This window comes from Chiloscyllium punctatum, chromosome 9 (genome assembly GCF_047496795.1).
Source record: "Chiloscyllium punctatum isolate Juve2018m chromosome 9, sChiPun1.3, whole genome shotgun sequence".
Taxonomy (NCBI): domain Eukaryota; kingdom Metazoa; phylum Chordata; class Chondrichthyes; order Orectolobiformes; family Hemiscylliidae; genus Chiloscyllium; species Chiloscyllium punctatum.
Window position 1 is genome coordinate 110,452,374 of NC_092747.1, and position 1,153,433 is coordinate 111,605,806.

At 41.3% G+C, this 1,153,433-nt stretch overlaps 7 protein-coding genes, 1 long non-coding RNA gene and 2 other non-coding genes across 26 annotated transcripts in view; 5 read left to right on the forward strand and 5 right to left on the reverse strand.

Moving 5' to 3' along the window:
• Nucleotides 1–17,861: 17,861 nt before the first annotated feature.
• On the reverse strand, nucleotides 17,862–23,713 carry zic5 (zic family member 5 (odd-paired homolog, Drosophila)). The gene is made up of 2 exons (XM_072578043.1): nucleotides 22,599–23,713; nucleotides 17,862–18,622 (listed from the first exon to the last, which is right to left on the reverse strand). Exons 1-2 carry the CDS (start codon nucleotides 23,629–23,631, stop codon nucleotides 18,189–18,191), a joined length of 1,467 nt encoding a protein of 488 aa, XP_072434144.1. The 5' UTR covers nucleotides 23,632–23,713; the 3' UTR covers nucleotides 17,862–18,188.
• Nucleotides 23,714–33,239: 9,526 nt separating this feature from the next.
• zic2a (zic family member 2 (odd-paired homolog, Drosophila), a) lies at nucleotides 33,240–38,282 on the forward strand. Its single transcript, XM_072578044.1, has 3 exons — nucleotides 33,240–34,896; nucleotides 36,840–37,003; nucleotides 37,127–38,282. The coding sequence occupies exons 1-3, from the start codon at nucleotides 33,894–33,896 to the stop codon at nucleotides 37,310–37,312; spliced, it is 1,353 nt and encodes a 450-aa protein (XP_072434145.1). The 5' UTR covers nucleotides 33,240–33,893; the 3' UTR covers nucleotides 37,313–38,282.
• A 1,163-nt stretch (nucleotides 38,283–39,445) lies between these two features.
• Nucleotides 39,446–45,058, forward strand: LOC140481031 (uncharacterized). The gene is made up of 3 exons (XR_011961464.1): nucleotides 39,446–39,791; nucleotides 41,575–41,961; nucleotides 44,889–45,058. It is a non-coding gene; the product is annotated as an uncharacterized lncRNA (long non-coding RNA).
• Nucleotides 45,059–68,707: 23,649 nt separating this feature from the next.
• pcca (propionyl-CoA carboxylase subunit alpha) lies at nucleotides 68,708–440,877 on the forward strand. The gene is made up of 24 exons (XM_072578057.1): nucleotides 68,708–68,788; nucleotides 78,829–78,906; nucleotides 80,774–80,821; nucleotides 89,370–89,438; nucleotides 170,398–170,511; nucleotides 171,032–171,085; nucleotides 199,554–199,685; nucleotides 203,634–203,670; nucleotides 204,931–205,009; nucleotides 224,430–224,532; nucleotides 226,884–226,978; nucleotides 229,427–229,577; nucleotides 240,462–240,605; nucleotides 241,120–241,194; nucleotides 253,471–253,539; nucleotides 256,857–256,932; nucleotides 277,486–277,596; nucleotides 281,114–281,219; nucleotides 305,344–305,446; nucleotides 315,077–315,175; nucleotides 326,674–326,727; nucleotides 405,349–405,489; nucleotides 435,940–436,017; nucleotides 440,411–440,877. Exons 1-24 carry the CDS (start codon nucleotides 68,735–68,737, stop codon nucleotides 440,477–440,479), a joined length of 2,139 nt encoding a protein of 712 aa, XP_072434158.1. The 5' UTR covers nucleotides 68,708–68,734; the 3' UTR covers nucleotides 440,480–440,877.
• Nucleotides 440,878–442,753: 1,876 nt separating this feature from the next.
• Nucleotides 442,754–533,659, reverse strand: tmtc4 (transmembrane O-mannosyltransferase targeting cadherins 4). 11 transcript variants are annotated; one of them, XM_072578045.1, is made up of 18 exons: nucleotides 533,558–533,659; nucleotides 527,926–528,139; nucleotides 526,484–526,599; nucleotides 522,118–522,334; nucleotides 520,944–521,031; nucleotides 519,760–519,857; nucleotides 519,530–519,622; nucleotides 517,694–517,855; nucleotides 516,413–516,615; nucleotides 512,494–512,668; nucleotides 512,249–512,380; nucleotides 510,549–510,628; nucleotides 510,327–510,434; nucleotides 509,275–509,416; nucleotides 504,194–504,308; nucleotides 500,990–501,102; nucleotides 495,990–496,059; nucleotides 442,754–443,420 (listed from the first exon to the last, which is right to left on the reverse strand). In XM_072578045.1, the coding sequence occupies exons 2-18, from the start codon at nucleotides 528,088–528,090 to the stop codon at nucleotides 442,942–442,944; spliced, it is 2,556 nt and encodes an 851-aa protein (XP_072434146.1). In that variant the 5' UTR covers nucleotides 528,091–528,139; nucleotides 533,558–533,659; the 3' UTR covers nucleotides 442,754–442,941. The 11 variants fall into 11 exon arrangements, with proteins under 11 accessions (XP_072434146.1, XP_072434147.1, XP_072434149.1 ...); XM_072578047.1 differs by lacking the exon at nucleotides 442,754–443,420 and adding an exon at nucleotides 484,287–487,635; XM_072578046.1 differs by lacking the exons at nucleotides 495,990–496,059; nucleotides 500,990–501,102.
• Nucleotides 533,660–538,053: 4,394 nt separating this feature from the next.
• Nucleotides 538,054–538,125, forward strand: trnad-guc (transfer RNA aspartic acid (anticodon GUC)). The gene has a single exon. It is a non-coding gene; the product is annotated as a tRNA-Asp (tRNA).
• Nucleotides 538,126–539,420: 1,295 nt separating this feature from the next.
• trnad-guc (transfer RNA aspartic acid (anticodon GUC)) lies at nucleotides 539,421–539,492 on the reverse strand. The gene has a single exon. It is a non-coding gene; the product is annotated as a tRNA-Asp (tRNA).
• A 42,197-nt stretch (nucleotides 539,493–581,689) lies between these two features.
• Nucleotides 581,690–939,713, reverse strand: nalcn (sodium leak channel, non-selective). Of its 6 annotated transcripts, none has more exons than XM_072578059.1 (46): nucleotides 939,564–939,713; nucleotides 870,286–870,425; nucleotides 856,836–857,018; nucleotides 846,054–846,137; nucleotides 845,812–845,951; nucleotides 843,192–843,320; nucleotides 839,405–839,556; nucleotides 832,894–833,037; nucleotides 819,539–819,681; nucleotides 817,714–817,818; nucleotides 805,082–805,168; nucleotides 784,145–784,276; nucleotides 767,995–768,162; nucleotides 765,755–765,946; nucleotides 762,097–762,234; nucleotides 738,474–738,548; nucleotides 686,300–686,436; nucleotides 683,155–683,293; nucleotides 676,886–676,959; nucleotides 674,573–674,674; nucleotides 672,101–672,170; nucleotides 669,187–669,278; nucleotides 668,958–669,080; nucleotides 667,390–667,446; nucleotides 666,033–666,153; nucleotides 662,440–662,571; nucleotides 661,414–661,581; nucleotides 655,338–655,442; nucleotides 643,471–643,577; nucleotides 635,115–635,235; nucleotides 632,923–633,021; nucleotides 632,410–632,503; nucleotides 624,748–624,854; nucleotides 622,698–622,772; nucleotides 616,041–616,160; nucleotides 605,963–606,031; nucleotides 605,165–605,313; nucleotides 601,151–601,244; nucleotides 599,319–599,451; nucleotides 598,385–598,500; nucleotides 595,500–595,657; nucleotides 593,316–593,466; nucleotides 591,923–592,072; nucleotides 589,334–589,451; nucleotides 586,348–586,568; nucleotides 581,690–583,468 (listed from the first exon to the last, which is right to left on the reverse strand). In XM_072578059.1, exons 2-45 carry the CDS (start codon nucleotides 870,391–870,393, stop codon nucleotides 586,375–586,377), a joined length of 5,355 nt encoding a protein of 1,784 aa, XP_072434160.1. In that variant the 5' UTR covers nucleotides 870,394–870,425; nucleotides 939,564–939,713; the 3' UTR covers nucleotides 581,690–583,468; nucleotides 586,348–586,374. The 6 variants fall into 6 exon arrangements, with proteins under 6 accessions (XP_072434160.1, XP_072434161.1, XP_072434159.1 ...); XM_072578060.1 differs by lacking the exon at nucleotides 939,564–939,713 and adding an exon at nucleotides 875,139–875,380 and having other exon boundaries at nucleotides 589,355–589,451; XM_072578058.1 differs by lacking the exon at nucleotides 939,564–939,713 and adding an exon at nucleotides 875,139–875,380.
• Nucleotides 883,323–1,103,890, forward strand: itgbl1 (integrin, beta-like 1). The gene is made up of 11 exons (XM_072578065.1): nucleotides 883,323–883,549; nucleotides 889,398–889,597; nucleotides 996,444–996,590; nucleotides 1,008,261–1,008,383; nucleotides 1,010,469–1,010,609; nucleotides 1,015,309–1,015,449; nucleotides 1,021,933–1,022,079; nucleotides 1,069,216–1,069,332; nucleotides 1,074,568–1,074,714; nucleotides 1,075,928–1,076,044; nucleotides 1,103,651–1,103,890. Exons 1-11 carry the CDS (start codon nucleotides 883,470–883,472, stop codon nucleotides 1,103,740–1,103,742), a joined length of 1,452 nt encoding a protein of 483 aa, XP_072434166.1. The 5' UTR covers nucleotides 883,323–883,469; the 3' UTR covers nucleotides 1,103,743–1,103,890.
• An 8,090-nt stretch (nucleotides 1,103,891–1,111,980) lies between these two features.
• Nucleotides 1,111,981–1,153,433, reverse strand: part of fgf14 (fibroblast growth factor 14) — a 513,640-nt gene continuing 472,187 nt past the window's right edge. For both annotated transcript variants that reach the window (XM_072578066.1, XM_072578067.1), the window contains exons 4-5: nucleotides 1,126,625–1,126,823; nucleotides 1,111,981–1,115,585 (exon numbers count right to left, since the gene is read on the reverse strand). In XM_072578066.1, the coding sequence (XP_072434167.1) occupies nucleotides 1,115,449–1,115,585; nucleotides 1,126,625–1,126,823 (336 nt within the window). In that variant the 3' untranslated portion in view covers nucleotides 1,111,981–1,115,448. The remainder of the gene's footprint in view (nucleotides 1,115,586–1,126,624; nucleotides 1,126,824–1,153,433) is intronic.

A 1,153,433-nucleotide genomic window follows, 5' to 3' on the forward strand; every position in this document is an offset into this window, starting at 1 on the left:
TAGAAATTTCTTTATCTGGAAAGTGATGAGAATTTGGAGTTAGTTCCCATGTGGAATGATATAGTATATAATGTTAAATAATGTAGATGAATTTAGAAGAATATTAGATAATCAAAGAGAGAAAGGAAGAGAAAAAAATGTTCACTTGATAAGGTGATGAAGAGCTTTGTAGGCCCATCTGGAGCATAAATATCATCACTGGCAACTTGGGCTGAATTAAATGTTCATGTGCACATAAAGCCATGTAATTCTATCTAATTGATGCCATTGAAACAAATAATCTGGAAATATAAATTTGTTGGATCTAAATTTTCTATGCTGGGTGACTGTTTGGACAGTGTCTTCACAGAGAGAGAGAGAGAGAGAGAGAGAGTTCACAAGAAAATTAAAGGCAGGCCACACAGTTTTACCAAGGAAACTGGCAGGCTGTTCACAGGAGAGTTACTTTGCGTGTTTAGTCACAATTAATTATTTATAATTTCCATTTTAACCCTGTTATCTACTCTACACATTCCTCATTATTTGTAGTGAGCACATTTGTGCGAATGCAGTTTGCCACTAATTTACAATAACCAGTATTACTGTATGATGTTATTAAAATTTGAATAATATTTAAAAGTTTTGTGTCTAGTCATGTGGATTATACTGAATTCTGAGAATGTCCATGCCTGAAAAGTATCAAGGGAACTTCAGACAGCAATACTTCAAAGGGAGAGAAGCCATTCAAAAAATGACCTGTGATCACCCTTTGCATCCCAGACTGCAAAGAATATGAGTTGGAAGAAATACAGTTTTGGCAAATACATAAGAGTACAGGGTTGCAGCATTACATTAAACAGAGTTAAAAACTAATTGCAACCCCTGGTCTCATTGTTCCAGTGTGCTAGAGAACTGACATGCTAATGTGTTAGCTTGTTGTTTTTGTTACACGGCACTAAATGTACTATGAAGTGACACAAGTGAATATTTCCAGTAGACACTCCCCTCATGTGCAGGTAAAAAGACATAAACTCATTCTCTGATTACTAAAAACAAGTCAAATCAGAAAAGCCACTGTTGAAATTGGACCAACCCTTTCAGCTAATTGTGGAACCAACAACTACTCAACTGCTGAAATCAGTGCTACCACAATCATTTAGCTTCATCCCTGCAATGTTTCACCGTCTATTTATTAAGAGCAAAACAAAGACTGATTTGTATACTCTTCTCCATTAATTTTATTTTTGGACTCACCTCTCATTTCTAATCTGTGTGTCATGTTTTATTAACTTTTCTCACATTTTATTACCAAATAAACTCACTCTTTCTTCAACTCAAGAAATCCTGGTTAAATTGCTTCCTTTTAAAACATGAATATATTTGAACTGGCAAAAGATATTCACAAGGGAAGGGATATTGTCTACATAAACATTGTTGAAAACAATTGAGGAAGGAGGTTGAATTAAAAAAAGAAAGCCAGTTCATCTTTCCTCACCTGGAAGTAAAAATATTTGGTGCAACCCTTCTGTGGTTGTAAAGAAGTGGTGACCTTTTCCTGGGTAGAACACAAACACCTTTTCAATTCAGAATTTTTACATGAGTTAAATTCTGCCACCACTTTTTTAAGGCATTTCTTAATGCTAATTCCCAACCCCCCCTGAATGAATATTAAGATGTTCATAGGCATTCTCTAGGAAGCAACACTAACATTTCTAATGTTGCTGCTTCCACTCCACTTCATTTGAACCTAGTTATTTTGTTGCTTACGTGCAGCCTATATTTCTATGGCACATTGTCACATGATTGGAATGTTTCAATTTGCAAAATACAGTAGATTTGCTTAAGTAAAAACAAAGACTTCCATTTATATAGCACTTTTACCACCAGAAATCTCAAAAAACTTTACAGTCAGGTGACACAGTGACACAGTGGTTAGCACTGCTGCCTCGCAGCGCCGGAGACCCGGGTTCAATTCCCGCCTCAGGCGACTGACTGTGTGGAGTTTGCACGTTCTCCCCGTGTCTGCGTGGGTTTCCTCCGGGTGCTCCGGTTTCCTCCCACACTCCAAAGATGTGCAGGTCAGGTGAATTGGCCATGCTAAATTGCCCATAGTGTTAGGTATGGGGTAAATGTAGATGTAGGGGTATGGGTGGGTTACGCTTCGGCGGGGCGGTGTGGACTTGTTGGGCCGAAGGGCCTGTTTCCACACTGTAAGTAATCTAATCTAATCTAATCTAATCTAAAAAAATACTTTCTGAAATGTAGTCACTGTTCCAATATAAGAAACAAGGCAACCAATTTAGACTGATCAAAATCCAACAAACAGATGAATGGCAAATTATCACCTGCAAGCTCCCCTCCAAGCCACACACCATCTGATTTGGAACTATATCACCATTCTTTCAGTGTCGCTGGTACAAAATCCAAGAAATGCCTTCCAAACAGCCTGGTAGGTGCTCCAAAATCACAGGCACCCAATAAGGTGGCTCACCACTCTTTCAAAGGCAAATGGAGATGATTGAGTGCATGAGTTTACTGGGAAAGAAAGTGACTAAACTTCAATTTGTACAAGTCCACAGCATAAAGTTTTGTGCTGGTGAACGTTTATTTTCAAGAGGTGCATTTATTTTCAAGAGCAGCCTATTTAAGAGCTGGCTGAAACAGGATTCTCATTAACTGACTCAGATAGGACCTTTCCGTTGGGTGCATATATAAGTAGCCAACATAGTGCGACTCATACTAGAAAGTTGGGGTTGAATGTCTTCACCGGTTCTATGCAGGGAACAAAGAGATGTAGCTCAATTGGTTGGATAGCTGATTTGTAATGCAGAATAATGCCCACAGGGGTTCAATACCTATACTAACTGAAGTTATCATGAAGAATTCTCCTTCTCAACCTTTGGGTAACATGGTGGGTCAGTGGTTAGCACTGCTGCCTCACAGCACCAGGGACCCAGGTTCGATTCCAGTCTTGGGTGACTGCCTGTGTGGAGTTTGCACATTCTCTCTGTGGGTTTCCTCTGGGTGCTGTGAATTCCTCCCACAGTCCAAAGATGTGCAGGTCAGATTAATTTGCTATTCTAAATTGACCATAGTGTTGCGTGCATTAGAGAGAAATAGGTCTGGGTGGGTTACTCTTTGGAGGGTCAATGTGGACTTGTTGGGCTGAAGGGCCTCTTTCCACACTGTAGGGAATCTAATCTCTCCCCTTTCCTGAGGTACGGTGATCCTCAGGTTAAGCTGCCATCAGTTATCTCTCTCTAATGGGCAAAGCAGCCCTACAGTCTAAGGTGAGTTTACCGATTTAACCAAAGAAAAGCTGCTGATTGGTGACTAATTCTAAATTTGCATGTAAAACTAATATCTTTAGTTTGTGTTTCAGTCTCCAGTCTTGTTTTCTCTCTTCTTAAAAATAGCTTTTTATACATAAGATACTACTGTATAAAAAAAAGGAAAAATCCAACAAAGTGTTCAGAGTTGAGGTTCTTTGTGTGTAAAGAGCAGGGATACTACAGTGATTTAATTAAAAACGTAAATAATATACAATATAGCTGGCAGAATGGGAGATGTGTTGCAACTGCTGGACATCAAGGTGATCCACAGTGAACATTTTTGCAACTTTGGATTCAAGTTGAGGAGCTGCAGTCTGAGCTGCAGACATTGAACCACATTTGTTTTATGTAGTATTCACACTCCTTAGATTAGGTAATTCAAACTTGGTCTGTGACTGAGGATAGGAGAATGGGATTATCAGTGAGGCAGATATGGGGACTCGAGAACAGCTCTCAAACACCATCAGTCCCTCCAGTTGTGCAACAATAATGAGGTTCTTGCAAGCTGCATTATGAGAGCAGGGACTGCAGGGAGGATGAGAGAACTGACCACACCACTGTGAGGTACAGGAAGTCTTTCAGGAATGTAGTGATTAGGGGCTGTATAGTTAGGGGAATAGATAATGTTCATTGCAATGGTGTTACCTGCCTGCTTATAGACATGTCAAAAATTCATACTTAGGTACCTTTCACCTAAGATGGCACCATAAGTGGTGACTTGTAAACGTTTCACTGTGCTCACGTGGTTAAAAGGTAAAACAGCACAATTAATTACTAAAGTAAAACCAAAAGAACTATAAATCAGAAACAAAAATAGAAGTTGCAGGAAAAGCCAAACAGGTCTGGCAGCATCTGTGAAGAGAAATTACTGTTTTGGGTCCGGTGACCCATCCTCAAAATTAACAACTCTTTACTTAAATGCATGTGACATTTGGAATGATATAAATTCTGGCAAAAGAAAAAAATAACTGCCAACATCTTACTGCAGTTATGCGGAAATAGTTACTAGGTGCTCAAAATTGGGAACTAAATATTCGGGGTATGTGCGTTTTGGGAAGGGCAGGAATGGAAGGATGGTGAGGTAGCTTTGATAGTACAAGAAGGAATATGTCAGCCAACAAGAAATAACCTGGGATCAATTGATGTAGAATCCACATTACAGAATTTTTTTTATTTTCGAATCATAGATTAACATAAACAACAACAAGGGGAAGAATTCACTAGTAGTAGTAGTAGTAGTCTATAGGCCTCATAACAGTAGCTGGCACAGAATATATCTGGTGATAATGAGGGTATGTCAAAAAGTCAATACATCAATCACGGTTGACTTTAATCTTCATGAAGATTGTGAAGATCAAATTAGCCAAGGTAGCCAAGAGTTCATAGAGTGCATTCAGGGTAGTTTCCTGGAACAATATGTTGTGAATCCAATTAGAGTTTGCATCCAGTAATGTGTGATTGAGGTAGGTTTAATAAATGATCTTAGAGTAAAAGGTCCTTTAAGGAACAGTGAACATAACATTGTAGAGTTGGCATTCAATTTGAGAGTGAGAAACTTGGGTCAGAATAAATTTCGCTAAACTTAAATAAGGGCAATTACATAGGGATGAGGATAATGCTGTCTGCAATGGATTGGGAAAGAAGTTTAGCAGAAAAGATGCTTGAGGAACAATGGCAAATGTTTAGGAATATAATTCTTGACTCACAGCAAAGATATATCCCAGTGAGGAAGAAGGATTCTGGGAAGAGGATAAACTGACCATGGTTAACCAAGGAAATCAAGGATAGTGTCAAACTGAAAAAAAAACATACAATGTAGCAGTGATTAATGATAAATCTAAGGACTGCAAAAGTTTTAAAAGCCAACAAAATATGAACAAGATTAAAATAGACAAAGAAAATAAACCATGAGTACAAACTGGCAAGTAGTGTAAAAATGGACAGTAAAAACTTATTTAAGTATATTATATATTTTCAGGACAACAACCTATAACTAGTGGAGTGACACAGGCTTACCGCAGGGGGCACATTATTTATAATATATATTAACGTCTTGGATGAGGAAAGTGAACGTACTATTTCATAGTTAGAGGATGCTACAAAAATGGGTGGAAAGGCAAGTAGTGAGGATGACACAAAGTGGCTGTGAAGGGTTAAGTGAATGAGCAAAAACTTGGTAGATTGAAAATAATATGGGGAAATGTGAGGTTATGCACTTTGGCAGGGAGTATAGAAGAGCTGAATATTAGTTAAATGGAGTAAGACTGCAGAAAGCTGTATTACAGAGAGATTTGGGTGTCCTCATGCATAAATCACAAAAGTGTAGCACCCAAGTTCTGCGGGTGACAGGGAAAGCAATTGCCTTTATTTCAAAGAGAATGGAACATTAACATTGTGAAGTCTGGCTAAAACTATTCAAGGCATTTGTCAAAACCTCAGCTGCAATACTGTGAGCAGCTTTATACCTTTATCTAAGGAAAGATATACATGCAATCTGCATGCAATCCAGAAAAGGTTTGAAAGACTAACTTCAGGAATGAAGGAATTTTCTTATGAAGAAAAGTTAAACAATTTGGGTTTGTACTCATTAGAGTTTAATTTTTTAAGGAGATATGACAGGATAAATGTGGAGTGTTGTTTTCCCTTGTGAAAGAGTTTAGGACCATAGGGCTTAATCTCAGCATAAGGGGCTGTCCATTTAAGATTGAGACAAGGAGAAACTTTCTTCTTTCAGAGGGCAGTCAATGTGGCATTCTTTACCTCAGACGGCTAATGAAGTTGGGTTTTTAAGTCTGAGATAGACAAATTTTAATCAATAAGGGAATCAAAAGTTATGGGGAAAAGGCAGGTAAGTGGAGTTGAGAATTATCAGAACAGACTCAATTGACTATGACCCTCATCTGCTCCTATATCTTATGGCCTTATTAATGTTGGTCCAGCTAGCAATGCACACTCTGTACAAAAATGTTAAAAATGTGTAAATTGAAAGTGTTGTGAATGGTGAAGAAGGTTACCTTAGAGTACAATGAGATCTTGATCAGATGGGACAATGGGCCGAAGAGTGGCAGATGGAGTTTAATTTAGATAAATGTGAGGTGCTGCATTTTGAAAAGGCAAATCAGGGCATGACTTATTCACTTAATAGTAGGGTCCTAGGGACTGTTATTGAACAAAGAGAACTTGGGGTACAGGTTCATAGTTCCTTGAAAGTGGAGTCTCAGGTAGATAGGATAGTGAAGAAGGTGGTATGCTTTCCTTTATTAATCAGAGTATTAAGTATAGGAGTTGGGAGGTCAAGTTGTGGCTGTACAGGACATTGGTTAGGCCACTTTTGGAATATTGTGTGTAATTCTCTTCTCTCTCCTATAAGAAGGACGTTGTGAAACTTGAAAGAGTTCAGAGAAAATTTACAAGGATGTTGCTATGGTTGGAGAGCTTGAGCTATAGGGAGAGGCAGAATAGGCTAGGGCTGTTTTCCCTCACACTTCGGAGACTAGAGATGACCGTATAGAGGTTTATAAAATCATGAGGACCATGGATAGGATAAATAGACAAGGTATTTTCCCTGAGTAGGGCAAGTCCAGGACTTGAGGGATAGGTTTAGGGTGAGAGAGGAAATATTTAAAAGGGACTTGACGGGTAACCTTTTCACACAAAGGGTTGTTGCTTGTATGGAATGTGCTGTCAGAGGAAGTGGTGGAGGCTGGTACAATTACAACATTTAAAAGGCATCTGGATGGGTACATGAATAGGAAGGGTTTAGAGGAATATAGGCCAAACGCTGGCAAATAGGACAAGATTAATTTAGGATATGTAGTCGGCAAGGATGAATTGGACCGACAGGTCTGTTTCTGTGTTTTATATCTCTATGACTAAATAATCTGTCCTTTTTTGTGATGGTAATTGAAGAACTCATATTGTCCAGGGCACCAGGAATAACTTCCTGCTCATATTCACAGCAGAGACATGGGATCTTTCACATCCATTCAAGCAGGGAAATGGGACCTCATTTAAAACAAGCTGACAGTGCAGTCTCCTTCAGTACTGTGTTGATATTGATTTTTGTGCTTGAAGTTATTCCTGGCACTTGAAGCCAAAAATCTTTATGATTCAGAGGCAAGTGTACTATCAATCGAGAACATAGCTAAATTATTTCTGAAGAAACGGATATCTAATAGAAATTATGTTTGCCTCAAGAAGGTACTTTTATTTCATTCATTGCACATTCATGAAGTACAAACTAGTGCACAAACACATCAGCTTCTGTCCAAAATAAACAGACAACTTAAATTGAAATTGTAGTCCTCAATGATCAAATGACATGTTTTGCTCTACAGTGCACAGGACATATTCAATTGAATCCTCCCCAAAGTCTGGGTCTCTCCTCTGTTCAACATGTTCTTAAAAGCCCAGCAATTTTATACCTGAATATCAAGACATTTTTAAACTATGGAAAGCTTCAAAAGAAACATTTGATAAAATTCTGAATGGCTTGACAGGACAGACACTGAAAGGTTATTTCTCCTCAGGCTGGAGAAGGTAGAACTGGTCTCAGGATAAGATTGGTTATTTAAGGGGGTAATTTCTTCATTTAGGAGATTATGAATCTTCAGAGTTACCTGCCCCTGAGAATAGTGGTTGCTCAGTAATTTAGTGTGTTCAAAGTTGCAATTGGTAGATATTAGATTCCATAGGAATAAAGGAAATGGGATGGATGAGACTATGAAGTTGAAGTAAAGGTTCAACCATTGAATGTTGCAACAGGTTTGAGGGACCATGTAGCTTACTCCAAGTCCTTTTTCTTTATGTTTTAATTCTATTAAATCTTTCCAACATCCAGACATGAATATTTTACAGTTATAGAAACATCTGAAGATTTTTTTCTCTTTCATCACCTTAAAATCTCTAAGGCTGGCTTTCTCTCTGTTTCAATTCATTAGATTTCTAATTGGAATTTGGCAGTTTCCTGGCTCATATGAGTTTTGTGCCAAATTACCTCATTCATTCACCTACTGGAGAATCTTTGCTTCTTTCTCTGATGCTTTCTTGCTGTTTCTTGTCTATGTAATTATTCCTTGGTCTCTTTTTTTTTGGATTACCCAATCTGCTATTCCCACCTAATGTACTTGCCAATTTTCTGCAGAGCGTTTCTGCTGTGAGGATATGACCTTTCATAAAATACCCTTTGTAAGGAGCACTGCAGGGAGCACTGTCGTAACCAAAGAGTCCATATTCAATATCAGGTCCTCAACAGGCTGCATCACAGTCGAAGGTGAACTGCCCTCATCCAGATGCGCTTGAATTTCCAATGACTGTAAAGTTAGAGGGACTGGGACGGCGGGGTGTTTTCTCTCCCTGTTACAGAGTCTGAAAGTTAATTCTAGCAGTGGTACATTGCCCTCAGCTGACAGCAATTACTCTGCCTCCATTGGGCTGATCTTGGACTTTATCATTTAACCATTTTATGATAAACTCCGGGGAGGTCTTGTGGAGCAGTGGGTCATCTTCCTGCCTCTGAGACTAAAGCTCCGGGTTGTAGTCCCACTCTGGAGCTTGATGGCCAATGAAGGTCCGTTCATAACGTGATTAAACAGGTTGATTACCAATATGTAGAGACTGTCAAAAATGGGAAGCGCTAAGCATAGTTCTGAGTCTTGGTCAGTCACGTGATGGAAAGAAAATTGGAGTCTGTATCATTTCTATCCAGCTGGTTCAGTTGGCCGAATGGCTGGGGGTTAAAACACAGATTTGTGCCAACAGTGGAAGGTTCGAGTTCTATCACCCACATTGCCACTTTGTGTCAAACCTGGCTTCCGGCACAGAAGGGAAAAAGAAAGATAACCTCACGGAATGAAAGAGAATCTATTGAGTTTCTGCATTCAGGTACAATGGTGACATCACCGACATCACTCACTGTTAAACACAAAGCGTAGAATTCCGTGTGTTCATGCACCTGATCTCATGGATTTCTACGTAAGTGTGTTTGTTTAAACTGTCCCTGTCTTATTTCGATCCATTTTGCGAAATGGACTTTCGGGTTGTTGCAACTTCACATCTCTCCCACACAGAAGAGTTTTTTTTTACATAATCTTTCTCCCCTTTCCCCTCACATTCCCGCCCTCCATCTCTCTTCACGCCCAAAATACACACACAATCCCCCTCCTGCACTTGCCTAGACTCCACTATTCAGACTTTGAACCTTTTGATCTGTAACAACCTCCTGTATCATTACTTCCTGTCCCTGTCACCCTCACACGTCCTTCTTTCCTTCATCCGCCAGTGTCTGGCAAAGCAGTAACAGACCCAGTGAAGTAGATATACTTACTGTATTGTGCAAGAAAAGCCACACACGAACATGCTTTGAATGAGTCACAGGTAACAAAGAACTTCTAAATGAAGACAAATGTTGTCGCGTTCAGTTTGTTTGTTTTGTTCTGACTCGGTGCTACATTAAGACATAAGATTACACTTTTATTGTTTCGCTCAAATAATACCACGAGTCAATAGAAAACAAAACTGCTTGTGGTACCCAACAAATCCCGCTGGGCTGTCTTCCGACGTCTGCTGCAAAAAAAAATGCAAGCTCCTCACTGCTAATTACAAATAAATTATGATGTGCTCACTAAGTAATTGATTTAATGAAGTTCCTATGAAACTATTAAAAACGGGTAAAGGTCAGCAAAGAGACGCCCCAGAGCGCACATTGTCGAATGTTTAACTCCAACAATCTCTTCGAAAAGACATCAGGGCTAATAGGTGAAGTCACAGCTGCCCGAATCTGACTTCTGGGAGGAAAATCAATCGCTCCCCAAACTTACCGCAATTCAACCGGTCCTAATCCAACAGGACACCGGCCTCTTTTCCCCTCGCAATGAAAATATCTCGAAGAAGAGCACATAATGTACCAGACACTGCACTTTCAACAATTCCACCATCTGTGACAAAGCCCCTGATCCGGCACTTAGCATACACCACCAACCTCTGATCTGCTTAGAATACAAAAAGAGCTGGAGATTCTTGTACTTACGCTGTGCCAGATCCCTCGAATTCTGCAACTTCTGTCGGAGAAATCTTCATCATTCAAATTAAAACTTGAATCCTAAGTACAGCTGGATCGGTTTCTCTGAATAACACGATGCCAGCTTCTCTCTCTCTCTCTTCCTCTCTCCCTCTCCCTCTCACTCCCTCCACCTATTCAAGAAATGTAAGCACTGCGGCCAGGTAGGGTGCTTGGAAGATTTTGGCACCATGCCCAGACTATGAATGTGTGTCCATTAGCAAGAAGTATTTCCAACCCTGTAAAGCTCACACTTGAATCAGCAAGGAGAATAGAGCCGAGGACCATGTTTGAGTATCCAACAACAACAAAAAAGCCTCCCAAATCACGCTGTACAGCTAACGTGGCTCCTAGACTAATCCGAAGTTAGACTGAAAGTTTGGCAAAAGTTTCCTTAACTAATGATAATGTGGATCGTTTCCAAGTGACTAAAGACGCTGCGGTTTTCTCAAACGGAATCTCTTATTTAAAATGATCAGAGCTCCATACTGCAAAGTCTAATTCCGAAAACGGATTTCTTGAGTTGTACCGTGTCTTATTTACGTCTTTATTGATGGCTAACTTGTCTGACGCTTTCCATTCGTGCAATACTATTGTTGTACTATTTTTGTACCAACATCAAGGGACTGGGCTGCAGATCTCAGTCAGCCCCTGTGTGTAACGAAGATCGTTTGAATGGGGAGGGGGAAAAAATCTTTTCTGCGCGTTAATATTACTCATTTCAGCGCGTCTTAACTTTAGTCTCTTCTCAATTCCCAGTCTGCACAATGTTTTGTTTTAAACCATTCACAACGTTTGACGGGCCGTCTCTGAACCAGGATTTTGCACACATGCCCCCATGTAACTAAATGTGTTTAGGTAGAAGTGAAGGGAATTATACAGGATGCTGACAGTTCCGTCCGCCATCTTTCCAAGGAACTGCATAATTATTCCGTCTCAATCACCTTTCCGTATGAACAAGCGAGAGGCTGTGTTGCGCTGGTACCTTTGTTAGTTGGGACGAAATACAGAATGATTTAGTATCCTTGTTAAACCCAGCCCAGTTACAACACCACGTGGACCTTTCACCTTGACTAAGCAGCCTTTATAATCTAGGACAATGCATTGCCCACTTTACACCGACCTTTGCCTTTACTGCTCTCGCAGGTAATATTTTAGAACTCGTGCAACAAAACAGTATCGAACTTTTCCACACATGCACACACACACATGCAAACGGTCATTTTCCCAGTAAAAAAAATATTAATTTCAACGAACCCCCCCCACCCCCCCGCTTTCAAGCCCTGATTGGGGAAATATTTGCGAATGGCTGTGTAAATTAGTCCAAATGGTTTAGGCTGCAAACTCTTGGGGATTAAACTGAAACATTTGGGCTAATTTCCTGAGTTGAGGGTGAGCTGTTGGCTTCCCCTTCCATCGCTGAGGCCTGGGCGTTTCGAAGTGCGGGCTCGGTTTCTGACTGCTGCTTATTTCCTTTACAAGACTTTTAAAGACGGGGTCATATTTTAGCAATAAATCATCTGCATTACAGGCAGTTGCTTAAGCACTCTGGCCTCAATATTGAAGCGAGTAACTAGAGATTTTGTTACAAGTTGTCTGTATTTTTTTTTTGCCGACGATATGTTTTGATCTCTCTCTCTCTCTCTTTCTCTGTGAGTAAGACTATTGTTGCAAGGATTCGAGCAATTAGCAGGAAGTTTCCAGAGGTGATCAGGCCACAGCTGACCCTAAACTAGTACAACCAGGACTGCGTTCAGTTTCCCCCCCCCCCCCTTTGTTTTGCATAACATTTATTCTTCGTAACTTTCATTCGTAATTTGCAGTGTTACAAACGTGCAATGTCTTTGAAAGTCCACAGTGCATAAAATACTCAATTCGCCTGAATTTATACAGAGACCCTGGACAAGAATGAACGAACCAGATCTCCAGCTTTCTGGTAAATATGGAGCTTTGGCTGGGAGCTTAAAGAATGTTTCAATCACCATGGATTCTCAGAAATGAACTAAAACGCTGCTGTCACTGGGCATACTGGTCACCATATATCTGCAGTAAATGCACAAATTAAAGATTCAGTTCTACACGCCAAGGACCACATTTGAATTAAATGCAGCTGTATCGGTCTTTCACCATGTGAATCAATATTTTAGGGTGTTTTCCTGAATCAGTTGCAGGGCACGGTTGCAAGCTTGGTTGTCTTTCTATCTCCAGAACTGTAGGAAGTGTACTTTGGCTAAACTAAATGTGTGTGTGTGTGTGTGTGCAGAGAAGGCTGGTTGGACTAACGATGTCGTTTGACAAGTGTGGTAAGGAAATAGACAAAGCTGAGATCGAGCTGAATCGTAAGCAGCCTTAATTAACACCAGCTTAAATAGTCGGACAGGGCAGTGCAGAAAAAAGTCAAAGAAAGACTTTCAGGCTGAGTGCCCCTTGACAAGCTCTTTTTTTCCTAGTGTCATTCAATATTTAATGCACTCTGCTTGTAACGCTGCTACTGATGCTCGGTTCTCAGCAAGTGCATTAGTTTTCACGATGTCCAGACGAAAAGACAGCTCCTCCTCCGAGGGAATTCAAAATATGCTAAAATGAAATATTATGTAATATATATGTGTAAACTATAGCCCATCTTCAGAATCTATTAAATGCTATCAGATTCGACCCAACTTCAACTTAAAGAAGACATCTGTACTAAATGTGTTGAGGGGATCCCCGTTATGAACAAGAAAAAGATCAGTTGTGGACAGCTAGTCACTGTAAATCAAAAATAGATTTAGATTAAAATGAAACAAGTAGGAAAATGTGGGACCATAATCACAACGGACTAAAGTCTGCTTTTGGAATGCATTTACTCTTGTTATCGGGTGAACTGACCCGCTTCCGATTATTTTATTGCAACTATGAAATCTCGGACGGAACACAATTATTTCAAAGTAAATAATTGCTTGCAACGAGGAGAAGCTTAAAAGAAGTGTTTACAACTTTCCAAGTCCACTCTTTTCACTACTTGACTCTGAAATCGCCCCATTTATCTCCTGCATCTGTTATGAATAAATTTGGGTAAACCAGGATGTGGTTTGTAGGCAAGGGGAGAAAACACGTCAGCCAGCGATGGAGCTCTCTCTCTCTCTCTCTTATAATCTCGTGGCGAGGCTGTGTGCGAGCCGGGGGAAAAAAAACATGTGGGGCTGTATATCTGTCATAATGGTGTCTAAACCAAAGCGGTGGTTTTAGGGACGGACATGAAGTAGAGTTAAAATGAAGGCTGCAGCACATTTATAAAACCCTTTCGAGCCGTTCACTGTCGGCTCCACAACCACCGCTCCCCCCCCCCCCCCCCAACAATTCAACCAACACCCACCACCTCCCCTCAGATTCAACAGAGTGGCGTCTGAAAGTCTGACTTGCAAAGTTACTGATTTCCAGTCTGTATGTTAAGGCAGTTCATGTAAGTAATTCCAGTGGGCTTTCTAGTAAAGGAGAACAAATCGCTGACAAAAGGGAACGCTTTTCGATTCAGCTGTGTCGTTAGGACGACGGCAAAGTATTCCTCAGATAATAAGTTCCACTTCAAAGGATTTTCCATTCAACGGTGACTGCTTCGCTCTTTTATTAAGTCCCCGGGTTTTTCACTCAGAGGAATCATCTGTTTGGTTATTTTTCATCGTGTTTATTTTTCACCATTCACAGAGTACTTGCATTAGATAAACAAAGGGCGATAACATATTGCACACAATAGTTGGTAAGCCCCCCCCCCAAAAAAAGAGGGAAAAAAAATCCGAGTAAACACTTCAAGACCTATCCAAAAAAAAAGTAAAGTCGCTTATATTTGGAAAGGACGGGGGGGGGGGAAGGGATGGAGGGGGAGGTAAGGTAAAGAAGGAAGAATCGCTCAGAGGGGGGAAAACAAAATATGAACGTTTCTGATGCAGTGAAAATTGACTGAACTAACATAGCATGAAACTAAAGGTCAGTGCAACTGTATCTTAATAGACTGTCGCGAATCGAGGTAGACTGCTTTGAATGCTGCCTGCTTTGGGCTTACTCATTGCCATAGCAATCTTAACGCGCCATGTTGATATACCGTAAAAGCAGTAGTTTGAATTTCAAAGCGGTTTGCCTTTGAACTTTCCCCTGCTTGATTAGACTCTTGCGCTTTTTTTTTGCCTTTTTTTTCTGTTGTTGTGTTGGGTTGAGCTTCTTAGACTTTCGTTTAGTACCAAATTCCAGCTCTGGTTTGTGGAAGGGAGGTAGCGCATGACTTGTCCCCTAAAACCTAATATTTTGTTTGTGATTATTTAAAGTGTTCTGCAGCTGACTCCTTCCACGTGTAAACTGCAAAGGGATAACACGATCCGCATTAAACTAAGCACAAACACACACTATACATTGAGGAGAGTGTAATCCCTCTTGTTTATGGTGTTCTCAAACCCTATTTCTGATCCAATCTCCCAGCACACTGATCAAAAACAATCTCACTCGCCTGTTGAAAAGATGGAGCGAAATTATTCGCTGTGTCATCCGTCGATTATTTATTAGAAAACCTTGTAACTTTGACAAAAGGGCGTTGATCAATGTTTTAACATGTTTACGTCAATATGCTGGTTAATAGTGTGTGTTTGTGTGGAATGGGCACGGGTCCGCTTTTGACTCGTGTTTCTGTTTACTTGTGGCTGAGTTAGAGACGCGCTACTTGAACAAATGACAAGTTTCACTGATGTATACCCGACATTAAAAAGTCTGTTTTTTTTCCCCCCGGAGCACAAGGTGTCTGGTGTTACCGTGCAGGGAGAGAATGGACTTCATCTCCGCTTAAATCATACGCTGCTTAGACCTAATAAGTGAGCTTTATTGTAAATATATTCAAATGTGGAGATCGGGTTTGCCAATTGCCATAGAAATCCTAACACAGCATGAAGAGTGTCCAAGCGCCAAGTCTTCCGCTCTGGAGTAAATTGCTTTGAAGTGGCGCAGGACAGGCACTGGTCACATTTTAACTCTATAGGAAGCGATAGTGAATAAGGGGAGAGCGAGGTTGTGGGGTTTAGTGCAGCAAGTATGGAGGGGAAGCGTGTTTTTTTTTGCATTCTTTACAACGATCTGCTTATTGTTGAATATCTTTTATCTTTGATATCTGCCATGAATGATTCATGTCTGGATGCCTTTGTACAGCCCTTCCTTTCACCAGAAACTTCATTAGAGAGCTATAAGTTTCCCCATTGATTGGCGCCTTCATTTACATGAGTCTTCTTCTGCTTCATATGCTTTTAATTGTGAATCTCACTGAAACAACCTATTTCATTTAGGAGACATATCATTCATTCTTCGAATTGCTTTCTTGCATCCCGGGTCTGTTCTCTTACCCATATTTCCATCTGTTCTTTGACACTTTGACCAAAAGGAATGGAGTTCCTGTTGCTTCATTTTATCAGCAATGTACCCCCAAGTTGTATGCTTTGTGTTGGTCGAGTCATCCATAGATCTCAACCCTCAGGTGCACGGTTTAGGTTTCCTGTTGTTAAAAAGGCCAAACTCACTGAACTCCCACGTTAAAGCCATCTTAACGGATGGATCAAGTTGTTTTACGATTCCATGTCGAAGGAGAAAACAGAACCAACATCACATGTAAAGTCAATCACCGAGGATCGCCATATTATCCTTATGGATTCTCCATCCTCATTTGGTTGTTATGGGACAGGTATGGAATTTTGGAGACATCGATGAGTAAACATGGGGTTTCAGGGACTGTACGGATAGCAGTTGACTTTCCCAATTTGTCTTTCCCCTGTATTGTTTCGAGATTGTTTTATGTTGGATCAGCCATCAATTTTAATACTACTACGTTGCTGCCGATAAAGTAGCTACGATGAAATATCTGGGTGTGCAAGGGATTGGATTTATATTAAAAGAATGAACAGAGTGATATACTTTTCAACTCTCTGCTTACCTGGATTTCTGGAGTTGGTAGAACATGATCCCACAGGATAAACTTCCTTCCTTATCCCTTGACGTCATGCTGAAATGCTAATTAGAGGCAATGTTGGGAACTGTTTCATCTCCCGTCTGCCAATTGGAGCCAGTTAGGTAGCATCCTTCAATGTTTGCTGAAGTCCTTCTGTGCATCCTATTTGCGATAGACTCGTAAATATTTACATGGAGACAACTGTTGTCACGCAACAGCAGACAAGAAAAGTTACACCAGATGCCCTCCGTCATTTATCTTCAGATCTTTTAGCTAAAATGACCCGAGTCTCTACCACTGCAGTCAAGGTTTCCATAGGCACAGCACAAGACTTTGCTGTTAGGATTTGCACATTTAATACACAAGTTATTAACGCTGAGAAAAAACAATATTCGTTTATTCACAATTTGAAAATACATTGTCACACGGCTAAACCTCCGTAACTGAAACACGCTTCTAATTGAAATACACGTGGACCATTCATTACTTCAAAGGAAATGTGATCTCTCCGTTGCATTTTGACTGTAGGTTTGTAGATTCCAATCAAAGATTCTAGGCGGTGTTTGTTAATGGAAATAGAATGTTAAATAACTGCACATGCATGGTAATGATAACGTACCAATACTGTAGTTACAACGATTAACTGCAGCACCCGGAAGGAATGAACAATCACATATCTTCATCTTCACAGTTCACAGTTCATTCAAGTAAGCAGAAAATAAATGTTCTGACAGACCACAGATTTATCAACACCACGAAACTGCACCAAACGTAATAATATAATTCTTTGGTGTATCTGTACTATTGCAGAAAGATATTACACATCAGCAAATAAATTATAGTTTACAAATAAAAGAACATTTACGGACGAGAATCTTAAGGTAGCTAACGATGATAACAACGACTCGCAGCTCACAATTATGTACAAATCCTATAGGGACAGGCCTGTCATTTTTGTATCTTCTGGCCTCTAAGGACATATTAGTGCTCTTTAGTTTGTTTGCACGAAGGCCTGAATAATTATGAGTAAAATATGAATATTTTTGTCTGTACCATGATAGAAGATCGCACGAGAGGCTGCTGCTCCGGAAACCCAATAAAGGTTGGGATAAATTATTGATTTCACAGGGTCAAATAGAGTTTCAGCATTTACTGATATGTGACTCGTTTAGGAAGGTCCTAATTCAACTTTTCTTTTTGCAACAGTATGTATGTACCTTTCCTTTTAGTGTTTTATTATTGCACCACTAGCACTGGGTCATTTCAGCTGAATACGGAAATATGGCGATCTCCCCCCCCCCCTCCCCCATCCCCGCCGAACTTGCATCGTATTGTCCATCATTGTGTCAGAAGTGTGGCGTAGCCCTTCGCTCGAACCGTCGGCTTGTAACCCTGTAACCAGGCTCTCAAAGAATCATTCCCAGCCCCCGAGGGGAATTGGGGCGTTAAGAAAGGCTGTGCATGTTGTGTGACTGTTAAAAAAAAAGAGCGGAGATGTTTTCTGGTCGGTACAAAAAACGCTATTGCTCGATTGCAATAGGTCGAATGATAGGTTTTATTTCTTTAAGTCACTTTTGATCATCACTATTTACAACTCTTAAAATAAATCAAGTTGTGACTTTCATTAGTTTCGATGGTCCCACTATAATCTCTGTTGACACAGAAAATGAACGTATAGGCCACAAAGCTGCACGAGATCAGGTCCATAGCCCCTAAGTTGTTTTCCTAGGCCTTTTGAACCGACTTGGTCTAAAGTGGCCACAGGACACCCTCAGTTGGTATTATTGGTTGGCTGCCATTGCCACAAACCCTCGATCGACGCTTTTCAAGGTGCCCACATGCACGTTTCTGCAGCACTCATCTGTCAGAGCATAGTCCTGGGATCTGGGTCCCTGTAAACCTCCTCATCCTCAGTGTCGGATGAGGCGCCATTGCTTGAAGGTGTGTGGAGGCTATTGGCTGCCCCGCTCCCCTGGCAGACGTACCATTCATTGAGGTTGGTGACTTGCGAAGAGACGCTGGCAGTGCGGCCCCTGACGGGCTCTGAGGCTGGAGGCACTATCCCCAAGGATGTGTTGGAGAGCTCGTAACCAGAAGTGAGGGGAGGTGGGGGAGATTTGCAATGCACTTTCATGTGTTTGCGAAGGGAACTAGGATGAGTGTAAGACTTGTCGCAGCCTCTCACTTTGCAGTTGTACGGCTTGTCACTGGTATGGACATGAGAGTGCTTCTTCCTGTCACTGCTGTTGGCAAATTTCCTGTCACAACCATCGAACTCGCATTTAAAAGGCTTCTCTCCTGAAAATAATAAAGAAAACACAGTAAGGGAATAAAACCGAGTGGTTGTTTGCAGTAAGTTTTTTTCAAGCTTTTTAAAATTGATTATTTAAATATTCAGAGTTCAGCACGACCATTTTAGCTCTAGTTGCAAAAGTCAGTTCCAGTATTTCAATCGTGATTCCACCTCAAAAAAAGTACTTCCTTGACTGTAGTGCACTTTGGGATAAGATCCTGGGGTCGTAAAAGGCGCTAGACAAATTGATATGTTATTCTTTAAGTGTACATGCACATAAAATGTAAGCTTTACCATCATGGCCTGCTGGCGGAGATTTTGGCCTCTCCAACGTATCCCAGCTTTGCTTTGTATTCTAGAGGGCATTTGGAACACTTCGTGTTGCACATAAACAATTTAATTCACACTTCAGTCGGACATGAACGCGTCTCGGGGAAAAATACTCCTTTTTCATCCGATTTTCCTGAAAACGCTGCGAATCTGCATAAAGTATATATCAGCCAAATTCCACATTCTTCATCTGAAGCACTAATAAACTTTAAACTGCAACTATCGCGTTTTTATCCCTCAACATTTCACTTGGAAAGTAATTTAGCGCTGCCATTATTGACAAATCTCCTTGGCAAGAAGTTCTGAGCCTTTTTTTAAAAAAAGAACTTATTTCACTGGCCAATTGCAATATTCACATTTTTCTTTCATGCTATTTCGATCTTTCAGACCCTTGGAAACTGTGAAGAGAATATTGGGGTTTGGTATTTGTGTTGACAGAATTCGTTCAGTTTAAAGTCTGCAACCAGAGAATTAAACCGGTTAAGCGGCTCGGGACATTACTTGCTTTCTTACTCAACCCCTCAATGTAATTCTTTCACTGCTTATTTTGTAGTCTGGTACCCAACAATTTGATAAGTTAGGCAAACTGAAATCGACCTTCCATATGAAGGGTTAGTCATGTTGCATTAAATTCTGCAAAGCTAAGAGTAGCACTACAAATACAGGCCAACTTCTGGTAAACTAAACAGCCAAACTGGCAATCTCGCTTTCTTATCCATCTTCAGATTGGGAAAATGGGTTTCATCCCACGGTCAATTCAAACCTGTGCTCGAAGTTAAATTGGGTGAGCACAATAACACCAGGAATGGTAGCCATCTTTTTGTAAGAGCATGCATTTTACACCATCAAAAAAAAACAACATGGTGACTGCTCTTCTTAGTCAGTTTGATTATCATTTGCACTGACTACCTAACTTGGCGGAATCTTTAAAACAAGATGATGTTCCTATTTTGGATCCTGTTTCGAGTTAATATTTTCGCGCAGGGGTTGGAGCAGGGGCTGGACCCAGGCGTCTTCCAGATTTGTATACGGTAAATATTTATATTTAGCTCTGCTGCAGCTCGATGTAGTGCCTGGATCCCAGAGGCTGGTCATAAACTAGCACTTCGAACGTGCCTGGTGTTTGGGGCCTGGCGGTTTGTTCGGAGTTTCCGGCCCCAAGCAGCATGTCAGGAGAAAGACACTGGCAGCCTTTGATTGTGGCGTTGCATTTTGCCTGAGCTAGGGATCTAAGCAAAATCACTTGACTGGTATAAACGGTTTGGCTCTCAAACACATGACTTTACCTGGAAAACAAGACCAATAGGCCTATACAGTTTGGTACTCATCTTTGCTCCTGGCCCCAGATATTGCATTGTTTAAGCCAATTTTTTTTTTGCATGGATCACTGCAGAGCAAGGGGCTGGGTGGATTTTCCTCTTCTCTGGACCTGCCTTCCATAAACTCAATGCCCTAGTTGGAGCAACACTCTCCCCCACACATACAGGTTTCAAACACAGCATAAACCTTTCAGCAAACCCCAGATTCAGACAACGCGACAGAACACCAAAGTGTTCCCGACCTTATCAAATCGGCCGACTGGCACCACAAGTCTCGCAGGCTACACATAAACTTTCGAGCTGACGGAATGCAATGTTTTAAAACAGAGACTTATGGTAATTGACTTTGCAAACACACTTGGCTCACATCGCCATATTGTGTGTGTGTGTTGGTGCCTGAGGTTAGATTTAAATGCATGGGCACTTTATGTTTCTATTTTCTTTCATACAGCGGCGAAACTGGCTCCTCCGGCGCCGTTGCGTTTCCTCAATGGGCTCTAGTTTGCAGAATTTTAGCAACATCAGTTCCATTTGTGGGCAAGAAGTGATAGACAGTTTTACCTTGCAGCTTCACTGAAGTGGAGAAAGTAATTCTGCTTCGCCGTGTGACGCTAATTACCATTTTTGTGTTATTTTTAATCTATGACCCACTTAAAACTATTATGATGCGAGAATTTAACGTTCTCTCCCCAAACCCCTGTCTATTCCTTTAGGTCGAAGTGGACACTATTCGAAAGGTCAGCAAATTGTCACTTTATAGCTCGAATTTGGAACCATGAAAAGAAGGCCCGAAAAGACACAGTGACTACTCCAGAGAGAGTTGTTCTGTTCTCAGTTACAATTTCTGCTTCGGGATACGGTGCTGGGAGGGTACCAGGCAAACGGTATGGACTTGTAGCCCTATAGAGAGTCTTATAGAGAGAAATGAAGTTTTAAAAATCTTATTTTCTTTCAACGCTCCTCTCAGAAAGAGATTGAGGATTTGGGCAAGCGAATCTAGCCCTCCAATTTTGTAACCCGGTACCCAACAATCTGATAAGTCAGGCAAACTGAAATCGACCTGTAATATGAAGGGTTAGTCATGTTGCATTAGGTTCTCCCAATCTACGAGTAGCTCCATAAATACATGCCAATCGAGTCCTGAGCAAAGCTACAGTACAATTCCCATCTCGCCTCCAACCCCCTCCCATACCCCGATGTTTCCTTTTAAAACCAGTCCAACATATTCTTTAGATAAAATCTATAATCAGAGCAGTCATGGACCATTTGCTTTTAACATTTAAACAACAAATTAGGCAGGCATTAAACGAATAGGTGTAACACTATCTGTTTATACCCTGTGACAGCGCACTATAAATCAGTGGAAACAATTAAGCAAAACATACGTCAATAAACATTCTCCAAGGGATAATATCTGTCTGCAACAATAAATTCTGACCAGGTTGCCTTATTTCGCAAGCAACTAAAAACGATATACGAGAGATCTGCAGTGAACTTAGTTCAAGTTAGACAGGGTACACCCTCGGGGGATTTGCGATGGTTCCTGCAGCGTATTTACTGCCGATGGGTCACGACAAAAAAAATCTTCATTATTCCAATGACTGAGCCAAACTATAGCATGCTGCCTGTGAGGGTACTGATATCCTTTCTCTCAGGGACTCTCTCTTAAATTTCAACAACCAAAAACCGGCCAAGTCCAGTCTGATCACAAACTTCGATTTTCTCCCCTAAGCTCTGTTACATTGAAATCTTCCTGCCCTAATTTATGATCCTTTTCCTTTCACTTTGTCGTGATGTTTTTTAAATAAAGAGATTTGGATTTAACTATCGGATTTTAAGAGGAATCTTCTCTTTCTAAAACCCGAGAACACCTCCAATCCATTGCGGCTGGTCGCTTCATTTTAAAGTTGGTGACCCATCTTCCACTCGTAATTCCCGGGACAGGAAACAAAGGGAGGCCCCATTTTTTTTTGTTCCCCCCCCCACCCACCCCAAGCCCGTTTGATAATGTTCCTGGCCTGTTTCCCACCCACGGAAATCTCCGGCACCTTTCAAAATGAAACCGCGAGACTTTAATCCCACATTCTAGGGGTTTTGTGAAGCCGGATTTCAGTACCAGTTAAACTCAGACGGGGCTTGTTTCCTGAGATGGTGAAAAATTAGGCTGGTCGGACTCCGCCAAAGTAATCACTTCTCGGTTCTGTTTCTAACTTAAAAGCTTTGCCCGAGAGACCAGCGAGACGCACTTGCTGAAGGAGGGGGGGGGGGGGGGTGGGGGTTGGGGAGGGGGGGTGCTGGTGGACAAAGTGAAATCCCGCTCCGAAACACCAACCTGTGTGAGTCCTCTTATGTATCTTCAGGTTTTCCGAGCGAGCAAAGACCTTACCACAAGCAGGGAACGGGCACGGGAAGGGTTTCTCGCCCGTGTGGACTCTGATGTGGTTTACCAGTTTGTATTTTGCCTTGAATGGCTTCCCTTCTCTCGGGCAATCCTCCCAGTAACAAACGTGAACACTCTGCTCGGGTCCTCCGACATGTTCCACCGTGACGTGGTTCACCAACTCATGCATGGTGCTGAAAGTTTTCGAACAGGATTTCTTTGCCGTGTCCTCCTGGTCGATCCACTTGCAGATGAGCTCCTGTTTGATGGGCTGCCTCATGTACCTCAAGAAAGCCCCGGCTCCGTGATGAGCTGCCGCCAGGTTAACGTTTAAGTTCATGGAGTTGTAGCTGTGCAGGGAGGTGGCCGGGTAGTGCTCGGCTCGATGGTTAAAATGTTCCGGTCTGTACAAGTCCCCCGGCAAGCCCAGGCGCATCTGTCCGTTTAAAGTGTGGTGGGATCCCGGCGTTGACTGGTCGTGGAGCCCAGGGAAGACCTCAGGGTGTCCGTAGCTCGCTGTGGTGGACAGGAACATTCCGTGGTGGTGGTGGTGGTGGTGGTGATGGTGGGGATGATGGTGAGAGGAGGTCGCTGGGTGCTGTTCAGTCAGTCCATGCATGGCGGACGCTGAGAGATCTCTCCTCAGCATGTAATCCCTGGCGCTGCCGTAGCCCGTGTGGGGGTGACCCGCTGAGTAACTGACCGAGTTCTGCGCGGAGCTGAATATCGACGCTGCCTGAGTCTCGGGGTGTCCGGCCATATGCTGAGATGGACTGAGTTTGAGAGCACCGCTGGACTGAGCCACGTGCTCAGGCCCGAAAGAGGTGAGTGCCACACTTGGATCGCTGCTCATCTCCCCAGGGTGGATGTGTGTGTGACTCGCCAGCCCCGGGAAACCTGACATATTCTGATGGGGATGGTATTTGTTAGCTGCCAAATCCGCTAATCTCAACGCTGGATTCCGCTTGCTTAGCGCCGCTTCCATAACTACACAAGCCTGACCATCCACACAGTAGTTGGTGGTACCGTTTTTTTTTCTCTCTCTCTCCCTCTCTCTTCACCTCCCCCACCAGCAACCTCCCCACCCCACCCACCCCACCCCCCACCCCACCCGCCCCCCTCCCAACTTAAAAAAAAACCAAAGCTGGAAAATATATTATTGAGCTCAGTTCCAGCACTTTCTCTTTTTTTTTGTTGTTGGAGCACTTTTAACTCTCCTATCTCACTCTGTCCTCAAGCGATTGGCAGAACCTGGAGTGGTTAGACGACAGAGTAGGGAAATATAGTTCAGAGATGGCAAGACCGCGATTGGCGACTGTGGACTGATTGGCAGATGCGCCGTTCAGGCAATTCGCCGGTTTTCAGCGGAGCAGCGCAGCGGGGTCCTCCCACCTCCTGCCGGCACTTCCCATCTCGTTGATCCTGCTCAAGTTTTCACTGGAAACTTCAGAAATACGGTCACTTGTCTTTTTATTTAAAGAAAGGATTGATATATGTCCTGATCTGGACTTGAACGAATTACGATAGACTTCCTTTACACCTCACCTCCACATCACCCCCCCCCCCACCACCACCACCACCCCCCCCCCTCCCCCACATCCCATTCGGTGAATTCGGACATTTGATGTAGAATTTTTTTTTGTGAATATGTACTATCTTCAAATTCGCTTCGCAGTGAGGAATCATTGATATATCATTTGTATCAATTGTGTTTTGCTTTCCCGTAAATAATTAGTCCCCCAAATAATTTATAAACACCCTCTACAATTCTCCTGTAAAATAATACAAGTCATATTACAGTATGCTTTCAAGTTCAAACATCGTCTTTCAATAATCAAAATTTTACTATGCTTGTAGGGGACTCCATGTCAATAAGTGCGAATAATCGATGTGTAGGTTAGTTGCATTCGTCTTTTTTGTATCTGTGTACTAATTGAAATTTCATGCGCTTGTAAAACGCGAAAATGTATACGCCTTTCCAAATAAAATGAAGGATTTCGGAACAACGGTGTTTCAGCGTGTCGTTATAAGTAAACCATCCAAATTGTCGGAAGATGGCATGCACAACTTCTCACATTCGAATTTGTATTTTAAAATCTGCATTCTTAACCTACATCCGTGTATCAAATAAACTCAAGGAAAGTATGTAAACTGACATTAAGAAAGAAAATGCACTTAAGTATCACGATGTGTTGTAAACCTACTGGTTAAAGTAGGCTTGGTTGGTCGTATGTCAATAGGAAAGAACAGGGTCTTCATCTTGGTTAGGCACATGAAGGAAAAGATCATCAAAAACCCCGACCACCAGGCATCACATGGACTATGTTATATAATTTTGTTATTGTTGGGTTTATGCAGATATGGCAATGTTTCAACCTGGCTAAGCCTAATTCAGTTGGCACTCTCTCATATCACAAAATGGTCTTATTATGTTTCTGCCGTCGTTATTTCCTTTCATTGTAATTCTTTACCAAGTGTTCAATACATTTCACGTCTCCTCCTCTCATTTGCTTCTTTAATTGATTTTTAATCGTCTATAAAACTTGGGCGAGTGTTATTTATAAGTATATATTGTTTAAAACGTCAGTGAAATATAACACAATTAGATGACTTTGACTGAAGTAAAATTTATCATTCATTCCAAGCGAAATAATTCAACACACATTGCCAAAAGGAGAAAGGTGAATCGTTGTGAAAGGTGACAACACAGAATTAATTGCAGAAAATAAGTTTATTTGACAAACGCTGAGTTTGTTGGAATAGTGATTTGTTGAGCCATACCAACTCAGCGAAGAGAGAATAACAGGTATATTCAGAACACAAGCAGATATTCCTGGTTTCAAAGACAAGTCTTTAATGTGAGTTTTGAGACGTCAATACTGTGGGATTGATAAATAAGCTGAAATATTAATTATAGCACAAACACAAGTGAATATATACAGATACACTATTTACCTTGTTTACCTTTCTACTTGGAACTACTACTTACGAAGTTAGGTGAGAAATTCTTGCCAAGTTACATAACCAAAGAAAAATTGGAAATAGACTAACACAAACAAATCAAAATAACGGAAAATTATTAGGTTAAACTGTGACATTCCGTATAAAATGGACATTTGGATGAACATATTTATTTCTTCTGTGCTCAGCATGCAGATATTCAGATGAAGATATTTCATACGGCCCCGTTCATTTTTTTCTTCATGTTTCCACAACATTCCGAATTTTAAAATAATAGAAAAAAACACGCTGTTCGAATGGTTTGGACATTACTGTATACGGTTTATTGTCAGTCAATCCTTTTATACTTTGAATAAACAAGTGAACCTCCATGTAGTCTTCTTGACCCGAAAAATAGATAGAGCTCTCTGCCTGGTCGCGTTATGAATTGAGACGATGCACTGTTTGAAATGTTTTTACAATATCATGTTTCCATTATAGACAGCCAGCTAGTAAATATTATCACAGACCATATTTATCAAATTTATTATTGTGGAGCTTTATTACCTGTGAGCTGTATATGTTTAAGACATAATTTCTACATGCGTACGTTTCACGTATCTGGATGTCTATTGACGAGACAACGTTTTATGCCACTTTTTAAAGTCTTCCAATGTTTTATTAATTTTCTGTAGGGTTTTTTCTCCATAAATTTCCATTTATTGTCCCATTGCACTATGCCTGGCTAGGTGCATGTCCTCCAAACGCCCTTTGCAAGCATCAGGTACTTGTATCGCACTAAAGCTCCACCAGGGCTTGTGCCAGCAAAAGAAAATGCAAAATTGCATTAACGTTAATAATAATTAATTTCATAATCGTAAAATTTTGTGCTGAATAATGTAGGAAACAATAGAACAAGTGACGAGCGAACTACGAGCAGGTGCCTTTGACGTTTTGTTCCGAAGCAATTTGGTTTCTTCCTATAAAACCAGCCAAGTAGAACAAAAATGCCACACCTTTAGCACACACAAAATGACTGCAGTCTCTGACACACTAGTCATTTTATGGCAATTCCGTATAAAATTACTGTAGCGCATTGCCCAAACTTTATTCAGTTGTCTACATTAAGAATGCTCTTTCAAACACTTTCAAAGATGTTAAAATGAATAGTATTTGCAAACTGGATATTCCATTTTATTCATGAAGCCTAACAACAAATCACGTTACGTTATTCTACGAGAGCCATGCAGTAACATTTTAACATAACATTATAAGTTATAAGGGGCGCAAGAATTTTGTGCACCAGGAGGTTTTTTTCACTCACTTGTAATATGAAATTCAAAACAAACAAAATTATGCAATTCAATTATTTGCCTTTCAAGTAGCCACGTTTTAAAGGAACACAAAAGCGTCTGCGAAGTTTCGCTGCTACAAGTGCTTGCTACTTGCAATGAAATAAATTCCGTTCTCCAGTCCTGCTTGCCAGAAAAGAAATTTTGCACCACATTACCGACTACAAAAGGATAAAGATTTATGGTTTCAGCAGCCGAGGTAAGTTGATTGTACTGTAAAAGGGTATAGCTGTTACATGCGTTTCCTTGTTGCTGTCCTTGATCAGCACAGCATGATATGTATCTGTCATCGATTACTATGTCTTAATATATACTTCTGTGATCGATTTATTTATTTCCACTTGTTTTGTTTTGCTTAAAATTGTTACAAAAATGTAACAGAGAAATAAAACTCGTCTATTTGCAAAATCCGAATGCTCCAATTGATGGTATTGGTTTTAATAGATTTTACAGAGAGTATAACTGAGCATTTTAATGGATCCAAGTAACACGCTGAAGAAAGTTCCCTTCCTTTGGCCGAACCCTCCAGATACTTGTAAATTAGGATTCTATTCACAATTCGATCAATATGGAACGCAATTTAAAAATAATAAATATCTGGCACTAATTTGGTTCTGAGGTACTACAGTCCAGTATTGAGTCTGTCCGCTCAGTGTAAAGCATAAAGCTAAATTCTCATTAAACACTGTGTTTGTGTTATAACTGTAATGAATTGGTTTCCTGTTTCTGTTTTTTCCAGGCTTGGTTATTTTTAAGGAAATTGCTTCCGATTTCCCGGGGTTTTACTATCTCTTATTACACTTTCTTAGCATAATCGTATTTCCAGTTGAAAATTCTTTTTTTTTAGCTTTTCGTCCTATTTTCTGAATTATCAACAATTGCTCAAAATTATATCAAACAGTTGAGTGCATTTGTCAAAAGTAACATAATACGAATTTTAAGAGCGCAATTAATATAGTCAACGGATAAACTGGGACTATATAGTTATTAACGTGGCTTGGATAGAATAAATTATGCGAAATGTGGGGTTCAGATTTAGGAAACTAGAAGTCTGTGTTAAATCTGAAAGTCGATAACGGCAAGAAGCCAGGTAATCAGGTACCGGGCAGAGAGGGGATAAAGGGAAAAGGTTAATACGTAGGAAACATTTTGGAAATGCAACGATGGACGGTACTGAACAATGCCAAATATTGCAATTTATCATATAAATGTGGAAAAAGGTCATGTCCACGGGAAGCATGAATATACTAACTACTGAACAAGATAGGTATGGCATTTCGCTGGTAACAATAACAGGAGGGAAGCATAAATGTTGCTCTTCACCGTTTCTAAAGGAAATAATTGCAGAAAGGTGAAGCGCAATCGGGTGCAGGCTTCTGAAATTTTAGTGACATGTGTTTAGTATTTTTCTCTCTTCCCGTTCCTGTACTTACTGGTGGTAAACCACAACGACTTGCCTACAAAGCCAATGCTGTCTGTCAATGGCCACATCATACAAGCCATGTCCTCATAGCAATCCGCCGCTCCATTACCTCATGCCTTGTAAGTCTGGATTCACATAAAATCCCTATACGCTTGATTGCACGCCCTTAATTATTGAACAGATACATGTTTCTTTTCAATAGATGGGGTAATTAATAGACTATCAGTAAACTGAATTCAACACTTCCTGGTGGTTTACCACTGTTTGTTTATAATGTGTTTCTAGTTGTTCAAGTCAATATGAAAGAGTGCGAATAGAGGTATTGTGTTCATGTCTTTTTTGATAGTCACACAACTAAACAGATGAGGTTATGCTGATACATAAGAGCAAACTCGTGAGTTTCCCGTTTTCTGTTGACGTTTGCAATGTATCTCATTTAAAGCGACGCTGTTTGGAAAATTTTGCAATTGTCGTGAGACAAACCTCCCAGATAAAGAAAAACAATCGCGCCCCGAATGCACCATCCATCAGCTGCAGGTGTTTTGCTCACGCGTTGGGTTATTTGTTTAGGTTTATACGTGTATAGGTATATTATAGGGAGACCTGTGTCATTGGCGAAAATATTGGCAAAATGGCATTAGAATTCATGCTGCATATTAAAGCCTCAATATTCTCTAAGTGTTATAAAGATTAATTGCAAATACTTGCCAAGTAATATGTACAAATCATAGGAGGTGCGTTCAGATCGTTAACCCTTCATACAAGTTAATTATTCTATGTAATCTCATGTTTAAAAATTCTCATCAAAAGCACTGCCGAAAGATTTCCATGCCATATATAAAGTAATTGCAAAGGTTTATAAATTGAAGCTTTATGTCTTTCTCATTGGTATTGATAAATATTGCATTGCAATTGTTTCCATTTTAGTACATCGTTTATTTTTAAAATGGAGTTTGATTTGCCCTTGGTGTCACAAGATATACTAAGGTCAATGTTACAGATGATTAAATGTCTTTCACAAACTCGTTACTTAATTGGATAATTTCTGACGCTGGTCATCCCATTACATTTTTCTGTCTCTTCCTTATTTGTCAAGTTCCTTCCTCGACTTTCTCCTTCATTCGAAAATAACGATCTACTGATAACCATCTAAACAGTTGCAGTTGTAAGTGGGAGAAGGAAAATATAAGCCACGCTTGCCGCGTGCCACCCTTACCTTAACACAGTGATCATACCATGTGAACTGATTCGTAAGACTGATAAACAAGAAGGCGCAAAACACCCACAGACTTAAAACCGAAATAAATTACACTAGTAATGTGTTTTAAAAACGCGACAGACTTTACAGGGGTTAACTGCAGATATAATTTATGGAATAACAATCATAGGTCGCCAACTCGTAAACTGATAACACATGTCACTTTCATTTGTCCCTTTTCCACCATGCCATCGTAAAAATGTTTTTTGGAAGCTCTTTGCCAAAAGGACAACAAGCGTTCATGCCCACTCATTGTAAATACAACGCTGTAATGTACATGTGTATATCAATGGATGGGTGCGGTTTGACAGTAGGCAACAGGCCATAACTCGACACTCTGTACGTATCAAATACAATCTCGAAGAGCATAACATAAGGATGGGTTTGTTCTGTCCATTTCTTAATATTCACACGGGCCCTTCTTTTCCCTCTGTTGATTTTAGCTGAACATAAGAATAGTTTGTATTCAATTTCTCTCGCTTCCACAATTTGTAGCTATTAATATTAACATGTGGGGCAGTATTTCACTAACAAGTGAGCGAATTCATTCAGTTGAGGTCTTCGAACCGGCACCCTCCTCACCGCTACACCCCCCACCCCCACAGACTAACAGAATCGTGCTCACAAAAATTCTATCCTCTTTGAAGTACGGGATAAATTCACAACATTGCATTTGTTAAAGTTGTCTGTGTTGTTCCATCTCAGTGTGCAGAAGATACGCCATCTTTTTGTGCTTGAAGGACACAATAATCATATTTTGCACGTAAGATTTGAGACTTTCGTGCGTCGTGAAAATTATATTGCAAGCCCAGAATGCACATTGGCATTAAAAATTGCTCAATCAAAATACTTATGTAACAGTGATCAGAAGAGGTAACATCAATCCTCGGCAATAATATCACGTAGTTAGAGGTAGCATGTTCCAAACATTCTGATTGCTCCGAACAGAGATTTCTTTTATTGATTTGGTTAAAAGACTAGAGCTCATATGTGCTTTATCACGAATCTTAGGTCTAATCAAAGTAAGCAAGTTCAGAGGTAATTTGTACTGTCATAGTTATTTGATTAACTCAATAGGGTTCTATATTTGATCGGCCGGCTAACAAGATATGGGAACTTTTCCTGACCAAAACGTGAGTTTATGAGTTTTAGCAGCAGTCCTTAAACCCACTGTAATCTAAATAAAATACAAGTATTAGAAACTGATTAAAGAATCTCAACTTACATGACGTTGTGTTCTTTCTATACTGTTGTAGTCACTATAGTAAATACAGTCCTGAAATTACAATTATATTGAACGATAGTTCATGGGCAATCCTATACCTTGGTTGAATTCATGTTATTTGTGAAGACTAAGGAATTATCATTTTAAAGAAGCCGTTAAAAATAAAAAAAAAACTGAAAACATGACCAGCCATCCGGAATCTTAACTGATTTTTTTACACGTTATTTATTCAAAGAAACGTATTCAAAACAATGGTATTTAATCCTTTCTCCCACCCAATTAACTTTTGCCTTGTTTTCTGTTTAAATTCAGGCAAAAAAATTCAAGGGGGACATTTTTGTTGCTTTCATACGATTTTCAAAACTAACGAGACAGCTAGCAAACAACAGAATAGAAAATTTTAAACTACCCCCGGTAAACACAGAGATTGTGTCTAGTGTTCGGACACTGTAAAGTTCTATCAAAATATTCCCCCCCCCCATAAAAATTTTACATAAACTTATCAGATATAGGACATTGATTTCTCCATCATGCTTTGACTAACTTTATTTAAAAATAGATTGAAATATTTGACAAGACTGATTCAGGCGAAATAAGATATTGTAGGGGTGCCATTGTTGGCAGTTATTATAACAAGCCTGCAGGGCTAACAAAAGAAACGCTGTCGCTGTATAAAGAGTGCGGCTTCTGGATTTGGAAAACCGGATAAAGACATTCTTCTCAGTCTTAGAGCACCGTCTCTCATATAGTAAGTGTATTGCTTACCTCGCCAAACCTGTTGAAGCACCCATTAAATGAATAGATTATCAGCCGCTGGCCTTGCTCACTGCCCACCACCAGCTCCTGTCTGCATTTCTGCTACAATGGTACTGAAATGCAATTGAATTTTTGTATTTGTCCCTCTCCCTCCCTCTCTCTCGCTCTCTCTCTCTCTCTCTCTCCCAACCCGGTGACCAAGGACAGAGGGTTTTTTTGGAGGGGGGGAGCGGCTTTGCAGAGAAATAATACTGCTCTGTGGAGAAGTCGGCAAACGTGACTTTGAACTTGGATCAGCTCCTGTATTTCCTGCAGAGTAGCCCTGGATAAGGGAAAGAATAGCAGCAAGCACTATGCTGTGGCCCTTTGGAATTCAAGAATTAAAGCACCAAACAGATGATGACTGAGGAAGCAGTGAGAGGCATGAATGTATGTTACAACAGCCGCAGTATCCAAATCAAACTTTATATACTATGATACATAAAATTAAATCATTGTTTTGTTTACGCTCTCCGAGAAACCTTCCGGTCTGATTGAAGTTCTGTACATTCTGTTCATCACAGATGAGGCGGTGACTTTGTCTGAAAAATGCAGGGTCAGTACACAGTAGCATAAGGACAGATTTTGTAATTAACTATGGGTGATTTAGTAGCACACGGGATTGTTTCCGTGACGTTTGGTTGTCCCCCCCCCCCCTCTTGTTCCAAACCTGCCCTTTAATACAGACTGTTCCCTGAGCAAAACACCAGAGATCCCACACCAGTGTTTTTTGTTTGGAAAAAGGAAAATGGTAGCAAGTTGAAATATTGGCACTTTTTCGTTCATGACGGTATAGAAATAGTGGTATTATTTGTACTTAAAACGTCCTTACATTAATACATGGATTCATTTCATATCCTCCGAGTGAAGTTTACCTTTCAATCGTTTTCAACGAAAATCGCATTTAAGCAGAAGAAAATACAGACAGCTTTTATTACAAAAAATTGTGTGCAATTTAGTAGGTGGCAAATCGGATTAACTCGCCCCCCTCCTTTATTTCTGGCACAAACCCTTCTAAGCAATGCCTGTGTGAGAGAGAAGGAAAGGGTGGTCGAGGATTTTCTCACAGTTGAAATCTGATCAGAATTAGGCATGTCTGTTTAACTGGTGTCAAATAATTTCAACCCAAAGCTTTCTGATGTTACAAGTTCCTTATCAAAAAAAGTTATCTGATTATCATAATTTTACATACTTGGGATGTTTTTTTTAATAAAAGCAAACCCAGTTCAGAAAGGATAGTGGGGGGAGAGGAGAACATGAATGGCATTGTGAGCATTATATTCAGCACCTGCCCCTCAAATAGATTGCAAGTCGTTATAACGGATTTCGATGGACTTCTATCCCAAAGAAGCAAAAATATAACGTTGCTACCTACATGGTGTGGAAAGGAGTGGCTCTGAAATGGCCGAACTGAAGGGGTAAAAAAAACAAATCAAAGTAGGCGTAATTAATGAAAAATGGCGATCTGTTTGGAGCAGGCTACCTGGGATGGATGAGGCGGAGTTGTCCAATGAAAAGCCATTAGAAAGTGCTCGCTGTCCTGTTTAAAAGGGGTGTTGGGAGAGGTGCCGTCATTGCAGTCAGTACTCGCACTCTGCATCATATGACAGGAGCGGGACCAGCTTAAGGTACCCCCCCCCCCCTTCATAAGACACACTCTATCCCTTCCTCCCCCACCCCCCACAACCCCTTCCCATTCCCTCCTCCCTCCCCACACATTCCTCGTAAGGATGCCCTTATCTCAACTCCTCATTTAACTGCCTTCTGATCACCGCCATCGCCGACAACAGTGCATCTGCTCAGAAGAGAAAGAGAGACAAACAGGGAGGAAGAGGCTTCAAAGAAGACCGTTCCTGCTCCGTGGGAATTGCTGCTGCAACAACTTCTACGTGATCGCAATAAAAACTGTTCTCGAGGACACAGAGAGAGGAAGACAGAGAGCGAGAAAGTTGTACCTGATCATTTGGCTCGATCTGTTTTATCATCGCTTATTTATTTCTCAAGAAAGGCAGAAACTGTTAAAAGAAAAGAAAAGAAAGAGGCCAAGATTTGGATTCGAGCTGTTGAGTTCATGGACGGGTGCGTTTTGGCTTCTTCAGAAATCGCTCATAAACAATAACAAGAGGGGGAAAAGGCGTCTCTGAGTTGCTGCTTGGTTCCTGTGTGTGTGTGTGTGTGTGTGTTGTGGTGTCCGTGGGTGGGGAGATCTCTCTGCCGCTCTCCCCTGCCTTTTTTTTTTGTGTGTGTGGAAAGCATGTTGCTCGATGCGGGACCCCAGTTCCCGAGCCTCGGGGTGGGCACCTTCGCCAGGCATCACCATCACCACCATCACCACCACCACGCTGGCGCCGATATGTCCGAACGGGACCTCGGCTTGTCTCAGAACAGCTTCGTCGACTCGCCTCACATGGGAGCTTTCAAACTGAACGGCGGAGTCCACCACGACCTGTCGTCCCCGGGTCAGAGCTCGGCTTTCAGCTCGCAAGCGACCGCCGGGCCGGGCTACGCGGCCGCTTTGGCTCCCCACGCCGCTCATGTGAGCTCATACTCGGGCGCCGCTTTCAACTCCACCCGGGAGTTTCTGTTCCGGAGCCGAGGCTTCAGCGAGTCGAGCCCCGGCTCCAGCCAACACGGGATCTTCGGGCCGAACCCGGCCAGCCTTCACTCCGAGCCTCCGGGGCATCTGCTGTTCCCCGGGATTCATGAGCAAGGAGGATCCCACTCGTCCCCAAACGCTCATGTCCTCAACGGTCAGATGCGCCTGGGTCTACCCGGGGAAGTGTTCGGCCGCTCGGACCAGTGCCCCAGGACTGACCCTTACTCGGCGGCTCAGCTCCACCACCCCAACTATAGCCACATGAACATGAGCATGAATATGGCAGCGGCTCACCACCACCACGGACCCGGGGCTTTCTTCAGGTACATGAGGCAGCCCATCAAGCAGGAGCTCATCTGCAAGTGGGTCGACCCCGAGCAGATGAGCAACCCCAAGAAATCGTGCAATAAAACTTTCAGCACCATGCATGAGCTGGTCACCCATGTCACAGTGGAGCACGTCGGCGGACCCGAGCAGACCAACCACGTCTGTTTCTGGGAGGAATGCGCCCGGGACGGCAAACCTTTCAAAGCCAAATACAAACTGGTGAACCATATCAGGGTGCACACGGGAGAGAAACCGTTCCCCTGCCCTTTCCCCGGCTGCGGAAAAGTTTTCGCCAGGTCCGAGAACTTAAAGATCCACAAACGCACCCATACAGGTAACAAAACAAAACGCAACGGACGGCAACAATGCTTCTTACCCCCCCCCCCCCCGCCCCCCGATGTCTCACCATCCCCCCCTCCCCTCCCTCCATCCCCACCGTGTCCCGGTTAGCAGGGAGCGCCGGTCCCTCTTTCGATTCGCAAGTCATTTAACACATCATTCGGTTTTGTTTTCACGTACAACTCAATCATTTATTTATTGCTAAAAGCGCTGAAATTAATCTTGCTGTGGCCGCGTTCTGCAAACTTTTCCATGCCACTCCAGAACTTCCCATCGCCGTCACTCTGTCTAGTAACAATGCAAGAATAATTTAACTTTTTGGTCTTGTCTTTGAGATTGGGTAGTAGTTTGAAAATGATCGCTTCACGTTTTAGCAGCAAATCTGTGCGGACCACTTTCTGATCCTTAATAATTTGAATCACATTGCACGTCTAGATTGAAATTGATTTTTTATTTTAAAAAAATCCGCTGCAGTGGAGATTCCAGAAACAATATACATTTCACAAATTCTGGCCACTTTAGAGGAGTGAATTAAAAATGCTTGGCTTGTAAAAGACGTGAAAAAAAATGTGGAAATTGCCTCGTGTTATGTGGGAATGCAGCCTCTAGCCACAAGTTGAACGTGCCTCTAGATAAACACACTCTCTGTTAGACAGCAGGAAAGGTTTGCTGAACGAATACTCTGTGAGTTATAATTTCTGCTGCATTGCATAATATTTCTCTGGAGTGGGCAGAATTATGTCATCAGCGGCCGCCAGTATTTGGAGCAGAAACGTTGAATATGGGTCAGGATGTAATCTAAGGACAGAGGGTCCTGTGCTAAACGTGGCAGCCAGCTGAGAAATTAAACTGAGCTTCAGCCATGCGGCATTCATTATTTATCCACATGTTTATATTTCCTAAATCACCGGCTCTTCAAAGGAGATGGAAACAAAAGCGATAATTAATTAAGAAGGTTTTTTATTTTTTATTTAAAAATCGCAATAACTATTTGCTTTTCTCGGAGGAGAGTGGTAACAGAATGCAAAACTCATTGTTCGCTCGATTGTATGATTAGTCATAGGTGCCAGACAAGTCTTTAGCAAGGTTTTCAATTGGGAAATTTATTTGCCTGGTGTGGCTATACTTCAGATTTCGAGGCGGTTTACATATCTTTTCGGAAACAATTTAAATGCTAATAGAGAAAGGGGTAATGTTACATTGTTTACTCCGTATTCCTGTGTGATTCCCACCTCCTAGTTCCGTCTGTCTGTAAAATGCAAAATTCCGACGGGAAATGCTCAGCGTTTTTGACACAAATGGCATTTTCAAACACAAAGTGTATTCCCATGAATAAGTATATCCGGGGACTGGTTAAAGAAAAAAAAGACCCCGACATGTGGAAACGACGGCGGTAAACTGCGGCTGGTGCTGCTGAATCTTTGTTCGGTTATTTCATTTCCAGAATTCGTTTGGATCATTTAATTGAATTCACAGCATCCATTCTGCGAGTTGGAGCAGACTCTTTAATTACATTCTGCCATTGTGTAAACGCGATGAACTATTTCCTTTCCCTGTGTTGCCATCAGCTGAGGAAGGCAGCTGCGAATCTTTTAATGTGACTATTTCCATTCAGAGAAAGGGACTCAAGCAACACAGGACTTAGAAATCGAGTACTTAACACACATTCACATTCATCACTCGAATCTAAACGCGAGTCGATGTTGTCAAATGCATTTCCGTCCGCTGCTTAAGTCTTCAGTTTAGGTTGGCCCATTTTAAATTTTTTTTTGGGGGGTGGTGATTAAGGATGTCAGAGCGACTGTTAAATGTTGAAAGCGTTCAGAGCTGGATGCTTTGGGCGGCGTTGGATCTGAGAGAGATGCAAGTGTTGGTAAATGGAAGGATATGTGGTTTTACTTGACTGATCTGTTTCTCCATGCTATTTTTCTTGCCTAGGTGAAAAGCCATTTAAGTGTGAGTTTGAAAGCTGCGACAGGCGCTTCGCCAACAGCAGCGACAGAAAGAAGCACATGCATGTGCACACTTCAGACAAACCCTATCTGTGCAAAATGTGTGACAAGTCCTACACACATCCTAGCTCTCTAAGGAAACATATGAAGGTTACTACTTTTCAATATTTATATAAAGAAAATTACTTGTATTAAATATGATCGGGTTCTGCTGTTTACAAAGGACTAATTGGATATTCCCACCTCTTTTTTTAAAACTTGCTTTTTTTTAAGGTGCACGAATCGTCACAAGGTTCGGAGTCCTCACCGGCAGCGAGCTCTGGTTATGAGTCGTCTACTCCCCCGGTCCTGGTTTCTCCGTCTACCGACCCCCAAAACAGCAATAATTTATCTCCTGCCTCGTCTGCAGTGCACACTAGCGCCGGCATTTCCTCCAACTTCAATGAATGGTACGTTTAAAGAGCAAAGAAAAGCAAAAACACATACACACATAGACACACACAACACACACACACACGCAAAGACTACAGGCCTCCAACTTGGGAGATCGGCGTCAGTGCTAACTTAACGTTAAAAACAAAATGTAAAAACAAACTTTTTCCAAGTTAATGGGAAACGGAGAACACTGTAACCCTTCCGTACAAGCAATATCCAGTTCCAGAGATTTTGCAGAGGCGAAGATCAGCATTATTTATATCTTACTGAATGAACCTTTTGACTACTTTTCCAACTTGGAACACAGAGTTGCAGCCTGTTAGTATGAACTGTACCTGGAATCCTTGATGAAATACTATTATTCTGCGGTGACTATGGATATCTTTCCTAAGGAGACATGACATTTCCAGATTGCGCACAAAATGGAAGCTTGAAGGACACAGAAATGATTTCCTTGTCGCTGTGTTTTAATGTTGAGATTTATGTCACCTTTTTTCAGGGCGACCGATTGTAGAATCTTCATGCAATTCTATAGAGTGAAACCTGTGCCAAAGTCAAATTGCAGTTCACAAACACACACAAAAATGCAAATAATTGCTTGTGAATGTATTTTTTTTTCTCTCTCTGTTAGCTGGGTTTTTAAATCTTGTGATGTTTTGTGCTTTGCCAGTTTGAATTGTGAAATGCTCTTGGAGATTGTGAAAAAAAAAGGTTGTGCCGTTAATTTTGTAACAACAAATACTCATTCTGTAAATAACCGCGTTGCCATATTTATCCCATTTGTAATTAAATTATGGTATTAACTTGCTACACATGAAACAATATTTATAAAGAATGTTTCTTAACTATAAATATGTACAATCGTGAGTTAAACATGAGAGTGTTCGGATGGCTTTGTTTTAATTTCTAGATAAAGCAACGTTTTCCCTTCATGTGCGATGTCCTGAGATCATTAACAGCATACAAATAAATAATAAAACATGTTGCCAGTGGATTTGCTGAAATCGTTATTATTGAATCCTAAATACATTCTCATTGATGTTTATCTGTGTCCCATTTGCTAAAATTCAGCCCAGCTGAATTGTTCAAGGGTTCTTGACAATAATGTTGTGCCCTTTTTGGTTGGGAGAATGCCGAAGAAGACAGCAGGATGAAGTAGTTCACTTAAATACCCCAGGAAGACAAGTCAGTAAGGGCACTTTAACTGTAGCGCGTTGAGGCAGACTTGGTTTCGATTGTGTACATGCTCAGAGTAAACATTCAGGCGCGTTATTAACAGCAGTGATTGGAAGATAGATGATTCGCCTGCGATATTCAAAAACGATGTATCGTTTTCTTTACTTTTGTTCGGGTTTCTTGTGTGCTGAAGGTGGGAGCAGCAAAGTTAAAGAAAGCAGCAAGTTGGACAGTCTTGTGAAACTTTCATTTTGGGACTCGTTTGGACCGGGGTGGTGGGAGGGGGCGGGATCGGAGGCGAGTAGTCGATGTTAATTAGTTGCTGCGTATGAGGTTGGTAAAAACTCAAAAAAAAAGTGCACACAATTCAATGGAAACCGAGGTGGAATTCATTAACACGCAGTCACAAACCTGACACGTGTGAGAGGTGTTTTCCTTTGCATTTTGAATGACCGTAAGAAGCAGGCATATATTTGAGAGCCAGGGTAGGGGGAAGCTACTCTCCACACACACACACACAATCTGATTCAAAACTGCATCTGCTACTTGTTATACGGTCTGAACTGAGATTTATTTTCGAACTAACTCGAACAGAAAAATAAACATTCAATTTATTGAGCCGTTGCGATGATAGCGGGGCAGACATAAGCAAAAAAAATTGCCGAAATATTCTGGCAGTTTTGTTTTTGTCTCTATTTACACTAGCGGCTCCTTTGCGCTGTTAGAGGAGTGAACAAGTTCAGTACTATCAGTTAGAGCGAAGTAATTTTTAAAATCAAATCACTTGAAAACACGAGCACAAAAGATACACAAAACAAGGAAACGTCACTAAAGCCACGCGGATTTGCCGTGCAACAAGGAGCGGGTGACGAAATCCAATTTTCTTTTTATTTAAACAACATTTTGGTGCAACCAAATGTGGACCTGTTTGATGTGGGTATAAAGTAAGTGGCCAGTGTGAATTTTAAATGATCCGAACCACAAACCCAGGCAGAGAGGCGCCTTTTTTCTAACGAAGCAAGAACTTGAACTTGACTTTGCGTCACACTCGGACCCAGTTCTGGTTCATTGTTTACAGCTCTTGCTCCGTGTTACAACATGAACCACCGCTATCACAAGTCGTTTCTATTTTTTTCTCCCCTGTCCTGGCGATCTTGTGCCTTAGTGGCATTCCCGTTACCGATTTGAACACGGCTCGAATGGAGTTGACTTCAGAAGTGAATTCTCTCAGAATGACCATGTAAAAATAATCTCACGTCTCGCCTCTCACAGTTACCAAATAAATATTTTGAGAATGTGCCAAGAGGAACTTGAACTGCTGTGAAATGTAAGTACCATTTTGTACCGTTATCTTCGATTTCTGATTTCATTCAACCATTCACCAAATTGATAGCATTTTACTGGCGAAATATGCTTTGAAACTTTGACAGGGACACGTTCAAACTAAAAAAAATTTTAGAAGAGATTACTGACGTGTCGTTTCCAGCTCCATATCTCAAAACAAAATTAGCAGGAACATGGTTACAAATTCCATGCTATCTATTACAACTCTTTCTTTATCTAAGGAGTTACTATTATCAATGAAAGCAAATATATGTATAGGCAATGAGGTTTTACATATAAAGAGGCCTTGAAGTTTGAATGAGTCCAAGAGAAAACCATGTTCAGGTTGCAATATGTGGTCATAATACCCCAAACTCAGCAGAGTGATTATAATTTTGAAACAACGTTATGATATAATCTTATAAAGAGACTGTTAAATGGTCTATAAATTACGGATAGGGACCCACCTGAGGGCATAGTGACGGCTGTATTGATAATTACAGGGGGATATGGCGAGTCCCTGTCACTCGAAATGGCAGCTCATAAATTATAAAGCTGCTCCAATAAACATTCAATTGTAGCCTTCAAAACGGCAGATTTTATGGTACCATTCAAAGTTATAAGACAATTTTAAGAGATAATTCAATTGACCCTGCTATTAATGATTAATAATACCACGATGACGTTACAGTAAGGACCACAATTGATGCTATGAGCTGGAATAGGTGTGTTTATATCCTGCGGTTGAATATATTGCATTCGACCATTAATTTCAAACAAGAAACAGATTTACAAAATGTAAAGGCAAAATAAATTCTGCATGTGCACTTTCTGAGAAAATGCTCCTCAAGTTGTAATCTTAAGGAACACCAATCAAAGCGGAATTGAGCTAAAATTTACAAATCATGGATTAAGTTTTGACGTTCAGTGCGTCCTCTCTCTTCGTTAAAGGGAATAAAGGTTAAGCATAGGAAAGCGTGTATTCGCTGTGAAAACATAAGTTCTTAATATAACGTAGTGCATGTGCTTCCTCAGCCGTCAGCACAGGAAACAAAACTGTCAGGAAATTGGAATCTCCGGGCATCAGTGCTGTAAATTGCAGCACCTGGACAAAGCAGAGACAGCAAATCGTCAATATTAAATGTACATATCCATACCTATCGTACATCTATTAATTTCCCTAAAACTATCTGATTATAAGTCCAATATCTATCTTCGCAAATTTAAAAGAAGCACGTCTTAATGTGTGGAATTGGTCACAAGCGAATCGATAGTAATTTGAAAGTTGGGCACATACTAATCAATAATACAATTTATTGGCAAGATAGACATTGAAGTTACGACATTGAAGGCAATCTCTGAAATCCGATGTACCCTCCAGTCTTCGTGTAATGTTTAAGGATCATGTCAGTTATTTTTATCAGTATTTCCAGTTCTACGCGTTACTTACTTCATTAGTTAAATTAACAGTAAACTAATCAGCACATTTATTGGGGATTAGCACTGGTTAATTCCGTTTTACATTAATGGTTTAACATGTATTTACGTCGATCAAAGTGGGTGAGTGGGAGTAATTTGGTTACTTAAATTTCACCAATTAAAATGGTCACAGGCTTGTGTTCGTTAGCGTGCAAATTATTTTCATTGGAAGATAAATTAATCTCTTTGACTGCTCTATTACACAATCGCCACTCGTTAATTAAAATGTGACAGAAGTTCGTCTGGGAAAAAAATACTCCTTGTTAATAACTTGACTTAAAAATAAGACTAGTCTTTTCTTTCAAAAGGGGGAAAACTGTCTACTATCTCCTCTATCAGTCCAGCTGCAGAGAAAATTAAGAGACGCAAAAATAATTATGAAGATGAACATGCTGATAATGCTGATGGCGAATTTCGGGATGATGATTTGACAACTACAGTAAGGGTCAGAGGACAGCACCATACCGTGTCCAGATATCTGCTCATTTCTGACACACGCTGTTATGATATTGATCCGAGATAGAAAGTGGACACAAAAGCTGTACTGTTGGCGGTGAATACAGATTCTGACAATTTTAAATGCGAGTGGGCCGTTACTTTATCCAAAAGTATTATTGATTAAACAATCTCTTGCAGCGATTGTTTCAGGTTTCTATTTTCTTTCTCGAATTGGTATTACCCTCCTAACACTAATTGTAAGTACATTTTAAACTTCCCATTTGTAACCAGATGCTTCAATATTTGACACAAGATTCAAAAAGTGTGAGGTACACGGTACACTAAGCATTACTGTACACACTTGGCGCAGTTCTGGGAATTCCTACACCATCCAGACATAGGACTTTGTATTGTGCTGTTCTGCGCGCTCTGGTATCGGTGAAAATGTGAAAATGAAAATAACAAATTATGCAACAAGTATCTTTGCAGTTTTTGAACTTCAGTTCTGGAAACAATTCTAAAATTCGAATGTAGAATTTCCTGGTGTTTCGATTCAATATGGTGCTTTGAAAGTGTGTAACTTTGTTAATCTCCTTGAAGAGTTTAAAAAATATCTTTTCCTCAGTATGCAGTGTCCAGCTTAACTCTTTAATTGCTCCATGCACCTTCTCAACATCTTTATTTGCAATGGACGCATTATGCTGAATATATTTCTAAGAATGTATTTCAAATGATCATGAAAATTTAAACGCCCAGAATGGTACAGAATACTTTGTCATTGACAAAACAAAATCTTGTGACTAACTTATAGTTTAATTACACATCAGGACAATTATCACATACTTAGGACAGATTACTACTTACTCGTTAGGTGGCTTTACTGTATTTGCAAAGCTTGAAAACTGAGCGTATACTTTGCTTTTTCCACATCCCTCTCACTTGCGATTGAATTTGACCTTGAAATGATGGACCTATCCATCCTGGTGTTCTAGTTTTTAAAAATAACGCACTGAGTTGAACGATCGGGATCGCTACCTGGTTCCATGCTGCAGATCTTCACACTTTAAACTGGGATACCACAATCACAGAGAATCACCACGGCATACGGGAAAACATAAACGGCAAACATTGTTAGTTTAGATAACGTGTGTGTATCATTTCGCGTCTCTGCAATTATTGGAAACACTGCCATGCACAAAACAACCAGGATTCTTACCTATGTTCATAATGGTCGTTTACAACCCTCCCTTCATTTGGAGGCTTTAACATATTAACCTAATATTGAATTCTGAACGGTCGCTATTTATATAGTTTACACAGTTTCTGTAAATAATGGGAAACTGACGTGCGCCACATCTTTTGGAAGGATTATTATTGTGGTCCTTACCCAGTTTCGCTGGGATGTAGTTATTCTAAGTGTTTTGCTTATTTTTATTTTAAAGAAACGAATTTTCTGAAAAAAGAGTATTCTTATTGCCAACTGGTAGTCAAGTGAAGGTGTTATGCTTTTTTGAAAAATGCTTGTACATTAAATCATTTACTAATAGATTCTTACGTGAATGGCTATCTAGTAGCTGCCATTTTCGTGTGGAATTTTGAAGAGCGGGTTCATTTCTATTCGATTAGAATTCAAATGTACGGGAACTAACGGGACCGGCGAATCTGATCCAGTGGCGTCCCAAGTACGGCAGAATCCAGCCACACTCCCGTCACTGGTTTAAAATGGTATTTCTGCTCCAGCCACACACTTTCTCAATTTTTAGAGTTAAGAATGTATTTTTTTCTTCTTCTTTGGCCGCGGTTTTGATGATTAGTCTTTTACTCAAAGCAAAAACAAAGCGTGACATTTCAACAGATTCAATCACAACTATTTGTAGGAATCTTTCTGCCTTTATCGCTGTTTCAAAACCATTCATCACTGTGGCAATCGGACTAAAACCTCCGATTACGAACTGATATACAGTATCGTAGTTGCTTTCTGAAGTTAAAAAAAAAACGAAATTGCTGTTTATCTATTGGAACTAACATCCCTCCCCTTGTTCGGTTATGAGTTCCACTTTGGAGTTCGGTGTAAAGTACAGTATAGCAGTACACCATCATATTTTAGATTTCTAAGTATACAACTTCGTAAATGATATTAAGAATAATTCTTGGAAAGCTTGGGTGGTCCACAGAATCAGGCGGAATAACTTGTGAAGTGGGCAGGGTGGGAGGGGAGGGGGGGCGATTCTAATCGTTTGCATAACAAGTTATACTTTAGATGGCAAAGTGATCGCAAAGGATAGAACGGCTGACACCACCCAACCCCCTCCCCCAGCGATTCCATATGATAGAAACCTGCCGCATTCTTCACATTTGTTCAGTGGCCCTAATCTGAGGCTTGTTATGTCCAACAATGCTTTTGACGGTCACGGGCAGAGCACATTGTTGTTGGGCGGCGGGCGGGGTGTAAAAACAAAACTGCGGTCCCAAAGATAGACTGGGTGCGGGGGAACGCTTTTCTGCTTTCTACAATCGAAAGATGTTCCTGCCGTCTGAGCTTGCTTTTCTCTTTGCTTGTCCATTATCAAGGCACACGACACATGGTAAATGTAGATATAAGGAAGCGACTTAGAAACATGCCTTAGGTTCAAATAAACGTTAGATCGGAATTCTCATAGGAAACATGACGAAATAATCAATGATATTTATGTTCCAGTGTTTTGTTTCTCTCCCATATCAATTACAAACTTTTAAAAAATGCAATGCACGTTTTTATTGCAGAATGTTGTGTGAATTGCTGTTGAGTTGCCAACTCCTCCCGTTCTCTTTCCCGAATGGCTATTAACTTACTTCAAGCAGATCAATAAGATTGATTCCACAATCACACAGAATATTGCGGTTGTTTCAGCATTATCAGAAAATATATGTTGCAATTCTAACACTCCCATTACTTCATTTGCACAACAGTTTTATATTTTTTAACTTCAGAACATAAATGTATATGTTGACGGCAACAGCACTGTGGTTGACGCTGTAAGAATACTTTATAGTGTAGAAATATTAATAGGACAGTTACAATCCAGAATTGCTTTACGATGTTAATTAGTGTGATATCCAATATTTCGTTGCCTAACTGAATCTGTTATAAATCTGCATTTTATAATTTCAACCTTTCTTTCTCATTTCTTGTCCGGTACAATAGTTTCTCAGATTGCTCGACACTGTATATTGACGCTCAATCCTGAAGCAAAGCTATTTGCCCGAGACAGCGGCTGGTACTCAAAGAACAATGAGTCAACGTTGGGAGAGAAACGGAACAGAATTAAGTAAAAAAATAAAAGCAAATTTATTTTGCTGGCTTGATGGCGCATTTTCCAGAAGTTAAAATTATTTCTTTCTCCCACGGCCATTGTCCAGTGGAGCTTTGGAAGAATGTTACATGTGGAATGCTCTACGTTACAAAACTATAGCATTTTCTATTTGTTTACTTTGTAAATGTAACCTTTTGGCGTACTATGGCTCAAAAGCCAAGAACAAATGGCCGTATAACTGACTAATAAATGAATAGATGACTGCAAGAATAAATTCCTAGTTTCTTGATTCTTGCCATTTGTTCAGTGAGTTTTGTTACTTGTTCCGTAACATCAACATTTGTGGTAACTGGGGTTGTTCAGTTCAGAATGAACATGAAACTCACTATAACCAGGAACAGTTGAGGGGAATGGCACAGATGCAAGAGGAGGAACCTGGATAAATACATAAGTGGGGAAAGAACAGAAAAAGACATTCATACGGGCAAGAATGGAAATTGAGGTGGGATGAGACTCATTTCACCATAAGCATAAGCATACGCCAGTGGATTTGAATTTATACTTTTCTACGTTGTATATCTCCGCAATTCTATGAGACTGTTTGTTTCCTTTTTTGTGACATTAAGTATAGTATTTGATGGATGAAAAACATCTCCAATTGAGTCTGATATGTGACATATACTTCCTTATATAGACACTCAAAAAGCAAAACGTTCAGTTGGATAACTGGACATAGAATTTAAGGAAGCACAAACAAAATAGTTTACTCGGATTTTGAAAGCCATTATAAATCCAAATGTGAAACTAAATGATTTATGGTTTTTACATTGAGTTTACATCATAGGACGGTACAAATTGTCAGGGTAAGATAAAAACTTAATCCAAATGATAATCCTAGTAATTTTTGAATTCTCATTGGATAAAGAAGTATTGCTCCAAGGACTGGAAGACTACTAATACTTTATTATTATTCTACAATAGGAAAAGGGATAAATCAGAAAATTGCAGGCCCCATTCAGCTTAACATCAGTAAAGAGGAATTTATTGGAAAGCACCACTGGGGATGAAATGACCTTTCAGTCTGACTACCTTTCTAGATTTCTTTGATGAGACAGCAGAGAAGGTTGACAAGGTATAGTAACTCAGTTGGTGTTTTTTTATATATATAAACAGCACTTCCTTGTATTAAGGATTATTCTTCCTTGTGAGTACTTGGTGGAAGTGAGATCTCATTGCTGGCAATGGGTTCACTGATAGCTTATGAGCCCGATCTTAGTCTTACGTGCTCTCCCACTGTGAGGACATCAATAGTCAGCCAATAGAGTTGGTGGCAAATTGTTGGATGGAATGGCTGCCTGTTGTATCTGCAGTTTAACTGACTTGCACATCACCATATAATATGGTTATTGCCACCACCTTTTTAAGTGTAGGGATCCACAAAGCCTGCCTCTTCTGGAGAGGTAGAGCAAAGCTAGTAATTAGATCAATTAAAAGTGTTTATTCTATTTAAAAGCAGTGGTTTCTTGTAAATTAGTAACAAGTCACAGGTTGCATTAATATGATAGACGTTGTTACAGAAACTATGAAGAGAATCTGAATGTTAGGTCTCACTCCTTAGAGATCCTTGTTCTTCTTTATATAATATCATCAACATGGGTTGTGGATAAAGCACTCCTCAGCATTGACTTTTGCAGACCCTGCGAGATTATAAAATGTTTCTCCACAGTTTTTTCCATCGTTAATATTATAGAGCCATAGTGTCATAGAGATGTACAGCATGGAAACAGACCCTTCAGTCCAACTTGTCCATGCCGACCAGATATCCCAACCTAATCTAGTCCCATATATCTGCACTTGACCCATATCCCCTACACCCTTCGTATTCATTACCCATCCAGATGTCTTTTAGATGCTGTAATTGTACCAGCTTCCACAACCTCCTTTGGCAACTCATTTCATACATGCACCACCTTCTGTATGAAAATGTTTTCCCTTAGGTCCCTTTTATATCTTTCCTCTCTCACCCTAAATCTATGCCCTCTAGTTCTGGACTCCCCCACCCTAGGGAAAAGATTTTATCTATTTACCCTATCCATGCTGCTCATGATTTCATAAACCTCTATGACGTCACTCTTCAGCCTCTGATGCTCCAGGAATATTATACAACTGTGTATATAAAATTACATTTACCACCATTCCATCTCTCCCCAAGTCTCTGAATTCAGCATTTCAGGCATACTGGAGTTTTACTATTCTCCAACTATGTGTTCTCTTAGGACTTAGAGGATGAGTAGATCTCTGGGTTAAGATTGAAGAATTTGATTTGTTTCCTGATAGTGTGAGATCTCTAGGTTCCTTGCACTATCAAGTTATTCACTGGATTTGCCCTGGCCAAGCTGTGGTGGATGATTGACCTCCACAAGATGAGATTTCTGCAATTCCTTCCTATGACTCCTTCAACTGTAAATGATCATTGTCGTTTGCAGCTCCTTGGATGACTCTGTCTTTCCTGTTAAAATCCTGTATCCATTCTTGTTTTCCCAGTCGAATTGTGTCAGCAGTCTTGCATGATGATAAGCCCTTGTCTCCCAGCAACAATCTTTGTAAAGCATCTAGATGTTGAAATAAAGCAGAAACAATTGTATAAACATCATAGCAATTCCCAGGGTATTGGGTGCAGGCTAATAAGATATTGATGGTATCAATGATCGCAGATGATGTGTACATTGGTGAATGAAACCCTTTTCTTTTGATGACATCTACTGCATTATGATATGATGCTCTGAATGTGATGTATGTACAGTCTGTAGTGCTCTGCATTTTGGACAAGTGAACTATGCTGGCAAAACCAACTGCCTGGGCTGCAGCACTGATCTCATCACAGGGATATGGGATGAAACAATGTGATTTGGCACACATTTTACCAGTAACAGCCTTGATACATTTGTGGGTCGAAGATTGATAGATCCCACACAGATCCCAGAGATCCTTGGAAGCAGCCAGTCATATAAAAGCTTAGTGTGGCTGTCAACTTGATGGCAATTGGGATGGATTGCCACCTACCCCTTCAGGTCCCAGGTCTTGCTCAAGCATTTGACACAGTTTTGTGACAGTGTCCCAGGATACTGGATCTCCCGAACCTCATCCAAATCCTATTGGGATCTTCACCTAAGACTTCTTTATGCGATGGCTGTTCAGCAGCTGCAAGAAGTTGTTGTTGGTCCTGGACTTGTTGATACATTTGTTACCCCTCAATTGTGCTTGCCCTTTTAATTTGCAGTGAGCACAGCAACAGCAACATCTGGATACATTGGTCTCGGTTCCAATGGAGCTCTGTGGAGAATATCTGAAACAGAACAGGTGTTTAGGAAGGTGAACATGCAGCATTCACATCACACGCAATCCACAATGGTTTAGCATAAAGTGGGATTTGGAGGGCTTTGACAAGGAGAGCCATGGAATGCCTCTACATAGACCACAGAATGCATGCAGCTCAAGTCATATCACACAAATACAATAGGAGCTTCTTAGGAATTCTGAAATATTAGATTAGATTACATTACATTACAGTGTGGAACCAGGCCCTTCGGCCCAACAAGTCCACACCGACCCGCCACCCACCCATACCCCTACATTTACCCCTTACCTAACACTATGGGCAATTTTTTAGTATGGCCAATTCACCTGACCTGCATGTTCCCCTCAACCCAAGGAAGGCATCATTGCATACAAAAGTATGTTGGCTTGAGAGTGAGAGGAAATCAGCTCCATGCCCTTGTGCAACCTTTGACGTTTGGATTGTTTCTGTGACTGTGGTCCTCAGGAAAGGCTTCTCAGATTGCCTGTAATTATTTTTGCATTTAGGAGATGGTTATCATTAATCTGCAATGACAACGCCATGGTCAAGATTACATATGACCAGGAGTTATATCCCACACAGTTGGACACTATATACATTTCACATGCAGGACTCTATAATTACAAATGTCTTTAACCTGTCCTGTGTAAGTGCCTGATTAATGCAATTGATTCTTGAACATTACACACAAATGAACATTCTTGTGAACAATACTCACAAATAGAGGTTGTGTGCTCATTAAAAAAAAACACTCCATCCAATCCAGGTGTGGTAACAGCTACATTTCTCTTGCATTTTTACAATTTGGATTAGGATGGAAGGAAATGCAGGTTATGCTTGGTAGAGTGAGTTGTAGTCTCAGTCTGATAACCAAGGCCAGCTCCTTGGGCCTACATGTGGCAGTTGTCATTGGACTCCCTGTCAGGCCCATCAGTACTGAACTTCCACTCATTCTCACCCAATGCTTTCATTTAAGTCTTCATCACCCAAAATAACATTCTGAGCCTGAGCCCTACAGTGGAGCCATGCCAATCATCATGCTTCAACATCTCCCAGTTGAAGACAGGCTGTTTGTGACTATCAATAACTCCCCATCCCACAGTACCCTATGTCCACCAATGCACAAGCATCTCTCCTCCTCACATATAATGAAAGAATCCATACAGTGTGGGAACAGGTCATTTGGCCCAGCATGTCTACACTGACTGTCTGAACATCAGATTCTGGATTAGTGGTACTGGAAGAGCACAGCAGTTCAGGCAGCATCCGAGGAGCAGTAAAATCGACGTTTTGGGCAAAAGCCCTTCATCAAGAATAAAGGCAGAGAGCCTGAAGGGTGGAGAGATAAGCTAGAGGAGGGTGGGGGTGGGGAGAAAGTAGCAGAGAGTACAATAGGTGAGTGGAGGAGGGGATGAAGGTGATAGGTTAGGGAGGAGGGTGGAGTGGATAGGTGGAAAAGAAGATAGGCAGGTAGGACAAGTCATGGGGACAGTGTTGAGCTGGAAGTTTGGAACTAGGGTGAAGTGGGGGAAGGGCAAATGAGGAAACTGTTGAAGTCTACCTTGATGCCCTAGGGTTGAAGTGTTCCGAAGTGGAAGATGAGGTGTTCTTCCTCCAGGCATCTGGTGGTGAGGGAGCAGCGGTGAAGGAGGCCCAGGACCTCCATGCCCTCGGCAGAGTGGGAGGGGGGGTTGAAATGTTGGGCCACAGGGCAGTGTGGACCATCCCACCCAGACCCATTTCCCTACTCTATCCCTATAACCCTACATTTCCCATGGCTAACGCAGCTAACTTACACAGCCCTGAATACTATGTTGAGAAATCCCCCTTCACAAAAATTGCCACCCTTATATCCCAGCTCACAGCCTTCAATCCCCACATTGACATACCCAGCTTCACTAACACAGTACTGGCTCCTGATAACTAACTGTCCCCGTTGAGCTGCTCTGAGGTTTTGTGTAATGTTATGGGCATCAGCACACCAATCATGGCATTGACTTCTGAATCTGGAAGTTGCTGCTGCAAATGAGCCTGTACCCACACAGCCTGTAAAGAATTACAGAGAATGTTGCTGATAATTGTCCTTTACAGTCATTAAGCAGATCCTCAGGACTGATAATGGCCCAAACCCTGACTAACTTGGACAGCCCTGATTGATGAGTGCCTGAGCCCGAGACTGATCTCTATGCAGCTCCCTGACTGACTTATCTTTAATCACTGGACTGGTTGAAGCTGCAGAACTGACTGTGGCCCAAACCCCGGGTCGCAATGACACAGAATCCCTGACCCCAACCACTCCAAGTGGTCGATTGACCATGTCTAAGCCCCTGGATTGTGAACAGATGTTTCCCTTGACCAAGGGATGGATGAGAATTTCAAAATGACTTGACCAAGGACTATAATTCTGTAACTTTGAGGCAAGCAGTGTGGTTGCAGCATAAGCTCCTGGCATCTGCTATATGTGCAACATTAATATAGCATGATATCATACAGAAACATATCCCCTTCCGTCACTGATCACTGCTGATAACCATGACAAGCTGCCTGTCTTTGCATCTGCACTAAAAGGCAATCCAAGACAGAACGATTGTGAGTCTTGCAAGTTCTGAGTGAGTGACAAAGCTCAAAAGACAAATCAAGGCAAGACAGAAATTCTGTAATCATCCAAGTCAGCACAAACTGAGTGAGCTCTAAGAGACCAAGCAACCCTACCATGCACCTGATCCGTTTCATGAGGTGGGTGCCCCTTTGCATGAAATGACCAAAGAGCTGTGATACAATGAAAGGCGCAATCAAAAATGCAGTATCACAGTGTAGACCTGTATTCTAAGTGAGTTGGACATCTGCCATGATTATGTGGGGAGGTTGGTGCATGTCCACTGCCAACCTCCCTGACATGGAGACACAGACAGTCACTGCCCATGGGGTGTACCCTGAGATGTTGGAGCTGCTGTCCAAGATGGAGGCCCAAGGAGCACTTAGTCAGCTTGAGTCACCAGTGCCCTGCTTTGAATTTCGTGTCAGGAATTGTCACCATCCAGTTTTCCTCCGGTGCATGGATGGATAAGAAACTGCATATAAATGAGGTGAGATTAGATACAGATAATGTAAATGCAAATAGGCATCTCACTGCTCATGAGGAATGCTCTCCTCTCACTCTTCAAAACTTTGGTGCAAATTTGGACAATTATTCTTGACATTAAGTATCTTATTTTTTCAATCTTGCCACAATTTTGAAACAGACTTGTCATTGCCCATGTCATTTAGGTTTGGAAAAGCTCAACTCACACACAAGTTTAGTCCATTGACTTTTAGCAAGGAGTGGTGATGATTGTTCTTTCATAATTTAGGGGAGGTGATGGGCTAGTGGAATTGTTGCTGGACTGTTAATCCAGAGACTTAGGTAATGTTCTGGGGACCTAGGTTCAAATCCCACCAGTGGCAGATGGTGGAAATTGAATCTAATAAAAATCTGGAATTAAGAGTCTAGTGATGACTATGAATCCACCCTCGATTGTTGGAAAAATCCATCTGGTTCACTAATGTCCTTTGCCGTCCTTACCTGGTCTGGCCTACATGTGACTCCAGACCTACAGCAATGTGATGACTCTTAATTACCCTCTGAGCATTTAGGGATGGATATAAATGCTAGTCGAGCCAATGACACCCTCACGCCATGAATGAACTGGTCAAAATTTCGATTTAGGGAGCAGCATTACACAAAACTTAGAAAAGAAGGAGCCATCAGTGAGGATAATTAGAGGATTCAGGATGATTTAGATAAATTGGTGAAATGGCAGAAGCATGGCTCCCTTCAATGTAGAGAAGTGTAAGTGATGTATGTGGGACAACTGATATGGAAAGATCATACACTGTAAATGACATGATTTTGAAAAGTACGAATGATTAGAAAGAACTTGTCTTGTATAAAACATATGAGTTTATAAGCTGAAAAGTAGAATTTTATAAAATCATTCTAGAACTTTAAAAATCACTTGTTAGGCTCAGCTGGAGCGTAGTTGACAATTCTAGGCATCGCACCTGAGGAAAGATTTAAAGACTTTGGGGAATGGTAGTGGATGGTTATTGGGATGTTGCCAGGGATAAGGGACTTAATTAATGAGGAGATGTTAGAAAAATTTGGAATGAATTTCTTGGAACAAAGTGGTTTAAAAGTTACTTTATTCAATGTTTTCACGATTATGAGAAACTTTGATAGAGTATTTTGACAGTATTGGTTGAGATCGGCAACATTTTTAAAAAAAGCCCTCTGAAATCCCAGTTATTTACTAAAAGAATGAAGCTACAAGGTGACATGGTTTAAGAAATTTTACTGTATAAAAATCAAAGTAAACGCAAAATACATCTAAGAGAATCATCTATGCTCTAAAAGCCAGAAACAGCATAAATTAAACAAGAATTGACAGGCAAAATACAGTTAATTTTAGACTATTAGTTACATAATAATCATAAATACAACTAAAACAGATTTAGTTAGAACAAATTAATTTAGTAGTGCATTCAACATGTCTGTCATCAATCTCGTTTAAAAAGTCTTTCAAAACTGTACTCATCTCATGAAAAAATTCAGCTTTTCTTCTTCTCCTAGGATTTAGCCTGATTCCCAGCTGACAGCAGAAGAAAACCAAGCTGAGTTCCATGGGTAGGGCTTTCACCTAAAGTGGAACATGTCTGCAGGACCTTTTCAATTTTGCTTATGATCACCTGAATGATCAGAAACACTTGCAGAAATTTTATATTTACCTAATCTCAGCTTCTGCACCCAGCCTACATCCTCTTCAGACTGCCTGTACTACATCACTCTCAGCATCAAGTGGGGTCCAAAAGCTTTCTGTCCTTTTACATGATTTCAGCCAGTTTCATTATCGCCAGAGTCTGCGCTTTCCAATCTCAGTTTCAGCCTCAGTTCTCTTAAAGCCTGGAAGTGTCAACTTCCTGTCTCAATTTCCCTTTTCAATTAACGTCTGTCTCAAAAATACAAACATTGGAAGCACTGATTCCATCACAATAGAGAAAAATAATTTTACCCTCTGGTGACTGGATTTATAACTGAAGGTCACAGATTCAAAATCATTGGCAAAATAAATCTAGAGATGTTAAGGGTTCACTTAGGGAATTGTTGGGATCTAGAACATTATACTTGAAAAAGCAGCAGAATCTCATTCCATAAATAATTTTAAAAAGCAGTTGGATAGATAGTTGAGGAATTTACATGGTAATGGGTGAAAGGTGAAAAGTGTGACTAAATATAACTGCTGTTTTGTGAAAGCTGCATAGGTGGTCTGAATGACATGCTTCTGTGCAGTTAGTTTCTATAACTCTATGATTCTATTCCTAATGACAGATCTTATGAAAGGTGTCAAGCAACTTTTTGGAGTGTATAGGATGTCTGTGGTCTTAGCTGTTCTCAGCCGGGCTGGAAACTAGTTGCGCTATATTTAGCACCATTGTCTCTGAATGGGTGTAGTATCACTTAGAACCAAAATACTATGGATGCTGGGAATCTGAAATAAAAAATAGAAATTGCTGGAGAAACTCAGCAGGTCTGGCAACATCAATGGAGAGAGAAATAGAGTTAGCATTCTCCTGCTGGTGCTATTAGCGGGTGCTATTCACTCATCCAGGAAATCCAATCTTATAAACATGCACAGAAGGGGATGGTGAATTGTTCAGGAAAACCTCTTGAGAGCAACTATGGGACTCTTTCCTTGCCAATTCCCAGTACAATTCCAAGTGTTTCTTTGTAAAACTCACCCATATCTCTTGTAAACACTAACATAGATTTTACTTCCAATATTGTTTCAAATAATGTGTTCCACTTTGAGGTGATAGCAGAGAAGGAAATACTTATGATAAAAACTAAGTAAATAAATGGGAGAAAGCCTGACTTTGTGAGGCTGAGAATAGAATTTAGGAAAATAAACTGGGCAACAATGTTGGCAAACAATGATGAAGTACTATGAGAAATATTCAAACCAGTGCTCAGCAGAGTGCTGGAAAATCATATTCTGTTCAAAAGAAAGAATAACTGAACATTAGCAAGACTCCATGGATGAATAAATATATAAGGTATCAATTGAAGTTAGCGGGTATTTAACATAATTCCTATATTTAGGAAAGCAAACAGAATGTGCGCAGGCAATTGTCGGCCTTCTGTTTAACATCTGTTTTGGGAAAGATAATAGAGTCCCTGCTAAGGAAGAGAACAGAAGAGCATCTAAATGAAAATCATGAATAATCAGCATGGATTTGGAAAGGCAAAATTTACCTGACCAAAATTATAGCATTTGTTGAAGCAGTAACACATAGACCAATCAATGGTAAAATGGAAGATGCAATTGATCTGGTTTTGCAAAGTCTGAATAAGATGTCCCATATTTCATTAATTAATAATATCAGAGAATGCAACATCAAGGGACAAGTAACAGAAAAAAATATGAGTTCTCTTCAAAGCAGACAGAAGGAATGGAAGTGAAATGTTGTTATGCAGAGAAACAGAAAGGATGGTATGTTTTTCCACAAGGATCTTACGATTGTCACAAAGTCAGCCAGTTGGACCTTATAGAATATCAGTTTGCTGCTTGGGCTGTTATCTAGTCCAATCAGGGAGCCCTGGCTGACAGAGAAGAATAGAAGTGTCAGACATCCTGTTCACTTGTAAATAAAGGGTGACTTGGTGACAGGATACCAGCCTCTGTGGAGTTATTTCAGTGGTGATGAGAGAAGAACAACATGCTCCTGAAGAAATTTGCTTGCAACAATCATGTTTGAGTTGGGGCAAACATTTCTGGCATCATGTCATTATTTGTGAAGCTTGACTTGTTTGTTCCTGCCGTCGAAGTCTGGGCCCAGTATGTGGAAAGAATGCATTTTTTCTGGGCAAATGGTATGGGGGCAGAAAAAAGAAACAAGTAATTCTTCTGAACAGCTTGTGGACCTGTAGCTTTCTCAGTCCCCTGAGGCACCAGATACTAAAACCTTTTAAGAGTTGATGGATTTAGTTAAGGAATATTATGACCCTCAGGCCTCCTCTAATTCTGAGATGCTATTGGTTTTACTCAGCAATTTGAGAACCCAGGGGAATCCATATCAAGATTTTAGACTAGGTTAAGATGAGTGGTAGAAGCATGTTACTTTGGTGTAACCTTTAATGAGATGCTGAGACACAGTTTGGTATGTGAATTAATGATGTAACTATGCAAAAGTGCTTATTAGCTGAAGCCCAATTGGAATTCAAACAGGCTCTACAACTATTTATCATTGGAAAATGTGGCATGTGGAGCATATGAGTTACAGGTTATTCTGATGGAAGTGGACATTCTTGGCTATCCAACTGAGCTTGTGGGACACCATTTGAGTCAAAGCAATTGCATAGCCTCACTCAAGGCAGATCCTGAACAGAGGGATTCTAGGTCAGCCCACAGCAAAACCGCGAAACAAAGCCAAGTCTTGGCCAAATGATTAAAACTTTCTTCAGGATCTGAGCCAGCAAGCCATTATAGTTGTTGCTGGTATGTGGAGTCAAGACAACAAGAGTCCTACTTGACTAAAACTGAGTCAGAGAACTCATAGGCCGGTATCCAGGAGAGAGCACACTCTGGAAAGTCCACCTATCTCTGGTTTGGGACAGTTAAATTGATTAGCAATATCCAAATCAGAACCGATCAAAATAAACATCTGGTTAAATGGTTACCCAGTTCTAATGAAGGTTGATACCAACTTAGCCATTTCAGTGATCACAGAACCAGTCTTTAACAAAATTCATTCTGGATCCAACCCTTAGGTTTATGCAAGACCTCGGCTAGACAGAGAACCTATACCAGGGAACATTTACAGATTCAAGGTACAACTTCAGCTCTGGTCTCTCATGAGGAGCAGCTGGTTCAGTTTCAAGTGATGGTAGCAAAAAGCTCGGCCTCAAGCTTGATGGGACAAAATTAGTTGAGAAAGATTCATTTAGGTTGGCTGAACATGTTTTAATTAGAAAATGGCTACGCAAGTGAAGTCCTAATTAAATACCCAGAATGTTTTCAGGAGGGTCTAGGGAGTATCAAGGGAGTCAAGGCCACCTTGCATGTTGAACAGAATGCAATTCTACGCATCTGCAATGCCCACCCACTGCAATCAGAAGGCTAGAAAGTGAAGGAATCATCAAAGCAGTCCAGTTTGTGAAAGGGCTTGAAAAATACCCAATGCCTTGTATAGAGGACTTATATGCAAAGCTGGCAGGGGTGGGAGGGTGGTTGGAGGCTGGGGGAGTAGGATGTCCTTCACAAAGCTGGACACGAGCTATGCATACTTGCAATTGCAGTTATATGAGGATTCCCAGAAGTATACTACAATTAATACCCATAAGGGTTTGTACCAATATACAAGACTGCCATTTGGGGTATCGTCAGCCTGTGTAATTTTTGATAAAGGGTCAGTTAGACTCGAACTGTCAGCTCTTTTCTCTCCTTACAGATGCTGCCAGACCTGCTGAGATTTTCCAGCATTTTCTCTTTTGGTTGTGTAATCTTTCAGCTGATGATGGAAAACATTTTACAAGATCTACCATAGGTCACCATTTTTCTGGATGACGTGCTAATAACAAGGCAAACCAATAAGGAGCACTTGGAGAATTTGGACATGGTCCTTAGATGTTTCTCCCAGGTGGATATATACCTTAGAAGGGAAAAATGTGTGTACCAGGTACCCCAAGTGACCTACTTGAGCTACAGAGTTGAAAAGATCAGGTTGCACCTGCTGGAAGGTAAAGTGAAGGTGGTCAAAGATGTCCTGGCTCTCATGTCTGTACAGGAGCTCAGGTCTTTCCTTGGACTAGTGAATTATTACAAAAAGTTCATACATAACCTGGCCTCCATCTGGCACCTTCACGCCAGTTCTTAGACAAGAATCAGCCTTGGGATAGTTGCATAGCCAAGCCATAGCTTTCAGGCTAATGTAGAAACAGGTTTCATCATCTAAGGTGTTGGCACACCACAATCCCAAATGAGATCTGTTATTGACATGTGATGCCTCTCTGCATGGTATTTGGGTAGTATTCGCTCACAGGTGGCCCAATGGAGAGGAATGCCCAATAGCATATGCATACAGAACTTTGGCTAATGCTGAGTGTAATTATGCCCAGATAGCAAAGGAACATTTGGAGGTCATATTTGGAGTCAAGACGTTCTAACAACACCTTTACGGATGTAAATTTGTAATAACAGCAGACCATGACTCCTTGGTAGGTCTACTTAAAGAATATTAAGGCACTGCTGCCCATAGTATCAGTCTGAATTCAGCAGTGGATTCTACTATTACGTCCATATAATTAAAAATTGGAATACTGTCCAGGAGGCCAAGTAGTGAATATGGATGCATTGAGCTGCCTCCTGCTGGCAGATACGCCACTGATAGTGCCGTCACTGGAGGAGTCCATAGTGGTTTTAAAATGTCTGGACACACTTTCAGTCACAGCTGACAACATCAGACTTTGGACGCAGAAAGATCTGATCCTGGCAAATCTGAAACAGCTTGTGGTGAAGGGGGAAACGAAAGCACCGTCACAATCAGAATTGAGACCTTTTGGACCTGGAGACAGCAGTTCACAGTAGAGGATGGCATATTATTATGGGGAGCAAGAGTGATTGTCCCAAGCAAAGGTCCGGCAGTGACTCTTGCTCTCCATAATAATATGGCATTCTCTGTGAAATCCACCAGGTTCCACATAGGGTTTCCAAAATGAAGATGTTGATGAAAAGTTATGTCTGGTAGCCAGGATTGGATGCAGACATGGCCATATTAGTGGGACAGTTCCCAGAGTGCATTTGGATACAGAACTGTCTCAAGGGTAGAAGACAGAGGGTGGTGGTGGTGGGTTGTTTTTCAGACTGGAGGCCTGTGACCAGTGGAGTGCCACAAGGATTGGTGCTGGGTCCTCTACTTTATGTCATTTATATAAATGATTTGGATGCGAACATATGAGGTATAGTTAGTAATTTTGCAGATGACACCAAAATTGAAGGTGTAGTGGACAGCGAAGATGGGCCAATGGGCTGGGAAATGGCATATGGAGTTTAATTCAGATATATGCGAGGTGCTGCATTTTGGGAAAGCAAAAATTAGCAGGACTTATATACTTCATGGTAAGGTCGTCAGGAGTGTTGCTGAACAAAGAGACCTTGGAGTGCAGGTTCATAACTCCTTGAAAGTGGAATTGCAGGTAGATAGGATAGTGAAGAATGAGTTTGGTATGCTTTTTTTTATTGGTCAGAGTATTGAGTAGAGGAGTTGGGAGGTCATGTTGCGGCTGTACAGGACATTGGTTAGGCCACTGTTGGAATATTATGTGCAATTCTGGTCTCCTTCCTATCGGAAAGATGTTATGAAACTTGAAAGAGTTCAGAAAAGATTTACAGGGATGTTGCCAGGGTTGGAGAGGCTGAACAGGCTGGGGCTGTTTTCCCTGAAGCATCAGAGGCTGAGGGGTGATCTTACAGAGGTTTACAAAATTATGAAGAACATGGATAGGATAAATAGACAAAGTCTTTTTCCTGGGATAGGGGAGTGCAGAACTAGAGGGTAGAGGTTTATGGTGAGAGAGGAAAGATATAAAAGAGATCTAAGGGTCTCATAGAGGGTGGTATGTGTATGGAATGAGCTGCCAGAGGAAGTGGTGGAGGCTGCAACATTTAAAAGGCATTTAGATGGGTATATGAATAGGAAGGGTTTGGAGGGATATGGGCCAGGTGCTGGCAGGTGGGACTAGATTGGGTTGGGATATCTGGTCGGCATGGATGGTTTGGACTGAAGGGTCTGTTTCCGTTCTGTACATCTCTACGACTCTATGACTCATATTGGTGGGAATGGCTAGATAAACCCTTGACTCGGTGATATGTTGGCTATGTAGGTCCTCTCATGAACTCAACATTCTTTGTCATTGTGGATGCTCATTCAAAGTGGCCAAATGTGCATAGAGTTCACTTGTCAAACATGGGGATGACGACAGGGAAACTGTGTGCATCTTTTGCAATATATGGACTCCTGAAAGTGTTTGTCACAGGTAATGGGCCACCATTTACCAGCAGGGAATTTGAGTATTTCCTAAAGTAGAATGGTTTTTGACATATACGGTCAGCTCCATACCATCCATTATCCAATGGTCTAGCAGAAACAGCAATTCAACCTTTGAAGGCCTGCTTAAAGAAACAGCCCACAGCTTCACCAGGTACCAAACTGCCTCAAGTCCTATTTGATTATAGGACCACCCTCCCACATAACTGCAGGGATAGCACCATCAGAGTTGCTAACTGGAAGAAGACTCCTCACCAGGATAAATCTGATCTTCTCAGATCGGTGGCGGGAGGGGGGGGGCGTGTGGAGATGGTAAGCAGCATCAGGAACGCCAACACCGGACGCAAGACTCCACTGAGCAAGAGAGAGAGTTTACTTTAGGGGACAAGATTTGGTGTAGAAAGCATGAGAATGACCCTGCATGGGTAAGAGGCAGGGTCAAGGCGAGGTCAGGTCCAGTGACACATAAAGTTTGGATAGGTGGGACTGTCCTGAAAAGTATGTGGATTATTTGAAAGTTGCAAAGTCACAAATAGTGTGGGAGCAAAATGTGCCAGGCTCTTTGACAGCTTTTCTGACTGTTCTGGAATCCTTGGCTCTCCCTCTCCATCAAGTGTTGAAGATCCCTCAGAATCTGAGATGGAAATGGTGGATGTCGCTGCCTCAATGCCTGAAAGACAGAATTAATTTCTTTTGAGAAGCTCTGAGTGCAAGAGACAAGATACTGCATGTAACACACCGCCTGAATCAGAGGCAGGGTCGGAGGAACCTGTCACAGGGCTAAAATGCTCTAGGAGGAGCTACAAAAAAACCCATCCTATGTGCGCAGACTCAGAGGGGGAGGGATGCAATGATTGTAATGAGGTCAGCCAGATGGACCTCATTGAATATGAGTTCCCCAATTGGGGCTGTTGATCTGGTCCAAGCATGGAGCCCCAGCTGACAGATAAGAACAGGAGTGTCAAACATCCTGTTCACTTTGAAAGCTGGCTCTGAGGGAAGCTGGATCAGTGACAAAGACCTTCCACGTGGAAATGAAGGGTAACTTGGTGGCAGGATATTGGCCTCTGTGGAGTTATTTCAGGATTAGTGCTGGAACCATTGCTGATCACAATTTACAATTATGATTTGGACGTAGGAATCAAAAACACACTTTCTAAATTTTGAGTTGACACCAATTGGAGGGGCAGAATCTTAATAGGAGAGCTACAACAAATTACATCAGGACAGTAATAAACTCACAGATTGGACAAAAAATTGACAAACAAAATTCAACTCAGGTGAATGTGAGATATTACGTTTTGCAGAAAGAATAGAGAGGTCAGCGATTACTGGGGAAACTTTAATCTAGGATGGATAAGAATGGAGATCTCAGAGTAAGAACACAATAATCATTTAAAGTTGTGTCAAAGGTTAGCAAGCCCATAAAAATGGAAATTAAGCACTAGGCTGTACTCTTATAGGAGAAGAATTAAAAAGTAGGGAAGTTATGACACACCTGCAGCAAACATTGGGTAAATTGCATTCAGATTATTCTATGCAGTTATGGACTCCAGATTATGAAAATGGTGTAGAAGAACTGAAGAGAATGCAGAGAAAATTTGCAAGGTTGGTACTGGAAATATGTTAGACTTGTCAACTAGTGGAAATACTTAATCACTTGGTTTATGTTATTACATTTTTCAGAATTTTGAATATCTCTATTCTCCTCTTGGAAAAGGAAGAAAAGATTTGGATTTACATGATGGCTTTCACAACCATCAAATGTCCCAAAACACTTTGCAGTGAGTTAAATTCTGTGGAAATGTTGTCACTGTTGGAACATAGAAAATGCAGTATCCAATTTGTATACAATATGAATCCATGAACTACAATGTGACCAGATAATTTGGCTTTGAAATAATTTATACAAGTTGAACTCCTTGCTTTTGTACTTTCCATCCTTATTTATGAAAAATAGAATCTATATGCTTTTTCATAACTCATCAATTTATCCTCCACCTTATAAACATATGTATCTGAAACTTTCTGCATATCTACACTTTTAAAAATTTGCTACCAACCCTGCTTTTAGTCTTTCTCTCAAAACAAATAACCTGAAATTTCTCTGCAGTCCATTTCACTGGACATCTACTAACCAGTTAAGCTCTCCTTAAATCATTTACAGTACTCTACACAGAAAATCATACCTCCTGTTTGCATGCCATCTACAAATACTGCTTTATTGTCACTTACACTCATCTTTAATTCACTCACATAAATTGTGAACAGCACTGCCCCAAGCACCATTACTTAGAATATATCAATGTTTACATTCTTCCTTTTACAAAAATTAAGGTTCTGATAACAAGCCTTCTTTGTTCACTGATCTTTTGCTATCCATGTTGCCACATCCCTTTCAATGGGGTGGCATGGTGGCTCAGTGGTTTGCACTGCTGCCTCACAGCGCCAGAGACCTGGGTTCAATTCCTGCCTCGGACAACTGTCTGTGTGGAGTTTGCACATTCTCCCCATGTCTGCGTGCGTTTCCTAAGGGTGCTCCAGTTTCCTCCCACAGTCCAAAGATGTGCAGGTTAGGTGAATTAGCCATGCTAAATTTCCTGTAGTGTTAGGTGGATTAGTCAGGGGTAAGTATAGGGGGGTTTCTCTTCGAAGGGTTGGTGTGGACTTGTTGGGCTGAAGGGCCTGTTTCCACACTGCAGGTAATCTAATCTATCTAAAAAAAATATTGTATACCTTATATTTGTCAACAAGCATCCAATATGCATCTTACAAGGCTTGTTTTCAAAATGTATACAAATGCCTACTCTAACAGTAGAATTCATTTTTTTTCAATTATACGACTTTTTCCCAAAAATGACTTACTTTTGCAAACTCACACTGATTGTTCTAATTCTTCTTTCTAGGCAAAAATCAAGATGAAACAAGATCAGTGAATCACCTTCATATTCAGACATTCTGTCCGCATTATTCATTTACAAATTGATCCCATATTTTCTTTCTTTTTTGCACTTTTATCAACTTGCCCTTTCATTCTTAAAATCTTGTGTTTATGAGGATCTTTTCTGAGAGGCACATTTCATAGAATCATAGAATTTTTTAATTTCAAAAATATACTTTATTCATAAAATTATTTGGATCTCTATACAATTGGTCATGCCAATCTTTTGCACACATTACATTGCTTTACATATAGACATCGAAATTTATTTTTCCTATATACAAGTCTGTACATTTACTATCCAGCTCTTCTGCTGAAGTGTCAGCAGAGCCCAAATGACTGCGTCGGCCCCCTGTGATTAGGCAGGCAGACGTTACACGGTGGTCTTTCCCCACCGCGCCTTGGCGGCAGCTGCCCCAAGCTTCAGTGCGTCCCTCAACACGTAGTCCTGGACCTTGGAATGTGCCAGTCTGCAACACTCAGTCGGGGTCAGCTCCTTCAGCTTGAAGATTAACAGGTTTCGGATCGCCCAAAGAGTGTCCTTCGCCTAGCTGATGATTCTCCAGGCACAGTTGATGTTCGTCTCAGTGTGTGTCCCGGGGAATAGACCGTAGATAGAGCATGGAGTCCCGCGTCACAGCGCTGCTCGGGACGAACCTCGACAAACAGCACTGCACTCCTCTCCAGACTTCTTCTGCATAGGCACATTCCAGAAGGAGGTGTGTGACAGTCTCGTCCCCCCTGCAGCTGCTTCGAGGGCAGCGTGCGGTGCGACAGAGAGTCTGGGCGTGCATAAAGGATCTCACAGGCAGAGCCCTTCTCACCACCAGCCAAGCCATGTCCTGGTGCTTGTTGGAAATTTCTGGTGATGAGGCATTCTGCTAAATGACTTTGACAGTCTGCTCAGGGAACCGCTTGATAGGATCCGCCCTCTCCTTTTCCCGAAGGGTCTCAAGGATACTATGAGCTGACCATTTCCTGATGGACTTGTGGTCAAAGGTGTTTTTCTTCATTAACTTCTCCACGAAGGACCGGTGATACGGAACGGTCCAACTACTCGGAGCGTTCTGCAGCAGCGAGGCCAGGCCCATCCCTCGCAACACCAGGGACAGGTAGAACCTCAGTACGTAGTGACACTTGGTGTTTGCGTACCGGGGATCCATGCACAGTTTGGTGCAGCCACACAAAAAGGTGGCCACCAGGGTGAGGGTGGCATTGGGTGTGTTTTTTTCTCCCCGTTGCCCAGATCTTTATACATCGAGTCCCTTCGGGCCCGGTCCATCTTTGATCTCCATATAAACTGGAAGATGCCCCGGGTGACTGCAGCGGCACAGGTTCTGGGAATAGGCCAGACCTGTGCCACGTATAACAGCAATGACAGTGCCTCACACCTGATGACCAGCTTTTTACCCGGGATGGAGAGCGACTGTAGCTTCCATCTACACAGTTTCTGCCTCACTTTGCTGATGCGCTCCTCCCAAGATTTGGCGCACACCCAGCTCCCCCGAACTAAATACCCAGCACCTTCAGGTGGTCGGTCCTGATGGTGAAGTGGATCGAGGATTGGTTGGCCCAGTTCCCGAAGAGCATGGCCTTGCTCTTGCCTTGGGTTACCTTGGCCCCCGAGGCCCATTTGAATTGGTCTCTGAGCAGATGACATAGAATCCCTACAGTGCAGTAAGAGGCCATTTGGCCCATGTGCACCAACTTTCCAGAGAGCATCCCATCCAAACCCATACCTATTCCGATAACACCATACTTGCCATGACTAATCGACCTAGTCTGCACATTCTTGGACACTGCATGGAAATTTTAGCATGGCCAATCCACCTAAACTGCACATCTTTGAACTGTGGGATGGAACCTGAGGACTCAGTGGACATCCATGCAAGACACAGGGAGAACATGCAAACTCTACACATTCACCCAATCAAACCTGGGTCCTTAGAGCTTGTTGGAAAGTTTGTTTGGCAGAATGCCTTGGAGCTGTGAGGTAGTCACTGTTAACCACAATGACACCATGCCACCCCATTACCTTTCCCTGATACCTTTCTGAAATAACCAGTATCTATGCTGAGCCTTACAATAAACATGGCAGTCTAGTTGACTGCAACAGACAAACCAATCTTGACATAATCTAATGTTTTTATTGTGCTAAAAGAAAGTGCACTCGAGAGCAATCAAGAGCAGGAAACGGAATGTTATGAAAGGAATATCACTGCCACATTATCTGTCATTGTGTTGACTCTATCTCAGAAACGCCATCCATATGTTTGACTTGAAGAAAAAGGGCAGAAAACACATCTGCTGTTATCCATCATGTTTCATTTTATTATCAATGTCATTTCTTGTGGCAACTAATTTTGAGAAACTGATCCATGCATTTCTGAGAAAAAAAATGCAGTGCTGGTTTTAAAATAATTCTCCATTTATCACGCTAATAATAGAACTATGGTGAATACTTCCTAATAGTGTTATTAGAATCAGTCTGAAGGTCCTCTCAGAATGTTTAATGGAAGATGCAAAGAGCATATGACCTGATCATTCCTGTCAGTTCTCATGTAGATCAAAAATTTAACTTGTAGTTGTTCTGAGAAATGACGAAGAGCAGTTTGGATTTCTTCAATGATAGTGAATTCCCATATATGGATAGCTATGGCAAGAAAGATGAGATCAGTTTATCATCAAAGTACCAGAGTAAGAGATAAAGCCATCTGTTGCTTCATTGATAGAACTCTTACCTATGGTAATTATAGAGAATTATGAGAATTCCTATGAGAATTATAGGTTCAAATCCCAATCCAGATATTTGAGCATTTAAACTGAGGTTGACTCTACAGTGGAGAGCTGAGTGAATGCTGAAAAGTGCTATCTTTCAAATGAGCTGTTAAGCTGAGGCCCTGACTACCCTCTTAGATGAGGTAATAGATCCCATTTCACTATTTCAAAGAGCAAGGCAACTTAAAAAGAGCAATTTACACCTGGTGTCTTGGTCAATATTTATCCCTCAGTTAATGTCTCAATGATACAATATCTGGCCATTGTAATAATGCTGTTTGCGGGATCTTACTGTCTTAGAGTCAGAAACAGCACTGACAAAGGACCTTCGACCCATCGAGTCTGCACCAGTCAAAAACAACCACCTAACTGTTCAATAGCCTTGCATGTCTTGGCATTGCAAGTGCACATCTAAATACACCTTAAACGTTCAGAAGGTTTTTACCTCTATCATCCTGACAGGCAGATTTCCATCATCCTCTGAATGAAAAGAACAATTCTTCACATCTCTTCTCAATCTCTTATCCCTTACCTTAAATATATGCCCCTTGGTCATTGATCCCTCTTCCTGCCTCCCCTATCTATGTCCTTCATAATTTTATACATCTCAATCATTCCCATTTCAGCCTCCTCTCCTCCAAGGAAAACAACTCCAATCTATTTAATCTCTTTTTATAAAACTAAAACTCTCTTTTCTGGCCACAGAAATGCCTATCTGTTCCCTTTACAATTGAATCCTTTACAACAACAGTCCTGCCATTCTTCTTTCTCCCTTCTCCTGCAGCAGACCCACCCTTGGTACAGTGAAGTTGGCTCCCATTGCTTTCCCTGCACAGTAGGTCAACAGAATTCAAAATGTTATATCTGTTAAAAAGTGGGAAGGTCACAGGGAACTCCTACACAATCTGCCTTCCTCTGCTCTGCCTGGTGGTCACAGATGTCCTTGCTGCCTGTTCAGTCTTCACCTGCAGTGGGCACACCTCACTGAATGTGCTATCCATGACATGTTCAGCATTGTGGATGTCCCACAGTGAACTCCCCTTCAGTTCCAGCTCCAAAACACAGTTTGCCAGTACCTGCAGCTGGACATACTTCTTGCTATGTGGCCACCAGGGACAACTGAAGCTTCTACCATTAATCCAATAGCACGCAAGGAGGAGCTATGCAAATTTGCTGCTTTGCTTCCTCCATTACAACAGTGACTTCACTTTGGAAGTATTTCATTGGCTTGGAATATCTTATAACAAGATATGGAATATCTTGTCCTTGTGTATAATAAAAGCATATGTTTATTTTTAATTGAGGGAGAAAAGAAATGAAAAGAGGAAGGCAGAAAAGAGGGAAGGTAAGAAGACAATGGGTAAGAAAAGAAGAAAAGGAAAAGAACTTTTGGATTATAGAGATTGTTGATGTATAAACAGGTTGCACTTATAGAAGCCTTTCCAGATGATTCAAAGCATTTCAAGACTAGTAATCTTTTTGGAAGGTAGTCACTCTAATGCTGAGAAAACTACAGCCAACCTACACCCAGCAAGCTCTCAAAAACAGCGATGTGAAAATGTCCAGAACTTCTATGTTTTATGCTGTTGACAGCTAAATATTGGCCAGGACTTTGAGGACAATGCCCTTAATTCTTCTTCAAAATATTGCCACCATATCTTTTACTCACAACTGACCAGGAAGAAGGGCGGGGGGGGGGGGGGGGTTCTCAGTTCAATGCCTCATTGAAAAGATTGCATCTCTGATGGTGCTGTGTTCCTTCAGTTCTCTGCATCTCAGCACTGGGTGTGAGCTTAGATTGTTCTCCTGGACAGGGATTTAGGAGAGGTCTGTTGGAGCATCATGGAAGTATTCCACCCTCAAAGCCAAAACTTCAGGGTTCAAGTCTCATTCTAGGACTCAATGGCCAAGGAAGGTGGATTCAAACTTAGCCAAACAAGTTGAGCATATATTCACAAATCTTTTCAACACTTGGCAATGGTAGGCAGTAACAGCAAATAGAATTCTTGCTCAGCCTGCTAAAAACATCCTCTCTACATTGAGTCATAATGGGATACAGCATGGAAACAGTCCTGTCAGCCCAACTTGCCTATGCTGACCAGGTTTTAGAAACTGAAGTAATCCCATTTGCCTGCATTTAGCGAATATCCCTCTAAACCTTTCCTATCCATTTACCTGTCCGATTTTTAAAAAAATGTTATAATTGTCCCACCACTATCACTTTTGCTGGCAGATTGTTCTATATATGCACCATTCTCTGTGTGAAAAAGTTGCTTCTCTGGTCCCTTTTAAATCTTTCCTTTCTAACTTTAAACTGATACCCTACCCTGGGAAAAAAACCTTGGCTACTCACCTTATCTATGCCCCTCATGATTTTATAAACCTCCACAAGGTCAGTCCTCAGCCTCCTAACCTCCAAGGATAAATGTCCTAGCCTGTCCAGACTTTCTTTATAACTCAAACCTCAGCAATTTCCTTTTAAATCTTTTTTGCTCCTTTTAATAACATCCTTCATATGGCAAGGTGACCAGAATTACTCCAAATGTAGCCTTACCAATATCTTGTACAGCTGTAATGTGATGTCCCATGTACTCTGAGCTCTGACTGAGGAAGGCAAGCATGCCAAATGCTTTCTTCCCCAAGCTGTCTGCCTGTGATGACATTTTTAAGTACAATGCATCTGCATCCTTAGGTCTCTCTGTTCAACAACACTTCCCCAGGGCTCTATCACTAAAAGTGGAAATCCTGCTCTGCTTTGTCTTACTTAAATGCAACATCTCACAAGTATCTGCATTCTGGCATTCCTCGGTCCACTGGCCTAACTGATCAAAATTCAGTTGTATGTTTAGATAGATTTACATTCACATCTACTTTGTCAATCCTCTTTAGCATCTTAAGTACTTTAATTATATCTCATCTCATTCTTCTAAACTCCAGAGAATATACACCCAAACTGCTCATTTTCTCTTTATAAGACAAAACCATCATCTCTGGAAACAATCTAGTGAACCTTCTTTGAACTACCTCCAATACAACTATACAAGGGGACCAAAACTGAAAGAAATTTATGGTTTTGTCATTTGTATCAGTGTCTCCAAACTGCAACGTCCATGTAAAGGTGCATGTTTCCATTTGGATCAGCTTGGTGTCTAACAACACAAGTTTCGATCCCTGTTCTGGCTGTGGTGCATTTGGAACCCGTCTCCTTGATTTTCACATGATATACGTGTCAATTGCGAATCAGACCCTCACGAGGAAGAGAACTGAAAAAAAGAGCATGCAACTTAGAGCCAAAGGTGTGAGGGCCGCAAACTGTACCACAGCTGCTTTGGGGCAAAAAAAGTTGGAGCAGATTGAAACCCACTAATCATCAGAGTGAAACTGAATAGAGCCATCCCAGACTGTTAAAAAGAAACATTCAGCTTTATTACTGAGTTGACTTGATCAATTCTGATTCCCACAAATTGCCTTTCCCAGGGAGTAGGGCTGGAGCTATTGCGTCACTAGGCTTGAGTTTCATGAGTGCTGATTGGCTGCTGGCCGGGTCCCGCCTCTCCATTGTGGTGAAAGGTCGCAGGAAGATGGCGGCTCCCAGAGTCAGTGCTGCTGTGCGGCTGGCAATACTCACATTGAAGGTGAGCGGTTTCGAAACCCGGAGATTATAAACAGCGGGGGGTGGGAACTGAACTGTGGATTCACCCACTGATCGGCTTTATTCCCCGGTGGGTTACCGGCGATCGGGCGCCGACTTCAATGGGACGAAGCGGGCCCGCATCAGGGCAATGACCTTTGATTATTTGCACCAGTGACAGTCAGAAAAGATGTGCTTCCCTTCACCAATTCCGTTTATTTTATAACCTGCCGCTCTGTGAGGTGACACACTCGTGAAGCTGTATTGACCGAAAGAACTGCTGATACTAGAAATCGGAAACCAAGACAGAAATTGCTGCCAAAACTCAGCAGGTCTGGCGGCATCTGTGAACAGAAAGCAGAAGCTAACGTTTGGGGTCCAGCTCGGAACCCCCGAGGAAGGGTCACTGGATCCGAAACGGTAACCCTGCCTTCTCTTAGCAGAGGCTGCCAGACCTGCTGAGCTTTAACAGCAATTTCTGTTTTTGTTTCCGAAGGCTGTGGGTTCCAAGTCTCACTTCAGACACTATAGAGGCCAGAATCCAAGTTAACACTCCCAGTAATTTCTGCTTCAGCAGTCCTGCCGGATTGAGAATCCACTTGTATTTGCTGTGATCTGAGAAGTATCTGCAGTCTCTGTGAGACGCCAGCCAAATGGTGCTGGAAGGCTCTGATAGGTAGGTTGTTCAGAGATTAGTGTAACTGCCTCCAACTCCTCAACTTCAACCCTGCAAGTTAGTGGACAAAGTCTCTTGATGAGTTCAGTGCCGTCCTGGTTGAACCTTCACTGTTTTGGTCTGTCACAAATAGTGTCTCATGTGAGTTGGCAGACTTGTTTGACCTCGCACAACACCAGGTTATAGTCCAACATGTTTATTTGAAAGTACAAGCTTTCAGAACATTGCTCCTTCATTAGGTACATTTATTTGGTGGAGTTAGTTTTGAGTGATGATCACCTCGATATTGGTTTGGGAGAAAGCACTGTTGTTCTACCGTGTTTCTTCCTACCAGGAATGAGGGATTTGTGCATGATCTGGCAAAGGCACTGTTCATGTGACTTTCCTAATACTTCAAGGTGCCTGCTGTAGGTTGTCCAAATCTCTGAAGCAATTAGGAGCACAAGGATCACTGCTGCCCAATAAACCATGATCATGGTCTTGAGTTTAAATTGCTGCTCCTTGAATACTTTTTCCTCAGTTATTTGAAGATGGAGCTGGGACATCAGAGGTGATGACCTTCGTTGTCTATGTCTGTTTTCATCGAGAGAACGCTTCCAAGTTTTTTGGAAAGTAGTACTTGTTTTGCTAAATCTCTTCATTGATGTTAAACTGGTGGATGTAGGTATGGTTCTGTGGCCACTGGTTATAGAACGACCCTAGTTTTGAAATTGTTAAATGACAGGCCATCTGGGAGTGTTGCACAGTCAGAACTGCCATATTGGAAACAAAATATTAAACCAAGACCCTGTATGCTCCCTCTGGTGGACTTAAAAGCTTCCATTATTTCAATGATGCTCTGTTTTATTTGTCCTCGATGATAGCATCACAAAAAGTCAGATTATACAGTCATTATTACAAAACTATTTGTGGTAGCTTGCTGTGTGGAAATAAGCTGCTCCATTTCCTACGTTACAGCAGTGACTGTACCTCAACCAAGCTTTCAATTGGCTATATAATGTTTTGGGACATAGAGGTCATGAAAGACATTCTACAATTGCAAGTTTGTCTGCCTATGTCTCAATTGGTTACTCTCTCACTCCTCAGTCTGAAGATTACGGCTTTGTTTTTTTGCTATGGAGACCTGAGTAGGGCATTCCCTGGGCTGTACTGAGGGAGTGTTGTACTGTTGTAGTTGCCACATATCAAATGAGAAGTTCCACCATTGTCCCTTTTCTTCTCTCTCAGGTGGATGTAAATAATGTCAAGGACACTATTTCAAAGAAACATCTAATGTTCAGGGTGACTAGGTGCTGGACTTCATCTAACTCCACTAAAAAGAAAAAAAAATTATCACTTTGCTTTTTGTAGGTATTTGTTTGATGCATTTCTTGCATTCCAATAGTGACTACAGTTCAAATGTTTTATTTGGCTGAGAAGCACTTTGAGATATATTGAGGTTGTGAAAGCAGTATATATGTACATTTTTCTTCAGAAAGGTTTCACGTATTCATGTGGGTTTAAGGCACCTTGATTGTTGTTGGACATGGATATGTTTTGTCTGATGTGGCATATCTGGAAGATATCTTTTGTCTCTGCAGCTTTTCCAATTTTGTACTGAACCTTCAGTGTCCTCAATCTTCTGTTGCACCATATCTTTAAGGTGTTTATTTTTAACAGAACAAAAATAATTCCTGATAATATAAATCGTGTACAGGACATTGGTTAGGCCACTTTTGGAATACTGTGTGCAATTCTGGTTTCCCTTCTGTAAGAAGGATGTGGTGAAACTTGAAAGGGTTCAGATAAGATTTACAAGATTGTTGCCAGGTTTGAGGCTTTGAGTTATGGAGGCCAAATAGAAGTTTATAAAATCATGAGGGGCATGGATAGGGTGGATAGTCAGGGTATTTTCCCCAGGGTGGGGTGTTCAAAATTAAAGGCATAGATTTAAGGTGAGAAGGGAAAGATTTAAAACTGATGTAAGGGACAACCTTTTCAAGCAGCGGGTGGTGTGTATATGGACCAAGCTGCCAGAGGAAGTGGTGGAGGCTGGTACAATTACAACATTTATAAGGCCTGTGGATGGGTATGTGAATAAGACATGTTTTAGAGGGATATGGGCCAAATGCTGACAAATGGGACTAGATTAATTCAGGGTATCGGATTGGCATGGATGATTTGGAGCAAAGGGTCTGTTTCCATGTTGTACAGCTCTATGACCATGAGTGATTTATTATATGCCTGATTCCAAATTTGTTTGTGAAGTGGAAAATTAATGTTGCTGTTCATGATCAAGATATTCATTTGACAGTTAAACAGACATTTGTTTCCTAATATCTAACAAATGCAAGTTGATTAAGAGTGGTATTCTTGCTTATGGTACTTTTCCTACATGGAAAGTACAATAGCATTGTTGATATTATTTTATGATTGTTTATTGAACCAGGAGAAAGGAACAATATCATGATCACATTGATACAAAAGTAAATATCCTGAAATTCACCTTTATTTTTGCGATAAGTGAGTGTTGATAATGGAGCTGCTTTATATGGTGCTGTAGGTTAGAAATATGGTTTTGTTTCCATGTTTTATTTTCAAAACAATAAAAATAACAACTGGTGGCATGCAGTTCAAATAGTAGGTTATCATAGATTGGGATGGAACAAAGCATTTACTATAATCTGAAACTTTCATCTTGATGATCTTAGCAAGGCAATTTCAGGGACCCACGTCTCACATGTTTATTAACAGGTTCCCCTTCTCTGCACATCAATAAAGTTTTAGGTCTGCATATTGTCTTCTGTTGTCCATAGGATGTGCACCTTTTGTACCTTACCTCTTCAGACTGGTGCGATCTTTGATTGCCAGCATGGTTTGTTTGTAATTGAAATGACTGAATTTTTGAGTATCTCTTTGATTCATGGGCTTAACTGAGTCATAGAGACCAGCATTGTTCTCTGTGCCAATATAATTCAGGCAGTAGAGATGGTTCAGTGAATATCAATGTCCCCAGGAATGGTTCTGGCTCTTAATCATTGTTGTCCAAGTGGGCTTCTATCACTGGTAACTACGACATACCAATGAAAAATCAGGACAGAATTGGGATTGACTGTGATGCTTTTGATCTCCTGCCCAAATAGCTGATTGATACTCCCTGTTGAGACACGTAATTTAAAATGTTGCACTGTTTGGACCCTGGGTAGTCTATGTCTTTAGGAGGGGAAAGAATTGAGATAAAATGGGGAAAGCCCTGCTACTGATTTGAGTACAGAAAGGGCTTAGTTGCGAAGCAAACTGTTGCATGTTACCTTGAGTCGAAAAGTGTGGCGCTTGAGCCTGCTAATGACAAAATGAGTAAACTTGCTGTAGTTATAAATACAGTGGAGCTAAAACAAGAAGCTCTTTGACTAGAAAGGGTGGTTTGTTCTGGGAGGTCTTATAATTAAGTTTTTGAGAATGCATCCATCCAGAGTTGGCAAATCTCATAGTGTGGGATCGATTACACTTGGCTGGCTGATTGTGGCTGGTAATTTGAGGTTGCTGTACCATTTGTGGGAATTGTTTTATGTTTTGGGTTTTGTATTAGCCTGTAAATATCTAATGATATTCCAAATTGTTTGTCACTGTGACTTTGTTCACATTATCTAAGATTTCAGTGGTTTGCTTTAATTAATATGTGATGTTTTTTTAAAACTCAGAATGATGTGGTATATTTCATTTTTCTGACTTGACATTGTGTAGACATGGGAATTGCTTATACGATGGTCAAAATTGAATCAGCAAAGATATATACTTTGTGCATTAACTCTTATTTTGAATCTGGTTTATATGCCTGGAGCTGTTGAACATATTTTTGGTATGAGATCACTGAGGGTAGGATGGTAGGCTAGCCTAGAATTTAAGCTTTGTTGCATTTGATCCCAAAAGAGGATTTCTTTTTGGGAACTGTTGTCCAGAACAAGATTCTGAAGATCTCAATGACATTTAAAGCTTGAGTTAGGAGGGAAGAAGTGCAGAAGTCACATAGAATGTGTTCATTTTTGCTTGTCTTATTAACAGATTAATTTAACTGAATGAGATCAGTAGGCATTTCTCCCCGTGGCTAATTATGGATATCTCCAATGTGTTTTTTGAATGTATTGTAATTTTATTGCTGCTTCTAGTGCTTCCTATCACCATTTGAAAGTAAATATAAAAGTAGCTTTTGTCTTTAAGCTTCTGCTGTGTGTTTGCGGGTGGTAATGTGTGCAATTTCAAAGAGAATTAGAAAGTGCAGAATAAAACTATTAACTCCAGTAAGCCAAATAAAGCAAATGGGATAACTATTAGATTCCTGGCTACGTGCATTCCTGATGGAGCATAACTTGCAGTTTGCAGGAAGCAAAGATAACAAGTGAACATAGAACTGCATGCCCCAGAACTGCAACTGCTCCTGGCAGTGTAGTGGGCTTTATTACTCATAGATATGGTTGACAGTTGTACTGGACGAGTTGCCGCTGTTTTGGAGGTGCTGAGTTGCATGATCTCAAAGCAGCCTAAAGCACTTCATAGCTTATTGGCTGCTTTTAAAGTTACTGTTGTATATGTGAAATGTGGCAGCCAAGTTGTGCCAACATGCTGTAACCATGAAATAAATTACCAGATCAATCTGTTTTTCCATGTTAGTTGAGAGATAAATTTTGGCTGTGGTATCAGGGATATCTCCTTGCTCTTCTTTGAATTGTGTTGTGGGAACTTTTTTTATGTGTTTGCCTGAGGGGCAGACAGGGTCTTAATTTCAGAACGTAAGCTGTGGGAGTGGGAGGCCATAAATCCCCTTGAGTTTACTTGGTTATTCAGCAAGACTCTGGATGAACCGGTAGACCAACTCCTCTTTCATGCGCTATTCAGCTGCTCAAAATTTTATTGATCTCTATCTTGAATACACACAAGAATTGAGCATCCAAGTCTCTGTGAAGTAGACAATACCGAAGATTCACAACCATTTGAGTTTTGAAATTGCTCATCTGCTCATTCCTGAGCAGTCAATCCTGTATCCTGAGACTAGGTCTCTTAATTTTACCTAACAAGAATATAAAAGATACAGTATAGAAACACATCATTCAGTACGAGAATCAGTGTGCATTTATGCTCTACTTGAGTTTCGTACATTCATCTGGTTTCTCCATAAGTGCATTTAATACTATTTTCCTTTAGTGCACCCTGTGAGAGCAAGGCCCACATTTTAATTGCTTACTGGGTCAAATATTTTTCTCTGATTTTCTTCACTGACCTTTTGATGACTATCTTCTATTAATAGTCGCAATTTGCTTTTTTCCACAAGTGCAAACACACACTGTCTTCATCCATTATATCAAAACTTTTCAAAAACTTAGACATCTCTATTAGGTCACTTGTAACCTCCTTTCTTCTTGAAAAGTGACCCAGATTGTTAATCCTTTCCTATTACCTATAACCTTACAGTTCAGGTGTCATCTTTGTAACATCTTTTGAGTGATTCTATATCCTTGTAATATGGTGACCAGCACTGTACTGTTCCCCAGGTGTAGTCTTAATAAGGTTCAATAGAAGTTTAGCAAAGCAGCCCCAGCTACCAACTTTTTCCCTTCAGAAATAACCTGAGAGCTTGGTTTATTTTACTAATTTTTCTTATTAAACAGCTTTGCAACTTTGTGCCATTCCTGTGTCCGTCTCTTTGTGAAATCACCTATACACATGATTCTCACTGTATACCTTTTTGCCCCTTGTGACTCCAGTGTTCACTTATCTGCAGTTATCGTGAAGTAAACATGCACTAGGTATGCACCTTATACTGTGCACACACAGTTGGTCCTTTCTGCCATTTACAAAAATAGGTTACAGTGACGTTCTCCAAGAATACACACTTCCAGTGAACAACAAGACTTAATGTATTTGTTCCTTAGATCCCCATGCTGCTCCACTCCATTTCAAAGTTGTATATGGCCATTTTTAATAGCAAAATATCAAACTTAGCTATGACAAAATTAATTTGACAGCTAGGGAACATCTGTTTATTCTGTCAAATCTTCTAAGAAATTTATATGTTTTATTGCAATCGCCTCTTATATTTGTAGACATTAGAGAATCTATTCCCATTCTATTTGTGGGATAATCCTGTCATCCCAGCCCAGGAATTAGTTTTGTGAACTTTTATTGCACCCCTTCGAACTCAAGGATATCCTTTATCACAGAAGGAGATTAAATCTCTGTGCAGTACTTCAGATGTGTTCTCACCAAAGATTTTGTGTAATTATCCAGTTTTTGAACCGTGTGTTGTAGTTTTGATGCCCGGAGTCACATTTGCATTCACATTTGCAAAAGATTCAGAGCATAGTGAGAGAAACAAAACAGGATGAATGTAAGATTTACTCCAGCACTGAACATGTGGTAATACGTTACCGTTAGCTCAGAGTCCAAGTTGCTATGGCAGCATGAACATATTGTGGTCCGGAGCTATGGATAGGGATGGTAAAGGCTTCGATATTCATTTCACCACGTGACCTACCAGGAATTTCTCCCATTCCTGCCTCCTATCATTTCCATGCATTGTAAGGATTTGCAGATTGATACTGAATCTATTAGGCTTTGTAATCCTTGGCCGTCAAGTTCTGGGTTTGGACTTGAATCTAGAGCTTCTGACTCAGTTGCACAGACGCTGCTTAGAGTGTTACAAGATCTCATACAATTAATTTGTAATTGGTTAAAATTCACCAACTATTTAGAACCACATGAAATTAAATAGGACAGGAGAGGGGACGTGGGCAAAGGAGCTAAGGGTAACACGGAGGGCAGAGGATTGAGGTGACTGCGTGTCAGCCATTTCAGATATCAGAAGGATACAACTTCTAGGGTGACCCAGGTGCAGATGTTTTGATATTTAATGAGTTAGATGGAGAAAAATGGTTTCCTATGGTTAACGAGTTCAGAACAAAGGGACATGGCCATAAAAGTAGAGAGATGGCATTCAGGAGTGAAGCCTGGAAACATTTTTCACACAAAGAGTCATGGACATCTGCAACTCTCCATCACTGCTACCCATTACCCCCTGTCAATAAAAAAAGCTGTTGATGCTGAAAGTGGGATGATGGGTAAGGGTGTCAATTGAAAATTTCAAACCAAAGTAGGATGACCCTGGAAGTGAATAGTAAGAAAATGGTAGATGAAATGAACAGGTCTTCACCAGGTCTTCAAGTAACATTGCAGTACTGGCAGTACATCAGAAAATGGAATTGAGGGAAGAACTCAGGAAAATCACAATCACCAATGAGGTAACAAATGCCCAGGTCCTGATGGACTTCATCCTGGGTCTTAAAAGAATTAGTTGATGCTAAAACCTCCTTGGTTTGAAGTCGGTCCTATTAGATTGGACAATAGTGAATGAAACTTCTTTATTCAAAAGGGGAGAGAAAGCAGGAATTGGCAGTTAGCTTATCATCTGTCATAGAGAAATATTAAAAGCTATCATTAAAGATGTTAAAGCAAGGCACTTGGATAAAGTCAAGATCATCAGGCAAAGTCAGGTTTGCTTTGTGAAGTGGAAACACATTTGACCAATCTGTTGGACTTCTTTGAGGAGGTAATGTGGTGTGGATAAAGGGAACACCAATGGATGCACTGTACATAGGTTTCCAAAAGAGTTGTTGCAGAAAATAAAAGCTCATGATGCAGAGTGTAGCATTTTTGCATGATTAGGAAATTAGCTTGCACTGCTTCTTCATAATACCAGGGATCTGGGTTCATTTCAGCCTTGGATAACTGTCATTTTGGCATTTCCACGTTCTCCCTATGTCTCTGTGGGTTTCTGTTGGGTGCTCCAGTTTCCTCCCCCAATCCAAAGATGTGCAGGTGAGGTGGATTGGCCATGTTAATTTTGCCATCGTGTCCAGAGGTGTGGAGACTAAATGGATTAGCCGTGGTAAACATGGGGTTACAGGGATAGGATGGGAGGCTGACTTTAGGTGGGATACTTTTCAGACAGTCAGTGTCGACTCGATGGGCCGATTGGCCTCTTTCTGCTCTGTAAGAATTCTATGATTCCTTGATTAGGAAGCAGAGAGTGGGCCGAAATGGGTCTTTTTAAGGTTGGCAAGATATAGAGAGTGTATTCCTGGGATCAGTGTTAGATCCTCAACCGTTTACAATTTACATGTGACTGTATGAGTGGATGGAAGTATGGTTGCCAAATTTGCTGATAAGACAAATGTAAGTAGAGAAGGAAGTTGTGAAGAGGATGTAAGGAAGCTGTAGGTTAAGCAAGTCGGCAAAGATGTGACAAATGGAATATAATGTGGAAAATGTGAAATTGTTTATTTTATCAAAGAATAAAAAAGAAGCACTTAATCAAAATGGTAAGATGTTGCAGAGCTCCGAGGTGCAGAGGGTTTCAGGTGTATGAATCACACAAGACTAGTATGCAGGTACAGCAAGTAATTAAGAAAACTAACTAACAAAATGGTGTCACTCATGGCAAAGGAAATTGAATAATAAACTGAGGATGTTTTGTTTCATTTTAGGACTTTGACAAGAGCTCATCTGAAGTACTAGTCACAGTATTGGTCACCTTATCAAAGGAAGCATTTAGATGATTTGGAGGTTAACTGGACTTAGAATGGGGAAATGTTGCCTTATGGTTAAAGGTTAGAAGATGAGGCTTGTATCTGCTGGAGTTTAGAACAGCAAGAGACAATTTCATTGAAACGTATAAGATCCTGAGGGGCCTTGATAGGATATGTGTAGAGAGGATGTCTCCTTATATGGCATTATCTAGGGGTCATTGTTTAAAAAGGGATAAGCTAAATTTTTTTCTCTGAGGCTTGCAAATCTTTGGAACTCTCTTCCTGAAAAGGTATTGGAAGGAGAATCCTTGAATATTTTTAAGGCAGATATAGATGAAATCCTGATGAGCAAAAGGGTGGAAGGTTATTAGGAGTAGGTGGTAATGTGGGTTTGAGGCTACAAACAGATTAGCTGTGATCTCAATAAATGGCTGAGCAGGCTTGAGGTGTTGAAAATGTTCGCTAGATTTTTAGATAACGGTATTGATGGAGTTAAATACAAATTAGTCAAGATTTATTGTGAAGGGCCAAGGTGCTGAATAGCCTTCTCCTGTTCCTATGTCCCATAATTTATTCTGACTCCCGAAACCATACTATCATGTTGTTTTCTCCTTTAACACACTCCATAAAATGTCTCCCTTCATTGTCATGTGCTGTTTCATCTCCCCTGTGAAGCATTTTGGGATACTTTGCTACATTAAAGACTGTATGTAAATGCAAGTTGTTGCTGTTGAACATGACAGTGAATGTTACCCAGATTTCAATGCTTCAGTGTTCTAATCAAGTGTTTTTTTTTGTTTGTTCATCTAGCATGCATCATCCCACTCCAGGTGCAGCTTTGCTGTCTCTCGTGTGTTGTACTCCACTGTTTCGGATCTAAATGAACCAGTAAGTTCTGCTTGGTAGGGATCTTAAAGGTTTGATGGGTTCAATGTAGAAAAAAATGTTACCACTTCGGAGAGATCAGCACTGGGCAAGAATGTACATGTATTTGGAAAGGCAAGGACTGATTAGGGATAGTCAACATGACTTTGTGCGTGGGAAATCGTGTCTGACAAACTTGATTGAGTTTTTATTTTGAAGAAGTAACAAAGAGGATTAATGAGGGCAGAGCGGTAGACATGATCTATATGGACTTCAGTAAGGCATTCAATAAGGTTCTCCATGGGAGACTGGTTAGCAAGGTAAAATCTCGGAGGCTGAGCGGTGACCTTATAGAGGTTTATAAAATCATGAATGGCATGGATAGGATAAATAGGCAGTGTCTTTTCCGTGGTGTGGGGGAGTCCAGAACTAGAAGGCATAGGTTTAGGGTGAGAGGGGAATGATATAAAAGAGACCTAAGGGGCAACCTTTTCATGCAGAGGATGGGTATATGTATGGAATGAGCTGTCAGAGGAAGTGGTAGAGACTGGTACAATTGCAACATTTAAAAGGTAGCTGGATGGGTATATGATTGGGAAGGGTTTGGAGGGATATGGACCAAGTGCTGGCAGGTGGGACTAGATTGGCTTGGGATATATGGTCAGCATGGACAAGTTGGACTGAAGGGTCTGTTTCCATGCTGTACATCTCTATGACTCTTAAGTATGTAGGGATTATTTCATGAGGATGTGTTGTGTAGATTGGGCCTGTACTCATTAGAATATTGAAGAATGAGAGGTGACCATATTTAAACCTGTCAGATTCTTGGAGGCTTTGCCAGTGCAGATATGGAAAGGTTGTTTCACCTTGCGGATGAATCTCGGACCAGAGGGCATAATCTCAGAATAAAGGATTGCACATTTAAGACAGCGATGTAAAGGAATTTCTTCTCTGAGGGTTATGAATCTGTGGGATTCTTTACCACAAAGGGCTGTTATTGCTGGGTCATTCAGTACATTCAAGGCTGAGATAGATAGATTTTTTACTCAGTAAAGGGAGTCAAAGGTATGGGGAAAAGGCAGGAAAGTGGATTATCAGATCAGCCATGATAAAATTGAATGGCACAACAGACTGTATAGGTTTGATGGTCTATTTCTGCTCCTATGTCTTATTAACACTAAGGACCATGAATATAACGTAGTCATTAATAAATCCAAATATTGGGATTTTTGTTGTCACATGTTTCCGGAAATGATTTGGCTCTCATTACAAAAGGAATGATATTTGAATTTACAGCTACCAGATTAAGGAGGGGAGGGTGCATGGCAAATTGAGCAAGAATAGAGAGAGTTGGTAGAGAACATAGGTTCGCAGTGTAAAAAGGTACAGTTGCAGTTTAGCTGCGAGAAGTGATCGATTTTGGTAAGGGTTGGTGTTGGAGGTGTAGAGAACCAGATAAGTGTGCAGATGGATCCACAAAGGTAGGGAATTCAGATATAAGAGGTAATTTAAAGGAAAACTTGAATTATGAAAATTAGCATAGGGCCAGATTTGTTCAGTGTTAGCTTGTTCAAAGGGAGATTATACTTTGCCTAAGCACCTTAAGATCTCCACCCCTGCCCGAAAAAGGGGGAATCAGATGGATTCATGCCATTTAATCTATCTACTGGTTAGGAAAAGGTTTAATAAAACCCTGAGCAGTGTCTCCTCTGATCGGTTACTCAAGGGAAGTCAGAGCCCATGGGTTATGGTCAAGAAGGGATGGGAGAATATTAGACAAAGTGGTGAATTTTCCTATATTAAATATTAAGGTTAATTTTATAGCAGTGAATGAACCCGATTTGTTCATCATTAAACTACTTTCTTTTTGATGTTTGTCTTTCCCCCTCAGACATTTGACAAAATCCTTGTTGCAAACAGAGGAGAAATTGCCTGCCGGGTAAGCTGTTTTCTGTGTACTTTAGTTCAACTAAGTCTGAGGAATGCATGTGTTTAAAGAGGGTCTCTTTTAGAGTGATAGAACTCCACAGGATGGAAGGACTCCATTTGGCTCAATTTGCCTCTGAAATAATTGTTCAGTAGTCCCATTCCATTGCGCTTTCCCCATAATCTGTAACTATCCACTTTTCAAATGCATATTCTCGTTTTGAAAATTGTCTGAAACTGCTTCCACCACCCTTTCAGGCACGTTACGTCAGATTATAATTCACTGTGTGAAAGCCAATTTCACTCATCTCCCTCTCAGAGGAACCTGTTTGCTCCCTAAAAAAAAGAAAGAATATAAATGTTTATTTTATGAAAATAATGATGTTTTGTTGGTAACAGAATGTAAAGTATCTCTCCTTATTAAGTTGTTGTGTCAATATTAGGGAATGTTCTTGAGTAGCACTTTGGTCAACATTGGGAAATATGACTTCCAATTTGCTCAAGGACAAGTTTGAAGTGACATGGCCATGGGGGTAAGTATAGTCACTACTTTGAGAATGCATGTTTCATCCAGGAGGTAGACGATTTCCCAGGGGCAGGCTGGAGGGCTGGTTTAATGTTGTTTGGAAATGACAGGGACCTGGCGATGAAGACCAGCAATATTTGACTCCGTATAACACAGATGCAGCTTGAGACAACTCATATTGGCAATTAAATTAACATTTTTGAAAAAAAGTCAATGGAATTTAAATTACCGATAAAACTTCCACCAAAAAGGGAGTTATTTCAGCAGAACATATTTAATTGCATTTACATGTTAAGATCTCTTTTTTTTTTAAGGTTGAGTAAATTATTCTTTTTTTCCTTAGTTTAACTCTTAAGAAGTACACGTTTGCCTTATTCAGAACGTGGTCTGCTGAGAACATTAGGAAGCACTTGGAAATTGTACAGCCAGAAAATTTTCACCTATTAGTTTTACAGGACAGAAAGTCACGGCATAATACCATTCTAGTTTCTAATATGTGCTCCTGGTTGTTATGGAAAAAAAATGAAGATGTGATTAAAGGATTAGCTTTGCACTTCAGCCACATTATATTAATTCTTAGTTAATTCTCGTTGCAACTTGGAAATGTCTACTGCATGTTCATGCGGATTTTTCAGAATTTTGGCAGAGTAGTGGTTAAAATAAAAACAATTAAAATACTCAGGGTTCTGAATGTTCTTCTGTTTTATTGTCTAGTTATATACCACTGTGAATTTGAGTTAAACTGAATTGGATGACATCCTGAACAGAACAGATAATAAGAAAAAGAATATCAAAGATCAGTAGTGATAAAACTGAAAGAGAAGAGGCAATAAAGAATTATTTGAGGGAACTGCATGAAAATTGTTCTAACATGTGACTCGTGGTTAACCTTAACACTTTGTGCACCATGGCGACTTGTTGTATCGCTTGCTGGTTTGGGAAACAAATACTTGTTAATCTTTATGGCTGGGTATCCAATTTTGTTTTATCAAACTATTTAGCTGCCTTGAAACAATCTTTATTTGACCTCATGATTGCTACAACTGCATGCTTCTTTTAATTCTAAGGCCAGCAACCTTTTGATTTTAAAATTCTCAACCTTGTTTTCAAATCCTTCCACGGTCTTAGCCTATCCATTTCCATAACCACCTCTAACTCTACAACCCGACGAGATTTCTGTGCTCCTGCTATTCTGTCATCTTGTAGATTCACAGTTATCATTGCTTTGCCATAGAAATCTGTGTGTTCTGTAGCCTGGATCCTGAACTCTGAAGTTTACTCCCTAAAACCCATTGCTGCTTTCTATCTTTTTGCTTCTTTCTTGTTTGAAAGGACGTGGAGGGTCATTAGCAAATTGATGTTTGAAGGCCATCCCAACTTAAACTTGAAATTATGGGTTAGAGAGTCATAGGGTCATAGAGCTTTTACAATATGGCAAAAGGCCATTTGGCTCATTAGATCTGTGCTGGTTACCAAGCATTTATCTATGCCAATCCCATATTCCAGCACTTGGCCTGGAGCTTTGTGATCTACGGTCTTTCAAGCGCTCATCTAATGCTTCTTAAATTTCTTGAGCGTTCCTGCCTCTAAAATCCTTTTAGGCAGTGAATTCCAGGTACCCACCACACACGAGGTGAAAAACCTTTTTCCCCCAAATCCTCCCTCAACCTTCTGCTGCTTACCTTAAAATTGTGCCCCCTAGTCTTGACCCCTTGACTAAAGGGACACATTTCTTTCTATCTATGTTAGCCCTCTCCCTCATAACTTTGAGCACGTCTACCTTTTCTTTGCCTTCTCTGCTGCAAGGAAAACAACCCCAGCTAATGTAGTATCTCTTCGTAGCTGAATCACTCCAGCCCAGGCAATAGCCTGGTGAATCTTCTCTGTGCAATCACATCCTTCCTATGGTGACCGGAACTGCTTGTAATATTCCAGCTGTGGGGCCTATCTAACATTATATACAGCTCCATCATAGTTTCCTTGCTGGCGTGTTCAGTGCACTGACTAATACAGGTACATATCCCATATGCTGCCTTAACATCCTTAACCATCTTTCCTGCTGCCTTCAAGCATTTATGGACATATACACTGAGTTCTCTCTGATGCTCTATACTTCTTAGTATCTTACCATTCAACATGTACACCCTTTGTCTATTAGTCCTCCAAAAATGTATCACCTCATATTTTTCAGAATTAGAATCCATTTACTTCTGTTCAGCCCATCAAACCAGCCTGTCTTTATTGTCCTGTCATGTAAGGCTTCTCTGTCACAGTACTTACTGCTATTAATGTATGTGTAGTCTGTGAACTCACTGATCGTGCCTTTTACATTTATGTCCAGATCATTAATGCACATGACAAACAGCAAGGCACCCAGCATCAAACACTGTGGTATACCATTAGATACAAGCTTCCAGTCACACATACGCCCTTCTATCATCACCCTCTGCTTCCTACCACTAAGCCAGTTTTGGATCCCATTTGCCAAATTGCCTTGGATTCCATGGGCTGTTAGGTTTTTAACCAGTCTACCAATTGAAACCTTGTTAATAGTCTTACTGAAGTCCATATAGACCACATCAACTGTGCTGCCACATTGTTGTCATTTGTAAGCAGACAAACTAAAGAAATCAATGAAGTAGCTGGGTTTTACAGCAATTGATAACTGTCATGTTTATGATTACTAGTTTTATATTTCAAATTGAATCAATTGGATTTAAATTCCTGTAGTGAGATTCGAGACCATGCCCCAGTGCATTAACTTTGGCCCCTGGATTCCTAGTTCATTAGATTAGATTCCCTACAGTGTGGAAACAGGCCCCATTTGGCCAAGCAGGTCCACACCGACCCTCTGAAGAGTGACCCTCCGAAGAGTAACCCACCCAGACCCATATCCGTGTGACTAATTCACCTAACACTATGAGCAATTTAGCATGGCCAATTCAACTGACCTGCACATCTTTGTGACTGTGGGAGAAAACTGGAGCACCCAGAGGAAACCCATGCAGACACTGGGAGAATGTGCAAACTCCACAAAGTCACCCGAGATGGGAATTGAACCCGGCTCCCTGGTGCTGTAAGGCAGCAGTGCTAGCCACTGTGTCGCCCCATACACCTGTTGCTTCTTTTAGTGCTCTCATTTCTGGGTTATGACTTTTTTAGATTAGATTAGATTCCCTTCAGTGTGAAAACAGGCCCTTTGGCCCAACAAGTCCAAGTAAGTTTTAAAAATTTCCTTCCTCCATATTTTTATTGCAGCTCAGTTAGAAAGTTGCATCTCCTGACCCTTACCACAGTTTGTTCAGGTCATCAGGGGTTGTGTGGAGTGGCCTGTGTTGATGTAACCTCATATTTTATACCTTTGACTGTGTCTGCTTGGCAGTTCTCTTTCCTCATTTTCAATGTCTCCTTTAAACCTCCCCCTTTGAAAGTATCCTAACATTTTCTTGTGCTGCATGGTGTCAACTTTTGTTTTCTCATGCTTCCGTGAAGAAACTTGCAATATTTTTACTATTTTCATAGTGCATTATGAATGCATATTCATTATTTCAATGTTGTTAAAAAAAAATTCACGTATGTTTTCCTCACACATCTCATTCAATATCCATTAAAGAAAAATCAACAGTATTGGCCTTAACTGCAAACAATCTTTTTCTTGCACAGGCAACACTGTTTTTGGGAGGCTTGGGCTGGTTTTCCAATGCTTCAGGTTTGTGTTCTTTAGATGATGCTGGAGTTACACTGTTTCCTGTGCCCTGGAGCATGCGTAACATGAGCTCAGTACTTTGCAAATGTCTCATCTTTGCTGCAAAGTTGGCTGATGTATCAGTTTTGGCTGTTTTATTTGCTTTTTGTTCTTCTCTTTGTCCTGGATGTCAAGCAGTAACCTGCCTTGATTGCTTGTTACCTAACCCTTCAACATGTTGCACTTCACCCCATTACTGGTGTCCAGCTTGAGGATGGTGTGGCTCCTCTAGATGATGGGGGTTGTGTTGTTGGCCACCTCCAGGACTTCAGTGGTCAAGATGCTAGAGTGCAGGAGTCAGATCAACCAGAACTTCAGTAGTCACACTGTTGGCATAATTTCTCCTTCAAAGGAACAAGACTGCTGAGGAATGATGGTCCTTCCTGGCATCTCAGTGACATGACCTTGGCTTCAGCATTATCTCCGTTCTTTCTTCTGACAACCTTTCTTCAAAATCACTTGCATGTGTGAGCAATAATCTCGCCAAAAGATGAGTTGGAATGGACAGAAAAAGAGAGAGATCTTTGTCCTTGAGCAATACCTTGATAGATGGCTAATGTTGCTGAAATTTTAATGTTTGAATTTAAACTGCATATTACATTTTGAAAATTAATTTCTTGAATTACTCATTTAAGTCTATAAATTACAATAAAATCCACAGCTAAAACCCCCTATGTTTATCATTGAATTTTAATTTATATAGGATTGTATCATCATACAGTATGGGAACAGACCCTTTGGTCCAACCAGTCCATGCTGATCATAATCCCAAGCTAAACTAGCCCCATGTGCTTGCGCCTAGTCCATATCCCTCCAAACATTTCTTATTCATGTATTTATCTAAATGTCTTCTAAATGTTGTAACTGTACCCCAATTCACCACTTCCATTGAAGTTCATTCCACACACAAATCACACTCTGTGTAAAACAAATTGTCCCTCATGTATTTTGTAAATCTTTCTCCTGTCACCTTGAAAATATGCTTTCTAGACTTGAAATTCCCCACCCTAGAGAAAAGACACCTGCCATTCACCTTTTCTATGCCCCTCATGATTTTATAAACCTCTCTAAGGTCATCTGTCAATTTCCTGTGCTCCAGTGAAAAAGGTCCCAGCTTATCTCGCCTCTCCTTGCAACTCAAACACTCTATTCCAAGCAATATCCTGGTTAATCTTTTCTGAACTCTCTCCAGTTTAATAACAACTTTCATATAACAGAGCGACCAGAACTGGATACAGTACTCCACAAGAGGCTTCACCTACATCCTCTACAACCTCAACATAACATCCTAACCCCTATATTCAATGGTCTGAGCGATGAAAGCAAGCATGTTAAATGCCGCCTTAACCACCATATCTATGAGTGATGCAAACTTCAAAGACTTGTGTAACTGAATCCTAGATCCCTCTGTTCTTCAACACTGTCTAAGGCCATACTTTTAATTGTTGAAGTCTTGTCTTTGCTTGTTTTATCAAAATGCAATACCAATATGAAGGAATTTCATTTCGATTCATTGTTAAACAAAGTTATTTTTCACTGAGGTTTTGCAATTCTGGAATATACTGGCCAAAAGGGAGATTCACTAGTACCTTTCCAAAGGAAACTTGTTAAGTACTTAAAATGGACTTTAGAAATTTGCAGACCTGGCACAGCCATCATCGTTTGAATGGCTTACTTCTATCCTGTGAGAGTTTTGGAAAGCTTAAATGAGATTTTGTCTTTTAAATGCTTTCTTTTCCCCCTCTGTCCCAACATAATTGACTCATATCAATACAGAGAGTGTAGAAATTAGGAGCAATCAATGTGGAGATTAATTCTGTCTCCTTGCTTCTCTGACAGTGGGCATCAGTGGCCTGGTAATGATGTGAGAAATGTGGCATTGTTTCTGTTCTCTGATTATAGAATGCTATCCAAATAATGATTATTGTCATCCTGTTGTTTCGGAGGTGAGAGAGAGACTATCAAGTGTAGAGTCATAGAGATGTACAGCATGGAAACAGACCCTTTGGTCCAACGCACCCATACTGACCAGATATCCCAACCCAATCCAGTCCCACCTGCCAGCACCCGGCCCATATCCCTCCAAACCCTTCCTATTCATATACCCATCCAAATGCCTTTTAAATATTGCAATTGTACCAGCTTCTACCACTTCCTCTGAAAGCTCAATCCATACATGCACCACCCTCTGCCTGAAAAGGTTGCCCTTTAGGTCTCTTTTATATCTTTCCCCACTCACCCTAAATCTATGCCTTCTACTTCTGGACTCCCACAAACCATGGAAAAGACTTTGCCTATATATCCTATCTGTGCCCCTCATGATTTTATAAACCTCTATAAGGTCACCCATCAATCTCCGAAATTCCAGAGAAAACAGCCCCAGCCTGTTCAGCCTCTCCCTATAGCTAAAATCCTCCAATCCTGGTAACACACTTGTAAATCTTATCTGAACCCTTTCAAGTTTCACAACATCTTTCTGATAGGAAGCAGACCAGAATTGCATGCAGTATTCCAGCAGTGGCCTAACCAATGTCCTGTATAGCCGCAACATGACCTCCTGTACTCAATACTCTGACCGATAAAGGAAAGCATACCAAACACCACCTTCGCTATCCTATCTACCTGCGACTTCACTTTCAAGGAGCTATGAACCTGCACTCCAAGGTCTCTTCGTTCAGCAACACTCCCAAGAGCCTTACCACTAAGTGTATGAGTCCTGCTAAGATTAGCTTTCCCAAAATGCAGCACCTCGCATTTATCTGAATTAAACTCCATCTGCCACTTCTCAGCCCATTGGCCCATCTGGTCCAGATCCTGTTGTAATCTGAGGTAACCCTCTTTGCTGTCCACTACACCTCCAAGTTTGGTGTCATCTGCAAACTTACTAACTGTACCTCTTATATTCACATCCAAATCATTTATGTAAATGACAAAAAGTAGAGGACCCAGTATTGATCCTTGTGGCATTCCACTGGTCACAGGCCTCCAGTCTGAAAAACAACCACCGCCCTCTATCTTCTGCCTTTGAGTCAGTTCTGTATCCAAATGGCTAGTTCTTCCTGTATTCTGTGAGATCTAACCTTGCTAATCAGTCTCCCATGGAGAACCTTGTCGAACGCCTTACTGAAGACCATAAAGATCACATCTACCGGTCTGCCCTCATCAATTCTCTTTGTTACTTCTTCAAAAAACTCAATCAAGTTTGTGAGACAAGATTTCCCACGCACAAAGCCATGTTGACTATCCCTAATTAGTCTTTGCCTTTCCAAATACATGTAGATCCTGTCCCTCAGGATTCCCTCCAACAACTTGCCCACCACCGACGTCAGGCTCACTGGCTTGTCCTTACCACCCTTCTTAAACAGTGGCACCACGTTCCGGCACCTCACCTGTGACTATCGATGATACAAATATCTCAGCAAGAGGCCCAGCAATCACTTTTCTAGCTTCCCACAGAGTTCTAGGATACACCTGATCAGGTCCTGGGGGTTTATCCACCTCTATGCGTTTCAAGACATCCAGCACTTCCTCTTCTGTAATATGGACACTTTGCAAGGTGTCACCATCTATTTCCTGACATTCTTTATCTTTCATATCCTTTTCCACAGTAAATACTGATGCAAAATACTCGTTTAGTATCTCCCCCGTTTTCTGTGGCTCCACATGAAGGCCACCTTGCTGATCTTTGAGGGGCTCCTGATTTCCCTCTTTAGTATACTCCTACTGCCTTTATACTCTTCTAAGGATTCTCTTGATCTATCCTGTCTATAGCTGAAAATGTGTTGCTGTAAAAGTGCAGCAGGTCAGGCAGCATCCAGGGAACAGGAGAATCGACGTTTCGGGCATAAGCCCTTCTTCGGGCTTATGCCCAAAACGTTGATTCTCCTGTTCCTTGGATGCTGCCTGACCTGTGCTTTTCCAGCAACACATTTTCAGCTCGGATCTCCAGCATCTGCAATCCTCACTTTCTCCTATCCTGTTTATACCTGACATATACTTCCTTCTTTTTCTTAACCAAACCCTCAATTTCTTTAGTCATCCAGCATTCCCTATACCTCCCAGCCTTTCCTTTTACCCTGACAGGAATACACTTTCTCTGGATTGTTGTTATCTCATTCCTGAAGGCTTCCCATTTTCCAGCCATCCCTTTACCTGCAAACATCTGCCCCTAATCAAGCAGAAGCAAAGGAGGAAGTTTTCAACAGAATCAAAAAGTTGTCTGAAGTTATGTTTTTTAAAAAAAAGTATAATTAAATAATTTATTTCATGGATTTTGTGTTTCTTTTGTAGATCATTAAAACTTGCAAGAAGATGGGCATAAAAACTGTTGCAATTCATAGCGATGTGGACTCCAATGCTGTAAGTCACTAGTTATCAATCTGTAATTTAACCCCTATTTTTATTTTGCATTTTGAATGTATAACTAGATTGTGATTTTTCTGAATGCACTTTATGATTAATTTGTGGAGATTAACTTAAATGCAGAAGAAATAATTCCAAAATGGTATTGTTTGGCTGGAAAAGCTGCTTAGCAAAGTTAGAAACTGTCACTTGTCACTTAGCTACATACGAGAAAGCTCTCTTATGTGAGTCAGTATAACTTAGACAGTTTCCCTCATGTGTTTTGTGACCTGAAAGATGTTAGAATGCTTTGCTATATGAATGACAAAAACTGAGCATGGAAATGGAACGAGATAGGGTGAAATACTGCTGACTTACAGTTATATGGTACCATTCACAATTTCATGACATCCCAATACATTTTGAAACCAATTAAGTAATTTTTGAAGTGTAGTCACTTTTTTGTCATGTAAGGAGTTTAGCAACCTACACTTAAGTTCCCCTCATTTTCTGCTAATGTGGTGGTGGCTTTTCGTGGTGGTGGGTGAGGAATATTTTCTATACAGGGCACCTGGGATAGCTCCCCCCTTCTGTTCGAAATAGTACGATTGGATCTTCACCTTCCAGTTGAGAGGTCTCATGTTTGTCTTTTATCTCGCCTAATCTTGAATCTGCGTCTGCGTTTGTGTGTATTTACGGTTTTTCAATAGGTACAACTTATGTCATGTAATAGCAGATTTGAAATCCTTTATTTTCTCTTTTTTTTGTTGTGCAGGTTCATAACACTTGAAAAGTGGAGTCGCAGGTAGATAGGACAGTGAAGATGATGTTTGGTTTGCTTGCCTTTATTAGTCAGTGTATTGAGTATTGGAGTTGGGAGGTCGTGTTGTGGCTGTACAGGACATTTGTTCGGCTACTTTTGGAATACTGTGTTCAGTTCTGATTTCTCTGCTATAGGAAGGATGTTGTGAAACTTGAAAGTGTTCAGAAAAGGTGTACAAGAATGTTACCAAGATTGGAGGGTCTGTGGTATAGTAAAAGGCTGAATAGGCTGGGGCTATTTTTCCTGGAGTTTCGGAGGCTCAGGGGTGATCTTATAGAGGATTATAAAGTCATGAGGGGCATGAATAGGGTGAATAGTCAATGTTATGAAGATGTGGGTGTACTGTACCTTTCAGACAGTTAAAAGCTAGCAAAACCCACCTGACAGCACCAAGTGTTCTGAAAAAAAAGATACAATGTATCATGTGGTCCAGCTACTGGGGTAGCTGGTTGCCTGGAAATGACAAAACAGATTCAAATTAGGCCAATCAGTTTAAATTATACCCTGGAAAATACCAAACTCCAATCCAGTTCGAATTTAGCATATTGACAACCTTAAAAGCCAATGACACAATCCGATACTTTGGGGAATAAGACCGAGGGCGGGTGGGGGGAAATTGAACAGTTGAGAGGAGAACTGCCAAGCTACCAACATGTAAAGACTGTCTGAAAAATAGCTCTCTTACAAGGTACCTTAATCGATCACTAACTTGTGAATAGAACCCCAAAAAAGAAGAAAAAAAAGGAATACAGAGAAAACTGAAAGCTGTCTGGTTTTGAAAAACATACTTGGGAGTTTTATTGGACTAGTATTGAAGAAGGGGACGGTCAAAGATCGGTTAGAGGAAGGACTTGTAAATAGTTGTTAGTTAATTATTCTCTGTTATACTTTAAGAAATAATGTTGTTAATGTTTACTTTAAATAGTGCTTGGCCACTCGAATTTTCACCGATTTCTACATGGGATAAATCTTTTTTTGTGTCGCTGATTTACAGTAAGCAGGAGAGTTTATTTCATGTCGTAACATCAAGGTCTTTTTCTCAGGGTAGGGGAGTCCAAAATTAGAGGGCATAGGTTCAAGATGAGAGGGCAAGGTTTAAAAGGGAGCTGAGCACCATCAATTTCACGCAGAGGGTAGTATCTTCATAGAATGAGTTGCCAGTGGAAGTGGTGGAAGCTGGTATAATTACAACATTTAAAAAGATGGGTAAATGAATAGGAAGGATTTAAAGGGATAGGGGCTAAATACAGTCAATGGGACAAGATTAATTTAGGATATCTGGTCGGCATGAGTGAGATAGACCAAAGGATCTGTTTTGTGTTGTATGTCTCTGTGACCCGATGTTAAAGCTAAGAGTGTTCCAATAAATAGTTATTTTTGTGCTATTGATGACACCTGGTATGAATTGCTTTTGTCCTGAGCTGCAGTCATGCAAATTGGTCATCTTGCTGATCTAATGAAATTTTGGAAAAGCTTATAGAAAAGTTAGCAGCACACACTTACTAGTTAAGTTGTAACACAGCATACAATCATTGTAATGAGAAAAAAATGACACTAGTTACGCATCAAAGTTCAAAGCTATATCATCAGAAACAATATAAAAACTGAAAATTGCCTGCATGAAAGCTTACAGAATGGAGATTGAATAGAAACAGTAGATCTTGAGTAGATTGAAGGTAAAGATCCAGTGGTCATGATCCATGTAGGTACCAAAGATATAGATAAATCTAGGACAGAAGTGAACAGCTAAATTTAAAAAAAAAAACTAAAAAGGTAATAATGTCTATAGTGGAAATTGGAAAACCTGAATTAAAGGAGGAGGTAAGAATGCAGAGCTTTGGAGACATTATTAAAATCTACAGCACAGACACAAGTAGGACAGTGTGTGTGGAAAAGGTTAACAATCAAACTTCAAGCACACTGGATGAACGAATGACAATGAGAAGAGGGGCAGTTAATACAGGCCCGAAGGTGTTAAATCTGAATGCACGCAATGTAATTTATAAGGAAAGTGGGCTTTGGCGCAGATTGAAATTAGCAGGTATGACATGGTGGGCATCACGGAGACTTGGCTGCAAGGGGATTGGGATTGGGAGTGGGAGCTGAATATTCAAGGATTTACATCCTATTGAAAAGAGGGAGTGGGGTTGCCTTATTAGTAAGAAATGAAAGTAAATCAATAGTAAGAAATGAATTAGGGTCAGATGGTGTAGAAGCTGTGGTGAGTAGAATTGAGGAACCGCAAAGGTAAAAAAAAACATAGTTGGAGTTGTGTACAGGCCTCAATAGTAGTCAGGAGCTGGGGTGCAAGAAGGTAGAGAGAATATGTTGGAAAGGCAAAGTTAAGTGATCATGGGGGATTTCAGTATGCAGGTGGACTGGTAAATCAGGTTGGTAGTGGATTGCAAGAAAAGGAATTTGTGGAATGTCTATGAGACAGCTTTTCGAAGCAGCTTGTGGTGCAGACCACTAGCAAACAGATAATGTTGGGTTTAGTGTTGTGCAATGAGGTGGACTTGATAAGGGAGCTTAAGGTGAAGGAACCCTTAGGAAGCAGTGATTGTCATATGATTGAATTTACTCTGCAATTTGAAAGGGAGAAGATAGAATCAAAGGTAACAGTATTACAGCTTAATAAAGGCAATTAAGGAGGCAGGAGGCAGGAGCTGGGTAGAATTGACTGAGAGAGGGGCCTAGCAGGAAAGACATTGGAACAGCAATGGCAGGAGTTTGTGGGAGTAATTCAGGAGACATGGCAGAAATTCATCCCAAGGAAAAAGAAGCATGGTACAGGGCGGATTAGGCTACCATAACTGACTAGGGAAGTAAGGGATAGCATAAAAGCAAAAACGAAAGCATATAAAGTGGTGAAGGGCAGTGGTAAGCGTACAAAGACCAACAGAGGGCAACAAAAAAAAAATAAGGAGGGAGAAGATTAAATATGAGGGTAAGCTAGCCAGTAATATTAAGGAAGACAATTAGAGTTTCTTTCGATATATAAAGGGCAAAAGAGAGGCAAAAGTGGACATTGGACCGTTGGAAAATGGTGCTGGAGCATTTGTAGAGGGGAACAACGAAATGGCTGAAGACCTGAATAATTTGCGTCCGTCTTTACGGTGGAAGACATGAGTAATATCCCAAAGATTCAAGAGAGTGAGGGGTCAGAGCTGAGTAATGTGGCCATCACCAAGGAGAAGGTACTAGAAAAACTGAATGGCCTGAGGTGGATAAATCAGCTGGACTAGATGGTCTACACCCCAGAGTTTTAAGGGAGATAGCTGAAGAGATAGTGGAGGCATTTTTGGTGATCTTCCAGGAATTGCTGGGATCAGAAAGGGTCCCAAAGGATGGGATAATCACTAACATGACACCCCTGTTTAAAAAGGGAGTAAGGCAAAAGAGGAAAAATTACAGACCCATTAGCCTAACCTCTGTCGTGGGTAAGGTCCTGGAATCCACTGTGAAAGATGAGATTTCTGAATACTTTAAAGTGTATGGTAAAATAGGGCAAAGTCAGCATGATTTCATCAAGGGGAGGTCATACCTGACAAATCTGCTAGAATTCTTTGAGGAAGTAACAAGCATGTTAGACCAAGGAGAGCCAATAGATGTTATCTGCCTGGACTTCAAGAAGCGTTTGACAAGGAGCTTACTGAGTAAGATAAGGGCCCATGGTGTTAGAAGCAAGATACTCACCTAGTTAGAAGCTTGGCTGTCTGGCAGAAAGCAGAGAGAAGGGATAAAAGAGTCCTTGTCAAGATGGCAGCCAGTGACAAGTGGTGTACTGCAAGGCTCAATGTTAGGACCGCAACTTTTCACTTTATACTATAATCATCTAGATGCAGGAACTGAAGGTATTCTGGCTAAGCTTTGCAATCAATCCAAAGATATGTAGAAGGACAGGTAGTATTGAGGAGGTGGGGAGGCTGTAGAAGGATTTGGACAAGTTAGAAGATTGGGCAAAGAGGTGACAGATCGAGTATGACTTGAGAAATGTGAGGTCATGCACTTTGGTAGGGGGAATAGAGGCATAGGGAGAAAATGTTCGAAGTGGGGAGAAAATTCAGAAGTCTGAGGTGCAAAGAGACTTGGGAGTTCTAGTCCAGGATTGTCTCAAGGTAAACTTGCAGGTTGAGTCAGTAGTTAGGAGGGCAAATGCAATGATGACATTTATTTTGAGAGGACTTGAATATAAAAGCAGGGATATGTTTCTGAATCTCTAAATGGCTCTGGTCAGACCACATTTAGAGTTTTGTGCGCAGTTTTGGGCCCCATATGTCAGGAAGGATGTACTGGCCCTGGAGCGTGTTCAGAGGAGGTTCACAAGAATGGTCCCAGGAGTGAAAAGCTTAACATGTGAGGAATTTTTAAGGATTCTGGGTTTATATTCGATGGAGGTTAAAAGGATGAGGGGATATCAAATTGAAACATACAGAATACTGAATGGCCTGGACAGAGTGGACGTTGGAAAGATGTACCCATTGGTAAGAGAGACTAGGACCTGAGAGTATAGCCTTAGAGTAAAGGAAGACCTTTTAGAATGAAGATAAGGAGAAACTTCTTCAGTCAGAGAGTGGTGCATCAATGGAATTCAATGCCACAGAAAGCTGTGGATGCCAGGACATTGAGCATATTTAAGACTGAGATAGATAGATTCTTGAGAATCAAGGGTTACCGGGAGAAAGCGGGAGAGCGGGATTGTGAAACCTATCAGTCATGATTGAATGCCAGAGTGGACTTGATGGTCTAATTTCTGCTCCTATGTCTTTTGGTCTAACACTACATTCTTTAATAGTAATTTTCATTGCTTGTAATTCATTTATCAATGGTGACCAAGGATTGATGAGAGTAAATTGAATCTTGTTTTCAAATTTTCTGCATTGATGCTAATTATTCTCCCCCAATTAGGTGGTGAGTGCCACACTGCATGAGTGGTAGAGGATGTCTGGGCAATTCATTCCTCAGTAGCCAATTCACCTTGGACAGTAGAACTTTTCAGCACATCATTCTTCAACTTGTGGTGAGGGTGGCTGGGTTCCTGACTGCTGATTTATTCTTCAACTAGTGACTGCACATGAACATAAAGATACAAAATGAGAATTGTAGATTTTCTTTCACACTTGTACACATTTTTACATTCTCCTTCTGTGTTCCAATGATGCTTCAACCAATATCACTTCCACAACAGTTGAGATCAGCAAACCCCAAGGATTAATATTAAAATACAGAAACATCTATGCATTCTTTGGAAACCAGATTTTTGTGTGACTCAGTTGGAAATTTAGCCAAATTTTATATGTCGATTGAAAAGGCCTTGTGTTCCTACATTACAGCAATGGCTGAACTTCAAAAGCACTTAATTGCCTGTGAAAAGCTTTGGGACATCTAGAAGGCTCTGTAGAAATAAAAGACTTCCTTATTTTTCCCTGGAAGGAGACAAATCCCGTAACAGTAGGATTTTGGATTGGAGGTACAAATTAGCCATGATCTAACTGAATGGCAGAGCAGGTTTAAGAGTAATGGCCTATACCTTTTCAAAACTGTCTTTAAATTGTTTACATTTTGAGCTAAATGACATGGAATCAAAAATGCTTATTACATTTTGTACAAAATTTGAAGAAGTATTGGAGTAATATTTCAGCCTTTTACTTTATTTTCGCTTAATTCATGGGATCTGGGTATTACTGAGAAGGTCAGCATTTCTTACTCATTCCTAGTTTATCTTGTAAAGGCTTTAGGGAGCTGCTTACTTGAAATGCTGCAGTTCATGAAGTGCTGATATACCCTAGTGTTGTTGAGGGAGTTTAAGAATTTTTGAGCCAGCCACATTAAATCAAATGTGATGTTGTTCCATATATACTCTATTTTGATATGTTTCACTGGACTGATTGGAGCCAACACTCTGGGAACCTGTAATTTAAAGTCTACTTTCCTGAGCGAGAGCATTTTAAAATATTTCTTAGGTATTTTTAATGAGAAAGTGTGTGTTTTGTACAATTCATTGTAACCATATTTGGGGTCTAAATTATATCATCTTATACTATTCCTTCAGTTTATAATCTTCCAAAAAAATAGTAACACATTCTAAAGGTATGCATTTATATTTTCTCCTTTCAAAGGTAAAAATAGAATTAAACACAACAAAGGGCTGTGTACTTGCATTTTGTAGATTAATAGGCATTGTGGAGTATTAGGAAACCTAGAGATAGTATATCCTTCCTGCAAGCAGTTCAGCCACTCCTCCAATTGAAGTTGGTAAGGCGATGTATCCTGTGTGTTAATGAAGCAAAACTGTGCTTGTCTGCTCTTTTTCTGTTGAGATATCCAATTGGAACATTTTCTAACTTTAAAAAGCCCTAAAAATTGAACTTTAAAATTCAATTTGTGGCCATTTACTTAAAACCAAGATGTATAAGCATCTCAATATGCTTACATCTTGGTAAAATCTCAATCATGACTTGAATGTTGAAATGAACTGGTCTCTGATATTTATCACACATTGAGTATCCATTCGCAAGTGCAGCGATTAAGCCAATAAATAAGGGTCATTTGTGTCAATGTCCACTCATGAATGATTAGCCTTAAACCTTGCAGGAAATAGCTTTTGTCTTAGAGCGCAAAGTCTGGCAGAATGAGACAGCCCCCTCACAGTTACCTCGGTAAATCAACTGGACTGTGGAAATTATGCCACACTGTGCCTGCATAATCTGTCTGTGACATTATTTTTATTTGTTCTTGGAATATGTGCAGCCTTGGCAAGGCAAGCATTTATTACCCATCCCTTACTACCCTTGAAAAGGTTGTGGTGAGCTGCCTTCTCGAATCACTGCAGTTTATTGACAATGCTATTCAGAAGGGAATTCCAGGATTTTCCTTCACTGGCAGTGAAGGAAAGGTGATCTAGTTCTAAGTTTGACGGAGATCTTAAGGGTGGTGATGATCCCTTGAGTCTGCTGCCTTGTTCTTCATTGTGCTCCAGACTGGCAGTTTGCAAGGTTTTGTTGAACTAGTTATGTTCTCTGCACTGAATCTACCATGTTAGTTAAGAAAATGACAGTGTTGCTGTCATACAGTGCCTTGTTTGTTCAGGCGATCCAAAGGTATAGGTAAGCAAGTACCTCTTTGAATTGCAGTCATGATTGTAATGTAGGAAATGTCTCAGTCAAATTTATTCACTGTATGTTCTGATCAGCAGCAATGTGATAATGATCAGATATCTGTTTTACTGATAATTGTCAAGAGACCAAATATCAGCGAAGTTTTTGTGGACAGCTCCGTGACTTCTTTTTTGAAATGGCGCCATTGGATATTTTTTGTTGATGTCTAAGGACAGATGGGCTCAGTTTTATTAAATGCAAGGTTTGTTTTTATGGCCAGCATTTATTACCCACCCCTAAATTGTTCTTAATTTGAGCTACATTCTTGAACTGCTGCACCCTTTTGGGGTGTAGGCATCCACTCAGTGCAGTTAGGAAGGGAGCTCCAAGATTTGACCCAGGAAAAGTGAAGGAACAGCAATACAGTTCAATACCAGAATGGTGAGTTGTTTGGAGGGGAACTTGCAGGTCGTGGTGATCCCATGTATCAGCTGCCCTTGTCCTTCTAGGTGATCATTGGTTTGGAAGATACTGTCAAAGTAGCCTTGGTGAACTGCTACAGTCCATCTTGTATTTGGTACAAACTGCTCCCACTCTGCTTTTGTGGTGGAGAGAGTGAATGTTAATTATGTTGGATGCAGTACCAATCAAGTGGGCTTCTTTATCTGGATTAGTGACAAGCATCTTGAATGTTATTGGAATTGCACTTATCCAGGCAAGTGGAGCGTATTCCACCAATCCTTCTTCTGCACTGAATGGATCCAATCTGTTCTTTGTGCTCATTCCTAAGAGAATAACAGCATTGTGCTTGCTAGTGATTGCCCAGCACATCCATCCTTGTAATGCATGACCTTGCTTTAGATTTAGTTTACTTTAGATTACTTACAGTGTGGAAACAGGCCCTTCGGTCCAACAAGTCCACACCGACCCGCCGAAGCGCAACCCACCCAGACCCATTCCCCTACATTTACCCCTGCACCTAACACTATGGGCAATTTAGCATGGCGAATTCACCTAGCATGGCCAATTGCTATACCAATTGGAAAGCAAACAAACTCTTGATAATCCAGTTTAAATACTATTATGTGTAAGTCAAAATAAAAACCACTGCTACCTCCAATATCTTTATAACTAATAAAATTAAATTTTCTTTTAACAACTGATCATCAATAGCATTTAACAGCTTGTCTCCATGACAGACGAACCCTGGCGATTAAACATACATTCATTTCTTTCCTTAATCGTTTGAGAATGTTTTGACTTCTTTATTCCAGAGATCATGCAATATATTGATGACTGAAATCAGTGGTCTTTTGCATAGTGAGCTACAGAAGGTTAGTGGAGCTCAGATAGGGGATCATGTCTGATCTTCTTGGATGTCGGAGTGTAATTCAATTCTTAAAAGGCTTAGTAAGTTCAGAAAGGAACCTGATGAAAATATAGGTCAGAAAGAATTAATATCGGTAAATTTTGTGACAGTCACAGTTATAGTCATGTCTTCAAGGTTGCTTTTCCAATGTCTAAAATATTATTTCCAGTCTACTGAGAGGGCTACTTGATGGAACAGATGAATATATAAGTATCCGCCAGGACTAAATGGGTTCCATAACTCACCTCTGGGTCAGAAGGTTGGACTCAAGACCCACTCCAGTGACTGGAATTGCAAAATCTAGACACTAATAATCTTAGTGCATTGCTTTGATGGAGGGAAGGGAGGGAGATTGGGGCATGTTGCATTGTTGGAGTTGAGATGTTAAATGCTGAAGCTCCGCATGTCTTTCTAGGTATAAGATTTCATAGCACTACTTTGAAGGAGAGCAAAGGGTTCTTCCTGATACCCTTGCTAATATTTATCCCTAAACCAATATCCTTTAGTGATCATCTAGCCATTATCACGTTGCTGTTTATGTAACTGAGTCATGCACAAATTAGTTCTGTCTGGTCTGCAAGATTGTACAGTTTGAAGTGTAATTTTTGTTGCAATCTGAGCTTGTAAAAGATACTATGTAAATGTATATCTTTTATTTTAAAAATATAAGTTATCTTTTAAATTATCATATTTTATGGGCTTGGGAGTGTACTTCTGGGTTTGAGATTTTCAGCAAGATCAAGCCTATGACTTAGAATGTTATCAGTGGATATGAGGCATTGTACGTGCTGATTTTGTAATGCAATTGTGTAAACATTTGAACTATTTCTGTTTGAGATTTGACTTTCACTTGACTGGAGGTTAAACCTTTCTTGTCTTACTGCCTCTGTGTTGTAGCTGTTCAATATGTAAGGCAGTACTATTGATGTTTTTTGTAAAAAAAATTGTTTGATCCTCTGGATAGAACAACATAATGGCTCAATTTTATGGTAAAAATAAAAGAGAGGCTATTGGCACTTATTGTTATTAAAGTGTAAATTGGATGGCAACTTCCTTTGATCATGCAAATATGGTTACAGTGCCAAAATCTGGAAGTTGTTTTGTCAAAAGCTGTGCTGCATTGATACTTCACTTAGAGACAATGCATTAAACCAATAGAGTGGCATTAGTTGCTATACCCTCTTCATTTATACACACTTACTTACCAGAGAAAATTAGCCACTCCAGTGTATATGCTCTTATAATGGAGTAGTTAGTCTTTATTACTGTCCCAACTATCTATCTCACATAGAAAAGTAACTTCAACAAAATATGAAGTGTCAGTCCTTTTGATTTTGCATGTTGTTGGAGATTTAACAAGGAAAGAACATTCACTTAAGTTAAATAAGTGCATTCTAAGAGCAAGCTTCAATTAACAGATTGGAAGTTTTTAATAGCGAAATTTGAATTTAAAGAATCATGATTTAAATAAACAATACCACAATGAATTAATATTTATATCTTTTAAGTTCATTTAGGTTTTTATTTAAAGTATTTTCATTTGTGTCTTTTTTTAATCATTCACTGTTAATCTCTGTTCCCTCTTTGTGCTGATTTGACATTTAATTATTTTCTGGTTTAGAATCTGCTCATGAATAACTCTTCAGTCAGATTAAGAAGATACGCAGTTGCTTGCCCTGGTCACATATGTCTCTGATATGCCTTGTGTGCCTTAAATGTGGACTTTTACCTCTTTCTGTTACAAGTTAAAGGGAAAGTTTCTGACCTGGCTGGGTGCGGGTGAAGGACCATAACATTGATACTATCCATAGAGGAGTGTGCTTCATGACCACTACCACCACCACACTCCTTCCCCCTGCCTCACCCCATCTTACCCAATCCCAACCATTCACCGCTCCAAAGATTCTGACCTAGTAAAGCTGTGGTCCAACATCAACGCTTCATTTATTTTTAACATGTGAAGATGTTCAAAGCTTGTCAACCAGGCTGTTCAACTAGGTTTCATATCTTGAATCAATCCTGTACTTCACTGCTACCTATACATTTGCATACTACATGATAGTATCTGTGTGCTATAATAGTGGAAATCATAAACTATATATTTTTTCTCATCATAGAAGCCGATAACTGTTCAAAAGGAAGGGAATCTCTTTGAACACATTGGAAGGAATACTGCTGGGCAAGATTACAAGTTTTAAAGTTTTTTTTACTGTAGCAAACAATTAAAATCAATAGAATTAAAAAATTAACAGGTGGAAGATATTTGAAATAAAAAAAAGGTACATTTCACTTTAATTAATCAATACAATAAAGAAAAGCCTCACATAGCTACAAGAACCCTCATTTTACTTTGTGCACAAATGTGGGATCATGTGCAATCTCAGTTTTTCCAACTTGCTGTCCACTACATGGGATCTCTGTCTTATTCAAGTGTTTAGAACATTGGATCTCATTTAACCAGCAGCAATATTGTATCCAGCATTCTTGACATGGTTACTGCTGATGATGTGCCCATCTGTGAACCCTTACTTCGGTCATGGTGGTCTTGGTGGCACAGAATTCCCAATACTCCTCTGACCTCTTTAAATGATCTGCTCGGTTTTGAAACTGGATCTTGCTAATTCATAATTTGTGCCCTTTCTTTCTTTCTTCAGTTATCTATTCTTTCCAGCAATATAACACATAATAACATAGTCTTTACCCTATTATCAGAGACCTACTTCAACACCTGGAACTGTTCAAAGATTGGAGAATAGAAAATTGTTCCATTTGGAGAGAACTTTGCTTGTTTTGTCTTTATAAACTCTGTGTGTTTTGAACTGCTAAACAGAAAATATTCTCTGACCTAACCCCACTGCCATTGACTTTATATTCGCCCATTGATTCTTAGCTGTTCATCCCTAATTGACACCTTGGGTCACATGAGCACATTCCTTGGAACATAACTTTGTCCTAATCAGGAAACTTATTAGCCCTCTTTTTAGAATACTCTGCAGCCCCATCTGGTTTTCAAAGGACGTTTGCACAGAAAGTAGGTACATAGTTTACCCAGGACATTGGTCATTACGTCTAGAAATGCTATGACTATTTCAAGTTTCTTACTGCTGTCTGTGCTTAAAGCAGTAATTCTGTACTGACGAGGGATTAATCCATAGTTCCTTCTTGATGTGTGTGGGTGGCTTAGCACAATACCTCATGTACATTTACCATAGAGCCATAACAGAATAAAGGTTCTATTTCTGATGAAAGCTTTTACTGTTGTTTAAATAAGCAGTATTTAAACTATTTAAATAAGTCAGTACTGTAAGAAAACTCATTTAACTTGAAGCCTACTGTGAAGAAAGAGATAATAGTGAATCAGTATGAAATGTGTGGGTTGATATGTCAGTATGCTAACTGCAGCTAATTTTCAACAATTAATTCTCGTATAATACTGTGATCTCCATAGACACTGATAACTTGAGCAATTCAACCTTTCAGTTACCAGTCAACAAGACTTATGTTTTCTAACTTGCACCATAACAAGTAACTAAGAAGCATTATTAACGAAATAGTTTTTTGTCAGCTTTAATTTAAACTATAGAAAGCGACATGGTCCACTTATACTTCCCCAACACATTTTCCATTGGATTATACTCCTTTTAGCAACATTCCATATTGTTCCCTAGTTCCAGTGGATTCCTGTCTATTTCAGTTTTTCCTAGTGATAACTTTGACCATCTCCAGATGTTTTCGTTAAGATTCAGAATGTCTTGAATCCACCAATAACTGTAAAGCCTGTTCTGATTATTCTTATTCCTTGGCTATTCCAGGAAAAACTCCTGGAATCTTCGCAAGGCTGCATGATGCAACTCTTCAATTAGAGATCAATCATACCCAGCTTTGGCAGCTCACTGTTAAAATAACCTTTTTAAACCTGTTATCTGTCATTCATATTCATTGATTTGTAGGAAAGCCTGTAACCTGATCTTAAAAATACTTTCCTCTTCCTCTTCCCCATGGCGACATGAAATATATTAATTTGTATTCTAGGTGGAAGTACTAATTAGCTACCCTTGATTCCAACTATCTTTCATCTTTGAAGTGAACAGACAATTCACAGTAAAAACTGTTTACAACCCTATACCTAAAACACTTGTTGGGAAATTCCATAGGTGGTGCCAATATTGTCAAAGAAAAATACCTTATACTTTGTTTCAAAAAAATAATTTAGGCCAGACTTTGATTGCCAACAATCAAATCATCCATGCATCCTATTGGCAGACTTCAGAACCGATCACACAATGCCTTCATTTATCCTAAATTTAAAGATGCAGTTCTAAATATCTAAGAAAGCTTGCAACTGAAACAATGGATGCCTCTCCATTTTGACACCACCACCTTCAAATTCCCTTTAAAGCCATTCACCATCCTGACTTGGAAATTCCTTCACTGTTGCTGGGTCAAAATCCTGGAATTCCCATCCTCATGGATTTGTGGATTAATCCACAGCAAGTGAACTGCAGCAGTTCAAGAAGGCAACTGACCGCTACCTTGTCCAGGGCAATGAGGGACGGTCAATAAATGCTGGCCAGCCAGCAATGCTCACGTCCCACAAATGAGTAAAAAAAGTTTTAAAATCTAGTATGATGATGTGACAGATGTGTGTGTAAGTGTGCCCTCTATAATTCTGCATTGTTTAAAACTGTATTCCTGATGGAATCATTACCAAGAAGCACTAATTGGGCTCAATAGTATAATCAAATTAGTCCTTTGTGTAGGACTTCCACAAGTGGGATTGTCATTTGAAATTTTAAATTTGAATGCCTAGCAGGAACAGTGGCTGTTGTGTAGGTTCAGTCCTATCCCCTCTCTCTCTTGCAGCTCTTCTGGCCCCTGCTCTTATAGAGTCACAGACACATCTCCTTCCCACACCCATGTCCGTCCCACCAACCTCTTTCTCATAGTTTCTCACAGTGGTGTCTTTTTGTACTAACTGAATGTTTACTTGGCTGAGAAATGTGCACAAACAATTATTTTGTTGTGGAGGATGTATAGAGGGAAATAAAAGTAATTCTCGAGGTTTTGCACTTGCTGAACTTTAAAACAGTGTAATTCTGTCCATAATCTCAATGAATAAAATTATATCAGAAACTTCTTTTGTGATTGTATACATCTGTAATGGTGAATAATTTATAGTTCAGGAAGATCAAGATGATTTCAAATATTATCAAAAATGATGCTCCATTGCAGAGATGGAACATGCAGAGTCTTCTGAAATTGGAAAAGATTGTTGAATTTCTGCCACTGAAAGAAAAGGCAATCATGCACATCTATCCGTTAGAAACATGTAAAGGAAACTGTAAAATTAAAATACCTGGGAGTTACAAATGTCTGAACTATCTACTGTCCATTCATGAGTGATCATTAGATTTCTAAGAGTTTCTGTTTTTTAAAATGAGTGATGGAAGCTTTTGTGATTTAAAACTTCAATAAATCCTCTGAATGTCTCTGGTCAAAATTGCAGGCTGGTTGCTTAGAAGCTATTTATTCTATAAGGGTAAATGCAGAATGGAGCAACAGCAACGCATGGCACTTCTAATAATTTTGTGAGAGTGCCCATGTTAACTGCCATTATCTGAGTAGCCATATTATTTTAGCAGCATCCAAGGAGCAGTCCGATGCTGCCTGATCTGCTGTGCTTTTCCAGCACCACACTCTTGACTCTAATCTCCAGCATCTGCAGTACTCAGTTTTGCCTTTATTATTTTAGCAGTTTATATAGATGAAGGGCTAAATATAGTATTCAGAGCATTCTGCTGTGTAGACTTGGATTTCAGGGCCTCCACCTTATCTCCAAATTAAGCTTCTGGAAGTACTGTTTTTGGGAGAAGAAAACTTTTTGAAGACATCAGGCACCCTGGTGAGTTTTAGTAATGTAATAACAAAGCTCAAAAATTGCTGCAGTTATGGGCTGTTAAATTACAGCGTCCTAGCTCTGATCTGCTCTATGCCTCAGCTTCAACAATATTTCGTTTTTCTTTCACAACAGAACATGAGGTTTTGCCCTTGGCTTCCAGTGACCCATAAAAGGGAGCCCTTAGCACAGATCCAAGGTCCATATGGTCCTTTCCCAAATGCTCACAAGCTCATGTGCTTTGCCCCCATGCAGAACTGGAAAAAGCTCATCAGTTTCAAAAAGAACGCTTCACTACTCAAATGGTTCATATTGATTTAGTTTCCAATTTCAGTGAAAGGGATTGTGAAACGAGAACAATTTTGAATGTTGATTGTGAATTTGAAAAGATGTTTAACACTCATGAACTGATTTAGGGTCCCAAATTTTCAAATGGGTGGATAATTTATCTCTGGCTCTTGAATAAGAGAGTGCTCTCTCCTGTACATGAGTTAGTCTTCCCAAAATGGAAACTTTGTGATTTTCTTTGCAACAATTTGAGAATTTTCAAGCACGTGGTTTATTGTACCACCCGAGTTCAGGAAATGTGGTTTCTGCAGACTATCTGCAAAACTTTGGATTCTACTTTGATTGCTTTGTCATCCCACAAGTTCTGATGTATGACCTAATATTGTATAAACATAGAAACAGTCCCTTGAGTGTTTTCCACCATTTAATAAGTTTATGGTTGATCTGTAATTTAACCCTAACCACCTTCCTTGGCTTTGTTTCCTTTAATATTCTTTCCAACAAAAATGTCCCAACCTGAGTTTTAAAATTACTCCCTGTCCGCAATAACATTTTTGGGGTGGTAGAGAGTGGAAGAGAGTTTCCTACTTTTCTGCTACCGTGTGTTTGAAGCAGTATTTCCTAGTAATTCTTTTAATTTAAGGTAATGCCCTTTATTTGTGACTCTGTTATATCCACAATAGGAGGAGTGAATTCTCTCTCTTTTGGCCCAGTACTCCAACGGTCACAAGGTAAAATTAAGTGTTTTGGCCAGTTACCAATATGGCCAATTTTATAATTTATTCAAGTCCATTACCAGATTTATTTTATAACAAGGTTATTTATTTATTGTGAAAATGGCTTAGCAAATATGTAAAGCTGATTAGCACTGTTAGAAATATGTAAGTGTGAAAATCTATCTTACTAAATAGCCCAACGTGCAAGTACACGGAGACATCAGATAAAGGAAACAAGAGAACTGATTTCTTTGCAGATGTTCACTTTGGGGGGGAAAAGTACTTCTGACGAATAATTTATTGTTCTTGAAGGCAAGAAAGGCTCAGGAGTGGAATGTTTAAATGACTGCTGGTGTGCCCTTTGATATCTGTGGACAGGTTGTCAGGCACGTATATTTATCTTGGGGATCTTTGCAGATGTACTTGTTCACGAATATTGAAATAAAACTCTGTCAAAGACTTCTCAGGAGAGTAGCATTCTGGGTACCTCACTGGAATGAACAACAAGAGTTTTTTAAAATCAGAAACAGGAATGCTGAGCTGGGAAACTTCTTTCTTTCTGGCTGAACGTGAACTCCAACTGCCTCCAAAACACTGTTCAAAAATAAACTGGCTCTCTGGCAGTCGTACCACCTGGGTGATAAACAAGTCCAACAATTGGATAAAACCATGTGATTTCCAAAAGAATGTCTTGTTGAAAAGAAAATGTTCAAATGCCCAAAGTGGTCTTTCAATGACCATATAAAACAAATCCAAACATCCACAGAATTTGAAAATAAAACCATTTTTCCACAATCAAAACACAAGACCTTACAGTAACATTTTGGAAGACTTAACCATTCCCTTTCCAGAGAATTTTGTGCCTTATCCTAGGCTTTCTTGACTTTTGTTTTACTCTATGCTCTGATTGCATTGTAACACAACCTCTTTCCCTTTTTCCTTTTTTCTCCTTCTAATTTTGTTCCTTCTAATTGGTGAATAATAAAAATAGACTAACAGCTCAGAGTTAGGAGGTTGTGGATTCAAGACTCACTTCAGGACTTGAGTGCAACAATCTGGGTTTGATGTTTCAGTGCAGCACTGAGTGAATGTTACTCTATCAGTTGGGCCATCTTTCCACTGAGATGTGAAACCAAAGCTCAATTTTTCCCATCAGGTGAATAGAAAGATTGCATGACATTATTTTGAAGAACTATTTTGGGGGGAATTTAGCACCTGATGGTATTATTGCTAGACTGTTAATCCAAAGACCCAGGTAATGTTCTGGGGACCCAGGTTTAAATCCCACCATGGCAGATGGTGGAATTTGAATTGAATAAAAATCTGGAATTAGTAGTCCCATGGTGGTCAGGAATCCATTGTGGATTGTCAGGAAAACCCCATCTAATTCACTAATGCCCTTTAGAGAAGGAAATTGCCGTCCTTACCTGGTCTGGCCTAGATTGCTGATGAAGGGCTTTTGCCCGAAACATTGATTTTTTTTTTCCCTGCTCCTCTGATGCCTGATGTGCTGTGCTTTTTCAGCACCACTCTAATCTTGGTTTGGCCTACACGTAACTCCAGACCTACAGTAATGTGGTTGACTCTTAATGTCCTCTGGGCAGTTAGGGAATGGCAATAAATGCTGGCCTAACCAGCAGTGTCCTCCTCATGTGAATGAATAAACAAAAGAGCTATCCCTAATGTACTGGCTAATATTGAACCTTTAATAAGCAAAGAATAAAATTATCTTGTCATTACCATATTACTGTTTGGGAGAGCTTGGTCTGCACAAATTACCTGCTACATTTCTTACATTACGACAGTGACTATGTTTCAAAAGTAGTTCCAACTGACTGGAAAGCATCTTGGGATTCCTGGTAGTTGTGAAAGACACTGTATTCATGCAAGTTATTTTTTTCTCTTTTCATTATATCAAACAAGTCACAAGCTTTAAGCAGTTAGAATTTAGGATTTGAAAAGAGAAATCTCCAAAATCCAGTTCACAGCAATTGTATCAAATTGTTACAAAGTTCAAACAAGGGAATACAGGCATTTGAACCACTTGGTATCGATCTAAGCAACGCAAATTTTAATGCAAAACTCAGCCCTGTCAACCCTAACATCGTAAGATTTCTCAATATTGGGCGAACTCTCCCAAAGACTAGTCACACAGAAGCCTTACTTAGAAATCATACCTTACAGACAATATCCCAGACACTGCCATCACCACCTTATCAGCTGGGCAAACCCATCAGAAGTGGCATAGTAGAATAGAGTTGGGAGAGAATTTTCTTGGGAGATTTTAACATTGTTTCTGATGGCCATGAAATCTCGTGACATGAGGTGAGTCATTGCCAAGGAAATGTCTGGCTGATTACCATCTACTCATCTTGCCTGATGAACCAGTATTCTTCATGTTGAACACCAGTTGGAGGAAGCACTAAGGGTGACAAAGCCACAGTACATTCTGGGTGGGAGACTTCAAAGTCCGTTAACAAGAGTGACTTGATATTAGCTGACTGAGTCGGCTGTCGTAAAGGAATTAGCTGTGAACTGGATTTTGGAGATTTCTCTTTTCAAATCCTAAATTCTAACTGCTTAAAGCTTGTGACTTGTTTGATATAGACTAGGTCTGTGGCCATTGGTCTGGGAGCCAAGTAGATGCATCCATTCATGACAGCATTGGTAGGAGTGGCCACTGCATTCTTCTTGTGGAGATGAAGTGCTGCTTTTGCGTGGAGGACACCCTCTATTATATTGTTTGGAATCACTGTCATGCTAAATGGACATTGAGCAGATCCAGCGACTCAACTGAGCATTTGTCAGGCCAATGGGCCATCTGCAGAGGTAGCATTGTGTTCAACTTACAACTTGTAACTTCATGGCCTGACATATCCCCCACTTTAACATTGGCATCAAGACAGTGGATCAACTTTGGTTCAATGAGAGGGAAGGAGGGCACAACTGTAGCTGCAGTGGGCATTTATGAAAATGATGTGGTGACGCTACAGCACAGGACTATTTTTATGCACACCACTGGAAGCAGTAAGCAATAGGCTAAGGCAAGTGATTTTCCCCAACCAACAGATCACTTCTAAGCTCTGGAGTCCTGTCACCCCTAGTGTGAATGGTGGTAGACAGTTAAGCAGCTAATGGGCGAAAGCAGCTTCATCTTGGCCTCCACTTCAGCATCACAGATACCAGTTGGAGATAGTGGGACCATGGTAATATCACTGCAAGAGTAATTCTGAGATCTAGTCTAATTCTCTGGGATATGGCTTCCAATCCCACAATTAAATTCAGTTAATAAACCTGGAATTGAAAGCTAGTGTCCTCAGTGTTGACCATGAAACCATCATTGATTGTCGTTTAGGGAAGGAAATCTGCCATCCTTCCAGGGTTTGGCATCCATGTGACTCCCGATCCACAGCAAAAATTTTAACTGCCCTCCGAGATGGCCTAGCAAGCCATTCAGTTCAAATAATGGGAATTAGGGATAGACAACAAATGTTGCCCTTGCCAGTGATGCCCTCATCCCAGGAAAGCATAAAATAAAAACCAGGTTTCAGCCAATTCAGTTCACTCCATGTGATATCAAGAAATATATCTGGCAATGAGGAAAATTGTCCAAGAAAGTCCTGTCCACAAAAAGCAGGGCAAATCCAATCTGATCAATTATTGCCATTTCAGTCTATTCTCAATCATCAGTGATGCAAGGGATTGTTGACAGTGGTTTCAAATGGCAATTGCTTTGCAATAACTTGCTTGCTGATTCTTAGTTCTGCTGGGGCCACTTTGCTCCTCACCACCTTACAGCCTTGGTCCAAGCATGGACAATAGAAGTGAACTTCAGGGGTGAGTTGAGAATGACTGAACTTGTCACCAGTAAGATCTTGCAAAACTGGGTTCAACCAGAATCAGTGGGAAAACCCTCCACTGATTGAGGTTACATCTAGCACAAGGGAAAATGGTTGTAGTTGTTGGAGGTCAGTTGTTTCAGTCCTAGGACATCACTGAAGATTACCTCTGCATAAGGAGGTTAGTTATGAAGTTCAGACCAGAAGTGTTTGGTTATAGAGTCATAAAAATATATAGCATGGAAGCAGACTCTTCACTCCCAGTTGTCTGCGCTGACCAGTCATCCCAATCTGACCTAGTCCCATTTGCCAGCGTTTGGCCCATATCCCTCTAAACCCTTCCTCTACATATACCTATACAGATGCCTTTTAATATTATAATTGTACCTGCCTACATTACTGCCTCTGGCAGTTTGTTCCATACATGCACCACCCTCAGCATGAAAGTTATCTGTCACTCCTTTTTAAATCTTTCCTCTCTCATTTTAAACCTATTCCCTTTTGTTTTGGACTACTGCATCCTAGAAAAAACACCTTGGTTATTCACACTATTCATGCTTTTCATGATTTTATAAACCTTTATAAGGTCACCTCTCAGCCTCTGATGCTCCAGAGAAAAAGGCCCCAGCCTATTCACTCTAATCTTGACTCTGATCTCCAGCATCTGCAGTACTCACTTTCGCCCAGCCTATTCAGCCTGTCCCTATAATTCAAACCTTCTAGTCCTGGCAACATTTTTGTAAACCTTTTCTGCACCCTCTTCAGTTTAACAACATTTTTCCTATAGAAGTGTGACCCGAATTGTACGAAGTGTTCTAAATGTGTTCTTCTAAAATTCAATAAATCATGTCCTGGCCTACCCAATAGAGTCATGGAGATGTACAGCATGGAAACAGATCCTTCAGTCCAACTCGTCCATGCTGACTAGATATCCCAACCCACTGCCAGGAGCCACCCCATATCCCTCCAAATCCTTCCTATTCATACACCCATCCAGATGCCTTTTAAACGTTGCAATCATACGAGCATCCACCACTTCCTCTGGCAACTCATTCCATCCACGTACTACTCTCTGCGTGAAAAGGTTGTCCCTTAGGTCTCTTTTATATCTTTCCCCCTCACCCTAAACCGATGCCCTCTAGTTCTGGACTCCCCTATTTCAGGGAAGAAACATTATCTATTTATCCTATTCACGCTCCTCATGATTTTATAAACCTCTATAAGGTCACCTCCTAGCCTCTGATGCTCCAGGGAAAACAGCCCCAGTCCATCAACCTCTCCCTATAGCTCAAATCCTCCAACCCTGGCAATATCCTTGTAAATCTTTTCTGAACCCTTTCAAGTTTCACAACATCCTTCTGACAGGAAGCAGACCAGAATTGCACGCAATATTCCAAAAGTGTCCTGTACAGCTGCAACATGACCTCTCAACTCCTGTACTCAATATTCTGACCAATAAAGGAAAACATACCAAACGCTTTCTTCACTTCCTATCTACCTGCAACTCCACTTTCAAGGAGCTATGAACCTGCACTCCAAGGTCTCTTTGTTCAGCAACACTCCCTAGGACCTTACCATCAAGTGTATAAGTCCTACTAAGATTTGCATTCCCAAAATGCAGCACCTTCCATTTATCTAAATTAAATTACATCTGGTTGAATTAAAACAGATGATGACCACATTTCAATGTCTTGAATTCGTAAAGATGGTCAAGTATTAGCACCTGGATATCTCATACATTCCAAAACCACTGAAAGTTGCTCTGTACTTGGCATTAACCTACTGAGCCATCATTGGACTGTCTCCAATGCCATGATATCTTTCGTTAGATATTGGGACCAAAGTAGTTCACAGTATTCTACTTATGGTCTACTTATGGTCTTGTATAGCTTTATACTCCAGACCTTTAAAATAAATGCTAACATTCCATTTGCCTTTCCTTTTACCTGCTGAACTTTGTGTATAAACATGGGGATTGGGGTTGGGTGGTGAAAGTATGTAAGGCAGAGGTAGGTACATTCTTAGAAAGCAAGGATTAGATTAGATTAGATTACTTACAGTGTGGAAACAGGCCCTTCGGCCCAACAAGTCCACACCGCCCTGCCGAAGCGTACCCACCCATACCCCTACATCTACATCGACCCCTTACCTAACACTACGGGCAATTTAGGATGGCCAATTCACCTGACCTGCACATCTTTGGACTGTGGGAGGAAACCGGAGCACCCGGAGGAAACCCACGCAGACACGGGGAGAACGTGCAAACTCCACACAGTCAGTCGCCTGAGGCGGGAATTGAACCCGGGTCTCCGGCGCTGTGAGGCAGCAGTGCTAACCACTGTGCCACCGTGCCGCCCACAAGGAGGTGCAAGGTTTTTTGGGACAGATGAATGGCTTTGTGATTTCAATCAAATTAACCACAATATTACTGAATGACAAATAGGGCTCTTGGGGCAAAATATTATCCTTCTGTTCCCGTTTGTGCATATGAGATGCCTAAAGTTGTAGATGATGGCAAATGATGGTTTGGGTAAGGATTGTTCTTGATGGGACATATTGAGAGGTTATGGTTTAATGGTCTCCAAAGGCTCAGAGCAGGATGGGTACAACTTTCTATATATTTGATGATATGGCATTCAGCATAGTCAGATCCACTCGGCATCACCTTTCCCAGTACAATGCATTTAGAACATGTGACCACAATGCAGACATCCTTACATTAAGTTATAGTTTCTGTTGATACTTTTAATGGCATATTTTCTTTATTAGGAAACCTTCCACTGATCCTGAGCAATATCATGGGAGAGCTGCTAGTAATATAAACTCCTTTGAGGTGGGACTGCTGTCACATCCCCTAACACATTGCAATTAGCAGGTAATTCCCCAATTTATTACAGCAGACACAGCTGAAAGATGCATTGTTTCCCATGAATAAGCATGCAATCATACAACACAGTTTGAGGCCATTTAGCCCATTGTACCTGAGCTGGCACTTATAGAAAAGCTTTCAAATTAGTCCCAATCCTTTTCTTATTCCCTTTGGACCTGTAATTTTTTTCTTTTTCAAATATACCTCTTATTCTCTTTTGGGAGTTGCAGTTTCATCTTCTTCCACAGTGCTCTGAAGCAGTGAATTCCTGATCACATGTCAGCACTTAAAAATATTTCACCACATCTTTCTTCTGATACTTTTTCCAATGACCTTAAATTTGTGTCCTCTGCCTACTGACCTGCCAGTAAAAACAGTTTCTACTTATTTGTTCTATTCAAAATCTTGAGTGAGACCATGACAAATTTGTATTTTTCCAAAAATATGCATTATCCATGAAATTTGTTGTAAAATAAAATGTACAAAAACATGTCAAGTTAAATCTTGCAGAGTATTATTCAATTTATTCAAGTACAGCATGTTCCACTCAATATGATTCTAATAGACTTAATATTTACAGCATGTAAATTTCATGTCAGGTATAGAGCCTGAGGGTAAAACAATTCAAATTGGAAAATAAAGGAAGTACAAAAGATGTAATTTTTTCCCTATGCAGCATGCGTCATTCTGATGTGCCTCAAAACATTGTTATTGCTGTTGTTTAACAGTGCACTATCTTTCTTCCCAGTGTTGTGTATTAAAAAACGGCTTTCCTTTTAAATTGGGCAAAAGTGTTAGCTTGAGCCTCATCCTGTGATAAAACTGTCCCTTTATCCAGTGCTTTATGGCCTATGATTACTACCTCCTTGGTGAGAATAAATTGCTGTTTTTGGTGTAAAATTAGAGTATTTCAATTCTGAGCATTATCAAACTTTATCCTTGAAATGAGTTAAAGTCAAAAGTAATTGGAATTTAGGTTTTCTAAATTCATGGTTCCTTCTCTGAAATAAAACTGAAATACCACAATACTCTTTAACTTAATGAAACATCACAAGTTGCCTTTTAAACAAACAAGGACACCAAACCACAAAAAAAATTGATCAAATTCTTGGACATTTGACCTAAAGAGGCATGTTTTTAGGACTGTATTAAAAGAAAAATGTGTTTGAGAAAGGCGCAGAACTACAGGGAGGCATTTCAAGATGTTGTGACCCAGGCAACTGAAGACACTACCACTAAAACTGGAGCTGTTAAGATCTGTGATGATCAAGAGAATACAATTGGAGGAGCAGAGATTTCTAAGAGGGTTATGGGTTTGGCGAACATTATAGAGATAGAGAGAGGCAAGGACCTAGAAGGTTTTGAAAATAAGGATAAGAATTTTAAAATCAAGACTTTTCTTGATTGGTGTCTCATGTAGCTAATCAAACATTGGCTAATAGGGGACTATAATTTCCTGCAAGTTAAGGGCATTTTTGATTATCTCAAATTTATGGTGAGTACAACCTGTAAAACCAACCAGGATTATATTGAAAATCTCAAATCTAGAGGTGACAAAGACATGGGTGAGAGTTTCAGCTTGGATGACATGAGGCAGGGATGAAGTTGGATGATGTTGTAAATAGACATCCTCAGAGATGGCATTTCTGGTTCAAATTTGACACCACGTTTGTGAACAGACTGGCTTAATCTCAGACTGTTGCCAGGGAGAGGCATGAAATCGGTACTAGGGAACAGCTTTTGGAGTGGACTAAAATAAAAGGCTTCAATCTTCCTAATATTTACTTTTTAATGAAAGCTCAAATTTGGTCAACATGGCATGATGAAAGCTTAAAATTTGATGACATAACATGAAATGTCATTTTTTTTCTTGTAGAGTAGCATGTTGGGAGTTTCCATAATTGCAGTTTTAAATTATATTCTGAGGGATTTCCCATTAAAATCCCTGTAAATCATGCATAATACATTTTTACCTAAGTCCTAAATACTTGTTAAAATCAAATATGTAAAAATGTCTGTATTCTACTGGCTCATGGAAGTTTACAAAGCTAGTGTTTTCCAACTGTGATGTATTATTTCATGTTCAGTTTTTTAATCATTTTAAAATTTTTAAAGATGATCTTGTGACCTATGGAAAAGATATTAAATTCAACATTATTTTACAGATGAGACATGATTAATTGCAGCCAGTATGATGATAACCAAAATTATAACTTTGCAGACTGTGGAGCTTAGATCCTTAATTTTCAAATTTTTCAATACACAATGGCTTCACATCCATACTTGTTTCATGTAATTTTAGTTTATAATGTTTTTGCTAAACTTGAGAAAACCACCATTTTCCCTACTGTCTACAAAACATTCACTACTCCCACCTTCTCCACTATTCTTTTCCTTTTGTATCAATTAAATCCACAACATTGACACTTTTTTCAGAAGCTTAGCTCGGGACAAACTGTTTGCACTGGTGAAAGTGTCAAGAGCCAGAGACCACTGATTTCACGTGAGAAACAAAAGAGCATGTGAAAAATGCTTTTTTTGCACCGAGTACTGAGGATCTGGAGTGCGCTACCCGAGAGGGTGGTAGGGCAGATTTAATAAAGATTTGAAAAGATTGTCTGAGGAGGAAAAAAAACTCGGTGGCTATGGGGAAAAGGCTGGAAAGTGTCAGTAGTTGACTTGCTGTTGCACAGAGAAGTCTGAACATGATGGGTTGAATGACCACCTTCTCTGTTGTAACCTTTGTATGATTCTGTGAAATTTATGATAAAATAGATGCCATAAATATTTTTGCCATTGGTTCAATACAAACTAGGCTTGTTAATTACATTCCACACTTTATGATTAGTTTTGAAGATAATATATAAAAAGGAAATTGTGCTTTTCTTTTAAGTTTTATGAACAATTTGTTGAAACTGTATCCTGGCTGTGGTCCAGAAAGGTTAATTTTACATCCATTAGGTCTATTGAATTGAGGAAATGAATTGTGTGTTGTAAGGGGAACAAACAAATACTCCCTTTCACTAATCTGTTTCTCATCCAATATTTTAGCTTTAAAATTATATTTTGTACCTGTAACAAGCATAAGAAAGCAGTGCTTTATATGAATGTAGGACATTCCAAAACACTTTATAGTCAATTAATTGCCTTTTGAAGTGCAATCACTGTTGTGGTTAAATGTGGTAACTGATTTGTTTATGCCAAGATTTCGTAAACAATAATGTGAGAAGTGATCAGGTAACCAGTTTTAATGATGTTGGTTAAGGGCACTGGAGACTAACTTCCTTGCTTGTATATGGATTTGTACTGGGATCTTTTTGCAAAAATCTTACAGGACAGGGATTTTAATGTTTCACCCGAAAGGAAGCATGCCACTTCAAGTACAGAATTCCTTCAGCACCACCCACAGCTGCCAACTTAGCTTGTGTGGTCACTTCCCTGGAGTTGAGGTTCAAACATTGTGGAATTACACAGCAGAGAAGGATCCATTTGGCCCAATGAGGCAGGTTTGGCACTTACAGTAAGCAAACCAATTACTCCCACTTCCCTGTTGTTTTTCTTTTTTTTGTCTCTTGCATGTACATCCAATTCTGTTGCATCTGTACCCACCGCTGTATCTGACTGTGTCGATACTATGCTCTAATTGCATACAAATATATCTCCACTTATCAACACTGGTTTTCTTGCCAATTGCCTTAAATCTGTACCCTCTGATTATCAACCTTTCAGGTATTGAAAAGTTTACCTTTATTTTCCCAGATAATCCCTCATAATTTCGAACTGTTTTGAATATGGGTTTGAGCTGACATCCTTCTGAGTCAGAAGGGTGAGTACCACCTGCTGAGGCAAGATCATGGTTGACATGCTTCATTGGCATCCTGATGCTTGCTGGCTAGGTTTCCACATAAAAGATACCATTTTGAATGAAGTGTCAAGTGACTGTCAGAGTATATGGAATCCTTTTCCGGAAAGCATTCAAGAGAAAAGAAGAAAAGATCAGTGTGTGTTAATATTGTAGATTAAAAAGACTGCAGGAAGCGATGTCATGCAATTCTCTTTGGAATTTTAATTGATATTTCCATACTATATCTGTTCTTATAGATTGCAGCAGCTGCACTGTTTTATTTGATCACCAACGCTAGCAACACAAATTGTTAGTTTTGTTATCTTTGCACCAATCTTGTTGAGAAAAATGGTTGCCTAGGTGACAAAGTGACATTTTTGGACTAGTTGTAGGTTGCAGACATTTTGTCCATATGTCAGGAGTGATGAAATTACTTTAGATTATAAGGTTTGATACATTTTTCTTTCATTGTTCTTGGCTTAAAAGAAAATGCTATACCGATTTTTCCTTTCGAAAAAACAGGTGGACTTTTCAAAAGCTTAATTTGAAGGTGTACATATGGAAAGCAGAAGGTGGTTTATGTGGAAAATACAGCTGTTTCTCTTTGAAATAAAATACCCTTTTTAAAGTCTGTGTTCATGTTACTAAAAGAGTGCTTACATAAAGTATTAGTGTAATAATTAGCAAGCTATTCTCATATAGATACTGTCTGGGGAAATGCAGCATTACTTGAGATCTAATTATGAAAATCAAATTGAGACTGAGTTGAGTGATTCTGTTGGCTTGGTAAATTAGTTGTAGTTTGGACTGAATATCATTTATACATTTGGAAAACATGGGATCAGAAGGACTGTAGTAAAGGTGATTAAGCTTTACTGTCAGATGCATAAAAACAAAATTCTTGTGTACATTCAAATTAAATTGTTGTGGCAAGTAATTATATTTTGAAAAGAATACCTGGAAAATTGACAATATTTATTGTGTACGCTATATTTTCCTAAAAATGTGACAAAGTTGTATACCCCTTGCGCCAACTCCTCTGTTCCTCCCACAAACATTTGAACTCATGGATACATCTGGAAACCATTTACTTAGTTAACAGCTTTCAAGGGCTGCAGTTTTGTAAATTTCCAGTTGGGAATTTCTGTGGAATTATATGCGTTCCACGCCTTTATTGTGTGCTTTCTGTGAAAGATGTTATGACCCACTGCATGTGTAAACTTTATTAAACATGGAAACTTCCTTACCCAGAAAATGGTGCAATTACAAACTTGATGCCACAATGAGTAGCTGAAGTAAATAACAGATGCATTTCAGGTGAAGCCCGATAAACACAAGACCGCAAAGAATAAAGAGATGTGTAGGTATGGTCGAATGAAGTAAAGTGGGATGAGAGCATATTTGGAGCATAAAGTTTAGCATAGTTGTTTCAAATGGCCTGTCTGTGTGCTGTAGACAATATGTAAAAATATAATAAACTAGTGAAGTTTCAATTGTGTTGCTTTTGGGTAGCCTAGCCTTAGAGATTGGGCCTTCCCATGCTCATCAGTTTGCAAGGCTGGCACCATCAAGCCTGGCCCTAAAGGATGAACCATCCACTGTCTGTCCTATGTTGTTTCTCCATCAAAAAACATGTGTTGATGTTTACAACACTTGCTCCTGTGACATTTCTGACTACTTACGTTCTGTAGATATTTGAAGGTTGAATAGATCTAGACAGTTACCAGCTTTGCTATTCTGATTGGTTCCAGTGAGAATTTTTGTGTGGGGTAAAAGTTGGCCTGCTTGTTATGAGTTTAGAAATTCCTTTCATCACAGCTGGTGCCCCCAAGCACAAAAGGGTGGCAACGTGCAATTTCTGCAGCAGATACTTAAGACAAGTGGGAAAGGTTGGCCTGCTGAGTAAAAGTCATAAGAATACCTCCCTCGCAGGTAGATCATCATCCATTTTTCTTAATTCAAATTAAACAAGTCCGAATTGTCGGTTCTCAGACATCAAGTTTCATGTTATGCTGTTTGCAATTTCATGTTGTGCTGTTTGTGTTTCTTAATTCAAATGTGGGGCGGTGCAGTGGTTAGCACTGCGTCGTCACAGTGTCAGGGACCCAGGTTCGATTCCAATCTTGGGCGACTGTCTGTGTGGAGTTTGCATATTCTCCCTGTGGCTGCGTGGGTTTCCTCTGGGTGTTCCGGTTTCTTCCCACAATCCAAAGATGTGCGGGTTCGGTGAATTGGCCATGCTAAATTGCCCATAGTGTTTAGGGATGTGTAGGTTAGGTGCATTAATCAGGGATAAATACAGGCTAGGGGAATGGGTCTGGGTGGGTTAGTCTTCAGAGCGTCGGCATAGACTTGTTGGGCCAAGGGGCCTGTTTCCACACTTTAGGGATTCTAACTTCTAAGTTCAAATCACTGGATCATTACATTTTTTTGTAGTCTGATAGTTTTTGTCAGATAGCTTATGTCAGTTACCATACTCAGAACTATCAATAATGCTGAACACAATTGGTCAAGGGTTTGTAGAAAGTGATCTTAAATTTGAACGACTATATATTTCCCATTTGCTTATGAACTTACATAAAAGGTCAGATAATTAAAGTTTAGATTTCGAATTAAAGAACCAAGGAAATTCAGAGCATGAAAAAAAATGCCCTTTGGCCCATTGAATCTTTATTAGCTCTTTGCTAGAGAAAATAGAAACAACTTGCTAACTCTTCACTCCATACTGTGCTCTTCTGAACTGAGTTATTATAATGTGCAGTTATGTGGTTTGGTTAGGATTTCTGCAGCTACAGCCAGGCAGGATTTTGAGATGCAACTTGCACATCAGGTGACCATATTGACTGTAAGCAGTTTATATTCTGTTGTGGATTTTCCACGTGCTTCAGGGGAAATTGAAACCAGTTTGTTGAGATGTTGGGTCAGAGGAAATGGATGTGATTTTCAGGGCCCGTCTGGAGCTTTTAGATAAGTGGGAGGTGAAGTTTAATGGTGCCTTTTGCTTCCCACCCAATCAGCCGTGTGGAATTACTCAGGCCCAGTATATCACAAATTGGTGATGAACATTTGTGCTGCTGACCTTTCCGATGTGTAAGGAGTAACAAAAGGCAGGTAGGTTCATAGTTCTTGTGGATTCTGTGTCAAATGGAACATCCTCAAAATAAAAGAAATATAAATATCTTGCATGTAACCATGTCAGGAAAAGGGAAAACCAATCATGGGTTGTGGAGGTTACATCGTTCATTCCAGAGATGGTGGTTGTAGGGCCAGCTTTTACGCAAAACAGGAGCAAACTGACAAGGGCCTAAACTTCCATTGACTGTGACCAGGTGCCAACTGCAAAGTGTTATTTCATGCCTGCTCACTCTTCAAAAATCAGAATTCCATGCCGGCTGCTGGAAACCCTGAGTCTAGCGACTGTCTGAGCATTGTACTCCCCACTTCTATATAGGTCACGACAAAAAATAAACATACTTTTACCAGTTAGAGTCATAGAGATGTACAGATGGAAACAGACCCTTCAGTCCAACCTGTCCATGCCGACCAGATATCCCAACCCAATCTAGTCCCACCTGCCAGCACCCGGCCCATATCCCTCCAAACCCTTCCTATTCATATACCCATCCAAATGCCTCTTAAATGTTGCAATTGTACCAGCCTCCACCACATCCTCTGGCAGCTCATTCCATACACGTAGCACCCTCTGCGTGAAAAAGTTGCCCCTTAGGTCTCTTTTATCTCTCTCCCCTCTCACCCTAAACCTATGCCCTCTAGTTCTGGACTCCCCGATCCTAGGGAAAAGACTTTGTCTATTTACCCTATCTATGCCCCTCATAATTTTGTAAACCTACATAAGGTCACCCCTCAGCCTCTGACGCTCCAGGGAAGACAGCCCCAGCCTGTTCAGCCTCACCCTATAGGTCAAATCCTTCAACCCTGGCAACATCCTTGTAAATCTTTTCTGAACCCTTTCAAGTTTCACAATATCTTTCCAATAGGAAGGAGACCACAATTGCACGCAATATTCCAACAGTGGCTTAACCTGTACAGCCGCAACATGACCCCCCAACTCCTGTACTCAATACTCTGACCAATAAAGGAAAGCATAGCAAACGCCTTCTTCACTATCCTATCCACCTGCGATTCCACTTTCAAGGAGCTATGAACCTGCACTTTAAGGCCTCTTTGTTCAGCAGCACTCCCGAGGACCTTATCATTAAGTGTATAGGTCCTCCTAAGATTTGTTTTCCCAAATTGCAGCACCTCGTATTTATCTGAATTAAACTCCATCTGCCACTTCTCTACCCATTGACCCATTTGGTTCAGATCCTGTTGTAATCTGTGGTAACCCTCTTCGCTGTCCACTTCACCTCCAATTTTGGTGTCATCTGCAAACTTACTAACTGTACCTCTTATGCTCGCATCCAAATCATTTATTTGAATGACAAAAAGTAGAGGCCCCAGCATCGATCCTTGTGGCACTCTACTGGTCACAGGCCTCCAATCTGAAAAACAGCCATCCACCACCACCCTCTGTCTTCTACCTTTGAGCCAGTTCTGTATCCAAATGGCTATTTCTCCCTGTATTCCATGAGATCTAACCTTGCAAATCAGTCTCCCATGGGGAACCTTGCCGAACGCCTTACTGAAGTCCATATAGATCACATCTACTGCTCTGGCCTCATCAATCTTCTCTGTTACTTCTTTAAGAAAACTCAACCAAGTTTGTGAAACATGATTTCCCATGCACAAAGCCATGTTGACTATCCCTAATCAGTCCTTGCCTTTCCAAATACATGTACATCCTGCCTCTCAGGATTCTCTCCAACAACTTGCCCACCACCGAGTTCAGGCTCACTGGTCTGTAGTTCCCTGGCTTGTCTTTACCACCCTCCTTAATCAGTGGCACCACGTTAGCCAACCTCCAGTCTTCCGGCACCTCATCTGTGACTATCGACGATACATATATCTCAGCAAGAGGCCCAGCAATTACTTCTCTAGCTTCCATCAAGTTCTCGGGTACACCTGATCAGGTCCTGGGGATTTATCCACCTTTAACCGTTTCAAGGCATCCAAGACTTCCTCCTCTGTAATTTGGACATTTTGCAAGATGTCACCATCTATTTCCCTACAGTCTATATCATCCATATCCTTTTCCACAGTAAATACTGATGGAAAATATTAATTTAGTATCTCCCCCATTTTCTGTGGCTCCACACAAAGGCCACCTTGATGATCTTTGAGGGGCCCTATTCTCTCCCTAGTTACACTTTTGTCCTTAACATATTTGTAAAAACCCTTTGGATTCCCCTTAATTCTATTTGCCAATGCTATCTCATGTCCCCTTTTTGCCCTCCTGATGTCCGTCTTAAGTATACTCCTACTTCCTTTATACTCTTCTAAGAATTCACTTGATCTATCCTGTCTATACCTGACATATGCTTCTTTCTTTTTCTTAACCAAGCCCTCAATTTCTTTAGTCTTCCAGCATTCCCTATATCTCCCAGCCTTTCCTTTCAGCCTGACAGGAATATACTTTCTCTGGATTCTTGTTATCTCATTTCTAAAGGCTTCCCATTTTCCAGCCTCCCCTTTTCTCTGCGAACATCTGCTTCCAATCAGTTTTTGAAAGTTCTTGCCTCATACCGTCAAAATTGGCCTTTCTCCAATTGAGAACTTCAACTTTTAGATCTGGTCTATCCTTTCCATCACGATTTTAAAACAAATAGAATTATGGTCGCTGGCACCAAAGTGCTCCCCCACTGACACCTCAGCCACCTGCCCTGCCTTATTTCCCAAGAGTAGGTCAAGTTTTGCACCTTCTCTAGTAGGTACATCCACATACTGAACCAGAAAATTGTCTTTTTCGCACTTAAGAAATTCCTCTCCATCTAAACCTTTAACACTATGGCAGTCCCAGTCTACGATTGGAAAGTTAAAATCTCCGACCGTAACTACCCTATTATTCTTACAGATAGCTGGGATCTCCTTACAAGTTTGTTTCTCAATTTCCCTCTGACTATTGGGGGGGTCTATAATACAATCCCAATAAGGTGATCATCCCTTTCTTATTTCTTAGTTCCAACCAAATAACTTCCCTGGATGTATTTACGGGAATATCCTCCTTCAGCACAGCTGTAATGCTATCCCTTATCAAAAATGCCACTCCCCCTCCTCTCTTGCCTCCCTTTCTATCCTTCCTGTAGCATTTGTATCCTGGAACATTAAGCTGCCAGTCCTGCCCAACCCTGAGCCATGTTTCTGTAGTTGCTATGATATCCCAGTCCCATGTTCCTAACCATGCCCTGAGTTCATCTGCCTTCCCTGTTAGGCCCCTTGCATTGAAATAAATGCAGTTTAATTTATTAGTCCTACCTTGTCCCTGCCTGCCCTGACTGTTTGATTCACTTCTGTTCTCAACTGTACCAGTCTCAGATTGACCTCTTTCCTCACTATCTCCCTGGGTTCCAGCCCCCCACCTTACTAGTTTAAATCCTCCCAAGCAGTTCTTGCAAATTTCCCTGCCAGTATATTAGTCCCCTTCCAATTTAGGTGCAATCCGTCCTTCTTATACAGGTCACATCTACCCCAAAAGAGATTCCAATGATCCAAAAATGTGAATCCTTCTCCCATACACCAGCTCCTCAGCCATGCATCCATCTGCTCTATCCTCCTATTCCTCCCCTCACTAGCTCGTAGCATTGGGAGTAATCCAGATATTACTACCTTTTGAGGACCTCCTTTTTAAATTTCTGCCTAACTCTCTGTAATCTCCCTTCAGAATCTCAACCTTTTCCCTTCCTAATCGTTGGTTCCAATGTGGACAAATGACCTCTTGCTGGCCCCTCTCCCCTGTGAGAACATTCTGTATCCTCTCTGAGACATCCTTGATCCTGGCACCAGGGAAACAACACACCCATTCTGATTTTTCTCTGCTGGCCACAGAAACGTCTGTCTGTACCTCTGACTCCAGAATCCCCTAACACAATTGATCTCTTGGAAGCCGACATACCCCTCGTTGCAATAGAGCCAGTCTCAAAACCAGAAACTTTGCTGTTCGTGCTACGTTCCCCTGAGAATCCATCACACCCTACAGTTTTCCAAAACAGCATACCTGTTTGAAATGGGTATATCCACAAAAGACTCCTGCCCTCGGTGCCGACCTCTCTTACCCTTCCTGGAGTTAACCCATCTATGTGACTATATCTGAGACTTTCCCCCCTTCCTATAACTGCTGTTGCTGTTGCAAATTTCTCATATCTACTATCTGTCTCTGCAACCAATCCACTCGGTCTGATAAGATTCGCATCCAACAGCATTTATGGCAGATATAATCCGCAGTAACCCTTAAACTCTCTTTAAACTCCTACATCTGACAAGAAGTACATATCACTGCAAAGGCCATTTTTGCTCCTTCACAATCTACAGACCCAGAAAATAACACCGTCTTATTCCTCTACAAAACACTGTACCAGGTTAAGTTAAGAGCTATGGCTTATATTTTAAGTTTAATCAAGAGACTTATCTCCAAAAACATATAATCAAGAAAGAACCCACTGTACTCACTAATACCGCTTTTCTATTGGACAGACTTAAAACAATGATTAACTTATCTGATTCTGTGCTGTGAACTTCGCCCAAACAGGTTCCTCCAAGATTAGTTGTGAAATTCACTGTTTGTTAATTTTCCCAGATGCACTCCAATGTCCAGCGGCACACGAATTCAAAAACAGCAAAGGCAGTAACTGTGCAGGTTCTGTCTGTCTGTCTGTCTCTCTCTCCTGTACTCACCAGTTATTTGAGATGAAAAGTTATCTGCATCAAATTTCTTAATAAACGTAATCGTTTGTTACCAAAACAAAATGTATTCAATAAAGAAGTAATTATTGCATTCAACCAGTGCATCCAAATGACTTCAGTATTCTTTAATCTTTCTTTTCTTTACAACATGGTATCACCTCAGCAACTGCTGGTAAGTCTGCCGACTGCTTTGCTTTGTCTTGCCTCAGACAACTTTAGTCCCTGTGGTGTTCGGGGCCTATTGGGTGTGACCTGCTCTGAGACTCCAGGTTCAGACGCAATCTTCTTACCCTCAGTCAGTGGAGGGGCTTATGTTACTGATGAAGGGGAAATGATGAGGCAGGGTATCTCTGCATGTCTTGAGAGGACAATTTCTGGTGCCTGTCCTTTTTAGTTTTCCTCCAAGTCAATATAGACGGTACCTCCCTCTGTAATGTTAAAAGATTAAATTGGAATATCTCTTTGGGCATCAATGTAATATTAAAGAGTTAGATTGCAAAGCTGACCGTTCTGGAAGTGCATGGGGGCGACATTCTGTCTCTCAGATAGTATGCAGGAATGTGGATGAATATCCATTGTAGTTCACACTTCATTTAGGCAGTCATTTGCTCCTCCTATTATCAAATTAAACTATCATTCAATCTCTTCCAATCAGAAATGCTTTCCAGCCATCCCCTGATCCTAAGTATGTCACACCCACATTATCTTGGGGAATCACTGAGTCAGGAAATCATCTGCATAACGATTCTCCAGGATTCGGGTATTTATATTTGCATTATCTCCTACCATTGTACCTGAGGTAGCCTGTGACTGTGAGTGACTAGGGGTTGTCTTGAGCGCCATGTAGCTGTGGCCAGAGTATCTGTAAGCATTGCCAACTGACCTGTTCAAAGGGGATGTGTTTTCTTTGTTCAGGGCCTCACTTTGACTCGACTTCGCAAGCCTGTGAAGAGGGTCAAAAGGGGTCACCTATATTGTATAGGCTTTAACAATCTTTAACTGTTTGCAGAAGTTGGTGTGTGCGAATTGCACCTTGTGTGTGAAACCTCGGAAAAGAATCTAACATATGGTGACAGCAGTGGGATTCCAACATACACTGAGCTTCCAGGTGGACTGAATAAATGATTGTCTAAGTGTTGGTTGCGTGAGACGGATGGGCCCACAAAGTAAGCTTCACCTTGATCTATCTCTGTAAACCTACCACTCAGACAACCGACCCGTCTCCTGGGACTCTGTGGTGATGGAATCTTTGAGGTAACTTGCACATTTGCACACCAACGAGTCGCTTTGCGCAAAAAGAGTTAAATCAGGGTTAGAGTCCCTAGGGTTAAGTTAGGGTTAGAGTGCCCATGGTTAGGTCAGGATTAAACTCCCCATAGTTAGGTCAGGGTTAGACTCCCCACAGTTAGGCCGGGCTGAGAGTCTCCCGGGTTAGGCCGGGCTGAGAGTCCTCCAGATAAAATAGATTAAAGTCCTCTACAGATATGAGGTTTGAGGCTTTGAAAAAAGAAGTTAGAAATTGATTCTTAAAGTTATCATCTTTGTGCCCCACACCTCCGCCTTAGAAGTACTTTCAGGACAACATGGCATCTCTGTGAAAACGGGTAGAAAGTGGAGCAGGTCTGCTCAGATCCCGACAGTAAAGTGCATTCACTGCTGGCCAGCTTTGTCCAGGTTTTTGTGCTGTGGACCTGACTCTGTGAGTCCTTTTTCTGGGGAAGAGGGAGTGGCTTAGACTGCAGCGCCCTGTGGTCTACTGCAAGGCTTTTCTCTCTTTATGGGTGTGATTTCATCGGGAGGGATGGCTAGTCTTTCCTTCGCGGCCTCATCCGATGGTGGGGTGGTGTTCCTCGGTCCGGTTTCCACCGAGGTAAGGACGTTTTAGTGATCTTTTTGTGTGCATTCAGGGTGCTGTCGGGTTCATGAGCTTTGGGAATCTTGGGCTAATGCTTGCTGCTTCTTTTTTTCTGTGCCGTGGTGGTTGATTGGGAGCCTGTGGACATGATTTAGGTTTGTCTGACTCTGGTTTGGATCTTTTGGTGCCACCTCCTCCATCTTTTTGACTCCTCACTGGATGAACTGAGGGGGACCTCAGATGTGTGCATTTTTCCCGCGTATTGAAATGAGAAGAATTCTGACCGGAGGTTCTTCAAAAAAAAAAGAGAAATGCTGAAATTAAGGTTGTGCTAATACTTGGGCCAAAAAGGAAGTTTCAGTGTAAATTGTACCATGCTGAGCGTGTATAATATTTAAATATTTTGGTTTGTTAAAATACTGGTTCAGAAATCCTTTTAAGTAACTGTTTTGTCTTGTTTGAATTAGGATCTCAATTCAATGTGTTTTGTGGGCTATGTAGTAGATTTTGTTTTTACATTTAAATTGTACAACATTATGTCCTTTTTAAAATGATCAAACTTGTAACCTTAAAACAAATTGATTGAGTGCCTTGAGCCTGTGATTTATTTGAAATTATACAATGCCTGTTCAAAAAAAACAATTGAGTCAGTGGTCATGCTTTACCCAGATGAGAGTATTGTATTATAATATCTTTGTTGCTGTGTTTTTAATGCAGAGGTTCGTAAAATGAAGAGTGCATTTTAATTTTGATGTTTTGTTCGGATTTTAGAGACTATTAGAACTTGAGGCTGAGCTGTTTCAGTCCTGTCAATAATTGTTAAGACTTCATTGCCCTGTTCATATTGCAAATTCAATGAATATTGATCTCTACCAAAGTTGCCACTGTAATTCTGACGGCTTTATTTGTGAAGTTTTATTTGGAGAACATATTTTAATATATTCTGCATTTGTTTCCAATGAATAATTGAGATTTAAATCTGAACTGAAACTGCACCTTCAATGGCTAGAGCACGGTAACATTTTCTTGTTTTCTTGCTGTTCCAGATTTTGGAACAGCTTTCACATTAACCAAGTATTAATTTGTCAAAGGAAAATAATTGAGATTAACCTGAATGAGGTACCCAAGGGTTTGATTTTAGGACCATTGATTGTTCTTTATAAATGAATGAATTGTTTAAGCAGTACAAATTAAAATTTAGTACAATTTACAATTTAGTTAGGCAGTACAATTGCTGATGAAAGGCTTTTGCCTGAAACGTCAATTCTCCTGATTCTCGGATGCTGCCTGACCTGCTGTGCTTTTCCAGCACCACACATTCGACCCCGAATACAACTTAAAGTTTATGGATTCTATAAAACTTGATGATGTCATAAATAGTGAACAGAGTAACAGACTTACAAGATTTCAAAGAATGATGAAATAGGCAAACACAATTTAGTGTAGTTAAATGTGTGTGACTGACTTCATACTGATAACCACCTTGGCAAGTGAAGGAATGAGAGAGGGAGTGCAAAGATAGTCTCAGCAGCTAATATTGTCTCTCGAATCTCTCCATTCACAAGTAAAGCATGCTTTCTGACCACCACCCACCTCTCCACAACTTGATCCAACGGATTCACCAGCTCCCCAGACATAAGCACGAAATGTGAAGAAACTAACGATAGTGAAGAGGACTTTTTGTCAGTAAACCACGTGAGCTTTACCCTGTCTTTTGATCATTTAAGGGATATGAAGGTTCACTGATCAAGCTAACGTCAAAATAGCCAGCTGGCTTTGTTACATTTGACAGCAGAGCAGGAGCAGACACAGCAAAGAAAGCTGCCTTCACCCAGCCAGCTGCTGCAGCTGCTGAACTGCATGCTCAGATGCGCTGGTATCCTCATCTGAAGCATCGTTTTGTTAAGTATTTAACTGCCTTATCCAAGAAGTCAGATTTTTCCATGGAGTGATGCACAAGGACAGACTGAATTTTATTTTCAGGTTGGAATTTACTGAAGGAGAGTTTGGAGAACTGGCTTATTTCCACTTGACTTGGAGGGGATGGAGTGATCACTATGGACTGTGGACTTAAGAACTTTACTGGTGAACTTTTTTCCACGTGGGAGGATCCTATCTAGTGCATGTGCTAGCAATTTTTGTTGTTATAATAATTCCATGCTGTGTGTCAATAACTTGTTTAAATACTGGCTGTGGGATCATTATGAATAAGCTGCTTAAGACCCTTCTCAGCCTCCCATTTAGGGGAGTTATCATGGAATGATAAAAGGGAGGAATGTAATGTTAAAAGATGAAGTGGGAATATCTGTTTGGACATCAATGTAATATTAAAGAGTTAGATTGCAAAGCTGAACATTCTGGAAGTGAGTGGGGGCGACATTCTGTCTCTCAGATAGCATGCAGGAATGTGGACGAATATCCATTGTAATTCACACTTCATTTAGACAGTCATTTGCCCCTACTGTTATCAAATTAAACTATAATTCAATCTCTTCCATTCAGAAATGCTTTCCAGCCATCCCCTGAAGCTACGTATGTCACACCCACATTATCTTGGGGAATCACTGAGTCAGGAAATCATCTGCATAACTATTCTCCAAAATTAGGGTATTTAAATTTATATTATCTCCAAGGATGATCTCCTCCTACCATTGTACCTGGGGTAACATGTAACTGTGAGTGACTAGGGGTTGTCTTGAGTGGCATGTGGCTGTGAGGAGTGGCCAGAGTATCTGTAAGCATTGCCAACTGACCTGTATAAATGGGATGTGTTTTCTTTGTTCAAGGCCTCACATTGACTTGACTTCGCACACCTAGGTTGTACAGGCTTTAATAAACTTTAACTGTTTGCAGAAGTTGGTGTGTTCGAATTGCATCTTGTGTGTGAAACCTCGGAAAAGAACCTAACACCTTACCCCTTGAGAGGATGCAGCACTTGGAGGGGAAGTCAAGCTATCTCAGTCCCCTGTTGCTGCACCAGGGGATGAATGCATACGTGGATCGAATGATAGGGTGGAAGCCTGAGCACATATCTGACAGATACTGAGTATGCAGCTGACCTGCCTCTCCAAGACAGCTACCACCCACGCCATGGAGACAGCCATGTATACATGCTGGCACCATGACATCAGAAATCACATGGGCAAACTGCTCTTTTCTTTTAATTCATTTGTAGGATGTGAGCGTCGCTGGCTATGCCAGCATTTCTTGCCCATTGCTAGTTGTCCTTGAGAAGCTGGTGGTGAGCTGCCTTTTTGAACTGCTGCGGTCCATATTGTGGTAGGTTGACCCTCAATGCCATTAGGAATGGAATTCTAGGTTTTTCACCCAGTGACAGTGAAGAAATGGTGATGTATTCCATACCAGGCTGGTGAGTGGCTTGGAAGGGAACTTGCAGGTGGTGTGTTCCCATGTGCCTGCTAACTTTGTCGTTCTCGATAAAAGAAGTTTGAAAAATGATGTTTAAGGATTTTTGGCGGATATCTGCTGTGCATCTTGCAAATAGCACACAGTGCTGTTGCTGAGTGCCAGTGGTGGAGGGAGTGGCTATTTGTGGATATGATGAAAATCAAGCGGGCCACTTAGCCTGGATGGTGTCAAGAATTGTGGGTGTAGTTGGAGCTGTATCCAACCAGGCAAGTGGGAAGTATTCCATCACACTCCGGACTTGTGCATTGTAGATGATAGGCAAGCTTTAGGGAGTCAGGAGGTATGTTACTTTTCACTGTATTCCTTGTTTCTGACCGGCTGTTGTAGCCACCATGTTTACATGATGAGTCCAGTTCAGTTTCTTGTCAGTAATAACCCCAAGGATGTAAATAGTGTGGTGATTTAGTGATGGTAACACTATTGAATGTCAGGGGGCTGTTTTTGGAGGTAGTCATTGTCTGGCATTTGTATGGCATAAATGTTACTTGGCACTTGTCAGCCCAAGTCTGAATATTGTTCAGATTTGTTGCATTTGAACATGGACTGTTTCAGTACCTGACAAGTTGTGAATGGAGCTGAACATTGTGCAATAATCAATGAACATCCCCACTTCTGACCTTATAACGGAGGAAAAGTCATTGATGAAGCAGCTGAAGATGCTCCTTGTTTTATTCTGCACATAATCTCTGGTACCTCTTCCACTACTTTTCTCTGCATCTCCGTCAGTTCATTCACAGCTGAGTTTAGAACATCATTATCTGTACTGGCCTCAGCAGTGGCCTGCTATCCAGCAATCGCCAGAGTGTCAGATACCTTGGGCACTTCTTCCTCCTGTAGTTGTGGACCCATGGTAGTACTGTGTTCATAAGTAGGTGACTCCGAATCTAGTTTAGATATGTTACTCACTCAAGCGGATGTCTCTCTGCTGGTGGAGGGTGGAGAAGAATGCCTTAATAATTCATCCTGTATGGATTCAACCTGCTCCTTCACTGAGGTATCTTCTTAGGACTGGGAGGGAGGGGCTTGGAGATTAGGGCTCCTTGTCTTCCTGCTAATATCTCTTATCTCTGCAGCCTCCAGAACACAATTTGCCTTACTCAAAGGTAAGTCTCACCGAACCCCCTTACAGTCACAATGAAACTTCCTTACTTGGTGATGTAAAACACTTTAGTTGCATGCAATTTGTTCTATGCAAGCCAGCAATCTTTGAAAATGGTGATGTTCAATGAATGAAGAGTGCCAATGCATTGCTAAATTTGATTGTTTTGAAATATTAGTTACACTCAGTACTGCTATAGAACAAGAGATTGGACTTGTTATGATTTTTTTCAGTCGGTGACTTAGAACAGTTCAAAGGTTACTGAGTGAATAGTTTCATCAAAACAGAAATTGCAGGATGAACTCAGTAGGTCTGGCAGCACCTGTGGCGAGAAAGCAGAGTTAATGTTTCAAGTTTTCACTCATCTCCAGTTTAGTCTGTTGGATGGAGGCAGTAGGTGGAGAAGGTTGCTAGTTAGTCAGCAGCAGGGAGAAGAGGCTCCATCACAAAAATATGCTTTTGAAGCAGGCTTTGGACCTTTGGGACTCAGGAGACATCAGGGAGCCAGGAACTGCAGCTGAGGTATTGTCATTTGGGCTCAGAAAAGCATTGGAAGCTTTGTGGGCTTGGCTGAAATAGTGCCATGTGTGCCATCAATAGTTCAGTCCAGCTGAAAACAAGGGTGAAGGAAGTTCACAAGCAGTATTTGCTACGTGCAGTTGAGCAACATTACAACTTGAGACATGGCAGTATCAGGTTGGTGAAGCTAGCTGTCTGTGGACAAGCTGAAGTTGTGCCTATGCCAGCTCATGGAGTGTCGTTCATAGAATCCAGGGACGCTGTTCTGAGTGGGAGAGTGAACTATCAGAATTTGAGCCGGTACCGAGGCAGTCTGTGGCGGAGAGGCTTTTAGGGAGTTCAGAAGTTAGGTCTTCAGCAGTGAACAATCACTTAATGGTAAGGTCTGAGGAGTGCTGCTGAACAAAGAACCTTGGAGTGCAGATTCATAGTTCCTTGAAAGTAGAGTCACAGGTAGATGGGTAATAAAGAAGGTGTTTGGTATGCTTTCCTTTATTGGTCAGAGTATTGAGTGTGGGAGTTGGGAGGTCATGTTGCAGCCGTACCGACATTGTTTAGGCTACTTCTGGAATATTGAATGCAATTCTGGTCTCCTTCCTATCAGAAGGATGTTGTGAAACTTGAAAGGGTTCAGAAAAGACTTACAAGGGTGTTGCCAGGGTTGGAGGATCTGGGAGAAGTTGAATAGGCTAAGGCTGTTTTCCCTGGAGCATCGGGTGTGACCTGAAAGAGGTTTATAAAATCATGAGGGGCATGGATAGGATAAATAGACAAAGTATTTTCCTTGGGGTTGGGGGGGGTGGGTCCAGAACTAGAACATTGGGTTTACAGTGAGAGGGGAAAGATATAAAAGGGATCTAAGGGGCAACTTTTTTATGCAGAGGTTTGTGCATGTATGGAATGAGCTATCAGAGGAAGTGGTGGAGGCTCGTACAATTGCAGCATTCAAAAACATTTGGATGGGTATATGTATAGGAAGGGTTTGGAGGGATATGGGCCAAGTGCTGGCAAATGGGACTAGATTGGGTTGGGATATCTTGTCAGCATGGACGAGTTGGACCGAAAGGTCTGTGTCCGTGTTGTACATCTCCTATGACTCCTAAGCAGAACCACTTGTAGAGTTTTAATGAGATTTGGTGACTGACTGATCTCTAACATCTGGAGTGTTGCTGAGAAATTCATGGAATCTGGCTTGATCGTATTTGGTAGTTGATGTACTCTATAGGGTGTTTGAGCACATTGTGTCTGTTTCCCATGTTTATGTTGGGTTAAATTGGATGTTGGAATATAAGTTGTGTATATACATTGCACTACTGTTTTAACTTTGCATTGTAAAGTTTATTGCTGTTTGTTTGAAACCAAGGAATCCTGTGGCTTTGCTCTGTTAGTATGTTCCCTAGATATCACACTTTATCTAAAAAGTTACTGTTCGCGAGCCAGATTGTAATGCAAATTTGATCATCTGGTCCATTCTGCTCTCCCTGCTCTAATTGTATCTCAAATCTCTCCTTCATGGCTATTTAAAAAAAAATTCTGGTGTCATCGTAACGAATCTACTCTCACTGTCTGTTGCTTTGTTCTTTTTTTTATAGTGGTATTACTGACTTCTGTATTGTGTATGGCCTAGCAAATGGCATATAGAAATCCTTTTTTTAGTGGCTTTGTATGCTTAATGATGGACGGTGTCTTCAATTGAGCAGCACTTGCTTGGCAACAATCTGCTCAGTGACACCCAGTTTGCATACTGCCAGGGCCATTCAGCTCCTGACTTCGTTACAGTTTTGGTCCAAGCATGGGAAAAAGAGCTGAATTCCAGAGGTGAGGGAAGAGTGATAGCCCTTGACATCAAGGCTGCATCCGGTGGGGTGCGGCATAAAGAAGCCTTGGCAAAGCGGGAATCAGTGGGTATCAGAGAGCACAATGTCTGCTGGTTGGACTCATACTTGGCCCATAGGAAGATGATCGTGGTTGTTGGAGGTCAGTAATTTCAGCTCCAGGGCATTTCTGCAAGACTTCCTCAGGGACGAGACGAAACCATCTTCAGCTGCTTCATCAATGACCTGACAGTTACCATTGACCAGAAACTCAACTGGACTTGCCTTGTAAACACTGGCAACAAGAGCAGATCAGGAATTCTGCAGCAAGTAACTCATTTCCCAACTTCCCAAAGCTTGTCCATGATGGAATACTCCCCACTTGCCTGGATGGCTACAGATCCAACAATAGTCAAGAATCTTGACACTATCCAGGACAAATCATTGATTGGCACCTATCCACTGCCTCCGCCACCGATGCTCAGTAGCAGCAGTCTTTACTATCTGCAAGATGCACTGCAGAAATACACCAAAGATCCTCAGAAAGCATCTTCCAAACCCGCAACTACTTCCACCTAGAAGGGCAAGGGCAGCAGAAACATGGGAATACCTCGACTTCAAGTTGTCCTCCAAGCCACTCACCATGCTGACTTGGAAATATGTTGCTGTTCCTTCACTGTTGCTGCGTTAGGATCCTGAAATTCCCTTCCTAATGGCATTGTAGGTCAACCCACAGCAGGTGGACTGCAGCAGTTCAAGAAGTTAAAAATCACACAACTCCAGCCTGGTGTTGTGTGATTTTTAACTTTGTCCACCCCAGTCCAACACTGGCATTTCTACATCATGGCAGTTCAAGAAGGCAGCTTACCATCACCTTCTCAAGGGCAACTAGGGACGCACAATAAATACTGGCCAACCAGCGTTGCCCGCATCTCAAACTTAATTTTTAAAAAAATTTAATGCCCATTTCACGCAGTAAGTATTTTGGCCCTTACCTTGACATTCACAAGGAGCAACATATCATCTTTGCATTAAATGCATTCTAATACATTGGGGTGTAATGTAACCAGAGCTAGTATCCCTACCTCTGGAGCAGGTGGCCTCGGTTCACCAAGTCCCACCTGCTCTAAACAGGTTGATTTGAAAATATCTCCTCCACATTTGTGTAATTACAATTGTTTGAATTTAATTAGTTGTCATTGTTTCACTTCTCTTTCAAATTGTTTCGAAATTATAATTTGTGTTCTTGGTTACTTTTAATGCATTATTTAGGGAAGATGAATTTCAGTCACCCTGACCTGAAAGAGTGGTAATTAGGTCTCAATGTCATGCAATTGAACAATGATGTTTTTTTGAGGTTAGATGTTTGGTGGCTATGATTCCAAAATAAATAATTCCCTCCGGGAATGAAGTTTGGCAGCATCACTGGATTTCGAGACTGCTGGAGTGGAAAGATTTGTAATAATTTTTCCACTTTTAACTGTTGATTTTGTGCCTTTCTTTTGACTGACAATAGAGCCAACGTTGATATTGTGGAAAAATATGTACGTTCACGGTCAGGCAGACTGATCATTTCTTGGGTCTCTCAGTTGCAGTCTTGGTTCTAATCATAGGAATGTGCAAAAAATCATCACCGGGCAATTGCTGATTCCTCACCATCCTCCTGGGATATCCCTTCATTACCTTCACACAGTCACTTTTATGAGATCTAAGAGAAGGAAGTTCTGCTATGGCAAAGTGAATTGCCATCATGGCATTTGCCTACTCTGTCCATAATTTGTCACAGTCTGTAAGGAAGTCTGTTTTAGAGATAGATGAATGGCTACAGCTTTAGTGCCACTACTTAACACAAAGTATGGCTGACCAGCATAATTTCTTCTGCTCCTACTTCCTGCTGTGGTGTATTGGAAATAGGAGCAAGTTAATTATCAACCTGCTTGACTGTGCCATGAATATTTTTTCCTTGGCTGACAAGTTCCTGGAGTATGACTTGGAAAAATTCCAGCTGATCATCAACTTCGACAGTCCTTTGGGATTAAGGATGACGTAATCTCCCTTTCCAAGAGGACTGAACCCAAGGAGACATATAAAATATAGTGCCCTCTTCAACCAACAGTCATGCGTGAATCCTTACAGTCAAGTTTGTCACCAACATTTTCACTGCAGAGACATCACCTGGAACATATGTGGGAAGGAAGATTATTGGGGATTATTGAAGGGAACACCAGGTATCATTGAGGGAATGTTTCCTTTGGAATGCTGAGAAAGGAGTAAGGTGGAAGATGCGTTTGGTTGTGGCATCACACTGTTGGTGGTGGAAATAGTGAAGTGTGATCTGTTAAATGTGGATGTTGGTTGGTGTAAGTTGAATAAGAATAATGCCGTTGTGGTACTGGGATGGAGGGAAAGGGTTGAAAGGTGGAAGTAGGCTTATTTGGAAACCTGACAGAAAATGAAGAAATATCAGAAATATTGGGATGGTGGTGAGTATTGTGAGAACAGATGTTCTAAAGATAGAAACCCTGGGACTTCGGGCAAAAAGGTCTTGTAGGAAACGGGTCCTGAGGAAATATCAATGTAGCATTGAGAAGTATTACTCAAGTATTAGACTTCCCACCAAAAAGGCAGAAAACTGTTAAAACTGGTGCGAAAATTGGTAGATGTAAGTATGAAGAGAGTACAATTGGGAGAGTGTGATGTAAGATGTTTGGCAGTCTAGATTTTGAACCAATGACAAATAGGTTTGGTCTGTGTGTCTGAAGGGTTAAATTATGAACTTGTCAGTATTTCTGAAGCCTTATTTTTTGAAATAATATGAGAGAGAGAGACTTCCTGGAGTGATATTAGGAATTTGTTCACATTCAAAGAGTTTCATGAGTTGACAGTAAATTGCATGAGCTTGCTTTTAGTTAGTAGGACCAGGAATTTTATTTTGTTTAGGAGAAAAACCCATAACTTGGAAAACTTTTGGTTTCAGTTCACACATGTTCTGTTTGGAGTTAGATGTATGAAACGTTTTCTCCTAAAGAAAGGAGTTCGTTAACAAAACTTAAGAAATAGGTTACCTCAATGTAAGGAATTCAGTTTTGAAATTCCCAACCAAAGTATTTTGTTAGAATTCTGAAGGGCTTGAGAAATTCTAAGTTCTATTCTGTGGATATGTGAGGAAAAGGCTGTCAAACTGGTAATTCAAAGCATCAGTTAAGTCAAATCTATAAATTAGGCGGAGAAGGAATTCTGTCTGATATTTGAGTGAAGTAAAGGGATGCAGTTGGGATAGATACAATATTGCACTTTTAATGCTATTCAAAATTTTTCAAATTTTGTATGTGAATAGTTTGGCTTATTCTAGTTTATCTTTCATTTTGTACTATAATCTTTTGTGTTATTGTTAAAACTAGATCTGCAGCATTGTGGGTTTCTGTTTCAGTGAAAATCCACCCCATTAAATAAAATAAAGGGAAAGTATGACTTATCAAGTCAGATTTTCCGTCTGGGATCTGACTTGTCCATGAATAACCTTAGTTGGGATCATAACAGTAGGAATATGTATGCGTCATTATTCAGCAACTTTCACAATGTTAAGATGTCAGAAGTGCTTTGTAACCAGTGAAGAACATTTTGCAGTGTCGTCAGTGATGTAAGCTAGTGTAATGTAATAGCCAGTCTGTGAATGGCAAGGTTGTGGGAACAGCAAATGTGACCAGATTTTCTGATTTTAGTGATATTGAGTGTTGATTAAACATTATTCAACTCAGCAGGGAAAACTTGTCTTCTCATCTTTGGGTTTTATATGTCCAAATTGTAGAATTAGATCCCGCCACAGTTCAAAATAAGACATATGAGCAGGTGAAGGCCATTCAGCCCCTCCTGAGCCCTCAACTCTTCAATATTTAAGAAATCCATCTTCTCTTCTCTTCAAATACTTTGAGTTGTGGAAGCTAGATCACACTGGAAAAGGGAGTTCCAGATATCCACTATCCTCTCAGAGAAGGAATTCCTTTGCATTTTAATGTTAAATTAAAACCCCTTTATTCTATGACTGTCTTCCTATTTCGAGGATCCCCTACCCGAGCAAGCATATTTTCAATATCTACCCTGTCAAAACCTCTTAGAATTTTGTATTTTTTAAATTAAGATGACCCCTTGTTCTTCTGAACTGTAAAGAATAAAGCCTGGAGTCGCGAGTGTGGTGCTGGAAAAGCAGGTCAGGCAGCATCTGAGAAGCAGGAGAATAGAGTATCAGGCATCATCATCAGGAAGGGCTGAATAAAATCTAATTTGTTTAACCATTTATTATTTGTAAAAGCCTTCATCCCAGGAATCAGCCTATCAAATCTCGTTTGAACTGCTTCCAACATAAGTATATATCCTTCCTTAAATATAGGAAACATAACTCTACACAGTAGTGTAGGTGTAGCTTCACCATTGCTGAGTATAGTTGTAACAAGACTTCCCTATTTTTAAACATCCACCCATACCAATAAAAGCCAAGATTCCAATTGCCTTCTCAATGATTTACTGCACTTGCATGCACATCGTGTGTTTCATGCACAGGAAGACACAGATCCCTCTATGGCAAGAAGTATTGATATTAAAAAAAAATTCTACAGGTTTACAAAAAAAAGCTAAAACAAGTATTGGACCCTTGGAGGACACAAATGGAGAACTGATCGTGGAAAGCAGGAAACTGGAGGATATTGAGCACTACTATTTTGCATCAGCCTATAGTTTCCTGCTTTCTAGTAATGGGAAAATGTTAGAGTCTAATATAAATAATGTAATAGCAGAGGATTTAGAAATACATAACATACCATCAGATATGGAGGGACTGCCTTATGAAGAGAGGTTGCTTAGGTCGAGCTGTATTCATTGGTGTTTAGAAGAAAGAGAGGTGATCTTATTGAAATTTACAAGATTCTGAGGGGATTTGACAGGATGGATGTTTCCCCCTATGAGTGTCTAGGACCAGAGCGCATCATCTCAGAATAAGGGATCGCCCATTTAAAACTGAGATGAGGAGGAATATCTTTTCTGAGGGCAGTGAATTTGAGGAATTTTTTACCACAGAGAGCTATTATGGTTGGTTCATTCAGTATATTCTGTGCTGCAGCGAACAGATTTTAAATTGGTAAGATAACCACAGGTTATAGGGAAAAGGCAGGAAAGTGGAGTTGAGGATTATCTGATTAGTCATGATGTAATTGTAATGTAGAGCGGACTCAATGGGGTGAATGGCCTACCTCTGCTTGTATATCTCACGGTCTTATTAATCTGTCTTCTCTGTGTTAACTAGTCCTCAGTCTATGTTGATATATTACCCCAAAACCATTTGCTAAAACTATCTGTTTTATGTGGCACCATTTTTGAGTGTCTTCTGGAAAATACGCTACATCAACTGGTTCTCCTTTTATCAGCTCTGCTTGTTATATCCTCAAAGAACTCTAGCAAACTTGTCAATTGTGACTTTCCTTTCACAGAACCATGTTGATTTTTTGATTGCATTGAACATTTCTATATATTGTACTGTTTTCTCTTTAATGATGGATACTAGCATGTAAGTTAGCTCGCTGAGCTTGAAGGTTTGTTTTCAGACGTTTTGTCACCATACTAGGTAACATCATCAGAGAGTATCTGGTGAAACGCTGGTGATAAGTCCCGCCTTTCTATTTATAGGTCTTGATTTCTTAAGGTGGGTGATGTCACTTCCGGTTCTTTTTTTTTCCCAAGGGAAGATAGATAGGGTCTAAATTGATCTGTTTATTGATGGAGTTCTTGTTAGAATGCCATGCCTCTACGAATTCTTGTGCATGTCTTTGTTTTGCCTGTCCTAGGATGTGTGTGTTGTCCCAGTCACAGTGGTGTCCTCCTTTGTCTGTATGTATAGAAACTAATGATAGTGGGTTGTGACTTTTGGTGGCCCGGAGCTTCATGAGATCAGGTTTGCCATCTATTGGAACCCTTCTGGATTCCAGTGAGTTCTGGAATATTTTGACAACGCCTCCATTATAACTGCAGCTAATTCCCTTAAAATCCTTGTAAAGAAGACAGCAGATCCTGGGGACCTGTTTGCCTTTAATCCCATTTATTTGTAAAATACTTTGTCTCTTGTGATAGAGATTGTTACCACCCCTTTCCTCCTATCAGCACCTTACTTGTCTTATATCTTTTGTATGTTTACAGTGTCCTCCACCATAAAGAATTTTAAAGGAAGTGGCTGCAGTGACAGTGTAGGCATTGGTTGAAATATTCCTGAACACGCTGGATTTGCAGGGGTTTGGAAAACTGCTAGCACTCCTATTCAAAAAGGGAGGGAGACAGAAAGCAGGAAACTATAGGCTGATGCAAAATATTGGCATTCATTATCTGCCAGTTTCCTGCTTTCCACTGCCACTTTTCCATTTGCAGCCTTCAAGGGTCCCCTACTCATTTTAGCTTTTTTTTTGTAGAACTGTAGACTTTTTTGAATATTGATACTTCTTGCAAATTCAGTTTCATAATCAGTTTTCTTCCTTTTCATTAGCTTTTTAGTTATCTGGTGTTGGTTTCTAAAAAAGAACTAAAAGACCAATCCTCTGGCCTACCACAAGTTTATGCCACTTTGTTTGGCGTGGTTTTTGACTTTGCTGCCTTTGTTCACAATGGTTGATTCATCCTTCTCATCGAGAACTTCTTTTTAATTAGAACACAAATTTTTGTGAACTATCTGCTTAAGTAGTTAAGAAATATCTGCTTAAATGTCTGCCAATGCTCATCCACTGAAATTCCCCTTAATCTATTTTCCAATTTCTCCCTTGCTAATCTTTGAACCATGCATTTACCTCTCTAATCTTACTTACCCTCTGGGAGTTTGCAATGTAGCTCAGGTACTAATCCTGAAATTATTACCTTTATGATTCTGCTTTTTAAATTTTAGTCCTGAGCTGCTTATAATTCTTTCCTAGCAAACCTCTTTCCTTGTCCAATCTATGGCTTTGGTACCGTGTGGACCATGACAAGTAGATAATTTTTTCTCCCCCTTCAAGTTGCTCTCCAGTCCAAAGAGATCTCTACCTGGTGCTGAAGTTCAGGACAACACATTGAAAGGTGGAGCAGATGTGATTGGGTGAATGGCTACTAGGTAGGCAACACAGACCTTAGGTCTCACTGTCTTTGTTGCTGCAAACAGTATCCATACTATGCTGCCCCTGTTACTACATTCCGTTTTTCTGCCCGCACTTGAATGTCATGTTGTGTTTAGATCACTCATCGTCCTTGCAATCTGTGCCCCCCCCCCACTGTTACACTTGAAGCAACAATGAGATAGAGCACTGGCTGAAGCTTCTCTAAAACTAAATTCTGGATACCAATACCTGACTCATTTGTTGTCACACCATTGTCCTTGATCAGCGACCAAATTTGGTGTGATTAATTTAAGGGGTGTGACTGTCTTCTGAAACATAAACTTTTAATTCTGTGACCAGGCTGTCCTAGGGATACTTCATAGCAGTAAATCTTCACCAATGTAGTTTTTTAAAAGATTCTAGCAGGGTTTCATACGTGTCCTAATGTTGTAGTATGTCTGTAGATTGTTGACAAGAGTAAAGAAACAATCTTCTATAATCCTGAAAGAGTTGAAGCAATCTCTAATCGACTTTGTGCTAAATGCTTCAAGCCTCGAACAGCTATCTGAGCAAGTCCAGGCTATCACCAGTCAGAATGTTACAGATTAGTCCACAATATACGATTGTCATGATTAATTCCATTAAGTTGTTGCCATGTCTGCCATGTCCAATCTATGCTACATTGTTTTGTTTTCTCATCAATATTCATCCCCTTCCCTCATTTCCTGAAAGTCTTGGCTTCTTGGCAGGCTTTGGATCCAAGAGTTGGTCAATTTGTGGTACCTTACGCATTTAGGATTTTGCAATTTGACTAGAATTATTTGGGAGATGAAGTGCAACATCCCAGCCAAACCCCACAACAGCCATTCTGGGACATGCTGCAGAATAGTCTCAAGATTAGAGAAACTAAGCTTATTTTATTCCTCACTTCTCCCTCCCAACTCGAAGCACTTTTCTCAGTTGTATTCTTATTGCTGCTGTAACTCGGGTCAGCTCAGCCTGGGAACGGAACCACATTTATATTGCTTAGCTATCCTCTATAAAAACTTACAGAACTATTGTGGGAGCTAAACACATCATTTTAAAGCCTTTGTAATATAGAAAGCTTATTTTGACAGCTGCTTGGACTATTGTTTCTTGTTCTGGAGACCTGCCCAATTTGAAGATTTTTTTTCTCAAATTTCTCTTTGCAAGCCCACCCTCAAATGTTTCTACACATGTATTTTGTGGATATTTTTAAATCAATTCATTCAAATATGTTATGACACACCTCTGAAGTAGGCAGGATATAAACAGAGGCCTCCTGGCTTTGAGATATGGATACTACTATTCTGTCACAAGAGCCCTCCACATGTTCTTTGTCCATAATATATCATCTCGATGTCAAGTGGTATTCATTAAACAACATGATGTTACATTATACGAAACTCCTTGCCCATAAAATGTGAAAAGAGGGCATGCAAATTCTGAAAATCTGAAGTAATTACAGAGAATGCAGAAATACTCAACAGACCACTCAGCTATAAAGTAACGAGAAGTCATCTGAGATTTACTAGATGTATTCTTGATGCTGTTCACATCTGAGGTAACCAAACTTGATTACTGTCCAAATGCCAGCTTCTCTAATATGTATTTCTGGTGTTTTCTATATATTTTCAATCTAAGACTTTCAGGTTGTCGTACTAGATTTGTTTTTTAACAAACTAACACATCAGATTTTTCAGTAACCAAGGACCAGTAGTGGTGTCTGCCATTAATTCGACTTGGACCTTGCTCCTTTCAACTTGAGATGTTTTTTACATAATGTTGCTGAAAACAATGAGCTGATGGCAATGCTACAGGGACAACAAGCCATCTGGGACTCCAGTGGACAATGCAATAACAACTTGCATTTATCTAGTATCTTTAATGTAATAAAATATTGCAAAGCACTTTGCAGTAAGGTTATCAGACAATTTGACAGTAAGCCAAATGAGATATTATGCAGATGACCAATAATTTGGCCAAGGGTTTAGATTTTAAGGATGTTTTAATGGAAAAGAAGAGAGGTGGAGAATCAAAGTGATTAACAGAGGGAATTCCAAAGCTTAAGGCCTAGGCAGCTGAATGCACAGCTGCTAATGAAGCAATTGAAATTATATTTGCTACATTTACAGATTGGGATGGTTGGATAGGAAAAGCTTTGGAAGGATTTGAAAACAACATTGAGAATTTTAAAATTGAGGCATTGATTAATTATAGGTGGTTGATACATGGGGGCAGGACGGTGACTCAGTGGCTAGCACTGCTGCCTCACAGCACCAGGGACCCAGATTTGATTCCAGCCTATGGCGACTGTCTGTGTGGAGTTTGCACATTTCTCCCTGTGTCTGCGTGGGTTTCCTCTGGGTGCTCCGATTTCCTCCCACAGTCCAAAGATGTGCAGGTTAGGTGAATTGGCCATGCTAAATTGTGTTCAGTGATGCGTAGGTTAGGTACATAAGCCAGGATAAATGTAGAGTAATAAGGTAGGGGAATGGGTCTGAGTGAATCACTTTTCGAAGGGGCAGTGTGGACTTGTTGGGCTGAAGAGCCTGTTGGGATATAAACTGAAGGAGGATTGAGAAGGCAGGAAAAGGAGATGAATTCAATGTCCATTCACAGATTAGAGGAGAATTAAAAGGAGCAACCTTCAGTTCACTCAAAACCCATTTACTCATGGAGTTAAAATCCAACCTTAAGAGTGGACCAACAAATATTGTTAAGGAAGAGTAATAGCAAGACAGTAATGAAGTCAGTCACCATCAACAATAATTGATGACTGTCTTGAATGTTATTTTTTAAACTATATAATTAACAACATTTTGGTGCTTTGGGTTAAGAAGATAAAAGAAAGATTTGCATTTGTATCATACCATTCACAATCTTAGGAATTGCTTTACAGACAATTAAGTACTTTTTGATGTGTAGTCACTGTTGTAATGTCAGAATTGAGGCAGCCAAATACTGAATGTAAGATCTCATGCACAACAATATGGTAATGAACAGACAATCTATTTTAGTGATACTGATTGAGAGATAAATATCAGTTAAAACACCAAAGAATCCTCCCCTACTCCTCTTTGAAATATTACCATGGTTCTCTCTGAACAATTTGACCCTGAATGTTTTAACTTTTGGGTTTAGTTGTTTTTCATTACTGGTGGTGCTCTTCAAAAGCTTATGAATAGGTACATTTTAGCAATTATTCCGTTATTTATTATGATGTTTTAAAATTTAGATAAAGGATTCAGAGTTGCAGTGGCATCAACTGAGTTCCAAAGTTACAATAATCTTGCTATTATCCATTTTAATCTTTTTAAAGTTATGAGAAGAATGCTGGAATAATATTTTCTCTTTGAAGGGTCCAGAAGTTTGTTTTAAATTCCAGCTAAAGCGGGTAAAACAGGAGATAGATGATCAAGTTTCGGAAACATATTCTATACTGAGCCTTGTTATTATACAGTTATACAATTTTTATTTCCCAGTGTACATGCATACAAGGTTTCAAAGTTACTGTTTGACATTTTTATGCACTTCCAGTTGAGGCAAATGCCAAAGAACTTTACAAAATATTTGCTGCAAGCAGAATTCTACTCAGGAGCCCGCTGTTCTTAATATCTAACTCCTTGGGTGTTTTGTCCTCTGAGTGCTAGGTTTCACTAATACAATTTATTTGTATCTTCTGCAAGTGTATTCAAATGATTGACAGTGAGGTGATGCAAGCCATCATTTATCAAGATATTACCATCCTTACCCTTGATAATGTCTTCCCTGCTGTCAAGGGAGGTAGGGGACAGATATAACTTGGTGATGTCAAAGTAATTAGTGTTTGTTGGTTTCCAGCTGAACAAACTTGAAGCTAATGATCAGGTAAATGAAGATAGAATGCATTAAGTGATGCTGAGCTGGAAGGACCTCAGGGAAGTGCTTATCAAAATTTGATATTGATGATATGGATCATGTACCCAGTCAATTATTGCTTTTTATATTCTTTTTAAAAATTGATTGCATTTACTGTGCAGATTAAGCTGTTTATTTAGAGTTAATGTACATTTTAAAGTTACAAGCTTTTGGTTTAAAAAAATTAATGATTTAAAAATTATTATTGATGGCTAAAACTATTAAGACTTGTTTACGGGTTCTATTTTGACAGTGTTCCATATTTAGATCTTAGGTAATAGTTTTAAACCTTATCATATTTACACAATCCTATTGTACATGCCCATTCTATTATCTGGTTTGTTATTTTGACTTTCCTTTGAGAAGGAGACTTTCTTTTGCCTTTCCAGCAACTGTTTTAATCAGGTTGATGTATATTTGTTTGTTTGCAAGATTGTGATTTAGATGTAGTCTTTGATTGCAACTATTGAGATGTTGACCCACTAAACCAGATATAACCTGGCTAAAAGCAAAATACTGTGGTTGCTAGAAATCTGAAACAAACTCACAGAATTCTGGAGAAACCCAAAGCAGGTCTGGCAGCATCTGTGGAGTCTGGATGACTCTTCTTCTGCACTGAATGGTGCTTGGAAATGGTGCCTGTTATCCATTTCTGAAGAAGTCATACCAGATTCAAACTTTTGCCTGTTTCTGTCTCCACAGATGCTGACAGAACTGCTGAGTTGAGGAAGGGTTATCGGACCCGAAACATTAACTGTAACTCTGATTTCTCTTAGCTGCTGCCAGACCTGCTGAGCTTTTCCAGCAATTTCCGTTTTTGTTTGCTGCTGATCTTGTTTGTCTTAATTGCACATGCAGAGCAGACAATGGTCAGGTATCTGGGAGAAAAATTGGGGATGGTTTTGAAGATAGTGGAGATACTTTTGAAGGTGGAAAGAGATTCAGACAGGCCTTAGGGATTTAGAAAGAGAATTCCAGAGTTTAAGGATACCATTGCTAAAGGATGTTGCATCAATCATGGCAAGAAAGTAGGAAAAATACCCAGAAGAGTGAAAGATGATTGCAGAAAGTGTAACAAGACATGCTTTGATTAATAAAAGATTGCACTGGTGTGCCAGTGGAGGTTGCTAAAGATGAGATCAACAATGTGAGCTCTCCACCCCCCCCCCCCCCCCCCCCCCAACTTGTCTCCTATCATGTTCGTGCCATCTGTCAGAATATCATACTCATGAGACACAACTCGGCCTCCTCTACTCCATTTTCACAGAAGTGAAGCAGGGAGGTGAACCTAGTGTGGGACAAATACATGCAGCAGAGTTATTGAAAATCAAAGATTGGAGATGAGCAAGAATTTTAGCTAGTACGGAGAGGAAAAGCTTTGCAGGACTTTGCCATTGAGATGAACAATGGAAGCCTCAAGTTTGAGCATGTTATTGTGGATTTTAATAATTTGATCGCAGCTCCTTGTGCAGCCCCTTCAAGTGTATTACAAGAGTATTTGTGATGATGGTTAAAAATGATTAAAATGAAAAACAGGTAAAGTGAAGAAAAATGCAGACATATGAAGACTTCGAATCTATTTACTTTGTGGGGGCATGAGTTCTCTTGGTGTTCTTTTACCTTCATCGCTTCCTTTAACACATTCTGGTCCTTGTCCTTAGATCTGTATACTTTTAAAATGGTATGTGTTAGTTGGTTTAGCTTTTGACCTCTTATAGACCATTCTTCAACTGTGCAACGTTCACATTTAAGAAAAAGCACATTGAGTTGCTGCAGAAGGTGCAAAAAAGATTTACAAAGATTGCCATCTGAACAGGGTGGTTGGACTTATTATGAAAGGCTAAATAGATTTTGTTGAGGTGGATGGCATAATGCGAAAGTCACTTGACTAGTGTTCCAGATACTCAGTCTAATGCTCCAGGGATATGGCAGCTGGTGGAATTTATTACATTTAATTAATCTGAATTTGAAAGCTGAATAAGCTTAATTAGGGTGACAGTGACAGCTATCATTATGTCTGTAAAACTCAATCTGGTTCACTCATGTTCTTATGGAAGGAAATCTGCAGTCCTTAACCAGTCTGGTCTACACGTGACTCCAGGCCTCAGTAAAATGATCGACTCTTAATTGCCTTCTGAATTGGCTCAGCAAGACCATCAATGGCTATGGGCAGTTAATGCTTGGAAACTGAAATAACTGCACAGAAACCTGTATCCTGTCACTTAGTCACCCTTTATTTATTTACCGGTGCACAGTATACTGGCTATGGCTAGCCAGCTCAGAGTCAGTTTCTGAAGTGAAGAGATTCTGAATCCCCTGTTTTTTTTTTTGTTTTTTTTTTGCACAATATTGTGTTTTAATGTGAATCCCCTGTTTATATTTTTTTTTCCTTTTTTTTTCTTTTGGAAGGAAACACTCGAGTGGCCAGTCACAACTCCAGGGTGTCGGTGGACACCGCGTGCTCCTTCTCCAAGGACACCCGGGCTGTCCCCTGTTTATATCTGTCAGCCAGGACTCCCTGATTGGCCCAGGTTAACAGCCCCAGTCAAGGATCTCACAGTCAATAAACTTCACCTGGTTCCATTCACTGCAGAACCAACTGCTGGCCTTGACAGAGATATCCATATCCAGAGGGGAAAAAAAAAGAATTAAAAATCGATTAGCACTGTTTTCTCTAGAAAAGAGAAAGTTGAGAGGTGGTCTGATTGACAGCTTTATCATTCTAGAGAAGTTGATAGGGTAGACATGGAGAATATGTTTCCAGTTTTGAGGAGTCCAAAAATAAGGGCACTCCAGACTGTGGAGTTTGCACGTTCTCCCCGTGTCGGCGTGGGTTTCCTCCGGGTGCTCCGGTTTCCTCCCACAGTCCAAAAATGTGCAGGTTAGGTAAATTGGCCACGCTAAATTGCCCGTAGTGTTAGGTGTAGGGGAATAGGTCTGGGTGGGTGCGCTTCGGCGGGTCAGTGTGGACTTGTTGGGCCGAAGGGCCTGTTTCCACACTGTAAGTAATCTAATCTAACCTAATCTAAAATATCAATCCAAAAAGGAACTTGGGAGAATGTCTTCACCCTGAGAATGCACAGTTTGCCACCATGATGAGTAGTTGAAGTGAATAGCATAGATCAGGGGACCCCAGTGGGGTTTTGCAGGCTGAAATGTTGGTGGTCCTGAGTTTTGAAGCAGCAGTGGGCACCCTGGATCTCTGACTGAGTTATAATGGCTGTGCTCCTGCTCTATCAGGGCCCCAGCTTCACAGCCTCTATGCTGTACTCTCAATTCCCACTGAGTGGTCGGGAGATTATTCAAGCCTTAACATGAGGTCACAGTTGGAAAATGTTTGGGAAGCTTTGGCATAGTAACAATTGAAGGGAAGCTGGGTAAACATCTGGGAGAAAGGAATAGAAAGACATGTCTATGAATAGAGTGGTTTAGAGGGCTATGGGCCAAGTGCTGGCAAATGGTACTAGATTAGGTTAGGATAACTGGTTGGCATGGATGAGTTGGACCAAGGGGTCTGTTTTCGTGCTGTACATCTCTGAGTCTATGTCAATTGGGTGAGATGGAAGTAAGGTTGGTGAAAATCATGTGAAGCATAATTGCTGTCTGATTTGCCTATTTCTGGCCAATGTGTTAAACAATTGGTTAATGCTCTGATTGTTTTAATGTCCAATGTCATGTAATCCATTGTCCTAATTAAAGTTTAGATCTCATTGGGAGCATAATAGGCTCACAGTTCAAAATGTTCAGAGTTTTTGATCCCTTTCTTTGGCTGAGTTTAAATGATCAGTAAAGGATCTCAGAACCCAAAGCCAAGTAGTAAGGGCTTGTTTACTACCTAACTGTGTATGCTTCATGTTGATGTGAATGTTGGGTTAGGAAAGTGGCAAGGCTCTGAACAGCGTGGAGTGTCACTCTCCAAAAGTATAAATTAAGCACTGTTAGAGAAGAGAGCTTGTTAAGTGCCCTTGACTTACCTTTCTTTTGTCTTCAATGCTCAAGGGGTGTAGCAGTGGCTGATCCAATATTATCTGGTATGCACTGTCATCAAAGTTGGATGTTGTGCCCTTTATCATGAAGAGCTGTGAGTTCAGTCTGGGGATACAGGCAGATGACAACTATTTTTTGTTGAGAGTTAGTAGGATAGCTGAAGAAGAGACGAGTGATTTGGGAGCCTGTCACATTCGGTGATAAAATAGTTAACTGAATTGCAATTAGAAAAAACGTGAATGGAAATGCAGAATGGGTTGATCAGATTGTCACAACAGAACAATTTGTTTGTCTGAAGTACTTTGTGTTTTCAGCATAAGGAATAGAAACAGAAGTAGACCAAATGGCTCCTTGAGTCTTCTCTGCCATTTAATGTGATCAGTGCTGATCTTTTGTTTCAACTCTACTTTCTGCCCATTCCCCACATGTCTTCATTTTTCCAAGGACCCAAAAGTCTGTTCACATCAGCTTTATACACGCAATCCTCTGGGCTGGTTATTTCCAAAGAATCATAATCCACTGAGTGAAGAAATTTGACAACATCTCAGTCCTAAACGATCAACCCCTCATCCTGAGACTGCGCATCTGTCTTCTCTGGGAAACAGTTTCTGAATGTCATTCTGTTGAACCCCTCAGAATCTTTGATTTCAATGAGATAATTTCTTATTTCCTGAATATATAAGGATGACATTGAAAAGAAAATCGAGTAAAATCAAGACGTCGGGGTCATTGTATAAAACTCAGGGGTTACCCATTTAAAGCAGAGGCATTTTCTATTCTCTTGAGTCTTTTGAATGCTTGTTGAAAAGATTGCGGAAGCAGAGCTGTTGAATATTTTAATGTAGGGTTTGTATAGATTCTTGTTGAGTGTTGAGTGAAAGGTTATCAGGGGTAAATAGGAATGTGGAATTTCAAATTACAATCAAATAAAGGAGGTGATAATCGCCAGGTAATGTTCCGGGGACACAGGTTTGAATCCCGCTGCAGCAGATGGTGGCATTTGAATTCAGTACTTTAAAAATTCAGTAAACCTATTGATTATCGGAAAAATCTATCTAGTTTACTATTTTCCTGTACGGAAAGAAACTGCCATCCTTACCTGGTCTGGTCTACCTGTGACTCCAAATATACAGCAATGTTATTGACCCCTCACTGCCCTCTGGGCAATTAGCCAGTGCTGCCCTCATCCTGTGAATGATTTTGAAAAAACAGCCAGCATCTTATTCAATAATTGAGCATATCCAAGGGGCAGAATCTGTATATTTGAAAAAAGAAATATCTATTCCATGATGTTAAATTATATTAAGAATTTGCTTAAGATTAAAATGTCAAAATTAATATAAATAGTCAAACAACACTATCAAGCCAGCAAAGAGATATTGGGCATTCTTTATTGTGTTCTGTCTGTTCTTGGCTGACACACAATACAAGAGGAACGAGGGACAGGCTGAAGAATAAGCAAGTGTTAAGATGCTGTTCCTTCACATGGATGGAACCATCCATCTTGATTCAACTGTGCTTTTGGATGCTGTACCATTTTATTCTGATGAAATAATTGAGATTATCTCCAAGTGATGGATTTGCACCCGCCATATTCTGTGATTGTTATATGACTTATTTGGATTTCATTTATCTATTTTTGAAGCCTGATTTGATTTTTGCTCGATGGCATTGGTTTGTAAATTAATTGTCAAGATCAAGAAAGGAGTTGAGACGATTATTTTATGCAGCAAGCTTTGATGGTCTGCATCGCATTACCTGAAAGAGCAGTTTCAACAGTAACAATAAGTACAAGAAGGCAAAAGATTTGCAGAGCTAATGGGAAAATGCAGTGAGTGGGAGTGATTGAATAGCTGTTACAAAGAGCTGGTTCAGGAATGATGGGCCGAATGACCACCTCCTCCTGTGTTCGACAATTTCTTAGCAACAATCATAGCTTTTATCACCCAAACATGGTGGTATGGCACCACATGATGTAGATGCACATTGCAAATGCAGCATACTTCCAGTTGAGAGTGTCTGTTGTAAATGGCAGTTGTTTTATACTTACGCAGGTTTACTACTGGGAAACAGCTCTGTACCATCATTGATATGTGGCTCAAGATCTCAAAATGATTTACAGTGTTTATTTAACACAAAGCTTTTCAAACATTACACTGAAGGTTGGGGTTGGGTGATGTGGAATCAGTAATTTGGATGGGCCATTTTTGTAGTTGCCATTCATGTAGATTTAATTATAGAATATTACATTAAATAATTTTGCTGATTTAAAAATCTTTCTTCATTATAGTTATTTTTGATCTCGGTATGACAATCTGTTTGGTTGTCAGGGCTGTCTTTTGTGTGCAATTGTTGACCTGAGATTTTGGCAGGAGCTTGTCAGCATTGCTGTGACTCATCAAAGTCTCTGTATTCTATCGCACAATCTGTGGTATAATAGGAGGTTGGTAAGAATTATTCAGCATTAGTGTTGCTCATCTGGGATTTCAGTACTAATATAAAAACCTGTGGTGTTAAGTGAGTGAGTTATTGGGATGATGAGAATTATTACGATTATGACATGTTACTACATGGCTCTGATAATTGGACAGGGAATGAATTAATTTAGACATCTCTGAAACTGCTTATGTGACATGTATTTTTAACCTTCCAGGTATATGTATTCTTTTACTTTTTGCAAACTTAATGAATGCTTGTCTTTTGTGATCGCATCAAATACAAATCTTTATAATTTGTAAACGTTTTGAATGATTAGATGCATCAGAATTTCAAATTAAAGCAACAAATCTTATGGTTTTGGTTTCAGTAAGAAAAACACGAACTTTTTACCTCTCTCTTCATTACTGCAACCCTTCATTCCTGCTAATGAATTCACGACTTTCCAATACTCTCCAAGCTGGCCTCCCACCACATTCAACCCTTTGGAAGCTGAAGCTGATATAAAACTCTGCTTGCTGCCTGTACCCTAACTCACCCCTAGCCCTGTTCACCCATCACCGCTGTGCTTGCTGACCTACTATTACCGCCTGATCTGGCAGAAACAGATTTAACAATTCCTACTCTTGATTTCAAATCCCTCCTTAGCTTCACCCCTTCTCCACATTGGTTATCTCCTCCAGTTGTACAACCGTTTGAAATCGTTGGCCTTCTCGGTATTCCAAAGTTTAATCGTTGCATCATTGGTGACTGTGTCTTTAGCTGCCTTGGCTTTAATTCTGGAAATACTTCCCTTAACTTCTTCCTCATTCCCTATTTCACTGTGTCTGTAGGTACTCCTAAAACCCATTGCTTTAACAGTGGCATGGTGGCTCATTTGGGCCAGCATGGTGGTTCGGTGGTTAGCACTGCTGCCTCACAGGGCCAGGACCCGGGTTTGACTTCATTCTTGGGTGACCATCTGTGTGGAGTTTGCCCATTCTTCCCAAATCTGTGTGGGTTTCTTCTGAGTGCTCCGGTTTCATCCCACAGTCGAAAGGTGTACAGATTAGGTGGATTGGCCATGCTAAATGCCCATAGTGTCTGGGGATGTGCAGGCGAGGTGGATTAGCCATGGGAAATGTAGGATTGCAGGGGTGGGGAAGGGGGGATGGTTTGAGTAGGATGCTCTTCAGAGGGTCGGTGTGGACTTGATGGGCTGAATGATCTGTTTTCACACTGTAGGGTTTCTATGATGTTAAAAGATTTTGGTGTTAAATTGTCGTTGGTAACCGTCCTGTGAACTATTTTACTATGATGAAGGTGCCATATTTGTGTGCTTTTTCTGTTGTTCTTTTATCCTTTCTGTCCAGTCATGCTCGTAGTTTACACAATATTTCAAATCCAGATTTAAGATCCTGTGCAGATTCTTTGCCTTGCTATGTGCACCTTGGTTTCGGCATTTCCTCCTCCAAAACAGCTTCTGTTTATAAATTCTGATGATTATAAAGTATTCGGCACTTGCTGAGGCTGTGAAAGACAAGTTCTTGATTTTGTTTCTTTTAAAGAAATTGTAGAAATTATACTGAAGCACAAAGGGCAATTCTTCTATTTTCTACAACCGAACACCTGCTTCAGCAACTCTGATTCAGAAAAAGATTGTAATTCTGGGCTAAAAAGAACATACCCAGAACATGCTGTCTGGGAAAGAGTTTCCGAGGCACTGGAAGTGATATGTTGGGTGACATTTCTGGTTAATGCAATATGTTGTAATGTAGTTGCCATAACTTTTGTACTTCTGTTGTGAACGTAGAGGTCCACTTGCAGAAATTTTTCACTGCAATAGTAACAACACCATATCAGTCTGGTATTGCCCAAGATACAATCTTACGTGGCTTTTATTTTTTATTCTCTGTTGCTTGGGTTGATACTGAGTCCCAAGTGCACAAAATAATCCTCATGTCAATCTCCAAAACTGGGTTTTTGTCAGTCTTTTAAATTCTTTAAGCTTATAGGTCCAACAATTTATCAATATTATCTTTATAATTGCTCTGTTAGTCCAGAGGGACCATCAGAATGCAAATTGCACTTCACCTGAACTAATGACGAGTTGAAATGGTCTAACAGTATTCAGCGATACCATGTAGAAGAGCTGGTCACTAAGGTAGAAATTTTTAAAAGCAATTTGGCAACAAATCTCTTTAGTTCAAGTGGAACACTTAGTGACAATGAGTCATATAATTCCTGGCACTATTCTCTGGTCACTAGGGCTGACAGCTGATTTGCTCCCATTCCTGCCATAGATTTGTTCTTGCATCATTGTTGAGATTCAGTGAACAAACTCCGGTGTAAGTCACCCTCAAACTTTACTTCTTGTCCGTTGAGTGGGTGCCATACCTTCATTCAGTACCTTTCTAGATTGGTAGAGTGGAGTTATTGCTTGATGATTTAGTTAATATGAACCTAAATCCTATTGCCCAGGATACTACATTTCCAGTTTGCGTGGTTAACCTCATATTTTCTTCTTCTGGGATAGACTCATATTTGTGTACTCCCTGTCCCTCTTCGTGGTCCCAAATGTAGTGGATTAAAATGTTTGTGATGGGGACAGGCTGGGATCACCGGAACCCATCTGGTTGTTGAGCATTTTGATTTCTCTGTGCGGGATATGATTATACACGAGTAGGATTTGTGGCTCCAGCAAATGTGGGCTGCGTGGGAATTTGGTGAGATAGTAGGGTTAGCATGGTGTGGACCACACAGCAACATTGCTTTTTGACCTAAGTAGTGGGATCCAGGTCACCACATCAATGTAGTAATAGTTTTTGGAGGGTGCATCATGTACAGATTATATCAACTAGGTTTTATTGAGCTGGAGGGTGTCCCATACAATTTATTTTCTTGATCCTACAGACTGAGATCTGTAGACTCGTATTATAGTATGTTAATGGACAAATACTTTATGGTGGCTGCTAGATTTTCATTTGTATTGATTTAGGAAACTGATAGTTGAATTGTTTGTCAGTCATAAAACATGTTGATTTCAAACTAGAGATATGTTAGTTCTAGAGAATATTCTTTCTGTAGATTATAATCATGAGCAGCTTTGTTCTTCACTGTTATTGACTGAAGTGCATTAGTGCTTAGAAAGTAAGAAATTTTTTCCATTCCTTTCCCCTCCCCTCCATTACCCCTCTATTTGTCTGTCTGTCTGTCTGTCTCTCTCTCTTTCTCTCACTCTCTCTCTCTCTCTCTCTCTCTCTCTCTCTCTCTCCTCATATTAGCAGTGACTTTTGTGAATTGTATGCCATGGATGGCAGCAACATTTCAGTCCCTTGCTCAACTGTCCATACTTCCATCCAGTTTACTTAGTCTCCTCCAGGTTCCATGGTCATTACCAGTCTCTGGGTGCGTCATGCTATGCATGTGTGGTATGGCAGTAGTATCCGATTGTTTTGTGCATTTGTGTATAAGTTGGAAAGTTTACATGACACAAGAAATTGATGTCCTTTTTTTCTGTTCACTTATGGAACGTGGGCATTCCTGGCTGGAGGCCATGTGCTGTAGGTAGACCCACAATGACAAGTTTTTTCCTTAAGGGCATTGTTACTTGGTGCCAGTCAGAACTAAGAATGTATGAACTTGTTGCTTGCTGCATCCCAACAGACATATTTTATTGTGAAGCTGTGTACAGTTAAAGATCAAAAACAAATTTGAATAAGCTCGCAAAGTGGCTGATGACTCACTGTTTGATTCACCAGTGGCCACCGCTTAAAGGGACATTGTCCCAACACAACATACACCAACTATAATACGTAAGACCCCTCCTCCTTTACTTTCAAACTTTTCCTTAAACAAACAAACCCCAGTATTTACATAATTCCAAACACAATATATATGTCCAAGTAACAGAACTATTTACCTGTGCATGATATGGGCAACATACAATGTACATTACATACAACAAACAGGAGCCAACATTTAGTAAGAGAATCTATTCAGCAGGTGCCTGTCTCACACCAGTTGTCTTCTTTCTTCTGTAGCAAGATTCACCTTAGGGACTCTGGGAACCTTGGGGAAATCAGGCTTGTCCCTAGCGAATGTATGGACATTCCCACAGGGGAGGCATCCTCACTGGCTACAGTGGGTTACTTTGGAGATCTGCCTAGAGGAATGAACTGGGGGCTTATTGAGGCCCTGTGGTGATGATAGGGGTGCTGCGAGCAGCTGGTAAGCATACCTTTGTCACATGATTTCATCCTGGGCCTAGACCATGTAGAATATGTGACCTGCTGGCTGGGACCATGGCACATACCCATTGATGTTGTGGTAGTCGTGATGTAGCTTTGGACAAGTATTTCGTCCTGATGATAAGGGAGCCTCTTGGAATCTGTCTTCCTTCTGAACATCTGGGCTAATTGATTCTTCTCGAGAATTGTGTGTTTCTTCAGGTAACAACAGGCCGAATGTGGTTAGTAACTTCCTTTCAAAGATAACAAATGCCAGTGAGCACCAACCTGATAGAAGCTGGCTTTTTTTAAAATCTGAGCACCCAAACGTGGCCACGAAAGTCAAGCACTTTCATTCTTTCCACCCCTGGATAGCCCTGGTGCAACTGTACTACTGTCACTTTCTCATTGGGAGAACTAGAGAATCTTCAGCCCACTGCTACATTACCCTTCACTTAAGGGCATTGCAGCCTGGACAATGTAACTGAATTTGCATGTTGCTGCGACTGCCTGGGTTTTATATCGTATGAGTGTGCCAAGAGGGCTCTCTTATAAAGGGGGAAAAGTAAATTCCTTTTTTAAACTTCTCACTTTCTCCAATTATTCTATGCTGGGTAGTTACTAGGCTCCAGTCAAACGAAGAACATATGAATTTATTGTTTGCTACGTCCTCAGGGAGGTTTTTATTCTGAAACTGTGCCCCTGTAAAAACTCAAAAACAAACATGGACAAGTCTGCAACCTAGGTAAAAACAATGACTGCAGATGCTGAAAACCAAATACTGGATTAGTGGTGCTGGAAGAGCACAGCAGTTCAGGCAGCTTCCAACGAGCAGCGAAATCAACGTTTCGGGCAAAAGCCCTTCATCAGGAATAAAGGCAGTGAGCCTGAAGCGTGGAGAGATAAGCTGGAGGAGGGTGGGGGTGGGAGAGAGTAGCATAGAGTACAATGGGTGAGTGGGGGAGGAGATGAAGGTGATAGGTCAAGGAGGAGAGGGTGGAGTGGATAGGTGGAAAAGAAGATAGGCAGGTCGGACAAGTCCGTGCAAGTCACAGTGACAGTTACTGAGCTGAAAGTTTAGAACTAGGGTGAGGTGGGGGAAGGGGAAATGAGGAAACTGTTGAAGTCCACATTGATGCCCTGGGGTTGAAGTGTTCCGAGGCGGAAGATGAGGCGTTCTTCCTCCAGGCATCTGGTGGTGAGGGAGCGGCGGTGAAGGAGGCCCAGGACCTCCATGTCCTCGGCAGAGTGGGAGGGGGAGTTGAAATGTTGGGCCACGGGGCGGTTTGGTTGATTGGTGCGGGTGTCTCGGAGATGTTCCCTAAAGCGCTCTGCTAGGAGGCGCCCAGTCTCCCCAATGTAGAGGAGACTGCATCGGGAGCAACGGATACAATAAATGATATTGGTGGATGTGCAACCTAGCTGAAGACTCACCAGTACTCACATGACTCACCTCTTAAAGGGACACTGTCCCAACATAACCTTTGTGGCACAGTGGTATTGGCCCTACCTTTCGGCCAAAGTTCTGCCTTCAAGTTCTGCCTGCTCCAGTAGTGTGTAAGATATTTTTTGTAAAAGATCTACCAAGAGGCCCTGGTTGAAGCCCCGTCTGCTCGAGAGGTATGTAAAAATATCTCTGAACAAGGTAGTTCGAAATATCTACACCAACTATTATACGAAACAGCTTAGGCTCTTACTGAATAAAAAAAGTTGGAAGAATTATATTTTGCATTTGCTGTTGTGTCTATTTTTAATATTTAGTTGGAAACTTAATTTCCTTTATAAATCAATTGATGTGTAATTTGTTATTGCCTAAATTGTCATCAGATTCCTTCTCTTGGTGAATTTTAGAACACTAACTATTTTCATGTCATACGTGAAGTCTATATAATTTCTTAAACGTGAGTTTGATGTTTTTTTTATCTGTTGGCCAAATCATATCCCAAATTTTAGATTGATTTTCCACCAGTTTAAGTGTAATTAATTGTTTTGTGTAGAATTTTGTCAAATAATTTTGGCATCAAACTGAAGAAGGTTGATCATGTAGGATTTTCCCTTCTGAATCCATGCAGGTTATTGTTTGAAGGTATTATGCCCATAATCCAATTTCACTCATGACAAATTCCAATTTTTATTCAACCAATTTTTATTAATCTAACACAATTAGAACCGTGGTTACAATAAAACAAAGAGCTGTGGATGCTGGAAATTTGAAATAAAAACCAAAATTGCTGGAGAAACGAGAAAAAGGTTGTACATATGCTAATGACAGGTTGTGGGAATGGAGCCCAGAGAGACAGAACGACAGTTAGGTAGACGAAGGAATGGATGATAAAATGCCAGGGGTAATTAAAAGCTGATAATGGTGACCATACGTGGGTGAAATGGCTTAGCTGTGCTAAAAGCAGATCCTGTCTTGAACCTGAAGGTGTTCAGGCGCTAAAATGATTGAACTCAATATTGAGTCCTGAAGGCTGTAGGGTCCCCAAGTGGAAAATGAAATACTGTTCTTCCAGCTTATGCTGTAATTGCCTGTTTACCATGCTTTTTGGAGGATAGGCACAGAGTTACTAATCAATTGGAGTTTCTCCAGTATTCAGCTCTTTGGTAATGACTGTCATTGTGATACTCATTATATCCCTTGTCCCTTGTTACTCTGGACTAAATAAATTCTATCCCAGGAGATTCATTTGTTTTGAGCTTTTGAAGCTTGTCAATGTCAGGCATTTATAAGCAAGTTATTCACTCTATTTTGGATTATGATTACTCATAACTTGTGAATTCTTTCATAAAGGAACTATTTAATATCTTTTCCTGCCTTCCATCCTGAATGCGTGAAAGAAATAACTAAAGTTCTATAATGATGATCTGATGTTTATCCACCGTTTCAACCGTTAACATCTTTTAACACAGTCACTGCCTCTCTGGTTATCTTCTCGATGTGACATTACAACAAGGACCTTTTGCTGTAGTGTTTTGTGCCTATAGAATTGCTCTTTCCTGGATCTTTGCTTTTTAAGGTGTTAGATTAGATTAGATTAGGTTACACTTCGGCCCAACAAGTCCACACCGGCCCTCTGAAGAGTAACCAACCCAGCCCCATTTCCCTCTGACTAATGCACCTATCGCTATGGGCAATTTAGTATGGCCTAATCACCTGACCCAGCACATCTTTGGACTGTGGGAGGAAACCGGAGCACCCAGAGGAAACCCAGGCAGACACGGGGAGAATGCGCAAACTCCACATAGACAGTCATCCTAGGATTAGGTGTTGTCAATTTTAGGGGTTCATGATTAAGGTTACCTAATATAGGCAGTAATCAATTTGATGGCAATTTTTTTGAGTTTGTTCAGAAGCAGCAGCTTAGATATGATGAATTTATTAATCAGAGAAAGAAAATATACAACTATGACAATTGCCAATGTTACACTGATAACAGAGGGCAACTAGGTTGTTAGTATGGAATGTGTTGGCCTCGTTAATGTGATGGGGGCAGCATCCTGCTCTTTAGCTGAGGTGTTTGGGAACTCTTCCTTCGGTCATCCTCCTCTTCTTCTGGTCTGTCTTCCATCTGCCTGCTGAAGACTGCTCGATGAAGAATGCTATCTGAAGACCAGCGTTGAGAACTGCTGCTTACAAGGTCTGCTTGATGTGAACTGCTCAAAAAGAACCCTCCCATGCCCTGGCGTGGTTCCTCAGTGTAGACTTGGCTTCCCTAATTCTCATGGCCCCATTGCATGGAATTGGCTCAGCCCCTATGAGCTTCCCTTGCCGCCTTCTGCCCTTTCAGATTCTTTTGGTACTTGACCAGATCATTCTCAGGCTTAGTGCACTAACTGTGGATGGCAAATGACTCAACCCTCTTGCAGAGCCGTTATTGTTATATTTCTGGGGCAGTAGCTTAGTCTTGTCAGTTTTGGCCAGTAACCATGAGAAAGCCAGTTATGGTGCTGGGTAATCGTTGTCCTCTTGCCCACGTTCATCTGAGGGTTAGTTTACCATTCCTGATAAGAACAAAATCATCTTACTTTCTGAAACAATACATTGATAGTAGGTGGTTTTTGATGCTAGTTCAATGATCATCGTAACCTTTTTTTTGTAATTCTTTCCATTGTTTTCATTTGCTAGAATTTTTAAAAGTTAATTATCACTTTAATAGATGTTGAATGAAATCTTTTACTACACAGTGAATACTAGGAAAGTTCTGTTTTTAAGAGACCCCAATGTTTAACGGGTGTCTATTATGTGAGAACTTTCAGTATGTCTTGTAGTCAGGCAGTTAGGAAAGGTATGTGTTCTCCCTCACTACATGACATGACTGTCATGTTTGCTTATTGGATGATCCACAGCAGGAGAAAGTTGTAGATGACCAGATCTGGGAAGGCCAGACAATGAGGATATTTTGTACTTCGTATAGGTTGGAATAGCAGATGCAAATTAAGTATTGACCATATTGTATCTTATGGTTACCAACTCTGATAGCTTGTAGTTAGGGTAGTTGGGTGCCACTAATCCTTTGTCTGGAGAGTCCTAAGGACCTTTATTATCAGTGGTAGAAGAAAGACCACTATAGAATTATAACAGACGGGGCACTTATCTTACATAACAAGGTATGTTTATTACATAATAGCAATCAGTACAATTAAGATTAACTAGGAAAAATTATAACTGTCAGAAGCCAGGAGTGGTAAATCTGTCTCTATTGGCACCTTGTGCAAGACAAACTTATTCTCCATTCAAAGGCTGTGTGATATTATCGAGTTTGTTGGTGTTAATTTCACTTCAGCATTAACTCGTCTATAACCATTACCTTGTACAAGTGTCCACTTGTCATGTGGCACCATGTTAATGATCAGAATTTGAGTTAGTTTTATTACCTGGTAAGTGCGAAATGTTATTCTTTCAACTTTACCCACTTTGTCCTGCTCCTTACTTGAATCACTGATTATTCATTACATGAGGAATTGAGCATAAAAGTAAGGATATTATATTTTTGTTACACATATCCACCTCTCAAATACTGTGTGCAGCTTTGGCCTTCTTATTTAAAGATGTAACAAAGTTGGAGCAGTACAGAGGAAGTGTATTAGATTGATAGCTCTGATCAGTAGACTGTTTTCTGAGGAAATATTGGACAGGTTGACTTGCTAGCTTCCACTGCAGCACGAGGGGATTCGTTTGAAGTTTATTAGGTCCTGAATATTTTGGATAATGTGCTTGCCATTTTAGAACAAAGATGAGGCGATTTTTTTTTCCCTCAGGGACTTGTGCAACTTTGGAACTCTGCCACAGAAGTGGTCGGCCATTGAATATTTCTTATATATACTTACTGAAAAATTTTTACTCTTTTCCAAAAAAAAGTTATAAAAGCACAAAAATACTGAAAAATAGGAATAAAATCACATTATTATATTTCAGTAATGTTAACAATAAGCTGCCTACTACTCTTCAAGTTGCAATCGTCTCATATTTATTTAACTTAATCAAAATTGAAATAACTCAACTTAAATGAAATAGTTTTAAATTAAATTACACTCCAATAAAATTAAATTACATTACATACACTACATTACATTACTCCACTCGCCGCACTTCCACTGCAGCACAGGAGCAGCAGTTATTATACCTGTATTTACTAGGCCTCCTCCTCCTGGGGTCCCGGACCACCATATACGGGCCTTGGGGCTATGTAAAGGCCCTAATCAGTACCACCGAAAGGTCGAAGTCTATGTGATTTAGAAAGGGCCGCTATTTCTTATAAAATTGCTCTGTTCCATGGCGCACCATATTTGTCAGATAATCTCGGGGGACATGCTCCATCACAGGTCTGCGCCACCCTGCAAGACCTGGAGGTTTATCTAATATCCAGTACATTAGAATGTTCTTCCTCGCACAGTGTGTAAGAATGTTAAATAACCTCTTCCCGTGCTCACACAGAGAGGGCAGATTCAGTAGTCCCAAATGAAGGGATACCGGATCCTCCTTAACTTCAATTCCCAGGATCTTCTCCAGGTCATTCACTATGGCACCCTAGTATGCGCGAATCTTGTAGCAGGACCAAAAGCAATGTGTAATGGTGTCTATGCTAATTTTACATGTGGGACATTTCGGAGAAGATCCTTTCTTAAACCTTGCTAACCTCTCTGGCGCCATTTGGGCCCTGTGAAGGATCTTCATTTGCATAGCTTGCCATTTGGGCCCTGTGAAGGATCTTCATTTGCATACCTTGTGCTTTATTGCATATTGAAATTTTCTTTACATTCCCCCATATATCCTCCCATGTTTCTGATGAGATTTCTTCCCCTAACTCCTGATTCCAGATCCCATGGAGCCTCTCCATAGTCCCCCAAGGTTTTCCCTCTCTGCAGATGATATGTGGTATTAACCGAAGGAGTGCCCCCACATTGGAGCATGCTTCTTTCTATATCCAACTTGTAAGGTTGAGCCAAGAGTGTGGTCGTCTTCTGTATATAATCCTTAACCTGGAAATATCGGAAAAGGTCCCTATTAAGAATCCTGCATTTCTGACTTAATTGGTTGGTTGCAAAACATCGAAAACCTCTCCCTCAAATAAGTCTACCAAACAGGAGATTCCTTACCATGCTCTAAAGCCGGAGTCCATTGGTCTAAATCCTGGGGCTCCCACTAATGGGGTGAATGGCGAAGTCTTAAGCAAATTTCCCTCACCCTGCCACATTATCCTCCATGCTTTCACCATATTTATGATAATTGGGCTCTCACAGATCTCATCTTGTCCATAAACATTAAGTTGGTGAGGGGACATCTCGCCTGCGAGGCCTCAACATTAAGCCATATTTACCTCAAGTTCTTACGTACCCATTCACCCACATATGATAGCAGGGCACCTATTTTGTATCTCTTCAGATCTGAGAGGTCCACCTGCACACCCCCCGCCGCCCATCCCATTGAATATTTTTAAGGTGGAAGTAGATAGATTCTTGGTGTGCAGGAGAATCATAGATTATTGATAGTAAATGGAAATGTGGAGTTCAGAACGTAAGTGCTTAAGACATGATTTTATTGAATGGTGGAGCTGGCTTGAAGGGCTGAATCATCGACATTTGCTCACATTTAGTATATTGGTATGATTTGCCAGGTTGAAAACAAATGGGCGAACATGGTGTCTTTCAGTCAAATCCCCTGTCCTTTACTTTAAATATGCGTTCTCTGGTTATTGATCCCTTTACTACGGGAAAAGAAAATCCTGTTGACTGCACCCGTGCCCCTTACAATTTTGTGCATGCTAATCAAGATCTCTCTAAATCTTCTGTGGTCTAAAGAAAACAACCCCAGGCTATCTACTATCTCCTCACAGCTGAAGTGCTCCAGCCCAGGCCACTCTTCTGGTGAATTTCCTCTGCATCTTCTCCAGTGCAATACATCCTTACTGTAGTGTGGCGACCAGACTCCACTTGTACTCCCACTGTGACATCATAACTAATGTTAAAGACAACTCCATTATAATCTTCTAGCTTTTGTATACAGAGCCTGTACTAATGATAGCAATGATTTGGAGATGCTGGTGTTGGACTGGGGTGTACAAAGTTAAAAATCACACAACACCAGGTTATAGTCCAACAGGTTTAATTGGAAGCAAGTGTCGCTCCGAAAGCTAGTGTGCTTCCAATTAAACCTGTTGGACTCTAACCTGGTGTTGTGTGATTTTTAACTAATGAAAGCAAGTATGCCTTCTTAACCACCTTTTCTACCTGTCTTCAAGGATGTATGGAAATGCATACCAGAGTCCCTTTAATCCTCTGTACTTCTTGGGGTCCTGCTATTCATTGTGTGTTCCCATGTTTTGTTTTTCCTTCTAAAATGCATCTTCTCACAATTTTCAGGATTCAATTCCTTTGCCACTGTTCTTCCCATTTGACCAGCTCATCTATATCATCCTGTAGTCTAAGGCTTTCCTCCTCACTATTTACCAAATCACTGATTTTCATGTTGTCTGTGAACCTATTGATTGTACCTCCTACTTTTGTGCTTGGATCATTACAAACAGCAAGGTACCCAACACTGAATCACAGGAGATTTCTTTGAAACTGGGAAAGAGCTTTTGGTTATTGAGTTATTTTGCACAGTGAAAACTTTTACCTCAAAGTTTGGACTTGCCTTTCTTTTAAACTGAGTCAATAATGACACCATTTTGTCAGCTAGTGAGATGGCGATGGGCATGTCGCACATCAAAATGCTGACTTTTCACTGGTGAGAATCTGGTTCCATGTGAACAGCCCAGATTATGGCAGCTGGAATCTAGTTCATGACAGACAATGCCTATTCAAAGTGTCTCTATGCAGTAGAACAAACCAAAATTACAGCAGAGATTTCAGATTAAAGCAGGATTGCTTCATCAAAGACTGCAATGAGTGGAGAAATTGTTGTACAATGCAAAGCATGTGCTGAAAATCTAATTGCAGTAATTTAAATAAGTCACTCCACCATTGATCAACGGAGAAATTAACAAATAATCGCCATTTCAACAATGAAGATCTCACATGACCCATATGCAACTTTATTTTTTTAAAAGAAGCAAGGCAAAAATAAATTCTTTGCAATAAAGAGTTTTATCAGAAATATTGCTGAAGCAGTTGGCATTCTGTCTGTGTGCCCCATTGCAAATTCATAAAGTGTTTACTGTACTGAGCACTTTATTGAGTTACGCCAAATTAGAATGAAGGGTGGAGCACATGTTGCTTGGAGTCTGTATTTTGAATTGTTACGTTTCATTTCATTACAGCCAATGTCGTGTTTCTGAAGTGTAGCTACATTTGTAATATTGGAAATGTGACTGCCAATTTGCACAGAGCAGGATCTCACAAATGGCAATAAGAAAAAAACAAAAGCTAACTTGAGTTGAATCCAAACTGAACTCGAAACTATCACAGTCAGATGGTTCCACATAGTAGGCAGATGTGAAAGGCCTGTTTTATGTATATTAGTTTAAAAGTCCTGAGATTGTGAACAGCACTATATAAATGCAAATCTTTTTTCCAGGATTCCTGAGTGACGCAACCTAGAAATACTTTTGCTTGTGATTAAGTTTTTGTCCTGTGGGTGATCTGCTTCCAGACCTTCATCTCCTACCTGGTTACTAGGAATACACAGAAGCAGGGTGGGTGTAGTTGTTAATTAATTTCAGTCTGACCTTTGCTTGAGGCTTTTTCACTTCAATGCATCCAGTACTGGGAATCCAGTACCACGGTGAGAGGTTCAGTCTCCCACTGCTGTTTCGTTACACCTTGATACTATCAGTGTGCTGCTCCACCATGCTGACTCCACGTGGCTTAGCTGCTAACTAATTTTTTGCTGTTGCTCAAACTTAGTGCCAAATTGAATTGAGAGTAATTTGAAGTTACATAATTATGTGGTTTTCACTTCACATTTTTGGTATCAGCTGTGGTTCTGTGGAGGAGAAAGTGAGGACTGCAGATGCTGGAGATCAGAGCTGAAAATGTGTAGCTGGAAAAGTGCAGCAGGTCAGGCAGCATCCAAGGAACAGGAGAATCGACGTTTTGGGCATCAGTCCTTCTTCAGGAATGAGGAAAGTGTGGGTTCTGTGGGTAGCATTCCAACCTCTGTGTTGGAAGATTGCATGTTCCACGCTCGCACATGGAGATTTGAGCACAACCTTTTGGCTGAGGGAGTGTTTGAATGAGACTTTACTTGAGGCCAAGTCTGCTGTCTCAGGTGGATTTAGTAGATTCATTATACTATTTGAAGAAGAACAGAGGTGTTCTCTGATATGACTTGTGGCCCAGTACTTATCATTCAATGAACATCACTAACACAGATTACCTGACTGCTGATGTTGCTATAGGTAAATTTTAAGGGTTAGCACTGCTGCCTCACAGCTCCAGGGTCCCAGGTTCGATTCCACCCTTGGGTGACTGTTTGTGTGGAGTTTACACATTCTCACCGTTTCAGCGTGGGTTTCCTCTGGGTGCTCCGGTTTCCTCCCACAATCCAGAGATGTGTAGGTCAGATGAATTGGCCATGCTAAATTGTCCATAGTGTTAGGTGGATTAGTCCGAGGGACATGGGTCGGTGTGGACTTGTTGTTTCACACTCTAGGGAATCTAATCTAAATTGGTGTTTCTGTACTCTAAATATTAGCTATGCTTTGATGTACTTCATGAGATTTGATTCACCTTTGGACTGCTTGAGGATTTGAAAGGTGCTGCAGAGATGTATAGCATGGAAACAGATGCTTCAGTCCAACTTGTTCATGCTGTCCAGCTATCCTAAATTCATCTAGTCTCATTTGCTGGAATTTGTCCCATGTCCATCGAAATCCTTCCTTTTCACATACCCATCCAGATGCCTTTCAAATGTTGTAATTGTACCATGCTCCACTACATCTTTCTTTCTGAAGCCCATGACACTGTTTGAGTCTTGGTGGAAAGTTTCAGCAGGGTAATAGAACTTCAGTGGTGTTCTGTGAGACTGGAGTAGCCTGCTGGAAATGGAGCTCAGCTATTCTCAGATTCATCAAAAAACTTAAAGGTTGACAGAAAGTATGGACCAAATTTTGTACTTAAAAAGAATTATTATTTGTACAAGAATTGGTGCTGGGTCCACTACTTTTCATAATTTATTTAAATGATTTGGATGTGAGCATAAGAGGTATAATTAGTAAGTTTGCAGATGACGCCAAAATTGGAGGTGTAGTGGACAGCGAAGAGGGTTACCTCAGATTACAATGGGATCTTGATCAAATGGGCCAATGGACTGAGAAGTGGCAGATGGAGTTTAATTTAGATAAATGTGAAGTGCTGCATTTTGGGAAAGTGAATCTTAGCAGGTCTTATACGCTTAATGGTAAGGTCCTAGGGAGTGTTACTAAACAAAGAGACCTTGGAGTGCAGGTTCATAGCTCCTTGGAAGTAGAGTCGCAGGTAGATAGGATAGTGAAGAAGGCTTTTGGTATGCTTTCCATTATTGGTCAGAGTATTAAGTACAGGAGTTGGGAGGTCATGTTGCGGCTGTACAGGACATTGGTTAGGCCACTGTTGGAATATTGCATGCATTTATGGTCTGTTTCCTATTGGAAAGATGTTGTGAAACTTGAAAGAGTTCAAAAAGGATTTACAAGGATGTTGCCAGGGTTGAAGGAATTGAGCTATAGGGAGAGGTTGAATAGGTTGGGGTTGTTTTCCCTGGAGCGTTGGAGGTTGAGGGGTGACCTTATAGAGGTTTATAAAATCATGAGGGGCATGGATAGGTTAAATAGACAAAGTCTTTTCCCTGGGATCAGGGAGTCCAGAAATAGAGGGCATAGGTTTAGGGTGAGAGGGGAAAGATATAAAAGAGACCTAAGGGGCAACTTTTTCACACAGAGGGTGGTACGTGTATGGAATGAGTTGCCAGAGCAAGTGGTGGAGGCTGGTACAATTGCAACATTTAAAAGGCATCTGGATGGGTATATGAATAGGAAGGGTTTGGAGGGAGATGTGCCAGGTGCTGGCAGGTAGGACCAGATAGATTTGGGATATCTGGTCGGCATGGACAGGTTGGACCGAAGGGTCTGTTTCCGTGCTGTACATCTCTATGACTCTTAATAGATTCTGGTTATAGGTAAACAATGATGAACCGTCAACTAGTTTAACTCTATTAGTTAAAACTCTAACCTACTTACAAACTCCCCCTTTACACATGCTTGCTGACAAACACAAAAACAGAAAGAGAATGAATGTTACAGGTGGAGTGAAAAACTGGGAAAGCAGTTCAATGGTCCCAGTCCACAGGATTTGCTGAGATGATCCTTATTGCTTGTCAAGCTTTGCTGCTTGTCAGGTACATTGACTTACTTGCAGAAGGCTTTCAGAGCGACTTATTCACAACTGATAAAATCTCTGACTTATTGATTAAAAACCCCTGCTTACAGCAGCATGGGAGCTGATCACAAGGTTGTTGGCTGGCAGAAGGCTTTCGCCATTTACGGGTGGTTACCATTCCACATATCAGTCAGTTACCTGTTGCCAGCTGTATCTTCCTTTGTACACACCCCTTGACTCAAGCCTGTCTGCAGTTCTATCACCAATGCTTAGCCAAGCAACTTTATAAACAGCATTACAAGTAGTGTGAGCTAACATGCTTTAAAAATATGCAGTCATCTCTTTGACAGTCCATACCTTTAAAAAGCACACTTTCCCCAATTTCAGTCCACAATCAAAAATACAGAAGCATAAAAAGGCCTGGTCTGTACAGTGGCCAACTCTGGTCCTTGTCTCAGCTATTGCCCATGTACGCCAGATTGGGAAGGGGTGGGGGGATGGCAGCGGCAGTGGCAGTGGCTGTGGCAGCAGAGGTGACCACTATATTATGGCCCAGAACTTACGGTCCCATATTGACTGCTTTTGGTGGCTGCAACTGCATTGCATTTTTCAGCAATATCCTTCATGATGAAATGCGTTGTGGAGGAATGGCCCACGCTAAAGTTTGCTCTGAGACCTGTCATTAGGGAACCTGGGCTCACTGTCTGGAAGGCACATGACCTCATTACTGTTTTTTTCGGAGCGGTTCCTGGCAGCTGCAGAATCTTTTCTGAGTGCGCTCATTGAAACCAACAATAGAGTGAAAACACTCCTGCTGCTCTGGCTTCACTTTCTTTGCACTAACACTACTACATCCACAGTACCACTCCCTCACTGTAGTCCTTTCCTTACCCTACATCTAGGGCTTTGTTCTTACCCCAGCTCCTAGTCCCACTCATACTGGATATAGTACTTTATGGGAGGAGAAGGGATTATTGGTTATGATGGTGGTTGGTGGAATAATTGTAAGGAAAACTGAATGTGGTTATATTGCTGCTCGCAATTAAAGTAACTGTAAATAATCAAGAAGCATCAAGCTGACATTGAGCTGAACACAGATGTCAAGGAGCACAAGTAAAGGGAACAAGGCTTTGCTAGCAATATTCTGTGCCAACCAGCCTCTACACTGGCTTCACCCTTGGACATGTGCTGCTGCCCAGGACCAGGCTAATATCACTCTTTTGCATGCAGTCAACAGTGGATTCCTTTGCTCAGTGCTAACAGTAAGATCCAAGCCAGTGTTATAAACTGAGGTCCATTTATGTGTGTGAAAAAAACAGTACATTTTTCTTTGTCACTATTAGCAGTTTGGGGATGGACATGTGAAATGATGTTTCAATGACAGTAAAGAGCCATTTATTGAGATGAGGATTGGTTTTGGGAAGGCAGGACTTGGGTGATCCATGGTGAGAATGGGCAGTTGGAGGCAAAATGTCATGTGATGAAACCTACAGGGATACCTTCACTTCGAGTTGGCAAACCCCCAGCGCTACACCAGGCAATGCTTTTTACCCCCACTAGAAAATGAAGTAAACTGCACCTAACTTTGTTAGGAATTCTCTTCTGTAACAGCAACCTACATCTCTGACAGCAGTTTTAATGTGATAAAAGTTCCTGAGACATTTTACAGAAACATTATGAAGAAATATTTGTCATTGAGCTGCTGAAAGAGATGATCAGGCATATAGCCCAAACTTGATCAATAAGGTGGGTTTTAAGGAGTGTCTTAAAGGAGGGAGGTGAAATGGAGAATCAGGGAGGTTTACAAAGGGAATTTCAGAACTTGGGCCTGGGTGGCTGAAGGCATATGCACGAATAGTTTAGTGATTAAAGCGACTGATGGATATCAAGAAGTTAGAATTGAAAGAATGCAGGATTTTTGGATGTTTGTACGGCCAGAGGATGCTAACAAGATAGAAAGAGGTAATTAAGGGGGAATGTAAACACAAGGTTGGGGATTTTAAAATTAAGTTTTGTTGGTCTAGGAGCAATGGGTTAAAAAATCCAGTAGAATCAATACCTCACTGCTTGGTGAGTGCAAGAGAACCACAGCATGATTTTAAATCAGATTTGCCAGAATCCTTTTCTATGATATTTATTTTCTTGAGAGGGAGCCTTTCACATTAGGTTTCTCACATGAGCATTCCCCATTTATCTCTCACATTTAACTGAGCTTAAGAATCTAAATGATGCTTTTCAGAATTCCCAAATGAGACCTGTCTAATAGATGCAGCAGGCCAGTGAAATAATACCAGGAAATTGCCAGTGTGCTATGTGTAACTCATCACGCAATGAAACTGTTCTGAAATCGCCTCCCAATTGGAAAAGCTCCCATTCCTAAATGCCATTTCCCTCCTCTGATTGTAGCTAACTCCACATTTCATAATAAGTCAAGACTGGATATTGAACTGTGCACACTTTCCACTTCTTTATCATTCAAAAGAAAATATCATGTGGCCATCACCTTGTTGGGGAACCATGCAATGCACAGAATAGCTACTATGTTTCGTTTTACTTTTCAGCAGTGACTACATTTCAAAACTGTTTTAAGAAGCATTTGGATTGTCCTGAGACTGTGAAAGGCATTATAGAAATGCAAGTTTTATCTAATTAAAGATATGACTTAGCTGTTACTTTTGTGAATGTTTGTTTCTAGTCAATGTGAAAGATGTTTATGCTATGGGATGGTAAAACCTTCCACTTGTGGCACCCTTTTTCTTTTAGGAGCTGATCTAAAACAAATAATACCCCATTTAAGAGGCATCTGGATGAATACATGAATAAGAAGGATTTAGAGGGATATGGGTGTGAGGAGGTGCTGCTGGCGGGGTAGAATGGGGTGACAAAATAAAAATGGAGTTGGCGGGGGAGATATGGCACTCTATCCCCAGCGGTGCCCATCTCTGTCTAAAGGCATCAAGAGCATTGATAGACACCGTTACACCTCCAAAGACACTTGGGCTCAAAAGTAACCACGGACGAGGAGCAGGCAGTTGACAGAGATGATGCGCTCCACGGTTTGCTGTCTGGACCTGTTTATAACCAGTCTGGCTAGGCCACAAATCACTGCTTTAAAAAAAATTAATCTATTCTTTTAATCAGCCTTTTATTGCACACCTCTGAAGTGGGTGGAACTTAAATCTGGGCCTCCGTGTCCAGGGATAGGGACACTACCACTGTGCCACGTGCTTAAGCCTCGATGTTAAACATTTTCAGTTGAGACAATTCTGAAGGACAGTACTAGCAAATTGAGGAAGTTATCGAAAATATATAGTAAAATAATCATTATTTTTGATATGCTTAGAATAGCAAACAGCAAAAATCTGGGACTCCATCACTCCCCTCCTTCCTCACCATCTATAGAATGATTGTCCAAAACTACTGCAAGTAACATTGCACTACATTTGTCACAATTTAAAATTGTTTCAGAATATTGCTTCTAAAATTAATTATGCCACCCATTTGAGTATAGCCAAATTGTACATGCAGCAGTGATTCTGACTCAGAGCACTAGAATGCAATGGACTAACTATTATATTCAATAATGTTCTAAACTTTATTTGAATCTTAAACATCAGATAGTTCCGTGTTCTTTTAATTTTATAAATAGAATATGGATGTGGGTAAAACTTTTGAGTCCGCGTCTGCCTGGATAAATAATTCCCTAGATTTTCCGGTTCATGTGCAGCGATATTGAACTCTTTAGACATTGGCCTTAATTTGTGCATGTTGCTGACCTGATGCTGTGCAGGGACATTTGGAGCATCCCTGCATTGAATTCACGCTAATTATCTCTAACATCCTGGGGAGCCTGCTTAGAAATGGCCATGAGTGTTTGTTATTCAGTACAATTTTATTAACTGCCTGGGCTGCATATAATCGTCATTAGTATTTCCAAACATTCATGGCTACAGATGCATTAAATGCCCACTCTCATTCATTCATATTTAATTGCAATTAATTTTAACAATTGATGCACTGATCGCCCAGAATCAGTCTCTTGTGTAACAGTACATTTTAAAAAGTCACTTGCTGTTTTTTGAAATCATGTTATTGGTTTTGCAGTGTATTCATTGTTAAACAAACCAAACCACAATGTGGATAAAGAATAAGCTTCAAACCTTGTGGCAGTCACCTCTTCCAAAGCTGCATGTGAATATAAAATGTCAGTTAATTATGTTCACTTGAAAATATCCTGTTAGCAAAATTGTCTCTTTGTCCCTGCAGGTTCATGTTAAAATGGCAGATGAGGCTTCCTGTGTTGGACCAGCCCCCACCAACAAAAGCTACCTCAACCTGGATGCCATCATGGAAACCATTCAAAAGACCGGTGCCCAAGCTGTGAGTCTGAATGTGCTTAAAGCCCATTGCTGATGCTTGTATATTCCTCAGGAAATGGCAGAACTTGTAAAAGATTGACTATCCTCTTCCTGTTTAGTCCATGTGACGTGAGTTAAATTGAAGCTTGATTGGTACTGGAAATCAAAGGCTCTGTAGCATCTGGCAGTGCCTGTTAGTGATCCTGCAGGTGGCTGCAGAATTCAGCTTTTCACACCAGGGAGTAACTTGAGTTCATTTCATAATTTACTTTTATTTATTATTATTAAAAATTCTAATTAATCTTGAACATTGAATTAGCATTTCCCTCTTAATATTTGTCATAGTAATTCTTCCTAAAGCGATTCACTCTGTGGGAAATCAATGAATGTTCACATAGCCAATACACATAGTCAGGCAAACAATGTGTTCAAATTTTCTTTCCTTGTTTCAAGCACTGAATAAGATAAATGGTGATAGACTTAAGATTAATTAGGAGCTTAAAAGATTATATTATATATGCCTTCTGCTTTTTCTGTCATAGGTCCACCCAGGATATGGGTTTCTTTCAGAAAACAAAGAATTTGCCAGACGTCTGGTAAGTTTTGTAGTTGGTGTACCCCCCCTTGCTGTTGATTAATCTTGCGGAAAGGATAGACATGGCAGTTCGCCTGTGAGTAACGAACATGTGAGTTGAGAGAGAGGGGCCTGATTTAAAGCAAGGCTGAAACCTTCACAGTGGTGCTGTTGATGACTCAGCTGGCCTCATCAGTGTGTATTATGATAACTTGAGAATTCTGGCTTGATGAGATTCAACCGAAAGCATGGGGGAGAAATTACACGAGCCTCGCTGACTCAAGCAGCCCTGAAAAATGTTTAAATGGCACAATGATTCTCAAAATCAGCAATTCGAAAGAATAGAGGCCATTTCTGAAATTGCACTGCAATCTGATTCTGTAAAATTAACTCTTCAGATTTGTTAAAAGTTCGTGCATCATGACTTTAACATTCAATGCTCTATTCAATGTATAAAATCCCAGAATGACAGAATATTTAAAATCCCTTTTCATTTTACCCATTTGCCTTTCAGTTATCACAGGAAATTATGGGAACTGTACAGTTTATGACTGAATTAAATTTTTAAAAATCTGTTTGAGCCATTGAATATTTAAGATGTAGGTTAAAATATATTTTAACCAGGAATTAAACTTTGCTTAGCTTAAGATTTGGTTCAGTTGTAAAGAAATAAACTGCTTTAGCAGCTTATATGCAACTTTAGAGAAAAAAATTATTTATAATGCAATAACATGTCAGAAGGTTACAATTTTCCAAATTTTCTGATTGTACCCAGCGACATTAATGGCATCTTACTCAGTTTATATCTTGAAAGCTCAAGTTGATGAAGAATTTAAAAAAATAAATGATATATATTTATGATAAAGAGCACAGCTGTTCTTCTATCATAATATGGATATGCCACACTGGCAGATAGTGACCCTCTAGGTCAGGAGGTGTCATTACAGCACTTCCACTGACGAACAGGCAGAGGCACTCAGTCACTAATTAATGCAGTGGAACCTTGTTGTTGTCGCTTTCAATTTGCCAGCCTAGAATGTGACAATACGCAGGAAGTGATGCTAACTGAGATTCATTGTAGTTGCGGTACTAATCCATCATGGCTGTGGCTTCATTGAGGAAATGGCCTGAATATGATGTTATTTTCACTTTATATGATGCCTGGCACATAGGTTCTGCATTCATAGGATCATAGGTTAGTACAGTAGTGATGGAGGCCATTTGGCCCACAGCAACTACACCACCTCTTTCAAAGCTTAATCCAGTTAATTCTGCTCTTGCCACTCATATCCTTGTAATGGTTTCTCCTGCATTTAATTATCCAACTCCCCATAAAGAGCAATGTTTCCACCACACTACTGGGCAGCACATTCAAAATCCTAATCGTGCATAGTATAAAAATTATTACCTTAGTTTTTTTTTATATTACCTTAATTTTTTTTTAACCTGCCACCTAGAATCTGTATTCTCTCTGGTTATGACCACTTCAGCATTTTTTTTCTTATTTACCTAAATGCTTCATACTTTTCAGCATTTTTCAAGTCCCTCCATTCTCTCATCTCTCTTTCCCTGTCCTTGAAGCAGCTTCTTGTCCTACAGTCCTCTGAGATTTCTACAATCTTCTGTTGCTCCACAATTGGTGGCTGTACTTTCCATTGCTCAGGCCCAAGAGTTTGGAATCAACAAAAATGAACTTCCATTTAGGTGACTTTTTTTTCTGCTCGTCAACTTGAAGTCATTTCATGCGGAGGTTCTTGCAAACAAAAAGAGACACATTGTTAACTTAATGATGGACAGAAGAAGTGAGAACAGAGGCTTCTTCTAGCACAGTGGTCGTGTCCCTACCTCTGGGCCAGGCAACCTGGGCTTGAATCCCAATTGTGAGATATGTGTAATAACATCTCTGAACAGGTTGGATTCGAATATAGAAATAAAAAAAAATGAGAACAAGGTTGACCATATGGTCTGTTAGATCTGCTCCACCATTTAGTTTATTTATGGCTGATTTGGGCATCAGTTCTATTTTCCTACCTGATCCTCTTATCCCTTGATTCCCTGAGACATCACAATTCTGTTAATCTCAGTCTTAAATAATGGTGGAGCATCAATAACATTCTAGGAAAGAGAATTCCAAAAATTCATAACCCTTTATAGCATTCACATTAGTAAACGCTTCTGTACACTTGATCTGCAGAACTCTACATCTATAGTATATCGAGTCATAGTCCTGCAGCACAGGAACAGACCCTTCGGTCCAGCCATCCATAATCCCAAACTAAACCAGTCCCATCTGCCTGCACTTGGCCCATTTCCCTCTTTCTCCTCTCACCTTTAGAAATATGTTCAGAGGGTGACATTCATTGTATCTTTATGAATAGGTATCATATGAAAGCTATATTTAGATGGGGATAACTACAGTCACTATTTTGCATCTATTTTGCAAATTAATATATTGCCAACTCCATGATCACTAACTTTGTGAAACAAACTTGTGACATCCTATTGAATTTTATTTTGACATTCAATTACACTACATTCACTGGTTCCCCTTTATCTAACCTACTAGTTACAGCCACAAAAAGCACAAACAGACTTGTCAAATATAATTCCCCTTTCATAATATATTTGGGCAGAGCTAACATGGATTTATGAACTTCTAAGTGCCCTGTGGTTACATTCCTCATAACAGGTTTCAGAATTATCCCCCTGACTGATGCCAGGATAACCAGTCCATAAGTTTCTAGTTTTTCTCTCCTTTCTCTAGGCAACTTATAATATTTGCCAACTTCAAATCAAGAGCAACCGTTCTTGGATCTGGGGAATCCTGAAAGATCAAAACCAAGGTACCCACTACCTCAGAAGCCACAATTTTGAAAACACTAGAAGATGACCATTAGTTCCAAGGAATTGTCAGTTTTTTAGTTTCACGAATTTCTACCACACTTTTTAAAAAAATGATGACTAACTCTTTACTTGCTCATTCTGACTGGACACTTGATTGGTTGTTATTTCCAGAATATTTTCTGTTCCTTCTACTGTGATGTAAGATACAATGTATTTGTTTACTGTCCCTGCCATTTCCTTACTTCCCATTATAATTTCTCCTGTCATGGTCTCCAAGATAATCATGTTTACTTTAGCTATTCTCTCTCCTTTTATATAATCTCTCTCCTTTTATATACATAATAGTAGCTTTTACAATCTGTTTTTGTGACTTTTGTTTATTTACTCTCTTTTTTTTCTCTTTATCAACATATTTGTTCTCTCTTCAACCCTAAATACTTCCAAACTTCAGGCTAATTTTTAGTAACTTAAAAAATGTGTTTCTTTAGTATTAACTTTAACTTCTCTAATCCTCTCCGTGGCATGACTATTAATTTGTGTTTTGCAAGTCACAGAGTCATAGTCATAGAGATGTACAACATGGAAACAGACCCTTCGGTCCAACCCGTCCATGCCAACCAGATATCCCAACCCAATTTAGTCCCACCTGCCTGCACCCAGCCCATATCCCTCCAAACCCTTCCTATTCATATACCCATCCAAATGTCCTTAAAGTATCTATATCCTTTTGCTAAATTACAACAGGAACTACACTTCAAAAGTGCTTCATTGACCACAAAGCTCTTTTCCAAAGGTTGTGAAGGTGCTATATAAATGCAAGTCCTTTCTTTACTTCTTTTTTATTATAATCATTGGTTCATGAATTGCATGCATGTGTAAGCACAGGAAGCGGACATAAAATACAGGTTTCTAAGAACAGTTGCTGTGGTCAATATCCCTTATTTTATCATCCTAAAACTTGTACTTCAGCATCTCTGAAGTGTAATCAGGAGTTAGAAGTTGCAAACTTTTAAGATATCTGCATTCCGCCAATTCCTGCACCCTAATTTCCATTTTAGATACCTTTGGCAGTTTAGTCTTATGGTGCCTGGGCCCTAAACTCTGACATTCCATCCTCAAGCTTTTCTGACGCTCCTTTCTCTTTTAAGGCTTTTGGGTAATATCTGTCTTAATGCATTTTTCTATGGCTCATTGACAAATTGTATTTGACAACCCTTCCATGAAGCACCTTGACACATTTCACTGTGTTAAAATGCAAAAATTTGATTGACAATGACCATGCAAAAAAGCAGAAAGTTTATTTAGAGGGGAGAGAACAGTGGCTCTTCTCTGTGGAAAATCAAAGGTTGAGGGTTGACCTAACAGACGACATTAAAATTATGAAGTGCACTGATATAGTAGACTTAGAGAAGTTGTTTCCACTTTGGGTGAGACCAAAACTAGGGGCATAAGCCATAAGGTAGTCACCAATAAATCCAATAATTTTTTTAAAAATTCAGTCAGTTGATAGATTGTGGAGTCTACTATCACAAAGAACAATAGCGTGGATTGTCAGAAGGAAACTGAGATAGACACACAAGTGGGTAATGATTGGAAGAAAAAGGACTGGGGGAGGCTTGTGTGGAGCAAAATGTTGGCATACATTCTGTGAATGACCTGTTTCTGTGCTGTCAATTCTTACACCCATTGTATGTTTCAAACCTATAATGCAGCTGTGAAGGTAAGATAGAAGTATTCTAAAACAATCTCTGCTGTGTTGAAATTATTCAGTGCACTATTAGCAGTTTCTGCATCAATTTTAGTTGGTAAGGCTTGTATTACCTCCTTCAGCCATTCCCTCCACCCTGCACTCAACAGGCATTCATTTGCTGTGTTACTCGGTGATCGCAGCTGAAAGTTTTGGGAACACTCCCTGTCATTCCCAAAACACAGTGGATGTTTTGCCTAATATCAAGGAAATAGCATTTATTCACAAAATATTAAAATATCTGTCAAGTCAAATCAAGAAGTTGGATATTTGAAAAAAATTGATTGACAATGACCATAAGAAATAAGAGCACTGAGTCTGTTCCACTATTTAGTAAGATCATGGCTGATATGAATTTGTCCTTAACTGTACTTTTCTAACAGCCCTTCATAACTCTTTACTCTCTTGTTCATCAGTCCCTTGAAGGTGAAATCGCAGGCATTTTGTCACACTTTCCTTTATTGGTCAGAGTATTGAGTACAGGAGTTGGGAGGTCATGCTGTGGCTGTACAGGACATTGGTTAGGCCGCTTTTGGAATACTATGTTCAGTTCTGGTCTCCCTGCTGTAGGAAGGATCTTGTTAAACTTGAAAGGGTGCACAAAAGATTTACAAACATGTTGCTGGGTTTGGAGAGAAGCTGAATAGGCTGGGGCTATTTTCCTTGGAGCATCGGAGGATGAGGGATGGCCTTACAGATGTTTATAAAATCAGGAAGGACATGGATGGGGTGTAGGGGTAGGTGAGTAGGGGAGTCTGACAGTAGAGGACACAGATTTAAGATGAGAGGGGGAGGATTTAAAAGGGACCTAAGGGGAAACATTTTCATGCAGACGGCGGTGGTATATATGGAATGAGCTGCCAGAGGAAGTGATGGTAACTGGTACAATTACAATATTTAAAAGGCATCTTGATGGGTATATGAATAGGAAGAGTTTAGAGGGATATAGGCCAAATGCTGGCAAATGGGATTAGATTAGTTTAGGATATCTGGTTAGCATGGACAAGTTGAACCAGAGGGTCTGTTTCCGTGCTGTATATTTCTATGACTCTAAGTCTGTGCCTAACTTAGTCTTGAGTGTTATTCATGACCCAGCTAATGCTGCTGTCTGTGGGGAAAAGAATCCAAAGACTAATGACCCTCTGGGAGATGACATTTCTTCTCATATCCGTCTGAACTGGTGACCCTTTGTTTTGAAATTGGGTCCCCTGATTCTAGATTCCCCATTGACAGGAAACATCCTCTTAGCATTCATCCTGTCAAGTCCCCTCAGAATTATTTTGTGTTTCAATAAAATCATATCTCATTCTTCTAAGTCCCAATGAGTATGAATCCAACATGTTTAATCTTTTCTCCATAAGACAGTCCTTTCATCACAGGAATTAGCCTAGCAAACTCTCTCTGAGCTGTTTCCAATGCCAGGAGATTGGAATTCAGTACTGTTGATTGGTCTCACCAGCTACCTCTACAATCATAGCAGGAACAGTAAGTGATTGGAATTAGTACTCTGTAGTTTTGCTAACTTTTGTCATTCAGAAGCATCATTTCATTTTCAGTCTGCTTCCAAAAAGAAAGCAACGCAGTTTACTAATTCAAATTCCAGATACTTGTTAGTGCTGATTCATTCATTTCTTTCATGTGTCTCTAAATTTTGCAACTCACTTCAGAATTTAAGTTTATTTTTCTCAATGCTATGTATTCCCCTCAATTTGTTTGGTTGCCAGTTTTGACCCCAAACCAGTCGAAGCTGAATTTTCCAACTTCCCACCAATCATATGCTGAATGAAATTCTGACTGATTTGAAATTTGTACATAACATTTAAGTATGCACTCCAAAAATGCAGAACATGTGTTTCTTTAAAGTAAGAAAAATCATGGATAATACTGGAAAAGTGCAATTTGTAATGAAAGATTTACTATTTTTTAAGATTTCTAACTTATTAACCTGTTGAAAATCAAACCAAGTTTAGACTGTTGATCGAACACGAGAGCCATTGTAGTAAACTAATGGTAACAAAGCTAATGCTGTTAAAATACTTTGTAAGTTAGTTCAATTTAGTGATCTTTTTCTAACAGCGATAACATATTAATACTGGGGACCATGCAGAATGATGCAGAACTGCAGTTAGAACACAACTTTCATTAATGCATTGTTGAAGCCATTGCCGGGATGTGAAGACATTAGAACATGTCGGATTAAATGGAAACACTTAAATCATCCAGCCAGTATTTTCCTCTCAGTGCACTCATTAAGCAATGGCAAGTCTATGTTTTAAGCACAAGTCTGTGATTTACATTTCATTGTGAAAAGGCTTCTCTTTGTTCAAGAGTTGTTTCTAAGCTTGATGAATATACTTGTATTGGGAATAAACAGAGTAGAAGAATTGAAAGGCAAATACCCTGCCGAGCTTTTCAGAATGATCTGTAGTTCCCAGTTGATCACTGATTAGCAATGCGTGGAACAGTTTGGAATGCAAAATTAAGGAACACAAAAGTTACCACAGGTAGGCTATCTTACTAACTCCCTCCTTTTTTGTTGCTACCTTTTTAAAATCCTGTCCTGGGCATTGTCCAAGATTACCATTGGTTCCCTGTTCATGTGAAAAAATGCAATGTTTTAAATACAGGGAGATGGACAATACTAGATTGTTTAGCCCCTTCCAACTGTTAAGCAAAGTCTCTTTGTGATGCATGGGGTCTTCGAAGAAACAAAAGACTTTATGGGTTTTACAGCACCACAGGATCAGATTATTGTTATTGGGATCCCTGTGAATATTTGCTCTTACATTCATTTCTTTCCCCTTTGCCTGATTAATTCCACCTTCTTCAGGGTTTAAGCCAGATAGTATTGAGAATAAAATTTGTAGAGCAAGGCAGTGTCTGAGCCATGGGACACTGTATGGTTGGTCAGTACTTGGATCAGGTGTGGATACTGTTTAAGAAATGGGTCATTGCATGGATTTTATAGGTTTATGTTTTGTCATTTTGCAAATACCCCTGATGTTTTTACAATAATGTAACTATAGGTATGTATTATTCCACAATCATATAAATATGTATGATTCTATAATCATAAAGTGCAGACTTCAGAACTTCAAGAAAGTGGCTTACCCCACCACCATCCCAAGGACAATTAAGGACGAACAACAAAAACTGGCCTAGCCATGAATGAATAAATTATATTTTTAAAAGAAGTTACACTTGCCTCAACCTCTGTATAGCCCTGTAACTTTTTTTTAATTTCTCAATTTATTCTGTTTTCTTTTGAAATTCTGTCAAACTTAGTTGTACTGTCCTTTTGGGTAATGCTATTATGTTGCTATTATTTGGAAACTTGTGTTCTAAAGTAGAGGTATGTATGGATTTTTGGTTTTTCATTCTGTGAAGGTGACTTTTTAAAGGTCAGAAATTATTTTTTTTAAACAGTGGGTCAAAACAGGCATTTCTGACAAATCATGTGATTAAAGCTAAATGACTAAACAAGCTAGCTGAGGTGATAATTGCTGAGTTGTTTATAAAGTTGCGTTTTTACAAGCTAGACAAAGAGAGACCAGATGCCAGTTGCAGGATCAATCCAGAAGAAAAGATCATACCAATGGATGTGCTGTTTAGCTGTCTTAAAGTAATTAAAGTAACTGCGAATGGCCCTGAGGTTTTTATGGAATACAACTAGGAAAAGTCTTTGGAGAAGAGACAGAATTAAAAATATCCCATCTGGTGAATATACAGAAATTTTCCAAAGGGATACTGCATATAACCTAGTTAGTTGAGTAAGGAATACTGAGGTTGAGAGTCTGTAAAATATATAGTTGAGAAAAGGCACTGATTCTTTCCTTTTGCTATTTATGATCATGTGTTAACTTATTGTCTTATAAAACGTAACTTTTTATTTTGTTTTCAAAATAAATTTACATTATTTTGTTGTAAGAATATTGACAGCTCTGTCCACAGTGTGACCACTGCAACAAACAAATTGCAAAAATACGATTTATGGTCCAGGCAAAAGTGAGGACTGCAGATGCTGGAAACCAGAGATTAGATCAGAGTGGTGCTGGAAAAGCACAGCAGGTCAGGCAGCATCTGAGGAGTCAAGCTGTGTTTCACCCTGGGATCTGATTTGTTTACTAAGTTAAGATTCACTGGGATCGTACACTGGAACTGAGACCCAGTGTTCCCAGAATCATCATAAATTTTATTAAGCCACCAGATTGCCCAATTTTATTGAACTACATAATTCAGTTGAATAGAAAATGTATGCCAGTTATTTTCATTGCTAAGAAAAAAATTACTTATTGTAATTAAACTGGTTTTAAACAATGATAAGCAAGAAACATGCTTATAACGTCTAACTCTATACTGAAACTTTACTTTTTTTAACAAATCTTAAACGCACACAAAGAGACAAGGCAAAGTACAGGTATTATGGGTAGGAAGGGAAAGCATCAAGAGGTAAAGCTCTGCCACCAGTCCCAAACACAGACGTTTATGAGTAGTTTTCTTTCATTCTTTGCTAATGATGAGAGATTGTGAATACCCCAATTCCCAGTCTTTCATTTACTGGTCGAGGTTTTGCCCTTTTAGTGTCTTCTTTCAACAAGGAAATGGCCTGTTTCCACACTGTAGGGATTCTTTGAAATTCAATGAAAATGAAAAGGGTATTTGCAGATCTAGCTGTTTTCAGGAAAATAATGAGTGAGAACTGCCTTAGTAAGGTTGCAGATGACACCAAAATTGGCGGTGTAGTGCATAGTGAAGAAGGTTACCTCAGAGTACAATGGGATCTTGTTCAAATGGGCTGAGGAGTGGCAGATGTAGTTTAATTTAGATAAATATGCGGTGCTGCATTTTGGAAAAGCATATCTTAGCAGGACTTATACACTTAATGCTAAGGTCCAAGGGAGTGATGCTGATCAAAGTGACCTTGGAGTGCAGGTTCATAGCACCTTGAAAGTAGAATCGCAAGTAGATAGGATAGTGAAAAAAGCGGTTGGCATGCTTTCCTTTATTAGTCAGAGTATTGAGTACAGGAGTTGGGAGGTCATTGTGTGGCTGTTCAGAATGTTGGTTAGGCCACTTTTAGAATATTGTGTGCAATTCTGGTCTCCTTCCTATCGGAAAGATGTTGTGAAACTTGAAAGGGTTCAGAATAAATTTACAAGGATATTTGTATCATCAATAGTCACAGGTGAGGTGCCGGAAGACTGGATGTTGGCAAACGTGGTGCCACTGTTTAAGAAGGGCGGTAAAGATAAGCCAGGGAACTATAGACCAGTGAGCCTGACCTCGGTGGTGGGCAAGTTGTTGTAGGGAATCCTGAAGGACAGGATGTACATGTATTTGGAAAGGCAAGGACTGATTAGGGATAGTCAACATGGCTTTGTGCATGGGAAATCATGTCTCACAAACTTGACTGAGTTTTTTGAAGAAGTGACAAAGAAGATTGATGAGGGCAGAGCAGTAGATGTGATCTATATGGACTTCAGTCAGGCGTTCGACAAGGTTCCCCATGGGAGACTGATTAGCAAGGTTAGATCTCATGGAATATAGGGAGAACTAGCCATTTGGATACAGAACTGGCTCAAAGGTAGAAGACAGAGGGTAGTGGTGGAGAGTTGTTTTTTCAGACTGGAGGCCTGTGACCAGTGGAGTGCCACAAGGATCGGTGCTGGGTCCTCTACTTTTTGTCATTCACATAAATGATTTGGATGTGAGCATAAGAGGTACAGTTAGTAAGTTTGCAGATGACACCAAAATTGGAGGTGTAGTGGACAGTGAAGTAAGTTACCTCAGATTACAACAGGATCTTGACCAGATGGGCCAATGGGCTGAGAACTGGCAGATGGAGTTTAATTCAGATAAATGTGAGGTGCTGCATTTTGGGAAAGCAAATCTTAGCAGGGCTTATACACCTTAATGGTAAGGTCCTAGGGAGTGTTGCTGAACAAAGAGACCTTGGAGTGCAGGTTCATAGCTTCTTGAAAGTGGAGTTGCAGGTAGATAGGATAGTAAAGAAGGCGTTTGGTAAGCTTTCCTTTATTGGTCAGAGTATTGAGTACAGGAGTTGGGAGGTCATGTTGTGGTTGTACAGGACATTGGTTCAGCCACTGTTGGAATATTGCGTGCAATTCTGGTCTCCTTACTATCAGAAAGATGTTATGAAACTTGAAAGGGTTCAGAAAACATTTACAAGGATGTTGCCAAAGTTGGAGGAGTTGAGCTAAAGGGAGAGGCTGAACAGGCTGGGACTGTTTTCACTGGAGTGTCGGAGGCTGAGGGGTGACCTTATAGAGGTTTACAAAATTATGAGGAGCATGGATAGGATAAATAGACAAAGTCTTTTCCCTGGGATCGGGGAGTCCAGAACTAGAGGGCATAGTTTAGGGTGAGAGGGGAAAGGTATAAAAGAGACCTAAGGGGCAACTTTTTCACGCAGAGGGTGGTACATGTATGGAATGAGCTGCCAGAGGATGTGGTGGCGGCTGATACAACTGCAACATTTTAAGAGGCATTTGGATGGGTATATGAATAGGAAGGGTTTGGAGAGATATGGGCGGGGTGCTGGCAGGTGGGACTAGATTGGGTTGGGATATCTGGTTGGCGTGGACAGGTTGGACCAAAGGGTCTGTTTCCATGCTGTACATCTCTATGGCTCTAAGATTGTACTTGACAAATTGGATTGAAATTTTTGAAACGGGGTGTTCATTAGGGCATTGAATTTGATGTGGTGCACATGGCCTTCATTAAGGTTTTTGATAAAGTCCCTAATGGCAGAGTGGTCAAGAAACTATGGCCCAATGATATCTCATGCAAAGTATTACACTGGATCCAAAATAGTCAAGAGACAGGAAGCAGATGTTGATGATTGCAGGAAAGTATGACTGGAAGTTCTTTGTGCTGAGACCCTTGTTGTTTGTGGCATACATGAATGATTTTGAGTTTAATGTAAATGGTATGATCAAGAGGTTCATGGATGTCATGAAAATTGAAGACTGATCAACAGTGAGGAGGATAGCCATAAATTGCAGGAGGACAACAATAGACTAAACAGTGGGGCAGAGCAGTGGCAAATGAAATTCAATCCTGAAAAATGTGACATAATGCACATGAGGAAGGCAAAGGAGCCTGGAAATATGAAAGATCAAAGGGACCTTGGTGAACGTATCCACAATTTACTGAAGGTAGTAAGCAGGTAGATAAGATTATTAAGAATATATATGGGATACTTACCTTTATTAGTCAAGGCACAGAAGACGAGAACAAGGAGATTATCTTAGAAGTTATAAAATACAGGTTAGGCCACAAATTGAAAACTGCATGTAGCTCTGGTCTCCACATTATAGGAAGGACTTGTTGCACTAGAGACGGTGCGATGGAGATTTACCAGGGTGGTGCAGGATGAGCTATGAACAAAGATTGAAAAATCTAGGGTTGTTTGCCTGGCAAAGTGAAAGTTGCAGGAAGAACCTAATAGAGTTATGCAAGATTATGACGTGCATATATAGGGTGGATGGGAAGGTAGTTTTTCCTTTAGCGGAGAATTAATGATCTGAGGGCACAAATTTACAGTAAAAGGTAGAAGCCTAAGAGGGGAGTTGAGGAGAAATCTTCTCACTGACAGGGTGGTAGGAGTGTGTAACTCACTGCCTGAAACGGTGGTTGAGTCAGAAACTGTGATAATATTGAAACAGTACTTAGATATTCATTTGAGATGCCACAGCATCCTGGGCTATGGGCAAAAGTTGGAAAATGTGATTAATGTAGTCAGATCTTTATTGATTGGGACAGACATGATGGGTTAAATGGCCTCCTCAGAGCTGTTTATGGCTTTGAGTCTAAGTTTGTGAGACTTACAACAACCACAACCATCTTCTTTGATGGAAGGTGTATGACTCCCAGTTTGTATTCCTTTAATTGTAGAGGATTAGGAGGTAATCGGATTGAAGTGTTATAGGAATTGATAGGTCGAGAGAGAAGCTTATTTCCTCTGGTAGTATGTTCAGAATAAGGTGACATAACCTTAAAATCAGAACAACTCCAATTGAGGGAGATGTCAGAAATCCCTCTTCAGACAAGGATAATGGAAATTTGAAACTCTCTTCTAGCCTCCCCTAGCCACGCCACCATGACACCAAGAAAAAATTCTCTTCAGATCAAAAGGAAAGTTGAAAATGTCAAAACTGACATTGCTAACTTTTTTAATTTACGAGGGAAGTGAGGGATGTGGATCTAAAGTGAATAGATGGTGTTAAGAGATCAATCAGCTGTAGTCCAATGGAAAGGTGGGAGCAGGCTGTAGGACTGAATGGTACATATCCTATGTACCTCCCATAGACATTCAGCAAATGCAAAGAAGCATGTCAACTGACTGTGTTTTGTTGATGGAAGCTACTGGGCTCTAAATATCTTCAGCAATTTCTCTGTGTATTTCAGCTCAAGAATAATTTCTATTATAAGTCTGCATTTTGGAATGTAAGTGGTTCTATAGACTGATATTCAGCATCTTTCTTTAAATTGTAAGGACAGAAGAACCTGAATGTGAAAACTTGAAGGGGAGCTATGCATATTGGAAGCACAAAATTTGCTTGTGTCATGAGGTTTTCAAATATATCTCGTTACGCACCGCAAATTTCCACTAGCTTCAAATTTGCCATGAGCCTGAACTTTGCACTGTTTCAAGAATGAACAACAACAATTGTTTAATTTTCTCAAACATTTTTTTACCATTTGGGAACAAATAAGCTTTCTTCTTTCTTCCAGTTGCAGCAAATAATGTCTTGCTGGGAGGAAAAAAAATTGAATATTTTATTAATTATTTATTTGCTTAATGACAGCTAGAAGTTAAGAGACTTGTTTTTGTTCATGGGGTCATTTTAGCCTGAGCTATAAGCAACAAACTTAGCATTGTGTTTGCCCCTTCCAAATAGAACTGTTTCCACCTTGCTGCACGGATGGCGCAACTTGTCTATTTTCAGGGGAGCTAGCAGTTAACTCCCCCAAAAAGAAAATGATACATTCTGGAAAGGAAAGGCAGTCTCAAAATTCTTCAATACCAGTGAGGGACTTTTTGCAGCCATTGATTGGCCCAACACTGCAACATGACAATGGCCAGACAACAATCAGAGGATTGAAAAATAAATATCAACCAAGTCTGGATAATGCTAAACATTGTGGAAAAAAATGAAGAGAATCAATGTAGAAATATGGACAGTTGTAAACATCCTCTGTTTCAGTGTTGCATATTTAAGGTCAACATTGCTTCCCTCATCGTTCATTTTAAATTATTTTTAAATAGAAAGAAAATCACAAATAGGTTGTCAGTAGACCAATTACCATCTCTCCCAAATATATCACAATGTTTTCTTTCATGTGCAACTTCCCTTTAGTCCAGTTTATAGAGAATTTGCATCACCAACCTTCACCCACCATTTCCCCATCCCACCTTCCAATTTGTGACTTTTGTACAATTAAAGTTCCTATTCCATAAACACTCAGTTCATTGAGAGACTTCTCCCCATTCTCCTTCATTATGTCCAGCACTTTTTCAATTCAAAGACGTCAATGGAAAGTGGAATCATCTCCAGTAAATCACAAAACATCAGCGCACAGGCATGTAATTTAGAAGGCCTTTAGAATCTTAAAACACATGATGGTGGATAAATCCCGGGACCTGATGAGGTGGACCCTAGAATTCTGTGGAAAGCTCGGGAAGTAATTGCTAGGCCTTTGCTGAGATATTTGTATCATTGATGGCCATGGGTGAGGTGCCGGAAGACTGGAGGTTGACTAATGTGCTGCCACTATTTAAGAAAGGTGGTAAGGAAAAGCCAGGGAACATTAGACTGGTGAGCCTGTCATTGGCGGTGGAAGTTGTTGGAGGGAATCCTGAGGGACAAGATTTACATGTATTAGGAAAGGCAAGCATTGATTAGGGTGGTTGATGTGGTTTTGTGTTTGGGAAATCATGTCTCATTAACTTAATTGAGTTTCTTGCAGGAATAACAAAGAGGATCAATGAGGACAGAGCAGTGGATGTGATCTATGTGGACTTCAGTAGGGCATTTGACAAGATTCTTCACAGTGACTAGTTAGCAAGGTTAGAACATGTGGAACACAGGGAGAACTAGCTATTTGAACACAGAACTGGCTCGAAGGAAGAAGTTAAAAATCACACAATAGCAGGTCATAGTCTCCAACAGATTTATTTGGAAGTAAAAGCTTTCAGACCACTGCCCCTTCGTCAGATAGCTGCCTATTGAAGGAGCAGTGCTCCAAAAGTTGATACTTCCAAATAACTCTGTTGAACTATAACCTGATATTGTGTGATTTTTAACTTTGTCCACTCCGGTCCAACACCAGCACCTCCACATCGAAGGAAAAGAGGGAGACTGGTGATGCAGAGTTGCTTTCCATAGTGGAGGCCTGTGACCAGCACTGTGCTTAAAGGAATGGTGCTGGGTCCACTGCTTTTCGTCACTTGTATAAATTATTTGGATGTGAACGTAGGAGGTATGGTTAGGAAGTTTGCATGTGACACCAAAATTGGAGATGCAGTGGACAGCGAAGAAGGTTATCTCAGAGTACAATGGGTCATTGACTAGATGGACCAATGGGCCAAGGAGTGGCAGATGGAGTTTAATTTACATAAATTCAAGGTGCTGCGTTTTGGAAAGGCAAATCAGGGCAAGACTTATACACTTAATGGTAAGCTCCTGGCAAGTGTTGCTGAAAAAAGAGACTTTGAAATGCAAGTTGATTGTTTCTTCATAATGGAGTTGCAGGTAGACAGCATAGTGAAGAAGGTGTTTAGTATGCTTGACTTTATTGGACAATGTGTTGGTATAGGACATGGGAGATCATGTTGCGCTGTACAGGACATTGGTTAGGCCACTTCTCGAATACTGTGTGCAGTTGTGGTCTCCTTGCTGTAGGACAGATGTTGTGAAATTTGAAAGGGTTCAGAAAAGATTTGAAAGAATGTAAGGGTTGGAAGGTTTGAGCTGCAGGGAGCCACTGAGTAGGCTGGGGCTATTTTCCCTGGAGCATCAGAGGCTGTGGGATGGCATTATGGAGGTTTATAAAATCATGAGGGGCATGACTAAAGTAAATAGACAAAGTCTTTTCCCTGGGGTGGGGGAGTCCAAAATATAGGTTTAAGGTGAGAAGGGAAAGATACAAAAGGGACCTAAGGGGTAATTTTGTCATGCAGAGGGTGGTGCGAGTATGGAATGAGCTGCCAGAGGAAGTGGTGGAGGCTGGTACAATTGCAACAGTTAAAAGGCATCTGGTTGGGTATATGAATAGGAAGAGTTTAGATGGATTATGGGTTAATTACTGGCAAGTGGGCCTAGACTTATTTCGGAAATCTGGTTGGCATGGGCAACCGAAGGGTCTGTTTCTGTGCTTTACGTCTCTATGACTTTATGAATGTTGACTTTTATTGCAAAGGAAATGGAATATAAACTAGGGAAGTTTTGTTACAACTCCACAGGCCACTGGTAAGATGACATCTAGAGTACTGTATGCAGTTTTTCTCCTTAAAATGAGTACACTGGAAGCAGTTCTGAGAAGGTTCACTTGGCTAATTCCTTGGGAAAAGGTATCATTTTGCATGGAAATTATCATGAATGTGACCAAAGAATGCACGGATAATCAAGCCTCCCAATATTCTATGGATAGCATGGTTTCAATCATCAATAGGTTTAAGTTCAATCACCAAAATGGCCAATTGTTTTCCTTTGGTACTGCTATCCAGAATAAAAGAGATTTCTACCGAGCTTTTTCAATAAGTTCAAAATAGTCCATTGACTGCAATACAAAACTAATCCTTAAAACATGTGGCTGCTTTAATCCAGAATTAAAACCATATCCCCTTTTAATAAAACATAGTAAATACAGATGTCTATCTTTCACACACACACACAGGACGACTAGGACTATGCAGAAATAACTCTTTTTTTTAAAAAAAATCATTGACCAATGGTCTGTAAAATAAAGGATGGAGGTTAATAAATTTACACAATCCAGCAAGCTTCTCATTGACAAAATCAAATGTTGTCCATCAATGGAAGATCTTTTAAACAGTGTTTTCAATTTGATTGGAAATCAAGCTGGATCCCTGTCTTTAGATTAATGGTCACTGCTTAGCATCTTAGGCTTTGCAAAGTCATCAAAATATTGAGGTGTTGACTTTAACAGGTACCTAAATTTCAGTCAAGAGAATGGGAGAGAGATCATGCATTTTTCTGATCCTTCCAGCTACTTATCTCCACTCTGACTCCCCATGCATTTGAGGTATAAGTCAAAGTCCATCATGGTTACTGGGCAACCAACAGTTCAGAACCAGATCTTCAGCAATTAAGGGCAATTGACCCAGATTATTCCAGAAACTGTCAAAATGGTGCAATATGTTCTGCTTCTCCATATTGTACAGTAGTATTTTTGTGTGTCAGACAATGGTTGAACAGGTTGGCCAATATTTATTGTCATTTAGAATAAGAAGTGATCTTATTGAAAAATGCAAGGTTTTGAGAGAATTTGACGGATATTTCCTCTCATGAGGGAATCTAGAATTAGGGAACATAGTTTTAAGGTAAGGAGTTGTCCCATTTAAGACTAATGAGAAGAAATTTCTTCTGTGAGGGGTGTACATTTTTGAAATTTTTTCCATAGCCAGTGGTGGAGGCTGGGTCATTGATTATGTTCAAAATTAAGTTGGGCAGATCTTTGATCTACAAGGAGTCGAAGGTTACTGGAATGGGCAGCAAGTTGACTCAGGCCATAATCGTCACGATTAGAGTGGTGCTGGAAAAGCACAGCAGGTCAGGCAGCATCTGAGGAGCAGAAAAATTGACGTTTCGGGCAAAAGCCCTTCCTGATGAAAAGCTTTTGCCCGAACCGTTGATTTTCCTGCTCCTTGGATGCTGCCTGACTTGCTGTGCTTTTCCAGCACCGCTCTAATCTTGACTCTAATCTCCAGCATCTGCAGTACCCACTTTCACCTCAGGCCATAATCGGATCAGCCATGATCTTATTGAATGGTAGAGCAATCTTGATAAACAGAATGGCTTATTTCTGCTCTTGTTTCTTATGTTCTAATGAATGACTCCTTTTCGAACCACACATAATAATCTTTTCCTCTGAAATCAGTCATAGAATTTAGGACCAGAGAGGGAGATAAATTGGCCCTTTATTACTTTGCTTTCCCTCTGAAAGAGCAATCCCATTATTACTGCTTTCCCTTGTTCTTTCTCCAATGTCCTGAAAATTTTCTTCCTTTTCTCGCATTAATCAAATTCCCGTTAGAAATCTACTATTGAATCTACTCCCAGGCCATTCCACATAATACCCTCACTGTGAAATGGAATGTCTTTTTATCTCTCTGTTCTGTGTGGAACAGAATAAAAGAGTAAATTAATTTAACTTGCTGAGAATGTTTCAAAAGACACTAGGCAAAATAGGAAAACACATCTTTTTAAAATATGCAGGAAAGAAAATCTGATAAGGAGATCTGCAAAGATAGACTAAGGAATGCCAAGAAACTGATAAGAGTTACAGAGAGGATTCATGCATGTGGAATTAGTGGCTGTGATATTATTAGAAGTGACACAATTGTCTCTGGACTGAAGAATGCAGAATTCAAGCAGATTTCCCACCTTGATTACTATTCACAATCTTTTTTTTACCAAGGGGCATCTATTGGATAAGCCTGAAATTGGTTGTGATGCCCCAGTGTTGGAATAGTTTGCCACTGTTCATTGCTTATTGTTGGAAAAGAAAACCAGCTACTTGGGAAAGCAATTTACATTTCTTGTACTCAATGTAGTACCTACTTCACATGAGTGTTATCAAACAAAATTTGAGATGGAACCATGGGAAGACACGTTTGGTCATGTGATCAAAAATGTGGTCAAAGAGAGAGGTTTCAAAAACTCCTTATAGGAGAAGAGAGGCTTTGGTAATTCCAGACCCTTGACTACTGAAGACAGGGTCATCAATGGATGGAAAATTAAAAATTGGTTATCCGCTGGAGATCAAATTGAAGGCGTGCAGAAATCTTGGATGATTGAGGAGCTGGAAGAGGTAATGAAGGGTGAAAAAAAAGATTGGAAAACAAGATGGAACCTTAAACTCAAAGCAGTACTGAATTGGGTGGCAGTGGTGAGTGCAAAATGGAAAGAAACTGGAAAGCCACCATTCTAATCTGTGGTTTGTCAGCTTTTGGAGAAACTAAATGCTTCTCAGCAGCATATTACTTTAATTCTGCTTCTTGCTTTAAAATTTCTTAAGTCATAATTTATAGCATGAATTTGACGCATTTTTAATTGTGTATAGGAGCAAAAGGAGCACGTGACTTTTTGTCTCATCTGCCACTATAAACGTTAAGAATGCCAAAAGACTAACTTGAGCTGAACACCCTTCTGATGGATTTTCACAAGGCAGAGACTCCAGATGTGACTTCTGACTTAATGTTCCCAGGAATATAAAATGTAGCAGTGTGAAACACAAAGTCAGCACTGTCCAAAACAGCAGAGCTGCTGGCAAGCTCGTTTGCCCACAGCCTCTCCACTCTACCCCTACTGTTGCTAAGCAGTTTTGTAAACAATATCTTACTGGCTCCATGAGACTCTTGTGATATCTCTCTACCTATTTTGAATGGGAAGATTACAAAAAAAGTTACAATATTCAGAGGCCATTTGCTGACTTTTTAAAACTAGTATTTCTGAGCTCACTGCATTCCCCCAAAGAAAAACTCATTCTCTTAGGATGTTGGGTCCCATTCTGGACTTTAGGGTGGTGCAGTAGACTGTGGACAGATTCTGTGCCTGTCAGACTGATGACTAATTTCCTCAAACATCTTTCATCTTGAAATTTATAGTTTCCAAGTCTTTTTGGGACTTGTACGTTTCCAACGTACTCCTTAATGAGTACAGATCAAAGGAAAAAACCATAAGCATCATATTATTTTAGCACCTCTACTCCAAAAATCATGCCAAGCATGATACACAAGATATTGCTAATTAGTATGAATATAATTATATAGTTAAAGGTAAAGGCAATATGACAGGAAGGATTTATTTTGGTAAGTTTTGCAAGGTATTAAATGTTACTGGTTCTTTTATGTGAAGGGTTTTGATCAGAATAAATAAGGAGAAACTGCTTTCATTGGCAGGAGAGTTGGTAACCAGAGGACACAAATTTAAGGTAATTGGCCAAAGAACCAGAGGGCAGATGAAAATTGCAGTGAGTTGTTATGATCTGGAATGTGCTGCCTGAAAGGGTGGAGGAAGCAGATTGGATAATAATTTATGAAAGGAAATTGGATACATACTTGAAAAGAAAATTAATAGGCCTATGGGGAGAGATCGGGGGTGGAACTAATTGGATAGCTTTTTTAAAGAGCCGGCACTGTCATGATGGACCGAATGGCCTCCTGCTGTGACATACCATTTGTGGTATAATCATGCACACTGTTGACTATTATTTTGCATAGATCATTCATCTCAATAGGATGCTGAGTTTCTTAGATTCCCTCCAGTGTGGAAACAGGCCCTTCAGCCCAACAAGTCCACACCGACCCTCCGAAGAGTAACCCACCCAGACCCATTTCCCTCTGATTAATGCACCGAACACTATGGGCAATTTAGCATGGCCAATTCACCTGACCTGCACATCTTCGGACTGTGGGAGGAAATCCACGCAGACACGGGGAAAATGTGCAAACCCCACACAGACAGTTGCACATGGCTGGAATTGAACCCTGGTCCCTGGCACTGTGCTAACCACTGAGCCACCGTGCTGCCCTGCTCTGTTGCAGCTGTATTGAGGATTTTCTTACTTCCTGTGGGATCCTCTGTTATTAGTTTATTGGATCATGAATTTCAAGTGGAGTCACAGGTAGATAGGATAGTGGAGAAGACGTTTGGTTTGCTTTCCTTTATTGGACAGAGTATTGAGCACAGGAGTAGGGAGGTCATGTTGCGGCTGTACAGGACATTGGTTAAGCCACTGTTGGAATATTGCATGCAACTCTGGTTTCCTTCCTATCGGAAGGATGTTGTGAAACTTGAAAGAGTTCAGAAAAGATTTGCAAGGATGTTGCCAGGGTTGGAGGATCTGAGCTACAGGGAGAGGCTGAACAGGCTGGGGCTGTTTTCCCTGGAGCGTCGGAGGCTGAGGGGTGACCTTATAGAGGTTTACAAAATTATGAGGAGCATGGATAGGATAAATAGACAAAGTATTTTCCCTGGGGTCGGGGTGTCCAGAACTAGTGGGTATAGGTTTAGGGTGAGAGGGGAAAGATATAAAAGAGACCTAAGGGGCAGCTTTTTCACGCAGAGGGTGGTACGTGTATGGAATGAGCTGCCATAGGATGTGGTGGAGGCTGGTGCAATTGCAATGTTTAAGAGGCATTTGGATGGGTATATGAATAGGAAGGGTTTGGAGGGATATGGGCGGGGTGCTGGCAGGTGGGACAAGATTGGATTGGGATATCTGGTCGGCATGGACGGGTTGGACCGAAGGGTCTGTTTCCATGCTGTACATCTCTATGACTCTATGACTCTTTCTATCTGATTGTTGTCCTTACACCTCCTGAACTGATTACCACTTGCATATTGTCTCAATATCTTTGCCCAATCTCTCCTGAGGGCCTGAATTGTTCACTAGTACTAATCACACAACTTGGAAATAATATAGGCCTTCTGGCAGAATCGTGAGGTAAATTTAAGAAAGCTAATGATGATAATTTTTTTAAGTAACGTGAATATAGATAAAGAAAATATTTTAGAATTCCTGTTCTGAGCTTCTCTAACCTTTGATATTGCTTTTTGGTTTGAGAAAACATGCATTACACGGGAGTTCACTCTAAATCTTTACTGTGACAGAAAACTGTGCAGGGGATCATCGTACTTCCCTAGCCATAGGGCCAATTACCATACTTCCATGCATCTGCTAAGTGGGGGCAGAAAACTACCCAGATTTTGATTGAAGCTGGGATTTTATCATCAAGATAATCGTAATGGTATAAGTATGAGGAAACCATACAGCTTGTAGCAATGTAGATTCAGTTAAATTTTAGGCCACCATGCTCTCGGATCTGCTAGTGAAACGACTTATGCCAAATAGTAGAGGTTGTGATAATACAAATGTGGAAAGAAATCAGTCTAAGTAAGAAACCATACCTAATATTCTCATAGTAACTTAAAAGCTTATTTTGAATTTCATGCCTTTGTGCAATTGCATCACAGTTATAGCAAGTAAGAAGAGTGTGGGGAGGTTCTCCAGGTGTACTGGACCAATATTAATGCCTCAAATACCATCACAAACACAGATTGGTCAGTATCACATTGAAGTTTGTGGGAATTTGCCTTGTGCAAGTTAGCTGTCATGTTTCCTACATCACAGCAGTGTTTACACTTCATATGTATTGTACTGACTGCAAAACACATGTAAATGTCTTTTTAAAACTGTTTACATGGAATCTGGGCATTGCTGGCACCTACAGGGCAGTTAAGAGTTCTGGATGTGCAGTCAAGTGCTGTCAATCCTCAGTCAAACGTAGGCCAGACCAGGTAAGGATGGCAGATTTCTTTCCCTAAAGGACCTCAGTGAACCAGATGGATTTTTAGTGGCTTCTTGACCATCATTATTTTAGCGTTTTATTCCAGATTTTTATTGAATTCAAATTTCACCATCTGCAATTGCGGGATTCAAGCCCATGGACCCAGGACATTAGCCTGGTGTTCTGAATTACTAGTCCACTGACATTACCACCACATCACTGGGGCTCTGTAAAATGATCTCTGATTTTAATTTGAAGTCCAAGCTATTAAGCAGGACATTCTAAAGTGGGCTAGTAGCTGAATGAGAATTACATCGAGAATTCGTGCACAGACTGAAAGAGAAGAATTTGAGTAGTTTTGCAAAACTGAATGAATTTGATTTTGATTTCTTTGTGGGCTGCAATTCAAATCTAACAGATGGAGATGCTGTGCTACTACTGCAGAGAATGAACCAGTTTCTGTATCCTTCATACCCTGGGGACTTCAGCCAACAAGCAGAGATATGACTTGTTACTTGTCTGTTTAAGACTTGTTTCGTTAGTGCAATTCTTAATATCATAAAGGACTACTTAAAACTGTGTTGATGCAGTTCACTGCTTGTTCCAACGTGGTGCGAAGTTGGCAAAAAGTTTAGGGTTGAGTCAGAGTTTCAGTATGTCTGTGTTTGGGTAATAAATGACATCTGCTTTTAATTAGCAGTTTATATCTATTCTAAATGAGTTGCATTTCAACAAGGCTGAGGATATTAAGACAAACAAGCTAAACAGAGACAGTTAATGAAGTGACGGTAACTGTTGTCCAGCACAGCTAGGCATATGGCAAGGTGTTAAAAGCTTGATTAATTATTTGGAGTCTACTGTCTCTGATGCCCTCTCCGTTGTTAGTCTTAAAATGCATTTCAGTCTTGACTTCAGAATTACATGCAAAGACCTATTGTAATTAAATTTTGACTGTTTAAACTCTTAGTTGCATCCTTTGGCCATTTGTTTAATGTGAAACACAAGCATTTGTTGGTTGATCTTTGTGTAGACTGGAACAGAATCTCTGCTTGTGTGTGATTTGCAAATAGAGCTAATTAAAATCAGAGAATGACACAGCACAGAAGGAGGCTATTTGGTCCATCATTTGTCTGCGACTCTGGTTAGTTTTGCAAATTTTTACTTGAGCACAATTTTAAAAGGTTTTCCAGCAAAATTTATAGAATATGTTGATCTTCAGAGTTGCTTGATTTGCATAAATCAGCTTTGCTTTTGATTTACAATAAGAGCATTGACATTGTATAAATTAAAGACCAAAATATATGAATCCGAAGTGAAAAATTTTTGCTATTAAGTTTTAAGGAAAATAGTTTTAAAAGCATATAGCATATTGTATTTAACTAACACTGATAGCTAATCATAATGTGTGCTCATCAAGTAATATATTAAAATTACAAGGCTGTAAAAGAACAGGATGAACATATTTTGTATTTAAAATGTATTTTCATGTGGTTATGTTGAAGGAAGGGAGTCAGCTCATGCTGGTACTTATCAGCCGTCTAAAATTCAAATCGAATGGTGAACAAGAATACTATTTGAATACTTCAAAAACATGGTGTTCTTCTGTTAGTGCTGCTTATGTTTGGCCAATGAGTTTGTAAAGTTTGCTGTTGAGCATAATAGTTAAATATGAACAGTTTGCCACCATTTACATTGAAATTACAGCACAGAAATAAGCCATTCAATGCAACATCCAGGCTGATGTTTATGCCCCACGCAAGCTTCCCCAATCGCTCTTCGTTTAACCTAACCAGCAATACCTTCTATTCCTTTCCCACCCATGTTAATATTTAGATTCCTCTTTGCCTTATTCACTCTCTATGATGGTCAGTTTCACATTCTCACTAAAGAAGTTCCTCCTGAATTCTCGATTAAACTTAGTAGTGACGACATACCTCTGGTTTCTAACACAAATGGCAATGTCTTCTCTATCTCTATCAAACCTCTGCTTAATTTTAAAGGCTTTTATCAGGTCACCCAATAGTCTTCATTTTCCTAAGGAAGAGTCCCAGCCTGTTTAATCCTTTTGACAGTTACAACATTGTAAATTTTTTTTGCACCTTCTCCACTGCCTTTATATCCTCCCTTTAATATGGAGGTCAGGACTATGCAAGAAAATGTTCTAAGGGTCAGGGTGATGTCGTGATTGGGATAATCCTTCATCTCTTGTCTTAAGACAACTCACATTGATGACGCAAAAGGTCTGTCTCCTTGTTGACTGTAACTATGTCTTCATGAAATAAAAGTGGCCCATTGCCCATAGCTCCTGAGCATAAAGAGGCTTTCTTACTTGGAGATCAGAAGCATTGCTGGTGTTAAAGGTGACACTGTCATATTGGTGTAGGAGCACAAGCTGTATTGAAGTATTTCTGAGTAAAAGTGAGAGGACACTCTGTCTTATATCATTCCCTGCCCCTTAAATTCATGTTACTGACCTTTACAATCGCAGAGATTGTAATCAAACCTGTTCCTTCTCGAGTAGGGTGTCCAACAGTGATCATCTAGTATGCAGGGTGGGAAGCCTGGCTGATGGTTAAGTTGTTGAATCCATTTGTGTTGCCAACCAAACACAGTTGAAAAAAAATGTAAATGAATGAGCAAATGTTTCAACACAGCAATATCACTGCAAACGTTTGCCTTTCTTAAAGAAAGAATCTTTCATTTTATAATGCGTTCATGACCTCAATGTCACTAGGTGCTTGTAGCCAAGGAAGTACTTTTGAAATATGGTCATTGCTGAAATGTTAGAACCACTTCAGAGATATAAATATGATAATTACCATATAGTCTGATTTTTTTTTTGTGACAATGATTGAAGGATACATGTTGTCTAAGACACTGGGGTTGATTGCTCCTTTGTTAAAATAATGGCTACAGAATCCTTCACATACCCTGAGAGATCAAATGGGGCCTCTCTTTAACATTGCATCCAGAAATTGGCACCTTCAACAGTGCAACACACCCTCTGCGCTCTGAACTGTCAGCCTATATTTTTGTGCTCAAGTCCCTGGAGTAGGACTTGAATGCACTATGTTCTGACCAAATGTGAGAATGTAACCCACTGAGCTACAATGACTGAGTGATTGTTATTATTTCTGGCAATGTTGAGGCATTTTTGATCAAGGGCATCAGGTGATGGACCCATTCCAAAGGTTGGATCATTGAATTAGTTGTACTGGGGCTGGTCCAACATTTGGATCTGTGGAGAAATAATGTATATCAAAAGCAGAAAGTCAGCTCTATGATTATGGGCAATCCTAGGCCATAAATAGAGAGACATTCATACACCTCAAGTGGACACACAACTCTGAGGCACCTTGCACAAACAGAAAAGTTCATGCACAAATAGAAGATAGCTGTCTCAGACAGATATATAAGGATGCAAGTTAGCTAACTCCTTTTAGTCAAAGGCAACACTTGTAATGTTTTCAGAACTAGTGATCTACTGTACCTACTGATTTGGTGCTGATAATACTCTATGCCAATGGTGACAGCTTTGCAATAAAAAAGGTACCATAAAACACTTTAATACTTGTGACACATAATGGGGACAGACGGGCATTTGGAGGATTAAGTATTTGATGTCATTTCTTTTACATATACTTGATGTTAAACTTTATCTTCTTGTAATCAGCACCTACATCCATTTCCCTTGTCCAATTGAATATAATGAGACAGAGGTTTGGATTTGACAGCTGCATTCCTCTTCCTTTGTACAGTTGATGGTCTAGCACACTTGAATTAACATTTGCTTGAGTCATGTTATTTGGCTGTTGAAACAGCTATTCTGTTTGAGAAATGCTGGCAATAAAATTTGCAGTTGAAAAGACTAATTTCTGGTTTATCATTGTTTACCAAGCAAACCACTATTTTGCTTCAAGCATGGCCCCAAGCTACAGCACCACCAGTGGTGCAAAAGTAAGGTCTTGCATTTGCTCTTCTGACACTTTGGATTTTCTTCTCTCTCGAGTTGTCTTCTTCCCACCCCTCCCAGGAAAGGCCTGTGGATAGCAAGAAGCAATAAGAATGCTGAACTCTTTACTCATTACCCCCACCCCACTTCACTTATTCAGGAATGCTAATGTGTGTTCTAGCACCATCCTGGAAATCGCACGATGCAATTATAACAGAGCTGTTGACGATAGTGTAAAACAGATCCAGGCATAAGGCAAGGTGACCCTGTAAGGGGGAAATGTTTTGGGAACATCAGCCCAAAATGTTCTACTAGAAGCATAGGAATAGGAGAGAGCCATTCATCCCCTTGAGTCGAGTCTACAATTCAATAACATCATGATTGATCTGTGATCAAGCATCATATATCCCTCTTTGCCCCATATCCTAAATAACTTTGATTCATTATTTTCCAATCTCTCAGCTTAAAATTAATTGCCATTAGCAAGAGGGAACTCCGAAGATCAGCTCCCCTCGAACGCAGTAATGTTTCCGAATTTTGTATGTTGCCATGTTTTTGTACTTTTTAAGACCTTGTCCCCTTGTCCTAGCCTCTCCCAACTATCAAAAATACCCTGACATTCAGTAAGATTGTGGCTGATCTGTTTGTGCTTCAGGTTTCTTGTCTACTTCTGATGGACATTGATTCTGCTACCTTTAAAAAGCTATCTACGTCTGTCTTAAAATATTCATTGACTTCAATGATTTAACATTTTCTTGGGTCCTAATTAGCTGAGAATTCCTTTGCCTTTAAATGTCTCTCTTCTATGTAGCCTCCCTTTATACCTAACCCTTGCAACAAAACCAACTCCAACCCCCCCCCCCCCCCCCCACTTCCATCTTTCATACTTTGTCACCTATTCGGAACTTTTTAAAACCACCAACTTCTACCATTCTTTGAAGCTTCCTTCTCTGTCCAAACACCCTGCTATTCCCTGAATACAACGCCCCCCACTCCCCTCTTCCCCCCCCCCCCCCCCGCCAAAAAAAAACCCCAAAAGAAACAGACCTGCCAGATATGGCCTTCTCATCATCAGCAAATGGCTGCCTGAGCAAATGATTCTTCCCAGGCAAAGGTGTGCAGCATTTGGTTCTCCGCCTTTGGTCTTGGGCTGCCAGGTTTTTGCAAAAGGCTGCCTAGTAACTACCTCTATGCCAGCTGACTTTCCAAAGTGCTGTCTGCTCCTGCAGTTATAGGCTTTCTCTCTTATCCTCCCTACGTTTATGCTCCCCAGGAAGTATAGGAGACAACTAGCCTGTAAATGGAGCTGCAGCATCTTACCCCTTGCTTTTGTTCCATTTATGGGCTTCATTTTTCTTTGATTGCCCCATGAGTGTATTTTCTCAGGCGATTTGGGGATCTTCAAAAGTAGACCCCCCTGTTATTTGAGTACATTTTGAATGTTGTCTGACGCTTTTGACCTTAAACTCTGAGTTTCTTTCGTTAAAGCAGAGGTGTATCAGAAAGGTTTAAGAGGACTAACTCCCCCTGAACACCCAGATCATTGACAAGTAACATAAAATTCTCTTTGTGTGGCTTGGTGTCAATCTTTTGTCTGATAGGGATCCTCTAAAGCACTTTAGAATGCTTTTCTGTGTACGTGTAATAGGTGCTATACAAGTGCAAGTTACAAGGGTCTTCTCAAGTGTGGTCTAACCAAGGAACAACACAATGTTATGACAAATCAACAGGAAAGGCATAGTAACAGTAAGATACCGCTTTGTTTCCTAAGGATCTTGACTTTTGTTGGTTTGTTCTGTGTTGTGTATCATATTTTATATTAGGACTGACAGTGATTGCTCAGAGATCACTGCTATTGCTTCCCGCGTCAGTTAAATGTTCTGTGCAAGTCTCAGTCCTGTAACTGTTTTGAAATGCACTGAGTTCTAGTTCTCACTGTGAATTTAATGCTGCCAAAGTGCTACTTGCATGTATGAAACCTATCACATCCAAGTAATTTCTCCAAGGATTTTGGGTGCATGTCTACATCAAGGCTGGTTTATTGGGATTTGCTTTTTTTTTACACACCAGAAATTTCAATACCATCCTTTATTGCATTCTGACCGTGGGTAGCTTTACAAAATTTGAATTGCTTTTCTTTTGGTAACAACCAGGCATTTCTTTCAGCACTTAAAGAAAAACACCAAATACCAAAAATATAGAACTAAAATCAGAACGTGCTTGCAAGTACAAATTGCTTTATCAGTTTGATAATAAACCGAAACTTTTGGAGTTGAAGCATAATGCATTTTAAAAGTGATAATTTTCTAAATAATGGAGTATTATAAATATAATTGTCATGAAGCCAGTGCCTATTATAAATCTAAGAAATGTAATTATCCCTGCAGGCTGATGAAGGTGTCACCTTCATTGGACCCGACACACATGCTATTCAGGCCATGGGAGACAAGATCGAAAGCAAACTAATAGCTAAGAAGGCAAAAGTCAACACAATTCCTGGCTATGATGGAGTGGTCAAGGTGAGACTTCTAGAGTTCCGTCAGATTAGTCTGGCATTCATCAAGACCGATGAAACTGAATGATCATTTTGAATCATGCTTTGTAATACAGATAGAGACCATTCAGCCCATCATGCTTATGCCAGCTTTCAAAAAGAACTCTGTAATTTTACTGTGATGTGACATATTTTTTAAGTGTATGTACATTTTAGCATAAGGGTCTTGTGGCACAGTGGTAGTGTCCCTACCTCTGAACCAGAAGGTCCAGTTTCAAGCTCCACCTGCCCTGAAGGTATGCCAAAACATATGCATGCAGATTGATTAGTATAATTAGAAATTGGTTGAAAGGTTGTGGGGACTGAGCAGGAAAGTTTAGTTGAGACCACGATGAGATCAGCCATGATTGTCTCAAATAGCGGCGTAGGCTGAATTGCTCTTTTGTTCTTATGATTAAAATGATTGTATGCATCTTGGCTTTGAAGGTTACTGTTCAATCTGCTTATACCACCTTTTCAAACAATGTAATCCAGATTCTAACAAGTCACTGTGGCAAAAGGTTTATCCTCATCTCCTTTCAAGTTTTATTGCCCTATAATTTTGAATGTTTCTACTCAATCTACTGTTCGTTTTCTTTGCCTTAAGGTAAACAAATCCAGCTACTCTAGTTATGGAATCACAGATTGTTCTGAATGGGCAATAGACTCAGTACATTTTTTCACCTTCTCCCCTTAACCCTGCACGTACTTACTTTTAAATAGTAGTCTAACCCCCTTTTGAATGCCTTGACCCACCTCCACCACATACTCAGGCAGTGTATTTCAGACCTTAACCGCTTGTTGTGTGAAAAGACGCTTTTCTCATGTCGCTTTTGCTTCTGTCTCTAGTTCACAATCCTTTCACAAGTGGGAAAAGTTTTTCTCTATCTATTCTTCCCAGACCCCTCATGATTTTGTATACCTCTAACAAATCTCCCCACAGCCTTCTCTTATTCAAAGAAAACAATCCTAGCTTCTCCAATTTATCTTCATAACGCAAATAGGAAATTCTTGGACCCATTCTTCTGACTCCACACATTACTCAGTACAAATTACTTAGTGGAGAACTGATGCAGACAATGTGTAGTGGGTAATTAACATTCAAAGTTATATGTTCGCAATTATTTTTGGACAAAATTTCAACATTGTAAAAGTTGATTATTTTGACAGAAATTTTCTATATTGGGTAAAACTGCATGTTTGTTGACGATCACTCTGTTTAGAGGAAAGAAGCTTAAAGTGTTATTTGTTAGAGGTGCTCAGAATTGTAAGTTTTGATGGACAAAATGGAACAAAACGCTTTCAAATGGTGGATTGTGATAGGGGTGGAGGAGATCATTAACTAGAGGGAACAGATTTGTGGCAGTTGACAAAGAACGGCATAGGGGATAAGAAACAAAAACAGAAAATGCTGGAGAAACTCAGCAGGTCCAGCTGGATCTGTGGAGAGAGAAACAGAGTTAGTGTTTTGGCTCAAGTGACACAAGGGTCACTGGATTGAAAAGGTTAAATCTGTTTTTCTGTCCACAGATTCTGCCAGATCTGATGCGTTTCTCCAGCATTTTCTGTTTTTGTTTCAGATCTCCAGCATCTTGCAGTTCTTTGTTTTATTTTACGTGGAGGATGTAAACTTATTTTGCTCAGCAACTTGTTTTAGTCTGGGATATGCCTGAAAGCTCAATGGAAGCAGATTTTGTTATAACTTTGAAATGGATATTTGGACGTATACTTGAAGAGGAAGATTTGCAACTCCGTGGGGAGAGAACAGGAGACAGAATATTGATGGATCTTTCAAATAATTGACAGAGGGGCAATGGGCCAAATGACTTGTGTGCTCTGTAACTCTGTAATGCTGCAGCAAAGTCTAACATGCCAGCTATCGTGCTAAGATAGTGGCACACCTTGCCCAAAGAGGGTTTTTTTTCTCTCTATATGTGTTTAATTCTAAAATTTACTCCAATCTTGGAGGGTTCTCTAAATCTCTAAGCAGTTTTTTTTTGTCTTTTAGGAGTTCAGATACCGTGGCAAAACAACTGAAACATTACTTTGTTAAGGCAGAATGCAAATGAAAAAGTGCAATTTGCAACTGCAAAGACAATTCAAAGTGTTTCCACTTAACTATAAATGGAGGAACGCCATCAGCCTTCACTTCATGCATTGAGTTCAAGAGGCTCTAATTGTCTGCATTTGACTGGTTTAACACTTCCTGAGAGAGTGGCTATTAAGGCGAAGTATTCTCGCATAACTGTCATCGAGTCGAACAAAGGCACTTGAAACTCAATGTGTGGAAACCACTAACATGCCTAAATTACTCTCCTTTGATTTTTTTTTGGGGGTCTCTTCAGCTAATGTGGTGGAAGGTGTTTTCCCTGTGTGGAAGCAAGGTAGCTGGAGAGTTTTGTAAAGTCATTAGCTTTTAAAACAAAATTTGTTCTCCAGGAAAATTATTATTCTTCGGAAAACTCACCATTTAACACACTCAATTATTCTAGGAAAAGAGCCTTAAACAGATACTGCTTTCAGGTTTGCTTTGAACTTAACAAGCACTGATTTGTGGAGCAGACAAGCTAATGAAAGGAAATTAAAATTTCTGCCAACTTCCCCGCCCCCATTCTAACTTGCTTTCCGTTGCTTCTTATATGTTTTTATATGTAATACATATTTTTAAAGGAGTTCTGCTTTTTTTAGACATAGCTAGGAGCACACTTTTCCCTTGCTATACAGATAATTTTGTCAAAGCCTCATTTAACATCAATTGGTATCTAGTTGTCAGATCATATTGTGCACACAGCTTTAAAAACTATTGAGTTTCATTTTAATGTTCATAAGTCAACCCCTGTAGCTTTAACCACTGGTGGTTTCCAGACATCTCTTCTAACTTCTTGCTGCTCAGCTGTTTTTTCTCCCCAATAAAAAGCAAATCCCAGAAAATATAATTTCCTTCTGAAATATATAAAACCCAGTTAATTAACGCTTAGAATTGTCGTGTTGTAAATTTTTTTAGAACTGGATCCAACAGGCAAAAACTAAATCTCGACTTTCTCGACTTTCATGTCCCCCTTTCAGAGAATAAGCAGCTTTTTTTTTAGAAAGAGCAACATGTTTTGCTTTTGCAGACTTTTAAATGAACTTTGTTCGAGCACTTTCTGAACAATTTGCTAAATGTGTTTAGCTGATTTTTTTGTAGCTTTCCATGTTCTATCAGAATGGATAAATAGAAACAGGAAACATCTTGCTTACGGTGAAAGGAATAAAAAACAAATTTGTTAAGTCGTGAAAGTGACTGTTAATGTCTCCAAGAATAATTTATTTGCGAAATGACTGAGAATCTTAGAAGCGCATGATTGCTCAGAGTAGTGCAGCCAGAACTATAGACAGTCCACTCCCCCTGCTGTCAATTAGGTGAAAGCACAGTTGCTTGCAGATAAGAAATATACGCTCGTGGGCAGATACCCCAATGGGTGATTTACATTTCACAACTGACTGAAAACTATTTTTTGCAGTCTTGGAATCCACTGAATGACATTGCTAAATTGCTTGTCAAGTGATTTGAATGTTTTGCATCGTTTGTTGTGTTAATTTTTTTTTAGAAGTTTTGAGAAAATTGGTGCTAAATGACAATTTGTGGGGAAAACTAACTTGTGAAATGAATGTACTAAAGAATGGTGAGTTATCTCACAAAATTGGGACACATTAAGGTTTCAACTAGAGTATTCCAAAGGGTTAGGGATTTAGAAGATCAGTGGCAAAAGCTTTTTTTCATCTTCAGTTGTGAAATTAATTTTGTGTTTGTCTGAATAAGGAAGCATGGTTGGATTGGAAATGCAACATAAAAACTGTCCATGTTGACAGTGGTACAATGTATAATAATTGCCTCATGGGGAAAGGACTGAGGTTGACAGGAGTTATGTTTTGTCTTATTTCCTGCTCACAGGATGCTGATGAAGCTGTCAAAATTGCCAGGGAAATTGGTAACGTATTAAGCTTAACTATCATGTCATCGATTTAATTATAGATGTAAGCATGCATAACAGTAGTTTATGTATGTATGTATGTAACTTGCCTTTGAAAACTGATGGCTGTTGCTGATTTAATCTTGGAAAATGAGGACAAATAGAAAGTGCAAACTCTTTAGTGAAGTATTTATTTAGTTTCTTTATTTTTGGCATTAGTTTTTTAAATTATTGAATGTAATTTTTAATATTTTGTGGTTTGTTTATATTCCCTTCAAGATTTTTTGTGACCATTTAATTTGTTTAGGTTCCTTCCATCTCCTCCACCTGTCTCTGACTGAGATGCATACATTTGAATTTGACAAAAAGCAAGTAATCTCAGTTGCTGGTGGTCCCACTTTGCAACTGATCATGAGACGATCTGATAAAAAATGCCCAAGGGCCATATGTCTGTTTTCTTGCTTCATTACCCCATCCCACCAACACCACCATCCATTGCAGAGTGCCTTGTTTGTTGACTCAGCTGTGATATGGTACTCAACATTGGGATTGGCTCAAGTGTGTACCTTCACCAACTAATTTGTGGGTTTTTTAAACTATGCTTGTGGAATCAATATGTTTTTAATTTGATATTCAATTTCTACAGTTCTTGTTCACCTGCCATAGGACTAACAACGCTGAAGTATCATCAACTGGATTAATCTTTCCTGCAATAACACGTACTGTGTAGAAACAGGCTTTTTGGCTCTGCTGCGCAAGTCCCTGTACTCCAAGTTGATTTCATCTTCACCTATATTTTTCTGTTTCTTTCTCCCTCATGCATTCTGTTCTCCCTCTCGTACCTTTTTGGTTTCCTGATACGTACACATATTTACAAAGTACAAAGAATTATTCCTAGTTGATCATAAACATAAAGAGCAAAATACTGATTAATCAATGCTGTTTTTTAAAATTATTATCTTCTTTGGATTGGGGGAAGAGTGGTGGGTGGAAAGAAGAAATGAGTTACTGGTGTCCAAGCTAAAGATCTTATTGATTAGCATACCCTGTGACTCCATAATGAGATGGGAAATTTCACTTCAGATGCTATAACTAGAGCCAGTGCACCAAGATTTAGGTAAAAGTAGGAATAATACTCTTGGTGCAGGAAATACTTGAATGTAGATTCCAGTAAACCAGTTGTTGGCTCCAGCGTTATTGGACATATGGTCAGCTGTCATGCTCACGTGACCAAATGATCAAAGTCAGTACTTCTGTCTAATTGTCCCCTGCTGCTAGGCTACCCCGTCATGATCAAGGCCTCAGCAGGAGGCGGTGGGAAAGGCATGAGAATAGCCTGGGATGATGATGAGACCAGGTGAGGCCATGTTTGGAAAATAATGTGCAAAAAACTCAGTTGGTTTGTGAGAAAAGTTTACTGTGTAATTGTGATTTTGATATTGGAAATGTATTAGGAATGAAATGGGATGAAATCAAGTACCTCTTTGCACAATGTTTGGCTGGGATTTGAGGAAAGTGTTGGCTGAGGCAGGCATTTAACATAAACAGAGCCCCACAGGCAGGGTGATTTTGTTTATTTTGTTTGAGAGGCTGCTGTTAAAGCAAACAGCTTCGTGTGTTAGCAAAACTCACTGGAATGTCATTCACTCTTCTCTGCCCCTGTTTGCTGAAACCTACTTTGAGCCAAATGCTCCATTTGCTATACTTACCTCTCGCTCATCACCAGAAACTGTGGAAAGTAGGAGGAGACAACACCCAAGGTGCAGCAAATAGGAACTTGAACACGAAACAAAACAACTCATTTGTGCCTGTCCTCTAACATGATGTGACTATCGAATTGAAATTAGACATAATCAAATTCATCATATACTAGTTTTAAACCATGTTAAAGAATACTTTAGCTTTTAAAATAATAGTATTGAATTAGCTTTATTGTCGCAGAGGTAATTTAAATTATTAATTAGGAAGCATCATACACGGTACACTCACGTTGCATTTAAAGAAAACTTTGGGCTCGCTGTGTGTTGTTTGCCAGATGTGTCATGAGTACCGTCGTAGAAAAATATCAGAAGCTGCACAAGGAACCACTTTTGAGAGGCAGTGACAGTGACTAAGCCTTGATTTGTCCCCAGTCCTCCCTTCCAGTTGTTACTAGGTACATAGCACTCTTGCATGAGTTAGAAGGTTTGAGAGCTCAAAGTCCACTTGGTGACTTGAGCACAAAATCTACAATGACACTCCAAGCATATTACTGAGGCAGTTATGAACCGTCCAAAGAACTCTCTTTCAGGCATGACGTTAAATTGAAGCTTCATCTGCTCTTTCAGGTAGATGCAAAAGATCCCAAGACACTATTTTGAAGAAGAGCCAAGGGAGTTCTGCCCAGTGTTCTGGCCAAAATCACTAAACATGCAACATATTAGAGATTGTGGGATCTTGCTGTATGCAAATTGACTGCTGCTTTTTCTGCATTACAACATCGACTACACTTTGAAAGTACTTCATTGGCTAAGTGGTATGAGATATCATGAGTCTCTTATAGGTGCAACAAGATACAATCTTTTCTTTCTTTAAATTGAAGTTGCTGGATGAAATTTTGCTTATGCATTTTTGACAACTATGTGTATTTAATTTTGTTCATGGCTATCAGATACTGATAATAATTAATCAAAGTCCTTTTGATGCTTATCTTAAATCTGTGTCCTCTGATTATTACCCTCCAGCTAAAGAAATTATTTTTGCCTTATTTAGTTGGTTAAAACCCTGAATTAAATCGCCCTTTAAACATATCTGCACTAAGGAGAACAATTGCAGCTCATTCAATCTCTCCACCTAACTGGATCCTCTCCGTGATGATATCATTTTAGTTACTCGCTGAACTCTGTCCAAAGCCTTGACATTCTTCCCAAGTGTAATGCGCAATATTGGACAGAATCTTCCCTCAGAAGCCTGGGCAGTATTTTACAAAGGTTTAGTATAACTTACTTTTCTATTTGATGACTCTATTAATGAATCTCAGGACAGTAACATTTCTTTTTAACAGCTTTATCATGTGATTCTGTCATCTTAAAGATATAGTATGTAAATTGATTGTGTTCACAATTGACATCTTGTGCTCTTCAATAAATTTGTGCTAGTTTTTTTTAATATTCACTCTGCGTTGCTGAAGATCTTGAATGTTGGGTATCAACAGTTAACCTCACAGATAGTTATCATAGATAGTACACTTAGAAATATGTGTACTATTTCCCTTAACTGATGTGTGGGCAAATATGAAGAGAAAGGTTAAAAAAAATCAAAGCTTTGTTGTCCAGAAGATCTTTTGCGATTTTCCTCTCAAACCTCTATATCCTGCTGTATCCTCTGGCAATCTTCCTTGCTATCTACAGCTCTTCTGATCTCAGTTTTAATGTATTACCTGCAAATTTACGAATCAGACCACCTACATTCTCTTTCAAATTGTTGTTGTATATATTACATACAACAGAGGTCCCAACACTAATCCCTGTGGAACACCACTGGTCACAGATCTCCAATCTAGAAAACACCCTTCCACTGCTATTCTATCTTCTATGACTAAGCCAGTTCTGTATCCATTTTAGCAGCTCATTGCATATCTCATGTGACTTCACCTTTCGTAATAGCGTGCCACAAGGGATCTTGTTAAAGGCCTTGCTAAAGACCACGTAGATCACATCTATTGCCCTGCCCTTACCCATCATCTTTGTTAAAGAACACAGTCACGTTTATGAACTATGACCTTACCCGCACAAAGCCATGCTGTGTATCACTATTAAGACCATATTTTTCCAAATGTGAGTAAGTTGTATCCCTAAGAATTTTCTCCAATAATATCCAGATCACTGACATAAGACTCACTGGCCTGCAATTTCCCGTATTATCATGTGGTCCTTTCATCTTAAAGATATTGTATGTAAATTGATTATATTAACAATTGATATGTTATGTTCTTCAATAAACTCGTGGTAAATAACAACACTGGCTAGTCTCCAGTTCTCTAGGACCTCTCCTAGGATACAAAGATTTCATTCAAAGCCCCAGCAATGTCCTCACCTGTCTTCCTCAGCATTCTCGAATAGATCCCATCAGATCCTGGGGACTTTCCTACCTTAATTCCTTTCAAACACCCAATGCCACTTTTTTTTTGTATTGATATGACCTAGATTATCAACATACCCCACAAGATACTCACCATCCTCCATTGTCCTTTTGCTTTGTGAATACCAATGCAAAGTATTTGTTAAGAACCTCACTCACTTCCTTTAGTTCCACACATATATTGTCCCTTTTGTCCTTGAGTGGTCTGATCTTTTCCCTATTCTGGATTAGTGGTGCTGGAAGAGCACAGCAGTTCAGGCAACGAGCAGCGAAATGGACGTTTCGGGCAAGAGCCCTTCAGCTACTCTAATGCTCCTTATATGCATATAAAAAGCCTTGGAATTTTTCTTAATCCTGTTTGGCAACTGAGAAATTATGATCTGTGTTCCCTGCAATTACGACAGTCTCTTCCCTTCAGTATCACTCTGCCTCTTGTCTGGTCCCAGTCCTTGTCACCCTTAAGTAACGACAGTTTATCCAACACTACTTCCTTATAGGTTTTGAGCCCTTTTAGTGACAGTATTTCCTCCTCTTGGCACCAAGGCCCAAAAGCATCTGCCTCCTTTGGTAAAGACAGATGCAAAGTATTCATTTAATAGCTCAGTCATGCTCTCTGCCTCCATGTGTAAATTCCCTTTTTGGTCCCTAATTTGTCGTAATCCTCCTTGTCCCACCCTTTTAATATATGAATGTATATATGTATAATTCCCCTTTATCTTAGCTGCCAGTCTTTTCACTTAATCCCTCTGATATACTACTTCACATCCCCTCTGAATATTCCATATTCCTCTTGGTTCTTAATTGTATTTTCTACCTGACACAGTTCAGGAGCACACTTTTTCTTCTTTATCTTAATTTCTATCTCTTCTGTGATTCAGGATGGTCTGGATTGAATGTCTTGCCTTTCCCTTCTGCACCATCCATTCTGAGTTCTGGGTTTTCCTGCCAACCTTTTGTTCTAGGCCATACAGCCCAACTCTGGTCTTGGCCCCTTGAAGGTGACACTCTGCCAATGATTTTTCTTACTCTGATTGACTAATGTCATTCTCCATAACCATTATCCTGAACCTTCCAATATAATGACCACTATCCCCTAAACGTGCTCCCATTGACACTTGATCTACTTAGCCCACCTCATTTCCCAGAACTAGGTTTGACAATGCATTATTTCTTGTTTAGACGTGATGCATATTGCTGTGGGTAATAGGTGGGATTATTTCACATGGAGGGTCATGAGTCTTTGTACCCTCTTCCTGAAAAGGTGGTGGAAATAGAGAATTTGAATATTTTCAAACAGAGGTACATAACTTGTTGGTAAGTAAGAGGATGAAAGGTTATCCAGTATCGGCAGGAATATAGATTTGTGGTTACAATCAGACCAACCGTGATCTTATTAAATGGCAGAGCAGGCTTGAGTGGCTGAATGACTGCTTTTGTCTCATGTTTATGTGTTCCAGTGTAGCTTAATGATAGCTAGTAAAAGCAGGAGATATCCCAGGTCAGACATGCGATGTAACACTATCCATGGCTCCCAAACACAATATGCAGAGAGTCATAGAGATGTACAACACGGAAACAGACCCTTCGGTCCAACTCGTCAATGCCGGTCAGATATGCTAATCTAATTTAGTCCCATTTCCCAGCACTTGGCCCATATCCCTTTAAACACTTCCTATTCATATGCCCATCCAGAAGCCTTTTAAATGTTGCATTTGTACCAGCCTCCACCAGTTCCTCTGGCAGCTTATTCCATACATGCACCATCTTCTGTGCAAAAACGTTGCCCCTTAGGTCCCTTTTATATTTTTCCCCTCTCACCCTAAATCCTCTAGTTCTGGACACCACCACCCCAGGGAAAAGACTTTGTCTATTTATCCTATCCATGCCCCTCTTGATTTTATACACCTCTATGAGGTCACCCCTCAGCCTTCGATGCTCTAGGGAAACAGTCCCAGTCTATTCAGCCTCTTCCTATAACTCAAGTCCTCTAACCCTGGCAACATCCTTGTAATCTTTTCTGAACCCTTTCAAGTTTCGCAACATCCTTCCAATAGGAAGGAGACCAAACTTGCATGCAATATTTCAAAAGTGGCCTAACCATCGTCCTGTACAGCTGCAACATGACCTCCCACCTCCTATACTCAATGCTCTGACCAATAAAGGAAAGCATACCAAATGCCTTCACTACCCTATGTTCACTATCCTATCCAGCTACAACTCTACTTTCAAGGAACTATAAACCTGCATTCCAAGGTCTACTTGTTCAGCAACACTCCCTAGGACCTTACCATTAAGTGTAAAAGTCCTGCTAAGATTTGCTTTCCCAAAATGCAGCACCTCGCATTTATCTAAATGAAATTCAATCTGTCACTCCTCAGCATATTGGCCCATCTGATAAAGATCCCATTGTGATCTGAGGTAACCTTCTTCACTGTCCACTTTGCTTCCAATTTTGGTGACATCTGTAAACTTACTAATATACCTCTTATGCTCACATCCAAATCATTTATGTTATTGACAAAAAGTAGTGAATCCAGCACCGATCCTTGTGGAACTCGACTGGACACAGGCCCATTCTGAAAAGCAAGCCTCCACCACCCTCTGTCTTCTACCTTTGTGCCAGTTTTGTATCCAAATTGCTAGTTCTCCCTGTATTCCGTGAGATCTAACCTTGCTAACCAGACTCTCACAGGGAAACTTGTTGAACGCCTTACTGAAGTCCATATAGATCACATCTACTGCTCTACCCTCATCAATCCTCTTTGTTAATTTTTCAGAAAAACCCAATCAAGTTTGTGAGACATGATTTCCCACGCACAAAGCCATGTTAACTATCCATAATCATTCCTTGCCTTTCCAAATACGTGTAAATCCTGTTCCTCAGGATTCCCTCCAACCACATGCCCATCACCGATGTCAGGCTCACTGGTCTATAGTTCCCTGGCTTTTTAGTACCACCTTTCCTGAATCGTGGTACAACATTAGCCAACCTCCAGTCGTCTGGCACCTCACCTGTACTATTGATGATACAAATATCTCAGCAAGGGGCACAGCAATTATTTCCCTAGCTTCCCACAGAGTTCAAGGGTACACCTGATCAGGTTCTGGGGATTTATCCACTTTTATGTTTTCAAGACATCCAGTACTTCCTCCTCTGTAATAGGGACAATTTTTAAGATGTCCTCATCCATTTTCCTACATTCTATACCTTCCATGTCCTTCTCCACAGTAAACACTGATGCAAAATACTCGTTTAGTATTTCCCCCACCTCCTGCAGCTCCACACAAATGCTGCCTTGCTGAGCTTTGAGGTGCCCTATTCTCTCCCTAGTTACCCTTTTGTCCTTAATGTATTTGCAAAAGCCCTTTGGATTCTCCTTAACTCTATTTGCCAAAGCTATCTCATGTCCCCTTTTTGCCATCCTGATTTGCCTCTTAAGTATACTCCTACTGCCTTTATACTCTTCTAAGAATTCACTTGATCTCTCCTGTCTATACCTGACATATGCTTCGTTCTTCTCCTGAACTAAACCATCAATTTTTCTAGTCATCCAGCATTCCCTACACCTACCAGTCTCGCCTTTCACCCTAACAGGAAAAACCTGTCTCTGCACTCTTCTTATCTCATTTTTGAAGTTACCCTTAGCTATTTCCTTGTCCTTGGTGGATGTTGTGGCACTGTGTTGGACCTTTCCAGGTACACACAACTCAAGAAGAAGCTCCCTCGTATGTTTTGAAACCTTTCTGATCATGCTTGATGCATCCTTCAATAACATATTGTACATAAGGCTACTTAATAAGACAACATTCCTTGTGTTGGGTGTAGTATATTATGGATAAAGAATTGGTTAAAAGAGGTGGAGAAAGATGGAGGATGGGAGAAGTTTCTGGCTGTAAGAGCTGCTCCTTTTTTTTGAGATATTTTAGGTGTTGGAGGTGATTTCCTCAAAGTCCAGGAGCAGCAATTACTGTTTTATATGATGTTGAATTGTTTTAGGACTTTGGGGGAAAAAAGTTTTCAAAAGAACAGCAGTTTTAAAAGGGAGAAGAACAGACAAAGGAAGCACATGGTGAGGTTAGTGCAGGAGAGAGAGAGAGAGAGAAAGAAATTGACACCAGAATGAACCTGCACAGTACTGCCTTTGCTGTTTGAATTCATGTATCGCTGGACATTGGAGTGCATCTGGGAAAATTAACAAACAGTGAAATTCACAACTGATCTTGGAGGATCTGTTTAGATAAAGTTCACAGCACAGAATCAGATAAGTTAATTGTTTTAAGTGGCCTACAGAAAGTCTGCAGTAGTAAGTAGAGTGGGTTCTTTCTTGATTAAATGTTTTTTGAGATTTGTCTCTTGATTAAACTTAAAATATAAGCTGTCATTATTAATTGTCGAGGTATAAGATGGTGTTATTTTCTGGGTCTGTAGATTGTGAAGGAGCAAAAATGGCCTTTAGTGGAGTGATTTGTGCTGCTTGTCAGATGTGGGAGTTTAAAAAGTGTTGAAGTGTTACTGCGGATTATATCTGCAATAATTGCTGCTGGTTACGAATCTTATCAGATCGAATGGATTGTTTGGAGACACAGTTAGAAGTAATGAGCAATTTGCAACAGCAACAGTATGTGATGGATGGCAGTTATAGGAAGGGGGGAAAGTCTCAGATACAGTCACATAGATGGGTTAACTCCAGGAAAGGTAAGAGAGGTAGGCACATAGTGCAGGTGTGTTCTGTGGTTATACCCATTTCAAACAGGTATGCTGTTTTGGAAAATGTAAGGGGTGATGGATTCTCAGGGGAATGTAGCACAAACAGCTAAGTTTCAGGTATTGAGACTCGCTCTAATGCAACGAGGGGTACGTTGGGTTCCAAGAGATCAATTGTGTTAGGGGATTCTCTAATCCGAGACAGACGTTTCTGTGGCCAGCAGCGAAAAATCAGAATGGTGTGTTGCTTCCCTGGTGCCAGGATTAAGGATGTCTCAGAGAGAGTGCAGAATGTTCTCAAGGGGGAAAGGGGCCAGCAAGAGGTCATTGTCCACATCGGAACCAATGACATAGGAAGGGAAAAGGTTGAGATTCTGAACAGTGATTACAGAGAGTTAGGCAGGAATTTATAAAGGAGGTCCTCGAGAGTAGTAATATCTGGAATACTCCCGGTGCTACGAGCCAGTGGGGACAGGAATAGGAGGAGAGAGCAGATGGATGCATGGCTGAGGAGCTGGTGTATGGGAGAAGTATTCGCATTTTTGGATCATTGGAATCTCTTTTGGGGTAGAAGTGACGTGTACAAGAAGGAAGGATTGCACCTAAATTAGAAGAGGACGAATGTACTGGCAGGGAGATTTGCTAGAACTGCACGGGAGGATGTAAACTAGTAAGGTGGGGGGGGGGGGGGCGGTGGGACCCAGGGAGATAGTGAGGAAAGAGATCAATCTGAGACTGGTACAGTTGAGAACAAAAGTGAATCAAACAGTCAGGGCAGGCAGGGAACGAGGTAGGACTAATAGATTAAACTGCATTTATTTCAATGCAAAGGGCCTAACGGGGAAGGCAGATGAACTCAGGGCATGGTTACGAACATGGGACAGGGATATCATAGCAATTACAGAAACATGGCTCAGGGATGGGCAGGACTGGCAGCTTAATGTTCCAGGATACAAATGCTACAGGAAGGATAGAAAGGGAGGCAAGAGAGGAGAGGGAGTGGCGTTTTTGATAAGGATAGCATTACAGCTGTGCTAAGGGAGGATATTACTGGGAATACATCAAGGGAAGTTATTTGGGTGGAACTGAGAAATAAAAAAGGGATTGTATTATAGACCCCCTTCTAGTCAGAGGGAAATTGAGAAACAGATTTGTAAGGAGCTCTCAACCATCTGTAAGAATAATAGGGTGGTTATGGTAGAGAATTTTAACTTTCCAAACATAGACTGGGACTGCCATAGTGTTAAGAGTTTAGATGGAGAGGAATTTGTTAAGTATGTACAAGAAAAGTTTCTGATTCAGTATGTGGATGTACCTACTAGAGAAGGTGCAAAACTTGACTTACTCTTGGGGAATAAGGCAGGGCAGGTGACTGAGGTGTCAGTGGGCTAGCATTTTGGGGCCAGCGACCATAATTCCATTAGATTTAAAATAGTGATGGAAAAGGATAGACCAGATCTAAAAATTTAAGTTCTAAGTTGAAGAAAGGCTAATTTTGATGGTATTAGGCAAGAACTTTCAAAAGCTGATAGGGGCAGATGTTCGCAGGTAAAGGGACGGCTGGAAAATGGGAAGCCTTCAGGACCGAGATAACGAGAATCCAGAGAAAGTATATTCCTGTTAGGGTGAAAGGGAAGGTTGGTAGGTATCGGGAATGGTAGATGACTAAAGAAATTGAGGGTTTGGTTAAGAAAAAGAAGGAAGCATATGTCAGGTATAGACAGGGTAGGTCGAGTGAATCCTTAGAAGAGTATAAAGGAAGTAGGAGTATACTTAAGAGGGAAATCAGGAGGGCAAAAAGGGGACATGAGATAGCTTTAGCAAATAGAATTAAGAAGAATCCAAGGGTTTTTACAAATACATGAAGGACAAAAGGGTAACTAGGGAGAGAATAGGACCCCTCAAAGATCAGCAAGGTACCCTTTGTGTGAAGCTGCAGAAAATAGGAGAGATACTAAACGAGTATTTTGCATCAATATTTACTGTGGAAAAGGATATGGAAGATTTAGACTGTAGGGAAATAGATGGTGATACCTTGCAAAATGTCCATATTACACAGGAGGAAGTGCTGGTTGTCTTGAAAAGCATAAAGGTGGATACATCCCCAGGACCTGATCAGGTGTACCCTCGAACTCTGTGGGAAGCTAGAGCAGTGGTTGCTGGGCCTCTTGCTGAGATATTTGTATCATCGATAGTCACAGGTGAGGTGCCAGAAGACTGGAGGTTGGCTAATGTGGTGCCACTGTTTAAGAAGGGTGGTAAGGACAAGCCAGGGAACTGTAGACCAGTGAGCCTGACCTTGGTGGTGAGCAAGTTGTTGGAGGGAATCCTGAAGGACAGGACGTACATGTGTTTGGAAAGGCAAGGACTGATTAGGGATAGTCAACATGGCTTTGTGCGTGGGAAATCTTGTCTCACAAACTTGATTGAGTTTTTTGAAGAAGTAATAAAGAAGATTGATGAGGGCAGATCAGTAGATGTGATCTTTGTGGACTTCAGTAAGGCGCTTGATAAGGTTCTCCATGGGAGATTGGTTAGCAAGGTTAGATCTCACAGAATACAGAGAGGGCTAGCCATTTGGATACAGAACTGGCTCAAAGGTAGAAAACACAGGGTAGTGGAGGAGGGTTGTTTTTCAGACTGGAGGCCTGTGACCAGTGGAGTGCCACAAGGATCGGTGCTGTGTCCACTGCTTTTGTCATTACATAAATGATTTGGATGCGAGCATAAGAGGTACAGTTAGTAAGTTTGCAGCTGTCACCAAAATTAGAAGTGTAATGGACAGCGAAGAGGGTTACCTCAGATTACAACAGGATCTTGACCAGATGGGCCAATGGGCTGAGAAGTGGCACATGGAGTTTAATTCAGATAAATGCGAGGTGCTGCATCTTGGGAAAGCAAATCTTAGCAGGATTTATACACTTAATGGTAAGGTCCTAGGGAGTGTTGCTGAAAAACCAGACCTTAGAGTGCAGGTTCATAGCTCCTTGAAAGTGGAGTCGCAGGTAGATAGGCTAGTGACGAAGGTGTTTGGTATGCTTTCTTTTATTGGTCAGAGTATTGAGTATAGGAGTTGGGTGGTCATGTTGCGGCTGTACAGGACATTGGTTAGGCCATTGTTGGAATATTGCATGCAATTCTGGTCTCCTTCCTGTTGGAAAGATGTTGTGAAACTTGAAAGGGTTCAGAAAAGATTTACAAAGATGTTGCCAGGGTTGGAGGAGTTGAGCTATAGGGAGAGGCTGAACAGGCTGGGGCTGTTTTCCCTGGAGCTTCAGAGGCTGAGGGGTGACCTTTTGAGGTTTACAAAATCATGAGGGGCACGATAGGATAAATAGAGAAAGTCTTTTCCCTGGGATCAGGGAGTCCAGAACTAGAGGGCATAGTTTAGGGTGAGAGGGGAAAGATATAAAAGAGACCTTAGGGGCCACTTTTTCATGCAGAGGGTGGTACGTGTATGGAATGACCTACCAGAGGAAGTGGTGGAGGCTGATCAATTACAACATTTAAGAGGCATTTGGATGGGTATATGAATAGGAAGGGTTTGGAGGGATATGGGCCAGGTGCTTGCATGTGGGACTAGATTAAGTTGGGATAACTGGTCAGCATGGACAAGTTGGACCGAAGGGTCTGTTTCTGTGTTGTACATCTCTATGACTTTATGTCTGTAACTAGGATAAAGGATGCATTTCAGGATTGTCACTCCTACATAGCGGACTGCAGGGGTCATAATGGGGATGACAACTATTTGCAATATTTATTAATGACTTAGTGCTCTTGTGGTGCAGCGATAGTGTCCCTAACTTTAAGCTAAAAGGCCTGGGTTCATATACATCTGGGCCAGATATGTGTCATAATGTATCTGAGCAGGTTGATTAAAAGTATCTATGTTAATGAATTGGACACGCAAAGTGAATGTACCATTGCCATGTTTGTGGATGATGAGTGGCGAGGATAGCACATGGAGTCTGCAGAGGCATACAGGTAGATTACAGAGAGTAGGCGAAAGCATGGCTGATGGAATATTATATGTGCAGTTTGAATTTTGACAGGAAAAATAGAGGAGTTGAATGCTATTTAAATGGAGAAAGACTGCAGAAACCACCCCCACAGAGGGATTTGAGGATCCTCATGCATAAATAACAAAAAGCTAGCATGCAAGTTCAGCAGCCAATGGGAAATGTAAATAAAATGTTGGCTTTTATTTTGAAGCGAATTGAATAAAAATAGAGAAGTCTTGCTAAAACTATACAAGGCACTAGTTGGACCCTTCTTATAATACTAAGGGTAGTCATCTAAGGAAAGATTCTGGCATTGGGGGAAGTCCAGAGACAGTTCACTATGTTGATCCTGGGATTAGAGTGATTTCCTTTTGAGGAGAAGCTGTGTAGATTGGGACTGTATGCTTGGGGATTTAGAAGAATGAGAGGTGACCCCATTTTAACATATAAGATCTTTAGAGGACTTGACAATTCCTTCTTATTGTTGGAGAGTCTAGGGTTAATCTTAGAGTAAAGGGTTGCTCGTTTAAGTAAGAGATGAGACAGAATTTCTTCTCTCAGAGAGTAGTGAATTGATTATTTTTATTCCTGCAGAAGGCTTTTCAGGCTTGGCTATTAAAAATAGTTGAGGCTGAAATGTATTTTTAATCAGTAAGAATATCAAGGGTTATGGGGTAAAGATAGGAAAGTGAGACTGAATGGGCCAAATGGCCACCTTCTGTTCCTAGTTCTTCACTTTCCTCCTTCTCTTTTCTTTTGATTTAAACTCTGCTCATTTTAATCTGTTTTGATTTGACAGGAACAAATGTTGATTGTAGCCTTAGCAACCACCCTTCTGTGTTTCACAAAATTGATTTTACAATCATTTTGTGCTCACATTCCATTTGCTATGAGTTTACTTCAAGCCTATGATTCTTAGAGCGGAATATTCTTGTTCCTGCCCTTTTATTTGCCGAATCGATTCCTCAAGCAAAAACTCCAGTATTTCAATCTTACATGCTCATTGATAAACATGAGATTCAGTTTTGCTGCCTTCCTTCCTGTTTATTGACTAGTGGTGCATAAATGCAGCACATTTGTGAAAACATACCTTGTTCTTTGAGAAGGAAGAATGGTAATAGTTTATAAAGAACATTTCGTATTCTTGGAATATCCTAATGTACTTCACAGTCAATAAATTATTTGCTGAAGCATAGTAACTTGTGCCTCGTAGGCAAATAGAGAAGACACTTTGCAAATCAGATCTTTAGTCGAGTCCTGGATAGGTAGATGAAGAGTTTTATTTCAGAGTCTTCTCGTCTGAAGGACAGCATCTCTGGTCAAAACCAACCTGTTACACTCCACGAGTTTTTAACGTGGTAAATTTCTGCACTGAGACCTGACTACAACCTGTTTCCTTATTTCTTTCTCTATAACATGGACTTACTGTGCTCTTGTCTCATCTCAGCTGCTGCTGAAATCCATGTTACCTGTAGACTTGACAGTTCTAAACCATTTCTGATGGGCTTTGCACATTGTCTCTTCCTAAACTTGAGATGATGCAAAACTGTGCTGTTCTTCTTGGCATTAATTCCCATTCACCATGCTCCCATGTTCAATGACCAGTTTTACAGTGCACAATCTGGCATTGCTTAGATTTCAAAATTCTCCTGTTTTTAAATTTCTGCCATACCATCTCCACACTCTGTCACTTTCTCCAGCTGTAGAGGTATCTGTGTTGCTTTCAAGCAATCTTGTGGTGTACTTGGATCTCCAAAAAATATTTGACAAAGCGCTACAACAAAGGTTACAACACAAAATAATAGCTTTATTTTGGAGGTAAAATTTAACATGGATAAAGAATTAGTTAGCTAATAGGAAGTAGAAGGTAAGGATAAATTTATTTATTTCAGCTTGGCAATCTGTAACTCACGGAGTACCACAGGGATCAAGTATTTCCAATCTCTAACAATGACTTGGATAAAGAATCTGAATTTATTTTCTGATGACACAAAGGTAAGTTGTCAAGTGGAGGTGAAGAGTCTACAAGGGATTTAGAAATGAGTGGGCAAAAAAATTAGAAATGGAATATAATGTGGGTAAAAGTGTACTTTTTCACTTTGACAGGGAAAACAGAAAAGCAGAACGCAGAATTGTTACTGAGCCATTGTGTCTGCACTTGTATTCTGAACATTTTAACTAGGTGCAGTTTTCCAGGCATTTCCCCGCAAATCTTGGTGTTATTTCTTCTTTTGCAAAATGCTTTAAAAATCTGACCTCTGGTTCTTTCTTGTTTTACGAGTAGGGTCATTTTCTCCTGGTGCACTTTGTCTAGACCCCTCATGATTTTGAAAACTATTATCAAATCTCCTCTTGGCATTTTCCTGTCCAAGGAAAACAGTCCCAACTTTCCTTATACCTGAAAGCATTTTTGTAAACCTCTTCTGCACTTTCTTCAATGCATCATATTCTTTATATAATGTGGTGTCCAGAACTGTATCCAATACTCCAGCTGAGGTCCAACCAGTGTTTTTGTATAAGTACATGTTAACTTTATGGCTTTTGTACTCCATGCCCTTCTTAATAAAGTCTGGAATACTGTGTGCTTTATTAACAGCTGTCTACCTTTAATGGCTTATGAACATATACACTCAGGTGTCTCTGTTCCTGTATAACGTTTAAAATGTCCTTTGTTTAAATTGTCTCTTCCAGTTCTTTGTATCAAGTTATCCATACTGAACTTCATCTGCCATCTATCCATCCACTCTATTGTCTATGTCGCTTTAACTTCTATACTGTACTCTTCACTGTTTATAATCCACCTTTGTTTTGTGTCATATGCAAAGTTTGAAAATTTTTTTTGTTATGGACTAGACCAAACTTTCTTCAACTATAGTAAAGAGATAGGCTGGACCTTAAATTTTATCTTATTTAAAGTTTAAAGGCAAGTATAAGATGCTGTGTTCCAGATGTAATTGAATTGGTCATGCCACTTAGCTTTAAGCATAATACACTTTCTTACATCCAGTTAAAATGCTAACAAACAATGAAGAATAAGTGTAACTTAAGCTTTATTGGAAAACTTAACAGAATAATAGATTATTTAACTCCTAAACAGCAACTGTTCCAATATAGTAATATCCTAAAAACACACCCTTGGCAAAGGCACATTCAATAGAATAGATTGTCTCAGATGCGATGTTTCTCCAGTCCAAGAGAAAGTTCTGGCAGGGAGGGAGAACTCTAGCTTTTTGTTTGGTGTAGCTGAGAGAGATGTACAGCATCTTCCACAACCAACTTCAAAACCCCAACAACAGAAAGCTAACCTGAAACCCAGGTTCTGTCGAAGCCTGACTCCACCCATTTGTGCTGCTTCTATTGTTCTAACTATGAAACAAAACGCACCCAGGTTCTCACAAACTGTTTACTTTATTGCCTTGGAAGAGACAACTCAGCATTTCTGGCTGAAAAACTTCCTTTAAAAAAAAGGACGAAATACACCTCTTAAAGCCATGGTATTGTCATACTTTGCAGATCACATCTAGATGCTTTATATATTTCAACAAAAGCATAAGTTCCAATATTGATCCTTGGAGAACTCCAGTACAAACCTTCTTTCTGCCTGAAAAGTACCAGTGAACCGTAACTCTATTTCTTATTCCTCAGCCCATTTTTTATCCATATTACTGCTGTCTTTTTTATTCCATGACCTGTTCCTATCTTCACAAGTCTGTTGTGTGGCATTGCATTAATTTTTGAAAGTTCACGTACACCGCATCATTAGTGTTGGATTGAGCAATCCTTTCTGTTATCGCTTCAGAAAATTCCAGCAAGTAATCCATTTAAATGAGGAGAGATTCCCTCAGTGGTGGTACAGAGCGATCTATATGTACTGGTACATGAATCAGAAAATGTTAGTATGCAGAAAGAACAAATGTTTAAAAAGGCAGTGGAATGTTGGAGTTTATTGTAAGTGGAATGGAGTACAAAAGTAGGGAAGGTTTGCTGCAGCTGTACAGGACCTTGGTGAGACTGACATGGAATACCATATACAGCTTTGAACTCTTTATCTGTAAAAGGATGCAATTATGTTCAAAGCAGATCTGAGAAGTTTCATTGGGTTTATTCCTGGGATGAAGTGCTGAACCTATGAAGAAAGGTTGAACAGAGTTGTAGGGAGAAGATGGGGAATGAATTCCCCATTTGGAGTGCCATTTCTGATGCATTGGTCACATGGCTACCCTCTGCACTATAAGAGTCCCAGGATTCTGAGGTTGTATCTTTTCACTACAGAGTTTCGAAGACTGCAAGGTTAGCTTGTTGAAACATATAAAATGTTGAGAGGGTATGACAGGCTGTATAGCAGATAGATGTTCCTTTTTGTGTGGTAGGCCTGAACTAGACTGCACAGTTTTAAAAATAATAGATTTCCTCTTTCAGGTAGAGATGAAGAGAATTTTTTTTCTCTGAGGAGTTATTATTCTCTTCCTCTGAGAAAGTCTGGAGGCTGGTCATTATATTTATCCAATGCTGTGTAGGTAGGTTTTTGATTGGCAAGTTATTCAAGGGTTATGGGATGCAGACAGGAAATTGGAGTTGAGACAGCAACTATATCAAGCATGATCTTACTGCTTTTGAGCAGGTTTGAAAGGCCAAGGGACCTACTTCTACTCCACAGTACTATGTTCTTGTAATCTTTGAGGATCCCTGATTTTAGTTGCTTCACCATTAGTGTTTTCAGCTCCTAATAAGCAAATAAGGAAAGGATTTTTGGTTGAGATGAGAGAATGTGCTTAGTAACTGTGTCACTGTACCTCAACGTTTTCAGGCAACTTTAAGAGAGGAGAGAAGAAAATTTCAAAGAGAAAGAACTTGCACCGGGCAACGCACCTTTAACCATTGTGTTAGTACATTTACCAATCTGTTGATAAAACTGTTCATGATTTTGTCATTATTGGTCATTAACTTCACTACAGCAATAACAGTTTGTATTTACATAGCACTTTCAATATAGTAAAATGCCCCAGGGTGTTTCACAGAAGCGACAGATTGAGACAGGTACATAAGTCACATAACAAGATAAGGAGGCATTATGACAGGTGACCTTACACTTGATTTTAAAGAGCATCTTAAAGGAGGAGAGAGTGGTAAAGGTTAAGGGAGGGAATTTCAGAGTTCAGCATCCAGGCAGCTGAAGGTATGGCTACTAGTGATTTTTACCTTTTTACTTTTTACCTGATTAAAATCATAGAAGTCTAGGAGGCTGGGATTGAAGGATTGCAAAGCTCTGAGAGGGTTGAAGGACTGGAGGAAATTACAGAATGGAGAGGGCATAGCCATGGAAGGATTTGAAAACAAGGATTAAAATTTTAAAATCACGTCTTTACCAGATTGGAGCCTATGTAGATCAGTGGGCAGAGGTGATGGGTAAACACAGTGTGCCAATATACAGTCACAGAGCCATACAGCATGGAAACAGACCTTTTGGCCCAACTTATCCATGCCAACCAGATTTCCTAAACTGAACTAGTCCCATTGACCTGTGTTTCACCCAAATGCAACTGGAGCTGACTCTTGCCAGAGATCAGCAAGTTTCACAGACACTTCTCTTCATGTGCTCTGGTGAGTTTATTCATGCTATCTTCCCAAACGTGCCTCGTTACCTGTGCACCATGCCATATGGTATCCTGCTCACCTTATTCTCCCATTTGTCATGGTAGAAGAGCAGAACACTGCTAGCATATCCTGGGATTGCTGGCATCAGCAATATCTTTAAAATACATCTATAAACTCAGCTAAGTGCTGGAGGTCCACACCTGTCCTGAACAGTTCCTGTCAATTGTCCCTAGAAATGTCTGATGGATGGAAATTGGCACGCTGCTTTGACAGGAAGGGCATTCAGTTACTGCCCATGGAACGTGGTCTGAGATGTTGGTGACTGATGGAGGACTGGAGGACAAGTGGCTAGCTGCAGTCAGCAGATTACTTCTCTTTCGCTACTGCTCGTTCACTGTGTAGCTTTTACCTGATGTGTAGGAGAATTGGAAGTTGCATGTTGATGGGGTGACATGATGTAATAATGAGGACATTAATGCTTGCAAATAGTCTTCTCGCTACTCATTATTGGGATACTGTTTCGCTGTTTGGCATTTGATTGAAAATAGGACTTTTTGCACTCAATGTCAAGATTCACGTCATTACAAATATCTAGTGATTTGTCCAACTTCCTTGCCAATGACCATGCCATTCATGCTTAGGAAGATTCTGTCATAGGTTTTTTATCATTATCAAATTGTTAGACCCATGACTGACAACATGGTGCCTTATGGGATATGGGCCTTCAGTTCCTTTGCAGGTGCCACTGCTATAAAGCGGTGCATGCTCCATATTATACAGGGTTAGAATTCAGATCTGAAAAATTGCTTAGTAATATTCTGAATTAACTTAAAAATTAAACAATCTTAAATGATCAGATGAAGATTATGCTAAAGTGGAGCCATATTGTCTTCTGGTAGCTCGCCTCACAATTGAAGCATTTCTGGATTTAGTTCAAGTAGGAAATTCCCACTATTTAAAAATGAATAGCTTCTATATGGGGCACTCATATGTAAATTTGGTTCAAGTTGAATTGTGGTTACGATTCGGTATTCATTAGCCACTGAATCAAAATATTTGGGGACAATTTTTATGCTAGTGTTGAAGAAATGTGCAAAGATCTACGTTCAAATTTCTCCTCGTGCCTCATTCATTATTGTTAGCGAAGTCACTGACATCTGTGCTTGTACAATTGAAAGAAAGAAAATATTCTTCAAAAGCCCCCATCAAGTATGAAATTGTTACTGAAATAGGAAATCAGCAATTCTAATACAGAAAGTTTAAATATATGCTATAATACAAATCTGCTACTAGAATTCCAGTTTCAGATGGAAAGACCGAGCAAAAGTGATTAAATCAGCACCAACATTCATTCATTTATGAGTGAATAAACAAAGAGCTTTGTTTTACATCAGAACTTCCCAAATGCTTTATAGCCTATAAAGTATTGTTTTAAGTGCACTCACTATTGTGATGTGAGAAACACAGAAGTCAATTTGCACAAGGAACCACCAAAACAGCAACAAGATACTTACTATATATCTGTTTAGTTTGCAGAAATAATATTGAACGGGACAATGGCTGATGTCCATCCTACTTATTTAAATAGTGACCGTGGGATCTTTAACATCCATCTGAGAGGGCAGAGGAAGACTTATTTAATATTTCATATGAAAGTCAGTAACCTAACAGCACAGCACTCCCTCAGTTTTGTATGGGAAGTAGCTGTATGCTCAAGTTTGAACCTATGACATTCTACCTCAGAAGCAAAACCATACTGAGGGTGAGATCAGTGAACTAAGTGAAACTGGGATCCCCCTCCAGAGCTATCTGACCTGTATGACTACAATTACATGCTGTCAAGATTAGAGTGCTGCTGGAAAAGCACGGCAGGTCAGGCAGCATCCGAGGAGCAGGACACACTGCCTTTCCAAACTGAATCATTGGGGAAGATTGCAATGAAATTTAATTAGGCTGTGGATACATGGGAAGCAAATGGAGATGAATCTAGAACTTCCAGAAAACAGAATTTGATCTGCTCTGTTTGAAGCAACTGAGTTAAGTACTGTATTTAAATGTTATACTTTACTAATATTGCTTGGATTCTAATTTAATTTGTGTTTGACATATACAGATTTTTGTAATTTAGTTTAATTTTTTAATTAAGTAAATGTTGAAATAATTAATCTTGTTTTCGTCCTGTTACTTAAGAGGACAATAAAAATTTGATTATTTCAATTAATACAGTGAGAGAACTTTCAATTTTATATGTGTAATATCTCAACTGGTTACAGTGATGTGTAAAACTAGTACTAAAATATAATACTCAAATTAAAACGATTGTGCTCTGATAACTGTTTTTCTCCCCAATTCTTTAGGGAAGGGTTTAGATTTTCTTCACAGGAAGCAGCTTCAAGTTTTGGTGATGATCGGCTTTTGATCGAGAAATTCATTGATAATCCTCGTCACATCGAAATTCAGGTTAGTTAATTCAGGATTCTTTAATTGAAGATTCTTGGTCAAAAAATGTTGCAGTTTTAACAAGTTTATGCAAAGAAGTGGATGGACCAATCATTGGCTTTTCACAAATGGAATTTGCCTTCAAATGTAGCCAATAATAGGTGGGGGTACAGATCTTTGACTGGAATAGTCCTGAGTGAAGTGTTTTGCATGTTCAGTCTTGCTTCTAATGGGTATATTTACTGCAATGGAAAACTGTTCCCTAATTTGCCACCAAATTAACAGTATCATTCAGATGAAGGAATAAAATTGGTTAACATTTGAGCAGGCAGTGGGGCCTGGTGGAACTTAGAACTGATGCATCTGCTCTTAGCTTGTTGCTCAAATATGTTTAGACAAAATATGGAGAGCTCTGCTCTGTGACTAATGAAGCTGGGCTTCTTGCCTGAGGGTATTTGGTATTGAGATTGGGTGTTTGCAAATGAACTTCTTTCATTTCAAGTATTACAGTGGGTTTGAAACCTCCCTCAAAATCATGAAATTGTGACTTCTTTAGGGTCACTACCACAAACAATGTACTAAATATAAAAAATGAGTTCACTATATGATCAGTCATGAATCTCAGCAAGTGTTGTTTTAGTATTCAAACAGGTGATGAAAGGAGAATTTGGACTTTAATTTTTAAATGTGTAAATTTCGTAGACTCCATTGCACTGAAACAGGCCATTTGACACAGCTGGTTTATGCTAGTAATTACGTTGTGCACAAATCTCCTTCTGTCCATCTTCACCATGCTGTGTCAAAGTATCCTACTATTTCTTTCACCCCTTAATGTACTTACCTCAACCAATCCCTGCAGTTGGAAGTTCCACATTTTCACCACTCTGGATAATGATTATGCTCCTGAATGCCCTATTCTAGTAATTAGTGATTATCTTATAATTGATAACCCCTGCTTTTGGTTGGTCTTCAAAACAATTGGAAACATTCCAAATGTACCCTGCATAATCTTCAAGACCTTAGTCAGGTTATCTCTCAGCTTTCGCTGAAAAGTGTTTGATTTCCTAATGCTAATAAATCTGTAACGCAGATGCGCATGTCGACCCTAAATTGTGAATTATTTTTAAAAGAGCCATATAGAAGCCTGACATCATCCAGGGAAAGCAACCTACTTGATTGACACTCCATCCACCATCTTAAACATTCACTCCCTCACCACTAATGTTTAGTGGCAGTTGTATGGGCCACATGTAAGCTCCACTGCAGCAACTCACCAAGGTTACTTTCGACCGCACCTTCCAAACCTGTAACCTCCACCATCTAGACGTACAAGGGCAACAGGGCACGTGGAACACCACCACCTACAGGTTCCCATCCAAACCATCCACCTTCTTGGCTTGGAACAAGATTGTCATTCATTCGCTGTCATTGGGTCAGAATCTTGGGATTCTCTTCCTAACATCACTGTGGATGTATCTATACCATATAGACTGTAGAGTTTCAAAAAGCCAACTTGCTACTATCTTATGAAGGGAAACGATGGATGGAAAGCAAATCTGGGCTAGTCAATGAAGTCCATTCTGTGAAATTATTTAAAAGAAAATAAATAGGGAAGATCCCTGTTTTATTCCTGCAGTGGCCTGAATCAACTGATCTTAGCTGAGATGCCAACAGGGTACTGCAATTAGCCTCAATACATTTGGATAGGAATGGGCAAAATTGAGGTATGTTGCATTGCTGTTCTTCATCTCATCATCTCCACTGGTGTACTGGTGATGTCTTGTGATCTGCTGGGGAGACTAAGTTCATAAGACATACCCATGAAGTCAATCAATCTGCATCCACTCACTGTCAAGCTCCAACATGATGAAGAAGCACTTCAGGACACCTAAAACTTTTTGTTCTGTTACGCATGGTATCTAGTTTTATGAGATTTGAAACTTTAAAGAAAGGAGAAAGTTGGGGCTGCAGATGCTGGAGGTCAGAGTCAAAGTGTGTAGCGTTGGAAAAGCGCAACTAGTCAGGCAGCATCCGAGGAGCAGGAGAATTGACTGATCAGAGAATCCTGATGAAGGGCTTATGCTTGAAACATAGATTCTCCTGATCCTCAGATGCTGCCTGACCAGCTGTAATTTTCCAGTGCCACGCTCTTCAACTTCGAAGACAAATTTGGGGACTTAATGCAAAATAAAATCTGTTTTCAAATAGTAAATATAATTTTAAATTTGCCTAAAAAATGTGGAACTTGACTACATATTTGGTGGATGATATTGTTCTGGGTCCATGTGTTAGTGTGCTTTTTCCTCCATTATTATATGAAAAATCATTTCATACCCATAAATGCCTTTCAATGCAATAATGTTTGCCTGTAGATTTTAGGAGACAAACATGGTAATGCCCTCTGGCTGAACGAGAGAGAATGCTCCATTCAGAGAAGGAACCAGAAGGTAGTTGAAGAAGCACCCAGGTACGCCATTTAACAAAATGTTTAATTACCTTCTTACTAATTAGTGTCATTAAAGTTATGATTACAAAAAAAATCATTTTCAACTTTAAATACTGGAAGACAAAGAAAGTTATGGATGTTCTAAAGACCAGAATTGGAAGGGAGCAGGGTTTGTGGAAGGTTGTGTGTTTGGAGGGTATTGCAGAGATGTGGAGTGGTGAAGCGATGAGGGTTGAGGGCTTTGAAAACCAGATAGAAAATTTTAAACAGGTAATGCCAGATTATAGCCAATGTTGATCAGTAAGTACAGGGCCAATGGGTGGTTGCAACATTTATGACAGTTAAGGAAAGGGCAACATTAACAACCAGGAAAACATTGGAATAGGCAAGACCGCAGGTAATAATGTTCTGGTTGAGTAGCAGATGCGCTGAAGCAGTTCCAGAGATGGTGAGTGTTGCGGAGATTTCAGCTTATGATGCACATGATATATGCTCAGTGTTAAATAGGTTTAAATGGTGTGTCCAGTGTTAGACAGTAACCAGGAGGGGGATGGAGACTGTGGCTAGGGAACAAAATCTTTACTGGGGAGCAAAATCAATAGCTTCGTTCACAGCAAATTTTAGTTGGAAGATATTTCTGCTCATCCAATACACGCTGTCAGGCAAGTAGTCTTCCTTTAAAACTTTAAAACAGAATTTGTCTTCCTTTAAAAGTTTTTTCATAATCTTTTTGAAAATACATCTATGATTCACTTCTGCCATTAAGGAAAATCTACAAATTTCTTCTGTTTATTGTTAGTGGTTGATGTTGTAAAGTTAGAAACAACTTGCATTTCTATAGAGCCTTTCACAACCTCAGAATAATCCCAAAACCAATGGAGTTTTTTTTTCAACTGTTACATGCAGGGGACACAAGAGTTATTGTGAGCTCCCACAAACAGCAAAGTGACAAATATGGCTAATCCATTTTATTAATGTGGGTGGGGGAATAAATACTGGCCAGAACTCTCTTGTTCTTTGAGATAGTGCTCTACAGTCTTTTATGTCCGTCTGAGAGGGCTGAAAAGGCCTTAGTTTATTGTTTCATCTGAAATGCAGCACTGGAAGTGGGAGTGTCATCCTAGATTATGCCCCTTATACATTCATGACCGTGTGGCCAAATTTCACCCCAACTCCATTTATAACACCAGTGTTGGTCAGATTTCAAACAATGATGAGATAGAATAAAGGAAAGAGATTGAGTGCTTAGCAGCACAATGTAAAGACAGCAATCTCAGCATCAATGTCAGCAAATTGAAGGTATTGGTCATTGACTTCAGGAAGTGGAGTGGAGGGCACTCCCCTGTCTGCATCAATGGTGCTGAGCTGGAGATGGTTGAGAACGTCAAGTTCCTGGGAGTGAAGATCACCAAAATTCTGTCCTGACCCATCCACATCGATGTGATAGCCTAGAAAGGAATCAGTGTCTCTACTTCCTCAGGAGGCTAAGGAAATTTGGCATGTCCACAAAGACTCTTACCAATTTTTAGAGATGTACCATTGATACATCCAGATAGGATATTTTTTGTGCACGATATGGAAACTGCTGATCCCAAGACTACAAGAAACTATAGAGAGTAATGAACACCGTCCAGTCCATCACTCAAAACAGACTTCCATCCATTGACTCCACCTACACTTCCAGCTGCCTTTGGAAAGCAACTAACATAACCAAAGGTCCCTCCCATCCTCGTTGTACTCTCTTCCACCCTCTTCCGTTAGGCAGAAGATCTCAAAATTTGAATACATACGAACAGATTCAAGATCAGCTTATTCCCTGCTGTTATCAGACTTTTGAACGGAGCTTGCAAATTCTGATCTCCCTGTCTGCACCTTCTCTGCAGCTGTAACGCCATATTCCTCACTCTGTTCTGCTACCCTGATGCACTTTGTATGGTACAATCTGCCTGTAGAGCATGCAAGACAACACTTTTCACTGTATCTTGGTACATGTTTCAAAGTAGGAATTTATAAAATGTCACATGGATTGACTGCCTATAGATTGTGTACTTTTTGAGCAAAATAAACTTTATCTGGAAATACAATTCTGCAAATGCACATTCACCCCATTGACTTATATGTGTGTGTGCATGTGAGGGAGAGAGACAGTGTGTGACAGAATGAGTATGTGCCTGTTAGTGTTTGTGCATGCTTGGTAGAGTGTGTGTGTGAATGTGACGGAGTATAAGCCAGTGAAGGATGTGCGCATGGGTGTGAGTGTAAGGGGTGTATATGTGTGTGTCAGTGTGTGTGTATGAGAGAGTGTATAGTGTAGTGGAGTCACCTGTGCAAGTGACAGCAATAAATCTAACTCAAACTCAAACTCAGTCTCTTGGAATAGAACTTGAATCCACACCTTTCAGAGGTGAATTTACATGGTTGATGGCTTAGTTGGCACTGCTAATTTTTTTTGGCTTTCTTTTAATGCAGCACTTTTCTGGACCCAGAAACTCGAAGGGCTATGGGAGAACAAGCAGTGGCATTAGCCAAAGCTGTCAATTATTCCTCCGCTGGTACAGTGGAATTCCTTGTGGATTCTAAGAAGAACTTCTATTTCTTAGAAATGAATACTCGCCTTCAGGTACAGAAAGGCCTTGTCTTATTTCCTTTTTAAACTGATTGGGAAAATGAGACCTAGATAGAGTTTGTGGCAAGGTTATGCTAGGTTTGAGCAAGGTAGAAAAGGAAAAAACCTTTTCCAATTAGATAATTTTACAAGGTCTAAGAGGATATAAATTTAAAGTTTTGGCTGAGAGGTGCTGGGAGGGTGGCAGCGGGGATATGAGGCAGAGTCTTTTTGTGTAGTGAGTGGTGATGCCTTAGGCCTTGCAGCTTATGAGAATGGTGGAATCAGAGACAATCAATGATATCAAAAAGAAATTTGATAGGTACTTGAAGGTATTAAACTTGCAGGGTCTTTGAGGAGAAATGGGATGTCTGGATTATCACAAAGACAACTGGCATGGATCCAGATATGGCATAGAGGACTCTGCAAGTATTTTGAACTCAGTGGGGAATTTAAGTGTATGTTCTTTACCCAGAGAATGTGGAACTCATTCCTGTGGGGAACATTTGAGATGAACAACCTACCTGCATGCAAGGAGGAGAGAGATGAGCACAAAAGAGAAAAACATATTTATTAACGGAGTGAGATGAAGGAGGTTGAGAGCAGGCTCATGTCCAACATAAACGCTAGCATAGATCTGTTAGCCTGAGTGGCCTGTTTCTCCACTGTAATGTCTATGTAATTGCTGCTGTAGTTGCTTTGTACACATTGCCCCTTGCTTCAAAGTGACCTTGAGGAGGGGGCAATTAAGTACCACAGAGGGTCCCAGTACGTAGCTAGCCGCAGTGCTTTGATATTTTTCCCACATGGCAGCCAAAATTTCCTTTCAGTTTTTTTGTAACTGGATGCATGCTGTGTTACACTAAAAATTTATGTTAATGTCAGCAATAAAAAGAAAGCCTTTTGAAAATAATTTTCAAAGCAACAGTCTTTTTACCTCAACTAATGACGTGTTTTATTGAAATAACAAAAATGTGGGTTATGCTTTTAAAAATAAAAGAACAATATTTATATAGAAACATGCATTTTGACAATCATTAGTCTTTACTCTTTTGTGATCTTTTAGTTACAAGAAAAGGCACTTGTCTGGTTGCCTTTTGCAGTTTGATATTAAAATGTCTTTCTCAGTCTTTTGTTTATCTCTATTTAAGATTCTCTGCATTGTTTCACAGGAAAGAAAATACTGCATAGAGAGCAAATTTACCAGAATGTTATGAAGGGTAAAATACTTCAGTCATGTGGTGAGACTGGACAAGCTGGCTTTGTTTTTCTTAGAGCTGTGCTGCATATGGGAGGTTTAATGGAGGTGTTCAAAATTCTGAAGGGTACTGATAATTAAATAAGAAGAAACTGTTTCCACTGCCAACAGGGTCATTAAGCAGAGGTTACAGATTTAAGATGATTGACAAGATAACCAGATGAGAATATCTTTTGCGTAGCAATTTGTAATGTTCTGGAATGCACTGCCTGAAAGGTCAATAGGAGCAGATTCAAAAACTTTCAAGAGAGACCTGCAAATACATATTTCTAATTAACCTGTTCAAATGTGTTGTGGCATACCTCTGGAACAGGTGGTACTTGACCGCAGAGGTAGGGATACTACAAGTATACCACAAGAGAACTTGAATATATGCTGGGAAAAGGAGAATCCTTGCTTTCAGAAACAATTGGATAGTTGTTTTCTTTCTTTCTAGTTGAGATGCATTTAATAGTAATGTGTGATTGTCATCTTGAAGAGAGTACTTGATTCCGATTTTTCCAGTAATCTCTTTCCCTTTTCATCTACTTTAAATATTTCTGTTGAGGTTGAATATTAAACGTGGGAAGCTGTTGCTTTGTGTGTATGTGATGTGGAGAATCTTTGTCAACCACCCAGATTAGATATTTACTGGTGACCCGAAAGAGAGTTGCCCACACACTTCTATGGACTGCACTTATCACAATTTTAACTTTAGAATGCTGATTGAATCAGGATGTTTTTTAATTTTTATCTAAACCTTGCCACTCCTTTGGCAGCAGAATAGGAGGAAATGACTCAATTTATTTTTTTTCCATAACATTCTTTAATATTATTCCCAATTCGCTAAACCAACTAGTAATGTTGAGACATGGTACTGTGCCAGACTGCAAACCTCACTTGAATTGATATTGAGAAATATTTCTTCATACTGTACAGACTAGGGTCGTATTCTCTGGAAGGTAGAAGATTAAAGGATGGTATAAACGATGTGCTTAAAATGACTCAAGAATTTGATAGAGTGAGATTATTTCCTATGGTGGGTGGGTCCAGAATAAGGGGATAGAATCTTACAATTTGGGCCACCGTTTTCTGTGGTGTTGTCAGGAAGCACTACTTCACAGAAATATTAGTGGAAATCCAGAATTCTGAACTTCACCAGTACTCTCCCAAAATATCTTTGAACGCTAAGTCAATGAATAGGTAGGGACAGGAAAGGATTATGGAACCTAGGTGGACAAATGGAGCTGAGATACACATCAATCATAATCTAATTGATTAGCCAAACATGGTTGACTGCTCACTTATGTTCTAATGCTACGACTTCATTCTGTTCCTATCTATGTCATTGTGGAAGCTACATTATCTCCTTTCATGGATGTTGGTATGGTCCCCTAGGTGATCAATCATATGCTCCCATTCAGAGCCAGCTCACCTAACCATTTTCACGTTTCCCATTAGAAACTTGGTCCAGAAATATGGAGTCAATGCTTGGACGTATTCTCTGCTCTTCGACCATCAGTACTGGATCTATTAGAAAGGCAGATTAATTGTGAGCTGCTGCATACTCATGTCTGTGTGTGCTGATCTTCTTGTGTTCCCATACAAAAACATTGGTCCCTTTAATCACTTTTTTTCCAAGGATTGAGTTAAAAATTGGTGTGATAGCATCCCAGTAAAAAGTGATTGGCAAAAGAACTGAAGGTAATATGAGAAAAATCATGTTTACACAGTGAGTGGTCAAGATCTGGAATTCATTAATGTGATGGAGGCAGATTCAATTATGCCTTTTAAAAGAGGACTGAGTATTCATCAGAAGAGAAAGGAATTACTGGCCTAAGGCAAATGTGAGTAACTGCTTGGTCTTGCTAAAAGCCAGCCACAGACATGATAAGTTGAAAAGTCTCCTGTGCTGGAACCATTTTATGAATTCCACGGCTCTATGAGTTTATGTGGTGGCTGCTATCATTACCATAGCAGGTAAATTAGCCTTTTTGCTACCAATTACATTGACAAATCCTCCTTTATATTCACTATGAAATTTTAATATCTGGGAGTAATTGAATCAAATCATTTTAAGATCAGTTGGTACTCCAATTTTCTTTTGTTACCGCGTTCATTCATGGCTTTCATGAAAGGGAAGATATTAGAAGACATTGCAGTATATCAAGAAAATGACTTAATTCAGAGCTAACATCCATTCTTTGGCAGCTAGTCTGATCCAACCATTCTGTGTGGAAAGTTAAAAATCACACAACACCAGATTATAGTCCAAAGGTTCAATTGGAAGCACTAGCTTTCGGAGCACTGCTCTTTAATCAGGTGGTTGAAGGATGAAGGAGCAGCACTCCGAAAGCTAGTGCTCCCACTGTATGCAGTGGGAGATCAAACATGGAGAGTCTTGGCTTTGTACACTGCTAGGTATTAATTATCCATGAAAACTCTTGAACCCAACTTCTAGGCTGGCACTCCAGTGCACTATTGGGGGAGTGCAGCACTGCTGGAGGAGTCTTTCTATTGAGATGTTAAAGCAAGGCCCCATCTGCCCCCTCAAGAGGAATAAGAACCCACTATATTATTTGAACGAGCTAGTGAGTTCTGTCTGATGTCTTGACTGCTATTGACCCCTCCAAGAAAATAGATAAACTGATCATTCTCTTACTGCTAGTTGTGGGACTTGCTGTGTGCACATTGGCTGTTGTGATTCCTTCATTAAACAGTGGCTGTACTTCAAATATTTGTAAAGCACTTCAGAAAATACTGATGTTGATGAAGGTGTATGGAATTGTAAGCCTTTCTATTCCTTTAATGCTTTTAACTAAATTATTGACTGGTGGAAAGTGAGAGCTTGTGTCCCAGTAATCACCTTGTCAAACATGTTGTGAATTATTTCACCATCTCTCACCTTGTCAAGTATCTGGAAAGCTTGAGTTGCAAAACATCATTCTGTAGATGTCTTACTTGAAGATTTATAAAAGATTTGGATAAGAACACTTTAGAGGAATATGGACCATAGGCTGGCAAATGGGACTACATTAGTTTAGGATATCTGGTCAGCATGGAGGGGTAGACTGAAGGGCCTGTTTCTGTGCTGTACATCTCTGTGACTCTGTTTTAAAGCTGTAGGAGATCCAAAGCCAATCAATGACAGAGAAGGTGGTTCTTTACTGAACCCCCCTCCACCCCATGAATTTCAAGAAGCTATATTTATGGGGAAATATGAACTGCTAATTTTCTGAATTACTTGAGAATCCCTTTGTAAACATCTCAGGTGACCTTTCGTCTTTTTTTTTGTTACCTTCTGGTCAGTGAGCTACTGCAGGTAAATCTACCATGCTGGGCACTGCAGATGAGCTTGATATTCTTCTCCTTCAAATGTTAAATACACACACTTTCAGCAGGGGCACTGGATCACGATCAAGAGCTGAAACCTGGGCCAGATTCTGTCCTTTGATACGCATGGCTCCAAAATCACAGCAGGCAACTGTACCAGTGAGCTGAGTCACTGTGAATTATTCTGAAGTCTCTGTGTAGCAATCTCATAACCAGTGAGTTTTCTTTTGGAAAGATTCCTCTTATAGTCCCATTCCTGGTCCTGATTGCTTTTTCTTCTAAAACATTCTTTATTTGACCAGCTCAGACCAACTGGGGAAAGGTGGTCAGTTCAACTTGTCATCACCTACAGTAAATAGAGAGACTAGTGAGAGTCTTGTGCAGTGTTTTTGCAACAGAATGAAAATATACATTGGGACAGTTCAGCTGCTCATTGCTAAAGGATAGAAAAATGGTTTTCTGCAATTAATATATACAAAATTCAGAAGAAAGAGAAGACAGTTTTGTCATAGTTCAAGTTTGGGCTGAAAGTGAGTACCATTGACTAATAGCTAAACTCCAGTTTAAAGAGTAACATCCTTCTTCTGCAGTCCCATTGGCCAGATTTGCACTATACAAACTGTTTGCTCTTTTAAGTAATGACTTTTATTAGAAAAATGTCAAAGTGTCAGTTAATTATGAAGAAAATTTCCTTGGATTAGAAGCTTCACTGAGTTAATTGCACCATCTGCTCTGTAGATAGTGAACTGGTCTCTGCTGAAATTACCCAGTAAACAAGTGTCTGGTAATATTTTGCAAGACATTGGGGTTTAATCTGGATGTCAACACATTTATTTATATCCAGAAAACCTTCAACTAATTTTATTTGTAAAGTGTTTTTGAATGCAGCCGTCCAATTACATAGTTTCAAATGATAAGACAAAATATTTGTTGTCCTCCCTTCTCACCTATCCTCATCTTCCAATCCTGACTGAGGTCAGAAACTTAGACTAGCCAGTGGATGCATTCAGACTGGGTATTCCCTTAACAGCATCATGCAAAGCTGTTAGCAGCAATTTGCTGATAATACAGTGACTCCATTTGTTGAGCCCAGCTATTGTGCATGCTAAGCACTACACAGCATCATCTGGAGGGAGAAAGCCTGAAGGATCCATCTGCTCATTTCTGTTGCACAGAGTTGATGTAAGATTATATTAATCTGGTTGCTCTTTGGAACAGGTTAGGGAAAGTAGGCAAATGGATGATACTTGGAATAAACTGTTAGGAAACCACAAACCACTTCAGAAAATATAGTGTTAAAGAACGGACTTCTTATCAGATGAGAACAGTTTCTTGATGCTAGTTGTGATAACATAGCTATGCTTTTTGTATGTGTGTGTCTAAATTTTAGGATTTTTGTGGAGTGACAACGTTTGTCTCTTGGTAGTGTGTATGTTTCTGTATGTCTGTATAACTGTGTGTGTATATCTGTCAGAATGTGACTGTGTAAATGCCTATCTGTGTAGTGGTGTTCATGCCAGGTTCTGTATGTGCATATATCTGTGCATATTGTCCATGTTTGATACATATGTTTGACAGCATGTGTCTGTACATGAAGATGTGTGAAGATGTGTATGTCTATGTGCTGTATGTTGGTGTGCCATCTGTGTGTGGGTACGTTGTATGTCTGTATGTATTTGTGTTAGCTTCTGTGTCTGCATTGCATGAGTGTGATTCTGTGTGTGCAGTTATTTGTGTGTCTGGATTGCATGTTTGTGTGCTTATATGTCTGGATTGTGTTTGTATGTCTAGATCATTCGTATGTCTGGATTGCTTGTGTGTTTGATTATCTAAATCATGCTTGTGTGGTTTTTGTGTCTGGGCTATATGTGTATCTGTGCTTGTGTGTCTGGGATTCAGCATGTGTGTATTTATGGGACTATAGCTGCATATTACAGTAACTGCTAAGGAATAATGAACTGATTTTCTGCAGACTTTGTGTTTTTTACTTTAGAGAAAAGGACAATTCCTTCCTTTGCAGAGGAGCAATGGCTGTTTGCTATCTCTTCCACACCCACAAGATGTTCAGTGACCTCGGAGCCAATGTAATGACTCACTGGGAAAATGCATTAGAAATTGAGCCTCACTATTCCTGGAGTCATCACAAAAGCTAAAGAATTTATAAAGCATGCAAAGTTCCTCAATTTACCTGGCTTTTAGATACAGGTTGTTAGGAAACATGGACCACTTTTTGTACTGAACAATCTCTGCTATTTATTACAAATAATCAGACTCTAGCCACAGGTAATCAATTATAAACCATCAACATATAATATTACTAATTAAAACTCTAATCCCCTTATAAATTCTCCCTTACACTCATATAGGCAGACAGAATAGGTTATGGACAAAGGGGAAAGAATGGAAGACAGTTCAATAGCCTTTGCTGCCAGGTTCTGTTGTTGTTGTTGTCATTGAGGTGGTCTTTATGACTCTTCTGCTGTACTTTGCTTCATCCAGTTCCAAGATGATTAAAACAAGTGTCTGACTTTCAGCTAAAAGTCACAGGTTACAACAGCTATTACAACAACAAGGAAAACAAATGATTTTATTCATATTTACAATAAGATTTGACTGAAAAGAACAGAGAAACCATTCACCAGCTGGGGAAACAGTGGAGGTGGTTCTGGATGTCTTGAAATACATAAAAGTGTTTAAACCCAGAACCTGATCAGGTGTACCCTAGAACTCTGTAGAAAGCTAGGGAAGTGATAGCTGGCCCCCTTGCTGAGATATTTGTATCACTGATGGTCACAGGAGAGGTGCCTGGAGGTTGGCTAACGTGGTACCACTATTTAGGAAAGGTGGTAAGGACAAGCCAGGGAACTATAGACCAGTGAGCCTGATGTTGGTGGTGGAGGGAATCCTGAGAGATAGGATTTACATGTATTTGGAAAGGCAAGGGCTAATTAGGGATAGTCAACATGGCTTTATGTGAGGGAAAACATGTCTCACAAACTTGATTGAATTTTTTAAAGAAGTAACAAAGAGGATTGATGAGGGCAGAGTGGTGGACGTGATCTATATGGACTTCAGTAAGGTGTTCGACAAGGTTCCCCATGGGAGACTGATTAGCAAGGTTAGATCTCATGAAATACAGGGAGAACTAGCCATTTGGATACAGAACTGGCAAAAAGGTAGAAGGCAGAGGGTAGTGGTGGAGGGTTGATTTTCAGACTGGAGGCCTGTGACCAGTGGAGTGCCACAAGGATCAGTGCTGAGTCCGCTACTTTTTGTCATTTATATAAATGATTTGGATGGGAACATAGGAGGTATATTTAGTAAGTTTGCAGATGACACCAAAATTGGTGGTGTAGTGGACAGCGAAGAAGGTTATCTTTAATTACAACAGGATCTTGATCAGAATGGCCAATGGGCTGACGAGTGGCAGATGGAGTTTAATTTAGATAAATGCGAGGTGCTGCATTTTGGGAAAGCAAATCTAAGCAGGACTTATACACTCAATGGTAACTTCCTCGGGAGTGTTGCTGAACAAAGACACCTTGGAGTGAAGGTTCTTAGTTCCTTGAAAGTAGAGTTGCAGGTAGATAGGATAGTGAAGAAGGTGTTTGGTATGCTTTCTTTTATTGGTTAGAGCATTGAGTACAGGAGTTGGGAGGTCATATTGCGGCTGTACAGGACATTGGTTAGGCCACTTTTGGAATATTGTGTAAAATTTTGGTCTCCTTCCTATTGGGAGGATGTTGTGAAACTTGAAATGGTTAAGAAAAGATTTACAAGGATGTTGCCAAGGTTGGAGGATTTGAGCTATAGGGAGAGGCTGCATAGACTGGGGCTGTTTTCCCTGGAGCATGGAGGCTGAGGGGTGACTTTATAGGGGTTTATAAAATCACAAGGGGCATGGATAGGATAAATATGTGGGGGAGTCCAGAACTAGAGGGTGTAGGTTGAGGGTGAGAGGGGAAAGATATAAAAGAGACCTAAGGGGCAACTTTTTCACGCAGAGGGTGGTACGTGTATGGAATGAGCTGCCAGAGGAAGTGGTAGAGGCTAGTACAATTGCACCATTTAAAAGGGCACCTGAATAGGAAGGTTTAGAGGGATATGGGCTTGGTGCTGGCAGATGGGACTAGATTGGGTTGGGATATCTGGTCGGCATGGACAAGTTGGATCGAAGGATCTGTTTCTGTGCTGTACATCTCTACGACTCTATGTGCAAACTTGTGTGTTTGGATACCCTCTCTATGAGTTTGTGTGTTTGGACTTTGTGTGTACCTGACGCATGTGCTTGTGTGTCTGGATTGTCTGTGCACGTGCCTGGATTGTGTGCCTGAGATTATCTGTGTGCTTATGTGTGTTGAGATTTTGTGTGTATTTGTGTGTCTGGAGTGCCTCTCTATGGATGGATGATGTGTGCACGCACATGTTTGGCTTGTCATGCTGCACTGTGATAAAGCACTAAAAATTGAACCCTGCTAATCCTGGAGTCATTCTGGAGTCATTTTAACAAGATCCTAGACTTGCACAATTTGCCTCATTTTCAGATCCAGGTTGACAGAAAGAATGGACCAGGTTTCTGTAGCTAACAAGAGTTATTATTTATTACAAGTAATTAGACTTCAGCTACAAGTAAACATGTATGAATTATTGGCATATAACTCTACTAGTTAAAATTTTAAGCCCTTTATAAACTTGCCATCTGCACATACAGACAGAAAACAAATTGTTGGCATTAGAGGCAGTGGGAGAAATTGGGAAAACAGTTCGGTAGTCCCTGTCCATAGGATTTGCTGAGATAATTCTTCCGCTGATCAGAATGCTGCTTCTTTGATCTTCCTTCTCAGGATTCTTTTACATGTTTGCAGAAGGCACAAGGTGACTGGTTCACCTTAACTAAAGGTCTCTGATTTATTAATTAAAAGTCACAGCTTGCAACAACTGCTGAAGGAAAAATAAACTATTAGTTTCTTTAGACTTATATTTTTTCTCTCCGCAGAAAGCCTTGAGAGTTTCTGAGCTGATGAAATCTGTGCTTCTCATTGTTTCTGGCCTAAGCTATTCACCCACCTGGGAACCAATTGCATAGTTGCTGATAGGCAGAAGGACGTTGTCATCAATGACTGGTCACTAATCCACAGACCAATCGGTACTCATTGCCAGCTGAATCTGCCATTTGGACACAGCCCTTGGATCCAGCCTGTCTGTTGCTACTACTATTCCTGCTTCAATAGCAAATTATCAGTAGTAGTTACAATGAATGTCAGGTTACTTACTTTCAAAAACTGCAGTAATCCTTGGCTTTTATAAGTTTTCTCCCCCCGTTCAGTCTACAAGCAAAAATACTGAAAAATAACAAGATACGTTCTTTGTAGCCTGGATTGCAAGTGTGGAATATAGTTGTGTGAATGAATTCTTATGTGTAAATATGCATTTTTGTTTGCGTGTTATGTGCACTTGTAAGTGTGCATTATGTTTGTATGTGCTGGTATGTCTGCAATTTGTGTGTATTCCTGCAAGTGTGTGTGTGTAAATCTGCGATAGTGTATGCGTACATACACATGTGTGTCTGGGATTGTATATTTGTACTTGTGCACTTGTGTGTCTTGGGTTGTGTTTGTGTGTGGGTGCTTGTGTTCTGTGATTGCATGTGCAAGCCTGTGTGTCTGGAATTGTGTATGCGCAAACACTTATGTGTCTCGGATTGTGTGTGTGAGAGTGTGTGCATGTTTGTGTCTGGGATTGTGTATATAATGCTTTTGTGTCTGGAATATATGCATGTGTCTGCATATGTCTGATTGAGTGTCTGTGTTTACTTGTGTGTATTTGTGCTTTATGTGCAAGTATCTGCTTCTTGGATTTTACATGTGTGCCCAGATTGTGTGTGTAAGTGTATTTTTGTGTCTGGACTCTTTGTTTTCATGTGTCTAGTTTGCATGGGTGTGCTAATGTTGTTTGTGTATATGCTTCTGAGTCCAGATTGTGTCAGTTTGTGATAGTGTCTCTGGATTGTGTTTGCGTGTGTCTGTTCTCTTGTGTCTTTGAGGTTTCCGTATTACATGTGTGTTTGCCTTTATCTGGATTGTGCATGAATGGAGAGTGAGAGAGACATGGTGAGAATAATGTCTGTTTTTGAGCAGGTGTGGGTGTTTGTCCATATTTTTAATTTTCTGTTTTTGGGTAAAGCCTCTCTTTGTTGTTAGTGAACTGAAAAGCACCAGTTGAAGCGACAGTCTTGCCCTTGTCTAGTGAGCTCGTGCATGTTCCCACTTTGTGTCGTTGTTTATCTTTCATTGTTTTTCCTTGACGACTTTTTCTTTGTGACCTTGCAGGTTGAGCATCCTGTCACCGAATGTATTACTGGCCTGGACCTAGTCCAAGAAATGATTCGCGTTGCCAAGGGTTACCAACTTTGTCACAAGCAAGCTGATATTCCCATCAATGGCTGGGCCATTGAATGCAGGGTTTATGCAGAGGTAAGGTTTAGTTGGCGTTACAGTTCATAAGAAATACCATCTGATGGATTTAGAGATAGGATAGCTTTGATTGACAATTAAATTGAAATTCATAATTAGTAAACATACTTTTGATAGGACTAACGTATAGGATAATGTATATTGCACAATAACTCCCCTTCCCCCAGTTTCCCCAAACTTTAGTTCTTTTCCTTCCATAAAATGATTCTCCTTTAATTACCTATAACATCCTGAAGGCTTTGTTCTGTTACTTTCTCTGTTGTCTTTAAAGCACACTAACAATTTTGTAATTTGTTATGCAAATCAGGAAACCTTTCTGAATGGGAGAGGTGTTTATTGGTCATTTGCTCTGTGGTTAAAAAAAAGTGGAGAGAAAAGACTCCAAGTGTAATTTCATGTCTTCAGTCATCCAAACTGGCCTGGTCAATGGGGTTGATTGTATGAACAGTTAACACTACTTCCTGTGTTTTATCCTACAGTTAATGCTTCCTCTTGTTTGAACCTCTTTCTCTAGGATCCTTACAGATCTTTTGGGTTGCCTTCGATTGGCCGTCTCTCTCAGTATGAAGAGCCTCTACACATGCCCAATGTAAGTTTGCTGAGTACTGTGTTGTTTAGGGTGTAGGTTTGCTCGCCGAGCTGTAGGTTTGATATCCAGACGTTTTGTTACCTGGCTAGGTAATATCATCAGTGGCGACCTCCAAGTGAAGCGAAGCTGTTGTCTCCTGCTTTCTATTTATATCTTTCTCCTGGATGGGGTTCCTGGGGTTTGTGGTGATGCCATTTCCTGTTCGTTTTCTGAGGGGTTGATAGATGGTATCTAGATCTATGTGTTTGTTTATGGCGTTGTGGTTGGAGTGCCAGGCCTCTAGGAATTCTCTGGCATGCCTTTGCTTAGTCTGTCAGGATAGATGTGTTGTCCCAGTCGAAATGGTGGCTTTTTTCATCTGTGTGTAGGGCTACGAGGGAGAGAGGGTCGTGTCTTTTTGTGGCTAGTTGGTGTTCGTGTATCCTGGTGACGAACTTTCTTCCTGTTTGTCCTACGTAGGGTTTGTGGCAGTCCTTGCATGGAATTTTGTAGATGATGTTGGTTTTGTCCATGGGATGTACTGGGTCTTTTAAGTTTAAGTTTTTGTTTGAGAGTGTTGGCGGGTTTGTGTGCTACTAGGATTCCGAGGGGTCTTAGTAGTCTGGCTGTCATTTCTGAAACTTCTTTGATGTATGGTAAGGTGGTTAGGGTTTCTGGCTGTTTGGTCTGCTTGTCGTGGTTTGTTCTTGAGGAATCTGCGCACTGTATTTTTTGAATATCCGTTCTTCTTGAATACAAACCCGCCAACACTCTCAAACAAAAACTAACAAACTTTGGACAAATCCATGGACAAAACCAACGTCATCTACAAAATTCCATGTATCTTTCAACCCCTCAGAAAACGAACAGGAAATGACATCACCTCAAACCCCAGGAACCCCATCCAGGAGAAATATATAAATAGAAAGCAGGAGACAACAGCTTCGCTTCACTTGGAGGTTGCCACTGATGATGATACCTAGCCAGGTAATGAAATGTCTGGATATCAAACATACAGCTCAGCGAGCAAACCTACACCCTAAATCTCAACCTGAGCTACAAACCTTTGCAAACCTTGCAAAAAATTGTGTTGTTTGCTGAATGGCTTTTGATGAAAGCCCAAATTATCAACGTTTATTCAAATACAATCAGTACTGACTTAACAGGGCAATGTGAAAGCATTACAAAACCCTTGGTTTATTTGTATGAAATGAAAACCACAGAGGCTGGAAATAATCAACAAGTCTGGCAGCATCTGTGGAGACAAAGTTACCTTTTTGTATTGAATATGACTCTTCTTTATCAGTTGAATACATTCATATATTTGAATATCGTCATATATTTAATTGAACATATAGAACATAGAACATTACAGCGCAGTACAGGCCCTTCGGCCCTCGATGTTGCGTTGACCTGTGAAACTAATCTGAAGTCCAGCTAACATACAGTATTCCATTCTCAACTATATGTCTATCAAATAACATTTGAATGCCCTTAAAGTTGGTGAGTCTACTACTGTTGCAGACAGTGCATTCCATGCTCTTGCTACTCTGTGAATAAAGAAACTACCTCTGACCTCTGACCTATGTCTATCACCCCTCAATCTAAAGCTACATCTTTTCATGCTAGCCATCACCATCTGAGGAAAAAGGCTGTCACTGTCCACCCTATCTAACCCTCTGATTATCTTATATATCTCAACTAAGTCACTTCTCAACCTTCTCTCTAATGGAAACAGCCTCAAGTCCCTCAGCCTTTCCTCATAAGACCTTCCCTCCATACCAGACAACATGCTAGTAAATCTCCTCTGAGTTCTTTCCAAAGCTTCCAGATCCTGAGGTTGCTGAGGGAGGCGAGAGCGGAAATAGAACTATTTCTATAAAATTTATTAAAGGGAATTTATCACATATATAAATAGAATTTGGAATTCCAAAATGGTCATCCTACTTTATGATTCCCGTTGTGGTCACTGTAACATTGGCATTAGAACTTAACAATTCTGATCGATCACAACACTGATCTTAATAAATTTCTCCTAATTAGTACAGTATGTTTGTGGAAGCTTGGTTGCAATTTCACATCTGCCAAGTGGACACAGTCTAGCCTCAGTTTAATAATTGCACCCCAAGTGGAAATTGCAGACAGTCACCTTCAAACTTTATAGAGTACCTTTCTGATTAAAAAAAATGCTTTAATGAAAAATGTACAGCAACTGCTTTTCTCAGAAGGATGGCAATGCAGGAAAACTTGCTGTTTGCCACGAGATAAAATCATGTCAAACCTTTTGCCCTTGCAAGTTTTACAATTTGCAGTTTTTTAAAGCATGCAACCTGTTGAAAGTACAAGTGATAATGGACATATTCCACCCCCTACTGTTCTTGTCCCACCAAAGCCTCCTTCATTTAATGTTGCAGCAGGAGCTTTATGTAATAACACTTATGCTTGTAAGACATCAGCATAAAGGAAAAAAAAACAATTAAAATGCCTTGAATGTTATGCTCACTGCTGTTATTTGCTGTTGTGAATGTTGCATGTCAGCTAAATGGAGCAAGGAACAGATAACGTGATTGGGTGCAGGGGAGTGCACACTAAGCTTTGTCTATCATTATTACAGAGAGCAATCAGATTGATGCCAGCGGGATCATAGATGCTGTTGACAGCTGTAATTATGCATCGCCATGGTGATCACTTTTGGCCTGTCATGGAGGCCTATAAGCCCCCTCCCCCTGCAAAGATTTAATCAGATTGTTCTGTCACTTGTCAGGTAGACAAGGCAGACTGGGAGTAGTGCTTAGGGGAGAGGTGAATAGAAAATGAAGGGTGGGGAGATGCCTGAAAGCTTCACGTTGCTTGTCAAGGTACCAAAAAGCAGAATTTTTAATTACACTGGAGGCTCTGGAACATTGCTGAACAGATTATGTCGAGTGGAATTTGACATTTGTTCTGCTCATGTGTTATCTTCATTCTGTTCTATATCAATAAAGTGACAGTTATTTTTCACGTGAGGTAATTTTGACAAGTAGCTGAATGTACAATATGTTTAAGTTTTTCATAACGTGTCGATCATGTTCAGTTTTTTTCACATGTTAAACTGTAGAATTATGGTGACCGGTTGGACTAGATGCAGATTTTTACTTGTGACGAATGTTGAAGCAATTGCTCCAACAAACAAGCCAATGAAACTTATTAGTCCTTTTAAATCCTTTTTTTATGAGAATGAAAAAATGTTTTTATCCCTTTGATAGTTGTGGGATTCATTGCAAAATTCTCCAGCATCCCTTTCTATTTTTGATTTGTGCCTTACCACTCATTCTGAGAAGGAAAGAATGGGAAAGTTAGAAGTGTTGGCGTGTCTGTGACAATTGGCCTTGTTTGTTTTGCTCCAAAGTCTGTCATTTGGGATCTCTGCTTGATTTTTCTTAAACTTGTAGTTATTCCCAGAGCGAGTATCTCTTGCACGTTCCAATACTATATGGTTATTACGCCAGTCAGGCCAAAACTGTCGGTGAAAATAGCTTGGCAAGGCACTAAATTTAAACATTGAAAAAAAAACAAAGAACTGTGGATGCTGGCAGTGTGAAACAAAAACAAAAATTGCTGGAGAACCTGAAAGTTCTGATAAAGGGTCGCTGGGCTTGAATTGTTAATTCTGCTTTCACTTCACAGATGCTGCTGGACCTCCTGAGTTTCTCCAGCAATTCTGCTTCTGCCACAAAATTTAAATATTAGTAAGGGTATTTTTTAAATTTTAGAATTTAGCAGGAGGTATTAACGTAAGCCAAGGAGTCACTTGTAACATTTTCATTTTTAAATCAGGTTTTTCATATCTGCTGTGTGATAGCAACTATTGCAGAACACAGTGACAAATAAAATTAAAAATATCAGTAAGTGAGGTGTAAGAAAGGAGCCACGAATCCATGTTGTTTGTCCACAATGCAAAGGCTTTACAATAAAGTTTCAATCATGGAGTCTGGGAAAACTATATTGAATATCAATGTTTAAAGCACAGTGATTTCAACAGGTGGAAACGTGTGAGGTTGAATCCATTTGGGTGGAAATTAGAAATTCTAAGAGGAAAAAGTCACTGATAGGCGTAGTCTAAAGGCCACCAAATAATAACATTATATTGGGGCGGGCAATAAACAAAGAAATAACTAATGCCTGTAAAAACGGTACAGCAATTATCATGGGGGATATTTATCTTCATGTATATTGGTCGAACCAGCTTGGTCAGGGTAGCCTTGAGGAGGATTTTGTTGTGTATATCCGTGATAGTTTTCTTGAACAGTATGTAATGGAAGTGACGAGGGAGCAAGCTACCCTAGACGTGGTCCTGTGTAATGAGACAGGAATAATTAATGACCTCATAGTTAGGGACCCTCTTGGAAAGATTGATCATAGAATGGTTGAATTTAGAATACAGCTGGAGAGTGTGAAGATAAAACTCAATACCCAGAGTCTTGTGCTTGAACAAGGGGGCCCACAATAGAATGATGCAGGGCTTGGTGAAAGTAAACTGGAAACAAATATTTTATGGTGGGACAGTTGATGAGCTGTGGAAGACTTTCAAAGCAACTTTTCAAAGTGCTAAGCAAATGTAAATTCCAGTGAAAAGAAAGGATTACCCCATATCTATCATGGGTGTCTAAGGAAATAAGGGAGGCTATCAAATTGAAAGAGAAGCCATACAAAGTGGCCAAATAGAGCATTAAGCTGGGAGATTGGGAAAACTTTAAAGGTCAACAGAAAGCCACAAAAAGAGTTACAAAGAAAAGTAAGATAGAACATGAGAAAAAAAAACTAGGACAGAATATAAAGACAGATAGCAAAAGTTTCTATAAATATATAAAACGAAAGAGTGGCTAAAGTAAATGTTGGCTCTTTAGAAGATAAGAAGAGGAATTTTGTTATGCGATATGATGAAATCGTCGAGGTATTGAACAGGTATTTTGTGTTAGTCTTCACAGTGGAGGACACCAATAACATGCCAGTAATTGACAAAGGTAGATGTGGACCTGGAAACAATCATTATTACGGAAGATTTAGTGTTGGGCAAGCTTATGGAGCTAATTATTGATAGGTCTCCTGGCCCTGATGGAATGCATCCCAGAGTACTAAAAGAGATGGCGAGAGAAATAGCAAGTGCACTGGTGGTAATTTTCCAAAATTCACTGGACTCTGTGGCAGTCCCAGCAGACTGGAAAACAGTAAATGTGATGCCGCTGTTTAAAAAGGGAGGTAGACAAATGATGGGGAATTATAGACCAGTTAGCTTAACCTCTGTAGTGCAGAAGATGCTTGAGTCTATTATCAAGGAAGAAATAGCAAGGCATCTCGAAAGAAATTGTCCCTTTGTGCTGATGCAGCATGGATTCATGAAGGGCAGGTGATGCTTGACAAATCTTTTGGAATTTATGAAGACATTATAAGCAAGGTGGACAATGGGGACCCAGTTGATGTGGTGTACTTAGATTTCCAAAAGGCCTTCGACAAGGTGTCGCATAACAGGCTGCTGCATAAGATAAGGATGCATGGCATTAGGAGTAAAGTATTAACATGGATAGAGGAGTGGTTGACTAACAGGAAGCAAAGAGTGGGAATAAATTAGTGCTATTCTGACTGGCAATGAGTGACTAGCGGTGTGCTCAGGGATCGATGTTGGGACCACAATTATTTACAATTTATATAGATGATTTGGAGTTGGGGACCATGCGTATGGTGTCAAAGTTTGCAAGTGACACTAAGATGAGTGGCAGAGCAAAGTGTGCAGAGGACTGTGAAACTTTGCAGAGGAAAAAAGATACATTCAGTGAGTGGGCAAAGGTCTGGCAGATGGAATACAATGTTAATAAATATGAAGTCATCTGTTTTGGTTAGAGTAACACGAAAAAGGATTATTACTTGAATGGTAAAAAGATGCAGCATGCTGCTATGCAGAGGGACTTGGGTGTCCTTGTGCATGAATCACAGAAGGTTGGTCTGCAGGTACAGCAAGTAATTAGGAAGGCAAATGGAATTTTGTCCTTCAATGCTAAAGGGATTGAGTTTAAAAGCAGATAGGTTATGCTGCAGATGTACAGGATGCTGGTGAGGCCATACCTGGAGTACTGTGTGCAGTTTTGGTCTCCTTACTTGAGAAAGGATGTACTGGCACTGGAGAGGGTGCAGAGGAGGTTCACTAGGTTGATTCCGGAGTTGAGGGGTTTGGCTTATGAGGAGAGATTGAATAGATTAGGGTTATATTCATTGGAATTCAGAAGAATGAGTGGGGATCTTATAGAAATGTATAAAATTATGAAGGGAATAGATAAGATAGAAGTAGAGAGGATGTTTCCGCTGGTAGGTGGAACTAGGACAAGAGGGCATAGCCTCAAAATTAGGGGAAGCAGATTTCGGACTGAATTGAGAAGGAACTTCTTCATCCAGAGGGTTGAAAATCTATGGAATTCCTGGCTCAGTGAAGTAGTTGACGCTACTTCAGAAAACATTTTTAATGCTAAGATAGATTGTTTTTTGAACAAATAAAGGAATTAAGGGATACGGCAAGTGTGTGCATACGTGGATCTGAGTCCACGAAAAGATTCACCATGATCTTATTGAGTGGCGGAGCAGGCTTGAAGGGCCAGATGGCCTACCCCTGCTCCTAGTTCTTATGTTCTTACTTTCTTTCAGTTGGGGATATGACAAATTGATTTTTTGAAGCTTTTCCTTGAAGAACGATTACAGCTAAGGTTTAATTTAATGTCAACATTTGGTCAGGGCATGAGCAATTTGGATATAAAACATTTTACGTTGACTACTTTTCATCCACCAACGCAGGGAGCTTTAGGAAGATACTAACAGACTCTCAAAACAATGATTAAGGGGTATCTTAATGAGGCTTGGGACAAAGGATTAGATTTGTTCTTGTTTGCTACCAGAGATTTTTCCAAATAAATCTACTGTGTTTAGTCTATTTGAATTGATCTACATTCTCGAGATAAGTGATTCATTAAAATTGAGAAAGATGATGTTTTGAAGGCAGACAGATGAATCTTCAATGTTGGATATGAGTCCTTTTTCCAGGGAGCGAGAGAGACAGAGACACAGCAGAGTTTAAAAACCCTCACAGGCATAGATTAAATAATGCTTAAAAATGTGTTGCTGGAAAAGTGCAGCAGGTCAGGCAGCATCAAAGGAACAGGAGAATCGATGCTTCGGGCATAAGCCCTTCTTCAGGGCTTCATGAAGAAGGGCTTATGCCCGAACGTTGATTCTCCTGTTCCTTTGATGCTGCCTGACCTACTGCACTTTTCCAGCAACACATTTCTAAGCTCTGATCTCCAGCATCTGCAGTCCTCGCTTTCTCCTAATAGATTAAATAATGGGCAGACTGACATGCTACAACAAGAATGCTTCAAACAGAAGACAAACTGTTTGTGGTCAATCCGGCATGTTGGACCTTTGGAAGTGAGATTCAGTGTTCCATACAATGTAGATAACAAAGTTAGTAAACTCACTTATCCACTAGGTGCTTCTAGATGCAGACAGAAAAAATGATTTTGTCATGTGTTGAAGCAAAATTAGAGGTGAGGATGGAGATAAGAAGGAGCTATTATAGCACATTGTAAGCATATTGAGGATGACAGACTAGGAATGAACTAACTGGAAAGAGAGATAGACAGTTCACAAAGCAAACTTCCTACAATTTGACTAGCCAATACTGAAGTACTGGGATAGTTAAACACTATATTTTTGTATTTGGAGAAATGAGAATGGGAAGATCTTTTCAGATTACTTAGGAAGTTCAATGCACAGATATACCAGGATTTATCATGTTAGCCAGAAATGTTATGAATGTGGGAAAATCAATGCTGATAAAACATCATGCTCATTGGTTGAACCCAGAAAAAAAATACAAGCTCAAGACTTACAAGGATGTTGCCAAGGTTGGAGGATATGAGCTATAGGGAGAGGTTAAATAGGCTGGGGTTGTTTTTCCTGCAGCGTCTGAGGCTGAGGAGGGACCTCATAGAGGCTCATTAAACCATGAGGGGCATGGACAGGATAATAAGACAAGATCTTTTCCCTGGGGTGGGGGAGTCCAGAACTAGAGAGCATAGGTTTAGGGTGAGAGGGGAAAGATATAAAAGAGACTTAAGGGGCAACTTTTTCAAGCAGAGGGTGGTATGTGTATGGAATGAGCTGCCAGAGGAAGTGGTGGAAGCTGGTACAATTGCAACATTTAAAATGCATCTGGATGGGTATATGAATAGGAAACATTTGGAGGGATATAGGCCGGGTGCTGACGGGTGAGACTAGATTGGGTTGGGATATCTGGTCGGCATGTACAAGTTGGACCAAAGGGTCTGTTTCCGTGCTGTACATCTCTATGACTCTAAGTGGTAATCAAGATTCAGTACATTTCATTTAATCTAGTGAAAGCAATTGGAGTTCACCAGTGGTACTGGTCCCTAAACTGGATGGGTTGACTAGATTATCTATACATTACAGAAAGTAATTACAGTAACATAAACAAATTTGTATCCAATTCCTTGTTTAAGAAAATGATATTGATAGGGTTGACAGTGCTTTGTTTCTTTCTAAGATTGAATTTATTAAGAACAGCCCATACAAAGTAAATAAACTTACCCAAAATGTGACTGTATAAATTCTAATGTATACTATAACAGTTCAAACTGAGAATTTAGGAGAAATTTGTTTTTTTTCTTCCCAGAGAATTGTTGAGATTATTAGCATAAAAACATTTAAGTGTAAGGGAGATAAGAATCAAACACAGAAAATGTTGAAGGAATTTAGCAGGTTTGGCAGCATCTGTGGAGAAACAAGAGTGAACATTTTGTTCCAGTATAACTCCCCTTCAGATTTGTTTTATTTCTAGTATTTTGGTTTTATTTAAGGATAAAACGAATATGCTTTTATTCTATTAGTTAGATTAGGAGGCTTGAGTGGAGTAATAATTATCAACTGGTTGGTCTGAATGCTTAAGTAAATATACAGGAAGGAGTCAGCAAACCAGACATGAATATTGGTTAAATAGGTCATGTTAATTGACTTTGCAGAAATGTTTAACAGATTAAATAGAAGAGAATCCATCAATATTAACTGATAGATTCTCTTAAATTTAATCTGTTAAACATTTCCAACAATTTCAGTTTTTGCTTTTTGCAAATTTGAATTGATGTGGAAGTTAAAATTCTGAGCCAGAGAGAGCTGCGATCATATTTGGAAAATTTATTCAAACTGACAATCCAAGCAAAAATTGGTTCAAACTCTGCTTACGTTTAAACACTGCCCAGGAAATTGGTAGACTGCATTTGAATTACATTCCATTTAGGTTCAAGCCTTAATGTGAAGCACTTCTGGAGTTTCAATTTTTTTAGCTGCAGATATGATTATCACTGTTGCATCACAGTGCTAGGGATGCAGGTTTGATTCTAACCTCAGGCGACTTATCTTTGGAATTTTCACATTTTTCTCATGTCTGTGTCGGTTTTCACCAGTACTCTGGTTTCATCCCACAGTCCAAACATGCAGGTCAGGTGGATTAGCTATGGTAAAGGTGGGGTTACGAGGATAGTCTGGGAATGGGGTTCTGGCTGGAATGCTCTTTAGAGGGTCTCTGCAGACCCAATGGGCCAAATGGCCTTTATCTGCACTGTGCAGATTCTGTTCTTTGTGAGCGATTGAAGAAGTACTGGTAAATACTATTAAAGCTAAGAATCCTTTGTCATACCACGAGTCACATCAATGTCGATTAATGTCAGAACTCTTTGGGTTTAAAAATTCCCCAGCATGAATCCAACAACTTATTAATCAAGTTGTAATTAAAGTGCTTAACTTTATATCACATCTTTTAAATAAACTATGAATAACACCTGGGAAGAACATGTTCAAAGAGGTGATTAAGCATTGCAGTTACCTGGCTTAATAATAAGTCTCACCAAGAGTGAATTTGCAGCATTGTAGAGGGCCGGGGCAAGTGTTGTCACAGATGGGCAGCATCCACATCAGGACATTAACTCAGTGGTTAGCACTGCTGTCTCACAACACAAGGGACTCGGGTTTGATTCCAGCCTAGGGCAACTGTCTATGTGGAGTTTGCACATTCTCCCCGAGACTGCGTGGGTTTCCTCCGGGTGCTCCGGTTTCTTCCCACAATCCAAAGATGTGCAGGTCAGGTAAATTGGCTGTGCTAAATTGCCCATAGTGTTCAGGGATGTGTAGGTTAGGTGCATTAGTCAGGGGTAACATTCAGAGCAGTAGGCTGTGGGAATGGGTCTGGGTGGGTTATTGTTTGGAGGGTTCGTGTGGACTTGTTGGGCTGAAGGGTCTGATTTTGCACTGTAGGGATCCTTAAAAAAAAAACTCCATCTCACACTTTGCAAATAGGACTGATGAGGGACTAGCGTGCATTCTAATTGGCATCTGAAACTTCTCTGTTTGAACCCATCCATTCCCTACCCCACCACCCACCACCACCACCAACATGAATCTTTTGGAACTGATGTAGCAATGATGCTGTTATTTTGAATGTGGCTCGATCACTTCACTGAATTTTACTTAATTAGTATTTAGATTGAGAAGAATTGTGGAAAACTTGCTCTTTGCCTTTGATAGATACTGAATTTTCATTACATATATCATTTTCCTCATTTCATGAGTCAAACATAATTTCAGGGGAGCCTGCTGTTTGCTCACACCCACAGAAATTTGGAAAATGAAACAATTTTGTGAGGTGTTACCACAGTCAAACTCTCAGCAAATTATTTTAATGGAACATGCTCTCTCCAGTGATGTTTGATCACATGAACAGTGCAGAAATAGCTATATTCTAGATTGTACCTGCCCTGGGAGCTTTGATGGGACATTGAAGAAGAATTTTAACTCTGTATCAAACCCCATGCTATACCACCTTGGGAATCCTTGATGGGAGAATATAGTTGGAGTTTTACTTTGTGTCTAACCCCTGTGATATTTACGGTGGGAGTATTTGATGGGACAGTATAAAGGGATACTTATTCTGTATTTCACCCATCCAATACTTGCACTGAAAGTGTTTGTTGGGACAGGATAGAGAAAGCTTTACTCTGATTGAAAAACGTGGATAGCTTAATCAAGTGGGGAAAACTGAATGGACTAAAGGGCTTTTCATGTTCACCATGCTTTGTGTATTCCTAATCAACACACTGAACATCAGAAACTGAAACTGAGGGGCCACAATACTGGATAAGTAAGTTAAAATGACCTGAAACTGGTGTATGTGTATTCTAAACTAACACGAGTCACTTGTACAGCTTGCTGCGTTGAAAATAAAGACATCTTTGTAGCAGGCTCTGACTGCAGCAGACCTGAAAAATCTACATTTAAATCTCCCTGGACAATCCCCTAAATTAAAATATTAAAAATGTGAGCAGGCATTGCAGTGACCATCTTGTGTGTGCCTCATTGCAGACAGATGTGCTGCTGCTATTTATTATGGAGGTTTCTTTCCCAGGTGAAGATCTGTGCAAGTTTCTTTCGGGTTTATTTTGTCACAGTGTTGTTTCTTGGAACCCTGCTGTTCCAACAGCTTAGACTTACTTTTTGTTCTTGAGATTCCTGGGATGATTTTTATCTGTCTTGAATATTTTGATTCATTTTAAAATACTTTGAACATTGTATCATAACGTGAGCAATTTAATAAATACTTACGCCCAGGAACAGCTCATTTTAAAAAAGATTTTGTAGAGATAATCCCAGTATAATTTTAATGAACTCAAACTGATAAGAAACCAGAATTTACAGTGTATTATCTTTCTTTTTGATAAACCAAACTCCTGTGACTGGAGCTAGGTTAGAACACACATACATCAGTTTCACGTCATTTTAACTTATTTATCCAGTATTGTGGCCCCTTAGTTTCTGGTGTTCAGTACGTTGCTTAGAAGTACACAAAGCATGTCATATAATATGACAAGACTGTTTCATAGAACTGAGGGTAGATGGCTAGTAGGTGATGGAGGAAAGCTGTGTAAACAGTCGTTTCTCTGGGGGAATTACATGAATAACTGTTGTACTGTTAGAGTGAAAATAATATGGGAATATTGAAGATATGTAATGTATGCTGAGTGAATGAAAATACTTCAACGTTCACCAGACTGAAAGCTTCCATTAATGGAATGCTGGTAATACTTTGCATTGCGTTTATTAATATTGCAACATACATTTTTCTAATTGGTGTGAAGATGTTATGAGACCGTGGTAAATGTTTGAGCAAGTGCTTCAATCAATTTGAAGTTGTTTTGTCTTTACCAGGTCCGAATTGACAGCGGCATTCAAGAAGGAAGTGACATCACTATTTATTATGATCCAATGATATCAAAAGTTAGTACATTTTTACTTGTTTCTAATATATGACTTTCATTAAGGAATTATTGTATGTCTTGTACAAGGCATTTGTGATTGTTTGGTGCTGGAACTACAGCCCTGGTGCTGCTCACCACCAACTCCCAGCACGAATAGAGCAGCCCAGTCATCTCCAGTCTTAGCCCAGTGAGGCCCTTCCTGACCCAAGCACAGTGGCCCTCGCCGACCCATCCTGAGCACAGTGGCCCTCGCCGACCCATCCTGAGCCCAGTGAACCATATCCTGATCCAATCACAGTTGCCCCACTATAAAACTAAAATCACAAAACTAAAAACTAAAATATGAATAAGTATGGAAGAATTAGAATATGAGAGAAGGCCAGCTAGAAATATAAAAACCGATAATAAGAGTTTCTATAAATATTTTGAAAAGTTAACACAGTGAGCATTGGTCCAATAGAATGAGAGTCTGGGGAATTAATAATGCAAAATGAGGAGATGCCAGATGAATTGATTGCAAATTTTTCACAAGTAACAAATAGCATCCCTTAAGTCAGGAAATGGAAGGGAAAGAGGATCAGGAAACTGCTATCACGTGGGAATTGGCACTGAGCAGATTGTTGGAACTGCAGGCTGACCAGTCCCCCGGTCTTGGTGGACTTCATTCAAGAGCCTTAAAAGAAGTAAATAGTGAGATAGTTAATATGTTGGTTCTAATTTTTTAGATGTTCCTTGATTTGGTGAAAGTTCCTTTATATTGGAAGAAGGTGACAGTAACTGAAAAGTGAGGGCGATAGATAACAGAAAACTGTGGGCCTTTTAGCTTAACAGCACCCATAGAGAAAATGTTAGGAACTACTTTTGAAGCAGTCCGCACGAGATTGAGCAATGACAAGTCTGTGATGCCCTTAGATGTTCGGGACTGCACCCATGCTGCACTGAATGGATCAGCATGTGTCTATCCTACACCACCAGCTGTGGGTAAATTGTTGAACCCCATTTGTGAGTAGGGATTGGGAATTGCAAATATTTCCCATGAATGAAGAATTCCCAGTAAGTGTGGGTCATAAGCTTGCTTTGATTAAGTCCCTGCCCTTTCTACTTATGGTCCTAGCAGGGCAGTTAGAAAAAAGCAAGTTCGTCAGGTGGGGTTAATGTAGATTTTGAAATGGCAGACATGTTTAGTCAAGTTAGTGGAGTTCAATCAGGAAGTAATATGCTATGGATGAAGGAAATTTGAACAAGTGCCATACCAAAGATTATTGTGGAAACTGAAGGTTCATAGTATAGGGCATAATATATTGGCATGGATAGAAGATTGGTTAGTCAACAGGAAGCCTCAGGGACCAGTGTTGGGACCTCAATTTTTGCAATATTTTTCATGACTAGAATAAAGACATTTAAAGCATGGTTGTTAAATTTGCTGATGACATGAAGTTGGGTAGAAAAGGAATTTCTAAAGAAGACTGGTATGGAAGGTGCTAGCTATGAAGAGAGGTTGAGCTGGTTAGGTTTATTTTCAGTAGAAAAAAGGAGATTGAGGAGGGACCTGATTGAGGTTTACAACATCATGAAGGGTATAGACAGGGTGGATAGAGACAAGCTTTTTCCCAGGGTGAAGGATTCAATAATGAGGTCATGCTTTCAAGGTGAGAGGTGGAAAGTTTAAGGGGGATACACGTGGTAAGTACTTCACACAGAGGGTGGTGGGCATTTGGAACGTGTTGCCAGCAGAGGTGATAGAGGCGGGCATGGTAGATTCATTTAAGATGCGTCTGGACAGCTGCATGAGTAGGTGGGGAGCAGAGGGATACAGATGCTTAGGAATTGACCGACAGTTTTAGACAGTACATTTTGATCGGCTCAGGCTTGAAGGGCCTGTTCCTGGGCTGTAAATTTTCTTTGTTCTTTAAGACCTGAGAGTATAGTGGAATATTAATAGATTAAATCGGTGCACAAAGTTCCGACAGATGGAGTATAAATGGGAGAAACATCAAATTATTCATTTAGGCAGGAAGAATAAGAACAAAAAGACATTTTCTAAATGGTGAGAACTCTGAGATATAGGGAAATGAGGATGTCCTTCCAAATGAATAGCAAAAGGGTATTGTGCAGATACAGCAAGCAATTCGACAAGTTAATAGAATGTTATCATTTGTTGAGAGGTAATTTGAAGATCAAAGTAGGGAAGTACTGCTTCGCTTGTACAAGCCAACATTTGGATAACTGTAATGTTCTCCCTGTTTAAGGAAGGATGTAAATGCTTACGAAGCAGTTCAGATCAGGTTTATGAGAATAATCCCTTGAATGGTGGGGGTGCCTTTTGAGGAAAGCGTGATCAGGTTAGACTTGTATCCTCTCGAGTTTAGAAGAATAAGAAGTGGCAAGATTGAAACATAAAAGATCCTGAGATATCTTGACAGGATGGATGTGGAGAAGATGGTTTCTCTTTTGGGAATTTCAGGATCACTGGTTTAAGAAAGGGAGTTCCCATTTAAGAGAGAGATGAGGAAAATTTTTTTTTCCCTCCAAGGATCTTGTGTTTGGGAACTGTTTTCCTCAAAAGACAATGAAGCAGAGCCTTTGAATATTTTAAAGAGGGGATGGATTATTGATCATCAAGGGAATGAAAGGTTATTGGGGGTAGATGGGATTATGGGAGTTGATATTATAACCATGTCTGTCACAATCTTCTTAAAGAGAGGAGCATGTTTGAGGGGTCACATGGATAACTCTATTTATTCATATGCTGCTCTCCACCACCTCCCAACACCAAGATCCCCCTTCTTTCCTGCCCTTTCCTTCCACTCTTTCTGGCCTCCCCTTACCAACTTGACCCTTGGGGAGACTCTGACTTGTCCGAAGGGTCAGATCCAGGCTGCATGTTCCCGCTTGGTCTTGCTGCAGTACTGAGAGTACTCCTAGTATTGGCTGGAGAGCTGCTGGCCTCTGATAGGCTAGCAGCAATTGACATGGTACTTCCTGTTTTTCAGGGTCAGAGGTCTACATCTTTCTTAACTGGCAACTAATCATCAAAGGGCAATGAGAGACTTGTCATTGCTCTGAACTAGGTCTATATGGATGCAATGTAAAGCCATTATAAAAATAAAGATAAAAATTGTAAAACACTGCACTCATTGTCAATACATTCCTTTGTTTCAAAGTTCTTAAATAGAATAAGAAGCAAATAAATAGGAAGTTTGCAAATATGCAGAATATAAATTGAATAACTAATATTTTGATATCTTCTGGTCCCAAAACTTCCACTTTTGTTCCTTATCAAAAATATCAAAGCGCACATACTTACTGCTTACTTTGATTGCTCTTCTTTTTCAGTTAGTTACGTATGGAGGTAACCGTGCAGAAGCATTACAGAGAATGCAAGAGGCACTAGACAATTACGTAATTCGAGGTAACTAGTGGAAACCTGGCATGTACTGAAAGAGAGAGAAACAGCATGAAAACATAGTAATTAAGCCAAATGAAGTAAATATTTCTTACCAACTCTCTTTTTAAAACAATGTGCTATGAAATCTCAAACCAATTAAGTCAAGATTGTTTGTGTGTTGAACTCCAATTAGCCTAGGGCCTGTTCTTTCTTATGTGACTTGTTTTAGCATTGGCCTTCTGAATTAGCTTTGAGGCTTTTAGGTGGAGATGTTTATTTGGCTCACTAGATATCCCAATGTAATTTAGACATTTGGCACTCTTGTTATTCTTTACAAACATCATACTCGCCTAAATTGTGTTGGTATTCCAGAAATTTTAAACTGCAGTTTCTCTTTATAAAACATTCTAATTTTATGGAGAACTAAATTTAAGGAAAGAAAGTTTGCAGCAAACGTTTTAAGGGGTAGGGTGAGAGTGTTTTTAACAGAGAGTAGATAGATTATGAAGGTTTTCAGTGGACAGGTGTGACTGAGATTTGATGAAGCGATTATCCTGGAATTTAATTAATGTCTTAGACAAATAATTTATAGTTTGATCTTTACGCAAATGATCTGTGGTCATGAATTAGTATGGAATTCGAATTACTCTTGTTGCTTGTTTGAGTATCAAAATACATTTATGGGCACTGAGCCAAGGATTGATATTCCAAACAAATGAACAAAGCTGCAGATTCTGGAAATCTCAATTAAAAACAGTAAATACTGCAAGTACTCAGCAACATCTCTGGGGAAAAAAGGTCACCCACTTGAAACATGGCTTGTTTTTTTCTCTCATTAGATGCTGCTTGATTTCCTGAGCATTTTAAACATTTTCTTTTATTATTGGAGCTTCACGTTGAGTTTGACATGATAATTAAGTGTCTGCATACGTTCTGAAATTTCTTACAATTGTTTTTTCTGTTGTTATTCTCAAGCCTTAATCACCATCAATTTCAAAAAACTAAAATGGAATGTTTTGAATGTTTGTACAGTTTGGGAAGAGAGACAAATTTTTTGAAACCCCAGGGCTAAAGGTTAATAAAATATTTCAAATTTTATATTTCAAATGGTTGGGAAGCAGATCTCAAGATTATTACAGTGTTTACCACTTGCTCTAATCCTAGTTTAACCCAATAGCTATTTGCCTTTACCAAAGCACCAGTTGTAAAAGGAAGGTTTAAAATATACTTTATGCACCGTTTCATTCATTTGGTTCAGTATATCACTGACTTTTTAAAGGACCTTTTATGTTATGGCTGGATCCAACCACACCTTCCCACAAATAGAAGCATTTTAGATGAGTTTGTCCTGACGTTATTGTAAAGGTATCAGCTCCTTAAAGCTGCTCAAAGTCTCCACTGCCTTATGTAGATATTAATATTGCCAATAGCAACTAAAGGAGGCTTGCAGTTATGGTGTTCACACTCCTAAACAGTAAATAAGGCAGTTCAGAAAATGTATTTTTATAGCACCTTTAACATTGCAAATGTCACAGGTTCAGCCCTGGAGAGTAATCAAACAACATTTAATGCCAAACCACAGAAATACATATTTAGACAAGTGACCAAAACTTTGGTTTAGGGCCTAAGTTTTGAAGAATACCCTAAGGGAGGACAAAGTGACAACAAGTCTGAAAGTGGCATTTACAGAGTTTGGGGTCCAGGAAGCTGAAGTATAACCCTGACACAACATGGTACATGTTAAGACTCTTGGATATTTCAATGAGTGCTCATTTGCTGAGGACCAAAATGAGAGCCTTGGAACAGTCAAGTCCTGAGCTGTGGATGAAGATTGCAGCAGGAGATGTGCTGAGCTGAGGATCTCTCCCATGCAGGACACCTGTAGCTTTGGCCTTTGTAATTAGTAATACCAATAGCTGTTTCCATTAAGTATATCTCCCAGCAAAATCCTCTGTGTTTGGTGAGCAACTGTACTTCCAAGAAAAAATTCTCATTGTGCAGACGGCATATTGATGCAAAAGAAGTTTTGAACAGGTCAACAAAACCAGCTTGTAGAAGTTTGTGTAAAATTTCATCAAGCTTTCCAAGACCTGGCTCAGTTTAGTCTAAAAACAGTGAGTGAGAAATGAAGTGAATCATATGTATGTCACTAACTTTGAAATGTTCAGAATGCCATCCTCTGTAAAATGTGCACAACATTGCAGTTAGTAACAGATAACAGTTTACATAGTAACATAAGATCAATATCAATGTGTCAGTCGATGTGATTTTATTGATTATCTTATTACTAGCTTCTCTATACTGAGCACTGAGTATTTCCACTTTCAGAAAGAAACAATAACATATTTTCTTGCCAAACTTTTACCAGTGCAGTTGTTACTAAGTAAAGAATTAGGGTTCTTTTTAAACTGTGCTGTTTTATTTTTACTCCACAAATGGGCATTGATTTAATAGGAAGAATTCACCTTACTTTCTATAGCATAGTACCATGGGATCTTTAATGTTAACAAAGACCTTCATCTGAAATCTGGCATTTCTAACAGTGCGGTCCTCTCTCTGTACTGCACTGGAGGGTCAAGTCTAGATTTTGTGATCAAGTCTCTTGAGTGGTATTTAACCAACAACCATCCAAGACGGAGATGAGGCTACTATCACTGAGGTACATGACACTTGGCAAGCCACTGAGGAGAAAGTGAGGACTGCAGATGCTGGAGATCAGAGCTGAAAAATGTGTTGCTGGAAAAGCACAGCAGGTCAGGCAGCATCCAAGGAACAGGCGAATCGACGTTTAGGGCATAAGCCCTTCTTCAGGAATGAGGAAAGTGTGTCTTGGCAAACCACTATCTACTGTTGCACTGCCAAACACTTTGCATATCTGGAAAGGCACCCATTTCATGAATTGGAACATGGTATATATTGGGATTCTTTGCTTGATGTTTTCGCACTCACTTTGCAACTACTTGAATGCTCACTGTCATCTCTTTTTGAGTATTGTCACCTAATTCATAGTGCTTCTTTCTTATCTTGCCTGTTAGTGCAGGCACAAGGCCAGGTGGCCTGTCATGTTTAGCAGCAATGAACAGTCAAGGAAATAAACATGTTGCTGTATGGAACACTGTTAAACCAACACCGCATCTATATCAAGTGTTAGCAGCTTACTTGGCAAACACATTGAATGTGCTTCAACCAAATGGCCATGTCTCAGCATTTAAGGGAAGAATTCTTAGTCAAGTCCATAAGACCGTAAGACGTACAAGTGGAAGCAAGGCCATTTGGCCCATCGAGTCCACTTTGCCATTTAATCATGGTTGATGGGCGTTTCAATTCCACTTATCTGCACTCTCCCTGTAGCCCTTAATTCCTTTCAAGATCAACTTCAGTACAATTTCCACTAGATGAGTGAAGTGCAGGGATGCCATCTGAGACTGGTACAGTTGGGAAAAGGAGCGAGTCAAACAGTCAGAGCAGGCAGGGACAGAGCAGAGTACAAGGTAGGACTGATAAATTAAACTGCATTTACTTCAATGCAACAGGCCGAATAGGGAAGGCAGGTGAACTCCGAGCTTGGTTAGGAACATGGGACTGGGCTATCATAGCAATTACAGAAACATGGCTCAGTAATGAACTGGCAGCTTCATGTTCTAGGATAAAAATGCTACAGGATGGATAGAAGGTGGGGCAAGAGAGGAGGGGGCGTGGTGTTTTTCATAAGGGATAGCATTACTGCTGTACTGAGGGAGAATATTCCAGGGAATACATCCAGGGAAGTTATTTGGTGGAACTGAGAAATAAGAAAGGAATGATCACCTTACTGGGATTGCATTATAGACCCTCCCCAATAGTCAGAGGGAAATTGAGAAACAAATTTGTCAGGAGATTAAGAATAATAGGGTGGTTATGGTAGGGGATTTTAACTTTCCATACATAGACTGGGACTGCCATAGTGTTAAGATGGAGAGGAATTTATTAAGTGTGTACAAGACAATTTTCTGATTCCGTATGTGGATGTATCTACTAGAGAAGGTGCAAAACTTGACCTACTCTTGGGAAATAAGGCAGGGCAGGTGACTGAGGTGATGGTGGGGCAGCACTTTGAGGCCAGCGACCATAACTCTATTAGTTTTAAAATAGTGATGGAAAAGGACAGACAGTTCTAAAAGTTGAAGTTCTAAATTGGAGAAAGGCCAACTTTGACGGTATTAGGCAAGAACTTTTAAAAGCTGATTGGGGGCAGATGTTCACAGGTAAAGAGAGGGCTGGAAAATGGGAAGCCTTCAGAAACGAGATAACGAGAGTCCAGACAGTATATTCCTTTTAGGGTGAAAGGAAAGGCTGGTAGATACAGGGAAAGCTGGGTGCTGAGAGAAAGTGAGGGTTTAGTTAAGAAAAAGAAGGAAGCATATGTCAGGTATGGACAGGAGAGATCGAGTTAATCCTGAGAGTATGAAGGCAGTATGCGTATATTTAAGAGAGAAATCAGGAAGGCAAAAAGGGGGCATGAGATAGCTTTGGAAAATAGGGTTGAAGAGAATCCAAAGGGTTTTTACAAATACATTAAGGACAAAAGGGTAACTAGAAAGAGAATAGGCTCAAAGCTCAGTAAGGCAGCTTCTGTGTGGAGTCGCGGGAGATGGGGGAGATGCTAAATGAGTATTTTGCTTCAGTGTTTACTGTGAGAAGAACATGGGAGATATAGAGTGTGGGGAAATAGATGGTGACATCTTGAAAAATGTTCTTTTTACAGAGGAGGAAATGCTGGATGTCTTGAAATGCATAAAAGTGGATAACTCCCCAGGACCTGATCAGGTGTACCCTAGAACTCTGTGGGAAACTAGGGCAGTGATTGCTGGGCCCCTTGTTGAGATACTTGTATCATCGACAGTCAAAGGTGAGGTGCCGGAAGACTGGAGGTTGGCTAATGTGGTGCCACTGTTTAAGAAAGGTGGTAAGGAAATGCCAGGGAAATACAGGGTGACCCCCGTATCTGCAGGTCTGGTTACCGCGGTTTCACTTACCCGTGGTTTCCCATGACCGGAACATATAAAAGGGAACGTTCCAGCACCAGGGGCCAGGAGGTTTCCGGAAAGGTACCTTTCCAATTGAAATCGTGGGTTTGCTCCTATCCTCAGTTTTGAGCTTCCTCGGTAAGTTCTGGAATGTACCCCCTACGGGTTCAGGGGGACTACTGTATAGATCGGTGAGCCTGACAAGGTGGGCAAGTTGTTGGAGGGACAGGATTTACATGTATTTGGAAAGGCAAGGATTGATTAGGGATAGTCAACATGGCTTTGTGCGTGGGAAATCATGTCTTGTGAACTTGACTGAATTTTTTGAAGAAGTAACAAAGAGGATTGATGAGGGCAGAGCGGTAACCGTGATGTATATGGACTTCAGTAAGGCGTTCGACAAGGTTCCCCATGGGAGACTGGTTAGCAAGGGTAGATCTCATGGAATACAGGGAGAACTACCCATTTGGATACAGAATTGGCTCAAAGGTAGAAGACAGAGGGTGCTGCTGGAAGTTTGCTTTTCAGACTGGAGGCCTGTGACCAGTGACCAGTGACCAGTGGTGTGCCACAAGGATTGGTGCTGGGTCCACTGCTTTTTGTCATTTATATAAATAATTTGGATGTGAACAGAGGAGGTATATTTAGTAAGTTTGCAGATGACACCAAATTGGAGGTTTAGTGGCCAGCAAAGAAAGTTACTTCAGAGTACAACAGAATCTTGATTAAATGGACCAATGGCTGAAAAGTGGCAGATGGAGTTTAATTTAGATAAATGTGAGGTGCTGCGTTTTGGAAAAGCAAATCAGAACAGGATCTATACACTTAATGGTAAGGTCCTGGAGAATGTTGCTGAATAAAGAGACCTTGGAGTGCAGGTTCATAGTTTCTTGAAAGTAGAGTCGCAGGTAGATAGGATAGTGAAGAAGGTGTTTGGTATGCTTTCTTTTATTGGTCAGAACATTGAGTACAGGAGTTGGGAGGTCATGTTGTGGGTGTACAGGCCATTGGTTTGGCCACTTTTGGAATATTGCATGCAGTTCTGATCTCCTTCTTATCAGAAGGATGTTGTGAAATTTGAAAGGGTTCAGAAAAGATTTACAAGGATGTTGCCAGGGTTGGAGGTTTTGAGCTATAGGGAGTGGTGTATGTGTGGAATGAGTTGCCAGAGGAAGTGGTGGAGGCTGGTACAATTACAACATGTAAAAGCATTTGAATGTGTATATGAATATGAAAGGTTTAGAGGGACATGGGCCAAGTGCTGGCAAATGGAACTAGATTAGGTTAGGGTATCTGGTCGGTATGGATGAGTTGGACTGAAGGGTCTGTTTCTGTGCTGTACATTTCTATGACCCCGTGGCAACGCAGTCTTATTGCTTTGTCTGTTATGGTTACAGATGTCCTAAATGTTTGTGTCGCTGGCTGCTTCCATAGATATTGTCAGAGTCTTCACCCAGACAGGAGTGAAGATGTAAAATTCACTATTTCTGAGAATAGTTCTGGTGAATGGAATAAATGCATTTAAAGGAAGGTTAGATCAACAATTGAGAAGATAATAGAAGGATATGCTCATAGTGGTGAGATAAAATAGATTTGGAAATACGTTTGTGTGGAGTACAAGACCTGACATACCCAAATAAGCCAACTGGCTTCTTTGTTTCTGTGCTGTTGATTCTCTGTAGCTCTTTCAAACCTTAACTTTGAAAGTTAATAATTCTCAATGGTTTCCATTGAGAATTCTTTAAAAAAATGGAGCTTGTTTTTGGGATGTAAATGTTACTGATAAGGTCAGCATTTACTTTTCTTCTCCAGTTGCCCTCAGTAAGTTGGTAAGTGAGCTGCTTTTTAAAATAGTCCTTGTGATGTAGGATTGCCCACTGTTAGCAAGGAAGTTCAAATATTTCCATCCAGTGAGGCACAGTGATATTGTTCCAAGTCAGGAATGGATGGTGTTTATTCTAATGTGGGTTGAGACTGCTAAGTTGATGGGGGCTTACTGTATGTTTAGGTAAGACATGGGGAAATCTTCCCCATTGTATTTGGGGAAATCTTCTGAGGACTTTAATCTTGTGGTTTTCAATTATGCCTCATCGTGCTTCACATTCTTCTCAGAAAAACACTGCCTGCCTTTAGACTAGTGTTTCCACTGTTGCTACCTTGTTCTAGAGTCATGGAGATGTACAGCAAAGAAACAGACCCTTTGGTTCAACTCATCCATGCTGACCAGATATCCTAAATTAATCTGGTCCCATTTGCCAGCATTTCGTCCATATCACTCTAAATCCTTCCCATTCATATATCTGTCCAGATCCTTTTAAATGTTGTAATTGTTCAAGCCTTCACCACTTCATTCCAGTTCATTCCAAATACGCACCACTCTATGCATGAAAACGTTGCCCCTTGGGTCTCTTTTATATTTTTCCCCTCTCACTCTAAACCTCTGCCCTCTCGTTCTGGAGTCCCCCACCCCAGGGAAAAGACCTTGTCTATTTATCCTGTCCATGTGCTTCATGATTTTATAAATCTCTATGAGGTCACCCCTCAGCCTCCGATGCCCCAGCAAAATAGCCCCAGCCTATTCAGCCTCTCCCTATAGGTCAAATCTCTCCCTATTGCTTAAACTAATGTGGGCTTTTTGGTTTGGTCTTTACATTAGCTGACATGAAACTTCTAGATTGCTGTTAAATAATGTTTATTGACATACTGTACCTGATAGTAATGTTATAGAGTGACATGTTGTATGTTGCAAAGGTTCCTGCCTTCTAGCAGAGAGGAGTTCATGTTCACCTTATCTGTCCTGGCCCTATATCTACAGTTTGCAGTTCATAGCGGATCTTGCAAATGATGGTGTTCCCATGTGAATTCTGCCCTTGTCCTTCTGAGTGGCGGAGGTGATTGATTTGGAAGGTGCTTCTGAAAGTGTCTTGCTATGGTGCTGCAGTGTGTCTTGAGTAAGTTACTGACTGCTGTCACAGTGCATTAGTGGAGAAGGGAGTGAATTTTAAGATGGTGGATGGAGTGCTAATCCAGCTGGCTGTACACCTACTTGAACTTGATCCAGTGAAGTAGGTAGTATTCCACCACACTCTTGACTTGTGCCTTGTAGATGGTGGACAGACTTTGAGGAATCACAGCACGAGTTACTTGCCACAGAATTTGCAGCTATTGCTCTTGTAGCTATGGTATTTATACTGCTGCCCAGTTCAGATTCTGGTCAGTGGCAACCCCTAGGATATTGTTAGACTGATGAAGACTTTTAAAATAAAAACTAACAGATTGTTTCAGATTGCTTTGCAATAGATTCTGTTTATTTGAAGATCAAAATGAGTCAGATTATCAGAGAAGTGGCAATCTTACACAGATTGCCATTTGAGCCTTATTTTTAATGAAAGGAGAAGCTTCTGAATTTTAAAAAAATCATAGGATGTGGGCTTGACTGGCTGGGCCAGCATTCAACGCTCATCCCTAATTATCGAGAGAGTAGTTAAGAGTCAACCACATTGTTGTGAGTCTGGAGTCACATGTAGGCCACACCAGGTAAGGGTGACAGTCTTACCTAGAACAACACTGTTTCATGGTCATCATTAGACTCTTAATCCCAGATTTTCATTGAATTCAAATTCTGCAGTATCTGAGAGCAAATTCTGTTCAGGCCTCTCTCAGAGATGTGGAGCTGTACTTACATTCTGACAATTCTCTTGAAGTGCTGAACCGTTAGAGGAAGGCAAAACAATGCCCCCTTTGCAGGGCAGTCCACTGCCATTTTCTGAAATTTTCTAGCATCCACTTTGACAGCTGTTTCCAGTCTATAAGTGCATAGTAGAAGTGTGATGTTAGGGTCATGGGAGGGTAGGATTGCCAGTAGGGTAAATGGGAATAAGATGCCAGGTAAATATGTTGCCAGGTGAGTGGAGTGTCAGCTGGGAATAGCTTGGGTGGCATCTAGAGAGGGGTTAGAGTGCCACTGTGCCTGATATGTAGGGTGTCAGCTGGGTAGGATGCCAGATAAGAAGGCAGGAGGCTGCCACATAAGTAGGATGCAGATGAATAAGGGAGAGGATCCCAGTTGAGTAGGGTGTCAGATGGGCAGGGGTTAGGTGTCAGGTGGGTAAGATACCAAATGGAAATAGGTAGAGTTTGCCAGCTGGCAAGATAAGTAATACAGTGGTTAGGGGAGGTTGGAGTGGGTGGGAAAAATCCATGAATACAAGTGTGTGTGCACATGTGTGTCTTTATGTTTGTGATGGGGCTGTGGAGGGTTCAGATCCAGTGAGTGTGTAGGGCATGAGAGTCAGGCTGGTCTGGTCTGGCAAAGAGTGGGAGGACCGTGGGTGTAAATCCCAGGAATGTAGAAGAAGGATGTGACATATCAAAGTCTTTTGAGGATGGGTTTTTTAAGGTGTCTGGGACTGTGTAGTTGGGGGTGTGTGAGGTATCTGTGGAGTTTGTTAAATTGTTGCTCTGGAGTTAGACTTTGTGTTTGCAAGTCTAATTTTTTCTGAGTGACTATTTTACTTAATTCCATCAGCACCCTCCAAAGCCTATGATCTTATTGAAGACTTTCAGTGTGTTCCACACTTAGAGGAACTGCCCAGCAGGCAATTATGTTGGAACTCATTCCAGTGGGGGATTCATGTACAACTCTTATACTTGTATACCGACCAGCAGAAAATCTTGGCCAATACTTTTCTCATGAATCACTTTTAATAAAAAGGCAGCCCTTGATTAATTTCTGGTGGGAATGAAACCCCGGCCTTCTGGTTCAGAGATAGGGACACTGCCACTGTAACACAAGATCCTTGATTCCCCAGTATATGTTTAGTTCAAATGCAGCACTTTCTTACTTGCTAATTTCTCCTTTGATAATTTACAGTTATTAGCATTTGTGTGACTCTGCCGTGTCTGTCATGGATCAGCTTTAACACCTGGAACTACGCAGGCTGCAGTTGGCAATGCAGATAAAAGCAAATTTTGGAAATGAGGTTGGAAAAATCACAGATTAAATAGGTCTTCAGTGGATAATGAAAAGACTTATTTGATCAAGTAAATAATGTAATCAGGAATCTGAATGCAGCGTTGGCATGCATAACCAAGGAGATTTAATTAGTCTGTAAGCTTCTGTTGCCACTTGGTTCTTGTATCAAAGGAAAATCAACAACTTCAATCCCTGATTTAAAGACAATTATAAATCTTCCCGCATCTCTTTTACTTTGTAATGGAAGCAAATGGAGAAATGTTGCTGTAAATTGAGAGCAATCCGAGCCCTAAAGTATTTCACAGAACTTGCATGATAGAATCAGTCCAGTTGGTCTATCTGGTCTGCGTTAATGTTTTTGCTCTGCATGGGCCTTTCCGATATCTCACCCTATCAGCAAATCCTTCTATTCCTTTTCATTCTATACGTTTGTCCTGGTTGCCTTGAAATGCAACAATGCATTCTCAATTACTCCATGTGGAAATAAGTTCTGTATTCTAACCACTCTTTAGGTAAAAATGTTTCATCTAAATTCTTTATTGGATTAGCAGTGGCTATCTTACATTTGCAACTACATTAGGTTGTGTCCCCACAAGTGGACACACCTTTCATACATCTACTCCATCAAACCCCGTCATCAACTTAGTAACCTCTATTGGCTTGCCCTTTGGGCTTCACTTTTCTTGAGAAAAGACTGCACTTGAAAAATCTTTCTTGATAAATCTCTCATCTCAGTACTGGTGTTATCTTGATTGTTTGGTATGAAAATCTGAATTGCATTTTCATTGATTAATATTTTGAAATTAGGATCTCATGAAACACATTAAAGATGAAAAACTATTAACGTTGAGAAAAGATCTGTTTGCTTTTAAAATTCTAATCAAGCATTCTAAAGAATTTTCAGATTTTCACATTTATGAATGAAAGAAGCAAGCAGCAGACAGAAACAAAGTTGTGGTAAACAGATGTTTTTTGGACTGGATGGAGTTGGAAACAGTAGCTGCCCAGGTTTCAGTATTAAGACCATTGCCATTTTTGAAGTAATGATCTCTGCTTGTGGGCAGTGGTACAGAGCGGAATTTCAAAATCTGCAGAGTACATGAAACTTGGAAATGTTGTGGATGGTAAGGAAGGCAATAATAGATACAAGTATCATGAAACAAAAGACAGACCTGGTGGAATGAATCGATACAATGCAAATGATGTTCAGTCTGAAAAATGTGAAATCATATATTTTGGTAGGAAGAATGGGGAGAAATATTACATGCTTACGACTCTATGCTTAATGATAGAATTTTAAAAGAGATGCAAAAAGAGGGACATCGGGTGTTGCATATGCGCAAATCTGTGAAGGTGGAAAGAGAGGTTCACAAAAGTGTTTGTAAAGGATGTGGAATCCTGGGTTTTATAAATAGAGACAGAGAATAGTACAAAGTCAGGAAGTTGTTCTAGTCAGGCCCTTATTGCAGCATTGTGTATAGTCCTGCGCACTACCTATGGAGATTTTCAAAGGGTACAGAAGAGATTTATGGAAATAGCACCATGGATGTGTTCCCAGCTAGTTTTATATCCATTCTGGTATTTACATTTTGGGAAGGATGTTCAGCCTTTAGAGAGGGTTCTGAGGAGGTCGATAGAATGGCATTCCTCAGGAATTCTACATGTCGTCATTGTGCAGACCAAATCACTTCACTAAGCAAATTGAGGGACTGTAGATTGTGATTGAAAGATTTGAATATTCAGGAAAATTGATTGCAATCATGAGGAGAGAACTGCAGCTATCCTGAGTGGGAGATCTGAAGCAGAATCTTTTATATTTGAATTGATGTCAAGCAAGGCTGCCCACAGCACTGATCTATCTGACAGTGGCTACTCACCACATGAAAATCAACTGCCCTCTGGCGTTTGCATTCAGTACTGTCTAGATGGAAAGCTGTTTGCCTCAAGTTGTCTCCATGCCAAAACAAAACTGACTACCGTAGACGAACATGACCTTGAATATGGGATGGCTGCTGCCTGTATGGACCAGATTTGAAACCACTCTTAATCTCTTCAATTCTGCATACAAGGAACTCAGCCTGTCCTTGAAGGTTGCCAAAACAAAACTCATATACCAACCTATATCTAATCAGCCAAAAATGTTGAAGAGGAGACTTTGGAATGTTGAGCACTTCGTATATATCAGCAGCCAGTTATATATAAAGACCATCGTTGACAAGTAAATCCAACAAAGGTTCAACTGTGCTAGCTCAGCTTTCTACAAACTTTGGTATTTAGTCTTTGACAGCAAAAACTTCTGTAAGTATGCAGATATCATAGTTGACATCACCACAGTCCTTTACTGCAGTGAGAAATAGACTTTGTTTCAGTGATGCACAGAGTGCGAAAGAAATGCTTGCAGCAATACCCCTCCTTCCAAATTCAGTAGGAGGACCATCAAGGAACATAGGAAGGGGAGTAGGCCCATGGAGCCTGTGCTATCATTTACTGAGATCATGGCTGATCCATGTCCTAAATCCATATACCTGCCTCAGGTTCTGACATTCACTTAATCTATCAATATTCTTTTGTATTTTTATGCTATAATTGACATTGACTACAGTGTGGCCTAATAACTATTGTGAATGATTGAGGCCCTGACACAGATCCTTGTGGGACACCAGTAGTCATTTCCTGCCAATTTGAGTACCTAACTAATATCCTTACTTTCTGCAAATGATCACGCAACTAATTTCTCAATCATATCAGTAATTGGCCATCAATCTCGTGGGATTTTACCTGACTTAATATTCTCTTATGTGGGACTTTATCAAATGCTTTCTGGAAGTCCATGAAGACAACATTCATAGACATATCAGTTCCACAAGCAGTCAGGCATAACTTCTGAAAACTTTGGTGGACTGGAGTTTGTGTTGCAATAGCTGGACACTGTCTCTGCTAACCATCTCCTGTTTTCTCAACTCTCAAATGGCCGATGAATGCTTTGACAATGGCATTGACATTTCCAACAAGGAGTTGTTCAGCATGGCAACAGTTTGTCCATCAAGTTCCAATATCTTAATGATGAGGCAGAATGGTGACAGCGAAGGAAAGCAAGGGATGAAAACCCTACATTCACATCCCACTATCTTGTGAGACATTCTGCCCCATATGCCTAAGGATCTGCATGTCAACAATAAACCTGGTCAATCACTTGAAGGCCCATAGCAGAACCTTGAGAACCTGAGTAGGTGTCATCATCAGATTGAAGGACAGCCGAAAATTGTGAGAGAGATGAGAGAGTTCAGTTTTATGGAGAGACTGGAGAAGATGGCATTGATATCCTTGGAGCAGAAAGATTTAGGAGAATTGTATGTTATTATGCAGGGTTTTGATGAAATAAATAAAGAGAAATGGTTTCTACCATAGGAACATAGGAGCAAAAGTAAGCCATTCAAATACTCAAGCCTGCATCTGTCATTCCAGATGATAGCTGATCACCAACATCAGTGCCAGTTTCCTGTACTATCCCAGTATCATCGGATCATAGATAGAGGCCATGTCACCCATCAGTTCTGTGCAGAACCTCTAAGAGCATCCCAGCCTATCCTTGTAACCCCAATTTACCATGGCTAATCCACCTAGTCTGTACATCTCTGGACATTATAGGACAATGCAACATAGCCAAACCACCTAACCTGCACATCTCTGGACTGTGGGAGGAACCTGAAGCACCCAGAGGAAAGCCAAAGAATCACAAGGAGAATGTACAAACTCCACACAGACAGTCACCTAAGGTTGGAGTTGAACCTGGGTTCCTGTCACTGTGAGGCAGCAGTGCTAATCACTTGATCTTATTATTGTTGAGAAACCCATCAATCTCAATCTTGAACATACTCAATGACTGAGCTTCCCTGTATCTTTGGTGTAGAAATTTCCAATGGTTTACTATCCTCTGAATGAAGAAATTCCACCTCTGTTCAGTCCTAAATGTTTTGTCCCTTATTCGCAGACTCTGTCCCCTGATTCTCAATGTCCGTCCAGCTAGAGGGAGCATTATTTCTGTATTTATCCTATCAAACAGTTTCAGAATTTTGGAAGTTTCATTAAATTTCCTTTCATTCTACTGAACTGTAGAGAATACAGGCCCAGTCTCCTCAAAGGGCAGTTTGCCACTCCACCCATATTATATTCCATATGCCATGGTTCTTGCCCACTTACTCAGGCTGTCTATTTACTCCTCTTTGCATTAGCCTCATGATATACATCTCTATATGGTTTTGTCTCATTTGTAAATTTGGAAATATTACATTTGATCTCTATATCCAAATCATTGGTATAGACTGTGAGCAGTACTGATACTTGGGTACCTCACTAGTCACAGCCTGCCAACTTGAGAATGATCTATTTATTCCTACTCTGTTTACTCCCTGTTAATCTATCGTCAAACCATATCATTATATTATCCCTATCTCATGAGCTCTAATTTTGTTTGTTAGTCTCCTGTGTGGAACTTTATTAAAAGTCTTATAAAAATATAAACAATACTTCCACTGACTCGCCCTTAGCTACTTTACCAGTAACATTCTGAAATAAAACAAACAGGTTTGTCAGACATGATTTTCCCTTCAAATGCACGTTTAGTTTGCCAAATCAGATTATTATTTTTAAAGTGTTCAGTTTTCGCATCCATTATAACAGATGCTATTTTGTCTTCCTAACTGCTGATGTAAGGCTACTACAGCTATAGTTTCCCATTTTCTTTCTTGTTACCTTTGCAACCTTCCAATCTTTAGGGTCGCCAGAGAAGAAGGTTACCTCAGATTACAACAGGATCTTGATCAGATGGGCCACTGAGCAGAGAAGTGGCAGATGGAGTTTAATTTAGACAAATGCGAGGTTCTGCATTTTGGGAAAGCAACTCATAGTAAGACTTAATGGTAAGGTCCTAGGGAGAGTTGCTGAACAAAGAGACCTTGGAGTGCAGGTTCATAGCTCCTTGAAAGTGGAGTCACAGGTAGCTAGGCTAGTGAAGAAGGCGTTTGGTATGCTTTCCTCTATTGCTCAGAGTAGTGAGTACAGGAGTTGGGAGGTCATGTTGTGGCTGTACAGGACATTGGTTAGGTCACTGTTGGAATATTGCGTGCAATTCTGGTCTCAGGGTTCAGAAAAGATTGACAAGGATGTTGCCAGGGTTGGAGGATTTGAGCTGTAGGGAGAGGTTGAATAGGCTGGGGCTGTTTTCCCTGGAGTGTCAGAGGCTGAGGGGTGACCTTATAGAGGTTTACAAAATCATAGATAGGATAAATAGACAAATAGTCTCCCCTCCCCTGGGGTGGGGGACTCCAGAACTAGAGGGCATAGGTTTAGGATGAGAGGGGTAAGATATAAAGAGACCTAAGGGGCAACTTTTACACACAGAGGGTGGTACGTGTATGGAATGAGCTGCCAAAGGAAGTGGTGAAGGCTGGTACAATTGCAACATTTAAAAGGCATCTGGATGGGTTTGTGAATAGGAAGGGTTTAGATGAATATGGGCAAAGTGCTGGCAAATGGGACTAGATGAGATTAGGATATCTGGTTGGCATGGATGAGTTGGACCAAAGGATCTGCTTCTGTGCTTTACATGTCTCTGACTGTCCCAGAATTGGCAAATTTAGCAAGATGACCACCAATGCATCCTCTATCTCTACAGCTACCTTTCAGCACTCTGGGGCGTAGATCAACAGAATTCTTGGATTTACCAACCTAGAGTCTCATTATTTTCTCTAATAGTACTTTTTTGCTTGTCATAATTTCTTTTGTTTCCTTTTTCTCACTAGTTTGTTGGATCTTTAAAACGTCTGGGAAATTTCTTGTATCGTTCTCCACAAGTACAGACTAAAGTAATTATTTAACCAGTCTGCCATTTCCCTATTTTCTATTATTTATTCTCCTGTCTCTGCCGAAAATGGACTCACTTCGTCTTTGCTAATTTTTTTTTCTTTTTACGTATCTGTAGAATATTTTTCAGTCCTTTTCTTGTTTTTCTTTTATATTTTGTTCTCCATTTCTTATCAGTTTTCTGGTCTTCCTTGGCTGAATTCTGAAATGTTCCCATTCCTCTAGTTTACTACTTTCATTTCAGCAACTTTATAAATCTCCCCTTCTGAATGAATACTGTATCTAACTTCCTCTGTTGGGTACAGTTCACTCAGTTTGGATTTATGTGCCTTACGGAATGTATGTTTATTATAATTCTTTAAATACTTAGGCATAGCCTGTCTACCATCATACCAGCAGGAGGTTCAGTAACTAGAGGACACAGGTTTGCGGTATGGCAACTGAACCAGAAAGCTGAGTTGTACATGCAATTTTTAAAATTTGCTGATGGGATGTAGTCATCACTGGCTAGGATACATTTATTGCCTGAGAGGATGTGGAGGTGGTGGTTCACTATAATTTGACCACACTATGGGGAAAGAGCAGGGATTATTAAGACTAATGGAAAAGCTCTTTCGAAGATGTGTCACAGGCACAATGGGGTGAATGGCCATATATTGTGTTGCACCGTGCTTTGAGTTTAGGTTTAGCCAAAGTCAAATAGTTTTTGCCATCTTATCAACATTGTTAGCCTTGGCACTGCTTTGGTGTAACATTCCTTAATTTGTGTTACAGATGAAAAGTGAAAATTCTAGCTAATGTTACTTTATTTGCCAACCAAATGGTTTGAAAAACTCCATACTAGATTTAATGAAGGGAACGGAGATATTGGCCACTGGCTAGAGAGTCATCAGGTCCCTGTGCCACTCAGGCACTTAAGTGGAATGCAATGACCCTTCCCTAGAGGTCAATGTCCCACCAGCCTAGAGTCATGCCAGTCAGTGTCAGGGGGTAGGTGATGGCTTCTGTGGCAATGATCGCTGAATGCAGATGAGTAATGGTAGGAGGGATATTAATGAAGTGGGAGTTATGGGAATGGGGGAATTCCACTTCCCAATGCAGACTACCTTGATCGGGCACCACATGTTTTTGAACAAGGAGTCTCTGCTAGCATGAAGGCTTTCCCACCACAGATCTCTGACTTGGACAAAGAAGTGGAAAGGTGGGTTAGTAAGTTTGCTGTTGACACGAAGGTTGGTAGAATGCTGGATAGTCTGGAGGGCTGTTGTAGATTGCAATGGGACATTGATAGGATGCAAAACTGGGCTGATAAGTGGCTAATGGAGTTCAATCTGGAAAAGTGTAAAGTGATTCATTTTGGAAGGTCGAATTTGAACGTAGAATACAGGGTTAAAAGCAGGATTCTTGGCAGCGTGGAGAAACAGAGGGATCTTCGGGTCTATGTCCCTAGATCCCTCAAAGGTGCCATCCAAGTTGATAAAGTTATTAAGAAGGCATATGGTGTGTTGGGTTTCGTTAGCAGGGGGATTGAGTTTAAGAACTTCAAGGTCATGCTGCAGCTAGATAGAGCCCTGGTTCAGCCACACTTGGAATATTGTGTTCAGTTCTGGTCGCCTCATTATAGGGAAGATGTTGAAGCTTTAGAGAGGATGCAGATGAGATTTGCCAGGATGTTGCATCGACTGGAGGACATGTCTTTTGAAGAAAGGTTGAGGGAGCTTTTCTCATTGGAGCGAAGAAGGGTGAGAGGCGACTTGATAGAGGTGTACAAGATGATGAGAGGCATAGATAGAGTGAATAGATAGAGACTTTTTCCCATGGCAGAAATGGCATGTGATTACAAGGGGGCATAATTTTGAGATAATTGGAGGGAGGTTTACACAGAGACTGCTGGGTGCGTGGAATGCACTACCAGCAGTGGTAGTAGAGTCAGATACATTAGGGACAATTAAGCGACTCTTGGATAGGCGCATGGATGATAGTAAAATGAAGAGTATGTAGGTTAGTTTGATCTTAGAGGAGGATAAAAGGTCGGCACAACATCGAGGGCTGAAGGCCCTGTACTGTGCTGTACTGTTCTATGTGATCCTTGTGCTCTCTACATGGTGACCCTTTGACTGCCATTGGGTAAATACCTACAGTGGAGGAGGTACTTTGTTGAACATCAGTTGCCAGCTACGCAACTTGAGGGCTTTCCCCTCATAGATCTATTGGGTTGGAAATGGGAAGTGGCAGAGTGCCCACCTTCTGCCAACCTGCCTGATTAAGAACCTCCCGCACCATCAAATGCCCCATGGACGGGATATTTAATTCTTCTGACTTTATTGAAGGAAGCAGTCCTTGAGGAGGTTGTCTTTAGATTGTGTGAACATTTTTCATCAAGGATTGTAATACTTGATTCTCGCATAATGTAGTTACAATACTCTGATAAACTCTGTGCTTTTTTATTATTAATGTTTAAAATCAATTTTGAGCATTCAGAATGATTTAATTAGCCTGGTGCTATGAGCCCAGGATGGAGTTCAGATCTGAATTTCAGCACAACAGCATTAAAGCAACCAAAGAAAGCCTTCATCAAATATTTGCTGCAATTCAATATTTATCTTAAAATAATTAGGGTAAATACAAATTGACATGGGCAATCTGATTTGATTAATGATTCAGAAGTAAACCAGGTACTGTCAGAATAAAAGAAAATAGAGAATGGGCTCCTTGCCAGCTGTATTTTTGATTAAAACAGGAGCATTTGAAAGTGAAAGTATAACGCAAGTGCAAAGGTGATGGGATTTGGTGTGAAATAGAATTCTTGCCATCCCACTAAGCATACAGTTGCCATCGCCCCTCTCCCGTCATGACATGAATGCCTTTACCAAATCTTCCCTTAACCTTCTCTTCCGTAAGGTGAACAGCCCCAACTTGTTCAATCTATCAACGTAACTGGAGCAATGTCTAGCTACATAACTCATCCCCAGTACTATCGACTTGACTTTAACCCATTTTTATACTATGGCTTCTGTTACTTTGTGAAAAGCATGAATGTTTTATCATTATGTTGTTCTTGTATAACATAATTGAACATTTAAAAAAATTGAGATGTGGATATCTTGTCATGATAGTATTTTGCTGATGTGCCAGATAATTTACTTTGTTAGCATATGCTGTAATAGTGGCATTGGTTTCACTAACTCTGCTTTGTCCAGATCAGTTACCTTTAGCATGTTATAGCTGTAAACACAAGGATGCGAATGCACCCACTCAGTGATTGTGGTCTGCATGGCCTAGATGAACAGAAAGGTCCGTTTCCATGCTATATCACTCTTTGACATATCGGGATCAACGTAAATTCCAGTATTTGTTGTGCATCGACCCTCCAATCATGCTACTTTGCATCCTTGACCTAGAGGTCTATTGTTGTGAGTTTGGAGATACTTAAGTGGTCCCATCTGAAGGTAGATATTGCTGGAGTCTTGCTTGGAATTGATGTCAAAAAATGTCACATTGAAAGAAATTTTCTGGAATTTTAGCACCAAGTTTGGTTAAATGCAAAGAAAGTCTGTTCTTTTGCTTTTAACTACTGCACTATAGGATTGAAAATAAGCATAGCTTTGGCCTCTGTTTGATCCTGTTAGTGTGTGGCTAATGTCCTGGCAGTGTTTTGGTAGCAGCAGGTAGTCAGGAGAAGGCAGCTTGTGGGTCATCATTCTTCAGCCTGGCAGTTTTTCACACACAGATGTAGACCTCGTGAACTTTGAAGGAGGTCAAATATGAACCTCACATTCAACACTTGTGACATGCACTCAGTTGAAGCAAAAGCAAATTGGCTTGCCTGCACTTTTTTTCCCCTCAAACGCAGCCGAGCTGTAACATAAAACCATTTTTCTTTCCTTTTATGAAGCTTCCTTCAGGTTGGATTTAAAATTTAGAAATACCTTAACTGCAACTGTTTGATTTACATGTTTTGCTCTCCTGTGCATTATTTCATGATAGGCATTCAACTATGGGACTGAGCCCTTTGATGAGATCATTGAATTCTTTTCAACTAAAGCTATAAAATTACAGGCTTAAATGTATTTATTGATTAATGTGGTGAAAGTGATTTATTCATTTAGGTTCAAAGACTCACCCCTGTTTAATTTTAATATTGTGCATATAGCAGAGATTCTTGTTATTATAAACATCGACGCTGATTTAGAGACCAGCCGTGATCCTGTTGAATGGTGGAGCAGAATCACGGGGCAGATTCTTACCTCTGAGTTGCTTATGCTCCAAGACACTTTACATCCAATGCAAAGTACTTTTATGATGTTCTGTCACTGTTGTGATCTAGGAAGATGACAGCTAATTTGTTCACAGCAATGTTCCAAACAATGATATGATGATAACCATTATCTTCTATAATGTTGGTTGATGGGTTAACACTGGCCAAGTTACCAGGGATAGTTCCCCTGCCGTCCTTCAAAATAGGCCATTTTACATCCATCTAAAAGGACAGATGGTTTCTCTGTTTAATAACTCACTGCATTTCTGGGAAATTTATTTTAAGCATGTTCATGCCGTCAAGATTTTGAAAATGGTTGTAAATAATATTAGCCTTGTGTTTGAAAGAGACATGTGTTTCTAGTGACCCATGTATTGGATAAATACTTGGATTAGAAGGAAAAGCATAATGATTCTAGTGATACATAATTGTACAATCACCATTTTTTTTTTAACATGTTGCATTCCAATTTCCAGGAGTGACTCATAACATTCCACTACTTCGCGAAGTTATCATCCATCCACAATTTGTGAAAGGAGACATCACCACTAATTTCCTCCCAGAGGTCTATCCAGATGGTTTCAAAGGTCTGTATCTGTGGATTTAATAAAGAAAAGACAGTTGTCAGAATCATAGAACATTGAACAGTTCAGCACCGTAGAGGCCCTTCACCCCTTGATGTTGTGTCAGCCTGTTGAGCTACTCTAAGATCAGACTAAGTTACTTACCCTTCATTGTACTATCTTCCATGTGCCTACCAAAGAGTCGCATAAAAGTCCCTAATGAATCTGACTCTACTACCACTGCTGGCAGTGCACTCCATACACCCAACACTCTCTGTGTAAAGAACCTACCCCTGAATCTCCCCTAAACTTTCCTCCAATTATTTTAAAATTATGCCATCTTGTGATAGACATGGGAAAAAGTCTCTGGATATCCACTCTATCTATGCCGCTCAACATCTTGTATACCTCTATCAAGTCACCTCCGATGTTTTTTCACTCCATTGAGAAAAGCCCTATTTCCCTCAACCTTTCTTCATAAGACATGCCCTCGGTCCAGGCAGTATCCTAGTAAGTCTAGTCTGCACCCTCTCTAAAGCTTCCACATTTTTCCTATAATGAGGTAATTAGAACTGAACACAATATTCCAAATGTGGTCTAACCAGGCCTCTATAGAGCTGCAGCATAATCTCATGGCTCTTAAACTCAATCCTCCTGCTAATGAAAGCCAACACACCATACACCTTTTTAACGACCGTATCAACTTGAGTGGCAACTTTGAGGGATCTATGGACATGGACCCCAAGATCCCTCCCCACTGCCAAGAATCCTGCCTGCACCATTTGCTGCTTGTGATGTCTTGTTTCTATCTGCACATTGTTAGTAACATTACCTTTGGTTGACATCCTTAAATGGTCACAGGAGGCATGATAAGCGTAATGTGGATGGTCCATCAGGTCTATTAAAACAGAAATGTCCTGTTCATTCTGCTTGCCCAAAGTAATTTTTACATAGATAATTTTCATCTTCTAATTGTTTTATGTGATTTTTGGGGAGAAGCTGTAAATACAGGACTGGAATATCTGTGATGCTGTCAATGGCCTTTACAGAGTCATTCAGTGTTGGAAGCCACTGCAGCTTGGGCAAGGTACAAATGGCTGTTGAGACTGGTTTAGAAGTTGGTATTATCTTTAGAAGGAAAGAAGAAGGTTGGAAGGGCAGAACCATATCCTGGTAATGTAATCCTTCAGGAACATTAAAAAGAGAAAGAGATAGCAAGGATATGCTGACGAGTGAGAAGAAAAATGGGATATGTTGATCGACCAGTTGTGTTGACTGGCTTGTTTCTGTGCTGTATAAAGAAAATAGGACTTCAGAACGGGGGGAGGCCAATCACCTTTCGAGTCCGTTCTGCCACTTCGTAGAATCATAGTTGATCTAGTGGTCTCTTCAAGCTAACTGGTCTGACCCCAGCTATTGCATTTGAAGATCACTTCATATATTGCAAGTAGAAAGTGGCTGCATATAATTGAATGCAGACATAAATTCATGAATAATAATGTTTTTCTGATAGCAATTGGAAACTCTCGCTGACGTCTTAAATTTATTTTGGAAGCTGGGAGCTCTGCTCACAGAGGACTGACTTATTTCGTAATGTGGCTGTTACTGAAAATGATGGACACAATGGAAACTCATTCCTGTCACCGTTTGCTTGGTGTTAGTCATTTTGAATTAAGATTTCCAATTTCATGTCAGATTTAGTTACTTTTAAAGAGTTATTTGGAAGTTTCAGTTCAATCAGTGAAAGTCACCTGTATTCTGAACAATTCTTCGAACAAAATGTAACCGCTTTCTCTCTTTCTTCTTGTTGTTCCATCTTGTATTACTTGTTAGGGAAGCAACCGTAAGTGAATTCAAAGCTGTACATCAAACTCCAGAAACTTGAGATAAAAGTAAAATACTGGGGAAAGCAAAATACTTACTGGAAATCTGAAATGCACACAGCAAATGCTGGAGAAACTCAGCAGGTCTGGCAGCATTTGTGGAGAGGGAAACAGAGCCAACATTTCAAGTTTGGTGTGATTCCTCCAGAGTGCATGATATTGGACACAAAATGTCAACTCGGTTTCTCACTCCACAGATGATGCCAGAGCAGCTGAGTTTCGCCAGCATTCTCTGTGCTTCTTCCAGGAAGCTAAGACAGCAACACTGTTTGATTAAATAGTATTGTATAACTCCTTGAATTAAACAGAATTTTGTAATTTATGCAGTTTTTTTTTGTTGTTGCTTCTTGTAGGAAGAAAGAAACAGCAGGAAGCTGTTCAGCACCTCAAACCCGTTCTGCACTTAAACTAGATCATATTTGATGTTGTATCTTAATTCCTTTTCCCTCCTTGCATCTGTAACTCTTAATTTCATTGACCAACAAAAAAAAGCTATCAATTGCATTTTAAAAATTTTAAATTGACTCACAGCTTGAACAATTTTTGGGAGAGACAGATCCTAGACTTCCTTTGTTCCCAGCATGACTTTCCAGTTGCTCCACTCTAACTTGAAGGTTATGTCCCACTGTTCTAAATTTACTCCTTCCCCTTCCCATCCTCCATCTCCCCTGGAAATAGTTTTTCTCTATCAACCTACCAAAGCCTTTAATCATCTTAACACTTGAATTATATCATTTTTAATCTTCAACACTTGAAGGAATACAAACCTACCAACCTCCAGTTTTCTCTGCTTTGATAGTCTGCATAAGATCCAGCTTTTATCTTAAAGAAAATATTTTACTGAAACCAAAGCCGTAACACAATATAATGAATTGTTTCACAAACAGAAACTGCTGGGGAAACTCAGCAGGTCTGGCAGCATTTGTGGATAGAAAGCAGAGTTAACGTTTCAAGTCTGGTGGCTTTTCATCGGGACTCTTTCTCCAGCAATTTCTGTTTTTGTTTCAGATCTTCAGCATCTCCAACTCTTTGTTTTAGTAGCGTGTATTATTTTCTATTGTAAAAGCTGAAAGAATTGTGGATGCTGTAAATCAGATACACAAACAGAAATTGCTGAAAAAGCTCAGCAGGTAACTAACTTTTCTCCTCCTGAAAATGTTTGTTACCTTGGTGAGGCTGAATGCCTGCAGAAATTGAAATGAGTTTGAGATTACAAACTTAAACCCAGCCCTCAAATATTTAAATAGCTAGGTCAGCTAGCTAAGTCAATGTTAATGTTTTAGGTTGAGTGACCCTTCCTTCTGAGGAAAGGTCACTCAATCTGAAACATTAACTCTGGTTTGCCTCCACAGATGCTGCCTGCTCTGCTGAGCTTTTCCAGAAATTTCTATTTTTGTTTTCTATTGTGTTGTGTTGTGTTGTGATACAAATTACCAATGAGATGATATTTTAAGAGAGAAATTGTGAACCTTCTTACCACATGAAGGAGAATAACATTAATGCATCTAAGGGGACGCTGGATAAACACTTGAGGGAGAAAACTTTTGCGTATAGGGTTAGAAGACAGGGTGGGAGGACTCAAGGATAATATGAGCCATATAGTCTGTTTCTGGCTGCATGTTCGATGTAATTTTATGTAAAACCTTTTAACCCAACAGGACATATGTTGTCACATTCTGAGCACAAGGAACTGCTAGCCACTGCTGGATCCATTTATGTCGCTGCTTTGCTGAGGGCTCAGAGATTTCTTGAAAATTCTACAAGGTGAGGAATCTTTGCCTGTAGGCTGTACACTATGATTCACACACCCAGACTGAAATTTAAGAGAAATCCATCTTTCTTGCATATTGGAGAGGTCATTGTTTTAGCAAATGGGTATAATTTATCACTTAGGAGTGGAATAATCACCCAGAATAAACTAGTTTTCATTTATTAACTCTGATGTCTGCATCATAAGGGAGAAAGGAATGGGCTGGGAAGAAGAGATGGAATATGTTGCAAGAAGGCCTTTGCTGAGAATAAGTATCACCATGATTCAGTGAAGGACAGTTTCTGTACTGTGAAATTTGAAATGATTCCATATAAATTGGAGGTGAATGAGGAAAAATTAATCCCCTTTCCCCTATTCTACAATACACTTAGAATATTATACTGATGGCTGAATATTTTGGAATCTGTTTATGATCAGTAATTAATTGATTTGAGTGTCTGCTGCTTGTATGGTAGCTCCCTTATATGGAATAAATGCACTGATGAACAGCTGTTGATGTAATATTCAGTATACCATTGAATTATTACAGTATGACTGTTTTCCCCATTATGTCAAGTTACAGTAGTGAAGGGCAAGGTGGTGAAAAATTTCTTGATTTTAAAGTAAATATAGTTCAAGTGAAGCCCTAAATGAGTTTTTTGCTTCTGTCTTTACGAAAGAAACGAACTTTGTAGTGAATGAAACCTTTGAAGAGCAAGTGTGCATGCTGGAATGGATAGAGAAAGGAGAAGCTGATGTGCTGAAAATTTTGTCAAACATTAAGATTGACAAGTCGCTGGGCCCGGACCAGATTTGTCCTCGGCTGCTTTGGGAAACGAGAAATGCAATTGCTTCGCCACTTGCGAAGATCTTTGCATCCTCGCTCTCCACTGGAGTCGTACCTGAGGACTGGAGAGAGGCAAATGTAATTCCTCTCTTCAAGAAAGGAAATAGGGAAATCCCCGGCAATTACAGACTAGTAAGTCTCATGTCTGTCGTCTGCAAGGTGTTAGAAAGGATTCTGAGGGATAGGATTTATGACCATCTGGAAGAGCATGGCTTGATTAAATGCAGTCAACACGGCTTTGTGATGGGCAGGTCATGCCTCACAAACCTTATGGAGTTCTTTGAGGATGTGACTAGAAAAGTTGTTGATGAGGGTCAAGCTGTGGATGTGGTGTATATGGACTTCAGCAAGGCATTTGATAAGGGTTCCCATGGTAGGCTCATTCAGAAGGTCAGGAGGAATGGGATACAGGGGAACTTAGCTGTCTGGATACAGAATTGGCTGGCCAACAGAAGACAGTGAGTGGTAGTAGAAGGAAAATATTCTGCCTGGAAGTCTGTGGTGAGTGGTGTTCCACAGGGCTCTGTCCTTGGGCCTCTACTGTTTGTAATTTTTATTAATGACTTGGATAAGGGGATTAAAGGATGGGTCAGCAAGTTTGCAGATGACACAAAGGTTGGAGGTGTCGTTGACAGTATAGAGTGCTGTTATAGGCTGCAGCGGGACATTGACAGGATGCAGAGATGGGCTGAGAGGTGGCAGATGGTGTTCAACCTGGATAAAATGCGAGGTGATGCATTTTGGAAGGTCGAATTGGAAAGCTGAGTACAGGATTAAGGATAGGATTCTTGGCAGTGTGGAGGAACAGAGGGATCTTGGGGTGCAGGTACATAGATCCCTTAAAATGGCCACCCAAGTGGACAGGGTTGTTAAGAAAGCATATGGTGTTTTGGCTTTCATTAACAGGTGGATTGAGTTTAAGAGTCGTGAGATCTTGTTGCAGCTTTATAAAACTTTGGTTAGACCGCACTTGGAACACTGCGTCCAGTTCTGGTCGCCCTATTATAGGAAAGGTGTGGATGCTTTGGAGAGGGTTCAGAGGAGGTTTACCAGGATGCTGCCTTGACTGGAGGGCTTATCTTATGAAGAGAGGTTGACTGAGCTCGGACTTTTTTCATTGGAGAAAAGGAGGAGGAAGGAGACCTAATTGAGATATACAAGATAATGAGAGGCATAGATAGAGTCGATAGCCAGAGACTATTTCCCAGGGCAGAAGTGACTAACACGAGGGGTCATAGTTTTAAGCTGGTTGGAGGAAAGTATAGAGGGGATGTCAGAGGCGGGTTCTTTACACAGAGAGTTGTGAGAGCACGGAATGTGTTACCAGCAGCAGTTGTGGAAGCAAGGCCACTGGGGACATTTAAGAGACTACTGGACACGCATATGGTCACAGAAATTTGAGGTGCATACATGAGGATCAGTGGTCGGCCCAACATCGTGGGCTGAAGGGCCTGTTCTGTGCTGTACTATTCTATGTTCTAAATTAATGCATGCTGTGGAGTGGTTTTATAGTAAAATGTATTAGTCATTAGGTTGTAATCATGGTTACACAGAAGTTTACAATATGGAAACAGGCTATTTGGCTCAACTAGTCTATGCTACACTTTATTCTTCATACCGACTTCCTTCCACCCCACTTCATCTCACGTGTTTATCCAGTTTCCCCTTAAATGCATCTGTGCCAATTGCCTCATGATTTAGAGAGTTCTATTTGAGTAAAGGGTTTTCTCCTGCATTTCCAGTTGAATTTATTCACGGAGCTTTGATGGTGATCTTACCTCCCGGCTGGAGAACTGGCGGGAGGACAGTCTTACCTGTGTTGTGAAGGGCTCACTGAATAGTGTCTGTCAACCAGTTGATGGCCATAGACATGCCTTCCTCAGGATTAAGGATCTCAGGTGCCTTAGTAAAGCTGAATTGAATTTCATTCTTATGAAGCATTAGTGTAATTTATACACTCGGTGTATACTGCTCAAGCAGCATTACTTTACAAAAACTGCAAGCAAATGAATGTTGTTGGATATTAAAAATCGTAAACTTTATTTTGACCAGTTAAGACAAAACAATGTGCTTGACTAACCAGAAGTGAAGCTTTGGATAACTTTTTTTAGGGTAACATTGGATGTTATGTCAGAGTCACTTTAACAAAAAAAAATCTGCACAAAATGTGAGCGACTATTAGGATTCCTCCCTGACAGGAAGAAAAGTCCTTGCTTTAATATGTTCTGTGAAGAATCATGCATGGTCTGCATTTAGTATGCACTTAAATCCCAGGCAGGACTCAACCCATGAGCCTTCTGGTTTTTGCAAGACAAAAATTTTCTTCAGATTGAAATTGTAAAGCAGTGACCAACATACAGAAGCAATCGACACACATGTCTCTCAGGAAATTGTTCTGGATGATTGACAATTGCCTCATTGTCAGACTCAATTCCACTTTCTTTGTTTGATTTTTCATCCTACCACAAACTGAGTTTCATTGTCAAAGGCCTGCTTCACAGAGAAGAAAAAAACCCACTGAATTCCTTCAGAAAAAGGAAAGACTTGAATGTTCAGGTCGGGGAAGGAATCTTGTATGTTGTTCTAACCGAACCTTAAAGAATGGCACTCATGAGAACAGAAACAGTCTCATTCTTTGCAGAATGCTAAAAATTTGATGCTATAATTCTGAAATTGAATAGAGGGAATTAAGTGAAGGTTGCAGAACTCTGCTGGTATACAACATTGAAGAATGTTTGCACTTTACCAGGTTAGCTACTAAACTAACATAAATGTTTTGCTTCATATCGTGCAGTTTCTCAGGCTTCTTTTTTCTTCAAGCCAAGAGTATTCAGAATATTTGTTGCATCATTCGGGATTCTGAGTAATTATCTAATAAATATTGCTTTTCTAATTGTGTGCGTGGAGCTCCAGCAATGGCTCAGAGTTTTTCAGGGAATAGCTTAAATATATAGAACAGAAGGACCCACGATTGACCTGTGGCCTGTTCTGAACTAGCTGATCTCAGCAGGCAACTGGATGGGCCATGCAGGTGACCTCAGTAGCATATAATCTAACTTGCATCAAGTTCCATTCACCCAATCCCCCTCTCCGCCTACTGACCTGCATTGACTTCTACTTTGGCAACACCTTGAATTTGTGTTCACCCTTCCATGGCTTTTATCCCTCCCAGTTCATGTAATTTCCTCCAACCCTATAAGCCTCTGACATCTCTGTGCTTTTTGTGATTCCATCCTCTTTCATATCCCCAGTCTTTATCATAATTATCATTGGTGGTCACATGCTGAGACCCTGAAATCTGGCATTCTCTTCCTAAGGAGAAAGTGAGGACAGCAGATGCTGGAGATCACAGTCAAGAGTGTGTTGCTGGAAAAGCACAGTAGGTCAGGCAGCATCTGAGGAGCCGGAGAATTGATGTTTCAGGCATAACCCCTTCATCGGGAATCAGGAATCTGTGCCTTCCTACATCTCACTCCTTCTTTAAGAAGCTCCTTAAAATTTTCCTGTTGCTTAAATGTTTGAAATTTGTCCTGATAAAGGTTGAATGTCCAAATCCAATTCTGTGAAAACCATATAATTTTTGAGATTATTTAGTATTCAATTAAATAAATTTCAGATCCATTATCCAAATATTGGGTCAATTCAGCAAGGCACTAGTTCTTGGTGGTGTGCCAGATGAGTCATCAACTTAGCCACTTTGTTTATAGTAGTATGCCAGTCTAGTTCTTTTACTCTGAGCAGATTCAAATAACCCTCAAACCAATCCAATCTGCACCTTCAAATTCTGCTGCGATCTAAATCTGAGGATGTCTAATTTTGGATGTCCAGCAAGTACTGTCTCATGTTCCTCAGTACCAAATTTAATCAGATTGCCCACCTTTGAGGTACCTTTGTACTGTGCTAAAAGATTTTGTATGAGTGTAAATATCTGTTGTTTTGGAAAGGAGAAAATTGGCTAAGGTTTATATACATGAATGTTGACTGTCAAAATTTGAGGGAAGTGCGTGTGAGTGCTCTGTGTGGTTGGCTAGCTTGCTGGCACTCAGTCAAGATGCACACGTGAAAACAGGCCCCTTGTATGTAATTGTGTATTGCAGGCAGGAGGGTGGAAATGTATGTGAAATTGAGCTTTTCTTGCCAATGTGTAGCTGTGAATTACAAAATCAGCACAATACATTTTGGAAGTCTTGCTTTTCTTGAAACTCAACTATAATTTTATTGAGGTCGTCATGAGACCTTTTGACAATACCCTGGAGATTGTCTGATTTTAAGCAATCAGTATTCACTTTTAATAACTTGGCCATGTGAGTGGAAGGCCGATGATTTGTTTGCTATGCTGCTTGCGTTGGTGAATTGGAAAGGGAAAGCAGAGTAATTCTCCAGGTGTGGCTATATTAGAAATATCTCATGGGTCTACTAATGTCATGTTTATGTTTCTAAAACCAATTGCCTGCAGCACTTCCTATGCATTACTTGTTTTGGCTGAAATGCGTATTTTTCTAGGTTTTGTGTGGGTTGTACCCTTTTCCAGTTTCCACTTGCATTATCGCTTACATGATGCACAGGAATTGGATTTATTGAATACTTGCCTCATGCAATGGAGGTAGAGGCATTGTCACATAATTTGCATTTTTTTGCAAACTTGGCTGGCACATAAAGCTTTAGTCACTTGTGTAAGTTAATGGAGAGCTCCGTGCATTCGTTCAAACAATCTCCAGCATGAGTTTTTACCTTCATGACAGGCAGGGAGCAATATTGAAGAGAGAGAGAAGGGGGTAAGCAATGCCATTATTGCATTGTCCTGGATTTTGTGATGATAATCATATTGACCTAGTTATTGTTTACCATCATTACTCTTCTGAAACGCTCAGCAACTCCAGTTGAGTGCGGAAACATAGGGTGTGTTGCCAGCACCACAGGGTGTCAACATTAAAATAACAGCGATGGCATGAAGCTGCTGATAATTTTGGCTAAATCCAGCTATCTGCTCTACGTTTTGCTGGCTTCTGTCCTCACACTTTGCTGCTGACTGCTGCCACTCCTTCCCCATCACACACCCCCATTTTTTCATGTTGGTTGCTGTCTGTTTTCGCTGCTGGACTCTGCCCAGCAGCCCCCCCCCCCCCACCCCCCCCACCCCAAACACACACACACACACACACACCCCTAACTGTTGGCCATATCCCTCGCTGCCTGACCTATGGTAGGGCGAAGCAGCCAGGGGGCAACACACACACACCCTTGACTTTTGGCCATATCCCTCGCTGCCTGACCCGTAGTAGGGCGAAGCAGCCAGGGGGGCACCACGAGTACTTGCTGAGCTCACCTATGGGCCAGTGGTTTTCTAATTCAATATAGGAGCACCTCTTGCAAGGATGGTTTCACAGTGCAGTTCCTTTCATGTAATATAACTACACATTGACAAATTAGTTCTGTCATTCTATACTGCCCATGAAGTAACATTCAGGTGTTTGACTGCAGAGCTATCTTTCCATGCATGTGTGGTCGCTATGGCACTTTGTAAGAGCATTGAGAACAAACAACCATGTGCAAAAACAGAAGTCATTGTCTATCATTTTATGCTCTACTATGGGGTGCATTATTGAACTTCCATTTACAATCAAATAGAAGTTACTGACTGAAGAAGAAATTGGTCTTTTTACACTCCTAGCCTTGTTGTAAAAGCCCTGGAAAAAAATATTGTGTCAGTTGATACATAATTGGGTTTTTAACAGCATATTAAGTTTATAATTACTGCTGAACAGCATCATTGGCCCAGAAAGCTTTTTTGCAGACTGTCATATTTCTCCATTTTGTTTCAGAAAAAATCAAATACTTAGTTTTATTTAAGTAAATTTGTTTCTGATATTATCAGCTTCTGCCTTAATCCCATGTGTATGCCCTTACTTATTTCACTCCCTGTAAAACTTAGCTAAAAATGAAGGGTAATCAGTATATTTAACTCTCTAACTTAAGTCTCTGTGAATACTTCATTGGCTGCATGATGCATGCCTGAAGACCACCTCCACTTGGTGACATTCAGGAAAAGTGAAACCCACACCATGGACTTCACTTGATCTTTGCCGCTAGTCTTCTTCGAAGTCAGTAGTGAGCGCTATTGCATTGTCACTGATGGCAGAACTCAGGCCAATGTTTACAGTTGTAAGTTTATTGTTCCTGGGAAAGAAATTCCTGCTGGAGCTGTGCTTGTGTGTCACTTTAATTCCTTCTGTTCATCTCTTATTTTGCTTCCACCGTGCTCCACTTTGTATGCCTCATGGTTGTATTTAGCTGTTTGCCTTTTTGCAGCTCTTCAGTCTCATCTTTCTGCAAGTTGCTTTTTCCATCCATCTCCTTTCTGTCTCTGCTTCTCCTACAATACGTTACTGCCTTACCAATTGTGCAATTGGATGCGTCCTTCTCTTTAAAGAAATTCAAAATAACAACAAAAATAAAGAAGTGGGTTGACATTTTTTGATTAGGCTCTTCTAGACTCAATACTGAGTTAAACAGTTCTTCTGACCCTTTCCTTTTGGTAATGATTTTGCTTTTCCTATTTGCACCTGCTCTGAGCCAGTAATTTGTTTCTTTACTTGAGACATTACCATCTTGTTTTGACTTGCATTATAATCTTTTTTCCTTTTGAATATCTGATTCCTTCATGCAAACCTTCCCTTTCCTCCTGCAGTACTTGCTTAACATACAATGTTTCACTAATTTTTCACATTCTGTCGGAAGATCATATTACTGTTAGTTCTTGTCATCTCATATCAGATGGTGCCTGACCTGCCGAATATCTCCAGAATTTTCTGTTTCATTTCAAATTTCCAGTATCGACAATATTTTGCTTCTGTAGAGAGCTGATTGGTTAGAAATTGGTGATGAGCATGGAGAACGTGTTGATAACCTCTTTGATGTATAAAGGAATCTTGAGGGCCAGGACGTAGGCTGGGCGATGCTGGGGGTTATTGAAGTTCAAAAGATTAGAGTAGAATGTCTCGGATCTGTGATGTTCATCTGTCGCAGACTAAATGGTGTTCCTGTTGCCACAATAGATCATTAAGCCTGACTTCCTGCTTTGTTTGGGTGAGAGAGAAAAAAATATGATTGAGCATCTCCTTTGTAGCAAGCAGTATTCTGAAATCAGGGATATGAAAATAGGAGACAGTGAGATGTCTGTTGGAGACACAATTGAAAGGGGGATGAGTTCTGGCGTTTGAATAGGATCAGCAATGACTGGACCTGTGAAGAGATGAAGATTACCCAAAGGAGCACTGCTAAATGGAGGCGCTGAAGGATCCCAGTCAGAGGTGGCATGTAAGTAGGATTTTTATGAGAAAGAAAGGCTATTCTATGTGGAAGTGGCACATCATGATCTTGAGAAAATGGAAGAGTGTTGTTTCAATAGTGCCTTTCTTGACCTCATGATATACAGGTTCTAAAGAAAGTTCATTGTAGTGTAGGAAACATGGAAGCCAATTTCACGCAGCCAGCTCCCGGAAAGGTAATGACCACGTAATCAATTTTAATAATTTTGTTTGAGGAATAAATATTCACCAGAGAGAATGTTTCTTTAAAATAGTTGCATGGGATCTTTTTTAATACACTGAGAGCATCAGTTTGTAGAGGGTCAATTATATTGTAGATTTCTTAATGAGGTAACAGCTACTCTGGCTTATATGACCAGGATAGAGTTAATGTCCAAGATAATCATGATTTCATTCAAAGCAGATCAGGCTTGAGGGGCCAAATGGTCAATTCCTGTATTTATTTGTTAGGTTTTTATGTTTTCTTTATTGGGGATTTGAAAAGAAGATCAATTGAATTGGAACTCTGTTTTTAATACTTAATTTGAGTGTACTCTGTGGAATATTTTCTGTAACCATGAAATTTGTTTAAAGTGTTGGTGATATGCAATGTGTGTTTACAAAACATTCGTGTTTGTTACTTCTCTCCAAATCTCTCTTTTTTTAAGATATTTATTAAAACTTAGCTGTTTCACCAAACTTTTTGCCAAGTTTGAAGTTACATTTTGTTTGATCATGCATCAGTGAAGTGCTTGGGACATTTTACTGTTAAAAATGTAATTTGAATGCAAGCTGTAGTATGATTTACATTAAGAAGATGCCTATTAGACTGTGAGAGTTACTGCTTCACTTTGACTAGTAAATTTAAAATTCAAAAAAGAGAATGCTGGAGAGTTTTGCTCATCTGATAGCATCTGAGGAGAGAGAGAAAGAGTTAATGTTTTGAGTACAGTATGATTCTTCTTAACTATGTTTCTCTCTCCACAGATGCTGCCAGATCTGCTGAGTTTCTCCAGTATTCTCTGTGTTTCCTTCAGATTTTCAGCATCCATAGTATTTTGCTTTCACTACATTTAAAATTAATTTGATATGAGTTATTGTCAGGTGAAGGACTTTTTCAGATATAATTTCACATATTTCATTGAACTTTGCAAAGATGCAATGTAGTTAGACTGTAAAGAATAGATTATTATTGCATTAAAGGCACTACTTAAATACAAGTTGTTTGCAGTGTTATTACTGCTTGGAAACTTAAAATAATGACCAAACAGTTCTTGAGGTGAGATTTATTTCGATGAATAAGATCAGAATTGTGAGCTTCCCCAGGAAGTGATGTAGTGACCCTTTGGTTTCTCAGCATTTATATTTTTTGTAAGAAACTCCACAGCACACATTTACTGATAAAAGCAAACATTGCATTGTACTCATTTCCTTTAGTTCATAACCAAACCTTAAATGAGAATATTTGTGAAAACCTAATATAAGCAATCAAAGGAAAAAGCTAATTAGGGAAGTATACAATAACAGCAAAGGAAACTGCCTACATTACGCTCTTGACTCCTACACGTATCACAGACCTTCCCTTTTGTTCTCCCCCTACTTCCCCTACTTCTGTATCTGCTTAAAATCTGTAAACCTGTTACATCTCTGACTTTTTATTGGAACTGGAATTAGTTATTGATCTGAAGCATCAACTCTGTTTCTCTCAACCCAGATGCTTGCCTGGTCTGCCGTATCCAGCATTTTCTGTTCTCCCCCTCCATCCCCATCTCTAGATGTTGTGTTACATGATATTTTTGCAGCCCAGTATCTCTTCTACCTCTGACATTAGTTAATCTCTCTTCAGTAATCTGGGCTGGTTCTACTATCCTTCTGTAAAATGGGAGTTGTATTCACTGTTTCCCAGTCTCTGGCACTGAGCCTTTTTCTGTTGAAAATTGATGGATGGATATCAATGCCTCTGCTGTCTTCTCCCTAGTTTCTTTCAGTATCCGCCCAATGTTGCCAGAAAACCCTTACCATGGGCCCCTGCTACAGTCCACTACATCCCTGTTCCTTCCCACTCTGCCAACAGTCAGTGAGCAGAAAGCAGTTTCTTTCAATCTGTGTCTTTTGGATAGTTCTTAAAAACATGGAAATTGTATGGGACAGAAGGAGGACCTTCAGCCCATTGTGTCTGTATGTCATGTCGCCTTCTTGTCCTTGTTTACCACAGGAAGAGTTAACAGAGGTGTTTGGAATTGTGAAGAGTTTTGTTTGAGTAAACAAGGAGAAACACTTTCTACTGATGGGAGGGTTGGCAATGCGAGGACACTGATTTGTGTTGCTTGGAATTCTGGTGGAAGAATATTCACCCGTAAGTTTCATAAGGGAATGCGGAAGTGGGACGTACTGAATCGCTCATTCAGAGAGCTGGCAGAGGCGTGAAGCATTGAATGGTTTCTCCCCTGAGCTGTCAGATTCTGTGCCCGGTTCTGTTACAAACACCAACTGCATCGTATTTTGGAATCTTTTGAGATTACTCTTCACGTTGTCCCTGGAATGATTTGAAAGCTCTTCCACACTGCATCAATGTTATTGTAATTTTTTTTGGACCCGAGGACATTTGGCAATTGTTGCACCCCCACTGGTAAAGCCTATTCAGACTTTATTTCCATTCACCACTTGCAACGCCGAATTGATTTCTCCCTTATGTCCTTCTAACCCTTTCCTATTCATTTTGGATTGTTCGATATGAAACATTTTAATTTCATATCATGCAGCCATTCAGTCCATAATCACTTTATATCGCCAGTCACCAGGGAAACAGCAGAATAGGGTTTTCTTTCCGTAATCAAGACTTCATTTCCTGCATTTAGTGACATGTCAGGCTTCTCATTTCATTTAATTCCAAAACTGCCTAATCTCTCTTATGTTGCTGGTGACCTTTATGACCTAACTTTGGGTACTGCTTTCTGCTTGAGACAATGTTGAAACTTTAAGCCTCCCCTTCTCTTCATTGCTAGTGTCATCCACCTCTGATCTTTGGCTATTTAAATAAATTGTTTTCTTTCTATGGTTATGAAAATCAAAACCAGTTTTAATCTTAAGGCACATCGAATAGGTTCTCAGTACTGCAGAGCAAAGGTGAAATTTGCACAGCAGTGCCACTGATTGATAACATTTTAGGAAGTAGAAATGTCTGGCAAAGTTAGATCTGTTCAATTTCAAATTGAAAACATTTTGAAACAGACAAAAATAAAAATGTTTATTCCACCCAGCTATCTCTTTAAAATTACAGCAACAGGAACAATTTGAATTGCTACACTGCATTTAATAGTCAGTGACCCAATGGTGCTGGATGAAAGAGTTATCAAATAAAAATTATTAACACCAAACAATATAACAAAATATGAAGAATGGTGCTTAAAAGCTTGGTCAAATACATATTTTTTAAGGGCTACTTAAATGTGGAGAAAGAAATTATGCATTTTAAAAATTCATTCATGGGATGTTGGCATTGCTGGCTATATTGGGGTGAACTGCCCCTTGAACTGCTGCAGTCTTTGGGATGTAGCTACAAGCACAGTGCTGTTAGTAAGGGAGTTTAGAATTCTGACCCAGCAACGCTGAAGGAACAACGATATGGTTCCAAGTCAAGACAGTGTGTGACTTGGAGGTGGGCATGTTGCCATGCACCTAATTGAGGACAGGAGTTCTAGAACTTAGGATCATGGCAGTTGCCAGTGGTGGAAACTGTGGAATGGGAGTTGAATATAGAGTTGGGGAGGGAGGGGGGCAATGGAGGAATTAAACACCGGGATTGACGTTTTGCACACAAGGTGTCACCAGATTGGAAACAAATGTAGGTCAGCGAACATGGGGGTAAAGTGAGTGAGACTTGATACGAGTTCGGATCATCTTGTGATGCAAAGACAACCTGGTATTTTTTCACCATTGCAGATAATTTTTTTAAACCACCCTCTTGTGCTCACTGCAGTCTTAGATCTAACTTCATGTGTGAGGAGCTGATGGGCTTCTTTATCACAAAGATCAAGATCATTTATTTCACTGCCTGTGCTATTTCTACCTCTTTTCTGGTAATCTCTGCTGTTCACTCCTCCCCTGATGTCCTCTGCTGTCCTTGCATCTCTCTTTACAGTCTCATCCATCTCTCATCATGCTTTTGAGAGTCATCTCCTACTCCCTGGACCTTATTCTTACCAAGCCGTTCAGTCCCCAGCATCTCCTCTTGTGTTTCATGTTCACTGATATACTTTAGATTAGATTAGATTCCCTACAGTGTGGAAATAAGCCCTTCGGCCCAACAGATCCTCACCGACCCTCCGAAGAGTAACCCACCCAGACCCATTTCCCTCCGACTAATGCACCTAACAGTATGGGCAATTTAGCATGGCCAATTCACCTGACCTGCACATCTTTGGACTGAGGGAGGAAACTGGAGCACCCAAAGGAAACCCACGCAGACATTGGGAGAATTAATGGTTCTCTTGTTAGACTCTTTAGAATCTGTGTCGAGTGTGTTGCTGGGAAAGCACAGCAGGTCAGGCAGCATCCGAGGAGCAGGAGAATCGACGCTTCAGGCATAAGCCCTTCATTAGGAATGAGGCTTGTGGGCCAGGGGCTGAGAGATGAATGAGAAAGGGGTGGGGTTGAGGGCCAGGTAGCTAAGAAAGCGATAGGTAGATGAAGGTGAGGGAGAAGGTGATAGGTCAGAGGGGGGAGTGATGGACAGGTCAGGAGGGTGATGTCAAGTTGGAGGCTGGGACTGGGATAATGTCAGGGAGGGGAAATGAGGAAACTGTTTAAATCCACATTTATCCCACGTGGTTGCAGAGTTCCAAGGTGGAATATGAGACGTTTGTCTTCCAGGCATCGGGTGGTAACGGTTTGGCAGTGGAGGAGGCCCAGGACCTGCATGTCCTTGTTGGAGTAGGAGGGGGATTTGAAGTATTCAGTCACGGGGCGGTAGAGTTGGTGGGTGGCAGGTGTCCCAGAGTTGTTCCTTGAAATGATCCGCAGGAAGGCGTCATGTCTCCCTGATGTAGAGGAGACCACATTAGGTACAACAGATGCAGTAGATGACATTGGTAGAGGTACAGGTAAATTCTTGACAGATGTGGAAGGATCCCATGGAGCCTTGGACAGAGGTGAGCGGAGTGGTGGAGTGGTGTGGGCTCAGTTTTTGCACTTCCTGCGGTGGCAGGGGAAGGTGCCAGGAGTGGGGTGTGGGCTGGTGGGGGGAGTGGGGTTGGGGGGGAGCGGGGGGGGCCGTGGACCGTGGACCTGACAAGATTCTGCAGTCATCAACCCCTCCTTAAAGGATGCATGTTTGACCACTCTGCCCTTCCAAATTACTGCTGTAGCTGTAACCTTTCTGTCCTCTCCAAAGTTCTTGTGATTTACCTTCCACCTCTATGTTCATGTTCACTGCAATTCAATGTTTGAATCCCTCCAATTAAGTTTCTGCTCCTACAACAATACAGTTACAATCCTTCTCAAAGTCAAAAATGACACCCATATGACTGTTAAATTATCTCAGCTTTTCATCCTCAGTCTGGCTGCAGCCTTTAACACAGTTGACTACATCATTCTCTCCCATTATTTTCCAGCTGGCTGGGACTACACTCACCTGAGTCAGAGAATCAAAAAATCCATATAGTGTGGAAGCAGGACATTTGGTTCATTGCAGCCACACCAACCCTTCAAAGAGCATCCTACCCAAACACACCCACCTACCTTATCCCTGCATTTCTCATGGCTAATTCACCTAACCTGCTCATTGCTGGACACTACGGGCAATTTAGCATGGCCAATTCACCTGACTTGCATATCTTTGGACTGTGGGAGGAAACTGGAATGCCTGGTGGAAACCCATGAAGACACAGAGAGAATGTGCAAACTCCACACAGACAGTCACCTGAGGCTGGAATCAAACGCGGATCCTTGGCACTGTGAGGCAGCAGTGCTAACCACTGAGCTACTGTATTTCTGAATCCGTATTTGTATCTATCTAATTGTAGCCAGAGAATCCCCTGCAATAGTTTCTAGGCACTGTTACTTCTGAAATCCCCAAAGGATTTATGTTTGGCCCTCTTCCAAGTCTTATTTACATGCTGACACTCAAAAATACCTTCAGAATCAGCAAAATCCTTTAGCTCTATGTCTCCACCAGTTTCCTTGACTTCTCCACATCTGTGATTTGCAATATTGCTTGTCCAACCTCCAGTACTAGATAAACATGAAACATTTCTCCCATGAAATATGGCAAAGACTGAAGCTGCTGCATTTGGTTCCTGTCGCAAATTCTGTTTTCTAAGCTTTGTTTCCATCCCAGGCACCCGTCTGAGGCTGAACCAGACCATTCACAACCATGGTTTTGTGACTGATGCCAAGATGAGATTCTGATCACATATCCACTCAATTACCAATACTCCCTATTTTCAGCTCTGACATCAACACACTCTGTCTCTGCCTCAGCTCATTTGCTACTGAAATCCTCATCCATGTCTCCGTGTCCTGTCAGCCCAGTTCTTTCAATGCTTTACAAACTCCTCCTACATTCCACATGAACCTGTGTTCATCAGAATTCTGCTGCACATATCTTAAAGGGCATCAAGTCTAATTAACCTGGTATCCTTTGTTGCTGACCAGCATTGGCTCCCTAGGTTCAATAAGCTTCAAATTTAATACCAACATCCTTGTTTTCAAATCTTTTATGGTCTCACCCCACCCTATCTCTGTTGCCACTTGGAGGTCTACCAAGCTTTAAGATCTCTGGTTCTCTAACCTTTTGTAAATACTAAACTCTGGAATTTCCTTCCTAAACTTCTTTGCCTCTCTCAGAATCATTGACTTGTCCATGTGCAGAGGCTGTCCAGCCTATCATGTCTATACTAGCTCTCCAGCAATCATTGACTTAATCCAGTTCGTCTACCTTTTAGCCTAGCACCTATTCAAATAATTATCTAATGCCCTCATGAATGCCTCAATTTGACACTGTCTTCACCACACTTCCAGGTAATGCATTTCAGCCCTAAACCACTCATTGTGTGAATTTTCTTCTTACACACCACTTTTGCTGTTTTGCGAATTGTTTTAAATCTATGCCTTCTTGTTATCGATCCTTATACAAAGGAAAACAGTTTCTCTCTTAACACTCTATCCAAACCTGTCATGATTTTGAAAACTTCTGTCAGATCTCTGCTTAGCTGCCTTCTCTCCAAGGAGAGAACAGTCCCAACCTCTCCATGTTATCTTATCTATTCTCCAACATCTTCAGTACAAATGCTATTTCCTGATTTTATTATCAAACCTAAATGTTGAGGGCATTTGGCACATTTTATCTTAATTAATTCCAAAGTTTACTTGTAATATACCGATGAAATTACTGTAAAAAAAGAAAATGCTGATGCAAATTAACAGGTCAGGCAGCAGCTGTGGAAACACAAGAAAGCAAGAGTTCTCCATGGTATGAATGACACGGTGGCTCAGTGGTTAGCACTGCTGCTTCACAGTGCCAGGGACCTGGGTTCGATTCCAGCCTCAGGTGACTATCTGTGTGGAGTTTGCACATTCTCCCCGTGTCTGTGTGGGTTTACTCTGGGTGCTCCGGTTTCCTCCCACAATCCAAAGATGTGCAGATTAGGTGGATTGGCCATGCTGAATTGCCCATAGTGTCCAGTGATGTGCAGGCTAGGCGGATTAATTATGGGAAATACAGGGTTACAGGGATAGGATAGGTGTCTGGGTGAGATGCCCTTCAAAGGGTCAGTACAGACTTGAGGGCTGAATGGTCTCTTTCCACACTTGGCTTAGGAGAGGACACTACTTTTGGACTGCTTTTCTTTTCACTGTTTTTGGAGGATTTTACAAAGACACCTTGCTTGCTGTAGATTATCTAAGTCATTGATGTGAATGGCAGCATGAAGGTCACTGCTGACTGATAAACCTTGGGAGAACTGGTTGGAAGAGGCCGTTAGTTTCCTAGATGTTTAATAAAAGATCTTCACAGAATCCCTACAGCATGGAAGTAGGCCACTCGACCCATCTCTTCCACATGACCTTCCGAAGATCATCCCACCCAGACCATCCCTTACATTATCGCTGCATTTCCATGGCTAATCCATCTAGCCTCCACACAATGGGCAATTTAGAATGGCCAATCCACCTAACCTGGACATCTTTGGATTGTGGGAGGAAACCGGAGCACCTAGAGGAAATCTGACTTTGAAAACTTACGTCAGATTGGGGAGAATGGGCAGATTGGGCAAAGTCCACACAGACAGTCACCCGAGGGTAGAGTTGAACCCAGGTTCCTGGTGCTGTGAGGCCGTAGTGCTAACCACTGAGCCACCGTGTTTTCACATATGTTGTGTAGACAGAGGGAATAATGACCTGGAGCTCAGTTTCTTAGCGAGTGTACACAGGCATTATCTGTATTGTGAACCTCTATGATTTAGATGAGAATAGTTTTGATTTTGGATTGAAGGCATCATAGTTTGGGCCAGTTTCCCCTCTGTTGTGAAGATTATCTCCACACCAGTGAGTAGTTTGCTGCAGGTGAACCGGAGTATTGCGTCAAGGGAAATGGAAAAGAGAATGAAGAACAACTCAAGAGGGTGATGAAAACGTGGAACTCCCAACCACATGGATTGGTTGAGGCAAATGGCAAAGGTACATTAAGAGGAAGCTGGATAAGCAACAAGGGAGACAAGAATGGAAAGACATGCTTACAGGGTTAGATGACCAAGGTTGGGCTAGTTGTGCTGAATAATGTTTATGCCCTTCAAAATGCTGTATAATTCTATACATGATTAGATGTCAGAGGTTTCCATTTTGTATTGTGGTTCTGTTACTTGTGATTCCAGAACTGAAATACTTTTACAAGTAATGTTAACGTGAAACCCAAGGTGCTGCTATTTTCATTTCCTAAACTTGACTAAAATTACAGAGATCTGTTATTCCTAACTATACCCATACCAATTAAAAACAAAAGTTAATCCACAACAACTTTATTGCAAATGATAATATCTGCAAGTTTAGAAACTTTGCCACTTCTTTTTATGTGATGGTCCACTGATTTCTTTTTTGGATTTCTCAGTGTACCATTTGTGGTTTTTATTTATTCTTTATAGATTTCTAATATTTTCTACCTCCCTATTTAAAAGTTTGAAAAAAAATTCCCAATGTTCTATCACAGAAATTACATGTTATCGTTTCACTTAATGTCCTTCCTCTTTCATTACGTTCTCTGATGCTGCCGAGTTAAAGTTAAGAATGGGATCTTCATTTCCATTAAGTTTCTGCAAGCCTTTTAAAAAGGTTATAAAACAAACTAAGACTGAAAGTCCAAGGAACTTTATGTATTATGGAGTATTGGAGCAATGTGTTCATGGTGAAGATTATCACTTGCACTCAAATAAGCTTGAAAAATTAAAGCCTTGTTTTTTTTGATATGGTGTGGAAATGTTAAGTTAGTGTGAACAACTGTAATGCCTGGGATTCCATTTTATTGGTTGATCCATATGGGAATTTATGACTGAGACTATATCAACACATAAGATCACCAGCCTGAGAGAACAAGTGGTGTAGTGCAACTGTGGTCATAAACTCCCAAATGGCTAATTACATAGCAAACCTAAAACAATTTAAAGCAATTTTTATTTTCAAACCAATGAAACATTTAATATCATACTTTTTTAAAGATGAAAACTATTTTAAATCATTAAAATGGCATTTTATTTCAGATTTTTATTGCAAATCTCAGTTTAAGTGGGTGTTTAAGTGGCAATTTAATAATTATTTTTGTAAAAAAGGCAGGCTACGTTGAGTAGGTATCAGATAAATAAGCTACCTGGTTGTAAAGTTATATGTCATTCTAATAGGTGTGGACGAAAGCATTAGACCAGAATGCGAGTATTAAAGGAATTTGTCTCACTAGGAGAGTGACCCCTGTCTCTGCATGACATAGTTTTCTTGATGATTTATGTGTGAGAACAGGAATTTGAGATGATACTTGCCCTGCTTTTAAGTAATGTTCAGCTGTACTGTGAAGCAAGGACATTGGAATTTGAAATAAGGGAAAATCACAACTTTAATTTATTCTGAGCGAACAAGTGAACTTTGGACGTTATTTTGAAGGATCTAATCTAAATAACCATCATATATGTCAAACAAATTTTTGAAGCAGTTAAGTCATAATTTTGGTTGAGTTGTTTTGAATGTGGAAATCTTGGATCCAGTATGTAGATATTTGATAGTGTGAAAGAGCGAGTTCTGAAAGGGAATGTTTGTTTTGAATATTCAGGATGAGGGAGCATGTTGAGAAATAATAGTTCTGGATTTTGGGAATGTCGCACAGCCAAATAAAACCTTTTCGCTGAAATATTAAACATGCAAAATACAACTGGTGGTGCAAGAGGGAGGAAATGCTGCAGTGTAAGCCGAGAGTTTGTTACCCATGGAGGGACGAACATTCAAAGTGCAGAATGATCATGATATAAATCTTCATTGTTTTGGTTGGAACAGATTCATGCTATTTTAAATTCCTTTAATCCTGACCTTCCTTTGCTTCTCATTATACCTGAGGTTTTCATATAGTTTTTATGTTTAAATACTTCTCTTAGTTTCCAACAATAACATTCATAAATAGTTTTTTTTTGATAGCAGGAATTACTTGTAACACTTCAAGAATTTATTCGTTTACCTGTCTGGGGAGTACAGAGCATAAAGATCAATTATTATCAAAATCTTAAATTTCATTCAAATTGCTGCCACTTTATCCCATGTGTTTTAAGTGGGCCATCTGTCCAAACATCTCTCCATTTTTTTCCGATCATTTCCTCGACTTATTCATGAACCGTGGGAGGGCTGCTTTGTAGTCTCTATGTAGCCGGTCTTGTCCACCTCCACTGAATACTTTTATATGCTTGCATAACATATCTTTCACGCTCTTGCAAATTCTCTGAAATCATTTCAGATGAATGGTTAACTTCTCCAGTCTGTGTTCATATGCAAAAGCTGACCTCAGCTCCCATAAAACTAGCCACATTATTCTTGATCATTTTTGTGACTCCCTGCAGTGGAAGTTATGACTAAGGTTTTCTTAATGATCCTTTCACTGCACAGCTAAGCTACTTAAGATCAGAATTTACTTTCAGTGTAAGTCTTTTTTTAAATTCAAAGCCTATATTTGATCAACAACATTGTAAGATTGGCAGGTGTTGGAAAGTTGTGCATCAATTAATGTGTTCATTTTTTCTAGACTTAAAACAACTGTTTAAATTCCTTTTTTCTTAAAAGGGGATAAAACCTTGAGGGATAAGAGGCATTTAAATAAAGGATCAGTAAAGTAAACATTAATTGATTTTTAGTAAGATCTTGTAGGGCTCCCTAAAGCACTGCTTTATCTATAGGCATATAACTGTAATTGATGGTTGGTTTCATTATGTATCAGAAAATAAATTATTTGTCATATTTTGTAAGTTCCCTTTGGCCTGAACTGAGATGTTGAGCTGTGGAAATCATATTTGCTGTTAAATTGAGTTGCAAGTCATATTATTAAAATAGCTGCAGCTATAATAGCAATGATATTATTGTTACAATGATTTTTACAGCACAGAATAGACCATTTGGCCCAGCAGTTCAATGCCAGTGTTTGTACTCCACATGAATTCCTTCCTACTATACTACTTCTCAATATATCAATGTATCCTTCTATTGCCATATTTTCTATGTTGTGTTTTGGATGATATGTTACAATGAGTCCATATCAACCTCGTTAGGCGGACATAAAGGTTCCCATGGTACTTTGAGGAAATGACAGGGAGTTATGGCTGGTGTCTTCACCAAAATTTACCCATCAGCTGACGACAACATCTGGTTGTTGTCACATCATTGTTTCTGGTACCTTACTGTGCAAAATTGGCAACTACATTTCTTACGTTGCAAAAGACTACGCTTAAAAAGTAAGACAGTTGTTTGGCTAGGAAAGGATTTGAGACACCTAGCAGTCTTGAAATGTAATATATAAATGCATTTACCTTTAGTTTCCTCTCTTTTTCCATCATTCTTTTATATTGTCTTTATTGCTCTCATTTTCTTTTAAAAGCTTCTCATTCGCGTTTTTCACTTGTAGAAATCAATTGTAGAAAACTGATAGCCCTGTGGAATAGGTCTGTGCTTTACATGAGCTCAGAAAAATTGTTGCAGATAATGGGAGATACAAAGGATAAGCTGTCTGGGCCAAAATAGTGAGATGTTTAGCTTTAGGCCTCATTGCCCTTGAGCCAATAACAGCAAAGATTGGAAAGGCTATAAACAGCAAAGATGTACAAAGATGGGAGAAAATGCAAGAAGAAAATGTCTGTTCAGTACAACGCTAGCAGCTGTCCTTAGATAAGAGAAAAAAAATGTATTTGGATAGCACCTTTATCAATCTTAGGACATCCCAATTTGTATTCCAACCAATAAAATAGTCATGGTGTGGTGTAGGAAATGTGACAACCAACAAACTCCAGCAAACAGTAATGTGCTAATGACTTGATGATTTGTTTAATGTTGGTGGGACTCAGTTTGGGAGTCTTTCCTTGGCATCGTGCTCCTGCTGTTTCTACAAATGGATAAGTTCATGGATGACATGCGTTCCGTAGAAACAGTTTCTGCATTGTGACTTCTTACTGTTTTTTTTAACCCTTGGGCTGTGATGGAGCTGGATTTTTCAGCTAATAATGGAGCAGGGATCTGAGCTGAGTGCTTTGCCTCTTATTTTTGTTTGCAAATGGGCAAACACCTACATCATTCATAGGTAAAGAATATCCCTTGTTGACCCTTGCCCAATATGGCAGTCAGTTGAATTGCAGTCAAGACAATTGCAGTTGTGCCCACTGGTTTGGTCTGTGCAGTGGCTGAAAATGAGTCAATTTCTTGCTACTGGTGTATTATCTCTATTCTTACCTCAGCTCAAGTGCTGCTGAGGTCTTATCCATATCCTTATTACCTCTAGACTCCATCATTCCTGTGCCCTCCAGTCTGACCTCTTATCCATTCATACTGACCTCAAGTTCTTGCAAAGGTCAGCTGCTAATTCCCTAACTTGCACCAAATCACATTCACCCAACACCCCTCTGTGCTTACTGACTTATATGTACCAACTTGTGATCTGGAATGCCTCAGCTTAAAGTTCTGATCTCCTGGTGAAATCCTGGTCTGGTCTCATTGCTCCCTAGTTCTGTAATCACCTTTGGCCTGGCAACTTTCTGAGATCGCTACGATGCTTCAGTTCTGGTCTTCAGTATATTTCTGACTACTTGTAGTCCATTATTGAGAGGGCATATCTATGCCTGCCAAGGCCTTCAGTGCAAAGATTTTGCCCCAAAACCTACCTACTGACCTCTTCTTAAAATGCTCACTACAACCTCTTTTTGATCAAGCTTTTTGGTCAGTTGTCCTTGTGTCTTTGGCTCCATATCAATTTTTGTCTCTGACAACATTCCTCTGAAGTGCCTTGGGTGACTTTTATTACGTTAAAGGTGGTATATAAATACAAGATGCTATTGTCCACAGTACCTCAAAACAGTTAACAGTTGATACAAAGTAAAAAGGGTGAATCTACTTTAATGTGTGTTTTGGTGACATTGATAAAATCTGAACAAATAATTTCCTTGTTTGAAGACATTATTTCATTAAAATAACGTCTTTGAACTTGACATTGGATGAGTGTTCCACATATTACAAATGAAATGTTTGGGGCCCAGAGTTTCTCTTGTTTAAAATTTCAACAAAAAGTGATCACTGCACCATGGGGTGGTACTTTAACAAGCAGAGTTTACATTTGAGAAGTTCATGCATGGGTAGGCCATGTTAGTGTCTGAAAAGAAACATGATGTTGCTACACCAATTTGGTTTGTTTTAATTAGGTGTAACTGTAATCTTGTGATTTATGATTACAATGTTAAATATTTTCTGTTATAATTCTAACTCTTTATTTAATGCACACTTCCTGAGCAGTGTAATACTACAACTATTGCTACTTGTGAAAATATCCAAGCCTTTCCAAATATGCTTTTAAATAAAAAGGAGCTACTGATCATATGTATGAATTAATATGGCACTTTCTTAAATTGACAGTTTGTGATTTGAGTCTTTGTGAAATCTAAAACTATGATTTTATGTAATGCTGTATATGAATAAATTTTAATTGTACAGGGTACCATGTATTGCTGTTAAATTGACTTCCCAGTGGGACCTTCTCCTCTGTTCATTTGAAGCTAAGGCAGTAGATTGATGCAAAAAATAATTAAGCTATTAAAATAAAAACTGGTGGTTGTTAGCCAAATCAAACTCTTTAAAGACTACTTGAGCTCTTATTAGCTTAATTTGTACATTAACATGGTGCAAGACGCACAGAACCAAGGCTTAAAAATCATTCTAGCCTATAATTGAAAATTATATTTTTGTGAACAACCTTTGTTTTGCAAGGATGTTAAGTGACAGAGCACTAAGAGTGAAGTTGAAATACAAATCAATGATAGTCGAATTCATTGGCAGAGCAGGCCTGAGAAATTGAATGGCCTCCCCTAGTTCCCATTTTCAGAACTAACTGTGTAGAACGCTGAAGAAAAATAGTAGATGTCGTGTGCGCTTGCTGGTGATCCTCAAATAATCCAAAATCGAGAGTGATTAATGATTCTACAGTGCACAAGGAGAACATTAGTTTCTGCCTGACAGGCTTCTAATATGTTATTCACTTACAGTAAAGTTTTTTTTAACCATCAGAAATTGCTTAATATTCTATTTGTTATACGGATCATTATTGCCTTGCGAGTGACAGCAATCACATTACTATTCCAATGCCTGGTGTACGTGGTTTTGCGTTTCCTAACATAATTTTGGTAAGGATTCTAACCAGAGTGGCTGAGGCCTTGGAACTCCCTATCACATGGAATGGTTGGGGCAAATAGATGCATTTTTGATGAAAGCTATTTGAGTACATATAGTAGAAGGGGTCCATTTCTCACACAGAGGGTGGTGCGTGTGTGGAATGAGCTGCCAGACCAAGTGGTAGAGGCAGGTACAGTTACAACAGTTAAAAGACATTTGGGCAGGTACATGAAGAGGAAAGATATGGGCCATAAGCAGGCAAATAGGACTAGTTCAGTTTGGGATGCCTGGTGGGTATGGACAAATTGGACCTAAGGGTCTATTTTGTGCCATATAACTCTGTAAATGGAATACGAGTGAGGTATGAGAAGGCTTGTGTGGAGTATAAACACCAGCATGGACCAGTTGCTGCTGTAGGCTGTTTGTGTAAATTCAGTGTAAGACTTTGTTTACTTTTCATGGATTTCCGATAGCAGAAAAACTGCTTCCTATAAAATACAGCTGTTTAATACTAGAGTGTAACTATGAAATGAGTGGTCAAAATAATTCTTCAATCACTCTGTTCTCTGAATTAATTGAGAATTGCAATTTTGTTTTTTTTCGTGTGATGCCAAGATGCTTTTGGTCTTCAGAGAGTTGAGTGAAAATGAAATTAATCATTGAGATTTGTCTCTTCGGCTCATATGTTGAATTTGATTTGAATGTGGAAGACTTCACCAAAATTATAATGGAGATAATTGCAAGGTTCAAACATGGAAACATAATGATAAGAATTTTACAAGCATGGTTTCTGGCAAGATCACTTTATTAACTTATGATTTATTTTTTAAACAGAAGTCTTGTTCTCGTGTGGAGAGCATGATTTCTTTGTGAGCAAGCTCCTTTCAAGTTTGCAGGTCTGATGATGAAAGTGTGATTTCTTTCAATTTGTGCAGACAATGTTTCAAAACATTCAGTAGATGATTGTTAATAAAATAAGACTCAAATTCAAGTGACACTTTAATAATTTAGTACCTTTAATATATCCCTGTGATCCGAGTTTATTGACCACATCTATTTCATCTTTGAGAAATAAAATGTTCTTCATACTTTGGTCTGCAGGATTCCTGCTGCTACACAAGAACAGAAGAGCTGGGAACTGTCAGTACAGCTGGATGATGGGGTGCATTCCGTTACTGTCTCACGATCGGGGTCATCCTACAATGTAAGCATGAAACAATATCTCTTGCCTTTTAAACCTTTTGTTTGCTGTCAACTTTCTTTAAGTCTTCGGTAAATTAGGAACACAGATTATTGACCAAATTAAGCCATATGCATTATTTTTAGAGTCTGTTGACAAGCTGACCAATTCCCAATTTATATAGAGAAAGCCAGTTCTGGGGATTTGCATACTGTCAGCATAAGCTAAATCCAAGACTCTGTTGCTGTGATGTGGGCAAAAAAGCCACTTCAGGCTCTACATATTATGAACATAACTTCCCACCTTCAAAGCTTATTTGGCAGCATTAGTTTAGTGGAATATGTAATGCTTATTGTTTAAATATTGTTAAAATGCAGAAGTGGTTATTTTAGTGGCAGGATTTACGTCACTGTGGTCTCATGTTTAAGATTGTCATTGCTTGGTTGATTGACTAGACATAAGTTGAGAAAGCTAATGTTTGGGACCTCTTTTAAGATGAGACTGGCTCACATGGATTTAATTAGTGGGTCATGTTGCCAACACGTCCATGTGCTGCTACAGATTTCTCATTTCAATCACCCATAACTAGAAATACCTCACTTCAAATAGGTCTCTTCAAAGGAGGTTTTAGGGTTCAGGATTTTACTGGTGGTTTGATGTCAGATTCCTTTTACTGAGAAAAGTCGTGTGTTTGTTCAACTGCTTTTATGGAGAAAACATCTTCTGTGTTTGGTTGTTGAATGTCCTCCTATAATAACATGAGCTATCGGTCCCTTTTCTTCTTCTGTGGAACAGATCCCAAAACATTAGAATGTAGGAGATGTACTGTAGCCTTGCATTAATCTGGTCACTCTGAATAACTTTTTTATAAAAGTCTTTTTTTAAAATAATCCTATATTTGCATTTCCAGAAAAACAATTCCATTGCACTTCAGTTGTTGCTTTGTTTTATGAAACTCAGATTGCACTACTTGTATGTTTAAATTGTTAGATTGAATTATATCTTCAAAATCCTTACTTGTGCCTGTAACCTCTTGCAATATAAGTTATTATCTTTTGTCTATGAATGAAAATGTGTTGTCCAAATGGAAAAGGAAGCCACAGAACATTGCTCCTGTGTAGCTGCGACATCCCAGTGGCCATATATCCAGGGATTCAGCTGTGACTCAGTGGATAGCATTAAACTCCATTAGGTCCCTTACCAGAGACTTGCTCATGAGAATATTGGTTGGCATTTGCAGTGCAGTACTGAGGGAGCACGATCCTTGGATGAGATGTTGATCCAAGGCACCCTCAGGTAGATGTAAAATATCCCATGGCACAAAAACAATACCATCTTACATTTACATATCATCTTTAACATGTTAAGATATTTTACATGAATTCCGCAGGGTGCTCCCATTGCCTCCCATAGTCCAATGATGTGCAGGTTAGGGGAATTGGCCATGGTAAATTGTCTATAGTGCCCAGAGATGTGTAAGTTAGGTAGATTAACCATAGTAAATTCAGAGTTACGGGATGGGATAGGGGCTAGGTCTGGGTGGGATGCACTTCAGAGGGTCAGTGCAGACTCAATGGGCCAAATAGTCTCTTTCCCCATTTATTCTGTGGTTTATTAAACAAGATTTGATACACAATCATAAAAGGTGATATTAGAGTCGGTGACCAAATGCTGGTCATTGAGATTTTGTAAAAGAGGAGAATGAGAGGTGGAGCAGTATAGGAAGGAAGTTCTAGAGTTCTTTAAGAAGCCAGTTCTGGCCAGTGCTTGTCCTTGAGGTAAAAACAATGACTGCAGATGCTGGAAACCAGATTCTGGATTAGTGGTGCTGGAAGAGCACAGCAGTTCAGGCAGCATCCAAGAAGCTTCCTTGAGCCAACATCACCAAAAATGTTAATTATAATGCTGTTAATGCAAGTTGCTGCATTTCCTAAAATGCAGCCATGACAACACCTCAAAGGACATAATGATCTGTAAAGTAACATAGTCTATGTAAATGAAACCCTTTCTTTTATAACGTACAGTGGTTAATTACTCTTTCTTCTCCCATGTCCCCCGGTAATCTTTCGGCTGAGCCAGTTAATACATGGAGTTTATTTTTCCAATGAAATTCTCTTCTACATCAGGAAAAGTTTGTTCAGGACCATTTATTCAGTTCTTTCTTGATAGTTACTTGATTGCATCCTGGGCTTGCCAGTGTCTTCAAGTGGTGGTTTCATCTTTGTGTTCACATCGGTCCATAACTTGTCCGTCTCTGTCTAATCTCTCTTCATCTTTGAGATCTCTGCTCTACTCTAGTGTGCCTCTAACACATCTCTGACTTTAACAATCCTACCATTAACAGCATGCTGAATCGTCTACTGAAGCCCGAATGTTTTTGGAATTCCTTCTCTAAATGTGTCCTAAATGGCTTAGTGTCAGATTTTGTTTGGTAATGCTTCATTATCCCACTTTGGTACATTTCACTGCATTTAAAGGGCTATACAGGTACGAGTTGTAGTTTGTTGTTGTTGTAGTAAGCTAATGAATGTCCGTAACCCTTTCCATGTAAGTAAGTCTTGGACTTGAGTTGTGTTGAAATTCGCAAATGCTCAGGATCAAGCATAAGATGCATTTTCAGAAAGCATTTTTTATCAAATTGTATTGGCGAAGTTGGGACTGTGTTAATTGGACAGAAGGCTAATGGGTGATAAAAGTTTTGAAAATCATGGGGGGGGCTAACAGTGTAGATAGGGGGAAACTAATCTCTCTTATAAACAGATTGAAAATGAAAGGAAAGAGATATGAAGCAACTTGTTAAAGAAGCATATGTGATGTGAAAACAAGATTTTTAATACAGCGTGTTAGGGTATAGCATGCACTGCCAGGGAGTGTGGTAGAGGCAGGTTCAGTTGAGGGACATCAGATGGTCATTTAAGTAGAAATAATGTACAAGGATATGGGGGTATAGGCAGGAGCATGATAAGTCATGATGCTCCTTCAGAGATCTGGCACAGATATGAAGGGCTAACGGCTTCATATTGCACGGACAACTCTGTGATTCTGGAAACGTTTGTTAATCTGGCTCTTCACTATCAGTACAGCAGCTGCCATCAGAAAAACACTGCTGCCACCCAGTGGTCCTCTAGAAGAACATAGAACATAGAACATAGAAAAATACAGCGCAGTACAGGCCCTTCGGCCCTCGATGTTGCGCTGACCGAAGCCTACCTAACCTACACTAGCCCAATAACCTCCATATGCTTGTCCAATGCCCGCTTAAATGACCATAAAGAGGGAGAGTCCACCACTGCTACTGGCAGGACATTCCATGAACTCAACCCACTGAGTAAAAAATCTACCCCTAACATCTGTCCTATACCTACCACCCCTTAATTTAAAGCTGTGTCCCCTAGTAACAGCTGACTTCATTAGCGGAAAAAGGTTCTCACTGTCAACCCTATCTAAACCCCTAATCATCTTGTACACCTCTATCAAATCTCCCCTAAACCTTCTTTTCTCCAATGAGAAAAGCCCCAAGTGCCTCAGCCTTTCCTCATATGATCTTCCTACCATGCCAGGCAACATCCTGGTAAACCTCCTCTGCACTCATTCCAATGCCTCCACATCCTTCCTTATAGTATGGCGACCAAAACTGCACACAATACTCCAGATGAGGCCACACCAGAGTCTTATACAACTGCAACATGACCTCAGGACTCCGGAACTCCATTCCTCTACCAATAAAGCCCAGTACACCATATGCCTTCTTCACAGCACTATTTACCTGGGAGGCAACTTTCAAAGATCTGTGTACATGGACACCAAGATCCCTCTGCGCATCCACACTGCCAAGTAGCCTACCATTAGCCCAGTAATCCATCTTCTTGTTACTCCTACCAAAGTGAATGACTTCACACTTAGCTACATTGAATTCCATTTGCCACCTTTCTGCCCAGCTCTGCAACTTATCTATATCCCGCTGTAACCTGCCACATCCTTCTTCGCTGTCCACAACTCCACCGACTTTCGTGTCATCTGCAAACTTGCTCACCCAGCCTTCAAGCCCCTCCTCCAGGTCATTTATAAAAATGACAAACAGCAATGGTCCCAAAACAGATTCTTGTAGAACACCGCTAGTAACTGCACTCCAAGATGAACCTATACTATCAACTACTACCCTCTGTCCCCTTCCAGCCAGCCAATTCCTAATCCAAACCTCTAATGCACCCTCAATGCCATACCTCCGTAGCTTTTGCATTAGCCTGCCATGGGGTACCTTATCGAACGCTTTGCTAAAATCCATATACACCACATCTACTGCTTTACCCTCGTCCACTTCCTTGGTCACCTTCAACCCCACTCAAGAAAGCAACAGCAACAGCATTAACAAAAGCACTGGCTTGGTCCATCAGACAACTGGAAGTATGGGCGGCACGGTGGCACAGTGGTTAGCACTGCTGCCTCACAGCGCCTGAGACCTGGGTTCAATTCCCGCCTCAGGCGACTGACTGTGTGGAGTTTGCACGTTCTCCCCGTGTCTGCGTGGGTTTCCTCCGGGTGCTCCGGTTTCCTCCCACAGTCCTAAGATGTGCAGGTCAGGTGAATTGGCCATGCTAAATTGCCCATAGTGTTAGGTAAGGGGTAGATGTAGATGTAGATGTAGGGGTATGGGTGGGTTACGCTTCGGCGGGGCGGTGTGGACTTGTTGGGCCGAAGGGCCTGTTTCCACACTGTAAGTAATCTAATCTAATCTAGAGTGGGCCAGCCATTGAGGAGAATGGGTCAGTGTTCCTCTGGAGTTGAGCAGAGGTGATTTTATTGAAATGGGTAAAATTATGAGGGCCTTGATGAGGCAGATGCTGAGAGGCTATTTTCAGAGAATCTCGAGCAAGGGATCCCAACATCCAATAAGAGGTTGGCCATTTAGAACTTGGCAGAGCGATTTTTAACTATCAGAACATAATGAATTTTCAACCACATAGGCTGTGGATGCTCAGTCCGTGTGTATATTTTGACTGAAATCATCAGATATTTGGACACCAAGAGAATCAAGGGATGTGGGAATTGGGTAAAGTGGAACTCAGTTTGAAGATAAACCAATTTTATTGAATGGTAGAACAGACCAAAATGGCTAAATAGCCTACTCCTGCTCTTACATCCTGTCAAAGTTGGGCTGCTCTTAGGCTTGTGTTGCTCCACCTCATTACACTGTTGCTAGTATGTTAACTTCTGTTTCCAATTACTGACAGAATTGTGTAGGCTTTTGAATGAGACCTCAATTCCATGACCAAATGCAGCAAGACCTGGGCAAAATCTAGGCTTAAGCCAAAAAAGTGGCAAGTCATATTCACATCGCACAAATGCCAGGCAATGACTGTTTCCACTAAGAGACAATCTAACCATCGTCCCTTGAGATTCAGTTGCGTGATAATTACTGAATCCCTAACTGTCAATTATCAACATTAACTAGAAACTGAACTGAATTATGGCTGTTCGTGGGTAGGAATCCTGCAGTGAGTAATTTATTCCCTAACTCCACAAAGTCTGTCCGCTACACCACTAGTCTACAAGATACAAATCAAGAGTGTGGTGGGATACTCTCCACTTGCCTGGTTGAATTCAGGTCCACCAATACTCAAGAAGTTTTATGCCATCCAGGACAAAGCAACCAGCTTGATTGGCACCACACCCACAAACCTCACTCCTTCCCCTGCTGATGCTCAGAAGCAGCAATGTGACCATCTGTTATGATGGACTGCAGAAATTCATGAATGCTACTTCCAAACTATGATCACTTCCATCTAGAAAGACAAGGGCAGAAAATAATGGGAACACCATGACCTGCAAGTTCCCCTCCAAGCCACTTGACTTGGAAATATCTTGCCATTCCTTCAGTGTTGCTGGTTCAAAATCCTGGACATCCTTACCTAACATCATTTTAGGTCTACCTATAGCACAAGGAATACAGTGGTTCAGGAAGGCAATATACCACCATCTTCAAGGGCAAGTTAGGATGGGCATTAAATGGTGGCCAAGCCAGTGATGCCCATATCTATGAGTGAACTACAGAAAAACCCTCAAAACTTGAAGACTTATGGATGTAGGTTTGCTCGCTGAGCTGGAAAGTGTTTTTGCCACCTTCTGTTGGCTTTTAAAACTTTTCCAAACCTCTGGTTTGCCACTAACCTTTATCGCATTGTATTATTTTCTTTCAAGTTGATACCTTCTTTGGTTAACCATGGGTTATTTATCTCTTCTTAGAATCCTCCTTCCTCACTGGATATATCTTTTCTGTGATTCAAGGACTATATTTTCAAATGTCTTCCATTGTTCCTCAATCATCATTTCTGCTAAACACCTTTCCCAGTCCACTCCAACTAATTCAGAGCTCATCCCTATGAAATTACCACATTTGAGTATCATACATTTGTTTCTTACCCAAGCTTCTCACACACATACTGGATGCGAAATCCTACCATGTTGTGGTCACTGTTTCAAAGGAGATCTCTTACACTGGGATCATTTATTAAACCTATCTCATTACACATTACCAGATAGGAAATACTCTGATTGCTGGTTGGATCCATAACATATTTAACCTTGCAACCAACCCAAAAACACTCTTTGCCAATTTGATTTTCCCAATCTGTGTGAAAATTAATGTCACCCACAATTAGTATCTTTTTTTTTAACGTTCCCTCATTATCTCATAATTTATTCTCACTCCTACTGTACAGTTACTGTGAGGGTGCCTAAAAATTACCACGTGAAAGTGAGGACTGCAGATGCTGTAGATCAGAGTCAAAGTTAGAGTGGTGCTGGAAAAGCATTTCCTGATGAAGGGCTTTTGCCCGAAATGTCGATTTTCGTGCTCCTCGGATACTGCCTGACCTGCTGTGCTTTTCCAGAACCACTCTAATCTTGCCTAAAGATTGCTCCCACCAGTGTCATCTTCCCCTTTGTTTTACCTCTACTGATATAGATTTAATATCATTTGATCCTAGATCATGTTGTCATACTTATTCTGTCTCAGATAAACTATATTACTCCACCTCTCTTACTTTCCTGCTGTTCCCGTGTGACTTTTCACATGCCCCTCAATACCTAGTTCCCATTTTTGATTTCCTTATAACTATGTCTCCCCAATAATTATAAGATCATATCTGTTCATCTCTATTAGTCCACTACTTAGTTATTTTGAACCAAAACTATGCTCACTTCAGTTAAGCGACATTAATTTTGTCCTTTTTTAACCATTTTGTTCCCCTTTGTTTACTTGCTACTGTTGTTTTATGCTTGTACATACTGCCCCTCCTGTCACGCTGTGTTAGTTATGTGACTAGAACAAATCCTTTCTACTCTCGTCCTGCTGCCAACTGAAACCCATTTCTCCCACACCAATTTTTTAAGCTAGGTGTTTAACTCTTTAACTTTATTTACTCTGTGTCAGTTCGTCCATTGCTTAAGTAAGTAGGCCAGAGATTGTTACCTTGGATGTTCAGCCTTTTAGTTTAGCTTCTAAATGTACAACATTTTGCAGCAGAATCTTCTTTCCTGTCCTATCAATGTTTTTAGCACCAGTATGGTCGATGAACCCGGAATCCCCCTCTCTTCCCCTTCTCCTCCAAGATTCTCTTGGGAGTTATCCTTAAACCTAGTACTAGCCAAGCAACATAACCTTCATGACTCATGCTCATGACTGCAGAGAACACCATCTATTCCATAATTATAGCCTCCCTACCATTGCTACATTCCTATTTCCTCTCTCCTCTTGAATGGCTCCATGTACCATGGTGCTCGGTCAGTTCATAACTGTGGAATAGTTGCCATAATAAGGTTCCTCATGAGTTGCCTCTTGGGTCCCTGTACCTGCCTCACCTACAATCACACTCCTGTACTTGATCACAGACCAAGTTTGAATAACTTAATTTAAGGGGTGTGATTGTCTCCTGGAGAAATAAGTCCTAGTAACCCTTCCCCTCCCTAGTGCAATACAATGTCTGCAGCTCAGACTCTAGCTACTGAAAACAGATGTGAAGTTGCGCAAACTGTAAACATTTGGGCATTCAGTATCTCCCATATGTTGCAGCTGTAATGCATCACCCAACCTACCATCTCTATCATATTTTGTTTAAATTAAGTATTAAATTAATCTAGTATCCCAGCTCTTTACACTCGAAAACTCCGTATTCTTGATTTTTTTCCTTTTTTTATTCACTTGTATCGATCTAACACCAAGCAAGCTACCTTTAAGGAAAAGAGCGAGAAAAGGCTGTATTACAAAACTTTGATGTGAACTATCATATTAACGTCAGTCAATTTTACACTCCTTATAACAATCAGATTCAAGTTTAAATTTTATTAAGTTAAAGGTAAGATAAAGTCATGTTAGCATAGTTTCCTTTGTTTGTCTAATGAAAGTTCTCCCTGGGACAGCAAAGCCATTGTCAAGGCATAAAGAATCTTTAAAATGCAGCAGCAATTTGAGCCACACTTGCTTCCTGGTGCAGGTTCTGCCCCTACAGAAGCAACTCTTTATTTCTGCCTTTCTGTTTTATATCAAAATACTCCAGATCTTGCCACCCCATGAAGTGCCTTGGGGTGATTTAACATGATAAATGCATCAAATAATGCAAGTTGTCACTAATGGTAGAGTATACAAAAATCTCCCTCATTCTTACAAGTGAGGTGGTTTTCCAAGTTTCCTTTGCTTCATAGAGAAGATTCAGGAGGGCTTGTTAATTGAGGACCTGATAGGATTTGACTGTGAGATATCCCTGCAGCGCTCGTTGAAAGCTCATGCATGTTAGTGGTCACTTTGAGGTGTCCAAAAGTAGCCAGCCCCTGTGGAATCTTACTCCATTGGTGGGGCTGAGAGTCAACATTCTCGAGACAGTCGAGAAGAAATTTAAACCCAGGCTTGTCCTGCTGTGCAAGTACCATCTTGTATTAAATCTCAGTAAATTTCATAATAGAATCTATTCAACTGCCAGCTTCCTAATGTGCAGCAGCTGCAAGATTGCCCACATTAAAAGCTTCAGTGTTTTTTGTGAAAAGAGATATTCTTGCATTGCAGCGTTTACTATTCATTTTCAAAATTTGTTACACATTACTACTGAAGTCTTCAAATTAGATGCTGAAAATTCTGATACTGTTGAAACATTTTGCAATCATTCCCAGTTATGTGCAAAGAACAGAACAATTTTTTGCGAGGAGTATTCTGTATGATTAAAATGAAAGTATTAATTATGCTGTAATTATTGATGCAGTGAAGAAATGCTTCTGTAATCCTTGGAGAGTTGAATTATTATACACAAGCCCCAATGCACAGGTTGAAATGTGTCACAAGAATTTACATTCAGCACTTGTTAAATAGCAGTAAATGTAGCATATCAAGGTAGGTGTAAAAGTCGGATGACTATTTGTTACTTATTTTAAATTGCTTGAAACCTTCGTAACCAGAAACAGCTGTTCTGAGGTCCATTGCTGGTCCCCTGGGATAATCTCAAGACTATGTTGTTGGGCCCTGTCTTTTATGGCAGTAGTAATAAACATGACAGGCTGTTGGGTTACCATCTGTTTAAAATGGCTACTGCTTTGTTCACAGTCATGGATTCGGGATCTGTTTTCTGTCTGTCTTCCCTGTAACAGTCTTACTTGATGTCACAACAGGTGGAGGTTGATGGAAAGACGCTAAATGTGACCAGTGAATGGAACCTTGCTTCACCCTTGTTACCTGTCACCATTGACGATACCCAAAGGATCGTTCAGGTATATTTAACTATAGTCCACTTGTTTGATTTTTTTAAAAAAGAGATTATTCTGCATGAACTTCTTTTGTAATGGGCCACTCAGAATAAGGCAGCTGAAGAGTAAACACTTCATGCTACACTAAAGTTTCCTGATGTGCAGTAGGAGAGGACAAAAGGGAGATGAATCCTATTCAGAAACTAATAATTGTTTGTGTTAATATATCAACTAGAGTGTGTTTTAATAGTTTCAAAAATATAATTAGTACAGTGATAAATTTTACCTTTCCAGGCCAGTAATCTTCCCTCAGCTAGCATCAAAAATACATAACCTGGCCATTATCACTTGGCTTTTTGTGAGAGTTTTCTGTGTGCAAATTGGCTGCCGTATTTCCTACACGACATTACCGACTAGATTTTTTTCACCGTTCGATGCCTGGGAATGCCCTCATGCCAAAAAAGGTTGTAAAAATATCTTTCTTTGTGAACAAAAAGGTGCATTCACTGCATTTTGGAAAATGCAAATTTTGAAAACTGTGTCATATTTCCCTCTGCAAGAAGTTCCTTCTGAAATGTTAAGCTGGTTGAGAAAATACAGAGTGAGAAGTTTTCTGAAACTTTCTGTGCATAGCAGAAATATGATACATATGTTCAAAAATTGAATCGGGTATCCACAGCTCCATTAATACAAAAGAGAGATGGTCTTTTAACAAAAAGTTTGCTAATTCTTGCTTCCCTAACACAGTTTTAAAAGCAGTTTAACCTTATTCTACTGTTACGGTTATAAAAGCAAGTATTTCTATTAATGACCTCTTTGACTTCACTAAAATGCTGAAGTTGGATGTGCATTATTTTCAGTCACGCATGAGAATTTAAAAACACTATTTAATTTTTTTAAAAATGGAAAATAACTTCAAAATACTTTAGTAAAATAGTTAATTACATCAAGATTTTTAGAAAAATAATGCTGTAAACTGCTAGAATTAGTTTGTTTATGGTCTTAGTAACTTTATGGAACATTTGGAAGGGAATTTGAGTCTAATTATATTCAGGCATGATGTAGTAGTCTAGGAAGGTAAGTTGTATTTGTGGCCATGATTATTTTAACTCTGAATTGCTCCTCTTGGGAGAGAAATGATCTTGGAAATAACGTGGCAACTGCTGATTCCCTTGGAAATTGACTTTCTGAAATTGGTAAGCAGTATTCTGTGAGAACCATGTGGATCCTTGATGTTCTGGAGACTTTATTTGATTTCTATCCACAAGAGGTGGGGGTGTTAGTGAATTTGAAAACTACAGCTTTGAGTTGTCATTAAGCAGCCAATCACACCCTCTTGGAGACAGTGCAATCAGTAAGGGACAAGCTGTCTTCCTGTCCTTTGAGGAGTATGTTATGTATTAGTATGGTCTTAAATTTGGGCGAACCACAGTATGACTGTTTTCATTGATTTGTATAAGGCTGAGTGCTTCAGACAACCTTCAAAATCTTATAAGATCAAGTAAAAGAAGCAAAAGAATCAATTTCATGTAAGAAAACTGATAGAGTCATACAGTCATATAGCATGAAACAGACCCTTCAGTCTAACCAGTTCAGATCAATCCTAACCTAGTCCCGCTTGCCTGCTCTTGGTCCGTATTCCTCCAAACCTTTCCTATTCATGTATTTAACTTAGTGTCTTTTCAATGTTTTAACTGTACTTCCATCCACTATTTCCTCAGGAAGTTCATTCCATTCATGAGCCACCCTCTTTAAAAAGAATTTGCACCTCATATCTTTTTATCTCTTCTCACCTTAAAAATAAACCCCCTAGTCTTGAAATCCCCCATTCTAAGGAGAAGACACCTACTGTTAATCCTATCTATACCCTTCATGTACAAGGTCCCCTCTCAACCTCCTATGCTCCAGTGAAGAATGTCACAGCCTATCCAGCCTTTCTTTATAACTCAAACCTTCCATACCCGGCAACATCCAATTGTTCTAAACCCTCTCTAGTTTAATAATATCCTTACTATAACTGGGCAACCAGAACTGGACACAGACAAAGTCATCCATTATGTTCAATGTTTCTGCCAAGAATGTTGTAAGGTAGATGATCTCAGGATTTCAGCATGTTTTTTGTTCCTACATATCAATTGATTTCGCTGTTTCCTAAGCCAAGCACTTCTTAATCACTTTCATACATCCCCAAATATGCAGCAAGGAGACAATTTCCATCGCCATAAGATAACAAAAATAGGCAAAACATCTTTTAACATTGGTGTGCAAGGACACCATCTGCTGACAAGACAAATTTTGAATCAAAAAGACCTAATTTACCCAAAACTTTGTAGTATGGAAAATGTTCCACTGTGGATGTCTTGTGCATTAACATTGAATTGACTGGTTGGAAATGCAGATTTGCAGAGGATCTCATGAAAGATAGGTGCAAGAGGAAGTGATTGGTATTTGTTTAACTTTTGACTTTGTTATTCCCTGTTTTTACAACATTTCCCTTCATATAGTTTTCTCCTAAGTAAATATCTATTTCTCTTTGAAAGGCCTCAATTGATTTTGGATCAAAGGCTTTTTTGGAGAAACATGTAAATGTGGTGAGAGCAGCAGAAGAAAAAAAAAAGAGTGCTGGCATGAAATTGCAGGGGCTGCAGAACACCCTTCTGAATTGTTGGAGAAACTGGAGAGAGAAAAGTCAAAGCATCAATTGGATTTAGCTGAAGCCCTGTGTTTTCTATATGCAACCATATGATAAATGTGAGGTGAAAACAGTGCTTTTTACGTACAGTCTGCTGATTCCCTTAGGAAAAACACTATGGAGATGAAAACATTCCCTGTGATTTAAAATTCTAATTTCTTTCAAAAAGTGAAAGATTTCAGTCTAACCTTCCTGCATTTCTATTGCTGTTCTCTCCATTACTGGCCTCTTCTACCTCACTCTCTCTGCCTCCTCTACCTGTTAATTCTCTCTTTTGCTCCCTCTCTTACAGTACATTTGGGCTATCATGCCTCTGCTCGCGCTCTGAACGAGCAATCAAATTAGTCCCACTTGTCCATCCCTTTTTGAAAGTTACGACTGAATCAGTTTCCACTGCAGTTCATTCCAGATCTCAAAAGCTCATTGTAAAATTATTTCTCTGCATCACCTCATTTTTTTACCAATTGCCTTAAATCAATGTCCTTTATTTACTGACCCACTTGTTACTGAAAAGAGTTTATTCTTATTTTCTCAATTAAAACTCTTCACAATTCCAAGCACCTCTGTTAAGTCTTCCTGTGGTAAACAAGGACTGGAAGAAGACATGGTGTACAGACACAATGGTCTGAAGGTCCTCCTCTGCCCCATATGTTTTTAAAAACCACCTGAAAGACACTGAGATAGGATGAAACCATTTCCTGCTTGCCAGGTGTTGGCAGAGTGGGAAGAAGCACAGATATAGTCAGCTGCAGCAAGGGCTCATGGGAATAGCTTTCTGGTAACTTAGGGTGGGTACTAAAAGAAACTAGGGAGGAGACAGCAGAGGCACTGATATCTATCCGTCAACTTTCAACAGAAAAGGCTCAGTGCCAGATGACTGGGAAATAGCAAATACAACTCCTATTTTGTAGAAAGGAAATAGAACCAGCCCAGATAATTGTAAATATATTAGCTGAATGTCAACGGTAGGAAAAAGTACTGAGGCTCTTCATTAAAGCATTGAATGTTGTGATGGGTGAGGACAATGCTTCAATGTAGATGAGTAAACTCAGTGCACGCTGGGGATGTAAACTGGACCTTTACAAGTCTATGTGACTATTTAAGCATGCCAACCTTTTAGCGATGGATAAAATATAATTAAGTTTGTTATGGTGTATTCTGTTATTTGATTGAAGCCGTGTGATTCCAATTCTATTTTAAAATGAGTCCTTATTTTAATAACAAATAAAATCCGAATTGGAAAAGAGTTAGATATCATGTTTTCGATAATGTTCTTGCTCTGTATGAGTCTTCTCAAAAAGTGTACAATTTAATTTTGTCTACAACAATTGTAACTCGCCTAATTCAGAATAGCAAATGAACATGTACAAAGCCTTGAAACATTATGAAACACTGCTGTGTGAATGGTACCTTTGTTTTCTTTGACGCCTTGTTACCTTTGCTCATCCTTCACTGCGATAATGGTACAGTGGAGGCGGTAGGGTTCATGCTGATTGGACCCTTGCTGAATTTTGCATTGAAAAGGTCATTGACACCCAACTAAGTGGAACTAATTGCAGACGGCAAAGAGACAAAAAAATGGGTGCAGCGTCACATGAAACCCTCTTCATTCAAAGAGAACCACAGGATAACCTGGTCTGAGAAAAAAGTAGAATTAAGGTTTTTGAACGCATTCAGGCCTCAAGAGTACGGACTTTATGCTGCCAATCTATATCTCTATGTTTTCCTGTCTAGACGGTCTATTTTACCTCACTTATGCAAATTAACTCAATTGTGAGTTACTATAGCCAAACCATGAGTAACTTGCATCCTGGATTACTTTTGGGTGGTGCAATTTTCTGTTCTTGTTTTCCTGTTCTGTCCAGCTCATCTTGTGCCACCTCTAGTAGTGCCACTTTCAACCAGCTATTCACAGCTGCAGATGTGGATCTAGGGATGACTTCCCTTTACATACCTTTCCTTTCCCTTTTCCCACACTACTTTAGCAAGAATCAACCAGCTTGATTCTAGCAATGGTTGACCAAAACCAATATTCTGTCACTTCACCTGCCATTGCACCCCAGATCTTATTTACCTGGACATGTTGGGTTATATCTGTCTCCAACCTCAATAAGATTAAACAAAATAAAACAACAAGGAGATAGTCTATCCACACTGTACACAGTTGGTACTTTGTGAATTCTTCCTCCCTTATAATGTTCCTCCTCCTCTTGCCCTTTTACACTGTCTCTTTTCTTCTCTTTCACTATCTTTCTCCCTCTCGCTCTTTTTTTGGCTCCCTTTTCTCCCCTCTTTCACAAGCATTGCCTGTAAATGTCCTGAGAAATAACAATTTTGATCTTTAAAGTGCCTACAGCATATGGATCTCCTTCGAGACGGAGGTGTTGCTCAGCTCCTGCCTCCTATGCGTAAATAAGCTCCAGACACGTTGGGGATCTGGTGTGCTGTGAGTGAAATTCCACAGACTTTTAGAAATGTCCATAATTATCTGAACTGGCTTCTTGCTGTTGATGGACAGTTGTCATTATGCTGTAAAGCTGCTTCTGGTAGAATTACAAGAAGTTGGGAGCCAATCCAAAATATTTTTGCCATCTTTCAGGCTCTCCCATTTGCTTCCAAATGTGTTTTCAAGGTGCTAAGAAAATCCCTCCCATGCAAAAAAAAAACAAATATTGTTGAGAAATTTGATATCTTTCTAACATAAGCTTGCCTGTTTATCCCAATCCACATGAAAGTTGAAAATCCTATGTTTAAACCACTCTACATTTAAACACATGTCTGTCCAATCTCTGCATTAATAATTTGACCACTTCACAGCTGCTACCTTGGAGCATATACATAACTCCCACAATAATGTGAAATTGGAACAGAAGAGCTTCTTTCTGATTATCCTTTGGTGAAGAGCCTTGGCAGGTTCTTCCATGCAGAAAGCACAATATAATTGGAAGTTGTTCTCACTGTGACACAGGAACATGGGACTAGACGAATCAGTTCATCTGCCATTCAGTTAAATCAGAGCTGATGTGTACCTTAGCTCCATGTCCTATTGTGTCTTGTCTAATACACATCTACCATGCTTTGTGTGAGGAGGTGTCTCCCATCTTCTCTCCTGAATGGCCTGACTCTGATTTTAAAACTATTTTCATTTGTGTAAGATGACCCTATCAGTATGAGAGGATTTTCTCCATATAAAATTTCTTCAACCTAAAGTTTCCTTCCAAAATCCTATAAGTATTTCACTCAAATCCTCCTTTAACCTCCTTTGGATTGGAAGCAATGCAGAGAAGATTCTTAATGTGAATTCCTAAGGTGAAGAGCTTTTGCAATGAGGAAAGATTGAATAGGTTGGCACTTTACTCTTTGGACTTCATAAAAATGAAGAAAGTCATCTTATTAAAATATAAGATTCTGAGGGGGCTTGATGAAGGCTGAGAATGTTTCCCCTTGTGGGGGAGTTTAGAATTAAGAAGTATTGTTTAACCATGCACAAGGATTTATACTGTTTAAGGCAGATGAGGAGGAGTTTTATTTTTCCATGAGAGGGTTGTCTTTTGAATTCTCTTCTCCAGAGAACAGTGGAGGCTGTGTCGTTGAATATATTCAAGATATATTCATTGAATTGGATTTTTGGTTGTCAAGGGTGTCAAGAGTTTTGAGGGGCAGGCAGGAAAGTTGAGTTAAGGCTATAATCAAGTCAATCATGATCTTGTTGAATGGCTGAACAGGCTCCATGGGCTGATTGGCTCATGCTCACTATTGCAGAGCATTCAAGCCTAGTTTGAGGCACACAGAAGGCTAAGTCAGATTTTAACAGATTTTTCAAAAGTGCTCTGCAAAATATTTTGAAAAGCTAGAGACTTTTTTTTTAAGGGTTAGCTGGGAGATCCAATTGTTTTGATGAAATGTTAGGTCAACAAAATAACATTTTTCCTCTTTGTAAATATTAAGGTCAGATTGCTGTGTTTTGATTAATATTCTTGTCTTGTAATAAACTTTCAGGACGTTATGGTTAATGTTTAAAGGATATTTCTGCGAGAAAATCTGGATAACAACTTGACTGCATCATGCTAATTAAGAGCATATTTATGAAAGAAATGCTTTGAATTGAATCGCATTCTTCAGGGAGTCTTTTTAAATGGTCTATAAAATTGACTGTAAAATAAAATGAGGATGAAAATATTTTGACCATATAGTCTGTTGTTTACTCCTTAAGTGACCAAACTTTGTTAATTTATGTTGGCACAGTGTACAATGCATCTTGAACAAACTGCCACTTTGTTCTATTCTGCATTTTTCCATAATCCAATGTTTATGTTGAGTTGTGGGAAATGATAGCTATTCCTGCTTCCTCCGCTGAAGTAGTCTGTAAGTAGTGAATTGAAATAAATCTCCCATGGTTCATTTATTTGTTTTGCTGGGGAAAGTTTTCACAGGGATGTAAAAGATTGTAAAGCATCATTTTCATTATACTTGCTGTTATGCACTTGTTTCAGAGGAGAGTAGTTTCAGAGGGGCCTTAGTTACTGCAAGGTTTTCGCTAGTACACAGTGATATTTGGGGAGCTACAACACAACAGCATATGATTCTCAGCCAGTCAGCAAGAGCTCCCTGACCGTATTGACCCTTTCTTCCACCCAGTGCTTCCACAGTACCTAGTAACTGCTGTTGCTTTCCTGGTTAAAGCCATAGAGTCATTATAGTATCAAGAAACACAATTCAGCCATCAAATATGGCAACTGTCTGTAGGACCAGTCTGTCCTATTACCCCATACTATCCCTGTATCCATACAAGTTTGCTTCCCTCAAATGCCCATTTCCTTTTGAAAACATTGCAATTTCTGCTTCCATTACCCTTGCAGGCATCAAGTGTCACCATTATTTACTTTGTAAAATAATTTTCTGGACACCCGCTTTATGTCTCTAGCCCAAATCCTAAACTCTACATCGCTAGTTCTTTTACTATTAGTAAAGAGGGCAACTTCCCTTCTTCTGTCTTATCCAAGTTTGTCACAAATTTGTACACATCTGTTAGATTCTTCTTCAATCTCTCTTGTTGTAATTAGCACAATCCAGCTTCTCCAATCTATCTTTCCAGCTAAATTCTCTCATCCCTGAAACCATTCTGTTAAATCACTTTTGCACCTTCTCAAGAATTTTTGCATCCTTCTCAAAGTGTGGCAGCCAGAGGTTGTTACGAACTACCTTTGGCCATAATATTTCAACAGGGACTGTTGCTTGGTCCATTGCAACACTTTGGTCATGGACTGATTCTGGAAGCTATAACAACAGATCAAACAGGAGGAGACCATTCACCTCATCAATCGTGTCCTGCCATTGAATTTGTTCATGGTTGAGCTATGCCTTAATGCCACCTACCCACCTTATTTTGTAGCCCTTCATAAACCTTGCTAAATCAAAACATAGAAGCTAGAAACAGGAGTCGGCCATTTGGCCCTTTGGACATGTTCCTCAAACTCAGTGCAGTATTCCCACTTTCCCCCCCATACCCCATGAAACCTTTAAAGTAAAAGAAAAAACCTCTTCCTTAATATATTCAGTGGTCTGGGCCTCCACTGCCTTTGTGGTGGAGAATTCATGACCCTTAATCCTAAACGGTCAATCCACTGCGACTGTGTCCCTTTGTCCCATAAACTTAAACCAAGGAAAAAAAATTCTTCCTGCATGTAATGTAAGCTGTGAACATTTTATATGTGTCAATCTAATCCCCTGTTATCCTTCTAAGCTCTAGTGAATACAGGCCCAGTCAAACCAATCTCTTCCTATAGGACAGTCCTGCCATTCCATCTAGATATCTTGAAGTCTCCTTGCATCTTCTTCACAACTCTCGATCCTGCCAAGCCTTGTGTCACCAGCAAACTTAGAATTGTTGCATTTGGTTTCTTCATTCAAGCCATTTATGTATAAGTCATATGGTAGTCAAACAATGATCCTTGCAATACCCAACTAGTCACTGTCTGCCATCTGGTAAAAATATCCATTTATTCCCATTTTCCTTTTCCTGTTTGTTCATCAAATCTCAATCCATGCCCATATATTACTCCATCCCATGTGCTGTAATTACCCACTAACAATTCTGGTTGCCCTGCTGTAGGAAGGATATTATTAAACTGCAAAGGGTAGAAAAAGATTTACAAGGTTATTACCAGGACTAAAAGGTTTGAGTTATAAGGAAAGAGGCTGGATAGGCTGGGACTTTTTTCCCTGAAGCGTAGGAGGTCAAGGGGTGATCTTATAGAGGTTTATAAAATCATGAGGGACATGGATACGGTGGGGGAATCCATAATTAAAGGGTATTGGTTGAAGGTGAGAGGGTAAAGATTTAAAAGGGATCTGAGGGGCAGTTTCTTTTACCTGATGGTGCGTATATAAGAACGAGCTGCCAGACGAAGAGTAGAGGCAAGTTCAATTATAACATTTAACAGACATTTGGGCAGCCACATGTATAGGAAAGGTTTAAAGAGGTATGAGCAAACACAAGCCAACGGGACTAATTCAGTTTAGGAAACCTGGTCAGCATGGATGAGCTGGGCTGAAGGGCCTATTTCTATGCTATATAACCTTTTCCATGGAACCTTGTTAAAAGCCATGTGATATTCCAAATATACCACATCTCCTGGTTCTCCCTTCTGTAGTCTACTAGTTACGTCCTCACAAAAACTCTAGTAGATTTGTTCAACATGATTTGCTTTTCATAAACCCCGTGCTGGCTTTGTCCAATTCTGTTAGAGCTTTCCAAGTGTGGTTATGGCATCTTTTATTATAGACTCTTGCATTTTTTCCACTACTGATGTTGGACTAACTGGCCTGTAATTCTCTCCCTTCCCTTTTAAATTGTGGGTAACATTTGTCACCCTCCAATCTGCAGGAACTACTTGAGAGTCTTGAGATGACCATCAATGTATTTAATATTTCCAGGGCCATTTTCTTTAGTACTCTCAAATGTAGGTTATTAGTGGTGTTTCATCAGCCTTCCACTATTTATTTACTTAAAACCATTTTCTTCTTAATACTGATTTCCTTCAATTCCTTAAAACTGTATCAATTCCAGGTTTAACCTTTTGAAAACAGTATCCCAGTCTCAAAAACCTTTAGGGAGAGAGTACCAGATTTTCACCACCAATTTTTGCATCAAGAAGCCCTTTTTGGCATCATCCTTAAACAGCCAAATTCTATTTATAGGGTTCTGGACTCCCTCCAGAAGACTAAATAATTGCTTCATAAAGACTTTATCAACTTGTTTAAATCATCATAAAATGAGAACATTATGGTAGGCATGTTTTACTTCAATCTTGCCCCACTTTTTTGAGATGAGAAAATGGTACTGAGTGGAAATGAGAGGATTCTCCACAGGAATGGATGGAAAAAAATTGCCAGAGGAGAGCTTGCTGACAGTTAAGCATCCTTTGTTCACGGTAACTTGTCTGTACATTATCTGTTGCTATGGGAGGTGAGAGAATAAAGCTGTGTGTCACGTGAGAAATTGAAAATCACATTTCACCTCAAATGAATTTTGCCTTGATGTGAAAGATACTTGCATCAGTTTGTTACTCTAGGGAGCTGAGCACATAATCCAGACTGCCACTTCAGTACCCTCCTGAGGAACTGCTGTATTTTCACAGATCCTGGCTTTCAAATAAGTCTTAAACCAAGACTTTATCTGCTCTCTCAAGTGGATGTAAAAGATCCTATTGTAACTTTGCAAGACAAGCAGCTGTATTCTTTCTTGTGTTCATTCCAATATTTGTCCCCTAACCAATGTCAACAGGATATAGCTTGTTTTATCGTGGATCTCATTGTTCTTTGTGGGCCCTTGCTGTGCACAAATGAGTAGTTGCATCTCTCTACACCATTGAGTACACTTCGCAAACATTTCAGTGGCTGAGGTGCACTTCGCAACAATTTGAAGGCATAAAGAGCACTGTATCAATGCAGACTGTTTATTTCCTGTAATTCATTGAAGTCTTGATTTTGCCAAATAATAATCTGCCAGAAATTGGATGACTTCCAATGAAGCTCAGATTGCTCTCCTTAGAGTAGAGAAGGTGAAAAAGAAATTTAATGAAGGTGTTCAAAACTGAAGAGTTTGATCCATTTAAAAGGAAAAAGATGTTTTGGGTGAAAGGAAGGTCTGGCATCAAAGGATATGGATTTAAGATAATTGGCAGAAGTGGGGTGGGGGGTGATAAGATTTTTTTTATATAACCAGGTCCATTGCTGTGATATGGTGTGGCCTGCCTGAAAAGGTGATAGAAGCAAATTCAATAATAATTTTTACAATGGAATTGAACATACATTTAAAGTGTAAAGAAACAGTACTGTGTACTGTGGGTCAAGAGCACTGGTGACTAACTGAGTAAGTTTTATCAAAGAGCCAGCATAGGCACAGCTAGCCGAATGGTCTTCTGAGCTGTACGTTTTAATTAATTCAAAATGTTGCATTGTATGTTTATTGATTAGAGATCTAGATTTGACTCAAAGTACATCTGTGTAAACAAATTATAATTTATTCTTGGGAATGATTTATTTTAAAATTGTTACTTATTCAGTAAAATAAAGTTCAATTTAACAATTTTTGTGCATCTGACTTTGCACAATTTTGAATAGTTAATATTGTTTTCTTGTTTATATATTCAACAAAATAATCTTGTTACAACTGTTACAACATGTTGTGACAAGAAAAGAGTTTGGTTTCCTGTATGAAGGTTATTTCTGTCCAGATCAAAATATTATTGGATAATTGGCTTGCTGAACAGAAATTGATTTTAACCCTCTGGGATTTCCTATTGTAACAAATTATTTCCTTTTTCAGTGCCTTTCCCGAGATGCAGCTGGCAATATGAAAATTCAGTATCTTGGCACCGTGGTAAGCTGTTACTTACTCTTAAATGCTCTGTACTGTATAGTGTAATGTAGTAAATGCAGAGTTGTTGGTAAATGATACTGTTCATGTTACCTTGATTTAGAATCTTGTAAGATGAGTGTTCGATGTTTTGATAAATGCATTATATGAATTGTTACAAAACCAGGCAGGCCTGAAGGTCCCAGTTTTGTTTCATGGGCTTCGTTGTGTTACAGTGAATCAGGGAGTGTCAATGAATGTTGGCCACATGGACTTCCAGAAGGCACTTGCCACGGTTCTGTAAAATAGATTATTAACAAAAAATAGATTGTGTAGAATTGAAGATAATCTTGTAATTTGGGTTGATTAGAAGTTTGTAAACAAAGAATAAACCAGGTTATTTCTCTGAATGTCTATGTGAGGCAAGTGTGTTCCCCAAAGATGAACTGGGACTCCCATTTTTCAGAATTTCTAGTAATAATTTGGATGAAGGGATAGAGAGTTGTGTGTTGAAGTTTGCAGATGTCACTAAATTGGAAGGTACAGCAAATATGTGATTACCAATGGATAAATAATGAAGTTGGAGGTGATTGTGGGGAAGTGTGGGATCTGAGAAAGACACATTGGTAGTGGCTCGTAATAATGAGACACTAGAAGCTGTGGAAGATTAAAGGGATTTGGGTGTTTTGTACACAAATTACTAAAAAAGAAATGCTGCACTGAAAGGAAAAGTAATTAAAAAAAGAGAATGGACTTTTGTCCTTCATGTCAAGGAGATGGAATTGAAAAGTGCGGAAGTTATGTGATTAACATGGGGAATGCTGGAAAAACCCAGCTGGTCTGGCAGCATCTTTGGAGAGAGAAACAGTTTCGAATCCAATATGATTCGTTTTTGAATTCAGGAAATTATGCTTCTGTTGTATAGATCCTTAGTCAGATCTAGTCTGACTTAAAGTTTAGTTTTCGGCACCTTTACTGGGGATAGGCTCATTGATATAATTGTTGGACTGTTCACCCAGAGACCCAGGTAATGTTCTGGGCACTGAGTTCAAATCCTGCCATGGCAGATGATGGAATTTGAATTCAATAAAATCTGGAACTAAGAGTCTCATGATGATGATGAATCCATTGTCAATTGTCAGAAAAACCCCTCTGGTTCACTAATGTCCTTTAGGGGAGGAAACTTTAGGGGCGGCATGGTGACTCAGTGGTTAGCTCACAGCGCCAGGGATCCGGCTTTAATTCCAGCCTTGGGCGACTGCCTGTGTGGAGTTTGCACATTCTCCCTGTGTCTGTGTGGGTTTCCTCCCACAATCCAAAGATGTGCAGGTTAGCTGGCCATGCTAAATTGCCCTTAGTGTTCAGGGATGTGTAGGTTAGATGCATTAGTCAGGGTAAATGTAAGGGAATGGCTCTGGGTGGGTTACTCTTCAGAGAGTCGGTATGGACATTTTGGGCTGAAGGGCCTGCTTCCGCATTGTAGGGATTCTTTAAAAAAAAGAAACTGCCATCCTTACCTGGACTTCAGACCCACAACAATATGATTGACACTCAGCTTGATTGCCTCTGGGCAGTTAGGGATGAGAAATAAATGTTGGCCTAGCCAATGGCCCTTCATCCTGTGAATGTATAATAAAACTTTACCTCATGGAAGGTATATGGATCTTAGGGGGAGCAAGGGCCTGTACTATTCTATGTTCTATATCACAAATTCACACAAAAGGTTCCAGGAGTTAAGTGGTTTGATTATGAAGGCAAGTTGCATAAGTATTTTTTGTCAAAAGCTGATCAAACCAATATAATTAGAATCATAAAGTAATGAGAAGTAGAGAAACATTAACGAGAGAAACTGTTTCTTCTGGTGGCTGAATGGAAAACAAGGTTTGTCCTGTGTAGCTCTATGATGTATGACTGTGTTATATGAGCTGTTCCCAGGGAAGAATGTTGAAATAAACATTAACTACAGCTGCAGGACTTTTAACTCAGTGATGGATGCTCTTTGATCTTCCCAAAACTTGCGGGTCTTCCGGTGCAAGGAGATGTCCTTTACTGAGTGTTGCAGACTTGCACATTCCAAGATCCCACTTGATATTCTGAGGGATACATGAAAACTTAGAGCAGCCACTGGATAGGCACATTGGGAAAAGGTGCTTGAGCCATAATAACCAAGAGACTGGAAATTCTGTAAAACCCCTCGAGCTAGATGGTTAATCTATAAAGAATGAGGTAAAATAATAACTATATAGAAATTTAGTGAGTAACATATGCATTGAAGTACACTGATTTGATTTGCAATTTTGAATATACTATATTTTTACAAATTTTATGAATAAAGTACACTTTGTAAGAAGGTGCTATTAAAATTAGGGCGAGGTGATTTAGGACTGAGACCAAGAAGCTTGTGGAAATCTGGAAGTCTCTCTCAAAAAGACTGTGGATGTTAGGGCTCAATTTGGAGTTTTCAAGAATGGGATTGTTATGTTTTACAGAGTGAGGGTTAATGGTAAGGGAACCATAACCATGGTTGATAAGTGAAATTGTGTTACAGATTAGCCAAGAGTTAAATGAGCAGCAAAATATTCCATGAGATTAAAGGATCGCTGGATCAGGTGGCTGATTCCTTATGATCTTTCATCCATATCTGTTTCATCAGGAGCAGCGCTCTGAAAGCTAGTGCTTCCAAATAAACCTGTTGGACTATAACCTAGTGTTGTGCGATTTTTAACTTTGTACACCCCTGTCCAATACCAGCACCTCCAAATCAGAAAAGTAGATATCCCAGGTAATTCACGGCCAGAGTGATCTCCTGGACTCATTTTGATCATCTCCATGGGCGAGCAAGAAGTTTCCCAGATGGTTCATCTCCAATTTTGCCTGCACTTTTAATCAGGTTTCTCAATTTCCTTCGGAGATCGTCTAGTTTTGGGTGGACACAAGGTATCGTAATTGTGCGGGATGGGAATGACTGGATCAGATTGGACTAGTTTGTCATTGTTCACATTGGACTTGAGAAATGGCATCCTCCTGTTCCAATGCCCTGAATCTGTCCTTTGTTTGTATCAGGTTTCACAGATGGGTTTCTCTTAATGGGGCTAGTAAGTTTTCTCACCTGAATATCCCCAACTCATTAATAACCGAACTACCATTTTGGCACCATTTTCTCTGATGGTAGCCCAATTCTACCACTTGCCATAGCTAGAAGAACTCTTCTTTAACGGGACATCTAGAAAGGACCATCATGTCTGCTGGCAGAGCCATATTGGAAGCCCATGTGTCCATTTGGTGAAGTGTTGTTAGCTCTGAACTGCCCTTAACCGCAACATGGTGACAATGCAGCCATACCCAGTGTCTCTCTCAGCATAGAGGCTGACATCACCTTACACATGGGCTCTGTTAGACCTGTCTCTTTGTGGGTTATGTGGAACATTCCTTGTTCCAATCCGAGTCATGTCCCTACCCATAACTTTTTCTCCGGTACTTCGATGATGTCATCAGTGCTGGTTTTCCCTGTCTTTTCGGATTGGAATAATTTATCAATTTTACTTACAATTTCCATCTTCAAATGGTCCATCTCTGATTCCACCCTTCCCTTCTGCGACAAGAGATAGGTTGGCCACTGATATCTGCTACAAACCCACCGACTCCAACAGTTACCTGGACTGTACATCCAAATACCCTGCTTCCTGTAAAGACCCTGTTCCATTCTCCCTGTTTCTCCATCTCTGTTGTGTCTGTTCAGATGATGCCACCTTCTGCAGGTGGGCCTCAGATATGGTCACTTTTGTTCTCAACCAACTATTCCCCGTCACCATGGTTAACAGGGGCCTTGGCCGTGCCTGGCCTGTTTCTCTGACTTCGGCCTTCACTCATAGAGTCATAGAGATGCACAGCATAGAAACAGACCCTTCGGTCCAATCCGTCCATGCCGACCAGCTATCCTAACCCAATCTAGTCCCACCTGCCAGCACCCGGCCCATATCCCTCCAAACCCTTCCTATTCATATACCCATCTAAATGCCTTTTAAATGTTGCAATTATACCGCCCTCCACCACTTTCTCTGGCAGTTCATTCCATACACGTACCACCCTCTGTGTGAAACAGTTGCCCCTTAGGTCCCTTTTATATCTTTCCCCTCTCACCCTAAATCTATGCCCTCTAGTTCTGGACTCCCCCACCCCAGGGAAAAGATTTTGTCTATTTATCCTATCTATGCCCCTCAATTTTGTAAACCTCTATAAAGTCACCCCTCAGCCTCCGATGCTCCAGGGAAAACAGCCCCAACCTGTTCAGCCTCTCCCTGTAGCTCAAATCCTCCAAACCTGGCAACATCCTTGTAAATCTTTTCTGAACCCTTTCATGTTTCACAACATCTTTCCGATAGGAAGGAGACCAGAATTGCACGCAATATTCCAACAGTGGCCTAACTAATGTCCCGTACAGCTGCAACATGACCTCCCAACTCCTCTACTCAGTACTCTGACCAATAAAAGAAAGCATACCAAATGCCTTCTTCACTATCCTATCTACCTGTGACTCAACTTTCAAGGAGCTATGAACTTGCACTCCAAGGTCTCTTTGTTCAGCAACACTCTCTCTAGGACCTTACCATTAAATGTATAAGTCCTGCTAAGGTTTGCTTTCTCACAATGCAGAACTTCACATTTATCTGAATTAAACTCCATCTGCCACATCTCAGCCCATTGGCTCATCTGATCAAGATCCTGTTGTAATCCGAGGTAACCTTCTTCGCTGTCCACTGCATCTCCAATTTTGGTGTCATCTGCAAACTTACTAACTATGCTCGCATCCAAATCATTTATATAAATGACAAAAAGTAGAGGGCCCAGCACCAATCCTTGTGGCACTCCACTGGTCCCAGGCCTCCAGTCTGAAAAACAACCCTCCACCACCACCCTCTGTCTTCCACCTTTCAGCCAGTTCTGTATCCAAATGGCTAGTTCTCCCTGTATTCCATGAGATCGAATCTTGCTAACCAGTCTCCCATGGGGAATCTTGTCGAACGCTTTACTGAAGTCCATATAGTTCACATCTACTACTCCGCCCTCATCAATCTTCTTTGTTACTTCTTCAAAAAACTCAATCAAGTTTGTGAGACATGATTTCCCACGCACAAAGCCATGTTGACCATCCCGAATCAGTCCTTGCCTTTTCAAATACATGTACATCCTGTTCCTCAGGATTCCCTCCAACAACTTGCCCATCACTGAGGTCAGGCTCCAATCCTTCTCTTCCTTTCCACAACAGTGATTGTATCCCCTGGTCCTCACTTCACACCACACCAGCCTTTGCATCCAAAGGATCATAAGCTGCATTTCTGTCACCTGCAGTGGGATACCACCAATAATTACATATTTCCCTCCCCTTCCTTGTCACCATTCCACAGGGACCGTTCCTTTCAGGACACCTTCGTCCACTCCTCCTTCACTCCGAACATGTCACCGCACCCCCTTGGCACCTTCCCCTGCAATCTCAGAAGGTGTAACATCTTTCCATTTTCCACCTCCCTCCTCACTGTCCAAGGCCTCAGAGACCGCTCCTCCCACCCCACCCCCAGCCCTCTCATATGGGCTGCTTTCAGCACAGCCAACCCATTTTCACCTATTTATGATCCTCATTATCAGCTTTTCTTCCTACCCAACTTACTTTCAAGTACTTTGATTTCCTAATTCGCTTTCTCTCTCGGCTCCATCTCCAGTTGTCTGCGCACTTTCCCTTCCCTCTCCTTCATCAGCATACATACCACCTTTTCTTAGCTGCTATCAGTTCTCTGCTTTTTCTCTGCAGCTGCTGCTAGACCTCTTGAGTTTCTCCTGCAATTTCTGTTTTTGTTCCGTTCTTCAGAATCTGCAGCTGATGCTACCTTTTTGATTTTGAGATATGGTCATTAGGTTAACACACATAAAGTGTGTTTGTTGCACAGGCTGTTGGGACATATTGCAGGTGTGAGATTGACTTAGTGTCATGTCATACAACATGACCATACCCTTGAATGAGCACTGCTGCCAGGCATGCCAAGCTGCCTGGTTTTGTGTCTGTGCTATTGAATCAGTGTGTGTCTTTAAATTATGGCTGAGTGGGTAATGTGCTGAAAGGCAAGTCAGGAATGGTGGTAACATCCAGGTAGGCTCAAGTGAGCAAGTTAGCAGCCCTTTGGCAGCCCCAGGGATGTGCCATGATTATGTGCACAGGCTGGCAGGTATCCAATGCCAAAGTCAATGGACACTTCACAACCCTGCAGTGTGCCCAAGAGGCTGGTACCAGAGTTGGCAGTCTGGAGGAGCAAGCAGTGAATTGGAGTCACCAGGTACCCGCCCTGACTTTCATGACAGAATATTTGGCATCTACTTTCTATCTGGCGCATGGTGAAATTGGAACCTGCATATTAATGAGGTGAAATCCTGTATTATTAAGGATGATGATGAACAATATCCCCTGATATTAGGCGTCTCGCTGTTCCCAAGCAAGAATCTTGCTTTGATGTTTGGCACTGTTGAAAAATGTGACTTGCTGCTCCCATATTTGAGAAGGCCCTTTTGTGGATGTCTTGCCAGATTTCTCATGGAAACCACATTATTCAGGCTCTTGTAAGATCCTGCCTTCTTCTCTCAGTCACTCAGTCCCAGCAAATGATACAGATGGTGAGAAGAAGGAACTTTCTAGCAAGTCATGTTAGAGGATTAACGGTATGCTAGTGCCCAGGAAAGAGAAGGAACTTAGCCGAGTCCGATAACTTATCAACTGTCGGCGACAATTCTGGCACCACCCTCCTGACCTGTCTGACCTATCCATCTTCCTTCCCACCTATCCACTCCACCCTACCTCCCGACCTATTACAATTGCCTTTCACCTGCATCTACCTATTGCCTTCCCACCTATCTTCCTCCAGCCCTAACCCACCCCCATCCCCCTATTTATCTCAACCCCCTTCCCCCTCCACATTCCTGATGAAGGACTTATGCCCAAAACGTTGACTCTCCTGCTCCTTGGATGCTGCCTGACCAGCTGAGCTTTTCCAGCACCACATTTTTCGACTCTGACTTTCCAGCATCTGCAGCTCTCACTTTCTCCCACAATTCTGGTAGTCATGGTGGTGCTCTTGCCTTTTTCTTCCCATAGTTTTGCTGAGACATTTTTTTTCTGATGCTTATCTCAAAAGAACATAGACGATCTCTCCACTTCTGTAATTTATTCAGGAGTACCTGAAGATTGGTGAAGTTTGGTCGTCACCTTTGTTCTTCAGTTCAAATTACCTATTTCCTTTTTTGAGCTGGTCGATATTCATTCTGCTAAACTTTAAAGCACTAAACTTGATTGAGTTTTTTGAGTATGTAACAAAGAGGATTGATGAGGGCAGAGCAGAAGATGTGATCTAAGTGGACTTCAGTAAGGCGTTCAGCAAGGTTCCTCATGGGAGACTGATTAGCAAGGTTAGATCTCACGGAATATAGGGAGAACTAGCCATTTGGATACAGAACTGGCTCAAAGGTGGAAGACAGAGGGTGATGATGGAGGGTTGTTTTTCAGACTGGAGGCCTGTGACCAGTGGAGTGCGACAAGGATTGGTGCTGGGTCCTCGACGTTTTTCCATTTACATAAATGATTTGGACGCGAGCATAAGAGGTACAGTTACTTTGCTTGCAGGTGACAACAAAATTGGAGGGGTAGTGGACAGTGAAGAAGGTTACCTCAGATTACAATAGGATCTGGACCAGATGGGCCAATGGGCCGAGAAGTGGCAGATGGAGTTTCATTCAGATAAATGCGAGGTGCTGCATTTTGGGAAAGCAAATCTTAGCAGGGTGTATACACTTAATGGTAAGGTCCTAGGGACTGTGCTGAGCAAAGAGACCTTGGAGTGCAGGTTCATAGCTCCTTGAAAGTGGAGTCGCAGGTAGATAGGATAGTGAAGAAGGCGTTTGGTATGCTTTCTTTTATAGGTGAGAGTATTGAGTAGAGGAGTTGGGAGGTAATGTTATGGCTGTACAGGACATTGGTTAGGCCGCTATTGGAATATTGCGTGCAATTCTGGTCTCCTTCCTATCGGAAAGATGTTGTGAAACTTGAAAGGGTTCAGAAACGATTTACAAGAATGTTGCCAGGGTTGGAGGATCTGAGCTATGGGGAGAGGCTAAACAGGCTGGGGCTGTTTTCCCTGGAGTGTTGGAGGCTGAGGGGTGACCTTATAGAGGTTTACAAAATTATGAGGGGCATGGATTGGGTAAATAGACAAAGTCTTTTCCCTGGGGTGGGGAAGTCCAGACCTAGAGGGCATAGTTTATGGTGAGAGGGGAATGATAGAAAAGAGACAAAAGGGACAACTTTTTCACATAGAGGGTGGTACGTGTATGGAATGAGCTGCCAGAGGAAGTGGTGGAGGCTGGTACAATTACGACATTTGAAAGCCATCTGGATGGGTATATGAATAGGAAGGGTTTGGAGGGATATGGGCTGGGTGCTGGCAGATAGGACTAGATTGGGCTGGGATATCTGGTCGGCATGGACGGGTTGGACCGAAGGGTCTGTTTCCATGCTGTACATCTCTGACTCTATGACTCTAGTATAATTCAGATGAGGTCTCTGAAACTTCAAAACTGCGTGGATTCAGTTTTGTAGAAAGTGCCGGTACTTCAGCTGTCTTGCAGCTCATGTACAAAGTGATGACAATTTTTAAGACTGTGCCTGCTGTTTCTCCCCTTATTTGACAATTTTCCAGTGTCACAAGTCATATTACAGTGATGTCGAGATGAGGAGAAATTCCTTCACCTAGAGGGTGGTACATCTTTGGAATTCTCTTCTGTGTGGAAGCTCATTCATTGAGCGTGTTCAAGACAGAAATCAGTCGACCTCTGGAGATTACTGACATTGATATGGAGATAGCTCATCAATGTGACATTGTGATAACTAATCAGCCATAATCTAATTGGTGAAGCAGGCTTGAGGACTGAATGGCCTACCCTTTTACTATGTTTCTATGCTGCCAGTGAGTAAGCAGATTAGCAGAACTGATAGAGTATTGTTGAGTGAGTGTAGGACTTGATTTGAAGGTTCCTAAACCTTTCCTAAAGACCAGTCATTAAAACCTATCTCTTTGACTAGGTGTTTGGTCACCTGTCCTAATATTTCTTTAGGTGGCTCAAAGTCAAATTCTGCGGGTTAATTGCTCCTGCACAGCACCAGGGGATGTTTAATTACCTTAAATTTGCTATATAAAATTGTCTGAATAGCAGTTTCTTTCTAAGCAACTGGCTACATTGAATTCCAGAGTTTCTATTATGTTTTCCTAAGCCAGTGTGTCAACCTACGTTTGCAGTAGATTACTTTCATGTGAAGGTCTTAACTTTAGTTTCTGCAGAGCCGGGCTCTAAATGCAGTGAGCAAACCTGGACAGCCACCAAAATGCTCAGTAAAATTCGATCATTAGAGTGAATCAAATAGAGGCATATCACTTCGTAATTAGAGTGGGCAGGAATGGCGAAGAGCTGCTCAGCAGCAAATCTGAGCTGAGAACAGGGGGCACAAGAAGTGATGCTGGCAAGGTCGGGGCCTCAGAAGCCAGTTTGATGAGGCCGGACTGGTGAGGCCGGGGCCTGAAGTGGCTGGGCTGGGGAGGCTGGGCTGGGGAGGCTGGGCTGGTGAGGCTGTGAGCCGGGATACCTGGCTGGAGCACCAGGGACTGGGGCAGAGTAAAGCTGTAAAGAGGGAGGAGGATTTACAAAGTGGAGTGAAATTCAGCAAGTAGTGTTGAGGAAGGCAAACAAGGCTGCACTGTGGAGAGAGAGAGGTTCTGTAAAGGGGAGAAACAATTTTTAACATTTTATAAATGGTTTTCCCCTCGAATTGGCATTTCTTATGAATTCTCTTAATGAATGCAAGACGAAATACTTCGACAAAATGTGTCTTGGGCAACAATACTCAAATATAGAAAGTAACATTGCTATGTGAATGCATCACCTTATAAATGAATGACTAAGACAGAAAAAAGAGGTTCCAGAAACCAAATAGTGTCTCACAAAAACCAAAATGTGGTCCTTCAGAAAATCCCAAGAGGAGCCTTTGTTGGTGGTGGACGGATGATGTTACAACTTCTGTTTGCTTTTAAATCTAGAGCTGTGAAGTCTTTTACAATGTTTCCAATTCTGGGCATTTGCGCTTTCCCAACTTGCTCGCCCTAAATTCTGGAATTCTTTTTCTAAATCTTTTGTATTGTACCTTTCTTTTCCCAACTCTCTCCTTTTAAAATAATCCTTTAGATATATCTGTTCTAATAACTCTTCTTCTGGCTTGGTCTCACCAATTCTCTGTATGATGTTTGATTATAACAAACGCGCCGTATAAATACAAGTTGTGTTGTTCACCCACCTGCATAGCATAACATGCAGATATTTTTACTCCTCCGATTCCAGCCTCTTGACCATCCTCCAAAGCTTTCAACTGCTTCAGTGTATTCTCCAAAATTCCATCCCTGGACCTTTGTGCTTTTTTTTCTCTCTCTTCTTTTAAGATGCTTCTTAAAACCTATCTCTTTGCTCAACTCTTTGGTCAACTGCCTTAATATTTCCTTAAGTATCAAATGTTGATTGCTAAAGCCTCCTTGAAATGCCCTGATGTTGCATTCTGCATTAAAAATGCTAAATAAGTTAGTTTTTGTTGTCAACATTGAAGTAGCATCTAACTTTAACAAGCATGGTTTCTAGGAATACAGTTCTGTGAGTACAGTAAATGCTAACAAGGGAGAAAAGCAGCCACCAAGCACACTTGGTTAAAGGAGGATTTAGACCCACAGAATCCACAAGTACACACTTTATTAATTGTGTAAAGATTTATTTGCTTTGCCACAGTTAGCAAAGAGCTCAATTTTATGTTTTGCATGTTTCTCTTCATTCAGTAATATGCTGTTTACGTAATGGCCTGTTTCTGTGTAATTCTGTGTCGGAGCATCTAATGAAAACAGTTGCAATGTTGTTACTTGAAGAGGTATGGGAAGACAAGTGGGAGCTGATGGGGCTAATTGGATTGCTCTTTTAATGAACTGGCACAGACACAACAGGCCAAATGGCCTCTGGTTGTGCTGTATGCTTCTGTGATTCTAGTGAGTTCACTTTAAAGTATTTAAAAATTTTGAAAGTTATTCTTCAGTTTGCTTCTACAGCCCATTCAGCTAGTGCATTCTAGATTACCATTGCGTAAGGATAGCAAAAGAAAAACCCATTTTCCTTTTTTTGTTCATTTGACAATTATATTAAATATTGATTCAGCCATTAAAACAGAAAAGTCAAACTATTGAATTCTACTTTAACTACTTTTACTTCAGACAGTTTAATTTTCTCCTACAGGTTCAGGTTAGTTCAGGTTTTCTTGTATTTTTGGATATGTGTATTGCACTTCCAGGTCACAGTAACCACTTTAATGCATAAATTTTGACTGTTTTCGTACTACCTGGCTTGTTTGGTGTTTTCTCATGCAAATTTGCCGAGTTCAGTCTGCCGTGTTGTGCATCAGTATTTTTTCCAGCTGTCAGTACCACTTCAACTTCCTTTGCCAGCATGATGCTACTTAGCACATACTCCACTGACCTTTGCATCGTAAGGGGATTGATTGTAAATCCAGTCATGTTGCCAGTTAGAAGGGCATCAGCTGGGATATAATGATTCATTTGATATACTGACATTAATGGCAAGAACAATTCGACTGTTAGGTTTTTTTAGTGAAGGCTTTGGACTGTACTAATTGTGCATTTTGTTATACTTTGATTTTGCAGCACTATGTCTACAGCTATTTGCTCACTGCATTTTAAGTTGTCTGATGTTTGCTCCTTACAATTTTAAGTTCATTCAAAACTCAGCTGCCATGTCCTTATTTGTACCAGGTTCTGTTGCCCTGTCTTCTGTGCAGCTTGCTGGTTTATGTAGTCGCTTCATTAAGCAGCAGCTCAATTTTCAAATTTTCATTCCGAGTTCTCAAATTCTTCCAAGGTCTTACCCCCTCCCTATTTTTGAAATCTCAAGCCTCTCAACTCTCTAATATCTTTGTGCCTCTTGGGTTTGCCCGATTTTAATTGTTCCGTTGTTGATCATCCTTCCTAAATTTCTCTCCCTAAATCTCCTCGCTTGTTTATCTCTTTCTTCTTTTACAATGGTCCTTAAATCTAGGTCTGCCATGATGCTTTGGTCGCCTGAAGAGGCTCAATGTCCAATTTCCCTGGTGGAGTACCTTGGATATTTTATTGCATTCAATAAACATGTTGTTGTAGGGGTGGGATGAGGTTCTGTGTGGCATAAACAATGGCATAGACGAGGTTGCAGAAAGTGAGGACTGCAGATCCTGGAGATCAGAGTCAAGAGTGTAGCGCTGTTCAAGCGCAGCAGGTCAGGCAGCATCTGAGGAGCACGAGAATCGACGTTTTGAGCAAAAGCCCTTCATCAGAAATAAATGAATTTTAAAAACTCTGATGAAGGGCTTATGCCTGAACCGTTGATTTCCCTGCTCCTCGGATGCTGCCTGACCTGCTGCACTGTTCCAGCACCACACTCTTGACATTGACAAGATTGACTGAAATGCCTGTGTTTCTGTTACCGTTTCTATGTAATGAATGTCTGGGGCAATTTCATTCCTGGCAGGGAAAATAATGCAATTTTAACATACAGAATTGCATGTTTATTAACCTAAGCAGTGGTTGTAACTAATTCTGGATTCATACATAATCTCTTAAAACAGTAAATGCCTGCTGCTGGTTTTCTAGAAGCTAATAAAATTGTAACTGCCAGATTATATTGTTTATCTTGATTTTTTTTTTGTTTTAACCTTAGTGTTTTCTTGCTTCTATCTTGGCACTTGTGTTGAGGTATAATTGTACTGGAGAATGAAACATCTTCCCTCTCTGTAGTGACAGCATCAAGTCGTCTTAGGTCAGGTAAAGTGCAAGTTAGATGCAGGTTAGAGCTTCTCCTGTGCTGGTCCTATAATGTTTCTTGACCCATTCCGTAAAGGGTACCCCCTCCTGCAGTTACGCACCATTTTCATTTACATGATTAACTCTCGCAGCCTATTTACATTGACAGCTTAATAATGAAACTGCCTTGGCAGTTCTCTCAACTGAGTACAATTCATGCAGCCCTCTCTTCCCAAATTCTGCTTTCCAAATTAATATTGGAATTTTAAAGAGGCATTACTCTGAGCACTGACTTTCATGTGATGCAGATGTAGTTCTAATATTTTGCAAACTACCTTACCTGCCATTATTACAATACAGTGTCAAACAAATGATTGTGACTTGGCTAGAAATAGTCAGTGTAACAAGGGCACAATTTTCAGGATCCCAAATACCTTTTGATTGTCATGGTTAAATGTTATTTGATGTTACAGCACAAATCCACCTAAGCTAACTGTGAACCCATAACTATTTTTTTGGATTCCTTGTTGTGGAAGAAACTGAACTGATTTAAAATGCTCAACAGAATAACAACCAATAGGATTGATATAATATCATAAATATATTAAAAACATACTAGGTGACGAACATAACAGGACAAAATTTGATACTGAGCCACATAAAGAGATACTTTAACTGATGACCAAAAGCTTAGTCAGAGAGATGGAATTTAAGGGGTTTTTTATTCGTTGATGGGACGAGGGTGTCACTGGTCAGGCCAGCATTTATTGTCAATCCCTAATTTGCCCAGAGGGCAGTTAAGAGTCAACAACATTGTTGTGGGTCTGGAGTCATATGTAGGCTCGACCAGATAGCGATGACAGTTTCTGTCCCTGAAGGACATTAGTGAATGAGATGTGTTCTTTCAACAATCACCAATGGATTTGTGGTCTTCACTAGAGTCTTAATTCCAGCTTTTTATTTGAATTCAAATTCCACTATCTGCAATGGTGGGATTCGCACCTGAGCCTCCAGAATATTACTTGGGTGTCTGGATTAACAGTTCAGTGAAGGCCACCACCTCCCCCCTAAAAGGAGAAGATAGAGACAGAGTGGTTTTGTGAGGAGATTCTGAAGCTTTGGACCTAGCGCACTAAACACGAGGCTGCCAATGGAGGGTTGATATATATTTGAGGTATAGAATTGGAATAATGCTGAGTTTATTTAGGACTGGTTATGGAGGTGAGAACAGGTGAGGCCATGAATATATTTGGAAATGAGAACTGAAAATGAAGTTTAGCCGGACTGGGAGCTGGTGTTTGGGGAAGGATTAGGTGAAAGGGACTTGGTGCGAGTTAGGACATGGATAGCAGAATTTTGGATGAGCTGGAATTTATAGAGAGTTGAAGGTGGGAGAGCATTAGAAACTTGAGTCTGGAAGCAACAAAAACACAGCAGCAAACAAATTCATTTGTGTAATACCAGGAATCAGAAGGTTTTAACCACTCAGCAGTAGAGGATATAGCAGAAGCATTTAAAATTAGGAAATGGTTTGGGAGGGTAAATAGGGAAAGATATTTCCATTGGTTAAGCAATAGCACCTGGAAGGTATAAATTTAGGATTTTTTTTGGAAGGCATAAAGCAGAAGTTATTTCAACAGAAAGTATTGCAGTGCCACATAATTACTGAGGCAAATTTGAGGAAATTAATATGAAAAAATATCAGAGATTTTGGAAATATCAGGTAAAGTCACTATAATAACAGTTAGTTCCGATACAGCATCAACCATGGCACAAGCAGAATGGGCCACAGTTGTTTCCATCTCCGAAGAATGGAACTGTCAAATTTGGAATGAAAAATAGAGAGTAGCAGGTTGGCTACCAGTTAAACAGTTTACTGTATTCCTGATGAAGGGCTTTTGCCCGAAACGTCGATTTTACTGCTCCTCGGATGCTGCCTGAACTGCTGTGCTTTTCCAGCACCATTCTAATCTAGACTACCAGTTAAACACCATGACTGTTTTATTTGATTCTTTCAATAGTAGATATTTGCTCCTCAACTGAAGTTGAAGTTGGTATGCATCATATAGCAGTGTTGCTTTGTAAGAACCAACATTGCCCTGTGCTATCACACCCATCGTGCAAGTGCATTGCTTATGTTGCTTGGAACTCAAAAGTGATGCTTTGATGTTGCTGTGTGTAAACTGAAGTGCGAGGGAGCGCGTGCCTGGCAATCAAAGTGAATCTAACAACAGCACTTTGAAAGTGGATTGATCATTATCTTCAGTGTAAACAAGCTTATTGAGATTACTCAGTTTGTGCCAAAATGATGGCCAGCTCTGCACTGGACTTGAGCCCACTGGGAGTTGTAGTGAAGCAGCCTAAAAGGATTTCTGTTGAAACCTTAATTGTTATTTGTGATGAGACTTTCATCCATTGGTGTGAATGGGGCTCAGATCCAAGTCCCTGAGGCAAAATGATAGTCTTCTATGATCCTCTGCCACCACTCATCTATTATTCAAGACGCCTCTTAAATAGAATTTTCAAATGGATCGAGTTTAATCCTCCTTAAGGGTATTTACATATCATGAATGAGACCGCTTTGAAAGAGCTTGTTGATGTAACAGGTAGACATAATCAGGAGATGAAGTCACTTTTGGTATATTTGACAATGAAAGCTGTAGATTGACCCTATGTACTTGAAGTTCACTGTATTTTGGACCATATTTTATCAGATCTGTCCTGTTATCACAGAACTGTGTGCATAAATAAAAATGAATTGTGGTTTACCATTTTTTAACGAGAAATTGCTGTATAGCAACACTTTGGTCACAGATAGGGTAAATTTTTGTATTCTTCTGCAGTATTCAGCAGCAGGGAGCTCTGAGATGGAAGCTGAAAATTGTTTTGTATCGTTAACTGTCTCACATCACATCACATTGATGCTAATTTCTCATCTTAAAGAATGATCGTAAAAGAAAATACTGCTTTGGATACATATGTCAGGTACTGCACTCCCCAGCTCTCTGAAATGCATTTAACTGAGGTGTTTAAACTTTGGCAAGGTTTCGGTGAAGTAGATAGAGGAAATACTGTTTACTAGCAGAACAGATGGTAACCAAAGGATGTAGGCTTAAGGTGATTGGCAAAAGAAGCAGAGGTGGAAGATGAGCAGAATTTCATTTCATGTCAACACAATGAAATGTTGACATCTCAAATGTACTCCCCTCAATCCCTCAGTACTATATTGCCTGAAATGGATGGTGTGGTGACTTAGTGGTTAGCACTGCTGCCTCATAGTTACATGGAACCGGGTTTGATTCCACCCTTGGGCAACTGTCTGTGTGGAGTTTGCACTTTCTCTCCATGTCTGTGTTGGTTTCCTCTGGGTGCTCCGGTTTCCTCCCACAATCAAACATGTGCAGGTTAAGTGGATTGGCCATGCTAAATTGCCTATAGTGACCAGGGTTGTATGGGTTAGGTGGATTAGCCATGGGAAATACAGGGTTACAGGGATGGGGTGGGTCTGGTTGAGATTTACTTCTGAGGGTCAGTGTGGACTCAATAGGCCTAATGGCCTGGTTCCACACTGAAGGGATTCTATGAGAGGGTGGTGAAAATAGTCTCAATAATAACTTTCAAAAGGGAATTGGATAAATGTTTAAGAAGAAGCAGTCTGTAAAATGTGAGGAAAGAGTAGGGGTGTAGGACTACTTGAATTGTTCTTTCAAAGAGCTGGTATAGGCATGCTTTCAGTGTCGTGAGTTGAAGTCTGTGGTTTTGCACATCACCAAGTTATTGGTATTGGCTGTACTGTTATATCCTATACAATTCCAGTCAATCAAATAAACCAATGAATGTTTTATTCTTTGCATAAAGTATTACCTATTGATGGTAAGCATCTGCTTGTTTGGTTTATTTTTTGTGCAGTGGGTGAAAGGTTTAACGAAAGAAGAGATATTTGCGTTTATATTTTCCACTTTCATGTCATCCTAAATGCTTTACAGCTAATGGAAGTATCTTTGAAATGTAAAATGCAGGAAACGTGGCAGACATTTCGCATACAGCAAACACCCACAAACAACAAATGTGTTAATAACTAAATAATCTGTCATAGTGATTGATTGAGGGTAAATATTGATCAGGACACCAGAGGGAACCCCCATGCCCTTCCAAATAAGACCATGCATCCATCTGAGAGGAAAGATGGGCTTTCTTTAATGTCATCTGACAGTGAGGACCCCTCAATCCCTCAGTACTATATTGCACTGTCAGCCTTCATTTCTACTCAAGTTTTTGGGGTGCTCTTGAACCCTCAGCTTATTTCAATGAAAGAGCATTGTCACCTGACCTGGCACAATACACAATGTTGCACAAACATTTTGTGTACTTATAAAATGGCCACGGTGATTCACTTCCACTTTATATGTACTCTTTAGAGAAAGTATTTCTGTACTGAATGTACAGTGCATCAGATTTGTAATGTGGGAGATGGGGGTTGTTTTTCCATAGATCCTACTGGATGTGTAACCTTTATCACCACTCCTCTTTTAGCTGAGAGAAAGAACTGTGGGTGCAGAGTCTATTCTCGCATGTCTGTGATTAACAGTAGTTTGATTTTAAGGGCATAAAATTTGGGGAATCATTATTTTTCTTTATGTTTCTGTTCCCCTTCTGTTTCTCAATCAGGTCATGCCCCATCTAGCTGTGCGTCTGAAGAATTGATCAAACCCTGCAACCAAGCAAGCTAGTTGGAGTGATGGGCAGCTTTGGGAGTTGATTTGCAAAATTCTACTTGGGAGTCAGAGGCACAGCCTGTTTGAACTAACAGTTTACCCCAAGAGTATACTTCTGTTAATTGTATCATTTTGTGTGGCAAGGACACTCTATACATTAGAGTATTGTACAATAGTTGAGGCCCATTAATTGGGATGTCGTTGTGGAGATGTCTTTATCAGGACCATTCCCAGTCAGCAATGCTCATCAGAACTGATTAAATACAATAGAACTCAATGTGATGCCTGAGAACATCACTTCTTAAGTAATCTCCTCATTAACCAGAACCTCATCAACTGCTTATTGAAGGAATGGAATCATTGATGGTGAGTTATTTATAGGTGTTCAACTCTAAAAATGAAATTCTGTGCTCTGTATAAATAAACTGTGTACTCTTCCCAAAATCTAATGAAGTGTAACATGCTGTTTGGGACATCATATTACAAAAAAAATGTAGATTGTTCCACTGTGACCTAGGCTGTAGCTGTACAATTAGATCTCTTTATCTGCATTTAAGCTTTAGCATAAACTAATGACAAACCTCAAAAACAATTTGAAACTCCAATCAGTTTAACTCAGGAGGGTAAATTTAATATGATAATTTGTCTCGTTGAATGATATTAGCTTAGCAGGATAGCATGCAAATGTATGACCCTTACTTAGTGTCTTCAGTGGTTGCTGTGCTGATGGATATTTCAGTTCTGATAAGGAACTTTAGGGAACTTTGCAATTCTGCTGAATGTTCTCTTGCAGGTCTGAGATCTGAACCAGATCTCATACTGGGTTGATCTTCGTCTCCCCCTTTCCATAATTTGCCTCCATTCGTGATGTGACAGCAAGACACAAATAACTGTTTCTAATAATATCAGATGGAGTTGTGGAGGACAGCATTTTAATGTAGTAAACGACCTCCCTATGGGGTTGTTATTGCCACTACAGAACATCAGTTACACAGTTGCAACAATAGTCTCTTAATTGATTCGTTTAATTAGCAGGAGATGAAGTTTGTGCTGCATCTTGTCATCCAGTATCACGGGAGGGGGCTCAACAGCCTGTGCTGTCTGCCACCAAAGAATGTTTTCACTTGTCATGTTCATATAAAGCTGTAATTATATGTAAATGAAAACTGCCAAAACCATTCGAAGTTTTATTTGACAATGCAAAGTGCTGTAGAGCTGATTGCAGGATGAGACTTTTAAATGTTGCTTCATCATTTGGTTGCAGTCTGTCACATGTTGGATCAAATTTCAGAGGTAGCAGATATGCCAATGGGAATAATTAATTTTAGGTCCTCTTTTATTGATCAAGAAGTTATTCTGTTTATAATATGTGATGAGTGTTTTAAATTAACTTTTATATTGGTTTCTCCAATAAGGAAGCCAAACATACATTATCTCTAGGATTGGAAGATGGGGAAAGATATGCACATAAGAGGATCTTGGCTACATTTCAGTTTCCTGTAATCCTATACCAATGATAATGGAATTCTATTGCTCCCTACAGACTGATCTTTCCTTGTGTCATATTTATGTTGAATGTTGGTCAGGAACTTGAGTTTTCTGTAACTGACGTCCTAAAGCTGACATCAGCTTTTTACTCTCTGTGACTTTAAAGTGGATGGAATAGCTGGTTGAAACCAGCATCTTCTATTTTTGCCTTAAAATATGATAGTTTTTACGATTTCCCCATAGGCTCTTGATTTACGTATCTCAAACATGAAGTAATTGTGCACAAACTAGTTGGTATATTTTTAGACATGTAAACTCACCTGTTTATAGCACAAAGAGAGGCCATTTGGTTCATCGTCTCCACACTGGTCAATAAAGATCTGACTGCACTAATTTCATTTTCCAGCATTAACCCATAGCCCTGGAGCTATGGTGACACGTGGATATCTAAGTACTGCTTAAATACAAGAGTTTCTAAATCAACCACCCTTTCAGACAGTGAGTTCCAGACTCCCAACATTGTTGAAGTGAAAATAGTTCTTAACACTTCTCTTTGCTTTTTAACTCTTTCTTTGAATCTGTGCTGTATGGTTATTGATCCCTCAAATAATGAAAAACATGCCTTTCTATCCACTCTATCTATACCCCTTTGAATATTGTAGACCTCTGTAAGGTCTTCTGTCAACATTCATTGCTTCAACAAAAATAAAAACAACAATACTGCATGATATAGACTGAAATGTTTATAACATTTGTACTTTTTTGATTTATCAGTCTATGCTTGTATTACACACACAAGCCTTGTGTAGTTTAGTTTAAATCCAATAAATTTTCATTTCCTCTGTCTCTGACAAATGTTTTCTACAACTAATGCTTATTTCCTTTCTTCTTCCACTTCCCGATCCTGCATTTCTGTGAAACCATACATTATGTTTGAAAAAAATTTGAATCCTGTCCAAATTTTATTCCTAGACAAGACTCCTATGTTTACCGAATGCATGCAGTTTCAACCACTGTCCATAGAAGAACTGTAAGGAAAACTGTATCTATAGGCTGATCAGAATCTGATTGCATTTCAGGTTCTCTTTGGGCTGAGGAGTTGATATGATTGAATGGTGGTTCATCACTTAATTTCAATGATCATCAAAAGCATCTTAAAGGCAAAGGAAAAATAATGTTAGTGGGCGGCACGGTGGCACAGTGGTTAGCACTGCTGCCTCACAGCACCAGAGACCCGGGTTCAATTCCTGCCTCAGGCGACTGACTGTGTGGAGTTTGCACGTTCTCCCCGTGTCCGTGTGGGTTTCCTCCGGGTGCTCCGGTTTCCTCCCACAGTCCAAAGATGTGCAGGTCAGGTGAATTGGCCATGCTAAATTGCCTGTAGTGTTAGGTAAGGGGTAAATGTAGGGGTATGGGTGGGTTGTGCTTCGGCGGGCGGTGTGGACTTGTTGGGCCGAAGGGCCTGTTTCCATACTGTAAGTAATCTAATCTAATCTAATGTTCTCCTCAGAGCAATGAAGGCTAAGAGGGGATTTGATGAAGGTGTTTAATTAATAGAGGGTTTTAGAGTAAACAGCGACATTCTTTCTAATGCCTAAATGATAGACAACAAGGGAGCAAAGATTTCAGTTGACCTCTGAAATGAAAACGAGGCAGTAGGATCGGGATAAAACATGTTGTACATTCTTCAGGGAAAGAGCTGGGTGGAGAGTTGGACAAACAAGTTTGTTCTTTGAAGAAGCCAAAATGGCTTCCTTTTTTTGCAAAGCTTTTTAGATTAGATTACCTACAGTGTGGAAACAGGCCCTTTGGCCCAACCAGTCCACACTGACCCTCCGAAGAGTAACCCACCCAGACCCACTTCCCTCTGACTAATGCACCCATCGCTATGGGCAATTTAGCATGACCAATTCACCTGACCTGTGCATCTTTGGACTGTGGGAGGAAACCCACGCAGACACTGGGAGAATGTGCAAACTCCACACAGACAGTTGCCCGAGGCTGGAACTGAACCCGGGACCCTGGTGCTGTGAGGCAGCTGTGCTAACCACTGAGCCACCATACCGCCCTGCTTTTGTTTTCAGTACAGATTCCAGCATTTTCAGTAATTTGCTCCTACATTCCTTTTATTCCAAACTGTTTTAGGCTCATTTGGATATTTTCAAGAATAGGTTTTTTTTCTTTTGGCTCAGTTATGATTGCAAATATATTTTATTCTGCATAACATTACTAAATCATAAAGAATCATATAACAGGTCGGCAATGAACTTCACAGAAACCAAAGATAGGTTTTACAGTCTCCTCGGAACTCAAAAAATTAAATCCCTTTTCGGACCTGTTGGGCCAAAGGGCCTGTTTCCACACAGTAAGTAATCTAATCTAAATAAAAAAGATTTACAAGGATGTTGCCAGGATTGGAGGATTTGAGCTATAGGGAGAGGTTGAATATGCTGGGGCTGTTTTCTCTGGAGCATCGGAGGCTGAGGGATGATTTTACAGAGGCATGACAAAGTTTTTGGACCAAAGGGTCTGTTTCTGTGCTGTACATCTCTATGACTCTATGACTGTATTTTCCCTGGGATGGGGAAGTTCAGAACTAGAGGGCATAGGTTTAGGGTGAGAGGGGAAAACTAGTTCCTTGTTAATCGACTTGCTAGACATTTGCTGTCCACATCTATTGATCAACACATGTCCATAATTTAGCATACTTGAACTTTGTTTTATTAACTAACCCAAATTACACCCACACCTACACAAACCAACCCTATTCATAGATTTCAAGGTATGCATGTAAATAAATTAAATAGTTCTAATTTAAATCACCAAAGAAGAATCCAGAACCTAAAATTATGATCTGATATTGTTAATACTAACTTAATACTAACTTAATACAATGTTAACTTAAGAGGACTGCAAGTTCTAATAAACAGTAATGTGCAAATAGCTGAACAATTTGTTTTTAGTGATGATGGTTGAAGGGTAAATATTAGCCAGAATACTAAGGACAACCCCTCTATTCCTCTTCAGAGTAATAGCTGTAGGAGCAGATGCACTACTTTGAACGTTTAGATGGGGCCAACCCATCTGAAGTATAGCACATTCAGCTTTCCCTCGGTGCTCATCGAGGAGTGGCAGATGGAGTTTAATTCAGATAAATGTGAGGTGCTGCATTTTGGGAAAGCAAATCTTCGCAGGACTTATACACTTAATGGTAAGGTCCTAGGGAGTGTTGCTGAATGAAGAGACCTTGGAGTGCAGGTTCATAGCTCCTTGAAAGTGGAGTTGCAGGTAGATAAGATAGGGAAGAAGGTGTGTGGTATGCTTTCCTTTATTGGTCAGAGCATTGCGTACAGGATTTGGGAAATCATGTTACGGCTGTACAGGACATTGGTTAGGCCACTTTTGGAATATTGCATGCAATTCTGGTCTCCCTCCTATCTGAAGGATGTTGTGTGGAGTTTGCACATTCTCCCCATGTCTGCATGGGTTTCCTCCGGGTGCTCTGGTTTCCTCCCAAAGTCCAAAGATGTGCAGGTTGGGTGAATTGGCCATGCTAAATTGCCCGTAGTGTTAGGTGAAGGGGTAAATGTAGGGGACTGGGTCTGGGTGGGTTGTTCTTCGGAGGGTCGGTGTGGACCTGTTGGGCCGAAGGGCCTGTTTCCACACAATAAGTAATCTAATCTAAATAAAAAAGATTTACAAGGATGTTGCCAGGATTGGAGGATTTGAGCTATAGGAAGAGGGTGAATATGCTGGGGCTGTTTTCTCTGGAGCATCGGAGGCTGAGGGATGATTTTACAGAGGCATAACAAAGTTTTTGGATCAAAGGGTCTGTTTCTGTGCTGTACATCTCTATGACTCTATGACTCTATTTTCCCTGGGATGGGGAAGTTCAGAACTAGAGGGCATAGGTTTAGGGTGAGAGGGGAAAGATATAAAAGAGACCGAAGAGGCAACTTTTTCACGCAGAGGGTGGTACGTGTATGGAATGAGCTGCCAGAGAATGTGGTGGAGGCTAGTACAATTGCAACATTTGGAAGGCATCTGGATGGGTATATGAATAGGAAGGGTTTGGAGGGATATGGGCCAGGTGCTGGCAGTTGGGACTAGATTGGGTTGGGATATCTGGTCGGCATGGACGAGTTGGACCGAAGGGTCTGTTTCCATGTTGTACATCTCTATGACTCTACTGCATTGAAGCAGCATCCTAGATTTCATCTGAGAGTTGTGCTGAAAATATTGAAATGGAAGGTATGCGAGTAGGAACAGTAGGACACAATTTACCCACTCGATCCTGTTTTGCTCTTCAAATATCAAATGTCTTGAGCGATATCGTAACTCCATCTACTTGCCTTGGTTCTGTAATCCTTAATACTGTTAACAGCACAAATCTATCATTCTCAGTTTTGAAATGTTTATTTGATTCCCACCTTGAATGGCTTATCTTTCCTTTTATGGGAGTGAGGGTGAGAGAGTTTCAGATTTCCATTCCCCTTTGTGTGAAGAAGAACTTCCTGACATCATGCCTGAGCGGACAAACTCTAGCACTATGACCGTACCTTCTTATTTTGGACTTGCCCTTTCAGAAGAAATTGTTTCGCTCAGTCTACCATAATTTTTTGTTTTTTATTCAAGCATGGGATATGGGCATCGTCCGCTGGCCAGCATTTCTTGCCCAAAACTAGTTGACCTTGAGAAGGTGGTGGTGACCTGACTTCTTGAATGGCTGCAGTCCACATACTGTGGGTTGCCCCACAACGTCATTAGGGAGGGAATTCCAGGATTTTGACTCCATGACAGTGAAAGAACAGTGACATATTTCCATGTCAGGACGGTGAGTAGCTTAGAGGGAAAATTGCAGGTGGTGGTGTTCCCATGTATCTACTGTCTTTGTCCTTCTACATGGAAGTGATTGTGGGTTTGGAAGGTGCTGTCTAAGGATCTTTGGTGAATTTCTGCATTGCATCCTGTAGATGGTACATACTCCTGCTAGTGAGTGTATCAAACACCTCAAATATATCAATTGTTATAGAGTATAAAGCATAGAAATAAGCTAATGATTCTATTAATCCAAACCAGCATTTTTGTTCTACTTGACTATATATTCAAGAGAACATCTGACTCCCTTTTGTTTCTTTTACCCCTGCACATTGCATATTCTGGAAAAAGTGTCAGTGAGAGTCAGTTTGAGGTGGTTTTGCCAAGCATTTATTGTTGATCCTAGATACCCATGAGAATGTGGTGGTGAGCTACAACTTGAACATGATGGGTTGGCTTGTTGGGCTATCTCAGGCGGTAGTTCAACTACATTGGTGCCACTTAAAGGTTATGCAGATAAGAACAGATTTCTTTCCCCCAAAGACATTTTGTGAACCAAATGAATTTTATAATAATTTCGTAGTGACCATTAGGGATACCTGCTTCTTCCTCCATTTTTTCGTTTGATTTACTGGATGTAAATACCCGAGCTAGCACAGTCATGTCTCTCGCTACCTTCTGTGTATATTCTGTGCTTCAACAAAGTACTTGGTTCAGAAGTAGGTCATTTGACCTGTTGAACTTGCTGTATTATTCAGCAAGTTCTAGGCTGATCTATTTGTGTAACTAGGTGAAAGTGAGGACTGCAGATGCTGGAGATCAGAGTTGAAAAGTGTGGTGCTGGAAAAGCGCAGCTGGTCAGACAGCATCCGAGGAGCAGGGAAGTCGATGTTTCAAGCATAGGCTCTTCATCAGGAATAAGGAAGTAGCCCAAGGAGAGCGGTGCAGCTGGGAGCAAGGAACTGGGAATGCAATAGGTAGATGGAGGTTGGGGTTGATGGTGATAAGTCAGAAAGAAGGGTGAAGCAGATAGGTGGGAAGGAAGATGCACAGGTAGGGCGGTGCCAAGTTGGAAGTTTGGGTCTGGGATAAGTAGGGGAAAGGAAAATGAAGGAACTGGTGAAATCTACATTGATCCTGTGTGGTTGAAGGATCCCAGGGCGGAAGATGAGGTGTTCTTCCTCCAGGTGTCAGGTGGCTAATGTTTGACAGTGGAGGAGACCCAGGACTTCCTTTCAGGGAAGGGGAGTTAAAATGTTCGACCACAGGGAGTGGGGTTGTTTAGCGTGCATGTCTTAGAGATGTTCTTTGAAATGTTCCACAAGTTGGCGTCCTGTCTCCCCAATGTAGATGAGACCACATCAAGAGCAATGGACACAGTAGATGACATGTGTGGAAGTACAGGTAAATCTCTGTCAGATGCTGCCTGACCAGCTGTGCTTTTCCAGCACCACACTTTTTGTGTGATCTATTTATGTTCCAACTTCCACATTCTGTTTAATCTCAGTAATCTTTGATGCTCTTGCCTAACAAGAATCTACCTGCATTTGTCTTTAAAATAGGTCCGGTTTCCATTGCCTTCTGACACAGCAGGTTCAGAAGTCGTACAACCCTCAGAGGAAAGTTTCCCTTTGTCTTTGTTCTAAATTGGGCAACTCATAATTTTAAAACAATGTCCCTTTATTTCTGGACTGACCCTTGAGTAAACATCCTTTACATGCCCACCTTGTCAAGACCATTCAATATCTACTAAACGTAATTGCTGCTCAAAACTCCAGTGAAAACAAACTCAGCTTGTCCAATCTTTCCTCCTAAGAGAATCTACTCATTTCAAGTATGAATCTATTAAAGCTCCTCTGAACTGCCTGCAATGTGTTTACATCCTTGCTTCAATAAGGAGACCAAAAAGACACACAGTACTCAAGATATGGTTTCAACAATATCCTGATTAACTGAAGCATAACATAGAGTGATACAGCATGAAAACAGACCCTTCAATCCGACTCCTTCATACCGACCAGATATCCTAAATTAATCTAGTCCCATTTGCCAGCATTTGGCCCATATCCCTCTAAACCCTTCCTATTCATGTACCCATCCTGATGCCTTATAAATGTTTTAATTGTACCCGCCTCCACCACTACTTCTGGCATCTTTACTTTGAAGTTAGTTTTCTCTTGATACGAGAGAGAATTGCATTAGCCTTCTTAATCACTTGCTGAGACTGCATACGAACCTTTTGTGACTCATACCCCAGAATATTTAGATACCTCTTCACCGTGGAATTGTTTAGATGTTTACTATTTACATAATACTACTTTTTTATTTTACCTCCCAAAGTGAACAATTTGATATTTTTCCTCATTATACTTGACATCTACCAGACTTTTGCTCATTCACTTAATCTATCTGTATCGGTTTACATTCAGTTATGTCATCTTTGCAGCATTCATCCTTTTCTATCTTTGTGTTGTCTGCATATCTTTGCTCCTGTCATCTAAGTAGTTCATGTAAAATTGTAAAAGGTTGGGGGCCCAGCAAGACCCCTGTGAGACCCCACTCATCCTATCCTGCTAATCATAGAAGTATACATTTATGCATACTGTATTTTGCCAACCAGCCTATTTGCCATAAATGTTAGTGTGTTACTGATCATATTTTGCACGATAGCCTTTTATGTGGAACCTTGTCAATGTTAGGGAACCTTGTGATGATCAACATCATGACAGCATATAATGCTGTAAGGCATCATAAAGAAGGTGAGCTGCCATTCATTCAACTGAAGAATTCTTGAGAAATTAGATAATGTAATCAGATCAGTGGTTAAGGGAGCTTGGATGGTCTGGGAAGAATCGGAGTTAATTCTCATACAGCGTAAAAACTACTATTCTGATCTGGAATGTGATGCTTGAAAGTGTAGCAGAAGGAATTTCAGTGGCAGTTTTCAAAAGGGAATTAGATAAATGTTTGAAGAGATCTTAACTCATATTACACTCAGACAGCACATAAAACGTTTACAGAGCTAATGAGAAAGAGCAAGAGTAGTTCTAATTAGAAAGTACTTTCAAGCACTTTGACACAGCCACAGTGGGCTGAATTATTTGTTTTTATGCTGTGCAATTCTATAAAAATATGACTATTACTTTAAATAATATGTACTTAATAACATTGCTTATTAACAGTTTTTAATAATTCTTTTACTCCACCCAAGCTCTAAGTATGCACATTAGCTATCCCACCTCCTTCCCCTAGTTTGGCCATGTAAATATCATGTGGAAACGATACAGACCCAGTACTGTCTTGCAATAAATTCCATTCTAACCACTGATTAAACAGAAATAGTGAGCAGAGGTTGAATACTGCCCATAGGGAGAGGAAAGTCTTGAAGGACAAGTCGTCCTTTTTCATTGATATGCACTTCTCGTGCAAACAGCATTAGCAGAGTAAATTCTTTACCCAAAGGTATGATTTGTTAATCTAGGAGTAACTGTTGTACTAAAGTACGTCTTAGTTTTAGGCGCTTGTTTATATGTATGTGCATTTGGAGAAATGGGCATGAGACTGAAGTGGTTCAAAAAAGGGCATTATATGCATTTCTGCGAGTTAATGTCACTCTTTGTTTCTTCCTTTCATTGTGATTAGCATTTCTGGAGCATACAGTGGTTGTGAAATGATCATTTTCTGACATGATAAATTTCAGAGTTGAAAAGAGAAACTTTTATTAAGCCACTCGACATTTGATAAGTGATATGGGTCACATTTGGAAATCACGGTTTCTGTTTTCAGTGCCCCTGTTTATACCAGAAACCTTACATACTCGCTCACCCACACCCTGAACAGTTGGGGTTTTCAATGCTTCTGCTTTCTCTCTAGTTTATTGACAGCATTGTCTGTTCCCACTATTCAATTACCAGTAGATCCTAGCTTGAGAAATGATAAATGAAGCAAATCAAATATTGATTTTGATATATACTGTTTGACTCTTTGATGTCGCATATATAGAATTGTGTGGAATTTACAGCTCAGAAATAGAATATTTGGCCCAACTGCTCTATACTGGTGTTTATGCTCTTCATGAATAACTTCATCTCACCCAGTCATATTCCTATATTCCTTTCTCTCTCATATAATTAAGTAGGTTCTCCTTAAATGTTGTTATATTGTTAACCTCAACTCCTTCCACATTCTGACTATTCTCTGGATAAAGAATTGTTTCTTGATTTCCCTATTTGATTTATTAGCTAATTTATGTATTGCTTCATTGCTTTTTTTTAAATCTGTGCGCTCCCAAGAGCTCAGTTTCTTCAACAATCATATTCATTATAAATTAGGTGAGAATGTTTGTTGGTTGTTGTTATAATGTTCACTTTCTAATATAGTCATAGAGTCATATTGCATAGAAACAGACCCTTTGGTCCAACTCATCCATGCTGACCAACATCCCAATCTGACCTCGTCCCATTTGCCAGCATTTAGCCCATATCCCTCTTAAACCCTTCCTATTTATATACCCATCCAGATGCTTTTTAAATGCTGTAATTGTACCCACCTCCACCACTTCTTCTGGCAGCTTGCTCCATACATGCACTACCGTCTGCGTGACAAAGTTACCCCTCGGGTCCTTTTTTAAATCTTTTCCCATCTCACCTTAAATGTATGTCCTCTAGTTTTGCACTTTTGCACTCTAGGGAAAAGACCTAGGTTATTTACCCAATCAATACCTCTCATAATTTTTTAAGGTCAGCTCCCAGCTTCTGAAGCTGCAGGGAAAAAGCCCTAGCCTATTCAGCCTCTCCCTATAACTCAAAACCTCCAGTCCTGGCACCATCTTTGTAAATCTTTTCTGCACACCCTCAAGTTTCATAACATCTTTCCGATAGAAAAGTGACCACAATTCTACACAGTATTCAAAACCAATATTCTGGTTACAGTCACAACATGACGTCCCAACTCCTTTACTCAATGTTCCAACCAATGAAGGCAAATGTCCTCTTCACCACCCTGTCTATCTGCGACTCCATTTTCAAGGGATTCTGCACCTGTAATATCATTTCCTAAACAAGAAAACAACCTTGCCTCATAAAGACCTTTAAGCTCACTATCTGTTTTTTTGCTTTATCACTTCTTTCACCAAGGCCACCCATGGAATTACAAAAATTTGAAAAGAATCACTAGATAGACAAAATGTTTCCCAATTTATTTGGAGGTTTGGTCAGATGTTCTTGTGTAGTAATGCTGAAAAGCTCTTAACCGTTACCGAAAGGAGAGTTGAAGCTTATCTTGCACTCATCAGAACTAGGAAGCAAGAAACAGATTTGAAAAGAGAGGTATCATTTTATCCAGCATGCAAAAAGGGTGCGAATTGGTTGGGTTGTCATTGGCATGGAGATGCAGCAAGAACAATTAACTGTCGATCTTAATTCTCAGACCAAGTAAGTACATTCTGATTGGTCAGGGCATTGTCATGGATATGCAGCAGAAAAATACCAAGTATGTCCAAATTCCTTTTTCCTGCATGAAAAAGGATTCTGAATATTTATGTAGTCAGTCATTAAAATGGAACTAAATTTGATGATTAAGTGTTCTTGCTGTAAAACTTTCGTGCAACTTGGTGTGTTTGATAAAGAATTTTAAAAATTAAGAACCCCATTTAAATTTCATATGGAAAATGATGTTTTTACTTGTTGCAAAAATCAAGCAAAGTACTATATGTATTTAACATCAATTACTGATATTTTTATAGCACCCAAAAATCTCCTAAGGTGCAGGAGTCATGTTAAACAAATTGTTTTTGAGGGAAAGGCAAATACCTTGTAAAGAAACTCTGAAAGTTCTGCATGGGGGAGTTTCTGAAAAGAAACGTAAAAACTGCATAGTGTTTCTGTTATTGTCAACCCAAATCTCAGGAACAGTCCTATTATAGTGTTTCTTTTTGTACATTCACATCACATACAGTAATTCTGTAGTAGTGATTGCCAAGCAACTTTGGTAACATGTTTAAGAACACTCCACCCATTGGAATACATTAAGAAGCTGGAAGAATGACAAGCTAATAAAAAATATATCTTCGTAATGAAGTATTATAACTGACTCCAGCATAAAACCTCATTTTTAACAGGTTGCAAATCGGCATGCTCTTCATTTCTTCCAAGTAGGATAATTAGATTCATTTATTCAGTGCAACAAAATTTACATAAGTTTTACATAAATGTCCTGTGCATCATTTTGTCAGTGGTGGTGCAACTGCTTGACGTTGGTATAAATTGGTATTGCTTTTCAAATCTCCACTGTGAATTCTCCTGATTAAATTATGCACAATTTATATAAAACCCCTGGACTCTGATATAGTATTGTTACCTCCTTTGTGAACATTTAAATGGATCAGCAGAACTATAAACAGCAGTTTTGCATAATGCCTGTGTGTCTGTGGGATGCATAGAAAGAAACGCCCAATTTGTGCATTTCTGATCACTTTGCACTGCCAAAAATTAGCTTCCAGTCAGTACCTAGTGTACAGCTTCACCATGTTTAAGTATGTACCAGATTACCAACCAAGAGCATCAACAACCTTTTCTTAGGTTTCTTGAACATAATAGATGTCCTCTCGAAAGGAGAACACTGAGGCAACCGTTTTTGAATTCATTCATGGGGTTTGCACATGGTTTGCTGGGTCAGTATTTATTGCCCATCCCTAGTTGCCCTTGAGAGTAGTCCTCTGTAGTCCATTTGCTATAGGTAGACCCAGAATGCCATTAGGGGACCAGTTCCAGGATTATGTCCCAGCAACTGAGGAATGACAATATATTTCCAAGTCAGAATGGCTTGGAGGGCAACAGGTGGTGTGGCACCCATGTATTCTTCTAGGTGGAAGTGGTCATAGGTTTGGAAGGTGCTGTCTTAAGGATCTTTGGTGAATTTCTGCAGTTCACTTTGTACGTGGCACGACTGCTGCGACTGTTCTGTCGTGGTTGGTGTCAAGCTCCTTGAGTGTGGTACCCATCCAGGCAAGTGGGGAGTATTCCATCACATTCCTTACTTGTGCCTTCCAAAATATGGACAGGTTACAGGGAGTCAGGAAGTGTGATACTCACTGTATGATTCCTAGCTTATGATCTGCTCTTGTAAGCACTGTGCATTTATTGCTGTCGCTTGTTGCTAATGGATGCTAATTGGCATGCAAGTAGTCCTGTTTTGTAGCTTTATCAGGTTGATCTCATTTTTAGGTGTTCCTGATGCATGCTGTCCTGTACTCTTAGTTAAACCAGGGTTTATCACCTGTCTTGGAGTGGGGATTATGTTGACCCGTAAGATGTCAGATTGCTGCTGATGGTGCACAGTGCGTCATGTTTCACGGCTGTATATTGCTAGATCTGCTTGAAATCTGTCCTTTTAACATGATGATAGTGCCTCACAACACCACGTAAGGTGTTCTCAAAGTGATGACATGCCTTCATCTCCACAAAGTGCAGTGGTCACTATTACCAATAGACAGCTACATTTGCAGCAAGCAGATTAATGAGGACAAGGTCAAATATGTTGTCCTTTTTTTTGGTTTCCAACCACCTTCGAGAGACCCTGCTTAGCAGTTATATCCCTTAGGACCTTTCAAAGGATTTGTAAAATTCTGAAGGAGTTGAATGGGTGGACATAAAGAAAATGTTTTCACTCATGCAAGAATCAAAAAGTAGGGGCCATAAGTATGAAGTAATAAATCCAGTGGAGAATTCATGACAAACATTTTTATCTAGAGAGTGGTGAGAATGTTAAACTTACTACCATGGGAGGTGGTAGTGATCGAGTTATAAATAGTCTAAATATATTTAAGGAGAAGCTAGAGAAACACATATGGGATTATTGAGGGAGAAGGATATGCTGTGAGGGTGCAATCGCAGAAGCTCAGGTGGAGCATGGACACCAGCTCAGACTAATGAGGACTGTTTGCTAAGGAAATGATGGCCTCCGATTTTTATGATTGCAAGTTTCATTTTGTGTTTGTGCAGGATAGCACCATGACTGTCCTTGGCTTTATCTTGTGAGGATGATTGGCACAATTTAAAAGGAATTTTACTGTAGATTAGTTTACTTTAAAAATAATGTAGCCAGGAAATTATGGCAAGATTTGAAGTAGAGTTCAAGTTTACATTCTTGCAACTGTTAAGTATTTAACTTGGCATTTGTGTTTTCTGCAGATGACTGTTTTGATACTAAGTAGTTCCTCCAACATTTATATGGCGCTGTCTTGTTTTATGGGAGGTCATAGTGTGCCGGAATGTCATTGTGCAGAAAGTCCATGGTCAGCATAAAAGAGAAAGTTATTGTTGCACACATTTATTTTCTGCCGTGGGTTCAGGTTTTAGTGGTATTTTGGAAGATGCTTTGTCCAGTAGGTCACTATATCAGCCTTGTTTTTGTTGGATAAGCCTTGTTCAACGTGTCCTTCTTTCTTTGGTTTTTCAAATACTCAACTGTCTGCTTTCTTTTGACAAAGAATTAATAAAATGTCATGTGAAAAATCATAAAACTTTTTCAAAGTGTGTGATTAACTTGACTATTTCGAGCTCTTTGTGAAAATTGGACTCTGATGTCACCATCTGTTTATTTGTTCACATTTTCTGTTTCCACTCATATGAGTCAATGCATGTTTTGAAATTTGGCATTCCAAAATTAAAGCCGGGAGGTTGGTAGCACATCTGGCTCAGTGGTTAACACTGCGCCTCAAAGCACCAGGGACTCTGGTTTGATTTAATCCTCAGATGGCTGTCTGTGTGGAGTTTGCACATTCTCCCCGTGTCTGTGTGGGTTTCCTCTGGGTGCTCTGGTTTCTTCCCACAATCAAAGATGCACAGGTTAGATGGATGGGCGATGCTAAATTGCCCATTGTGTCCAGCAATGTGTAGGCTAGGTGAATTAGCCATGGGAAATGCAGTGTTGCAGGGATAGGTAGGGGTTGTGTCTGGGTGAGATGCTGTTTGGAGTGTCGGTGTGGACTCAGTGGGCTATGTGAACTGCTTCAACACATGTAGGGATTCTATGATTTTTACGATTTGTGCCAATCGGCATTGTAGTGTGATGTAACAGGAAGAGCAGTAACCAACAGGTAAAGAGTGCCACAGCCCAGAAACAGGGCATTTGGCCCCATGGTCCATTTTTTTTCACCACCATCACACATTTAAGCCTTCAGCCAATTTGATTCGCTCCATATGATATCAAGGAACAGCTGACGGTGTTGGACACTGCAAACGGTATGGACCTTGGCAACATACTAGCACTAAAAGCAGTAAAGATCTTTTACCCCAGAAGCAGCCACAGCACTAGCCAACTATTCCAGCCCAGTCCTGGGAATGGGGACAAAACTCTTCATTGGTTGAAGCCACCATTTTGACATCCCCCCTCCTGTGTGTGGTTTTCATAGTTTTAAAAGCTGCTTTCTAATCAACCTGTTCAAAGATATTATTCCGCACCTCTGAAACAGGTGAGACTTGAACTCAGGCCAGCATTAACCTAAGTTCTGCCTACTATTCACACCTCTGGATCGCTGTTATCACTCCTTTTGCCTTGTTTTCTCTTGTACTTGATTTCTTGTCTCTCTCATTATTGTTAATTTTCCTGACCTTCCCTTCTGTTTTACTTCCTTGCTCCTCTTCACCTTTTTCAATAGTATAAAACCTATCATTTTTCCACCGCTCTTCAGTTCCAAAAAAATCTCCGATTGGTCTTAAAATACCAACTTTGATTCTCTCTCCACAGATGTTGCCAGACTTGGTGAGTGACTCCAGCAGTTCTTTGTTTTTTACCTACCCAATTATCCCAGTATTTTCCTTTTGCCTTATTATTTATTCTTGGCCAAGAGCCCAACTTTCTCCTGAAACACCCAAGCCCCAGTCTGATTGATAGTTCTGGCAGTCTGATCTTTGTTGTCAGTTTCACAGTGTCCATTTACACAAGGTTGAGTGATTTCAAGGACTTTCGCAGTTTCAATTATTGAAAATAAAAAATCTAGATGATTGACACTTATGACCTCTAATAAGGAGTTCTTTTTTTAAAAATGTCCTGGAAACTTATCAATGAGTTACGTTTTTTAAAAACAATATTTATTTATACATTCAACTTTCACTATAGGATTCATTGCTTCTTTGTTGTGTGTAATGAATAACTGGGCGTCATGTCATACTTTGGTTTGAAGGGGCCATGTTGGAGAGTGGGAGGTGGGTTATGCATTTGGCATGGGGGATCATGAGCAGGACCTTATAAAACAGCCTTTCAAAAGATCCTGCCCTGCAGACTGCGGTTCACACACCTCTCATGTACCATGAACCATGAGAGCTTTTTGAAGTTACACGAAAGTTACAAAGGAGTTGATCGGACCTCCCACCACACTTCTGCAGAGACTGGAGTGTATGGGTTCACAATACAATGCAGTGTGTACCCTTGAAGGCTACTGCTGATATTTGGGAACCTCAGGGGTCAGGGATTCTGAAGTCAGCTACCATCTGCCACTTTTAAAGGGTTCCTGAGTCATCCTGACTTAGTGAAAAATCCAGGTTTTTTTGGGATGGGGGCAGGGAGAAGGGATCTTGTAGGTCACTTTGAATCAGGAGATTTTAATCTGGGCTGGTAATCAGCTGGAACCCTATCCTCAATGCACCCATAAGATGTCATGGGAGGAAAGCAGGAGGTAACAGACTTAGCTTTATGATCAGAAGATTTGGAATTAGAGAATTCTTCAATAACTTCTATTCACTTGTTTCCTCACACTTGCTGCTATGAAGGCTACATTCTTCAACAGCTTTATTCTCCGTTGGTTAGACAAAGAAGAGAGGAAACGAAAGAGTGTGAAGAATTGAAATAAGGAGAGCACTGACCAAGGGAGAAAGAACAGTACAGGGATGTAGAAACTCTAGATTCTCGATCTTTTGAGAATGAGCAATGTCATGTGAGATCCACTAAAGTACAGCAAAAAAAAGTCGTCATTCAGAAATGTTCCTAATACAAAATAAACGAAGAACTGTGGATGCTGAAAGGATCACTGGACCTGAAGTGTTGTCTCTGCTCTCTCTCCACAGATGCTACCAGAGTTTTTTCCAAAAATTTCTGCTTATGTTGTTGCTGTTTCTTTAAGACACAAAGAACACTTAACACAGTTACTTAACACAGATCAAATTATCTGAGAGTTTAATTTTTAGTTTTCTTTCTCACTTGTATTGATAAAATTACACAGTACAGAAGGAGACTATTTGGCCTATTGTGCCTTTTCAGAGTCTTTTTAAAGAGTTGGCCAATTGTTCCCACTATCCGAGCCTTTCTCCATAACTCTGTACACTTGTCCCCTTCAAGAATATCTCAAATTTCTGTTTGAAAGTTACGATTGAATCTACTTTTACTGCCCTTCCTGAGAGGTCTTTCCAGAACGCAAAAGCTTGCTGTGTTTAAAAAAGAAATCTCCTCCTCTCACCTCTGCTGCTTTGGCATTTTCTCTCACTTTTCTCAAGTGGCATGATTCAGTTTGATTGAACAATAAAGCGGTATCGTAATCTGAAGAGGAAATAGAATTAGTTATGTATTATCACTTTGTCAGGTTTGCATACAGTTCTGTGGAAATAGCAGAAACAATAATCATAATTTTCCAAACATATTTGGAAACAGGATTTGTACCATTTGACTGTTGGGTGGTGAATGTTACACCCCTGTCCTAAACAAACGGGAAAAGTTAGCTATCTATAGACCAACTAGACTTGGCATCAGCTTTAGGAACCTATAAGAGATCATAAAGGGTAAAATTATTGCACATTTTCAAAACTAGCTGCTCGTCAAGAATAGCCAATGAAGATTTGTAAAGGATAGATCAGATGTAACTAATTTAGTTAATTTTTTTGCAAAAATTACTGAGAAGGAGGAGAAATAAAACATAATGGTGTATTATGTTTGGACTTCCAAAATGTATTTGATAAAATATTTGTCGCAAAGATTAAGGCCTACAAGTCATATAGATAAAATATTACAATGGATAAAGAAATGGTGACAAGGTTAACAAATGAGGAGGGGTTAAATAGGTGTTTTTCATGTGATGTAGTTGTTTGGCCTGCTTTGTTTTATGGGTGCATAGTGGTTTGGAGGCAGAAATAATGAGAATAATGGTAATTTGCTGTTAATGCTAAATTAATGGGTGTGAAAAAACGATGAAAAGCGGAAGTCCATATGTTAGCTGGAGGAAGTTGGTTAATCATAGAATCTCTACAGTGGAAGCAGGCCATTCGGCCCATTAAGTCCATACCGATCCCCCAAAGAGCATCCAGCCTAGACCCCCTATCTTATCCCTGTAACCCTGCATTTCCCTTTGGCTAATCAACATAGCTTACACATCCCTGCACACAATGGGCAACTTAGTATGGCCAGTCCACCTAACCTGCACTTCTTTGGACTGTGGGAGGAAACCTGAGCATCCGGAAGAAACCTATGCAGGAATGGGGGAGAAATGCAAACTCTACACTGTTGACTGAGGCTGGAATCGAACCCGGATTCCTGGCACTATGAGTTTAAAATGAATAGAAGGAAACACTGGTAGCATGAACAAACTCAAGTATGAGGAGTCTCATGTGGGATGTAAGTATCAGTATGGACTAGTGGGGGTGAACATTTCCGTGTCCCTTCAGTACCTGTATACTCTAAATGGTAACATTCTGAATGGGGTGATTCAAAATCATTAGTTTGAGTCTGTTGTTTTGTCTTTCTGTCAGATTGGAATGTCTGTTTAGCTGGAAGTGGCTGTTTCTGTGCTGTATGATTCTTGATTATGCTTCTGTGCAAAATATTAGATAGTAGTTCTACTCCTGGGAACAGCTTTGAAGTAATGGAAGCATATGAAGATCATACAACTTTGATAAGTATAGGACTGAGTGGATATTGTTACAAACAGGCACTAAGGCTATATTGACTGAAGTAGAGACAGTTCACAGGAGATTTTATACTAATGTGCAACATTATTAGAATTTGATAGGGATTAAATAATAAAAGATTGTTGGTGAATTATTAATACAGTTAACATTATTAACCAGAACCGTAAAGCCATGCGAAAATGTTTCTAACTCAAAAAGCTGTAGAATGCATTCTTACATTTAAACCTGATTCAAATACAATTACAGAGTTATGCAACATGGAAACAGACCCTTCGGTCCAACTTGTCCATGCCAACCAGATATGCTAAACAGATCCAATCCTATTTGCCAGCATTTGGCCCCTATCCCTCTAAACCTTAGCTATTTATGTACCCAGCTAGAGGCCGTTTAAATGTTGCAGAGGTACTGGTGTTGGACTGGGGTGGATAAAGTTAAAAATCACACAACATCAGGTTATATTCCAACAAGTTTATTTGGAAATATTAGCTTTCAGAGCACTGCTCCTTCATCTGTTGTTGTGTGATTTTTAAATTTTTAAATGTTGTAATTGTGCCAGCCTCCATCACTACTTCTGTTAGCTCATTCCATACATGCACCACCCTCTGTGTGAAAAATGTTGCCCCTCAGGTCCCTTTTAAATCTTTCTTCTCTCACTTTAAACCTATGCCCTCTAGTTTTGGACTCCCCTACCCTAGGAAAAAGACATTGGCTATTCACCCTATTCATGCCCTCATGATTTTATAAACCTCTTTCAGGTCACCCCTCAGCCTGTGATGCTTCAGGGGAAAAAGCCCCAGCCTATTCAGCCTCTCCCTACAGCTCATGCCCTCCAATCCCAGCAACACCCTTGTAAATATTTTCTGAATTCTTTCAAATTTATAATCATCTTTCCTGTAGCAGGAAATCCAGACTTGAACACAATATGCTAAAAGTGGCCTAACCAATGACCTGTACAGCCGCACCATGACATCCCAACTCCGATACTCAGTGCCCTGCCCAATGAAGGCATGCATGCCAATCGCCTTTTTCACCAGCCTGTCTACCTGCAACTCCACCTTCAAGGAACTATGCACCTGCACCTCTTTGATCCCTTTGTTCAGTAACATTTCCCAGGGCCCTACCATTGACTGAATAAGTCTTGCCCTGATTTCTTGCCTCACTAAAATGCAACACCTCACATTTATCTAAATTAAACACCATTTCACACTCCTCGGCCCATTGGCCTATCTGATTGCTTTCAGGGAGTTCAACAAGCACTTAGAAAAATGTTAGAGAGCATTTGGAAAGTTAGAACTGAAACCACGGCAATACAGAGGTACAAACTAACGCCCTTATATAATAACATTTCTATCGCGTTTTCTTTGCATGTAAACAAAGTAAAGATTACTAACTCTGATAAAGACTTATGTTGGATGTAAACAACTTCCTTCATACAAATAAAAACAAAAAGAGCTGCAGGACTTCAGCAGGTCTTGCAAGTCTGTGGAGAACGAAACAGCATTAATGTTTTGGGTCCTCTCAGTGAGTTCCAAAGGAGAGTCTTGGGACTCGAAACATCAACTCTGCTTCTCTCACCACAAATGTTGCATATGATGATTTGCTGAATTTCTCCAGCACTTTTTTTTTGTTTCAGATCTCCAGCATCCACAGTATTTTCCTTTACTCGTTCATATAAAGATACATTGGCATGTTATACATGGTAATGTTGATGGTATCAATATGACTGATTCGACACAGTACAATTTAGGGTGGTCCTGAAGTTGTGCTAAAACATTACATAAACATAAACTCTGACAGTAGAGTTTTGAAACACAGTTTGTTCTATGAAAACTTGAGATTACTATATCTGTTGACTTATTTATAGTAAAAATTGGACCTGTACTCATCTGCTGATAAAGCAAACTAAAATGAGTAATTTTGCATAAGCGATGGGGATTGGAGTAAACCATTCAAAACGGTTGCTTGTTTTATTTTTCAGTGATCTCATTTAGCTCAACACCCCTTCATAACTTTGACTCTAAAATATTGTCACCATCATCCAGTTCAAAATATTGACCTCTATTTTGGATTGACCTGGAGGAATTTCAGATGATCAATTTTCTTCTTGAATTCTTCCTTGGTTCAACTGCTGGCAGCCAATAGCTGTTCTCTTTTCATCCTTGTTTTTTGGCTTAGTCCCAAAATATTGATACAATTTAAAAACATAAAAACATTTAAACATATTACTTTGTAGTTATATGGTGGCACTTGAGACAGCACACTCGTTGCATCTTTTGGAAACTATGATGACACTGGATAGTCAATTATATACCAACATGCGAAATAGGAGCCGCAGTAGATTATTTAATAAGATCATGGCTAAGTGCTCAATTGCTTGGCTCTTTTCTTTCCACCTCTATAAATTTATAATGCCATAGTGGCTCTTAACTTAGTGATTTTTGTTTAATAGTATCCTTTAGTTGGCACTTAACAGAAACAGTCTTTTTAGTTTAGCAGTTTTAGATCAAACAGTATGCTGTTGAAATGTAAAAAAGGAGAAGTTGAGTTTTGGAAATCAGTGACTTGAAAATAAGCAATGTAACTTTTATAATGCAACAAGTCCATCATTATAAATTATGTCTCTCTATTTCACTTGCCTGATCCCATTCGAAAATCCCATTCAAATTTGTACCATCTCCCATTCACCACTTCCTGTGCTCACTGATTTGCAATGGCTTTCATTAATTTTGAAATTCTCATTTTTGTTGTCAAATCCGTCTCTGCATTTACACCGTCCAATCTCTGTAACCTCCTCCAGCCTTATAATCCTCTGCAATTTTTGTGCTCTTCCAATTCTGGCCCCTTGTGCTTCTCCAATTTTAATCAGTCCTCTGTTGGCAGTTGTGCCTTCAATTGCCTTGCTGTTGATTTTAAAATTTGCTCTTTAAACCTCTGCACATTTCTATCTTTCTCTTCTCCTGGTTAAAACATATCTGTTTGAGCAAACTGCCCCAACAGGTCCAATAAGGCTTGATGTCTGACTTCATTTGGTATTGCTCCTGTGAAGTGCTTTGTGACAAGCATCAATACATAAAAGATGCTGTTGAAAAACAGATTGTTGTCTTTGGATTTCTTTGCCATCACTAATGCAACATAATATGATAGCCTGTCTCTCAATGCTACAATTTAGTTCTGGATGTAAGTAGCACCTTGTTCCATGAATCTATATAGTAAAATCGTCACTGCTTTTTGGCTGCGTAACTGCAGAAGTCAATCAGTCTGCAAAATCTGTGCGATTGAATGTAATAAGCACTGTCTGGATGTATGGAGTTGACATGAATTTCGGTAACATTTGCAGCTTATTTAGGACTCAGGTGCCACTTGAATTATCAAAAATAGAATTGATCAGAGTTCCAATGCGTAGACTTTACAGTCATAATTTGGGAAAGGTATTTTGCCCAAGTGAACCAGCACTCAAAAACTGATGACTGCATGATTTCTACTGCCAAGATGAAAATGTCGCTTTTACAGCAAAGTGTTCCTTTCAATAGCAATAATTTCTGTTTGACCCCAACCTAAAGCACTGGGATTTCCTGTAAGGCACTGACAAACGTGCAACTTTGCACTAAGGCTTACCCTTGTAGACTTGTTTCTCAAATGCTGAGCTAGGGACTGGCTCTGTGCTAATAATACCACCAACAAATGCCAAAGTTTAATTACTAGGGTGACATTTGACTCTGCCCTGTTTACATTGGTGTGAGATATTGACTTTACATCAACGAGCAAGTAACGCCCTGATTACAGCTGCTTTTGGTACCATAACTGGACAATGTCTTTCTTTCAGAAAATTAATTTGTTGTCTAATCGTAGATTTACTTGTGTTATTGTATTTAACTGGAAAGGCAAAATCTAATGTTATAATGACACCTTAAATTTTAAAAACGTAAGTTAAGGGTCTATTTATTAAACAGCATTTGTTTTGTGTAAAATATTAAGTGAGGAAATTTGCTTCCAGTAAATCTCATTGAATTGTGAAATGAGATTCTTTACCTCCTGTACAATCTGCACCTATTAATAAAACTCAAATCCTTTTGGCTTCATCTATTATATTTGCATTTTCAGAGATTTATATATTTGAACACCTACACCTCTCCTTTCTTCTTCAAAACCTTTCATATATTTCCATTTTTCTTTGTTATTCCTCCCAAATTCATTACTTTCCAGTTAACTGCATTGAGTAGTATCTGTCTTACCATTCCTAATCAATTTGTCCATGTCCTCTAGAAGTCGTTTGCAGGATTTAGGTGACTTTTAGAATACTGCGTGTGATTCTAGTCAACCTTCTATGGGAAGGATGTTGTGAAATTTGAAAGGGCTTTGAAAAGATTTACAAGGATGTTGCCAGGGTTGGAGGGTTTGATCTATAGGGAGAGGCTGAGTAGGCTGGGACTATTTTCCCTGAAGCGTCGGAGGTTGGGGGGTGACCTTATAGAGGTTTATAAAACCATGAGAAGCATGGATAGGATAAATAGACAAGGTCTTTTCCCTGGGGCAGTCCAAAACTAGAGGGCATATGTTTAAGGTGAAGGGAGAAAGATTTAAAAGGGTCCTGAGGGGAAATGTTTCCACCCAGAGGGTGGTGCATGTATACCACAGGAAGTGGTGGAGGTGGGTCGAATTGCAACATTTAAAAGGCATCTGGATGGGTATATGAATAGGAAGGGTTCAGAGGGTTATGGGGCCAATTACTGGAAATTGAGACTAGATTAATTTGGGATACCTGGTCAGCACGGCCAAGTTGGACTAAAGGTTCTGTTTCCGTGCTGTACATCTCTATAACTCAATTTGTTTCTCTCAGTTTGTCAAATTTACTAATGTAGGTAATCAACCACTTTCAAGATGTGATTTCAAAATATATCTTTCTTATACCTAATTGAAAATATCATCTATGTAACATCTGCTCAGGACTGACCCCTGCTCTACGCCCCTTCCATCCCTGTCCAATCTAAATATCATCAGTGTACCCTTTATTTCTTGGGTGTCAATAAACCTTTCATTCATTCTACTTCCCTTCTTTATATTCCACATGTTTGAGCCTTTCTAATCAAGCTCTTATAAGATGCTTTTTGGTACAGAAAATTAATATATATAGTATCTGTGGCGGCACGGTGGTACAGTGGTTAGCACTGTTGCCTCACAGCGCCAGAGACCCGGGTTCAATTCCCGCCTCAGGTGACTGACTGTATGGAGCTTGCATATTCTCCCCGTGTCTGCGTGGGTTTCTTCTGGGTGCTCCGGTTTCCTCCCACAGTCCAAAAATGTGCAGGTTAGGTGAATGGGCCATGCTAAATTGCCCATAGTGTTAGGTGCAGGGGTAAATGTAGGGGAATGGGTGTGGGTGGGTTGCACTTCGGCGGGTCGGTGTGGACTTGTTGGGCCGAAGGGCCTGTTTCCACACTGTGAGTAATCTAATCTAATCTGCTTCCCCATGTCCCTTCTTGGCATGTCTGAAGAAGTAATCCCTACTTCTTGTTTCTCTTGTGCTGATAGCTCACACCTCCATACTTATATAGAGACATGATAGGGTCCTCTGTACTGATAAGTTTATCAATCTGGCCCACATTCCAATCTGAGACAGTTCAATAAAAACAAAACAAAAATGCAAATGCTCTAAATCAGAAACGAAAACAGGAATTTCTGGAAAAGTTCAGCAGGTCTGGTAGGATCTGTGGAGAGAAATCAGAGTTAACATTTTGAGTGACCCTTCCTCAGAATTATTCAGTATTTGATAGTGAAAACAGAATTCCTGAGCATTTACGCCATCCTTAAAGAGAGCAATTTAAGTATATTGAACTGTAAGGTGCAGAAATATTTAAACACATGATAGATACTTTGTAAATCTTGTTTTCATCATTTTCTCCAGAATTAAACAAAATATTCATCTACACAGTGGATCACTCAAATCTCCTCTTGCAATTTCCCATCTCTTCCCTTTCACTTTCCTCTCACTCTTCACAATTCTTCCTCAACCCCACTCTATCCTTCTCCTTATCGTCTACTACTACCTCCTCTTTCGTCATCTCTTTCTCTCCATCCCCTTACCTTCCACCATCACCTGTTCTCCCCATCCTCCTCTCTCCTTAACACTTACCTTAATTGTAGTTTGGATGGAATGATGGTACTGGTGTGACTAGTTTCAACAATCAGTCCCATCCTATGGTATCCATGGTTTTCAGTCAACAACATCCTCTACTTTGCTCTCCAACCTCTTAATAAGCTGTGTACTATATCTGACTATACAGCACATCTGACTCTAATTTGCCTCTCCCCACTCTCTGTTTTTATCAATAACCTATGTCTTCTACCATGCTACCAATCTCCTTCTCACCGTGGGGTTTTGCTCTTCCTCCCTGCTTGTTCTCCCAACCATTCTCACCTGTGATGTTGCATTTTCACCTCTGCCCTCATTTAATTACCCCACAATCCATCTTCTGAGTCCACTTTATCTGAAGATTACATATGACTTTAACTTCCTGATTGACCATATCATATACAAAGGGCAAATTTGACTTGCATTGAGAAGCTAAATTATACCTGTAAACCTTGCTCCAATTCTCCTCCAAACTATAATCCTGCATCACTTTGACTTTCATGGTTGTCCAAGATCAGCCAGTTGATGAATAGTTATTGATTGGAACCCACTGTTAGTTACATTAATAATAGAAACAAGGGTTTTGAGTGCCATTCTTTTGTACGTCATCTTAGTGCAGATTTTTATGATAAGTTGATTAATGCCTGTGCATAAAATAGCAGAATCATGCTGTTATAGCATTCTCCTGTTAATAATATCAACAACAGCAATATTCAGATATACATTGAACCGCCAGGATCTTTTTCTCTCACCGGTTTCACAAAGATCTTGAATGTTAAGAGTTTGATGGGGTAGATATTTTTTTTAAAAAAGCCCCTTTTGCGTGGGAGATCGAGACTTGGGTCCATAAAAATAAGGTAGTCCCAAATAAACCCAACAGGCAATTCGGGGGAAACTTCTTTATCCAAAGAAGTTTGTGAAAGTGGAACTCACAACTGCAGGATGTGTTGGGACAAATAGCAATTTTAAGAGAAAGCCAGACAAGTATACGAAGAAGAAAGAAATGCAGCCATATGCTGAAAGAGTTAAATTGAAGTTTGGGATGGTGGTGCTTATGTTACGTATGTCGATTATGTTAAGTACATAGAACAGTTGGATTAACTGTCCTGTTTCAATGCTGTAACAACATGTATGATGCCTTGTTGTACCTTTAATATAATTAACTGTTTTAAAATTCATTATGGTTTAAATCACTGATGGTACAGCGCCACTCCTCCATTGTATTTGTATTCGTTTATGCATTCTTGGGGATCTGACTTTATTGCCCCCAGTATGACTTTTACTAACCCGTTTTACCTAACACCAATTATACTAATGAGCATTGGGACTAGCTTGTATCATAAATCGAAGCACAGACAATTTGTTCTGCTCTATGAATCTGCTGCTGATGGCTGGTTGTAATATTGTTGCTTTAATGTTTAGTATTTTATTTGAGGGACTAATTATATGAAGAATTTCTGTCTGCAATATTTTTGAGTTTTTCTAATGATGCGGTAAATTCAATATTGTTTAAAATACAACTTTGTTATAGCAATGCATAATTAATGTTTAATACATTATATTTGTTTAGATACTTAACTATTGTCTGCATTGTAGGTCTCTTTGTCTTTTTCCTGTCCAATGCATGCACAGTGTTAGTATCAGTTATCTTTTCAGGAAGGTGGATGACTTGCTTCCACTCTAGTTCAATGGGTTCTGAGATTGCTTCTAAATCTAATGTGTGATCACATGTAGAGAAGGTGGTGCTTAGACGGTTGGCTAGATGAGTTATTTGTAGACTTGTGCACTCTCACCATCACCTTCATTTTGCTTCTGCTTGCTTCTCAATGTGTTTGGTGTTTTCCTGAATGAACCTTCCCCATTTTGGTTAGTCACACGCGAGGTGCTTCCATGAATTAGAGTCATAGAGATATACAGCATGGAAACAGACTCTTCGATCCAACTCATCCATGCCAAAAATACATCTGGATAAGTACATGAATAGGAAAAGTATCAAGGGATATGGGCCAAACACTGGCAAATCGGACTAGATTAATTTAGGATATCTGGTCAGCATGGAAGAATTGGACTGATGGGTCTGTTTCCATGCTGTACATCTCCATGACTCTAACAAGAATTATTTGACCTTTACAGGAATCTGAGAGGACATCTGTGAAACATGTCCTGCTGAAACCAAATTCCAAATAGAGTAATTTCTTCAGGACTCTGTCACACATACAATTGGCCAGTTGTGTCATTTCTGAGTGGTTAGTGCCTCGATGCCAAATAAATTGACTTGGGTTTAACAGTGCTGAAGGATTGCCTTTCTTACCTCTGAATTTGAAGGGTTTTGCGAAGACACCAGTGGTGGTACTTCTCCCATTCTTTGAAGTGACTGCTCCAAGTGTCTGAAGCATATAGGAGTGTGGGGATCGCTACTACCCAGGAAACCATAACCTTCGTCTTGAATTTGACATTGATTCTCAAATACTCTTTTCCTTTACTAGCCAAAGGCTGAGCTGGTGCATTAGAGATTGTTATGAGATTCTAATCACCACAGATTTGGAATAAGTACACAACATGACAGCCCAACCTAGATGTTAAAAGCTATCGCTATTTGTATTCTGATTTTCGAATCTTTCAAACTGTAGGAACAAGAAATCATTTGTCTTTCTATCATGTATGTCAAAACAGTTGTCATCTCAAACCTCTTGGTTTAGGAAGAGCTAGGGGAAATGTTTGGAAATATGAATAAAGTCTTCTATTTTAAAGGAAGCTAAGCATACTAGGTCAAAAGGTTTTCAGAATCATTTTCTATTATAGGGCAAGATGATTGGAGGCCTCTATGACTGTAGATGGATCAAATTTATGAAGGAATGCTAGGTAGTAAAATATTATCAGAAAGAGAACATTTTGTGATGTACAGAGCTTGTAAGGTTGTGGAGGTATAAGGAGCGAAGTTGTGGAGAAAATTATAGAGGAATCAAGTTGAGGACAAAGAATTTGAAATCTTCCAAAATGGTTACATGCCAATGGAGCTTTGTAAGCCTCACCACTTCCCTGCCTTTTTCTCCTGCTTTTTAAGACACTTTGTGAATCCTACCCCTTTTGATCACCTGTTCTAAATCTCCTTATGTGACTTGATGTAAAATTTCACTTCAACAATGAGCCTATTGGATTTTGTTTTAAGTGCTATATAAATGTAGATTGTTGTGGAGGCAATTTAACTGATAACATTGTTGTGGTAGGTTTCTACTGATGCTCTTCTTAGTTGTTGCATTTGCACAAGGATATCTAAGCTCTGGCAACAGATTACTTAAAAATGGTCTCTTCTCACAATTGTTTAATTTTCTAAATTTATTTATTGTCACGTGAATTTGTTCCTTAGTTAACATTATGTAGGTTCAGTAGGAGAGATGGCAAAGAAAATCTCCTAGACCAGAATTATAATGCAGTTATACCCTTTATAACACACAAAAAAATGCTTGGCCACGTTTTGTAGCTACCCCATTGCAGACTGAGCACACTTTGCAGAAATAGCTTTTTAATGCTAATACTTGTCCCAGTACAAGTACAGATCACCTATCAGAGAAGTCTCTTCAAGTAACAGTGCATTTTCCATCCAGGATGTTGATCTATATCACAATTATACTGTTGATTTTACATCAGAGCAGGAATTGTTTCAAGTTGGTGTAATAGTGTTAGTGTATACAGCATGAACTCAAACTATAGCTCAAGGTGTTTAAAGAAAGACCTAGGTTTATTTGTTATCTTTCATGCCCTCAGAATTTTTCAATGGCAACTGCCAGTAAAATACTTCCTGAAATGTAGTCACTGATATAGTGTCAGAAATGTCACAGCCAATTTGCACGCAGCAAGTTCCCACTAACATAAATGGATTTACAAACTTGATTGAGAGTTTTGAAGAAGTAACAAAAAGGATTGAAGAGGGTACAGTGATGGACATGATCAATATGGACTTCATTAAGGCATTCGACAAGGTTCGCTCTGGGAGACTGGTTAAATCACATGGTAAACAGGGACAACTAGTCATTTGGATACAGACTGGCTCAAAGTTAGAAGACAGACGTTGGTGGTGAGGGTTGTCTGGCCTGTGACCAGTGGAGTCCTCTGGTGCTGGGTCTATTGTTTTTTGTCATTTATATAAATGAATTGGATGTGAACATTGGAGGTATAGTTAGTAAGTTTGCAGATGACATCAAAATTGGAGGTGTAGTGGACAGCGAAGAAAGTTACCTCAGAGTATAACGGGATCATGATCAGATGGGCCAATGGGCTGAGGAGCGGCAGATGGAGTTTAATTTAGATAAATGGGAGGCGCTGCATTTTGGAAAGGCAAATCTTAGCAGGACTTATACACTTAATGATAAGATCCTGGGGAGTGTTGTTGAACAAAGAGACCTTGGAGTGCAAGTTCATAGTCCCTTGAAAGTGGAGTCGCAGGTGGATAGGATAGTGAAGAAAGCGTTTGGTATACTTTCCTTTATTGGTCAGAGTATTGAGTACAGGAGTTGGGAGGTCACGTTGCTGCTGTACAGGACATTGGTTAGGCCACTGTTGAAATGTTGTGTTCAATCCTCCTCACCCTCCTATTGGAAAGATGTTGTGAAACTTGAAAGGGTTCAGAAAAGTTTTACAATGATGTTGCCAGGGTTCAAGGATTTGAGCTATAGGGAGAGGCTGAATAGACTGGGGCTGTTTTCCCTGGAGCATTGGAGGCTGAGGGGTAACCTTGTAGAGGTTTATAAAATCATGAGGGGCATGGATAGGATAAATAGACAAAGTCTTTTCCCTGGGGTGGGGTAGTCCAGAACTAGAGGGCATAGATTTAGGGTGAGAGGGGAGAAATTTAAAAGGGACCGAACGTGCAAATTATTCATGCAGAGGTTGGTGCGTGTATGGAATGAGCTGCCAAAGGAAGTGGTGGAGGCTGGTTCAGTTAGAACACTTAAAAGGCATCTGAGTGGGTATATGAGTAGGAAAGGTTTAGAGGGGATATAGGGCAAATGCCGGCAAATGGGACTCGAATAGATTAGGATATCTGATCGGCATGGACGAGTTGGACTGAAGGGTTTGTTTCCGTGCTGTACATCTCTATGACTCTGTGTTAATTAATTGGTTGAAGGGTAAGAATTGTCCAGGATACCCTGCTCTTCACAATAATGCAAGGGAATCTTTTACTTCCATCTTAGAGGGCATCTAGGGAATTAGTTTAATATTGCTTCTGAAAGTCAGTGCTGTTGAGTACTCACAACCCAAACAGCAATTGATGCAGTAGGAAAGAGAACTAAAGGGAAAAGATGGGACGTTGGAAACAGAAAAATAACAAATAAATAGTGGAGAGAAAGATAGAATAATAAAGTGATAAGCAACAAACGAACTGTGGAATACTAAATTGTGTGTTAAAACTCTTTACAATCCCTGAGTTACAAATGAATTCTAGTGATCTTCAGTTAATTAGAATACATTCAATGTTGCACAGTTTTCCCCAATGAGTGATTTGTTTATAGAATGCATGTTTGTATAATAGAGCGTTTAAATTTAACATAGTTTATATTCTAGATCAGGATTTTCAAGTTAGTGGCTTGAAAGGTGGAAACAAAGAAGGAACTTGTGCTTATACAGCATTTTGCACAACCCAAAATACTTCGCGGTCAATGGAATGCTGTTAGGTATTGTTACAGCCAAATTGTGTAGATCAAGACCCCAAAATTCAGGATTACAATAATGACGCTCTGGTTTAGTGGTATTGGTTGAGGGATACGTTTCGGCCAGGATTCTGGGAAGAATTAACCCCCTTCTTCAAGAAATAATGCAGTGAGATCTTTTGTATCCACTTGCCTCATCAGAAACACAGCACATGTAATAGTGTAGCACCTCCTTCAGGACTGCAATGGCACAATCAATTTAAGTTTGTGCTCAATTCTCTGGAGACACAGGCACACAACCTTCTGATTCAGAGCTGGAATGCTCACTGATCCACATTAAGTTTAAGAAAAGGCATTATGTGGGCGTAAAATCAAGTACGTGTTTTATTTCTGAATATCTTTCCTCATAACTGACTGGACAAAAGCCATAAAAAAAATAATAATAGGAGCAGGTGCTAGACAATATTTTCACCACATTTAAAATAATCTTGAAAAAAGTGCTCAAATTGGCTTGATGGCAGAGGACTAAATGGACTATGAATAAGAAACAGTTTTGATGACGTGCAATCAATGCAAAAAGAGATACAGCAACAGAATATGGCTGCTTATAATTAAGTCGAATAATTGCTGCCATGAATATTTAATTTGCATCCTACTGGCTGTCATTTGGCAGAATATGTAGTTTAATGCAGGCTACATGAGTATGACGATTTGTGGATTTTATGCACACACAGTTCTTTTAGTTCACTAATTAATTTTGGTGCTTTGCTACTCAACTGTTTCAGTTCCCCAAGCCTGCAGTTAGCAATGAAAACAATTAAAGAGTCAGTGTCACAAATGTGAAAAATGTAGGAAAAGGAAATAATTCATTCACCACAACAGGACATGATGCAGCAGAGGATAACCTGCCTTCAAAGATTTCACTTGAATGGTTATAATAGCTGCTAAGTAGCTGACTTCAAAGGACGGCATTGCTTCAAATTCAGCAGCTTTCCTGCTATTCTTGTTAGCTGGCTCACGGTTGCTATAAGTAACCCATATCCTGGCCCCTGTGGTCTCAGGTGGTTGGGCTTTTGTTATTGCAGCTCAAACTGCACCAGAAACAGTTGTCGGTTTTTCCAGTCAAAATGTCCAGCTTGCTTGAGTTATCAGTGGTGCCACAATATACGGTTGAATAATTGCGACTGTTTCGATATTGGTAGGAAAATAGCAGTGGTTTGTTGATATAGTTCATTTGGACTGGTTTTGTCATGTGGTTGATACCACCTCATCTACAATTTTATTTTTTTAAATGTCGAGTTGAAAATCCATTTACATTCAGAATAACACACCTGCTAACAAGCAACCATATACTAGGAGAATCTTATAACCAGTAACATTTGAGTGAATACAAAGGCGAGTAAGATTTCTTTGAGGATCATTCTGGCAGAGTTGCTATAATTTGGTTTAGTTTTATCAGTAATATTGTGGACCCACTTGAGAAATCAAAACCACTCCAAATTAGCAATATTTCCTCAAGAGAAACAGTACATTCATAACAAATTTCACTATGGGGGCTTTTTAACACAGTAAGACATCTTGTAGAGATGAAGAAACTAAGATCAGGCACTTCAGAAAAGCATATCAAATGAAACTTTACACTAAGACGTTTGTAGCAAATCTATAGTTAAGACAGGAGACCAAAGGATTGGTCAAAGAGATTATGAGTCAAAGACAAGGCCGAAACATTTGCATCCATCTTCAGTGATAAGTGCCAAGTTGGTAATGACTCTCAGCCTCCTCCAGGAGTCCCAGGATCACAGATACTAGTCTTCAGTCAATTCACATGTCATCAAGACATGACTGAATGCACAAAACACTGCAAAGGCTTTGGGCCCTGACAATATTCTGGCGATAGTACTGAAAACCAGCCATGCTCCGAGCCAAACTATTCCAGTGCAGTTGCAACATTGTCGTCTACCTGACAATGAGGAATCTTGCCCAGGTGTGTTCTGTGCACAAAATGCAGAACAAATCCAAACTGGTCAGTTATCACTGTTGGTTTATTTCAATTATCAACAAAGCGATGGAAGGGATAATCGGTAGTGCTTTCAAACGGACATGCTAAGCAATAAGCTGCTCACTGACACTCACTTCGGATCCTAACCAACCGCCGATCCTAACCTCATTACAGTCTTGATCCAAACATTGACAAAGGAACTGAGCTCCAGAGGAGAGGCAAAAGTGCATGCCCTTGACATCTAGGTACCATTGTACTGAATATCAAGGACCTCTAGCAAAACTAGAGTAAATTGGAATTTGCGGGTGAGGGGGGTGGGAGGGCAAACTTTCCATTGGTTGGAGTCGTACTTAGCGCAAAGGAAGACGGTTGTGATAATTGGGGTTCCGCAGGGTATGATGGAGGGAGGTCATTGGTGAAGCAGCTGAAGATGGTTAGGCCCAACCATCTTCAGCTGCTTCACCAATGACCTCCCTCCATCATAAGATCAAAAACGCGATGTTTTCAGATGATTGCACAATGTTTGGCACCATTTGCCATTTCTCAGTTGCTGAATCAAGCTATGTTCACATGCAGAAAGACCTGAAGAATATCCAGGTCAGAACTTGTATTTGACAAGCAACATTTATTTCACACAAGTGCCAGGAAATGATCATCTTCAACAAGAGAGTGTTTAATCATTTTGATTTTCAATTGCAATACCATTGCTGAATCCTACACTGTTAATGCCCTCGGGGTTGCCATTGACCAGAAACTGAAAAGGATCAATCATAAAAATACCTCAGTGACAAAAGCAGGTCAGAGGCTAGGAAATTTGTTATGAGTAACTTGTATCTTGACTCTTCAATGCCTGCCTGACATCTACAGAATAAAAATCAGGAGTGTGATGGACTTCTTCCCTTTTTCTTGGATCTTGACACCATCCAAGACAAATTGAACCCTCATCCACCACCTTCAACATTCACTCCCTTCACCATCGATGGAGTGGGAGCAGAGTGTACTATCTACAAGATGTACTGCTGCAATGTATCCATGCATTCTCAATAAATCCTTCCAAACTTGCGGCTTCCTAGATAGGGCAGGATAGCAAATACATAGTAACACCTTTCTCTCCAAGTTACCCTCCAAGTCACATCATCCTTACTTGAAGCCATATCATTGCTCCCTCACTGCTGCAGGGTCATAATCCTGCATGCCCTGCCTAACAGCATTGTCAGTGTTCTTGTGTCACCTCAAGCACTGCAGGAGTTCAAGAACGCAACTCACCCCCCACTTTATCAAAAATAATCAGGGTTGGCCAATAAATGCTGGTTCAGACGTTGGCACCCATACACCTGAATGAAAATAAAAAATATGTCTTAAAAGAGGAGAGAGAGGCAGAAATGTTGAGTGAACATAAGAAACAAACCTCCCCCCCCCCCCCCCCCCCCCCACCACCACCACCAAAAGCACTGCTATCAATAGTGGAATAATTTAAATAGGAATGCATAAGAGGTCAGAATTAGGTAAGGTTTGGGAGGGTTGGGTGGTGGCATCAGTGGGAACTTCCAGAAATCGGGAGGGATATGGAGATTCATTAATAGATACCTTCTTCCTCTCATTGCCCCCCTCCAGAGATGCAAAAAACTCTAAGCTAATAAGGGAAAAACAATTCTCTGCAAAACTCCTTTTAAACTCCTCTAGGCACTTGAAATCAGTCCAAGGGATTGCACAGACTAAGTGCTATTTCTAAAAGTGCTACCTTCTATATGTCTCTGTCTCAGTCAGGAATTGGACTAGCTTCTAATTGAAGGCAATGTAGAGACTTGGCACCATCCAAACCAGACAGTTATTTTTTCAAGGAGTTCACTGCTGTCTGAGAACATTAAAGTCAACACAAAAGCTTATGATTAAAGCTAAGAATCTTTCTAGCTTGTGGAATTCTGCCAATCCCCGTGTTAAACAGTCATGTGTCAATGGAAGAGTTAAATCTAGCACAGGGGTGTCAGGCTGAAAAGCCTCACAATGCTGGATCATTCTGTGGAATTTCTTTGTGAATTGCACTGCTCCTTTGTTGCGTACAGTGGAATCGAATGACAAGCATTTGTAATTCAAATCTTGTGCATTCATAATTTTTTCAGCTGTTGCAGGAGTCTTCAGCACCTGATTGAGATCACACTTGAAGATTTCTGTAATTTGTGGGTGAGTTGAGGCCAGATTTCCAGTGTTCTAAGGTGCCTTAGTCCATATTGCGCACACATGCCATTTACTTCTAAAGGATGTTTTTGATTTCATCTGACGAGACTCTATGATTCTGTTTTTCATTTGCCTCACTTGATTTTTGTCTGCAGTTAATATTTTTCCATGGAAATTCCATGACCTCAGTGACTTGTGCTTTCTCTTCCTGGATTAGGGACACAATGGCTAATTGCTGCTAAGGAAATAAATGCTGAAAGCTATCTGAGAGAAATTGTTTACAGATACCTATTATGCTTAATAGGATTCACACAGCAAGTGCATATGAGATTCAAAGGTCATCTATAGAAACAATTACACGTACAGTGAAGTTTCTGTTGACTGCGAATATTATTATTTGTTATGTTGTGAAGGTAGCATTTATATCAGCAAATTGCTTTTGTTATGTAATTACCTGTCTTGACTACCAGTCAGCTGCTCACATTTTAACCACACCTTAAGCACCTGCAAGAATTACTGCCTACAAAAGAGGATGTGAATAAATTGTTTCAGTTGTCCCTTTTAGGAAGAAAACTTTGAGGATTTCAAATGTATAGTTGACTACTAATATAAGTAAAAAAAGGATTGCTCTTAAACACTGAGGTGCATAGTTCTTTGAAAGTGGAGTCGCAGGTAGACAGGATGGTGAAGAAGGCATTTGGCATGTTTACCTTCTTTGGTCAGAAGGTTAAGTGTTGGAGTTAGGAAGTCATGTTGCGGCTGTCCAGGGCATTGGTGAGGCCACTTTCAGAGTTCTTGTTAATTCTAATCTCACTGCAGTTGGAAAGCTGTTGTTAAACTTGAATGGATTCAGAAAAGATTTACAAGGGTGGTGAAGGGATTGGAGGATTTGAGCTCTAGGGAGGGGATGAATAGACTGGAGCATCGGAGGTTGAGGGGTGAACTTATAGAGGTTTATAAAGTCATGGATATAGGGTGGATAGGCAAACTCTTTTACCCAGAATATGGGAGTAAATTCTAGAGGACAGAGGTTTAAGGTGAGAGGGGAAGCTTTAAAAGGGACTTGAAGGGCAACCTTTTTGATGCATGTACAGAATGGGCTGTCAGAAGAAATGGTGGAGGTGGGTACAAATCACAGCATTTAAAAGGCATCTGAATGAGTTAATAAACAGGAAGGGATTAGAGGGCTATGGGTCAAATGCTGGCAAATGGGACTAGATCAGCTTAGGATATCTGGTCAGTTTGGACTAAATGGTCTGTTTCTCTGCTGTGTAACTCCATGAAAAGTGTTTGAGCTTATTCGTAAATATTGCATTTATGTTTTTCTATTCAATCTCTCGTACATAATTTTAAATATGTTGTTTTACTTTTGGTGGCCTTACATTGTTCTAGCAATTTGCTGGTTGTGTGTTAGGTTACCAGACAACCTAACCAGGATCTAGGATGTGAGTAATGGGCCAAATGGGTTATGCTATGTCTATCAATGATCTGGTGTTATCATGAACCCTCATTGTGGTAATGATTCAATTGTTCACTGATATCCTTCAGGGAAGAAACTGCCACGTATCATTCCTATGGATGACACATAATTCTCATGCTTTTGCTGACTTGATAGCAAAGTCAGTGGCTATGTTGCTGGGCAATCCATGGGCCTTAACTAAAGATCCAGAGCCATGAATTCAAATATTGTTAAAACAAATGGTGAACTTACATTCAATAAATAAACTTTAGTACAAAAAAGTTATCAGTAATAGCGACCAGACAATTTATCTGTTTCTCAAGTGTCTTCAAAATCTGCCAATCTTGCCTGAACGGGCCTGTATGCTGACAAATTATCAATTGAAATGAAGATGTTGGAGGTATCTGATCTGGTGAAAATTGGTCAACAGGATATAGTGGAGATGCTGGATTAGCAGAACAGTTGATATATCACTGGACATGCATCCCAGTTTGCTAAGGAAGGGCTTACCATAACCTTCAATTTTCCTGAGCTGCTGGGGTAATTCCAGACGATTAAAAAGTGACAAATCTAATACCTTTACTCTAGCAAGGATGGAAGAACATGCTTTTAACTTCACACTTTAACATGATTAATATTCCTTAGGGATGAAAAACCATTTCCAATCTGGCCTGGTAAACATGCAACTCTAAGCCCACAGCAATATGGAGGACTCTTAACTGACCTTTGAAATTGCCTAGCAAGCCAATCAGTTGTATCAACTACTAAAAAAAAGTCTCAAAAAGGAATGAAATTGAATAGACCACCTGGCACTGAGAACAACAATGGCAAATTCAACCCTATTGACCTTGCAAAGTCCTCCTGATCAAAATTTGTCTCACAGACTAGCTAAGAAATAGCCTAACATAGTCATCATGACGTAGCACCTTCCAAACCTATGGCCAGTATCATCTAGAGAGACAAGGGCAGCAGATGCATGGGGACACCATGCAAATTCCCTTTCAAGCCACTCAGTATCCTGACTCGGAAATTATATTATCGTACCTTTAGAGTTATTGGTCAGAATCCTAGAACTCCCTCCCTAATGGCATTATGGGTCTACTTGTTCCAAATGGAGTGCATCTTAGAAGAATAAGAGATGATCTTATTGAAGCACACAAGATCTTGAGGGAATTTGACAGATTAGATGCTGACCCGTTCATTCAACTGGATGTTTGGAATGCAAGTATGAAAAGTGGACATGTGAAAAAATGGAATTGCCAAAGTACTTGAATGGGCTTCACCACATTCATTACTTCTGGCGGTCAAGAATCAATCCATACACCTGGGTGATTTGATTGTGGGAATTTAAAATGAGTTCATCTTGCTGCCGTTTGTTTCCATTTGAGTGGTTTTTAGCTTTGGAAAAAGACATTTCTACCGTTGATTTGACTTATTAAGGGGATTAATCTATTACCTTTCACAGCTAGCACTAGGAGATAGCATTGATGTGGAATCTTCTGCCATTTGACAAGTGTCCACTAAAGTTAGAATTTATTTATTTTAGTAAATATCAGTTGAAATATTGAAAGATTTCACATTTGAACCTCAAACTTTTTAAACTCATTACATTCTCTGCCGTCTACTTTTTTTTAATTACATGTCTAAATTTATTCTCTGAATTTGAACTGAAATATAATATTGCTTGTACCATGAAAACTTTTTATTCTTTTGAATCCTTTTAAAGTCCTGGTAATATTTGTTTGTTGCAAAGATTCAATTCGTTCTGTGTTTGATTTTGTGAGTTCTGTTAACTATTGATGTTTTCTGTTCTGGGTTGAGTAAGCTGCATATTAGCTCAGAAAAAAAGTAAGCTAATTTGAAAGAGTTTTAAACATGGAGTAGACATTTTAAAGCACTGTATAAGGCTCTTGTAAATGAAATTCCTTCACACACACAGTTATCACTGTATAGCTCTGAGACATAGAATATGTAAACGTCTTATCATTAACCATTTCAAGGAGCAAGTTGGACATACTGTTAAATTGAAAGTAAGCACTCAATTGTGGCCTTTTAGAAACTTTTAAATCATTACAGGATTTGATTAACTAAACATAAAGATGATGTTTCCATTCTGGACTGTCACATCCCGTGAAGGAGTAAAAAAGTGTCTGAAAATATTAATCCTTCATATGTTTGTATTTTGTGATATATTTTATTTAACCATGAGACATTGGAGTTGGCTATTCAACCCATCAAGGGTGTAGATTAGAGTGGTGCTGGTTAAGCACAGCAGGTCAGGCAACATCCGAGGAGCAGGAAAATCAACATTTCGGGCAAAAGCCCTTCATCAGGAATGAGAAGTCTGTTCTTCATTCAATGAGATCATGGCTGATCTGATCATCCTCAGATCTACTTTCCTGCCCTTTTCCCAAAATCCTTAATTTCCTTATTGATTGAAATATCTCACCCTCGAATGTATTTACTGACTCAGCCTTGACAGCCTTCTAGGGTAAAGAATCCCACAAATTCACTACCCTCTGAAAGAAGAAATTCCACTTCATTTCTGTCTTAAAAGGGAAATGCCTTTTTCCCAGATTATGCTATCTGGTCCTCGACTCTTCCAAACACACACAAACAATTTCCCAATATCTACTCTATTAGTTTCCCTAAGAATCTTGTCTGTTTCAATAAGGTCACCTCATTCTTTTAAATTCCACCGAGTACACGGGGTCAAACCTACTACACCTCTCCTTAAAAGACAGTTCCCAGGATCAGCCATCAGAATGTTCTCCAGGCTGTCTCCAATGCCAATATACCTTTCCTTAGTTAAGGGGCCCAAAACTGTTCACAATATTTCAGCTGCAGTCTGAATAGTGACTTGTTTTGTTTTAGCAAGACTTTCTTATTTGTATATTCCATTCCCTTTGAAATTATGGTTAGCATTAAATTTACCTTCCCTGTTCCCTGCTGAATTTACATGCTAGCTTTTTGTGATTTTTGCACAAGGACTGCCAAATTCGTCTGTGCTCGACTGTCTGGTTTATTTAATATTCACCTCCTGTATTCCTTGTGCCATCGTGCATAATTTCCATTTTCCAATAGTATATTCCATTTGCCAATTTTTTTTGCCACTCATTAAATCTGCTGAAATTCCTCTGTCGACTGTTTGTCCTTGTCACCACTTGCCTTCACACCTATTTTTGAGTCAACTACAAACATGGCTATAGTAGATTTACTTTTCTCATCCAAGTCATTCCTATATATTGTAAATAATTGTCACCCTGCGCTAGACATTGTGGCACTCCACTGGTTCTTGGTTTCTATTCTGAAAATGCCCCCTTATCCCAACTCTCTGTCTTCAGTTAGTTAGACAATCCTCTACCTGTGCTAATGTTACTACCTCCAATACAATGACCTCATCTTATTAAGTTAAAAATCAAACAACACCAGGTTATAGTCCAACAGGTTTAATTGGAAGCACTAGCTTTCGGAGTGCTGCTCCTTCATCAGGTGGTTCATGAAGGAGCGGCACTCCGAAAGCTAAATTATGGGCGGCACGGTGGCACAGTGGTTAGCACTGCTGCCTCACAGCGCCAGAGACCCGGGTTCAATTCCCGCCTCAGGCGACTGACTGTGTGGAGTTTGCACGTTCTCCCCGTGTCTGCGTGGGTTTCCTCCGGGTGCTCCGGTTTCCTCCTACAGTCCAAAGATGTGCAAGTCAGGTGAATTGGCCATGCTAAATTTCCTGTAATGTTAGGTAAGGGGTAAATGTAGGGATATGGGTGGGTTACGCTTTGGCGGGTCGGTGTGGACTTGTTGGGCCGAAGGGCCTGTTTCCACACTGTAATGTAATCTAATCTAATGTAATCTAATGTAAACCTGTTGGACTATAACCTGGTGTTGTGTGATTTTTAACTTTATACACCCCAGTCCAACACCGGCATCTCCAAATCATCCAACTCATCTTATTAAGTAGTCTACTGTATGCTGCCTTATCAAATGCCTTCTGAGAAGCAAAATGTATGACATCCTCTGCTTGCCCTTTCTCAATCCTGCTGGTAACTTCCTCAAAGAATTCTAATAAACTCAGGGGGCCCATCTGTGATGTCACAGTCGTGTCCCTACTCTAGGACTGGGAGGCCTGGGTTCAAGTCCCACCTGCTCCAGAGTTGTTTAATAACATACCTGGAAAGGATGATTACAAAAATAGACGAATAAAAAATTGAAAAGAAGTTTTAATTTGTCAGGCTTGATTTTCTCATTGTGAAGTCATGCTGACAAAATATCACATGTTAACGTATATATTATGTATTTTTAAATGCTGTGCTGTTGCACCCTTTATAATAGATTTTCCAATAACAGACATGGCACTATAACTGGCCTATAGTTACTTTTTTAAAAATTGCCTTCCCTTATTGAATATCATTGTCAGTTTTTCGATCTTCTGGGACTTTTACAGAATCTAAGGATTCTTCGAAGATTACTACAAGCGCATCCACTATTTGTGTAGGTATTTCCTTTAACATCTGAGGATGCATCAGGTCTAGGAAACTCATTGGTCTTTAGCTCCAATAGTTTCCCGAGCAATGTTTCTCAGGTGATGGTTACTGAATTTATTTCCTCTCCTCTTGCCCCTTGATTATGTAGTAATTTGGAATGCTCTTAATGTCTTCTATTCTGAATACTGATATGAAGTTTTTTTTTCAACTCCTGTCACTTTTCTGGTTTTCCATTATTATTGCCCCAGCCTCATTCTTTTAGAAGCCTATGTTAACTTTGGCCTTTCTCTTCTTTTTAATATATTTCAAGAAGCTCTTTCTGTCCACCTTGATATTACTTGCAAGTTTTACCTCAAATTTTATTTTATTTCTTTTGATCTTGTAGTTTTGTATTATCTATCTTATTGTTTTGGTAATATATTTGGTATTCAATTGAGGCATTCAAATACAGATTATACAATTACTTAACATGAACAATACAGAAGGTTATTGGACGAGGGTAGTTCAGGCAGGAAAATGGCTCTAAGTGAGTTTTTCAGTTGGACCGTCAACATAAATGCAATGGGCTAAGTGTCCTCCTTCTGTATTGTAATGTTTTTTCAGTGCGTATCTACAAGTCAGGAATCTTTAGTCAGTGTGTTGCTTTTGTTTCTTCTTCAACACTGGTCCAGAAGTTTGAAGAATGTGTTGAAGAATGTAAAGGAAGCTAAATTAATTTTCTGCATGCAGTTAGTATGTCAGTCAGTGAAGTATCACTTATGGTAAAAAGGAAGTTTTTCAAAGGAGAGTCTCTCTGTATATGGTTTTGCTTGATAATTCTTTCTCCGCCATCTTTGCTTCTCATTCATATGCTTTCTTGCCTGTGGCTATATCTCTTTCTTTACATCAATTAGCACTGTGATTAATATAACAAAGCAAGCAGTTTAGAGATAATGGTGCACAATTAGCAATGTACTCTGCAGTAAAGGCTATGCTAAATACCCCAGCCACTGTTTTCACTTCTTTGGAATTAAAATAAGTGTTTGCCCTGATTCATCTGCTGGTTAATGTGAAGTGGATCTATCTTTCTATGCTGCACAATTCATCAAACTGAGATAGCTGCAACTGAGGTGCTGTGTGCTCATATTGACTGAATGAAATGCAGACTTTTGAATTTTGCATAATGCAGTAAAAGAAGATCACAGTATGCAGAAACACAGAAGAGGAAAGAAACACGACATCTGAATATATTCAAACCTGTAGCTTTGTTCTAATTACAACAGCAGTGCTAAACAACTGGGCATGTCTATAAATAGAGCTGTAGATGTGCTGTCATGTGGTTTATCCAGAACTCCTTAGAGTGTTGTTGGATTAAATGATGCATTGTGATTGACAGCTACCTTGAGATTTCACTGATGGAGTTGTCAAAGCATTATGCTAACAGGCTGCTCCAGTGATTGCAGCTGTACACATCCTCACAGCCTTCCAGTTGTACCCAGTTCACCACTTATTTCATGCACATGCATCGGCTTTGTAATTTCTTATAGAGGAGAAAGAGAGATTTATACATTTATAACAATTGCTTCAGTTCAATGGGCCAATTTAAAATTAGATTGTGGAGAGAGTGTGCCTTGATGTTCAACTAGGATTAATTGTCACTTTACCTGCAGTTTTCTTTGCTTTGTTCAGGTAAGATTTCCTCCCTTTGCTATCAGTAATATTGTATGTATTCAAAATACCACATTCTATTTGAATAAAATGTTATCGGCCTAAGTTTCATTGAATTGAATTCAATTTATTGTCAATGTGTACCAAGGCACAGTGAAAAGCTTAGTTTTGGGAGCAACACAGGCAGATCACATGGTTAACTAGCATAGGTAAGTAAATAATAGGTAAACAGTGGCAAAATCCAAAACACAGGTACAGGTGCATGCTAAGTTTGTGAGTCCATTCAGTATTCTAACAACAGTCGAGTAGAAACTGTTTTGAAACCGGCGGGTGCGTGTGTTCAGGCTCCTGTACCTTCTCCCCGATGGTGGAGGTTGTAGAAAAACATTGCCAGGGTGGGATGGATCTTTGAGAATGCTGGTGGCCTTTCCTTGACAGCTGGCCTGGTAGATGGATTCTGTAGATGGGAGGTTGGCCTTTGTGATTGTCCGGGCTGAGTTCACCATACTCTCCATATTACACTCCATATTATTATAATGACAGCAAAGCCATCAGTGTTTGCTGTGTTTGCACCTCCTGAGGTTTTCAGCAATGTCTGGATTCTGCACGTTCGCAGTTAAATGTGGAAATCCAAAAGTTTACATTTCCTCATATGGTGTTTTCTTGATGGACTGCAGACTATAATCAATTAAAAAACACTGAACTGACAAGTATCTGACCTTTTTATGCTATTATGTTCAGTGTATGAATCTTTCAAAAAATAAGCTTTATTCAGTTACTTGTAATTGGGTTAATTGTCTCTTATCAGTAACCTCTCTAGCCCTGAAAACTAATTCATATTTATGAAATGTCAATTTTCCTCATTATAATTTAAAAGGGTTCACAAGTTTTTAAGGATTTCTTGGAAGTTCATTTGTAATATTCCATTTGATACTTTAATCCCATGTGCTTGTCTGAATTATTCATTTTGCTTTATCTAAAATACAGCGAAAGGTTATGATTCATCCATGCATTTCACTTCCTGTGATTCTTGATTGCATACTCTGCATAATGATATTACTGTTGTTGGATATGTAGAGATCTTATTGATTTGACACCAGATTCAAAGTTCAGCACCAAGTTCGGGGGATACTTCTTTTATCTAGAGAGGCGAGAGAAAGTAGAACTCACCGTGACAAGTGTTTGAGGTGAATAGCATTGATACATTTGAGTGGAGGTAAGTAAATGAGGTTGAGAGGAGTAGGTGGATGTACGGATAAGGAGAGATGAATTGAGGTTGGAGGAAACCTGTCTAGAAAGCAAACAGTACTGTAGGTCAGTTGAGTCGAGTGGCCAGATTTTTTTTTGTGGATTTGATTTTAAAAACTGAGGATGTTAGAAATGTGGGAAATGTAAGAGTGCAGATTTACTGGCTGTTGCTTCAGTCCAGTTCACCTTTTGAGGTGATGATGCCACACACTTTTTCTTAAATAAAATGAGCTTCAGTAACATCAATCTTGGTTCCAAGCAGTCGCGCAGCACAAAACCACCCATAATTGACAAAGATTGGACAATCTCACTTAAGAAGACGTACTAGCATAGCCAGTATGAAAAAAATCAGAAATGTCACATAATTACATTAGATAGTTTTGTCTGGCAATCTAAAGGGAGCTGCATATTGCGTGTAACTTACGGTCGAGCTGGTTGCCTCAAGGTTTACTTTATATAGACACTGAATGTGAAAAGAAGGGGAAAATTAATATTGCTGAGAGTGCTTCAGAAATGCTTGTGATAGTATGCATTGGAAATCAACAAAAATACCTATCTGTTGCAATAATGACATATTTACAATTAAATACTTTTTTTTCCCAAAACTTGAAAATGAAACTGTCTCAGTTCTGATGAGCAGACAGCAATCATTCATTGTAAAAATCCATCTGACAGTCTTTAAGGAGGAAAATATGCCATCCTAAATCATGTTCTCAATACAGTAGAGACTAGTAAACCAAGGGCCCGGACTAATCATCCTGTGTTCAAATTTTAACAAAATTCATTATTGGGATGTCGGTTTTGCTGGCAATGTGACATCCCTAAATACCCTTGAAACTGAAACTTTTAAAAGGAAATCTGAAAATAGACAGTCTCAGAAGGACAGTTTGCTACCTAGTTGTTGTGAGGACCAAAGCCCAGATTCATATTGTGGGACCCGTTCCATGTTTTGTGACACCGCACTCAATGTTGCGCTGACCTGCGGAACCAATCCAAAGCCCAAATAACCTACAGTATTCCATTTTCATCCATATGTTTATCCAATGACCATTTAAAAGCCCTTAAAGTTGGTGAGTCTACTACTGTTGCAGGCAGTGTTCCACTCCCCTACCACTCTCTGAATAAAGTAACTACCTCTAACTTCTGTGCTATGTCTATCATCCCTCAATTTAAAGCTATGTCACCTCGTGCTAGCCATTGCCACCTGAGGAAAAAGGCTCTCACTGTCCAACCTATCTAACCCTCTCATTATCTTATATGTCTCCAATTAAGTCACCTCTCAACCTTCTTCTCTCTGACAAAAACTGTCTCAAGTCCTCAGCCTTTCCTTGTAAGACCTTCCCTCCATACCAGGCAACATCCTAGTAAGTCTCCTCTGAACCCTTTCCAAAGCTTCCACATCCTTCCTATAATGTGGTGACCAGATCTATACGCAGTACTCCAATTGTGGCTGCACCAGAGTTTTGTACATCTGCAGCATGATCTCATGGTTCCAGAACTCAATCCCTCCACCAATAAAAGCCAATACACCGTATGCCTTCTTAAAAACTCTGTCAACCTGGGTACAACTCGCTGTACTTTCTCTGCTCCTTTAAGCTTTCCAAATATTATTTTTTTGAGGGTGTCATTAATTTTGTTTTTCTGCATTTTCTGTCTTGGCCTAATGCTTCTGGATGACTAGGGAACATGGATGTGGCAGGACCACATTTGTTTACACTGTGCCCATAGAAACTTACGTTTGGAGACCTCCCACAGATTTACACTGACAGCTGTAACCAGTGCACCTTTGCCAGATCATCCCTCATCTTGGTAAAGTTTGCCTCCCCCCAGTTTAGATCTTTTACTCTTGTTCTGACTTTTGTCCCTTTCCTTACTGATGCTCAATCTAACTGTATTGTGATCACTGTCTCCAAAGTGGTCGTCCACTGCTATTTCGTCGATCTGCGTCAGCTTCATTTTGTAAGTTAGCCTTTTATTTGCTAACTAAAAAACATCTCTTCAGTGGCAGTAGAAGAATTTTGTACCATTTATACCTTTCACACTTGATATTTCTGCATTGTTATTGCCCTATTGTTTTGGCACTCAAAAATTGTCAACATATTTGCCCCCTAACACTCTTCAACTACGGGTCTGGAGTACACAATTTACAGTGTGGTTACCCCTTTATTGTTTCTGAACTTAACCCATGTAGCCACATTTAATTCTTAATTTAGTATGTCGTCCTTCCTGTCAGCTGTGATTGACTCTTTTCCAGTTAAATTTATTTTTAATCTCCTGCTCTATCCTGCCTGAAAACCCTATATCCAAGGATATTGAGTTGGCATCCTTGCCTCAACACCTTCAGGACAATGAGCTCACTTGATTGACACCCTATTTGCCACCTTGAAAATTCACTTCCTCTAGGCCGTAATCTTCAAGTCCCTGCAGAGTAAATTCTGGAGATGCTCTTTTTCTTTTCTCTCCATGATGAAGATATCATTGAGGTAACATTGGACTCCTCCCAATCCACTGAAAATATGATTCATGACATGTTGGAAAAAACGGTGCAATTCTTGTCTCCTTCCTATCGGAAGGATGTTGTGAAACTTGAAAGGGTTCAGAAAAGATTTACAAGGATGTTGCCAGGATTGGAGGATCTGAGCTACAGGGAGAGGCTGAACAGGCTGGGGCTGTTTTCCCTGGAGCGTCGGAGGCTGAGGCGTGACTTTATAGAGGTTTATAAAATTATGAGGGGCATGGATAGGATAAGCAGACAAGGTCTTTTCCCTGGGGTGGAAGAGTCCAGAACTAGAGGGCATAGGTTCAGGGTGAGAGGTGAAAGATATAAAAGGGACCTAAGGGGCAACTTTTTCACTCAGAGGGTGGTGCTTGTATGGAATGAGCTGCCAGAGGAATTGGTGGAGGCTTGTACAATTCCAACAGTTAAAAGGCATCTGGATGGGTATATGAATAGGAAGGGTTGAGGAATGGGGCTAATTGCTAGGCAAATGGGACTAGATTAGGTTGGAATATTTGGTCGGCATGAACGAATTGGACTGAATGGTCTGATTCTGTGCTGTATATCTCGATGACTCTATGACTGTGAGGTACAGATGTGATTCCAAATGAAACTCTTTTTAATTTGAATTGTTCTTTATGTTAGAATCATTAAGTATTTCTGTGACACAGGATCAGTAGTCATCTGGAGACATACTTGGTTATCGCGAATTCTACTGAAAAGCTGGCTAGTCCTGCAACTTGATTAAAGGCAAAGGATACTGCTCAGTACACTGCATTGGATTGATGTGATGTTAAAATTATAGGCGATGTGTACAGATCCATCTTTCTTCACCATGATACAGTAGGCAAACCACAATCGCACTCATTTACAGCCTCTCTCAATCTGCCTTGACCATTCTGATTGTATTAGGCACTGATCTTGCCTTGCAACAACTCGCTTGATTCTTAGCTTAACTTTCAATTTGACAGCGATCTTTTCTATGCTTCCCAGATCTCATTCTCAGCACAACTTGTTTTCTTGTGCTACATTCCAAGAAGGATCAGGAGATTGAAATGCTTAATACCAGGAACTTTATGAAGATGTTTGCTTTACAGAAAGGAAGGTGTTTCCGGCCCAGAATGGTTGATGATGTCAGCATAAAATTGGCTTGAGTGCAGGAGACCAAGGGAGAGGGTTGCTTTTTAAATGAGAGGCTTGTGACCAGTGGGGTCACAAGGATTGGTGCTGGGTCCACTGTTTTGGTTGTGAATATAGGAAGTACGGTTAATAAGTTAGCAGATGACCCCAAATAGGTGGTTTAGTGGACAGTGAAGAGGATTATCTCCAGAGTACAACATGACCTTGATCAGATGGGCCAAGGGACCGAGCAAAGGCAAATGGAGTTTAATTTAGATAAATGTGAAGTGTTCCATTTTGGTAAGGCAAATCTGCACAGGACTTCTACATTTAATGGTAGTTCCCTGGAGAGTGATGCTGGATAAAGAGACCTAAGGATGCAGGTTCAAAGTTCCTTGTAGGTGGAGACACAGGTAGACAGGGTAGTGAAGAAGGCGTTTCGCATGCTTGCCACCATTGGTCAGTGCATTGAGTCTAGAAGTTGGGAAGTCATACTGCGGAGGCCACTTTTAGAATACTGTGTACAATTCTGTTTGCCCTTCTATACATAGGATGTTGTTGAACTTGAGAGGATGCAAAAACGATTTTCAAGGATGTTGCTGGGGTTGGAGGGTTTGAATTTGAAGGAGAGGCTGAATAGGCTGGGGTTTTTTTTCCCTGCTGCATTGGAGGCTGAGCAGTGACCTTGTAGAGGTTTATAAAATCAGGAGGGGCATGGATAGGGTGAATAGCCAAGGTCTTTTTCCTAGAGTGGAGAGTCCAAAACTAGAGGGCATAGGTTCAAGGTGAGAAGAGAAAGATTTAAAAAGGGCCTGAGGGGTAACTTTTTCATGCAGAGCATGGTGCGCGTATAGAACAAGCTGCCAGAGGAAGTGGTGGAAGCTGATACAATTACAACATTTAAAAGGCAACTGGATGGGTATATGAATAGAATATGAATTACATAGAACATAGAACATAGAAGAATACAGCGCAGTACAGGCCCTTCGGCCCTCGATGTTGCGCCGATCAAAGCCCACCTAACCTACACTAACCCACTATCCTCCATATACCTATCCAATGCCCGCTTAAATACCCATAAAGAGGGAGAGTCCACTACTGCTACTGGCAGGGCATTCCATGAACTTACGACTCGCTGAGTGAAGAACCTACCCCTAACATCAGTCCTATATCTACCCCCCCTTAATTTAAAGCTATGCCCCCTTGATTAGAGGGATATGAGCCAAATGCTGGCAAATGGGACTAGGTCAGATCAGGACCCGCTGAGCTCCAGCACAACCTTCTGCTGTTATATAAGATTTCCGGTATTTGTACTATTTTCCTTTTATTTGAGGAATGTTGAGGGGAAGTTTGTTGATCTGTGTGTACGTGGAGCTCAAAAGTCATTCGATACAGTGCAGTGCGGGACCTAGGAAGGATATAGATCATGAAATGAAATTGACATTTGCTGAGGGCTAGGAAACAGAGTGTAATATTTAAAGGTATTTCTTTGGGCTGGAAGATGTTTGCAGTGAAATTGACCAGAGGTTGGTTTTGGGACCCTTGTTTTCCAGAAACATATAAATGATCCAGATCTTGGTAGTTTGGGGATGACATAAAACTTCAGAGAATTGTTAACTGTGTAGTGGGGCAGTGTGAAACTTCAAAAAGACATTGACAAATTGGTGGAATGGGCAGGTAGATAGCAATTGAAGGTGAATGTGGAGAAGTGTATGATAATGCATTTGGAATAAAGAATGTGGAGATATGGTATGCTATAAAGGGTTGGCGGGAGCAGAAAAACTTGGATGTATATTAAAAGTGGCAGGACAGAGGGAGAGAGCCATTAATAAAGAATATGGTACTCTAGGTTTCATGGAAGAGCATTGAGCCCAAGAGCAGGGAGTTTATGATAAACTTCTATAAAACACTGATTTAACCTCAGCAGGAGTATTGTATACAGGGTCTGCATGCCACATTAACAGAAGAATGTGAATACAATAGAAAAACTTTGCATGAATAGTTCCACTTCAGGTATGAAGGAATCTCAGGAAGTCAGCATTGTGATGCCATTTACAATAGGATTTTGACTGGAAGTATTCAGCTTCATTTCAGTTAAGGCTTTTCCAACAGTAAGCAGAGGCTTCTCATTTTGTTAGTGCAGCTTGGATTTGAACACAATTCCCAAATGCGAAAGGCTAGTGTCTAATGCAACACATTCCACAATCTACTTAAAAATGTCTTTTTCCAGTGGCAGATTACTAGTCCACAGGGATCAGTGTTTAGGCCCCATCTTTTTATGACATATATAAATGACTTTAATGAGGGAATCAAAGCCAGTGGCTTCAACTTTGCTTGATCATAAAACTAGATGGGAGTGTGAGTTGTGAGACGTTTGCAAGGGGACTTTGGGGTGATCTAGACTAATTGAGTGTGTACGCAAACACATGGCAGATGTAATGATACGTGGATCAATGTGAAGTTATATACTTGGGTGTGAAAAAACATAAAGGCAGTATTATTTGAAGGGTGGTGGATTGGGAAATGTGAATGCACAAAGGGATCTCTCTGTCCTTGTACACTAGCCAATGAAAGTAAACCAGGTAAAAACAATGACTGCAGATGCTGGAAACCAGATTCTGGATTAGTGGTGCTGGAAGAGCACAGCAGTTGAGGCAGCAACTTCCAGTTCAGTAACTATCCCCATAACTTGTCTGGACTTGTCCTACCTGCCTATCTTCTTTTCCACCTATCCACTCCACCCTCTCCTCCTTGACCTATCACCTTCATCCCCTCCCCCACTCACCCATTGTACTCTATGCTACTTTCTCCCCACCCCCACCCTCCTCTAGCTTATCTCTCCACGCTTCAGGCTCACTGCCTTTATTCCTGATGAAGGGCTTTTGCCCGAAATGTCAATTTCGAAGCTACTTGGATGCTGCCTGAACTGCTGTGCTCTTCCAGCACCACTAATCCAGAATGAAAGTAAACCAGAAGTGCGGCAAGCAATTAGGAAGGCAAATGGGATGTTGATCTTCATTGCAAGAGGAATCAGAAGTAGGGATGCCTTACTACATTTATATGGAGCATCGTAAGACTGCATCTGGAGTATTGTGTGTGCAATATTGGTCTCTCTACCTGGATTTACTTAACATAGAGGAAGTGCAGCAGGGGTTCACTTGTCTGATGCTGGGAATGACAGAACATGATGGGAGATTGGTGTTACTGGGCCTATATTCGCTGGAGTTAAGAAGAGTGAAAGGGGATCTGATTGAAACATAGAGCCATGTGCAATTCGAACAGGCTGGCCAGACGAGATGCAGGGAGAACATTTTCCCTGATTGGGGAGTATAGAACCAGGGGACGCAGCCTCACAATACAGGATAAGCCATTGAGAACTGAGACAATGATGACAGTGAGGAAGCATTTCTACTAGAGGATGTGGAGGGCAGGTCACTGAATATATTTAAGAAACAGATACTTTTTTTAATAGAAAGTTTCAATATCATGAAAAGTCTGAACAGGGTGAATAGGGAGAAACTGTTCACACATGTAAATGGGTCAAGAACCAGAGGAGACAGCTATGAAGTATTTTGTAAAAGAACCAAATGCAAGGTGAATAAGAGCTTTTTGAAACAACAAGTAATTAGGGTTTGGGATGCACTAACTGAAATTGTGGTTAATGCAGGTTAAATTGTGGCATTCAAGAGAGCTTTGGATTATTATTTAAATAGAAACTATGTGCAAAGGAAGTTTATGGGGAGAAGGCAGGTGATTGGCACAAAGTTAAAAGCCAGTTCAGACCCAATGGGTTCATTGGTCTCCTTCTGCACTCATAACAGTTCTGGGATTTGGATAGGTGACCAAAGGCTTCTTCAAATAGGTTGGCTTTATGGAAGATGGTACAGGTAAAGAACTATACATTGTCAACATTGTCCTTCAGTTGTGGCGAAAGTTATTAGCGTTGTTGTCACTAATACTTCAGAAATTTTTACTGCAAATAATGATTGCACCTGATCTGTTGTTGCTATGATCATGCAAAATAGAATCTTAAGAAAATCTTCAGAATCTCTTCCATTTGACACAATACAGAATATGTGTGGTGATAAATTAGATTAGATTTCCTACAGTGTGGAAACAGGCCCTTCGGCCCAACCAGTCCACACCGAACCTCCGAAGAGTAACCCACCCAGACCCATTTCCCTCTGACTAATGCACCTGTCACTATGTGCAATTTAGCATGGCCAATTCACCTGACCTGCACATCTTTGGACTGTGGGAGGAAACCAGAGCACCTGGAGGAAACCCACGCAGACACTGGGAGAATGTGCAAACTCCACACAGAAAGTCACCCAAGGCTGGAATTGAACCTGGACCCTGGTGCTGTGAGGCAGCAGTGCTAACCACTGAACCACTGTGCCACCCTTTGATTGGTTCTAAAAAAAAGAACATTTACGCTCATGAAAAGTTCAAGATGACACTGTCACATGGAAAATATTACAGGGAAATATTTCAGTGCATGGAGATATGTAATTACATCAAGGATTAGAATCCCCAACATTGAACAAAATGACAAAAAGGCAGTTCAATAAATAAATGAGCTTCAAATGATTTGTAATCTTATAGAACAGATTACCAAACCATCCAAGTCTCTAGGTAATGTCATTTTAATAGCTTTCAAAGGGGTGGCACGGTGACTGTGTGGAGTTTGCACATTTTCCCTGTATCTGCATGGGTTCCCTCCCACAGTCCAAAGGTGTGCAGGTTAGGTGAATTGGCCAAGCTAAATTGCCCATAGTGTTCAGGGGTATGTAGGTTACTTGCATTAGTCAGGGTAAATGTAGAGTAACAGGGTCGGGGAATGGGTCTGGGTGGGTTAGTCTTCAGAGGGTTGGTGTGGACTTATTGGGCTGAAGGGCCTGTTTCTACACTGCAGGCATTCTATGATAAAACAATTCCATACCTGTCTACAGCTCCAAATGTGACAGTAAATCATCTTTAAAGAAGCGAAATGCATTTACATAGCACCTTTCATGATCACCACATTCTCACAGTCCAGCACTAGAAGGTTTGCCTGGATTTTGTGCTCAAGTTCTGGTGTGGTATTTGAACCCACAAATATCTGATTCAAAGGCAAGAGTGCGACCTAACGAGCCATCACTCTCACATTTTATAGAATCTCATTTCAAATCTGACTTCAATATTTCAAAATTAAATCTAACAATATCTATTTATCCTTCAGCTAATATCATGATTAACAGATAATCTGGCCATTATTTCATTGAGATTTGTGGGAACTTTCAATGGGTAAATTGACTGATGTGTTTTTTATTTAGAGCAATAATTTTTAAAGAATTTCATAGGCTGTAACTAATTTTAGGATGTCCAGAAAAGCAAGCTTTACCGTATTGACGGTCGAGTATATTTGAACAAGTTTGAATTGTTTGCAATGAATTAGCAGCCTGTTACACACCTGGGACAGACTATTATGGGTGGGCAGACTGCTGCAGCTGCCCCCTCCTCCCAGAAATCAATAACTAGTGACAGACTGCGATGTAGCCCACCCCACAATTGAATTGTGCTGCAAGCAGGCTAAATGGGTGGAGAGTTGGACCTCTGTCCCCTGGTGGAAGGATGTTCCTTCCTCTGGAGCTGCTGACAGCACTAAGATTTGGGGTCACCGGGAATACAGTAAAGAGCACAAAGAAGGCACGATTGATCTCAGAGAGAAACAAGTTCAAAGTGCTTAGCAAGAAGGTTTTGACCAACTTGGATATAATTAGTGAGCATAGGCTATTGGACTGACTTCAACCAGAATATATACTGGTATTACTGTGCTAGCCAAGGAGTTGGCATTTATGCCAGGGACTTGAGAAGATGGTGGTGGTGGTGAATCACCACTTTGGATTCAACAGAATGGTTTGCTCATGCATTTTAGAGAGGAGTTAATGTACAGGCCAGACGAAATAAGAATGGCCAATTTCCTTATATAAAGGATGTTAGGGAAGCAGATGGGTTTTCACAACAGCCTGATAATTTCAGAGCCATCATTACTGATGCCAATTTATTTTAATTCTAGATGTATTTACTTAATTGAAATGCAATTGATGCTATATTACTGCATCCCAAAGTCTAGGAAACACAATGCATGACCAAAAGATATTGAGCGGGACCAGTGCGTGAACCTTGAGTGGGCCCAGTGCGGACATCAAGCGGGCCCAGAGTGAAGGAGAGCGAGCCACTGTGGAAAAGAGTGGGCCCAGCAAAGACCTCAAGTGAGCCCTAACTCACCTTTCCAGGTCAGGCATTGGAATCGCTAGCTGCTACAAGAGCAGAGCCGACTTCAATGAGGTGGGCCCAGCGGCAAAAGATGGTGCCTGAGGATCGGCAACTTTGTTTTTGGTTAGGTCCAGCACTGGCGGTGACAAAGCGGTCGCAGAAGGGCATTGACAAGGTGGAACCAGTTGTGAGAGACCCCACTCTGGTGTTGGTTAGTCTGGAGGCGGTGAGGCGATAGCGGAGTAGTATTGGCATACTTGTGAATCAGAGACTCCGACATTGAACAAAGACAATTTACAGCCCAGGAACATGCCCTACAGCCCTCCAAGCCTGAGCCGATCCAAATCCACTGTCTAAACCTGTAGCCCAATTCCTAAGCATCTGTATCCCTCTGCTCCCCACCTACTCATGCATTTATCCAGACACATCTTAAATGAATCTACCATGCCTGCCTCTACCACCTCTGCTGGCAACGCGTTCCAGACACCTACAACCCTCTGCGTGAAGTACATGCCGTGTGCATCCCCCTTAAACTTTTCACCTCTCTCCTTGAAAGCATGACCTCTCATTATTGAATCCTTCACCCTGGTAAGAAGGATTGCATCCGCTGTACACAGTGATGAAGCATTGGCGGAGGGATTACAGTGCAGGCGTCATTGGTGGTCGTGAGCTGGTTCAGAACCGATGGACTCTCTTTAAGCTATATTTTTTTCCTTCTTAAATGATCCAATGTCACTTAAGTTTTATAACAAATGAAAGCTTTTTACTGTATTCTTACTCCAAAATACATGTGGCAATAAAGCCTTTCATTCATTCAAGTTGACCAACTGATAAAAGCAGGATTATTTCTCTCGCAAACAACAGTCAGGGAGGATAGTTACATAATTCAGATGATTTGCAATTCCTGTCATTTCTAGCACTGCAGCATGCTAGTGGCTAAATTATGTAACATAAAGGAAGTGTCACCCTGTGCAGCTTTAATTAACAAAGTATTTTCTTTTGGAGCAAATATTATGTTCTGACCAAAATTTAAGGATGTGTAATTAAGTTCAAGCATTTACCTCTCTTTAAGAATTAAGTTTGAGATTTTGCTCTTTTTGGGAACATGCTTTCGTCATCCTGAATTAGAGAAGCACAGATTTGTCACATCAGCAGCTAGAGCATGTGACATTTGGATGCAGAACTGGCTCGAAGGTAGAAGACAGAGGGTGGTGATGGAGGGTTGTTTTTCAGACTGGAGCCTATGACCAGTGAAGTGCCTCAAGGATCGGTGCTGAGTCCACTGCTTTTCGTCATAAATATCAATGATTTGGATGTGAATGTAGGAGGTATAGTTAGTAAGTTTGCAGATGACACCAAAATTGGAGGTGTAGTGGACAGCGAAGGAGGTTACCTCAGCGTACAATGGGATCTAGATCAGATGGGCCAGTGGGCCGAGGAGTGGCAGATGGAGTTTAATTTACTTAAATGTGAAGCACTGCATTCTAGAAAGGCAAATCAGGGTAGGACTTATACAGTTATTGCTAAGGTCCTAGGGAGTGTTGCTAAACAAAGAACCTTGGAGTGCAGGTTCATAGTTCCTTGAAAGTGGAATCGCAGGTAGATAGGATAGTGAAGAAGGAGTTTGGTATTCTTTCCTTTATTGGTCAGAGCATTGATTATAGATCATGTTGCAGCTGTACAGGACATTGGTTAGGCCACGTTTAGAATATTGTGTGCAATTTTAGTGTGCAATTATAGAGGTTTATAAAGTCATGAGGGGCATGGATAATAGACAAGGTCTTTTCCGCAGGGGTTGAGGGGGGGTGAAGAGAGTCCATGACTAGAGCCATAGATTTAGGGTGAGTGGGGAAAGATTTAAAAGGGACCTAAGGGGCAACTTCTTCACACAGAGGGTGGTGCGTATATGGGATGAGCTGCCAGAGGAAGTGGTGGAGGCTGGTACAATTACATTTAAAAGGCATCTGGATGGGTATATGAAATAGGAAGGGTTTTGAAGGATATGGGCCAAGTTCTGGTAAATGGGACTAGATTAGGTTAGGATATCTGGTTGGCATGGACGGGTTAGACTGAAGGATCTTTTTCCGTGCTGTACTTCTATATGACTATGTGCAATGAAGCTAACTTACAAACATCAGGTATTTTTAAGGATTCATGTGTCACTCACCAATTCCATTGTTGATGAACAAACTTACCTGTGTTATTCATCAACAGATTTAACTTTATAACTACCTTAGCCACAGTTGACTTCACCTTTGAGCTGAAGAAGATATTTGTTTGTTATTCGGCAGGATTTCAAGATTTAAACCAGAAAGTATACTTAATGCAATTCAATTTGAAATTAAAAGATTGTGCAATGTTTAATGGCTTTGTGCTGGATAAAATTACAGTAAATACTTATACGAACTGTTATTTGTTGAATAGATCCGATCTATTTTAGAAGTGCAATCATAGTTGTAATGTTGAAAAATATAGCAGCTCGTTTGCACACAGCAAATTCCCAGCAAAAGCATTATGATAATGGCCCCATGTTCTGTTTTTGTGATGCTAATTAAAGGATAAATATTGGCTTGGACATAAGGATAATTCTTCTACTCTTCTTCAAAATACTGGCCATGAGATCTTTCATGGCCACCTGAGAAGGTTGACAGGACCTTGGTTTGATTTCAGAACTCCCTCAGCACAACGATCTGGGACAAGATTAGAGTGGTACTGGAAAAGCATAGCAGGTCAGGCAGCATCCGAGGAGCAGGAAAATCGATATTTCGAGCAAACGCCCTTCATCGGGAAGGACTCCTGATGAAGGGCTTATGCCCAAAATGTCGATTTTCCTGCTCCTCGGATGCTGCCTGACCTGCTGTGCATTTCCAGCGCCACACTAATCTTCACTCTAATCTCCAACATCTGCAATACCCACCTCAGCGTACAACGCTCTGGGTGTCAGCTTAGATAACCTGCTCAAGCATCTGGAATAGAACTTGAACTGATGACCGTTTGACTCAGGAAGTTACATTATGAAGCCCAAGTTGACCCAAGCTCTGAAAAATTAAGATATGAACGATGAATTTCCTGCCCATTCACTGTAAGTGAACTAAATTTAGTTCCTATATGCTGGAAGCTTTAGGTTTAGCAGTCATAGAGTCATAGAGATGTGCAGCATGTCCATGTCGATCAGATATCCCAATTCAATCTAGTCCCACCTGCCAGCACCTGGCCCATGTCCCTCTAAACCCTTCCTACTCGTATACCCATCCAGATGCCTTTTAAATGTTGCAATTGTACCAGCCTTCACCACTTCCTCAGGCAGCTCATTCCATTCACGCACCAATAGCTTACAGAAATATTGTCTGTACATTCTGCTCTCATTCTACTTAAGGAAAAACCAAGGGCAGTATTTGGATGAGAAGATAGTTTTAAATTGTGGTTTGACAACATTTGAAAGGAACATAATTTTGCAGATTTGCTGTCAGTGCCGTACAGCCAGTGATTTATTTGAGGCTGAAATTGAAACTTTGTTCAACTCAACTCGGCTGTTGGCCCTCAGTATGCGGAACCTGCCAAGAGATATTGCAGTTTAGCATTACAGTCAGCGTAGTTCAATTACAGTTAAATGCAAACACACATTTCATTTAGGAAAACTGCTCATGTGTTTCATATCTAATAAAGTAAAGTTAATGAAAGACCTTTAAAAGACAGAACCAGGAGACCTACGCAATCACTGGAAAACAAATCCCCGAAGACGCCTAAAATTTTCAAAAAGAGCCTCAAACTCTCAGCTGACAGCTAAAAGAATGAGGTGAATTTCACATTTTAAAACTTGCTTTGGAACAAATATCTAAAAGCACTATTGACTAAACCTTACGTGCTTGCGTGGGAAGCTTAAGTTTTAAGCTACAGAATGTGATATCTCCCATTTATTCCAATCACCCATTGCTCTCTCCATGCAGGTACAGACATTTTAGCAAATAGTCTAATGGTGCTCCCAGCTTCCAATGGATTGCTATGTCCCCATTGCACCAAGTAGAAACTTTCCATGACTTCCCAGGTGCTTTCCTCAGTTTTCAGAGAGTTCTGTAAATCCAGCATTGGTAGTAAAGCTGTTCAGACAAATCTCTTCCACCTAGCCATGCGAGATTGAATCCCCTGGAATCCTTAGATGATTACAACCTGCTGTTTGATGAGAGACAATCACACCTTGCATTCAGCTCATAAAACCAAGCAGTCTTTTGTCTCTGCTGACCACACCGAACTGCTTCTGTTCGTCTATGATATTCATTGATTTGTACGGAAGCCTGTAACCTGATCACAAAGTTTATTTTTCTCACTCCCCCATGGCAACATGAAACACATGTACATTGTATTCAGATACAAGTACTAATTCACTATTGTTGGTCTCAACTGTCTTTCACCTCAGAAGTAAATGAATGATTTATCACATATCTGTTTACACCAATACCTACAACACATTTCTGAGATTTTGGGAGATTCAGAGCCTATGTATTGGAAATTCAGGAGACAATTGCAGTTGTTTCCAAGTGTAAATACATTGCGCCTTCTTTTCAGTAATGCCTTCCTTTGATCTCTGGCAATTAAATCACCCATGCTTACTGTCAGGCAGACTGCAGACTAGATCGCATGACCTCTTCATGTACCAAACACCTAACAATATAATTCTAAAACACAATAGTTTTTTTTTAACTTTCATAATTGTAACACCAGCATCTTTTGGGTACTGTTCAATAGCTTAAAACTCAACAACAGGAGTTAACATTTGGAATTATAGAATTCAATGGTGCAATAGCAATATATTAGATTAATTATGCCAGGCTGGCTGTCTGTACAGTGTAACAAGGACTACCACTAGTAACGAAATTAGTTCATTGGTTGTAAAACCCTTTGAGACAGCCTGCGGTTGTGAGAAGTGCTAAAATGAAAGTCTTTCATTTTATGGCACTAGTTTGACGAAGATCAGGAAGGATATCCCTGGTGTCATGGACAACATTTATCCCTTGGGTAACACCATCAGATGTAAATTGTCTGGGTATTTATTTTGCACAATATAGCCACTGCTACTCCCAGTACAACACTGTAACAGCAGCAGAGCTTTATGGGTACGATTGCATGGGTATCAGGAAAATGAATGGAGATTTCTATCAACTTTGATACTTAGATAGTTCTTTCAAAGAAGTAGTTCAGGTATGATGGGGGCAATGAATTCCTTCTGCACTCTGATTTAATTCTGTGACTCACAAATGAGAAGTGACTACCTCCATGAGATTCGGAATGTGATCTTTCATATTACAATGTGGTTTCCCAGTCCAGGCCACATGAATTATCATGAACAACAGATGGATAAGAGTAAAATAAAATCAAATTAATACAACATTTATATTTTTAAAAATCCTCTCCAATTTCGGTCTTTGTAAAGACTCAGTCTTACAGAGGAAGGGCAGAGAAGAAAGGAGAATGTTTTCAGCCTTGCTGGGTCAACTTGTGGGATCAGGCGGTGGGGGGAGGGGATGGCGGAAGAAAAGGAGTAAAACCTTTGTTAATCACACTGGGTTGCCTCTTGTTGAATCAGCAAAGAAATTGTACTGCTATTCTTGGACAGGATCTCTGTTAACCCTTTTAATGCTGTGCTAGCTGAAGTTGCTGAGGACATATGCATACTTTGGCAAAAGCAAAGGGAAAAGTGACAGAAATTATGAAGTAAATAACAGTGTTTAAATCATTTCCTTGGTAATTTCCCTCAATTCCTACTCAGTCCCATTTCACACATGAATTGGAGTTGAAACAAACTTAAGCAGTGACTGCTGCCATCTACGGGCATGTTATGCAAATGACAGCCTCAGAACAAAAATCCTCCAGAGATGTATATTTTCTTGCAAAAGTCATTTATCTCTTTTATTAAGGAGCTGAATTGAGAAAATTCAAAACAAGGGAGTCATCAGTTTTTTCTTTGAAGATTTCAGAATTAATTGTATTGAAGAAAGCTCTTCTTATGCAGTGAGTTATAACAGAATGGCTGATTTCTCCCACAGGATCTCTGAAATTGGTAATTACAGCATGGGATGTGTAGGCATAGAATCTAATCCTACACCATGTGAAGGAACTGCTGGTAACCATTAAACAAATCTTCATATTGATAATTTTGGAATAAATTTGCATGATTGTCTATCCTTTGAAAAATAACAATCTGGACATGATAAAATTACTGTTTGTGAGATCTTGCTGTGCACACATTGACTGCTCCATTTGAACAGTGATTGCACCTCAAAAGTAAAAGTTCACTGGCTCTTTGTGGCTTTTTGAAGTCATGAATAGGGTGATGGAATACTTTTCATTCTAAAATTTAATATAGTGGATCAGCAAATATTGAACACTCTGCTATAAGTCTCAAAATCTGCCTGTCTAAGGATGTTGTTTGGTTAATTTGGAGTTGGAAATGTGGCTCCTTTTCTGTGTCTTGATGCACACCCACCTTTGCAACTGTACACTGCGATGCAAAAATGTTGACCAGTAAATATTTGCATCTCTACCATGCCTTTCAAAACCCCAGGGTGTCTTCTAGCCAGTAAAGTATTTTTAAAGTATGGTTGCTGCTGTAGTATAAGAATTGCAGCAGCTCTTCTTTCAAATAGAAACCAAAAGGACTGTGGATGCTGTAAATCAGAAACAAAAACAGAAATTGCTGGATAAGCTCAGCAGGTCTGACAGCAGACCACTCTGAGAAAAGGTCACCTGACCAGAAACGTTAACTCTAATTTCTCTTCACAGATGCTGCCAGACCTGCTGAGGTTTTCCAGCAGTTTCTGTTCTTGTTTCTTTGAAACAGTCTTGTTGGAATATTTACATCCACCTAAGTGGACTGGTGGGACCTCAGTTGCACGTATCACCCGAAAGGTAGCACTTCCAAGAGTACAGTAATCCCTCCATCCTACATTGGAGCATCAGCTTAGATCTTGTATTCAAGTCTGTCAATGGGCCTTGAATCCACTCACCAAGGCTAGTACTAGTTTGTTGTTTAGCAGTAGTTAATATAGTTGCCTTTTGAGTAAACTGGGTTTTAGAAATGGGGCAAACACAAACAGATATGAAAGTGATTGAAGTTGGATCATTTTAATTGCACAACTGAATACTTTTTTGTTTCTCTTTTTAGTACAATGTCCAAGTATTGACCAAGTTAGCGGCAGAACTGAATAAGTATATGCTTGATAAAGAGACGGACGACACTAGTAATATCTTGATATCACCAATGCCAGGATCAGTTGTCACCATCGGTGTTGCTCCTGGGGATCGGGTAAGCAGCATTATGATAGCTTCCATTTGTTGCTGGTCTTAATGATTGTTCTTACTGTGCATTGCCAATGTATTAATCTTTACAATATTTTGTTTCTCTCATTGTACCACAAAGCTTTTACTTGATTAACTGTATTGTTTCTGTGCCCCACCACATTGCTTTTCCAATACTTCACAGTTTTGTTTTTGCAATGTACGATTATCGCTCAATTTCAGTTATACTGTATTTCTGAATAATATTGCTTATTTAGTAGACCTTGGATTAAAACCCATCAACCTGCCTCTTAAACTTCTGACATTATTTAATGTATGTAAGATGAGAGTTTAGTTGCATTCAATGGTGGACCTCAGCTGAGGATTCATTTATGCTCCCTCAAAAAATATCAAATTGAAACTATAGTGTTTGGTTTTGGAGGTTCGTGCTGGTAATGCATATCTGTGTGGCTATAAGCTTAGAAAGTGTGTAATGACTAGACTCTAGTTCTACCATTCGCTATTTGGATATCTGATGTGTCACAAACGTATGTGCAACCTGATTAAATACAGGTCTGAGTAACAACTAGCAGGTATCTTATCACACCTCACTTAACTAGAGCTTTGAGGTGTCTTTAAATTCAATAGCCCACTGATTTTACATTAGATTTAACCTTTCTGTGCGCCATAACAAACGTAAACTGCAAAGATGTAGTCCAGGTGTACTGGCTAGATGGATAGAGAATTGGCTGGGCAACATGTGACAGAGAGTTGTAGTGGAAGGGAGTTTCTCAAGATGGAGAACTGTGACCAATGGTGTTCCACAGGGATCTGTGCTGGGACCACCGTTGTTTGTGATTTACATAAATGATTGGGAGGAAGGCATAGGTGGTCTGATGAGCAAATTTGCAGATGACATTAAGGTTGGTGGAGTAGCAGATAGTGAAGGGGACTGTCAGAGAATGCAATAGAATATAGATAGATTGGAGAGTTGGGCAGAGAAATGGCAGATTTCTCTGGGCGGGACGGTGGCACAGTGGTTAGCACTGCTGCCTCACAGCGCCAGAGACCCGGGTTCAATTCCTGCCTCAGGCGACTCTCTGTGTGGAGTTTGCACGTTCTCCCCGTGTCTGCGTGGGTTTCCTCCGGGTGCTCCGGTTTCCTCCCACAGTCTAAAAATGTGTAGGTTAGGTGAATTGGCCAAGTTAAATTGCCCGTAGTGTTAGGTGAAGGGGTAAATGTAGGGGAATGGGTCTGGGTGGGTTGCGCTTCGGCGGGTCGGTGTGAACTTGTTGGGCCGAAGGGCCTGTTTCCACCCTGTAAGTAATCTAATCTAATCAGATGGAGTTCAGTTGGAACAAATGCAAGGTGATGCATTTTGGAAGATCCAATTCTAGAGCGAACTATACAGTGAATGAAAAAATCCTGGGGAAACTTGATGCACAGAGAGATCTGGGTGTTCAAGTCCATTGTACCCTGAAGGTGGCAACGCAGGTTGATAGAGTGGTCAAGCCAGCATGTGGCATGCTTTCCTTCATCAGATAGGGTATTGAGTACAAGAGTTGGCAGGTCATATTACAATTCTATAGGACTTTGGTTTGGCCACATTTGGAATACTGTGTACAGTTCTGGTTTCCACATTATCAGAAGTATGTAGATGCTTTGGAGAGGGTGCAGAAGAGGTTCATCAGGATGTTGCCTGGTATGGAGGGCACTAGCTATGAAGCGAGGTTGACTAGATTAGGATTATTTTCATTAGAAAGATAGAGGTTGGGGGGGAAACGTGATTAAGGTCTACCAAATCATGAGAGGTCTTGACAGGGTGGATAGCAAGAAGCTCTTTCCCAGAGTGGGAGACCCAATTACTAGGTGTCACGAGTTCAAGGTGAGAGGGGATAAGTTTAAGGGCGATATGTGTGGCAAATCCTTTATGCAGAGAGTGGTGGGTGCCTGGAACGCATTGCCAATGGAGGTGTAGAGTAGACACGATAGCGTCATTTAAGATGTATCCAGACAGATAGATGAATGGGTAGGGAGCAGAGGGATACAGATCTTTGGAAAATAGGTGACAGGTTTAGATAGAGGATCTGGATCAGTGCAACCTTGGAGGACCGAAGGGCCTGTTCCTCTGCTGCAATTTTCTTTGGTTTGTTTTGCAATTCTAATGCAGTCTCTTTGAATAAACACTTAGCATTGAGAATTAAATTTTAACATGTTGCTTTCTGAAGTTAGATTTTTAAATAGTAATTTGCAATGGGTATGCTGTAAACTTTAACAAAGCTTCTTTTAATCCTTTCAATTATCCTGTAGCTATCTGGTTACAGATGGCGTCAATCCAAATTGCCTGTGCCACCTCTCTATCAGCTTTAGATTGGTGACAGAGCACTGGGACCAGGATACCCCTGGATGGGCTGTTTAACAGAAAATACGATCTATTTACTAAACAAATAAATCCTATTCACTATACAAACAGCACTTGTCTAAATAGCTCACATCAGTCTACATAGTCTATATTGAGTCTCTACAAGCGACAGAATACAGAACCCCATCTGCTGCAAAGACTCCAGCGAAAAGCATAGCTACATAAATAAATGATATGTGCAGAGTCAATCCCATTTACTTACAATAGCACGGTCTCCAGGCATGATTCATGAGGAAATTAGCCAATCACTTCTGCTTGGAGTAGTTGTATTGTTACTTGCAGCTTCCTTCAGTCCAGTGTTTGTTCCCTGCCTCATCCACTCCCATTACCGGAGGTTGATGTTTCAATTATTAAGCTCCTGGAATTCTTTTGAATTCCATCAAACTTTGACACCTTTGCTTTCAAACTCCAGTAGTTCCACCTTTTCCTGATTATCTCTTCTGTCTTTCGCATTCCCCCCAACTTCCTTTTACTCACTGAGCATCCATCTCTCTTCTTGCAAAAGCATTTTGGCATGTTCTTTTCAATGTTCTTTGAGAAGCTAGAAGAATTCATAAGAATACAGGAAGTAGGAGCAAGTGCAGATCAAGCTTGTTCCACCATTTAATATGATTACAATTGATTTGAACACAAATGCTACCTTTCAGCCCATTCCCCATATCCTTTGATTCCCTGAAATCAAAAATCTGTCTATCCCAGTTTTAAATTTATTCAATGATGCAGCATTCATAACCGTCTAGGGTAAAAAATTTCAAAGATTCACAACTCTCCGAATGAGGTAGTTTTTCCTCATCTCCGATGTAAATGATTAGCCTCATATTCTGACACTGTGCCCCCCCGTACTTTAGATTCCCCAACTGGCAAGAACAGATCTCTCAGCTCCTGCCCCTAAAACAATATGCAATCACTTCTCATTCTTCTGAACACCAGCGAATGTAGGCCCCATTTATTCAGCCTCTCATCCCAATCACTCCAGGAACTAATTTAGTGAACCTATGCTGTTCTGTCTGCAGTGCAAGTATATCCTTTAGTTTCTTTCTGCACTCCTTGTGCAAGCACACTTAAATCTCTTTGAACATCAAGACTTACAGCTTTTGCAGCTTTTTAAAAATATTCTGCCTTTCTATTCTTACCAAAATAAATGACTTCACAGTTTCCCATACTATACTCTATCTGCCCTCTTATTGCCCACTCAGTTAAGCTCCATCTGTAATGATTGTAACGAGCTGTTAACCTGGTCCAATCAGGGATCCGCAGCTGACAGATATAAACAGGAGTGTATCCGGTGCCAGGTTGACCTCCGGGGTTGGGGGGGCGGGGGGACGTGAGGCACAAGCACCAGTCGGCCGGTGGACAGTCTTTTGGGTTCGGCTCCCCGTCCAATTGTTCTTTGATTTAACCCCTGCCCTCCCCTTCACTGTTTGATCACACAGCATTGCCCTTTGATGTGAAGGGCACTGCTTGTCACTGGCCACTCGGGTGTTTCCTATCTTCCTGGTGATGGAAATTGAATAAAGACTCGTGCACCTTGTGTCTCTCACTGTGTCTCACACCTGCACACGCACAACATGGGTGACGGGGAAAAGAATAAGCACTACCGCAGTTAGGCGGTAGTGTGGGGATAAAAACAAAGGAAAAAGAAAAAAAAACAGGAGTGTGTGAGGTTCTCTGAGGAAGCTGGAGCAGTGTCTATGCATGTGTAAATGAAAGGTGTCTTGGTGACGAGATGTAGCCTCTGTGGAGTTATTTCACCATCTATATCTCTTTTTGCAGCCCCTCTGTACCCTCTCCACAACTTACATTTCCACCAGCCTTTGTATCATCAACAATTGTGGATACATCACTCTTTGTCTCTTCATCTAAGTCACTAATTAAGATAATAAATAGCTGAGTCTCCAGTACTAATCCTCGAGGCATTCCACTATTTACTGCCTGTAAGCTTGAAAATGCTCCACTTTCTGCTGACTGTCTGTTGACCAATCCCCCAACCGTGCTAATATATTACCCGAACTCCATGAGCACCTACCTCATCTATTAATCTTTTATATGGCATCCTACCAAATGTCTTTTGGAAATCCATGTATCCTACACCCATTGGTTGCCCTTTATCTACTCTGATACTTACATTCGTAAAATGCCCTAACAAATTTGTCGAATAGGACTTTCCCTCATTAAAACTATGTTGACTTGTTCTAATTATACTATTTCAAAAGCTTAGAGGAATATGAACAAAGACTGATAGGTAACAATGGGAAGTATTAGAAACAAAACATTACAAAGAGTTAAGCAAATCTTACTGATCACTGTTAATGACCTGGACTTGATTATACGGGGCAGAATTTCAAAAGTTTGTCAATGATACAGAACTCAGGAATGTAGCAAACAATCAGGCAAGATAGACACAGATATCAAGGGGCTATAGGTAAAGTGCTAAACTGTGAAGATGTGTAGCATTCAGGCCCTTGAATCTCTCTGCTGTTCTAGATTTTGGCTAATCATAAAAAAGAATCATAGAATCCCTACAATGTGCAAAGAAGCCATTCAGCCCATTGAATCTGCATTGACCCTCTGAAGAGCATCCTATCCAGACCCAGCCTCTGACCCTATCCCTGTAACCCTGCATTTACCATGACTAGCCCACCTAGCCTGTGCATCCGTAGAGACTATGGGACAATTTGGCCTGGCCAATCCACCTAACCTGCACACCTTTGGATTGGAGCACCTGGCAGAAACCTATGCAGATCCAACTGTTCAGTATTGGCAGGGAGGGTAGATAGGACGGTGGGGATTCAACAGTAAGATGTACACAGGAGTGTGTAGTGTAATTTGAGCAAGATTGTTTATAAAATTTGAAATGACATTCAATAGGATACTACATCCAGAATTTCAGCCATAACTAGAGCCAATGACCAAAACAACATGGACTCGACCAATAATTTTCTTTCTCTTGTTATCGAGATAAAGACTTGTTAACTTACAGAATTATAGAATCATATAGTACAAAAGAGGATCTTCAGCCCATCAAGTTTGTACAGCCAAAAATAACCATGAGTACACTAATCCCACTTTCCAGTATCTGACACATACCCTTGAATATTAAGACACTTAAAGTGCTCATCTAAGGTTTAAAAGGCTTTTAAAAGGTTGTTAGCTTAACTATCTTATCAACCTGCTCTATTATCAGATAGTTCTCTGATCTATCTCTATCACCCTTCTTGAAAAAGTGGAGCCATGTTAACTGCTTACCAGTCCTCAGGCAGCACCCCAAATATGGCCAAAGAGGAATTAAAAATTTGTGTCAGGGTTCCTGGGATTTTCTTCTTTGTCTCCCATATTAGCCCGGAATACAACTCTTCTGGGTCTGGGGATTTGTCCACTTTTAAACCTGATGAAACCTCCAATACCTCCTCATTCCCAATGTCAATCTTCTCAAGAACATCACAGTCTATCATCTTCTTGAATTCTGCACCTACATCTTTCTTCTGCTCAGTCCAAAGCACTTTAATTGAGCACTTTTTATTTTGCTGAGGAAGTGCAGTCGTCAGAGAATCCACGTTGTTTAGATTAACTGGAGAGTGAATGAAAGTGTGGCATGGGAGTGGGAGGATGGTGTTTGGTGATGATGTACCAACTTGTGGTCTCAACTTCACATTAACAGCAAAATGAGAGGAAGAGGTGAGATGGCATGCATCAATGCCATTTTTCAAGTGCACCAGATGATGCAATATCAGCCTGTATTCCACATCAATGCAAAGGGTAGAGCATTATTTTTCCACTAGTGGTTAATGTTGATGTGGATGTTGAGACACTTGTGGTGAAAGTTGTCCGTATAAATCTCGAGGTTCATCTAATTTTAAAATGAATGAAAAGAGTTGACAGGATAGTTAGCCCTATATAATGAGCCATCATCATTTTTTTTTAACTTGTTTTTGTTCTATACTTTAATCAGAATCACAAATACTAAATTTGTCTGTTGTCTGGGCCTACACCAATTTAACCTCCTGATTAGATTAGATTCCCTACAGTGTAGAAACAGGCCCTTCGGCCCAACAAGTCCACACCGACCCTCTGAAGAGTAATCCACCCAGACCCATTCCCTCTGACTAATGCGCCTAACACTATGGGCAATCTAGCGTGGCCAATTCACCTGTCCTGTGGGAGGGGGAAACCAGAGCACCCGGAGGAAACCCACGCAGACACAGACAGTCACCCATGGCTGGAATCGAACCTGGGACCCTGGCGCTATGAAGCAGCAGTGCTAACCACTGAGCCACAGTGCCACCCTTCTGTTGCTGTCTTGGAACCAAATAATAACATTTAAGCCTTATATGTGGTAATACACAAGGGGGCAAACTAAGGCTTTGAGTTTAAGAAGTGGAGTTTAAAACTGCACCAACTCACACAGATTGTATCTCAGTGCATGTTTGAGATGAAATTAGAAATATATATTGCACAGCTGGCATCAAACTTTATGTACAGTATTGGCTAGCTGCCTTCGTGTGACGTTTCCATAGCCTTAACAATTGATTCCCAGTCACCATTCACTTATGACATATTGTTGGTTTGGGAGCATGGTTAACAGGATTTTCCTTGTAGGCTGTTGTTGTAAAGAATTTATACTGGCAATTACAAGCACAGCAATTATCAGAGGAAGTAATTATTTTGTGTGGTGTTTAAGTGAAATTTAATATTTGCTGTCAGATCTTATGGTGAAAAGTTAATGAAGTCTTAACTTATTGTATGCTATAGAAAATAATAGTTTCTAAAATACAGCCATGTCTAGTTATGAAGCTGTCATTAGGAATGAATATTCTTGGACAGAAAACCCACAGTAGTTGAAACGAAAAGAAATGGGAGGTGCAGTGACTCGGAGACTAGCATTGCTGCCTCACAACGCCAGAGACCAGGGTTTGATTCCACTCTTGGGTGACTGCCTGTGGAGTTTGCATGTTCTCCCTGTGTCTGTGTGGGTTTCCTCCAGTTTCCTCCCATAGTCCAAAAATGTGCAGGTTAGGTGGGTTGGCCATGCTAAATTGCTTTGTAGTGTCCAGGGATGTGCAGGCCAGGTGGATTAGCCATGGGAAATGCAGGGTTAAAAGGATAAGGTAGGGGTCTGGGTTTGGATGGGCTGATCTTCAGAAGGTTGGAGTGGACCTGATGGGCTCAATGGCCTGCTTACGCACTGTAGGGATTCTTTGATTTTAAATCCCTTTGTATAAGGAGAAAATATGCAAGAACTCGGGCTAAGGTAAAGTGTTGGTTTGTTCACAGTGCCTGCCTCTGTTGTGTGAATGTAACTGGAATAACACTGATGTACTGTGAGTGCTTTGACAAGAAAAGTGCTATTTGCATGATTTGCATTTCCCTTAGTACACAACCAAATTTAACTTCAATTTTGAGAGAATGGCAAAATCTCTAGGATACCTTTGTGTGCAAAGTGAGGTTAGCAGAGGAGCACAAAATGTGTGAAGCAAAATGTGGTGTTCCACAAGGAGTAGACTGGGAGTGAGGCCAATTTGATAAAGGATGTGCTCCTCTTCTTACTGCAGCTGTTTTTTTGCTGGAAGCTTTGAACAGCAAACATAATCTGTGCCGTGGTGACCCTGCGCTTATTGCTGGTGTTAATTACGCAGCTTTAATTACAAAAACACGCTGGTGATGTTGAAAAGGATTTAGTTAATTCCTTCCTTTTTAGTATCAGCCTCTTGAATTAAGGCTGAGCCTCAAGTCAGTGCCAGCTATCTGTGTAAAAGTAAGTGGTGGGGACAACTGCCTCTGATTACTCATTGTGCTTGTCCATCAGAGGAACCTACTTCACATTGTACAGCTGCACAGCTTTGGATGAATAGGGGGCTGCTACTCTATAATAAATGTTCTGCCTTCCTATGTTTTATAATTTTCTTTGGGAAGTGAGTGGGCGGAGTTGGAGGATCTTCCCATTTGGTGAGGCATTTCAGGGCAGTACAGTTGGTATTTCTTGTAAAAACAATGGCTCACTGGTTATGTGAATAGTCTTCAGGAAGAAGGCTGGAAACATGATACTGCAGTAAAGCAACCTGCTTTCAATACTGGACCTGCTTCAGTTAAAGTGAATGTACAATCGCATGCTGGAACGTTCATATCCAGGAAATTGGTAACAGGAGAAAATCATTCAGACCTTCAGTCCTCTTCTGTCAGTTTAATTTCTATTTGTCTTGGTTAGACGTTTAATACCTTTGCATAAGTGTATTGGATTGGGGTGATTTTGTTTATTGATGTCCCAACTCAAAATGTTAAGTTAAATTTTAATCAATTTAGTTAGAAAACAAGTCTTTAGTTCCCACACTCTGCTAGAATTTAATCCCAGCTTTCCTGGTCTTTTCTGTGACTATGTAATTTTAATTTAAACTGTCTGTTCATTGATACACTCTGAGCTGATGACAAACAAATACACCATTTGAACTAAAGTGCTGTGGAAGACAACACTCTGTAAGAAATATGAGGTGCTGGAGAAACTCAGCAGGTCTGGCCGCATCTGTGGAGAGAGAAACAGAGTTAGCGTCTCCAGTCCAAGGTGACCCTTCTTCAGAGAAGAAACTGCTGAGTTTCTCCAGAGTTTACTGTTTTTATTTCAGATTTCCAGCGGCTGCAGCATTTTGCATTTCCCACATTCAGCTGTAGAATCTTCTGTTTAGATTAGATTAGATTCCCTACAGTGTGGAAACTGGCCCTTCGGCCCAACCAGTCCACACCGACCCTCCGAAGAGTAACCCACCCAGACCCATCTCCCTTTGACTAATGCACCTAACACTATGGGCAATTTAGCATGGCCAATTCACCTGACCTGCACATCTTTAGATTGTGGGAGGAAACCGGAGGAAACCCACGCAGACACGGGGAGAATGTGCAAACTCCACACAGACAGTCGCCCAAGGCTGGTTATCGAATCTGGGACCCTGGTGCTGTGAGGCTGCAGGGCTAACCACTGAGCCGCCCCAAATACGTGAAGATCAGAAGGGCATCATTCCGTTCCTTCAATCCACTCCACCAATCAATAAGGTCATTAATCTTGTTTGTTAAAACCAATTTCCAGCACTATCCATGTATCATGTAACATTTTTAATATGTAGAAATCTATCAATCTTATCTTGAATGTAATCAATGACTGAGCCTCCGCAGCTCGCTGGGGCAGAGATATTGAGGTTACCCGAGTGAAGAAAAGCCTTCTTATCTCAGATTTAAATGGCCTGCCTTTCTGAAACTCCGTCTCCTGATTCTAGAATCGACAGAGCAAATGGCCTTTCTGCCTCTAACCTGTCGAGCCTTGTAAGAATTTTGTATGTTTGAATCTTCGAAACCCAAGAGAAAACAGCTCATTTACTTCAAACACAAGAACTCAAATTGCTGGAAAACTCAGCAGGTCTGGCAGCACCTGTGGAGAGAAATCATAGTTAATGTTTTGTGTCCAGTGACCCTCCTTCAGAATTCAGGTTTTCTGTACACAGATGCTGAGATTTTCCAGCAACTTCAGTTTTGGTTTCTATTACTGATTGCCAGCATCTGCAGTTCTTTCAGTTTTTAGCCCAGTTTACTTAATCTTTCCTCAGGACGATCCCTCCATCCCAGGAATTAGTTTGGTGAACCTTTGTGAAAGGTATATATTTATAACCTTTGTGGCAAGGGTTTGCATGGGTGAGGAGACCGAAACTGCACACAATACCTCTCACCATGACTTTGTAAAATTGCAGCAAGGCATGTTTACTCCTATACTCCGAACCTCAACCCAAATACCTATGACACTGCATTGCAAACTGTGGTTAAATTGGACTGGACCACCTTAAAATATTGTGACAGCTCTTTTCCTTTGAAAGGCTCAATAAGCATCAGAGAAAGGCAGTGCTGGTAGCATAGATATGTACATGGGATGATTCAATGCAACTTTCTGCATTCACACTTGTCCCATTCACTCAGTAACCCTATCACTCCAACTCTATCCTCCTAATCCACCTTCTAGAATACGCACAGCAGAAAATTGTTGGTTGCTAATTCAAGCTCTGGGAGGAGCAGACAAAGTTTGGAGTTGCTAACCTGACACTAAATCTTATCTTCCATCATTTTGGGTTTCCTAGACCCCTTCCAACATCTCCTTGAGCTTGTGCAAGCACTCAGCGTCCAGTATGACTTCAGAATGCAATTCTAGTTTGATCACACTCCTGAGAAAAATAAACTTCGATAATATTATCTCACCTACTGCTTTCATATCTACTCCCTCCTCCACCAGTGTATGGTGGTCGCACTCTGCCTCTTCTAAAAGATGCATTGCAGCAACTCATCAAGGCTTCCTCAGCAGCATCTTCCAAACTCCTGGTCCTTACCGTCTAAAAGGACAAAAGTAAGCGCATTGGAACACTACCAGTTAGACCACACACCATCCTGGCTTAAAACCATAATCCCATTCCTTCACTGTCACTCTACCTGCACTGCAGGAACTCAAGAAAGGAAGCTCACCACCAGCTTATGGTCATTAGGGTTGGACAAGAAATGCAGGCCTTGTCATGACACCTGTTTCTTGACAATCAATATTTTTAAAGATCTAAATAGTTGGTCCAGTTATAAATGAAAAAATAATATTAAATGGTTATTCTGGTAAATAGCAAGTGAGAGAACTATGTAGGAGCCTGTGCTCCACTCAGACTATCAAATCATGGTGACCATTTGAATGTCATGATGTGAAACAATCACACTAATCTTGTGGAAGAAAAATCCAAAAGCAATTCACTGTGAATGCCTTGAGAGGAAAGCACTTATTTTTGCATAGTACCTCTTGTCACCTTCGGATGCCCAAACTGTTTTTAGTCATTGAAATTCTTTGTTGGGTCTTGTTATTGTTGCAATGTATGAAACCATATGCCATTGAAAACTAGTCTGGGGGATGCAGCAAAATCTTACAAAGTGATGACTGCCTCAATAAAAAACAGCACTGAAAATGTGTTGCTGGAAAAGCGCAGCAGATCAGGCAGCATCCAAGGAGCAGGAGAATCGACGGTTCGGGCATGAGCCCTTCTTCCTGAAGAAGCGCTGATGCCCGAAACGTCGATTCCCCTGCTCCTTGGATGCTGCCTGACCTACTGCGCTTTTCCAGCAACACATTTTCAGCTCTGATCTCCAGCATCTGCAGTCCTCACTTTCTCCTCAATAAAAAACAGGTCCAGCTCTGGGAATGGAGGGTTTGAGTTATAAAAATAGGCTGGCCCTTTTTTCACTGCAGCATGGGAGGTTGAGGGGTCACCTTATAGAAGTTCATAAGATCATGAGGGGCATAGATAAGGTGAATAGCAAAGGTCTTTTCCCTAGAGTGAGGGTGTTCAAAACTAGAGGGGGGATATTTTTAAAGTGAGGGGCAATGTTTTTACACTGAGAGCGGTTCGTATGTGGATTGAAGTGCCAAAGGAAGTGGTGGATGTAGGGACGGTTACACTGTTTAAAAGACATTTGGATAAGTTCATGAATAGGAAAGGTTTGGAGGGATATGGGCCAAATGCAGGCAGTGGGGACTAGTTTAATTTGGGAACATGGTTGGCCTGGACTGGTCAGACTGAAAGGTCTGTTTCCGAGCTGTATGACTCTATGACTATGGATCAATGCTTACGACACAAGTCCAGCTGTTCTGGATCTAACTTTACCATTCTATATTTTATAGGGCGTTTGCTTCATTCAAAATAAGTTGGATAGATGTTAAATCCAAAGCATGGTTAAGGTTGGGTGAGGCTTCTGTTGGCTGGCCTACAATAAAATTAGAAGAGATTGCAGTGAAGCCTTGTGTTATTAATATGAGGTTTTACAAAATTGTAATGCTGTAATTTCTTAAATTTCGGGTGAAATGGAGAAATGACGGCAGTCATGTGATCTGTTCTAAATTCTATTAATGACAGTCTCACTGACTTGATTGCTAAAGGTTAAGTGGGACTCAGGTTATTTTGCTGTGAAGAAGATATAAGATAGTCACACCTTTAAACAATGACCAGAGCCAACTGGTTAAATAGATGGTCTTCAGATGGCAGAGAGATGTTAAGAATGTCAGGCTTTTCGATGGTTATACTTTAAGCAATGCATTTAATTCCAAGATTGAATGGAGTTGGGTGTTGGTTCCAGAGTATAGCTTATCAGCACGTCTACCTGGATGCGAGATCTACATGATTCTCTTTGTTAACATTGAGATGAGCTTTGAGAGGGGAGGATTGCATAGGATATTATCGCAGGATTGGGTTGCATGTCTTCCTGAAAAAAAAAGGTCAACTTTCATAGCCAGGTCAGTCTACAAGAATCCAAAAGAGAGCAGAGGCAGCAATATTCTGTAGTTCATCGTGCAAGATGTGAGTGGGAGCTCACACTTGGAACTAAGAACCCAAGGTGGTGAGGATTTAAAGGAAGGTAGCTGATTCACCTAATTTTGGCTAGAGGGAGGAATTCCGTCATAATTCTCACTGTGAAAACCAATTCAGGGACTGAAGTTTCTGCTTGGAAAAAGAAGGAGCTAAGAATCACTTTTGATTTAGAATCACTTAGAACAGTACAGCACAAGAACAGGCCCATGATCATGTAATCGTGCTGAAGAAACCCAGTTTCACGTATTTGGTAATGGCATGCATCCATTTTAATTTAGTCCCACCTACAACAAAACTTTGCATTTATGTAGCACCAAAACTTTACAAAGTGCTCCAAGACTTTTCAAAGGAGTTGTTAGCAAATAAAGTATGATAGTGAACATTTGAACAGGAAGTTAGGAAGGAGAGAAGCAGAAGCTTGGCCAAAAGACTGCTTTTAAAGAACTTCTTTTCATAGGAGCAATAGAGGTGGAGATATTCAGAGAGAAAATTCCACAATTGATGACTCAGACAACTGAAGGCATGGCAAGGTGGAGGGATAAAATTTGGGAATGCTGAAACTGTCAAGAGATCGTGGAGGATTGCTGGCTACAGAAAGTAAAAGAGGTGAGGAAGAGTGATTCATAGGAGCAAATTTAAACCTTTTCCATTTCATCAAAATACACTGACATGTTGCATGTAGTGACACATCAATCAATCATATTGCATTTTGGATTATTAGCAGTGTTAACTGAAAATCCCTTGAAACAAGTGTTAAATTTGAAAGGGAAAGTCCAGAGCCCTGTTTGGTTCTAACTGTTAATCGTGGGCCACAAGAAAACCATTTTAGGACAGGATAAAAATGAGTACAATTACACTCCTTTATAGGTAAAAACAATGACAGCAGATGCTGGAAACCAGATTCTGGATTAGTGGTGCTGGAAGAGCACAGCAGTTCAGGCAGCATCCGAGGAGCAGCAAAATCGACGTTTCGGGCAAAAGCCCTTCATCAGGAATAAAGGCAGAGAGCCTGAAGCATGGAGAGATAAGCTAGAGAAGGGTGGGGGTGGGGAGAGAGTAGCATGGAGTGCGATAGGTGAGTGGGGGAGGGGATGAAGGCGATAGGTCAGGGAGGAGGGTGGAGTGGATAGGTGGAAAAGAAGATAGGCAGGTAGGACAAGTCATGGGGACACTGCTGAGCTGGAAGTTTGGAACTGGGGTGAGGTGGGGGAAGGGGAAATGGGGAAACTGTTGAAGTCCACATTGATGCCCTGGGGTTGAAGTGTTCCGAGGCAGAAGATGAGGCGTTCTTCCTCCAGGCGTCTGGTAGTGAGGGAGCAGCGGTGAAGGAGCCCAGGACCTCCATGTCCTTGGCAGATTGGGAGGGGGAGTTGAAATGTTGGGCCACGGGGCGGTGTGGTTGATTGGTGCGGGTGTCCCGGAGATGTTCCCTAAAGCGCTCTGCTAGGAGGCGTCCAGTCTCCCCAATGTAGAGGAGACCGCATTGGGAGCAACGGATATAATAAATGATATTGGTGGATGTGCAGGTAAAACTTTGATGGATGTGGAAGGCTCCTTTAGGGTCTTGGATGGAGGTGAGGGAGGATATGTGGGCGCAGGTTTTGCAGTTCCTGCGGTGGCAGGGGAAGGTGCCAGGATGGGAGGGAAGGTTGTAGGGGGGGCGTGGACCTGACCAGGTAGTCATGGAGGGAACGATCTTTGTGGAAGGCGGAAAGGGGTGGGGAGGGAAATATATCCCTGGTGGTGGGGTCTTTTTGGAGGTGGTGGAAATGTTGGCAAATGATTTGGTTTATGCAAAGGTTGGTAAGATGGAATGTGAGCACCAGGGGCATTCTGTCCTTGTTACGGTTGGAGGGGTGGGGTCTAAGGGCGGAGGTGCGGGATGTGGACGAGATGCGTTGGAGGGCATCTTTAACCACGTGGGAAGGGAAATTGCGGTTTCTAAAGAAGGAGGCCATCTGGTGTGTTCTGTGGTGGAACTGGTCCTCCTGGGAGCAGATACGGTGGAGGCGGAAGTATTGGGAATACGGGATGGCCTTTTTGCAAGAGGTAGAGTGGGAAAAGGTGTAATCCAGGTAGCTGTGGGAGTCGGTGGGTTTGTAAAAATTGTCAGTGTCAAGTCGGTCATCATTAATGGAGACGGAGAGGTCCAGGAAGGGGAGGGAGGTGTCAGAGATGGTCTAGGTAAGTTTAAGGTCAGGGTGGAATGTGTTGGTGAAATTGATGAATTGCTCAACCTCCTCGCGGGAGCACGAGGTGGCACCAATGCAGTCATCATTGTAGCAGAGGAAGAGGTGGGGAGTGTGCCGGTGTAATTACGGAAGATCGACTGTTCTACGTAACCAACAAAAAGACAGGCATAGCTGGGGCCCATACGTGTGCCCATGGCTACTCCTTTGGTCTGGAGGAAGTGGGAGGATTCGAAGGAGAAATTGTTAAGGGTGAGGACCAGTTCAGCCAAACGAATGAGAGTGTCGGTGGAAGGGTACTGTTGGGGACATCGGGAGGGGAAAAAACAGAGGGCTTGGAGCCCTGGTCATGGCGAATGGAGGTGTAGAGGGATTGGATATCCAAGGTGAAGACGAGGATTTGGGGGCCGGGAAACAGAAGTCTTGGAGGAGGTGGAGGGCATGGGTGGTGTCTTGAACATATGTGAGGAGTTCCTGGACTAGGGGGGATAGGACAGTGTCGAGGCAGGTAGAGATGAGTTCATTGGGGCAGGAGCATGCTGAGACAATGGGTCGGCCAGGGCGGTCAGGCTTGTGGATCTTGGGAAGGAGGTAGAACCGGGCAGTGCGGGGTTCCCGGACTATGAGGTTGGAAGCTGTGGGTGGGAGATCTCCTGAGGTGATGAGGTTCTGTATAGTCTAGGAGATGATGGTTTGGTGATGGGGGGTGGGGTCATGGTCTAGGGGCAGTAGGAAGAGGTGTCCTCGAGCTGGCGTTTGGCTTCAGTGGTATAGAGGTCAGTGCGCCAGAACACTCCTTTATAGCATAGTGTGGGCTCCATACAAATGTTTGTAGTTTTCATTAATTGGAGCAGTATGAAAATGCAACGTGATTTTCAGACTGAAGATCGGATTTGCTTGATACCTGCTATCTAATACGCAAGGTATTTCAGTATGATTCATGAAATCTGTATCTGCCAATTAACAAGGGGACTCCAGAACACTAGAAACTAAGGAGAAAGATTGTAGAAGCAATAAAAAATATGTTTATATTTGAATATATTTTCAATGTATTTGTTTATTAATTATACTCAAAAATATTGGAGAGACAATAAAAGGCTGTTTGACTGATAGCGAAGAATTATTCAGTCAGTTAATTAAAGATAAGATTAGATTAGATTAGGTTAGATTTCCTACAGTGTGGAAACAGGCCCTTCAGCCCAACCAGTTCACACCGACCCTTCGCAGAGCAACCCACCCATACCCATCTCCCTCTGACTAATGCATCTAACACTATAGGCAATTTAACATGGCCAATTCACCTGACCTACACATCCTTGGACTGTCGGAGGAAACCCATGCAGACATGAGGAAAATGTGCAAACTCTACACAGGCTGGAGCCTAGATATTCATTTTGGTATGTTCTTCATGGCAACACCTCAACAATCAGCGTTTGATCGCAGAGTAGCGCTCTATGTGATTTCAAGAAATGTTTGAAAACACTGGAGCCTGAACCTATGAACTTTGCCAATATTCTGACAGTAATGCTAAAGTTTTTTGCTTCAGAATGTGCTGTGCCCCTAGACAAGCTGCACCAATACAGCTACAACACTGGCATCTATTGACAATGTGGAACATTATCCACAAAAAAACAGGACAAATCCAACCCGGCCAATCACCGGCCTGTAATTGTTCTCTGTATCATCGACTAAGTGATGGAAGAGTTGTCAACACTGTGATCAAGTGGCACTTGCAAAGGAATAACCTTTACTCTGAATGCTCCATTTGGGTTTGAACCAAAGAGCTGAACTCCAGAGATGAGGTGAGAGTAACTGTTGTTGACATCAAGACAACATCGATCAAATATGGCGTCAAAGAGCCCTAGCAAATCTGAAATCATTTAGAGTAATGACTGCGCAGGTTGTAGTCATATTTAGCACAAAGGACGATGATTGTGTCTGTAGGGAGTCAGTCATTTCAACTCCAGGACATCAGATACAGGAGTTTCCTGGCATAGTGTCCTAAGCCCAATAATCTTCAGCTGTTTCATCAATGATCTTCCCTCCATCATAAGGTCAGAGTTGGGGATATTCACTGATCATTACGTAATGTTCAGCACCGTTTGCAATTCCTCAGACACTCAAGTGGGTCTCCATTTACAGCAAGATCTGGACAACATTCAGGGTTGGGCTGACAAGTGGCAACTAACATTTGTGCCACACAGGCGCCAAGCAACGACAGTCTCCAACAAGAGAGAGCCTACCCATCTCTCATTGATGTTCAGTGGCATTACTGTCAGTAAATTGCCTACAATCAACATTCTGAGATTATCATTGACCAAAACTGAACTGGACTGGCCATGCAGGTACTACAGCTACAAGAGCAGTCTGAAGCTGTGAATTCTGTGATAAGTAACTTACCTCCTGCTTCCCCGATAACTGACCACAATCCCGAAGGCACAAGTCAGGAATGTAATGGAATATTTACCACTTGTCTGTATGAGTCGCAGCTCTAAAGGCACTCAAGTGGCTTGACAAAGGGCTTTTGCCCGAAACGTCGATTTCGCTGCTCGTTGGATGCTGCCTGAACTGCTGTGCTCTTCCAGCACCACTAATCCAGTATTTGGTTTTCAGCATCTGCAGTCATTGTTTTTACCCAGTCCACTTAATTGGCACACTTTCAGCATTCACTCACTCCAACATTGACACATTGTACCAGTGATATTTCCCATCTACAAGATGCAATGCAGTAACATACAAAAGTTCCTTTAACAACACCAGCCACATCCATGACCTCTACTACCTAGAAGGGCAAGATCATCAGACGCATAGGAACATTACTACCTGCAAATTCCCCTCCAAGTTAATTAACATCCTGACTTGGAACTATATCATAACTCCTACGCTGCAAATAGGTTAAAATCACAGAATCTTTTCCTAAGATCCCTGTGGTTGTCCCTACAACCCAAGAACTGCACCACCTTCTCAGGGACATTTAGGGATGTAGAATCTGTTCACATTCAGGCATTGTTCAATAGCAGAACACTGACAGTGGATGTACACCTGGCAACTACTGGTGAGGATGTAAGAGAATATCAGCATGTGATTGTACAGTGAGACTTCCAGGAATATGTTTAACCAGAATTGGCAACATGAATAGTATCCAGTATCATTTGGGGCCCGTAATGGTGCATCTGTGAGTTGGCTGCTCTGCAGCCTCTGCTGCTGTGTCCAGTTTCACCCTATGTGAGCCTTGTTTGATGAAGTGCAGTACAATTGAACCTGCAGGCAATAATTATAATCTATCGAATGCCACAACTGTATTGGACAATAAAGGCATGAATTCACAAGCCTGTTTTTAAGTAAAATTCTGTAACCTAAATTGCAAACCCTTTATATTTCAGTGTCTTAGTACTGCTAGCTACAAACATAACATTTGAACAGGAAATAAAAGCAAAAACTGAAATTAAAAATAAGTGTTTGAGAAACTCAGCAGGACTGGCACCATCTATGGAGAGAAAAACAGTTTGTTTCAAGGCCGATATGATTTCTTCAAAACATTAACTCTGTTTCCCTCTCATTGAACAGGAAATTATATGCTTTATCAATTTGAGTGACATGAATTTATAATCTACATGTTTTAAAGATGAATTGTTTGTTTGCAATGTTTTGCAAGATCTTGACTTTAAAATTCTCATCTTTGTTTTCAAGACTGCATGAGTTCGCCCCCACCCCCCACGCCACCTCCTCTCCAATCTCCCATATCCCTGTAACCTCTTCCAGCATTAAAGCCTTTGAGATTTCTATACACCTTCACTTCTGGCTTCTTGCATAGTCAACTTTCATCCTCCCACTGTTGACAACTATGCCTTCATTTGCTTTGCACCCAAGTTCTGGAACTCTGTCCCTAAACTCCTTTGCATCTCTATCTGCTTTGCATTCAGTCCTTACATGCAACTCTTTGATCCAAGTGATTACATGTAAATTTCAGTTTCAGCTGAAAGGTGGTTTTGGGGCCTTGGGCCATAAGGAGAACTGTAGTTCTTTCAAACTGCATTTACTGCTCACGCTAGGGTCAACTCTACATTGGGAAGGCCAAATGGCAGTTGGATGACCACTTTGTCTGTGCATATGACAGAGCGCTTGCAGTGGCCATTTTAATTTTCTACCTTGCTTTCACACTGCTGTCAGTGTTCCAGTAGAGCCCACTACAGGCTGGAGTAACTTTCAATTAGGCACTTTGCAGACTTTTGCATTCAGCGTTGAGTTTGACAATGCAAAACCATCTGCACCTCCATTTTCTTTCTTGGTCTTTGCATGTTTTGGCCTTGATTTTTTTTTGTTTTTGCTTTAGAACAGCAACCTGTTCATTATTCTGACATTTACAACCCCTTTTCCCAATCTCATTGAAAGACCATTGACTGAAAAGGTTAACTCATGTTTCTTTCTCCACAGATTTACCAGACCTCCTGGGTATTTCCACCATTTTCTACTTGCAGATTTGCAGCATCAACAGTGTTTTGCTTTCAACTTGAAAATGTGTAATGGACGAGAGGAAAACTAGTTAAGATTTTAAAGATACAAACAAGGCAAACCAAGCAACTTGTACAAACAAATTAAGTTATCTTGCATCATATAGAAGCGACTGGTCTTCTGACAGAAAAATGCAATGTGAATTGCAATTTATCAGTTGCTTTCCTGATCAGTGTCTTCAAAAACACTGAATAAAAGATAAGGGCAAGAACTAAAATAGACAACAAGTCCTTTCTGGTTTAAGGATATATTTTCCCAGAGAAATACCTCATTTCGACCCTGATCTAGGAAATCTTCAGGAATTATTATTCATATCCTTAGTCCTATTCTTTAGAGTGAAATAATTTTTACTCCGATCCCTTGTTTGTGTTTTGCTTTGCCCAAACAGAAGGTGATATTGCAGCTGGACCCCCATGACCTTCTTTGTGCCTTCTGTCACACTGAGCAGACAAACACAGGATGTGACAGAACAAAGAGAGATGTTATATTACTGAACCTTTACTGAAGGACTTCATGCTTCTTAATAAAGCCTGAAGGAAGTTATGAGACTTTTTACTTCATTCAGATGATTTTCATTTTGGAAGTACTGCAGTCAGAGTGTTTTATTTTGTTTAAGCTTCCAAAGTTGTTCTATGGTGTTGTACTGCTCTGTACAACAGATGCTCTGCATTAATTGGTCTGTGCAGATCTGACCCTGGCTGTGGATTTTAGCTGAGAGTTTCATAAGCTTATTTATTACTGCATATTACCTGGCAAGGATGATACAAGCATTGAAAGCAAAAGTATTTCATGGTCTGCAGTTTCTAATGTCATATGGGTTTAAAAACCTGTGTTTCTTTGGTAATGTTTAAGCAGCAGGTAAACTCTAAATATCATCCATCAGGAGATAATTTTTTAATCCAGATACACAAATGACTGATGAACCTGTCTCTTGTATGAATGTTTAGCACCACAGAAAGCCATATGTCACTGGCACCAGTTCCATTGCAGTCCTCACATTTCTGAAAGACCTGCACTAAAACAAACAATTCAAATCCTCTTGCTTTCTATTTTCATTTTAACTTAGCTAAAAGAAAGCTACTGCTGGAAGAACGCAACTTAAAAAAAGGAAGTGATTTCGTGACCGCCCTATTTGACTACGAAAAGACATTGTAGTTTGTTTTCTTGAGGAGATAGACAGTAAATGCTTGTTGCGGGGGGTTTCGGGAGGGTGTGTGGGGGCAGGGGAACTCTAATGTATTTTTCCATCTGTTCAAAACCGATCACAGCCCATGATAGCGCACACTGCCTCATGTGGGAAAACCACAGCTGTTACTGTATGCCACATCCAGCAAATATATTATGCTCATTTCACATCTCGAACGGATCAGGACCAAAATTGTGGCATTCCTTGTCAGGGACGGTCATGCTTTGCATTTTTAGTTTAGAGCATTTCCTGGCATCAGCGCGCACTGAAGTTTCAGTAATATTGTAAATGTTACCTTGGGTAGCCTGCATCAATACTCATTTACTATTTCAGGTGATTGCTTGAATTTGTTAGAACCTTTCACCTTCCATATTTCTACTGGATGCTTCTCAGCCTAATACACTATAAAGCTATAAATATATGTGGTAAAATGCAGAATTTTTAATGGGCTGCTTGGTTTATTTTGTTAGTTTTTGCATCCAGTGCTTTCTGCTAATAACATTTGCCTGTGTGTAACTTTGGGATCTTGTTTTATATGAGGGTTCATTCATGGGAATAATTAAAGGGCACTTGGCAGCACCCCTTGGAAAATATAGCAGATGTCTTTAAAGGATGGACTTCAGAATCTTCTTGAGCCATCCCCACAGTCATGATGTTCTTACATCAGGCGTATGTCTTAATATACTTGCAAAGGCTAAATCAGTTTACCTTTTTATTGGATTGTCCCCAAAATTTTAAGATGCAAGTCCCCAGGGAGGAACCACTCTGTGAAAATAAATGGGCCTTGATAGATTTCCATATCATTTAGAACTTCCCTTAATTGCACAGAGAAGACGTGCCAGTAAACCTGGAAAATTGGCAGCTTATATCTATTATAGTAATGTTGTAGGCCATGGCAAGCAGCTGGTCTTATTTCCCATCACTCACAATTAATCATCAGTCAGAGATGTCTGAAAATCTGAAAAAAAAGTGGTGATGCTGTGCGATGTTCAAAAGCTCCTAAAATGCCAAACTCTGTGCAGTAAATGGGCCAGGTTTGTTTTTTTTCCTCTCTCTCTTTGCTGCAAATTCACTCTGGCCCAGAGTGGACCGCAGTCTAATGAGTTGCTAGTCTGATAATCTGATGCGAATGTGAACCCTGACCTGGTGTCAGAGAGGAAGGGATGCTGTAGACTGGATGAAAGGTATGTGTTTCCAACCGACCAAACTTTGCATCAGTTAGAGGCAGAAAGAGAAGTCCATCATCAATGACTGAACTTGTCAGAAAGACTTCTAGGGCTTTTAACTATTTTGGAAGTAACACTGAAGAGTGATTGTCATAATCATTAAGCCTTCAAAATAACTTTGAAATTGTTTGTGAAATGTGGTCTAAATATGATTTGGATTTATTTAATATTGTCACTTACTCCTAGATACAGTGAAACGTGTATAATGCCACCACACTCCAGTGCTGTCTTGGATTACAAAGTAAATTACTGAATAAATTGTAAAGTACTTAATAAATTGATATTAAATTGATGTTACTGAAGCTGAAACAGCTTCAAAAATTCATCTTTCCTACTCTATAATCTTCACCCTCTCCTGGCACTGTTAATATCTCAGTGATATTTGCCATGTTCCCTGTTCTTTTTCTATTAAATAATTTAATAAATTACATAAAGATAAACTATTTACTCTGACTGGGGGAGTACAAAGGGACAGGACCTTAAAAATTACAGCCAGTCCATTTAGGGATGAAATTTGAAAACAGTTCTTGACACAGCGGGGAGTAGAAATTTAGAACTCTGTCCCCAAAAATACTGCTGAGGCTGGAAGTGAATTGAAAAAAATTGCAGTGGAGATTAATAGAGTTTTATTGGGTCATGGATAAAGCGACATAGAACCAAAGCAAGTGGATGAAGTTAAGAAACGGATCAATTATGATCTAACTAAACAGTGTTACAGGTTGAGGGACTGACTGACTTCTAGAATCCTATTCCTATTACCACAGAATAAAATCTGTAATAAACCCAAAACTGCACACTGAGCAAAACTGACTAATAGATCTGATGGATGATTGTTAGTTTTTTCACAGAATGGTGAGAATGTAGAATTCACTGCCATGTGAAGTGGTTAAGATGAATAATAGAGGTGCATTACACGGAACCCTAGATAAACACATGACTGAGAAAGAGATAGAAGGTTAAACATTTCGGGTCAGATGTACACAAAAACCTGTTTTCATTTGGCAGCTTTAATGCATAATAAAACTTGGCAAGGCATTTTGCGAAGCAAGCCATGTGCACCAGAGAAAGCTATGATGACAGAGGACCAAAAGATTGGTCTCAGAAGTAGTTTTGAAGGAGTTTCTTAAAGCAGGATCAAGATGTAGGGAGGGATTTACAGAGCTGATGGCCAAGGCAGCTGAAGAAGTAGTTAATATCAGGGAACCAAACAAGGCTATAATTTGAGAAGTGCACATATTGTGTGGACTAGAGGAGTTGACAGAAATAGGGAAGATGAGGCTATGGAGGGATTTGAGAATGAGAGTTGGTGACATTTTGGTAGGATTGGAGGAAGCTCAGGTGGAAGTCAACTAATAACTATCCAAATAACAAGGAACAAATGGTTTGCGTCAGCGCTATAAATTCTAAGATTGATTTAATGCTTTTTTATTGATGGGCAGTTTTCAACTAAGTGGTGTAAACTGAAAACTGACTGCAAATTGGCAAGTTTGGATAAGTTGAAGAACCCTCAGGCAGCCAGTCGCAATGATCCAATTCCCGCAGGTGATTTTTGTCAGATTTAGTCCAGGCCACCAGATGGAGCATCTACTTCAACAGAAGTGGAGGATTTTAAAAAAAGCCATGTCCTGTGAGTTCTGCTTGAATTGTCTGTCTCCATCCTGAGAGCTGGGGAGTGACACTTGACAGCAGATGCGAAAAATCCAAACCAATCTCGCCCTCCTAGTGAGAGAAAGAGAAAGAAAGAGCGAGAGAAGGCTGAAACGATACTGGGGAAAGCAAGGCTTTCTTTTTAAGAATTGGGCAGAGGATCGCATCCTGCCAATTGTTGAGTGGCATGCGATCTTTTTCATCTCCAGAGGATTTACATTGGGCCTTGGTGCCAAACACATTGCACACTGGTGTACTGCCAGCTATTAAATATGCAGTTCTATATGTTTCTCTAGTCAGAGATTACAGTCTAAAACACCAGCTAGTTAATATACTAAAATAAGCATTCCACAGTCCGAGAATGATTACAGAAAGAAGGAGATCACTCAGCCCATTGTCTATCCTAGCTCTCAGCTACTACAATTCATCTCGTCTTATGGCACGGTAGCCCTGCTTTTTTGTCTATCCCTGTTCTTGTTCTTGTTCTCCATGTTCAGGTCCATTCCAGTTCTAACCATTCACAGCAGAGGCTTTTCCTCATGTCACCATTACTTCTCTTATCAGTCACCTTAAATCTATTTCCTCTGGTTCTTGACCATTCTGCCAACAGGAACTCCCTCTACCCTCAGACGATGCCTGTGTGCCAGCACAGTCAGAGCTACAGACCATTGCCGATGCATTCACTGAGGCGCTTAAGAGAATTGACTTCAGATTAAGCATCTGGAAAACAAAAGTTCGTTGCCAGCCCACTCCTGCCACACAAAGCTGCCAGCCTGCTATCATAATCCTCAGCACACCCCTGGGCAGCGTGGATCCCGTATCTCGGGACCCTCCTTTTAAATTGCAAGCAAATATTGACAAAGAAACCCAGCGTCAACTCCAGTGCAGCCTTGAAGGCCGAGACCGCAAACGCAGCACCAAGCTCACGGTCCAACAGCAGCCATACTTTCCACCCTCCAATATACATCAAAAAAATGGACCATAAATAGCAGGGATCTCAAATCCCCGGAGAGTCATCGCTATCGCTACCTTCACAAATTCCTGCAATCCATTGGCAGGATAAACGTACCAACATGAGCACCCTCTCCCAGGTCAATATCCTCAGTACCGCGATCAGCTGCAATAGGCAAGCCACATTGTCCACATCCCCAACACTAGACTCACGAAACAAGTGCTCTACTCCGACCTCCACAATGGTAAGTGATTACTGTAGTTAGAGGGCAGAAAAAATGCTACAAGGACACTCCGAAAGCCTCTCTAAACAATTGCAACCTCCCCCCACCCACATGTGGGAATAGCTTGCCGTTGAATACACAAACTTGGAGAAGAATCATCTGCAAAGGCACCAATCACTTTGACCGTCACTGAATGGAGCACATGGAGGCCAAGTGAAAAAGCGCACAGAACCCAGAGCATCCATCCACCCTTCTCCTCAAACACTACCTGCCCCACTTGAGACAGAGTCTGCAGCTCCAGAATTGAACCGTTCAGCCACCACAGAACCTATTCGTCCCCCCACCCACCATCCCAAGGTGGAAGCAAGTCATCATCGACCATGAGCAATTGCCAAAGAAGAGAAGAAAATTTTGAATTCTTCTATCAAATTTCCTCTCAACCTTCGGGTTCTATAAGGAGAATAACTACAACTTTGCTGAATTATGCACACTGCTGAAGGCTCTCATCCTTAGAACATTGCCACAAAACTTTCCTGCACCCTCTCTCAAGCCGACACACACAAGACTCTGTGGTTACTAAGGACAGTACTGTCTTGTATTGTTTAAATATTTGCCACATTGAAGTCAATTCTCCTTTACAAGTTCTCAAGAACGGTCACTTGACCTGAAACATTGACTCCGCTTTCTCTCCACAGATGCTGCCAGACCTGCTGAGTTTCTCCATGTATTTCTGTTTTTTTTTTCTCCTTTTACTAGTTTTGCTATAATTTCAACCCTCTCAGCATTCTACAATGACTAAATGTAGGAGCAAATTACTGCAGATGCTGGAATCTGTACTGAAAACAAAAAATGCTGGCAATCACAGCTAGTTAGGCAGCATCCGATGAGTTCTGATGAAGAGTCGTCTAGTCTCGTAACATTAGCTTGCTCTCTCTCTTCACATGCTGCCTGACCCACTGTGATCTCCAGCACTTTTTGTTTTCATCACAATGACCAAAGCTGGATCTAAGGAATTGATTCAGTATTGATTCTCAAGGTATCTTTAATATGTCATACCACAAAGGTATAATGGAGAGTTTGTCTTTCATTCCGTATAATATCTGCCTTGGGGAAAATGTTAGAAGCTATTACTCAAGACATCATGACAAGGTGCTTGGATAACGTCAAGGTAATCAGGCTGAGCCAACATGGTTTTGTCAAAGGGAAATCATATTTAACTGACTTATTGAAGGTTTTTGAAGAAGTAATTTGTGTTGTAGATAATGGGGATCTAGTGGCATGTATTAGAACAATATAGCACGGGAACAGCCCCTTCACCCACCATGATGGGGCTGACAATGATGTCATTCTAAAGTGGTGCCATTCTAAACTAATGCCATCTGCCTGCACATGTTCCATATCCCTCTATTCCCTGTGTGTCTGTCTAAAAGCCACTTTAGCGAAACTATCGTTTCTGCATCTACTACCTCCTCTAGAGACAAAAAAAAACTGCAGATCCTGAAATCCAAAATAGAGAGGCAAGGATCTTGAAGAGCACAGCAAGCCAGGCAGTATCAAGAGGTCCTGAAAAAGGATTACACCTGAAACATTAACTTCTCTACTACCTCCCCTGGCAGCATGTTCCAAGCACCAACCTCTCTGTGTGTGTAAAAAAAACTTGCCTCGCACAACTCCTTTAGACTTTTCCCCTCTCACTTTAAACCTAGTATTTGAAACTTCCATCCTGGGAAAAAGACTTCAACTGTCCACCTTATCCATGCCTCTCATAATTTTATATACTTCTATCAGGTTGCCAGTCACCCATCAAAACTTAGTGAAAACAATCCAAGTTTGTCCAATATCTCCTTATAGCTAACTCACTCCAATCTAGGCAACATCCTGGTAAATGGCTTTTACACACTCTCCAAAGCTCCTTCCCATAGTGTGGCAACCAGAATTGTACACAATGCTCCAAATGTGGCCTAACTAAAGTTTTATTGCAGCTGCAACATGCCAACCTTTATACTCAATGCCCTGACCAATGAGGTCAAGTATGCAATATGCCTTCTTTACCACTTTATCGACTTGTGTTGCCACTTTTCATGGACTTGCACCCAACATCCCTCTGTATATCAGTGCTCCCAAGGGTCCAGCCATCTACTGAATACTTTCCTCTTGCGTTTGACCTCCCAAAAAGCATCACTTACCACTTGTCTGGATTCAATTCCGCCTGCCTTTCCAAGTGATCTATATCCTTTGACAACCTTCCTCACTATCCACAACTCCACTGGTTTTCATGTCACCTGCAAACCTACTAATCAAACTGCCTCTATTTTCATCCAAATCATTTATATATATATATTATAAACAACAGAGGTCCCAGCACTGATCCTCGCAGAACACCATCGGTCACAGATCTCCAGTCAGTAAAACACTTCCCTCTATTTTCTATAGCCAAGCCAATTTTGTATCCAACTTGCCAACTCACCATGGACTTAATCTTCTGGACCAGCCGACCATGAGGGACCTTGTCAGGTGCTTCAGTAAAGTCAATATAGACAACATCCACTGCCCTATCCATATCAATCATTTTGTTACTTCCTCAAAAATTCAAATCAATTTTTTTTTAATTAGAATTAGAATTCCTACAGTGTGGAAGCAGGCCCCTCGGCCCAAAAAGTCCACACCGACCATTTGAAGAGTAATCCACTTAGACCCATTAGCCTACATTTCCCCTGACTAATGCACCTAACTGATACCTCCCTGAACACTGTGGGCAATTTAGCCTGGCCAATCCACCTAACCTGCACATCTTTGTACTGTGGGAGGAAACTGGAGCACCCGGAGGAAAACCACACAGACACGGGGAGAATGTGCAAACTCCCCACAAACAGTTGCTCGAGGCCGGAATCGAACCTGGGTCCCTGGCGCTGTGAGGCAGCAGTGCTAACCACTGAGCCACCATGTAGCCTCAAAGTTTGTGCGACAAGACCTACCTCCACAAAGCCATGCTGACTATCCCTAATGGGTCCATTCTTTTCCTAAATGCCAGTAAATCTTGTCACTAAGAATCTTCTCCAATAATTTCCCTATCACTAAGGCTCACCAGCCTGTAATCTCATGGATTATCTCTGCTGCTTTTCTTAAACAAAGGAATAATATTGGCTATTCTCCAGTCTTCCGGGACCTTGCCTATGGTTAAAGAGGATGGAAATATCTCTGTCATGGCCCAAGTTATCTCCTCCCTTGCCTCCCTCAGTATCCTGCAATAGATCCAATTTGGCTGTGGAGACTTATCTCCCTTAATGTTTCTCAAGCCTACTATCACCTCCTCTTCCTTAATATTGACATTCCCTAGAATATTAATGTATCCCTCCCTAATCTCACCATCATCCATGTCTTTCTCCGAGATGAATATGGATGCAAGTGCTCATTGAGGACCTCACTCACTCCTTTTGGCTCCATGCTTAAGTTCCTTCCTTTGTCCTTGATTGGACCTATCATTTCCCTACCTACTCTCTTCCTCTTAAGATATCTCTAAAATACTTTGGAGATTCACCTTCACCTTACTTACCAAGGACATTTCATTCCCCTTTTAGCCCTCCTAATTCCCTATTTAATTTCTTTCCTACTTCCTTTATATTCCTTAAGACCTAACTCTGATTTCAGTTTCCTAAACCTTACACGTCTCCTTTTTCTTTTTGATTAAACTTTCAATATTGTACTTAGATATTCAGAAGATATTTAATAATATGCCAAATCAAAAGTCTTGAGTATCATCATAGAATCCCTACGATGTGGAAGCAGGCCATTCAGCCCATCGAGTCTATATTGACCCTCTGAAAAGCATCCACCAAGACCCTCCCCTATCTCTGTAATTTCCTGTGAGTAATTCACCTAGCCTGCACGTCCCTGGATACTGTAGGGCAACTTTGCATGGCCAATCCACCTAACCTGCACATCTTTGGTCTGTAAGAGATGTCACGGCAGAAAATAAGAGCTCGCAGTGTAGGGAGTAACTCAGGGGTGGTTAGAAGATTGGCCCGCTAAACAGGAAGCAGACAGTAGAAATAAATGGGTCTTTTTTTCAGGCTGGAATTATGTCATGAGTGTTGTGCCACAGGGATCATTACTGGGGCCTCAATTCTTTACTGTTTATGTAAATTATTTGGATGAAAGGAACGAAAGTATAGTGGATAAGTTTGCTGACAACACAAAGATTGGTAGAACATTGAGTTGCAAAGAGGACATAATGAACCTATAAAAGGATACAGGTAAAATGAGTGGACAAAGATCCAATAAATGAAATATAATGTGGGCAAGAGTGATAATTGTCCATTTTGGTAGAAAGAATAAAGAAGATGTGTACTATCTAAACGGTGGGAGGTTGCAGACTCTGAAATACATGCATGAATTACAGCACACACATTCAGTGAATAATCAGGAAGACAAATCAAATGTTATGGTTTATTGCAAAAGGAATTGAATGCAAGAGGAGGGAAGTTATGCTTCAGTTATACACGGCATTGGTGAGACCACATGTGGAGTACTGTCCACATTACTGATCACCATACTTACAGAAGGATTAAATTAGATTCCCTACAATTTGGAAACAGACGCTTCAGCCGAACAAGTCCACACCGACCCTCTGAGAAGTAACCCACCCTGATTCATTCCCCTATCCTGTATATACCCCTGACTAATACACCTAACACTGTGGGCAATTTAGCACGGTCAATTCACCTGACCTGCACATCTTTGGAGTGTGGGAGGAAACCGGAGCACCTGGAGCAAACCCACGCAGACACGGGGAGAATGTTAGTCATGCATTGGAAGCAGCTCAGAGAAGGTTTAATATCTGGCGTAAGCAGATTGCCTTCTGAAGAAAAGCCAGACGAGCTAGGTCTGTATCCTCTGGAGTTTAGAAGAATTAAGGGTTACAATTGAAACACCTAAGATCCTCAGGGAACTTGACCTGGTGGATGTCAAAAGTATGTTCCCCTCATAGCAGAATCTAAAACTAGGGGTCATAGTTTAAGAGTAAGTGATCACTCATTTAAGACAGAGATGAGACTTTTTATCTGTCAGAGTTGTGTTAGTTTGGAACTCTCTTCCGTGCAGTCATATTGGTTGCAGAATATTTAAATACTTTAAGGCAGAGGTAGATAGATCCTTGAATACCAAGGGAATGAAAGACTTTCAGGGATATGCAGGAATCTAACACTGAGGTTAGCCACGGTCTTATTAAATGGTGGAGCAGGTTCAAAGGACTGAGAGGCGTACTATTGTTCCTTCTTTGTATGCTGGTCCATTTAAGATGCATCATAGAAACTGATCTATTGAACAACTTTTTTGGTCCTTGTCCTAATGTCTCCTCCTTTGATGTCAAACTTTGTCCAGTTACACTCTTGTGAAACTGGTATTTAAGATGGCAGTGCTCTTCCATAAGAAGATCAGAGAAGTGCTGACATTAATCATCATTTTCACTTTACCCCTGCAGCAGCTGCCAGTAAACAGTGCAACAAAACATCAAACCTGGCACCTTTCTGCTTGGTTTAACTTTCAAATTTAATTTTTAAACAAAACAAAGCAGGGTATCAGCTGGCTTGGTGGCATTCAGCTCATTTTCTGTAATGATTTTTCTCATGGTGTGTAATTCATTTTCTGCATCTACCTTTCTGGGACAGTGAAAACGCTGGCCTTTGATAAAATGTGAGGTTTCCAGCCACAGTCTTCAGATTTTAATAAAACGTTTTCTTTTAAACATAAACTGTGCAGGTTACAGAAGGTCAGGAGGTCTGTGTGATTGAAGCAATGAAAATGCAGAACAGTTTGGCTGCCGCAAAATCTGGCAAGGTATGTTTACTGGAACTGATTATAAACATTTAACTGTTAATGGGGTCAGTGGTTGGAGGAGATAATGCCTACTGCTGTCTATATCATTTTTATTTTGGTTAAAGATTAACCTTTAAAAATCTGTTTTGAATTATTATTTTGATTCGTCCTTCATGTAAAACAAAACTTTGCGTGTAGTTTCTGGATGGTTCAAAATTTTTGATGCATGAAATCTTTTTAAATTTGAAATAAAAATGCAGATCAGATGAATGCAGCAGATTATTTAAATAAGCCACTTAGAGTTTATAATAGCACAGAAACAGGGCCTTTGTCATATAATGTCTGCACCAGCCATCAAACATCTATCTGTTTTAATCTCATTTTCCAGCACATTGCCCATAGCGTTGTATGCTGTGGTGTCTCAAGTGCTCATCTAAATACTTTATAAATGCCTTGATGGTTCCTGCCTCTTGCACCCTTTTAGGCAGTGAATTCTAGATACTCACCACTGTCTGGGTGAAATATCTTTTCCTCAAATCTTCTCTAAACCTCCTGCTCCTTACTGTGCCTCCTGGTTGTTGACATTTTCTACTAAAGGAAAATGTTCCTCCCTATCACCCCTACCTATGCCCCTCAGAACTTTGTACACGTCAATCAGGTCTCCTCTCAGCCTTCTCTGCTCGAAGGAAAATAGCCCTAGCCTTACTGATCTCTCCTCTTAGCTGAAATGCTCCAGCTGAGGCAATATCCTGGTGACTGTCTTCTGCACCTTTTTCTCTGGTACAATCGCATCCATCTTCTATACCAGAACTGTACACAGTCCTCCAGCTGTGGCCTAACGTTATGTACAGCTCCATCATCACCAGCTGCTGTAGGGGTAAAGTGAAAATACTGTTGTATTTAATACTTTGACTGATGAAGGTGATTATCCCATATGTTTTCTTAACCCTTTTATCCATCATTTCTACTGTCTTCAAGATTCTGCACACTGAGGTCCCTCTGAACCTCTACTTCCTAGGATCCTGCCATTTATTGTGTACTCCTTTGCCTTGTTATCCTCCCAAAATGCATCACCTCACACTTTTCAAGATTAAATTCTGGTTGCCACTGCTCAGCCCATCTGACCAATCTGTCTACATCATTCTGTAGTCAAAAGTGTTCCTCCTCATTGTTTACCACACCACCAATTTGCATGTAATCTGCAAATTTACTGATTTTAAAAATTGATATCAGAACCCCTGCAATCTCCTCCATTGCCTTCATCAGCAACTTGAGGATTTATCTACTTTCAAGCTCACCAGTAAAGCTAATACCTCCTCCTTCTCAATGCTAATTTGTTTAAGTACATCACATCCCCCTTTTCTGATTTCTATGCCTCCATTGTCCTTCTCAATAGTGAATACAGGTGTAAATCACTCCTTTAAAATTCCAGCTATGTTTACTAGCTTCATGCAGATTGCCACTTTGTGGTCCTTAATGGGACCTACTCTTTCCCAGTTGTTCTGTTGCCCCTAATGAACACCTTTGAACTTTCCTTAATGCTTACCCCTATAGATTCTGTACTCATCTTATGCATCTGTTGTTTTGTGCCTTTGGTATCTACCATAATTTTCCTTCCTTTCCCTTATCTAATCCTGTACATCTCTTTACATCAAGGATTCTCGAGGCTTGCTTATCCCAGGAACATGTTGTCCTTTGGAATGACTCCCGCTGCTCTGATATAGATTTTCTTGCAAGTCACTGCTCCCAGTCCATTTTGACCAAATCCTGTCAGATAATATTAAAACTGGCCTTCCCCCTCAATTCAGAACCTTTATTTCAGGCCCATCTTTGTCCTTTTCTATAATTACCTTAAATCTGACTGAGTTATGGTCATTATCATCAAAATGTTCCTCCACTGCCACATCTGTCATTTTTCTGGTTTAAATCCCTAAATTTGAGTCCAAAATCACCCCTTATTTTGTAGGATTTTCTATATGATGGTTTAAATGGCCGTCCTGAACATACTTTTAAGAATTTGGCCCCCTCTAATTATTTCACACTTTCTAATCCAGTAAGTTGAAATTCTTTACTATAATTACCTTAATATTTTTACACTTTGCTGAGATTTCCCTACATGTTTGTCTATCTCTTTCTGACTCTTTGGGGGCATACAAAGTGCCTGCCCGCCTTTTGCTTTTAGGTTCTACACATAAGGCCTCAGTTGAGGAAGCTTCTACAATATCATCCTTCTTTATTGCAGCATTTGACGCCTTAATCAATATTGCAACACTGCTTCCTCTTTTACACATCGTCTCCTGTCTCATCTGAAGATTCTATATCATGGAATATTGAGCAGTCAGTCTTGTCTCTCCCTCACCTATGTCTCTGCGATATCACTGATGTCACATCCCCATGCATTAATCAACATTATAAACTTCTCTGCCTTACTCACAAGACTCCTTACATAATGCCATCCACGTGGTTCTTCTCTGCTTGTTTCTGATCACCCCCTTCCATTGTATTCACTATGTATCCCATTGCTCTGTCAAATTGGTTTAAACTCCCAGTGTCCACACCAGCAAACACCCCCATAAGGATGTTGGTCCCATTCCAGTTCAGGTGCAACCCACTGGACTCGCACAGGTCCAACCTTCCTCAGAAATGGACCAAGTGATCCAGGAATCTAAAGCCATCCCTCCTGCACCAACTCTTCCGCCACACATTCATCTGTTCTATCTATCTATTCTTCTACTCACTAACATTTGGCACTGGGAAGAATCCAGAGAATACACCTTTAAGGATCCTGCTGGGGAGTAATCACTAATAACCATTTTCAGAAGAGTTCCAAACTTCCACAGTATTTTTTTAAGACTAAATTTTTAGATAATGCTCTGTAGTCCCAGGCTTATTAACCAGCGGAAACGGTTTTTACTTGCCTACCAACTCTTCTTAATATCTTGAAAAATGTGAAATTCCAGGCAATATACCCCTAGTTGGTGTGATTTCTTCCTGTAGTTAAATGATGGAATCCAGGTATTATTCCAGTAAATCCAATTCAGAGTCCCCTAAAGGGTAATGTCTCAAATGGCTGTTACTGTGGTGTGATCAAACCAGGGCTTTGTATAGCTGTAGCATGAACAAGTAAATTACAGCAAATGTTAATACCTTATAAATTAAAATTGAACATTTGAGTGTAGGATCAATTATGGGAAAAATAGTTGAAATAGGATACAATGATGCAGAAATTACTTTGCTGTTTCCAGATAAGCATTACTTCACTTGTTGGTAACCATGTTGCCTGTATACAATATACATTTGGATACAGAACTGGCTGAAAGGTAGAAGACAGAGGGTGGTGGCGGAGGATTGTTTTTCAGACTGGAGGTCTGTGACCAGTGGAGTGCCACAAGGATCGGTGCTGGGCCCTCTACTTTTTGTCATTTACATAAATGATTTGGATGTAAGCATAAGAGGTACAGTTAGTAAGTTTGCAGATGACACCAAAATTGGAGGTGTAGTGGACAGCAAAGAGGGTTACCTCAGATTACAACAGGATCTTGACCAGATGGGCCAATGGGCTGAGAAGTGGCAGATGGAGTTTAATTCAGATAAATGCGAGGTGCTGCATTTTGGGAAAGCAAATCTAAGCAGGATTTATACATTTAATGGTAAGGTCCTGGGGAGTTTTCTGAACAAAGAGACCTTGGAGTGCAGGTTCATAACTCCTTGAAAATGGAGTCGCAGGTAGATAGGATAGAGAAGAAGGCGTTTGGTATGCTTTCGTTTATTGGTCAGAGTATTGAGTACAAGAATTGGGAGGTCATGTTGCGGCTGTACAGGACATTTGTTAGACCACTGTTGGAATATTGCATGCAGTTCTGGTCTCCTTCCTATTGGAAAGATGTTGTGAAACTTGAAAGGGTTCAGAAAAGATTTACAAGAATGCTGCCAGGGTTGGAGGATCTGAGCTATCGGGAGAGGCTGAACAGGCTGGGACTGTTTTCCCGGACCGTCGGAGGCTGAGGGGGTGACCTTATAGAGGTTTACAAAATTATGAGGGGTATGGATAGGATAAATGGACAAAGTCTTTTCCCTGGGGTTGGGGAGTCCAGAACTAGGTTTAGGCTGAGACGGGAAAGATATGAAAGAGACCTAAGGGGCAACTGTTTCATGCAGAGGGTGGTATGTGTATGGAATGAGCTGCCAGAGGAAGTGGTGGAGGCTGGTACAATTGCAACATTTAAGAGGCATTTAGATGGGTATATGAATGGGAAGGGTTTGGAGGGATATGGGCCGGATGCTGGCAGGTGGGACTAGAGTGGATTGGGATATCTGGTCGGCATGGACGGGTTGAACCGAAGGGTCTGTTTCCATGCTGTACATCTCTATGACTCTAACTATAAATTTGTTTTTCGTTCTTGCCTTTGTTTAGGTAATGAAGGTGCACTGCAATCCAGGAGACACAGTTGGAGAAGGAGATATTCTTATTGAATTTGAGTGATGTGCGTGTATTCTACAAAGGAGCATTATATGTTTTATTTCAAATCATGTACGTGGATTTCTGTTTGTAACTCCCCAATGTAAAACACTGGTAGATATTCCTCAATGGATTTTCTGTTTACTACTTCAGTAATATTTACTGTCTTTTGCAGAATAGGAACACTACCTATTTCCCATGGTGTATAGTTGGTAGCATTGCTAAACTTTGAAGTTTCCCCCACTCAGCGGTGTGGAAATGTGATATGACACTGAGCTGTTAATCAAAATATTTGACCTTGAGGAGGAATATTATCACTGGTTTCATAGGGGAGTTAATGGACATTTTATGATAACACCTCCAAGTTCCTCACATTTATTGATCCACGTTTATCTAAGATAAGTAAAAATGCTTTTCAAATATTGCTATCTGTTTTCTCTTGCACCTAACTGGCAGCGGGTGTCGGGAGGAAGGAGTGTCGGGTATCATGTTTTTATAAACTTCCATAAGGTCATCCCTCAGCCTCTGCTTCAGGCAAAACAGCCCCAGCCTGTTCAGCCTCTCCATATAGCTCAAATCCTCCAACCCTGACAACATCCTTGTAAATCTTTTCTGAACCCTTTCAAGTTTCACAATATCCCTCCTACAGCAGGGAGACCAAAGGAGAGAAAATAATGAGTGTTAGGAGAGGAGGAGGTGGGAGAAGGGAGAAGTCTTAAAAAGAGAGCAGTGGAGAGTAGAGCTAGAGGTTAGGGAAGGTGGAAGGAGAGATGAGGGATTGAGAATGGTACAGGTGGGGATAAAAAGAGGGAGATGATATGTGGAGTTTGTAAGCTGATAAGGTGTGTCACTTTTACAAAACAGAACTTTCACAGTTTGGAAAAAACAATTACTCACTTGACTATCCCAGCTCAGGAATTTACAGTAATTCATTGTATTGTATTAAGTCGCTGCCAAATATTGAAATCTGTAGTTTCGTATGACACAAAAACACATCATTGCTGCAACTCTGGCACTTTCACAAGAGCTATTTTAACACATATACCAGGAAGCTTCTCTCTTAACTCAAGAAGCAGGTGAAACTTTCTAGGGAGAAGATTATTCTTCGCTTTGTAAAATGCCAGAATAATTCTAGTTCACAAGGAAGTGATAGTTGGAAAAAGTCAAATTGATTGATTCCTCTTCATAGCAAGGACAATGTTTCAAAATCTGTACCCAGAGAGTTGTGGATGCTAGATGACAAAAGTATTTAAAGAGGAGGCATATAGCTTTTGAAATGTCAGGGGGTTGGGGACTATGAGGAACGAGCATGAGGGAGGAGTTGCAGCTTCTGAATGGCCAGCTTGTATTCCTTATGTTAAATGCACAGATCTTTAGAGTGGGACTTGAACTAATAACTTGGAGTTGGAGCTGTGAACATTACGGTAATGCGGCTAATGCCTCCGTTTTTTATTTTCTAGAAGAGTGTGGGCATTGCTGGCTGGGCCAGCTTTTATTGCCTGCCCTTGAGACGGTGGTGGTGAGCTGCTTTCTTGAACCGATGTAGTCCATGTGCTGCAGGTAAACCACAATGCCGTTAGAGCACGGAAAGAGACCCTTCGGTCCAACTCATTAATGCCGACTAGATATCTTAAATTAATCTAGTCCCATTTGCCAGCATTTGGCCCATATCCCTCTACATCCTTCTAGAGGCCTTTTAAGTGCTGTAATTGTACCAGCCTCCTCCACTTCCTCTGGCAGCTCATTCTATACATGCACCACCCTCTGCATGAAAATGTTTCCCCTTAGGTCCCTTTTAAATCTCTCCCCTCTCACCTTAAACCTATGCCCTCTAGTTTTGGACTCCCCTACCCAGGGGAAAAGACGTTGGCTATTCACTCTATCTATGCCCCTCATGATTTTACTAGGTCACCTCTCAGCCTCCAATGCTCTAGGGGAAATAGCCCCAACCTATTCAGCTTCCCCCTGTGGCTCTAACCGTGGCCACATCCCTGTAGATCTCTTCTGAACCTTTTCAATTTTCACAATATCCTTCCTATAGCAGAGAGACCAGAATTGAATGCAGTATTCAAAATGTGGCATAACCATTGTCTTGCAGAGCCACAACGTGACCTCATAGGTGGGAGTTCCAGGATTTTGAACCAGGTGAAACATGAACTTATTCTCAAACTTATTCTCAGGCAAGTCTCCAACACCTCTCTCCTGAGATAAAGTGAGTCCATTAGTAATGTGCAGAACTCCACAAACTCCACTTGTATAATTCTCGATTAGCAGTGAATAAATGAACAGCCACAGATGTGCACTAGAATAGAATTTAATGAACTACAGAAATTCTTGAAACAAAAGATCATAATTCAGAACTTGAATTCTTTACATAAATGGCTTTAGAGTATCAATTCAGGATGAATGATTTAAATTCAAGTCTCAAAAGAGGGCATAAATTTAATGCACGGAATTTCTGGCTGTTTGGATATGAACATTTATAGTTATCTAGCCTCACGTACGATATACTTTGGTTGTTCATAGTTGTCAAAGGGGTCATAGTTTTCATAGTAAGGAAGATTCAACCAATCATCTTCATAGTTTGTGGTGCTGTACAGAAAACACATTAGTGTTCCATCTTCACCTGGCTTCACATCCATTTTGCCATCTTTATTGTCCCACTCTAGTACATGAATTTTGACAGAGTTGCGCTGGTAAAGATCTGGGCAACTTTCAAATTCATCGAGGAACTGTAACAGTTGGTCATCGATTAAGTAAATCTCTCCAAATATTTGATGTCCTTTTGTTGGCACATTGAGCAAAAATGGAATATTATACTTCCCCGCAATCACCAGTGGATATTTCTGCTCAGTATGTCCCTTGCCATAGAACAATCCAGTCCCCTTTGAGGTATCGATCATGTAGCGATAGTTAGGTTGACCTTTCTTGAGAGTGCCGTACACAAACACAGTGTTCATTTTCCCTAGAGGAGGTACAAAATCACAGATTATAATATTGATGAGGGGAAAGAGTGAACACACAAACTTAGGAATTCAGTTGAAATTCAACATTTTTCTCTAAAGAGATAGCAATACTGACAGAAAGAGAAAGTCAGAAGTCATATGTCACCAGGTTATAGTCCAACAGGTTTAGTTGAAATCACAAGCTTTTTGAGCTCTGTCCCTTTATCAGTCCAACATTGGCACCCCCACATTATGGCTAAAAATAGAAAGCACTGCATTTATTTGTCACCTTCTCAACCATACAACACCCCAAAGCATATGCTCACCTGTCCAATTAATCCCTTATGTAGCCCAGTGACAAGCTTTGCTTTCAAACACTGTTGCAAAGCAGTTTGGGACCTCTTACTACATGAATGGTGCTATATAAGTACAAGAGTTTTGTTGGGGGAAGCTAGGAAGATGTAATCAAGCAAACATTCATTCAGAGAATGTGATTCAGAGCCTGGGGAAGGGTACTGCCACTTAACTAAACCTGAACAGAATAAAACTAGAGGCCATCAATATAAAGTCGTCACTAAAAGTCCAATCTGGAATTTGGAAGGTTATTTACTCAGAACTTGGTGAGAAAGTGAAACACTACCACAGAAAGCAGTTGAAGAGAGTAGTTAATATATTTCAAGGGAAACTAGATAAACGCATAAAGCAGAAAGTAATTGAATGTTAATCATTAAATGAGAAAGGGTGAGGTACGTGGAGTGTAAACATGGACAGGTTGAGCCAAATGAGCCATTTCTGAACTGTGTCAGCTTTGTAATTTGCATCTACTACATAGGTCTGTTGGTAGGTAGGCTGAAGAAAGTCAACTATTTTAAAAGGGCTGTGAGGAAGAGCCTGAGTAGTGGGATTATCCGAGAAGCTGCTACAGAGAGCTGACACAGGCACAGAGGGTGAATGTCCTCCTGGACTATATAACCATTCTAGGCTACTAATTCACTCTACAGGAGCAAGTGAGGACTGCAGATGCTGGAGAGTCAGAGTCAAAACGTGTGGCACTGGAAAAGCTCAGCTGGTCAGGCAGCATCCAACAAGCAGGAGAATCGACAATTCGGGCATAAGCCCTTCATCAGGACTGTGGTGGTCTATGGCCCTGCAGGAAATAAACTTAAGGATGCAGTGCCAAATGAGGAATGAAGTTTTTGAATTAAACAGTTTAAGAAAGAAAGTAGTTCTGTCGCTTTGTAGCTATGTTATGCTGCAGTTAACCACCGTACTTTGATCAGTTCAGTTCCAGCTGTGACCTCCACTCCTCTTGAGGATTAACACTTGCATTTTTGGGTTGTCAATGCATCAGGATTGATCTGGAGAATTCAGCAATTAAAGATTATTCTCCAGGACAATATTATTTCTTTATTCTTTCATGGGAAGGCTGCATCAGAAAATAGTTAAGGGTCAATCAACTTGCGGTGGGTCTGGAGTCACCTACAAGTAAGGATGGCAGATTTCCCTCCGAAGAATATTAGGGAGTGAGATACATTTTTATGATGATCGACATTGGTGGTTATGGTCACCAGGTTACCATGAAAAAAAACTGCAGCTGCTGAAAATCTGAAACAAAAACAAACTGCTGGAAGACTCAGCAGGTCTGGGAGCAACTGTAGAGCAACAGTAGAATCAATGTTTTAGGTCCAGTGACCCTTCTTCAGACTCACAAAGGACTCACCTTCTCAACCTCTGTCCTCACCTGAAGACATGATGAACCTCTTTATTTCAAAAATATACTTTATTCATACAAATATCTTTATATACATACATAGTCACTAAAACAGTTTGGTTCTATGCAGTAACATAGAAAAATAGAATCAAACTCCAATGTTTGTTTATCCATTAAAACAATCCAAAGGCATTTCTTTCTTACACAAGATTATATTTACATACATTTGAGGTACCTGGAGGGTCCAATAATTGAACACAACCCCATTTAGTTTTAGTGGAAAAACCTTTGACAGTGACTCCCCCAAGCTTTACTGCATACCTCCTGGAGCTTGAAATGTGCCAGTCTGCAATACTCGGTCAACTGCAATTCCTTGCTCTGGAAGACCAACATGTTTTGGGCATCTTTCACTGAGTTGATGGTCCTCCAGGCGTCGTCGAAGTTTGTCTCGGGGAACAGACTGTAGAGTACAGAGTTCCGTGTCATGAAGCTGCTCAGGGTGAACCTGGAACTCTGGTTAAACCAGTTGTTGCTGTCTAATGAGTGAGCAGCCCTATAGCCCTCTGGGACTGCGGCAACCTTTACCTTTTACAGTCACCATTGCTGAGACTATACTGCCAAAAAAGTCAACCTAAGTCAATTTTTAAAAAATTATTTTTGTCAAATGCATTTCTCAGCTGCATTAAAAGATTGAAGCTAGACAATCAAAAATAACGCTCTCTCAATGGAACGGTTAGTGCTGGGAAGTCATGGGACAATCTTCCCCAAGAATCTGGTGCAGCAACTTGATAGCAGCTGGATATATGAAACCAGTTTTTCACAGGGAACATGAACTAGTTTTAATCCCCAGGCTTTGGTCACCTTGTGAAACGGATATCACGTTCAACAATTAATTCAAAAATCAACTGGGCACATTAAAAGGCATTTATGATCAGGGATGGTGTCATCTCAAAAACTCTCCAGCAACTACCCCAGAGGGAAGAAACAGTAGTAGCTGAAAATGAACATCCTGGTTATGCTGAAGCTGTCTTCTAAGTATGTAAAATGACTTAGACCAGTATGCGTCATGCATAACTATTAGTTATTCCTTCTTGGTGTGGACTAGATGATAACATCAGTTAAAGAAAAATTACACCTTTATTACAACCTTATATTATATATGTACAAACAAGAGATGTCCTAGCTTGGGTCCTTGCAGAACACCATTGGTCACAGACTTCCAGTCAGAAAAAATATCCTTCTACAACTGTCTTCTATGACTAAGCCAATTTTGAATCCAGCTTACAAACTCACGATGGATCCTAAGTGATTCAAAATAACAAAGGAAGACTCACATTTAGTATAATACTTCTCACAATAGCTTTGCAGTTATGAAGTACTTTTATGTGTAGTCACTGCTGTAATATAGGAATTTCAGTCAATTCACATGGAGCAAACCTCCACAAACAGAAATGCAGTGAGGACCAATTCATCCCGTTTTAAGTGGGATAAATATTGGCAGGGATGCTGCTGAAAACTCCCTTGCCTGTCTTCAGGTTAGTGTTGTTAAATATTTTATGAGTAGGCAGATGGGACTTCAGTTTAACATCTCTTCCAAAAGGCAGCACCTCTAACAATTCCCTCATAATTTCCATTCTTTTTGTGGTCGTTCTCTTGGGCTGAGAGGGGTTGAACACAATCACGTGACTCAGAAGCAGCGGCGCTCCAAACTGAACCAGTGTTGACACAAGTTTCAGCAAATTTATGGCAGAGAACAGGCCATTCAGCCCATTTGGTGCACGCTGGTGTTTGTAAGTTAGCTTTCTGCCACATTACTTCATCACAATCTATCGACATATTTTTCTCGTCTTTCCTCCACTGTGTTTATGTGACCTCTCCTAAAGGCATCTACACCATTCACCTCAGCCAATCCCTGAGGTAACAATTCCCACATTACACCAGTGCAGAGGAGGATGCTGTTAAGGAAACAGTACAGAAAATCCAATTCATTTGGGGAATTTCCTTAAGCAATAAATTTAATAAAAATGCAGTTGTTCTTAATCTTTGCTCAAGTATTAAAAAAAAACATCTTTTGTCTGGTTATGGCTGACTCATCTTACTCCCTAATAAGGGATAAACCAGGCCCCAAAAAAGGGCACCAAAGGTCAGGTCTGACGACTAAAACTTCTCATTAATTCACCCCAGGGGTTTGAAGCTCAGTAGCTCTCTGAGTTAACAGCAATGAATTGTGAATAAAGTTGTTCACGCAAGCAAGGATTTGAATGTCAAACCCAAATCCGCTTTTGAAAAAAAAAAGTACAAAATCACTGAGGACGCTGAACAAATAGAAAACATGGACGTTGAAGTGTATTTTGCCTAGGCTACGGTCACTGCCCATCCTCACAAAGAGTGTTCGCACCCAAATTGTCACTGACTGTAATTTAACGACGACTTGCATTTATGCAGCTCCTTCATAGTGTAATAAATTATTCTAAAGGTGCTTCACTGGAGATGGTATAAAACTAAATGTAATACTTAAAGAGCTGAATTTGTTGCTAATGCTCAACGCAGTACAGACGGCAGAGATGTCACATTGCCACAACAGAGGATGGGTTTTGCGTTCATGTGGTTAACACCTCTGGTGCCTGAAAAATCTTGACCCCTTCACTCTGTTCGCAGGCCTGGCCATTAGCTCTTCCTCTTTGTTCGCCTCTCCATCCCTGCTGCCCTCCCCTCCCCTAGGCACGGCACGGCACGGCACGGCACGGCAACTCCACAGGCCATGAGTACAACCTCTGCAGTAGCAATGAAGCTTTTACAACGCAGCGACTTAAAGAAAAGAAGTGCGGTGGAAGTTCAGGTTCAGGAAAGGAATATCAGCACTGCGGGCCCAGGCAACTAAAGGCATTGTGCCAACGATGGTGTGGTTAAAGTCGAGATAAAATCATGACAGATATAAATATGTTCCTTCTCCCTAGGACAGGGGGCATATTTTTTAAGGTGAGAGGAGGAAGATTTAAAAACGACGAGGTGCAAATTCTTTTACACACAGGGTGGCTTCTGTGTGCAATGAACTCCCAGAGGATTGTGGGCACAGTTACAATGTTTAAAAAACGCCTTGATAACATGTAAAGAACATTATAGCGCAGTACAGGCCCTTCATCCCTCGATGTTGTGCCGACCTGTGAAACCAATCTGAAGCCCATCTAACCCACACTATTCCATTTTCATTCATATGTCTATCCAATGACCATTTAAATGCCCTTTAAGTTGGCGAGTCTACTACTGTTGCAGGCAGCGCGTTCCATGTCCCTACGACACTGAGTACAGAAACTACCTGTGACATCTGTCCTATATCTATCACCCCTCAATTTAAAGCTATGTCCCCTCGTGCTCGCCATCGCCATCTGATGAAAAAGGCTCTTCCTGTCCAATCTATCTAACCCTCTGATTATCATATATGTCTCAATTAAGTCACCTCGCAATCTTCTCTCTAACGAAAACAGCCTCAAGTCCCTTGGCCTTTCTTCGTAAGACCTTCCCTCCCTACCGGACAACATCCTAGTAAATCTCCTCTGAACCCTTTCCAAAACTTCCATATCCTTCCTATAATGCGGTGACCAGAACTGTACGCAATACTCCAAGTACTGCCGCACCAGAGTTTTGTATAGCTGCAGCATGACCTCATGGTTCCAAAACTCAATCCCTCCACCAATAAAAGCTCACGCACCGTATGCCTTCTTAACAACCCTATCAACCTGGGTGGCAACTTTCAGGGATCTATGTACCTGGACACCACAATCTATCTGCTCATCCACACTACCAAGAATCTTACCATTAGCCCAGTACTCTGCGTTTCTATTACTTCTTCCAAAGTGAATCACCGCACACTTTTCTGCATTAAACTCCATTTGCCGGGGATTCAAGATGGTGGTGACTCAGTAGTCTGACAATATTGGAGTCTGCTGAGCTCTGCATAGGACCCAGACAAAGTGGGGCACCTACCCTCCTTTTACCTCTTAAATTGGTAAAAATAGTTTTTTGTTCCCCAACTGCTATAGCCATTCTGAACCAAACTCGACAAGGGAACCCCCCCGCCCCCAAGAGAGGATCGATGCATCAATGGAGGAGACCCGGGCATGGTGGGAGTTGATCTCAGTTATGCTGCAAAAGCATGATCTGGAGATCCAGACTCTCGGGCAGCATGTCAGAGGGGCAGAGCAATGGGCTGTGGCCTCCAAGACCGCGGCAAAATCTTCCGTGGCTCAGGTCCGGGCGGTGGAGCGCTGAGTACGGGCCTTGGAGTAGCAGGTCAACGATCTCAAAAATAGAGGTCGTCGGAAGAATATCCGGTTGCTGGGCCTTCCCGAACGGGAGGAAGGCGGCCAGCCTGTTAACTTCCTGGAGCAATGGCTCCCACAACTGCTGAGGTTGGAGTCTGAGCTAGGCCAGGTGCTGGTCGAGCGGGCCCACCGGGTCACAGTGCGCAGACCTGGTTTGGACCAGCACCCCCGCTCGGTCCTAGTGCGACTCCAGCCGAAGGCCTCCAGAGCACTGAGGAAGGATCCCCAGGCTATGGTGTACAAGGGATCAAGAATAATGCTCTTTCAGGACTTCTCCCTGGTCGTGATCCGTAAGAGGAAGGCATTTGACGAGGGAAAGAAGTGTCTGAGGGATCTGAATATTCAGTACTCCATGAGATATCCAGCAACACTGTGCTTCAGCCACAGAGGGTCTATGTTTAAATTTGGATCGCAGGAAAAGGCAAAAGAATTTTTGGACGCTCTAAAATAGACTGAATGCCCTAAATTATAGGGACAATGATTGTATCTTATCCCTCTTTCCTCCCCCCTCCCTTTCCCCTTTCTTTTAATTTTATTTGTAATCTGCTTGGTTTACCTGGTTGTTTTGGGGGGGGGTGGGGTGCTTTAGATTTTTCCTTAATATCTGTCAGGATTATAATTTTTTATACTTTATCTCATGTTGCTGCTTTGCCAAGAATGCAGAGTATGGAAGGGATGGGTTGGGTACCCACCTTTAACTTTCTTGTTATAAGATATTGGTATTTGTTTATTTTCCTTTGTGGTGTCTGGGGCGAGGGCATAGCCCCAGCTGGAAGGAGTCATGGTGGGATTATTGGATGGTAGGAGTGCCCCCTGTAGGCAAGGGGGAAAAAAGTCTCCTTTTAGTTATGTTTTATGTTGTTACTTCTTAGTAGTAGTTTTTAGCAGTTTTGATTTAGCAGATTTAAAGTTTTTTTTAATCTATGTGAATTGTTTACGGTCTTTACTCAATACTTTATGAGTGGGGTTCTTCCTCGTGGGGGGGGTGGGGGGGGGGGGGGGTCTTGGACTCTCTCTCTCTAGGCATTCGTTTAAATGGTGCACCTGGAATTTTAAAGGGAGTCACTCACCAATTAAAAGGAAAAAGATATTGTCAAGTCTTAAAAAAGAGAAGGTCGATGTAGCCCTATTACAGGAAACATACCTAACTGACAAGGAGCATTTGAAGCTGCAACATGGAGAGTTTGGCTAGGTGTTCTTCTCATCTTTTAACTCGAAAAGTAGAGGAGTGGCCACTCTCATCCGGAAGAATCTTCCATTTCAAATGTTACATGGCGAGGTGTATGGGATACCGAATGTGTATTGCCCTCTGGCACATCCTTTTAAATTCATAACGGGTGCGCTCTCCAGATTAACCGCCCTTCGGGCACGTCATACAATTATAGGGAGGGATTTCAAATGTACCACTGACCCCGAGGTGGACAGGATACCTAGGGGCTCTGCGGGTATGTCTCTGCAATCTAGGGAGTTGGTTGATCTGAAGAGGGAGCTGGGACTGGTAGATGTGTGGAAATGTCTTCATCCTGAAGGCAGAGATTTTACCTTTCATTCTAACCCACGTAAATGCCAAACCAGAATTGATATGTTTTTTGTCCCTTCGACCTTTTTGAACTCGGTACTGTCCTGCAAAATAGGGAATATAGCTGTTTCTGACCATGCGGCAGTGTATATGGGGGTTAAGGCTGGTGGTGATGAGATGGACTCCTTTCCTACTGAAAGGTAGTAGTTTATGGAATACTTTTTGCAGGAATTTAAAGCTTTCTGGGATATTAACTTAGGTACAGCCAGCAACCCATCGATGATGTGGGAGGCCTACGTGCGAGGCTTGTTTATCTCACATTCTGCGACCCAGAAACGACAGAGGGGAGAACAACAGCAACTGCTCGAGGCTCGCCTGACGGCAGCCGAGTCAGCGTATGTTAATAGGCCGTCCATACCCAAATTATAGCGGAATACAGCCCTCAGGGCTACTTTGAATGCTGCACTTCGTCAAACAGCATCACTGGCTAGGCCAGCGTTAGTGTCTGTCCCTAATTACCCAGACAGTAGTTTAATAGTCAACCTCATTGTTGTGGGTCTGGAGTCACATGGACTCAGACCAAGTAAGGACAGTAGTTTCCTTCCCGAAAGGACATGAGTGAACCAGATGGGTTTTTTTTCTGACGAACGACAATGGATTCATTGTCATCATTAAAGCCTTAATTCCAGATTTTTAAAAAAACCAACTAACTGCACTTCGCTGGCTGTGATGCATTTTGGGATACCATGGGGTCATGGATGGTGCTACAGAAATGCAAGTGTTTCTGTCCTGATGCAACACAATTTCATGGCTCAAAAGGTCGAAGACCTCAAAAGGTGGTGGAGGGTAAATTCTTTTTTTCCCTGTGAATGGGACTTCTGTTTATTGGAACAACATACCGTTAGAATTTTGCTTCATTCAGGAATAGTTAGCAATTAGAAGGGATTTATTTGATTTGCTAATAGTTTAGTTAATTTGTTCACTGTTAGAGTTAGATAAATAAATTGTTACTTGTTAATTTTAAAGTGAGTGTCAGGTATTTATTTTCTTTAATTATTGGAAGTTGCTGAAAAGCAGGTTACACCAATTTTTACACTCCTTTTATAGATTATAGGGCGAGGCGTTCCTCTTTGGGTGGTTCTGTTTAGTTCTCAGAGTGGGGGGGGATGTGTCAACCTCCACTTTATAACAATAGTAAAACCTCAACTGGATGTTCACAATACTATTGCATTAGGTTCCCCAGCTTTCATCCATTTTGACCCCTTTACTGCCAGATTTCCTCCTAACCTGCAGGATAGAACGGTCCTTTGTGAGTCAGCTCCACAAATAATGAAGCAAATTTTACTGAAAAGCAGGTGTGTTGCTGAAGGTGTTTCCCTAGGCCTCATCAAGACAAATGTAGCAGTTCCAAGTCTCAAATAATCACTGTTATGGACCAGACCAAACCTCCTCAAAACATAATCAAGGTGATAACCTAGACTCTAACTTTTACTTGGTCAAACAACTAGGCTTCAAGCAAACACGCTTTATTCTTACACCATGTTAAAGTATAAACAGACAAAAAGAATTGGCATAGCTTTAACTCTATTGAAATACATAACAAAAATAATATATGATTTAACTATAACTCATCAACTTTTCAATATAGCAGCATCCCATAAGTCCACTCTCGGTAAAGGCAAATTCAGCAAAAATGAATAATTTAAATAAATCTGTTGTGTTATTTATTTATAAGATATTTACCCAGCTTTCCATGGAGCAGACACCTTTGCATCAGGTTTACAACATCCCTTTTCAACAGAATGGAACAATTCCCTCTTAAAGGCACATATTGTCACTCAATAATAGTCACTGGAGGAGAACAGGCTGCTGATTGGGTAAGGCATTGCCATGGAGAAAAAAACATAGAATCACAGACTCCCCAAGCCCCCTGGTAATTGAAAGTAGGCACAAGGCTTGAAACATTATTATTTTTGCTTGCAATTCCCAGCACACAAATGTCTGCTGCTTTCAACAAGTGAAAATGAGCCACGTTACAAGTTCAAAATGATGATATGAAATGGCTGGTTAGCATTGCTATTTCTGCAATCAGAATTGTTCAGCACGTGCTGTCCAATCAACTGAGTAGACATTTTGTTTTGGTGTTGCAGGCTTGGACTGGTTGAGTGCATTCTGTATATTCTGCCTATTACAAACAACCAAAAGTTAATAATACTGAGTGCACTAATAGATACAAAAAACTCATTTAAGATAATCAGTTAAACTCAATGTGGCTCATTTATACTTGCTTCAACTGTCATACATTCATACACAGATGTGTTTCCTCAACAAACAAAGAAATTGTTTGTTTTACTTTTGAATTATCAGGAAACTTGGGCAGCATTTGGTTCCCTCTTGCTTTCTCCATGGCAACACTATTGTTCTTAATCTTTGCTCAAGTATTTATAAAAATAAAAACACATAACGAGTCCAGAAGTGGAGAAATGCAGAGGTTGTAGAGGTCTGAGAGCCTGGAAATAGCTACTGAGATTAAAACTGAGGCTAGTCTGGACTGACAGCGAATGAAGGTCAGTGAGCAGAGTGGGCTCAGGTGTGAACAGGTCTTGGTCTGAGTTAGGGGCATGGTCAGCAGGATTCTGCATTGTATAATTTACCATAACATAACATGACCTAACTTCATCTGCCAAGTATACGACATTTGGACAGAAATATTACAAAAAAAGTGAGCTCTGGATTACTCATCCAGTGATATGACCACTGTGTTGTTGCCTCTGCTTACATTTGTTCAGATGATTATAAGACAAACACATAAGACATAGAGCTTCAATAAATCTCTCTTTTCAGCAATATACAAGTTTCCTACTAGTAATCAAATGACAGACTAAAATCATCTTGTTTACCAAGATGAAAAGCCCTCCATGGCAGCACCCTGACCAGTCAAAGTTAGCTTAACAACCAGATACTTTTCCTAAAATATACATTTTCTGAAATTTTGAATTTATGCAATTTTTAACTTGTTCACAAGACCTGGAGGTTGCTGGCTCCACCAGTATTTATTACCTACCCTTAACTGCTCAGAGACCAGTGAAGAGTCAGCCACATTGTGTGACACAAGACCGAAAACAAAGGCCAGGTCAGGTAAGGCAAGGATGGTGCGAACAGAGGGATTTCTACAACAACCACAGCTTTTAGGCTATCTTACAATCCAAAATTCAAATTTCCCTGACTGTCTGTCATGGTTTATCTCAAGCTCAGAGTATTGGCATGAGTTCTGGGTAACTTGTCCAGTGACATTATCAATACATCACTGCTGCTGCTTAAACTTGTTCTGATCAGCCTCAGACAAAGTTCAACACGTCTCCTTTTTCAGCAGTATACAGATTCTGAGCAAATGAGGGACAGAATACTCTCACTTCCTGTTTACGAAGGTGAAGGGAACACTACTCTGCACCCTCATTCATACAAAGACCCATTCACCCCTAACCGACTCCCCTCACCACCCCTAACCCTCCAACTTACCCACACCCCACCCCACTGATTTTAATCTTAGTAACCTTCTCCAGTTTAGGACCTCTGCACTTACTCATTTCTGGGGAGAGCACAGTGGCTCAGTGGTCAGCACTGCTGTCTCACAGCGCCAGGGACCCAGGTTCGATTCCTACCTCGGGCGACTGTCTTTGTGGAGTTTGCACAAGGTGAATTGGCCATGCTAAATTGCCCATAGTGTGAGGTGTATTAGTCAAAGGTAAATATAGGGTAGGGGAAAGAGTCAGAGTGGGTTACTGTTCGAAGGGTTGGTGTGGACTTGTTGGGCAAAATGGCCTGTTTCCATACTGTAGGTAATCTAATCTAATTTGAGTATTCTGAATTTTAATGACACCACTGTTGGAGAGACTGGACCTTCAGCTAGCTGGACCCCAAACCCTGAAATTCTCTCCCCAAAACTACTCGGCCTTGGAAAAGGAAAGGAAGGAAATCATTAAAACCCAACCCTGTCACCTGTCCGAAGATCCTTATGTGACTGAGTGACAAATTTCACTTCACAATATTCCTGTGAAATGACTGGACACATTTCATTGTGTTATATAAACGTGGACTATTGTCATCTAAGCTTGATAAGAATGGTCGAGAGTACAAGCAAGTTGGTATTGTGTGTGTCAAGACAAAACAGTCACAGTGAGGGGATGGGAATTTTGGCGCAAACACACGATGACTCTAAAGAAAGGACAAAGTTACATTTCAATTATATTTCCCTTGTGCTGATGATCGCATTCAAAAGGTGAAGCTTCAAAAGGTGGAATTTTGACATTTCCAAAATATACATGGAGGAAGAGGCTCCATGATCCCCATATTGAGTCATACAGCACGGAAACAGACCCTTTGGTCCAACCAGTCCATACCGGACATAATCCCAAACTAAACTAGTCCCACCTGCCTGCTCCTGACCCATGTCCCTCCAAACCGTTTCTATATCTGTACTTATCAAAATGTCTTTTAAACTAAAAAGTCAATGGAAAGCACATCCAATATCTCAATGGTTGTCCCACAGCAATTTAAACCCTTGTGTCAGGAGCAAGTCAGTGAGTTACCAGCCAATGGGAAGGCCGAAAGCTCTTAAGCCCAGTACAGCCCAGTGGCTGTACAGGATTACAGGCAGTGCCCTCACAAAGGATCCTGGGTACATCTACTGTCGTAGGTCCTGGTGAAGAGGGATAGGATCAAGATGCCAGGGCAGGGGAGAGTTTAAAACCAAGGGATAAAGGAGGCCAGGAATGGCCTCTGTGCAGTCATCCAATGGGACCGGGGGTCCTTTGTTTAACACTAAACTAGCAGAATCAGTTGGACCTCCTGAATTGCATGGCTTCTTGGACAGGGGTGGGATAAGGCCATAAGTTGCCCACTTAAGGGCCATATTGAGTCCAAGAGCAGGAGTTCATGCCTCCCCTGGTCTGGAGAACTCTACATAGGTTGGGGTGGAAGGTAAGGCAGCAGGAAGGTCACCTACTCAGGACTTTACATTTCTAGACCGGGCAGAGGGTGCAGAAACAAATCATGCCCTCAGTTTCCACAGACTGACAATTATCTGGAACGTCAGATAACGAAGAGAATCACTTTCACAATATTTCTATCTTGATATTCAGCTTGTGTGTGTGTGTGTGTGTATGTCTGAGTGAGTGAGAAAGAGAGAGAGAGAGAGAGCGCACGTGCGCAAGTGAGCGAAGGGGTGAGGACATTTGTATTTGGCATCGAGAACAGGCAGCTGAGATCTCCCACAGAGCGACTAAGCAGATGACACAATGATTTGCACTTTTAACTTCATTCCTTTATGTTCTGCTTTAAATTAAGAAAGATTCTAAGTTAACTATTATCTTATTTCTTTATTTTTCTACTTTTTCTCTGAAGGCAATGCTCAACTTTATAAACTTTGTTTCTCTTGTTACTTTGTTCCTATGTATTTTGTACCTAAGATGGTGCTGTGTGTGGCGACGTTATACACTTTTCACTGCACTTGAATACACATGACGATAAAATATAAATCTAAAGATGTGCCATGGGGGTGGGGAGAGAGAGAGAGATGGAGAAAACACAAAAATAAGTAGAAACTTGAAAATGACAACATAGGAAACCCAGAGTACGTCCAGGAGAGTGTGTCAGTGAGAGTGAGAGTGCACATTCTACAAAGCACAAGAGGGGCAACACAAGGGAGGGAGGAGGAACACCTTATTTTTCAACTTTCCCTATCAATTGACAAAGGGAAATCAGGGATCAATGCCTCGGTGATCACAACCTCTCACATCAACACAGCAAAAGCTTTCAGTGAACTTGACAAATCTTAAGGTCTAGTTTTGAACAAATGAATATTTTTTCCAGTACTAATTGCAAGGTTTTTAAAAAAAACGTACTTTGCTATATGAATGTTTAAAACTTGAATAAAGACAAAACTTCTTATTGATGTTTTAAAGGTTAAACATTGAGGGAAGATGCTGGAGCCAATGACTGCAGTTTACAATTTCCGCCACCTACAAATGGATCCCACCACCAGGAATACATTTCCCTCCCTATCTGCAAAGACTGTTCACTCCACGACTACCTGGTCAACCCACCTGTCCTGGCACCTTCCCCTGCCTCTGCAGGAATTGCAAAAGCTGCGCCCACACCTCCCCCCTCACCTCCATCCAAGGCCCCAAAGGAGCCTTCCACATCCATCAAAGTTCTACCTGCACATCCACCAATGTCACTTATTGTATCCGTTGCTCCCGATGCGGCCTCCTCTACATTGGGGAGACTGGACACCTTCTTGCACAGCACTTTAGGGAACATCTCTGGGACACCCGCACCAATCAACCCCACCGTCCCGAGGCTGAACCTTTCAACTCCCCCTCCCACTCTGCTGAGAACATGCAGGTCGTGGGCCTCCTCCATCGCCACTCCCTCACGACCCGATGCCTGGAGGAAGAACACCTCATCTTCTGCTTCGGGGCCCTTCAACCCCAGGACATCAATGTGGACTTCACCAGTTTCCTCATTTCCCCTTCCCCTGCCTTACCCCAGTTCCAACCTTCCAGCTCAGCACCGTCCTCATGACTTGTCCCACCTGTCAATCTTACTTCCCACCTATCCACTCCACCCTCCTCTCCAACCTATCACCTTCATCCCCAACTCAATCCACCTACTGCACACTCAGCTACCGTCTCCTCAGCCCCAACCCACCCATTTATTTCTCCAACCCCGAGGCTCCCAGCCTCACTCCTGATGAAGGGCTCCTGCCCAACATGTCGATTTTCCTGCTCCTTGGATGCTTTCTGACCTGCTGCGCTTTTCCAGCACCACACACTCGACTCTGATCTCCAGCATCTGCAGTCCTCACTTTCTCCTGCAGTTTACAATATAAAGGCTGTTAAAAAAAAACTTAACTATTTGGAGTTCCTGTTTGTTCTCTTGGTTAGTATTTTTGTTCAAAGATAGCACAGAGCAAAAAGTGCTGTGCTAATTAAATGACAAAGAGAACCCAAAATAACTCACTACATTTAATTTCCATAATCCTGGAATGTACAAGCCAACACTCTCAGGATTACACTGGTATTCCTTATTAATAGATTGCTGTGATTTGGATTCTAAGAGTTAAATTACAGTTCAAAATAAAGTGTGGCTGCCAAGCAGGTCCCTTTAAATGCAATAAAGTGAAATGATTGCAGTGTAAGTATCATTCTGCAATATCTCCTCTGCACTATCCTACAAGATTGCAATTATGTAAAAAATGTTCTTTGATTTCAGTGTTGATAGAAATAGTCTGGCAATATTTAGACATATCTATAATCCAAAATGTGCAAATCAGACCTTTTGTTGCTTGATAATACCTCATTAGGGGTGGTGCCCAAACGCACTTAGCAATAAGAACAAAAGGGAGAAATTTGCATTCAGTGTCTTTCACAAACTCCTGGATAATCCAATGAGCAATCTTACCTTGCTATTTGGTATCTGATTAGTGCGCGCATTTTTATTATTGCGATGTTGACACCTTGCAATGGTCTTAACCCAGAGAGCACAGGAGGCTGGGTCATTCAGCATGTTCAAGGCAAAGTTAGATAGTTTTTGATCTCCAGATGAGACACAGAGTTACATATGGTAGGCAGGAAAGTGGAGCTAAGGCCACAAACAGATCAGCGACATGATTTTATTGAATGCCGGAGCAAACTTGAGGGGCCAAATGGCCTACTCATGCGCCAGTTTTTCATGATTTGAAGAACAAGGACAACAGATACATGTCAACACCACCAAGATCCCCTCCTGGCCACAGACCATACAGATCTGGAATCATATTGCAGTTCCTTCACTGTCATTAGGCCAAAATCCTGGAACACCCTTCCTAACAACAGAGTGAGTATACTCATCACCCCAAGGAGTTCAAAAAAGTGGTTCACTGGCCCACTCCCAAGAGCTATTAGTGATGGACATGAAATACTGTTTTAACAGATATTACCCAAGTCATGTGAATGAATAACTTTTGAAAAATCCATACCTGCGCTTACAGGTTATGTCTGTATAAGCTGCTGTTCCTGTTGACAGAATGTGTGTGCTGTAGGAAATGATACAAATGTAATACCCAAGTCCCACTAGTGAATAATCAAAACCTCCCTTTGCAGCTGATGGTTAATGTAGATGTGAAAATGGAAACTGTTCCTTTCCAATCCACTCCAGGAAAGCTCAGAAGTCACAAACATCACTTTAAAAATGACCATCTAATTTTCTATTCCATTGCTGTTTGGGGGTTTTGCTGTGCATAAACTAGCTGGCACCTCTGCTTCATCACAACAATGACAAAGCTTAAGGAGAAAAAAGCTTACTTAATTGGACAGTAAGCATTTTGGATTATCCTCAGCTTGTGAAAGACATTAAATGCAAGTTTCTCTGTTTGCTCTTATTAGTATATGTTGGCATTTAGAGTGGTAATGATCGAAACTTGAAAGGGTTCAGAAAAGATTTACAAGGATGTTGCCAGGGTTGGAGGATCTGAGCTATAGGGAGAGGCTGAACAGGCTGGGGCTGTTTTCCCTGGAGCGTCGGAGGCTGAGGGGTGACCTTATAGAGGTTTACAAAATTATGAGGGGCATAGATAGGATAAATAGACAAAGTCCTTTCCCTGGGGTCGGGGAGTCCAGAACTAGAGGGCATAGGTTTAGGGTGAGAGGGGAAAGATATAAAAGAGACCTTAGGGGCAACTTTTTCACGCAGAGGGTGGTATGTGTATGGAATGAGCTGCCAGACGATGTGGTGGAGGCTGGTACAATTGCAACATTTAAAAGGCATTTGGATGGGTATATGAATAGGAAGGGTTTGGAGGGATAAGGGCCGGGTGCTGGCAGGTGGGAAAAGGTTAGGTTGGGATATCTGGTCGGCCTGGATGGGTTGGACCGAAGGGTCTGTTTCCACGCTGTACATCTCTATGACTCTGACCATACAGACAGTTGCCGGAGGCAGGAATCGAACCCAGGTTCTTGGTACTGTGAGGCACTGAGCCACCATGCTGTCCCTACTGAATTCAAAGAACATAACTTTTCTTTAGTATATAATTGTAATCTTGTAGGAGTTGTGAAACTATACAAAATAAGCATTGATCTTGTTCCTGAGTGCAGAGGGCATTTGGAGAATGGTACTTTAGTGCAATCATTCCACTTTATTGCATTTAAACATTAAACCACAGGCACTATGTGGCAGCCAAGTCTTGAACATAAAAAGAAGCAAAGTGGTACATTCCAAGGCAGGTGAATCCATATAGTATGTGGAACAACAAACGGTATTGTATTAGCCTCTAGTAGGAGGACTGGGGAGTGTAAGTTTGGATAAGTCATTAATACTGTCCTTACTATCCAACTTCAACGTACTAGACTGCAAATGTGGTACAAAATTGAACCTAGGACAAATATTAGCTCATCGTCATCAAAGAAACTGACTCAAAGAGCATCTTGTTGGAACACTGCTGTCAAAATTGCATAGGTTTTGCAGAACAGAAACAGGCCATTCAGCCTATCTGCTCCATGCCAATGTTTATGTCCCACATGACCCTCTTCCCATGTCCCTGCATTCCAACCCATCCCATCTGTATTCCCTTCTATTCCTTGCTTCCTTAAACCTTTGGGCTATTTATCTTGACCACTTCCTGTGGTCGCAATTTCCACTTTCTCACCGCACTCTGAAGAAAAGTCTCCTTAAACCATGATTTATTAGTAACTCTTTTATATTTATGATTTTGAGTTTTGCATTCCCTAATCATGGAAACATAATTATGTCCATTGTAGTGAAACCCCCTATAATCTTAAAGACCTTGATCAGATTTCCCCTAGGTCTTCTCTTTTCTCGAGGATTAGCACCCCAACCTGTTCACACGTTCCTGAAATCCTCTCAGTTCTGCAATCAACAATACAAAACCTTCATTGACAGGACAACTCTCTAATACCAGTCACAAAGGTGGAAGTAGTTGCCATAGTCTCACCAGACCACAGAGTACGCTCGCATTGGACAGGATTGTCATGGTAATCTTGAAAATAAATCAAGAAAGCTAATGGAATGCTGGCCTTTATACCTGGAGAACCGGATAGATCCCACTTGGAGTAATATGAGCAGATCTGGGCACGATACCAGAGGAAGGACTTTTTTAGCTTTAGACAGAATACAACATACTTTACAAGAGTGATACCCTGACTTTGGGGGTTAAGGTACGAGGAGAGATTGTACAAATTAGCTCTAGGAATGTTTGTGGGTGATCTGATTGAAGGCTTCAAGATTTTAACAGGACGACAGGGGTTGATCAAGACAAACTGTTTCCACTGGTTGGAGGATTCTCAAAGTAGGGGGCATAGTCTGAGAATTAGGGTCAGACCATTCAAGAGAGATATTAGGAAGCATATCTACACACAAAGATTGGTAGATGTTTGAAGCTGTCTTCCAATTAGGGGAGTTGATGGTAGATCAGTTTAAATCTGAGATAAATATATTTTTGTTAAGCAATGGTATTAAGGGATATGAGCCAATGGTAGGTATATAAAGTCATGGCCACAGATCTGCCATGATCTTATTGAATGGCAGAACACACTCAAGGGGCTGAATGGTCTACCTCGGTTCCTACGATTAAGTGCTGGCGTTGTCAGTCCCAAGAATGAATACATTTAGTAAGCCCACACATACAAATTTGATCAATCAGTTCCAGTACAGCTGGGATCAGTCTGTGTGAGAAAGAGTTGAAGGTAGAGAACAAAATAGCAGTAGATGACCTGTGAGCAGTGCGCCTGCCTCTCCAGAAGCTTTGGAGAACACCACTCCCGGTCTTGTTGGCCACAGAAAGAGAAAAAAAGTGTCCATGAAACAGCCAAATAGCTTGATAAATCAAACCTGCTAATCCTCCCAATGTCTCCATGGCAGGAAAGAGGTATGGGGAAGATTGCTGATCAAATGTGCTTAATATGGAGTGGTACCCCTCAAGCTAATACCATCTGTCACTTTAAGCAGAAAGTGATGCCTACGGTCCCTCACCGATTCTGGCCCACCTATCAACAGTCAAGTCTAAAAGGAAATACAAAGTCCAACCTATTCTGAGTGTAATTATAATGTATCTGTCACTATTCTCTCGACAATGCAAGACAGGTTCTTCCTGACTCCAATATAATCCCCTGTGAAGTGCGTCATTGCAGTTGGGCATTGGGCAATATTATATTCCCTTTGTCAAAACGCCGAGTGCAATAGGGTTGATTTTTACGCAGAGTAAATAATGTTCAATGCAGCTCTGTGAAAACAGCATCCATTGAAAAGTGACATTTTTCATATCATACACACACACACACACACACACATATAAATGAAGGCTTGTGAAGAGGAACCAAACTGACCCTAGCAAAGATAAATCAAACAGACCAGCATCTCCATTCAGTTAATCAATGCCAGAGAGGTCAGACTAAACAACAGAACTGTAAGTGCAGGCAGGAAATGTGGAATTCTTCTCAGAAAACACTCCTCCTACCCCCCACAGCATTTGAATTTTGACACAACTCATGAAAGTTGAGGCGAGAAAGTTGCAACATCTTGAAATAATCAGGCGCCAACTGTGGAGACAATAAAACCTTTGAAATCATATGTTCAACTGGTATCCTGAAGCTTGTAAGCCACAAACTCCCATTATACATGCTGGTGTGTCACTTGGTTAATTTAAACGTTACACCAAAGTACACAAAATTATTTTGGTTAAAACAAGAATCCATTGATGTTACTAGACAAAAAAAATGTAGGATAATCATTTAAGCCCCATTCCGAAGATGTATCAATGAAAACAAACCAAGATATGAATCCCATTTACTTTCCAAACAGCTAACAGACACTTAAATAATGGGTTCCCCATCCCGTATTCATTTCACAAAAGTGCAAGTTTAATAATAACGGCCAAGAGTTTTCCCGAGTGCGTCACTCACTTTACAAATCATAATAAAAGTTAGACGTAGGCCATTCGGGCCCTTAAACCTAGCCCCCATTCAATGAGATCTTGACTGATCTGTTTATTTCAAATTCCACAGTTCAATTTACCCCAATAAGAATTGTTTTGTTAAAAAGTGTTCATTTTTCGAATAAAGTGCTACACTTACAAACTATACATTGCTTATTTGTGTAAGCTGCTTTCTTTCAGAAACAAATTAATGCAATTTTACATCTGCATGATCAAGTTAATGTTTTATGTGCTACAGCACAACGAGAAAACAATAGTAAAATATTGGCTGAAGGATTTTATTTTGCTCAATATTAAGTGAGCAGTCCACTCAATGAAACTCTGGCCATTACATAAATCTCCAGTTTCTACTGAACACCAGAAATCATGTACGAATACTATTCAACAGAGTCAGATGAACAGCACGGAAATAGACCCTTCGGTCCAACTCATCCATGCCAACCAGATATCCTAATCTAATCTATTCCCATACACGCACCACCCCCTGCATGAAAACATTGCCCCTTAAGTCTCTTTTTTTCCCCTCTCATCCTATAAACATATGCCCTCTAATTCTGAACTCCCCCACCCCAGGGAATTTTGAAGAACTCTGCCCTATTTCTTCCTAGCCCACTCAAACCTCTCATCTTCTCCACTGCCCCAACAACAGCGAAAAGTTCGGTAACCAACCGACTCCCACAGCTACCTAGACTACACCTCCTCCCACCCTGCCCCCTGTAAAAACGTCATCCCATATTCCCCAATTCCTTCGTCTCCGCCGCATCTGCTCCCAGGAGGACCAGTTCCAATACTGAACAACCCAGATGGCCTCCTTCTTCAAAGACCGCAACTTCCCCCCAGACGTGATTGACAATGCTCTCCACTGCATCTCCTCCACCCTTGAGCTCCGCCTCCTCCAATCGCCACCAGGAAAGAACCCCACTGGTCCACATCTACCACCCCACCAACCTCCAGATACATCGTATCATCCGTCGTCATTTCCGCCACCTCCAAACGGGCCCCACCACCAGGGATATATTTCCTTCCCCTCCCCTATCAGCGTTCCGAAAAGACCACTCCCTCTGTCACTCCCTCGTCAGGACCAACCCAACCTCCACTCCCGACACCTTCTCCTGCAACCGCAAGAAATGCAAAACTTGCGCCCACATCTCCCCCATCACTTCCCTCCAAGGCCCCAAGGGATCCTTCTATATCCGCCACAAATTCACCTGCACCTCCACACACATCATTTACTGCATCTGCTGCACCCCGATGTGGCCTCTATATTGGGGAGACAGGCCACCTACTTGCGGAACGTTTCAGAGGACACCTCTGGGACACCCAGACCAACCAACCCAACCATCCAGTGGCTCAACACTTCAACTCCCTCTCCCACTCTACCAAGGACATGCAGGTCCTTGGACTCCTCCATCGCCAGACCATAGCAACACGATGGCTGGAGGAAGAGCACCTCATCTTCCGCCTAGGAACCCTCCAACCACAAGGGATGAACTCAGATTTCTCCAGTTTCCTCATTTCCCCTCCCCCCACCTTGCCTCAGTCCCAACCCTCGAACTCAGCACCACCTTCCTAACCTGCAATCTTCTTCCTGACCTCTCCACCCCCAACCCCACTCTGGCCCATCACCCTCACCTTATCACCCTCACCTTAACCTCCTTCCACCTCTCGCATTTCCAACGCCCCTCCCCCAAGTCGCTCCTCCCTACCTTTTATCTTAGCCTGCTTGGCACACGTTCCTCATTCCCGAAGAAGGGCTTATGCCCGAAACGTCGATTCTCCTGCTCCTTGCTTGCTGCCTGACCTGCTGCGCTTTTCCAGCAACACATTTTCAGCTCTGACCTCCAGCATCTGCAGTCCTCATTTTCTCCTAAAAGTTCTGTAATGCCAGTTTTGAGACTTCCCAAGAGATTATTTAAGGCATTTGCTTCAAAGCCGGTTAAATCTTATCATGCCTTCCATATTGTCAGTATAATCTGTCTGAAACTAAGTAAGTACTAACTCAACTAAGACCAAGTATACCAGGCATATGAAGAAAATGCTCAGATCCATCATTTTAACCACCTTGACATTTTTGGACACACCACATATTTGAGAAGACTCTGCCTTATCTACTTTCAGTGCTTCGTTCCATATATGTTTTAAGTATTGAACTTTACAGCACAGTGACAGGCACTCAACACAACTGGTTTACCTGCTCCTGATGAGCCTTCCATCATCCCTATTCAATTCAGCCCATCAGCCTGTCATGTGGTTATCCAGCTTTGTGTAATACACAATACACTGAGTTTAATTTCAACTATTCCGTTAATCCCTCTTCTGTTGCTTCAAGGTTAGGTGATGGCCTAATGGTATTATTGCTGGCCTCTTAATCCAGACACCCAGGTAATGTTCCGGGTATCTGGGTTCAAATCTCGCCATGGTGGATTGTGAATGCAATAAAGATCTGGAATTAAGGGTCTAGTGATGGCCCTGAATCCATTTCCAATTATCGGAGACAAGCGGTCTGGTTCACTAACGTCTTTCAGGGACAGAAACTGCCATTCCTACCTGGTCTGGCCTAATGTGACTCCAGACTCACAACAATGTCGTTGATTCTTAACTGTCCTCTAGGCAATTAGGGATGGGCAATAAATACCCTTTAAGAAATTTGACTCTCTGTTGCAAATGAAAACACATCTCACATTCACCATTAGTCATACATAATCTTGATGGGAGTAAACATTTGAGTTGGGATTATTTTATTCATTCCCAGGATGAGGACGTTGCTGGCTAGGCCCAGCATTTAATAGGCAAAAATGAGGACTGCAGATGCTGGAAACCAGAGTTTAGATCAGAGTGGTGTTGGAAAAGCAGAGCAGGTCAGGCAGCATCCGAGAAGCAGGAAAATCGACATTTTGGGCAAAAGCCCTTCATTTATTGCCCATTGCATTGATTCATGATCATCATCAGACTGTTAATTCCCAGATGTTTATTGTATTCAAATTCCACCATCTCCTGTAGTGAGATTTGAACCCAGGTCCCCAGGACATTATTTGGGTTTCTAGATTAACAGGAGGAGAAAGTGAGGACTGCAGCTGCTGGAGATCAGAGCTGAAAATGTGTTGCTGGAAAAGCGCAGCAGGTCAGGCAGCATCCAAGGAGCAGGAGAATCGACGTTTCGGGCATCAGCCCTTCAATCTAGCGATAACACCATTAGGCCATTGCCTCCCCCTTCAGTTACATGAAAAGACTGGAGTAGCCTGAATTGTTCTCCTTCCAAAAGTTTCATGGTAGATTTCGAGATGCCCAAATTTATGAAGGGCTTTGGCAGATAAGCTTCCCTTGGGCCGGAGGATTGATAACTAGAGAAAACAGATTCAAGCCAACTGGCAAAGAAAGGAGTAAAATATTTTTATGAAATACATTTAATACTTTAATCATGGAACTGGAAAAATACTTCAAAAGAAAGATTTTGTGAGGCTACAGGGAAAAGAACAGGGTGATGGCGATTCTTTTATTCAAGTAAATAAAGACAGCTGCTCAGTATTTATTAATAAATGCTCCCCCCTATCCCCACCACTCCACTTATTTGCCCCTCGAACAAGGGGGAACAGAGACTTTTAAAAAAAATATTGTAACAATACAATTCTGAATTAGCCACCAGTGACTGGGCCAATCAGCTGTGAACCTGCTCTAGCGTTGCTGAAAGGACATTCCACCATTAGAATAGAACATCTACAGCAGGCCATTCAGCCCATCCCAACCATCCTACCCTATCCCTGTAATTCCCACTGCTAATCCGCCGAACCCGCACATATCTTTGTGACTGTGGGAGAAAGGCCACACAGAACATGGGGGCAACATGCAAACTCCGTTGCCCAAGGCTGGAATCAAACCTGGGACCCTGGTGCTGTGAGGCAGCAGTGCTAACCACTGAACTATCGTGCTGCTGTACCTAGACAGCACTCAGAGGAGATTTTGAATTACTTGGTACCACAAAAGGAGGCTATTACTAAACTCCATATAGTCCTGAGTCAGTGCAGTAGTGGAGGTTCAAAGATTTTAAGTTCAGCGAAGTTAGTGCAATTCTTTAGGAGAGAATTCATAACTTCGAGGTCAAACATGTAATAATTATTGATAAATCCAATAGGGAATTCAGAAGAAACCTCTTTACTCAGAATGGGGGAATGTGCACACTGTTCTAATATGGCTGGTCAGTTCTAAAACATGTAAGGGAATGCTGCATGAACATAAGGAAGGAAAGGACAGAGACTTATATTGATAAACTGGGGTAAAGAAGTGGGGAGGGGGCCTTGCATAAAGGATAAACACCAGCACAGTCCATACGGACTGAAAGGTCTGTTTCTGTGTTGTAAAATCTGTGTGAAAATAGACAAGCCGTTGAACAGCAGAGGACTTGAAGCACAAACCACAGGGTCAGAGATACACTGCCATTTGCAGACCCCAATCCAATCCCTTCACTTGGCAAAACAGTAATGGACATAACTTTTTCAGAATGTTCAGGAAACAGGTGAGAAAACAAACCACACTAAACATTACACCAGAGTTCAGTGGGTATGAGTGAAGCTACACTGAAGGTCACTGCTCTTTGAAGGTTAACCTTCATGAAAACGTTACTGGAGTGGAGCAGACTCGTGGGATTATATCCTGTCCTTTCCTTTGAAGCTGCTGTAGCTTTTGCCCCTTTCTTCCCAGCAGAGTTAGGCTTCCTGTGGTCTCCACATTGCGACTTGACATAAAAAAAACACTTCTCCGAAACCACTCTTCTACTATTAGCAGGCAGGACTTGTCTGGGTTGTAACAGAGCCCTGTCTAAAAAGCTCCCATGAACAGATATCCTCTCAGAGTCTTCCAATACAAAAGGAGGACATTCACCCCATCCAGACTGTACTAGCTCTTTGAAAGAGCTGCTGAAATATTCCCAGTTCATTTCAATTTCCTGTTATCCCCATCATTGTCCTCCTTTGCAAACTTATATTCAATTCTCTTCTGAAAGTTACTTTTGAATCTGTTTTATTGACCTTTCAGGTAGCACAACCCAAATCACAAGAAGCCACCTCTTAAAGTAAATAAGTTCGACATGTTAAGCACAGATCAGCCAGGTTCTACCATAGTGCACCAACCCAATCCCAAATGGTCACTCTGACCAGGGCTGGGTTGGGAAGGCAAAATAGATACATATATTTCACAGAGCAATAGGGTTTCCCCATGAGGGAGATCAATTTGTAATATGATTGCCCCTTGTGTATTCGATCTACAAAACCAGTCATTCCCATAAGATAGAGATTTACCAAATCTCCTGATGGTAGGATCTACCTTCTTTTGCCAACAGTAGTTTGGAGTGCGTATAATGATGCCCAGTGCACTTCGTAGAGAAGACATGAACACCAAAGGACTGGCGATCACTGTGAACTTCAAATCTATTGAGAAAATGATTTGAAAATTATCAGTAAATAAAAGTAATACTATGCCAACCATAACCCTCTTGAACGGTATAGCATGCATTAAGGGGCTGAATGGCCTACTCTTGCTCCTATTTCTTATAGTCTTATGTATATTTTATCTTAATATTTGGTTATTTAAAGAGAGTGGTGCAGACAGGTACTCTCGCAACATTTAAGAAGCATCTTGATGAGTATCTAAAATGTTGCATGTGGACTTCACCAGTTTCCTCAGTTCCCCTCCCCTCACCTTTCCCCAGTTCCAACCTTCCAGTTCAGCACCACCCTCATGACTTGTCCTACCTGCCAATCTCCCTTTCCACCTATCCACTCCACCCTCCTCTCTGACCTATCATCTCCATCCCCACCCCATTCACCTATGGTACTCTTTGCTACCTTCTCCCCCGTCCCATATCCTACACAGCAATAAATCTAGACATAGTTAAAAAAACATTTTTCTAGCTACAGTACGAAAGGTTATCAGAATTCGTGATCTCATCTTTGGGGACGAGATACAATTTATTTGCAGTCCCCTAGTGACTAGGAGTTTAGCCAGCAACTCAGGCAAGTGGATATGAGGTTGCATCCATGGTGTAATGTTCTTGGTATCAGTGCACTGTCAGGACAATTACAAAGTCGGCTGAGGTAAGGAAAACATTAACTTCATTTAATAAACATCTTACTTTGGCTTCATCTTGCCATGAAGCTGCCAGGGAGGGGGAGATCACATTGTGGTTCATGTACCTTTAAAGAGACATGCTCTTGACACTGCTGCAAGAAAGGGATAGAGATGGGTTCTCATCACACAACAATCCTCAACAGCTAGCTCTCACAGGGCTGTTGGCTCCAGATGGAGAATGGACCAGAAGATGAGGAGCTCCCCAATTAGAGAACAGCATGCTGCCTTCACAAGTTTAATGAGGCCAATAGGTTCATCGCCCATAGCCTATTAGTCTGCTGGTACCACTGAACCATTCCCAGTTTTCATGTTTGCAGATATTTTCAAACAACCTATTCAGACGTTTTATGAAACACCTCTGGAGCAGGTAGGACTTAAACCTGGGCCTTCTAGCTCTGGAGGTAGGGACACCACCACTGAGCCACAAAAATTTCGTTGTTATTTTTTATTATTCATTCTTTTTTTTCTGGGATGTGGGTGACGCTAGCTGAGCCAGCATTTATCGCCCGTCCCCAGTTGCTCTTGAGAAGGTGGTGGTGAGCTGCCTTCATGAACCGCTGCAGTCCACCTGCTGTGGGTCAATTGGTATAACGGAGTAGCTTGCTAGGCCATTTCAGGGGGTAACTGAGAGTCAACCACATTGCTGAGGGTCTGGTGTCACATGCTGGCCAGACCACGTGAGGATAACAGATTTCCTTCCCTTAAGAACATTAGTGAACCTTAAGTAATGTATCATATCTAAACTGCTGCTTAACACTCATTAAATTATCAAAAAATTACGACAAATTGTTCACTAGCTACATTAGGTAACTGTGATCAGAAACCCACAAAAATTAAATATCATATTGTGCAACCTGTTGGTATAAAGGTGTGATTCCATTTTAATTTGGATCATTTGACATACACTGTTAAAAAATACAGCTCTGTTGTACTCCAATAACTGTATATTTCCCAGGGCAATGCTGTATCTAATAACTAGTTCTAATATCTATTGACATCCTTCAATATTGCTTGATCACTGCCTCATTTCTAGTGCGAGATAATATACACATTACTGCATCAGGTCAAATACTCTGTTGGGAGGCAAAATGACAAGCAGTGGTGACCATCTCTAAACACTCCGATATCTTTGTGATAGAAATTTGCAAAAGCAAATAACACCTTTAGCCACCAGACAATTTAAGCAATTAGAAGCACCAGTTTCTGAGATTATGGATAACTGGACTGATCCATCAATAGGGCATTGACCAATCCTAATGAAGGGCTTTTGCCCGAAATATCGATTTTCCTGCTCCTCGGATGCTGCCTGACCAGCTTTGCTTTTCCAGCACCACACTCATCTAGACTCCTATTTCCAGCATCTACAGTCCTCACTTTTGCCTATCAAGACAACAAGTTTGTTCAAGACAAATAATCTTTGAAAATTTCCTTTCGTTAATTAAACAAAGGGAATAAAATGAAAAGGCTGCAACGCAAAGCCACCAGTTACAACTCGGTACACACTGTTCCTGGCAGTCAATACAAAGTAACAGTGTCACACCACCTGGACAGTATTGAAGGAAGTAAAAACAGTGCAACAGCAGTTTAAAAGTTTAGACTGACACAAAGTCAGGGACACACAACTTAAGGTGGACAGTGCAGAGTTTTTAAGGCAGAATCATGGACCTTATTATGGAATTAGAGTCATACAGCTGTACAGCATGGAAACACACCCTTCGGTCCAACACGCCCATCCCAACCAATATTCCAAACTTAATCTAATCCCATTTGCCAGCACTTGTCCCATATCCCTTGAAACCCTTCCTATTTCATATGCCCATCCAAATGCCTTTTAAATGTTGTAATTGTACCAGCCTCCACCACTTCCTCTGGCAGCTCATTCCATACACGTACCACCCTCTGTATGAAAAAGGTACCCCTTCGGTTTAGGGTGAGAGAGGAAAAATTTAAAAGGGACCTATGCCCTCTAGTTCTGGACTTCCCTACCTCAGGGAAAAGAGCTTGTCTATTTATCCTATCCATGCCCCTCATGATTTTATAAACCTCTATAACATCCTTTACTGAATTCTAGCTGTGCAAACAAAAACGTGGTTCTATTTTACAGATCAAGTAACTAATTTAGCAAACCATACCTTTAGTCCCCTCACTCAAGCCATTTAAGACTCTAGAATAAAGTCTATCAGGAGTCTGGGCTTTAACAGTGTGTGCAGCTCCAATAACTTAGTCAGTATTAGTTCTCTGGGTGATTGTAGTTTCCTCCATGTTCCTCCCTCCTCTCCATTTCCTGCTTCATAGCTGCTTCTGCAATCTTACTTGCATCCACCATATTGAAGACTGATGCAAATATCTGTTCAACTGCAATCTTTTTTTCCATCACTGATACTCCAAACCCACTTTCTACAGGATTGACACTCATTTTATTAACTTGTCTTTTTTAAGAATTTGTAGAAACTCTTACAATCTGTTTTTATATTTCCAGCTGGTTCTCCTTTGTAATCTAATTTTAATCCTCATTTTATTTACATTCTTTGCTTGTTTGCATAACCAAATAGCTTTAATTGAATTAATTGGATTGAATTAGCATTATCGTCAAATGAGTACAATGAAAATTTTACAAGTCGTCACTTACAGCATCATCTTAGGTACAAAGGTACCTAGTATAGGTTCGTCAATAAAAAACCTCTTGCAGAAAAATTTAGATAAAGAGAGAAATAAAAACTCCTAGCCCAGACACTTCTATGCCTGTGAATGTAGTAATTGTACATAATAACCGATTGTTAAAAACTATTTGTTGGATCCTTCAATACCACATAACTCTCTCACCTAGTTTCTGAAGTTATTAGGTATAACTGCATTGCTGTATCATACCAAATTCTTTATTGGAGACAAAATCCTCCACATGATATTACATCATTTCCTATGATGATTTCATTTAGATATCATACACTCAAGGTTAACAATAATGCTACAGGTTGTCTCATTTCAATTCCACTCCAGAGACCTGAGCATCAGATCGAGGCATAAGATCAACAACAATACCAAGAGTGTGCTGCACTGTCATGTGTCCCAACATTCAAATGAGGTGCTGAACCGACGTTCTGTAATTTTCTCATTTGTTCATTACTACATCCAGCATTTATTCACCATCCAGAATTGTCTTCCAGGAGGTGGCAATAGTGAGCCTTCTGGAACTGCTGCAGTCGACGTAGTGTCTGTATATCAACAGCACTGATTGGGAGGGTATATCTGATCTCTCAAGGAAATTGGTAGTCATACAGTTATAGAGATGTACAGCATGGAAACAGACCCTTCGGTCCAACCCGTCCATGCCGACCAGATATCCCAACCCAATCTAGTCCCACCTGCCAGCACCCGACCCATATCCCTCCAAACCCTTCCTATTCATATACCCATCCAAATGCCTCTTAAATGTTGCAATTGTACCAGCCTTCACCACTTCCCCTGGCAGCTTATTCCATACACATACCACCCTGTGTGTGAAAACGTTGCCCCTTAAGTCTCTTTTATATCTTTCCTTCTCACCCTTCCAATAGGAAGGAGACCAGAATTGCACGCAATATTCCAAAAGTGGCCTAACTAATGTCCTGTACAGCCGCAACATGACCTCCCAACTCCTGTACTCAAAATTCTGACCAATAAAGTATACGAAACACCTTTTTCACTATCCTATCTATCTGCAACTCTACTTTCATGGAGCTATGAACCTGCACTTTAAGGTCTCTTTGTTCAACAACACTCCCTCGGACCTTACCATTAAGGTGTATAATTCCTGCTTAGATTTGCTTTCCCAAAATGCAGCACCTCACATTTATCTAAATTAAACTCCATCTACCACCCTTCAGCCCATTTGCCCATCTGATCATGATCCCATTGCAATCTGAGATAACCTTCTTCACTATCCACTACACCTCCAATTTTGGTGTTAGCTGCAAATTTACTAACTATACCCCTTATGCTCACATCCAAATCATTTACATAAATGATGAAAAGTCGTGGACCCAACAATGTCCTTTGTAATATGGACATTTTTCAAGATGTCACCATCTATTTGCCCACATTCTATATCTTCCATGTCCTTCTCCACAGTAAACACCGATGCAAAATACTTGTATAATATCTCTCCCACCTCCTGCGGCTCCACACAAAGGCTGTCCTGGCCACTATTTATCATTCAACCAGATTATGTAGTCATGATCTATTTGCTGTTTGTGGACCCTTACTGTACACAAACTGACCGTTGCTTTTCCTTCCTGACAAGTTGCAGCAGTTGCTTTGTATCAACTGGCTGTGAAGCACATTATAAAGTCATACAAGTGTACAGCACGGAAACAGACCCTTTGGTCTAACTCATCTTTCCTATTCATTTACCCATCCAGATGCCTTTTAAATGTTGCAATTGTACTAGCCTCCACCACTTCCTCTGGCAGCTCAGTACATACACGTACCACCCTTTAGGTCTCGATTATATCTTTCCCCTCTCACCCTCAACCTATGCCCTCTATGGGACATTCCAGGATGGTCACAGTCATAGTCAAGCGTATAGTGCTGGAAAAGCAGGGCTTATGCCCGAAACATCGATTCTCCTGTTCCTCAGATGATGCCTGACCTGCTGCGCTTTTCCATCACTACAGACTCTACTCTGATCTCCAGCGTCTGCAGTCCTCACTTTCTCCTGGTCACAGTCATAGACTCATACAGCATGGAAACAGGCCCTTTGGTCCAACTAGTCCGTGCCCACCACATTCCCAAACTAAACTAGTCCTAGCCGCCTGCATTTGGGTCATATCCCTCCAAACCTTTCCTATTCATAAACTTACTCTGATGTCTTTTAAATGTTGTAACTGTACCTGCATCCACCACTTTCTTCTGCAGTTCATTCCACACACGAACCGCTCTCTGCGTAAAAAAAACATTACCTTTCCTGTTCTTCTCAAATTTTTCTCACCTTAAAAAATGCCTGTTATGTTTGAACTCCCTCACCCCAGGAAAAAAGACATTTGCTATTCACCTTACCTATGCCCCTCATGACTTTACAAACCTCTTTAAGGTCACCCCTCAACCTGCAACACTCCAGTGAAAAAACTCCCAGATTTATTTTTATAACTCAAATCCTGCATCCCCAAAGTTGGATTTCTTTTTTAATTGAGGTGGTCATCACCTTGTAAGACTTTGCTGCAGTTTGCTGGACTAGTTTCCAATTGCCTAAGGTGTCACACATTGTTACAACAACAAGACAAAGAATTAAATTGGCTATAACAGTTTGAGGTATACTGAGATGACCAAAAGGTACTATACAAATTAAGGATGCTATGGAAATGCAAGTCCATCAGAATCTCAGAGCAAAAGCAAGCCATGCAGCCCCACCTGTGCTATCCCATGAGACCATTACACCCCTTTCCCAGTACGTCCGGAGCTTTCAAGTCCTTTTTAAAAAAAAAACACTTTCTCTTTCGAATGCTTATTCAGTTTCTCTTCAGCACAGCAATCCGGTCTCTCTCAAATTCTAGCGTTTGAAATTGGCTACATTAACAAACCTATTTGAGGATGTTGCAGGCAGGCCTCCTGAACTGCTGGGTAAAAGCCAAGCCGCCCCTGACTTTGAGGGAGATTTGCAAAACTGGAAGCTCTGCAACAGTACTGCAGCAAAAACTTACAGCAACAATTTTTTTAAGATGCAATCCTGCAAAGGTCGCCGCTTCAGTAGAAACGACAGAATTGAACGTCAAACGGTGGGAGGAGATTTTGGATCCATTTTAAATAGTTAACCTATTGCATTATTTTCCCCCGCCCTGAGCCGTCCTACTGATTATAATTGCACCAAGGGTTGTGCAGTTAGTCTTGAACGTCAAAGAGTGGGAGGAGATCTAGGATCTGCTTTTAATAATTAATCCATTGCATTCTTTCCCCCCCTCCCTGAGCCGTCCCAGGGTCATTATAATTACACCAAGATTTGCACTCCTTTTTGGAAACACAGTAGCTATGCATTTGAAATGAGATTAGATTACTTACAGTGTGGAAACAGGCCCTTCGGCCCAACAAGTCCACACCTACTCTCCTAAGAGCAGCCCACCCAGAGCCATTCCCCTACATTTACCCTTTCACCTAACACTATGGGCAATTTAGCACGGCCAATTCACATCTTTGGACTGTGGGAGGAAACCGGAGCACCATGAGGAAACCCACACAGACACGGGGAGAATGTGCAAACTCCACACAGACAGTTGCCTGAGGTGGGAATTGAACCCGGGTCTCTGGTGCTGTAAGGCAGCAGTGGTTGTCACCGTGCCACCCACTGAGAGTGGGCAAGCTTTTTATACCCACTGTCCGGGTGGTGGTGGACACAGATAGGGTAGGATTATTTAAGGGACTTTTAGATAAGAACATGAATAAGACCCTTAAGATATAAAAGCAGAAATTCGGCCCATCAAGTCTGCCCCACTATTCAATCACAGCTGATAGGTTTTTCCTATTTTTTCTCCATAACCTTTGATCTCCTTGGCAATCAAGAACACATCTATCACTGTTTTAAATATACTCAATGACCTGGCCTCTACAGCCTTCTGTGGCAGCGAATTCCACAGACTCACCACTCTCTGGCTAAAGAAGTTTCTCTTTATCTTTGACCTAAAGGGTCTTCCCTTTACTCTAAGTCTGTGCCCTCAGGTCCTCATCTCTGCTACCAATGGAAACATCTTCCCAACGTCCACTCTGATCAGGCTACAGTACTCTAAGTTTCAATCAAATTCCCCCGCTCTTCCTTCTAAACTCCATCAAGTATAGTCCCGGAGTCGAACATTCCTCATATGTTAAGCTGTTCATTCCTGTGAACCTCCTCTGGACCTGCTCCAGGGCCAATACGTCCTTCCTGAAGTACGACGCCCAAAATTGCTTATGACAGTCTAAATGTGGTCTGACCAGAGCGTTATAAAGCCTCAGAAGTACATCCCTGCTTTTATATTCTAGTCATCATGATGAATGACAACATTGTATTTGCCTTCCTAACTACTGACTCAACCTGCAAGTTGAGAGAATCCTGGACAAGGACTTGCAAGTCCGTTTGCACTTCAGATTTTTATATTTTCTCCCCATTCTACACTTCCTACCAAAGTGCATGACCTCGCACTTTCCTATGTTGTACTCCACCTGCCACTTCTTTACCCACTCTCTGAACCTTCCAAATCCTTCTGCAGCCTTCCCACCTCCTCAATACCTTCTATCCCTCTACCTACCTTTGTATCATCTGCAAACTAAGCCAGAATGCCCTCATTTCCTTTATCCAGATCATTACTGTATGAAGTGAACGATTGTGGCCCCAACACTGACCCTTGTGGAACACCACTTTTCACTGGTTTCCATTTGGAGACGGTCTCTTTAATCCCCACTCTCTGCCTTCTGCCACACAGGCAGAATATGCAAGGGATGAAGGGATATGGATCATGGGCAGGCAGTTTAATTTGGTGTCATGCTCGCCACAATATTGTGGGCCAAAGGGCCTGTTCCTGTGCTGTTCTACTTGGGTGACAACTACCCCGATTGCTTTGGAGTCGCTATGAATTAAACAGAAATTTCTTGTTCATTGCCGAGACTCACCCCAGAAGAAACATTCAGTAAAAAGAAATTCCAAAGAACTGCGGATGCTGGAAGCCTGAAACAAAAACAGCAACTGCTGGAAAACCTCAGCAGGTCTAGTGGTATTCTTGGAGAGATAGCAGAGCTGTCCTTTATAATGTTATCCAATTTTTGTTTTTGTTTCAGAAAAAACCCATGCAAGTAATACTGGAGATAAAGGCAGGTGAAGGATGACAATCAAGAATCATGCATTTGGATAAGGGAAGGTCTGCTTTCTGATTAATGCTGAAGGGCAGCACAAAGTTGGAGGTGGTCTACAGAAAGGATTAAACTACCAGGAATATTTCCAACCGGGTTTGGCCGTTATAACCAACTCGTGACGTTAACGAGAAAGAAAATTTCTGGATTAGTGGTGCTGGAAGAGCACAGCAGTTCAGGCAGCATCCGAGGAGCAGTAAAATCGACGTTTCAAGTAAAAGCCCTTCATCAGGAATAAAATTGAGTCAACACAAATTGCATCCACATAACTTTTCAAAGTAATAAGAGTCACATAATTGTTACCGTGAGAAGGCTATTTGGCCTATCTTGTCTGCACCAGCTCTTCAAATATGCATTTCACCTAATGTACCGTCTCCCCCATTACCCTGCAAGTTATTTCTTTTCAAATAACAAATTGCTTTCCTTTGGAATTTCTCGATTGTACCTACCCCCAGCACATCAGTGCATTCTGGATGGCAACCACTCACTGCGTGAAAATGCTTTTCCTCATATCACTTTTACTAATTAGTTTATAACTGTGCCCTCTCTTTCTGGATATTTTCACCAGTGAGAACATTTTCTCTCTATTGACTTCAGTACAGGAATTGAGAGGCCATGTTGCAGCTGTACAGGACATTGGTTAGGCCACATTTGGAATATTGCTTGCAATTGTCTCCCTTCCATAGGAAGGATGTTGTGAAACTTGAAAGGGTTCAGAAAAGATGTACAAGGCTGTTGGTGGGGTTGGAGGGTTTGAGCAATAGGGAGAGGCTGAGTAGGCTGGGGCTATTTTCCCTGGAGCGTCAGACTCTGAGGTGTGCCCTTATAGAAGTCGCCTCCAGCGCCACTCCCTCAACACCCGACACCTGGAGAAAGAACACCGCATCTTCCGTCTCAAAACCCTCCATCCCCAAGGCATCAATGTGGACTTCACCAGTTTCCTCATTTCTCCTCCCGCCACCCTACTCCAGTTCCAACCTTCCAGCTCAGAACCGTCCTCATGACCTGTCCCACCTGTCAATCTTCTTTCGCACCTATCCGCTCCACCCTCCTCTCTGACCTATCACCTTTACCCCCACCTCCATCCACCTATTGCATTCTCAGTTACCTTCTCCCCAGCCCCACCCCCCTCTCATTTATCTCTCCACCACCGAGGCTCCCAGCCTCATTCCTGATGAAGGGCTTTTGCCTGAAATGTAATTTTCCTACTCCTCGGATGCTGCCTGATCTGCTGTCCTTTTCCAGCACCACTCTCATCTTAATTCCCATCACTCAGCCAATTTTGAATCCACATTCCTACTGTCCCTTTTACCTCATGAGATCTAACTTTGCTCACAAGTCTTGTGTCACACTGTATCGAGTGGCTTTTGAAAATCCCTTCACACCTCAATCACCTTCTTCGTCACCACTTCAAAAAACTCCAGCAAGTTAGGAGAATATGACCTTCACTTAGAAACTGGCTTTTACAGTTAACACATATTTGTCCTGAATTATTGTTTCTAGAAGTTTCCAAACCATCGAAGTTATGCTGACCGATTTGTATTTGCTTAGCTAATCCTTACACCATTTTTGAACAAAGACATAATATTCTCATCTCTCCCGTGTAAAGAAGACTGAATTAAATTATCGCCAAGACCTCCACAATTTCCGTCAATGTCCTGGGATCTATCTTGGCCGGTCCTAATATTTTGTGAATTTCAATTACAGCCAATGTAATTCCTTCTCCTAATTGTAAATCCTTCTCATGACTGAGTGTTGTGCACCAACCCCTGCTCCCCGCAACCCCATCACATATGCATACACGCACACACACACACACACACAGTGCTGTGTCCCGGATGCAATTCCACTGGTCAAACCAGTTTTGTGTTAAGCAAAACAATTTATTCAAACACTACAGTTAGAAACAACAAAAGAAAAAGAGAGATCGGAATAACTGCACTCTACTGGAAAAATTAACAGAATGATAGATTATTTAACTACTAAACAGTAACTACTCCAATATAGTAACATTCTATAAATACACTCTTCAGCAAATTCAATAAAATGGATTGTCTCACAGGCAATTTCCCAGTCGGGGGTGGGGGGGGTGGACATCAAGAGAAAACTGAAACAGAGAGAGAGTAGCAGAGAGAGATGTACTGCAGCTTCCAAAAACCTATCTTCAACCCCAGCAAATACAGCTGAGAAACTAAACCTAAAAAACCCTGGCTCTCTAGGAGCTTGACCTCACCCATTCAGGCTACTTCTATTGTCCCAAACTTTTAAAAAAACCCAAGGCCTCACAAATTGTTTACTCCAGTGACTCTGAGTAGATTACTTGGTAACTCTCTCACCCTTTCTTCACAAAAACAACCCAGGAACAAAATATACCTCTTGAAAGTCATAGCGTTGTCGCACTTGATAAAGACAGAAGCAAAGTGAATTTCATACCTCAATTAGATCTCTTGCTTCCTTATACAAATCCCCTTTCTGATCCTTAATCAGCCTCCATTTACCATCCCTTTTATTATTTATACAGCCTCTTTGCTTCACCACCTCTCTGAATCTTCTATATCCAGCCTTGTTCTCAACTGGATTTAATACTTAGTATCAGATACAAGCACATTTATTTAATTTCTACATTCTGTCATCCCAGGAACTCTTGACTTGCTTGAGCTATCTTTATATTACATGCCTTAGATGGAATACACCTCATTAGTATCTGAACTACCTCTTCTTTGAAGGTAGCCCATTGCACTGTATTCACCCTATCAGGTAGCGCAGGGAATTCAGTTCTAACTTTCTTCAGGTGCAAACCATTCAGCTTGTGCAGGTCCCATCTTCCCTTAGAGCCTGTTCCAATGTCCCAGGAATCTAAGGCCCTCCTTCCGGCACCATCTGCCCAGTCACGCATTGATCCAACTTATCCTCCTGTTCCTGTACACACTTGCATGATGCATCAGGAGTATTCTAACAATTTTTGAGATACTGCTTACTAAGTTCCTATCTAGCCCCCTGAATATTGACCAGGTAGAACAGGTTTCATTCTAAAGAGCTCCAATATCTTTACCAATAATATAAACAAACAATTGTATAAATAATATATCACACTCACAGCAGTTTCTCGGAGCGACAAGTTTTGCTTGTACTGACTCAAACCAGAGGAGAAAATGAATCACCTAATGAGACACTTGATGAATCCTATGACACAGACAGCATCCGTGTCATTATGACAGTCTCATATTACAGAGGGTGTTGCAAATAAGGCTACCACTCCTTGTCAATGGGGAAATAATTCAGTGTTCCTTATGAATTGTCTGTAAGAATGCAAAATAAAAATCTCCTGCAAAATGTGTGATCTTTCAGGATACAGAGATGTTGGAGAAAATCATGTACAGATATATGATCAGCTGTAATCTATGTCAATTGTTGAACTGAATGCCCTATTTCTTCTCCTGTTCTTATGTTTAAAATAATTAGTGGGGTTGAGCTAATAGTGTGGATCATGTATACTTGAAGTGACACGCATTCATATCACATTCCAGAGAAAAAATTCCAATCCACTGGCACAATCTGCAAGGATTTTATAAGTTTCAACAAGATCATTTCTTATGTTTTGCGTGACTAAAGAACACAGTTTCCTTAACCTTTTATCAAGACACTCCCACCATCTCAGGGATTAGTCTGGTAAACCATTGTTGCACTTGCTCTGTGGAAAATGTTGAGAATAATTGTTAGCACACTAAAGGCTGTTCAACAAATGCTGTCCATTTACAGAACTGCATTTTACGACTGGCTAAGCAAATCAAACAAAATCAGCAGAAATCAGGCCATACTCAATCAGCCTGCATCATTTTTGAATTACCGAGAGATTAGGGAATTTATAGTTCTCCATGGCAATACCTCTGAAAATTGGTTAACTTATCAATCAACATCCTTTTCTTCAGTTGTATAAAAAATAATTTGAAAAATTTGGCATTCTTGCATTTGTCACAGGTGTAAGATGAAAAGCTTCAACATTATGTATTTTCAACAACCCTGAAATTAATATAGATTTTACATCACCTGGAAATATTTTCTCCATTGTTACTTTTAGTCTTCACTATAGCAATACATTCCATTCTCTAGAAACTTGAATTTATTTGAGGTCCCAATGTTCACACCAGATCCTATTCAGCCAGAACCCCTTCTGCTCACTGGTGTACATTGGCTCATAGGCTTAAGGCAAAAGTGAGGACTGCAGATACTGAAGATCAGAATCTAGATTAGAGTGGTACTGGAAAAGCACAGCAGGTCAGGCAGCATCCGAAGAGCAGGAAAATCAATGTTTCGGGCAAAAGCCCTTCTGCTCCTCGGATGCTGCCTGACCTGTTGTGTTTTTCCAGCACTACTCATAGACTTCTAAGTCTTTGATTCTAAAATTCTCATTCCCATTTCCAAATTCCTCCAGAACCTGTCCTTTTGCCTCACCTCTAATTTCCTCCAGTCCCTTCAGAATCCCAGATATCAATCTCTCCAAAATTGTTGGCTGTACTTTCCTGGAATATCCTTCCTAAACCTCTTCGCTTCTTTCTACATTCATCAATATATAATATCTAAATATCTAATGTCAATGTTCACAGGTAGTTGGTCGCCCTACCAGTTATGATTCTCAAAGTAATTTTTATCTGAATATTTGGGAAGTGGTAGAATAACTGTATTACAAACACCTTTACTGTTATATTTTTAAACATAAGTCATTGTTTTAAGGTCTGGGGTAGAACATTCAGACAGGGTTTCAAAAAAATTTGAGGGGGCGATGGGGAACTGGGATGCACTGTAAGGTAGTGACCAGAAACCTTACAACCTTTAATAAAAAAATTTAGATGAGCACTTGAAATATCATAATATTGAAGGACATGGGAAAAGTGCAGAAAATTTGGATTCGCACGCCTTTAATGATAGTTACGTCAGCGCAGACTTGATGGGCCGAAGGGAATTTTTTTTGTGCTGTATGACTAAGAGTGTAATATTTTACCATTTTGTTCTTGCTACATTGCTGTACCACTACAAAGCTAACAAAGCAAAGGACAACTTTCACAACTACGTGTTAGGCCATATACTAACCGGAATGACTGAATCGTCAGATATCAACATTGCAACAGACTCAAACTGCTGCAAACTACTTGTTTCAATCAACTGCATCAGAAAACATGCTACACTCATCGAAGAGGTCTTTCCGGTTAGGAAAGGATTTTAGTAGAGGAGTTGCAGGTAGAACTCCAAGGAGATCGAAGGATGGGCCATGAATAGAAGGCAGTTCTGCTAAGTCCAGCAAGATATTCAGGGGGAAAAGAAACTTCCTTAACAGCAAATAATGGAAAGGTGGAACTTGGAATGGCCTGAGATGAATAGCAGTGTTTCAAGGGACACTCAAATAAACACTAGAAAGGAATAGGTAACAGAAATTAGTGCGTACTGAAGTCAGAGTGGAAGGCTCATGTACAGCACTTGCATGGGCCAACTCGACCAAACAGCTGGCTGTATTCTGTAAATTCTATGTAAGTTTAATAAGGTGATCAACTATTATATTCCAGTCACAAATGAGATAAGCAGTTATTAGTCTTAAAAATAGTCATAGTTGTGGATACGTTTGCCGAGCTGGAAGTTGATTTGCAGATGTTTTGCAGAAAATGTCTAGGTGACATTTTCAGTGCTTTGGAACCTCCTGTGAAGTGCTGCTGTACTGTGTCTCCTGGAATTTATTTAGTTTTCTTCCTGTTGTTTCCAGTAGATCATTGTAGTGGACGATATATTGGGTCTAGGTCCATGTGTTTGTTGATGGGGTCCCTGGATGAGTGCCATGCTTCTAGAAATTTGCTGGCTGTCCTCTGTTTGGCTTGTCCTATGATCGTTGTGTTGTCCCAGTCGAATTTGTGGTTCTCGTCATGTGTGTGTGTGTGTGTGTGTGTGTGTGGCTACTAGGGACAGCTGGTCATGGCGTTTAGTGGTTAGTTGGTGTTCTTGGATGCAGATTGCTAGTTGTCTGCCTGTTTGTCCTGTATAGTGTTTTGTGCAATCTTTGCATGGAATCCTGTAAATTGTGTTTGTCTTGCACATGATAGGTATCGGGTCTTTTGTTCTGGCGAGTTGTTGTCTGAGCGTGGCTGTCAGTTTCTGCGCTGTCATGAACCCCACTGGTTGGAGAAGTCTGGGTTGTCAGTTCTGAGATTTGTTTTGTATAAGATAGCGTGGTTAGAGAGTTAGGTCGTAGTATGTCCTCGTCACATTGTTGGTCTGTTAGGCATCTGTGGATGAAGTTGTGGGAGTATCTGTTCTTGCAAAAGACTTTGCAGAGGTGTTCATTGTCTTTGTAGATTGGGAGTGCTGCAGAGTGTTGTAGCCCGTTTGAACAGAGTCCTAAAGCAGCTTCGCTTGCGTGTGTTTGTGTGGTTGCTGTTGCTGCTGAGACATCTTAGCAGTGGATCTAAATACTCCATCACAAGAATTTCTAGACAACATCAAGAACATAAACATAGACAAGGATGAAACAATTCTCTCATTTGATGTAACCGTACTCTTCACCTCAATTGATAAAACTCTGACCAGAGAGACAATGGCCAAACTCCTGGACAGGCAAAACAGACAATACGACAATAGTTTGTATACTCAAACTATTAGACCTATGCTTGACGACACACTTCACATTCAACAAGCAAATATATGAACAGATCAATGGGACACTTGTGGGCTCACCCATCTCTGGGCTCATAGCAGAAGCAGTGATACAAACAACCCTTCCACAAATCCAACCCAAACTCTGGATCAGATTGGTGGATAACACTTTTGTTATCATTAACAGAACAGAAATCGAGAACATATACCGGATTATCAACAGCATGCTGGCAGGGATCAGATTTACAAGAGAGGAGGAAACCAACAATCAACTCCCATTCCTGGACGTGATGTTAGAAAGAACACAGAACAGTGAATGCACCACAAGAGTGTACAGAAAAGCCACACACACCAACCAGGTCCTGAACTATACAGCCACCACCCAAACGCACACAAGCGAAGCTGCATCAGGACTCTGTTCAAAAGGACGACAACACACTGCAGCACTCCTGACCTGTGAAGGGAAGGACACCTCTACAGACAACTGGCACCTGAGCTACAAATCTTTACACAAACCTTGAGTCTTAAAAATGATCACATGATAAATATTTAACGTACTAAAATAGTTCAATGTAAAAGCATATTTTAATATGTACAATTCAAAATATGCCACTGATGAATCCCATTGGACAATTAAGCTTCAATATAAACTCACTGCTTAAATATTCGCTCCAATTTTGACAATTCCCAAGGTGATCCAAAATAAAGGCACATTTAGAAACAATGCAAAACACTTCAATATAAATTGAAAAGTTTTAATATTTTCATTCAGTGTCATTCACTTGCAGATGGGTCATGCTTTGATTTCTCTACATCTCTGGTCAATGATCACACAAGAAGCTTTTCAAACTGGGGAGACTGAACAGAACTCAGTTACTCCCTACTCAGTCCTGTTGTCCAAATTGGGCCCAAAGTAAAATTGGCCAGAGTGTTTTCTCTATATTAAGAAACCAAGAACTGTGAAGGAACAGAGAGATTTGGGGGCCCAAGGATAGAAATCATAAAATACTAGTGTACAGATGCAACAAAAACAAAATCAATGGAACACTGGCCATTAATCTCAAATCTGGAATACAATATGACAGTTGTATAAAGCTTTGGCCAGATTCAATTAGAACATGACAATCTGTTCAGGACACTGCACTTCAGAACTGATATACTGGCCCTTGGAGGGTGTGCAGCATTGATTCACCAGAATGACTAAAAGGATCAAATTATGAGGAATTTTGCATGGACCTAGAAGTTAATTTACAAGATTAAGGAATGGTGTAATGGATATGTTTAAGATAAGTGAAGAAATCTGTAGAGCAGAGAGAAAGGGGGGACCTTTTTCTTTCCTGTGGGTGACAATAGACCCTTAAAATTAAAGCCAGGCCATTCAAGAAAGATGCCTTCACTCAGGAGTAGAAACCAGCAGCACTCTACCTCAAAAAACATTTGAGGTTGGGGTCAGTTTTAAGTAGGAGAAAGTGAGGACTGCAGATGCTGGAGAGTTAGAGTCAAAAAGCGTGGCGCTGGAAAAAGCACAGCAATTCAGGCAGCATCCGGGCAGCAGGATACTCGACATTATGGGCATAAGCCTTTCGTCAGGAATGAAGGACTAATGCCTGAAAAGTCATTTCTCCCATTCATTGGATGCTGACCTGCTGTGCTTTTTCCAGCGGCACGTTTTGAGACCCTGGGGTCAGTTGTAGGTTTAAAAATGGAGACTGCCAGATTTTTTTTTGATGAGGGTGTTAAGGATCACAAACTAACATGGGTGAATAAAGTACAAATCCATCATGATTCAGCTGAAAGACAGATTAGAGTCGTAGAAATGTACAGCACAGAAACAGACTCTTCGATCTAACCCGTCCATGTCGACCAGATATCCCAAGGGTTAAGGATCTGAACAAAACCATGAGGATCAGGAGCAGGTATAAGCCGTTCAGTCCTTTGAGACTGCTCTGTTATTCAATGAGATCAAGGTGAAAACTCTATGTCAAAACCATTTTCCTGCACTGTTCCTCTTGACACTTTAATACATAGAAATCCTTCAATCTCAGTCTCCAATCTTCTCAATGCTGAATCAGCATCGCCCCCTGGCATTGGGAATTCTAAAGATATACCACCTTTTGAACAAAGAAAGTTAGTAATATACCAACCTCGATCAGCCACCCCCACTCTGCCCCCAACTAGGGCCAATACTTTTCCTACAGCTATCCTGTGAGAATTTTGTATGTTGGAATGAGACATTTCATTCTTTTAAATAGCTCATATGAATAGGAAGGGTTTGGAGGGATATGGGCCAGGTGCTGACAGGTGGAACTAGATTGGGTTGGGATATCTGGTCAGCATGGATGGGTTGGACCAAAGGTCTGTTTCCATGCTGTACATCTCTATGACTCTATGTATCTGTGTATTTTATCCCTTGCACATCTGGGTCCAAACAAATAGCATTCTACTGCTTGTGATACTGGATCTAAATGCTTATTATCTGATTCTGACAATGAGAAGTATGAAACATATAGGTTTTTTTTAAAATATGAGCTTGGATTTCAAACTAGTGGCATATGGGTGTTGGTCTATTTTTGTGAGTGGATTTAAAAATTAACTGGGACAGTCTTTCTAGAACCAAAGCTTCAATTCAGTCTGTGCCTCCTGGAGTGTTAATGGAAGTTTGTTTATACAGTGGAGGGTTATGACCAGAGACCACAAAAAACAAACATAGCTTAGCAGAAGCAACATTTTTCTAGTTAAAAAGCATTTGGGAAGTTCAAGGAGATTTGACTGGAGTCAGATGCAAGTACAGTGTCACTTAGAAAATGCAATTGTTAAAGCCAATTAATTGAATATGGTACCTGAGTGCAAGAGTTTAACTTATAAAACTTCCAGACCACTAGTTATTCAAAGCTGAGGAAGTCCAAAGTGATGTGAGATTTTAAGGAAAAGGCTTTGTAGCTCACAGGACTGGAACTGAGAAAAACAGTAAAGTAAAACCTACAGATTTGATTTTTAAAAAGTGAAGTTTATCTTTATTTGGATTAACTGTAAAGTATTGGAGAGTGGATTGAATTTTGCTTTTACATTTGTTTCAAAATCTTTCAAACTTATATTTAATTAGCTTGGTTTGGTCTATTTTAGTTTTATTTACTTATGTAATTAACTTGTTTTATTGTTAAAACAAAATCTGCAGCCTTCTGTGGTTATGTTTCAGTGAATGACCACCATCTGAAAAAGAAATTATCAAAGTCAGAATTCATTCTGGAATCTGATTATTCAGTAGTAGTGTCAGTTGGGATCATAATAGGCTCTACAAGTGTTGGAACTGATATCATATTTGGAATTAGAATTCGAATCCCTACACAGTGTGGAAGCAGGCCCTTCGGCCCAACAGGTCCATACCGACCCTCCGAAGAGTAACCCACCCAGACCGATTCCCTTACCCTATATTTACCCCTGACTAATGCACCCAGCCTACATATCCCTGAACACTATGGGCAATTTAGCATGACCAATTCACCTGACCTGCACATCTTTGGACTGTGGGAGGAAACCGGAGCACCCGGAGGAAACCCACGCAGACATGGGGAGAATGTGCACACAGATAGTTGCTAGAGGCTGGAATCGAACCTGGGTCTCTGGCGCTGTGAGGCAGCAGTGCTAACCACTGAGCCACCAAGCTGCCCTAAATTGGATTAGATTTTTCAAGACCGTGTACTAGTGCAAATGGTTACAAGAGCTGACTCTGTTGTAACATTTAAGACAGAATTCTGTGAACTGTTGAAGTTGGCATTATACAGGGAAATAGTCAAAATGGAATGAGCACTTTCCCAGTACAAACATGATGTACAAGTGGCTTGTGCTGAGATTTTTGCACAAATTCATTTCAAATGGTGTTGGAGTTAACCATTCTCTAATGGAGAGATCCTGTAAGTTCAGTTATCTTTCAAACTTCTCCTTCACTGCTGGCCTTTCCTCACTTGGTCAAGTTTTTTCTTCAGCAAGTTGTAGTTCTCCATAATGCCCGGAGAGGTTGGATCGAGCTTCAGAGCGAGCTTGTATTGTTTATTGGCTAGATCGAGTCTCCCCCAGCGATGGTAAAGGACAGCTGCAGGAGAATGACAAACTTGTTATCCAAGCAATGGCTGAAGATTATCTCGTGTCCTAGAATAGAGAACTATAAATTGATTGCAGAAGCTATGGGAACAATAAAGGAAGGTTTAATACAAACCAAAAGAGAAAATGCTGGAAAATCTCAGCAGGTCTGGCAACATCTGTAAGGAGAGAAGAGAGCTGATGTTTCGAGTCTAATTGACCCTTTGTCAAAGCTAAAAAAAAGGGAGTAATAGGGAGTTATTTATACTAGGCTGAGAGAAGGTGAGTCATGGCTCCAGAAGCAAAGGTAGCAATAAAGAGGTGATAATGACAGTGCATAGAGAGATTAGGAGCTGTGAATGACCAAGGCTGAAGCCAGTGCTATGTAACAAAATAGGTGGGGGATGGGTGAAGCAGAGGCAAAAAGGAAAACATGGAAGAAGGATAGCAAAGGGGAAAGAGGAGAGGAAAAAGGTGATGAGAGAGTGGGGAGCGAGAGAAAGAGACAATCAAGAAATAAGAAGTACAGAACATTGAAAAAAAAATGTAAATAAAATAAACGAAATAAAGTTACGGAGCAGAATGAAAACAGAGGGGTCAAGATGGGATAATCATCTGAAGTTGTTGAATTCAGTGTTGAGACCGGCAGGCTGTAACATGCCTAATCAGAAGATGAGATGCTGTTCCTCCAGTTTGCGTTGAGCTTCACTGGAACATTGCAGCAGGCCAAGGACAGACATGTGGGTATAGGAGCAGGATTGTGTGTTGAAGTGGCAAGCCACGGGAAGGTCCAGGACCTGATTGTGTACAGACCGAAGGTGCTCAGCAAAGCGATCACCCAGTCGGCATTTTATCTCTCCGATATAGAGGAGACCACATTGGGAGCAACGAATGCAATAGACCAAATTGAAAGAGATACAAGTGAAACACTGCTTAATCTGAAATGAGTGTCTGGGGCCTTGGATGGTGAGCATGGAGGAGGTAAAGGGGCAGGTGTTGCACCTTCTGCGATTGAATGGGAATGTGCTGTGTGTGATGGGAGAGGTGTTAGGTGTGATGAAGGAGTGGACTAAGTTGTCCCAGAGGGAACGATCTCTGCGGAATGCTTTCAATTTGCAGGCCCTAACCACCTTCTCTTCACCATGGATGTGCAATCTCTTTACACCTCCATCCCACACCAAGACGGCTTGAAAGCTCTTCGCTTCTTTCTCGAACAGAGGCCCGAACAATTTCCTTCCACCACCACTCTCCTCCGCCTGGCTGAACATGTACTCTCTCTCAACAACTTCTCCTTCAACTCATCCCATTTTCTCCAAATCAAAAGGTGAAGCAATGGGTACTCGCATGGGTCCTAGCTATGCCTGCCTTTTCATGGGGTATGTGGAACATTTCTTGTTCCAGGCCTACCCGGGTCCTGCTTTATCGGTACATCGATGACTATTTCGGTGCGGCTTCATGCTCTCGTCCTGACCTGGAAAAAATCATAAACTTCGCTTCCAGTTTCCATCCCTCCATCACCTTCACCTGGTCCATCTCTGACACTTGTGTTCCTTTCCTTGACCTTTCGGTCTCCATTTCCGGCAATAGTCTATCCACTAGTATCCATTACAAGCCCACTGACTCCCACAGCTATCTGGACTATAGCTCTTCTCACCCTACGTCCTGAAGGACTCTATCCCTTTCTCTCAGCTCCTTCGCCTCTGCCACATTTGTTCTGATGAGGCCACTTTCCAAAGTGGTGCGTTTAATATGTGCTCCTTCTTCTCCAACCGTGGCTTCCCACCCACAGTTGTTGACAGGGCTCTTGACAGCATGCGGTCCATCTCCTGCGCCACGACCCTCACCCCCTCCGTCCCCTCCCAGAACAAGGATAGGGTCCCTCTTGTTCTCACCTTTCACCCCACTAGCCTTCACATGCAAAGAATAATCCTCTGCCATTTTCACTAACTCCAACACGAGGCCACCACTAAACACATCTTCCCTTCCCTCCCGTCTGCATTCCGCAAAGATCGTTCCCTCTGGGACAACCTAGTCCACTCCTTCATCATACCTAACACTTCTCCCATCACACACGGCACATTCCCATTCAATCGCAGAAGGTGCAACACCTGCCCCTTTACCTCTTCCATGCTCACCATCCAAGGCCCCAGACACTCATTTCAGATTAAGCAGCGTTTCACTTGTACCTCTTTCAATTTGGTCTATTGTATTCGTTGCTCCCAATGTGGTCTCCTCTTGTTCAGAGAGGCAAAACGCCGACTGGGTGATCGCTTTGCTGAGCACCTTCGGTCTGTACGCAATCAAGTCCCGGACCTTCCTGTGGCTTGCCACTTCAACACACAATCCTGCTCCCATACCCACATGTCTGTCCTTGGCCTGCTGCAATGTTCCAGTGAAGCTCAACGCAAACTGGAGGAACAGCATCTCATCTTCTGATTAGGTGCATTACATCCTGCCGGTCTCAACACTGAATTCAACAACTTCAGATGATTATCCCATCTTGACCCCTCTGTTTTCATTCTGCTCTGTAATTTTATTTCATTTATTTTATTTACCTTTTTTAAATTTTGTTTTCACTGTTGTGTACCTCTTATTTCTTGATTGTCTCTCTTTCTCTCGCTCCCCACTCTCTCATCACCTTTTTTTTCCTCTTCTCCCTTTGTTACCCTTCTCCCCTGTTTTCCATTTTGCCTCTGCTTCACCCATCCCCCACCTCTTTTGTTACATAGCACTGGCTTCAGTTTGGTCATTTACAGCTCCTAATCTCCCTATAATCTCTCTATGCACTGTCATTATCACCTCTTTATTGCTGCCTTTGCTTCTGGAGCCATGACTCCCCTTCTCTCCGCCTAGTATAAATAACTCCCTATTTCTCCTTTTTTTAGCTTTGACAAAGGGTCAGTTAGACTCGAAACTTCAGCTCTTTCCTCTCCTTACAGATGTTGCCAGACCTGCTGAGATTTTCCAGCATTTTCTCTTTTGGTTTCAGATTCCAGCAGCCGCAGTAATCCGGAGGTTTTATACAATTGTTCAGGAGTATAAAGAGTTTAGATAGCAATCAAGGAGAAATTATTTTTCTATTAGATGCGCCAGTAATCAGATGGCACAAATTTAGCGCATATGGTGAAACATTCAAGGGAGTATGATGGATTTTATTTCAGAATCGTTATGGTCTGAAATTCACTGCCTAAAAAAAAAGAGCAGAAAGAAATTGGCTAGTTAGAAAGGCAAAACACTCCGCAGGGCTGTAGGGAGAAAGCAAGGGTGTGTGTGAGAAAGTGGGATAGCTCTTTCAAAGAGTTGGCATCGGCATGATGGACTAATTGGCTTCCTATGTGTTTATGATTCAGTACGAGTCACACAAGATTAATCTTAAGGAAAGTTACTGGGTAAACATAAAGAGATTTTTATAGTATACTTAATATATCTACGCCAATGTTCAAAATAACATTTTGGATGAAGAGTGAATCTACCCCGAAAGTCCCAAGTCACCCTGAGATATTTAAGACAGGGGTGACCAATCAGGGAAAAGGTGGCTGCAAGGGCTCTGGGGGAGACTGGGATAGCAGGGGAGTACCACAAAGGAGTTGGGGGACGTCTGGGGCTGCAAGGCTGTAGAGAGAGATGGGGAAGACAGAGAACAAAGACCTCAACGGAAACCAGAGGATGGCTTCAAGGAGAGCATGACAGAGAAAGAGGCTGTAAAAAACGATAGTAGTTCCAAACCGGTCAATAAAGGAGCATTCAGCAAATTAATAGCCAGGAAAATTTAAAACCACTGAGGTAATGAATCACTTGCAAATGAATGCTGTATCTTTCACGAAAAGTTGGATGCACTCATGAGCTACTCAGTGGGGAAGTTGTAGTGAATAATATTGCAATGTACACAGTGTCAAGTCTTAAATTTAAGTGAGATACAGTAAAAATTAGAGTGCAATTATATATTAGTGCTTGTTGAAAATATTTCAGCTTTGTAAAAGTGCAATAGAAGCATCACCAGTTTGTGAAAGTAATTTAAGGATGAAGGCTCTTGGTGCACAGAAGCATGTCTTATATTTAAATTGTATCTTATATACTATAAAAATGATGTACTGTATTTATTTGAAGAAAAGATCTTGTACTAATTTAAGCCTGTTGTCTGGTGCCAGTTTAAATCATGTAGTAATCAGAAAATTAATGCTTTCCTTGTGTACTGTGATTTTAAGTTTATTGGAATTGATAATTATTGAGGATATTGAAGAATTCTTGCAATTCTTTCTCCAGGTTTTGAGAAGATTTGTAGCTCAGGTTGAGGTTCTGGATGTAAGTTTGCTCGCTGAGTTGGAAGGTTTGTTTACTGAAGTCTTGTCACCATAAGAGATAACATCATCAGTGAGCTGCCAGTGAAGCACTGGGGGTATGGCCTGCTTTTTATTTATGTGTTTAGGTTTCCTTGGGTTGATGATGTCATTTCCTGTTTTTTTTCCTCAGGAGTTGGTAAATGGAATCCAAATCAATGTGTTTGTTGATAGAGTTCTGATTGGAATGCCATGTTCCAGTGAGCAAACTTACATCCAATATTGGCTCGCAAACCAAAAAGCATCCTCAAAATTAAGAAATGGCCCTCAAGGGAAGACCTTAAAAAGATCCAATCATAGCTGTTTAATATTAATGAGAGTTGTTGCTCAATCACACTACAGTACATACTTGAGGTTTCAATTAATGGAAATACCATAATTGCCTTCATATATCAACTGAGTTCGATTAGACAGCATAATCATCTGCTCATCTTTGACAATATTATTTTGTAACAGCATGGGAAATGGATGCTTTTAAAGCGTATGGTGTTGTGCAATGACTTGTTTTGGTAGGAAGAATGCTGTGAGATACTATACAACAAAATGCAGAATACTAAAGAAATTGCAAGGACCTATGTGTATGTAGAAATAAATCTGCAGGACAGATTGAAGGGCAGTTAATAAAGCATTAGGCATCCTGGCCTTTACTCAGAGTCATAGAGGTGTACAACATGGAAACAGACCCTTCAGTCCAACCTGTCCATGCCGACCAGATATCCCAACCCAGGGGTGGGGAAGCTGCAGCCTGCTAGACGATTGTGTGTGGCCTTTTGAATTAATCCAAATTTTGCAGAACAAATCTTTTATTTTTTATTAATATGTTTTTTTCATCCTTTATTATTTTTATTTTAATCTTAAAATGACTGTATTGAAAATACCAGAGAGTAAAAGAAAATTCAACGAAATAATCCTCATAGACTGACCTCCACAATTTTAAAAATGTGAATTTTGAAGAATATATAATTGAAGTTTCTTGGATGCAGCTTCATTAGATTACAACTAACATAATGTGGTCTTCCAATATGAAAAGGTGCCCCACCTCTGTCCCAACCCAATCTAGTCCCACCTGCCAGCACCTGGCCCATATCCCTCCAAACCCTTCCTATTCATATACCCATCCGAATGCCTCTTAAATGTTGCAATTGTACCAGCCTCCACTACTTCCATACACGCACCACCCTCTGCGTGAAAAGGTTGCCCCTTAAGTCCTTTTATATCTTTCCCCTCTCACCCTAAACCTATGCCCTCTAGTTCTGGACTCCCAAAACCCCTATCCATGCCCCTCATAATTTTGTAAACCTCTATAAGGTCACCCCTCAGCCTCCGACGCTCCAGGGAAAACAGCCCCAGCCTGTTCAGCCTCTCCCTGTAACTCAGATCCTCCAACCCTGGCAACATCCTTGTAAATCTTTTCTGAACCCTTTCAAGTTTCACAACATCTTTCTGATAAGAAGGAGACCAGAATTGCACGCAATATTCCAACAGTGGCCTAACCAATGTCCTGTACAGCCACAACATGACCTCCCAATTCCTGTACTCAAAATTCTGACCAATAAAGGAAAGCATACCAAACACCTTCTTCACTATCCTGTCTACCTATGACTCCACTTTCAAGGAGCTATGAATCTGCACTCCAAGGTTTCTTTGTTCAGCAACACTCTGTTGGACCTTACAACTAAGTGTATAAGTCCTGCTAAGATTTGCTTTCCCAAAATGCAGCGCCTTGCATTTATCTGAATTAAACTCCATCTGCTGCTTCTCAGCCCATTGGCCCATCTGATCAAGATCCTGTTGTAATCTGAGGTAACCTTCTTCGCTGTCCACTACACCTCCAATTTTGGTGTCATCTGCAAACTTACTAACTGTACTGCTTACGCTCGCATCCAAATCACTTATGTAACTGACAAAAAGTAGAGGACCCAGCACCAATCCTTGTGGCACTCCACTGGTCACAGGGTCTCAAGTCTGAAAAGCAACCCTCAACCACCACCTCTGTCTTCTACCTTTGAGCCAGTTCTGTATCCAAATGGCTAGTTCTCCCTGTATTCCGTGAGATCTAACCTTGCTAATCAGTCTCCAGTGGGGAACCTTGTCGAATGCCTTGTCGAAGTCCATATAGATCACATCTACCCCTCTGCCCTCAGCAATCTTCTTTGTTACTTCTTCAAAAAACTCAATCAAGTTTGTGAGACATGATTTCCCAAACTATGTTGACTATCCCTAATCAGTCCTTGCCTTTCCAAATACATGTATATCCTGTCCCTCAGGATTCTCTTCAACAACTTGCCCACCACTGATGTCAGGCTCTCTGGTCTATAGTTCCCTCGTTTGTCCTTACTACCCTTCTTAAAGAGTGGCACCACGCTAGCCAATCTCCAGCCTTCCAGCACCTCAGCTGTGACCATCGATGCGACAAATATCTCAGCAAGAGGTCCAGCAATCACCTCTCTAGCTTCCCACAGAGTTCTAGGGCACACCTGATCAGGTCCTGAGGATTTATTCACCTTTATGCATTTCAAGACATCGAGCACTTCCTCCTCTGTAATATGGACATTTTGCAAGGTGTTACCATCTATTTTGCTACTTTCTATATCTTTCATATCCTTTTCCCCTGTAAATACTGATGCAAAATACTCGTTTAGTATCTTCCCCATCTTCTGTGGCTCCACACAAAGGCCACCTTGCTGATCTTTGAGGGGCCCTGAATACTAAAGCAAGGAAATTAAGTTAAACTTGGGTGGAATAGGGGTTTGGCACCAACTAGAACATTGTGTCCAATCCTGGATGCAACATTTGAGGAAGGATGTGAAGGCATTGGAGAAAGAGCAGAAAAGATTCATGAGAAAGGTTATAGGGATGAGGAATTTTAGTTCCACAGATTGATTGAAAAAATTAGGGCTGTTTTCCTTGTGGAAAGGGTTGAGCAAATATTCAATCATGGTATTTAAAATCATGAATAATTTGGACAGAGTAGACAGGGAAAAACATCCCTTTTGGTGACTGGATAGAGAACCAGAGGGCACAGATCTCGGGTAAATAGCAAGAGAAGCAATGGTGACATAAGGAAAAGCATTGTCTTGCAGAATCTGCCCGAGAGTGTGATGGAGATAATTCATTTTCAATGCTTCAATTGAACCTATCATCTGTAAAGGAAGAACATGCAAACACATAGAAAGGAGGCAGAGCAATAGCATTAAGTGAAATGCCTCATTGGAGAGGCATAATCAGGCAGAGGAGCTTCTCCTGTACTGTAACAACTGTGAACCTGCCTTTCTACAGCACTTTTATAATGCACACCCTAAACCAGTTCACAACAGAGAGGTTAACCAAAATTTGACAATGGGTTACATAAATAGATATCAGAGCAGGTGACCAGATTCATCAGAAAAATAGGTTTTATGCATCATCTTAAAAAAAAGGAGACAGGGAGAAATTTAAAGAGGAAGGTCTAGAACTTGGACTCAAGATACATGAAGGCACACCTACTAATGGTAAAACAATGAAAATTAGGGGTGCACAAGAGGTCAGGATCAGAGGATTGGAGGGGGGGGGGGGGGTGGAAAATGTAAAAATCAGGTGGTGAATTGTAATATTGACAGATTTCCAAACCAGGGGACAACGGAGGTCATTGTGCACAGTAGTCATGTATGTTCAGGATTTGGGCATAAATTAGAATTGTGACCTCCACATGATTTTTAAATAGGTTCAAGGAATCAACATTGGTCTATTTTGGTACTAACCATTGCACAGGACACATTGTAAGATCTTCATTCTAAAACCTATTTGCATTCAGGGAACTTGTACTTCCAAATGTGAAACTGTATGAATTAATATTCGGACCTACTATAACAATTAGCATTTTGGTTACCTTTGCAGCAATTTCAAGGACTGTTTGAGAAATTTAGTCACAAGTACGAACAGGAAAAAGTGGTTTAACAGGAAGATGGGAAAGGTATATAGCTCTACTATTAAAAGCAGCAAATAGTTTGAAATATTTTCAAATTTTTAGTTGCTTCAAAATAACACCTACCTAAATTTCCATGATAGCTTGCTATGGTAGGATTAATCTGAAGTGCTTTTAGAAAGAGATTTTCAGATTCCTGTACATACAAAAGTAGTTTATAGTTTACATATGCTTGTCAGTAAACCATTAACATGATTAATATAAACAAAAAAAACCAGAATAAGTATTCTTGATCAAACAATTAATCAAGAATAAAGTGACAGCATGACAATATGCCAATTTTGCTGCTTCCTTAAATATCTGGCATCTGATTTTGCGATTTTAATTATCGTCAGCTTGAGTGTCGCCTGCATCTCTGAGTCAGAAGGTTGTGGTTAATTCTTACATTGCTGTTTGTGGGAACTTGTGATACCAAAACCGGCGATCCTACTTCCTACAACAGTAACTGCAATTCAAGAGCTCTTCATTAATTGTGAAGAGCTTAGGGACATCACAAACAAGCCAAACATAAGAATCAGGAACAGGAGACCATTCAGCCCCTCAAGTCTGCTTCACCATTCAACAACATTATGATGGAAAACAACACTGCTAGTTCCTCGTAAATGTACCTCCAGACACACATGTTGTTGTGGGATATAAGATATCACATTCCTGGAAACAGGTTCTGATTTATAAAGCATTAATTCTGTTTAATAAAAACATAAAAGGTAGTAATTAAAATAATAAAATTACACTTATACAACAATTATCATGACCACAGTAAACAGGGTTGTGCTTTAAAGCCGATGAAGAGCAAACATGTAAATGTATGGCCACTTAAGCAAACTCCACCAGTTAATAAGATCAGTGTTGATCTGATTATTCCACATTCCCCCCATCCCAATAACCTTTCAACCCTTTCTTTTCAAGAATCTACCTACCTCAACTTTCAAAATATTTAAAGATTCTGGTTTCATGGCCTTTTGAGGAAAAAGTGTTCCAAAATCTCTCAAACCTCAGAAGAATTTCTCATGTTCTACAAATAGGCAATCATATTTTTAAACAGCAAATTCTGGTTCCAGTTTCTACCTTTCCACATCCTCTGTTAAGCCTCCTCAAGATCTTGTATGTCACGACCAAGTTGCCTCTTAGTTACTAAACACCTGCAAGTATAAACTTAATATATCCAACTTTTCTTCAAAAGACAACCCACCCTCTCCAGGTACAAGGCCATAAAAGGAGCAGGCTATTCAAGCCATCAAGACTTCTTCACATTAAACCAAGTCATAGCTGATTTGATAATTCTCAACTTCACTTTCCTGCCTTTTCCCCATAACTTTTCATTCCTGTACTGATTAAAACTCTGTCTATTTTACCCTTGTACATATTTAATGACCCAGCCTCAAGAGCCCTCTGAGGTAAAGCATTCCACAGATTCATGAACAGAAGGAATTCCTCCGTATCTCTGTCCTGAGTGGATGATCCCTTATTCTGTGATTATGCCCTCCTCCCCGAAACCAAATTTATTTCCAACATCGAAGAGATGTCTTTATTCCAGCAGGCAACACTGTCTTCAGGACTCCCGATCATAGCTACAGAGAATGCTACCTATTACCCTAGTGCGACCACATCCTTCTACTTCTCTCCCTGCTTGAATGCATCCCAGTAGCACAGTGTTGTGGTGAGTTTGCTCATCCTTCCTGCAGTTCTTATTCTTGTCTGCACAGTTTCTAAGAACTTTGCAATTGTTGGGCAACTACATTGAGGCTCTTCAATGCGACTCTCTCGGTCCCCATACTTACCTCATTTGCAGCCACACCCTCCTGTCCCTGAACACACACGAAATTTGAATTAACTAGTCTGAGGAATCTGGCTTTGCCTTCTAGAACATAGTGTCCAGGCATTATAAGTCATAGAGCTGTATAGCATGGAAACAGACTGGACCAGTCTAATCTGTCCACGCCAACCAGATATCCTAAATTAATCTAGTCCCATCTGTCAGCACTTGGCCCATATCCCTCCAAACCCTTCCTATTCATATATCCATTTAGATGCCTTTTAAATGTTGTAATTGTACCAGCCTCCATCACTTCCTCTGGCAGCTCATTCCATACATGCACCACCCTCTGCGTGAAAAAGTTGCCCCTTAGGTCCCTTTTAAATCATTCCCCTCTCACCTTAATCTTATGCCCTCTAGTTTTGGCCTCCTCCACCCTGGGGACAAGACCATTTCTATTCATCCTATGTATGCTCCTCTGATTTTATAAGCCTTTATAAAAGGTCACCTCCTAAGCCTCTTTCGCTCCAGGAAAATAGAAAGGTTACACCAGAAACATTAACTTCTCCACCTCCTGATGCTGCTTGGCTTGTTGTGTTCTTCCAGCCTCCTTCTTGTCTACTAGCCTACTCAGCTTCTCCCTCTAGCTCAAACCCTCCAACGTTGGCAACATCCTTGTAAATCTTTTCTGAACTTTTTCAAATTTCACAACATCCTTCCTATAGCAGGGAGACCAGAACTATGCATGTTATCCCAAATGTGGTCTAACCAACATCCTGTCCAGCCATAACATGACCTCCCAACTCCTTTACTAAATGCACTGACCAATAAAGGATAGCATACCAAACGCCTTCTTCATTATCCTATCTATCTGAGACTCCACTTTTTCAAGGAACTTTGAACCTGCACTCCAAGGTCGCTTTGTTCAGCAACATTCCCCAGGAACTTATCATTAAGTGTAAAGTCCTGCTCTGATCGGTCTTTCCAAAATGCAGCACCTCCCATTTATCTAAATTAAACTCCATCTGCCACTCCTCAACATTAGTCTGGTAAACCTTCTCTGAACTACTTAGAAAGCATTTACATCCTTCCTTAAATGAAGGCGGCCAATACTGTAAAGTGTACCAGTGACATGGTGCCATCAGTGCCCTGTGTCACTGATAAATAAACTGAAACATTCCAACTGTACTTATGTATTCAATTCTCCTCACAACAAACAATAACAGCCTATTAGCTTTCCTAACTGCTTGCTGTGCCTGCAATCTAACAGTTTGCATTTCGTACATTAGGACATCAAGATTTTCTTATTTGCTTCACAACTTCTGTCCTGACTGATCTATGCCATCACCAGCAAATTTAGCAACCCATCTCCAATCATTTCATCCAATTAGGTTAATATAATAGTCATTGGATTAACTTTTGAGAATACAGCATTTATCCCTGCGGCACACCACTTGTCACATCTTGCCAATCAGAAAAATGATACATTTATGATTAATCTCCATTTCCCACTAGGTAGTTAATCTTCAATCCATGTAAATGTTATCCCTTACACCATCAGCTTTTATTTTCTGCAATAACCTTTGATGGACACCTTATGAAATGTCTTCTGGGAATGGGAGTACATCAATTATCTACTGACACCCCTTTATCCACAGCACGTTATTTCTAAGAACTCCAAGAAATTGGTTAATCACAATTTCATTAAACTATGATGATTCTGCCTAGTTACTGTGAATTATTCTAAATACCTGCTATAACGTTCTTAATAATAGTTTCTAATACCTCATCTTTGTCTGATGTTAAGCTTTTTGTTTCCCGCTTTCTACCTCCTGAACAAAAGAACTATATTTGCTATTTTTCAATTGAGAGGAACCTTAGCTGAATATTGGAAAACTAAAACCAACGAATCAATATCTCACTAGTCACTTTTTTAAAGAACCTAGAATCAAGTCCATCAGAATTAGAGTACATGTCACTGCATTGTTCTAATAATTTACTCAGTATCATTTCTCTGGTAATTGCAACTTTCCTGAGTTACTCCATTTACTGATTTACAACTATTTCTGGGATGTTACTTGCATCCTCTATCGTGAAGACCAATGCAAATTATCTATTCATTCATCGGTCATTACCTTATTTTCCATTATTAATTCCCAAGACTTACTTTCCATTGGGCCAAATTCACTTTGTTAACTTTGTAAGACATTATCTATGGAAACTCTTACTTTCTGATTTTACATTTTTTTTTGCTAGTTTTCTCTTCTATTACATTTTTTTCCATCCTTGTTGACTTTAGTCAATCTTTGCTGGTTTTTATATTCTGGCCAATCTTCTGATTTGCCATCCACCTTTGTGAAATTATACTTTTCAAAAATAAAATTGTTACTATCTTAAACTTTTTTAAAAAAAATTAACTACAGATAGTGGTTCCTCCCCTTGGAATTTTTCTTTTTAAAATTAAAATGTTCCCCATTTTATACATTCCCTTAAATGTCGGACATTGCATCTCTATTGACCTACTCCTAATTTGCTTCACTTTAATTAGCTTTGCTTTCATGTCTTCATAACTGTCCTTTTAAATGTTTAAAATTAAGTTCAGATCTAATCTTCTCTAGTTGAAAATGTATTTAAAATTCAATTGTATTATGATCGCTGCTTCCAAGTGCACCGTCATTTTATAGACATTGGTTTCTCATTACACAAGCTAGTACCTTTGAAGTGTAGGCATTGTTATAATGTCAGAAACTTGGCAGCCAATTTACACACAGGAAGATCCCACCAACAACAATATGATAACAACCAAACGGTTGAGGGTTAATATTGGTCAGGTCACTGGGGAAAAGTTGCCAGCCCTTCTGAAATGATGTCTCTTTAACCTTACAGCACTTGAACAGTATTACACTGGGAGTGCCAATCTGGATTTTGACTCCAGAGTAGGGTATGAAACCAGAACCTTCTAACTCAGATGTGAGCATGCCACCCATTCAGCCAAAGCATATCATGTTCAAAATGAGACCCATTTCTCACCAGTCACGTTTCACTCAACCGAATGATTTAATGTCCCTGGCTGGACAGCTATCGCCAATTGTGCGTGCAAAGAGTGATTTTTATGCAAAAGAAAAATCAAGACATCATTTTGTTCATGATTATTTGACTGAATTTTAAGATTTTCTCTCCTATAGCTCCACTTACTTAATGACTTGAAGACAGAATAAAAAGTACTACGTTTTACATACACAATTATGTGGGTCTTAGATATACTTTAAAACATAAACCGGTACGAAGTTCGCAACTTGTAACAACCCACCTTGTATTTTTTCAATTTACCGAGTACATTTGCAAATGAAAACATGATTGTATGATCATTGGGTAGTAACTTAAGGGCTTCTTTTCCAACTGCTTCAGCTTGTGCTAAGTTACCTAGTTTGTAAAACAGCACTGGTTTAGATATTAAAACAACAGTCATTTGGAGCAGTTCCATCTATGGTAGAGTTTCCACTCACTTGCACTGGTTTCTTTGCAATGAAATTCACTCAAAGTCAGTGTAACTTCCAGAAAAGAATTGTAGAATTTTAAAAGTTAAATATTTTCCATACAAATCAAACTTCTACAATCATCAGCACTGAATTAAAAATGAAATCCAGCCATGCCCTTAGGATGAATTCATTGTCAGGACAAGTTTCTGTCAATTGTGGGCATTTGAGGTGGCTCCAAAATCTAAACTGGATCTTTTTGCGCTGATCTATAAGGAACATTAGGAAAGATTTTGAATGAATGCTTTATGAAATTTACAGAAGAAGTTGCCTACTACATCCAATCTAACTAGAAAACGGTTCTGTAAAATTTTCAAAAGTCAATTTAGCAAGTTAAAATCAGATAACATTCAGATGGTGGACTTTATATACTTAACTTTCTTTTGCGATAAACACATTTTAATCAAACTGCATCAAGTTACCACTCTAGAATATATCCAGGACTATTTTCAAAAGCAAAACTAAAATCTAAAATTATTTTAAAAATGTTGCCTGAATGAGCTGGATCATGAGAGATTTTGCATTTACCAAGATATAAATAGGTTTGAGAGAAAATGTCAGGGGGAAAGAATTTGTGTCTGGATTGTTCAGTGCACCCAAAGCAGAAATTCCACCCTTTACAGTTACATGCAGTTTACAGCATCTAAATTAAATTACTGATTAACTTAAGAGTGTACATCTTGAAAACAGTTTTTAGTAAATTCACTGGGTAATATATTATTTCTCCATTTCAACTTTTAAAAAAAATATTATGCTTACCTGATGGTGCCTTTCCTGCAAAGTGGTGTTCAATGTTATTAAGTGTCTTGATCAACAAAGAGAAGCCATTTTCACTAGCAAGACAGTCAGTAACTAAAGGATGCAGACTCAAGGAAATTGGCAACAAAAAAAAACGCCAGGGGAACAGGAGGACTGACTTTATGCAGCAAATGGAATGTTGAGTTGGAATGTACTTCCTGAAACCGCAGTAGAAAGAAATTCAATAATAACCTTCAAAAGGATTTTGGCTATATCCCCGAAAAGGAACAAAAATTATAGGGCTCTTGGGAAAGAGCAAGGGAACAGGGGTTAATTGGTAACTCTTTTAAAGAGTTGTTTCAGGTACAATGGGTGAAAAGTGTTACATTACATTTTATAATAGAACAATATGCCTGCATTGTGGAAACCACAAGTCTTCTTAATATTCCAGTACATCTGATGTAGGCAAAGATCTAAACACTGGGAACAGATAGAGCAGCAATGCTCCAAATTATGCATTATCCCTCAAGCAACATCACCATTAGCTCCCTGCCGTTTACGGGCATTTGCTGTCCGCAAATTGGCCATCATACTTCCTACATTATAACAGTAACCAGACATCAAAAATACTTTGTTGATGTTTACAACATCCTAGTGAAAGACACTACATAAATGCAAATTCATTCTTTTCTGTTAATCCCCTTGGAGCAATGATTCTGTACAAATGCCTCAAGCACCTCAATGGAAATTGTGTTGCAAACCTTCCAGGCTTATGATCATCTGCTGTAAGACCTAAGATTTTCCCACTTCACAATGCTGCAGCCTCCACACTGTGATTCCCATTGGATGCACTGGTTTGCTCTTCAGCTATTGTCAACAAAAGCACCCCTCGAAATTCCAAGTAAACAGTGATAAATACTCCATCCCTGCCAAACGAAATTCCTATCTTGAAACAATTTGCAATTTCCCAGCAATATGAATCAGTAAACCATTCCAAGAAACTTTACCATTTAAATAGAATTTGGCACAAAGCTGGGAAGGGAAGGTTTGAGATTTAATAATAGACTGGGAAAACTGGGACTTTCTTCACTGGAGCAGAAGAGATGGAGGACTGTGGTGAGGTTTATAAAATCATGAGGGGCATAGATAAGGTGAATGACAAGGACTTTTTCCCGAGAGTGGGAGAGTTCAAAACTAGGGGGTATATTTTTATGATGAGAAAAATAAAGATTTAAAGGGGCGCCTTGTTTTTTTTAAAACAGAGTGGTTTGTGTACGAAATGAACTGCCGGAAAAAATTGTGGATGCAGGTACACTTCCGGCTTTTAAAGAACATTTGGATAAGTACACATACAGGAAAGGCTTGGAGGGATATGAGCCAAGAGCAAGCAGGTGGGAATAGTTTAGTTTGGGATTACAGTCAGCATGGACTGGTTGGACTGAAGGGTTTGTTTCCGTGCTGTATGACTCTATAAGGTGATAAGAATGCAAAGTACAACAAAGTGTTGATGCAGAGTGTAATTCGAGCATAGCGGTTATTTCAGAGTGCCATTTGCAGGTCCTTTTTGTAAAGTATTTTGTTCTGCCCTGTTGCACCGAGCTATCACCCTTGCTTGTGAATGTCTGTCGGTCTGAGTTTTATTTAATCTGTCATGAAAAGACACACCATTTAAATGTAGCATTGAACTGGGCAAGATTACAAAGCTGTAGCCAACATTCTTAGCCTGTGCTAAATGTATTATTGTTTTTTTTCAAATTTATGCTCTGTTGTAGCATCATAGGCCAGCATTCACTGCTCATCTTTCATTGGCCTTCAGGAGGTGAGCTGCAGTAAACATGGTCTTAGTAACCCACAGTGCAGTTTGGAAGGCATTCTTGGGTCTTATTCCAGTGACAGTGAAGGAACAGCAATATATTACCAAGTAAGGATGATGTATGGCTTGGAGGGGGATTTGCAGATGGGGCATTCCATGTCTGTTGGCCTTGTCATTCTGGTTGATAAAGGTCGCAACTTGGAGTATTAACTTAGTTTGCAACAACTGCGTCAAAATACATCCCAAGGACAAAGACAAGTAACCTTTGAAATTTCATCCATTAAAGCTAAACAGAAAAGAAATTACCTGAAACTTAAAGCATCTGAACTGCATAACTCAAAATAATCGATGCTACTTTAAACTCAACTAGCTAATTTCCATGAAGAGAATAAGCACAATTATACAAATGAAGAATACAACCTGTTACCTGTATTATCAAGTAATATGATCAAGTTGTTCCAAGCTAGGCTGTGGTTAGGTTTGAGAAGAGTAGCATTCCGCCATGCATTCAAAGCTTCTGAAGTACGGTGCAGATCTGCATACTAAAAGGAAAAGGAAATGAAAGATTTGAAAACAGCAGAAAAATAAAACCGATCAATAAGGTGACATTTGCACAAAGCTTCACGGTTTTGGAATACACTGAGGATTTATCACTCGGACGTTAGTACAGGTACACAACCCTTTATCCAAAACACTTGAGGTCAACTGGTTTTCTGAATTCAGAATTTTTTTGAATTTTGGAATAAGTGACAGCTCAACGGTGAAATTTTAAAAAAAATCTTACTGAACAGCAGACTCACAGTGAGTACTATGGGCCCTGAGACAGACTTGAGGCCTGCCAGTGCTGGGCCACCCCCCCACCCCAGCCAATGTCACATCTGAGTGACATGTGTCGAGTGGGTGTGGAGTTGGGTTCACTGTTTGCACGGCAAACAACCTTGTTAATGAGATAATAACTTCATGAAAAAATCCTTCGGATTTTGGAGCTTTTCAGATTTTGGATAAAGGGCTGTCTACCTGTATTAGGCAGCACAATTGGCCTAGTATTTCCAGATACTTCAACAACACCTTTCACTTTCAAGTCAACCTGCCCAGCATTGAGGTGCTAAATCATGCTCTGATGGACATGCCAAGTCATTCATATGCCTCAAACCAGACTCCTGTAGCAACTGCTCCACTCACAGCACAGTTTTGGCAAGAGACTCCCAGAAGGACAGCAGAAACACTTTTAAGGATGTCACAGAGTCATAGAGATGTACAGCATGGAAACAGACCCTTCGGTCCAAACCGTCCATGCCGACCAGACATCTCAGCCCAATCTAGTCCCACCTGCCAGCACCTGGCCCGTATCCCTCCAAAACCCTTCCTACTCATATATCCATCCAAATGCCTTTTAAATGGTGCAATTGTACCAGCCTCCACTACATTCCATATATGTACCACCCTCTGCGTGAAAAAGTTGCCCTCAGGTCTCTTTTATATCTTTCCCCTCTCACCCTAAACCTGTGCCCTCTAGTTCTGGACTCCCCGACCCCAGGGAAAATACTTTGTCTATTTATCCTATCTATGTCCCTCATAATTTTATAAACCTCTATAAGGTCACCCCTCAGCCTCCAATGCTCCAGGGAAAACAGCCCCAGCCTATTCAGCCGCTCTCTGTAGCTCAGATCCTCCAACCCTGGCAACATCCTTGTAAATCTTTCCTGAATCCTTTCAAGTTTCACAACATCTTTCAGATAAGGAGGAGACCAGAATTGCACACAATATTCCAACAGTGGCTTAACCAATGTCCCGTACAGCTGCAACATGACCTCCCAACTCCTGTACTCAAAATTCTGACCAATAAAGGAAAGTATACGAAACACCTTTTTCACTATCCTATCTACCTGCAACTCTACTTTCAAGGAGCTATGAACCTGTACTTTAAGGCCTCTTTGTTCAACAACACTCCCTAGGACCTTACCATTAAGTGTATAAGTCCTACTTAGATTTGCTTTTCCAAAATGCAGCACCTCGCATTTATCTAAATTAAACTCCATCTACATCCCCTCAGCCCATTGGCCCATCTGATCAAGATCCCATTGCAATCTGAGATAACCTTCTTCACTTTCCACGACACCTCCAATTTTGGTGTCATCTGCAAACTTACTAACTATACCTCTTATGCTCACATCCTAATCATTTACATAAGTGATGAAAAGTAGTGGACCCAACAGCGATCTCTGTGGCACTCCACTGGTCACAGGCCTCCAGTCTGAAAAACAACCCTCAACCACTACCTTCTGTCTTCTACTTTTGAGCCAGTTCTGTATCGAAATGGCTAGTTCTCCCTGTATTCCATGATATCTAACCTTGCTAGTCAGTCTCCCATGGGGAACCTTGTCAAACGCCTTACTGAAGTCCATATAGATCATGTCTACTGCTCTGCCCTCATCAATCCTATTTGTTACTTTTTCAAAAAAACTCAATCAAGTTTGTGAGACATGATTTTCCACGCACAAAGCCATGTTGACTATCCCTAATCAGTCCTTGCCTTTCCAAATACATGTACAACCTGTCCCTCAGGATTCCCTCCAACAACTTGCCCAACGGTCTATAGTTCCCTGGCTTGTCTTTACCTCCCTTAAACAGTGGCACCACATTTGCCAACCTCCAGTCTTCCAGCACCTCACCTGCAACTATTGATGATACAAATATCTCAGCAAGAGGCCCAGCAATCACTTCGCTAGCTTCCCACAGAGATCTCGGGTACACCTGATCAGGTCCTGGGAATTTATCCACCTTTAACCGTTTCAAGACATCCAGCACTTCCTCCTCTGTAATCTGGACATTTTGCAAGATGTCACCATCTATTTCCCTACAGTCTATATCTTCCATATCCTTTTCCACAGTAAATATTGATGGAAAATATTCATTTAGTATTTCCCCCATTTTCTGTGGCTCCACACAAAGGCAGCCTTACTGATCTTTGAGGGGCCCTATTCTCTCCCTAGTTACCCTTTTGTCCTCAATATATTTTGTAAAAACCCTTTGGATTCTCCTCAATTCCATTTACCAAAGTTTTCTCATGTCCCCGTTTTGCCCTCCTGATTTCCCTCTTAAGTATACTCCTACTTTCTTCATACTCTTCTAAGGATTCACTCGATCTATCCTGTCTATACCTGACATATGCTTCCTTCTTTTTCTTAACCAAACCCTCAATTTCTTTAGTCATCCAGCATTCCCTATACCTACCAGCTTTCCCTTTCACCCTGACAGGAATATACTTTCCCTGGATTCTTGTTATCTCATTTCTGAAGGCTTCCCATTTTCCAGCCGTGCCTTTACCTGCGAACATCTGCCTCCAATCAGCTTTCGAAAGTTCTTGCCTAGTACCGTCAAAATTGGCCTTTGTCCAATTTAGAACTTCAACTTTTAGATCTGGTCTATCCTTTTCCATCACTATTTTAAAACGAATAGAATTATGGTCGTTGGCCCCAAAGTGCTCCCCCACTGACGCCTCAGTCACCTGCCCTGTCTTATTTCCCAAGAGTAGGTCAAGTTTTGCACCTTCTCTAGTAGGCACATCCACATACTGAATCAGAAAATTGTCTTGTGCACACTTAAAAAATCCGCTCCATCTAAACCTTTAACACTATGGCAGTCCCAGTCGATGTTTGGAAAGTTAAAATCCCCTACCATAACCACCCTATTATTCTTACAGATAGCTGAGATCTCCTTACAAGTTTGTTTCTCAATTTCCCTGACTATAGGGGTCTATAATACAATCCCAATAAGGTGATCATCCCTTTCTTATTTCTCAGTTCCACCCAAATAACTTCCCTGGATGTATTTCCGGGAATATCCTCCCTCAGCACAGCTGTAATGCTATCCCTTATCAAAAATGCCACTCCCCTCCTCTCTTGCCTCCCTTTCTATCCTTCCTGTAGCATTTGTATCCTAGAACTTTAAGCTGCAAGTCCTGCCCATCCCTGAGCCATGTTTCTGTAATTGCTATGATATCCCAGTCCCACGTTCCTAACCATGCCCTGAGTTCATCTGCCTTCCCTGTTAGGCCTCTTGCATTGAAATAAATGCAGTTTAATTTATTAGTCCTACCTTGTCCCTGCCTGCCCTGACTGTTTGACTCACTTTTGTTCTCAGCTGTACCCATCTCAGATCGATCTCTTTCCTCACTATCTCCCTGGGTTCCCCCCCCCCCCCACCTCACTTGTTTAAATCCTCCCAAACAGTTCTAGCAAATTTCCCTGCCAGTATATTAGTCCCCTTCCAATTTAGGTGCAATCCATCCTTCTTGTACAGGTCACATCTACCCCAAAAGAGATTCCAATGATCCAAAAATGTGAATCCTTCTCCCATACACCAGCTCCTCAACCATGCATTCATCTCGTCGCACTGGGAGTAATCCAGATATCACTACCCTTGAGGACCTCCTTTTTAAATTTCTGCCTAACTCTGTAATCTCCCTTCAGTGTCTCAACCTTTTCCCTTCCAATGTCGTTGGTTCCAATGTGGACAATGACCTCCTGCTGGCCCCTCTCCTCCGTGAGAACATTCTGCACCCTCAGACATCCTTAATCCTGGCACCAGGGAAACAACACAATTTCTCTGCTGGCCACAGAAACATCTGTCTGTACCTCTGACTACAGAATCTCCTAACACAAATGATCTCTTGGAAGCCGACGTACCCCTCGTTGCATTAGAGCCAGTCTCAACACCAGAAACTTGGCTGTTCGTGCTATGTCCCCCTGATAATCCATCACCCAAAACAGCCTACCTGTTTGAATCGGGTATATCTGCAAAAGACTCCTGCACTAGCTGCCTACCTCTCTTACCCTTCCTGGGGAATCACCAAATGTGAGCTGATAGACCCTCCTGATAGGTTGCATGGTAGCCCCCAGACCATCTACTGGTCACGACCTGTCTGTATATACCATAGCAAGTTCCACATTCTCATTACTCTCTCAATGAAACAGATTTCCCTTGAATTCCCTATTAGATTAATTAATGACTGCCTTATATTTACAGACACAATTATCTGAAAATACACAGATCTGGCAGCATCTAGAATCATAGAATCCTGACAGGGCAGTAAGAGGCCATTCAGCCCATCAGGTCTGCACTGACCCTCCAAAGAGCATCCCACCCCGATCTAGGCCCCTGATTCTATCCCTGCAACCTCACAGGTACCATGGCCAGTCCACTCTATCCCTTTGAGGAAACAGTGGCAACGACTGTGCCACTGCACCATCCCATCTATGGAGACAGACAGTGATTATTTCAGGTCTTGCCACTGAAATTGTCTGATCAGTTGGTTAGTTCCAGGACAGTTTGTCTTTGTTCCAGATTTCCACCATCTCCAGTGTTTTGCTCATTCTATAATGGCCTAATGCATAAATAAAGAACATATTTTCCTGTAAATAAATCTATTTTGTATTTCCAATAAACAGAAGGTACTTCATTATTTTCAAATTCAGATCACTGATACCGGGTTTCACACAGACTTACCAAACGTCCTAGATTGTAGTAGCAGTCTGGATATTTTTTTCTGTATTTTATTGCTGTCCAATAACTCCTTTCAGCTTCTTCGAATTTGTTCAAACTGTTCTGCACAATTCCTAAATTCATCCAGGCAGCAGCAAAATCAGGTCTGTTCATCAAGAAGAAAGTGAGAACAAGGTACTGCACAACTGTGTGATATAGAATGTACAGCTCAGAAACAGGCCTTTCAGTTCAAATAGTCTTTACTGGTATTTATCCTTCACATCAGCCTCTTCCCATTTGCACAAGAACATCAAACAGAACCTGGAGTAAGGCATTTGCCCCCTTCAGTTGATTTTAAATAAGATCACGGATGATCTACTCCAGCTATACCTTCCTGCATCATCCCATTATCCGTCAATTCCCTTAATGTCTTATAATCTCCATAACTGATTTCAATATATTCAATGACTGAAAATCAATTGCTCCCTGGGGTAGAGAGTTCTAAAGATTCACAAGCCTTTCATTCTATTAAATTTGACTCATCTCAGACTTAAATTGCCAATATTGTGCATTCGGACACTATGGTCCAATGGTCTAGATTCTCCAGTCACAGGAACACAGCCTTCTGCGCATCCACAGTCAAGTCTCTTAACCATTTTACGTGCTTAAATCAGCTCATGTCTCCTTGACTCAGCTGGAGAATGTGGACCTAATCTAATCAATCTCTCCACAAACAATAATTGCCTCATTCCAGAAATGAACCTTGTGAACCACTGTTGCACCTGCTCTCAGGTAGGAATATTGATGAGGGAACCGAAATTGCACCTCGTAAATCAGAAAGTACTCCAAATCTTTATGTATAATATTATATTCCTTTCCTCCTTGTGTTCATCTAGCTTCAAGTGTTTTATGAATAATATGTACTATCCTGTGGCAGCAGTGAGTTCCACATTCTCAGCACTCACTGAGTAATGAGGTATGTCATGAATTACTTATCACAGTATTTAGTGGCTAACTTGTCATTATGACCCCTAGTTTTCGGTTTCCCCTCAAATTACACATAAATTGAGACGTACTGAATGGCTACAGCTCTGGAAAGCAACTCCTCTGCTTCATGTAGTTCCTTCCTTTCCTTAAGGATGTTTCCTAGATTGTTCATAGCGTGGACATACTTTGGGTTGAGTCTGAAAAATAAAGGTTTCTGAAATTTCCACCACAAATAAAATTCTTTCCAATTAAAGAGTTACTGTGCACCTTCAACAATATAAAATAACAAATAGAGTGAGAGGGAAGAATACCTGACAGCTTCTCTATAGTACTGGATCGCAGATATTTCTTTACCTCGGTCAGCTAGATTTTTGCCAACATTGTAGTGTACCTGCACAAAAGGAATGCTATCAGTACTGAATTACAAGGCTGCATAATCCAGTCCAAAGACATAGAGACCAGCATTAACCATGGCTCAGTTGACAACTTTCTCACCTCTAGGTCAGCAGGTTGTGACTTGAGCACTAAATCAAGGCCGACTCTGCACTATTGGGGGACTGAAAGATAACGCGAGGTGTCAAGCTCAGAATATCCTCTCAGGTCAATACAAAAGATTTGCAGCACTATTTTGAAGCAATTTAGGGCAGTGCACCCTGGCATTCTCACCAATATTTAACCTTTCAACTAACATCACTTGGAAGCAGATTATGTGGTTGTGATCAGATTCCTGTTTGCAAGGGGTGCTGTGCATAAAACAGATATGGTATTTTCTACATCAGAACACCGACAATACTCTGAAAAGTACTTCATTGACTGTAAAGTATTTAAAGTCCTCATGCTGTGGAAGGTGTCATAGAAAATCAAATATTTTATTCCACAGTCAACACATTGTCAACAGTATATTGCCAAGTAAATTAAATACAACCTCTCAGAAAAATTTTATTCATAATTTAGTCATCAAATAAGAACATAAGAGGTCGGAGCAGGAATAGGCAATTCAGCCTCTCAATTGGCGATTTAATACGATCATTGCTGATGCCACCCTGGCCTCAGCTCCACTTTTCTGCCTACTTTCCATAACCTCCTCCCCCCCACCCCCCCCCCCCCACCCCCTTAACCCATTACTAATTAAAAATATGAGTAAATTTAAGGAGGAGATGCACAATGTCCCAGCATCCTTTAAATGAGTAAATTCCACAGACTCGCAACCTTTTGACAGAAATAATTTCTCATCTGTTTTAAATCTGTTACTCCTTATCCGAAAACTATGACCTCTCGTTCCAGATTGCTACATGAGGAAACATCTTCTGTGCATCTACTTTGTAATTCCTTTTAGCAAGTTACATATCTCAATTAGATCTGTTTCATTCTTCTCAGCTTGAGGGTACAGGTCGAAACTGCTTAATCTCGTTTCGCAAAGCAAACTCCATCTCTGGAATCAATCTAAGGAATGTTCTCTGTACTGCCTCCAATACAACTACATCCTTCCTTCAGTTGTAAGGAAAATTGTATACAATACTTGAGGTGAGGTCTCACTAAAGGCTTGTATGGTTGCAGCAACACTTTCTGACTTTTGTATTCTAGTCCTTTAGCAATAAATGCCAAAATTCCATTTATCTTCCTCATTACCCACCGAACCTGCATTCTAGTTTTCTGCGATGCAAGTACAAGAACAGCAGATCCCTCTGCAACAAAGCACTCTGAAGTTTCTGTCCATTTAGAGTATACGTTGCCGATTCCTCCAAACAAAACAGATAACCTCACCCTTATCCATGTTAAGTTTCATCTACCAAATTTGACCTATTCACTGACCTATCCATATTCATTTGTAAAATGTTTACTTCTTCATTGCAATTTACGTTGCCACCTGTTTAGTATAATTTGCAAATCTAGCTACAGTACTTTCTATGCCTGCAGTCAAATCATTATCTTCTATTACAACTTATTTAAATGAATATTTATTGAACATTTGCATTTAGTTTCTTTTCTACAAATAAGTATACATGCTTACTTTAGCATTGAAGGGACATACAGATAATGCACTTGTGAAAAGATCTTCTTCTGTTCTCCAATGGCAACTGCGCCGGATACACTGCATAATATTCAGAATTACCAAGCCTGCCACCGCAAGAGAGATGATGTTCTAAAGAAAATCAGAGCAAGAATTAAAGACAGTGCTTCAAAATCTACTTCAAGCTTCTTTTTTTAAGATAACAAGTTAATACAGGCTTGGAAAAGTAAAACGTTTGTGCCTACCTTGAATCTCCCGACATGTCTTGACAAGATGCAAATGCCATAAGACAACAGCATGCAATACCCAGCGCTGGAGAGATAGATTACCCGCTCTGCAATCACAAACCCTACTCGGAAGAAAATGTTTGATGCAGGAAGGAATGGGATGACCAGAAGTGTGATTCCAGAGGCAAGGATTCTGTAAAATGTATCCAAAAACAATTGCGCATGAATTTAGATAACCCAGTTGAGAAATTCTCTGGAGAGAGATGCATGTTACCATAAAATTAACTCATCTCTTTCTCTCACCCATACATACACAAACAAAAACACACCCAATCCAATCTCATTAAGCGGTTAACAACATGAGTCACAAGATTTAATAAGGAACAATGATACCAAGGATACTGGCATGGTGGCTCACTGGTTAATACTATTACATCACAGCGCCAGGGATGTGGGTTCAATTCCACCCTTGGGTATCTATCTGTGTGGAGTTTGCACGTTCTCCCCATGTGACATCACCTGATGAAGGAGCAGTGCTCTGAAAGCTTGTGATTTCAAATACACCTGTTGAACTATAAGCTGGTACTGCGTGACTTCAGACTTTGTCCGTCCCAGTACCTCCACATCACGGCTACCAAAAATGTGCAGGTTGGGCAGACTGACCGTGCTAAATTGCCTGTCGTGTCCTGGAATGTGTAGGCTAGGTGGATTAACCATAGGAAATGCAGGGTTGCAGAGACAGGGTGGGGGTGTTAGATGCTCTTTAAGTGTCGGTGTGGACCTGATGGGCCAAATGGCCTGCTTCCACACTGTAGGGATTGGTGATAATGGCCCTACCTCTGAGCCAGCAGACCCAGGTTCAACTCCCACCTGTTCCAAATGTGTGCAGTAACATCTCTGAACAGATTGATTAGAAAATATATTATCAAAGGGTGATGGCATTAATTACTTCTGATACATTCGTAATCTCCCCTTATCCAAGAGTCAAAAGACTTTACTTGTAAATCAATGTGCAGCCTTACAGAAAGTGATTTTCAGAAAGTGATGGCTTTTTCAGGTACATATTTAAGAAGAACACCCTACCTATCAGTGCACCATTGACCAAGCTGAACTCAAGAACAGCACCTCAATGATGAGATTATGTCAGGATCATAAGTACAAGATAGTCACCAACAAATCCAAACAGCAGTTCTCTACTCAAGTAGTATTTGAGGTGAATAACAAATGCATTTATGGAGATCTTGATCATCTCCAAGAAAAGATAGCTGAACTGGAATTTTCTTTATCGAATGGAGAGATTGTGAAACTTGCTAACATGGGTTGAGGTGAATTTAGATGAAACAAAGGGATATAGATCAGGTGCAGATACGGGCGGAGAAATGCAGATGATGTTTAATCTGGGTAAGTGTGAGATGTTGCACTTTGGGAGATCAAATGTCAAGGAAAAGTATATAGTTAATAGCAGGACCCTGGACTACATTAATGTACAGTGAGATCTTGGGATTCAAGTTCATATCTCCCTGAAGGTGGCTACACAAGTAGATAGGGTAGTAAAAAAAGACACATGGCAAGCTTGCCTTAATCGGTTAGGGAAGTCTAAGGATGTCATGTTGCAGTTTTAAAAGACTTTGGTTAGGCCACACTTAGGAGTATTGTGTTCAATTCTGGTCATCACATTACAGGAAGGCTGTGGAGGCTTTGGAGAGGTTCACCAGGATGCAGCCTGGATTAGCGGGTATGAGCTATAAGGAGAGGCTAGCAAAACTTAGATTGTTTTCTCTGGAGCGGCGGAGGCTGAAAGGTGACTTGATAGAAGTCTATAAAATTATGGCATGCAGAAATATGGTTGACTGTGAGAATCTATTCTCAGAGTTGAAATGTCAAATACTAGAAGGGGATGCATTTAAGGTCCGGGGGAGGAGGTTTAAAGGAAATGTGAGGGGCAATTTTTTTACACTGAGAGGAGTCGTCGTCAAACACGTTGCCAGGAATGATGGTGGGGGCGGATATATTAGGGATGTTTAAGGAACCTTTGGGTAAGCACGTGAATATGCAAGGAATAGAGGGCAGATAGATGAGACTAGTTTAATTCGACGTCACGTTCAGCACAATATTGTGGGCCGAAGGGCTGTTCCTGTTCTGTACTGTTCTACATTTTATCAATGTATTTAAAGAGACTAGTTGAACACAAGGCAGAAAAGAATAGAAAGAGACCTTGATAGGGTGAGAAGGCAAAGCATTGAGCTTAAACAGCAACATGGGTTAATAATGCAGTAAACCTGCTTTTGTCTGTGATAAATTCTATGTAATTAATTTTTCAAGAGCATATAGATTCCCCTTCAAATGAATGGTGGTCATCCAAGAATTGGCACATTCAATATAATATACAAGTGGATATTCTCTGATAAGACCTGGGCCAACAGAAAGATAATTGTTTTGAAATTCTTCTCTCCTTTACATTTCTCCGTTTATTACTTCTCTCAGAAGACTGATATAAACCATAACAAAGACCATTTGCTTGTGTACTACCCAGTACCTAGATTAAGAATGGGTCTTAAGAGCAAGCCACTTGCCCTACCTCATTTTGCAAATCACACAACACAGGAGACCATTCAGTCCACTTGTTAATGCTGACTCTTAGAGCAGTGAAGCAGTATTAACCTTCAGACTCCAAAGACTTGTAAATATCAGATTACAACAGGATCTTGACTAGATGGATCAATGGGCTGAGAAGGGGCAAATGGAGTTTAATTCAGCTAAATGCAAGGTGCTGCATTTTGGGAAAGCAAATCTTAGCAGGACTTATACACTTAATGGTAAGGTCCTAGGGAGTGTCGCTGAACAAAGAGACCTTGGAGTGCAGGTTCATAGCTCCTTGAAAGTGGAGTTGAAGGTAGATAGGCTAGTGACGAAGGTGTTTGGTATGCTTTCCTTTATTGGTCAGAGTTGGGAGGTCATGTTGTGGCTGTTACAGGACATTGGTTAGGCCACTGTTGGAATATTGCGTGCAATTCTGGTCTCCTTCCTATTGGAAAGATGTTGTGAAACTTGAAAGGGTTCAGAAAAGATTTACAAAAGATGTTGCCAGGATTGGAGGAGTTGAGCTATAGGGAGAGGCTGAACAGGCTGTGGCAGTTTCCCCTGGAGCGTCAGAGGTCGAGGGGTGACCTTATAGAGGTTTACAAAATCATGAGGGGCACGGTAGGATAAATAGACAAAGTCTTTTCCCTGGGGTCGGGGAGTCCAGAACTAGAGGGTATAGGTTTAGGGTGAGAGGGGAAAGACATAAAAGAGACCTAAGGGGCCACTTTTTCACGCAGAGGGTGGTACGTGTATGGAATGAGCTGTCAGAGGAAGTGGTGGAGGCTGATGCAATTGCAACATTTAAAAGGCATTTGGATGGGTATATGAATAGGAGGGGTTTGGAGGGATATGGGCCAGATGCTTGCATGTGGGACTAGATTAAGTTGGGATAACTGGTCGGCATGGACAAGTTGGACCGAAGGGTCTGCTTCTGTGTTGTACATCTCTATCCATTATCTTTTCTACTCTTATCCTTTTGAAAGATATGACTGAATGTGGTTCCTTTCGAGAAGAGCATGCCAGATCACAACTAATTGCATTAAACAAAATTCTTCATCTCTCCTAAATCGTTTGCAAACCTTCTTGCATCAGAGTTCCTCCGGTTAATGATCCTCCTGCTTTTATTTGTTATCTCCTTAATTATTCTACCAAAGCTTTTCACATATCTCAACATCGCTATTAAACCAACTCTTTGATTAAGTTGCAAGGGACGCCTTATAGAAATCAAGAATGTACCACGAAGAACAATAAAACATTAGAGGAAACATTGACCATGACTTCAAATCCAAACACGTCGACCACATGGAAACTTTGCAACTGGCAGCTCTAAACACATCAAAACTAGACACCTTACCTTTTTTCATCTGGGTTCATGGAGAATAAAGCTTGAAATATTATCCCAATGAGGACGATCCAAAATACGAGGGGGGCAAATATTCTAATGTCTCCAACTGATTTAATCAGAGGTAAACAGCCCATTGACCAATCAAAGCACAGCCACCAGGGACAGACAAGTAACCACGTGCTCAAAGAGTAGTAGTAATTATAATTAATGGCCTGATAAAACAAAATAAAGCAAGCATAACATTAGACTTTAGTATTGCAATGAATTTCGACATTACCAGTGCTAACATAGTTGAAGATCAATTGTATAACAGAGCAATTTTCTATACCAGAAGCAAAGCTCACTTACCCAGTATAAGACTGAAATCATTACCATTTGTCTTATATATCGGGTGTCAGTGAGATACCTGCAAGGAGCGATAATTTGTGATTTTGATAGTGATAATGGTTGGATAGTAAACCTGAACAACTGGTACAGCGAGCAACTCATCATAAAATCTAACAGTACAGGGAAGCAACCATTTGACCCATTTTCCCCGTACCAGATTTTTGTAAGAAATGTCTAGTTAGTTCCACCACCCTTAATCTTTATTCTGCAAACATTTTTCTTTTCAAGTATTTCTCCAGTTCCCAAATTAATGCTACTACCGAATCTACTTCTACTGCCCTTTCAGGCAGTGCATTCTAGATCACAACTCGCCACATAAAAAAAGATCTGCCTATGGATTGTGTGTCAATGTCTTTAAAAACTGTGTCTCCTGGTCACCAAACTGCCAGCCAGTGGAATCTCTAACTTTCTCTACTCCAAAAAGATCAACCACAGCTTGTCACTATACATAACTGAAATCATACCTGGTAAAACTCTCGGTAAATCTTCTCTGCACTCGCTCCTCAGCATTGACATCTTTCTAAAATGCAGTGCCCAAAATTGGAAACAATGCCCCAGTTGGGGCCTAGCCACTGTTTATGAAGGGTTACTGTAAATTCCAGCATCAGACTTTCTCTCCAAATTGAAAAAAGATTGACAAAAGCAGTAGGAAGGCCACACGTTAAAATTTACAACATACGAAAATCACAACAGCATGCATTCAAGGGGAATTCAGAGCGAGAAAGGAACAGAAGGATATACTCATGAACGGAAAGGAGGCTTGTGTGCCACATAAACACTATAACAGTATTTGCCTTGTCATCTCAAAATAACATGTACACAACATAAACATTTCTAAATGTTAAATGCACAATTTGATTTTTGATCATAAGAGTTCTTTCAAAAGCACCACTGTCATCTTACCCGCACAAGAGCATTATCTGCAAATGATGCTGGGTTATCCACTTCAGTGAAAACTGGGGGCCCTGTGCCCATGATCCGCCAGCGGACATACAGAAGGGCAATCCCACCAGATGCCACCAGCAGAATGCGTGTAAAAAACCCTCTTTTCCACAGAAGTAGTATCTGAGGATGAGGCAAGATAGAACAGAAAAATAAAACAAATCAGTGTAGCAACATATTTAAGCACACATACCGAGACAGCAGATTTAAATGAAAATATTTGAATGAAATATTCTGAGGCACTTCACAGGAGCATTAGAAAGCAAACGTGGCATTGAGCCACTTAAGAAGGTTTTACATTAAATGACCAAAAGCTTTGTCAAATAAGGTGGTCTTAAGCAGGGTCTTATGGAAGGAAAGTCGGCTGGAGAGGATTAGGACGCTGGACCAAACAGGATGAAGACACAGTCAACAATGATGACGTTGTTAAACTTAAGCATGCACGAGAGGCTAGAATTAGAAAAGCAAGGATATGTCAATGTGAGGTTGGAGGAGATTATACAGTTGGGGAGGGATGAAAACTTCGAGCAATTTGAAGAAAGGATGAGAATTTTAAAGTCAAGACATTGCGTGATTAGAAGCGAAAGTGGGCCAGTGAATAATCAGGGCGATAGGAAACTGCGACTTGCTGCAATTTAAGGCACATGCAGCAGTGTTTTGGAAGAACTCAAGTTCAGGATTGTAAAACAGGGGAGACCAACAAGGGGTAATTTGGCATGGTTGAGTTTAGAGGTAATGAAAGCATGAGAGTTTCAGCAAATGAAGTGTCATTCCAGTCATTCGAAACATTTCAAATTATCTTTCCACATGAATGAACTGAAGACCTCACACAATGTACCTTTATAATGTTATTTTAAAGAAAGATGTGCATTGGTTTACTATAGTTACCCATACAATTTACAGCACAGTGAAGTGCAGGAGTTCAGAGAGGGAATTTGAGAGCTTCAGACCCAAGCAGCTGAGGGCATGCCTCACATGGTGGAACAACTAAAAGTGAGGGTGGTAATAAACCAGAATTGGAGAAGTGCAGAGATGGGAGAGGGGCTGGATTTGATCTGACTTATTGTAGTCACATGCACCAAAGTATAGTGAAATGTTTGTTTTGTGAGCAGTACGGACAGATCATAGCAAACAAGGATATATACAGATTATAGGCTGCTTAGGAAGAGCGAGGTTGTGGTTGCACAGGTGCACAAAACACGATCAACACCAGCAAGATCAACGTGATTTGAAGTTAGAGAGGTGCATTGAGCAATCTAATAACAGCAGGGAAGAAGCTGTTCTTGACCTAATGGTTTGTGCATTCAAGCGTCTGTATCTTCTGCCTGATGGAAAAGGTTGTAAGACAGCATCACTGGGGTGGGAGGGATCTTTGATGATGTTGGCAGCCTTTCCATGGTAACAAGAAGTGTAAATGGATACAGCGATAGGGAGGGTCAAAGCTATGGAGGGAGTTGATAACTGAAAATTGAAAATTTTAAAACCAGTATTGCCAGATTTGAGCCATTGAAGGTCAGTGAGCACAGGGATGATGTACAAACAGAATTTAGTGCAGGTTAAGGACATGGCAACAAAATCTTAGTTAAACTTGGAAGTTGTGTGGCCAGTCATAGAACACTGGAATAATAAAGTCTGGAGATAATGAAAACATGGATAAAGGTTTCAACAGCAAATCATTTAAGGCAGGGAAGGAAACTGATGATATCATGAAAGTGGAAGGAAGTGGTTTGGAGATGGAGAGGAATAGAGACTCAGTTTAGGGTTAAATAAGAAGCCAATCCATCGGCATTGTTTTACCTCAGATAATTTGGGCTTCCGTAACAGTGCCATGCCTAGGTGTAGGATATCCATTTTGCAGATCACAAGTGCATCAAAGACTGTATTAACACCCTGAAAGTGTAGACATACAAGGCGATAAATAAATATGCATAGAGCTATCAAATTGTCAACAGCAACTTAAACACACTGAAAGCCAGCAAAGCATAAACATGCATTTTCCCAACTGAATAACGGTGACACTTTCTCACCAGAACTGTGATACCCTGTTCCTTGCAAAGCATCGCTATTGCACAAAGCAACAAGCTGGCAAAGATCCAGTAAAAAGAGAACTCTCCTTCTGCATCATCTGAAAAAGAATCAGTGCAATAATTGGTCTTAATTTTGAAGTAGCAGTTGACACGTCTTCAAAAGTAACTACAGTACTGATAAATTACCAACTCCAGGGCAAAGGTCAGGAGTGCAACAAAACTCCTGACAACAAAACTGAATGAGCTCAGCTCTGACTCTCAAGCAGCTTGACCTCATCCAGGACAAAGCAGCTCACTTGATTGGCACCCCATCCACCACCTTTCCACATTCACTCTCTCCATCATCAATGGACAATGACATCAATATGTACTGTGTACAAGATGCTGCCAAACAACAACTCATCATGGCTCCTTAGACAGCGCTTTCCAAACCTGTGTTCGCTACCACCTTGAAAGACAAGGGCAGCACATGCATGGAAATACTATCTGCAAGCTCCCTTCCGAGCAACATACCATCCTGACTTGGAATATGTTGCTGTAGGAAAATGCTGGTACTCCATTGTTAGTCTGGGACTCACTCCCTCTCCACTCTATGGGTGGACCTCCATACCAACCATGGACTGCAGCAGTTCAATCCATTAGCTTACTTCCACCATTTTAAGGTCATTTAGGAATGGACAAGAAATTTTGGCCGAGCCAGTGACACCTGCGTACCATAAACAAATTTTTTTTAAATGTATGATCATAATAAATAATCTAGCATCTTCAGAGGAATCTTGAGTATCCAGGATTCGATTAATCAAATTTTGGATTATTCAAACAAGATCGCAAGGTCACGATGCTTGGCTAACTATGTTATCCAGCATTCAATTAACTGAACAAAATACTCCCTGCCCGTGTCCTTCGGATAATCTAATACAGGTCCCTCTGTACATAACTCCTTTAGCAAAGTAAAGCATTGCAAAGCTGGTTTTACTCTCCAGCCAAAGTGGTTCTTCATTAATGGATATTAATATTTTCTAAAAGCCAGTATTTCCATCAAATCCCAGGAGTTTCCTGCCTGACACTAAGTTAAAATTACCATGAATATAAACTTCAATGGTATCACCATGTAAACAGATTAGCCATTGATATGTGACACACGTATTCCAGAACAGATACAATCTCTGAACAGTCGTACATACATTTTCTGAAGGCTTTACAATAGCTGATGAAGGACAATAGAAAGAACAGAGCACAGAGGAGATCTGCCCTGCCAACAATCCCAGCAACCTGGAAGACAAGAATCAAGAAAAACTAATGAGTGCTTCATTACCATTGGAAGGTAAATTTATGTAGATTACACTCTCGTCATCCACTCCCCTTTAACCAAACCTACTCCATGGTTCTACGGCCTGTATGTAACTCACACCACTGTGCCCACTGACCAACAGTAATTTCCAGTCTGGCAATGCCTCCAATTTTAAATTTTCACCCTCGTGTTCACATTCTTAGGCCCCTCTCCACCTCTGCAACCTCCTCCACCCTTACAATCCTCTGATCTCTGAGCTCTAATTCTGGTCTCGTATGTCCTACACTTCATTTGATCCACCAATGGTGATTGTGCCTGAAGTTCAAAGCTTTTAAATTCTCGTGGCACGGTGACTCAGTGGCTAGCACTGCTGCCTCACAGCGCCAGGGACCCGGATTTGATTCCTACCTCGAGCAACTGTCTGTGTGGAGTTTGCACACTGCCCCAGTGTCTGTGTGGGTTTCCTCCGGGTGCTCTGGTTTCCTCCCACAATCCAAAGATATACAGGTTAGGTGAATTGACTGTGCTAAATCGCCCATAGTGTTCAGGGATGTGTAGGCTAGGAGCATTAATCAGGGGTAATGTAGAGTAATAGGGGAAATGAGTCTGGGTGGGGTACTCTTTGGAGGGTCGTTGTGGACTTGTTTGACCAAATGGCCTGTTTCCACACTGGAGGGATTCTAATTCTCCCTGAATCTGTCAACATTTCCATTCACTTTTAGCCTGTTATTTAAAATCTAACTGTTGGACCAAGCTTGTCCTAACATCTCACAAAGCTGAGTGATAAAATATATCTGATAATCTTCCTGGAAAGCACCTTTGAATGTTTTACAGTGATAAAGGCATTATGTGAGAGTAAGTGGTTACTGTACTTTGAAAATTATCATCCCTACTGGATGGATGAGAGATTTAGGCTCTCCTTTTATTTCCATAAACAATCTGCTTGCCTGAAGTGTGCATTTCTATAGCTGGACATAACCAGCTTGCACTGAGGCCTTGATTTAAAGAAACGATACTCTGTGAATTCCCACAAATTTATAAAATCCACTTTGAGATAATTTGCTTACACTCTCTGTATGTACTGGATGCACAGCAAAGAATAGTGCAGCTAGAAATGATGCTTTTGGTGCCCTATTGAGCAGCCTCCCTTTCTCATCATGTACTAGACCACCGAGAAGTACCGAGAAGACATCAAGAGTCATTACAGAGATCACACTGTGAAGTGCAATGTTGACCACGTGGAAGCCAACTGGATGCAATCCTCCAGCTATCAGGTAGTTCAACCTAAGAGAAATGAAAATATAGACAGATCCAAAAATTAACATGAGCTTAATCAGCATTCAAATTAGACACTGCTCTGTATTTTATGTAATGTTTCTACATAATTTTACATTTCTTATTTTATTCTTGCTTTACTGCATTTATATCACTTACTAATCCAACTACAGAAGCTACCACAGGAATGAGGAATTATGCCAACATAACTTGTAAGTAGATGTGCAAATTATTTTTATTTATTTATTCATTCATTCGTTCACAGGATGTGGCTGTCGCAGGCAAAGCCAAATTTGTTGCCAATCCTTAATCGTCCTCAAGGTGTTAGTGATGATTTACCTTCTTAAACCATTACATATGGGGTAGGTATACCCAAACAGCCACTAGAAAGGGATTTCCAGCATTTGACCCAGCGTCAGGGAAGGAACAACAATATGATTACAAGTCAGGGTGGTGGGCAATAGTAAGGTGTTTATTTTCCCAAGCATCTGCTGCCCTTGTTCCTCTAAATGTTATAGGTTTGAGAGATTTTAAAAAGGGTTTGCCACTTGGCATTATATAGGATTGTACTGTATATGGAGTAAGACATTGGAGCAGCATCCACATAGATCCCAGTGGACCAGCATACCCACATTGTGCTCCATGGCAATAATAACATACAGAGAGGTCAAATGTGTGTCACGTTGGGATGCATGTGAAGACCTTTAAAAATAGTGGGGTGGGACCTAGTTAAATAAATCTCAAACTCATTTCTGGCTAATACCATTTTCGCTGGTAGGGGAAAGGGGCATTGCATGAATCTCACAGCTTTAAAATAGAAAGATACTGGGTTATTTGAGAACAGTGCTGTGGATAAAAAGACATTTTTTGATGCCCCAAGCACCTGAACTCACTGTGTACGATTCATGAATTGATAGAGGAAGACAAAGATCATATTCACACTTCAGGAGTGTTTAGGTGTTACAAAGGAAGTTATTTAAATTCCCAACCCTTTAAAGCAACAGGCCCTAGCTCTCCATTAGGGTAAATTAAAACACTGGACGGTGGGTTGCTTTGATTGAGAAACCATTTGACTTAGCTTAGGAAAAGCCACTAGCACATGCTCCTACAGATTAAGTAGAAATCAATACTGATATTTCCCAATGGCTATTATTACAGCTGAGCCCATTATAAATCCTTGGTCAGCTTCAAGAGCTCCCAGAAAACATTTATCTCAGCAGATGGCTGAGTTCTTATTTTGAGAGACAGTTTTGGGAAGCAATTAAAAAATTACCTATGTTTGATGTAGTCATTGAATTAAAGCTTATTTGCTTTTAAAACAGATTTTAAATGCCTTCATTGTCACTCTTTTAATTAATTTAATAAAGGAGAGTGCATTCATGAAAACTCTCAGATTTTTTTTTAATTGATGCATTTCCAGATGGCTCGCAAGGCCTGCTTGTTGTGGATACTGAGTTAATGACGACAGAAGTGGTTAGAGAGGGTTTATAGTGATGTCAGGCTTAGGGCGTGAGGACTGGGCCTACTAACTAGCCATCCTCTGTATTTTTATTTGTCTGCAGCCCTCTCCATTTGCATCCATTGTTGACTTAAACCAATCCCTGCGTAAGACTTCTTAGTGATGGGGAACTTTATAGAGAGATGGCAAATTTCTTGCTCGAGTGGCCTATCTCAGTAGCAAAAATGTGGCCCAAATCTTTTTATTAAAGACTTGCTAATGCTAACGTAAGCTGACAATGTGTATTGGTGGAGACCATATGAAACATCCTTGATAAGTGAGTCGAATTGACATCTCTATCTCACATATACACCATGCAAGGACTGGATTGTTCACCTGGACATCGAATTACTACCGTTACCTGAACATACAAAGAAAAATAACAGGCAAGGGGCTGTGCCGTATTACAGAACTTATAGTACGGATGAAGGTCATTGGCCCATTGATTTTCTCTTGGATGTCATTTAATCTATAACTAATAACAATTTTTTTATATCTGCCTGTGCTGCTTTAGTTGATCAATTTAGAGGCTAGTTGGTGGGTTTATTTGGTAGGCAGTGCCTGACAATCATGTCCGCAAGGATTGCAATAAAATTTAAAAATATATAATTAACCAATTGCTATCCCGAATAAACAGCAGAGTTTCCAAGGATAACCACATCAAAAATAAAAAAAAAAGCTCTCCCGAAACATTGGGGAGGGGTTGTCAGAATGGCTGGAAAGGGAAGGAGTGACATAGGAAGAAGAGGGTGAAATGGTGTAGGAATTAAGTGAGCAAGTGAAGGGTTGGTCTAGTGTGTGGCATGGAAAGATAGTACAGGACATGAAGTTAAATAATGGCTGCAGTAAAGAAACAAGGCAGAGAGTTTGCAGATGTGATGGAGGTCTTGATTAACAGTTGGAGAACCAGTGGTACCCTCACCTTGGGAAGGCCCACCACATCTGTACCTTCCAGGCACTTAACTGGGCAATAGTGGGCATTTCATGGGATCAAAGATCCCTGGAAGAAAATCCCCCTCCCTCCCATTTCCTGTTCGAGGTCAGCAGTGCTTCTGTACTCAGGAGCGCCACAGCAGAGGGAGTGGCTACTGTTGGTATAACAGCTATCCAAGGCCTCATCTCGAGGACAGGCCCAGGCACACGCAAGTGATGGCACAAAGTGAGCCACAAAGGTCAGAGGCTTGGCAGCAAAGACAATAGGTGGCTGTTAGCAAGCCTCTCCTTCCTAAAGCTGGGGAACCCCTAGCCCTAGCTCCAAGAGCCCACAAGCAACTCTGACAGGACTTACTTGTCATGCTCCCCTTATAGTAAAACTTTATCCTACTCCTGGGATGACATCCCTTTAATGGACATTAAATTGCACATTGATGGCCCCAGTTGGTGCTGGGATAAAGAAGGCTCTCCATGGATCAGCCCCAGCCCCTTCAGGGCAAAAGTGAAAAGATAGCAGGTTCCTAGCAGCTACCCTCCAGCCTCATTAAATGCTCCCCATCATGGCAGAGGGCACACGATTCCAAACATTAATGAGACCCTAATTACTTTGTAGCTCACTTCTATTTTAAAAAAAAAGATTGTAACTTCAGCGGTTCTCTAATCCTTAAAATTGTATTAGTAGCAAAAGACATATGGTAAAAGACATAAGGGCAATATGCTGTACTACAACATTGGCCTTTACACAGGCCTTCAGAATAAAGGACTTCACTTGCAACCATAAGATTTTCCTTCTCTGTTCCACAATCTGCATTACAACCACAGAGGTGGTGCACACAATTAAATGGCACTCCATTAGGGTGGCACAGTGGCTCAGTGGTTAGCATTGCTGTCTCTCAGCACCAGGAACCCGTATTCGATTCCACCCTGATATGACTGTCTGTGGAGTTTCTTCTTTCTCCCTGGGCTTCCTCTGGGTGCTCTAATTTCTTCTCACAGTCCAAATATATGCAGGTTAGGTACATTTGCCATGCTAAATCGCTCATAGTGTCCAGGGATGTGTAGGCTAGATGGATTAGCCACAGAAAAAGCAGGGTTCCAGGAAGAGGGATAGGGTATTGGACTCGATGGGCCAAATAGCCTGCTTCCACACTGTAGAGATTCTATGACACCTATCTGCACAATACTGCCAGAACGAAACCTTCACGCCTCTAGATTTGCTCAATTTTGTTTTATTTGCTGAGTTAATTATCCAAACATGTAACTATACATGGTTAGGGAATAATTTTAATGAAATCAAACCATCTTAATGATTTGCTGGCAAGTAGTAGGCTACAGTTGGTCATTAAGTGTTAATTTAATCTATTTATTGAAACTTGCTTTCTGCAAACTGAATGCCACATTTATCAAACAGTGAATGGCCTTAAATAGGATAAAATAAATGACTGTGGATCATAGAACATTGCTATGCTTAATAATGACCTTCAATACTCTTAACCCAATACCGAAAATGTAAACAATAACTGACACTTTGTAACATGAATTTGTGCACAAAAATACATTATTTCTATCAATTTAAAGGCACAAAAAGCAAAATAAAAATCATCTTAAAGTGAAGCTGTGGTTGCTTGGCAGCGTGAAGATGGATACTTGATTATACCTGGTGCATGTACAATAGAAACGTTACAGTATAAATATGAACCAGATTCTCACCAATAACACAGACCTACCTGAATGTAAGCACCGTAAGTGGTCGATAAGATTTATGACTCGTGTTGCTGATCAAGTTAGAACCCCAGAAGTCATGTTCCCAAAGGTTGCTAAGTGGTGTCTCTGGTCTAAGATCCTGACATGGAAAGGAAATGCCAGGAGTTAGTTGATGCAAGTTTCTCTTTCTGTCTCCAGCACAGACCCCTTTGGCCTCGCTCATCCCTCTTCTCCGTGATCTCCTGCAGTCCCACTATCCTGTGTGATCCCAAAGCTCCTCCAATTTTGGCCTCTTGCAAACTGACATTAATTATTCCACAATAGGTTGCTAAGGCCAGATGCTAATTCTCTCCACTTGCTTTTCTCCAAAGACACTCCTTAAGAGAGAGTGAGATGGGGGTGGGGTTCAGATTTCTTTCCTTTAATGTTGTTAATAAACCAGTTGTATGTTTTTGACAATCCAGTAAAGACACGTTAAACATCTCAACTACTAGACCAACAATGTAACCAACCAATACTATCACCCTATAGCTACTAGAATTGGATGTTCCAATTGGCTGCTATTAAAACCAGGTTTTACAAGTGAAATGCACTAACTGATTGCAAAAGCCTCTCTCTCAATTACATTATTGTATCTATGTAATTATATGGTAAGTAGAGCACAGAAACAGGCCATTTGCTCCAACCAGTTTATGCTACTATATACCGTTTTTGCAAGCCTCCTCCAGCTCAGCCTACACAGGGGAACCACGAAAAGCATGCTGCGTTGTGGTTCCGGGCAGGGTTTGGGGAGTCTGCAATTCCTTCCACAATGCTACACCCACCTTCCTGCCAGATTTCCAGAGCCTGCAGAGATTAGTAGTGAGGGAAAGTGCAGCAACATGAAGAGAAGACAACCATTTAAAGTGTCTTTTTATCTTTTTCTATCTCATGCATTTATCCACCTCCCATTCAAATGTATCTCATGCTGTTCACGTGGTAATGAGTGTTCCAGCATTACCCGAGGTTTCAGGACATTTCCTTTCGGTTCCCTACTTGATGACTATTTTCACTCTTCATCGCAAGAGGAAACATTCTCTCTTCATCCATTTTATCAAAACCTTTCAGAATTTTAAAGACCTGTTAGGCCACCTCTCAGCTGTCCACATTTGATATCAAAGAGATATTCGGTCAGTTCATCTTCTCATGATAAGTATAAACTCACATTTCAAATATCACCCATGTAAAACTGTTTTTCAACTCTTCCAGTATTCCCTTTCTTTATGTACTGTACAGAATACTCAAACTGTGAATGCAACCAATGTCCAATACCCAATGCAATCATAGCATAATGTCTCAGCAGAGTAGAAGCAAGTAAACTATGAACATCAACAGCACTTTACATTAAACACTTTCACTTTTCAATGAAAATCCAGCAATAATTATTTTGCAGTCCACACCTGGACTTTTAAATGCAACAACATACCTTGTTGTTGATGATAGCTTCTGAATCATCAAAGACAAACTCTCCATCATAACTAATGCCAAAACACAGAATAGATAATGCACCAATAATAGCTCTTGCCCAATACTGAGGGAGCTGTGGCACTGGTAAAGTATTGTCCAAACTCCATGCAGACTGCAACATCATGTTAAACCTTGCACCATTTCCAAGATGCTGGCATTCTGCTATCCATAACCTAGGAAAGGAAGCACAAGATCAGTTTGAACATATTGCAACACTTCATGAATTTGTTAGGCAAAGATCGTGAGCTACATGCAATGCTTTAACAGAGGTACATATACAATTGATGTGTGGTTGCTGATGCTTATTGTCCTTAAGGTTTTGAGACATTGAATTGGTTAACCATTACATCACCTTCCACTGGAACAACGAAAAGCCTATTTTACATTTTGGCAAACGAAAACAGAAGCTGCTGAAGAAATTCAACAAGTCTGCCGCCAGCGATGGAGAGAAGACAAAGGTGGGTCACTGGTTTTGAAACTTTAACCGTTTTCTCACCACAAATACTGCCAGATCTGCCGAGTTTCTCCTTCAATTTCTGTTTTTGACTGTTTCAGATCTCCAGCATCTCAGTTCTGTTTTATTCTAGCATTTTTTTAAGCTGACTGAATCATTGCCATCTGTGAGTTAACTGTCTTCTCTGATAAACTCTAATGTGTTAATAATTGATAAAGGTAAATATTCAATGTAAATAAAACAATTTTATGTTGAAATGATCCTCAGATTATTCTGCATGCAGTAGTGCCCTGGAAATTAATCTACAATACTTGGAATGTCCAGGATAATCCTGTAATGTTCGCAACTCCCATGAGCAGTCTTACAGAGTCATACAGCTTGGAAACACACCCTTTTTGTCCAACCAGTCCACGTCGACCATCCTCCCATACTAATCTTGTCCCACCTGCCCGCATTTGGCCCATACTCCTCCAAACATTTCCTATTCATGTATTTAGCCAAGTGTTATGGACTAGGCCAGACCACTCAAAACATTCTTAAGCAGGCAACCCAAACCATAACTTTGCAATTTGTTTCAGTTAAGCATACAGTGAAAATTACCCGGAGTACATTAGCTAGGTTGACTACCAGGTTTTAAAACAGACAAAAGTTTATTCACAAAATTACACAATGAAACACAGAAGAGAATAAAGAAGCCCTACAGAACTCAATCTATCCAAACTAGACTTAAGTATGCTGTTCCAAATATACACAATAGTCCCAATAAGCAATCCCCCTAAAAAAGCAGCAAAAATGGATCAAATGTTTACAGGTTGAAGTTAGAAAGGCAGAAGAGAGAGTGAGTTTAGCAGCCTGTTTCCACACAGCTGAACTCCTAACTGGTTGTGGACTGAACTGCTCAGCTAGAGAGCTGACCACTCCCCTTTCATTATACAGGTCACTTCTAAAACATGACCACTTTGGCCTGAAGTCTCCTCTGTTTACATATAAATAAATGGCCTCTCAACATCCTTTTTCATCTCTGTACTAAACTAGTCACCTTTGAGCTGGAAGGTTTTATCAGCCCTCTGAAAAAAACCAAGGACAATGTATTCTTGAGAGAAGGAACAGCTTTTAGAAAAAAAGGACCAGCTTTGTGACACAACAATGTCTCATATCCCCTCATTATCTTCCTAATTTTCCCACTTAATAATGCCCCTACACTCTCTTTACTCTTGAATGGATTCATTTGATCCAAGTTCTTTATCTAACATATGATTATTTTCTATTCTTGACTAGAACTTCAATATCTTTATTCATCCATTGTTCCCTAATCTTACCAGCCATACCTTTCACTCTTGTTCTAGGCCAGACCAGACCCCCTCAAAACATTTCAAGAAAGTAGCCCGGACCCTAACTTTGCTAGCCATTTAAAGCAGGCGGAAAGTGGATATTCCAGGAGAGATACAGCTGGTCCAAACGCTTAGTTCTAAACAAAACAGAATTTATTTGCAAGATTACCAAACAAAACACAAACAAAAGAGAACAGAATATAGAATAATTTAACCCATCCAAAAACCCAACAGATTATCCCAACTTAATGATGCTGTTCCAAATTCCTGCAACAACCCTCATAAGGACACCTTGGCAAAAAAGGAAAAATCAAACAAAGGGTCTTACAGGCGAGATATCAGTGAGAGGGAGGATCAGCCTGGACCTGCTTCACAACTGACTGACTGGCTAAAACCAAACCAAACCAAACTAGAGAAAAGCTGAACTGGGAGAACTGGCTACTCCCCTTTCATTGAACAAATGTTTTCTTAAAACTTGAAAGCATTCTCAAGGAGTTTAACAGAGACTTGCTGCTTTTATGATCTCTCTTTAAAAAAACCCCAGGACAACCTAACCTTGTTAAAGGAGCAGCATCATCACAACTCTAACAGGAACATGGCGACTCTGACCTCTTGCTTATTTCACGTTTGAAAGCCTTCCACTTGACAATCATCTCCTTTACCTGCAAACAGTCTTGGCTGTCAGGTTCTGCTAGTATGAATGAATTCCAAACTCCAACTATCTGGGATAGCACACTCATTAAAAATGTAAGTTTGTTAAGGGTAATCATCACCCATGGAGCTTCACTTCAATGAACAACCATGCTCAAAAGAGACAATAGACAAGGACAGAAAGTGTGTTTTGGATGAATAAGCCATTCAGCCATTCCCTGAGTTTGTTAATAATCTGTACCTTAATTCCATCTACCCATCTTGGTTTCCCAACCCTTGGCACCAATACCCATCAACAATCAGTCTTAGAATATGAAAAAGGGTTGCCACTGACAGGTTAAGGAATAATAAATGTTCTCAGTTGGTAGACACCTGTTATAACCTACTGAGGTAGCATGCTATAAATAAAGCTACAATATTTCTATTTTAAAATGTTAAACTTTTTTTTTCCCAGTTGCATTCAATATCCCAATTTACCTGACTTTCAGACCAAAGTTGATAGAAAGGGCAGACCAGGTTTTTGCTCTAAACAAGAATTATTATTTATGATAACAAATTTGACCACAGCTAAAAGTCACTTGACCTAAACCTTTGGTATAGAACAATGTGACTTGCTAAAACTCAAATCTTCTATAAACTTTCCCTGACACACACGTAGGAGAAAGCGATGACTACAGATGCTGGAGATCAGAGCTGAAAATGTGGTGCTGGAAAAGCACAGCAGGTCAGGCAGCATCTAAAGAGCAGGAGAATCGACATTTCAGGCATGAGCCCTTCTTCAGGAATGAGGAAAGTGTGTCCAGCAGGCTAAGATAAAAGGTGGGGAGGAGGGACTTGGGGGAGGGACGTTGGAAATGCGATTGGTGGAAGGAGGTCAAGGTGAGGGTGATAGGCCGGAGTGGGGGTGGGGACGGAGAGGTCAGGAAGAAGATTGCAGGTTAGGAAGGCGGTGCTGAGTTTGAGGGATTTGACTGAGACAAGGTGGGGGGAGGGGAAATGAGGAAACTGGAGAAATCTGGGTTCATCCTTTGTGGTTGGAGGGTTCCCAGGCGGAAGATGAGGCGCTCTTCCTCCAACCGTCGTGTTGCTATGGTCTGGCGATGGAGGAGTCCAAGGACCTGCATGTCCTTGGTGGAGTGGGAGGGGGAGTCGAGCCACGGGGTGGTTGGGTTGGTTGGTCCGGGTGTCCCAGAGGTGTTCTCTGAAACGTTCCGCAAGTAGGCAGCCTGTCTCCCCAATATAGAGGCGGCCACATCGGGTGCAGCGGATGCAATAAATGATGTGTGTGGAGGTGCAGGTGAATTTGTGGCGGATATGGAAGGATCCCTTGGGGCCTTGGAGGGAAGTAAGGGAGGTGGTGTGGGAGGCCTCCTCCCACCCTGCCCCCTGTAAAAACACCATCCCATATTCCCAATTCCTTCGTCTCCGCATCTGCTCCCAGGAGGACCAGTTCCAATATCGTACAACCCAGATGGCCTCCTTCTTTAAAGACCTCAATTTCCCCCCAGACGTGATCGACAATGCTCTCCACCGCATCTCCTCCACTTCCCGCTCCTCCGCCCTTGAGCCCCGCCCCTCCAATCGCCACCAGGACAGAACCCCACTGGTCCTCACCTACCATCCCACCAACCTCCATATACAGCGTATTATCTGTCGTAATTTCCGCCACCTCCAAACGGACCTCACCACCAGGGATATATTTCCCTCCCCTCCCCTATCAGCGTTCCGAAAAGACCACTCCCTCCTTGACTCCCTTGTCAGGTCCACACCCCCCACCAACCCAACCTCCACTCCCGGCACCATCCCCTGCAACCGCAAGAAATGCAAAATTTGCACCCACACAGCAACATATTTTCAGCTCTGACACACACGTACACAGACAAACAATAGATTAACAGAGATACATTAAAATTGTAAAGTCAGTTCAGTGGTCTTTACTTCCAATTCAGCAATTCAAAATTCAAAACTTACACATGCTGGTAAAGGTTTCTTCAAGACTGAATTAAGTTTTTACAGCCAGACAACAGGTAGTTAGCGAGTTTTGAGAATATTTGTAGCTCAGGTTGAGGTTTTGGATGTAGGTTTGCTCGCTGAGCTGGAAACAAAACGAACCTTCCAGATCATCAAGCAAACCTACATTCAGAGAACAGGTAGCTTCTGCTGTGGCAAACAACTGCACACCTTTCTGTATCTTTCTCCCTCTCTCTAACTTGTTTCCAGTTCCAACCAGCTCAGTCAGCTGAGAACCAATCAACATAGTGTGTAAACAATTAGTTGGCTCTTCTTGAGCATCTACACATTGCAAGAATTTGTAGCCACAAAGAAAAAGTTCACAATAAGCACGGGGTAGCTTGAGAAATCTGTTTTCAAAAATGGTCGTACCTTTGCAGGCCACTATTTTCAAAAAAGGTCTTACACTTCTGAGAGACAAAAAATTGGGTTGCTCAAATCCCACTCTAGCGTTTGAGCACAAAAATCAAAGCAGATACTGTTGGTGCAGCACCAAGGGATTGCTGGAATGCCAGAAGAGTCATTGTTTGGGTGAGAAGTTTAAACCAGGGTGCTCTTCTCCCTTTTAGATGAGTGTAAAGGATCCCATGGCATTATTCAAAAAGAAGGCTCTTTCCTGCAGCATCCTTCAGTCAACATAATCAAATACAGATCATTTTGTCAGAACCATATTAGTGTTTTTGTTATTGTGTTGTGTGCAAACTTGCTGCCACATTTCTAAAATTGCAGTAGTGACTGTACGTCAGAGTATTTCACTGGTACTTTGGGACTTCTTGAAGTGCTGAAAGAGGCTATAGAAATTCAAAACTTTAGTTTACGGCTGAATTTCCACATCTTTTCACTGGAATGAACTAATTTCAATTTGGAAATAACTTTATTAAATGAAAAACGGCTCCTTAAATTGGAAATAATCCCACTTACTTTTGGAAATTGTGTTTAAATTGAAAATAGCCGCTTTTGGTTTAGAAATAAACTCTTGGAATTGAACATAATTCCTTTTAATCTCTAAGCAAACCTACAGGAAAACTTTTATTTTAGGCCTGTTTAAGAAATCACTTCTGATCCTCAACCTACAAAACGGGGGGAAAAAAAAATTCTCTTTCAAGCTTGTTATTTTAATTTTAATTAGGTTTTATTTTTTTTACCTCCCAGGAAAGGTTGTCCACAGGCCTCTGAATCGGCTATCCTCATAGCGGAACCGAAGTCCTATCTCAGAACTAGCGGTGAGTGGATGGGACACGTTTCTCTGTCGGACTCACTTCCGGCGTGGTGAAGGAGGACGGTTGCGCCTGCGCCGCATCTGTGTCCCGGAAACCTGAGCTGTCAATCAAAACTTCACACCCACCCAGAAGCGTTGCAGACGCTCAAAAATGGTGCAATCTTTTGCAGAGAGCTTTGGAAAGTCAAAACGAAACATGAAAGCGTAAGGGGAAAAAGATAAAAGTTATACGTGTAAAACGTCTTTTTTTTTTGCATATCCATGGGGACGTGTCAACTTTTAACAAATTTTACATTAATTTATTGTGTGCATCCCAAGCCTTCATGGCACCAACAAACCTCACTTGTATACAGCACCTTTAGCAAAACAATTCGCTGAGCATCGATTATACGTTAAGAAATATTAGGGCAAACAACATAAAGTCTAGTCATAGAGGTTGGTCAAGGAATATGGTCAGAGAGGGAAGGTTTTAGAAAGTATCTTAAAGAAAGAGATTGAGAGAGAATTCCAAAACTTAAGGCCTTCGCAGCTAGTGGCAAAGACATTTGTAGTAGAATGAAGTCAAGAATGTTAACAGTTGAATTTTTGAATCTTTTGAGAACCCCTTTTGGGTTCTCAATAAACTATCACTTCCTCATTTGGTACCTCAGCAGGTTCTAGCCCACAAACCAACTGGTTGAAATCAAGTCTCAACAAAAGTAAAATGCTGGAAATCTGGGATGACATTAAATGATAGAAATGCTCTGTAACACCTGTATAGAATGGAACAGTGTATTAGGCTAACGCTCTTTCAGTTAGAAGCTCGGCCACATTAGAATAGTCAATTTTGAAAATCATGATGTGGAGGTGCCAGTGTTGGACTGGGGTGGACAAAGATAACAACCACTTTACACCAGATTATAGTCCAACAGGTTTATTTGGAAGTACTAGCTTTTAGAGCACTGCTGCCTGATACATTTTATTTTGTTCAAAAAGCACGCAATCTGTAGGCAGTCAATCCCTGTAACATTTTATAAATTCCTACTTTGGAAATAGAACCCAGTCTGGCTCAAGATTGGGATACAGACAGACTCTAACCTCACACCTTTTACACATTGTCTGAGCTGAGACGTCACCTTTCTCTTTAAAACCTTAAGTTATCTCGAAAATGTGACTTGAAAGAAGTTCTGAGATTTGTGTAGTAATGAACCGAAGCCTGCAACCCATTCTAAAAGATGAAAGACTTCACAGTAATCTAGGTTTGTTCAATATATCATATAGGTTGCATATATGACAATGTGATCTTTTGCTATAAATTCTGTGTCTTATGATCCTGCAACCTGATGAAGGAGCAGTGCTCCGAAAGCTAGTATTTCCAAATAAACCTGTTGGACTATAACCTGGTGTGTGATTTTTAATTCTGAAAGTGGCAAGTATATAGATGAGGATTTCAGAAGCAAATCAGCAGCTTTGGGGTGAAATCAACTAGGCGGAGGTGGATACTGCAGATGCTGGAGATTAGAGTCAAGATTAGAGTGGTGCTGGAAAAGCACAGCAGGTCAGGCAGCATCTGAGGAGCAGGAAAATCAACGTTTCCGGCAGAAGCCCATCATCAGGAATGAGAAGTGAAGTCAGGCGATGTTAAAGAGGTGGAAAAAAGTGTTTGTAGTGAAGGTATGGATCATAGAGTCACAAATATTTGAGGCAATTCAGTCCATTGTGTCTGCATTGACTGCCATTTTCATGCCATTCCCTCATAACCCTGCATATTGTTTCATCTTAAATGATGCCTCCTTGAATGCATTGATTGAACTTGCCTCGTCTCACAACCAGTCAGCCATGTCAGACCCTAAGAAATTATTGTGTGATTTTTTTCTCATTTGCATTTGCTGTTTCACAAAGCACGTTAGTACTGTGCCCTTTGGTTTCCCAGTCTTTCATGTGCATGAATAATTTCTTCATACCTACTCCATCTGTACACCTCATGATTTTTAAAACTTATATCAAATCTTCTCTTCATCTTATCGCCTCCAAGAAAAATGATCCCAACTCTTCCAATCTTTCGTAATAACCAAAGCGTCCCATCTCTAGAAGCATATTTGTAAGCATATCACTATCTGGTTGGAAGTCTGGCTGAGGTTCATGTATAATCCAAGGTTGTGAACAATCAGATTGAACTGCAAGGGAGAGGAATGGAGTCATCGCAAAGGAATGGAGTTTGTGTCGGGATAGACAACAATGATTTCAATCTTCCTAATGTATAACGAGGCAATTCCATTGATTCAATACTGGATAATTTAGGAATAGTGGAGTAATTGAGATAAGTGATGGTGAGATAGAACTGGCTTCTCTTTTTGTACGATGTTGCTGAGCAGCAACAGTCCTCTTGGTACAGAAAGGAGGATAATCTGAAACCTAGATAAAACAATCGCTGATGTATGGAGGAATGACAGCCCTGTAGGAAGAAAGTCAATGATGTTTTTCACTCTGCTATTGCAAGTGCCATCATTTTCTCATTGATACCTCACACTCAGTCTGTCTCTACTATTGTACCCAATTCCTGTTAAAGCTCATGGTCTTTCATTCTCACCATTGTCTGCAATCGCCCTCACTCACCCTGACCTGCAACACCGCTAACTCTGCACGCTCTTTGTGCTGCTTACTGAGTCACGAAAGAGGTCCCCACCTGCACCAAGAGTAATTTCCGTGCTCCGACATTCATCTTCTGTAACCCACCAATCTCTGATTCCAAGATGCAAACAGACCAGAAGAGGGCAGGAAGAGTCAAGATGGATGGTGGGCTACCTGATATTCAGCTGTCACCCCTTATGTGGAGAGCATCCTGAATTGGTCTGCCCCCATGTTGCTGACTAACCATATCAAGGTATCTAAGGCTGACCTTGACTTACTGGTGCTGGGATTACCTGTGCATCGTTCTTGGCTTGATTGAGGCCTGCTGACAGCTATGACAAACTTCCTGACTTTGTGTCTGTGCTAAACATCATAGCAAGATATCAGTAATATGAGCTTGTTTTCTCTGGCTGAGGAACCAAAAGGCACAAAGACAAGGCACTGCAAGGGAGGGATGCTATGAGCGTGAAGACAGGTTTCTGAGTGTGTGAGCGCAATGGCAGCGAGTGAAGAGCCTGGAGATGCAGCCTAAATTCAGGAGCTGGGAGCATGACCCTAAGCACAAAGTGTCCTTGCTGCAGCATTAAAAGGCTGAGATGCAGCAATAATATGAGGTAGCTTCCTGTCAGTGGATCAGAGATATGCCACAAGGGTCCTTAGAGACGGGTACATGTCCAATGTTAATACCTGTGGGCATGGGATGGGCATGTGGCTGTGGCCATGGAGTATGTCCTGAGACATTGGTTGCCAGTATCTAACAAGGAGGTCTTTGGAGCAAGCGCCAAGGTCAATTCGCAGGGTACCCAATCTGATTTCTGTGTCAAATTTTCTCAAGGTCTGGTTTGTAGGGTGGGTTAGGTGAGATCATAACTGAAATGCCAATGAGATGAGTTGAGCCATCAGCAAGGAATCTAACAAGCTTTAGTTGCCATCAATTGGCATTTGCTATTGTCCAGCAAGAATCTCACCACCCTGCTGAGAGAAACATAGGTGGGACAAGATGAAGTTGATGTCCAAATGGGCCTCATCAAACATATCTCCTGGTTCTGCCACACGTTTTGCCATACCCCAGAATGCTCATGTCCTGTTAAACTTCCAACCAATACTTGAGTTGAAACTGAACCACTGTTTTATACAAGTTTGTCATAACCTCTTTGTTTTGGACTCAATGTTGCTATTTAATAAAGTGTCAGACTTTGTGTACTTTATGTACTTTATTAACCACCTTCAATGATTTGTGTGGATATTCTTCTGATCCAACATCTTTAACTGGAGGAAATTACTGCTGCTCTACAAATAGTGTAATAACGCTTTGCATTCTTTATTTATCAACTGCAAAATACTGCCAGTAACGGAAAGTCTGACTAAAAGACAACAGATTATGCTGGGGATGCTCAGCAATTCTAGCAGCGTCTGTGGACCTGGAAAGGAGACTTCACATTTCAGGTTGCATCAGATTGCTCAAAACCTTTAATTAAAGGTCCTTTCCCTTTGACTGTGATTTGCAGTCAGGAGTTTGCAAGCGTCTGCATTGTGAAATAAATGCATTGGGACAAAAAAAAGCCTCACAAGCTTGGTATGAAACGTATGAAGTGTGAAATTTCAGACATATTGTTTTATTTTTTGCATTGCATTTATTCCACAATGCAGACGTTTGCAAACTGCTGACAGCAGATCACAGTGACATAAGACTTGACATGAAATGCCAAGTGTCTGCAAATGAATGAGAATGCAAACTGCAACAGAAGAATGTGCACAATTTAGGGCAGTGATTAATTAAGTAGACAACAATTGAGTCTTGAGTATGTCAAGTCCTCGGTAGTATAGTGGTCAGTATCCCCGCCTGTCACGCGGGAGACCGGGGTTCAATTCCCCGCCGGGGAGGACGCAGTAATTATTTTAGCAATCCGACAGCTCGGCGCGTTTATATTTACAGGCACTTTCCCTGTTTCTCCATGTTATGCATTTCTCCACTTTGCTTTCTCCCCTGTTTTTCATTTTAATGCAGCCGTTTGCAAAGATCATAAACCTTTAAATGGACTCTTTTCTTTTCCCCTGTCTCTTCGGGAGGGACGAGTTTTCAATCACACCTGAACATGCACCAAAACAGAAGGGTCACTCCACCCCCAAACGTCAACTCTGATTTCTCAGAGAGATGCTGAGATTTGCGGGCAATTTTTTTTTTTGCTTTTTGCACATGTTCAAGAAAAGTCCCTTTAAAAGTTGATGATGTGCTTGTGGAGGAGGTGCAGGCTGATATGAGGGTAACATCCCTGCAGCGTTTAATTTAATGTCTGAAGAGACGGGTGAAGAGTGCAATGTGGTGCAGAGCATTCATCATTTTATAGTCGATTACTTTGCAAATGATCAGTAGATCCACCTTGCTTTTGATTAGCAGCGTGTTGTATGGTCGAGCATTGCAAACTTGCAACTGAACTTTAGCGGGCTTGCTTAAAGTGAAGTGGATCACACAACCTGGTGTTGTGTGATTTTTAATTTTGTCCACCCCAGTCCAACGCCAGCCCCTCCACATCACGTTTAAAACAAAGTGGCAGCAGTGATGGTAGTCCTAGACTTTAACGGGAAAATACCAACCCCAAAAAAACAACGAAACGAAAACCTTTCACAGTCCACAGAGTGGTTTTATTCCCAAGTAACCACGAGGAGGTAGCACTGTGCAAATCCTCCTTGCAAATTCCCAGTGCAAGGTCAGAGAAACAAACACTTGAATTGAATGAGGATGATGTGCAGTCATTATCCAGCACTTTGTTACTGGAACGAAAGAAAACAAAGCGGAAGGAAAATGCTGCATTTTCTGTGGTTTTTTTCCACCTAAATCTTGACCATTATTTTGCATTTCAGCTAGACCTTTTCGGAATTCTTCTCAATTCACTCTGCACCTTTTGTGCATACTCAAACAAACGGGATGATCATAAATCTTTTTTTTCCCGAAAGAAAGATTCATGAAAAGATTTCCAAGCCTAACTCGAGGGGGGGTGGGGGGGGGGAGGTTGTAACTATTGCTTTCACAGCTCGAACATCCGCCGAGCAGACTAGCGGGAAAAGGAATTTGCGAGGATTACTGGAAATGTTTTAAAATGTTTGGGGAGATGTTAGAATAAGCAGCGGACCCCTGTATTGCATTGAAAATGTGCAGTGGCCATGGTACAAAATTAGTCCTCCCCGGCGGGGAATTGAACCCCGGTCTCCCGCGTGACAGGCGGGGATACTAACCACTATACTACCGAGGACTTGATACCCTCGGTTAAAGCTATTCTTCATGAGAATAATCTGAACTTTCAGTCTATGTCAGTATTAGTGTTATTATGAAGTCATTCAGCATGAAAACAGACCCTTTGGTTCAACTTGTCCATACCAGCCAGGTTTCCTAATCTGAACTAGTCTCATTTGTCTGCATTTGCTCCAAATCTCTTTGAACATTTCCTGTCCATGTCCTGGTCCCAATGTCTTTTAGTTGTAAATGTCTGCACCTCTCCAACTCCTCTGACAGCTCATTCCATACCCTCTTTTGGAAAAAGTTGCCGCCCCCAGGTCCATTTTAAATCGTTCCCCTCTCACCCTAAATTTATGCACTCAAGCTTTGGAGTCCCCTACTCTGGGGGAAAAGACCTTGGCTATTGACCTTATCTATGCCCCTCATGATTCTATGAATTTGTATAAGGTCACACTACAGCCTTCAATGCTCCTGTTGACAATGCCCCAGCCTCTATTTAGTACTCAAACCTTTCAGTCTTGAGCTGTAACATAATGTCCCAACTCCTGTACTCAATACTCCTTGCGCACCTTGCACTTAATTTCATAGCAGCTCTGAGAAAAGACAAACATCTATTCATTTATAAATGCAGATAATCTCTGAACAGGTTATTTAAGAAAAAAGGCAATTCAATATACAGTAATTACCCTTGGGAAGATGATGGTAAGACACCAGCGGAGTGGACTTGATGGGCCGAATGGCCTTACTTTCACTCCTGTCTTATGGTCCTATGGTCTTTTTGTCCTTGAGGGTCCTTCTAGGTACACCCACAATGCTGTTAAGGAGAGAGGATTTTAATCCTGTGACAGTGAAGGAATGGCAATATACTTCCACTAATGTCTACCCTCAAACCACAGAATACTTACACAACAAAAGGAAACCATGCAGTTTGTTTTGTCTGTTCCACCTCTCTTTAAGAACAGCTTTTGACTGCTTTTCACTGTTGTCCTGCATATTTTTTTCTGTTTTTGGTCAGATAGCTACACCCTTTGAAAGTCACAGCTGAATGTGCTTCCAAGATCATCTCCAGCAGGAGTTTGCAGATCCCAGTCACTCTCTGCAAAAAAAAAGGATTTGAGCTCAAGTTCTGTAGAATATTGTCAATCACTTTAAATTTGTGCCCTCTGCTTCTCAATATTTCTGCCACTGAGAACTGTTTATCTCAATTTACTCTGTGCCATAACCAAACCAATTCTTAATTAATCATCCCTGGGGAGAAGAAACCCCAATGTCGTCAATCTTGAAGGGCGACTTGTCGCTGCTGGTATGCTCATGCTGACGATGTCCTTGTCCTTCTATGTGATAAGAGTGTGAGAGTGAAAGTGAGCTCAAAGGAAGTTTGACAAGTTCATTTTACAAATAGTTCACACAACTCTCCCTGTGCATTAGTGGCGGAGAGAGTGAATGTTGAAGGTGGTGGGTGCCCCTGGATGTTGTTGAGCTACTTGAACATCACTGGAACTGTTTCCATCTGGGCACATGGTAACTTATGCATTATAGATAATGAGCTGAAAAATATGTTACTGGAAAAGCGCAGCAGGTCAGGCAGCATCCAAGGAGCAGAAGGATCGACGTTTCGGGCATAAGCCCTTCTTCAGGCCCTTCCAGCAACACATTTTTCAGCTCTGATCTCCAGCATCTGCAGTACTCACTTTCTCCATTATAGATAATGGACAAACTTGTGGGAACCAGAAGCTGAGACACTCATTGTAGAATTCCTAGCTTCCAACCAATTATTTTCAGACACAGTATTTACCATATCAAGGATGCTATATAAATGCAGACCATTGTCATTCTTGTCCCAGGCAGGACAAGTGCAGGAATGACTGTTCGACATCATTTTCATGTACCTCAGCGCTGGCAAGTGACCCGTTCATCCACAGGCTTCATAAATTCTGAAGTAGACAGGGTATTGATTTAAGGTAAAGGGCAAGTGTTTTACAGGGTTTTGGGAAATTTCTTTTTCACCCAATGAGGGTATCTGGAGCTCACACCCCGAAAGGGTAATAAAACATTTAAAAGTATTTTAACATATTTATGTGAACGCTTGAAGAACCACAGCAAACAAGGTGACAAGCTAAGGGCTAGAAAATTGAATAATTGATGATTGCAGTATCAATACATTGTTGATGACTAGCACAGGTAAGATGGGACCAAGGACCTTGTCCCATGCTTTGAAACATTAAATCTGCTGTGACTCTGAATATAATTGAAAACAATCATGTAACATTTCTTGTCATGATCTGTTTACCTGCAGAAACAGCCGTAAAGCACTCATTTTAATTAAAGGAATCCTTCAAATATTTTAATTCTTTTAAGTTATTTAGAAACCAATGATACTTAAGATGAATTACAGTTTAAGAATGAACACGAGGAGCAACTCCTTACAACATATGTTTTGCTCACGACTCTGGGGGTGGTGTTCCTGCTGTGAGTTAGATGGGTTGGTTTGTAATCCCTGAATTGAGTTTTGAGTTGCTCATATAAGGTGATATTCCTGATGCAGAACCGAGAGAGAGCTACACTGTCAGTGATGATGTCTTCCAGATGAGACATTCAATCAAGGCTACATCTGTCTCACAGTTGGATATTTAAAAAAGGTCCTCTGGCACAATTTGGAAGATGATCAGTGCCCAGTGCCAGTTTATCTCTCAACCACCATCTATTAACCAGGTTTTTTGGTCACTTAGATTAGTGTTACTTGTGAGATCTTGCTGTGCTTATATTGGCTGCCACAGTTCCGACGTCAAAAGTACATTATTGGCTGTAAATCTGTTTGTAACAGGCTGTGAAAGACGCTACAGAATTTCAAGGATTTCTCTGTTTTCACTCTTTCAGTTTAATGTTAACACTAAAGCTGTGAGTAGCACCAATGGCAGTGAGTGTGGCTGTAGAATCCCTCATTGTGAACGAAGTATTGAAAGTACATTGAGGCACTTTAGAGTGAACAATAGTCTATAGAGAAACATTTTATCTCTATTGCATTTTACTAATATCCAATTTGAAATGTTTTGCCCTTGGGCTGTATCCCCGACGTGAAATGTATTGCGTAAATAATGAAGATCATTACACTCTTACACTCTCATAGCCTGCTGCATGAAGACCAGTTGAATTTTTTGAAAATTCTTCAATATTCAAATCAACTGTGTTTCTAAAAATATACTTTTAGAAAAGAACACATTTGGAATGAATGTGATCCTCAGATTGCTGTCAAGGTCATTGCCAGTTGAATGAATTTTGCTTCAGAGTTGGTGATTGATCCATCTCCACACCACACAGGAAGATTTCTGAGACGCTCATGGTACTCAGGACTACAAATGTGATGTGTAGGGCAAGGAGGTGGCGATCTGTCTTATTAATGTGAACCAGGCTTTACAGAATATCATCCACCCACATGATGGATGTGCTGGGCTTTGGGAAGTGAATCTGCAACTGTCTCCAACTGCTCTATGCAAATGTTTGTAGGACATAAGACCATCAGACGTAGGAGCAGAAGTTAGACCATTCAGCCCATTGAGTCTGCTCCACCATTCAATCATGGCTCAACCCCATTCTCCCGCTTTCTCCCTGTAACCTTTGATCTCCTGAAAAATTAAGAACCTATCTATCTCTGTCTTAAATCCACTCAATTATCTGGCCTCCATAACCTTCTGTGGCAATGAATTCCATAGATTCACCACTGAAGAAGTGGCTGAAGAAGTTTCTCCTTAGTTCCGTTCTAAAAGGTCTTCCCTTTACTCTATGCCTGTGCCCTCGGGTCCTCATCTCTGCTACTAATGGAAATATTTTCCCAACATCCACTCTGTCCAGGCCATTCAGTACTCTGTAAGTTTCAGTTAGATCCCCCTTCATCCTTCTAAACTCCATCAAGTATAGACCCAGAATCCTCAAACGTTCCTCATAAGTTAAGCTTTTCATTCCTGGGACCATTCTCGTGACCCTCCTCTGAACACATCTGAAAATCTTCATAACAATGCCACTGTTTACTATGCAGTCCCGATGAGACTAGGGGTGACAGTACAACTATAACCCCCATGTCTCCATCCAGGATGTGTTCGGTTCCTAAACGGGTACACCAACAGGTTGAAAATTGCACCGACTTTAAGGGTGTTTTTGGGATTTGGACCAGCAAATAGCAGGTCAAGGTAACTCTGAAGGTGAACAATGAAGTAATGACCCTTTACCATTCTTCCAGCTTCGCTATTGGGAGTGTTATTCTGATCAACACAGGGCAACCTAAAGACTGACATTCCTTTTGCAAATCTGATCACATGGTGGCCAACTGCAGCACCATCTTCTGCAAGAATCACAAGCAGGATGCCACCTGAAGAAAAAGAAGACTAAGTGCTACCATCTGCTCGGTGGGCCAGACCACCTTTGCAAGAGCTAACTGAAATGTTGCTTCAGTTACACACAGGCAACAGAAAAAAAGGAGGGGCATATTCAATTAACTTAACTACCACGATGAAATGCTGCAACACTTCTCCCTCCACCAATCAAAAGGAGTCAAAGAAGGTCTGACCAGAGGACGGGAAAATCTGAGGCAGCAGATTTCCCAATACCTGCATTGACTCTTGAACCTCCCATGCCTCAGCACTTGGATTCTATGGAGGAGGAACCAACAACGGAACAATTGGGGGAATAGCAACCGACAAAGAAATCCAAAGAGAAGAAGAGGTCAGGGATGGTCCTAATCATATCTCTAAACATAAGCAAAAGACCACACCGTTCCAATATTGATAAGAAGGAACAGTTACTCTTAGGGTGAGGGAGGTGATAATCGAGTGGTATTATCAGTTGACTATTAATCCAGTGACCCAGATAATGTTCTGTGCACCCATTTAGAGCTGGACATGAAATATTGCCATGTCCTGGGACTGAATTTAAAGAAAAGGTCTCAGGTGATACCTTCAGAATAGGCAGTAGAGCTGGAGGAAGAGAAACCTGAGCCTCAAATCATTGTAGACAGTGAAGAGGCAATTGCCCCTCAGCTTGGAATGCCAGGAGCAGCAATACCCTTGAAGGTGTACAAGATGCAGGGCATGGAGGGGCAGGGAGTTCTCTCCAGGGAACAGTCCAAACACTGCCACTTGCATGAACCCGCCAATGCCACCTGGGCTGGACAATTCTAACCCAACAGACCAAGATGGTTTTCTGAAAGGTGAAGCAATACTATAGAGATAAAGGAGTGTACCTACTGTATGGAACGGCAAAAGATCAAATCATAGAATCCTTATAGTGTGGAAAGAGCCCATTTAGCTCAACAAGTTCACACCAGTCCTCTGCAGAACATCCCACCCAGACTCAGCCCACTACCCTGCATTTACCATGGCTAATCCACCTAACCTGCACATCCCTGGACTGGACCCAGTGGAACCCCACGCAGACAAGGAGAGAACCTGCAAACTCCAAACTGACAGTCACCCAAGGCTGGAATCAAACCTCGGCCTGTGGTGCTGTGATGTAGCAGTGTTAACACTGAGCCACAGGGTGGCATGCTTTCTAAAATGGATATTAAGATTACTCCCATTGATATGCATAGTATTAAGTCTACATTGAAATATGTTTCAACCTTGTATTACCTGGTCAAGGTTAGAACCGATATGCTGTTTCTGCACGAGTGTGTCATAGAGAGCCTCAGCTTTTACAGGCAATAGTGGTTCCATGGGCCATCAGTCTAAGTGGGAGGAAATTACTCATGTTCCTCTGTGTGGTCCAAGCAATCACGGTCAGATCCATTCAATTCAAGCAGGTGAGCTTCTCTAGCCACTGCCTCCTACTGGCTGTCCGACAACTATACAAAGACAAGAAGGGGTGGCAGAGGGGACATGGAAACTCAACATCAGTGTGCTGACTCCACCAAACACTGAGGAACTCAAAAGGGATTTGAAAGGTTAGAGAACCATGAAGCCCCTATTTGAGTCTCCGGGATTCGGGTGGAAAGCAATCAAAGTGAACAAGACGTTCTTTATCTTCAAAGGTCTTCAGAAGGTGAGAGAGGAACAGAGGGAAATGCATTATCTCCAGAAAAACGTGCAGACCCTAATCTAACTGCAGTTGAAGTGAAACAATGTCAAGAAGCATCTGCAAGATGTAAAGAACCCACAAGCCTCACAGTTTGTCTCAGAAGCTGTTGAGATCATCTTCTGGTCCAGAGTTCACCCTTGAAGCAGGATGAGATGTGCTTGCATTTTTTCTTCCATGCAGGAGTGTGAGGGCCACACTGCTCTGCAGACCATGAACATGGTGCTGAGTTTGAGGTCTCAGACTCTTCTCCTTGAGTGTACAAAGGCCGCAGGTACAAAGAAACTGCGCAGGACAGTGGTGAGAGCACATCTGGAGTACTGGATGCCGTTTTGGGATCTTTATTTGAAAAAAGGATATAATTGCACTAGAAGCAGCTTAGAGGAACTTTACTCAACTCATTCCTGTAACTTACCTAATAAAGAATGGCTAAACTCATTGGGGTTTAGAACAACGAAAATGGTGGTAGCCAGGTGTATTGTGAGAGAATATTTCCTATTGTAGCAGGGCATAAGGTCATGGTACACAGTTTAAAAGCAGAGGCATCACTTTTAAGAAAGAGGTGAGGAGAATTTTTTTTTACTTTGTGGGAGTCATTTAGTCTGTGAAATACCTTTCCTGAGCAAACAGTGGAAGCAGAATCATTGAATTTGTTCAAGGCAGATTAGATAGATTCTTGATAAATAACAGAGTCAATTGTTGTGGGACCAGTGCTAGAAAAGTGAAGTTTCGACCACAGTCAAACCAGCCATGGTTTTATTGAATGGTGGGGAAGGCTTGAAGGGCCAAATGGCCTCCTCCTGCTTAGGCCTTTTGTTCCTGTGCAGAGAAAATATGTTTCTGGCATATTCTTGAAATTCATTTACTATGTATAGACAGTTCTGACCACTGGTGTGCCCCAAGGATCAGTGCTGGGTCCACTGCTTTTTGTCAATTATGTAAATAATTTGAATGAGAATATGGGAAGAACAATGAGTAAGTTTGCAGATGATATCAAAATTAGTTATGACTTGGAGGAGCCGGTGTTGGACTGGGGTGGACTGGTTAAAGTCCAACAGGTTTATTTGGAAGCACTAGTTTCCAAATAAACCTGTTGGATGATAACCTGGTATTGTGTGACTTTTAACCAAAATTGGTAGTGCAGCTGACAGGGAAGAAGGTTACCTCAGAGTACAATGTGACCTTGATCAGATGGGTCAATGGGCCTTGGAATGGCAGATGGAGTTTAATTTAGATAGATGTGAGGTATTGCATTTTGGTAACGCAAACCAGGGCAGAATTTATACACTTAATGGAAAGGTTGTGTGGAATGTTGCTGAACAAAGAGCACTTGAGCTGCAGATTCATAGTTCCTTGAAAGTGGGATCACAGGTAGACAGGGTGGTGAAGAAGGTCAGTACATTAAGTATAGGAATTGGGATGTCATGTTGCGGTTGTACAGGGAATTGGCTAGGCCCCTTATGGAATACTGAGTTCAGTTCTGTTCTCCCTGCCATAGGAACGGTGTTGTTAAACTTGAAAGGGTTCAGAAAATTAGATTAGATTACTTACAGTGTGGAAACAGGCCCTTCGGCCCAACAAGTCCACACCGCCCCGCCGAAGCGCAACCCAACCATACCCCTACATTTACCCCTTACCTAACACTACGGGCAATTTAGCGTGGCCAATTCACCTGACCCTGCACATCTTTGGACTGTGGGAGGAAATCGGAGCACCCGGAGGAAACCCACACAGACACGGGGAGAACGTGCAAACTCCACACAGTCAGTCGCCTGAGTTGGGAATTGAACCCAGGTCTCTGGCGCTGTGAGGCAGCAGTGCTAACCACTGTGCCACCGTGCCGCCCAAAAATATTTACAAGGATGCTGCCAGGGTTGGAGGGTTTGAGCAATTGGGAGAGGCTGAATAGAGGCTATTTTCCCTGGAGCATGGAAGGTTGAGGGGCTTGGATCGAGTGAATAGCCAGGGTCTTTTCTCTCATGGTAAGGGGAGTCCAGAAGTAGTTTAAGGTGAGAGGGGAATGATATAAAAAGGACCTAAGGGGCAACGTTTTCAAGCAGAGGGTGGTGCATGTATGGAATGAGCCACCAGAGGGAGTGGTGGAGGCTGGTACAATTGCAACGTTTAACAGGCATCTGGATGGGTATATGAATAGAAAGGGTTGGAGGGATATGGGCCAAGCGCTGGCAAATGGGACTCGATTAATTTAGGATGTCTGGTCGGCATGGATAACTTGGATGGAAGGGTCTTTTTCCATGCTCTACAGCTCTCCGACTCTAACTCATTGGTATGCATTTTCATCCATGAGGAAAGCTACCTATTGCTTATAAAATCAGGAACTGATCCTGACAGTAAATTTCAGTGATGTTACGATAGGATTAAGTAAATCTTTATGAATGAACACCTATAGTTAGTAAGTATATATTTATTCTTTATCTAAATTAAACTTCTTTATGCAATATAGCTTGTTGACTTGACCAAGAAACCCTGCATGAAGTCAACATCACCTTGAGGAGAGAACTCCCATGTTCCATTATTGTCTCCTTCATAGGGCATCTTTCTAAAATGGCAAAATCACATGCGTCCTTATTTTCCCAAGAGTCCTCATGATTTGTATTTTTGCTTTCTTGCTGATATTTGGTTGGGTTGAATTGTGAATTCAAAATCCAAGCAGAAGAAGGAAGCAAACGTCCCGCTGTTTGAAACGTATAAACAAAAGGTCAGAAATAGTCTTTGTTTTTTTTTATGTTGAGAATGAAATACAGGTCTGTGTGACTTGGCAACCCTTAACCCGGAAGCAAATTGAAGTTAACTTATGATGATGTGAATTTGGTTGACAAAGAAGTTACAGCTATAAATGAAAAGGAGAAACATGGCAGAGCAGAGAACAGAGTAGGTTATTATGTGGTATTTGTGTTTAATACAGTTAAGTAGAGCAGAAAGCTGAAGGCAATGTTACTGCAGTGATTGGTCAAGTCTAAGGTTATTCTTCAGCTTTGTTGGAGCTGACTAGATCATTTAAAGAGGTTTGTTAATGGAATCTACTGAATGAATCTCTGATATCAAGACCGTTGTGAAGCTAGATAAGAACATTTTGTAATACTCTGCCATTTGAATGATGACTGTAGAATCATAGAATCCCTACAGTGTGGAAGCAGGCCAATTGGCCCATCTGGTCCACACTGACCCTCTGAAGAACATCCCACCCAGACCCATCTCCCAATCCTAAAACCCTATATTTCCCATGGCCAAACCATCTACCCTGGACATCTTTGATTGTGGGAGGAAATCAGGGCACCTGGAGGAAACCCATGCAGACACAGAAAGAACGTGCAAACTCCATACCCAGCCACCCAAGGGTGGAATTGAACTTGTGAGGTAGCAATGCCAACCACGGAGCCATCATGGGCCCTGGATGGAGCAGAGTTACTGTTGTGGGCAATGCAAGCATCAAGTCCATTGAGTGGGAAAAGTGAGAGATTGACATTACAAGAGGTTGAGTTGGAAAGGCATATTGCATATGGTGCTATATTTGTGCAAGGAATGGCTCAAATGATTGTCATCTTGTGAAATAGTTTTTGTCACTTAGGTAGAGTACGTCAAATCTGACCCAACAACAGCATCCAAATAACTGACATTTAACTTCCTGAGGAAGTGGTGCATGTGGGCACAGTTACAATATTTAAAAGACATTTGGATAAGTACATGAATTGGAAAGGTTTGGAGGGATGTGGGCCAGGAGCAGGTAGGTGGAACTAGCTTAGTTTGAGATTATGGTCAGCGTGGACTGGTTGGACCGAAGGCTCTGCTTTCCATGCTGTGTGAACTCTATGATGTTATGTCAATTTTTACTTGAGCAAACTTTTAAAAATATAGCTTATCTGCACAATTTGGTCAGGTGTTGCATTGATGTGGTCTGGTTCAAGACTTGTCACTAGCTTCACCCAATCACATGCCACGTTACTCCAGCCACAACCCTTGACCCCTTCTGATCCAACTTGAACCAAATTGCCTGCAGCCTGAAGCATCTAACCTAAAATCAAGAAGTGTCCAAATTTCCAGGCCTTGGAGCTGCGAATGTTGAGTTGGTGTTGTGGTAGCTGTATCTGCTATTCTGTGAGTAGTTATTGCTTTACTGACTATAATTTGCCTGGCAATTTATTTAATTATTTTACTTGAGATTCTGACTTGGATTAAAATGAAAGCTACAAAAATCCTGTTGGTGATATTTTCATTTAAGAATCATTCACTGAATTTGAGTATTTTGGTCTATAGCTTCCCCAAACAATTGGAATAATATTTTTGGAGTGGGACTTGTAGCCATAACCCACAGCAACATCACCAACAATAACTTGTATTTATATGGCATTTTGAATGTAGTAAGGTGTCCTGAAGTGTTTCACAGGAGCATTAACAAAATAAACGTAACTTCAAACCGCATAAGAAGATACTATGGCAGGTGATACAAAGTTTTGTCGAAGAGATGGGTAAAAGGGGTGTTTTAGAGGATGCAAGATTAAGAGGAGCAGGATGCAAGATGCCAGGTGGAAAGGGTTAAGGAGAGAATTCCAGATCTAAGGGCTCAGGTATTTAAAGGTATAGTCGTCTATGGTGGAGTAATTATCATTTATACACATGAGGCTAGAACTGGAAGAACACAGAGATCTTGAGGGTTGTGAGATTGGAGGAAATTACAAGGATAGGGAGAGGTGAGGCAAATAAGGGATTTGTAAGGAATGGCAGGAATTTTAGAATTCAGGAGTTGTGAAACAGGTCAGAGAGCTCAAAGATGCTGGGTGAATAGAAATTGCTAAAGTGAGGACAAAGGCAGAGGAAGGAGGAGAAAATTACTGCAGATGCTGGAATTAGAGACTCTGATGAAAAGTCATTTAGACTTAAAACGTTTCTCTCCATGGATGCTGCCATGACCTGCTGTGATCTCCAGCATTTGTTGTTTTCAAAGGAAGGGGAACTTTGGATAAGCTCAAGTTTATGGAACGTGGTGGGTGAGGAGGCCAGGCAGGATTGCACTGGAATAGTCCAGTATGGAGATAGCAAAAGTATTGTTGAGGGTTTCAGCTGAAACAGGAACATGCTGAGCAGAGACGAGACCTGACCAGTAGTGATAATCTAATTAGGGATAAGAAGTAAAGGAAAAGCACAATTTTTTTCTCCCCAGCTACGACATTAGATTAGATTCCCTACAGTGTGGAAACAGGCCCTTCGGCCCAACCAGTCCACACCAACCCTCCAAAGAGTAACCCACCCAGACCCATTTCACTCTAACCAATGCACCTAATACTACTGGCAATTTAGCTCGGCCAATTTACCTGACCTGCACATCTTTGGACTGTGGGAGGGAACCCACACAAACACAGGGAGAATGTACACATAGACCGAGGCCAGAATGGAACCTGGGACCTTGGTGCTATGAGGCAGCAATGCTAACCACTGAGTCACTGTGCCACCCATAATTTAGTTAAGGAAATGCAATTCATTGAAAATTAGAATATAGCTAATTCCATGTGCTTGTAGCAAACTGATTCTGTCAAGTAACTTTTTCAACATGCAAGAGGGATAGGATAGGATAGGATAGTCAGATAATCAGAGTAAGTGACTAGGGTATGGGAAACATAGGTAATGATATTCCAACCATGTTGTGTCACAGTATTTCATGAAAGATTACCATAAGAGATTTATGCATTTATTATTCTGTCATAATATCCCAACTAAATTTAATTTGGCACATTCTGAAGATGAGCCTTTTTCTCAAGTCCACAATAGATAATGTGAAAATCCAGTTCTGTAAAGTCTGTATTAAATTTATTTACTCAACAGGATTTTGATAATTAATGGCATCCTGTTTCTACACTCAGTGCCTTCACTTTGAGCAAGTCTTTAGTCAAGACCAATCTCACAGCTTGTTTAATCCAGTCCAACATGCAGCCCACAAATGTGCTACCCTTTCTCCTCAGCAAGCCTTGAGAAAGAAAATGGAACTCTTGATGATCTCAGGGAAGTGAAAAAAATTGACTTTTGTTGTCAGAGAAACTGCTCCTGGAGCTACATGAGAGTAGACTCAGATCTGATGAGTGCTGGGAATGAGTTTGACTTGATATTATATACTGCATCTTGAGGACGCTTGCTTGTTCTCTTGTCAATCTTTGATTATTGGTCAGCATCTTTTACCATGTAAGTAGCAGTGCTTTACTGATTTTCATCTTCCTTCTGGATGCTTAATATAAGAGGGCTAAATATCATTTGATAACACTTCAATGAAACGTCTTAGGACATTAAGGATGCTACATAAATGCAGGTAGTTGTTGCAATCGAAGCTGCATCAGATCACAATGGGCCATTGATTGTAGAAAATGTTAATTATGAGGAACATTCTGCCAATGTGTATAAAACAACGCTTTTGTGACATGTTGGGGTTGACAGTCATTTGAAAATATCCAAACTGAAATTGATAGACTTTTGTTGGGCAAGAGAATTAAATGCCACGAGCCAAGCAGGATTCAAGGAGTTAAAATAAGCCATGATTTAATTGAATATGTAACAGGTTCAAAGGGCTGAATGGCCTCCTCCTATATAAGACAAAGCAACATCATCCTTCAGCCAGTGATGATAATGTTGCAAATTTATTCTACAGTGCCCATCCAGAACATTTGATGTCTCATAAATGAGTGTTTATAGTGATGTAAACTAATGCCTTGTCTAAGGCACCCATTATCTTTCAAGCCAAATGATTCATGCTTCACCAATCAAGTCAGAATCACGCGCTTTTTTCCCATCATTAAAGCTGCCTTGCTCAGTTACATTTTGTTGTCCGTGCCCTCCCTGGTTTTCAGTAAAAGCAGCATGTTAATAGTTTCAGATGGCTGGTGAATACTGAAGGATTCTCTAAAGGGAATCAACAGATTCAGTCAGTGTGGCATCTATGTTTGAGCTGCTGTTGGATTCCTGTGAAATTCTCCAGCCCCTACATTCCTCTGAGATCCCTGTGCTCCGCCAGTTCTGGCCTTTTGCACATCCTCCACTTTCTTCATCCCACCATTGGCAATAGTGCTTTCATTTGCTGAGCCCTGAGTTCCCTCCCTGAACACCTTTCTACCTTTTTAAAAGAGCTGGGGAAGTAGCAGCCCGGATTACGTTTGAAGGCGCAACTGGAAAAATAAATAATTGCACATTCATGGCAACGTTTGTAATCTCCGGATGTCCTGAAATCCTTCCTAGCCAATGAGGTCCTTTTGAATAGTATTTGATGTTGTAATGTAGGAAATATAAGCAGTTGATTTCCACACAGCAAGCTGTCACAATCATCTGTTGGGTTTAAACTGAAATATTGGCCCAGGACACTGCACTGACCTGCCCTTATTCAAAGTAGTAGCCGCAATGGTGTTTTATGTCTCTCAAATTATCAGACCTGGACTTGGGTTAATATCTCATTTGAAAGACAGCACCTCTAACAATGCAGAACTCCCACTGCCCTGCACTGCGTGTGTCAACTGGATGCTCAGGTCTCTGTTATGGGACTTGACCCCAAAACCTTCTGAGTGCCATAAGTTCATAAACCAATACTCACGCTGTAATTAGTTTCACAAGCAGCACGCATGCATCTTTAGACCCAGATATCCCAATGGGTCTGATTTTTCATGGTATAACGGTAAACATGTGTACGTCTTAAAAATAATTGGAATGGGCAGCTGGCACGCAAGAGGTTAAGTAGACATTCATCTCCTGATGAAGTCATTGAGTGGCAGCGAAGTCTGTCTTAGCTCAGAGCAAGCAACAATAATGAACTTAGTTGGAAGTGCCTTCCTGACAATTACTGACATCCACCAAGAGGTAGCAAACTTGATTCCCAGTCAAGACTGTCACTCAAGCCTGGCTTCCCTACTTCTCACACCGTGAAGTAAGAAATGATTTATATTTCAGTCCAGTGCTCTGATCCTACCACATAATGCTCGACTTAAAAAGAGAACCCCAGGCTTACACTAATGTACGGTCATTATACAGCAAGTTTACCTGATGAATGACACTCGCCTATCTTTATTATGACAGGTTATCAATAGGAGTGGTACAAAGTCTGGAGCTGGAGTTACTGCGAGAAGCCATCAGCAGTCAGGAACAGCAAAATGAGGTCACACTTGTTAGAGCAGGGAAACAGGGAAGATTAGAGGGAGAGTGTACTCAGAACACGTAACCATTTAAAATGTACATGCCAAATAAAGCAGCAGGGGGGTGAGATCATAGTGGGTAAATGCATGACATGCAGGGCCACAGTTTGGAGGATAAATCAATGAGTCAAACCATGTTTTTATTATGAGGAATTATAGGAGATTTACTGGGCTTTCGGGAGCCACATTTGCAAACATTTTTCTGGACAAAAAACACGCACATAAAAAATAGCGTTTGATTAATTGTTGCTGCAATGAGCCGAGATGTTCACGAGAAACTTGGGTTTGATCAACAGGGTATTAGTTAACCTTAATGCTTGACAATTCTGAGTGTCCTAACACTGAGCTACATTAATAACCAATCAAGCTTATAATGTTGTTTACTTATCCTTCCTAAAATTGGCATTACATTCATATGCAAGAATCTGTTCTCTGAAAGCAAAGGGAATATGTTCAAGCTGTTTGTATGTTTTTGAATTATCTGGAAGCAAAGAGTGTCTATAGTTTTTTTATCCACTCGTGAGATGTGAGCATCACTGACTGGGCCAGCAGTTATTGCCCATTCCTAGTTGTCCTTGAGAAGGTAATGTTGAGCTGCCTTCTTGAACTGCTGCAGTCCATGTGCTATAGGTAGAGCTACAAAGCCACTGGGGAGGGTATTCCAGGACTGGTAAACCAATGATATTGAAGGAACAGTGATATATTTCTAAGTAAGGATGGTGAATAACTTTGGGGGGATCTTGCACATGGTGGTGCGCAATTGTATCTGTTGCTTTTGTCCTTCTAGATGGAAGTGGTTGTGAGTTTGGAAGGTGCTCTCTAAGATGATGTGGTGAATTTCCACAATGCATCTTGTCATTTGACCTTATTAACCAATCAGTACTCTTTTCACCTGTGCCATAAATTAATGTGTTACTTCGAATTTTGGCATTCTTACTTTTGTCCTGACCAGTGAAAGATGAAAATATTTTGGTCTTTTTCCTTTCAGCAATAATCAATCTCAATGTGTTAAAGATCTTACAGTGATTATATCTTCATAATGGAATCCAATGTCTACTGCGTAAAATGCCACCTGATTCTTTTTCCACTTGAATACAGACCAACTGGGGATAAAACTTGGGAATAAAGAAACTCAGAACAATTACACGTTATCAGAAAGTTAACCTCACATCGATAAATGAATGGTCAGTAAATGAACTGGTCTGCCATTTTCAAAGGGCCATAACTGATGGGGAAAGTCTGTGGCAGATAGAGTTTAATGTCAGGGTGCGTGATGTCATGCACTTTGCACCGAAGGTAAAAATAAAGGATTGTATTCTAACTGGTGAGAAGCTAGAAACTACGGAGGGGCAGAGAGTGAGTGTTCTGAATACATAGCTCACTGAAATCTAGCACACAGGTAAAAAACATAATTTCATAAAACTGATGGAATGTCTGCCTTTAGATCAAGGGGGCAGGAATTCACTGATGTGGAAGTGAAGAACTCCTCTTAGACCTCCACCTGGAGTAATTGCATTCAGTTCTGGGCACCACAATTCAAGAGGGACAAATGAGCCTTGGAAGGGGTGCAGCATGGATTCACCAGAATGATACTGCGGCTAAAATGTTAAATTATGAGGCTATTTTGTGCAAATGAGGCTTGTATTCACCTGAGTGGAAGATTAATGTTGATCCAATTGATGTGTTTAGGATGATTGATGGATTCAATAGTGCAGCTCGAGAGAAACTATTTCCTTAGGTGCAGGGAGTCAAACCCTTAAAGGTAGAGCTAGATCATTTAGTGGTGATGTCAGAAAGCACCTGTTCAGGCAAAGGGGAATGAACATCAGGGAGACTCACTAAATAACTGGTGAGGCTGGGAATAAATCGAAAAATTCAAAACGGGAATTGATACATTTTGCAGAGTAAATGGATGATGGCTTTTGGAACCGGGGAGTTAGATGAAGAAAAAACATTGATCAGCAATAATGGAATTGAATGGCAGAACACTGGGGCTGAAAGACCTCCTTTGACCGTTTACCATCAATGTACCATTTAACCACAGCATCCACTGGTGAATGAGTTATTAGTGGTATTCTCTATAATTGTGATACACTCAATGCTACATCTGTCAGTCTAGTCAAAATTTTGCCAAACATTCAGCACAACTTTTAATAGAGAAAGTAAGGGGAATCTAAATTATTGTTTGGTAGCACGGGGCTTTAGTATTGCTAAAAAGACTTGTCACATATTTAACTCATCGGCACAATTTGCAAGGATACCAATTTAAGGGGAAAACCAACTAAGATCTGGACAAGGCTTGGTACATAAAATCACATTTAAATAGAGTCATAGAGTCATAGAGATGTACAGCATGGAAACACACCCTTCGGTCCAACCCGTCCATGCCGACCAGATACCCCAACCCAATCTAGTCCAAGCACCCGGCCCATATCCTTCCAAACCCTTCCTAAACATATACCCATCCAAATGCCTCTTAAATGTTGCAATTGTACCAGCCTCCACCACTTCCTCTGGCAGCTCATTCCATATACGTACCACCCTCTGTGTGAAAAAGTTGCCCCTTAGATCTCTTTTATATCTTTCCCCTCTCACCCTAAACCAATGCCCTCTAGTTTTGGACTTTGTCTATTTATCCTATCTATGCCCCTCATAATTTTGTAAACCTCTATAAGGTCACCCCTCAGCCTCTGACGCTCTAGGGAAAACAGCCCCAACCTGTTCAGCCTCTCCCTGTAGCTCAGATCCTCCAACCCTGGCAACAACCTTGTAAATCTTTTCTGAACCCTTTCAAGCTTCACAACATCTTTCCGATAGGAAGGAGACCAGAATTGCATGCAATATTCCAACAGTGGCCCAACCAATGTCCTGTACAGCCGCAACATGACCTCCCAACTCCTGTACTCGATACTCTGACCAATAAAGGAAAGCATACCAAATGCCTTCTTCACTACCCTATCTACCTGCGACTCCACTTTCAAGGAGCTATGAACCTTCACTCCAAGGTCTCTTTGTTCAGCAACACTCCCTAGGATCTTACCATTAAGTGTATAAATCCTGCTAAGATTTGCTTTCCCAAAATGCAGCACCTTGCATTTATCTGAATTAAACTCCATCTGCCACTTCTCAGACCATTGGCCCATCTGGTCCAGATCCTGTTGTAATCTGAGGTAACCCTCTTCACTATCCATTACACCTCCAATTTTGGTGTCATCTGCAAACTTACTAACTGTACCTCTTATGCTCACATCCAAATCATTTATATAAATGACAAAAAGTAGAGGGCCCAGCACCGATCCTTGTAGCACTCCTGTGGTCACAGGCCTCCAGTCTGAAAAACAACCCTCCACCACCACCCTCTGTCTTCTGTCTTTGAGCCAGTTCTGTATCCAAATGGCTAGTTCTCCCTGTATTCCATGAGATCTAACCTTGCTCATCAGTCTCCCATGGGGAACCTTGTCGAACGCCTTACTGAAGTTCATATAGATCACATCTACTGCTCTGCCCTCATCAATCTTCTTTGTTACTTCTTCAAAATGTTTTTTTTTAGTGATATTTTCTTTCAAGAGAGCTTTGTAACCTTTCTTTTGTTAATTCTTCGTGAGAGTGAGCTTTGCTAGCTGAGTTGGTTTTTCTTGCCCATGCCTAATGGTACTTGAAAAGGTGGTGGTGAACTGGTGTCATAAACAGCTCAAGCTCCTGTGGTGTTAGTATAAAGGGAATTCCAGCATTTGGACCTGGCGATATACTTCCAAGCCAGAATGGTGAATGGCTTGGTGAACTTACAAGTTGTATTTTCTGCCCTTGCCCTCCAGATAGAAGTGGTCCTGGATTTGGAAAGTGCTGATTAAGGATCTTTGATGAACTTCTGCAGAGCATCTTGTGGACGGCACACTCAGCTACTCCTGTTGGTCAGTAGTAAAGGGAGTGAATGTTTGAGAATATGGTGCTTATCAAGGGCTGTTTTTCAAGGATGGAGTCAGGCTTCTTGATTATTGTTTGTTTTGCACTTATCCAGATGAGTATTCCAACACACTCCTGACTTAAGACTTGTAGAGGGTAGATAGGCTTTCGAAAGTCAGGAGATGAAACACTCCTGCGTCATTACATGATGAGTTCTAATTCAGTTTCTGATCAATGGTAACCACAGGATGTTGATAGTGGGGAATTCAGCATTGATAACACTGCATGTCAAAGAGGAAATGCTAGATTCTCTCTTGTTGGAGTTGGTCATTGCCTGGAGTTTATGTGGCTTGAATGTATTTTGCCATTTTTCAGCCCAAGCCTGGGTACTGTTCAGGTTTTGCTGCACTTAGGTATAGATTGTTTCAGTATCTAAGGAGCCATGAAAGGTGCTGACCTCTCCACTTCTGACCTTATGATGGAAGGGAAGATCATTGATAAAGTAACTGAACATGGACCTAGGATACCACCCTGAGGTATTCCTACAGTGATGCCCTGTAGCTGAGATGACTCACCTCCAACAACCTCAACCATCTTGTTTCTTGCCGGGTATGACTCCAACAAATAGAGTTTCTGCCCTAATTTCCATGGATTCAAGTTTTGCTCAGGCTCCCCGATGCTATACTCAATCAAATATGGCCTTGATGTCAAGGGTAATCTCTCAACTTCTCTGGAATTCAGCCCTTGCCCATGCTTGAACCAAGGCTGTAATGAGGTCAGGAGCTGAGTGGCTCTGGCAGAACCTAAACTAAGCATCAGTGAGCAAGTTATTGCTGAGTAAGTGCTGCTTGATGGCAATGTTGACAACCTCTTCCATCACTTCACTGATGATCAAACATGGACTGATGGGGCAGTAATTGGCCAGATTGGATTTGTTCTGCTTTTTGTGTACAGGACTTACCTGGGCAATTTTTCAGACTGTCGGCTAGATGCTAGTGTTGTAGCTGTACTGGAACATCTCAGCTAGGAGCACTGCTAATTCGGGAGCACAAATTCCCAGTACCATTGCTGGTATATTATCAGGGCACATAGCAATAGCTAGTATCCAATGAATCAGCCATTTCTTGACGTCAATTGGAATCAATTGAATTGATTGAAGACTGGTATCTGTGATGCTGGGGACCTGTGAAGGAGGCCGAGAGGGATTGTCCTATGGCTGTGAATGCTTTAGCCTTACACTGATGAGCTCATCTCCCCAATCATTTTTGAATGGGGATATTTGTGGAGTCTTTTCCTCCAGTGTGTTGCCTATGATTGATCCAATGCCATGAGACTTTACAGGGTCTGGAATCTTAATTTCTAGCTTAAAATTACAATTAGATTTTATTGTCATGTGTACTTGAGTACTGGAATACAGGAGTACAGCAAAAAGTCTACACAGTCGCTATTCTGCGGTGCCATCTTAAAATACAAAATACAAAACCAGAATTTAGATAAAACAAGAGAAGAAGTAAAGGAACAGAGCTAAAAGAGAAAGGAAAATATCCAGATCTTAAATTGCTTATTCAAAAGGAAAGGAAAAACTCCAGAATTTAAAGTCTTATCTCCTTGGGCCTAGCCCTGACCTGGAGTTTTGGTCAGCTTCCTTCTAGGGCATGCTCTACTGACTGCTGTTAAAAGGAGAGATAAACGAAGATAACTTTGAACCTAACTGTACACGGCAATGTCTCAAAGCTGCTAGATTTCACAGACTCAGAAGCTGAAGTGAAGAATGGGAAGAGTGACATGGAAAAATGGTAATATGATTCAGGAGGCACTGGACAGCTGGAGAAACTGTGCTGTTCTGATGGATGATTGGGTTTCAGCTGATCTGTTACTCGTTCTCTAGTACAGTTGAAGCTAATGATGCCTGACTGAACAGTCTTCTCTTGTGTGGGTGACAGGGGAAGGTACCTGCTGGAGGAAAGTATGCGCTTGTCTTGTTGGCTTATCTTTGTTTATTCTAGAAATATTCTCTGATTATCGTGTTACTTGAGGCAGGAGAGCAACCTTCAGGAAATTTCTAACTGAAGACGCACTTGCCTTCCTAGCAGAGACCCTTGGGTAAGTCAGGTGATCAGAGCAAGTAGCAAGGAGGTGGGGTGGTAGGGAGTGATTGTAATTTCTAAAGAGCCAGAAGAGAATTCCTGATACTTCAGTGATCGACCTTTAGAGATTTTACAGCACAGAAAGAGGCCCTTTGGCCCATCGTGTCTATGCTAGTCATCTCTATTGCACATCTATCTATTCTGATTTCATTTTACAGTACTTGAGTTGTAGCGTTGTTGACTGTGATTAACTTTATCATGGGCTCAGGCATGAGTAGTACCCAAAGTGTAGGCGAAAAACAACCTTTGCAACTTGGCACCTTCAAAGACTTGTGTACATCCCCCCCCGCCCCCCCCACCGAGGTTTCTGTGACCTTGCACCTCTTTTTGTACTATTTATTTTGCATTGCAGCTCATCATTCTTATCAAAATATATGACTTTGACAGTGCATTTACATTTATAAAATATCCTGAGATGCTTCACAGGAATGTAACTTGGACACTACAGCCACACACTGTAGTGTGGTGGTTGACCAAAAGCTAGATCTATCACTTTTTTTCTGTGAATTGTCTTAATGTTTCTGTACATTAAAATATTTAATTAATGTAATGTCTTCACATTTCATTCGAGCATAAAAACGAAATGCTTGTGTACTGTTGTGCATTCAAACTCAGAAATTGCTGGAGAAACCCAGCAATTGTTTCTGAAGAAGGATCACTGGATCTTAAATATTGACTCTGCTTTCTCTCCACAGATGCTGGCAGACCTGCTGAGCTTCTCCAGCAATTTCTGCTTTTGATCCTGATTTCCAGCATTCATAGTTCTTTGATTTTCATTTGGCTGTGCATTCAAGTTTTACTCCAGAGATTCAAGCTCATAATTCAGTCCGAGCTGTACTTGAAGGCGGTAATGCTGGAGGTTTTAACAGTTTGAATAAGATGGAAATTGAGGCTCTGTCTGCTTTCTCATGTGATTTTAAATGATCTCATTACAGCACTTTGAAGAGAAGAGCAGTTGAGTCCTATATCCTACCCAACATTCATTTTTCAACCAACACCACTTTAAGGGTCACTGGACCTGAAACGTTAACTTTGATTTCTCTTCACAGATGCTGCCAGATCTGCTGAGCTTTTCCAGCAATCTCTGTTTTCAGCACTAAAACAGATTACTTGACCATTGCTGCTTGTGGGTGCTGGCTGTGTACAGATTGACCATTATGAGTCCTACAGTTGAGCAACAAATCGAATGCATTGATGGTCCCCTTGTAAAATTTGAAAGAGTTCAGAAAAGATTTACAAGGATGTTGCCAGGGTTGGAGGGTTTGAGCTATCAGGAGAGGCTGAACAGGCTGGGGCTGTTTTCCCTGGAGCATTGAAGGCTGAGGGGTGACCTTATAGAGGTTTATAAAATTATGAAGGGCAAGAATAGGGTAAATAGACAAGGCCTTTTCCCTGGGGTGGGGCAGTTCAGAACTAAAAGGCATAGGTTTAAGGTGAGAGGGGAAAGATTTAGATTAGATTAGATTCCTTACAGTGTGGAAACAGGCCCTTCGGCCCAACTAGTCCACACCAACCCTCCAAAGAGTAACCCACCCAGAACCATTTCCCTCCTAACACTAACACTATGGGGCAATTTAGCATGACCAATTCACGTGACCTGCACATCTTTGGGCTGTGGGAGGAAACCCACGCAGACACGGGGAGAACGTGCAAACTCCACACAGACAGTCGCTTGAGGCTGGAACCGACCCTGGTGCTGTGAGGCAGCAGTGCTAACCACTGAGCCACCGTGCCACCCTTAAAAGGGACTTAAGGGGCAACCTTTTCATGCAGAGTGTGGTGTATATGAAATCAGCAGACCAACTAACCCAGGACGAGATAGATGATGCATACTGCCCTGCGTACTCACCCACCTTTCTCATGGACAGTTATCCACCAGAGAGTGCCATACTCTTTCTTAAATAACATTTCCCTTTTCCTGACTTGGGCTCCTTCCCTTGTTCCACTTCCCTTTACCCTGTCCAATTGAGCCAGCCAGCATCCGCTCTGTGCCAACTTCACTCCATTTGGAATGCCCACACTACAACTCAATCATTCACATTGATTTAAAGCATAAAATCTAGAAGGACAGCATGGACTTGATGGGCTGAAGAATCTCCTCTGTCCTGGTATGATTCAATGACAAATCAGCAGGTACTTCCCCTAAAGTCTTAGAAGAAACCAAACCTTACCAAGACACTCTTATGTACAGTTTGTCTGAATCCCTGTGTGACTCAGTTGGGTAGAACTTAATTGAAATGGATTATTTAATTCTGGAGGCATGGCCTTTTGAGATGCAAATGTACGTAAATAAGCATCCTAATTTCTGCATTTGGAAAAGTTGGCCTACTTTTTAAGGTCAGAAAGCCTTAATTGCAAAGCTTTATTCCACTGGGTGGGGGATTCTGAATTTTGGAGTCTTGCCTAAATAACCTTCCTTTCTTCTTACCTCTCCCAGACCTGGAAGATTCCACCAATATCTCATAAATGGCGTAATAAAAGTTGGTAGCAAATACAGAAATTGTTGGAGAAACTCAGCAGGTCAGGCAACACCTGTTGGAAAAAAGCAGAGTTTACATTTTGAGTCCAGTGACTCTTCATCAGAACAGTTGGAAGAGATTTTGATTCCTTATCTAAAGGTAGTTTCTAAAAGCCTATGTTCATGTATAACTTTGTGAAAATCAAACTCTAACCAGTTTGCCAAACGGTCATTCAAGACAACATAGAAGGTATTTCCCTTTCAGCAGTCTCATACTGCTCTATGGGATCAACACAGAATCTCAGAGATTCATTTTGGTTTCAGTACATGAACAAACTCAAGCATCAACTTGTGGTGTTAAAGAAGAGGTAACTCCTGTTGTTAACAATGAATCAACGTCTTGCTTTACTTTCTGCAAAAGTGGGTAAGGAACTTTCCTTGGGATAAGCAAACAAATAGGCTTTGCTTCTGATTGTGCAGTGATATAATGAGCTGTTTTCCAATCTCACAACCTTTGAATATTTGTAGAAATGCAGCTGTAAAATCTTTTGCCTTGTCTTCGCTTCCTATTTCTTCCAAATTGGAAAGCAGTTGCAGATCTGTACAAGTTCTTCTGCTTGAAATTAAACAATCCAGATTCTGTACAAGAGCTCTGTGACTTTCCCCTCTTTGTACTGAACTGTGACTGTCATCTGAGCCTGGACTGTAAGGTGCAAAACCTTCTGATCCATGGAGTCTTATAAAACATGGCTGGGGAAGATTTAGGTTTAACCATGACTCCAAGTCAGAAAGAACCAAAACTCCAGCTCTCAGTTAAAACTTGTGTTCTGCTGTCGACTAAAGTTTCTGCACACCAGGTGACCCTTTAACTTTGCCCAAGAGTAGACTTACCACATCACCTACATCTTCAAGTTGTGTGTTTTTTTCATCTACTTTCTGCGATGTTAGTTTCTAGCTGTGACATGTTGCTTTAAAATGACCCATCATTTTACAGCAACGACACCTTACAGTTTTGGAGGGACAAGCTTTGTACTAATGTTACCTTTTGCCATCACAACAAGAGCACTGGGTAATAGCTGGCTATTATGTCTCCTTTCTACCTTCCCTGTATCTGAGCAGTCTCATTTCTTCTCGGAGCTTCTCAAACTGCAGAGCCAACTTTTTGCTAAGAAGTCTTCTTAGCAAACCTGTGTTAATGCCAGAAAACTGACATCACAGCCCTGCTCACCAAGAGGTAAAGGCCTATTCTTGGGTGTAATAAACTGGTGCCGTATGAGTTTGGAGTTCATCAGAGTTGCAGAGTTCCTAAGTCATTGCTCTTAGTGTTAACAGCATGTAGCTGAAGGAGTAAAGTGGATTTACTTTTAAGCTGGACTAGTTTAGTTTGGGATTATAAGGAAGGGTCACTGGACTTGAAAAGTTAACTCTGATTTCTCTTCACAGGTGCTGCCAGACCTGCTGAGCTTTTCCAGTAATTTCTGTTTCCGTTTCTGATTTACAGCGTCTGCAGTTCTTTTAGTTTTCAGTTTGGGATTATGTTTGGCGTGGATTGGTTGGACCAAAGGCAAAAGTGGGTACTGCAAATGCTGGAGATCAGAGTCAAGATTAGAGTGGTGCTGGAAAAGCACAGCAGGTCAGGCAGCATCCAAGGAGCAGGAAAATTGATGTTTCGGGCAATTTTCATCAGGAATCAAATCAACTGTTTCTATGCTGTATGACTCTACGACTGTAAGTCTCTTGAGAAACAACTAATTCACATTTTCTCATTAACCCTTTACATTACAGACTTTATCTGAAGAGTGTGACGGCTGTGTTACTTCACCTTATTGGATTCATCAGTGAACAAGGGAGTACGTGGTCATTGGCTTCTTGTTGAGGGTCCCCTTGGTTTGCAAATGCAATGGGAGCAGGAGCTGAATCCAGGCAGGATAGCTGATGCTGCAGGATAGAGGGTCAGGAGAGAGGCCAAGATGGTCTCTTCAGAACAGGATAGCTTCATCCAAGACCCTCATCAGGATGCAGATTTTAGAATTCTGGTGATAGAACCAGAGAGTGAGATCACATGCTGAGTTGAGGTATAAGTGCCTGAAAGGGTGATTAAGACAGACTTGATATTAACTTTAAAAAGAGAATTGGTCAAGTATTTGAAAAGGAACAATCTTCAACGATATGCACAAAGAACACTTATTTCCAGCTCTTCATATGGCTTTCTGCTGCACTGTTATTCAATGGCGGCACAAGTTAAGGATTCAACTTGGAATTAAATTTTGTCCAATATATGTCTTAAGACTGTGATGGAAAAGATTACAATAAAATTTCTAAAGGCCAACAGTGCCATTTACTGGCATAAAAACAATATTACAGGAACCTTGCTGTTCTTGACCCGGAAACCTAACAATTACCAAAAGCTGATGTAACCTACTTCGATTCACAATCCGCAGAAAATGGTAATCAACTCTTCTACTACACATCAGAAACACACGTTCAGTAAAATTAGCAACACAGTCAGGAATGTTTCAGTACTTACAAAGGTGCAGTATGGGGGAAAGTGTTCCCTATCAATCTACTTTGAAATATGTAAGGCAGCAGCTGGTTACATGTGTTGGATCTGTGGATTATTGCAGGCAACACAGCACTTGTGGGATGGAATTACCTATTATCATTCAAAGTGCAAGGTGGGAGAGTTATCAATCACTGATATGATGAAACTATGGCTTTAAGAGGTGTATTTTGTCCTTTTGTTTTGAAGAAAGGTTGAGACAGATATAGAAAACAGTCTGTTTCAAAGCCAATAAAGTAAACAGCTTGTGAGGCCTTGGGATTCTTTTCAAAGTTGGAACAATAGAAGCAGCCTGAATGGGTGGGGTCAAGCTCCCACAGAACCAGGGTTTTTTATTTGTTTTCGCTTTCTGCAGTTGAAGCTGGATGTGGAAGCCTTGATTCTGCTCTCTGTTGCAGCTAAAAGCTGTGGGTTCTCTTCCTGCTGCCAGAATTGCATGTGGGACAATCTATTTTACTGAATTTGTCTTTGCCAAGGGCGTGTTTATGGAATGTTACTATATTGGAATATTTAATTAGCAGTAGTTTATATATATTATTTGTTAAGCATTTTGTTAGAGTTACTGTTCAGGTAATTATTTTCTTTTCCTCTTATTTTAGAACACAGAACAGTATAGCACAGGCTCTCGATGTTGTGTTGGCCTTCTATCCTGCTCTAAGATCAGACTAACCAACATACCTTCTTTGTACTATCTCCCATGCGCCTATCCAAGAGTTGCTTAAATGTCTCTAATGTTTCTGACTCTACTACCACTGCTGGCAGTGCATTCCATGCACCCACCACTCTCTGTGTAAACTGTAAATCTTCCTCCAATAACCTTAAAATTATGCCCCCTCGTGATAGACACTTCTGCCATGAGAAAACGTCTCAGGTTATCCATTCTATCTATGCCTCTCAACATCTTTACACCTCTGTCAAGTCACCTCCCATCCTTCTTCATTCCAGTGAGAAATGCCCTAGTTCCCTCAACCTTCCTTCCTAAGACATGCCCTCCAATCCAGGCAGCATCCTGGTAAATAACCTTTGCAGCCTTTCTAAAGCTTCCACATCTTTCCTATAATGAGGAGACCAGATCTGAACACAATATTCCAAGTGTGGTCGAACCAGGGCTCTACAGAGCTGCAGCATAACTCCAGGCTCTTCAACTCAATCCCCCTGCTAATGAAATCAACACACCAAACACCTTCTTAACAACCCTATCAACTTGGGTGGTGACTTTGAGGGATCTATGGACATGAACCCCAAGATCCCTCTGTTCCTCCCCACTGCCAAGAATCCTGCCTTTAACCCTGTATTCTGCATTCAAATTCAACCTTCCAAAGTGAATCACTTCACACTTTTCCAGGTTAAACTCCATCTGCCACTTATCAGCCCAGTTCTGCATCTTGTAAATGTCCCGTTGCAACCTACAACAGCTCTCCACACTCTTCACAACTCAACCAACTTTTGTGTCATTGGCAAACATACTAACCCACCCTTCCACTTCTTCATCCAAGCCTTTTATAAAAATCACAAAGAGCAGAGGTCCCAGAACTGATCCTTGCTAAAGGCCACCGGTAACCGAGCTCCAGGCTCAATACCTTCCATCTACCACCGCCCTCTGTCTTCGATGGGTCAGCCAATTCTGTATCCAGACAGACAGATTTCCTTGTATTCCATGCCTCCTCACATTCTGAATGAGTCTACCATAGGCAACATTATCAAACCCCTTGCTAAAATCCATGTACACCGCATCCAGTGCTCTACCCTCCTCAGCATGTTTTGCCACATCCTCAAAGAATTCAATAAGGCTTGTGAGGCATGACCTGCCCCTTACAAAGCCATGCTGACTATCTCTAATCAAACAATGGTTTTCCAAGTAATCATAAATCTTGTCTTTCAGAATCCTCTCCAATACTTTGCCTTCCACTGATGTAAGACTGACTGGTCTGTAATTCCCAGGGTTATCCCTAGTCCCAGTCTTGAATAAGAGAATGATATTTACCACCCTCCAATCATCTGGCATTACTCCAGTGGACATTGAAGCCACAAAGGTCATCACCAATGGCACAGCAAGCTCTTCCCTCACTTCCTATAGTAACCTAGGGTATATCCCATCTGGCCCAGGGGATTTATCTATCCTTATGTTTTTCAAAATTTTCAGCACATCCTCCGTCCTAGCATCAACCTGTACTAGCATATCAGTCTCAGAAATATCAAGGACCCTCAGTAGTGAATACTGAAGCAAAGTATTCATTAAGGACCTCCCCTACCTCCTCCAACTCCGGTCACAAGTTCCCTGCACTATCCATGATCAGTCCTATCCTCACTCTGGCCATCCTCTTGTTCCTCACATAAGTGTAGAATGCCAGGGTTTTCCTTAATCCTCCCCACTTAAGCTTTTTCAAGCCCCTTTCTTGCTCTCCTGAGTGCATTCTTCAATTCCTTCCTAGCTACCTTGTAGCCCTCTAAAACCCTGTATGATCCTTTCTGGATTAGTGGTGCTGGAAAAGCACAACAGTTCAGGCAGCATCCGAGGAGCAGTAAAATTGACGTTTCAGGCAAAAGCCCTTCATCAGGAATACAGGCAGAGAGCCTGAAGGGTGGAGAGATAAATGAGAGGTGAGTGGGGGAGGGGATGAAGGTGATAGGTCAGGGAGGAGAGGGTGGAATGGATAGGTGAAAAGAAGATAGGCAGGTAGGACAGGTCATGGGGACAGTGCTGAGCTGGAAGTTTGGAACTGGGGTGAGGTGAGGGAAGGGGAAATGAGGAAACTGTTGAAGTCCACATTGATGCCCTGGGGTTGAAGTGTTCAGAAGTAGAGATGGGGGGTTCTTCCTCTAGGCATCGGGTGGTGAGGGACCGATGGTGAAGGAGGCCCAGGACCTCCATGTCCTCGGCAGAGTGGGAGGGGGAGTTGAAATGTTGGGCCATAGGGCAGTGTGGCTGATTGGTGTGGGTGTCCCAGAGATGTTCCCTAAAGCGCTCTGCGAGGAGGCGTCCAGTCTCCCCAATGTAGAGAAGACTGCATTGGGAGCAACGGATACAATAAATGATATTGGTGGATGTGCAGGTGAAACTTTGATGGATGTGGAAGGCTCCTTTAGGGCCTTGGAGGGAGGTGAGGGAGGAGGTGTGGGCGCAGGTTTTACAGTTCCTGCGGTGGCAGGGGAAGTTGCCAGGACGGGAGGGTGGGTTGTAGGGTGGCGTGGACCTGACCACGTAGTCACGGAGGGAACAGTCTTTGCGGAAAGCAGAAAGGGGTGGGTAGGGAAATATATCCCTGGTGGTGGGGTCCGTTTGGAGGTGGCGGAAATGTCGGCGGATGATTTGGTTTATGCGAAGGTTGGCAAGGTGGAAGGTGAGCACCAGGGGTGTTCTGTCCTTGTTACGGTTGGAGGGATGGGGTCTGAGGGCGGAGGTGCGGGATGTGGACGAGATGTGTTGGAGGGCATCTTTAACCACGTGGGAAGGGAAATTGTGGTCTCTAAAGAAGGAGGCCATCTGGTGTCTTCTGTGGTGGAACTGGTCCTCCTGGGAGCAGATCCGGCGGAGGCGGAGGAATTGGGAATACGGGATGGCATTTTTGCAGGAGGTAGGGTGGGAAGAGGTTTAATCCAGGTAGCTGTGGGAGTCGGGTTTGTAAAAAATGTCGGTGTCAAGTCGATTGTCATTAATGGAGATTGAGAGGTCCAGGAAGGGGAGGGAGGTGTCAGAGATGGTCCAGGTAAATTTAAGGTCAGGGTGGAATGTGTTGATGAAGTTGATGAATTGCTCAACCTCCTCGCAGGAGCACGAGATGGCACCAATGCAGTCATCAATGTAGCGGAGGAAGAGGTGTGGAATGGTGCCGGTGTAATTACGGAAGATGTTGGTTCTACATAACCAACAAAGAGATAGGCATAGCTGGGGCCCATGGCTACCCCTTTGGTCTGGAGGAAGTGGGAGGATTCAAAGGAGAAATTGTTAAGGGTGAGGACAGTTCAGCCAAACGAATGAGAGTGTCTGTGGAAGTGTACTGTTGGGGACGTCTGGAGAGGAATAAACGGAGGGCTTGGAGGCCCTGGTCATTGCGGATGCAGGTGTAGAGGGGCTGGATATCCATGGTGAAGATGAGGCGTTGGGGGCCGGGGAAACAGAAGTCTTGAAGGAGGTGGTCGGCGTGGGTGGTGTCTTGAACGTATGTGAGGAGTTCCTGGACTAGGGACGGTAGGACAGTGTCGAGGTAGGTAGAAATTAGTTCAGTGGGGCAGGAGCATGCTGAGACAATAGGTCAGCCAGGGTGGTCAGGCTTGTGGATCTTGGGAAGGAGGTAGAACGGACAGTGCGGGGTTCCCGGACTATGAGGTTGGAAGCTGTGGGTGGGAGATCTCCTGAGGTGATGAGGTTCTTTATGGTCTGGGAGATGATGGTTTGGTGATGGGGGGTGGGGTCATGGTCTAGGGGGCAGTAGGAAGAGGTGTCCATGAGTTGGCGTCTGGCTTCAGCTATCACTGCCCACCCTTTATCCGCTGGCTTGATGGTGAGGCCAGGATTGGAGCAGAGGGATTGGAGGGCTGTGCGTTGAGGGTGAGAGGTTGGAGTGGGGGAGGGGGGTAGACAGGTTGAGGCGGTTAATGTCCCGGCGGCAGTTGGGAATAAAGAGATCAAGGGTGGGTAATAGGCCAGTACGGGGTGTCCAGGTGGATGCAGTGTGTTGGAGGTGGGAGAAGGGGTCCTTGAAAGGTGGACTGGTGATCCTTGCCTTCTCAACCTTAAGTAAGCTTCCTTCTTCCTCTTGACTAGATGTTCCACATCCCTTGTTACCCAAGGTTCTTTCAACCTAACATCCCTTCCTTGCCTCAGTGTGACAAACCTGTCCAGCACTATCAGTAAGTGCTTCCTAAAGAAACCTCCACATTTCTGTCATTTCGCCGAGGGCATCTGTTCCCAATTTTGGCACCCTAGTTCCTGCCTAATAGCATTGTAATTCCACAATTAATTTTTTTTAGATTTTAGATTCCCTACAGTGTGAAAACAGACCCTTCAGCCCAACAAGTCCACACCAATCCTCCGAAGAACAACCCACCCAGACCCATTCCCTTACATTTACCACTGCACCTAACACTACGGGCAATTTAGCATGGTCAATTCACCTAACCTACACATCTTTGTGAAAGTGGGAGGAAACCGAACCACCCAGAGGAAACCGAACCACCTGGAGGAAACCCACGCAGACATGGGGAGAACGTGCAAACTCCACACAGACAGCTACCCAAGGTGGGAATTGAACCCAGGTCCCTGGCGCTGTGAGGCAGCATTGCTAACCACTGAGCCACCCCAATAAATACTTTCCCAGACCATCTGCTCCAATCTCTCCCCATATGTATAGTAAAAGTCAGGGAGTTGTGATCACTATCACTGAAATGCTCTCCCACCGAGAGATCTGACCCCTGATATGGCTTGTTGCCAAATCCACTATAGCCTCCCCTCAAGTCGGTCTATCTATACATTGCATCAGGAACCTTTCCTGAACACACCTGACAAAAACTGCTCCATCCAAACTACTTGAACTAAGGAGGTTCCAATCAATATTAGGGAAGTTAAAGCCGTCCGTGACAACAACCCTTTTACTTGTGCATCTTTCCAAAATCAGCCTCCCAATCCGCTCCTCCATGTCTCTGGTGCAATTGGGTGGGGGGGGGGGCGAGGTGGGGGCGGGAGGGGAGATGGGGCTGTAGAAAACTCCTAATAAACTTTCCTGTTTCTGACTTCCACCCATACTAAGTAGACAAACCCTCCTCAATGACCTCCCTTTCTGCGGCTGTGATACTATCCCTGATTAGCAATGCCACGCCTCCACCTCTTTTACCTTCCTCCACTTATCCTTTTGAAACATCTCAACCCTGGAACATCCAACAATCATTGCTGACCCTGTGATATCCAAGTCTCATTAATGGCCACAACATCATTGTTCCATTTGTCTGTATTTTAATTATAATGCATGAAGAAAGTATATTTTCTTTCAAGCTCAAGAGTTTGACCAATTGAATTGCATCCGAATCATAACACCTTACACTTACCTTTAAAATAAAAGAAAGTTAGTGTCTAGACTACCTTCTTAATATATTTTAAGAGGGTTTGGTCTGATCCAGAACACTGAGATCAAGTAATATTCAGGCTACACAAGTGTTATTCCTAACATGAGAAAATGTAACCAGCTCCCTTTGCTATTTGATGGAATTACAGTCACTGAGTCCTCAACTATCAACATCCAGGAGGTCAACATTGACCAATATCACAAATAACAATGTGAATCTAAGATAACAAAACCAGGTCAGAGGCTGCAGATTTTGTGATGAGTAGTTCACTTGCTGACCGCCCAAAGCTTGTCCATCTGCAAAACAACAGTGATGGAAAATGGACTGAGTGGATGCAACTCCAGCAGCACTCAAGTAGTTTGATATCATGCAGATCAAATCAGACAGCCCGATTGGCACCCGACTCATAACCTGAAACATTCAATCCCTCTGCTACCAATGCACAGTGGCAGCATTGTGTACCATCTCTACAATGCATGGTAGCAACTCACAAAGGCTCTTTCCAAACCCAGAATTCTACACGAAGAAGGATCTGAGCAGCTAAAACAGGTGAACAATACAGGTTCCCCTCTAAGTCACACACCAATGTGAAATTATATCAGCTTTCCTTCAGCTGTCATGGAGTCAGAATCTCTCTCTGCAGGTGTAGGGACCAGCACAGAAATAACAGGCTCTCTGGGTCCACCTGCATCAAACTACATTCTCTCCTTTTCCCTCGGGATCTTTCATGCCTCCTTATTGGGCATTGGCATCCCCTTCCCCACCCTGTCCCAAACTTTGGGTTTAAAAAGGCACCACCTCCTCCAGGGCCATAAAGAATGAACAATGAGTGTTAGTTTTACTGTCATGCCATGCAGACATAAATCATTTATTTCAGGGTGGGGGAGTCCAGAACTAGAGGGCATAGGTTTAGGGTGAGAGGGGAAAGATTTAAACGGGACCCATGGGACAACTTTTTCATGCAGAAAGTGGTGCGAGTATTGAATGAGCTGCCAGAGGAAGTGGTGGAGGCTAGTACAATTGCAACATTGAAAAGGCATCCAAATGGGTATATGAATAGGAAGGGTTTAGAGGGATATGGACTAAGTGCTGGCAAATGGGGCTTGATTAGGTTAGGATATGGACGAGTTGGACCGAAGCGTTTGTTTCTGTGCTGTACATCTGTATGCCTTGGAAATTGTTCATTTTATTCCAATTGTTCATTATTTATTGCAACGATTTGACAAAAGGAAAGAGGAAACTTTCGTGCTTTTCATCACCTCAATGTGTCCTAAAGCATTCTGAGAATACTGAGTACAGCAATGCTAAAAAAAGTCAGATTGTGCCCAGCCAGCTCCCTCAGATGGTCGTGGGATAAATGGCCACATCAGGATTTGTAGTGATGTCGACTAAGATATAAATTTAAAACATCAAGGAAAATGTTCTACTCTTCTTCAGAATACAGCCGTGAGATCTTTCACATCCACGAGCGAGGGCAAGTACAGTCTCGGTTTGACATCATGCCTGGCACCAACAGTACAGCATGCCCTTTGTATAGGCACTGGGCATGTCCTCAGTTCTCTGGAATAGGTCTTGAATGTGACTCTGACATGAGAGTGCTATCCACTGAACCAAAACTTGCCATAACATTGCAGGAGGCGATGGCCTTGTATTTTCACTGGACTGCTAACCTAGAGACCCAAGTAATGTTCTGGGGGCCTGGGTTCGAATCCTGCTATAGCAGAAGGTGGAATTTAAATTCAATTAAATATCTGGAATAGAGTGTCTAATGGTGACTATGATCCATTGTTGGGGAAAATCCCATCTGGTTCACTAATGTCCTTTTGTGAAGGAAAATGCTGTCTTTACCTGGTCTGGCCTACATGTGGCTCCAGATCCACAGCAATGTGGCTGGCTTTTAACTACCTTCTGGGCAATTAGGGACAAGCAATAAATGCTGCCTGGCCAGTAACGTCTTCATCCCATGAATGAATAAAGGAAAACACAAATATTTTCAGTGATACATTGGTCTAATACACATGACTTGCATTCTCTCCCTTCAGGTTAAAATGACATCCTTCTTATTTTCATAGAATCATGCAGCACAGGAGGCCATTCAGCCTATAGGACCTGTGTCAGCTCTTTGAAAGGGATATCTGAGTATTCTTATGGCCCCTACTCTTATCCTTTGCTTTGAAAGTTTTGAATGAATCTGCTGGTCTGAATCATAACAACTAGCTGCATGAATTAATTTTTCTTCATCTCTCAAACATTTTTGCTAATTACCTTAAATCTATGTCTTATGGTTACTTACTCTTCTGCCCATGGAAATAATTTCTCTAAATTCACTCTCCTCCAAGGTGAGCAAGCCTCACATCTTTTGTCTATATCATACATATACCTGCTCCTGCCAAGACTGGGAAGCAATTCTATGTTGGGCCTCAATGTTTTCCATGGGAAGCATAATCTTTGCTGCTTTTAAACAATTCTCTGTGGCCTGAAATGAGTCATCATGGAAACTGTCCCATAATCAGTGTGGATATCATGCCTGCAAATAGCCTTTCCGCATTACCAGTATAAGCCTACGTACACAGGAGAAATATTAACTGACAGTTAGAGGCCGACAGTGAGAAGTGGCTGAAGAGGATTCTGGGAGAAGTCAGCTCGTTCACCACAATTGAGAATAGGATTGCGGAGGACTTGGTGTAAAAGAACATTGTGAATGGCAAGCAAGCAGGAGTGTGGAGATTGTACGTGAGTAAGTGACCGTTTATGTTATGTGCTGACGGATGCACTAAAACTTGAGATAGCTATTGCCAAGATGCAGTGAGGAAGATCACCATCTAAGGTCTTGTTGCTAAAGTTAAATGGGGGTGGGTTCAGTTATCGGTCCCTCCATATGTAAATATAATCTTGAATAAGTAACACACTGTACCTGAAATGTTAACTCTGATTTCCCTCCACAGATGCTGCCAGACCTGCTGAGTTTTCCCAGCAATTTCTGTTTTTGTTTCTGATTTAAGCATCTGCAGTTCTTTTGGTTTTATCTAACGTTTGTTTGTTTCTTCATACGCTACTGTACAGAACCGAACTGCTTTAGTGACTATGCACGTATTTAAAGATATTTTTATGAATAAAGTGTATTTTTGAAATTTAAAAAAAAATCCGTCAAAAGAATTGCAAGTCCAGGAAGTCCAAGATTCCTTGGAGCTATCTAACAGGTATGAAATTTTAGATGCTGATTTCGTGAGCAACACGACAAAGTCGGGTGGATGACTTGAGGACAAACCACAGCATGGTGCTGGAGACTACACTGGGAAAAGAGAAAGAGGCAGATTAGAAAGATGGTATTAGTGGGTGACTTGATAATTTGGAGGATAGACAGCCTGGTTTGCAGCTGAGATTTTGAGTCCTTTATAGTCTGCAAGAATTTGGGACACAATGGAATCACTGAATAAAATTCTGTGAAAGGGAGGGTGAACAACCAGTGGTTATACTTCACTGGGACCAATGGCATAAAGAGGGATAGCATGGAGGACTACAGGATCAGTTTCAGGAGTTAAGGAGTCAGTTGAAATGCAGTAATTTCAGAAATATTACCTGTGCCAATGAGCTTCATCATTTAGGCAATGACAGATCAGGGAGATAAAAGTGTGGCTTTAGGGACAGTGTAGAAAGAAGGTGTTTAGATTATTGGGACATTTGGATCACTTTTGGGAAAGGATAAATAGGTTTGGAAGAAATGGGTGTCACCCAGACAGAAATGGATCCAATATCCTGGCTGAGAGAGTAAAGGGGTTGGATTTAAATTTGTAGGTTGGGGAAGAAGGTTGGGTGTTGACAAATGAGTCTGGCTTTGGAAGTACCAACGATGGCAAAAGAGAGAACATGGAGAATGAGGAAATGGAATGGAAGAAAGGCTTGAATGTTGATCGTGAACAAAGAAATGGTTACCTTCCAGTGGGCAAGAAAGAGATAAGGGCTGGGTTAAGTTATATGTGTGCTAATTGCAAACAGCACGGTGAACAAAATTGGGGATCTGGAAGCAGAAATTACTGTAACAGGGTATGACATAGCACTGACAGAAATCAAGCCAAAATAGGACTTGGATACTCAACATCATGGGCTGTAAGGCTTTTAGTAGAAAAAGAATGGGTAAAAAGGGAGGTGTAGCAGTCTTTGTCAAACATTATATCATAGCCGTTAAATGAGTTGCAGTTTCTGAATTAGAATCTGTATGGTTGTAGGTGAGAAACAGGAAGGGAGCAATGACTTTGTTAGGTATTTATTAGAGACTTCCAAATAGTGGTAAGCTGAAGAGAGCATTTACAGGCAGATTATGGATACCTATAGGACAAGTAGGGTTATGATAGTTGATTTCAATTACCATAGGGTAGACTGAGAAAAAAAAAGTAGAGCGTGGGGCTTGTAAAGGGAAAAATTCATGCAATGTTTGCAGGAGAACTTCCTGGAACAGCCCATTTCAAGTCCTAGAGAAAGCAAAGGTTCCAATATTGATCCCTGGGAAACATCACATCCAATTCATCTCCTCGGAGACGATGTCCTAGGAAATGAGGCTGGCCAAGTGGAGAAGGTCAGAGTTGGGAAGCGTTTGGGAAATAACAATGTTAATTCAATATTAAATTGGAAAAGGATAAAGGTCAGTCAAGGATTAAAAACCCAGACTGGAAAAGGACAGGCTTTAGGGATCTAAAGGTTAAACTGGAATAGGTTGATTGGAAAAGCATTTCGGTAGATAAACCAATGGATGAAAAAGGGGAGACTTTCAGAAGAGACATGAATAGAATATAAACTAGGTATGTACCAATGACAAAGAAATACAAGGTATCCTAAGCTAAAGAACCATGGGAACTAAGGATATTGGTGGGAAAATAAGGAAGAGAAGGGAGGCATATGATGCATTCCAGAGTAAGAACAGCAATAGAAATCAGGAAGAGTATCTCAAATGCAGGAGCGAGGCTAAGGCTGGAATCAGGAAGACTAACAGGAAGCATAAGGAATAATGGCAGGCTGTGCAAAAACAAGTTGTGAAATGTTCATCCAATATATTAATAGTAAAAGACTAATGAAGGATAGAATGGGACCCATCAGGAACAAGCAGGGTAAGTTGCTCACTGAAGCAAAGATACAAAATGATTACTTTGCTTCTGTATTTACTAAATTCAAAAATGGTGACAATGGCCCAATTGAAAATGTGGGGGTTGTTGAGCAACTCAGCAGTACAGTGATAGATGAAGCGGTGTGAAAAAGGCTGGCAACACTCCAAGTAGATAAGTTGGCAGGTCTGGATGGGATACATTCTGGGTTGCTGAGAGAGAAAAGGGAGCAAATTGCAGAACAATTCTCAAGAACTTTTCCAGGTCTCTCCGAACATGAGATCCATCGGGGGGGATCTGGAGGATTGCAAATGTGATGCTATTGTTTAAGAAAGTACAGGAAACTACAGGCCTAAGAGTTTGATATCAATATTGGGAGAACGGATAAGAGACTATAATACGGGATAAGATATAAAAAAACCCTTAGAGAAAAATGGTACTAGACAGTCAACATGTCTTTGTCAAGGGCAGGTCATAGCTGACAAATCTTAATGGAGTTTTTGACGATGCGAGACAGGCAGAGGGTAAAGGTAACACTGTAGATGTTGTATATTTGGACTTTCAGAAAGGATTTGATGCAGTGCCATTGTATCATGGAAGGTTGTTTGGCAAATTGTTTGGGATAGATGGGTCGTTGGCAGCATGAATTAGAAGTTGACTAAAAGATAGGAAACAGAGGGTAGGTATAGATGGGCATTTCTCAGACAGGAGACGAGTTGAATGTGATGTTCCACACGAGTTGAAAATGTTGGAACTTGTTTTTTTTTCCAATTTAGATAAACAATTTTGAGATGGGTATTGAGGACAAAATCTCTACATTTGCAGATGATAGTAAACTAGGGAAAATAGTTAATTGTGAGGATGATGCTGAGTGATTTCAGAGGGACATTGGCAAGCTGGCCAAATGGGCAGGCACTGCCAGATATATTTCAATGCAGACAAATGTGAAGCAATGCATTTTGGTGGAAGAAACGTGGAGAGACAATTCAGGCACAATGTACAACTTTGAAGGGAATACAGGAGCAGAGGGACCTGGGAGTTCAAGTGCAAAACTCTGCCAGGAAAATTGAAGCAGTTATAAAGAAGGCTTACAGGATCCTGAGGTTTATAAATAGAAGCATATAATATAAAAGCACGGAAGCGATGCTATACCTCTACAAATCATTGGTCAGATCACATTTGGCTGATTGTGTTTGGTTCTGTGCACCTTATTTAAAGAAGCCTGTTGAAGTCCTGGAGAGAGTGCAAAGGAGATCTATTGGGATGACACCAGGAGTGAGGGATTTTAGATACTAGAAAAGATTAGAAAAACTGGGTTTATTTTCCTTGGAGCAGAGAAGTTTAGAAGTGATCTTACTGAGGTGTTGAAAATTATGAACAATTTTAACAGGTAGAGAATTCTGTTTTCACTACTTGTTATGTCAGTCACCAGGGGATCACAATTTCAAGATTGTCAGCAAGAGAGCTAGGAATGAGATGAGGAGAAATCTCATTACTCAGAGGGCTGCCTGGGAGAGTGGTGGAATCGAATTCCATAGGAATCCAAAAAGAGCTGGATATATTTGAAAGGGGTGAATTTAGAGGGATATAGGAATGGCGCTGGAGAGCAAGACTAGCCGGGGAGCTTTTTTAGGAGCTAGTACAGACATGATGGGTGGAATGGCTTCCTTGAGTACTGTAAAATTCTATGATGCTGTAAATGTTATTAATACCAAAAGGTGCGCTTATTTTAATTTGAATAACAGTTAATGGAGATTGTTATAGCAGGTTTCAGAATTTATGGGCAGCACAGTGGATAGCACTGCTGCCTCACAGCGCCAGAGACCTGGGTTCAATTCCCACCTCAGACAGTTGACTGTGTGGAGTTTGCACATTCTCCCTGTGTCTGTGTGGGTTTCCTCCAGGTGGTTCGGTTTCCTCCCACAGTCCAAAGATGTGCAGGTCAGGTGAATTGGCCATGCTAAATTGCCTGTAGTGTTAGGTGAAGGGGTAAATGTAGGGGATTGGGTCTGGATGGGTTGCTCTTCGGAGGTTCGGTGTGGACTTGTTGGGCTGAAGGGCCTGTTTCCACACTGTAAATAATCTAATCTAATTACAGTCATTGCTCATACATTTTCCACCAGTTCAATAAAACAAGTCACCACTATGCTACTGGGGCATCTACGCACAATGCTGTTTTGCATCATCTGGAGAGATTGAACAAAATGGCAGTTTTTTCTCACAATGGCTGGGGGCTGAAGTAGGCAAGCCTATGTGATGCAGTGGAGAGTGTGTTGGACTTCTACAGAGTTGTCCCTTCAATGGGAGTGGGTTCAATTCCCACCAGAGTCAAGTTTTGGGAGAGGCAATGGCCTGGTGATATTATCGCTAGACTATTAATCCTGAAGCTCAGCTAATGTTCTGGGGATCCAAGTTTGAAATACAGATGGTGATATGTGAATTCAATAATTTAATTTTAAGGACAGCATGGTGACTCAGTGGTTAGCATTGCTGCTCCACAGCCCTAGGGAACCAGGTTTGATTCTGACCTCGGGTGACTGTCTGTGTGGAGTTTACACATTCACCTTGTGTCTGCATGGGTTTCCTCTAGGCGCTCCAGTTTCTTCCCACAGTCCAAAGATGTGAAGGTTCAGTGGATTGGCCATGCTAACTTGCCCATAGTGTCCGGGATGTGCAGGCTAGATGGGTAACCCATGGGAAATGCAGGATGGCAGGGATAGGTCAGAAGTTGGGTTTGGGTGGTTGCTCTTGGGAGGGTTGGTGTGAACCTGATGGGCCGAATGGCCTGCTTCCACACTGTACGGATTGTATGATTCTAAGTATGATCTAATCGAGGTCCTTGAAATTATGAAAAGGATTAAATTGGACAGTCAGAAAGATGATACTACAATCAGAGGCTAGACTAACCTATCAACATTAGATATTGACTAGTAAATCCAATAGGGATGTCATGAGAAACTTCTTTCTTGAAGAGTGGTGAGAATATGGAACTCATTACACAATGAGCAATTGGAGTAATTAGCATTGACACGTTTAAAAGAAGCTGGCTAAACATTAGAGAGAAAGGAATAAAAGGATGCGGTGATCAGGTGAGATCAAGTGATGGGAGAAGGCTGATGAGCAGCTGTTGGGCTGAGTGTTGTGTTTCTGTAAGTACAATGTGATCTGTGAGCAGTGGTTCACTCAGAGTACTCTGTGTAGCTTAAGAAAAATCGAGACTGTATTCACCAACATTGCATCATCTTACTCCTGATACAGCCAGCATGTAGGAGTTAATGCTTTTTCTGTGGATCACTGCCTCAGGGTGCTAATGATTCAGAGACTCTTTAAAATGATATATGATTTACAGTTTACTTGGCCCAGAATCCAAATGTTATCTGATTTAAAACAGCTTATTGTGCCTGGAGGTGTTTTTGCAGTATTAACAGCAGTTCAGAGCCACACAAAGTAGATTGTCCAATACTTTTGAGCAGAGACTCTTGACTGCAAACTGTGACAATGCTACTCAATCATAACAAAGTTCAAAAGAAATACAGCTTGGGTAGGAAATTAATCTGACATGTATGGAGAGGGAATTAAATGGAACAGAGTACAGTAGTGATGTGGGGACAAAGTGAGCCTGTGGGATTGGTATGAATACCTTACCACGTGGAAGTGAAAGGCCTCCTACAGTGTTATAAAACTGATTCCATGGAGGAAATCATCACCTTTGCCAACTTGACCAAGAGTAGGTGAAATCTAACCCTTTGTGTCTCTGTTGTACAAACTTTTCACTTCTGGAACCTTTTTAATAGATTCATGAAAGGTACTTGCCTCATAGGAGCAGACTGAGGCCATTCATCCTCTTGGTTTGAAGAAGAGTAGTGATGGTGTGCTGGATATCATTAATAATCCCACACTTTCAAAAACATCCAAAATGAGACAACCATACAATTGTGCTTTAGTTGCAAAAAGGGATTGTCCAGAACTTACTGGTTGTGGTTTCAGGATGTGCTAAGGGTTCAATTGCCCCATTCAACTCAATCATGGCTATTCTGTAACTTAGTCTCATATAGTCACCATTTGTTTGATTTCCCTTAATCCCCTCAGATCTCAAACATCTATATTGATATCATTTGATATTTTCAATTGACAGTTATGGTGCAGGAGAAGGTCATTGGGATCTTTGTGTGCACTGGATCTGCAATTTAGCATCATTACATAGTACATTCTCTCACCTGTTTCCTTGTTAGCTTGCAAGGTATTTCTGTTTAAATAACCATGAGTGGATCATCATGAATGAATCAATTAAAGCTGACCTCCTGTTCTTGATCCTTTTATGAGTGGGAACTGTTTCTCTGTACCTACTCTGTCCGGACCACTCATGATCTTGAAACCTTCAATCAAGTTTCCTTTTAGCCTTCTCCAGGGAAAACAATTCCAACTTTATCCTTCAACAGAATTTTTGACCTTATCCCTGAAATCTCGAAATGAACCCAGCACCAATATTAAAGTTACGTTCCTACCAGGTGAAATACTTTCTCTGCTTCTCTATCTTTGATCAACTCCTTATAATTATTTTTGGAGGGACATGCAGACATTAGAGAGTGTGCAGAAAAATCTTATGGGAATGGTTCCAGCAGTGAAGAACTTCAGTTCCCTGGATAGATTGGAGAAACATGGTCTATTATCATCGAGAAGCTTGAGAGGAGACTGGAGATTAAAGATAATCCAAATTCTGGAAGGTTTGGTTAGAGCAGATATAAAGAAACTGTTATCATTGGTGGAAGAACTGATAAGCAGAGCACACAGATGAAAGGTGTGTGTGGAAAAGGAACTGAAGGAATCATGAAAATTGAGGTTTCATCCACCTGTTTAGAAAGATGCAAAAAGTAAATGCATGGTATTGGTTTGAAGAAGAATAGGGATGATGACTTGGATATCATTAATTATCTGGCATGGTGGCTCAGTGTTTAGCACTGCTGCCTCACAGCGCTAGGGACTTGGGTTTTATTCCAACCTCAGTCTGCGTGGAGTTTGCACATTTTCCCCGTGTCTATGTGGGTTTCCTCCCACAGCCCAAAGATGTGCAGGTTGAGTGGAATGGCCATGCTAAATTGCCCATAGTATCTTGGGAGGTGCAGGCTAGGTGGATTAGCCATAGGAAATGCAGGGCTCCAGGGTAGTGAGGTGGGTCTGGATGGGACATCCTTCAGAGGGCTGGTGTGGACTTGATGGGCTGAATGGCTTGCATCTCCACTGTAGGGATTCTATATCTCCAAAGATCTTCAAAATGAACCAACCATACAACTGTCAAAATGAGTTTGCACTTAGTTACAAAACAACAATATACACAACTTACTGATTGCAGTTTTAGGATGTCCTAAGGGTGTGATTGCCACATTAGTAATGCAAGCTCTTTCATCATTTTGAAACAACAAGTTGCTGTTGTCTCATGTAAACTGATGACTAACCAACTTCATGAATATATTTCACAGTGAGAAACTTGCAGTCTCTTCCGTAATAACTCACGGCAGAGTTGAGCTAGTGAGGGCCCATTTGCATGCAGTTATGTGTTTAGTGGCATTGTGTTGAAAAGGAAATCAGTTTTTTTTAAAAGAAGTTCTCTTTTGCATCAACTTAACATTGGAAATACCACAATTTTCAAAGCTGCACAACTTAATAAAGTTCATTTGTTCGATGCAAAACTGATAGTAAAACTAAACTTCCAGCAGATTATTAAATGAAGGATTTTTTTTATTGACACTTGACATTTAATATTAAAATAAACTGACTTTGTACTCTAGGAGAAAGTGAGGACTGCAGATGCTGGATATCAGAGTCGAAGAGTGTGGTGCTGGAAAAGCACAGCAGGTCAGGCAGTGTCTCAGTTTCCTGATTAGCAATGGCAATAATGTCAGAAAAACACAGAAACCAATACTAGGCAAGTACGGGTTATTGCGTAATAATATTAAAAACAACTGGAAATATTCACTTCAGAAATCATTTTCAAATCAACAAGTATGGTTTGACCAGACATGAACATTTAGTAAAGGCACGAAATGTTGAAGTTTCATTTTAACTCACACTGATGGATGAGAATCCAACCAAGATTCACACATGACATTTCTACATATAAAGTTTTACATTCAATACATTTACAAGATGAAAACTTAAATTCCACAAGTATCAAATTAAGATTAATCCTTGTTGAAGTAGTTATGGCTTACAGTCTGTCTAGGAGTTACAAATATGTTCCCTCTTTGGTTGTGACTTTTTAAGATATTGCACTCAACAATGTTCCACACCAGAGGGCGGCAAAGCACATAAATAGGTTTTAAAATCTATACTGTAATGAGGTCAAGCTCTTTTATTAAAATCAAATCTGAATGTCAATAGCTTGACAACAATCCACACAGGAAGGTAGCGTTCAATGTCGAGTGTCCAGGATGACCTGGGAGCCTCAGGAAGTGATGATTAAATCACCCAGTTGGTGCTGGGAGAAACATCCAGGAGAAAAAATAGAGGCTTTTTTTTTTAAAAAAAGGCTTTTCCTAATAACTCTTTAGGAACATTAACAGTTATCCATTTGACAGTGGCAAGTGAGCAGGTTCACTGATGGCTGTGGGGAAGGCGGGGTGACTGGGTGGAGGTCTTGGTGGTAAAAACAATGACTGCAGATGCTGGAAACCAGATTCTGGATTAGTGGTGCCGGTAGAGCACAGCAGTTCAGGCAGCATCCAAGTAGCTTCGAAATCGACGTTTCGGGCAAAAGCCCTTCATCAGTGGAGGTCTTGGTTGACCGCCCAGAAGGAATAACCAATAAAACATGAGAATGTCAAATACTGAACTGACTCATCTAGTGTAATTCAAACTGGAGCTCTGCTATGGTTAGTCCATTCATTTACAAACCTTACTGTTACTATGCTTGATTATCCTTCTAGGCAGTGACTGGAAGGTGGGGGTGGCGCTTGGAGGTGAGAGATCATGTGCTAAAACCTCCAGTCAGAGGAGGCAAATTTGATGACTGATCCACAATACTACATGGTGGCAGCAAAGTCAACCCAGCTCTGGAAACCCAGAGGATGTGTTTCTCCTGCTGTTTTCTACTGAATGCTGTGAGTAAAAACACATCGGAAGATAATGGAATGAGACCATTCAGCCCATCGTGACTCTTTGAAAGAGCTATCCAATGAGTCCTACACCTCACCCCTCTTCTCCCTTTCCACATTTCCACCCCCCCCCTCCCATTTGGCAAATCACAATTGAGGCCCACAATAATGATAAACCTATCACTCACACCCCAGCAACCACAACTCTCGCCCCTCTTGTCCCCAAAAACCTCAAACATTTGGCACAATCTGATGGACAAACGGTGTAAAGTCAATGATGAAATTGTTCTCCTCCGGTTTGCAGTGCCCCTCGAAGCTTGTGCAGATGCTCTGTTTCATCAATGACCTGGCACTTTCCAGTGTGAAGGACATCGGATGTTGGATTCTGGCATGACATTGAAAGTCTTCATTCCCTTCAGTGATTTGGTCCTTGCCTTGAGAAGCACAAATGGACAAAAGACACGTACATACACTTAATTTCATTTTGTTATGTAAAACTACCAAGGAGAAAGGAACTCGAGGACGAGAATTTCCTGGGATTTGCTTTCGGTACAATGGGGCCAGAGATGTACTGAAAATTCTGGTTGCAACATTTGCTCCTTAAAATGGCAGCTGATGCACTGCAATGACTTATCAACGATACCCTTCAAACCCATAATCTTTACCAGAGAGAAGGATCAGGGCAAAGACAAGTGGGTGCACCACCACCTGCAAGTTACTCTCCAAGTCACACACTGCTCTGTCTTGGAATTCCAATTGCCATTCCTTCACTGATGCTGGATCAAAGTCCTGGAGCTCCCCTCTTACCAGCACGGTGTGTGTACTCACACTGGACAGACTGCAGAGATTCAAGGAGGTGGCTCAAGGGTAATTAGAGATGGGAGTGAAATAATGATAAGAAAATTCTGAATGTGGGTCAAAAATCGGACTCTTACAAAGAAAAAAAAATCGATTATGATTCAAAAGAACCCCTTCCCTCCAAATTAATTCAACAGCAAGGGCAAGGAAAACAACATCTAGTAGCGACCAATTGTTAGGTCAGGCTCGGCTAAAGGCCATCTGATTTTGAACAGCACCACCACTGAATAGGAGGCTCACCTCCATGCTGAGAACTTCCTTGGCATGATTTGCACCAACGTTTCATAAGGTCACATTGTAAGCATTGGTGCAAAACCAGTGCTGGTGGGTAAAGCATCAGGAAATTTCTGTGCAGCCTTTTAGAGGCAATATTCAGTAATGCTGTCATAATTGGGAAATTAAGGAACCAACAAAGAAAGGCATTAAAATTATTTCATTGCACACAGTTTCTCAGTTTGTTACATTTCCCAATTGAATTCTCAGTAAGTGCCACCTGTTCCTGAGCAGTAGGGCATTGCAAAAAGAAACAGCAGGAGTACATTTTCCAGCCCCAGGAGGCTGTTCCACCATTCAGTACATTCATGTGGATCTTGGGCATCATGATGGGGGTGACTATATTTTTCATGTAAAAGTACACATGACAATAAATTTCTACTCTATTCTAGAGGCCACTAATCTATCGTTCCCAGCATGAAATATATTCAATGTTGAAGCAGCCATAATTCTCTGGGTTACAGACTGCTAAAGATTCACAACCCTTTGAAGTATTTTCTCAACATTTCAGACCTAACTGATTGTATCCTTTTTCTGAGACTCTGTGTTCCTTTGTTTTAGATTCCCCAGACAGTGGAAACCCCCCTTTCAGTGCCAACCTTATCAAGACTCTTCAGAACCTTTTGGCCGAGGTGTAGATTTTCTGACTGCTCTTATTGCAGGAGGGGCACTGAAGTCAGGTAACTGCCATCACTTGCAGAATTATGGGGTCAGGACAGGGGGAGGTCACTCACAGAGGAGGGTCATGACACCACACATTGCCAGCCTGGTCTAAGGTTGCCACCCAGATCAGTGCAGACTCAGCTGTGAGCAGTAATGCCTCGCAATGTAGGAAAATGATGAACACCCTTCTCCATTCCGACAGCTTAAGTGCCACCATCTTCTGTCCAATACCTCAGAACTCACTCAGTCGCTGTTACATACCCCATCACCCATCAGAGATCATGCTCTATCACTCTTAGTATTGCCTGAAAAGCCTTCCCTACCTGCCCTCACCCATCCCAACCCTCAGACCACCAACCTTACCTGCTCAGGGCACCTCCCCAAAAGTAACAGCTGTGCCACCCTTAATACATACCTCTTGCTCATTCTGAGGAAAACAGTCCACCATAGGGTAGAACGAGTCAAGGTGGGTGGTGGGTGGTGGTTCTTCAATTCTGGTTCTTCAACTCCAGGAGAGGGTCCTGACTGTGACCGGCCATACAACTGACTGACCATATCAAAGGCTGCCATTGGTGTACTGTGTCAGGATCTCCTGGCTAAAGGCCATTTCCTTTGACTTTACTGAGGACTGCTGACCAGGCCAAGCTTATAAAAACAAAATACCATGGATGCTGGAAATCTGAAATAAAAACTGAAAGTGCTCGAGAAGCAGAGGACTGGTGAGAAGCACAGTGTTAACACTTCGGAGAATCCGAAACTGGGAAATGGTGGCTTTTTTTGCTGTTGACAAGAGGGGGTTGAGAGATGAGTGGAACAGATGGTGAGGGTGCCCAGAGGAAAAGACAAAGGCAGTGCGAATGGTGATAAAGGAGAAATGGAGATGGAAAATGAGCAAAAATGAAGGTATGAAAGGGAGAAAATGGATGTGTTCTGTTGGATGCAAAATCAAGATACCCTGGGCCAGGGGCATAAGTGCTGGAGCGGTGGAGTACAGGGGTTATACCCTGAAGTTGTGGAACACAATGTTGAATCCTAGGGGATGTGATGAGCCTAAGCAGAAAGTTGTTTCTCTATCTCGCACTTTAGCTTCATTGGAACACTGACTGAGGATAGAAATGTTAGGATGGGAGCAAAGGGGTTTATTTAAATGGCAAACAACTGGAAGATGGTGGTCATTCTTATGGTCACAGACGAGGAGCTCTGCAAAATGAATCACCAGTCTGCATTTCCTCTCACCAATGTAGATATTATAGCATCCCAAAGCAGTTTACAGTCAAGAGATATTTCTGAAGAGTCCTCACTGTTGTAGTGTTGGTCTACTCTATTGAACCTCTGTCATTTAAAGATCTCTATCAGGTTAACCTCTAGCCTTTTCACTTTCTGGATGAGATTCAATAAATCTGTCATATCACCTAGCAATGAGCCAATTCCCTGGTCAACATTCTGGGCACCTATCGTAGATTAAATGATAGAAATGCAAGAGGATTATTCACAAATAAAGCAGTCAATCACCACCTACCGGCTTTAAAGAGAACTCCACTTAATGTTATATATCCAAGAGGTCGTCCGCACTCTCGTCACTTTCCACAGTGAGTTGTCGGGTCCACCATTTCTTAACATCTGAACCAGAACAGGCAGCATCCGACATTGGGTTAATTTTACACATAACCGATTTAATGGTTGTACGACCTCCGAATCGCAGATTCACCGTCGACACAGAGTGGCTGATGGGTTTCGGAGCTGCAAGCCCAAAGGAAAGGCTAGCTAAGTAATTTTATCTTCAATTAAGATTAAGTGAAACCATGTCTAATAGACCAGATGGAGGCAAACTTAAAGCAAATTACTTAGAATTTACCAAACAGAAACAGGCCATTCAGCCCAGCTGCTGCCATGCTGTCGCTTGTGCAACACACAAACGTCCTTCCAGTCAGTTTACTTCATTGTACTTTTTCACACCTTCTACTTTAGGAAGGATGTCAGAGCATAGGAGTAGGTGACAAGATTTAGTGGATTGGCTCTATGTCTGAGGGACTTTAGTAATGTGGATAGACTGGACTAACTGGGTCATTCTCCTTAGAGCAGAGAAGATTAAGGTGAGGTTTAACAGAATTGTTCTTTAAATTATCTTCCTTAGAGGATTTCAGTAAAAAGGGGAGTATAGATTTAAAGTAACTGGCAGAAGAATTTTCACCTAGAGGGTTGTTGAGATTCCGGAAGTCACTGCTTTCACGGAAGGATTACTGATTAAGGATGATCAGCCATGATCATATTGAATGGTGGTGCAGGCTTGAAGGGCAGAATGGCCTACTCCTGCACCTATTGTCTATTATCGATTATCTAAGGCTGGGTCAGGCAGAAACTCATCACATTTTAAAAGACAGTTGGATATATTCTAGAAATGCCACAATCTACAGGCAAAGCGCCTCAAAAGTTGGAAAGTGTGATAAGGCTGAACAACTCTTTCTTGGCTGGCACAGACTTGGATGGCAACACGGTGGCTCAGTGGTTAGCATTGCTGCCTCACAGTGCCCTGATTTCCTCCCAGAGCCCAAACATGTGCAGATTAGGTGGACTGGCCATGCTAAATTGCCTATTGTGTCCAGGGATGTGCTGGCTAGGTGGATTAGACATGGGGAATGCAGGGTTACAAGGATTGGATAGGATAGAGTAGGGGGATGGGTATGGATGGGATGCTCTTTGGAGGTTTGGTGCGTGCTTGATGGGCCAAATGGCCTGCTTCCACACTGCAGGAATTCTATGACATGATGGACTAAATGGCCTCCTGCACCGCTGTAAGCTTCCAAGATGCTATGTAGGGTTTTGATAAAGTACATAAGGAGAAACTGTTTCCACTGTTAATCATATCATTAAGGGCGAAGGTAAATAGGTCATGGCATTGACCCATTGATTGTGCTTGAGACATATAAAAAGGAACTTGTGGGGCACTACGCTGGAGGCAAATCAGGGGGCAGAGCTCTGTAAGATTACAAAATGTGAATAAACCTGCTCTGACAGCCACCTCTGTCTACTGGTTTTGGTGGTTCCCTAATACTTCCAGCTGCCCTTCACCCGTACCCTGTCACTACATCCTGTCTGAGGGAAAATGGGCACAGGACAGTGCCAAAAAATCTGTACACCAACCAGCTGCATGAACTGACACATCTACCTTCTTCTGTGTTCAAAGATCCAGTCCTCTGAATCACATCAAGAGCTGGCTGGGTACTTGACTGGGAGAGAAAATGCGTCTTAAAGAAGGGAAACATAGTTAGAGATATCGTAGAATCCCTCCAAACAGGCTCTCACCCAAACTCACCCCTTGACCCCATCCCTGTAATTCCCATGGATTATCCACCTAGCCTGCACATCCCTGGACAGTATGGGCTATTTATCACGGCCAACCCACCTAACCTGCACATCTTTGGACAGTGGGAGGAAACTGGAGCACCCAGAGGAAACCCATGCAGACACAGGGAGAATGTGCAAAAAAAAACCACACACACACACACACACACACACACACACAGGATGGAATCAAACCCGAGCCCATCATGCTGTGAGGCAGCAGTGCTAACCATTGAGCCACTGCGCCACCCAGGTAGATAATAGATAATACGCTTTTGGACTTGCTTCAATTAGCATGTTGAGGGGATGGGATTGGGGGTGGGGGGAAATAAAACCAGTCAGGAATCTCCCAGGATATTTGTAGCCATTAGGGTTGGGTTTGGTGGCTGGGGGGGGGGGGGGGGGGGGGTTGGAAATCAGATAGTGGTATTGGGGGTAAGAAGTATTAGTGACAATGCTTCAGCCATCGTTAGGTGAGGACAGGCATGATGGACCAGTGACCCTTCTCTTTCTGTTAATGTTCACAGGACTTGCCATAGTTTCCAACTGTCACCCTTTGCTGAAAGCAATAACCAGGAGTTACAGATTATTCAGTCTCAGTTGTCTTTGCGTTTACATGAGCAGAGGAAATCCCAAGTGAGCAACTCAAACAAAACTCAAATTGCCTGCCGTAGCCTGTCCAATTTGCAGCAGGGCCTTCTGGATGTAGACTGACCTTAGCATCACCTACATGTCCACTGAAACCCTACCAAACACCCAAGCTGATGAATGTAGGTCGGGAATGTGGTGCTGGAAAAGCACAGGAGGTCAGGCAGCATCAGAGAAGCGAGAGTCGACGTTTCGGGCATAAGCCCTTCATCAGGATTCCTGCTGTGCTTTTCCAGCACCATGCTCTCGACTCTGACCTCCTGCATCTGCAGTCCTCACTTTCTCCGAGCTGATGAATGTGTTCATCGCTGCTTCAAAGGACAAAGAGAGGAGAAGAATTCATCCTGTTAGAAATGACAGAGTTGTATCCTGCTACTGTTGCCGCAGCAACTAATTCTCAGCTGTCCTTGTATGAGGACATCCTGTGTCCCTGTTAAGCGATCACTTTACTGAGTTCTGTGACTTGCTTCCAAGCTGTCATTATGACAACATAGAAGACACGATTCTCAAAATACCTGATGGAAGACGCCACTGACCAAATTTTCTTTGCGGCTTTCCGATATCGGCAGAGTCGGATCGATAACCACCTCTGTCTGAGTGTGTTGGGCTGAGCAGCTGCTGTTGACTACTGGACTGTACAGGAGACAAGAATGATGATGGTTGACAAGCTCATTATTGTTGAGTTAGCAATCACTCTATCATAATCTGTGGGAAGAATAATCAGCAGGCAGATGCTCCTTTTGCATTAATGGCTGTGTGCACGCCACCATAAATCACATTTTCTCTTTAATTATACAGCCGGGAACACTTAGTCTAGTTATTACTGCACTAAACTATTAACCAGGGCATTGGGAGTTCACATCCTACTGTGCAGCATTTAACATAACGAATCTGGCCATTTGTGGCTGGCACATAGAAAACTACTCAATTGTTCAGTAAACTTCTTTGGATAACAGATCATGCTGCTTTAACCTGATCAGGCCCACACTTTGAGGTACAGCTTTCTCTACTTTTGCTGAGACCAGACCAGTGTATAACCTCATGTTCATTTTTATACAGTACATTCCATATTCCTCACAGTATTTTTACAATGTAAAAATGAACATGAGGTTTTACATTGGGTCAAGATTTAAATTCAAACGAGGTTGATAGTGCAAGACAAAATCAGAACACAGAAACAAACAAATGATTGGTCCAGAGGAGCTGAAAATGACAATAATAGTCCCTTTTGCCATTTAGTCTCTTGACTTCCACCTTGTCACAGTGTTCCTAGCTTTCCAAATCTCTGGACTTGCTTCAAATCCGGTACATCTCCAACTTGATTACATTTCTAATGAAGGCTCATCATCCTGAAATGTTAACTCTTGTTTCTCTCTCCACAGTTGCTGCCTGAGCTGCTGACTAATTTCGGCTTCTGGATGTAGGTTTGCTCACTGTGCTGGAAGGTTTGTTTTCAGAAGTTTTGTCACCATACTAGGTAACATCTTCAGTGAGCCTCCGAACAAAGTCTTCATCCAGAGGCTCACTGAAGATGTTACCTGGCATGTGACGAAACATCTGAAAATAAACCTTCCAGCTCAGCGAGCGAACCTACGTCCAAAACCTCAACCCGAGCTACAAATCTTCTTAAACCTCACTAATTTCTGCTTCTATTTGATATTTTCAGAATCACCATTGCTTTGCTTTTATATCAATTAACTTGTACTCATTACTGATCAAACAATGTTTTTTTAAAGGAGAGAAATATGAAATAATCTGCCTGAGTTGTTTATGAAAATATTAGGTTTATTATGCAAATTAACTTTGCAAGATAGCTGATGCCTCACCTCACCAGCATTGTTACAACCACATTTTAGTCTCAATTGCATAATTTGAATCTGAAGAGAAAATGCTACCCTATTGAACACTCGATGCTCTCCCTATCTGGGCTCGACAGAGTAGATCGTTGAAGACAAAAGGAATGAGAGGCCACCGATTTAAAGTGATCTCCAAATGAAGCAAGCGCAATGTGAAAAAGATTTTCACACAGTGAGTAGTTAGGATTCACGCCTGGAAGTGTGGTGGATGCAGGTTCAACTGGGGCATTTAAAAGGGCATTGGATATAAATGGAGTGCAACGATATGGGGAAATGACAGGAGACTGGCCCCAGGTAATAGAACTGGCGCAGACATGATGGGCTGAATGGCCTCCTGCATCATAACAAACTGTAACAACTAAGGTTGGGAAATAAAAATTAACTTGCCATTGTCACCTACATCTGAAAGCACATTTAAGGAAGTGCTTTTGGTCATGGAACTTGGTTCTTTACTGATACACTGAGGATCATTCCATGTGCCTCACAGATTAAGCTTTGGAAGGGGTTGTTTTGCATGGTGGTGTGGAAGATGAATCAAGGACACACTGGATAAGTGAGCACAAAGTTTCTGTAGGGAGGCATTGATGGACATGAGGATGCTGAGACATCTCGTTTTCTCAGGTGATGACAGGACCCCTTCAGCTATGTTGGTTCCAGATCTGTGAAAGGTGACTGACTAGATTAACAAATTCAAAAAGGCCGGTCTGTTTTCTTGATAGGCAGTGGTATGGTTACGAGGCCTTGGTGTGTTCATATGGTCAAGGAGGCCTATCCCTACTGTCAGTCCACATTTAGAGTCTTTTACAGTGCTGCAGAGCTGAGACCATGAAAAATACTCTGCTTTGTTTTCAGATCCCTCCATTGCGTCACTGCCCCCTATTCCTGCTACACCCCCAAGCCTGTCAACCCCCTGAGATCTCTGGCCTGCTCTCATTCAGGCCTCCTGCACATCCCCGGTTGGTAATCACTCCACCATTTGTGCTTGTGGCTTCAGCTAAAGGTTGCCTTAAGCTTTGGAAACCCTTTCTAAAATTTTCTACCTCCTCTTTCAGTTTTTTCGAGAGGGAAAAATAACCAGTCTGACCAAGCTGTCCTAATATCATGGTCTCAAAACCTTGTGTGCCACATTGCTCCCACAAAGCATTGTGGATTGTCTACCATTTAACGCAAGTAAAAGCTGTTGTGCATTCTGCAAGACGATTAGGAAATGGGCACTGCGAAGATGACTGATCAGAGGGAATGACTCACCTCAGGAGCAGCTTCATTATCTTGATTACTGGCGAGCATTTCTTCGCTGGCTTGAGTTGTCTCGATGCTGGGGGGAATAAGGAACCTGCTTAACTCCTGCTGTTGACTCTCTCGCAGACTGTGGATGATGCTACAGGATTGTTGCTGTTTCTGAAGACACAGGATAACATTTACTCAGGAAGGTAAAATATCAGACTCATGGTCATACTTACAGCCAGTTGGTCCATTAGGACACTAGACTGTGGATGCGATATTTGATTTTTACTACCCCTTGGTGGGGGGAATCTCTGTCAAAGGAGTGATTGGCAAGCTGTCTGTAGAACATGCCCGACATGTTAACCTATTTGCCCAGATGTTTGTGCAAACTCCTGACTACAGGTGTGAAGTTGAAATCTCCCACAAGTCATGCAATAGGGAGTGCAGTTACCCAGAATGGATTTCTGACTGGTGCAGAGTTAATGGGGGCCGTTGCAGAGAGGAGCAGGATGATCTGGACATAAGCACCTCTTCATCTCCCTTTTGCAATGGAGTGTCAGGACTGGCAGCAGCAAGTCTCTGCTAGTCATGTGATTAACACTGCAGTCATGTAGGTGAATGAGTTAGTGGAATTGGCAAAAGTCACCTTTGGATTTGTATGTGTGTTTAGCCAGCACTGCAGACAAGGCCTAGTTCAGATCAAGGGCCTGTTTAAATTTCACATGAATACTAGGGTGTAATGTTGGACACTTAAGCCTACACTTCGGCAATCCTTTCAGTGATTTGATTAGGTTCTGCCTAGATTAAGCAGTTTAGCTGGTTGGAAATCTTTCAGAAACTGCAGTTACAACATTAAAGGGGAAGGTCAAAAATTCAGAATTGCCTTCTATTCCATTCTCTTTCATGAGGTCTCTAGGATTCTTTGAAAATTGTTTATTCTATTAATCTCAATCATTTCCTGTGGTAATGGGTCCTACATTCTCCCTATTCTCTAAAGGAAGACGCTTTTCTTTATTCCCAACTGAATTTTTTCATAACATTCTTAGATCTATGGCTCTTTGATGAGGTCTCCTCTATCTTCCCTGTATCTTCCTTATCAAATCCCAACACAATCTTGAAGGACCTCTGTCAAGTCAGCCTTCAACCTTGTCCTTCCTCTAGAAAAGAGAACAGACTTGGCTTGTTCAATCCTTCCTAATAGTAATAACTTGTCGGTTCGGAGACTATAGTTGTGAACTTACTATTGCACCTTCACCAGTTCTTCTCTATTCTTTCTGTAATGACGGAGACCAGATATGTGAACAATACTCCAAGTGTGATCTAGCTGAGTTTCAACATAAAACAAATGTCATAGCCTCTTGTACATCCATTTTTCTGCTGACTAACAATGTAGAGCATGTTCTTAGAAATTACTTACTGCTCTAATGCGTTTCAAACATTTCTTCAGCCACATTCGTATTGTTTGTTTTGCTACCTCTTCTTCTATCGTGTATTCAAGCTGCTCTCTTGCTAACAGTTCTTCAAGCTGAAGGCTTTTCCTGATGTCCACTGACCTGTATGACAGCATGCTAGCAACAGAATTAGATTAGATTAGATTTGAATCCCTACAGTGTGGAAACAGGCCCTTCGGGCTAATAAGTCCTCACTGACCCTCCAAAGAGCAACCCGCGCAGACCCAACTCCCTCTGACTAATGCACGTAACACTATGGGCAATTTAGCATGGCCAATCCACCTGACTTGCACATCTTTGGATTGTGGAAGGAAACGCATGCAGACATGGGGAGAACCCGCAAACTCCACACAGACAGTCCCCAGAGGCTGGAATCAAACCTGGGTCCCTGGCACTGTGAGGCTGCAGTGCTAACCACTGAGCCACCATTCCACTCTAAGTTTCTTAGCTTAATATCATACATGTACATAAATGACTGAATTAAATGTTATAGCAATATGCCTGATAGAAATTTAGTTGGCTGAAATAATAAAAACAGAAATTGCTGAAAAAACTCAACAGCATCTGTAGAGAGAAATCAGAGTTAATGTTTCTGGTCCAGTGACCCTTCTAAACTATTCTTTAACCAGTTTAGAATCTCCTCAGTTCAGGGGACTGACTCCGAGCTGGCTGGCTACAGCCAGTGTACTGTACCCAAGTAAATAAAGGATGATTTGGTGATGGGATACCAGCCTCTCTGCAGTTACTGTTTCTGATTTTCAGCATCTGCAATTCTTTCGATTTTTGGTTGAAACAATGTTTTGCATGGAACAGTTAACAAAGATTAAATTATGAAGATAAATTGCATAAAATAGGATGACATTCCAATGAGTATAGGTGATTAGCAGGTGACTTAACTGTGATGATGGTTATGGGGTGTTAAACTGATCAAAACAATCTGACAGGGTCGATATTTGTGTTGGTGGTGAGTCTAGAACAAGTGGACTGAAACTTAAAATTCAAGCCAAGCTGTTCAGAGGTGATGTCAGGAAGCACTTTACATGAAGGGATGTGGAAGTTTGGAAAAAGTGAAAGAACTGCGCATGCTGTAAATCAGAGACAAAAACAGAAATTGCTGGAAAAGCTCAGCAGGTCTGGCAGCATTGGTGGAGGGAAAATCAGAGTTCATGTTTTAGGTCGAGTGACCCTTCCTCAGAACTCTGGAAATCTTGCCCCACTGAACATCCCCCAACAAAAATAAAAACAGGTGAAGGTTCAGGCTGGGGTTTCAGTTGAAATTTTCAAACCTGAAGTTGATAGGTTCTTGTTAGGTAAGGGGATTATGGATTACAAAACCATGCAGGCTTGATGGACTTAAGGAGAGGTGGGATGGTCTCCTCCTGTTTCTAGGTCATATCAAAGGAAGATAAAAGAACAATGTTATTAAAATATGTTAAGATTTAGGGTCTCTACTTTTGGCATAACAAAATTCAACAAGACATGCATTCACAGTGTGAACTCCGATATCTAAAGTCTCTTGGCTTCATGGCAAATACCAGGATCATTCACCACAGGAGGTGGCAGCTTGGTCCACAATATCTGCACCGGCTCTCTGACTGAATTAACCAGCAAATCCAATTCTCTTTCACAAATTGCAACTGAATCCACTTCTATCAGCTTTTCAGGCAGTGCATTCCAGATCACAACTCGCTGTGTAAGAATGGCCTCCTCATCTCTCCTTTATTGTCAATGACCACTAATAGAAATCTGTGTCTTCTGACTATTGACCTCTTGCCAGAGGTACCACAGTCCTCATTTTCTCTCCAGTTACTCTTCCCAATTTTGAACATCTCTATTAAATCTCCCCTTAATCTTCTTTGCCAAGGAGATCAGCCCCAGCTTTTCCAGTCTCTTCGTTGGTTCTGTACTCGTCAGGGAAGGTAGCTCTCCACATTGTTGAGAGTCAAATGAAATGAACGTCTATTGCTGTTTTTCTTCTCCCCTAATATTTACAATTAGCAGCGGGATAAGAAAAACATTGGAAAATGATTTAATAATAGTAATGATTTTACAACATTATTCATCTCCATCACTACCAGTGGTAGCGAGTTGCATATTCTCATTGTGTAATAAAGCTGTAACTTAGGAAGAGGGGTAAACTGTTCTGATACCTCAGCACATCATGAAATGTGACATCTCCTCCATTGTGCAGCCTCTCCATCTCATAACACATGTGCTTGAAAAGCAGCTTGTCTTTCTCCAAGTCAACCTCCAGTCTCCCACGTAACAGACGCAGTAAGAACTTCACACGGGAGGTTGGGATTGCTCCCTGATGACAAACAAAACATTTGATAAAAGTTACCTTGGCCTCTTTTAGAACTGTTCACCAATGGAGGAAATGAAAAACAAACAAACAGTCTGTTCAGCTAACAACAGCATTTGTCCAGCATCTTTCAGAGTAACAAACTGGTAGATTTTTGCTGCATTGAAGACATTAGTGCTCATGGAATCGAGGCAGGTTGCAGAGAGTTAAGACTCAATTAGACTCAACTGTGTGGTTGAACAGGCACAATGGGCAGAGCGGCTTCCTTTTATTCCTTGTCCAGCATTGAAAAGCTCCTTGTAACAGAAATTGAAGTTGTTCGTGTGACAAGATTAAAAACTGTAAGAAAGACAGGGACTCATGATTGGCTGCTGTTGTTGCCTGTGCTCATGAAAAACAATGTGTGCACAGCAAGATCCCACAAACAGCAGTGTGAAAAAGACCAGATGATCAGTTTTCATGCCACTATTGATTGAGACATAAATATGAGCCAGGATAGCAGTGAGCACCCCCCCCCCCTCCACCCGCTCCTCTTTGAACTGTTATTAAAGAATCTTGTATATCCACCCGAGGGTACAGGTGGTGCCATCTCATCTGAAGACGGCATCTCTGACGTGCAATACTTCTTTGGTACTCACTAAGATTAATAGCCTTAATGTTTGGCTCACATTTCTGCAGCGAGACTTTAGACATGGAACACAGGACAGTACAGCACAAGAACGGGCCCTTCAACCCACATGTTGTGCTGAACATGTCAAATTGAACTAATTCTTTCTGCCTTTCCTTGGTCCATATCCCTCCATTCCTTATCTAAATGCCCCTCTTAAACACTCTTATTGTATCTGCCTCCACCCACGGCAACATGTTCCAGACTCCTACCACACACTGTAAAAATCTCACCCCTCACATCTCCTTTGGACTTTACCCCTCTCACCTTAAATGCATGTCTCCTATTATTAGGGATTTCAACTCCGGGAAAAAAGATTCTGACCGTCGACCCTATCTACGCATCTCATAATTTTATAGACTTCTATCAAGTCTCCTCTTAGCTTCCAGAGAAAACAACCTGACCCTTTTCAATAGCTCATACCCTCTATTCCAGGCAGCATCCTGGTAAACCTCTCCTACACCCTCTCCAAAGCCTCAACATCCTTCCTGCCATGTGGTGACCAGAATTGAATGCAACACTCTAAGTGCTCAATACTTGAGCCCACCATCTTCAGACTCAGTGGTGAGAATTCAACCTACTGACAGGGGAGCACCTTGTTACCGTGTGTAGGAATGAGGTGATTAATTAAAATCACTTGTCTCATTGTCGTGGCTTTGGAAGCTCCAGTGCCTTTCAACCAGTTTATCCAGTATACATGATGGCTGATGTAGAGGGCGACTCCCATATCTGTGGAATTGTTTTCCACGGTTTTACCTACCCGAACATATTACAGGGAACCTTTTGGAACCAGGGACTAAGGGGCTGCTGGGAAGATAAATTTCCCATTGAAATGAATGGGCTCACTCCTATCCACAGTTTTGGGCTTCCATGATAGATCTTGGAATGTATCCCCCGCAGGTACTGGAACCTACTCTATATTATTAAGATTAGAATATAAAGAAGTGGTACTAGCAGAGATTCTAATCATTTTTTTTTAAAGACAGTGACATGAATTAGTGGCAGTGACTTAATTTGAGTTCTCCACTATGACATCTTCTAAACTTCAACCATCATAGTTTATATCATCATCACTCAATTAAGTTGCCTTGCGATTGGTTCCTCCCCCACCCACTCCACCCATTTGGCTCTTGCCTGCAGTTTGGGGTGGGGGCAGGCAGGTCAGTGCAAAGCCGTGTAAAATACTTAATCCTGTGAATTTTAATCGGCATTCCAAATTATAGCACAATTGGAAATCCAAGGAAACATGGAGTCTGCCTCAATAGAATTCAGGTATTAAATTCAGTGCACTTTAATCGGGCTCCAACCACAGCAGAAACATAGACAGTTCCTCTCCAGTTTAAATTATGACAAGAGATTACAAAGTAGGGTGGTATTCACTGACATTTAGAATGTAGCAGGGTGATTACATTAACATTTTCAAGATATTAATGGATAAGTTAGAATACAGAGAAACTATTTCTGCTGGTTAGACTGAGAGAAATGGTCTATCAAGCCAGACGTTTTGGCAGTGAATTTAGGAAACACCATGACGCACAAAGAGTGGTGCAAGTTTGGAGCTCTCTTCTGCAAACAGCTTCATTTTAAATTTGAGATTGATCAATGGGGTGGGAGGAGGCATTTAAGAACTCTGAATTGTTTGAGAGTTGGGCAGAGGCAAGGTCAGTGAGGAAAGTGGGTTTTGAGGGGTCACATGGGAATCAAACACAGGGGAGGAGAATGACTTCGCATGTGGGCAGGGAAAGGTGCTGGACTCTGCACCCACGCTCCCATGTTCAGCTACGGCATTACTATTCATCTTTTGTAAATGTGCTGTTCAAGTGAATGGTCCCTAAACACTTGATAGTCAATGTTGACAGCTGTGTCTGGACTCTGCAATAACATGAAAAACCATCAGAAATAGATGCTGGCCAGGCCATACCAATCGTTCCTAATGCCCATCTGGAGCTTTGAATCAGGTAAAAACCTCTTGAGTTGGTTGAGGAGCAAGAGGAGGATATCAAATAATTCTCACATTCAAAACTAGACAATGCTCAGGATAATTAATTTCATCAGAGGTTACGCACCTCTCTTTTGTCATCTACCATATTCCAAATTATTTGGAAATGTCGAAGATCATTGTAGCTCAGCAGTTGATCCTCTTCAGTTGAGTAAAACAATGAAAAATTTTCTACAATGATAGCTGGTGGAAAGAAATGATAAAAGATTCATTGTCTGATATATAACAGGAAAAGATCTTTTGTCAGGGCTAACTTTGGAAGACAAGGAACGTATCCCATAAAGGAACTGACGCACTGCTGCTGAAGGCTCCTTTGACAGTATCTTCCAAACTTGTACCCTCTTAAACCGGGAGGCTTAGGCAGCAAACACCAGATAAGTTACCCTCCAAGCCAGGCACCACCCTAACTCGCAACTATATCATCACATTCCTCCACTGTTGCTGGGTCAAAATCCTATAACTGTCTCCTTTATTACCATGTAGTTCTGTACCACATGAACTGTAGCAATTCAAGAAGGTGGTTCAACATCACTTTCTCAAGGACAGTTTGGGATGGGCAAAAATGGCATAGCTCAGGCCTTGGCAGGGGTACCCACATCAATAAAAAGTTCAATAAGAGGCAATGATCCCATCGCGATGTACCTTAAATTCCTTTTTAAATTTAACAAAGGGACGACACCAGAAATATTAAATCATCTTTTTCATTAACAGCCAGTCCACAGTTATTTGGCTTTCCAGCGCCAAGAACATTTCATGGCATCATGGTATCAGGGAAATAAAGGCTGTGATCCTAATGTTTGCTGAGGTCCCAGATTTCGCATTATGTTGTTGTCAACTGCTGCTTCCAGCAAAAAAATAGTATAAGAGAAAACATCGTGGAGGAGACTGAGGGAGAGAAGTGTTTGACAAATTCAGATCACTGTGATTTGTCCCACTCTAGGTGCTAAACTTCTACCAAACATTTTCATTCTGGTTTGAATGATGAAAGCTGGTCTACTTACCAACAAGTAGATTTAACATGATATAGGCAATGATGACATAAAAGGAACAGAAATACATCAGAGCTCCAGCGTAGTTTCCACAATCTGTCTCCCAGTAATTCTCATCATCAGGAGTGCAGAAAGGTGGCTGAACCTGCGAAACAGATACAGAGACACTAATGATATAGAGACAGGAGTTCAAATCCCAATGCAGCCACTGGAAAATGGGCAAGCATTCAGCTAATTAACTGAAACACTCCAGAATAAAAAGCAAGCACAAATGGTAACCATAATTATTTAAAAGATGCATGTTTCACAATGTCTTTTAGGGGAGAAAAACTGACATCCTTGTCGGGCCTGCCCTGTATGTAATACCAGTCCCATGATAACCTGGTTGACTCTTAACTGTACTCTGAAATGGCCCAGTAAGCCAACTAATTCAAAGGCCATTAGAGACAGGTAATAAATGGCAACCTGGGCAGCGATACCCATACCTTGGGAATGAATTCCTGAAAAAAAAACTGATAATCTGATGGGAACCGAGCTCTATTGAGAGTTGCCAAATCTCCAGGATGTCCTGGAGCTTTCAGGAATTGCAAATTTATCTCATACGGTGTTTTGAGCAAAACTGGGGGAGAAAACCACAGGCGACATTAGAAAAAGTGTGCAGTTTTTCCCCAATTTCTTACAACAGTTTTGTTTCTTAGTTATAAAAACAAATTGGAGGTGAAAGCCATGTGAAGAAACCTCTAAGAGTATGTTCAATCATACCTAGCAACAGCTGGGGGACAAGTGTCACATTTTGTCTCTCAGATAGTGAGGTTAGCTCTTTATCCTTGATGGAACCTTGATGGATGTCCAGGAGGGGTAAAGCCACAGATTGGAGCACTTAAGCCAGAGGCAGATTACCCAATGGGAAACTGTCAGATCAGACTGAGGTAATTTATCCCCTCAAACCTGTTCAGTTATCAAATGGATGACAGCTGTCCCATATATCACTTCCTTTTATGAGTCTTCAACCTGTTATCTGTAACATCTTCACCCAACAAAAATCAGTGTCAAATAAAAAAACCACAAGAACTGCGGATGCTTTAGTTCAGAAGCAAAAACAGAAATTGAGGAAGGGTCATGGGACCCAAAATATTGACTCTGATTTCTCTTCACAGATACTGCCAGACCTGCTGAGCTTTTCCAGCAATTCTGTCTTTGTTTCTGAAAAAAAGAATCAATGTCAGTCTTGAAGTATTCACTTGACTCCCCAGCTTTCTTGGGAAGACAGGGTTCCAGATTTCCACAACCCTTTACAAAGTAAGAGTTAGGTACACCCAGCTTCTTGAGATTGCTCCACCAGTCAAGACAACCTTGGCTGATCATCAGCCGATGTATTCTACATTCTAAATCCACCTGCCCATTTGTTCTCCATATTTCAAAGATTCCCTGAGATGCCAAAATCATAAAACCTCTAACATTGCGTCTGAATGGCCTGGCTCTAATATTAAGGTTTTGTGCCTTGTTCCGGACTCCTCCTTACTTTCCTGGGAACCTCACTCCTCCAAAGACAACAGCATAGCTAGAGAGAAACTATCAACTCCTTGAATCATTTTAAATATCTTAATTTAGTCACCTCTTAATCTTGAAGTACAAGCCTCAACCATGCAACTGTCCTCAGAATTGATCCATTTTGGGCACTGATACTGTTCTGGTACACTGCCACTGTTCTGGTACACTGATACTGTTCTGGTACACTGCCCTATAAAGACTCAAAGGCCAGAGCTACCAGGACAAGTTCCTTGTCACTGGTTGTGGATAATGATAGTGCTGTTGGTCCAATGGCAGAATGGGCCTGTACTTACCATGCAGTCATGCATAATCTTATTCCAGTCTTCCCCTGTAACAATACGGAATAAAACTGTGATGGCTTTCCCAGCAGAAGAGAAATTTGCATGTCTGTAAGTGAAACAAAAGGATGAATTCTTATGGTAATCAAAACAGTGATCCAATGAATAAACTGCCAGGCTGCCTTAGCAAAACTAAACTGGTAAAGTGATGAAAATAGCCACTACCCAACCTTAATTGCCGTTCCTCTTTATTACATATGTAGAACAATGATTTTCTTTTCAATGAGAGGTGGTCCTTAAACATAACAAAGTATGCAAAGGGAGGCCATTCAGCCAACCATGTCAATGTCAGCTCTCCTCAGCGCCCTGGAATATATTTAGTCACTCAATTAACATCTCAAAAATACATGATCTGGCCACGAACACATCGCTGGCATAGGTTTAAGGTTTGAGGAGAAAGATTTAAAAGGGACCTAAGGGTGATGCATGTATAGAATGAGCTGCCAGAGGAAGTGGTGGAGACTGATACAATTACAACATTTGAAAGGCAGCTGGATGGGTATATAAATAGGAAGGGTTTAGAGGGATATGGGCCAAATGCTGGCAAATGGGATGAGATTAATGTAGAATATCTGGTCGGAATGGACGAGTTGGACTGAAGGGTCTGTTTCCGGACTGTACATCTCTATGACTCAATCAGTTTATTGAGTGACGATTGGGTGTTAACTTCCCTTCAACACGATAGCGGCTATACTGAGAAAAGCATCTATTGCCTGTAAGGTGCTCTGGGATATCCTGAAGTCATGGAAAGGAATCCAGAAGTGCAAATATTTGTTCTACTGCATGGGCACCAGCAGTCTCGGTCACCTGCCCTCACCACATTCTTTGAGAGTCAGAGGAAATCATTGCACAAATATTTATGGCTGACTTGACTGAGGCAGCCATCAGCTGGCTCTGAGATTCTGGTCAAGCTACAGAAGAGACACACATTCCCCTCACAGGAGAGCTGGGGGAACTCGTCGCCTTCGATTTCTATCCCAAAGCAGCATGAGAGTCTGTCAACAATGAGCATTTGTTTAACACCTTTACATTGATAAAATATGCCAAGGTGCTTCACAGAAATATTATCAAACACCCAGCCACATATAAGGAAATATTAGGGGGAAGTGACCAAAAGTTTGGTTAAAAAGATAGGCTTGAAGGAGTATCAGCAAGTTTTGAGAAGATTTGTAGCTCAGGTTGAGGTTCTGGTTGTAAGTTTGCTCACTGAGCTGTAAAGTTTGTATTCAGATGTTTTGTCACCATACTGGGTAACATCATCAGTGAAGCACTGGTCTGAGTTATCCGCTTTCTATTTATGTGTTTAGGTTCCTTGGGTTGGTGATATCATTTTCTGTGGTGATGTCATTTCCCGTTCCTTTTCTCAGAGGGTGGTAAATGGGGTCTAAGTCAATGTGTTTGACTTGTCCTAGGCTGGATGTGTTGTCCCAGTTGAAATGGTGTCCTTTCTCATCTGTATGTAAGGATACTAGTGAGAGTGGGTCATGTCTTTTTGTGGCTAATTGATGTTCATGTATCCTGATGGCTAGTTTTCTGCCTGTTTGTCCATGCAGTGTTTGTTACAGTTCTAGCAAGGTATTTTGTTAATGACATTAGTTTTGCTTGTTGTCTGTATAGGGTCTTTTAACTTAATTAGCTGCTGTTTTAGTGTGTTTGTGGGTTGTTGGCTACATGATGCCAAGAAATCTAACTAGTCTTTTCAACAAGCCACCACACAATGCAGCACAGAGGAACTATGAATAGCAGAGGAAAGTCAGTATTCAAAAAGAATGGGTACACAATGAACACAGTCTGCGGATTTCTCAGCAACCAACCCAAACAAGCAGACAAAACACGTCCAGAAGCCCTAGCCGCTCTCCCCTACATCAAAGATATCTTGGAAATGACTGCCAGACTACTCAGACCTCTTGGCACCATGGTAGCCCACAAACCCCAAAACACACTAAAACAGCAGCTAATGAACTTGAAAGACCCTATTCAGACAACAAGCAAAACTAATATAATTTACAAAATACCTTGCAACAACTGTAACAAACACTACATTGGACAAACAGGTGGAAAACTAGCCACCAGGATACATGAACATCAACTAGCCACAAAAAGAGATGACCCACTCTTGCTAGTATCCTTTTATACAGATGAGGAAGGACACCACTTCAACTGGGACAACACATCCAGCCTAGGACAAGTCAAACAGAGAACTCTATCAACAAACACATTGACTTAGACCCCATTTACCACCCTCTGAGAAAAGGAACGGGAAATGACATCAACATAGGAAATGACAACCCAAGGAAACCTAAAGAGTGTAAAGCTGGAAAAGCACAGCATATCAGGCAGCATTCGAGAAGCAGGAGAATCAACGTTTCGGGCATAAGCCCTTCTTCATTCCTGATGAAGGGCTTATGTCTGAAATGTCGTTTCTCCTGTTCCTCGGATGCCTGACCTGCTGTGCTTTTCCAGCTCGACACTCTCAACTCTGAGCTCCAGCATCTGCAGTTCTCACTTTCTCCAAGAAAACCTAAACACATAAATCGAAAGTGGGTCACTAACACCAGGGCTTCACTGGAGGCTCACTGATGATGTTACTTAGTATGGTGATGAAACATCTGAAAATGAACCTTCCAGCTGAGGGAATTTCTTAAAGAAGGAGAGAAGGGGAGAAATGTAGAGGTTTTAGGAGGGAGTTTTTTCACATCCTTACACCCTTCCCCATTCCATCCATGCCAAGGCATACCTTTTACCATTCCTTTGACTTCTCATACCCTTCATGCCATCTTCTACAAACTCTCATGGCTCTTCATATCCTCAAATGCTAACTTAGTGCCAACTCATACCTTCTGACCACTGCCTTGTACTTAAACTCTTTGTTTCAATCCATCTAACGTTCACTATGTGCAGACCTCAGGACCTGTCCCGACATTAAGTTCTTAAATGTCTATTTTGATGAATAGACTCTTTGAAATAGCTCTCATTAATAAAAAAATCTTCAAAAATTTAACCTCCTTCAGATGCTTATGAAAACAAATATTTGTAGTCATAGTCACATTTCAAAGGGATTGTCAAATGGGAATATTAAAATAAATGTTTGTTTGTAAGCGTTTGCAACTGTCAATCAACAGTGAAGTGACAGGCATCCCATTGCAATAATGATACATTGTGAAACTGGTTGAACAGCATTTTGATGTATCAATAGTTTCAGGCATGTGTCAACAAAGGGAGTGGAATTAGTGAGCACTGTTTTTTTTGTGCCGCAGTTTTCTTTTCAAATAACTTGACAACTCTTCACAACTCTCTTGCTAGCTCCAAAGAACCTGATAGTCCCAATTAGTTTGTCCATATTTTATGCACATTCTTGTCTATGTTTAGCAATCCTTAAAAGGCCATTTACCTCTCCCAAAGGCCAGTTGATCTTTCCAAAAGTTTTCCTAAGACCATATACAAAGGGTGCCTTATATCTAAATGGGTTCCCTACATCTCAGAATAACTCCTATCAGGTGCACATTTTAGACAATGCACCAGCAAACCAATCAGATCTGATAAAGTTGGCTGCCTCCATGAACCATGGGTATGCAATGTGTGATCCACCCCTATTCCAGTCTCCACCATTTTTTGCAAGGGGAGGATTTGGGACAAGACTTCCAGATTTGGGTCTCTTCCATCATCATTGGTTAGACAGAGAACCATCTACATGATCAATCAGACCTTAGTGCATGTTAGGACAGAGTCAGTGGTGTTTTGGATGAGTTGAGGCTTATGGAGGTTCCAAGGCACCTTCTCATTTGATGTGGTTATTGTCTGTTAGTTTGCACCAAGATGGAATCCCCACATTACTTTGTAATCTGTCCCACTTTGTAATCAATGTCTTCATATGTAACATGCACGATCCCAAGCAATTAGCAACTTCACACACTGAAGTGACATTCATCAAACTGTTTGGGGTCCCAATGAGGGAATACAATTACAAACCTGTTGATGTTCTCCCCGTATTTCACAGTTCCAAACAAAACAACTCCGGCAAAAGCGTAACAGATAAGCAGCAGGAACATTCCCACTATAATAAAAAAGCTCTTATACATACTGACAACCACTGTCAGTAACAACATCTTCAATGTCACCTGAAATCAGAAAACAAAGGGTTTCAAATTCATCTGGATGCATTCAAAACTGACTAAATATAAATTACAAGGAAACCAAACTAATAGATTTGTGAACACCTCTAATTGTTAAAAAACAGGTTTCAGAACTTGAACCTTCACACATTTTGTAGTTGTTCTATGACCAACAATCTTAGCTATGTCAACACCTCATTATTCATCTCAACGAATACATTAATCGGTATTGGCCTCACTGAATAGCTAAATCCAAAACTGTATTTTACTTCATTACTTTTACTAATCTGTAATGACCTAAACTTCGCTAAGAAATGGACCTGAGATAGGAATGGCTCAACTCCTTGAAGTGATCATATCTCTGCACCATCTGGTCATCGAGAACGATGGACACATCAAGTCGCACTGTGACATCTTGTTGTAGGTGGTCGAGAGGAACGAGAACCACATCAAAGCAAATAAAAACACAATGAATGCAATGAATGGATGTAAAGCATGTTACACAAATATACACTCCGCACATGACAACAGGAACACAATACATAGCATGAGTTAGAGCACAGGTAAATGGAGGCATGCAGTTGCACATTTACTTCATCACAATCACGAAGTGCTCTGCAAAATGTGCAGTTTCTAATTTAGCTTGACTACTCACATGCTTTCCACAAATGGAAAAGAACCTGAACACAATTACACAGGCTCCCATCACGTAAGTATATTCATTCTGTAAATTAACAACAAGCAGCTGAAACAAACTTATCCAAACTAATGGAGTCGTATCAGCACAGAAACAGGCCATTCAGCCTAACTGGTCTATTGCAGTATTTATATTCCACATGAGCCTCCTCCACTCCATCTCAGGACCAGGTGACATATTTTTCCTTCATGTTTTCTGCATTCATCTTAAATGTGTCTACACTATTCACCACAACCACTCCCTGTCACAAGTTTCACATTCTCACCACACTTTTGAATAAAGAAATATCTCTTTAATTCTTTTGTATTTGCTCTTTATTGGCAACTGTCTTATATTTATGACTGTTAATTATGCTTATCCCAAAAGTGGAAAAAATATTACTGCATCTACTGTAGTAATTGATACAAAGGCCAGGTGGATCTCATTGACTATGAAATCCTTGATTGGGGTTGATAACCTGGGCCAATCAGGAAAGCCCTGGCTGACTGATATAAACAGGAGATTCAGTAAACAGGAGTGTCAACATGACATTCTGGCTTAGTTGGTCAGAGTACTAGCTTGCTAAACAGTGAAATTTGGGGGAAAAAAAAATATAAACAGGAGATTCAGAGTCTCTTCAGTTTAGGGGACTGACTCTGTGCTGGCTGGTGCTATAGTCAGTATGTTACTGTTGGTTTCTGACCTTTTTTTTTGGAGAGGGAAAAACCTGATTCCTGAACTGGCTGAATTATTTAGTCAGTTTTTAACTGACATTCCTTTTAGTGAGGGCTGATTGTTAAACTCCTGATGCACATAATGTGTTTCAGGTGTAACTCAGTTCTCATCAGGGGATTGTTGTTTCCCTGGCTGGTTACAGCCTGTGTGTTACTCTTTTCTCTTTTTTTTTGAGAAAATAACAATGTTAATTTTGTGGTAGGGCTTAGCCCTTGGACTCTAGTTTTCTTTGTTTTTTGTGTAAGTGTCTTCACTGTTTTTGGTGTTTGGACTGAGCCCTTGTGGAAGAAATACATTTCACTAGAGAAGCTGTTCCTGTGGGGAGGCCTAGCCCTGGGACTGGGCCTCTGAAGATTGAACACCTGTGTGTGCTGGGAGGTGAGCAATTGCTGTATCCTGGAGTTTGGTTGAAGACCTTGCCTTCAGGAATGGACCAAACCCCTGTGAGTTAACTGCACCTGTACAATGTACTATGTTCCTGTGAGTGGGCCTGGTTTTCCAAGGCTGGGCCAGGACTCCACAGAGACTGAACACCTGTGCTGTGGGGTGTGTATTTGCTGCCTTCGGGAGTCGACTCTGCCCTTGGTTGTGGATCCTTTTTTTTCTAGCGGTGGACTCTGCAGTTTGGAGTGGACTCCATTTTGGACAATGCACCTTGTAAACTGGAGTGGACTCCATTCCTGGGAATGGACTTTATATTTGAAGACTCTATATTTGGACTGTGGACCAGAAAGGACTCTGTTTTTATGTAATTAACTGTTTTGTGTTGTTTGGGTCTATCAGCTGCACTGTCTTGCGTGTCTCTGGGTCTGGCAGGTCTTACTGTGAGCTGGGAGGCTCATGGGTTGTCCTGAAAGCTGTCACCCTGAGATCCGGAGGGTGGTTAGGCCATCCTGTGAACCTGAAGGTTGGTAGGCTGTCCCGAAAGCTTGAGGGTGGGTAGGCCACTCTGATGCCAGTCACCCTGAGAGCCAGATGGTGGGTAGGCCGTTCTGAGCGCTGTCGTCCCGAGAAGGGGTAATCGGGACGGGCTGTCCTAGAAGTGGTCGAAAGGTGTGTCAGACCAGCCGAGAGCCAGAAGGCACGTATGGGGCAGACTGAGATCCGGAAGGCTTGTGGGCTATCCTGCACGCTGTCGTCCCAGGGAAGGGGACGGGCTGTCCTAGAGGTGGCCGGAAGGTGTGCCAGGATAGCCCACTGGCCGGATGGCACATCGGGGTGGGTGAGAGCCCAATGGTACGTAGGGGCAGACTGAGCCAGAAGGCGGGTAGCCGTCCTGACCGCTGTCACCCTGGGCGGCTACTGGGGCGGGCTGCCCTAGAGGTGGTCGAAAGGTGTCAGGGCAGACCGAGAACTGGAAGGGGCATGGGGTGGACCGAGAGCCGGAAGGTACATAGGGCGGGCTGTCTTTAAAAAAAATATATAAACAGGAGATTGACTACCTGCTCCTCTTCCGGGGTTACGTTAGAGCCCGGGTGTCTCTGGAGAAGGAGCACGCGGTGTCCACCAACACCCTGGAGTCGTGCAGGGAGTGGAGTGCATCATTTCTCCCTCCAACTCTATTTTGATTTAGTCCCTACCCTCCCCTTCACTGTTTTGATCACACAGCATTGTCCTGTGGTTTGAAGGGCAGTGCTTGTCACTGGCCACTCGGGTGTTTTTCATATCTTCCTGGTGGTGGCAATTGAATAAAGATTTGTGCACTTTGTGTCTTTCACTGTGTCTCGCACCTACACACACACACCATGTGTGCTGGGGAAAAAATAAGCACTAATAAAAAAAAAGAAAAATAAAGAAAAAAAAATAAACAGAAGATTCTAACTAAGCACTACCGCAGTTAGGTGGTAGTGTGGGGGTTAAAGGAAAAAAAAGAAAAAAATATATAACCAGGAGATTCTCAAAAAGAAGAAAAAAAAATAAACAGAAGATTCTAAATAAGCACTACCGCAGATGGGTGGTAGTGTGGGGGTTAAATAAAAAAATAAACAGAAGATTCTAAATAAGCACTACTGCAGTTAGGCGGTAGTGTGGGGGTTAAATAAAAACAAAAAAAAATATAAACAGGAGATTGACTGCCTGCCCCTCTTCCGCGGTTACGTTAGAGCCCGGGTGTCCTTGGAGAAGGAGCACGCGGTGTCCACCAACACCCTGGAGTCGTTCAGGGAGAGGTGGGCGCCGCAGGGAGTGGAGTGCATCATTTCTCCCTCCAACTCTATTTTGATTTAGTCCCTACCCTTCCCTTCACTGTTTTGCTCACACAGCATTGCCCTGTGGTTTGAAGGGCAGTGCTTGTCACTGGCCACTCGGGTGTTTTTCCTATTTTCCTGGTGGTGGAGATTGAATAAAGATTTGTGCACTTTGTGTCTTTCACTGTGTCTCACACCTGCGCACACACACACACCATGGGTGCTGGGGAAAAAGAAAAAAAAATCCCCTAGACCTTTGATGTGAAGGGCAGTGTTTGTCACTAGCCACTCGGGTGTTTTTCATATCTTCCTAAAAGAGAAAAAAATATAAACAGGAGATTGACTGCCTGCCCCTCTTCCGCGGTTATGTTAGAGCCCGGGTGTCTCTGGAGAAGGAGCACGCGGTGTCCACCAACACCCTGGAGTTGTTCAGGGAGAGGTGGGTGCCGCAGGGAGTGGAGTGCATTATTTCTCCCTCCAACTCTATTTTGATTTTGCCCCTACCCTCCCCTTCACTGTTTTGATCACACAGCATTGCCCTTTGATGTGAAGGGCAGTGCTTGTCACTGGCCACCCGGGTGTTTTCCTATCTTCCTGGTGGCGGAATTGAATAAAGATTCGTGCACTTTGTGTCTTTCACTGTGTCTCACACCTGCTCACACAAAAAAAAACAGCACTGCTCAGCATAAAAGAAAAGAAAATAAAAAAAAACCCCCAAAAAATATACAGGAGATTCCGTGTCCCCTTGGTTTAGGGGGATGGCTCGGCTACAGTCAGTCTGTTACTGTTGGTTTCCACTTCTCTTTTTTGGAGGGGAAAACTTGATTCCTGAACTGGCTGAATTATTTAGCCAGTTTGTTAACTGGCATTCCTTTAATGAGGACTGATTGTGCATCAGGAGTTAAACAATGTGTTTTGGGTGAAACTTTGTTCTCACTGGGGGATTGTTGTTTCACTGGCTAGTTACAGCCAGTGTGCTACTTTTTTTTTGGTCCTTTTCTCAAAAAGTAAGAATGTTAATTTTGTGGTAGGGCTTAGCCCTTGGACTCTAGTTTCTTTTGTTTTTTTATGTATCTTCACTGTTTTTGGTGTTTGGACTGAGCTCTTGTGGAAGACATCCATTTCACCAGAGGAGCTGTTACTGTGGGGGGGCCTGGGACTGGGCCTCTGAAGACTGAACACCTGTGTGTGCTGGGGGGTGAGCACTTGCTATATCCTTGCCTTCAGGAGTGGATCAAATCCCTATGAGTTAACTGCACCTGTATGATGTTCCTGTGAGTGGGCCTGCTTTTCCAAGGCTGGGCCAGGATTCCATGAGACTGACCACCTGTGTGCTGTGGGGTGTGTATTTGCTACCTTTGGGAGTAGACTCTGCCCTTGGTTGTGGACCCTGTTTTTTTTTAGTGGTGAACTGCAGTTTGGAGTGGACTCTATTTTGGACAATGTGCCTTGTAAACTGGAGTGAACTCCATTCCTGGGAATGGACTTTATATTTTGAAGACTCTACATATTTGGACTGTGGACCAGAAAGGATTCTGTTTTTATGTAATTAACTGTTTTGTGGTGTTTAGGTCTATCACTTGCATAGTCTTGTGTCCCTGGGTCTCACCAGTCTTACTGTGAGCTGGGAGGCTCATGGGTTGTCCTGAAAGCTGTCACTCTTACAGCCAGAGGGTGGGTAGGTCACCCTGATGCCATTTGCCCTGAGAGCCACATGGTGGGTAGGCTGTTCTGAGTGCTGTTGTCCAGAGAAGGGGTAATCGGGATGGGCTGTCCTAGAAGTGGCTGAAAAGACTCAGCAGTGGAGAGCCAGAAGGTGTGTACTGGAAGGCTTGTGGGCTACCCTGCATGCTGTTGTCCCAGGGAAGGGGATGGGCTGTCCTAGAGGTGGCTGGAAGGTGTGCCAGGATAGCCTGCTAGCTGGATGGTGCATTGAGGTGGATGAGAGCTCAATGGTATGTAGGGGCAGACTGAGAGCTAGAAGGTGGGTAGCCATCCTTAGTGCTGTCACCCTGAGCAGGTACTGGGGTGGGCTGTCCTAGAGGTGGTCAAAAGGTGTCAGTGTTCCAAGAACTGGAAGGGGCATGGGGTGGACAGAGCCAGAAGGTATATAGGGGTGGGCTGCCTTAGTGGTTGGAAGGTGGGGGGGACAGGGGATTGCTGGGTCTGTATTGTATGCACTTTTATGTAACTGGATTGTCCTTTTATATACAAATGTCACTGTCTTTTAAGTGAAACTGGGATTTGTCTTTTGTCCTTGTCTCTCTGTAAACTGGTTGAATGGTAGGGTTTGGGACCTAGCTTTGTTGCTCCTCTCCCTTGTAAAATTGCTGTTGTATACAGCTGTAAATGTTAACTGTTTTTGTAAACTGTTTTGTAATTTGTTTAATAAAATATTATAATTAGGAATGGGGCTGCCACAATGGCTCAGTGGTTAGCACTGCCTCAGTGCCAGGGACCTGGGTTTGATTCCAGCCTTGGGTGACTCAGTGTGGAGTTTGCATATTCTCCCTGTATCCAAATGGGTTTCCTCCATAGTCTAAGGATATGCATGTTAGGTGGATTGGCCTTGACTACCCATGTTCAAGGATTTAAAAATCTAAACAGGGTGTCAGTCTCTTCTGTCTAGAACCGGTTGGTCAGAGACCAAAGGGGCAACTTCCTCATGCAGAGGGTCGTGTGTATGGAGCTGCCAGAGGAAGTGATGGAGGCTATTACAGTTGCAACATTTAAAAGGCATTTAGATGGGGATATGAATGGAAGGGTTTGGAGGGATATGGGCCAGGTATTGGCAGATGGGACTAGATTGGGTTGGGATATCTGGTCAGCATGGCCAGTTGGACTGAAGGGTCTGTGACTCTATTATACTGTACATGAGAAGGATGACTTGGTGAGGGGATACTGGCCTCTGCAGTTCATCTACCTTTAGTGAAAACCTTTTTCAGTTTAAACTCTTAACTTTGTTTTTACTGACCACCAATTCTCCATTCCCATTTTCATAGGTGAAGTATTTGGGCTTCTTTCAGTTTGATATAATATCTGAATAATAGCAAAGAATTAACTGTGAGGACACTTTTTTAAGATGGCTAAAAAATTTGATTGGCAAGGTAGAGAGGAACTATTTGTCCCTCTTGAAGGGGCAAGAGGCAGAAACCCAACATTAGAGTTCAGCCATTTTGGTGTGGTGTAAGAAAGCACTTCCTCAAACAAAGGTTTGTGAAAATCTGCAACTCTTTCCCCTAGAAGTCTGATAAGGTTAGGAGTGAACTGAATGTGTTTCTAAACTGAGATGAACAGAATTTTGTTGTAAGGAATTAATGGATATGGAACACAGGGAAGTAGTTGGAGTTAGGATACAGACCAGTCCATCATATAACTGGCAGAAAGGTTCAGGGGGTTTGATAATCTGAGGGTCTTTCTTTCATTTGGAGAAACACACATTTGAGGAAGGTGGCACACATGTAAAATTTGGAGCTATGATGGAAGGAGGAGCAAGCTGACTTGTTTCTGATTTGAATTCTGGCTCTACATGTGAGGTATATTGACACACCTATAAAAGTCTCAATGACTGACAGGTTAGATGTAGGAAGTATGTCCCCAATGGTGGGGGGGAGGAGTCCAGCACAGTGGTCACAGTTTAAGAACAAGGAGTAAACCTTCTTAGGACTGAGATGAAGAGAAATTTCTTCAGAGTTGGGAGCCTGTAGAATTCTCTACCACAAAGTGGTTCTGGCCAAACATTGTATATTTCCAAGGAGGCAGATATAGCTCTTATAACAAAAGGGATGAAAGGATATGGGGGGGATTGGGAGGATTAAGGTAGTGAGCTCAATGATCAGATAATACAGCCAGCTCGAGCAAACAAAGCTGTGTTCATTCCTTGTACATGAATCACAAAAGGCTCATGTGCATATACAGAGGAACCTTGATTATCCAAATATCAACGATCCGAATTTTGGATTATTTGAAGATCTCAAAGGTCCTAATAGCAACACTACATCAAAGTGTTTCAACACTGATTGTCATTTGTTTACAATGATTAAAAGTGAACCTGGTTTACTGAAATGCTGCCAAGAACCATCCTGGACATTGATAGGAACCCAGGCACTGTCTCCAAATGATTGGCTCTTGCTCTTGCTACACTTTCTCTGGAGTACTACACAGGGGTGCACCCTGAACCCCCACTTTCCCAGATAATCTCTCCAACATTATATTGTACATGATCTAGATTAGAGAAAGCACAGCAGTCCAGGCAGCATCTAAGGAGCAGTAAAATCGACACTTTGGGCAAAAGCCCTTAATCAGGAATATAGGCGGAGACACTGAAGGGTGGAGAGATAAGTGAGAGAAGGGTGGGGGTGGGGAGAAAGTAGCATAGAGTACAATAGGTGGGTGGGGGAGGGGATGAAGATGATAGGTCGGGGGGGGAGGGGTGAGTGGATAGGTGGAAAAGAAGATAGGCAGGTAGGACAAGTCGTGGGGACAATGCTGAGCTGGAAGTTTGGAACTAGGGTGAGGTGGGGGAAGGGGAAATGAGGAAACTGTTGAAGTCCACATTGATGCCCTGGGGTTGAAGTGTTCCGAGGCAGAAGATGAGGTGTTCTTCCTCCAAGGTGTCTGGTGAGGGAGCAGCGGTGAAGGAGGCCCAGGACCTACATGTCCTCGGCAGAGTGGGAGGGGGAGTTGAAATGTTGGGCCACAGGGTGGTGTGGTTATTGGTGCGGATGTCCCACAGATGTTCCCTAAAGTGCTCTTGTACAGGGCAAAGATGGAACTTGTCAAAAAGTTGCAGTAAAAGGTTTTGTGTGTGCACGTGTGTGTGCTCTGTTTTGAGACTCACCCAACTTGCAAAGCAGCAGCAGTCTTAACTGTTGGTGTCCAATCTGCTGCCCTTGAGGGGGTTTTATGGGGGGAGTGGGGGGGAGTGGGGGGGGGGGGGGGGGAGTTGGGGAGGTGAAGGGTGGGAGTGGGAGTGGCAGATGGGGGCTGGGGTTGGGGGGATGGTGGACAGGGGGTCAGGGTCGGGGTTGGGATGTGGGTGGAAGGGGGGATGTGGGGGGGGGGGTGTAAACAGGGGCTTGTGCACAGTGTGCTGTTGCCGAGTCTCCTGCATGGGGATCAGACTTAGCAAGTGCTCACTGTGTCAATCCCATTGAACTGTTTGGGAGGTGGGGGGTGAGGGGGCTTCAGCAATGCTGCAGGTCCCTTACACACAAGTGCATGTCTGCTCAGAAACAAACTGAGACAGAGGGAGCAAAGCAGGCAGTGCGAGGTAAAAAGAAACTTCAGAAAACTCTGACCCCAGAGGCAAAACATTCAATCAATTAACTGAATAGTCAATTATAAGAATGAAATAGTGCCCACCCATCTCATTCAGATAATAGTTTTCTCTGTACAGTGAATAATGAAGAATGTTGATCTTCATTTTTAAGACAGACAATGGAAGTGACAATGTCTTGCTACAACTGTACAGTCTGCATCAAGAATATTGCCTACCGATTTGGTCTCCTTACTGAAGGAGGGATATATTTGTAGCAGAAATAATTCAGAAAATACTCACTTAGTGAATGAATGATTTGAATGATTTTTTTTATTGTCATGTGTATTTTAGTGAGAAAAACAGTAAAATACAGTGAACAGCGTTTCCACTGGTGCCATTTTGAAAATTTTTGAGGAAAGCGATTCAAGCTGCCTTATATGTTCAGTGAAGTTCAGAATAAAAGGTAATGAGAAAGCTAAGGCTCAGTCCTTAACAGGATGGATGCTGAGAAGATGTTTCCTCTTATTGGGGAATCTAGAGTTATGAGGCCCTGTTTAGCTGCAAGAAGCTTCCCACTTAAGATGGAATTGTTTCTCTCAGACTGTAAATTTTTGGAATTCTTTTCTATTGAACTGCGGAGGTTAAGTCATTGAATATATTCAAGACTGGGTTTGACATCTTTTTGATAGACAAGGGAATCAAGAAATATGGTGATAAGCAGGTCAGTGTACAATTGGCTCAGCTGAAATTTTATCAAATGGTGGAGCAGGATTGATGAGCTGAATGAGCTATACCTGCTCCCACTTCTTATCCCTCATTTCCATGGAAAGAATTGAAAAGTCAAGATGCCTTTCTTAAAAAAAAGCTTTGCATTTAACACTTTTCATTAACACTGGATATCTCAAAGATCTTTACAGCCAATAACATACTTGTGAAGTGTAGTCACTGTTATAATGTAGAAAATGTGGCAGCCAATTCATGTTTAGCAATTTCCACAAATTGCAATGGGATAATGATCATGCAGTCTGTTGTTACAAGACTGGATGATAAATATTAGATGGGACATCAGGTGTAACCACCCTGCTAGTCTTCAAAGTAGTGGCAATAGGATCTTTTATGCCCATCTGAGGGGGATGATGGGACGTTGGTTTCACATCTCATCAAAAGACATTCCCTTGCCTCACTTAGGATCGAGATTAGACCAGAGGTTGAATACTGCACGCACTCTAGTCTCCATAGAGGGACTTGAGAAGGTGTCAAAAAAAATTAGACTTACAAGGGGGACATGTGAGCTAATTCCTAAATGCAAATTGGCTCTAGAAAAGAGGAATGACCTAATTATGGTGGGATTTGATGGAGAAAATGGAGATAATTCCACCTGTGGGGGGGGGGATCAGAATTACAGGGCCATAAATATGAGACAATCTGTAATATATCTAATATGAAATCCAGGAGAATTATCTTTACCCAGAGAGTGGTGAGAGCTTGGAACTCAATCACAGGGAGTGAGGGTGCTGAATCAGAGGGTACATTTATCTTTAAACAAGACAAACAAATGAGGGAAAATGGAAGAGAAGGTTATATTGATGGATTGGAAAGAAGATCATGTGGATCATTAACCACGGCATGCACCTGTTGGGCCAAATCTTCTGTTTAACAAGGAACTTGATGATAAAGGTACCATTACTGCTTATATTGTAGTTATGTTTAAAAACATTGGCAGTGCAAATTCCTGTGACTCTTTCAGTGGATGTCAGAATCTGTAAAGGACAGGTTATTTTCAGTATTCACCTAGCTCTGATATAATTCAGTAAGAAACACTGGCTGTTGAAACTGACACCATATCGTGGAATGATTGAATTGATGGATTACTTACAAGTAAAGCAAAGTGTAACACAACCCATATTACACCAAGTGATGTCACTAACAGGTCATAACGATTTCGTCTACTTTGCCAGAAACCTGATGGTGACATGGCTGTGATCTTCATCGTCACCTGAAACAAACAAAAATGATCATCCTGTTCAAACACACACATTTGGGACAATTGTTCAGCTCAGAAACCTTTTTCATAAAGTTTTGCTTAAGATGTACAGCTCAGAAAGAGACCATTCAGCCCAGCTAGTTGATGCTGGTGTCAATGCTCCACATAAGCCTACCTCCACCCCTCTTTATTTCACCCTCACCTTATCCCACTATTCTTTTCTCCTCTTGGCTACTGTTCTATCTATTCCCCTCAATCATTCCTTGTGATCCTTGCTTTCTGGGTGAATGTGTCTTCCTAAATTCCCTGTTAGATTTAATAGCAACAACCTTTTGGATTCTGAGATTGGAATTAAAGCACCAATTATCCCATTTTTTTAAAAAAAAGCACTGATGTATCTAATTGGATTTTCTCACTTGACAAGTATGTGCCATCATTGTGCAAGTGATAGAAATAATCATTAATGTAGATTATTCAAATAGACTTGATTTGTTTGAAAGGCAGCCTTGGACCACTACTTTAGTGAGAACTCTGGTCATGCCTGGGATGTTTGAACTGATCTCTGAAGTGCCAGGGATAAGAAACTAAAGTAAATGAGTTCACCAGGTTGCCAAATTTAATTCAGGAAAATCAATACTGAAGGACATGGCTTGAATATTAAGATTGTTTGTAGGTCCAGATGCAATTGATAGAGTACAGGACAATGTTTTATTCCTTTACATCAGTCAGTGCAATAAATCCCCAATTGCTTGCCTTTTCAAATCGTATGATGAAAGTCGGCCATCTATCATTGTCCACCTGTCAACATTCAAGAAATTTCTAATAGAAAGTGGTGCAAAATTTCAGTCTTTTGTGGTTGTGATAAGGTGTTCTAGCCTTTATCTTTTGGTTTATGACATAATCTCAGCTCTTCTAATGGATTATTATCTTGATTCTCTCTGGGACATACATGCTGCAACTTATTGTGAAATGTAATTGCTTATCACTTTTTTCCTTTTTTTGCCTGTGTTTTCATCCATATAAATCATATTACAAATTCCCATTGTTGGAATTTTTCATGCCTGGTCTTTGCCTGTGGTGCTGACAACAAAACCATCAGCACCCACTGTCGTCACTCCTCTAAAATTGACAGCAGGAGGCTGTACATGTGCAGAGTGGTGGGGAAACATGGACATTATTGACAGTGTTTTCACACTTTTCCAGAGGGTCCATTGTCAAGGTAACTCTGTATGACAATTAGTGAGAAATCAAATTGACAAAAGTCTCTCCTCATTACATTGTTAGTCTCTCTATAAAAGCCCTTGATAAGTTGCACCTTATTGAATGTGATGTAAATGGGGTTTTTAAGCAGTGTACTAACTTCATAACTACCTCTAAACACTTCAATTGGCTCCAAAATCTCTCCTTTTTTTGACTGAATGTGAACTATTTTCACACTGATAACAAGTCACATTTAAAGTTTGTAAAAGTCTTTATCTTCAGCTTCTATTTTAATCTATACATAACTACTTGATTTAGAATTTTAGGTAGTAAAATGAAAAGTGAAAGCTATTCAGTGTTTTAACTTCCTGGTTTTCTGTCTGTGTGAATGCCTCAATGTGGGTGACTACCTAGTTTGTTCATAGATATCATTGTTTAGACACCATGGAAGAGGAGATCCATACCACAGAGATCATTAGATCTTTGTTGGCGTCTTTCTTCAAAGGCACCCATAAATACTATTGCTTTATTGCTGAATGTGCAATCCTGAACAATACTGCTAACTGCCTGAGCTTCAATCATTAACTGGATACTGCAATCTGGTAAGAATAATTCCCTGCCTTTGCATTTTCTCTGCAATTAGGACACCACCTCTCTAGCAGCACAACTTGGAAATTCAGTTGTACATTTTCTAACCACTCATTAAAGGTTGAAAAACCTTGCATAGCCTTCTAAATTTTCATAATGATTTCCACTGCACCACTGGAATGGTTTGAAAGCCACCTCCTGTTTATCAATGTACGATTATTGTAAATACTCATTAATGTTGAGCTTCTAGGACAAAATCTTGACTAAAAAGTTGGGAGTCAACTTTTACGCGAATAACATTTTGGTGAAGTTAAAATCCAGTCATCACCAACATGTTGACAATTTCTACAAACTGTCCCCCAGAAGTAGTGCAAAAGAAGTCAAAAGTACATGTGCAAATACAAGGAGGTGAACATTCACCTTCAATGATGTTGTCCTATCATTTTGATTTTTAGATTTGCATCAGAGCAGGCTGGACTACTTTTGGCTAAAATGTCAATTCTCCTGCTCTTTGGATGCTGCCTGACCTCCTGTGCTTTTCCAGCAACACACTCGACTCTGATCTCCAGCATCTGCAGTCCTCACTTTCTCCTAGTAGGTTAGATCAGATGGCTGGTTTGCAATAGAGAGTGATGCCAGCAGTGTTTGTTCAATTTACACACCAGTTGATGTTACCATGAAGGCATCTCCTTCTCCAACTCTCCCCTCACCTGAGATGCAGTGACACTCGGGTTAAAGCACCACCAGTGAATTTACCTAGAGGTGTTGGGTACAAAGAGTTGGGGTATTTCTGGTTATAAATAAAGGTTCAATCTATACATACCTGAAAAATGAATGATTCAGGGGTTGACTTTACACTAAATCAATTGTTGTTGTTGATTTGAATTGAATGTTTGTAAGCTGTTGTGTTTTGGGCTATTTTCCTTTGTAAACAGTTTTAATGAAGATGCTGAACATACTTTCTGTAGGTTTCAATTACAAGCAACCTCCCAACAGAGATGCTTCAGTGTCAAATTTTTCATCCTTAAAACTTCCAATTTCTAACATGTTATCCAAAATGAATGAATATTTTTTGTATTATGAATTTACCAACACCTTTCTAAATCAGCAAAGAATAAAATGAAAAATAAAATGTTAGGAAATTTAGATCTCATTAACAATTTGACCTTTATTTCTACTAAACATAAAATTGAAACTGCAAGTTTTCCAAATCTAGAAATGCCTCTAACAGATAAAGAAAACTAATCAACATCAGGTATTGATATGGAGGTTAACCACTCTAATACCAAATAACAAATTGTGTAGGGTCTACTCCATGAGTAGTTAGCCATTTAGATTTTTATCAGACTGGTAAACGATTTTGCACTCAACTTTCAAACAATGTCCAGTTATGCAAAATGTTACTATTGCAAATTATTAAATTATAAGTACAAATTTGACTAATTGTTCTCCTTCAAGCAGAGAAGGTATAAGGGTGATCTGAGTAAGGTGTTTAGGACCAATAAATGATTCTACAAGGAAGATGGAGATAAACTCTTCTGTCTGTGGGTGGGATTCTAGAACAAATGGGCATAACCTTAAATTAAGAGCCTGACTATTCACTGGTCATGTCAGGAAGTATTTCTTTAAAGGAAAATGAGAAATTTGGTACACTCATTCTCAAAAAGATGCTAAGGTTGAGGGTCAATTGAAAATTGAACTGAGATTAGTAGTTTTTTTTTGCAGATTAACAATTAGAGAACTAATGTGGGTAGATGAAGTCAAGATACAGATCAGCTATGATCTCACTGAATGGCAAAACAGCCTGAAGTGGGTGAATGACCTTCTCCAATTCTTGTGTACCAGAAAGTGGTTAGTCACTGCAGTACTCTCAGCCTTTGTTCGGGTAATGTAAGCACATTATTTAGATGGTTAGCCCAGTTCAGCTTTTGGTAAATGGAAACCACAGGCATGTAGACTGAGGCTATACAGGATGTTGCCTCCTGGTCTGGAAGGTTTAGTTATGAGGAGAGGTTAGATAAACTTAAATTGTTTTCACCGGAAAGATGGAGGCTGAGAGGTGCTCTGATAGAGGTCTACAAAATGACAGGTGGATAGTCAGAGGCTTTTTCCAAGGGTGGAAAGGTCAAATACAAGAGGGCACAGGTTCAAGGTGAGAGGGAAAAGCTTAGGGGAGAATGTTTCATATAGAGGTGGTGGGTGTCTGGAACACACTGCCACTGGAGATGGTGGAAGCAGGTCCATTGCCAATGGTTTAAGGTCTATCTTGATGGACACATGGACTGGAGACAAACAATAGGATAAAAACCGTGTGAGCACTAAGTAGTAGGTCTAAATAAGGATTAGGAATTAGTGCAGGCATGGTGGGTCAAAGGGTCTGTTCCTGTGATGTATTGTATTGTATTGTATTATCTTCTCAAAGTGTAAACTATCTTCTCAGGTCTTTTTATTTGCTGATGGGATGTGGGCATGGCTGGTTGGCCAGCATTTATTGCTCATTCCTAGTTGCCCTTGAGGGTGCTGTTGAGCTACCTTGGGTTGATCCACAATGCCATTAGAGAGCAAATTCCAGGATTCTGACCCAGCGACAGTGAAGGAACAGCAATATATTTCCAAGTCAGGATGGTGAATGGCTTGGAGGGGAAGTGGCAGGTGGTGGTGTTCCAATGTAATTGCTGCCCTTGTCCTTCCAGATGGAAGTGCTCATGGGTTTTGATAGCTCTGCCTAAGAAACTCTGAATTTCTGCAGTGCATCTTGTATTCATTGGTGGTAGAGGGAGTAGATATTTGTGAATGTGTTGTCAATCAAGTGGGCTGCTGTGTCTTGAATAGTGTAAAGCATCCTGAACATTGTTGGAGCTGCACCCATGCAGACAAGTGGGGAGTATTCCATATTCCTGACTGTGCCTTGTGGATGGTGGATAGACTTTTTGGGAAGTCAGGAGGTGGGTCACTCATTGCAGGATTCTAAGCCTCCGACCTGCTCTTGTTGCCACTGTTTAGAGTGTAGAAGAATGAGGTGATGTTATGGTCGCATATAAAATTCTTAGGGGTTTTGACAGTTCAGATGCTGAGTGGTTATTTCTTTGGGCTTGAGAACCTAGAACTGTAATTCACAATTTTTGGATAATGGGTCAGTCATTTCAGACTGAGATGAGCTGAAATTTTGTTGTTCAAAGGCTTGTGATTCTTTGGAATTCTCGACTCAGAGAAGATGTGGATGCTCTGTTGATAAGCACAAGAGAGGATTTTCAATAAAAAGGCAATAATAGGAGTTGGATTTGAGGTTCCAGGTCAATCATTGCTGTAGTTTTTGACAGTCCTTTAGAATCAAGGATGATGTCTATCCAGCTAGACAAGTCCTCACATGCCTGAGAAGCCCAGTTCTGATTTTATTGAATGTGGAGCAGGTTTATGGGGCTGAATGGCCTACTTTTACCCTTTTCCATGCGTACAAAGTGTTATAGCCAATGAAGTGCTTCATGAAGTATAGCTATGGTTGTAATGTAGGAAAATACTGCAGACATTTCACACAATGTTCATCAAGATCCCACAATGAGGTAGATGAAATAAAGAAGTTCTGTCAAAATGCCTTGTTATTCTCTCCTTAGACACCTGCAGATGTTTCCTGTGATTTTATTTCAGATTTCCAGTTTCCACTCTTGATTTGATATGATAAATGACCAGATACTTTGTTTTTATTCACATCTGTTGATGGATAAATGGGAACCCTTGACATGGAGGAGAATCCCAATTTTCTCCTTCAAAATAATGGAGTGGGATCTTTTTATATCTAACTGAGAGGGCAGACCAGGCTCTTGGTTTTACTGAAAGGTATATCACATCTTCAGTGGGATACTTGACTCCATTGGAAGAACATGTCCCAATTTACTGCAGCTCCATGCTTAAAAATCAAACTTTACATTCCTAATAATTTACTCTAACTGCAAAATTGCTGGAGGTTGATGTTGGTTTTTGATGTTAAATGAACTCTTCACCCAACAACAAATGGATCCACACTCAGTCATTACTCTTTAAGACTGGAGATGAATGTATTTATAGTTGAGGTGTTAATTGTATATTAATTGTATTTAATGGTGATGTGCATTAACTGGTGAAGTATTTAAATAAGTAAATAGGAACAATCTGAAACTATGGTGGTAGCATTGTGAAGTGCATCAGTAAGTCCCTACAAAGAACAGGAAATAGATTTCAGTTTCATTCCTGCATCATTCCAGGGTACACTTTCATTTAAGCTATACACACTGAAATAATGTTCAGGAAAAAAAGTAATTTGAAAAGTTAAAGCAGAACTGGGGGGGGGGGGGGTCACATCAAGAGGAAAGTTATTGTCCTTAGTCCTTGATGACTTCACTTCATAAAAAGTAATTTCATATTGCAGTTATAGTCTGTCCTCATCATGACATTGCACTATTCCCAGTACACACAGATATGTGTGGTATTGAAAACCATCAGTAGAAATAATAAGTTTTATCTATTTATAAATGAATTAAGAAAATCCATCTGCACATCTGAGTGTTTCATCTAAAATAAATAGGGCCATAACATTAATTTTTACAAGTGCTCCTCCACTGTAGTTATTGTCAAGGTTAAAATCTGTCAGTAAAAAGTGACCTTGTGCATAGGTAAAAGCAAACTCCAACTGTGGCAGACAATTGAGGAAACATGGTAATGAACATTGCTAATACCTTAACTAAGCATCTAGCAGACAAGATGTTAAAGAAGTACCAAAAATGTTACCTCAAGGACAAAAATAAAGGTGAAAATGACTGACATTGTCGCCAGAGGAACTGTAACAGGATTGTCAACATCCCACTGTAAGAAAGAAACAACAAAGCAAATTCTTAGGTATGTAATATTTCATTGTATAAAGGTAGTATATAATTTTCAAGAAAATTATTTGTCCATTTGGTTGAATTTTACTGGGTGCCATGGTGCTACCTCACTGACTTAAACATCAATGTGTGGAGAGGAGCCCACTTGTCTTCCTGTTTGTGGAGGAATTCCCTCCTTAGACAGTTGCTGGCCAATCAGAAAACGGGCACCCAACAGTGCTGACCCAGAGTAGTGGCCACAAATGGGATGACATGTGGAGCTACTAGATCAAGAAGCCCAGTAAGGCTGGGGTCAGAGGTCTTGGTTGGGGAGGCTGGGAGGAGCTGACAAGTTGGAGAGGGTTAAAAGAGATTAAATCGATCTTGTTGAAACATGTTGGGTACCTCAGATTGCTGCAGGTGGCCCTAACAGGAGGGCATCTCCCCTCTCTGTCCTGCATAGCTTTCTACATGATGCTAGCTTCCCCATCCCATTGTGGTAGAGGCAGGATGAGCTCCTTTAGATGGCAATTTATTGTACCAAAGATGGTTGGGCTGTCTGCATTTCCCCTGGCCCCAGTAAAATTTCTGACCGATTTGGGGTGGGTCAGGAGGTGCTGGGAACATGAACCCCATCTGCAAACCCACCAACATGGAAGTGTAAAATCCATCCCATTGTGTCTACATTGTAAGGAGAAAAGGCCTGCATCTGTCACAAATGCAAGAATGTTTCAAAGTTCACTACAGCCAAGAAAGTACACACTTTTTTGAAATACCGTCACTGTCGTAATGCAGGAAAGACAAAAGCTGACCGGTGTACAACCAACTCCCACCAATAGCAATGATTGGAAAATCTGTAGCTTTGTACACTTGTCAGCCAAAGGATATGGTGCCACAGGCAAGGGCAGGCTTTATTGCCATTCCTAATTGTCCATTGTGAAAATGGTGGATAGTCACCTTCAACTTGGAACTCCCTCCCTGTGGGTGGACAAGAGTTTGACCCAGCAACCATGAAGGAGTAGCCAATTTGGAATTTCTAAGTTGAGATTCCACTAAGTCTGACATTGGTTGAGGAATAAATACAGTCCAGATTAGAGTGGTGCTGGAAAAGCTCAGCAGGTGAGGCAGCATCTGAGGAACAGGAAAATCAACGTTTTGGGCAAAAGCCCTTCATCAGGAATGCCCTTCCTGATGAAGGGCATTTGCCTGAAACATTGATTTTCCTGCTCCTTGGATGCTGCCTGACCTGCTGAGCTTTTCTACCATGACTCCTAATCTACAGTACCCACCTCTGCCTGAGGTATACATATGTTAACCCTTCAACAGCGAAGGATTCTTTCACTGCTGCACACAGCAGCCTAACATTTGTGCTCAGGCCTCCTGAACCCACAACCTTTTGATGCATAGGTCAGTGAGCCATGACAGATATTAAACACAAGCTGCCCTGGCTATGAAGAACACATCTAGATGTAATACTACCTTGCTCTGTGTTCAGGTAGCTCTATCACACAATGGTTGTGTTCTTGTATGACCATGCACTACAGAATAATTGCACTTTAGAAACAGCACTCAAAGTATTGATGATGTAATTGCGTTACAGCCAACAGATGTTTTAAAAGTTCACACTTTAGAAACAGTGCGCCAATTTGTCAATTGCGCTAGTGAATTCACGTTAATGAAATGCATATTATAGTAGAACAACCTGTACTTGGTGAGTTCAGACCATGCACTCCAGTAGCTCAAGCCCATGCAGATATATGAATGGAATGACACAGGTCATAGGATGAAGGGCTTATGCCTGAAAAGTTGATTCTCCTGGTCCTCAGATGCTGCCTGGCCAGCTGTGCTTTTCCAGTACCATACTCTCGACTCAGACCTCACGGATCATTGCTTCACAAACCATGTCAATTTTCAAAAAGAATAATAAATGGAACTTGACGCAAATATGATTAATTCCTGTCCATCATGTGATATACCTTCAATGAAAGCAGCACAGATTGGGCAAGGACAAGCACTGCGATACTTCTCTTGAAGAATGGGTGTTGCGTTATATCATACATTTTAGCTCGGAAGCCACCATTGTCTGAAAAGCAAAGTACAATAAAAAGGAAGTTATAAAAAGGTTTTTGACAAGATCTCACATGGCAAACTGGTTAAGAAGCTAAGCACCCATGCAGTCCAGGGTAATCTAGTAAATGTTTTCCAAAACTGGTTTAGTGGCAGGAAGCAGAGGCCAGGTCAGACTTCTTCCTGTCCATTTTCATCTCCTCAACATCATCCTTTTGTTCCTTTCTCCCTCTTTTTTTTTTAAAATGCAGCTTCTCCTTAAACAAATCCATACTATGCATCTCAAATGCATTCTCACCCCTGTGGAAAACTACGTTCAATTCTGGTCTCCCTGCCGTAGAAAAGATGTTATAGAGTCATAGAGATGTACAGCATGGAAACACACCCTTCGGTTCAACCTGTCCATGCCGACTAGCAATCCCATCCCAATCTAGTCCCACCTTCCAGCACCCTGCCCATATCCCTCCAAACCCTTCCTATTCATATACCCATCCAAATGCCTCGTAAATGTTGCAATTGTACCAGCCTCCACCACTTCCTCTGGCAGCTCATTCCATACATGTACCACCCTCTGTGTGAAAACATTGCCCCTTAGGTCTCTTTTATATCTTTCCCCTCTCACCCTAAACCTATGCCCTCTAGTTCTGGACTCCCCGACCCCAGGGAAAAGACTTTGTCTATTTACCATATCCATGCCCCTCATAATTTTGTAAACCTCTATAAGGTCACCCCTCAGCCTCCGACGCTCCAGGGAAAACAACCCCAGCCTGTTCAGCCTCTTTCTATAGCTCAACTCTTCCAATCCTGGCAACATCCTTGTAAATCTTTTCTGAACCCTTTCAAGTTTCACAACATCTTTCCGATAGGAAGGAGACCAGAATTGCATGCAATATTTCAACAGTGGCCCAGCCAATGTCCAGTACAGCCGCAACATGACCTCCCAACTCCTGTATTCAATACTGTTGTGAAACTTGAAAGGGTTTAGAGAAGATACACAAGGATGTTGATGGGGTTGGAGGGTTTGAGCTATGGGGATGGTCTGCATAGACTGGGGCTATTTTTCCTGGAGTGTTGGAGGCTGCGGGATGATGTTATAGAAGTTTATAAAATCATGAGGGGCATGGGTAGGATAAATAGAAAAAGTATTGTCCCTGGGATAGGAGAGTCCCAAAACTAGAGGGCTTAGGTTTAAGATGAGAGGGGAAAGATTGAAGTAGGGACCTCAGGGGCAACTTTTTCATGCAGAGGGTGGTACATGTATGGAATGAGCTGCCAGAGGAAATGGTGGAGGCTGGTGCAATTGCAACATTTAAAAGGCATCTGGATGGGTATATGAATAGGAAGGGTTTGGAGGGATATGGGCCAAATGCTGGCAAATGGGACTAAATTAATTTAGGATTCCTGATTGGTGTGGAGGAATTGGACTGAAGGGTCTGTTTCCATGCTGTACAGCCCTATGACTCTATGACACTCTCTAGGTCAGAAACGTTCTCCTCAATTCGCTATTGGATTTCTTAGTGACTATGTTATGCTGATGGCATCTAGGTTTTCTTTGCCTCACAAGTGGAAATATGAGGCTAGGTTTTCTGACGAGTGGAAACCTCCTGCAGATTCCCACTCTGTCCTTTATAACGAAACAAAAGCACACTGCATTTATGACAGGAGGTTCTGATCAGGGCCTTTTGAGAAATTCTGAACTGCTCTTCCACTCTAACAGGTAACTGTTTGTACAGAACAGTCAGAGGAAGTCACATAACACTGCTTTCTTCACAGCTATCAGTGATGTATTCAGCAATTTAGCGGTCGAACATCACTGATAGTCACTTTAACAGCTCCTGTGAAAGGGTAAAATCATTTTGAGATTAGAAAGTGAAGAAGATAGGGTGCCAGGTAGGTAAAGTGCAAAGTGGGTAGGGGATTGGGTGGTAATGGGGAGATGCCAGGAGGGTAGGGTGGTAGGTAAGTGATGGTAATTTTTAGGAAAAGTTAGGGATGGATGGGAGATATCGGGTCAGGCCCAGGCTAGTGGTGGCTGTTTCAGGTCCCGAGGTGTGGGTATGGGAGGGGGGGTGGTGTGGGGGGATGACATCAGGTTCTGGTCTGGGGGTTGGATGGGGTTTGGTTGAAGGGTGGAGTGGAGTGCAATTTCTAAGGTTGTCATGACTGGGAGTTAAATATTTAGGGGTATCAAACTATTTGAAAGGATAGGCAGGGAGGTGGTGTAGCTCTGATATTTAAAGATGACATCAGGTGAGTGCTGAGAGATGATATAGGTTCTATGGAGAAAAATGTTGAATCAATGTGAGTGGAAATTAGAAACAGTAAGGGGAGAAGTTCATTGATAGACGCAGTCTATAGACCACCAAATAACAACATCATGGTGGGATGAGCAATAAACAAAGAAATAACTGATGCAAGTAGAAATAATATGGCAATTATCATGGGCTATTTTAATGTACATATTGATTGGTCAAACCAAGTCAGCCTTGAGGAGGAGTCCATACAATGTAACCGCAGTTGTTTTTTCGAACAGTATGCAATGGAACCTACAAGGAAGCAAGCTAACCTAGATCTGGACCTGTGTGATGAGACAGGAATAACTGATGATCTTATAGTTAGGGATCATTTTGGAAGGAGCAATCACAATTTGGTTGAATTTAAAATACAGATGGAGGGTGAGAAGGTAAAATCCACTTATGCGACTACAATGGGATGAGGGAAGAGTTGGCTTAGGGTTGACTGGGAGCAAAGACTACATGGGGGAAAACTGAAGAACAGTGAAGGACTTTCAAAGTGATTTTTTACACTGCTCATCAAAAGTATATACCAGTGAAGAGGAAAGACTGTAGGAAAAGGGATAATCAGCCATGGATATCTAAGGTAATAAAGGAAGATATAAAATTGAAAGCAAATTCATACAAAGAGGTCAATATTTGTGGGAAATCAGGGGATTGGAAAAACTTTAAAGGTCAACAGTAAGCCACGAGAAAAGCTATAAAGAAAATGAGCTATAATTTGGATTTTGGAAAATATGAATTATGACAGATGATTTGGAGTTGGGGGCCAAGGATAGTTTGGCAAAGTTCACAGACATCACTAAAAGTAGTGGTGGAGCAAAGTGTGCAGAGGAAACTGAAAGTCTGCAGAGGGATATAGATGGGTTAAGTGATTGGGTAAGAGTCTGGGAGATGGAATACAATGTTGGTAACCATGAAGTCATCCATTTTTGTAGGAATATCAATAAAACGGACTATTATGTAAATGGTGAAAAATTGCAGCATGCTGCTGTGCAGAGGGATCTGCATGTCCCTATGCATGAATCACAAAAAGTTGGTTTGCAGATGCAGCAGGTCATTAAGAAGACAATTAGAATACTGTCCTTCATTGCTAGAGGGATGGAGTTTAAAGACAAGGAGGTTATGCTGCAGCTGTGTGGGGTGCTGGTGTGGTCACACCTGGAGGAGTGTGTACAATTTTGGTCTCCTTACTTGAGAAAAGATGTCCTGGCACTGGAAGGGGTGCACAGAAGGTTCACTGGGTTGATTTTGGAATTGAGAGGATTGGCTTATGAGAAGAGATTGCATAGGCTAGGACTACATTCATTGGAATTTAAAAGAATGAGGGAGTATCTTATAGAAACATAAAATTATGAAGGGTATAGATAAGGTAGAATCAGGGAGGTTGTTTCCATTGGTGGGTGAAACTGGAACTAGGCAGCATGGCTTCAAATTAAGGGGGAGCAGATTTAGAATGGAGTTGAGGAAGAACTTCTTCATCCAAAGGGCTGTGAATCTGTGGAGTTCCCTGCCCAGTGAAGCAGTTGAGGGTACTGTGTTGAATATTTTTAAGGCAAAGATAGATAGATTTTTGAACACTAAAGGAATTAAGGGTTATGGTGAGATGGCAGATAAGTGGAGTGAGTCCACGAAAAGATCAGCCATGATCTTATTGAATGGCGGAGCAGGATCGATGGGCCAGATGGCCTACTCCTGCCCCTGGTTCTTATGTTCTTTTGTTAATGGGGAGGATGAAGTTATGTTAGTGGTCGTGTTTTTTTTTGTTTATTCATTCACCAGATGTGGGCCTTGTTGGTTAGGCTAGCATTTAGTGCCCATCCCTATTTTCCCAAAGGAAAGCTAAGAAGCGGTCAAATTTCTGTGGGTCTGGAGTCTCATGTAGTCCAGACCAGGTAAGGATAGTGGTTTCCTTCCCAAAGAGGCATTTGTGAAGCAGCTGGGTTTTTCTGACAATTGTTAATAGATTCATGATCATCATTTAGACTCATAATTCCACATATTTATTGAATTTGAATTTCACCATCTGCTATGGATTTGAGCCCAGGTCCCAGAACATTACCTGGTCACCACTAGGTGTGCAGGTGTGTCTGTGTAGCTGTGCTGGTGTGCCTGTGTGGTGTGTGTGTGTGTGTCAGTATGTTGGTGTGTGTAGGTGTGTTGGTGTGTGTCTGTGTGTAGGTGTGTTGTGTAAGTCAGTGTGTCTGTGTGTGAGTGTCAGTGTGGGTAGGTGTGCTGATGTGTGTGGGTCAGTGTGTTAGTATGTCTGTGTGTGTTTCAGTGTGTGTATGTAGGTGTGTTGATGTGTGTGTGCAGGAATGTTGTTGGTGTGTGTGTGTGTGTGTGTGTGTGTGTGTGTGTGTGTGTGTGAAGTCCAGTCATGAATAACAGATATTTGAGGTCCCGGGGTGATAGTGCATTGAGAAGGAGTGTGAGGTCCTGGAGATTGTGATGTGGGGAAGGGGTGGAATGTGTAAGGGGTCTGGAGGAGGTATTGATCCAGGGTGTGTGTGATTTGACTTGGGGGATCAATTGAATAATTACTCAGGTGTTAGACCAGGTACTTAATCATCAAACTTGCCTTGAGTAACTATTTACTTAAATTCAGTTGAAGCCTCCAAAGTCTTCTCTTTAAATAGGTACTTCCATAAGGTTCCAGACACATGAGAATTCCCAATGGGAAAAGGCGTTTCTGTGGCAAATCCTTCACAGCTTGCTAGGATGCTTGTGTGTAACCCCCATCTACTCTGCCATTCTCTCTGATTCTACTTGATCACAAATGTCTAAAGACAATAAGCAAATATCCCAACTCCACTCCTATTTCCAAAAGAAAAGTTATGTTTGTCCTTTCTTGACAGAAAAATGCACCACATTTCTGCCTTCATGTTTGTAAATATTTCTTTCCACCTATCCAATACTTTTCTATTGATTTTATAATTTGGACACCTAAGTTATTAACCATAAATTTTTAATTTCAGAAATGGCCCTTATTTCACATTCAAGCAGAACATCTCTCTTTTTTAAAATGGTAGAGTATTGTTGAAAATGTAGCAGATTCTGAACAATGTAGGATTTAGCAGTTAGTACAAGAAGAATGGCAAGAGGTGAGAGTGAATGAATTAATCTGCATACATGACATAATCTTAAATTCCAAAATTGTTTCATTGGCAGATATGCCTCAATTCTATTTCTGCGACAGATAGAATCAAGCAAATCCTGTTTAGATTTCCAGGCTTCTCGTAAAAACATGATAGAATTTAAAATCTTCCTGCTACAAACTGTTGATTGGCTTGAATTCAAGTCATCACCTCCTTATAATTCCATCATATTTCAAATAATTTATTTTTTAAAGTGTGTTCTTTCCTTGTTAGTAAGGCCAGTATTTGCTGCCCACCGTTAATTGCCCTTGATATGAATGAGTGCTAAACCACTTCAGAGAGAGAAAAACTGCAGGTGCTGGAATCCAAAGTAGACAGCAGGAGGCTGGAAGAACACAGCAAGGCAGGCAGCATCAGGAGGTGGAGAAGTCGACATTTCGGGTGGAACCCTTCTTCAGCTCCCAGTCCTGAAGAGGGGTTACATCTGAAATGTTGACTTCTCCACCTCCTGATGCTGCCTGGCTTGCTGTGTTCTTCCAGCCTCCTGCCTGTCTACTTCACAAACCACCTCAGAGGGCAATTCAGAATGAACATGATTGTGGGTCCGCAGTTACCTGTGGGCCAGCTCAGCAAAGAATGGCTTATTTCCTTCTCTAAAAGGGCATAAAGGAATCAGTGGGTTTTCCTGATAATTGAAATTACTCTTCAATTCCCGAATTATGAAATGCATTTAAATTCTACCAGCTACCATGGCGGGGATTTGATCCTGTGCCCTGCGAGAATTCGAGGCCTCTGGATGATTGGTCTAATGACATTACCACTATGCTGCCATCCTACCCTTCATTTATTTAATTACCGCCAAAGTTCCATTTCATAATGCAATGGGCAGATTCTGATTATCACTGAGGCAATTATTAATTAACTCACTAAATTAGGAAATCTTTCCCAAACAGCACAGTGGGTGTATCTACACCAAATGAGTGGCATCGGTTCAAGCAGGCATTTCAAAAACACTTTTTTAAAGGGTGGGTAGGGATGGGAATTTAATGCTGCCTTGCAGTAATGCCTACATAAAACATGGGAATTAAAATTCAACAATTAAGGCTAAGAAACAAATTTTGGTAGTGCTAATATTTGAAGTGTTCACTTGGAGAGTAGGTGCAATAGCATTTTCACAGTTAACCCTAAGGGAATTAATCCACTGAAGTACAGAGTTCAAACATAATTCCTTTTCATGCATAAAGCATAAATATGGCAGATAAATGACAGGAATATCTAAGAAAAGGTTATGTATTACACTGAGTGATTGCAGGCAGACATTATTGTACCAACTTTATAAACACCTCCTCAACAGGAAAGGCAGCACAGAGAGCAATGCATCAAAATGACAATATACTACCCCAGCTTCTGGATTTTTAATTATTTGGATCTTAGTGAAGTTATATGTCTCTTGAGCTAATATCTCCTTACATGGCTCCGTGTCAAATGTTGCTTTCTTCAGTGAAACATATTGAGTTGTTTTGCCATGAAGGTGTTATATAAATGTAAGTTGTTGCTGTACACTGCTATATTCCTAACAACTTGCCAGAGGCATAACGCTTCTTTAGGTGCATTAACCATGGATAAAGAAAACAACAAAAACATTTTGTCTAATACTGGGGGCATGCATTTAAAGTGAGGGGGGGGATGTTCAAAGGAGATTTGAGGGACAAATGTTTTACAGAGTAGCAGGAGTCTGGAACGCCTTGCTAGGGGTAATGGTAGAGGCAGATATGACAGTGGCATTTAAGGGACTTTTAGATCAGCTCATGAATATGCAAGGAATGGAGGGATATGGACCAAGAGCAGGTAGAAGGGATTAGTTTAATTTTGAGTCATGTTCGTCATAACATCATGGGCTGAAGAGCCCGTTCCTGTACTGTACTGCTCTATGTTCTACGTAAAAGTCGAAAGCATCCCAAGGTACATTATAGAGAAGGAAGAAGAGAAAGGAGATTAAGACAGGTGCTTGTACGGCTACTTATGAAAATTGTGGAATGAAACAGACAACTGAGTTGAAGAAAAGGGACTATTCTTTGGTTAAGTTGTGATATTAAAAATTCTCCCGTGTAGATTTTTAAAAAAATGCAAAGATGTTGTGATCTGACATGTTTTCTCAAGCAGACTGAAAAGAACCTACCAGGACGAGCTGCAAGATGCAGTGGTTGGGCAATCTTTAACCGACTTTTCAAATCCTCCCACCTCCTCTGGTCTACAGTCAGTAAGGCAGTGCCCTAAAAAAAATCAGACCAGAACATCAATTCACAGATCATTGCACAGTGAAATACATTTTTCATCTCAATTAAGATTAATCGGATTACTGTACACAAACGATTTTCCGATCGATATACACAATAAATTTCGATTACGGAGCAAAGCAAATTGAATATAAAGATTCTCTGAAGTGACCCAAGGGTGTGATAGACTTTCTAAAGTGATGCGTCTTTTTTCATTATAATATGCTGCCTCAGAATGATAGCAATAACTTTGACATTTGATTCTGGAGAGGTATAGGAGCTAAGAGAACCAATTGTGCCACAAGTTTAATGAAACGGAATGAAATCAATTCTTTGTCTCGCAATTTTATTTAGTTTGGAAACTATAGAGGATGTGCACAGGGACGGAGTTCCCCAATAGCAGCGACTGAAGATACCTTGTTTTCATTGAAATTAGCGATGACGACTCCAACGAAGAGCGTCAGTCCAATCATGCAGCCGAGGAACACAAAGACATGGATGTAGATGCCATGAATCTGGTGGGAGGCAGTTCAGAGTTAGATACAGTGACATGGATTTTGAGTTAACAATAACTGTGAGGCTATTAGCACTCACTATTAAGAAGTAAATCAAACACAAATTCCAGAATCTGAACATAGGTTGTTAAATTTAGAAATCAGGAAGTTGCTGCCCAGATTGCCTGGCTCCATCAGTTTTGCTATAGTGTTACCTGCTTGGTTGGTGGATTATGAAAGTGGATCTTTCAATAGTTACCTAGTAACTGTGCCAGAGAAAGTTGGGGCTGCCACAATTAAGCATGAACGAATTTTAGATTAGATTACTTACAGTGTGAAAATAGGCCCTTCGGCCCAACAAGTTCACACCGACCCTCCGAAGAGCAACCCACCCAGACCCTACATTTACCCCTTCACCTAACACTATGGGCAATTTAGCATGGCCGATTCACCTAACCTGCACATTTTTTTTGGGACTGTGGGAGGAAACCCACGCAGTCACGGGGAGAATGTGCAAACTCAACACAGACAGTTGCCTGAGGCGGGAACTGAACCTGGGTCTCTGGCGCTGTGAGGCAGCAGTGCTAACCACTGTGCCACCATGCCACCCAATTTTGATGGGGTAGCAAATCTTATTTACTGCAAAAACAACATCTCTGGCCCTGAAAATTTAATTTAATAAGAATGGCATCTCAAGTGTTCTGAATATAATTATTTTAGAAGTATTAAAACAAATTAAATGCTCTTTTTTCTGACTCATATTTCTTTTGCCTATTGCCATCTATCTTTCCCTCTCTTTACCTTACTTTCTGCATCTGATTTAAAAGGTTCAGTGTTACATGCCTTGCTTGTACATACAACATATCCCATGTAGAGGATGCCATGTTGAACAGGAACTTTGTATTTCATAAATTGCCAATCAAAAGCACACTGAGTTGTGACAATCATCAATGCACTGTGTTGGGAACAGTATTCCTTTGCCATTCATAAATTCTGGGCTGATGAGCCGAAAAAACATAGCAAGTAGGAGCAGGAGTAGATTGCGTGAGCCCCCATGGTTACTATCATGGCTGAAAATTTACTACAATTTCATTTTCCCACCCCATACTCCTATCATGTGATTCCTTATTATCAAAACATCCCTCAGTCTCAGCCTTGAACAGAGTCAACAACTTAGCATTAATGACTTTCTGGTGCAGGGATTTGTAAATATTCACATTCCGCTATATGAAGAAATGTCTCCCTTTTATGGTCTTACATGTTGACCCCTTAACCTGAAACTCTGACTCTCCAACTGGGGGAAAAGGCCTGGCAGCCTCCATTTTGTGGTACCCTTCAAAATCTTCAATGTTTCAATGAGATCACCACCTATTCACTTAAATACAAATGAGACACATTCTACACAACTTCTAATCAAAGGATTTAGATTAGATTAGATTAGATTACTTACAGTGTGGAAACAGGCCCTTCGGCCCAACAAGTCCACACCGCCCTGCCGAAGCGCAACCCACCCATACCCCTACATTTACCCCTTACCTAACACTACGGGCAATTTAGCATGGCCAATTCACCTGACCTGCACATCTTTGGACTGTGGGAGGAAACTGGAGCACCCGGAGGAAACCCACGCAGACACTCTCTCAATCCCATCTTTAAGGCATGTAACTTCTTTAGGTGGGGAAACTGACCTGAACTGATTTTTAGATTAGATTCCCTACAGTGTGGAAACAGGCCCTTTGGTCCACACCAACCCTCCCTCCGAAGAGTAACCCACCCAGACCCATTTCTCTCTGACTAATGCATGTAACACGATGGGCAATTCAGCATGGCTAATTCACCCGACCTGCACATCTTTGGACTGTGGGAGGAAACCCATGCAGACATGGGGTGAATGTGCAAACTCCACACAGACAGTTGCCTCAGGTTGGAATTGACCCTGCGACTCTGGTGCTGTGAGGCACCATGCCACCCTTCTTCAGGTGTAGTTCCACAACAGCCCTGTACAACTGTGGTAAGACCTCCTTACACTTATCCTCAAAACCCCCTCTATTTTCCTTCCTTCTTAACACAATTGTTTTGAAATGTTAGAAATATATGATGCAGGGGGTTCTTACTGGGCCCACTCGGTGAATGATGACGTCCCTAACCTCCACCCAGCCTTTTAATGACAGCACTTCAAATAAAGCCAGCAATGCACTTCCAACATTGTCAAAATTGAAATTACGTGGGTTGGCCCTGGAAAACAAACAAAAAAAAAATCATTATTAGAAATCCATAATTTAATTATCAAAGAATTATCCTGAGTCTTTGAATAATAAGTCCAACAACTGGCATTAATAGAATAAAATATCTGAAGTAGCTGCGAAGAAGCATGATGTGTTAATAACACTTGCTGTGAACTGGGACATGGAAAGCAGCATCTTAGATAAGGTTGTGTTAATGGAGAGTGGAAAATTACAGGCCAGCAAGGAGTCTGGAGGTAACAAAGTTACAGAAGACGAAGCAGATGAATAGGAATGGTTTGGAGAAATATGGGGCTAAAGCAGGCTGGTGGGGCTAGTTCACTTTGGGATTATGTTCAGCATGGACTGGTTGGACCATAGGGTCTGTTTCTGTGCTGTGAGATTCCATGACTTTATGAGATGAGGGAGGAGGGGAGAGGAAATGGATGCTGGATGGAGATAAAGTGATGGAGATGATGTTGGGTTAGAGGCTTAGGTCAGGGTCAAGTAAAACAGCAACATGTGAATGGTCTGCTTCAGCCTCATACAGTGTCCAGGGAGAATGGTGGCAATGTTAGTGAGTGAACAAAGATTATGGCAGGACCCAACAAGCGATGGTTAACAATTGTTTGCAGTGTATCAATACTGTACCAAGAGGATATTTTAAAGCTAACCAGGAATTTCAAATTATTAGAAGAATATAACAGCAACTTGTCTTTCCTCAGCATTTTTGCTGTTGTAAACCATTCTAAATGTGCTTCATAGGACTTTAAAAGGAGATCTACACACAGATGCCCAAAGATTCAGTCAATGAAATAGGTTTTAAGAATAAACGTTAAGGAAGAGAGACTGGCAGAAAGACAGAGATTTAGGGAGGGGGTTCTGAGTTGTCAGTGATTGAGTGATTAGCACTGGGGGTGCTCAAGATGTCAGAATTGAAGAAATGTGGATATTTTGGAGATCCTCCGTAGGGCTACATGTAGACGAATTTGAAATTGATGATGAAAATTCAGTAGTTCTTCAATGTGATAAAGACCAGATCACTTTTCTCAGTGTGGCTGATTGAGGGATAAATGTTGGCCAGGATACCAGTAAGAACTTTCCTGTTCTTTTTGAAAGAGCACCATAGAAACATCTGCATCCACCTGAGAGGGGAGACTGGGACTCGGATTAACATCTCATCCAGAAGAAGCCACCTCTAATAGTGCAGCACTCCCTCAGCACCGCGCTGAATGTCAACCTTGATTTTGTGTTCAAGCGTCTGAATTGGGAGCAACTCACTGGAATTTTTAAGTGACAGGCTACGAACGGAGACTTTCGCTCAGCAATGTAAGTTGCTTGTTAAGGAGGATTTTTGCTGACCTTTATTAACTGCACAGTTAAGAAAGGTGATAAGGAAAAGCCAGGGAACTATAGGCCGGTGAGCTTGATGTCAGTGGCGGGCAAGTTATTGGAGGAAATCCTGATGGACAGGATTTAATTTATTTGGAAAGGCACAGACTAATTAGGGATAGTCAACATGGCTTTGTGTGTGGGAAATTGTATCTCACAATCTTGATTGAGTTTTGTGAAGAAGTAACAAAGAGGATTGATGAGGGCAGAGCAGTGGACATGATCTATATGAACTTCAGTAAGGCATTTGACAAGGTTCCTCATGGTAGACTGGTTAGCAAGGTTAGATCACATGGAACACAAGGAGAACTAGCCACTTAGATATAGAACTGGCTTAGAGGTAGGAGACAGAGGGTGGTGGTGGGGGTTGATTTTCAGACTGGAGGCCTGTGACCAGTGGAGTGCCACAAGGATCAGTGCTGGGTCCATTGCTTTTTGTCATTTATATAAATGATTCGAATGTGAACACAGGAGGTATAGTTAGTAAGTTTGCAGGTGGAACCAAAATTGATGGTGTGCACAATGAAGAAGGTTACCTCAGAGTACAACGGGACCTTGATCAGATAGGCCAATGGGCTGAGGAGTGGCATCTGGATGGGTATATGAACAAGAAGGGTTTAGAAGGATATGGGCCAAATGCTGGCAAATGGGACTAGATTAATTTGGGATATCTGGTTGGCATGGACGAGTTGGACCAAAGGGTCTGTTTCCCTACTGTATAGTTTTCTGACTCTTTGACTGAGTGAAACTTGAAATTAAGTGACATGTGACTGTAAGCAGTTGCAACCTGCTCCCATCACCGATCAGTCATCAGTGCCATAGAGAAAGAATCAAGAGCATAATCAATCTTGATTCTTTCCATAGCAAGGTATTTCCACAACCAGTGCGATGTATTGCAACATTTGTCTAATCTGAGAGTCACTAAAACCTGCACTTCTTCTTCTGACATTGACAGTAACCAAGGCCTCAGGCTGAGCAGTGTATGAGTTCGGTTTAAATGCACCTGGAGGAATGTCAATGGTTCTACTCTAATCCCTCAGCTTCTCCAAGTTATTTTAAACTATACCTCGCCGGTCAAATTTTAATCATGATCTGCTGAGAGCTATCTAACTACAATCCAGGAATGCTCCTCTCCAGCGTAGTTCTCAAGAGAATTCGTTGATCATAAGCTAATCCTAATATTTCTACACATTCTACAAATCATTCTTCATCCGGGAAGGATAATCCTTTGCCAGTTGTTGTGCACATCAGAAAGTGACTTGCAAAAATGGAAGTATTCATCTTATAGCAAAAAGAGACAAGGTGGGACGAGGCATGTGAAGTTATAAAAAGGTTTTGATAAAGTGAATAAGGAGAGTAGGGAGCCAAAGGATACAGGTTAAAGCAAAAGAACAACAGGAGACAATAAACGCAAAATAACACATTTAATATTTGGGACATAGAAACAGGCCATCCAACTGCTCCGTGTCAGTGCTTGTGCTCCAAATAAGCTGCTTCCTGTCCTTCTTCATTGTACCTTCCTAACATCAACTTTTATTTGTTTCTCCCAGATGTGTTTAATCAGCTTCCCCTTAAATATATCTACACTATTGACCACAATGGGAGGTGGTGGTGTGGAAACAGGCCATTTGGCCCATCAAGTCCACACTAACCCTCTGAAGAGGGTACTACCCAGACACACCCTATCCCAAAACCCTGCATTTCATATGGCTAATCCACCTAGCCTGCACATCTTTGGACTGTGGCAGGAAACCCGTGCAGACACGGGGAGAATGTGTTATCTCCACACAGACAGTCACCCGAGGGTGGAATTAAACCCGGGTCCCTGGTGCTGTCAGGTGCTGAGTCACAGTGCTGCTGGCCTAGACAGCGATGTCTATATCCCATGAACAAATTAAAAACAAACTGTCCACTACAACTAGTTAATCTGGCAGTTTGTTTCACATTCTCCCCACTCTCTGTGAATAAAATTAAAAGATTTGAACTCTTTTTATTCCAATCAAAAGCAAAGAATAAACATGAAACCAAATAATTCACTGGATGATTCATTACAATGGTTATTTTTGTTTAACCAACTGCTGCATTTAACTCACTGTGCTGATCCTATGCCAAAAAAAATGTGGAGGCATTAGAGAAGGTGCAAAAGAAAAATTCCTAAGGATCCAGGAATTATAACAATCGGGAAGATTGAACAGCCAGGGGCTCCTTTTTCTACCCGAAGAGAAGGCTGAGGTTCTGATAGACATCTTTTAATATTATGAAGGAAATCTATAGGGTAGATATACAGATGTTTCCACTTTTTCGGGAGATTTTAACTAGGGGCCATAAAGATAAGATATCCTCTAACAATCTCATACAGAATTAAGGAGAATGTACATTATCCAGAGCATGCTTGGTTAGTTAGTAATTAACTAGTTGAACAGATCATAAACCAGTGCTGATGTAAATACCATTTGAAATGCAATATGTGATTATTATACCCAATTAATTAACGGTGTCAGTTAAGAGTAAGCCTTGTCCTTATAATGACAGCATTTATTTTCTTACTTTTCCAATCTATAAATTTTCAAAGAAAGACTATTCTACACAAGCCGTTTCCTACCCCTGGTGCAGTTGAGAGATGGTCCATAGTCCAAGGCTTTTATCTTTCAGCAACATTCTGTCACAAAGGTGTTCATGTTAGCTAACTCCACCACTGCCTCAGCTCACTGGCTGCTGAAACCCTCATCTGGGAACCCTCCAGACACAACAGTTTCAAAGCACTCCTGGCTTGCCTCCTGTTTACCACCTACAGTAAACTTCAGCTAATCTAAAACGCTGTCACCTGTATCAACATTCAGTCAGAGTTGGCAGGTTGTGCAATCACACGAGCAGCATATCCAAGCCAGATCCCATCAATTAAGCAATCAGGCAAGGACACACCCAGCAGGTGTGATTGGGAATTTTGGTTGATTGCCACTTCCTCTCCAACTATATCTGAACAAAGCTGTGATCAAACATCTGTCCACTTTGGCTTCTGATCGAATACAGATCATGGGGGTAATGAAAAGTGAAGAACATTCACAATGGTGGTGTCTGAATGATCAAGACAAAACCTGAACAGGTTAGGGATATTTTCTGGACTTCAAAGAGATGGCAGTAGGATGATGGAATACAGGATTGATATGGATGATGCTTCTACTGGGGAGCAAGTCCTAAGTTTAAATATAATACACTCATTAATAAATCACCTGAGGATTTCTGAAGAAATAAAACTTTTCAGTGGTAAAGAAAAACTTCAAAGCAGTAGAGATGAACAGGATGGTTGAAGGCGAAGTTTAATCCATGACAGAGAAAGGGAGAGATGTATAGGATGATAGGGTGAGATGATATAGAGAAGGAGGAGGTTCATGTGGAGCATCAACATCTGAAATGATGAGTTGGACCATGAGTTTCTGAAGTATCAGTTCGTCCTTTTACAAAACGCTTAATCTTGAGTTTATTTCAAGTCAAAATTTACTGCTCAGTGCCTTACAAACTACATACTAATAATAATAAGTATTTATAGCATAATCTACTGAAAAAGTTTACACTGCACCTTGTCACTACTTGGAACACAACCTACGCAGATCGTTGCATTCAACCAATGTGAACTTTTAGCATCTCCTATTCCCATTTCTCCTCTACTGGTGTCTTTCCATCAGTTGTCTAGACCCTAAGCTGGAGAATTCCCTCCCTAAACCTGTGCATTCTCTTTCCTCCTTTAAGAGATTATTGAAAACTGCCTTCATTGAATAAGTTTATAGTCCCTGCCCTATTATCTCCTTATGTGGCTCAAAGTGAAATTTTGCCTGATAGCATACCTGAGAGGCACCATATCCATTTGTTGTGTTTAATCATGCAGTGCTGCAGGGATAGGAACAGAGTGTGAGTGGGCAGAATTTCACAGAGAGGAATAATGTTAGGGCGAGCATTTGGGCTGTCATTGCACATTTCCCATGGCCAAAAAGAGAGTGCTTTCAGATCCTTTGAGTGGAACATATGTTGATCCTTCCACCCAGAGTCAGTGTTCCACACAGAAGCCAAACAGAAGAGAAGAAAGTATATTGGAGACATGTTTTTCAATTGAGTTATTGAAATGCTTAATGGATTGGAACAGAGAAGGTGAAAGGTTTTGATGGGGCCAATAAGAAGCTTCTTCCACTAGCAGGAAGGTTGGTAATGAGGATACAGATTTAAAAGGTTTTGAAAAAAGAGTCAGTGGGAGCAAAGGAATGTTTTGCTACATCGAGGTGATGTGATCTGGAGTATACTGCCTGACAGGGTGATAGCAACAAATTCTATCGTAACTTTCAACAGCGAAAAATGCTCTAAAAGGAAGATTATTTTGCAGGGCTATGGGTAAAGAGCAAGGAGACTGATTGCTTTGGTCTTTTGAATAGCTAGCATCGGTAGGATGGATAGGAAGGCCTCCAGTGATGCTGTATGAACATAGAACATAGAAAAATACAGCGCAGTACAGGCCCTTTTGGCCCTCGATGTTGCGCCGATCCAAGCCCACCTAACCTACACTAGCCCACTATCCTCCATATGCCTATCCAATGCCCATTTAAATGCCCATAAAGAGGGGGAGTCCACCACTGCTACTGGCAGGGCATTCTATGAACTCACGACTCGCTGAGTAAAGAATCTACCCCTAACATCTGTCCTATACCTACCACCCCTTAATTTAAAGCTGTGTCCCCTCGTAATAGCTGACTCCATACGTGGGAAAAGGTTCTCATGGTCAACCCTATCTAAACCCCTAACCATCTTGTACACCTCTATCAAGTCACCCCTAAACCTTCTTTTCTCCAATGAAAACAGCCCCAAGTGCCTCAGCCTTTCCTCATACGATCTTCCTACCATACCAGGCAACATCCTGGTAAACGTCTTCTGCACCTGTTCCAGTGTCTCCACATCCTTCCTATAGTATGGCGACCAAAACTGCACACAATATTCCAGATGTGGCCGCACCAGAGTCTTATACAACTGCAACATGACCTCAGGACTCCGGAACTCAATTCCTCTACCAATAAAAGCCAGTACGCCATATGCCTTCTTCACCGCATTTACCTGGGTGGCAACTTTCAGAGGTCTGAGTACATGGACACCAAGGTTCCTCTGCTCATCCACACTACCAAGTATCTGACCATTAGCCCAGTACCCCATCTTTTTGTTACTCATACCAAAGTGAATCACCTCACACTTACCCACATTGAACTCCATTTGCCACCTTTCTGCCCACCTCTGCAGCTTATCTATATCCCACTGTAACCTGACACATCCTTTCTCACTGTCAACAACTCCACCGACTTTCGTATCATCCGCAAACTTGCTCACCCAACCTTCTAGCCCCTCCTCCAGGTCATTTATAAAAATGACAAACAGCAATGGTCCCAAAACAGATCCTTGTGGAACACCGCTAGTAACTGCACTCCAAGATGAACCTATACTATCAACTACTACCCTCTGTCTTCTTCCAGCCAGCCAATTCCTAATCCAAACCTCCAACTCACCCTCAATGCCATACCTCCGTATCTTTTGCAGTAGCCTATGCTTTAAAGGGGATTGATGTCAAATCAGCTACATAATGGTTCTTCAAAAAGTGGAAAGTTCATTGAAACTGTACGGAAGATTTAATGAACGAAGTTACACTAGTGATTTCTTTTAAGGAAGTGGATGAGGGTGTGCAGTGGATACAGTATATGTCGATTTTAGTAAGGTTGTTAAAAGGTCTTGCATAGGAGACTAGTTAAAGAGGTAAGTGCCCTGGATTCCAGGGTAATTTGATAAATTGGTTCCTAAAAATGGCAGGAGCTGAAGGTGATGGTCAAAGGTTGGCTTGGTCATTGGAAACCTGTATCTAGTTGCAAGGAGGTTTTGATGGATCTAATTAAGCCACAAGCAGAGTATCAAGTGCCATACTGGTCATGACACCCTATGAAGCTTGTGATTGCAATAGCGAAGGTGCAGAGGAGATTCACCAGGATGTTGTCTGCGCTGGAGCTTTTCAACAATGAAGAGACACCAGAGAAGCTGGGGTTGTTTTTCTTACAGCAGAGAAATAGGGGGTCAGGGGTGGATAGGGAGGGCTAATGACCTGATTGACATGTACACAATGATGAGGGGCACAGATAGGGTGGATAAGAAGAAACATTTTCCCTTAGTTGAGGGATCAATAACCAGAGGCACAGATTTAAGATAAACGGCATGAAGTTTCAAGGGGATTTTCTTTCACTTAGAGTGAAAAGGTGTTAGAGGCAGGAACCCTCACAATATTTAAGTAGTAGTTAGATGAGCACGGTGGCTCAGTGGTTAGCACTGCTGCCTCACAGCACCAGGGACCCAGGTTCGATTCCAGCCTCGGGTGACTGTCTGTGTGAATTTCCTCTAGGTGTTCCGGTTTCCTCCCGCAGTCCAAAGATGTGCAGGCCAGGTGAATTGGCCATGCTAAATTGCCCATAGTCTTAGGTGCATTAGTCAGAGGGAAATGGGTCAGGGTGGGTTACTCTTCGGAGGGTCGATTTGGGCTTAAGGGCCTGTTCCCATACTGTAGGGAATACAATCTAACAAAAAAAAGCACTTAAAGAATCATAGCATACAAGACCATGGACCAATTGCTGCGAAATGGGACTAGACTAAATAATGTTTTATGGCTGAAGAGCCTCTTTCCAAGCTGTACCAGTCAATGATAAGAGTTTCAATTAGAGCCGCATTAGCGAATTCCCTGCTGTGTGAATAGCATTTACTTTTGACCATTTTTCTGTTAAGCATTGCTATATCACTGCCATTTCCGGATGCACTTTATTTATTCCGTTTTTTTCTTAGAACTTACCAAACTCTAGGCACCCAAAAGCCTGGCTTTTTCTCACCCGCCTTTAACTTCAAGTTGAGATCCTTTGAGACGCTGACGTTGATCCTGAACATGCCATGACAAAGCTCCTAAAACCCATAACAGGCCACAAGGACTATTTGTGAGATATTTGATTACTTATTTGCAATATTGAAAAAAAAATTAAGAGCAGATAAAACATGGAGGTATGTAAAATTAAAATAAAACAAATAACTGCTGAAGATCTGAAACAAAAACAGAAATTGCTGGAGAAACTCAGTAGATTTGGCAGCATCGGGGGAGAGAAAGCAGAGTTAATGTTTTGGGGCCAATGACCCTTTGTCATAAAAGGCAGTAGCTGGGAAAAGATGGTATATATGCTCATTGGTGGCGGTGGGGTTACATGGGGATGAGTGAACAAACAGGTGAAGATTCAGCCCACAGGCAGACAAAGGGATGGATGAAAGCAATTCAGGGAGGCTGATAATGTGGACCATAAATAGGTGAAAATGTATTGGCTGTGCCTGTGGTGAAAGTAGCCCATGTGATGACAGGGCCTGGGGTGGGGGTGCAAAGGACATGGAAGATGCTCTAAAATTATTGAACTCAAGATTGAGTCCTGAAGGCTGCAGTGTCCCCAAGTGGAAAATGAGACATTGTTCTCCAACTTCTGCTGAGCTTCACTGGAGCACTGCAGCAAGCCGGAGACAGTGATTGGCCAGGGAACACAGTAGTGACAGGCAATTGGAAGCTCGGGGACATGCTTACAGACAGTACCAAATCCATAAAAAAGACGGAGCGACTGGTTGTGTGCCACTTCAACACTCCCACCCTGTTCCCTGGTCAACATCTGTCCCATGTTTGCTGCAGTGCACTAGTGAAGCTCAGCGTAAGCTGGAAGAACAGCACCTCATTTTTTGCTTGGGGACTCAGAGTCATATAGATGTACAGCATGGAAACAGACCCTTAAGTCCAACCCGTCCATGTCGACCAGATATCGCAACCCAATAGTCTCCCTTCCAGCACCCGGCCCATATCCCTCTAAACTCTTCCTATTCATATATCTATCCAAATGCCTCTTACATGTTGCAATTATACCAGCCTCCACCACTTCCTCTGGCAGCTCATTCCACACCCATAACACCCTCTGTGTGAAAAATTTGCCCCTTAGGTCTCTTTTATATCTTTCCTCTCTCAACCTAAACCTATGCTCTCTAGTTCTGGACTCCCCCACCCCAGGGAAAAGACTTTGTCTATTTACCCTATCCATGCTCCTCATAATTTTGTACACCTCTATAAAGTCACCCCTCACCCCTCAGACACTCCAGGGAAAACAGCCCCAGCCTGTCCAGCCTCTCCCTGTAGCTCAAAGCCTCCAACCCTGGCAACATCCTTGTAAATCTTTTCTGAACTCTTTCAAGTTTCACAACATCTTTCCGATAGGAAGGAGAGCAGAATTGCACGCAATATTCCAAAAGTGGCCTAACCAATATCCTGTACAGCCACAACATGACCTCCCAATTCCTGTACTCAATAACCTGACCAATAAAGGAAAGCATACCAGACGTCTTCTTCACGATCCTATCTACCTGTGACTCCACTTTCAAGGAGCTATGAACCTGCACTCCAAGGTCTCTTTGTTCAGCAACACTCCCAGGGACCTTACCATTAAATCCTGCTAAGATTTGCTTTCCCAAAATGTAGCACCTCGCATTTATCTGAATTAAACTCCATCTGCCACTTCTCAGCCCATTGGCCCATCTGGTCAAGATCCTGTTGTAATCTGAGGTAACCCTCTTTGCTGTCCACTACACCTCCAATTTTGGTGTCATCTGCAAACTTACTAACTGGACCTCTTATGCTCGCATCCAAATCATTTATGTAAATGACAAAAAGTAGAGGGCCCAGCACTGATCCTTGTGGCACTCCACTGGTCACAGGCTCCAGTCTGAAAAACAACCCTCCACCATCACCCTCTGTCTTCTACCTTTGAGCCAGTTCTGTATCCAAGTGACTAGTTCTCCCTGTATTCCATGAGATCTAACCTTGCTAATCAGTCTCCCATGGGGAAGCTTGTTGAACGCCTTACGGAAGTCCATATAGATCACATCTACTGCTCTGCCCTCATCAATCTTCTCTGTTACTTCTTCAAAAAACTCAACCAAGTTTGTGAGACATGATTTCCCAAGCACAAAGCCATGCTGACTATCCCGAATCAGTCCTTGCCTTTCCAAATACATGTACATCCTGAGCCTCAGGATTCCCTCCGACAACTTGCCCACCACTGAGTTCAGGCTCACTGGTCTATAGCTCCCTGGCTTGTCTTTATGATCCTTCTTAAACAGTGGCACCACGTTTGCCAACCTCCAGTCTTCCGGCACCTCACCTGTGACCATCGATGATACAAATATCTCATCAAGAGGATCAGCAATCATTTCTCTAGCTTCCCACAGAGTTCTTTGGTACACCTGATCAGGTCCCGGGGATTTATCCACCTTTAACTGTTTCAAGGCATCCAGCACTTCCTCCTCTATAATCTGGACACTTTGCAAGATGTCACCATCTATTTCCCTACAGTCTATATCTTCCATATCCTTTTCCACAGTAAATACTGATGGAAAATATTCATTTAGTATCTCCCCCATTTTCTGTGGCTCCACACAAAGGCCGCCTTGCTGATCTTTGAGGGGTGAAAATGTGTTGCTGAAAAAGCGCAGCAGGTCAGGCAGCATCCAAGGAGCATGAGAATTGGCGTTTCGGGCATGAGCCCTTCTTTATGCCCGAAACGTCGATTCTCCTGCTCCTTGGATGCTGCCTGACCTGCTGCGCATTTCCAGCAACACATTTTCAGCTCTGATCTCCAGCATCTGCAGTCCCCACTTTCTCCTCGATGATCTTTGAGGGGCCCTATTCTTTCCCTAGTTACCCATTTGTCCTTAATATATTTGTAAAAACCCTTTGGATTCTCCTTAAGTCTATTTGCCAAAGCTATCTCATGTCCCCTTTTTGCCCTCCTGATTTCCCTCTTAAGTATACTCCTACTTCCTTTAAACTCTTCTAAGGATTCACTCGATCTATCCTGTCTATACCTGACATATGCTTCCTTCTTTTTTTTAATCAAACCCTCAATTTCTTTAGTTATCCAGCATTCCTACTTTCTTTATACTCTTCTAAGGACTCACTCAATCTATCATGTCTACCTTACATAACTCTGCAGCCTTCAGGACTCAATAACAAGTTTAATAACTTTAGGACCTGAACACCTCCTTCCACATTCTTTACCAACCTCCACACCCCTGGTACTGTCATCACAAAGGCTGCTTTCACCATAGCCAACTCATTTGCACCTACTCATGGTCCCCATTGTCAGCTTTTCTTCCTCCCTGGCTTACCATCATCCACCCCTTTGTCTGCCTGTCTTTCTCTCTCTGGTCTCCATCTCTGCCCATTTGGTCACTCCTGCATCTCCCCCCACCCCCAATCCCCATCAGCATGAATACCACCTTTTGCCAGCTAATGTCCATGCTGAAGAAGGGTCACCAGATTCAAAATATTAACTCTGCTTCTCTCCACAGATGCTGCCAGACCTGCTGAGTTTTGCCAGCGATTTCTGTTTTCATTTGAGGTATGTAATAACTTTAACAGAGACTATTCAGGTATTATTCATTACAAAAACATCTTTTCTCCTAAACGTACAATGATAGAAACAGTTCGCAATGTTGAAAGTCAGGTTGTTCATGCAAACACAATTTGCCTGCGAGAAGCGATTAGATTAGATTAGATTACTTACAGTGTGGAAACAGGCCCTTCGGCCCAACAAGTCCACACCGCCCCGCCGAAGCATAACCCACTCTTACCCCTACATCTACATCTACATCTACATCTACCCCTTACCTAACACTACAGGCAATTTAGCATGGCCAATTCACCTGACCTGCACATCTTTGGAGTGTGGGAGGAAACCGGAGCACCCGGAGGAAACCCACGCAGACACGGGGAGAACGTGCAAACTTCACACAGTCAGTCGCCTGAGGCGGGAACTGAACCCGGGTCTCTGGCGCTGTGAGGCAGCAGTGCTAACCACTGTGCCACCCGATTATGCAGTGTAATATGTTGATGGTGTGACAGTATCTACCAGATGTTGCAGTGGAATTTGAGTCCAGGGTCAGAGGTCAGTTGCTAATAATTGGAGCCAGATATTTCAAGAATAAAACAGGATACATTTCTTCACAGAAAGGGAGATGGAAGCTTGGAACTCTTTCCCACAAACTGCAACTGATACAAGATCAATGGTCAAAATGTAGATCTGAGATTCTTGTTGCCAAAGGTCTGAATAGATATGGATCAAAGGTAGATATCTGGAATTAGTAAACAGAGCAGCTATGATCTCATCTGAAATAGGAACAGGAGTGGACTATTCAGCCCATAGACCCTGCTCCAGTCCTTGCAATAAGCTGATCTGATTATGGCTTTAACAGTAATTTCTTGCCTCATTACTCTTCATAGAGTCATAGAGATGTACAGCATGGAAACAGAGCCTTTGGTCCAGCCCGTTCATGCCGACCAGACATCCCAACCCAATCTAGTCCCACCTGCCAGTACCGGCCCATATCCCTCCAAACCCTTCCTATTCGTATACCCATCCAAATGTCTTTTAAATGCTGCAATTGTACCAGCCTCCACCACTTCCTCTGGCAGCTCGTTCCATACATGTACCACACACTGTGTGAAAAGATTGCCCCTTAGGTCTCTTTTATATCTTTCCCCTCTCACCCTAAACATATACCCTCTAGTTCTGGACTCCCCCACCCCAGGGAAAAGACTTTGTCTATTTATCCTATCTATGCCGCTCATAATTTTGTAAATCTCTGTAAGGTCTCACCCCTCAGCCTCCGATGCTCCAGGGAAAACAGCCCCAACCTGTTCAGCCTCTCCCTATAGCTCAAATCCTCCAACCCTGGCAACATCCTTGCAAATCTTTTCTGAATACTTTCAGGTTTCATAACATCTTTCTGATAGGAAGGAGACCAGAATTGCATGCAATATTCCAACAGTGGCTTAACCAATGTCCTGTACAGCCGCAACATGACCTCTCAACTCCTGTAGTCAATATTCTGACCAATAAAGGAAAGCAAACTAAACGCCTTCTTCACTATCCTATCTACCTGCGACTCCACTTTCAAGGAGCTATGAACCTGCACTCCAAGGTCTCTTTGTTCAGCAACACTCCCGAGGACCTTACCATTAAGTGTATAAGTCCTGCTAAGATTTGCTTTCCCAAAATGCAGCACCTCGCATTTATCTGAATTAAACTCCATTTGCCACTTCTCAGCCCATTGGACCATCTGGTCAAGATCCTGTTGTAATCTGAGGTAACCCTCTTCGCTGTCCACTATATCTCCAATTTTGGTGTCATCTGCAAACCTACTAACTATACCTCTTATGCTCGCATCCAAATTCTTATATAAATGAAGAAAAGTAGAGGGCCCAGCACCGATCCTGGTGGCACTCAATGGTCACAGGCCTCCAGTCTGAAAAACAACCCTCCACCACTACCCTCTGTCTTCTACCTTTGAGCTAGTTCTGTATCCAAATGGCTAGTCCTCCCTGTATTCCATGAGATCTAACCTTGCTAATCAGTCTCCCATGGGGAACCTTGTCGAATGCCTTACTGAAGTCCATGTAGATCACATCTACCGCTCTGCCCTCATCAATCCTCTTTGTTACTTCCTCAAAAAAACTCAATCAAGTTTGTGAGACATGATTTCCCACGCACAAAGCCATGTTGACTATCCCTGATCAGTTCTTTCCTTTCCAAATACATGTGCATCCTGTCCCTCAGGATTCCCTCCAACAACTTGCCCACCACCGACGTCAAGCTCACTGGTCTATAGTACCCTGGCTTGTCCTTACCACCCTTCTTAAACAGTGGCACCACATTAGCCAACCTCCAGTCTCTGGCACCTCACCTGTGACTATCGATGATACAAATATCTCAGCAAGAGGCAAAGCATTCACTTCTCTAGCTTTCACAGAGTTCTAGGGTACACCTGATCAGGTCCTGGGGATTTATCCACCTTTACCTGTTTCAAGACATCCAGGACTTCCTCCTTTGTAATCAGGACATTTTGCAAGGTGTCACCATCTATTTCCCTACAGTCTATATCTTCCATATCCTTTTCCACAGTAAATACTGATGAAAAATACTCATTTAGTATTGCCCAATTTTCTGTGGCTCCACACAAAGGCCGCCTTGCTGATCTCTGAGGGGCTTAAAAATGTGTTGCTGGAAAAGCGCAGCAGGTCAGGCAGCAACAAAGGAACAGGAGAATTGACGTTTCAGGCGTAAGCCCTTCTTCAGGAATGAGGAGGGTGTGCCAAGCAGGCTAAGATAAAAGGTAGGGAGGAGGGACTTGGGGGAGGGGCGTTGGGAATACGATAGGTGGAAGGAGGTTAAGGTGAGGGTGATAGACCGGAGAGGGGGTGGGGGGTGGAGAGGTCGGGAAGAAGATTGCAGGTCAAGAAGGTGGTGCTGAGTCTGAGGGTTGGGACTGAGAAAAGGTGGGGGGAGGGGAAATGAGAAAGCTGGAGAAATCTGCATTCATCCAGTGGGGTTGGAGGGTTCCTAGGCGGAAGATGAGGCGCTCTTCCTCTAGGCGTCGTATTGCCATGGTCTGGCGATGGAGGAGGCCAAGAACCTGCATGTCCTTGGCGGAGTGGGAGGGGGAGTTAGTGTTTAGCCACGGGGCGGTTGGGTTGGTTGGTGCGGGTGTCCCAGAGGTGTTCTCTGAAACGTTCCGCAAGTAGGCGGCCTGTCTCCCCAATGTATAGGAGGCCACATCGGTTGCAGCGGATGCAGTAAATGATATGTGTGGAGGTGCAGGTGAATTTGTGACGGATATGGAAGGATCCCTTGGGGCCTTGGAGGGAAGTGAGGGGGGAAGGTGTGGGCGCAAGTTTTGAATTTCTTGCAGTTGCAGGGGAAGGTGCCGGGAGTGGAGGTTGGGTTGGTGGGGGGGTGTGGATCTGAAGAGGGAGTCGCGGAGGGAGTGGTCTTTCTGGAACGCCTGATAGGGGTGGGGAGGGAAATATATCCTTGGTGGTGGGGTCAGTTTGGAGGTGTCGGAAATGACGAAGGATAATACGATGAATCTGGAGGTTGGTGGGGTGGTAGGTGAGGACCAGTGGGGTTCTGTCCTGGTGGTGATTGGAGGGGGGGGGGTTCAAGGGCGGGGGGGGGGGGCGGTTCAAGGGCGGAGGAGCGGGAAGTGGAGGAGATGTGGTGGACAGCATCGTCAATCACGTCTGGGGGAAATTGCGGTCGTTGAAGAAGGAGGCCATCCGGGTTGTTCGGTATTGGAATTGGTCCTCCTGGGAGCAGATGCGGCGAAGGCAAAGAAATTGGGAATATGGGATGGTGTTTTTACAGGGGGCAGGGTGGGAGGAGGTGTAATCTAGGTAGCTGTGGGAGTCAGTCAGTTTATAGTCAACGTCTGTGTTGAGAACACCTCTGGGACACCTGCACCAACCAACCCAACCGCCCTGTGGCTGAACACTTTAACTCCCCCTCCCACTCCACCAAGGACATGCAGGTCCTTGGCCTCCTCCATCGCCAGACCATGGCAACACGACGCCTGGAGGAAGAGCGCCTCATCTTCCGCCTAGGAACCCTCCAACCACAAGGGATGAATGCAGATTTCTCCAGCTTTCTCATTTCCCCTCCCCCCACCTTTTCTCAGTCCCAACCCTCAGACTCAGCACTGCCTTCTTGACTTGCAAACTTCTTCCCGACCTCTCCGCCCCACCCCCTCACCGGCCTATCACCCTCACCTTAACCTCCTTCCACCTATTGCATTCCCAATGCCCATCCCCCAAGTCCCTCCTTCCTATCTTTTATCTTAGCCTGCTTGGCACACCCTCCTCATTCCTGAAGAAGGGTTTATGCCCGAACGTCGATTCTCCTGCTCCTTTGATGCTGCCTGACCTGCTGCGCTTTTCCAGCAACACATGTTTAAGCTCTGATCTGCAGCATCTGCAGTCCTCACTTTCTCCTAGTTGATCTTTGAGGGGCCCTATTCTCTCCCTAGTTACCCTTTTGTCCTTAATGTATTTGTAAAAACCCTTTGGATTCTCCTTAGTTCTATTTGCCAAAGCTATCTGATGTCCCCTTTTGGCCTTTCTGATTTCCCTCTTAAGTATACTCCTACTGCCTTTTTTCTCTTCTAAGGATTCACTCGACCTATCCTGTCTTTACCTTACATATGCTTCCTTCTTTTTCTTAACCATACCCTCAATTTCTTTCGTCATCCAGCATTCCCTATACCTACCAGCTTTCCCTTTCACCCTGACAGGAATACACTTTCTCTGGATTCTTGTTATCTCATTTCTGAAGGCTTCCCATTTTCCAGCCGTCTCTTTACCTGCGAACATCTGCCTCCAATCAGCTTTCGAAAGTTCTTGCCTAATACCGTCAAAATTGGCCTTTCTCCAATTTAGAACTTCAACTTTTAGATCTGGTCTATCCTTTTCCATCACTATTTTAAATCTAACAGAATTATGGTCGCTGGCCCCAAAGTGCTCCCCCACTGACACCTCAGTCACCTGCCCTGCCTTATTTCCCAAGAGTAGGTCAAGTTTTGCACGTTCTCTAGTAGGCACATCTACATACTGAATCAGAAAAGTTTCTTGTGCACACTTATGGAAATTCCTCTCCATCTAAACCACTAACACTATGGCAGTCCCAGTCTATGTTTGGAAAGTTAATATCCCGTACCATAACCACCCTATTATTCTTACAGATAGCTGAGATCTCCTTACAAGTTTGCTTCTCAATTTCCCTCCGATTATTACGAGGTCTATAATACAATCCCAATAAGGTGATCATCCCTTTCTTATTTCTCAGTTCCACCCAAATAACTTCCCTGGATGTATGTCCAGGAATATCCTCCCTCAGTACAGCTGTAATGCTTATCAAAAATGCCACTCCCCCTCCTCTCTTGCCTCCCTTCCGATCCTTCCTGTAGCATTTGTATCCTGGAACATTAAGCTGCCAGTCCTGCCCATCCCTGAGCCATGTTTCTGTAATTGCTATGATATCCCAGTCCCATGTTCCTAACCATGCCCTGAGTTCATCTGCCTTCCCTGTTAGGCCCCTTGCATTGAAATAAATGCAGTTTAATTTATTAGTCCTACCTTGTCCCTGCCTGCCCTGACTGTTTGACTCGCTTCTGTTCTCAACTGTACCCGTCTCAGATCGATCTCTTTCCTCACTATCTCCCTGGGTCCGACCCTCCACCTCACTAGTTTAAATCCTCCTGAGCAGCTCTAGCAAAACTCCCTGCCTGTATATTAGTCCCCTTCCAATTTAGGTGCAATCCATCCTTCATGTAAAGGTCACTTCTACCCCAAAAGAGATTCCAACGATCCAAAAATGTGAATCTTTCTCCCCTACACCAGCTCCTCGGCCATGCATTCATTTGCTCTATTCCTGCCCTCACTAGCTCGTAGCACCGGGAGTAATCCAGATATTACTACTCTCGAGGACCTCCTCTTTAAATTCCTGCCTAACTCTCTGTAATCTCCCTTCAGAATCTCAACCTTTTCCCTTCTTGTTGATCAAAAACATTCTAACTCAGCCTTGAATATATTCAATGATGTAGCCTCAAATGGCTTTCTAGGAAAACAATTCCAAAACTATCAATATTTGAAAGAAAAAATTCCTCACCCCCTCCCTTACCTTTAAATTGTGAATCCTCATTCGAGATTCCTCCATAAGAAGAAACATCCTCTCAGCAACCACCCTATCAAGCCCTCTCAGAATCTTATACTTCAGTAATACAACCTATCATCCTTCTAAAACTCCAATGAGTTTGCCTTAACCTGTTCAATTCTTCGTCATAAGACAACTCTTTCATCCCACAAATTAGTCCAGTGAACAATCTCTGAACTGTTTCAAATTTACGTATATCCCTCTTTAAGTATGGAGACGAAAACTGTAGTGATCTCACCAATATCCCATACTCTTGCAGCAAGGATTCCCTGCTTTTATAATCCATCCCTATAATAAACACCACCAATTTTCCTTCCTCATTAAGTGCTTTCCTTGCAAGCTAATTTCTTTGATGCATGTACATTATAAAGACACCCAAATCTGGTGCAGCACTCTGCACTCTCCCACCATTTAAAACACATTTTGCTCCTTCTATTCTTCTTGTCATTGTAGATAACCTCAAATTTCCCACATGATACTCAATCTGCCAATTGTCAGTCTGCTCATTATCTCAGCAATATTTCACCAGCTAGTGGAACACATTTGCTGATCTGTTTCTAAGTCCATAAGTAACTATAAGCATCATATTGCTACCTCAGGCTTTGTTCTGTGTAATTTGTTATGTTACAGCATTTATAAGGAATTGAAAAGTGTTTAAAATATAATTGGACATTGTTTGTGCTTGCAGTCAGTGCACCACACTGAGGTGTGAACTGGTGTAAAAAACAAAAATAAACCTATGTTTAAGAAGTTACCACTAGCACTATTGACATTGAGGTGAGTGCATATGTTTATCAATTCTGATGGAAGATCCTTGGCCTGAAATGTTAACTTTGTTTCCTGAACTGTTGAATATTTCCAGCACACTTTGCTCTTGGTCCAATGATTACTAGTTCAAGCACAATGGGCGTATGGCCTCCTCCTGATGGTTATCGGTCTAGAACTGACTACAGTCGAACTCCCGTATCTGCTGATTCCGTTTCTGCAGTTTCAATTATCCGCGGTTTACCACGGCCTGAAAATATTACATGGAACATTCCAGAAATGATTCCGGGGGCTGCTGGGGAGGTAAATTTCCCATTTAAATGACCAGATTCGCTAATGTCTGCAGTTTCGGGTTTCCGGGCTAGGTCTAGGAATATATCACCTGTGGATATGAGGGGACACCTGTACTAGTTTCAAAAGTGGATATTTTAAAAGATGGAGGCTGGATAGAAATAAATAAGCCATGCACCCCTGCGAGAGACCCAGTAACTCATAAAAAAAAATCATTCATCAGTTTCATAGCTTAATTTTTAAAAAGTTATTCATAGCTGATAAAAAGAAGTTTCAAAAGGATATTCGAACATATAACCATCATTATATAAAGAAAGATTTGTGACAGAGAAATTATGTTTGGTTGATATGTTTTTACAAAGATGAAGCACATACTAGCTCTTCATCTCTGAAAGGCATTACCGAAGAAGGTTGTAGAAATCATCCAAACAAGAGGAAGCCACAAAGTCATGAGATGAGAATACTTGGCAGGGAATGAATATAGACTGTTCCAGCCTGGATCAGTGACAAAGCAATTACATTCACTGAAACTCCAAGAAGCAGATGGGGCTCAGTGGGGCTCCCCTTTGCTAATGCTAGTGTGGCATGTTCTTCATTAATTAAAAGGGACGTCTTTCTGGGCTCCACATCAAACATCAGCTTCTCAAGAAGCAAAGATGGTAATTAACGAGTGACATAGCGCACAGCACTAAAGACATCCCAGAGATTCACAATGGGGCACATTACAAATTGGTTAGTCCTGCAAGTTTCAATTCACTGACTTGAAAAGTTATACATTTCAACAAGTTTAAATAGTACCATAGACAATTAGCCAACTGAAGCATAAAAAAGCAACTAAATATTAAACATCCTTTCGACTAGCTACAAGCTTGAGAACAAACTGCATAAACTCTTAAGTTTTCATCAACTGAAAATAAACAGCTTCGACAATTTTATTTTGCTATATCCTGCCCATGGGAAACAAACTTGATGAACTCAAACAAACTGAAAGTCAACTAAGAAAGATGGAGTTAGATTATCAGCTTAATGATGATAAATCTCTTACCCGTCGAGTGATGTGTGGGTCATTGCACTTTGCAAGTTTTCCAGCAAAAAGCTGCACACCAAAGCTTGCGAAAACCAGCATTAGTGTCAGCAAAAGGATTGAAACCTGCAGGAAGGAAAGTTTATCAGTGGACTGAAAAGTGAATTTCGCAGTTTCAAAGTCAACCATAACTTGCACAGTGAATTATATCAGATATACAGTACATCCAGCCCAAACAGTCCATGCTAGTCTTTTACTCCACTTGAGCTTCCTTTATTCTTTATTTTCCGAGATTAAACTATGAAATACTTTGTTGTTAACTGTTACCTTATTTCTTTATTTTTCTACTTATTCTGTGAAGTAACGCTTAACTTTTTAACTCTCGTTTCTCTTACTAATTTGTACCTAAGGTTTTTGTACCTTGGTACATCAGATAGTGCCACGTGTGGAGACATTATACACTCTTCACTGTACTCCTGTACTTGAGTACGTGACAATAAAAGCTAAATCTAAATCTATCATCACGTCTCAGTTAAATCAAACATAAAATCCTCCATTTCCATCCTGCTCATAGTTGCCCTTAAATGCATCTACAACATTCACTTCGACTATACCCTGTGGGAGTGAGCTAGTTTCACATTCTTACCACTCAAACATTCAAAAGCATTCTCCTGAACTTTCTGTTGGATTTCTTGGTGACGGTCTTATATTATAGACTTTAGTTATGCTTTCTCCAGAATATGAAACATTCTGTCTGTATCTACTCTAACTAAACCTTTCAGCATTTCAAAGATCCCACTTGAAAAGATTTGCAGGTCTGTGAGAAAGAGGAGGGAGGCTGTGGGACTTATTGAATGGTAAAGAGCTTGCACAATGGAGCCAATGGCCTCATTCTGTCCAGCAAAAACATATCAGATAGGGATAAGAGTAGAGCATTTGGCCTTTCCAGTCTGCCCCCTCATTCAATGAGATAACAGGTAATCTTCGATATAAATTCCACTTCCCTGCATATTCCCCATATTCTGCGATTCTCTTGATGCCCAGAGGTATGTTGATCTCAGTCATACAGTCATAGAGATGTACAGCATGGAAACAGACCCTTCGGTCCAACCCGTCCATGCCGACCAGATATCCCAACCCAATATAGTCCCATCTGCCAGCACCCGGCCCATATCCCTCCAAACCCTTCCTATTCATATACCCATCCAAATGCCTCTTAAATGTTGCAATTGTACCAGCCTCCACCACATCCTCTGGCAGCTCATTCCATACACGTACCACCCTTGACGTAAAAGGTTGCCCCTTAGGTCTCTTTTATATCTTTCCCCTCTCACCCTAAACCTATGCCCTCTAGTTCTGGCCTCCCCGACACCAGGGAAAAGACTTTGTCTATTTATCCTATCCATGCCCCTCATAATTTTGTAAACCTCTATAAGGTCACCCCTTAGCCTCTGACGCTCCAGGGAAAACAGCCCCAGCCTGTTCAGCTTCTCCCTGTAGCTCAGATCCTCCAACCCTGGCAACATCCTTGTAAATCTTTTCTGAACCCTTTCAAGTTTCACAACATCCTTCCGATAGGAAGGAGACCAGAATTGCACGCAATATTCCAACAATGGCCTAACCAATGTCCTTACAGCCGCAACATGACCTCCCAACTCCTGTACTCAATACTCTGACCAATTAAGGAAAGCATACCAAACGCCTTCTTCACTATCCTATCTACCTGCGACTCCACTTTCAAGGAACTATGAACCTGCACTCCAAGGTCTCTTTGTTCAGCAACACTCCCTAGGACCTTACCATTAAGTGTATAAGTCCTGCTAAGATTTGCTTTCCCAAAATGCAGCACCTCGCATTTATCTGAATTAAACTCTCCCTATTTACTTCTCAGCCCATTGGCCCATCTGGTCCAGATCCTGTTGTAATCTGAGGTAACCCTCTTCGCTGTCCACTACACCTTTGGTGTCATCTGCAAACATACTACTGTACCTCTTATGCTCACATCCAAATCATTTATGTAAATGACTAAAAGTAGAGGGCCCAGCACTGATCCTTGTGGCACTCCACTGGTTACAGGCCTCCAGTCTGACAAACAACCCTCCACCACTACCCTCTGTCTTCTACCTTTGAGCCAGTTCTGTATCCAAATGGCTAGTTCTCCCTGTATTCCATGAGATCTAACCTTGCTAATCAGTCTCCCATGGGGAACCTTATCAAACACTTTAATGAAGTCCATATAGATCACATCTACTTCTCTGCCTTCATCAATCTTCTTTGTTACTACTTCAAAAAACTCAATCAAGTTTGTGAGACATGATTTCCCACGCACAAAGCTATGTTGACTATCCCTAATCAGTCCTTGCCTTTCCAAATACATGTACACGTGCATCCTGTGCCTCAGGATTTCATCCAACAACTTGCCCACCACTGAGGTCAGGCTCACTGGTCTGTAGTTCCCTGGCTTGTCTTTACCGCCCTTCTTAAACAGTGGCACCACATTTGCCAACCTCCAGTCTTCCGGCACCTCACCTGTGACTATCGATGATACAAATATCTCAGCAAAAGGCCCAGCAATCACTTCTCTAGCTTCCCACAGAGTCCCCGATCAGGTCCTGGGGATTTAACCACCTTTAACCGTTTCAAGACATCCAGCACTTCCTCCTCTGTAATCTGGACACTTTGCAAGATGTCACCATCTATTTCCCTACAGTCTATATCTTCCATATCCTTTTCCACAGTAAATACTGATGAAAAATATTCATTTAGTATCTCCCCCATTTTCTGTGGCTCCACACAAAGGCCGCCTTGCAATCTTTGAGGGGCCCTATTCTCTCCCTATTTACCCCTTTGTCCTTAATATATTTGTAAAAACCCTTTTGGATTCTCCTTAAATCTATTTGCCAACACTATCCCATGTCCCCGTTTTGCCCTCCTGATTTCCCTCTTAAGTATACTCCTACTTTCTTTATACTCTTCTAAGGATTCACTCAATCTATCTTGTCTATATCTGACATATGCTTCCTTCTTTTTCTTAACTAAACCCTCAATTTCTTTAGTCATCCAGCATTCCCTATGCCTACCAGCCTTCCCTTTCACCCTGACAGGAATATACTTTCTCTGGATTCTTGTTATCTCATTTCTGAAGGCTTCCCATTTTCCAGCCGTCCCTTTACCTGCAAACATCTGCCCCCAATCAGCTTTCGAAAGTTCTTGCCTAATACCGTCAAAATTGGCCTTTCTCCAATTTAGAACTTCAACTTTTAGATCTGGTCTATCCTTCTCCATCACTATTTTAAAACAAATAGAATTATGGTCGCTGGCCCCAAAGTTCTCCCCCACTGACACCTCAGTCACCTGCCAGTCTTGAAAACATTGAATAAATAAGCATTCACAGCTCTCCAGGTTAGAGAATTCCAACAATTCACCATCCTCTGAATGAAGCAAGGTCTCTTTATCTCACTCTTAAATGGCCACCTTTCACCCTGTGTTGAGCTGTGACTGAGATTCTTGAGTTCCCTCGTTCTAGATGCTCTAGTCAGGAGGAACAATATTTCTGTATCTACTCCATCAAGCCCACTCAGAGTTTCACATCCCTCAATGGGATCATATCACAGGTATCATTCTATATGTTGGGATTCTGACATATAACTCTTCTCATTGTTTGCAAAGAAATAAAACAGGCAGACAACTCTTTGAGGTTTCTTGTCTTGGATGTTTGATTGTGGCATTTCTTGAGCATCACTTGCTTGGATTTTGTTTGCCCATCCAGTTGTGTTTCAGGGGAGGAGGTTGTAAAACAGGACAACGTCCCAGCCCACCACCTTTCCAACTCACCTCCATGAGGTGGTAGGTGGTCAGCTGGGTGCCAACGTTGACATTTTTATGAACAATCAAGGCCAATGTGCTTGTTACCAAGCCTGTTGAACCCGATAATATGACACCCATGCCATAATATAGTTGGAGTGGGCACACAGGTGGAAGTGGGCAGCCCAAGTATTTAAAAGAAAGTTTAAAAAGGGCAAGATGGAAGGGTAGTTACTATCCTTGGATTGATGGTGGGTGAGTGTTGGGGCCAGGCAGTCAAAGCTAGTATCTGCGATTTCTTCCTTTACCCAGCTGCTCTCCAAATTCCACCCTGCAGATCCCTCCCTGCCCAAATTCCTGGATCTATTGAGCCTTCTTTGCATTCCTTCTTACTCGCTGGGCAGTGCCCATTACTGAGCTCTTGGCACTACCAGGATTACTGCCAGCCAATCAGATTGGTCAATGGGTCCAGACAGTGGATGCTCCCTTTTCAGTGAGCATTGAATGCCCTATTCTCCATCAGTTCATCTGCTCACAGTAAGGTTGGATGCGGAACAGGCTTCTGCTCGGTGTATCGGCATCCTGCTGGCTTTCTTTCCAGGAAGGGCAGAACGGAGGGGTGGGGGGGGGGGGGTGGGGAGGTGGGGCGGGGGGGGCAGTGAGCAGCACAGCTTCCCCCCACCCCATAAAATTATGCCCAAAAGCACAGTTGCTCTCAGGGGCCTATTGTAGTAACTCGGTCCTAAATTCACCATAAATGGACCATGACAAGCTTTTTCCAGAATTAATGAGAGAATGAATAAACCTCCCTTTTACCACATGTGTGTTACTCCACGCTCTCCTCCAATACCAATAATTGGACTTGGATCTTCTAGTGTTCCAGCTTCTACCTCTGATATTGAGCCAGTCCTGTAGACTCACCACATGAAGGAAGTGAATCATCACCCCAGTAACAAAATATAATTTTCTTAAGTTTCTGTTGTAAGTTTCCATTGAACTCTACATTTTTTGTTACTTGAGAGGTGTCTCACCATTATTGCTCATTTCAAATTAGTCAAAAGAAAGAACAATGGCAGCACTATGTCTCAATCATAAACTGTCTCCATGATTGGTAGCCCCAGATCGTGATATAACAGAACAGTCCAAAGTTTGACTGAGCTCTGCTTGCTGACCCAAATAGCCAGGTTACCATGGGAATAGAGGAGCCAGTTCAAATCCTATCAAGTAGTGAGCCCTAATGCTTAGATCTAAAGGTTAAAACAGCTCTTTTTGCAGATTGCTGCCTCTCAGAATGGTCTTGGACAGAATGACCTACAGCAAGTGCTACAATGTCAAACAGAAGAAAAGGACTGCTTTTGGGTACATCACCAAGGTACAGTTACAGTGTTTAAAAGATATTTCGATAAGTCTACGAATAAGAAAGGTCTAGAGGGATATGGGCCAAGTGCAGGCAGGTGGGACTAGTTTAGTTTGGGATTATGGTTGGTGTGGACTTGGTTGGACCAAAGGGTCTGTTTCCACGCTGTATGACTCCATGTTGAATATTGAATGTTGAATGTTGATGAACTCCCTGTTCAAAGGCATGGAGCTTGCTGTGGAGAGTTGAAGGCTAAGGAGTTACAGCTGGTTGCCTTGCCGCTGGAAATCCATTCAGGCATTCTCAGAAGATTGAATGAAGGGGAGATTTTATTTAAAAAGGACACTGGAAGATATGGCTTGACAGCCAAACAAAAAGATCATGTTGAATTGCTGTGAAACTTTTGTGACTTTTCGTGATGTATCTGTTGATATGTGCCACAATGTATAAACGTGACCTGGGTTTGCAGTTGTGCTAAGGAATTCCTGGGAAATTCCTATTCTGTTGGTTAATATATGAGCTGGCAACTAAGACATGTTAGTCAGTGTTGATTTTGGTTTGTTTCTGTAAAAGTTATAAAGTTTGAAATTTTGTCACGAGATTTCATTGCGTTGGTCATTCAAAAATCTGTATCTCTTTCCAAAGATGATCACTATTTACAAAGCCCATCACATGAGGCCAGTACACACTTCTTCACACAGACTCTCTCCCCCAAACTTGTGGAGGCTGGAGTGAATTGAAGATTTCATGACTGAGCTGGTTAGATTTTTGTTGGGTAAGAGGACTAAGGTTTAGGGAATCAAGGTAGGTTGATGGAGTTAAGGTGTAGATTAGCCACAGTCTGATAGAACAAGCTTAAGGGGCTGAATGGCCTCTTCCTGTTCCCATGGTACAACTATATCACAGCACAGGATCCAAAAACGTTTGGCTACTTACCAGAAATATCTCTTTGAAACCACTGAATAATTCCCGGAGAACTTTCCTCATCTGCGGGACTAATTTAAATATACGGAGTGGTCTCAGGCACCGAAGCATCATCAGGAGCTGTGCTCCAGACTTGGCAGGAACATTATGTGGCATCCACCACAGAAAGATCAAACTTTGCTTGAAAAAAAGGCAAGGGAGAGGTTGCATTAAAACAAGACACCATTCTTCACAGCAAAACACAAACATAAAATTCCCATGTCCAACAGCTGTGGAATACTGAATCCTGAAACCAATTCTGCAGCAACGGAGATGGGAACTCACAAGCACACTCACAACATGAAGAAACCACCCCGAAGACACAAAAGTTATTTCTTACAGAAACAGACAGATTGAATGTCTAGGACAGTAACAGGCCATTCAGCCCAATCCAGTGCATGTTGGCATTTATATTCCACATGAGTCATCTCTCACCCTACTCCGTCTCCCCAATCAACCTATCCCTCTATTCCCCTCTCCCTCGTGTATTTATTTAACTTCTCCTGAATTACATCTGCACAATTTGCTGCAATTTCACTGCTATAGGGAGTTCCATATTCATACCATTCCCTGGGTAGAGAACTTTCCAATGAATTCCCTATTTTATATTTATGACCCCGAATTCAGATTTCTAGCCTAGGTGGAAACATTTTATCTCTGTTTCCTTTTGTAATTTCAAAGACCTGTATCAGGTCATCACGAGAGATTCGAAAGAAAAGTGCCCTTTACATAGTCTTGCTCATTGTTACAACCACTCATCTTTGTGATTCATTTTTGTATCTTTTCAAGTACCTCTACATTCTTTTGTAACATGGAGAGCAGAACTGCTCACAGAACTCTGAGTCTGCTCAGATCTTTCATTTGTCCTTTATTTCTATTCAGTTAACTTTTATCAGAACTGAGTTTGTTCACTGTGTGCTACTTGATTCTTTGTGGTCTCAATAGATGGCATTTGAAACGTTGCTTGTAATGGATGATAACAGAAACTGAAAGGCTTACAAGGTAAATAAAGATGTCCATCACTCCTCCGAAATCCCTTATGACAGCAGTAGGTGTGAAGAATAGGCCGTCTGCCAAGATCTTTAGATTCAGCTCAATGCTCATGAAAATTACAAAGGCGTACTCAGCTATCTGGTACACAACACACATCAGTGAATATATAGGTACACAAGATGAAATGCAAATAACACTTCAAATAACAATGGTTCCTAATCATTAACATAAGATAATTGGCAAATATCTGAGGCTTGGTGGGGGTTGATGGGTGGAGAAAATGTTCTTTTATGCAGGTAATTGTTATGGACTGGAGTGCATTGCCTGAAAGGGTGGTGGAAGCATATTCAATAGTAACTTTCAGATGGAGAATTGAATACATACTGGAAAATGAGAACATTTACAGGGTAAGTGAAGTGGGACTAAGTGGATAACTGTAATGAGGTATGATGGGCTTTACTGGCCTCCTCTTGTGCTGTAGGATTTGATGATGCACAACTTGACACCGAAACAAACTTACAAATTGTAAACAACCCAGGGAAATCTTTCAGCTGCAACTAAAATTTGTATATTGTGTGTTTTAGAACAGGAAGCAATAATTATCAGTACAGTTTTACGATGAGGTAATGAAAAACAAAATTGAAGTGGCCAATCAGAACAGATGGTTAAGGTACAGTGCGATTTGTCACACCTCACCAGGGAAGCGTGCTGGAAATCAAGCTCTATTTCCCAAGTTATCACAACATTTAAAAACTTTTATCAGAGAATGCAGAGCCTCCCAATTTAACCTGTTTGACAGATTCTAATTAACAGAAAACAAACACCAAGTTTCTGTACTTATCAGTATTGTTAAGTTGTTACAACTAAATACATCCTCACCACAGGTAAACCACTATGAACTGCTGACATATAACTTTGAATTGAAATTCTAACCCTCTTCCCAAAGCTCTCAACATACAGACAGACATGGACAGACCAAAAGAAAAAATTGGTGTAATGGCTGGAATGGAAAAAAACACATTGGGGAAACAATTCAATGGCACCAATCCTCAGGCCTCTATAGAGAGATTCCCTTTGTTTCCAGGTGCTTTAGTTCTCTGACATTTTCTTCAGGTTATTTCACTTCTTCATGGGAGCAACTGGTGCAGGGGAGACAGAGAGAGTAAGAGGGAGAGAATGAGAGAGGGAGCAAGAGAGTGAGCAAGAGTGAGAGAAAAAGATCACCCAACTGCTGGTCAGCTGTGCAGCAGCAAATCAAAAAGTTGTCAAGTTTATGGCATTTGGCATCCACAAAACAAACAGCAAGCTGTTTCCAGTTGAATCTCACATATCCCTTGTGCTGGCTTGTCAATAAATAGTTTCTCCCACTGCATGAACAAAGTAGCAGTGCAAACGTGATCTACAATACATTTCAGTAACATTCTTTTTAGAAGTGCGGCAATTCCTTCCATAATCTCAGCCTACTTCTCCTACCACATCCTCCACGATATTAAGCAAGGTGTCACCTTTATTGTATAAACAAAGAATCAACTCGGAATCGCTCTGAGGTCTGTAAGGGTTCTTGAGCCCCATGATGATCCAAAATTGCTGCACTTCTCGAACTCTGGGCTCTAGTACATTGCCAGTTTCCAGGGCTACACAATTGGTGGTTATGCCTTCAGCTGCCTCAACCCTTGATTTTGCAATTCTCTCATAAATAAATCTCTGTCCCTCCAGTTCTTTCTCTCAGTCTCTTTCCCTTTTTTGTTTCCCTTCTCTCTCTCTCTTGTCTTTCTCCTGTTCTCTCTTTCCAAGTATTTGATCATCAGCCGTAACACCTCTTTACATGGCTCAGGGTCACATTGTGCTTTGTAATTTCCTGTGAAATGCCTTTTGGCATTTGACTGTGAGAGTGTGCCCTCCAAGGGCAAGTTGTTGTTGTTATTGCTCGTGAAACACTTGGGGTTGTCCTGTAAATTTGAAAGTAGCTGTGTATATGGTTGCATATGTTTCACAATTTATTTGATAGTCTAAGCAAGCTAAACTCATCAAGAATTGGACTATATTGATAAAAGCAAACAACCACTGGAAACCTGAAATAAAAAACAAGAAGTGCCAGAAATATTCAAATGTATCTGACAGCCTTTGTAGATGGAGAAAGTAGGCATTTGGCCCTTCAAGTCTGTGGTATGTCACTCAATTGGATCATAGCTGACCTGGTTGTGGTCTCAAGTCCTGCCTGTCCCCCATTAACCCTCACGTCCACTGTCTTTAGGAACAGGAAACATTATTCCTCGGTTGAAGCAGTTTAACCTAATAAAGGAAAGTGTAAGTTCTGGTCGTTCCACATTTCGTTGCACTTTTTTTTGTTAAATGAATTGCAGCGAGATCTACAACCCTTCAAATTTTCTGAATGAATTGCCTCAGGAAACTATAAACACAAATAGGAAACAAAAATGTGTCACAAATAGGATTATTCTCATTTTCATTTTACGGTTTGTACAGGAATTGATGAATAATTCACAATTAAATGGTTAGGTCAAACTGGCAAACAAGGGCATAGCACAGTCTTAATTTCAACCTTACAATGATCGGATTTAATACTGAAGCTCAAAAAGCTGGAAGGCTCTCCAGTAGGCCCCAATGAGGAAGGAACTCTGACGTGAGAAATAACAAAATTCATTATATTTTAATAGAAAATAACATGAGATCCGTGTCAAGGCAGCTAAGCAACAATAATATATCTTATACATTGTATATACTATATGCATTTTTATAGCACCTCTAATGTACCAAAAGTTTGACTGACCCACAGAAGAAAGTACCAGTTGAGATGACCAAAAACTCAGTGAAAGTGAAAGGATGTCACAGAGGTAGGGGTGTGATTGGGATGCTCTTTGAAAGGTTGGGCAGATCCAATGGACTGAATAGCCTCTTTCTGCACTCTAGGGATTCTACAATTCTATGATTTGATATCCTCACTTCTGACCTTATTAAAGGATGGCCATTGATGAAGCAGTTGATATTTAATAAATATTTGGTATGTACTGGTATTTGGTAACTTCTCACAACCTCAAAACATTCCAGAGTACATTGCATGCAATAAAATTCTTTGAAGTACAGTCACTGTTGAGATGTAGGAAATTCGACAGCCAATTTGTGCACAGTAAGCTTCCACAAACAACAATGACCAGATGATATGTTTTGAAGCTGATTGAAGGACACGGAGAATTCCCGGTTCTTCTTAAAAAATTACCACAGGATCTTTCTGTTCACTTGAGAGAGTAGAAAGGGCCTCATTTTAACATCTCAACCAAACAGCAGCACCTCAGGGACTGCAGCACTCCTTCGGTTACACCCTGGGAATAGCAGTTTGGATTTGACTCGGAATTGGGCCCGAACTCACAAAAGCTGACTCAGAGGGGACAGTGTCACCCACTGACGCACAAGTGGTGCTGTTAGCATGATCATTCCATTCAAACGTGGCAAGAAACTGAAGAATGGATGGGTGGAAATAGAACACTCAAGTTTAAATAAGACACTAAATTGTTTCCATTACACATGGTGACAGTAGGATATTGACTAATTTAAATGCAGACACACTTCTGATGTATTGGTACCTGCAAAGTAGGTGTGTGCATAACTGTTGTAAAAGGCGTTTCAAACATCATGGATATACATGAGCAGATTGTAACGACAATCATCACCCAGTCGAGATACGTGACCAATCCAAGTAAATCACTAGCAGACGGGAGAATAAAACAATTATTCTGTGAAGAACATAATCAAGTCATTGCATTATTAACCAGAGGGGACAGATTGAAGATAATTGACAAAACACACAGAGGAGATGCAGAGACGATGGTTATATTACAGTTAGAAACTAGCTGGAATGTGCTGCCTAAAGGACTGAGAAGGCAAGTTCTGAAGGCATATTCTGAAAGGGAATATTGTTGGGTTATGTGGATGAACAGAGGAGTGGGTCCAATTTGATAGCTATTTCATTGTAACAAAGGCTGAATGACCTGACTCACTGCTGCACCATTTGAGGATATATTTTCTTTAACCATTTCAGTGTAGCAGCACACACTCTCACTTTCTTGGGATAGGGATTAGGTCGTGTAGAGCTAGTGTTGTACTTTTGCTGTGCTGGGAATTTTGCGGAGTTGTGGAAATAATCCTATTCCCAGATATGGAGGAGAAAGTGAGGACTGCAGATGCTGGAGATCAGAATCGAGAGTGTCATGCTGGAAAAGCACAGAAGGTCAGGCAGCATTCGAGAAGCAGGAGAATCGACATTTCGGGCATAAGCCCTTCATCAGGAATGAAGGGCTGTGCTTTTCCAACACTACACTCCCCATTCCCAGACGTGGTGTGGGAATGTGGTTTTGGAGAACGGACATTTCTCATCTCCAAGCTTAGCCCAGTGTGAAGGCCTCCTGAAAATTTCCAGTTGACTTTCATAGATTCTGATTCAGGTTTCACACCATCTCATTACATAATACATTATTGAGAGACATTGGCATGGTAGTAAATACAGTGGTCCTGTCATGCAGAGGGCCAAGTCAACATTCTGGAGGTATGGGTTTAACTCTCACCATGACAACTGCTGGAATTTAAATTTCATTTAAAAACCTAGAATATAAAGCTGGCCTCAGTAACGGTGACCATGGCAATTACCAACAATTATTGTGAAAACCTATCTGGTTCACTAACATCCTTAAGGTGGGGAAATCTGTTGTCCTTACCTGATCTGGCCTACATGTGATGCCAGACTCAAAGTAAGATGTTCGACTCTTGACTCCTCCTTAAATGGCCTAGAAAACCACTCAGTTCAAGGATCAATTAGAGACGGGCACCAAACCTGGCCTTGCCAGCAGTGCCCATCCCTAAAGAAAATTATTATCACTGTTTGACATGATTTACATGCAACACTGCTCACATTAAATAAGAAGGTGAACAGAAGATGAAACTTACTACAATTGATGATACTTGGTATTTTTTACTGCTCCTGTAATTGGATCAGTCTTGGATCTGTAAGATGAGAACTGTGTTGTAACATGTGAGATTTTAAACTTCTCACCTTTTATTTTCAAATCCCTCCAAAGCTTCACCTTCCTTTAACTTCATAATATCATCCACTTCGACAACCCTCCAAACTCTCCTTGTCCTTTTTAACTGACTAAGCTCCTTTGAAACATTTTGGGAGACTGTGCGATGTCAAAGGCACTCTCAAAAACAAATTCCCTTCTGACATACAAGAGGCAGAACAATAAGCCTTAAAGCCAGCAGCAGAAAGAAACAAGTCTGTCCCCTTCATTTAAGTCTGAGCTGTTTTACCCACTGACACTACTTTGTAATCTGCTTGAAAGTTTCTGGTCAATTTTTCAGCCACTTGTGAATAGCCTTTTTATTATTAAGCTTAAGAGGGTTCAGAAGAGATTTACCAGGATGTTGCCAGGTATGGAAGGTTTGAGTTATAGAAAGGCTGGATATGGTGTGATTGTTTTTCACTGGAGTGTAGGAGGTTGAGATGTGATCTTATACAGGTTTATAAAATCATAAGGGGTATGGGTAGGATTAATGATAGGATTGTTGTTTTTTTCCCTCTATTGTTCGGGATTTAAAGACTAGGGAAATTTTTAAGGTGAGAGGAAAAAGATTTAAAAAAGACATGAGGGGCAATTTTTTTACATAGAGGGTGGGCAAGGGTGGGTTCATGTGTGGAAGGCACTTCCTGAGGAAATGGTGGATGGACAGAGTTACAATGTTTAAAAGGCACTTAAGTAAGGACATGAAGTAGAAAGGTTTGGAGGGTTATGGGCCAAGAGCAGGCAGGTGAGACTAGTTTAGTTTGGGATTATGTTCAGCATGGAGTAGTTGGACCGAAGAGTCTGTTTCATGCAGTATGACTATAATAGCCCCACAAAATTACAAGACAAAATAATACTTCAGTCCAGAAATTGCTGGGTATGTTGCTGTGAACTCCAAGGAATTGGCTTTCTTTCCAGTACTCTTTAGACCATTTTCCTTTGCCCTGTAACTTATTAGGAGGGAAAGAGTGCAGGGAGGGGAATGGGGCTTTGGTGAATGATGGTCTATCTCTTTAACCAACTGGGATTAAAGGAATTAGAAAGGAACAGGAGAAGGTCATGCAGTGATATTGGGCGAATTAGAGTAAATGAGGGGTGGAAAGAGATGGAAAAGCAGAAAAGAAAGAGGGAACTTCTGTAGAGAGGGGGAGAGATAAGTACTCATCCTAACTTTGTGGAGTGTTTACTGTGTAATTCATGTACAAATACAGAAATTTCCTGGAGCTCATGGGGGAGGATGAGAATGAGCCACTGTTTTGTGTGCGGCTGACAGTGTGTAGAAATCGTCCAGCAACTTGTAATGATTCCCATTCAGCATATCTTTTCGTGGTGCAAGTTGCTGGCTTTGTTTATGTATTAAACACCACTGAACTTACCAATTTCTGAAGCAGATTCTGGATTCAGGAACCTAAGTGGAGTAGAAAATGTTTTCATCTGTAGAGAGAGACTTACGCATTGAATCGAGCCCTCACGACCAGGCGGCAGAATGTTCTAAATTTGTGCTCGCGGCCAACTATAAAGAGAGGCTTGTCAAAATAAGGATGATTTTCACGTAACTCCTCTTCTTGAACCTTGCTGAAGAGAGAAGTGGGATGGGAAATTTTTAAATTAAGATGTTGTAAAAATGCTTCTCAAAAGATAAAACAGAATTGAAAATGTTTGGGGACAGCAGCAAAGTTACCGTTTCATTTCAGCTTGTTCCTTTTTTTCCTGAATCATCTTTATTTCACTGTCTTCCCTTTGAGCATTTCGATAGCGCACTGTGCTGGAATGCTAGATAAGGTTAAACAAAAATTTTTTTTTGTGTGTGTATTGGGAGAAACATATTAACAATGGTCCACCTCATAAGAAACCAGGTTTCTGAGAGTAACTGGAAACAGAATTTACATTGTGGATATTAACTTAACAATTGTAGATCCACAGGCATAGGGCCTAAAATTAATTAGCGAGAGACTTGGACTAATAACCTATACAAAAATTTCACCATTGCAAAAAGTGACTTTAAATACACAGATGATACAAAAACTTTACACAGATATAAACAGACTAAACGAATGGCAAAGGCATGGCAGATGAAACACAATTGGGGAAATGTGAGATTATGTACTTTGGCAGGATGTGTAGAGAAGCTGAATATTACTTAAATGGAGAAAGACTGCAGAAAGCTGTAACACAGAGCTATCTGGGAGACTTCATGTAGAAATCACGAAATGCTGGTGTATAAGTTCAGCAAGTATTTAGGAAAGTCAAAGATATGTTGGCTTTTATTTCAAAGGAAATAGAATATAAAAATAGGGAGAGCTTGCTAAAACTACATAGGTCACAAGTAAGACCACACTGAGAATACTGTGAGTAGTTTTTCTACCCTTATCTAAGAAAAAATATACTGGCAAGAGAGACAGTCCATAGAAGGTTCACTAGCTTGATCACTGATTTAGAGCAATTTTCTTATGAGGTAAGGTTGAGTTATTTGGTCCTGTACTTATTGGAGTTTGGAAGAATGACAGGTGAAGTTACAGAAACATGTAAGACTCTTAGATAGGGTGGATGCAGAGAAGTAGTTTCCTGTCAAACAGTCTAGAACTAGAGGACAAAATCTTAGAGGAAGATGTCTTCCAGATAGCACAGAGATGAGGAGGCATTTATTCTCTTGGAGGGTAGCTAATCCGTGGAATTCTCGATCAGAGGGGAGTAGTGAGGCTGGGTCTTTTTTATATTCACTCATGGGATGTGGGAATTGTTGACTGGGGCAGTATTTATTGTCCGTTCTTAGTTGCCCTTGAAGTGGTGGTGGTCTGCCTTCTTGAACCGCTGCAGTCCATGTGCTGTAGGTAGACCCACAATGCCCTTAGGGAGGGAATTCCAAGAGATTGACCTAGTGACACTGAAAGAAAGGCAATACACTTTCAAGCCAAGATTGTGAATGGCTTGGAAACGAACTTATAGCCGGTAGTATTCCCATGTAGCTACTGCTCTTGTCCTTCTAGATGGTATTGGTTGTGCTTTTGGAAAATGCTGTCCAAAGATCTTTAGTGAATTTGGTGAATTATATTTAAGGCTGCGATAAATAGATTTTCAACTATTAGGGAATCAAGGATGACTGGGAACAGGTAGGAAAGTGGAGCTGGGGATTAACATATCAACATGATCGCTTTGAAAGGTGGAGCAGATTTGATGGGCCAGATGACCTGTTTGCTCCTATATTTTATGGGCTAATGAAGACTTCATTCCGCAGTGACATGATTGTCTTTGAACTGCTCTCTGAGATGGCCTAGCAAGCCACTCCCTTCTATTCAAGAAGATGGCTCACCACAACCAGCTCAAGGGTAATCAGGGAAGAGCAGTCTATGCTCAGTGACACCCACAACTAAATACAGAAGATATTGATCTAATATAATGGGCCAGATTTTGCTGGGATCTTAAGTGGGATCATACAGAGTCTGTCTTTTGATAAAGGTACAGAAAATGGTGGAAAACCCTCAGCAGCTCAGGCAACATTGAACTGAAGAAATGTTATATCTGACTCTTTTATAAGAATATAAGAAATTGGACCATCTGGCCTCTGAAGGCTGGCCAACTGATCAAGAAGATCACAGTTGATCTGTCCCAGGCCTCAGTTCTTTGGGCAGGCCAGCTCCACATAGCTACCAACTCCTCTTTAAGTACTTTCAGTGATCTAGCCATGATCTTCAAATTTTCCTGAGCTTGAATATCTAGCTTCTGCAGTACCTGAGTTAACTCTTAACCTGCCTTTGCAGTTTTAGGGTTTAAACTTTTATAGCACAGCAAAATGCGAAAAGCATGAGTCAATATTGCAACATTGAGGGGAATTGTGCAGACAGGGGAAGCAAGTGTGAATCTCCTCAACCAGATTGTTGAATTATGAAATTAACTCGACAAGGTCTGAGACAAAAGTGTCAATGAGATTGGCTTAATTCAATGCCATACCAGGTACGAGAAGAAATAAAAATAGGGAAAAAAGATTGGAGCAAATGGAAAATAGAGAAAGGGAACACAGAAAAGTAAAATACAATTTTAAAGATTTGTTTTACATTTTTAAAGTCTTCAACAATGATTAAAAGCTGAAAAATGATATTCCACACTTGTAACAGGCATTTTTCAGGGCCAGTAAGGTTATTCGCATGTAATCAATATGTATCACTTTGTTTAAAAGGATGTTTAAACTAAATAGATAGGGGTCAACTCTGTCTGGCGAATTCAGTCCATTTCTACAACATCAGTATGAGAACTCTGTGCAGTTCAATACATTGCACTGGTGAGGCAGACAACAAGATAGCATTTTGGTGAAGATGGTGGTGAATCAGCACATTTTGGATGTGAACTTTTGGATTTCTGTGTGCAACGATGCCTCTGTCCTTGTCTGAAGCACTTGTTACCATTAATATACAATGGGACTCATTACCCTCAGTGTTATTTGACAGTAAAGTCTGGTTCATTCAATATCTTGTTATTGATACACTCAATATTTATTTTCTGGTCTTGGACTCAAGCCATATCTTTGGTAGTCATGGAAACATGCTAGCAGCAGGAGAGGTTAAGTGCCAGCAACACGCCAAGGTTATTTTCTCACTCACATCTTGTGTCAGTGTTTCCAATGATTTCCCTCTGCTGATTCTCTGACTGCTTGAACCGTGTCGGAGGGACCTGAAATGACAGGAACGATAATCAAAGCACTGTATTCAAATGATCCAGCTTCCTTCACCCAGAATTAAGGTGAGCGATTAAAGCATGAAAATGAAAAAAAAATGCAAAGATATTTGCAGATCCCTGATGTTACAACAGCTCGTGCATGTTAAATTTCTGACAGCAATTTGTGAAGGAGATCAAAAGTCAGTCGTTGCTAAGTTTCAGATTTATTGACAAAATGAAACGTTACAAATGTATAACACCCAACTTGACAGCTCTCCATCAATAGGTGCCTCTTTATACACGCCTATGTTAAGATCCAATGAATGAGGTGTCATCCCCACCTATTATATACTTAACCTTAAATCATACAGTTAACAATGGGGGACATTTAGTAATTATGGAGGGCATGTGTTTTTACACAGAAATAACATTTAAAAAGAAGGCAATTTTAACATAAGTGCCAATCTCAACAAAGATTGAGATACGTGAAATGGTACAATCCAAAACTAATCTGAAATGTGTCAATGTCACCAGCAGTATCCATTTGTTACATATTAAATTGTTTGCTATCGTTCCAGTTTTCATGGTTCTTAATAGATAATGCCCAGAAAGTGGAGAGAGATTTTGGTTGTGTTTGCTGATTGACATTTTGCATGCACGTTACATGGAACTTACAGATCAGTAGCCCAGCAGTAATTTTACTGGACTATGTGACCCAGGGTTCAAATCCCTTCAGGGTAGATGGTAGAATCTCAATTCAATAAACACCTGAAACTGAACATCATCATCGAATGATGAGCTTGTTGATAGGCAGAAAACCCCATCTCGTTCAGTAATGTCCTTCAGGAAAGGGAACTGGTCTGGCCAGCATGTAATACTGTATCCATAGCGATGTGGTTGACTTTAAACTACTCTCTAGGTGATGTGACAAGTCATTCACACAGCGTGGAAACAGACCCTTCAGTCCAACTCGTCTGCACTGACCAGACATCCCAATTTGATGTGCTCCCATTTGCCAGCACTTGGTCCATATCCCTCTAAACCCTTCCTATTCATGTACCCATCCAGATGCCTTTTAAATGCTGTAGTTATACCAGCCTCTACCACTACCTCTGGCAGCTCATTCCATACATGCACCATCCTCTGCCTGAAAATGTTGCCACTTAGGTCCCTTTTAAATCTTTCCCTTCTCATCTTAACCTATGCCCTCTAGCTTTGGACTCCCCTACCCTGGGGAAAAGACCTTGTATATTTACCTCATCCATTCCCTTCATGATTTTATAAACCTCTGTAGTGTTACCCCTCAGCCTCTGAAGGTGCAGGGAAAAATGCCCAGCTTATCCAGCCTCTCTCTATAACTCCCTATCCCTCCAGTCCCAGCAACATTCTTGTAAATCCTTTACATACCTCTCAGTTTTAACAATATCCTTCCTATAAAAGGGTGACCAGAATTGTACGTAGTTTTCTAAAAGTGACCTCACTTCTCATCATCTACAAGGCACGGGGCAGGAGTATGATAGAATACTCCTCACTTGCCTGGGTGGGTGTAGCTGCAACAGCACTCAAGAAGCTTAGCACCATCCAGCCCACTTCATTGGCACCAATCCACTCCCTTCACCTCTAATGCTCAGTAGCAGCAGTGTGTACTACCTGCAAGATCCACAGCAGATTTTCATAAATGCTCCCATGTAGAAAGACAGGCAGCAGATAAATGGGTACACATCCACCTGCAATTTCCCCTCCAAGCTTCTCACTATTCCCACTTGGAAATACGTTGCCATCTCTTCAGTGTCACTGGATCAAAATCCTGAAACCTCCTCCCTAACAGCATTATGTGTCTCCCTATGACATATGGACACTAGCAATTCAAGAAGGCAGCTCACTACCACCTTCTTAAGGACAATGAGATATCGACAATAAATGCTGGTCCAGATGGTGACACTTGTGTCCGATGAATAACTAATAATAATATTAAGTATAACCCATCTATGCTGGTGTTTCTGCTCCACATAAACCTCTTTCCACCTGTTTTTAATTCATCCTATTAATTATCCTTTTATCCCTTTCTCCCTCATGCTGTTACCTAGCTTCCCTTTCAATGCAGGTGCGCAATTTGCCACAATCACTCAATGCATGGTAGTAAGTTCCGCATTCTCACCTCTGTCTGACAAAAAAAGATTCTCCTGGTTTGCCTGCTGAATTTATTTGTGATTCAAGCAGATGCCTACAAGTTACATTGATCCACCATGCAATCCACAGAGGCTTTAGTGATTTCAACTGATAAGCACGGTATCTATGATGAATTTGCCATCTCTGACATCCAAACAACAACAGGTCAATCAAAATCTCCCTGAAGTTTTACTGAACTTACTTCTCACACATTTTAACTTCAGCTTTCAGGACATCCATGCTGTTACCTGCGTTCCTGACGGATATGGTGCTGGACGCTTAGAATAGAGCGCTCTTTTGCAGGCTGTCCTTCAAAGGATCCACTCAACATTCGCTGCCGAGTACAGGCCCTGTGGAAACCAAAGGAAATGGACACAAATATATTCTCAATGAGTTCTCAATTGCATTCTCTTGCTAACACTGGATCAGAATAATCCATTTTGGATTCTGATTTGGGTGCAACTTGCATTGGTTTTATCAATTATGATTTTTCCATATAATCTAGTGCTCATATTCATTTACACATCATCAAAATCACATTCTTCCATGTCCCCAGTATAACTGCATTTTAAAATTGGATCATTTTTCCTTCAAGAAATTTTGCTTCAGAAAATATTCCTTGCTAGGTTTAAGACTGATAACTTGGCAAAGTTTGATGAATACAGCAGCAAATCCTGAGATCACAAAAAATCTCAGCATCAGTCCAGCATCCGAGAATAATCCAATTTTAAACTGCTGAAAGTGACTTTGAGAAGATGTACAGAATAGTTTCTTAGTTAGGGGTACAGTAGTCAGCTTCTTGACAACTTCAAAAGAAAATTTCATTTGAAACCTGTCAGTGAATGTTACTGAACTGCAGAGATCCGGTGCCATTGTTTGGAACTTATTTGATGACCCATAATTGATAGAAACTTTCAGTAATTAACTCACCCTGGGGGTATGATCAGCGTTGTTTGTAAGGCCCGTTTGGGGTGACCTTATAGAAGTCTATAAAATCATGAGGGGCATGGATAGGATAAAGAGATAAAGTCTTTTCCCTGGGGTTGGGGGAGTCCAGAACTAGCAGGCATAGGTTTAGGGTGAGAGGGGCAAGATATAAAAGAGACCTAAGGGGCAACATTTTCATGCAGAGGGTGCTGCGTGTATGGAATTAGCTGCCAGAGGAAGTGGTGGAGGCTGGTACAATTACAACATTTAAAAGGCATTTGGATGGGTATATGAATAGGAAGGATTTGAAGGGATATAGGCCGGGTGCTGGCAAGTGGGACTAGATTGGGTTGGGATATCTGGTCGGCATGGACAGGTTGGACTGCAGGGTCTGTTTCCATGCTGTACATCTCAATTACTCTATGACTCTAAAAGATCAAGCTGAATGGAAATTGTGCTTAAATTTTAGTGACTTGTTTTGCACTGATATCAAGGGAAAATCACTGAATAAAACAGCACATTGGAGTGGAAAGTGTCATACAAACTACTAGAATTTTATTGGACATGAGTTTCTGTGCAACATTCCTGATGAAGGGCTTATACCCAAAACGTCGATTCTCCTGCTCCTCGGATGTTGCCTGACCTGCTGTGCTTTTCCAGTACCACACTTTTTGACTCTGACTCTCCAGCATCTAGAGTCCTCACCATCTCCATGAGTTTCTGTACAGGAGTACTATCAACCAGTTACACATTTCCCAAAATACGACTTTCACACTAATGTTAAAATATTAATCCCTAGTAAACAGCTCAAATGAAACTTAATCTTGTTAGAATGAAACCTGAACAGTTTTATTACTGTGTATGCAAGTGATGACTATGCTTTGTTTTCACTGATTTGATGAAACACTTATTCAGCAACTGTAGTCATTTCATACTTCATGTTCCTGGTTTACCTCCAACATAGTACGCCTTATAATGGAATCATTCCTAGTTTCTGTTAATAAGGGGCAGCTTTGAATGAATTATGCTCATGTAGGTTTTCCACACCTGACAATGACATCATTCTGCAGCTCTCATTCTGCTTGTTAAATGGTGGCCTGACTTTTGACCATAAACATCCCATGCAATAGTTCATGCACTAAGAAAACTTGTTCTTTTTTCTGATATGAGCTTGCTTGCAGACTTATTCACAGACCCAGTTTTGCAATGAGAGAGGAAGATTGCGTGCAAATAAAGTTCAAAGCGATGGAAGCAATCAGTACAGACAATCCTCTTGTGGAACAGGTCAAGAAAATGTTTAACATTATATAAATGCAAGTTGCTTTTACTGACCAAGAATCTGCACCATTAGGTACTGTTAAAGGAAAATTGGTGCTTACAATTTTAATTACTGCATAAACTGCTCTCTTGAAAAGCATTTTGAGTGTTTCAAGATATTATGATGCTGAGAAGCTGGAATGTTGACATGATCCAAAGGTGTTTTCCCCAGTGTAAATATTTAAACAGACACAGCATTAAATGGTCACATCAGAAAGTGCAACACTGAGGTAAGTAAACATTTATCATTCTTAATAATACATAGAGATAATACAAACACGCTCTAATTAGATTATTTCCAGCAGAATAAATCTTACCTGAGGATTTTATTTACTGCATTTTCCTTTTCAAGAAGATTCCGGGCACAGATACTGGAAACGGATCTTCGCAACTGTGTATAAACATGAATATGAGAGGCAAATTAAACTGGAATTTCCTAAAAATCCAGGAGAGAGTTCATGTGGTTTAATCTTGCTGCAATTGATGAGAACGCCACAAAGACATCGGCTTATTACAATAAACAACCATTTACCTAAACCTGGGTAGAACCTTCTTTTATTGAGACTTCCTGTGGAGGAGGCTCTGAAAGTCGGATGTACTTCCATTTTGGGGGAAAGGTGGGTTGATTCGCACAATTATAGACTTTTCAGCCCATGCATGCCGCCCTCCACTCCATGTTTCATACCTCTGAGTGCGCATTTGCATTGTTAGGTTGTCATTGCAGAGGATTATCTGTCAGACACAGGTTTGGCTGCTGGACAATTCTATCAGACGCATCATGTACACTCAATGTCTATCACTTCACTGCAGCTGCCAATGTAGCACTATGAGTACCACAGAGCTACTGGCTCTCACATCTTTCAGTTTTCACACTAATAACATAAAAGCAGCTACAACACTCAACAGCTCACACACCATTAGCTCACTGAGCTTTCTACACAACTAGGAGAGCATCCAAATACTTGAGCCTTTCACCAAAGGCTTGTCTTGGGGGGGGGGGGGATAACGGCATAACAACAAAAAGATGGCTGTGGGATGAACAGTTCAAGTATCTCAGGTAGACAAATCACAGAATGGTTTATTGACCTTTATCAGCTATTGCTCTTTGACAACACTGAAGCATCGTATATTCAGGACATTTAACATGTAACTGCCCCACCCCACATTCTTCCCTGTAGTAAGGCACATGAATAGTAACAGCTCTAACTAGCTATTTCTATCTGTGTCTATCAAGATGAAGGGCTTTTGCCCGAAACATCGATTTTCCTGCTGCCTGAATAGGAGGATAGAGCAGATGAATGCATGGCTGAGGAGCTGGTGTATGGGAGAAGGATTCACATTTTTGGATCATTGAAAGCGTTTTGGAGTAGAAGTGACCTGTATAAGAAGGATGGATTGCACCTAAATTGGAAGGGGACTAATATACTGGCAGGGAGATTTGCTAGAGCTGCTCAGGAGGATTTAAACTATTAAGGTTTTGGGGTAGGACCCAGGGAGATAGTGAGGAAAGAGATCGATCTGAGACGGGTACAGTTGAGAACAAAAGCGAGTCAAACAGTCAGGGCAGGCAGGGACAGGGTAGGACTAATAAATTAAACTGCATTTATTTCAATGCAAGGGGCCTAACAGAGAAGGCAGATGAACTCAGGGCATGGTTAGGAACATGGGACTGGGATATCATAGCAATTACGGAAACATGGCTCAGGGATGGGCGGGACTGGCAGCTTAATGTTCCAGGATACAAATGCTACAGGAAGGATAGGAAGGGAGGCAAGAGAGGAGGGGAGTGGCATTTTTGATAAGGGATAGCATTACAGCTGTGCTGAAGGAGGATATTCCTGGAAATACATCCAGGGAAGTTATTTGGGTGGAACTGAGAAATAAGAAAGGGATGATCACCTCATTGGGATTGTATTATAAACCCCCTCAGGGAAATTGAGAAACAAATTTGTAAGGAGATCTCAGCCATCTGTAAGAATAATAGGGTGGTTATGGTAGGGGATTTTAACTTTCCAAACATTGACTGGACTGCCATAGTGTTAAGGGTTTAATTGGAGAGGAATGCGTTAAGTATGTTCAAGAAAATCTTCTGATTCTGTGGATGTACCTACTAGAGAAGGTGCAAATCTTGACCTATTCTTGGGAAATAAGGCAGGGCAGGTGACTGAGGTGTCTGTGGAGAAGCACTTTGGGGCCAGCGACCATAATTCTGTTAGATTTAAAATAGTGATGGAAAAGGATAGACCGGATCTAAAAGTTGAAGTTCTAAATTGGAGAAAGGCCAATTTTGACAGCATTAGGCAAGAACTTTCAAAATCTGACTGGGGGCAGATGTTTGCAGGTAAAGAGACGGCTGGAAAATGGGAAGCCTTCAGAAATGAGATAACAAGAATCCAGAGAAAGTGTATTCCTGTCAGGGTGAAAGGGAAAGCTGGTAGGTATAGGGAATGCTGGATGACTAAAGAAATTGAGGGTCTGGTTAAGAAAAAGAAGGAAGCATATGTCAAGTTTGGACAATATAGATCGAGTGAATCCTTAGAAGAGTATAAAGGCAGTAGGAGTATACTTAAGAGGGAAATCAGGAGGAGAAAAAGGGGACATGAGAAAGCTTTGGCAAATAGAATTAAGGAGAATCCAGAGGGTTTTTACAAATACATTAAAGATAAAAGGGTAACTAAGGAGAGATTCGGGTCCCTCAAAGAATAGCAAGGCGGCCTTTGTGTGGAGCCGCAAAAAATGGGGAAGATACTGAACGAGTATTTTGCATCAGTAATAATTGTGGAAAAGGATATACATATAGATTGTAGGGATATAGATGGTGACATCTTGCAAAATGCCCATATTACAGAGGAGGAAGTGCTGGATGTCTTGAAAAGCATAAAGGTGGATAAATCCTCAGGGCCTGATCAGGTGTGCCCGAGAACTCTGTGGGAAGCTAGAGAAGTGATTGCTGGGCCTCTTGCTGAGATATTTGTATCATTGATTGTCACAGGTGAGGTGCTGGAAGACTGGAGGTTGGCTAATGTGGTGCCACTGTTTAAGAAGGGTGGTAAGGACAAGCCAGGAAACTATAGACCAGTGAGCCTGACGACAGTGGTGCACATGTTGTTAGAGGGAATCCCAAGGGACTGGATGTACATGTGTTTGGAAAGGCAAGGACTGATTAGGGATAGTTAACATGGCTTTGTGCATGGGAAATCATGTCTCTTTTGAAGAAGTAATGAAGAGGATTGATGAGGCCAGAGCAGTAGATGTGATCTATATGGACTTCAGTAAGGCGCTCAACAAAGTTCCCCATGGGAGACTGGTTGGCAAGGTTAGATCTCACGGAATATAGGGAGAACTAGCAATTTGGATACAGAACTGATTCAAGGGTAGATTCAAGGGTGGTGGTGGAGGGTTTTTTTTCAGACTGGAGGCCTATGACCAGTGGAGTGCCACAAGGATCGGTGCTGGGCCCTCTACATTTTGACATTTATATAAATGATTTGGATGTGAGCATAAGAGATATAGTTAGTAAGTTTGCAGATGACACCAAAATTGGAGATGTAGTGGACAGTGAAGTAGGTTACCTCAGATTACAAGAGGATCTGGACCAGATGGGCCAATGGGCTGAGAAGTGGCAGATGGAGTTTAATTCAGATAAATGTGAGGTGCTGCATTTTGGGAAAGCAAACCTTAGCAGGATTTATACACTTAATGGTAAGGTCCTAGGGAGTGTTGCTGAACAAAGAAGCCTTGGAGTGCAGGTTAATAGCTCCTTGAAAGTGGAGTTGCAGATAGATAGGATAGTGAAGAAAACATTTGGTATGCTTTCCTTTATCACTCAGAGTATTGAGTACAGGAGTTGGGAGGTCATGTTGTGGCTGTACAGGACATCAGTTAGGCCACTGTTTAAATATTGCGTGCAATTCTGGTCTCCTTCCTATCAGAAAGATGTTGTGAAACTTGAAAGGGTTCAGAAAAGATTTGAGTTATAGGGAGAGGCTGAACAGGCTGGGGCTGTTTTCCCTGGAGTGTCGGAAGCTGAGGGGTGACCTTATAGAGGTTTACAAAATTATGCGGGGCATGGATAGGATAAATAGACAAAGTCTTTTCCCTGGGTTGGGGGACTCCAGAACTAGACAGCATAGGTTTAGGGTGAGAGGGGAAAGATATAAAAGGGACCTAAGGGGCAACTTTTTCACTCAGAGGGTGATACATGTCTGGAATGATCTGCCAGAGGAAGTGGTGGAGGCTGGTACAATGGCAACATTTAAGAGGCATTTGGATGGGTATATGAATAGGAAGGGTTTGGAGGGATATGGGCCGGGTGCTGGCAGGTGGGACTAGATTGGGTTGGGATAACCAGTTGGCATGGATGGGTTGGACTGAAGGGTCTGTTTCTGTGCTGTACATCTCTATGATTCTATGACACTATGATTGCTGGGGAACAGCCCCCTGCTGTGTCCAGAATAATAACAAGTGTTTGGATTCGGCTGTTAATGAGCTGATGGTATTATGGCAATCAGGGGATCAAGCAGCAGATAATAAATGTAATAACAATTGTAACCTGCTGTCAGGAAACTGGTTTCTTGCCTCCTGGACAAGTAATCTTCCCCCCACAACCCCAACACACACAAGCTTCTAAAAGCTCCAGTGGTCCCAGAAGATTCCACCCTGTGTCACAAGTTATTTTTTCCAACACTGCTCTTTGTTTTCATGCTCCTGGCTTCCATTGCTTCTTGTTAACCTTGGCATCATATGCAATGACTCTGGGCTAGACTGTCCTCCAGTGTATTGGTTAGATAAGACTGAGGTGTTCAAAATAATCTGGGCAGAGTATCGAGAGGAAGTCTGTTTCAGTTGACAGAAAAGTTAAGAATCAGTGGGCACTGATTGGAGATGAATAGCAAAATAAAAACAAAGTTAACATGGGGAAATCTACCTGGACCCAGTGTAAGTTTAGGATCAGGAATATACAGGCTGAGATTGTGTGAGGCAGTTTCAAACATTGAAAAGAAGATGTTTACAGGACTACAGTGACAAGGCAAGAGAGTGGAATTAGATAAACTGATGTAGTAGAGAACTGGTACAGAGACGATGGGCCAAATGGACTGCTCCCTTGCTGTAACCACTCTATACTAAACACATTTTAATACCATATGATCTGTGACAATTGAGGCCTTTCTTGGGAGCCCAAGTGCACAGACTGGAGAATAATACCTGGCTGGGAGACAGGGAGGACTGCAGATGCTGGAGATCAGAGTTGAGAGTGTGTTGCTGGAAAAGCACAGCAGATCAGGCTGCATCCGAGGAGCAGGAAAATTGATGTTTTGGGCTGGAGCCCTTCACAAGGAAAGGGAGGAGGAAGCTGATACTTCTAGTGCAGGAAGTGCTAAATGGTGGGAGCTGATGTCCTCTGAAGTGCAGTAGTCCATGTTCAAGCCTTTCCAGGCTTGGGTTGATGAGTAATGTTCACGCACAAGTGTCAGCAATAACCATCTCCATCATGGGAGTGTCCAACCATTGTTCCTTGTCATTCAATGGTACTACCATCTCTAAATCATCCACTATCAATATTGCGAGCATTACCATCCATGGTAAACTCAACTGCATTAGTCATAGAAGTACTGTGGCTACAAGAGAAGCTCAGAAGCCCACAGCCAGTAACTCAACTCCTTACTTCCCAGAGCCTCTCTACCATCGATAATGCACAAGTCAGAAGTGTGATGGAATACTCCCCATTTGCCTGGTTGAATGTAGTTCCAACCACTCTCAAGTAGCTTGTTACCATCCAGAACAGCCCACTTGATAGGCACCACATCCACAAACATTCACTCCCTCCACCACTGATACTCAGCAGCAGCAATGTGTACCAGCTACAAGATGAAGAAATTCACAAATGCTTGTTAGACAGCTCCTTCTAAATTCATGGCCACTTCCACCTGGAAGGACAAGGACGGCAGATACATGGGAACACTGCGACCTGAAAGTTCCCTGCAAGCGACACATTGTCCTGACTTGAAACTATATCGCTGTGCCTTCACTGCCACTGAGTCAAAATGAACCCTGCCACAGCATTGTAGGTGTATCCATGCCAAATGGACAGCAGTGGTTTAAGTAGGCAGCTCACCACCACCTTCTCAAGAGCAATTAGGGTGAGGAAATAGATGCGGGCCCAGCTAGCAAAGGCCACATCCCCCTGAATGAAGAAATAAAATCCCATGGTCACCATACTAAAGTGGAGTGGCATTTTCTTTCCCAGCTTCTTGGCTACTATGTACCTCCCGAATGACATCACAGAAAACAGATTATCTGCTTACCAGCACTCTACTGCCTCTACTTACTGTGATCCACTCAACTGCTGAATTTCTGCCATTTCAAAAAAATACCGTAAATTGCTTTGGGACATTCTGAGGTTGTTAAAATCCTTTCAAACTTATGTAATTTTCAAAAGCATTGAGCAATTTTCTGGAAATCAATGGTTACAACATTGTTCTAAAGGAAAAGGTCAACGCTGGGAATAAAACATGTGCATCTCCTGATTGATTTTTGCAGAAATCAGAACTGTTTTTTTATACGAGCGTCATTGCTCCGGTTTTACCTTCTGATCTATATACTTGTTATCTTCGATACAAGACCGTTTGGAATGGTCACATGATGATGAAGCTGAAGGCAACCTACGGAGCAAACAACTTGTGTCTTGCTGTTGACGATCAATGAACTGCTTCATAAAACTTTCTCTAAAATAAAAGCATCGAGATAGGAAGAGAAATAAAACTCCATTGTCAAGTAACAGATGCCATTAATGATGGGGAGTTACAGATATGCAAATTATTTCCTGTTCTGTCTCATGTATTGTCTTTGTAGAGTCAACAATTCTCACTCACCTCTTTCTCATAAACTCATACAGCGCGGAAACAGACCCTTCGGTCCAACCAGTCTATGCCGACCATAATCCCAAACTAAACTAGTCCCACCTGGCTGCGCTTGGCCCATATCCCTCCAAACATTTCTTATTCATGTACTGATCTAAATGTCTTTTAAATATTGTGACTGCATTAATCAGTTTCTCTGGAGGTTCATTCTACATATGAACCACTCTGTGTGTAAAAATATTGCCCCTCATGTCTTCTTTAAATATTTCTCCTTTTGCCTTAAAAATATGTCCCCTAGTCTTGAAATCCCCCACCCTAGGGAAAAGACACCTGACATTCACCTTATTTATACCCCGCATTATTTTATAAACCTCTCCTCTCAACCTCCTACACACCAGCAAAAAAGGTTCCAGCCTATCCTGCCTCTCTTTATATTTCAAAGCCAGCAGCATCCTGGTAAATCTTTTCTAAAGCCTCTAGGGTTTAATAATACCCTTCCTATGTTAGGAGGACCAGAACTGGACATGGTACTCCAGAAGAGGCCTCAATAATGTCCTGAAGAACTCAACTTAACCTCCCAACTCCTACATTCAAAGGCCTGAGCAATGAAGGCAAGCATGCTGAATGCCTTCTTAAGCACGTTATCCATATGTGGTGCAAACTTCAAACTTTACTGAAAGAGTTATGTATCGTTGATATTTTCTACATCAGACAGCTGTACACATTTGATATTGAGCATATTCAGGACAGACATTCACTGATATTTGGATATTAAGGAATGAAAGGTTATGGAAATTGTATTGAGGCAGAAGGATAGCCATGATCTTTTTGAATAACTCTGTTACTCCTGCTCTGATCACGTGCATTTTAAAAATTCAAATAGTGTAGACTCAGAAACAGTACGGTATTTTAACTGGGTACATGCTAGGCTATCAATTTGGTAGAAGTGTAAAGTATTTGTTAAATGATGAGAGATCTGGATGTCCTTGATCATCAGTCACTGAAAGCTAGCATACAGGTGAAGAGAGCAATTCAGACAGCAAACGAGAGGATTTGAATTCAGGAACAAACAACTTCTGCAGCATGGTGGCTCAGTGGTCAGCACTGCTGCCTCATAGCGCCAGGGCCCTGGTTCGATTCCACCTTCGGGCGACTGTCTGTGTGGAGTTTGCACATTCTCCCCAAGCCTGCATGGGTTTCCTCTGGGTACTCGGTTTTCCTCACATAGTCCAAAAATGTGCAGGTTAGGTGGATTGGTCACGCTAAATTGTCCAGCGACGTGCAGGCTAGGTGGGTTAGCCGTGGGAAATGCAGGGTTACAGGAAGAGGGTCTGTCTTGATGGAATGCTCTCCAGAAGGGTCAGTGTGGACTTGCTGGGCTGAATGGCCTACTTCTACTCTGTAGGGATTCAGTGATTCTAATTGTGTAGAACATAGTGGGACTGCTCCTCGGAGAATTGTGCGCAGTTTTAGACCCATTGCCTAAGGAAAGATATAATTGTCATCGAAAATGTGCCCAGAATTATTCCTGGGGGTGGGACTGTTGTATGAGGAAATCTTGAGCAGACTTGGCCTGTGTATACTGAGTGTTTAGAAGAGTGACAAGCAATCTTATAGAAACTAATAAAATTCTTTAAGGGATTGATAGAATCGATGCAGAAAGCAAATTTCTTTTGGTTGTGGAGTCCACAACCGGGGGTCACAAGCTCAGAATAATAGGCAAGATATTTAGGACTGAGATGAGGAAGAACTTCTTTATTCTGAGAGCAGGAAATCTTCGAAATTCTCCAACCCAGAGGGCTGTGGAAGTTCAGTCATTAAACAAGTTCAAGATGGAGACCAATAAATTTCTGGTTACTAATGATATCAAGACGAGTGGGGATAATATAAAAATATGGCATTGAGGTGGATGGTCAGCCATGATCTGGAATGGGAGAGCAGGCATGAGGGGCTGAATAGTCAACTCTTGGTCCTGTGTTCCTGTGTCCCAATTTTGAACTATATTGACTTAAATTTAAACTAATGTTGAAATACATTTTCACTGACCTTAGAAACAGAAGGGCTTTTTAATCTGTTTGAAAATATTAGAATGAGTGGAAGCCTGATAAAGATTTTACTATGATGAAGGCTTTTGATGGGGATACATTTATAGAAGCAGTATCCATTGGTCGACCAATGAGAATAAGCATCATAAATATAAAATACTCACATTAAAAAAGATGTTGACAAAGTCTTTCATGTTTCCCTCATCAGGACAAACACAAGAATTTCAAATATCAAACTATTACCATAATTTCTACTAAAGAAGAGGGAACTGATTGGTTGGCAAGGGGATTCTGACTGGATGTGACATTGATAAGGAGAAAGCAATGGATAACTATAGATTCCCCAAGTTCCTGGATAATTCCAAAGAGATGCAAGACTTGAAGATATTCTTTTTGTTTGTAAAGAATGGATCCTTATATATTAGTGTATATCGATTCTAGTGAGCGTAAATGAGCCATTCTATGAGACAAAAAGCTTTTACAATGTGACTCACTTTTCAGAAATATTCAAATTGTGCGCTACCAGATAAATACAAGATCGTCACTAATCAATCCACCATGGAATTCAGGATAAGCATTTATACAAAATATGTGGTAGAAACAGTTTCTTTTTATTTACACTATCAAAACCTTTCAGAATTGCGAACAACCTTGCACCATTTCAAAGGCTTTTATATCCCCATTGAAGAGTGAAGCACAGAATTGGGCTGGTTTTATAACAGGTGCCTGATTTACAATGTCAGACTTATTACTAGGTATCAAAAGTCAAAATCTACTCTGGCTTGGATTCAGGGCAAACATTTCCTAAACTATTATCAACACTTACCTTATTCTGGGAACTGAAAAATCTGACGGCAATTTCGATATCTTCACCATCTGTGGTCTGTTTGGGAACTTTTCAAAGATCCGTAAACGAAGTGGAAGCTTTTCTTTGGTGTCAGCATTGGCTTCACTCTGTTTAAGCTGAAATTAAAATATGACATTATAGATATTATGATCAATGTAATATCCTTATTTTTACAAATAATCTCAGAACGTAAACATCACTGTTGCCCATTCTTCAGTGACCTTGGAATAATGCTGGCTAGCTGCCCTCTTGAAAGCCTGCTCTTCATATAGAGTCATGGAGTCCTACCACATGGAGACAGGCCATTTGGTCCAAACTGGGTCCATGCCAATCAAAATGTCCGTCCACGCTAAACCCCATTTCTCTGCACTTGGTCCATATTCTTCTAATCCTTTCCTATCCATATACTTGTCCAAATACCTTTTAAATGTTGTTAATGTACCTACCCCAATCACCTCTGCTGGCAACTCATTCCGTATGCGCACAACCCTCTGTGCAAAAACGTTGTTTCTTGGGTTCCTTCCCCTCTAACCTTAAACTGATGCCCATTAGTCCTCAATTCCCCAACCCTTGGAAAAAGACTGAGTTCATTCACCCTATCCATGCCTCTTTTGATCTTATACACTTCTAGAAGATCTCCCCTCAGTCTCCTGCGCTCTAAAGAAAAAAGTCTAACTTGTCCAACCTCTCCCAATAACTCAGACACTTGAGTCCTGGCAACATCCTTGTAAATTTCTTCTGCACTCTTTCCAGTTTAATACCATCTTTCCAGTAGCAAAGTGACCAAAACTGAACACAATAATCCAAGTGTGGCCTCACCAACATCCTGTATGACTGCAACATTACTTACAAAGTTCTATACTCAATGCCCTGACTGATGAAGGCCAGTGTGCCAAAAGCTTTATTCACTGCCCTGTCTACCTGCGATTCTGCTTTCAGAGAACCGTGTACCTGAACTCCACTACACTCCTTAAGGCCCTACCATTCACCATGAAACCTTTGCTTTGACTTGACTTTCCCAAAAACAAGACCTCACACTTACCCATATTAAACTCCATTTGCCATTTCTCGTCCCACTTCCCCAAGTGATCATGGTCCTGCTGCAATTTCTGATAACCTTCCTCGCTTTTCACGATAATGGATATTTTAGTGTCATCTGCAAACTTGCTAATCATGCTTTCTACATTCTCATCCAAATCTTTGACATTGATAACAAACAGCAATGGGCCCAGCACCAACCCCTGAGGCACTCCACTATACATAGGCCTCCAGTCCGACAAGCATCCTTCCATTAGTACCCTCTGCCTCCTACCATCAATCCAATTGTGCATCCAATTTGACAGTTCCATTGGATTCCAGGTGATCTAACCTTCCAGAATAGCCTACCATGTGAAACTTTATCAAAGTTTTAACAAACAATGTAGTGTTTGTTACTGAAATCCATATAAACTATCATCCTGCCCTCATCAACCTTCCTGGTTGCTTCAGCAAAGAACTCTAACAAATTTGTCAGGCATGATCTCCCATGCACAAAGCCGTGGTGACCGCTCCTAATCAAACCCTGTCTTTCCAAATGCATGTATATGTTATTTCTCAGAATCTTCTCAAGTAACTTATCCACCACAGACGTTAGGCTTACTGGTCTATAGTTCCCAGTTTTTTCTTTGCAGGTCTTCTTGAATAATGGCAAACATTCGCTAACCTCCAGTTCTCCATCATCTCACCCATGGCTAACGATATTGCAAAAAATATCAACCAGGGCCCCTGCCAATATTTCTCTAGCCTCTTGCAGTGTTTTTGGATATCTCTGGTCAGGACCAGGAGATTTATCTAGCTTTATACATTTAGATGTAAGTTTGCTCGCTGAGTTGGAAGGTTCACTTTCAGATGTTTCATCACTTTACTAGGTAAGATCATCAGTGAGCTGCTGGTGAAGTGCTGGTGTTATGTTCCACTTTCTATTTATGTGTTCAGGTTTCCTTGCATTGGTGATGTTATTTCCTGTTCTTTTTTTGAGAGGGTGGTAGCTGGGGTCCAAGTCAATGTGTTTGTTGATAGAATTCTGGTTGGAATGCCATGCTTCTAGGGATTCTCTTGAGTGCCTCTGTTTGTCCTCGGCTTGTCCTAGGATGGATGTGTTGTATAGTCGAGGTGGTGCCCTTCCTCATCTGTCCATAAGGATACTAGTGATAGTGAGTCATGTCTTTTTGTGGCTAGTTGATGTTCATGTATCCTGGTGGCTAGTTTTCTGCCTGTTTGTCCAATGTAGTGTTTGTTACAGTTCTTGCAAGGTATTTTGTAAATGACTTCCATTTTGCTTGTTGTCTGTGTGGGGTCTTTTAAGTTCATTAGCTGCTGTTTTAGCGTGTTGGTGGGTTTGTGGGCTACCATGATGCCAAGAGGTATGAGTAGTCTGGCAGTCATTTCTGAGATGTCCTTGATTTCAGGTAGAGTGGCCAGGGTTTCTGGACGTCTTTTGTTTGCTTGTTTGGGTTGGTTGCTGAGAAATGTGTTCATTGGTTACCCATTCTTTTTGAATATGCTGCAAAGGTTTTTTTCCTTTGCTCTACATAGTTCCTTTGTGCTGCAGTGTGTGTTGGCTCGTTCTGATGCAGCTTCATTTGTGGGTGTTGGGATGATTACTTCTGTAGTTCAATATTTGGTCTGTATGTGTTGTTTTCCTGTAGACACTGGTTTGAAGTTCACAATTAGCTGTTCACTCCACTGTGACATCTAGGAATTCAGTTTGTTGTTATTTTCCTCCTCTTTAGTGAATTTTATGTCAGTAAGGATATTATTGATGGTCTTGAAGGTTTCCTCTAATCTGTTTCATTTAGTGATGACAAAGATGTCATCCATGTAGCAGACCCAAATTTTGGGTTGGATGGTTGGCAGAGCTGTTTGTTTGAGTCTCTGCATTACTGCTCTGCTAAATTCATGGCAGAGGAGGTAAAGAAACAACAAACGGCCATCCCTTGACATCATGAACCCAAGGAAACCTGAACACATAAATAGAAAGCAGGGCATAACACCAGTGCTTCACCACTGGCGCATGGATGATGTTACTTAGTATGGTGATGAAACGTCACCTTCCAGCTCAGTAAGCAAACTTACAGCCAGAAGCTCAATCTGAGTTACAAATCTTCTGAAAACTCACTAACCTTCATGCATTTTAATACGTCCAACACCTCCTCTACTGTGATATCCCCAAGATATCCCAAGTCTTCATGTTTTTCTCCATGGTAAACACAGAGGAGAAATATTTATTGAGGACCCCACCCATGTCCTGCAGTTCCACACATACATGTCAACTTTGGTCCTTGAGAGGGCCTATTCTCTCTATAATTATTCTTTTTCCTTTATCCTACTGAAACAATCTCATTGGATTCACCCTAATCTTCTCAGCCAAGGGTATTTCGTGCCCCCTTTTTACCCTCCTGATTTCCTTCTTTAGTAAACTCCTGTATCCCCTTTTATACCTCCAGGGATTCCCTTGATCCCAGTTACCCATACTTGAGCCGTGCTTCCTTCGTTTTTTTAATCAAAGCCTCAATATCGCTTGTCATCCAGGATTCCTGCAAACATTGCCCTCACCCTCACATGAAAGATAAACCCTGAACTCTAGTTATCTCACTTCTAATGGCCTCTCACTTGCCAGAGGTTCTTTTACCTGCAAACAAACTATGAAAATTCACTTTGCCCAATTTAGAACTTGAACCTATGGACCAGTATTGTCCCTCTCCATATCTATTTTAAAATTAATAGAACTATGATCACTGGTCCTAAAGTGCTTCCCCACTGTCACCTCTCCTGCCCTATTTTCCAACAGAAGGTCGAGTTTTTAGATTAGATTAGATTCCTTACTGTGTGGAAACAGGCCATTTGGCTCAACAAGTCCATACCGACCCTCCAAAGAGTAACCCACCTAGACCCATTCCCATACTCTATATTTACCTCTGACTAATGCACCTAACATTATGGGAAATTTAGCATGGCCAATTCACCTGACCTGCACATCTTTGGATTGTGGGAGGAAACCGGAGCACCCGGAGTAAACCCACGCAGACATGGGGAGAACGAGCAAACTCCACACAGTCATGCGAGGCGGGAATCGAACTTGAGTCACTGGTGCTGTGAGGCAGCAGTGCTAACCGCTGAGCCACCATGCTGTCCCTTCCAGCGTAGGAACCTCTGTATACTGCTTGAGGAAACTTTCCTGAATGCACTTAACAAGTTCCGCCCCTTATGGGACATGTATTTCCCCAATGCTGTTTCAGATTTTGACTCAGACAATGAGATGATCATTCTTAAGTTGTTATTGGATGTTCTGCATCTTTTCAGGGTATTGTTATTAAAGATTATTCATTAATGTAGAGTCATAGAGTCATACAGCATGGAAGCAGATCCTTCGGTCCAACCAGTCCATGTTGAACTATATCCCAAACTAAACTGGTCTCACCTGCCTGAGTTTGGCCCATATTCCTCCAAACCCTTCTTATTCATGAACTTATCCAAATGTCTTTTAAACATCGTAACTGTATCTGCATTCACCACTTCCTCAAAAGTTCATTCCACATGTGAGCCATTCCCTGTGTAAAAAAGCTGCCTTTCATTTTTAAAAAAATCTTTCTCCTCCCACCATAAAAAATTGTTCCATTGTCTTGAAATCCCCACATGGGGAAAGGAAACTTGCCATTCATCTTATCTACACCCGTCATGATTTTATAAAGTTTTATAAGGTCACTCCTCAATCTCATACTCTCCAGTGAAAAAAGTCCCAGCCGATCCAGCCCCTCCTTATAACTCAATGCTCCATTCCTAGCAATATCTCGGTAAATCTCTTCCGAACCCTCTCCAGCTTAATAATATCCTTACTATCACAGGGCAATCAGAACTGCACACAGTACTCCGGAAGAGGCCTCACCAATGTCCTGTACAACTTCAACATGATGTCCCAACTCCTATACTCAAAGATCTGAGCAATGAAGGCAAGCATGCTGAATGTCTTCTTAACCACCCCGTCTAAACATCAAAGATTTGTGTACCTGAACCCTTAGGTCTCTCTGTTCAACAACACTACCCAAGGCCTTACATTTAATTGTATAAGTCCTGCCCTTGTTTGTTTTATCAAAATGCAGTACCTCACATTTCTCCAAATTAAACTCCATTTGCCACTCCTCATCCCGTTGACTCAAGTGATCAAGATCTTTTGTAATCTCAGTGCTTAAAATTGCTCTGATGGTTGGACCAGGAGAGACAAGATATTGGAGGGTTTTGACAATTATGCAAAGTTTTAAAGGAAGGCATTGCCTAACCATGGAGTTAAGTAAGATTCTGCAGCAATAGACTTCAATTGCAAGTTGTGCTGTAACAGTTGCTCCCAACTCCAATATATTGACAGGCACGTTAGGGTCAGTAAGCATTCTGGAATTTACAGGCATAACTATAGGACATGGGTCAGTGGAAACTGTGATTAAATAATACAGTGCCCTGGGTAGGCAACATCAACGTGTTATGTCCATTCTGGGACTCATTAGGGAAATGTTTGTGTCTCAAGCTAGTCCAAAGTAATGTCACGAGATTGATCTGAACTGATCCAATCTGATTTCAAGCTCTTTACTTTGAGAAAGGCTGGTCCATGAAGAATACTGATAAATGGTGATACCAATAGTCTTGGTCATATACACAGAGGGAAGCTACTGACAAATTCAAGAACAATTTCTGAAATTGCAAGGCATAATAGTTAGGCTTAAAATTAGCTTGACTGATTTTTTTTTGATAATTGTGTTACTTCTGTGAATTATGTTGTAAATGTAGTTTTTAAGTCGTATGTCAGTCAGTGGTACAGAAAACAACAGATTTGATGGGTTAGTTTAGTGGTGATTACCAGTTTCTGAACAGAACCTGAAAAAGTTTTAGCCACTGGACATTCTTATTAATCATGGATGGTCTATAATCTTTGCTAATGGTCTAACAGATGATATCTTTGGTTTATTTTCGGTCAGTTGAAGCAAGGTCTTGTGTTGCAGTGGTACTGTTCCTACTTCTGAACCAGGAGGTCTGTGTTCAATTCTCAGAAGTAATAACATTTCTGAACATGTTGATTAGAAAACAGGTGTAATGGACCACAAACATATTGTGTTTAGTTGATTGTCAAGGGCTCTTGAGACATAGTGGTAGTGTCCATGTCTATGAATCTGAAGGTCTAGGCTCAAGTCTCGGCTGCACTAGAGATGTGTTATAACATGCATGAGCAGGTACATTAAGATATTGATGCTCGGTTTGTAGGGTCCTTGCAGCACAGTAGTAGCATCTTTACCTCTGCACCGGGAGGTCTGGGTTTAAGTCCTATCTGTTCCAGAGATGTAACATAACATCTCAAAATTAGGCTGACGAGAAAACATCTGTGTTTGGTCAAAATTGGAGTTCTGTCAGTAATCTATCTTGACAGATAAAAGGTCACTTGATGAGATTATGAGAAATTAGTTAACATTTTAACTAACAGTTGAGGACAAATTAAATTCAGTTCATCAAATAAATCTAAAATAAAACTCTAGTATCAATAATGGTGACATTGCTTAATGGGAATGTTGTTTATGTCCTTTAGAGCTGAAAATCTCTATCCTTGCCTGGTCTCGTCAATACGTGATTCCAAACCCACAGCAATGCAGCTAGTGTTAACTACTCTCTGACATGGCATAACAGGCCACTTTGTCATACAAGACTGCTCTTATGGCACAGTGGTAGTGTCCCTGTCCTTGAGCCAGGAGGCTTGGGTTCAAGCCCCACTGAATCAGTGGGTACCATAATATCTCTGAACAAGTTGATTAGAAATACCTACAAATCCACTATGAAAATGTCGCCACTGAGCACTGTCACCACTAGAGCTCCAATTCTGCGGACAGGGGGGGGGCAAATATGGCATCCTGCATTTAACCCCATGGACTGCATCAGTTCATGACTGCGCCAAAATGTTCTCAAGTAAAATAAGAACAGTCAGTCAATAAACCAGTGATACAGAACCCACAAAAGTTAAAAGAACTTCAATAATTTTGCTGCATTCTTAAGAAAAGTATATCCTGCAGGTTTGTGAGATGGATACAAAGAATCTGCAAAGTGAAACAATAGGAGTGCGTAAAAACTGGCAACTGGGATTCAATATGGGAAAATGTGAGTTATGGGGAGAAGGTGGGATGTTCTTCGGAGGGTTGCTGCAGACTTGATGGTCCAAATGGGTGCTTTCTGCATTGTAAAGTTTCTATGATTCCTCAGTAAGGTGACCCAAGACACCAGCTGAAAAAGGAGTTCAGCAGTTCAGAGTTCAGGTACAGTGTTTCACTCTCTCTAAAGAAATCTATAGTTCACTTTTCTCAATATAATGTGTGCTTTTTCCTTCCAATTCCTTCCCAAGGAATTTCCATGACCACTTCTTATTCATCAGAACCCACAACTCGGGAGGACCAATAGCAATGTGTAATGACTTCAATATTTTATAGCTATTAACAAGGCCTGACTTGAGACAATATTTTTATCCATATTCATAGGCTGGTTTTTACACATGGACAGCTTTAAGTAGCCTTTTTTCCAGTGAGAAGTTTTGATTTTGTTAGAATTATTGATGGAAAGAAGAACCCAAAATCATATACTTAAAGTATTTTATCAATGAAAGTATTAATTTGATGGCACATGTTTTGCAGGTCCCTGCTTATAATTAATAATTGGAAGACTTGCATTTAAAGGACATTTTTGGACACAGAAAGCGCCTTGCAGTCAAGGAAGTATAGATGAATAATTGTCACTGTTGTCGGGTAGGAAATGTTGGACAATTTGTGCACAGCAAGCTCCCATAAACAGCAATGTGATAAGAACCAGATAATCCTTTTCTTTTAGAAAGTGATGTTGAGTGAGTGATAAATATTGACCAGAATACCAGAGAACATCCCTGCTCTTCTTCAAAATAGCATCATAGAATTCTTTCTGTGTGGAAACAGGCCATTGAGTCCACACTAACCCTCCAAACAGCATCCCACCCAAAACCCAACCTCTATAATTCCCATGGCCAATCCACCTAATTTACTCATCCCAGACACTACGGGCAATTTAGCACAGCCAATCCACCTAACCTGCACATCTCTTTTAATTCATTCAAGGGATGAGGGCATCGCTGGTTAGGCCAGTGCTTATTGCCATCCCTAATTGCCCAGAGGGTAGTTAAGAGTCAACTGCATTACTGTGGGCCTGGAGTCACATGTAGACCAGACCAGGTAAGGATGGCAGTTTCCTTCCCTGAAGGACATAAGTGAACCAGATGGATTTTTCCAACAATGGTCATCATTTGGTCATCACTACACGCTTAACTCCAGGTTTTTGTTGAATTCAAATTCCACCATCTGCCATGATGGGATTCAAACCCAGTTCCCAGAACACTACCTCAGTCTCTGGATTGACAGTCCAGCAATAATACCACAAGACCATTGCCCCCCCTCTTTGGGCTGTGGGAGGAAACTGGACCACCCAATGGAAGCCCACACAGATACAGGGAGAATATATAAACTCCACACAGAGAATTGCCTGAGGGTGGCACTGAACCTGGGTCCCGAGCATTATGAGACAGCAGTTCTAACCACTGAGCCACTGATGCTGCCCTAGCATCATAGATTCCTTTACATTCACCTGATAAGGCTTCCAAAATTGAAACAACATAGAATCATACAGAATAGAAGAACCCTATTCACTCCACCAGGTCAGTCAAGTCTCTTTGAATTATCCAATAGTTCAAGTCACTACCCTTCCCACAGCACTGTAAAGTTTTCCACTTCAATTATTTATCCAATTCCTTTCTGAAAGTTTTCAAACTGCTTCCATTGCCCTTTCATGCGAAACATTCTAGATAATGTAACTTGATGGGTAAAGAAGAAGTTTCATATCTGGCTGATTCCGTTGTTACCTTAAACAGGTAGCCTCCAATGATGAACTATCCTGTCGGTGGAAGATGTTTCTTCATATGTACAGTCAAAAATCACTCAATAGGGAAGGTAGTTGTTACAAGAATGAAGAAATCAGGTGCAGGAGTGGGGATGGAGGGGAGAGGGTGGTTGCTACTGGGTGACAAGATTGGAAGGGCTAATTCATACAGTGAAAACTTCAGAAATATGGCCAGAGTTGGAAACTGTGAATTAGCACATAATGCACCCAGAGCAATGTCATGGGAGATTGGCTGGTATTATAGAGGAGCAACAGATGAAGAAGATTAATGAACAAGGTTGCAAACTGTAAAGCTCTCAGAAGATGGCAGCAGAGACTGTGCACCATAGCAAATGAAGCCAAAGGATGAAGTACAAATGTTGCAATCAACAGTGAAGGTTTCTGGCTATTTTCCAAGTACACTAAATTGAGAGCATGGTGTGATGCATTAAGAAAATCAATAGACACTAAAAATGAAAACAAACGTAGAAGTAGTAATTAGTAAACTTCAAACCTCCAAGGTTATATCAAGAGGTGCAACAGGTACTCAACTGATATTGTTGGAGCTGTATCTTTAGTTGCCTACACCATTAAGTTCTGCAAATCTCCAATAAACATAACATTCTCCAGACAAAACAAATTGGTCCAGAAATGGGTGTAAAGTTGTGTCTTTAAGATAATGTATGAATTCTATTATCAATTTACAAAATCCTGTATCTAAGACACAGGTACTCATCGGCCAGAGCATTGAGTACAAGAGTTGGGACGGCATGTGTGATACAGCTGCTTCTTTAACAAGGTTATGTTGTCCTTAGTTTTTTATCAGGTGATCGTAAAGACAGGTTCTGAAAATTCTGGGATGGATGAGTTTTAGGGCCACTTTGATTATAGCTAACAGATACTACCTCAGGCAAAAGGCTTTTAAGTTTTAAAAGAAACTCTTGTACAATGAAAGGGGAGCGGCCAGTTCTCCCAGTTCAGTTTTATTCTGGGTTTGTCTGGCTCTTCATTGAAAGCGGTCAGGTCAATTTGAGGCTGCTGATCCAAGAAACAGCTACATGGAAGAAGGTGTTCCATGCTGCTATCTCTCTGCTTCTTGTAAGACCCTGTGTTTGATTTTCCCTTTTGTGCCAAGGGGTGTTTATTGGGATTGTTGCAAGTATTTGGAACAGCATCATTAAGTTGGGATAGTCTGTCTGGTTTTTGGATAGGTTAAGTATTCTGTATTCTGTTTGTGTTTCATTCGGTAATCTTGTAAGTAAATTTTGTTTTGTTTAAAACTAAGTGGTTTGACCAGCTGCATCCTCCTGGAATATCCACTTTACACCTGCTTAAAACAACTGGCAAAGTTGGGGTTTGGCCTATTTTCTTGAAATAGTTTGAGGGGATCTGGCCTAGCCTAAAACACATGTTATGGTTGTATAAGACATTGGTAAGGCCACATTTGGAGTACTACATACAATTCTGGTTGCCCTGCAATAAGAAGACTGTTATTAAACTGGAAAGGGTGTAAAAAGGATTTACAAGACTGTTACCGAGACTGGAGGGTTTGAGTCATAATAAGAAGCTGGTACGTTTTTGTTGAGGGGTGACCTTATAGAGGTTTTTAAAATCGTGTGAGGTATGGATAAAGTGAATAGCCAAGGTGTTTTCCCCAGGGGACAGGAGTGAAAAATTAGAGGGCATAAGGTTAAGGTGAGAGGGGAAAGATTTAAAAGGGACCTGAGGGGCAACTTCTTCATGCAGAGGGTGCTGCATGTATGGAATGAGTTGCCAGAGGAAGTGGTAGAGGCTGGTACAATTACAACATTTAAAAGACATTCAGACAGGTACATGGATAGGAAAGGTTTAGAGTGATATAGGCCAAAAGCTGGCAAATAGGACTAGTGCAGAATTGAGAAAACTGCACAGCATGGGTGAGTTGGGCCGAAGGGTCTGTTTCCATGTTGTATGACTCCATAACTCTATAATAAAGCATAATAGCCTTGAAGCAGAGGCAATGTAGATACTGGGAGGAAAAGGGCTAAATTACATTGTTACAGACCGGACCAAATGCCCTAAAAATATATTAAGTGGTCTAGACCCTAACATTTTCTTATTTTAAAAGTAAGTGTAAGGTGTTGTGTTCCAGATGCAATCATTGGTCAGGCTTGAAACAACACATCCTTTATTCATATGCTATCATTAAAATACAGACAAAATACAAATAAAGAATTAGCTTAATTGTAACTCTGTCGAAATGCTTAACAAAACAACACATTTTAACTACTACTAATTAACTGTTCCAAAATAGTAACATCTCATAAATACACCCTTGATAAAGGCAAATTCAGTAAAATAGATTGTCTCACAGGCAACTCTAGCAGCAGGAAGAGAACCCCCAGCTTTTATCTGTAACAGAGAGAGGAATAAGAACTTCCACATCCAGCTTCAAGACCCCAGCAACTGATGAAAACTAAAACTAAAAATCCAGGTTCTATGGGAGCTAGATCTCACCCTTTCAAGCTGCTTTTATTGTTCCAAATTTAGAAAAACTCAAGGCCCCATAAGCTGTTCACTTTATTGGCTTTGAAGCAAACTGCTCGGAGCCTCTGTCTCAACCATGCTTTAATAAAAAGAAGCAGGACAAAATACACCTCTTAAAGTCAGTATTGTCAAGATGTAGATAGATTTCAGAAACTAGGCTAGTATGCATTCTGGGAGTGCAGAAGCTTAAAGGATTATTATTCTGATGTGTTTAAATGATTAAATTAGTTAATTGGTTTGACAGAGACATGTTATTTCTTCTAGTGGGCAATAGCTCATATTCCCTTCCAAAGCCACTCACTACCCTGATATGGAACTATCTCACAGTTCCTACATTGTTGTGGGTGGCACGGGGGCTCAGTAGTTAGCACTGCTGCCTCAGTGCCAGAAATCTTGATTCCAGCCTTGGGTGATTGTCACAGAGTCATGGAGTCCTGCAGCAGTGAGACAGGCCCTTTGGCCCAAACTGGGTCCATGCCGACCAAAATGTCTGTCCACACCAAAACCCATTTCCTTGCACTTGACCCATATTCTTCTAACATCCTTCTTATAACTAGGTGGCCAAAACTGAACACAATACTCCAAGTGCGGCCTCACCAACATCCTGTATAACTGCAGCATAATTTCCCAACTCAATGCCCTGACTAATGAAGGCCAGTGTGCCAAAAATTTTCTTCACTGCCATATTTACCTGTGACTCCACTTGTCTGTGTGGATTTTGCATGTTTTCCCCATGTTTGCATGGGTTTCCTCTCACAATCCAAAGATATGCACATTAGGTGGATTGGCCATGTTAAATTTCCCTAAAGTTGTGCATGCTGGGTGGATTAGCCATGGTAAATTTGGGGATACAGTGGGGACTGTGGCTGGATAGGATGCTCTTTGGAGGTGCAGACCTGATGGGCTGAATGAACTCTCTGCTTGATCGAGATTCCATGATTCTGTCACTGCCTCAAAATTCAGGAGCTCACTCCCTAACAGTACAATGGATCCACACACACCACATGGATACTTTGCAGATAATAGTACCATTGTGTATTATTGGTGCAGGATGTGAATGTTTGAGCTGATGGACAGAGAGTCAATCAATGAGCTGCTTTGCATTAGCTGGTGTTGAACATCTTGCTGGAGCTGCACTCATCCAGGCAAGTGGACACTGACTTATTAGATAGTGGAAAGGCTCATAGAGTCAAATTATTCTAACCTCAGATATTGTGGCAATTCTCATTCCAACCAGTAGTAAACTGCTCTGAGGGATTTATTTTCTACTGTCCCCCTTCACTGACAATTGGTAGTAGCTAAGACTGAGTGAGTGCAGTTAGTTGTTGGTTAGGAAACTCTGTTTTTTGTTTTATACAAGTGTAAGTTAGTTTGTCCTTAGCATTAAACCTATGGCTTAAATATTGTAGTCTCCAGCCTTAAGTAGGCTTTCAATGAGGCCTCCAGTGAAAGAACAGCTTAATTAAGAACCAGCTGCAACTGCATCCTCATCAAGTGAGTCAGGTAGGTTTATTGTCTCAGGAGCTTCTAAAAATACTACAACACAGCACTTGAGTGTGACTCACAATGCAGTGACAGAGTTAAGTGATCAAAGGAATTAAGTGCGTGAAGGCAAAGAGGTGTTCTGAAGCTTTTGCTTTTTGTAAACTTTTCCATCCTACTACAGTAGAAAGAGCTTGTTATTAAGCGAATATCAGGTAAGTGACTAAAGTTTATTCTATTTCATGAAAATGTAGCAACTGGGGGTAAGATTAATAGAAAAAAAGTAACTCAGTATAAATTTGACTAAAACAAGTAGCTCCTTAGAACACATCAGGGATGCCAGGATAGATGATGTATCATAGTTACAGCATGTGGGAATTCCTGGGTGCCAGTTTAGTTCAGAGCAAACACGTCTGTGACAAGTCATAGAGTGATACAGCATGGAAACAGCACCTTTGGTCTAACCAGTCCATGTTGACATAATCCCAAACTAAATTAGTCCCACCTGCTTGTTCTTGGCCCATATCCTTCCAAACATTTCCTATTCACGTACTTATCCAAATGTCTTTCAAACATTGTAACCGTACCCACATTTACCACTTCCTCTGGAAGTTCATTCCACACACGAACCACTCTTTGAGACTGCAGCAGTTTCAGCTCAGAGTTTGAGTTGGAGGTTGAAAGACAGGTACTGTGATGCAGTAGGTAGGGAAATGTTACCTGGATTCTTTGTAGCAGGAAGAGTTCTTTGTTGCAGTCATACCGCTTAGGGTTAGGTTACCTGTTTTGGTCAATGTTTCAGGCCAGGAGAGTGTGACTGTGAGTGAGACATGTAAATGGACGCAGAAGACAGCAGGCTAAGCTTTTGCAAATTGTCCAACAGAGTTGACGTTCCTTCAGGCTGTCTGGCTGTGAGTGAGGCCTACAGCACTCTGGTGTAGGAAGGCGATAGCCTAATCGTATAATCACTGGACCATTATCTCACATAATGTCCTGGAGACCCAGGTTCGAATCCCATCACAAAAATTCTTGTTGTGTCGCCACGGTCTTACCAGGCCACAGGGGCTACTCTCTCATTAGAGAGAAGTGACTGGTGGTGATTTAACCTGAGGGCCGCTAGACCACAGACAAGGGAAGAGGTTGAGAAGGAGAGTCCTTCATGGTAACCTCAAATCGGTGATGGGGATTGAACCCACGCTGTTGGCATCACACTGCTGTGAATAAAATAAACGGGAATTTTTCAGCTTAGCAAGAATGCAAGCTAATAGAATGTTATTTGAATATAAATGTAGAAAGGTTATGCTTCAGTTATATAGGGCATTGATGAGAACATTGGTACAGGGCACCTGCAGCACTGCACACAACATCCTTCACCTTAGTTAAGGAAGGATGTAAATGTATTGGAGACTGTTTAAAGAGAGTTTGCTGGACTAATACTTTGAATGAGGTGGTAGGGGGATCTTATAGAGAGTAGTTTAGACAGGTTCAGCTAATTTCTGCTGGAGCTTAGAATAGTTAGTTATGACTTGATCGAAACATGGAGGATCCAGAGGCGTCTTGGCCAGGTACATGCAGAGTGGATGTTTCCCCTTATGGGAGAGTCTAGAACGAAGGGTAATTGTTTAACAGTCATGAGTCAACCTTTCAAAACAGATGAGGATTCGAAATCACAATCAGATCAGCCATGATCTTACTGAGTAATGGAGCAGGTTCAAGGGGCTGAATAGCCTATTCCTGCTCCTAATTTGTTTGTTCGTGTGTAGTGTTGTAGGTGAGACATCCACACTCCTATTAGAGTTTGAAAGCAAACAGTTTCCAGATGCAGAGCTGCTGTGACACTTGAGAAAATGCAAATTGGATAGATTTATTTCAGAAAGTACCACTGGTGGGTGTGGAGGTTGACAGCAGTGGTGAGTGTAGCAGGCTTGCAAACATGTGATTTTGGAACAACAGGGTTTTCCCTCACTGAGTTTATTGTAGACTCTTTGGTAAAATTTGACCTTTGTGACTGATCAATAATTTTACCGTCACTGCACCATTCAAATCCCAAGATGGTAGATAATGAGCTCAACAGTTGTGGTCTGTCATCAGCTAATAATTTCTATGAAAGGAGTGTGAAGGGAACAGTGGTTAACATTGCTCCCTCAATTCCAGCCTTGGGCACCTGTGTGTGTGGAGTTTATACATTCTCCCTGTGTCTGCATGGGTTTCCTCTGGGTGCTCCACAGTCCAAAGATGTGCAGGTTAGGTGAATTGGCCAAGCTAAATTGCCTGTAATGTCCAGGGATGTATATGCTTAGGTAGGTTAGCCATGGGAAATACAGGGTTACAGGGATAGGATGGGTTGAGATGGGATGCTCTTGAGGTTTGGTGTAGACTCGATGGGCTGAATGGATTAGTGGTGCTGGAAGAGCACAGCAGTTCAGGCAGCATCCAAGTAGCTTGGATGCTGCCTGACCTGCTGTGCTCTTCCAGCATCACTAATCCAGAACCTGGTTTCCAGCATCTGCAGTCATTGTTTTTACCTTGATGGGCTGAATGGCCTGCTTCCACATTTAGGGTTTCTATGACGTACCTCTTGGATTCACTAATTCCTGATTGAGACACTCAGTTCCATATTTCGGAACTAACACACAGTTTACACGTATGCCAGTCATCCATTTAAATTCCCAAACACAACCTGGTTTCAATGCCTTCTTCTGCTACATATTTGAAATTTGTTTTCCTCCTTTTCCTATCTCAGCTGTGTGGGCAGCACGCTGAGTCAGAAGAAGAAAAGAGAAGCCATGCACATATAATCACAGTTTTCATCAGGACAGGATGTCTCAAAAATTACATGCTTATGTTCTGGAGAAGGAATTGAACCCACAAACCCGTGCTACAGATACAAGAATGCTACCCACTGAGTCACAACCGACACACAAATACAAATCCCACTCTAGAACTTGAAAATGAAAATCTACGTTAACATTCCAATACAGGACTGAGGGAGTGCTGCACTGTCAACGGCGATATCTTTTGCATGAGACTTTAAGCTGCCCTGGCTGACCATTCAAATGAATGTAAACAATTCTCTAGGCAATGTTTGAAAGATCAGGCAGGTTCCTGGTGCCCTAACCAGTACTTAACCCTCAAGATAGATCACAAAATAAAATGCATCGTCATGATCATGTTACTAGGTCTTGGAATTTGCTGTGAGAAAATTGTTTGATGTGTTCCTACATTCCTACATCACAACAGTGACTACACTTGCACAAAAGATTTCATTGCTGCAAAGCACTTTGGGAATCTGGTGGTTATGGAAGGCACTATGTATACAAATATTAGTCTTCCTATCTCTTTTCTACTCAACTACTAGACATTTCTTTCCTCATTTATGAGGCCATGTAATTGCCTTGACATTTAATTTGAGATTAAGAATTACAGGGTAAAATATGTGATTAATGACTCCTGGCGCCTGTACAGTGTCCACCCTCTGATTATTTGCAGTTAATTACTCACTAGTCAATCTCCAGTACTGTTCCACATGGAGAGTTAAGACCCTGTGCCGTATTCAGCTCCAGCAAAATTACAGGGCAGAGACTAAATGGGCCCAGATAGGGGTCAGGCAAAGGAAAGGCAGCACAAAGGAGTAGTGAGATGCTACCCATATTATGAATGGTTGCAAGTGTAGGAGTGGCAGGGATACAGTGGGAAGGATCCTGATGACGGAAGCAAAACACAGCTATCTATTTGCTGATTTGTACCTTACAGGAAATACAAGAGTGGTGGTCAATGGAAGAAAAGGGTTTCCATATCCCTGAGCAGCAAACGGTGCATTTTAACTGTTCTTAGCTGAGACAGTGATGTTGCTGTACTGAAGGATACAATGAAATTGGGCTGGAAGAAGCTGGGACACAGGGAACTTCAGACTGTAGCATGCTACCTTGCATGGAGTACAGTACACAGGGGAAAGGAGAGGGCATTATCAGCATGGGTCAGACCCCTGGCCAATGCCGTCTCCTTTCCCCTGCGTGCTGTGCTTGTTTGAGAGAATCTGGCAACTGATCTGCGCCTGATTGGCTTGATTGTCTAAGCTTGGCTGTTGACTCAGAGCTAAACTAAACAGACATTATAGAACGACCTAGAAACTAGAGTTGGGATAAACATTAATGCAGACATTTTATGTTTGCAGAGATATTTTAAAACTCTTCTAAACAAATCTGTTGCACATTGGAAATGAGTATTGTCTTTGCATTGTTCTGAGGCAACACAAATATAAAACACGCCCCAAGCTGGTTAATGCATTAGTTCGACATGCTCAGAGGGAACAAGCTAAACCTCAGTTTGGAGTAGTGTGGGGAAAAAGCTGTCAATCTTACCAGAGACAGGCCGTGGCAACAGCGGATTGCATCTTCTGCATCATTGGACTCCTGAGGTTTAATTAATCCATCCTTTCAGGCATTAACCTGAGGCATTGAAAGAGTCATAAGAGTCTTACAGCGCGGAAACAGACCCCTCGATCCAATCAGTCCATGCTGAGCATTATCCCAAATTAAACTAGTCTCACCTGGTCTGTGCTTTGCCATATCCCTCCAAACATTTCTTATTCATATACTTATCCAAATGTCTTTTAAATGTTGCAACTGTACCTACATCCACCACTTCCTCTGGAAGTCATAAAATTTGAGGTACACCAACAGACCATTCGGTCCATTTGGTGTTTATGCTCCACACAAGTCACTTCCCAATCCACAGCTGAGATTTTCTACTTTTGATGATAAAGTGTAACAGCGGGTGTTGTAGATCGTGCCAAAGCCTGGGTGGCCTCTGTGACATGATCACGTGCTTTTCAGCTGATTGTCTTTTCAAGTGAGATGTTGTATGAGCCTTGCAGGTATTGCTGGATGGGGTCACAGGGAAAATCTATGGCACCAGGAGGACACCCATCAGGTCGGGTCTATCTGGGACTGAAGCACAGTGTGGAACAATGGCAATGCCTGAGCAAAAGGGACAGCAAGCAGTGTGAAGTTCTGGTCACCCGGCTATAGGAAAGATATTATTAAACTGGAGAGCATTCAGATAAGATTTACTAGGATGTTGCTGGAAATGGAGGGTTTGATATATAAAAATAGACTGGAAAGGCTGGGATCTTTTTCACTGGAGCATGGGAGGTTGAGGAGTGACCTTTTAGAGGTTTACAAAATCATGAGAGGCATTGATGAGGTGAATGACATGGGTGTTTACCCTGAGGGTGAGGGAGTGCAAAACTAGGGGCTGTATTTTTTAGGTGAGAGGAGAAAGATTTAAAAAGGACAAGAGGGACATTTTTGCACAGAAAGTGGTTCCTGTATGGAATGAACTGCCAGAGAAAGTGGTGGATGCGGGTACAGTTACAACATTTAAAAGGCATTTAGATAAGTTCATGAAGAGGAAAGATTTGGAGGGATAGGGGCCAAGTGTAGGCAAGTGGGACTAGTCCAGTTTGGGAACATGGTTGGAATGGACTGGTTGGACCAAAGTCTCTGTTTATGAGTTGTATCACTTTATGACTCTATGTTTTAGGAGCAAGAAGATGGCTCGGGAAAGGGTAGGTCCACTCAAAGACAAAGGAGGGAATTTATGCATGCAGCTGAGGAAGTGGATGAGTTGCTAAATAAGTACTTGCAACAGAAGTCTGGAGAATAGCCAATGCTGCTCCTTCACTAAGGATGGCAACCAAGGATGATCCAGGATCTTCCAGGCTGCTGAGCCTTACATCAGTGGGAGGGAAATTACTGGAGAAGATTCTTAGGGACAGGATTTAACCACATTGGGAAAAGAACGGACTTATTAGGGATAGTCAGCATGGCTTTTTGCGGGGAGGTCTAGTCTCTCAAATTTGATGAGTTAGAGCACAGAACATAGAAAAATACAGCTCAGAACAGCCCACGATGTTGTGCCAAGATTTAGTCCTAATGTGAAATATAGTAACTTAACCTACGCACCCCTCAACTCACTGCTATCCATCTGCATGTCCAGCAATCGCTTAAATGTCCCCAATGACTCTGCTTCCACCACCACAGCTGGCAATGCATTCCAATGCATTCACAACTCTCTGTGTAAAGAACCTTTTTTCGAGGAAATGACTCAGAAGATTGATAGGGCAGTGGATGTTGCCTACATAGACTTTATTAAAGCATTTGACAAGGTCCATCATGGTAGGTTGGACTAGAAGGTTAAGTCCATGAGATGGGAACCATGGTGAGTTGGGAAAGTAGATGCAAAATTGGCTTGGTCATCGAAGACAGAGGGTAATTGAGGAGGGGTATTTTTTGACTGGAAGTCTGTGATCGGTGGTGTTTTGCAAGAGTCAGTTTTGGGACCTCTGTTGTTTGTAATATATATATAAATGATTTGGATGAAAATGTAGATGTACTGATTAGTAAGTCTGTAGATGACACAAAACTTGGTGGAGTTGTGGGTAGTGAGGAAGGTTGTCAAAGGACACAACAGGATGTAGATCAGTTGGAAAGTTGGTGGAGAAATGCCATATGAAGTTTAGTCCAGAAAAATATGTGATAATGCATTTTGGAAGGTGAAATGCAAGAGGAAAGTATATAGTAAATAGCAGGATCCTTAGGAGCTTTGCTATACAGGGGGATATTAGAGTAGAAATCCATTGCTCCCTGAAAATTGCAACACAGGTGTATGAGGTAATAAAAAAAGGCATATGGCATGCTTGACTTCATTGGCCACAGTACTGAGAATAAAAGTTGGCAAGTTATGTTGCAGCTGCTTAATATTTTAGTTAGGCCACATTTAAAATATGGTGTGCAGTTTTGATGCTACACTTTAGGAAGGATGTAGAGGCTTTGGAGAGGGTGCAATAAAGGTTGATGAGAATGTTGTTTGGATTGGACTGTATTAACTACAAGGAGAGATGGAGCAAATTCGAATTGGTTTAACTACAGCATCAGAGGCTGCAGAGTGATGGTATATGAAGGAGATATAAGTACGTAAAATTATGGGAGGCATCGATAAGCTGGATGGTTAGAGTCTTTTTCCAAGGATAGAAATGTCAAATATTAAGGAGCACGGGTTTAAGGTGAGGGGGGAAAGTTTAAAGGAGTTGTGCAAGGCAAGGTTTTTACACAGAGGATGGTAGGTGTATGGAATGCACTGCCATGGGAGATGGTTAAAGCAGGTATGATCACAACGTTTAAGAGGCATTTAGACAGACACTTTAACAGGCAGGGATTAGACAGATGTAGACCATGTGCAGGCAGATGGATTAGTTTAGAAAGGCATCATGGTTGGCACAGACATGGTGGGCTGAAGGGCCTGTTCCCATGCTGCACTGTTCTGTGTCACCCATATGCTCATTGATTCGTTCTGTTGGCATTTTGGTCTCTGTTTATATGATTAAGTATTTGAGTTAAAACATCTTTGGCAACTTTTGTGGCAATACTTCCTCTTGTGGTGGGTGGTCCTTTAAATATAAAGAATGCACAAATTGTCTTCACAAAATTCACAAAGATTTGCATAATCTTACACTCACAGTTGAAGCTCTGCTTTTTAAAAAAAAGTACCAGAATAGAAACTCATTAAAATGTTCAGTGAATGTGCACTGCCTTTGACATCAAGTACCTTTGTGATTGACATACACCTCCCCATTTCATGTTTTGAGTGCTAAGAGCCAATTTAAAGTATTTTTCAAGAACCCTCAGTCTCACATTAATATACAATAAAAGCTTTTTCAAAAAGTAATTCAATGGTACATTATTCACAATATTACATAGAATTTACAGCACAGAAACAGACCATTCAGTCCAATTGCTGCTTTTCACATGCTTCTCCCCAGTATACTACATCTCACTTTTGGCCAATTTCCAGTGAATTGCCCACTTGTGTTTTTTTTTCTTTCATTCACTTTTAATGATTTGTTTTGTTATCATCAGTTTTCTGATCCTACTAAATGTGAACATTCAAAAGCACATGGATTTGCAGTGTGCAATGAAGAATTTGTAACATTACAATGAATGTAATGCACAGAAACAGACCATTCAGCCCAAATGCCCTACATGAGCTTTTTCCTATCTTGCCTCATCTCACTGCATCAACACATCTTTCTATTCCTTTCTCTGTCACATGTTTATCCAATGCCCCCTTGAGTGTACCTGAACCTTCAGCTTGTCCACTCCCTAGGGCAACACATCCCACGGTCTGAACACCCTCTAGGTGAAGAAGTTTCTCCTGAATTCCCAATGCGTTTATCAGTGATGAGCTAATGTGCGCTTAGAGTTGCTAGTTGAGGGATAAACATTGGCCATGACAGAGGGATACCTCCCTTTCTCCACTTCAAAGTAGTGCAATGGCATCCTTACTCTTACTGTACAAGCAGATGAGATCTCAGTTCAATATTCCATCTGAAAGTTGTGCCTTTGGTTGTGTAGTATGACCTCAGTACTGTGTTGGAGCATTAGCCTTACTTCTTCTGTTGCGCTGAAGCCACAGAGTACGACTGAGAGTCATACAGTCATAGAGATGTACAGCATGGAAACAGACCCTTCGGTCCAACCCGTCCATGCCGACCAGATATCCCAACCCAATCTAGTCCGACCTGCCAGCACCCAGCCCATATCCCTCCAAACCCTCCCTATTCATATACCCATCCAAATGCCTCTTAAATGTTGCAATTGTACCAGCCTCCACCACTTCCTCTGGCAGCTCATTCCATACACTTACCACCCTCTGCATGAAAATGTTGCCCCTTAGGTCTGTTTTATATCTTTCCCCTCTCATACTACACAACCAAAGGCACAACTTTCAGATGGAATATTGAACTGAGATCCCATCTGCTTGTACAGTAAGAGTAAGGATGCCATTGCACTACTTTCCCCTCTCACCCTAAACCTATGCCCTCTAGTTCTGGACTCCTCCAACCCAGGGAAAAGACTTTCTCTATTTATCCTATCCATGCCCCTCATAATTTTGTAAACCTCTATAAGGTCACCCGTCAGCCTCCAACGTTCCAAGGAAAACAGCCCCAACCTGTTCAGCCTCTCCTTTTGGCTCAAATCCTCTAACCCTGGCAACTTCCTTGTAAATTTTTTCTGAACCCTTTCAAGTTTCACAACGTCTTTCTGATAGGAAGGAGACCAGCATTGCACACAATATTCCAACAGTGGCCTAACCAATGTCCTGTACGGCTGCAACATGACCTCCCAACTCCTGTACTCAATACTCTGACTAATAAAGGAAAGCATACCAAATGCCTTCTTCATTATCCTATCTACCTGCGACTCCACTTTCAAGGAGCTATGAACGTGCACTCCCAAGGTCTCTTTGTTCAGCAACACTTCCGAGGACCTTACCATTAAGTGTATAAGTCCTGCTAAGATTTGCTTTCCCAAATGCAGCACCTCACATTTATATGAATTAAACTCCATCTGCCACTTCTCACACATTGGCCCATCTGGTCCAGATCCTGTTGTAATCTGAGGTAACCTTCTTCGCTGTCCACTATACCACCAATTTTGGTGTCATCTGCAAACTTACTAACTGTACCTCTTATGCTCTCATCCAAACCATTGATATAAATGACAAAAAATAAGGACCCAGCACCGATTCTTGTGGCACTCCACTGGTCACAGGCTCCAGTCTGAAAAACAACGCTCCATCACCATCCTCTGTCTTCTACCTTTGAGCCAGTTCTATATCCAAATGGCTAGTTCTCCCTGTATTCCGTGAGATCTAACCTTGCTAACCAGTCTCCCATGGGGAACCTTGTCAAACGCTTTACTGAAGTCCATATACATCACATCTACCGCTCTGGCCTCATCAATCCTCTGTTATTTCTTCAAAAAACTGAATCAAGTTTGTGAGACATAATTTCCCATGCACAGAGCCATGTTGACTATCCCTAATCAGTCCTTGCCTTTCCAAATACAAGTACATTCTGTCCCTCAGGATTCCCTCCAACAACTTGCCCACCACTGAGGTCAGGCTCACTGGCCTATAGTTCCTTGCTTGTCTTTACCACCCTTCTTAAACAGTGGCACCACGTTTGCCAACCTCCAGTCTTTTCGCACCTCACCTGTGACTATCGATGATACAAATATCTTAACAAGAGGCTCAGCAATCACTTCTCTAGCTTCCCACAGAGTTCTAGGGTACATTTGATCAGGTCTTGGGGATTTATTCACCTTTGTGCGTTTCAAGACATCCACCACTTCCTCCTCTGTGATATGGATATTTTTCAAGGTGTCACCATCTATTTCCCTACATTCTATATCTTCCATATCCTTTTCCACAGTAAATACTGATGCAAAATACTCATTTGAACCCACAATTCAGAGGTAAAAGTGTTCCCATAAGAGCTATGGGTTGTGAACAATGGGAGATGTTAATCATACACCTTACAATACTAGTGCTTGGCCTTTAAGTCTCGAGTTCCTAACATCCTCCCTGTAAAAATCCCAGTTGATTTTTGGCAATCAAAATGTATACTTGCTGGCAAGAAGTATTTATATGAGATCATAAAATAGATTTCATGAAGAGGCAGTGGAAACAGATTTGAGAGTAATTTTCAAAAGAGAATTGTATATAAACTTAGAGCAGTACTGCATTGAAACAGACCATTCAGTCCAACTCATCCATGCTGACCGGCTATCCTAAATTAATCTAGTCCCATTTGCCAGTATTTTGGCCCATATTCTCTTAAATTGATTACAAAAATAGTTTGCAGGGGTCGTGGACATGGGACAAATGGTGGAATGCTTTGCAGCTGATTTCAAAGAGCTAATATACACATGAGAGACTCAATGGCCTGCTTAGATGCTATTTGATTCTACTGTGAATGATAATGAACTTACGGAGAACAGTTGCTTGGATAGATTACCACCAATTTTTCTTGGCCCCGTACATTTCTCTGCACTTAGTTCAAATAGCACAGAAATGCTGATGAGCGGCACGGCAGCACAGTGGTTAGCACTGCTGCCTCATAGCGCCAGAGACCTGGGTTCAATTCCCACCTCAGGTAAGTGTCTGTGTGGAGTTTGCACATTCTCCCCGTGTCTGCATGGGTTTCCTCTGGGTGCTCCGGTTTCCTCTCACAGTCCAAAAATGTGCACGTTATGTGAATTAGCCGTGCTAAATTGCCTGTAGTGTTAGGTGTAGAGGAATGGGTCTGGGTATGTTGCTCTTTGGAGGATCGGTGGGGGCTTGTTGGGCCAAAGGGCCTGTTTCCACACTGTAAGAAATCTATTTTAAAAATTCTTTACTCAGATGTGGTCAGCTAGGCCAGTACATTTGTTGCCAATTCCTATCTGCCCACGAGGATTCCCTAATTCCTGGGTTATCTGTACAAGGTAATTGATGCAGACATTGAAAGATGAAAATTCTTGTGTAGTGCATGGGAGCCTAAATGTGATTGGGCTGTGTCGAGAGAGTGACAATGTAGGCTAAACTAAAGTCTTCATTTCCATATCAGTAGCTTTCACAGCAAGTTCTCACACAGAAGAACATGTTGGGACTCCCACATCACAGCACTGTTGTGATTAATTAGCATTTTGAAATCCTTTTTGGAAATAAAAAGCAAACTTGAGCCCATTGACAGTCAGTCTGCAAATAATGGTTGCTACGAGTTTCCGATCTTAAAGAAAAAGAAACTGAATAAAAGTGTTCACAGCATACATTCAAGTAGCAACCAATCATTTGAAGTCTTTGCGAATGACAAGTAGTTACGGTTGAATCATGTGGGTATAGTTAATAGGAAACTGGATAAACAAATGAGGGAGAAATAAATTAAAGGGTATGCTAATAGGCTGTGATGAATGTGGAGGCTGATGTGGAGCATAAACTATAGGAAGGAACTGTTTGGCTAAATGGCCTGGATCTGTGCTGGACAAACTGCAAATAAGTGATTAAAAATTTTGAACTGATAAAATATGGCTTAGAAAACATTGTAACATGAGAATATTTCACGGACTATTTAATTGAACATTTGGGAAAATTTTCTGATTGATCGTGAGAACCAATCCATCACCTGCTTACACATCATCCATCATATTTATCGGTTTTCCAAGGCTGGTCCTTTCTTGGTTCAATAACTGATCATCAAAAGTACTTGAGCTATTTTCCAAGTTCTGTCTTTATGATCCCTACTTGCCAATCTTGGCTTACCCATCATTTTATGAGGTTCTTACCAACTCTGTCCCAAATGTCCAACTCGTAGAGGTGGTCTGACCATCCACTATGTGTTTAAAAATTAATTAACAAGACATTGATTTTTCATTCCAGTTGAGATGGAAACTGTGAAGGTTTCCTTAGGTATTGCAATCACTAAAAGCCATTGGACAGATATACAAAATAAATTACAAGGCTAATAAAATGTTAGGCCTTATCTCACGATGACTAGAATGCAAAGGGATGAAATTTAGTTACAGTTATATAAAGGTCTGGTTAGACCGCATCAGATGTAACTGTGTTCAGTTCTGGGAACCTCATGTCAAAAACGTTACATTGACCTTGGAGTTGATTCAGTGCAGAACTACTAGAATGATACAGGGACTGAAAGTCTTGAATCTAGAATACTTGTTGAATAAACTGAGCTCCATTGCTTTGTGTATTGATGATTAAGGGAGACTTTAACTGAGGTGCTAATGATAACTAAAGTCATAGAGTCATAGAGATGTAAGCATGGAAACAGACCCTTTGGTCCAACACATCCATGCCGACTAGAAATCCCAACCCAATCTAGTCCCACCTGCCAGCACCCCGCCCATATCCCTCCAAACTCTTCCTATTCATATATCCAGCCAAATGCTTCTTAAATTGTAGCAATTGTACCAGCCTCCACCACATCCTCTGGCAGCTCATTCCATACACGTACCACCCTCTGCATGAAAAAGTTGCCCCTTAGGTCTCTTTTATATCTTTCCCCTCTCACCCTAAACCTATGCCCTCTAGTTCTGGACTCCCCCACCCCAGGGAAACGACTTTGCCTATTTACCATATCCATGTCCCTCATAATTCTGTAAGGTCACCCCTCAGCCTCCGACGCACCAGGGAAAACAGCCCCAGCCTGTTCAGCTTCTCCCTATAGCTCAAATCCTCCAACCCTGGCAACATCCTTGTAAATCTTTTCTGAACCCTTTCAAGTTTCACAACATCTTTCCAATAGGAAGGAGACCAGAACTGCATGCAATATTCCAACAGTGGCCTAACTAATGTCCTGTACAGCGCAACATGACCTCCCAACTCCTGTACTCAATGTTCTGACCAATAAAGGAAAGCATATCAAACGCCTTCTTCACTATCCTATCTACTTGCGATTCACTTTCAAGAAGCTATGAACCTGCACTCCAAGGTCTCTTTGTTCAGCAACACTCCCGAGGACCTTGAGAGAAACTATATCCTCTTGAGTCGTCCAGATGAGAGGAGAGAACCTTAAAATTACAGCCAAATCATTCAGGAGGAATTTCAGGCAGCAATTCCTCACAGAATGGGGAGTTTAAATTTGGAACTCTTGCTTCGTAAAAGCTGTTGAAGTTCAGGATCAATTGCAAATTGTTGGGTAAGGGCACTAAGGGTGACAGAACATGGCAAGTTGATGGAGTGAGCAGGCGCAATCAAATTGAATCTATCGACTTCTGGTTTGAAATTTTCAATTGACCTCCACCCATTTCTTAAGAAGACTTTTGAGGGAAAGTGAGAGTTCTTCCTTCAAACTCTTCAGAGAGCTGGTATTTCTGACAAGTGTCAGTATGGATGAATCAGCAGGTTGATTCTTGGCCAGTCTTGCTGAAAGCAAAGAAGGTGTGCTCATGTGACATTTTCAACTAATGAACCAAAATAGGAAACAATTGAGGAAAGTAATTCTATAGCTTTAAGACTTGCAACAAAAAAAGTTCCATTTACGCCATTCTCCAATTCAGTGAGGAAGTCTTGTGGCAGTGGATAATGTCCCTGCCTCAGAGTCAGAAGTTCCAGGTGTGAGTCCTATACCAGGACCTGATGGTCAAGAACTACAACATGAATAAACAGGTTGATTGTAAATCCTTCTAACACATGCCAACAGAAGCCAGTAAGAGCAGGAGGAATTCCTGGTCATCCATGTATTTTTATTGGGGATATATGTGTCGTTGTCTGTGCCAGCACTTAATGCCCATCCTAAAGTGTCCTTGGAAAGTGATGATGTTAACCTCAGTCGACACAGACTTAATGCACTCACACTACTGTTAGGAAGGGAGTTCCAAGATAGTGCCTGGATGTTGTCCAGCTCTTGTAGTGTGTAAACATCGATTGCCTCAGATTCTGTGGAGTAATGAATAGTGTTGAATATTGTGCAAACATACCCCGTCTCTGACCTTACAATGGAGCGCAATCAGTCCGTGTAAAAATGACTTGCAATTCAAAAACCATAACAGGCAGATTAATGATCGACTTATCTCATTTTTGAATTGAAGGCAGGAATTAGGAAACGGCACTCAAACACTACAGTCATAGAGATGCACAGCAAGGAAACAGACCCTTCGGTCCAACTTGTCCATGCTGACCAGATATCCCAACCCAATCTAGTCCCACCTGCCAGCACCTGGCCCATATCCCTCCAAACCCTTCCTATTCATATAACCATCCAGATGCCTTTTAAATGTTGCAATTGTACCAGCCTCCACCATTTCCTCTAGCAGTTCATTCCATACATGTACCACCCTCTGCGTGAAAAAGTTACCTCTTAGGTCTCTTTTTTTATCTTTCCCCTCTCACTCTAAACCTATGCCCTCTAGTTCTGGACTCCCCTACTGCAGGGAAGAGACTTTGTCTATTTATCTTATTCATGCTCCTCATGATTTTATAAACCTCTGTAAGGTCACCCCTCAGACTCTGATGCTCCAGGGAAAACAGCCCCAGCCTATTGACCATCTCCATGTAGCTCAAATTCTCCAACACTAGCAACATCCTTGTAAATCTTTTCTGAACCCTTTCAAGTTTCACAACATCTTTCCGATAGGAAGCAGACCAGAAATGCACGCAATATTCCAACAGTGGCCTAACCACAATGCCCTTGTACAGCTGCAACATGACCTTCCAACACTAGCAAGTGGCTTTTGATAGAAATATTTAAATTATATGACTGCAGTGTAATGGTTTGTCAATCTGAGAGCAGATTTATGATTGAGATTAAAATGTTGCTGGGTTAAGGACACTACCCTGAGGAACTCCTGCAGTGATGTCCTGGGACATAAACCATTGGTCTCCAGTTACCATAATCATTTTCCTTTGTGCTAGGTTTTACTCCACCCATGTGGAACAATTTTCCCGGATTCTCATTGACTCCTGTTTTGATGCCGCACTGGTTCAATGCTCCCTTGATGTCAACAAAAATCACTTTCACCTCACCTCCTGAGTTTAGCTCTTTGGCCTAGGTATGATGGCAAAACTGTTGGAGCCTCCATCATCACTATCCAAAGCTCCAGTTAACAAAACACATGTAAAGAGGGCACATTGCCATAGCAACCTGGACTCTGAGTGAATTTCAACACACATCCACTAGTTAGTTTTGGAGGAAAGGCGTTGTTACTACTAAAACATAAACTGTTCAGAAATAACATCTAAAGAAAATGCCAATAAACAGAAAGTCAGAATAAAGCTGAATTACATGACTATAAAATATTAGTGTATTTTAATAATTTCTGCCTACATAATCCAATTTTAAAATTATAGTATGATGTCATTTTTGTTATGTCTATGCCTGAGATCACTACATGCAGTAAATCCTCATCATAAAACTATATTTTTGGGAACATGCCAAACTGGCTTCTGGTCAAGGCCAAATTGTAAACAAGTGAAGTATGAACTGTCTTTTACTTAAATCAGTCTGTGTTAAAATGACTTGCAATTTAAAAATCATAAGACGGAGATTGATGACTAACTTATTTCATTTTTGAACTGAAGGCAGGAACTAGGAAATTGCACTCAAATACTAGCAAGTGCTTTCTGATAGAAATATTTAAATTATATGGCTCCAGTGTGATGGTTTATCAATCAGAGAATAGATTTATGATTGAAATCAATCAGAGAGTAGATTTTGATTGAGATTAGATCTGGTTCGCCCTTGTTTTCTAAGTTTTGAAAATGGTTTTAAGCACGGTAAAAATCTTTCATATCCAACACTTCAAATGTTTCTTTAAGAGAGAGACTCTCTATGAAATAATTGAGAGCTTTTCTTTTGTTTTGCTGTCAGTTTACGGCTTATGATTATGTCAGTTTTGTCATACCAGACTCTTTGGTGAAATTATTTCGGGAGTTGGGCCTGGGTTTCACAACTCTCTATCCTCTTCCCAGTTAAAAGATGTTGGGGAGGCTGAGACACACTTTGAAATAACAGCTGCTCTGCAGCTATTTCGTGATTGTTAATAAACTGGATGCAAGACCCCATCCTACCCTCAGGCACAGAGAGTCAGGCAAAAGATGTAGCGCCACTGGGAGCCAGGGCCAATGCTGGTAGTGCACACAGTTGTGCTCAGGTGAGGTGGACTGATAACAATTTTTTGAATGTTTTGGGGGGGGGGGGGGAGATGCGGTTAAGGGATCAGAGTTAGAATGGCCATGGTGGGAGAGGGAGCTGGGATATGGGTAACATCTTTTGAAGGACACCCAGCAGGCACCTGGGAGACCAGTAAGGAAGGTGCACCTGTCCCCGGGGAATCTGTCAGGCTGGGTATTTAGGGTGGATCACTGGTCAAACTGAGCCCCTGAGTGGATATTAATTTCCAATACAATTTTTGGTTGGGAGGCAGGATGCTTGATACCAGCTCCCGATAAAAGTGTGTTGGGGCAGGGGTGGACAGATAATCAGGCAAGTAGGCCAAATGTTAAATTTTACACCCCCTCTCATTACAGACAGCTCCTTGTGTTATGGACCAGAGCAAACCCCCTCAAAACCTATCAAGGAGAAAGTCTTGACCAGAACTTTTTCTTATTTTAAAGGCAAGTGTCAGGCATTGTATTCCAGATGCAATTTGATTGGTAAAGCTAACAGTCTTGAAGTAAAACACGCTTTATTCAGACACTGTAATTAAAATATAACAAAAGAGAGAAGAAATTGGAATAACTTAACTCTACTGGAAAACTTAACAGAATAAGAGATTGTTTATTGACTAAACAGTTACTGTCCCATTGTAGTAACATCCCATAAAACACACCTTTGGCAAAGACAAATTCAGTAAAATAGATTTTCTCACAGGCAAGTGTAGTAGCAGGAAGAGAACTCTAGCTTTTAGCTATAACAGAGAGAGGAAAAACAGCTTCCACATCCAACTTCAAGACCTCAGCAGCAACTGCACTGAAGGTTAAACCTAAAATGAAAAATCCTGTGGGAGCTTGATCCCTTCCATTCAAATGCTGCTTCTGTTAGAGTCCTAGAGTCATACAGCATGGAAACAGACCCTTCGGTCCATACTGAACATAATCCCAAACTAAGCTAGTCCCCACCTGCCTGCTCTTGGCCCACATCACTCCAAATCTTTCCTATTCACGTACTCACCTAAATGTCTTTTAAACCATGTAATTGTACCCTCACCACCACTTCTTCAGAAAGTTCATTCCACACGCAAACCACTCTGTATAAAAAGAATGGCCTCTTATGTATTTTGTAAATCTCTCCCCTCTCACCTTAAGTCTTGAAAATCCAAGGTCTCACAAACTGGTTACTTTATTGGCTCTGAGTAGACTGTTCGTCACTTCTCTCTCAGCTTTCTTTCATTCAAAAAAACCCAGGACAAAATACACCTTTTAAAGCCCTAGTATTGCCACATTAGGCATAATGCAGGAAAGAAATGGATGGAAAACTAAACACCAATTTCAGCAATGGCAAATAAGCAACTAACTCACCCAATTTAGGAATTCAGAATTTCTCCAACCAACAACCAGCCTTAATTAACTTTCAACAGGACTCTTCTTTCAAAATTGCGAAGAGGTCAATGAGGTTGTACATGACATCCTCCCTTCAGCAAAACATAGAATTATTCAGCACAGAAGAAAACCATTCTGTCCATTATATCTGTGTCAGTTCTTTGAAGCAGCAAATGCCCCAACACTGCCTTACATATAGCCCTACAGATTTCTCATCAAACATTCATCCAATTGCCCTTGTGAAAGTTGCTACTGCATCTGCTTCCACCACCCTTTTGGGCAGCTCTTTCCAAATCATGACAACGCTGTGTGCAAAAAATATTTTCCTCATTTCGTTTCTGTTCCATGCTTACAAGAATCACTTGATGTGCACAAGTTAGCTATTTCTAAAACATTGTGTTATCAAGCATTTCTGGCTTTCACACAAACACCCATTCAATAAATCAAGATATTAATGTTTGTGTCACCAGGCAAACTTCTTACACAGTGTTACGAAAAACAATTCAAAACACACCTTCAAAAAACATTTGTCTGAAAAATATAATGCTGGGAAGTTTCAAGTAAAGATTTTCCCATGGAGGTTGTGAATGTTAAATATCGAACACGACATAAACAGATTTTACTTGGGGAAAAAAAGCTTCCAGTCAGGAATTTCATTTTGCAACAATTCCAAAGATCTGTACTTAATGTTCCCCACTGATGTCATTGCTATGGAAACAGCTTACGCAATAGTTAATGGTGGGTACAGTGGTCACAAACGTAAGCAAAGATGTTTTCACAGCTAGAAAATTAGATCTGCAGGTCAGAAAAGTTTAACCCTTTTTAGTTTTCTCAAAGAGATTCAATGAAATTTTGAAGAGAATTCACAGGAAGCACTCAAGGAAAGGAGGACATCACATTTCTGGGGCAAGTGAGACCTATCCTGGAAGTCAGGTTGCACCTGAGCAGGACTTGGCTCAACATCTTCACAGGACGAGGAATGTTGGGAAAGGTTTAAGCGAGCTTGTCAGGAGGATGGGAAACCTGCAAGAGATTTTTTTAAAAAAAGCATTCATTCACAGGATGTGGGCTTTGCTGGCTTAGCCAGTATTCATTGCCAATCTCGAAGTGCCTTTGAGAAGGTGATGGTGAGCTGCCTCTTCAAACTGCTGCAGTCCAACAAAAGAAAGTTTCGGGATCTTAACTCAGCGACTGAAGGAATGGCAGTCTGCTTTCAAGTCAGGATGATGATTGGCTTGGAGAGGAACTTACTGTTGGCAGTGTTGCCATGTTTCTGATGTCCTTGTTCTTCTAGATGGTAGTGGTTGTGGATCAAGAAGGTGCTCTGTCAGGGGCCTTGGTGAATTTGTCCAATTCATCTTGTAGACAGTACACACCGTTGCTGTTGAGCGTCAGTGGTGGAGGTAGTGAATGTTTGAGGATGTGGTATAATTAAGTGGGCTGCTTTGTTTTGGATGGTGTCAAATTTCTCCTTCACTAGTCTTTGAGCCACTTATTTATTTCTCTAACTTTATGTATGCTGTACCAGCTTGCATGTGGCTCAGGTAATAATCCAGAGATTACAACCTTAATTTAGTGTCTAGTTCCTTATACTTTTTTTATGCAGGACCTCTTTGCTAGTTCTACCTATGTAATTGGTATCTTCATGATTATGACCACTGCACCCTCCCCTTCCCACTGCAAGTTCGTTTCTAGCCTTGAGCCAAAGTCCGAAATGCTGGCATTGAGCAGGCAAAGTGTCCATCTCGCTCTCTGCTGTGGACAGCGCTGTCGCTTTACCACCACTTACTCCCACAACATTTGTTGTTGTGCTCCATCTCCCCCCCCTCATCCCCCAACCAATCCCCCACCCGAATAGCTTCATGTATTGTGGTGCCAGGGTCAGTTAGCTCACCAAACCTTCAGCTCCCGCTCTCAATCAAACAGCCTGAAAGAACCTCAAACCTGTTAGACAACTCCGGCCTCTGCTTCCCATTTACCTGCCTCATTCTCAGTCAAATCCGTCTGACCCTGACCACTGGCCAAATCAGGAGATTCCACTCAGAGTGGTGTGACTGCCTCCTGGTATAAAGAATCCAGGTAACTTTGCCCCTCCCTGATGTCTGCAGTTCAGCCTAAAACTCAAACTCTGAATCAAAGCTTCTCAAAAGTCAAACACTTTCTGTAGACATGTTGGCCCTGGGTCAAGCTGGTACTCAGGTGCCCCCACATGCTGGAGCCCTGACACATCCTTAATGATCTTTATTTACTTCCATGCTTCCCTTTCTTACATTGTCTTTTATGCATTTTATTACACTTATTTCATTAATTTTACCATCATTGTGTGTACTGTTAAATACAAAATACTTTAACCTCTTACCAGAGACTCACTTAAGATCAAGCTCTTTACTTTGTAGTACAGCAAGTACAGATGTCCCTGACTCTGCCTGATCATATAATGCATTTCTAAATGCTCTGCCAGTACATTTTTATAGTTAAAAATCACACAACACCTGGTTGTAGCCCAACAGGTTTATTTGGAAGTACTTACTTTTAAAGCGCTGCTCCTTCATCAGGTAACTGATTCATCATTTTTATAAAAGACTCTAATATGTTCCAAATAACAGGCATGACTGGCTTATAGTTACTAGGAGAAAATGAGGACTGCAGATGCTGGAGATCAAAGTCAAAAGGTGTAGTGCTGGAAAAGCACAGCTGGTCAGGTAACATCTGAGGAGCAGCAAGTTGAAGTTTCAAGCGTAAGCTCTTCATCAGGAATTCACTTCATCAGAAGATGTTCACTTTGACTTCTCTCTAACTTTTTATATAGAGTCACAGATGTACAGCATGGAAATAGTCCAACTCTTCCATGCCGGTCAGATATCCTAAATTAATCTAGTCCCATTTGCTAGCACTTGGCCTATATCCCTCTAAACCCTTCCTATTCATATACTCATCTGGATACCTTTTAAATGCTTTAATTGTACCAGCCTCCATCACTTCCTCTAGCGTGTACTTTTTCTGAAATGAACATTGTCACAAATATTTCTAGTTCTAAATCCATAAGATATCAATAACTTCCACGTGTTATGTACTCTGAAGACAAAAACTATATTTTCTGTTGACATGTTTTTGGCGTATTTTGAAGTCAGATGTGTCATTGGGTCACTCTCTACTTCTTTACATAAAGGGCTGTAGGTTCAAGACTCGGTCCAGACACTCGGACACAAAAGCTAGACTGTCCCTGGCAGTGCAGTATTGAGGGAATGCTGTCCTGCTAAGTTACCACCTTTCAGACAAAAAAATCAAACTGAAGTCCCACCTGCCTATCAGGAGGGTGTGCTGGCTTCTTGAAAGAACTATGTAATTAGTCTCATGTCCCCTAAGCTTTGCAGGAGGGTCAGTAACCAGAGGTATTTGGTAAATAAACCAGAGGAGAATTTAGGAGAGTTTCTTTTTCACACAGCAAAAATTAAAGAACATGAGGTAGGAAGTAACATACTAGGATGGATTTTTGTTGTGTTGCCATAGTCTGACCAGACCATAGGGGCTGTTCTCTCATTAGAGAGAAGAGACTGGTGTTGATTTAATCTGAGGGCCACTAGACCTCAGACAAGGGAAGAGGTTGAGAAGGAGAGTCCTTCATGGTAACCTCAAACCGGTGATGGGAATTGAACCCATACTGTTGGCGTCACACTGCTCTGTAAACCAATGATCCAGCCAACTGAGCTAAACCACTTCCATAGCCTGGATTAATGATTGGCAAACAAACAGAAAACCGATTTGGAATGAATGGGTCATTCTCTCATGGACATCCTCACTTGTGGGATACCACAAGCGTCAGTACTTAGGCCCAGCTGTTCATAATATATACCCATGATGACATGGGGACCAAATGCATATTTCTATTTGCAGATGATACAAAGCTACACAGGAATGCGTGTTGTGAGGAAGATGTCATTGAGACTGGAGGGTTTTGGTTATAAGAAGCTGGATAGGCTGGGATTGTTTTCCCCTGGAGCATCGAAGGCTGAAGGGTGACCTTTTTAGGGGTTTATAAAATCAGGAGGGGTGAACAGCCAAGGTCTTTTCCCCAGTATAGGGGAGTCCACAATTAGAGTGGAATAGGATTAAGGTAAGAGGAGAAAGATTTTAAAATGACCTGAGGGGCAACCTTTTCACACAAAAGGTGGTGTGTATATGGAACGAGCTGCCAGAGGAAAGTGCAACCAAGACATTTGAAAGACATTTGGGCAGGTACATGGATAGGAAAGATTTAGTGGGATACTGGCCAAATGCAGGCAAATGGGGCTAGTTCAGGTTAGGAAACCTGGTTGGCACAAACAAGTTGGGCTGAATGGTCTGTTTCCATGCTGTATAGCTCTATGACTCTAAGACTGTGTTATCACCTTGTTATGATCTCGAATGCACTGAATGAAAGGGTGGTGGAAACAAATAAGTAACTTGGAAAATACTTAAAAAGGGAAATCATACAAGGCTTTCAGGAGAGAGCAAGGGGAAATGGGACAAAATGTCGAACTCTTTCAAAGGAATGAAGGACTAAATGGGCTCCTCTGCTGTACAGATCTATAATGGAATTTCCCTCTCTTACAAAGAGGTAAAAGTAACACATTGAGTAATTCGTCAGTCCTCATGTAACACAAATACAGATCAGCTTTTTAATACTGTTCAAATATGAATGATAAAAGTTGATTACTGTTTGTGAATTTTCCATATTACATGTTATTTGCAGGTATTCCACAATAGTCACTTAGAGTCATAGAGTCATAGAGATGTACAGCATGGAAACAGATCCTTTGGTCCAACCTGTCCATGCTGACCAGATATCCCAACCCAATCTAGTCCCACCTGCCAGCACCCGGCCCAAATCCCTCCAAACCCTTCCTATTCATATACCCATTCAAATGCCACTTAAATGTTGCAATTGTACCAGCCTCCACCACATCCTCTGGCAGCTCATTCCATACACGTACCACCCTCTGCGTGAAAAAGTTGCCCCTTAGGTCTCTTTTATATCTTTCCCCTCTCACTCTAGACCTATGCCCTCTAGTTCTGGACTCCCCCACCCCAGGGAAAAGACTTTCTCTATTTATCCTATCCATGCCCCTCATAATTTTGTAAACCTCTATAAGGTCACCCCTCAGCCTCCGACGCTCCAGGGAAAACAGCCCCAACCTGTTCAGCCTCTCCCTGTAGCTCAAATCCTCCAACCCTTGCAACATTCTTGTAAATCTTTTCTGAATCCTTTCACGTTTCACAACATCTTTCCGATAGGAAGGAGACCAGAATTGCACGCAATATTCCAACAGTGGCCGAACCAATGTCCTGTACAGCTGCAACATGACTTCCCAACTCCTGTAGTCAATACTCTGACTAATAAAGGAAAGCATACCAAATGCCTTCTTCATTATGCTATCTACCGGCAACTCCACTTTCAAGGAACTATGAACCTGCACTCCAAGGTCTCTTTGTTCAGCAACACTCCCTAGGACCTTACCATTAAGTATATAAGTCCTGCTAAGATTTGCTTTCCCAAAATGCAGCACCTCGCATTTATCTGAATTAACCTCCATCTGCCACTTCTCAGCCCATTGGCCCATCTGGTCAAGATCCTGTTGTAATCTGAGGTAACCCTCTATGCTGCCCACTACACCTCCAGTTTTGGTGTCATCTGCAAACTTACTAACTGTACCTCTTATGCTTGCATCCAAATCATTTATTTAAATGACTAAAAGTAGAGGACGCAGCACCGATCCTTTTGGCACTCCATTGGTTACAGGCCTCCAGTCTGAGAAACAACCCTCCACCACCACCCTCTGTCTTCTACCTTTGAGCCAGTTCTGTATCCAAATGGCTAGTTCTCCCTGTATTCCATGAGATCTAACCTTGCTAATCAGTCTCCTAGGGGGAACCTTGAACAATTGAACATCTTACTGAAGTCCATATAGATCACATCTACTGCTCTGCCTTCATCAATCTTCTTTGTTACTTCTTCAAAAAACTAAATCAAGTTTGTGAGACATGATTTCCCATGCACAAAGCTATGTTGACTATCCCTAATCAGTCCTTGCCTTTCCAAATACATGTACATCCTGTCCCTCAGGATTCCCTCCAACAACTTGCCCACCACCAAGGTCAGGCTCACTTGTCTACAGTTCCCTGGCTTGTCTTTACCACCCTTCTTAAACAGTGGCACCACATTTGCCAACCTCCAGTCTTCCAGCACCTCACCTGTGACTATTGATGATACAAATGCCTCAGCAAGAGGCCCAGCAATCACTTCTCTAGCTTCCCACAGAGTTCTCGGGTATACCTGATCAGGTCCTGGGGATTTATCCACCTTTCACTGTTTCAAGACATCCAGCACTTCCTCCTCTGTAATCTGGACATTTTACAAGATGTCACCAACTATTTCCCTACAGTCTGTATCTTCCATATCCTTTTCCACAGTAAATACTGAAGGAAAATATTCATTTAGTATCTCCCCCATTTTCTGTGGCTCCACACAAAGGCCACCTTGCTGATCTTTGAGGGGCCCTATTCTCTCCCTATTTACCCTTTTGTCCTTAATATATTTGTAAAAACCCTTTGGATTCTCCTAAATTCTATTTGCCAAAGCTATCTCATGTCCCCGTTTTGCCCTCCTGATTTCCCTCTTAAGTATACTCCTACTTTCTTTATACTCTTCTAAGGATTCACTCGATCTATCCTGTCTGTACCTGATATATGCTTCCTTCTTTTTCTTAACCAGACCCTCAATTTCTTTAGTCATCCAGCATTCCCTATACCTACCAGCTTTCCCTTTCACCCTGACAGGAATATACTTTCTCTGGATTCTTGTTATCTCATTTCTGAAGGCTTCCCATTTTCCAGCCGTTCTTTTACCTGCGAACATCTGCCTCCAATCAGCTTTCGAAAGTTCTTGCCTAATACCGTCAAAATTGGCCTTTCTCCAATTCAGAACTTCAACTTTTAGATCTGGTCTATCCTTTTCCATCACTCTTTTAAATCTAACGGAATTATGGTCGCTGGCCCCAAAGTGCTCCCTCACTGACACCTCAGTCACCTGCCCTGCCTTATTTCCCAAGAGTAGGTCAAGTTTTGCACCTTCTCTAGTAGGTTCTGATTCTTTACTGAATCAGAAAGTTGTCCTGTACACACTTAAGAAATTCCTCTCCATCTAAACCTTTAACACTATGGCAGTCCCAGTCGATGTTTGGAAAGTTAAAATCCCCTACCATAAGTACAATAGAACACAACTTTTGAAATAAAAGGCAACTTTTAAGTTTGTTCATTGCATAAGCATTACCATTTTAAAAAGCAGGAGATAAAAGCTAAACAGTCAATGTAAATGGGTTGCAATAAAAATCCCAACAGTTTGAATTAGCGGTTAATAGCACACATTAAACGATCTGGATATATCGATGCTGATTTTCAGGCCTCACTTCAAACAACCTCTTTTGGCTGGAAGGATAATGGAGTAGGATTTTAATTAATCCAACTTCAGCTACACTCCAGTTACCTTCACACACCTGTAAGAGCTACTCAGAAGTGAGCATTAACCTCAGTCACCTGCTGCAAGTCCACCAAATGTGTTCTGATCATTATATGGTACGAAAAATTTAAACAGTATTTTATTGAAATAGCAAAGCAACCATTGTTAAAATCTGGCCTGCAAAAGATAAATCATAATCTTTCCTGGAACAGATTAATTGTTCACTTTTAGGAGGGCTATTTATCATCACTTGCAGAGCATTTACACATCACACATCATACAAGATCAGCTTACAATAGGTGGGCATTTCTGTCTCTTTAAAACTTTATAACTTCCATCAAATCATCATCCTATGGTCTCACCAACCTCCACAGAGTAAACGTTCTTTTTCTGATTAGTAATAAACCAAACCCTGTTCAACTGTACTTACTGGCCGACTTGGGTAACTCTTTACATTCAAACTTCTCATCCTTGTTTTCAAACTCCTCCATGGTCTTATCCACCCTTCTCCCAACTTCTGTAAGCCCCCTCTAGCCCAAAGATCCTCCTTTAGTGCTGATGTCACGCACAACCCAGAACTTCTTTGTTTTGCTGTATGTTCAGCAGCCAAGACCCAAAGTTCAGAATTCCCTCCCTAACCTTCCCCTCCTCTTTAGCATTTTCGAACAATCCTTCAAACCCATCTCTGACCAAGCTTTTGTTCACATGTTATAATATTTCCTTACATAAGTCAGTGTCAAATTTTGTTTGAAGAAGCACTTGAGCTTGTTTTCCCATGAATGCAGGTTTCTGTCCCCAAGCTTTCAAAGTAAACAATCATCAAATGAAAGATGACCATCTGTTCACCATTCATCTAAGTTGATGAATGTATGTAATTGTCAAAGACTATTCACAAAAATATTAACTACCTTTAATTAAAGTTTATCAAGTACAATAATTAAATCTGACAAACTCTCTTGCAAAGTGAGAGTTAGTCTATTGGTCAATCTTATCTAACAAGTAACGTGAAATGCAGGCCATTATTACCATTAGTTTCTTGGTGCTGTGGAAGCTAATAGCATATCAAAGACATCCTGTTGTCTGGCTATATTTTTGTTTGAATCAGAACAGTATGACAAAGTCAAATTTAAGATCAAACCGTGAGTCATCCAATCATAATGTGAAAATTATGTAACATTTCACTTTTTACTTCAATTTAAAAAGACAAAATTACAGTGCAGTCCAAACAAATTTAGAGATAATATATTGCCGCTGAGTTGTAACAGCATAAATGAACAAAATCGCACTCCAGTGAAATCAGAGATTAGATTCCCTACAGTGCGGAAACAGGCCCTTTGGCCCAACCAGTCCACACCGACCCTTCGAAGAGTAACCCACCCAGACCCATTCCCCTACTCATGCATCTATCACTATGGGCAATTTAGCATGGCCAATCCACCTGACCTGCACATCTTTGGACTATGGGAGTAAACCGGAGCACCCAGAGGAAACCCACGCAGACAAAGGGAGAACATGCAAACTCCACACAGACAGTCGCCCGAGGCTGGAATTGAACCCAGGTCCCTGGTGCTGTAAGGCAGCAGTGCTAACCACTGAGCTAAACCGCATCACCAGATATCAGGCCAGAACAGTTAGAACTCTTTGGAAAGGCTGAACAGGGTGGGGCTCTATTCCCTAGAAAAGAGAAAGGTTGAAGGGGTGATCTGACAGAAGTCTTAAATATTTTGACAAGGCTTGACTAAAGTGCATCTGTGTTATTCACCTCAAGCTGTTCCTCATTGGGCCATGCACTACACTCCCACCCTGAGTAAAAAGGTTTCTCCTCAAGTCACATTGGATTTAATACTGACACTTTGGAATATATGCCAGCTCCTTCAACAGCTCATCCCTAACTCACGATACATGTCCCAAAATGAGATGCAAATTAGGAAGTGAAAGGGATGGAAAGATTCAAGAAAATTACAAGCACTAGGGATATGGTACTGAGCAGCAGAACTTGTACGGTTAATGTTAGGGCCCTGGGTGGTTTTGTCAAACAGCAAGACACAGAGGTTCAGGTACGTAGTTCTTTGAAAGTTGCATCACAGGCAGACAGGGTAGTTAAGAAGGCATTTAGCATGTTTATCTTCATTGCTCAGACCACTAAATATAGGTATTGGCACGTAATATTGAGGTCATAGGTGATGCCACTTTTGGAGTATTGTGTACAGTTCTCGTTGCCCTGCTATAGGAAAGATTTTATTAAATTGGAGAGGGTTCAGAAAAGATTTACCAGGTTGTTGCAGGACTGGAGGGTTTGAGTTATAAGAATAGATTGGGACTTTTTTCACTGAAGCACAGGGGGTTGAGGTGTATGCTTAATGCTATGGTGAATAGCAGAGGTCTTTTCCATGGGATGGATGAGTTCATAACTATGGGCAAATTTTTAAGGTGAGAAGAGAAAGATTAAAAAGTGACCTGATAGACAACTTTTCTACACAAAGGGTGGCTCGTGTGTGGAATGAACTGCCAGAAGAAGTGGCAGATGCAGTTACAGTCACAACATTTAAAAGACATTTGGATTGGTATTTGAAATATGAAGGTTTAGAAGGATGTTGTCCAAATGCAGGCAAGTAGGATGTTTAGTTTGGGAAACGTGGTTGGCATGGAGAGATGGACTAAAGAGTCTGTTTCTGTGCTGTATGACCATATAACATGGGCTGATAAGTCCCCAAGTCCTAATGGAATTCACAAAATCATTGAGTTTTTCCAGCACAGAAAGAGGCCTGTTATCTTAGGGTCTTCAAAGAAGTTGAGTGTGTGTTGCTGGAAAAGCACAGCATGTCAGGCAGCATCTGAGGAGCAGGAAAATTGACGTTTCAGGCCAGAGCCCTTCTTTAGAAATCTCTTCTCCGGCCTTCTCTGGCCCGAACCATTGATTTTCCTGCTCCTCGGATGCTGCCTGACCTGCTGTGCTTTTCCAGCAACACACTCTTGACTCTGATCTCCAGCATCTGCAGACCTCACAGTCTCTTCTTTAAAGAAGTGCCTAATGGGATTGCTGACACATTAGTGTTAATTTTCCAAAATTGTTTAAATTTGGTAAAGCTTCTACTATATTGGAAAACAGCCAATAAATCCCTTTCGTCAAACAGGGAGGGAAACTAACAGCAAACATTAAACTTCAGTTAGCTTAATATCTATCGGGGGAAGACGTTAAAAGTTATTATCAAAGACATTATGGCAGGACGCTTAGAAAGGTTTGAGGTAATCAGAGAGAGTCAACATGGTTTTGTGAAAGGGCAATCATGTTTAACCAGTCTATTGGAGTGTTTGAGGAAATAACGTGCAGTGGATAAAGGGAACCTAGGGATATACTGCATTAGATTTGATAAATTACCATAAAGGTTACTGTAGAAAGTAGTCTAGGAGGTAACACCTTGGCTTTGATAAAGGACTATATATTTCAAACAAGTGATCTCTTAAACTTCTAAACTCCAGTGATTACAAGCCTAGCCTGTTCAACCTTTCCTCACAAGATAACCCACCTATTCCTGGTATTATTTTGGTAAGCCTAGTCTGAACTGCTATTAAAAAAATTAATAAGATTGTTCTCTGAGCACTTTTGTCAAAAATAAAAAGAATGCTGTTTTATTTGGAAAGCCTTGCCTACTGGGAGGAAATGTCTGGCTGAGATATTGCCCTGCAAGTTTGCAATCTGTAATATAAGAATAAAGCAGAAATGCCAAGCGGATGTAAGGTGACTTTCCAATGTGTATGCCTGACGTGTGAGGGACTCTCTACGACTATGGAATCAGAATATCATCACTTCAGAGCACACAGCAGACTACAAAATCTCATTAGAAAGCTAGAAAACATCAATGGTATCAGGAGCATTACCACTGATTCTCTTTATCATTCACCCCTATTGTTTAATATGATTACCTCCAGAGGCAAAGAGATGATTTGTATAATGCATCAATCTCAAGAATAAAAGCAGTTTCAATACCAAACTCAGGCACTCGGAGTCTGTTACTTCCAGCAGGACACGATAATTAGTTATTTTTACAATTTATTTTGTAGCTCTGCAATAATGCACTGCATCTCATTTCAACTGAGGTTCGATAATTATTCTCTGTGGGGTGTTCTGCTCTCATTTATACAGATGATGTACACCAGGGAAAGTTAGCCAAGTACATGAAGGCAGAAAGGAATAGAATGATAAATGTTATTGGAGGTGAGGTGAAAACGAGTTCAAGACCACTCTTGTGGAACCCAAACAGCGACCCTGACCTGTTATTGTTTTATACACCTTTCAGAATAGCAGATGGCCGGTCTTGCGTTCAATATTTTTATGGGCCCTCCACAATGTTTAATAGGCATGTTCTGACACTAAGTGTGTACTTGTACAAAAAGGGACATTACAAAACAAAAATATATAGCTGAATAGAAATTAAGTGATGATGAATGTTGCTGCCCATTTTACATCCCTGCCACATCTCTATTATCTCCTACTCCCTCCCCCAATTCACTACAGCCCATTTTAAGTCTGGCGGGAAAATCTGAAATGCCATTTCATCGATGACCATTTATATTGGACATCATAGTTGTTATGGAGAACCACAACAACTGGATTTTTGCTACGAAGGCAGGAGACAATTGTCAGAACACTTCCTTGATTCTGAAAATAATGGTAAGGAATAAAGAGTAATGAGCTCTAGGTTTCACATGGATGACCTCTTTGTGGGCGGCACGGTGGCACAGTGGTTAGCACTGCTGCCTCGCAGCGCCGGAGATCTGGGTTCAATTCCCGCCTCAGGCGACTGACTGTGTGGAGTTTGCGCGTTCTCCCCGTGTCTGCGTGGGTTTCCTCCGGGTGCTCCGGTTTCCTCCCACAGTCCAAAGATGTGCAGGTCAGGTGAATTGGCCATGCTAAATTGCCCGTAGTGTTAGGTCAGGGGTAGATGTAGATGTAGGGGTATGGGTGGGTTACGCTTCGGCGGGCGCGGTGTGGACTTGTTGGGCCGAAGGGCCTGTTTCCACACTGTAAGTAATCGAATCTAATCTAATCTAATCTAATGCCACGGAGAGATGTGTGTTGGCCAATTAACAAGGGAACAAAGTGGCACTGTGGAAGTGGGGGACTGATTCAGGGCAGCTATTACTGTACCACGATCAACATTTCACATCATGACCTGCTGAGGGAAAGATGTACAGAAGTGATGGAGACTTGGCTGCTTTTCTTGAGTCCAAGTAAATATCTATATTTATGCTTGGCAGCCTAAACCCTTCCTTCTCTGTCCTCTTCCTGCCAATGCTTATTGACCACACTCACCCTGCCCACCCGTTCTGAGTCAATGGCAATTAAGTGCTAATTGCCAAATGGTTCCATGTTATTTGTTCTCTCATGGAGCCCAATGAATCATGAGGTGAATGATTTATTGCTGTGCATCCCTCGAGTATCTCAATTTCTCCCTTAAAGAGTCTTTAATGAACACTTTACGCATTTTGATTGACATGTGTAGTGGATTGGGGGGAATGGGGGGGGGGTGCTTCCCTACCCCCATGCTTTAGTAAAACTGACTGATGCCAGGAAACTGGTACATCAGTTGGCACTGGGTAGTTGTGACTCCTACCTGCCTCAGTCTGTACATTTTGCCCAGATTCTGCAAAGATACAAAGGCAGGGATTGACCATAATGAAGGCAGATGGGAGAGCAGTTGGTGGTGCTGCAGGAGCAAGAGAGTTAACCTTCTCCCTGCACTACTACGTGTTGTGCTGTGTTCCATGGATGACACACCGCACCGATCCTAGTCTGCTAACTCCGTCCAGACTGACTGAGACGGATGGTGTGGCCTCCTTTTCTGGTCATCGGGAAAAGCACTCCCTCATCACTGTGTCTACCAGTACTTCCAAGACCCTGTTCGTGAACCGAGGAGCTGGCTTGCTTCTCTCCAGTATTTTCTTTGATTCATGATGACAGGATGAAGCACAGTTCTGGGTGTGCAGCGTCTGAAGTATCATGGAGCAGGGGCTTAAATATGGTGCTAGCAGCCCACAGGGAGGCTAGTTGCATAATTAGTGAGATGAATGATGGATCATTGTGAGAGGAAAGGTGGGCAATGGGGGGGGCCAAACACCAAATAATGTCACTGGAAAAAAACATGGCCAAACCAAAATGGTAAAATTCAGCTCTTTATTATAGTTCCTCACTTTTGCAACATACACTATAAATTCTTAATTTAAATAGTTGTCATGTTCACTCCTTCAAAACAGGGACCTTCCACAGCGATGAGGAGCTTCAGTTTACAAAGAGAGACTGGAGAAGCTGCGTTGGTTCACCTCAGAGCAGAGAAGGCCGAAATAAAATTTAATAGACATCGCCAAATCATGAAGAGTTCTAACAGAATAAATAAAGAGAAAGTGCTTCCTGCCCCAGCAAGGTTAACAATTGAGGGAGATGAATTAAATGTATCAAAGAATTGTTACAGTACTGAAAGAGACATTTAGCCCATCATGGCTGCAGCGGTACTTTGGGCCTCTTCCTCATAACCCTGTTCCTTGTTTCTGGTTGAAAATAGCAGAGTGGAACTGGGGAGAGTTTACTGAATAAGGCAATTTGTTATGGTCTATACTGTGCTCCCTGAAAGCAGATTCGACAGTAACTTTCTGAAGGAAATTGGATAAATACATGAAAGAAAGAGTGAAAAATAAATTGCCAGGCTACGGGGATAAACCAGAGCTAGCCAAACTACCTCTTTCAAAGAATGGCTACAGGCATGAAGGGCCTCTTCCTACAATTCTACAACTACATCTGTGGTTACCTGTAAAATTTACATTTGCCAGTCAATTTCCGATCAAGCTGGGTAATAATGGCTGCGTGGGTGTTTAGTAGCTTGCAATTGATGATAACACAGTTTCAGTGAAGGACAGGTCTACAACTGCTTGTCCTCAATTACAACCTACCACACACCCACACATACATTACTGCTATTCAATTATAATCTTTTATCTTTTTAATATTTTATACCAAATTCAAAATCCTTTAAAAATGTTTCCATCCAGTTCTGGCACTGTTTCAAGCAGTAATGTCAAATGATAGCTTTACTAATGGATGTCCCTCCGTCTGGAGATAAAGTTTTTATTTTAAATTTCAGGTCAGCTTAACTGTTCTGGCAGCAAGATCCACTTGGATACGTACCAAGGGTGATACATTGGTTACAAAGAGCTTTGGGACATTCCAAGGTCATGTAAAATACTACGCACAAATGTGAGTTATTTTTTAAATTGAAATTCCATTCACCTTTATCAAGGGATATTAAAGCTCTCACTGTACAATTTGCACAAAAGAAATAAGGGAGCTCCTCCATAGCTTGACTGATGTTTCTTGAAGACATAGTCTGCTCAGATCTGAGCCAGCTATTTGCTTATGCAGAAATTTTTACTGTTTGCAACAATATAATTTCAAGGTTTTAAAAAAATAAAGGAATAAAATTGTGCATTCATGAAGTGCTTTATAGTTAATGAAGTACTTTTGGAGCATGGTCACTTATCATAGAATAGAATCCCAACAGTGTGGAAGCAGGTAATGAGGCTCAACCAGTCCATACTGACCGTCTAAAGAGCTTCCCACCCACACATCCTGTAACCCAACATTTTCCATGGCTAATCCTAACCTGTACAACCCTGGACACAATGGGAAATTTAACATGGCCAATCTACATAACTTGCACATCTTTGAACTGTGGGAGGAAACCAAAGCACCCAGAGGGAATCTATATAGACTCAGGGAGAATGTGCAAACTCCACACAGGCAGTTACCCAAGGTTGGGATCAAACCAGGTCCCCAGTGCTCTGAGGCAGCAGTGTTAACCACTGAGCCACCATTACATCCCCATAATGCTGGAAGCACAATAGGATCCATTACACACACTGCAAGATTCCATGCATAACAATAGGAAAATGACCAGGTCATTTTTATTAATGTAGGATTGAATATGAGTTCAGGATAGTAGGGATGATTTCCCAGCTCTGCTTTGAATTAGTGCCTTGGTACTTACTAAATCCATCCAAACTAGGAACAGGGAACTCAGTTTTAATGTCCTGGGCAAAAAAAAACACTGCTTCCAATAAGACCATAAGACATAGAAGCAGATTTTTGTAGCTCATGTTGATGATAAGTCGCTGAGCTAGAAGGTTTGTTTTCAGACATTTCGTCACCATACTAGGTAACATCATCAATGAGAGACTCTGGTGATGCGCTGGTGGTGTGTCCCACCTCTCTATTTATAGATCTTGGTTTCTTAAGGTAGGTGATGTCATTTCCGGTTCTTTTTTTCCAAGGGAAGGTAGATAGGATCTGAGTCAATGTGTTTATTGATCGAATGCTGGTTAGAATGCCATGCCTCTAAGAATTCTCATGCATGTCTTTGTTTCAGCTGTCCCAGGATTTGTGTGTGCCATCAGATACATCCATATCAATTCGCCACCAAAAGACATGACCCACTATCATTAGTTTCTATACATACATACAAAGAAGGACACCACTTTGACTGGGACAACACACACACCCTAGGATCAGCGAAATAAAGACATGCATGAGAATTCTTAGAGGTATGGCAGTCTAACCAGAACTCTATTAATAAACACATCAAATTAGATCCTATCTACCTTGCCTTGGGAAAAAAAAACGGAAATGATATCACCCACCTTAAAAAAACCAAGCCCTCTAAATAGAGAGGTGGGACATATCACCAGCGCATCACCAGAGTCTCTCACTGATGATGTTACCTAGTATGGTGACAAAACATCTGAAAACAAACCTTCCAGTTCAGTGAGCTAACTTACAGACATGGTAGCAGAAATGAGGCTATTCAGCTCATCAAGACTGCTCTGCCATTCAATCTTGGCCCCATTCTCCCTTTTTTTAAAAAATATTTCCCTTCTCACTTTAAACCTGTGCCCTCTAGTTGTGGACTAATCTAACCTGGGAAAAAAGACCTTGGCTACTCACCATTATCCATGCCCCTCATGATTTTGTAAACCTCTATACCATTTTGATTAGATTCCCCACAGGGTGGAAACAGGCCCTTCGGCCCAACAAGTCCACACCGACTCTCTGAAGAGCAACCCACCCAGACCCATTTCCCTCTGGATAATGCAGCTAACACTATGGGCAATTTAGCATGGCTAATTCACCTGATCTGCACATCTTTGGACTGTGGGAGGAAACCAGAGCACCCGGAGGAAACCCACGCAAACACGGGGAGAATGTGCAAACTCCACACTGACAGTCACCCAAGGCTGGAATTGAACCTGGGACCCTGGTGCTATGAGGCAGCATTGCTAACCACTGAGCCACCATGCCACCCCTCAGCCTCTGACACTCCAGGGAAAATAGCTCCAGCCTACTCAGCCTCTCCTTGTAGTTCAAACCCTCCTGAGTTGACATGGGGCATGACGACATGGGCACACAGATACAAGATGGCCATTGAGCCATAAATCGGTTACTTAGCACACAAGATGGCCGCTGGGCCATTACATGGAAAAATACAGCAAAGCATACACAGATACTGCCTGAGGCTAACGGGATACCAGCACAATAGAGACAGAGCATAGATGATTAGTTTAAGGCGGGTGGAGGAGAGAATACACATCAGTGACATCTACTGCCTGCCAAAGTGTCTGAGTCCAGTCACCACCTTCAATTGAAATGTTAACTACCTGAGAATGCTTGTATACAAGTGTGAATACTTCAGATCTTCAGTAATGGAAAACGATCTTCCTTCTCAGGAAGAACAATCACGACCACTGAAACTAACAATGATCTTGTAATGTCTTTTGTAAACAAAAGATGCGGTACAAACAAAGACTAGATACTTGAAAACTATTGTACCACAAAATGTATAAAATATCATGACGTGCTCAGAGAGTGAGAAGAGGCTTGCAGCTGACCGCTGTGCTGACAAATTATTCTCTCTCCCTGGAGCTCTGGTTTCTTTGTACAATAAATTCTGTCGTTGGATCCCGATTCTGACTCAGGGACTGGTGATTTTCCCCACAACAATTGCCGTAGTCAGCAGGATCTCTTATTCCTGATGCTTTGAATAGGAAAGGTTTGGAGGGATATGGGCCAGGTGCTGGCAGGTGGGACTAGATTGGGTTGGGATATCTGGTCGGCATGGATGGGTTGGACCGAAGGGTCTGTTTCCATGCTGTACATCTCTATGACTCCGGTAAAAGGCCACGATTGGTGAGCCAGGGTAAGAGATACTTTGAAACTGTAAACGGAAAGAGTCAGATCGGGCCAAAGACATAATTTAGAAGGGTATACCATTGTAACGTGTAACTTGTGCAATAGTGCATGCCTGTGGAGCGTCAGTGGGAAAGTGTACTAACTGGTGTAATAACCAGTTGCTTGTCCTGAAATGACCAGAGGGCAAGGTAGTACCTGCCTCAAAAACCATGCCCTAAACCGATTGTTGGGGGGGGATGGTTGGGAATTGAAATGGGAATTGAGGTGCAAGGGCACTAAGTGTTGTGAAGCACAAGTGACAAAGTTGGGTAACATTGGACTCCGTAGGGGCGAGCAATGCAGAGTCCAGTTAGACCCTAGTCGAAAGTTGGGTGCTGTCTGTTATTGTGTTTTAAATTGAAGTAGTGAGGAAAAGGAGCTGATCACTCTGACCAAGAGCCAAACTTCAGTGGAGCAGCACTGTACCAAGGTGGGAAGCGTGGACACTGTGAGTGACCGTGATACCCTGTCAGTCTGTAGCTGAACAACCCTTTTTAAGCTTCCGGTGGCTGGCAGGGTAAAAAGATCCCCAGTAGAGAGCACACCGGGCTAGAGGTAGGTTTCTGTGCCTACCGGGCAGTGTTGGAACTGTAGAGGTGGCAGGGAGGGTAGAGGAGTCCCGGTAGAGAGCGCACCCTATTGAACCGACATTCCCAGGCAACTGGCAGGTACCGACTATTAGTGGTGGCCGGGAGGGTAGAGAAGTCCCACTGGTAGAGAGCACACCTTGCTAGGAGGCTGCTACGGCCATACGGACAGTGCTGGAACAGTATTCATGGCCAGGGGGTAGAGAAGTCCCACTGATTAAGGACACTTTACTGTTTGTGGTATCCAGGGGTACACAATCTGCGAATTGGCAGATCAGGATTTTAAAGGGGATACTGCAGGTTCCCTTATTGAGAAAAAGACAGACAGACTAGCACTGACAGAACAGATGAAGAAAGGGGGTTGGGACCCATCCAAGACATTAGTACAGCAGCGGAATTGGATTGACGAACAAAAATGAATTAAAACTAAAAAGATAGGGGTGATGTTAGTGTAGCAATTAACAGGCCTAATTGAACAAATAGGTGCCTCCACTAGCAGGTGGAGAAAAGGCCAAGAATGAATTGAGGAGCTGGAGGACAGGATAAAGGAGCTAGAGCAAAGAAAAGATAAAGTACAGGAGGAAAGGGAGACTGACTCTCTCCCCTCCTACAGAACTGTACAGCAGGGACCAACTGCTCCCTCAGCAGAGCAGGAGGTGCAAGGAGGTGAACTCAGACTTTACACACAGCAGACACGTTACACAGTGGATTATCAGTTAGCCCAATAAAGGGGAGTATGTTCAATCATTGGTGACAGTGTATAACCCATGTCATTGACAAATCTTACAATTTTACACACATTCGGGACCAGCTCGATTACTTCAGACAAGGAGCCACAGGAGGAGAAAGCTGGGTAGAACGGCTGATAGGCAAATCCTGGGGACCCTATTTGACACACAGGATTGTTCTCCTTATTTCACTCATACTGGTATTCTGCCTCGGCCTCGGATGTTTAAAGCTTTACTGTAAGGTGCTACTGACGCGGGCTGTGCCAGGAGCAAGTATCACCAGGGAAGAGTCCCCAATGAAACTTGCACTCCTTGACACCCCTCGGGATGGGGAGACCTTAGAAAAGGCTACCTCTACGTGTGAGTTGGGTGCTCTGTGGGAGATTTCTGAAGTCACCTCCTTGACCACAAAGGTTGGAGTGAAGTGAGAGTTGACACAGGGCATGTTGATTCGGGACACACAGACACAAGATGGCCACTGAGCCATAAATTGGTCATTTAGTGCACAAGATGGCCACTGAGCCATTACATGGAAAATTACAGCAAAGCATATACAGATACTGCCTGAGGCTAAGAGCATACCAGCACAATAGATTCCGAGCATAGATGAGTAGTTTAAGGTGAGTGGGGGACAGAATACATATCAATAATGTCTACTGCCCACCGAAGTGTCTGAGGTAAAAACAATGACTGCAGACGCTGGAATCCAGATTCTGGATTAGAGTGGTGCTAGAAAAGCACAGCAGTTCAGGCAACATCCGAGGAGCAGAAAAATCGACGTTTTGGGCAAAAGCCCTTCATCAGGAATAGAGGCAGAGTGCCTGCAGGGTGGAGAGATAAATGAGAGGAGGGTGGGGCTGGGGAGAAAGTCGCATAGAGTACAATAGGTGAATGGGGGTGGGGATAGAGGTGATAGGTCAGAGAGGAGGGTGGGGGAAGGTAGCAAAGAGTACAATGGGTGAATGGGAGTGGGGATGAAGGTGATAGGTCAGAGAGGAGGGTGGAGTGGATAGGTGGAAAGGAAGATAGGTAGGTAGGACAAGTCATGGGGACAGTGCTGAGCTGGAAGTTTGGAACTGGGGTGAGGTGGGGGAAGGGGAAATGAGGAAACTGGTGAAGTCCACATTGATGCCCTGGGGTTGAAGTGTTCCGAGGCGGAAGATGAGGCATCTTCCTCCAGGCATTAGGAGGTGAGGGAGTGGCAGTGAAGGAGGCCCAGGACCTCCATGTCCTCGGGAGAGTGGGAAGGGAAGTTGAAATGTTGGGCCACAGGGCGGTGTGGTTGATTGGTGTGGGTGTCCAGAGATTTTCCCTAAAGTGCTCTGCTAGGAAGCGTCCAGTCTCCCCAATGTAGAGGAGGCTGCATCGGGAGCAACGGATACAATAAATGACATTGGTGGATGTGCAGGAAGAACTTTGATGGATGTGGAAGGCCCCTTTGGGGCCGTGGTTGGAAGTGAGGGAGGAGGTGTGGGCGCAGGTTTTGCAATTCCTGCGGTGGCAGGGGAAGGTGCCAGGACGGGAGGGTGGGTTGTTGGGGGGGCGTGGACCTCCAGCCACCACCTTCAATAGAAATGTTAACTACCTCAGACTGCTTGTAAACAAGTGTCGATACTTCAGGTCTGCAGTAATGAAAAACAATTTTCCTTCTCAGGAAGAACAATCACGACCACTGAAACTGACAATGATTTTGTAATGTTTTCTGTAAACAAATCATGCTGTACAAATAAAGACTACTATACGTGAACTATTGTACCACAAAATGTATAAAATATCATGACATGTGCTCCAAGAGTGAGAGGAGGCTCTTGGTTAACAGCCATGCTGACAAGCACCTCTTCTCTCTCTTCTCTCTCTCTCCCCAGAGCTCCGGTTTCTTAGTCCCATAAACTAGGTCGTTGGATCCTGATTCTGACTCTAAGACTGGTGATTTTCCCCACAACACTCCAAACCCAGCAACATCCTTGCAAATCTTTTCTGAACTCTTTCAATTTTAACAACATTCTTCCTATAGCAGGGAGACCAGAATTGCACATGGTATTCCAATAGTGGCCTCATCAACGTCCTGCCACAACACGACCTCTCATCTCCTATCCTGAATGCACTGACCAACGAAGGTTGAACAAAACAGTTAGGATATCCCTAGATATAATGTGCGCTCACCTACAAGGTGAAAAACATTCAGACAAGTAAGATGGTTCCATGTGTTAATTTGTTTTACCTGTTTCAGTTTCTTCAGATCTTCATCCAACTCCAGATTGTCCAGAATAACAGCAACAAATAGACTCAGCAGAATCTGCAGGGTGATTAGAAACACTTCTCAGAAGAAAGTTTCCTCATGTGATAAAGTTTTGTGGCTCAGTAGCAGGAAAAAGAAATACAGCTTTAAAAATTCTGAATTCTTAAAGCATTTAAAACAGATGCATCTCATGGCAAACAAAGAGTGGGCCACAGGCAGAATACACCTAGTGGAAAAGTATCAAAATGAACAAGCAGTTGCATTTTCAATTTACAAAATCATTTCTTGTACAGGAAATTTACATAAAATTCTACACACAAACACAGTATTATATTGAATTTCACAGCAGTGAAATGGACCATTCGGCCCCTCCTGATCTATGCTGGTGATTTTGTTCCATATGAATTCTCTCCCACCTTTCCAGATATCCTTCTTTCCTTTCTCGTATTTAGCTAGCTTCCTTTTAATGCATCCATAATATTAGCCTCGATACTTCCTGTGGTATTGGGCTTTACATTCTCACCACTTTCTGGGTAAAGAGGTTTCTTCTGAATTTCCTCACGGTTTTATTAATGATTACTTAAATTTACAGCCTTTGATTTTGCAATCCCCAGAAAGGGAAGCATGTTTTATTTGTTGAAGTCTCTCTAAAGCTTTCCTTTTTGATCCACCTTTTAGACCCCTTTCCTATTATTGTCTTCTCTGGTTCAGTGTTTATATTCTGTTTGATAATCACCTCTGCAAAGCACCCTGGAACACCTTAAGGATGCTATAAAAACACAGAACAAATTTCTACTTATATCTGACAAAGGAAATGCAAAATTAATTTAGATTGATGTATGCATTTTTATAATCCCAATTGATGGTATTACCAAGGAGATCCCAGAATGAAATCTGACCTGATAGATCATGTTGTTTGATTTTAGATAACATGGTGGTCATTCACTGAAATGCAGTCACACAAGGTTGAAGAGTTCCATTAACAACAAAATAGAAGTTTATTGCACAAAACATGAGAACAAAATTAAAGCAAACCAAGTTATCTCACTACAGAACACAGTTTGAAAGATCTCATCACAATTTTCCAACACAATATGTTCCAGAGACTCAAATCCAGATAAATTACTCCTGTACATCAAATCGTTAATTGATTCTCACAGTTTGGATATGTTTGCTAAGTTGGAAAGTTGATTTGTAGATGTTTCATCCCCCACCTAGGTCGTATCTTCAGGGCCTTGGAGCCTCCTGTGAAGTGCTACTGGACTGTGTCTTCTGGAATTTATCCGGTTCTGTTCCTGCGGCTTCTGGTTGTTCATTGCAGTGATTGGTATATTGGGTCCAGGTCAATGTGTTTATTGATGGAGCCTATAGAGGAGTGCCATGCCTCTAGAAACGCTCTGGCTGTCCTCTGTTTGGCTTGTCCTATTATTGTTGTGTTGTCCCAGTCGAATTTGTGGTCCTTGTCATCTGTGTGTATGGCTACTAAGGACAGCTGATCATAGAGTTATAGAGATGTATAGCATGGAAAGAGACCCTTCGGCCCAACTTATCCATGCCAAACAGATATCCTGAATTAATTTAGTCCCATTTGTCAGCATTTAGTCTATGTCCCTCCAAACCCTTCCTATTCATCTATCCATCAACATGTTAATTGTACTAGCCTCCACCACTTCCTCTGCAGCTCATTCCATACATGTTCCACCCTCTGTGTGAAAACATTGTCCCTTAGGTCCCTTTTATATCTTTCCCCATTCACCCTAAACCTATGCCCTATAGTTCTGAACTCCCCCCCCACACCAGGGAAAAGACCTTGCCTATTTATCCTCTCCATGTCCCTCATAATTTTATAAAGCTCTATAAGGTCATCCCTCAGCCTCCGAAGCTCTAGGGAAAACAGCCCTAGCCTATTCAACCTATCCCTATAGTTCAAACCCTCCAACCTTGGCAACATCGTTGTCAATCTTTTCTGAACTCTTTCTAGTTTCACAACATCTTTCAGCTAGGAAGGAGACTAGAATTGTACACAATACTCCAAACATGGCCTAACTAATGTCCTGTCCATGCTCAGGCAACAACTCACCAGAATGAAAGATCCTCTACTCATCATGTGGAAGGAAAACCCATAGACCTCCTAACTCCCACACTTGATGCTCTGACCAATAAAAGGAAAGCATACCAAATGCCTTCTTCACTATCCTAGCTACCTGCGACTCCAATTTCAAGGAACTATTGTTATGGCGTTTAGTGGCTAGTTGGTGTTCGTGGATGTGGATTGCTAGTTGTCTGTCTGTTTGTCCTATATAGAGTTTCCTGCAGTCTTTGTATGGAATCTTGTAAACTATGGGTTTTCCTTCCACATGATGAGTAGAGGATCTTTCATTCTGGCGAGTTGTTGCCTGAGCGTGGCTGTCGGTTTATGGCCGGTAGTGGTCAGAGAAGTCTGGCTGTCAGTTCCAAGAAGTTTTTTATATAAGGTAGTGGGGCTAGAGAGCTAGATCATGGCATGTCCTCATCAAGCAGTTTGTCTGTTTGGCATCTGCAGATGAAGTTGTGGGAACATCCATCCTTTGTAGAGGGTGTTCTTCCCTTAGCAGGTCAGGAGTGCTGAAGTGTATTATAGCCCTTTTGAACAGGGTCCTAATGCACTGTCTCTTGTTTGTGTTTGGGTGGAAGGTCTTGCATTTCAGAATCTGGTCCATGTTTAACTGATTCTTCCCAATTCTTTCCTGTGAACTCATCTTAGCTGAATACTTACAAAATAGAGCTTAGCTTTTCTCAGCTTCTAATAACCTGAAGATTTCCTAACCAAACACTCCTGATTTGGAAGTTGCACAAACTAAACTTTTCTAGTGAAATAACTGCACAGAGGCCAGTATCCTGTCACCCTTTACTTACATGACCACAGTCCATGGACTCTGACCAGCCAGCTCAGAGCTAGTCCCTAGAATAAGGAGACTGTCTGAGGTTCCCATTTATTATTTTTTTTCTTTTTTTTTTTACCCCCACACTACCACCTAAATGCGGTAGTGCTTATTTTTTCCCCAGCACACATGGTGTGTGTGCACAGGTGTAAAGAGGTTCCCATTTATATGTCAGTCAAGACTTGCTGATTGGTTTAGGTTAACAGCACCAATCAGTGTTTTCATACTCAACAAGATTCACCTGACTAACATCATTCCAATCATTACGTCCCTCCCCCTACTAACCCATCCTCCTGTCCTGGCACCTTCCACTGCTGCCGCAGGAAATGCAGGAAATGCAAAACTTGCGCCCACACCTCCCCCCTCACCTCCATCCAAGGCCCCAAAGGAGCCTTCCACACCCATCAAAGTTTCACCTGCACTTCCACGTGTCATTTACTGTATCCATTGTTCCCAGTGCAGCCTCCTCTATATTAGGGATATAGGACGCCTACTTGCAGAGAGCTTTAGAGAACATCTCCAGGACACTTGCACCAAACAACCCCACCACCCTGTGGCCGAACACTTCAACTCCCCCTCCCACTCTGCTAAGGACATGCAGGTCCAGGGCCTCCTCCATCACCACTCCCTTACCGGCCAACGCCTGGAGGAAGAAGATCTCATCTTCCGCTTCGGGACCTTCCAACCACATGGCACCAATGAGGATTTCACCAGTTTCTTCACTTCCCCTCCCCCCCACCTTACCCCAGTTCCAAACTTTCCAGCTCAGTACTGTCCTCATGACCTGTCCCATCTGTCCATCTTCTTTCCCACCTATTCGCTCCACCCTCCCCTCCGACCTATCACTTTTACCCCCATCCCCATCCACCTATTTCACGCTCGGCTACCCTCCCCCCAGCCCCACCCCCCTCCCATTTATCTCTCCACTGTCTCCCAGTCTCATTCCTGATGAAGGGCTTTTGTCTGGAACGTCGATTTTCCTGTCCTCGGATGCTGCCTGACCTGCTGTGCTTTTCCAGAACCATACTCCTGACTACATCCCTTCTCCTCCAGTCCAGGGATGTTAGCAAGTTTGAATTCTTGTAGCTTGCCCTGGGACATTTCACCCCAAGTCTGGTTCCTTTGACTCTGACGAGGACATGGGTGGCGGGTACTGGACCAGAGCCTGTCTCATGCAACTGGAGCACCTCAGGAGACATTCCTCCTTTGCCTCAGGTGCTTTTGCATGGTTACACCTTTAATCCCACACACCAAATGGCCTCTCAGCATCTCATTCAGGGTTAACCTAAAATCACATGCCTCTGCCAGTTGTCCTAACTGCGTCAGAAAGAAATGATATGGATTCCCCTCATTCTCAGACTGCAGAATAAAACCAATAGTGTCTCAGAATTAGAGGAGGCTTGGGGAGGTAGCATTCCTTGACTAAATCTGTCAACACTTGAAAGGTTTTAGTATCAGGTGCCTCAGGGAAAGTAAGACTCCTAATAACTCAAATTGTTGCAGGTCGACAAGCTGTCAGGTGAATTACTTGTTGCTTTCCTCTGGCCCCGGTATAATTTGTCCAGGGGAAAAAAACATTCTTTCCACACACTTGGCACAGTCTTTGACAGCAGGATCAAACAAGTATAGCTTCCCAAATAAAGGCACGATGCCAGAAATGCTTACCCAGAATCAAGAATGATTGCTGTGAGTGAATTTTTGTCAGGAGCATATTATTTGCTCTCACCACCACTGAAATAACTACACAATGGTATGCAATGGTATGTAGCCAGCAAGTCATCCTTTATTTACACAAGCACAGGACATGGGCTTTGACCAGCTCGCTCCGAGCCAGATCCTGGAGTGAGAAGACTCTCTGAGACTCCAGTTTATTTATTTATTTATTTATTTTTTTTAGCAGAACCTCTGACACTCCTTTATCTTTTTTTTTAACCCCACACTACCGCCTCACTGCAGTAGTGCTTATTTTTCCCCAGCACCCACATTGTGTGCGCGCAGGTGTGAGACACAGTGAGAGACACAAGGTGTACGAATCTTTATTCAATTGCCACCACCAGGAAGATAGGAAAACACCAGAGTGGCCAGTGACAAGCACTGCCCTTCACATCAAAGGGCAATGCTGTGTAATCAAAACAGTGAAGGGGAGGGCAGGGATTAAATCAAAATAGAGTTGGGGGGGGAAATAATGCACTCCACTCCCTGCGGGAGACTCCAGTTTATATCTGTCAGCCAGAGCTTCCTGATTTGCCCAGGTTAACAGCCCAAATCAGGGATCTCATACTCAACAAGATCCACCTGGCTCTCCTTGTCCCAATCACTACATCTAGTGTGGTTGTTTTCCCTGAGCCATTCGACACCCATTTCTTGGAGAGAAATTATATTTGCTTCTGACCCCAGTCAGATTTTTTTACTAATTCCTCTCAAAGCTCTCAATCTCTGAGATTTCCAAGCTAAAATCAATCCTTAATTACCCTGAACCAAATCGGATAAAGGGCTTTCAATGTTTACTGCACCCATTGTAAACTATCACAGTTACAACAATCTTCCATTGGCACTCCAGGGCCCCATGCTCCCTAATATATACTAAATTAAGTCAGTGTTACTGAAGGACTGTATGAACTTGTTTTATTTTGAAGTCACTTCACCAAAGTAGCCACCTCAATATACCGCACTTCTAAAACCCAAGCTATGAAAATTACTGATTTTATATATATATATATATCACACATCTCATCATGCATTCCATGAATGAAGATAACAATATATCCTCAACAAGCACTCTCATTTTTTTAAAAACATAATTTCTAAACTAGATTAACAATAATAATATATTAACATTGAACACACAATGCCTTTCCTGACAGCTAGATCTTACACAAGTCTAACTGGGTCACAGTGTTCATTTTTGCTCATGTGCATCCTAAATATAGCATTAGCCAGAATATTGTCTACTCAGGTACATGAATGATTTTAAATTGTATAACTGGAATAATAAACTCCAACAAACAACTCTAAGCTCCAAATCTTAGGCAAAAAAAATCAAAATCTTGTGCTGTGTATACATGGCATTGTCTCCACGATTTTTAGAGTTGTAGATTTTAAACTGATGCAGAGCTAATGTAAGACTTGTTGCCTCTTTTGCCAGTGATAACTATTTTTGTAGTTATGCATTTAGTTTCTTTGAAAAATAACGTTATCGATTAATCACCGGAACATTGCCGGTGCATTCATCATCCCAAAAAGTATGACTTTGCATTCATAAAATCTAGCTGATTATTCTCCAGTTCTATTATTTAGTGGGTCTTCCCAATATCCTTTTGGTAAGTTGATATTGTCCAATTCTTTCAATACAGCTCTCCAATCTTGAAATAAGACAGGAGTTTGCTTTAGTTACCATGTCAACTTTGTAATCTTTGTGACCCATCTGATTTTGGCACCATTGTGATAAACGAGCTCCAACTACTTGGATTAGGTTCAATAATGTAAAATCTATTCCCTCACATGAGCTAATTTGTCAGGATTGAGTCTGTAAGGATGTTATTTTATTAGTAATCCTCCCCTTACATTAACATCATGAACAGCCAACGATGCTTTTTCTGGCCTAGTCACACAAATTGATTTATGAGTCTGTAATAACGTTCACAAGTAACTTAGATATCTAATCTTGCATTAAATTATCTAACTGTTTAAGCACCTCTTATTATTATCAATTTGATTTTTAGAAAATCAACTTTTGAATTTTCAATTGCTAATTCATTATCCAATTGCACTGATATTTTAATTTTACTACCATAAATACACAATCCTTCAAGTCATAATATCTCTTTAACATGTTAATATGACATACTTGCTGATTATTTATTCGGTCTGCAGTACTCAATACATAATTTATATTATTGAGTCTTTTTTATTCAATTAAGTCCAATAAAACTTATTATTTATGGTTCCCCACTGACAGGCAAGAATATGTCTTCAGCAACAATGAAGGTTCAATGAAGAGTATAGGAGGGCATACCAGAAGCAGCACATGATACACCGAAAAATAAGATGTCAATCTGGTGAAGCTCTAAGATGGGACAACTTTTTATGTCAAACAGCAGAAGCAACAATAGACCGAGCCTTAGAGATTTCATACCCAACAAATCAGATCTAAGCTCTGCAGTCCTGCCGCATCTTGTCGTGACCACTGGCGGACAATTAAAGAACTCACTGAAAGAGGAGGCTCCACAAAAAATCCCCATCTTCAAAAATGAGGAAGCCTAGCACATCGGTGTGAAAGGTAAGGCCAAATCATTTGCAACAATCTTCAGCCTGTAATGCTGAATCAGTGATGCATCTTGACTTCTCCAGAGATCCTCAGCACCACAGATATTAATCTTCAGCCATTTCATTTACTCCATATAATATCAGTTAATGGCTTACATTACAAAAGCCATGGGCCCTGACAACACTCTGGCAATAGTACTGAAGACTTGTGCTCCAGAACTTGCCACATTTCTAGCAAAGCCATCCCAGTATAGCTATAACACTGGCATCTTCCCAACATTGTGGAAATTTGCCCTGGTATAACCTGTATACAAAAAGCAGGACAAATCCAACTCAACTAATTACTGTCCCATCAGTCTGCTGTTATTAACAGTACTATCAAACAGTACCTGCTCAGCATTAATTGCTCAACGATGCTCAATATATGTTCCACAAGGCCATTTTGTTCCTGACGTCATTATAGCCTTAGTTTAAACATGGACAAAAGAGCTGAATGCAAGAGGTAAAGTGAGAGTGACTGCAATTGATAGCAAGGCTGCATTTGACCAAGTCTGGCATCAAGGAAGCCAAATAAAATTGGAGTTAATGACAGTCCAGGGAAAACTTTATACTGGTTAGAGTCATAACTAGCACAAAGGGAGTTGGTTGTAGTTGGTGAAGGTTAATCATCTCAGCAGGAGATCTTCAGAGTAGTGTCCTGGTCCCAACCATCTTCAGTTGTTTAATTGATGACCTTCCCTCCATCATAAGATCAGAAGTAAGGATGTTCAATGATGACTGCACAATGTTCAGAACTATTTGTGACTTCTCAAATACAGAAGCAGTCCACGTCCATATGTAACAAGACAAAAATAAGTGGGAAAGCAGGTGCTGAGGATGGCACAAAGAGTTTGTAAGGGGACATAGGCAGGTTAAGCAGGTTGGCAAAAACTTAGTTAATGGGATATAATGTGTAAAAATGTGGGATTATGGACTTTGACAGGAAGAATGTTTCAGCTGAATGATATATTAAACGCACAAAGATTATGGAAGGCTACAGTACAAAGGAATTTGAGAGTCCTTGTATATAAATCACAAGAAGTCGTATAAGTCATCCAAGTTCAGCAGGAAATAGGGAAAGCAAATAGAATGTCAGTCTTTATTTCAAATGAAATTGAGTATAAAAATAGTAAGGTCTTGCTACAACTATACAAGGCATGTGTCAGACCACACCTGGAGTACTGTGAACAATTTTGGTCCCCTTATCTAAGGAAAGATATTCTGGCATTGGAGGCAGTCCAGAGAAGGTTCACTAGGCTGCTCTGAAATATGGAAGGACTGTCTCAGAAGGAAGGAAGGGTTGAGGAGGTTGACCGTGCTCATTGAAGTTCAGAAGAATGAGAAAAGACTTAGTGAACGTCCATGACTCTGAGGAAACCTGATAGGGTAAGTCAAGAGAGGTTGTTTCCTCTTGTGGGAGAATTTAGGACTGGGGGCACCATCTCAGAATGATACGTTGCCCATTCAAGTCAAAGATATGAAGGAATTTCTTCTTTCAGAGGGTAGTGAATCTGTATAATGCTTTACTACAGAGCACTTTAGAGGCTGGGTTGTGAAGCATTGTCTCCATAACTTTAAGATAACTTTATATTCAAGGCTGACACAGACAGATTTTGAGTTAGGAAGCAAATCAAGGGAATTGGGGAAAAGGCAGGACAATGGAGTGGAAGATTACCAGATCAGCCAAGATCCCATTGAATGATAGAGCAGACTCGATGGGCTGAATGGCCTACTACTCCTCCTACATTCATTGGGAGGTCATTCAGCTCACTGTGTCTATGTTAGCTCTTTGAAAGAGCTAGCCAAGTATTCCCACTGCCTCTGCTCTTTCTCTCTTCTAATTTGTTTTTGAAAGGTCCCACTGAATGTGATCTATCAGGCAGTGAATTCAAGATCATAACAACTATTTGCATGAGTAAATTTCTCCTCATCTCTCAAACATCTGTGCTGATTACCTTAAATCTATATCCTATGTTTACTAAATTTCCTGCCAGTGGAAACATTTTCTGTTGATTCACTCTTCTCCAAGGTGAGTAAGCCTAACTTCTCTTGTCTATATTGTACATGTACCTGCTCGTGTCAAAATTGCCATGCAGTAGTGAGTTGGGAATCACATTTGAGGCTTATCACACCAGCTATGACGGTATTGAGTGATGGGGTGGACTTGATGGTCTGGATGGCCTACATTTACTGCTATGCCTTATAAACCCAGACAATACCCAGATTTGAATGGAAAGGTTATGGCTACAAAAGTGAGTTTTAGTGAAGACTTTGTTAAATACTAGGAGAGAAAACAAAAGTAATGATATCCAGGTTTGGACTGACATGTGACAAGTAACATTTATGCTACACAAGTGCCAGACGATGATCATTTCCAAATAAGAGAGAATCTAAACATCACCCTTTGACATTATATGGCAGTACTATCACAGAAGCCCTCACCAACCACATCCTGAGTGGGTAATCATTGAGCAAGTACTGAACAGACTAGTCATATAATTACTGTGATTACAAAAGCAGGTCAGAGGCTAGGGGTGTTGCAGTGAGTAACTCACCTCCTGACTCCCCCAAGCCTGTCCAACATCTACAAAGCATAACTCAGGAGTCTGATGGAATGCACTCTACTTGCCTGGATGGATACAGTTCAAACAACACTCAAAAAACATGACATCCAGGACAAAGCAGCCTTCTTGGATGATACCCCAACACAACCATTCACTCCCTTTACCACTTATACTCAGTAGCAGCACTGTGTACTATCCACAAGATGCACTGCAGAAATTCATCAAACTCCCTAGACAGCACCTTCCAAACCCATGAGCATTGCCATCAGCAAGGCCAACAGATACATGGGAACACCATCACCTGCAAATTCCTCTTCAAGTCATTCACCATCCTGGCTTGGAAATATATCAGCGTTCCCTCACTGTCTCTGGGAATTCCCTCCCTCAGAGCATTGTGGGTCTACCTACAGCAAATGGGTATTGGTTGCCTCAAGAAGACAGTGTACCAATACCTTCTCAAGAGATGGGCAATAAGTGCTGGCCCAATCAGTGATGCCCACATTTGTTGAACAAATTCAAACAAAATATTTCAAACTCAGGCCTTTTTATTTGCTGTATTTCTCATTGTTTATGAGCACTCTTCAACTGCTTTTTGGCTAACATATTTTTTTTTAGTTTCTCTCTGTAGCTTAAAACATAGGCTGCAAATGCAGTCTTTGAGCTTTGGTTCATCAATTTTTCTTTAAGTGGCTACTTTGTCTCATGTTCTACATCAGATTAAAAGGACTGAAGCCTATGGACGCATCAGAAACACCTTAATGGTGCACAGTAACTAAGGAATTCCTTTATCACAATCACTGGGATGTTCTTAACAATCAGCTCAAATCTGGGTCTGCAAAGTTTAATGCCATTTTTCCAATGCACCTTGAGATTGTGGGTGATGAGCAAAGGATGGAAATTGTTTTATTCCTAAACTAGCCATCTTTTCTTTGAATATTTGTGACAAAAGTTGAACCTTTACCTGATTATATTTCTCCGGGTATTGCCTAATTGTAAAAAATTGATAAAATGTTTACACAACCGTTTTTTGTATTGATTTTTCCTAAAGGCATTGCTTTAGGAAACCTTGCTGAAACATCTGTAATCGTTAAAAGATATTGACTTCCATTGCTAGATTTAGGTATGGGACCTACACAATCTGTTCAGACCCTACGAAATGATTCTTTAAATGCTGGGACTGGGATTAAAGCCACAGGTTTAGCTAATGGATGGGGTTTTCCCACAATATCATTTCTGGAAATACTTTTATCACTTCATTTAAAGTTTACACAAAAAAACGTTTTAATATTTTAGCCTGCATTTCCCTAAGATCTGAGTGACCTGCCTTTGGAATTTGTGACTTTCTTATAACATTTCATTATGATATTCAGAGGAAACTACCACCTGATAGACTACTGCTTGTTCCTTATCAACTGGTATTGGAGGTGGTCTCCATTTTCTCATTAGTGTTTGTCTCTTAAGTGCTAACACTCAGATATTGTTCTGGTTCAGTTTTGGAATAGGTTACTTGGTATAACTCTTCAACTCAGGATCCATTTGTTGTATTTCTATTCAAGAAGGTATGTTAAACATGTCAACCTCATTCTCTTTACCTTTAAAGTCATACAGTATGGAAACAGACCCCTTGGTCCAACCAGTGCGCACTGACCATGTTCTCAAACTAAACCAGTCCCACCTGCTTGGCTTGGCCCATATCCCTCCAAACATTTCCTTTTCATCTATTTATCCAAATGTCGTCTATGTTGTAACTGTTCCTGCATCCACCACTTTCTGTGGCAGTTCATCCCACACATGAACCACTCTCTGTGCAAAACGTTGCCTCTTTCAGGTCCTATTTAAAACTTTCTCTTCTCACTTTAAAAACATGCCCTCTAGTCTTGAACTCTCCCACCCTAGGGAAAAGATCCTTGCCATTACCTTATCCATGCCCCTCATGATTTTATAAACCACAGTGAGGTCACCCCGCAGCCTCCTAAGCCTCAGTGTAAAAATTGCCAGTCTTTCCGGCCTCACAAACGTTCTGTACAACCTCAACATGATGTTTCAACTCCGATACTCAAAGGTCTGAACATTGAAGGCAAGCGTGCTAAACACCTTCTTAACTTCTCTGTCTACCTGTGATGCAAACGTGAGGTCCCTGTGTTCTACAACACTACCCAAGGCCCTATTATTAATTGTATAAGACCTGTCCTTGTTTGTATTACCACTACGCAACAGTTCACACTTATTCAAATTAAATGCCAGCTGCACTCCTAAGACCATTGATCCAATTGATCAAGATCTCTTTGTAATCTTCGAGGACCTTATCTTTTTAAAACAAATGTGTTTTTAAAAAATTGCATCTGAAATATGAATTTCCAAACCATCTCTCTCTCTCATAGACTCCTCTTCTTCCTGTATTATTTTATGTCCTCAAGATCTCATTCCATCAGTTAGGAAGTAATCCAGGATGTTCCTCCTTTGGAATCTCAGTTTCATTTACCTCAACTACAAGTACTTTTATCACACTCAGTGAGGCCAATATTTCTGAATCAGCCAAACCATTTCCCAAGATAAAATCAATACCTGCCTTGGCGATTTGTTTCATTATACCAACCACAAATTCTCCATTTACTAAATCACTCTTTAATGCAACTCTATGCCTTGGACCTGGTTTGAGACCTTTGTGTATACGTCCAATTAATATCTTTTCCTTCATTAACTTCCCTGGAAGACAAATGTATCATCATCCAGTATCAATAACTGACTTGCTCCAGTGTCTCATGACATCTTTATTGGTTTATCTTTTCGATTTGAAGCATAATGAAAAACTCTCCTTTGAGATAAAATATTCAGAATCCTGAGCGGTAATTCACTTTATCAATGTTCAAAACAGGGTTTTTAGACAATCCTGAGTCATCTCTCCCTTTTTAATACATTCTAAATAAACACGTTATGTTTGTACTATGACACTGTTTTAACATGTATTCCCTTTCCTAATGCCCTCTTTTCTGTGTATTCAATAGCGCATTCCTACCACTACAATCTCTTTAACATCCAGCGACTGGCTTTGGCATGTCCATGGAAGTATATTACTTTCTTTGTATCACTTTTTGGTTTCTACTTTATTATTTTGGTATCACTGTTTGTTCCCTAAAACCAATATTTATTCCATCTACAGACCTTTTATTCCTCCACTTGTAACTGTCTGTGAGAGATATCATAGTTACCTGCCTCAGCTGCTGCTTTGGAGCAAGTGAGGACTGCAGATGCTGGAGATCAGAGTCAATAAGTGTGGTGCTGGAAAAGCACAGCAGGTCAGGCAGCATCCGAGGAGCAGGAGAATTGATGTTTCGAGCATAAGCTCTTTATCAGAAATGCTGAAGAGCTTATGCTCAAAGCGTCGACTCTCCTGCTCCTCCAATTCTGCCTGACTAGCTGTGCTTTTCCACAACGTTTTGACTCTGAGCTCTTGCTTCGCTGATCTTTGATACTTAAAGCTCATCTCAGTACACTTTTAGGTTTTCAGGAATGCCATTTTTGGAATTCTTTCATCATCACAATTTCACTTACATTCTCATTTCTTGTCCAGTATCAGTGATCTAGTCTAATGATCCCACTGCTTTCTTTCGCACTTGCAAATTTGATAAAGGTCAGATTGGATGTCTTCATTGTCGTTCTAAATATTAATTCATAAGCTTCAGGGGCAAGCTCATAAGGATTGAGGATGGCTTTTGTAACAGTTTCATAATCCACAGGTTGTTTTACAAACAAAGTAGTGTACACAGTCCCAGCTGTACCCGTCAAAACACTCCAACAGTGAGATCGTATTCCAAACATTTTTTGGCCACTTTGTCTGCTCAGTTGCCCTTCCAGAAATCACATGACACCATGTTATTGGCCAACAGGTTTATTTGAAGCACTTCACCTGACAAAGGAGCAGCGCTGCAAAAGCTGGTGATTTTAAATAAACCTGTTGGACCATAACTTGGTGTCATGTGACTTCTGACTTTGTCCACCCCAGTCCAACACGAGCACTTCCACATCATAGCTACCTTTCCAAGTGAGGTAAAATATTGTTTGACTCCATTCTAAGTATATTTAGGCAGTAAATGTAGATTTTTAGTGAAATCAAAATGCCAATGGAATAAGAATCATCTTCTGAGATACTACCTCTGTTTTCCTTCTTCACAAAGATTTCCTCTAGCCAAATCCTGTTGCCTATTTTCCCTTGAGTTCAAGACTTTAATTCCACCTCCATTCCCTTTCAAGCTTTGTTATTTTCAAGCCTTCTTTCTTTTCATTTTTTAAAAAAATTCTCCTTCTCTCACTTTTTGCTCCAGCTTTGTTGGTCAGAGTATTGAGTACAGGAGTTGGGAGGTCATGTTGCAGCTGTACAGGACATTGGTTAGGCCACTGTTGGAATATTGCGTGCAATTCTGGTCTCCTTCATATCGGAAGAATGTTGTGAAACTTGAAAGGGTTCAGAAAAGATTTACAAGGAAGTTGCCAGGGTTAGCGGATTTGAGCTACAGGGAGAGGCTGAACAGGCTGGGGCTATTTTCCCTGGAGTGTCAGAGGCTGAGGGGTGACCTTATAGAGGTTTATAAAATCATGAGGGGCATGGATAGGATAAATAGACAAAGTCTCTTCCCTGGGTTGGGGGAGTCCAGAACTAGTGGACATAGGTTTAGGGTGAGAAGGGAAAGATATAAAACAGACCTGAGGGGCAATGTTTTCATGCAGAGGGTGATACGTGTATGGAATAAGCTGCCAGAGGAAGTGGTGGAGGCGAGTACAATTACAACATTTAAAAGGTATCTGGATGAGTATATTAAAAGGAATGGTTTAGGGAGATATGGGCTGGGTGCTGGCAGGTGGGAATAGATTGGGTTGGGATATCTGGTCAGCATGGACAAGTTAGACTGAAGGGTCTGTTTCCATGCTGTACATCTCTATGATTCTAAGACTCAAGTCTTTTTTCGTTACTATGTCTTAGCTAGCTCTAGCTGTGACCTCTTATTTTCTTCTAATTCTAAATTTTGGATAATCACTTTCAGCATCTCTTCCTTACAAGATCCAATTTTCATTTCTACCTTCAGTTTATCTCAGGTTAGCCTTAGTCAAAAATTTCAAATGATTTATAGTATGTCTTCTTCTCCCATAAAATGCTTAGCAATATTCAAAGCTATCTTGAAAATCTAATACATGTAATAAGCTTCACAAAATATGTTGAGCTCCTCTATATATCTATTTCTTTAAAAAAGATCCAGATCCCTCATAATTTCAATGAATTTCAATCCTGGCAACACTTCGGATCCCAGCTGTTAATACTACTGGACAAGACAGATCCTGGAATCAGGCCTCATAGATTGTCTGTTCTCTTAATTTAGTTAATTGGGGCGGCACGGTGGCTAGCACTGCTGCCTCACAGTGCCAGAGACCTGGGTTCAATTCCTGCCTCAGGTGATTCTCCCCGTGTCTGCGTGGGTTTCCTCCGGGTGCTCCGGTTTCCTCCCACAGTCCAAAGATGTGCAGGTTAGGTGAATTGGCCATGCTAAATTGCCCGTGGTGTTAGGTAAGGGGTAGATGTAGGGGTATGGGTGGGTTGCGCTTCGGCGGGGCGATGTGGACTTGTTGGGCTGAAGGGCCTGTTTCCACACTGTAAGTAATCTAATCTAATCTTAATGTGGTGGTCATTCATTGAAACAATCACACAAGCCTAAATTGTTTATTACAAATTTAAACAAAAATGAAACAAACAAAGCTACCTAAATGTACAACAGAGTTTGAAAGATCTTAAAACCAACATCAAAACAATGTCATATCCCATTTTCCTGACACTATCCATTACGGAGACTTAAATCCAGAGAAAAAAAAACGCTCCAAACAAATATTTAAGTCTCACTTAACTGATTCCAGACAATTATTTGCTGTGAACTGTGAAATCTTCTTGCACTAATTTCGCTTAGTTAAATTTTACAAAATTGTGTTGGAGCAATTCCTCTCTCCCTCAAAGTGAAAGTACAATTCCATCATATTATGGCCAGCGATACCTTGGGGTACCTTCACTCACGAGCCCATTAATTAATCTTATCTCACTGCACAATACCAGCTCTGGCTTTGCCTGCTCTCTCGTTCCAAAGCATGCTGCAAAGCTATTTTGAAAGCATTCAATGAACTCAACTTGGCAAACTTGACCCATCTGACTCTTCTAGTCTCATAGGTATAGGTCTCATGATTATTGCTAAACTTTTCTGTTAAAATCTCAAGATTTATTTCTTTATGCTCCAGCCTAACGTATGTTTCCTGTAAGGGCATGGAAACCACACCAATGTCTTCTTGCCTGTATCATTTCTCACTTCTACATAAATGGTTTCCAGAACTTGGTCTCCTGAACTTATGCCATCGTGCCCTTTGTGGTACTACTATCACTATCTAAGAAAGCCACCTCTCCATGTTATCCAAGCTTTCCTATCATTTCTAAATATTTCAGTATCCTTCAATATTTCCAGGCCATATCCCCTCAAAACATTTCAGAAAGGTAGCCCAGACCCTAAATTTTCTAGTTGCTTTAAGCAGGTGTAAAGTGGGTATTCCAGGAGAGATAGAGCTGGTCCAACCACTCAATTTTAAACAAAACAGAATTTATTTACAGACGACTGAATGAAATATGAACAAAATAGAACCGAATTTAGAATCACTTAACCGAGATGAAAACCCACGTGACTCTATCACACCTTAATGACGCTGCTCCAAATACTTGCAACATCCCGTAAACACATCCTTGGCTAAAAAGGCTAAATCAAGCACAGGTTCTTACAGGAGAGAGATGTCAGTGAGAGGACCAACATGGAGCTATTTCTTTGACCAGCAGTCTCAAACAGACTGCTTGCTATAACCAAAACAAACCAAATCAGAAAAACCCTGAATTGGGAGAACTGGCCACTCTCCTTTCATTATACAGGTGTTACAAAAAAACTTGAAAAGCCTTTTTAAGTAGATATTTCCAGACATGTCAGAACCTCTGCCTTTACGTCCCCTCATGAAAAAAAACACAAGGACAGAATTACCTTCTTAAAGGAGCAGGATCATCGCACAACCCATGTCATTTGGCAGCCATATCTCTGAAATAGCTATCAATTTGTACTTTCTCATTTCGATTTGCACTCTGAGTTCACATATTTTGTTTCAAATGCTGCTTGCTTTCACCAAAATTGCATTTATTTATCCTTCTTGCAAATTATAGTCTTACGTGTCGGTTGAGTCTAGATTTGCTTAGTTATTTCAGAAGGTAGTTAATGGTCTGCCACATTACTGTGGGTCTAAAGTCACATGAGAATCAGGCTAGGTAATGAAAGTAGGTTTCCTGTCCGAAAGAACATTAGTGACCAGTTGGGTCTTGATAGTAGTTTCATGGTCGTAATGACTGAGAGTCGTATCAACTCCAGATTTTATTAATTGAATTGAAATTTCAGCAGCTGCCATGGCAGGATTTGAACTCAAGTCCACTATCAGCAACCCTGCCTTCAGCTGTTATTTAAATCCTTATTTCTCTTAGCAAGATCCAGATCACTTGCCTAAATATTTTCTGACGTGATTGGTGTCAGATAATCTTTGGTAACTGTGCCCCACGCCCAACCTCCTTGAAGCACCTTGGAATGTTTTAGTCATAGACTCACAGTCATCGAAGGCTATAGCACAGAAAAAGCCCCTTCAGCTCATCAAACCTGCCCCAGTCAAAAATAAGGACTTAACTATTCTAACTATTTTACCACGTTAAAATATAAATCCACTTCATTCTTGTTTTTTTCTGGGTCAGAGAGTCTGACTAGGGACACCGTTCTTAAATTTAATGCTGAGATGAGGAAGGCTTTACAGATTAAATATTCATCTACAATGTTTCCAATAAGTAATTTCAGAATTAGAACGTTTAGGAGTATGATCCTCACTTGATTTTCAGGAAGGAAATCACTAGTCACGAGTGCCAACATTTCTGAAACATACTCCTGTGTGTACGATTTTTGGGAATTTTAAAGGTAAGAATTAAGCTCAGATTCTTCATTGAGACAGAGTCAATAAAAAATAGTTTCACATTTATATGTGAAACAATAAAGAATTTCACAAAAAGTGGACTTTATCCAACATTTAATAATTGAAGAATGATTTTAACATTAATTTTAAGAGAAACCTCATTGCACAGAGATTGGTGAGAATGTGGGACTTGCTCCCATGATATAGTGTGATAATCCCAGCTGCTGATGGCTAGGTTAGCTCCTCGAATGAAATCTAGCTTGATAGATCATAGAATTTGTTTTGTTTTAATGTGATTGTCATTCATTGCAACATAAGCACACAAAGCCGCAGATTTTCTTCAATAATAAAAGTAACTTTGTTATATAAAGCAAAAACAATAAGCTAAATATAAAACTGAAATCTTCACCTATTACTCAACGCCATCATTTTGCAGCATCAAATCCAGAAAAATTACATCTCTTTCTCAAATCGTTAAATTCAACCCAACCTTCTGTGAACTGGAAATTCATCTGACAAGAATACTCACAAAATTGCAAGTTTATATTTTCTCAGTCTTTTAATACTCTGCATAACACAAAGAGCAGGAATAAGCTCACTTGACTATCCCCCACAATCTGTCGCGTTTTCACCATTGTTCTTGATACACTATTCTTACATTGGCTGAAACCTCAGGATTTTGAATCCTTTGGCAACTGTAACCATTTGTGGCTACAGACCACATTTGAACCAGCAATATGCTAGTGTAAGTTTTATAGGCAGTGCCTCTAATTAGGAGGCATCGTGGTCTGAACAGGGATGGTGAGAGGATTGAAGTCAGGAAGGCGAGTCAGCAGCAGAGAGTGGCTGCTTCCGCTGTATCTGCAATAACAGTGTGTGTGTGTGTGTGTTTGTGTGTGTGTGTGTGTGTGTGTATGTGTGAGAGAGAAAGAGAGAGAAAGAGACAGAGAGAGAGAGTGGCTGTGTGTGTGTGTGTGAGAGAGAGAGAGAGTGGCTGTATGTGTCTGTATGTGTGCGAGTGTGTGTGTGTTTGTGAGTGTGTGTCATACAAGAGGATTAGTCAAAAATGGAAAAGTGGTGGAACAGCTGGAGCCAATGGCCAGCAATCCCTTACCACTAGTTGTGTACATTACCGTGGTTGACACGGATAGAAGGGAAATTGCAACACTTCTGTTTGCACAGAACCTCATGTTTACTGATTTACACCTTGAGGCAGTAGCTTTAATTTATTTTCCCTGCCGATGATATACTTTGGAAAAGTAACCACTTTGAAATTTAGGAATCACTGCAGCCTATTTGCACACAGCAAGCTCTGACAAACAGCAAGGCAATAATGAACAGATCATTCGTATTGTAATGATGTTAGTTGAGGAACCAATGTGCTTTTTTTGAATTTGACATATGTTTTCAAATTCTTGGTCATGAACATTAAGAATATAAACAATTGATCAGATATTTATACTTTAAATCTGCTTAACTAACCATTGATCACAAAAGTATGCATTTATTAAGTACAAAATTGTTCCTAAATGGTTATTGGTTTAATTTATAATGAACAAAGATTTCAGGATTGATTATATGCAGCAGAACACTTGCAAAATCCATGTACTATTTCTGTAGCAAGCTTCTAGTACTCACTTAAGAATTGTATGCACCATAATAACCAGTGGTATTTCAATGAACATAGTTTGCTCAGTAACTACAATGCTGATGGGAATCCCAGTCAGAGCAGAATTCAAGGCTGCGCAGTTTGAAAAGCACTCGAGTGGTTTGTCATGAAGAGCACTTCACTAAATAATCGTTGCGCATTTACACGGCAAGCTGTGCTCAGCATGTGTATCCCTTTGGGACAGGCAATGGCTGCACGGTTTCCGGAGAGACAGAGGAATTCCTGTGCTGGCATCTCATGGTCCCCGATGTTCGCTCACAGATGGTCCAGGAATGACACAATCGGATCCATGCGGAACAATTTAGGGATGTGTAATCTAAGCTGACACCTAGCACTGCACCAAGGGAGTAGTGCACTGCCATCTGAAATGCAAAAAGGGCCCCATCTGCCCTCTCAGGTAGATGTAATGATCTGCTGGCAGTGCTAATTGCCAGGAATAAAATTTATATAGTGCCTTTAATGTAATTAGATGCCGCAAGGTGCTTCTTATGAAGGTTACCAGATGAGATTTGAGATGGTCAGCAAACTGGTTCACAGATAGGAAACAGAGACCTTTTTACTGAATGACAGGCAGTGACTAGTGGGGCACTGTGTGTATTCACAATATATGCTAATGATTTAGATATTGGAACTAAATGTAATATCTCAAAGTTTTCAGAATACACAAAGCTGGGGGGAACGGTGAGCTGTGAGGAGTACGCAAAGATGTTGTAGTGTGATTAGGACAGGCTGAGTGAGTGGGAAAATGCATGGCAGATGCAGTATAATGTGGATCAATGTGAGGTTATCCACTTCGGTTGCAAAAATGAGAGGTAGATTATTATTTGAATGGCTGTAAATTGAAATGTTCATTGAGGCCTGGTGTTCTTGTGCACCAGTCACTGAAAGTAAGCATGCAGGTGCAGCAAGCAGTCAAGAAAGAAAATGGTATATTGGCCTTCACAGTGAGAGGGTTCGAGTACAGGAACAAGGATGTCTTTCTGTAGTCATACAAGGCATTGGTGAGACCACACCTGTGTGCTGTTTTGGTCTCCTTATCTGGTGTCTTATTTGGTCTCCAAAGGATGTTCTTGCTACAGAGAGAGAGTGCAGTGAAGGTTTACTAAATTGATTTCTGGGATGGCAGGACGGACGCTTGAGGAGAGGTTGGGTCGGTTAGGATTGTATTCATCGGACTTTAGAAGAATGATGGGGATCTCATAGAAACCTATACATTTCTACCAGCTCTATACAGGTTAGTTGCAGGAAGGATGTTACTGATGGTGGGCAAGTCTGGAACCAGGGGTCACAGTTTCAGAATAACAAGTGAACCTTTTAGGACTGAGATGAGGAGAAATTGCTTCACCCAGAGAGTGGTAAGCCTGTGGAAATTCCTACGATAGAAAATAGTTGAGGCCAAAATATTATTTGTTTTCAAGAAGGAGCTTGATATAGCTCTTGTGGCTAAATGGATCAAGGGATATGGAGAAGGGTGGGATTAGGATATTGAGCTCAATGATCAGCCATGATCATACTGAATGATGGAGCAGGCTCGAGGGATGGAATGGTCTACTCCTGCTCCTACCTTGTATGTTTCTGGTCTCAGTAATGATGACCATTATTTAGCTACCAGATTGTTGTAAGATCCCATCTGGTTCCTTTCCATTAAAGGAAATCTGTGACCCTTCTTGAGTTCAGCCCAAATATTATTACAGACCTACAGCAATGTGGTTGACTAGGTTTGAGTTATAAAGAAAGGCTGGATAGGCTGGGACTTTTATCACTGGAGCACAGGAGGTTGACAGGCGATCTGACAGAAGTTTATAAAATAATGAGGTATAGATAGAGGGTAATGATAATTGTCTTTTCCCAAGCATGGGAGATTTCAAGACTAGGGGGCACATTTTTAAGGTGAGAGGAGAGAGATTTAAAAAAGACATAAGAGACAGATTTTTTACACTGTGGGTTGTTCATGTGTGGATTGAACTTCCTAAGAAAGTGGTGGATGCAGGTACAATTACAATGTTTAAACAACACTTGGATAGATACATTAACAGGAAAGGTTTGGAGGGATATGGACCAGGAGCAGGCAGATGAGACTAGTTTAGTTTGGGATTATGTTCAGCATGGATTGCTGCTCACGGAACTTGTTCTCAACTGTGTCAAATTGTTCCAGATAAATTCCACCATATGAGCTGCAGCGGCTAAAGGCAGCTTATTACCATCTTGTTAGGATGTTAAGGATTGGCAATAAATACTGGTCTAGCCAGTGATGATTAAAAAAAAAATTTGCAAAGATCTTTGGGATGAGCAGAGATTGTATATGCTGTTACAGAAATGGAAATCTTTACTTTTTTCTCTTCTTCTTCCCCCCTCTCTGTTCCCAGAAAGACAAATTCTTTGTTCTCTCTCTACAAATGCTGCCTGATCTGCTGAGTATTTCCAGCATAGCCTGTTTTTTTTAAAATTTAAAGCAGGTATTAGCAGGGTTGCCTAGAAGCCATATTTCAGTTTAGAATTAGTATAGCTACTTGTCTATTTGAGGAGTGTTTCCAGACAGAATTTTGATTTGATCTCAAAATACTTGGCACGGGGCTTCTAATTATGGCCGCAGGTGCTGAGTCGTTTTTATGAAAATTATTTTTGGAAAGCAAATTAGTATCATGGGAAGGAGGCAGGAAAAGATCGAGTAATTCTTAACTTTGCATTCTCCAGGCTTGAGAACTTGTTTTGTTTTTAAGGCTCTGTCAGCAACGTTGCCTAAAAGGTGCAAGATTTTGTTTCTCCTTCTTTTAAATAATTAAAGAATTTATCAGTTGATTTCTCGTGGGAATTTTCACAAAGAACAATTAAAAAAACACTCACTACATTTCTTTGTGATTTTTTAAAAAAAAATTCAGAAATGGGATATTAATTGCAGCATCTTATTTTCCCAGCAATTGACTTTTATAATTGAGGAGCAGCTCCGAAATTACAGAATGGGTTTTGCAGAAAATGTCTACTGGCTGAATTTTGGATGACAGCAGTGTCAGCTGAGATTCTACGGGTAGCATTCTTGCCTCAGTGTGAAAACGTTATGCTGTATGTTGAAGTCCCACTTCAGGGCTTGGGCCCGCAGTCTAGACGACCTCTTCAGAAAAAATGCTGCACTGCCAGAGATGTTGTCTTTAAGTTCTGAAGAAGGGTCACTGGACCCAAGACTCTGCTATCTTTCCACAGATGCTGCCAGACCTGCTGAGTTTCTCCGGCAATTCTGTTTCAGTTTCAGCTTCAGCTTTAAAGTGAGTCATGTAACCAAGGCTCTCTCAGATAGATGTAGAAGAATCAACCTTCTCCATTCTAAAGAATTATGACACACATTCAAGTCAGAAACTTGTGAAACTTGAAAGGGTTTAGAAAAGATTTACAAGGATGTTGCCAGGGTTGGAGGATTTGAGCTCTTGGGAAAGGTTGAATAGACTGGCCCTGTTATCCCTGGAGCGTCGAAGGCTGAGGGGTGACCTTATAGAGGTTTATAAAATTATGAGGGGCATGAATAGGATAAATAGACAAAGTCTCTTCCCTGGGTTGTGGAAGTCCAGAACTAGTGGACATAGGTTTACGGTGAGGGGGAAAGATATGAGAGAGACCTGAGGGGCATCTTTTTCACACAGAGGGTGATACGAGTATGGAATGAGCTGCCTCAGAACGTGGTGGAAGCTGGTACAATTGCAACAGTTAAAAGACATCTGGATGGGTGTATGAATAGAAAGGATTTGGAGGGATATGGGATGGGTGCTGGGAGGTGGGACTAAATTGAGTTGGGATATCTGGTCGGTATGGACGAATTGGACCGATGGGTCTACTTCCATGCTGTACATCTCTATGACTTTATGACTCTATGACTAAGGTTAATCCCTTGAACAGCATCAAAACATGGTTACTTGGTCATTACCGCTTTACCCATTTTCAAAAGTCTGCTGTGTCCATATTGTCTACCACTTTTCCCAAGTTACAACAGTCAGCCACACTTCAAAGTACCCAGCCTTTGTCGTAAAACAACTTGGGATGACCAGAGTTCGCAAAAGACAGTACAGAAATGCAAATTCTTTCTGAAGAGGAAATGAAGGTAAATTTTACACACAAATTAAGAATCGTAACATGGGTAAACCTACCAATGTTGCAAATAGGTGGTACAAGATGAAATAAATGGCGACTACTGGTGCCCATACATGTCCTACTGCAATCAAAGTTTGATCCATTACGTCAACCCATCCTTCCTGTGTAATAATCTGGAACATGGACATAAAAGCCTGGAGAAAATGAAGCAAAAATTATAAACATTATTCAAGCATCATCTATCGGTTCTCTCTAATTTTCTCGCACAGTCTTGAATGGAAGAGAATTGCTGTAATTACTAAGAACACTGGGTAATCTTCTGTCAGATTTAACTCCAAGACACGTTTGGGCAATTTGGATTCTCTCACAGCAGGCTGCGGCAAAGCACAGCAATTTCTTCTAATCACTCTTAAAATGTTACCTATTCTTAGCCAGCATTTGAAAGCTTTCTGTTTCAGTGAAGTGGAAGTGACTAAATTCATCTGTGCAGCGAGACGGAGTTATGCTCAGTTCTGCTCTCCGTTTTATAGAGGATGATGAGACACTCAAGAAGTTGCAAAGAAAAATTGCAACAACGATAGCAGGACTGAGAGCTTAAAACTAAAAATTAAAACAAGTTGGGGCTCTTGCTTCAGAAAAGACCTAGAAAATAAGTTTCCACCGAAGAAGGAATCTAAAACTAAAGCAATCAGTATAGGATAACCATTAATAAAATGAATGCAGGTATCACAAGAAACTTCTAACATGACAGTAAAAGGCAGAGAAATGACTGGTACTGGTCCAAACAATTCCTTTGCTCTTAAAAATGGAACTCCTGTCCAGACCAGCACTGGTCATTTCCAAGTGTTATTAGAAATGCAGATTGGTGAGAAAACTGAACTCACTACCACTACCATGACCTAAGAGGTAACTTTTTTGCACAGCGAGTGGTGTGTATATGGAACAAGCTGCCAGGGGAAGTGGTGGAGGCTGGTACAATTATATTTAAAAGCAGATGCATTTAAGAGGAAGCAGGATAGTCATGAGATGAAAGGAAATAAGTTACAATGAGGGGATGGGATGAAAGTGGGCAGGAGGAAAGCTCACATGGACAGACAGGGAATAATTGGGTTGAATGGTCTGATCCAATGATGTACATTTTATGTGCTTCTATGTAATTTCCTGTAATGAGGGCTGAATAATTCAACTTGAAATATTTACATCGAGCATATGATCTGGAAAAACTGGACCTACGATTTACTTAGACATACTCCTTCAAGGTTAGTCGAACTGTTCTGACAGATTCCACTAGTCTAAAGTAAGACCATATGAAATAGAAATGGAATTACGCTGTTCGGCTCCTCAATCCTGCTCTGTTCATTCAATAGGATCATGGCTGATCTGACCTTCCTCACATGGACTTTCCTGGTTTCCCGGTTCGCTCCATTCCTCTACTCATCAAGAATCTATATCCCTCAGCCTTAAATATACAAGGACACTGTCCCCACTGCTCTCTGTGACAAGGCGTTGCAAAGACTCACAACCCTCAGAGAAGAGATTCCTCTTCATCTCAGTCTTAAATTGGCACCCCTTTATTCTGAGACTATGCTCTCTGGTCCTAAAATTTCCCCCAACTCTAGGTTATAGTCTAACAGATTTATTTGAAATCGCAAGCTTTCAGAGTGTAGCCCCTTCATCAGGTGAAGCTTGTGAATTCAAATAAACTTGTTGACCTATAACCCTTGGTGTCATGTGATGTCTAACTTTGTCCATCCCAGTCCAACACCGGCACCACCTTATCATGGCTAAAATTTCCCTGAGGGAAACACCCTCTCAGCATTTATTCTGCCAAGTCTGTTAAGAATCCTATGTATCTCAATGGGATCACCTATCATTCTTCTGAGCTCCAGCGAATAGAGTCCTAACCTGTTAAGCCTTTGCTCATAACGCAATGCTTTCGAACCATCCCTCATCCTCGTGAGCTTTCTCAGAACTGCCTCCAACGAAATATCTTTCCTTAAATAAGGGACCTAAACTGCTGACAGTACTCCAAATGTAATCTCACTAGCACCTTGTAAGTTGCAGTAAGACTTCCCTACTCTTATACTCCAATAGTACAAATTTTCCATTCAACCAACATCACAAATGCAGATGATTTAGTCAGTACTATATTGCCATCTGTGGGAGCTTAGTAGGCAAATGCTGGGCTTCTACATTTATGTACAACACAAGTGACGTTTCAAGACAACCTCATTAATTATAAAGTGTTTAATGATGTCCTGACATCATGAAAGGTGCTATGTAAATGCAACTGTTCATTCCTCAAGGAAAAGGTACCAATACAGAATAGATATGTGCACCAATCTTTCATACTCTGGTACAGAGCTGTCAGGAACACTTGTTAATTTGGTCTTCATCCAGACATGATTGCAACTTCCAAGAATAATCAACAAAATGTTGGATAAATTGAAATAGTTACTGCCAATGCCAGAAACACACAAATCTCAGGCAACATGTGAAGAAAGGTAGAAGCTGAAAATTGTATGTAAAAAAAGCCTTTAATCTTACATTCATTCCCTCTCAGATGCAGTCTAAAAGGCTGAGTGCCCCTCACGTTTCATTGTTTTTTTATTCAAGTTCCTTACATTTAGTTGGGAGTGTCTTGGTCATACAGAAATCATTTTAAAATTCAAGAGAGAAATTAAGAAAAGTTTTGAAGACGATTATCTCAGAGTACAATGGGACCTTGACCAGATGGACCAATGGGCTAAAGAGTGGCAGATGGAGTTTAATTTAGATAAACATGAGGTAAGGCAAGTCAGGATAGGACATATTCAGTTAATGGTAGGACCCAGTGGAACAAAGAGACCTAGGGGTGCAGATGCATAGCTCCTTGAAAGTGGAGACGCAGGGACAGGATCGTGAAGATGATTTTTGGCACACTGGCCTTCATTGGTCAGTGCACTGAGCAGAGGAGTTGGGATGTCATGTTGCACCTGTACAGGACATTGGTTAGGCCACTTTTAGAATACTGCGTTCAATTCTGGTCTCCCTGCTACAGGAGAGATGTTGTTAAACTTGAAAGGGTTCAGAAAAGAATTATAAGCATGTTGCTGGAACTGGAGGGTTTAAGCTCCAAGGAGAGGCTGAATAGGTTGGGGCTTTTTACACCTGGAGGGGTGATGTCAAAGAGATTTATAAAATCATCAGGGGCATGGATAGGTAAATGAGCAAGTTCTTTTTCCCAGGATAGGGGAGTCCAAAACTAGAAAGCATAGGTTTAAGGTGAGAGAAGAAAGATTTAATGGGGACCAAAGGAGTAATGTTTTCACGCAGAGGATGGTGTGCGTATGGAATGAGCTGCCAGAGGAGGTGATGGAGGCTGGTACAATTACAACATTTAAAAGGCATTCGAATAGGTATATGAATAGGTGCTGGCAAATGGGACTAGATCAGTTTCGGATATCTGCCCGGCATGGATAATTTGGACTGAAGCACCTATTTCCATCTATAACTCTAACTCTACGACTCTATAGAGTGATACCAGTGTGGAAACACTTTGCCCACAACAAGTATTCAATGCTGGGTCAATGAATAATTTAAATCTAAGATTGGTAGCTTCTTACTGAATAGGAGGCACAATGGGTAAACAGTGTTTTCTTATCTGAGAAGACACACCGTGAAGTTGGATCTTGTGCTTGCTAAACAAGGAGAAGAATTTATGTTGTTCCTCACCCTGGGAAATGTTGTAAATCTGTCGAGTTCCTCCACAAAACAGAACATCTGAAGGCTAATGGAAGACATCACAATCAAAAGACTGGCTGTGAAGACCACCAAACTGCCAAGTTTTTTTCCAGGCCCAAATATTTTGTAGACAAAGTCCTCCAGTGCTGGTGAGATTTTAATCAGTCTGACAACCCTCAGCACCTAAATGAAAAATTAAATGATTACATTTTAACATAAACTAAAGTCTCAATTACTTTAAAATATTAAAACAATGGTCAAATAAGCCTCAAAATAACAGATAATCAAAATATTAAATGTTTATTAATATGGTCACAACAACCTATAAGAATGTGATTAAGTAATGATGTATTATAAATACTACTAATTCAGTTAGAAAATGCATTCAACACTCATACTTTAAACTCACTCTATGGGAAATCCCATTATAAAGTTGCATTCTTCCACAGAATCCTTCAGCACAAGTCACCAATTGGTCTATTGTGGTTGTACTGGTATTTTAAAGAATTATCCAATTTATCTCTTTCTTTGCTTTGTCCCCACAGCTGTGCAAATTTCCTTTCTAAATATTTATCAGATTTTACTTTCAAAAATTATTATTGAATTTGCTTCCATCATTTCAGGTAGCATTTTTTGGATCACAACGCTTGCTGCACAAACAAAAATAATTTCCCCTCTTTCTTTCCTTGCTATTCACCTGAAACCTGTGCCATTTGGTAACTTATGCTCCAGCCAATGGAAAGAGTTTCTACTTATATACGCTATCAAAACTCTTCATAATTTTGAAAATTTTAGGGCTGCATGGGGGCTCAGCGGTTAGTGTTTCTGCCTCAAAGTGCCAGGGATCTAGACGCGATTCTAATCTCAGGTACAGAGGAACCTCGATTATCCGAAGGAAGTGGGCGGGTAGTATTCCATTCGGTTAATTGAATTCCAGATAATCGAATGCCGGATAACACAATTTAGCCGTGTCTGCATGGGTTTCCTCTGGGTGCTCTGGTTTCCTCCCACAGTCCAAAGATTTGCCACACTAAATTGCCACTAGGGTTCAGAGATGTGCAGGCTAGGTGGTTTAGCAATACTAAACATGGGGCTACTGAGATTGAGGGGATGTGGATCTGGGTGAGATGGGGGTTGGTTCAAACTCGATGGGTCAAATGGCCTCCATCTCACTGTAGGGATTCTATAAACCATCTGCTGTGAGAAGAATAATCCCAAATTCTCTTGGTTTTTCACATAATTGAAGTCCCTTATCTCTGGTTCTAGTAAATCATCTCTGCTCTCTCTCAAAGATCTGTATATAGCCTTATGGTGTCACTCTTGTCTTATTTCATGCTGTACGGATCTTAAATGGGCTCTGTCCATGTTGCTGTGCTCGAATAATCCGAGATTGTACACATCACACCATTTCATTTGCTCTTGGTAGCTCACTCAGAAGAATGCTGCCCAGGGATGGCGATCAGGAGCACCATCTGCCTGCCCTCTGTCCATCTACCAACTGCTGAGAAACTTCACCTTCAAAAACACCATCTCTAAATCAAATTATTGCACACAATGAGAGATTGCAGTGCACTAGATAAATACACATCAGCTTCTCCAGTTGAGATTTCTACTGTTCAGAAATACCAATGGTCCAGAAAATTTTGAAGTAGAGCCTTGAAGTAATCGTTATTATTTTAGGACTGTACTTTGGGAACAGAAACAATGAAGGTACAATATTTTGAGGCGTAAATGCTTATTTTTGCTTGTGTCATTGTTGTGATTGGAATGAGGGCTAGGTAGATCTCATTGAGTAGGATATCCTTGATTGTGGCTGTAAACCTTGGGCCAATAAGGGAGCCCAGGCTGACAGAGATGAAAAGGAGTGTCAGACAGTCTGCTCTGACCAGGGTCTGGCTCTGAGATGGCTGGTCAGAGTCCATGAACTGTGCACATGTAAATAAAGGATGACGTGGTGACAAGATATGGCCTCTATGCAGTTATTTTAGCCTTACATTTTTATCATTGTTTATTTATGTAGCAGACAAATATTCATATCAACTGTTTGGTGCTTTCCACTTTATGCATGTGTAGGTAGGCGTTCTAATGTCACTCAATGATTCATAAACAACCTAGTCCCAAGCACAACAGACAGGAGAGGTTACTGTGGATCGTACTGCATTGGCTTTCTCCAGCTCGCACTACATTGAGACATCTCTTTAATTCAAGTACACAATGATTCGTTAGGTTACCTGAAAGTATGTAAACTGCGAGTGGTAGAGGTCTGGATAAATGTGCAGAGTTGTCCCCACCACCAGCAGTAGTTCAAACTTGTGAAGGGAGGAGCTAATGTAACCAGTGAATCCCAAGCACCAGATTTTCACAAGAGCCTCCAGGTCAAACAAGATTGTGAAAGCCACCTAGAAGGTAATTTAATAAATAAACATCAAAACATGCTTCTAAATATTAATCATAATGAACCGATTTTCTATAAAAAAAAATGCATGGCTCTCACAAATTCAGATTCAGAAATATCAGACAAAATTTTAAGGTGAAAGTTGGTTGCATAAACTAAGAATTACTCTGTAACAGTAACTGCCATTGACTGTTAACAAGTGTATCTATTTCAACATTCGATGGCCACGCACACGTTTCTATCATAATGTTTTTGTAAAGTTCATTCACACGCTGTGAGTGTTGTGAGCTAGGTTAGCATTTAGTGGACTGAATATAGTTGGCCTTGAGAAGGTGTTGGTGAGCTGCCTTCTCACAATGCTGCAGTCCATTCGGCATTAGGAGAACCACAATGCTGTAAAGGAGGGAGAGCCAGGCTTCTGACCCAGTGCCACTAAAAGACTGACAATATATATTTAAAAGTCAGGATGGCGACTGCCTTGGAAGGCAATTTGCAGGTCGTGGTGCTCCCTTGACTTTGGTAGCAATTGTAGGTCTGGAAGGTGCCATTAGAAATCCTGGTGAATTTCTGCTCTGTATCTTGTGCAGCATGAACTGGCTTTGGGAAATCAGGAGGTGATGCAGGATTCCTAGTCTCTGTCCTGCTTTTATGGGACAGTGTTTACGTAGCTTTGTTTGTGTAGTATTTGCACATATTTGTTTCTGGTCAATGGTAACCCCCAGGATAAAGACAGTGTGGATTCAACAATAGTAATGCCACGGAATGCCAGTCCCTTGTTGGGAGACGGCACGTATGTGGCATGAATGTCACTTGCAACTTGTCAGCTCAATTTGGATACTGTCCTTGACCTGTTGTACTTGGACATGGATCACTTTAATAGCTGAGGAATTGCAAATGATACTGAACATGGTGTAATCATTGGCAAGAATCCCCACTTGTGGCTTTTTAATGGAGGGAAGGGCATTGATGAAGCAGCTGGAGACAGTTCAGCGGAGACCACTATGTTGAGAGACTCCTGCAGTGAAGCCCTGGAGCAGAAATGAGTGATCAACAACCACAATCTTTCTTTTTTGCCAACTTGCAGAACATTTCCTCCCACCTTCCTGACCCTCCACTGATTAGTTTTGTTCGGGCTCCTTGATGCCACATTCAGTCAAATGCAATCTTGATGTTGAGGCCAGTTACTTTTACCTCACCAACGGAGTTTAGCTCTTTTGTCCACGCTTAGATCAAGGCTATACTGAGGTCAGGAGTTGGGTGGTCCCAGTGAAACCTAGAATGGATGTCAGTGAGCAGGTTAATGCTGAGCAGGTACTGGTTGGTGGCACTGTTGATGACACCTTCCATCACTTTACTAATGATCGAGAGTGGACTGATGGGGTGGTAACTGGATGGAATGCATTTGTCCCGCCTTTCATATAACAGGACAGAGTTGGGCCATTTTCCACATTATTGGTTAGCTGCCAGTGTTGTAGCTATACTGGAACAGCTTGGCTAGGACAGCGGTAAGCTCTGGAGCCCAAGTCTTCAGTACCATTATCGGACTGTTGACAGGGCCCACAGAATTGCAGCATCCAGTGGTTCCAACCATTTCTTGATATCACCTGGAGTGAACTGAACTGGCTGAAGACAGGTACCTGTGATGCTGGGGCTCGCTGGAGAAGGCTGACATGGATCATCCATTTGGTACTCTGGCTGAAGATTGTTGCAAATGCTTCAGCCTTACCTTTTGCACAGATGTGACAGGCTTCCCTATTAATGAAGATGGGGATATTTATGCAGCCTCATCCTCCACTGAGTTGCTTAACTGGCCACCACCATTCAGGACAGCATGTGGCAGGATTGCGGAGCTTAGATCTGGAATCACTTACCCCTGTCTATCGCTGCTGTGGATATTGTTTGGCAGGTAGTTCCCCCTTTTGTAGCTTCGCCAGGTTGACACCTCATGTTTAGGTGTGCCTGGTGCTGCTCCTGGCAATGGCCTCCTGCACTCTCCATTGAACCCAGGGCAGACCCCCAGTTTTATGGTATTGGTAAAATGGGGGATACATGGGTCATGAGACTGCAGACTGTCAGAAGTACAATTCTATTGCTGCTGATGCCTCACGGCGGCCCGGTCTTGAATCGCTGGATCTGTTTGAAATCTATCTTACTGAGCATGATAATAGTGTTACACAAAACAACTCAATGTGAAGAGACTTTTTATATTCAGAAGGACTGTGTGATGGCTATTCCTGCTGATACTATTGGGCTTCTGTAATAGTATGGGTGGTGGGAATGTGCTGGAGTGGAGCGATTGATGAGATCAAAAAGCCCACGCAGGCACAATGGACCAAATGATTAGATTCTATTCTAAAAATGGATGAATGTTGCAATCAGAATAAGTATCTTACATGATCAATTAATAAACCACTATTCAAATAGAGTAAGGAGGAATAAATGGCCAATTTCATCTCATATTTAGAATAACAGAAAAATCCCATTAAAACTCAAACTACTTACATTTTTTTTAAAAAGGTGTTTGCAACCCTGCTTCTTTTTATGCCTGGCAGTGACATGCTGTAGTCCATCCTTAAATTAGTCAACTCTCGCTTATTAAGATGATTTATTTGGAACGAGCAACAATCAGATATTCCAAATGTTGCACATAGTCATTATCCAGAAAAGCTTTGAAACTGTGTTTGTTTCATTTGCAATTTAAATGCGCATCCCAAAAAAATGTTTTCTCTAGGCAGAATAACTCTACCACCCTCGCATTCCAAATCTTCCAGATTGTACTGACAGGATTAAATTACATCATCTAACTGAGGAATCAGACAGTAAATTACTCATCTCTCAATATTCCACTGAACCTGTTGTCTGAGTTTATCATTGATAACTAAATCATTACATGATGGATGCAGCTTTAGTAGACTTAGTTTCTAAGTCAAGATCATGGAATGCTTTCTACTTGCATGGATGAGTTTAGATCAGAGTGATGCTGGAAAAGCACAGCAGGTCAGGCAGCATCCGAGGAGCAGGAAAATCGAAGTCGATTTTCCTGCTCTTCGGATGCTGCCCGACCTGCTGTGCTTTTCCAGCACCACTCTGATCTAAACTCTGGTTTCTAGCATCTGCAGTCCGCACTTTTATCTTGCACGGATGAGTACAATTCCAGCAACATCCGGGACAAAGCTTTGACTGGCACTCTTGCAACAATATTTACATCCTCAGCTATTAGCACATATTAAGCAAACTGTTTACGACTACCAAGCTTCTTCTACAGTATTTCTCAGCCCAGGCATGTCCCTGTGAAAATGAGCAATAGAAATGGCAAAGTTAGGGAACCATGGATGACAAGTAAAATTGAGAGACAAGCCAAGAGGAAAAAGGCGACTGAAATCAGGTGAAGCTTTGGAAGAATATCAGAAAAATAGGACCAACCTGAAACAAAGAATTAAGAGGGCTAAAAGGGGTCTTGGAATATCTTTAGCAAACAGGGTTAAGGAAAATCCCAAAACCTTTTATTCGTGTATAAGGAGCAAGAGGGTAACTAGAGAAAGGGTTTGCCCACTGAAGGACAAAGGAGGAAAGTTATGCGTGGAGTCAGGGAAAATGGTTGAGATTCTTATATTCACTGAGGAGAGGCACATGACGGATACTGAGGTTAGAGATAGATGCTTTGATTACTCTAGGCAAAGTCGGCATAAGGAGGGAGTAAGTGTTGGGTACTCTAAAAGGCATTAAGATGGGACCTATCCCAGGTTACTGAAGGAAGCGGGAGAGGAAATACCTGGGATCTTAACAGATATCTTTGCAGCATCCTTGAACATGGGTGAGGTCCCAGAGGATTGGTAATTGCTCATGTTGTCCCCTTGTTGAAGAAGTGTAGCAAGGATAATCCAGGTGATTTTGGACTGGTGAGCCTGATGTCAGTGGTAGGGAAGCTGCTGGAGAAGATACTGAGGGATAGGATCTATTTACATTTGGAAAGAAATGGGCCTATCAGTGATAGGTAGCATGGTTTTGTGCAGAAAAGGTCATGTCTTACCAACTTAATAGAATTCTTTGAGGAAGTAACAAAGTTGATTGACGAGGGAAGGGCTGTAGATGTCATATATATGGACTTCAGTAAGGTGTTCGATAAGGTTCTCCATGGTAGGCTGAGGGCGAAAGAGAAGTTGCATGGGGTCCAGGGTGTACAAGCTAGATGGAGAGAGAACTGGCTGGGCAGCAGGAGGCGGAGAGTAGGAGTGGAACAGTCATGTTCCACAGGAATCCATGTTAGGACCACTGTTGTTCGGTCCTACTTTACTGATATCCTTTCAAAGCTTCATCTGTTTTCAGTCATCTAGACCTTATGTATGCTTCCTTTTTCCTCTTTGCTAGTCTCAAATTTCACCTGACCATTATGATATACATAAATGATCTGGAGGAAGGTATAAGATGGTCTGATTAGCAAGTTTGCAGATGACACTACGATTGGTGGAGTAGCAGATAGTGAAGGGGACTGTCAGAAAATGTCAGATAGTGAAGGGGACAGCAGAATATAGATAGATTGGAGAGTCGGGCAGAGAAATGGCAGATGTAGTTCAATCCGGGCAAATGTGAGGTGATGCATTTTGGAAGATTCAATTCATGAATGGACTATACGTTAAATGGAAAAGATCTGGGGAAAGTTGATATGCAGAGAGATCTGGGTGTTCAGGTCCATTGTACCCTGAAGGTGGCAATGCAGGTCGATAGAGTGGTCAAGAAGGCGTACTCATTGCTTTCCTTCATCAGACGGGGTACTGAGTACAAGAGCACGCAGGTCATATTACAGTTGTATTGGACTTTAGTTTGGCCACATTTGGAATACTGCGTACAGTTCTGGTCGCCACATTACCAAAAGGACGTGGATGCTTTGGAGACGGTGCAAAGGAGGTTCACCAGGATGTTGCTTGGTATGGAGGGTGCTAGCTATGAGGGGAGGTTGACTAGATTAGGATTATTTTCATTAGAAAGACCGAGGTTGAGGGGGTCCTAATTGAGGTCTACAAAATCATGAGAGGAATAGACGGGATGGATAGCAAGAAGCTTTTTCCCAGAGCGGGGGACCCAATTACTAGGGGTCATGAGTTCAAGGTGAGAGGGGAAATGTTTAAGGGAGAAACATGTGGAAAGTTCTTTATGCAGAAGGTGGTGGGTGCCTGGAACACATTGCCAGCAGAGGTGGTAGAGGTAGGCACGGTAGCGTCATTTAAGATGTATTTAGACAGATACATGAATGAGCAGGGAACAGAGGGATACAGATCCTTAGAAAATAGGTGACAGGTTTAGATAGAGGAAGTGGATTGATGCAGCCTTGGAGGGCCATAGGGCCTGTTCCTATGCTTTAATTTTCTTTGCTCTTTGTTTCTTGTAAGTATCTATAACTTCTTCACTTAAACTGGGTGCCATGGACTAGTTGGGCCGAAGGGCCAGTTTCCATGCTGTGAACTTCTATGACTCTATGACCTAAACTAAAAGACTTAAAATGATCATAAATGCACTGAATGTTCATTTCGAACTATCCAAAGTACCATATTGTTTATTTAATGATTAATCAGTCAGCACATTTTCTATTCTGAGCAAACACATTCACAATCCTCCTGTCAAAACAATAAGATTTGCTTTTGCCCGAAACGTCGATTTCGCTGCTCGTTGGATGCTGCCTGAACTGCTGTGCTCTTCCAGCACCACTGATTCAGTAATAAGATTCAGTATCCTACTGGCAGATTACTGAGATATTTGCACTTCATACGAATGGTGCAGGAAAACAGCTCATTCCCAAAGCAGTCTAGTTGGAACTCAGCTTGACATCTGAACAGAGATTTGTTTAACTTCAGAGACCAATAAAAAAAGCATCTTTCTTGTCATTTAGGTAACATTGGAGAATTTGAAAACTTGTTTAAGTGGAAGAAGACAGAACATTTGACAGCTGGTATCTGAGCATGTCAGAGAGATTTTGCTCTTTAAAGAGAATGCCTGCCTTTCCAACATTTGTACACATGTTCAAAAACCTGAAATTATACTTGTATCACTGAGGAGATGAAAATCAAGCCTTAAAAGAACACTCCTCAAACATTCCAAGCCAATTTCTTATTTAAATCAGTTTTTTACACTTCTGACCTAAAGTCAAGGAAGTGAAATTCAAATTACAACCAACGTGAACGAACGAGTGCTTCTGCTAGTTTCATCCCCTTGCAAATCCACTTTCAGGTCTTGTTTAAACGTAGGCGTGACTATGTTGGACTGGAGTAGACAAAGTCAGAAGTCAAAAGACAGCAGATTATAGTCCAACAGGTTTATTTGAAATCACAAGCTTTCAGAAGGTGACTTCACCTGAGGAAGGAACAGCACTCTGAAAGCTTGTGAATTTGAATAAAACTGTTGGACTATAACCTGGTATCATGTGATTTCTGTCTTTATTTAAACATAGGGACATAGCTGTATGTCATTCAGTTCTTTGCGCCTGCTCTGCCATTGAATGAAATCAGGGCTGTTCATCCAACTCAATATCTTGTTCCTGCTTTCTATCCATATCCTTTGATCTATTTAGCCCAAAGAACGTAACTAACTCCCTTTTGAAAACTGAATGTTTTGGCCTCAGCTACTTTCTGTGGAAGTGAATTCCAAAGGCTCACACACTCAAGGTGAAGAAATTTCTCCTCATCTCTGTCCAAAATGGCTGACCCGGTATCCTGTTTCCCCTGGATCTAGACTCACATGTCATTAGGAATGTCTAGTGCTACTAGAGTTTCATAGATTCCTGAGAAGTCCCTCTTCCTTCTTCTAATCTCCAGTCAATACAGTCCTCAGTGATCTAACCTCTCTTCATACACATCAGTTCTGCCATCCCAGAAATCAGTCTGGCAAACCTTCATTGCACTCCCTCCACAGTCAGAACATCCTTCCTCAGACAAAATGACCAAAACTGCACATAGAACTTCAGCTGTGATCTCACCAAGGTCCTGCATGGTTGCAGCAAGACATCCCTGCTCATGTACAGAGGAACCTTGATTATCTGGCATTCGATTAATAGAATTTTGGATTATCTGAACAAGATGGCAAGGTCCCAATGGTTGGCTAACTATGTTATCTGGCAATCGGTTATCCGGCATTCGATTAACTGAACAAAATACTCCCTGCCTGTGTCCTTCCGATAGTCATCCTCTGTAAACCAATCCTCTTGCTGTGAAGGCTAACTACCACTAACCACTGGCCTTCCTCACCTGCATGCTTATTTTCAGTGGATGTTGTATGACAACATCCAAGTGTCGCTGCACCCCCCCTTTTCCAAATTTATCATTCAGATAATAATCTGCCTTCCAGCGTTTGCTACCAAAATGGATAACCTCACATTCATCCACTTTATACTTCACCTGCTATGCATTTGACCACTTAACTTTTCCAAATCACAGTGCAACATCTCTGCATCCTGCTCACAGCTTACCCTTCCACCCAACTTTGTGTCATCTCAAAACTTGGAGATACTCCATTTAGTTCCATTATCTAAATCCTTAACATATACTGTGAATAGGTGGAGTCCAAACACTGATCCCTGTGGTGCCGTACGAGTCACTGGCTACCATTCAGAAAAAGACGCTTTTATTTCTATTGGTCTGCCAACTCATTCTGTATCCATGTTAGTACACTATCATCAATTCCCATCGGCTTTAACCTTTCAAGCTAATCGCTCATGGATTTTATCGAAAGCCTTCTGAAAGTCCAAATAAATCACATCCACTGGCTCCCCCTTATCAATTCTATAAATCACATCCTTGAAAAATTCCAGTAAATTTGTCAAACATGATTTTCCCTATGCAAATCCATGTTGGCCCTGTCTGATCCTATCATTGTTTTCCAAGTGCTCTGTTCTTAACCCTTTTAAAATAGACCCTGGCATTTTCCCTACTACCAATAGGGTTAACCAATCTATAATACCCTGTTTGTTTTCTATCTTTTTAAAAAGGTAGTTGGGTTACATTCGCTACCCTCTATTCCATTTGAGCTGTTCCAGAGTCTATAGGATCTTGAAAGGTAACCACCAATGCATCCGTTATTTGTAGATCTACTTCCTTATGTCATAGATTCATAGAGATGTACAGCATGGAAACAGACCCTTCAGTCCAACCCGTCCACAGTGACCAGATATCCCAATCCAATCTAGTCACACCTGCCAGCACCCGGCCCATATCCCTCCAAACCCTTCCTATTCATATACCCATCCAAATGCCTTTTAAATGTTGCAATTGTACCAGCCTCCACCACTTCCTCTGGCAGCTCATTCCATACACGTACCACCCTCTGTGTGAAAAAGTTGCCCCTTAGGTCTCTTTCATATCTTTCCCCTCTCACCCTAAACCCTCTAGTTCTGGACTCCCCGACCTCAGAGAAAAGACTTTGTCTATTTATCCTATCCATGCCCCTCATAATTTTGTAAACCTCTATAAGGTCACCCCTAGGTCTCTGACGCTCCAGGGAAAACAGCCCCAGCCTGTTCAGCCTCTCCCTATAGCTCAAATCCTCCAACCCAGGCGACATCCTTTTTCTGAACCCTTTCAAGTTTCACAACATCTTTCCAGTAGAAAGAAGACCAGAACTGCACGCATTATTCCATCAGTAGCCTAACCAATGACCTGTACAGCCGCAACATGACCTCCCAACTCCTGTACTCAATACTCTGACCAATAAAGGAAAGCATACCAAACGCCTTCTTCACTATCCTATCTACCTGTGGCTTCACTTTCAAGGAGCTATGGACCTGCACTCCAAGGTCTCTGTTCAGCAACACTCCCTGGGACCTTACCATTAAGTGTATAAGTCCTGCTAAGATTTGCTTTCCCAAAATGCAGCACCTCGCATTTATCTGAATTAAACTCCATCTGCCACTTCTCGGCCCATTGGCCCATCTGGTCAAGATCCTGTTGTAATCTGAGTACTCTGGGATTCTGGTGATTTATCTGCATGCAGTCCTATCAATCTCCCCAACATAATTCCCCTGCTAATACTGATTTCCTTCACTTCTTCCTGCTCACTAAATCATATGTTACTCAACAGGGTGCTATTTGTGCCCTCCTTTGTGAAGATAGACCAAATTTTATTGCTTTGCCTACAACTGCCTTCACTTAATCTTTTTCTCTTCATATACTTATGGAAGCTTTTACAGTCAGTCAATTTGCATATTCCCCGCAAGCCTACTCTGATACTGTATTTTCCCATCTTAAATCAATCACTTTGTCCTCTTTTACTAAACTCTAAACTGCTCCCAATCCTCAGGTCTGTACCTTTTTTTGACGAATTTGTCCACCCCTTCCTTGGATGCAATGCCATCCCTAATTTTCCTTGTTAGTCATGGTTAGGCCACCTTTCCTGTTATATTTCTGGGCCAGAAATGAACAATTGTGGTTCCTCAATGCACGTTGACATGTTTGTGATTGCTTATCCACTGTCATCCTGTTGAATGACGTTTCCCAATTGTACTTCATACAATCATAGTTTCTTCTATCTAGATTCAGGACCCTAATCTGAGAATCAATTTCACAATACCAGGATATAGTCCACCAGGTTTGTTTGGAAGCACTAACTTTCACAGCGCTGCTCCTTCATCGGGTGGTTGTGGAGCAGTTCCATAAGACACAGAATTTATAGCAAAAGATTACAGTGTCATGTAACTGATGCGATACATTGAACAAAACTAGATTGCTGTTAAGTCTTTCATCTTTTAGAATGGGTTACAGGTTTTGGTTCATTAATATGTAAATCCCAGAACTACATTTAAGTCACATTCTTGAGATAACAAAGGTTTTTTAAAAAAGTGCCACCTCCGCTCCAGGCAAAGCATTAAAGGTGTGAGGTTAGAGTTTGTCTGTATCCCAATCTTGACTCAAACTGGTTCTACTTCTCAAGTGGAATTTATAAAATATTACGTGGATTGACTGCCTGCAGATTGTACACTTTTTGAGCAAAATACAATGTATCTGCCATTATAATTCCACAAATACAAATTCACCCCATAGACTTGCATGTGTGTGTGTGTGTGCATGAGAGAGAGAGAGAGAGTCTGCATGTGTGTGTGTGCATCTCTGTGCGAGTGCATGTGAGAGCAAGTGTGTTTGTGTGTGTGCATGCTTGATAAAATGTGTGTGTGAGTGTGATGGAATCTTAACCTGTGAGAGGGTGTGTGTGTGGGTGTGAGTGTGGGAGGTATGTGTGTATATATGAGAGGGAGTGTGTATATGTAAGAGAGTGTGTGTGTGCGAGCGTGTGTGTTTGTGTGTGTGTGAGAGAGAGAGAGAGAGTGTATAGCGTGGAGGGTCACCTGTAGTGTGACATGAACCCAAGGTCCTGGTTGAGGCCATCCCCATGGGTGCTGAACTTGGCTATCAGCCTCTGCTCGGCCACTCTGCGTTGTTGCATATCCCGAAGTCCACCGAAGCCCAATGTCCCTGACCACTGAAGTGTTACTGGGAGGGAACATCCCTGTCTGGCGATTGTTGCGCAGTGTCCATTCATCCATTGTCGGAGCTTCTGCCTGGTCTCACCAATGTACCATGCCTCAAGGCATCCTTGCCTGCAGCGTATGAGACAGACAACATTGGCCGAGTCACATAAGTACCTGCTGCGTACATGATAGGAGGTGTCCCCACATGTAATGGTCGTTCACTCTGACACGCCCTGCAGTGGTTGCCATGACAGGGTTGTACGGGGTTGTGGTCAATGTTGTCCTGAAGGCTGGGCAGTTTGCTGAGAATGATGATCGGTTTAAGGTTAGGCGGTTGTTTAAAGGCGAGAAATAGAGGTGTAGGGAAGAACTTGGTGAGGTGCTCATCCTCATCGATAATGTGCTGCAGGTGACGAAGAACATGGCATAGTTTCTCTGCTCCTGGGAAGTAGTGGACAATGAAGGGTACCCTATCAGTTGCAGCCTCTGTCTGTCTCCTGAGGAGGTCATTACGGTTTCTCGATATGGCAATCAATGAGTTGAGCATTGTACCCTGTCCTTATGAGAGCATCCCTGAGCATCTTCAGGTGTCCATCATGTTCCTTCTCATCTGAACGGATTCTGTTTATGTGTAGGGCTTGTCCATAGGGGATGGCTGTTGTGATATATTTTGGGTGGAAGCTGGAGAAGTTAAGCTTTGTGAGGTTATCTGTGAGTTTGCGATTGAGTGAGAAAAAAACAAGTTTCATCCTACCATCAGACCTACCATGGACTACTCTTTAGTACCTATCTCATTCTTGTCACTCGCATCTCTGTCAAGGATGGGCACCTCAGTACCTCACTCTACCACAAACCCTAATGTTAACCTCACAATGCTACACTTCTCCAGCTTCCACCCGAAACACCTTAGAATAGCCATCCCCTCCGGACAAGCCCTACGCATAACAAGATCTGTTCAGGTGAGGAGGAACATGACAGACACCTGAAGGTGCTCAGGGATGCACTCATAAGAACAGGATACAATGCTCAACTCATCGACCACCAGTTCCGACCTGCCACAGCAAGAAACCGTAATGACCTCCTCAGGAGACAGACACAGTCTGCAACCGATAGGGTACCCTTCATTGTCCACTACTTCCCAGGAGCAGAGAAACTACACCATGTTCTTCGCAGCCTGCTACACATTATCGATGAGGATGAGCACCTCGCCAAAACCTTCCCTACACCTCCACTTCTTGCCTTTAAACAACCACCAAACCTTAAACAGATCATTGTTTGCAGCAAACTGCCCAGCCTTCAGGACAACACTAACCACAACATCATACAACCCTGTCATAGCAAACACAACAAGATCTGTCAAAGCATTGACATGGATATCACCATTACATGTGGGAATACCACCCACCATGTACACGGCAGGTACTCATGTGACTCGGTCAATGTTGTCTATCTCACACGCTGCAGGCAAGGATGCCCTGAGGCATGGTATCTTGGCAAGAGCAAGCAGATGCTATGATAATGGATGAATGGACACTGCGCAACAATCACCAGACAGGAATGTTCTCTCCCAGTCAGGGAACACTTCAGCGGTCCAGACATTTGGCCTTGGATCTTCAGGTGACCATACCCCATTGCACTAAACAATCTCTCTCTCTCTCTCTCTCTCTCTCTCTCTCATACACACACAAACAAGCTCACATACACACACACTTACATACTGACACAGATCTTCTCTCATACTCACGCTCTCTCTCATGCACACATACACACACCCCTCACACTGACACCCACACACACATCCCCCCCCACACTCACACACACACTTTACCAAGCATGCACACATGCAGACACACACTTGTACATACACTCACACTCACATGCACACACTCACATACATCGACTCTCTCTCATGCACACACACATATAAGTCTATGGGGTGAATTTGCATTTGCAGAATTCTCTTTGCAGATACATTCTATTTTGCTCAAAAAGCACACAATCTGCAGGCAGTCTGTAATATTTTATAAATTCCACTTTGGAAATAGAACCAATCTGACTCAAGATTGGGATACAGACAGACTCTAACCTCACACCTTTAATGCATTGTCTAAGCTGAGATTTCCCCTTTTTTAAAAACCTTGTTATCTCAAGAATGTAACTTAAAAGTAGTTCAGGGATTTACATATTAATGAATCGAAACCTGCAACACATTCTAAAAGATGAAAGACCTAACAACAATCTAGGGTTGCTCAATATATTATTTCAGTTGCATGACACTGTAATCTTTTGCTATAAATTCGGTGTCTTATGGTCCTGCTCCACAACTACCTGATGAATGGGCAGCGCTCCGAAAGCTACTGCCTCCAAATAAACCTGGTGGACTATAACCTGCTGTTGTGTGATTTTTAGCTTTGTCCACCCCCGGTCCAACACTGGCTCCTCCATACGAGAATCAATTACATCACTCTCCATCTTAGTCGAGGAATTCTATCATCTTTCTGGTCACTCTTCTCCAAATGGGCTTCATACAGCTAGACTGCCAATCATTCCTCTCTAATTGCACAATACCCAGTCTAAAATGGCTTGTTCTCCATTTGGTTTCTCAACATGTCGTTGCAGAAAATTTCAACTGCCGCCACGACATTAACCGCCTCAACCTGTCCACCCCTCTTACCCACTCCAACCTCTCACCCTCGCAACGTGCAGCCCTCCCCTCCCTCTAACCTCACTATCAAACCGGCAGACAAGGGAGGCGCGGTGGTAGTTTGGCGCACCGATCTTTAAATTGCTGAGGTTAAACGCCAGCTCGCGGACACCTCCTCCGACTGCCCCCTTGACCATGACCCCATCTCCCACCACCAAACCATCATCTCCTAGACCATCCATAACCTCATCACCTCAGGGAATCTCCCATCCACCGCCTCCAACCTCATAGTCCCACAACCCCGCACCGCCCGTTTCTACCTCCTGCCCAAAATCCACAAACCTGACTGCCCCGGCCGACCCATTGTCTCAGCCTGCTCCTTCCCCACCGAACTCATCTCTGCATACCTTGACACGGTCCTGTCCCTCTTAGACAAAGAACTCCCCACCTACGTTCGGGACACCACCCACACCCTCCACCCCCTCCATGATTTTCGCTTCCCCGGCTCCCAACGCCTTATCTTCACCATGGACATCCAGTCCCTATACACTTCCATCCCCCATCACCAAGGCGTCAAAGCCCTCCGCTTCTTCCTTTCCCGCCCACCCAACCAGTACCCTTCCACTGACACCCTCCTTTGACTGTCTAAACTGGTCCTCACTCTCAACAACTTCTCTTTCCAATCCTCCCACTTCTTCCAAACCAAAGGAGTAGCCATGGGCACCCGCATGGGCCCCAGCTATGCCTGCCTCTTCGTCGGATACGTGGAACAGTCCATCTTCTGCAACAACACTGGCACCACGCCCCACCTTTTCCTCCGCTACATCGATGACTGTATCGGCGCTACCTCGTGCTCCCATGAGGAGGTTGAACAGTTCATTCACTTTACCAACACCTTCCACCCCGACCTCAAATTTACCTGGACCGTCTCAGACTCCTCCCTCCCCTTCCTAGAACTCTCCATTTCTATTTTGGGCGACCGAATCAACATGGACATTTACTATAAACCGACCGACTCCCACAGCTACCTAGACTACACCTCCTCCCACCCTGCCCCCTGTAAAAATGCCATCCCATATTCCCAATTCCTTCGCCTCCGTCGCATCTGCTCCCAGGAGGACCAATTCCAATACCGAACAACCCAGATGGCCTCCTTCTTCAAAGACTGCAATTTCCCCTCAGACGTGGTTGATGATGCTCTCCACCGCATCTCCTCCACTTCCTGCTCCTCCGCCCTTGAACCCCGCCCCTCCAAATGCCACCAGGACAGAACCCCACTGATCCTCACCTACTACCCCACCAACCTCCAGATACATCGTATCATCCTTCGTCATTTCCGCCACATCCAAACAGACCCCACCACCAAGGATATATTTCCCTCCCCTCCCCTATCAGTGTTCTGGAAAGACCACTCCCTCCGCGACTCCCTCGTCAGGTCCACACCCCCCACCGACCCAACCTCCACTCCCGGCACCTTCCCCTGCAACCGCAAGAAATGCAAAACTTGCGCCCACACTTCCCCCCTCACTTCCCTCCAAGGCCCCAAGGGATCCTTCCATATCCATCACAAATTCACCTGCACCTCCACACACATCATTTACTGCATCCGCTGCACCCGATGTGGCCTCCTCTACATTGGGGAGACAAGCCGCCTACTTGCGGAACGTTTCAGAGAACACCTCTGGGACACCGGGACCAACCAACCCAACCGCCCTGTGACTGAACACTTTAACTCCCCCTCCCACTCCGCCAAGGACATGCAGGTCCTTGGCCTCCTCCATCGCCAGACCATGGCAACATGACGCCTGGAGGAAGAGCGCCTCATCTTCCGCCTAGGAACCCTCCAGCCACAAGGGATGAATGCAGATTTCTCCAGCTTCCTCATTTCCTCTCCCCCCACCTTATCTCAGTCCCAACCCTCGGACTCAGCACCACCTTTCTTGACCTGCAATCTTCTTCCCGACCTCTCTGCCCCCACCCCCTCTCCAGCCTATTACCCTCACCTTAACCTCCTTCTACCCATCGCATTCCCAATGGCCCCTCCCCCAAGTCCCTCCTCCCTACTTTTTATCTTAGCCTGCTTGGCACATGTTTCTCATTCCTGAAGAAGGGCTTATGCCCAAAACGTGGATTTTCCTGTTCCTTGGATGCTGCCTGACCTGCTGCGCTTTTCCAGCAACACATTTTTCAGCTCCAATCTCCAGCATCTGCAGTCCTCACTTTCTCTTAGTTGCAGAAAATTATCCTGTATCACACTCCAGGAATTCCTCATCCTCCATGGTATTGTTAACGATTTGAATTCCCAATCTGTACGCAGATTAAAATTGCCCATAACTACAGCTATACCTTCCTTGATCGTCATTACCATGTTGCTGCATGTAGCATCTTGTGTGTGGCTACCACATTTCTTACAGTATAACTGTGACTACACTTTAAAAGCACCAAATTGGCTCTCAAGCAATTTGGAACACCCTTAGATTATGAAAGATGCTATAGAGGTATGAGCACTTTCTTTGCTTTTATAAACACTAACATAGATCAATTGGATCAAACGACCTGTATATTCTGTGCAACATCAACTTCAATGTAAAATATATTTATGCCAAGGAACTGCTGCATAACTAATGGTGCCTGTGAAAGAAGAAGTCAAACTAGTGACCACATACGTTCAAGTCTCCTGCCTGCTCATTACCTCTTGGCATTTCTAATCAGAGAATACATCCAGGCTTGCAATCTGACAGTTTTGACACTCCATCAAACTGGCTGAAGACAGTCAGCTCAAGTTTCTCAGGAATGCATAAGGGACTAGAGAATGGCATGTGATTTAACACTTTTGGATGAGAGAATGAATCAGATATTTCTCCCTGGAAATCACTGACAGTTTCTTGTACCCACCTCTGCCAGATAAAACAGATCATACTGACTCCTGGAATTCTCTCCCTTGTAGTAATTGCTGGCAGCCACAGTGACATCAACAGCAACCATACTCAGAACAAACATGTGGAAAATGGAAGATTGCATCATTTTCTATGAAGAAAGACAAACATTACGTTTTTAAGCATTATTGATGGTGATTTATCAAGTTAAGAACATTCATAGTACATACAAGTTTTAAATTCTAGATCATAAGCTACAATATATCCAAAAGTATCTGCTTAAAAGAATCATTCTTCTTCCTTTGCTTTATTATTAGAGGCACAGAGCACAAAACCAATGAGATATGTTTACTTAGATTACTTACAGTGTGGAAACAGGCCCTTCGACCCAACCAGTTCACACTGGCCCTCCGAAGAACAACCCACCCAGACCCATTCCCCTACACCTAACACTATAGGCAATTTAGCATGGCCAATTCACCCAACCTGCACATTTTTGGACTGTGGAAGGAAACCGGAGCACCCAGAGAAAACCCACGCAGACACGGGGAGAATGTGCAAACTCCACACAGACAGTTGCCTGAGGCGGGAATTGAACCCGGGTCTCTGGCACTGTGTGCCATCGTGCCGCCCATTAATGTTAAACCTTCATAAGTCAATGAATAGGCATCAACTGGATTCTGGGCTCTAAGTTTTAAGGGAAGCACTTGAGAGGCTGTGAGCAGAATTACCAACATTTTGAACTGCTGTTGTAATGTAGGAAGCAAGGCAGACAATCTGAGATCAAATTGAGGTATTCCAGATGATAAAAGGTGTGGATAAAATAGACATGGGGCGGATGCTTCCTCTTGTGGGACATTCTAGGATGAGAGGACATAGTCTTAGGATAAAGGGGAGCAAATTTAAGGCAGGGTTGAGGAGAAACTACTTCTCCCAAAGGGTTGTGAATCTGTGGAATTCGCTCCCCTGAAGTGCGGTGGATGCTGAGGCAGTGAGTAAATTTAAGGAGGAGTTAGACAGATATTTAGTTGATGATGGGTTCAAGGGTTATGTGGAGAAGGCAGGAAAATGAGGGTGAGGAGCATATCAGCCATGAACGAATGGCAGAGAGGACTCATAGAATCCCTTTAGCGCCGAAACAGGCCCGTCAGCATAGCACGTTCACACCGACCTTCTGAACAGTAACCCACCCCAGACACATTCCCCTACCCTATTACTCTACATTTACCCTGATTATTGCACCTAACCTACACATCACTGAACACTACGGACAATTTAGCATGGCCAATTCACCTAACCTGGACGTCTTTGAATTGTGGGACGAAACCCACGCAGATACAGGGAGAATGTGCAAATCCCACACAGACAGTCGTCTGAGGCAGGAATTGAACCCGGGTCCCTGGCACTGTGAGGCAGCAGTGCTAACCACTGAGTCACCTAATTCTGCCGCTATGTCTTATGAACTCATGAATTTGCAGGCAGGAAGATCCCGCAAACAGTAAATGAGATAAAAACGGTTATTTAATGCTTTTGTTCCTAATGTGGGTTGAAGGATGAATTAAGTGAAGGACACCGGGATTGAGTTTCAAAGAAGCACCCTCCTCAGAAGGAATGTTGGCACCACAATGAGCGACACTTGGGAAGGCCCAGCCTCAACAATAATGCACTCAGCAGGAGGCCATTCCACCCTTGGGAACAGCCTGCCCAACCATGATAGGTCCTAGTGCACACCAACCCTCAGAGCAGTACAGTGGATCCAAAAGGATCCGGTACATTCTGAGATGGGAAGGGACTGGGGAGCCTAAGGAGGGGGGTGACACTGGTCAGGTGAGTTTTGAAGAATCGGGGGAGTGGTAAAGCCTTAAGAGAAAGCACCCACGTGCAGTACCACCCTCCAAAATAAGCAACCTTCCCCCTTCCGGCCTTTTGCACAAAATTGTTTTAAGTCACCCACCTACCCACCTACCCACCACCCATTTAATGATGCGGGCATCACACTGTTTGGGTCAACTGGCTTGTTAACAAGCTCAATTGCCTGAGAATTATCTCTTTGGAAAGAAAGACAGCAGGCAGACAGGCTGCTGATTGCAGTGTCTGTCTGCCCCCAGTCAAGAGGGACAGTGTGGGCACCAAGAGAGTGGGGGCAAACTCCTGGCATACTCCATGTCTCAAACCCACATCTTGCTGCCAAATATACATCAGGAAGGGAGCCATAAAATTCAGCCCATGACACATAAATACACTTGGCCTTCATTCTCCATTCATCACCCGACATAAAACTGGCAATGCAGATTGGTCTCGGGTAAATTATTTCCAATGCTAGTCAAGATGTGTGCAGAGTTGGTGATGTATTTTTAATTAATGCCTTGCTGATTTGCCTAATGGATAAGATGGGACCATTACGCAAATTCAATTACTCCCTCAAACAGAAATATTGCAAGCTCACCTCATGGACCCCCTGGGATATTAACCACGTACAAGTTTCACATTTTTAATTGACATCAGTGCTAAGGACCATTAAAGTCAGTTTTACAGCCAATTTAAAAAAAAATCGTAGGGTACATTTTCACCTTCAGCATATCAGATGGTAATGTGGCAAAGCAGATTGCTTACCTGATACAAAAACAGCCTAATTTTCGTACTCTTTGCCCAGACTTAAATTAAGAGGAATTTTTAAAAGAAAGTTCAAGATAGTTCTGACAATATGCAAGCTAAGTGGAAAAAAGTATATTAAATGTCCAGATCTTATTTATTTCCTGTTGCCAAAGATACACTTGTCTCACATTTGGTGACAAGTGTAGCAGATGTACTGTCAAACATGTACAGTGATGACAGCAATGGTTCTGTTCCCAGAGCTGAGCATTGATACAAGAAAAGAGGACTTCTGAAAGGGAGAGATGGGGTAGTGAACTGTTTTCAAACTCAGGGTGAGGTGGTCACATTTCTGCAAATTCCCACCTTGATTAAAAATCCAGAACTTTATCAGCGAATTTCATATTTCAAATGGAATTAGATTTCTACACCTTCAAAAGGTGTGACAGAAGATCTCCTTCCCTACATTAATGAATCAATTATTTTTTGCAACAATCGATATTAGCTTCATAGTCACCATTACTGAGACTCGCTTTAGATTCCATTTTTTTTCAATATTTAATTTAAATTCCAACAGAGGCTGCAGTGGGATTTAAATCCATGTCTCTGAAGCATTACAATTTGCCTCTACATTAATGTCCACTGACATTACCAATGGGCTACTATCTCCCTTTCCATAAAGAAATAAAACTTGTAGAGCTACAGAAAATAAGGAAAAGGGATTAATCAGATAGCTCCTTCATAATGCCAGCAGAGACAAAATGGGCCAAATGGCCTCATTTGATATCATTCTCTGAAGTCAGTAAAATGCCCAGATCACTAGGATTTAAACCAAACCTTCACATCAAAATCTGGCACATCAGGAACAGTAAAACAAAATGCAGCAGCCATGCCTAAAGCTTTCTTCCTGTAATCATCAACATGCCTCAAGTCATTTCAAAGGGATGAAGTTTTACTAGAAAGATGCTTTACTTTGAACTAAACTAGTTTGAATGAAAATTTGGAGTTGCTTTTTTAATGAGCTGCTGTTCATTGTGAATTCAAGTGCATTGATTGAATCATGGCTCAGTGCTTCGCTTGAAGACAGAGTAAACGTTAACAACTTATTTAACATGATCCATTGTGGCAAAATATGCTTTAATACATTTTCTTGTCTGTGCAGAAACAGTAGCAACATATTTAGAATGAGTCCCAGGGCACAAAATCCAAGTAAACACTCTCAGTGCGACACCCACTCAATACTGCACTGTCAGATGTGCCATCTTTTGGATCAGATGTTAAAGTGAGATCTCTCTGTTTCTCAACTGACTATAAAAGATTCCATGTCACCATTTTAAAGGGGAGTTGGGGATTTCGGTTTGGAGTTATGGCCAATATTTATCAATCATAATTGATATAAAAAAAATTAAGTGGCAATTATGAGCTTGCTGTTTATGGGAACTTGCTGCGCCCACATTTCCTCCAACTGATTTCTACCTACTGCCTGGTTGCATGACGATAAAATACAGACTATTAAATCTTAAAATCTCATTGGCTAAACATAAAAGCCTTGGACTTGGGGACTGAGAGATAAATAGTTAGAAAAGAGCTGGGACACTTTAAAATGACTGCCAAACTCACCTGACATGAAAGTAACAAAACTCTCAGAAATATACATGGGAATGTCTAATAGCTGGGATTGATGACTGCATCTGAAGCTGGCTATCCAATGGGTAATTATCTGGACATTAAAATTCATCATCTGGAATGAATGGATCACAACAAGACTTCCAATAGCTTCTGCATGGAGATGAGATGAGACTGCTCAATTACAGGCATTGCTGGAATAAAGGCTTACATCTGAAACTCATTACACAAAATATTGTTTGACTACTAATTCAGAGATCCGTGCTAATGTTATGGGGACATGGGTTCAAAACCCACCATAGTAGGCAGTGAAATTCGAATTCCATAGCGTGTTGTCTCTACCCCTGGGCCGGGGGCTCGAGTTCAAGTCCCACCTTCTCCAGAGGCGAGTAATAACATCTCTGAACAGGTTGATTAGAAAAAAAAGCTTAAAAAAAATCCACATCAGTATCAGAGGATAGCAGGGGAGCTCTGAGATGGGACTATTAAAACTCTGTAAAACAAATGGATTCTTCCCAATGTGGGCCAACTGCCATGTTTTCACCTATCGAAACCCACCAAGGACTCAGGAATGCATTCACAAATACAAAACACTGTACATTGGCACATCCGCCATCACTCACTGACCCCACAAAGAGCCCCTTGAAAATACACACCAGAACTAGCTTGTTAAGGGAAGTTCTGAGATCATTTTGGCAGAGAAATGAGCAGAATTGGGTGGGACAGGGGCTCAGTGATTAGCACTGCCGCCCCCCCCCCCCCCCCCCCCCCACCAAAGCCAAGGACTCGGGTTCGATCCTAGCTGACTGGTCTGTGTGGCTGATTGTTGATTCTTGGCTGACCGTGTGGGGGTTTGCACATTCTCCCTGTGTCTGTGGGGGTTTCCTCTGGTTGCTCCGGTTTCCCCCCATAATCCAAAGTTATGCAGGTTAGGTAGATTGCCATGCTAAATTTCCCATTGTGTGCGGGTTGGGTGGATTAGATGTGGGAAACGCAGGTTTGCAGGGATAACGTATTGGGGTGGGTCTGGGTGGGATGCTCTTTGGAGGGTCAGTGTGGATTTGATGGGCTGAATGGCCTGCTTTCACACTGAAGGGATTCTATGATAGAATCTGCTGTCTCAATTGTTTCAACCTGTACTGCTATCACTAATTTTAATGAGATGGCAGGTAACAGGCTTCATCTTTGGAAGGGAAAATCTATCAGAATGAGTGAGAGAGTGTCCCCACTGATAGTGTAAGAAACATGCAAAAAGAAAGAAAAAGAAAACGTATAGAAAACAAATAGAGAGCAGACAACAGACACACACACACACACACGAAATAGGACAGTGAGTTACTAATAAATGCAAAGTCATGTAAAGCAAACACACACAGAGAGTCAGAGTAACAATCACAGATATACATGAAGGGATAGGAAACATAGGAAAGCAGGAAGATGGTGAAGGGGTCACTGAAAGAGCAAATCTAAAAGCACAAAAAGACAGATCGAATGGAATAGTACTCAGTGACACTTATACAATCCCAGGTATTAAATACAAGTTAATACTGGGAAAATCCAAAGTGTACATTTTTTAGGTAAGAAGTGAATAGGCTGAGGCTGTTTTCCCTGAAGCGTCGGAGGCTGAGGGGTGACCTTATAGAGGTTTATAAAATCACGAGGGGCATGGATAGAGTAAATAGACAAGGTCTTTTCTCTGCGGTGGGAGAGGCCAGAACTGGAGGGCACAGGTTTAGGGTGAGAGGGGAAAGATTTAAAAGGGACCTAAGGGCAACTGTTTCATGCTGAGAGGGTTGTGTGTATGGAATGAGCTGTCAGAGGAAGTGGTGGAGGCTGGTACAATTGCAACATCTAAAAGGGATCTGGATGGGTATATGAATAGGAAGGGTTTAGAGAGATATGGGCTAGGTGCTGGCAAATGGGACTAGGTTAGGTTAGGTTAGGATAGCTGGTTGGCATGGACAAGTTGGACCGAAAGGTATGTTTTCGTGCTGTACACCGCTATGAATATCTAAAATAAGCTGGTATCTGGTTCCCACAAAAACTGCTGCAAACAAAATCATCAAGGAACTGAGAAATGTCAATAATTAAACATTCACTATGAATGACTGCATTTAAGGAGCAGCCAAATCAAACCTTACACCCCAAAGACAACCAAAGGATGCTAAAGCATATTTTTTTTACCGTCCTCTGTATTGGACACCATTTACCTTTAGTTTCACACCGACATAAGTGTGTGTGCACCTAAGTGACTGCATGATTGCTGCATGCTTGATGTTGCATTTTTCAGATTTTCCCCAAGCCTAATCTTTTAATACATTTTCTATATACTTTCGGCTCAAGGAAACCTTGCAGATTGGCTCCTTATGCCTCACAGCAAAAAAAGAGATGTTTTGTTGGAGAGAGGTAACCACTTGTGCCCTTGTGACCAACCGAGGAATTTGAACACAATGGGACAATGTCATATGAAGAATCTTCATCTCGTTGCTGAGCCAACAACAGAGAGAGGTCACTGGCTTCAACCACCTTTGACAATGGTGGACAGTGCTCAATCAAACTGCACAGGCTATGAACTATGTAACTGACTGCTCGGTGGATTGGTCATGCTAAATTGCCTGTAGTACCCAGGGATGTGCAGGTTAGGTGGGTTAGCCTTGGGAAATGCAGGATTACAGGATTAGGAGTGGGTGGTGGGTCTGAGTAGGATGCTTTTCAGAGGGTTGGTGTGGATTTGAGGGGCTGAATGGCCTGCTTTCATTCTGTATGGCTTCTATGATTCTGCTCCCAATGTGGAAGGTGAGGAACAACCTAAAGTGAGATTATGGCCATCATTCCTAAACTGTGGAACACATCACGACACTTAGTCGATGAAGAACTGCCAGAGGAGACTGCTCAAGAGGCCATCAACGGCAGCTGGTCTAGACAACCTAATATAATACTTTATCCATCATCCAAAAAATATAGGACAACTCAAAACAGAGAATAGTTTTTGTACTCACTGACTCAAGTCTAAATTAATCACTCTTTCGGCTTTTAGAGTGATAACTTTCAAAAGATTTCTGTTTCTCTAATGGCTACTTAACATTTGGTAATAAAAAGTAATTGATAGACAAATATAATTTATGAAAAAGCGCCAAACTTTTTATTTTTGCAATCAATGAGCTGAGATATCCTGTACCACAACCACTGCATCAGCATTTTAATGCTCCTGTTCTATGAGTTATTGACTTTTTTTTATTATTGAAGAATAGACTTTAATATTGCTGGGTTAATCGTTACTGTGTTGGGGTGTTTACACAGAAAAAAAACGTCATTCTGTTTCATTTACATTGTCAATGAATAAGCTTGAAGAAATGTAGGGTTGAAAACTTGAACTGTGATTGTAAACCATATGACAGTTCCAGAGAGTCAATGGTGGCAAACTGCTGTTACTCACTTTAATAAACACAATACCACTGAGGGACCCGCTGAAATAGAATCACTAATGGTCATGAGTAAGCAATAGCATCAACACTTGTTCTTTGAGTGAGAAAGACTATTCTGTTTGTTAGGAATAAGGAGGCCATTTAATTCTACTGGTTCTGATCTGGAATGTACTACTTGAGGAGTGGTGGTGTTGGTAGCAGGGAAATAGAGAGTGTGGGGGGATGATGATGAGATTTAAAAGGAACTTTCAAAAAGGTTAAAAATCACACAACACCCGGTTATAGCCCAATAGGTTTATTTGGAAGAACCAGCTTTCAGTGCACGGGGAGAACGCTGGTAAGTGGAGCTGAAATGCGCATCAGCCATGATTGAATGGCGGAGTGGACTCGATGGGCCGAATGGCCTTACTTCCACTCCTATGTCTTATGGTCTTATGGCACCACTCCTTCATCAGGTGGTTCAAAAAGGAATTGGTTTAAATACTTGAACATTCCATGCCCTCTGACATTCAATGGCATTACCTTCACTCAATCTCGCACTCTCATCATCCTGGGGTTTACCATTGACCAGAAACTGAACTGGACATATCCACAATATTTATCTGGCTGAAAAGCGGGTCAAAGGCTCGGAATCCTGCAGTGAATAACTCATCTCCTGACTCTCCAAAGTTCATCCACCATCAACGAGGTACAGTTGTTGAAAGAATATTGCCTACTTGTTTAGATGGGTGCAGCTCCAACAATACTTGAGAAGCTAGGGACCAGTCAGGGCAATGTATTGAACATGACTGGAACCATGTCCTCAAACATTCACTCCCTTACCACCAACACTCAGTAGTAGCACTGTGTCCCATCTATAAGATGCATAGTTGTAATTCCCAAGGGTCCTTAGGCAGCAGCTTCCAAACGTATAACCACTTCCATCTAAAAGAGCAAGGGTGGCATATAAGTGGAAACACCACCACCTGCAAGTTCCCCTTCAAGTCACTCACCATCTTAGATCGGAACTATATCATTGACCCTTCAGTCTCACTGGGTCAGAATCCCGGATTACCTCCCCAAAGAGACCGCAGCAGTTCTCCAAGGCAGCTCACTCCCACCTCGTCCGGCAGAACTACCGGCAGGTGATATACTCAGGCCCAGCCAGTGACATCCACATCCCGTAAATGAATTTTAAAAATAAAGAGAATGACCCTACGGTTCTGCAAAGCTTCACTGCTTTTCTCAGTGATGGGCTCCTATCAAACCAAGGCAGCCTGGACAGGGGTAGCTCTGAGGTCAGCACCCATAGGCCCAAAGGACAACCTGGAACCAGGGTAGGGAATGCTCACCTGAGGACCTTGCATAGATATAAGGCACCAACAGGTCACTGCTGAGGTGACACTGGTAGGGTAAGAACAATTATTTCTTTGCTTTCCCTGCTGTGAGGACAAGATCACCCATAAGAGGAGGGAGTGCCCCCAGATCTTCACATTCTCACTCTATGGAGGTTGTGGCTACAGTGCTGGGAGGGAAGATAATGAGCGGGACTGCCTTGGTGGGGGGGGGGGGGGGGGGGGGGGGAGCAGATAGGCCTCAAAGGGGAAGCCCGTGAGGAAGCCTGTAATATCAGACGTACTGACAGAGTGATAGAGGGGTGTGTGCACTCTATCACATAAATCATCAGATAACCCTTTCTTCAAAGAAGAGCATAGGAATTCTTTCTTGAGCCCTGGCCCATGTATGTATACTTCAATTAACATCACAAACAGATTATTTGATTGCCATTATATCTTTGTCTGAGAGAGCTTGCTGTGTGTAACGGGCTGCAGTACTTCTTGCTTTACATGTACGTAGTATGATGCAACTTCAAAAAATGTCTTTAATTGGAATATCCTTAAGTTACGAAAAGTGCTGTAGAAATACAAGTACCTCTCTTATTTTCTTTTATGGGGGCGTTGTCATCAAGTCATTTGAACAACACCAAGCATGTTGCTCTGTAGAATGTTTTTCTGGCTATAACTTCTAAACTCAATTGTTTTTGTTCAGGTTTTAGATATGGTCATGCCATATTCAGATCTTTGTATGGTATAATTGAAAATGATTAACTCTCATGCTTTCGGCCTTTTTCAGTAGTCTGGAACTTCGTGCAACATTTATTTCATAATCATGCAACATTTCCAGCTTCATGCAACATTTCTTTCATATTCTTATTTTACCCATTTATATTGTGAGGGAAAGTGCGTTATATGTTATATTTGGGGATTTGGATTGGAAAATAGAGTCAGATTGATGTGGGTGTGATCTGTGAAGATTACTGTTTTTAAACTGGTCAGAAAGTCATTTGGAGCAGTGAACTAAATACTTTAATTCCAAGAAAACAAGTGATTGTAGTCAGGTGACTGGGAGAATCCCTTGGAGTGTTAATAGATGGAATGTGCGTGTCACTGAATTTACAACAGGTTAGAAAACCATTTGTTTAGTTTTTAATTCAGAACAGGAGGTTTAAGGTCTCAGTTCAGATGCGCCAGTGGAGTTCAGATCAGAATGGAGGAAAGTTTCTCAAACGAGAAACAAGTTTTAGTTTAGGGCAACCAGTCACTATAATTAAAGTGTTTTAGTTTTTGTGGAAGTTCCAAGACAGGTGAGTTTTAATATAATTGGAAATTGTCTAAAGAAAAGGAGTGATGAGGAGGTGCCAGTGTTGGACTGAAGTGGAGGGGGTGGAGGACAAAGTTAAAAATCACACAACATCAGCTTATTACATTACCTACAGTGTGGAAACAGGTCATTTGGCCCAACTTGTCCATACTGACCCTCCGAAGAGTAACCCACCTAGACCCATTCCCCTAATATTTACCCCTGACTAATATACCTAACATTATGGACAATTTAGCATGACCAATTGACCTGACACATCTTTGGATTGTGGGAGGAAACCAGAGTACCTAGAGGAAATCCACGCAGACATGGGGAGAATGTGCAAACTCCACACAGTCGCCCAAGGTGGGAATTGTACCCGGGTCCCTGGCACCGTGAGGCAGCAGTGCTAACCACTGAACCACCATGCCACTCCTTCATCAGGTAGCTACTTGATGAAGGATCAGTGCTCTGAAAGTTTGTACTTCCAAATAAACCTGTTAGACTATAACCTGCTGTTGGGTGATTTTTAATCAAAGAAAAGGAACTCAGGGGAGTCAGTAGAGTAAAAGTTCAAAGAGTTAAGACAGAAAATTCTACAAAGAGTAGTGTTAGAGAACACAACTTTATTTTTTACTGTGTGTTATGATCTTCTTAACTGTCTTAGATATCAAGCTCTGTTTGCTTTCTCTTTTGTGTAAAACCTGATGTTGTATTGTTAAGGAACATAAGTGGCCTTGTGTAAATGTGTTTCAGTGACTCACCATATGATAAATAATCCAAAGATTAAACATGACCTATCCAGTAAGGTTTCCTTCTGGGATCGGATTTGCCCAGCATTACCGTTAGATGATTCTAACATTATAAAGAATATATGTTTGCTGTAGAGCATACTGAATTCCAATAGTAACAGTGAATACATTTTTTACTCTTTCATATACAGTGATACAATACAGACAGGTGCCATTCAGACCAAGTGAGCCTGTTCTGGCTCTCTAACAGAGCTAAACAGTTCATCCTGTTCCCCCTGCTCTTTCCCCATACCCCTCCAAATGTTTCCTTCTGGAATACTTATCCAATTCTGTTTTGATAATTCCTATTTAATTCATTCCAGATCTTGACAATTCACTGAGAAAAATAAGTTCCCATCACCCCACAGAGTCTTCTGCTGCTCACCTCAAATTTGTGTCCCTCTGGTTACTGACCCTCCTGTTGGTATAAACCATTTCTCCTCATTTGCTCCATCAAATGTTCTAATTTAGAGCATCTCTATTAAACTTCGCTTTAGCCTAGTCTGTCCAAAGGGGAACAATTCCGCTTGGCCAGTCTCCTTCAAGTAATGTATGCTCCCAACATAATCAGCTGGGTCCCTTACTATTTGTGATATATGTATGTAGATAATGATACAGAAGAAAATATGGGGGAGGATGATAAAATGTATGCTGGTGATTGGCTGGTGGTTGACAGTAAGGAAGAAGATACTGGGTTACAGGAGGCTATCTTGGCCAGTTGAGCAGATGGAATTTAATGCTGATATGTATGAGGTGATGCACTTTGGAAGAAATAACAAGGCAAAGGAAAACTCACTCGATGGCAGCAGATTAGGAAGCTCAGAAGAAGAGAGGGATCTTGGGGTGCTTGTCTACAGTTCCCTGAAGGTGGCAGGACAGGTCAATAGGAAAAGTAAGAAGGAACAGGGACACCTGTCTTTAACAGTTATGGCATAGAATATAAGAGCAGGGAGATTATGTTGGAGTTACCGTCTGGGATGGTTTGGATATAAAGAGAGGCTGAATATATTTGGGTTGCTGTCTTCAGTGCAGAGAGATCTGACAGGGGACCTGATTGAAGGCCATACAATTACGAGGGGCATGGATAGAAAGCAGCTGCTCCCCTTATGGGTCAATAACAAGGGGGTGAAAGTTTATGGTAAAAGGCAGGAGGTTTAGGTGGGATTTGAGGACATTTTCTTTACAGTCAGAAGGTGGGGGGAGTCTGGAATGCCACTACCTGGGAGGGAAGTTGAAGCAGGAAGCTTCGCAACCTTTAAAACATACCTGGATGAGCAATTGAAATGTCATGACATTCAAAGCTATGGGCCAAGTGCTGGAAAGCAGGACACATGTAGATTAGAGCAGTTTTGTCAGTGTAGACTCATTGGGCCAAATGATGACTTCAGTACTGTCTGCTTTTCTGACAACTGATCCCTGATACTGGTCTAGTAAATCTCCCCATTCCAATATGAACAACCAGCTCACTGTTTAATGTGAGATTGATATCTACTAGGTAAGATTCCTGATGAAGGGCTTTTGCCCGAAACGTCGATTTTACTGCTCCTTGGATGCTGCCTGAACTGCTGTGCTTTTCCAGCGCCACTCTAATCTAGAATGATATCTACCCCAGTCTCTGAAATCCAAAGATGACTGGGAGGTTATAACCATACAGGCTGAACAGACTGGAAACAAGAAGATTGAGGGGGATGACCCAATAGAGATTTTTAAAATTACAGAAGGATTAACAGGCATTAAATGGAGAAAATGGTGCTTTCATTTGTGAGGGAGACCAGAACTGGAACACACTGGTGAATATAGAGGAAGAAGGTTCAATTCAGGCAATCAAGAGGGTAATAAATGATCATTTGAATGGAAAATATGCCTCAGCAGAAAGGCAGGGGAATGACACAAAATCATAATGCTCATTCAGATAGCCAGTGCAAAGACAATGGGCCGAACAGATTCATGCATTATAACAATGCTTTGAGTCTGTGCGTGGTGATAATGTGGAAGTTGCTACCACAGAGAATGATTAAAGTAAATAGCTTAGACACATTTATGGGGAATCTAAATAAAGTCACAATTGAGCAAGGAATAGAAGCATTTGCTCAAGATATATTAAAGTGAATGGAATAGGCCACGCGTGAAGAATAAACATCAACATGGGTCAGTTGAACCCTTTCTTTGCTGTAAGTTCTGTTAAATCTGAAGACCATCAATTTATCATTGCTAACGTTGGGTATACTGCTTACAGTTACTAAATTGACACAAAAAAATGCATGAATCATTATTGTTAACAACAGCATTAAAAGAAAACTTTACAAGAGCTGGAAATCTGAACTAAAAGCAGAAAATGCTGGAAATAGGCAGTGGCTCAGACAGCTTCTCCAGAATGAGGACTCACTAAGATTATTGCATTTGGGTGTTTTTCTGAACGTGCGGTGACTGTAATACCTTAAGGTAAAATTGAGAGGACGTTAAATAGATGGCGAGTGCAGTGAAGATCAAAGCAAATCACCAATTTGGAATTTATTTTTAAGTTTTCCTTCTGAAGTTGATTAAATTTATAGAACTGCAACATAAACTGACAGAGCGTAATTGCATCAGCACAATTACGTTTACAAGAATAAATTAGATAGATTCATGCTGTCTTGTGCAAAAGTAACCACAGGCTATTTTTCAGAATCCAAAGCTACCCAATTGAATATAATAATGAAGATGCCTCAGAAAATATTCCCCCATAACATCAACATGCATTTTATTCCATTTTTGACCTTGCTGATATGCTTGGCTTCATACTACCTCCCCATTCTCCGCCAGTCATGTCTCATTATTTTAATTAAACCAACAATGTCAGTGGAAAGTTTCCATTTGATAAATCTAATGCAACTCAAATCTCAATCTGCTCAATGCTGCACCCATATTTTGATAAGTCAGAAATTGAGATGATGGTTCCACTGTGAATATCAAAACTAGTAGCCATCAATATAAAAGATTCACTAATAAATCCAGTTGGGAACTCAGGCGAAGCCTCTTTATCCAGAGAGGGTTAAGTCTAGGGAACTCCCTACTCAAAAACTGGTTGAAATGAATAAATCAAAAGGCTCTGTATCTGAACGCATGTAAGTATTGTTACCATAGCAGATCAATTGATAGCACTAATAGAAACAAATATATAGGTTCTGATGGCCATTCCAGAGTCATGACTGTAAGATGACAAGGACATAGTCATGATAATTCAAGGATACATGACATTCAGGAAAGACAAGAAGGTAGGAAAAGTTGGAAGGATAGCTGTAATTAATGATGACATTGCTATAGTAGAGAGAAAATACCTTGGTTCTGGAGGTCAATATATCGAATCAATTTGCGAAGAGATGATTAACAGTAAAAGGTAAATACTTGTGTATATGGTTTAAAGCAAACACCCATCCTAACAAGAATGAAACTATAGATAGGGTACACAAGAAGAAATAATAGGGGGTAAGGGGTTGTGAGAAAGATACAGTGATTTTTTATCTACAAATCTACACACAAAATTAATCAGATTGGCAAAGGTAGCCAGGATGAGGAATTCTTGGAGGGGCTTTGAATTAGTTTCATAGAATAGTATCTTCTTAAAATCAACTGTTCTAGATCTGTTATGGAGAATGTGATAAGACTCAGCAATGACCTCATACATCTACACTGCTCAGTAGCAGGAATCATAACATGACAGAATTTCATATTTAGTCTGAGGGAGAGAAGAGTCTATTTAAGACTGGTGTGTAAACTTAAGACAGTTATTAGGGCATGACGAGTAAACAGGCTAAAGTGAACCAGGAAAATAGGCTAAGGGATAAGTTTGAGATGCAGTAACAGACACTTAAGAAGCTATTTCAGAACAGTCAGAAGATACATTCCAGTGATTAAGAAATAGTCTAAGACATCGTATCTGTAGCAAAATAAAGAAGTTAAAAATAGGAACATCAAACTAAATAAAAGAGTATATAATTGTGCAAAGATGTGTGGGAGGCCAGAAGATTCGGCAGAATATGAAGAATAGTAAAAGGTGGCTATAAAGGTTAACAAGGAAGAACAAATTACATTAGAAGAGAAAGCTAGCTGGAAATTTAAAAAATGATAGTAAAAGTTTCTACAGATATTATATATATATATATATATATATACACTATATATTTATAACTTTCTGTATTTAAAATGGGAAAGGTCTATTATAAAATCAAGGATTGTGGAAAGGATTGCTGCACTTTTAAAAATCTGGTTATTGACACTCATTGCTGTTTACTTGTTCAAGTAGGGATGGCGATGGTTACTGTAAACGAGCTGTAACCAGGAGGCAGGAACCAGGTGTATGAGGGAGATTCTGCTGGCAACAAGTCACTGAATTGTCTGTGTACTGGTGCTCCGTATTAATAGCAAAAGCCTTCTGCTAACACTCCTAGATAGATGAATGGCTTGGGACTGTGAACAATATGTTCAAAAGCCTTTGGACCTCTGAATAGGGGAGTGGTGTCTTTCTCTCAGCAGTAAACAATACCTAAAGCCTGAAGAAAGCCTTATTTTCCCTCATTAGTTGCAATAAGCTGTTGCGTTTGATCCAATAAGTTAGAAATTTTATAAATTGTGAATAAGTTGCTCTGTGCATATTGTAAACAGAAAATACCTGGAAGAAAGAGATCAATGACAAGCAAGTACTGATAAGTTAAGGAATCATCTCAGTCAACTCTGTGGACATGGATCATTGATCTGCCTTCTTAGTCTTTCCCTGCGACCACAGCATAAATGTTTTTTTTTGCCCGTGTGTGCCTGTCTGTATGTGAATGCAGGAGGAGTTTTATAAGGGGTTAGAGTATAATTTAGTTCTTTATATGTAGCCATAATCTATTTATTTTAAATAAATAGCAATTGTTATGAAGTTGAAGACATATACTAAACCTTTAAGGGAGAGAGAATGCTGTTCTGAACTGAGAGATTACAAGCACCTGTGTATATGACTAGATGGCAGTCCCAGAGTGTACTGGCAATTTGAAAATATGTGACATTTGGCTGGAAAATGGATATCTGAGTTTTGGTTGCTGTTTTGACAACAATTTGAATTGAACCAATCAGTTTAGATGATACCCCAGGATACTAAGACCCAATTGAGTTTGAATTTATTGTTTTGCCAACATCGAACCAAAGAGATGATTCGATGTTGGGAGGATAAGAATGAAGACATTTGAAAATTGGTCAGGGAGCAACTGCTGGAGAGAAGAAAACTGTTGGAGAGCTAATTGCCCATGTAACATCTTGCTCTCAAAGAAATTAAAAAACACTCTGTAACAAAGGTACTTTTTCATGTGAAATATACTCAGTAAAAATAAAGAAAATGACTCAAGAAAATGAGCAGCAGGAAACCTGAAGACAGTAGGGAGGACAAAAACTGTGTGATTTTGAGATTAATCAAATGTAATTTTAATAAATATCTTATTGGAACAGCATATTGTTATAGAGTTGGAGTCAGAGAGTAAGCAGTTAGGAGAAAGAGGGGCTTACATTTATGAATTTTTTTGTTTAATGTTCTCTTTTAGAGTAAAAAGTAAATTGATACTACTTTCTGTAAATAGTGGAAGTTAGGAGTTCTCTGTCACTCATATTTTAACAGATTACAAGGCGAGCTTTTCTGGGTGTTAGGTTAATTAACAGAAAGGGTTTGCTTTTGTGTTGTAACACAATCTTTGGTAACTATGGAAACTTGGTCTGTATTTTCTTCTAACATTCGTACAAAATTATAAGTAAATTGGCCAACTTTACATATTTTCAGAAAATCTTTAACTTTTGTGATGATTCAGAGAGTAGTAGCCTTGATTTCCAGCTAATCAATGAGATCTGATACATCTAAAAAGAAAATAAGTTACTGTTAGTCCTCTAGAGCATGGATATGAGGAATTAATAATGGAAAATAAGGAAATAGCAGATGAATTAAACAGATGTCTTGTCACTGTCTTCTTTTCAAAGGAAATAAATACCATTGGGGGTGAATTGGGGGAGGGGGGGGTGAAAGGAAAGGAGCCTAAAATAATTACAATCACCAGAAAAATTATACTGAAGAAATTATTAGAACTAAATGCTGACGAGGCCTTGGATTCTGATAGACTTCATCTTAGGGTGTAAAGGTGGCTGTGAAGACCCTGGATACATTGGCTTTAATTTTCCAAAATTCCCTGAATTTTGGGATGGTCCCATTAATTGCAAATTAATGAATGGAACACTGTATTCAAGAAATAGGAAGTGTGAAACTACAGGTAAGTTAGTTTAACACCAGGAAAACTACTAAAAATTACCAAGGTGATTATAGTACCATACATCAAAAATATTAATCCAAAATATCCAGAGTTAACCTGGTTTTGAAAGGCTAATCATATTTAACTTATTTATTGGAGTTCTTTGAGAAAGCACAAAAAAATGTGGATGAATGGGAACCTGTGGATGTGCTATATGTAGATTTCCAGAAGGCACTTGTCAAGATGTTGCATCAAAGATTACTACAAAAACTGAAAGAATATAGAGTGCTAGCACAGATTGAGAACTGGTTAGCTGACACGAACCAGAGTAGGCATAAATGGATCATTTTCAAGTTGGCAAGATGACTACCCCAAGGATTAGTTTTGGGTCCTCAAATCATATCAATAACTTGGATGAAGAAAGTGAATCTATGATGAGACAAAGATAGATTGAAGGGTAAGTTTTGAAGAGGGCATAATAGTCTGCAAAGAGATAGAGATAGATTTAATGGGTGGGACAAAAGAAAATGATAGATGACCTATACTATGGGAAAATGTAAACTTGACCACTTTGGTCAGAAGAAAAGCATTATATTACATACCCTACCATATGTATAATACATTAGCATGCAAGTACAGCAAGTGATTAGGAAGGCAAATGGAATGTTGTCATTTATTTCAAGGGGAATGAAATGTAAAAGTAGGGAAGTTTTGTTACAGTTGTACAGAGTATTAGGAGACCACCTTAGAATACCATGTGTAATTTTGATCTCTTTAAGAAAGGATATAAATATGTTAGAAACAATTTAGAGATGGTACCCTTGATTGACAACTGGGATGGAGGGCGAGTTATGGTACGTAGAAACGCTGAACAGTTTGGGTCCATATCTGTTGGAGTTTAGAAGCATGATCGATAATGGATGTAGGTTTGCTCACTGAGCTGGAAGGTTCATTTCCAGACATTTCATCACCCTACTAGGTAACATTTTCAGTGGGCCTCAGGTGAAGCACTATACATGATTCCTGCTTTCTATTTATATGTTTGGGCTTCTTTGGGTTGGCATTGTAATTTCCTGTGGTGATGGCATTTCCTGTGGTGATGTCATTTCCTGTTCGTTTTCTCAGGGGGTGGTAGTTGGGGTCTAACTCAATGTGTTTGTTGATAGAGTTCTGGTTGGAAATTAGAGGAAACCTTCAAGACCATCAATAATACCCTTACTGGCATAAAGTTCATTAAAGAGGAGGAAAACAACAACAAACCGCCATTTCTAGATGTCACAGTAGAGTGAACAGCCAATGGGCAACTTCAAACCAGTGTATACAGGAAAACAACACATACAGACCAAATATTGAACTACAGAATCATCCCAACATCCACAAACGAAGCTGCATCAGAACATTATGTCAACAAGCCAACACACACTGCAGCACAGAGATCTACGCAGAGGAAAATCACCTGTACCATGTATTCAAAAAGTATGAGTACCCAATGAACACAGTCCGTCGATTTCTCAGCAACAAACCCAAACAAGCAGACAAAACATGTCCAGAAACTCTAACTACTCTCCTCTACATCAAAGACATCTCGGAAATGACTGCCAGATTACTCAGACCCCTTTGCATCATGGTAGCCCACAAACCCACCAACACACTAAAACAGCCACTAATTAACCCTATACAGACAAGCAAAACTAATGTCATTTACAAAATACTGTGCAAGAACTGTAACAAACTCTACATTGGACAAACAGGCAGAAAGCTAGCCACCAGGATACATGAACACCAACTAGCCACAAAACAACATGACCCTATCTCACTCGTATCCACATATACAGATAAGGAAGGACATCACTTCCACTGGGACAACACATCCATCCTAGGACAAGCCAAACAGAGACATACATGAGAATTCCTAGAAGCATAGCATTGCAACCGGAACTCTATCAACAAACAGATCGAGTTAGACCCCATCTACCACCCACTGAGAAAAAGAACAGGAAATGACATCACTAACTCAAAGAAACCCAAACACATCATGTACAGTGCTTCACCTGAGACCCACTGAAAATGTTACCTAGTAGGGTAACGAAACGTCTGGAAATGAACCTTCTAGCTCAGCGAACAAACCTACATCCAGAACCTCAACCTGAGCTACAAATCTTCTCAAACCTCGCCATGATCAATCATGTTATTGAAACACAAGATCCTGAGGATACTTAAAAAGGTGGATGCTGAAAGGATGTTTCCCCTTACTAGAGAGACTGGAACTAGAAAGCATGGTTTAAAAATTAAACGCACCCCATTTAAGGCAGAAATGAGAGAAGGGCCAGCGAGTCTGTGAAAATCTCTTATTCAGATGGTGTCACAGCCAGAGTCATTGAACAGTTTTAAGGCAGAGATAAATAGTTTCTCAACTAACAGAGGAGTCAGAGATTAATAGGCCAGAATGTGGAGTTGAGGCAGCAATCAGATCAGCTAATTGGTGAAATGGGCTCAATGGACAAACTGACCTCCCCCTGATCCTAAATCATATGTTCATATGAATAGCATAGAAGTATTTAAGGGTAAGCTAGATCAACATGAAGGAGAATTAAATGGATGGATATGTGGGTAAGGTGAGATGAACAGCGATGCAAAGGGCTTATTTGAAGTATAAAACTGTGACAGGGACCAGCTGGGCCAAATGGCCACTTGCTGTGCTGTACATTTGGTATAATATGAAAATTTCGACCTTGAATAAAATATTAAAAATCCAAAAGCACTGAATGATCACTTGCGAAAGGATTGGAAAATTGGTGATAATGGATAGCTTTTCTAAAATGAAAAGAAAGGGAGAAAAAAATAATTAGGTGGACAACTTACTCACAACAGACTGTTAAAAGTGAGGATTTCCCTGAATCTACCTACTTACTGATGCTAAAAGTTTTTCCTTCAAGTCTGTTGTGTTTTGGAATGGGCTGCCTGATCTAGTGATAGAAGCAGATTTCAAACAATACATTCAAAAGACAATTGGATAATTATTCAGCAAGGAGAAACATTGCAGGGTTTCACCAAATGGGAAAAAGCAGGGGGATTGGGATTAATTGGAGAGTTCATTCAAAGAGCTGGAACAGACACAATGGTCCAATGGTTTCCTTCTGTGCTGTACAATTCTATGCAACAAAGAGAAAAACTAGCAGAATTCAGTTCTTTCTTCAACAAGTCAACTCACACCGCTGATCACGGAGAATACTGAGAAGCAATGTGGAGAAATTCACAGCGCAAAACTTCCTCCCAGAGACAACAATTTACACAATATGCATTCCTACTGGTTTCAAATTATTTAATACATATTTAATAGTACAGACATTATTTGTTTGCCTTACTGCATGCTTCAAGCTTTAAGGTTTCCTCCAAACCCCTTCACTTTGCTGTTTCCTTCTCGAAGTCCCTCCTGAATACTTTCGACCAAACTTTAACTCACCTGCCTCATAGCCCCTTCTGTGGTGCTGTCCCAGAGTTTCTTTCAAAATCACTCCTGTGATGTATCTTGGGAAATTTCATATGTTAAAGTCACTAAACAAATGCAAACTGTTATTGCTAATAACAGACTTTATTACAAAAATCTTACTTTGAGAGGAACTACACATTTATTAAACACAAATTGCAGTCGTACCTGCAAGCATGCTGGGGCTCTACCTTGGGGCTTATTCATGTCTACTGCTACCAGCTGCCATCCACCAGCTGCATCTTCATGAAACATCTGCAGAGAAAAGACGATACTGTTCACCAACATACATACTTCAAATACTATAACCTGAAAATAATATACCGATTCAATAAATTTTACAATTCTGAGGTTAAGCGAAGATTTATAAGGATCGTACCAGGGAATGCAGTTATATGTAATAACTGGAGAAGCTGATTTGTTCTTATTTGAATTGAAAACAATAAGTCATAGAGATGGACAGAGTGAAAACAGATCCTTCAGTCCAACTCATCCATGTCAACCAGATATCCTAAACTGATCTAGTCCCATTTGCCAGCATTTGGCTCATATCCCTCCAAACCCTTCCTATTCATCGATCCATCAGATGCCTTTTAAATGTTGTGATTGTACCAGCCTCCACCACTTCCTCTGGCAGCTCATTCCATACACGCACCACCCTCTGTGTGAAAAGGTTGCCCCATAGTTCCCTTTTAAATCTTTCTCCTCTCACATTAAACCCCTGCCCTCTAGTTTTGGACTCCCCTATCCTGGGAAAAAGAGCTTGGCTCTTCACCCTATCTATGCCCCTCATGATCTTACAAACCTATATGAAGACCCTTTTCCAGCCTCCAACATTCCAGGGAAAATAGCCCCAGCCTACTCAGTCTCTCCCTCCAATCCCAGCCACATACTTGTAAATCTTTTCTGAACCAATAAGAGGAGAATTAATGGAGGCACTCCAAATAATGGGGAGTTCTGAAAGAGCAAATAAAAAAGAAACTGGCTCCCACTGGCAAGGGATGGTAACCAGAGGACAGAGATCCTTAATTCCATTTAAGAACGAGAGGGAGAGACAAGGAGAATTTTTGTTTATTTTTTAAACGTAAGTTGTTCTTGTCTGGAATGTGCTTTCTGAAAGGACACTGGAAATCATTTCAACAGTAGTTTTGAAGAGGAACTTAGTTAAGTATTTAAAAAGATAATAAAAGGCAAAGAGTGGGAAAATGGGACGAAGTAGGTGACTATTTCACACAACCAGTACAGACACAATGGGCTGAATGGCCTCGCACTGGATAGTAAAATGCCTCATCATGGAATAAGTGAAAGGAGGTTGAGCAATTGTTTCCACAGTGTTAATGCCACTCAGTGAGCAAAACACATAAAAAAGCATTGGGCTTAATATATACTCAGTGCTAGGAATAGAGTTAAAGAATTTTGAATGGGAGACCAGGCTTCTTGCAGGTTCTGCCATGTTTAACTCCAAATTTAGCTCCAAATTTATTCATTAGCTTTACCACCTGGCAATTGGATTGACAGAGTAGCTGGGTACGGCTGTGGGGTCAGTTACCTCAGTTGTTTAGATGTTTGCAGTGTGACATTTCATGATACTAATGCTGTACGGACAGTCTGGACAGACTGTGGTAATTCAGGCTCGATGAAGAGTGGTGTTCAAGGTATATAACTCATTCTCGAACAAAGAGGCATCCCCGGTCCTTCCTGGGCTCTGGCTAATTATCTTACTTGCCTGTCGGGCAGAACAGTCCCTCTCAATTTTCTTAAAACCAGAAGCAGGTGGCTCAGGGATGCGTTTGAGAATTTTACAATTTTGTCTTTCTACCTGCTTGCTTTTGGGGCCTGATCAAAATAAAACTTTGAATTTTGAGAGTTAATAGATATCTTTGTAGCATCTTTGAACAGGGTGAGGTCCTGGAGAACTGGAGAATTGCTAATGCTGTCCCCTTGTTTAAGGGTAGCAGGGATAATCCAGATAATTATAAACCGGTGAGCCTCGTGTAAGTGGTAGGGAAGCTGCTGGAGAAGATACTGAAGGATAGGATCTATTCCCATTTGGAAGAAAATGGGCCTATCAGTGATAGCCAACATGGTTTTGTGCAGGAAAGGTCATAGTTTTACCTACTTAATAGAATTCTTTGAGGAAGTGACAAAGTTAATTGATGAGGGAAGGGCTGTAGATGTCATATAAATGGACTTCAGTAAGGCGTTTCAGTAAGGTTCCCCATGGTAGGCTGATGGAGAAAGTGAAGTTTCATGGGGTCCAGGGTGAACTAGCTAGATGGATAGAGAACTGGCTGGGCAACAGGAGACGGAGTAGTAGTGGAAGGGAGTTTCTCAAAATGGAGAACTGTGACCAGTGGTTTTCCACAGGGATCTGTGCTGGGATCACTCTTGTTTGTGATATACATAAATGATGTGGAGGTAGGTATAGGTGATCTGATGAGCAAGTTTACAGATGACACTAAGGTTGGTGGAGTAGCAGACAGTGAAGGGGACTGTCAGATTATACAGCAGAATACAGATAGATTGGAGAGTTGGGCAGAGAAATGGCAGATGGAATTCAATCCGGGCAAATGTGAGGTGATGAATTTTGGCAGATCCAATTCAAGAGCAAACTACACAGTAAATGGAAAAGTCCAGGAGAAAATTGATGTACAGAGAGATCTGGGTGTTCAGGTCCATTGTACCCTGGAGGTGGCAACACAGGTCAGCACAGTGGTCAAGGAGGCATATGGCTTGTTTTCCTTCATCAGCCGGGGTAGTAAGAGTTGGCACATCATGTTCTAAAAGACATTGGTTTGGCCACATTTGGAATACTATGTACAGCTCTGGTTGCTACATTACCATAAGGATGTGGATGCTTCGGAGAGGGTGCAGAGGGGGTTCACTAGGATGTTGCCTGGTATGGAGGGCACGAGCAATGAAGAGAGGTTGATTCGATTAAAATTATTTTCATTGGAAAGATGAAGGTTGAGGAGGGACCTGATTGAGGTCTACAAAATCACGAGAGGTACAAACAGGGTGGATAGCAAGAAACCTTTTTCCAGAGTGGGGGACTCAATTACTAGGGGTTATGAGTTCAAAGTGAGAGGGGTAATGTTTAAGGGAGATATGTGTGGGAAGTTACTTACGCGAAGGGTAGTGGGTGCCTGGAACGCATTGCCAGTGGAGGTGGTAGAGGCAGGCATGATAGCATCATTTAAGATGTATCTAGGCAGATACATGAATGGGCAGGATGCAGAGGGATCCTTTGGAGAATAGGCAACAGGTTTAGATAGAGAATCTGGATCAGCGCAGGCTGAGAGGGCCGAAGGACCTGTTCCTGTGCTGCATTTTTCTTTGTTCTTTATACGGGGCTACTTTTGAAAATGTGCTTTGCCAGTCGACAGACTTACCTGCTAGATATTTGACAAAGTCACTCGTACACAAAGGAAATAGGAAAATAGACCTAAAACATCCACTCTATCTATTCATACATAATCATTATATTTAACAATCACAAACGTAACATTTGACTTGCCACAAAAGTGTTAAAGAACTGTGCATGCTGGAAATCTCAAAGCAAAACAGAAAAAAGAAAGTAAAATCTTGCAAAGATTATACAAGGCGCCTCCAGACCAAAGGGGTAGCCATGGGCACCCGTATGGGCCCCAGCTATGCTTGTCTCTTTGTTGGCTACGTAGAACAGTCCATCTTCCATAATTACACCGACACCACTCCCCACCTCTTCCTCCGCTACATTGAAGACTGCATTGGCGCCACCTCGTGCTCCTGCGAGGAGGTTGAGCAATTCATCAACTTCACCAACACATTCCACCCTGACCTTAAATTTACCTGGACCATCTCTGACACCTCCCTCCCCTTCCTGGACCTCTCCATCTCCATTAATGACGACCGACTTGACACTGACATTTTTTACAAACCCACCGACTCCCACAGCTACCTGGATTACACCTCTTCCCACCCTAGCTCCTGCAAAAATGTCATCCCGTATTCCCAATTCCTCCGCCTCCGCCGTATCTGCTCCCAGGAGGACCAGTTCCACCGCAGAACACACCAGATGGCCTCCTTCTTTAGAGACCGCAATTTCCCTTCCCACGTGGTTAAGGATGTCTTCCAACGCAACTCGCCCACATCCCGCACCTCCGCCCTCAGACCCCATCCCTCCAATCATAACAAGGACAGAATGCCCCTGGTGCTCACCTTCCACCCTACCAACCTTCGCATAAGCCAAATCATCTGCCAACATTTCTGCCACCTCCAAACGGACCTCACCACCAGGGATATATTTCCCTACCCACCCCTTTCCGCCTTCCACAAAGACCGTTCCCTCCGTGACTACCTGGTCAGGTCCACCCCCCATACAACCCACCCTCCTGTCCTGGCACCTTCCCCACTACTGCAGGAATTGCAAAACTTGCACTCACACCTCCTCCCTCACCTCCATCCAAGGCCCAATCCACATCCACCAAAGTTTCACCTGCACATCCACCAATATCATTTATTGTATCTGTTGCTCCCAATGCGGTCTCCTCTACATTGGGGAGACTGGATGCCTCCTAGCAGAACGCTTTAGGGAACATCTTAAAAAAACAGCTTAAAAATACGGGGTAGACCATTTAGGACAGAGATGAGGAGAAACTTCTTCACCCAGAGAGTGGTGGCTGTGTGGAATGATCTGCCCCTGAGAGCAGTGGAGGCCCAGTCTCTGGATTCATTTAAGAAAGAGTTGGATAAAGCTCTCAAAGATAGCAGAATCAAGGGCTATGGAGATAAGGCAGGAAGAGGATACTGATTAGGAATGATCAGCCATGATTATATTGAATGGCGGTGCAGGCTAGAAGGGCTGAATGGCCTACTCCTGCACCTATTGTCTATTGTCTATTGTCTATGATCTCTGGGATACACACATCAATCAACCACACCCCCCTGTGGCCCAACATTTTAACTCCTGCTCCCACTCTGCTGAGGACATGGAAGTCCTGGGACTCCTTACCATTGCTCCCTCACTACCCGACGCCTGGAGGAAGAACGCCTCATCTTCTGCCTCGGAACACTTCAACCCCAGGGCATCAATGTGAACTTCAACAGTTTCCTCACTTCCCCTTCCTCCACCTCATCCCAGTTCCAAACTTCCAGCTCAGCACTGTCCCTATGACTTGTCCTACCTGCCTATCTTCTTTTCCACCTATCCACTCCACCCTCCTCCCTGACCTATCACCTTCGTCCCCTCCCCCACTCACCTATTGTACTCTATGCTACTTTCTCCCCACCCCCACCCTCCTCTAGCTTATCTCTCCACCCTTCAGGCTCTCTGCCTGTATTCCTGATGAAGGGCTTTTGCACGAAACGTTGATTTTACTGCTCCTCAGATGCTGCCTGAACTGCTGTGCTTTTCCAGCACCACTAATCCAGAGCTAGATAGACCACACTTGAAATACCAAGAAGTTTAGTTCCCTTACCTGAAGGAAGCTATATTTACATTGGAAGCTGTCCAGTGAAGCTTCACCATGTTGGTCCTGGGTACGGAGGGATTTTATGAGGAGCGGTTGAGTAGACTAGGCCGGTATCAGAGTTTAGAAGAGTGACGAGAGAACTTATAGAAGCACAAGACCTTTCGGGACTTTGACAGGGTAGGTATGGTGAGGTTCCTTCCCCTTGTGTCTCGGACCAAAGGGTATAATCTCAGAGTGAAGGGTCACCCATTGAAGGCAGAGATGAGGAACAACTCCTTCTCTCAGAGTAATGAATCTGGGAAATTCATTACCACAGAGAGATGTTGAGGTTGGGTCCTTGAGAATATTTATGTCTGAGACAGAGATTTTTAAATCAGTAAGGGAAACAAGGGATATGGGGAAAGGATATGTTGTCAGGATTGGGAGCTTTGAGTTATAAGGAGAAGCTGGGTAGGCTGCAATATTGAGGATTATCAGGTCAGCCATGACCTCATTGAATGGCAGAGCAGTCTCAAAGGGCCAAGTGGTCTACTTCTGATCCTATCTCTCATGGTCGGCCAGAATCATTCTTTATAGTTTAAATGTCACACTTTATTTGATAATCACTCTTGTTAAGTCCTTTGGGACATTTTATTATGTTCAAGGTTTAATTAAAATACAGGAACACTATTCTCAAATATAAATGGCCGTCCCACAATTTGCTATTCTGTTTAAATATTGGGCTTGTAGATATACTCTTGTGTTTTGGAATACAATTTTAACATGCTTTTGTTTTCTGACACCTCAGTGGCATGATTCTAGGCAGTAAAATTCAATATCAAAGCCATGACATGAAAACGCAACTGACCACCAATCCGACTAAATTACAGTTATCCATTAGAGTGTGAAAAATTTACAGTCACCAGTTATGTGAAAGCTAACTCACTTGTACTGCTGACAGCACCTGCTAAATGTAGTGAGGGATGCCCTGGCAGAAATCCAACAAAGTAATTTCACCAACATTTCTAAAAACCCTCAAAGAGAGTTATGATTATCTATGATACCACTTGGTAAATGTCCAAATTTGGAAGAGGTTTGGAAGAAGGACTATTCAAATGGGGAGTAGTGGGACATGCAATGGAAAATTTGTACACTGGATTTTTTGACATTCGTTCTGGGATATGAGTTTTGCCATCCAAGGTGGCATTTATTGCCCATCCTTAGTTTCCCTGGACTCACTAGATTACTTCGAATTGCAACTAATAGTCAACTGTGGGACTGGAGTCACATATATCCCGAGGCCAGGTAAGAATGACAGGTATAATTCACCAAGGGACATGGATGAAGCAATTATGCTTTCAATAACAATCTAACAGATTCAAGGTCACTTTTAAAGAGAACAGCTTTTAATCCCTACAAATATTCTCTTTTAAAATGAAATCTTTTCACTTGTGTATCCAGGGAATTTTCCATCATCATCACCGTTTGGGATGATTAGTGGCAAATAACATTCATGTCACACAGGCAACAGGCAATGACAGTTATTAAGAAGAATGTGTCTTTACCTTCCTGTGACATTACAATTAGTGAGTTGATGTCGTCAGAATCGTACAGCAGGGAAACAGACTCTTTGGTCCAGCCAATCCATGGGTGGCATGGTGGCTCAGTTGCGCAGTACTGTGGCTCAGTGGTTAGCACTGCTGCCTCACAGCACCAGGGACCCGGGCTCGATTCTAGCCTCGAGTGATTGTCTGTGTGGCGTTTGCACATTCTCCCTGTGTCTGCGTGGGTTTCTTCTCGGTGCTCCAGATTCCTCCCACAGTCCAAAGATGTGCAGGTTTGGTGAATTGGCTATGCTAATTGCCCATTGGCAGGTATGTGTAGTTTAGATACATTAGTCAGGGGAAATGTAGAGTAATAGGGTAAGGGAATGCATCTGGGTGGATTACTCTTCAGAGGGTCAATGAAGACTTGTTGGCCCAAATGGTCCATTTCCACACTGTAGGGATTCTATGATTGAAACATAATCCCAAACTAAACTAGTCCCACCTGTCTGGGCTTGGCCCACATCCCTCCAAACATTTCTGATTCATGTATTTATCAAAATGTCTTTTAAACATTCTAACCGTATCCACATTCAACACATGAACCTCACTTTATGTAAAAATATTACCCCAACTGTCATTTAGAAAACCTTTCTCCTCTCACCATAAAAATATGCCCCTTCATGTTGAAATGTCTCATCCTAGGGGAAAGATATCTTACATTCACTTTATCTATGCCTCTCACAATTTTATAAACCTCCATAAGGTCACCCCTCAACCTCCTGTGCTCCAGTGAAAAATGTCCCAGTCTATTCAGCATCTCCATATAACTCAAACCTCCCAATCCAGGTAACAACCTGGTAAATCTGAGTCAAGATTAGAGTGGTGCAGGAAAAGCATAGCAGGTCAGGCAGCATCTGAGGAGCAGGAAAATTGATGTTTCGGGCAAAAGCCTTTCATCAGGAATGAGGCTGGGAGCCTCAAGGGTGGAGAGATAAATGGGAGCGGGTTTGGGGAAAGGTAGCTGAGAGTGCAGCAGGTGTATGGAGTTGGGGGTGAAGGTGATAGGTCGGAGAGGAAGGTGGAGCGGATAGGTGGGAAGGGAGATTGCCAGGTACGGCAGGCCATGAGGACGGTGTTGAGCTGGAAGGTTGGAACTGGGGTAAGGTGGGGGGAGGGGAAATGAGGAAACTGGTGAAATTCACATTAATGCCCTGGGGTTGGAGGATCCCGAGGCGGAAGATGAGGCGTTCTTCCTCCAGGCATCGGGTGGTGAGGGAGTGGCGATGGAGGAGACCTAGGACCTACATGTCTTTGGCAGAGTGGGAGGGGGATTGAAATGTTTGGCCACAGGGCAGTGGGGTTGGTTGGTGCAGGTGTCCTGGAGATGTTCTCTGAAGCGCTCTGCGAGTAGGTGGTCAGTCTCCCCAAAGTACAGGAGACCACATCGGGAGCAATGGATACACTAAATGACATGTGTGGAAGTGCAGGTGAAGCTTTGATGGATGTGGAAAGCTCTTTTGGGGCTTTGGACAGAGGTGAGGGTGGAGGTTTGGGTGCAGGTTTTGCAATTCCCGCGGTGGCAGGGAAGTTGGGTTGTAAGGGGGGGGTGTGGACCTGACCAGGTTGTCTCTGAGGAAATGTTCTTTACAGAAAGTAGATAGGGGTGGGGAGGGAAATGTATCTCTGGTGGTGGGGTCCATTTGTAGGTGGTGAAAATGTCAGCGGATGATGCGATGTATATGGAGGTTGGCAGGGTGGAAGGTGAGGACTGGGGGGGTTCTGACCTGGTTGCGGTTAGAGGTGGGGTTCGAGGGCAAAGGTTCAGGATGTGGATGAGATGCATTGGAGAGCATCATTGACCATGTGGGAGGGAAAATGCGGTCTTTAAAGAAGGAGGCCATCTGGTATGTTCTGTAGTGGAACTGGTCCTCTCGGGAAAATGTTAGTGTTAACTTGGTCACCGTTGATGGAGATGGAGAGGTCCAGGAAGGGGAGACAGGTGTCAGAGATGGTCCAAGTGAATTTAAGGTCGGGGTGGAATGAGTTGCTGAAGTTGATGAACTGTTCAACCTCCTCATGGGAGAATGAGGTGGCACCGATGTAGTCATCAATGTAGTGGAGGAAGAGGTGGGGTCAATGTAGTGGAGGAAGAGGTGGGGAATGGTGCCGGTGTAACTCTGGAAGATAGACTGTTCTACGTAGCTGACAAAGAGACAGGCATGGCTGGGGCTCATGCGGGTGCCACTGGCTACCCCTTTTGTCTAGAGGAAGTGGGAGGATTTGAAGGAGAAATTATCAAGGGTGAGGACCTGTTCAGCCAAACGAATGAGATGGTCAGTGGTGATATTGGGAGAGGGAGAAACGAAGGGCTTGGAGGGTCTGGTCATGGCGGATAGAGGTGTAGAGGGACTGGATATCCATGGTGAAGATGAGGCATTGGGGGCCGGGAACACAGAAGTCTTGGAGGAGGTGGAGGGCTTGGGTGGTGTCCACAACGTATGTGGGGAGTTCCTGGACCAGGGAAGATAGGACAATACTGAGGTAGGTAGAGATGAATTCTGTGAGACAGGGGCAAACTGAGATGATGGATTGGCCGGGGTGGTCAGGCTTATAGATCTTGGGTAGGAGCTAGAATTGGGTGATGAAGGGCTCCCAAACTATGAGGTTGGAAGCTGTGGGTGGGAGATCCCCTGAGGTGATGCGGTTATGTATGGTCTGGGAGATGATGGTTGATGGTTTGGTGATGGGAGGTGAGGTCATTGCCAAGGGGGTGGTAGGAGGAGGTGTCTTCGAGTTGGCGCCTGGCTTCAGCGGTGTAGAGGTCAGTGCGCCAAACTACCACTGCACACCCCCTTGTCTGCTGGCTTGATGGTGAAGTTGGGGTTGGAGCAGAGAGAGTGGAGGGCTGCGTGTTGTGCGGGTGAGAGGTTGGAGTGGGGAAGGGAGGTAGATAGGTTAAGGCGGTTAATGTCTTGGCAGCAGTTGGAAATAAAGAGGTCAAGGGTGGGTAACAGACCAGCACGGCGTGTCCAGGTGGATGGGGTGTGATGGAGGCAGGTGAAGGGGTCCTCGGAGGGTGGGCGGGAGTCTTGATTGAAAAAGTAAACGCGGAGGCGGTGGAAGAAGTGTTCGACGTCACAACATATATTGAATTCATTGATGTGTGGACAGATGGGGATGAAGGTAATCTTTCCTGAACCCTCTTCAGCTTAATAATACTCTTCCTATCACAGAACTGGACATATTATTCCAGAAGAGGCCTCACCAATGCCCTGTGCAACCTCAACATGATGTCCCAACTCCTATCTTCAAAAGTCTGAGCAATGCCTCTCAAATTGTACCTCCCAACTCCATAAACTCTACCACCTGGAAGGAAAGGGGCATTAGATATTTGGTAACATCACCACCTGTAAGTTCCCCTCCAAGCCACTGACCTGGAATTAAATCAATCTTTCTTTGTGGTCAGTGGGTCAAAATCCTGGAAGTCCTTCTCTAGCAGCATTATATATGTGCTCAGACCACATGAACAAAAGCAGAACGAGGTGGTAAGCCACCACCTCTGGCTCAGGAGTAATTAAGGATGGACAACAAATCTGGCCTTGCCATCTCAATAACGAACATTTTAAAGAAAATATGCTTAATGTCATTATTTACTTCTGCAATTAGATCAACATGATAAGCACTAAGACCAACATATCCTTGGAATAATTTACTTGAAGAAACTGCTTTGTATGTTGACACGCTGTCTTGATCCTTGATGGGCCCAAATGTCAGCCAACCCCATGAGTTCTCCTTCATCAGTTTCACCTCCATTGCACTGCCTGTCTCTTTCTCAGTTCATCAGCTGCTGAAACCCTCATTTGTTCTCGTTAACTCGACACACAAACCATGTCGATACTCTCTGAACTGATCTCCCACCTCACCCTCCCATAAACCTGAACTTTTTTTGCAGTCTATATCCCAACTCCTGCCAGACACTGTTCATCTGTCATTGTGTTCACTGACCTATCAGAGAATCCCCTACAGTGTGGAAGCAGGCCATTTGGCCCATTGAGCCCACGCCGACCCTGCAAAGAGCATCCCGCCCAGACTCCCCCCCCCCCACCCCCACCATATCCCTGTAACCTTACATTTCCCATGGCTAATCCACCTCGCCGGCACATCCTTGGACACGATTGGTGATTTAGCATGGCCAATCCACTGAACCTGCACATCTTTGAACTGTGGCAGGAAGCCGGAGCACCTGGAGGAAACCCAAACAGACACAGAGAGAATGTGCAAACTCTATACAGACAGTTGCTTGAGTTTAGAATTGAACTCCCAGGTCCCTGGCACTGTGAGGCAGCAGAGCAAATCACTGAGCACCATGCCACTCCAATGTTGACTCCTGGGCTGGCATCACCCTGACTTTAGATTTCTCATCCATTTGTTGAAATTCCTTGTCTCTCCATATTTCGATTTACCAAGTGGTGTCATAGATAATCGTAACTCAGTTTGAGGGTTTTTAAAAATGTTGGTGAAATTACTTTGTTGGATTTCTGCCAGGGCATCCCTTACTACATTTAGCAGGTGCTGTCAGCAGTACAAGTGAGTTAGCTTTCACATAACTAGTGACTGTAAATTTTTCACACTCTAATGGATAACTGTAATTTAGTCGGATTGGTGGTCAGTTGCGTTTTCATGTCATGGCTTTGATATTGAATTTTACTGCCTAGAATCATGCCACTGAGATGTCAGAAAAGAAAATTGCTCCATATTCCAAAACACAAGAATATATTTACAAGCCCAATATTTAAATACAATAGCAAAATGTAGGGTGGTCACTTATATTTGAGAATAGCATTCATGTATTTACATTGTACCTAATAAAATGTCCCAATGGACTTAAAAAGAGGGATTATCGAAGTCTGGCCTTGCACACACCCCTAATTTTAACTGTTTAATCACTGGAGGCCCTGCTTTCAGTCGTCAAGATCCGAGATTCTGGAACTCCTCACTAAACCTCATCGTATTTCTCTTCCCTCCATTCATCAGTCAGAGGATTGAGTACAGGAGCTGAGATGTTTTGTTGCAGCTGTACAAACCTTTGGTGAGGCCACATTTGAAGCACTGCATGCAGTTCTGGTTGCCCTATTATAGGAAGGATATCAATAAAGTCGAAAGAGTGCTGAAAAGATTTACTGGGATCCTACCTAGACTGGAAGGTTTGAGTTGTAGGGACAGATTGCATAGATGAGACTTTTTTCCCTGGAGCGTAGGAAACTGAGGGGTGACTTTACAGAGGTCTACTAAATCATGACAGACAAAGAGAAGTTAGATAGCCAACACCTTTTCCCCATGGTAGGGGAGCCTAAATCTAGAGGGCATCAGGGTAAGGTGAGAAGGGAGATACAAAAGGATCCAGAGGGACAATGTTTTTACAGAAAGGGTGGTGAGTGTCTACAATGGGCTGTCAGAGACAGTGGCGGAAGCGAGCGCCATTTTGACATTGAAGAAACATTTAGACATGTACATGGACGGGATAGGTTTGGAGGGACATGGACTATCGGACTAGCAGGCAAATAGGACTGGTTTAATTGTGAAAACTGGGCTGCATGGACAGGTTGGGCTGAAAGGCTTGTTTCCATGCTGCAGCCCTCTATGACGATAAGCTGCTTCTTAAACTCTAACTTATATGATTAAATTAATGCCCTTTGGTGTCATTGTAATGTTATAATAATGCTCCTGTGAAGAGCCCCGTGATAGTATTTTTACTATAGCTATAACCAATGCCAGCTGCTGTGGTTTGATATTTCATCCACAGTTGTGGGCAGAGAGATACCTGTGTAGTGGCTGTGGAGGTGGTACTGCTTCGTGGTCCCCACATCTGCTGAAACTGTACTCTGATTTCTGCAAACGTCTCTATGATAACTGCAATGAATACATTCTGAAAAGAAGAGAGAAAACTGATTAAACATAAGCATATGAGGTAGAAGGCTGTGCTAGTACAGTGAGATGAAGGAGGGTGCAAGGAGTGCAATATAAATCAGAATCCCTATATTGCAGAGATGGGCCATTCGCCCCTTTGAGGCTGTACTGATCCCCGAAGAACATCCGACTCAGACCCACCTCATCCCCATAACCCCGCACGGGGTTTTTAAACCATGAGCTCACCCTCCTTACCTGCACACCCCTCGACACTACGGGGCCCTTCCTGATGAAGGGGTTTTGCCCGAAACGTTGATTTTCCTGCTCATCGGATGCTGCCTGACCTGCTGTGCTTTTCCAGCACCACTCTGATCTAAACTCTGGTTTCCAGCATCTGCAGTCCTCACTTTTTGCCCAATGTTTTAGTGTGGCCAGTCTACCAAACGTCTTTGGGAGAAAGCCAGAGCACCCACACAGACATGGTGAGAATATGCAAACTCCACCCAGACAGTCAGCCAAGGTTGGAATCGAACCCAGGTCCCCTGGCACTGGGAGGCAGCAGTGCTAACCATCATGCTCCCCATGAATGCTGGCAATGTGATTCATTCTTAATTGCCTTCTGAAATGCCCTAGCAAGCCAGCCAGTTGAACTTAACCGGTGCAAAGTCTGATAAAAGCAATGAAACTGGATGGCCCACTCAGCATCAGCCAAGCTGCCAAAAAAGACAAGGTGCCCACTGTCCTGTCAACCTTGCAAAGTCTTCCTTACTGACATCTGGGGGGGGGGGGGCATACCAAATACTGTCCCACAGGTTAGTCAAGCAACAGCTTGAAAAAGTGATTCTCATAGAAGCTTAGAAAATGACAATAGGAGTTGGCCTATTAGCCCCTCAATATGTTCTCAGCTGATCTTTCAACTCAGTATCCTTATTGCTGCTTTCTGACTCCCTCCTTTCTTGAATAGAAGACCATATGACAATAACTTGTAGGAGCAGAATTAGATCAGTTGGCTCATGGAGTCTGTTCTGCCATTTGATCATGGCTGATATGTTTCTTCATCCCATTCACCCGCTTTCTCCCCATTACCCTTGATCCCCATCACTAATCAGGGATCTATCCGTCCCAGTCTGAAATACACTCAATGACTTGGCTTCTACTGCCCTCTGCGGCAGCGAGTTCCACAGATTCATCACTCTCTTGCTGAAGAAATTCCTCTTCATCGCAGTTCTAAAGAGTTGTTCCTTCATTCTCAGGCTGCGCTCTCGTGCCCTAGTCTCACCTGCTAGTGAAAAGATCTTCCCCATGTCCACTTTCTCCTGGCTTCTTGGTTATTCTGTAAGTTTCAATCAGATTCCCCCGACTCCATCTTTCTAAACTCCATCGAGTACAGACCCAGAATCCTCAACCGCTCCGTATGTGACCAGCCCTTCATTTCTTCCAATGTGGAATTTTGTGTGTATGGTTCTGCCTGAAAGGGTGACTCAACCCCCCTCTCCTCAGCAACCGAAATACTCACAACTTTAATTCATACTGTTGCAATATTTTTTTAAAAAGGGTGCGGTGGATTAAAAAGGTCACTGCCTCGCCTTCCCCTTTCTCTTGACAGTATTGCTTACATTTGAAAAAAGGGGAAACATCTACCATTCATTTTCTGCCCTGATATCAAATGAGCAAGTTAATACATTCGCCAAATGTTTCCCTCGTTTGTCACGTTTAGCAATTACAACCAGGAGCTGTACCTTAACGAGCCAGGCCAGGAAGAAGATCAAAGTGATGAAGTAGAAGTATGAACGCCATCGTGGAAAGCTGTCAATTGCCCGATACATGAAGAACACCCAGCCTTCCTGTGAGGCAGCTTCATAAACAGTGAAGATACTGGTGCCTGATGACAGAAGAGTGAAAAGACATTGAACATTTATAATGGCTGGGAAAAATACAAAATTAAATGCTGGAAATACGTCTATACACTTCTCCTTCCCACATACTGCACTGACGTGTCTCCTAATGTAAATAAGGTAATAACGTACAGCAACAATTCATATTGAAAGAATGAATTGCCATTTTACATTAAAGAGTAAAAGCAAAATACTGCAGATGCTGAAACTTAGAAATCACCTATGTATGTCATTTCAGATGTGTGTTAATCTGATCCTTCAAGATTCAGGGGTGAACGGACGATTTATTTCTTAATGCAGTGACTTGTGGACATCTAGAATACACTGCCTGAAGGAGTGACAGAAGCATTATAGCTTTCAAAAGGAAATTGGAGAAATAAGTGAAAAGGTTTGAGATATAAAAATAGGCTGGCAAGACTGGGACTTTTTTCACTGGAACAGAGGAGGTTGAGGGGTTGACCTTAGTGAGATAAGGTGAATGACAATGGTCTCTCCACAGGGTAGGGGGGAGTTCAAAACTAGGGGGCATATTTCTAACGTTAGAAGAGAAAGATTTTAAAAGGACTTGAGGGGCAAACATTTTACACTGAGAGTGGTTCGTGTGTGGAATGGAAGTGGTGGCTACAGGTACAGTTACAAGGCATAAAATACATTTGGATAAATACATGAATAAGAAAGGTTTGAATGGAATGGACCAAGGGCAAGTAGATGGGACTAGTTTAGTTTGGGATTATGGTCAGCATGGACTGGTTGGATCAAAGGGCCTATTTCCGTGTTGTGTGACTCTAACAAGATACAGGGGAACCTCGATTATCCAAAGGAGATGGGCAGGCACTATTTCATTCGGATAACTGATTATTTGGTTAATTGATTAAATGCTTTTCCTCAGGGGCTCGGAGTTTTTAAAGTCTGCTCCCCATTCAGGAGACTGTAGGAGCACACCATGCACAAGCCTTATGAAATCAACTTAATTACTGAAAATCCCTCCATGGCTTGCCAACTCCCATGTTCTAAAACATGTCTCAACCTAACAACCCCCTAAGGTCACTGATCTCCTCGAATTCCACCGTCTAGCATGTGCCTGAATTTCCTTGATTCACCACTGGAGGCAGTGCCTTCAGTTGCCTTGGACCGAATTTCTTTTTCATTTCTTCCCTCGACTTCTTCACCTTGTGGGGTACAGCCATGATGGGCTGAACTGCCTCCTTCTCTGCTATAGATATTGCAATTCTATACAAATACACAGCTATTTTTGAGCAGATGATGCTACATAATTAAATCCATAGCGATGTCAAACATCAAGGATTGTCATGTTCATTGCAGCATCACAGTCAAAGGAAATATCATTTCAACAGCACAATAAATCTGAAAATAATTCTTGGATGCGTCCCGTTCCTAAAATAATTCCAATAGTATAAAATACGTGACAGATGTCTGAGCACATCTGACTTAATGTGTGTTGCTGTGCCTACACCTCTGCTTTCATCTTCAACACTTCTGACATCTTCACTGAAACTGCCTTGTGAACTCTTTATTAATTTCACCACTTTTATTTAAAGTGTTATTTTTAAAATATTCATTTACAAGATGTGGGTGTCACTGTCTAGGCCAGCATTTATTGCCCATCTCTAATTGCCCAGAGGGTAGTTAAAAGTCACCCACATTGCTGTGGGTCTGGAGCCACATATAAGTCAGGCCAGCTGAGGCAGGCAGTTTCCTTCCCTAAAGGACATTAGTGAACCAGATGTGTTTTCTCCTGATAACTGACGACAGATTCACGATCACCAACAAACTCTTGATTCTGGATTTTGGTTGGATTCAAATTCCACCATCTACAGAAGAACCTCGATTAACCAGTCACTCAATTATCCGAATTTCGGATAATCTGGGCAACATTGCAAGGTCCCGATGCTTGGCTAAACTGTGTCACCTGACATTTGATTTTCCAAGCAAAATACTCCCCATCAATGTCATTTGAATAATCGAGGTTCCTCTGTACACTGACTGGATTCGAATCTAGGCCCCCAGAACATTACCTGTGTCTCTGGATTAACAGTCCAGCTATAATACCACTAGGCAATCAGCTCTCCTCTATGTTAATATTAACTAATACTAGTATTGATGATACTCTTCCAATTGTAATTAGTTTTATTAATATGTCTAACATCTAAAAGAAAGATGTTCCGGTCATGGAGGAACTGCAGCAAAGGGTCAGCAGACTGATTCCTGGGACAACAGCACTGATGTATGAAGAGAAACTGGATTGATCAGGTCTATATTGACTGGAGTTTCGAAGAATGAGAGGGGATTTCAAAGAAACCCACAAAATTCAAATGGGGTATAGGCGGAACACAGGAAGGATGCTCGTCATGACAGAGGAGAACTGACTAAGATTACAGTCGAAGGAAATATGGTCAGCCATTAGCACTGAGATAAAGAAACAATTCTACACCCTAAGAATTGAGATCCTGTCGAATGGTTGAGGCCAAAATATTGAACGTTTACAATGAATAAGATAGATACAGTTCTGAGGGGTAAAAGGATCAAAGGGTATGGAGAGAAAATAGGACCAGGGTCCTGAGTTGGATGATCAGCTGAATAGCAGGGCAGATTCAAAGGGATGAATGGCCTACTCCTGTTACTATTTAAATGCATGCTTGAAAGACGCAGTATTTATAATATTTTTCAGGCTCACACTTATCAAAACTTCAAGTACTTCTCAAATTTAATTTTCACTCTCTCATTCAATTTGTAGACGCTGTTTGATCCAAAATTTTACAGGATCCAGGCCATTCATTGACGGTAGACTGCAGTTTACAAAAAAAGCAAATGCACATTTATTGCAAATTGGAAATTCAATAATTTACAAGAACTGAATGAAATCAGCATTCCTCACTGTTAATACACCATCCATGGATTACAGATCAGAAACCTCAGGCTGTCCAGCCTGTATGTTTTATAGACTGTCATACAGCTGGTCAAGACTAGCCATCTTGTTAAACAAAAAATCCTGAATGATTTGCACTGATTTAGTGTTGCCCCTCAGGATATTCCACAGTACTTTATAACTAATGAAAAGCTTCTGAAGTGTAATCACTGTTATGATGAAGTCATCTATTATCTATGGGGAATTTGGATTTTAAATTAGAGGCAAATGGGTTCAGCAACCAAACTGCTAAAATAAAACTTATGATCTATCAAGCCAGGGTTCACTCTGGGATCTGACTTGTCCAGTAATACATTCAGTTGGATTGTAACACTGTGCAAATGTAAGAAGCATAGGAGTATTCAATTTGAGCAGAGCAGTAGCCCATAAGCAGCAATGTTATAATAACCAGATCATCTGTTTTTTTGATGCTAGTCGAGTGATCTATATTGGCTGAACATCCCTTCTCTTCATGAACAAATTGTCATGATATCTCTTCTTTCCACCTGTGAGGGCAGATGCGACTTTAATTCAAAGGCTTAATCAAAAGACTGCACTGGCAACAGTGCTGCATTCTCTTAGTACTGCACTAGAGCACCAGCCAAGATCACGCACTCAATTCCCTGAAGTGGGATTTGAACACACAACCTTCCAATGCAGAGACAAAGATGCTAGTCTTTGAACAGTGGTTGAAGAATTGGAGTTAGGAGGTCACATTGGTTAGACCACTTTTAGAATACTGCATTCAATTCTGGTCATCCTGCTATAAGAAAGATGTTAAACTTGAAAGGGTTCAGAAAAGATTTACAAGAGTGTTGTTGGGTTTGAAGGGTTTGAGCTATAGGGAGAGGCTGAATAGGTTGGGGCTAATTTCTCTCAAGCATCGGAGGCTGAACGGTGATGTTATAGAGGTTTATAAAATCATGAGGGGCATAGATAGGTTGAATAGCCAATGTCTTTTTCCCATTGTAGGGGGAATCCAAAACTATAGGGTATAGGTTTACAGTGAGAGGAGAAAGATTTAAAAGCAACCTAAGGGGTAACTTTTTAACGTGATGTGTGCTTGGAATAAGTTGCCAGAGGAATTGGCGGAGGCTGGTACAATTAGATTAGATTCCCTACAGTGTAGAAACAGGCTCTTCGGCCCAACAAGTCCACATCGACCCTCCGAAGAGTAACCCACCCAGACCCATTTTGCTCTGACTAAAGCACCTAACACTACGGGCAATTTAGCATGGCCAATTCACCTGACCTGCACAGCTTTGGACTGTGGGAGGAATCCAGAGCACCCGGAGGAAACCCACGCAGACACGGGGAGAATGTGCAAACTCCACACAGACCCAAGGCTAGTATCAAACCCGGGTCCCTAGCGCTGTAAAGCAGCAGTGCTAACCACTGAGTCACTATGCTGCCCCAGTTACAATAATTGCAACCCGGCATCTGGATGGGCACATGAATGGGTACATTAGAGGGGTACATCAAATGTTGGCAAACGGGACTAGATTAGATTATGATATCTGGTTGGAATGGACAAGTTGAACCGAAGGGTCTGTTTCTGTGCTTTATAACTCTATATTCCACATTGTCAGAGTGAATAAAACCTTGACAGAATTCAATTTTGGAAGGACATTGGCTCCTGCTAGTAAAAGGTCTGGCAGTGGTTGGTGGGGAAGAAATATCGGTTTTGGCTCACAATGCAAGAGGTTCACACTATATTTTCCATCAATTTTCCTTCCTTATAGTTGTGCCAAAGTAGAATTTCTCCCTCTTCTGAGGAAGGGTAACCAGACCAGAAACATTAACTCTGATGTCTCTTCACAGATGCTCCCAGATCTACTGAGGCTTTCCAGAGATTTTTGATTTGGAATCTCTCCCCTGTCTCTTTGCCAGCTAACCATTGTGTGGCTAACCTACAGCATGTTCCACTAAACATTCTCAGCTTTAGTGAGTGTTGAGAAGATTTGTGGCTCAGGTTGAGGTTCTGGATATAGGTTAGCTCGTGAGCTGGAGGTTCATTTTCAAACATTTCGTCACCATACTAGGTGATGTCTTCAGTGAGCCTCCGGATGAAGCACTGCTGATGATTTCTGCTTATTATTTATATTATTACAAGTAAAAAGCAGGAACCATCAGCAGTGCTTCATCCAGAGGCTCACTGAAGATGTTACCTAGTATGGTGACAAACGTCCGAAAAAGAACCTTCTTGCTTAGCGAGAAAACATACATCCATTCTCAGCTTTTCCTATACATGGCAAGCCTTAACTGGTCATTCTACTTGGGTCCTGGAGAGTTCTAAAGAAATACTTTCAGATGAAACCTACATCAATTGATTTCAGATGTGGACTGTTTATTGTGAACCCTGGAGGTGGACTGCAGGCAATATGTACCCCATTGTGACAGATCAATAATAAAGTGGTGTTAACTGCTATAAAAATCATCAGCTTTTGAAGTTATCAAAGTTAAGAAATGGGGCAAAGTTTGTTTTTATTAATATATGTTGAGACATGCTTTTTGTTCCATTGTATTTCAAAATTTGGGATGCAATAAAATACATATATAGGAATCTTCTTCGAGAGATTCGGAGAGGGCGGCACGGTGGCACAGTGGTTAGCACTGCTGCCTCACAGCGCTGGAGACCCGGGTTCAATTCCCGCCTCAGGCGACTGACTGTGTGGAGTTTGCACGTGGGTTTCCTCCGGGTGCTCCAGTTTCCTCCCACACTCCAAAGATGTGCAGGTCAGGTGAATTGGCCATGCTAAATTGCCCATAGTGTTAGGTAAGGAGTAGATGTAGGGGTATGGGTGGGTTGCGCTTCGGCGGGGCGGTGTGGACTTGTTGGGCCGAAGGGCCTGTTTCCACACTGTAAGTAATCTAATCTAATCTAATTTGATGAACTATCCTTTCCACTGAGTGAGGACACATCTTGTGTTTAAGCTCTGGTTTTTACAGTTCCTTCCCAATCATCTTGGAGTTGCATAGCAAATTTTCAACATCTGCCCATTTTTGATTAGAAAACAAAAATCCTGATAATGGCAAGCACATTTCATAAAAATACTTGAAACATAAAATCTGGCATTGACATGTGAAAATACTACAGAAGCTGAGGGCATGTCTTGCAAACTGCATCTACCAGATGTGCACTGCCATATGGCTGCTCATGGCGAGAACAGCAAGGGCTGTTAAGTGCAGGTATAAAAACTTACATGAGAAATAATTCTACTTACACATCACTGAAATGAGGGATGTTGTTGAAGTTTCTCACCCTGCACTCATCAGGACAAATGAAAGAATGCCAAATTTCAAACAATCACAATAATTTTTATCTTGTCTTATAACTTGTGATAATTTGAAACTGAGCATCCTTGCACATGTTCTGTTGAGCAAAGGACAAGAAATGCCAGCAACTTATCTCTTTTTCAGCAATATACAAGTAATTCGACATTGTAAATAAATTCTACATTCATGCTTTATCCAAGATGCAAAGTACTTTTGGAAATCTGAATGTAAGCTAACTCTGCAATGAGGTTCCAGACAGAAGGCAATAGGTTAATATTTTTATTCACGGTGTTTATGTGGAGCACAATAACTGAGATTGAATTCTCACAGATGTATTTTACAGCTCCTTGGTAACACAAGGTAACTATGGTAACCATGTTCCATAATGGAGCATTCTAAGGCAAAGAGAGATGATGGCTGTCACTGTGTATGAGGCAGATTAAGAGAATAAAAATGTCAGATTTCCAGCATCCACAGAATTCTGTCGTGGGATGAAGCACTAAATGTGCTAACACCTTTTGGCTTCTTCAGTTCACCAGCCAAAGCAAGTCCAAACCATAAAACTATTATGTCCACTATGGGTAAAGTCTGGAATCCACTCACTGGAACAAAGATCAAACCTCATGCTTTTGGCACTAATCTGACCCAAATCAGTCATGCATTCAGGCAACTCAATCACCTGGGTTCCCCATAGAGTCCGAGTCAGTGGGGCAACATAGACTTTTACATTCACTGCTAAAAAGAGACATGAAGTCAAAGCTTTTTGTCTTCCACAGATTGACGCTGAAATTGCAAGAAAACCAACTTCAGAAAGGGAAGAACACTTTGTATAGCTTGAGCAGAGACTGCTAATGGGCATGGCGATGCTTGAGGAACGACATTAGCAAACTAATTAAATTTAAATTAAGAAAGTTTACTCTGATTGGGCAAGTCATTGCGAGCAGGCAGGGACTGAGTAAGAGAACAAAGCAGCTTCTGACTTGAGCAACTTAATGGCACCTTGAGCCTGAAAGATGATCTTAAATTGTTTTCTGTGGTCAGTATTCAGGATTATTTAGCAAATGTTGTCCAAAGTAGAATCACATCTAATGTTGGTATGATGTTCTCATGTCTTTATGTCTCTTTTGAAGTGTTTAAGTTCTGTACTATCAAGCAATTACTTTTACACATACATTATAGTCAGATAGTGGTGATAGAGGTTCCAATGTGCTTTTTATCATATGGCTGTCCAGGAATCCCTCTCACTTTTCCCATCTTTCACTGACATATGTTAGAAAGACACACTCTCAGACTAACATTCAACTTGTTCTGGTGCATTATGAATTAAAGCAAAATGCTGCAGATGCTCGAAATCTGGAACAAACAGAGAATGATTGAGAAACTCAGCAGGTCTGGCAGCACCTTGGGAGAGAGAAACAGAATTAACTTTTCAAGTTCAGTGCCACACACCTTCTTTGACCCTTAGAACCAGGAACAACTGGCTCAGGGATAGGGATCTTTTCCATAGGCCATAAGACCTCCATATGCACGCTTCAAGATCTTTAAGACACTAAATAGAACTAGCAATTTAAAGTTTAACAAAAAATCACTGGGTGCAATAATATCTTCGGATCTCCCAAAGCAAGTTTTCAAGGCATGTTAAAAAGAATTAATGGCTATGAAAATACAAATGGGAACGAGGTATAAACCACTTTTGACAGTTTGACATTACTGTAGAAGAGTCACAATTACCCTCAATGACTAATAGGGTTCATTCATTACTGGTTTCCAGACATGCTGTCTGAAATACACACAGAGAGACACAGTGGAGGGATAGTCAAAAGAGATGCAGTCAGACATGGCAAACCTCATCTCACTCCAATAGCTAAATGTCAGCCACTATATTCCAGGTTCAACTTCCAGTCCTGGGCTCGAGCACAGAAAATCAAGGCTGAAAGTCGAGTCCCATACTGTCCTCTCAAAGGTGGCTGTCTTTGAATCAGATTTAATGCTAAGGTCCCATCTACATGTTCACATGCAAAGGTTCATGTGACGAGTTTGAAGAAATGCAGAGGAGTTACCCCAGGGTCCTGGTCAATACTTTTCTCTCAACCAACAGCACCAAAACCAGGTAATCTGATCATTATAACACGGCTGCTTGCAGGAGCTTGCTGTGAACAAATTGTAGTAACTATATATCAGAAAGTGTTTCATTGTTTATGAAGTACTTTGAGACATTTGCTATTATGAAAAGGAGTATATAAATGCAAGTCTCTCTTTTATTCCCAACAAGAAATAGGTTGTAGATTGTGAAGGGAATTGGGTCTTGGATGGTTCTTTTATGAGCGGCACAGTGGTCAGCACTGCTGCCTCATAGCACCAGGGACCCAGGTTTGATGCCAGCCTCAGGCGACTGTCTGGGTGGAGTTTTCATGTTCTCCCTGTGTCTGCGTGGGTTTCCTCAGAGTGCTCCAGTTTCCTCCCACAACCCAAAGATGTGCAGGTCAGGTGAATAGGCCATGCTAAATTGCCCGCAGTGTTAGGTGCATTAGTCAGAGGGAAATGGGTCTGGGTGGGTTACTCTTCGGGGGGTCGGTGTGGACTTGTTGGGTAAAATGATCTGTTTCCACACTGTAGGGATTCTCTGATGATTCTTCTGGTGACAGTGTAGGGTGAGTTAAAGAAAAGCCTTTGTGACAGATGCTCCATTTAGCAATGGATGGCTAGAAGTTCAACTAATGGTGAGCTGGAGCACTGAGCTGGACAGCACAGGAGAGTTGCAGGAGGAAGGTGGTATGGTCAGCTTCACCAAAGACTGGAGAAGTGAGGCCTGTGTCTGTCTTAAATAGTTCAGAGGGACAGGATATGGGCCAGATGTCAAGAGTTGCTGCCTTCTTAGTCTTGAATCATAAGGGCTAAAACAACATGTCTGCCTCATCTTGGTGGGTGGCACTCGGGAGTGAGAAAGTCACAAGTTCAATTCCCACTCCACAGACTTGTATTCAAAGTCCAGGTTGACAATCCAGTGCTGTAGTGTGAATGAACAGAAATTATACAGAAAAGTGGAAAAAGAACTTGTATTGTTATTGTGCGTTTTACAGACTCAGGATATCCCCAAATCTTGGCTGCCAATGACTGGCAAAGAGTAGTCAATTGCAGACTTTAGAAATGCAGCAATCAATTTAATGCATAGCAAGCTCCCACAACCAGCAACATAATCAAGAACAGAACTTCGGTTTTAGGTTGAGGCATAAATGCCAGACTTCACACAGGGAAGAACTCTCCATTTTTCTTCAGAAAGTATTTCAGTCATGGAAATTTAAATTCATAGGAGGGGTGCAGACAGAGTCTCAGGTTTAAAGCTTCAAATGACTAGTCCATAGGAACATTGTCTCAAGTGTGAGGACAAACGAGTGAAATGCAGGATTTTTGTGTTGAACAGATATTAGCTACAGCTTCAGCAATGAAAAATAATGAGAGGGGCAGTGCTCAGAAAAGCACAGCTCCTTCCGAGAACCTCCGCAAAATCTCTGTGAACGTAATTATCGATAGACTACTGACTGCAAGATTCCCTAGCAACCACTCGGTCACCAGCATAAGAACATGCCAGAGCCTAGGTGTCCTGTGCAGATGTCAAAATCATCAAAACAACTAAATCAATCCTGATCATGGGGTGATACGATATGAAAACAAGACTGAGCAAAGAACGAATTTAATTTTACAAAACGTGAATGAAACGGTCCTTGCTGATTAACTAAGACCTTAACTGCTGAGCAGAAATAATAACATTGCAAAGAATAAAGAAAACATTGGAATGCTTGAATTTCCCCTAATGGTCTGGAAACACAACTGATTTACATCTCAATGCTGAAAAGGAAATTGAAATATCAACATCAGGAAGCTGAAGTTACAACTTTTCTAACGCCAGACAAAAAAATTATAAACAACAAGAACATGGCTTGGAGGAAGGAGGTGAATGTACTGTAGCCAGATGTGTAAATGACACAAACATAAGTGGAAAGGCAATACAGTACAAGCAGTTTCAACATATAGTTAGATTAAGTACGCAGGCAAACAATTAGCAGATAAAGTAGAATGTGGGAAGGTGTGAAGTTGGAAGGAAGAACAAAATGGAGAAAAACTGCATAAAGCTGGAACACAAAGGGGCCTGAGGGTACCTGTGCACAAAACACAGAAAGCTAGCACACAGGTTCAGCAGGTAATCAGAAAGGCTAATGGAACTTTGGTGAAAATGTATTGCTGGAAAAGCGCAGCAGGTCAGGCAGCATCCAAGAAGCAGGAGAATCAACGTTTCGGGCATGAGTCCTTCTTCAGGAATCATTGGAACTAATGGAACATTGGTCCTTATTTCAAGGGTTTTGGATTTTAACAGTAGGGAATCTTACTGCAACTGTGCACGGTGCTGGTGAGACCACGTCTGGAGTACTGTGAGCAGTCTTGGTCCCCTTATTTATGGAAAGACGGCATTTAATTGGAGGCAGTTTAGTGACGGTTCACCTAGATGATCCCTGGTATAGAGGGAATGTCTAATGAGCAAAGAGTAAACAGGTTGGAACTCTACTCCCTGGAGTTTAGAAGAATGACAGGTGATCTCACTAAAACACAGGATTCTTAAGGAGCCTGACAGGGTAAATGTTGACAGGATATTTTCCCTCATAGGTGAATTTAGAACGAGATAGTCGCAGAATAAAGGGGTGCTAATTTAATACTGAGAAGAGGAGGTACTTCCTCTGAGAGGGTTGTGAGTCATTGAAACTCTTTGCCATCAAGAGCTGTGGGGATAGAGTCCATATGTATATTTAAGGCTGAGATCCTTGATCAGTCGGGGAATCAAGGGTTATGTGGAAAATGCAGAAAAGTGAATATAGGGAATGTCAGATCAGCCATGATCCTACAGAATGGTGAAGAAGGCTGGAGGGACCAAATGGCCTACTCCTCCTCCTATTTCTTATGGTCTAAGACTATCTGGCAGAATCTTGGAATGGAGTGAGACTGGCAACAGAAAATACCAAAATTTACTTGATTAAATAAGAGGGTTACTTTTATATGTTGTCTCCTATGACCTTGCGATTCCCAGAGCGCTTTGTGGAGCAGTTTTTAAGAGGTTGTCACTGTTGTACTACAGGAAACATGGCTGCCAACTTGCATGCAACAAGACAGTGGGGACAGAAAATTGTTTGTTCCAGTGTTAATCAGGAGATAAATATTGGCCAGGTCTCTAGGGACAACTGCCTTGGTCGTCTTAGATAGTCCATGGGATCTTTTGCGTACACCCAAATAGATAGGTGGGACCTTGGCAGAATGTTCCATTCAAACGACAACACTCCAATAGCATAGACTCTCTCACTGTTATGCTGAATGCCATCATTGTGTTCAAACTTTGGAGTGGGGCTTGAACCAAGAACCTTCAGAGGCAAGCATATTAACAATAGAATCGCAGCTAATACCTGAAATAAAGTTTACAGTAAACTTTCCAAACTGTGTGAGAAAAACTGGGAGAAACACTATCAGGTGAATATTGACTGAATAAAAGCAGTCATAGAGTCATAGAGATATACAACATGGAAACAGACCCTTCAGTCCAACCGGTCCATGCCGGCCAGTTATCCCAACTCAATCTACACTCACCTGCTAGCATCCGGCCCATATCCCTTCAAACCCTTCCTATTCATATACCCATCCAAATGCCTCTTAAATGTTGCAATTGTACCAGCCTCCACCATTTCCTCTGGCAGCTCATTCCATACACGTACCACCCTCTGCGTGAAAAAGTTGCCCCTTAGGTCTCTTTTACATTTTTCCCCTCTTACCCTAAACCTATGCCCTCTAGTTCTGGACTCCCTGACCCCAGGGAAAAGACTATGTCTATTTGCCCTATCCATGCCCCTCATAATTTTGCAAACCTCTATAAGGTCACCTCTCAGCCTCTGACGCTCCAGGGAAAACAGACCCAACCTGTTCAGCCTCTCCCTGTGGCTCAGATCCTCCAACCCTGGCAACATCCTTGTAAATCTTTTCTGAACCCTTTCAAGTTTCACAACATCTTTCCGATAGGAAGGAGACCAGAATTGCATGCAATATTCCAACAGTGGCCTAACCAAAGTCCTGTACAGCCGCAACATGACCTCCCAACTCCTGTACTCCACACTCTGACCAATAAACGAAAGCATACCAAATGCCTTCTTCACTATCCTATCTACCTATGACTCCACTTTCAAGGAGCTATGAACCTGCACTCCAAGGTCTCTTTGTTCAGCAACACTCCCTAGGACCTCACCATTAAGTGTATAAGTCCTGCTAAGATTTGCTTTCCTGAAATGCAGCATCTCACATTTATCTGAATTAAACTCCATCTGCCAATTCTCAGTCCATTGGCCCATCTGGTCCAGGTCTTGTTGTAATCTGAAGTAACCCTCCTCACTGTCCACTACACCTCCAATTTTGGTGTCATCTGCAAACTTACTAACTGTACCTCTTATGCTTGCATCCAAATCATTTATGTAAATGACAAAAAGTAGAGGACCCAGCACCGATCCTTGTGGCACTCCATTGGTCACAGGCCTTCAGTCTGAAAAACAACCCTCCACCAACCCTTCTTCCTTTGAGCCAGTTCTGTATCCAAATAGTTAGTTCTCCCTGTATTTCGTGAGATCTAACCTTGCTAATCAGTCTCCCATGGGGAATCTTGTTGAACGCCTTACTGAAGTCCATATAGATCACATCTACAGCTCTGCCCTCATCAATCCTCTTTGTTACTTCCTCAAAAAACTCAACAAGTTTGTGAGACATGATTTCCCATGCACAAAGCCATGTTGACTATCCCTAATCAGTCCTTGACTTTCCAAATATATGTATATCCTGTCCCTCAGGATTCCCTCCAATCACTTGCCCATCATTGACGTCAGGCTCACTGGTCTATAGTTCGCTGGCTTGTCCTTACCACCCTTCTTAAACAGTGGTACCACGTTATCCAACCTCCAGTCTTCCTGCACCTTACCTGTGACGATCGATGATACAAATATCTCAGCAAGAGGCCCAGCAATCACTTCTCTAGCTTCCCACAGAGTTCTAGGGTACACCTGATCAGGTCCTGGGGATTTATCCACCTTTATGCTTTTCAAGACATCCGGCACTTCCTCCTCTGTAATATGGACATTTTGCAAGATGTCACCATCTATTTCCCTACAGTCTATAACTTCTATATCCTTTTCCACAGTAAATACTGATGCAAAATACTCATTCAGTATCTCACCCATTTCTGCACCTCCACACAAAGGCCACCTTGCTGATCTTTGAGGGGCCCTATTTTCTCCTTAGTCACCCTTTTGTCCTTAACATATATGTAAAAACCCTTTGGATTCTCCTCAATTCTACTTGCCAAAGCTATCTCATGTCCCCTTTTTGCCCTCCTGATTTCCCTCTCAAATATACTCCTACTGCCTTTATACTCTTCTAAGGATTCACTCGATCTATCCTTTCTATACCTTACATATGTTTCCTTCTTTTTCTTAACCAAACCCTCAATTTCTTTCATCATCCAGCATTCCCTATACCTACCAGCCTTTCCTTTCACCCTCACAGGAATATACTTTCTCTGGATTCTCATTATCTCATTTCTGAAGGCTTCCCATTTTCCAGCCATCTCTTTACCTGCGAACATTTGCCCCCAATCAGCTTTCGAAAGTTCTTGCCTAATACCGTCAAAATTGGTCTTTCTCCAATTTAGAACTTCAACTTTTAGATCTTTAACTTTTCCATCACTATTTTAAATCTAACAGAATTGGGTCGCTGGCCCCAAAGTGCTCCCCCACTGACACCTCAGTCACCTGCCCTGCCTTATTTCCCAAGAGTAGGTCAAGTTTTGCACCTTCTCTAGTAGGTACATCCACATACTGAATCAGAAAATTGTCTTGTACACACTTAATAAATTCCTCTCCATCTAAACCCTTAACACTATGGCAGTCCCAGTCGATGTTTGGAAAGTTGAAATCCCCTACCATAACCACCCTGTTATTCTTACAGATAGCTGAGAACTCCTTACAAATTTGTTTCTCAATTTCCCTCTGACTATTAGGGGGTCTATAATACAATCCCAATAAGGTGATCATCCTTTTCTTATTTCTCAGTTCCACCCAAATAACTTCCCTGGATGTATTTCCAGGAATATCCTCCCTCAGCACAGCTGTAGTGCTATCCCTTATCAAAAATGCCACTCCCCCTCCTCTTTTGCCTCCCTTTCTATCCTTCCTGTAGCATTTGTATCCTGGAACATTAAGCTGCCAGTCCTGCCCATCCCTGAGCCATGTTTCTGTAATTGCTATGATATCCCAGTTCCATGTTCCTAACCATGCCCTGAGACACCAAAGACTATTCCTAAGAAACCAAATGAGGTAAACATTAGAAGGCTCTGATTGTCAGGGGATATTCCTTTAGAAAGCTCACTTGAGCCATGAGGGTGATCTATATTACTCAGGCTGCCCCTTTCTTGGCTCATTGAAACATTGACTCCATTGGCCTTCAGGAAGATTGCCTGAAACTGATGACATCCCCACTATTGGCAAAATGCTGACAGTCCTGGATGACAACTCATAATAGGAGCCTTGATTACAGAAATCGCTTTCCCAAATCCATGGAGTTAGTAGCTGACCCATCTCGCAGCCCACCACTAAGATGCATCTCTGATGGTGGGACAGAAATAGAGAGCTATTGGCACAGTTCCCTGCTCTTCTGACCTCTCACTCTATGTGCTAGCTGAGGGTCAGCAAAATTCTGCCAACATCGAGGATGATGCTCACAGTGCAGTAGCAGGGGAAAGGCAAAAGCATTATTTGAAATTAAAGTCCGATGGTTCGCTCAAGTGTCTTGGCTGGCACTGATCCTTCAACCAGCATTGCCAAAAGGAATGATTTTTGTCATCATCACATTGGTGGCTGTGGAGGCTTAGTTGGTAATAAATTGTCGACCTCATTTCCTGACCGAGAACAGTGCTTACACGTCAAAAGTGCTTCCATGGTTGTAATGACACAAACTGCAGATGCTGGAATCCAAAATTGACAGGCAGGAAGCTGGAAGACACGGCAAGCCAGACAGCATCAGGAGGTCGAGAAGTCGACGTTTCAGGTGTAAGCCTTCTTTAGGACTGGGGCTGGGTATAGGGGCAGCTGCAGATAAAGGGGTTGGTGGGGGAAGGGTGATGAAGTAGGGATAGATGAAGACAGGTGGAGGGTATGACCTTGTTGGTTAATGGGAGGAATGAATCCAGTAGGTGGCTGGGAGGAGTGGATGGGAGGGGGATGAGCTGGAAATGGAGGTGGGGGATGGGGAAGGAGGTTGTTTGAAATTGGAGAACTCAATGTTGAGTCCTCCGGGCTGCAGGCTGCCCAGGCAGCAGATGAGGTGCTGTTCCTCCAATTTGCGGTTGGATTCGTTGTGGCAATGGAGGAGGCCAAGGACGGTCATGTCGGAGGAATTGAAATGAGTGGTGACTGGGACGTCGAGTCAGCCCTGTCGGCCCAGCTGAGATGCTCGCTGCACAGTTCCTAAGTTTACCTTTGGTCTCCCCGATGTAGAGAAGACCACATTGGTAGCACCTGATGCAGTTAACTAGGTTGAAAGAGAAACAGGTGAACCTCTGTCTCCCATGGAAGGATTGTTTGGGGTCCTGGATGGAAGTGAGTGGGGTGGTGTACCAGCAGATTTTGCATCTTTTCTGGTTGCAGGGTAAGGTACTTGGGGGTTCGGGGGGGATTGGTAGGGAGAGTGGCACAAACCAAAGACAATAGACAATAGACAATAGACAATAGATGCAGGAGTAGGCCATTCAGCCCTTCGAGCCTGCACCGCCATTCGATATGATCATGGCTGATCATTCCCAAATCAGTATCCTGTTCCAGCCTTATCTCCATAACCCTTGACTCCACTATCTTTAAGAGCTCTATCCAATTCTTTCTTAAATGAATCCAGAGACTGGGCCTCCACTGCCCTCTGGGGCAGAGCATTCCACACAGCCACCACTCTCTGGGTGAAGTAGTTTCTCCTCATCTCTGTCCTAAATGGTCTACCCCGTATTTTTAAGTTGTGTCCTCTGGTTCGGCACTCCCCCATCAGCGGAAATATGTTTCCTCCTGCCAGAGTGTCCAATCCTTTCATAATCCTATACGTTTCAATCAGATCCCCTCTCAGTCTTCTAAACTCAAGGGTATACAAGTCCAGTCGCTTCAGTCTTTCCGTGTAAGGCAATCCTGCCATTCCAGGAATTGACCTCGTGAACTTATGCTGCACTCCCTCAATAGCCAGAATGTCCTTCCTCAAATTTGGAGACCAGAACTGTACACAATACTCCAGGTGTGGTCTCACCAGGGCCCTGTACAGCTGCAGAAGCACCTCTTTGCTTCTATACTCAATTCCTCTTGTTATGAAGGCCAGCATGCTATTAGCCTTCTTCACGACCTGCTGTACCTGCATGCTTGCCTTCATTGACTGGTGGACAAGAACACCCAGATCTCTCTGAACAGCCCCTTTACCTAATTTGATACCATTGAGGTAGTAATCTGCCTTCCTGTTCTTGCCACCAAAGTGGATAACCAGACATTTATCCACATTAAACTGCATCTGCCATGCATCTGCCCACTCACCTAACCTGTCCAGGTCACCCTGTAATCTCCTAACATCCTCATCACATTTCACCCTACCACCCAGCTTTGTATCATCAGCAAATTTGCTAATGTTATTGCTGATACCATCTTCTATATCATTTACATATATTGTAAAAAGCTGCGGTCCCAGCACGGATCCCTGCGGTACCCCACTGGTCACTGCCTGCCATTCCGAAATGGAGCCGTTAATCACTACCCTTTGTTTCCTATTAGCCAACCAATTCTCTATCCAATCTAGTACTTTGCCCTCAATACCGTGCACCCTAATTTTACTCACTAACCTCTTGTGTGGGACTTTATCAAAAGCTTTCTGAAAGTCCAGGTACACTACATCCACTGGATCTCCCTCGTCCATCTTCCGAGTTACATCCTCAAAAAATTCAAGAAGATTAGTCAAGCATGATTTCCCCTTCATAAATCCATGCTGACTCTGTCCTATCCTATTACTATTATCCAGATGTGCCGTAATTTCATCCTTTATAATAGACTCCAGCATCTTTCCCACCACTGAGGTCAGACTAACTGGTCTATAATTTCCTGCTTTCTCCCGCCCACCCTTCTTAAAAAGTGGCACAACATTAGCCGTCCTCCAATCCTCAGGAACCGACCCCGATTCTATTGAACTCTGGAAAATAATCACCAGCACATCCACGATTTCCCGAGCCACCTCCTTCAGTACCCTGGGATGCAGGCCATCAGGTCCCGGAGACTTATCAACCTTCAGACCTAACAGTCTCTCCAACACCAAATCCTGGCAAATATAAATTCCCTTAAGTTCAGGTCCTTCAGCCACTGTTACCTCAGGGAGATTGCTTGTGTCTTCCCCAGTGAACACAGATCTGAAGTACCCATTTAATTCCTCTGCCATTTCTTTGTTCCCAGTAATATATTCCCCTGTTTCAGTCTTCAGGGGCCCAATTTTTGTCCTAACCATTTTTTTGCCTTGGACATACCTAAAAAAGCTTTTACTATCCTCCTTTATATTCTTGGCCAGTTTACCTTCGTACCTCATTTTTTCTCTACGTATTTCCTTCTTACTAATCCTCTGTTGTTCTTTAAAAGCTTCCCAGTCCTCAGTTTTCCCACTTATCTTCGCTAAGTTATACTTTTTCTCTTTTAACTTTATATGTTTCTTTACTTCCCTCGTCAGCCACGGCCGCCCATGTCTCCTCCTGGGATCTTTCTTCCTTTTAGGAATGAACTGATCCTGCAACTTCTGCATTATACACAGAAATATCCGCCATTGTTCCTCCACGGTCTTCCCTGTTAAGGTATTGCACCATTGAACTTTGGCCAGTTGCTCCCTCATAGCTCCATATTTCCCTTTATTCAACTGAAATATTGTCACTTCCGATTGTACCCACTCCCTCTCAAATTGCAGATTGAAGCTTATTGTATTATGGTCACTACTTCCCAATGGCTCCTTCACTTCGAAGTCACTGACCAATTCTGGTTTGTTACACAATACCAGATCCAGAATCGCCTTATCCCTGGTCGGCTCCAGCACCAGCTGCTCTAAAAATCCATCTCTGAGGCACTCCACAAAGTCTCTTTCTTGAGGCCCGATACCATCCTGATTCTCCCAGTCTACCTGCATGTTAAAATCCCCCATAACAACTGTAGTAACATCTTTGCGACAAGCCAATTTCAGCTCCTGATTCAACTTACATCCGACATCCAGACTACTGTTTGGGGGCCTGTAGATGACTCCCATGAGGGTCTTTTTACCCTTAGTGTTTCGAAGCTCTATCCACACTGACTCTACATCCCCTGACTCTAGGTCCCCCCGCGCAAGGGACTGAATATCCTCCCTTACCAACAAGGCCACCCCACCCCCTCTGCCCGTCAGTCTGTCCTTACGATAGCACGTGTAGCCTTGAATATTCATTTCCCAGGCCCTGTCCCCATGAAGCCACGTCTCAGTTATCCCCACAATATCATATCTGCCAATTTCCAAAAGAGCCTCAAGCTCATCCACCTTGTGTCTAATGCTTCGTGCATTCATATATAGAATTTTTAATTTGTTACTGCTCTCACCCTTCCCCTCAACCCTTAGTTCACTCAACTTTACAGCATGATGCCTTTTCCAGTTTTCTGCCTCCTTGATACAGTTGTCTTTCTTGACTTCTCTTGTTCTAACTACCCCTTCAATTTCCTTTTTAAACATCCAGCTTGTCCCCTCCCCCCCGCTACTTAGTTTAAATGTAGTGGTGTTGCAGCAGAAAACCTGCCTGCCAGAATGCTGATCCCTGATCTATTAAGGTGCAAGCCGTCTCTCTTGTAGAATTTATGGTTACCATAAAATATACCCCAGTGATCCAAGAACTTGAAACCTTGCTTCCTGCACCAGTTCCCCAACCACACGTTGAAGGGAACAGTCCCTGTAGAAGGCAGAAAGGGGGAGGGAGGGTAAGATGCTTTTGTTGGTGGGGTCAACTTGGAGTTGGTAGACGTGTTGAAGGATGATGCGTTGGATGTGGAGACCAAAGGGAATATTGAATTGAGTGTCCAGGTCTCTTGGCAATCCAAGGAAGTGCGACGTAGACATCCAGGAAGTTCTTATTTTCGGGTTTTGTAGGGATTTCTTGCTCCCTAACCTCACCCGTGAACAGCCCTATTTTACATTGATATCTTCTCATTCTGAACTCCATCTCCCACACCAATGCAAAATCATCTCCTTTCCTGCCTTATAAATCCCTTTTGTAACCTTAAATCTCTCAATTACCTCACGCTTTAATCTCCTCGACTCGAGTAAGTGTAAGCCTTATCTATGCAACTTGTCCTCATAGTTGAAGACATTTTGAATTTAAAAAATAAACTATTGTAAAATAAGGTTTTGAAACCAGGACAGACCTAACTCATTAAATCCACTGTAGCCCAGCTCTTGTCTGGTAAGTCCAAGGTCTTCAAGGTCCATGCATTTAAATCCCAGCGGGCACTGGTATCCCTCTCCATCTGGTGAGCAGTGGGTGTCTGGGATAGCCAAGTTATTCCAGGTCACATTGCTGCAGAACAGAATGAAGATAAATTTCACCTTTAGAACAAGGCCATTTAAAAAAAAATGTTCGAAACTGCAAAGAAATAATGGGGGGGTGTTGCACCTGCAGAGACCAGTGAACTGATCTCTGATACATTGAGCCTACAGCAAGAAGTGGGTCTCTTGGCCTATCCAGTTTATGCTTGTGTATGTTCAGAAGGATGGTCACTGGACCTGAAACATTAACTTTGCTTTCTTTCCACAGATGCCATCAGACCTGCTGAGCTTTTCCAGTAATTTCTACACAAGTCCATCTAAGTCTCTTTCTATATCCCTTTCATGTCATCCCATCAGCATAACCTTCTATTTCTTTCTTTTGGTTGTTTATCTTGATTTCCCTCAAGGGCATTCTACAATTCACCGCAACTTCTCCCGATGGCAGCGAGTTCCACATTCTCACTTTGCTCTAGGTGACAAGGTTGGCTCTGAATTCTAGATTGGATTTATTTGTGACTGTTTTATATTGTGAGGGGTTGAACTACAGGGAGATGCTGAATAGACTGGGGCTATTTTTCCTGGAGTGTTGGATGCTGAGGGGTGAACTTACAGCAGTTTATATAATCATGAGGGGCATGGATAGGCTAAATAGTCTAGATCTTTTTCCCCAGGGTAGGGGAGGCCAAAACTAGAGGGCATAGGTTTAAGGTGAAAGGAGAAAGATATAAAAGGGACCTAAGGGGCAACTCTTTCACACTGAGGGAGGTCATATTTGCAATAAGCTGCCAGAGGAAGCTGTTACAATTACAACATTTAAAAAGCATCTGGATGGGTATATGAATAGGAAGGGTTTAAAGGGATATGAGCCAAATGCTGACAAATATGACTGGATTAATTTAGAATATCTGGTCAGCCTGGACAAGTTGGTCCGAAGAGTTTGTTTCAGTGCTGTACGTCTGTGACTCTGTGGCAGTTGGTAGTTTTGATGCCTCTACATAAATGGAAATGTTTCCTCTACACCAATCGAACCCCTTCATAATATCACCAATGTCTACTAGTTTACTCCTCGGCCTTCTCTTCCCAAGACAAAAGGATGTTCAGCCTATTTCATTTGACCCAGTATTTAGAACCTCTCAGTTCTGGGGAACCATCTTTGCAGATTAGCACCTAGGATATACCACATCCTCTTTCCTCCACAATCCTGCTCTTCAAATATATGTCCCAATTAACCTTTGAAATGAAGGCAGAATGGCTTAAAGTGTGGTTTTCAATGGTTTTGACAAACAGAAATTGTATGTAATTGGCAAAATTGAAGCAGCCGTACAGGCTTATCAAATCAGAGGTTAAAAAGGGCAGGAATTTTAATTTCACCTTCAGACCAGGCTTGGAGAGTAAGTGTGGGATCTAACCGAGGTATTTAAGATTGTTAAAAGATTGTTAATAGCATGGATAGAGAGAAACTATTTCCTCTGGTGGGAGTGCAGGGCTAGTCCAGAACAAGAGGGTGGGACCATAACATTAGAGCTAGGCTTTCCTGGGGTGGGGTGATGGGGGGAGGGGAGGGGAGGCAGTGGTTATGTCAGGAAGCACTGTTTCACACCAAGAGAAGTATAAAGAAGGATTTCTCTCCCAGAAAATGGCGTATAGGCTGAAAGCCTTTTGAAACTCTCAAGGCTGACAGTTACCGATTTTTATTGGTTAGAGGCATTCAGGACTAATGTACTTTTATGAAGTTGAAGGCATGTATTGTACCTTTAAGACAGAGTGAATGCTGTTCTGCACTGAGAGCTTACAAGCACCTGTCATATGACTAGCTAGCAGTCTCATTGCACTGGAAACTTGAAAATATGTGACATTTGGCTGTGAAATAGATACCCGAATTATGTTTCAGGATATTAAAACCCAATCGAGTTTGAATTTATTATTCTACCAACATCGAACCAATGAGAAGATCCAATGTTGGGGACATAAAAAGATAGGCAGTTTGAAAGTCAGACAGAGCAACTGCGATTTGAAACATCCTTTCGAAGTTTTCACATGAATCATATTCGCAGTAAAAGAAAGAAGATGACCCAGGGAGATCTTCAGCCAAAGGAAGAAAAACACCATTGATGACAGCTGCTGTATGGTTTTGAAATTGTTGACGTAATGTTAATAAGTGTTTTATTGGAACAGCATATTGTTATAGAGTTAGTGACAGATAATAAGCAGTCAAGAGAAAGGGGGGCTTAGATTTGTGAATAGCTGTTTAATGTTCACTTTTAGAGTTAAAGAATAAGTTGATATTATTTTCTTCCAATAGTGATATTTGGGAGTTCTCTGTCACTCATATTTTAACAGATTACGAGACGAAGTGAGCTTTTCTGGGTGTTTGGTTTAATTAGCAGAAGGGTTCACCATCATGTCGTACTATATCAAGAGGGAGTACAAATGAAGGTGATTAATTGAATTGTGAAACAGATGCAAGAGGCAAACTAGCCTTCTCCTGATCCCATCATCCTTAACCAGAGCAAAATACTGCATGCTGTATAAGGCTGTTAGCTGAAAAGATTAACTCTGAAGTTATTGCATAGCTCTGCCCACTGTGACATCTGCGACAGTCTGTGGAAGCAGATGGTCAACTCTCGTTTGTCGATTATAACCATTCCAGTCTGTTAGTCCTAATATAATTTAGAATAGCCTTTGCATCTCTCAAGAAATACGATGTCTCTTATCAAGTGTAATACAATTTCAGTCTTAAGTAAATGTAACTTATTTCAGTCAATATATAATGAACAACTTCTTGTTACTCGTGTTATGTGCCTCTATTACTGAAGACTTATTCATGGTTAATCCTTTGCCACTTCATACTAGCACACTCTGCAGACTCATATTGCAAAGAGATTGGTGGCAGTAAATCTATCCACAGGAGACCCTAACAGAAATGTATATCAGCTAAATTAATCTCTTACAATACTAGAGATACCGTAAATCTGAGATTAAACCAAAAAAATGCTGGAAAAACTCAGCAAGTCAGGTAGCATCAATCAAGAGAAACAGAATTAATATTTCAGCTCAATGATGTTTAATCAGAACGAAAGAAATATAGAAATGAAAATTTTTAAATTCCATTTCAAAATGGTGTGGAGGTGTGTATGTATGTGAGAGCGAGAAAAGCTACATGTGAGAGAGCGCACGTCTGATAGAGCACATGTGTAAGAGAGAGTGCGCATGTGTGTGAGAGACAGAGCGAGAAAGAGCCATGCATGACAGAGAGAGAGAGAGAGAGAGAGAGAGAGAGAGAAAGAGAAAAACAGAGTGCATGCATGTGAGCATTTATGTGTGAGAGAGTGTGAACGCATGCGAGTGACAGCGAGAGTGTGCAGGAGTGCAGGCTTGCAGAAATGGTATAAAGAGCGAAGAAAAGGTCTGTAATAGGGTAGAAACCAGGGAAGCTTAACTCACAAAATATTTCAGGATGGAACAGATAGAGAGAGTGGTAATACACAGACAAAAGAAAAATTCCTCTGAAGGTTTAATGGGTGCAATTACAATGGATTTTCTGCAAAGCAAAAACCATTTGAACATTTTGCTGTTTGAAAAGACCTGGGTTATTATTTGTAAAGAAGAATTAACATTACATAATACTGTGTGAGAAAAGGCACTACATGTGAAATTAGTGCTCACCCTGGCTGTGTATCATTGGTAACACAATGGTAGGTGAACGTGCCAAACATCTGAACTCCCAAAATTCCATACAACAGCAGAAAGAACAGCAGGAAAATGGACACACTCCAAATCTGTTCTCCTGATCGCCTGTAGTAAAACAAAAAATTGAAAGGATTTAGAAAAGGATGTTGCCAGGGTTGGAGGATTTGAGCTATAGGGAGAGGCTTAACAGGCTGGGGCTATTTTCCCTGGAGCATCGGAGGCTGAGGAGTGACCTTATAGAGGTTGTGGTTCTGTTCGCCGAACTGGGAATTTGTGTTGCAGACGTTTCGTCCCCTGTCTAGGTGACATCCTCAGTGCTTGGGAGCCTCCTGTGAAGCGCTTCTGTGATGTTTCCTCCGGCATTTATAGTGATTTGTATCTGCCGTTTCCGGTTGTCAATTCCAGCTGTCCGCTGCAGTGGCCGGTATATTGGGTCCAGGTCGATGTGCTTCTTGATTGAATCTGTGGATGAGTGCCATGCCTCTAGGAATTCCCTGGCTGTTCTCTGTTTGGCTTTTCCTATAATAATAGTGTTGTTCCAGTCGAACTCATGTTGCTTGTCGTCTGTGTGTGTGGCTACTAAGGATAGCTGGTCGTGTTGTTTCGTGGCTAGTTGGTGTTCATGGATGCGGACCGTTAGCTGTCTTCCTGTAGTGTTTTGTGCAGTCCTTGCATGGGATTTTGTACACTACGTTGGTACACTACAGCTGGAACTGACAACCGGAAGCGGCAGGTACAAATCACTATAAATGCCGGAGGAAACATCACAGAAGCGCTTCACAGGAGGTTCCCAAGCACTGAGGATGTCACCTAGACAGGGGACGGAACGTCTGCAACACAAATTCCCAGCTCGGCGAACAGAACCACAACAACGAGCACCCGAGCTACAAATCTTCTCTCAAACTTATAGAGGTTTATAAAATCATGAGCAGCATGGATAGGGTAAATAGACAAAGTCTTTTCCCTGAGGTGGGGGAGACCAGAACTAAAGGGTATAGGTTTAGGGTGAGAGGGGAAAGATATAAAAGGGACCGAAGGAGCAGCTTTTTCATACGGAGGGTAGTATGTGTATGGAATGAGCTACCAGAGGAAGTGGTGGAGATTAGTACAATTGTAACATTTAAAAGGCATCTGGATGGGTATATGAATAGGAAGAGTTTGGAGGGATATGGGCCGGGTGCTGGCAGGTGGGACTAGAATGGGTTGGGATATCTGGTCGGCGTGGCCGGGTTGGACCGAGGGGTTTGTTTCCATGCTGTACATCTCTATGACTCTATGACACGACGTAAACAATACAGTGTTTCGTCATTCATAAACCTTTAAAAGACAACATCATCTATAGCACTGTGCATTGTCCACTTACCCGAGAATTAGATGGTTGTGGGTTCAAATCCCACTCCTGAGACCTGAGCACAAAATTCAGGTTTCTAATTCCAGCAGACTGTCCACCAATAAATAAATAATTAAGCAATAAATTAGCTTGCTTAGCACTCAACTGACCCCAACATTATGCTTTTCACAACATAAATGCATTGGTGTAGAGAGAGGGAACGAGTGTGATTCCCATTTTATTTTAAACTTGTGCCTAAAATGGCAGGTGTTATATCTCGGGGCAGGGCGGTGGATCTGCTCTGCTCATGATGGACATCCACTACCCTCAAGGTGGATTGACCATGCTGAACTGCCCATAATGTGCTGGCTAGGTGGATTGGCAATGGGATATGTAGGGTTACAGGGATACAGTGGGTGGGGGGTGGGTCTGGGTGGGATGCTGTTTAGAGTGGTCGGTGTGGATTCAATGAGCCATTTGGCCTGCCTCCACACTGTAGGGATTCTGTGATTTTATGATTCTAAAAAGACTGTACCTCCTTCCTTCCTACCTCTGCAGGATTTTAAAACAACACCCCTTCCTGACCCATCCCCCTTGCACAAGGTGGCAAAACCCTCTCTATCTTAACACTCCTAACCCAGCTGTGCCCTTTGCTGCTTCTGGGATTGTGGGAGGTGCCAGTTCATCAGATTGGCTGAGGGCAGTTGATCATCCCCCTGCAACAACCCTTGCGTTTCTACACCTGTCCTGGCCCACGTGTATTCCTCAACCAACAATACCAGATTGCTTGGTCACTGTTGCATGTGATCACTTTATTAGATTAGATTACTTACAGTGTGGAAAAAGGCCCTTCGGCCCAACAAGTCCACACCGCCCCGCCGAAGCGCAACCCACCCATACCTCTACATTTACCCCTTACCTGACACTACGGGCAATTTAGAATGGCCAATTTACCTGACCTGCACATCTTTGGACTGTGGGAGAAAACCGGAGCACCCGGAGGAAACCCATGCAGACACGGGGAGAACGTGCAAACTCCACACATACAGTTGCCTGAGGTGGGAATTGAACCCAGGTCTCTGGCGCTGTGAGGCAGCAGTGCTAACCACTGTGCCACCGTGCCGCCCCAATTCTGCTTGTGTGCAGAAATTGGCTGCTCCCTACATTAGAGTGCTTCAAAGAGCCCGTCATTGGCTGTAAAGCACATCGGGAAATCCTGAGATCAGGACAGCCTCTATGCAAATGCACTTATCTTTTGGTCCTTACTTCAGGATGTTTGTAATCCGCGTGCGTGGAAGCTCAAACCGAAAATAGATTCGGAATGCTCGAATCATGATGAGTGGTCGTGGGATCCGCAGCATGCTTAAAGGTGACATCTGGTCAACTATCTGAGCTACTTCAAAGACCTGAAAAAGTAAACATTAATATTTTGTACTAGAGTTTTACAGATAACTTTATGCAAGGCTCAACAATTTTTTAAAAAATTACTTAACCTATTTGGCATGTACCTGCAATACAAGAGACACCCAGAGACAGAAGACCATGAACCCATCAAACACACACCATCGGTCTTTCACATATGAATTGTCACCCTGTGAAATAAGAGTAAACCTTCATCAATAAAAGGAACTTGATGATAAACAAAACAAAAACAATGGTGTCAGATAACAATTTGTTGGAATCTGACTACCTATTTCAAAAGAAAAGATTTGCCAGGCAATGAGAAAAATATCGGATAATAGTATTCACTGTCCCAGCTATTTGTGCAAACTATACAATGGACCAATAATATCCATTTGAATTAGACCATAATCTGTCTTTTCACTATTTAAGATGGTTTTCTGAATGTATACAACTCGCTTAATGCAAATGGGTGGTATTAGGGAGGAGTGAATGCACGATTCCTTGATATGTCATTGAGTCAACAGCAAATGTTTGGAAAAACAAATCAATTTTATCATTTCCATGAAAGTTAAAAACTCAGAAACAAAATGCGTGCAGAGGTGAACTTAAAGTAATGCTAATCATCAGATCCATTTGACACCAAACACATGGGTCATGGCCAAGTATCAGGATTCACTGAAATCAAGTTGAACTAAAGTGGAGTTAATTGAGACAATCAAAATACTCTATGAATTGCACCTTCATAGGAACTATGTAATTCATCCTGTATTCAGAACAGTAACACTTGCAAACTTTGAAAAACTTTGTGTTTATTCCAATTAAATAGTTTCTCAAAACAATAGCATTTGAAATGGTTGAAATCTCTACTCTTTAAAGGTAAAGTAGTGCTGAGCGTGTTCAATCCATTTCCCAATTCTCTACAGTAGTCAGAATGCATATTTGTTCTATGTTTTTTGCTGTTCCTTTTCTATCATTGCTGGGGCTATCAGTAGATTAAAAAGCAGTATATTAGTGATTCAGCTTTTGCCAACCATTAGGAAGGATAGAACACAAAATCCTAAAAAGTTTAAAATTTAAAGAGGAGGTGATGGCATTGTGGTAATGTTACTGGATTGGTAACTAAAGTAGGAAAGCAATAAAAATCTGGAATAAAAAGTGAGCCAATAGCGACTGTGCAATAATTATTGTTCATTGTCAAAAAGCCCACCTGTTTTACTAATGCACTTTAGCGAAGGTAATCTGCCTTCCTTACCTGGTCTGACCTACATGTAGCTCCAGATTCACAGTGATGTGGCTGACTATTATTTTAGGAATGGGCAATAAATTCTGGGCTAACCAGTGATGCTCACATTACGTGAACAAACAAAACAAATTGCCATAGATCACAACGTGATATGAAACCATGGACTAAATTCTACACGTCACGGGTGCCTAATTGAAAGCTGTCATGCAAATCTTGCTCCAATAAAGAAAACTTAGTTGCAATCGGCCATCAATTGCACATGTTGAAGGAAGCATCTGCATTAAATGGAGTCATGCCTTGCACAGTACAGGTTCACTTGGTTTGGTATCCACCAAATGTGACCAGATTGGTTGGGGTTTAAATTTTAAATCTTGTAGGATTTTGTGTTTCTTCTTAATGCTTGTGAAAAGCTGAAACACTGATAAACTGCCTTTTGATCCACTGTTAACCCCAGCAATGATCGGTAAGGAACTGCAAAAATCATAGAATAAATGTAGATGGTCTTACACGTACCGCTGAGGTGCTGGTGAGACCATATCTGGAGTACCGTGAGTGATTTTGGTCTCCTTATTTTAAAAAAAGGATATTACCTCATTGGAGATAGCTCAGACAAGGCCTACTAGGAAAATCCCTGGTATGACAGGATTGACTTATGAGCCACAATTAAGCAGTTTGGGTCTCTACTTATTAGAGATTAGAAAGATGAACAGTGATCTCCTTAAAACATAAGATTCTTAAGGGGCTTATGCTGAGGATGTTTTACCTCATGGGAGAGTCTAGGACCAGGGGGCTTAGTTTTATAGTAAAGGGGGGCTAATTTCAGACTGAGATGAAGAGGAATTATTTTTTTCTCTGAGGATTGCAAGTCTTTGGAATTCCTTGTCAGAGAGCTTCAGGTTAGAGTCTCTGTGTTGATTTTGAGTTTGCGTTTGTTTTTGCTTTGGTGCCCCAGGAAGAGGGCTGTTTTATTTTCCCTTTGTATTGACTTTGAAAGAGGTGTGTGTGTGTGGGCTTTTAATTTAACCCCATGCTGCCGCTGGATCCCAGAGTACTTGATGAAATTGGTGTAAGGGGTATTTTAAGGCCAATCTTCACTAACTCTCCTGAACCATCAATCCCTAACCATTCTTTCACTGGATACAGGCCTCCTTAATTTCTCTTGACTGCAGTTAAGAGTCAACAGAATGTTCTGGAATCACACATGGACCAGATCAAAAAGGACATCAGATTTCCATCAATGATTTTTTTTTAAATGGCAATTGATGGCAGTTGCGTGGTCCCCACTAATGAGACCAGCTTTCAATTCTAGATTCTTTGCTAGCTATATTTAAATGCCACGACGTTTAGTGGTGGGATTAGATCCAGTGTGCCCAAACTGTCAGTGTGGCCCTCAGAGTTACTATGCCAGTGACACAATGGCACCATCTTCCCCAGATCTGGCCAGCATCAATAATTCACAGGAATTTCAAATTTAAAAGTTGAGTTTTTTTTCCCCCCTCGGGTCTTCTAAAGGTTATGACCCAGTCTGAAAGTATGAGATTCTGCTGTACAATGCAATGGCAAGCATATTCCACAGATATCTGCAACTTCTCTGAGCACAGACAGTGCTGTCAAAAAGCACTTCATCTCATATTATTTGTCATTTTATGAAAGGCGGACTGATGGCCAATCTCCAGTGGAAATAAAAAGCAAGTTATAGACGAGAGCCATTTTCCAATGTTTCTGCTTGATTTCACATTTTGAAAGAAAAGTCAAAAAGAGAAAACATCTAAAGTTCCTTCCGCATTTCAATGTCAACTTAATTATACTTTTCAACAACAGCTTACATTTATTCAGCATCTTTAAAATTGCAAATAATATCAGAAGGCACTTCACAGAAGTGTAATCAGACTAAATCTGACACCAAAGTATGCATCAAGGTATTAGGAAAGGTGACCAGAGCTCAGTCAAAGAGGAAGGTTTCAAGGAGCATCTGCATGGAGAGAGGTAAACAGAATATCAGAAGTTACAAGTCCACGCAGTTGATGGCACAGATGCCAACAATGGAGCTATTATGGGGATGCTGAACAGGTGAGAATTGGAGAAGGGCAGATACCAGGGTCACAGAAAAATGTGCAATGTCATCAAATGCATTATAGCTGGCTGACTGCTCTGGACTCAATGGGTGGCAGAAAAAGAGATTGTAACATAGAATAAAACAGAAGGACAGAATGTGATTGGAATCAATGCACAATGCCTCCTTATTTCTTTCATCTAAATATTTTCAAAGTATTGTTTGCATTAGTTAATACATTTGCAATGCTGTACAGCTTTCTACACAATGATATCTTTTAGAAATAAAAAGGGAGAAAATAATTAAGCTCGCACTGAGAAAATAAGCAAAGATTCTCAGGTGCAGCAGCTTCAGGGAGACCCAAGCTAATCTTACCAGACAGCTGATCTAATAGAACTAGACACCAGTGACCGTAATGGACAGATGTCGGTATTCACTGAACACTGTGCAGCTGTTAGTCAGAAACTTGCGATAATTTGCATTGTACATTAAACTACAGATTTTTCAAAGCAGCAGATGCATGGGATCACCATCACCTCCAAGTTACCCTCCATGTTACACACCATCCTGATTGGAACGATATTGCAGTTGCTTCACCATTGCCGGTTAAAATCGTTGAATTCCCTTCCCTACAGCATTGTGGTTACACCATAGGGACTGCAGCTGTTCAACAAAACAGTCACCATCACCTTCCAAAGTCAATTATGACATGTATAAGTACTGAGCCTGCCAAATGCTGACCCCATAATTCATTAGACAGGCAGGAGGCTGGAAGAACATGGCAAGCCAGGCGGCATCAGGAGGTGGAGAAGTCGACGTTTCAGGACTGGGGGCGGGTATGGGGGGAGATGCAGACAAAGACGGTAGCAGGGGCAGGGTGGTGAAGTGGGGATAGGTGAAAACAGGTAGAAGTAGGACCTGGCTGGTCAATAGGAGGAATGAATCTGGTTGGTGGCAGGGAACAGTGGAAGAGAGGAGGAGAGGAAGGGGCCCGGAAGGAAGGTGGGGATGGGGAGGGAGGTTATTTGAAATTGGAGAACTCAATGTTGAGTCCTCCAGGCTGTAGGTTGCCCTGGTGGAAGATGAGGTGTTGTTCCTCCAGTTTGTGGTGTGGTTCGTTTTGGCAATGGAAGAGGCCAAAGATGGTCCTGTCGGAAAGGGAGTAGTTGGGGAATTAAAATTGGCGTTGACTGGGATCTTTGTGCATGCTCCCAATTTCATCATTCCACTATTATGCCTTTGGATTGGATGGTATAATGGCCACTCCTACTCATAATACTATTTCCTAATTTTAATTAGGCTTAGGCACTGCTTCAGCTTTGTGCTATTATTGTGATAAATAAAAAACTCACATTAAATAACCTTCTGCTAAGAAAAAAGGTGTATGGATTCCTAGGCTTTGCAAATTGAGGCATAATAATGTGAAAGCAAAGAAATTACACTTAATTTTCAAAAACCATTCATTAGCGTCTACTTGGAGTATAGTGTCCAGTTCAGGACACCACATGTAAAATGGAATCTCTTGTTCTAAGAACTGATGAACTTGATGCAGGAAGCGTACTTTGTTAGGGTAGGTGAATCTTGCATTAAAACAATACTAAACAAATATTTGCGTCAGTTTTTATTGTGGAGAAAGAAATGAAGGCTAGGATACTCAGGGAAATAAATATATTTGCTTTGAAAACTGTCCACATTACAGAAGAGAAAGTCCTTATCAGAGGACGTTGTGGGAAGTTATGGAAGAAATTGTGGGGGCCCTGGCACAGATATTTGTTTTATCCAGAGTCATGGGTGATGTGCTGCAGGGCTGGAGGGCAGCTACTGTTGATGTTTAAGAAAGGCTGTAAGGAGAAGCCTGAGAGTTATATACAAGTGAGTCTGACACCAGCGGTGGGTAAGTTGTTGATTGGGATTTTGAGAGCTAGGATTTACATGCATTTGGAGAGAGGCAAGGACCGATTAGGGATAGTCAGCACAGCTTCGTGAACTGGAAATCATGTCTCATAAACTTGATTGAGCTTTATGAGGACATAACCAAAAAGATGGGCGGCACGGTGGCTCAGTGGTTAGCACTGCTGCCTCACAGCACCAGGGTCCTAGGTTCGATTCCAGCCACGGGCAACTGTCTGTGTGGAGCTTGCACATTCTCCCCAGTGTCTGCGTGGGTTTCCCCCGGGTGCTCCAGTTTCCTCCCACAGTCCAAAGATGTGCAGGTCAGGTTAATTGGCCAAGCTAAATTGCACAGAATGTTAGGTGCATTAGTCAGAGGGGAAATGGGTTATTCTTGGGAGGGTCGTTGTGGACTGGTTGGGCCAAAGGGCCTGTTTCCACACTGTAGGGAATCTAATCTAAAATCTAATTAATAAGGCAAAGCGGTAGACTTTGTCAACATGGACTTGAATAAAGCCCTTGACAAGGTTCTGCACGGTAGACTAATTAATAATGTTAGATCACATGGGATTCAGGGAATACTTACCAATTGGATACAAAATTGGCTTGACAGTATGAGACAGAGGATAGTGATGGAGTATTGTGCAGTAAGAACAGATGACCACACCTGCTCAACCATAATCCTCAACACCAGTGGCCCACAAGGCAGCGAACTCAAACCCTTACTATACTCCTTATATGCTCATGATCTTGTGGACAAATTCCAACCCAACTCCATTTACAAGTTTGTTGACAGCACCACCCTGTCAGATCTCAAACAATCAGGCTTTTGAACAGACCTCATAGAATAGAAACGTCACAGCATCCCAACAGTTCAGAAGCAGGCCATTTGGCCCATCAACCCCACACTGACCCTCTGAAGAGCATCTCACTCAGACCCACCATGTCTTTTGAGTGAATAAAGGAAACAAATTGCCTTGCCCTCTCTGGCAGAATTAAACTCTGATGCGAAAGCCTGTGGTTGAACCTCTCAACTCACATTGAGTTGAGGACCTTAAGTGGCTAAGGAAGGACCATCTCAGGGCTATTCCTGTGGATAACTAATTGTAGTCAGGCTTGTCACCTTGCATCACTATGACATTTGTTATCATGCAGGCAACTTGTCACATCAGAGAGGGAGCCGGGGTTGGTGGGGGTGTATCAGGAGGTGTGGTAAACTCCTCAGAGGCACTCTCTGTCCAGCCCTTTGGTTAGGCACTTCAGGCAGAGATCCACACCACCCCCTCTCCTTGAGCCCTTTGATCTAAGACCACCCCACATTATTTCCCTCTGTCTCAGGTCATCAACGACCCTGGGATTCCATGGCTATTCTTCTCAAAGCCACCTCTATGGTGCTGCTGAGTGCAAGAGGTGCCAGCCTCATTGGCCAGCAGCTCTTGGAGGGTATAACCCCTTCCCTGAGGAGCAGGCAAGACCCCTGACGCTTCAAGACAATTCTGCATCAGGAAGGACACAAAGACCTCAGAGAGGGGCCATAGAGATTTACTATAATAGTACCAAGGTTGAGGGAATTCATTCACATTGAGAGATTGGTGAAGCTGGAATTACTCTCAAAGAAGAAATAATTGAAGGGACATTTATTGGAGGTATTCGCGAAATGTTTTGATAGAGCAAATAATGAAAAGCTGTTTTCATTGGGGGTCAGGAACCAGAGGGAACAAAGCACCAGAGAGGAAGTGAGATTTTACTTTTTAGACAGCATAGCAACTTTGTACAGTCTGAAACACCTAATGAAAATGACAATGAAAGCCTGTTCAACAGTAAATAAAAGAAGGTCTTTGATAAAGGAAAACAAATAAAAAGGCCATAGGGAAGGAGCAGCAGGAATGGGATCAACTGGATAACTCCTTGAAAGAGCCAGCACAGGCACAATGGACAGAATGGCCTCCTTCTGTGCTGTCTGACACTGTACCAGAGGCATAACTTGGTCAAAATTACTTTTGTAAGGTGGTATGGTGGCTCAGTGGTTAGCACTGCTGCCTCACAGCACCAGGTACCCGGGTTCAATTCCACCCTCAGGCGACTGTCCGTGTGGAGTTTACACATTCTCCCTGTGTCTGTGTGGGTTTCCTCCGGGTGCTCCAGTTTCCTCCCATCATCGAAAGATGTGCAGGTTCGGTGAATTGGCCATGCTAAATTACCCATAGTGCGTAGGTTAGGGGTAAATGTAGAGTAATAAGGTTGGGGAATGGGTCAGGGTGGGTCACTCTTTGGAGGGTCGGAATGGACTTGTTGGGCCATATGGCCTGTTTCCACACTGTAGGGATTTGAAGATAACTTACATTGTAAATTTGGAAAATGAAGATGTCTGGTTCATAACTGTTTTACCTTCATACCTGGACTTTATATACTGCAAGTTGGCACAAAATAATTTGAGATGGGAATGGGGAAAATGTAACGCTAATAGAATTGGAGTGAAAATTGGGGCAATGCAGATTGTTGGGATAGCATGCAGGGAGATCTACTCTGCAGCTAGCTATACCAAACCCAGTTCGGAGGAAGGGTCACCTGACCCGAAACAGTAACTCTGCTTTCTTTTCATAGATGCTGCCAGACCTGCTCAGCTTTTCCAACAACTTCTGCTTTTGTTTACCAAACCTAGCCTGGAAGCAACTAACAGTGTAACAGAAAGCGCTCTCACTGCTTTACATGGAAGCCCTCGTTCCTCAGCAGAAAATAAACTGTCGTTTTTAAAAATAAATTGGTAACTACACAACATCCGCCCCCAATCCCAGCACTTCTTCAAAGCCTTAGTGGAGAGCTACATTTGTAAGTGTATAAATCAAGACATTAGAAGTTAAAGTGAAGCCCAAGCTTCACTTTTGATGTGTCCATTAAAGCATTCCACTGCATTTTAATATCCCAATTCTCTGCCAGGATTTTGTTTTAACAAAATAAGGAAACAAGGCATTAACAATGTTTTACAATACTGAAACAGTAACTGTACTGCATACAGTTTTGGTCACCATACTTGGTCAGGATGTAATTGGATTGGAGGCAGGTCAGAGAACGTGCATGAGATTAATCAAGAGATGAAAGGCTTGTCTGATGAGCAGAAACTGAGAAGTTTAGAAGGATGAGCGGAGATCTAATTGAGATGCTAGAGAGGTATAACAAAATATCTGTAAAGCAGATGTTTCCCCTTGTGGGGCAATCCAGAATGAGAGGTGATACTTTTAGACTGGGGGGGTAGCTGATTTAAAACAGAGATGAGGAGGAATGACTTCCCTCAAAAGGTTGTGAACCTGTTGGAGTACAGTGGATGGCAGGACACTGAATAAATTTAAGGAGGAGACAGACAGATTTTTAATTAGCAATGGGTTGGAGTTGAGGCTGAAATCGGGTTAGCCCGGATTGTATTCAATGGTGGAGAAGGCTCGAGGGGCTGAATCAACTACTTCTGCTCCATGTTCTCATAAAATTACAAAGTTCATTCATTTAAAAATGTGTTTCCTAGTAGGTAGAAAATAACACTGCCCTCTTTTGAGTTGGATCAACAGAAAAAGCTTATATTCTGTTTTACAGCAGAATGATTTGGAACTCAGAATCATGGACGGCATGGTGTCTCAGGGGTTAGCACTGCTGCCTCACAGCATCAGGGTCCCAAGTTTGATTCCAGCCTTGGGCACATGTCTGTGTGGAGTTTGTACATTCTCTCCGTGTCTGCGTGGGTTTCCTCCGGGTGGTCTGGTTTCCTCCCATGGTCCAAAGATGTGAAATGGCCATGTTAAATTGCCCATAGCGCTAGTGCATTAGGCAGAGGGAAATGGGTCTGGGTGGGTTACTCTTCGGAGGGTCGGTGTGGACTTCTTCGGCCAAGAGGCCTGTTTCCACACTGTAGGGATTCTAATCTAACAATCTGACAATTTGAGAACTCGAAAACACAGAGTCAAACACTGACCTGTCACAAACCGTTTGTTTGCTCTAAACAGTGTTGATTGTATTAGAGTAGAGTCGTGTAGTGGTTATGCTATTGGACTCAGTTCAGAGACACATGGAGACACAAGTTCAAAGCCCATCACAGCAGTCTGAGGCATTTAAATCCAGTTAATTAAATAAAACTGAAAGTAAATCTGGTTATCAGTATAAAACTACCAGATTGCTGTAAAAACCCATCTGGTTCATTAATGTGTCAGAGGACAAGAAATCTGTCAACCTTATCAGGCCTGGCTGATAGGTGCTTCCAGAGTCCCTGCAATCTGGTTGAGTTTTAATGTCCTTCAAAAAAGCCATTCAGTTCTATTAAGTGAGAAGTTCATTATCATCTACTGCAGGGCAATTAGGGATAAGAAATAAATTATGGACTTCCACAGCAAACACCTAATGGATGAATTTAAAAACAATCATTTAATTACAGGCACAGCAAAACTGGCCAAAGTTCGTGTCAAATAATTTACGGTTTTTTTTCAGTGTGCCAACCAATCTGAAAATTCTTCAGCCACAAGGAAGGCTGCTTTGACTTACTACCTATTTCTGCCCAAGTTACTATTAGAGCTAAAGAGATTCAAGAGTTATTTAATAACCAACCGAGACTTTGGGCAGGTCTTGCAGTGCTGCTGGCATTTCCTGGTCTAATGGTAGGTGCATAATAAATGTGTGTGTCATGGTTCTGGCATATCTCAGCTCTGGCTGGGAAGCAGTTCTGCTGGATGTTAACTTGACAATATGCTTCATTACATGTTTCCAGTACAATAGTCTTTCACATCAACTGACAAATCTTCTGGGATGACACTAATCTGAACAGCTCATTCATGAATACCTTGACTATACTTCCTTGACTTCATATGACACTGTAAAACTTGACAGCTTTGGTAAAACTCTTTTGTATCATTGTTAGAATAACTCTTGCCATGGCAACGGCCATGCTTTCTTCATTTTATAGACAAATTAGAAACAAGAGTAATTGGTCCCTCTAGTCTTTTGATAAGTTCATAGCTGATATGACTTGAATCTTCCTATCTGCCCCCATACCCTTTGACTCCTTTGTCAGTCTACACAACATAAACAGTACTGCTAGAGAGGCTCATCAGGTCTGGTAGTATCTATCAGAAGAAAACAGAGTTAACGTTTTGAGTCCAGTGACTCTGCATCAGAACTGTTTGTTAAGAGCTCAATTGACCCAAATATTACCCTGCTCAAACCTTAATACAATTGGCATGAGCAGCCAGGCCAAAGTGGACGGTCTGTTTATGTTCAACATAACCGTAAGTGCAGGAAAGAAGGGGTGTACCACCTTCGGATGGTGCCCCGTGCATTTGGTGCACCCCCAGAGAAGAGAGTTACCTCCCCTCCTTTTCTCCTGCACAGTCTTTAAACCCCATTCTGTCTACCCCTCCAAACCCTCTTCCTCCCTCACTAAATTTTGCTAAACCCTCCCCATCCAGACCCCCTTACTCAGCTGGGTTTGAGGCTCCATTCTATCCAGTAGCTCCATTAGTGAGCTCTGGCCTTGCCAGGAGTGGTGGAACTGCTGGCTGGTCTGACCCTGACCCAAGATGATACGATACATTAACATGGAAACATGTAAAAGAAAATGTGAAGCACACATAGATCCTCAGACAAATTGCCAACAGGAGTTTAGTAATAATGGGCTCGCCACCTGGCATTATGGCTACTCTTCTCATTGAAACATAAACATACCTTGACTATGCCACGAATGTGCATCTTTGCAATCATCTCGGAAGTGTACAGAAACATCAGGAGCGTGTCCAAGGCAAACGTCACATACTGAAGAGGTGGATAATGCTGAAAGGTCTTGGGAGTGTTCATGCAGACGGAAATAACGCTGATGATGGCACAAACTCGCAGCAAAGAGTGAACCCACTGCACAGAAAGAGAAAGTATGAGTAACTAGTTGTTTCCTTGAGGTACAGTGAAATCTAGATAGTACAGATTGTCACTGTGACAGGAAACAACTGTCTTTCCTTTACAGGTTATGGTTGAACATAACTGAGGAGATTGTGAGGCGATCCAAATCCCAGGTACATGCAGGCAAGGAAGGAATCCCACCATTCATTATGACCTTCAAACTGATACAGTGCAACACCATACAGTGTGACATCCTATGTGTAAACCAAGAATATGGTGCATCATTTATGCAATGTTATGCACATTTATGGTTTTAATGTCTGTTGAATCAGTTACAAGTTATTTCAATCCCTCAATAAGTATCTATTTTTGAGTGTCCAACCTTTGGGACTGTTCATTTAGAAAGGATTCATTGTACATCACTGGTGCTACTTTCAATATAGTCCACAGCTTCAATACACTGGATAGTTAAACTATTTACATGATAATTGCCAGTCAATAAATGTGTTAGGATCCATACTTCCACTCACTAATCATATCAGCTTTATCAGCAATGATAGAAACATAGAAAAATAACAGCAGGAGCAGGCCATTCAGCCCTTCAAGTCTGCTTCACTATTTAATTTGATCATGGCTGACCATCTAACTTAGTATCTGGTTTCTGCTTGCTCTGCATACACTTTGATCTCTTTAGCCCTAAGAGCTGTATCTAAAGCTTTGAAAACATTCAATAGTTTGGTCTCAACTACTTTCTGTGGCAGAGCTTACACCACAGTCCAGGTGAAGAAATTTCTCTTCATCTCAATCCTAAATGGCCAGCCCCATAACCTTAAACCATGGTTCTGGATTCCCCAGTCAAAGGGAACAGCATCCCTGCATTTACCCAACTAATTCTTGTTAAAATTTTAGACATATCTATGACATTACCACCGACCCGACCCTCAAGTCTTCTAAATTCCAGTGACTACCATCTGAACCAATCCAGTCGCTCTTCAAACGTCAGCCCTGCATCCCAGGAATCAATCTGATAAACCCTCACTGCATTCACCCATAGCCAAAACATCCTTCCACAAATAAGTAGACTAAAATTGCATACAATACTCTAGGTCTGATCTCATCAAGGCCCTTTACTATAGCAGCAAGACATTCCTGCTCCTGTACTTGAATCCTCTGCTATGAAGGCCAAAATACCAATTACCTTCTTTATTGCCTGTTGCACCTACAAGCTTACTTTCATCAATCTGTGTATAAAGACATCCAATTCTTGTTGCACGTCCCCCTTCCCCAACCTATTGTCATTCAAATAAATATATGCTTTCTTGTTCTTGTTACCAAAGTGGATAATTTCATATTTATCCACATTATACTTAATCTGCCATGCATTTGCCCATTCATTCAACTTGTTCAATCAACCAGCTCACATTATCAAGACTCAAAAAAATCCCATTTTCTGTGATTAGTCAGCACTTGGTGAACAATGCAGCGTGTGCCACAAGCTACATGACACACAATTGAACATAATCATTCAAACTTGTAAGGTGGCAATTTTATGTTTACTAGAAGTGACATACATTTATACACGGGGATCTATTTTCTGCAGAAAAGAATTTATTCAAAGCTTGTGTCTTTTTAAAAATGATTCAGAAGCTAAAAGATCTCATCATTCACTCCATGTCAACGACTCAGCCAAACAGGGCCAATTTGCCAACCCATCTTTTTCTCCTTTAATATGAGTTGTTGCGATTGTTTGAAATTTGGCAGTATTGAGCCATCATGAAGACTGCAAGGCAAAAATCTTTGGGAGCATGTCTCTCTTTATAGCAACATTCAAAATTATTTTCTTTTTTTTTCAGTGACATCTGAAATGTTACTTCTTTTAATCAACCAATTATAAAAGATAGTTCAAACATTCTTCACATTAGATCTAATATAACTCCTAACAGATATAATGCCTTTCTTCAAGAAGTTTTGATGTGATTTTCCACACCTGTTTACAAGATTTTATTTACATCCATATTACCTTGCACTTAGAGCAATTCTTTCACCAACTTTGTACATTTTTGCTAACTTATTTCACACAAAGTGAAAAATCACACAACACCATCATCAGCCAGAGCTCCGAAAGCTAGTGCTTCCAAATAAACCAGTTAGACTATAACCTGGTGATGTGTGATTTTTCATTTTGTCCACCCCAGCCCAACACTGGCACCTCCAAGTCACACACAAAGTGAATTCAACTTCCACGGTTTGCAATATTTGACCAGTTTGGAGCCAATTACAAAGGCAAATTGAGATATAGACATAGGACCGAAGGGTCTGTTTCCATGCTGTACATGTCTATGACTCTATGACTCTATATCTTAGGTATGCTTTTTTTTAGATTAGATTCCCTACAGTGTGGAAACAGGCCCTTTGGCCCAACAAGTCCACACCGACCCTCCGAAGAGCAACCCACCCAGACCCATTCCCCTACATTCACCCCTGACTAATGCACCTGACACTACGGGCAATTTAGTATGGCCAATTCACCTAATCTGCACATCTTTGGACTGTGGGAGGAAACCGGAGCACCCGGAGATTAAGGCACTCCACTCAATATTTGACCCTCTCCCTTAAAACAGACATTACCTGACAAGATCATAACAGAGAGTGTGCAGATTGGGTTTACCAAACTGGTACTAGGGTTATGGTGACATAAAGATACCAGAGAATCTATGGTTGTTCAAACATTTGATAGAGATGTTCAAAACTATGAAGAGCTTTTCCATTTACTCATGGGACGTGGGTGTCGCTTGCTGAGCCAGCATTTATTGTCCGACCCTAGTTACACTTGAGAAGGTGGTGGTGAGCTGCCTTTTTGAACTGCTGCAGTCCACCTGCTGTTAGGGAGGGAATTCCAGGGTTTTGCTAAAGACAGTGAAGGAATGTCAGAATTGTGAGTGTCTTGGAGGAGAACAAGCAGATGGTGGTGTTCCCTTGCATTTGCTGCCCTTGTCTCTCTAGATGGAAGTGGTTGTTGGTTTGGAAGGTGCTGTCTGAGGATCTTTGGTGAATTTCTACAGTGCATCTTGTAGACAGCACACACTGTTGCTACTAAGTGTTGGTGGTGGATGGAGTGAATACAGTACCAATCAAGCAAGCTGCTTTGTCCTTGGATGGTGCCAAGCTTTTTCAGTATTGATGTTGCACTCATCCAGGCAAGTGGGGAGTATTTCATCATACTCCTGACATGTGCCTTGGAGGAATTGGAAAGACTTTGGAGAGTCACGGGATGAGTTACTCACTTCAAGATTCCGAGCCTCTGACCTGCTCTTGTAGCCACTGTATTTACACGGCAAGTCCAGTTGAGTTTCTAGTCAGTAGTAACCTCTAGAGTGTTGAGAGTAGAGGGTTCAGTGATGGTAACATCATCAGTATTGAATTGTCTCTTATTGGAGAGGTCTGTTACCCGCCCGCGACCTCTTCATTTCCAACTGCCACCGAGACATTAACCACCTCAACCTGTCCGCCCCCCTCCCCCACTCCAACCTCTCACCCTCGCAATGCGCAGCCCTCCACTCCCTCTGCTCCAATCCCAACCTCACCATCAAACCAGCAGACGGGGGTGGGGGGGGGGGGGGGGGGTGCAGTGGTAGTTTGCCACTGTGATCTCTACACCGCTGAAGTCAGACGCCCACTTGAAGACACCTCCTCCTACCGCCCCCTTGACCACGACCTCACCTCCCATCACCAAACCATCATCTCCCAGACCATACACAACCTCATCACCTCAGGGGATCTCTCATCCACAGCTTCCAACCTCATAGATCAGGAACCCTGTACCGCCCAATTCTACCTCCTACCCAAGATCCACAAGCCTGACTACCTCGGCCAACCCATCGTCTGTTCCTGCCCCACCGAATTCATCCCCAACTACCATTATATCCCCCCAGTTCAGCAACACCCCACATATGTTCGGGACACCATCCATGCCCTCCACCTCCTCCAAGACTTCCGTTTCCCTGGCCCCCAATGCCTCATCTTCACCATGGACATCCAGTCCCTCTACTCCTCCATCTGCCATGACCAGTGCCTCCAAGCCCTCCACTTCTTCCTCTCCCGACATCCCCACTAGTACCCTGCCACTGACACTCTTATCTGTTTGGCTGAACTGATCCTCACCTTCGACAATTTCTCCTTTGAATCCTCCCACTTCCTCCAGATGAAAGGGGTAGCCATGGGCACCCACATGGGCCCCAGCTATGCCTGTCTGTTTGTCAGCTACGTAGAACAGTCTATCTTCTGCGGTTACACCGTCACCATTTCTCACATTTTCCTCCGCTACATTGATGACTGCATCGGTGCCACCTCATGCTCCCGCGAGGTGGTTGAACGATTCATCAACACATTCCACCCCGACCTTTAATTCACCTGGACCACTCTGAGACCTCCCTCCCCTTCCTGGACCTCTCCATCTCCATCAACGGTGACCAACTCAACACTGACATTTTCTACAAACCCACCGACTCCCACAGCTACCTGGATTACACCCCCTCCCACCCTGCCTCCTGCAAAAATGCAAAACCCTATTCCCAATTCCTCCGCCTCCACCGCATTTGTTCCCAGGAGGACCAGTTCTACCACACAACACACCAGATGGCCTCCTTCTTTAAAGACCACAATTTTCCCTCCCACGTGGTTGATGATGCCCGCCAGTGCATCTCATCCAATTCCACACCTCCGCCCTCGAACCCCACCCTTCCAACCGCAACAAGGACAGAACATCCCTGGTCCTCACCTTCCACCCCACCAACCTCTTTATACTTTGCATCACCCTCCGCCAATTCTGTCACCCACAAATGCAGCATTTAAGGATGGACTGTTTGTGAATGGTGCTGAACATTGTGCAGTCAGCATCGAGCATCCCCACCTCTGACCTTAAGACGGGCATTGATGAAGCAGCTGAAGATACTTGGGCCTAGGTTGCAACCCTGAGGATCTCCTGCGGAGATCTCCCGAAACTGAGCCGACTGACTGCCAACAACCACGGCCATCTTCCTATGTGTCAGGTACGACTGTGGAGAGTTTGCCTCCTGACACCCATTGAATACAGTTTTGCTAGGGTTCCTCGGTGCCACATTCCATCAAATGCAACCTTGGATGTCAAGGTCTGTCACTCTCACCTCCCGTCTGAAATTCAGCTCTTTTGTCCATGTTGAACCAAGGCTGTAATGAGTTCAGGAGCTGAGTGGCCCTGGTGAAACCCAAACTTGGCATCACTGAGCAGGTTATTGCTGAGCAGGTGCTGTTGATAGTTGTACTGGTGACAACTCATTCAAAGAACTAGCAGAACAGTCTGAATGGTCTCCATCTGTGATTTGCTTTCTTTAAGTATATATCCAAGTACTTTCTTTTAACAGCAATATCAAATTTGCATTCAGTACATTTAAAGACAGAACATTCTAGATTAAGCTAAAAGCTTAGTAAAGAGATTGTTCAGATTTCAGAATTGTGGGAAATAACAAGCAATGCAGTTGAAAGGGAAACTGTACATTTGGATTTCCAAAAGGCATAAGGATATCAAATCTACTATAGAAATTGCAGCTTGTGGTGTAAGGGGGAATGCATGAGATGTTAGGCAGATAACAAGAAACAGAGTAAGGATAAATGGATTATTTTCAGGTTCACAGCAACCAACCAGTGAAGTGCCACAGGAATCTCTGCTGAGGCTTCAGCAATTTATAATTTATATCAATTACCTGCACAAAGGGATGGAATGTGTGGTTGCTAAATTTGCTGATGACACAAAAATTGGTTGGAAAGTAAGCTTCAAGAGGACAAAGGGATATAGACATATTAAGTCAGTGTCCAAAATTTGGCAGATGGAGTATAATGTGGGAAAATGTAAACTTCCCTCATTTGACAGGAAGCAGGGAATTGAATTGAATTGAGTTTATTGTCACGTGTACTGAGGCCCAGTGAAAAGCTTTGTCTTGCGAGCAATACAGGCAGCATACATAGAAAAACAGCATATTATCCAAGTGGAGAATGCAAAACTCCACAATACAGAGGGATTTGGATATTCTGGTACATAAATCACAATTTACAGAGACAGTAAGCGATTGGAAAGGCAAATAGAATGAATGTTGTCATTTATTAGAAGAGGTATGGATTACAAAAAAATAGTGACACGTTGCTGTAGCTGGTGATAACATGGGCGGCATGGTGGCACAGTGGTTAGCACTGCTGCCTCACAGCGCCAGAGATCCGGGTTCAATTCCCGCCTCAGGCGACTCTCTGTGTGGAGTTTGCACATTCTCCCCGTGTCTGCGTGGGTTTCCTCCGGGTGCTCCGGTTTCCTCTCACAGTCCAAAGATGTGCAGGTCAGGTGAATTGGCCATGCTAAATTGCCCGTAGTGTTAGGTAAGGGGTAAATGTAGGGATATGGGTGGGTTGCGCTTCGGTGGGGCGGTGTGGACTTGTTGGGCCGAAGGGCCTGTTTCCACACTGTAAGTAATCTAATCTAATCTGGAGTACTGTGTACAGTTTTGATCCCCATAGTTAAAAAGATATAATTGCATTATAAGCGATGCAAACATGATTCACTTGACTGATACCAGGGAAAAGGAAGTTTTCTTATGAGGCAGGGATGTAGAGTGAGCCATTGGAGTTCCCAGGAATGAGAGATGATCTTATTCAAGCCAAGTTGGTCTTGAGGGGACTTGTTGGGGTGAAAGCTAACAGCATGTATAAGACCATGAGACATATGAGCAGAAACTGGCCATTCATTCCATTGAGTCTGCTCCACCATTCAATGAGATCATGGCTGATCTGATCATCTTCAACTCCATGCTCCTGCCTTTTCCCCATAACCCTGTGATTGCCTTAGTAATTACAAATCTGCCCATTTCACCATTGAATCTAGTTAATTACCCAGCCTCCACAGTCCTCCGTGGTAAAGAATTCCATTGAATCACTACTCGTTGAGGTAGGAAATGCTCCTGTCCTCTTGACCCAGACCCTCCCATAAGGAGAAACAACCTTTCCAAATTGACCCTGTCAAGTCCCCTCAGAATCTTGAAGAAGGGCTTATGCCCGAAACGTCGATTCTCCTGCTCATTGGATGCTGCCTGACCTGCTGCGCTTTTCCAGCAACACATTTTTCAGCTCTTTCCCCTCAGAATCTTGTATGTTTCAATAAAGTTGCCTCTCACCCTAAGCTCCAATGAGTACAAGCTCCAACTCTCCTCACAAGGCAGTCCATCCAGACCCAGAATTAGCCTTGTGAACCTTGTTTGGATTGCCTCCCCCCAAATGTCAATGCTTCTATCCTTAGATAAGGGAGCAAAACTGTTCAGTTTTACAGCTGTGGTCTGACCAGCTCCTTGCATAGCTTTTCAGCAAAATTTCCTGACTTTTACGCTCCATTTGCTTTGAAATCCTTTCCTGTTTGGAAGAGACTAGAACTGGCACAGTCAACTTAAGGGGCCTCCTTTTAATTCAGAGGAAAAATATTTTCTCAGACACAGTCTTTAGTTTGTGAAATTCTCTTTCCCAGAAAGTAGTGGCGATTGGATTGTTGAATAATTTTAAGGATGCAATAGACAGATTTTTGATGGACAAGGGTGTCAAGAGTATTAGTGGGAGAAAGAGGAAAGAAGAGTTGAAGACACATTCAACTAGAATCTTATCAAATGATGGAGCAGGCTCAATGGGACAGATTGGCTTGTTCCTTTCTCCTGCTTCCAATTCCTTTGTATGGATAAACATTTACTTGGATGGTTCAGTTGTAATAAAGACTGAGGAATCTGTCAAAAATGCATTGACCTTCACATACTAAATTATGGCAGTATAAAATGATGTTTCGGTTTGAAAGTTAAGACGGAGGATTTTTAAAAAAATTAACATGGGCATATATTGCAAGATCACAACATCATAAAATGTATTTGGGGTAAACTAGACAAACACATTCAAAAGCAAGGAATAGGAGGTTATGTTAATGAGATGTAGAAGGGCAAAAGCAGTTCACATAAAACGTGAACGTCAGCCTGGACCAGTTGGGCTGAATGGCCTGTTTCTGTGTTGTAAATCCTGTGTAATGCTGTATAATAACCAGAAGGAAGAGCTATAACATATCCATCCAGATGCCTTTTCTGTGCAGAATTTCATATTCTCCCCATGTCTGCGTGGGTTTCCTCCCACAGCTCAAAGATGTGTGGAATAGGCAGGCTAAATTGCCTTAAGTGTCCAGGGATGTGCAGGTTAGGTGGATTAGCCTTGGGGTTATAGGGTTTGGGCTGGGGTGGGAGGCCCTTCCATCGGTTGGTGTGAACATGCTCGGCTGAACATCCTGCTTCCACAATGTAGGGATTTTATGAATAACGGAGTTAATTTGCAGAATCAGAGAATTTTACAATTCAGAATTCAACAATTAAGCTCATTATGCCTGTGGCAGCGTTTTGGAAGAACTGTCCAATTTTGTGGCACACTTTGGTTTTCTCCTCCATGCCCCTAAAATCTGCCCTCTCCCAATTGCCCTCCTCAAGTATGTGCACCTTTGGAAAGTTCCTGTAGAACCTGATTATATAATTCTGCGAGTGCTTCTAGATCATAACAATTAGTGTGAAACAAGCTCTTCTCCTTTCATATGAGGTTCCATTATGAATTATTTTAAATTTGCAAGCTATGGTTACCAACTGACTTGACACTGAAAACAGTTTCTACCCACCAACGTAATCAAAACTCTTCATGAACTTGGTTAAAAATCACACAACACCGGGTTATAGTCCAACAGGTTTAAATGGAAGCACTGCTCCTTCATCAGATCAACCACCTGATGAAGGAGCAGCGCTCCGAAAGCTAGTGTTTCCAATTAAACCTGTTGAACTATAGCCGGGTGTCGTGTGACTTTTAACTTTGTCCACCCCAGTCCAACACTGGCATTTCCAATTCATGCATTGGAACAGCACCATTACATTTCCCCTGGACCTTCTCTGCTCTCAGGCGAACAATCTCCAGTCCCTCCATTCCAGTAAATCTCCTCTGCAAACTTGCCAGTGCCTTGTCATCCTTTTCTAAAATATGGTGCCCAGAATTGGACACAATATAGCGAGTGAGGCCAAATCTGTGACTTGAGAAACTAATTTCCAGTGAAGCTCAGTGCAGGCTGGAAGAACAGCCTCTCATTTTCTGCTCGAGAACCCTGCAGCCTTCAGGACTCAATACTGAATTCAATATTTTAGGGCTTGAACACTTTCTCCCCTCTACTTAACCCAACCCCCACACACCAGCCTTGTTGTCACAGGGGCTGCTACCACACACAATTCATTGTCAGCCACTAAGCAGCTATCCGTTCTCCCAGGCTGACCTTTACCCACTCCTTTGTTTGCCCAACTGTTTTTCTCTCTCCGGGCTCCATCACTACCTTATTGCTTATTCCTTCCTCCTCCCCCTATACCTTTGAGCATAACCTTTTCCGAGCTACAATCAGTGCCGAGGAAGGGTCGCTGGACCCAAACGTTAACTCGGCTTTGTCTCCACAGATGCTGCCTGTCCTGCTGAATTTTTCCAGCTATTTTCTCTGTTAGTAATCTGAGAAGATTCACAATGATTCTCTAGTTCGATAACTACGGCAGCCACCATGTCAGGTAAAGCAGGGAATGCGAGTGACAGGGGAGATTAAAAGTTGAAAAGTGTGGCCCTGGAAAAGCACAGCAGGTCAGGTAACATCTGAGGAGCAGGAGTGAAGGGCGTATGCACAAACATTGATTCTCCTGCTCCTTGGATGCTGCTTGATGCTCCTCTGTGCTTTTCCAGTGCCACACTTTTCGACTCTGACCTCCAGCATCTGCAGTCCTCACTATCTCCTCAGGGAGATTTAAAACTAGTCGAAAGGCTGGACTGAGACCTGAGGTGGCTCATAAATACCACGGGCCAAAGCAGAGGGAAAGAAAATAGATGATACATACAGATATACTTGGAGTAGAATCATAGAGTCATAGAGATGTACAGCACGGAAACAGACCCTTTGGTCCAACACTTAGTTTGTTTTTTTTAGCACTACATTAACTGCCAATACAAGACCATAAGGCATAGGAGTAATATTAAGCCATTCAGCCCACTGAGTCTGTCCCACCATTCAATGAAACTATGGCTGATCTAATATTTCCTCAATTCTACTTTGCTAGCTTTATTCCCATAACCCTCACTTCCTTTATTGATTCAACATGTCTATCTCAACTTGATTATACTTAACAACCCAACATCTATTTTAAAATTCCAAAAATTCACCACTTCTGGTTAAAAAAAAATTCCTCCTCACTGAGCAACACAATTTGACATGGAGCTGCAGTAAATTGGGACATGTTCTTCCAATGGAGTCAAGTATCCCACTGAAGATGTGATATACCTTTCAGTAAAACCAAGAGCCTGGTCTGCCCTCTCAGTTAGATATAAAAAGATCCCACTCCATTATTTTGAAGGAGAAAATTGGGATTCTCCTCCATGTCAAGGGTTCCCATTTATCCATCAACCGATGTGAATAAAAACAAAGTATCTGGTCATTTATCATATCAAATCAAGAGTGGAAACTGGAAATCTGAAATAAAATCACAGGAAACATCTGCAGGTGTCTAAGGAGAGAATAACAAGGCATTTCACTGGCATTTTGTCAGAACTTCTTTATTTCATCTACCTCATTGTGGGATCTTGATGAACATTGTGTGAAATGTCTGCAGTATTTTCCCACATTACAACAATAGCTATACTTCATGAAGCACTTCATTGGCTGTAACACTTTGAACATATGGAAAAGGGTAGCCCCATGAACCTGCTCCACATTCAATAAAATCAGAACTGGGCTTCTCAGGCATGTAAGGATAGACATCATTCTTAATTCTAAAGGACAGTCAAAAACTACAGCAATGATTGATCCGGAACCTTAAATCCAACTCCCATTATTGCCTTTGTATTGAAAATTCCATCAACCTCTCTTGTACTTAATGACTGAGCATCCCCATCTCCTTCTCTGGATCGAGAATTCCAAAGAATCACAAATCGTTGAAGAACAAAATTTATGCTCATCTCAGTCCAAAATGGCTGACCCTTTATCCTAAAACAGTGACTCATAGTTCTAGATTTTCAAGCATAGAGAAACAAACACTCAACAGCTAAACATCCCCTAAGAATTTAATATGCTATCATAATGTCTCTGCTCCTTCTTCTATACTTTATAAATAAAGTGGCTACAAGACAGGTCAGAGGCTTAGAATCCAGCAGTAAGTGAGTCACCTCCTGACTTCTCAAAATCTGTCCGCCATCCACAAGGTAAAAGTCGGGAGTTTGATGGAATACTCTCCTCTCCTAAATGGGGGCCGCTCCAACAACACTCAAGAAGCTTGACACTGTCCAGGATAAAGCAGTCCACTTGACTGACATCATATTCACAAACATCCATGCCAATGCTTAGTAGCAGCAGTGTGTAGTATCCAAAGGATGCACTGCAGAAATTCAAAGCTCCTTAGAAAGAATCTTCCAAACCCACATGCCCTTAATCTAAAAGGACAAGGGCATCAGTTACATGAGAACACTGCCACCTCCAAGCTCCCTCCCAAGCACCATTGTCCTGACTTGGAAATACATTGCTGTTCCTTCACTGTCACTGGGTCAAAATCCTGGAATATCCTCCCAGTCATTGTAGCTCTACCTGCTGCACATGGACTGTAGCAGTTCAAGAAGACAGCTCACCATCACCGCCTCAAGGGCATCTAGAGACAGGCAATAAATGCTGTCTCAGTGATGCCCACATCCCATGGGGAAATTAAAATAAAAATGAGCAACCCTTTGAAATGATGCCCTCTAGTCCTTTACTCTCCCACAGGGAGAAACAATCTCTGTACAATTACCAAATCCCATAAGAATCTTGTATATTTCAATAAGGTCGCCTCTCATTCATCTAAATTTCAATGATTATAAGCCCCAACCACTCCTCATAAGACAGTCCCTCCATACCCAAAGCCTAGTAGGGCTAGCCGAGTGAACCTTCCTTGGATTGCCTCAATGTCAATCCATATTTCCTTAGATAAGGGACCAAAACTGTTCACAGTATTTCAGCTGTGGTCTGATTAGTGCCTTGTACAATATTGGCAAGTAAACAACAACTTCATCAGTCAAAGTATTGAGAACAGCAGTTGGGACATCATTTTATGGCTGTACCAGACATTGCTAAGACCACATTTAGTGTACTGCATACAATTCTGGTCATTCTGCTAAAGGAAACATGTTATTCAACTGGCAAGGGTGCAAAAAAAGGTTTACAAGGAAGTTACTGAGACTGGAAGGGTTGAGTTAGAAAGGATAGGCTGGAACTTTCCCTGAGACGTGACCTTATAGAGATTTATAAAATCGTGAGGGGCATAGCTAAAGTGAATAGCTAAGATATTTTCCGTCAGGGTAGGGGAGTCCAAGCTAGAGGGAATAGGTTTAAGATGAGAGGAAAAGATTTAAAGGGGCAACTTTACCACACAGATGGTGGTATGTGTACAGAATGACCTGCCAGAGGAAGTGGTGGAGACGGGTGCAATTATGTCATTTAAAAGGTATCTGGATGGGTATATGACTAGGAAGAGTTTAGAGGGATATGGGCCAAATGCAGACAAAGGGGATTCGTTCAGTTTATGGATGAGTTGGGCTGAAGGATCTGTTTCCATACTGTATTACACCATGACTCTAAGTGGTATTTCTACAGCATCTTTAATATAGAAAAACATGCCAAAGTGTTAAACATTCATGCTATTGATTTTAAAAAGTGTCAATGAGCCAGAGAAAAGGACATTAGGACAGGTAAGCAAAACCTTGATCCTAAAGACAAGTTCTACAGAGTGCCTTAAAGAAGAAGAGATAGGTAGGAAGTTGGAGAGTTTAAGGAGGGATTTCCAGACCTTAGGGTATTAACAGTTGAAGGTACTGTCAACAACTGAGGATCGATTAAAATCAGGGATTTTCTAGAATCGGAGGATCGCAGAGGTATTCGAGGTTTTAGAGTTGAAGGAAATTAGGGAGATAGGGAGGCCATGGAGGGATTTGAAAACAAGAAAAACTAAAAATTCAATTCAGATTGTAGCTAGATTGGGCCCAATACAAGACCATGAGCACAGGAGGAACGAGTGAGTGAGACATCTGGAACGTTGGGACACAGGGAGCAGTTTTGGATGAACACATGCTTATGGAGGACATGAGGCTGGAGAACCTTTGGAGACTTTTATACCGAAATATTTGTCGGACCTCCACCACAAATGTAACTTACTGGCTTGTTGATCCACAAAATATCAGCATTGTCTGTAAGCATCTCATCAGGTCCAAAGTCTGTAACAGGCTGACTCTCCACTCTTGAACTTTGCTTCCGTTTCAACATCTTTGAAATCAAGGTTTTTCAAGAAAAGAATTCTGTCAACATAAAAATAATAGTCAGGCAAATATAATAGCCCAAGGCTTGTGGTCTCCAGATCATCAGAGACCAGATGTAAGATCAGAGATATTTTGCTGCGTTGGAGTCAGAGATATTAGACAGTCTCTACAATAACTGCACAAAGGCAGTTATTCCATCACCAAGTCACCCTTTATTATTATGGGCACAGTACATGGGCTCTGACCAGCCAGCTCAGAGCCAGTCCCTAGAATGAGGAGACTGTCTGAATGTCCTGTTTATTTTTTTGTTTGACACTGATCCAGCTCTCTCAGATCCAGCTATCAGCCTAACACTCCTTTTTTTTTACCACAGAGGCCGGTATCCCATCACCACTCCTGTTTAACTTTTTTTCGCTTTACCCCCACACTACCGTCTAACTGCGGTACTGCTTATTTTTCTCCCAGCACCCATGTTGTGTGTGCAGGTGTGAGACACAGTAAAAGACACAAGGAACTTCCTTTTTTTAATGCTTCCAGTGATAAGAAACTTCAGTTATGAAGCTGGACTGGAAAAGTTGGGACTGTTTTCCCTGGAGAAGGTCAGGATAAGAAGTGATATCCCAGATGAACTAACTCCACAGAGGCCAGGATCCCGTCACCAAGTCATCCTTTATTCACATGTGGAAAGTCATTGAAAGATACTGATCCAGTTCCCTCAGAGCCAGCTCCCAGGGTGAACAGAACCTCTGATACTCCTGTTTATTTATTTTTCCCCCACACCCATGTTGTGTGTGTGCAGGTGTGAGACGCAGTGAAAGACACAAGTACTCTCCTGTTTTTTTTATGGCACAGAGGCCAGTATCCCATCACCAAGCTACCCTTAATTTACATGTGGATAGTCTTTGACACTGATCCAGTTCCCTCAGAGCCAGCTCTCAGGGTGAACAGAACCTCTGACACTCCTGTTTATTTTTTCCCCAGCACCCATGCGTGTGTGTGTGCAGGTGTGAGAGACAGTGAAAGACACAAAGAATCTCCTGTTTATCTCTGTCAGACAGAGCTCCCTGATTGGCCCCAGGGTAACAACCCCAATCGAAGATCTCATAGTCGATAAGATCCACTTGGTACTTGCTGCAAACACTACAGTTTCATTGTACTCACCTGGATAGTTGAAAACATCAAGAGAGAAAAAAAACTAGCCTAACTATTGGTTAGCTCCAGAACCAAACCCCCTCAGTGACTCTTATTGAACTCCAACATTTCCCACCCCAAAGAGCCCCTCCCCCAGTTTCTATCTCACCCATCAGCTTGTTCTGGAATGTCACTTATTCACAATATGTACCCATGACCTGAACAAAAGGCCCAAGTGGAAGGTTGCTAAATTTGCTGATGACATGAAGTAACATAAAAATAGGACAAAGTGTCTGCAAAGAAATCTAGATCGGTTTGCCGATTCAGCAAAAATACAGGGGTGGGAACGTAACATAACAAAATCTGTACTTGTCCACTTTGCCAGGAAGACTAAAAGGGAAGTTACATTTAACCAATCTACCTCAATTCTATGAGGACATTGGATGTGCTGTGAACAGGGGGAACCAATGGATGTACTGTAATTAATACATACAATTTATATGAATGACACGGATGAAGACATGGAAGGTGTTTGCCAAATTTGCTGATGACACAAAGGTAAGTAGAAAATGTAGATGCAACAATGAAGAAGGCAGAATAACACCTTTTCTTCTTCAGGCAGCTTAGGAAGTTTGGTATGTCCACAACGTCCCTCACTAACTTTTACAGGTGCACCATTGAAAGCATACTATCTGGGTGCATAACAGCCTGGTTTGGCAACTGCTCTGCCCAGGACCATAAGAAACTACAGAAGGTGGTGTGCACTGCCCAGACCATCATGGAAGCCAACCTCCCATCCATGGACTCCATTTACACGAGTCCCTGCTGCGGAAAGGCTGTCAACATCATCAAAGACCCATTGCATCCCAGTAATGATCTCCTACAACCTCTTCCGTGTGTAACCTCTTCCACACACACACACACACAATTAGACTGATGAACAGACTCTCTCCAAAATATTGTTGATCTTGCCTAGTGCATATCCTGAGCGAAGTAACCTGTCTGCCTCTGAATGTTTTTTTCACCCTATGATCTGCATGTCCTTGCTTACTATGATCTGCATGTGCTGCTCATAAGCAAAGCTTTTCACTGCACTTAGGTACACGTGACAATAAATAAATCACATCAAATTCAAATCAAAAGTAAGTTGTGAAGTTGACAAGATTACTAGAAGATATACAATAGACAAAGTTAAAGGAGTAAGCAAAGATATGACAAATAGAGTATAATGTGGGTAAATATGAAATTGTCAATTTTGGCAGGAAAAAAAAAATCAGATGATCTAAAAGGCAATAAATTGCAAAGCTTTGAGATATGGAAGGATCTGGGTCACTTAATACATGAAGTATAAAAGACTAGAATATCAGGCACTGCAAGTAATTAGGAATGGAATTATCATCTATTGTTACGAATGGAACATAAAATTAGGCACATTATGCTTCAGTTACATGGGTTTTGGTGAGACCATATCTGAACTGCTCTGTACAATATCAGTATCTTTATTTAAGGAAGGATTTAAATGCAGTGGAGGCAGTTCAGAGTTGGCTTAGATTAGATTCCCTACAGTATGGAAATAGGCCCTTCGGCCCAACAAGTCCATACTGACCCTCCAAAGAGTAACCCACCCAGACTCATTCCTCTACCCTATATTTACCCCTGATTAATGCATCTCACACTATGGACAATTTAGCATGGCCAATTCACCTGACCTGCGCATCTTTTTGGATTGTGGGAGGAAACCAGAGCACACCCAGGCAGACACAGGGAGAATGTGCAAACTCCACACAGTCGCCAGAGGCGGGAATTGAATCAGAATCCCTGGCGCTATGAGGCAGCAGTGCTAACTACTGAGCCACTGTGCTGCCTAAAATGGAATATTGGAATAATACTTGGAATACGTCAGTTTTTTAATCAGGAAAGGTTGGACAGACTAAGCTTATATCCGGTGAAGTTTGGAGGTCAAACTTGATTAAACCCTACTAGATCCTGATCTATCCTGACATGGTAAATGTGGAAAGGATGTTTCACCTTATGGTACAATCCAGAACTAGGGGGTCAGTGCTTAAAAAATGAAGGTCCATTTATTTGAAACTAATGAAGCAAAACTTTCTGTCAGGGGATTTAAGTGTCTTTGGAACTCTCTTCCTGAAAGGTGTTGGAAGAAGAGTCCTTGAATATTTTTAACAATTAGGTGTACAGATTATTTGTAAGCAAGGGGTTGAGTGGTTATCAGGGGAGGTAGGAATGTGGGTTTGAGATTATATTCCACCAAATCTAATGAATTCATGAAGAAGGCTCGAAAGGCTAAATATATAGCATCTTTAACATGGTGAAACCTTGTCTTTTGGTTGGAGAAAACATACATTGATGAAAATGTTTTGTCAAATATTTTCATCACACACTCATTCAGACAATGCTCAAGAATGTCAATTTAAAAAGGGAAAACCTTTCATACTGTAAGTGAAGTGAGTGCTGATTAATTGACAAGTGGACTCCAGCTCGCTAAGGTGCTTTATCAAAGGTTGGCAGTTAACTGTAAATCATCATCTACCTGGTGCATTCTGCCTGTTAAAGCCTCTACCGATCGCAATCCACTTGCCAGCCAATCAACATGCTATACTCATGCAGTATAAAAATGTTGTTCCACTTTACATTGGCATTTCTTGCAGATTATCCTAACAAGTGCAAGATGAAAAGCCTTAGAAAAGGGTGCCTTTTTCAGGAGGAGTAAAACATTTAGCCATCTCACAGGAGAGGTATCAAACAAAATTTAAAAGTGAGCCTCATAAAGTTGGATTCGGATAAGTGATCAAAAACTTGACAGCAGAAAGTGTTGTCACTGATAGCTCAGCGATTTAGAATTCAAGATGCACAAGAGGTCAGAACTGCAGGAACAGTGTGTGCTGAAGGGCTTTATGGGAACAAAAGGGCAAGACAGAGCTAGGAAGGGGTGATACCACAAAGGGATCTGGAAACAAGGATAAGGAATTAATATTGTGACACTGCTGCACTGGCATCCTAAGGAGTGATGGGTGAACAAGGCTTGGGGGGTGAGTTAGGATAGAGGCAGCAGAGTTTGAGGAAGCTCAAGATCTGGGAGCACAGAATGTGGGAGGGCAGTCTGAGAGAGGTTTAGGATGGCCAAGTCTGAAGATCACAGAATCTCAGCAGATCAATTTTGGCATTCCATCTATTTCCCCAAGAGTACATGAATTAAAATGACTTCTCTTGATAGCTAGTTCAGAGCAGAAAAAACATGGAGCTTTGTACGAAGAAAATAAATCCCAATACTCCAAAAAAATTCTATTTATACTGACTGAAGACCCAACCTCTTTTTTTTTAAATGTAGGTGCAAAAGGATGTCAAATTATTACACTGATGAATGTGCAAACGATCTGATTTGCGAACGACACCTAAAGTAAACAGCTTTCTTTCGGCCTGATTTAAACCTATCCTCACTTGCTTTAAATGATGCAACCATGGCAACGGCCCTTTAAATCTGAGCATCTCCAACGGCAAATTCACCTTTTGTCATCTGCATTCGCAATGCTGCAGCCTTTAACGGCTTTTGCACCGATTTCAACAAAAAGCATCGCAGTTTGGAAAAAAAATGGGACCAACCTTCTGTCTGATCTTGTGCAATCTCCCAGAGATTTATTTGGAAGGTTTCAGTTTGACACTAAATCCAATGCAAAGACAAGAATCCCTTCAAATGAAATTGACCTGAAACAGCAGGATGACACTGTCACTCGCCACTTGCTTTTCGACTAACGCCCTGAACGCGGTTTTAAACAAAAACAACAACAACAACAAAAAAGGCTGCTTGAAATTCTGCAATTTTTTTTTCCTCCACTAATTCTATTAGCGACCTTGGCACCGGAAGTGCAGTGCCTTCTACTGGGAGGAGGTGGGACTTCCGATGAAAGCAGGTGAAAGTGCCAGAAACTCACCTGGTGCTGTTCCCAAATCTGAAGAAGGTTGAGTTTGAGGGCCCCCTCTGGGGCAGCATGAGTGAGCCAGGAGGTCTGGGTTCAACCCTTCCCTGCTCCAGAGGTGTGTAATAACATCTCTGAACAATTTAGTTTAAATGTATCTGTGAAAGTTTGAGGTGGCACCTACTGGTGACCCTTTATAAAAGAGCACAGCTAATAGACAATTTAATCAGAGCATAAAATTTATACATTGAGTATAAGATTAGTGCCAAAAGACCCCTACCTATAAGACTGTTTTCTTTTGACCACAATAACTTGTATGCTAAAATGCATTATCTGTTAGGATGGTGGAAATGTATGTTTAGAATTACAATTGTGCCCCTTAAATATGTCTAGACTATTCCTGCAGTCACTCTCTGTGGTGACAAGTTCCACATTCTTGTCACTCTGCAAACAATTTCTACTGAAATGCCTAATGGATGTGTTACTGGAAAACTTCACAAATTGATGCAAGGACTCAGAAAATCTGGTTGATTGTCTATTTCATACGTATACAGGGAGAGCCAGTCTTATTACTGTGAAATGTAAGTAACTCTAGTGTGTTACAGACACTTTTAAACTTTATGCCAACCATTGCAACATTCATATTATAATTTAAACTCTTCTCTGTCCAGATTCCTGATCTGCTGTTTACTCACAGTTTGTTTTTAACATTCACTCGTGGGATGTAGACATCTCTGGCTGGGCCAGTATTTATTGCCTATCCCCAGTTGCCCTTGAGAAGGTGAGCTACCTTCTTGAACCACTGCAGTACATTTGGTGCAGGTACACCTACAATGTTGTTAGGGAGGAAGACCTGGGAGTTTGATCAAGCAGCATTAAAGATATGGCGATGTATTTCAAAGTCAGAATGGTTTTAGACCTGGAGGGAAACTTGCAAGTGGTGGTGCTCCCTTATATTTGCTGCTTTTGTCCTTCTAGATGGAAGTAGTCATGGAAGGTGGTGTCTAAGGATGTTTGGTGAATGTCTTCAATGCTTCTTGTAGCTTATACACACTGCTGCTACTGAGCATTAGTGGCGGATGTTGTGCCATTCAAGTGAGCTGCTTAGACCTGGATGGTGTCAAGCTTCTTGAGATTTGTTGGGGGTGCATTCATCCGGGTTAAAGGAGAACAACCCATGATACTCCTGACCTATACCTTACTGATAGCGGACAGGCTTTTGCAAGTCAGGAGTCCAAGCTTATGGCCCGCTGTTGTAGCCATTACACTTACATTAGATTAGATTACTTACAGTGTGGAAACAGGCCCTTCGGCCCAACAAGTCCACACCGCCCCGCCGAAGCACAACCTACCCATACCCCTACATCTACCTCTTACCTAAGACTACGGGCAATTTAGCATAGCCAATTCACCTGACCTTCACATCTTTAGAGTGTGGGAGGAAACCGGAGCACCCGGAGGAAACCCACGCAGACACGGGGAGAATGTGCAAACTCCACACAGACAGTTGCCGAGGTGGGAATTGAACCCGGGTCTCTGGCGCTGTGAGGCAGCAGTGCTAACCACTGTGCCACCGTGCCGCCCCTGGACATTGGCTTGTCCAGTTCAGGTTCTCATCAATAGTAACCCTCGGGATGTTGATAGTGCAGCATTCAGCAGTAGCGACACTATTGATTGTCAAGGAGTGATGGTTAGGTTGTCTATTATTGGTGACAGCCATTGCCTGGCATTAGTGTAGCGTGAATGTTACTTTCCATTTTCAGCCTAAATCTGGATATTGTCCAGAGCTTGTTATATTTGGATGTAGTCTGCTTCGGTATCTGAGAAGTTGCAATATCCCATTGCGCAATTGTCTTTGAATATCCTCACTTCTGCTTTTATGATGGAGGGCAGGTCTTTGATGACGCAGCTGAAAATGTTTGGGGTGAGGACACCACCCTGAGGAATCTCTGTAGGAACTGAGATGACTGATCTATAACAATCACAATCATCTTCCTTTGTGCCAGGTTTCACTCCAACCAGTGGAGAATTTCCCCCCGATTCCCATTGAATTCAGTTTTGCTAAGGCTCTTTGATGCCACACTTGGTCAACTGTGGCCTTGATATCAAGAGCCATCAATCTCACATCATATCTGGAATTCAGCTCCTTTGTCCATGTTTGAAGCAAAATTACAATGAAATCAGGAGCTTAGTGGCATAATCCAAACTGTGGGCATCAGCGGGCAGGTGCTGCTTTATTGGTGATACCTTCCATCACTGCACCAATGATCGAGGGTAGACTGGTGGGGCGATAATTGGCCAGGTTGAATTTGTTATGCTTTTTGTATACAGGGCCTACCTGGGCAATTTTCCACATTATCAGGTAGATGCCGGTGTTGTTGCTTTACTTGAACAGCTTGGCTATGGGCACAGCAGGTACTGCAGCACAAGTCCACAGTGATGAGAATTGGGACAAATGGGACTTTTTCTGGTTGGGAAGAAGCAACTAGCCGGGTACCATATGGTTTGGTCTTTGGCTCCCCTGAACACACGCACCAGCCAGTTTCAACCCTACTGTTGTTAGAATACTGAATACACTCACAAACTCTTAAAATTTGCCTGTACCTGTGTTTTTGTTTTTGCCGCTGCTACCTATTATTTACTTATTGATGCTACTTAACTATGTGATCTACCTGTATTGCTCGCAAGACAAAGCTTTGCCTCGGTACACGTGACATTTGCAGCCTACACGAATGACTTGGATGCAGTGATAGAAGGTACTGCAGCTAAATTTGCAGATGACAGTATAGTAGGTGGGAAATTAAGTTACAATGAAAAAGTAAACTCTTTACAAATGGGTACAGATAAATTGGGTGACTACACTAAAACTTAGATTTTTAGATCCCCTACGGTATGGAAACAAGCTCTTCGGCCCAACAAGTCCATACTGACCCTCCAGAGAGTAACCCACCCAGACCCATTCCCGTAATCTATATTTACCCCTGACTGATGCACCTAACACTATGGGCAATTTAGTGTGGCCAATTCACCTGACCTGCATATCTTTGGACTGTGGGAGGAAACCAGTTCACCCGGAGGAAACCCACGCAGACACAGGGAGCACGTGCAAACTCCACATAGACAGTCGCCTGAGGCAAGAATATGAACCCAGATCCCTGGCACTGTGAGGCAGCAGTGATAACCACTGAGCCACTGTGCCACCCCTTGGTAGATGGCGTTTAATGTGGATAAGTATGAAATTATCCATTTTGGTTGGAGGAATAGAAAGACAACTTATTATCTTAATGGAGGGAAACATCAGTGATCTTCTGTGCAAAGGGACATGTGAATTACAGAAAGTGGTATGCAAGTACAGGAGGTAATAAGGAAGGTAATTGGAATTTTGGCGTTTACTACCAAAGGAATGGTGTATAGAAGTGGGGAAATGGTACTACAGCAAGTATGACTACACCTGGAGTATTGCATATAGTTTTGGTCCTCTTTTTTTTTTGCTGTGTGATCTCCTGGTTATATTTTTTTGTTTTTTTTTTAACCCCCACACTACCGCCTAAGTGCGGTAGTGCTTATTTTTTTCCCCAGCAAGTTTTGGTCCTCTTACTTGAGGAGGGGTGACGTGGCATTGGCGGCAGTTCAGAGGACATTCAATTGCTTGATTCCAGAGATAGGAGGGGGGTTTTGTCCTATGAATAAAGAGAGAGCAATTTAGGCCGATATTCTCTTGATTTTAAAGGAATGAGATGAGAGCTAATTGAGATTTATAGGATATTAAAGGGATTGACAAAGTTGATGGATAGAGGATGCTTCCTCTTGTGGGGAAATGTAGAATGAAAGCTGATAGTTTTAGACTAAGAGGTAGCAGATTTAAAATATAGGTGAAGTGGAATTACTTCTCTCAAAAGGTTGTGAATCTATGGAATTCATTATGTCTGGTTGATGCTGGGACACTAAGCAAATTTCAGGTGGAGATAGACAGTTATCTAATTATTTCATTAATTAAATGATTGTTTAATTAAATAATGGAATGACGGGTTATGGAGAGCAGACAAGAAAGTGGAGTTGAAGCCATGATGTGATTAGCCATGATCATATCAAATGGCGGAGTGGGACTGCGGGGCTGAAATACTTATTCCTGCTCCTACTTATGCTCTCCATAATGTTCCGAGGGTCCGTATGCTTTGCAGTGCAATTTCTTCCAATCATTCCTTGATATGATATGGAGTTAAATGAGTTTAGTGGAGACTGGCTTCTGTGATTCTGGGATGTTTTGAACAAGCATTGTCTGTTCTTTTTGATCTAAAGCAGACTCTAACTTGTCAATACTGCAGCTTTTGCACTCCTGGTCTCTCTCTCTCTCTCTCTCTCGGTACATTTGCATTTAAAATATGACTGAAAATTTAACTTTTAACCGATTCAATCTCTTCAAATTACGATATTGATGGCCTTTGGATTTGGACTTCCTCACAACTCAGAACATTATTTCTAAATCAGCCTTATCAAAACTTTCTTCAAATTGGAAGGACTTCACCCATTAGCCTTTTCTGTTTTACACCAATCCAATCATTAATTTAATTCAATACAGCACAGAAACAGGCTCTCCAGCCCACCAAGCCAGAGCCGTTTCCTAATTTCTTATTTAAACCTGCAACTAATTGTTCATGCATGGTTTCTGATAGCTTCCTGTTCATGTGTCTATCAAGATATACCTTAAACTCCCTAAATCAGATTCTAAAAACATTTTCAAACCAGGAATTTGGGGAAATAACTTGGGGTTGAAATTTTGGCAGGGCTTTGGGAAAAGATCAAGTGGAGTAGAATTAATTAGATAGCACTTTCAAAGGTACACCACAAGCACAGTGGATCAAAAGCCTTCTTCCCTGTTGGACCACTCTGTGGTTGTGTTGTGGCTCTGCCTTCCATAGAAACAAAAAAAAATCAAAGCAGGAGTAGGCTATTCAGCCCTTTAAGCCTAGCCCGCCAATCAACATGATCATGGATGACCATCCAACTCAGTGCAACTCAGTTCCACTCTCGGTGGTGCCAATGTAACGTAAGCGTCCTGAAGTTGTCATTTGCCAAAGCTCTTAAATGCATTACTTGCACCATGTGTTTTGTATACAGGATCATCAGAACTCAGGAGCAAGGTGGATGTGAAAAGAAGCTCCTTTACAGGTCTCACCCATACACTCATGAAAAATCTGTTAATGAGACCCATTTTAAAGATCTTCAAGTGGTTAATCTGTTGAAAAAAATCATTTTTGTTTCGCCATATCCAAAGTACTTAATCTTTTAATGGTCTCTCTTTAATCAGTCAATCAAACTTTGCTTTTGAAACTTAGTCAAATGTTCAAAATGACACACTTACAGCTTTTGGGAAATTTCAACAAAGAACTCTCTGCAGCCATGAATTAGGTGATCATTCAACTTCTAACGCACTCACCGGATTGCCTGTCAGTCATCACAGTCCTGCTGACAATGGTGTTTTTGTATCTCAATGACAGCTCAAGCCTTATTTTTTTACAAGTTTGAAGAGTGAGCAATTGAAAATAACTTCAGATCACGACACTTAAACAGACCTTATCTTCCTTCAAGAACATTCACCTAAATGTATGACATTCACATAAATGTATGACAGGTTAGGGCCCCTTGAATAACCAAATGGGGTCTGTTTGACTTCAGCACAAAATTCAAATGATGTTACTGAGGCTGGATTTCACCATCTATGAGTCACATCCTACCTCTCCTTACCCGCATTTGAAATTGAATCCAAGACAACAATGGGGAGGTACTTCTGAATTTTTTGGTGTTTTACAGCATATGGTGTGGGAGGATGGTGGTAAGAGCAGTTTGATGGGGTGCCATCATGGCTGGGGAGGAAGTGCAGTCTTGTATTCTATCCCACTGTGGAGAAGACCTTGATGGTGACCGGAGGGTGACATGAAGTTTGGTTCACTGGTGAATTCTTGCAATTAGACAACAGTAATTGAAAGGCATCGGGCAACACTGAGATCATGTAAGGTCACAAGTGACAAAGAAAGTGCTTTCTGTTTGGTTCCTGGACATAAAGCCTGACAGGTGAAGATCATTCAGCCCTTCAAACCTGTTCAATGTGATCATTTGTGATTTGAATCTTAACTTCATTTATCCATCTTGGTTCTAAAATCCCTCATCCTTTTGCTCAACAAAAATATATCAACATCAGTTATTTTGGGGGAGGTGGCTCCAAGTTTCTAATCCTCTTGACATGAAGAAGTGTTTCCTTCTCCTGAATGATTTCAGTCTAATTTTAAGATTCTGTTTCTCCTTTTGGACTACCTCCATCAGACAAGAACATTATCTACCTCATCAAATCTTTTTTATTGTTACAAACATCTAAATTGGATTACCTCTTAGTCCTCTCTCTTCAAGGCAATACAAATATAGTCTATGAGCTCTTGTGGTGCAGTGGTAGCATGTGTAACTCTTGACCAGGAGATCAAGGTTCACAATGCCTAATTGCATTGTACCTGTGCCAAATAGACAACAGTAATTCGAGAAGGCAGCTTACCATCACCTTCTCAAGGGCAACTGGGACAGGCAACAAATGCTGACCTATTCAGGAACCTCCACATCCCATGAGTGAATTAACAAAATGCTGTAGATAAACAACAGATTAAAACCTGGGCAGGGAAGTATTGGAATTATAATATGCATGTTGTAATGTTTAGAAGTGTTTGTAACACATCAGAGTTATTTACACTTCATAGTGATAAGACTGGCTCTTCCTGCATGCATGTGAAATAAACAATCACCAACCAACCCGATTTTCTGAGTTGTTGTATCAATTTGTCAAGTTGCCTGTTAACAAATCCATTAGGCATTTCAAGAGAAACTGTATGCAGAATGGTAAGAATGTGGAACTTGTCACCGCAGACAGTGACCGTGGGGAATAGTCTAAACACATTTAAGGGATGCAATTGTCTTGTAAAGGAGCTGACCTTGACTGAGTGTTGCAGTCTAGCACATTCCAAGGTTCAGGACTACATGCTGAGGGACTATGAAAGGTTAGGGCAGCTGCTGCCAAGGCGCAGTGGGGAATGACCATACTTTAAGGTCTTTCTGCCAGCAGTAAATGGTGGTCTGTTCAGGTATTGACACCCACACCCCACCCCTCATATATGTAAATATGGTCTTGTACAAGTAAGAAATGCCTTTGGGAATGTTGTTGGAAAGAGTCAAACTCCAATGTTTGTTTCTCCATATGCTACTGAACAGAATCAAACTGCTTTAGTGACCATTTATGTATGTAGAGATAAATTTATAAATAAAGTATATTTTCCGGATTTTAAAAAATGGTGATGGGCCTTCGGGATTCTGAAGATTCTTATTTGTTTTTGATTTGGAGACGCCAGTGTTGGACTGGGGTCTTATGATCTAATACTCCACAACCACCTGAGGAAGGAGCAGCGCTCCAGAAGCTAGTACTCCCAAATACACCTGTAGGACTATAACCTGGTGATGTGTGATTTTTATCTATATTTAGTTTTGCAGATGGTTATTTTGTGTGTAGGGTTAGGATGGAGGGGTGGGGAATTTCAAGCAGGTCTTCTCAAAAGTGGGCATCAGGCCATGGTTGCAACATAACAATAATAGTGCTTTATATTTTCAAAGATTAATACAGGAGCTGAAAATACCAACATTTTCCATAGACAAGTTGTAAACAAAAGGGAGACTTTTTTTCCAGAGTTTTAACAAATTCTGCAGTTGCTGACTGTAAGCTACGAACCATCTGGCTGGACAAATGTTTCTAATTACCTTCCCTACATCTCTGGAATTTGGTTCTGACATTCCGCTATGCTCACTTCCACACGGCCAACACTAATCATCTACACTTGCATGTGTAGAGCAATAAGCCAATAAAGATTTAAGGCAGACTTGACTTGTCTGAAGTCAGCTTCAGCTTTGTCGCCTGTCTCTAATATAGAATATCCGAGAAGCCAGCAGGCATTATAAGTTTAATTTTGTCACCTTCAGTTTAAACATGCACGCAGACGTTCTGGTAAATTATATGGTTTTGCTCAACACTGTGTTTGTGTCTCAAAGCTTCTTGCAGTCTACAGGGTGAGTACAGCAGTCCTGGAGTGTTTTGTAATCTGTTGTTATGGTGATCTGCTTAACTATTGTTTGATAGGATTGCAACAATGAGGGGGAAAAATCAGCTGCTGTGTAATGTCAACTCTCCATGTAACAGAATTACAAAAAAAAGTATATACTTGCCTGCAAAAATAAAAACGATGCTAGTCCAACTTTCTTAAAGACAATTGTGAATTAATACTAGTAACCATAATTATGAAGGAATATAATCCTTAAGATACCTGCTTGTGTGCCATCCAGATTGGCTATTTCCAATTTAAATCTGATGTAAACCAGGGTGAATTTTGACAAACTAATTGTAGTTCAGCAAAGAGAAGATGAAACTGTCTTAAAGAAAATGTATATGCTATCAAACAAGTATCGAAGCTATCTTCTCGATTGGTTATCCATTGTTATAGATAGTTCATAGAGACAAGAAACTTTACTAGACCCAGGGCATCTTATTGCCATAGCAATCAGCCACTTGATAGTTAGAATTCTTGCTTAACCTTCAATTTTGGAATAAGTTACCCAATATGTATTTAAAGCAAAGACTATAATTTCTGTTCACATGTTTTAGAAGTTTCAAGATTCTGAATACCATTTGGAATTAAGTAATCAGTTTTTAAAAAAATATGAAAATACTTACGTGATGCAGAATTTTTTAATGGTTAAGGCTACTTGATGTTATTACTGGTCAGAGTATAAAAGTTCCCCTGTTTATTCAAAATGTTAACGATTAGAGTGAATAAATCCTTCATGTGACTTTTGATGCATTCACAGCAAATAAATCAAATCAAAGAGAGAAAACATAACGTATGAAGACAGCAAAACACGTCCGACATTAATATGCAATGGCAGCATAATTTACTGTGTGATAATTTATTACTAGCGATAAAATAGACCATTGCATTGTAAAATAAGTAAATTAATTACACCCCAGTAATAGAAAGTCAACTAGATGACCTTCACTAATGAGTCTTCTCCAGTGTTTAACTTTCGGTATCTGGGTGCTGTTGCCAAGGCTGGCATTTATTATGGAAAAGCGCAGCAGGTCAGGCAGCATCAAAGGAGCAGGAGAATCGATGTTTCGGGCATAAGCCCTTCTTCAGGAATCCTTAGGAATCCTTCAGGAATCTTCAGGGCTTATGCCCGAAACGTCGATTCTCCTGCTCATTGGATGCTGCCTGACCTGCTGTGCTTTTCCAGCAACACATTTTTCAGCTCTGACCTCCAGCATCTGCAGTCCTCACTTTCTCCTGGCATTTATTATGCATATCTTTGTCATCACTTGGTTAGAAGGTCATGGGATCAGAGACTTGAGCACAAATATCCATGTTGAACCTTCAATGCAGTACAGAAAAAATGCACAGTCGGAGGTGCTATCTTTTGGATAAGGCAATGAGTCAAGGTACCATCAGCCACCTGAGATGGACACGTGATTCCATCGAAGCAGTCAGAAGGATGATAATATTCTTGCTTTGGAATGGTTATAGTACCAGCATCAGCACTCTGGTGGAAACTGTTCTTTCAGACATTAGGTTTTCAATGAGGCCGATGTGACTAGCTTATGTATGAAGAAAAAGTATCCCGATTGAAAGCTTAATCAGAGATTTCCCTTCTCATATCTCAACACGATCATATAGAGAGGTGGGGTATGTGTCAGGCTGTACTTTTCACAAATTCCAAGATGAATTTCACTCACATAATACCAACATAATATTATTAAAATAATTTCAAGCAGGGACAATATTTATCCTAAAAGTAATTGATTTTCACCTCATTGCTATAAAAATCAGAATAATGCGTTCAAAGTTTAGCTATGCTAAATATAAAGTAACACTCAACTTTTAATAAATCCTCTTGGACAGCTAACTGGCTAGCTGTCATTGATTGTGTCCTTGATTGTCTGCAATACTAAAGTATGGCACATATACTAAAATCTGTGTGATAAATGTGATGACGTCTCTAACATTACATGCCATAATGCTTATCCAATGCTGTGAGTCCTTATTTAGAAGTGCACCTATCAAACTCTGCTGGGGATATCAGTCAGTCAGCCAGTTGACTTGTTCTTGAAATCTGGATCATACAGTTTCAGTGTGTGACTATGCTAATCATTCTCAGCCAGACATGCATTCAGCTGCAAGAGGGACTGTCTATTGGTGCTACCTGAAGGGCCAGCCATCCAACTTGCAGATGTGTTTGACTTCATGGGATAACTGTGGATTGTGTTTCCAGGTCTTATGGTTATATGTGCATTCAGACAAGGAAGGCAGAGAATTTTGTGACCCGCTCATGCTAAATGTGTCAACAATAACGAGGCTACATTAACAGTGTCTCTGAGTCTGTAAGCTAACTGAGAAAGGAAGCACAGGCTGCAGAGAGAAGTTGATCTGTTCAGAGGATGAAAGGAGGGCAGGAGAACTCTACAACAGGGATTTTCAGAGAGCATTTCTCATATACTGACCTTGTCCAAGAATTGTACCAGAGGCTAGGAATACCACAGGGAGTAACTCACCTCCCAACTCCCCATAGCCTGTTCACCATCTACAAGGAACAGGTCAGGAGTGTGATGGAATACTCCCCACTTGCCCAGGTGGGGTGCAGCTCCAACAACACTCAAGAAGCTTGACACCACCCAGGACAAAGCAGCCTGTTTGATCCACAAGCAACAACTCCCTCCATCACTGATGTTCAGTAGCAGCAGTGTGTACCATCTACACGACTTCAGAAATTCACTGTCTAACTTGACTGTTGATCAATGGAAGTAAATTATATCATTCTGGTCCTTTAATTAATTATTGTGAAGTTATCGTCTTTGGAACCCAACACAAACGTTGCTCATAGCTACCAACTCCATGCCTCTGCTGACCACTGTCTGAGGTTGAACCAGACTGTTCAAAACCTTGGATTCCTACTTGATCCTGACTGAGGTTCCAATCCACTGTCCACTCATCATTCAGATTACCTACTTTCACCTCCATAATATCACCCTCCTCACTCCCATTCCAGTACATTTGCTCCTGAAACTCTCACCATGTCTATCTTACCTTGAAACTAAAGTATTTCAAGACAGTTTCCTGGTTGACTTCCAATCTTTTAAGTTCTTTGCTGCATTCGAACTTGTCTAAGTTTCATTCACCTATCACCCCTGTGCTCATGCACCATACTGGCTCCTAGTAGAGCAAATTCTTAATTTTAACTGTTTACTATAGACATCACACCACATCCTGTTTTCCCTTATCTCTGGAATCTGCTCCCCCCTCATCGAACTGGTCAATTACAGACACCCCAGTTCCTTTCCTTCACAGTTGAAGATGTGCTGTCAATTATCCGGGACAGATGCTCCAGAATTCTCTCCCTAAAAATCTCTGTACCTCTCCTAAATGAGAAGACCCTTTTTAAAACTTGACTCTTCGATCAAACCTTTGGTCACCAGTCCTGATATATCCTTATATGGCTCAATGTTTGGTAATACTTTGTTGAAGCTCTTTGAGATGCATTACTATGTTAACGGTGTTGTATAAAGGCAAGCTGTGTTAGGCATTTATGCAGTGAAAGGTATGAGTAGTTAATAAAAATGTTAATTATTATGTTGAATTATTGAATAGAATCTTGCAACATAGAAAATTCATTTGACTTGTGAAAGCTTTTAAAAGTTATCCAATTCAGTTCCACATCTCAACCTCCCCCATAACTGTGCATATTATTGTTCAAGTATGTCTAATTGCCTTTTGAATATTCAAATGAATCTAATCCTAAATTTAAAACCTTTTCAGATAATGCATTGCAGATCATAACAATTCTCTGTGAAGAAATTCAAAGCATGCTACCTAAGGATTGTTCTGGCTAATGTGGTTAATACTGTTGATGACAATAATCAAAAATGTTCATGCTCATGTTTACTAAATCATAATCTGCCTGTTGCAAGGGGAAAGGAGACAAATACAAATGCATTGCAGTATCAGCGTGTTAACCTACAAGTCCCAGGTTTTGAGCTATTGCAAGAAACGATCCCACAGTACTGGTTCAGCAAGGTGAACAGAAAAAAGTGGAAATATTTTTTATTTCTGTTGCACGTCCAAATGTCCCAAAACACTTAACAGCCAGTTGAGTACTTTTAGCATTGTGGTCACTGTCGGTCATGTCAGAAGGTCAGACCTTTATGGTTCTGGAGTGAGTCAATGTCACTTTCAGTTTTCTGCATTACTCTTAGAAGTTCAGGGTGAAAAAAGAAATTACCACAACATTTCCTCTTTTGACAAGTGTGGAATGAAAGCCAGTTACTGGAAGACCTCTAAACACAGATAAAGTGTTTCTCTACTCAGGGAGAGAACAGCAAAATGCTGTTGCAGGCTCCACAACCTGTCAAGATGTGTGGTTATACATATAATATAGTCATTTGCTCGACAATTTAGTTGGGAAATAATAAGCAGCTCAGGATAATATTCCTATATTACTGAAATAAGAATACAGTAAACTATTCTACCCATCAAACCTGCTCCTCCATTTAATATTGGATTTGTATAGTAACTCCACTTACCCACCATAGGTCCATATAGCTTTATACAATTAAGAAACAAATCCATCAATCTCAGTTCTAAAATATTCAATTTACTTACAGCCTGTAAAGCTGAGGATAAATATTTTGGCAACAATTAATACATGGTGCTTTTAATGAATCTGACATTTTAAAACAAATGTTATTGTTTTAAAATGTACTACTAATTGATTTATTACTCTGTGGTCTATTAATTACTATGAAAGATCTAAGCTTAAAGAGGAAATATGTAAGTTTACAAATCCACACATACAATTTCACTACATCTAATATTTTGAATATAAATCCAATAATTTCCCTGCATTCACATTTACCACAAATGAATTGTTTCATAAGTTCTTTATTGCAAAAAATACATCTTCATAAATAGCATACTTTTCATGATTTCGTAATTGCAGAGTGATAGAGTCATACAGCATGGAAACAGACCCTTCAGTCCAATTCATCTGCACTGCCTAGATATCCCAATATGACCTAGTCCCATTTGTCAGCATTTGGCCCATGTCTCTCTAGACACTTCCTATTCATACACCTAACCAAATACCTTTGAATTGTTGTAACTATACACCCGCCTCCCCACTTCCTCTGGCAGCTTATTCCATCCACGCACCAGCCTCTACATGAAAAGTTACCCTACAGGTCCTTTTTTTAAATCTTAACCCTCTCACCTTAAACTATGCCCTTTAGGTTTGGACTCTTCCACCCAAGGAAAAAGATTTTGTCTATTTATCCTATCCATGCACCTCATGATTTTATAAACCTCCATAAGGTCACCCCTCAGCCTCTGATGCTCCAGAAAAAAAACTCAGCCTATTCAGCGTCTCCCTATAACTCAAACCCTCCAATCCTCGCAACATCCTTGTAAATCTTTTCTGCATCGTCCTAAGTTTAACAAGATCTGTCTGAAAGAAGGGCAACCAGAATTGTACACAGTATTCCAAAAGTAGCCTCATTAATGTCCTGTACAGCCACAACATGATATCCCAACTTTTATTTTCAATGTCATGACCAATGAAGACAAGCATGCCAAATGCCTTCTTCACTACCCTGTCTATCTGTGACTCCACTTTCAAGAAACTATGCATCTGTACCCCTTGGTCTCTTTGTGTTTTAGTTGATAGAATGATACTGTCCGTAATGTGGAAGATGTGGCTTTTTTTGTTTAACTTATTGATTATTTGGATTGTTGTGATGAAATTCAAGTATTATGAAGTATTTTCATGAGTTAATTTGTTCTAAAATTATGTTTCTATTTCCTCTTGCAATTTAAAGGCAGTCTGGTACTTGCGAGTTGTCATTGGAGTCATCAGTGAAACGTTGTAAATCTCATGATGGTTTGATCTGCAGTGGCAGAGGACAGTGCGACTGTGGTGTATGCATCTGCCTTGACAGTGAACCAGGAAAATACTATGGCTCTCGATGTGAGTGCCAAGACTGGCTCTGTGAAAGCGACAATGGGAAGATTTGTGGAGGTAAACTATTTATACTGCATCAGTGTCTGAAGTCAGGTGTACTGGGTAGTTGACCTCTCCAGAGTTGACTAGGAATGACAGATTACAGTCGGCTCATAGCAAACACAAAAGAAACATCATTGATCCATTAAAATAAATCATCTAGATTTAATTTTCTTTGATCACTTAAACAATTGTTTTAGGGAGGAGGGCGATCATGAGGGAAGAAATGTGAGGCAGCCATTCACAGGATTGGGAGAGGTGGAGTTGTCGGACAGCATGAGACATACCCAAACAGAGTTGGCAACCCTGCATTCTGCATGGATGTCGGTGGACCTAATAATATAACACAAAGCACTGGATGTGTTACGTTTGGTCAGATTGTTGATGTGTTGCATAACTCCAGCAGTGAAGTGATACCCCTTTTATACCTAGTGCCTGCAAAAGCTAATTACCAAAATATACAGGTTTCTAACAAATGAAGATAAATGAACTGTCAGGTATGATTTGGCTGATGTGCTAATATTTAAAATCAAATCTTTATCGTCCATACACTTTCCAGAATTTGTGTTTTTTTAATTATACCTCAATAGAAAAAGAGAAAAGCTAAGTGTTGTAGGCTGAACATTTATATACAGGTCCAGTGAAACTATCAGATCTAGATACACCTGGTAATGTTTTATGAGCCAATTGTACAATGAGTGGCATACTAATATTGATGATTGATATTGTGTATCTCGGTATGTAATCAGATCTGATTGCTTAAACTCTGAACAGTATAGGTCAGAGGTTTGATTTGGAATTTTGTTCATTATAATTGTGGGCTGCTGGACTGGAGCATGAATACTACAGCTCACATTGACTGTAGTTGGTGGATTCTTACACTGAAGGGTTCTTGTGTTGAATGGGTCTAAAGAGATTCATAACTGCCTTGTATTTTCTTAGCTCCAGTCAGTTTCTCCTGAATTCTTTATTAGATTTGTATTGACTATCTTGTACTTCTGGCCCCCATGTTTTGGGAAACATACTTTCTATTTACTATTTTTGTAACCTTTGTGATCTCTTTTCAGTTACCCCTTAGTCTTTTCCTTTCTGAAGAAAATAGTTTTTTTAGAATCCCTATAGTGTGGAAACAGGCCTTTTGGCCCAACAAATCTACACTGATCCTCTGAAGAGTAACACACCCAGACCCATTCTCCTAACCTACATTTACCCCTGACTAATTCACCTATCCTGCACATTACTGAACACTATGGGCAATTCACCTAACCTGCACATCTTTGGACTGTGGGAGGAAACCAGACCACCCGAAGGAAACCCATGCACACACAGGAGAATGTGCAAATGCCACACAGACAGTCACCTAAGGCTGGAATCGAACCTGGGTCCCTGGCGCTGTGAGGCAGTAGTGCTAACCACTGCGCCACTGTACTGACTGTATTAGGTTGCCCAGCTCCCCCCACATTGTTATAACCTTTCATTTCCACCTATGTTTGTTACGGATGGATCTGCACTCCAACTCAGAGGTGGACTGCATCTTCCAGTGCCTAAACCAGGGTTGTGCTGCTCCTCTCAATGAATGGGATTCCTTTCTCTCCAGCATTTGAATCATCAAGTACTGAGCCAAGCCTTTTCGGGATCATGTAGCTGGCTATGCTCCAAATGATCTCTATAAATGGTTTCCTGATTGGCTAAGTGCAGGAAGATGGCTAAATATGTCATAGTAAGGGTTCCCTTTGAACTCCCTTCTCCATCTCACAGTGATGACCTATAAGGAGAATGGAACTTATGGAATTTGTATGATTGCAAAATAAGTGTTGAGAGTGTGGTGCTGGAAATGTACAGCAGATCAGGCAGCATTGAGGAGCAGGAGAATTGACATTTCGGGCAGAAGCTCTTCATCAGGAATGAGGCTTGTGGGTGAGGGCTGAGAGATAAATGGGAGGGGGTAGAGTTGGGGGGAGGTAGCTGGGAAAGCAATAGGTGGTTAAAGGTGAGGGAGAAGGCAGTGATGGATGGGTCTGGAGGCCGGTGCCGATTTGGAGACTTGGGACTGGTATAATGTGGAGGGAGGGAAATGAGGAAGCTGTTGAAATCCACATTTAACCCATGTGGTTGCAGTGTTCCAAGGCAGAATATGAGGCATTCCTCCTCCACGCGTCGGCGACGGTTTGGCGATGGAGGTGGCTCAGGACTTGCATATCCTTGATGGAGTGGGAGGGGGAGTTGAAGTGTTCAGTCACGGGGCGGTGAGGTTGGTGGGTGCAGGTGTCTTAGAAATGGTTGCAAAATAAGTTGTAAGGTTTTGATTTGACCTTCCTACATGATATTTCTGGTTGTGAATCTAATTATACATTTGCTATTCACCCCCTTAACTGTTCTCCTCAGTTGTGTTCCCAGACTTCTATCGGTATTTTGTTCAGGTCAACAAAGTAAGAATTATGTAGAAAGTGCACTCCACCTGTAAAGGACTAAAGGAGACCAACCAACCCATTAAGCCTTTCCACTGTGCTCATGGCTGATCTGCATTTTAACTCCATCGTCCTGCCTTGTTCCTGTAACCCTTAATGCACTTAACCAACAAAAATCTATTAATCTGTTTGTAAAATTTTCAACTGACACACTGGATTGATTCAGAGAAAACATTTCATCCACATTCACTCTGCCATGCTTTGTAAGAATTTACGAATTTCAATTAGTCCGCCAGTCATTTATAGAAACATAGAAACATAGAACAATACAGCACAGAACAGGCCCTTCGGCCCACGATGTTGTGCCAAACATTTGGCCTAGCTTAAGCACCTATCCATGTACTTATCCAATTGCCGCTTAAAGGTCATCAATGATTCTGACTCTGCCACTGCCGCAGGCAGCGCATTCCATGCCCCCACCACTCTCTGGGTAGAGAACCTTCCCCTGACATTCCCCTATACCTTCCACCCTTCACCATAAATTTATGTCCCCTTGTAACACTCTGTTGTACCCGGGGAAGAAGTCTCTGACTGTCTACTCTATCTATTCCCCTGATCATCTTATAAACCTCTATCAAGTCACCCCTCATCCTTCACCATTCCAATGAGAAAAGGCCTAGCACTCTCAGCCTATCCTCGTACGACCTATTCTCCATTCCAGGCAACATTCTGGTAAATCTCCTCTGCAGCCTCTCCAAAGCTTCCACATCTTTCCTAAAATGAGGCGACCAGAACTGCACACAGTACTCCAAATGTGACCTTACCAAGGTCCTATACAGCTGCAACATCACCTCACGACTCTTGAATTCAATCCCTCTGCTAATGAAGGCTAATACACCATAGGCCTTCTTACAAGCTCTATCCACCTGAGTTGCAACTTTCAAAGATCTATGAACATAGACCCCAAGATCCCTCTGCTCCTCCACCTTACTAAGGACCCTAACGCTAACCCTGTCTTCCGCATTCTTATTTGTCCTTCCAAAATGGACAACCTCACACTTGACAGGGTTGAACTCCATCTGCCACTCCTCAGCCCAGCTCTGCATCATATCTAAGTCCCCTTGCAGCTGACAACAGCCCCTCTCACTATCCACAACTCCACCAATCTTCGTATCGTCTGCAAATTTACTGACCCACCCTTCGACTCCCTCTTCCAAGCCATTAATAAAAATTACAAACAGCAGAGGACCCATCTACCACCACTCTCTGACTTTGACTGGTTAGCCAGTTCTCTATCCAACTGGCCAAACTTCCCACTATCCCATGCCTCTTGACTTTCCGCATAAGCCTACCATGGGGAACCTTATCAAATGCCTTACTAAAATCCATGTACACTACATCCACTGCTCTACCCTCATCCACATGCTTGGTCACCTCCTCAAAGAATTCAATAAGACTTGTAAGGCAAGACCTACCCCTCACAAATCCGTGCTGGCTGTCCCTAATCAAGCAGTGTCTTTCCAGATACTCATAAATCCTATCCCTCAGTACCCTTTCCATTACTTTGCCTCCCACCGAAGTAAGACTAACTGGCCTGTAATTCCTGGGGTTATCCCTATTCCCTTTTTTGAACAGGGGCACAACATTCGCCACTGTCCAGTCCCCTGGCACCACCCCCATTGACAGTGAAGACGAAATGATCATTGCCAACGGTTCTGCAATTTCCTCTCTTGCTTCCCACATAATCCTATGATATATCCCGTCAGGCCCGGGGGACTTGTCTATCCTCAAGTTTTTCAAAATGCCCAACACATCTTCCTTCCTAACAAGTATCTCCTCTAGCTTACCAGTCCGGTTCATACTCTCCTCTTTGAAAATACGGTCCCTCTCATTTGTAAATACTGAAGAAAAGTACTCATTCAAGACCTCTCCTATCTCTTCCGACTCAATACACAGTCTCCCACTACTATCCTTGATCGGACCTACCCTCGTTCTCGTCATTCTCATGTTTCTCACATACGCATAAAAGGCCTTGGGGTTATCCTTGATCCTACCCGCCAAAAGATTTTTCATGCCCTCTCTTAGCTCTCCTAATCCCTTTCTTCAGCTCCCTCCTGGCTATCCTGTATCCCTCCAACAGTCTGTCTGAACCTTGTTTCAAGGTTCTTTGAAAGTCTAGAGAATATGGACCCAGTTTTCTCAATCACTCCTCAATGCTACCATCCCAGGTATTAATCTGGTGAACTTCCATGAACTCTGTAATTTTGGAGAGAATTCTAGATTTCTACTCCCCTTTATGCAAAGTGCTTTCCGGCATTACCCCTGAGGAGGCTGGCTGTGATTTTAAGATTCTCCTCCCCCTTAAACAGGGTCGCTCTATCTACCTCATCATCTCCTTTTTTTCATATTGAACACCATATTAATATCATCCTCAGATACTTACACTTAATGGAAATACAAATCCTTATCTATTTAAACTGTCCTCCCAATTTGCAGATGCAGTTGGAGAGTACAGGAGAGACTTTGAAGACAGTTAGCAATTGTTGAGGAACCTGAAGGAAGTGATTTATCTGAAAAGAGTTTTAGTCAGATTGGGTGTAGTAGCATTTGTATGCTCTGAACGCAAAGTTAATGCATGGCCCTCAAATGAGAGCAAGGATTCAGGAGAAATCTAGCCTTCTCTTTCTCAGGCTAGACTAAATCCAGCATCTACCTTTGGAGACTGATCTTGGATTATGATTTGTTACAGTTGTTAGGAGGAACATTGGCGGGCCATTTAGCCCATCAGACCTGCTCTACCATTGAATTAGATCAATGCCAACTTTCCTACATTACCTCCACATTCCTTAAAGTCATTAGTCTCTGGAGACCTATTAATTTGTGACTTGAACCTGCTCAATGATTGAATTTTAACAACTCTCAGATTTGGAGAACTGTGAATATTTGCCACCGTCTGAGTGAAGACATTCCATCTCATCTCCGTCTCAAATGGGACTTATACTGCAATTATGTCCCCTGATTTTAGACTCACCGGCTAGGAGAAATATCTTATCTCTATGTACCCTGCCACACCCTGTAAAATATTCTCATGTTTCAATGAGGTCAACTCTCATTCTGCTAAACTTTAGGCAACTCCAGTCTCCTCAATCTCCCTTCCTAAACCAATCCCACCATCCGATGGATTAATCTAGTGAACCTCCCTTGCATTCTGATTATAGCAAGTTGATGACGTGACTAAAACAGTACACAACACTTAAGATGAGGGATCAGAAAGGCTTTTTCCTACTGCAGCAAGACATCTTTACTCCTATACTCAAATCCCCTTGTACATACCATTTATCTTCCAAATTGCTTGCTGCATCTGCACAACTTTGAGTCACTCATGAACAAGGACACCAATATCTCTTTGCACACCTGTACTTCCCAACCTCTCACCCCCCTGTAAGAAATTTCCTGAATTTCTATTTCTTCAACCAAAATGAATAAGTTTATACTTATTAATTTCTGTTCCATCTGCTATGTTCTAGCCCATTCACTTTGTCTATCCAAGTCCTCTTGAAGCCCACTTATATCCTCCCACAATGTACATTTCCACCTAATTTGGTGTCATCAGTTAATTTGGAAATATACCATTGATCCTCACATCTAAATCATTTTTGTAGATTCTGACAAGTTGTTGACCCAGAACTAAGCCAAGCAGTATTGCATTAGTAACAACTTGACATTCTGAGAATGATCCATTTATCCCTTCTCTCTGCTTTGTATCTATTAAACAATTCTCAACTACCCCGCTCCCCCCAATATATTAGCCCTAATCATATGGAGTCTAATTTTATTTACTAATCTCCAGTGTGTGACCTTATGAAAAATCTTCTATAAATTCAAATACACCACTGGGTCTCCTTTATCAATATTGCAAGTAACATCTTCAAACCCAAACTTCACATTTGTCAAATTGAATTCCCTTTTATAAATCCATGTTGACTCTCCACTTACCTTTACAAAACCCTTCATTGTTCAACCAAGAAATGCTATAAATAGTAGAAGTTCTTATCTCCTTACATCTTGTTAATTGTCTTCTCAGCAACGTTTATGGGAAATGGGCTAAAGGGATGTCACTATCAATTTGAGGAACATACATCTGGTTCTATTAATACTGTACTGAGTCATCATGGTTTCAAAAAAAACACAATAAGACAATGTTTTTAAATTATATCCTACATGTATTTTGCCAGCTGTTTGTTGTATCAATCAACCATTAAGAACCCAGTAACCCTGAGATTATGGCTTTTACCCAACCCGACCACAGAAATAATGATGGTAATCACTGCCTCCAAACAAAATTAAATGTCATTCCTAACTGTATATCTGGTAAATTACATGGTTCTGTCCTTATGTTATTTATCATTGTTTTAAAACTCTTAACTGTTTGAGAACTGAAGTAGTGTTTCTGCATTCTCAACCAATTTTAATACAAATTGAGAGATGATTAGAATATTGAAAGGATGAGGTTGAACTCCATTGAGCTGTGGTACAGGGTGATGACATTAGACATTGTCTTCAATAGAATCCCTACAGTGTGCATATAGGGCATTTGGACCATTGAGTCTGCACCAACCTTCCATAGAGCATCCTACTCAGACTCACCATATTCCCATAGTCCTGCATTTCCCATGGCTAATCCACCTAGCCTACACCTCCCTGCACACCAGGGGGCAATTTAGCATGGTCAATCAAACCAAACTGCACGTCTTTGGACTGTGGGAGAAAACTGAAGAATTTGAGGGAAACCGACAAAGGGAGAAAATGCAAACTCCACACAGACAGTTGCCCAAGGTTGGCGCTGTGTGGCAGCTGTGCTATCCACTGTACCACTGTGTTGCCCAGAAAGTATTCCCCATTTAAAGTTTGTTTTGGATACCTACTATAACTTTAAGGACTTTGGCTCCAGAATAAAGAAAGAGAATGCAGAATGAGCCAGCTCAGACATTACTCCCTCATGGAACCTTAGATGGTATTAAACAGAAAGAGGACATTCAGTCCTTTGTGCATTTTAAATGAGCTATACAATATCTTTCATTACTTCTGCTCTTTTTCATTAACCTGCACTTTTTCCCCTTACATTTACTGTGTATCCAATAATCCTTTGAAAGTCATTATTGAACCTGTTTCCCTGCCTTTTCAGACAGCACATTCCCAACTAGCAGGATCATTTGACAAATGGCTGGCACTGCCCTTTGAAGTGACCTCAGGGCAGGTATGGGTCCCATGCACAGGAATCAGAGCCATTTTTAGTGATGATGCTGGAAGAGCAAAAATCTCAAGGAACAGCAATTGCTTCTGGAAATAGGACTTGCATTTCCTTTCAACATGCACCAAAAAGGCAAGAGGAAAGCATCTGATATTATTTTCCCTGGTCAGACTGTTTGTTAGTCATTGAAGTTGAAAGGAAGAAGCACCTATGAGAAACTGGAGATAAAAAGACAGGATCTCAAGATATGGGGAAATGAGCAAAGGACCTGCTTTTAAGTTGTTTGGTACTGTATTCCAGATTTCAACAATTTACTGTGTAAAAACAATTCTCCTCATTCTATTTAATGCTCTTGTCAATCACTTTAAATCTGTGTCCTCTGGTTACTGACCGTCCTTTCAGTGGAAACAATTTCTTCCTATTCACTTTATCAAAATGCTTCATAAGTTTAGTGCTCTTCCATTAAATCTCCCTTAACCGTCTTTTTTCCAAGGAGAACAATCCCAGCTTCTCCTGTCCCTCCACATAACTGAAGTCCTACAACCCTCACACCATTCTAGTGAATATCTTTTGCACTCTTTCCAAGTCCTAAGCATCCTTCATAAAATGTGAATCATTGCTTAATTTAAGGACAGTTTTGCAAATCTGCAATATTTCAAAAGCACATAGAAAGGGATTTTCAGTAGGCAAATCTCAAAACTTATGATGAAAATAAAGTTAAACAAACAATAATGCAGACAAATGATAAATTTGTTAAAGGACAAATGTAGCAAACAGGAACTAGCTCCAAAACCATATTATAAGGATATAGGTTTGTTATTTTTAAAAAGTCCTTGCCCATCAGTAAAGCTAGTGTGATTCTGCCTGATAATGTTGTCATTGGGTACTCCAGGGCCAGATATAGTTATGGTACAGTTTCCAGACTTGCTGAGTTTTTCCAGCACAGTTTATATTTCAGATCTCCAAGATCCACAGTATTTTGCTTTGATATCCCCTTGCTGAGATACTTGTATCATCAATAGCCACAGGTGGGGTGCCAGAAAAAGAGAGGTTGGCTAACTATTTAAGAAAGGCGGTAGGTAAAAGCCAGGTTGAGCCTGGCATCGGTGGTGGGCAAATTGTTGGAGGGAATCCTGATGGATAGGATTTACATATATTTGGACAGGCAAGGTATGATTAGGGATAGTCAATGTGGCTTTGACCGTGGGAAATCATGTCTCACTGACTTGATTTGAGTTATTTGATGAAGTAACAGAGAAGATTGATGAGGGCAGAGTGGTGGATGTGATCTATATGGACTTCAGTCAGGCGTTGACATGGTTCCTCATTGATGACTGGTTAGCACTGTTAAGTCACATGGAATAAAGAGAATCTAGCCATTTGGATACAGAACTGGCTCAAAGATAGAAGACAGAGGGTGGTGGTGGAAGGTTGCTTTTCAGACTGGAGGCCTGTGACCAGTGGTGTGCCACAAGGATTGGTGCTGCGTCCACTGCTTTTTGTCATTTATATAAATGATTTGGATGTGAACATAGTTAGTACGTTTGCAGATGACACCAAAATTGGAGATGTAGTGGACAGCGAAAAAAGTTACCTCAGAGTACAACGGGATCTTGATCAGATTGGCCAATGGGCTGAGGAGTGGCAGTGGAATTTAATTAAGATAAATGTGATGTGCTGCATTTTGAAAAGGCAAATCAGCGCTGGACCGATACACTTAATGGTGATGTGCTGGGGAATGTTGCTGAACAAAGAGACCTTGGAGTGCGGGTTCATAGCTCCTTGAAAGTGGAGTCGCAGGTAGATAGAATAGTGAAGAAGGCATTTGGAATGCTTTCCTTTATTGGTCAGAGTATTGAGTACAGAGTTGGGAGGTTATGGTGAGGCCACTTTTGGAATATTGTGTGTTTTTGGTCTCCATCCTATCGGAAGGATGTTGTGAAACTTGAAAGGGTTCAGAAAAGATTGACAATGATGTTGCCAGGGTTGGAGGATCTGAGCTATAGGGAGAGGCTGAACAGGCTGGGGCTGTTTTCCTTGGAGCATTGAAGGCTAAAGGGTGACTTTATAGAGGTTTATATAATCATGAGGAGCATGGATAGGGTGAATAGCCAAGGTCTTTTCCATGGGGTGGGGGAGTTCAAAATTACAGGGCATTGGTTTAAGGTGAGAAGGGAAAGATTTAAAAAGGGCCTAAGGGTCAACTTTTTCATGCAGAGGATGGTGCATGTATGGAATAAGTTGCCAAAGCAAGTGGTGGAGGCTGGTACAATTGCAACATTTAAAAGGCATTTGGATGGGTATAGAATAGGAAGGATTTAGAGGGATTTGGGCCAAGTGCTGGTATATGGGATTGGATTAATTTAGGATATTTGTTTGGCATGGATAGGTTAGACCGAAGGTTGCTGTACATCTCTATGACTCTTTGCCTCTACATCACTGAAAAAATGGTCTGCATCATGATCTCATTGATGTTTGTGTAGTCCTTGTTGCATGCAAGTTGACTGTTGTGTTTTCTACAATAGTTATTATACTTGAAATATACTTCAATTGTAAAGTGATGGAAATTTTGAGGTTGTGAAAGATGTTATAGAAATACAAATGTTCTCTTTTTATTTGCCTCAGGCACTGTACTAAGAGAAGAATCAACACCTGCAGCACTCTGTGCTGTTTTGGGCACCACGCTTTAGAAAGGACACATTGTCTTTGGAAAGAGTGAATCTGAGATTCACAATAATGTTTCCAAACCTCCATGAATTAAATTATGAAGAAAGATTCCATGAACTGGGTGTGATTGATTGATTTATTGTTGTCATATGTAACAAGATACAGTGGAAAGTGTTGTTTTGCGTGATGTACAGGCAAAGTGTACCATACGTAGTACATTAGAGTAGAAGACCAGAATGCAGAATACAGTGTAACAACTGCAGAGAAGCTGCAAAGAGAGACAAAGAGATCAGATTTAATAATTGAGAGGTCCATTTTAATGTTTGCTAACAGCAGGAAAGAGAGTGTTCTTGAATCTAATCTTACGTGTACTCAAAGTTTTATATCTTCTGGCCAACGGAGAAGGGTGGAAGAGAGCATAATCAAATTGGAAAGGGTCTTTGATTATGTTGGTTGCTTTCCTGAGGCAGCTGGTGGTATAGATAGAGTCAGTGGATGGGAAGTTGGCTTGGGTGATGGACTGGGCTGGTGAGAGACGTGACTAACTTCATGAAACATTTCATTATTATGGAGATCAGAGCTAGGTTTATTGTTCCCCAGAATATGGAAGGTTAAGGAAGGACTTGATTATGATTTTTGTTTTGCATTTTGAAAATCATTTATGATGTTTAGAGATATTTCCCCTAGTAGGGGAATCTAATATGAGGAACCTTAAAATCAGAGCCAGGCCATTCAAGAAAAAGGTTGGGAAGTATTTCATCTCATCAAAGAAATTGAGGCATAACAGTAACTGCAAAAGGCTTTCTAACTGCATATTTTCTGAAATTTGGTCTGTGTTGTTCCTTAATACATTGCCAAAATCAACAAGCTGAAAGGTACATCCAGATGTGTAGTTTTGGAAATGATATATGAAGTCATATGTCTATGTTATTTTTGAATAGGAAAACACTTTTCAGAGTAGGAAAGAAATAGTTAGCATATCAACCTTTCTCCTTTTTCATGGCTGACATCAATAGTACCTCAATACTTGCAGAAAACTATGTTTAAACTGTGTAGCTATGTGTTGCTGACATAGTTGACTGGACTGGCATTTCCAGGAATTCAAGGTGAATTTTCAGGACTCTACCGAGAATAGTAGTTAGGAGAAAAATCATCATGGTCTCAAAAAAAAATGTGTGATTCACACCCTCCCCCATTTTCTTTGAATACATTTGGCTTACTATTCAACAAAGTCCTGGCAATGGAAAAAGGGGCACTCTGATTGGTTGTCAAGATTCAAACATTCAAGTTCCCAATTGGCTGGAGAGATGAAGTCACCTGTCAGGTGGCCAATGGGAGTGGGGCAGTTAGAGGTCAACTGATGAAACCTTTGTCTAGCCAGCATTGATAATTAAGAGTGTACCCAACCTAATAGTAATGATCTTCTCAAAAATGTTAATATCATTTGCTTAAAAGCTTTGACTTTGAGGACTTTCAGCAAATTGTAAATTTCAAAACAGATTGGCAGATTTCCTATTAGGTTACAGACCCAAAACAGATAAATGGAGTTAAGATACAGATCAGCCATGATCCAACTGAAAGGGAAATGCTCAAGTTTGCCTCCTCCTGGGTTCCTATTTATTATTAGTTGATGAGCTTTAGTGGAAGCACTGAGGTGAGTTTGCCTCCAGCAGAATGTTTCATCTGATCTGGTAATGTGTTATCCTTTGTAGCACAAAAACTTAGCATGGACATCACGGTATTGAAGAACATAACAGATGTATATTACAGCGGACTAGTAAACACAGATATTATCTTCCTTAATTATCTAAACATTGGGGCTGATATTAAGGCAATAGGTTACAAAAGCAAGAGAAGGCAATGGCCTAGTAGTATTATCACTGTCCAGAAAATGTTCTGTGGACCTGGGTTCAAATCCTGCCTTGGAGGATGGTGGAATTTGAATTTAGCAAATATCTGGAATGAAGAGTTTTCTGATGACGCTGAATCGATTGCTGGGGAAAAAAAATACAATTGGTTCACTAATGCCCTTCAGGGAAGGAAACTGCCATCTTTACATGGTCTGGCCTACTGGCCTACATGTGACTACAGACCCATGGCAATATGGTTGACTCTTAACTACCTCTGAGTAATGAGGGATGGGCAATAAATGCTGCCTAACCAGCGATGCCCTCGTCATGCTTCGGGTGATCTGAGGCAAGGTGGAGTAAGAGCTCTTTATATGCTTAGACGCCGTGATAATGTCATGAGCATTTCATGAAACTGTTTACAGTCTCTCTCCGCTTGTTTGATGCTGGATTCCTTGATCAGGCACAGGGTGCTTAGAGTATGAGGACCCTGTCCCATCCTCAGTGGGGATTATTTGAAATCCTTACAGAATGGGTGGCCTTCCGAGGGCACAGGGAGACCCATGCAGACTCCATTTAATCCTGAAGCCGCCAGTTAATTGCAGTGGGCTCAGGGATAATGGCTGTCAACTGGTTTATTAATCAGCCTAATTGACATTGTGCTGCCTCTCGCTGAGAGTCCCATGTCAGTCCCTTCCACGTGATTTAAATTGCCTGCCTTTGGGAAATTGATGCAGAGCCTTTTCCATGATTAGGTGAGGATGAGAACCAAGTTTGCTGCATTAAATATATGCAGCACTAAATTCAGTTCAATACTACACCTTGTTCGATATAATTTCATACTTAGACATGCACTTAGCTAAATAGATCTTATCCATGACAATAAAATTTGGACTATTTGCTCAACTGTTGAGAGTGTGGTGCCGGAAAATCGACGTTTCAGGCAAAAGCTCTTCACAGGAATTGCCTACAAAGTCGATTTCCCTGCTCCTCGGATACTGCCTGACCTGCTGTGCTTTTCCAGCACCACACTCTCCAGCATCTGCAGTCCTCACTATTGCCTGTTTGCACAACTGGTCCATGTTTGGTATTTTTTTGCCAACTGAGTTCTCTAGAATTTAGGAGAATGAGAGGTGATCTATCAAAACTTATATATTATGAGAAAGAGAAACAGAAATTCTGGAAAAGCTCAGCGGGTCTGGCAGTATCTGTGGAGAAAAATCAGAATTAACATTTTGAGTCTGGTGACCTTTCTTCCAGCTTTTATAAAGTTATTACGTCGCTGTACTGGGTTGTTGCAGAAAAGATGCCCACAGGTAGGGAGGGAATTGTCCAGAACCAGGGGACACAGTCTCAGAATAAGGGGAAAGCAATTTAAGGATTGAGATTAAGTGGATTTTTATTCACTCAGCGTAGTGCATATTTGGAATTGCCTATGAAGGGCTGTGGAATCTCAGTCATCAAATGTGTTCAGGACAGAGACTGATAGATTTCTAAATATGAATGACATCAAGGGATTTGGAGATTGAAAGGGAAAATGTCTTTGATGTAATTAATCACTCATGACCTAGAATGGTGGAGCAGCCTTTAGGGCTGAATGGCCTACGCTTCCTCCTTTGTTCCTACATGGCCATGTTTTCCTGACACAAGCCTCTTTCTAGCCCTCTTCATCTCATTCTATCAAGGTATTCAATCTTTGAGATAGCAAATTCCATATTCTGACCACTTCACTTGGTGAAGATGTTTCTGTTGAATTCTCGACCTGATTCATGGTGACACCCACTCTCTATGGCAAGTAACTTCGGATTCTCTTATCCTGTTAGTAGGAAGTGTTGAGCAGGACAAAAAGCAACAACAACTTGATTTATAAAGTGCCTTTAATGTAGCAAAGCATCAAAAGCTGCTCCACATAAATAATCATCACATAAAATATGACACCTGACCCAAACGTTAACTCTGGCTTCTCTCCACAGATGCTGCGAGACCTGCTGAGCTTTTCCAACGACCTCTGCTTTTGTTTCTGATTTGCAGCATCTGCAGTTCTTTTGACTTTTAAGAATAAGGTGGTACTGGAGACAAACCAAATGGCGAGAATAACATGATAAAAATAAGAGCCACATCCCAAGTGTCTAACCAAAGTAACAAGTAATCCAAAACTGCACAAACGAATTAAGATAGAGAGATCATAACAAGTTATCAATGTGATAGTGTTAAAACAGGACAGTAGGGAAGATTTTACAAACACAGAACAGTGTGGTGGGGTTATCTGCAGTACTCAAGATCACAGTAGAGGTCATCTTCATGGCTATCAGTTTCTACTCGGTGATTCTGTGTTGTTATGTATCTCAAAGGTGCCTTGGAGGACCCTGACCCAAAAATTGGAGACTGAACGTCCTTGACTGCTGAATTGTTCCCCAACTGGGAAGGAACCTCCCTACCTGGCAATTGTTGCGCAGTGTCCATTCATCCGTTGTTGTCGCATTTGTGTGATCGAGCCAATATACCATGCCTTGGTGCATCCTTGCCTGCATAATATGAGACAGACAACATAAGCCGAGTCACATGAGTATCTGGCGTGTATATCGTGGATGGTATTCCCACGTGTGATGGTTGGATCCATGTCGATGATCTACAATGTCTTGCAGAGGTTGCCATGGCAGCGTTGTATAATGTTGTGGTTGATGTTGTCCTGAAGGCTGGGTAGATTGCTGCAAATGATGGCCTGTTTAAGGTTTGGCCATTGTTTGAAGGTGAGAAATGGGGCCAAAGGGATGATCTTGGCGAGATGTTCATTGTCAACAATGACATGTTCAAGGCTGCCAAGAACAAGTCATAGTTTCTCCACTTGGGGGAAGTACTGGATGATGAAGGGTACTCTATCAGTCGTATCCTGTGTCTGTTTTCTGAGGAGGGCATTACGGTTTTTCACAGTGGCATGTGGGAATTGGTGATCAAGGAGTTGAGCATCACATCCCTTTCTTATGAGGGCATCCTTCAAAATCTTTAGTTGTCTATTATGTTCCTTTTCATCTGAGCAGTTCCTGTGTATGTGCAGGGTTTGACCATAGTGGATGGCCTCTTTATCATGTTTAGGCTGGAAGTGAGAGAGGTGCAGCATGGTGAGGTTACCCGTGGGCTTGCTGCAGAATGAGGTACTGAGGTATCCGTCCTTAATGGAGAAGTGTGGGTCCAAGAATGAGACTGATTCTGAAGAGTAGGGAACATCTCCGGGACACTTGCTCCAATCAACCCCACCACCCTGTGGCCCAACATTTCAACTCCCCCTCCCACTCTGCCGAGGACATGCAGGTCCTGGGCCTCCTCCACCACCGCTTCCTCACCACCTGACGCCTGGAGGACGAACGCCTCATCTTCCGCCTCGGAACACTTCAACCCCAGGGCATCAATGTGAATTTCACCAGTTTCCTCATTTCCCCTCCCCCCACCTTACCCCAGCTCCAACCTTCCAGCTCAGCACTGTCTCCATGACTTGTCCTACCTGCCTATCTTCCTTTCCACCTATCCACTCCACCCTCCTCTCAGACCTATCATCTTCATCCCCATCCCCCATTCACCCATTGTACTCTTTGCTACCTTCCCCCACCCTCCTCTCTGACCTATCACCTCCATCCCCACCCCCACTCACCTATTGTACTCTATGCTACTTTCTTCCCACCCCAACCCTCCTCTCATTTATCTCTCTACTCTGCAGGCACCCTGCCTCTATTCCTGATGAAGGACTTTTGCCCGAAATGTCGATTTTCCTGCTCCTCGGATACTGCCTGACCTGCTGTGCTTTTCCAACACCACTTTAATCTAGACTCTGAAGAGTAGTTCATGACACGTCTGATGGTGGGATGAAACTTGTTGATATTGTTATGTAACCCCGCCACACAGTTCTGTATCTGTAAAATGTTCCTCACTGTCCTGTTTTAGCACCTTCACCGTGATAACTTGTTATGATCTCTCTACCTTAATTAGTTTTTACAGTTTTGCATTACTTATTACTTTGGTTAGACACTCGACATGTGAATCATAGCTATCATATTATACCTGTCATTTGGTTTGTCTCCAGCACAACCCTATTTTTAATTTTTTACAATTATCTCTGTGCCTCATTTAATCAGATTACAGATCATCCCTTCATTTACTACTCAGCCGTTGACACTTTACTCATGTACCATTTGTATGATCTTTGACCTCTCTGCCTATTGATCTCTCTGCCTGTGCTTGTATGCTTTCCTTCACTTCAGCTCCAAAAGCTTGTGATTTCAAATAAACCCATTGGACTGTAACCTGGTGTCATGTGACTTCTCACACAGATTTGCAGGTTAGTTGGATTGGCCATGGGAAGCAGCCCATAGATTAGATGGATTAGCCATGGGATATGCAGAGTTACAGGGACAGGATGGTGAGAGTTGGGTGGGTTTGGGTGGGATGCTCTTTTGGAGGGTAGGTGTGGACCCGATGAGCCAAATGGCCTCCTGCCACCCAAGTAGGGGTTCTATAAGTTGATGACTATCCAATTAGGAAAGGAATTGTATGCTAAATTATATCTCAGTGGGTAACGCTCCTGTCTCAGGGCTGGAAGGTTGTGCAGTCAAGTATCAATCCAGTGACTTGACAATGAAATCTGCTGACATTCCCATTGCATTATTGAGAGATTGCTGCACTGTTGGATAAGCAGGTTTTATTAAGAGCTGCTAAACTGCGGACTCCCAAATGTTTCCCAGGTGGACATATTTGGAGTCATTTTTTTAAAAGATGGAGAGATGAATTTAGTATCCTTTTCAGTCTTTATTTACCCTTCAACCAAGGTCACTGAAAACAATGACAATTATTCCTTGTGGGATCTTGCTATGTTTCCAATATTACTACAGACATTACACTTCTGAAGGTGATTCATTGGCTGTAATGTGGTTTGGGACATTCTGAGACTGTGAAAGGTGCAATTTCTTTCTCAATGTTTAAGCTTGAATATCCAGAAAAAGCTATCAAAGTCCATATAAGCTTACTGGCAAAGATGATTAAGCACTCTATGGACCTGTTGTTGCTGGAGCAATGAAAACATGCCACGGAAAGCGATTGACAAAATGAATGATACAGGTTGTAAGGTTAGATCGATGCTCTGGTGCTTGGCTCAATTATTTTTTCCGACAGGCAGAGAGAAACATTTCATATATTTCCCCTCAAGGTAAGATCAAAGCAATCTACTGTATGCAGCAAGTATTGCAAGTGCTGTATGATAGGGACTGTCTTAAAAGCCAGCATAATCTTTATATTGGCGGTGCTTTTCTATGTCCAACTTGTATTTAAATTTGTTTCATTTATCTCACTTACTTTGCAAAATACATCTTTAGAGAAAGGTCATAGAACTGCAGTCAAGTAAGGAACGTTACCACAGTAAATCTAAATCTCCAGGGCTGGATGCGATGTCTCCCAGACACTTAAGAAAGGAAATTGCAGGGTCACTGATAATAATTTTCAATTCCACTCTGGCCACAGGAGCCAAAGCTATTCAAGAAGGGAGCAAAGGAGAGGCCAGGAAACTGCAGGCCAGTCAATCTATCTTCAGTGATGGGGAAATGATTGGAAATAATTCTGAGGGTCAGAATTAATTTACACTTGGAAAGGAGGGGATTAATCAAGGTCCAACAGCATGGTTTGGTTAAGGAAAGGTCATTTCTGACCAACTTCATTGAATTTTTCGAAGAGGTGACCATATGTGTAGATGAGGGTGATGCATTTGATGTAGTCTACTTAGAATTTAGCAAGGCTTTTGATAAGGTACCACATGGAACAAAAGTAAGTGCCCATGGAATCCATGGAAATTGAGCAAATTGAATCTGGAATTGACTGAGTGACGGGAAGCAGAGGGTAATGGTTGAAGGGTGTTTCTGTGACTTTGTTCCATTGGGTTCTGCAGGGATCATTGCTGTTTGTGGTGTATAAATGATTTAGACTTGGATGTAGGAGGGTTGATCAGTGAATTCATGGATGATGCAATAGCTAACTGAGTGGTAAATAGGGAGAAAGAATAGTCTTAGGGGGATACAGACGGGCTGGTCGCTGGCAAATAGAATTCAATCAGATAAATATGAGATGACACACTTGGGCAGGACAAACAAGGTAAAGCAATACATGATGAACAATAGAACCCTGGGAAGAACTGAGGATCAAAGGGACCTTGGTGTGCATGTTTACTGCTCCCTCTAGGTAATGGTCAGGTAGAAAAAGTGGTAAAGAAGGCATATGGGATACTTACCTTCAGTAACCGAGGCACAGAGTTTCAGAGCAGGAACTGAATAAAAAGTAGGTTATGTCACAGCTAGAGTATTGTGTGCAGTTCTGGAATCCACATTACTAGAGAGATGTATGAGTACTGGACAGAGTACAGAGGAGATTTACCCAGATGTTGCCTGGGCTGGAGAGTTTTAATTATGAGGAGAGATTGGACAGACTGGAATTGTTTTCAGTAGAGCGGGGGAGACTGAGTGATCACAGTTGAGATGTATAAAATTATGTGGGACACAGACAGGAAGGAACGCTGTCCCTTGGAGGAAGGTTCAATGACAAAGAACAAAGAACATAGGAACAGGCTCTTCGATCCTCTAAGCCTGCGCCAACACATTTTGCCCTTCCAGACTAAAATTGTCTTCATTGACAGGATCTATACCCCTCTATTCCCTTCCTATTCATGTTTTTGTCCAGGTGCTTCTCGAATGCTGCTACTGTGTTTGCTTCCACCACCTCCTCTGGCAGCACATTCCAGCATTCACCACCCTTTGTGTGAAAAACTTCCCTTGCACACCTCTTTTAAACTTCACCCCCTTGCACTTCTGTCCCCTAATAATTGACCCCTCCACCCTGGGGGAAAACCATCATACTTTCCAACAGGGATTAATTTAAGGTAAGGTGCATGACATTTAGAGGGGAAGTGAGGAAACGTGTTTTTCACCCAGAATATGGTGGGCATCTGGAATTCACTGCCCGAGAGGATGGTAGAGGCTGAAATCCTCCTAACATTTAAGAAATATTTAATTGTGCACTTGTGATGCTAAGGCTATGTGCTGGAAAAGGAGATTAAACTAGGTAGGTGATTGTTTTTGACTAGCATGGACTTTTCTGTGCCATAGACCTCCATGACACCATGACTCAAACACATCAGATACACTAAATATTAGGAATTTTTTGGACTTTTAAAAATTCCTTGTGAGGCCTTTTCTTTTTCTGTTACCCCTCCAACAAAAGCCGCATTAAGTTATAATTCCTTTGAAGTATTCATTTTAGTTTCTTTTACCTATTTTTAAAAATACACCTTCCTGTTGACATTTTTTCCCCTTGTGAATTATTTTCTTAAAACCCAAAAAGGGGCTAGAATTTACAAAAGTGGAGTCAAATAAATACCTGAAAACAAAAATTCTGCTGGCCTGCAGCAAAGGAAGGGGGATTAATCACATGACTTTTCCCATGCCAGCACAGGAATGATAGAGGTGCTAAGAGCTGCCTTCTGTGCTGTTTCATTGAAACATAGGAGATAGAATCAGGAATTGGCCATTCAGCTCTTCGAGCCTCCTCTGTCATTCAGTATGAACATGGCTAATCATCCAATTCATCTCGGACTTTGTTCCCACTCACTCTTTACACTCTTTGACCCCAAGCCTTAAGAACCATCATTCAATGTACAAACTTTCTCTCCATGGATACAGTCAGTCTAAGGTAGTGCCAGCAGGAGAGGTGGTTCCTTGTTAGCAGTATGGGATTGTCAAAACATTACTGGTGTTCACCCAGTCCATAACATAAACAGGAGCTCTGGTTGCAATGCTAACATCACTCTTATTTTGAGGTGCACAGGGTCAGTTCATTGGCATTTTCCGAATAATATCCCTCCATTCCATTTTGAAAAAAAACCAAGCAACTGTTCTTTGCTTTCTCATCACTTGGTTTTTAATTTATTAGTTTATTGGCATATATGCTTTGAGGGCAAGACTGCCAGTTATTGTCAATCCCAAAGTGCCCTGGAGAAAATGGCAGTGAGCCATCTTCTTGAACTGCTGAGTCCATCTGATGTTGGCCTACCCACAGTGCTGTTGGACATGGAGATCCAGTATTTTGACTCAGTGCCAGTGAAGGAGCAGATGGTGTGATGTGGAGGATAACTTGTAGGCAGTGGTGTTCCCATGCATCTGTTACTGACCTTACGATAGTAGTCATGAATTTGAGACAAGTCTTTGAACGGGCCTAATGTGTTTCTGCAGTGAATCACCACATAGGAATCTTGGAGAAAATCTACCCATTGAGCTGCAGTGCTGTCTGACGTTTTCAATTTCTTTATTTTCAAACATGGAAAATGCTGGAGAAATTAAACAGGTCAGGCAGCATTTGTGGTGAAAGAAACAGTTCACATATCGATAACACTATTTTTCAGAACTCTCGTCAGAATTGAATTATTGGATTATTGTCACATGTACTCAAAGTGAAAAGTTTACAGTCGACGCATTACAGCGCCCTTGTAGGTACATAGGTATAGACACTTCAGATCAAATTCTTAGGAAATAAAACAAAGTTGAAAAGTAATGAAATAAATAGACTGGAATTGTAGGTCATGGGAATAAATTAGAAAAACAAAGAAGTGAGAAGTTCAGAATATCAGTCTTTTTGACTCAGTCCTTGCCAGCGCCTAGCCTCAAGGGAGATCACTACCACCACACTGTCACCTGTGCCAGACCCACCAACATAGGGGTCTCCCCACTTTAAACACCATCTCTTTGTTGCTGGGCCCAGTTCATTGACGTCACTGAACACACGCTCACTCACATGAGTCTCTGGCTCCCCCTGCCAGACCACGAGCCCCGCTTCGGTTGCAGATGTTGCCTAGCTGGCTCCGCCATCTTGATGAGTCCGCTGCCACTGCCGTCACTGTCCCCAGTCACTGGAGGAGCTTTGCTGCTGCTGATGGTGGCCGGAAATGCTGGGAGAACTTCTTCATCTGCCGCTGCCACAGGCCCGGAATGCTGGGAGAACATCCTCGTCTGCCACTGCCATAGGCTCGGAATGCCGGGTGAATGTCCTCATCTGCTGCTGCCACGGGCCCGGAACGCCGGGAGAACATCCTTGTCTGCCACTACCACAGGCCCGGAACGTCAGGAGAACGTCCTCATCTGCTGCTGCCACAGGCCTGGAATGCCAGGAGAACGTCCTTGGCTGCCGCTGCCACAGGCCTGGAACACCAGGAGAACGTCCTCATCTGCCGCTGCCACTGGCCCGGAACATCAGGAGAATGCCTTCATCTGCCTCTGCCACAGGCCCGGAACGCTGGGAGAACGTCCTCAGCTGCCGCCACCTCCTGTTGCCACAAGAAGTTTCACATTCTCCACTCCGCAGACAGCCCACTCTCTGCCGCACCAGTGCTGCCACCAAATTGCCACAGAAAAGAAGGAAAAGACAAAACGTAAAAGGAAAATAAAGCGAAGAGAAAGATCAAAAGTAAAACAAAGAAAGAAAGCAGATGGGAGTGGATGGGACTTAGGCAAGAGCCTGTACATAGCCCTGTTACTCCATCGCCATCTTGAACAGGAAGGTGTGTTTATTTCAGATTTCCAGCATCCACAGACTTCGGCCTTTATTCTGCATTTTTGAACCTTGTTTCCACTTTGTGCTCTCTTTTGGCAGGATATTTTGCATCTTACAGCTTTCTCTGTGAAAAGCTGGCACAAACTCGCTGAAATATATTTTGCCTGACAGTCAGCAGTGACAGAAATATGAGCAGAGCACAGCAGATACTGGAAATCTGAAGTAAAAAGAGAAAATGTGAAGAATACTCCACAGGCCTGGCAAGATTTGTGGAGAAAGAAATAGAGCTAAAATTTCAGGTTGATTAACCTTTCATTGGTACTGGGAAAAGTTCTAGATATAGTTAGTTTTAACCAAGTTGGTGTGGGGAGACAAAACGAAGATCTTGAAGGTGAGATTTCTTTTATTATTCATTAATGGGCTGTAGGCCTCACTGGCTGAGCTAGTATTTATTGCCCATCCCTAGTTGCCCTTGAGAAGGTGGTGGTTGGCTGTCTTTTGAACCACTGCAGATCCATGCGTAGTTGGTCGACCCACAATATCCTTATGGAGCGAATTCCAGGATTTTAACCCAGCAACACTGAAGGAGCTCCAATATATTTCCTAGTCTGGATGGTGACTGTCTTTCCGGGGGGTGGAACTTGCAGACGCTGGTATTCCTATGTATCTGCACCCCTTGTCCTTCAAGATGGTAGAGGTTGGAAATTGCAGTCAGAGGAGCCTCAGTGAGTTACTGCAGTGCATCTTGTAGATAGTGCACAATGTTGCTACTGAGCATCAGTGGTGGAAGGAGTGGATGTTTGTGGATGCCAGTCAAGTAGGCTGCTTTGTCCTGGATGGTGTTAAGCTTCTTGAATGTTGCACCCATACAGGCAAGTGGGAAATTCTCCTTCATGCTTCTGACTGTGTCTTGTAGCTGATGGACAGGCTCTGGGGAGTCAGGAGTCGAGATACTTGCCGCAGTATTCAGAGCCTCTGACCTGCTCTTGCAGCCACTGTATTTATATGGTGAGTTCAGGTGAGTCTCTAACCAATGGTAACCCCCAGGATGTTGATAGTGATGGACTCAGTGAAGGTAATGCCATTAAAGTCCAAATCGAAGCAAGAACAAAAGTGAAGGCAAGGTTAAGATTGAAACATGTAAAGAAAAGGAAACAAATGGGGCAAGAAGTTGTGATCTAAAGTTGTTGGACTGAGTGTTGAGTCTAGAAAGCAATGAGATGCCTAATTCAAAGATGGGGTGTGGCTTCTCCAGTTTATGTTGAGCTTTGCTGAACCAGTGCAGAATCTGAAGACAGAGCGGTCAGTGTCAGAGCAAGATGAAGAATTATGAGATTGATTACATCATGCAATCACTAATGATAATCGTAAAATCATTCCTGGGATATGATGCCATTGTCAAGGCCAGCATTTATTGCCTATTCATCACTGCCCTGATGTGAGTGCTTTACTAGACAATTTCAGGGGGAACATTAAAAAGCAACCACATTACCGTGGGCCTGGAGTCGCACATTGGTCCAAACAAAGCAACAACAGCAGGTTTCTATCTCTAAAGAACATTAGTGAATCAATTTGGTTTTTTTAAAGACATCCAGAAAGCTTCATAATCAATTTTACCAAGAAAAAAAGGAGGTACACTCTCATTTTTTTAAAACAATGTTCAAATTCTCTACTTTCTCCAGTGGGATGTGAACTGTCATTTTCCAAGATGATTAGCTCAGTAATATGGAAACACGCTTCTCGTTTAACCAGAGATAAAAGGACATTATTCTAAAATAAATGGCTCCCCAGCCTTCAAAACCTGAAACTTACTTTAATTACAGTTGCTTTAGTGCCCAGAAACAGAGCACACATTGGAACTGAACAATACAAACGCTCATATTCCTCAAAACAATATGAAAATTCTAGTTAAAAGGAAATTACATTTTACATTTTTGGACTATAGTTTCAGGTTTGTGGATAAACTTAAACTTACAGAATTGCTGGACTAATCCTGCTGGAACAATAATGATTTTTTTTTGACTACACTCTTATGAATACGTAATTTGTCCACAACTTCAAACGATAACAAGATACACTAAGTTGTGAATTAGGCCATAACATGTGGGAGCAGAAGTAGATCATTCAGCCAGCAAGTCATGGCTGATCCGATCATCCTCAAGTCCACTTTCCTGCCCTTTCCCCATAACCCCTGATTCCTTTACTGATTACATTCGGTTAATGTCAACCTTGAATACACTTAATAGTCCAGCTTCTACCTCTCTGTAGCAAATAATGCCACAAGTTCATTGCCCTCTGACATAAGCAATTCCTCCTCATCTCTGTTTTACATTCGCAACCCCTTATTCTGAGAGGATGCCCTCTGGTCATAGAGTCATACAGCACGGAAACAGACCCTTCGGTCCAACTAGTCCACCTCAACCATGTTCCCAAACTAAATTAGCCTCATTTGCCTGTATTTGGCCCATATCCCTCTAAACCTTTCCTGTTCATGTATTTGGCCAAATATCTTTTCAATGTTGTAACTGTATATGCATCCACCACTGTTGGCAGTTCATTCACCACATGAATCATTCTCTGTGTAAAAACCTTGTCCCTCATGTCCTTTTTAAAACTTTCTCCTCTCACCTTATAAATATGATCCTTGGCTTTGAAATTCTCCCACCCTAGGGAAAAAACCCTTGATCTTCATCTTATCTGCCCCTCATGATTTTATAAAGCTCTAGAAGGTTGTCCCTCAACCTCCTATCCTCCAGTGAAAGAAGTCCCAACCTATTTTAAAACTCAAACCCTCCGTTCCAGGCAACATCCTGGTAAATCTTTTCTGAACTCTCTCCAATCTAATACTATCCTTCCTATAACAAGGTGACAAGATCCCAGAGTACTGAATGAAGTTGTCCTATAATCCTGGTAATCTTTCAATATTCCATTAAGTCTGGAACAGTTCTCATTTATGGGAGGGTGGCTGACCTATCCTGGGATTTATTTTTAAAATAGGAAGTGGAGAGAAAACAGAATTGCAGACTGGTTAGTCCAACTTTTGACGTAGGGAAAGCACAAAAGTTCTTCACAAAAGACTTAATCATGTAACACTTGGAAAACAGTGACAGGATTGGACAGAGTCAACTTGGATTTATGAAAGGAAAATCGTGCTTCACAAATCCATTGGAATTTTTGTCAGATTAATGAGTAGTGTTGACAACGGGGAGTGATTGAATGATCTATAATTGGATTTTAAGAAGTCTTTTTGTAAGGTTGTACATTAGGAATTAGCATGATAAATTAAAGTGCATGCGATTGGAAGTAGTCAACATGGATGCAGAAAGAAAATATGGTCCTCGACTCTCCCACAAGGGGAAACAGCCTCTCTACTAAGAATCCACTAAGAATCTTGTATGTTTCAATAAGGTCGCCTCTCACTCTTCTAAATCCAATGAGTACAGGCCTAACATACTCAACCTCTCCATACATGGCACCAACTTTCTCAGGCCTGCCTCTACTGCCAGTATGTTTTCCTTAGATAAGGGGACCAAAGCTATTCAAAGAATCCCAGGTATGATCTAACAGTGGCTTGTATGGTTCTAGTAACATTCCCCTATTTTGTACTCCATTCCCTTTGAAATAAAGGTCAAAATTCCATTTGCTTGTCAAATGTGTTTGCTAGATGTTTGAGATTTATGCACCAGGACCCCAAAATCCCTTTGTGCAGCAGCTTTCTTCATTTTAAAATTTTCAGCTCCTCTAGGGTGGCGTAGTGGCTCAGTGGTTAGTACTGCAGCCTCACAGTGCCAGCGACCTGGGTTCGATCCGAGCCTCAGATGACTGTGTGGAGTTTGCACTTTCTCCCCATTTCTGCATGGGTTTCCTCCCACAATCCAAAGGTTTGGCCATGCTAAATTGCCCATAGTGTTAGTCAGAGGGAAATGGGTCTGGGTGGGTTACTCTTCGGAGGGTCATTGTGGACTTGTTGGGCTGTAGGGCCTGTTTCCACACTGTAGGAATCTATTCTTCTTGCCAAAGTGCCATCCTTCTCCAGATATTTCTTGTGTTCTTTCCCACTGTTTAATTTACATAAAGGGCAGTCTGACAGTCTCCATTACTTTTAGGAATTTGTTGGAAATGTTTTTAGTAATATGTTTGGACATGTTATGATGCACCTCTGAAGCAGGTGGTATTTGAACCCAGGGCTTCTTGCTTATAGATATTGACACTAGCACTAGGTCGCAATGAACTTGCTGCGTTCACACATTAAATGTCCTTGTAACTGACTGCAGATAGTTGGGACCTGTAAATGTCTTTCAACAATGTGCCACGATTCACTAATTCAAAAAAGGAACATGCTAAACGGTGAAGTCACATTCTTGCTGGTTGTAAATTGTTTAAGATTTTGAAGCCATTAAATGCCTTCTTTGTTCCATTTTATTCTTCCTTTTCCTTTCTGTTTCTTCGTCCTTTTCCTTCTCTCTCTCAAACCATTTTTTACTTTCTTACTCTAATTAACCTGCTTTCCTTATGTCTTTCACTCACTGAAGTCCCAGATGGGTATTTAAGCGGGCATTGGATAGGTATATGGAGGATAGTGGGTTAGTGTAGGTTAGGTGGGCTTTGATCGGCGCAACATCGAGGGCCGAAGGGCCTGTACTGCGCTGTATTCTTCTATGTTCTATGTCCTTTTGCCCTCACTACCCCATTATTAGTTCATAACTAGTGGGCGGCACGGTGGCACAGTGGTTAGCACTCCTGCCTCACAGCGCCAGAGACCCGGGTTCAATTCCCGCCTCAGGCGACTGACTGTGTGGAGTTTGCACGTTCTCCCCGTGTCTGCGTGGGTTTCCTCCGGGTGCTCCGGTTTCCTCCCACACTCCAAAGATGTGCAGGTCAGATGAATTGGCCATGCTAAATTGCCTGTAGTGTTAGGTAAGGGGTAGATGCAGATGTAGATGTAGGGGTATGGGTGGGTTACGCTTCGGCGGGGCGGTGTGGACTTGTTGGGCCGAAGGGCCTGTTTCCACACTGTAAGTAATCTAATCTAATCTAATCTAGTGACAGGCAAAACATTTTGAGCTGAATAGTGTGGGGAAAGATACAGCTTAATTATGGCACGTTGTGGGATGCCCCACTCCAGCAGGAAATTTAGCCTAATGTTTATAAAACAGCTTCCTGTTTCAAGTGGAAATCCTGTTACTGTTGTCACTCCAAGTGTTTAGTTATTAAAGTGAGATCCCTGAGTATCTGGATGAAAGATCCTAATTCATTAGCTGAAATGAAGAGAAGAGGCCTGATTGACACCAGTCCCATATTCTCCAGGGAGTCAGTGCTAGTGTAGTTTCCCTAAAGCCCAGGACAAATTAGATGTGACATCTTCAGCTGCCTTGATGAAATCGCTGTAAGATAAATGGAAAAAATAAATCACATTAGGATGCAAGTCAGCCTTTGATGGTATGTTGTCGCTGTTTTGATTTTTACTCTGCTTTCATTTGATTTATAGATCTGTTCGCATCCTACTTTGAAACGTCCTGATTTTCAGTAATATTTCATCCTTGCTTCATTTGTAACTGGTTGATTTCATTGCCTTGCCTGTAACACATATCATCCTTATTCGTGTTACAAACCCTATTTGGAAGCTTTTTAAAAAGAAAAACATTATACTTAAGTTTATAATTCACATTTAAGTCAAATTTCTCTGCCATAATAGAATTCACTTGCATAACAGTACACAAAGTGATTTTTGAAAAAGATATGTAGTTGGTTGACTATGTGTCAAGCTTTTAATGAATGCATGGCCACAAGCTGCATGTTACAGAGATCCCCTTTCTGCTCGAAATAAACTTGTGCCATTGGGTAAACTGTGGTAGTCAACTTCAACGCTGTGGAGGTTGTGAAAATTAATTGTTATCTTCACACTGCCATGGCTCCATTTCCTATCAACATTTCAGTGAAATTTACTCCTGCATTTCTCAAAGGACTGTGGGGGCCTCTTACAACACAGAAGGAGGCTTTTTGTCTATTATTCCTTAGCTGGCTCATGGAATACTTATGTCATTAGTCCCACTCTCCCATTCTTTCTTCATAGACATGCAAACTTTTCTCCTTGAAGGGAATTTATCAAATTCCGTTTTGAAAATCCCAACTAAACCTACTTCCAGCAATGAACATTATTGTCTTAAGAGTGACGACTCTTTAAGAGGCTCAGCATAGAGATGAGCCATGCCACTGGATTTCATCACATGACCACAGATGCCAGTTCCCCTACATTAAAGCAGCCTGGATACAGAATTACAATGGTTGAGAAGGAGGTCAATCAGCCCATTGTGCATGCAGCAATGCTACGACCCGGTGCTGAATGCCTGTCTTTTCCCCCATGTCCCTGAACACTGTTACTATCCAATAAAAAATGCAATGCCCTCTTTACTGATTGACCCAATGACTTTAGCACAGCCCAAACTTGACCTGACCACCCTCTTGGCTTGCAGACTCTCAGTCCTCAGATCTTGCACTCCTGCTATTCTGGCCTCTTTCACAGTGTAGATATTAATTCCACACCCCACCCTTCCTTCCCACCATTGGTGTCCATGCCTTCAACTGTTGAGCCTCTAAGACTCTGAAATTTGTCCCCTAGACCTTCCCAGCTTCCTTTCTGGTACTCCTTAAAATGACTCCTTTGGCCAAAGATTTGGACATCTTGTCAGGCAGCCCAATGTCAAATTCTACTTGAAAACAGTCTTGTGAAACGCTGGATATTGAACTGCTAAGAGTTCTGTGTGAGTTTACATTGTCACTGAATAAAACATTTTAAACAATCTAGTGCAAATTAAAGATGGAATTCTTGCTGCTGACCCTTTGGAATAAACAAATCCTGCAGATTTACATATTTATGCTCAGATCAGAGCCTTGCTGTGCTTGTGAGATCACCACGCTAATAATACTTTCTGCAGTGTTTTGATTTATGAGGCTCTCAGTGTCTTTGTGTTCCTGAGTGTTGATGATGGTGTACATCTGCACCTTTCTGCTGATTGTTCGAGTCCTGATGATATTGACACCGAGGAGCTGATGACTCAAGATCTTGGATACATTCTTTAAATGAAAAATAAATTGATGAAGGGAATTTTGAAAAACTAACTGAGCTCTGGAGTAAACAGGGGGAAAAGTTTTTTAAAAATTCAAAGGAAGAGGGCATACTGGCCATCCAATTTACGCTGATACTTATGCTTCACATGAGCCCTTTATTACAACCTATCTACATGTCCTTCTCACCCTTTCTCCCCCGTACTGATCCAGCTTTCTGTTCAATGTATGTATGTAATTTGCTTCAACTGTTCCTTATGGTAGAGAGTTCCACATTGTAGGTAAAGATGTTTTCCAGAATTCCCTATTAGATTTAAGAGTTACAATGTTTAATGATGAACTTTGCATTAGGACACCCCAACATCCTCTTTATGTATTTGCTATTCAGCACCTTCATACATCTTAAAAATCAATGATCAGGTCACGCCTTTGTTTATCTAGAGAAAAGCATCCAGCCATACCTTATAGTTAACCTCTCGGCTCGAGTATGTCCTTATAAATCTGATCATATTAACACATGCTGTTGGAAATCAAGCTCCATTATTCCCAGAGTCCTCACAAAAGTCAAAATTTTTAAAAGTATACAACGTTCCCCAATTTATGTGACCATCATCCTAGCCTGATAGAAAGCACAGACCAGGTTTCTGTACTGAATGAAAATCACTAATTATTACAAGTAATTACACTCTAACGTCAGGTAAACATTAGAGACAATTGGCACATAGTACTTAAATTTAAAACTATAATGCCCTTAAAAATTTCCGTAGACAAAAGAGAGTGGATAAAATAGGTTATGGATAGAAGGGAAAAACTGGAAACACATTTCAGCTTTCTTTGTTTCTAGGTTCTGTGACTGAGATGATTTTTATGACATTTCTGCTGAGACAAAGCTGGTCCTTTTTTTCTAAAAGCTGTTCCTTTTCTCAAGGATATTGTGTCCTTGGGTTTTTTCAGAGGGGTCATAAACAGCTCCTAGTTTCAATTAGACTGGTTTGGTACAGTGAATAAAGGGTATTGAGAGGCCTTTTTGTTTATATGTAAACAGGTGAGACTTCAGACCAAAGTGGTCATGTTTTAGAAGTGACCTGTATAATGAAAGGGGAGTGGTCAGATCTCTTGCTGTGCAGTTCAGTCCACAACTAGTTAGGGGTTCAGCTGTGTGGAAACAGGTTGCAAAACTCTCGCTCTTCTTCTGCTCTGCCAACTTCAACTTGAAAGCATTTGTTCCATTTTTAACTGTTTCTTATGAGAGTTTGCTGAGTGGGACTGTTGTGTATATTCGGATCAGCATTATTAAGTCTAGTTTGGATAGACTAAGTTCTGTAGGGGTTCTGTATTCTGTTTTTTGTGTAATTTTGTGAATACATTTTTGTCTATTTTTAAACTTGGTAGTCAACTTAGTTAACTTATTCCAGGTAATTTTCAGTGTACACTCACTGAAACAAATTATAAAGTTATGGTTTGGACTGCCTGCTTGAGAATGTTTTCAGTGGTCTGGCCTAGAACATAACAGACTGGGGGCTCTTTGTAGGATCTTAAACAACGAGTGCTAAGTGCTAGTATCTTTATTTCAGGTGTTGGTTGGGTAAACAAAGCTTGGATATTAATGGCTCTTCCAGTCACCAAACGTTGTCTGGAAGTGGAAGTGGAAATTTTGCAAAAGGTAAATGAGACCAAGCTGCAGGAATTAGCAGAGAAGCTGGGATTGGACCAGCCTGCTTCTGTGAGGAAAGGAGAGATAATTACAGCAGTAGCTCAGCATTTAAACTTGCTGGAGAAACCATCAGAATCTATAGATATGGCAAGAATTCAATTGTAAATGAAGCAGCTTGAGTTAGAGGCAAGAGATAAGGAAAGGGCAGCAGAAATGAAACAGTTTGAGTTACGATTAAAAGCAGAAGAGAGGGGAAACAGAGAACTTCAGAAACTGATACTTAAAAAGGAAATTCAGCTTAAAAGGCTGGAGATAAAGGCTGAAGGTGACCTTAGTGAGGAAGTAGTGTCAACTCATGTGGAAGAACAGAGAGTTAAAACAGCAAGGTTAGCAGCTGAAGTGGCTGATGATTATGAGCTGGTTCATAATTCACGGTTTGACTTCCAGAATCAATTTCAGTCCATGAGGGATAGAAATAGGGGCAAAGAGAAGTCCTCACATAGAAAGGGAAAGGTATATCTCAGTGAGGATCATAAGGATAACTTACCACAGGGTAAAAAAGAAACCCTTGAGGGGGACAAAGAAGTCAAAAAACTCCGGTGTTTTCATTATAATAAAGTGGACCACACAAAATCACAGTGTTGGTGGGCTAGGAGAAAGGTAGATGTAGGAAAATGGGACAAGCCAAGGAGTTTTGTTGGTCGAGTAACAAAAAGCACAAGGGACATGAGACAACTGCCTCAGAATGTACAAGATGATCCTAGGTTGATTAAGGAGGAAGTGCCAGATCTACTTAAAAAATATACATGCAAGGGTAAAGTTTATTCACATAGGCCAGGAGTAGCAGGTAAAGAGTTTACAATATTAAGGGACACAGGATCCTTTCAGTCTGTAATGCTAAAGGAACTATGCACTCCTGAGGGACTATTGCCAGAAAATGTACTGGTAACAGGAATTCATGGTGAACCAAAAAAATGCTCAATTATGTAAAGTGAGGCTAGAGAGTCCAGAGAAGAGTGGAGAATCTTTTGTAGGAGTACTGGACAAACTCTCAGCTCCAGGAATACAATTTGTCCTTACTAATGATATAGCTGATTCACCGGTAGGCATGCTGCCTACTCTAGTTGAAAGGTCAGTGGAGACGCAGGCAACTGAAGAAATGAAGGATGGTTATCCAGGACTTTTCCCTGATAGTGTGGTCACAAGATCACAGAGGCACAAGCTGAAGCAGGAGAGTTCACAAGGCACAGGTAAGGAAGCTGACATAGCTTTATCTGAGACTTTTTTTTGATCAGATAAGTGGGACATAACAGGAGCAACTAGGTAAACATGCAAGTATCTTTAGCTCTGCTATGCTTGAATTACAGCAGAAAGATGAGAAGTTAAAACAGTTGTAGCCAAAGGTATACATAGAAGAGGAGAGTGAATGCATCCCTGTGTGTTATTACTTAACAAATGATGTCTTAAAGAGGAAATGGAGACCATCACACATTCAAGCTGATGAGAAATGGGCAGAGATTCATCAAATTGTTTTACCAATAGGGTATAGAAAGGAGGTGCTGCGAAATGGCACATGAGCTACCACTTGGAAGACATTTAGGGGTGAGGAAAACACAGGCTAAAATACAAAGACATTTGTACTGGTCTGGACTACACAAGGATGTGCCACACATCACACAGGTCAACCAGTTGGAAAACCACGGGCAGTAATAAAACCTGCACCTTTAATACCTATTATAGCATTTGAGGAATGTTTCTCAAGAGTCTTGATTGATTGTGTGGGTACCCTACCTCAAACAAAAAGTGCGAATAAGTATTTATTAACAATAATGGATGTGTCAACTAGCTTTCCAGAGGCAATCTCATTATGGAACGTCACAGCTGAAATGGTTGTAGAAGAATTGCTTGCACTTTTTTACTGATATAGACTACCAACAGAGATCTGTGATCAAGGATCAAACTTCACATCCAAACTATTCAAGGAGGTTATGGATAACTTGGGAATAAAGCAATTCAAATCTACTGTGTACCACCTAGAATCACTGTGAGCACTCGAGAGATGGCACCAAATACTAAAGACCATGTTACGGATTTATGGTCAGGATTATCCAGATGATTGGAATAAGAGAGTTCTGATTGTACTTTTTGCGATCAAAGATGCACCAAATGAATCAACCAAATTCAGTCCATTTGAATTAATTTTTGGGCATGAAGTAAGAGGACTGTTAAAACTGATTAAGGAGAAATGAATAAGTCAGAATTCAGAGACTAGCCATTTGGACTGTGTGTCAAATTTTAGAGAACGATTAATTGGAGTTGGAGAGTTGGCTAGATAGCATTTAAAAATATCACAGCATACAATGAAACAAGAGGTTGATAAGAAATCAGAAATTAGCAATTTTGCAATTGGAGATAAGGTATTGGTGTTACTTCCAGTGACAGTTAAGCCTGTAAAAGCAAGGTTTAGTGGATCTTATCAAATCAAGAGGAAATTGATTGAGGTGAACTACTTGATAAGGACTCCAGAACAGGAAATAATCTCACAGAGTGTGTCATGAAAATATGCTCAAAATGTATTTTGATAGGAAAGGAAAGCAAGAGGAGAAGGTGTTAATGATTACAGCACAGAAGGAAGAACAAAGTTCAGAGGATTCTGAATTGGACATTCCTCAAATCAAATTGGACAATGAGGAAGTTGTCAATAATTGGGATAAATTATTGAATTACCTTCCACAAAAAAATTAAAAAGACCTGAAAGAGTTATTACTATCACATGGGGAGATATCCAGAAATAAACTGGGAAGTACTAACATAATCGTGCATTATGTAAAGATAGAAGATGGTGTTCCAATTTAGCAACATTCTTATAGGCATAACCCTCTAAAGTTGGCACAGGTTCAGAATGAGATAGAAGTTGAACGTTCATCAACAGAAGTATTCAATGGTGGAGAAAGGGACATTGAGCTTGGTGTTGGCATTACAAGTGTTTATATTATCAGTAATGCATCTGAGACAATCGTATACACTGATCATAACATATTGACATTTGTGAAAAAATTTAAGAGCAAAATTGCCAGACAATTTAGATGGAGCTTGTTGTTGCAGCCATTCAGTTTGACAATTGTGCATGTGGCAGGTCACGAAACTGTGATTGCCGATGCGTTATCGAGACTCGAATGAGATATGGAAGTGTTTGGTGGTGGGTGTGCCACGACCTGAATTCGCATGTGGTTGTGCATGTTTGCATGTGTATAGTTAGAATAGTGTATATGTGTGTTTTAGACTACTAACCAGTTTGTTTTTGAAGCGTTTTAAAAATGAAGCCACAGAACATAGAACATGGAAAAGTGCAGCACAGAATGTTTCTTTCGCTCACAATGTTGTGCCGAGATTTAATCCTAATGTAAAATATAGTAACAACCTACACATCCCTCAACTCACTGCTATCCATGTGCATCTTTTGGTTTTGATGGTTCCTTAATTTTAACGGGGTGTGTATGTCACAAAGCTGGTCCCTTTTTTTTTGAAAGCTGTCCTTTTTCTCAGGGGTACTGTGTCCTTGGCTTTTTGTCAGAGGGGTCATAAAATGCTCCCGGCTCTGATCAGACCAGTTTTGTACAGAGATTAAAGAGTATTCAGAGGCCTTTTTGTTTATATGTAAACAAATTAGACTTTAGGCCAAAGTGGTCATGTTTTAGAAGTGACCTGTATAATGGAAGGGGAGTGGTCAGCTCTCTAGCTGAGCAGTTAAGTCCAGAACTAATTTGGAATTCAGCTATGCAGAAACAGGTTGTGAAACTCTCTTTCTCCTTCTGCCCTTCTAACTTCAACCTGTCAGCATTTGTTCCATTTTTAACCGTTTCTTAAGGGAGTTTACTTATTGCGACTGTTGTGTGTATACGGAACAGCATAATAAAGTCTAGTTTGGATAGACTGTGTTCTGTAGGGGTTCTTTATTCTGTTATTTGTGTTTCATTGTGTAATTTTGTGAATACATTTTTGTTTGATTTAAATCCTGGTAGTCAACCTCGCTAACTTATTCCGGGCAATTTTCACTGTACACTTACTGAAACAAATTGCAAGGTAATGGTCAGGGCTGCCTGCTTAAGAATGTTTTGAGTCATCTGGCCTAGGCCATAACACTGCTGACTAGTACATTTCTTAATTGTCTTTCTCCAGATGCTTCCACTGGCTGGTAAGAAATGCAAGGTTGATGCTTCCCTTATAACTTAACAGTTAGAAGTGACAGTTTGCAACAACTGTTGCATAAAACATAAACTGATTTTCTTCAGATCTGCATTGAATTTTGACTGAAGAGAACAGACACACTGCTTCTGAACAGGGGAAGAACTGAACACTTCTCCCTCTTTCCATCTGTGATTTATTCCAAGTTCCAAACTGCTCAGTTATTTGAGAACCAATTGCACAGTTATTGGCAGGCAAGTAAGGTCTCTGTCATTGATACTTGGTCACTAGTCCATAGACCAACCAACCTCTTGTCGCCAGAGGAAGCTGTATCAATGCAATTCCTTAGCTCCAAATCATCTGGATCGCAAACTCCACTTACTGCTCTTCAAACAGTTGTCTTCAATGCTTGCCCTGGGTATCAGGTTATTTGGTTTTCAAAACTTGCAGCCAACGTTTCAGACAGCGGCTTCAAAACAGCTCTTTCTCATTTCAGACAAAAATAAAACAAGTACAGTCCTGACAATCACTTCACTGCGAATTTTTTAAACAAACTTTTGGAAACGATTGTGATTTTAGACTTGTGATTGACGTCACTTTGAACAATCACAAAGCCCTGAAGCTAGACAATCACAGTGCTTTGTGCAAACAAACCTTTGCAGTCACATTGTTATGAAGTCACTCTGCTTTCAAAGTTATATATAGACGTGGAGCTATGCAATTTCAACATCTGGTGGTCACTGTGGATGTGTGTACTCACTGACTAACCTAGTGATCATGCTGATTTCACTCTGCAGTCTATTATATAAAGTTTCACTGCTATGCAATCACAGAGTTCTGTGCTTTCAGGGTTATGTTGTTACCAAGCTATATCATGGACAGGCTAGGCCTTCATAGTATTTTGCAAAGTCGTCACTGCACTGTGTGATAGTACATATACAGTGTTGTCATGTGGTTCTGTGGTGCAATTAATTACCTCTCAGTTGTCATTTTTGTCTCTTTCTCTCATTTCTATTTTCAATATGTTTAATTGAATTCTGAGAGTCACAAAATCTACGTTACCTGGGGTCACAGTTTTGCAGTGACAAAAGTTAAGCAATAAGGATACTGCTACGACACTTGCTTGTTGATGTCAGTGATATCTGAAATCCTTTGACTTTAACTCATGATGATGTGCAGGCGTAAGAATTTTCTGAGATTTGTTGTCTGAAGTGAAACTGTGATATGTGTTTGCATTTGCAGTCCTGGCAAAGAGTATTGCCTTTTCCTCCAGTTTAATATCAAGCTGTGGGATGATAAATGTGAGGAAAATTGCAGAAGTTCATAAGCGAACAGAATGAGAAAAGGGTGAAGTAGTACATTTGGGGGATAAGAAAACTATAGTGAGGTAAAGTATTTCCTCAGGAGAAATGTTTGCAGACTTCTCACTCGTAGTAATTCTCTGATTATTTTGGTTCATGATCAATGTTTAACATCACCCTGATTTCTATATTAATTGGAAGAAGGGAAGTGCGAGGGATCAAGATTAGATTAGATTAGATTACCTACAGTGTGGAAACAGGCCCTTCGGCCCAACAAGTCCACACCGACCCTCCGAAGAGCAACCCACCCAGACCTATTCCTCTACATTTACCCCTTCACCTAACACTATGGGAAATTTAGCATGGCCAATTCACTTAACCTGCACATTTTTGGACTGTGGGAGGAAACCGGAGCACCCGGAGGAAACCCACGCAGACACGGGGAGAATGAACAAACTCCACACAGACAGTTGCCTGAGGCGGGAATTGAACCCGGGTCTCTGGCGATCAAGTAATAGCATTGGGAATAAGGAAGCATTTAAAAAAATCTACAGAGTTCTACCAAGTCCTGGTCAGATTGACTGCCCCAGCCAGACTTTGGGAATTAGAATTTGCTGGCACCTGTATGAATATTCCACTTTCATTTATAGACAGCATGACCCCAAACTGGTGGAGAGATGGATTCCCAAAACTTTATAGTCTTGCTCAGGCTCCTTGATGCCGCACTTGGTCAAATGCTGCCTTGATTTCACCATCAGTTACTCTCACTGACATCTTCGGTAGGTTTTTTTTTGTCCATGCTTGGACTAAGACTACAATGCAGTCTGGAGCTGAATGGGCAAGGTTGAACCCAAACCAAGCATGAGTGAGCAGGTTATAGGTAAATGTTGCTGGTAGTACTGTTGGTTACATCTTCCATCACTTTACTGATAATTGATAGTAGACTGCAGAGGTAATTGATCGAGTTGGATCGATCCCACATTCCATGGACAGGACACCACCTGGGCAGTTTTCCACTTGGCTGGGGAGATGATAAGTTTTCAGCTGTATTGGAATAACTTTTCCAAGGGTGCGGTGAGTTGTGGAGCACAGGTCTTCAGTCCTATTGCCGAAATGTTGTCAGGGCCCATAGACACTGGCCCATCCAGTGTCTTCAGCTGTTTCTTGATATGAAATGGGGTGAATCAAATTGGCTGACCACTTGGATCTCTGATGCTGGGAAGTCAGTAGGATCATCCACTTGGCGCTTCTGGATGAAGATGGTTGAAAATACCGTAACTTTGTGCTTGCACTGAAATGCTGGCTCCCCCATCATTAAGGGTGAGGTTAATTGTGAAGCTTCATCATCCGATTAATTGTTTAATTCGGCACCACCGCTCATAGCCGATGTCACTTTTGAAGATCTGTTGTAAATTCTCTTTTTCTGTTCGGTTGTCACATTTCATTGGTAACCCCTGTGTTCAAATAGCTTGGGACATGTTACTACATTAACGGTGCTCTATAAATGTATGTTGTGGGAAAGCATCCTCTGCCCACACAGTTGGTAACTCAATTGGAAAACAGTAAATTAAATTACATGGTTGATTGCAAATATGAGAAAAGTTCAACATATCCTGGAGTCTTACAGCGTGGAAAAAGGTTATTTGGCCATTGTGCCAGTTCAGCTTTTTAGAAAAGCCATCTAATAAGTGTCACATATCTGCTGTTTCCTAAATGTAGCCCTAAATGTTTCTTCCCATCTTTATCTAATTCCCTCTTGAAAGTTACTATTGAATCTGCTTCCCCGTCCTCTTAGACAATGCATTGTGTCCCGCCAGCTATATATAACCAATTCTATTTTTCTAATGGAGTGATATAGCTATTGTTGTCTGTTGTCCTGTATGGTTAATTAATTGCTTATTCTGCTTACAATCGTTATGGTGCAGAAGGTGGCCATTTGGCCCATCATGCCCACACTAGTTCAATTTCCTAGTGCCCAATCTCCTTTCTTTTCCCAATATCCCTGTTCACTGTTTGTTGCTTTGTCACCATAGTCTTACCAGACCATAGGGTCTGCTCTCTCATTAGAGAGAGAAGCAACTGGTGGTGATTTAACCCGAGGGCCACCAGACCTCAGGCAAGGGAAGATGCTGAGAGTCCTTCATGGTAATCTCAAACCGGTGATGGGAATTGAACCCACACTGTTGGCATCACACATCTGTAAACCAACCATCCAGCCAACCGAGCTAAACCGATTCCCCCCCACCCACCACCGCTGTTCACAATTTCTATCCAAATAGTTATCAAATGCTTTCATGAATGCTTGATGTGAACTTGCTTCCATCACATTTCCAGTCACTGCCTTCCAACCCTAAGTATTCAGTATGTGATAAAGTCTTTCCCACATCACCCTTGCTTTGTTTGCACATCACTTTAAACCTATGCACTCTTGTGTCTACTCTTAAACCTTTGAAATCCTCCCTTCTTTTCTCCAAGGACAACCATCCCTTCAACTATCTTCATCATAGAAATTTCTCATCCCTGGAACTATTCTTGTCAATCATTTCTGCATAAATGCATTTCTCCAATGCATTCACATCTTTCCTATAATGTGGCACCCACAACTGTACATAATACTCCAACTGAGGTCTAATCAGTATCTTGTAAGAATTCAACATCACCTCCCTGCCCTCGTACTCTATGCCCCATTAATAAAACTGCCATCCTGAATCTATATCCTCTCAATAATGGAGGGTGGGTGTGAAAATGGTTACTGGCAGTAGCGCAAGGCAATGGATAGTGAATCAATACTCATAGAGTGTATTGCAGGCCGGAGATCGTATAGTTACCAAACAGCCACATTGCAATCTTACTGGTTGATCACAATCTCAGAAATACTGGGGATAAAGTCATCTTGCACAAAATGTTGAGACTATAAATGGTTTTAAACATCTCTGTTCCAAGAAGCTTATAAACTTACTGAAAAATAAACTTACGTTCAAACAATTTTAATTGTAATAACAATGTCGATCAGTGTGAGATGGTACATTGCTGCAAGAACAACACTTAAGTGTTAGGAACTTGGAATGAAGTTGAAGAGCAAAAGGGTCACAGTTTCTCAAGTCATTAAAATTGTAATAAAGTTTCATAAGACAGCTCAAAAAAAAGCAAACAATGCACTGAAATTCTTTTCTGGTGAGAAAGAATTTAAAAACAGAAAGTTATGTCAAATTTGTATAGAACCTTCGTAGGGCACACTTGGGACTATTCTCAATAGTTTTGACTTCATATTATAAAATTGATATACAGACTTTGGAAAATGTACAAGAAAATGGATTTGCACGACTAACACCAGAATGGAAAGGTTGGTTATAATCGTCAGAAAATATGACAGTGGATCTTTTCTCTAAAAAAGAGAAGGCCGAAAGATAGCATGAGAGGTCCTTTACCCTCAACATCTTCACAATTTTTCACACTTCCATTTCCTGCGGGTGGCTGAAACTGGTGCCTTTAAACTTAACATAGTTAATAATCAATCCAACAGGAATTCAGGAGAAAGCACATTACTCAGAAAGTGATGAGGATGTTAAAGTTACTCTGCAAATGTTATTGTTCTACTTCAGGAGAACACTAGAAGCTAGGATTTTTTTTCATACTGAATTAATGCTTACGTTTAATTTTTATTTGTTGATTTCTCATGATGGATTTGTTTTTTTGAAGTCAGCTACTTAATTGGATTTGATTCATAGATTCGTTTAAGATGCAGACAGGTATAAGGTGAAAAGCTGTTTATTAAGAATGGTTTTGCCTATAAAATGCAAATTATAAACATAAAACATAAATATACTGACTGCTTGTGACATAGTGTAATTACACTGAAAGCTTGTCAAAAGCTTCAATTAACACAGACAGTGTTTCATTCTCGAGAAGTGAGTGATCTGTCACAGACATGCACAAAATAGATCCTCTGCAACTCATAAAAATCAGAATATCAGATTTTCCAGACTAACACATCTGCAATAGGAAGATAAAGAGCCAGAGATTGCTATCTGAGATATATTGCTGCATCGTAAGCTTCCTGAAAACAGATTTTATTCTGTCTGGCTCTCCACTGAAAATGTATTGAATGAAATAAAGTTCCTATACACAAAAATACAACAAAAAAGCCCATGAGATAACAGCAAAAATACACTGTACAATCCATCAATCTTGCTCAGTCATTTACTACAATCAGGGCTTCACTTCCTCTTTGCCATGAGTTCCCCATATCCCTTGATTCCCCAAGACTGTCCACCTCTGCCTTAAATATATTTAACAATGGAGCCTTGACAGCTCCCTGAGGAAGTGAATGCCAAAGTGAATAATCTAACGCTTCCTTACATTATGCTTTCATTTCTCTCTTATTTAACCTAACTATACCTCTTCGCCACTGCTGTGTATCATCTTAACAACTCACATTATCACACATCTTGGTATCATCAAAATTCTTTACTCTCTGTCTTTTTGTCTAAGTCATTGATATAGATTGTAAATAACTCAGGCCCTAATACTGTTCCTTGGACCATTTCATTAGTCACATCCTAACAAGCTGAGATTGCCCACTTGTGCCTACTCTTTGCTTTCTGACCTTTTAAACAGTTCTCTATATGTACCTTAATATAACTCCAAATCCTTGATCCTTTATCGTGTCCATTTTACTTTTGTGTGGCACTATAGTGAATGCCTTTAAAAATCGATGTACACCATATCCATTGGTTTCCTTTCATATACCCTACCAGTTACAGTCTCAAAGAATTCTAATTACTTTGTCAAACATGACTTTCTCTTTCATGAAACCGTGTTGACTTTGTCTAATCATTCTAATTTTCCTTTAAAACTTAGTGAATAATAGATTTCAGCACTTTCCTGATGTCAGGCTAACTGGCCCACAGTTCCATGTTTTCACCTCTCCGTTCTTAATGAACAGCGGTGTCACATTTGCTAATTCTCAATCTGTTGGGATTGCTTCAGGATTTAGAAAATTTTAGAAAATAATCATCAGAGCATCTACTATTTCCACAGCTATTTCCTTCGGAAACCGAGAATACAAGCCATCAGGTCTAGGGAATTTGTTAGAGTTTAGCCCCTTGTGTTTCTTCAGTACTCCCTCTGGGCTGATATTAATTTCCTTAATTTATTCACCTTTTTCCACTTAGGTTACCCTCCATATCTGGTATGTAACTTGTGTTTTTTACTGTAAAGACAAATAAAAACATTTATTCAATATTTCTGCCTCATTTCCTATCTCGCCTCTAAAGCACCAATAGCATGTCAGCTACTCACTACCTTTTTAAATGCTTGTAAAAGCTCTTACAATCCTTTTTATGTTCCTGATAAGTTTGGTCTAATAATATCATTATTCTTTTATTTAAGTCAATGTTTTGGTGGCCTTTGCTGGTTTCCTTAACATCCTTATTCATCATACTTACCAGTTTGTTTGGCAAACTTATAAACCTCTGAGAATCACAGAGTCATACAGCACAGAAACAGATCCTTCCATACAATTCTTCTGTACCACCCAGACATTTCAGTCTGACCTAGTCCCATTTGCCAGCATTTAGCCCATATCCCTCTAAACCCATCCAGATGCCTTTTGAATGTTGTAATTTTACCCACCTCCACCACTTCCTCTGGGAGCTTATTCTATACGCGCACCACCCTCTGCATGAAAAAGTTACCCCTCAGGTCCTTTTCAAATTTTTCCTCTCTCGCCTTAAACGTTGTCCTCTAGTTTTGAACTCCCCTACCCCAAGAAAAAGACTTAGGTTATCAATGCCCTCGTGATTTTATGAATCCTTTTATAAGGTCACCCCACAGTCTCTGACACTCCAGGGAAAAAAGCCACAGCCTATTCAGCCTCTCCCTTGAACTCAAACCTTCAATCCTGACAACATTCTTGTAAATCTTTTCTGCATTCTCCCAAGATAAACATGGTCATTCATAAAGAAGGATGACCTGAATTGTATGCAGTATTCTGTATGTGGCCTAACCAATGTCCTGTACAACTGCAACATGACATCCCAATTACTATACTCAACACACTGACCAATGAAGGCAAGTGTGCCAAATGCCTACTTCACTACCCTGTCTGTCTATGACTCCACTTTCAAGGAATTATGCACCTGCACCCCTCAGTCTCTTTGTTCAGCAACCCGCCCAGTGGTTTGCGTGTGGAATGAACTTCCTGAGGTTAGACTGGTTGGACTGGTTGCACTGAAGGGTCTGTTTCCATGCTGTATGACTCAATGACTGCATTCCTTTGACAATAACATCCAAATCATCTATATAAATGACATAAAGCAGTGGACACAGCACTGATCCTTGCGGCACACCATTGGTCATAGGCTTCCAGACCAAAAAGCAACTCTCTCCCACCAACGTCTGTCTCCTACTTCAAGCCAATTTTGTATTAAATTGGCTAGCTCCCTCTGGATCCCATGTGATCTAACCTTACTAACCAGTCTACCATGCAGATCCTTGTGGAACACTTTGCTGAAATCCACATAGACAACGTCTATTGCTATGCCTTCATCAATCTTCTTTGCCACCTTACAAAAAACTCAATCAAGTTAGTCACTTCCTGAGTAAACACCAGGTGGATCTTTCTTGTTGAATTCTGTATGTTTGTTGAACATTTTGAATTGTTTCTCTAAATATTTCTCACTGTTAATTTACAGCCATACCTTTTGGTCTATTTATTCAAGCAACCTTAGCCAGTTCTCCCTCTCAAACATATGTATTTGTCTTGGTTTAAATTGTTGTTCATTATTAGGACTTTAGTATGCCACTTAACATGGAACTCAATTATATTATGATCAGTATTGCCAGTCAACCTTTTGCTATGACATTACGAATTCACCTTATCTCATTACACAAAACTCAACCTAAAATGGCTTCATCCAAAGCTGGTTTCATATTCTGCAAATATTCTGCAAATTTCTCTTCTTCTAGACAACCCTTTGCCAATTTGATTGATAGCCTTAACTATAAGAAGATAAAAGGTCCCCCAATAATTACATTGTCTTTGTTACAAGCTCCAATTTTTCTTTATTTAATGCACAGTCCAATGGTGAATCTATTGTTAAGGGACCCCCAAAACTACTCACAACGGGCAGCACGGTGGCACAGTGGTTAGCACTGCTACCTCACAGCGCCAGAGACCCGGGTTCAATTCCCCCCGAGGCGACTGACTGTGTGGAGTTTGCACGTTCTCCCCGTGTCTGCGTGGGTTTCCTCCGGGTGCTCCGGTTTCCTCCCACAGTCCAAAGATGTGCAGGTCAGGTGAATTGGCCATGCTAAATTGCCCGTAGTGTTAGGTAAGGGGTAGATGTAGGGGTATGGGTGGGTTACGCTTCGGCGGGGCGGTGTGGACTTGTTGGGCCGAAGGGCCTGTTTCCACACTGTAAGTAATCTAATCTAATCTAAAAAAAAACTGTTTCCTGACCTGCTTTTTTGAATATCCACCCATTGTGATTCTACTTTATGATCTTCTGTACAAGAACATTCCTCACTAATGGTCTTATGTCATCCTTTACTTTGATTTTCTGTCCTTTTTGAAATAATGTGCACTCTGTGATATTTACTTCTCAAACCTTGTAAGCGTGTTTGTGTCATGGCAATGAGGTCAAAAGCTTTTGTTTCTACTTGTTTCAGTCGTTCCTCTCTTGTGGATACTTTACACATTCAGATATAGTGCCTTTGCCTTTTTTTTTGACTGTTGTGCCATGCCTGCACCTGATTCATAGACGTCCAATTACTGCTAAACTCTCTATTCCTTCCTGTCCAACTCTATTAATACCTGAATAACAACTGTTATTCTAAATCTTCACACATACCCTAAACCTCGTCGTCACCATCAGTTTAAAGGCTATTCCATAGTCCGGATTATATCAATCATAGGACATTGGTCCCAGTGGAATGCTGTCAGTGCACAGATTTATGAGCGTCTGAGACCAGTTGAACTGGCGTCAGGAGCCGAGGTAAATTGGGGCAAGAGTGAGGCTTTGGGAACTGGGTCAACCATTCCTTTATTCCCTTCACAGTCAGGTCAGGTTACCTGAAGGTGCTGGGAATATAGTTCAGAGGGGCTGGGCATGTGGCAAAACTTGAGAGAAGGGGAGGATGAACATACCCAATGCCACCCTCATCCTGACAGCCACTTTTATGTGATGCTGCATGTGAAACTTTCAGTACGCGAACATCAAATGTCACTATGTACTGTGGCTCTATTGTCCCTGGTGTTACAAAGAATGAATCTGGACTCATGGTTGCGGAACGCTCCAAGTGGTTGATCATTCTGTATCACTGTCCTCTGTGGAAAAATTTGTAAAGGAAGACACCTTTGATCACAAGTCCATCAGGTAGTGGTCAGTATGTAACATCCTTGAGAGCCTACAGGAAAAGCAGAGGCTGGATCCTGTCATGCGGTTTCCTGAACAAACCGTCAAAGTCATTTAGCAGAATGCCTCATCAGCAGAACATTCCAACAAGCACCAAAACTTAGCTTGGCTGGCGGTGAGAGCCTTCGTGTACAGCTGATCTCTGTGTGCCATAGCACACTGCCCTTGGCAGGGTGCAGGGGAGTCGTGTGGGGGTGGTGTATTGTGGGAGGAGACTGTCACACATCTCCTTCTGGAATGTGCCTTTGCAAAAGAAGCGTGAGAGAGATGCATTGGTTTTTGTTGAGGTTCGTTTCAAGCAGCTCCGTTACACTGGGGCTCTATGATCTGTTCCCTGAGACGCATACCAAGACAAACATTGACTCTTCCTGGAGGACTATCAACTTCGTGAAAGACGCTTTTTGGTCTGTCCAAAACCTATTAGTCTTCCATGGCAAGGAGTTGACCTTGACTGAGTGTTGTAGACTGGCACATTCCAAGATCCAGGACTACATGCTGAGGGACGCACTAAAGCTTGGGGTAGTTGCCGCCAAGGCGCAGTGGGGAAAGACCATCGTCTAAGATCTTTTCTGTCAAAGTACAATCAGGGTCCATCCAGTTATCAGACCCTTTCATCACCTCAATGTATACAAATAGTGTCCTACGTAAGAAAGAAATGCCTTGGGTATTTTGCAACTACAGGGAATATCAGATTCCAATGTTTGGTTTCTTTTTTTGATACACAAAGGCTGTACAGAACTGCTTTACTACCTCCGTATGTACCTAAAGATTTTTTAATGACTAAAGTATATTTTTCAATATATAAATTAACTCCTATTTTCCTGAGTATTGATGTCAATGCCTCATGAATTGAAACCCATTCTTCCCATATCACACTTCGAGCTCTGCATTTAATTCTCTAATCTGATTTTATGACAATTATCACTTGGCTCAGGTAACCTACCATAATGATTAAGTATTCTGTACCTACTGCATGCTTCAAATTCTCTCAAAAGTACATCATTTCTGATACTACATATGTCTTTGGTTCCCCTGTGGACTGCAACATTGGATGCTCCCCCTCTCATGCCAACTTCATCTCCATCTACGAGGGGATGTAGTTAACTCGGCACTAGGCAGTCAACACAACCTCTGGATTCATGATTTGGAGATGCCGGTGTTGGACTGGGGTGTACAAAGTTAAAAATCACACAACACCAGGTAAGAGTCCAACAGGTTTAATCGGAAGCACACTAGCTTTCGGAGCAACGCTCCTTCATCAGGTGATTGTGGAGAGCTCGATCGTAACACACGATTGAGCCCTCCACAATCACCTGATGAAGGAGCGTCGCTCCGAAAGCTAGTGTGCTTCCGATTAAACCTGTTGGACTATTACCTGGTGTTGTGTGATTTTTAACTCTGGATTCATGGTTATGGCTGTGGAGAAAATTGTCTGTCCCATAACTATTTTGTCCCCTGTTATCATGACGTTGATTCTCATTTTCCCAATTCCATGAATGACATCTGCATCATGGTCAGTTTGCTCTTCTACCCTGCAGTTCATCTCCTCATGCACACAGGTAACAAGCATCACGTATCTTTTAGTCAACATCAACAGCCATTTTGGAAACCCCTTTTTAACTTCTGTCCCTGATCATTGACCAACTCTAAATTTGAGCTAACCTAAGGGATGTGACTGCTTCCTGGATCAAAGTATCTAGGTAACTCTCCACCTCCTTGATGCAGCACAATGTCTGTAACTCATGGGTTTAACCTTGATGACTCTGAAGTGATGTTGCTTAAGATGCAAGCACTTATTGCAGACTTGGCATTCTGGGATTTTGGTTCATTCTACGGTTCCTCAAACAGCTATAATTAATGTTAGACTGGCAACCATCCTGATCATATCTGTCTAGCCTTAATTATTTTATTAGTCAATTGTTAGTAAGTAACACAACCAGAAAAAAAGAAGTTTCCTAGCTGAGAGCGAAAAGAAAAAAACACATATTACCTACTGGAAGTTGAAAAAGGCACCAAAAACATAACTTCATTCCCCATGCATTGAGTTTCCACTTGTGTTGGATTCCCGACTTCGCCCGCCTTCCTTGTCATATTCAATCCCCTTCTCACTGTGTGCTCCTTCTTTGTACCTGGTATGAAAGATATTGACCAGACTCACTCCAGAAAATTATCATAGAATCTCTACAGTGTGGAAACAGGCCATTCGGTCCATTGTGTCCACAAATTAGAGCTTGTCAATTTCAGTCTAAGTACACTTTTACCAGTGTGACGTGTTTAATATCAAACAACCCCTTCAGTGTTGACAATTAACTTTTTTTAAACCTATTTTCCTGATCAAGCTGTTCAAAGATGTTATTACTCAGCCCTGGGGCAGATGGGACTTGAACCCACGTCCAATTGTCTCAAAGATAAGGATACCACCACCCCACCACAAGAATTAGAATTAGATTTTACTGGAGTCTCATTACTTCAGCTGAGAATTGTTGAAGGTTTTAAAAAGGGAGACAACAAATTATTTGCTTTCTCATTTTTGCTGTGTCACCTTTCTCCAAATCCAATCTTTCTTGCATTCTCTTTTCCCTGATTTGGATCTGAATACATTCTCCCAACTACCTCCTCTGTTCCAGTTGTTCATGACTGAAGATTCTCCAAATGTTGAGGAGGGTAACTCTATTGTTTGCCCTGTTTACTCGGGTCCTAGTGACCAGTTCGCCTCACTGACACGCCTCAGCACACACTCAACAAATTGCAATATCAACATAAAAGTAACATTGTAAATGTACAAGGGTGTATTTAATGGCAAAAGCTGTTAGCTGGTCTGCTCCAGTAAAATTATTTCCAATACATTTTAGTAGTTTAATTTGGTGCTAGTTTTTATTTTCTATCTCCCTGTCTCAATGGCAATTTAAAGCACCATACAGTTTCAGAAAAAGTAAACAGACAAGGGTATTGAGCAAATTAAGTTTGTTGGCCATAATAAATTCTGACCCAGTGAAATCCATTATACTGTCTTAGTGGTGCAAAACAATATTCAACTGCCTCATTTCTTGTGTAAACAATTGGAATTGCTATCATTAAATTGACTGACATTCACCTCAGCAAAAGGTTTACTGGTAGGGGCAACTCTGCCAAATACGGACAAATGCCAGTATATACAAACACAGAAAAGGAATCTCATGTAAATCAATAGTGTGCCTTGAATGTCATACTCGATACTCTCCAGGTACCGTGGCTATTTCCCAACCATAACAACTGCTGTTATTAAAAGTGCAAATATTGTGGTGGCATGTGACCCTTGCATATAGCAACAATTTTTATGCAATTACTTTTCCAATTCATTCTCTTACATTCCACCATCATCCCCCCACCAAATCCATTATTCTAAGGTTAAAAACTTATGCCGAATTGTGGTTGGACAACTCAATGGTCTTCAGAACCTGGATGTGGAGCCAGATGACTGGTGTATAGTTAGACAAAAATTAGACAAAGATACTAGAGAAAAATATACTAATATAAAAAATACTAATAATATTAGCGAAAAAAAATCACAACTTCAGAACATCACCACAGACTTAACAGCCAATGAAGTGTTTTGGGTATGAGATCATAGTTTTAAGGGAATGCCTTGTACATAGCAGGTCTGACAAACAACAATCTGATAATGATCAGATAATCTGATTTTTGCGATGATGAGGCATAAATATTGTCCAGCACATCAGGAAGAACTCAACTGTTTTTCTTTGAAATAATGGCCATTGGCACTTTACTGTTCACTGGAGAGGGCAGAAGATACTTAGGTTTATCATCTGAATTCACAAGGCCACATCCCCTCCAGTAATATAACACACCTTCAGTACTGCACTGGGGACATCAACCTTGAATTTCTGCTCAAGTCCTCATGTGGGAGTTGAACCCATAACCTTCTGACTCAAAGACAAAAGTGCAATCCACTGAGGTACCAGCAAACAATCTCAATTGGTTTTAGATGCACTTTCAGTTGTGATGCTGAGGTGATGCATTGTCTAACCATTTATGAATATTGCTACTGCAACTGCACACAATAAGACTTTAGCTCCAGAGACATGCATTTGTTTCACTTCCTGTAATCATCCTCTGATTCTTTGTGTGCAATGACACAAATGACCTATTGCATAAACATTACAACTTGCATGCTTCAGAAATCACAGTGCAATCTTCAGTTTGTCACAGATGTGCTATGATCTTTCGAAAGTCAAGCTATTTTCTGACCATTACGTCTGATCCTTACAATTTCCATTCAGTAAGATTATAATTAAATTCCAACTTGTATCTATCATCACTAATCTGTAATTAGATCTTGTGACTTTAATGTGGACTGCAGTAGGAATTCTACTGGTACAATGGATAGCATCTCTATATCTGGGCTAGAAGTCTGGATTGGTGTCCCATTCCAGGCCTTGTTAGCCATAGAAAATGCATTTGTAACGCACGTTGACTGTCAGTTTGAAATTGTTCCAGTTCATGTGATAGCGAATGGGAATGTTTCCTGGTCAGCCAATTGCAGAAGGCAATGAGAAACCACAGCTGCACTTTACCCAGGAGTGTATACCAATCCAATGGAGATCCATGGCTCAATCATCAGAAATGAAGATATGAGATCAAGCAGACACAATGTACTCAACTCTACCTGTGAAGCAGACCAACACATTCTGCAATTCCAGGGGGATGATAGTGCCAACGTGGTAATATCATTGGGCTAGTAATTCACAGGACCAGATTAATGTTCTGGGTACATGGGTTTAATGCACATTATGGTAGCTGAGGGAATTTAAATTCAAATAATAAAATGTGAAAGCTTGTCTCAGTAATGGTTGCTGTGAAACGATTGTCAGTTGATGTAAAAATGTATCTAGTTCATTAACACCCTTTTGGGAAGGAAAGTTGCCCTCTTTACATGGTTTGGATTGCACATGACTCAATGTGATTGACTCATTACTATCCTCTGCAATTGCCAAGCAGCCAATAAATTGAAGTGTAATTAGGAATTGGCAACTGTACCTAAGATGGCACCATACGTCGCAACTTGCAAACTTTTCATTGTATTAATTTGAGTACACATGACAATAAAGCTAATTTAATTCAAATGCTGCCCTTATTGGTAACACCCAATTCCCATGAAAGAATAAATAAAAATGTTGTAAAACTCTGTTTTCATTGAGCAGCACATTGTAAATCATAGAATGTTACAGCACTGAAGCAGGAACAAAATACTGTGGATGGTGGGAACTGAAAATCAAAGCAGAAAAGTGAAACAGTTAACGTTTCAGGTTGATGACAAGTTAGAGAAAGCAAAAACAAAGGCAGGAGAATGGGGGAGGAAAGGGAAAGAACAGCAGGGAAGGTCTGTGATAGTGTGAAAAGCAGGAGAGATCAAATGCCACTGTGGATGATGACACAGAACTAAATGGGATGGTGATGGCCAAATAAGGAAACATAAGATGGTCTAGAGAAGATGTAAATGTTTACTGCAAAATCACAGAGAGAGAGGAAAGAGGAGACATGTTTCATGGCATGGAAAATAGTGAAGAACTGTGGGTGCCCTCAGGGGTTCACCATTTGGATCAACCCACAACATACCTCCAGCTGTTCGCCCTCCTTTTCGGGAGGATTCAGCACTTTACCACTTGCTTCTCTTCCCTCGGCAGCACCAGCCGTGAGCAGACTGGGCGGGAAATCACAAGAACGCCTTCACCTTAGTTTGACTTTGAAACAGGCCAGCTTGAAACCCTATGGAAAAAAAAATCCCAAGCAATCCTGCATTTTCATCATCTTTCCACTGTTGCCATGGTGACAGCTCCACTGGATCTTCCATGATCATGCACTTCTCTCTGCACAATTTGCAAATGTTACGGTCTATATGTTTAAACAATGAATACAAAGAAGTACATTGAAAAATTAGTCAGCGCAACGAATTCTCGCACAGTTGGAAATCCACCTTGGCTTTTAATTGACTGTTTTATAATAAAGAATCAGTCTATTACAACACACAATGTTGATTGTCCCCAGCTGTCACATTGTGACATGGTGGAGTTTCTCTTCCATGATTCACTCTATTAAATATAATGATCTCCAGCCATGTTCACTTTTATCTGAGCCTCATATTTTACAGGCTATTACTCTCTGCTTTGCTAAAGGCTACCTTGATGTTTGAGACTTCACCTATTAGATCCCACTTTCCATTCACAGAACTAAAACATATTTGTTTCCAGTATAATTCAGTATTCAACCTCATTTATCGGTCCACTTTTTTTTAAAGCTGGCATTTACCTTGAATTTACTCCACTTTGCATGTTTTAAGATTTGACATAAATAAGATTTTATTAAGGTGAAACTAAAGTACAGCAGACAACCATGCTACTGACACTGATAGCAAGGTGACTTCAAAAAGTGCCTTGCTGCTGCATGACTGAAGTTAATTCTATACAGGAAGGCAAGCATATTTCAGGACAGAATTTACTGAAATGCAGACCGTGCTCAGTTACTAAGAGACAAATTGTCCAACAGCTTGTGGTGATGAAGAAATTTCTCACGGATTGTGAATTCCCACAGGTTACTGGATTATTTGCTGCACTCCACAGTTATCCTCGAAAAGACAGCACTTCTTTCCAACTCCCTCGTCAGTTTTAAGAGGTCCCTGCACTTGTACATTAACTACCCATTTAACCAACTGCAGAAAATTAGGGCTAGTACTTAACAGCGTAAAGACCCGTTTAACAGAGTGATAATTGTTGTTGATTGCAATCAACCACTTTGGCCCAAAGTAAAATAATTAAAAACCAGGTTGTGAATTGTTGTAGATTTTTAAAATCTCATGTTTTAAACATTTTTCTTACTTTGACTTATTTTCTTTCTCCTTTTAATCCAACCTTTCTTTGCCTCTGGTTGGAATTTGGTTGCGGCAGAGAGGGCCCAGTGACAGACCCAGAAGCTGAAGGATCTCCTGCATACGGGAGCCTGGCCACATGTTTCAGTTAATGGGCAAGTAATTGCTTTCACTGAGGCTCTGTCTCTTAAGAGGATGGATGCTCACCACTAAGAGCTGTTGATCAATTCGGTGAGCTGGTGGATCATCAGCACCACCAGGAGCAGTGGCTACTGCTGGGAACAGCACTCAGTAATTGCAGCTTTTGGGATACTAGAGCCAATCAGGCAGGATTTGGAGGTGGTTGGAGACTAATGTGTACGGGGTTGGGGTGGGGGGGAATCGTTGCCATGGAGATGCCTATTGCCAACAAAGGTCTCCTCCGTGGACCTCAGAGTGCTGAAATAGGAGTATCCCTGAAAATCTGCTGAGGTTCACCAGACAGTCTCCCCACGTAGAGGTTTATGCAGAGTCACTGAGGTTGACAGCATGGAAGCAGGCCCTTCAGCCCAACATGTCCATGCTGCCCATGGCAGAGGGCATACCTTCTGCTGGTAAAATGTTAACAGTGATGGGAAGAAATACTGAAAAGGCTGCTCTCTTCTGGCTCACTGACCTCTGAGTGGGAGGAGTGTGCTTTATCACCTCTACTGCTGGTAAAATGCAGTGCTGGTGGGAGGTTGCTGGGCACACCACCCTGCTTCCCTCTCTCATCGTGTTGTGGATCCCATTGTCCATCCGTCTCCTCGCCCACTCCTCAAAACCTGATTAAACATCTAGCCCCGTGTTCTTTTTGTCTCTGGTTTGACTTTCATTCATCTGGCTTCCACTCTATTGTCCCTTTGTTTCTTTCTGAATCTATACATTCCACTTGTTAAGAAAATAGATGGTTGGCCTCATTGTTCACTGAGCTCCCAGGTAAAGCCATTGACTTCAGTTCAGACTGCCAATGAGTTACAGGGTGAAACATTTTACATTGCTGAAGACAAGGAGTTGATAGCTCTGAACTGCCCCGTGCCTCCCATTTAACTTTCAAAGTCAAGCAGTCTTCCATGGTACCAGTCACTTATTATTTATTAAATTATGTATAATCCAATTTAATTAGTCAATCACCTTTGCCCTCTGAGTGACATGGGGGTGAAAAGGGTAGCAGAAAAAAAGCTGAGAGACTAATTGCAATTAAGTTGGCATAAAGGTGAGATCATTATCGAAAGAACAAAGTGAAATGCTGAAAAGAAATTTGCGACATAACAACAACTTGTATTCCTGCAGCTCCTTTAAGGTTGCCAAAACTTGCTAAGGAGGAGAGCTATCAAACAATAACCATACGTGGATACATTAGGAAAGTTGACCAAAAACTGGCTCATCGAGTAAATTCTTGGTCAACCTGTATTATACATTCCAATGATATTCCCTCATTTCTCAAGAATCCATCTGAATGAATCACTTGTCTGGATTACATGAAGTTTCTGACAAGCTTTCAGTTTAATTATAGGAATATGGGCACTCAGCATATTTATGTTTTATGTTTGCAATTTGCATTTTATAGGCAAAACCATTCTTACTAAACAGCCTCCACCTTGTACCTGTCTGCATCTTAAAGGAATGTATGAATCAAACCCAATGAAGCAATAATAAAACCAGAAAATGCTGGATAGACTCAGCAGATCTGGCAACATCTGTGAAAGAAGAGAAACAGAGTTAACACTTCAGGTCAATGTTTTTGTCTCTATTTTGCTTCTAGATGGCAGCTTCTGGTTACACCTCCTCTTTTAAAAGTTAAGGGGAGGTGGAAGAGGCCATTTGGCCCATTGAGCCTGCTCTGCTATTTAATAAGATCATGGCTGATCTGATCTTGGCCTTAGCAATAGAATTGGAGTTATCCGTTGTAATCGTCGATTCCCTTGTCAGTCAAGGCTGCCTAAACCAGTCTTGAACATATGCAATGATCCAGCCTCCGTAGCTCCCTGGAGAAGAGAATTCCAAAGACTAGCAAGACTCTGAAGAAGAAATTCATCCTCCTCTCTACCTGAAATGAGAGATCTCTATTTTTGAAACTGCTTCCTCTAGTTCAAGAATCCCCAGTGAGAGGAAACATCGTCCCAGCATCTATCCTGTCAACCCCCAAGAATCATAAATGTGTAAGAAATAAGTAATGGATAAATAAGTCATAAATGGGGACTGCAGCGGTTCAAGAAGGCAGTTCACTATCGACATTCTCAACTGCAACTGAGGATGGACAGTAAATGCTGGCCAGCCAGCGATGCCCACAAATAAATTAAGACAATGTTTCAATGGGATCACCCCTCCATCTTATCAATGTCAATGAATCAATGCTCAACCTGCTCAACCTTTCCTCAGAAGGTAACCCATTCATCTCAGGAATCAGTCTTGTTAACCTTCTCTGAACTACTTGCATTGCCTGTTTTGCACCATCCATGTCCTATCTCCATTTCTTTAGCCTTGCCACAAGAATTTAATCACTCTTGCTTACAACCCACAGCCCTCTTTTGTTCATTTTACCCCTCCTTCTTTCCCATCCTCTGTTCAAAACCAGTTACATTTCAACTTATTCCAGTCTGGTCAAGGGTCAGTGATCTGAAATATACAGAAGTCACATGACCAGCTGAGCGTTCCCAGCACTTTTTGTTTTAATTCCAATCAAGCTGATGGTAAAAAGAAACACTTATCAATTAGTAGAAATAACTTGAAGACTTTAATTGATCAAATTAATTAAGATGTCAAAAAATCTATTCCCAGCATAAGCTAGCAACAACTTGCATTTATATACCATCCTTAATTTAAAAGGTGGAGAGGCAGAGGGGAATTGAGAAGAAGTTCCAGTGTTTAAAGCTTAAAGCATGGCAACGGGTGGTGGAATAATTTGTATGTGGAATTCTCAACTCACCAGAATGGATTACTCCAAGACAGAATGCTTAATTAAAAATAATGATGTAAGCCAACTCCTTTCTTACTCTTGAAAGGAACTGGACAACAATGAAAATAAAACTCATCATTTTCTCTCTATGTCTTTCTCCAATGATTTGGATTTGTCAGGTTTAGTTATTGACCCATTTACCAGAAGAAGTAGCTTTATTCCACCTCGGGTAATGGAAGATGCAAAAATTGGCGGCACGGTGGTTAGCACTGCACCAGAGACCCGGGTTCAATTCCTGCCTCGGGCAACTGTCTGTGTGGAGTTTACACATTCTCCCCGTGTCTGCGTGGGTTTGTTCCGGTTTCCTCCCACAATCCAAAGATGTGCAGGTTAGGTGAATTGGTCATGCTAAATTGCAAGTAGTGCTAGGTGGATTAGTCAGTGGCAAATATAGGGGGAGGGGCTCAAGTGCAGAGGAACGGGAAGTGGAGGAGATGCGGTGGAGAGCATCGTCGACCACGTCTGGGGGAAAATTGCGGTCTTTGAAGAAGGAGGCCATCTGGGTTGTTCGACATTGGAACTGGTCCTCCTGGGAGCAGATGCGGCAGAGATGAAGGAATTGGGAATATGGGATGGTGTTTTTACAGGGGGCAGGGTGGGAGGAGGAGTCTAGGTAGTTGTGGGAGTCGGTTGGTTTATAGTAAATGTCCCTGTTGATTCGGTCATCTGGGATAGAAATGGAGAGGTCTTGGAAGGGGAGGAAGGAGTCTGAGACGGTCCAGGTAAATTTGAGGTCGGGGTGGAAGGTGTTGGTAAAGTGGATGAACTGTTCAACCTCCTCATGGGAGCACGAGGCAGCACCGATACAGTCATCGATGTAGCAGAGGAAAAGGTGGGAGGTGGTTCCAGTGTAGCTGCGGAAGATGGACTGTTCCACATATCATACGAAGAGGCAGGCATAGCTGGGGCCCATGCAGGTGCCCATGGCTACTCCTTTGATTTGGAGGAAGTGGGAGGATTGGAAAGAGAAGTTGTTTAGAGTGAGGACCAGTTCAGTCAGTCGAAGGAGGGTGTCAGTGGAAGGGTACTGGTTGGTTCGGCAGGAAAGGAAGAAGTGGAGTGCTTTGAGTCCTTTGTGATGGGGGATGGAGATGTACAGGGACTGGATGTCCATGGTGAAGATCTCTGCATACCTTGACACAGTCCTGTCCCCCTTAGTCCAAGAACTCCCCACCTACGTTCGGGACACCACCCACACCCTCCACCTCCTCCATGATTTTCGCTTCCCCGGTCACCAACGCCTTATCTTCACCATGGACATCCAGTCCCTGTACACCTCCATCCCCCATCACAAAGGACTCAAAGCCCTCCGCTTCTTCCTTTCCCGCCAACCCAACCAGTACCCTTCCACTGACACCCTCCTTCAACTGACTGAACTGGTCCTCACTCTGAACAACTTCTTTTTCCAATCCTCCCACTTCCTCCAAATCAAAGGAGTAGCCATGGGCCCCTGCATGGGCCCCAGCTATGCCTGCCTCTTTGTAGAATATTTGGAACAGTCCATCTTCTGCAGCTACACTGGCACCACCCCCCAACTTTTCCTCCGCTACATTGATGACTGTATCGGCGCTGCCTCGTGCTCCCACAAGGAGGTTGAACAGTTCATCCACTTTACCAACACCTTCCACCCCGACCTCAAATTTACCTGGACCATCTCAGACTCCTTCCTCCCCTTCCTAAACCTCTCCATTTCTATCTCGGGCGACCGAATTAACACGGACATTCACTATAAACTGACTGATTCCCACAGCTACCTAGATTACACCTCCTCCCACCCTGCCCCCTGTAAAAACGCCATCCCATATTCCCAATTCCTTCGTCTCCGCCGCATCTGCTCCCAGGAGGACCAGTTCCAATACCGAACAACCCAGATGGCCTCCTTCTTCAAGGACCGCAATTTTCCCCCAGACGTGGTCAACGATGCTCTCCACCGCATCACCTCCAATTCCCGCTCCTCTGCACTTGAGCCCCGCCCCTCCAATCGCCACCAGGACAGAACCCCACTGGTCCTCACCTACCACCCCACCAACCTCCAGATACATCGTATCATCCGCCATCATTTGTGCCACCTCCAAACGGACCCCACCACCAGGCATATATTTCCCTCCCCTCCCCTATCAGCGTTCTGAAAAGACCACTCCCTCTGTGACTCCCTCGTCAGGTCCACACCCCCCCACTAACCCAACCTCCATTCCCGGCACCTTCCTCTGCAACCGCAAGAAATGCAAAACTTGTGCCCACACTTCCCCCCTTACTTCCCCCCAAGGGATCCTTCCATATCTGCCACAAATTCACCTGCACCTCCACACACATCGTTTACTGCATCCACTGCACCCAAAGTGGCCTCCTCTACATTGGGGAGACAGGCCGCCTACTTGCGGAACGTTTCAGAGAACATCTCTGGGACACCTGGACCAACCAACTCAACCACCCCGTGGCTCAACACTTCAACTCCCCCTCCCACTCCACCAAGGACATGCAGGTCCTTGGATTTCTCCATCGCCAGACCATGGCAACACGATGGCTGGAGGAAGAGCGCCTCATCTTGTAGTAGGAACCCTCCAACTACAAGGGATGAACTCAGATTTCTCTAGTTTCCTCATTTCCCCTTCCCCAACCTTGTCTCAGTCCCGACCCTCAAACTCAGCACCACCTTCCTAACCTGCAATCTCCTTCCTGACCTCTCCGCCCCCACCCCCACTCTGGCCTATCACCTCACCTTAACCTCCTTCCACCTATCGCATTTCCAACGCCCCTCCCCCAAGTCCCTCGTCCCTACCTTTTATCTTAGCCTGCTTGGTACACTTTCCTCATTCCTGAAGAAGGGCTCATGCCCGAAACGTTGATTCTCCTGCTCCTTGGATGCTGCCTGACCTGCTGCGCTTTTCCGGCAACATACTTTCAGCTCTGATCTCCAGCATCTGCAGTCCTCACTTTCTCCTAGAAGATTTTATCCCCATTTCAATCAAGTATGCTATTTTGGAAAATGTAGGAGGTGATGGATTCTCAGGAAAATGTAACACGAACAGCCAAGTTTCTGGTATTGAGACTGGCTCTAATGCAATGAGGGATATGTTGGGTTCCAAGAGATCAATTATGTTTGGGGACTCTCTAGTCCGAGGCACAGACATACATTTTTGTGGCCAGCAGCGAAAAATCAGAATGGTGCATTACCTCCCTTGTGTCAGGATCAAGGATGTCTCAGAGAGGGTGCAGAATGTTCTCAATGGGGAGAGGAACCCACAGGAGGTCATTGTACACGTTGGAACCAATGACATTGGAAGGGAAAAGGAGGAGGTTCTGAAAGGAGGATATAGAGTTAGGCAAGAATTTAAAAAGGAGGTCCTCGAGAGTAGTAATATCTGGATTACTCCCAGTGCTATGAGCTAGTGAGGGCAGGAATAGGAGGATAGAGCAGATGAATTCATGGCTGAGGAGCTGGTGTATGGGAGAAGGATTCACATTTTTGGATCAGTGGAATCCCTTTTGGGGTAGAAGTGACCTGTACAAGAAGGATGGGTTGTACCTAAATTAGAAGGGGACTAATATACTGGCAGGGAGATTTGCTAGAGCTGCTCAGGAGGATTTAAACTATTAAGGTTGGGGTGGTGGGACCCAGGGAGATAATGAGGAAAGAGGTCAATCTGAGACTGGTACAGTTGAGAAAAGAAGTGAATCAAACAGTCAGGGCAGGCAGGGACAAAGCAGAGAATAAGGTAGGACTGATAAAATAATCTGCATTATTTTAATTTAGACTTAATTTAGGGTAGCATCAATCCCAAAGAGGCAACATATAAGTAACCCAGAAGACTTGAAGGAAAACAGATATTAAGGTTGGCTGAATAGACCAAACTGCAAAATATCTTATGGCAGCACTGAACACTGAAGAATACTTCAAAGAATGTCAGAAATCATTTCAGATTTGAACATTGCCCTCTCATCGAAGAAATCTATAGCTCCAAGGTGGAAGTACAGGCTGCATCATGAGAACAATGGTCTGAGGAAGTGGTTCTGAGTTCAAGTTTGACCGTTGTATGAACAGCTAATAGAGATTGCGTGAATCAAAACTGAAATTCTTCATTGGGATAGAAAGTGAAGAAATCAAATCCAGAAACAAATCCTAAATTAAAAAATATACTAAATTTTGAGGAATGAGTTAGCTGTGATGGACTGGAAACTTCAGCAAAAGACATGACAGTGGATATGCAATGGGTAATATTTAAGGAAATAAATACATTGCACCAATTTTATATTCTTTTTCGGCATAAAGTAGCCCAACTCTGGCTAACAATAGAAATGAAGGATAGTATTCAATCGAAAGAGAGGTCAAAGTTGCTGGAACAAACAGGGAACCTAAGGATTGGGAGGAGTTTAGAATTCAACAAAGGAGGACCAAGAGATTGGTTAAGAGGGGAATAATAGTATATGAGCGTAAATGTGGAAGGAACGTAAAAGCGGAAAGAGCTTCTGTGAGTATGCCTGGAGGTGGTCTGGTTACAACCTTTTAGCAGATTCTCTCTCACGTGATGACTGAGGTCACCAATACATCACCGCATACTTCGGAGCCATACATGTATATTAAACACCATATCTATGCACATCTGATGCACAAGAGGTTGGAAACAGAGGTGTGTTGGGGTCTTGGAGGGCTTTTAGGGATGGAAGAGTGAGACCATAGTGGAATTTCCATGCAAGAAGATATTCCCTCAGCCACTCTTGGTGGTTAATGATTAATTAAGGTCATTTCATGTCTTTGCCTTTGGCTTTATGAAATCTTTTATAGAGATTGCTTAGCTTTTCATTCTTTTGAGCTGTCTTGTTTCAGTAATGGAATCTCACCGGACCACTTCCTCCTTCAACAAAGTTTATTATTTTCTTTCAGTTACTGATTTTCAAGAAGATTTACCATCCATGTTGCCACATGGTTACTAACAGGAGGCACAGAATATAATTAGCTTTTCTTCAAAAGAGCTAACATTTATCATTGAATCATAGAATGATACAGCAAAGAACAGGGTCATTCAGCTCATCATGATTCTGCCAGCTCTTTGAAAGAATTACTGATTACTCCCACTCCTTCATTCTTTTTAGTGTGCCCCTGTAATCATTTCCTTTTGCATAATTATGCTTTTACTAATTCCTGTTGTATCTCCTTCCATCAAACTTACCAACAATGCATTCCAGAGCACAATAACTTGGTGTCATGTTTTCCCTTCATGTTGCTTCTCTTTTGATGATCCTTTTAATAAAAAAAAACACATTTCATAAGCTCAGGTTGTTTGAAAATACTTTTCAGTGAAGGAATTACTTGTTAAGTGTAGTCACTGCTATACTATGGGGAATGAGCACCCAATGTGCTTACAGAAAGCTCTTGTCCAGGAACTTTATGCAGCAACTACATGCCTACTCCAATTCCCATTCCTGGTTCTTTAGTCATCATCAAAGATCCAGCCGCCTGATACATAAGTCCTGCTCCTTCCTTAGCTCATAGTGTTCGACTCTGTTCCTTAGTTTTCCAAAGACACCTATTTCCCAATATTATAACCGACATAATAAGTTCAATGAAAATAGCACAGATGCAGCTTGTCAGGGCGCGAGCAATAACTTAATATTGTCAACATTTTTTTTTCAATTAGGTTCCCTACAGTGTGGAAGCAGGCCATTTGGCCCAACAAGTCCACATCAACCCAACGAAGAGTAACCCATCCAGACCCATCCTCCTATATTTACCCCTGACTAATACACCTAACATTATGGGCAATTCACCTGACCTGTACATCTTTGGATTTTGGGAGGAAACCAGAGCACTCAGAGGAAACCCAGACAGACACGGGGAGAATGTGCACCGTCACTTGAGGCAGGAATTGAACCTGGGTCCCTAGCCACCATGAGCCACCATGCTGCCCTACAGCTTTAGCCCTGTGAGCTAAAGCATAGCGCCCAACAAAAAGCCTTTACCATTAATTACAGTCAAAATCTCATTTAACTATGCATGAGGCAAATTAAGCACACACACTGTTTTTTACACAAGGATTCTTTATTCCAATGGTAACAAACTCTAATAAAAAGCAATGGAAGAGTGTAATATGGGCAAATATCCATTGTAAATCATTGTTGTTCCAGCTCCACCAGGATACTTTTGTAGAGCTCAACTCCTGATCTCTAATCAGCCAGGTCGCAGAGTTCAGTTGGTGAAGACTTTTAACTCATGAACATTATCTTGCCTTCTGGGCACAAAGGGAATCGTCTTCTCCTTATGACCTTTGACCTCTGGGGGTTTACCCAGATCTAGGTCTCCTTCAGACGTTTGCCTGCTCCAACACCAATCCCAAGCTCTCTATCACTGGCTTTGTCTATGCTATTCTTGGCCTTGGCTCCTTGACACTGCAGCAACTACATGCCTGCTCCAATTCCCACTCCTGGTTCTCTAATCGCCATTGAAGATCCAGTGGCCATATACATCAGACCTGTTCCTTCCTCACCTCATAGTATTTGACTTTGTCCCTTAGTTTGCCAAGCACGAGTCCCTGCAGGGAGGGTTCCACATGAAACTGAATGTTTTTCTGCTCTGTGATTGTCCCCACAACTATCGCCACCTGCTGGCGGAGGCCTTGCTGCATAGCTTTTAAGAAAATTGAGCAACAGTCCTTCAAAAAGAACTCTATTTGTTCATTTCCATTGCAAAGCAGCACGGACAGTGGAAAATGACACAGTTTCAAGAGGGTGTAATACATAAATAATTTATAATCCAGCTGCAAATTTTATTTTCTATCTCTCTTTTTAAAAATGGGCTACAGCAATTACTGAAAATCCTTCTTGCGCAGCAATCATGGATTCTTTTTTAAATGAAAGCTGAAAGATTTTTACACTTCTCTTTCTCTCATTTTAACAGCTGTAATTGACATTGGTGTCAGATTTTGCATACTGGCACATTTTGTATGTCTACAAAGTGAGGACTTTGTTCCAGAAAACCCTGCCAGATTTTTACATTTCTGTTGAATTTCAGCGTGGCAGGTTTCCCAGGAACGTAGCCTTTTCCACAAGTTCATAGCAGCTTTGCAGGAATTGGGAAATTTGATTTGAATTCGCAGTGACTGATTCAAACACTGCTGCTGTTGTGTGAGAGAATAATTAGAGAAATGGAAACTGGGACCGGGGGCTATTTTAAACAAGGGAAGTCAGAACCTTTTTCTTCCAACCAAGTGACTTGTTAGAATAAAGAGAGAGTACAGTCGTATAGCATCTTTCATAGCTTCAAGATGTCTCACTGTGGTTTAAATTTGAAATGTTGCAAACACAGCAGCCAATTTGGACACAAAGAGTGATCCTTTGTGACTACACCTCAGGATTCCATCTTGCCTAATTATGGCCCAAGTGCTTGAATTTCAAACCTTCCCATTTCTCTCCCACCTTCTTGTGGTGCCTTACCTATTGATCAAGATTTTGATCACCAGTCCTACTTGATCTGCTTGTTTTGTGTGGTGTCAATTTTTATTTGATTAGACTATTAGAAAGTACTTTCTTTTTGGCATTTTGCTGCATCAAAGGTGCTATAAAAATGCAAGTGGTTGCTGTAGTGCTATCATTTTATTGGGTAAGCAAGTGCAGTACTGCACAAGGTTTGTGACAACGCAGACAAGATATTGGTTTTCAGGTCAGTGATTTAGCTGTACCGATGGTTATCCCAGTCATATGTGCTTGGAATCCTGGAAGATTAATTGCTTTACAGAAATAGCTCAAGACATTCCCTGTGCTGATATAGGGGGATTGCTAACTGACCTTTCATGCTCACGTCGACACAGATTGTACATCAGCATTATGGGATGCAAATACATTTCTCTTGTTTCCTCACCAAATGTTTTGCAAGAACAAACTCTCCCCTTTTCAGCGTTTTGAGGTGTAAGTTGTTTTGTGCGGTCCTTTCTGATTTAACATACAGATATAAGGTTCAAATCCTTGTATAAATCCCCCACAATTGTAACTGCTGGTGGTTAACCCTTAAGCATTTGACTTTGCATCTGCAGTGAACGGGCAGTGAGTTTCCTGTACAATGAATTAAGATCACGGTGAGCTGGATTGAAGGTAATTAGGGTTAGGCACGTAATAGCCAAATGGGGAGCTGCCCAACAAATACCTGAAACTGCTGCCCTCACCTTAATGTAACATGGTGTTTTTTTCTCTCTCTCTTTCTCTCTCTTTCTCTGCCTCACTCCCTCTCTGTCTGGCGTGGTGTTAGGTGGCTTACTCATCAGTTGGCCAATTGAGGCCCGGAAGGGGGCTATTAGCGCTCATTTCAGGGGCTCATCCTGCCAAAGCTGGTTTTAAGTGAGGCACATGCCGAGGGGCCATCCATGGAAGGAGCCTAGCAGGAATTCTATCACCAGCTGGCAGCAAGCGAAGGGACTGAGGGATGCTTCCTTTCTCAAGGGGCCCCTGGGCCTCATCAAACGTCCCTTTCCCCAAGATACTATCCCACGGTTGGTCTCCCCTAGGACCTGCCGAACCCTCAGTTGCCGCCTCCCTTGATGGGACCCATCAGCTTGGCATCCTGCAAGATCACCAGGCACAAAAAAACGGCATCCAGTGGAAATGCCTCCTCAGCACCCTGGGTTCAGTACCAGCTTCTGATTGGCTGAGATGGGTGTTCTGATTGGCCATTGGTGCAGAAATTCTTAGCCTGGATGTCTCTTGCAGCCTGCTTATCACCAACCAAATATTTATCCTGGGAAGGTGGGGGGTGGTGCAGGAAGGTGTGTGTTGGGAGATCATAGCATGTCGGAAAACCCAGCTCTCCTCCTGTGAGATTTGTCCTACTTTGCCTTCAATGGTAACAATTGTAACGATTCAATGCAACACGTTTGCAGTTCTGTACATTGCTAAACCATGCAGTTCACGTTTTAATTTAACCTTGTGTGCTCTATTGATACCAAATTTCAAGAAAATGCAATTGTTCAGTGGATGTCAGTAAAAGCCTATTGCTCCATCTGCCTGATTAATTTAAAGTACAAAGTTTATCCTCTCAGATGTTCCATAATTTTGTTTTGTTTCATATTTCTTACCAGAAAAGAGGATGAGGTATGCAACAGAGTTCATTTATAGATTAAATTACATTACTTTATAATAAAAGCCTTGCAGAAAGCACAGAGATTTTTCAGAACGTCTCCGGGGAAGAGGGCCATCAGTTACACGGACAGAATGATAACGCTGAGGTAGTTCTCCTTGAGGAAGAGAAGGTTAACAGGGTGAGAGCATAGAGGTATTTAAAATTATGAAAGGTTTTGAGAGACTAAATCATGAACAACTGTTTTCATTGACAGGAGGTTCTGAAACCAGAGAGTCATAGATTTATGGTTAATGGTAAATTAGCCAGAGGAGAGATGAAGGGTGTTATTCTGTAACAGGGTGTGTATATAAGTGGATTCACAAATTAGAAACAGAGAGGATGTTTCCTCATGGAGGGCAGTCTGGAACGAGAGGCCTTAGTTTTCGGATGAAGAGTATCAGATTTAAGAAAGAGATGATGAGAAATGACTTCTCCCAAAGGATTCTGAATCTGTGGAATTCCCTATTCTATAGTGTATTGGATACCAGTTTACTGAGTAAATTTAAGGAGGAAATAGATTTTTAATCCGTAATGGGTTGAAGGTTTATGGAGAGTAGGCAGGAAAGTGGAGACGAGGCCAAGATGAGATCAGCTATGGTTGTATCAAAAGAGCTGAACGGGCTCAAGGGGCTGAATTGTCTAGTCCTGCTCCTAATTCTTACATTCTTATGTTTTAATTAGTGTGACAAATTGCCTGAAAAGGCAGTGGAATCAGATTGAATAGTAATTTTCAAAAGAGAAATAGATAACACTTGCAAAGAAGGATATTGTCCAGGGCTATGGAGGAACAACAGAGAGGGGTGCATGAAATTAATTAAAGAGCTTTTAAAAAGGGCCAGCACAGGCATGTTGGGCAGAAGGGTCTCCTTTCTGCATTGTTATTTTTTGTTTCAACAAGGGCTGCATTTCACCGTCTGGTTTGTGTTCTGTTGCCCATGCATTAATTCCTGTAAATCTGTCTTTGGGCAGCGCAGTGGCTCAGGGGTTAGCACTGCTGCCTCACAGCACCAGGGACATGGACTTGATTCCACCCTTGGGTGGCTGTCTGTGTGGAGTTTGCATGTTCTCTCCGTGTCTGTGGAGGTTTCCTCCGGGTGATCCAGCTCCTCCTATAGTCTAAAGATGTGTAGATTAGGTAGATTGGCCATGCTAAGTTGTCCCTGTAGTGTCCAGGGATGTGCAGGCTATGTGGGTTAACTATGGTAAATGTGGGGCTCCAAGATTATGGTGGGATGCTCTTTGGAGGGTTAGTGCAGATTCGATGGGCTGAATGGGCTCTATCTGCATTGCAGGGATTCAGTGATCTATCCTCAACTTGCTTGCTTACTACAACCTCTGGCTAAGCAAAACTTTGATTTTAAACCTTTGGTTCTTTTTTTTTCAAATCACCCCATGGTTTCATCCATCCCACCAATCTAATCATCAGTCCTACATTCTTCAGAGTCCTCCACATCACTTCAATTCTGTCTCTTGAGCATTCTTCTTTCCAATCGTTCCACTATCGATAGGTAGGCCATTAACTGTCAGGACCCAAAGCTCTGCAGTTCTTTAAAATCTTCCTGCCTTGCACTCTTCAAGACGCACCTTAAAGCCTACCTCCTTGATCAAGTTTTCAGTCACCAGGGCTAATATCTCCTTATCCAGTGAAAGCGGCCATCTGTAAGCAGAATTAGTGAAATTTTCTAAGTTTTGCAAGTAAAGGTAAGTTGTGTTTAAGCCTGTAGTGATTTGCTTCTCTTTTTTTCTTTAAAAAATGGCTTGTTAAGTCTAAGATTGATGCTAATATTACTTTTCAAAAAATAAAGGAAGTGTGAACAGCAGGGTGTCTAGTATAATTAATAAATTAAAACAGATGTGATAGCGATAGCAGGAGGGGTGATATGTTGCTGCTGCAACATGTAGAAGCTCCTGGACATCAAGGTGTTCAAAAGCAAACACCTCTGTAGGAAGTGTTTGCAGTTTGAGGAATTCTAGATCTGAGTTGAGAAACTGGAGTTTGAGTTGCAACACTGTGTCACATCAGGCAAAGGGAAAGTTACTTGGATGCTTCATTTCAGAAGACAGTCACAGCCCATAGAATAGGGAATTCAAATTTGTTTTATGGTTCAGGGAAGGAGGGTGTGAGTGCTAGTGAGGCAGGGATTGAAACCAAGGCTTTGAGGAGCCGTGATCTCTGCACTTGGTTCAATTGACAAGTTTTACAAATATAGAAAAACAGCAACAAAAAGGCCAGTGGGGGGAAAAAATGATAAAAAGGCAAAATTAGTGACAAAGCCGCGAAGTAAATATTCAAGAGCATGTGACCTTTTATGAGGACAGGCAGGAAGTGAAGGGTGGTGGAGTAGCTTTCTTAGTAACAGATGGGACAAATACAATGATAACAAATGATGTTGGATCGGAAGATGTGGATAGTGAAGGTTAAAACAAGGGTAAGAAGACACTGGATACAGCTTACAGGTGCTATAACAGTGATATCGCCGTACAGCAGAGAGAGGGGAAAGTAGGACATGTGAACAAGGCAGTACATCCATCATAAATGACATTAATCTTCGTGTAGATTGAGAAAGTTAAATTGGCAGAGATAACTACAAGGAAGAAATTGTAGTGTGTATTCTGGACAGTTTGTTGTGGATCCAATCAGGCGGCTGGCTGTTTTGGAACTGATCTGAGAGTGAAAGATCCCTCTTGAAAACTGTGATGGTAGAATTTACCATTCAGTTTAAGGGGGAGAAACTTGAGTTGGAAGCAACTGTCCTGAGCATAAATAAGGACCCTTACAAAGGACTATGGGCAAAACTAGCCAGAGTGTTCTGGAAAAGGGGGTTAGCAATAAAGATGGTTGAAAAAGAATGGCAGACATTTCAGAAAATAGTTAATGACTCAACAAAGGTATTGGAAAAGCACAGCAGGTCAGGCAGCATCCAAGGAACAGGAGAATTGACGATTTATGCATAAGCCATTCCTCTGACCTCATTCCTGATGAATGGCTTATACCCGAAATGCCAATTGTCCTGCTCCTCGGATGCTGCCTGACTTGCTCTGCTTTTCCAGCACCCCACTCTCAACTCTGATCTCCAGCATCTGCAGTCCTCACTTTTTCCTCAACAAAGGCATAGCCCACTGAGAAAGACAGATTCTAGAAAGGGGTTAAATCAACCATTGTTCACCAGGGAAGTTAAAGATAACATCTCTGTAGTGCAATGGGTAGCGCGTTGGACTTCTTAGTTCAGACTGCTATTCAAAGGTTGTGGGTTCGAGTTCCATCAGTGTCGGTTTTGTGGGTGGCACGGTGGCACAGTGGTTAGCACTGCTGCCTCACAGCGCCAGAGACTCGGGTTCAATTCCTGCCTCTGGCGACTCTCTGTGTGGAGTTTGCACATTCTCCCCGTGTTTGCGTGGGTTTCCTCTGGGTGCTCCGGTTTCCTCCCACAATCCAAAAAATGTGCAGGTTAGGTGAATTGGCCATGCTAAATTGCTCGTAGTGTTAGGTGAAGAGGTAAATGCAGGGGAATGGGTCTGGGTGGGTTGTGCTTCGGCGGGTCGGTGTGAACTTGTTGGGACGAAGGGCCTGTTTCCACACTGTAAGTAATCTAATCACATTGAAAGAAAAACATACAATGTGGCCACAGTTAGTGGTAAATCAGAGGATTGGAAAAGTTTTAAAAATCAACAAAGAATGCCCCAAAAAAGAAAATAAACATTTGAAGGTAAACTTTGAACTGAACAACAAAAGCTTCTTTAAATATATAAATAAAAGACAAAGGCAAAAGTGAACATAGGCTGCTTAGTGAGTGAGGTTGGGGAATAATAATGGAGAACCAGGAAATGGAAATAAGATGAATAAATGCTTTGCATCAGTCTTCACATTAGAAGTCACTAGTAGCATTCCAAAAGTACTAAATGACCAAAGGTCAAAAACGGGAGGAGGAAATAAATACAGTAACTGCCACTACAGACAAATTGCTCATGAAACTAATGGGACTAAAAGCCAATTAGTCCACTGGGCCTGATGGGATATATCCTAATATATTAAAGGCTGGAAACGTAGAGATAATGGATCCACTGGTCATAATATTTCAAGAATCCTTAGATTCTGGGAAGGTGCCATAGAATTGGAAAACTCCCAATGTAATACCCTCATTTAATGTAATACCCTCATTCAATGTAATACCTTCATTCAAAACAGGAAGAAGAGAAATAAAAACAGGTCACTATAGGCCAGTTAGCTTAACGTGGGCCATTGGGAAAACATTTGAGTCCACTATTAATGATATGATAGAAATACACAATGGCAATCAAACAGCTTCAGCATTACTTCATGAAGGGAAGATCTTGCCTGACAAATTTATTAAGAATTTCTGAAGAGCTAACAAGCAGGCTAGGTAAAGGAGAAGCAGTGAATGTACTGTATTTGAATTTCCAAATGGCTTTTGATAAGGTACCACACAATGGACTGCTTAATAAGACAAGAACTTGTAGTGTTGACAGTGATTCATTAGCACGGATAGAGGATTGGCTCACCAATATAAGACAGGGATGGTGTAGGAGTGGACTAGGGGGCTGGGAGGGAGTATTTCAGGATGACAACCTATAACTGGTGAGATGCTGCAAGGATCCAGGTCATGTTTTTTGGCAGGTAGAACAGAGGAGATGAATATTATTTCAATGAGAAAAAGACTACAAAAAATTGCAGCACAGAGGGACTTGGAGGCCATCACACAATAATCACAAAAAGCTGGAATCTGAATCCAACAAATAATTGGGAAGGTAACTGGAATAATGGCCTTTATTTCAAAAGGAATGTAGTGTAAAAACAGGGCAGTTCATGAAAGCAAGTTCATGAATAGTAAATAAATGCTGGCCCAGCCAGTGATGCCCACATCCTTGAATGGATGAAAATAAACCTTGATAAAACTATACAAAACACTGGTTAGACCACACTCTGAATACTATGAACAGGTTTGACTCCCTTGTCAACAAAAAAATACATTGGCTTTGGGGTTTAGAGAAGGTATGCTAGGTTGATCCAGGGTGGGGAGAAACTGTCTAAAGAGGAGAATTTGAGTAGATTGAGCCTGCACATACTGGAGTTTAGAAGAGTGAAAGGCAACCTTATTAAAACACATGAGATCCTTAGGGGGCTTGATAGAGTAGATATGGAGAGGCTGTTTCCACTTGTCTAAGACTGGATGGCACAATCTCAGAGTAAGGGCCACTCATTTAAGACTGAGATGAAGAAGAATTCCTTCTCTCATAAGGAAGTGAATCTGTAAATTGGTCAGAGGGCAGTAGAGGCTGGGTAGTGAAGTTTATTTAAGGCTAAGATAGACACATTTTCAATAAGTAATGGAATCAAGGATTATGGGAAAAAGCAGGAAAGTGGAGTTGAAAGTTATCAAATCAGCCATGATCTCATTGAATTGTTGAACAGACCCGATGGGCTGAATGGCCTACTTCTGTGTCTAAGTCTTGGGTCTTATTTGGCTTGCTGTCAGATTTTGGAAACAAGGAAATGTTTACGGCGTAGAGAAAGGTAATTCTGTACCATCATCAAGACTGCGCTGAATGCAAAAGAGCTATCCAGACCAACCCTACTTTTCTTTTGACACTTTGGGATATATTATCATGTTAATGGTTGAAAAAACTGCACAAGGGCCAGTATCCCATTACCAATTCACTCTTTATTTACATATGCAAAGTACAGGGGCACTGGCCAGCCAGCTCCTAGAATGAGGAGACTCACTGAATCTGTTGTTTATATCTGTCAGCCAGGGCTCCCTGATTAGCCCAGGTTAACAACCCCAATGAAGGATCTCATACTCAATATGATCCACCTGACCCTCGTTCTATTTACTACATGGTACTACATAAATTCAAGTTGTTGTTGTTAGACAGTGAAGGCTGTCAAGATATCTCTCTGTCGAACAGAAAAGAAATGCTGCAGATGCTGGAAATGTGAAATTTTAAAAATCAGAAAATGTGCAAGCATTCATTTTGTCACGCAGTGTCTGAGGCGAAAGAAAGAGTTTTTGATGGCCCTTCATCAGAACTGAAAGGGGGTGTTAGAACATAAGGAATGTATGAATAAGAGGAAGCTATTCACTTCCTCAAGCTCATTCAATAAATAATTTCCAGTCCCTCATCCTCTCGCCGTTACAGCGTCTGCCAGTGTGCAAATGTCCAAAGTTAATAAACGGATTGCAGCAGAACCAAGAGAGGAAGTTTTAAGTGAGCCAATGTGTTTGGGGATCATGGGTTCAGGTGCAAAACTGAACTTGCATTCCATCTGGCTTTATTCTGCACTGAAATCAATCCTGCACTGAAATCAATCCTGGGCAGTATATAAAATCAGTATTTCCCTTCCTTGGGTTTCTCACTGGTGTTTAGATTAGATTACAGTATGGAAACAGGCCCTTCGGCCCAACAAGTCCACACTGACCCGCCGAAGCGCAACCCACTCATACCCCTAACCTAACACTACAGGCAATTTAGCATGGCCAATTCACCTGGCCTGCACATCTTTGGACTGTGGGAGGAAACCGGAGCACCCAGAGGGAACCCACGCAGACACTGGGAGAACGTGCAAACTCCACACAGTCAGTCGTCTGAGGCGGGAATTGAACCTGGGTCTCTGGCATTGTGAGGCAGCAGTGTTAACCACTGTGCCACCGTACCACCTTGGTGTGTTTGGTTAAAATTGCCTTAAATGTTTTAGGTTCATGAACAAACTCATTTTGTATTAGCCTGGGCGATAGAAGATCAGTAAGAGCAAATTACTGCAGATGCTGGAATCTGTATTGAAAATAACAAGTGCTGAAGCTCACAGCAAGTCAGGCAGCATCCATGGAGAGAGAGCAAATCAACATTTTGAGTCTAGATGACTCTTCATCAGAGCTGATGAAGGGTCATCTAAATTCAAAATGTTAGCTTGTTCTCTCTCCATGGATGCTGCCTGACTCATGATCTCTTTCAAGATTAGAATGGTGCTGGAAGTGCACAGCAGGTCAGGCAGCATTCGAGGAGCAGGAAAATCGACATTTCGGGCAGATGCTGCCTGACCTGCTGTACTTTTCCAGCACCACTCTAATCTTGACTCTAATCTCCAGCATCTGCAGTGCTCACTTTCGCCTCATTATGATCTGTGGTATTTGTTGTTTTCAGATAGAAAATTAGTGTCTGATTTGATCTAAGTTTCCAAGATATTAATGGGAACAGAGAGTAAATTGAGATAAACTCTGTTTATTGTGGAGTTCAGGAATGATGGAGTAGTCTAGAAATTAGAGCCAGACCTTTCAGGGGTGAAATTGAGGAACACTTAAATCATAAAAGAGAAATAGTAAAAGTTTGAAGCTCTCTTCCAGAAATGCGAATTGGTGATGGATCAAATTCTTAATAGCAAATCCTTGATTGAGAAAGCTTTCTTAACCACATGTATTAAGAAATAAGGGAAAACTTGTTTATGTGAAGTTGGAACACAACAGATCAGCCATGGTCATATTAAATGGTGGAACAGTCTTGAGGGGCTGAATGGTCTCCTCTTGTTTATGTGTTTCTATGTCCTAACTTGTTTTCACGGCTGATGAAGAGTGATCACCTTAATAGTTTCTTTGTCTATTGTTGCTGCCTGATTTGCTGAAACTCTCCAGCATTTTCTGATTTTATTTCAGATTTCCAGCAGCTGTGTTATTTTCCTTTTGCTTCACTCATGGATTTGTTGGTTAGTGATCGGGAATAGGGAATACGGCCAGGTTTCACATTCCATAACCCATCACTAACATCAGTGCAGCCACACTCCGCGCACTCAACTGGCAATTCATCCTGGGGCATTTCTGGCCGGATGGTTTAACTCCTTCCTTGTTCTGAAGTTCTGAAGATCGAACACTGGACTTGAAATGTTAACTCTGCTTCCTCTCCACAGATGCTGCCAGACCCACTGACAGCTTCCAGCATTTGTTTCTGATTTTCAGCAGTTCTTTCCATTTTAAAAAAATACCTCACAGGTTGTCAGGTGATTGGGATGTCCCAAAGCCGTGAAAGGTGCTATGGGAATGCAAGTCTTTCTAATCAATATTACATTGCATTTCATATAACTTTCAGCTCAAAAACAGAAGTGTACCCAAATTTATGCTTCACATGAGCCACCTCCCTATCCCATTTTTTGCCCTATCACCATTTACTTCCTTTTTTTAAAATTCATGTGAGTATTCAGCTTCCTCTTAAAAGCACATGATTTGCCCCAACCACTCCCTGTGGTAGTGAGCTCCACATTCTCATTGCTCTCTGGGTTAAAACAAAGTCTCCCCTGAGTCCCTCATTGGATTTATTAGTGACTATGGCATGTTTATGTCCTTTACTTTTGGTCTCCTTCAAGTGGAAACATCTGCTCAATATCCAGCAGAACAAACTTTGTCATATTCTGGAAAAAAAACAACTCAAATCAGGTTGCCCTTCAGCTCCTGTTTCATCAAGAAAAGATCACCAATCTGTTCAATCATTCCTGATAATTATGGTCACTCAGACCTTGTCTCCTCACTGTAAATTATTTTTGCATTTTCTCCAGAACTTCTGTATCTGTTTAATAAAATGCCAAACCAAACTCAGTCCAAAATATTAATTTCTCCTTTATTGTTAAAAATTGAATGGCAGAAAATTAGTTGACTCCCATTCCATGCTGCTGAACTATTAACCAGAAATATTTACCACTATGCTAAAATTTAATAGTGAATAGAGTGTTGAAACCTTACCACTAGAAGTGTAATTTTATGTTTGTTCTCAAAATTGACTGCATGGAATTGAATGCTGAAAAGATTATGCGTGACTTTGGACACAATTTCTGAATCTGACAACAGAATTCTTTCTCTTGACATTTAATCATAAACATCAGTTCTTTTTCACTCATGTTCTCTTGAATATCATTTGCTAATTCTTCCACCAGAACTGGCTCATCTCATTGTTACTATGAATCAGTATGCTGACTCTTAGAACTAGTAAAAGCTTTCAGAGCCCTTGATTAATTCAGTTGTTCCACCCACATCATCACATTTCTTTCAGAATGAATGAAACGAAAGATGCGATCTCATCTCTAGATTCAGTACTTCCCTCGAGCCTGTCTCCTTCCACAAAAGTTGAGGCTGTCATACATTTCCCGAAGTGTGTCTGTTGCTTTTTAACGTGTGTCACCTTTAAGATTAAAGAAACAAATCACCAGAGACATTAACTAGTTTTTGCAATATTCCCACTTCTAAATTAGGATCAATTCCAATGGGAATCAAGGATGGTGAATCAAATTCAAGATGTTTCAGAAGCATTGCGAGTCAATTAAAAAATCAAGTCTTGCACTTTTAGAGCACCTTTCATGGCCACAAGAAGTTCCAAAATGCTTTGCAGCCAATGAAATTGGAAATGTAGTTATTGCAACAGTGTTGGAAACACATCAGCCAATTTGCACTTGGCAAATTCCCACTCATGACTTGGTGATAATGATTAGATCAGCTCATTGGTGACATTGGTTGAGGTATAAACTTTCGCAATAACACAGGAGAGAATATCCCTGCTCTTCTTTGAATCAAAACCACCTCAATGGGCAGACAATATGTCAGTTTAACATCTCATCTGAAAGATGGTACCTCTGACAATGCAGCCCTCCTTCAATACTGCACTGGAAGGGTCATAGGCAATTCCTTTTTGAATTCAAGTTTTGGAATAGTCATGAACCCACAAGCCTCTTACTCACAGGCACAACTGCTACCCACAGAACCACAACTTGACCAGGCATAACATGGGCAAGTTGCAGGCACCAATTCGCTGCCGATGTTCCTGGTCGAGTCTATCCAATATGAGCAGTGCCAAATTCAGGAAAGGTGATTGGGAGATGGTTGGGAGAATGAGAGCAACTGGCTTAAATTTACTTCAAGTCAGGAGCAGCATTGCCCTTTCCAACGAAGTGTTGACAACTCTGCTCAGTGCTATCCTCGAGATTCCATAGCAAGGCCTTTAGCCTCGTACAACTGGGCCACCCACTATTGTTCCATCCTCTGGGTACATAGCCCTCCCAAGCCAATTGAAAATCCTCTATCCTGTCTCTACACAACCACATTCCTGTAAGGTCTGGGTTAGTTTGGGTTTACCACTACTTAGAAATCAGGGTTTTAAGCCCAAAGATACCAGTCAGACTATACTGAAAAAATGTAACAACTGGTGTCTGAAATGAGAGACCTACACTGATCTCATTTCAGGTCAGGGTCGTCTTAAAATAATTCTTCAAACAATTTGACAGTGACCCTAACTCAGCAACAGATCAGGAGCAGGCCCCTGCTCACGCCAATTGTTGCATCTGTTCTACACCCACACAGCGGGAGCAGCGATGAATTTAGATGCTAATATGCCTGAGCCATCAATACTCTGGTAAATTCTCCAAGCACTCTCCATGGTAGTACTGAGGGAGTGCTGCACAATCCACAGTACAGTATTTTGAGTTAGACCTTAAGTCAAGAGCCTTATCTGCCTGTTGGGGGATTGCTAAGGATCCTGTACTACTATTTCGAACAACAGCAGGGGCTGTTCTCTCTGATGTCCTGTCCAATATTTATGCTTCTATCAGCATCAATAAAGCAGATAATTGGGTCATCATTGCATTGATGTCTCGAGAGCTTTGTATGCACAAATTGGCTACTGTATTCCCTAATTACAACAGCGAATACACTTCAGAAAAGCAAGGTACTTAATTATTTGTGATAGAGGGTTATATAGGTTCATGTCTTTCTATTTTTCTAAATGAACACTTGGATTCTCAAATGTTATTTCATGGCCTGAACCTGAAGATCTTAAAGAAGATCCATCATGTGGGTCAAATTGTTTGCAAAGGTAACTAAACCTTCCCAACTTTAGATTCATCACCACTAAGGCTTATTCTATCTTTGCCCTATCAATTCAATTGATTCTTAGTATTGATTTATTAAATAAATATCTCTTACCAATACATGTGCTCAGACCTTCTTGTGGGCTCTGGAAAACCTGTTTGGCTCACTTTTGCATCATCTGAAAAGTGTATCCAACCCATGGGTGTCTTTGTCGGAGATTTTGGTTTTTTGATTGAGGTGCAGTGTTTATGAGCTTTGATAAAGTGTAAGAGGAGGGTAGATGTACAGTGGGTCAATTTGAAGTTCCATGTCAGTTCCGCAATACAGCAGCCCAACTCCCAATGCCAACTAAAGGTCACAACCTCATTTCTCAAACCATCTTCCCATCCTGCTCAAATCACCTGTGCCACCCATGCCCTCTCAAATTGTTGATGCCACTTCTATGATCTCTTATGCATTTACCTGTCCTCACCTCACCCCCATGCACCTGTGTATCCTAACAGCTACTCACAAGGTATGCACTAAATATAGTTCTCAGGAGACATGAAATAGCAATGGGAAATATTTTAAAGTCATTGTTAAAAAAAGATGTTGAACAAAACACTGAATTCAAATATGCTGTCTACCTCGGTGCATTTTAAAAATTCTATTGTATTTGTAAACAAAGAGGAAGCTTAATCTGTTCATAAACAGCTAAAAGAAAACACAAAGGCACATCCAAAATGCAACTTCTTAAATGTTTTAATTGCTCTTAGATCAAGTAACTACCTGCTGAACTGAAGACTTTGCACATTTTGAAACCCAACCAAACATTCGTAATGACAATGATTTCAGTTACAATGCCTGGAACTGACAAACCAGAATGGTGTCCCACTTCTAGTTCACAACGCTCTTCCTGCCAATCAACAGAGGGGAGCCAATATGTTTTCAACTTTCAAAAGTAGAGATTTTTAGCAATTAGAACTTAATCGTGAAAAAAAATAACAGCAGAGGTTGACAGGACTTTTCAATTTACTTTTTAAAATGTTTTGTAGTACTTTAACTTAGAAGTACTGTAATGCCTGCCAACAACTGCATGATGGTAATCAAATTGCTTTTGCAGTAAAGATCACTATGATGAATCAGTGCATTAAAAATACATCTACATTTCATTATAGTGACTATACAGATATTTGAGGACATCAAATATTTTGTCCAGGTGCAAATACAATTTCTCCAAGGCCCACACAATGGGGAATCTGCACTTGGAAGAGATGTATGTACATTTTGCTCCCAAGTTCTGCCTCATCCATGAGGTCACAGTATTTTCCCAACAAAACCAAATTAAGATATGCAACATTCATTGGGAAGCGAAAACCTTCCCCCGATGTTGCACCATGGAAAATCCAAACAACTTAATGCACAATTCTGTGAGCTTAGTGTTAGAGGAACAAAGAGATCGATATAATTCTTTTGATATTTAAGCATTACACTGTGATTGTGAACTGCTTTATTTTGCTTACTATTAATGGACAGTAAATGTTCATCAAACTCAATAATAGAATGTTGGCAATTTTTAATGCTGTGAGATCCTTTCAGTCCATTCTGCCTGTGTTGGTTCTAAATAGAGTTTTGTAAATAGTTCCAATTTCCCTGCCTTTTCCCCAAAGGCCTGTAATTTTTCTCCCTTTGAAAGCAACTATTGAACCTGCTTCTGCCCTCACACAACTTGGCAATGCATCAGAACAACTAAACTGATTGATAAAAAGATTCTCCTGATCTCCCTTCTGGCTCTTTTGAAGTTGAACTCAGATTTGTGATCTCTGATAAAATTAAGACAAAAACAGATGGGTTCAATTTAAGCTCCATGTGAATCGGTTTTAAGTGCATTAAAAAACTTGCTCCATTGTTGTGGCTGGCAATCGGGTAGCTATTAAAACTGGGGATTTTCAAGAAGTCAGAATTGGAAGAGATCAGCATGATTCATAATATTCCTGTGAAACGCTTTGGGATATTTGGAGTTATGGAGGTAGATTGTGGGAGACCAGCCAGGAGCATATCGGAACAGTCAACTCTAGATGCAATAAAGGGTTCCAGCAACAGATGAACTGAGACGGGTGAAATTGGGTGATGTTACGGAGGTGGAAACAGGTGATCTTAGTGATGGTGTGAATGTGAGCGTTATGATGGTATTTTATTTCTCTGATGTGTTGACATCAGTCAAGTGACAGAAGGTGAATTGCCATGCTATAAGATTGCCCCACACTAAAAGTCAAAACAAAATGATACAATTTGGTTGCTCAGTGGTTAGCACTGCTGCCTCACAGCAACAGGGTCCCAGGTTCGATTCCAGCCTCGGGCGACTGTCTGTGTAGAGTTTGCACATTCTCCCCGTGTCTGCGTGGGTTTCCTCCGGGTGCTCCGGTTTCCTCCCACAGTCCAAAGATGTGCAAGTCAGGTGAATTGGCCATGCTAAATTGCCCATAGTGTTAGGCGCACTAGTCAAAGGGGAAATGGGTCTGGGTGGGTTACTCTTCGGAGGGTCGGTGTGGGCTGGTTGGGCCGAAGGGTCTGTTTCCGCACTGTAGGGAATCCAATCTAATCTTACGATGCAAAAAAAGTTTAATAATTTACTTCTTGTAGATATGTTATATTTGAGACAGATGTCAGCCAGAATAATTTGCCTTAAGGGATGAAATTTGGTTGAAAAAACATGAATATGTTTGAAAAAGTACAGCATTTAAAGTGTGCTTGATTTGCAAAAAATATTCAATTGAGCACTGCAGGTTTAAACTAATTGTAATCCCAACAGTTGAGTGGAAATCAGTAAGTGTCCATAAAATTGTATTTATTTAGTTTTAAGTATTACAAAGAATTAGGGGGATTAATTACACACAGAAAATCACATTTGTTACAGAGCTATTTTTAGGCTATTTTAATTACTCCACGCAAGTTGAAAATCTTCCATTGCTGACATTAATCCAGTATAACGTTCACTCTTTCTGATCATGGATCCAGTAATTAGGATCGCTGCCAACTCAATTTGTAAACTTTGCATGCATGCAGAAAAAAAAATTTAGAGTCATGCAGCAACATTTAAATGTTGCAGATAGATTCTGGAACAAATTAGCTTTCAGGCAGTACAGTCTTTTGCTTGTATTTGAACCCTAATGAATGCGTTTTTAGACCTTTTTTGATAGAATCATGCAAATTATGTTCATAAATGTCAGACGTAGACAGTGGCTGCCTCAGAGATCCACATACTGCAAAGTGGATAACCTGCAATATATCAAAGGTCCTTTGCAATCTTATTCAGGATACCATTCAGCAGAATAGGAATTGGCCTTCCTGAAATTGAAGAGAATAAGAGATATTAGGGATTGGAAAGCCATCCAGAATTACCAACAAATACCTCAATTTAGTTTTTTCTAGAAAGGCAAATATTGACTTTCAATTTTAATCCCTTTAGATTATCAAAAGTTCAGCGGCATCCACTTTGTATTTTGTCGTCTCCAACTATCATTCCTGCACTTGTTGTTTGCCTCCTTGGCTTTATCCCTAGTACTTGTCTGCTCAACCCCCACCCACCACCTCCCCCCCCTGCCCCCCACCCATGCTTTGTTCCATTGTGCAAAATTAATTTGCCATAAAATGCTAAGTGATAGAACTTCCACAGCGTGGAGGCAGGCCATTCTGCCCATCGAGTCCACACTGCCTCTCTGAAGAGCATCCCACCCAGACCCATGCCCCCACCCCACAGTATCCCCATAACTCTGCATTTCCCATGGCCAATCCACCTAACCTGCACATCTTTGGACTGTGGGAGGAAACCAGAGCACTTCAAGGAAACCCACACAGACATAGGGAAAATATTCAAACTTCACACAGTCGTCCAAGGCTGGAATTGAACCTAGGTCCTTGGTGCTGTAAGGCAGCAGTGCTAACCACTGAGTCACCATGCCACAAAAGAATCAGTGTGCTTTCACTCAGTAGATAAACCAATTCCCAGGAGTAAACTTTCAGAGAATAAATACAGGCTTGAATCAACATTTTTAACGTGAATGACAATGCTTATTATCTTAATCCATAACCAGTGCATCTAATAGTTGTAGTGTTTAGGGCAAACCAAACATTTGTATCATATATTTGGATAAATATGAACTAAGGATTAATAATCATTTTATATTTCGCTCTGACCTTTTCACAATCCTGTGAGATGTACTTGTGAATAATGGTTGCTTTTCCATACTGTATTTCCAATCATAGTCTGCATCATGGCGAAAATATTTTCCCTTTATGTTGTTAAATTGTAGTGATATGGACATTCAGGCAGAAAGTAAGAACTATTTAAGAGAAGAAAATCTATATAAGCACAAGTTATGGAATTATCTGTCATGGAGTGTGTTGAAATAATCAGGTTTAGAGCCCAAAACGCCTACATAAGCTTTTCAGCAGCAGATAGAATCATAGAGTCATACAATATGGAAACAGGCCCTTTGGCCCAACTTGTCCATGCCAACCATGCTTCCTCAACTGAGCAAGTCCTATTTGCCAGCATTTGGTCTAAATCCCTCTAAATCTTTCCATTCCATTGAATTGTTAATAATCATACTCACCTCTACCACTTCCTCTGGCAGCTTGTTCCTGACCAGGTGTACCTGAGAACTCTGTGGGAAGCTAGAGAAGTGATTACTGGGCCTCTTGCTGAGATATTTGCATCATCGATAGTCACAGGTGAAGTGCCGGAAGACTGGAGGTTGGCAAACATGGTGCCACTGTTTAAGAAGGGTGGTAAGGACAAGCCAGGGAACTATCAACCAGTGAGCCTGACCTTGGTGGTGGGCAAATTGTTGGAGGGAATCCTGAGGGGCAGGATGTACATGTATTTGGAAAGGCAAGGACTGATTCAGGATAGTCAACATGGCTTTGTGCGTGGGAAATCATGTCTCACAAACTTGATTGAGTTTTTTTATGAAGTAACAAAGAAGATTGATGAGGGCAGAGCAGTAGATGTGATCTATATGAACTTCAGTAAGGCATTCGACAAGGTTCCCCATGGGAGACTGATTAGCAAGGTTAGATCTCATGGAATACAGGGAGAACTAGCCATTTGGACACTGAACTGGCTCAAATGTAGAAGACAGAGGGTGGTGGTGGAGGGTTGTTTTTCAGACTGGAGACCTGTGACCAGTGGAATGCCACGAGGATCGGTGCTGGGCCCTCTACTTTTTTTTGTCATTTACATAAATGATTTGGATGCGAGCATAAGAGGTACAGTTAGTAAGTTTGCAGATGACACCAAAACTGGAGCTGTAGTGGACAGCAAAGAGGGTTACCTCAGATTACAACAGGATCTGGACCAGATGGGCCAATGGGCTGAGAAGTGGCAGATGGATTTTAATTTAGATAAATCGAGGTGCTGCATTTTGGGAAAGCAAATCTTAGCAGGACTTATACACTTAATGGTAAGGTCCTAGGGAGTGTTGCTGAATAAAGAGACCTTAGAGTGCAGGTTCATAGTTCCTTGAAAGTGGAATCGCAGGTAGATAGGATAGTGAAGAAGGTGTTTGGTATGCTTTCCTTTATTGGTCAGAGTATTGAGTATAGGAGTTGGAAGGTCATGATGCAGCTGTACAGGACATTGGTTAGGCCACTGTTGGAATATTGCATGCAATTCTGGTCTCCGTCCTATTGGAAAGATGTTGTGAAACTTGAAAGGGTTCAGAAAAGATTTACAAGGATGTTGCCAGGGTTGGAGGATCTGAGCTACAGGGAGAGGCTGAACAGGCTGGGGCTGTTTTCCCTGGAGTGTCGGAGGCTGAGGGGTGACCTTATAGAGGTTTACAAAATTATGAGGGGCATGGATAGGATAAATAGGCAAAGTCTTTTCCCTGGGGTTGGGGAGTCCAGAACTAGAGGGCATAGGTTTAGGGTGAGGGGGAAAGGTATAAAAGAGACCTAAGGGGCAACTTTTTCCCGCAGAGGGTGGTACGTATATGGAATGAACTGCCAGAGGATGTGGTGGAGGCTGGTACAATTGCAACATTTAAGAGGCATTTGGATGGGTATATGAATATGAAGGGTTTGGAGGGATATGGGTTGGGTGCTGGCAGGTGGGACTAGATTGGGTTGGGATATCTGGTCGGCATGGATGGGTTGGCCCAAAGAGTCTGTTTCCATGCTGTACATCTCTATGACTCTATGTACCATCCTCTGTGTGAAAACATTGCCCCACAATTCCCTTTTAAATCTTTCCACTCTCACCTTAAGTCTATGCCCTCTCGTTGTTGACTCCCCTACTTGGCGAAAAGACCTTTGCTATTAACCTTATCTACGTCCCTCATGATTTTATAAACCTCTATAAGTTCACCTCTCATCCTTCCACCCTCCATGGAAAAAAGTCCCAGTCTATCCAACCTCTCCTGATAACTCAAATCTTCCTGTTTTGGCAACATCCTTGTAAATCTTTTTTGCACTCTTTCCAGTTTAATAACATCCTTCCTATAGCAGTGTGACCAGAAATGTTTGCAGTATTTCAAAAGTGGCCTCTTGTACTGTGCTAAGTCTGTGGTAAAGATGGGTGATGTTATGGAGGTAGAAATAGGGGCTTAGGCAACCGACGACAAAACCAATGAACAAATTGGCTGTGTGGAAAATCAACCTGTGTAATTTAGAGGACGGAGGCATAAAAGAGTAAGACTGATAAGGTTGGGGGGGGGGTGGGGAAACAATATTCTGTGTTTCTGATTAAGGGGAACTGGGTGGTGAGAAAGATCCCCAATAAAATTGTAACTTCCATTGTATTCAGTCAGTTACACCTTCCCAATCCATGACCTCAATGGTCTGGAAGCTGAAGGCCAGCAGATATATGGGAATACCACCTATAAATTCCCTTCCAAGTCATTCACCATCCTGACTTGGAATGATATCACTGTTCATTCGCTCTTGCTGTAACAGAATCCCGACACTTCCTGCTGGAACATCTACACCAAATGTACTGCAGTGGTTCAACGAGACAGCTCATGGTCATCTTCATGAGGGAACAGGCAATTACAGCTGGCCCAGCCAACAACACCCATTTCCCCCGAATGAATACAAAGAAACTTGAACCAGCCTCATGTAATCAAAGTTGGTGTCTTGATATTTTAAGGACAAGGGTTATTTAGCAGATAAATGCTAACATGGATGGACAAATAAAATACAAATAGTTTGCATTTGTATAGCATCTTTCACAACACCAGGATATCCCAAATTGAAATAATCAAGTACTTCTCATGAAATGTAATCACTGTTGTAATTTAGGGAAGACCATTGCCAATTTTGTGGAAAACAGCAATGACCAGATCATCTGCTTTTTAAATTTTGATTTAGGGATATACATTAGCCAAGGATACAGGGGAGAACACACCTGTTTCAGAGTTTCTTTGAATCCTTTTGAAAGGACTGTAGAAGCAGATTTTAGATTAATTATTCAAAGGCAATTTGAGAAATACTTGATAAAAAGAAGCATTTGCAGGGCAAAGGGCAGTAGCTGTGGGACTAATTGGTCTGGCACAGACATGATCCGCTGAATGGCGTCCTCTTGTTGAATTCTCCAATTCAGTGTGTCTTGTGTATTTCATTTTAGCCCCATTATTGAATTCCTAGTGAATTTGCAATTATGTAAAAGAGAATTAGGAACTACAAGAAACTGAGAAATTAATCACCTGTCACTGTTTTGCGAATAGAGATGTTCATTGTGTTTTGATGTGTCACAGATATTTTGTTTTTGAACATTCAGGCATGCTGATATTCTGTATAAAGGATGTCCAGGCGAACAAAGACAGGCTGAGGACATTGGATGCATGTTGCCTATTACATTAGACAGTCTTTCAACTTGCGGAACTGAGATCTTCATTTTAACACGGTTTGATGGGAGCCTCTTTGTAAAAGCTGTCAGAAAGGCAATACTTAATGTTAAAGTTAGCAGTAACTGTACTCTTTTCCTCAATCACTTTGATGATGCAGAACAGACTGCTGGGCTTGCAGCAGCACTGTTAAAATTTCTAGTTAATAGAAGTTGCACAAATCAAAATCCTGTCATCCCGTGAATGCAGCTTTCTATGGGTAAAATGCTTTTCGAATTCCTGACCTGTGAATTATTGCTTGAACAGAGAAATGTGCAGTTTGTATATTTTACGCACATATAAGAAAATAAAATCCTACACCAGGCCCTGAATCATACCATTGAAGAAGGACAGGATTGGCAGCTTAACGTTCCAAGATGTCAATGTTTTAGATGAGACAGAGGAGGATGCAGAAGAGGTGGGGGAGTTATATCACTGGTCAGGGAGTATATCACAGCTGTGTTGAGGTAGGACATCCTGGAGGGAATCTTGCAGTGGGGCATTATGGGTAGATCTAAGGATGCTGGGACTGTACTCCATATTTCCCAGCTGCCAGCGGGAGATAGATAAAGAGATATGTAGTCAGATTCTGGAAAGCTGTGAAAGTAGCAGAGTTATTTTGGTGGCTGATTTTAAATTCCCCCACATTGACTGGGACTTCTTTGGTGCCGGGTGTTTGGATGGGGAGCAATGCGATAGGTGTGCCCAGAAAGGTTTTGTTGAAACAGTATATGGATAGTCCAGTGAGGGAGGGGGTCATACTGGTCCTGGTATTGGGAAATTAGCCTGGCCAGATGTTCGAAGTTTCAGTGGGGCAGCATTTTGGAAATAGTGACATAGAGTCATAGAATCATACAACACGAAAACAGACGCAACACGGTCCAACCTGCCCAAGCCAACCATGTTCCCAAACCAAATTAGTCCCACTTGCCTGCTTGCATCCCACATTCCTCCAAACCTTTCCTATTTGTGAACTTATCCAAATGTCCATTAAATGTTATAACTGTGCCTGCATCCACCACTTTCTCTGGAATTTCATTCCACACATGAAACACTCTCTGTGTTAAAAAAAAGCCCCTCATGTCCTTCTTAAATCTTTCACCTCTCACCTCAAAAATATGCCCTCTAATTTTTAACTCCCCCACTCTAGGGAAAAGACCATTATCATTCACCTTATCTATGCTCCTCATGATTTTGTAAACCTCAATAAGGTCACCCCTCAATCTCCTTCATTGCAGTGAAAGAAGTCCCAGTCTAGTCTATTTCTGGTCTATTTTTATATCTCAACCCTCTATTCCTGACAAACTCCTGGTAAATCCTTTCTGAACTCTCTCCAGTTTAATAATATCCTTCTGTAAGTTTTTGGATACTTATGGATAAGGACAAGAGTTGACCTTGGATGAAGGTATTTAATTGAGATAAGGCCAACTATAACCAAATTAGGCAAGAATTGGAGAATGTGAATTGGGAGCAGCTGCTTGAGGTTAAATCCACATCAGAGATGTATTTTAAAGAGCAGTTGATTAGAGGCATGTCCAGTGAAAATAAAGGATAGGAATGGAAGGATTCTGGAACCTTGGATGACAGAGGAAACTATCAGCTTAGTCAAAAAAGAAAGGAAGCTAATACCTAAGGTCTAGGCAACTAAAAACAGATGAGGTCCTTGAAGAATAGAGAGAAGGTAATAGGAGATCAAACAGGGAGTAAGGAGATCTAAAAGGGGCTATGAAATGTCCTTGGCAGCGGGATTAAGGAGAATTTCAAGGCATGTTATACTTCTAATAGAAGCAAGAGGGTAGGTCCTCTCATGGACAAGGGAGAGAGGTCATGTGTGGAGCCAGAAGAGATGGGTGAGATCATTAATGAGTATTCGGTATTTACCAAAGAGAGGGAGGTGAGGGATGTTGAGGTTAGGGAAAGGTGTGAGAATACTCTCGGATAGGTCAATATAATGAAGGAGGAAGTGTTGAGTGTCTTGAAATGTATTATGGTAGACAAATCCCTATAGCCAGATGGTATCTATTCCAGGATAATAATGTGGGAGATAAGGAAGGAAATATTTGGAGCCTTAACAGATATCCTTGCATCCTCTTTGGCCTCAGGTGAGGTTCTAGAGAACAGGAGAATGGCCAGTGTTATTCCTTTGTTTAAGAAGGGAGACAGAGATAATCCAGGTAATTACAGGCTGATGAGCCTGATCTCAATGGTGGGGAAGCTGTTAGATGAGGTTGTGAGAGACAGGATTTATTCACATTTGGAAGCGAATGGACTTGTTAGTGATAGGCAGCATGGGAAGGTCATGTTTCATCAACTTGATTGAGTTTTTTGATGAAGTTGAAAATGTGTTGCTGGAAAAGCGCAGCAGGTCAGGCAGCATCCAAGGTACAGGAGAATCGATGTTTCGGGCATCAGCCCTTCTTCCTGAACGTTGATTCTCCTGTTCTTTGGATGCTGCCTGACCTGCTGTGCTTTTCCAGCAACACATTTTCATCTCTGATCTCCAGCATCTACAGTCCTCACTTTCTCCTTTTTTGATGAAGTGACAAGAATGATTGATCAAGGAATGACAGTGGGTATTGTCTACATGTACTTTAGTAAGGCATTTGAGTTGGCAAGTTATGTTATAATTGTTCAAAACTTTAGTCAGGCCACATTTGGAATATTGCATGCAGTTCTGGTTGCCACACTACCAGAAGGATGTGGATGCTTTAGAGAGGGTGCAGAGAAGGTTTACCAGGATGTTGCCTGGTCTGGAGGGTTTTAGTTATGAGGAGAGGTTGAATAAACTCAGATTATTTTCACCTGAAAGTCGGAGGCTGAGAGGCGACCTGATAGAGGGCTACAAAATCATGAGAGGCACAGATAGGGTGGATAGTCAGAGGCTTTTTCCCAGAACAGAAAGGTCAAATACAAGAGGGCACAGGTTCAAGGTGAGAGGCGGTCAGTTTGGGGAGAAATGCAGAGAAATTTTTTCACAGAGAGTGGTGGGAGCCTGGAATGCACTGCCATTGGAGGTGGTGGAAGCAGTCCCATTAACAACATTTAAGGTGTTTCTTGATGAACACATGAATGGGAGGAGAATAGAGGGATAGAAACCATGCATGAACAATAAGTAGCGTGTCTAAGTAAGGACTAGGAATTGGTGCAGGCTTGATGGACCAAAGGGCCTGTTCCTGTTTTGTATTGTATTGAGTGGGGATCTAATTGAGGAATTTAAAATGTTTAAAGGATTTGATAGAGTAAATAGAGAAAAACGATTTCCCATGGTGGGGAACACCAAAAAATGGAGCAGAATCCTAAAATCATAGCCAGGCTATCAGGGGTAATGTCATGGGTCATTCTTGACACAAGCGGGAGTGAAAGTCTGAAGAGTTTCTCCTCCACTCCCTCCCAATCCTTGTTTATGTGGGATCGATTGAAATTTTCAAAACTGAGATTGATAGAATACTTTCGAGTGAGGAGATTAAGAGTTATGAAACCATGGTGAGCGGATGGAGTTAAGATTCAGATCAGCTTATTAAGTCGTGGTAGAAACATCTCAAGGTGTTGAATGAGCCAGCTACTGTGACCCTCCCTCTCTTTAAATTGAAATTCTTTAATTGCATATTCCTCTGTTCATGTTTACAGTGATAAATCATAGAATCCCTGCAGTGTGGAAACATGCCACTCAGCTTCTCAGACCTGTACCAATCCTTCAAAGAGTAACTAATTCAAACCTAGCAGCCCCCCCCCCCCCCATAGCTAATCCCTCTAGCCTGCTCATCCCTGGACACTATGGACAATTTAACACGGCTAATCCCCCTAATCTGCACATCTCTGGCCTGTGGATGGAAACCAGAGCACCCGGGAGAAACCCACTCAGACACGGGGAGAATGTGCTAACTCCACACAGACAGTCGCCCAAGGCTGGAATCGAACCTGCATTCCTGGCGCTGTGCTAAGCACTGAGCCACCGTGCTGCCCATAACCTCTATTTAAGTTTGTTGCTCCATAATGACAAGTTCCTAAGACTGCCTAGTGACATCTGAGGACCCAGACTGACAATCAGGAACACACAAATCTGTTTTATAGGAAAAAGTGAACCGGCCTTTGAAACCTGCCCCATAACCTCATGATGAATGGATGTGTGATGAGACATTTTCCCCTGCCCCCAATGTCCCCTGCCACCCCACTGGGGCTTTTTTCCCTGGAGTGTCAGAGGCTGAGGGGTGACCTTACAGACGTTTATAAAATTATGAGAGGCATAGCTACACAGAATAGCCAAGGTCTTTTTCCAAGGGTGGGGGAGTCCAAAATTAGAGGGTATAAATTTAAGGTGAGGGGGAAAGACTTAAAAAGGATATGATGGATAACTTTTTGGTGTAGAGGGTGATGCATGTATGGAATGAGCTGCCAGAGGAAATGGCTGAGATGGATACAATTGCAACATTTAAAAGGCATCTGGATGGGGACATGAATAGGAAGGGTTCAGAGGGATATGCTACAGATGTTGGCAAATGGGACTTGGTCAGATTGGAATGTCTGCTCACCATGGATGAGTTGGACTGAAGGGTCTGTTTCCAGGCTGTATGACTCTATGATGTTCTAAGGAACTGGCAGCCTCCTCCATTCTTTGTGGGTTCCGTGGCCTGATTCCCAATCCAGCCTGCACCTCCTGACCAAAAATGGGAAGTGTGGTTTGCTATTTTAAAAATTGGATTTGTGGAGGCTGGATTTCTTCTGCTCTAGCACACCTAACCCAGGAATGACAATCAGGATCTGAGCCTATTAGTCTTGTACGGCTTTGTTTTTGTCAGTGTAGGTTTAAACATTTACTTGTTCATAAACCACAATGTCTTAAATAATTAATTTACCTCTAGTTACTGTTCTATATTTGTGTGGAAAGGAAATGATTTAAACAGACAGTTTATTTGAGTGGGTGGATGAATAAGGGAGATGTTTGGAGATAATAAAAGCGTTGAAGTTGGAAAAAGAAAATTCGGTATGGCTTTTCAATGAAATATTGAACTACAGACTGACAGGTAGACTTGAAGGTTGATGGGTTCTAAAGACTGGAGAGTGAGCAGATTTATGATAACTGGATTCAGAAGACTGAACAATCAGTTCACTGCAGAAAAGGGGTGCCTGCTGTAAGGGTTCCTCCACTTACTGACATACAAGGTTTGACACTAAAACGTTAACTTTCCTTCCACAATGTATTCACACTGGTTAGAAACATAAAACAGATAATGAGCTTCTACAGATATTAAAGAATAAAAAACCTTAACAAGGTGGATGTTGATCCTATAGAAAGTAGGTCTAGACAATTCATGATAATTGTCTTCCATCCATATGTGGATGGAAGAAAAATTGAAGAGGTATTTTACATCAATCTTCACTGTAAAAGATTTCAGGAGCATTCTAGAAGTGGACGTTAATCAGGAAATAGGAAGGAGGGAGGAGTTAAAGAAAATTACAATCACCTGGAAATTGATATTGAGCTAACTGCAAGTTGGCAAGACTTCGGGTCCTGACAGACTTAAAACTTTTGATTCCTAAAAACATGGCTTATGAGATGGTTGTTGTGTTGTTTTTACTTTACCGTAATTCTCTAGATTCGAAGAAGTTTCCATGGGATTGGAAATTATATCCTTTATCGCAAATGGGAGGGAGACAGGAAAGTACAGACATCAACTACAGGCATCATTAGGAAGATGTTAGACTGAAGATGTTATAGCTGGACAAAATGTAACAGGACAAATTCGACATAATAAGGCAGAGTTAACATGGTTTTGTGAAAAGGAAATCATACCTTATCAATTTAATGGAGGACTTTGAGAAAGCAATATTTGTTGTGGATCAAGTGGAGTTCCAGGTACATAGGATAATGAAGAATGCGTTTGATAAGCTAGCCTTTATTGGTCAATGCATTGGACACAGGAGTTGAGAGTTCATGTTGCGGTTGTACAGGAAATTGGTTAGGTCACTTTTGGAATATAGCGCGCAACTCTGGTCCCCCTGCCATCAGGAAGATGTTGGTAAACTTGAAAGGGTTCAGAAAAGATTTACAAGAATGTTGCCAGGGTTAGAGGGTTTGAGCTACAGGGAGAAGCTGAATAGAGTGGGGCTATTTTCCCAGAGCGTCAGAGGCTGAAGGGTGAGTTTATAGAGATTTATACAATCATGAGGGACATGGATAGCATGAATAGCCAAGGTCTTTTCCCCAGGATGGGGAGTCCAAAATTAGAGGGCATAGGTTTAACATGAGAGGGCAAAGATTTAAAATGGACCTGAGAGGCAAGTATTTTGCACAGGGGGTGGTGAGTGTGTGGAACAAGCTGCTGGAGAAAGTGGCGGCAGCTGGTACAATTAAATCATTTAAAAGGCATCCGAATGGGTAAATGAATAGGAAGGGTTTAGGGGGATATGGACCAAATGCTGGCAAATGGGACTAGATTAATTTAGGATACCTGGTCGGCATGGACGAGTTGGACTGAAGGGTCTGTTTCCATGTTGTATAGCCCTATGTCTCCAGGACTGTAAGTGAATCCATTGGATGTTTTGTACTTAGATTTCCAGACGGTATTTAATAAAGTGTCACATCAAAAGTTATTGATGAAGATGAAAGCCCGTGCTTGTTGCTTTGTAGTTTTAACAGCTTGGGATGCCAGTGAGCCGAGGGCAAGGTACAAACCATGTGTCTAACTGCCAATTGCAGTTCTGCAGAAGTAATGCTAACAGGTCGTTGTGTGCACAGTTATCTGTAACTGTGATTGGGGCTGTTAATAAACCAGTTTGATCTTTTTAAGTAAACTGGATCCACTCTAATCAATCCGTGTTACTGACTGACAATATATGATGATGCACCGTGGCATGAAGTGCTGGTAATTTTGCTTCAAAAAATAAGAGAGTGATGTAAGTTGGAAATTCACAGAAAGAGTCCTCTGACATGAGTTGAAACCGTGTAGGAGTTGAAGCAGCTCAGAATTTGCATGAACACTGGGAAAGCAGAAAAAAAATCTCTACAGGGACATTTATTGCTTGAATTGTGTTACTTAGAAGTAGTTACTGAAAGTATGTTTGCTAAATTTGCAGATATATAAATATAGATATGAAGGCAAGTTATGAAGAGAATATAAGAAGATTATAAAGGCACGCAGGTAGGTTAAGTGGGTGGGCAAAAATCTGGCAAGTGGAGTATAATGTGAGAAATTGTGAAATGGTTTATTTTGAAAGAAAGTAATAAAGAAGCATATTATCTCAATGGTGATAAATTGCAGAGCTCCGAAATGCTGAGATGTTTGGATGTCCTAGTGCATGAATCACACAGGATCAGTTTGGAAATTGTTATGTTTCCAGCTATAACATTCCACAATTTTCATGCAGTCCTGAAACAGGCCATTCGAGCCATCTGGCCTAGGTCAGTGTCCATGAGCCACTTTCTGTGCCTACCTCTTCACAGCCTATATGCATTTCCTTTATTTCTTTCTCCCTTGTGTTTAACCAGCTTAAATGCTTACATACTCTTGGGGGTCACTTAGCTCAGTTGGCTGGATGGCTGGTTTGTGATACAAAATGATGGTAACTGTGCAGATCCAATATGGTTGAAGTTACCATGAAGACCTGCCTCTCCAAACTTAATCCTTACCTGAGGTGTGGTAACCTTCAGGTTAAATTCACTACTAGTCATCTCTTTCTATCTCTAATGAGAGAGCAGCTTGATCATCCTCTGGAACAATGGCTACTTTAAATTTATTGTTTCACTCACCAGTCTCTGGGTGAAGAGGTTTCACCTGAGTTCCCAACTCAATTTAGTAAGACTATTTTATATTGATGGTAATTGGGAAACATTTTCTGTACATCTATCTTATTTGTAATTTTAAAGCCTCTGTTGGGTCACCCCCCCCCCCCCCCCCCCCAAGTCTTCCATTTTTGAGAGAAAAGTGTCTTACCTGTTCAATTTATTCTGATAGAGATAACATCACAATTCTGGTGGCATCCTTGTAAATCTTTTATGTACCTGCTTCAAAGCATCTATGTTCTTTTCTATAATATAGGCACTAGGACTGTACAGTTATCCCAATATCCCAAATATGGTAGAGCCAAACTAGTTTTGGTAATGATTCCTCTTAGAGGAATCTGGTGCAGAGCCTTCTTATTGCTCAGGTTAATTAAAGCCTACATGGAGTAGACAACGAAACACTGTATCCCAGGGCAGTGAAGTCAATTATCAGAGAGCGCAGATTTAAAATGATTGAGGAAAGATTAGAGAGGACACGAGGAACCAACTTTTCACCCAGAGGATGTTGGGTATCTGGAATTTGCTCCACAGTTTAATGGTGGAGGCAGAAACCCTCAACTTATTTTCCAAGTGCCTGGATCTGCCTCTGAAGTGCTGTAAACTGCAAGGCTATGAACAAAGTAGGATTAGAGTAGGTGGCTGGTTTTTATTTTGAAACAGGAGCAGAAATAATGGGCTGAATGTCCTCACTCTGCACTGTAAAATTTCTATGGCTCACGAACTCTGATGTTAGAAGACTTGCTCTAATACATAATGTCTGTCTGAATAAAAACTGCACTTTTTTTTCAACGACATGTATATATAATTGAATCTGTCTAAAATTATCTGACAGGGCAAACAGGGAAACCATCTGAAAAAAAGGGCTGGATTTTCAAGGTACCATGAGCTCAGGAAACAGCATGGTGCCAAATGTTGTCTTGGGATCCCAATGCTTTTGGGACAGGTTGGAATATGGGAAAGAGCAATGGGTAACGGGGAGGGAGCAGGAAAAGCAATCATCGCCAATTCATGGCTTGTTGTGTTCATTAGGAGTTTGTTAAGGGACCTTTGTGCTATTTTTCAAGAGGGTTCAAACAGTTGTACATATAAATGTACACCTGTCAGTTTCACCACAGGGCCCAAGTAATTTTCTCTGCAGTTGATCTGAAATGAAATATGAAGGGGACAGCTAGCACCTGCAGAACCACTGCATTTGTTATCCATGACCATTTTCCTCTTTGATATAATCTGCAAAGCAGCAGCAATCCCCAACATGGCTACTGCCTGACATTGATTCTGGCACCAGGCAGCCACTTCCCACCATGCTCACCTCTTGGCCAATGAGATCACTCAATATTATAACAGTGACATGATAATGACATAGCTCAGGCATGGGGCTGGGATCTGGAATTCGAGTAAGTGACGGGTTTCCTTGAGTGAAAGCTGGCACAAAGTGACTGAGGATTTGGACAAGAATCAAGTCTTTAAAGAGAGTCTCCATGGATTTGTGAAGGATAGACCATGTCTGACTAACAGTGTTGAATGTTTTATAGAGGTTAATAGCGCGATAGATTGGAGATGTGGACTTGCATTAGGTTTCAAATAAGAAATTATTCATAAAATTGAAAAGCAACTGAATTAAAATTAATCCTATAACATGGAAGCATATATGTTGGACTGGTAGAAAACAGAAATTATGGATGAAGGAGCCATTCACATAGTGACGGGATGTGACAAGTGTGGCTGCTCAGGGATCAGTATTTGACCGTATATATGAATGACTTGGATGGCTATTGTATGTCCAAGTTTGTAGGTGACACTAAATTACCAGGTAAGATGTGTGGCACAGAGTGAGAAATATTAATACATGATGTGAGTGGATAAATCTCTGGGAGATGGAGTTTAAGGGAGGGAAATGTGAAGATTTCTATTGTTTCTGAGGAAGACAATCAGAGTATTTTCTTTAAGGATGAGAGATTAAGATGTGTGGATGGACTAAGAGCCTATGTACACAAATAATCAAAATCCGGAGGGCACATTTCAGGTTAATCACAAAAGTCAATGGAATGATGGAACAAAGCATTTATCTCAAAAGGGATAGAATGCAAGCAGAATGAAATGAGTTGATTGAAAGTTATACGTGAAAATCAGAGCCCAATACCTGCCCATCATCTACAAGACACAAACAGTATGTAATGGAATTGTCTCCACTTGCGTGGATAGCTCCAAAAATGCTCAAAAAGCTTGAAAAAACTTCAACTGGGGAGGTGCTGGCTTAGTGGTATTATTGCTGGTTTGCTAATCCAGAGAACAGGTAAAGCTCTGAGGACCTGAGTTCAATTCCTGCCATGGTAGATAGTGGAACTTGAATTCCATAAGACATAGGAGTGGAAGTAAGGCCATTATGGCTGATGGGCATTTCAACACCACTTACCTGCACCATCCCCGTAATCCTTTATTCCTTACGAGATCAAGATTTTGTCAATCTCTGCCTTGAAGACATTTAACGTCCCAGTCACCACTGTGCTCCGTGGCAATGAACTTCACAGGCCCACCACTCTCTGGCTGAAGAAATGTCTCCTCATTTCTGTTCTAAATTGGCCTCCTCTAATTCTAAGGCGGTGACCATAGGTCCTACTCTCCCCGCCTAATGGAAACAAATTCCCAGCATCCACCCTTTCTAAGCCATGAATTATCTTGTATCTATTATATCTCCCCTCAACCTTCTAAACTCCAATGAATGCAATCCCAGGATCCTGAGCCGTTCATCGTATGTTAGGCCTACCATTCCAGGGATCATCCATGTGAATCTCCACTGGACATGTTCCAGTGCCAGTATGTCCTTCCTGAGGTGTGGGGCCCAAAGTTGGACACAGAATTCAAAATGGAGCCTAACTAGAGCTTTATAAAGTCTCAGAAGCACATCACTGCTTTTATATTCCAACCCTCTTGAGAAAAATGACAACATTACATTTGCTTTCTTAATCATGGACGCAACTTGCAAGTTAACTTTGAAAGTTGCCACTCAGGTGGATAGAGCTTGTAAGAAGGCCTATGGTGTATTAGCATTCATTAGCAGAGGGATTGAATTCAAGAGTCGTGAGGTGATGTTGCAGCTGTACAGGACCTTGGTAAGGCCACATTTGGAGTACTGTGTGCAGTTCTGGTCGCCTCACTTTAGGAAAGATGTGGAAGCTTTGGAGAGGATGCAGAGGATATTTACCAGGATGTTGCCTGGAATGGAGAATAGGTTGTACGAGGATAGGTTGAGAGTGCTAGGCCTTTTCTCATTGGAACGGTGAAGGATGAGGGGTGACTTGATAGAGGTTTATAAGATGATCAGGGGAATAGATAGAGTAGACAGTCAAAGACTTTTTCCCTGGGTACAACAGAGTGTTACAAGGTGAAGGGTGGAAGGTATAGGGGAATGTCAGGGGTAGGTTCTTTACCCAGAGAGTGGTGGGGGCATGGAATGCGCTGCCTGCGGCAGTGGCAGAGTCAGAATCATTGATGACCTTTAAGCGGCAATTGGATAAGTACATGGATAGGTGCTTAAGCTAGGCCAAATGTTTGGCACAACATCGTGGGCCGAAGGGCCTGTTCTGTGTTGTATTGTTCTATGTTCTATGTTCTATGTTCTTAACCTTTAGAGAATTCTACCACTCCCAGATCCCTTTGTACTTTGGCTTTATGAATTTTCCCACCGTTTAGAAAATTGTCCAGAGTATTCTTTTCTCCAAAGTGCAAGGCCTCGCATTTGTTCATGTTGAATTTCATCAGCCAATTCCTGGATCATTCTCTTAAACTGTCTAAATCTTTCTGCAGCCTACCCACCTCCTCAGTACTACCTGCCTGTCCACCTAACTTCGTATCATTGGCAAACTGCCCCAATTCCTTCATCCAGATCATTAATATATAAAGTGAACAGCTGCGACCCCAACACTGAACCCTGTGAGACAACACTTGTCGCTGGCTGCCATTCTGTAAAAAAACCTTTTATCCCAACTCTCTGCCTTCTGTTAGACAGCCAATCCTCAATCCATGCCAGTAGCTCACGTTGAACACCATGAACCCTCACCTTACTCCGCAGCCTCCTGTGAGGCATCTTATCAAAGGCCTTTTGGAAGTCTAGATAGATAACATCCACTGGGTTTCCCTGGTCTAACCTACTTGTTAGCTCTGTAAAGAATTCTAACAAGTTTGTCAGGCATGACCTCCCCTTACTAAATTCATGCTGACTTGTTCTAATCCAACCCTGCACTTCCAAGAATTTAGAAATCTCATCCTTAACGATGGATTCTAGAATTTTACCAACAAAAAAGGTTAGGCTAATCAGTCTATAATTTTCCATCTTTGGTCTTGATCCTTTCTTGAACAAGGAGGTTACAACAGTGATTTTCCAATCATTTGGGACTTTCCCTGTCTCCAGTGATTTTTGAAAGATCACAACCAACGCCTCCACTATTTCCTCAGCCACCTCCCACAGAACTCGAGAATGTAGCCCATCGGGGCCTGGAGATTTATCGATCTTTAGACCTTTTAGCTATTCTAACTCTTCATCTTTTGTAATGTCTACCGTACTCAACTCAGCCCCCTGACTCTTCCTAATTGTTGGGATATTACTCATGTCTTCCACTGTGAAGACTGACACAAAGTACTTATTAAGTTCTTCAGCTATTTCCTTATCTCCCAGCACTAGCCTTCCTGTATCAATTTGGGGTGGCCCAATGTCTACTTTTACCTTTCATTTGTTTCTTATGTATTGAAAGAAATTTTAACGATCATTTCTAATATTACTGGCTAGCCTACCTTCATATTTGATCCTCTCCTTCCCTATTTTTCTCTTTGTTATCCTCTGTTTTTGTAGTTACCCCAATCTTCTGATTTCCCAGTGCTCTTGGCCACTTTATAGGCTCTCTCTTCTTTGATACATTTCCTGACTTCCTTTGTCAGCCATGGCTGTCCAACGCCCCCCTCAAATAATCTTTCTTTTCTTTGGGTAAACCTCTGTACTGTGTCCTCAAATGCACCCAGAAACTCCTGCCATTGTTGCTCTTCTGTCTTCCTCACTAGACTCTGCTTCCAGTCGATTTTTGTCAGATCCTCTCTCATACCCCTATAATTACATTGATTTTATTGTAACACCATTAAATCTGATTTTGCCTTCTCTCTGTCAAACTGCAGACTGAAGTCTGCCATATTATGATCACTGTCTCCTAAGTGTTCCCTTACTTTAAGATCTTTTATAAAGTCTCGCTCATTATACAGTGCTAAGTCCAGAATAGCCTGCTCTCTTGTGGGCTCCATCACAAGCTGTTCCAAAAAGTCAGCCTGTAAGCATTCCATGAATTCCCTTCCTTTGGATCCACCGGTAACATTATTCACCGAGCCCACCTGCGTATTGAAGTCCCCCATGATCACCATGACCTTGCCTTTCTGATGTGCCCTATCTATTTCCTGGTACATCTTGTGCCCCTGGTTCTGACCACTCTTAGGAGGTCTGTACATAACTCCCAGGATGGTTTTTTTTGCCTTTGTGGTTCCTCAACTCCAACCACACAGACTCCACATCATCTGACCCTATGTCATTCAGTGCCATAGATTTAATTTCATTCTTAACTAACGAGGTAACCCCGTCCCCTCTGCCCACCTCCCTGTCTTTTCCATAAGTTGTAAATCTTTGGATGTTTAACTGCCATTTCTGAACCCTCTGCAACCACATCTCTGTGATGCTCACCACATCGGAATCATCTGATTCTGCCACATCTCGCCAAACCCACTTTGCTCAGATGTGTCCATTGGGTTGTGTTGGTGGATATACCCCACCATTCCAGAAAAAGAAACAATTGCGTGCAATTCTGGTCTCCTTCCTGTCAGAAAGATGTTGTGAAACTTGAAAGGGTTCAGAAAAGATTTACAAGGATGTTGCCAGGGTTGGAGGATCTGAGCTACAGGGAGAGGCTGAACAGGCTGGGGCTGATTTCCCTGGAGCATTGGAGGCTGAGGGGTGACCTTATAGAGGTTTACAAAATTATGAGGGGCATAGATAGGGTAAATAGGCAAAATCCTTTCCCTGGGGCTGGGGAGTCCAGAACTAGAGGCCATTGGTTTAGGGTGAGAGGGGAAAGATATAAAAGAGACCTGAGAAGCAACTTTTTCATGCAGAGGGTGGTACGTGTATGGAATGAGCTGCCAGAGGATGTGGTGGAGGCTGGTACAATTGCAACATTTAAGAGTCATTTGGATGGGTATATGAATAGGAAGGGTTTGGAGGGATACGGGCCGGGTGCAGGCAGGTGGGACTAGATTGGGTTGAGATATCTGGTCGGCATGGACAGGTTGGCCCAAAGGGTCTGCTTCCATGCTGTACATCTCTATGACTCTATGACTCTATGACTCTAAGAGTGCATGAAGCTGTGAACAAACCACCAAACTGGGCAGGTGACTAAAATCTTTGGCAAAGGCACAGGTTTCAAGGAGTGGCTTAGAATCACAGAATTGTACTGTTGCAGAAGGAGGCCATATTGCCTATCAGATCTTTCTAAGCATTTTGACTATTGCCAATTTTCTGCCTTTTCTCCATAACCCTGCACAATGTTTCTACTTAATCATCCAATACTCTCTTGAGCGCCTCAATTGAACTCACCTTCACCAAACCTCTGGGGAGTACATTCCAAATACTTTTTGTAAATTTCTGTCAAATCTCCCACTGGCCTTGTCTTCTTCAAGGAGAACAGTCCAAACCTATCCAATGTACCCTTATAATGGGTGGCACGGTGGCACAGCAGGTAGCACTGCTACCTCACAGCGCCAGAGACCCTGGTTCAATTCCCGCCTCGGGCAACTGTCTGTGTGGAGTTTACACATTCTGCGTGGGTTTCCTCCCACAGTCCAAAAATGTGCAAGTTAGGTGAATTGGCCATGCTAAATTGCCCATAGTGTTAGGTGAAGGTGTAAATGTAGGGGAACGGGTCTGAGTGGGTTGCCCTTCAGAGGGTTGGTGTGGACTTGTTGGGACGAAGGGCTTGTTTCCACACTGTAAGTAATCTAATCATTAATGTAATCTAATCATATCATAACTTATATCATTCTTGTATCCATTCACGTAAACTTCTTCCACAGTCTCTCCAATGCATTCACATCATTCCTAAAGTGTGTTACCCAGCTCTATGCATATTGGTCCAGCTAAGATATATATTTCATAGGTTCCATATCACCACTTCACTCTTTCACTTTATGCCATATTGCTGAAATATAGAATATTGTATATTTTATTAATAGTTCTCTCTGTCTACACTGCCACCTTTACTGACTTATGCATATAAACACCTGTACAGCCTTTAAACCTTTAAAATATTCTTTATTTTCGATTGTCTCTCCATGTTCTTTACACCAAAATATTGCACTTTACACTTCTTGGCATTGAACTGTGGATCTGGAGTCACATAAGAATGGCAGTTTCCTTCCCTGAAGGACATTAGTAAACCAGGTGCGTTTTTCTGAAATCAATAATGGCCTCATGGTCACCATTTGGCTCTTAATTCCTGATTATTGTTGAGTTCAATTTCTATCACCTACTGTGACAGCATTCAAACCTGTATCCCCAGAGCATTACCTGGGTCGCTGGATTAACAGTCCAGCAATAATACCAGTGGCCACCTCGTCCCCCCAAAAAACAGGGGTTGCTGACCCAAACAAGACACCACAGTGGCTGAAAGAGAACCTTAGCACAAACCTGGCAAAAGTGATCGTCAAACTCACGCCTCTTTATGACTGGAATTTGAGTCCAGCACCTTAGACAGCTCAGTTACATGACCACAGATGCTGCCTACTGCACCACATTGTCTCTGTCCCTTTGGAGTTCAACCTTACTCTCCTCACTGTTTCCAGTGTGTTCACGTTTTCTAACAGCTGCAAACTTTGAAATTGTCCCCTAGACACCAAAATCTATTTGATATATGTATCAAACAGCAAACAGCAAAGACCCCATGGGAATGCCACTACAAATCATCCTTCAGCACCAAAAAAAGTCACTTAACATAATTCATATTCCTTGGCCGATTTTGTATCCATGTTGCTACTTGCCTTTTTCTTCCAATGTCTGTAATTTTTCTCACCAATCTATTTGTAGCACTGTATTGAATGTGTTATGGACATCCATGTAAACTCCATTAGCAGCATTACCCTCATCAACCCTCTCTATTACCTCTTCAAAAAACTCTAATTTAAGCAGACATAACTTACCATTAACAAACCCATTCTGGCTCTTCTGAATTAACCACATTTCTCAATGTAACTATTAACTCTATCCCAAATAAGAGCTCAGTGGTGTTATGGACCAGGCCAGACCCCCTCAAAATATTTTAAGACCCTAATGTTTTCTTATTTTATAGGTAGGCGTGTGTAGTGGGTTTTCCAGGTGTGATGCAACTGGTCAAACCACTTGGCTTTAAGCAAAACAGAATTTATTTAAACACTGCAGTTGAATCATGAACTAAAGAAAGCAGAACTTAGATGACCTTAACTATTGGAAAACGAAACCGACCCAATGCAGCAACTTAACTAATTAACTGTTCCAATATAGTGACATCCCATAAACACACCCCTTGGCAAAAAGGTAAACTCAAACCTAGATTCTTACAGGCAGGAGGGAGCAACATCCAGAGGGAGATTTCAGAGAAACTCAGAGGAATCCTCTACTGAAGCTTGCAACTCTTCTGGACTCACACATCTTGAGACTGCTACAGCTAAAAAAAACTAGGAACCTGAATTGGGAGAACTGCCCACACCCCTTCCATTGTTCAACATTTTTAAAAAAACAAAGCCTTCTTAAAACCTAGAATCTTCAGCACCTCTGCCTTTACAACCCCTTTTCAAAAAAAACTAAGGACAAAATAACCTTTTGAAAGTGACAGGATCATCACAGTAGTTAGCACTGCTGCCTCACAGTGACACGAACCTGGGTTTGATTCCACCCTCAGCTGTCTATGTGGAGTTTGCACATTTTCCCTGTGTCTGTGTGAGTTTCCTCTGGGTCCTCTGGTTTCCTTACACAGTCCAGGGATGTGCAGGCTGGGTGGATTAGCCGTGGCAAACACAGGATCACAAGGCAAGGTGGATCTGGATGGGAGCTCTTCAGAGGGTGGTGTGGACTTGATGGGCTGAATGGCCTGCTTCTAGCAGTTACCTCATCATTAGAGTTAAACTGACAGCATTATGATTACTGGGCTTATTTTTAGATGAGTGAAATGAGATGGAGAGGTTTATGAACAGAATTTCAGAGTTTAGGGCCTAGGCAACTGAAAGTTCAGCCAAAAATAGTGGAGCTATTAAAATCAGAGGTGATTAAAAAGCCAGAATTGTCGGGGCACAGAGATCTTGAAGGATTATGAGGCTGAAGGAGATTACAGAGATAAGAAAGAATGAGGCCATTCAGGGTTTTGTAAACAAGAACGAGAATTTTAAAATTGGATCCCAGTTAAGCAACATCTCAACATACACCAACAAGCATAAGTGAGTGAATGACATTTGTCGTAAGGTAGGACATGGCAGTAGAGTTTACGAAGGGTACAATTTGGGAGAAGTAGTTTAGAACATAGAACATAGAACACTACGGTGCAATACAGGCCCTTCATCCCTTGATGTTGTGCTGACTTGTGAAACCAATCTGAAGTCCATCTAACCCACACTATTCCATTTTCATCCATATGTTTATCCATTGACCATTTAAATGCCCTTAAAGTTGGTGAGTCTACTATTGTTGCAGACAGTGCATTCCATGCCCCAACTACTTTACTCTCTGAGTAAAGAAACTACCTCTGGAATCTGTCCTATATATATCACCTCTCAATTTAAAGCTATGTCCCCTCTTGCTAGCCATCACTATCCAGAGAAAGAGGCTTTCACTGTTCACCCTATCTAACCCTCTGATTCTGTTCTATGTCTCAATTAAGTCACCTCTCAACCTTCTTCTCTCTAACGAAAACAGCCTCAAGTCCCTCAGCCTTTCCTCCTAAGACCTTCCTTCCATACCAGGTAACATCCTCGTAAATCTCCTCTGAACCCTTTCCCACGTTTCCACATCCTTCCTATAATGCGGTGACCAGAACTGTATGCAATACTCCAAGTGCAGCTGCACCAGAGTTTTGTACAGCTGCAGCATGACCTCGCGACACCAAAACTCAATCCCTCCACCAATAAAAGCTGACACAATGTATGCTTTCTTAACAAGCCTACCAAACTGGGGGGCAACTTTCAGGGATCTATGTACATGGACACCGAGATCTCTCTGCTCATCTACACTACCAAGAATCTTACCGTTAGCCCAGTACTCTTTATTCCTGTTGCTCCTTCCAAAGTGAATCCCCTCACACTTTTCCGCATTAAATTCCATTTACCACCTCTCGGCCCAGCTCTGCAGCTTATATATGCCCCTCTGTAACCTGTACTATATCCTTTGGCACTATCCACAACTCCTTTGACCTTAGTGTAATCCGCAAATTTACTAACCCATCCTTTTGTGCCCTCATCCAGGTCATTTATAAAAATGACAAACAGCAGTGGCCCCGAAACAGATCTTTGCAGTACACTACTAGTAGCTGAGCTCCAAGATGAACATTTCCCATTAACCACCACCCTATGTTTTCTTTCAGCTAGCCAATATCTGATAAAAACTGCTAAATCACTCTCAATCCCATGCCTCTATATTTTCTGCAATAGCTTACCGTGGGCAGCCTTATCAAACATCTTACTGAAATCAATACACACCACATCAAACACTTTACCCTCATCCACCAATTTAGTCATCTCAAAGAACTCAGTAAGGTTTGTGAGGCATGACCTACCCTTCACAAAACCATGTTGACTATCACTAATCAACTTATTTCTTTCTAGAGGATTATAAATCTTATCTCTTATAACCTTTTCCAACACTTTACCCACAGCTGAAGTAGGGCTCACAGGTCTATAATTACCAGGGTTGTCTCTACTCCCCTTCTTGAACAAGGAGACATTTGCTATCCTCCAGCCTTCTGGCATTATTCCTGTAGACAGATATAAAGATCAAAGCCAAAGGCTCTGCAAACTCCTCCCTGGCTTCCCAGAAAATCCTAGGATAAATCCCATCCAACCCAGGGGACTTCCTATTTTCACACTTTCCAGAATTGTTAACATCTCATCCTTGTGAACCTCAATCCCTGTCTAGTCTAGTAGCCTGTATCTCAGTATTCTCTTCCACAACATTATCTTTTTCCAGCGTGAATACTGACAAAAAAAACTCATTTAGCACTTCCCCATCTCCTCAGACTCTATGCACAACTTCCCATTACTGTTTTTGATTGGCCCTAATCTTACTTTTATCCCTAATCGTTCTTTTATCCCTAATATACCGAGAGAATGCTTTAAGGTTTTCCCTGATTCTGTCTGCCAATGACTTCTCTTGTCCCCTGCTGACTCTTCTTAGTTCTCTCTTTAGGTCCTTCCTGGCTAACTTGTAACTCTCAACTGCCCTACTTGAGCCTTCACATCTCATTCTAACATAAGCCTTCTTTTCCCTCTTGATGAGAGATTCAACTTCTTTTATAAACTACAGCTCCCTCGCTCGACCACTTCCTCCCTGCTTGACTGGTACATACTTTCAAGGACACGCAGTAGCTGTTCCTTGTATAAGCTCCACATTTCAATTATGCCCATCCAGTGCAGTTTCCTTCTTCCATCCAATGCATCCTAAATCTTTCCTAATCACATCATGATTGCCTTTCCCCCAGCTATAACTCTTACCCTGCGGTATATACCTATCCCTTTCCATCACTAAAGTAAACATAACTGAATTGTGGTCACTATCGCCAAAGTGCTCACCTACCTCCAAATCTAACACCTGGCTGTGTTCATTATCCAGTACCAAATCCAATGTGACCTCACCCTTGTTGGCCTGTCTACACACTGTGTCAGAAAACCTACCTGCTCACAATGGACAAAAACTGACCCATCTACTCGAACTATAGTATTTCCAGTTAATACTTGGAAACTTACAGTCTCCTTGTAACAACCACCCTGTTACTTTCACTCCTATCCAGAATCATCATTGCGCTCCTTTCCTCTACATCTCTGGAACAATTTGGAGGCCTATAGAAAACTCCCAGCAGGGTGACCTCTCCTTTCCTGTTTCTAATCTCAGCCCATATAAACTCAGTAGAAGAGTCCTCAAACATCCTTTCTGTCAATGTAATACTGTCCTTGACTAACAATGACACACCTCCCCCTCTTTTACTATCTTCTCTGTTCTTACTGAAATATCTAAATTGTGGAATCTGCAATAAGCATTCCTGTTCCTGCTCCATGTCTCTGAAATGGCCACAACATCGAAGTCCCAGGTACCGACCCATGCTGCCAGTTCACCCACCTTATTCTGGATGCTCCTAGTGTTGAAGTAGACACACTTCAAACCACCTTCCGGCTTGTCGGTGTACTCTTGCCATCTTGAAGCCTTATTTCTGACCTCACTACTCTCAACCTCTTGGACACTGGAACTACAATTCAGGTTCCCCTGCCCCTGCTGCATTAGTTGAACCCCCCCCCCCCCAAAGAGCATTAGCAAATGCACCCCTCCCCTGCAAGGATATTGGTACCCCTCTGGTTCAGGTGAAGACCATCCTGTTTGTTGAGGTCCCACCCATCTCAGAATGAGCCCCAATTATCCAGGAATCCAAAACCCACCCTCCTGCACCATCCATGTAACCATGTGTTTGACTCCTCTCTTTCCCTATTCCTCACCTTGTTGCACATGGCATGGGTAACAAACCTGAGATAACAACTCTGTTCATTCTAGCTCTTAGCTTCCACCCTAGCTCCCTGAATTTCTGCCTTAAATCCCCATCCCTTTTCCTACCTATGTCATTGGTGCCCACATGGACCACGACTTGAGGCTGCTTCCCCCCCTCCCCCTTAAGAATTCCAAAAACACAATCCAAGACATCACGAACCCTGGCACCTGGGAGGCAACACACCAACCATGAGTCTCTCTCATTCCCACAGAACCTCCTGTCTGTCCCCCTAACTATGGAATCCCCAATGACGCTCTTTCTCCCCCTTCCCTTTTGAACAACAGGGACAGACTCTGTATCAGAGATCTGTACTCCATGACTTACCCCTGGTAAGTTGTCACCCTCAACAGTATCCAAAACAGTATACTTGTTATTGAGGGCAACAGCCACAGGGGATCTCTGCACTGCCTGCCGATTCCCTTTCCGTCCCCTGACGGTAATCAATCCACCGTTTTCTTGTACCTGAGGTGTGACTACCTCCTTGTAACTCCTCTGAATAACCCCCTCCACCTCCCGAATGATCCGAAGTTCATCCAGCTCCAGCTCCAATTCCCTAACGCAGTTTTTAAGGAGCTGGAGTTGGGTGTGCTTCCCACAGATGCGGTCAGCAGGGACACTAGTGGTGACCCTTACTTCCCACATTCTGCAGGAGGAACATTTAACTGCCCTCACCTCCATTCCCACCATTCTAAATTCCCAAAGATACTATTGAAAAATAAAGAATAAGAAAAAACTAGTTACCTTACCAAGTTGGCACACAGAACTCTTTTCTTTCGTTAATTCAATGGTAAACAATCCCTTATTAATCTGTTCTATTTAGTGTTAGTCGTCCTCAAGGGTTAGATTTAGCACTGTGTTGCACATTAGCAACAGTGCAATAATTATGTAATTTATGGTATTAAAGCTGTAATTACTGTAAATCAGTAAACCATCCCAATTCAGACTCCAGCCATACCTCAGTGAGCAGAGACTTCAGTACAATATCCAGACCAACACCCCAATGCCTGTCAAGAATAATGACTTTCTGATGAGATGCTAAACTGATGCCCTTTCCAACTCTTCTGAGGTGAGGCTGAAAGATCTCATGAGACTGTTTTGAAGAGTCAGTCAGTTCTCTCTGGTATCCTGGTCAATAATTATCCATCAACAATAGAATTTAAAAAACATATTGTTGAGACATTATCTCATTCTTGTTTGTGGGAGTTTGTTGGGTGCAAATTGAGAACGATGTTTTCAACATCATTACAGTGATTACACTTCAAAATATTTCAGTGCCTGTGAAACAGGTTGGATAAATCATGAAAGATCCTTTTGAAATGCAAATGTATCTTTTTCTTTTCCTTCTTCTGAACTAGTTGGGGGGAGGGGGATGCAAGTGGAGAGAAAAACGCTACTAATTTGGAAGGAAAAGGTAAACTGAGACTTCAGGATGAGTATGTGATCTAACACAGGTATTCTTCTGAAATGTCGACCCACCTTTCCCATCCCGGTTTTGACAAATGAATTGGGTATTTCTATGATTTTCTGATTTTTATTTTCTAAGGTCTTCTATTTATCTCACTTACCTGAATGCTCTGGTTCTGACATTTCTGGTGTCATTCCAGAAGGTTCTGCAACTCTTTTTTTTTTACAAAAGCAGCAATCATTAATTATGTGCTTCTTGAAAATCCAGGTTGTTAATTATTATTACATAATAGTTTGCATAACATAGCATTGTTGAGTCCTGCTCATTTGATACATTTCTTACACAATTCAATATTTTTTAGAAGAATTGTTACAACATAGGTTTCATGTTTTAAAATTATTGTGGAGGACTGCTGTTCAATTAAGTTTCCACTGATGGACTTGTTCGAGAATCTCACAGCATAGTCACTGATCTTCATTATCTGACTTAATGGTGCATCAAATATTGCTTTTCTGATAAATAGACTTCTGACTCTCTTCATTATTTTGTAATTATTAGTTGAACATTTTGTGATTTAAAGAAGAAATGTAATTGGACTTTTAGGGCATTGGTCAAGAATACAGAATTCAATTGATTGTGTCACTTAAACCAAAGTAAATGGGAATGTAAACAGGATAAAAAAAAAATCACTGGCTATACTCACTAGCTCAATCAAAATCTGAAAGAGCCTGATGTCTTGGATGGTAGTTTTCAATAGTTGCATGAAGCTTTAATCAATTCTTACCTGGACTAATGGCAATCAGTAATGGGCACCAGACCTCAGGAAAGATATATTGTCCTTGGACAGGGTGAAACACTGAAGGACCAGAATGATACTGGGCCAAAAAAAGTTCAATTATGAGAAGTTAGATGGACCAAACTTCTACATTCCTTGAGTATGGATGACTATGTGGTGGTCTAAACGTGGAATTTAAAATAACCAAAGGATCAGACAGAGAGAATTGTTTCTGTTGGAGAGGGCAGTGGGGAGAATGTTCAGAGAAAGCGGTCATAACCTTAAAGTTCTAGTCACAGCACTCAAGGGTCATGTCAAGAAGTACATCTTCACACATAAGGATTGGAAATCTGGGACACTTTCCACCAAGAAGCTGCAGAGGCTGAGAGTAAACTGACATGATCAAAACTGAAATCATTTTTTCTTTTAATGTCAACGGAAATGCTGGAAATACTCAGCAGGTCTGGAGAGAGAAACCGAGTTAACATTTCAGGTTTCTGACCTTTCATCAGAACTATTGATTTCTGTAGGGTTTTAGAACCAAAGCAGCTAAATGCAGTTAAGATACAGATCTAACTGAATGGTTGAACAGGCTCAAGGAGGCTTATTGACCTCCTCATGTTTGATAATCCACAGAACTTGCCTGAATGCTGCAAATGCCTGAATGAGTCCTGTTGGATTAATCATTGGTCTCTTAATTGGAATAATTTCATGAAAAAGATTACATCAATTCTAAATGTTTCTCTCTTCCATTTCAGAGGAGGCAGTGAATATTTTTAAGCAATGAATGAAATGTCAGAGAAACATATTAGTCATTTATGTTGAGGTTGCACAGGACATCGCCCTGTTTTAGGATGGATTTCATTTAGCTGGAGAACCTTCAGAAAAGATTTACCAGGACATTGCCAGGAATGGAGGGTTTGAGTGACAAGGAGAGGCTGGATAGGCTGGGACATTTTTCACTGGAGCGTAGGAGGTTGCAGGGCGACCTTATAGAGGTTGATAAAATAATGATGGGTTCAGATAAGGTGAATGGCAAGTGTCTTTTCCCTAGGATGGGTATTTCAAGATTAGGGGACATATTTTAAGGTGAGAGGAGAAAGATTTGAAAAAGACATGGGAGGCAATTTTTTTACACAGAGAGTGGTTTGTGTGTGGAATGAACTTCCAGAGGGAGTGATGGAAGTTGGTACAGTTAGAATATTTAAAAGACATTTGAATAGGTACATGAATAAGAAATGTTTGGAGGGATATGGGCTAAGCGTAGGCAAGTGGGATTATCTTAGTTTGTGATTATGATTGGCATGGACTGGTTGAACCAAAGGGTCTGTTTCCGTGCTGTATGACTCTATGACTCGATTTGTACTCTTGTATCTCACAATGTGGATGAAATGTTGTTGCTTTGGACCTGCCTTCAGCTGCTGGCATGAGTGTCTGTAAGAGATCTGCACTGACTTTTCAGGAGGACCAATTGAAAACGCACCAGGAGGCTATGGCTAAAGCAGTAAAGACATCTCCCCCTTAACCTCCCCATTCCCTCAGCCAAATTCTGTAGATTTGTGGAGGACCCGGGTAAGGAGAGGATATTTTGCAAAATGGACTGTGAGGCATGTGCAATGATGTGGTTGCCATTAAAACTAATATCCAACCATAATCAGGAATCAATTTCATTTAATCTATATACTGTCCCCATCACCCTGCACAGTGTGTCTGCCAATCGCGCCATATGGTGACAAACTCACCTGCAGCGAGCCCAAACCTAGCAATCGTAGGTTCAGGCCTTTAAGGGTTGCTTAATTAGTGACTTAAGACTTTTAATTGGTTGTAGGGTAGGAAGGTCAACCACAGGGCCTCCTGTCAGAGCTTAATTCTTGCGAAGGTGATAGGGTTCAAATCTGACACCACCCTGTCTAATGAAATGTCTTTCACCCCCATCCGCAAGAGCAGAGGTTCATGTGACATGAATTTGTTGACTGTTTCTGAACTACTAAAAATATTTTGTAGATTTTTCGTTTGAAATGACTCGACTTCTGAGGAACGCTCATCATTTGTTTGTTCGTCTGTAACTAGGTCATGGGAAGTGCGATTGTGGGAAATGCATCTGTGACCGTGGCTGGTCTGGGATTGCTTGTCATTATCCCAAGACTTGCAACATTCCCAGGAAGAAAAGCAAAGAAATGTGTCGCAATACAGAGGGTCTGATCTGTTCTAATGCAGGTAAGAAAAAGTGTTTCTATATTTTAATCAAACTTTAATGTGTTGCATGAGATAATGATTATGAAAGAATTAATGATAAAGTTGTATTCAGTTCCACCCACTCTGAGGTTATCACACTGTCTTTAATGGAAAATCAGGAAGTGCAACATGAGGTCCTGATGGAGACAGATGTGCCATCTCTGGCTTTTGATAGTTGTAATTACCGTATATACTCGTGTCGAATTTTGAAGTCTTTTTTATTCTGAAATTAGGAGGATTGACTTAGACACAAGGTATTATTTTCAAGGGGATGAATGTTTATCTAGAAAATAGATAAAATGGGAAATTTACCTTCCTGGCAGCCCCATTCCCTGGTTCTGGAACATTCCCTGTAATATATTTGGGCCACGGTAAACTGCAGGTAACTGAAACCGACTCTATGGATAGGGTGGTTGCCCTGTACTGTCGTACTATTACAGTAATTCTGAAAACCTGAAGCAGAGTGTGATGGCTGGTGGACTGGAAGACCCAGAATAGAGCGGTACAGCCAGCAGACTGGAAAGCCAGAGCGGAGTGCAATGGGCAGGCACACTTACTCATAAATGTTGATCTGTGACTGTGAAGAACTAGGGTCAACTTATACACGCGATACATAGAAAATGCAAGACTTTTTGGCCAAAAAAAGGGATAGACTGATATGTGAGATCGACCTATACACAGGTATATATGGTATGTCCACTTAGGTAAGGTTAATTGTACCTGTGGCTATCCTGCATAAAACTACACTTTGCTATGTCAGATAAGAGCCTGTTCTTGTTAAGATTCTTCTCCTCCACCAGAGGTAATTTAACAGACCCTTGGACTCAGCAGATAAAGGAGGATGGTTGAAGCACACCAACACAAGTACAAGCTTCCAATCTTCGATGCTCAATGCCCATTACAGTATAAGCGTTCTTTCACTTGTTTGAAATATGCAAGCAAAATTAATGAATATATAATACTTCTCCAGAAGCAAGGTGACTCCACTTTCCTGACCAATACAATATACTAATGTATAGGGCAGAAGTCGATGCTTTAACAGTTTAGCTCCAGTCACCTGTAGTATGTCAAATGCTTGAGAGCCGCACTTACTTTTTCTTATCCACTTCCTGCCATACTCACTGTTTTCTCTCAGTCATTTCCTCTGGTCTTTCCTTTCGGTCATACTTGCTTCCTGTCATCTTTTAAAATTAATTCGATGTGGGTGTGGCTGACTGGGGCGTTATCTATTGTGCATCCCTAATTACCCAGAAGGTAGTTAAGAGTCAGTCACATTGCTGTGGGTCTGGAGTCACATGTAGGTCAGACCAGGTAAGGATGACAGTTTTCTTTCCTAAAGGACATGAGTGAATCAGATGGGTTTTTCTGATAATTGACATTAGTTTCATGGTCATCGTGAGACTCTTAATTCCAGATTGTTAATTGAATCTGAATTCCACCATCTGCCATGGTGGGATATGAACCTGGGTGTTCCCTCCCCACCCCCCCACCCCTGCCCTGGATCATTACTAGGGTCCCTGGATGAATAATCAACCAGGCCATTAACTCCCCCTAAATTTTTGTTTTCTGCCATACTTGCATCTCTCACAGTTATTTTCTCTCACCCTTACTTCCTCTCATAGTTGCTTTCAGGTTTCTTTTGTTTGCACACTTCCTGTCACACTTTAGACATCATCCATAGTATTTCCCCTTAACTGCCATTAACAATATACAGGAAAAAATATAATAATACTTTGCTTGTTTTGTGTGCTGGATACAGTTCCTGCAAATGTCTTTTACTACCACACATTTTGATGATATTATCCTTACTGTTATAAAGCAATCTACTCACTGATTCATTGTAACTGATTGTAACTAGTTATCCTAGCAGTTCTACCAGCTAGAGTAAAAGATTAGTTGTGAATTCATATATAGCAATAGCAACTTATATTTTATATAGCATCTTCTATAAAATAGGATATCCCAAAATTCTTCGCAGTAAAATTATATAGCACATTTGACATTGGGCCGCATGAGCATAGATTGCTGGAAGTTTAGCCAAAGAGGTAAGTTTTCAGGTCCATCCAAAGGAATAAAGTGAGGTAGGAAGGCAGAGACATTTAGAAAAAAGGACTCCTAAGTTTAGAACCCAGGCAGCTGAAGGAATGGTCAACAATTTTGGAGTGATTTAAAACTGGGGATGTTCAAGAGGCCAGAATTGGATGATTTAAAAATCTTGGAGTGTTGTGAGGCTGGAGGAGATCACAGAGGTAGGGAGGGGCAAAGCTGCATGAGCATTTGAAAACAACGATGAGATTTTAAAAATGTAGCACTGCTTGACTGCAAGTAAGTATTGGTTAGTGAGTGAGCACAAATAAATGGGACTTAAAATAGCAATATTCTGGAATTTTGAACAAAATTGGTAAGATATTGGGATAAAGATTACAGAAGTAATGAAAGAAATGTTATGATATTTGAAAGCAGAAGTTGAGACATCATTCTCACTCATACCTTCAGTTTGGATATTTGGAAATAGCTCTGTCATCTTGTTCTACTCTATCAGTGCATAATAATTATTCTAAAGATCAGACAGTAGTGAGAATTATTTGGCATGAACTAATGATCATGACCAGAGAGCCATCTGTGTAAGCAAATGTTAATGTTAATTAATATTATCAAGTTAGTTGAACCATGACTATTGCTAATAGTAACACAAGGCGAAATCTGAAGTCTCATTCCATGAAGTTATTTTGTCTCTCCTGTATTCCAACCGAACACAGAAACCTCCCTTTTGTTCCTTTCCACCTCCACCTCTTCAGCAACCCTTTCATTCCCACAGTTCATCAAAACTACATTTAACTTTACTGTTCTGATGAAAAGCAATTGGCAATTAACTGGAAAAATGTAATTATATTTCTTTGTCCACTGAAGCTGCCTGACTACTGAGCATTTCTAAGATGTTCTGCTTGCAATTCCAAAAAAAAGGTTATTTTAGACTGGTCCAGGGATGAGTGATGTAGTGCAAAAAAAAACTGCTTTCATTTAGGCCATACATCATTTGATTTGGGCTCCAGATGTGTAAAATAATTTACTCCCGGTCCAAATAATTACTTTAAACCTTAAGTTCTTAAAAATAAAAGTTAGTGTTTAAAATTCCTATGCACAATCCTGGATATTAACTTTGTTTGTCTATTTTTCTCCATGTCTTCTTAGTACCTTAGGCTAAATTTAGCAAGATTGTAGTCTGGAGATATGCCAAGAGAAGGAACCAAATGATTCATTTGTGCTTCACATAGATCGGAGTTTGCTCATTATTTCAAAAAGACACTTAATGGCAAGTGAGAAAAGCAATATTTGATTGTTTCTTATTAAAGATCTTGTTGAAGGTCCTTCATGGTAGATTTAGAGAGGATTTCTTAACTTCCTTTTAAACAAATCTGAGTGGATGTGGAGAGAATATTTCCTCCTGTGGGAGGATCTAGAGACGGGGTTACTGTTTAAAAATAAGAGGTTGCCCTTTTAGGACAAAAGTTTGTAGAGTATTTTTCGAACCAATCATCATTGGAACTCTCTCCCTCAAAAGACAGTGGAAGCAAAATCATTGAATATTTTCAAAGATAGAACTAGATGGATGTTTTGATAAGCAAGGGGTTGAAAAGTTATCAAGGCAGGCAGGAATGTGGAGTAGTCAGATCAACCACAATCTTATTGAATGGTGGGGAAAATCTGAGGGGCCAAAATGGCCGAAACTTGATCTTAATTGACATATTCGATATATGAGATTAATATATTGCTCCAGTTTTGCTTGTGCTCTTTTAAAGTAGATAAAATTAAAGCAAGATCTGATATTATGAGTGCCTTTGAAAGTGTAAACAAGAAGAAATTCTTTTCACAGGCTGGAGGTATGATAACCAAAGACAGGGATTTTGTATAATCACAAAAAAGTCAAAAGATGAGCTGCAGAGAATTTGTTTCACACAGTGAGTTTTCCAGATTTGGACTGCACTATTTGAAACTGTTTTGAGAGCTGATTCAACTGCAACTTTCAAAATGAAATTAATTATTAACTTGAAGGATAACATTTTCAGGGCTATGGGAACAGAGGAGAAGCAGTGGGATAGCTCTTTGAATCATGGATGGATAATGACCTCCTATGCTCTATGAGTTGATGGCAAAATATAACCCCAGCTTCTCCAGTCTCTCCATGACTAAGCACCCTCATCCATGGTATCATTTTGGGAAGGTCCTTTTTTGTCGGCATTTAAAAGGTTCAAAACGATTTTTCATTAATCACCTTAATAATTGCTGCTTTCATTAATATCTTGTATTTTTCTGCAACCTCAGCATTCATATTTTATTCCTGTGCTTTTCTTAGTTATACAAAATGTCTTCCAGAATTTCAGCAGATTTCAGTTGTAGTTGTAGTTCAGTGAGGTCACTTTTGGCCCAAATGGACCACGGTCCAATTCCATCAAGAACATGCATGCACCAATCCACAATGAAGAATTATGGTGTGGTCTGTTGGTAGGGTGAGATGATGAGGGATGGAAGGCTTATGTGGACTATAAACATCAGCATAGACTGTTGGACTGAACAACCTCTTTCTGTGTTGTAGATACCATGTGATGTTCTGTCTTGTTGCTAAATCCCAGTTTACTCTCATTTTGTTTAAAAATCTTCAGCTGATTCTACATTCACAGCAAGATTAATCATTATTTTTATATTTATATCTGTCCAGTGATTTGCTAATTGTATATAGAGATATTGAATGGATTATTATTGTGAGTACATTATGATATTTTGGTATTTTATAGCACCACAAATGAAATTGCAACCATAGGATATATAGCTTTCAAAGCTCTGTGTTTCTACAGTTAATATCGATGAAATTTCTCCCATTTTTCATTTGAAGGGTAATGTCATGTTCATATTGCCAGCTTATTTTAATGAATAGTAAACTATTTCCTTTCAATGAAATGATTTTCAAAATGTACTCAGCACTTGGCTACAGTTTTCTAATGGATGACAGCCTATCCAAGTCAGTATTTACTACACATAAATGGATAACGTTGCAACATTTTATACCCTGCTCAGGAAATCATAGAACAGAATCAAAAGGCAAGGAAAGAGACCATTTGGCCCAGTCTGTTGGTTCTGTGAGAGAGCTATCCCGTTAGTCCCTAGCCCCTTGCTTATTCCACTCAACCGTGCAATTTTCTTTCCCCTTTTAAAACAGAGATTTGCTCCCCCTTTGAAATGTGTTTGCTCAGTTGGATAGATGGCTAATTGCGCTTCAGAATAACTCATAGGCCCTGAGAATGAAAGGCAGTGACAAACTACCGCTGAGAAGGGAAACAGTTCCAGATGACACATCAACAAGCAATGAGTCAAGCACCTGCCTTTGGGTAGAGCACACTTGAATGAATTGAACTATTGTAAAGGAAGAAAGAGATCTGAATCTCAGATCTCAAACAGGGAAACGGAATTTGTCAAACAACTATCATGTTCAACCAGCAATAATTGTAGACTTGCACTTATTTTCTTGACCAACAGGTTTCTTACAACATAGATGTAATTGCTTGGCAGAGTATGCCAGTGTTTGCCCTCACATAAAAAAAAGACTTTCAGAATTAGCTACTTTAATAAATTGTTTAAATGGTGTTTACCTTTTGTTGCAGAATTTACCTCAAATGAAAGAATAATTTGAGTCACCAAGTCTAGCCGGGCACAGTCAATGTTGAAAAGACGGGATGAGAATGCATTAATGAATTAGAGACATAAGCTGTCATGACTTCAAATTTTTATTGTCTGTGGACAGTATGCAGAAGCAAGGTGGATAAAAGAAATTCTAGTTTTAAGATTTTGCATAGAGTTACATTAAACCAGCAGCAGAGAAACAGAGCATTTAGTTCATACTTCACACAAGTTTCCTCTCATCTCACTCATCTTACCACATCAATATACCCTTACATTCCTTTCTCCCCCATGTGGTTATCAAGCTGCTCCTTAAACGTGTCTATACTATTTATCTCAACCACTCCCTGTGGGTCTGAGGACAACATTCTTACTATAAGACCATAACAAGTAAAAATCCTGCACGTCTGCTGTGCTATTCAATGAAATAATGGCTGATCAGATAATCTTCAAATCTACTTTCTTGCCTTTGTCCCCATAGCCCTTAATTCCTTTCTGTCTAGCTCAGCCTCAAATATACCTATAAACTCAACGTCAACAGCCCTCTGGGGTAAATAATTCCACAGGTTCACTACCCTCTCAGAGAAGAAATTCCTATTTATCTCTTTCCTAACTGGGTGAACACTTAACCCTTGCCTTCTGGTCCTAGACTCTACCATAAGGGAATCAACCTTTCTAAGAAAAAAAATGTTTCAATACGTTCACCTCTTCTAAACTCCAATGAGTATAGACCCAACCTATTTAACCTCTCCTCATAAGAAATCTCTCCATACCAGGATCAACCTCATGAATCCTCTCTGGCCTGCCTCCAATGAAGGATGTCTTTCTTTAGATGATGGGCCCAAAACTGCAAACAATGGGTTTCAGTGGGTAAACTCTCCACTGGTTGGCGTCATACCTGGCACATAGGAAGATGATTCTAGTTGTTGGAAGTCAGTTATCTCAGCTCCAGGGCATAGTGCATCAAGTCATACAGCAAGGAATCAGACCCTTTTAATCCACTCTGACCATATTGAAAGCTCTGCAGGAGTTTCTCAGGATAGTGTCCTGGGACCAAACATATTCAGCAGTTTCATCAATGACCTTCCCTCTATCATATCAGAAGTGGGGATGTTTGCCGATGTTTGTACAATGTTCAGCACCATTTGTGACTCTTCAGATACTGAAGCAGTCCATGTTCAAATGCAACAAGATCTGGACAATATTCAGACTTGGACTGGCAAGTGACAAGTTACATTAATAGCACACAAATGCCAGGCAATGACTATCTCCAATAAAACACAATCTAACCATTGCCTCTTAACATTCAAGGGTGTTACCACACTGAATCCTTCATTATCAACATCCTCGGGTTACCATTGACCACAAACTCACTGGACTCACCACAAAAACATAGTGGCTTATGAGAGCATGTCAGAGGCTAGGAAGTGTGGTGAGTAACTCATTTGCTGTTGCCCCAAAATCTGCCCACTATCTCCAAGGCACAAGTTAGATGTATGATGGAATGCTGGATGGGTGCAGCTCCAACAACACTCAAAAAGCTTGACGCCATCCAGGACAAAGCAGCCCGCTTGATTGGCACCACATCCACAAGCATCCACTCCCTCCACCACTGGTACTCAGTCGGAGCAGGGTGTTCTACCTACAAGATGCACTTCAAAAATTCACCAAAGATCATTAGACAGCACCTCCCAAGCCCATAACCACTTCCAACTAGAAGGACAAGGAACAGCAAATACATGAGAACACCACTATCTGCAAGCTCCCCTTCAAGCCACTCACCGCCTGCACTTGGAAATGTACCGACATTCCTTCGTCGTCACTGGGTCAAAAACATGGAATTCCTGCTCTAAGGGCATTATGGGTCTACCTACAACACATGAACTGCAGTGGTTCAAAAAGGCAGTTCACCACCATTTTCTCAAGGGCAACTAGGGACAGGCAATAAATGCTGACCAGCCAGCAATGCCCATGTCCTGCAAGTGAATAAAAAAAAGCCTTCCCTCTTACCTGCTGAACTTGGTTGTTAGCTTTTTGTGCTTTATGTGCTTATAAGGACCCCCAAATCCATTAGTGCTGGAACTTTCTGCAGTCTTTTTCCATTTAAATGGTAGCTCTTCTACTATTCCTGCCAAAATGCATAATCTCACATTTTCTCACTCTCTGGGTAAAGGAGTTTCCCGTGAATTCCCTGTTTGTTTGATTTGTACTGGACTCAAATAAGGAGCCAGAGTGTCAAAGACAGTATAATTATTCTTTATCATTGGTTTTGGTTTTCGAGGTCAATCATGTCAGTCTAAGGAGCTCCTCAGGGTAGATATTTTCAACTTAATGTATTGCGAAATGTAGTTACATATGTTTCAAACACATGGGACTTGAACCCAGGCTTCCTGGTTCAGAAGTGACTTAGGCTCAACTGTATTCAACTGCTTCATCAATGACCATCCCTCCATCATACGTTAAGATGGGGATGATTAATGCCAATTACACAATATTCAGCAACATTTGTGACTCCTCAGATGCTGAAGCAGTCTGTGTCATTGTGCAACAAGATCTTGACAACGTCTAGGCTTAGGCTGATATATGGTAAGTCACATTTGCACTCCACAAATGCCAGGCAATGATCATTTCCAACAAGGGGGAATCTAACCATCTTCTCTTGATGTTCAATTACATTATCCATTACTGTTTCACACACTATCAACAACATGGTGGTTACTCATAAACCACAAACAAAATTGAACTAGCCATATAAATTCTGTGCCAACATGAACAGGTTGGAGATTAGAGATTCTGCAGGAATTAACTAACTGCTGTCTCCTGAATGCCTGTCCAACATCTAAATGTTATAAGTCAGGAGTGTAATAGAATACACTACACTGAATGAGTGAAGCTCCAACAACACTCAGGAAGCTTGACACCATCCAGGACAAAGCATTCCACTTGGTTGGTATGCCATCAACCTTCCACAGTCACTCCCTTCAACATTGTCATATCGTGCACCAGTGTGTATCTTTTATAATGCGCTGCAGTAACTCATCAAAGATGTAATTACTGGATTATTAGAAAATAACAATGTTATTGAACAAAGTCAACATGGATTTGTGAAAGGAAAATCACAATTGACAAGCTTGTTGGAGTTTTATATGACTGTTACTTGTATTGTCGATAAAGAAGAACCAGTGGATGTGATGTATTTGGATTTTTCAGAAGATGTTTTGCTAAGGTCATGCACAAGAGACCAGTCAATGAACTTACAGTGCATTGGATGGACTGAATATACTAATGTGGGTTCAAACAAAAACAGAAATTAGTGGAAAAACTCAGCAGGTCTATCAGAATCAGTGGTAAGAAAGTACATGTAATGTTTCAGGTCCAGCGACCCTTTTTCAGAACTGACAGTAGCTTGGGAAAAAAATGATACATATCCTGATGACAAGGGGTGCTAGGGGAGGAAAGGACTAAGCAGTAGGTGCAATTGGAGCCCAGAGAAAAAGAACAGTAATTAGGTGGACAAAAGGATGAATCAGAGAGAAACAAAAGCTGATAATCAGGACCATTGGAGGTGAAAATGGGTTGACTATGATGAAAACAGCCCATGTCATCACAGGGTCTGGGGTGTGGTGGGTAAAAGATATGGAAGAAGGTGTTCAGACTCTAAAATTATTCAACTCGATACTGAGTTCTGAAAGCTGCAAAGTCCCCAAGTGGAAAATGAAATGCTGTTCTTCTAGCTTGTGCTGAGCTTTGCTGGAACACTGTAGTAGCTTCAGACATTGGCCAGGGAACATGGTGCTGTGTTGAAGTGATTGGCACCTGGAGGCTCAGGGTCATTTTGCTGAATGAACATACGTGTTCCAGAAATCAGTCTGCCTTTCATCTCTCCAGTGCAGAGGAGACCACATTGTGAGCAGTGAATACAGTGGACTAGATTGAGCTAGTGAAGTTCAGGTAAGTTGATGCTTCATCTGGAAAGTGTATCTGGGGCCTTGGATAATGAGGACGGAGGAAGTAACGGATCCCTGTTACACCTTCTGCAATTGCAAGGGAAGCTGCTATGGGAGTGTGGGGAAATGTTGGGAGTGAAGGAGCAGTGGACCAGGGTGTCCCAGATGGAACAGTCTCTGCATAATGCTGACAAGGGAGGGGAGGAGAATACACATCTGGTAGTGGCATCCCACTGAAGGTGGCAGAAATGGCGGCTTAATGTTCCTTTGGATTCAGAGACTGCTGGGTGTGGTCAATGAGGACCAGGGGGTCCCTAACAGTATTGTTGGCAGGAGGGGACAAGGGGTGAGGGCAGAATGGCAAGAAATAGCTTAGACATTACTGAGAGCACAGGGCAGGGAATCCTCGGTTGAGGAAAAAGGTGGACATTTCTGAGAACGCTATACAAAAGGTGGCATCATCAGAATAGATGTGATGAAATGGTGCTTTTTTGTCTTGTTTTGTGCTTTTTTAAAAGTATTGTCTGAGAATTGGTTAATAGACAAAAAGCAGGGAGTAGGAACAAATAGATCATTCTCAGTATTACAGGTTGCTACCAATGGGGTTCATACATGGATCTGCATTGGGGCCACAGATGTTCACAATCTATTAATATGATTTGGATGTGGGGCCAATTGGAATATTTCAAAATGTGCCGACGACACTGAAGTGGATGGGAACATAAGTGATGAGGAGGAACAAGGAGGTTCAAGATGAGTTGGACAGGTTAACTAAATGGGCTAAGGTGTGTAAACTAGAACTTCATGTCCCTAAGTGTAACATTATTTACTTTGGTAAGAAAGAAATGAAAAAAAGAATATCTCTTCATTTGAGAAATAGAAAGTGTGTGTATTTACAAGGACATGGGTGCCCTTAGCCATGAGTCACTAAAAGTTGGTATGTGGTTGCAGCAAACAATTAGGAATCTGAATGGTATATTGGCCTTCATTGCACAGGGATTAACGTACAGAGGTAAAGGTGTTTTGCTACAGTCCTATGGAACTTTGGTGAGATTGCATTTGGAGTATTCTGTAAAGTCTTGTCTCTTTAGCTAAGGAAGAATATATTTGCCATTAAGAAGTTTAATGGAGGTTCTCCAAATTAATCCTTGAGACAGTGGGATTACCTGTTGAGGAGAGATTGAGGAAATTGTATCAGTATTGCCTCTAGTTTTTGAAGAATGAGAGGTGAATCTGAGTGAAACTTAGAACATTCTTATGGAGCATGACAAGGTGAATGTCCCTTGGCTGGTAACACAAGAACCAAGGAACATAATCTCAGGCTAGGGGCCAGACATTGATGAGAGAGCTGAAGAGGAATTTCTTCACTCTGAGGATCTTTGGAATTCTCTACCTCAGCAGGATGCAGACGCTCAAACATTGAACAGATTTTAGGACAAAAATCTATGGGGTTGTGGAGACTAATGACATTCAGGGATATGGAGCTAGTGTGGGAAAGATCCAGAGGTTCAGGCAGAACTTGAAGGCCGAGTGGCCCACTCCTCTTCCTAAGCTTCCTTCAACAACAGTATCTTGTAAGCTAGAGCCTCTGCCACCTAAAAGGTCAAGAGCAGTAGCAGTGTTACCCCTCCTTGTGTATTCCTCTCCAAACCGCACACTGTGGCACATATATATCATATTGTACCACCATTATTTCATTATCACCCCCTTCCAAAAGCACTCTGGGGGTGCCTACATCACGTGGACTGCAACAGCACCAAACAGCAGCTCACAACCACCTTATCCAGCGCAGTTAGGGATGGGAATTAAATGCTGTCGTAGACAGGGACACAGACATCCCATAAATGAATAAAAGAATCGGTACTACAGCCAGAGAAGTTGTAGAGAGGAGGAAGTACTTGTAGAATTGTATTATAACTGCTTCCAGATTATATTTAATCCAAGTTTTATTTATCTATTTTATGATGCAGTAAATAATGCAAGCAACGAATTGGCAAAAAAATGACTGCTCCTTTCTTTTCATATTTTCCAGGTACCTGTCACTGTGGCAGGTGTATATGCAACAATCCTGGGACTGACAAACTGGTTTATGGAAGGTTTTGTGAGTGCAACGACCAAGAATGCATTGACGATGAAACTGGCGAGATCTGTGGAGGTGCATACCTAATATTTCATTTCAACAAGTGCTGCATTCTGCATGGTTGCTAAAGTGAAAATAGAATCTTCAGTAGTGTTATTTGTGCAAACATTCATCTGACATTTTGTTAAAGTGGCCCCAAGGTTTCTGCAGTTACAACCTTTGGAAGAATCAGAAGTGCATAAGGCTGAAAGGGATTGAACTCACTGAAGATAAAATTTATTGGATTATTTTGTGGCATATCACAAATGTTTTAAAAATTCTGTTCCCTTACAAAACACGGTTGGATATTCAATCCTGATGAATTGTGAAGTTAATTACATGTGGAAATATGCTATTCTTTCTATCCAAACTTCTAACAATCGAGGGCTGTCTTTTCAAAGTTATCTTATTGGTTAGATTATCTGGTCATGATGAGTTTTTGTAAATGCTTTTCAATTTTTTTCCTTTTTTAATGTTTTTCTCTGTAGTCAGTTATTAATATACATATATAAATGGTGAAATTTAAGCAAAATGCAATCAGACTTTTATTTTATCTTATATATCCCAAAATCCTTCCAATTTCAATGACAAAGAGTAGCTACTTATGCCTTCACAGTATTATCTGTCTCCATGCCTGCTCTATAGATTGGTCTTTATATAAGAGTATAACAGCACAAGAACTAAGAGTAGGATAAGCAATTCAGCCTCTCGGGCCTGTTACTCCATCTGATAGAATCATGGCTGATCTCATCTCGCCCTCAACTCCATTTTCCTGCCCGCTCTCCATAACCCTTCAACCCATTACTAATTAAAAATCTGTATATCTCCTCCTTAAATTTACTCAATGTTCCAGAAATCATCGTATTCTATGGTAGTGAGTTCTACAGATTCACTATTTGAGGGAAGTCATTACTCCTTATGTGTTTTAAATCTGCTACCTCTTATCCTAAAACTATGACCTCTCATTCTAGATTGGCCCACTTGAGGGTGCAGCCTCTCTGCATCTACTTTGTCTATTCCCTTTAGCATTGTATTTACCTCAATAAGATCTTCCGTCATTCTTCTAAACTCCAGAGGGTATAAACTGAAGTCTCTCTTCATAAGACAAACCCCTAGAACCAATCTAGTGAACCTACTCTGAACTGCCTCACACAGGAAGTCTGAGTTGCTATGACAGCAGGTACATGCCTGTCGTAATCCTGAGCTAAGGATAGTGGCAGTAGAGAATCCAACATTCTTTCCATCACCTGGCTGACCAGCTTTCTCTCCTGCCACTATCGCTTATCATTGGTGCGTGCTGAAGATTGGCAGGTTGACGCAGTGTGATTTGAACACACCGTCCTTAGGCAAAAAGTTCCCAGTTGGGACTTTGACCCAAAGCTTTTGGCTCAGAGGCAGCTATGCTACATATTGCTCCATAAGACCTCATCATAAAGTCGATACCTAAATCCTTTCATCTCTTCAATCCCCACTAAACTCATTACAAGCCTTCCTGTAGACCCTCATTCTTTCATTAAGCTTTTAACCAGCCCTTCTAATATATCTTTTAGCTCATCTGTCCAGTTTCCCCCTTGTCAAGCACTTTGTGACACGTCTCTCTCAAAGGTGCTGTACAAATGCAAGATACTATTGTTATGTGATCTATTATTGTGCAGGTAATATTTTATGAAACTCCATTACATTGTTGTACTTGTTAGCAAAATACTCAAAGGTCCTCTTGAATTACTTAAAATCCTATTGGTGCAATCCAATTTTTCTGACTAGATTCACAATCCATTCCCCTTGCCATCTAAAGATATCACTTACTATGGACAATTTTCGTGCAATTTTACACTTTAACCAGAATTTAATTTTAATTTTTTTAAACTACTTCTGTGGAATAGTTGGATTATGTGTGGGGAATTTCTTAATGTTAGAAACCTGTTATTTATGTGATAATTGAAAACCATTTTGGACATTGAAGACAACATCTGTCTGCAAGTGTGTCAAGTTATTTTCTAATTAATCATAAAGGGTATTTTGTGAAATGAAATCTGAGAAATAAAAACGTTAGTTAAATATTGTTGAAATAGCCTTAAATTTTAGTTTTGCTGCTTTACCCACTATTTCTTGTGGTTTAAGGGCATGGAAAGTGTTACTGTGGTAACTGCTACTGTACGCCTGGTTGGCATGGCGATAAATGTGAATTCCAGTGTGACATTACCCCGTGGGAGAGCAAAAGGAAATGCATGTCACCAGACGGCAAGATTTGCAGTAACCGAGGTGTGTCTTTCAAAACAGTTCAGATGTAACAAAAATGTTAATGATGAAGCTTGGAATTTAGACTAAATTACATTATCCACTTCTGCTCTGATTGCTTCAGTTTTGTATAATGAGAGCAGAAGTTATTGGGGTACACATCAACGATTATATTAAGGTTCTTAAAGACTTAACTCAGTAAAAGAAAATTTCAAAACCCAGCAGAATTGCTATTTTCTGATTTACTGCTTTTACTCCAAACGTAAGAGGCTGATGGATATGTTGAATGCAAAGAACAAGGAAAGAGACAGTGAAAGACGGAGACTGAGAGTGGGAGAGAGCATCATTTCATATGTTGTTCTACTTGGCTACCCCAGAATGACAGTGAAAATTGAGAATGTTCCTGAGCTGGCTTCTAGCCAAGAAACTATTATGCAGCGCATCTGAAGACCAAGGATTGTAGTTTCCCAACACCAAAGTGTTTCGTTATACCATAACAGAAGAAGAAAAAAATACTCTCAGCCTTGTCTGAGAATGTGTGTGTCAATTATTGGCAGGTCTCAAAGCTGTTTGAAATCAGCTTATTGAGCCAGTGTTCACAAATGTTAGATACAGTACTCAAAATTAAACTCATCCTCTTTTCTCAGAAAGCAAATCAAAGACGCAAAGTGTCTTTCTCACTGATACCATGCTGGGCTTGTGAGGGTATTCTTCTTCATTAGTTAAAAATGGTGCTATCAGACATGAACACCATGAATGTGAGCTCTGAACACCGTGAACACCATGAGTGTGAGCTCTGAACACCATGAGTGTGAGCTCTGCTTCTTACTCTCACAGCTCATGTGATTATCCCTGGACAAAGTGTTTATTTCTTAGTAGACCTGCTAAGCAAATCAGAAGAAGTCATAAAAGACCCAGTGAAGATTTGTAGATGGGATGAAGTTAGAATGGAATGAAGTAGGTTGGGAAGACAGTCATGTTGGGCTTAACCAGAGGCTGGGGCTCTCTTCCCTGGAAAGGAAAATGCTAAGAGGTGACTCAATAGATGTCTTGAAAATACTGAGTGTTATGGCTGATTGGATGTTTCTATTTTTTTAAATTTTTTTCCCCCTAAACTGAAGAGATTCTAAATCTCCTGGTTATTCTTTTTTCTCAATTAACCTTCTGTACTGTTGTACACAATAAATCCGATTTTTTTCCTTCCCCTAACACTACCACCCAAAAAATAGTGCTTATTTTGTTCCCCAGCACCCATGTTGTGTGTGTGCAGGTGTGAGACACAGTGAAAGATTACAGGTGAACAAATCTTTATTCAATTTCCACCACCAGGAAGAAAGGAAAAACACCAGAGTCACCAGTGACAAGCAGTGCCCTTCACATCAAAGGGCAATGCTGCGTGATCAAAAAAGTGAGAGGGGAGGGCAGGGATTAAATCAAAATATGGATGTTTCTATTTGTAAGGCGATTAAAGCTAGGGACTATGGGCAGGTGATGGTCTTGACTAAATCCATTACGGAATTCAGCAGAAACATTTTCATTAAGTAGTTACGTTGAATAGTATAAATGCATTGAAGATGAGGGAGAAATAAATGGAATAAAATATCGACTGGGTGAGTGAAGGGGGCAACGGTTGGAGGTTCTTTTATAGTATAAACACCAGCACAACTAGTGGGCCGAATGGCCTGTTTCTATATTTTATTCCATGTAATTCACATAAGTAATTGCCTCAATTTTATTTGCTTGGAGTTAATCTGTCAATGTTTGAACTACGAATGATTAAAGTTTTTAAGACCCACACTTGAAGGTGCCAATCGTTTATAGCATGGAGAGTTCTGGGAAAAGGAAGTACCACAGATTTCTCTATGGCAAAACCAGCAATGCACAAGTTCAATGAGCTGAAATTGCGTCATGCGTTTTTCTAAATTTCTATGGTTCTATAATTGCAGGGGATGGCTTTTAGTGCCTTACAGTGATTTGCAGAGATGAATGAAAGTTCTTTCAATATCTCACCATCATGTACAGATCAGGACGTGTGCACAGCCTACACCATCATTTATTACTTTTACTCATCTTTATCTTGTACAATTGTCAGCAGCAGAGCAAATTTAACATGAGCATTACTTCAAGGTGGAACAGGTTTGATTCCAGTTATTGTTTTGTTGAACTCCAGTTATTGTTTTGTGTCACCAGGGCATTTTCATTGATATTGAACTTTGCATTTCTGAAATAAAATAATGAATGCTTTTGTCAAATAGTCATTACAGCCTTCAAGGAGGCCTTTTGATACAATGAGTCCATATCAGCTCTCAGTGGAGCAACCCAGTCACTCACATGCCTTTCTGCCTCTCCTCTGTTCCTGTGGCCCTGAAAGCTAATCTCAAATGCCTGTCCAGTTTTCCTACTTTAGAAATAATTGACCATTTCCATGTACCCTACCCTTAAAGCCAATGGGTTCTAATTCAGTACTATCTACTGAGTAAAAACGTTCCTTCTCTCATCCCCATCCTTCCTTTGAAGGCAATCTGATTGAACCCCAAAATCCTCCACAGGATAAGTGGCAGGGCATTTGCTGTACTTGTTTGTACACAGGCACAAGAACAAAGTGACAACTCAGTATAATGGCTGTAGAAGTGGTGCATCACCTGGCAGTCCATGTTAGTTAGAGAGACCTTTTCTCCTCATCCTTCAACTAGACTGACATGGGGCAGCGTAATGGCTCAGGGGTTAGCACTGCTGTCTCATAGTGCCAGAGACCTAGGTTCAGTTCCACCCTTGGGTGATCATATGTGTGGGGTTTTTCTCAATGTGTCTGGATGGGATTCCTCTGGGTGCTCTGGTATCTTCCCACAGTCCAAAGGTGTGCAGGTTAAGTGGATTGGCCATATTAAATTGCCTATAATATCTGGGAATGTGCAGGCTAGGTGGATTAGCCATGGGAAATGCAGGAATGATCTGAGTGGGATACTCTTTGGAAGGTCAATGTGGATTTGATAGGCTGAATGGCCTGCATCCACATTATAGGAATTCTAGAGGTCATTTTTGAGCTCTAACATTTTGGAAACATGAGCTGAAAATATAACAGCAAAGGCTATGGTGGATTGGATGTTGAATGTTTATCAATTAAGTTCTAATTGTGTTCATCAGGTGGGTACTAATTGTGGCCTTATGTTTGTTCATAGCTGGGAGGTTAAGATAAGTTGTGAATCCTTAGCCTTTTGTATAAGACAAGCAGTCCATCTCCTTAACCAATGAGATTGAAGGATTGGGAAAGAAACAAAAAATGACAGGAAAGAAAGTCAAGGGAATTAGAGTCAAACCAGGGATAGAAAGAGAAATAAAGAAGGAAAGAAGGATTAAAAAAACTCAAATAAAGAATTTAGAAATCTAACAATTTATGATTGCAGAAATGAAATTTTATAGCTTTAGATACTCCATCTCTGAGCTGGAGAGGTTGAGTGACATTGCAGGAACAGAAATCAAATTATTAAAAGGGCCCTTACACTATTGAATACTAGCCCTAACTTTCAGAAACAATGTTAAGAAGTAATTAACATGCAAATGTAACAATATCCTGACAGCCTTGGGGAGATAGAGGATGGGTTGCTGTTTACATAAGGCTGACAGTGGAGAGGAACAAATCAGCTGTAACATGTGGAGATTCACACCTCCAAGGGAAACTCTTCATTGCCACAGGTTTCTGGAGCATTTACACATCAATGTCAATGAGTTGCCATTAAACTGACTGTCACTGTCAGCAAGTGCTGGGCCAATGAGCTAAGCATTGTGTCAATGCCACATGTTTGCTTGCTGCATGTCTGTTTTGAGATGGTAGCAGTTAGCCTCCTCTGATTCCACAGTCAGAATTCAAACATCAAAAGAGAGAAACAGCAAGTTAGCAAATGGATGTTGGGGGATCCAAAGAGAGGCACCCAGGTTTTCTGTTGGTGTGTGTGTGTGTGTGTGTGTGAGTGTGTGTGTGTGTCCTTACCATGCCTCTTGTCAGGCTGTTCCACTACAGCAACAATTGACATCTGCAAAACAATAAAGAAGATTGCTCAGATACCTGCTCACCACATAAAGTAGGACAAATTCAACCTGCTTAATTGCTGCCCCATCAGTCTACTCTCAATCATTAGCAAGGTTGTGGCAAGAGTCATCAACAGTGCTATCAAGTTGTACTTCTTCATCAATAACCCGCTCACTGATGGAGGTTTTGGGTATCATCAGAGCTGTTTAGCTGCACATCTCACTGTCATCTAAACACAGGCAGAAAAGCTGAAGTCCAGAGGTGAAGTGAGAATGACTGCCCTTGATAGCAAGGAGCACTTACTTGATCATGTGTGCTGGTATCAAGGAGGATAGCAGAATTGAAGCCAACTTCTGAGATAGCATGTCAAACTGAGAAAATAGAAGCATTGTGTGACGTAATAAAGCAATTTTACAATTCTTGGAGTTAATAACTCAAGTTAACAAAGGCAAAGTTTAGCCCAGAAATTCTATCAGTTGGGGATCTCTTTGGATGAGACGGGTTGCTGTTTTTTTGACAGAACTGAAATGCCACTTAAACAACAGACTGTGATGGGAGGATGAGAAAGGAAATTCACTCTCAATGACTACATAATAAATATAATTTACAGTAGTTAAATGTGGATTACATAGTCTGGCCGTGTTCGATGACAGCACAATACCACCCTTCTCAAATCATGCTGTGATTTTTCTTTAGGGAATTGCATCTGTGGTGAGTGTTCATGCTATGACCTGGATCCCAGTGGTGAATACGGTGACATTCATGGGGCAACATGTGAATGTGATGAGAGAGACTGCCACGCTGTATATGACAGATACTCCGATAGTTTCTGCTCAGGTAAACAAACTCTGTATCGCACAGATTCAATACAGACTTTTATTTTCAAACAAGTTGGAAATTGTTTGTACAATTACCATGCTTCCCTCTATTATTCTGCTGGTGTTTAACACAGTTACTCCAGATCAATGATACGTTTCTTCACATCTCTAATTGCCATTTCCTTTGGCTTTGCACCATCATTCCTTCTGTCACTTAATCTGTCCTGTCTTCCACGCTGCCACACAGCTTCCCTTTCATTCTTCTGTTCCCCTTCCCCATTCACTCTCTCTACAAATGCTTGAAATCAGTTAGCTATCCAGCTTTTTACTGTTCTGATGAATGGTCATCAATTGAAACATGGGGGTTAATTTTAAGTTGTGGGGATGTGTGGTGGAAGGAGGGTTTGACTGTAATTATGATTGGTAACATGTTGGGGGCAGCATTTAACCAGGTAATTGTCAAACTTCTGCCCCTAAAAGATAGGAAGTCTCGCCCTTGAGAGCTACTGGGTAATATGATTGGCTGGTAGCTGTGTTGTCTTAGCAGTGTAAGAACTCAGTAGCAGCCCTCGCTAGGACTGCAAGCAGTCCCAAGTAGGAAGACAACATGAATAATAGAGTAAGGTGAGTCTGCAGAAGGATCAGTGACCCCTGGTGAGAGAGAGAGAGAGAGAGTGTGTGTGTGTGTGTGTGTGTACATGCACGCATTCACATCTTTAGAGGGGTGGAGGTGGAGGGAGGTTTGGGGGGGGGGGTTCCCTAGTGAAACAGGGCAATTTCCCCCACCCTCACAAAAGGAGATACCCCCCATTTCCTTAATGCTATTTAACCATGTACTCTTCACATACCTTGAGTGTTCCTTGTGCAGGGAATGGTCAATGTACAAAGCTTCCGCATCATTTATTTGAAGTCATGCTTTTGTCCACACCAGTGAGCAGTCCTTTTGACATTTGAAATTTAATATTCAAGTCCTAGGGATAAGGTGCCAGAATTTCTACTTCTTGCTTTGTGAAATAATAATCCTCACAGTCTCTTGCAAAACTGAAACTCTTAGTATGGGCACTGTGCTGGGCATTTGATCTACTCATCTCACTTCTTCTGATCCTCATCAATTAGAAACATGAATCACTCCAAAGGTAAATCAAGTAAAAACTATCTGCAATCACATTGTATTTTTGTACATGGAATTGCAGTACTTACTGCCCATTCACAATTGCCCTTGTGAAGATAGTGTCAAGATTCTGTTTTGAACTGTTGCAGTTCGTGGGGTATACACATACCAAAAGTGCTGTTAGGATGAGAGTTGCAGAATTTGACAGTGAAGAAATAATGACATCGTTCCAGTTCAAGATAGTGCTTGGCTCGGAGTGGAATTTTCCAATGATAGTTTGCCCATGTTTCTGCTGCCTTTGTCTTTCTAAATGGGAGAAATCACAAATTAGGAAGGTGCTAAGGACCTTGGGTGTATTGCTGCAAGTCATCTTGCAGATGCTGCACACTGCTACCATTGTGCATCAATTGTGGATGTGGTGTCAATCAAACGGGCTACTTTGTCCTGGGTGGTCAAGCTTCATGAGTGTTGTTGGAGCTGCACCCATCCAGGAGTATTTATTCCATCACACTCTCTGACCTGCACCTTATAGAGGGTGAACAGGCTTTCGGGAGTCAGATGGCGAGTTATGTGTTGCAGAATTCCAAGCCTCTGACCTGTTCTTGTATGTACAGTATTCATATCACGAATCCAATTCTGGTCAACTGCAATAACTAGAATGTTGATAGTGGGGTTTCAGTGATGATGATACCATTCAGTATCAAGGTCAGATGGTTTAGAGTCTCCTTGTTGAAAATGGTCATTGCCTGGCACTTGTGTGGCACAAATGGTACTTGTCACCTATCAGGCGAGGTGTGTAATTGGCCAGTTTGGATTTGTCCTACATTTTATGTATAGGGAATGCCTGAGCAGTTTTACAGACATTTCAGGGAGATGCCATTGTGGCTGTACTGGAACAACTTGGCAAGGAATGCAGCTGCTTATTGACTTATTGACTTGGTGGGGATTGAAATATGTATTCACGTGGGCAGGTTAAGAAATTTCAAGATCAAGGGTGCAAGTCTTCAGTACGATTGCCGGAATGTGGTCCAGGCCTGGAGCTTTTGCAGTATCCAGTGCTTCCAGCCATTTTCTGATACCATGTGAAATCAATTGAATAGGATAATGACAGGCATCTGTCATGCTGAGGACCTCAAGACAGCATCCAATGTACATTTAGTGATTGTAAAATGATTCTGATTGTTACATGTGCGTCAGTTGAGAATTTCACAGCTATTCTGCTTTTAAAAACCAATGAAAATTTCCAGCATTTAATATACAGAGCACTCTTGATACTGAAATTTCTGAGCCTGCTGGAGTGAGTACATATTTTAATCCCTACTGAGGCAATAAACCAAACAAGCAGTGATTCAGATCAGGATTACAGTAAGATCTGAGAAGAGCAGGAGGAGGTAAATAGTTCCCTATTGCTGTTCTTCCTAACTCATCAGGACTGTCGCTGTTTTCGTTTCCTGGAAGCTGGTAAATATGTATGATTAGAGGATGGGAGGTTGTGTTCAGAAAAAGATGGACCCATGTTCACCCCTCAACATCGTCTGACTTACTTTCCTCTGCTGCTTTAAAAACTGAAATATATGTTCACATTTGGTTTTGAAGAAAATTAGAATTTACAGCTCAGAAACAGCCCTTTCAGTTCAGCTGATCTATGTGCTCGCCTTTGCTCCATATGAACATCATCACACCTTGTTTCTGCACACCGTATCAACAAATCCTTAATCCCTCTCATGTTTGTCAAGGTTCCTCTTAAGAACAGCTATGCCATTTACCTCAACTGCTTCATGGTGATAGTGAGTTCTCACCACTATCTGGGTAAAGTTTCTCCTGAATACCCTGTTGGATTTATTATATTTATGACCATTTTCTCCACTGCAAATGGAAATATTTTCACTGTTTTTACTCTATCAAGCCCTTCCATAATTTTAAACATGGCAATTACAACTTACATTTGTATAGCATTTTTCACATAATAAGATGTCTCAAGGTGCTTCATGGAAGCATTGTTAAACAAAGTATACCACCAAGTCAGAACAGGAAATATTATGAACATAAGAATTAGAGGTATACCAATTGGCTTCTTGCACCTACTCTGGTCTTCAGTAAAGGAATGGATGGTTGGTTTGTATTCCAAATTCCACATTCCCATCTACTGTTGATCATTTTTGATTCCTTTACTTAGCAAGAATCTAAATGGATCCACCTTAAATTCAATGACCCCACCTCCACTGCCAGCTGAGGCAGAGAGCTCCAAGGTCATATAAGACTCTGAGAAGACAAAAAAATTCCCCTCATCTTTGACCTCAAAGGGGAATGCCTAATTTTTAAACACCACCTCTTAGTTCTGGACTCACTTATACAAGGAAACATCCTTCTCATGTCCACCTTGTCGAGACCATTCAGGATCTTAGCAACTTTAATTACTCGTCTAAACTTCCAGCCAATCCAATCTTTCCTCAGAACTCAACTTCTCATTCCAAGTATCAATCTGGTAAATCTCTTCTGAACTGATGCCAATACATTTACATCCTTCCTTAAATAAGAACATCAAAATTGCACAGAGTAGTCTTGATATTGTCTCATCACTGCCCAGAATATTTAAAGCATAACATTTCTACTTTTATATTCAGTTCCTCTAGCAGTAAAGGATAGTGTCGTATTAGCCTTCATAACCACTTGTTGTACCTGCTAACTAACATTTTGTGACTCATAGACTAAAACAGTTGGATCCATCTATACTTCAGAATTCTGCAGTTATTCCCCATTTAAAAATATTCTGAATTTTAATCTTCATGCCAAACTGAACAACTTCACATTTTCTCACATTATACTGCATCTGCCAGATTGTTGTTCATTTACTCAACTGACCGATATCCTTCTGTATCTTTGCTATTCATCTTCACAGCATACTTTCCTGTCTATCTTCATATTATCCCCAAACTTGCCCATCATCCCCTCATTGATACAAGCTGTAAAAGATTGTGATCACACCATACACCCCTGTGGGACCCACCTGGCTCATCAAGCCAAACTGAAGACATTCATTTATGCAAACTGTCTGATTTCTGTCAGCCAGCGAATCTTCTATCCATGCTAATATATTACCCCTACACCATGAGATCCTAATTGGTGCAATTGCTTTTAGGTGGCACTTTTTCAAATACCTTCTGAAAATCCAAATACACTGTATCAACAAGTGCCATATTTTACAGAATACATGTTAATCATTCATAAAATTCCAATACACTGTTTAACAAGCTGTTGGGTCAAATTCCCCTTTAACAAACCCATACTAACTCTTCTTGATTAACTTGAGCTTTTCCAAATGCTCGGTTATAACATCCTTACTGATTAATTCTAATAATTTTCTCCCAACTGTCATCAAGCTAAATGGCGTGTTGTCTCCTGTTTACTGCCTCCCTCCCTTGTTGAATAGCAAGGTTATATTTTTCTATTTTAAGTCTGATGGAACCTTTCTGGAATCTAATGAGTTTTGCAAAATTAACACCAGTGCATGTATTGCCTCACCAGCCACCTCTTTTAAGAGTCTGCAGTGAATTCCATCAGGACCTGGAGACTTGTCCGTTTGTAAATATTAGTTCAAAGGTACATTTGAATGGGTGTCTTGACGAAGAAAAGTAAGAGAGTGGGTGCCAGAGAGGCATTGGAAGGAAATTCCACAGATTGGGATCCAGGCACCTGAAGGCAAAGCCATCAATGGTGGAGCAATCATCATTGTGAATTAAGTACGAGATATAATGTATCATAAGAGACCAGAATTAGACAAGTGACAGTACCTTGAAGGGTTATGGGGGCTGGAGGAGATCACTGAGATAGGGAGCGGCAAGACAATGCAAGCATTTGAGAACAAAGACGAGAATTTAAAACTCAAGACCTTGTTTGACCAGGAGCCATTGTGTCGGGAGCATAGGGGGGAGTGGGGAACAGGACTCATTTCTTAGTTAAGGCACAGGCAATATTTCTGAATGAGAATAGAATGTGGGGGACCAACTAACAGTACATTAGAATATGATGAAGGGCTTTTGCCCGAAACGTTGATTCCCCTGCCCCTCGGATGCTGCCTGACCTGCTGTGCTTTTCCAGCACCACACTCTCGACTCTGATCTCCAGCATCTGCAGTCCTCACTTTCTCCTAGTCAATTAGAATAGTCAAGTCTACAGAAAATGAAGGAAGGGATGAGAGTTTCAACTGTGGAACAGCCAAGGTGGGATGATTGAAATCTATATTACAGAAGTGGAACTAGGTGGTCTTAGTAATGGAGTGGCTGTGATGTTGGAAGCTCATCTTGGGATCAAATCTGGTACAAAATTTGCAAGCATTCCGACTGAACAAAGTTTCGAGTAGGAGTGAAATCAATCATTCCAGGTTTCCTGAAATTTAATTGGACGAGATTTCTACTCATCCAGTAACAGCCAAGGAATCAAAAAAGATGGTGTTGAGGTATAGCAGGTGTCATGCACCCTCTAAGTTGCCTTATCACATGGCCAAGTGTACATCTGAAAATAAAGCTGTGACTTTGGATATTGTCACCAAGGGACATCTTGGAGATGAGAAATGAGACCAAGGAAAGACCCTTGATATATTTAGAAGGATGTCAGAACTCCAGTCTATTTTCTACATAGAAGATTGCTAGCCTGTACAATGTTTGGAAGTTGATACATGTCTATCCATTATAGGGGCAGAAGGGGTAGTCTGAATATGTATGCTGTAAGTGTGCATACTCCTTGCTAATTTAAGTGTGTATGGCCTTTCCTTCTGTTGGTTGCTTAATTATGGAATTATCCAATAATAAACGAATAGCTAATACAGAAGGAAGTAAATAAGCACCACCACTGTCAGGGTGATAATATCATCAAACCTTCAAAATCAATACTTATTGCTCGCACTTCCTTCTGTCTTTTTTTTAATTAACTTTTTTAAAATCCCGCTCCCCCCCGCCTCTCCACACTACTGCTGTCAGGTAGCTGAAATATTACATCTCACGGAGAATGTAACTGATTGCAACATGCATCATCAACAACAATCCACATTTATGTAGCACAATTAAAACAGCACATCCATCCCAATGTGCCTCACAGGAGCTGATACAAATTTGATGCTGAAGATGACTAAAAGTTTTGCTAACGGATGTGTTTTAATAGAAATAAAAAAAAGGAAGGGTTTAAGGAGTGAATTGCAGAGTTCAGATCCTCACTGGTTCAAGGTACAAGCACCAAAGATGGAACAATAAAAAATGGCAAGGGACCAGAATTTATTATGGACTAGTGAAGTATATTGGCTTTGAGTGAAACTGAATATTGATACCTGACAAATATCCCACGATATTTCATTTTTATTCTTGTTTCTAATGACTGCTTATTGGATTTAAACTAAAGGTGTTGGGCAGTGCAATTGTGGAAGATGTGACTGCTATGAAGGATGGAGTGGCAGAATATGTGAGCATCCAGATTCTTGTCGCATGTCAGTTGAGGAGAGTGAAAAGAAATGTCGAGGGAATTCTAATTTACCCTGTTCAGGAAGAGGTAGGTGAAATCTCTCTTTTTACATTGCCATTACTTCATATTATTTGCTTTCATATTAGGTGAAGTATACCAGGTATTTATTGCTCAAATTTCTCTGAAGATTCCAAACTGTTTCCTGTCATCATGATAGAAAACAGACTTTCCCAATCTGTAGAATTTGCTACCCGAGGAAATGTTAACTATGCGGGACACAGATGGAGGTTAGTTTCTTCCTTCAAGCCAAGATGTGACAATCTGTGGGCAAGGGACTGACATCCAACTGAGCCTAGCATCAGGAAACTAATAACGCTAGAAAGGTAGCTAAAAATACAAGCCTCTCATTCCTCTATTATCTTTCATGGTTGCAGCATGTCCCAATGTACTTTTTTTATTGTTTCATAGTGAGTGGCATTGCTGGCAGACCCAGCATTTATTGCCATTCATTAATTGCCCTGATAAAGGAGTGCTTTCCTGAATTGCTGCAATCTGGGTGGTGTAGATGTTGTTAGGAAGGATTTTGACCCAGTGGCATTAAAGGAGTGCTGATCTAGTTCCAAGTCAGGATGATGTTTGCCTTAGAGGGGAACATGTAGGTAGTGGCTTTTCCCATGTATCTGCTGCGCTTGTCCTTCTAGGTTGTAACGGTCACAGTCTTGAAGGTAATGTTGAAGGAACCTTGGTGAATTTCTGGCTGCTTTGTCCTAAATGGTTTCACGATTCTTGAGTGTTGTTAGAGCTGCACCTATCCAGGTAAGTGAAGAGTATTCCATCACACTCCTGCCTTCAGCCTTGTAGATGGAGGACATTGGGAATCAGGTGGTGACTTATCCGCAGCAGAATACTAGTTCTGACCTGCACTTGTAGCCACAGTATTAATATGGCTGGTCCATTTCAACTTTTGGTCATTAATCATTGCCAGAATGTTGATCATAGGAAATTCAGTGATAGTAATGTCATTGAATGTCTTGTAGCAATAGTTAGGCACCCTCTTGTTGCAGATGATAATTTACTGGCACTTGTCAGTTCAAGCCTGAATGTTGTCTTGGATTTATTGCATATGGAGTAACTGTTCAGTATTTGAGGTGTCACAAATGGTGCTGATCATTATGCAAACATCAGGGAACTTCTGTACTTCTGATCTTTTGACAAAGGGAAGTTCATTGATGAAGTAGCTGGAAATAGTTAGACCTGGGACACTACCTTGAGGATCTTCAGCAGCAGTGGACCAGCACTGAATGATTGGCTTCCAATGAACCACAACCATCTTCCTTTGTCCCAGGTAGGACTCCAACAAATAGAGGCTTTCCTGAATTCCACAGACTCCAGTTCTGATAGGGCTCTTTGATGCCACACTCGGTCAAATATTGCTTTGATATCACTATTACTTCACCTCAAAATTACCTCTTTCCTCCATATTTGAACTAAGGTTGTAGTGAGGTCAGGAGCTGAGTGGTCCTGGTGGAAGCTAAACTGAGCATCAGTGAGCAGGTTATTGCTGAGTAAGGGTTGCTTGCTAACAATGTTGTTGACACTTTTCCTCAATTTGCTGATGATTAAGAGTAGAACTAATGAGTGATAATTGGCTGGGTTGGATTGTTCTGCATTTTATGTGCAGGACACACCTGGGCAATTTTTCACATGGTCTTGAAGATGCCAGTATTGTAGCTGTACTGGAAAAGCTTGGCTTCAACTAGTTCTGGAGCACAAGTCTTCAGTACTATTACTAGAATGTTGTCAGGGCCCGTGACATTGCTGCATCCTGTGTCTTCAGGTGTTTTGTGATATCATGTGGAATGAATTGGCTGAAGACTGGTATCTGTGATGCTGGGGACCTCGGGAGAGGGCCAAAATGGATCATCACTTAAATCTGGCTGAAGATAGTGACAAATGGTTCAGCCATATCTTTTGCACTAATTTTCTGGGTTGCCCCAACATGTACGATGGGGCTATTTGTGGAGCTTCCGACAAGTGGGAATTTTTTAATTGTCCACCCCCTTTCACAACTGGTGTGTCAGGACTGCAGAGCTCAAATCTGATCTAATGGTTGTGGACAGAGCCAGAAATCATGTGCCCCTGTGATGCTTCTAACCTGAGAACAGTGTGCAAAACAGGCCTCTGGAGCCCTGGTTATTGACTATGATGTACACACAGTCCCGGCCTTGGTCATGGGATCCTTTAGCTCTGTCTATTGAATGTTGCTTCTGCTATTTGAAATCTCTTCTGCTGTATCTTTGGCTATTCCACTCCTTATTTTTAATTTTTCTTTGGTGCTGCCCTTCGCATGCTCTCCTGCTCTCTCCATTGAACCAGTATTGATTCCCTGGCCTATTGGTAGTTGTAGATTGGGGGGATATTCCAGACCATGAGGATTCAATTGTGGTTGAATGCAGTTCTGGTGCTGATGGTTCAAGGATGCCCAGTTTTCAGTTGCTAGATCTGGTCAAAACCTGTCCTGTTGGCACAGTGGCTGTGCCCCACACAAGATGATGCAGCTATTTTCAATGTAAAGGTGGGGCTTTGCATCCACAAAGACTGTGCAGTGGTCACTTCTGCAGATATTGTCATGAACAAATGCTTCTGTGATAGGTAGATTGGTGAGGATTAGGTATCATTGTTTTTTTCCTGTTGTTGGTTCCCTCACAAGTTGCTGCAGACCCAGTCCTGTAGCACAGTTGGTCAGGCAGCATCTGAGAAGCAGGAGAGTCAACATTTCGAGACTCTGATCTCCAGCATCGGCAGTCCTCATTTTCTCTTGCTTTAGGACTTGGCCAACTCAGTCAGCAACGGTACAACTGAGTCTTGGTTGGAGATGAAGCATTGAGGTTCCTCATCCAGAGTATGTTCTGTGCCCTTACCACACACTGTGCATCGATCACTTGATGTTCATCATGGAGTAGTACTAATTCATTAGCTGATGGAAGGTAGTAAGCTGTAATTAGGAGGAGATTTTCTTCCCCATGTTTAACCTGATGGCATGAAACCTTATGATGTTTCGAATCAACGTTGAGCACTTCCAGACAACTCCCTCCTGAGTATATACCACTGTGCTGTCACTACTCACTATCCAGTGGAACCAGATATACCCAGAGACAATGATGGTATTGGCTGGAGACATTCTAACTTATGATTACATAAGCTGACTATGTCAGGCTGTTGTTGACATGGGCCAACTCTCCTCATTTTGGAGCAAAAATTTGATAAGGAAGATTTTGCATGGGTCAACAAAGCTGGGTACTCACGATCTTTACTGATGCTTCAATCAAAGCGAACGCTCGATTCAGTTTCTCTCCTTTCTAGCCAGTGAAGTCCTGTTTGAAATGTTATCATCCTGTAATATAGGATATGTAGCAGAATTGGCCAAATTGCGCAAGGCGGGCTCCCATGACAATAGTGTAATGGCCATGTCATCTTCTGTCAGTGTATTTTTTTTGTTTTAATCATCATCCATGGGATGTGGACATCTCTCTCCATCTCAAAGTGGCCTCCACGAAGGTGGTGAGGAGCCACCTTCTGGAATTGCTGCGGTCCATATGGGTGAAAGTGCTCCTCCCAGTGTTCTGTTGGAAGAATTGCAGAATTTCGACCCAACCCCAGCAAATTTTCCCAATCAGGATGTTGATTGAAGGATGCATATTCATCAGAAAAATGGGGGAGAACATCCTTGCTCTTCTCTAATTAGTGCCATGGAATCATTTCCAACCACCTGAGAGAGCAGACAGGACTTTGTTTAATTCAAAAGATGTCACCTCCATTGCTGCACATTCCCTCAGAAATGCACTGGAAGTGGCAGCCTTGATAATGTGGCTTGGATAGGATTTTGAAGACCCAACCTTCTGACTTAGTGGGCACAGTGCAACCCCACTGAGCCACAGTTAACTTAGATTCATGGCAGTTTTATGTTAATGCTCAGGATGTGGCCATTGTTGGCAAGCCCAGCATTTATAGTCCATACCTAATTGCCTTAGAGAAGTTGGCAGTGAGCTGCCTCTTGTGTAGTAAGTACATACACTCTGTCATTTTGGTGGGGTTTGGGGACAATATGAGTCGGTTTGGAAAAATGTTTTTTACTGATTTTTCTGGTCTCAATCATCTCCTGTTAAGTTAAAATGCTTCAGCGATCAGTTTGTCAAAAGCTTCTATCTACTCAGTTCCAGAAATCTGGGCATATAGAGAAGAAAGATCAGTTGGGTAACTCACTGTGCAATCCAGGGATTTCTGGGCCCTGGCTGCAATTGGTAACAGTTGATAATAGCCCCATCAAAAACGGCACAAATACTGAATGGTTTTGTTTTGAATTTCTATGTAGAATGGTACAATACAGATGGAGCCCAGTCAGCTCATTCTGCCAGTACTAACTTTTTGGAATATGGTCCAATAGGTCAAATAGGTCCAGTTGCCCTTGTCCTTTCCCTGTCACCCCAAAGAGAAATAGAGTTAATATTTAGCATCTAGTAATAATCTTCTTCAGAACTGATGTTAACTCTGTTCTTCTCTCTCTGCAGGCGCTGTCAGACCTGCTGAGTTTTTCCAGCATTCTCCATGTGCGTTTCAGATTTGCAGCGTCCACAGTATTTGCTTTTATTATTCTGAAAAATGTCCCTGTTTAAAAGTTACGATTGAATCCTCTTCCACTGCTCTGAGACCATGCATTCCTGTCATAATAATTTGCTGTGTGAGAAAATCAGCCCACCTACTCCTTTAGTTCTTCTGCTGATGATCTTTAAAGAGTGTTCTCTGGCTGCTGGCTCTCCTGCCAAGGATAAAATAAGGAAAAACTATCAAATCACTTCCTGATTTTTGAACACCTCTATTAAAGCTCCTTTTAACTTTCTCTGTTCTAAGTGGAACAATCCCAGTCTCGCCACATAAATGAAATCCATTATCCCTGGTACAATTCGACTAACCCTCCTCCGCACTTCCCTCACAGTATGAGCAATAAATGTGTTTTTTGATATACTATTTGCACATCATATTTGATCCTGCATTTTCCACATTCTCAGCACTGAAGCGATTATATGCTGCGCTAGTTTCCATGGCAATACCTCTGCTGGCTGCAGTGTAGTTGCAGATATGCATTTTACTACTGTGTCATTAAAGCTGCTAAATTATAACATTTTCTGTGACTGCTTCAGAAAGCAAGGACAACTCCATCAACATTGAAACAAATGAGAGCCTCATCCTCTAGGGAATCAGAATTTGTTCAGACATCATTCAACTGAAGCAAGATCTTAACTGCAATGTATTTAGAACTTTTTGCTTGTTGCATATGAATATAGATTAAGGGTTGAGGTGAATGGGGTTTAAGAGGATTGAAGGAGTTGATGGGATAAAGCGAAAAGAACTGTTTTCTCTAGCCAATGGGAAAAGAGAGAAATTGAGGGATGGTAAAGTGGTATCCAGAAGAAGGGGATAAACTTTAAAACTACAGTCAGGGTGATATTTGGAAGCAGGCCTTCCCACAAAGGGGAGTGGGAATTTGGTACCCTCTACCCAGGAATGTTGTTGAATCTAGGGATTAATTGAAAATCTCACAACTGTGATTGAGAGATGTTTGGTGATAAAAGTATGAATGGTGATGGAAAGTGAGTAGATGAAGTTAGGAAACAGGCCAGTGTTGATTTCGTTGAATGTGTCTTCCTGTCTCCATGTCTCTGTTCTAGAAATTATGTAGACTGTAAGCAATTATTGTCTGACAAAAGCTGAAAATCAAAAGCAGGGCTGTTGGCATCAATATGCTTGACCACCATCATCAAGGGCATCACAGCGTGCAAAGATCAACACTCTACACCTTTTTGATTCAGTAGATGGCTGAAGGATGGAGGTCTGAATGGGCAAGGGGGACAGTCTGAGGTGAGGTGCGTTTGGGTGAGGATGGAAAATTTCGTTGAGAGGCAAAAGAGTAATGTTTGTAGCAGGGACTTCAAATAACTAATTTTAAAACAAGGGATTACAAAGCGACAGCTTGAATTTTTCTAGCACCTTTAATGTTGTAAAATGCTTTACAGTGCTCCACAGACAAGACTATCAAGTGACATTTGATACTGAGCCAATGAAGGAGATATTGGGACAGTTGACCTTGGACAAAGAGAGAAGTTTCTATGCTGTGTGCTTCAATGACTCTGAGCATCTTAAAAGAAGAGGGTTAAGTAGAAATACAGTGGTTTAAGGAAGATATGTTGCAACTTAGGACAGGCTGCTGAAAGCATGTCTATCATTGGTAGTTTAATTAAAATTGGGGTAATGCTCAAGAAGCCAAAACTGAGGAGTGCAGAGATCCTTGAGAATTTTGGCGTCACAAACAGTTAGAGATAGACAGAGTGAGGCCATGAAGACATCTGAATAAAAAATGTTGAGGAGTTGAATTATATGAGGTCTTAGATTCTTAGTCCTACCTTGGCTAAAAAGAACAGGGAAGTGGATGCGTGCCATGGGGACAAGACCAGCTACCTCATTGCCATATGACAGTCCATTTGCCTTCCAGCCACAGTCATTGTTTCCTGTATTAATTTTTTTTCTCTATTGCCTCCTCTCTCCTCTTTGATTCATCACACCTTCCCAAATTTTATCCCTCACGCAACTACATAGTTTCAATTTCTCTCAACCCTCCTCGATTTGCAGCTCATGATAGCCCTGGCCCGCCCTGGTTCAGGTGTGAAACATCCCAGTGGTAGAGATCCCACTTTCTACAGTACTGCTGCCAGTGTCCCATGAGCTGAAACCTATTTCTCACAGATTATTACCTTCTGAGGTTTTGCTTCTTAATTTGATGCACAGGCCCTCAAACCAACGATGCATAACTTCTCTCTTTATCCTCCTATGTCATGATAGGACCACGACAGCTGTCTCCTTCCCATCCCATTGCAAGGTTCTCTCTCGTCCTTTGCAGATGTCCTGAGCCTTGGCACCAGGCAGGCAACATAGCCATCTAGACTATGCTGCAGTGAACAGTGTCAATCTTCCCACTGCACTGCCCCTCAATACCATAAGCATTCCTTTTTGGTACCTACACTTGAATACCTTTCTGTACAGGTTGATATAGTCAGTTAGCTCATCTGCCCTGTAGCCCTCACTGTCATTCAACCAAATATTAAAAGGAAACCTCAAACCAGTTGGGCAATTGCAAAATCAATTGCTTTGGTTTTATTGTTGTAAAACAGATCTGATCACTTAAGCCAGGCTAATGATTATTCCAACTGTAAAACAGAGATAGAATAAATATGAACACACTTCAGTCACTCAGGCCTGTCAACAATAAACTCAGTGCACTGTGATTTATTGTGGCTCTATTACAAACGGTTACTAGATTTTCAAAATGGAAGGTAAGTCTTGATATATCCTAACTTGTTGCATAATCCTCCAAACAAAATGAAAAATGATAAGCTCTGAGATCTCGGCGAAAGTGAGGACTGTAGATGCTGGGGATCAGAGTCAAAGAGTGTGGTGAGTGTGGAGAGTCTGGTGAAGGGCGTATGCCCGAAACGTTGACTTTCCTGTTCCTCGGATGTTGCCTGACCTGCTGTGCTTTTCCAGCACCACACGTTTTGACTCTGATCTCTAGCATGTGCAGTCCTCATTTTCTCCTAGAAATCTTGTTGAGGGCACTTTGAAGACACAGGGGACAATGGCTTATAGTGACTCTTGGCTTCCATGGAAACAACACCATAAGACATAGGAGCAGAAATTAGGTCATTCAGCCCATCAAGTCTTCTCTGTCATTCAATCATGGCTGATAAATTTCTCAACCCCATTCTCCTACTTTCTCCTTATAACCTTTGATCCCTTTGATACTCAAGAATCCATCTATCTCAGTCTTAAATACACTCAATGACCTGGCCTCCACAGCCCTCCGTGGCAATGAGTTCCATGAATTCACCACTGAAGAAGTTTCTGTTTATCTCCATTCTAAAAGGTCTTCCCTTTCCTCCAAGTTTGGTGCCCTTGGGTCCTAATGTCTCCTACCAATGGAAACATCTTCCCAACATCTACTCTGTCCAGGCCATTCAGTATTCTGTTGTTTCAATTAGATCCCCCCTCATCCTTCTAAATTCCATCGAGTATAGACCCAGAGTCCTCAAATGTTTACAAACAGCTGCTTGTCTCTGTGTGCACCCAAAATCATTGCTGCATCATCTGATATTATTTCCATGGTCACAGACAAGGCTCAGGGGCATGGCGCCCCATGTTCAAAGCCACAGGGAAGCTTGAATTTGAATGCAGAATACAGGGTGAAGGCAGGATTCTTGGCAGTGAGGAGGAACAGAGGAATCTTGGCATCCATGTCCATAGATGTCAAAGTTGCCAAGCAGAACGCTGCATGGAACTCGCTCGTGTGATGGTCATTATAGGTGTACTTCTAAAATTTGATGGTTGCATTCCTGTGCAACACTGCATTATAGGAAAGTCATGCTTTAGAAACAGCACTTCAAGTGTTGGCAATGTAATCGTGTTACAACTAAAACATGTTTTAAAAGTTCACGCTTTAGAAACAGTGTCCCCAGATCGTCAATCGTGGATTTGTGTTAATGAAACATGCATTATAGCAGAACGACCTGTATTTTATAAATGTTCACGCATAATTGGAAGGATGTTGTGAAACTTGAAAGGGTTCAGAAAAAATTTACAAGGATGTTGCCAGGGTTGGAGAGTTTGAGCGATACGGAGAGGTTGGATAGGCTGAGGCTTTTTTCCCTGAAGCGTTAGAGGTTGAGGGGTGACCTTATAGAGGTTTGTAAAAACATGAGGGACATGGATAGGATAAATAGACAAAGTCTTTTCCCTTGGGTGGGGAGTCCAGAACTAGAGGGCATAGGTTTAGAGTGAGAAGGAAAAGATATAAAAGACACCTAAGGGGTAACTTTTCACGCAGAGGATGGTGCGTGTATGGAATCAGTTGCCAGAGGAAGTGGTAGAGGCTGGTACAATTACAACATTTAAAAGGCATCTGTATATGAATAGAAAGGGTTGAGAGGGATATGGGCCAACTGCTGGCAAATGGGACTAGATTAATTTAGGATATCTGGTCTGGATGGATGATTTGGACTATGCTGTACTTCTCTATGACTCTATAGAATAATACAGCGCAGAATAGGCCCTTCGGTCCTTGATGTTGCACCGACCTGTGAACTAATCTAAGGCCATCCCCTTACTCTATCCCAACATCATCCATGTGCTTATCCAAGGACTGTTTAAATGCCCCTAATGTGGCTGAGTTAACTACATTGACAGGCAGGGCATTCCACACCCTTACCACTCTCAGAGTAAAGAACCTGCCTCTGACATCTGTCTTAAATCTAACACCCCTCAATTTGCAGCTATGCCCCCTCATACAAGCCGACGTCATCATCCTAGGAAAAGGACTCTCACTGACCACCCAATCTAATCCTGTGATCATCTTGTATGTCTCTATTAAATCCCCTCTTAGCCTTCTTCTCTCCAATGAGAACAGACCCAAGTCCCGAAGCCTTTCCTCATAAGACCTTCCCTCCAGACCAGGCAACATCCTGGTAAATCTCCTCTGCACCTTTTCCAATGCTTCCACATCTTTCCTGTAATGGGCGACCAGAACTGCACACAATATTCCAAGTGTGGCCGCACTTGCGTTTTGTATGGTTGCAGCATGACGTCACGGCTCCAGAACTCAATCCCTCTACCAATAAAACCTAACACACCATATGCCTTCTTAACAGCACTATCAACCTGGGTGGCAACTTTCAGGGATCTATGTACATGGACACCAAGATCCCTCTGGACATCCACACTACCAAGAATCTTGCCATTGACCCCATATTCTGCCTTCCTGTTATTCTTCCCAAAGTGAATCACCTCACATTTAGCTGCATTGAACTCCATTTGCCACCTCTCAGCCCAATTTTGCAGTTTATCCAAGTCCCTCTGCAACCTGCAACATTCTTCCACACAGTCCACCACTCTACAGACTTTATGCAAACTTATTAACCCCTCCACCTATGCCTACGTCCATGTCATTTATAAAAATGACAAATAGCAACGGTGCCAAAACAGATCCTTGTGGCATACCACTAGTAACCGGACTCCAGGCTGAATATTTTCCATCAACCACAACTCATTGCATGCTTACAGAAAGCCACTGCAATGGACAGCTGGAACCGACAACCAGAAGCGGCAGATTCAAACCACTACAAATGCTGGAGGAAAGATCACAGAAGCGCTTCACAGGAGGCTCCCAAGCACTGAGGATGTCACCTAGACAGGGGACAAAACGTCTGCAACACAAATTCCCAGCTCGGCGAACAGAACTACAACAAGCCAGTTTCTAATCCAAACTGCTAAATCAATCCCATGCCTCCCTCCACATTTTCTCTAAAAGCCTACCACATGGAACCTTATCAAAAGCTTTACTGAAATCCATGTACATCACGTCAACTGCCCTACCCTCATCCACATGTTTGGTTACCTTCTCAAAAAACTCAAAGAAGTTTGTGAGACATGACCTGCCCTTGACGAAACCATGTTGACTATCTCCAATCAAATTGTTGCTTGCTAGATGATTATAAATCCTATCTCTTATAATCCTTTCCAAAACTTTTCCTACAACAGACATAAGGCTCACTGATCTATAATTATCTAGGTCATCTCTACTGCCCTTCTTGAACAAGGCACAATAGTTACAATCCTCCAGTCCTCTGGTACTAAACCTGTAGACAATGAAGACTCAAAGATCAAGACCAAAGGCTCTGCCATCTCCTCCCTAGCTTCCCAGAGAATCCTTGGATAAATTCCATCTGGGTCCAGGGGACTTATCTACTTTCACACCTAGGATTGATAACACCTCCTCCTTACTAACATCAATCCTTTCTACTCTAATATCTCAGACTTCTCCTCTACAATATTTTCCTTTTCCTGAGTGAAAACAGATGAGAAATATTCATTTAGCACCTCTCCTACCTCCACAGGGTCCACACACAACTTCCCATTTCTGCCTTCGACTGGCCCTATTCCTACCCTAATCATCCTTTTATTCCTCACATACCTATAGAAAGCTTTAGAGTTCTCCTTTATTCTACCTGCTAAAGACTGCTCATGTTCTCTCCTTGCTCTTCTTAACTCTCCCTTTAAATCCTTCCCAGCTAATCTGTTACTCTCCACTGCCTCATCTGAACCATCTTGTCTCAACATCATATCAGTCTCCCTCTTCCGCCTAACAAGAGATGCAATTTAGGTGAAAGTGAGGACTGCAAATGCTGGAGATCAGAGTCTAGATTAGGGTGGTGCTGGAAAAACACAGCAGGTCAGGCAGCATCCAAGGAGCAGGAAAATCAGTGTTTCAAGCAAAAGCCCTTCATCAGGAATGAGGCCGGGGGCCTCCGGGGTGGAGAGATAAATGGGAGGTGGGGGGGGGGGCGGTGGGGCGGGGGCAGAAAGTAGCCAAGTGTACAATAGGTGGATGGATTTGGGAATGAAGGTGCTAGGTCAGAGAGGAGGGTGGAACGGATAGGGTGGGAAGGAAGATTGGTAGGCAGGACAGGTCATGAGGATGGTGCTGAGCTGGCAGGTTGGGTAAGATGGGGGGGATGGGAAATGAGGAAACTGGTGAAATCCACATTGATGCCCTGGGGTTGAAGGGTTCCAAGGCGGAAGATGAGGCATTCCTCCAGGTATCAGGTGGTGAGGGAGTGTCAATGGACGAGGCCCAGGATCTGCATGTCCTCGGCAGAGTGGGAGGGAGAGTTGAAAGGTTCAGCCACGGGGCGGTGGGGTTGATTGGTGCGGGTGTCCTGGAGATGTTCCTTAAAGCGCTCTGTGAGAAGGCATCCAGTCTCCCCAATGCAAAGGAGACCGCATCGGGAGCAACGGATACAATAAGTGACATTGGTGGATGTGCAGGTAAAACTTTGATGGATGTAGAAGGCTCCTTTGGGGCTTTGGATGGAGGTGAGGGGGAGGTGTAGGAAAAGGTTTTGTAAATCCTGCGTGGCAGGGGAAGGTGCCAGGATGGGAGGGCGGGTTGTTGGGGGGCATGGACCTGACCAGGTAGTCATAGAGGGAACAGTCTTTGTGGAAGGTGGAAACGGGTGGGGAGGGAAATATATCCCTGGTGGTGGGGTCTGTTTGGAGGGGGCGGAAATGTCAGCGGAAGATGCAGTTTATGCAGAAGATGGTAGATGCAACTTCTTTAGTAAACCATAGGACATCCCTGACAGGGATTTACCTATCAAGGATATGCAATATCTGTTCCTTAAACCAGCTCCACCAATGGGAGAGGCACAGTGGCTCAGAGGTTAGCTCTGCTGCCTCACAGAGCCAAGGAGCCGGGTTCAATTCTGGCCTCAGGTGACTGTGTGGAGTTTGTGCATTCTCCCCAAATCTGGATTTACTCCTGTTTCCTCTAAAGATGGCGTCACAGGTAGACAGGCTGGTGAAGAAGGCGCTTGGCATGCTTGCCTTCATTGGCCAGAGCATTGAGTACAGGAGTTGGGATGTAATGTTTCAGCAAAAGGCAGCGAAAGGACAGCTTTCTCACACAGAGAGTAGTGCATGTATGGAAAGAGCTGCCAGAGGAAGTGTTAGAAGCAAGTACAATTACAACATTTAAAATACATTTGGACAGGTACATGGATAGGAAAACTTTAGAGGGATGAGGGCCAAATGCAGGCAAATGTGATTAATTAAGTTTGGGAAACCTGGTTGGCATGGATGAGTTAGACCGAAGGGTCTACTTCTGCGCTATATGACTCTATCTGATTTTTGATACATCCTAATATAAAAACATATTAGGAAGACACCCAGTAGATCTGCGAGCATCTATCAAGGTTAATATCTTGAGTCCAATATGACTCTTCTGCGGGGCGGAAGGCAGCTGGGAAATGATTTTTTTAATATGCTGTTGATGAAGTAGGAGGAGCAAGTGGAACAGATGATGAGGGTATCACATGAAAGACAAAGGGAGTGTTACGGTAGAAAAGGAGGGTGAGAAATGCCAAATAGTTAATGGTAGGTGTGAATAATAGCAAATAGATTATCTCTTCTGAAAGCACACGCCGTATGAACAAAACATAGAGGATGGGGTGCAGCAGGGATAATCAAAATGGACGACTGTGTTCACACTATTTCGATGCTGAACTCAATGCTCAGTCCTAAGGGCTGTAATGTGTCTAAATAGAAAAGAAGGTACTGTTCCTTCAGCTCTTATTGAAATTCTCTGGAGCATTGCAGAAGGCCTAGGCTGGAAATGTTAGCATCAGAACAAGCCAAGTAGAGGGAAGGGAGGAGGGGTTTGGTGGTGGCAACAATAGCTAGGATGATTCTTTGAATGTAGAAGCTGTTGGGTGCAAAGTGAGAACATGGGGACCATGTTGTTGTTCCGGCTAATTCTCCCTGTTGTGGGGCAAATAGGTTATGAGTGGATCCAGTTTACCGAATCAAGTTGACAGGACAAGCTTAATCCCAATCTCAACAAAAATCTGTGCAAATTCCAGTTGAGAATCCAAGTTGGTGTGATTAGATTAGATTCCCTACAGTGTGGAAACAGGCCCTTCGGCCCAACAAGTCCACACCGACCCTCTGAAGAGTAACCCGCCCAGACCCATTTCCCTCTGACTAATGCACCTAACACGATGGGCATTTTAGCATGGCAAATTCACCCGATCTGCACATTTTTGGATTGTGGGAGGAAACCGGCGCAAACGTACACAGACACGGGTAGAATATGCAAACTCCATACACGCGGTCACCTGACGCTTGAGTCAAACCTGGGGCCCTGATGCTGTGAGATAGCAGTGCTAGCCATTGTGCCACCGCAGATGTGATGTAAGACATTTTTGGGAGAATTTCTTAGTTTTCCTGAAAGAAAACTTTAATTTAAGCTGCCTAGATAAATTAACATTAAAGACATCGCAAACATGAAGGCCCACTGGCCTGTCTCACTCTCATTCAGTAAAACCTCCTCATGATAGCTCCGTCTTCATGATAGCTCCGTCCTCACGATAGCTTCTATTGTTTAAGAACACTTTTATTTTGTGTATAATGTAATACACAGTATAGTTTGAAGTGGCTGCAGGAATGGAAACACAGGGTAATGGATGTACACAAATCTTTGAATGTGACAGGACCAGTTGAAAACACTTTAAAAAAGCAGATTGGGTCTTTGGCTTGGTGAACAGAGTTGTAGAATACAAAATTAGGAATGTTATGCCAAACTTCTGTAAATCATTTGTTACATCCCAGCTGCTACGTTGCGCCCAATTCTGAACACTGCGTCTCAGGAAGGATGTCAAGGCCTTGAGGAAGGTGCTGAGGAGATCTATCAGAGGGGGTGCAATCTCAGTCACTCGGACAAACTGAACAAACTGGAATAGCTCTTTTTTAAACTCTGGAAATTTGAGAACTACAGACTTTCAGTTGTTGAGTGCATTCAAAGCAGAAGTTGATAGATTTATAAATATTTAAAACATCAAGGCATATGGGGATAATGCAGGAAAATGCCACTGAGGGCAAAAATCAGTCGTGGCATATTTGGATGGTGGAGCTCCTATTTCATAGGTTCAAAATTCTACAACATTTTAATAGAGTAAATAAGGAGCAGCTGTTTCAATTGCTTGTAGTTTTGCTAACCAGAGGGTACAGATGTAAGATTATGGGCAAAAGAAGTGGAGGGAAATATGCTTTTACACAGTCGTGATCTTCAATGCACTGCTTGAAAGGGTGATGCAAACAGATTCAACAGTAAAAGCAAGTTGGATTTTAAAAAAACACAGGGCGATGGTGAAAGAGTTGGCGTGTGTGCCTAATTGTATGACTCTATCAAAGAGACAGCACAGGTCAATGGGCTCAAAGGTCTCCTGTGCTACATGTTTCTAATCCTGCTGTGCATCATTTGAGATACATAGCGGAAAATCTGCCTTTATATTGAAAATAAGAAGTTGCCAGGTCAATGTCTAATTATTCTAGAGGATTCCAGACTCTCCAACTAATTTGCTTCTGTCTCTGCCAAAACAAATAACTAGGATATACAGTGCTTGCTGTATATATTTGTTAGATTGCTACACTCAGCTGTTTAGAAAGAGGTACCTTTATTACATTTGGAAAAGTCTTTGTGAATTCAAAGGTGTAACTAACAGTGAGTGATTGTGGAGCCAATTAGTCCAGGTAGCAACATTACACAGGAAAGTGTAAGGCTGAGTATCCAAGCAAATTCCAAGCTTCAAGAAAAGGACTCCTAGTATTGACAAGATTTCCATTCGTTTGACCAATTTGATCAATCACGTAAAAACAGAGTTAATGAAATTAGCTACCAGTTTTCGATAATATTCTATATCTGATGTGGATTAAACATTTTGTCACTAGTCTGAATATCTTGTGGTTCATTGTCAATTAAAAGTCTTACATGCAGCTCCCTGGGCCATCGACTTTGAAATTCCTTCTTCAACTCTGCAACTCTACCCCCTCATCCTTACTTTAAGAAGCTTCTTGAAACTTGCCCTTTGACCAAGTGTCCCTATGCTCTTCTTACATATGGCTCTGTATTAAATTAATCAGATTAAAAGCAGAATGTGAATACAGGGTACAGCTAAATTGAAACTGTACCTTACCAAGATGGGATTTGCTACCATCATCCTCTTTCAATGTTGGGCTACTTGGTCTACTGGTGGTAGAGTAAAGACCACTTCCTAGTCCTAGAAGAGGTTCTTGTATTGAACAAGAAGCAGTTTATTGCATGTTACGCTGATATGCTGGCAATTGTTACAGAGAAGATGGGTGGAATTCCCCCAGTACCTAAATACCAGGAGGCAGAGCTCTGTTTGGGAACGTGGGTATCTCCAAGTTGAGGATTGGATCCAGCATTTTGGGCCACAGAGGTGACAATCCCTGTGAGGGAGGACAATTCGAGATATAAGGGTGGGAGCTGAAATAGCATGGGAGGGCATGGGGTGCTGAACCAGGCTTGGGCCTCTGATGGACAGATCCTGCTTTTTTGTTGTGGCTTCTCTGGGTGAATCCCTGTTTGCAGCCTGACGAAATGATTTCCATTTTTTTTAACGGCTTTACGAAACAAATCCTGCTCTCTGCCGCTATAATAAACATGGTTTGCTTTAATCATGGCTTTAATTTGCAGCTCTGAAGGTTGCGATCTGCTTCTTTAATATTTTTTCAAGATGATTCCCAATCCCTACATGCTTCCTGCCTTTAATAAGGTTTAAATGAAGGACTGTCTAATTAATTTACTGTTTAATTTACTGTTGTGGCCCTCGATTCCCTTTATTGTGTTTCACTGTTCCTACAGGCTATAATTGTGATGCTCCACTGAGCTGTAAGTAATTTCCTGAATTTTCCTATTTTCAGTATGTGCCACTTTTTTAAAAAAACAGTGCTTTTGCTTGACCACCAGGATCTGAATTTTAGTCATAGAGCCTCCAATGTCTGTTTATTCACTGACTGAACCCAAACTCAGGACAGCTCAAATAGACCACCACCATGACTGTCACTGCTTTGGAGATACTCATTCTCCTCTTCCAGGGAGTTCCTACTTCTTCTGATGCTGCTCAGCTTTTACCAGCTCTGAAATGCTTTTACCATTACCTGCAGATTATTCTATGTTGAATCTCACCACGAGGGCTTCCACTCATTGAGTCATCAAGATGTACAGCATGAAAACAGACACTCTGGTCGAACTTGTTCATGCCGACCAGATATCCTAAATTAATCTAATCCCATTTGCCAGCATTTGGCCCATAACCTTCTAAACGCTTCCTATTCATATACCCATCTCGATGCCTTTTAAATGGTATAATTGTACCAGCTCCACCACTTCCTCTGGCAGCTCATTCCATATTCGTACTACCTTCTGCATGAAAATGTTGCCCCCTTAGGTCCCTTTTATACCTTTCCCCTCTCACCTTAAACCTATGCCTTCTAGTTTAGGACACCCCTACCCTGGGAAAAACGACCTTGTCTATTTACCCTATCCATGCCCCTCATTATTTTATAAACCTCTGTAAGATCACTCCTCAGCCTCCGACACTCCAGGGAAAATAGCCCCAGCCTACTCAGCCTCTCCCTATTGCTCAAACCCTCTAACTCTGGCAACATCCTTGTCAATCTTCTCTGAACCCTTTCAAGTTTCACAACATCTTCCCAAATGACAGGGAGACCAGATCTGCATGCAGTATTGCAAAACTGGATGAACCAATGTCCTGTACAGCCATAACATGACATCCCAACTCATGTACTCAATGCACTGACCAGGAAAAGCAAGTGTGCCAAATGCCTTCCTCACTACCCTGTCTGCCTGCAACTCCACTTTCAAGGAACTATGAACCTGCACACCAAGGTTTCTTTGTTCAGCAACACTCCCTAGGACCTTAATATCCTTAATGCCCTGATCTACTTACACTGCTGCCTTCAAGTTCAGCTATATCCTGCTGCTGACTATCTGCATGAGCAGGTAACTTAAAGCTGACTCAGATTGTATGTGTACAGCAGTGGAACTCAACAGCACTGAAGAAGGGCCCGAAACATTAACTCTGTTTCTGTCCTCATGAATGCTGCCAGACCTGCTGAGTTCCTCAAGCATATTCCGTCTTGCTTCAGACTTCCAGCATCCACAGTTGTTTATTTTAATTTAGAGATAATTGATTTATTGGCCTAACGAGGAGAGGACCATGTGTTGCACTTCAGAGCTAGTTTACTGCATGTTAGCAACTAGTCACAGCTTACATTGATATGACAGAAACCAAAAGAACTGCGAATGCTGTAAATCAGAAACAAATCCAGAAATTGCTGGAAAAGCTCAGAGGGTCAGGCAGCATCTGTGGAGAAAAATCAGTTAATGTTTCAGTTCCTCAGTTCTCTAATGATAAACATTATTATAGAGGAGGTCTTACTGTTAAACTTTACTACTTTGACATACAAAGCTGCTCTGCCATCAAGTCCATGTGACATCTTGACTGAAAATGATGGTTCAGGCACTTCTTAGCATTAACACTTGAACTCTTATACAATACAGAGCATTAACTCATTTGAGATCAATGAACACAGAGTGCTCACTCTCCCAAGTTCAGTGAACACACAGCACTCACATCCTTTAGTTAATGCAAAATTTCAATCCCCACAGTTCAGAGAATACAGTGTTAGCGAGGAATGTCACATAAATACATGGCTTTCTTTCTTGTGAGCATATGTGATTATCAGTATTTATCTTAAAGCTCCATAAATCAAGTTTCAGTGCACAGACACAGAGCAGTCTATAAAGTGTTCTAATTAGCTTTAATTTGAACTGTCTGTTTTAAGAGTTTTAATTTCTGTTAAATTACAGGCTTTGTGCTGATATACAATAAAGTCTGTATTCGGTTAAAAGTGCTCAAGTAACATGCAATGTCTCCTGGCCAAAACATCCTTTTTCTCTGGCTTCTGTCTTCGTGATTAAGGGAAAGGCCTTGGGCATTGTCTTCATTTAGCTTGATCTTTGTAGGATTATTATTAATCTTTTACTGGCAGGGCTGTTGGAACTAATTGGGATTCATCATTTAACTGTTAATTAGATATTAGTCAGAAATTTTGAGGGTGAGCACAGAGCACAACTGTGAAATGTGAAGCTGAATAAAAGATACCAGAGGTTGCTGTTGGTTACAAATAACAATGCAAAATGCGTAATTGTATAATCAGAATGTTAAAAAGTCAGGCTATAGAGTTCAAATAATTTCTGATTTATCCTGTGATCATTTTGGATTGGACATGGTGGAAGGATTGTTAGGGAAATAGAGATTTATTCGAATAAATTCTTAAACAATGCTGGAAAGAGGCTAACAGGGGCCAGAGGTTAGCACTGCTGCCTCACGGTGCCAGGGACCTAGATTTGATTCCAGCTTCAGATGACTGTCTGTGTGGAGTCTGCACATTCTCTCTGTGCCTGCATGGGTTTCCTCTGGGTGCTCCGGTTTCCCCCCACAGTCCAAAGATGTGCAGATTAGGTGAATTGGTCATGCTAAATTGCCTATGGTGTCCAGGGACGTGCAGACTAAGTGGATTAGCAATGGGTATGAGGAATAGGTTGGGGGAGGGGAGTGTTGGGATGCTGTTCAGAGGGTCAGTGTGGACTCAATGGACCAAATGGCCAGTTTCACACTGTCAGGGGTATGATTCTTAATTGATGTTGAAGCAACGGTGTCTTTGTTCAAGTCTGTTACTTATGTCCTGATTGTAATGAGGAGAAAATGCTTCAATGTCTTTCAACATTGTTTATATTCTCTACTACCAAATATTTATTTATTGAATATTCCTTCTAGGGTTGTTTACTTACATAGTATTTGAACATAAGCATTGGAGGGACATAGGTTAGCTGGAGTGAAAACCTGAAATTTGAGTTCCCTCATATTCTCTGACATTACCAGTTCCCTACTGACATTCGACTTGGTTGACAATGTTGGCTTCTAGCAGGCAGGAGCTGTCCAGAAGAGGCAGTGGGATGAGGAAGAGAAGGGGGTGGAAGGGGGAGGAAAGGGGAAAGGGGTGGTGAACTCTGACCCCAGTGAAGATCTTATCTGAGTTTTCACATGAAGCTTGTGATGCCATGCTGGGGCGGGGTTCTCTCTGTCTCATCACCTCAATGCAGTTGTACGATTTCCTCAGGCTCAGAATCACCAGCTAGTCATACTTAAACTTTCAAAGTAGATTCACTGGTTTTGATAAAGATTTTGTTTCAAATCTTGAGTGGTTCGGACACAGAGTCGAAGGAAAATCTGTTGTAGAATCATGGAATCCTTCCAGTGTGGAAGCAGGCCATTTGACCCATTGAGTTTCACTGACCCTCTGAAGAGCATCCCACTCAGAGTCATCACCCCCCCCCTATCCCAGTAACCCTGCATTTCCATGGATAGTCCACCTAGCCTACACATCCTGGACACTAGGGGCAATTTAGCATGGCCAATCCACCTAACCTACACATCTTCAGACTATGGGAGAAAACCGAAGCACCCGTGGGAAAGATCTTACTGGTGGGAAGATCGAGAACCAAAGTTCTCAGGATGATTGGCAAATGTGACACAAGCCAAAGCATTTTCATTTGGTAAGTGATTAGGATCTGGAATACACTGCCCGAGAGAATGGTGGGGGGCAGGTTTAATCATGGCCTTCAAAAGTGGATTGGATAAGCACTGAGGTGAAATGAAAATATGGGTCTATGGGGAGATGGTGAGGAATTGAGCCTGGCCAGGTTGCTCTTATAAAAAGCTAACATGGACCAGAAAGGCCAAATTGTCTCCATCTGTTCTGTAACCATTGTGTGATTTTATGATCCTATCTAAGAATTCCCGCTTTGTTCATATATTAAATATGTCAATCTATTCCTGAAAATGCATTGGCTGGCCAAGTCTTGCCCTACATCAGTAATATTTTGAAATTGTCAGCTTGGATCCAACTTACTAATACATTTCCATTTTACGCTCAGTTTACACCACACCTGACCATCCCCTGCCACCTTTCCCTCATAGGATTGTGGGACTAAAGGCCAGAATTGTGCGCCTGGGAATGGGGAGTTAGGTGGGCTAGAGAATCCAAGAGGCCAAAATTCAGATTCTTGACAGTGGGATGAAATTTTGGAATTTAATTATCAGAACTCCTTGACAGCAGATATTGCAAGTCCTAGTTTTCCTGTGAGCAATAAGAAATCAATTAACAATGTTTTCTTGCATCAGTCAAAGTCTAAATTCATTAACAATAAAGCCTGTCAACAAGCATATGGCCTTTGTGCAGTCACTTGGGCCCAGATACACACCGATACATGCATCATCATGCACATGTGCACACATGCAGCTACACTCAATGATCAAAATGAAAAAGGCTAAAAGAATATAAAGATCACAGATCTTTGATTGTCTTTGAGACTGATGTCAGCTAACAGATTTCTTAGGTGCAATCAGCTGTATAGAATATTGCAGTGACTGAAAATTCTTGGTACCTTTATCATTTTCTCTATAGCTGTTTCTATGAGAACTAGCTGCCAACTACTTCAAAGAGAGAATTTTTAGACGACAACTTCTCTTCAATTATCTGTCAAAAAGCTTTTGAATGCTCCCTTTAAATACTGGTTCCAGTTTGCATTTCTAAGGAGTCTTTTGAGTAGGTCTGTCTGTGGACACCACTCCATCAATACACAGTACCTGCATCTTTTAGTGCCTTGCTGTGTCAGTGATAGGTTTTGATGGGTGAAAACCTAACTGTTGGCCCCCAGTAGAAGCAATCCACTTTTAGAAAGGATTTTCATCATCCCTTGTCAGTCTTTGATATGGATGTGGTGGTGTGTGGTGGGACGTCTAGGTTCAATCCTCCTCTTTGCATAATAAGTTTTAGATTTGAATAGTTCCAGAAATGCCTGCTGTCAAGAAATCTCTCTCCATGCAGAGACAGTTATGACTTAATTTGAGCCCTACATTCCAATTGATTTTAATGTCAAGATAATTACCTCTCAGATGGTGTTTTCTTGGTGTGGTCAGCAGTCCGAGCCATTAGTCATTCTGTTGAATGTGGCCTGAGTTTGGCTATTTTCCTGTCAAGTGACTTTGATATCCATTTTAAAAGGTCCCAGCACATTTTCTGATTCAATATGTGGATGTATCTACTAGAGAAGGTGCAGAACTTGACCTACTCTTGGGAAATAAGGCAGGGCAGGTGACTGAGGTGTCAGTGGGGGAGCACTTTGGTGCCAGCAACCATAATTCAATTAATTTTAAAATAGTGATGGAAAAGGATAGACTAGATCTAAAAGTTGAAGTTCTAAATTGGAGAAAGCCTAATTTTGACGGTATTAGGCAAGAACTTTCAAAAGCTGATTGGGAGCAGATGTTCGCAGGTAAAGGGACGGCTGGAAAATGGGAAGCCTTCCGAAGTGAGATAACGAGAGCCCAGATACAGTATATTCCTGTTAGGATAAAAGTAAAGGCTGGTAGGTATAGGGAATGCTGGATGACTAAAGAAATTAGAGGTTTGGTTAAGAAAAAGAAGGAAGCATATGTCAGGTATAGACAAGATAAATCAAATAAAACCTTAGAAGAATATAAAAGCAGAAGGAGTATACTTAAGAGGGAAATCAGGAGGGCAAAAAGGGGACATGAGATAGCTTTGGCAAATAGAGTTAAGGAGAATCTCAAGAGTTTTTACAACTACATTAAGGACAAAAGGGTAACTAAGGAGAGAATAGAGCCCCTCAAAGATCAGCAAGGTGGCCTTTGTGTGGAGCCACAGGAGATGGGGGAAATACTAAACGAGTCTTTTGCAACAGTATTTACTGTGGAAAAGGACATGGAAGGTATAGAATGTAGGGAAATAGATGGTGACATCTTGAAAAATGTCCATATTACAGAGGAGGAAGTGCTGGATGTCTTGAAAAACATAAAAGTGGATAAACCCCAGGACCTGATCAGGTGTACCCTTGAACTCTGTGGGAAGCTAGGGAAATGATTATTGGGGCCCTTGCTGAGATATTTGTATCATCAATAGTCACAGGTTAAGTGCCAGAAGACTGGAGGCTACCATGGTGCCACTATTTAAAAGGGTGGTAAGGACAAGCCAGGGAACTATAGACCAGTGAGCCTGATGTCGGTGGAGGGGGAGTTGTTGGAGGGAATCCTGAGGGACAGGATATACATGTGTTTGGAAAGGCAATGACTAATTAAGGATAGTCAACATGGCTTTGTGTGTGGGAAATCATGTCTCATAAACTTGACAGAGTTTTTTGAAGAAGTAACAAAGAGGATTGATGAGGGCAGAGCAGTGGACATGGATTTCAGCAAATCTTTTGACAAGGTTCCCCATGGGAGACTGATTAGCAAGATTAGATCTCTTGGAATACAGGGAGAACTAGCCATTTGGATACAGAACTGACTCAAAGGTAGAAGACAGAGGGTGGTGGTGGAGGGTTGTTTTTCAGACTGGAGGCCTGTGACCAGTGGAGTGCGACAAGGATTGGTGCTGGCTCCACTACTTTTTGTCATTTATATAAATGATTTGGATGCGAGCATAAGAGGTATAGTTAGTAAGTTTGCAGATGACACCAAAATTGGAGGCATAGTGGACAGCAAAGAAGGTTACCTTAGATTACAATGGGATCTTGATCAGATGGGCCAATGGGCTGAGAAGTGGCAGATGGAGTTTAATTTAGATAAATACGAGGTCCTGCATTTTGGGAAAGCAAATCTTAGCAGGACTTATACACTTAATGGTAAAGTCCTAGGGAGTGTTGCTGAACAAAGAGACCTTAGAGTACAGGTTCATAGCTCCTTGAAAGTGGAGTCGCAGATAGATAGGATAGTGAAGAAGGTGTGTAGTATGCTTTCCTTTATTGGTCAGAGTATTGAGTACAGGAATTGGGAGGTCATGTTGCGGCTGTACAGGACATTGGGTTAGGCCACTTTTGGAATATTGCGTGCATTTCTGGTCTCCTTCCTATCAGAAAGCTGTTGTGAAACTTGAAAGGGTTCAGAAAAGATTTACAAGGATGTTGCCAGGGTTGGAGGATTTGAGCTATAGGGAGAGGCTGAACAGGCTGGGTCTGTTTTCCCTGTAGCATCGGAGGCTGAGGGGTGACCTTACAGAGGTTTACAAAATCATGAGGGGCATGGATAGGATAAATAGACAAAGTCTTTTCCCTGGAGTGGGGGAGTCCAGAACTAGAGGGCATAGGTTTAGGGTGAGAGGGGAAAGATATAAAAGGGATCTAAGAGGTAACTTCTCACGCAGAGGGTGGTATGTGTATGGAATGAGCTGCCAGAGGAAGTGGTGGAGGCTAGTACAATTGCAACATTTAAAAAGCATTTGGATGGATATATTTGGATGAGTTGAAATCATCTGGAAGGATTTGGTGGGATATGGGCCAGGTGCTGACAGGTGGGGCTACATTAGGCTGGGATATCTAGTCGGCATGGAGGAGTTGGACCGAAGGGTCTGTTTCCGTGCTGTACATCTCTATGACTCTATTTTAACTATTTGTCTCTCAATCCATAATTTAGCTGATTGATGAGGTTTTAAAGATTTATTTACTTCATGTCATCATAAGAGTCAGGGAGGGATGAGGCCAGGGATGGATTTGAAGATGATGATGAGAATTTTAAATTTGAATCATTGCCAACTGAGCAGCAATGTAGATCAGTGAACATTAGGGTGTGGGGTGATGCTCATTTATCATTCTCCTCCATTCACACCATTCTCCAGCGCTTCTGTCAACTTGCTGCTAGAATTATTGGAGGAGGCTGGAGTTTCACTTAGCATCAATCAAGGCCACTTTAAAATAAAACATTTTTACATATAATTACAGAGAGTTTACAGCCCCCAAATATGCCATTTGGACCAGGATGTCTATGCTGCTGTTTAATCCATGCGTGTCCATTCAGCTTGCTTCATCTTGTCCTATCAGCTTCTTCTTCCATCCCTTTCTCTTACACATATTTATCAATTTTCCCCTTAAATGCATTTATTTACAGCAACTACTCTAGAATTCCCTGTTCAATTTATTGTTGAGTGCACTTTCTTTTTTGTTGTAGCTTTCTACAATTCAATGATTCTAAACTTATGGCCTTAATTTTCTTAGTAGGTTTATACTCTATCCACTGTCGACCTGAAGAGACGTTATTGTTGAAGTAATGTCCCGTTTTTCTACTGAATTAATGTGGGCCCAATCCCAGCTGAAAACTATCCTTGACCTTAATCTTTGACTCTCCATTATTCTTTTCTATTTTTAATTGAACTTAATTATGTGATGTTTATTATTCCACTAATGTTCTCTTTTAATCAGTTATAGGTATTCATATACCTCTGTGTTTAATCGTCCTATTTATGCTCCTTGTGAACTGCTCAGATCCTCATCTTGTATAATAGGACTAATGTCTTTTTTTTGCCTTTGCTGAAACAGCCAGGAGAAAGGTGCAGAGACTCACAAATAGAGCCATGCCATTCAGATGAGATGTCAGGAAGTACTTCACACAAAAGGGATAAAAATCTGGAGCTACCTCACCCCACCAAAAACATTGTTGAGGCTTAAGCCAAATTTAAATTTTCAACACTAAAATTGGTGGATTTTCATTGAGCAAGGAGCTAATCGTTACAGAACTGAGGCAGGTAGATGGAAGAAATATACTGATGATTGAGAGAACTTCAAAACTTTTCACTGTATTTTTCATGTAAAGGTACACGTGACAATAAATTTCTATTCTATTTTATTCTATTTTAGAATTTGACCTGTAATAAATACCATAAAGTTTAGGTCAGCTATAAAATCAGCCAAGGACTAATCCTGAGTAAAAGTAATCAATAGGGGAGCTTTAATTTCAATGAGGATGGAACTAATTTGACCCACGGAAATTGGAGTCGAAGGTTGGTAGGCAAAACAGCCACAGAATGGCCGTTAAAGAGGAGATGGTTCAGGTATATTTGGGGTACCTTCCCAAGAAGAGGAAAGGCAGGGTCACCAAAGGCAGAACTTCATCGAAGGTGAAAGTAATAGAGACTAAGGCAAAGCAGGCAAAGTGTGTATATCACTGATATCAGGTGCACAATTCATTCAAGAACCAAGTTGACTATAGAAATGTAGCAGGGAAATGAAATAAAATGAGAGAAACAGGAAGATTGTATGAGAAGAAATTGGCAGCTAACAAAAAAGGGAATCAAAAAGTCATCTTATAGACATATTTTAGAATTAGAATCCCTACAGTATGGAAACAGGTCATTCGGCCCAACAAGTCCAAACCAACCCTCCGAACAGTAACCCCATCCAAACCCATTCCCCTACATTTACCGCCGACTAATAACCTACACCCTGGGCAATTTAGCATGGCCAATTCACCTAACCTGCACATCTTTAGATTGTGGAAGGAAACTGGAGCACCCGGAGGAAACCTATGCAGACATGGAGAAAATGTGCAAATTCACATAGACAGTCACCTGACGCTGGAATCAAACCTGGGTCCCTGGCACTCTGAGGCAGCAGTAAGCCATTTGATGAACAGAATGTATGTTCTTTCCTCCTGACTGAATCAATGTGATTTGTTTGGAAAGGGATGTGTCTTTTTTTAACTCTTGGTAAGTTTGTTTTCCAATTAAGCATTTCAGGAGCAAGCTTTCATGAATTTAAATCTAAAGACAATTTTTATTCTCAAATATGTACCTTGATTGGACACAATGTCACACACTCTCTCTCCCTCTCACCCACAAACACACTTTTGCAGATTCTTGTAAACTCAGGCATTGATTTATAAGCTCTGGTGTGGTAGGCCTGTGATACCTGGAATTAATTTAAGGCTTTAAACTTGAGGTGAGAGTTTTGTGAAGTGAAGGGTTCACAGCAGACTGTGAAACTTCTTGTAGTTGAATATCAAGGCGGCTGGCTTTCCAGTGAATTTTAACCTGGAACAGTTTAAGTATTTTGGCAGCTTGATAATTTGCAGCTACTTTCAGAGTCTAGGTCTCAGATGTGCTGACAACTGATGGATTTGTCTGAAACAGTTCCTAGATGCTCATATTTAAAGAAAACATGGCTGTCTTACTCTGTGGCTTTTTTTTTTCACAAGTTCAAGGGTTTTTTTCCAAATGAGAGGTTGCGTTGGCGATTCTGCATTCTTTGTTGTAAGTTAAAACTTCTGAACTCCACTCAGTCTGGCTTGGATAGGGGAGAAAGTGAGGACTGCAGATGCTGGAGATCAGAGCTGAAAAATGTGTTGCTGGAAAAGCGCAGCAGGTCAGGCAGCATCCAAGGAGCAGGAGAATCGACGTTTCGGGCATGAGCCCTTCTTCAGGAATCCTTTCACAAGGATTTCAGTGAGTCCCTCTCTTAACAAGGATTTCAGCAAGGCCCTCTCTCACTGCACACCCCAGGTCATCTCCTTGGATAGGGGAACCAAGCAAGATAATAATAGGGAGTTGCTGTAGCCATTCACTTCTATTTGTCATGAGTTAAATTTTGATCTCTTCTATTATCCAATTAGAAACATCAGGCCGTCTAGAAATTGCATAGTCTTTAGCATTGACCTGTTCTTAAACAAAGATGCGTGAATTTCCTGTAAGGCTGTGACTGGCCGTACTAAATTAGGTACATGATGCTGTGTATAGTCCAAATGCCGAAGCTCACATGATTCGGGGCAACTATTCCTAACAGCTTAGAATTGTCCAGTTTTTAAAGTGTTGACTAAAAGTTCACATGACAGTAAATCCTCTGTATCCACGAAATCACGAAATGTAAATTTGACTATCTGTGCCAAAAAATAAGTAAAAACAAACATCAATATCAGCAGGCAAAACAAATTGTGTATCCTATTTTTAATGAGCTCCACACCCACTGATTTCATCATTCGCGGGGCTTCTCCAACAAACTACATGCGAATTTGTGCATTTTCGTAGGTTGTGGTTTAAATAGAAACAGGAATATGGAAGATAGGAGTGGGAGTAGGTCATTCAACCCCTCGAACCTGTGTCACCATTCAATATGATCATGGTTGACCATCGAGCTCAATCCTGCCCTCTAATCCCAAGAATGTGAACTGCGATGAGGTTAGTGATAGATCTAGAGGGCTCAGAGAGGCTGGTGAAATGGGGAGACAAGCGGCAGATGAACCTTAATGCAGAGGGGTGTGATGAGTTATAAAATAAAGGATACAATTCTAAATGGGGCTCAAGAGCAGCCACACCTGAGGGGCATGTGTGTACATACTGTTAAAGGTGGCGGGGCAAATTAAGAAAGAAGTTAGCAAGATTTTATGGATAGAGACATGGGGCTGGAATTAACAGAGTGCTATGGTCCCTGATCCCGGCTAGAAGAGTCATCCCAGAGGATGGGTGGCTGCATGGCTGTGCATTTAATATTCTGTTGGTTGTGAATAGGTTGGAGTTTGGAATTCTGCCCATCATTGATAGGAGGTCCCACTTCAGAGAGCTACAAACTAGTTGAATGGCTCTGTGGTCCCAAAAGAACCTGGTAAGATTGGTAGCCACTTTGAAACTACAGGTAGACCCCCAGAATGGGTGGATGTTGGAACTCAACTCCAATGAATGTTAAGGGTTTTGGGATAACTTTCATCGGCTGGCACTGGGGAGGTGTTGAGGAGGATGTGTTGGCAGGTTCTAGAAGACACAGAGGAGTGTAAAGTGAGGCCTTTATAGGCCTCCAGTGGGCAAATTTGATATGCAAAGAAGGCTCCCAATACTGCCCAGTGCCATCTTGTATAGCTGAAGGAACTGGGCTTCCCATATACGTGACCCTCCCTGCTAAGTTAAAATAAATAAAATGTGATGAAACATTTAAATGACCATTAATAAGCTACTGAAGAACCTTGATCATTTGGGTGAGCTTCTACCACCCCTTTGAAAAATGTCATCCAGGTCAGCAGTGGGAGAATAAACAGCAGGAAAGCCCTGTGCTGTATTTTATAATCACCCAGCTTTGCAATATGCCACTGGGGGAGTTTGAAATTCAGTGCATCAAATATGAATGCAAGAAAGCTATGGTAAAGTACTGGGTCTGCCATATTGTATTGTATTGTGTGCACAGATCTGGACATCATGCTACAGGAAGGAATTGAAGGTTTTAGAGAAGTTGAAGAAAAGATTATGAATTCCATGGATGAAGGACAAAGTTAAAAATCACACAACACCAGGTTACAGTCCAGCAAGTTTGATTCAAAGTACAGACTTTTCGAGTTCTTCTCTTTCAGCTAGCTAGCTACCTGCTGAAGGAGCAGCACTCTGAAAGCTTGAACTTTGAAATAAACCTATTGGATATAACATGATGTGTGATCTTTAGCTTTGTCCACCCCAGTCCAACACAGGCACCTCCGCGTCATGGATGAAGGACTTCAGGTTTCACGAACAGTCTGGAGAAACTGAGCTTGTTCTTCATTTAAAAGAGAAAGTTGGGAGGAGCTTTGTTAAGAGATGTTCAAAATCATGAGGGCACAGGGCAGAATCAACAGGAAGAAGCTAGTCACATTGACAGATGGATGAAAAACCAAAGGGTACAGATTTAAGGTGATGAGCAAAAGCAGCAATGGCAATGTGGGGAAAAAAAATTGATTTTTCACAGTGAGTGTTTAGGACCTGGTTTGCACTGCCTGAGAGTCTGGCAGAGGCACTTTCAGTTGTGGCTTCCAAAAGGAGACTGGATGACTATTTGTTAAGGAAACAGTTTGCAGGGCAGTAGGCCATGGGTGTGTGAGTGGGACCAGCTGAGTTGCTCTTGCAAGAGAGCCAACACAGATGCATTGAACCAAATGGCCTCCTGTGTGTAATCAATTTATAATTCTATACTTCTATGAGCTGATCGAATTTGTGCTGTTTTCTCCATACAATAAAGGGCCAAAGCAGAAGTTTTTAAAATTACTAAGTGTTTTGATAGGATAGGTAAAGAAACATAGATATAAAAAAATAAAAAGCAGGAGCTGGAGTAGGCCATTCAAGCCTGCTCCACCATTCAATACGATCATCGCTGATCATACGAAATAGCATCCTGTTCCTGCTTTTGCTCCCTTCCCTTTGATCCCTTTAGCCCTAAAAAATGTTTTTTTTTACTGGCTGGGGAGACCTAAGAGCCATCAACATAAGAAAGTGATTTATAAATCCATAAAGGAATGTGGGGGAAATCTCCTTACTCACAGAGTGGTGACAATAGCTACCATGAGATGGTTTAGTTCATAGAATCAAAGAATTTACAGTACAACTCCTGAATGAGTTGCCCAGCTTGTCCTCTTCTCCAGTCCTATCTCCATAGTCCTTTGAATTCAGTACTTTCAAATGGGAGTTGTGATGGCTTAGTGGTTAGCACTGCTGCCTCCCAGCACCAGGGATATAGGTTCAATTCCAACCTGCAGTGGCTGTCTGTGTGGAGTTTGTATGTTCTCCCTGTTTCTGTGTGGGTTTTCTCCCACAGTCCAAAAATGTACAGGTTAGGTGGTTTGGCTATGCTGAAGTGTCCAGCTAAGTGCAGTAGTCATAGGAAATGCAAGGTGACAGGGATTGGGTGGGAGAGTCAGTGTGGGCTGAATGGCCAGTTTTCACACTCCAAGGATTCTATGAAATCCAGCTCTCTTTTAAAACCTCAGATGGAATCCACTTTCAGAACTCTCCCGACTGTGCATTTCAAATCCTAACAACTCTCTGAGTAAAGAAATTTCTCCTCATCTCATTACTAGCTCTTATGCTGACAATCTTGAAATTGAGACAGCTAGTTGCTCACATACCAACTATTGGAATCAAAATGTCCTTCTTTACCCTGTCAAAAGTGTTCAGAGTTTTGAACAACTTAATAAGGTCTTCTTTGCTCAAGGAGGATAAACTCAATTTTTCTAATATTTCCTTGTATCTAAAATCTCATTTCTGGTTTCATTCTCATAAATCTCCTTTGCACTCTCTCCAGGGCTTTAATACCCCTTTGAGGTGAATTTTATGAATATATTGAAGGGAAAGCTGGATAGACATAAGGGAGGAAGTAATAGAGGGATACGCTGATAGGTTGATCAGGAGGGAACTTCCGTGGAACATAAATACTAGCATGCGCCAGTTGGACTGAGTGGCTGATTTCCATGCTGAAGATTGTATATAAACTCATCCTTCAGTTGTCCTTGTCTGGTTCTCTGATTCAGTTGCATAACTTGACCAAGTTCTGCACTTTAATTATTGCGGATCTTATGCATTGGCACATCTAAGCATTAATCCTGCACTTTGAAGTGAAAGTCTAAAGATTGTAATTTTGTTTTCATCTTCCTCAACCCATGGTGCTGCTGTTTTGAAGAGTCACACCGCAAATCAGTAAAACAAAAAGAAACATACAATTCAAGGGGATAAATAATATGCTGCTGGGATGCTTGGGGCTTTGAGGGCTGGAACAACCCCACTGAACCTTTAATCTTGCAAGAAACAGAAGGTCAGAAAGCAATAGATGATTCACCTCAGCTAACAGCCCATCCTCTGACTTCAATAACACCCTTGTATTTCAAATCCCAGCAAGTAAATAAAACATTAATTTAGAGAAGCAATATAGAAAAATAGTATCTGCGCAAAGATAGGAACTTGTATAAACAATTCCTAATAGGCTCTTCCCTGTTGTATAACATCAAATAAGGAACAATTCAAGGAAAGTCTTGCATTGCAATAACACCTTTCGGTACCACCAGACATTTCAAAGTACTTTACAGCTAATTAAATATGTTAAACCAAAATGACATTCATAATTTTGGAAACAGAGCAGCTAATTTTGCCTTCAGTAACTGCCCACATATTAACGTGGTGATAATCTAGCGATGCTGGTTGAAAGATAAGTGTTGACAAGGATATTCCCTTTCTCTTCATCAAGCTAGTGCCACGGGATCTTTTAAGTGTCTGTCCGAGAGGAGCAGACTCTGCAAAAAGCAGCACTCTGAAAATGCAGCATTCCCTGAGCACTACATTGGGAGTGTTGAATGTTTAAGTCAAGTCCTTGAAGCAGAACATACAGGAACAATATATCAGTCATATATAGGGAAGTGTATTGAAAGTTGAATTGACATTTTCTTTTACATTTCAGACGGCCAGGTACACATGAGGAAACTTGTTAGGAAGATATAAAGAATGCATGTTAACGGACCCTGGAGTTCTGGTTCTAGATGTCTTTAGCTGAATGTGCAACTGTTTCTGTCCCCTGAACCTGACAATAAATTTCAAGTATATTTATGAAATCAAAACCTGGCCTAATGTGGCCAACGTGCCGTTAACTTGTGATTGTCTAGTTTATGATAATTATAACGAATTAGAGATATTATTGCAACTTTACTAAAATCTGTGGTTGCTTCTTCTGGTGTTCTCAGACAGTGAAACCACATAATGGTAACTGAGGACATTTTCTCAATTGTTTCTGTCCTGCTTCCTTGGAGGAGCTAATCAATTAGCCTCCTCCTTGTCTACTGTTCCTTCCGAGTACATAGACAGTGATACTGAGCAATCAAGGCCCATTCTCACAGAAAATGGAGTAACCGGATGTACTGGTGCAGTAAACTGCAGGAACTCCACATTTGGAGAGAAATTAGTATGTTACTAATGAGGCAGTAAATTAGCACCTGCTGTGAGTTACTGACTGGAATAAATAGTAACTATAACCTGGTTGTATGTCAAAATGACATTTAATATTACCATAGCTATGCGGCAGAATGAAGAAAATGTTCTCAATGGTAGATTTAAATCTCTTCAAGTTAAAAATTCCGATTATATTTACATTTGGCATAGATGAACTTGAGAAGTTTTTTTTAATTTGTTATCTTTCCTTTCCATTGGTCTCCTCCACTGCACTTCACCCTCCTGTGCCAATCTTCACACCATTCCTGGCACATTCTGCCAATTCTGCTTGATAACCATCTGTTAGAAAGTGCCTGAGTGTAGCGTAGGCAGATTATGTTTATTCCTGATAGGCCTTTGAAGCAAAATTAAGAACTTGTGTCTACGCTGCATGACCTCAAGACATTGCAAAGTGCTTTCCAATGTATAAACTACTGTCTCAATATATTGTAGGAAACCCAGCATCTATTTATGCATGGCAGTGCAATATGCTGTTATATTGTTCTTTTTTTTGAAGTCACTACATTCAAAATCATGAATACCTTTGATGGAGTGAATGAGGAGAAATTGTTTCCAGAGGCAGGAAGGTCAGTAACCAGATGAACACAGATTTAGGGTAAATGGCAAAAGTACCAGAGGAAAGGAGAAAATGTTTTTTTTAACACAGTGAGTTGTTTGAACCTGCAGTCATAACTTTCAAAAGAGCATTGGACAAATGTTTTCAAAGGAAAATGTGCAGGGCTGTGAGCAAACGGTGGAGGATGGCTCAATTTGTTTTCCCATCAGCTTTTTCAAACAGCCAGCACAGGCATAATGGACTACACAGTCTGCTTCTGTAAGCCATTGCTCTTTGATTCTATGGCTAGTGTTGGTATTACAATATTAAAGTTGATCTGATATAGTTACTTTCCGCTGATGGGTGAGTGCTGAACCAGAGGACACAGCTTAAAAATATGGGGTAGACCATTTAGGACAGAGATGAGGAGAAACTTCTTCACCCAGAGAGTGGTGGGTGTGTGGAATGCTCTGCCCCAGAGGGCAGTGGAGGCCCAGTCTCTGGATTCATTTAAGAAAGAGTTAGATAGAGCTCTCAAGGATAGTGGAATCAAGGGTTATGGAGATAAGGCAGGAACAGGATCCTGATTAAGGATGATCAGCCATGATCATATTAAATGGTGGTGCAGGCTTGAAGGGCTGAATGGCCTACTCCTGCACCTATTGTCTATTGTCTATTGCACATGATCTTTAATTCTCTATTCCCACTTCAAAAAGCACCATATTAGGGATGGAGAAAGATTAGAGCTACCAATCAAAATTGGTTTCAAATCCAGTAACTTTTTGTGCTATTTGCCTATATTTAGATGGTGAGAAATTTGTTCACGACCAATTTTACAAGTTGCAGCAGACTCAAGAGTGTTCATGTGACAATTCACTCCACGTCTGCTCCTCACATTAATAAAAATTATAGGTGAAATAGCTCCACAAAAGTCGGTATCCCCTCACCAAGTCCCTGTTTATTTACACATGGAGAGTCCTTGAGACTGATCCAGCTCCCCCAGAGCCAGCTCTCAGAGTGAACATGATGTCTGACACTCCTGTTTTTATCTGTCAGCCAGGGCTCCCTGATTGAAGCAGATTAACAACTCCAATCAGGGAACTCATTCTATGAGGTCCACCTGGCTGACCTTATTACAGTCACTGCAGTGTGCTTGGCTAAGACATCTAGGTCTTCACATGTGAAGTTGGGGAGAGCAAGACTTGCTTGAATCCTTTGCGCTGAAGTCTGTATTTTCAGCATCTCATGACAAAAGTGTGAATTGTGAAGTTTGTGGGACAGAAAGAGTTACATATTCTGCCTGAGTAATTTTGAATAGAACTTTCCCACATTTTCTTTATGTGTAGAGTTAAGCATGTTGGTTAGTGACTAACATACAGCACTACTGCTGAGAAAACGTATTAAATCGCCTGCTAGTGAGCTCATTCAGAGCTGAGAAGCAAGTATGGGAGAGTTTCCCAGTGCTTTGACTCTGACAATCTGGTCATCAGGAGATCCAGTAGTGAGAATTCAAGTACATTTTATACTCTTCTCTCTGGACTATGGTTGTGCAAACAGGAGGATCAGTGACATTGAAGGCAAGTGCAGAGGACTGGCATCCAGATACTAGCATCTTTCTTCTCAGCTATGCCTCTGACTGGAGTCTAGACCTTAAAACTGACAGGCAGGTCTCTACTGTTTCCCATTCCAGAAGCTAGGCCTCAATTTCAACCATTGGGAAGGCAGGTGATCTGCTTGGTGGTGAGTTGAGGCCCTTTCAAGTTGGTATTAATTGGCTATAGAATCTTTATAGTGCAGATAGAGTCCATTCAGCCCATCAATTCTACACTAACCCTTTGAAGGGCATCCCACTTAGACTGACATCCCCATCCCCGTAATTTCCCAGGGCCAATCCATCTAACTGACACATTCCTATGACACTGTGAACAATTTAGCATGGCTAATCCAGTTAAACTACATATCTTTGGAGTGTGGGAGGAAACCAGAACACCCAGAGAAACCCCACACAGATACAGGGGATAACATGCAAGCTCCAAACAAATAGTCGCCCGAGACTGGAGTTGAGGCAGCAGTGCTTACCACTGAACAACCGTGTCTCCACTTAAGGGGCTTAACTGGTGGTGGATCAAAAAGGTGACCCACGGACCTTCTTGCCCAGATCTAAATTAGTGTGGTGACAAGTAGAGGGTGGTTTTCTTAGTTGGTGAACTTGCCTAGCTACTTCCCCTTCTCGCCAATATCCCCCCACCACTTTCAATCACATCTTGGATGTGAATCTGCAAGAACTGTGGTTACCTTTGTGATCCTTCCAAGCAGATTCCCTCTGCTGGTACATGTTTATGGTAGCCTCAAGCAGACAAAATACACAATGCATATGTCAAAACATTATATATCATTAAAAGACCAGTGGGAAGTTGCTATCAGAGTGATGTTGCCTTTACTTAGCTTACTGTATAGCCACAAGGAACAGGAAATTTGCAAGCCAGTGCAAATGATGCCTTGCCTCTATCCACTCACCACCTTTTCCCAATTCCATCCTCCCCATTTGCAGGTACCCTTTACCATTCTAAGAATACTGGGTAATCTCACCAAACGTGACATTGTTTTCCCCATCATTTTAACAATGCTGTCTTTTCCTGAAAGACATTACCTTTCATACTAAGCACAATGCACAAGTAATCTGAATCAAGACATCATTTAACAGAGAGGACATGGAAATAATTTGTTTCTAAAGTCTGCCCAGCGCCCTCAGAAAACATTGGAAGATAACTCGTGCATGGATTAAAAATATTTACAGTTTGGCTCCAATAAAGAAAATACTCACAACTATTTATCATCTCAAATGCCCTGCTAGAAAATTCGCGCATTGGTGATTTTTTTTTTGCCTTTTGGTTATCCATTAGTGCAGAACTTGAGTATTGCTGACAAAGGACATTTTTTAAAAATGAAGCACAGAAATCTCATGGGGTTGTAGGGCTGTAGGAGATTACTGAGATTGGGAGAATTGGGCCATGGAGGCAAAAACTAGAATGAGATATTTAAATTGAAACTGAAGGCAGTTAAAGTTCTAGTTCCTAAAATTTCAACCAAAATAAACAAAAGCATAATTTAAACATTAAAAATCGACAGGAATTACAATATTCTTTCAAAAGAAATGGTGGGCCAAAGGTCAAGACCTCGAAGTGCCGTACCCTGCAATATCTTAATCTCCACCACTCTGAAAGCGATGAATACTAGTTACACCTTTCCAGGACTACGGAAAGGCACAAACAGACAAATCATTCCAGGGAGTTTTTTCAGGGTAAGCTTGCATTAATGATGTTGGCTATTGTTTTGTTTCACACAGTTAGTATACAACGTACCTTTAAGTGACAGGTTCATGATATCTTCATGATAAAATGTAATATGAGAGTTCAAAAGTTTTAGACTTCATCCCATCTGGGGTTGAAAAGTGTGGTGCTGGAAAAGCGCAGCAAGCCAGGCAGTATCCGAGGAGCAGGAGAATCAATGTTTCAGGTAAAAGCCCTTCTTCAGGGCTCCTCGGATGCTACCTGGCCTGCTGCGCTTTTCCAGCACCACACTTTTCAACTCTGGTCTCCAGCACCTGCAGTTCTCACTTTCTCCTAGTTCATCCCATCTGGGGCCACTTGGAGCATGATAAGCTGATGGAAGCATGCTATTTTTTGTATATGAATAATTTCACATTAGCCCAAACAATAAAGTGCCTTTGACTATAATATAGATACCAGCAGCTGTAATAAACATCTGTTGAATCTTTCAGTGCCATGTCTAGTTCCTATATTATGGGAGCAAAAACAAGTATTACCTCACTCAGGCAAAAATACCCTGCTGAAGGCAAAAGCCCTCACCATGGTTGTAAATGATGGTGGTAGCACAGTGGTAAGCAGCATTGGCCACTTATAAAATAGTCCAAGTTCTCAATGATCGAGACTTGCAAGCATTATTGAAGATCAACTAGACAATAGCCCTCAACTTTAAAGCATTCTGAACACAACATCAATTTCTGAGTAAAGATCTGCAGATCAAGGGGACAGTCTTATGTCCCTCCTCTTAAAAAGTAAATTCTATCAAGCTAGAAGAGCTCACTGCTTTTTATTAAATAAAAAAAACTATCAGCCTAAATTCCAATTTTATTGTTAAGAATGCTAAATAGCTTAGTATTGTTTAGTATTTGCCCAGACACTGAAATGCCTGTGACTATAACATATGTATATACTGGGAGGTGTAATAAACATCTGTGGAATCTGAGTGCCATATTACCTACATCAAATATTTTTATGCTTCAGGAGCTAACATTAGTACTACCTCATTAGGTGTAAACACAGTACAAGAGACAAAAGGTCTACATCACTGTGGAAGATCATTTGCCAAGGAATTATTTGTAATGTTTAGAAGATACAACAAAATGGTGGCAATACAATGTTCGCAACATTTCTACCTCCATTTTGAAATTTTCAATGAACAGTTGATAGGTCAGCATTTTTGGTGAAGAGAGATTCAAACTTCCACTACTCCTTGTGTGCAGCAGTGCATCCTGATATCACCCCGAGTGTTCTCGCTCTAATTTGAAGGTTTTGCCCCTTTGTTCTGGACTTTCTCTACAGAGGGAATAGTGTCTCTGTACCCATCCAATCAAATCATTCTTTAATTGTCTTATAACTCTGCATTGGGTCACCTCTTTATTTTTTATACTCAAGCGAATTCAATTGTGCAATTTGTCCTCATAATTTAAGTGTTTTCGCACTGACATTTGAAACAAACTCTCCGAACCAATTGATTACCATTGTAAAAAGTTTTATTTTCTATAAATGTGAAGAATTGGTCAGTATTTGATGTTAACTATTAATACAAAATTAAAATGTTCACAACTAGTTAGCTTTTGTAGCTAATTCTTACATAATGGCTGTGGTTTATGTTTTCTTGTCTAATGGAATTACATAAATCGTCAAATATGTGAGGATTTAACTCAGGTCATGTCTAATCATAAATCAGTTGAGATGTTATGATCAGCCTACATTCATAAGAAATACAAGTGAAGTATGACTAACAGCAACCATGAGTAAAAAGTGGATCATATTCTCGACAATATATTTAGAAGATATTTATCTACAGATGCTTTAAGTGTGCCCAACTTGGGATATTGTTTCCCTGACTGGTAGTGCTTCAAATTTAAAAACCTACCTCCTCACTGAGTTTCTACTGAAAACCTTTCACTTTGACCATGTCTCTGATCAACTGCCTTAATACTTTCTAATGCATCGGGATTTGTTTGGTAACACTTCACTAATGCATCTTGGGATGTTTTGCTATATTAATGCTGCTGTACAAAAGCAAGTTGTTATTTGTGTTGATCAGCTCTGATAAATCACACACTTGTCTATGTCCTGAACATATTTGTGAGTTCACCATACTTATCAGAGGGTCATCTAGGAAAAGGGAATGGAATAATGCTTCACAACAGATATGTTGCTCAGTGGCCTTGCAGCAAAGGAGTGGATTCATGTAACATCATTCATTTTACTGACGTGAATGACAATTGCATTTCAAAGACATTTAATCGGGGGTGAGATTAGCCCAGGTTTTGGCTTAACATCTTTCATCACTTTCAGACATATTGCAAATCACAGATGTTTGTGTCATCCCAGGCTGATTTGATGTGCAATCTGTTAAACACCCAAGCTCCAAGGCAGCAAGTGGTCCCTAGACCTGGGGTATGAGCTTCTCATTATCTTTTGCTGAAAATGTGAAGTTGTTTTACCAAAATGATGTTGCACTGTCAGGTGGTCCGTGTTATGGCAATGCTGCATTGCCAGAGGGTCAGTTGGGGCGGCACGGTAGCTCAATGGTTAGGACTGCTGTCTGACAGCACCAGGGACCCGGGTTCGATTCCAGCCTCGGCTGTGTGGAGTTTGTACATTCTCCCTGTGCCTGCGAGGGATTCATCCCACAGTCCAAACCTATACAGGTTAGGTGAATTGGCCATGCTAAATTGCATATAGTGTTCAGGGCTGTGCAGGTTGGCGCATTGGTCTGGGGTAAATATAGGGGAAGGGAATGGGTCTGGGTGGGTTACTCTTCGGAGGGCCGGTGTGGACTTGATGGGCCTGATGGAGTACTGCACTGTCAGAGGGTCAGTAATGAGGGAGTTCTGCACTGTCAGAGGGTCAGTGCTGAGGGCACGCTGCAGTATTAGAGAGTTCGTAGTGAGGGAGTGCTACACTGTCAGAGGATCAGTCCTAAGGGGATGTTGCACTGTTGAATAGTCAGTAATGAGCTCATGCCACTCTATTGAAGGGTTAGTATTGTAGAAGAGCTACACTGTCAGAGGGTCAGTCCAGAGGCATTAATGGCATAAGCTGTTGGCCTTCTGCAACAGCCAAGTTGAGCTAAGGACCGTTATCCTTCAGAGATTCTGATGGTCATCATGCAGTGAAAATTAAGCCATATTATTATTTTCTTATTTCGCTGATGATAATTAGACACCTGGGTTAAAGCTTAAGTGTCTGTCAAAATACATCTGTTGTAACACACATCTGTTGTACCATGGCCTCAGATCAATGTGAGTGAGAGAATGTTTGTGGAGAGTGACAATCTGTTTCAGGTAATGAATATAGTTAACATTCTGGTGATTAGAGCTTCCCAAAGCTGTTGGCATTTTTCAGTAAATTAATCTCCAAATCAAATTTCCCTATGGATTTCTGTCTTGCCTTCTATTGCAAGGTATGTCATTAAAATTGGTTCACAATCAACTCACTGAAGATGATGAAACCAGCAAAATGCATGAAAGCAACTAAAACACGAGGGCCCCAATTACCTTCAGAGCACATCCTTAACTCGTTAGGGAACTGCAGTTGTCAACCTATATGAACCAGAAGCTATGGAAAATAACTGGTGCTAGGATACTTTCAGAATCATACAGCACAGAAGGAGGCCATTTGACCAATCATCCCTGTCCTAGCTCCTTGAAAGAAACTTAGTTTTAAAGGCAATATCATTTCTTTATTGGCTGTGGTACAGAATACAAAAGTAAGAATGTAATGGTGGAATTATATCATGTGCTCATTAGGCTAGAGGTGGAATTTTATATGTAGTTCTGATTACTGTATTAGACCATTTATTGCCTTCTGTTAGAGTCTGAAAAGGACTTATTTTGTGTGGCGTCATCAATATTAGTGCACAAATTGTTCCATTTAATCAGTGTACACAGGAGCAGAATAGTTTGAATGCCATTCTCAAAACTATGCAAACATTTAATATCCTGCAGAGGAGCCACACCTGTCCTGACCTTTTTGATAAGTTTTTCCCAGGCCTATTTGCTTGTTTTCAGTTGGCAAATAACACCAATAATGGTTATTTGAATATATTCTGTAAATTAAGTGATAGACCAAATAATTTTATAATAATCACAGTACGCTAATGACACTCACTGTTATTAATGCCTAAACTGCTAAGCAAGTTCAAAGAACAAAGAGAGATACCATGAAGCATTGTCTTCGGATCTTGCTGGTTGATTTATGCTGTCCTGTTGTTTACTTTACAGGATCAGCATCGTGCTTTCAAACTCCCCTTTACTTATAAGAATTTGATAGATTTGCTCATTGCTTACCACTGAATTCACTACAGAGGGTTAGGGCTAGTAGTTACCAGAGTAAGGACCCTGATGAATATCTTGATAATTGTCAACCCAATACTAACCAATCTGTCTGGCTCAGAAAGGGAGCAATTTAAACATTGGAATCTCAGTTCTGCAGGTAATGGATTGAGATTCTTAATATTTTACATTAAACTTTTACATTTGTTCATATTTTTCCTTTCTATTTTTATTTCCCTCTCTTTATAAATTCTAATTTGCCTGGTTCTTTTTGTTTCTTTCTCTAACCCCTAATCTGAATTGTTAAGTAGATAATATGTTGCTCACATTCCTACCTAGATTAGATTAGATTCTGTATAGTATGGAAACAGGCCCTTCAGCCTAACAAGTCCACACTGACCCTCCAAAGAGTAACCCACCCAGACCCATTTCCCTGTTCACCTAACACTATGGGCAATTTAGCGTGGCCAATTCACCTGACCTGCACATCTTTGGACTGTGGGAGGAAACCGGAGCACCCGGAGGAAGCCCACGCAGACACGGGGAGAACGTGCAAACTCCACACAGTCACCCGAGGCTCGAATTGAATGTGGGTACCTGGTGCCGTGAGGCAGCAGTGCTAACCACTGAGCTGCAGTGCCGCCACTGGATTCATGGTCATCATTAGACTTTTAATTTCAAACTTCTTTTTATTGGATTCAATTTTCACCATCTGCAATGACAGAATTTGAACCTGTATCCCCAGCACATTACCAGGATCTTTGGATTAACAGGCCATTGATAATACCACTGGGTCATCACCTCCCCCTAGTTCCGGGGTAAAAGATATATTCAAGCTGAAGGTTATTGAAGATTGTCCATCTGAGCACTTTGCAAGTTAGCTTACTAAAGTAAAATGTGGCATGTATATCCTTTCCTTGAGATTGATCGCTGTTAATTTATTAGCAATAATGCTGAAAAGGTTCCTTCATGACCTAGAAGGAAGAATGATACATGACCTTATTGAAAATGTATAAGATGCACCTCATTTTTCACTTGGGGACCCTGTAGCCTTCTGGATTCAATAGAGAGTTAAACAACTTTAGGCCTTGAACTCTCCCATGTCCTTACCCCAAACCCCACACACCAGACCCTGTTATCACATAGTCTGCTATCACACACAACCCATGATTAGCCATTTACAGTGCCTATTAGTAGCTATTCATCCTCCTAGCCAGATCATTATCCCACTCCTTTGTTTGTCCAATGTTTCTTCTCTATCTTTGGGTTGTATCTCCCCTATCGTTGACTTCTTACTGTTAACCCCCCTTCCCCCCCCAACCCCAACCACCACCACCACCACCACACACACCCTAACGTCTGCATATAAACCAATATTTTCCTCACTGCTATCAGTTCTGAGGAAGGGTCACTCAGCCCGAAACATTAACTCTGATTTCTCTTCACAGGTGCTGCCAGACAAGCTGAGCTTTGCCAGCAGTTTCTGTTTTAGTTTCTGATTTACAGCATCCACAGTTCTTTCCGTTTTTAACATACTGGGAGAGATTGGCAAAGCAGATGTCAAGAAGCTGAGCTGAAGAATGTAAAGCTCTGGAAAATAATGTTTTACGAGTTGTAAAGGCAGTGGGTATATTCAAGACTGAGGTCATTTAATGTAGGGAACTGAGGGACTAAGGAATATAGGAAGACTGTGTGAAAGTGTAATTGATGTAGAAGATTGGGTATTGGGATCAGATTTGGGGCAGTCTGATTTACCCATGTTTCTAGGAGGCATCCAGACAGTAGAGAGAGGTAACAGAGCACTTTGCATTCTGACAAATTCTTACATTATCCTGAAGGGCTTATGCCCAAAATGTTGACTCTCCAGTTCCTCGGATGCTGCCTGGTCTGCTGTATTTTTCCAGCACCGCACTCTTGATTCTTACAAATGGAGATTTAACTGATTAATGGAAGCATATCAGTGAGATTCAAATTAAAACCGCCTTAATTCTTAAGCTTTGATGCTGTTTTCCTGTCTAATCCACTGACTTCATGTCATCAATTCTTTCACAAAGCGATGCCAAATGTAGAGGCTGGATCGACTCACATTTCTGTTTTCAGATAAGGTGACAGCACTGAATGAGGTAATTCAGCCCATTGTACATGCGTTGGCCCTTTGAAAGAGTTTATCTAATGCATCCCATTCCCTCAGCTCTTTCCCTGAAATTTATTTTCCTTTTCAAGGAACTCTCCAATCCCAGTTTGAAAGTGGCTGTTGAATCTGCCTCCACTACCTGATTAGGCAGTACATTCTGAGTCACAGCAATTTACTGCCGTAAACAAAAACTCTCTTCATCTCCTCACTGGTTCTTCCATCAGTTACCTTAAATCAGTCTCCTCTGGTTATTGACTGTCCTGCCAGTGGGAATCATTTCTGCTTATTTATGGTATCTTGCGAATTTCGAATACTCCTATTAAATTCTCATAAGTATTGTGATAAGTGACTGGTTTCATGGAGAATCAATGCACCAGGGAAATCACTGGAATTATAAATTTGTCTCATGCTCACTGCAAGTTTTTGTTGGTATTAAAGACTGGGGGAGAGAGTCAGACTTCACTTTCAACATCAAAGGCAACACATCAAGGATTTCATCTTTCAAGAGTTTTATTGATGCCAGGGTCCAAGGACAGTCACAAGGTCACAGCATCGTTCATCTCTTCATCACTGCTTCTTTGACTGATTGAAACAATTCAACCTGTTTCCAGATCAAGTAAACACCTGCTACATCGCTTTTTGTATTGCAGTTGTGAGACTTTCAAACCAAATACAAATAATTCTACCTTTAAAGGGAACTGCCAGCCTGATTCTCATTGCTCTATCTGTGTCAATCAGGTCTTTAGCTGCCTGGGTCCATAAATTCTACAACGTTCTTCCTAAATCTCCTAACCTCTTTCCACATCTCTCTAACTTTAAGATGAGCCTTAAAACTTGTATTGTTGACAGAGCTTGTAGCCATCTGCCCCAATAACTCCTTATTCAGCTCAGTGTCACATTTTATTTGATTAAATCTTGGGACTATTTACTACAATGGAGTGTCAGCCATGGTTCACTGTGTAGCACTCTCACTGCTGAGTCAGCAGGTTATGCTTTCAGGTCTTGGCCCAAGATTTTAACATGCCACTCTGAGGTTTATGCTCCTTGTGTTATGCTGATGGAGTGCCGCACTGTCAGGGGTGTTATTTTTTTGAACGAGATGTAAAACCAAGACCCCATCTGTCACCTCAGGTGATTGCAAAAGGCCCATGGCACTGTTTGAAGAAGCACGGGGGCTTTTTCTGTTGTCATAATCAGTAATTATTCCTCAATCAGCCACCACCACAAAGCAAATTATCTGGTCATTATCACTTTGCTATTTGTCGAAACCTGCTTATCCAAATTGGTTTTTGCATTCCCAACATTGCAACTGCCATTATACCAAAATATATTTCATTGGCTGTTGAACCTTAGGGTTCTGGTGCATGAAAGGAGCTATATAAATGCAATTCTTTCCTTTTTAAATAATGTGTTGTTTAAGTATGTTGTTGTTATTGTTAATCTTTCAAATGTATTTCATAGACATACAGAGAACATAGAGATCAGAGGAAAGTTATATCACTCAGTTGCCAGAGGCTGTGCTTCACATGAGTCTTTATCCCACCTTACATTATCCAACTATCTTTCCGATACTTTCCCCCTCATGTACCTATTGAGTGTCCCATTATTTGTGTATTGTCTATGTATTGTGTTCCACTCCATGGATGGTATCGTATAGGGGTCTGAGCGACATGGGCTAAGGTGAGATATGTGGCCGATTCAGGAAAAAGTGTGGCAAGGCCTATCTCAACATTCAAGTCTGTTATGCTTGAACAAGCAGTGTGAGTGAGATTCTCGCTTGGCAGTAGCAAGATGCTAAATGATGCTCATTATCATTTGTAAACATCTTGTTTATGCCAAAATATGCCTCCATTAATAGTGTGGCAGGAGGCTGGAAGAACACAGCAAGCCAAGCAGCATCAGGAGGTGGAGAAGTCGACATTTTGGGTGTAACCTTTCTTCAGGACTGGGGGTGGGTGTAGGGGGGTGCTGCAGATAAAGGGGGTGGCGGGAGCAGAGTGGTGAAGTGGAGATAGGTGAAGGCAGGTAGAGGGTATGTTGGTCAATGGGAAGAATGAATCTGGTTGGTAGCAGGGAGGAGTGGATGGGAGGGACAGGGGCTAGGAGGAGAGTCAGGTGATGGGAAGGGAGTTATATGAAATTGGAGAATTCAATGTTGAGTCCTCTAGGCTGGAGTTTGCCCAGGCAGAAGATGAAGTGTTGTTCCTTCAATTTGCAGTGGGCTTCATTGCTACAATGGAGGAGGCCAAGGAAGGTCATGCCTATTACTAGTGAGAGACCAATCTTAGAAAGCCTGAGGGACTTTGGGAAAACCTATCAATGAAACCAGAGGAGATACCATGCTGAATCAGCTCTGAATGATTGCCGCATTGGACATTGGGCAAAGGTACTTGCAGGAACGGTCCATGAACACCAGCCAAATGCATTCCTCCACAGAGATTGACAACCCATCACAACCATCCTGGCATTTCCACAATGCACCAACAGTGCACTCTGCCAGCACAGACTTGTCCCGTAGCGTGCACCGGCAACCAGCAAGGTCCACATTCTCACATTTGGGTGAAAATATTTCTCCTGAATTCCCTCAGTATTTACTGTGGAAAATGATATGGAAGATATAGAATGTAGGGAAATAGAAGGTGACACCTTGAAAAATGTCCATATTATAGAAGAGGAAGTGCTGGATGTCTTGAAACGCATTAAGGTGGATAAATCCCCAGGACCTGATCAGGTGTACCCTAGAACTTGGTGGGAAACTAGAGAAGTGATTGCTGGGCCCCTTGCTGAGATACTTGTATCATCGATAGTCACAGGTGGGGTGCCAGAAGACTGGAGGTTAGCAAATGTGGTGCCACTGTTTAAGAAGGGTGGTAAGGACAAGCCAGGGAACTATAGACCAGTGAGCCTGACCTCGGTGGTGGGCAAGTTACTGGAGGGAATCCTGAGGGACAGGATCTACATATATTTGGAAAGGTACGGACTGATTAGGGATAGTCAACATGGCTTTGTGCGTGGGAAATCATGACTCACAAACTTGATTGAGTTTTTTTGAAAAAGTAATAAAGAGGATTGATGAGGGCAGAGTGGTAGAGGTGATCTATATGGGCTTTAGTAAGGCGTTCAGCAAGGTTCCCCAATGGAGACTGGTTAGCAAGGCTAGATCTCATGGAATACAGGGAGAACTAGCCATTTGGATACAGAACTGGTTCACAGGTAAAAGACTGAGGGTGGTGGTGGCGGGTTGTTTTTCAGACTGGAGGCTTGTGACCAGTGGAGTGCCACAAGGATTGGTGCTAGGTCCTCTACTTTCCATTACTTATATTAATGATTTGGATGTGAGCATAAGGGGTATAGTTAGTAAGTTTGCAGATGACACCAAAATTGGAGGTGTAGTGGACAGTGAAAAAGGTTACAATCGGGTCTTGATCAGATGGGCCAATGGGCTGAGAAGTGGCAGATGGAGTTTAATTTAGATAAATGAGAGGTGCTGCATTTTGGGAAAACAAATCTTAACAGGACTTATACACTTAATGGTAAGGTCCTAGGAAGTGTAGCCCCTTGAAAGTGGAGTTGCAGGTAGATAGGATAGTGAAGAGGGCATGTGGTATGCTTTCCTTTACTGGTCAGAGTATTGAGTACAGGCATTGGGAGGTCATGTTGCGGCTGTACAGGTCATTGGTTAGGCCACTTTTGGAATATTGCGTGCAATTCTGGTCTCCTTCCTATCGGAAAGATGTTGTGAAACTTGAAAGGGTTCAGAAAAGATTTACAAGGATGTTGCCAGGGTTGGAGCATTTGAGCTATAGGGAGAGGCTGAGGGGTGACCTTATAGAGGTTTACAAAATTATGAGGGGCATGGATAGGATAAATAGAGAAAGTCTTTTCCCTGGGATCGGGGAGTCCAGAACTAGAGGGCATAAGTTTAGGGTGAGAGGGGAAAGATGCAAAAGAGACCTAAGGGGCAACTTTTTCACACAGAGGGTGGTACGTGTATGGAATGAGTTGCCAAAGGAAGTGGTGGAGGCTAGTACAATTGCAACATGTAAAAGTCTTTTGGATGGGTATATGAATAGGAAGGGTTTGGAAGGAGATGGGCAGGGTAGTGGCAGGTGGGACTAGATTGGGTTGGGATATCTGGTCGGCATGGACAGGTTGGACTGAAGGGTCTCTTTCAATGCTGTACATCTCTATGACTCTAATTGGATGACTGAGCTGATGTCAGTCCAGCTCAGTCATCCGGAGAACAATGAGACAAACAGTCTACTAGACATTTAAGGTTTGGGGAATACGTAATGATTTACAAGGACTTCCAGTGAATTAGACTCAAATCAAGGGCAAGTAGAGAATAAAGAATAATTGCATTAAGAGAGAAAATAAAGCATTATTAAAATCTCAAACAATGATTTACAACCCGAAGGAATGAAACTCCATAAATTTTGATTGTATTCTGGGTTTAGCAGCTTTGGTAGTCATGACAATTTTCATCTCATTGTAAGGAGTCGTCTCCCTGTTTTGCTAACCACAGCCCAAACCTTCTGTGGAGATTTTAATGGGCAGTCAATATGCAAGTGCACCTTTTTCCTGAAACTTATGTGGGGATTGAGAATGAAGTGCAATTTTTGTGAGGCCACTGCCAAATGCTTCATCAATTCTTTGTGATGATCAGAAGGAATCACCATATTACAATGGGAGGATTTATTCCTCAACAATGGAAAAGTTCAGCAAAATCTGAGTGACTGTTCCTTAATTAGTACTTTTTGTAAAAACCATTCTTGTCTTTGTGTTGTCCAGGAGTTTAACTCACTGACTGACTGTTCTATTTAGGAAAATGCCAGTGTGGTCAGTGTACTTGTTTCCCACCGGGAGATAGGCGTGTCTATGGAAAAAAGTGTGAATGTGATGACCGGCAGTGTGAGGACAGTGAAGGAACCATCTGTGGTGGTAAGTGGTTTTATTTTTGTCTTATATTACACAAAGAAAACTAGACACTGTTGCGAAGCAGAAAAGTCCTTTTCATTCACTGAATTGTTCACTACATCAATTTGCAGCAAATTAGTCATCCCTGTGCCTTCAGAGACATCGCTAGTGATTCTGCCAAAGATGCAACTTGCATATTTATTTTTTTCTCTTTTTGAGGATATGGAAGTTGCGTTCAAGCCCACTATTTATTATCCATCCTGAAGTTCTCTGATTTGATAGCAGTGACTCAGTTGGCAACACACTCACCTTTGGGTTCAAATCCAACTCCTGGGCTTCAGTATAAAAGACATTGCACTGTAGGACAGAGGAAGTGCTGCACTGATTGGCCTTTAAACTGATGCCCCACCTGATTGACTGAGTATCTGTAAAAGATCCGATGCCACCCTTTTGAAGAAAAGCACAGAAGCTATAGCTAGTGTTCTGGCCAATATTTATCCTGAAATTAACATCAGACCAAAATAGATTATCTGGTCATTGTCATAGCGTCATAGCGATGTACAACACAGAAACAGACCCCTCTATTCAACTGTCCATGCCGATCAGATATCCTAAATTAACCTAGTCCCATTTGTCAGCATTTGACTATATCCCTCTAAACCCTTCCTATTCATTTACCCATTTAAATGTTGCAATTGTCATATTTCTGTTTGTGAAAGCTTACCCTGCATTAAACATCTGCGACATTTCAAAAATATTTCACTGGTTATAAGCACTTTAATACATCTGCTGGTGTGTAAAGTGTTATTTAAATGGAAGGATTTCCTCCTTTCTTCTTTATTGTCCCTGAGAAGGTAGTGGGGTGGAATCCTCTTGCTCTGTTGATATCGGTATACCATTGTGCTGCTCGAGAGGAAGATCGAAGATTTTGATTTAGTGACAGTAATATAATTAGGCCAGGATGTTGTGTGGCTTGGAGAGGACATTGGAAGTGATGGCTTTCCAAAAGGCTAATGATTGCTTTGTCATTAACTGGAATAACACAAGAACATGTTAACCTGCTGCAATAAACCTAGAGATGGAAGCAATGAAGAATTGATTTCAATTGATGCTGATAGTTAAAAAGTGACACCAAAAACTAACTTCATTCATCCTCATCTTCATAACTTATCGCAACTGGGCTCTATTTATAACAGAGTAATTTTTAATCAAATCTCCAAACAAACCATGATTTGATGGGAAGATAAAATCAAACACTTTGTGCTCATTAATGTATAACATTGAAATGGAAAGAACGCAGAAAAGTAAAAGGCAATAATTTGTAATTAAAATGACAACAAATCACAGCTCCAAGCACATACCTCACATTGCAATACAGTAATTATCTCCATGCTTCTCCATGCAATTCTCACACACTCAGTCTTCGAATTTATCATTCACAGTAAAACATCATAACAACACTTTTAGGATAGAAAGTGCTGAAATTCTTTATGTCATTGAGTTTGTATTAATTTTTATTTTGTATATTAGATTTGCCATCATAAAGTAAGTATTATATTTGCACACAGATCTCTGAAATAGAGTAATCAGGAACAGCAGGATGCCATTTTGCCCATTGAGTCCATGGCACACTTTGAAATCTTTAAGCGATGTGATTAAGAATTCACAATTGATAAAATCGAATATAGAAAGGAACATAAATCAGTTCCCCCATTTAATTTAAATCATGACTGATCTGTATCTGAACTCCACTAACCTGCTTTGATTCTGTATTCTTTACTGAACAAAAATCTACCACTCAATTTATAAATGTTTAAATATTTTTCAATGTGTCCTGAACCCTTGCAGCACTGAACCTCTGCTGCATCTCACTCCAAGGCCACCATCCTTTTGCTGAGGTGCTGGGCTCAGAACTGAATGCAGTGCGGCCAATCTCAAGTGCAGAATTTAAACATCTCTGAAATCAGTCTGCAGATTAATTATCTATACAATAATAATTAGCAATGTCAAATCTAACCTGCAAAACAGAAAACTGATGTTAGCAATGTAAACAATCTCAACATTGTACCATGTCATGTTTACTCCGGGGCTCATGTCTAAATGTGTACACGGTTTTAAAACAAAGCAAGATGAACTAATAAACTGACATTTGAAAAACACTCTCATCACTATATCTGTCAGTTTAAGTAATGAAATTTCCAGTGAAGCCTGTTCATCACTGTGCTAGTAAAAATGTACTTTGTCTACTTACAATGATTTTATGAAGATAGGAACAACATTCATGTCCGGATTGCAAATCCAGAGCTTAACCTTGGCTAGTGCTCACCTCTTAATTTGGACCTAAGTGCCCATCATCATTCCTGATCTGTCTGTGTTCTTCCAATATTCTAGCTGGTGGTGTTGCTCACAAAGGCAAACATAAAAATGTTTCTGTATGGAATGATTGATCCAACAGTAGTGATAATGGCCTTAATTGGATGGTATAGTGGGGGAGGCATTGGTAAAATGGACTTGGGTAGCGTCAGCTGTCATTGCAACTCCCATCCTTTCACATTCAAGATGATACGGGGCCACTTGATCTTCAATCTGTTCGGGGAACGATAGGGGGATCGGTTCACTGGTTTGCCCTCTGAAGTGCAACAAATCTCAGAAACAAAGAAACAATTTTTATTAATATAGCACTCTTAATATAGCAAAACATTCCAAAGCTCATCACAAGAGTGACTAATAAACAAAACTTGACACTGAGTCAGCTAGTCAAAGAGGGAGGTTTTACAGATTGTTATAAAGGCGGAGGGAAAATCGAGAAGTGGAGAGTCTTAGAGAGTGAGAGCCTTGACAACTGAAGGTGCGCTGGCCAATGGTGAAGCTGGTAAAAATTTGGAAGTGGAGGAGATATTGGAGAAACACAGATGTTGCAAAGGATTTTAGGGCTTGAGAAGATTACAGTGAAGCAATCGAGGTATTTGACCAGAATTTGAATTGAATTGAATTGAATTGAATTTATTGTCACATGTACCGAGGCAAAGTGAAAAGCTTTGTCTTGTGAGCAATACAGGCAGATGCCATAGTTATGTAGCATACATAGGTAAACAGCAGCAAAAACAAAAACACAGGTACTACTGAATGTTAAGAGTTTGTGAGTCCATTCAGTATTCTAACAACAGTAGGGTAAAAACTGTTACAAAACTGGCCGGTGCGTGTGTTCAATCTTCTGTACCTTATTTGACAGCGAAGAAGGTTATCTCAGATTACAACAGGATCTGGACCAGATGGGCCAATGGGCTGAGAAGTGGCAGTTGGAGTTTAGTTCAGCTAAATGCGAGGTGCTGCATTTTGGGAAAACAAATCTTAGCAGGACTTATACACTTAATGGTAAGGCCCTAGGGAGTGTTTCTGAACAAAGAGACCCTGGAGTGCAGGCTCATAGCTCCTTGAATGTGGAATTGTACGTAGATAGATAGTGAAGAAGGCATTTGGTATGCTTTCCTTTATTAGTCAGAGTACTGAGTACAGGAATTGGGAGGTTATGTTGCGGCTGTACAGGACTTTGGTTAGGTCACTGTTGGAATATTGTATGCAATTCTGGTCTCCGTCCTATTGGAAAGATGTTGTGAAACTTGAAAGGGTTCAGAAAAAATTTACAAGGATGTTGCCAGGGTTGGAGGATTTGAGCAATAGGGAGAGGCTGAACAGGCTGGGGCTGTTTTCCCTGGAGCGTCGGAGGCTGAGGGGTGACCTTATAGAGGTTTACAAAATTATGAGGGGCATGGATAGGATAAATAGGCAAAGTCTTTCCCCTGGGGTTGGGGAATCCAGAACTAGAGGGCATAGGTTTAGGGTGAGAGGGGAAAGATATAAAAGAGACCTAAGGAGCAACATTTTCCCGCAGAGAGTGGTACGTATATGGAATGAGCTGCCAGAGGAAGTGGTGGAGGCTGGTACAATTGTAACATTTAAAAGGCATTTGGATGGGTATATGAATAGGAAGGGTTTGGAGGGATATGGGCAGGGTAGTGGCAGGTGGGACTAGATTGGGTTGGGATATCTGGTCGGCATGGAAGGGTTGGACTGAAGGGTCTGTTTCCGTGTTGTACGTCTCTATGACTCTGTGATAATTATAATGTTGCTATGCTGGGAGCCAATGTAAATCCAGGGCACAGGGGTGAAAGATAAATGGGGCTTGCCATAGGTTATGTTACTGGCAGCAAAGGTTTGAATGACTTCAAATTTACAGAGAATGCAATATGGAACTACGGACAGGAGAACTGGCCAACACCATTCTCTGTAAATAACAATATTGCAACATTGATGTTTGATACTGTAGCATAATGGTTAGGCATCTGAAGCAAGATGAACTAATAAACTGACATTTGAAAAACAAGCACAAAAGTAATCAGCCAGGATTAGGTTGAAGTGAAATAGAGGTGAATTACTTTCATGTAATATTGGCAGTACCCGTTGGTGCCAAGAGTAAGTCATAAAGTTTGGCAGTGTTCGAAATATTTAGAAATTGCTCTGAGATGCAGGCAAAGCTATCTTGTGCTGTTAAGTGAGTAATTCTTTCAAACATAGCGCCAAATTGTTTTATGATTGATTGCAAAATAGTCATCACTTTCTTTGTTCGTTTTAATTAGTTTTGAACAAGTATTTGAAACATTTTAGCAATTTGAAGCTGAAAAACATTTTATGCTTTTTTTTGGATCAATTATGGGTCCTTCCATCCAACCTCAGTAAAGTGAGGATCACCGTCTCGTGAAAAACATTTCATTGATCGTTTAACAGATCCAATTACAGCTCAGACTAAAGTTCTCTGCATCACTAATCTGAGATACATTTGAGCTTATAACAAGTAATATTTTGTCCATGTTTCCCTGGTCACTGTGTGCCTTGTGAAAGCATAATTGAACAAGTCCAAACATTTTGAGCTGCAGTGACCTGTAATCAATAACCAAGGCCAGTAATAGTGAAATTACTATTTATTAAAGCTTCATTCAGACTTTGATTAAGCAATATGAAAGGGTCCCAGATGGATATAACCACTGATTATAAATCTGCTTGATGATCCATAAGTTAATAAAGAAAACAATTTGAAGAATGTCAAGGAAATTGGAAATATTTCAAATATTACTCTAAGGTTTAGGCATTAATGGATGCTTGTTGGCTTGAAGTTAATTCACACAACAAATTCTAAATTTACCAATTGAGAATATAATTTGTGTTTAAAGCATGGTCATTCTATGCTTACTCACCCAACAGGCAATGGCATCTGCTCATGTGGTCGATGTATCTGCGTTGACGACTGGTTTGGGAAATACTGCCAATATCCGAGGACTTGCAACATGCCAGAAGAGAGAAGCAGGAGTCTATGTGAATCATTCAATGGAACAATCTGCTCTGGCAAGGGTAGGGACAGCCCACATGATTCCTGAAATTGTTATTTATCTCTTGTGTTTGTTCTGTTTTCTAATCTTGAATAGTATGGCACAAAAGAATGCCCATTTGGCCATGTGTTGTTGTTGTCCATTGACCTATGAGAGATGATGAACATGCAGCAAATTTAGGTGGAGGTTCTTCATATGGTGCAGCCTTGCTGATGGCTGCAGGGCCCAAACCTTGAGGTTTTGCCACAAATGAAGCTGCTGAGTATTGTTATAGGTTGTTGCTTTTGATGTTGGCATCTGTTGCCATGCTGTGTACATGATAGCATGTACAAACCAACAGGAAGGTCTTGCCATTTTCTCCTTTTGCCAGGTAATGATTTACACTTGTGACTTTTGATACTTTGGGGTTTCCTGCCACACTTATAGACATGCTTGAAATGGAGCATTGGATGCCCCACGAGTCCTGCAGCTCCAGCTACCTCACTGTCCAGATGGGCATTGACTGTCTTCCATCTTGTAGATATGCCCGATCATAGAAGTGGCCTTTGTTTGATGATTATGAACCAACTCAGCAGCTGTGCCTTTGAGAAGACAGCCACACTTGTTATGCCACATCCTACCAGGGCACCCCTATACTGTGCAGCAGATAGCAAAGATGGAAATGATTCAGCTTCTTTTCTTGCAAGTTGTAGGTTGACCATGTTCCACAGTCATAAAACAAGATGTTTTCTGAGACTGCAGGTCCTCTAAGCCATCAGTTTGGTCCTAAGGGTCAACTTGATGTTATTTCATGTGCATTTTGTGAGGTGATCGATGGCGGTAACTGCTTCTCCCAGCTGTGTGGTACTGCTATCCAATTAGTCCAACCCTGCTGCTCTTTCCCAATGGTGCAACAATTTTCTTTTCAAACATTTCTGTTTTTAAAGTTATTGTTGAACTTGCTCTCACAATCCTTAAGGGCATGAATTTCCAGCTCAGAACTGGTTCATTTGTTCATTATTTTATATCTGCATCCTTTGCTTAATGCTCTCTTGCCAGTGGTAGTTTCTGCTTACCGTATCAAAACACTCTATCAATTGCACATCAGCACAGCAAATTATATACCTTGGCCCTTGTGTGAGTGGAACATGAATTCTCAGTGGCTGCTGACCTTTACCTGTTGTTAGTAATATTTGACTGAGCATTGCTGGGTTTTGATTCCAAATCGTAAATTTTACAGCACAAATCTTTTCCAGGTTCCTGCCATTGTGGAAAGTGTATATGTGGCTCACCCCAGCAATGGTATATCTCAGGTCAACTCTGTGAATGCGATGATCGAGAATGTGACAAGCATGAAGGTGTCATCTGCACTGGTAATTACTGTTTTCTGTATTTCTAATCCTCTGGGTCATGCACATCATTGCAGGGATTGGACAGCGCCCTGGATCAGACTAAACTTGACAAACTCTGAGTAATTTTTATAATCTCACGAACAGTTACAGACTTTCAATAAGAAAATCTGAAGGTTGAAACATGCCATTAATTAAGGATAAACCACATGGTAATTTTCCAGTGACTGAGAATCTGATTTCAAACAGTTTTTGCTCTGGATGGTGGTGCTGAGGTTGAAGGGGGTTAGTGAATGCAGAGGGTTTGAGTCATATCTAAGAATTTCTGGGAGTAAAATAAACATTGCATAGTCTTTCTTCAGATATTAGAACTGTTACGATGGAGCAAAATATCTACGAGAGAAATTTGTGAAAGGGATCTGAGCAGGGGTGAAGGGCAAGGCTGGTAGGTGTAGGGAATGCTGGATGACTAGAGAAATTTGGTCAGGAATAAGAAGGAAGCATATGGTAGATATATGCAGCAGAAATTGAGTGATTCCCTGGAAGAGTATAAAGGCAGTAGGAGTATACCTAAGAGGGAATTCACGAGGTCAAAAGGAGGACATAAGATAGCTTTGGTAAATAGGGCTAAGGAGAATCCATAGGGGATTCTACAAATACATTAAGGACAAAAGGGTAACAAGTGAGAGAACAGGACCTCTTAAAGATCAGCAAGGCCACCTATGTGTGGAACCGTAGGAGATGGGGGAAATACTGAACAAGTACTTCGCATCAATGTTTACTGGGGAGAAGGATGTGGAAGTTACAGAACTTTTGGAAATAAATAGTGACATCTTGAAAAATGTCCATATTACAGAGGAGAAGGTGCTTGGTGTCTTAAAATGCAGAAAGGTGGATAAATCCCCGATCTCTGTGGTAAGCACAGGAAGAGAATGGTGAGCCCCTTCCTGAGATATTTGTATCATCAATAGCCACAGGAGAAGTGCTGGAAGACTGGAGGTTAGCTAACGTGGTGCCGCTATTTAAGAAAGGTGGTAGGGAAAAGCCAGGGAACTATAGACCGGTGAGCCTGACATCAGCGGTGGGCAGGATTTACAAGTATTTGGAAAGACAAAGACTGATTATGGAGAGTCAACGTGGCTTTGTGAGTGGGAAATCATGTCTCACAAACTTGATTGAGTTTTTTGAAGGAGACGGGGCTGAGCTGTGATGTAAGTATGGCGTTAAGTATGGCATTCAATAAGGTTCCCCATGGGAGACTGGTTAGCAAGGTTAGGTCACAGGGAATACATGGAGAACTAGCCATTTGGATACAGAACTGGTTTGAAGGTGGAAGACAGAGAGTGGCGATGGAGGGTTGCTTTTCAGACTGGAGGCTTGTGACCAGTGGAGTGCCACAAGGATCGGTGCTGGGTCCACTTCTTTTCGTCACTTATATAAATGATTTGGATGTGAACACGGGAGGTATATAGTTAGTAAGTTTGCAGATGACACCAAAATTGGAGGTGGAGTGGACAACAAAGAAGGTTATCTCAGAGTACAATGGGATCTTGATCAGATGGACTGAGGTGTGGCAGATGGAGTTTACGTTAGATAAATATGATGTGCTGCATTTTGGAAAGGCAAATCAGGTCAGGACTGATACAGTTAATGGTAAGGTCCTGGGGAGAGTTGTTGAACAAAGAGACCTTGGAGTGCAGGTTCATAGTTTCTTGAAAGTGGAGTTACACATACATAGGATAGTGAACAAGGCATTTGATATGCTTACGTTTACTGGTCAGTGTATTGAATATAGGAGTAGGGAAGTCATGTTACAACTGTACAGGACATTGGTTAGGCCACTATGTAATACTGAGTGCAATTCTGTTCTCCCTGCTTTAGGATGTTGTGAAATTTGATAGGGTTCGGAAAAGCTTGACAAGGGTGTTGTCAGGGTTGGAGGGTTTGAGCTATAGGGAAAGGTTGAATAGATTGGGGCTATTTTCCCTGGAGGGTCGGAGGCTGAGGAGTGATCTATCAAGGTTTATAAAATCATGATGGGCATGGATAGGGTAAATAGACATGGCCTTTTCCCTGGTGTGGGGGAAATCCAGATAGAAAGCATAGATTTAAGGTAAGAGGGGAAAGATTTAAAAGGGACCTAAGGGGCAGCTTTTTCATGGTGTGGGTGGTGTGTGTATGCAATGAGGTACCAGAGGAAGTGGTGTAGGCTGGTACAATTACAGCATTTATAAGGCATTTAGATGGATATATGAATAGGAAGGGTTTAGAGGAATATGGGTCAAATGCTGACAAATAGGACTAGATTAATTTAGGATATCTGGTTGCCATGGACGAGTTGGATCAAAGGGTTCCATGCTGTACATCTTTATGACTCGATGGTTGGCATTGGCGAGTTGGACGGAAGGGTCTGTTTGCGTCCTGTACATCTCTATGACTCTATGACACAGGCTATGGGGAGATTTGTGATTTGTTGAAGCCCATCTTGACACTGGGAGCAAATCGCTACATGTCTTCTGCATTTGCTGAGCCACAAAACAAGCTTCTTGTTAGGCATAGATCATATCTTGGTTCAAGCGTAATTGCAATTAATGGAATTATGCTGCTCAGAAGGAGGTCATTTTGCCCATTGTGCTAACTCTTTGTAGGTTCCACATAGTCCCACTTCCCCAGCTCTTTCTCCATTACCTTGCAAATATTCCTTCTTTTCAAGTATTTGTCTTTAAATGTTGCTATTTAATTTGCTACTCCTGCCCTTTCAGGCGCCACATTCCAAACCATAGCAACTCACAGTGTGAAGTAGATTCCATCTCAGCTCCGACTTCCTTACCTCAAACCCTGGTTACTGACCTTTCTGCCAGCGATTCGGGTATAAATGTTCTTGATAAACCAATGATAAATTTTTGAACTTTCAGTGGAACTTCTAAAAAGCCAAGAGAATTAAAAAGAATTATCTCAAGATTGTAGCAAAGGAACAAATCACTCGGCCTTACGAATTTGTGTGGCTGTTTATGCACCAAATGAGCTTCCTCCGACCCTCTTCACTTTACCTTATGAGCAAACCTTTTTATTTCTTTTTCCTTGATGTGTTTGTATATTTTCTCCTTAAATGTATCAATGCTATTCACCTCAATCACTCTCTGTGCTGGTGAGTTCCATAATCTCACTACTCTCTGGATAAAGTATTGGACTGCAGCAGTTCCAGAAGGCAGCTCACCACCACCTTCTCAAGGGCAACGAGGGATGAGTAATAAAGACTGGCCAGCCAGTGACACCCACATCCCACAAAGGAATATAGAAATAAAATTAAATTTCTCCTGAATTCCCTGTTGGGTTTATTGATGTCTACCTTACACTAATGGTCACTAGTTCAAACCTCTCCTCATAACACAACTTGTCACGTGGGCATCTTCAGATTATGAGAGCTAAATTTCACCCGCAAAATTTCTTAGAGAACCTTGACTCTGAAGAAGAAATAAATCAACCCAATGTAATCGCACAAACTCAGGCAAAACTGAGAATGATTCCATTATTCAACGCTACCAGTGGGAAATATGGAGGACCTGGCATTTAATTTTCCATTCATTCATTTTAATTTGTTTTCACAATGTTTCCAGATGTGCTTCTGATTAGTGATGTTTTTCTCTAGCAGGACCTGATTGTGGGATTGACCATTTGACAATCCTCTTTTGAAACTCAATTCAGTGCATGGTCATAATGTAGTCCTGCAGCAGCTGGAGATTTCGTTCTTAAAGCTGAACAAATTGGTTACTGTATATTCAATCTATGGAGTTTGCAGGCATGAACTGGGGATTCACTTCACCCTCTGGAAATAGGCAACAGACTAACTGTTGTTGTTAGGCTAAGAACAGGATGCTTGTAAATGGGTATTGTCTGTAAATAAACATGGCAGTGCGTGAAATGTGTCTCCAGAGCTGTCTTTCACCAGCTAGCCCTCTGGATAAGAACAAACATATTCTTCTATGCTGGAGAGGTGAACAGAGCAGCTGAAAATATTAGGAATGTAAGGCAGGTCATTTAAACAGAGAGAAACTAAATTGGGCTTACATGCATACACACACAATTTACATAGCCCGATTGAAGTGACTGATCCATCTTAACTGATTATCATGAAATTTCTCTCAGTGTTTCTGCTTCTACTTACATCACACTCTTCTTGTGTTGCATAGAAACAGACTTCACTTGTAACAATCTTAAACACTCCAAACCATTCATTAGCACCCTACTCTTACCAATCACATTTCCTCTATATTACTCTGCAGGGCCACTACAATCCTGCCATTCTGTTGATTGCAGCTCTCTGCCCTGTCCACCTTTACCATGTTCAATCATGTATAGTGGCATCATATGTCTCTTACATTAAAAGAAATCATGATTATTTCTTTCTTCTCTCTGTAATCTTTCTGTAATCCTCAACGGTTTAGTTTCATCATCCTCACTAGAAAAGAGTCATAGAGATGTACAGCATGGAAACAGACCCTTCAGTCCAACCCGTCCATGCCGACCAGATATCCCAACCCAATCTAGTCCCACCTGCCAGCACCTAGCCCATATCCCTCCAAACCCTTCCTATTCATATACCTATCCAAATGCCTCTTAAATGTTGCAATTGTACCAGCCTCCACCACTTCCACTAGCAGCTCATTCCATACACGTACCACCCTCTGTGTGAAAAAGTTGCCCCTTAGGTCTCTTTTATATCTTTCCCCTCTCACCCTAAACCCATGCTCTCTATTCCAAACCTTGCTGGCAAAATAGAAAGCCAGATCAAATAGGTAGATTGTGAAGAACATGTCTTAAATGAGGAGCGTAAGGAAATATTTAAGCATGGTATTCCAGAGCTTAGGCAACTGTAGGGTGTCAAGAGTGTGGTGCTGGAAAAACACAGCAGGTTGGGCAGCGTCGAAGGTGCAGGAATCAGGATGAAGGGCTTTTGCTCAAAACATTGATTTTCCTGCTCCTGGAATGCTGCCTGACCTGCTGTGCTTTTCCAGCACCACACGCTTGACTTTAATCTCCAGCATCTGTAGTCCTCATTTTCACCTAGCTATAGGGTGTCACCAAGTACAAAACCTCTAAAGAATGGGATTATGAGACAGCAAGAAAATAAAGGGAAGAACATTTAACTTCAACTTTACAAAGCCCTGGTGGGACAACAGCTGGAACATTTTTTACAGTTCACATCTCAGAAAGAGAGAGATTCAACGGAATGTTATCAGGGTTGTGAGAGTTAGATTGTGAGGAGAGATTACATGAGCTAGAATCATAGAATTCCTGCAGTGTGGAAATAAGCTATTCAACTCATTGAGTCCACACCAACTCCAAGGAGTATCTCACACAGGCCTTCACCCCATCCTATCCCTGTAACCCGACACTTCCCCTGGTTAATCCACATAACCTGCACACTATGGACTGTGGGAGAAAACCCACGCAGACATGTGGTGAATATGCAAACTGCACACAGCCTGAGGGTAGAATTAAACCTGATTCCTTGGCACTGTAAGGCAGCAACGCTAACCTGTGAGCCACTGTGCCATGGGAAATGCATGGTTATAGGGAAGGAGGTTTGTTTGTAGTTCCAGGCATTTATAGACTAGGTGGATTGGCCATAGGAAATGTAGGGTCGTGGGGATGGGGGTGCTTGTTCTGTATAGGGTGTTCTTCAGATAGTCAGTGCAGCCAACCTGGGCTGAATGGCCTCTTTGTGCACTGTAGGGATTCTATGAGATAGCTATGTAGTTTTCTTTTGGTCTTTGGTGTTAACCTGCTCCACTTGACCAGTTAACATGGTGGAAATGTTAGTGAAGAATCCCTCTTGCAGATATTCCACTGGCATCTGCTAAGGCACAATCTAGACCCCCGCCACTATTGTAGCAAACAGCTGGTAGAATGTGGCAGCTCCATTTTTCATTCCAAACAGCACGACAGTGAATGTGTAATGGTTCTGAGGGTTTAGCAGATGCACACTGTAACTTGGCCTCAGTACTAAGGTGTACTTGCCAGTAATCTTCTGTGAATTTTACATTCGTCAAATATTCACTGCCGCTTCACTTTCTCCAGAATATTTTTCAGTATCGGTCATTTGGTTGTCGGAGATGAGATGTTTGTCTCATGGGCAGAGATTGAGCAGCATGTACTGTTTGGAGTTTAGAAGAATGGAAAGAGACCTAACTGAGATCTAGGGGATGCTGAAGGGATTGACAAAGTAGACGCAAAGAGGATGTTTCCTGAAATGGGCAAATCTAGAACGAGAGGTTTTACGTTCAGGGGTAGCAGATTAAAAACAGATGGGGAGAAATTATTTTTCTCAATGGTTGTGAATTTGTGAAACTCAGTAGCTCAGAGGGTGGTGGGTGCTGAGACATTGAGTAAATTTACAGGGGAGATGGACAGATTTTTAACTAGTAGTTGAAGGGTTATGGAGACCAGGCAGGAGTTGAGGCCAAGATTATATTTCCTCCAGTGTGGAAACAGACCCTTCAAGTCCACATCGACCCTCCAAAGAGTAACCCGCCCAGACCCATTTCCCTCTGACTAATGCGCCTAACACTATAGGCAATTGAGCATGGCCAATTCACCTGACTTGCACATCTTTGGACTGTGGGAAGAAGCCAGAACACCCAGGGGAAACCCACACAGATACGGAGCAAACGTGCAAACTCCATGTAGACAGTCACCCAAGGCTGGAATTGAACCTGGGACCCTGATGCTGTGAGGCATCAGTGCTAACCACTGAACCACGAGATGAGACATGATATGATCGTATCAAATAGTAGAGTGAGCTCTTGGGGATGAATTGGCTACTCCTGCTCCTAGTCCTTGTGTTCTTTTAAGTCTGTGAAATCAGCTGCTTGAAAGTAGTCTTGAGGAGCAATACTAACAGTCAGCAGCTGGAGATTTGTGTCCAATTCTTGACACTAGTCTTTTAGAAGAATGATAAGGCTTTGGAGAGGGTGCAGAGGAGATTCATGAGAATGATGTCAGGGATAATGGGCTTCAGTTATGTGGAGAAATTTGGATTGTTCTTTATTAAGAAATTACAGCAGGGAAGGCCATTCAGCCCACCTGGTCTGGGCCAACATGTATGTTCTATAGTAGCTTCCACTTCATCTCACCCCAATAGCATTTCCTTCCATCCCTTTTCCTGTCAGGTATTCATTCAGCTTGCCCTGAAATGTGTCTGCACTATTCACCTCACCATTCCCTCTGATAGTGAGGTCCTCATTCTTACCACTGTCAGAGTGAAACAATTTCTCCTGAAAGCTCTATTGAATTTGTGAATGATTATCTTACTGTTCTTTACGCAGAGAGTGGTAAGGGCGTGGAATGCCCCACCTGCCAATGTAGTCAACTCAGCCACATTAGGGAGATTTAAACAATCCTTAGACAAGCACATGGATGATTTTGGGATAGTGTAGGGGGACGAACTGAGAATAGTTCACAGGTCGGTGCAACATCGAGGGCCGAAGGACCTGTTCTGCACTGTATTGTTCTGTGTTCTATGTTCTATCTTTTATTTATGGTCCTTTGTTCCGGAATGCCGCTAAGTGGAAACATCTTCTTTATGTCTACCCTATTGAACCTCTTGAAAGACCTCAGACCGGTCAGTCCCCAGCAAAGAGAAAACTATTGGGTAGTGGACATGAAGAAGGTGAGTGGAAGAGATAGGAAGGAGCCATGTCCATTCCTATCAATGGAGATATCCCCTAGTGGTGAACAGCATTGTCTCCATTGATTTAATATAGCATTGGCCATGCTGTATTATCCATAATGTTCAGGGATGCGTAGGTTAAGTGTGCTAGCCATGGGAAATGCAGGGTTACAGGGATAGGGTAGGGGATGAGTTGGGGAAGGTTGGTGTGGACCTGTTGGGCCAAATGGCCTGTTCCCATCCTCTGGGGGTTCTATAAAAATTCAGGTTGATTTAAGAGCTCAACAGCAGTTTTTGGATAGTTAAGCATGGCCACCCATCATGGGGAAGTTTCCAGCTTCCAGCTTTCTGAACACAGCCAAATAGGAGGCTGCCCAGGGTCAAGAGCTCGTCCCAGGCTTGTTTTCAGCATTTTCTATACGACCAGAAAAGGAAAACCAAAACATGGCATTCCAGGAATTGACATGCATAAACTGAAACTTTTATTTTTGATGGACTGTAGTTCAAAAAAATTGCAATATTGTCATGTAGGCAATTGACATCCATCTCTGCATACCAAGTAGCTGTACTCAAAAATATACATGTCAACATCTGAGCATCGGGAACATTAAGCCAGGATTAATTGATCATTTTCCAGTCAGGAGCCACAGATTTTGTATCTGCAGCAGACAATTTTGTCGGACATTATTCTTTTGAGAGATGAAGATAATACTTAAAGCTAAAATCCTAATTTCAGCGTTGAGGGTTTCCGAAAGATGAGCATCCTTACAAATGTAATCATGACATTAGCATTAAAATATCACAGTCTTGGTAGGAGAGTGACCTTCTCCAGTTATTCACAAAGCATCTGTGCTCATTAGTTTAATGAGATGTTAATGAGGGCAGTCACCATGATTTTGCACTAAAATTCAACATCTTAATCTCAGTTTAGCACTCAGGGGAACATCCAACCCCTCAAGCATGTTCTGCCATTCAATTAAATCATGGCTGATCTCTCTTGTAACTCACCTTCATTCTGTAATCCTCAGCCCTTCACCAAACCAAAACTATCAGTTTTGAAATTTTCAATTGATCTCAGCTACAGCACCTTTTTTTAGAGAGTGAGTTCCAGATTTCCACTCCTTCTTATGTGAGAAAGCGTACTCCTAATTTAACTTCCTGCCCCTTGTTTATTAGCGATTATCTTTTGTTTATGGTCCTTTGTTCTGGAATGCCGCTAAATGGAAACATCTTCTTTATGTCTACCCTATCGAACCTCTTCACAACCTGAAAGACCTCAGACCGGTCAGCCCCCAGCAAAGAGAAAATGAATGGGTAGTGGACTTGGAGAAGGTGAGTGGGAGAGATTGGAAGGGGCCATGTCCACTCCTATCAATGGAGATATCTCCTAGTGGTGGATAGCATTGTCTCCATTGAGGTGGGCTGCCAATTTATTTGCCATGCTATCTTGTCCATAATGTTCAGGGATGTGTAGGTTAAGTGTGTTAGCCATGGGAAATGCAGAGTTACAGGGATAGGTTAGGGGATGAGTCTGGGAGGGATGCTTTTTGGATGCCCCCTACCAATAGAGGAAATGCCTGCCTTTATCAAACCCTCCAATTATCTTCAACACCTCAAATAGTAGATCCGTACACTTTCGTATACGATGGAACACAAGCCTAATTCACATCATCTTAATTTAATGTTTTTTAGCATGAGAATCAACCTGGTGTATTTGCACTGCATCTTTCCAAGATCAGTATACCCTTCCTGGTGTAGGAAGCAAGAGTAGGCCATTCGCCCATTGAGGCTGATCATATATCGACCTCTATTCCAGTTCTGATGAAGTCTCACTGAACTCGTAATGTTAACTCAATTTTCTCTCTACACAGATGCTGCCAGACCTGCTGAGTTTCTCCAGCACTCAGTATTCCATTGGCCTTTCTTGGTGCTTGCTGCACATACATACTAACATTTCATGAATCATTAACAAGGACGCCCAGATCCTTTGGATACCTGCACTTCCCAGTCTTTTGCCAATTGAGAAATATTCTGCCTTTCTGTTTTTGTCAGACTTGAAGTCCAAAAAGAATTGAATCTGAATCTTCTACAACTGCAGCATAACATCAAACCTTTTGTTTTTCAGCTAATTTGAGATTTTGGATAAAGACCAACATTCATTACAATCAAAGATGTTTTTTAGTGCCTGGTAACTAAGTTTTGTGACAATAAGGGCTGCATTCTCCCCACCCCCTGGAACTGAAGAGGATAGTAAAATGATACCACCTCCATTACCATCTCTGCTGACCTTCTCCAGGATGGGCAAGGGGTGGGGATGAATGAGTAGGATGTGGGCAGCAAAGTGAAGCCACTCACCTCATTAATTGGAAATGTTGAAGGTATCAGGGAGCTCATTAACAGCTCACCTTCTGAATTTCCAAGAGTTTAGTGTGTGTGTTTGCATGTGTGTGCGTGTGTATGTCTGTGTGTGCATGTCTGTGTGGGCGTGTGTGTCTGTGTGCATGTGTGTCTGTGCGTGTGTATCTGTGTACGTGTGTTTGTGTGCATGTTTGCATGTGTGCGTGTCTGTGTATGTGTTTGCATATGTATGAGTCTGTGTGCGTGTACATGTGTATGTGTTTGCACATAACTGCGTATGTGTCTGTGTGTTTGCATGTGTGTGTGTCTATGTGCATGTGTGCCTGTGTAGGTGTGTGTATATGTGTGTGTGTGTTACTGTATGTGTGTGTCTGTCTGCACATGTGTGTATGTATGTGAAGAGGCTGGAGCAGTGAAATAGGGGAGGTATTAGCATCTCCATGATCCTGACCAGTTGAAGCTTGGCAGGATGAGAAACAGCACTGAAACAATTTTGTTGATGGAAAATTGTGCAACTTTGGAGAAAAGAACAATTGACCAGCAATGAAATTCTAATAATCGGCCTTTCCCTGTCCTATCCAATATCCCAGTTCTCTAGCTTCCCTAGATACACAAAATCTTTTCCATTTTTGTAAGGAACTTGCAATGGGATGGGAGTGTCCTCCAGTTGTTGAAGTTCATGTGAGTGGCATTGACAGAAATAGAGTGAAAGATTCTGCGTAGAGAATATGAAGAACTAGGTACTAAATTAGAAAACAGAACCTCAAAGGTTATACCCTCCACATTATTACCTGAGCTACGTACATAACATACAGAGGGTACATAAACATAGAGAGATAAGTATGTGACCAAAAGACTTGAGTGGGAGAAGTGAGCTCTTGTACTGTTGGAACTGTTTATATCTGTACCATGATGTGGTCAGTGTTCTCATTAACCACATAAATTAGGGAAGTGGAGAGGATTTGAAAAAAAAATAGTGTCAAGGGATCAAATTGTGACAGTTGTGGTACTTCAGAAAGTAGGGATGTGAGAGGAAAGAGAGGAAAATTATAATATGGATAAAAGGATCAGAGACAGAGAAAAAAAAACTTGGAACACAGAAATAATCCTAAAAGAATTTACAAATAATAGTAATTACTAAGATAACAAAAGGCAAGACTAAAAGCTCTAAATTTATGCACATCATTCATCAAGTGAATGAATTGATGAGGCATATTGAAAAAAATAAATATGATCTGACAGCCAATACAGAAATGGGGCTGTAGGATGACATGGATTGGGTCCTGAATATTGATGGCTATTTGACAGTCAAGAAAAGTAGAAAGTTAGGCCAAGGTAGCACAATTAATTAAAGATGGCGTTTGTGTTAGAGATGGTTTGGGTTCAGGAGATCAGGATGTAAAATCAGTCTGGGTGGAGACTTAGCCGAGGACAGGGGGTCTGTCAGGACCAAACAGTCAAAGCCCAGAGCTCCAGGAGGCATTCTGCGCTTGGGTCAGGAAATACGGCAGGTCTGAGAACGATGGTTTCTGGGTGGAGATGAGCAATCGTGGGGAAGAAGTCACTAGTTGGAGTGCTCTACAGGCCCTTTAACAGGAGCATCAGTGCGAGAAAATTATACCAAGATATTGAGTGCTTGTAATAAAGGGATGACAATAATTATGAGTGACTTTAATCTTCATATAAACTGGAAAAATCAGAGTGGCAGCTGTAGCCTGAATGATGAGTTCATAAAATGGTTTCAAGATAGCTTCGTAGAGGAGAGTGTTCTGGAACTGTTCCAAGAGCACGTTACATTAGCCTCGGTATCATTTAATGTGACAGGATTAATTAATGATCCCAGAGTAAAGGCATCCCTAGGTAGCTGTGATCGCAGTATGATTAAAGCTTACGTCCGGATTGAAAGGGAGAATTCTGAGGCAAAGGCTGGTATTTTAAAGCTAAATAAGGGCAACTATCTGGATATGACAACTGAGCTAACAGAATTGAACTGGCATATCAGGAAGGGGATGGATCAACAGAGAAAACAGTGCTTATGAATATTTTTCAGCTAAGTCCGCATTATGTTGAACTTTTAGAGAGATTCCCACCATAAGTCTAATGAGTTTTCTTACCAAACATGTCTCATTAGCTACCTACCCTGCCCCACAGCATTGGCGATGCCCAATTCCAGCCCCATGTTGCCATGCACCATTCTCAAAGCAGCTCATTACTCACCAGATATCACAGATTTCACCACCATTCCTGGCACTTGTGCCATCTTGAAAAGCCCATTGCTTACCTGGCCAAACACTGTCAGTCCAGAGCTGCCCTACACAGTTCCTCTCATTTACCACCAAATAGCAGACAAAGGGGAATCCAACCCTGCTGTGCAGGCAGAGATTTAAGAGATTCAGGGGACAGGATGGTGCATAGATAGATTTTCCTCCTCCACCCCCAGGTCCAGCAGGGGAGGTGATGACCTAGTGGTATTATCATTAACTGTTAATGTAGAGACCCAAGTAATGTTCTGGGCACTTGAATTGGAATCTTGCAATGGTAGATGCAGGAATTTGAATTCAATTTTCTTTTAAATCTGCAATTAAGAGTCTAATGATGACCGTGAATCCATTGTCAATTGTCAGGAAAAGCCCATCTGGTTCACTGATTTCCTTTAGGGAAGGAAACCGCCATCCTTAACTGGTCTGGCCTACATGTAACTCCAGACCCACAGCAATGTGGTTGACCTTCAACTGCCCTCTGGGCAATTAGGGATGGGCAATAAATGCTGGTCTAGCCAGCAATGCCCTGCTCCCATGAATGAAGTCAAACAAAAATGGTTGGAACAGATTGCAAGAGGTTCTACTTTTGTTTAAAAAGTAAGAAACTAAGTAAAGGAAATGATGGTCCTTTAGAGTGTGTGAATGGGGAGTTAGTAAATAATAGCTGGTGGATGAGATGAACAAATAGTTTGCTTCTGTCTTCACTATATCGGGTACAAAAGATTTTCTATTCATAGCTGTTAGGAGGTATGGGATACAAGGAAGTTTGGCTGTCTGGATACAGAATAGGCTGCCTGAAAGAAGACAGTGAATGGAAGGTAGTGAATGGAAAGTATTTCGCCTGGAGATCGGTGACCAGTGGTGTCCCACTGGGAATCTGTTCTTGGGCCTCTGCTCTTTGTAGTTTTTGTAAATGACTTGGATGAAGAAGTGAAAGGGTGGATTAGTAAGTTTGCCAATGACACAAAGGTTGGTGGTGTTGTAGATAGTGTTGAGGACTGTCGCAGGCTATGACAGGATGCAGAGCTGGGCTGAGAAGTGGCAGATGGAGTTCAATCTGCATAAATGTGAAGTGATTCATTTTGGAAGATTGAATTTGAATGCTGAATACAGGGATAAGGATAGGATTCTTGGCAGTGTGGAGGAACAGCAGGATCTTGGGGTCCATGTACATAGACCCCTCAAAGTTGCCACCCAAGTTGATGGGGTTGTTAAAAAAGGCGTATGGTGTTTTGGCTTTCATTAACTGAGGGATTGAGTTTAAAAGCCATGAGGTTTTGCTGCAGCTCTATAAAACCCTGGTTAGACTACATTTAGAATATTGTGTACAGTTCTGGTCACCTTTATTATAAGAAGGATGTAGATGCTTTAGAGAGGGTGCAGAGGAGATATACCAGGATGTTGCCTGGATTGGAGGGCTTGTCTTACGAAGAGAGGTTGAGTGAGCGAGGGCTTTTCACACTGGAGAGAAGAAGGAAGAGAGGTGACTTGATAGAGATTAGATTACAGTACAGTGTGGAAACAGGCCCTTCGGCCCAACAAGTCCACACCGACCCGCCACCCACCCATACCCCTACATTTACCCCTTACCTAACACTACGGGCAATTTAGCACGGCCAATTCACCTAACCTGCACATCTTTGGACTGTGGGAGGAAACCGGAGCACCCGGAGGAAACCCATGCGACACGGGGAGAGCGTGCAAACTCCACACAGTCAGTCGCCTGAGGCGGGAACTGAACCCAGGTCTCTGGCGCTGTGAGGCAGCAGTGCTAACCACTGTGCCACCATGCCGCCCACAAAATATAGAAGTAGAAGGTAATGAGAGGCATAGATAGAGTAGATAGCCAGACTTTTCCCCAGGGCAGAAATGGCTGTCATGGGGGGGGTCATTATTTTAAGGTGATTGGAAAAACATATAGGGGAGATTTCACAGATAGATTCTTTACACAGAGAGTGGTGAGTGCTTGGAATGCACTGTCAACAGTGGTAGAAGAGTCAGAGACATTAGGGACATTTAAGTGACTGCTGCACCAGCACTGGACAGCAGTAAATTGAGGTTAGGTTGATCTTAGATTAAGATAAATGGTCGGCATAATACCATGGGCTGAACGGCCTGTATTGTGCTGTACTGTTCTATGTTCTAGTTAGGAGAGTATATCATGAAACAGATTTAAAGAGGATGCAAACAGCTATCGATAAGTTAGATGAGTGGGCAAAATTGGGTAGATGGAGAATAATATGGGAAAATGTAAAGTTGTTCACTTGGGTAAGAAAAATGAAAAAGCAGAGTAATACTTTAATGAAAAAACTGCAGAATTTTGAGGAGCAGAATGATTTTAGATGTTCCACTGCATTAGTCACAAAACGTCAGTATGCAGGTACAGCACATAATCAAAAAGGTAATGGGATATTATCCTTTATTACAAGAGGAACTGCACATAAATGTAGGGATGTTATGCTTTCAGTTATACCAGGCATTGGTGAAACCACATCTCAAATACCATGCACAATTTGGTCTCATTGATTAAGGAAGGATGTAAATGCATTGGAGGCGGTTCAAAGGTGGTTAGTAGATTGGCACCTGGAATGGACAGGTTGGTTTTTGAAAGATAGCTTTGACAAGCTGTTTTCGATGTAGTTTAGAAGTAAGAGGGTGACATATTAAAGTGTATAAGATGCTGACTGGTCTTGACAAGGTGTATGTGGAAAAGTCATTTGTTCTTGTGGGTCAGTCAAGAACTGAGGTGTGGGACACTGTTTTAAAATGAATTGTCACCCTTTCAGAAAAGAGATGTGGAGAATGTTTTTGTCTGAGCATTGTGCAACTTTGGAGTTCTCTCCTTTGATGGATGATGGAGATGGAGTCATTAAAAATAGATAGGCTCTTGTTAGCAGGAGAGTCAAGAGTTATTGCAGATAGATAGGAATGCGGAATTCAAAATATAAACGCATCAGGCACGATCTTGTTATATGGTTGAGCAGTTTTGAGGGCCAAGTGCTCTAGTTTGGCTCTGATTTAATATGTTTACAGGACCTCAAGTATAAAGCAATTTCAATCAGAATGTGATCTACTTCCCTGCTGTCCTCTCTCCATGCCCACCTCCTTGCCACCCAACAATTCTGCAGCAGTCGTAGGGCTATTACGATCCGAGCGTGCGAAAATGCCACCAACTGGCAGGCTGCCACCTGAGCCAAGATTGACCTCCCAATCTGCTGATGCCCATCTCGAATAGGCACATCCTTCCTGGATTGCCCCTATTGGTGTTGTCTGGTTGGACTTGACTGATCTGATCAGCCACTTTGGATCCCAAACAGGACTGCCATTTACTCAAAGTAGCAGTTCCTCTTCTGTTTGGCAGAGTTCAGGACGGGAATTGTGTGATATACCAATTACTTTGATTTTTCGCTTGAGAATTGTTCTGCTGATGCTTGACCTATTAAGCAGCTGATGACCTGAGAATGCTGCAGCACGACACCCTATTTCTTGCCTCCATTAACAGAACCCGGATCCCAGTGCTGATGGTTTGCTCAATCCATTTGAATTTAGCTAAACATAGTCATCCTGGGTCAGTCCAAGAACAGCTAGATAAGTGGAATAGGGACTTACTCAATTGCTTAATGTTTAGCATGCTTACCTCCAAGTCAAGAGGTTGTAAGTTCAAGGCCCACCTCAGAAATATTGGCCCTGATACTGCAATGATCAGACAGACAGTGGAGCAGCGAAGACTAGAGTTGTGAATTGAGGGACACTCCCTTCATTACGAGAATCCTGGGCACAATGACTCCAAGGGAATTTCCCCCTCCCCTGCAATTAGACCCAACATCCATCCCCTCCACCAGCTCCAACACCCCAACTCCATTGGCTATGATATCTGCTACCATACCTCTGGCTGTAAACCCAGGCCCTGGTACTTTGCCGCTGCCCCAAGCCCCAAATTCCATGCCAGCTTTAACACACCCACCAACAAGCCCCCTCCCCCATCTGCCATAGGTAGTCCATCACTTACCTGGTACTAAACACCTTAACGAACTTAACACCTTAGGGGAGGTGATGGCCTAGCAGTATTATCGCTGGACTGTTAATCCAGAATCATAGGTAGTATTCTATTGACCTGGGCTCAAATCCTGCCATGGCAGATAGTGGAATTTGATTTCAGCAAAAGTCTGGAATGCAGAATCTAATGATGACCATGAATCTGTTGTCAATTGTCGTAAAAAACTCATCTGGTTCACTAATGTCCTTCAGGGAAAGAAACTACCATCCTTACCTGATCTCATGTACATGTGACTCCAGTCCCACAGCAATGTGGTTGACCTTTAACTGCTCAACTGGGCAATTAGGAATGGGCAACAAATGCTGACCTAACCAGCGATGTCCTCATCCTGTGAATGAATGTTTTAAAAACTGCCTAACCTCCATACCTGCCTGACATACCTACCCTTACTTACTATTTAGAGTAATGACTTGGAGGATAGGGCAGAGTGTAATGTATCCAAATTTGCTTAAGATACAAAAACATGTGGGAAAGCATGTTGTGATGAGGACATGAGGAATCTGCAGGAAGATAGATAGGTTGAGTGAACAGACAAAATCTTGGCAGATGGAGTTAAGTGTGTAGCTGTGTAGCCTAATAGGATGAATCAAGTGGCTGACGATTATTTAAGTAGTGACAGATTCCAAAGAAGGTGCAGCACAGAGGGATTTGCATAAAACACAATAAGTTAGCATGCAGATGCAGTCAGTAGTTAAGACGACAGATGGAATTTTAATCTTTATTGCAGGGGATGGGAATTTAAGAATGGGCAAGTCTTGTCACATCTGTACAGGGTATTGGTGGGGTTGTACCTGGAGTAGTGTACAGATTTGGTCCCCGTATTTAAAAAAATAGATTTGTATTGAAAATATTTCAAAAGAGATTCATCTGACTATTCTTGGGGTGAAGGGGTTGACACGATGACTCTATTTCAAATTGGCTAAACGCCGTAATGACTTTATTCATTGGAGTTTAGAAGAATAAGAATAGAAGAATTAATGAAACAGACAAGATTCTGAAGGAGTTTCACAGGATGGATGTTGTGAACAGGTTTACACCAGTGGTTGGTTGGGGGGTTGTGGAGATCCCAAACTAGGAGACACAGCTACAGAATAAGGGGACACTCATTTAAACTGAGATATGAAAGCATTTCTCCTCCCAGAGGATAGTGAATGTTCTCTACCTCAGGAAGTTGTGGAGGCTAGATCACTGAAAGTATTTACAGAGGAAATGGGTCGATTTTTGATATATTGAGGAGTTCCTGTCTATGAGGAGCTCACACAAAATAGATATTGAGGTTTGAAGCAGATGATCTTCACATGTATTTGACATGTTAGATTATAGAGAATGGTGGGGTCAGTGGGCTTGGGGGGGGGCCTACGCCTGGTACTATTTCTTGTGTTCTTACATCGCAGCTATCAGTATGTCTGTCACACTGCATGGACCTGCTGTAAAAGGGCGAGGGTTACCATTCCCAGACAATCTTACACTATGGTAGAACTGTGTTGATTTCAGCTACACGTCACATTTCTGATGGACCTGGGATCAGAATTCCAAACTAGAAATGCGGAGAGCAGTACTAAAGTGAAAAAGAAAATGAGAGAAGTAGCAATCTGGCTGTAATTGCCACTCTTTGGGATGTTGAGATCCAGGCTGACACTCCCAGTGTATTACTGATGAATTGCAGCAAAGGGGGGACACTGAAGGACTCTGCACTGTCACAGGGTCAGTACTGAAGGAGTGCTGCACTGTCACATGTTCAGTACTGAGGGAGCACTGCCCTGTCATAGGGTCAGTACTGAGGGAGCGCTGCACTGTCACAGGGTCAGTACTGAGGGAGTGCTGCACTGTCACAGGGTCAGTACTGAGGGAGCACTGCACCTTCAGAGGGTCAGTACTGAGGGAATGCTGCACTGTCACAAGGTCAGTACTGAGGGAGCGCTGCACTGTCAGAGGGTCAGTACTGAGGGTGTGCTGCACTGTCAGAGGGGCATTACTGAGGGAGTGCTGCACTGTTGGAGGGTTAGTACTGAGGGAGTGCTGCACTGTCACAGGATCAGTACTGAGGGAGTGCAGCACTATTAAAGGATCAGTGCTGAGGGAGTGTTGCACTGTTCAAGGATCAATGCTGAGAGAGTGCCGCATTAACCCTTCAACAGTGGTCAGTAATGAGAAAATGCTGCACTGTCTGAGGGTCAGTGCTAAGAGAGTGCTGCACTGTCACAGAGTCTGTATTGAGGGAGTGCTGCACTGTTAGTGAGTCAGTACTGAAGGAACACTGCACTGTCAGAGAGTCAGTACCGAGGGAGGGCTGCACTGTCAGAGGGTCAGTGCTGAGGGAGGGCTGCACTGTCAGAGGGTTAGCACTGAGGGAGTGCTGCACTGTCAGATGGTCAATACTGAGGGAGCATTGCACTGACAGAGGGTCAGTAGTGATGGAATGCTGTACTGTCAGAGAGTCTGTATTGAGGGAGTGCTGCACTGTTGAAGGGTCAGTACTGAGGGAGAATTGCACTGACAGAGGGTTAGTGGTGAGGGAATGCTGCACTGTCAGAGAGTCCGTATTGAGGGAGTGCTGCACTGTTGAAGGGTTAATACTGAGGGAGCACTGCACTGTCAGAGAGTCAGTACTGAGGGAGTACTGCACTGTCATAGGATCAGTGCTGAGGGAGGGCTGCACTGTCAGAGGGTCAGTACTAAGGGAGTGCTGCACTGTCAGAGGGTCAGCACTGATGGTGCTGCAATGTCAGAGGGTTAGCACTGAGGGAGTGCTGCACTGTCAGATGGCCAATACTGAGGGAGCATTGCACTGACAGAGGGTCAGTGGTGAAGGCATGCTGCACTGTCAGATAGTCAGTACTGAGGGAGTGCTGCACTGTCAGAAGGTCAGTACTGAGGGAGCATTGCACTGACAGAGGGTCAGTGGTGAAGGCGTGCTGCACTGTCAGATAGTCAGTACTGAGGGAGTGCTGCACTGTCAGAGGGTCAGTACTGAGGGAGCATTGCACGTAAGAGGGTCAGTACTGAGTGAACACTGCATTGTCAGAGGGTCAGTGCTGAGGGAGTGCTGCACTTTCAGTGGTTTAGTACTAAGGGAGCACTACACAATCCAAGGCTCAGTACTGAGGGAATGCTGCACTGTCAGAGGGTCAGTACTGAGGGAGCACTGCACCGTCACTAGTAAGGGAATGCTGAACTGTTAGAGGGTCAGTTCTGAGGGAGTGCTATACTGACAGAGGGTCAGAAGTGAGGGAGCATTGCAGTGAAGAGGGTCAGTACTGAGTGAGCACTGCATTGTCAGAGGGTCAGTTCTGATGGAGTGCTGCACTGTCAGAGGGTCAGTACTGAGGGAGTGCTGCACTGTCAGAGGGTCAGTACTGAGGGAGCAATGCACTTTCAGAGGTTCAACGCTGAGGGATTGCTGCACTCTCAGAGTTTCAATACTGAGGAAGTGCTGCACTATTAGACAGTCAGTACTGAGGGAGTGTAGATGGAGCGTCAATACTAAAGCAGTTCTATACTGTTGGAGGGGTAGGGATGAGGAAATATTGCACAGTTAGAGGATTAGTACTGAGGGAGTAATACTAAGGAACAGTATTGAGGGAACGCTGCACAGTCAGAGAGATTTCTATTGAGGGAGCATAGCACTTTTTGACAGGCTTCACTGATGGGATGCTACACTGTCAGAGAGCTTCCTGAGATGGTGCTCTACTTTAAGAAGGATATTACTGGAAGAGCTACAATGTGAGAGGGGCAGTACTGAAGGAATGCTATTTTGTTGCTGGGGTATTACAGAGAGCGAGAAAGTGAGTTAGACTATTGGTAGATCAGTACTGAAGGAACACCCGACTGTTTGAGCGTCAATTCTGAGAATGTGCCACACAGCCAAAGGTCAGGACTGATAGAATGCTGTGCTGTCAGTGAATAAGTTTAAAAGAATTCCTGCACTGAGGAAAGTGCCAGGAACATTCCTTAGTCTTTCAATATCCCATACAAGGGGGTTTGCACCAAGACAGTGCTGCATTGCTGGAGGGGCAATTTAGAGGATTTTGCTATAGTCTCAGAGGCACTACTGGGGGAATGGTGCACTATCAGGCACCTACACTAAGACAGCACCTTTGTCACAGAGGGCAACACTGAGGATACCCTGTAATGTGGGACAGGTAGTACACTGAAGGAAGGCTGCAATGTCAGTATTGAGGGAGTGTTACAGAGGGGCATAATCGAGGTAGTATTGTCCTGTCAGAGAGGCAGTACTCCCTTAGTAATTAAGACAGTAACATGCTGTCAGATGGTCAATACTGAGGAAGTGTTGCATTGACAGAGGGTCAATCCTTTGGAATTCTGTACTGTCAGAGTGGCAATACTGAGGGAGTGTTGCATTGTTGAATATTGGACAAGTGCTGTCACAGCATCAGTTTGATGGAGTGCTGAACTGTTAAGAGGTTCCGTTCTGAGGAAGCACTGCATTGTTGGAGGATCATTATAAGGAACAGCTGTATTGTCAAAGGGTTGGTGCTGAGGAGTGCAGTACTGTTGGAGGTGCAACACCAAGCAAATGCCACACTTTCAAAGGAACTGCACTGAAGAAACATTGCATTATTGCAAGGGCAGTGCTGAGGGGCTGCTGCACTCTCAGAGGTATAACGCTAAGGGAATACTAAGGGAATAAGGGAATGTGGGCAGCACAATGGTACAGTGGTTAGCACTGCTGCCTCACAGCGCCAGAGACCCGGGTTCATTTCCTGCCTCAGGTGACTGTCTGTGTGGAGTTTGCACGTTCTCCCCGTGTCTGCGTGGGTTTCCTCCGGGTGCTCCGGTTTCCTCCCACAATCACAAAAATATACAGGTTAGGTGAATTGGCCATGCTAATTTCGCCCGTAGTGTTAGGTAAGGGGCAAATATGGGGGAATGGGTCTGGGTGGGTTGCACTTCGTCGGGTCAGTGTGGACTTGTTGGGCCGAAGGGCCTGTTTCCACACTGTTAGTAATCTAGTTCTTGCTGCACTTTTCAGATGGTATGCACAAAAGAGTGCGGCACTGTCACAGGCAGTACTGAGGAAATGGTGCATTGTTGGATTGTCAGCATTGAGGTAGCACCGCACTGTTGGAGGGGAAGTAACAAGAAAACACTGCATTATCAGAGGAGCAGTATTGATGCAGTGCTGCACAGCCAGAGGGCAGGCTGTTAGAGCAGTACTACTTAAAGTGCTGTGCTGAAAGATGGTCTGTATCGTCAAGTGCTGCACTCTGATGTTCCCTTAAATAGTACCCCGCTAATAGCATGGCACTCCCTCTTTACTGCTTTACCTACAACATTAAAAAATTGGTCATTTTGTCAAAGTGGCCACTGCACCACATGACCCTCCTCCCATCCGTTCAGTCCTTTCTCCCCCATGTAGCCATCCTGCTTCCCATAAAATGCATCCTTATTATTCATCTCAACCACTTCCTGTGGTAGCATCTTCCATATTCTCACCACATTGTGGGTAAAGAAGTTTCTCTTAAATGTTCCCATGGATTTATTGATGAGAATCTTATATTAATGGCCAACAAAATATTGAGAATGGTGTAAATCCTGAATAACAGAAAATGCTGGGAATACTCAGCAGGCAAGGCATCATCAGTATAGAGAGAAACAGAGTTAATAATTTAAATTAGTGACTGGATAATATATATATGGTCCTTTGGCTTGGATTCCCCCATTAGTGGAAACATCATCTTTATGCTTATCTTCTTAAACTCCCCCTCCCCCTTCACAAAAGAACTTTATCAGAGCAGCTCCCAGCTTCTCTTTTCCTGAAGAAAACAACAAGTCTGTTCATACTTTCCTGAATATTATAAACACATGGTTTAGACACAAGTTTGCAAATCCATGCCTGAATATATCCCAGTGCCTCTATTACCTTACATTAATATGAAGATAAGAACTATTCACAGTGTTCTGGTTCTGCTACTTATTGTAAAATGCCTGGCTGAACTCAGTGTTCAAATCCTTGTGTGTGACTCAAACTGACAAGCTCCTGGCCGATGGAACAAACCTTCATTCACTTTCTAACTACATATAGATTTTCTTTCCTAAAGGAATTAATTAATATAGTATTAGATGATTATCCACTGCCCTGTTAGTGTAACTGGGTGAGAAGAGACAATTGGTGGTTTCTCCTAGTACTCCTACTGGATTTCTAATTTGTCTCAGCCACCAGCCGCATATATGCACTACACATTTTAATAGAGGAACACTTAGCCCCTCAAACCAATACCATGATTCAGTGAGATAATGTCTGATTTGTGGCCTTACTTCATATGGAATGTCTTTGTCTCACATCTCTTAGTACCATTGGTTAACAAAAGTCTGTCATTGTAACATTAATGACTGGTCTATAACGTTGTGCCATTTCTGGAAGAAAATTTTGAAATCTAACATGCTTCCATGTGTAGGAATATTTAAATCCTGAAAGATCAGGCTTTAAATTTTGGATGTGTGCCCTAGTCCAAAATCTCCAACCAGTGGAAAATACTCCCTCCTATCTTCTCCCTTCAAAACTTGAAAACTTAGATCAAATTGCCCCTTGACCTGCTAAATCCAAAGGCATGCCACCCTGGTTTGTGCAATTTCACCTTGTAATTTAACTCTTAGATATTATTCTGCCAAAACCAACATGTCCTTCTTAAGCTGAGGTGACTAGCACTGCTCTCAGTAACCCATGTGTCATTAACAAGGTACAGATCCTTTGTGTTTTGATTTCTCTTTTAATAATGTAGTGCTCTGAGTTGGGGAAGCATTACATCATCGCACTTTCAAAAATAGAATTCATAAATTTCAATGTAATACTCTGCATGAGATTGAACCAATAACTTTTTTTACAATCTTAACACTGTGCATCACTGCATTTCAGCAATCATTTTATCTTTTTGCTGATGGTATTGTCTACAAATTTCAGTGAGCAGTTCAAAATCCAATCTTAGATTGCCTTATAAATTACCACTAAAACTGATTGTCTGAAAACTGACTTCATTGTTGTTTGTGGGTGTCTACTTTACACAAGGGGTTCCAAATCTAAAGAACTTCATTGGCTTAAAAGTGCTCTTGGATGGCCCGAGGCTGTGAAAGACACTGTGGAAACTTTTTAATTTACTCGTGGAATATGGGCGTCGCAGGCTGGGCTGGCATTTATTGGGAGAAAGTGAGGTCTGTGGATGCTGGAGATCAGAGTCAAAGAGTATGGTGCTGGAAAAGCGCAGCCGGTCAGGCAGCATCCAAGGAGCAGGAGAGTCGACGTTTCGAGCATAAGCTCTTCATCAGGAATGTGATGAAGGGCTTATGCCTGAGTCGCCGATTCTCCTGTTCCTCGGATGCTACCTGGCCGGCTGTGTTTTTCCAGCAGCACACTCTTCAGGCCAACATTTATTGCCCATCCCTAGTTGACCTTGAGAAGGTGGTGTTGAGCTGCCTGTAGGTTGGCTCACAATGCTTTAGGGAGGGAATTCCAGGATATTGACCCAACGACAGTGAAGGAATGGCAATTTTTTTTTAACATCAGGATGGTGAGTGGCTTGAGGAGATCTTGCCAGTGGTGGTGTTCCAAAGTATCTGCTACACTTGTCCTTCTGGACGGAAATGGCATGGGTTTGGAAGGTGCTATCTAAGGATCTTTGGTGAATTTCTGCAATGCGTCTTACTGATAGTACAAACTGCAGCTACTAAGGGTTGGTAGTGGATGTTTGTGGATGTGGTGCTGATCAAGTGGGCTGCTTTTTCCTGGATGGTGTCAACCTTCTTGAGTGTTGTTGCAGTTGCAGCCATCCAGGCAAGAGGGGAGTATTCCATCACACTTCTGACTTGTACCTTGTCGACAGGCTTTGGGGAGGCAGGAGGTGAGCTACTCGTCTCAATATTCCTAGCCTTCTGATTTGCTCTTGTAGCCACTGTGTTTACGTGGCAAATCCAGTTGAGTGTCAGGTCAATGCTAAGCCCCAGGATGCTGATAGTGGGCAAATTCAGTGATGGTAAGGGGCAGTGGTTAGACTGCCTCTTGTTAGAGTTGGTCATTTATGTGGCGCAAATGTTAATTTTGTTACTTGTCAGGCCAAACCTGGATCTTGGCCAGATCTTGTTGCATTTAAACATGAACTGTTTCAGTATCTGAGGAGTGCTGAACATTGTACAATCATCGGCAAAAATCTCCACTTCTGACCTTATGATGGAGGGAAGGTCATTAACGAAGCAGGTGAAGATGGTTGGGCCTAGGAAATGACGCTGAGGAACGCAACGTTTTCTTTCTGACTGAGGGAAGATTTCACAGAAGAACGAGAAAAAGTAAATCTATCACAACATGAGTGCAAGCCACTTACATGCAAATTTTCTCAATTCTTTACACTGAAAATTGACATAACTATGGACTTGCAAAAACAAGTTCTAGAAAATTCTGAATAAGCTGCTGAAAGCTGCTTAAAATATGTTATCACATGAGGAAGAAACCATTTTGAGTGGTGACATTGTGTAATTTTTAAATGTCTCTACAAGGCTGGTTTCTAAATTCTACATTTGTTCTAAAGTCACATTGACAATTCACTACAACAAACTGTGCCTCAATCCTATGGACAGAAGCCATAAAATAGCTGGCCTATAAACATGAACCTTTGCCATATTTATACCTCTTGACAAACCTATATGAAATTCCATGGCAAATGGTGAGAAATGTTTAAGTCAGTGGAGAGTAAGAGAGAAAGCAAATTAGTTAACAAATGTGGGGATTAAAAATTTGCTTTATTCTAAAATGCTATGTCCAATCATACATAACTCAAAAGCAGCACTTTTGCAGTAAAATTATTTATAGAACATTGTCAGAATGAGGAAATGTTTGACATTCCAATGGTTAAACTAAAGATTTACACAGGGATTAACGATGTCACATTAACTAGTACATCAGCAACAGAAGGTTCTTGAGAACAGCTAATGCATTTTAAAAAAATTAATTCATAACTCTGAGCATCACTTGCAATTCCCTCAGTGCCCTTGAGAAGCTAGTGGTGAGCAGTCTTCTTGGACCCTCCTTTTCAGGAGGGAAATCAAGGATTGTGACCCACTAACAAATACACGCTCACGGTCCTTGTCCTTCTGGGTGGTGGAGGTCAGTGCTGAATTAAATAATGCAGCTTTCCTGGTATTTCTGGAATTTCTAGTTTCCTGCATTTACTATCACAGAACACCTTTAAATGCCCTCCAGTCATAGCTGCAATTATTTTTGAAATGGATGAATCTGCAGCTCACATTGAAATGGTACGAATATATTTCAGATTAATGGTGATACTGAAGAGAACAAAATTGGATAGCAGAATTTATTTTTTTTTACAAAAAGCTAATAAGCTCTGCCAAATTGCATTATAGAACAGTTACAGAAGGAAGCTATTTGACACATTACGGCTGTCACCTCTCTAAGATAGTAGCTCTCCCATTTCTTTTCCTCATCGCCCTGCAAATTGTTTCTCTTCAGAGAATTATCCAATTCCTTTTTGAATTGAATCTTCCACCAGTCTGGAATTTGGAAAGCTGGTGCACTCCAGATCTTCACCACTCTCTGTGCAACAAGCCTTTGTTCATATTGCGATTGGATTTTTTTGCTCATCACTTTAAATTGGTGTCACCTGATTCCTACCTCTTATGATTTGAGCCCATCTATACTGTCCAGTAACCTCATGGTTTCAAAGGTGTCTATTAAACTTTCTCTCAATTTTTTCTTCATGAAGGAGAGTAGTATCAGATTCTTCATTCTATCAATGTAACTTCAGTTCTACTATTCTTCTAAATCTTTTGTGTGCTATCTCTTATACTTTCACATTTTTCTTAAAATGTATGACCCAGAATTGCATTCCAGCTGAGGCTGAACCAGTGCGTGATAAAGGTTTACCATAGCTACCTCACTTTTATAATCTATGTCCCTATTTATACCATCCCAGAACACCATACGCTTGAGTTTCACAAGCTGCTCAACAGCTTCAACAATTAACCACTTATTCCCCCAATAACCTGTATTCCCACACACCAACTGCAATGCTTCCCTTTACTTTAAAATGCCTCTGCTCATTCCTCCTAGCACCACTTCACACATTTGTGTATTAAATTTAATCTGCCACATGTCCACTCATTCCACCAGCCTGACTACATGGTGTTGAGGTTTATCACTGCTTTCCTCACAGGTCACAGCGCATCTAAGATTTAGTCATTGACAGATTTTGAATTGTGGCTTACACATCTAGATACAAGCCATTAACATTTATCGAATAAAATCAGTGCTTCTCATACTGACCACTGGGGAACCTCACTCTTTCACTTCCTCCCATCCAAAAATCAACTGGTTGTTGCTATTTTCTGTTTGCTGTCACTCAATCAACTTCATAGCCATGCCTCTATTTGATGCAGTTTAACTTTGCTGACAAGTCTGTACGTGCCACTTTGTCAAATGATTTTTGGGAGCCCTTAGATCAACCACCTTAGCCCCATTAACTCATCCCATTACCTCATCAAAAAGCTCAAAAAAGTTGGGTACATAGCAATTGCCTCACACAGCAAATTTGTGCTGGTTTAGTTTGTTTAATCCATTTTCCAAGCAACTGTTCATTTTGTCCCAGACCACTATTTCTAAATGTTTTATCTCCACTGAGGTCAAACTGAATGGAATGTACTTGGGTTTATGTTTATAGCATTCTTCGAACAACAAGTAACATTTACAATTCTCCCATTCTCCATAATCTAAAGTGGGATAGAAGACTGTAAACAGTACTTCCATAATTTCCATCCTTACTTCCTTCAGTTTCCTTGGATGCATCTCATCTGATCCTAATGTCTTATCAACTTCCAGTATATGTCAGCCTAATACCACCTCTTTAATGGTTAGCATATTCTACTATCTCCTCTTTCAATATGACTTTAGCCAGAAGTCACATGACACCAGGTGATAGTGCAACAGGTTTATTTGAAATCACATGCTTTCGAAGTGCTGCTCCTTCATCAAGTGAAGTGATTTCAGAAATTTGGGATTTCAAATAAACCTGTTGGATGATAACCTGGTGTCATGTGACTTCTGCCAACACTGGCACCTCAACAATATGACTAAATCAAGAATTGTAAACCATAAAATCTTTCAATTGGGATTCTTCCCAGAACTGCCAAGATGTTGATCAAACACCTCTGAATAATATGATGTTAAGAGACAATGACAGAGGTAATCTGCAATTTATTTAGAGAATCAGCACTCCATACTCTTGTGTTGTAACTGGAGCATGTCTTTCTTTGCAACACAGGGAACGGTGTCTGCGATTGTGGAATCTGTAACTGCTTTGATGAATGGACCGGGAATGCCTGTGAACTCTGGATGGGTTTGGAAAGCTTCTGAAGATTGCACACTAATGGGGAGGACTCTTGAATATGGTTTATCTTCTGCTGCACAACTTATGATATTATCAGAACCAGCCTTTGAAACATGCGAGAATTTACTTGGTAACATATCGATGTTAGATTTGCTACTGGGCTTGTACCATCAGAAACTAATAGCTTCATTGCCAACACATCAATACAAGTGGCAAATGACCTTTAGTGATAAATGTACTGGGTTTATTAGCATGAGTGCCAGACAGCCATGGTTCTATTATGCCTTTTAATGAGACTTAGCTTCAATAACTAATAATCTACAGATATGCCAGCAAACTGTTTTCTTGTATGCCAAGCAATTGCTTAGAAATTGAGGTCATAGCTATAATTTTGGCTGTTGGAGGCAAATATGCCACTCATTATGAAGAGAATCTGTTGGCAGTAAATCTGCAGTTGGCCAAGAACTTTGACTCATCTGCAAATGATTGTTGCAATAAACTGGTTTTAGAAACTGCCTGTTCTGACAGTCACTCAATAGTAATTTAAACAACTCCTCCACTTTGTGTAGCCTTTCTTAATCATGCTTTTACAAAGATGTACTTAAACTTTGGATAAAATAAAAGATATTTTGAAGCACTCTCTGTGATTCTCCAATCTGTACAAATTCAATCCATTATTTCTAATAACAGATAAAATGGTTAATTTCTCCATTGGAAGAATTCCTGAAAATAATCTTCAATATAAGACGGTCACGAATAAATTGAATAGGAAACTCAAGAGATTGATGAGAATGTGGAATTTGCTACCATAAGGGGAGGTTGAATAAACAATATTTAACATTTAATACACTTAAGAGAAAGCTGGATAAACTCAAGAGAAAAAGCAGCATAAGGATAAAAATGAGATGTGGAGATGAAATGGAGCAGAAGGAGATTCGGGAACAGCAAAATCACCAGCATGGACCGAATGGCACTATTTCTCTGATGTACATTGTGCTAATGTACACAGTGGTACAAGCGATGTTGCTTGTCAGGAGTATGATTCCTATCATAAAAATGTTGTGCACAGCTGGTGTATGGGAGAAGGATTCACATTTTTGGATCATTGGAATCTCTTTTGGGGTAGAAGTGACCTGTACAAGAAGGACGGATTGCACCTAAATTGGAAGGGGACTAATATACTGGCAGGGAAATTTGCTAGAACTGCTTGGGAGGATTTAAACTAGTGAGGTGGGAGGGTGGGACCCAGGGAGATAGTGAGGAAAGAGATCGATCTGAGACGGGTACAGCTGAGAACAAAAGTGAGTCAATCAGTCAGGGCAGGCAGGGACAAGGCAGGACTAATAAATTGAACTGCATTTATTTCTATGCAAGAGGCCTAACAGGGAAGGCAGATGAACTCAGGGCATGGTTAGGAATATGGGACTGGGATATCATAGCAATTACAGAAACATGGCTCAGGGTTGGGCAGGACTGGCAGCTTAATGTTTCAGGATACAAATGCTACAGGAAGGATAGAAAGGGAGGCAAGAGGGGAAGTGGTATTTTTGATAAGGGATAGCACTACAGCTGTGCTGAGGGAGGATATTCCCGGACACACATCCAGGGAAGTTATTTGGGTGGAACTGAGAAATAAGAAAGGGATGATCACCTTATTGGGATTGTATTATAGACTCCCTAATAGTCAGAGGGAAATTGAGAAACAAACTTGTAAGGAGATTTCAGCTATCTGTAAGAATAATAGGGTAGTTATGGTAGGGGATTTTAACTTTCCAAACATCGACTGGGACTGCCATAATGTTAAAGGTTTAGATGGAGAGGAATTTCTTAAGTGTGTACAAGACAATTTTCTGATTCAGTGTGTGGATGTACCTACTAGAGAAGGTGCAAAACTTAACCTACTCTTGGGAAATAAGGCAGGGCAGGTGACTGAGGTGTCAATGGGGGAGCATTTTGGGGACAGTGACCATAATTCTATTTGTTTTAAAATAGTGATGGAAAAGGATAGACCAGATCTAAAAGTTGAAGTTCTAAATTGGAGAAAGGCCAATTTTGACGGTATTAGGCAAGAACCTCTGAAAGCTGACTGGAGGCAAATATTCGCAGGTAAAGGGACGGCTGGAAAATGGGAAGCCTTCAGAAATGAGATAACAAGAATCCAGAGAAAGTATATTCCTGTCAGGGTGAAAGGGAAAGCTGGATGACTAAAGAAATTGAGGGTCTGATTAAGAAAAAGAAGGAAGCATATGTCAGGTATAGACAGGATAGATCGAGTGAATCCTTAGAAGAGTATAAAGAAAGTAGGAGTGTACTTGAGAGGGAAATCAGGAGGGCAAAACGGGGACATGGGATAGCTTTGGCAAATAGAATTAAGGAGAATCCAAAGGATTTTTACAAATACATTAAGGACAAAAGGGTAACTAGGGAGAGAATAGGGCCCTCAAAGATCAGCAAGGCGGCCTTTGTGTGGAGCCACAGAAAATGGGGAGATACTAATTGAATATTTTGCATCAATATTTACTGTGGAAAAGGACATGGAAGATATAGATTGTAGGGAAATAGATGGTGACATCTTGCAAAATGTCCAGATTACAGAGGAGGAAGTGCTGGATGTCTTGAAACGGTTAAAAGTGGATAAATCCCCAGGATCTGATTAGGTGTACCCTAGAACTCTGTGGGAAGCTAGAGAAGTGATTGCAGGGCCTCTTGCTGAAATATTTGTATCATCGATAGTCACAGGTGAAGTGCTGGAAGACTGGAGGTTGGCAAACGTGGTGCCACTAAGGGAGGTAAAGACAAGCCAGGGAACTATAGACCGGTGAGCCTGACCTCGGTGGTGGGACAGTTGTTATAGGGAATCCTGAGGGACAGGTTGTACATATGTTTGGAAAGGCAAGGACTGATTTGGGATAGTTAGCATGGCTTTGTGTGTGGGAAATAATGTCTCACAAACTTGACTGAGTTTTTTGAAGAAGTAACAAAGAAGATTGATGAGGGCAGACCAGTAGATGTGATCTATATGGACTTCAGTAAGGCATTCGACAAGGTTCCCCATGGGAGACTGATTAGCAAGATTAGATCTCATGGAATACAGGGAGAACTAGCCATTTGGATACAGAACTGGCTCAAAGGTAGAAGACAGAGGGTGGTGGTGGAGGTTTGTTTTTCAGACTGGAGGCCCGTGACCAGTGGAGTGCCACAAGGATTGGTGCTGGGCCCTCTATTTTTTGTCATTTACATAAATGATTTGGATGCGAGCATAAGAGGTACAGTTAGTAAGTTTGCAGATGACACCAAAATTGGAGGTGTAGTGGACAGCAAAGAGGGTTACCTCAGATTACACAGGATCTGGACCAGATGGGCCAACGGGCTGAGAAGTGGCAGATGGAGGTCAATTCAGATAAATGTGAGGTGCTGCATTTTGGGAAAGCAAATCTTGGCAGGACTTATACACTTAATGGTAAGGTCCGAGAGAGTGTTGCTGAACAAAGAGACCTTGGAGTGCAGCTTCATAGCTCCTTGAACATGGAGTCGCAGGTCGATAGGATAGTGAAGAAGGTGTTTGGTATGCTTTCCTTTATTGGTCACAGTATTGAGTACAGGAGTTGGGAGAAAGTGAGGACTGCAGATGCTGGAGATCAGAGCTGAAAATGTGTTTCTGCAAAAGCGCAGCAGGTCAGGCAGCATCCAAGGAGCAGGAGAATCGACGTTTCGGGCATGAGCCCTTCTTCAGGATTTGGGAGGTCATGTTGCGGCTGTACAGGACATTGGTTAGGCCACTGTTGGAATATTGCGTGCAATTCTGGTCTCCTTCCTATCAGAAAGATGTTGTGAAACTTGAAAGGGTTCAGAAAAGATTTACAAGGATGTTGCCAGGGTTGGAGGATCTGAGCTACAGGGAGAGGCTGAACAGGCTGGGGCTGGTTTCCCCGGAGCGTCATAGGCTGAGGGGTGACCTTATAGAGGTTTACAAAATTATGAGGGGCATGGATAGGATAAATAGACAAAGACTTTTCCCTGGGGTCTGGAAGTCCAGAACTAGAGGGCACAGGTTTAGGTTGAGAGGGGATAGATATAAAAAAGACCTAAGGGGCAACTTTTTCACGCAGAGGGTGGTACGTGTATGGAATGAGCTGCCAGAGGATGTGGTGGTGGTTGGTACAAATGCAACATTTAAGAGGCATTTGGATGGGTATATGAATAGGAAGGGTTTGGAGGGATATGGGCCAGGTGCTGGCAGGTGGGACTAGATTGGGTTGGGATATCAGGTCGGCATGGACGGGTTGGGCTGAAGGGTCTGTTTCCATGCTGTACATCTCTATGAGTCTATGACTCTATTAGAACAGTGTTGTCCTATGAAGATGCATCAAATTCCCATCGGATTGCCAACTGTATTTGGACCCCTGAACATTTAATCACGTGAAGACCTGCCTTCAATTTGCCACCACCTCTCCCATGCTGCAAAATCCTACTATGTCCATCCTCTGTGCCCACCTCTTGGTACCAATCAGAAAGTGGTGAGTTCTCATTATTAATTGGTCGATCCTCCTTCATCAGGCAAACAGCATTTATTCCCCCAATCTTCCAAATTTTAATCACAAAAGTAAGGATAATCCTTTAAATATAAAATCATGGGATACAGGAGCAGGCTTAGGTCATTTGTACCTGCCTAGCCATTCAATAAGATCCTGGTAGAACCGATAGGTACACAACTTCCCTTTCTTGTCTGATTCTCCAAACTCCTGGCCCTTTCCACAGCGTCCCATCCCATCCCAAAACCCTTGATTGCCTTGTGATTCAGAAATCCGGTTACACAACCTTCAATATATTCAATTGCCCAAGCATGAGATTTTTGAAGGCTAATGACCCTCTCAGAGAATGTAACTGTTGGTCTTAAATGGGCAATGGACTCTTTGTTCTGAAACAATGTTCCGAGGTTCACCTGTTAATGGAAATATCCTCCCCGCACCTTCTCTGTCAATGCCTCTCCCCACAGAATCTTATGTTTTAATGAAATAATTTCCCATTCTTCTAAACTTTCTCTAGAGGAAAATGAAACAAACACTCAATTTATTTTGAGTTCTGGTGAAGAGTCACAAATCTGAAACATTAATGCTGCCGAACATGCTCAGTATTTCCAAAACTTTCAGTATTTATTTCATGATTTATTGCATCACTCCTATGACTTTTCTCCAGGGTTTTGCTTATTCCAGGATCCCCAGCAATCAGGGCAATCCTGGAGGGCTAGCATCATTTGACCAGTTGGTAAGATATGAAGGGTAGTGGAGGAGTCACCCTCTCAGCTTCATAAATAGATGTAGGACTTTTCATGACTTAAACCTTACGGTGCTAGGTATTTAATGATACATCTCTTCTTTGCTGGGATTCCTCTTCATTCCATTTGCCCCAGCAACACCTTCTTTTAAAAAATAAACAAATTCCATCACTGGTCAAGAACTCAGAGCAAGATTTTCCTATGCCTGTTGCTGTTTTCAAAAATATGACTCAGTCCCATCTCTCCCTTGCCAAGGACGTGAGTTCAAATGAGTATCTGGCCAATGGAGTTTTTGATATATTAGCCAGTTCAATCATTTTCTTAGAAAGACTGTGCAAGCAGGTTTTCATTTGCCATTACCTCTATTCCTTATGTCTAACAGTAACTTCCTCTTACAAACCAGCTTGCCCAGCATTGAAGCACTACTCAACCAAAAACCACTTCTGCTGAGTAGGACACATATGTTCACTGTGCCTCCGGAAGTGTCTGCTCCCGTCAGAACTCAGTTGTGTCAAGAGACTCTCTGGAGACCAGTGGATACACTTTAGGGGCTTCCTCACATCCCTGAAGTGGTTAAATATTCTACTGACTCAAGAAAGGTAATTGTGACTGACCAAAACAACGAGGGCTCATTCAGGAAGGAACTGAGCATAGTGGAAAAGTGCTGAGGAATCAGATGCTTCACAGAAGTTCATAAGATACAGGAGGAGAATTAGGCCATACGGCCCATTGAGTCTGCTCCGCCATTCGATCATGGCTGATATGCTCCTCACCCCCCAGTTTCCTGCTTTCTCTCCATATCCCTTCAACCCATTACCAAAAAATTTGTCTAACTCCTTAAATTTATTCAATATCCCAGCATCCACCGCACTTTGGGGTTAGTGAATTCCACAGATTCATAACACTTTGGAAGAAGCAGTTTCTCCTCAACTCTGTTTTAAATTTTTCAATGCCTTATCCTAAGACTATGACCTCTCGTCCTTCAATGCCCCACAAGAGGAAGCAGCCACTCCACGTCTATTTAATCCAAACATTTTGTCATCCTGAACACCTCAATTTGATCTCCCCTCACATTCTTCTAAATTCCAGAGAGTATAGGCCTAAACTGTTCAATCTCTCTTTGTATGACAAACCCCTCATCTCTGGGATCAATCTAGTGAACCTCCTCTGAACTGCCTCCAACCTCACAACATCTTTCCTCAAATAATGGGAACAAATATGTGCACAATACTCCAGTTGTAGTCTCACCAATGCCTTGTATAGTTGCAACAATACTTCCTTTTGTTTATATTCTATTCTTTTAGCTATAAAAGCCAACATTCCATTCACTTTCTTTATTATCTGCTGTACCTGCATGCTGGTTTTCTGTCTCTCATGAACAAGGACACCCAGATCCCTCTGTACTGTAGCACCCTGAAGTCTCTCCCCATTTACGTCATAGGTCGCCGTCCCATTTTTCTGACCCAAATGCATGACCTCACACTGGTTCAAGTTAAACACCATCTGCCACATTTTGGCCCACTTTCCTAATATCCATTTGTAAGGATTTTATTTCATCATTGCAATTTATCATCCCACCTATTTTTGTGTCATCCACAAATCTGTCTGTGGAGCCCTCTATCCCTGTATCCAAGTCATTAATGTAGATTGTAAATAACTAGGGCCCAATGACCGAACCCTGTGGTATCTTCTAGTTATTTCTTGCCATCCAGAAAAAAAACCCATTTATCCTGACTCTCTTTCTTCTGTCCATCGACCAATCATCTATCCAAGCTAATAAATTGTCCCTAATCCTATGCAATCCAACCTTGTGAACTAAATCAAATGCCTTCCAGAAGTCCAGATATAGTAGATCTACAGGATCACGATTATCCACTTTTCTTGTTACACAAAAGTCCAGATAACCCATCAACCCTCAGGGACAGTCATTAGGTCGGTTGTGGGACTTATCCACTTGGAACCCATTGAACCAGAGTTGAAGCCAAGAATCCTTGATCCCAAGGGTCTGCCCAAGGGACACAGTCTCTGTTACAACTATCTGTGAACTGTGTTATTCAACCCCTTGAATAGAACTGGACAAGTTGAGGTGAATTTTCTTCACTCAGAGGATTATGAATCTATGGAATACTGTAACCTCAAACATACTGGATGTGCAATTATTAGTAAGTCACAACACAGGCCAATGGATATTTGGATAATAATGTAATTAGAGGATATGGTGAGAGAGCAGAAAGTGGAGTTGAGTCAGATGATTGGCCATGATCTTACTAAATATTGCAGTGATTCATGAGGCTGAATGGCAAGCACCTCCTCCTGCTTCTATTGTTCTTCGACTGACAGAATATCTCTTTCACCTTGAAGCATTATTTAAAAACGATTTCTTCAGGGTATGGTGGCAGAACTGCTGCGAATATATTTATTAGCATTTCCGGATTAATTTGAGCAGGTAGTGACTTTTTACTGCGCTGTGTGACTGTTTATAATAGAATGGCTTGTTTAATTCATACATTCGCATAAACCTAACAATCTTCAGATTAATGCTTGACACAAACACCAAACACCAGTCTCCCAGACTAGATGTTTTTTTTATTTGTGACTGTATTAAACTACACGCCTATTTGATTTCAACAGTCGTATCACACAGAAGTGCCTAACATTAACCACAATTCAACAGCGATTTCTTGAGACCACTTGGGGATGTGCGAACAGATTTTTAGTGCCAAAACAATTCAGGATGTGAACTATTCTATAGTTCAAAGTTTGGCACAATATAAATCACAAGTTCAATTCTGGAGTCAACTGCAAAAAAGGTTTATAATCACAATTCACTCAATGTTGACCTGATGAGCACACAGAAAAAAGAAAGGATGAAAATATTTGTAGAAAAAGAAAAACTGGACAATGGAGCTAAAATGACATTTCCTGGTTGTCCCTCCATCTTCTTGGATAGCACCAGAGATTGCTAGTCACATTTCAATAGTGCAAAGTGTATGGGCTATGGTTGGACTGTGTCTTCATAGAAATATTTTATTCAATATGCTGTATTTGTGTACAACAAATGATAATAAACATTTAAACTGTACAATGCAGACAAACTTTTTTGCATATATGTATGTAAATTTAGTAATACATACCAACAGTTCTTGATACATACAACCTACTACATGCAGTTCTGTTTCATCAATGCCATCCTCTTCCCATGCAACAAATGAGACAACAGACAAAATAGGAACCAAAGCACAAAGAATTAATATCCCTCTCTGCTGTATGTCTCTCTAAAAACAAAAACATGAAAAGAAGTAATTTGTCAAGGACAACCATTCATTTGGAAAAAACACGCTCACTGACAACTTATAACAAAGGAGAACAAAAAAGGGATTAACAACTATATACTCATTGTCATTAACAAAAATAAATTCAGCCCAAGTTTAATTCATCAATTGTTTTGTGAAGGGCAAATGATAAGAGTTCACTGTCAAAAACTTCAAGTTGTATGTGATCTTCTCCATGTGGTCTCTGGTCACGCCTGCCCCCATAAAGCCAAGATCAAAATTACTCTTACAAGTAGTTTCATTTTTAATCACAGCATTTAATTAGCTCAGTACAGAGACTCCGCGCTGGCTGACTGATGTGCTTAAATCTTCTTTTCTGTTCCTTTTTATTTAAAAAAAACACAAATCGGTCATTGGACAAACAATGAATTATAAATTGCTAAAAGTTATCAGATGTAACACATTAGCAGCATAGCAGCAGCAGAGCGACATTTCCTACTCAGTAAGAATCTGCAGAAATATTTTGTAAAATAAACCAGAAATATTAGAAAGAAAAAATACTTATTGAATTGATTTCAAGCTTGTTAAGAACTGCGAAACCTGCAGCTGACAAACAATTCTTTGTAATGCAGAAACACTTTGACCATCTATATTACAAGTAAATCTTATGGGAAAGTGAGAATATGTTTGCACAATCTGGTTGAAAATAAAATGATTGAAACATACTGAATAGTACCAGACTATAGAATGGCTTTCAATTAGTACAATGCTCATCTTTGAGAATTCACATTTATAAAGTCCTACTCGTCAGTTTCCTAAATTAGTTTTCCTTCACTGATATAATGACACAACTCACAGTGTAGCGAAGTCATTATTTTTTGATTTTAAATTAAACTCAATATTCACATTTCTCTCCTTTTTTTCAGTTAAATGCATTTTTCATGTTTTGCATTCTCCATTACATTGAGTCTCGTCATATATATAGTAAGCGGCCATGAATCTCACGACTCTAATCTTTGTTTTGAGGCAGTGGTGTTCGTAAACATGTTGAAAAGTAATTTTCATTCAACAAATGACAGTTTTAGCTAGGTCTAGGGGACTCGCACTTGATTTCATTTTGGTGATACTGTCATTGTGTATTATATTTTGAAAGATTTCACTTAGCTTAGTAAGGATAGATTTTCCTGAATTAATTATGACTTTTTTGCCATTTTACTGAGTTTACTTACTTACTTACTTAGACACCCTCTCAAGTCCCATGTTTGGGAATTATATTATCTTAAGCTTCTGTTCAATACACATCAGAATAAAGCACTTCTCACTTGGTAGAATTACAGTAGAAACTATATTGAAGAAACTTACTATTAAAATTACTGGCTGGGTGGAGTTAAAATATCAATGTAATTGTTTTTGATGATTAATATTTCAGCATGTTGGAAGATTGCTTAGCTAGAATACTGTAGCAAGCAGTTATGAGAGTAATGTGGGAAGTTCTAGTTAGAACAATTTGAGTATTTGTCAGCCAGCTATTTGTATCTTTTCAGGTTAGTTTGCTTTGGTGGAATAGGGTAAACTGTGAAAAGAATGAAATTTCTAAATAAAATGGAGCATGTTGACATTGATTTGTGATTAGAAAAGAAAACTGTATGAAGCACTTAAAATAACTCAGTAATTCAGATAAATTAATTGATTGAAGTTAACTATGACTCACGATAATCACCTCCTCTTCCACTAGGACTCCTGGTTTTGGTGTGCATTTAAAGACAAGGCAAATCACCTGCAGCTCAGCAGTTTCCAGTGACTATAGGCCAGCTGCATGCTGGGCTAGAGGTACGCTGGCACATTGACCACAATGAGCCGAACTACATGCTGAGCTTAAAGAGGAGAACAAAAAGAAAACTCTCACAAGTCTCCCTCACAACCATTAAAATCCCTTTTGTTTGACACACTCCATAACGATAACAAAGGCACCTCTTTTCAATCTCACCTCCTGTTACTGTGTTGAGGTCACACATCGGTAGATAGCCTTGCCTACGCTCCCCATAAACTAGACAACATTGCTCATGGTCCTGTGACATCATTTCAGCATTGGGTTTAATTCAAGCAGGGAGCAGACTTTTCCCAATGAGCCATCGAAAGCACAATCCCAGGGTATGAATGTGGAACACAAAATTTCCAAGAATGCTGATGGGGGTGGGGGGGGGAGGAGGAGGGATGGAGGGTTGAAAGGATTAGCTTTTGCACATGGGTTAGCCCCACACACAATCGGGGAGCAGTGGAGCCTGCTCACTGGACAAGGCATTGGGCATGACCAGTGTGTGCAGCACAACGTCACCAAAAAAGGGAACCGTGGAGGAACCGGGTGCTCATCAGAGCACCTTCTACTGATTGTGATTGACTAATTCCCTCTACACTACCACCAATCTAAAGAGCAATTTGTCAGTCTCTTTTCATTTACACATCTAGCCATTAGATTGAGACATTGATCCCATTGCTCATTGATACACATTGTTGTCATAGTTTTTTCTGACACTTCCCATATCCCTGATAATTGTTGGTGTTTCCAGTCCAACACTGGTGTCAACCCAGTGTTGGCGTTTTAATTTTCTCTTTGTCTACTTTTCCTCAACAGCAAAAAACACACAACAGTCCCTGTGAAAGAAAAAGAGGTTAGGACAGTGCATAGAGCAGCCATGTTAAAAAACGAGAGAGGGACTTAGTCCTGAATGAGCAGAGATATACAGCAATGATCTGCGATCCCCACTGCTGTCTGCTGTGTTACAAATCGACAGGTCTGAAACACTTAACCTTCTCTGGGACTCGAAAAAAGAGACACTCTCTCAGGTGTGTGTTTAGCAGGCAATGTACCAAATGCAGTTGTGAAATACGTCATTCTCATGGAGTGTCACAGTTAAGAGGAAATAGATAAAAGGCATTCATTCCATTATCTTGGTAGGACATCCATGGTTAGAGTTTAGCTGGTTCTCCAAATGTCTTCTTGTTGTGGAAAGAGCTACGTATTGAGATTTATCCACTTGCAATGAGATAGACCAAAGACTGCAATGAACAAGGGGTTCACTTGCTTTACCTGATCCACAGACATTAGAAGGAGAGAGTCTGCCAGGGATAAATCACACAACAGTGTAATGGTTTAGGAATTCACGTCCTCACCAAGATCTGACTGGCTATGTTGACTTGTTCTTTTTCACTTGCTTTCCTCCATTCATTATTGCAGAAGTACTTGTGCTTTTGCTGGGGGTGGCTGCATTTTTCGGTACGGTTTCACCAATGTCGTGCAGTGATGGCTCTCGGTACATGGCAACTGCAAGTGATCGAAGACAATACAGACATGAAACAGCCATTTGTGTTCTGCATTCGCAATGTTCACAAAAGACCCTATGCTGCCACAACCCTTCACGAATGACATGGACCCTGTCTTGAAAGGATTGGTCAAACTGTAAGGCTCTGCTCATTAGAGGTTAAACACATGGAAAGTCAGGTTTTGATTTTGGTTTAAGTTTCAGATCTAGTAATATAATTTTCTGATGGTGGGGTTTGCCAAATACATTTGCTTCCAGACAATATCTCTTTAATAGGCAGACCTTGTTGCTTTGCATAACCGAAGACACTGAACATGCCTCTCTCATTGGAAAGCTTAAGAATGAGGCTTTCTTTGAAATTAACAACATTTCCAATGAAATTCTCTTTTCAGTGGTGTCATGTTCCAGATTTTAACCGTCACTTTATGGGGTGGGGTGTCAGGAGTGGGAAGTGGTCGAGTAAAAGCGTGTGGGGGCAAGGGGTTAGTAAGGAGATGGAATGAGGTGAGAAGTGGAATGAGGAGGTTTTGGGAGAGGAGGGGGAGGAAAGGGTCAGAGAAGATATGGTGAGGGCCTCCAGAGATTGGCAGAAAGGGTAGGAGGAAGTAGGCACCTTGGGGAAAGATGGGCACACAGGGAGTTGAATAAGTGTGTTGGAAGAGGAATAATGGAACAGTAGGTAGTAGAAGACAGACAGGGAAAGGACAGGATCAAAGGGAGTGTGCAATGCAAAATGCAATCACTGCTAAAAGGTTTCAGTTCGGATCATATATCTCTAGGATTGGATAAATACTTGAAAAGAAAAAGAATAGGCAGGGTTTTGGGGAAAGAGCATGGGGATGGGACCAATTGGATAGCCCATTCAATCAACCTGCATGGCTTGATGGGCTAAGTGGTCTCCTCTATACTATATTACCCATTGGACTCCTGGGCCGCATCTTCATGGCACTGATCAACAAGCTGCTTACAAAGGAAATCAGCAGCAATCCACTGGGTAGATCCAAAAGTCCTAGGATCTGCCCACAAATTACACAAACACCAGGGGGTTACCAATCCTCCAGCTTTGCCCTGGGCTCTGCATAGATTTAAGATCAATCTGCGGGACACCGTTGGGAACAATATTTTGGAGAAAGCTTTCTGGGGATGTAAAAGCAAATAACTTGTTCGCATATTGATGAAAAGAGAGCTATACTGCTGAAGGTTTTCATCTTCCACTAATCCAGATGAACACAAGAATGCTGTAATAGTGATCACAAATATTTATAGTGCGGGAAAAAGGCAGCTGTTTGGTTGACAGGTTGACTCATTGTCATGGAGAAAACAATGAGGATCTGGAGGCTGCCCAAGTTCCCTGGAAATTCAAAAACGATGCAAGGTTTTAATTTATCCATTTTGCTTGTAGGCAAGTGGATCTAGTGTATCAATGCATGTCACTTCTGACAAACATAACAGAGTCAAGGCATGATTTAATTGATTAGCAAATCAATTTACAACATAAAGAGTATTTTCGCAGTGCTATACCCTCTTGAATCTTCCAAAGAAGAATTTGACATGTACCATAGAGAATGGCTTCAATAAGGCAAGAAAACCCTTTCCAATATTTGATTTAAAGAGGATAGTTTGTCAGTGAAAAGTGCTCAATAATACTGCTGCTAAACCCAAGGCATCGTGAGGCCAATGTAATGGTAGCAAACTCTGATTAGACATTTCCCTCGATGTTTCATCACAGGACCAGCAACCTCAATGTCTCACTAATGGTCACCTGATGCATTTGGTCCTCATCTGCTTTCCCACAGACAATCAGAACTGGAAATGTGTTGCTGGAAAAGCGCAGCAGGTCAGGCAGCATCCAAGGAGCAGGAGAATCGATGTTTCAGGCATTAGCCCTTCTTCAGGACTCCAGCATCTGCAGTCCTCACTTTTTCCACAGACAATCAGAAAGCAAGCATACTCTGTTAAGTCACCAAAATTGGAGGTGTAGTGGGTAGCGAAGAAGGTTACCTCAGAGTAGAATGGGATCCTAATCAGATGGGCCAATGGGCTCAGGAGTGGCAGTTAGAGTTTAATTTAGATAGATGCCAAGTGCTGCATTTTGGAAAGGCAAATCAGAGCAGGACATATACACTTAATGGTAAGGTCCTGGGGAGTGTTGCTGAACAAAGAGATCTTGGAGTACAGGCTCATAGTTGGTTGAAAGTATGATAGGATAGTGAAGAAGGAGTTTGGAATGCTTTCCTTCAGCACAGGAGTTGGGGGGTCATGTTGTGGCAGTACAGGACATTGGATAGGCCACTTTTGGAATATTGTGTGGAATATATCAGAACGATGCTGTGAAACTTGAAAGAGTTCAGAAAAGTTTGACAGGGTTGGAGGATTTGAGCTATAGGGAGAGGTTGAAGGCTGGGGCTGTTTTCCTTGGAGCATCAGCGGCTGAAAGGGTGACTTTATAGAGGTTTACAAAATCATGAGGGGCATGGATAGGACAAATAGATAAGGCCTTTTCCCTGGCTTGGGGGAGTCCAGAACTAGAGGGCATAGGTTTAGGATGAGAGGGGAAAGATATAAAAGGACCTAAGGGCAACATTTTCACGCAGAGGGTGGTACGTGTATGGAATGAGCTGCCAGAGGAAGTAGTGGAGGCTGGTACAATTGCAACATTTAAAAGGCATCTGGATGGGTATATGAATAGGAAGGGTTTAGAGGGATATGAGCCAAGTGCTGACCAATTGGACTAGATTAGATTAGGATATCTGGTTGGCATGGATAAGTTAGACCGAAGGGTCTGTTTCTGTGCTGTACATCTCTATGAGTCTATGACTCTAAAGTGATTGGATGGATTATGACTGTCACATGGACAGTTTCCCATTGCAAACATCTTCAGGATTAATTAGAAGTGTTGAAAGGAAATGGAAACAAAAAGTAATTTAGTTTTCCTGCCCATAAGATGTTTCTGCTGAATTGCTTCAGTAGTGTCCTGGAGAATGGCACTCAATTTTTGAAGACTCCAGGACAATCCTGGAGGGTTTACAATCTCTGGCTGGAGCTTTCTACAACTGATTTGAGGAGATATGTGTGTGAATTGGGATATCAGTTCATTACTTACACGAGAAGAGCTGGGGGAGGGGTAGGGGGTATAACTAGAGAGTTGGGCAAGTGACATTCCTGCTACTCCTGATCTGTAAAAGGTGAATATTCATTTGGTCTGTTTTCCTGAGCAGTCTGTTCTAGGATCCCTGGCTGTGCAACTCCAGTACAAAAGAAAAGAGAAGAGCAGGATGTACCAATTTGTCTGCCAAAAGTGAACTATCTACCTGAAAAAGACAATCTTTGCATCCACATGTCTAAAGACCATCTCTAAGATAATGGCCACATAATGGTAGCTGATGTCATTTTCCAACCAATCACATTGAACACTTTCAAAGGTTGAGATGTTGTCGAACTAATCCTATCTGAACTGGGAGTTTATGTGCTAGGAAGACTTTCACTCAGATCCATTAATAATGACTCAGAGGCAGAATGATGGTCTACCTCAGCTAGATTCAAGCTCCTCTGAATGTTTATAATGACTGAAGAGCCATTGAGTTCTTTCAGCAAGAGTCAGCTGTTTTCCTTATTCACAGCTCTCCCGAGGATATCTCCCTTGTGACAGTAATTAAGGCAATTACTTGTTAACATTCTAAAGTCATGCATGACCATTTAATGTGCAATTGTAGAATCTTAAAACAGTACAAGATAGAAAGAGGCCATTCAGCCCATCAAGTCTGCACCAACTCATTTGAAGAGCAATCCAATCATCTCACTCCCTGGTCTTTTCTCACACCCCTGTGATTTTTATATCCTTCAAGTATTTATACAATCTAGTTTGAAGACGACCATTGAATTTATATCCACCCCCCTTTTTAAAAATCAATTTATAGCATACATTGCTGGCTATGTGAAGTTTGTAATCCAACAGCTGGAGAATGTGGTGGTGAGCTGTCATCTTGAACGAATTGAAGCTTGGGGCCCAGGGACACCTGTAGTGCTGCGTGGGTGGGAGATTCAGGAATCTGATCTCCTGACATTGAGGAAACAGCAATATATTTCCAAGTCAGCATAGTGTGTGGCTTGGAAGGAAGCATTCAGGTTTTCTCATGCATCTATTGACTTTGTCTTTCTCGGGATAGAGTTCATGGGTTTGGAAAGCAGTTTGCAAAGAAGCATCAGCAGGTTATGGCAGTGCATCTTGTAGGTGGGACACACTGCTGCCACTGTGCATCTGTGGCAAGGGAGTCAATATTGAAGATGATGAATGGGGCGTCATTCAAATTAACCTCTTTATTATTTATGGTGTTGAGCTTCTTGAATTCCTAGCCGCTGACCTTCTCTTGTAGCCACAGAGCTTATTTGGCAGGTCAAGTTTAGCTTCTAGTCAATGGTAACTGCCAGGATATTGATCGTGGGGGAGTCAGCGGTTGTAATTCCATTGAAAATTAAGGAGCAGTGGTTAGATTTCCTCTTGTTAGAGGTGGTCATTGTATGGTGCCTGTGTGGTGCACATGTTTCTTTCCGCTTGCTGGGCAGCACGGTGGCTCAGTGGTTAGCACTGCTGCCCCACAGCGCCAGGCACCCAGGTTCAATTCCCACCTTGGGCAACTGTCTGTTTGGAGTTTGCACTTTCTCCCCATGTCTGCGTGTGTTTCCTCCCACAGTCCAAAGATGTGCAGGTTAGGTGAATTGGCCATGCTAAGTTGCCCATAGTGTTAGGTGCATTAGTCAGGTGTAAATGTAGGGGAATGGGTCTGGGTGGGTTGCTGTTCAGAGTGGTGTGGACTTGTTGGGTCGATGGGCCTGTTTCCACACTGTAGGTAATCTAATCTTGTCAGCCCAGGGGCAGTCATGGTCCAGCTCTTGCTGCATTTGGTCACGGATTGCTCAGTATCTGAGGTGTTGCAGATGATATGGAACATTGTGCAATCATATGTGAACATTCCTTCTGCTGACCTTTGATGGAGGAAAGGTCATACATGAAACAGCTGAAGATGGTTGGGCCTACGACACTACCATGAGGAAATCCTGCAGACAAGTCCTGGAGCTGAGATGACTGACCTCCAACAATCAAATCATCTTCCTATAGCCCAGGTATGAGGCATTCCAAATACTAGCCACTCACTGTTTTAAAAAGTTTATCCCTCACTCTAGCTCTTTTGTCAATCACCTTAAATATCTAGTTATTGGTCCTTCAGCTATTGGATACATTTCACTTTATTCGGTCTCTTTGAATAACAGAATCAGAAACAACTGTAACCCGCTGTCATCTTTGTTACGCTGAGCCCCATTTTACTTGGTTTTCTCTGGCAAAACCAAAATTTCACAGCAGATTGATGTAAGTGGACATTTTTATCAATTGCAGGATAGAGATACATAGGGAACTTTGCTTCACTGGAATTGTGTGCTGAGATTCACAGTGCCTGGTCTTTGACACAATGGCTGTAGTGCAAGAAAGTAAAGATTAAATAATATAATCATTATAAAACAAAGGTTATTCAATATGGCATCTATGAATCTAATTATAAATCACAACAACTTGAGTCTATCTCATGACATTCAAGTGATAAAACATCCCAAGGCAAAAGAGTTCAAAAAGAAAATTTGACACCAACCAGAAATAATGATAAGAACAGCAAATAACAAGAATAATTTCCGAATCTTCCCCTTCAATGAACCAAAGAACAGGTGGCTTAATGCTTGGTCAGAGTGAGGTTTTAAGGACTATCCTAAAGAGGAGGGAGAGACAGATAGACAGACAGACAGAAAGGGAGAGAGAGAGAGAGAGAGAGAGACAGAAAGGGAGGGACAGAGAAAAAAAGGGAGAGACAAAGAGTTTGGAAGGGTGTGGGAGAGAACTCCAGAATTTAGATCTCAGACAGACATGGCAACAGCCACCAATGATAGCGCAATGAATACCAAAGATGCTCAAGAAGTTGGAATTGTAGAAGCACACAGATGGGCAATGAAAGGAATCAGGATGATTTTTTTACAAATCTAGGCATTGCTGGAATGGAAGACAATGCAGGCCAGTGAATAGCCGAAAGATGGACAGATCGTCTTGCAGTATGTCAGGCACAAGAGTCCAGAATTGGAGTAACGTAGAGAGCTTTGAATGTTTCCGAAGTCAAAGGGAAATGAAGAATCTGAGAATAATAATAATAATCACACATATACTTAACATCACACTTTCCATAGCATGAATCACTGGGTATGTTTTCACATTTGTGGTTCTCAGTCTTGAGGTGATTGGCTGATAATGCCTGATTAAATTCCCAAGTATCAATTCAAACCATCCACTTTTATAGACTTTTACTTGCACCTTGCCATTTGAAACTCTGTTTTAATTTAAAAAAGCGATCTCCCAATCCTTAACTTTGAATGAACTATCAATCAAATAATTCAAATGAAAATGATTACAGGGAACTGAGTAGACAAAGGTTGTGAAGATAGTTCTGATTGAAGCATTGGACAAAATCATTTAACATTTCACAATTACAGGCGTTAAGTTAATGGTCTGTAGTTACTTGTATTTTTGTCTCCTTCCCTTTCTAAATAAATGCATGACATTGGCACTTTTCCAATCCTCTAGCATTTTTCTAAGGGAAAAGTACAACCATTATCTCTGTAGCTTCTTATAATATCCTAGGATGAATTCCATCAGGTCAAGGAGAAGTTTATTCATTGTTAGCCTCATTAGTTGCCCTAGTAATTATTGTCCAGTGATAGTTATAGTACTATGAAGTCTGATTCAAAGTATTTATGTTTAAAGAAAATTAAAGATTATAAATTTTAAAAAGCTCTTGATGTCCATCTTGATGGTATTTGCAAGTTAACACTCAAAGTTTACTTTCTCAATCTTTATTATTTATTTGGTTATCATTTGTTAATTGTTAAAACTTTCCCAATTCTCCAGCTTACCATTAAACTTTGCCACATTGCATTTCTTTCTCTTTAAAGTTGCTGCTATCCTTAACTTCCCCGGTTAAATATGGTTGGTGTGACTCCTTTCTAGAATCCTTCTTCCTTGCTCGGATGTATGTTTGTTGTGAACCATGAGGGGTTACCTCAGATTACAACAGGATCTTGGCCAGATGGGCCAATGGGCTGAGAAGTGGCAGATGGAGTTTAATTCAGATAAATGCGAGGTGCTGCATTTTGGGAAAGTAAATCTTAGCAGGACTTATACACTTAATGGTAAAGTCCTAGGGAGTGTTGCTGAACAAAGAGACATTGGAGTGCAGGTTCATAGCTCCTTGAAAGTGGAGTTGCAGGTAGATAGGATAGTGAAGAAGGTGTTTGGTATGCTTTCCTTTATTGGTCACAGTATTGAGTACAGGAGTTGGGAGGTCATGTTCCGGCTGTACAGGACATTGGTTAGGCCACTGTGGAATATTGCATGCAATTCTGGTCTCTGTCCTAACGGAAAGATGTTGTGAAACTTGAAAGGGTTCAGAAAAGATTTACAAGGATGTTGCCAGGGTTGGAATCTGAGCTACAGGGAGAGGCTGAACAGGCTGGGGCTGTTTTCCCTGGAACGTCGGAGGCTGAGGGGTGACCTTATAGAGGTTTACAAAATTATGAGGGGCATGGATAGGATAAATAGGCAAAGTCTTTTCCCTGGGGTCGGGGAGTCCAGAACTACTGGGCATAGGTTTAGGGTGAGAGGGGAAAGATATAAAAGAGACCTAAGGAGCAACTTTTTCACGCAGAGGGTGGTACGTGTATGGAATGAGCTGCCAGAGAATGTGGTGGAGGCAGGTACAATTGCAACATTTAAGAGGCATTTGGATGGGTATATGAATAGGAAGGGTTTGGAGGGATATGGGGCGGGTGCTGATAGGTGGGATATCTGGTCGGCATGGACGGGTTGGACTGAAGGGTCTGTTTCCATGCTGTACGTCTCTATGACTCTATGACTCTATGAACTAATTTCTTAAACATCTCCTACTGTCTTTGCTGCTAAACTCTTAGCCCATACCAGCTAGCTCTGCCCTCATCCCCTTATTCTGTAATTCATGTTCAATACACTTATTTTGAACTCAAGTTTCTCCTTCTCAAACCGAATGCTAAATTCAACGATGTTATGCTCACTGTTTTCTAGGGGATCCCTTACTCCGAAATCATTTCTTGAACCTTCCTCATTATATATCATTGGATCCCAAAAAGCCTGATCCCTGATTGGATTCCTACATATTGTTTTAGGAAAATGTCTCAAATACACTCTATGAAACCCTCCTCGTGGCTATCTCTGCCAATCTGATTTTTTCAAACTACATGAATATTAAAGTCACACTTGATTAACGTGTTGCCCTTTTTAAAAATGCCATTGTTATCTCTTGGCTTATTACCTGTCCGAGCACATAATTCCTGTCGGGGGCAGGAATTCTCCCACCAGTTCTCCTTGTTATTTCTTAACCTCACCTAAATGAATTCTACATCTTCTGATCTAAGATCATTTCTTGCTATCATACTTACTCCATGGAGTACCCCACCACCCTTTCCTTGCTGCTTGTCTTTTTGAGAAGTAACATACCCTAAATATTCCCAGCTTTGACATTCTTGTAACCATGTCTCTGTAATGGCTGTAAGGTTATCTTCACCAACATCTAGTGGAGCTGTGAATTTGTTTATTTTGATCTAAATGCTGCATGCATTCAAGTAGAGAGCTATTAATTGGACTTTTCACCACTTTTATTCTCCCATTGACCCTATTCTAACCCAAATGTTTGTACACTGTGTCCCTTTCTATCCAACTCTGTATATTGTAATTCAAATAGGTGCCCTACAATGCTGCCATATTCCTTTTGTTTTGTAAGCCTACATTTGCCACATCCCTAACCATCTCCCCTCTAATTACTTTAATGCCCTTTCTACATCTGTAGTTATTTGATTGGCCAGGACACTGGTCCAAGCACTGTTTTAATCCCATCAGAACAGTTGTCTTCTGTGCAGTATCGCTGCCCAAATGTAATCAATTTCACCAATCTTTGAAGTTAAAAATCACACAACATCAGTCATAGTCCAACAGGTTTAATTGGAAGCACTAGTTTTTGGAACGCTGCGCCTTCATCAGGTGGTACCAATCTTTGAGACATACACTTAACTCCTTGGCTTTATTTGTGCTGTGACAATTCTCCTGTGGGTCAGGTAGTAATCCACAGATTATTACCTTGGAGGCTCTGCTTTTCAATTTAGCCCCTAGCTGTTCAAACAGTTTCAGTACAATCTCCTGTCAAGTCCTATTAGTACCACTGATACCTGCATAAGAACACCCATGGTGCTTACTTGGGAAGTTAAAATTCCAAGTACTGGTTTTACCCTGCCCAGACTGTTCTGGTATTGCCAAATCCAGGCAGATATGGGCTGTTTGCCTCATACTTACCCTGGTTTTGGCGAGATTCATTTGGATCTTTTGTCAGCATGTGTAAAGCCTACTCAGGAGTCTAATCTGCTGGAGTGTCATCTGGCACCTTCGGAAATGTTCACTCCCTTCCCCAGAAAGTATTCACCTCCTCCCCTCCGATACCATCCCATGAGTGCTCTTCCTGGCCGCCCAACCCCGCCCACTCTCATGACTCACCATCTTCATCGTGTCCGTCTGACATCAAAAGATTTGGGGTTGTCAGGCAGAGGAGGGGTGTGACTGAACATCAGCGTGAGGAGGATAAAGACTGTCAAGGCATCAAAGAGCGAGGGAGGGACTGAACATAGTCAGTGAGGGCTGCTGATAGGGGTAGACCCTGTCAGGGTATTCAGGGTGGAGAATACTGTCAGGGTTGAGGGAGAAGGTCAATGCAGTTGGAGAGTGAGGGAAGGGAATGAACACTGTTGGGTGTGAGAGGGGTGAAGTCAGGGAGGTGGTGAAAACCATTGGGGTGCAGGAGTGGTCGTGGGGTGAGTGAATACTGTTGGGGTTGAAGGAGACAACCATGGTGAGGGAGGGTGAACATTGTTGGGGGCCAAAGGAAGTTGAGAACATTGTTGGGGTGCAAGCATGAGCAAGAACACTGCGGGGGTACGGGGTGGGAACAGAGTGAACATTACCTGCTGTGAGGGGATGTTAACTCTAAAGAAAAGAATCTCAACCATGGGATTGAAAGTAATTGGAGGCATTACTTTCAAAATATTTACTGAAAAAATAGAACTGGAAGTAATGCAATTGCTTAAAGCTCTGAACAAACAAACCCTTATTGAAATATAGCAGCTGATGTCATTAAAAGGGGGTCCAACAATTCTGTCTTATGAGGAAGCAATGTATGGAAGGTACACTCCATAATTGTGAATAAGCCTGTTTCAGAAGTCAGGTCCAGAAATGTGAAGTTTAGTTGTCCAACAAAAATGTAGGAGTGACCATCTAATGGCGAATGTCACTCCCCAAAAGATTAGGGACATTCACATTGTTTCTTTCTTCATAGGTACTGCCTGATTTACTGAGTATTTCCATACTTCCTGTTCTTCACATCTGGAGCACCAACAGTATTTTGTGCAATATTGATACTTGGGCTCCTGCTACAATGTTCAGTTACTGAAAGGGGTTCTAACCAGACAATTTTAACTTTTAAGAGAATCAGCAGAAACCACATGCGGTCTTTGTTCACTCGGGGTGAGATAGCCTTGGATATGATTTATCCATTGAGAGGATTTAGCTTCAGATGATGATTCCTCCAAGGGAGACTGTCTAGCATCCTCACTAACTGTCCTTTAAATCTCTGTAACTGGCAGTGACAGAATTATTTAATTGATGCTACTGCAAGCTCTGAGGCCATAATGGCTCTTTTTTGAAATTATCAAGTAATTAATTTATTAATTCAAAACTAGTTCCTACTTTTCTTTATAGGTGCACTATATATATAAGGCACAAGACAGTGTTATCTCAAACCTTATCCCATTTGTTCCCGGACAACCCATGGACTTCATAATAAAGGTTCCTACCATTATTTTATAACATTTTACAGTCAAAATAACCATGAAAAATGGCAACGTCATTGATGATCTACTGTCAACGATTTACCTTCCAATGGTTTGGGCAGGAAATGAGATGCTGGTTTGGTTTTCTTCACGCGATTTCCCTTCATGATTTGGCCATCCTTGTTGAAACCCAGATACCAAGCTCTGCCAGATTCCTGCTGTCTGTAGAGCATTGATGAATAGATCACATAGTAGTTCTCATACACTGATTCCTTAAACTTGCATTCAGGTGTAAAAAGTTCCTGTGGATAAACAACAGAATGGTTTTAATTGAATATTTAAGTTGGGCTGCAATCTATATCTTAAAGTAAAATAAACTCTTATTGCAGAATTATGGAAATTTATAAGGGAAAAAGAGCTTATTTGGCCTACTGCGTCAATGCCAGTCCTTTTCCCTGTAGTCTTCCAATTTGCTTCCTATAGATACCCAGTTGCATTTTAAATGCCTCAACTGTATCTGCCTCTGCCACACTCTCTACCAGGGGATTTCACATCCTAAACACAACCTGCAAAATAAAAAATTATTCTTTGCCTTTGGTCCCTTTGCCAATCATCATAGACCAATGTCCTCTGGTTCTTGTCAACTGGAACAGTCTCTCTCTATCTGCTCTCTCTAAATTCCTCACGATTTTGAAAACCTCTATCAAATCTTTTCTTGCCCTTCTCCTCAATAACATATTCTTGAAACCCACTTTCTTATGAATCTCTTTTCCACCATTTCCAATGCCTTCACATTCTTCCTGAAGTACACTCCCAGAATTGGGCACCATGTAGCAGTTGAGATCTAACTGGTTTTATTTGTTAGTTTGTATTCCATGCTAAAAGCCCAGGATCCTGCATGCCGCTTAAACCCACATTCTGAATTTTTCTGCAACTGGTAAACTTCAGACACTGCAAAAATTTTTATTGTCAGCAAAACATTGCTTCACCTCCTCACCAAATTGAAATGAAGGCTCAAGACAACGTTTTACTAAATTAATTCTTCAGCATAACTTTATAACATGATATTTCTCTCTCAGTCTTCCTCTGGTCCTGCAATTGTCATGGTTTTGCCTTTCAAGTTTGGCGCCATCTACCAGTTCTGTGTCCAACTGGGGCTGAGTGGGTAGCACTTTCACCTCGGAGTCAGGAATGTTCAAACACTTGAGCACAGGATCTACGCTGATACTCCTCTGGCCAGAACTGAGACAGAGAGAGAAAGTTGCACTTCATAGAGTAGAAGAGTTGTACAGCCCGGAAACAGACCCTTCGGTCCAATTTGTCCATATGAACCAGATATCCTAAATTAATCTATCCCATTTGACAGCACCTGGACCAAATCCCTCTAAGTCTAAGCTTTTCCTATTCATATCCCCATTCAGATGCCTTTTAAATTCCACACAGAAGGTAGTGCTTGTATGGAATGAGCTACCAGAGGAAGTGGTGGAGGCTGGTACAAATATAACATTTAAAAGGCATCTGGATGGGTATATGAATAGGAAGGATTAAGAGGAATATGGGCCAAGTGCTGGCAAAGGGGATTAGATTAGTTTAGGATATCTGGTCGGCATGGATGAGTTAGACCGACGGGTCTGTTTCCGTACTGTACATCTCTATGACTCTAAATATTGTAATTGTACCAGCCTCCACCAGTCCCTCTGGCAGCTCATTCCATACGCACACCACCGTCTGCGTGCAAAAGCTGTCCCTTGGGTCCCTTTTATATCTTTCCCCTCTCACCTTAAACCTATGCCCTCTAGCTTTGGACTACCCATACCTGGCAAAATAGATCTTGTCTATTTACCCAATCCATGCCCCTCATGATTTTATAAACCTTTATAAAGTTACCCTTCAGCCTTCGATTCTCCAGGGAAAATAGCCTCAGGCTTCCTAAAGCACTTTACAGCCAATAGAATACTTCCGAAGTGTATTCGTTGCTGTGATACAGTAAAATGACAGCCAATTTACACACAGCATGCTCCCAAAACAGAAATATGACAATGATTTGAAAACTTTAGTGGTATTAGTTGAGGGATAAGTTTTAGTCAGATCTTGTCATTCTTCTGCTCTTCTTAGAAATAGTGCCAAGTGGAACTTTTATACAGAGCTGAGAGGGTAGTTTGGGTCTCAACTTGACATTTCATCTAAAAAACGGTACAGCATTCTTTAAGTATTGCATCGGGTCTGCAAAACTTGATTTTTGTACTCAAGCCACTGGGGTGGGTCTCGAACCCAAGGCCTTCTCACGCTGAGTGCCACCAACTGAGTCATGGCTGAGAGAGTGTTTTGAAAATGCTGAAAACATGAAAGGCGCTAGAGAAGTGCAACTCTTAAGTTTGGACTACAGAGAGGGTTGTTGGGTCCATTATGTTGATTGCCAGATGTTGTTGGAGTAATCCAAGGTAAGTGTTGCAATTTTTCCTTTCATAACATTTACAATGGAAGCTTTAACCACCTTGTTTTGAAAAGTTTAACTCTGATATTAAAAGAAAAAGCAGAAAAATGTCATTGAATCACGGTGAGCATCCATTCACTAACAATAAATGTTAAGACTTATGTCAGTGATACCTTGGCCCTCAAAAATTGACATTGGAAAACCATTTCATTTCTGTCTTTTCCATTTTCTCCTAGGTGCATTGATTTATCTGTTCCCCACCTCCACCAGCATTCTCTCATAAGCGGCTCTTGTCCAATTTGCATTAAAAGATAATAGCTTTATCTTCTAATTACAGTTTGTGCTCAGTACTCTTTTGGAATACTTATTAAGAACTCCCTCCACAATGGGCGACCTCGCTGCTTTTATTCTCTGTTTGCAGAACAACTCAAGCTTTACTAACCTGTGGGTTGACAACTAAACACATCTGAGCTTTGTGCAGAAGAATGCGCTGAAACAACGATGCATTAGCAGACCTCAATTATGTAAAACATTGCCTTGGAAGATACTGTTTTATATGACATTCATGCTACATTCAAGGGACTGGAATTTGCTGAGTGGAATCACTGGTGATCATTCCGTCCATTTTTCTTATTATGAAAATTGAAGGCACTTACCAGCCAAGAGTACAAATTTATATTATTTCCTTAATGTATACCTTCACTGAACCTGAGAGCTAAACAAAATATTGGATTTTAAATGTTGATGATTGCAATTAACTTTTAACAGGTGAGGTGTGGAATAAATTAATCAGCCAGCTAATTGCTCAAAGATAATGTTCTTGTAAAGACATTAAGATTAGCTTTACATTCAGGAACAGAGTTTATTTTGATTTGTATAATATAATATACTTTGGTTTCTTTCCAGTCATTATTAAGTATGTTGCTCTTTATTCATTAGTTCACAAGATGTGGGTATTGCTGACAGAGCCAGTATAGCTGATCATCCCCAATTCACCTTGAGAAATCCACAAAATCACAGAATTGTTACAGTCAGAAAGAGTCTATTTTTGTCCATCGCAAATGCACTGGCCTTCTGAGCAATAAATGCTGGCCTAGCCAGTGACACCCACATCCTGTGAATGAATAAAACAAAATTGTCATCCTCACGGTTTACAATTCTCCCAAGTTATCCACAAACTTTGAAATGTCCCAAGCCCACCAAGATCAGCTGAGCTAACAAACCCCACGTACATCAGGAAAAGCAACAGTCCCAAAACCGAACCCTGGGAAACTACATTCAAACCGTCTTCCAGCCCCAAAAATACCCATTAAATAAGACTCACAGTTTACTATCTTTCAGCCAATTTTGCATCCATGTTGCTACTGTTTCTTTTATCCCAAGGCCTTTAAAAATTAGTGATGAATAGTCTATTTGAACCACTGCAGTCAGTTTAATAGCGATTTTCTGCAACTGATTGGCCATTTCACAGAGCAGATAATAGTCAATGACATTCTTATTGGTTGGTAGCCACAAATAGATGAAAGGTTTCCTTCCCTAAAGGATTTGATAAACAGATCGGATTTTACAATGGCAGAGATTGGAAAATTATGATGAGAATTTTAAAATTGAAATATTGCTTAACCAGGAGCCTGGGAAGATCAGCCATTTGAAGTCTCGGTACTCCTCCCAATACTGGGCCAATTTCTGTCTTAAAGCACTCCTTAAGACCTTCCAATTAAGACAACTACTGATCGCCTCTTCTGATCTCTCTTTATGGGAATTTGGGATAATGTTCCAGTGAAGTGCCTCAGGAAGGTTTGCAATAGAGCCTGCTTCAAATTGTGTTCTAATGTATCAGAATGTGTCTAGCTGCTTCGCAGCAGTGTTTATCTGATAAAGTATAACACCACAGAAGGAAATATTAGGACAGATGACCAACTACTTGATCAAAGACATTATACAAATGCAGGTTATGCTGGAACCCGCTGTTTAGCTAATAAATTGGCAATGACCCAAAAATGAAGCAATGATCAAACTGGAAACAAGACAGCAACCAGCTTCAAGGCAGGAATTGGGAACACACCAGAAATGTTCCGAGCAGGAATTAAAGGATTAACTCATTAGCCACATACTAATGAGAGAGAAATGGAACAACAACAGATGTGAAGATATCAGATGTCTCAGATCAAATTTACGTTTGTTACATTTAGCTAAAATAGCAGAATGTTAACGTGTTTCTAATAACAAATGGGACCACTGATATGGAAAGATTTGTATTTTAGAATCCTTTGATAAATCAGAAGGTAAGAACTGCATGTTTATAGTGCCTTTAACAACCACTGGCCATTTCAAAGTGCTTTACAGATAATAAAGAACTTCTGAAATGTAGTTATAGTTATACCATTGGAAACACAGCAGCGAAATATGTAAACTGCAAGATCCTACAAACAGCAATGCAGTCACGTCTAGATAATTTTGACCTTTTTAGTGACGTCGACTGTGGGGTAAATATTGGTCAGGAGATGGGAGGGGAAATCCCAGACCCCCTCACATCTGTTATGCAAAATAGTGTCTTGTTTGTGACTGCTGGAGAGCATCGTTGTGGACTTAGGTCGACACCTTATTTGAGAGGTGGCACTCAGAACAATGTAGCACTCCATCAATTCTGCACTGGGAACATTGGCCTGGATTATGTTTTCCAATCTCTGGAGACAGATTTGAAAGTTCTAAATCAGAGATGAAAGTGCTGCCACTGATTGAATCCTGAACATGTCTTTGGGCTAGCTGCATTATCAGTAAATACCAACATCATGCAAACAATTGTTTTACACAAATAATTCAACTTCTGCATATCTGTAACTCCTTAAATCAAATACGTGACTAGAATGAACAATGTTGTCTTGCTAAATTCACACTTTATAAATTGCATATAACATATATGCCCAGAAAACGTTGGATGCACTTTCAATCAACCAGACTTTAAAATGGTACATTAGCAATGTTTAAACTGTGAAAAGCAAGCACACTTTTTGCTTAAGGACTAGATAACTGAAATGCTTCCTTTCATCCAGAGCATGGTGAGTTTAAATTGCAAACAAAGTCAGTGAGGTGTCAGAACCTGAGCAATTCCGCTGTAAATTACAGTGCAGTCTTTTAAAAGAATCCACTTCAAGCATCTACAGCAGGAAGCACATTTGTGTTTTTACCTTAGACAACAAGAAGTGAGTTAATGTTCTTACCACAGGCACACTTTAATTCTTTTAATATCAATATTTAACTTAATCAAGTTTGTTGGTTTGAGCCTATTTCCAGTAAAATGTTTATTGGCTACCGTAAACTGCAGTGAAAACAATTTACAGAATGTGATACTGAAAACTGGTACAAATGTATTTTTCCAAAACATTCACTTTTTCACAAAATATCTTAAAAAATGAATGCACTATTATTTGCAGTTACAAGTTACTCGATGAAGATGGCCAACAAAGAGAACATATCATTCATGAATAAAACTGAAAATTCTAATCTGTCCCACTGTTATCAGTCTCTGCACATGCATCTTTTTCAATCATTCTCTCTAAATTCAGGTCTTTTGTTGACATGTGTGAGCTGTTATCAGTTTGTCTGGTGTCTGCTCATTCCTGGTGAGATGTTTCTCCCCTGGGTATGTCAGTCCCATGGTGAGTACTCAATAGAGGAAGATGCTTGTCTTTCCTGTTTTGTGTCCTTGCTGGGTTGATGACTTCCTCAGCCTGGGAGCTTCTGCTGCTCACTCTTTGATTTGATTGAAAGCTGCTTTTGTGCTCCAAAATCACAGAGAACACAGATAAATGTTCACACTTTGGTTAGGCAAGAACTTTGCTGAATAGTTCATAACTCCAACAAGTCATTGCACTGCTTTTGCATCTGTTGGTTGCTACAGTCGTAACCTTATCAAGATCTTGGCAAAGTCTTTTGCTGTCAGTACATGATCTTTGTTCTTGACTCCAGGCATCTTCAACTGCCTGTTCTTTATTCCCATCATAATTTTGTTTTCCGCTGTTCCATGATGACTGCCTCTTCCGCTTTCATTAGCTTTCCCTCAGCTTCCGGTTCCTTGAAGAACAATGTCTTGCCCTTCTTGTCATTATATCCATTTTTTGCACTGACATTTACAATGTGGGGCTGCCTATTCCTCTACATTGTCAGGCCAGACTTGAGAGCAACTGGAGATTTCCTTGGCAAATGGTCTCTCTATCTCATCTACTTTGAGAAAGACATCCAAGACAGATGAAAATGTCTTTAGTAATCCTTTAGGACTTGATTAGCTGTCAATGGCTCAGGGGCTTGTAAAATACTACAAATCTCTTCTGATACATGTAAGGTCACTACTCCAAGCTTTAGACTTGCTTTCAGCTGAGTAGATTCTGTTTAATGAGTTCCAGATCTTTTTTTTTCATTCTGGGGGTTCAGGATTATTTGTCTCTTGATATTGCTCCATCATTTGACGTCAAATTTACTTTCAAGGACTTCATCTCCTGGCCACCATTTTAAGCCAAATTGCACAAATCTGTGAAGCTCATCATGTTGCATAAAGCCCCAATGTATTTCATAAAATCATTCAGGGCAGAAGATGATCTTCAGCCCACCCAGTCTGCACCAACAAAAAAATCTAGACTAAATCTGCTCTAGTTTTTATAGCATTTCTCATGTTCTCACTAATCCAGTCAAACAGTCACAAACCATTCATCACCTTCAGAGGGAACAATGTCAACCTGTTGTACAGGAAATTCCCTGAAGAAGGGCTTATGCCCGAAACGTCGATTTTCCTGCTCCTCGGATGCTGACTGACCTGCTGCACTTTTCCAGCACCACACTTTTCAACTCTGGTCTCCAGCATCTGCAGTCCTCACTTTCTCCTGACTTGTCTAAATCCTGGCTCCAGCAGTACTGAGGGAATGGTGCAGTGCTGGAAGTGCCATCTTTCAGATGAGGCTGATGATCCCGTCAGATGGATGTAAAACATCCACAATGTCAAACAGTAGTTCACCCTAGCCAATATTGATCCTTCAACCAACATAAATTCATCAACAGATTATACCGAAAGTTGTGTTCAAGTAAAGTCTTGTAATGTTTTCTCTTTTCAATGTGGTAAGCTGAACATTTTTTCAATACAGGTTGTATGACAAACAGCTACATGAAATACAGCATTGTAGAACTGAAAGACAATGGTAACTCGTCTAAGTTCTATTCACCCATCACTCTTCAGCAAGTGTTTTAACACTCACTCCAAGCTTGCGAAAACCTTGATTCTCATGTTTTTAAACAGGTGTTGAAATAGATCTATGGTGTCACACTTTCTCCCTCATTCTGTAATGCCCTTCCAACCCACTGAGATACCTGTGCTCCTTCAATCCTGGTCTCTTGAGTGTCTCCAATTTTAAATGCTTCCTTGAAAGCTGTACCTTTAGCTGCCTTGGCCATCAGGTAAGGAATAGCCACTCTACACCTTGCTGCACTCTTTCTCTCTTTCTTCCCAAAAGACTCTCCTTAAAAAGCTACCTTTCTGACCAAGTCTGTGGACATCAGCCCTAATACTGGCTTGAGAGGATCAGATTTAACATGCCCATGAAGCATCTTAGGAACATTTTAATATGTTAAAAGTGCTATGCAAATACAGAATGCTGTTTTGCATTGAGTATTTCTATTCGCAGATATGTCTTTCAAATTTCCATTTACAAAGGGTACAAACCCCACAAAGATAATGCAAGCCAGGATTACGTTATTCCCCATGTCTCCCAGTTGTCAAGTCAGATGGTTTGTTTTCCCACTGAGATAGCTGTGCCACACTTAACCTCTTTGGAAGGTATGCATAGTGAATACCCAACAAAGCATCAGCATGTTCCTGTGCACGTAGCATTTGCCTGGTAATGCAGCAAGAAGTTTGCACAGAAAGGTACAGCATTTGGCAACAGGTGCAGGAAAGGATCACAAATTCTTTGGTGGTGCTTTGCATCCCTGGAATGTCAATATCTTGAAAACTCCCAGCTGGGTTTACTCAGCTGCTCCAGTGTTTAAAAACAGTAAACCGAGACAGAGCAGGAATAGACATAAAATCCTTTTGAATTGTGTCACTTTTGCAATGCAGGAAACATGGTAGTCAATTGTGCACAGTAAGCTCCCATAAACAGAAATGAGATTTTGGCAAGAGAACCTGTAATCAAGTAATCTTGTTTGAGGAATAGTTATTGACCAAAATAGAGTCAAGAACTCCCCTGTTCTTGTTGCTTATTAATTTATTCTCAGGTTATGGGCAATGCTGGCAAGGTCAGCATTTATTGTCCATTCCTAATTGCACTTGAGAGGCTAATCGTAAGGTGTGAAGGTGGAACATCCTGGGGTTGTCAGTGACATGTCCTGTGCTGCTTTGGAGGGAGTTCCAAAAAATAGAATACAGGCATGAACTATTTTCTAAACGGTGAGAAACTTCATAAAGCCAAAGTACAAAGGGATCTGGGAGTGCTACTCCAGGATTCTCTAAAGGGTGACTTGCAGGTTGAGTCCGTGATTAAGAAAGCAAAGGTAACGTTGTCATTTTTCTCAAGAGGGTTGGAATATAAAAATAGTGATGTGCTTCTGAGACTTTATAAAGCTCTAGTTAGGCCCCATTTAAAATACTGTGTCCAATTTTGGGCGCCGCACCTCAGGAAGGACATACTGGCACTGGAGCGTGTCCAGCAGAGATTCACATGGATGATCCCTGGAACGGTAGGCCTAACATACAATGAGCAGCTGAGGATCCTGGGATTGTATTCATTAGAGTTTATAAGATTGAGGAAAGATCTAATAGAAACTTACAAGATAATGCATGGCTTAGAAAGGGTGGACGCTGGGAATTTGTTTCCGTTAGGCGGGGAGACTAGGACCAGTGGGCACAGCTTTAGAATTAGAGGGGTTCAATTTAGAATGGAAATGAGGAAACATTTCTTCAGCCAGAGAGAGCTGGGCCTGGGGAATTCATTACCACGGAGCGCAGTGGATGCCGGGACGTTAAATGTCTTCAAGGCAGAGGTTAACAGATTCTTGGTCTCACAAGGAATTAAGTGCTACGGGGAGAATGCGGGTAAGTGGAGTTGAAATGCCCATCAGCCATGATTAAATGATAGAGTGGACTTGATGGATCAAATGGTCTTACTTTCACTCCTATGTCTTATGGTCTTATTTTGACCCTGCAATAGTGAAGAAATGGTGATATGATTCCAAATCAGGATGGTGTGTGACTTGCAGTGAACGTGCACATGATAATGTTCCCATGTTGCCCTTGTGCTTTCAGGTGGTGATGCTTGTGGGTTTGGAAGGTGTTGTCGATGAGATAAGACCATAGATCATGATAAATAGGAACAGGAATAGGACATCCGACCCCTTGAGCCTGCTCTACCATTCAATAGGAATCGAGCTGATCTGACACTCCTCATGTCTACTTTCTTGCGCTATTTCCATAATCTGTGACTCCCCTATTGGTCAAGAATCTACCTTTCTCAGCCTTAAAAATGTGCAAGGACTCTGTTCCCATAGCTCTGTGATAAGGAGCTTTGTAGTAAAAACTTTCAATCCTCTAAGAGAAGAAATTCCTCCTTATCCAGTTGTAAACTGGCACACTGATACTGCAGTGTATCATGTACGATTGTGTCAATATAGAGGAAATGAATGTTTAAGCTGTTGGATGGGGTGCTGATCAATTGGGCTGCTCTGTCCTGGATGATTTTGAGCTTCTTGAGTGTTATTGGAACTACAATAATCCAGGCAAGAGGAGAATATTCCATCATACTCCAGATTTGAACCTTGTAGATGGTGGACAGGTCCATTTCAGTTTCTAGTCAACGGTAACCCTAATGTAAATTAGCCAATGGGGGTTCAGCAATGATAATGCTATTGAACATCAAGTGGTTAGGTTCTTCCTTGTTGGGGATGGTCACTGCCTGGCACATCTGTAGTATTATCATGTCTTGCCACTTATCAGGTCAAACCTGGATATTATCCAGGTCTTGGTGCATATTGATCTGGACAGATTCAGTAATCAAGGAATTGTGAATAGTCTGAACATTGTACAATCATCAGCAAACATGCCCATATCTGATCTTATGATGGACATTGATGAGGCAGTTGAAGATGTCTGGAGCTAGGACACTATCCAAACAAGCTCTTGTAGTAATATTTCTCCAAAATTGGGCATTTGGATCTTTTCTATCCAGAGAAGAGGGGAGACCATCTCAGCTGAAACATCTGTTTGACCAACTTGGTGGATATTGTTGCCCCCTTTTGGGGACTTACTGTAACCTTCAACTGATTAACTTACTGAGGTGTGAATGGTTTTGCATGGGTATGCTTTCAAAAGACGTGTTAATTGCTCATTAATTAGGATCTAACAAATTACAATTCCTTTAACATGTGTCAGTAGGATGACGTGACAGCCAATTATTGCCAGGAGGAAAAAAAGTGATTAAATTAAAGAAACAATTTACTCCAGTCAAACATTTCTGGACTGATTATTGGAAAATGTTCGCAATGTTCATTTCTGACGTGCGTTCCCAGATGTGCATACCAGGAACAGACAGTGCAAATGTTTTCCTTATTCTAAAACACAAAATGCTGAACTGTTAACATTTAGAATATATAAGGATGAAATGCACTATAACACTTACAGAATCAACCAACAAAAGAGGCCCATGAATGCTCTTTGAAGAAAGTTACCCAGTCAGGCCCACACCTTTGCAATGTCACGTTTATTTTCAAATACATATCCCAAAGCCTTTTCAAAATTACCATCAGGTTGCACTTAGAAACATTTCTAAATCTTGTAAATGTTTATGCAGGCCAGTCAACTTGGGAGAATAATTACAGGCAAACAACCATATTCACAATGCCGTTTTTCCCACTTTGAGACATTGAAAATATTGAGAAATGTGAATAAATGTGATGTAGCACTGGTTGAGCTACACAGTGAAGTGCCATTCTAATATTCGTACAGATAGTGGGAAGTGTAGGGGAGAAGTCTAGGGTGATTCATCCATTTATTTTTAAGACTTCCTGGTGGGGACGTAACTTAATTTCCATTCTGAGCTTCCACCAGAGACTCCTGGCTGTGATCTGCAAGCACATGGATAGGAGAGTTATGAAGGCACTCTAACTGTGGTTATGTCATCATCATATTAACTTCCATACACAGCAATCTTACTGTGACCTTCAGGCATTGAGGCAGTTCTGATAGAATTCAGAAGCATTACTGGAATCCTTATCCTCACTTATGAACAGATGACAATTTGTTGTTTTCTTTTTGATCATATACTGCAGCTGTACAAAGCTCTGGTACGACCATACTTGGAGTATTGTGTACAGTTCTAGTCACCGCATTACAAAAAGGATGTGGAAACTTTGGAAAGGGTGCAGAGGAGATTTACTAGGATGTTGCCTGGTATGGAAGGAATGTCTTACGAAGAAAGGCTGAGGGCCTATAGTCTGTTCTCGTTAGAGAGAAGAAGGTTGAGAGGTGACTTAATACAGACATACAAGATAATTAGAGGGTTAGATAGGGTGGACAGGGAGAGCCTTTTTCCAAGTATGGGGATGGCAAACACGAGGGGACACAACTTTAAAGTGAGGGGAGATAGGTATAAGACGGATGTCAGAGGTAGTTTCTTTACTCAGAGAACAGTAAAGATATGGAATGCTTTGCCTGTAACGGTAGTAGATTCGCTAAGTTTAAGTGCATTTAAGTCGTCATTGGACGTACATGGACTAGTGTAGGTGGGATGAGCTTCAGATTAGTATGACAGGGCGGCACAACATCGAGGGCCGAAGGGCCTGTACTGCGCTGTAATGTTCTATGTTCTATATACATTTCACACCATCACTTCACACCATGTAGATCATTTCTCCAATCCAGTCAGCCAGGGACTTTATTCTGCATTGCAATTCTAATTTTTCTTTAGTGTGTAAAGGATTTTTAAAAATAATATTCTAAGAATTACAGCCTTTGATTCTGTTTTTTTAAATTCATTCATGGGATGAGAGCATCATTGGCAAGGCCAGCACTTATTGCTCAGAGGGCAGTTAAGAGTCAACCCCATTGCTGTGAGTCTGGAGTCACATGCAGGCCAGACCAGGTAAGAATGGCAGTTTCTCTCCCTAAAGGGCATTAGTGAACCAGACAGGTTTTTCCTGACAATTGATAATGTTCTCAAGGTCATCATTAGACTCTTAATTCCAGATTTTTTCAGTGAATTCAAATTTCACCATCTGCCATGGTGGGATTCGAGCCCAGTCTGGATCTTGGGATTAACAGTGCAGCGACATTGCCACAACGCCATCACTTCCCCTGTTATGCCTGTGAAATATTAAATCCAACTGTTCATATCATGACCAAATTTGACTTCCCAAGTACTACCAGAGGCAAATTCGTCATTTAAACAACTGCATTAATCATTCACATTGTGAAACCCAAGTGCACTTCGGCCTTCAGCACGTTAAGTACTCAGGCTTTGCTTTTGGTCAATATGTTAAACCAGATGATTTTGACGCCCTTCTGGTTGGCCATTCTGCCTCCACTCCCACTGACTTCAGTTACATTTGTCAGCCCTAGGGTCAAAGGAAACAAGTTATGTCAGATTGTCGTGGCTCAAACTCCATCACCAGAGAATTGGGCACAAATCTAGTCTGCACCATGGAGTAATCCTTTCTTTTAGGTGGGATATCAAACCAAGGCCAAGCCTATGCTTTCAGATAGATGTGAATGATCCCATTGCCACTATTTCAAGAACGAGCAGGTGAGTTCTCTGTGGCATTCTGGCTGGTATCTATTGCTCAGTCAGTATCACATAATATATTATTTGGTTATTTTTACTTGCAGTTTGAGGGAGATTGCTAAGTCAGATTTAGTTGCTGTATTTCCTGAATGATAACAGTGACCTCAGTAAAGTATGTAATTGATTGTAACTGTTCAAATCTTGCACCTTCTTTGAAATAATCTGGAGTTTTGGGAGCCTATAGTCAGTGGTAAATACAGGGTAGGGTGGGTTGCTCTCCAGAGGGTTGGTGTGGACTTGTTGGGCTGAAGGGCCTGTTTCCACACTGTAGGGATTCTGATTCTAATTCTAATTCTAGTCCCTGTTGCTTTCTCTGTAGCAATGCCTTAGCTAAACAGAGTGAAAGTTCCAACCAGTCAGCATTCTTTCCCCGTTGTACAAATTGCTGCAATCGTTTGAAATTTGGCATTCTTGCATTTGTCCTGATGCTTGTAAACCGAAAAGCTTCAACAACATTTCTCACATCTCAACAATATCTTCACATTGTTTGGTTCCCTTAGAGTCAAAAGATGTCAATCTCAGACTTAAATATACATGATGACTGAACACTTACAGTTCTCTGCGGTAGAAAATTCCAAAGATTCACAAAAGTGAAGACATTTCTCCTCATCTCAGTCCTAACTGATCACACTCTTCATCTGAGATTATGTTGCCTTGTCCTACATTCTCCAACATCTCAGTCCTAACTGATCACGTTCTTCACCTCAGATTATGTTCCCTTGTCCTATACTCTCTGGCATCTCTGTCCTAACTGATCAAACTCTTCATCTGAGATTATGTTCCCTTGTTCTACACTCTCCAGCATCTCAGTCCTAACTGATCAAATTCTTCATCTGAGATTATATTCCCTTGTCCTACACTCTCCAGCATCTCAGTCCTAACTGATCAAACTCTTCACCTGAGATTATGTTCCCTTCTTCTTCATTCTCCAGCCTTTCAGCATCTACTCCATCAAATCCTTTTAGAGGCTTTGTGTTTCAACATGATCATTTATTCTTTTAAACACCAGATGATATAGACTAAAAGGGGCTGAATGGCCTCTTCCAGATGCTATGTATATAACACTACCACTCCATTTCAATGCCCTCTCTTTATTTTCACCAAGGTCCAAATATTAACCTCTCATTCAGAGCAAAGCATCTCAGTTATCAGACAGACTAGAAGAACCAATACTCTTCAATGTGAGGTTGATCTGATAGAAATTTGTAAATTAAATGAAAGGAATAGGTTGTGTTCTTGTGAACAAATTATTCCAGTTAAATAGGCTGAGGAGGATCAGAATCATTGTTTTACATTGTGCTGAGGCCAGCTTCAACTTAGATTCTTTTCCCAGACAATGAGATGCCTTTGGAACTGACTGTGAAATGGGCACTGCTTCACTGAGCTCCTTCTCTATATGGGGTAGCTATCACTCTTACAAAAGGGTGGACACGGCAAAGAAATGAGAGCCAGAATGATCTCCTGTATTCATTTGATTACTTGGAAAGGGAACATGTTTGGGGAACAGAGAGGAAAATCTCCAGAATTTTCTCTGTTACCATAGGGAAGGTTGAGACAAATAGCGTAGATACATTGTTTTTAAGATTAGATTCCCTCCAGCGTGGAAACAGACCCTTCAGCCCAACTGGTCCACACCGACCCTCCGAAGAGTAACCCACCCAGACCCATTCCCCTAACGACTGCACCTAACTCTACTGGCAATTTAGCATGGCCAATTCACCTAACCTGCACATCTTTGGACTGTGGAAGGAAACCAGAGCACCTGGAGGAAACCCACACAGCCACGGGGAGAATGTGCAAACTCCACACAGACAGTCGCCCGATGCTGGAATCGAACCGGGTCCCTAGCACTGTGAGGCAGCAGTGCTAACCACTCAGCCACCGTGCCGCCCATTTAACTTGGATAAACACACTGTTGGAGGAAGGAATTGAAAGAAATGTTGAAAGGTGAACACCAGTCAGAGAAAGGATGTTTGTTATGTCGTATGATTATTAGCAGAGGCCAGTTACGCTGCATAGCTTGTTTGCATGTTGCAAATACAATGAAGATCGGCCAGGGTTACTATTGGTTTCTTGCCTATCCTAAGAGGTCATATAGTTCTTGGATGGTCATAGAATGTGTTCTGATTAGGCTTTTTTGCCTAATCAATTCACAAATTTTGGAACAGGCTAGATGGAGCAAGTTCTTTTCTTGTCAAGTTAACGTATAATCCTCAGGTGCAGTTCGAAAGGGAAATCAGACTTATTAACCCAGAAAGCACTGGAAAAGCCTCAGCAGATCTGACAGCATCTGTGCCGAGAAAGCAGAGTTAAAGTTTTGGGTACAGTGACCCTTCGGCACAGCATCTTTTTCTCTGGACTCTGTTTTCCCTCCACAGATGCTGACAGATCTGCCAAGTTTTCCAGCGAATCCTCTTTTTGTTTCTGATTTCCAGCATCTGCAGACTTTTTCACTAACACTCAAATTTGTTTTTCTTATAAAACGGCAGCAACATAAAATGCTGGTACAGGGGAGTGAAATAGAGGACACACACCACGCCCATAAACTATCTGGACATCCAGTTAATGGAAATCACAGTCTCAGCTCTCCCACATCCTCTTCACAATACATTACAATATTTCAGTGCATGGTCAGGAAGGAAGCGATGATAAAATGTAGCACACAAAGAGCTGTACAAATGTTCAATTCTTGGTATATTTACTGCTTTGGAATGCTGCACAAAACCTGTTTTTGTTGGTGCGTGTGTGTGAGAGAGAGAGAGAGAGAAACAGGGCCAATCGTTACAAGGCAGCAGCTGTTTCAAGCATCAAAACATCATCAAACTAAAGAGGCCCAAGAGGGAATTTTTCAAGTTTAATTTAGTTAGCTGTTTTACTTTTACATTGAAAGTCTCAAAAGGGAGTGAGCATTTAAAAGGTGCTTATGTTAAAATTGAGCATGAAAGACTTGTTCACTTCCAGACATGTGGCTCAATGGTTTGCTGTAATGTGCCTTGACAGATTTAGGCCAGAGATTTAAAGCTTTGTTGACTTGCTGCAGGTCTGACTAAGAGAAGAAGGTCTTGGAAAAACATCAGTGTAACAATGCTCAAATGCCAAAGGCTGGAAATGAAATTCCGTACAATATCAATGATAGAAAACAAAATACAAATTCACTGCAACTTGAAAAAATGTGAAGAGGGAGAGAAAACTAGGGGTTATAAACAGCCACTAATGCACTCCATTGGAAATTCAGGAGAAAACATGTTACTCAAAGAGTGGTGAGAATGTGAAACTCACAAAGAGTGGTTGAGGGGAAGCTGGATACACACAAGAGCGAAAGGAGTAGAAAGGTATGTTGATAGAGTGAGATCAAAAGATGGGATTGTGTGGAGCATGAACAGTATAGCATGAACCAGTTGGAATGAATATCTGCTTCTGTCCTGTAATCCAATGGGTTTCTTTTGTATTTTGAGTTAATAGCTTGCCTAAATTTGACATATCTGTTTAGAAATATAGAGTCTCAACCATTTGGAACCACTGAGAAACCAAGATGAAAACCCAAGACCCAAAATAACAGACACCCCAAGCAGAAAAGCAGGTTAACGATACTAGGGATATTTTCTTCAATGCCATGCATCTGGGCGCTGGACAGGTGCACAGATTTACACAGAAAGTTAGGATGGAAACAGGCAATTCAGCCCAACTTCAACTAATGTTCATCCCAATCATTTCCTGTAGTAGCTTATTCCATATTTTCATCATTTTATGGATAAAGAAGTTTCTTTTGAATTCCATTTTGGAGTTGTTAGTGATTATAGAGGGCTGAAGAACGTTGTGCCTTACTAGAATGAGGTACTCCTAGATTTGGGGACTACTTAGGAACTCAGGACCCTCAAGTCAGCTCCACCATTCCACTAGATAACACCGATCTTCAATCTCAATGCCATTTCTCTGCACTTTTTCTGTATCATCTGATGCCCTTAATCTCTATCTCTATCTTGAATATACTCAATGGTGGAGGACCTACATCTATCTGGGGTCAAGAATTTCAGAGGTTCAATGCCCTTGAAGAACAGAAACTCCTTCACATCTCAGTCCTAAAAAGTCTGTCCCTTATCCTCAGACCCTGGTCCTCGACTTCAATCCAAGGGAAACATCCTTCCAGCATCTACACTGTCATTCTGGCTTCATTGCATGTTCATTGAGTCATGATTTGACTTGGCTGTTATGTTTTGTTCTGTGTCTGGGGTCTAACTCTACTTCGTCCCCCAAAAGTAGTGCAGCTGGAGATCCTGGAACTTTCTGCAGGAAGTCTTTATTTACAGCGTGATGATATCTTCACACGAGCTTCTGTTTCCTTGCAGCTCCATCCACTTAATTATTGACTCTGACATTATATCTAAATCATCATTACCATTTTATACATACTTATATATATTTTAACTTCATCCACGGGATGAGGACAGCGATGGCTAGGCCCATCCCTAATTGGGCAACCACATTGCCAAGGGAGAGTCACATGTACGCCAGACCAGGTAAGGATGGCAGCTTCCTTCCCTAAAGAACTTTAGTGAATCAGATTGGCTTTTTCCACATTCAACAATGGATTCATGGTCATCATTAGGCTCTTAATTCCAGATATTTATTGAATTCAAATTCCATCATCAGCTGTGGCAGGATTCAAACCAGGATCCCCAGAACATTACACAGTCTCTGGGTTAACAGTTCAGCAATAAGACCACTTGGCCATTGCGCAGCTCCACCGCCCCCCCCCCCCCCGCAAATTTTTATGCATACACATAAATGATAATGATGATGTAGACATTATATGTATATATATTCTGAAATTAATCCTTTCACTTCAGGAATACTTCATTACTTCAGGGAGAGGCATTTCCCAAGCCCTGTCCCCAAGAAAGTTGCACACCCTGCAGAATGTGTGAGGAAAGTTGGCTGGAGAAGAAGATTTGGAAAAAGAGGAACTGAGGAAGAAACAATGACTTGAACACAAGAAGAATGTAATAAGGAATAAGAGCATCCAGTGTGGTATTCAGGAGTTTAGGAGAAATAAGCAAAACCTATACCAGTGCAATCTTATTAGTAGAAACAGGATAGTTTGAAATATTGCCAAAAGCAATGATATTGCAAACCAGTCTGAGGTAGAAGCTTGATTTTGGAAACATTATTTCATAATTTACTAGGTTATCCTCCAATGTAAAAGTAAAATAAAGATTTGCACTTATATGGTGCATTTTGCTGTCTCAAGATGTTGCAAAACTTTACAGTCAATCAAACACAGCACTTTTAAAATATAAGTTAAAAATCACACAACACCAGGTTATAGTCCAACAGGTTTGTTTGGAAGCATTAGCTTTCGGAACGCTGCTCCAAAAGCTAATGCTTCCAAATAAACCTGTTGGACGGTGTTGTGTGATTTTTAATTTTGTACACCCCAGTCTAACACTGGCATCTCCAAATCAAATTTTAAAATCTAGTCACTGTTGTAGTGTGGGAAAGATGACAGCCATTTTTTTGCACAGCAAGATCTCACAAAAGTGATGTGATACTTGCCAGATAATCTGTTTCAGTGATGCTGACTTTGGAATAAATATTAGCAAAGTCATTAGAATCAACCCCTGCTCCCCTGCCCACCATCTACTCTTATAGAGTCATACAGCACAGAAATAGACCCTTCAGTCTAACCAGTCCATGCTGAATAGAATCCCAAACTAAACTAGTCCCACCTGCCAGCTGGCCCATAACCCTCCAAACCTTTCCTCTTCATGTACTTATCCAAATGTCTTTTAAACACTGTAACTCCACTTCCTCAGAAAATTCATTCCACACACAAACTATTGTCTGTGTAAAACATTTGTTCCTCATATCTTTTATAAATCTCTCTCCGCTAACCTTAAAAGTGTGCCCCTTAGTCATGAAAACCCCCATCCTAGGCAAAACACAATTACCATTAACTCTATCAATACCCCTCATTATTTTATAAACTACTATAAGGTCTCCTCTCAACCTCTTATGCTCCAGTGAAAAAAATTCCAGCCTATCCAGCCTTTCTTTATAACTCAAACCTTTTATACCTGACAACTTCCTGGTAAATCTCTTCTGAACCCTCTCCAGCTCGATAATATCCTTCCTATAACTGGGTGACCAGAACTGGATACAATATTCCAGAAAAGGCCTCACCAACATCCTGTACAACCTTAATATGAGTTCCCAACACCTACATTCAAAGGACTGTGCAATGAAGGCAAGTATGCTAAATGCCTCTTTAACGACCTTGTCCATGTGATGCAAACTTCAACAAATGATACACCTGAACCCCAGGTCCCTCTATTCTACACTACCCAAGGCCCTACCATTAATTGTATGAATCCTGCTTTGTTTGTTGAACCAAAATGTTGTATCCAAATTGAGCTTGATCAGCCATTTTTCAGCCCATTGACCCATTTGATTAAGATCCCTTTGCAACCTTAGAAAGCTTTCTTCACCGTCTTCGATGTCACCAATTTTGGTGTCGTCCGCAAACTTACTAACCATGCTTGGCATCATGGATTCATTCACGTGCACATGAGAAAACAGACAGGGCCTTATCTTACTATCACAACTAAAATTCAGCACTTTCAGTGGTGGAGCACTGCTTCAATGTGAGCACTGGAGTGAAAATTTGCTGCGATCTCCACAGTGGGAACTGAGTTCACAATCTTTGGTCGCAGAGGCAATTGCTACCCTCTGAGTAATAGCTGATTCCGAAACCAATTTCTCAAATAGTGCAAAATTCTGGATTAAAAACTGACAGGCATTTTTTGTTGGAAATTGCAGGCAGTCTGTTTTCAGAATTGTAATACAAACTTCCAAGATTTAAATTGATTGAAGCTTCGGTTGACAAATACAGATTCTTTTCATTTCTTGGCACGTTGTAGTAACTAATGATGATTCTGATTTATGTGGCTGACTGTCATTGTACCTCAATATAGGTACCTGATTAATCAATGACACAGCTTGTATTGATTTGTTCTTTAGGGATTGAGTATACCAGAGCATGAAATTATTCGACCACAAGAGCATAGCTTCTATAATTTGACTTGAACAACATAAACACCATAAAACCGCATTTGTTTCACATGAAGATAAAGTACGTACTATTTCAAGGTAGCTGCCTTATCAAGTCAATAAAAACAAATGAACAATGCCAACTGTCCCTTACTGCAAGTTATAGCTGTAAAACCAATGGGTGAAATCTTGTTGAAACAATACCAAAGTGTTAATGGTACACACTGTTATTAGGATGTAAATTGTCCAGTTGGTTCAGGGGTTGAAGATAGACACTGTGAATTGTGAGGTTCGTGACTGATTTTTGTCATTCAATTGTTTGCTTCACACAAAAGGTATCTCAATCTCTGCCTTTAATATTTTTAAGATTTTGCTGGATATGCGCATGAATTACCCATTACATTTGCTGTAGAATGTTCCGAGTTAGAAACAATACAAGTGAACATGAGTACAGCAATATTAGAACCACGGAATCATAGAGTCATTCTGAAGGGAAACAGACCCTTCGGTCCACACCGACCATGTTCTAAACCAAACTAGTCCCACCTGCCTGCACTTGCCCTTTTGCCTTCAAACCTTTCCTATTGATGAGCTTACCTTGGGTGGCATAGTGGCTCAGTGGTTAGCACTACTACCTCATAGCATCAGGGACCTGGGTTCAATTCCTGCCTTGGCAACTGTCTGCGTGGAGTTTGCACATTCTCCCTGTGTCTGTGTGGGTTTCCTCCCACAGTCACAACGATGTGTAGGTTAGGTGAATTGGCCGTGCTCAAATTGCCTGTAGTGTTAGGTGGATTAGTCAGGGGCAAATGTAGGGGAATGGATCTGGGTGGGTTGCTCTTTGGTGGGCTGAAGGACCTGTTTCCACACTGTAGGTAATCTAATCTAAATGTCTTTTAAAATTTGTAACTGGACCTGCATCCATCATGTCCTCTGGATGCTCATTCCACCCACAAACCACTCTCTGTGTAAAAAGGTTGCCCCTCATGTTCTTTTTAAACCTTTTTCCTCTCACTTCAATAATACCCCTCCCTTTTGTTGAACTTCCCTACCCTGGGGAAAAGACCCTTGCTATTCACCTTATCTATGCCCCTCATGATTTTATAAATCTCAGTACTCCTCAAACTCCTACACTCCACTGAAAAGAAGTCCCAGTCTCTCCAGTCTATTTTCATATCTCAAACTCTCCATTCCTGGCAACATCCTGGCCAATCTTTTCTGAACCCTCTCCAGTTTAATAATAAGGGTGGCATGGTAGCTCAGTGGTTAGCACTGCTGCCTCACAGCACCAGGGTCCCAGGTTCGATTCCATCCTTGGGCAACCGGAGCTTGCATGTTCTCCCTGTGTCTACATGGGTTTCCTCTGGGTGCTCCAGTTTCATCCCACAGTCCAAAGATGCACCCTAGGTGAATTGACCATGCTAAATTGCCCATAATGTTAGGTGCATTAGTCAGAGGGAAATGGGTCTGGGTGGGTTACTCTACGGAGGGCTGGTGTGGACTGGTTGGGCCAAAGGGCCTGTTTCCACACTGTTGGTAATCTAATTCTTCCTATAACAGGGCCACCAGAACTGCACACAGAATAACCTCTCCTGTGCAATCTCAATATGATGTCCCAACTCCTATACTCAAAGATCTGAGCAATGGAGGCAAGCTAAACACCTTAACCACCCTTGTATGCCAATATCTTTGAATATTTTACATGTTTGCCTTAAATGAAGAACATCTGTGTCATCCTTGCCTCTAATCCATAGAAACTGATGAATGAATATGGGTAGGAAATAACTGATTTAGTCTACAGATTGATTACTGTTATCAAAACAGTATGATCCAGAATAAGTTTTGACAGAATGTGGGTACCAGTGACATCACATGCCAACAATCAACTTTGGAACTGGATTCTAAAAAGCATAAGCCACAAAGGAGGGCTAGTGCCATCATACTTTGGATAAAAGTTGGAAAGGAACAATTATCAGGACTATGTATAAAGAATAGGGGAGGAAGAGGGACTGATTGGACACACATACTCTCAATCACACACACAAATTCAAATATGCACACACATTTGCACATTTCTGTTTAATGTTCCTCTCTGATCATTCCTCTCAGTACTTTTTTTCTCTGCGTTGGCAGTGTTTTAGAGATTAATTATGAGCTCCTGCAGCTCAAGGGTAATCCTTGAGTAACTCATTCATACAGAGGAATAACCTCTCTGTGTTTTAAATGAAATCTTAATCGAGATTACCTTACATAAGGCTGCAATAAATTACGCAGGACTTTGGAAGAGCGCAAGTGAGCACTGCAACATTAATACTTCTGAACAGCAAGTATGTTTTTGCACTTGATATTTGAAAAGGCCACTTGGGAATGCCTTAAAACTGAATAACATTTATGAGCATAGACAGACAGACTTTGGAAAAGAAAACCTAAGGTGAAAAAGTGTTTTTATCTTGTAACTTTGGAATAAGCCTACAGGGAGCATTTAACTGTTACTAAAATGGTTGAACTTTTCACAGCAAACAGCAGCACTGCATATGGTACTATCTATGGTGTTTTTGCCTTACAGCAGTAAAGGAATAACACGAATAAATTAAAAGTATCCATCATCAAAGCAAGAGTGTCAAACTGAGATATGGGAAGAATGCAAACTTAAAAGAGATCGCAATGAAAAGTGCTTGTAGTATTCGGTGCATTTCTATAGACCAACTACATGTCTATAGGTAAACGTCTCCTCTCAACATCTTTGCTTGCTGATCCACATTAGCTTTTGGTTAGGGAATGCCTCAAATTTCAATGCTCACCCTTGTTCTCAAATCCTCCATGGCCTTGCCCCTGACTACCTCTGTAATCTTCTCCATCTTTACAGCTCTCCAAGCGAGAGAGTAAAATGAAGCAGAAAGAGGGGGCTTATGGCAGATATTGGGACTGACAATACAAGTGAGGACACAGAAAGTTCAGAGGGGAGGTGAGAAAGGAAATAAGAGAAATAAAGAGAGAGCATAAGATAAGACAGATAGCTAACATAAATGGAAAAGCAAAAGTCTCATGTATGGCTATACATTGTACAAGGATAGTAAGAAGTGAAGGGGACCTGAGTAGGAATCATCAAGGCAACATATGGATTGAGACAGGTGGCAGCTAGATTAAATTATCAATTTATATCCATTTTCAAATGAAAGGTTGTAAGAATGCCACTAGATAAATTGCTCTTGCCATAAGCAGTTGGTGGCTAGATGGATCCAATACGTTTTCTGTAACCATTCTATGATTCTAGCCTATGGGCTGGTTTTTATACTGCCGCACTGGGGGGTTTGAAGGTGGGTGGGCTTACCACCTACTTGTCTGCCATTCCTGCCTGTAATTATACCCAGCATCGGAATTGGCATCAGGGGACTCCCTATTAGTGGATTAAATGATGCCCCTAAGTGGACAATTACTTCTCACCAAACAGCTTCATTCCTTCTCTGCTGTGATTAACCATCTTAGGGTGCCCCTTGCACCATTGGCCTCTCAAACAGTTAGTTACAATATATACTAGGAACTTGAATAAGGAAAGTGAATGTACTATTGCCAAGTTTGCAGATGACACAAAAATAAGTGAGACAGCAAGTTGTCAGGATGACCCAGGAGGGATATAGACAAGCTAAGTGAGTGGACCAAGTCTGGCAAACAGAATATAATGTGGGAAAATGTGCGGTTATGCTTTGGCAGGAAGAATGGCAGAGCTGAATATTATTCAAATGGGAAAAAAACTGCAGAAAGCTGCAGCATAGAGAGATTTGAGAGCCCTCATGTATAAATCACTGAAAATTAGCATACTAGTTCCCAATTGATACTTTTTTTTACATATTATGGTTTGAGATCAATTCAGCAGCTGTTTGATTTAAAAATAGCATTCAGGTCATTTATGTGTGGATTAAGTTAAAAGGGAAGATAAATGGAATGTTGCCCTTTATTTCAAAGGGAGTGGAGTATAAAAATAGGGAAGCCTTGCTAAATATATACAAGGCATCAATTAGACCTGCAAACTGTTTTGGTCCCCTTATCTAAGTAAAGATATATTGGCTTTGGAGACAGTCAGAGAATGTTCGTTAGTTTAGGATTGTCTTATGAGCAGAGGTAAAGTAATTTGGGCCTGAACTCATTGAAGTTTACAAGGATGTGAAGTGAGATTATAGAAACATACAATACTCTTAGGGGCCTGGTGGGATAAATACTCAGAGGTCATTTCTTTTTGCAGGAGAGTCTAGGACCAGAGGCTATAATAAGAGAAAGGAGACACCCAGCTAGGTCAAAGATGAGGAATTTCTTCTCTTAAATGGTGAGGAATCTGGAATTATTTTCCGAAGATAGCTATTGTTGTTCAGTTATTAAATATATGTAAGACTGAGATAGACATTGTTAAGCAATAAGGAAATCAAGCGTTATTGGATACAACGGAAAAATGGAATTGAGGATGATCATGTCAGGCACGATGTTCTTGAATGAAAGAGAAACCTGATGGATCAAATGGTCTAATTCTACTCCTACATTTTATGGTCTAAATCTCACCATGGCCTGTCAGTTTGGCACCCTTGAGATCTCCATAAACTGGCCTAAATCCTAATCCAAGGTCACATGCCCTTGCCTCAAAATGCTGGTGAGCTGTTGGTCAACCAGAGGCTGAAAACTCTCAAATCTTGTGGGACAGGAATTTCCCCTCCAGTCTGTTTACAGCCAAATGGCAGCTAGTGTTCCTTTCAGCAGACCACCCTTGACCTTTTAGCTGGGGACCTGAACATCCAATATCTCAACCCCATCAAGTTGTGTTGATGCAGAGAACATACTGAGTGTTGAAATGGAGGCCACACTGACTGCTTCAACACCATTACCAATTTCCTTAGACCTATTAAGAGTCACCTATGCATATAGGTCATGAGTAAGAATAAAGAGAGGAACTGCTATAAATTACCTAATGATCCCTTTTTTGTCTGTGACTATCAGAATGAGCTTGAGATCCCATGTGGTCACTTCCAAACAGGCGAAGATTCTTACTTTGTGGGAATGAACACAGATAACTATCTTATCCAGATGACATATTTTGTCCATTGGGCCAGTGGCGTAGTGGATTATGTGTGAGACTTTGAATTAGATGATTGTAGGTTCAGCTCATACCTGGTTTAATTGTAACTGGCAAATTTTGAGTGGCACGCTGGCTCAATGGTTAGCACTGCTGCCTCACAGCACTAGGGACCCAGGTTTGATTTAACCCTCAGGTGATTGTCTGTGTGAAGTTTGCATATTCTCCCTGTGTCTGTGTGGGTTTCCTCCAAGTGTTCTGGTTTCCTCTCACAATCCAAAGATGTGCAGGTTAGGTGGTTTGGCTATGCTAAATTGCTCATCGTATCCGGAGACGTGTAGGCTAGGTGAATTAGCCATAGGAAATGCAGGGAAAGGGTAGGTGAGTGGGTCTTTAGTGTGGACTCAATGGGCCAAATGGCTTGCTTCCGCACTGTAGGGATTCTATGATTCATTGTAACTTCTCTTCCCAATTGATACAATCACTTTACATATTATGGTCTGAGATTAATTCAGCGACTGTTCCATTTAAAAGTAGCCTTCACACCACTCATTGTCATTCTGCATATAAACCAAATTCCTCGGAGTTTGCTTCATGCTTAAATGACAAGGCTAGGTTACAAGGGAAGTTAAGCATCAATATTACTTCTCTTCTGCTTTAGTTGTGTTGTCATCACAGAGTGATATCCAGCATTTATGCGGGTAGACTAAAGCAAACATGACCTGCTGAGATGGTAGTCCTGATAATGAAAACTTTTATACTGAAATAATCCAAAGCTGGGTCTCAAAGATTCCAAGCCTAGGGGTTGTGTACTATTCCAATGGTGGATTTTTTTCTATTGTCAGATTGTCACTGAGAAAAGAAATTGCTGATTTACTGTCTTGGTGAGGAGGAGACTGTGCAGATAAATGCTTTGGGAATTTGTTTTCCTTTTGGGAATTCAGTACTAGAATTCCATTGTTGCCCACATTGCCTTTTCAAGCTTATTTATGGGTAACTCTACATCAATTTCCTCAATGTCTTGAGGAAGGCATAAAACAATTTCAGAAGCATTGTTTTCATATGAATAAAATTCATGTTGGTATTCTACCCAGCATTGCTTTTGTTTGTCCCTGTTTCAGATGATATTCCCATGGTGGGATTTGCAAGGTGCAAATCTTTCTGACTAAAGAATGAGCAAACAGACCTTTTAGCCCTTTATTTCCAAAGGCCCTTTGTGTCTTCTGTCAAAGAATTACCCGGTATAATTGAGCATATTTCCTTGCTTCTGTTTGGTTACTGAAATTTGGTCCTTGGCCACTTTTAGATTAGCTAATGCCTCAAGAGAGGGGTTCAGCCTGTGGAGGCGATACACTGTGTGTTTCACACTGATAACTAGACTGATGTCCTCAGGGTATGCTGCAAACCAAACCCCCACCAGTTAAGTAAGCCTCATTATTTTGTTAGTTTTGACCGGTTTCCACAGCGTGACAACATTCAGAAACACTGACATTGATAACTTAGTTATTTAGAAACTCACAGGCAATTTTAGAAACTTTGCCACTTTTCACAT

What these genes read in the sequence shown, in the direction of transcription:
- itgbl1 (XM_072578065.1), top strand. Translation starts at nt 883,470, where the DNA reads ATGCACGCAGACGTTCTGGTAAATTATATGGTTTTGCTCAACACTGTG. An exon ending in AGCTTCTTGCAGTCTACAGG is followed by an intron (nt 883,550 to 889,397) that starts GTGAGTACAGCA and finishes TGCAATTTAAAG; the next exon opens with GCAGTCTGGTACTTGCGAGT. An exon ending in AACAATCTGCTCTGGCAAGG is followed by an intron (nt 1,074,715 to 1,075,927) that starts GTAGGGACAGCC and finishes AATCTTTTCCAG; the next exon opens with GTTCCTGCCATTGTGGAAAG.
- zic5 (XM_072578043.1), bottom strand. Translation starts at nt 23,631, where the DNA reads ATGGAAGCGGCGCTAAGCAAGCGGAATCCAGCGTTGAGATTAGCGGAT. An exon ending in ACATAAGAGGACTCACACAG is followed by an intron (nt 18,623 to 22,598) that starts GTTGGTGTTTCG and finishes TATTATTTTCAG; the next exon opens with GAGAGAAGCCTTTTAAATGC.
- pcca (XM_072578057.1), top strand. Translation starts at nt 68,735, where the DNA reads ATGGCGGCTCCCAGAGTCAGTGCTGCTGTGCGGCTGGCAATACTCACA. An exon ending in TTTCGGATCTAAATGAACCA is followed by an intron (nt 78,907 to 80,773) that starts GTAAGTTCTGCT and finishes TTTCCCCCTCAG; the next exon opens with ACATTTGACAAAATCCTTGT. An exon ending in AAAAGACCGGTGCCCAAGCT is followed by an intron (nt 170,512 to 171,031) that starts GTGAGTCTGAAT and finishes TTTCTGTCATAG; the next exon opens with GTCCACCCAGGATATGGGTT.
- tmtc4 (XM_072578045.1), bottom strand. Translation starts at nt 528,090, where the DNA reads ATGATGTTGCAGTCTGCATGGAGTTTGGACAATACTTTACCAGTGCCA. An exon ending in ATCCAGTACATACAGAGAGT is followed by an intron (nt 521,032 to 522,117) that starts GTAAGCAAATTA and finishes CTTGTCTTCCAG; the next exon opens with GTTGCTGGGATTGTTGGCAG. An exon ending in TACTATAGAGAAGCTGTCAG is followed by an intron (nt 510,435 to 510,548) that starts GTATTCTTCCCT and finishes TTTATTTTTCAG; the next exon opens with ACTCAACCCAAAGTATGTCC.
- zic2a (XM_072578044.1), top strand. Translation starts at nt 33,894, where the DNA reads ATGTTGCTCGATGCGGGACCCCAGTTCCCGAGCCTCGGGGTGGGCACC. An exon ending in CCACAAACGCACCCATACAG is followed by an intron (nt 34,897 to 36,839) that starts GTAACAAAACAA and finishes TTTCTTGCCTAG; the next exon opens with GTGAAAAGCCATTTAAGTGT. An exon ending in CTCTAAGGAAACATATGAAG is followed by an intron (nt 37,004 to 37,126) that starts GTTACTACTTTT and finishes CTTTTTTTTAAG; the next exon opens with GTGCACGAATCGTCACAAGG.
- nalcn (XM_072578059.1), bottom strand. Translation starts at nt 870,393, where the DNA reads ATGTTGAAACGGAAGCAAAGTTCAAGAGTGGAGAGTCAGCCTGTTACA. An exon ending in CAGTGGATTTAATGAGTTAG is followed by an intron (nt 833,038 to 839,404) that starts GTCTGTCCTGGT and finishes TCCATATTACAG; the next exon opens with AGGAGGAAGTGCCGGATGTC. An exon ending in TGTTACACTTTGCTTTACTT is followed by an intron (nt 606,032 to 616,040) that starts GTAAGTAATCCA and finishes GTTAATTTACAG; the next exon opens with AATGAATATACTTACGTGAT.